Source organism: Lissotriton vulgaris, chromosome 4_1 (genome assembly GCF_964263255.1).
Source record: "Lissotriton vulgaris chromosome 4_1, aLisVul1.2, whole genome shotgun sequence".
Lineage (NCBI taxonomy): Eukaryota > Metazoa > Chordata > Amphibia > Caudata > Salamandridae > Lissotriton > Lissotriton vulgaris.
Window position 1 is genome coordinate 614,066,233 of NC_141691.1, and position 1,153,433 is coordinate 615,219,665.

A 1,153,433-nucleotide genomic window follows, 5' to 3' on the forward strand; every position below is an offset into this window, starting at 1 on the left:
CAGCTCTGGTAACCTCACGGGGCGATTCTTAAGTTTTAGGACGGATCCTTCCCGTGAGGCTTACTGGGATATCATTACCAGGCCACTGGATAAGAAACTTTATCACCAGTTCCGTGTGGGTGCCCTACCTTTGAATTCATTTACATCATCCTGGGGTAAAACCGCTTCCAGCTCTTGTAGCTGGTGCCCAGATCATAATGAAACTGAAGGTCATTTATTGTTTGCCTGTCCGCAGTATTCCGTGCCTCGTTCCATCTGGCTAAAACCCCTGTTCAAATGTCTTCAATGCAGAAGGTCATCTGAGGCGATTTGGATGTTAAAAACTAACACCTTGGAAATTTTAGTGATATCTTTGGCCAAATTTTTAGGGTGGGCATGGGCAATTAGGTCTAGAAGGAATCCACCCTAATTATTCCATGTTCTTTTGCATTCTTAGTTATGGGTTTATATATGTCCTGCATAAATAACTAAATGTAATAATCTGTTTTAGCTTGAAAAGTGTTTTACACGTTTTATTATTTTTTCCCTTCTTACTTATGTTTCTTTTTTTTGACAAAACTTTGTAATGTTTTTTACTCTTGTCTTTTATGATTTTACTATTATCGAAATAAAGACATTAAAACCCGAACTCTCAAGCGAACAGAAACAAAAACTCCCCTTCGTGCCCTGAAGGCATAATCCAGGAACTCCGTGCTCTGCCACGGAGCACAGAGTTCCCAAATTCCGAAACCTCCGAGAGCACAGCAGAGCTTACTGCTTGGGCCTAAAATTAACCTGTGCTCACCCTCTGGCAGCACGGAGCAGTCAAGCTTAACTTGGAAACAATTTGTAAAATATTTGTGCAACACGCCAAAGGTTAAATCAGTGAAAACAACACAGAAAAAGATTCCACACCAGGTTAGGAAAATAGAAATTGATTTAATAAATAAAATAAGGCAGAAACAACAAAAGTCCAATAAGTACAACTTGAGGTATTGAAATTTAAATGTAATGGGGAAAACTAGCACCTAGAAGCAAAAAGCTCTATTTGGGATATTTGTTCGCGCCGGACTGGGACTAAGTCAAAAATTGAGGCCGACCTTAATCAAGGGCAATCCCCCTATAGGGACCCAGTAAATGCCCACTATACCAAAGTACCATAATCCTAGTTGCGGATCATTCAAATTGATCTGCATCGAAGCTGTCTAGCACAGCCAAGTGATGCATCGGTTCTGAAGTGGGGTGAGGCTGCTGTGCGTGATCCTTATGCTTCGACATTGAGCATCCTGTCAACGGGGCTTCCGGTGCGATGAGGATGTGAGGCGCAGGAGGAGCGATTCATCGGTTCTGATGAGCAGTGAAGCTGTGATGTGGAGATCTGGCGTCGTCGTTGAGGCTGCAATCGATGAGGGATGCAAGCAGCTTGCAGCAGTTAGAGTGTTGTGCAGCAGCAGTTCGGAAGGCGACGCGTCAGTCGCGGAGACGGGAGGGTGCAGCAATGTGACTCTTTTGCAACAAGTTCAATCCATGCAACAGCTGCGATGCCTCAGTTTTGCTTGAAGATGTGCCACTCAGCCAAGGAGATGTATTGGTTCTACTCAAGGATGCATCACTCAGCAGAAGATACATCAGTTCCACTGGAGATACACCTTAGGCGCACTTCCAAGGACCCAGGACTGGGGTGGCACCCCTTGGCAGGGCAGAGTCACAAGATGGCAGAGTCTAGGTGCAGAAGAAGGTAGGTTGGAAGCCTTTTATGTCCCTGGTATTCAGATCTGAAGGCCAACCGATCACGGATTTAGCGAGATTCCGAGTAGTAGCTACCTGGAGGCGTTTATGGACTTGCCCGGATCTCAATCTATTTGCTAAAGAATTAGCTGAGGTGAGGTGCTTGGGGGGCTCGGAACGTATCCCTTGGCTTCGTTCGGTGAAAAAGAGCCTGCACGACATGGGTCTTCAGCATCTGTGGGTTTCCCCAGGGACCAACACTTTTCCTTCAAAAAAAGAATTCAAAGAACTCTTTTGGGCTTCAACACGCCATTCTTTGGTAACTGCTTCCAGCTCTGGTAACCTCACGGGGCGATTCCTAAGTTTTAAGACGGATCCTTCCCGTGAGGCTTACTGGGATATCATCACCAGGCCACCTGATAAGAAACTTTATCACCAGTTCCGTGTGGGTGCCCTACCTTTGAATTCATTTACATCATCCTGGGGTAAAACCGCTTCCAGCTCTTGTAGCTGGTGCCCAGATCATAATGAAACTGAAGGTCATTTATTGTTTGCCTGTCCGCAGTATTCCGTGCCTCGTTCCATCTGGCTAAAACCCCTGTTCAAATGTCTTCAATGCAGAAGGTCATCTGAGGCGATTTGGATGTTAAAAACTAACACCTTGGAAATTTTAGTGATATCTTTGGCCAAATTTTTAGGGTGGGCATGGGCAATTAGGTCTAGAAGGAATCCACCCTAATTGTTCCATGTTCTTTTGCATTCTTAGTTATGGGTTTATATATGTCCTGCATATATAACTAAATGTAATAATCTGTTTTAGCTTGAAAAGTGTTGTACACGTTTTATTATTTTTTCCCTTCTTACTTATGTTTCTTTTTTTTGACAAAACTTTGTAATGTTTTTTACTCTTGTCTTTTATGATTTTACTATTATCGAAATAAAGACATTAAAACCCGAACTCTCAAGCGAACAGAAACAAAAACTCCCCTTCGTGCCCTGAAGGCATAATCCAGGAACTCCGTGCTCTGCCACGGAGCACAGAGTTCCCGAATTCCGAAACCTCCGAGAGCACAGCAGAGCTTACTGCTTGGGCCTAAAATTAACCTGTGCTCACGCTCTGGCAGCACGGAGCAGTCAAGCTTAACTTGGAAACAATTTGTAAAATATTTGTGCAACACGCCAAAGGTTAAATCAGTGAAAACAACACAGAAAAAGATTCCACACCAGGTTAGGAAAATAGAAATTGATTTAATAAATAAAATAAGGCAGAAACAACAAAAGTCCAATAAGTACAACTTGAGGTATTGAAATTTAAATGTAATGGGGAAAACTAGCACCTAGAAGCAAAAAGCTCTATTTGGGATATTTGGTCGCGCCGGACTGGGACTAAGTCAAAAATTGAGGCCGACCTTAATCAAGGGCAATCCCCCTATAGGGACCCAGTAAATGCCCACTATACCAAAGTACCATAATCCTAGTTGCGGATCATTCAAATTGATCTGCATCGAAGATGTCTAGCACAGCCAAGTGATGCATCGGTTCTGAATTGGGGTGAGGCTGCTGTGCGTGATCCTTATGCTTCGACATTGAGCATCCTGTCAACGGGGCTTCCGGTGCGATGAGGATGTGAGGCGCAGGAGGAGCGATTCATCGGTTCTGATGAGCAGTGAAGCTGTGATGTGGAGATCTGGCGTCGTCGTTGAGGCTGCAATCGATGAGGGATGCAAGCAGCTTGCAGCAGTTAGAGTGTTGTGCAGCAGCAGTTCCGAAGGCGACGCGTCAGTCGCGGAGACGGGAGGGTGCAGCAATGTGACTCTTTTGCAACAAGTTCAATCCATGCAACAGCTGCGATGCCTCAGTTTTGCTTGAAGATGTGCCACTCAGCCAAGGAGATGTATTGGTTCTACTCAAGGATGCATCACTCAGCAGAAGATACATCAGTTCCACTGGAGATACACCTTAGGCGCACTTCCAAGGACCCTGGACTGGGGTGGCACCCCTTGGCAGGGCAGACTCACAAGATGGCAGAGTCTAGGTGCAGAAGAAGGTAGGTTGGAAGCCTTTTATGTCCCTGGTACTTCAGATCTGAAGGCCAGCTAGCTAGCCCTTGAAGTCACTTTGGGTTCAAGTCACGTAGGTCCAGTCCTCTCACCTTGACAGGAGACCAGCAGGTCAGCAGAGTGGCAGCCCTTTCAGCAGCACAGCCGTTCTTCTTTCTGGCAGTCTTCACAGGTCCAGAAGTGTACTGAAGTGGTGTGTCCGAGGTCCAGTATGTATACCCAGTTGGGCCTTTGAAGTGGGGAAGACTTCAAAGACAGGCCTTTGAAGTGCACAGAGTTCATGCCCTTCCTACCCTGGCTATTTCTCATGAATTAGGACACTACAAACTAGGATTAGCCAGAAACAAATACTCAGCCAAACAACAACACTGCTACAATGACCAACCATGGACTGAAGGAATCAGAGGCTTACTTGAACTCACTTATGGTCATGTGTCAGGTGCGATAATGTTAACCTCTGCCAGCCACAGGTCTGCTGATTCCTCCAAACATCCCTGGCCTGCAAGTGTAGAGATTAAGCAGTGAGGAGGAAATTATAGAAATTAAAGTCTTTGATAGGTGAAGCAAACAGGCTTCCTCCAAACCCGACATGGATCTGGAAGTTAGAACTATTGTTGAAGAGGCTAGAAGTTAGCATAGAGATGTAACCCAAGGTCCGAGAGCTTTGTTGAACATGGGAAAGTCTCCAAGGCATTTCCTCCATAAGTAACCATGAGGGCGCTGTGAGAGAATCATGACATTGACATTGTAAAAAACTGAACACAATCCCGACCTCATCTGGATTCCACACAACACAGAACATTGTAAAAAATTCTCCTAATTTTTTGGAATAAAAAATAAAAAAAGATCAAACATATCCGCTCTGTCTCTGAAGCTTACTTACATCTTGGGTACTATATCTCAGAACATAAGAATGTTGGTCATCCTTAATGAAAGATAACAACTTATGATTTGACCATCACTCTCAACAACATTAAACCATCTTCATACTTTGCAGACCTGACCCAGGCAAAAATTGTAAAAAAAAACGTGTGTTCAGTCGTCATCCTCTTCATGACCATGGCATTCAACACCTTGCCGGCTCAAAGAGTTGTCACTGACTGCCTGAAATGTGGCCAAATTACCCCATCCCAAAAAACAAATAGAGACAGAAACAACCTCAACAATCTTTGTCCCATTTCTAACCTTCACCTCTTTGCCAACATTTTTGAACGTTGTATAGCCAAGCAACTAACAAACTACGCTGATGCATACAACCTTCCTGACAACCATCAATCAGGCTTGTTATCACCGCCTCTGTATATTTCTCTTTACTGTTGTGTACTCCTTTCTCCCAATACAATTTTGTACTTCTTGCTTCTCACTTGTGAGATCATTGTTTGTATCCCTTTTGTTACATTTCTCGTAACTGATGTATGCTAATTTCTCCCCTTAGAGCTTCTTTATCTATATGTCTTGCAGACCCTGTGTCATAAAGCGCTCAGCTGCCATTTTGTCTTTTTTACTCGACATAAATATATAAATAAATAAATGAGTAGCAATACATACACCAGTACAGAAGCCATTCCAGCTATTGAAAGCCACGAACCCAGAAAGAGAAATACATTCATCACACAATAACTTCAGTGCAGCGAACCAAGAAAGAGGTCTTGCCAGTGCCAGCTTTTGCTGGTTGACTTCGACTCAGCCCTCTGGCCTTTTTGAGCCTGTTTGTGGACATCTGCGCTCTTTTTTAAAGACTCGTATGGTCTTTTGTTTCCAATCCTCTCCATTCAATCTTCTCAGAAAATGGTTAGAATATTTTTATCCTACGGTGACTCTTTACTAGTTGTTTTATGGCATATTTGTATGTAACATGCTTCTAGCCATGTGAGGTATTGTCTATTACCCTTAGAAAGGCTATATTTTTCCTATGTTCTTGATGTATATTCATTTTATTGGCCTTGTATTGATCCTAAATGCCCAAAGAGCGGAGATATCTGTGAATAAAACGTGTGTTTAATGATTTAAACGTAATTATATTTAAAATGGTAATTTTATGTTAATTCTATTATTTATCATTACGTTTTCTGTTACCGTGTCACAATTTATTATGAACTCTTACCACACTCTCAAACCTTTCACCCTTGCCTCCAGCCAGGGTGCCCCTGGTTGAACTAAATGTTACTTTAGTGACTAAATGGCATCATGAATTGTGAGTCCTGGTTTAGTTGGCCCTTTTGCCGTATCCAACCCACCTTTTAACATGGCCTTATTACAGCAACGTTCCATGTGAGATATGTTTACACATAGAAAGAAATGAAAGAAGACAAAGGTCAAGAGGGGGCACAGAAAGCAGAGTATGACTGTAATAGAGGTACTTAAGGAAGAGAAGTTAGAGAGCGACCTTTGACCCTGCACCCAGGCAGGTCGCTCCCCGCGCCTCGTAGCCCCACCGGTCTGCGCCCGTGCTTCCACCTAGCTGCGGCGGAGTTCGGGGCCCGCCTGATAGGCCCCGATCTGCTCTTTCCCTCATTGTCTTTTGGATCTTGTGCCCGCTAATATATTGTAATTTCTCTATCATTATTGGTTTTGTACTCTGTCACTCACTGTTTTGTATCCTGTGGCCGTCAATATTGTCTTATCCCCTCTTAAATTACTTGCCCTTGCGATCTGTCCCTCACTGTTTTCTTATCTTGTGGCTGTTAATACTGTTTAATTTCTCTCCTTAATCACTGCCTTTTGTGCCTTGTGCCCCGGCCTGCGCCTGCTTCTCCCACGCCCGCTCACCCCCTGCCCCCGCGCCAGTCCCGCTTCCCGCTGCTGCGTCCCCTGTGGCCCCGCCCCACACTCCCATTCCCCTGTCTCCCCCACCCAGCGGCTCCTCCCTCCCACCTCCCCTTCTTATGGTGGCCAGTATGCGGCCACGACACTGGCGCGCCAAAAGCAAGCCCGTCTGCACCCATCGGTGTCTGGACCGTGCCCTGCGCCAGAAACCCTGGACCCCAAAGACACCACTACATCCGACTACACTACGATGCCAGCACCCTCCACACACTCAACCCCGGATGAGAACATACCTGCTACCGGGCCACCCCGAAGCGCACGCAAGGGCCCTTCACTTGCCGGAACTGCAGCTTCACCAGTATCCAACCTACGAAACCACAAACCAACAAACCCAACCACCTGAGGTGCATCATCCTCAACACTCGCTCCGCCCGCAAACAAGCTGTTGAAATCTGGGACCTCCTCGACTCAACCGCCCCAGACGCCGCCTTCCTGACGGAGACCTGGCTGAACCCCGCCTCAGCACCCGACATCACCATAGCCATCCCGGAAGGCTACAAGATTGCCCGCAGAGACCGCACCAACGGAACAGGAGGTGGAATTGCCATCGTCCACAAGAACACCCTCAGCACCGCCGAGCACCTCCACTTCCAGATTCACACCGACCCCAAAACCACCCTCAGAGGAACCCTAATCTACAGACCTCCTGGACCCAGACCACAGTTTCAGCGACTCCATCGCCGACCTCATCAGCCTCCACGCCCTCACCTCCACAGACTACATCCTCCTCGGGGACCTGAACTTCCACCTCGAGAACAACAACGACGTCAACTCCACCACCCTGATCGACAACCTCGCCAACCTCGGACTCAGACAGCTTGTGACAACACCCACCCACGCCGCCGGTCACACGCTAGACCCCATCTTCTCCTCAGCCCCCGCATCTCCTTCAACCACACCACCGAACCCTACTGGACCGACCACCGCTGGGTCCATTTCGCCTTCAGGAAGCCCACCACAAACCGCCGCACCCAACAGATGCCTCGTCGCTGCTGGGGCAAAGTCACCGATGAACAGCTAGCTACCACCCTCGCCCGGAGCCCACCAGCTGACACAACCGAACCCGACACCGCCGCCCTCAACCTCTGACAGTGGATCGACGACTGCGCCAACTCTCTTGCCCCGCTCAAGACTCCCTCCAACAGCCACACCAGCAAGAAAGCCACCAGGTTCACCGAAGACCTCCAGGCCTCCAAGCATACTTGCTGGAAACTGGAGAAGAACTGGCTCCGCGAACAATCAGCAGACAACTACACGGCCCTCAAGAACGCCACCCGCAGACACCATCAACTCATCAGAACCGCCAAGAGGACCACATTCAAGCACCACCTGGAGACCAATGCACTCAACAGCAAAGAGCTTTTCAGCATCGTGAAGGAACTCTCCAACCCCAGCTCCAACACCAACGACATCCCCCTTCGCAGGACCTGTGCGACTCACTGGCCACCTACTTCCGCCGCAAGATCGCAGACATCCACGACAGCTTCATTGCCACGACTGCCCCCCAACCACCGAGACCCCCACTGCCGCAACCACCAGCCGCCTGATTGCATGGTCCAACGTCAATGATGATGGCACCATCAAAATCATGAACTCCGTCCACTCTGGATCCCCGTCCGACCCATGCCCACACCACGTCTTCAACAAAGCCAGTACAATCATCGCCCCCCATCTCCGGAAAGCTAACAACATCTCCTTCGAGACAGCAACCTTCCCGGAGAGCTGGAAGCACGCCGAGATCAACGCCTTACTCAAGAAGCCCAAGGCGGACCACAAGGACCTCAAGAACTTCCGTCCCATCTCCCTGCTCCCGTTCCCGGCGAAGGTCACCGAGAAAATCGTCAACAAGCAACTGACCCGCTACCTCAAGGACATCCTGGACCCATCCTAGTCCGGTTTCCGCAGAAACCACAGCACCAAAACCGCCCTCATCGCCACCACTGACGACATCAGAACCCTGCTCGACAATGGAGAAACAGCTGCCCTCATACTCCTGGACCTGTCAGCCGCCTTCGACACGGTCTGCCACTGCACCCTACGAACACGCCTATACGATGCCGAGATCCAAGAGAAGGTCCTGGACTGGACCTCATCCTTCCTCTCCGACAGAACTCCGGGTGTCCGCCTCCCACCATTCCGCTCCACTGCCACCGAGATCCTCTGCGGCGTACCCCAGGGCTATTCCCTCAGCCCAACGCTATTCAAAATCTACATGGCACCCCTCGCCCACGTCGGCCATCAGCTCGACCTCAACATCATCTCCTATGCCGACGACACTCAGCTGATCATCTCCCTCACCAAAGGCCCTCACACCGCTAAAACCAACCTCCACGAAGGAATGAATGCTGATGCCGAATGGATGAGGAACAGCCGACTGAAGCTGAACTCGGACAAGACGGAGGTCTTCATCCTCGGCTCCACCCCTTCAGCCTGGGTCGACTCCTGGTGGCCGACATCACTGGGCTCTGCCCCGACACCCACGGACCACGCACGCAACCTGGAGATCATCCTCGACTCCACCCTCTCCATGACTAAACAAGTCAATGCCGTCTTCTCATCCTGCTTCAACACCCTACGAATGCTCTGCATGATCTTCAAGTGGATCCCCACCGAAACGAGAAGAACAGTCACCGAGGCCCTCGTCTCCAGCAGGCTGGACTACGGAAACGCCCTCTACGAAGGAACATCAAACAAGCTCCTGAGACGGCTGCAACGCATCCAGAACGTCTAGGCACGACTGATCCTCGACATCCCTCGCCGCAGCCACATCACACCCCACCTGAGAGACCTGCACTGGCTCCCTGTCAACAAGAGGATAACCTTCAAGCTCCTCATCCACGCAGACAAGGCCCTCCACAACGCCAGCCCAGCGTACCTCAACAGATCACTCAGCTTCCACGTCCCTGCCCACAAGCTCCGCTCCGCCGCCCTCGCCCTTGCCCTCGCCACAGTCCTGTGCATCCGAAGAACGACCGCCGGTGGCAGATCCTTCTCCCACCTCGCCGCCAAGACCTAGAAGACCCTCCCCACCAACTTACGGGGCAGACCCAAGACCTACTGGCCTTCAGAAGACTTCTCAAGACCTGGCTCTTCGATCAGTAGCAGACCCCCCCCCCCCCCCCGTCCCCCACTTCCCCAGTGCCTTGTGAGTCCCTCACGGGTAAGTAGCACCCTTAACAAATGTCCTGATTGATTGATTGAATAAAAAGAGGAGCAAGAAAATTAAAAGTCCTGTCACATGACCTCAATTAAGCCATGGGAAAGGGGGTTGGTTGAGGAGTCAAGGATGTCAGATATTCTTGTTGTTCACTTTGCAAATGGCTGAATATGCTCAGTTTTCTTTAGAGCGTGCAAAGAAAATAAAGGTCAATGTGGGTTACTATTGCTAATGTCAACTAACATACACCACATCGCACTGTAATGTCAAAGTCAGTCAAAAATCTTTTATTCGGTTTCCATATTTTTTAGGAACCATAAAAAGTACATTGCAATGAACAATATATAAAAGTGGGACGGCAAAACAAATTATATCAAAGGACAAAATTTACACAAGAAGGATACATTTTTAAGTTAAAAGCAGACAAATTTTTTAGACGAAATGTTAATAAAGTGCAAGGGTATTAAAAGTCAAGTTGATCATAGTTATACCGATTTTATATACAATCTTTAAAAAGCCAGCTACACATTTAGCAATAGATCCAAAATCTATGAGTTGCAAAGCATGAAGAGCGGGACAGCGAGACATTAGATAGAATGTCATTAAAGTGCAAATGCGCTTAAAAGTCAAATTAATCGAAGTTACACCGATATTTTGTACAAGTTTTAAGAAAACCAGCTACACATTTAGCAGTAAATACAGAATCTAATAGTTGCAGAGCATGAAATGTGGGACGGCAAGTTCTCAAACCCATTGATGACAGTAGGGGGATAATCCAGCGCTTTCGAGGTGAATCATAAAATCTGCAAAAAAGGGTAACATGGATTGTGGATTGTTCCACTGTAATGTCTACCACAGGGAGGCAGGTTAAGGATTTGTTATGTCATGTGGTATTATGTGTATTTTTAAAGCACATCATCACCCTTTGAGGATATCCCAGATCTGAGCTGATGTGTGTGCCTAATCCTGCCTATAGTAGGTTGGCTAATTGAACAGCCAGGTCTTCAGCTTCTTGCGGGAATCAAGAATTGAGGAAGAGGCACTTATGTGTACTGCCAGTTTGTTCCATGTGGTATTGGTTCGTATGTGTCGTGTTGTGCGCGTGGATTGTCTCGTGTGTATGATAGCACGTGTTTGTGTGTGCACGTGTGGAGTGTGTGGAATGCATGGGTGTGAGAATGTTTATGTGGTAGGGAAGTCAGTTGCTGAAGGAGGAGGGTTGGAAGCTGGAGTCGTGTTCGGTGCCGCTGTATTTACACTTCATGAAATAAAGAAGTAAGGAACTGGATTTGCCTGCGTCTTCCTTTCAATATTCCACTTTAGGAGCAATGTAGGAGAAAGCTTTACCGCTGGGTCTGGTTTCTGAATGCATGGGATTTGTGCAAATAAGTGTCTGGATTAGCAGATGTGTCTGAAAGGTTTGTGAAAGCAGATGCGATTGTTGAAATATGCTGGGCCACTGTTATGTGATGCCATGAAATTGTGGGTAAGGAGTTTTATTTGTGCTTGTTTGTGAATGGGGAGGCAGTAGAGCTCCTTCAGGTGTGGTGTGATGTGGGTAAAGGATGGGAGGTTGAAAAAGATTCTGGCTGCCAAGAATGCCTGACCTCCTGATCTGGTTCTGTGTATTTTGCAAAAAACACAGTTGATGGACAGAATGTAGAACAATGTCATACATTCACCCCAGTACAAGGATCTGGGCCTAAATCCATCGTTTTTTTGCACTCCACACCACCCTGGGTTAGACACTGGCTATATGCAAATCAGCTCTGACCCTGTGCCTCATGGGAACAGTCCAGTCCGAACTACCAAGCCATGTCTTTCCCAGACCGGAATCAAGCATCCAAGGACCGGTTTCTGGCTATCAGCCTTCATTCAGCCTGGATAGCTTGACTCCAGTGGTGTGGAGAGCCTGGGACTCACGTCTGAGTATACCCAGCCCACTCGGGGTGAAATTTGCAAAAAACACAGTTGATGGACAGAATGTAGAACAATGTCATACATTCACCCCAGTACAAGGATCTGGGCCTAAATCCATCGTTTTTTTGCACTCCACACTGCACAGGGTCAGACTGATTTGCTTATGGCCATGTCTGAACTGGGGTGGCGGAGTGAGCTAAAGAACGGTGATGGATTAAACCCAGATCAGTTGACTGGGGGTGAGTGTTTGTATTGTCAACGCTCCGTCCATAACCACCTTTGGTTTTTCTTTGTTCGCCCTAAGTTGGCAGGGTATGCTCAGACGTGAGTCCCTTGCTCACTTTGCCACTGGAGCCAAGCAAGCCCGGCTGAAGACGGCTGTAATGCCAGAAACCGGTCCTTGGAAGCTTGATTCCGGTCCAGGGAAGACATGGCTTGGCAGTTCGGGCTGGACTGTTCCCATGAGGCACAGGGTCAGACTGATTTGCATATGGCCATGTCTGAACTGGGGTGGCGGAGTGAGCTAAAGAACGGTGATGGATTAAACCCAAATCAGTTGACTGGGGGTGAGTGTTTGTATTGTCAACGCTCTGTCCATCACCACCTTTGGTTTTTCTTTGTTCGCCCTAAGTTGGCAGGGTATGCTCAGACGTGAGTCCCTTGCTCACTTTGCCACTGGAGTCAAGCAAGCCCGGCTGAAGACGGCTGTAATGCCAGAAACCGGTCCTAGGAAGCTTGATTCCGGTCCAGTGAAGACATGGCTTGGCAGTTCGGGCTGGACTGTTCCCATGAGGCACAGGGTCAGACTGATTTGCATATGGCCATGTCTGAACTGGGGTGGCGGAGTGAGCTAAAGAACGGTGATGGATTAAACCCAGATCAGTTGACTGGGGGTGAGTGTTTGTATTGTCAACGCTCCGTCCATCACCACCTTTGGTTTTTCTGGTTCTGTGTATGCCTAGGATGTGTGCGAGTAGGAGTCCTGTGGAGCGGTGGTGTCTGGGTGGTTGGTAGAATGAGGTGCCACTGTTCATGTAGGTGAGACATAAGTTGTCTACTGCCCTGAATGTGGGTGTGAGGAGTTTGAAATGAGTATGTTTGTGTATCGGGCCAATATAGCTCCCTGAGGTAGGGTGTGATGTGGGTTCTGTATGGGGCCTTGAGGATTAGTTTGGCTGCCGAGTTCCGGATGATTTGGTGTCTTCTAGTGAGTCGCTTGGTAATCCTGGCATAGAGGGTGTTCCCATAGTTGAACTTGCTAGTGACTAAGGTGTGATTAACAGTTTTTATAGTGTTGCTTGGGAGACATTTGAAGATCTTCCTCAGAATCTTCAGGGTGTAGAAGCAGGGTGTAGTGACAGCATTGACTTGTGCAGTAATGTCCAATTTGCAATATATGATTATTCCAAGGTTCCTGGCGTGGGTGCTGGGTATGCGTGTGGGTCATCGTTTGGCTGACCACCAGTTAGAGTCCCATGGTGAGCTGTTCTTGCCGAAGATCACTACTTCTGTCTTGTCTGTGTTGAGCTTCAGAAAGTTGGACTTCATTCAGTTAGCTACTCTGGTCATGCAGGTGGTGAACTTCTTTTTAGTGTTAGTTGTCTTATCTGAGTGGGAGAGTATGAGTTGGTGTAGGAGAGGATATTGATGTTGATTGAGCAGAAAGAGTCCAGACATGCTCTCCAGTACAATTTCAACCTTTTACTTACAAGAGTGGACTCCAACTCCATGCTATATTATTTTCTTCTTCCAGAAGACAGATCTTTGCCACCATTTATGAATGGAAAACAGCTCTAATCAAAGTAATCATTGGCTTCAATTACATTTAAATTCAGTCAATGACAAGATTTTTAGGAAAGTTTTTTAAACTTTATTTCTCAATAAGAGATTAGTAAATTATTTTTATTATTTGATTCACTTAGAAAGTCAAGTCATTTAGTGAGAGAAATCATCTAGAAAGTATGGTTAGAGTCATCAATATAGAAAAATAACAGCGTATTCCATAAAGGATTTAATCCCTATTCTATCTAATAGGAATCTAATCTATTACAACCCATAAAGAGTTCCTGGAAAAGAGCAAGATCAAATGAGCATCACAACTCGAAGTCTAAAGTTAGTGGAACTCCCCATAAAGGTTTGTTCTTGAAACTCGGCTGAGTCTCATCTCTCCAGAAGCGTTAGTATACAGTCACAGCAGCGACTGCACAAAATTAAGTCTCAATCAGGGAAAATAGAAAAACAGATACAGCAGTAGCTGCATCTGTCAGAGCATAGGAAAGAATTTCTCACCTGCATTGTGTTAGGCAGCAGCAATCACCATCAGCAGTATCTCACAGCAAAAGGGCAAGTGAAAATGCAAAGGGGAATAGCACAAATGGGTGCTCAGGGAAAATAGCTGCAATGCAATGGTCACTAACTAGAAACACGCACTATTATTATAAAAGACATAAAAAGACGTTATCAATGTTGCTCCTCCAGATGGTCTCATCCAATGAAAAGACATCCTCCATCGGTAAGCAGTCTTGTTTCTTCTTTCCCACGGCAAACACGTGAAGCTCACGATCCATTATCAGAAAAGTATCATTTCATGTTAACATTTGTACAACTGGGACAAGTTAGCCTTGGTTCCCAGGGAAAAATATTGCAGTGTTCAGTCTATTACTTGTTAAATGTTTCACTGAGCAACAATAAAGTAACCTAAATATAGAAACATTTACTTCCAGATCCCATCAGGTAATGGCAGTCAATCGCTTATAAGCATACGCTTATTGTTAACTCCTTGGACGCTCATGACGAGCTCAGCTCGTCATGATGTACACCTCCATACACTCATGACGAGCTGAGCTCGTCATGAACAATGGGATATCTCAAGTGCCAGCACAGCAGGAAAATAACACTAGCATCGATGTGGCTAGAGCGCACACTCTATTCAATATTATATGAACATATGACAATGAAGGAAGTTCAGTTCTAGTTTAGCAAGAATAAGTAGCTGAAGAAACTAATACATTTTATAAGCTCTGCACATTCCACCGTTATGACAGTATCTAAGCAAGTCACTTTAAGGTCAAACTATTGAATACACTTGTGCAGAGTTCAGCGTTTTCCTAAAAGCATCTATTATATAGAAAAGAAAGGCTTACCTGAAGCTTGGCAATAGGAATGTCAGATTAGTGCATTCTGCGCAATTTTCTATGTGACATTTTTAAATACATTTTCGTGTTGAAACCTAAGGTGAATTAACCTAATTATTGATTCATTTTATAGGCAATTTTCTGCGTTATCAATGACATGTGCAGCAATGATGTTGCCCGAGAGAACATGCATGTGTTAAAGAGGGTGTGGCTGAGTGTTTAACCTTTGGGCACCCTGCAGATAAGTTTGTGGGCTTTCGCGTAGTAAGGTGACAGCCTACATCCTGTGTTCTATCAGTTAAGAAGGAGCAAATGTAGAGGAAAGACGGTCCTTGGATGCCTATTTCATGTGGGCGCCTCATGAGGATGGGGTGTGAAACCATGTCAAATACCGCAGAGAGGTCCAAGAGAATGAGGGCTGCTGTGTCTCCCCTGTCAAGTACCATGCTAATGTTGTCTGTGGCAGTGATGAGTGCTGTTTCGGTATTGTGCTTGGGCCTGAATCTGGACTGTGTAGTGTCAAGGAGCTGGTGGCTGGTGAGGCATCGGTTGATCATTTTTCTAAGGCATTTGCCGAGTGTGCTAGGAGGGAGATTGTTCTCTAGTTGAAAAGCATGACTGGGCCAGCAGATTTGTGTTTTTGAGCAGGGTCATAATAGTGGCAGGCTTCCAGGTGTCCGGTAATGTGGTTGAGTCGATGGAGGCATTGAGGATAGGTGTTAGTGCTTGGCTGATCGGTAGGAGTCTTTGGGTGGAGGCATGGTGGGGGTAAGGGTCAGATGGGGACGTAGAGTGGATGGTCTTCAGGGTAGCAGCAATTTTGACGGTGATGGCTGCGAGCCACAAGGTCAAAGTGTGTTCTCCGGCTGTGTTGGGAAGCTGAGTTGCGATGGTGACAGGGTCTGGTTGATGGTCAAAATTGCTATATGTAAAGGTGATTTTGTTACAGAAAAAATCAGAGATCTTCTTGCAAAGGTCTAGTAAGCTGTTGATTTTGCTGTAGAAGGAAGGAGGTGCAGTGAATTATTTGATGATATTGAACATTACACTGCCACTGTTAGAGCCAGTGTCAATGTGATCTGCAAGAACTGTGCTCTTGGTTTTCTGTATGTGCTGGTTGTAGAGTATTAGGACTTATTTAATGATGATTGTATTTGTAGTGTCTTGACTGGTTCTCTATTTGCGCTCCAGTTGCTTGCAATGGTATTTCATTAGCCTGAGTTTCTCTGTGTACCAGATGACCAGTGACTGGACTCTTGCCATTGGACTATGCTTCAGGGGAGCCAGGGAGTTGACACATGTGGTGTTCCAGCTGTTGAAGTTCTTGGATTATGGCAAGTTGCTGGTTTGCTCGGTCTGTTGTATAGAGAAGGGTAAGACCACTCCTCTTTGTGATGCGTTGTATACAGTTGTGTCTTCTCCGCTTTTGATTGGTCAGGGGAGCCTGGCTGTGCTTCCTGTTCCTGGAGTCCAACGGAGGAGAGCAGGAGCAGAGACTGTCATGTGACCTGGCGGTAAGGTAAGTTTTTTTGTTTTTTTAAACATTTTTCCATTGTGTCCCCCATCAACGCCCCCCACCACCCGCACCTGCTGGTTTTATGGCTGTGTTGGTGGTTTCAGTAGTGGTAGGTCTATGGTCATGTGGAATGGGTATGCTAAAACTGACATGGGAGTGTTCTGTCTGGGTCATAATTATTGGCTTGTTGACTGTGATGTTGCTGATTGAAGAGAAAATTGGGCCCAATATGTGTCCAATGGTGTGGGTGGATTTGGTAATGTCCTGGGTGAGGCCATGATTTCTGAGGTTTTCTAGAAGGGCCATAGAGGTTAGGTTGGTGTGGTCTTCTAGGTGAAAGTTAAGGTCTCCATGGAGTTTGAAGGTGCTGGTTTTCATGATGAGAGATTGTAGGAGAGTAGGGTCTGCAATCCTATGATCACCCAGATTTTTTGCTTTTGTTTCACTGGTTTACGACTTTCTCTGGCTGTGGGCCTGCTAATCCGACCCACAGCCTGGCTGTTCTCTTTCTAAATTACGATATGTACCCTAGGTGCATTTACCAATTGGTACTGGGCCACCTTGTCAGACCCCGTAACGCAGGGCATAGGTGTACCCAGGGCCGCCAGGGGCTGAAGCATGTATTATGCCACCCCTGGCTGGCCTCCTAAATTTGACACAACTGGCTGCACGACAGCTGGGGCGAACACGTGTAACCACCCTTCGCTTTAGATATAGTAGCTCTATATCTAACCATACAATGGACACCCGAGTTCCTATCAGTCACTCCTATGGCAGGCCTTAACAATCCTGAAGGCAGAGTGCGTGGGCTCGTGTGAGCTAGGCTCAGGCCCGAGCCGAGCCCGGTTGCAGTTTGCGGGATCAAGACCCAATAGCTGTTCCATGATAACGCGTACCACAACGGTAACTCCGGTGTCGCGTTATCAAGGCATGTCGAGTAAGGTGTCATACGAATCGGGGTGCTGCCCTCTCACCAATACTGGCGACGAGGTTAGCATCCCACCCTTCTAGAGGGACACGACATGCCCGTAACTGTGAACCCCGGTTAAAGTTAACAGAAGCCTCAGCTCCACAAAATGGATGCTGCCACCACAAACACGAGTCTGACCTCCTGCTGCTGGGAGTCCTTCCAGCGAGGAGCGCTTGGACAAAGGGTTTCCCGTCGAGGGCGGTGTTCGCACCGTCCCAGACAGGGTTTGTGTATTCTGGGTAGGTAGGGCTTTTGCGTGAAGGTGACTGCGGAGTGGCACCCCGGTGCTCACTACGCATCTGCCGGTTAGAACCAGTTCCAGGGGCGACAGCCCTGGCCTGGGGAAAGTCCGGCAGGGGAGAGGGGTGTAACTGCCCCCTTCCTGGTCCCACCCTTAGGGCAGGACCTAGTCATGTACCCACCCCTTTCTTTAGAATAAAGACCGGAGCGGGGACCCTTCCAAATTAGATCATCTTTGATTCAAGAACTACTTTCTACGAAAGGACATTCAAGACTCTTCTCAAGATTTCTCCCTTGTGACTAAGGAGTAGTCACCCTGCATCAGCAGGCACCAACTAAGAACTCTGCGGTTTGCTGTAAGTCCTTCCTCAAGGAATCCGACGGCCCAGCTCGACGAGAACCGGCTTCCCTGGCACCTCTGACCTCTACCCACATCATCAGCTCAGCTGTGATCCGTGGGTGCGACGAGACCTCGAGGGACCGGCCATCATCAGAACCTGCACGCTCTTAAAACCAGCACGACCATCGAGGTAACTCTCTGGTGAGTGCTCTGGGGTCCGAGAAGCCCCGACCCTGAGCCGCTCCAGCACCGAAGTGCAGTCTCCCAGCATCTCCACGATCTGCGTGGGGCCCTTCTGCTCGCTGCTCAGCACGTTGTCTGGTCACTAGCCGCTGGCTTGTGTCCTTCTGTGACGACATCCGAGAATCAGTACTGCTGGTCTGGTTGCTCCAGACTGGCCCTTGCTTCCATCTTTGCGAGAAGCACCCCGGACCCTCCTGGTCCACTCAAGACGCCCTCTTAGGCCCACCACGTGGCCCTGAGAACTGCCAAGGCTTGTTGCCCCATCCTGGGCCCAGCGACGCCGACAGCATCATCCTTCGTGGGACAGCTCGCACCTCCGCCGTGGTCGCCGATAGCGCCTCCTGGTCCGTGAGACTGCAGAGCCTAGCGTCGCCCACTCACCTGGTCGAGGTGACGGCCAACCGGTGCCTTCCTGGTACCCTCTGACTACTGGCTAGTAGTACGAACTTGGTCCCCTCTGCTTTCAGGTTTCTTCAATCTCCGATCCAGGTTTGGATCTCCACGAACTATTCAGCACTGGTCGCCGGCCAGCAACTCCTTTTCTTCCGGCTCCTGGCTCGTCAGCGAAGACCCCGACGCCTGTAAGACTTGTGCAGCCGCAGCCCTCGTGGCTAGGTAACTCGGCATTTCGGTGCCGCATAGCCTCCTTACTCTAGGGTCCCGAGTCCCTCGCTTCCGACTTGCCTTATCGGGTCCGCCCGAGACCTTAATCTTTCCGTGTCCTCGGACACTTGTTCCTAATTGTGCACTTGAAGTATTGCTAAAGAGATTTGGTTTGTGCTTAGTACCCTGTCCTCATAAAGAGTACAGGGCTGTTGTGATTCTTAATAAATATACTGTTTATTTTCATAACACTTGTGTGGTGTCCTTTCACTGGGTGTTCAAGGGGTACATGTGTGGTAAACAGCTGGCTTAACACGCCCTCTCGAGTCTTTAGCCTTAGACTGCTCGTATCCACGCTACTAGGATAGCTGGTCTATAGGTTGACTTACAACCAAACACCATAAGGGTCGTTGGAACGATACATAGCGGTCGCTAGAATAGCGAACGTTGCATATCGGGCCAACTTCTCACAGAGATTTCCATATTTCTTATGCAATCATCAAAGCAAGTAACATATAAAGCAACATCTCACTTATGTTAGCCCAGTACCAGTTATTGTGGTTAAGTACATCACCCTAGGCTAAGTACATAAACCTTCAATGAAATTCACTGAAAACTGTAAAAAAAACTTAACAAAATGCATGACACAAACTGGAATAAACATGAACCCATGTTTTAAAAATTGTCAATAGTAAATTGGGGATGGGGAGGTGGTTACCAACAAACCTACTGATTTCTGTTTGAAATGTTCAAGTACAGAAACTAATTTACCCAGACTTGCTATAGATCTGTTTATGTATCTACTTATGCATGTACGTATGTCCCAAGCTGCACAGAAAGGGAGTGCTGAGGGTAGCAGGGATGCCATGGGCCCTGGTGCAAGCAAGCAACATTGTCACTTTGACTGCTGCTGGTGTAGCAAAATACAGCAATTACCAGTGCTCAATTGGGCCTTAGGAGCCTTGGGCCAGTGCCACTGTGACTGCTGCATCCATGCCAGCCACGACGCCAAGAGAGTGCTGTACAAGGTGCATAGCGGGAAGCACTGCAGAGGAGAGGGTGAGGGTCTGTATGTATGTCATAAAATATTTTCTGCTCTCTAGGTTAAAATTTCAGTTTCCTGTTGTTACACTGTATTATCTTGGTCAGGTTAATGTATCTTCCTTGTGTTAGAGTAAACTGGCATCTACTGAACTTTACTTAAGTGTGTAGTTTTACCCAGTCGCGGCCGGCATGACTTGCGGGTGGGGGAGTCGCATGGGGGTTAAATAATATTAAAAAATAAACTTACCTTCTTGGGTCCTGCGAAGTGCGGCTCATGGCCGGGTCCAGTTTCCCTGCTCTCCTGCTGAACAGGAAGCAGGCAGCCTCCCTCCCCTGCCCCTCAGCCAAACATAACTCTGCAAAGGCAGCATTGGGAAGGGTGGGGAAAGGGGCGGCTCTAGGCTCATGGTGGCCCTGTGCAGGGAGCATAGGTAGGGGGCCCCGGAAGAGGGGGTCCGGGAGGGTCACGAAGGCCAGTGAAGAGGGGGGGGGGGGAGGGATCAGGGTGTTTGGAAGTGGAACAGAGCTGGAGCCCGCCAAATCCCTGCCAGGGGCCGCCACGCAAATATGTATCAATCCTCAGAGGATTATTATATTTAGGATATATATTAGCGTTGTGGCCCCTGGGGTGTGGTGGCCCTGTGCATGTGCACAGCTTGCACATGCCTAGGGCCGCCCCTGGTGGGGACAGCGCCCAGCCGGGCGCCTATGGGGAGACCATTTTCTCAAAGGGAGAGTGCGCATGACTGGTTTGGTCGGGCCCAAAGGGCCAACCAAAAGTCAGGGCCCGCAACATTGGGCAAGATACTCCTTCCCGACCCGCTCACCAGTCCGCCTGCCCCCAACCAGGCATACCCTTCTGCTTTCTCGCAGAGTGAGAAGCAAAAACATAAAATTGTAGTTTAACCATTTGAAGCAGAAACTTAAAATGGTAGTTTTACCATTTTATGTTTCTGCTTCTCACACTGAGAGAAAGCAGTGGGGCGACGCTCCTCCGCCCTAATGGAAGAGCCGCCCTGTTTTACCCCTCGAAGTACTTAAAAACGAAATGTATCCATGTTGCAGAGCTCAGTACCTGTCTTGTAAACGTGGACCTGTGTGCATCCAGCCCTCAGAGTCACGCTACAAAAACCACAGCTGAAATGAATGAATAAATTCACGTGACGGTTTTCATCACATCTGTCCATAGGCATCAGAGATGAATGACCTTAAATAACGTGGGGTCACGCTCTACGTGGCAAATAATAGCAGCCACGCTTTCAAGACGGCCATGCGTGGGAAGAGACGGTGTCACGCCTGGTGAAGAATTACCCATAATCCGCGAGCAATGGTCTTGTGACACCAAAGTATCAGTCAAAATACACGCCCCGTGCTAGGGAGTAAATAAATTACATGCTAATACACCACCGACGGTGTATGTTGACAATAATCTAAATTGATCACCCCGGCGATTGCATTGATTATGTTTCACGAACTCGTAATCTATTAAGACAAGGCCAATTTGTTTCCCCAGGAGTTCAGAGCGGGTGGTGGTGGCTAAAAAGAGAACACCAAACCGGGCCGCTTGGCCGATGTTTGCGGCGGCTATCTGCAATAATCTAATGCTGACAGGAAGCAGTGTTTTATTTGGTCATTAACGGCGTGGAGGGGGAACTGCCATGTCGCCTCTTAAAACTGGGGAATGTGATGAAAGATGCTATCTGCGGGCCCGTCCTCCCCACTTGTGTTTAGGATTGTCAGAATGAGAAATGTCAGCATTATGAAAGCTCAGCTCTGCTTTTGATATGAGAAAACCCTTCAAAGCTACCCTTTCTCCCCCACCCTCTCATTCCCCTCTCTGTATAAAGCTCCTTTTTTTCTCTCCCTCTCCAGCTCGCTTGCTTTCTTTTTATTCACCCTGTTTTGTCAGCTGGCAGAAATATAATTCTTTCCCCTCTTTCTTTCCCATTACAAGCCTCCGTTTTTTGTTTTATTGTATGTTTCACGGCACCTAATGCCCCTCTGGAAATTACCTTGTTTAAATGACAGTGTCTCCGAGGCATGAATCCTTTCCACTCTCGCCCTCCGAGGGTTGAAACAGCCAACAGACTGTAAAGAATAAATAATAAAAAAGTATCGATTATTTTGATGACTGTGAGATTCAATTAAGTATTAATTTTGCCCTCCAGTGGACCTATCAAGGCATTCAAACAGGGGCAGGCTCGGCTGAGCTAAATGCGTGCTGAGTGCCTCGGCCCTTAAATAGGGAGAAAATGTGTTTACGTACAGTATTTGAAGCCGAGTGCGCTGAGGCGCAGAGTCCAACACTTAAGTGCTGTGCAAATTAAGCCCCGGTGACAGGGACATTGTTTGCAGCGATATGAGTATTGACTGCAGAAGTGCCTTTCATGACAGTTTAAACTATTTGTATTGATTAACATTTTCATAGATTATCATGTGTCATATCAAATTCACTTTTCAGGCATGAATACATTAAAAAAAAAGCCCCCCGGGCGGCCATCGACCAATGTGCTGATGGTACACACAGCAGAGCGCGCCAGCAGCCAGCCTACTCGCAGGCTGGTCACCTGCTCTGTGCACAGGAACCACTTAGGCATGAACTTAGCAATAAATAGCTGACAGACGGTACGGCGGGGTCACTCGTTCCTTTTCGGGGGATTCCATTGTTTCCTCTTCTCTTCCTACCTGTCTCCCTGCTTGGAGAGCGAGTTGGGCAGGTGTGAGCCGCAGCGACACCGTGCTTGACTCTCTGCCCCCAAAACGACCCCTCGCTGACTGAGGGGAGGCCAAATCGCGTCAGACAGTCGGAGGCCGTTTTTGTCTTGTTATTATTTGGAGGTTGCTCAATGCCCCGGGGAACTTTTGAAATACGTGTGTAAGTATCCACTGTGCGCTGACATTTTTTTTTAATTTGGCACAAGGTTGCTTGTGGTAGGAAAAAAATAACAATTAAGTACTTTGCTAGGCATTCGAGTTTTGTTGACTGGCAGTATGGGGAACCATAGTGTTTCGTTTATTTTTGTAAATAGCCGTGTTTTTGACCGGGTCCTCTTTTTTGTTAATGTTCCCAGAATACATTTCTTTGTTGCATGCCGATAGTTTCACGTGTGCGCCTGACAAGTGCGTGTTGGGTGGAATACGGAGAAAGGGGCAGGTGTGAGAAAGGTGCACACCACGTTCAGAGGCATTGGTAGTTCCATTGGTATTTTTGAAGAAGTTGCCTCCCCGCCAACATCCCGAATCCCCGCATGGCAGCTGAGCTTTAACAGGGTGGGGGGGTAAATGAAAAAGCCACCGGAACAGTAATAGCTCTTCACTTGACTGCAGCCGGCAATAACAGCGGGAGCAGCCGCAGATAAGAGCGCCTCTGCGTGTGTGCCTGAGAGGAGCAGAGAGCGTCCCCCCGACAGCGCTCTGACACTTTTTTTTCACCCTCTCCCGGCTCCCTATTCTCTCCCCCACCAACCCCTAGGATCCAATGATAGCTGGACAAGTCAGCAAGCCCGCGCTGCTGTCGCTGCGGAGTGAGATGAAGGCAGAGGCGAGAAGCGAGGAGGCGGCGGCGGCCACTTCAGACGGAGAGCTGAGCGAGCCCCCGAGCGAGCCCCTGCCCGAGTCCGCCAACCCCGATGACAGCCTGGAGGCCCCCGGCAAGCTCTTCGGTGAGTCCGCTTGAGTGTTTACATGTTTTGCATCACAGGGCTGTGGTGTCCCGCGGTGCACCCCCTCCTTTTACTCCTGCCAGGGTCATTTATTGTGTCCCGACAGCGCGCTAGTGTACAGTACCATGTAACCATGCAATGCCTAGTTAGACCCATACTGCAACGGTATATATGGAAACATGAAAGGGTACGGAATTACACTTTTTCGCTCCTCCTTTCAACATGGGTTTAGCGCTTGGAGCCTGTCGGTCTGAAAAAACTGCCCATAATATATTTCAGGCGGAAACGGGCACATTAAATAAAAAAAAACTAAGTTTTATTGGCATTTCTAATGTTTTATGTTTGGCCTGCACTATGAGTGATGTCGAACAAAGCACATATCTGGTCTTTGTGATCAGAAATTGTCGATTAGGAAAAAATCTAAGGAAATAAACAAATGGACCATAAAGGGTCAGGATGTAACTATGTGTGGCAGGTGCAGGCGAAGCCCGCAATTTGAATGGTGGGTGGACAGAGTTGACAGTTGTTCACACGCACAAAGTTTGTCTCAAAAGAAGAGGGAAAACTTTTAATGTTGTGTTGAGCCACTACAATATACAACTCATGATCAAATTAAATTGAACAAACACAACAAAAATACATTCTTGGAACTTTTCAATCTCCCACCCAACTGAGGTAACTGTGTATCTACTTGTTATGCATTTTACAGTCCCCTCCATCCTTGTTCGCTGTTAAGCGCTCACCTGCTATATTCGGCTGAGTCAACGTGCTATAAATATCCTTAGTAATTAAAAAAATAAAATAGACAGTATTTAAAAGTGAAGTCATTAGAAGGTCATTCTTAAATTAAAATTAAGTTAGGAAACGAGTCAAAGCAGACAGTGCAGTTGGAAAGATAATTTTCTTTATTAAAGTATATGGTTATTAAAGTTGCTTTGGAGGTGTCTGAGACTCTCTAGCTCGAAGGCACCAGGCACACTTCAAGGGGGGGGGTTAATAGCAGTTTGAGCTTCATAAAAGAGCGAGCAATCAGGGTCTGTACCCTACCAGCACCACCTGATCACAGACACCTGTAGAGCGCCTCTAACTCCGCACCTGTGCATTCTGGATGAAGAGGTGCACAGGCATGCACAGGCACCTGCGTGAATGACAGGCACTTCAGACGCCTGGGCTGCAGCAACACTGTAGTGAGTGACATCCAGTCAGTGTGACTGATCTGATGTTCACTGAAGTGTTCCACCTCATTCACCCCCATAGCTCAGTGTCATATATAGAGGCTAGGCAGAGTGTGCACGTGTGGGCATCATGGCCTGTCATCTTGCAGTCCAAGAACTTTCTTTAAGCACATGATGGTAAATAGTATGGATGTAGGGGTGACATAGAAAATCTCTCTCACACACACACAAATATATATGTATATAGGTGTGTGTGTCTGTATATATATGAGAGAGAGAGAGAGATTGTATATAGATTATAAATATGTATGTATATACATATATTAGTATATATAAATATATATATGGAGAGAGATAAATATTAGTATACAATATACTGATTGAATAATTGAATTCCCCAGAAATACTTATTGAATAGTTTATTTGTCCACGAAATAAGTCAATTCATACAGACAACACCATCTAAAGTCTAGGTTGATAGTTATAAAACGTAATATGTTTCTTTCTTTCCAGCATGCCAGCTAGGACTGCCATGTATAATTGTTATATATTCTCATTTAGACATAATTAGTGTGTTCTGTATTTGCATTTTAACATATTTGTATATGTAAATTTAAAGCACTTGAAGGTGGATCCATCTGTTGTGATGTTGGGGTATTATGAATATATAGACCATGGTGTTCAGTTTGAGGTAGGATACATGTGTTGAATATTAACACACAGCTTGGCTGTAGGTTATTCAACTAGATAATGTGTCAATACGTGATATTTACGCCTAATACAATTATGCAGTTTGATAATAATTCCATGAAGTTGAGTTCTAGGGAAAGATAGGTGCTCAGAGCTAAAACTCCGATTAGCCCTAACATTAGTAATACAGAAGTTCATTCTGGCAATGATGTTAATATATTCATTATTAATCTATATAATATAATATGCTAAATTATATTCATTAGTGAATGGTCAAATAATATACAACAGGCAATATATAAATAGTCAATTCCGTACATGTCCACGATTCTTTTGAAAATGGGATGCTATATTTGGCCATTTGAGCAATCTTGTAAAATTATCTTTCATTCCTTTGAATTTGTGCATAGTGATCTTTTCTGACTGGGAAGACAACAGTGTCTGTATACCCCTGTTCCCTGAAAGTTCCTGTTTTGATTCAATTCCTTATAGTGAAAGCTAGTGATCTTGCTTAAACCTAGAGGTACTACTTGTGACAAACGTATAAACTGTCCAGCTCTTTAAGAATCTTTTTAATCACCATGCCTAAGACAGAACTTTGATGATCAAAATAGAAAGTACACATGTAAACTCAGCACAGTAAATATGTGTTTTATGCAAGAACTTAACTTAAAAAGCTTGCATTTATTTGGTCGGGAAGGGCAGCATTTAATATTTCAAAAAAATGTCATCATGCATAAAAAAAGGTAAAAATGATAAAGCATATGGGTATGTGGCGGACTAACCTAATTTACTTGTGTTGGTTCTGTACATAGTGACATGTGATTAATAGTGGAGCGACTGTGTGTGACCTTAGGTGCACGCGGTGTTACCAAAGTCATTGTCAATGAGTGTCTGCCCTGAAGCATGAATGTGTTTTCTTGGAGTCTGCATGTGCGTACTGTCGGCTCAGCATCTCGCCCTATCCGCACAGAACAGCACCATAAGGCTGTCGGAAGGCATGCTCAACCTCCGCTGAGGAGCAAATGCAGGTCCTTGGAGCACACAGTACACAATGCAGTTACGTTCATGGTCGCCTGGGTAGATTTTGCAAATCCTGTCACAACCGAATATGAATGACAATTTTATATCATTCTCATATCCAATAAAAGAGCGCAGTAATGTAAATTAAATGTGGGGAAATACACGTGGGTCACAGTGTTACTCTACTGGATTTTTTAACATAAGGTATGTTGATTTAGGACCACACTTTCTCCTAAAGGCTCTGAAGGGAAAAAGACCTGAAATTGTGCACCAAGAAAAAACTCAGATGTTAGTATTTTGGTGACTTGCTTTATACAGTTCTCTTAGAAGAGCTGTTATGTATTGTCTAAAGTGTTGCTCATGTGATCTACATTTAAAGCTACTGTTCAAAGTCATCCTTTCACGACTGCTCTCTTGCTTTCTAACACAATTCAATTTGTGTGCCAGCTCTGAAACGTTCACAAAATATCTCCTCAAGGTCCTTGAAAAAGGCATGCATTTATTGTGAGGAGTGAGAAAAGCAGACCTAGCAACATTTTGCATTTATCAGGAACAATGTAATAGTACTAACAGAACCCAAGCACATGCAGATGGAACATGAGGGTACCTTGTAAAAGGTCATGATTTATTGATGCAAATGGCGGGCTGAGGTTTAGAGTTTGTTCACAGCATCGCCTGTCCTTCTTATGGCAAAGAGAATGTACCCTTGGTTACTTGTACTTAAAGTGCTTTAGACAGGACTTATGTAATGGTTTCTTGTGTAAGAAGTCCGAAGCTAAAATGTAGTTCAGAGTGACCTTTACACAATTAAAAGATTTAAGGTCGCATATATTTACAAAATGAGGCAAAAGGTACTCAAAAGCAACAAAAATCACTGTCTTTTGCGAAATACTTTTGTATCAAATTTTCTATCATGTGGTACAAATGTCACAAGGTTAGTGGCAACAGTTGACAAGTCCTCCTTTGAAAAACAGACTACAAGTAAATTCCTTCTTTCTGCAAGGCCACCTGAAAAGAGGCCGCCAGAAACAGAGGATGAGACGAAGAGTGTGTGTGTCTACAATCGTGCGGTTATCAAACTCTGAGAAGGTTTTACTTCAACTCTGATCCACCAGACCCTCTAGTCAAAAATAACCCTCTATCCACCGAGGTTCCAAATCCCAGGTGGCCATTCTCTGGTGCTTAATTTGTGCAGCTGGTTGCAGGTTGTGTGCATCTCACTCATTTTTGAGCATGGAGACTTGTTTTTTATCATCAGACTTTGAACCAAAGCACGTAAGATAAAGGTAGAACCTGGAGAAAGAAAGAGTAAGGGAAGGGTGTCTAAACAGTGACAAAGGAGAAATTACAGCATGAATGATAAATAACCTGCAAGAGTGAGTAAAAAGAGACGGGGCGGCAGGGATGAGAGAAAGAGGCATGTGGCATCTAGACTAAGTAGCCTTGATGTTTGTCAATCCTGCCATTTGGCAGCACGAGTGGACTACTAAAAAAGTTGGGCCACTGTGTTTTAAATAAATAAATTAATTAACCATTTAATTATTAAATAAATACAAGTACTGCCTGCATCAGTGTCATGTTAACAGAGAGGTTTGCTTCCAGGGCTCTTTTCTATTATTTGTATTTGTTGTGCCAGAACTCAGAGAGTAGCAGAATATTTCCATTAGGGGTCATGGTAGATTTGTGTGTTGTATGCAAGGTCTTACCTTTTGCACACGTGCCCTCACCATTGAATGGAACTGATGATGGGTCTTGTTCTAGAGAATTTCAAGCTGCTCACACCTAATTTGCCCTAAAGAAGTTCTGAATTTCAATTCAGTCCCTTTGATAGTACACAAGACAGTACCAGTAACATACATGCACTTAGAGGGCAAGTCATTCTTCATAACAACTTCGCATCTGAAACAAGCTATAGGGAGATATTTCACAAGCCATAGCAGGTGTGAAATTGTGCACACATTCTTACTGTTCATTTTCACAGAGATAACGTCCCCCCAACACCATAGTAAATAGGAAGTGTACTTTTCAAGATTCTCTTTTATGCGTATGCTTCTGCCTGGTTATTTGTATGTAGCACAGAATCGGCACCAGCTAACCGCTGCATGAGTAACTTATGAACTACAACATGATGTTACGGTAGCGACCTGCCGGGAGATGTAAGTGCATCCATGCAGTAAAAAACGCCCAGATAAACGACTACCTTCATAGTTCTGTGTAAAAGCTGTCTTCCCATAGTACTTCTTGCAAAAATCTGTGGTCATGCAATTTTTCCCTGACTGGCACCCCCTTTTTTTTAGCTTTGACACTAGAGGGGCACAATATTATGACTGTGTTAACCAAAGCTAATGTTCTGTCGCACATTAAATGTTTTTCACCACTGGTTTAATTTTGCTATTTTAATTCTGAATTTGCGAAATGCATGCTTTCTATATAAAAGTGATCACACAGGGGCTCGAGAAGAGCTTCCTCAGTATTTTTTATAAATATAAGACCATATATGTTCACTTGATGTCCTTTTGCCGGCATGCATTGGACTTTTGTAGCCTCTCAAACTGATGCAGTTGTCCTACCAATTGAATGGTGTTATTGTACTGCATCTAACTGCTTTGCTCTCTGATAACACACGGGCATGCTCTTTTTGGTACCCGAGTCACAAATTGTTTGTATTTATTTTGAGTGAGTTCTTGAGCTTATCAATTCCTTCTGTGAATTTACTGTTGGGTATTTCAACGGACTGTCCAATGTTGGCGTTTTTAGACTCTATACTTGAATGAAGGTCAGGTCTACGCTTTTGTTGCTAAGGGCACCCTTGAGAATCATCAGCTCATGAAAAGGAAGGAGGGGTGCTATATATAATTCAACCCCACAAACAGAAGACTTTCTTGTTACATAAGGTCCGACAAAGAGACAGAGCATGGATTACACACCATGACTGTCTCAAATATGTAGGTGTTGTTGAAAAAAGGGGTTTGGATGATAAGCGGGAGAGAGAGCTGCTAGAACCTGATGGCACATGCCATTGTATTGTAGCAGCCTTTCACAGGGTGTCTGTTCTGATGCACTAAATCCAATTCCAAAACAGGTGAAAACTCCCAAACAATTCATGAAAATGACTCCAGATTCAGATTGACATTGACCACAAAAACCCGCAATATTTTACTGAACGCTACCCTACTGCAACGAGCGTTAAAAGTCTGCGACATTTGTGGCTGTCCTGTAGATTAAAACGTTGGGCTCGCTTTCCTGATATTGTATAAAGAAAGCCAAGTTTCTCTTTTGATGGTATTCTGTGGCAAAGGTGTTTGCAAACTATTCTAAAGGATCATTGTGCAGCCTTGCTCTCCGCCTGCCTTCAGGATGCCTGTTGAGAGTGCGTTTACCCCATATTGTCATTGTATCAATAGTATTGTAACGACAAACAAAAGGAGTAAAGCGAGAACGCTTGCATAGCTTGCTGTATGGCGCAAGCCGCCGCTAGTCGTAGGTGAGAGCCTTTCGCCTCTGCTGAATGTGGGCGCTTTATTGTGTGTCTACAAGACTCAAGTGCATTATTTCATCTTGATGATATCGAGCAAACCTTATTTCAAATCTTTATCAAGCTAAAATAAGCAGAACAAAAGCAGTACTAAAACAGAGCTGTTTTTTCAATGCTCAAGTCTGCCTCTGTGAAACAGACCTTGGTTTGCATTGTGTCATTTATTAATGTTTCCACATCAGAGACATGTCAGAAAGGTTTCGCCGTTGTTTCACCAAATCTTTTATTTAATTACTAACAGAAGGTTCATAGCTTGAATACACTCCAGTTTCATTCTGTTGGTACTTTGCTGTTCCATGAAATCTTCAAGATTCAGAGTTTTGTGACTGCATGCATTTAACATCTTGTCTTGTGACTGATGACATTGACATAGATTGGTCAGAGATAGGATGGTCTGAGCATCACTTTTCTGACCTCATTATTGCCATAGATAACTTACAAGGCGGCAATCAGTACCTTGCTGCATTATCATTGGTCTACTTGTGAACAAGCCATGGAATTTACCTCTCTAAAAGCTTACCATGTTGTTGTTCTAATACAAAACATCCTGACATTACTTTTTGGTAAAGTTTGCTTTACAGGTCTTTTTTTCAGTTCAGTTGAGTGCCAATTTATTAATAATATGCATTTTCAGGCTTTCAAGGTTTGCTTATATTTTAATAGTAGTCTTACATAGGATGCAGTTGTGGGTACTGTAGTAGGCTCTGCAAGTCATGGTCTGGCTTTGTGATTTGTCATGACAATGGCGTTCTGACCTTCATCATGTTGAGAGACGACAGGGCAGAGACACTCACTGCCCTATGGGACTCTTGGGGCTTGGCGGAGTCCAGCGGGGTCTCAACCATCCCACATGGTCTAGGTTTCTGCTTCTCTGAATGCCAAAAAGTGCTAAGATATGCATCTGTATGATTCTGTTTAAAATCCTCAACGTCCCTTTCACGTGTTGCCTGAATAAAACATGCCCTGCTGGTGCTGCTGCAATGATATTGACTCATTAAAAAATACAGACTTTAAAATGTATTTCTCCCTGCAGACTTCTAAGGTGGAGGCTAAAGCTGATGTCGAGTGAGAATTTATCATGGTAGGCAGCGTGGAGTGACTGACAGCACGTTATGTTTGTAGGACCGAATTTTCTTTAAATAAAAATTAAATAGCGCAAAAAAGTTTTACAATTTTAAGGTCAGTTTATTTGCCTATGAAGACAGTCAAATCAATCAACTTTTCTGTCTTTGAGACCTACAGAAAAAGAAATATATTTGTAAGACTTTTTCAATGGTCTCTTCAGATGGGATGTGCTCTCTGCAATCCTCTTGCAGGTGCGAACACGGAAAACCCTCAAAAAAATCCACCGGCCCTCATCTGAAAGTGAAAATGATAAAACCTTGCGATTAGTTTTCTAAGTGTGTAATGCTGTATTAGGAAAACCAATTTGTTAGTGCTAAAGTTGTGCAGGTGCTGGGCACCAGCACTTATTTTTGGTAATCGGGACACATTTTTCATCATCAAACTTTTGTACAGTGCAAAAAAGTGAAATGGAGAAAGAGAAATGAAAAATAATCTGCAAGAAAGCGGTAAAGTGACAGGATGGTGGAAGAGAGGGACATGAGGTGCAATCAAGACGAGGCAGCCTCAATATTCAGCAATCCCTGCATCCAGCAGAGCCAGCGACAGGCTTGGACAAGCTACGGCTTGTAATATTATTATTATTATTATTATTATTATTATTATTATTATTATTATCATCATTATTGATATCATTATTATCAATACTATTATACATTTTATTATTTACCAACTAAGCACAGGCTTCCTTGTACTTTTAGCTCCCATCCACTGATTGCAGATGGAAACACCCATGTCCTGCTTTCCTCCAAGTGAACAGTGCACTTGTTTGTACTCTTCTAAAAGGTCCCGGATGTGAGCACATGATGAGCCATGACATGCAAACCTCAGGCTTGAGCATCACAGCGCCGGCTTCTGTGGCGCAGCAGAACACGTTGAGTCGCCTCAGGCTTCTTGCAGGCTAACACTGGTCACCATGCCTGTTCTGCTTGTCTGTGCCTTACATGTTTGCTCTTAAGGAAACCGGCAAGGGCCGACAAACCTATTTGCTTGAACTCTCAGTTTTTGTCCAAGTAAAAACGCTGCCACGAGTGTCCAAACTCGAAAGTAAGAAACATAACTACTATTCCACGTTCCTCCCGAGCTCTCTGGCAAACTTCATTCTGAGAAATATGGGCCAGATGTATCAAAGGGTTTTGTCCATTCTGTATCTATGGAGATATGTGTTGAAATATATGGCCCTATATCCTCTAAAAAATCGCATGTGGGCCATTCAAGGCAATGACGGCTTCTTTCACTTACAGATGAGTTTTGGAATCCAATGCATTCAAGTTAATTCAAGAGTTGATAACAATTCCTGCTCTTCCCACAGCATCTCTTGGGCATCCCAGCAGGAAACATTTAAATGTGCTCACCAAGGCCCTTCATTCCTCACTCCTTGGGAAGTCTTATCATCTCCGTGTCTATAGATTGAACATTATTCGCAGCTTGGACCCTCTGGAGGTTGACCCTTATTTCATGCTGACCACTTTCTCTATGTCTGTGTTTCTAAACCACCCCCTTCTCCAGGGACGTTTTAAGAATTTTGTAGGCTCTGGGCTAAATGTATTTGGTGGCCTCTGTTCGGAACAACTTTGAGTTTATGATCCAGTTTCAGCTCTTTCATCCCCTCTCTGGGTAAATTCAAAATGTGTCTACATCTGATATTCAGGGGCAGTGATGTGTGTTTTCAGTATTGTAACGCAGCAGCAGTTCCTTAATATTACTGGAAATAATCTCTCTCACACCCTCCCATTTCTCATATGTGAGGTCCTGTATTAATCTAAAACAAACTTCTTACTTGGATGTTGCATGAAACAAAGACATTTTGCCTACAAAATGTCTGTAATAGATTTTCACACATTAAAAATAAATGATAGAAAAAAGCAATTTCCAACAATTTGTTTAAACATTATTCAAGGTCATCAAGGCATGACTCTGCAGTACAGATCTGGCTTTATCAGAGGCCCCCTAAAAGGCGGGGGCCTTAAGCCAGAGCCCACTTAGCCCATGCCTTAAAACGTCTTTGCCCGCCTCCCAAATCAGACATAGGAAATTCACCCTCTCCTGAGGTGAATTCTAAAATGCATAGAGCTGTGTTGTTTCTTGAATTGAGGCCCAACCACACAAATCCCTAAAACACAATAAAATAAAATACCAAGAAAATGTGATAGAATAAACATTATTGATTAACTAACACGTACCATACTATATCTGTCTGTCCATCCACCCATCCACCTGTCTGTCTGCCTGCCTGCCTGGCTGGCTATCCATCTTTTTAGCTGAAGCAGCTCGTCTGAAAGATCAGCTGTAGATAGCCATGGCTAGCATAAAAAGGATCTCTCATTCCTGGCCTTTGTCTCATATCTATTCTCAAACTAAAATTACAAATTAAAAAATTACATTCATTGGTTCTGTAATTAGCAACATGATTCTTTTCACTTTTGAAGCATCACTTTCCACACCCGCGCCTTCTCATCCTGGCACCTCAACATTATATACCGCACTGACCAAAGTGACTGGTGAAACAAAATGCTTTATAGATGCGGGCCATGTCAGAACGCTTTGCTGTGTGTAACCAGCACAGGGTATTGGTGAATACATTTGAATGAAAGTAAGTGATTGCTTAGAGTTACATCCACAAAATGTGGTTTCCTGCTGGAATAGGAGGCGATCCAGGAGTTATAGCTAGTTATGTGGCTAGCGTGTGCCACAGACCGCTAAAGTCTGGCCCCCCTATGGAGTCGGCCATAGACCTACATCACTCTACCACTGCATTTCATGAATCAATCAAAGTTCTTAGTGAGAAGAGCGGAAATAATACATCTCTGGGGATCACTTTATCGGGGTCCTATTCTCCAAAGAAGCTGGTCTTTAGACTTCCACAAGAAAGAAGCGGTGGCGTGGGACTCTGGTGCCTCAGGTAGCGTCTCTAGGACTTTTGCAGCCAAACATTTGGGTGGATCCAGAAGAAGGGAAGCTTTACTCCTTTTTTAGGAGTGACCCCCATGTGATTGGGAGTTTCAGTGCTTGAAACAAGTTGATTGTGGATTAAAGCTTTTACGTGATAGTGATGCAGCTTCACTTTAGTTGATAAACTTTATGTTTTTGGTTGCCTCTAATTTTTAAAAAATATGTTATTACAGAACTTGTGTACTGCATGCCATCTAAAAGAGAAAAAAAGGAAAATCTGAGATACCAGCTCAGACTTGTACTTTTGTACAAAAAGGTGCATCTTTTGTGTAATCATACTTTACCCGCTTGGTCAATTTTTTAAAATGACATGCTTTTAATTTAGTGGGTTATCAAGATGTGAATTCAGGACTTGAGCATTTTAAAAATAATGTTTGCACTACACCCCAGGTGGGATACTGCTTCATCTGATAACGACTGGTGTTCCCACAACTATTTTTTCCAGATGCTCGAACATCACACCTGATTTTACTGGAGGGAAAAATAGCTGGTAAAATCTGTTAAGGGCTGAACTGCAAGCATAATCCAACCCTAGACATTAGCCCCTGCCTGACCCACTTTAAGGCATAGGGGAGCATGTAATACTCCCCCCTGCCTGGCCACATACTCCTCTTCCCTCTACATCCCTCACCACTCCCCTCCTTCCACCCCAAGACCCCCACCTTCCCCCTACATTTATATTTGTCACCTGCTCACCGCAGGTGCTGAACATGAAAATGAATCCACACACAATAGGAACTTCCGTGCGAAATATTGCCCAGGAAAACGGAGTCTGCTTAGTTATTCCCCATTCCATGTGCTTACTTTTTAGTAAGCAGATGTAGGTGCAGAGATATCATCCGGTACAGTAAATTCTGGTATCTCTGCCCCTAAATCACAGTTATAGCAGAGAAACTCAACTTTAAACCTAAAATTATGCTTGAAAACTGAAAGACTTAATTTATTCTTTTAATTCATGATCCAGATGCATTCCTTCGGTGCTGCTAATGTAGGCAATGCCTTTGTTGACTCTCTGGCAGTGCAATTTGAGGGACAGTCTTTACTTTATGAATCTTATGTTTGCAAGGATTACTTGGACAATTGGTAAAGAGAGTGTTGGTATTGATTACTAGTTTGGTGCAAGGATTCTCCATTAGGGCTTGATGTGGTTAAGATTTTTATAATTATTGTAAGGCAATTGTAAGTGACATGGACCAATACTATCAAAGATTGATTAATTGACATATAGTGATTTAAGTTAATAGAAAAACCTATGTGCTGAAGACGCAGCGAGGAATGATAACATTATGTGATTAGGATTATGATTACTGGAGTTCATTTGTGTATATATCTATTGTTTGCACACTTTTCTATTGCCTTACATTGTTATATTGTATATAGATGATTATCAGCATGTGATGATTCCATGCCCATGCAAACCTTGATAATGGTAGCATTATTTTCAGAACTGTACAATGTTATGATTTTCTAATGTAAGTTTAATAGACCACACTTATGTAGTGAAGAGGATGTAGCTGGCTTGCAGTAATCACACCTGTGTCCAATTAATGAGCAAATACCACAGTATTTGAGTCGAATAGAGAGCAATCCCGTGCCTACTGTGAGAAAGCCGGCCCATGTGGGTGCAACGTCAGTATGGTGGAAGAGTCGCTTTTTGTAACCAGCTGTGACCTGTGCGGGTTAGAGCGGCGGGGCGGTTGGACCAGGTGGGTGATTTTGACAGACGATGAAGAGAGAAAATTAAATAAATAATGAATGTTCCCTCGTCGTCATCTGTTGAAATTACCCCAACCTGGCCCCACCCGGCCTCACCTCCCCACCCCTCTTACCTACACGGGCCACAGCTGTTTCTAACATGAATGAAACACTGGTCATTTGTTTTGCACATTGGAGCATTTGGACAATTTCTTTGATGAGGAATTAATTAATAACTTTTTTCAGACCATACATGGCAAATCCATGAGCAGCAGTTTAACCTTTGTTTGGACAATGCACCACGTGATCACTTCCTGCTATTGCAGTCATGATTTAAGTCAAATGTTGCATGATGTCATGTATCACAAATCTCATTGAGATAGGTGCTGGTGGGAGTGGATTGTTTTCCATGCAGCAGCAGGTTTTAGTCCTAATGTTATTACAGTGTGATGCTGAATTTCAGGTAAAACTATTGCTGTAAATTTGTCCTGAATATTGTGTAAAAACAGAGGCAGATACTAAATACTCTAGGATGAAAATGTGATTTGACAGTTTGAGTCAAGCGCATTTCAATGTGATGGTCAGAAAATTCAAGCAGCAGTGTTCGAGCATTTGTAATGTCCATAGATAGCATCTAGTGAAACATACCTCAAAAACAGAATATTATGGAAAAGGGCCAGGCCATGTTTATGAAAACACCCATGGAGTGACAAGTCAAACTGTTGAAGACTTCTGGCAAAATGCACGTGGGCTTACAGACCCAGCGGTTCCCGGCTGGCCTGGACACATCAAAGCCAGTCAAAATCCACGTCCTGGAAAAGATGAGTACGATAAACATGTTCGATAACTTGTGCTCAGCCTTGGGTAGCTTGGCACCAAGAAGTCAGTCTCATATTCAGGGCCCAAGGGTAAGGTATTGGCACAATACCACCTTCTCATCACACTGTGTACGCTACATAAAGACTCCTCCCATTTGTATAAAACTCTATTCTTTGTATTACATACACATGGAAATCAAAACAAGATACATATTGTATACACACTTTACAGTTATATGCAGTGTTTGAACTTTTCCAGTAGCAGAAGTCAAAATGACACACCCATTGTATATACACTTTACAGTTATATGCAATTGTTGAACTTTCCCAATAGACGCCGAATTACATGAACATATATGCCCTATTCAGAGGTATTCATCCAACACGACATTCCCCAATATCGCATACCCCCAATAGCTACAATGGTCAGGCAATCACAGATCTATGACTATGCCTTGTGACCCAGCCACTCAGTCACTCAGCTACACCAGCCAACGATACCACGTTGCTTAGATTGTCTGAACCACCGCAACTGGAAAGAAACAGTTACTTAGTTTTATCAATCCAGATTAGAAAATCAGAGGCCAATCGACACCTGCATGAGTGCCAGGTCGATATCTACCGTAGACAAAAGGTTGTGACCCAGAAAGCTGGTGCGCTTCCAAGTCTGTAGAAATGCTTCCCCTGAAGTGGAGGTGTGAGCTGTCGTAGCCCCTGACAGTCAGCCGTAGGTGGCCACAAGGCACACCAGACCCCTCGGGCCCGACACAATGTTCTCCATGACAAAGTACCTTGCAGCGTGGGTCCAGGGAGAGGGAGGCAGCGACCTCGGATGGAGGCTGCGATGTCAAACACCGTCGTCTCCCGAACTGGAGGTCAAAGACAATCTCAGCTCCCCGCTCAGGTCCCCCAAAACCCCTCAGGCACCACATGCTCCAGAGTGCAAGCTAGCACAGGTCCCCTGGTTGTAAGCATGGATCCATCAAACTCACTCTGCAAGCTTACCACACACTCTTTGAACTCCTCACATCCCGGTACCTCAGGTGAGCTGCTGATCTTTACAAGCACACTCTGCACAGTATGATGATTGTGTAAATCAGGACAGTCCTTGTCCCAAATGACGATCACTTCTACCAGTTTCTGCCGCCCCTGCACTGTTCTTATGATCTTGTTCAAAATGGGTGATCCTGTGTGTCCCTGGGATCTCATGGATAGGAGGCCAGCCACCTGGCCCATGGAGAGTACCTAAGGATCCGGGCTGTGACAATTGGCACTTGGCTGCAGGCCAACAACGTCCAGGCAAAATCCAGCAAGTGCTAGTCCCCTTACTGGAGCACAAACTGAAGGCAGCCACACGCCTGTTAATACTCCAGTTGCAGTCCCCCATGCCCTAAAGATTCCTCGTGTCGATATCCCAGTGCCAAACCAGAGTGATATAGTTCCAAATCCAAAAGCGTTTTTAACTTCTGAGGCCCGAGCCCCAGTAGTTATAGCCAAAATGGCATTTGAAGATACAAATAGATCAAAATGCCACCTTTTAAATGTGCAGGGCCTCTCTAAATTTTGCCCTATCTGCCATCCCACCCCTGGAGGTTTCATCACTATCTTTAGTAGAGCCAAGACCCTGCCCCTTGAAATGCAGGTGCCAATTCCCCCGCCACATAACTGTCCCAGAAAGGCCCCTCAGAGTTAGAGGTCTTCAGTTTCTTGTGAACCTACCCTAGTTTATCGCCTTCTATCAGGAATACACAGATGAAGCTGTCCCCACAACATCCAGATGTGAATTTGGAGACAGAACTACAGGCACACAGAGCCCCAAGTATTGAAATGCCCACTTTGCCAAAGTGACATTTCCACACACATAATGTTGGTTCCACTCATACTACCGGAGAGGATTCACCATTACGAACTCATCAATATCAAACACTATACTGCTACTACTCTGCCCATTGGAAATACTGCTCAATAGCCTTTCCCTCCATTCCCCCATGCTAATCCAATGCAAGAAGCAGGCTCCATCATACCGAATACACCAGCTAGTGTCATTCAGAACCCTTGCATGTCACGCATACATGCAAATCCTCTGCCTCTTCTGGCACCGCACCCTGTCCCCATGGAGAACTCCATTATAGCAAAAGACATGTAGAACCTTGGCACATAGCTTTTCAAATGCCATGATCAGTAACAGCAACCTGTGCACAATAAGTACAATGTTATCCCCTGGGAGGAAACACAATCAGCTATATGCAGGTTTGTAAACGATTTACGGTATTGAGCATAAGGATGAAGAAGGATGAAGAATCAGTACCTGGCAAGGTTGAGGTAAGTGACCTCACTGCACTGCCAGTGGCACTGGGCTGGCCTGGTAAAAGATCAAACTCGGGTGCTGGATCCAATGTTATCCAATACAGAAAGAGGACAATCAAAGTGGTACTACTAAGAGTATGATTAGGTAACCCAGTCTCCAGTCAGTAAGACCAGGGGAGGGGGGGGGGGGGCGTCACAAGGCAGCATCAAACTTACACCCTCAGCGGCACAGGGGCTGCTGGTTGCAGAGTGCCAACACAGCGTCGGATGCCCAATGCAAACCAATGGAGAATCTTGAAGTCAGAAAAAAGCTACAGGCTGAGGGCAGGAGGCTGGAGGCTGGACTAAAGAAACCTATAGCTGCACAGGTAAGTTGGGATGTGCTGGGACATCAGGACACCATGTGTTGATCTCCCCTAGGCCCAGGGGCTCCGGGTGCAGGGATGTCCTTTGGCATCGGAAATCAGCTTACCGGTGCAGGTCGCCGTTGGGGGGTTGTCATGCAGAGGCTGTCGGTGTTGATGTGGAGTCCGGCAGGGGTCAGCCTATGAGGAACTCTTGCTCAGCATCGCTGGGAATCTTTTCTGGACTGGTGGCCTCTTGGACTTGGGCCGTGGGCATCGGGTGCAGAGGTTGTCAAATTCACAGCTCCACAGGCAGAACTTTGGTCTTTAAACTTGTTTTTATTTCTGGACAGGTCTGCTTTCCATGGGTGATCAGGAGTCTTTTTAGAAGGCAGGCAGTCCTCCTAGGGTTCTAGAGGTCACTGGGCTGCAGGATGAGTTGCTCTTCTGTAGCAGGGTCTTTGAGGGCTGCAGACAGGCTGCTAGGGCTGGGGCCAAGTCAGTTGGTGTCTTCAGTCCTCGCTGTTGCACAGCTCTTCTTTGTCCTCTTCTTCGTAGGTCATCGGTAATCTTAGGATTAAGGTTCAGGGGTGCTCCCAAGTACTCAATTTATGGGCTTTACGGGATTAGAAGGTAGCAGCCAATGGACTACTTAACTTTAGGGTGAATACACTCTTTGCAAGTCCACTCCCTCTGGGGAGGGGTACCCGTAACCCTATTCGCTAGATTGCACCAAGACTATATGGAGGATTTTCAAAGGAGAGGGTCACTTCAGCACTCGGCCCCTTAGGGGTGGTCCTGGCTGAGAGGGGATACACCGCTCTTGTTTCTAATTTTCCTGCCGACCTTGCCGCCAAAAGTGGAGCTTCATCACAGGGAGGGCATTTCCACTAGCTGGAGAGGCCCTGGCCAGTGTAACAAAGGGCAGAAAACCTTTTATTTTATTTTTATTTTACAGGCTTATATAGCGCTGGCGTCGACTCCCGTAGGAGCATCTCCGCGCTTTGGCATCTGCTACATTGCGATCAGGATAACGTAAGCTGTCTAGGAATTGAAAAGGAGTGTTTTTAGCATTTTCCTAAAAGGAAGGTATTCAGTACATAGCCTCAGGGTGTTGGGAAGGCTGTTCCAGAGAGACGGGCCAGCTATTGAGAGTGCTTTATTGCCCTGTCTTGCCTTCTTAGCCCTGGGTACTTCTAGAAGGCCCTGTTCGCTCGAGCGAAGTGAACGGGAGGGTTTGTAGGGGACAAATTTAGTGGCCAGATATGCAGGACCCATACTATTAAGACTTTTATGTATGGTACAGCATACCTTAAATTTTGCCCTCTGTCTGACAGGTAGCCAATGGAGTTTTTCCAGTAGGGGTTTAGAGGGTGAACGGGGGGGTGCATTTAAGACTAGGCGGGCAGCCGTATTCTGGACTACCTGCAGTCTTGCCATAACTCCCTCATTGGCGGCTAGCAACAGGCCGTTGCAATAGTCTAGACGACTCATGACTAGGGCTTGTACCAGTGTCCTTCTACTTGCATCTGGCAGGAGGGGGAAGATTTTGCGTAGCATGCCGATTATGTGGAAGCAGGATCCCACCACCTGGTTGGCATGTTGCTTGAGGGAAAGTTCCTGGTCCAGCCGGACCCCTAGGTTCTTAACAGTTGGTTTTGGCTCTGGTACTGGGCCAAGGTCTTGTGGCCACCAGTCCGGAGTCCAGAGTCGTCTTGCCCCCCCAAACAACATGACTTCCGTCTTTCCAACATTGCATTGTAAAAAGTTGGAAGACATCCAGAGTGCCACTGCTTTCATTCCCAGGGAGAAGGAGTTCCTAACCTCCGGTGTCAAGGTTTTAAAGGGAAAGAGGAGTTGAGTATCATCCGCATAGGATATTGGAACAAATCCATATGCTCTCAAGATGTTAGCCAGGGGTGCCACGTATATGTTGAAAAGAGTTGGGCTCAGGCATGAGCCCTGTGGCACCCCCTTGGTGATCTCAACTTCCTCTGACCGAAAATTGCCCATGGTTACCTGTTGGGTCCGGTTGGTTAGGAAACTTCTCATCCATTCAAGGGCATCATCTTTCAGGCCGATGTTCTCCAGCCTGGCCATGAGAATAGAATGAGATACGGTGTCAAACGCCGCAGACAGATATAGTAGTACCAGGATAACGGAGAAACCCCTGTCCTGGTACATATGCAGATCGTCTGCGACTGACATTAAAGCGGTCTCCGTACTATGTTTGGGCCTGAATCCTGATTGTGATGGGTCCAGTACCCCTGCAGACTCAATGTATCTCGACAGATGTTTGTTCACATGTTTTTCTGTGATTTTGCCCAGGAAGGGGAGTAAGGATATTGGTCTGAGGTTGCTAAGCTCACTCCAGGGAATGGTGGTATTTTTCCTGAGTGGTTTGACCAATGCCTTTTTCCATCCAAGTGGGACCTGCCCCGTACTAAGTGAGAGATTTATAAGTCTCTGGATGGTAGGTCCTAGATCTTTGGCTAGAGTGGGCATAATACGTGCAGGAATAATGTCTGTGGGTGAGCCACTCTTTATCTGGGACGTGAGTGCCAGTAATTCCTCAATCTGAATAGGGGGAAATACAGAGAGGGAGATCTCAGGAGGGGGTGGACTACCAGGGTTTGTTGTGGGGTCATTAGTGGTTCTGTGTGTCGAGTTGGAGAGTAAGATTTTGTCATATATGGCATCGATTTTTTGGATAAAGAAGTGGGAGATGTTGTCACACAATTGTTGTGAGGCCACTTCCGGACTTTCACAAGCAGTGGGCTTAGTAAAGGTCAGTAGGATCTGATATAGGGTCTTGGAATTATTGCCGGCCGCCAAAAGCTGTGTAGCTATGTGGTTCTTCCGTGCTAATCGAATGTCTTTGTGGTATGCTTTCCAAAACTCTTTATAGGTGTGTTTATCGCTATCTAGGAGTGAGGCCCTCCATTTCTTTTCTAACTTTCGAGTGGCTTGTTTGGATAGTCTAAGACTTTCCGAAAACCATATCTCCTGTTTAGGAGCTGGTTTAGGTTTAAAAGTTCTTAAAGGGATGGTCTTATCAATTGTGTGAAACAGCATTTCTTCATATTCCTGTAGGGCTTTGTCTATGTTCTCATTTCCACTCAGTCTGGGCTTTCCGAGTGCTTTGCGAAAATTTTCTTGGGTTAGTCTGTGCCAGGGTCTTCTTTTACTGGGTAGGATACGAGGTTTTTGGGCATGTAGGGTGGGATGGGGGGTGGAGAATTCTAAAACATAGTGATCTGTCCAATCTACTTGGTAAGGGAGGGAACATTCAATTTGTAGAGAATTCGTAAAAATTAGGTCCAACGTGTGTCCTGCCGTATGGGTGGGCCCGTTGTTAACCTGTCTTAAGCCCAGTGAGCTTAGATCACTAATGAAGGTTTTAGTTTCAGAGTTGTTTGCTACCTCACTGTGAATATTGAAGTCCCCTAAGAGGAGGAAATCTGAGTTATCGCATATATGAGGTGCCAGAGCTTCCATTAATGTTATAGAGATGTTTTTACATGGACCAGGGGGGCGATATATTAACGCTCCTTTCCTGCTAGATTTTGTGGAAAAGTTAAGATTAAAAATCATAAGTTCTAGGTCAGGGGTACATATTTCGTCCAAAATTGTAACAATGATTTCCTCCTTGTGTACTATCGCTATCCCTCCTCCAATTTTCAAAGGGCGATCCACCCTGGCTATTTTGTAGCCTGTTGGGATTCCCAGTGTTATAACAGGGGTTAGGTGGGGTTTGAGCCAAGTTTCCGTTAAAAAGCATAGGTCCGGTTCCCTACTGGAAATCAGATCCCATACTTCGACGGCATGTTTTGACAGTGACCTGATATTACAAAGCAGGTTTTTATTGTTGAGGGCGTTTTTACTAGTGGCCTTAGTGTTGGTGGTGATAGCTTCATCAGATAGAGACCTTATTTCCGGTTGGTAGTTCTGAAGGCAAGATTTGGTGGTGTGTGCCATACTCGTGGAGGCTTCAAATTGAGTTCTACAGTGGCGGCAGGAGAATGGACCTTCAATATTGTCCTTCATCCTGCTAGGACAGTCACTGGCAGTGTTGTGAAGTATATTCAGTAGTACCTGTGAGGTGTATCTTAGCTGGTGTGCCTGATGATCCGCCATGGTTACCGGCCCCCGGCCGCGTCCTGTCGCGGACGGGCGCAGACGGGCAGGTCTTTGGCTGGTCTTCGGCGCAGGCTACGGCGCCCCCACTGCGCGCTACCGCTGCGCGCTTGGGCCGACGAGGGCTATATAGCCCTGTCAAGTGGAGAGCTGGAGCGCTAACCGCTCGCCTCCCTGGGCGTGTCCTGCTCTTGTCTGCCCCGCCCTCCGCTCAACGGTATAGGTTACCGAGTCGGACCGGGGCGGGCAGACTTGAATGATGAGCAGGACTCCGTGAGGCTCACCGCCATTCTATGGTGTTCCTGCTTGGGGGTAGGTATGAAGCACCTACTCCCAGAGCAGGCTTTGTTTCTGACCCGCAAGAGCAAAAGGTTCCCACCTCAGCCGGTCAGAAACATTTTCAGAGGTGGCAGGCTGCTGCAGACCAGTCAAGCACACACTAGTGGTCTGGTAGGTTTGCAGGGGTCACCTCTGAGGTGACCTATGAGTCCATTTATTAATTAATCAAACAATTAATGAATCCAACACTGGCACCAGTGTGGGCTCAATAACATGAGATGTTTGGTACCAAACATCTCGGAATTCAGTGAAGCCATCATGGAGCTGTGGAACTCGTAGTGACAAGCTCCCAGCCCATGTACTCAGTATGGCTTCACCGTGCACTTATAATGTCTAAGAATGGACTTAGGCACTATACAGGCATATCTGCTCATACAGTTATACCCTCACATGAGATATAGTGCATCCCACCTTAGGGCGGTAAGGCCTGCTGTGGGGGTGACTTACCTATGCCCCTTGAGTGCTGGTGGGCCTGGCACCCAGGGGTGTGTGCCAGTTCTACTCTTCACTTTTATTTGCACCAAAACACATAAGATGCAATGGCAGCGTATATGTGTTTGGTGAGGGGTATCTTAGGGTGGCACAATATAGGCTACAGCTATTAGAGACCCTCTTTGGTCACAAGGCCATTGTGTGCCAGAGGTGTGCCAATTGTGGGAAAAATGTAAATTTTTGTGAAAAAACACATGCACTGGGAACCTGTTTAGCAGGAACCCAATGCACATTCAGTCATGCATCAGAGTCAGGCAAAAAGTGGGAGAGGGTGCTGCAACAGAAACCCACGTTCCTACAATGATGTCCATCAAGCATAGATTTGGAGAGCATAAAACAAGTCAAGACATATATGAAGTGTTTTTATGCATACATTTAGAAGCCAGTTGTCATAAGCAGCTAGAACTAATTCAAATGTTGTTTTAAATAATTCGCCACTGCCACATGCACGCAATTAAGAGATTTTCATTAGGGCAATAGTGGGTCCCTCTTTTCAAGTTCAAATACTAGACTTCTTTAAAGAACTGGGGCCCAGGACACAATTTACTGAGATCCCCCACAACTCCTAAAAGTGTGATAAATGTTAAATTAACTGAAGAGTACAGAAAATACAAATACATTAGGACAACAAGAAACTGGTTTTATTAACACACAAAAGACATAAACACAGGAATAGCCTTTAAACAGATTTATGGGCTTGGTTTGAGGCAGGCACAACACAGAGTGGTAAACAAAGACCTAGATTTGGCAGGGTAGGCCATAGAAAAAAAAGTTCTATCCTATACTATACATTCCGATTACCAACAGGTCTGCCAGAGATCTATGCCTCAGTGTTCACAAATCTGGAACCTGCCCAGACCCCATCATTAACACAGCAGCACTTTTCAAGCTTGTCACTTGCTCTCTGTTTCTAGAAGTTCTGCGTACCAGGGATCTGTTACAAGCCGTTTGTAAGAGCTTTCTTCATCACTTTTTTTCTCAAAAGGATCACTTCCTTAGTCCAAATCCTGTTTTTTTTCACCCAACTCATTGCTAAAGTACATTTTATTAGCTTCCTTGCCCTGTCACTTTTTTTTTCTTGAGTGCTTTTTAATTCATGACTTGGTGGCATGCATTCTTTCTTTATGCCATGGCACGTTTGTGTTCCCAGCTTTGCACTGTTTTCCTCAGATCTTCTCTCATGACTTCACTATTTCCAACTTTACTTTTCCCCAAGGTTTACTTTCTACTTTGCTCTCCTTTCAGAGACAATATGTGACACTGAATCCATCCGTTTAAGGTATTGCTCTTCCAATGTTGGGTTGGTCTATGTTGATCTCTCTGTGGGATCCTGCCTTTAGTTCTTCAAAGAAGTTAGTAGACCTTGAGCACCATACAAAATGAAGCTTTCATTCTGAGTTAAATAATTTCCCACCATGATCTACTATCCTAGCATATTAAACCTACCTTTGTACTACAAGGATGTCAATCACATTCCGAGGCTGACCCCAGGGCATGGCAGCCTGCATTGTTTTATATTCTGAGATAGAGCATGGACAGCATAGCCCCCCAAGCTGAACCACAGATGCCAACAACCACACACGTCTGAGCAACAACACAGGGTCCCGACTCCTCCCTAGCAAGGCTAAGTCAATTAAACTGAACAACAACACAAATGCCAATGCTGGACTAAAATCAACGCTTTTAATATATCAGGTACTGGTACGAATAAAGCCTACCAAACCGCTTTTCATTTACGTCAGTGATTTATTTTAGTCAATTCAAGTATCTAGTCAAATTATTTTCATTCTTTTTTACAAGACAGTTTTTTTGTGCATATATACATTATATACAAAAACACAATATTTTTGCAATTGCATAGAATTTTTACAAATTTACAATGTAACAACACATATACATATCTCTTTCACTCTTCAGACATACAACTAACAAACCCAAACGAAACAAAGCTCAGAATCTTTTGGAATGAGGCCCTTTGTCATATATACAGTCATAAATGATATTTGTCCAGTCATATGTTTTAAATAATATGAAAAGTAGATCAGTCAAGGTTTCAATCCTATCTTATCTAGACAATGTTTTTTTTGGAACAACCGTTACTCAATGGCAAAGAGCCTGCGGTGGTTGACGCGTTTCGAATCCCTTATTATGTATATATGCACAAAAAAACTGTCTTGTAAAAAAGAATGAAAATAATTTGACTAGATACTTGAATTGACTAAAATAAATCACTGACGTAAATGAAAAGCGGTTTGGTAGGCATTATTCGTACCAGTACCTGATATATAACAACCACACAAGGGCACAGTCTGCAAGTGAGGTGGAGCTAGCTTTAGTTGTTCTATTAAATTATTTTTATGCAAATAGAATTGGTTTTCCTTCCGACAATGAATGATATTTGAAATACCCCTTCAAGTACTTGCTTGAGTGAGATTGCTGCTTGAATTGTTCGTGGTCTCACAACACCTAGATCAAGGTCTTTGTATGGCAAATGAGCCAAAAAAGGGCACCTCAGCTTGGCATCAAGGGACAGCTTCAGTCAGTCCTAGTTAGTGTCTGAGGATAGAACACGCAAGCCAAATTCAGCACCGAGAATCTTCAGTAAGTCAACAGCTGCTGAGAAGGCTTTACCTGGAAGTAGGCAGCAGGCCAATGATTTGTGAGAAAACAGGCCTCGTCTTTGATTGTGAGTCTAGCTGGTGTGTGTTTTGAGATGAATAATACATCAGACATCCTCATGTTAAAAGAAGGCAGATATCAAATGAAGCAGGCAAAGAGAAGGCCCAGATTCTGTCTTGGCCTGTGTGGTTTTCCCAACCCTCACGGGCATGCGTCTGAGTTTAAGGGGGACGGGACGGGCGTATTCCCATTCGTGCACATGGCACCACTTAACACATCTGAATTTTTTGTGCACCCAGGGGAAAGATGGCACAGAATTGATACTGAGTTGGCACCCTATCTGTATAAAGCTCCCTGCTGTCAGACTCATAAATGTTTTAAAATATCCAGAGGCAGGGCTAGTTATAGAGAGGGCTCTACGTAGCACTACTACACCCCGTCGCATCAATCTGTTCGCTCATCACGCGCACAGCAAAAGGCTGTGCTTTGATTGCTTCCTCCTATATTTTGGCCTGCTGGGTGTTTCTGTTACACAAAACAATTATTGGGGTAGTTTCTAAGGCTTGCATTTCTAAACATTGCATAGGTTTTGTTTTTCTGCCTGTCTTTGCATTTAGGGGTGTGACACAATTAGCTTATAAGTATGCTCCATTCTTCATTTCTTTCCGTTCAACTACCTGCTATGGTCTTCCCTGAAAACATTAAGCTATTATCACGAGTTTCAAATAAAAGGATGTTTTTTCACCTAAAAATAATTCCATAAACTGGATTGAGTATAGGTAATATAGGTAAAATGATAGGTAATATTAATAGTAAGTTATGCACAAACATTTGGGAGGAAATGTTGTGGTTCAGCAATTTTTTTAAATAATATTTTTAATTTTCAACAAAAACTGAGTTGCACATTGCTTCTTGAAAGAGGTATTCATTTCTAGATACAAACGATCTGGCTGTGGTTGCTTTCTTTGTAAATCTATTGATAGTCCATGTGTTTAATCCCTCCGAAGTCCTAGCAAGTTAAAATAGAATCAGTGTAAGAGTTGAACTGTTATATATCCAGCAGTGCCAGGGTGGAAGGTAAGAAAAAGTGAAGAAAGGGAGGGAATGACAGAGTGAGGGAGGACTGTAGGGAAGGATAGAGGGAGAGAGGAACGAGGGTGGGAGTAAGTGAGGTAGGAAAGAGGTTAGCAAAGACGGAAGGTGGGAGGATTGAAAGGAAGGGTCAGAGAATAAATGGATAAATGAGGAGGACGGAGAAAGGAAAATATACAGATGGGAAGAAAGGGGGAAGAAAGAATGAAAGAAAGTTAGAAAAGAGGCAGAAGGAATTAATAGATTAAGGAAGCATTGAAGGAATGAAAGAAGTTTAGAAGGAACTGAGACAGAAAGAAAAACAGAAAACGAGACAAAAGAAAGAAAAAGAACACAGCATGAGGAAATCAAGCAGTGGCAAAGTCATCAGGTCTTGCATGGGCTGCCAGCATTTTCGTCTTGCAAATACTTGTTTTTTTACCATAGGTTTTGTAAAATGTTATTGTTGGCTGAGCTTCCAAGTGCTTGCAAATATAAAAAAAACGAGTAAAAAGCAAAACCATGTTTTTGATCTAAAAAAAACATGCATTGCCAATAGTTGTCTCTGGCACTGAATGAGACAATGAATGTAATTACTTCAAGTGCAGATGTGCTCCTTCTGAAAGAGCAGAATGCTATTACTCAGAGTGAAGCTAGCCAGTAACTGAAGTGAACTAACCCATTGCTCCTAGCTGTATGTAGGCTGTAGTAGGCAGAAGAAAAATAGAAAACATTGAAAACAGTGTAGGACACAACAAAAGACCAGTTGATAAGGAGGGCTGGCTGAAATCCCTTATAAATATATCCTATATTTTCAATTTTATTAGACTCAAAAGGTCTGGCCTAACGCCAGACCTAACAATGGGAGGGTGGAACATAGAGCGAATAATATAAAGGATTTAAGAAGAAAGACAGTTACTTTGTTTGTAAAATTAGAAGCTACGCAGAAATTAATTTTAATTCTTAGCTGTAAGACAACACATATTAACCACATTTCAGAAACTCTGTTTGTTGTGTTTGTTAAACACTGTAAGGTTATTTAAAAAAAGAGGTGCAACTGTTTTAGAAACTCAAAAATACCATGAGCTCTATTGACGGATCTGGACTATAGCCGACTAAGGCAGCCACATAGCTAAACCATTGCGATGGGACTTCTAAACATTGCTGGTCTAAGGGAGCTGTTTTATAGAGCCTCCCTCTCCCAGGTAAATGCACCTTTCTGACACCTGGGACACATCTACAGTATAGAAATCCCTGTGGAAAGGTTGTTGTGTACAGAGGAGAAAGTCCGACCTCTCCTACGGTTTTTAGGGCCCTTGGAGCCTGTATACCTGTAATATCGCAGCGTTATATGTTCTGTATGCCGCATATTTATTTTAGGTCTACAATTTGTGTTACTTTTTTCCTATTTAAAATAGCCTTTACATACACTATGCTGTGAACTCACTACAGCCCAAAAAAAACAACTTGCAAATTTACTCTCTAAAATGTTAGGCACTAAACAGATACATCCATGCTTTTCTCTGAGTTTGGTGTGATCTGAAACATACACAGTGCTCAGTGGCATGAAGCTACGTGATTGGCAGTATTTGAGTTTGCAGGATTATGTAAACATATTTATTTTGAAGGTCGTTGACTCTTAGTGGTAAAATCTGACAGCGGTATTTGAATTTCTGGGTGATAAACTGCACAGTGATTGGTGTTAGCACCACATACTCATCCAGCACAAACACAGGTGGGGAGCATCAAAGTGGCCCCAGTGGGCCATTTGAAGAGAAACAAGATTGCATCCATGTAGTAGGGATTTATACATTAACATTACACAATTAAAATACATTTCTCATTTGTTCAGTTTAAGTTATTGTTATGTTGCCCTTTAATTCTTTTAGAATGTTTTGTATGTATTCCACTGTATCCTGGTTTCCCTCCCTAGCAACCAAGGTAGTTGCTGATGAAGAAGTCCTGTGTAGGCTGTTCCCTACCTTGCTCCTGTGTTCCTTCAATAAACTACATCTTAATTCTAATTTGTGTAGTTTCAACTTTACAATTTTGGCGACTTGGCTTCAAGGAACACCAGGAATCTGAAGAACCCATATTTCTACAATTTTTCTTCTTATTTTTTTTTTATTAAAAAAAAAAAGAGAAACTTCAAGAAAACTTCATGGAAATTCATCTTGAAAATACCTACTTCAAGATTACTTCTATCAACAAAAAACTTCGACCTGCTTTAGTCGAGTTTCACCATTTAAAGCATTGATGAACGTTTCCTGTATTTCACATCGAGGAGCTCTGTGAGTAATCTTTTCATTATTTACTCCACCCTCCTCTCAGCGGCCACAATATATTCCGTTATAACTTTCCACTGTTTATTGACTTTCCATTAATTTTGGAGACTTGTGAACTTCGCTGCAGTGAATGCATCTTTCAAAACTTTAAAACTGATCGTTACCTGCAAGCGCTTCAGCGCGCAGCTCGTTCCATGCTCGCTCTTCGTTCCTTCGCCCCTTTGTTGTGAAGTGACGTCAGCTCGTTTCCGTAGCTGAGCGTCTTCCACGCACAGGCGTGCGTCAGGAACCAGCGTCAGGGATCATCTCCTTGACAACCCAGAGCGTCCTTAACAGAGCACCGCGCATTGACGTTCAAGTTCATCTCCATGGCAACACTTCGTTTTTCTTACACGTTTGAAAGCGCGTTTTAGAGCATTGTGCACTCGCTCATTTTACCTTTCTCCACGCGTTTTAAAGCGCGTTTTCAGAGCGTTTTCATTCATATTTTGCTCTTTTGTGAAAAGACTTGATTTTAAATTCCTAATACTTTAAGACATTTTAAGTGCACAGTCAAAGGATTCATCCACACCAATTGAAGTCTTCAAGTAAGATTTTATTACTCTTTATTATTCTTTTTATTCAAAATGACTTCTCAGAATTTTACAATTCAGTCACCACAACCCTTTTGGCCTACTGGTTTAGAACCTTGTATGAAATGGCTCCAATGGAAAGCGTATTTTATGAACTTTATTGACACTATTGATGAGGATGGCAAAATGAAACCTGAAAGAAAGAAAAAACTATTCTTACATTCATTAGGTGCAGGTGGTCTTAAAGTTTATGAAGAAATGCCTAAAAGTGGTGGTAGTGGTGATTCTAATGTTTTTGATGACATTCTAAAAGACTTTGACAGTCATTTTTCACCTAAAGTTTGTATAGGTATTACTCGTTACAAGTTTTTTCGCAGGAAACAAAGACCTGGAGAAAACATTGATGTTTATATTGCTGAACTTAAAAAAATAGCTGAGGATTGTAAATTCGATCATCTTCAAGAACAGTTTATCAGAGACCAAGTAGTTATGCACGCTTCTGATCCTTCCATTCAGGACAGACTTTGGATAAACGGAGATTCAGACCTCAAAGATATTTTAGCCATTGTCAGAAAAGCAGAACTTTCTGGTCGAAGTGCCAAAGCTATTAAAAATGAGGAAAAAGCTGTCTCTGACTCTAAAACTACTAGCGATCAAACTGTTTCAAAAGTTCAAGGGAAATCCAACTACAAACAAAGGCTTCAATATAAAAACAAACCTACTGAATTTAAAAAGAATGATAATTTAAAATGCTTTCGTTGTGGGAGCAGTTCGCACTTAGCTAACTACAAACTTTGTCCTGCATTGAAGGAAAAGTGTTCTAATTGCAGTTTAATTGGACATTACTCCAGAGCTTGCAATAGACTGAAAACCAAAAAAGTTAAAATTGTTTATGATTCATCTTCTGATGATGAAGAAGATTTAAGTGACAAAGTTATGCATTGTTATGTTGATAATGATTGTGTGAAGAGTATTACACCTTGCTCTATGAATGAGATCTGCATACCTAAACCCCTTGAGAAAGTTTACATTTTTAATATTAATGACTCAGGGAAAAGGAATGTTCTTAAGAAGCCTATTTGTAATATGCTTATTGGTGGGGTCCCCATTGATATTTATGCTGACTCCGGTTCCCCATATACCATCATTAATGAAAATGTTTGGAATTCTAAATTTGTTCAATATTTAGGAAATGATCTCTATTCTCCTGACATCTCTGCTGAAGGGTTTTCTGGTGGTAAGATCGATGTAATCGGTTACAAACCTTTATTATTCAAGTTTAAAGGTAGAGAAGCTTTGTGCAAATTGTATGTTGCTAAAGTTGGACCTTCCGTCCTAGGATGGAGAGATCAGTGGGATTTAGATATCGTCTTGAATCCCAACAGTCCAGATCCTGTTTTGGTTATTAATGAGGGAACTGAAATTGGTGATGCCATGCTTAAAAAATTTCCAAAGGTCTTTAGTGGTAAAATTGGAAATTTTCAAGGTTTTTCCCACCACATCGTCTTGAAAGAAAACGCTAACCCCAAAATTTTTAAGGCTAGAAACATTCCTATTTTGGTTCGGGGCGATGTTGAAAAGGAATTAGAAAAACTTGTCAAGGAAGACATTATTGAACCAATAGAGTCCTCCAATTGGATTTCTCCAGTAGTTATCGCAAGGCGGGCCAATGGCAAAATCCGTCTTTGCGTGGACCTCCGCCACTTAAATGAGAATATTGTTGTTGATAAATTCCCCTTACCCAAATTAATGAAATGTTATCTCTAGTTAATGGTGCTATGTATTTTTCTACAATAGATTTATCCTCCGCATACCATCAGATTTCTTTAGACACTGAAAGTAGACAACTTACTGCGTTTATCACTCCCATGGGGTGCTTCCAATTTAAACGCATGCCATTTGGCTTAGCGTCTGCCGCTGCCATTTTCCAGCGCATCATGCACCAACTTTTCGGGAAACATCCTAAAGTTAAATTCTTTCAGGATGATATTCTTGTTTATGGTAAGGATAAAGATGAACATAATACCATTCTAGAAGAGGTTCTAGGTATTCTAGAGAGTAAGGGTTTAACCATTGAATATTCAAAATGCCATTTTGCAGTTAAATCAGTGACTTATCTTGGACACGTGTTGTGTTGTGATGGTGTTTCAACCAAAGCTAAATTAGTTGATGCTATAAAAGATGCTCCTCCTCCCGCCAGTAGAGATGATGTAAGATCATTCCTAGGGATGGTAGAATTTTATTCTAAATTCGTTAAAAATTTCTCATCCAAAGTATTTAACATTAGACAACTTCTAAAAAGCAAAGTTAAATTTGAATGGTCTCCTCTTTGTGAAGATGAGTTCAACAGTATCAAACTGGACATTGTTAATGCTCCTGTGCTATGCCCTTTTGATTTAGATCTAAGTTCTGTAGTCACTGTTGACGCTAGTAACAAAGGCCTGGGAAGTGTTTTATCCCAGATTGACAGTTCAGGTAAAGAACGCATTGTAGCATTTGCGTCAAGAGCACTTTCCGTTCCGGAGAGTAAATTCTCAGTTATTGAGAAGGAAACTTTGGCTGTAGTTTGGGCTCTTGAGCACTTTCGCAGTTTTGTATGGGGAAGAGAGTGTATAGTACGTTCAGACCATAAGCCTCTCACTAAACTCCTTTCTACTGAAGGTCTGTATAATGCTACTGCTAGAATTGCAAGAATGTCCATGCGGCTACAAGATTTTGTTGTTAAAATTGAATATCTACCTGGTAAAAGCAATGTTATCGCTGACTTTCTCTCCCGGATGCCTACTGATCTACAAGAATGTGAAGTGAATGAATGGGATTCCCTCCACGTTGCTTATGTCCTTGATGGTAATCCTTTTTGTATAGATAAAAAGTTGTGGAAGGATGATTATCTCAAAGATAATGCTTTAACTTCTATTATCACCTCCATTCGGGAAGGTTGGACAGATAAGAAGGATTTATCGTCCGATCTTAAACCCTATTGGGAAGTTAGAAATGAACTAACTGTTTGTGATGATACAATTTTTAGAGGTGAGAAAGCCATTCCCCCTTCTTCTTTAAGGAAAGGCATTATTGACCTATGTCACAAAGATCATTGTGGTATTGTAAAAACCAAACAAAATGTCAAACAATGGTATTGGTGGCCAGGTATTGATGTCCTTACTGAAAGAATTGTTCGTGAATGCGTCACTTGTGCTAATTCGGACAAAGTTCTCAACACGCTTAAACCCGACATGTGTGAACCTTTGGTTCCTGAAGGTCCTTGGCATACTGTTGCCTTAGACATTATGGGACCAATTGGAGTCGATCATAAATTTATAATCTCAATGATTGATGTATTTTCCAGATGGCCCAATATCACCATTGTTGACAAAGTTGATTCTTCTTCTGTTTTGAATTTTATTGATAGAGTTTTCATTGAGGAAGGCCTGCCCAATCAGGTCATCAGTGATAATGGCGTTCAGTTCACGTCTAAATTAACTAAATCCTATTTTGAACGTGTTGGTATTGTTCATAAGACTACCTCTCTTTACAACCCTAGCGGTAATGGACTTTGCGAAAGGTTCAACAGAGTCTTGAAAAATGCTATACAAATAGCTGTACAAAATGGTGAGGATTGGGAAACCTCAGCCTTCAAAGCTGTCTGGTCCTATAGGACCAATATTCATGATGCTTTAAAAATGTCTCCCTTTGAGATCATGAGAGGTCGTGTTGCCAGAACCAAATGCAATCCCAAATGGTTACACAAAAAATCTTGCTTAGACATTTGTATGAATAAAGTCAGATCTGATGTTATTGATAAGCACCTTGAGTATAAGAGAAATTTTGATAAGAAATGTTGCTCTAGCACGGCAGAAGTTAATGTTGGTATGTGGGTAAAGGTTAAAAAACCCTGGAAAGTCCGTTAAGGTGATTCCCAATTTTCTGAACCTCTTATGGTTAAGAAGATACTTCGAAATGCCGTCCTTCTTAGCGATGGTAAAGTGTGGAATCTTAAAAGAATTGCCATCTACAGAGGTAAAAATTGTTTAACAAATGACTACTCTATTTCTCCTGACCTGCCATGTACTTCCACTCCTAATTCTACTCCTTGTGAGGATCATGGTGGTTTTAGTGTTTCTGAAAATCTTTCCTCCAATTCCAACCCTTCCTCCTCCAATGTATGTAATGTTCCTCCCAATGCTAATGTAGTAAACCCTCCCTCCAATTCACATGGTTCAGTTCCGTCCTCTAGTGTTCCTGCTACCTCTGATTCTATTCCACCGAATCATGATGTCAATTCTACATCTGTTAATGAACTTCCTTGTAGCAGTGATGTATTTGTAAACCGGAAACGCATTTGCTCTAAACCCAAGTGGTTAGAAGATTTTGTTTGCTGATTGTCTGACTTCCTTAATTTGTTTTTTTTTCTCCTTATCTCCTTTTGCAAAAGGGGAAGATGTGTTATGTTGCCCTTTAATTCTTTTAGAATGTTTTGTATGTATTCCACTGTATCCTGGTTTCCCTCCCTAGCAACCAAGGTAGTTGCTGATGAAGAAGTCCTGTGTAGGCTGTTCCCTACCTTGCTCCTGTGTTCCTTCAATAAACTACATCTTAATTCTAATTTGTGTAGTTTCAACTTTACAATTATGTTTAAAAGGTGATTTGTTCAGAATCACATCACTTTCAGTCAAGTGCCAAAGGCGGGATTAGAACCCAAGTCTTCAGACAACAAGATCAGTAATTTAGCCTTTAAAACACATCTCCCGCACTCACTTTACCATACGGTATAGGTTTCAGTGTCAAAATACTGCAGGCCCAAAACAGTTTACGTGATCCAACCTCAACCTTTGCAAACTTTTAGGCCAGGGTCTTAACCAAGGGCCTTGGAAATCTCAAGAGTGAACTCTGCTAATTTCTAAAAGGTTTAAATGAGGCGAGTCTGTTTGTTCGAGGGCACACATAAAGGTATAAATGAAATCATAATTACAATGTACTCCATTCATTCACACGTTCATATCATCATACTCTCATAAAGGGGAAGCCTGGACTTGAGCCGCAGCTGCCAGGCGTGGAAGCGAAGAGAGCTCACATCATAAGAAACAATCTTAGGTTTCAGTTGTGGAACATGCTTTAGTGCTGCCGCGCTCCGCTTCCTTCGCAAAGACCCCCATGCGTCATACAGAGGCACTCGACTCCATTGTAGGAAGAGTGGACGGAAAGATGCACATGAAACAGGATATGTTTCATTGTTGGACATATCTTGGAAACACAAAGATGAACAACAGTTGCACATGCCCTACACCGCTTAGTGTACGTGCCAGTTTACATCCATGGCCCTTATCGCGAGTGGCCAGGTAATGTCGAGATATTTTCAAAGGCTCTGACACCACTGAGTCAATATTTATCAGGTCTAATAAATATTGTTGGTGCTTACTGTCTTGCTGCACGCAAATCGACATGTTCGAATAAATACTAGCCACTTTTCACTCAATAAATAGCGGCATGTTTGACCTGCCAATATCTGTCACAAAACTCACAATTGTGATGTGTGCTGTCACAAGAGTTACCCCATCTATTGCAATTGGCCAGGGCGCTTGTAATGAGCGTTCAGGTGTTAACATGCTCGTATATATTCGGTTTTTATAACACACACCCATACATGGACATCTTTTTGATCTGGTCCTTTGCAAATTACATTCATATAATTTTAGATTGTTTCAAATTTCTTTCTGTGACAACTTAATATTAATTATCAAATAGAAATAATCCACATGACAATAATTAAAACTAAGGTTAATGTACATGCCATTCTAAATATGAACTAAACGCTTAACAAAACCTACACCTAATATTTAAATAATATTAACAACATAGTCTATCAATCAATATTTAGAGCGCAAATAATGCAAAATTTGGAAGGGAGGAAAGAGGAAAATGGGAAAACAGCATCAGTATAATCCTTTACTATATGGCTACATTTTGTCATCAAATGAACATCTATTTAAACCTATTAAGCATTTCTGCCCTATTCGTTGCCTACCATGTTTCCTGAGATATTTAAAAACATGCATGACACATGTTGGGAATACAACTCCCATGAATTTAGCTTCTGATTTTTGTATCAAAAATAAAAATAGGAATCAGAGGCCTAACACATAATCTTTATGTTTGTTCAGTCCCTGGACACATTGTTTTCCAAGTAGGCTAACAATTGCATACAAAATCAGCTCACCTGCTCCTTTTAATAAAAGTGCACACTCTGCTAGCACTGGCAGCCGCTCCATCCGTGATGCCTTTCTGCTCGTAGGCAGCCTTACTGGGCTGTGGAGTGGCCTGTCACTTCTTTGTGTTTGACAGGCAGCAGATTACAGGTTGGTGCCTTTGGTGTAAACCTGCAACATTAGTTTCACTAAGGTCCTCAGGTTCAAATCCCTGCAACAGGTCGGGCCATGTGTATTCACAGCAATAAAACATGGACAGCATTTGAAAGAGTCTTTATGTCTTTCCATGAGGCAAAGCTACTGCAGCACGACTAGTCTTCAGTGCTTGATTTGAGCTGGTGGCTGCATGTGGGGCCCACCGACACTCATTTTTGATCTCCAGATTTTGATCCAGGACAAGAGAGAGAAAGGCAGAAAAGGGGGAAAGAGGAAGAAGAGATAGATGGGAAACAGTGATATTGGGAGACATCAGGGGTGAACAGAAACATGCAAGAGTGAGATAAAGGCTCATGGAGTGTATTGTGGTGGAAGAAAAGGGCATGGGGAGGAGTCAAGACTAGGGAGCCATGGTAATCGGTAACCCCAGCATTCGGCATTGCTGGCATTAAGCTCCGAAGAAAAACTTTGGGCCCCAGAACTTCTTCTTTTTCAAATGAACAGCTGCTATTCTTCCCACACATCATGTCTTATAAATTAACAACATGGGTTCCTCGTAGCTCTGGCAAGGGCCAACCTAAGAATAATAGTCGGGCAATCGATTGGCACTTATCTGATAGTCTTTTCTGCAAAAGGCTACCCAAGTCTCCTGAACCAGAGGAAGAATCTCTCGAGTTGCTTTAATCACACTGATCCTGATATTTACCAGAAGCATTAATGAAAGCAGTATAAATGACCTCAATATTGCACTATTACCTTTTATCCTACACAGTTATCCAACCCAAAATGCTATGGAGAAGGGAAACTGCAATGAAAAAGACATTATATTTGCAGATTTCGATATAAATTTACATTTGTTTGTGTTCTGTTTGGGCCAGATTCCCATAGCATTTTCTATGGGCCAGATTCCCATAGCATTTTCTATAAGTAGGTATATTTTATTCAGGACCACTGGAATTATGCAGCAGGAGAGGGCCAATTTATGTGGCAGGGTTGGGCAAATTGTGCAGCAAGAAAAGGCAAATTATGTGGCGCGATGCGGCATATTTTTTAATAGTATTACTTCATTATTTTGTACTTTTTACACTTGTTAAACACTGTCTTGGTACTGGGTGCACTTCATTAGCATTAGTTTAATACGCAAATAGAGCAATCAGGAGCAGAAAGGTGACCAGTCAACCTTTGCAAAAAGCCTGCCACTGCACGGTAACACATGCCACAGCAATTTTAGTAACTTTTGAACCATTTGAGCTAGCGACACATTTTATTTTTTGGTAAAATCTACAGATTATGCAGAAGATGAAGGACTATGTGGCAAATATGGCAGTCTAATTATGCAAAAATTTGCTGCGGCCTTACAATCGCATAATTCCAGTGGTCCTGATCCTACACTAGGCTTGGCTATAACTTACTTATGAACATCTGGGAGTAAGATTTGTTTACTTTACCGGCAGGTTCCATGAGTAAGCAAGTCTTACTCCTGAAAGCTACTCAAACAAAATGGTTCATGAATCAGCGTGAATATTCAGATGTATCTCAAAATTAAGACAAGAGAAAAAAATAATCCACAGAAAAAGATTTAAGTAGAGAGCTTTCTATTTTAAGGTCAACTATTGCACACCATTTCCTCTAGGTTAATACAACTAGGCTTTCCACAAAAAAGATCAAGATATTGAAGTTATATATTCCTTCGGGAATTTAGGATATGTAATGATTTGTTAATCACTCTTCGCTTTCTTGGCCTTCATATGAAACAAGCATTGGCCAAGCCAATACCTCTGGCTTTTATGAGCTACTGCAAACAAAAATAGACATGCAGAAATCCCATGTGCATGTGTTTTTTTTTTTATTTATTTGAAAAGTTTTATATAGCACGAACGTGATCCTTGCGGGTATCAAAGTGCTTTACAAGTAAATGAGACAATGACATACAAATCTTTTAGCATAATAAAAGTACATACCGGATCGGAGCACAATAAACTCAAGAGGCAGAATTCTGATGATTTATACCAAGAATTTGTTAATTAACAGGAGTTTGACTTTTTTCTTGAAGGAGGTGGTGGAGGAAGTCAGTCTTATTTCAGGGGGGGAGAGAGTTCCAGATTCTGGGGGGATGCCCGAGAAAGCTCTGTTGTAGGTTTTCTTCTTGTTAAAACATTGTGGCTTTTGCAGAAAGGTTCTAGCACTTCAAGAGGATCTACAGCCTCCAGACAGCTTAAGCTTGTTGGCGAGATAACTTGGGATGTTCAAATGCCGAGCTTTGTGAGTTAAGCATGCCTTTTTTAGTTGAATTCTTGCTTCATAAGGGAGCCAGTTGAGAGATTTCAGGTCAGTGGAGATGTGATTGAACCTTTTTCACCCCGTAATGAGTCTTGTTGCCAAGTTGAGTGAGGTCCTTAACGGTGCTGTTGTGGCTCTGGGCAGGCGTGAGAGATTAGCGCTTCAATATTCCAGTCCGGGAATCACGAGTGCATGCACAGCCGACTTGAGGTTATTTTGAGGGAGGAAAGGTTTTAGTTTTCGTAGTATGCTAATTTATAGGTTTACTCCTTTTGTGATGGCACTAATATGCTCCTGTATATTAAGGTTGTTCTCAAGGATTATTCCTAGCAATCTTGTTGACTCAATGATTTGTGGTGTACAATTGAATGCTGTTACTTGCTTCATCCAATCACTCGTAGAGGGTTTCTGGTTGGGTGGGGCGATTAGGAGGAATTCTATTTTATGGGTGTTAAGTTTGAGGTGGTTGCACGCGAGCCACTTTTGGGTGTTTTGAGAACAGGATTGAGGGATCAGATGTCTTCAGGGGATGAGATTTTCAAGTGCAATTGGATGTCATCTGTGTAAAGATGATAGTGAATGTTGAATGCCCATAGCATTTCTTTTAGTGGTTCCATGAAAAGTGTTGAAGATAGTGGGGGAAAGAGAGGAGCCTGTGGGACCCCAAGTGTGACTAGTGCAGAGTTAGAAAGGGATTAATTTACCTTGAATTTTTGCATTCTGTTTTGCAGAAATGGAGTGAACCAATTTAAGACAGACCCTGATATTCCCATAATATGCTCTAATAAATTCAGTAAGTAATCATGCTTTACCAAGTCAAAGGCCGAAGAGAGGCCCAAGAGGATTAGAAGGCATGATTCGTTCATCCAGCATTTTTAGTACATCATCCACTATATGTGTCAGGGCCGATTCAGTGCTGTGTCCCGAGCGGAACCATATTGGTACTAGTGAAAGAGGCTGAATTGGTCGATGTGGTTACAAAGTTGGACATGAACATATTTTTCAAGAACCTTAGCCATCGTTAGGATGTTGGAAATGGGGTAAAAATTGTTAAGGTTGGTTGGATCAGCCATAGTTTTTTTTTAAAAATAGGGGTGACCTGTACGGTCTTTAGGCAGTCCGGTATTTTACCCATGCTTAGTGAAGCATTTACAATCCTAGTCTAGAGTGGATGAATAGACATTTTGAAATCATTGAAGAGTGTGGAGGGAAGCTGATCAGTAAAGTGATTTGAGGGTTTCAAGTCTGTAAGCATTTTGAGAATTGTGTTCTGCTCAATTGGTTCGAACAAACTCCAGGAGGCATTGTTTTTGAGGATGAATTCTGGAAGGTGCGTGAGATCACTTATACTAGTAGCAGAGATTCTGGTGTTTAGTGATTGATGACATTGATGATGTGAAGTCTGAAGGCCAACTTTCAGATTATTCTTTTTTACCAGGAAGAAAGAGGCAAATTCTTCACTGTTGGGCAGTAGACTGGGTCCATTTGGGGTGAGATTGGGTAGGCTTTTAGATTGCTGCTTGACGAGATCAAACAGTTTTTTTGTGGCGATTTTTGGCTTGGTCCAGTTGGTTTCTTAAGAATAGTGCTTTTGCATTTATGATGCTTTTGTGATAGGTATACCTGAGGGATCTTAGCTGTATGAGGTGTTCCAGAGTTGAAGAGGCTTTCCACTTTCGCTCTGCTAACCTGAGGTTGCGTTTTGAGTATTGAGGCTTTCATTGTACCATGGTTGCAAGTCTTTTGTGGGTAGTCTTTTTATTTGAAAGGGTGCGGTTGAATCAGGAATGTTCTTCATAGAGCTAGTATTGTGGTCCGTGAGCTCTTGTACATCTAACATATTTTCAGGGAGTATTAGGATATTATCCCTGAGTGATGTCAGTTAAATGAAATTGATGTTTCTCATATTTCTTTTCCAAATTTTCGACTTGAGTACTTGTATGGTAGTTGTTCTTGAAGGAATAGTGATGTGGAAGCTGACCTCATTACGGTCAGACCAATCACAAGGGACGATTGATTCCAATTGCGTAGAGTTATTTTTTACGATGATAGGATCCAGGATCTCCCCCTTATTGTGTGTGCGGCTATCACAAATTTGCACCCAGTTAAGATCCGTGAGAAAAGATTTGAGGCTATTGACTATAGGGTCATTCAGGTTGCTCCAGTGGAGATTAAAATCCCCAAGGAAGATTTGAGTGCCATGTTGACCCTTATTTGTTGTGATGATATCCATGATGTGCTCTAAGAAGGCGAGATTATCACCTTGTGGATGATATAACAGTGTAATTTGCATAGGGGATTATTGTTGCAGGCAATTTCGATACATTGATATTCACATGGTGAAAGAGCAGGGGACTGTAACTGTTTAACTGCAAGGCTGTTACAGTGAATACAAGCAATGCCACCCCCTAATCTGATAGGTCCATCGAGACTGATGATATCGTAATTAGGAGAAAGTAGAATGTCAAGGGCAGGAGCCAAGGACTCATTTAGGGATGTTTCTATCGAAATCAGAAGGTCTCGATCCTGTGCTAGGATGAGATCAGTGAGGTTTGCAGCATGTCTAACCGCCGATCTACAATTGAGTAGAATGCATTTAAGAAAGGATTTAGGGATATCCTTAGGGGTCTGGGTAAGTGTAACTCTCATGAGGTTATGCTTGTTTATCATTCTAGGATTGGGTTTTACTTCTCTGTGGGGGTTTGCAGAGATCGATTGGATTTGACTCTGGTAGACAATTCTTTCATGGTAAAGACGGTTGTATGAAAGTAGGGGTGATTCAATATCTTCCTCCGATAATGAGTTAGAATCTCAGGATCTACAGGGTCTAGAGGATGTGTTTGGGAAGGATGTGTTCTCCAACTCCACTGTGGGCTATATGATCCTGCTGATGATCGGAAGGATGTGGGGAGAGTGAGAAGTGTAGAAGGGGAGAGTTGAGTTGTTCACGGTCAGGTAAAGTGGAACTGAAATTCTTATTTATCCCTTCCATGGTAGTCGCCTTCATGGTAAGATGTGTAAGACTATGTAAGTCATCCTTCATTTGATGTAATGTTTGTACAATCTCATCCATTCTGTTCATTAGTAAGATGTGTGAGGTTGGGGTGTTGGCTTGAAAAAAGGGGTTTGAGGAAGATGGGGGGGTTGGATTCTTTGTTGGACCGGTAAGTTAGACTAGTAGTCAAAGGCGTAGGGGAAGTATCCTCAGTGTTGTGATCTTGGGCTATGGGGGAGTGGGTGGTTGGCGATGTCTCCTGGGTCGGTGTATTTCAGTTGGCCAGGGGGAAGTGTGAGTTGCGATAAAGGATCAAAGGAGTCAGAGGGCTTTCGATTAGTTTGTAGGGAGTTACGGTGAGGTGAAGCAGGCAGTGTCCATGACTGATTGAGTTTGTGATGATGGGTTTAGTCCTTGGGACTTCAGTGGGTTGTAGCGGAGGAGGGGTGGGCGGGAAGGCCAGGGTAGGTAAATGGTTACCTTGGCTATGTGGTTCAACTGTGTTAGCCATTGGAGCGGGATGGGAATGTGGTGAATAGCAAGCAATTGCGGTTGACTCGGATCCCTTTGAAGGCGAATGCCTGTTGTGTGACTGTTTATAGATGACTTGAAAGGGGGAGGGTATATAAGTGTTTGCTGTTTTATTGCTAATGGGGAAAATTCTCTCAAATAGTGCTAGGTTGTGATCTGAGGCTTGGATGAGGATTATCCAACTATTGTAGTTGGAGATGGTTACGTCTACTTTGTAGGCTGAAGAAAAGGTTCCTGAGAATCTTGAGCCATGGGCAATTGTCCTGTATGCAGAGATCTGAAGAAGGGAGAGAAAGGCTTTCCTCCAGAGTGCCCTTCTTTTCGTGTAGAGGATGAGGTAACATGTGATAGCACATTTTGTTAAACAGAAGTATGGGTCAGAGTTCAGGGTTTCATGATGGGCTTTTAGAAGTCTGTGTTTAAACTTCTTAGCTGCATTTTTAGTAAGGTTCTGCGGATAGTTTATTTTGTAAACATGATTGCCATATTTTACCAAGCTTGGGTCTTTTATTGTCCCTGGATCCATCACTGAACGAGATGCATAGAGATAAGTAGGGTAGATGTTTGAAGTTCCAGCAATTATATTGTTTAATTGGCCATCCCGCCTAGTATACGGCATGTGATTGTAGTCGTAACTTGCACTCCATATGAGTCCAATTCCGGGGAAAGCACATCAATCTAGTGCAGGCCTATTGATGAAAATTAAAGATTACAGATTTTTTTTATATATAGACTTTGGGGTTGCAGTAGCACAGTTAATATACAGGCCAAATAATGCAGATTGATATTTACAAATATTTTAAACCGTGGTTTTGCTGCAGAAAAAAGAGATATTTAAACTATGTCAGGATGGTTCTTGTCCTTTTATTTTGTTTAGCTAAGTGTGGAGCAGGTTGCACCAGTCTTTCTTCTGTCTCTAAGGCTGACTTAGGACCAGTCTATTGTTAGTTTCTATTATTGTGAGGGCCGACCAACATTTTGTGGGAAGAAGAACGAAAGAATCTCCAGATGTCTTGGCAATCAATAGCCACCCATCAGAGTGAATGGAGGAGCACTCAGAAGAGGCAGGGCAGGTTTAGGTTTTTTACCCAGGTAGTGAGCAAGCCTCCACCATTACGGCCGACAATATAGAAGGGAGGGGTCACTTACCCTACATGCACAATGTAGATCGCGCCAAGCATGCTCAATTAGCAGGTATCATAAGCACCGGTTCACCTCCAAAAGACCCCAGGCAACACTATACTCTGCTCACTTTCCTCGGTAGGGGGCCTGAAGAGCGATTACTGTGGATTCAGAGAGCAGATGTTGCTCCCCTTCACAGCCAACAAGAGCACCGTCATGAACGGTCATGTGACACACAGCAAATGTCCTCCTGGGACCTGGAGGTGCACGGCGACATTGAAGAGTATTCACGCAAGGAGCAAACCTTACGCCATGCTTTGGACGCTGCACAGTGCAAATTCCTCTCAGGGCCCAAAGGTGCACATCGCAGCAAGCGGGCGATCCAAGGCGCGACAATCACTCCCCTTTTAGTCCAGGTAGCCTCCCCCTGCGGCGATCCAGGAGCGTGATCCCAGCTGTCAAGCACTCACAGGGATGGTCCCAGACCTCAACTCTAGAGTGCAGAGGCTTCCCTCTACACAGCTGACAGTGCTGGATGTGGCCCTGGATATAATCGGGCAATTACTTGCAAGGAGAAATGGCAGCACCTACCGCTATGTCTCCGTTGTGGATCTTGCAGTTAGGAACAGAACAGAGATAGAGAGCTAGGACACCTCTGGGCTTACTGGTGCAAACAGCATTAAGGAGAAGCCACCACGGAGCAACCGAAGCAGCTGCCTTACGGATTCGAAAAACTGCGATCTCAGGTCAGGTGATTGGAGGCTGCAGTGTCCGGCTGTAAGTATGTGGAAGAAGTAAAATTATAGAGAGATATCATTCCGTATTGAGTTCCTGTTGCCCAGATGCATTTTTCGAGGGTGCATGGTAGGGTACAAAGGGGATGTTTAGCAAAAATGATACCGTCACACATTTCTTCCTTACAGAGCTGCTGGTCAGTCGGCATCTTGTCCCCGTTCATGTCCCCTGTCTATGTGTTAGCACAATAAAGTCAGGCGTATTGGTTTAGCCAATGTTAGGTGGCCTGAAAGTGAGCAGCACAAGGTTTCAGTACTACAGACTGTTACTATGTGTTCCAAGAGTGAGCAGCACAAGCCTGCAGATCCACAGGCTGTTACTAGAAGTCCTAAGAATGAACAGCACACTCCTGTAGTACCATATGTTATTACTAGGTGTCTCGAATGTGGGCAGCACATGCCTGCAGTACCACAGGCTGTTACTAGGTGTCCTAAGACTGAGTGGCACAAACCTGCAGTACCACATGTTATTACCAGATGTCCTAAGAATGAGCGGCACACACCTGCAGTACCACATACTATTACTAGGTGGCCTGAGTGTGAACAGTTTGAGGATGCTCTACTTGAATTATGAGAGGCATAATCAAAAATGGGTAATGGTGAGAGGTGGTGACCTCAATGGGTTCAGTTCTCTGTAACATGCTAAATGAATAGGTATAAATGATAGCTTGGTTGTTCATATGGCACAATGTTCCCCAGTTGAGAAAATGCTGTATGTGGTAAGAGCTGATTTAGAGAGTATAGCAATCGCATTAGCTAAAAGGGAGGTTCCAACCAGCAGGCCAGCAACCTAGACCTTTACGGTGAGAAAGTGAAAAAGCCTGGTAGACAACATTTTTATTACACAGACAATTTCTTTTCTACTACATGTGCAGTAAAAGTAAAACTTGACCATATGCCTATGGTACTGTAAATGGGAATATTTGCTGTTAGAAAGAACATGACTACGAATACAGAAAGAGTTAATGTTTCTTACCGGTAAAGAATTAAATGCCATCCCATAGAAGGTCTAAAGAGATCTGAGACTGGGGTGAGCTTATTCGGAGAAAACGTGTTTGATTGCAGTAAATGTGAGAAAATTGTTAACATGCATATTAAAAAAGCAAATACTTGGTAGAACAAGGGAGAGCTGAAATAGAAAATGGGTAGTTTATGAGAAATGTGGGTCCTTAATCTGTGTATGTGCATATGCCTCTCACGACCACCCCTTTTTTATGTCCATGGTAACAGCACATCTGGGACCTTGTCATAGTTTGTGCTGATGCTTTGGGGCAAGGGATATGTGCCAAATTACACAACACCGAGAAGGGATACTACTAACCCTGCAAGGGTCTACTTGAGAGCCCACTGAAATACTAGCTGTCGAACTCGTCTCTTGCCACCAAACATGTTGCTGGCCATCTGTGGCTCATGGGGGCCATAAAGAGCAGGGGCTGTTGGACACTGAATACTAAATGTACAGGAAATATCCTGCTCCACCTCAATTAGTATCCGATATCCCAGAAGCCCTTTCTCTTCTCTCCGATCACAGTAATTTAGGACTGAAAGAGCATGGTCTATAGAGGACAAACGGAGACAAATCAGACACCACCAAGACGCTCACTTTACCAATGAGTCCACCCAGCAGGTTTCTTCTGAGCCTGCCAGCCATTTCAACAAACCGGCAGTGTCTGTGAGGTGTTCTCGTGCAAGGCAAGGATATGAGCATGGCAGCCTCAGTGATTAACACCTTCGATGCTGATGACGAGTTCGTCATCAGCCACGGTGGGCGTGTGCGGATGACGAGCTGAGCCGCGTAGGGGAAAAATAACCGCTGCAGCGATGCGGTTAACATCAATGAGATTGCAGGCCAGATCAACTCTATGTGGAGATGATGCATTCCAAATGTAAGCGTCCGTGAATGTGATGGATAACTCAGCAACCAAATGCCAGTAGGGGGCTTCTTCTAAACAAGCTAATGGCTGAAGGTGCGTGCAGGGGCGGCTCTAGGCTCATGGCTGCCCTGGGCAGGGAGCGTTGGTAGGGGGCCCCGGAAGAGAGGGTCGGGGCGGGGCAGAGCACGAGGCCAGTGAAGAGGAGGGGTCAGGGCGTTTGGAAGTGGAACAGAGCCGGAGGCCGCCAAATCCCTGCCAGGGGCCGCCACGCAAATATGTATTCATCCTCAGAGGATTATTATATAAGGATATATATTGGAGTGGTGGCCCCTGGGGTTTGGTGGCCCTGTGCAGGTGCACAGCTTGCACATGCCTAAGTCCGCCCCTGGTGCGTGAGCCAAAGCCCCGTTTAACATGATTGTGTTCTGGTTTTTATCCTGCGATAACTTCAGAACTCTTTTGTACAGAAAATTAGACATCAAGGTGTGATAAAACTAATATACCACAGTCAATGGGTCATGAGAATCTAATAGACAGAAGTGAAACTAGCAACCTGCATTCCTTATTCACAATACTCAGAAAAAAATGAATCCAGGGAAATGATTTTTTGAAAACTTCAACTTTAAGAAGTTTCCAAAATTACTGGTAGTTTTTGTGTTCTGAATTGGGGGCCCACAGCAATTCACAGTTTGGGGTCCAATACCCCCAAGCTTTGGCCACTAGCACTTCTATGCAGAATGTTGTAGTATGGCATAGTACCTTTTTGTATGCATGCGCTTGCACTTCCAGCTACTTTCGCTGTCAAGCATGCGGGCAGCTGGTCTTTTGTTCTCATGTTGTCTGCATGAGATAGATAAAAAAAAAATGTAGCGCCTGCCACTGAGAAATGGCGCAGGCGAGACCAGAAAATGGACGCCGCAGGAAGTGACTGTAATGAGTGACCGCGTAACAATCCGGCACACACGGCGCGAGCTCACTTGTCTTAACATTGGTAATAGTGCTAATTTCCAGGCGCTTTTTAAAATATGCTTCCACATGAGCTCGCAGAGCCCCTAAAAGCCTGGCATGTAAAGTAAATTGTTTGTCACTTGCTGACGACCTGCCATATTTATTGTCAGGAGGAACGGACATTAGTTGGAAAAGCAGTTGTTAAAGGCCAAACAATTTTTTTTCAAGGCGGCAAAGATGTGCAAGGGTTTTCCTTTTTCTAACAATGAGCCACCCCTTCAGACATCAAAAGACAAGATAATAAGACACTTGGAGCACAATTCAAGATTATATTCAACATCTAAAGGCTCATCTCTTGTCAGTTTGCATTTACACTCCCAGGGATGCGATGCTTCTATCATCATTCTGTCAAGAGGAGCCTGGCAGAAGCGACGAGGGCTCTCATTTCACACACTTAGCTATTTTTTTTATCAAATAGCCCACGCTCATTCCATTCCAGCCAAAATGGAGGGATAATTTTTAGAAGGTCAGACACAAGTGCAAAAAATCTCGTATTGATTTGTGCGATTATGAGGCATTAAAAAGTGAATTCTTAGGCTAGTTTCAAGAGGTTTCGTCGGTATTTTAGCGTGGAGGAAAAAGGAATCATGTGCTCTCTGTATTGTAACGTATAAGGAAACGCATAGTGCTCTCACAACGTGCCAATCGCGAGCCCCAACTGGGCCAGGCACAGTACATAGCTATCTCCTCCCATCCTCGAAAGAGAAGGCAAACACCCAGGAGTGTGTTTTAGCAAAACGTAGCTAATTGATCAATTTACATTCAATCAAGGAATGAAAATAAGTTACATACACCAGTGATATGAACAGCAAGGAAAGGCATTACACTGTACAGCAAGTGACTCTTGGTATATACATATTATAATATCAAAACACATTCTGCCATGATTCAGCCAGTCGCGACCGGCATGACTCACAGGTGGGGGCCGAGGGGGACAGGGGGTTGCGCTGGGAGGGGTCATGAGGAGGAGGTTAATAAAAAATAAATAAATTCCTTACCATCCCCGGCCTGGGCCGGTCGCGCGTCGTCTCTGCTCCTCACAGGAAGCAGCCCAGGCAGCCTCCCTCCCTCTCCTAAGCCAATAACAGCGATGCAATGGCAGCGTTGTGATTGGCCGGGTCACAGACCACACAAGTGTCTATGGGGAGGCCATTTTCTCCATGTAGGCTGCCTACATGGAGAAAATGCAGAGTGCGTATGACTGGATTGGTTGGCCCTGGGGCCAACCAAACAGTCAGTGCCCTGAGAGTGGACAAGTCACTCCTCCCCTGCCCTAGAGCAGGACTGCCCAACCGCCCGCCCCCAACCAAACACTTCTGCTTTCTCGCAGTGTAAGAAGCAGAAAATTAAAATGGTATTTTTAATGCGAGAAAGCAGTGGGGAGACGCTCTTCCACCCATATGGAGGAGCCACCCATGGATTCAGCGTTCATAAATAGCTCAATATTGAGCAGCAACTCCCACAGCTGTATGCCCTTAACAAGGGTCACATTGCAGCCATCAAATCTTCTTCTATTTACATCCCCTGCATGGGCAATCACCTGGTGCCAACAATTTCCTTTTCCCACCAAGGGTCAGTGGCAAATATTGGCATCTACATTCCTTTGTACAAGTTCCACCCTTGTCTAGGTGATGGAGAAACAATGACATACAAATGAATGCAATCACACACAAAACCAGGGAACCGCATAACGCAGCTTCCCTACCAGGGCATCTGTGGCCTGACCAGCTTCCAAGCAAAGTCCCCATCAATAATCAATCTGAAAAAACCCAGTGTAGGGCTGAAAAGTCCAGAACCACCAGCAGGTCAGTTCCATCTCTAGACAGCCCATTGCCCATATAGTCTTTACTCCATCAAGGGGACACATCAGCAAAGTAATCAAAGCCCCATTCTTTTCTGTGAATATTTCTACCTCTTGCTCCAGGTGAGAGCGGGTTGATGTGTCACAAAGTGGCGCCCAGCGCTGAATATGTGTGCCTGACAGTGTCATCAGTTGCTGAACATCTGCTAGAAAAACAAGTCCTTTGCTATGTCGAGGATGTCCCTTGACCATGCTGCCTCCCAAATTCCAGTCTCACTTTGAGATTTTTGGTTTCTCAAATCGCCCCCAGCCGCTGGATAGGTGTGTTTGGCTGTGTCATCAATTGAGTCACATGGCCAAAGAGCATATAGGTCGCTCTCTTGATTCTGCGGCATTTTAAACTCCAATGCGGCACTCCAGATGATGTCACATGTCTGTATGATACTGGGGGCTGAACCACACAACCTCTCTCCTGTCCTGCGAGAACTGGCCGACTGGTATGGTTATTTTTTCCACCTCTTATTGTCCTTGGTCACCACCATGTACCCTCCCTCCTCCGGTCAATGGAGAGAATAAAGGTGACCCCTTGCTAGACGCAGGAGTCACCGTCTCATTACTCAAAATCTCAGCAAAAACGCAAAAGCACCACAAACAACATCCACTAGCATTCAGTTGTTGCCTTGCACTTGTTGTACATTTTTTCCACAAAGGGCGCATTTGCTGTGAATATTTACGGCGAATGGCGCATATTTACACAAAAGTGGCATAATGGTGAAATTTGGGGAATTTTCTTATTACAAGCATAATGTGAAATTCTCAAAGGTATGTATTCCCCAAATTTCACAAATTACACTGACATTGAGGTCCTGTTGCCCGGATGCATTTTTCGAGGGTCCATGGTAGGGTACAAATGCCTAGGCCTCCTAATTAGGTGACTACGAACTTCCTTGTAGAAGAAAACAAAGATTCCTTTGGAGGTTAAGATTCAAATCAAGGAGTTTTGTCGGCTCTGTGTACCTTGGGATGTCTGAATGCGAGTGTTCAGTTTGGCGCCAGCCAAGATCTTCTGATTATACTAACATTGTATGTAGGATACACTTACTTATAGGAGCATTAAAACAACTGTTGAATAGTGAATACCTGACCTTCATATTTCCATTAGAAGCTCTCCCAATAAATCCAGGGCAATGAAATTCTAATTGTATTATACTGTATGTTAGTTGCATTTCTGTAGTACTTCATGCTCTTGATGAGAGCTGACATGTATTAGCAGAGGGCAGTAATCTACATTACTGGGGGTACTTGGTTGGAAGATTGTTGAATTGGAGCATGACTTCAGTAGGAAATGTTGTGTCATTCATAATTGTCCTCTGGTGCTGTTGTGCTGGCATTGATTGCTGCACTAAACAATGTGGTGAAGAGAAGAAGACGAGGAATATAAAATATATGCTTTACACTGGTTTATGGTCTAGCCTGGAAGGGGATGGATTGTGAGCATGAATTATGTGGTAAGTGTTTTGGTATCATGCATGACGAGCAAACAAGCACACTCCATGTAGCTGTACTTTTGCCTGGAGTTGAATGTACTATAATGAGACATAGATGTGCTTGGTCCACATCTTAAGTGAGTTTGAGAGGCAAGGAACAGCCGCAGGAATGCACTGGTTACAAGCAGTGCCAGTAAATACTCTATGGAGTCTATGAAGGAGTGGCAGAGGAATGAACCATGCCAAGGCACAGGTCTTAGACAGCCTTGGTACATGCTCAAAGGAGCATACACAGTAGGGATTGAGACACAACCCACAAGAATGCACTAAATACATCCAGCTTTTGTGACTGCTCTATTGAGCTCACCAAGAAGTAACAAAGGACTAGTCCACATCCATGCACTACATACAGACAGCGAATCTACATCCTTTTTGAAGGTCACCTAGGAGTGACAGAGGAACTATCACAGACTTGCACTGGATATAGGCAGGCATGGTCAATGCTTTACTGAGTCTACCCAGGAGTGACTGGGGAGCAGTTCACAAGCATCCACAGGAAATTTGCAGAAATGGCATATGCAAGAGAGAGTCCACTCAGTAATGACAGAGGGCCAGCATGCAAACATGCAGTGGTTACTGCTAGTCAGGGCCTAGATGTAACAAGTGAACATGCAGGTCTCCAATAAATGATGCCTGCAAAAGAAAGAGAAAAGCAAATGAAAAATTACACTTCAAGGAGGCTATGGCAAAGAGCCTTACTCCTGCAATTAAAATGTAGCCCTTCATCACCCACAAATAAACATGCAAGCACCATTTAAGTAATTGCTCACTAGTGTAAAAACGGGTCTTAGCTACCACTGACAATCACCCATCACTTTTAGGCAACTTAAGCACTTATAGGGATCTCTTCTGGATATTTCCTTGGAGAGGCCAATGTTGGATTTAGCGTGGCAAATGATCTAAACCATCTCTCTTAGATATGGTCCTCAAGATGACTATAAATGCACAATGGGTGTAGGAGGAAGGTGAGTGCAAGTATCTTGAGGTTTGGGCATATCAGATATTCTGCTATATGGCTGAGATACCCGCCACCCCCTCTCAACACAATCCCCAAAAGGAGGGAAACCGGAAACAGTTCTTAAAGTTTTTGGATGTGGGAGGGAGTGACCCTCCCGGCCGTATTTATTAAAACAAAAAATTAAAACATTAAACGTTTCATGTTATGTACAATTTCATTATCACATTGCGATGTTTGGCTAACCTTAACCTATTCTCTAATACAGAGGTTCTCCTAGCCGAACTAGCATCCTACAAAAACATTCTCTAGAAACACTGAAATTGTACATCCTAACGTTTAAGGGCCAACGGCAAGGTCATCACCGGTGTCAAGATCCCTAACCAGACTTACCCCTCCCACTTGGGAGGGGCGACAGCACAGAGGCTTACCTCAAGTGCAACTACTAACAATTTCCCTTGACTTGACGGGGGCACTTAAGACTCGACGCCATTTAAAGGTCGTTCGAAGACTTGTGTGTGGTATCTAGAAGGTATCGTGGACCTCCCCCCACCCCACACAACTTACCGCATCTGCCGTCGCAGATGACACTGGCCCCGGGAAATTCCCCCAGGAGGGGGCTGTAACCCCTCCTACAAAGGAAGGGGCCTTGACCGCCTTTCCTTTACTTCCGGCGACCCGCCCTTAGACGGGACCGCCTCCCCATTGAGGGGCCAATGGCCACCTCTCCCGAGCGCTCCCATCCGTGTTGGGTGACGCCCACTCATAGGGATCTACCAATTAGTGCTCACCGATCATGACCTTACCGCCTACCAAAAATAAATACGACAATTCCTACTCAAACCTAAGAAAACATTGGTCGCTACGACCAAAAGAACATGCTTAAAATGCAACACTACATCAAATCATTTTAATCGTAACAACTTACACGACATTCACCATACTTTATTATGATCAACAACAAACTGATACTTTCACAGCCTGTAAACGAAACGTAAAACATACTTATAAAAATTCACTTTATTGCACAACGACTTGCTGTCCTCAGGGGCTGGTGGGTGGGTCAAAATTGGCTCTTCGTTCTGTCCCGAGCTCACGGGTAGCGAGGAGGTGCAGCTTCGGAGCACAAGAACAAGAGGACGTCTTCTGGTCTTGCGTCTCTTTTTATCCGTCTTCAGGGCGGGCGAGAACCCGCCCCTGCCTGCCCCTAGGGCGGGGCTGGCTACGTCGGTGTCTAGGCCAGCCCACTCTAGGGCGGGAAAAGGCGCGCCCCGGCTACGCCGCTTCGGGCATACCAGCCGAGACGCGCCTCCCGCCCAAAAATGGCTTCCCGGGGGGATCGAGGCACTCCGCCATACGTTCGGGGGGACCGAGTGGTCGCCCCTTTCCATATGGCTGAGATACCCGCCACCCCCTCTCAACACAATCCCCAAAAGGAGGGAAACCGGAAACAGTTCTTAAAGTTTTTGGATGTGGGAGGGAGTGACCCTCCCGGCCGTATTTATTAAAACAAAAAATTAAAACATTAAACGTTTCATGTTATGTACAATTTCATTATCACATTGCGATGTTTGGCTAACCTTAACCTATTCTCTAATACAGAGGTTCTCCTAGCCGAACTAGCATCCTACAAAAACATTCTCTAGAAACACTGAAATTGTACATCCTAACGTTTAAGGGCCAACGGCAAGGTCATCACCGGTGTCAAGATCCCTAACCAGACTTACCCCTCCCACTTGGGAGGGGCGACAGCACAGAGGCTTACCTCAAGTGCAACTACTAACAATTTCCCTTGACTTGACGGGGGCACTTAAGACTCGACGCCATTTAAAGGTCGTTCGAAGACTTGTGTGTGGTATCTAGAAGGTATCGTGGACCTCCCCCCACCCCACACAACTTACCGCATCTGCCGTCGCAGATGACACTGGCCCCGGGAAATTCCCCCAGGAGGGGGCTGTAACCCCTCCTACAAAGGAAGGGGCCTTGACCGCCTTTCCTTTACTTCCGGCGACCCGCCCTTAGACGGGACCGCCTCCCCATTGAGGGGCCAATGGCCACCTCTCCCGAGCGCTCCCATCCGTGTTGGGTGACGCCCACTCATAGGGATCTACCAATTAGTGCTCACCGATCATGACCTTACCGCCACAGGTCCGGATAGTTGACCGGCTATCCGGACCCCCCACAAAACTCCTACCTAAAGGTCATGTTTTAACGATTTTAACCAAGCTAGGAAGTCACCTATGAGTAACTCATTCCCCACCCTCGACAAATGCACACCATCCCCCAGATACATACTGTCATCATTAATACAACTATGCGAGATCGAATGCAATGTCTTGGAACGGAACAACCTACTCACTTTGTTATTCAATTTTCTAACAGAATGATTCAAAGCAGGGATCGAGATAGCCCCCCGCCACACTTTTCGTGGGATCACATGAGACCACGCAATTATGCACCCCGGAACTCTCCTCGCTAACCAACTTACCGTGGAAAGCATAGCCTCCAGGAGAAGTCGTCTACCGGTGGTGACCAAATCATTGCCCCCCAAATGCACTATGACTATGGACGGCGGTGACCTCATCCGCTCTAACAAACCCTCAAAAAATTCCTGAAACTGGTCAATACAGAGACCGCCCCTTCCGTAGAAGGACACTCTGTACCCGTATTCCCCAGGTACGTGAATCATGTCACCTGCTTTGAATACGTCTGCGGCCCGTCTCACGTATGAGTGGCCCACGACCCACACCTCCTTCCTCACAGCCGGTGACGTGCGACCGCTGGCCTGGTGTTGGGTCGACTGCACAGTCCGCCCTGCCGCGTAGGCTTGCGCAACTGAAAACAAACAAAAGACAAGAAGCGTGAGTACATGATTACAGCTTCACAACATGTGCAATCGCACGTACCTCTTATAACAATTGGAGGACCAGCGCCCCACACGTTTCACTTGTTCTACATTAAGACCCCTGGCTGTAGCTTCAGTGGCAGCCCCTATTCGAAAGGAATGGGTCCCAAATTCGCCCGGGTCCAAGCCCGCTGCGGCAATGGCCATTGCAAGCACCCGCTGAAACTGAAACCTCGTCAGCGGGGTGGCGTCTGCATGCCTCAACAATGTCCCCCCCCATGATGCCACCCTTCGTGCTAGGTAATCTTCTAAGCACTGTACCGGACACATGGATGACTCGGGGTTCCTGCGAATGATCGTGCAGTCCCCTCTCCCATCTTGGTCAGTCTTGGACCTGAGAAAGGAGACAATCATCGCATCACCCCTGATCTGAACATGTTCCCTGCACAAGCCCCCCGTCACATCCTGTTTGTTCCTTGCAACTAGCTCACTAACTCTCATAGCCCCGTGAAATGCCAGCGTAAATGCAGTCCGGAACAAACAGGTCTCGAAAGGGGACGAGCATGTGTTAGGGAGTGTGGCCAGTAACTGGGACAACCTGTCTAAACCTATCGGTCGTCTTACGTCTACTCTGCGACCCTCTAGGCGTTGCCACCCACGCAGCGCTTTCTGTACTGTAAAAGACGCTGTTGGGTCCAGGATGCCATGGGCCCTGGCAACAAAAGAAATGGCGGCACGATGCCTTTGGGCCGTAGCCACCGATTTCCCAGCCCTACGTAAGGACATCAGAAAAAGTACAACCCACTCTTCCTGACCCCAAAGTCCCCCTCTCTCTGCCCCCAAAAAGGCTAAATAGGCCTGGAACGCCCCTTCATATGCCTTCCTTGTCCTGGGTGCTAGACTCTCTCCCACGAGGTGACGAAGTTCGGGGCACCGAGAGACCAGAGAGCTTCGGGGAAGGGTGCCGGCTCCGGGTCCGCTGAAGGAAGGAAACCCGAGAAAGCCTGCATGTGAAAACGAGACAGTGCATCAGCAGCCTGATTCATCACCCATGGGACATGTTTTGCTCTGAATACCACGTTCAGTTGCATACACAGTAGGACAATTTCTTTGAGCAGCCTCAAAATCAATTTACAATGAGCTGCCTGACTATTGATGCATTCTACCACGGTCATATTGTCGGACCAGAACACGACAGAATGATCTCTGAACCCTTCTGGCCAGGTTCTCAGGGCCACCAGAATGGGAAATAGTTCAAGGAAAGCAATATTACTCGTTAGCCCCTTCTCGTGCCACCATAGGGGCCACCTTTGAGCAGACCACTTTGTGCCGAAGATGGCGCCAAAGCCTATGCTTCCTGCTGAATCTGTCCATAGCCCAAGCTCTTCTGAGGACACGGCTGGCTTGTTCCAGACGACTCGGCCATTGAAGTCCGCCAAAAATGCTAACCAAATCCGCATGTCCTGGCGGACCTCAGCCGATAACCTCGTGCGATGATGACCCTCCTTTAGGCCAACCATCGCTTGGGCAATTGAGCGGGAAAAAGGGCGAGCCATTGGGATCACCCTCAAGGCAAAGTTCAACTTTCCCACTAATTGTTGCAACTGATGCAGTGTAACCTTAGATGCATTCAAACATACTTGGAGGGCTGCCCTGAATTTCAACACTTTGCTAGCTGGTAAACGGAAACACCCCTCCCTTGAGTCCAACTCGATCCCCAAAAACTCGAGGCAAGTCGTGGGACCCATAGTTTTACCCGGTGCCAATGGCACGCCAAAATGACCCATCAACACACAGAATTCAGCTAAGGCCTGAGCACATTCGGGATTTCCGGCGGGACCAAGGAACAAAAAGTCGTCAAGGTAGTGCATTACATTTCGGAAACCCGTTTTCTTCGTGAACACCCATTGCAGGAAAGTACTGAATTGCTCAAAATAAGCACATGATATAGAGCATCCCATTGGCATACACCTATCCATGTAAAATGACCCCTGGAACCCGAATCCCAAAAGACGCTGATCGTCTGGGTGTACCGGGAGCAACCGGAACGCTGACTCGATATCTGATTTCGCCATCAACGTCCCGGGCCCCAGGCGATTCAAGATGGCTACTGCCTCATCAAACGATGCGTATCGCACCGAACAAACTTCTGGATCAATTGCGTCGTTCACCGAAAGGCCGTGTGGAGCAGACAAATTATGGATCAAACGAAACTCACCTGGGTCCTTCTTGGGGACCACCCCTAACGGAGAACAAACAAAATCCGGTACCGGGAGTACACTAAACGGGCCAGCGACCCGTCCCCGGCTAACCTCTTTCTGAATTTTTTCTTGCACCACAGATGTATGTTGTAAAACAGAAAGTTGATTTTTGCAAATCCCTACACCCTGAAAGTCCCCTACCGGGATGCGGAAACCATGTGAAAAACCGTTCCGCAGCACCCCAGCAGAAGTACGATCCGGGTATTCACTGAGCCAGGGAATCATTGCCAAGGTATCAATCGGGGTTGGTAAAGGCGCCCCTCGGACTAGTTTAGACCTGTTTGGCGCCTCCCTTACCCCCATTCTCACCCGTTCTGGCTCTGCACGATGACTCAGGATGGGACGACCCACACGTACTACACTCATGTTTGAATTTACACGATCCCGGAGGTCTGGTACATTTCCCTTTGTTGAAATTAAAGCAGAAACCCTTCCTCCCTGTATTGCCTGCGGGCCTCGACTGATCGTCGGTGCTCGTACTTGGTCGAAAGGGCGTCCCCACATTTTGGCGGGAGTAATCTACAACATTGCTCCCAACCAATGGCATCTTTAACATTCCTGATTCTTTCATTTTATCCCATGTTACAGAATCGTAACAATCCCAAGTCAAACCCTTGTTATGTTCCTTTTCTTTCCTGAACAGATTGTCATAACAAAACCAATGGTTACCTTGATACGCTGTCGAGTAACCCATAATTCGTGATTGATAAATGGGAAATTCAGAAAGCAACTCGGGCCTACGTTCCCCCAAAATCGATGTAAAAATACCCCACGCATTGCCCCAGTTGCCAATATTCTCATTTACCTTAAAGGCGGCCATTTTTGCGCGCCAAACACTCGGATGCATTAGGTCCTTCTGACTTTTAACATGCTCCACCTCATAATGATCAACAAGCAAGGAGAAAATATTCACGTACTCCCCAGCCCAGATCTTTTCTTTTATAGCTAAAGGCACATGTTGTCCCAATCTCTCTCTACGAGAGGGTGCTGACTCGTCCCTTGCAATCGGCAATGGCCGCTTACCTGCACCGGACGCAGCTTCGGCCGCTTGCGGCTTGTCTATTCCCGCCAACGGCGCAGTCACTTTAGCTGCATCTCTCTTCTCACGAAGCCCTTTTATCAGCGCCTGTGCCTCGGCAGCCGTGGCACCATCACTACTATCCCCCAACCAAGCTGCTAGCTGTGCTGCCAGCTCGGGGGGCATGTCTTCTTTGGATGTCGGGGTGACGACAACGGGGATTGGATTCCCCTCCATTGGTACTGGGGTCGGCGCCTCGAGCGGTACAGAGGGGACCGGGACGTCTCCACCGGCTGGAACCCTTCTCGGCCTCTTAGGTCTCCCTCCAGCCGGCGCAGGGCCCGAACCCTCCTCCCCGTCCCGTTTCGCCAACCGTTTCTTTATGTCGGACACCTCTTTGCAAAGGGCCCGCACCATCTGGTCGGTCGTCATTCTCTTTGCGACTTTCTTTGGCATTTCTCCGACGAAGTATCTAGAAGACAAAGAAAAAGATCAAAACGCTCAAAATTGGCTCTTCGTTCTGTCCCGAGCTCACGGGTAGCGAGGAGGTGCAGCTTCGGAGCACAAGAACAAGAGGACGTCTTCTGGTCTTGCGTCTCTTTTTATCCGTCTTCAGGGCGGGCGAGAACCCGCCCCTGCCTGCCCCTAGGGCGGGGCTGGCTACGTCGGTGTCTAGGCCAGCCCACTCTAGGGCGGGAAAAGGCGCGCCCCGGCTACGCCGCTTCGGGCATACCAGCCGAGACGCGCCTCCCGCCCAAAAATGGCTTCCCGGGGGGATCGAGGCACTCCGCCATACGTTCGGGGGGACCGAGTGGTCGCCCCTTTCCATTAGTGTTGTAGGATGAGTGCTTTTGCTACTCTCAAATGTGTAGCGGTCTACTGCATTGAAAAAGTCAGGATTACCTGGGGCTGAAAGACACATCTAGCAATGATATATCACACTTGTTTGTCACAAAACTTCATGTGAATCCGATGTCCTAAATGGGGAACAGCAAAGGGTGAATTTCAGTGTGGTGGACTGGGGTCATCGTGGACTGCTACCTCTAGAGCCTCTATGTGGCTCTTCCATACCTTTAATAAATCAGGAATAAACTACCAATAGTTTTTGACCGTGGGATAAGTTCTGAATTTGTTTGACTTCCAAGATCCTGACATGCAATATAATTTGTGAATAAAGCTAGAGTCCATCTACCAATTTGTAATGTGACGACGTTCAAAGTATCTTTCCGCTTGGAGAAATTCCTTCCCCTACCCGAGCACCAATTTTTGTGGGTGTGCCCTCCACATGCTCACAGATGATAGTGAATTACTTCTGCTCATGATAGGAGTGAATCCACAAGAATGTACTGTGTGGGAATATAGCTGCTAAGAATTTGTGAACAATTACAAACTCACAAGTGTTGATTTGTTCCCACCCCCTGGAATACCCATAAAATGTTACTTGGAACAAATTTGCTTGCGGAATATTATGCCACGCTGGTGTAGTTTTCACATTTTGCGAACATGGCATATTTTCCATTGAGAAGTAGAAAGTGGCGAATTCTGCTCTGCTCTACCTCTGTAGGATAAAAACATCCAGTTTTGTAGACTTGGTTCCATGGGTGGAACTAGAAAATTGTGTATCTTCTCATGCGCAGACATTGTGGAACAAACATAACTTTCCTAGAAAGTACCCCCAAAATCCAATACCAAAATAAACTGCACAGTGGGGCACATTTTCATCAATTCCTCACATTATTGAGTTGAATGCTTCTGGACAGTTCCCAATCAGGTTTCCTAAAAAGACCTCTGAGAGTCCATTTGGTTCTCATTTCGGGCACATACCGTTCAACGTGTCCGCGTGCAGCAACCAAAGACTTGACCTCTCTTTAAAATACGGGGCCCAATTCACAAAAGTAAACTTAGACCTGAAGTCTTAGGGCCCAATTCACAAAGGTAAACTTAGATCTGAAGTCTACGTTTACTTTTGTGAATTGGGCCTAAACTTGGACTTCAGGTCTAAGTTTACCTTTATGAATTGAGTCCACAGTATTTATTTTTTGTCTGACTAACCTATCATAATACAATGCCATCAGTCTGTCAAACTGGCCGATTATATTTTGAGCTTTATAGGTCTTGAAAGTCAGTCCTAAAACCACTGTACATGATATAACACCCTTATGGAATTGAAAAAGATGACCAATCTACCTTGGCTGGAATAATGCGCAGTGCAGAGATTATTTCTGGTTAAATAAAATGTGAAAAGCGTTGGGGACAAAACACAAGACCAAATATCCAAAAACTCCTTTCTGAATTAAATAACGACATGTCAGTGACCAAATCAGATTTGCACCATCAGTTTGATGCCCTATTGCCAAAGATTCAGAATGAAAGGATGCCTGCATAATCTTTAGGATGCAATTGAGCAAACAATTCTAAATTCCAGATGTGAATCTCAAGCTTCTCCAGATAGGATTCAGTGCGATATTTTTTTAATATAGTGAATGGCAACTTTTTTAGATTTTCGGGGAAATCCCTAAATTGCTCTGCAGAAATGTTTTCTATTAAGGCCGCTAAAGCTTTGTACAGGTAGCTCGTTTTGGTTTTTTACAGCTCGTTTTGTTTTTTTACAACGCACTTCGTACCACAGTTTTGCCTTCTTAGGCGCTGTAAATAGCATGTGTTCCCATAATGCACTTTATTGATACTCAATTTACAGACCTCAGAAAGCATCAGCAGGTGTTAGCACGAGCATCTGACTCACCGAGCCACCTTGCCGGCTCACAATGCACATGGTACATTTTAGAGACAAGACATCATAACACGTACATTCATTTGCCTTACAGGTATGTAAAAATTAGACGTTTCGGGTAAGATAGCTCACTCTGTTTTATTCTGTTGTTTGACAAAAGGCTTTTTTACCTGCTGCGTGGCAAATAGAAGAGAGGAGCAGCAGTTAAGGGGCACAATGGCACCGCAGGAGCCAGGAGTGGGACATCCAAGGCAGCGTTTGCTGATTTTTTGCCATCCTAGCTTGAAAGCCGAAACTCTGGGATTAACGCGCCTTTACTGCACTACTTAGTCCACCACGTTCCATTTGTACAGTAATTCTCTCCTTGATCTGCCTCAGCTGTGCTCTGCCCAGGGTGAGCTGGTGTGGTAATGAGTGTGAGCGAATAGGGGTCCTGCTACAGGAATATTAACGCAGTGAATTTAGGAAGAATACCCAAAGAAGGGACCCGGAATGTACATCCCGCTTCTGCACCCGCTGGAGAGAGAGATGTTGAATCATAGTTCACGTGTGACTCTCTCGAATGTCTCAGCGCCTGCCACTCTCAATGGATTAGTAAAAAATAATTGTGTAGCCTGACACAGGCGTTTATATTGTGTTTGGGAGTCTGAGCAAACACTAGAGAGTGGAAATTGCATTACAGACCCGGTGAGCAGGCCGTGCTGGGGGAAATGTAACCGGAGGTAATGTTACAGCTTATGGACTTATTTCATTTTTGATCCACTTCAGATCTCTTGTAAAATGTATTTTAATCAGAGAGGAACATACTGAATTTATGGCCGAAATTGATTTCTGAATTGTCAGAAGCCTACCTTTGTCTTCCAAGATTAATTGCTTGTGTTTTTTTCACCAAATATTTACAAGAGCAGGTTTTTACCTGCACTGGCTCTGCCTGATGAAGGATACAGTGCATAATGAAAGGATTTAAGTTCTGTAGGTTCGCTTCAGCTGAGGGTTCATATTCACCACTTAGGCGGAAGTAACGACATGATGGGGGTTTGATACTTACATCTGTGTACTCACTTAGGTGGTGTATGTCAAGAGGCAAAAGACTAGTATTATAGCATTAACAGTTGCTGTTTCATCATGTGTCTAGCTCTTGGAAGCTACCCGTATTTCTCACTTTTGCATCAGGATATAGATTTTATTATATGATTCACTGAAAAAACGAAGGTTTCAGGGACGTTACAGTTAGGCTTGAATTTCACTCGTACAAAACCAGTGAAATTCAGCAATTATAGTTACATCAGCTAACTATAACGTACGCCCACAATGTACCTCTTCTGACCTCACATATTATATCAATCATGACATGGTCAGTGACATCCCCGATGACATCTCAAATAGCATCACTGATGACTTCACTCATAACATCATCCAGTGTGTGTAAGTGTTTTTAAGAGTTTATTGGTGTTAAACAAATATACTAACGTACCACAAAAGTTAGATTGATTAGTAAACTAGTTGTACTACAAATAAGTGATACTGTATGTAACATGTGTGATCTGAGTGGGAGTGGGACTGTCTGTATCAGTGTGTGAGTGGATGTGTGAGTGGCCGTATGGGTGTGTGAGTGGATACATGAATGACTGTATGGTGAAAAAGTGGATTTCTCACTAGGTCCGTGAGTCGTTGTGTCAGTGGTTGTATGAATGTGTGAATGAGTATCTGAATGGTTGTATGGGTGTGTGAGTCATGTTATGGGTGTGTGAGGGGCTGTATGGGTGTATAGGTGGGTATGTGAGTAGCTGTGGGAGTGAGTGAGTGTGTGTGTGTGTGAGCAACTTTGTTGCTGAGTGAGTGTCCGTATGGGTGAGTGAGTGGCTGTCTGAGTGATTTTTGTTTAATGAGTGACTTGGTGTGTAAGTGGCTGTATCGGTGAGTGAATGACTGTTTCAGCATGTGTTTGGTTAAGTGAGTTGGTGTGTGAATGGCTGTATTGGAGAGTGAGTGTCTTTGTAAATGACTACATGTGAGTGAGCAGATATAAGAGTGCTAGTAAGGATGTGTGAATGGATATGTGAGTTGTTGTGCGGGTGTGTGAGTGAGTTTGTGAGTGCTTGCATGGGTAGGTGAGTGGCTATGTTGATAGGCTGTATGGGTGTGTGAGTGGCTGTGTGACTGGCTCTATAGGAGAATATGTCTCTGTGTGAGAAGCTGTATGAGTGGGTGTATGGCTGTGTGACTGGCTGTGATGGTGAGTGACAGGTTGTAGGAGTGGCTGTATATGTGAGTGGATGGTTATGTGAGTGGCTATATGAGTGAGTGAGTGCGTGTATGTGTGAGTGGCTCTATGGTGGAGTGCGTGTGAATAATGGTATGGGTCTGTGAATGGCTATGTGAGTGGCTGTGTGGGTGTGTGAGTGAGCATACAAGAAGTTGTATAGGGGTGTGTGAGAAGTTCTGTGGATGATGACATCAGTGATGTCATTTTAGATGTTATCACTGATGTCATCAGTGATGTCACTGACCATGTCATGAGTGTTGTAATATGTGAGGTCATAAGTGGTGCATTGCAGGGGTGTAAGTTATAGCTAGCTCAGGTAACTATAACTGTGGAATTTCACTGGTTTTGTATGAGTGAAATCTAAGCCTAACTAAAACATCCCTGAAACCGTTGTTTTGTTCTATGAATTTGTATGTTTTTTAAATTCTATTTCATCACTATAGCGTACCAGTAACCTTTGGTTTTTAAATACATTTCTAAGGTTTTTTAGACAAGTACTCCTGTTTGTCGAGTGGTGGAGAAAGGGGGTGGGCCTCCGACCAGCTCACAGCAATCCCGCTGTGTGGGATTTACTGGAAGTAACAGGAGGGGTTCTTGGCCCCAAAGGACCCTCAGCATCCAAGAGGACTTCATCCTCCAACTAGTAGTGCACCAGGGGGTGCATTTGCACAGTGGCAAAGAAGGCGGGTGGGGCCTCGAACCAGCTCTAAGCAAACCCTTTGTGTGTGACTTACTAGAGGTAACAGGAAGGGTTCTTGGCCCCCAAGAACCCTCAGGATCCAAGGGGACTTAATCCCCCAACCAGTAGTGCACTAGGAGGAGTGTTTGCATATTGGTGGAGAAAGGGGGTGTGATCTCTAAAGATCTCCCAGCAATCCAGCTATGTGGGGCTTACAGGGCAAAAATAGGAAGGTTCCTGACCCCCAAGGGTCCTCAGCATCTATGGGGACTTTATTCCCGAACCAGTAGTGAGCCAGAAGGTGTGTTTGCACAGTGGTGGACAAAGGGGACAAGGGCTCCAATGACAATGTGGCTCCCGCTGAAAATTAAACAAAAAATGCTTCTTTAGTCCTTCCGGGTCCCTGTGGTACACCCCCCCCCCCCACAGAGGTCTAGGAGTTCGGAGTATTCTCACCATGTCCCCTTTTCTTTTTTTACATTTTTTTATAGAACTCAGCTCAAGCTGAGTTCCAAGATACCTGCCAACACTTCCTGGTTTGTAGTGTTGAATGAATGAATGAATAAAATATTTAATAGAGCGCACTGCGGCCAAGCGGCTTCGTGGTGTTGCCAGTCAATCAGATTTTTGCGTGAGGACTGGAGGATCTGCGTCCCTATTTATACAAATTTGAATTTTCCTTAAAATATCCAAAACTACTGAATAGATTTACGCCATTTCACAAAAAGGTCACTTTCTGGACCAACAACTACCTTTATGCCAAATTTGATATAATTCCGTTCTGCAATTCGGGCTATATTTGTGTCTAAAAACTCTATGGAATGAACATGGGGAAAACGTGTTTTGGGATTCCCCTTTTCTTGGCTTCCGCTTAATGGATCACCACGGAACTGTCAAGACTGTAGCTGGAGTGAGTGTCATACTAGTTTTGAACATTTTGCGAGGATTCGTCAAACGACACCAAAGTTATTGGCACATGAAAAAACGTTCTTCCTATGAAAACTACATCCTAACTATAACTACATAGTAGCGACCGCCTGTAGGAAATATATATCGATTGTCAAGCAGGGGTGGAGTAAAAAGGGGGCTCCCAAATCATAAAATATCCATGCATTTTCCATTGACTTCTTTCGGTAGAGCTACACAGAGGTTCAACTAGAGCCAAATTTTGGGGGGCTACAAAAAATGTTGGGGGGCTGAATCTTCCAGCAATATGCGGAGTGGAGATGCAGGGGCTCTAAGAGGGGGTGAAAACACAACAAAGCCTCATTAGCAAATGAATGGTCGTCAAAAACCTGTGAAGTACTCAGGTGCGGCTGTGTGCGTGCCCGGTAAGCTGTCTCAGCCGGGCTGACACAAACGACGAGGGGGGCTGAAGCCCTTTGAGCACAATGGACATTGCGTGCCTGGGGCTACAGCAAAAACTGCTGAATGGAATGACACCAAATTCAGCTGGAAGCTAGATCTTGGTACGCAGATTGTGCTTTTTGTGATTTGATGTAAATCAGCTCAGTAGTTTTTGAGAAATTACGGGTGAAAATAGATTGTATATTTTGGCAGTTGGACTCGCAAAAGTCCTGTGAGCCTCCTGTGAGAGCTCAAAATCAAAAATGGTCAAGAAGCCTGTTTTTCCCATGAGCCTTTAGGCTCTTGCGGGAGTCATGCAAGTGCTCTGATTGGCTAGCTGTTGGAATAATAGAAATGTGGCTGCTGTTACTGTTTACTGCGAAAAATTTGAAGTATTGTGGAACTGAAGTAAAAATGCTATATTAGGGAGCAGCAGAAAGGCATGCTGCCCCCTTAGATTTAGAGAGGAGGTGTCTAAGTGATTATCATCTGAGAGAGAGAAGTCTGCAGGGAGAGCCCAGACCCTCGCCACATCCTACTATGCATACCTATCATGTGAGAGACAGGTCTGACAGGAAAGACCAGTCCATGTACACACTCTAATATGCACACATTTCATCTCATGGAGAGGCCTGAGAGGAAAGGGCAGTCCCTCTCCATTTACTGTTACACACATCCGTCATCTGTAAGAGTGGTCTCAAAGAAGAGGCCAGTCCCACCACACACCCTACTATGTACACCTGTTCTGCAAGAGAAGGGTGTCAGCATAAAAGGCCAGTCCCTGCACATGCCCTATTATGCATAGTTATCATTTGAGAGAGAAGTTTCCAACAGAGGGTTATCAGTGGAAAATCTAGTGATACTCATATACTTTTTCCCTACATTTGTATTGCAATCCCGTGAGAGTCTCACAAGACTAGAGTGCAAGCTTCATGGAGTGAGACTTGCTGCACAAGGCTTGTGCCATCCCACAAGGCACTCGTGAGAACCACATGGAAAATTGCTGATCCTGCAGTGAGGTGGTTTACGATCCACCGAGCCTCTGGCGAGATCTGCATGGAAAATTACTGGGCCTGCCACAAGGCGTTTTACAATCCAGCGAAAATCTTGTGAGATCGTATGGGGAGAAGTAGAAAAAATGTCCAATTCTGAACCAATAGTTACCATTCTTATTACATGGTTGAAGAAATGCTGTGATGTGATTGGCTACAGAACCAGAGTTAGCCCAGTTTGTCCTTGGTGCTTTGGAGGAGAAGGAAGTCTCTTTGAGTTTTGCTTAGCAGCTGTGACTTAATTTAGAGCTGAAAGAGCTGGGTGTCTTTAACTGCATTTAAGAAAGAACTCAAAGTTCAGGCATTTAATAATATATTTTATAAACTTTGTTGTGAAGTGCCAGTAAGTGTACTAATGATGGTAAACTAATTCCACGCCATGTTTACAGAGTGAAAAGCTGTTTTGGGAGGTGTAGCTGTGTCAATATGGTTTTTGAAAGGTACACATTATAATGTAGAGAGATGTGAGAAAGGTTTGCAGATTGTGTTAAACAATTATGTGTTTCAACTGTATATACTTGTAAGTAAAGGAAGAAGCGTTTCTTGAATTACAAAACAAAGCATGTAATAACGCAGGCTCCACTGTTCTTATGAATCTGATTGTATGTACATTTTAGCCCATTGAGATGTTTGAGTGTTGGTATGGCTATTTCTAGAGTGTACTTTATACATATGGTGCTTAGCTGAAACTGTCTTGCCACCTAGCCTGCTAATTTGTACCAGGACACTGAATATTCTTTGGCAGGCTAAGGTTGCTAAAACACTGGAAATGAAGTACTACAAACATTCAAATCTAGAAGGCAAATAAATCAATAGTGCCTGCTGATGAGCATTAAAGAAACATGTTATGTACTACATACTTGTTTTTTTAATAGTTGCTCGCATAGTTTGTTAATATAGTTGTTGTCGTTTTTTGTTGTTAAATTGTTTTGTTGTAATAAAAAAGTTTAAAGTTACTTTTGATTTCTTCCTTTATCACATATTATACATTTCAATTAAATTATGGTTTTGCAATATTAACTAAATAGTGGCATTTGTCAACAGAGAGCACATTGCATTATAACCTCATAGATGCGGCGCAAATATCCCTCCCCAATGCTGCGCTGTCCATTGGAACTAGTGCTGAATGGACGTCCAATGGTCGTGCGCAGCACTGGGGAGGTAGTGCTTAAGAGGTTATACTCTACTATGGAAATTCATCACTATGAAGAGAGATATGTGCAGAGAGAGCAGTCTGTACCCGCAACCTACTTTACACATTTGTTACTCTTCGGGATGTCTCAGCTGACAGGGTAGTGTGTTGCCTTATCAAAGGGCCTTCTTTAGATCTCAGCAGATATCCTGTCCGCCATATTATGAACTCTATATCATATAATGAGATGTAATACGGTGGCCAGGATATCGGTCACATTTGTGGTGGAGTATTTCCCTCCGCCAAGATCTAAATCAGGCCCATAGTCTTTATAGTTGAGTGCCAGACAGACTTCTCAGCATAGATGTAATTACATCCCCACACCTTACTTGCACATCTACAGTCTTGAGGCCAGCTGTGACCAGAGAGGTAAGACTCTTTTTACACTATAATTTGCACACCTGTAATCCAAGACACAGGTCACATGATGGAGGAAAGTCTCTCCCCACACTACTAGGTAGACTTATCCTGCAAGAGAGATGTGTCATCAAACAGGGCAGTTCCTCCCTACAGCTTACTATGCATACCTGTCTGCATGGGAGGGGGTAGGAGCAGAGAGACACATTTTCCCAAACCCTACTACAGACACCTCTCACTCTGGTATGATGTGTTATTGGACAGCTCACTCCCTTCCCAGACACCACTGTGTATCACTGTTAGTCTAGAGAGAGGTGTCAGCAGAGAGGCCTCTCCTTGCAAACACTGTATTGCACATTTATGTTGTTCGGGAGATAGATGTTAGTGGAGAGGAGAATGTTTCCCTACACACTACTGTATATGTCTGCCGTACTGGGGAGAGCTGTGAGTGGACAGTAAAATCCATTACCACACCCTAATATACATGGTTATTTTCCTGGGGAGAGGCCTCAGTGGAGAGGCAGTACTTATGCTTACTATCGAATAGTAAGGTCTCATATGTGAGGTGTGTACCTTCCCACTCTTCTATGCATACTGCTGAGCATGGGGAAGGGTGTGAGTGGGGAAGCAGTGTTTCTTTACACCCTACTCTACAGACTAGTTACCCTCTTGGAAGATGTCAGCAGAGAGGCCAGACTCTCCGAATACTCTACTGTACACATTTGCTAGACTGTGGCGAGGTGTCAGGGAAATTGAAGTGTCTCTTTACACCTAACTGTGCACTGTTATCATACTGTGAAAAGGTATCATTGGAGAGTGTACGTTCTCCTCAAACCCTACTAATGGAGACTATAAGGCATAAGTACTGTAATAGAGGAAAGAGTACATTCTTCCTCTATAAAAAGGTTACGATTGCTCAAGATCGTAAAAAAGTAGTGGGGTATATAAAATCTTGATACAAGGTGTCACTGGAGAGACTGTCTTATCTCACACTCTATTATAAACACTTGTAGCCCTGGGTAGAGGTTTACTGAAGAACTTAGTCTCTCCTTGCACCCTAATAATCACTGCAGTCATACAGTGAAAAGGCCTAATTGGAGAGGTCACTTTCGACCTACAGTCTACTAGTGGGAAGAAAAAGGAATAAGGATTGTAATTAAGAAAAGTGTAAATTCTTCCCCCAAACGTTTTTTACCTTCTCACGAAATGCTCGATTAGTCATATTAAAAAAAAAAACGTAATGGGGTATAGAAAATCTTTCTCAAGAGGAAAGTTACAATACGGAGGCTTGTGTGTTTACAAAGTCCGGTTACTGACACCCTACGATACAGATCTATTATGCATCAAATATAGTTTGGATGTTTGAGCTCGCGTGACGCTTGTGAGAGCGGGAGAAATATACAAGTGAGAGCAGGATTTTGTGTCCTCTGACTCCTGCGAGACTCTCACAGGTGTCAATATTAAAAAAAAGGGATTTACGCCATGAAATAATCACATAATGCTGTAATAGGGTGGCTGTATAGTGTATAATGTTCAGTTACACATAGAACTGGATGCATGCATTGATGTTATTGAGGAAGATCCTGTTCCCTTCTGCAGTGAAGTGCACTCCATCTCAAGTAGAGACATCTAGCATATCAAACTGGATGTTGTTATGGTATATAGAGCCCATTCCATGAATAAATGCAGCAACTGTTTTATTGACATGCTTCCTGAATTTCTCAACCTTAGGACAAATTCTTTTGACCATTGTCATTACTGCCTTTGCCATATATTAGAATATACAAAGTCAATGTGAGGAAAGAGAGCCATCAATTGCGAAAAGGTCTCCTTCATTTGGAATTCAAGTGCAACACCTGTGACTGTGCCTAGGTCATTCCCACCACAGTGCACTATCAAGTCAGGATGCTCACAATCCAAAATGCTCTCAACCATTTGTAATAATTGATGCCACTTCATGACTCTATGACCAATCCAAGTTATGACCAAGTTTGGGAATCCAAGATTCTTGTCAATACCATAATTATTGACATATTCTGTAGCCCAATGCATGAAACTGTGTCCCAAAATCTAGTGGCAAACTATGGTACAGTATGGAGATCTCAGTCACAAGAGGAGTGCTCTGCAGAATGAGTAATCTTCAGGAGAAAATTGGAGCAAAATGGAATAATATGAGAGGGTAATAAAAAACAAATGTGATGTTAGATTTTTGGCAGTTACAAAAGTAGGCCAACTCCTGTTTGTTTGGTGCACCGTTACTTGATAGACAGTATGAGCTTTTTTATTGGCTGAATTTCACATTTTGGTTCGATCACATGATAGTCTAGCAAGAATCAGATAGAAATTTACTGAGTGGCCCTGCCATAGGGTCTTTGCCTGATTTTGTGGGTGTACAGTCAAAATATCGAGTTTTTAATATCGAGTAGCAATAATATCGAGTAAAAAATATAGAATAGGCATAATATCGAATAGACAGAATATAGACTACCAAAATATTGAATAGAATAGTATTAATATCAAATAGAATAGCATTAATATTGAATCAAAAATATAGAATGACAAAATATTGAATGGACAAAATAGAGAATACAAAAATATCGAATGGACAGAATATAGACAACAAAAATATCGAGTTTGAGGTAAGTAAGTTAATATTATTTTTAATATTTGCGTAATATAATTCTGTAGTGGGTTGTGGGTTTACTTTATAGGGGAATAGGGTGGGAAGTAATTTAATTATAATTAATAAAATATGATATTTGATTTATTAGTATTTATTTTGAATTGATTGTTAATCATTATTAATTGGTAATTAATTAAAATATAATTGGTAAATATTTTTAATTGAATAATTGATAAATATGTTAATTTTAGTAATTTATTTTCTGTAACGGGTTGTGGGTTTATAGGGAAAAAGGGTGGGAAGTAATTTAATTATAATTAATTAAATATGTTAATTTATTTATTGATATTTATTTTGAAATAATTGTTAATTAATTGGTAAATAATTAAAATATAATTGGTAAATAATTTTAATTGATTAATTGATAAATATGTTAATTTTTGTAATTTATTTTCTGTAGTGGGTTGTGGGTGTATAGGGGAATAGGGTGGGAAGTAATTTATTTTATAATTAATTAAATATGTTAATTTATTTATTGGTATTAATTGTGAATTAATTGCTAATTAATTATTTATTGGTAATTAATTAAAATATAGTTGTTCATTAATTCTAAATAATTGATTAATTGATAATTATGTTACTTTTATTAATTTATTTTCTGTAGTGGGTTGTAGGTTTATAGGGGAATAGGGTGGGAAGTAATTTAATTGTAAGTAATTACATTTTTAATTTTTTTTATTTTTGATCTAATTTTTTATTAATTTTAAATTGTTCATGAATTTATTGTTAATTGGTAAATAATTTGTATTAGTAGGTAATTAATAATAATAATGAATTTGTATTTGTTTTTTAATTGATTAATTAATATGTTATATAACATTTTTAATTATTTACATTAATTGTAATTGGTATTAATATTTATGTTAATTTTATTTATATATGAAGTATTTCTTTTCCCTACTGTTGCACTCACTGGAGTGGGAATAGTAATTTTTTTAATTATATTAATTATCCATTAGTTTTGTTGTTATTTAGGTATTTTAAGTATTTTTAAGTTAGTTATAGTTATTATTTTATTAATTTTAAATTACTTTTAAGTATTTAAAAAAGTCGATATTTTGACTGTCTATATTTTTAACATCGATATTTTTTATTCAATATTTTTGTACTTACCTGTTTGGAGATAGGAAGTCGATATTTTGGCATCTATATTTTTTACTCGATATCTTGGTATCTCAATATTTTTGACATCGATATTGTTTCAGTGATCCGATTTCGTGAGAGTCTCACAAACTTGATTTTACAAGGAGAGAAAAGAGTGTGTATTCCTATTGTACAAGTGCTAGTAACTGGTTAAAACAACCATAAAACAACAGAAATAAAATTGTGAATGTTAATAAGAATACTAAAATAAAAGCTTTGGAAAGACCATTAAAGGGGATAATAGTACATGTAATCATTATATATTCCCTACTCTATTATAGATTACTATTAGATAATAACTGAAAACATGATAAAGAACTACCTACAATACACAACAATGACATTTAGAACTTTTAGAACTTTACGATCTCGCTAGTGCCCTGCATGCGTCTCGCAAAGTATAGTTAGCAAATGTTGTCTCTGAGATATTCAGCTAACCATAATATATATATATATATATATATATATATATATATATATATATATATATATATATATATATATATATGTCTACTATATGGCTCCCTCCTTTCCCATGTAGGCGCTGCTAGATGCGGCCGCGTCACTCCCACATTTGAGCCCAACTGTTTTTATATTTCAACAAAATTCTCCCCCTCGAGGGAAAGAATGGCGGAGTCGCAATTCAAAGAAGGTCCAGCACCACGCTGCAGGTAGTTTTCTTCAAGTGATTTATTAATCCATGGGGTCAAAAACAAAAAAACCAACGCATTTCGACAGCGTACGCTGTCTTGATCACGGTCAGTTTGCGTGTGTGTGCTCACATATTTTAAAACATTTCCTGAAACCATGATTCACGCCCTCAGTGGGTGTGTCTCTTTCCTTTTCATAAATTGCATTATGGGATTTGTAGTATTTTGAATCATTTCAAAAGTTGAAGGCATTTTCACACATTTCAAATTTTGTGACCTCTTCAAAATTGATTTGGTGTACAGACAATTACCAAAATTTGATAATATGGTTAATCAGGATGGATGGGTGTATGTCTTTTTACATCATCATTCGAAAGTACTGCCCTCCAGTGGGCCAATTACTGTATTCGAGCATATGATGTATGTGAGCATCAAGTTTCCAAAATGTGAAGGCAAGTGAAGTGAGGGGATAGTAAACATTGACAAATTATAAAGTTGAATAAAATCTGGATAAGTGAGATGTCCAACAGAAACAACATTTTTACATTTCACTGTACATTAGAGTCCCCTAGAGATGTATATAGAGTTCTTCCGACTGGTTGAGGCCCAATGGGGTCATTGTTCTGAAAGCCAACATGTGCCTGGATTCCTTACGTCGTAGGAGTTTTTCATTGTGGCCCCCCCTGTCCGAAAGAGCCATAGTTTCCAGTCCCCAGAAACGCAATTGCTTCCAGTCTCCATTGTGATTGGCCTCCATGTGCTTGGCAACGGCATTGCTCCTGTCCTTGTGGATCGTTGCACGCACATGCTCCAAGATACGTTTTTTTAACTCACAAATAGTACTGCAGATGTATCTCAAGCTGCATGGGCATTCAAACATGTATATTGTATACTTACTGTTGCAGGTTATGCATTCCCTGATTTTCCAAGTTTTCTTATTTGGTATTGTTAGTTCAGTTGTTGGTTTTGCGATCTCGCATACCTTGCAATTATAGCACTTGATGAAGCCTCTAGTTTGCAACCATTCTTTCTTTTTGTTTGAATTTTGGAAGTGGCTGTGGACCAGTTGGTCCTGTAGATTTTTTGCCCTTCTGTATGTGATCACCGGGTGATTACCCATTTTGCGGCCAATTGTTTGATCAAGTTGTAAAATTTTCCAATTCTTTCTCAGTATTTGGTTTATTTGTTTGGCTTCCAAACTATAGTCCAAAATTAATCTGATTGGTTCTTCTTCCATGATGGTTTTGTTCTGTTTCTTTTTTAAACAATCCATTCTCGTTTACTGGTTTGCCTTCTCCCAGCAAATAGATTTTACCGATATTCTTGGCACAAAAGGGATTGTACATTCAAAGTCCAGCAAAAAAACATCGCTACAAAAATAACAAATCCGAAAGAAGGGGTATCAATCCAAAGAGGAACATGGATAAGCGAGATGCAAAGAGAAAAGAACACATAGCGACAATGTTTGAGAAAAGAGATACAAATAAACCCACTGAAAGTAACAAGGAAAAAACAACAACTAAAAATGACACGAAGGAGAAACTCAGACTATGGGAAAAATTAAACAAAAAGGAAATAAACAAATCATGGGAGCTAATTTCCTTACAGCAATATCTAGAAGTAGAAAGGGTCTCGCGAGGACTACGCATTCTTTTATTCTCTATATACATCTCTAGGGGACTCTAATGTACAGTGAAATGTAAAAATGTTGTTTCTGTTGGACATCTCACTTATCCAGATTTTATTCAACTTTATAATTTGTCAATGTTTACTATCCCCTCACTTCACTTGCCTTCACATTTTGGAAACTTGATGCTCACATACATCATATGCTCGAATACAGTAATTGGCCCACTGGAGGGCAGTACTTTCGAATGATGACGTAAAAAGACATACACCCATCCATCCTGATTAACCATATTATCAAATTTTGGTAATTGTCTGTACACCAAATCAATTTTGAAAAGGTCACAAAATTTGAAATGTTTGAAAATGCCTTTAACTTTTGAAATGATTCAAAATACTACAAATGCCATAATGCAATTTATGAAAAGGAAAGAGACACACCCACTGAGGGCGTGAATCATGGTTTCAGGAAATGTTTTAAAATATGTGAGCACACACACGCAAACTGACCGTGATCAAGACAGCGGACGCTGTCGAAACGCGTTGTTTTTTTTATTTTTGACCCCATGGATTAACAAATAATTAATCTTTCTGGAAGACCTATCACGGCTTCGGAGACATCACTCCTAAAGAAAGGAATAAACTACTGTCCGACTCAACGAATGGACATGGCACAAACACGAATTGACTTGTACCTATACATTCGAAAAATCAAATTAGCCTAATTTTTCGAGGAACGAAAAAAGAAACTAAAAATACCGAAGATACAAGCAAAACCAACATCTACATTGCAAGTAAAGCAATCGGAAGCATACATGACAGTATTAAACCTCAATGCAGAGGAGGGTCAGGAAATTAGCATTGATACCGCTATAACCCAACTAGGAGTTGGAACAAGTAATTTAAAGGCCAAATCCAAATTTTACCCTCAATTGCCACCTGGAAACAAGATAGATATATTTCAGGAAGCAGTCATCCATGATTTGTACAAATTGACCAAAGTGAATGGAAAAGACAATCTGTCAAAACAAGAAAGAGAAGCCCTAACCTCCTTAAAAAGTGATCAAACCTTTGAAATAAAAACAGCAGACAAAGGGGGAAACATAGTATTATGGAACAAGAACTTATACGTGGCAGAAGCTATGGGACAATTGAACAACCCCGCATACTATGAGAATCTCAAAACAAATCCGCAGGACAAAATAAAAAGAGAATTGGATAAAAATCTAATCCAATGGGAAAATGAGGGCCTAATAGATGCTGAGGAAAGAAAATATTTGACAGTGGATTTTCCCAAAACAGCAACATTGTATTTTCTGCCGAAAGTACATAAAGATGCCACCAAACCACCAGGGAGACCCATCGTGTCAGCTAATGGATCCTTACTCGAACCTTGGTCAAGCTTTATTGATTTTTACCTGAGTCCTCAAGTGAAACTGCTGAAATCTTACATAAAGGATACAACGGATTTCCTTGATGTTTTGGAACAACTAACCTGGCAACCTAACTTCATTATGATCACCATGGATGTGATTGCCCTATATACGAACATTGACAATGAATTGGGCCTAAATGCATGTGAATATTTTCTCAGGGAACGGAACATCCATTACCAAAAACACAATGAGATGCTGATAACCATGATAAGAAGCGTACTCACAAACAACATATTTATGTTTGGAACCAACTATATCGACAAAAAAATGGAGCCGCGATGGGCTTCTCTTTCAGTCCAAATTATGCCTGCACAGCCATGGGGTGGTGGGAAGAGACAACAGCATGGAAGGAAAAACATCAAACATTTACCAAACATATCATCACTTGGAAAAGGTTCATTGACGACTTGTTCATAGTATGGGATGGAGGAGAGGAAAAATTCTTGGAATACTTCACCATTCTAAATAACAGTACGTCATATATAAAATTTACCTACACCATAAATCATAGCAGAGCTGTTTTTCTTAACACTGAAGTGTATATAAACAACAACCACTTGCAAACCACACTCCACCGCAAATGTACAGCAACCAACGCAACCCTTGAAGCAACTAGCTTCCACCAGCAGTCTTTGATTTCAAGTATCCCTTACGGGGAATTTCTCCGATTAAGAAGAATCTGTAGCGAAGATACGGAGTGGTTAAATCAGAGTACCAATTGTATAAAACGCTTTCAGAGGAGAAAATACAACAAAAAGGTTGTACAAAAGTGTTGGGAGAAGGCAAACCAGTCAACGAGAATGGATTGTTTAAAAAAGAAACAGAACAAAACCATCATGGAAGAAGAACCAATCAGATTAATTTTGGACTATAGTTTGGAAGCCAAACAAATAAACCAAATACTGAGAAAGAATTGGAAAATTTTACAACTTGATCAAACAATTGGCCGCAAAATGGGTAATCACCCGGTGATAGGTGCGAGAAAAAATCCTAGGACATCTAAGCAAATGTGTGAACAATCGGGTCAGACCAGTGATCAAGAAGGAATAATCAGAAAATAAACAAATTTATATAAAAAGTATATATTTAATCAATATAGTTAAAAATCATATTGTGGATGACCAAAGGCCAAACCAAATGATGGGTATTAAAAATTCATTAATTACATACAATTCTAACAAACAAATAGCATAAAACTCATATTCAAATACAATGAAATTTATCGACAAAAACATATATATAGTAACATGGGTATTGAAAAAAAGCATACAAAACTCGATGCGCGTTTCGGCAGAGGACCGCCTTCTTCAGGAGACACAGATTAGATCCTGAAATACATTCATAAAGGAAGAATAGAAAAAAGTGTTATCTATACATCCATTATTTTGTGTCAACATCTCAGCAAATACATAACAAGGTGCAGATGACAAGAAAACCTATATACTGTTACCAACATCTTGAAACGACATTCCTTACTGAAAAACTGACCTTGACTAGTGATTTGTTCACCTCAAGCCAATGATTGGCAAAATAATATCTAGCAATTGTACAGTATCTGACTCAGTAGAGGATAATCATGAATAGGTCATTGGGAACAAGCCCCGTTATGTAAGAACACCTAATGGAACTTCTGTATTCAAACTGATGTTCATACAATTCACAGTATATAAGATTAGATGTTGTCATTTATGATGGTAAACATTGCAAGCACATTTGGCCACGTGACTCTCCTTATATATTGACAGCGGTCGCGATGTAACATAACATGGCACTCAGTAGATGATAGTATACTTACAAAATGGGGACTTTATCCATGCAGTAAGATAACAGAAGGTGAATTCTTCATATATTTTTGATGAACATGTGATTATAGATTAATAGGATTCCTAATAATAAAAATAATATAATAGTTGTGAGTGGTATGAACCTAAAAAATGTTTATCCAAGATCAAACACAATGGGTCAAACATTCTGCACAAGACATATACGAGGTCCTGCAAGTTCAGAAGAGATCAATAGACCGGTGGGCAAGGAATAGATGGAATTCTTAATATGGGAGACCCTGTACGCGACAACAATCTTAATTAAAAGATATAGGTCAGAGTCATAACCATTTAGGGTCCATGGTTATATATTTACCTGATGTCTATGTAAATATTCTTAACGTTGTTAACGGTCGTATACTCGAGCGATGTCTCGGACAGGGGCAGTCAGCTCATTCCTGTTCAAGATATATACTTATTAAGATCCCACACGTACTCTCACAGCTGCTTGATGAATGGAAGCAGTGGGAAAAGAGGGGGAAAAAAAAGGGGGGGAAAAGGGACCAAATTTACTAGAAAAATAGTTGGTCTGTGATGAACACACATCTATACATGCCCAGAAATAAACGATATTTAAATAAAGCATACTGCGGGCACATGATTCATAAGTGCCATCTCAGTACCTGAATATTTCCAATGGCGAATACGAAATATGATGTAAAAGAGGGGGGTAATCTTTAGATAACTGTTGATTTGCAGTTTTGCTGGTATTTCTTGTCAGATGAAAGGCAATGTGAGCTAGAAGATATAGAGAGAGATATGGGCTTACTAATCGTTAATAATGTGTTCAGTCTAGGTAGTTATCTCTCTCCATTTAGCTAATGCTAGAAAATTCATTATAACTATCTCAATTACCTTGTTTTAAAATAACATGGCCGTATGTGGTCTCACGCTTAAAGCAAGTCGACTGATGATGGCGCCTTATTGTAGCGATTAAAAAGAGGCTCTGAAAATAGAGTCACGATACGAAATTAGTATTGTTAAAGTCTCGCTATTGATAAAAAGTGAGACAGTCTATAATTACTTGAATTCTCGGTGTACCCGGCATGACCAACGCAGTGGGATTCTTACCGTGTATCCAATGGTAGAGGGCGAACAGCAAGATGGTGCTGCTCCGACGTTCGTGGTGTGGGGACCCGTCCTCCACGCAAATAGAAGATAGCCACCGGATGGGTACTTCCTTATTTAAAAACAAAATTTGGCGCGAAAAAGTGCCGGCAGCACTCGCAGTACCTGGAGATCTCGAAATAGGACTGATGGGGCGGGACGATCCTCAAGATGTCCCAATTCAAGATGGCGCAACTAGACGCTCGAGTTTTGCCGATCACAAAAGAATAAAGGCGCGAGCGTTTGTAGAAGACAGATAAGATTTTATTTGTCGAAGTGTTATTGATACTGCTGGTTATCTCAAAAAAATAATTAATGTGGCAAAAAAATTACCTTAGTGGAAAAATATATCCAATATGATCAGTCGATACTCAGCATTACTACCATAAATATATGTGTATAGATATACCACATATATAAAGACACAACAGATGAAAGAAATATATAATGTCTATGATCTACTCAATGAAACCTGTTGTCGATAGATCTAGAGATAGGACTAGTCGGGTTCCGGTGATCTCAAAACTTGTCCTACTTAAACAGGGTGCGTAATAACGCTCGAGTTCTCAAATTCTCAAATTATCCCAATTCAAGACGGTACCTAGAGATATTAGAGTTCTTAATATAGTGGGCATAAGAGCGTTTCTATTCATGGACATATATAAGAATTAATAATCAGGATGTTCTAAGTAATATTGCTCATCCCAGAGCATAAGTGATCCAATTATTGCGAACACCAAGTTGTACGTTTAAGATAGGGAAATAATCAAAATGATCAGAAGGTAATGGTTTTAGGTTAAACCTATCATAAATTATATATGTCTAGAATAAACATATCTAAGGGGGAGCACTTGTAATAAAGAGTCCATTACTATACAAGAAAATAAACAGCTAAAGGAACCTATAAAATGGCATTCTCCCAGGGAATTTCGGCCTTAAGGCCTTTTTAGGTTTCGCTGGGGGGCGGAGCCGTTAGGCTCCTCCTCCAGCGAAATCTGTAGTTTCTAGTATGGGTGACTTTAACCCGCCTCTCTGCTTCATTGGCTAGCTCCATAAATGGAGGCTAGCCATTGGAACAGAGAGGCGTCCGTCAATGCCGGACCAGACACGGGGGCGTTCCCGAGATTCTTTGGCTTTTGCCGACGTCACGCGACGCCGGGAACGCCCCCGTGTCTGGTCCGGCCCGGCCGTGTTCTCTCCCGCCCCCCTCCCCCCTCACGCCCCCTGTGTCCTCTCCCGCCCCCTCCCGCCATCCGTTCCTCTCCCGCCCCCCCCCCTGTCCTCGTAGGCCTCCCTCCCGCCGTTCGTGTTCTCTCCCGCCCCCCTCCCCCCTCACGCCCCCTGCCCGGGAGTGAGCCGAAGCTCTGCCTGGGCTCCTGAGCCGCTGGTGGAAACAGCCGCGGAAGAGGCCCCGGCCGGCCGTCGTCAGCTCTCCCCCTCAGCCCGGCGATTGGTCCTCGGCCGCCGGGACTCCCCCGCGTCATTCCTGGGCCGGGCAGAGATTGGCCCGACCTGAGAGGCGTCCCCGCGCGCGCCCGGAGGTATCTGGAGTCCGGCCGTCCCTCAAAGCAAGTCCGGAGAGAAGGAGCAATGTGACCCCCGCAAGGAGCCCCCGCCAGAGTGCCCGGTAAGTCAAATGGGCTAGGGAAGGCTCCGTGTGGCAGGGTGTCACTCCTCTGAGCCTGCAAGGCTCCCTCGATATCCGAAGCCCTGCGAGGCTCCCCCGTGTTGTCCTGAGCCCAGCGCTCGCCTATTTCACTTTCAGTTCCCCTCCCGGTGGCACCGCGGCTCCGTGTCCCTCATCCGCACCGGGTTCTTGGCTGCCGCTCCGCTGCCCACCTCCTGCCCCTCGAAGTCCTGGGATGTGTGGCCGCTGACTTTCTTGCACCTCTCCGGACACCTTCAAGCTTCCCTGGGACTTACTGCACCTTGCCAGCAGACCTTTACAACCTTAGGCATTTTATCTTTTTTTTTAATTCATGCAATCTGGGACCTGGAGTTTTTGGCTGGTATAGGACGGGTTCTCATTTAGGTAAGGAGTCATGGGGGGGGGGGGAGGTTGTTAATGCTTAATTCGTGCAGCACTTGTGTCTCACAATAAAATATTGTCCAAGCAGAGTTATTCATTTTATGAAAAGATACGACTTTATGTTCGTATATCCTTAGTAACTTCAAGAAGCGTTCTAGCATAAATCAATATTTCCAGTTACTATCGCAGTTTATGTATAATTAGTTCTGAGGGATGGTAGAGCTGTACTATGGGAAATAGTCACGGGTCCGTGAATGTGCGATGTCACAATCTAGTATGTGTCTCGGTCTTGAGGCGGAAGCACATTTAGAGCACACCCAGGATCAACACCAGGAGTCCCTGCTGCGGGGCCTCTCTTCCGGGTTCCTGTGCAGCTCTGGAGGCCGCAGCACTGAGGTGGCGCGCGCAGGTTTCGTGAAGGACAAACGGGTGCACGTGGCAGGTGGGGGTTCTGAGACCTATCGCCAGCTGATGCCCTTGGTGATTAAAAACACTGAGGTGGCTGCAGCCAGGTGGGGCTGTCGGGCCGTGCCAGAGGGGCCGTTGGCGCCAGTTATATCTGAGGCAAAACAGCGCTGCCACGTTGAATCTTGGACGTTCGCGTCAAACTTTCATTGCAAAGGCTGAAGGCAGAGGAGCATTGTCCTCTTTCATAGAGCAGCAGTTGGGGGCAGCGCCCAGGGGCACTGGACTCGGGCTATGTTTTAAGACCAGGCTAATTTTTTATGTTTTAAGACAAGGTTAATATCCCCGCCATGGTCTTTTATTTACTCTGTTCCCCAAAGAAGACAAAGAAATGCAAGTAAAAAAATGTATTTCCTCAGTGACTGTGAAAAGTGCCAAGGGAACTTTCAGTTTGTTTTTGTATGTTTTCAGTTTGAGTGAGCTGTTCGCTTTACAAGTCAGTGGGAAAGACGTATGATTTTCAATAGGTGGAAGTGTTATTGGACTTGCTTGTGTTTTTCCTGTGTGTGCACATGGCGGGAGGGGGATGTTTGATGGTGTGCATTTGACCATGTTCACATAGGGCTGCAAAAAACTGTAGGGCCAGCCTTCGAGTAATCGGAGAACCTTGGGGCAACACTTCCTTGGTGCAGCAGGTGCATTGGCACCGGTGCCCACAGGCCTGAGGGGCCCAATGACCTTGATTATTGCTGTATTACACAGTTCAAACAGCAGCCAAGAGACCCATTTTCTTCCACGCATAACTGCCCTTGACACACTGGCTACGTCACTGGGAGAACCAGTTGTGAGTCTGCTGCTGGCCTTTACTGACACTGCCCTTATGCACTGTTGAGCGCCTCGCTTTGTTTGACATACATAATGTCCCCAACCCAATCAGTTATACAGTCTTATACCTTACCCTTATGCCTGGGTGTTTCTGTGGCTCTGACATGATATTGGATTATCCATATTGAGTTGCACACTTAGAGTGGACAGTTACTATGAAGCGTTCAGCACAGAGTCGGACTGGCCGATAGAGCAATCAGCCAGTGCATGAAGGAATGGTCTGACAGGTCAGTGTGTGGCCCATTTTTTGGCAGTTTGTGGGCCTGTTTTATGGTTTGGTGGCCAGTGTTTACTATTGATTTCCCTGATATTAAAACAAACATTGCCTGTAGAAAACTCAAATCCACAGTTTTCCTTACTTTGCAAAACACTTATACAGCGTGTGTTTGCAAGTTCAAACTTGTCCCAATTTGCAAACATGGCCCACTTTTTAGGTTTCGCTGGGGGGCGGAGCCGTTAGGCTCCTCCTCCAGAGAAATCTGTAGTTTCTAATATGGGTGACTTGAACACGCCCCTCTGCTTCATTGGCTAGCTCCATAAATGGAGGCTAGCCATTGGAACAGAGAGGCGTCCGTCAATGCCGGACCAGACACGGGGGCGTTCCCGAGATTCTTTGGCTTTTGCCGACGTCACGCGACGCCGGGAACGCCCCCGAGTCTGGTCCGGCCCGGCCGTGATTGCTGCTGTCCTGGGCATGTTTTTCCCCGGCACGTTTCCCGCCTCCCTCCCGCCGTTCGTGTTCTCTCCCGCCCCCCTCCCCCCTCACGCCCCCTGTGTCCTCTCCCGCCCCCTCCCGCCGTCCGTTCCTCTCCCGCCCCCCCCCTGTCCTCGTAGGCCTCCCTCCCGCCGTTCGTGTTCTCTCCCGCCCCCCTCCCCCCTCACGCCCCCTGCCCGGGAGTGAGCCGAAGCTCTGCCTGGGCTCCTGAGCCGCTGGTGGAAACAGCCGCGGAAGAGGCCCCGGCCGGCCATCGTCAGCTCTCCCCCTCAGCCCGGCGATTGGTCCTCGGCCGCCGGGACTCCCCCGCGTCATTCCTGGGCCGGGCAGAGATTGGCCCGACCTGAGAGGCATCCCCGCGCGCGCCCGGAGGTATCTGGAGTCCGGCCGTCCCTCAAAGCAAGTCCGGAGAGAAGGAGCAATGTGACCCCCGCAAGGAGCCCCCGCCAGAGTGCCCGGTAAGTCAAATGGGCTAGGGAAGGCTCCGTGTGGCAGGGTGTCACTCCTCTGAGCCTGCAAGGCTCCCTCGATATCCGAAGCCCTGCGAGGTTCCCCCGTGTTGTCCTGAGCCCAGCGCTCGCCTATTTCACTTTCAGTTCCCCTCCCGGTGGCACCGCGGCTCCGTGTCCCTCATCCGCACCGGGTTCTTGGATGCCGCTCAGCTGCCCACCTCCTGCCCCTCGAAGTCCTGGGATGTGTGGCCGCTGACTTTCTTGCACCTCTCCGGACACCTTCAAGCTTCCCTGGGACTTACTGCACCTTGCCAGCAGACCTTTACAACCTTAGGCATTTTATCTTTTTTTTTAATTCATGCAATCTGGGACCTGGAGTTTTTGGCTGGTATAGGACGGGTTCTCATTTAGGTAAGGAGTCATTTATTACTGTATTTACGTTGTTGAGTGGGGAGTAATATTATTTACAGCGCTTAATGTTGCACTTTTTGCCACCAATAGGCGCTGTACATAACAGGTGTTACTATCACCCGTTTGCATGATGGTTGGGGTATCGACCTCGGAAGGATGAAACGGCGAGTTCGCCTTTCCTTGATTCTAACTGCTACAGGTTAATCAGAGAGCGAGTAAAGAGATCACATATTGTACACAAGATACACACCTGAAGTAAAGAGGTTTAACGCAGCCCGTTTGTAGTATGGGAAAATCAACTGGAAAACAAAGTAGAGAGATAAAACTTTGACAGGAGTTTCAGAAACACGTTTCTGAAGCAGACGGTTCTGTGTATGTATGCAGGAGAGAGATGCGTTAATGTAATTTAGCACATTGAACCCGCACAGACATTATGGTAATGCAGGTGTTTTTTGGCAGACATTGGTGTAGGGCCACGCTGTAACAAAGGCTGGGTGGAGGGTTCCAAATGCCAACCTTCCTTGGGGGGGATGTTTTGTGTGCCTTAGGTCACCCCTTGGTGATCCGGGTTCAGAGAGTGCGGCCTGGCTTTGTGCGTGCTGGCCGGGGTGTCGCGTAAATGGCGGCAGGTGCTGGTGGGCTGCCATGGTTGGCTGACCTCCTGAGTCACTGCCAGCCCATTGGCCACACGGAGAGCCATTTATTTCCTCACAAGTGACAGATGTGCTTGGTGCACGCCAGGCCTGCTAGTTGTGACACGCCCCCCGCAGGGGGCAGGGGGCATGGAGGGGCGAATGCCTCTCTTTGTTGAGGTCTTGAAACCGTCCCTCTGCGTGAAAGAGATCGCCACGCTGTGCCCCTGTGCCACCCTCCAAAGTAACCTGGATGGCATGTGCCATTTATGGAGCATGACAGGGGACCACCATGGCAAAGGACGCAGCTGCCATCAGCAAGTGGTCTTTAAAAACGCATTACATATTTTTTCTGGAATTTAATTAAATAGTGGCAGGATTAGCAAACTGTTTCGATGAGTGAGTCGTTAAAGCTTTGGCCCATATTTACTAAGGTACAAACAGGTCTCCTACATACAAGGTCCCTACAAAAATACAGTAAATGCTAAACCAGCTTCGGCTTAAGTGCACTTTGTAAAACGACTACTATACCCAAGCTCTGTCACACAGTGTGACCTTTAGCACACAACCTTCTTTTTGAACCCAAAGCTACTCTTTTTGTTTCTGAAGGAGGGATTTAATTAAGCTATTTGTATTCCAATAAAACACATTTTAATACATTTATAGTACAGATCCAGTAAAAAAAGGTAGCATTCTTCATATATTTGATTAGGCAGGAACACACCCAAAAAGTTCACACTAGTAGTTTAAACTCACTATTTCTAATCATGCATCTTTACTGCTGTTCATCTGTAAAGCTGTAATCATACATATTTTTTGTATTTTGCTGCTTTCACGCCGAGACTATATTATACATAGGGGCCCATACGTGCTCTTGAATATACATTGCGCCACCTGGCAGCTCTGCGACACGAGCTCAGAGGATACTGCCACTACAGTAGCTCGGAGTGTAGTCTGTAAACAGAAAGGTGGGAATAAAGCAAGTGTCAATTGCAGAATAATTGGTACCACTTGGTACCACTGCACCAGCCACACTACTTCCCTACTGACCGTTCTCCACTTCAGCCCCGTCTAAATTACAATTCCTGCTTGTGACCCTTTTGCCTGCTTGTGCTTGTTTTCCTGACCCTGTTGCCTGCTTGTGCCTCCGTGTGCCCCTGTTGCCTGCTTGTGCCTCCGTGTGCCCCTGTCGCCTGTTTGTGCCTCAGTTTTCGTGCCCCTGTTGCCTGCTTGTGCGCCCCTGTTGCCTGCTTGTGCCTCTGTGTGCCCCTGTTGCCTGCTTGTGCCTCCGTGTGCCCCTGTCGCCTGCTTGTGCCTCAGTTTTCGTGCCCCTGTTGCCTGCTTGTGCGCCCCTGTTGCCTGCTTGTGCCTCCGTGTGCCCCTGTTGCCTGCTTGTGCCTCCGTGTGCCCTTGTTGCCTGCTTGTGCCCCTGTTGCCTGCTTGTGCCTCCGTGTGCCCCTGTTGCCTGCTTGTGCCTCCGTGTGCCCCTGTTGCCTGCTTGTGCCTCAGTGTGCCCCTGTTGCCTGCTTGTGCGTCCGTGTGCCCCTGTTGCCTGCTTGTGCCTCAGTGTGCCCCTGTTGCCTGCTTGTGCCATGTGGGTGTGTGTGGAGGGCTCTGTGTGGCTGTGTGTGTGGGGAGCTTTATGTGGCTGTGTGTGTGGGGAGCTTTGTGTGGCTGTGTGTGTGGGGAGCTTTGTGCGGCTGTGTGTGTGGGGAGCTTTGTGCGGCTGTGTGTGTGGGGAGCTTTGTGTGGCTGTGTGTGTGGGGGGGGCTCTGTGTGTGTCATTTGCGAGAGATAAAGCTAGTGGCATTGTAAATGACAATGCCATTTATTTATGTTAAAAAATACATAAATAAAAATAATGTCAAGAGCAATGCCAATAGCTCTAACTTTAACAAAGGCGAAACCATTGCATTGTAAATGCTTGTTTGAAAGTTCCCAGGGAGAAAATCCAAAAGACTTCCCTTTTCTTTCTGACTAGGTCACCCCCTTTGTTGCTAGGGAGTCTGATTTTTTCCAGAATGCGCCACTTAAATTCGTCTGGAGCATGATGGTTTTCAGTGAAATGTTTCACCAGAGGGGCTAGAGGTTTGTTAGTCCGAATAGCTGACCTGTGTTCCGTGAGTCTGGTTTGAACTGATCTGGAGGTCTCGCCCACAAAACCAAGCTGGCATGGGCATAGAATGAAATATATACAGTTAGTGGTTTTGCAGTTCCACATGTCTAGGGCAGAGGTCCGACAGCCATTATGCTCAAAAGACTCACCTTCAATGATGTTACTGCAGGATTTACAGGATGAGCATTTTACAGTACCTTTAACAGGGAAATTATTGCTGATTGATCTTTGTACAAATTCTGACTGGACATTACCTGTTGTAAACCGTGAGTGCACAATAAGGTCTTTGAGATTTTTGTTTCTCCTATGTGCAAAGATGGGTTTATCTAGTTTACTGCTGGAAGGATTGGAATTCAGAATATGCCAATTTGAGTTGACAATATGTCTTACTGTATTGTCTAAAGTAGAATGTTTTGTGATACATACCAGTTGGTCATTAGTTACTGGTGGTTTTGTTCTAAGGAGATGGTCACGGTCGTAGAATCTAGCTCGTTTATACGAATCTCGGACCAACCTATGTGGATAACCTCTGTTAAGGAATTTCTGTCTCATAATTTTAGCTTGGATATCAAAATCTGCCAGATTAGAACAATTTCTTCTGACTCGGAGAAATTGGGAGAAGGGGATACTCTCCCTTTGGCACTGTGGATGAAAACTCTTAAAATGAAGAAGAGTATTTCTCGCTGTAGATTTAATGAACAAATCTACAATGAGTCTATTATTTTGGTTCTTAATGATTATATCCAAGAATTCAACTTGGGTGTCACTATGTTGTGCCGTAAACTTGAGATTTGTGTCCGTCAGATTAATCCATTCAAGAAATTCCTGGAGTGAATCTCTCCCATTGGTCCAGATAAAAAAGATGTCGTCTATATATCTGGACCAATGGGAGATAGACTCGTAGAATGGTGCTATTTCATTGTGTACAAATTTAGTTTCAAAGGCTGCCATATAAATATTGGCGATAGAGGGCGCAACAGACGCCCCCATACTGACGCCCTTGATTTGGCGGAAGAGAGAATTCCCAAATTCAACAATATTCTCAGACAAGACAATCTGAAGCAGTTCTAATAAGAAGTCTTTAGGACATGATATGTTAAAAGTATCAATAAACCAACTAGTGGCTAGTATAGCTTCTTGCTGTGGGATATTGCTATACAGCGCTTCAATATCCATTATGACTAGTAAATCTTTATTGGGGTCAAAGGGCAGATTTTCTATTTTTGATATCATTGAACCTGTGTCTCTAATGTAAGAAGTAATGTTAGGTACATGGGGGCGCAGGTAAGAATCAATGAACTTTGAGAGTGGTTCTGTATTAGTGCCTATCGTCGAAACGATAGGTCTAAAGGGGGGGTCTATGAGGTCTTTATGAATCTTAGGCATGCCATAAATGCATGCTGTTTTATGTTGATGGCTGTTCAGATAATCAAATTCTTTTTGACTAATGTCTCCTGATGAAAGAGCTGTTAGTGTAAGGTTAAGTATCTTTTTAGATGTCGAGGCAAGAGGATTGGTTCTAATCTTGGAGTAAGTGGCTGTATCCGATAACATAGTTAACATTTTTTGTTCATATTTAGCGCTGTCTAGCAATACGATACCGCCACCCTTATCGCAGCTCTTGATTATCAACTTCTTATCTTTTCTAAGATTCTGAAGAGCTTCTGATTCTTCTCTGTTCAAATTATAAATAGGTTTGGGTATAAATCGAAGGGATCTTTCTAGTTGTTGAAGGACAACTAATTCAAAGCTTGCTACCTCTGGTCCTAACTGATCCAAGGAGGGACTAAAAGTGGAAGGTAACGATAGCTGGCTGGTTCTCTGAGTTGTATTACTGATATCCAGCACAGAGGAAGAAAAAAACTTCTTTAATCTAATCTTTCGAAAGAAAGAGATGATATCTTTTTGTAGTTCAAATACATTGACTTGGGCATGAGGGACATATGATAGACCTTTAGAGAGTAGTGACTTAGTATGGATGTCTATGTGTTTAGAGGACAAATTAAAAATGGGGATTACATCCCCTGGCCCCAATACTGACGATTGCGTGCAAGGGCAAAAAATCTACAGGACCAACTGGTCCACAGCCACTTCCAAAATTCAAACAAAAAGAAACAATGGTTGCAAACTAGAGGCTTCATCAAGTGCTATAATTGCAAGGTTTGCGAGATCGCAAAACCAACAACTGAACTAACAATGCCAAATAAGAAAACTTGGAAAATCAGGGAATGCATAACCTGCAACAGTAAGTATACAATATACATGATTGAATGCCCATGCAACTTGAGATACATCGGCAGTACTATTTGTGAGTTAAAAAAACGTATCTTGGAGCATGTGCGTGCAACGATCCACAAGGACAGGAGCAATGCAGTTGCCAAGCACATGGAGGCCAATCACAATGGAGACTGGAAGCAATTGCGTTTCTGGGGACTGGAAACTATGGCTCTTTCGGACAGGGGGGGCCACAATGAAAAACTCCTACGACGTAAGGAATCCAGGCACATATTGGCTTTCAGAACAATGACCCCATTGGGCCTCAACCAGTCGGAAGAACTCTATATACATCTCTAGGGGACTCTAATGTACAGTGAAATGTAAAAATGTTGTTTCTGGTGGACATCTCACTTATCCAGATTTTATTCAACTTTATAATTTGTCAATGTTTACTATCCCCTCACTTCACTTGCCTTCACATTTTGGAAACTTGATGCTCACATACATCATATGCTCGAATACAGTAATTGGCCCACTGGAGGGCAGTACTTTCGAATGATGACGTAAAAAGACATACACCCATCCATCCTGATTAACCATATTATCAAATTTTGGTAATTGTCTGTACACCAAATCAATTTTGAAAAGGTCACAAAATTTGAAATGTTTGAAAATGCCTTTAACTTTTGAAATGATTCAAAATACTACAAATCCCATAATGCAATTTATGAAAAGGAAAGAGACACACCCACTGAGGGCGTGAATCATGGTTTCAGGAAATGTTTTAAAATATGTGAGCACACACACGCAAACTGACCGTGATCAAGACAGCGGACGCTGTCGAAACGCGTTGTTTTTTTTGTTTTTGACCCCATGGATTAATAAATCACTTGAAGAAAACTACCTGTAGCGTGGTGCTGGACCTTCTTTGAATTGCGACTCCGCCATTCTTTCCCTCGAGGGAGAGAATTTTGTTTAAATATATATATATATATATATATATATATATATATATATATATATATATATATATTGACGAATCTTCACAAAACTTTTTAAAAAGTCTCATCCACCTCTGCTCCTTTCTGGAACGTTTTGAGGGGATTCATCTAGTGAGGGCGAGAAAAATGGCTGGGGTCCCAAAATGTGTTTTCCCTATTCATTTGACACCATAAAAACTGCCGTCTCTGGCTGGCCAAACCGTCATGTGCACTTAGCATGTTTTCCACCTAGGCTACAATACAAGCTGGGTTGAAAACATGCCCAACCGTTACGACCGGCATGATTTGCTTTTTCCGCGCGAGGAAGGGGTCACACGTGGGGGGATTCATTTTAAATAGAAATGAAACAAAAACGTACCTTTGGCGGTCCGGTCCAGTGTTGCGTCGTCCATCCTCAGGAAGCAGACACAGGGTGCCTCCTTCCCCTAAGACAATCACAGCGGTGCAATGGCAGCATTGTGATTGGCTGGGACGCTGAGCCCACAGGCGTCTATGGGGAGACTGTTTTCTCCATGCAGGCTGCATGCAGCCTACATGGAGGGAACAAGAGAATGTGCATGACTGTTTTGGTCGGCCCAGGGGCCATTGGGCTAGCCACTCCTCCCCGACCCGCCGACCCGCCCCCCCCAACCAGACCCTTCTTCTGCTTTCTCGCAGTGCAAGAAACAGAAACATAATATGGTACAAGTGTAAAATCACAGCAGGGACAAAATCTGCTGTTCAGAAACTCCTCGTGATTTTCATAAGAACAACAGGGGTGTTGTCCAGCTCTCCTTTGCAACAAAAGACAGGGAAAAAGCTTCAATTAAAATGCCAAAGACAGTACTGGCTATCTAAATCTCCATCAGTTTTACTTTTCAAGGAAAAATATGTATAGTAGAAATTGCATTAGGCAGACCCCCATCACTTCTAGCAGAAAGTCTAGCAGAAAGTGCAGACTTTAGGTAACGTCTCCCCACCTCTGGTAGACTGGCTGTCATGTACACAACAGCCCTTGTGACACATTAGTCCTTCGAGTACTCTGCAGTGCCTTCTCTTCCTTCGTCATGAAGAACTTGAAACTGGAACATGGTGGGGTGGCTTGGCTCTCACTTTTATCCACATCTTCCAGGCAAGAGATGTGGATCCCTAACTTAACCTTTAGAATGGGTTTGGGTTGGTTCCCTTTCAAGGTGACATTTTCTCACAGCAGGTGGTGATGGGGCTAGCTCCACATCATAAGCACAGTGATGTGTGAGGTTTCTACATTAGCCTGTCACCACCCTTTCTGAGCACCAGTCAGGGTTAGACAAAAAGGCAGGCCTTGCCTAGGAACCTCCCTATTCTGCACAATGAAAACTGCAGTCCTGCCCCTCAACTCCACCATCAACTAAATGACCCGTTGTAACCAAGATTACAGTTTCTGACCTTTTTTACACTACCAAAACTGGTAAAAATACCTCTTCTTACAAACATAAAAAACATTCAGAAAGCAAATACAATACTGAAAAAGTATGAATTTTGGGCCCTGCAGAAACATGAATGGTAATGACAACATTTGAGTCGCTTTTTCATGAATTAATTGGAATAGTTGCAATGGTAATATGGGCTGTCTTGACTCAGCAATATAGCTAAGACAGTATGAAAATGAAAAATGTTTTTTTTTTCATCAGAATAAATGCTTCCTACCTCAAAGAGCTGATTTGTTTGTAAAATCTAGCTGTAATAATTCATAGACGTGTTTATGTACTTACCACTCTTTCAAGAAAGAAGTGCCCTGGCCTCGCTATGAAGCGGTTTGTTGATGCACAGATAGCTGAAACTGCATCTGTGCATCATCTGTGCACTGAAAAGCATTAAACTTTCATCACACTTCATCAGTCAGCCCCCTTCGGTCCACCCCACTCCCTGTAGTTCTGTGCCTGTCGGCACACCCAGAGTTGTCTTTTGCGCAGAGTATTTGCAACTTTGGGGCCCACACTAATCCTCTCCAATTGTCTATGTATTGAAAATGTAGGACGAATAGGAGGAAAGTGGGAGGGCAAGATTAAAGAGCGACATGAACAGAAAAACTAACCATAAAGCAGACAAGGACGCAAACAGCCTTCAGAATAAAAATTTGAACTTTCTTTTCTTTGGACCTAAATCGTAGGGCGAAGGCTGCATGAAGCTCCCCCGGGGCGTGGCCCAACTATTTTTTTAATCTCAATTCTTTATTAAAATGTTCATTTTTTTAAATAAGAGAAATAATGATCAGTAGTCAAATACGATTGCAGAAACATAAAGTACTGATCATTCATAAAAGTATAAGCAGAACAAAGACAGAAGAATAACAGAAGGAAAATCCTCCAAGTACCGCATGCACATACATAAAAGATCAGTCGTCTCAAGTCGTCCCAGGTCTAAAAGTTGGCCCGGCCAAGACCCCCCCTCCTCACACTGTTTGCTTCCTCCTCCTGTCTGCAGGTAGGGAGAGGTTGCATTGCCTACATCAGGCTGAGGCAGTGCTGTAAATCGGCCGGTATTGTCCGGTACAGAGTACTGGCACTTTTTTATTTTGAGAGGGCGAGTACGGCACTTCTCAGGGGAAATGCTATACTTTTAATTGGAGAGTACCAGCATTTCTCAGAAACAAGCAGGTGCTCTGGTACAGAGTACCTGCACTTGTATTTTTCCATTTCAAGCACTGGGCTCAGGATTTCTTGACGTAGAATGTTGTGCACAAGTCACACCCCACCAGCAAACTTAGTTTTCCAGTGAACCAGTTCAGTTTTAACTTTGCCTTCAGCAATGGTCGTCAAATTCAGGAAAGTTCACCCACCAAGGCTAGCTTGCCAACTTTGCAGATTTTCTGTGGAGTTGGAAAAATCCTTCATTCGGCCCTAATCTTTGTATGTTATTTGGTGTGGAGTCTATCAGAGTAATTATATATTCCTATAGTAAAAGGCTTTAGAACCTGTGCATATACCATTTTGAACTGAACTGGAAAGGAATATTTATTTACCCTACATATTCTGATACAGTGTGCAAGTGATAAACCTCCCTTTTGTTTTGAAGCAAGGCCTTTCGTGCATTGATGTGCCAGAACTGCTGGCAATAAGGATGCCTCTCTTTGATGCTCAGTGAGGCGACCCCCTCTGTTTATGGGCCGCTTTGCTGTGTGCTGTTAGCATCACATGGCTACGGCGGCTGTTTGGGCTGACATGACTTGCAAATGTGGCGCTGGAGAGAGATGCGGTGCTTGTTCAAAGACGAAAGAATAGATTATTGTTCCAGGAGCCCAAATCCTTTGTCGACTCTAACTGCAGGTGCAGTGAGATGATGATGATCCCTTCCAGATTACAGGTCCTGCTTATCCATCTCAGAGCAATTTAAAGGTCCCCCACAGCTCATCCATCCCCTTCCAAGAGCAGCCTGCATATGCGACTGTAGGAATTCAGCACTTACCCTTCACGGGTCAGCAGCTAGGTGAGTCGGAGAAACCTTTTTATGGAGAGATTATTCTAATAATACCTCTTGCTTTGCCAGGTCTCTGCTAGCGTTTCATTCTTCTTAGAAGAAACAATGCCAGCGGTGATATAAGCCCTTGTAAACAAAGCACGGGCAGCAGCAAAACCTTTCACACCCACTGAAATACAGAGGACAATGTACTGATATTAAACGCCATGGCTCCAATCTGTGATTTAAAGCTCTTTACAGAGTAGATATAGAGCACATTAGGACAATCAATGATTGTTACCACCAGGGTTGGATTGGGATTAAAAATAGGCCCGGGCACTCTAATAAAAGCGGCCCACATATGCGGATTGCGCCTTTTTGCATAACGCTGCTTCAGTGTTTTAAGTATTATGAAAAGAAGGAGGGGGGTTCTCTAAAAGAGGCATGTTTTCTTCAACTTCACCCAGATAAAAAAATGTGGATGCTGCCAGGACCCTTTGTGCAGGAATTAGTTTACACTTGTGAACCACACCTGAATATAAGTGAGGCCACTTCTGCTCAGTCTGCATACATTAACCCCTTTGCAGAGGCAGTGATTTCGCGGCAGTGCAGCACTTCTGCAAAATGGGTGGGGCCGCGTCGGCCGTTGGCCGACGGCAGCACGCAAGGGGTCAATGAGCCGTACCACCGAGGGACTGGGAATGACTCCTACACCCGCTGGTAAAAGGGAGATAATAGAGTCCGTCCCATCTGCTTTTGGAAAGGCAGCTCGGGCCCCTGCTGGGCTGCTGGTGGCACAGACAAAACCCAAATCAGCAACCACGCTGGCCAAAAAAGCAGCCTACAACTGCTACTCCGATATCATCATATTGCCTGAGTGCCCGCCTTACCAATCAGACCCTGGCTACAGCGTGTTTCATTATTCAAGACAATTGTCATTTAATTTCTTCTGTTTATATCTCTGTTTGGAATATGAGCGCTTTTAGGGAGAGTGAAGCAGTTTTTGGTATCGTTTTAGCTATCTTGGTAAGTTTAGGCATAACCCGGTTCTACCTTGTATTGAGTGAAGTGAAGGAAGGCAAACCACAGACCAGATACAATCGACCAATGTTTCAATGTTCACTACAACTCCCCAGTAATCAAACCCCCTCCGAAGAGAATTTGCCGTTCAGCCCCTGCTAACGCATTGCCTTTCTTTTCTGTCCCACTTCCCTTGTAGTGATTCATTTAACATTTTAGACCTCGCAAATCACATCTGCAACATTTTTCCCTACTCATCTCTCACCCCCATTGTGTCAAAGTTCCTTTCTGTTAGTTCCTTCTCTTCTCAGAGGAAGGCAGGGCTGAGTGGAAGATGGTTTGAGGTGGACTTCCCTATAATAAAAATATAGACTCAAAGAAGAAAGGAAATAAATGCCACAGTCCCTTAAAACAATAAAGGGGCTTACATGTTTCAGAGATGTCGATGGAAAAAGAACTGCTATAATAGCTCATCTAAGTAACAAGCGTCTCTGTGTGCAGGTGCCAATTTTTACAGGCACCTCTGTCCTAATCGCAAGTGCTCCAGCATTTGCACTGTGGTATATATCCACCTTCAAAAAGAAGTGGAATACATGTACATGTGGAAATTGGTATTTAAACACAGATTTAAGCATGTTATTCCCTTTTCTGTAAGAATTAAAGAGGATCAACTCGTGATCCCAGGGTAATCCTGTGACTCTTAATTACATTATTCTTGGGTGTTGGTAGCACTGGGTGCAGTACTAGCACTAATTTGTTCAGTGACACTCATTGAGAGAGCATAAGTGTGCAAAGGTGTGCGTACTCCCATATGGAAGTACTGGTAAACAAATAGATGTAAGAAGCTGATGGGATGAAAATGTTTGCACCCGCCAAAGAACACTATGATCCTACCATATTTAGGGTTGAACCTGCGAAAGCATGTGCTCGTGCATGCGTCTCGCTTGTGAAACACTGCTTGGATCTCACCCGTTGTTTACCATTTGTTAGCTTGAGTGGCACTCTTCTTTACAGCCTGGTTATTTGTCAAACCAAGCCTAATATCATTTCTATTCCTCCCTGTGGAGTGTAGATCAAGCACTAATTGATTCATCTTAATCAGTGTCCGTCCGCTGCTCCCAATGTGAAAGAGGTACTATTTTGTTCTTTTGAATTTTTTTAGCGCCCTGCAAACAGAAGGCGTGTGATTAGCAAAAAGTTGCCTAGCAAGACAAGCAGAATTGTAAAGATTTATTTTCTGTAGTTAACTTTCATTTATTTTACAAAGTCTTCTATTCTCACTTTTTGCTCATGTTTTCTTTTCTTTCTGCTTGTGGGTGCTGTTTTCAAAAGATGAGGATTATGTTATTGCAATTTAATTTCTGAAATAATGCTTTAACACATACTTGTGTGATACACCCCAATCCATCCCATTCCAATCCACCCCACTTCAGTCCATGCCAATCCACTCAACGTCACCCGACACCAATCCACCCCACTCAATCCAATTCAGCCCAGACCAATCCTATCTACCCCTCTCTAATCTAATCCGCCCCACTCCAGTTGAGACCATTCACCCCAATCCAATCCACTCCAATCTACTACACTCCAATCCTCCCAACCCACCCCACTTCAATCTGCCTCACTGCAATCTGCCCCACTCAAATTTGCCTCACTCCAATCCAAAACAATCTGCACCATTCCAATCCAAAACAATGTGTCCCGCTGCAATCTTCTGCACAACAATTTGCCAGACTCCAATCTAAAATATTCTGTCCTACTCCAATCCAAAATAATCAGCCCTACTCCAAAACAATCTGCCCCGCCCCAATCCAAAACAATTGATCCTACTCCAATTCAAAACAATCTACCCCACTCCCATCCAAAACAATCTGCCCCACTCCAACCTAAACCAACTTGCTCCACTCCAATCCAAAACAACAGTCTGCCCCACTCCAATCATTCCCACTCCAATTTAAAAGATCTGCCCCACTTCAATCCAAAACAATCTGCCTCACTTCAATCCAAAACAATCTGATCCACTCACTCAAAAACAATCTGCTCCACTCTAATCCAAACCAATCTGCCCGCTCCAGTCCAACACAATCTTTCACTCTTCAATCCGACCAACTCCAATTCATAACAATCTGCCCCACTCTAATCTCACTCCAATCCAATGCAACCTCCCCACTCCAATCCAAAAAATATTGTGCCCACTCCAATCAACCCACTCAATCTTCCGCACTCCAATCCAAAACAATTCTCCCACTCCAATCCATCCCACCACAATGCAAAACAATCTGCTCCACTCCAATCTGCCCCTCTCCAATCCAAAATTATTTGCCCCACTCCGATCTACCCCTCTCAAATGCACCTCAATCTAATCTGCACCACTCCAATTTGTCCCACTCCAGTTCTCCTCAACCCAATTTAATCCATCTCACCCCAATCCACCCAGTGCATCCCAATTCACCCCACTCTAATCCACCACAATCCACCCCACTCCAATCCAATTCAATCCACCTTGCACCAATGCAATTCACCCCAGTCCAACCCAATCCAATCTACCCCAATCCAATCCACCTCATCCCAATCCAATCCACCCCACTCCCTCCCCAATCCACCCAACTCCAATCCAATCCCCCTCACTCCAATTTAATACAATCTGTCCCACTCAATGCAAAACAATCTGACCTACTCCAATCCAAAACAATCTGCCCCTCTCCAATCTTCCCCACTTCAATACAATAGAGTGTGCCCCACTCCAATCTGCCCCACTGTAATCTAAATCAATCTGCCCCTCTCCAATCTGCTCAGCTCCAATTGAAAACAGTCTGCCCCACTCCAATCAGCCCCACTCCAATCCCAAAAAATGTGCCCCACTCCAATCAGAACAACCAGCCCGCTCCAATCCAAAATATTCCTCCCCAATCCAATCCACCCCACCCCACTCCAATCCACCCCACCCCAATCCAATCCAATCTTCCCCACCCAATCTAATCCACCCCAGTCCAGACAAATCCAATCTACTCCACCCCACTTCATTCTACCCCACCCAACCACAATCCAATCCACCTCAATCCAATCCACCCTACCCAATCCAGTTCATCCCACCCCAATCCAATCCAACCCACCACAACCCAGTCCAGTCCACTCCAAACAATCCAATCCATCAGCCCACCAAACTCCAGTCCACCCCACTTCAGTTCAATAGCCCCACTCCGATCCCCCCTCTTCAATCTAATCCACTCTGCCCAATCCAATCCACCCACCCCACTCCAAACCAATCTAATCCACCCTACTCTAATCCACCCCAATCCAATCCCCGTCACCCCATTTCAAACCACCCCACTCCAATCCAATCCACCCCATCCAGTCTGCCCACTTCAATCCACCAATTCCCAATCAAATTCACTCCAATATACTCCAGTCCAACCCACCCCACTACCTCAATCCACTCCAACCCATTCCACCCTATTCCACCCCACTCCACTCTACACCACTCCATGACACTGTACGACACTCTCTGCCACTGAACCACTGAACTCTACTCCATTCTAAGACACTAAACTCCCCCTTACTCCACTCTATGACTCTCTACTTCAACAAATCCAGTTTATCACACTATATTCCCCCCACTACCTCTGGGACACTCCGTGCCACTAACTTTTAGCCATGCTGAACAGCAGCCCCACTTGTGTACAACAAGGCAAAGACACAATGGCAAAGTCAATAGCTCTTGTAATAGGCGAGACCTGTTGGCTTTGCGAATGTTTGTTTGACTGGTTGTCATGTACCCTTCTACTGCTGATTTGAGACTTTGTATTGCAGTGCATTTGAGGGTCTATTTTCTATCCCTCTCCATGTTGTCCCACATCCCCCATCCCATCCTCACCCCTCTCTACATTTAAAACTACCCACCTCCCAATGCTTAATTGCAGTCAACCCCTAATGGCTTTGAGTGCCGCCTGCTGCGTCAGTCGGCGGCCATCTTCAAATGTTTTTTTTAAACATTCGAAACTGGATGCCCATGTATTTTCATACGTGCACATGTGTAGCAATCATTTTTTAAAATTTCTTTGTAGACCACCATTCAAAATATTTTCGGTTATACATGCATGCACAGTGGCCATCCCAGAATGGTTTTGTACAAACTAAATTGAAAGATGTCTGCTGCACTTCTGCATGCACAAACAGTGGCTATCTTCAAATGAATTCGCTTAAAGTGTAATAAACTAAATTCAAAGAAGGGCACCATGCATACAGGTGTGGCAGCCATATTTGAATGATTTTCTTCACACAAAAGACAATTCATTCAAAGAAGACTGCTGCAACTGTGTGCACACACACGCTGGACATATCTATCGGAAAAGGACAAGCATTGGGAAAATAGTGCTTGTATCAATATGGAAGTACACCACCAACCATCAACTTGCCTCATCCAACTCTCCTTCCTCTTCATTTCCTCACACTCTATACTACTGTTCTACTGTTTTTCTATGTCTCTCTTTTGAAATTTATAGTTTTCCTCACTATACCCTTCTACAACCTTTCTTCAGCACACTTATAAAACACTAAAGCTTGAAACTACAAGCTTCTGCATTGGGACCTCCCTTCAAAGCTCAGCTTTCCTACAGTGGTCATGTGGCTGGACAACACAGGTGAGCGCTACCCACCAGACACCTCTTGATCCTCAGCAGTTGGACAGTGGCCCCCATGACCGTTAGCAGGAGGTATCCAGGAATGCTTCCTTTTGTCCAGCACTCTCCATGACCAGGAACAGATGACCTCTGGGCCACCTGGCACCATGTTACTGAATTTACTGGTTTGATGGTGGAGAACACACCGTCTGCTTCTCAGCCATCTCCCGAGCAGGGCAGGTGATTGCTCTACTGCTTGCTCCCTAGCCTCTTAGTGGCCAGAAGCATTTACATTTTTGGCTTGCTTCCCGTACTAAACATATTTTGCCCGGGAGAGGCATATAAAACGTTTGAAGACCACTGATTTAGCTGGTGACTTGGTGGACTAAAACATCAACTTCAGGGGCCTGGTCTGTGTGTAACCATGCAGGCGCCAGTTTGAATTATTGGTGGGTTCACTACGTTTTTCAAAAGCCTTTGGGTAATTTTATTTATGTGGGCAAAGTTCCCGAATCTTGCTTTATGGTAAATTTGTGGAATTTTGTAAATGTTCTATTATACAGTTTTGCTTAATTTTCATTCTGCGAGCGGCTGTTTCTCACCCAAAGTTTCAAACGGCACTCAAGAGACATTTTCTGTTCAAACCAGTGCCTTGCTGGTACATAAAGAAAAGAATTCTGGGGAAACTAGCAAATCGCATTTCATGCAATTTCAGATATTTTTGTGCACTTTTGCGGGTAAAAATGTCAGTTTCGCCCACCCCTAGGGTTATTATTCTAAAGCCAATGCAAATGATCTCTATTGGCTTGGGGAACAATATACTCAAGCGGTCATTGTTAAAAGATCTGCTGTTATTGAAGAACAAGTGTTTCATGGAACGGACTGTTATGTGAAACCCAAACACTGAAGATGATTGCAACAGCAGGCTCACAACATGCTGATGTGTATACCAATCTGACACCTGCAAAGTGGTTCTATTCATGCTGTGAAGTAAGATCTCTTTTCTTTTTAGCAGCAGTTTTTAGATGCATCCATGATATTTTTTGTAAGGCACTTGATATTGGTAGCTTACACTGTACCTTTGATACAGTTTGTTGGTGCGCAATTTAATTCAACGAATACTACCACCACAAAGCAATGTATTCTAAGTTCCTTGTATGTAAGTAATCATCAAGCCGCACGGAGATATTTGGCCTCACACTATTTCCAGGTATTCTAACAAATGCTTCCAGTATGCTCCTAATCTTCTGTTTCTCATATTTAGTCATGTGTCTTCTTGGTGGTTCCCCCTTATCTGGAATTATTTTTGCTTTTTGTATCTATATTTGCACAGAAATTCTGTGTTTCTGCTCTACTCTAACAAAACATCTCTCACAACTTACTATAGTATCCTTGTTGGGTCTCTCTCTGGTTTCCAAAAATTTATTGGTATTTATTAGTTGTTTACACCTGCATCAGACAGCTCTCCCTGGTCATTGCTATTAAATTCATCACCAACAAGAACTGAAAATCTGGCAATCTTTATCATTCAGTGGATTGCTGCAAGCATCCTCGAACCTAGTGGGTTCAGAATAAAATTGATTCTCAGATTGACCAAACTTCAGTCCCTGGCACCACTCTTAGATCGCCTCTAATTCTTTCCCACCCCAACAAGTGAGGTCATGCATAACTATGCGACTACAATCTATAATCAGCCCACACAATGAATTGCACTATATTTTTGGATAAGAAGTGTAAGTGATAAACAGCTTGACAAACCATAACCTAATCACTAAAACTTGGTGCCAACAGAGCAGTGTGCTACGTGTCCGCAAAGCTTCTGCGCCTCATCAAGGGTAGTAAGTGGTATATGAATACCCATACCAAACCGCAAGCCGGGCTCTACCATTACAACCAATGCTTAGATCTAATCCGCTGTCATTACACCCAACCACTTCCACCATTTTAAATTCATTCATCCTCGTTTTCCAAAGACCCAAATCTCCCTTTCTCTCTTACAGGTGTGTGCATCTATTGGGGCTGTATTTCGTAGCCCCTTTTCCTCTTATTTCCAATCACATTAAAATTTTTAGAGTTTTGATTTTTTTAGTCATTCATTATATCAATGTTCGTATATACGTGTTATTCTGGTGGGGCTAGGCTTTAGTAGCCCATCTTTTCGTTTAATCTCCCATTGTATTATAGCTATTGTATTTATGTATTTAGTATTTGTGAAGCAGATACTATCACCATTTCCAGGGCATCTGGCGCAGTATAACTGTTATAGTGGTTGTACCCAGTGGGAATGGTGAAGACACTAGGTTCAGTCTAGGACACCTGTGCGAGCCAAGTAGGTATAAGTATGGTATAAAGCCACAAGACCTCAAGCTAGAATTAATATGAACAAAACAGATGATATTTCACGATAATATTTTCTTTTTAGAAATATAAAAACAGTTTGTGAGTGACTGTCACACCATGTGTTTATTGCCCAAATCATTTCCAGCTTGTCCTATCTTAATCAAAAGAAGTACTTTCAACAGAGATGCCTGTTCATATATTATGGGTGTTATTATATGGGAACATTTTAATTTCCTGTGCATTACACAAGTGAACATCTGCACAGGATGAACTAAAGAGACCTGTCTAGTTTTAACACACTGTTTTTTAAATGGAAACGAAGGTTCATCAGTTGGGGAAAACATTAAAACAAATGTAACTGATGTAATTTTGTAACTTGTGACTCGCTGATCCTCATGTAAAGCGCTCTGATACCTCCGGGTCTAGCCAGCGCTATATAAAACTCTGCAAATAATAAATAAAGGACCTCATAACAAGTGGACAGAAGATTTCCTAACACAAGATTATAAGAAGGACGGATTTATACAACCACAAAGGCTATTTATTCTATGGGAGAGAGTCACATTTTTAAAGCTTTCCTAAACTTTAGGAGATTACATTCTCTCCTAAGGTGAACTGACATCTTGTTCCATCTGTTATCTGTGGCGGCAGCGAAGGCGTGGCCTCCTAGCATGGAACTGTGGCGTTGGTATCATAAGTAGAACTTCAGAAACCGAGCCTGGCACATGGCTAGGCAAGGTGTCACATGAAGTGATCTATCAAAGGACTATGGAAGGATCCATTTATGTGCCAGGCATAATGTCTCAGAGATGATCTGTTTCTTTGCCAGCAGCAAATGTAGCAATACAAGGGCTAGAGGAATATGGTTGTAGCTCCTAGGCCTAAAATGAGGATGGCAGCGTGATTTTTAACTGTCTGTAGCCTACTGATCAAATAATCTGAGAGCCGTAGGTAACAGGTGTTGTGTAGACACTTAAGCATTCATAATAGCTACGTTTAGAACTGTGTTAAAAACATTTTTAGAATAAAAAAGATATGAATGAATTTGTGTGATCATGTAGCATTAAATCTGAGTCAATCTTGACTCCCAGATTTCTAACTAGAGAGACAAGTGCTGGTTTAGCTTTAATGAGTCAGGTGACAAAGGAGGGCTCCTTAACAGGAACAAAGAATGTCTGTTTATTTCCATTTAATTTTACAAGGCGATTGCACATCACCACTCAGCCTCTGATAGACACTTAAAGAGTTTGAACAATGTCTCTCTCAGATGTTTGGAGATTTTTTACACTAACTGGGCATCACCAGTAAAAATTATACAGGAAAAATCCCTGAGTTTAAATCCGATTAGCAGGTGGGGTGATAGCAAGATTTAAAAGCACAGTTAACAATACATAGCCCTGCATGACTCCACAGTCTAATGCCGGGGCTAAAGAAGAGTGCATACCCATAGAGACCTGGGAAGCTCTCCCTAAGAAAAAGCTTTTGAACCATTCCAATGCCGAGCTTTCTATACCAGTATGACTAAAATGATACAATAGGTTTAGGATAGTAACAGTGTTAAAGGCGCAGATGGGCCCAATAGGTTCAGTGGAGCTAGAGTGTCTTCGGTTTGCACACTCACGAAGATCATTTCATGCAGCCACTTCTACTGAGTCCATTCTGCCCCTGTACAGAAACTGACTTGTGATGAGTGAAGTAGAATTTTTTCCACCACAATCACCTCCATTTGGAGAAATACCACTTTAAATAACAACTATAATAGATATGGATGTTGTGTCATAGGGTGATAGCCAGTTTATCAGTGTCTAAGTAGGGTGTTTTAGACGGGGTTTCACTGCTATTACTTTAAACTCACTGGGAACCATCCCTAAGACAAGGCTTCCATAGGCCTACACATCATCCCAAACCAGACACGTAGCACACTAACCAAAAAAATGGCCCCACGGTTGTCCTAATCAAAATAAACAGTGAGGAAAGCAAATTTCTCATTGTTTTTGCTAGTCTGGCGAGTGTTTCTCATCACAGTCTAACATCAGTCCTGTGAGTAAATGAATCCTAAATGCAGAAGCAGAGTCCTAGCTCTCCCCACATCTGTCTCAGTCCAAGTACAGACTGCAGGAAAAACAAATAAACACATGGTACAACTCTTAAAAATATAAAAATATAGGCTGAAGAACAATTTACCAAATTACTTGAAAGGAAAACCCACGAGGCATGGACACCTTATTTATGAGTAAGTGTGTATGCTCAAACTTTACTCCTTTGCTCTATATATATTCATAGTATTTCAATATTCTCGCTGGAAATCTTTCTATGTTTCATTCATGTTGGAGTGCATTGAAGGAATATAGTCAGTGTAAAATGCACTTGTTTGAAAGCAGTTTCATGCTTGACTTGTTTAATGTGAAGGTATGTATTCTGTAGATGAATGTCTTCTTCTAACAGTGCTTCACTTTAAGACAGATAGAGGATCTCAGGGTATGGGATCATTGTAATTAGTTAAGACATTGCTAATAATAGTAATTTGTCTCCTTACTAAGATTGGGTCTCTTTAGCCATAATAAACAAATGTGAAAAGTACATGGTAAAAAATGGAAATACAGGGTGTCACATTCTGCTATAGTAGGGATTCTCTTGTATAACACAGGATTTGTGAGACTTTTTAATTCAACATGTATGACTGCTTCAAATAAGCAAAATAATACAAGTAATATGTATGCACGCCAGGTAAAACATGAACGGATTACAGCACTGCAAGTCTATAAATTTATGGTCCATGAAGACTAATTTATAATTTGCTTTATCAAATACCAAATAGAAATAACTTTCAACTCACCCATCATTCCCCTTTCCCCTTGCCTGACTTTAACGACCAATTTTTGTCATCATTCTGCAGACCGTGTACTGTACTACCATTTGCTTATGACATTCCATTTCATTATTGGCCATGGTAATTTCACATTTGCTACTTGAGTAACTATCAGTATCGCTTACATTTGATACATTTAACTGACCTTCAAGTTCAGCATGTGGCAAAAAGTGAAGCTGGTGGGATACATATACCTGGGCACGAGAAATACATATTTCTGTGGTAGACTATACAGCTAAACCACTAATATGTACAATAGATTCTAAACAAGATTTCTGTCCATTTTAAAACAAAGTTTGAGCTAATCTTATTTTGGAAGGGCTAGCTCATTTTTGTTTATGAATAGAAATCACTAGAGCACCCACCCTTTCATGGCTCTGATACAGTCATATGCATTTATCTTTGGGGAAAGAGAAACAGCACAACCAGGCTGCATTATTCTTAACTATATCTACAAAATCCCTCATCAAGATGGCATTCCTGAATACTGAATATAGACTATTGTGTGGCTACAATATTGTAACCAAAATATTGAAATACAAAATTTCAGGGAGGTAAGTGCATGTAGGTAAGTATAGACTTACTATACATAACTCCACATCTATGTACCTTGAAGATACATTCATAATACCAAGGTACATATATGTTGAGTTAGGTATAGAAAATCTTGGCAGATTCACAGAACTAACTTAAGACAAAATCCTAAACTTACTACCATTTTGGTATTCACGGAAGGCACTTACTCATTTCGATATTCACAGAAGTTAGGAGTCTTAACTTTAGGACTCCTAAATGCCTTTTGTGAATACCGAAAGTCTTAAAGTTAGGATTTGTCTCAGTTTAGGAGTAGTAAAGTTAGGACTCCTAACTTTACTACTCTTAAACTGAGAAAAATCCTAACTTTAAGACTTTGGTATTCAAAGAAGGTATTTAGGAGTCCTAAAGTTAGGAGTCCTAACTTTACTACTCCTAAACTGAGAAAAATCCTAACGTTAAGACTTTTGGTATTCACAGAAGGCATTTAGGAGTCCTAAAGTTAGGACTCCTAACTTCTGTGAATACTGAAAAGAGTAAGTGCCTTCTGCGAATACCGAAATGAGTAGGTGCCTTCTGTGAATACCAAAATGAGTAAGTGGCTTCTGTGAATACCAAAATGGTAGTACGTTTAGGATTTTGTCTAAAGTTAGTTCTGTGAATGTTACCACAGTGACAGATTTGTTTCATGAGGGACAGTTATTGGACTATGATAATTTCGTTAGGGAGACAGGAGTGCCCGACCATTTGTACATTTTACATGCAGCTGTTAAACACTATGTCAGGACACATTGGGCCCCACAGAGGCAGGAGCCACCTACAAATGACCTAGTTAAGATGCTATATTACATGGGGAGGTGCAGGCACCTGATAAAATGGTTATACGTTGGGATCCGAGTCCATGCAGGGATAGCCCTCACCACCCTGTGTACCGCAAAGACATAGGGCGGATCCTCACTGATAAGGAATGGGAGAAAATTATAGCACATCCTAGGAAAAATTTGTGAAATGCGAAAATTCAAACTTATCCAAGCCATGACATTGCACAGGGCCTATCTCACCCCGCGTGGGTTAGATAAGATGTTCCCGCAAACGCAACACCAATGTCCTAGATGTTATGTAGAGGGAGCCGATTTAGCGCACATGGTGTGGTCCTGCCCACACATAGGGAGGTTCTGAGACTCGGTCAGATGACACGTAACTGCCGCCACATAAAGAGACGTACCCAATGCCATGGAGGTATGCCTCTTAGGTCTACATAAGTCCCCCTCAAAACATAAAGTCCAATATAGGTTTATAAACCTGTCACTACTCCTCGCGATACTGGCAATCACCATGAGATGGAAGTCCAAGAAACCACCCCCCATACATGCCTGGCAGAGCGAAATAGTCAGGTGGGGTAGCGCCGAAAGTGCGGCACTGAGACAGGAGGAGGCCATGGGAATACAGAAAACCCTAATAGCATTGGTGTGGGATGTAATGTTGTAAGCTTTTAAATAACAGGAAGTGGATGTCGTGGAAACGCATTATAGCTCGCAATGAAGACTGTGGGCTTCCAGAGTTGGTCCCCTGAGCGCACCACTTACAATGACAGGAAGATGTAGTGTTGGTTAATAACAGGCAATATTGTGTCGTATTGCAGGGCTGTTTTTGCCATGACAGTGACAATGCATGCCAGAATCTGAGGATTAAGATTTCCTAAGAGTAGATAGTACTAAATTGAAGGACTGGAGGGAGGGGGGTGGGAAAACAAGTTGGGGGTAACTGGTAGGGAAGGTTACTGACAATTATTCTGTTGCACAATGAGCGCATGGTTCCCTTCCTTTTCTTTATTCATTTGTTTCATGATGCAGCGCTGACGCAATATGTAACATGTCGGGGCTCAATATAATGTACTAGTGATATTTTGTATGATGTCAAGCAAAAAAAGTTAATAAAAATCTGTTAAAAAAAAAGTTAGTTTTGTGAATCAGGCCCTTCATACATACTTACCTGTCGATAATTTGGTCCGCAATATTTTGGTCACAATATTGCTGCCCCTCTATATTCTATGTCAACGTCCCAAATCTGCAACCCCATCAGGATAAGGGCAGTGGGAGGGCACCGGCTCCATTCCCGCAAATGCGTTTGACGATCTTTGGTGGTAAGCACAGTACAGACGTGTTGTTCAGGAGATGTGTAAGAATTGTTATCGGGAGTGAACGCACAGCAATCACCTAGACAGAGAATCGTGGGTGGAAAATGAGATTAAGCATTTATGTAGGAAATAGCCCAGGCAAATGACTAGACCCCATAGAAATACAAAAACAATGTCCATATTTTCACACAGAGGTTGGGCAGGATCAGTACCCTGAACACTGCCATCAGTACCCTGAACATTGCCTGAGTGATGTTGCAAATGGTTTGTCCTTGAATCTATGCAAAGAAATATGCCAAACAGCAACAGCCATTGCAATGTTTTCCGAATGTTTTCCTATCTGCTGCTTTCCTGCTATTAATTAATACCTAAACGTCTTTCGTTATGTAACCATCATAAGTAATACATTGAGGTATGAAACTGTTATCAAAGACATATTTTGGAATGCCAGACTTGCGTGCAAACACTTTCTTTATTCTATTTGGACTTGACTGGCGATTCTCCCATTAGCTAAGATGCAGAATGTCCTGCAGCTGAAGTTGTGGGTCACTGGTAGAGCACTGGGTCATAATTGCTTTCAGCGCCACCCCCCTGCTGTCTGCCCAAACAGAAGAAGGCAGTAGGAAGAAAGCTGACAGACCACTGTGCCTCTGAAGTGTAGCTTCTCCGTTGACCACTGGCCTTGGAGTTTTCACAGTTTTGCCAAAACAAAACTTTAGTCAACTTTAAAATAAATGCTAATAAAAAACAAAAAGAATAGGTTTGTGGCAGAAGCAATCAGTGAATCTGGCAGTAACATATAATAAAAATAAGAGATAGTGAGGAATATTTTTAAAATATAGAGCACAACTAACATGCTAATAAGGTATTATAGTGTGCTTGAAGTGAATTCAGGAGGCACTGTAGGGGAATAAATACAAATAATATTGTAATTATTGTAGAAAAAATACAGGGAAAAAAACAGATCTTTTTCACTTGCACTAAATGTCGTTATTTATGGCTTAACAATTACCTTTGTACATAAATGGTTAAGGGTATAAATAGCTCTGTTTCATTGTTTGAATATGAGGAATTAAAGATTTCCTCAAATAGTGAGATGTTAGGGTAATATTCTTGTAAGAAGACTATTTTTTGGGAGAATTTCATTTGAAAACATTTTTTTATCGAACATTTCAGTTGCATTTTTTGCCCGTTTTGAGAAGGAGAGAAACACTGTTAAATTGCAGAGTTGCCCGGCTTCACAAAAGTTAAATGCAGGAATTATCAATTGTGCACATCACATCACTTGGAACGTTTGGTGGAAAAACAATGGCTTCAGAAAGATCCAGACCATGCTGTATCGAACTTACCTCACTGTCTTGCCCCTTTCAAAGTCTGAGAGCTTAGAAAATAGAACTGAATACCAAAGCAGAAACATTGACCAGATGACCAACTTGGTGTACCTCACCTCCACTCCTTCCGGGTCTGCCTAAAGTGGTGCATAGGACTTGGTCAAATGCGAACTGATAGTTTTCAATTCATATCGCCGGTTCATCTAATACAATTTTAATTGATTTGATGTATTTTTGATTATTTCGTTTTTTCTCTCTATTTAGGGTTATTGTTAGCCAAGAGCTTTTGATTTGGCTAAGTGTGATGTTTTTGGAAGGGCTTTGAGTCAACCGTCTTCATTCATTTGTCCGTTACTTTGTCATTAACTTTTTTCTCCTATCCAATACACATACACTATTGGGCAATGGGCCAGCCCACTTCAGCCATTGGCTAACTTCATTGTAAACGATGCCATTCAGTTCTTTCACAAAGAGCATATAAAGTAGTTCCGTCATTGTCAGCAAATAGTATAGCAACATGTGCTTTTTGAGCCCCAAAGTATTTTGCTTTTAGCCAATTTTTTTTTTAAATATATTGCTGAGAGCTCAGTACTTACCTCAACCAATGTTACTTAAAAGTGTTGGAACTACTGGAACTGAACACATATTTCATTTTGGAATTACGGACTGAACACATATTTCATTTTGGAATTACCTGCTGCTTGTGCCACAGCAACCATGTTTAACCCATTGCGTGCTTGTGACGGAGCCGTTCCGTCATGAGCCTCGGGTGGACTGTGCTGGTGACGGAACGGTTCCATCACGGCCCGCTCGCCGCGCCTGCGCGGCGCGTTCTATTAAGCGGGCGGGGCCGTGAAGGAACCGTTCTGTCACAAGCACAGCCCACCCGAGGCTCGTGACGGAGCGGTTCCGTCACGAGCACGGGAGCGCCGCGCGGCCCCCCATCCCCCTTAGCACTGCGGCGGAAATTGCTAAAGGTCTTCCCCTTTTCAAAATTAATAACCACTTTCTGGCATTAATGATATCAAACACGGACTGTCATCAACAGTGATTTTTTTTTTTCCCTATTTATTTTTCTTCCCAAAGCTCTTTCATTGTTTGCTATGTTTTGAAAAAGCCAACCATTGTCTTCTTGTCAATTATGTTATAGCAAGAAGCCCCTATATGCATTGACAACGCCCAGCTAACATATAAAAAACAACCATGCATGCTGTGAACGTGTTAACCCTTTAAATCAGGCATATTTATTTCGCCAGTGCTTGTTTTCGGTTGTAATGGCGCCGGGTTTGGAAGCACGAGTGTATGTTTAAGGTCAAAACATTCGTCACCAGCCTCACAAAGTTTAATATTAATTGGCAGATCGAAGTAATTCTTCGTAAAATTGAAGAAAATGCAGGCAGAAAACATTTCCTATATGGTAGGAGCTAAAAGTATAGATCTGTTCTAGTAACTTTGTTTCAGCCTTTCTGCTATGGTGTTTTTGCGTTTAAAAAAGCTTTGATTTCTGTGCCTGCTGTGCTATTGAGTTAAAAAAACGAAACCTTTCATTTCTCTGTTTATTTGGTGGCTGGACCTTGCTTTCACCTCAAAACTAGCCTCTTCATCAAGTTGGACAGTTATAAAAAATATTCTCTCTGCAATGTTTGACCGGCAACCAACTCAAGTTTCAAGATTGGCATTAGAACAGTCAGCATTTCGAGGCCGCTGACCTTGCAGTGGGATTGGTTGTCATAGATGTAACGTGTCAAAAGACGGCATAGTGAGCAAGTATAGAATGCTCCTTGTCCTTACCTTAAGGTGAGAGTTGGTCACATGTTATTAAGTAGCTACCTTGCCCAATAAATGAATGAATACATAGGAAGTGCGTAGAATCTGTGTAATACTTCACAAACTCTACGACATGTGATAACAATTTCCTAGAATACTTCTAAATTTTATCTACTATGACATTGCACCGAAGGTGCTTTTAACGCATTAAATTGTGCAGAATAAAGGGAACTTAATGTAACATGCATTATTTTTAGGCAGTAGCGGCTCGTGTAGAGAGTGCTTTGGGGTGGTGAGGCGGGGCGAGGGAGGAGCAGGGTGGGGGTAGTAGACTACGGAATAGGGCCGAACGGAGGTAAGTAAACAAATAAATATATAAAACGAATTTCGTTGTGTGCGCTGCATCACATTTGGCAATGCAGCGCACGTAATGAAATTCGTTTTATTGATTTATTTGTTTACTTACCTTTGTTTGGCCTTATTCCATAGTTTACTACTACCCCACCCAGCCCTGCCCCACCACCCCGCCCTGCAGCACTCCCTCCGCGAGCCGCTACTGCTTTTAGGCAAGGAACTGTATGTGGGTCCAACCACCAAAGGTGCAGAGATGGTTGATGCTCGAAGCAAACTATCATTTTGCTCCGATAGTGAGCTGACCCACTTGTAAAATAACATTTTCAACACCTTTCTTTATTTCAAAGTTCTCAAAGTTTTATTTATTTATGATTTGGAATTCCAAGGAATTCCACATAAAATACAGAATATAAATCAGCTTATACACATCATATTAGTTAAAAATCTTTCTCAGAATTACACTTATTAATACCAAGAAGTTAATATCAAAAACACCATTACAAAAAGAACGAAAACATTTTTTTACCCACAGTTTTCCTTACTTATATAGCAATTATTACTAATCTATAGTGTCACAATAAGGGGCATGATATAGCATTAACCTTGATTTTAACGGAACAAGTACACTTATCACCAGAAAAAACAATTTCAAGAGTCCCAGAATGTCAATATTTGATTTGCTTTGTAAGAGACCATTAAAAAGAGAGAACCATGAATAAGTGCAAGCGTATCAAAAGGAAAAGAAGAAGAGTTAAAAATACATCATAAAAAAACATCTAACAAAATAAAACATCATTATTACAGATACTGTAACAGTAGTGTGGGCATGATTAAAATATTACTCTTACGGGTCTTTTAAAGTGTCTATAGTGCTTCGAAATAAGTCAACTTAAAAATTGATTAGATAAACATGAACATTCCTTAAAGATCCCGAACTTCTCACAACCCATACCAATTTCAATAGACATTTAAAAATTCTTTAAAAAAACAAAATATTTTATAGCACATCAATTCAGATGGAGGGGACATGAGGAAATTACGAGCCTGTACTGCCGTAGAGATATTATACTGAAGAAAACCAAGCCTTAAGTATTTGCGACGGACAAAATGGAGTGCCGGACATATAATTAAAACATGATTAAGATCTTGTACACCACTATTACATAGACTGCAAAATCTTTCAGTTTTGGGAATACCTTCCCAGGCACCTGTCACAATCCTTAGTGGGAGAATGTTCAGTCTCAGTAAAAGGAGCACTCGACGTGCTCCATGATACACATTCCAAAAAACGTATGGCGTTTATTTCCTAATTTGGTGGCACTCACTGGTGGCACCAAAGTGCAACCTCTTACCTTCCTTTATTGAAGCGACAACTAGGGGTCTCGGTCATGCCAAATATGGGAATTTCCTAAGAAAAGGTTGACAAACTAGGCAGGTAGATGAAGGTCACTCAGAAGTAGTGGATAACTAGTTGTGCGGGCTCAGCATAAACCATATAGTCCATACCGTTCAAAGCATGGGAAGCAAGATAAGCATTTTTTTTTACAAACAACACTGAGGTCTGAAACCAGATCTGAAGCAAATTATATTAGCATCCTCTAAGACCTTGAATATAGTTTGTTTGTTTGAGGTAATCAAAAATATTGAGATGGAATTAGAAGAACACAGAGTAGCGAATTTACAACATTTGGACTCCTGCTTTAGATGTGAGTTGCAACTCAGTGTCCACAAAACACTTTCTTTGAGTAGGTACCTATCCCCCGTGAATTCTTAGGAGTAAAACATGATTACCCAAAGAGCAAACATTGGCAAAACCAATAGGTCTCTCCTTTGTGTGAGCTACTGATTTTGCCAGTGGCTTTTATCCATGTTGTACAGGATCATGGCTGCTGTTCAGCATTGCTAAAACTTAGTGGTGTGACGTGGACCTAATTGGCAAAAAGAAGAGTGGCATAGAGTAAAGTGGCATAGAGTGGCATGTCATAGGGTAGAGTGGCATAGAGTGGAGTGGCGTAGAGTGGCATAGAGTGGAGTGCTGTATAATAAAGTGGCATACAGTAAAACGGCATACATTAGAGTGGCATAGAGTGGGTAGCATGCAATAGAGTGGCATAGAGCGACAGAGAGTTGACTGGCATAAAGTGACATTGACCGGAGTGGTTTAGAGTGGCATAGAATAGAGTAGAGTGGCGCAGAGAACAGTGTGTAGAGTGGCATAGAGTAGACTGGAGTAGAGTGGCATAGAGTGGCATAGAGCAGAGTAGAGTGACAAGGAATAGAGTAGAGTGGCATAGAGTTGCATGGAGTGGCCTAGAGTAGCGTGGAGTGGCCTAGAGTAGAGTGGTTTAGAATAGAGTGGAGTGACGTAGATCAGGGTGGTGTAGAGAGGCATTGAGTGGAGTGGCATAGAGTGGAGTAGAGTAGAGTGGCATAGAGTGGAGTAGAGTGGTATGGAGTGGCATACAGTGGAATGGATTGGTGTGGAGTGGAATGAAGTGGTGTAGACTTGAACGAAGTGGCATAGAGTGGCATGGAGTAGACTGGCGTAGAGTGGAGCGGCATAGAGTGGAGGGGCATAGTGTGGTGCAGCATGAAGTGGGGAAGAGTGGTGTAGAGTGGAGTGACATTGAGTGGAGGGTGTGGCATAGAGTAGAGTGGCATAGAGTGAAGTGATGTAGCATGTGGTGGTTGAGCGTGGAGTGGAATAGAGTGGTTTGTTGCAGCATAGGGTGAAATGGAGTGGTATAGAGTACAGTGGCATTGAGTGGAATGGTGTAAGAGTGGAGTACAGTGGACTAAAGTGGTGTGGCATATGGTATAGTGGTGTGGAGTACAGTAGAGTAGCACTATGTGGAGTGCAGTGGAGTGGAGCAGACTAGAGTGGGGTGGATTGACGTATAGTAGAGTGCTGTGAAGTGGAGTGGTGTAGAGTGGAGTGGATTGGCGTAAAGAAGAATGGCATAGAATAGAGTGGATTGGTATAGAGTGGCGTAGAGTGGAGTGGCATACAGTGGAGTGGCGTACAGTGGAGTGGCATAGAGTAGAGTAGAATGGTATACAGTAGAGTGGTGTAAAGTTGAGTAGAGTGGCATACAGTAGAGTGGAGTAGCATAGAGTAGAATGGCATTGAGTAGTATAGTTGTGGGTCTAAGTAGCTAAAGCGTTACTAGAGGCACAGATAGGGTGATAGCAAAATCAATAAGAAGCTGTATGCCTTTATTAAAAGTAACAAAGCACATTGATTGTCCAGGAATAATACCGAAACACTTATAAAAACACTTATAAAACAATCATTGGCAAAGCTTGATCCAAGCTCCATAGAAGACCAGAAGTACTAAAGAGAAAGTGGAAGTAGAAGGCGCTGCCCAATGAGAAGCAAGGAAACAATAGTGACATCTGGACCAATCAATGGTTAGGCGCACTGAATTTGGCGGTGCAGTGCGCCTAACGGAATTCATGTTATTGATTTAATTGTCAACTTACCTGCATTCATCCGTATTCCGATGTTTACTACCCCCACCCTGCCCCTCCACCGACCCACGTCACTGCCCGGTAACGCTCCCACAAGGAGCCTCTACTGAGTGATAGAGTTTGTCTAGTCCACTCTACCTTTGAGTATTAACCCCTATTAGATGTTCTCTCCCTCCCCCCCTCCCCAAGTGTTGTAGGCTATCATTCTTTATTATGTTAAATATTGCCTTTGCTATCTTGCAAGGTTCACAGTTTGCATACCATTACAAGCAAACATACATATACACACATGTCCTATTAAGCTTTTGAAAATAAAATTATTACACTAATCACTTGCATCTACAACTCGAAATACGGAATAATTATCTCAATAAAATTGTGACGTCCATAGGGGAGGCTCTGAGTGCACTCCGTATGACATACTAAGACCAACCTCTGTTTGGTATTACATTTCCAAATATTGAGTTTTCCAGACACATAACATTAAAATCACATCTTCAAATGGGTGCTGCTGGTATTCGAACTGATGTTGTGAGGGGCTATCTATCAGCCTTGGTAGTTAGATTTAATTTCTCTGATGAAGAGTGGGGCTTGTTCCGGTCTACAGAAAAAGTGAGGCTTTCACGTCGACCTTTTACGTCCTTCACACTAGCGAAATGTGAAATTAACTTAATTCTGCAGATAAAAAGATGAAATCAGAGTCTCCATAAGTCCCACCACTGTATAATTTCCTATAGGCACATTGGCATCTACCGCTTGGGTCGGCGTGCCTGCTATTCACCGCAGTGAGGGGGCATTAGTGCAAGATAGTAGTGAGGACAGTTGGCACTATAGGCAGTATCCTTCTTAAGTCCACTAATGGCTGAGCATTGATGACCTTGTTTCTGCCGTTACATATAAAATGTAGATTAAAGGTGTACAATGACCAAGCACTAATATTATTCTATCTAAGATATGTATGCATTTTTTTTGCACTTGTGGGGACACAATCTATTAATGCTGGCTTTCCAATCATTATTGCCACTTTAATTGTTTTCTGTCTTAATTTCCAATTTTATGTACATATTCATATGAGGAGTGAAATTTGTCTGTGCCTGTTTCTCAAAATTTGACGATCTCCACGTTTTGTAGATGCCTCCCTAATATTTGTGTAGATTTTATCATCTTTAAGGATTCGAAAAATTAAGGAGTAGGGCTGGGCAATCTAAGTTTGTAAAAAGGACCATTGAAGTTTGGTGGAAGGGATAGAAAGGAATTCTACACGGGGCACCAGGAATTCGTTTGTACTAGGGCACCAGGATAATTAATCTTTCACACCAGTCCACTTAAATGTGTGTCTTACACAAAGGTAGTGATAAAATAGTTTTCACTAATGATGATAGTACTAATACAGACTTATAATAAAGCAAACTGCTGCTTATAGGGGTGTCCTGTCACTGAGAGTGCTAAAACAGCTGAAACAATTGTTTAAAGGTGAAGAAAAGATGAGAAAAGAAACGTTTTAAGTTACTCACAAAAAAGCTGATCTTAGATAAAGTGCAAAGGGAAGACAGTCCCCTCCTTTTGAAGCATGGAAAGAGAAAGATCTCAAGATAAATTCTTATGTTGGAAGATGGTGGTTGTCATCCTTTTCACTCTATGGAAATAAGAATTTATCTTAAGATCTTTGTAAAGAAATCACATTGCCTTTGGATGAAGGAGGTTTAAAACATATGTATCCAAGCTCCACACATACTATAGGAGGATATATTTGGTTATGATTACCCAAAGATTAAGTTACAAACAGCGCAAGGCATTTTCCAGATAAGATACACAAGGATCCTGGTGATAAATTACAACCTTGAAGAAGTCCGTATAGGAGGAAACTCGTTTGCTGTGCTGAATATTTGTGTGTATCTGCAAAGGAATAAAAATAAATCAAGAAGTGTTCAAAACAAACCACATGATTCCTGTGCATGATTAATGATGACTCCGGCTGATTCTGGCTGGACTGATTATAGATATTGTGGATACTAATTGTGATATCTTGATGTTATAAATGATGGAAATATTGAACATGGAAAAGATTTGATTATGATAATCCAATTCTTATCTTTAAGAATATCATATGATCAGACAACAAACGCTCCTGCTCTTTGTTAATAGGCTTCTCTGTGTGGTGATTCTTTGGCAGTAGGATCACAATCAGTTGAGCGTTTTTATTCACATTACTAAAAATACGGATAAGCACTAGTGTGATGGTCTTTTAGCATTTTAGCCTTATTGCCTGTTTTCTCTTTTGTAGGAAAGGAAAGAGAAAGATCTGACACCAATGTTTAAAATTGATTTTGGGATTATGAAGCTAGGGCATGGGAAAACAATGAAGAGTACGAGAACACTCAAAAGGAGTTCATTTCAAAAGAAGATCGGGAGGGCCCTGAGCACAGATGGCCCATGATAGAAACAGAGCATGTAATATAATGCAATGCTTCCCAATAGGAAGCTGGTGGAGTTTTATTTAGTCCACTGGAGATGTGAGAATGACAGAGAAGCTTAAGAAAATCCCTAGCAGCTGAGTTCAGGACCAGCTGCTGTTGAAAAAGTAAATAATTTTAGAGTCCTAAATACAACGAGTTTGCACAGTGAATACTTGGAAGAATAACTTGTACAACTATCTTCTGTCAGTGTCTGGAAAGAAGGTGGATTTTCTCCCTGATAATTCTTACAGAGAAAAAGACAGCAAGAGCAAAGATTGTTAATCTGGACCAAAAAGGATATTTGCGTGTCGAAGTACGCTCCCATGTTTTTGTCAGAAACAGCTGAGGGCTCAATGTGGTAGGCCACCAGTCTGATATCTATGTGTATCTCAATGATCAGGATTTCAGTTTTTTTCTGTGTTCAGCTTTAAATACTTGTGGTGCAGACATTCCCCCACCTGGAGGAAACAGAAATGAAAATTGGAGTGGGCAAGACATGAAGGTTGGTCCAGATGTAAAATGTTGTGGGTGTCATCTGCATAGGCAATTAATGATAGCCAATAGGAAGCAAAGAGGTGGTTCAGATGTGTCACATAAACCTTAAAAAGAGTAGTATTTCGCATCGAAGATGGCAAACACTGGATTAAGAGGGTGGAAAAGGTGTTGCCTTGGGTCCAACAGTCAGCCAGTCACTTGATTGAGCTCGAATGGTCCACAGTGTTGAGAATACTGCCGGCAAATCCAGAAAATGAAGGCACATATACTACCCTGATCAATTCTCATACTAAGACTGTTGGCAACAAAGTGCAATGCTGATTATCTTCTGTGAGAAGGACCTAATCCAGAATGAGTAGGATGGAGAAGGGTATTGGCTTCAATCTAGGAATAGAGCAGAAGGGTCGCATGTTTTTTAAGAGTTTAGTAGTGAGCGGTAAAAGTTAAATAGAGCAAACATTGGCAAATTCAGAGGGATCTGACGAAGGCTTATTCAATAGAGGTAGAGCCAAGGTATTTTTCTTTGGCACTGAAGACACTAAAGAAAAGATCTTCACCAAAGAGCCCCTTGAAGCGGTCTGTTGGAAATTGCATCTCCCACGCAGCATAGAGCACGGCCCTATTATGAAGCAAGCCCGCTTGTTGGCTAATGATTTGTGCATCCTGAAAAGGATACTCCCTGAATTCTAAAGAAACAATCAAAGTGATGGGTTTCTCATTATTGACTGTTCTATCTATATAGTACCAAACACGCACACTGAGCAGTTACACCAGAACAAAAAGGAACTATTTCATACTAAGGAATGCCGGCAAATTTTATGGCCGGGACCCACACTAAGGACCTTATTGACAAGGATTCTGGCATACCTAAGCTCAGCTAAAAATCAGTTTACATATGTTAATTTACAATCTGGATTTACAGACTTAAAATCGTTTAAATGTTACGCTCTCAAGTTGTATCTTTGAATGTGGAAATTGTGGATATCAGTGACTGAAAATTAGAGGGATTGTGGGGTCTTTTTGGTCATTCTACCTGTAGACCCAGCTGAACAGTCACAACCCCACAGGTTTGTTGACATTTAAATCCACATTGCAGGTATTTTATACATGTGGTCCTGTAAAGGATATGAACAACTGTGTTTCAAAGATTGGAAATGGAAGTGAATAAACCTTTAAGGGATGAAGGTGAAGCTACGTGTCTAGGGATACAAATATTTGTTCATGAAAAAACGCCAATCTATATATAACTGTGGTTATACACATTTGTGTCATATCGCCATATGTAGAATTCTCCACCTGTTATGCATGCATAAATGTTAAACACAGGATTACGCCTGAAAAACTACAACTATCTTATTTTTCCAGAAATACATCTGGGATTTGGCATAAAAAAGTTAGAAATGTGCCCACTGGATAAGGGTGACTTTGGAAGCAAATATTTGCTGTTTCCAATTGATCCATTATTAATCGGATCCCTAATGAGAGTATGCCATGTTTTTATTTCACTAATGGGGGTTATTTCCACTAGACGGCTGTGTAAGTACTTTACAAAAAGGCACGCGGTGAGTATTTTATACCAGGAGTTACTTTGCGTTGGGTTCGCCAGTGAGACGTTTACATCAAGGCAGCAGAGGAATGTTCACACGAGGGCATCCAGGGAGTTTTTACACTGAAACGCGCAAGAGCACTTTAAAGTAAAACAGGGTGTCTGTTGCACCAGTACACACTTTAAAGTGCTTTACAGCTCAATCTACGAGCTCAGAAAATTCTTAAGGCAGTTTCCCGACAAACATGGTGTGCACACAGACATAAACTAATTTGCAGAGACCTTGAATGTGGAAAACAATGACCATGAACTTCTCTATGCATCCTTGATGTTTGTCAACAAACTTTTGCCTTTCTGCCTATTAAACATATGGCGCTGAGCTGCTGCGATTTCCACGCCAGCGCCGAGGGAATTCAGAAATGCCTGATATTTTATGAGATGAAATTAGATTTCTTTTCGCTTTGATTATTCCATTGTGGGTCTGAAGTTATTTTGCAGTGCCCTTCACCCTCTCCTCTTTCATTATTTATAAACCCCCACTCTGAGCACTGACCAGTAGTAATGTGTAACCTTCTGTCCTTCCGCCTGATTCCTTCTCTTTTGAAACCCAAAGATTGAAGCATATATTCGCTGTCTTTCTGTACAGAAATAAAATAAAAAATAAGATTACTTTCTGGGATTGAAATGGGAAAATGGGAGCGAATCTTCTCTAATTCATTCCCCCACAGACTTGCTCAAAGGAAAGGAGTTCGAGAGGTCTGCATTTGATATTCATTGTATCAAAATATATTTCCATGAAGGAGATAAAACCACACCTACGGTATAGAACATGTTGGGGAGGGATAAATAGGCATGGAGCAAAGATGTACACAAAAATACATGTGTACATTATGGAATATAGAAAATTAACCATCAATGTACTTGACTGTCTGTCTGTCTTCCTGAAAGTCTGTCTGTCTTTTTGTTCGGCTGGCTGCCTGCCAGATGACACTTCTGTTCATCTGTCTGTCCGTCCATTCATCTATCTATTTATTTATCTGTCTCATTGTCTATCTTCTGTCCATATGTCCATCTGCGGGTCTGCCAGCAGTGAGTCCAACTGTCTCTCGATCTGTCTTTCTAGCTAGAAAGCTAGCCTGTTCTCTGTCTATCTACCTACAGAATCTAGCAACTGTCTATCTATCTATCTATCTATCTATCTATCTATCTATCTATCTATCTATCTATCTATCTATCTATCTATCCAATTAGCCAATTGCGGGCCCGTCGACAGACCATCCAGCTGTCTATCGATCAATCTTTCAAGCTAGCAAGATAGCCGGCTGTCCGTGTGTGTGCCTTTCCAGAGCTTAATTTGAGCCAGTGGTGGCAGGTGCATCCCATCACCAATTATTTCCAGGCACCTACACTCAATTTTCCTCATTAGACTTTGACCCACAGCAAGAGGGAGAAAAACACAAAATGGAGAAAGAAGGAGGAAGAGAAAGACGGAAAAAGGGTGACAAAGGTAGAAAACAAGGACAAAATAATCTGCAGGAGTGAGTTTGAGGGACAAGGGGTGTCTGGTGGTGGATTGAAGATGCATGAGGGTGCAAAAGTTTGGGCCCCTGCAGTAATTATTTTGCAATTAATTGCTGTCTATCTATTTATCTAGCTATCGATTTCTATTTGCATGCTTCTGTCTCGCTCGTTCCTGCTGTATACAGGACTGGTACAGTAATTTCAATCCATTTGGGTTGGGAAACAACCTCGACAAAACAGTCATTACATCACAACATCCTTTACATCGCATGCCATTACAACGCAGACATTACATTGCAAGTCACTACAATGCATGCCATTACAATGCATGTCACTACAACGCAGGGATTACATCGCAAGTCATTACAACACATACCATTACAACACATAATAACCTTACACTATCCAACACTTTCCCTACTGTTGCACTCGCAGGAGTTAGAATAGTAATTTTTACCCCTCCACTATCAAACACTTACCCTACTGTTGCACTCACTGGAGTTAGAATAGTAATTATTACCCCTACACTATCCAACACTTACCTTAAATGCAATGTAATGGTATGCATTGTAATGGTATGCGTTGTAAAGGTATAATGCGATGTAATGGCATGCTATGTAAAAGAATGTAAATTGATACTTGTATAGCACACTACTCACCCGCAAGGGTCTCAAGGCGCTTGTACGAATACTGCTGTGGAACCCGTCCTGGCTTTCCCTGTGAGGCGCCCACTCCTGGGCACCCCCAGGGTGAAGGCCAGGCATCCTTAGCGTTGTGGGGGCCGTTGTGGAGATTAAGCAAGCTATTGCCCAGAGTTGCAGAGTGGGACTCTATGATTGGAATAGGCACCGAGGCGAGAATTATCAGGTCCGTGGAATTTTTGAGCCCAATACCCGCCAAGGCAGGGAATAGAACCCTGGTCCCAGGCTAAACCTCTGCATCAGGGTCTGCCGCTCTAACCATTGAGCCACACTTCTCCACTGCATTGCAGTGAATGCATTGTGAAGGATGCTGCGATGTAAAAACTGCGTTGTAAAGGCATGCATTGTAAATGTATGCGTTGTAACGTCATACATTCGTTTGGCATATATATATATATATATATATATATATATATATATATATATATAAATAACAACTGCCTCATATTCCTCCTTATGTCTCTGGATGTAGGCAGTAGCATGCTGGCCAAAACATGGGTCTAGAAATTATTCCTAACCACCTCAGTCATTCTTCTGATAAGTCATCTGTCATGCTGGGAAAGTTAATTCTGTTATTGTACCCACCCGAGGCTTCTCAGCCCCAGTTAGAGAAGTCAAAAGAGAAGGCTGAGCAAGGGTCCCTCAGGCCTTCCAGTTATTCAACAAGTCGATGATTCACTTAAAGTTAGCACTGGGAATGCTAAGACCCTGTCTCTCCAACAGTCATGGGATGCTTGGGGTCCATTATCATTAACTACCTTAGATAGAGGTAAATAAATGCTTGTCTCAGTAACGTATGCATCTGCTGCTTTTGAATGTTACTATAACAGCATTTGGTGATATATGTAAGGTAAGAAACTTAGTAGAAATATCATACACAAAGCAACATAACAACACAATAAAGACATACCATGGAATGTTACAAGAAAATAGTCAAAACAGATGCCAAACAAGAACCAACACAACAAAGTCACATCACATTGGAATAATGCAGCACAGAAAAACACAGCAGCACTAAAAAGAACAGAGCACAATACAACATGAAGAAAATTCACACAGCAAATGTGCACAAACATTTTAGCACATATTACCACCTCCTGAATCCTGCTTTCATAATACAGTGATACACGGTATTTGGAATAAACACTGAAATAAATTAGCAACAAGGACATGAAATAGTGCCTCACAAAAATGTTATGTGGTCTGGTCCATGGATTTGTAGGCACTGCTGGGGTTCATCCCTGTCTTCCAAGCGGTCATGGCTTTGCAAGTGGCGCCATCTGCTCACAAAGATGGGAAAGGTGTACATCCACAGGTCATCTCCTCATTCTGAATTGTGAAGTCCAAGTTGGCTTGAAAAATATTATCAAAACGCAGAGTGTCTTTATTTCAGTTGCTACTAGCATGGTTTGATATCAGATTGTGCTTGTAGCAAGAACATTATTTACATCTAAAGGCGGAGATCACACTATCCAAGGTAACAGGATACATTTGAGGAATTGGATTCTTTGCGGTTTTATACAGAGTATATTTGGAAATGCAGTGTCATGTACTTTTGCACTCTATGTGTCAAGTGCTCTGATTTACGAGAATGTAAAGTGATTCTATTATTCAGTGATAGTTTAAACCCATGAAAGTGACTGTTTGATTTAATTCAGGGAGGGAATCAGTCACTCCAAAATAAAGAAGTGAGTCCAATGAAAACCCTCCCTTCTTGCTACGTGCTCAGCCTCGGACTCTTGAACGGGTGCCCATGTGTGTCTGAATCCTCATGATTGAGAGGCCTTATTGTGGGACCACCGGTCTGAACCAACAATCTCAATTTTCTTTTCTGTCCCTCACACTATGCTACTCATCTTGGTCACATGCTATGCCATAGTGAATTGGTAAAAGTCTTCTTTATTCTGCCCATCTCTACTATGGGCATCGTTTCATCTTTGTAGTAAATATAACATCTTGGAGACGAGTTTATTTTAAGATGAATCGAAGGCTGTGAAAAGATACAGGTGTGATGACTTCTTGGATGTTGAGTTAAGGTGGTAAATCCTGGTAGTTGTAGCGAGGGCCTGGTACTGACATACATACAACTATTTACATCTGCCAATTTCCATCATTTATGAAGTGTTGAGTTTGGCTGAGACGATCAGAATCCTTGGAATGGTGGCACTTCTGTTATTCACCTGCATTCTAGGTTCAATAAGAATGTGAAGAAGGGACATAAGCATACAGGGGTAACTGTCTTGTTTAAGTGCTTTTCTATGAGAGATTGGGTGCCAGTAGCTATATTGCCCACATACTATGAGGCGTTAACAGCAGTCAATTGCCTCCCCCCTGATTATGTGCTCCCCATTCAGTTTGAACTCCTAATTTCGTATGGGCAATTAACAGTAGTTGAGGGTATTGAGTGAGTTCACACACGAATTGGATGGCACTGAAGGAAATAATACTGATTCATTCCCATACTGAGAAATAAGCATGTGCCAGTTTTGACACAGCTATACACTAGGTCATGATTCACAAAGGACCTCCACACTCATAGTGGAGGCTCCGCTGTGGTGGGGGAGTCTCCGCGCTCGAGGTGGAATCCCCACAATGAGACTCCCCCGTGACTCTGGGCCCCACCATGAGTGTGGCGGCCCTTTTGAATCGGGCCCCTAAGTCTGTTATAGACCCAGATCATATCATTATAATCTACTAAAGTATACATCAAGGTGGAACGGTGCTGATTGAGAGGAGGTATACTGCATCATATTATTCAGCTACATGCATTGTGGGTGAGATGACAAAATGCGTGATGCCATTTTCCGATTGAAATGCCATAGCACTGGCTGGCGTGGGTGGTACAGATCATTTGAAAAATCCATGCTATCTGTAATGGAATCTTGCTTGTTACACACAGGAAAACGGTACATAGTAAACATATTCACAGAGCAAGGAAAAGCCCCTTCCCGATGCTGTCACAGTTCCAAAGCATGGTACAGAAATAGCTTTCTATAGTACAATGTTTGCCTCCTTCATTGTTTGGATCTTGCAAAGTTCTTTAAACACTTCACTCCATCAGTTAATGAAAGTCTGTGTTTGATAGATGTTGGTCTTTCAAGGCAGGTAACACTTTGAATACATAAACAAATATGTGTCTATCGAGAATGAGTAATGTACTGTTTACTGGTATTATTGCAGAGGAATAAGGCAAGAAAAGTCAGGTTTTGGACACCACTAATCCAAGACGGATATCAAAGAGAGTCTAGAAATTGATCAACCACCTCCCACTTCTAGAGAGAATATAGAAATTATTCTGAGCCGTTGTAATCAAAGACTACTATCTCACCACCAGGCCTGGCCTTCAGTTTGAGAGAAGTATTAAGTTCAGTAGGGTTTTATCATTATAGTCTTTCAGAAACAGTGGCACAAGTGACCATTGAATGGAAGTTCCTCATCATACTGTAAATTGATATTTGAAATATATACCAGATATTTTGATATTAACTACTCCCATAACAGTCAGTGTTTCTAAAAAAGTGGCAGTGAAAACAGTTGTATGAATCTGGAAAGGTATGTCCTGATCTCTGTTAAAAGTTGGATCTGCAAAACATGGATGGGAAGATGATAAAATGGCCACATATATATATATATATATATATATATAGAGAGAGAGAGAGAGAGAGAGAGAGAGAGAGAGAGAGAGAGAGAGAGAGAGAGAGAGAGAGAGAGAGAGAGAGAGAGAGAGAGATATGATAAAATGGACACCTACAGATAAACCATAGAAGAATAGTTTTTCTCTGCGAATAACACCACATGGTAAACTGTGTCTCCTATTTGCTTCAAAAGATCAAGACCACTTCAAATATATTTCCCACTCAAGTCTACAACAGGCAGAATACTGATGAAGGAGTAATTCCAGTACACAGTTCTATTTCAGTATTCCTCTGTTTATAGTACCCAGAAATGGATTTACTGAACAGTAAGTTGAAAAGGTTATCGAGTATTATAAGGTAATGGCAATTTACATATCCTCAAATGTCACTCTTTAACAAAGACTATGAAGATGGAGCAGCACATGCATAATGTTATATGTTATCAACCAGGTAATAATAACAGAAAACAGAAACATTACAAAGATGTCCATGTCAGCCCTAAACAAGCAACGTGTAATATATACTATGAACATATACTGAAGTAAAACACATCTTGGTTGTCCCATCAATCTATATGTGTCGATGTTTTAGTCCCAAAATGTATGCAAGCAAGGACAATCATCAGGACAAAAGTGCAAATTAAATCTATTAGCACTTCAATGCAAGCGGCACTTATCACAGGGACATGTGACATCATCAGTCCCATGATACTACTTCAAAAAGTTCACACAGTCTTATTCCTTAAATGTAAATGTGTTTCGATTTATATAGCGCACTTTAACCCAGGGGTCCCAAGGCGCTTGCTTAGGGAACCCGTCCTGGTATTCCCCTGTGAGATATCCCGGCTGGGTATCCACAAGGTGAAAGACAGGTATCCCGCCACGAGGGGCCGTAGTGGAGATTAAGCAAGCTATTGCCCAGAGTCGCAGAGTGTGACCCCGTGAGTCGAGTAGGCACCGGAGCGAGAATTGTCGACTCTGTGGACCCTGACCTAATCATGGGTTCACACTCTGCAACTCTGGGCATTAAGCTTGCTTAATCTCCACAACGGCCCCCTGCGGCGGGATGCCTGGCTTTCACCTTGGGGATGCCCTGTAGGGGCTATCTCACAGGGAAAAGCCAGGACAAGTTCCCAAGGCAAGCGCTTAGAGACCCCTGGGTGATAAGCGCTATATAAATCCAACATACAATACAATACAATACAATACAAGACGATGACCATTCAAAAAATAAACGCATCCAACTAATGGATATGACATTTTACCACCAGCACCTCTGGCATTGAGGCCATGTTTGCTGCTCAACACTACAATGGAAAATAAAGTCTCTTCCAATGTAGCCTAAAGCCTTGCTTAAATTAGCCTCATTCCACCATCCCGATACGAACCACTACAGAACAATGATTTGATGATGTGTGACGGATTCAGCAAGCATTAGGATGGCAGAAATCAATCAAAAATGAACATGGAAAAAAACTGTGATGCTGGTATACCAGGAAGCTTGTGCCTATTTATTCATCCAAATCACAGAAATTAGTGGTCAAAACAGCTAAGAACGGTATTACAGTATTTTTGAGTTATTGGAGATTTTTGCGTAGGACTTTAAATTGGTAGCATAAATACCATATACCAAATTTCCGCCCGCCTTCCAAAGCCTTTTGCCACCACGACTTTTCCTGTGGAATTCAGCCTTTGGAGGTCAATTTTTAAGGCGAGGAGGCGCTGCTGGCAACCTCTGCGACTTTCCTACGTTTCCCTAGGTAGTTACAGCAGGTGATGGGGATGCTTTCATGAGAGAGAGGAAAGAGAGAGAGGTGAAAAAATGCAATAAGAAGAAAGGACCAGGGCTGGATTGGACATTTTACCAGGGCTGCATTTGGTTCCCATACAGACCTGTCCTTCACCCCTTCCATTCAAGCTTAGTCAGGCTACATGATTCAAGGTCATTTGCTAACTGCGTGAAATTTGGTTACTGGTTGAGGGGGGTGAAACGCTACTCAAACAGCAACCATGATCTTTGTCAGGGTGAGGTACAAGCAAACCCCAGATTAGCCTGTGCTCACCCATCTGATAGCTTGGCACAGAGCAGTCAGGCTTAACTTAGAGGCAATGTGTAAAGTACTTATGCAGCACTTCAAACAGTAATGAAGTGATAGCACAACACAATTTAGAAAAAAAGAGCAAAATGTCATAAAAACATCAAGACCAAAACAACAAAAATACAATCAGTAGAACCAGAATGTAGCTATTTTAAAGTTTTAAGTTAAAATAGCACCAAAAAGCCGAAAGTGCCATTCCTTGCAATCTGGTAGTGTAGGAATGGGAGAAAGTCACAAGTTAAGGCCAACCACAATGGAGCACTCCTTGGATACAGGGACTAGGTTAGTTCCGCTGAAAAGTTACCTTCTCAGTCCAGCACAAAGAGTCCAATTTGCAGTGGAGGAGGATCGTGAGGAGCTGGGAAACATCACGGATGGTTGTTGATGTAGCCCGAAGAACAAACCTGATGTCATGGACAGTCACTGCTGTAGTGTGAAGATCCTGTTGTTGTTTTGAATGTTCGGGCAGAGCTTTGTGGTGGCACTCTCAAGAGCAGTCGATGCTGTAGTGCGAAGGGTCGGGTTGACGGAAATTCGCATTGGCGGGCTGTACGAGGGGCATGGTTTTGGCACCAACAGGCCCAGTAGTGGTCACAAAAAGCCCAAAAACTTCAAGTCAGCTCCATTGAGGTCACACAAAGGATCCAGGACCTGAGGGGAAATATATGGGGTCAAGGACTTCTTCTAGCTGGATTTGGGTGCTGGTTCAGGTGCTTGGGAGTCTGGTATGTTCCTGTGGCTCTAAACAAGAGGCCAGCAGACTAGCCATTGGAGTCACTCCGGGAGTCCTGGGTGCAGGTGCCGGTCCAATTCCTCTGACACAGGCATGATGACAGCAGGGTAGCAATTCAGCAAGGCAGCAGTCCAGCAAGGTAGTATTCCAGCAAGGCAGCAAACCAGCAGAGTGGCAATATTTTCAGAAGTATAACAGTCCTTCTTCCCTGCAGAGTCTCCATGGGTCCAGAAGTGTACAGACAAAATTGGTGTCTGAGATCCAATATTTATATCAGATTCCTCCTTGGAAGTGGGAGAAGCTTTGAGAGGTTTCCCTTTGAAGTGCACAGGTTTCCTGCCTTTCCTGCCCCCCTTCTCTAACTCCAGACTAACTACAGGGGGAATGCAGAGCTTTGTGTGGAGGCAGGAAATAGCCTATTCAAGTGTAGATAGGGCTGGCCCCAGCTTCACCCTCCCATCCTGCAAGTGATCACCCATCCAGGCACACCTAAGCTCTCTATTATGTGTAGCTGTATAGAAGGAATAGACAAATCCCAGCGATATGCTGCACCCAGTCATGTGACCCACTGACAGGCTGCAGGCACTAAATAGCTAAGGCAGGAAAATTACATCTTTCTAAAAGTGGCAGTTTCAAAACTGCAACTTAAAATCCGAATTTACCACAAGAGAGTACTTTTCATTGCAATTTCAAAGACACCAAGCATGAGCTTGTGACCTGTTTCCATTTGGAAGTTAAAGCTAATTAAATATAATAAGGTAACTCCAAAGTTATTACATGGGAGAGGTAGGCCTTGTAGTAGTGAAAAATCAATTTAAGAGTTTTTCACTTCCAGGATATGAAAAACTAAAATGTACATGCCCAGCTTTTTAAATACACCACACCCTGCCCTGTGGGCTGTCCAGAGCCTACCTTAGGTGTGAGGTATGTATTAAAAAGGAAGGTTTATTTTGCGAAGTAAAAATTGAGGTTTAAACCTGCACACGCAGGCTGCAATGGCAGGCCTGAGACAAATTTAAAGGGCTGCTTAAGTGGGTGGCAAAATCAGTGCTGCAGGCCTACTAGTAGCATTTGCTTTAAAGGCCCTGTGCCACTTTACTATGGACTTACAAGTAAATGAAATATGCCAATTATGAAAAGACCATTTCTACCATGTTTTAAGGAGTTAGTGCAGACACTTTAGGCTGGTTAGCGGTGGTAACATGTGCGGAGTCCGAAGGCTAGCAAGGCTAGCAAAAACTAAGCAAGCAAAACAATAGGTTGAAAGGCAACAAGTTAGGGGGAAAACTACAGCAAGGATGCCAGAACTAACACCAAATTGCTTGCTCGGCCATTGTTGACTCCAGTTGTATTCCTCACCACACTAGTTATTGTACCACCAACGTTCAACCATGAAGAAATGTGGGATAATTCCTTATAAAATGTGAATCACAATTGCTTTGTTTCATGGGTGATGAGGTTTCTGGTGCTTTTAAGATTATTGTTTTGGGTCTAGTGTATCTGAGGAAAGAGATAACTACTAAAAGCAGGTTTAGGTATCCTCTTAATCTTGGTAAGCAAGGCCTATTTTAACACGCCTAGAGGCAAACAAGTGCAGTGAGATTTTATCTGACTGCACTAATGTGACCCCGTCTGTCAATAATTTGGGGGCATATTATCAAGAAACTGCGTTAAAATTATCGCAGCTTTAGCGGCAGGAAACGGCTGCTAAAACGGCGATAATGGGCTTGATAATATGCCCTTGAGAATTCCAATAGAATCCCATGTTCTGGTGTTAACATGGGCTTCTATTGGAATTCTCTACGGCATATTATCAAGCCCATTATCACCGCTTTAGCGGCAGTTTTCTGCAGCTAAAGCGGCGATAATTTTAACGCCGTGCTTGATAATATGCCCCTTAGTATGTAATGACCATTCAATTCAATGTACCGTCAATGAGCTGTGAAGTCCTTTTGGTGTTAGGCTGCATAAAAAGAAGCCTTATGTTAAACTGCTGACTGGCTGCTAATGGAGTGATTGTGTGAAAGAGTGTTGATTGGTTCATAATTGGTGTCAATCATTTAAATGAGGCTCAGTGACTAGACCAGCAGGTAGACACCGGCAGATGCTAATATTGATTTATCCGCGCTTTGAACTGTTTACATCATTAAACTTAGTAATGGGGGGGCTACTAACGCTGTTCATTTGTGCAGGTGCGTGTCTGCGGGCGTGTATGTACGCACAAGAATAATCATACTGAGAAATAAATATATAAAACTAGGCACGAACGCTTTAACTTTAAATAGCATCTTTAATGTCGGTTCCCACAACGGATAAAACGATAAATTTGTATGTGCAGATCGCCTCCGTGGAACCTCCTCGGGAAGTGGGGCATAAAACAACATTAGAAGCGCGTCCCCTGGGGCCTGAGGGCCGCACAGAGGCCTGCTTTTCTGAATGGTCTCTGTCACTCCTTTGCAGCTAATGACTGAAACGGGATCCAATGACGCGGGGAGCTTTTAATTTCCTTTCTATTTTCCCGACCTACCGACGGAATGCAGAGTGACAGCTACCTTTCGGCCGAGCTCATTAACAGATTGAGCCCGGGCCGGGGGAGGCACCGCGCGCCCTGCACGCGCACGTGCTCCGCGGCCACGCCGGCCGTCCCTGCCTCGGACAGCAGTAGGAATTGCTCGAATTAGTCGACCAGAGGCGCAGCAGTAAACGCGCCTTGTATACCTGGAGGCGAGGCGAGAGCAGAGCTGTCTCGGGGCAGAAGGGAAACATGTCTCCTCAGCTCAGGAGAACCTGGACTTATATTTTTTTGATGAGGCTCCATCATAAGCGGATGTCACAATGAGAGCTGATTTGGAGACACTGGTCGTCAGTCAGGACGAGGGGCAACATCAAGGAAATAATTGGAAAATAATTTAGGGTACATATGTTCTGCGAGGCGTATTAACGTCGATAAGACATGATATTTGCAAATGATGACACCATTTGGCCCGAGGTACTTATTTTGCTGCACGTGTACCATAAAAACTGTAATACCAGCGCTCGCCGTCTCAGTGACAGTAGTTTGAGAGGAGGATGTGTGCTTAGACTGCCACCGCAAGGAGGCAGGTATTGTTTTCCGCATGTTATTTCCCTTTTTATGTAACTTGAAGCGAGCTGGAAGACTGCAGTCGCAGCCGGCAGGACTCAAGTGTGGGGGCATGGGGTCACCAGGGACGGGGCGGGGAGGGGGGTTCGGCCTACATTGAGAAAAGGCAGAGTGCGCATGACTGGTTTGGTCTCTCCAGAGGGCCAACCAAACAGTCAGTGCCCTCAACAGTGGGCAAGCCACTCCTCCCCCGCCCTAGAGCAGGACTGCCCACACGCCCGCCTCCAACCCTTCTGCTTTCTCGCACTGCGAGAAGCAGAAACATGAAATGGTATTTATTATGAATACAATTTTATGTTTCTACTTCTCGCACTGCGAGAAAGCAGTGGGGCGACGCTCCTCCGCCCACATGGAGTGTGTACATTATGACAAACTGTTTCACTTTCAAAAATTGAAAATTAGCCCAGTGTCATTTGAACAAAGATGCTATGAACTGAGAACTCAGTAAATTTGTAATTTAGATTTTAAGACTAGAGAAGCTGCGTTTAAATGTATTGGCTCATGCCTTGTCATTGCTACTAGAGCGGTGGGCTAGAATTCTACTTAAATGCTAAATGGATGGAATTTTAAGTGACTCCACACTGCAAATTTAGTTTTGCACTCCCCTTGCTGCTCTCATGAAACATGCCACACCCTTTCTATCCCAGATGAGCGAGGGATCTTAAGGCTGATCTCGTTGGGTCCATCAAGAACAAGAGCAAACATGCCCTGAACATGCGAGTCAATATACTTGGACAAGGATTAGCCATTTTTTTGGCTGAAACGTCCCATGTCCCTTTTGCACAGCAGAAGCATTTGCTTCTGATCACAAGGCTGTGAGTATTTCTCCCAGTGGTGTAACTTCTTAAGGGAGCAGAAATTCCACCTGTTTTGTCACACTGTTCCAAAGAGCAGTGCAGTCCTTTCCTAAACATTGCTCATTCATCAGATTGTATCCATGAGCAGCGTTACTCTATAATGCATGAGCATTATACATTTTATAGATTGATGCTTCATTTAGAGTGCCAAGAAGGTAGATGTAGTTTAAACTTTGACCAAGGGAATAGCTACAAGCTGGCTGTTCAAAAGCAAAGTTGTCTGCTGAGTAAATCCTGTGTCAGGGCTGTAAGGCAGGTTCTTGCAGCCTCTGTGGTGCAAAAGGGGCTGCGCATGCGCCTCCTTCCCTCTTAATTATTAATATACTGCCCTCCTCGACCGAGGTGGTCAGGGTATCCCTACCTGTCCCCTTTAAGTCTTTTTTGTATTTTTTCTAGGACTTGGGATTGAGAACTAAGTTCTAAGATGGCTGTCGCCACATCCTTGTTGATGTGGTGGCAGCCAATCAGATCTCAGCATGAGATCTGTCAGCTCCGTGGATCCTCTGTGGCATGATTTGTACAAAGTATTTGAGTGTTAATAGCTCAATAGCTACTAAATGGATTTACTCCAAATCACAAAAAGCACTCTTTCTGGACAAATATCTAGTTTTCTACCAAATTTGGTGTAAATCCATATAGCTATTTGGGCTGTAGCTGAGTCTGAAGTTCTTTTGGAAAAATTAAAGGGGAGGACATGTTTTAGGATCTCCCATTTTTGTCAGACCTGCTTGATGGATTCCCCCAAAACTTTCTAGTTAGTTGCTGAGGTGAAAATAAAATTGGGGGTAAAATCTTGTGAAAATTCGTCAAACAGCGCCAAATATTTAAGCAAACCAAAAAATGCATCTCCTATGGAAACATCTCTAATGTCCAAGCATAGGTGTTTGTCTCTGTTTGGCACACTGCGAACATCAATATTTATTCAACCTCTTTTTTAAATGAAGGAAAGACTTATATGGCACAACACTCACCTCTATGCTCGTAGGCATTGCAATTTATGTCTATTTGTATTGGCTTTCTCCCATTTGCTGCTCATTCCTTCCAGATCATGTTTGGTCATACTTATCGAAACTTGATTTATTAAGGTTATTTGTTTTCTCCCATTGCCAATACTCATAGTCTGTGGCCTCTTGTTATATGAACTGCTATCTTCACAGATCCATTTCCTGCTTGTATTTTGTAGGCTGATCCCATATGATCAAATGTTCTCATTAACCTCTTGGCTGCTAGGCGTTTTCCCGCTGTGTGCTGGAAAATGCCATTTTAGTGGCACTATGACGAGCTCAGCTCGTCATCAGCACACGACACCCGTGGGTGATGACGAGCTGAGCTCGTCATCAGCATCGAAAGGGTTAATCCCCTCCCCAAAAAGTATTCCATTTGGGATATCTCCACTCTAGTATGTGTTTTGGTTCTCACCAATCCAGCAAGTATGTGAAGTCATTAAAATGCGCCATATCAGCAATTTAGGGGCATACGCCACTGTCATCAATTTTCTTTTGAGGTACCTTCCACAACAGTGCCATGTGTTGCACACTTGTAGCAAATCTCACCCCTCTGCTTTAGTCATGATTGTAACATCTTTCACCTGTCCTTGGAAATGTAGTCACAAAATGTGACTCCACCTATCTTGGATCTTTCCTATGCTATTGAGTAGAAGTACTTTGAATGCTGCAATGTTGCTGCCAAGGAATCATGGTACATGTGTGTTGAACTGCCCTCAAACTTAATCTCTGGTACCTGCCATGCTTCCTGGAGGAGCTTTTATGTTGTGCGGTAGTCTGACATTTGGTTACTGTGTCCCTGGGTCTCACGTTTGTGCCTTTGAGTCACCTACTGACCCTGTATGCTCTTATGAACCCCTTGTGGAAATATTGTCCTGTTTTTAGGAAAGTGTGAAATATGTCAGTGAACCACTGGTATATATGTCTGTTCCTTCGATGTCTCTCTTTAGGTTTCTCAACCTGATGCTGTCCTTTGGAGATCTATTCTCCAAGCCTTCACATTTGTCCGTGAGAATATTTGCCTGCATCTCTAAATGTGGTACTGTTAAATATAATGATTGATCATTTGGCAGTAGTTACCTTCAGTTGGTTTTCAGTCATCCCCAAGCTTTGGTGTATTGTTTACAGGTGCTTCATCGCCTCGCTGACTTCTTTACTGATGACTGTCGAAAGTTGCTCAGGCTTTCCGCAAGGAGCTTTCACAGCTCATGCACTTAGATCCTCCTTTGTTAGTGCTTGATTTGGTTTTATTACACAAGCAGATTCCTTGCATTGTGGAGATTCTGCAAATCCAAGGTTTGGGAAAATAGAGTATCTCAGAAATGTATGCTTTTCCTATACATTCCTGCTCATAGATCCTGAAAATGATATTCAAAATTCCCATTTCGGAATTTAGTTAGTGACTTAGTCCATTGTAAATACCTGCAAATGGTACAAAGTGTCTGCGAATTGGGTCCACCATATTAAGAAACCCCAATATCTTTAAGAAAAAAAATATTTCTTCTCACCATTTGGCACTTATCCTAAAATGGTTGAAATGGATTGAGAATAGAATACTAATATAGTCTTTGAAAAACGTATTGTTAACTTATTATTTAAGTTATTTTTATTGTAGTTATTGTTAATATGCGCTTTTATAGCGAACAATATGGCTTTGTAGCCATTATATATACGTCTAGATAATTGCATTAGATATATCTCTGATGTTGACACGTAGTAAATATTTATGTTGTCTCAGTTGTGTCTTGGCACCATTGAAAGCTAGATCATTTCCAATAAGCTTCATTTAAATATTATTTAAAACGGAATCTGTGATACTCGAGTCTTCTGGGGCTCTAAGGGAATGACAACTTTTATACCGAGATGCTTCGAACAAAGGGACTTGTACATTCTAAACAGAAAATGTGAAAATGCAGCAGTGCTTATAGGTAAACATATGTCGTTAAACTGATAAATTAACATAGTGGTGTTTGCACATTTCTAAATTGTTCATTTGTTACTCAATTGCCTATATCTTCAGAGCGGGATTACTATAACTTGTCATACGGGAGCCATTACCACTGTGGCCTGCAGTAAATTAGATGTGTGCAGTACAGCCGCTTGATTTATACTTTCCTGTGAAATGTGATCATGTGATGTGGGCTGTAATTCAATTACACAGGCTGCTATTGTGAACCATCATTAGAATTTACTAGAAGCATGTTTTCTCCTAACCAGTGGCATGCATCATCTTTAGTGCTTAATTTGAGCCGGTGCTCAGCACCGGCACTTAATTGGTTTCCGGTGCTCGGCCTCTGGACGTAATTGTCAACACCATACTTAGAACAATCTACCACATGGTGGCGCTGCTTATGTAATTTAGAGATGAGCAGAACAACGGTTGTTTAGGAATACAATATACATTAAAATAGTGCTAATACCTGCCTCCCCAGCCAATCCTTTAGCTTTGGGAATCTGGAATAATCTGAACTGTCGCATTCACTTGTGAGAGAGATGGTTAGTAGTTGTTTAGGCAGTGATGACAAGGGTGATGGGTAATGCAAGCTGCAGTGGCCTCCTGGTCAGATCCCTGGCACTTAAGCACTGCGCCATCACAACCAGCCCTACCTTTATCTGGCTGTAAAGCTCACCATCACTAATTGCTCTTGGCACACTCATAGCCATTTCACCATAAGACTGTAAATGAAGAAGTGCAAAAAAGAAAAAACACTTTAAGGCATCCACTTTAAGGGGCGACATCCGATAATTCCGTAACCATCAGAACTTCCCCAAGCCTGTTCCAGTTCCAAAAGAGCTCAAGGCGCACCTTTTTTCATCGCAAAAGTAGCTGTCTGTCTCTGCTCTCAGAACTCAGCTTCCCATTCAATCAGTCACTGACCTTATCCTTGCCTTTAAACCTCTACAGTGCTCCGCTCCCTTTTGGCTATGTTTGTGGTGTACAAGTACCTTACATGTATATATACATAATGGCATCCCTATATACATACTGGAATAGAACTTTTTATAATGTTTGAAAAAATCTTTTTTGGGAGTTTGTCTTCAAACAAATTTTTTTTCACATGAAGCCTTCCTTTTTTTATACTCATCTTAGGAACATTGCGGTATTTATGCACTTTGTTTTACTTCCAGCACCGTTTAAGTATCATTCATTTATATGCACGTGTGGAAGTGCATATAAGTATGAGAAAGTCACCGCAAGTTCCCAAAACGGTATGACTTTTCAGTTGCATTTGCACAGCGTCATTTAGTCCACCTCCCTAATATTCCACTGAGAACACCTGCAACTATGCTGAGAGAAGTCAATTTCCATTGGTGATAAATTCGTAGATGTGAAATTTCCACAAGTATTACGTAAGGCACTGGAATTATGCGCCAGAAGATGACCAAATTATGGATCAAGATTGACTAAATTATGGGGTAAGAAACTGCAAATAATCCTGCACAATGCTGCATATTTTGTGACACCATTATGTCACTATTTTGTCATTTTTATTCTTGTTAAGATTGCCTGAGCAAAGGTTTCCTCATACGTATCAGTTTAGCACTTAAATCAGGGTCGGATTGGTAACGCGGGCACACGGGCAATGCCCGAGGGGCCGGTGTCCAGTTCCAGCTGTGGGCTGCTGTTTTAAGCAGTCTGGGGAGCCGATTTGGGTGGTTTCTGCGTTGTTCGGATACCGCCAGCAGCCTAGTGGGTGTCTGAGTGGCCTTTCTGGAGGCAGATGGGCGTCTATTACCTCCCTTTTATCGACAGGTGTCACCCCCTTTCTCTTGCTGGGCCGGCCCATTAATATATGCTGATTGAGCGGGGGCAGGGGGTCTCATTTGTTTTCAGGTGTGTTCCACCAGTGTAAACTAATCCGTGCATTTTTTTTACCCCATCCCCCTTTTTTTTAATAAGATTTCGCTGAAGCAGCGTTTTGCTGAAAGAACCTTATGCAAATGTGGGCCACTTTTTTTTTGCGTGCCCGGTACGATTTTTAATCCCAATCCAACCCTGATTCATGTACATTGATCACCAAGTAAAAGATACCCTACCCCTGAGCAGCAAAGACCCTGCCTCTGCGTGACAGCGTGTGGAACAGAGGTTTTAGTAACTTTTGGTCCGTTCAAACTGAAACACTTTTTTAAAAAGTCTGTAAATTGTGCAGAAGATGAAGGCTTATTGTGCAAGTGTGGTAAATGCACAATTGTGCAGAAAGACTGTGTTCTCGGAATCAAATCATTCCAGGGGCACTGTATATAACTAAGACATTTGCATGCAAAACTGGCTCTGTGAAAAGCCTGACAAATTTCCAGACTGATTTTCAGACTTAAACATAGACAATAAGCTTGGCAAAGTGAGCTCTACATTTATACGTGATGTACCCCAAAATATATGAAACAAATCTAAATAAGTGACGCAGAAGGAGTCCGTGTTTCTTGTGTTTTCTCTCAGCCTAAGTGTTCATATGTTCGCAGCCACACATCCTGCGAGTTGTCTTCTTCCAGGCCAAACTTGTTTAGTGGTTTAACCCAAAGCCTCCAGACACCTGTGGCAGACCCGATAATTTAAACAAAGTTATTCGCTTTTGTTCTACGTTAGACACCCAATGTGCATGGTGTGGGTGGGCCGTTTTTTTTGCCTTTGGAGGACCAGCCCCTTACAAATAATAATTAATTCAGTCAGCAATTCATCCAGCCCAGCATTTATTTATATATGTATTCTTTACTTCATTTCTTCAGCTGATAACATTAGCCCAAGAATTGCAAACGACATTGTTTCTGTACTCCGAGTGTATACTAATAAATAGAAACGTATTTCATCGCCGTGCAGCTTGCAAATATTGAATGTGCATTATTTATCATAATCAGATCGTCATTTTCTCTTTTATAGGTGATTAATATTTACTGCCTGGTCTTAGAATGGGCAGACATTGTTTCACGGAGGAGTATTTGTTTCTCTGATATTTTGCAGTGTATGTGGTCCTTTTTGGCACAGTTCTGATTAGCACCCATGATTTAAGCATAGGAGAGTCGTAAAAAAATTAATGGGTCTAATGGCGGCACTTGGGGTTTCGATTAGTTCGCGCTACAGAAGGGGATTGTCGACTCTGCGCCCTTCCCACCTGCTGCCAGGCCGCACAGCGCGCGCGCGGCGGCAGGCCTGCATGAGGCAGGTGAATCGAGCGCCGAACCACTTTCACAGCCCAGAAAGCGTGACATTCCTTGTTACCAGCGGGAGGAAAGGCTAATTGAGAAGTGTGTATAAAGGCTGTAATGAGAGCCATTTACATGTATTGATTAGAAGCCGGGCCACCAGCTCTCATTTATCACCACCAGCAGCTGTGAAATCTTTCCTCACGCCGATTGGCACGGCTCGTATTCCCGCTTCTCTAGTTCTTTATTGCTTTTTTTTCTCCTCCTGAACCCCAATGCAGATCCACCAGCTGGAATGGCCCTGTAATTACTCCGACTCCTCCACCAGCTGCTTCGATTGCCAAACTGCTGGAGTGAAGAATTCCATCCCGCATTTCCGATTTTTTCACATTACCGCTGCATAATCATATTTGACGAATAATTAACCCGGGTTAATACTTCAGGGAGCCATTTGCAAGTAAATTGATAAGCTGAGTGCTATGAAAGCCCACGAGGGCCAAAGGCTTTAGGCAGTGGCGCGCAGCAGCCGCGCAGGCAGCTGTTCTGTTCCGCGCATGATGCCCCTGGTTTACCTTAGCTGTCATTCGCCTGTAGCCACTGCGCTTCAGCACATCAGGTTTAGGGTGGGACACGTATTTAACTTTTAATTAACCAGACATAAATCAATCAAATCGGTAGTTTTTCAGGGATCTATATATTTCTGAGGAATTAATTACTGTCTGTTGGATATTTGCCTTTCCATCAGGGTCACCCCAGACTTTTTGCCTTCTGTTGCTGAACCTGTTTTTTGTTGGCCATAGAACTCTGTGCACTTTGCCCCTTTCAATCAGTGGGAAAGTGGTTGTGTTAATTGGTATGCACCCGACTGGCACATTTAATTTGATTGGAGGTCCCTAGTATATAGTACCACCTGTACACAGGGCCTGTAAATTAAATGCTAATAATGGCTGCAGCAGTCATTGCGCCACCCACAAACGTAGCAATGCAAAACATGTTTCCAGGCCTGCCACTGCAGGCTGGATGTGCAGTTTTAAACTGCCATTTCGACCTGGCAAAATACACCTTTTGCAAGGCATAAAATATCCTTTTAAATACTTATCAGCCCCCCCTAAGTGTGAAGTGAAAAGCCCATAGGGCAGCTTGCATGGTATTTAAAAAGTAGGACATGAATATTTAATGTTTTATATGTGCTGGCAGTGGAATACCTCTAAAGTCTTTTTTTATTGTGGCTAGACTGGCTTTCACATTGGTTATCACTAGGTCACAGTATTACACTTAAGACTAAATTCAGTTTGAAAGTAGCTAGAAATAACTGGTTCAAAGACTCATTTTAATAGCAATTAAAATCTAACTTAATGGTCAAACCAGATTTTATATTACTGCTTTAGAAATTACACTTCTAGAAAGTGGTCCTTTCCTCCCTAAAAACAGAAGACTTTCGTGTCAGTGTACAGCTGTCACTTGACCCCTTATACCTCCCATGTGGTAAGATGTGTATTGGTCCCAGACAGCAGACAATGGGCCCTGGGAGTGGGGAGAGAGACTCCCAGGATGGCCTGGGGCTGTGTTTCAAAGGAAGACTACCCTGTCACTGGCAGATAAAGCCCACACCTAGACCTCGTTCCCTTATGTTTCTCTAGTCAGGTTGGCTCCAAACCCAGAGGGGGGAGAGGAATTGACCAGAACTGGTTTAAGGGATGGACATTGACTTGCCCTCCACCCGCAGCCTGACACTTGGCATAAAAGTGGATTCCACAGGCTTCGCCTCAGATCACTCTTAAGCCTGTGAAGAATCTAAAGAAGGGCTGCCATGCTGTCTGAAGAACATGAAAGAAGACTGGAATTCATTGCTTTAGACATAGGACCTTGGGAATGACCCCGAGGGTCAGTTAGCTGCCCCCTATTTAAGCTACAGGGACACAACAAGCTCCAGAGATCTTGTCCTGCAGCTGACCAGTACTAAGTTTACCTGCCCTGGACCCTGCCGCTGGCATCTACTGAAGTGAGTCCCAACCCCCAAGTGGAGCCCCCTAGGTCCTGGATTCTTTATTGGTGTTAGAGTGTACTCTCCCATCCTCAAACTGTAAGAAGTGGGACTTAGAAACATTTTGCCAACTTTCTGCCTGGAGACCTAACAGATACTACAGTCACAGTCAAAGCTGCAGATTTGGCATCAAATCACCACTCAGCCTCAGCTTGCTGGTTTGCTCTGCTGAAGGAGATCTGATTTCGAAAAATCTTCCAAGCCCTGATGTAGAGAGCTTCCTTAGTTTAGTGTCTGAAGGCTATGAGTGCTGGGACTCTGTGGTTCTGGGCGGACTCAATGAACGAATTTCTTCGCCATTAGGGAGGTGTTATGGTGTGGTTAGTAACAGTTATGAGATAATGAAAAGCTTCAGTTCGGCTGTTGTACCCTGATGAGTAAAGACTTTGGTTACGAGCTCCGTGTGTGGTGTGGTCATTTTGCATGCTCCCGGGCTGGAGAGGATGCTAAAACTGGTGAAAAGTGCAGGATCTGTGCCCTGAAGAAACAAGCCCTTTCTTTGGAAGTGTGCAAAGCTACATCAAACTCTTCGTGAGTGCCACATGTGCCTTTTTGATGAAAAGCAGTTCAAAGTCGGAATGTGTGTGTAATCAAAGCCTGCTCCAGCCCACATACAACTCTCAAAGAAGTGGGCAGCCTAGCGGAGGAGCCCTTTGAAAGTCCTCCAGAAAAACCTTAGTATGGCCAGAAGAAGGCATACTGTGCTGTGACATAACACCAGGCCATCATTCAAACAAAGCGATGCTAAAGGCAGTGACAACCAGGTACGAGAAATCTACTTACCAGCGACATAAAATGCTTTGCGATTGCAGCAGGGGTAGTGATAGCCAGACCTGGAGAAGAGGCAAAGTAGCAAGTAGCATCCACTGCGGTCTGAGCCTCAATGACTCAAACACACAGCCTGCAGTTTTAGAAGTCGCAGGTTGGACAGAGATTGGTGAAAGCTGTCAAAAATGACTTGAACAAAACAAAAAGATAAAAGCAAAGACCGCGGCTTGCAAAAAACAGAAAACGTACTTACAGTTAAAGAGTAGGAAGGCGGTGCAAAATCTGTGAGTGTCCAGGAGACCCAAACTCATGCACAAAACCGGTACTTCCGGATGGCGCTTAGTCAGTTGTACAACAAATGCTGTTGGAACAGCATATGCTGTCAACAGTGATAGAAAGAAGCGCAAAGTACACAGTGCCTTTAAGAAAGCAGCTTTCTTAAAGGCACCATCGCCATTCAGTCTCACCAAAAAGCAGAATTAGTGCCAGATGGACCACGTGGATCGAGACCTTTGATGACTTCATTGATGCTCTGGAAGTAAATAAAAAGAACATCATTAAATATTTAAAGAATCTTGCTGGTGATGGAGTAAAAGAAGTGATAAAAAAAATCTCACAGACTGAGACTCTAGTACTATTAAATCAAAGAAGCATTAAGAGTAAAGTTCAATCCGATGCCAAACTGCGACTATGAAAGGTATATTTTCAATCAAGCAAGACAACAAGTTGGTGAAACGAAATATGAGTTTGTCGAGAGTATTGACATTCTTATCAAACATTATACATTTAGTGAATTTAATGATGAAGCAGCCATGCTCATCAGAGTCATTGATGGATACCTTTCGGACACGTTCAGAAGAAGCATGTTGAGAGAGATGCTAAGTTTAAACAAGCATTTGCAATGCAATCGGTCTCGCCTTTGGGACCTTATATCTATTTAGCTATGCAGCACATTAGCCTGGGTGCTGAAACATCTACTGTTCTTTAACATGGAGGGAAAGTAAGCACCAAACTGTATGACGTGCCAGGTATTGGAACACATGGAGAGAAATATTGCCTTTCAGCGGGAAATGTTATAGTTCAAAACTGTGTTTTTAATATAAAATCAGGGCCTTCAGTGGTCATAGCACTGAAAATACAAGATTTAAAAAATATATTATTGTCTACGGGGGCTTAGGGAAGACAATTTCTATGGACTGAAATCTACAGAATGCTAAAGGGATTCTGGTGTTTTACTGACCTCTGCTAGTCGTTTTCTCTCAAGAAAGTTAAATAGAGGCAGTTGCCAGAAAAAAAAGGAAAATGCCTCAGCAGATAGCAATTCTGGTATTTTACTGACCTCTACTGGTCGTTTTCTATCAAGACAGTTAAATAGAGGCAGTTGAACAAGTAGAAACCAATTTTCTGGTTTTGCAGAAAGCAAATGTGGTATTTCACTGACCTATACTGGTCGCTTTCTATCAAGACAGTTAAATAGAGGCAGTTGAACAGAAAAAAGTGCCTAAGCGGAAGTAGACAACTCCTAGGGCTGATTTCCAGGGGCCACAAAGTACATACACATATAAGTATATACTAAATGATATACAAGAGGTCTTGAATGCTCGACCTATAAACGTACTAATGGCTGCAAGAGCCAAACAAAGAGCAGATCGGCAAGATGATGCCATGGAAGATGGAACAGCCAAGAGAGAATTGACTTCTCATGAGTATAATTACATCAGCACAGCTCAATATAAAAGACAAATGATTAGTTCATCAACTTCATTGTAAGGGCCAGGACACCAGCGGCCTTATCCATTGAACGGATCGTTGCAGATAAAGACATGCTTGCCCTTAAAAACATAATTTCAGCATAGTCATGGAGAAAAAGTGCTCAACGTCTGAGTGACGATGTTGAATTTAAAAAGTTCACACATGTGCAGGATGAACTGTCTGTCACTAAGATGGCTTTGTGTTAAGAGGCTCAAGGATCATCATACCCGAGAGTCTGAGACAGTAGGTCATTAAACTCGCTCACAAAGGACAGTGTGGCATTGTTGCCACCAAAGAGCCCTGATGGATCAAGTGTGGTTTCCACGCCTGAACGAGAGAGTTGAGAGGGAATTATGGAGTGCCACTTATGTAATTGCCTTTTCCCTAAAGTGACACAGCACCTACTAACTATGTCTGATCTTCTTGCACAGGTGTAGCAAAGAGTGGCCGTTGATGTCTTTGGGCCACTAGCGAATGGATATCATCTCATGGTAGTCATTGACGGGTATTCCCATTATCCTCAGGTGGAGGAAATGCCATGAACAACCCATGACAAGGTCATTGAGCAGTTGAATGACATCGTGCAGCATGGGGCATCCCTGATATTCTTAAATCTGAGAAGGATCCACCGTTCAATAGTAAGGAGTTTAAAGATTTCTAACTAGACTCAATATCAAGCATAAAAAAAGTACACCCTTTTGGCCCAAAGCCCAATGGTGGCATGGAATAATTTATGGGCACCCTAAAGAGAGTGATCCAACGTGCATTGATGGAGGGAATAAAGTTGAATCAAGCCTTATGTCAAGTCCTTCGTGCCTATTGGTCGACTACTCTCTCCACCACCGGCGAGAGCCCTGTCACCTTGCTATTTGGGAGAGCTATAAGAAAGAAAAACTACACAGTGGACCACTGAACGAACTCTGAATGCTGACGAGGTTCGTGCCACTGACACTGCTCAAAAACGTCAAATGAAGACATATAATGATCAGTTTCTGCAAACTCAGATTGTCTTCAACGAAGGTGACTAGCCGCCTGATTCATGTAGGTAAATTGCACTCGCAAAGGGCCAGATTCTCAGAATCTGGCCCTTAGCGAGTGCGATTTTTGCATTTGGTATTCATGATACCAAATGCAAAAATCGCTATGTAAGAATTCGCATATTTGCGTGGAATGGCATTTAAGGAATCTCTAATAGAGATTCCTCAAATGCTATTCATGACACACAACAAAATTGCGATTTTGGACTTTTGGGGCCGCTATTTACCGACAGGTCAGACCTGTCGGTAAATAGCAAAAACTCAGAAAAATGCTTTTAAAAGCATCATTCAAAGTTGCATGTAGCACACACACATGTCCTTTGGACATGTGTGTGCGCAACACCTGTCCAAAAGTGCATTTTAGGGGTGCTACAGGGCGTCCTTTGGACACCCCTGGCACCCTTAAAATCGCTATCTCAGTTGCGAGTAGCAAATTGCTACTCGCAAATCCCCATTCATTCCAATGGGCCTCTTGGCCCATAGGAATGATTGGGGAGTATTTGCGAGTAGCAAATTGCTACTCGCAAATAAAGAACATGTAGGAATCGCTTATTAAGTAGCAATTCCTACATGAATGCCGTTTTGCGTGTCCTCAATAGCGATTCGCTATGAATCGCTATTAGGGACACGCAAAACGGCATGTACATGAATCAGTCTGTAGGTTCTTGTCAAACAAAAATGAAAGAGGAAAACAGATCCTCCGTTTCCTGCTGAGCCTCTGAGAGGTGTGCTGTTTGGAGCTATTTTTAATTCAAACTTTACAAACTCATATCTACGGTTCTACTTATTGTATTTTATTTATTAAAATATTCTCCATGTTCCTAAATTGGTTTGGTATTTATCTGGCATTGTATTTTCACGCTATTACTGTTTGAGTACTGCATACATGCTTTACTCATTGCCTCTGAGCTTACCCTGACTGCTTTGCTCCAAGCTATCAGAGGTTAAGCACAGGTTTATTTAGTGACTTTTATCTATCACCCTGACAAGGATTGTGAATATTTGAGGTTGGTCCTCACCTTCCTCAACTGCTACTCTCATTTCTAACACTGTCCTTAGTAATACTGTTTATAAGTGTCTTACAAAGTTCTTTTGTGAACAGTGATTTACATAATGCAATATATATAACTGTAGAAGATCTGCAAGTATGGCAGACTTATCATAGTCAAATGTTCAGCATTAGGGTGGGAATATCGGTGTTCCAAGGGGAGGGTGGCCAACGAGAAGATAGTGAATAACCATAAACATGTTAATTTATTGCTATTCCAAACATTCTCAATAGTTTTTAATAGCTTAATTAGCACATATTAATACCCATATCTTCCTGATAACTTTTATCTGTTGTGAACATGTTCCTTACTTTCCAAATTACTTTTGACAATAGGAAGTTTTGGAAAACATATTTGCTGAACAAGAGTCATAAAGTAAGAATCCCTGTGCAGTGAGAACAGATGAAGATAGTAGTAACCATGCGTTGAGCCCCATTTAGGGAAATTAATAAGGGGATAATTTACAGTTGGTGGGGTATTTGCCAACTGAAAATTAGTAGGGTTCTCTGCCTTCAAACTTCTTGTTCCTGCACCACACACAGACGTGGCCACTGATTTCACATTGATGGAGCCTCAACTGGCTTTGCTGATAAAACAACATTGATGGCAGACTGATCCAGTATTTTTTGGGCCTACACTCTTACCATTTGTCCTCGGAGGGACCTTTATTATTTGCACTGAGGAGTGAGGAGAGTTAGTGTTTCTCAAAATATATTTAATTAACTTTGTACCCCATTTGGCTACACAACAAGGACCAGGAATTGGTATCTATAGTTATGAAGGTTTATTGCAAATCAACATCAAGTTAAGGCACACTACACTTAGCACCATGCTGTACAGAATAACAACAGAAAAGCCCAACCTCCAAAATAAATTGAGTCAGACCAAAATTAGCCAAGCAAGCAGTTCAGTCACAGCAATACTCGAGAGTAGCACAAGAACTTGATGTACAGATAAAAGTCTCGAGTTCTCTCGCCTATAGATTAGTACCATAGATTTCCTGAATTGGAGTCTAAGCTAAGAGGATAGTTCTATGGATCTAGAGACTCTAAAAAATTAAGGAAATTCCATAAAGGAAATATAGAACAAGGCAGGGAAAATTAAGCAAGAAGGTGTCAGCATTTCAGAAGCTCGGTCAAGCTCTACTTGGGTTAGGGAATACAGTGTTAGCCTAAGCCACACTCAGGAAATAATCAAAGGGAAGCATAAAGGTCTGAACCTCTCAAAGTCAAAAAGGGAAGTAAGCTATAGGGTCACGACAATTTCTGAACATATTCTGAAGAGATCTGAAAGAATTCTGAACAAGATCTGAACACAGATGGTGTGAACACTAAAGGCGTGATTTCAAACTCGGCGAACGGGTTACTCCCTGACAACAGTGATGCATATCCCACCCGCTGAAATATAAATCCCTAGGATGTAATGATGTTTACATTTTGGCAGACAGGATATCCATCACCGTTGTGATGGAGTAACCAATCAGCTGAGTTCTAAATCAGGTCCTAGCTTATACCATAAAAGTCTCTGAGCAACACCCCTCTGTGCACATCAACAGTGGTCCATTGTCTTTCTTTGTTTTCGTGTTGTACACTAAAACATTCACCAATTATCCCACACCAGACCTCAGAATGGCATTATCTTCTCACACTCAGGTTAGATGGAAACATTGCTGAATAGGCCTTTTAGTTAAAGACCTGGCTCTCCAATTTATTTTGTCACAGTCTTCTTCTCAGGCTCTTTCTCTCTATTGCCAGTTCAGTAATGCATCTATTCTCAAACTAATAATGTGTGTGAATACCTGCAAGAAATATCATGTTAACAGAAAATGGAAAACTGAATTTTATGCAGTATGGTGAAATACAGGCCTACAATGTCAACTGAAAGTATTATCAAGAGTGCACATTTTATATGAGTGTGCACATTTAAACACAATTACATGCAAATTGCAAGACCTTAGAATTGCATTACATATGTCAAATGGTAAAATTGTAAAAGTATACATGTAAGTATGTCTAAGAACTACATTTTATTGCAATATATGAAACATTATGGCGTAGTCAAGTCAAGTCAAGTCAAAGGATTTATATAGCGCACTACATACCCAGAGGGTCTCAAGGCGCTTAAGGAGGGGTGGGGAATTACTTGTCAAATATCCACGTTTTAAGTTGCTTTCTGAATGCTAGGTGGTTCTGGGTAAGGCGAAGGTAAGTGGGAAGTGAGTTCCAGGTTTTAGCTGCCAGGTAGGAGAAGGATCTACCTCCCATGGTGGTCTTGTTTATGCGAGGTACAGTGGCAAGGGCTTGGTTGGAAGAACTAAGCTGGCGGGAGGGGGTGTAGAAGGACAGTCGTGTGTTGAGGCATTCTGGTCCGATTTCGTAGAGTGCTTTGTGTGCGTGGGTTAGGAGCCGGAAAGTGATCCTCTTATTGACGGGAAGCCAGTGGAGGTTTTTCAGGTGACCAGAGATATGTTCTTTACGCGGGATGTCTAATATGAGCCTGGCTGAGGCGTTTTTGATTCATTGGAGTTTTTTCTGAAGTTTAGCGGTAGTCCCGGCGTAGAGGGTGTTTCCATAGTCCAGTCGGCTCGTGACCAGAGCGTGGGTGACCGTTTTCCTAGTTTCGGTGGGGATCCAACGAAATTTTTTTTTGAGCATGCGAAGAATGTTGAAGCAGGATGAGGAGACGGCGTTGACTTGTCTGTTCATTGAAAGTGAGGAATCCAGGATGACGCCCAGGTTCCGTGCGTGGTCTGTCGGGATGGGTGCTTTTCCAAGGGCTTCTGGCCACCAAGAGTCGTCCCATGCGGAGGGGGAGGTACCTAAGATGAGGACTTCTGTTTTATCAGAGTTCAGTTTCAGACGGCTGTGTTTCATCCATTCGGCTACTTCTTTCATTCCTTCGTGTAGGTTAGTTTTGGCGGTGCTGGGGTCATTGGTGAGTGATAGGATCAGTTGAGTGTCATCCGCGTAGGAGATGATGTTGAGGTTGTGTTGGCGGGCGATGGCCGCGAGGGGGCTCATGTATACGTTGAAAAGGGTGGGGCTGAGTGAAGATCCTTGTGGTACGCCGCAGATGACTTCAGTGGCCTCTGATTTGAATGGTGGGAGGCGGACTTTCTGGGTTCTTCCGGTGAGGAACGAGGTGATCCATTCCAGTGCTTTTCCTTGGATTCCGATGTTTCTGAGGCGCTGTAGAAGGGTGCTATGGCAGACTGTGTCAAAGGCTGCGGAGAGGTCGAGGAGGATGAGGGCGACTGTGTCTCCATTGTCCAGTAGAGTTCGAATGTCGTCTGTTGCTGCGATGAGGGCGGTCTCAGTGCTGTGTTTTGCTCGGAAGCCGGACTGTGAGGAGTCGAGGGATTTGTTGGCTTCGAGGAAGGCGGCGAGCTGGTTGTTGACAGCTTTCTCGATGACTTTGGCCGGGAATGGAAGGAGCGAGATGGGGCGGTAATTTTTGAGTTCGGTGGGGTCCGCTGTGGTTTTCTTCAGAAGGGCGCTGAGTTTGGCGTGTTTCCAGCTTTCCGGGAAGGTGGCGGATTTGAAGGAGCAGTTGATGACGTCTCGGAGGTGCGGTGCTATGATGGAGTCTGCTTTGTTGAAGATGTGGTGAGGGCATGGGTCTGTGGGGGATCCTGAGTGGATGGAGTTCATCAGGCGGATGGTGTCCTCAGTGGAGATTGTGTTCCAGTCAGTAAGGATGTTTGGGGGGGGTGAAGGTCCAGCAGATGGTTGGGTGGGTTGGTCTCCGGGTTGTTTGTCGAAGCTGTTGTGGATGTCTGCAATTTTGTTGTGGAAGAATGAGGCTAGGGAGTCGCAGAGGGCTTGAGAGGGGGTGATGTCGTTAGAGTTGGCCGAGGGATTGGTAAATTCCTTGACGATGTTGAAAAGTTCCTTGCTGTTGTGGGCGTTGTTATCTAGTCGTTCCTTGAAGGCGGTTTTCTTGGCCTTTCGGATCAGTTGATGGTGTATGCGGGTGGCGTTTTTGAAGGCGTCCTTGGTGCTGGTGGTTGGGTCTTTTTTTCAGGCTTTCTCAAGGGAGCGGCAGAGTTTCTTGGATTTCTTAAGATCATCGTTGAACCATGAGGCCTTCTTGCTGCCAAGTTTGCTTTGTCATTTTTTCAGTGGTGCTAGGATGTCGGCGCTGTTGGATAGCCATAGGGTGAGGTTGGTGGCGGCTTGGTCGGGGTTTGAGGAGTGGGCTGGGGGGTTTAGAAGAAGCGATGAGGAGATCTGGTCGATGGTGATTTTGTTCCAGTTTCTTTGCAGAGTTGGTTGGGGGTGGTTGTTGAGTTTGGGCTTGTTGTAGGTAAAGTGAACGCAGCTGTGGTCAGTCCAAAGGAGATTCGTGGTGTGGCTGAAGGAGACATGATTGCTGGAGGTGAAGATAGGGTCGAGAGTGTGACCTGCAATGTGGGTGGGGGAAGTGACCAGTTGTTTAAGTCCGAGGTTGGCGAGGTTGTCCAGCAGGGTGGTGGAGTTGCGGTCGTTGTTCTTTTCAAGGTGAAAGTTGAGGTCTCCCAGAAGGATGTAATCTTTGGAGGGGAGCGCGTGTGGAGTGATGAAGTCCGTGATGTCCTCACTAAATTGAGCGCGGGGTCCTGGAGGCCTGTAAAGGAGGGTGCCTCTGAGTGTGGTCTTGGGGTCGATGTGGATCTGGAAGTGAAGGTGTTCAGAGTTGGCGAGGTTGACGTCAGAGCTGGTTGAGATTTGGATGGATTTCTTGTGGACGATAGCGATTCCTCCTCCTGTGTGGCCGGTACGATCCTTGCGTATGATCTTATAATCTTCTGGGATGGCAATGGTGATGTCTGGTGCGGAGGAGGCGTTCATCCATGTTTCCGTAAGGAAGGCGACGTCCGGAGAGATGGTGTCTAGTAGATTCCATAGGTCAATGGCGTGCCTGTGGACCGATCGGGTGTTGAGCAAGATGCATTGTAGGTGTACATCTTTTGTCATTTCTAGAGTAGTCACATTCTACCTATGTGAGGGCGGTTTCTATTCAATCATCTAAACAATAAGTGCAATTAAGTGTATTAAGGCACGCCTTATGTACATTGAAATCTGTTTTATATTGAGTGCATGTATACAAAATAAGGATAGTTTATCAATATTTGTTTCAATACAGTTAAAGCACACAATATAAATAGATTCACTAGTCCTACAATGGGTGCACTTTAGAAATAATGTCAAATGCAACATTCATTTTAATGTTAACAAAAGTGAAGAGAAGACGGTTGACTATAATGTTCTGCACCTCGGGCCAGTTCCAATATCAAATAGTCCCTCGCCAACAGCCCTGGCAACAACCGTCCTGTGTTGCCACTGTGCGCCAGATCCTTCAAAATTGAGTTGTTTTGGGCGTGCGTCAGGAAAAAGAAGTCGATTCGATCACCAGATTTGATTCTTAAATTCTTTTATTCTTTTATTTCGTATGCATGAGTAAAAAGTGCTTTACAGTCCAACCAACGCGTTTCGTTCTCTTGCTGAGAACTTCATCAGGGCTTTGATGTATGTAGAATCTCCAGAGTTTCTTACTCTTTCCCTTCTGTGCAAGGCAAATTGTAAAACAGGATTCAGACGTGTCCCAAGTAACTCTCCTAAGGCAACAGCTAGTATGGCAAATATTTTAGAGGTCGAACGTCCACGGTAGAATATCAACTTGTTTACTTTTGTAAGGAAAGATAACTTCAAATTGTGAATCAACGAAGGATAATAAGCCTTCTTGAGTTAAACAGTGATCCTCAGTGCCTCAACTAGACCTCGTCACAGTTAAATCAGATTCGACAGATAATAACACTGTTAATCAGTACTCCTTGTTTAGTCAGTGGAGGTTCGACCACGGAGCACGAAATTTGGATCATTACATAGGCATTACACTGCCTTCTGGGAACGGTCCCTATGATACATCCATTGACTTTTTACTCATGCATACGAAATAAAAGAATAAAAGAATTTAAGAATCAAATCTGGTGATCGAATCGACTTATTTTTCCCGACGCACGCCCAAAACAACTCAACTTCATTTTAATGTTGGTAGACCACAAAAAAACATGTGGTAAGTCCATGTTCATGTAAGGTTTCAGGTATGAAAAATGTAATGTAATTTGTGACGTGTAAAGGATGGGCAAAATTGCGCTGCACAGAGACAGTCTACAACAAAGCACTATATACGCTAGAAGACATGCCTGTTTAAGTTTGATTCCCAATGTAGATTTTTTTCATCCAACATCTGCCATGTGAGGCATTGTGTAGGAAAAAATAACAATTAACATGCCCGAGGAGAAAACTCCCTCTGTATCAGGGACACTGATGAAAGTTCTTCATGTGTGTGAACAGAAACACTTTTGTTGGGCATGTTCTATTGCTGTGGCAATATTCTTTACATATGGAGAGCAGTGCGGTGCCTGGTGGGTGAAGGCAAAGCTTTGGCCACCCTGAAAGCCTAAGTGGATTGGCCGTCTATATTTTAAATGGCCCCCAAAGGCACCTGCCCCAGTGGCACTACATAGAAAGCAAAAGGTGCAAACTAAAGAGGTGATCTGTGGCTTAACCACGCCTACAAATATCTGCATATAATTTGCATGTGGCAGGTTTGAATCTTGGCAGGGAAAGTTTAATCTTTTTTCCTTCCAAAGTTTTTTTAAGGACAGTAAATAAGATGGGTTGTAATGGTCACAACAGGAAGCCCTCATGGGGGGCATGCTGGGGGCCCCCAAAGTCGACTTCCAACAGCCTTTCTGTGTCAGAAAGGCTGTCATAGGAAGGCTGTCGGAATCCGACATTGTAATCCCTCAGGCGGAAAGAGCCTGCTGGAAGCTATTCGGAAATCCAGTTTGGATTCCTTTCCGTCCGACTCCATCCAAATGGGTTGATTGGAAATTAATCTGAATAGCCGATTACAATGCCGTAAGAAACAGCTCCAACCCTCGGTCGGAGCCGTTTCCTACAGCATTGGAATAGGCCCCTAAGCATTTAAGCCATTTGTCATAAGAGTGATGGTATGACCATGTATTGTAAGAAGTAAAATACCCTCTGTAATATGTTAAAAGGATATTACAGGTCATCTTTGAAACCCATGACCATATAGGACATCCTCAGTGACTTGTAATGTTCTTAGAATGTGTGGAGGTGGTACTTTATCTTATATATCATCTTCCCCTACACATGATTTTCAGTTGCCCTTCCAACATTGGAAATGCAGCGTCACTCTATTCATTCTCACTACATAAAAGTGCTGCTAACTTATGTGAGAATGTACACATAGTTAATAACAGGAAAATGGTTCACAAAGGCAGAGGGTTTGGAATGTCAAGATGAAATATATTAATAACTCCATTCATGCAGCACTTGCTATCACAGTTTAGCTGCTATGGAAGGATGAAATACAGAGTTGGCACTGGCAATATTAAAACATGTGACATAGAGGTTTTACACATTAACCAGATGCAAGGCCTTAGAACAATAAGCTACCTTACTGACAATGTGCCCACCTTTTACCCATCATCACTAAGGAAATAGTAGATCAGATACAAACTTCCAAAAGACGCCTTTTAGGAGGACATAATAAATAACGAGGTAGTTGGAAGAAGGAAAGTCTAGTGCCTGTTTTATTCCTAGAGAGCGAATAAACTGACAGATGTACATATTGTATGGAAAATTCGTCAGTGAGTTTAATAAAAAGCAACGTACAGATCTAGGGAGAGGTACATTTACATATATAACTGCATGCTATGATATCAAGTTCTGGTGTTGTGCTAACTGACATTAGTATGGCCTCGCTGTGCTCTGGGTTATTTGTCTGAGTCTTCCCACTGTTTGGCTCATTTCCCAAGTAAATAGCCTCTCACGGTTTCTGGAAATTGATTTTGCAATTTCGTTTCTGACTGGTGTAAAAACTGTGCTATATTCTGTTCTTTAACAGAACTTCTTTTCGGATTTGTATGTACCATTTTTAATAACACATCTTCTGAGTTGGAAAAATATTATTGTTCGGTTCTGTGCACCAGATACAGCAATGCCACAGTGTTTGGACACTGGACCTTTTACTGTTTCTTAGTGTATCCTGTCTAGACTGTATTCTTACTTTCTAAGTATTATTGTACACCATGTCTGTAATGTGTTTTCACTCTTTTCAAGGGCAGCCATGCACCTCTAAACTTTATTTCACATAAAACCATTTTAACCCAAGATTTTCTGAGACTCAACACAGTTTTTGTACTCCATACTGTCATGGTTTCCATTTCTTGCAGTTAACTTAGCGAAAACGTGGAAACAGTGAATACAGTGCTTTCAAACTCATATGACAAGCTAGAAGTCGTGGCATGTCATTCATGTTACATTCTTCCGGGTTATAAAACATACGTTATATCATGGTATCGAGCTTTAGCCAATGAGCTATTGTTCTACCTGGTAAAGACAGTGCGCGCGATGCTTCGCCATGGCGGAAATTGCACAGCTGACAAACATAGAAATCAGACTGTCAATACGGGGTGTGCGTCGCCACGTGGGGCAGCGCGTGAGAGAGACGTTCCGTTCACAGCTCAAATGCAGCACTAAGTGAAATCAATGGGCAGCCGATCGAACACAATTGGCCGCATATTGATAGAATTAAACACCGCTGTTAAACGTGGCTCTCTCCATTGATCTGACAGAGCATGGGGCTGCAGGCTAAAAGTTGCCCAAAGCCTTTTCATCCTTTTATGTTCCATTGCATTGCTCTCGCTCTGTTCGCAGTCAAACAAAGCTGGTGGAGATGAATATATTGCTTACAGTGTACCAGAATGCCCACGTGGTTTCAGATGCAGAAATCCCACAGCTCCGCTGTCTGAGGGAATGTTAGAGCGTTATGGCAGGCCGGATGCCCCCGTGCAGATTACGGCCTGATACACAAAGCAAAAGAAGGGTACGTTTTAGGGAATCGGTAGGCACATTTTAAGGATTCGGGGGCCGTAAGCCAAAGGTATTTTGGTGCCCCCTGTTCAGAACAGCTTTGAATTAATGATCTAGTTTTAGCTTTCTCATGTCTTCTTTGACCAGAGCATAGACACGCTGGTTCAAATTCTAAATCTATTTGCATCTAATATTCAGGGATAGCTACATGATTTTTTTTCTCTACAGTATCATAATGCAGCAGCAGCTCACTAATATTATTTCAAATAATCATTGTGATCCCCCCTATTTTCCATATGTAAGATTCTGTTTTGGTGTAAAACAAGCTTTTTTTAATGGATTTTGCATGGTCTTATCACTCACATTAAAAAATAAAGTAAAACAAGCTTTTTTATGGATTTTGCATGGTCTTATAAATCACATTAAAAAATAAAGGAAAACTGTATTTAAAAACAGCCTGTTTAAGAACTGTTCAGAGTCATTAGATGAAGACTCTCTACAGAACAGAGCTGGCTCTGTCATTAACCATTCCCACCCCAAAAGGTTCGAGCCCTGGGCCAAGGCCCACTTTGCCCATGACTTAAAACATCCCTGGTAAGAGGTATGTTAGGTAATGTGAGGAAGACGCTACAGTCTTCATGTGAGCTGGCTCTGAGACCCACAAGGCACAAACAATCAGATGCACAATGGGAGACAGTTTTTATGTGAGAATTCGCAGGATTACCCTTCCTAGCTTGGTTCAAGCAGCCTGTAAATCTTGGACCAATGATTTCTGGCAGGAAGGCAAACAATTCTTCAGTGCAGCAGGCAGGGAAGTCTACTCTCCATTTCAGAATCCAGGCAGATTCTTTTGTTAGAGTCAGTCAAACGGGGCGTTTTGAACTGTAACTCAAATAATCATTGGTGGGATCCAGTCACCACTAATGACATTTCAAGGCTTCGGACTCCCAGATTTATATTAAAGTAATGTACCTTACCTGGGTACATGTTTATGTCATCATACTATTACAGATTTTGATGCACAACAATCCACAATTGTTTGTGTTAGAAATGGGGGTGTCTAGTTAGCAATGGTTGGCCAAGTAGGGTGCCTTGCTTCTGATCAGGGCAAGGAAGTTCCGCCCATAGACAAAAACTGCTCATCCCCTTGGTAGCTTGGCATCAGCAGAGAGGCTTATCTCAGAGGCAGTGTGTAAAGCATTTGTGCACACATACAGTAACACAGTGAAAACACTACAGATAGACACCACACCACTTTAGAAAAATAAGTAATCTTTATTTAAACCAAACAAGACCAAAACAACAAAACAATGCACAATACATATACCACATATACCAAAATATCCTCCAAAATAGGGTATTCAAACAAATAAGACTTGTAGCAACAAATAACTTCACCTGGAGCCATTATGACATTGCGACAGATAAAAAATCAAAGTATGGCATCGACTGTGAGTTGCGCTGCATCGGGCGCGGAGTCACACAGACCCCCAAAGAACAGTACCTTGGCAAACGATGAAAGCAAAGATGGTGCACAGCGTTGGGGAGGTGATGCTTGGTTGGCGCTTTATGACCACAGGGGAGGTGATGCGTCGTGCCTTACGACCTAAGGGGAGGTGAAGCCTCAGTTCCTTACTGCTCTGCATGGGAGGTGAGGCGTCGGTTCCTTACTGTTGTTGGGGAGGTGAGGCGTTGGTTCCTTACTGTTGCCGGGGATGTGATGTCGTGATGGCGGCTAGGCCTCAGTTCCTTACGACTTATCCAGGAAAGGCAGGACACACCTCAACACCCCCCCCAGGGGATGTCTTCAGTGAATGCACATCCCTAGCCCCTTATACTCCAAAGGCAGACAGTCATTCCACACACCAGCAGAGGCACGGAGGATGGCTAAGCAAGAAAAGATCCACTTTCTAAAAGTGGAATTTTCAAACACACTATATGAAAATCATCTTTACTAAAATATGCTTTTTTTATCCTGAACTCCAGCTTTCTATCTTGTCCCAAAGGTTATACTTATAAGATGTTATAAATAAACTCCCATTCTATCCTATGTGACAGATAGCCTTTCAATAGTGAAAAACAAAATACATTGTATTTCACTATCAGGACATGTCACACATGCCAGTACATGTCCTACCTTTCACATACACTGCACCCTACCCACAGGGGTATCATGGGCCTACCTTAGGGGTGACTCACATGTAATAAAAAGGAAGGTTAGGGCCTGACAAATGGATGCACTTGCCAGGTTGCCATGGCAGTAGAGACTGTATGCAGACACTGCAGTAGCAGGTCTGAGAACCTTTTGCAAGGCTGCTTGTATGGGGCCATAATAAGTGCTGCAGGCCCACAAGCAGCATTTCGTTTACAGGCCCTGGGCACTCAAAGTGCACTGTACTAAGGACTTAGTAGCAAACCAAATAAGCCAATTATGGAAATACCAATCCGTACTTACAATTTACACAGAGAGCATATGCACATTAGTACTGAACAGCAGTGGTAAGGTGCCCAGAGTCCTAAATCCAACAAAAACATGGTCACCAACTCCAGCTTGGCCCTCTCAGCTCAAATCCCTGAGTGTTAGAGAATTCATCCCCTTGCACTGAGACCAAGCCGAGACCCTCTGCAGTACTGCCTGGATCCACTTTTTGGCTGACCTTCTGAATAGGGGAAATTGCTACAGATTGTATTTATCCACAGACACCCCAGAGATTACTCTCTTTTATGCTGGACATGGTGAGGCTAGTTCTTTATAGTGGCAGCTGGATGACAGGGCCATCAACAGGCGTGAAGTGACTGCAATACCTGACAGAAATGTGTGTGCAACAGAAAAGCTTTGCAACTGAGCTTAGGCAGAATATATTCCACATCTAACTACTGTTATAAGAATATATAATGGCAGGAATTTAACTTTAGCACTTGTCCTTAAAGGCTAGGTTATGGATGCCCTGTAACATTAGTTTTGATACGATTTTCTAAACAAAACTAACAAATTACATGTTAATTTGCATTACATATAGCAGAAAATATGCCATGAGGCAGAAGTTGCCAGGAAAGCAAGCATTCCAGATTCAGGTTATGTTTTAGGAGCACGTTACAGAAATAAACCCTTCGTTCCTCTTCCCCTAGCTGTAGTCTGTGCAGTTGTCCTAGTTACCTGCACATATAAATTTACCTTACAAGAGGGCTGGTATAGAAAATTGGAATTAAATAGACCACATGGGCTGAGCCTGTTCAGCGGGCTGGAGGCGGGTCTGCCACAACGTTGAACTTTTAATATTGACCTAATCCTATATTGACTCAACAACATCAGATGCCAACATATTGTCAAGGTAAGTAGCTGTGGACTTATTTCATACCATGCCCATAAGTTGGTAGTCAATGCTGTGCAGTCTGTGAATGTGCAGGTCAATACTATTGACATCGATATTGTGATATGCAACTACTGTAGCCACTGTAATGGTCAAAATAACAAATGTGCAGAGCAAAAAAGAATGGAAAGAAGAATTTGCTCGCATCGACTTCTCACAATTAGGAAATTCACAAATATATCAAAGAGTGCTCATGAAAATCTGTACAAATCATACATTACAATAGTGCTACATTTTGCATTGATAAGGGTATACAGTGCAAACAAATAGCTCTTGGCTTTTCTGTTTTTTTAATCCATATGAAAAATGATTTTTCTTGCAGAAAAAGTATTTCATCTACACCACCTAAATAAATGGTGGTGTTTGAAATGTTTTCATGTTTTACTTATAAACACGAATAGGAAAATTCTGTCAGGCTTTCAGATTGACCAACAACGAATCTCCACTGCAACTCATTTTATGTGTTAAACCTGCCACCCATGGCGTGGTATTCCCCCAAACGTTTTGCCTTCAGCTATCCTGTTTGCTGAATTAATTTTTTAGCCTTTTGGACCCTGTGCACTGTACCACTGCTAAACGGTGCTAAAGTGCTTGTCCTCTCTCCCTAAAGCATTGTGAATTTGGACTGTACCCAAATGGCACATTTCATTTCCTTGCAAATCTCTAGTAAATGATACTACATGTATCCAGAGTCAGTAAATTAAATCCTACTAGTGAACCTGCAGCACTCATTATGCCACTCGCTAAACTAGCTGTTTAACCCCCCCCTGCTGGTGACGGAACCACTCCGTCATCAGCCGCGGTCGCGCTGTGCTGATGACGGAGCGGTTCCGTCATGGCCCTCTCGGAACGCCTGCGCGGCGCGGATTCCCCGCCTGCGCTGAACGTTCTATTGAGCGGCGGGGCCGTGACGGAACCGCTCCATCATAAGCACAGCGCAACCATGGCTGGTGACAGAGCGGTTCCGTCACCAGCATGCGCCCGCCGCTCTTCCACCCCGCCCCCTTAGCACTGTTGTGGAATAGCCGCCGCAGTGAAGGGGTTAAAACATGTCTCAGGCCTGCCACTGCAGTCTGTAGTGCTGATTCAAACTGACTTGTTGACCTAGCAAAATAAATCTTTTGCCAAGTCTTAACCTTCCTTTTTAATACATATAAGTCACTCTTAGAGTGGGCCCTAAAGGCTCATAGGGCAGGGCGTATTGTATTTAAAAGGTAGGACATATGGGATTAAGAATTACATGTCCTAGCATTAAAAAACTCCTATAGTAATTTTTCACGGTTGTAAGGCCTATAAGATTTTAAGTCACAATTCTTAAAATGCCACTTTTAGAAAGTTTGCATTTTCTGCTTCTAACCAGGTATGTCTTCTGCCTTTGTTCTCGGTCATATGACTGTGAATGGTTGTAAAACAGAACCACACATACCTAAACCACGTGTTGCTTAACAAAGCTGTTTAACCGATTACTGCATCAGTATTATTTGTTCCTTTAGCAATCATGTCATTACAACGACTTGCTTTCAGGAAGCATTGGACTTTGGAATAGAAAAAATTGCTTCTCCAACTCCAGTCTGTGTATTAGTAGGGTAAGTGTTGGACTTAAAACCCGGCACAAGTCCAACACTGCATTCCCTAAACACTTTGGCTGCGGGGCTCATTCCCCCGCTGTGCTGGGGGAAGGGGCGCGTGCACAGCGCCCCCATGCTCATGACGAGCTCAGCTCGTCATGAGGCACAGTGCTTGTGTGATCATGACGAGCAGAGCTCGTCACGGCCACAACCCGTTTACGTGAAATGTTAAGCACAGCAGGGGAATTATCCCAGCGTGTGAGTGTTCCACGGCTCATGACGAGCTCAGCTCGTCATGAGCACCCGAGCACCGTGCCTCATGATGAGCTCAGCTCGTCATGAGCACGGAAGGCGCTAAAGCAAGTCATTGTAACCACATACGTGCTAAAGAAACGAGTGGTAAAGACACAGCTGTTGCAGTGCCTGTGTTATAAAGGCACTGCAAGGTTTGACTGCTTGGTAAAGGATGTTTCCCACTCTGAATGGGTTGGGGTCTGTGTATTACTTCCAGAAAGTGACACAAAGGGGACTAGATGTGGACAGGATGTGCTATCCTGCCACAATGACCTGAGGTTGGAGCTGTACATTGCTCCACTTACACTTCAAAGGGAACCGGACACTTGTCTTTTGCCAGCTCAGATTTCTTGGACTCTTGACAGGGAAAGGGAAGAATTTTCCATAACCGAATGTGAGGGAAGTATAGGTGATCACCCTACTTCAAAGGCTGGCACCAGGTATAATTATTGGAGCACCAGAGTAAAACGTTTGTACACTCCTGGAGATGTGAACATTACAGAAGGACTGCACGCCCATCAGAGGACTGCTCAGCTGCTACCAGAGGACTGCCTTGTTACTTTAGGCCTGCCTTGCTCTCCTAGAAGGAAGACTGGAGATGCTCTCTTCATCCCAGGTTAACCTGAATGACTCAAAGGGTCTGTTGGTTGACTCCATTCTCAGGTACAGGGATAACACAAGCTCCAGAGACCTCCCTGCAACTGACCTGCTGCACTGAACCTGCAACTGGACCTTCCTAAACCCTGCTGGCCTCTGCTAGATTGAGTTATTGAACCCCAAGAGGAGCCTCCTGACGTCCTGGACCCTTGGCTGGCTTCAGCTGAACTTCTCCTGTGAAGAAAGGTGAAATCCTCAAGATTTTGGCCCATTTGTCGCAAGACTCTGCCTCCCTCGAGCACCTCCAATGTGAAACTCTGGTGAACCTAAATCTTTGCACTGTGACCACCAGCGATGACTGGCAACACGAGATCTGCACTACAGCAACGACAGCCCACGGAGACCGCCAACATGAAGCTACAGCAACGAACATCTGTGACTCCTGACCGGATCTTCACACAACATTGACAACCGTTTGCGACACCAAGCTTGTCCCTCACAGCCTCCTTCAATGCAAACAGAACTCTGTGCACCTGGCCTCTGAATCTATCCTGCACACCCTCACGGTCAGCCTGAACTTGTGACTTTTGCCAGGTCTATCATAACAAGATGACGGTGAGTGGTGCTATATCTACCTAAAACTTTGAAACTGCATTATTTCCAGTTCTACATATTCAATATTTGTCATGCTGGTATCATTATAATGGAATACAAGTTACTATATTTTTCTTGAGTTGAGGTTTCACTTTCTTACTGTTTGTGTGCTGCATAAATACTTTACACCTTGCCTCTAAATTAAGCCAGGCTGGTTTGTGCCAAGCTACCAGAGGGTTAAGATCAAATTCATTTGGTGACATTTGTGGTTCACCCTGACAAGGATAGTGTTTTTGTCTGAGTAAGGCTTCCACCCCCTTCAACCAATAGCCCAATTTCTTACAATATGTAACTTTACTCCATAGATATACATTCTGGAAAGCCTAGCATTACTTTCACATGTTGAGTTATTTGTGAACATGGTGTTTACTGACTACAAAGCATTTAGTTGAATTATGTGAAATTTGTTGCAAAATCTGCGGTTAGTGTAAGTGAATTAGAAATAACAAGATTGATGCGCTACATATTAATGATAAATCAAAAATGTCTTGGCGATGAGTAAAGATCATAATTATAACCAAATTTAAAAAACAGTGGCTAAAGGTGTTGTTCCTTGTTAGTAGCAATGGGCACAATCAAGAAAAGTGTATGGCAAAGTGAAATCAGGAGTCAAAAGTATACATTTCTATCATTGGGGCGACAAGTCCAGTCAGATGCTTCATAGGCTGTGCCAGGTCCGGAAGACCCCGACGCAGGCTCTCCTTCTGAAGTCCCCGGACAGCACTATGTGTACCTCCCCCAAAGCTGTGATCCAAGCCTTTGCCTACTTCTATGCTGCCCTGTATGAGGAGCGGGAGGAGATAGCTGAGGCCCTTATTGATGAATTTCTCTCTAATATTCCCCCTCGCGGACTCCCCGATGAAATATGTGACAAACTGGATAAACCTATCACATTAGACGAACTGCAGACGGTGCTGTCCAATGTACACCTGGGCGGAATACCTGGTCCGAATGGGATCCCCTGCGATTTTTTATGTTTGCATATGGCGACCCTAGGGTCCCACCTACTTAGGGCGCTACACGAAGCCTTGGAGCAGCATATTTTGCAACAAGACTGGCGACACGCAGAAATCTTAATTTTTCTCAAACCTGATCTCATATCGCCCCATCTGTTCACTGAATTTTGAGCCTAAACTTTTAGGGAAGATCTTGGCCGACCGCCTCTGCACCTGCATTTAAGATCTGGTACATCCGGATCAGTCAGGCTTTATGCTACAGTGCTCCACCAGACACAATATCAGGCGAGTCCACAATGCTGTCGCGGAGGCCCCTCGCCTAGGTCATCTCACGGCGGTCTTCTTGGCGGACATCGACAAGGTATTTGACTCGCTGAGTTGGACTTACCTTTTTAAACTCCTAGAGGCCAGTAACCTGGGACCCGGTTCATGGCCTATGTGAAACTACTGTATACGGATTTCCCTGCCTCGGTTTGTGCGGCCGGATGCTGCTCGGCCCCCTTTACTATGCGCAGGGGGATTAGGCAGGGGTGCTCCCGATCCCCGCTCCTATTCGCCTTAGCGATTGAGCCTTTAGCTGCGTGGGTGAGCCAGGACCCTGTCATTAGAGGATTGGACTGGTCACCGGAACTCTCAGACAGGATTGCGCTTTACGCTGACGACGCCCTGTTCTTCATGTCAGATCCTTGGGCCTTCGGCCCTCATGTACTCCAAATTCTCAGAATTGTTGGGCTAGACCTCTGGACTCTGGGTCAACCCATCTAAATCTACATTGTTTTCTATTCACGGTGAACAGAGGAGTCAAGCCTAGGCTCCGCAGCTGGTCATTGCAGACCCGGGCCTTAAGTTCCTAGGGGTCTTTATAACGCGGTGTCCCAGTGATGCTTGGACGCACAACATAGCCCTGTTGCTCCCCGCCGTCCAGGATGAAATGATGATCTGGTCCCCAACAACCCCTATCAGTGTACGGCAGGTCCAGAATTTTAAAATGGTGTCTCTACTGCGCTTACTCTACAGGCTCCAGAACTATCCGTACCCTATCCCCCGTCATGGTTTCTCCAACTCAATGCACTCCTGAATAGATTCCTCTGGCAAGGGGGGGCATCCGTGTGGTGCTCGCAACATGTATACAGTCCATGTATAGTGGTGGAATCGCAGAGGCAGACGTCCACGCGTACTAACTAGAGTTGCTACCAGAGCTTTACCCGCTGGAGGGTCGTCGTCTACTGATGGGGAATCTGGGAGCTCACAAAATCTGGCAAATCACCAAACACTCACTACACTTTCCAAGACTACTATTCACCGAACCCGGGACGACGACTGGGCGGAGGCGCTGGCTAGCCCTCGGTACGTCACCGTCTCTTCCAGATATAGGCTAATCCAATTTAAATACCTCCATAGGGTATACTACGCGTATCTCCGTCTTTGGAAAATGGGGGCACTCCAGTCCCCTATCTGTCTCTGCTGTTGTGCAGATGAGGGGTCGTTCCTACATACGATGTGTAGTTGTGGGGTTCTGCATCTCTTCTGGTCTGGCGTGTTCTGGCATGGGATATCCCATCGGACCCTTGATTGGCGCTCTTACACAGCACAGAAGACATCGGGGGGAACAGGTATAACAGACACCTTTTTTTTTTAGGTCTCACATTGACTAAGCGGGACATAGCACAGCACTGGAAGGACGCGTCCCCGCCCCATATATCTAACTGGAAAAAGGCCCTGGGTAGGTTCATGTCAGCGGAGACTGTAGTGTTCCAGGAGACAGGGTGTCCACAGAAGCATGGGAAGATTTGGTCTTGGTGAGCCAAGTACCGGGGTATAGATCTGCCTTCAATGTTCCAGACCGCCACCGGGACCCTATTGAATGACTGGTGGTGAATGATTTACCTGTTTAATGTATCAATGCTAAAAAGACGTGGCTGGGAATTCCTTTGGCTTTTACATGTAATGTTTCCGAGGTATGTATGGTGCGCTCTGGGGGGGTGGGGGATAGGTGTTTTTCCTGGTCTGATGTTCTGCAAACTATGGGGGGGGTGTTATACAGTACCCAGAGACATTCTCTTATGCATTTCAGCTGTGCTTTGCTTGCTGGGCTCTGCTCCTCTGGTTTGATGAAAATTCAATAAAATCTGTTGTTAAAAAAGTATACATTTCCTTTGTTCTGAAAAAAAAAAAAAGTATACATTTCAATACTCTGTCAGTATACTGTGAATGCTCATTACAGAGTTTAAGCAGTAAGACATATCATTGTAATTTTAATACCGAAGTTGAGACCTCAAGTTGCATGCATGCATTAAATAGTTTTACATAGTTCCCTTACCAGAGAGAACATTCGGGGGCTTTATGGAGAACGTGTAACTGAACAATAAAAATAATTAAACACACAAAAGGGGGGCATGAGGAGGTGTAAGGACTTACAAGGGACAATTCCCCTCTATCACAATACAAAAGAGCTGGATAGACCCATGGGTCTGGTAAGAGAGAGAGAGTGTGTTGGAGTATCCCTTTCACAGGACGGTTTCCCTCACCCACCCAAAGGTGGCATGCTTCATCATAGGGCAACCTCCTTGCATTACATACCTGGTTGTAATGTGGGCTACAACCCCCTCTCTAAGAGGGAGGAGCTCAGGGATGTTTTCTGTGTCAGAAAATCGGTATTATAAAACCTGTAGAAGAGCAAGGTGTGGTAAAGAGAGCAAATTAAAAAAGTTTTTGAACTAAAACTAACGACGTGGAATGCCAAGATAAACTTTAATGGGGCATCCTGAGATTAAAATTAAAACAGAGACTTATGGCTGGGGGTTATTCAACCAGTCATAGAGCAGTGGGGGTTGACATGTTTCAGCCTTTTACCCTCCGGAGAGGTGTAGCCGCTTTCTTCACGGCAGAGTAAAGAGAACAGGGTGGAGTATTCTCCCGACATACAAAATAAGTAGTGATTATACAACACCAGTGGAAGGAGTGGTTCGTCACTTCAAAACATAGAATCCACTGGTCAATTATGTTACCTGAAAAGAGATAATGTGTTCAAATTAGCACGCACAATTATTTAAGAGTACTCTTTACAAATGGTAATCAAAAAGAGTGAGTGAATTAGTGTTCATAATAAAGTTATCAGTAAACCAGACAAAGCGTCATGTTGGCAATCCAACAATAAAAATGGCTTACCTGTTATTACAGGTAGCCGAATGACACCTTGACCTCAATGTAAAAACTCAAGTTGGTATCCAGATCCTATTTTGGAGAACAAATGGGACTTTTATATCTTTAGCCTGCACATCCAAGAAGCAGAGAGGAGAAAGACCCCAAGTGTGGAAAACTAATGGGCACTAAGAACATAGAGGCATTACTACCATGCATATACATCTCCGTATTGTCCGAACTGGGATGGCGGCTGAGCAATATTAGCATGCAATTGGCACAGTCATAAGATCAGATTGAAAAAGTGGAAAAAGAGGAGCAACATACTCTTAGGATCTGATACATCGACTGCTTATTCACACCTTGGAAGAGTGAGCTGCCACGACTCCATGGCAGCTTTGTACTTCCTGGTATGAAGCACTAGCTCCGCCCCCATCATAGAGCAAACTACAAATGGAGCCAGGACATGTAGTTCCTACATCGCAGTGACTAAGTACTTCCTTGTTTGAGAACACAGCTACGCCCCTCGTCAGGTGACAGTAGGGAATGCTGCAGGGAGGCACGGGATGTGTAATTAGCTGGAAGAGTTACACCAAGGCGAAATGTTTCCTCGTGTTAGAAAACTGACCTCCACCGCCATCTAATGACAATGCAAGGCACTAAAAACATAGAAGGGGACAGGACGCATAGTTCTCTCAAAATACAAAATGAATAGAGAGGCATGATTATAAAGTACATCTGAGCGGACTTTGAAGTTTAGCAGAATTTACCCCAGCTCTTGTAAAAAAGTATTAATGTGAAATATTTCAAGCAGTGAGCAAGTTTGTCTCATCCTTTTTTCCATTAAAGATGTCATATAAGAGTGTGCACCTAGCTTCTTCTGGAAAGGATGCTTCTGGGTAAGAGGTTTTGAGGTATATTCCAACCAGTGTGCTCTTCTTTGTCCCACCATGACCATGCAGAGATTTTAAATGTTTTTAAATGTTCAAGCCTATAGTAGTGTACTGATTTCTTATAAATAGATGATGCTCAGTGCTGTCAACAGTTCCCTATGGACTGCCTTATAGTTATTTAACCCAACCCTTAACCCATATCAGGATCGGGATAGACTAAACCACAGGATCTGCTCATTAAGACCGAGGCTGGCACTTTGAAGAGTCTAAAAACCCAGCGGTGTTCCTTCCTAAACTGACACTGTGTCATATTTTTAAGGGATGAAGGGGTTGTTGGTTTGTCTAATTTGGTCCATTTGAGATCATTGGCATCATGTCCCTTTTCTAGAAAGTGTGTAGTCAATGTAACTATCTGCTTCTTGCAAAAAACTGTGCTTTTGTGTTCCAAGGTGTTTGTTTTGACTTTCCTAGTGGTCATGTCTCAGACGACATGGGCATGTAATCAGATAAATGAGAAAATCTGAATTACAGTTTGTATGTTTTTTTGCTCCCACAGTCTTGCAGTACCTATGTTAACGGTTGTCCAGTGTGAAGTTTGAGCACACACACTGCAGGTACCACATGGAAAATGCCCTCTAGGTGGAAGGTCCCAGAAAATGTATTGTTGTTTTATAGTGTGTGTCCACGGTCTCGTGTGTACTAATTTGTATCTTAAGTTAGTACTTCTTTTAAATACAAACATAGGTTTACGAAAATATTGTGATTCTTTGTTTAGTACTTTCCAGTTCTTGTAAATTGATTTCTGTATCTTGCTTGATGAACTACTGAACGTATTCACTCAAATCAGTCAGTAAGGTGGCTGAAGGTGTCGTTCCTTGTTAGTAGCAACGGGCACAAACAAGAAAAGAGTATAGCAAAGTGAAATCAGGAGTCAAAAGTATACATTTCAATACTTGTGTGTCAGTATAGGGTGATGCTCAATACAGAGTTTAAGCAGTAAGACACTCCATATCATTGGAATTTTAATACCGGAGTTGAGACCTCAAGTTGCATGCATGCATTAAATAGTTTTAGATAGTTCCTTATACTAGAGAGAACATTCGGGGTTTTTATGGAGAACTTATTTGTGAACAATAAAAATAAAAGATGATAACACAATTGAAGTAAAGTTGGAGTGGGAAACATATTTGGTCAGTATTATTCACGGTCTTTAATTTAATAAAAGAAGGAGACTGGCTGTGTTTCCTAAAAGAAGAGTGGATTGAATGCTGATAATTTGTCCTGGATCACTGCTTGCTTTATTCCTAAATTTTGGTATGGATCAAGCAATGTCTCGATGGAAGCACCCTCGGTTCCTCCATAGTTGTCTGGCAATGTGTACTAATTGGCACATTTTTGGGGAACATGCTCATATGAAAATTTAGACTGCCAAAATACAGGTCACTAAAATGTGGACTACAAAAATAAAGTCCATGTCTTGATCTACAATTGCAAGGTTATGTGGAGTTTAATATGTTTGCAGGAAGGTATTTTTGTATCTTCCATTTTGCATTTACCCATGTCAGTATTCTTTGTTAGTGACTACATTTTTGTACTCTGGGGGTTGATAGTCAGGTAGTCATTTAAACTTGTAAAACAGATTTCACAATGAGAGTACACAATGGAAAATGACCTTTTACTACTCACTTGTACGGTTACCCCACAACAGTGTAATATTAAGTGAGGGCAAATCCAAGATGAGAATTGGATATTTCCATGTGTGTTAAGCCTTGAAAGTTTGTAAAAGCTTGTAAACTCGTCACTTGTGGCCATTCACAATCTCCTCATTGATCCTTTCACAGACTGGATATTCACTTCTGCTATTTCAGCTTGCATAAATGCACACTTTGTAGCAATGAACATTTGCTGCTATAAAAAGGATTGAACAAATGCTTTTCCGTAGTGTGCCTGGAAAATTTCAACGGGTGTAGCCTTCATGTCATAGTTCTGGAAAGTACTGTGAATTGGTTAAAGTACAAATATGTATAGATATAACTCTGTAGGTTCAAATTTGCCAGGGTCCTTTAAAATCAGTTGCTATAGTTTCATGTGGTCCCCAAGGGCTGCAGGCATTTGTTATTTTTATTTTCTCTCAGTTATTACCCTGCCACCTCATTTGCAGTTTCTAACTACATTGCAAAGCTTAAATTTTCTATATATTTCACCACTATATGATGCTTTGATTACCTTTCTTCAATTTACCCACCTGTGACTTGACCCCTAGAACAGTACATCATGAAATACTAAAGCAGCTCCACGTTTTCTTTACCATTCCACAAACAGGATATACCACAGACGTTTTCTTAACAACAAATGAAAAGGCATCTCCATCCTTTTAAAATATTCTCAGTTCAGTTGAATTATCGCAGTCTCAATTGTGGTGGCCTTGATGTGCCGGCACACTGCTTAGATGTTCATTACACTCATTGCACTGAAATCAACCCGAAACAAAAACCTCTTGGTGCAGTTATAAAATATGTGCAATGAACCAAATTTACATAGTTGTGTACCTGTTGCCTACCATTGGCTTTTGATGTAATTGTACAATGACCTACCTTTGGGTAAATCTTAGGAATCTTTCCATGAATCACTCCCTGTATAATATCAACATCAAATTACACGTTATAGATGAGAAACTATACATTACTAATAAAAGAGTAACTGTCATGGAATAAACGTTAAACGACCTAGCAGGCATTATGCCTTGCATGAATAATGTAGCTATATTTAAAAGTTAAATGAGGACATGGAAAGTAGAATAGAGGGAACAACCTGAGACTCTGTTGTCTCTCAGAAGGTGCGAACCTGGACTAGATTTACTTCTTAGAAAAAAAAATAGTAGCTTGTAAACTAACCAAAATTAGACATTGATTTCTCAAAGTGGTATGGTCACGTATTTCTTGAAACATGTCCAAATCATGAGATTTTAAAATAGTCAAGAGGAAAAAAGTTAGTGCTGGCCTCGTCATAACCTATTTATAGAGCATAATTTAACAAAGGCATACAAGGAAAATAATTTGTAGATATGATACCAATACTACAAGCATTAGCATGCCGTTTCCCACTTTTGTGTATTGCACAGTACAGAAAATATGTTGTATTGAACAATGTGTATTCCGTTTGATTGGGCCTACTGCACATTGACAATAAGAATGCTCTGCCACATCATCCCTGCTGCAGCCATTGAGTACGCACTCCGTTATGCCGCGGCCCTCCTGGTGCATGCAAAGGTTAGGGGTAGTCCACCTCCAACTCCACATATTCATAAAGCAAACATGTAAATTACCAGTGGGCTCGATGTCCATCTTTAACAGGATCAGTCTCTGTCAGAACCCACAGGGGACAGCTGGAGAGACCACGAGATACTCTTGCAGCCACTTCAATGAGAGAAGTTTATAGACCACTGCAGGAAGTCCTTCAACATTAGCTCACTGTTTCAGATGGGAAATGCACCGGTGATTGACTTCATTGGTTTGAACTTAGTGCACAACATCGCATTCAGGAAGCAACTAATGGTGTAGGAAGGTGTCACGTATTTCCCAATTAAAGGTGTACCTGTAGTTCGAGGAGCATCCCATTTTTCCTACATTCATTTTCCCAATTCTTTCTGCAGAAGTCGTAATATCTCATGGTGAGTGCTCAGTGGCACTGATAATGGATGTGGTGTTTATTGCATGTTTACTTTAACATCGTTTTCTTGTGACTTTTTGCTTGGATGGATGTTGGCTCTTGGCTATTTTTTAATTGGATGGATGTTGGCTATTTTTTCCACAACAAATTAAAGTATTAAAAAAGTTCTGAGCTTTACACAAAAACCCTCATTCAGAAACAACTAACTTCAAGTACAGCAGTTTTGTGTGTGTGTGTGTGGGGGGGGGGGGTGCTTATGTAACACATACTCAAAAAATCTTTTTGTTGTATGAATCATTCCTATAAATACTTTTAATAGATTGTTTCTAAAAATATAACATTTAATCCACCCAGTAGTAATTTGCATTAAAAGCAACTGCAGTAAAATCGTTCTACATTTACCCAGTATAAAATAATGATAAATGATGGAAACAGGGTCAGCCTAATAAGGATTTCATTGGCTGCTTTAAATGTATGTAGAAAAAAATATGCAATGATACAGTTTACTTGTCTCAGTTAATTTGGAAACAGGCAGTTTTATTACTACATTTAAATTGAAATATTGTCATTTAATTAATTGCACAGAATAGACTCACTCCTTCAATAAACCCGACCATATTTAAAAGAAAATCATTAAATTAAAAAGAAGTGTGTATCCAATCTAAAATAGACAACTGCATAGAAAGAAGAACAAAGGTCCCTGAATGACAGAAATGCTCATTTTCAGCGCATCTTAAAGTTTTTTTCAACATAAAATCGCCCCAGGTGTATCTGCTTTTCTTAGACCCCGGAGATGTAATGGTCAGACTTTACAGAGGTAAAATGTAATTTAAATTTCATTCTAAGTTGGTCTGGTGTCTGCCGGAGTGGAGATAGAATATTACTGTACGTCAAAACTGTGTTAAATTGCATGTGGCGTTTAGATGACCTTGCCAAGTTTCACTTTATTGGTTAAGTTGAGAGTTCAAAGTTCAATTCAGGACTTGTGGCCTCACTATTTGTTTTCAGCGAGTCAGAATATCTGGTTTAGTGGAGAAAACCACAGTCCCTTACAAGGGCTGGAGGCAGCGCTATCCATCATAGAATTGTCATGGGAATTGCTTTTTTCATGTCTTGTGATAATTTAGTATCTTTGCAATAGTGTCAGTGGCTGAGCCCCAGCTCCTGCAGGAAACAGAAGAAGTTAACAGAGAGATGCATTCCTCCATTTTGATTTATTGACGGCCAACACGGCTAATTAGGTAGAAGAGCCATTTTAACAGTTTTTTCTTCCACAGATTATGTTTTATTATGGGGGAAGGGGAGAAAGAATCTGCCCCTTTTGTGAACTAAGTATGAATGCTACTTACAGTGTATAAACAATTTTACCACGTAATGGTCCTTTTGTCTAACTATGATACGTGTACACATCTGACAGATCAATGTAAAGCATGTTTTCCCTCTTCATTGCGACTCGAATGTTGAGCTATTGCGAGGGTTTCTCATCACCCATGGAATCTTCCCGCTAGCACCGGCATATGATATATGTTCTCCCGTCTTCCTATCACATGGTTAAAGTGGATGGGAAGACAGAGGTGCACACATCAGCAGCATCAGCAGGAATGAATACTCATAATCAGAAAGGATGACAGAGAAAGCTGCCACAGACATTAAAAAAAAACTTTGTACATAAATATTCAGGAATTTTTGTTAAATCCTACGCAAGGATCAGGAACCAACAACTAGGTTTATGAAACACTATCGTGTGTTGATTTGACTCCAGAATTTCACAACCTGACACTACTTTATGCAGTGACACATTCTTCAACCCCTCATGACACTCACTCCACACTTCACTCTCCAATCTTTCGTTAGTATCACAAACTCTCTAATTGTCAAAACATATGATGACATACCCCCTTCTTCGCCATCAATAGCTTAGCCTCCAAAGCCTCGCTCACAACAACTGCTCTCTTCTAAAATGCACCTTCCAGGACTACCAAGGTCTTAACCCACCCCAGAAACAATAAAACAATCCTACCAAACCCTCCAACTACTGCCCCATTACCCACCTCCCTTACCTCAGAAAAATCCTGTAGTTGGCTAACATCATCATCCAGTCATGAGGGGCCCTCCAATTGCTTCAGACATGTAGAAGGTATATCCACCTATTGCAATACTAAAATAGTAACCTTCTAGGTGGTCAAAAACTGAACCGTTACAAGGACCCCTGTCCCTCCATTCTCTTTGACCTAACAGTGGTCTTTGACACAGTTGACAATTTCTACATGCATCAAATTCAAAGCCATTTGCTACTCTATGAGACTGGCCACTCCACACAGCTTTTCTTCTTTAAACTTGAGACTGTGGCTGCACATAAATTATTAACCTACACACAAGCCTTCTACATCAATATTTCATAAATCAAGACTTGGCTACTCTTGCCTCTGACATTTTCCAATTCTTAGCAATACGTCCGTAAATAGCTAAAATTGACCCATTTTTACTTTTGCCTACTCCCTACACCCATGCCTCCATAACTCTCTTTCTGAACTATCCACCAGGTAAGCATATTTGTTGACTTGTGTTCTCAATCATTGAAAGAAGATGCGATCTTGCATACCACAAGAAATCCATTCATACGCACATTGATCTTTTATTACAAGATTTCTTGTGTTGTTTAGGATCATATCATCTTGTACTGACTGACTACTGGTATATAAGGTCAAACACAGACGACACTACATCTATGCTTAATCCTAGCCAAGTAATACAGGGTACTATCAAGCTCTCCACTGTCTATCTTCTATCCAGGTTTATGCAGTCGTAGAGCACTGCTCGTGGCTTTAACCTTCTTTCCCTAAGGGTTCTATGGCACATCCTGAGATGCTGCATTATTAACAGTAATGTTTTATTGCTCGAAGTACTAAAGGAAAGGCTGGTGGAGGAAAACAGCTAGAGGAAATGAACAGCAAACTTGGGCACAGATTATGAGTAGGGAGGATACAGGTGTGGAAGTACTTGGCGGAAGGACTTTTCGGATTCTGGATAGTATCTCCATACCTAAATCTGTTTACCATTACCTAATTCCCCATGGAATTGTGATTATTCATGCAGATCTGGTTTTCCAGGTGAAGTTTTGTATGTAACTCCCTTTTCCATGTTGAAAATGCTCTCACATGGCTATTTATAAAGAGTATGCAACAGACATAGAGCTTTAACGTCATATTTTACCAGATTACCAGAGCTATCTATAGTGAAAATCATCATGATGGACAAATAATGAAGTGCAAAACCTATTAATGCAATTAATAAAACAATTATGTCTGCAGACATAATTATTAGAGAGAAATGGAGTGGAGAGGAGAGGTGTGGATAAAAAGATTTTAGTATGACAACTTAAGCTGAGGTGGAAGCTGCCATTAAAGCTTTATACATGTTCTGCAATAGGAGAAGGGCTAGGGCTGGTGGCCGATCAAAATAAGAGTAGAGGTTCTGGGAAAATGGATAGGGAAAGGTGCTAGTGAAGCAGAATAAAAGAGGATGTATATTGAGTTAGTTTAAAGTATATTGCGATCATGTTGCTTAATAGTTGGGGCCTGAATGCTTGATTAATGTTAATGTCAACTGCTAAATGTGATAAGATAGTAACTCACATATCACTGTCCTATGTTTCTGTTGCACTTATTCAGGAAAACCATTGTATATGTAATGAGATATATGTCAGATAGTAGTTGCAAGTTGCAATATCGGTCGTATGGGGTATATTCATTATCAATAATACAAACAGGGAAAGGGGGGTCCTAGGGAACTTTTTGAGACCAACCATGGACATATTCCCCAAATCAATTGTATGCAAACAACAAGAGTATCCACGGGTTTAAATACAAAACTTAGCCTGGCTTAATAGGTCACAACCATGTAACCATGTAAAGAATGACCAGAACATGTGTCTGGGCATTCCTAATAATAGGACGATTCCCATCACTCACCAAGGTGTCATGCTTCATCATCTGGGTCTCCTCCTAGCGCCACACTAGTGACGCCAAGGGCTATAACCCTTACACTAAGAAGGGGAGCTCAAGGATGTTTTGCAGTTAATTATAAATGCGCAAAAAGTGCACTTATCCTCTAGATGTGAAGAGGTGTTATTTTAGGGAGTGATGGACGCAGTGCATGTAAGTGAAAAAGTGATGTCTAAAATGAACAAGAGGAGAGAAAAGTTTTGTTAGGTGTCTCCTAATGCCCATGTTAAAAACAGTGCAACAACAGTTTTAACATAATAACTGTCAGTGCAATTAAATATTACAAGAGATGTGTGTAATATCAACCTGGAGTTGACAGAAGATAGTTACCAATAAGTCAAAGAAAAGGTGTTGTAAAAGCAGACGCAATGCAAACATTAAAAATAATGCTGATATTATGGGCTTTAAGCCAGCTGCTAAGGAAAGATGGCACAGGGGGTTAGTTTATGTGTTTAGTCATAAGGTGTACAAAATAAGGGTTTTGGGATTTATAGCTTTTACTAGCCCTGGTAATAAAACAAATGTTTACTCTTTTTATCTTTTGGTATATATGAACCAGCTATTCAGAATCTGGTTACAATCAATAAGGAAACTTCTTGACTTTTAGAGTAAGAAAGTTTTAGCATATCAACATTTTAATTGATCATATTTAGCACCCTATTTAATAGGGTTGTGGTTTTAAACCTCATAAAAAAGACGGGAAATAACATTCTATATTTTATGTAGAGAAATAAACAAAAGACAAAAGAATGAGAGGATATAACTGAGAGAGTTAAAAAGATCAAGATGAACACATTTGGTACATTTTATCCAAAATCGATTGTCAAAATGGACATAAGTGAAGATGTAGGGTTGAAAATTTTAGTCTGCAAAGAGTTTTAGAAAAAAGAGTTCAGACATATTAAAACAATATTTATTGAAGCAAATAGAATTTGTAAATACAGCGTGAGAGTTGTGCCTTAGCAGGCCAAAGACAAAAAGACTGACACAATCAAGAAAAATTCAGGATGATGCCCTGTATGCATCACTAAAGGCCCTTAGAGACATTTTTATTAGCTATAAGGAATTATACACAGAAGTAGACCAAGCGTGAGGAGAGGATCAATGAATGTCTGGATTAAACAAACCTCTGCTAATCAAATGAGTAGACATTGGAATTCTCTTATTCTGCATTGAGTAGATTAGCATTTACAGAGCAATTCATCCATACAATCCAGGAGTTATATAACAAACATGATGCCCAATGTTTGATTAATAGGAAGATCTCAAAAAGGTTTGCTAATATCTAAGGAACTTGACATGCCTGTCTTCTTTTATGTTTTCTCTATATAGAGTGTTTTTACAGAGATAGCATTGTTCTATATGTAGATGGCATTCTTCTGTGCTTATAGAAAGTATAAGGGATGGGGGTGGTATGGGAACTATAATTGCAGATTTTGATGTATTATATACAGGTTTTCTATAGAGAGAAAACATTTAATATGCACTACAGCTTTTTAATTATTGTTATTATCTACTAAGATATCAAAAATACCCTTGGAATGTGGGAATTTATTTTCATCCTGTTTTTGCAGCAACTGCAAAGAGACGGGAAACAATGGTAAAATGTTGTTTGTCTTTAATATTGTAAATTAATAATTTAATTTAGAAGAGTATCCACAATATTTGTTTTTAAGCCAAATGGTACACTGTTGAGAAATGCAGTTTGATTTGCAGATAGCCACTGAAAGATTTATTTGGACATATAAAAATGCTAGCAACAGGTGGAAGAAGCTGAGTCACCCACAAATAAGAGGCGGCTAGCACTAACAACATTTACACTTCAGTTATGGACTGCACATTTTAAAAGGATGATCATGATAAGCAAGACATTGGTAGAATAGGACCATCACTCAAACAGTAGATTTGTAGAGTGCTTCTTGTCACCTGTGAGGGTATCCAGGTGCTGGCAGGGTCCAGTTGATTAGCGGAATAGCCAGGTTTTCAAGGACTTTATAGGAGATGGGGAGGCCTGCAGATGAAAGAGTAGCTTATTTAATTTCTTTGCTACTAGGTAGAAGAAGAAGCAACCTATGCATCTGCTACATCAGATGCAGGGGATGAGGGTAGGAGAAAAAGAAATGGAGTGGAGTTGTCTGGTGGGCTGATGAAAGTTCAGTCGGTTATTCAACAGGCGGGTCCACAGTTGTGTAGGGCCTTGCAGGCATGGGTCAGGAGATTGAACGGGCATCTTTTCTGTACAGGGTGCCAGTGGAATTCACTGAGGTAAGGGGTGTTGTGAGTTCATCTAGGGAGATCCAGGACGAGTCTGGCTGTGGCATTCTGTATGGTCTGTAGTCATTGGAGGAGGTGAGCTGCGATCCTTGTACAGAGATCCTTGACTTAGTCCAGCCGGCTAAAGAAGAGGTCCTGGGTGAATGTGCATCTTTAGCTTTGAGATAACCATTTGAATACCTTATGAAGCGTGCAAAGGGTGAAGAAGCAGGAGGAGGAGACAGAGTTGACCACTGTTGTCATGGTTAGCTTATTGTCCAGAGTGATGCCTAGGTTCCTAGCCTGGTCAGTGGACATAAGAGAAGGTCCAAGTTTTGAGAGCCACCAGGATGAACCCCTTTGGAGTTTTTGTTTCCAAACATCAATACCTCTGTTTTGTTCATAATATCAAGTTCTTATTTTCTTTTATTTTAAATTAACTATGCTATAATATAATGTTTAACTCCGTCCAGCTACATTAAAAAACGTAAAGCAAAGAGATGAAACTTATACACTAATGTTTATGGACATGAGAATGGAAATTGATTTCCCAAACATAAGATCATACTTTTCCTTACATCCACATTTGACAGAAACATTTCTCTATGGGGCACAAAAGATGATGGAATTAAAAATACCAATTTATTATTTGATAAGACATACATGAAATAACAGCAGAATAATTTCTGATGTCAAAATACAATATAAGACTCTTCTTTAAAGGAATGAAGTGTGCGTTGGAAGAATTGTGCCTTTCAAAGAAAAATGTGTGATGAAGGGTGATGAAAATAATTAAAGGATTCAAGAGGTTTTTGTGAATAAAAAGGACATGAATTACATTTTACATAATTTTATGGAGTAAACGCTTATGCCTGCATTAGAAGTGTCCTAGAAAATGGTCTGATTGTTACCTACTCCTAAGCGTAATACTAGTGGCCAGGTAACTCTCGGAGTCAGCTAGGAAATGAGGAATTGCTGGTGAATCGATAACTCCAGGTCTGTTTCCCCTGTAATTGCTAATTTTTACCTAGATTTTCGCATAGAGAGTTAGCTGTTTTCAGCAACTCAAATCGCTGTGTCAAAGTAAAACATTTATAATTCTAATAGGACCGGATTGTCACGGCCACATTGGACTCGAGGCACTCTTAGTAAGAGCCTAACACAAAAGTAGGAAGTTTATGTATTTATTGGGAAATTAAATTATTCCTAAGGATGGTTTGAGGTTGTTACAAAATTATTGTGAAGTCTACAAAAACTCATAAACCCACCTAATATGTGGAGATGCCTATAGTTTATTTTCCTTCATTACTCAATCAAGGATTGGAAAAAATTTACCAAATAAGCATTCCAGTAGGCACAAACATACTCTGACAATCTCTTTGAAATTATTGATACTTCTGATGCTTCATTTATTTTAATATTTAATTGCTAAAACAGCTTGGTACTGAATTAATCTGAAATTGCAAAAAAGGCATTTCAAACTGTGTCCTATATTTGCAGTAAAGATTTTATAAAGTATTTGGTTGCCCTATTTAAACTCCCGTATTCAGTGTATGATAAACACTAATTAGAAAATATTACAAAAGTTGGAGATGTAGTTATTCTGTGAGATTTGGAGCCCAGAGCATACGATCTTGAGTTCTTTGTATTTATTCTATTCAATTTGGATGAAGAAATAGGAAGGTTCAAGCAGCTTTTAGCACATATAAATGTCACTCGTACTAACAAATAGACTTTTTACAAAGGAAAAAGCCACTTTTAAAATTCACAAAATTTTGGTTTGCACTCCTAAAGGTATTTAATAACATAGAGGTTATGTGATGTCAATCTCCTCCTGTCTGTGAGGAATGGCGGGTGGGAATGCTGTGTAAGTATGTGAATGCTCAAAAGCTAACATATTTGCTAGTGTTCCTGAACACTTTTCCTATGCTTTTTCTTCCTGTGAATGTCAAAGGCACGAGTAAATCTCTTTCAAGGGTGGGAAAGTGAAGCAACTACTTCCCTTCCCCAAATTCATGGAGTGTGTACATAGGCCATTTATTTCTCATTGAAAACTATGTTGTTTGTGTTTTCATCTGAGAGACAGAAGTTCAGGATAGCTTGGCAAGCCACAACTGGTGCAGGACTCCAGATGCGACATGGAAAAAAAGTTGCTGATTCCAAACAGTCATATATTTCTAATCATGTAAGTAAGTAAATTGAGGGTTGGAAATCAACAGCTGTTCTTGAGAAAGAGGGCCAATGATTCACAAGTTGCTAGGAAAGTCTAGTGATATCCTTTTTTTTTGTTGTCATTGGCCCAATGCAGAACGTTATCCAAAGTACAATTCAACATTTAGGGGGTCATTATGATTGCGGTTTTTCCGCATCCTCGGGGCCGGCGGAAGCCACCGCCGGCCCCGAGGATGCGGAAAAACCGCAGCGGACTGACCAAAGACCCACCGCCACATTAGGATGGCTGGTGGGTCCTGGTTTCCGTCCGCAGCCTTTCCGCCGCGGTCGGATTACAACCGCGGCGGAAAAGCTCTAATATGGTGACGGTGTCTTCCAGACACCGTCCACCATATTAGGATGGCCAGTAAATTATGCTTTTCCGCGGCAGGTTTCCCGCCATGGAAAAGCATACGGAACTTCACTGCGGGGGCCCGTTGTGGGCCCCCTAGGTGAAGGGGGGGGGGGTGGGGGGTGCACATGGGGGTACCTATGGTACCCCCCTGCATTTGCATGCAGAAAGCGGCAGGCACCGCGCCGTGCCTGCCGCTTTCTGCATGCAAATGCAATGCTTGCATTTTTAACATTGCCGCGGGTGCAGCTTGAAGCTGCACCCGCCGCAATGTTAAAAATAGAGGATGTGACCGCCAGGGTGGCGGTCACATCCTAATTGCACAGGAGGGAACTCCGCATGCCATGCGGAGGTTCCCTCCTGCTCTGGGGTCGCGGACGGACGCTAGTCCGTCCGCGATCCTAATCGACCCCTATAAACGGAAGCCAACACCTCTGTGCCATTACACATTTTTTCTTGTCTCCATGGGGAAGATATTATTCTCAGTGGCAAAAACTCTTCACACAAACACCCACACAAACTTTGGGGGTGATCTGTTCCCCTTCCCACCGTGGACTGAAAAACATCTCTGGCCATTTCCACCATAGCAAAGAGTCAGAGAGAAGTTTGAGACTAGTCACAAATGTACATGTTTGTGGGTGTTCAAAAACTGTCAAGGTTAACCAAGCTTTGAAACAGTCACTCTCCACCTCTTGGTTGGGATTTAGTCCTATGAAATATTACATAAATTAAGGGTAATATTCCTCGGTTGTAAAAGATTTAAGACTACAAGCATTCACAGAAATCTACAACCTTATCCTTTTGTCATTATCGGCCATGTTCCATATTTTAAAGGCAAGTTGCTGGTTTATACAATAAGGTCATATTGCTTCTTTCTCATGGAGTGCGGGTACAGTTCATCAATCTCAAATCCAAAGTATGTGAGGTAGTCAACATATAAGAACCCATTTGAAAGGTTTTAGATAGGAAATGCTTCCACTTCAGTCTAAAAAAGAACAATTTCCAAGTAATATATGAAATAAAGATTGAGCCAGGAACATAGATAAAAACATCGCAATTGTAGAAAGCACTCTCTTTGAGAAAGCATTTCATATTTTTTCCTTAAACATAGCATGAAATCATCTTATTTAGCTTGTTTAAGTGAGACTACAATAAGGTGAAATGGAAGCTGTGAAAATAAGTATTGCTTTATGGAAACAATTTCAAAATTGCTTTCTACTTACGTTGCTGTTGTGTCTTGTTTTGAATGTAAATGGAAAATCATGAACTGGGTTTATGAATGTCTTTGTAAAGCTTTATGCAACTCAGTGGAATTGTCATTACAGATACATTGTGAAATATCAAATGCCTCAAAGTAGTACAGTGGGAAAGGTGCCCCTTCATGTCAAGTGTTTTTTCACATGGAGAAAAAAAATAAGCATTGTGAAAACCACAATGAGCTGTTGGCTTTGTCAATGTTTGTCTGTAAAGTTTTTTCAGAAGTACACGAAAATACATTGAAAAGTGCTGGATGAACACCAAACCCCAACCTTATAATATCTCAAAACTGTACATTGAATTTGATGTTTTTATTCTTTAGAAATGGTATAGTTTATTTTTAAACTTCTTTTCACCAAGCAAAGTCTGAACAGAAGTTAAAAAGAATAAGGAAGAGCTAGAAGGTACAGGAAATGCTTGTCAAATCCTTATTCACTTTCCACATGCATTTTCCATTTGTTCATTTGTAGAAGTCCAGGGAGGAGATTTATGGACATTTAGGTGTAGTTTCATGCTAAGTGCGTCTTATGCTTCAGATGCCAGCTAAGTGTGTGCACGGATGACCCTTCAGACAGTGCCTTTGTGTGTCAAAGTTATGCTTCAATGCAATATGTGCAATGCAGGAGATGAAACAAAAACAACTCAAAATAATAACTCTCAATTTTCAGTAATACACCTGGGAATCTGCCACTGTTAAACCTTCCAAGGAGCAATCCTGTGATCTTTGAGAAGTCAAGAACTCCAAAATGTACACTGTGAAGTAGGTGTAACCTTAACAAGTGTAGATTCACAGTTTTTTTCAGTCGGTCACTCAAAACATTTTTTACTTCAGGTTGTATGCATTTATTCCCCCTGAAAAAAAACCCCAAAGGACACAAAGAGGCCGGAATTATTTCTGATAACTTTGAGTATCTTTGTAGAACATGTATTTGTTAAGCCACTTTTCTGTTGAAAATCGAAATCTACAAAAAACAAATAAACTGGTAAACCACATATTACTTTTGGTATTTTCACAGTTTAATTATTTTTAAATACAAACCCATTTGGAAAAAATCTGCATTTAAATTTGTGCTATGTTTTTAAAGAACTGCAATTGCAGATGTTTAATAAAAATGCTTTCAACCAAATCAAGGATAGATAATTACTCATAAAGTATTTCATATAAGACTTCATTATTAAATTCACTTGAAATGGTAGGAAATTATTTAGTTAAACTGAACTACCATTATTCTCAATGTATTTAAATCCCTAGATGAAATTTAGCTCTCGCAAGGTAAGAGTTTTCTCTCTTATTTATCATCACAAATGTGACATCTTCACTATTGTGGCAGATCAGGTCACTTTCTTAGCTAAATGGGCTCGGTATGGGTGTACAGAAGCTGGTTTATTTATTGAGATTCATGTGAATTCTTAAAATATAATCAGCTGTATGATTATCTTTTTACAACAGATCGTATTTATGAAATTACACTGCAACAAGCTGATCCTCTAACAAACTAGCTTCGCAAGTTAGTTCATGCACCTGATACTGCGTATTTAAAAAGCATGATGTGTCAACCACTCTTCTAAATGTGGAGCATTCTTTAACCCCTCCCCTGCTGATGACGGAACCGCTCCATCATCAGCCACGGTTGGGCTGTGCTGATGACGGAGCAGTTCCGTCATGGCCCAGCCGCCGCGCCTGCGCAGCGCTGATTTCGCGCCTGCGTGGCCGTTCTAATGAGCGGGGCGGGTCATGACGGAACCGCTCCGTCACCAGCACAGCTCAAACGCGGCTGGTGACGGAGCGGTTCTGTCACCAGCATGCGGCCGCCGCGCGGCCGCCCCACCCCGTTAGCGCTGCGGCGGAATAGCCGCCGCAGCGAAAGGGTTAAGTTAGAATGCACCATTGTCTCTTGTTACTCTACCTGTAGCTTCACCACAAAGTTGTAATAAATAATGTGAGTGCTAACATTCTATATTCATTGCCAAAGTGAGGCACTCTTGAAAGACACATTACTAGAATAGCAGATAAAGACTGCATGTATTTTCAAAGCTATAATATCTAATGTGAGAGATTCCTACTATAGTCCAGCACTTCTTGCAACATCTGTTGCCTCAGACTTTTCTTCCACTCTGTTGCTTAATACCTCCATATTTTAAAATAGTAACATTAAGGTACACATGCAAGGTTTTTTAATTTGATGTTTAGAGTTGCTGGAAGATTTTTTGCAAACTTATCTCAGGCTGCTTAGGACCACATTTCCATAGGAAGTTGATCTTTTTGTTTCAGAACAAACAGCAGCAAAGGTGCACCACAAAATATACAACAGTAAGTGTACACGACGTTTAAGCAAAAATAAGGAGATATTCCTCTGTGATGTTGGAGTTCTTCTTTGAATCTTTATTTTCACAAGGTAATAAAACACATACAGCCGACGCGTTTCGTCCCACGCTGGGACTTCTTCAGGGCTGTCGGTAAAAAAACATATATACATACAATCAATCTTTATGTACAAAATTCAACTTACAATTAAAAAACATTAACAGTAACGAAACTTATTAAAAACATTGCTTTCCTAGGCATGGAGCGTATACATGCATTTGATGTTTTGGGCTGATAGCCCATCATCTATCTTTTGCAAGGAAATACAGGATGGCCTGAGAATATGTGCAAATTTATCAGAATATATAAAGTTACAATACAAATATACAAAGTTGAGAATTCCATATACATTTTACGGATTTTCAAAAAAAGGGAAGCGGAAGTGTATACATGGCATAAGGCCCATGTATCTGACCATAACACTGAGTGAAAGGTGAATTTAGTAAAAGGGAACTAGTATGAATTTAATATGAATTTAAAGGGATATAAGGGAGCTCTGAACGGGCAGCCCATTTTGAGGTAGATGTGAATCCATGAAGGCAGAAGGTGTTGTGGATAAAACTAGCACAGAAAAACGTCTTAAATAATAAGGGACCAAGTAAGGCGTATAAACCTAATTCTGCCTGACAAGTCATTCCAATGATCCAATGCCCATTTACCTTTTTAGTCAGTTGGACGTCGCATGTGGGGAAGAACATGTGAGGAAGCACGGTCCAGGGGTCACCTTCCCGGCTAAAGTGATCCTGTTCTATAGATGTTCTCTCAAAGGCTGATTGTTTACATTTAAGGGTTAAGATACCTCACGGGGGAAAGGTAGTCAGGTGCTTACTCCAGGTAGGGTCCATCATTTATTCAGTTTTTCCCTGATCTTTTTGTTTGTTTATATCTTTGAAACCGTTAGACATATCTTCACAAAACTTTACCAAAAAAGTCTCATTTACTTTAGCTCCTTCCTAGAAGGTTTTGGGGTGATCCATCAAGAAAAGGCTGAGAAAAAGGGGTGAGGTGGCTGTCGCAAAACATGCTTTCCCCGGGCAATTTCTACTAGTAAAATTGGGCATAGCTGCAGGCTGAACAGAATTACACCAAATTTGGCAGAATGCTAGATCTTTACACAGAAAGCCTGCCTTTTGTGATTTGGTGTAACTCTGTTTGGGAATTTTGGGAAATTAAGGCTACCTCAACATCAACAAAAATGTTGCAGCAGCCATTTTAGGACTTGGGGACTCAGTTCCCTGTCCTGAAAAAATATTTCAAAAGCATATGGAGGGCAAGGTAGGAATACCCTGATCTCCCTAGACTTGATGTGGAGGATCCCAGAGTGATGGGCCCAGGACCAATTCATTTGTTAAATTCTGTACTGTAAAACTTTTAAATTATGGGGAAGGGGTGTGTGGCCCCCCTTCTCGGACCATTTCAAGTCCCCAGAGACCACATTCCCTGAGGTGATACCTATTTAATTGGTTGGGGAATGTTTTTTGGGAGGGCATGTGGGGCCTCTCTCTTCAAGCTGTAGTACAGCTCTGGGTCCCCATCCCTGGGGCCTGGCATATTTATGTTGAGGAGGAGTTCATGAGTTGATTTTGGCCTTGGGGACCCTATGCCTCAGGGCTCACAGCATGTTATTTGGGGGAGGGTGGCAGGGATACACCTCTCCGAGCCATGGGATGGCCCCAGGGATACCATCTCCATGGCTGGCTTACTATTTGTATCCTGGTGACCCCATGCCCTGGTACACTGTTCCTGTTTGTAAGAGCATGAACTGGGAAGACATCAGAGCTCCCACCCAGTCTCAGTAAGCAAAAAGGCTTCCCCGGGTGGAGACGAAAAGTTTCTCGCTACCCACGCTCTCACGATTGAGTTATAGTTACTTCAGTGCTCGAGCCAATGTTACTTCAGTAAATTATGACTGGTGTATATTGTGATGTTTTTAGTTTCAAATGTTATGTAGTAGATGAGATTGCCACCTAATCATAACATCACTTTAACCTTTGTTTTCCTTCAGAGAATATTTTAATGAATAGATTTGTGTTTCTATTGCAAGTGAGATCCTCCAAATTAGTTGTTTCAACCTTTCATTTTTTTAAACTTTGCCTGTGTCTTTTCATCAACATTTTCATCCCATTGCTTGAACGTGCACTTACTTCAAAATCATTTGAATAGTGAATTCAAAATACGGAAATGAGAAAATATGTATTTGTGCACATGTATTTAATGCCTATGAAAATGTCACACTGCATACCTTATAAAAGACTACATTGAACAGTATTATTTAAAACATATTTTAAAGTAAGTAGCATTGCAAATTAGAAAATTATAAAACACACTAATAATTGCCATGGAGTTTACAATTTTCGGACACTGAGAATGCTGCAATATATAATACCAATACATGAAGATACATTTTATTTCAGGCACCAGTAGCAGCAGATTTGAGAACCATCTGAAAGTACATTTTCAGCATTCTGCACAAAAAGTGAAAGGTTCTAACATTGTTCTTTCCAGAAGCATGTCACCTAGTACAAACACCTTCTGTCAGCTAGGTAAACATATTAGTTCTTTATTAGGCTCTATGCAGTGATATGTGGGTTGATATTGCAATAAGAATTGTCTCATGTACTGAAATTAATCTCCTGGGTAGATATCAACCAGCTAGGAGCCAATCAGGAGTCAATCAAAATGCAGCATTTTAGTAGTGTGTAGTGGTCAGATTTACCATGATAAATAATTCCCCAGAGAATTTGACACCCTCTACGTTGGAGTCCCAGAACTGTCTCCCCATCAGAACTGTAACTCATACTTTCATTCTGTGTAATTGATGGCAGTTTGTAGCATTTTTCTGGGTTATTAAAGTAACAAAAATAAAGTACTTTTTTGATTCCACCACTGTTGGAATACAGCCAGTGGTGTAAATATCTAAGGCCACAATTTGCATACATCTGGGACCTAGGAGTTAAATGCTCTAAATATATTGATGACTGAATGACAGTTTCCATGCCACTTAGCTTCTGAATGGGAAATGTGTTTGATAAGATTAAAACTCCATCCAGTTGCCATTTGTTTTATTTTTCACTTTGGTTCCTAGACAAGATCTTAGCCTTAGCCTTCCCAGAAGAAAAAATCTGCCCAGGAGGAGAACTAGATAGACTAATATACGTTGTTGATACCATATCTAATACATTCTAACCATCAGGATCCCTAACAAAGAAGATGCATTTGTACAACGTGCTCCTTTATTGAAACAAAATGTAACACACACACACAAACACACACACACACATTATGCATTAAAGTTTGAACTAGTGCAAGTGAATTGCCAGTGTCAGCGCAGGCAATTGCAGTTTGTTGCTCAATATATAACAACTATTTCATGAAACATGTGCTAGGAGAAACAAATACTTTACATAGAAATAAATACAAGACCAGATTACTAAGCCTTTGCATTGTCTTTGATTGCACAAGGTGATGCAAGGACAATGCAAAGGCTTCAGTAAGATTTACAAGCCTTGCAAGAGGTGATATGCAAAGAAATATAATGCAATACATTGGCTTGCGCTACGTTATGCTACAGTTGGAACTGGTAGGTGTTCTATGGGTAAAGCATGGGCGTTCCCCTGCATCTACCTATGAATTTGACACCACAATTTCAGATTTGCAACATTTACCAAAGTTTGGAATTGCCTCGAGTCAGTACATCTCTCAGTGGATAGTGTAGCAAGGAGAAAAATATTTTTTCTTCTCGTTATTTCTGCTGTCTTTGCACGATGCATTTGGCATCAATCATAGAAAGATGAAAATGACTCTTTTGATTGTTTTTGTGCAAAAAATGTATTGCTTCCTGCAAAAAAAGCAATACTACCTGTAATGCAGGCACCCTAGCAGCCTGGCGCATGGGTGCTTGCATTGGCGCTATGGAGCACACAGAGCACTAGCATTAGAATTGAACAGAAGTTCACCATATCTTAGTAGATATGGCAGGTTTCTGCTCTCTCCATTTCTTTTTTTTTTCTTTCTGTAATTTTTTATTGAAAATTATATTTACGTGGTGTGAGACATATACACAAACAACACAGCTCATTAACTTTGCTTGCTGCCCAGCGTTGCCTGAAATGTTAGTAAATATGCCCCACAATGGGCATCAGAAACCCTGCCCTGAATCTTCATCGTCAGGAAAGTAATTCCAATCATAACTAATCCCCATCAAACAACCAGTACCTAGGAGAAACAGTTCCACTGGGTAAGAGAGCCAATATGGAATATTGTGTCAAAAGAAAACATTGGCTACCACGAATAACGTGCAAGGTCATTGGCTATACTGTGTCCGGAGGAATGTTCCCACTCTGAAAACTTGTACTGCGAGAGATTTCTGAAATTGGAAAGACTGTCAGAGAAATGAAAGTATGTTAGCAATACTGTGACATTTCGCAATGCCAGTAAGAATGTTGTACCAATGATTGTTGCCCCAGAGAATATAAACAAAACTTTGTGGAGGCACCACACGTTGGCTTAAACATGTACTATTCTTCGCTTCAAGATGGATTGTCTTGTTTTCTCGACAATATCCGTCTTTAAAGATTCATCTTTGAGTGCACAGCTACAGCCAACGCGTTTTCGCAAAAATACATACCATCAAAGGTTACCTTTTTTGTTTTTTTGTTTCTGTGCTTTCTTCTTACTGGGATCAAGATAATTTCACTTGTGCGTAACAGGTTTTGCAAATCTCTAGCAATATTGTTTCTCATTCGGTTATCACAGACACTGCTCGTAACAGCCGACAAGTCGTATTGCTTTTTGCTCAGCTGTTGTGTTTTTTTAGATGCATGCACTGCAATGCTTCAATCTCCATCTTCATAATGACGCATATTCATTTTGGATTTTTAAAGGACCATGCTACAGCTTCAAACCTGCGTATTGCGGTGTTTGTATGTACACAAGGTTGAACCAGAGACTATTGGTTTATGGAGTACCGCCCCTTCACAATAGGTTGCCATGGGCTATGCCACCTGGAATATATATAAAAGAGTATTTATTTGCTTTGTGTAGAGTTGTAATGACCTAAGGGCCAGATTTCCTGAGACTTGCGATTTGTTGCTTTGCATTTTTGGTGCAGCCCTGAAACAAAATCTATTTTGGGATTTACAAAGCCATTCATATACTGATTTGCACGGCCTTACGTGGCTAATATGTATATTTTTTTAAATGAAAAAAAGCTACGCGACTCAGTTCATAGCGCTGCCTTGTGTTACGTTGCGTCCGGTGGGCGGTACATGGGTGGTGCATGGGCATTCCCGTGAACCCACCCATTTATTTTGATACAAACCCATATTTACAAAAACTAGTAAATATGGGTTTGCATCAAAATGGTACCTGTACCTGTTGCCTGCGTATCAAAGAGAAATATCTTTATTTCTCTTAATTTTTTCCTCTTCGAATATGTGCTAAATTCTTCTGCACACCTACAAAGAGAAAATAACCTCAAAGGATAGCTACTGTACTGCGTGCTGCATGAAATGTTGTGAATATGCCCCCAAATGTGCAAAATTTGAGGGTGCTGATTGGCACTGGCATATTTCGCAACGGTCCCTGTGTTGTAGTCGGGAAAGTTTTTGTGCATGAAGGTATTCTTCACAAAAACTATCCTGACAACAGCTCAGGCACCCTTGTGACATGATGAAATTGTGCCTGTGGAGGCAGTATGTAGCCACAAGGGTGCCAGTACTTGTAGAGTGCAGAACTGTGCCATATTTTTGAAAATGTGGTGCAGTTCTGCTCTCTCTCTTTTGCCCAACGCAGTGTAGAAACTTCACTAGCGGCATTGCATGAAAAGTTGTGAATTGTGCACACCATAAAAAGTAGTTATTTTGTAGGTGAAGTCCAGAAGTCTGCAATTTGTAAAACAGCCGCTCTTGAGCACACAGTTTTTTACTTTCATGCCCACTTGTGATGCAAGTTTTCTTACAACATATATCCCTTAAGGAATTATTTGTAGCACAACTAAATGTAACAATTTTTCATGGTCATAAATATGATCCAATTGGTTTACTTACAATACAAAGAAATTTATCTTCACAGACGCATTCAAATGTTTGTACTTCATTTATCTCATTATATTTTGTTCATTATAGAAAACATCCATCTTTTCGGAAGATACAGATAGCAACACTGACACCACCAAAACAATCCCCACAACTTTCTCTTAATTTTCTGAAGGGGTTGATGGCAGTTTAATCACCCTATTTTCATTTAGAACAATGCAGATAACATCTAACAGTCCATTAGATCAAACATTCAAATATTTATACAGATGAAATGTAAATTTATTACAGATCTTTCAAGGAAATAAGGGTGCGTTGTCGATGTTTCGGTTTTATATGGCCAAAAGACCATCTTCAGGACTCAGCGTTGCACAAGGAATGATGATTCCTGTGAGCACAAGCTTCCTTCTTATTAAACTTCAAAACCATTTGGGGCAATCTGTGTATCTAAGACCACCTCAATAACAAATTCGAGTCAACTCATTAATTATATTATTCACTCGTGCAGTAAAGCGTCCAACACTCCGGTTTGATCCGCCTTGTGAAACAAGTCATATGAACTTAACATAGAAAAAAACAGAGTTCCTAAAATATGGGCAACACAGCATAATAGTCAGTGCGGCAGTGTGCACACGTTCCAAATTGTGCACCTCTATATTTAGAAAGAGTCTCCTTCTGATGATGTCATTGGTTACACTGCGAAAAAATGCTTTTTTATGGGGTGTAAACATTGCGCTATAGTGCAAAGTCAGGTCAGCTGTGCCTCGAGTAGGATTTCTATGTGTAGTGCACCATCCAGTATAAATTTCATTGCTAGGATGACTGTTCAAGAGCAAGCCTTAGGACATATGTAATTGTGCATGAATTACACTTCTAAGAGGTAGGAATTTCACTTCCTGTTCCACTTGTCTCTACTTAGCACCTGATTACATATGCTGTTTGGCTTTTACACAAACCAGATAAAGCTATTTCAGTAGATTTGGCTCTGCATGAAAACCAACAGGTGTTTGCATTATTCCTATATTGTTATGTCCTAGATATGGAAGTCGGGGGTCAAAGGTTGGTCAGTGCTGTCACTTGATATTGTGAAGTGCCATTACCACACAAACCTATAATAAGTCAGAACCTTAAACCGCTCCTGCTTGTTGTCAAATGGGCAGGTTATGAAGATCTGTTAGAGACATCAATATCCTGTCAATAGAGACATCAATATTCTGTCAATAGAGAACCAAGCTTAGAATACCGAGGCAACAGTGGTGGGATATCGAAGATGGTAGTCGCATAAAAAAGCTTTCAAGTGTCCTGGTGGTACGCACGGTTATAGGAAGTAGGGGAAACTCATGGTAGATCCGTTTTCACATTCAGATACTCTTGAGCTTTCTAATCTTTGGTAGTACAACTAATCACTGATATCCTCTAGCCATCTGTATGTGCCCAGTCATCAGACACCGTATGGCAAAGCCGCCTAGTGGTTATCTTTGAGCTCAGTTAAGATTTCTCTTTCCAGAACCACTCATCAAGGATCACTCCTGTTAACTGAAATTTTCACTGGCTGTACTAAAAACGCAGAGAGGCTCACAAGTAATGGAAAAAGCCTGGCTATTATCAAACTATCAATGATAACTAGTTGATGCACTGAAACTTCAAAATCTCGGTTAAATGTTAGAGCACTCTTCTGTGATAATGTACTGTTAATCTTTTCTATTCGACATTTCTGTGTTGGCTTTCTTGGCATTTAGTAGACCTTACTATGTATAGAGGTACTGCAATATGTGGAATATTTTCACCACATTACCATGGAGATAATAGCATCGAGGAGCTGAGAACGAATAAACACTTCTGAAATGTTTCATTAAACCCTTTCTTAAAATGACTACATACACCTTAGCAGAAAGCCAATGGAAAAAGAAGCCTCCCATGACCGTGACAGAGTTAAAAATGGTGAAGGCTTGCATTGACAAGTTGTGAGATCCTGTTTACCAGTAGGTAATGCAAATGATGGGCCCCAATGCAGAATGTGATAGGAACCCCTAAGTCTCTCATATCTCACGGATCTTCATTAGCCATGGGCTGAAAGGGGGCCCCTTGAAGAGTCAGACCCCCTCTGGCTGCAGGGACTGCAGGGGCTTGTGCTATGCCCCTCCTGTTGACAGTATTGTCGAACGCGTGCTCAATATTTGTATACATTGGGCAACAAGCCTACGTTCATACATTTCTTTATAGCTCTGGATAGGATTTCACTTAAACATTTACCTTTCAGCCAATGAAGGACAGCTGGCAGAGAATCATACCTCAAAGCCCCCAGAAGTGTGTGTGAAGGGAAATCCTATGGTGTGAGGTACATGTGATGTGGGAGAACTTTAACTCTTACAGGGTTTGCTGTGCGTTCCTCTTAATAACCCCTCAGATTAGTGATAAATTTGTTCACAGCTTCTTCTCACAAAGGTATACAAGTGAAGGCATGAGTGTGACAGAAGTGGAGCAGCATCAAATGCCAGCTCCTAACACTAAGTTAATTTTAAAACAATGAGTTTATGAAATCCAATTCATTTCTACACATGAAGAACAGTATTTCTTTGTGATGTTCCCCAAAATCAGTGCTTTAATTGAACCGGGATTTCTAATTGGAGAGTACTGGTACTATTCATGTATATGTCTAGATGGGATAATGCACCACTTACAGTACAATATTACATGCAAGTATAATTGAAGACCCTGAAGATTTCTATGACAAGGACAAGGTATTAAGTGGCATGTAATGTCCTTTAAATTTAAAGACAATGAGTATTTTAGCCCTCATATTCTTTGGGACCTTTCAGCTTGTAAAACGGTCTTTTTAGACTTCTTAAAATAATAATATGGGGGCATATTACCAACAACTAGCGATAATTATCGCTATGTTGGTTTAGCGGGGATATTTTTATCGCCGAGCTGCAGCGATTTTTATCGCTTAGGAACCTTGCTATTATCAAGGTTTATCTCCTAAGCGATAAAAATCGGCCGAAATGCATGAATATCGCTGAAAAGTCAGCGACATTCATGCATTACCGAGCTAATGCTCTTAGCCATGTTATCCACCTACCATTGGATAACATGGCTAAGAACTGCTCAGGGGCAGGTGTTAGCTTTTGGAGAGATTTGCGCTTAGCGCAAATATCTCCAAAAGTTGGTAATAAGAGATAGCGATGTTAGCGACTGTTTCCAGTCGCTAACATCTTGTCACACCCACTTTGCATGTCATTAGTGATAAATATCACTGACATGCAAAGCGGGGCCCAAGATGGTCGCTATCTCCTACTAGCTGTCGCTAACTGGTGTTAGCGACAGCTAGGTAATAGGGAGACAGGGTCAGACTGATTTGCATATAGCCATGTCTGAACTGGGGTGGCAGAGTGGGCTAAAGAACGGTGATGGATTAAACCCAGATCTTTTGACTGGGTGTGAGTGTTTGATTGATTCAGATCCTCCGTCCATCACCACCCCCTTTTGTACCGCTTTTGGCCACCATAAGTGTGGCAGGGTATGCTCAGACGTGAGTCCCTGGCTCACTTTGCCACTGGATTCAAGCAAGCCGGGCTGCAGATGGCTGGAATGCCAGAAACCGGTCCTCGGAAGCTCGTTTCCCGTCCAGGGAAGACATGACTTGGCAGTTCGGGCTGGACTTTTCCCATGAGGCACAGGGTCAGACTGATTTGCATATAGCCATGTCTGAACTGGGGTGGCAGAGTGGGCTAAAGAACGGTGATGGATTAAACCCAGATCTTTTGACTGAGTGTGAGTGTATGATTGATTCAGATGCTCCGTCCATCACCACCCCCTTTTGTACCGCTTTTGGCCGCCATAAGTGTGGCAGGGTATGCTCAGACGTGAGTCCCTTGCTCACTTTGCCACTGGATTCAAGCAAGTCGGGCTGAAGACGGCTGTAATGCCAGAAACCGGTCGTGGGAAGCTTGATTCCGGTCCAGGGAAGACATGGCTTGGCAGTTCGGGCTGGACTGTTCCCATGAGGCACAGGGTCAGACTGATTTGCATATGGCCATGTCTGAACTAGGGTGGCGGAGTGAGCTAAAGAACGGTGATGGATTAAACCAAGATCAGTTGACTGGGGGTGAGTGTTTGTATTGTCAACGCTCCGTCCATCATCCCCTTTGGTTTTTCTGTGTTCGCCCTAAGTTGGCAGGGTATGCTCAGACGTGAGTCCCTTGCTCACTTTGCCACTGGATTCAAGCAAGCCCGGCTGAAGACGGCTGTAATGCCAAAAACCGGTCCTGGGAAGCTTGATTCCGGTCCAGGGAAGACATGGCTTGGCAGTTCGGGCTGGACTGTTCCCATGAGGCACAGGGTCAGACCGATTTGCATATAGCCATGTCTGAACTGGGGTGGCGGAGTGAGCTAAAGAACAGTGATGGATTAAACCCAGATCAGTTGACTTGGGGTGAGTGTTTGTATTGTCAACGCTCCGTCCATCATCCCCTTTGGTAATTTTTTTGCATTGTAAATGCGGCGCATCCATGGTGGCGGAGGCATGGCGCAAAATAACTGGCGAATTTCTGCAAATATGCAGAGATGCTTCAGTTATTGTAAATATGCCCCGTTGTGTTTTAAGATGCCACCAAGATCTATCTATCTATCTATCTATCTATCTATCTATCTATCTATCTATCTATCTATCTATCTATCTATCTATCTATCTATCTATCTATCTATCTATCTATCTATCTATCTATCTATCTATCTATCTATCTATCTATCTGTCTGTCTGTCTGTCTGTCTGTCCGTCCGTCCGTCCGTCTGTCTGTCTGTCTGTCTGTCTGTCTGTCTGTCTGTCTGTCTGTCTGTCTGTCTGTCTGTCTGTCTGTCTGTTTGACTGTCTGTCTGTCTATCCCAGTAGCGGCCACCACCGAGTAACTATGGTTAGGATCACATTTCCATAGGAAATGCATTTTTTGTTTCGCTTAGGACTTTGGAGCCCTTAGACACATTTTTATGAAACTTCCACAAAGAATTTTATCCACTTCAGCCTCTTCCTGGAAAGATTTTGGGTGATCTGTCAAGCAGGAACCGAGAAAAAAGGGGGTCCCAAAATGTGTTTTCCACATGTAATCTTCCATAGGAAAGTTGAACAGTGATGCCGCAAAAATGCTGAATGGAATTACACCAAATTTGGCAGAAAACTAGATCTTGGTCCAGAAGTATGCTTTTGTGATTAGATTTCAAATATTTTCTGAAATGTTTGAGAAATTAAGGTTCAGAATTTATGTATATACCAAGCTTTGGAGGATCCTCAATGCTGACAGATCACAGGATAAGATGTGATTGGCCGCCACCACATCAATAAATATGTGTATGTGGTGGCAGCCATTTTAGGAATTGGGGACTCCATCCCTTAGGTAAAAACACAATTCCTTTGCTTTATTGATACCACTGATCTGTGGAGGATAAGCAGATCCACAACGCTGATAAAGACCCCCCCCCCCCCTTAGGTGGTCTAGGGCCCAGGGGAGAGTGTAGTAGAGGTATTTATTTTTTAGGGAGGGGTACATGTAACGGACATCTTACTTAACGTTAAAAAATCCATAAAAATGCACAGAAGAAAACAAACGTTAAAGCACCATTATAGTTAGGTTAAAATGTTAGTTAAAACATACCATTTTAAACAAACAAAACCACTGAAATTCACCAGTTATAATTATCTCAAGTAACTATAACCTGTGCCGTAAAGTAACTATAACTCACTCCCTAGCCATGCACTGCTAATTGCCTCGCATATTACATCACTCATGACATGTTCAATGACATCATTGATACGCTGTGTGATGCAACAACAGTTAACACTTACTTGTTTAGAGATGGAGCCATACCTGACTTTTGTACCCAGTGGCTTTGACAGAATGCTTTTAACTAGATTTAGATTGGGCATTGTCCACAGAATATTGTCTATCCCTAAATTGAATGTTTGGTCAAAAATTTTGTTACCCTGCCCCTGTGACTCGCAATCTGCCCAGTCCATAATTCATGTAATTTTTTTGTACATTTTATGTGTGGCTAAGGAAAGTCTAGATACTGCCTCTCTTAAAAAATCAAGGTTTTAGACAGTGTCGCCCAGCGTTAACCTGACTCCAGTTTTTGGAGAATGAACATATTGCCTGGAGGATAGCTCTGTAACTGAAGAAAGTGCTCCGGCTTAGAAAAACTGATATTTGAGGATTGTTAACTGCTGGGTTTTTATTGACTGAAGATGGTGGTTTTAAATTTGGAATGTTTTCTAGTCTATCTGAAATTTGTAAAACATTTTTTTTTTTTGCTATGTGTATTGTTTATAGTTTATAACGAATTTTAATTGTGTGTTATATGTGCTTTTATAATTGTCCTGCGAACAGTCGAATAAAGCTTTCCTTGACTTGACTTGACATCATTGATAACATCACTACAACATCCAAAACAACATCACTGATAACACTGTGAAAATATATATTTATACATCTATCCATATATCTACGTATCTTTTTATATTCACTGAAAAAGACAAAGTTGAAAGTAACATTATAGTTAGGTAAACTCAAAATAGGTCAACTCGAAATACGGCAGTCCACCATGGGTTTGGCGGTCCATAGGACCACCAAAGTCATAATCAGGCCCTTAGTATTGCAAGCAGCCTTGAGTTATTAGACAGAACTGTCTTGGCATGACAATTTCTACATAACGTCAGAACGTCTCACCAATTCCAAAAATAATTAACAGAACATCGTTGAAGGGCTGGGTAGGTGTTTTACATCAAAGAGGTGATTGTAAATTAGTAAAAGAGGGTATTCACTTGTTTAGTAGTGTGTGGAATGGTTGGCCTCTCCACTGAAACTTCTCTCTTTGATGAAGTGTGCATATTAGGATGTGGGGAGAAACTACCTTCTGTGCTGACACCCTTCTCTTGTATTTCAAGTGTGTGTAGTAGAGTTGGTAGAGTGACTGGCCTCTCTGCTAAGAACTCTCTCGCAGATAACAGATGTGCATAGTAGGGAGTGGGGAGGGACTGACAGGTGTGCATAGCAGGGTGTGGGGAGAGACTGGCCTCTCCGCTGAAACCTCTCCATTGAATGACACGTGTATAGTAGAGTGTGTAGAGAGCCTTCCCTCCCCACTGAGAGCTTTCTTTTAGATGACAGATTGTGAGTAGTTGGGTTTGGGGAAGGACTGGTCTCTGCTGACACCTCTCTCTTGGATGATGGGTGTGCGTAGAAGGGTAAGGGAGGAACTGACCTCTCTGCTCAGACCGCTCTCTTGATTGACGGATGTGTGAATTAGGGTGTTGCAAACTGGCATCTCCACTGAGACCTCTCCCTTGGATGATGGGTGTGTGTAGTAGAGTGTGGGGAGGAACTACCTGCTCTGCTGTGACCTCTCTCTTGGACGGCAGGTGTGCATAGAAGGATGTGGAGAGGGGCTAGCCTCATATGTAAACCTCTCTCTTGGATGACAGCTGTGTGTAGTAGGGTATACGGAGAGACTGCCCTCTCCGCAGACACCTCTCCCTTCATTGGCAGATATGCTTGGCAGTAGAGTTTGGGGAGTAACTCACCTTTCTGCTGAGATATCTCTTTTGGATGACAGGTGTGTGAAGCAGGGTGCTGCAAGGCACTGGCCTCTCTCCTGAGACCTCCTCCTTGAATGATGGATGTGTGTAGTAGAGTGCGGGGATGGACTGGCCGCTCTTCTGAGAGCTCTGTATTGTATTGGATGACAGGTGTGTGCAGTAGGGTGTGGGGAGGGACTGACCACGCTGCTAAACCTCACTCTTGGATTACAGATGTAATTATTAGGGAGGTACTGGCCTCTCTGGTGGTGGGACCTCCCCTCTCTTGGATGACAGGTGTGTGTATTAGGGTGTGGGGAGGGTCTGGTCTCCCCACTGACACCTCTCCTTTGGATGACTGGTATGTGTAGTAGTGTGTGAGTAGGGACTGCCCTCTCCACTGAGAGAGTCTTGATGACAGGTATGCATAGTAGGGTGGGGGGATGGACTGGCATCTCTGCTAAACTCTCTCTGTTGGATAACGAGTGTGAATTGCAGAGTATTGAGAGTTACTGCATTTTCCACTTAGAACTCTCTTTTACTTGACATGTGGGTGTAGTAAGGTGTGAGGTGGGACTGGTATCGCCACTGACACTTCTCCCCCTGATGACAAGTGTGCATAGTAGGGAGGAAGGGGGTAGTGGCCTTCTTCTTACATGTCACCCCAGGATAACAGGTGGGCACAGAAGATTGTGAAGAAACACTATCCTCTACACTGACACCTCTATCCATGGTAATAAATGTGTTTTGTAGGGTGTGGTGAGTGACAAGCCTCTCTGCTGAAATCCCTCTATTGGATGGGTTTGTATACAAGAGTTTGGGGAGGGAGTGTCTTCTCCACGGACACTTCTGTGGTAGACTACAGGCGTGCATAGTAGAGTATGTGGAGGGATTGACTAGTGGCATAGCAAGGGGGGCCGGAGGGGAGAGGTTTCAGTTTCTTACCAGCGGCTGTCGCTGGAATCACCAGCACCCCCCGTTCTTACCGCCTTGGGTGGCACAAGCTCTAGCTATGCCACTGGGATCAACCTAGCCACTGACACCCCTGTCTTGGATTACATGTGTCCATAATAGAGTGTGTAGAAGAACTGTCCTCTGTGCTGATACCTCTCCCTAAGGGTGACAAGTATGCATAGTAGGATGTAAGGAGGAACTGGCCTCACCACCGGCACCTCTTGCCAAGGTGACTCGCGTATGTGGTAGGGTGAGAGAAGAGAGTCTACTTTCCATTCAGGTCTCTTCCCACGTTGATGGACGTGAATAGTAGGCACTGATAAACAAATACCATGTCCAATAAGACTACTTCCTACAGTGACAAGTGTGCATAGTGGAGTGTATTCAGAGACACTCCTTTTTACTTTTCAGGATTCCGCAAAAGTCAAGCGAGATGGCAAAATTATTTTAAAAATAATATACATTTGTTTCCATCACTGTATTTATGTCTTACAGACCTCCTCTCAATAACTTGTGGGACAGGATTCCTTTGTCCTGCCCCCTCATATAACTTTTTTACTTCATTCCCATAACACCAGCAATTTTTTACAGTTAACAGTAACAGTTGCCATTTCATTTCTAAACCTCCAACAGCCAGCTGAACAGAGCGCTTGCTCCTGTGGAACTCTCTGTAGTCTCTCGCTTCCATAGGAGTGAGAAGGCTCATGGGAAAAATTGGCTACTCAACCAATCACAGGGCTCCATTTTTGAATTTGTGCTCTTGTGGGTCGCTCGCAGGACTCTTGTGGACTCATGTGTCCAGATATACAAATATTTTTTAACCTTAATTTCTCAAAAACTACTGAATGGATTTACGCAAATCACAAAAAGCTCAATCTGCTTACCAAGATCTAGCTTCCTGGTGCAATTTCATTCAGCAGTTTTTGCTGTAGCCCTGTCTAAAGAAGTCAATGGACTATACATTGATATTTTGTGTTTTGAGGCCCCCCTTTTTTTCCGGTGCCCACTTGTCAGATCACCTTCGAAACTATCTATGTAAAAACTAGTTAAAAAAGAGCACCTTCTTGGAAAGTTTCATGGAGATCCATCAAACTGTGCTAAAGTTATAGCAACATAAAAGACGCACCTCCTATGGAACTGGCTTATATATAGAGACTAGACTATAAAAAACTCTAATACCATCCTACCCAGGCCTTTAAACCACAGCAACCTCCATATCCCACTTCTTGAAGGTTGTGCCCCGTTCCTTCAGTAAAAATCCTTCAGTGTATGTATATATACACACACACACATTTTTCTGAAATAATTTTCACGCCACTTGAGAGGGTGTCAGTGACACAGAAAATAATGACAAAAGACAGCCAATTTTCGATCGGTGGTGCAACAAGAAGTGGACAGGGTCTTGAAGAAATCCATCCAGGTATGGGGATGGTCAAGGTCTATGGCAGGATTTTGCATTCTTTTGGCTAGCAGAACGAGTCATCATTAACTAATAAGTTATTCTTTTGCCGACTTTTCATGCTCCTATTTCGGAAAAGGCCACATATTTCATGGACCTTTTGCTGTTGTACATCCATCCCTTGGCGCATAAATCCTGCTATATCACACCAAAATTGTTGAAGTCACATAGCTCCCTCTGCACATTTGCATGAGGTCACGATATGAGGCATGCTGTTTTATTCATTCTTGGCAATGCAACACGAGGTTCAGCATGATGAAAACTTGCCCCATCCTATGCGCAGCCCGGCTTGTCCCAGAATCCATTTCTTGGACGTGCCTTGACTTGCTTTAAAAAAAAAAGCGAGGGAGAGGCACACAGGAAATTTGGTTCATTTTAATCTACACATATTGTATTTTACATCACGAAAATTAGATACCAGATTGAATGCAGTGGCCGATCACAAGGTGTTTAAAGGTTTAATCGGATCACAAAACGCTACGGGGCGTTGAAAGCTCAGTGAAGCGAATGCTAATATTGCATTAGGCACTATGTAGCCGCGCTGGATGCTCATACTCGGTGTCTGTGGGGAGGATGAGTTGCAAAGATTTCAATTTCAATAAACAGATTACGCAGTTACAGAGTGTACAATTAGAGGGGTGGTAATGAAATGGTTATGCACTCCCTGGTCGATCTTCTGCTATTTTTTAATTTTGCAAATGACATCAGAGGTGTACTGAAGGGACGCGCATATGCGCTTATTCATTATTGATTTCCTTGTGAGCACATTTAACATTACCTTTTATTGCAAATCCAGGCGTTGCATCTGGAACACAGTCTGTCCCTAACATTATCAAACTAGAAACACGCAGTGGGAGTTCAAAAAGGAAGTTATCCTCCTCATAAAAGTGTTAAATATTAATGTAAGCAGATTACTACAAATGATTCAAGGTTGTGTTTAATTTACAAATGCCAGCGCTTTATATTTGCTTTTCAATCTTACAAAGAATAAACACTTCATGTGGCTTCCCTTGGAGAATAATGCAATTTTGTGTTTCTGTTGTCTGCGCTTTCTCTTGTTCAAAGCGAATTGAAAATACCAGTGGTGGTCAGTGGTGCTGGAACAAATTTTCACATTGAAGGCGCTAGCCAATTACGTCACCTGACTAAAGGCATAGGGATATGTGGCAATCTGCCTTTGCTAACAAAATAATGGCCGCCAGAACAAAACATTAGAAAAGGCCCCTTTATTATTTATTCTCCGCTTGTGCTGTTTCAAGGTTTATTTAGGCGCTGCAGCCCCTCCTGGCCCCCTCGATCCAGGGCCACTTGTGGTGGTAGAAAGTGAAAAAGATTTTGTGAAATTCACAGGAAGTCACCCCAGCGTCTTCCAAGGGCACAGGTTACAAGCAGAGCAGTGAGTGTATTTTGGTAGGGACATAAGGTGACCAGATTTTGAAAAACAAAAACTGGGACATTTCAGAAACATAGAAGTAGGACTACCGTTTTGCATTGATAGGGTGGCACAGAACTAGGGGTGGGCGGCCAGCTACGCGCCGTCTGCGGAGTGTGCGTAGTGCCGCCTACTCCGCATTTTGCGGAGCTGGCGGAGCCAGGCGGCACTCCGCAGACGGAGCGTAGCTGGCCGCCACCCGCCTCCCTCCCGCCCTCCCTAAATACTTTGAAATAAAGAAATGAAATAATTTAAAAAGCACTTACCTTGCCGCCGCTGCCCGCCGCGTCCCCGGGGCTCACTTACTTCCGTCTTCCGTCTTCCGTACTAATGCGCATGCGCGGGCGGCCGCGCATGCGCATTTTCACGAGAAAATGCGCATGCGCGGCCGCCCGCGCATGCGCATTAGTACGGAAGACGGAAGATCGCGAGCCCCGGGGACGCGGCGGGCAGCGGCGGCAAGGTAAGTGCTTTTAAATTATTTGATTCTTTTATTTCAAAGTATTTAGGGAGGGCGGGAGGGAGGCGGGTGGCGGGGCTGGCGGTCAGTGGTGTTTGCGGAGTGGGGCTACGCGGAGTGCGGAGGTGGGCGTAGTTTCTCGCCCACTTCGCGTAGCTCCGCGAAGCCCCACTCCGTGAACTCCGCCCAGGGTTACACAGAACGATGTTGAGCTCTCACCTACATAGAAAACAAAGACAACAGAAAACTAAGCAAATAAAATCTTTTGCCGACAGAAACATCTGACAAGGTGTGCTAACTAATCATGTCCTGGAATACATAAAAGTTACCTCCCTCTCTGTTCAGCTGACCCACACTGGAAACTGGGACATATACTAAATATGATGACATTTGCCATGACAAATGGTGAAAAACCAGGACTGACACAGCAAATACTGAACTTCTGGTCACCCTAAATGGATACCCAAATTCAGGCCTGGAAAGAAGAAATGGAATGTGGCTAGGGAGTGCTAGATAGTAGACCTGGGCGTAGTTCATGGAGTTTTGCTATGCAGAACTCCGCGAAGTTACAAAAGAACTCAGTGAAGTTCTGCGAGTGGTAGAGTGCAGTGTGAACTGCAGTTTGGGTTGATATTTCTGCTGCTCGGATAGAAATTCTACCTGACCATTTCGGGCACATCGTAACCGGCCGCTCGGTTTACTTTTCGACCGCCACATTACAATGATAGACCCAGCTGGTCTTTTCACTGGAGGGACAGGATGCAGTCCCATTGGAGACCTTCCACCGGTGCATGTAGGCTACAGCGGAATGGCTCCGATTGAACTCGCTGCAGTTCAATGGAACTAAGACTGAGGTCCTGTACTGCTCCAACGACCGAGTTCCCCGAGATCTCCCAGACGATTTCTGGCCCCCGTCATTTCCAGAGACGGTGTCAGCCGCACAATCGGCGCGTAATCTCGGTGTCATTTTTGGGCCCAACTTGCAGCTGGATCTGCACGTAAATAAGACTACCTCAACGTGCATGATGTTGATCCGCATGCTGCGCAAGGTCTTACCCCTCCTCCCTGAGCAAGCCAGACCCGAAGTAGTGCGGAGTACCATCCTAAGTCGACTCGACTATTGTAACGCACTACTTCTGGAGGCCCCGGTAACACTTCTGGGCAAGCTCCAAAGAGTGCAAAACATAGCTGCCAAACTTGCCCTCTCCCGCCCCTACCACAGCTCGTCCATGGCAGCGTTACAGGAACTCCATTGGCTGCCGGTCCATCTACGCGTTCGCTACAAAGCAGCGTGCATTGTGTTCAGGGCTATCCATGGCCTGGGCCCGATCCCTTTGCGGAGAATGTTTGCCTGGTACCTTCCATCCCGAGCTTTACGTTCCTCTTCATCCAGGCTACTAGTTGTTCCGCGTTTCCAGAGAGTGAGGATGGGCGGCCGATCGTTCAGAGTAGCGGCGGCCAAACTCTGGAACTCCCTGCCAATATCCCTAAGGAGTCTTGAGGATCTCTTAGCCTTCAGAAAGGCGTTGAAAACCTACCTTTTCCCTAGGACAGGCTAAGTTGCTGAATCTGCTGGATCACTGTTCAAAGCGCCAGGATGCCCTTGGTGGTAACAGGTTTGCGCTATATAAGTATACCACAATACAATATACCACAATACAATGATGGCGGTAGGAAGCTAAACTGGCTGGTCATTCCAGCTGGCTTATTATGAGCTCAAAGAGCACGTCGACCAGTCAGAACTGACTCGTAATCCCAAAAGCGGGTTTTTCTGCCCTGGGGATTATGATGCATGGTTTCCGCCATGGTTTCCATGCCGGCCTGTCTGTCATGGAAACAATGTTGGAAAGTATGTTTTGGGGCAACCAGCAGGCCCCCTTGGGTGTGCAGACTCCGGTTGGTGGTCCAGGGAGTACCAATGGTGCCCCCTGTTGATCCCTGCACCCCATGGCAGGCAACATAGGGAAATGTAGACATGTGACCGAACAGTGTTCGTCTCATCCTAATGAGGCGGTCGGGACTGCCGACCAGAGGTCCGTCGGTCCCAGGCCCGAGATGGTGTCGGGCAGGCTTAAGACCGCCCAATATCATAATTAGCCCCTTCATGTTTTTGCCAGCTGTCAGAAGAGTCAGGTGACTTCAGGGATAATGTTCGGCTCTGCTAATGGAGTGGGTGAAGGAGCATCTGGGTTCCCGCTCAATAGAGAGGGTTTTGAAATTGACAAATTGTGAGTGGCCTTCCTAACCTTTGGGCCAGGTTATGTTAAAGAACAGATGAAAACGTAATAGCTTGAGCATAGAAATATTGCCCCGTATGCAGCAGAGATTGATTGGTGCAGTTACACAATAGGGGCAATAACCACCTCTGCCTGACATTTATACTGCTAAAAGATAAAAGCCCCCAAACCATAACTATCACCGTTATGCCAAAGGTTTCGTAGTGGAGTGTGCAATTGGTATATATTTTCCTTCTCCACATAGTAGGTAGATCCCTAACCCACATATTACAAATTATTTGAAGATAGTGGAGTGCTCCATTGCTTACCTGTATGGCATTATAGAAGTGGTCATGAGTGTTTCTTTTTGTAATCCCACATTACAGGACTACCACACAAACAGCTAGTCGGTTCACAGTTTTGCAGCCCAGCACGCAAACAGGAGGCCTGCCTATTCTTTGGTTATATGCCTTTTGCATGTTTTCTTAAATGTCTAATAGATATGATCTTCACCTGGCACAGTAAAAGACTTCGGTATTTGCTACAATTGCACATTTTTCAGTACTTCGATACCATTTCGCTGTACTACTGGACTCAGGGCCAGATGTACAACCTGCAAAATAGCGCATCGCAAATTGCGAGTCATTTGCAACTCGCAATTTGCAAGGCACTATTTTGCATGTACAACAGTGTGGTTAACACTGTTTGTGATTCCCAATGGGGTCACAAAATGCAAGGCTCATGAATATTAATGAGCCTCTCGCAATTTGCGAGCCCATTGGGAGTGACAGGCCCTCCCAGGGATAGTGGCCGGCTGGGCTTAGCAGACCACCATGTCTGGGATTGCTTTTTTAATAAAGCTGTTTTTTTTTAATTCATCCCGTTATACTTAAAGGAAAACGGGACGTATTTTAAAACAGAAAAAATCCAACTTTTCAGTTTCATTTTTTAAGGGCAGGCAGTGGTCTCTGGAACCACTGCCTGCTCTTAAAAATATTTTCCAACATAGTCACAAAGGGGAAGGGGTCCTCTGGGGACCCCTTCCCCTTTGTGAGTGATTTACCACCTACTTGAAGTAGGTGGTAAATGACGAGTGTTTTGTGGCCGCAAATGCGGTCGTAAAACACTAGTACATAGCATGTTGATTCGCTATTAGGAAGGGACGCCCCTTTCTAATAGCGAGAGTCGCAAATGCTATTTTGCTAGTCACTGACTCGCAAAATAGCATTTGTACATGCTTTTACCCTGTTTTGTGGCTGCAAAAGGGAGGATCTCCAGTTTGCGGCTGGAAAAAGGGTTGTACATCTGCCCCTCAGTCCTGAAGATTGTGTGTAACATGTAAAGGCAAATACCTGCTCCGAAACATGTTGACCTGGACATGAAACGTGAGTGTTTTGCCAGTTGGGTTTAGTTTGTGTAGAGAAGGTTGTAATCATATTTGTATTGCTAAAATCTGACATAATTATAGTGAGTGTTCAGATGTACACATGGATCATGATACATTTATAGCTGTAAAGGTGATTGAAAGAGGGCTGTTTTAATATATATGCAGCAGGCACATAAGCATGGCGTGTGTTTACTGATAAGAGTAATCAATGATAAAGATGAAAATATTGTTTTGCTTTACAGTGCTTTAGTTTCCAATAGGTTTGAGTTACAGTGCTGGTGTTCCTCAGTACCCGTAGCATACCTGTGTGGAGATCTTTTTACCTGGTGGTTATAGCTGCATTGAGTAGGAATAAAAACAAAATCTATATGTCGCTCCTTCAATGTATAGTCATATTTACGATTTGGTGTGCAGTAAAAAAAATCTATAAAATATTGCTAACAAAATGTCTAATTAAATAAACAAAAGTTATTTTCTTAAAAATGTGAATGAAAAAAGTTGACTGAAAAGTAACATTGTAAAATGGCATAGCAAGAAATGAATTAAACCACCTTTAAATATTGCCACTGTGTTTATAGTAAGGGGCATCAGGGATGGTGGACTAGATCTGTCCTATCATAGAGAGCTGCAGAGATGAAAGATACAGCCTGAACGGTCACTGGAAGGGGGGAGAATAGAGGCTCGGCAAATGGAAGTAAAACACACAAAAAAGGGTGTTGGGGAAGAGTAAAAAAGAAAAAAATAGATGGCACATGGAGTTGTAGGAAGTTGGGGAGGGTACCATACAAAGGGTGTGCAATTGTGGGTGGGCAGGTGATGTGGGGTTGTCCACCCCGCTTAGTGAAGGAGCAGTGACCTAAGGCAGAGAGACTGTGAGGGATGTCCCTACACAAACGACTATAAATAAAATCACATATATGGAAAAATACAACTATTTTCATTTTTTGCCAGGCAATAATTACCTTGACATTAAAAGCAAGATATTTCTGAAAAATAGAACACATTTTATCTTTGAATCTAAGATTAAACCCATTCACTTTTTGGTATTTAGAAGAATGTTTTGGCAAATCGGACTGTCAAATCTGTGTGTCCTTTGAGTATTATTTTTTCTGGGAAGGACGTAACCAATTCCACATTTACTTCTCATTCTCCTTGTTAGAAATAGGGGTCTCTAGTTGGCAGTGGTATGCACCCTGTCCAAGTAGGGGCCCTTCCTTCTTGCCAGGATAAGTGATGATCATACCCAGAAACTCCCTGCTCACCTCATTGGTAGCTTGGCACGAGCAGTCAGGCTTATCGCAGAGGTAATGAGTTAAGTATTTGTTCATAACACACAGTAGCACAGTGAAAACATTACTGGTGGACACCACACCACCAAAATAAGGTATGTTTATCTAAACCAAACAAGACCAAAACAGCAAAAATCCAACATACACAACTCAAAATGTGACTTTTCAAAGGTATCAAGCAATTCTGTATATAGACCTCCAAGGATGCTGTGATTTTACACAAAGTACCTCAGATGTGTCAGAATCCACAAGGCAAAACAGTCGCAGAGGAGGGAAGCATTAGAAAACACAGCAATGCGTAGGTTCCTGAGTCCACGGGGAGGCGATGCGTCAGTTCTGCTTCACGTAGAAGAAGTGTTGCATCAAATCCGGACTGAAGATGGAAGCGATGTATCGAAATCCAAGGCAGTTCTGGTCTGCAGGTGATGCATCAGAAAAATTTGGAGCACAAGTGGGATGCTTGGAAATCCAGACGCGCTGGAGGTCAATGCGGCAAACAGGCCCTGGTTGATTTCTTTAGCTGTGGGCCTGCGATGCGTCTATTCTTTCAGCCACACACGGGGCCTGCGCAGAAGTCAACAGAGGGGTCTCAGACTTCAGAGACATGATGCGCTGAACTCAGGCTGCAACAGTTTCTTCGGCCGCTGACAGGCGCTGCGTCGACTTCTTCGGCCGCAAGTCTGTGGTTCATGGATATTTCCCCCACACGGCAGTGCTGCGCTGGACAAACAGACGCTGGAAGGTCAATGCAAATTCAAACACAACAGGTGATGCAGCAATTTTGATGGTTTCAAGCAGGTCTTTGCAGCAGGAACAACCTTCAAGTGTCCAGAACTGGATGTGGCATCACAAGGCAGGTTAGAACTCCCAGCAGTGGAGTTCAGGGATGCTGCAGATGAAGTCTTTGATGGCCCTGAGACTTCCAACAGGAAGTAAGCGCACACAAGCCCTTGGAGAAACTTCACAAGCAGGATACAAAGCAAAGTCCAGTCCTTTTCCTCTCCACAGCAGAAGTAGCAACTGCAGGCCAACCCAGCAAAGCAACATACAACATAGGGGCAGTACTTCTCCTCACATCTCTTAATCTCTTCTCCTTGGCAGAGGTTCCTTTTGATCCAGTAGTGTTTTACAAGTCTGAGGTTTTAGGTCCAATACGTAAATCCCTTTTGGCTTTTGAAGTAGGGATACTTCAAAGGAATTTCTTTGAATTGCACAAGTCCTTGTCGTGCCTGGTCTTGGCTCCAGACACACTCCAAGGGGAAGAAGACAGCATTGTGAAAGGGCAGACACGGAAGTATTCAGGTACAGGTGACAGCTCGTTCCACTACTCTTGTAGAGGAAGGCCCATCAGCCTGGTGATGGGCCTTAAGGATATGCAGGGCACACCTCACCTCTCTTTGTGTTTGTCTAGAGTGAATGCACAAACAGGCCCACTGATGGTTAAACAAGAAAAATGCCCACTTTCTAGTAGTGGCATTTTCAAACACACAATTTTAAAAACCACCTTCACTAAAAATGTGTTTCTAAATTCTGAGCTCAGAGACCCCAAACTCCAAATCTCTATCGGTTCCCAATTAAAAGTTACACTTGTAAAATGTTACAAGGCAGCTCCAATGAGAGCTTTTGGGAGATCTAGTCCTTGCAATAGTGAAACACAAAATTGGCAGTAGTTGACTATCAGGACATGTGAATGCATGCCAGATCACCACATGTCCTACCTTTCCCATGCACTGCACTCTGCCCCTGGGGGTACCTTGTGCCTAACGTAATGTTGCTTTACAAGTAGTCAAATGGAAATGTGGGGCCTGGCATGTGATTGCACTTGCCAGGTCGACATAACACTGTAAAACTGCACTTACAGACATTGCAATAGCAGATCTGAGACAATTTTACAGGTCTACTCATGTTGGTGGCACAACCAGTGATGCAGGCCCACTAGTAGCATTCAGTTAACAGGCCCCTTTACTAGGGACTTACCAGTAAATCAAATATGCCAATCATGGTGAACTTGCACTTCAGCAATGATCTGCAGTGGTAAAGTGCCCAAGGTACCTAAACCAGCAAAATCAAAGTCCAACATAACAAAGAAAAAATGCAGGATGTGGAGGCAAAAAGATAGGAGAAACCATGCCATGGACGTCAGATCCAAAACTCCTTTTCTTGGTGATAGAGCAGAAAACATTTACCTGGTTATCTTTTTTGCACAATACCATTCTTCCCCTCATCGAAAATCCAAAGTAATAGTGAATTTATATTTTTAGTATAAGTGCTGCTAACAAAAAATCATTTTGCCTTCCACAAAAAGGCACATGGAATTTTATTTGCCAGTCGCATTTTGCTCAGATATTCCAGTTGACCTTGCATTTTATAGACGAGTTCATAAAGCAGCTATTACTGCCAAATTGTCCAGCAAATATGTGTGTCTAACATACAGCAGCACATAAAGCACGCACTGCAGAGATAAACATTTAGAGAATGCATGAATACTTCCTGGAAGTAAGAGCCATCATCAGTGCAGTATTTCTTTTCTCCCCATCAAGGTGTCTCTACACACCATTTGTTATCCTGAGGGTACAGTCAGGGCTTCCTCTCTAGAATAAAGTAATCCCTTTCATGCGAGCCAATATGTGTATTCGAAAACATGAATCATTCTAATAATCACCCCATTACAGTTAATTAATATAACAGAAAAGGGAGCATATGCCAGCTTGTCTCATTAGCTTTAACCACCCATTAGCTTTTCGCCTGCTAATTTAAAGCTGTGCCTACATTAAAATTATAATTTCACCTCTGTTTCTTGATATCCCTGCTTTGGATAATAAACAATTGAGCAATGCTAGTTCTTCGGGAGTAAATTACAATTTGATGTGTGCCTGCACCTCTCTAGATTACCTGGTGAAAGTTATTTTTATGTAGTATATCTTTCGTACACAGAAGACATTGTTTTTCAGCCTATAAATAAACCCACTTGGTATGTTTTGAATGGGGAACTTTTGAATTAATACCTTTACGTTTCAATGGATTTTTATTTGGTTTTATAACAAGCAGATTCAAATTACCACCTGAGAAGGCAAAACAGTTTTTATCATCAAAGAATGAAAAACATTAACAGTTCTGCCAACCCAGTCCAGACTCACTCATAAGCAAAAGTGACTAGTCAAACAACGCTGCCAGACCGCCAACATTCCGACATCTGACGGAGACCCTATCAGCATCTCCCATTTGCACAGCAAATACATCTCTCTGTCAATATACTTAGGTTTTCTTTAATTCCAACAACACGGAGTCTCTGTGGGCAGTAAAGAACCTTGTTAGTTCATGCGTCCTGAATTATTTCTCTTTATTTTGTGCCAATTTTACCATTTCTTTTTATACCTAAACCCGCCACTCTTTGTAACCATGAAACTTCACGAAGCATGGTTTTTGTACTCCATACTATCAGAAGCAACCCTTTAGCTAACAACAGCATATACAATTTAAGTCTGTTGTACCAGGGATAGGACACCTTAGTGGTTACCCCCAGCAGAATCACCGCCTAGTACTTAGCCAATGAAAGGCCTGTGACAACCTCAGTTTCCTTTATAACTTCGTCCCAGAAGTTTGGAAGTCTTACTTTTAGATATTTTCATGGCTATCCCTCTGTTTCAGGCCCATATCCTGTATACATACAAAAGTATTTATGTTATAATACCAACAATAAAGTTTCAACCATAAACGTTTTCACAGCAATAAACATGGTAGATAGACTGGAGTGGGAATGGTGGTCAACATAAATCCAAAAACAAACAGCTGTAGATTTAGCACACCAGTTGTGCTGATCTCACAGGCAAAGGCAGCCACAGATATAAAATAAAATATAACTCTGACTAACGGGGAAGCAAAGCCGGAAATATACATATTTACATAAGTATGCAAAGTTAACCAATAATTACTCATGTCTCTTTAGTGGAGGTAGATGGCATTTAAGGCTGTTTTGGATCCTGTAGAGTTGAGATTTTGAATTTCTGTTGGTACGGAGTTATAACAAAGAGAGACTAGAATGTAAAAGAATTGTACCTTGCAGGCAGCACATCGTGAGTTGGCTGAGACTAAGAGGTTGTGGGTACTAGATTTTAAGATCCAAGTTGGTGTATAGCGGGAAAGGGAATCAGAGTGGTAGTTGGGTGCAATGCCAGTTTCTGCTTTGAATACCAGTGTTAGAAGTTTATATAGGCCCCTGTATTTTTGTGGAAAGCCAGCCAGCCGTATGACGATATGATGAGGCAGGAGCATGGCTAGAAGCAATATGCCAAATACTGGAGGTAGAATATAGTCCCTTGTGGAGTGGAACCAAAGAGCATTGGCGAGGCCGACTAGATGACTAGTCTGCCCAGTACCAGTGAGTTGATGAGGTTTTAGTTGATTTACAGGGATTGTATGAGCATATCATGAATCGAGTGAGTATTTGATATCGTGTTGTGGTAGCTCTAATGGTGATGAAAAGTTAAATTTTCAAAGAGGGGTTTAAGCAGGTCTAACGTTTCGCCAAAGAGGTAGCAAACTTCAAGGTGTCAAGGGGAAAACTGGTTATAGCTCATCATTGTGGTAATACTGCAATAAGCTTAAGATTGTATAAAGTAATATTTTATGAATTTTGAGATGCCACATGTGATGTCATTAGATCTTTACTCTGGAAAAGTTAAAGATGCAAGACCCAATTCTGCAATTGTTGCTTCACACAGCGTTTGTGACTTTATATTGAAACACAAGGATTATTTTTGGCTATCTGTGAAGAATGTAGACTGTGTTATGACATCTTTTGTAAATAAATTCTGTATTTTACAGAATATATAATTTGTGGTTGACAGAGTATTTTTAAACTCGTTTTTTTGAAACAGTACTCATCATATAGCATGTGTAGGAAATTAACGTAGAGTATCATATGTCATGCATAGGAATGAAGAATCTACATTGTCAATGCAGAGCATGGATATGCATCAATAAAGGACCTTTTATAGCCTATTGCATGTCATGTGGATTTCACCAACATCATCTCAACAGGAGTGGTCTACCATTTTCTCTCGATTTAGAAAAGGGGGGGGGGGTGGTGATGAACAGACATTTTCTCTCAGCAATGTTACACCCGGTCAGTAACATGTAAAGTCACACCAATCCCCCCCATACTTTCTCCCATTTATTGGGGCAGCACCTGCTCTTGTAAACTATCTGCTCAGCCCTCTGGCACCAGTCAAAGTCTGATTCCCAATCATTGCTTTTTTGTGGTACAGCCAGGCCCCATGCCCTTACTATGTTGCACTTGGCCACCCCTACAGTCGCCACCAACCAGATCCTCCGATATCTGTACCTGGGCTTCTCTCCTGATATTGTCAAGAGAAGCCATTTTGCATCCATAGGAACCTCCAGAGACAAAACTTGGGACATTCTCTCAGAGACCTTCCCCTAGTACTTGTATATCGCAAGACATTCCCATAGGATATGGAAGAATATGCCCTCTTGGTTGCACCCCCTGAGGCATATTGATGTGTGTGCTCTTCCTATTTTATCTAGCAGGGTTCTAGAAGTGTAGGACCAATAGAGAATCCTAAGTTGAACCAGTCTGAACCGGACACAAGTCGCAATTTCCATCGGGCTCTGAATGGCTTCCATCCAGTTGTCGTCTGTCGCCTAGGTCTTCGGTCCAAGCGTCTTTCAGCACCACCAACAGACCAGGGGAGTTGTTAACCAATTTTCTGTGTATTGTAGAGATTGCCTTGCTGGTGATAGGATCTGTGAGTAATTGGTCCTCCAAGGCAAAGCCCTCTAGTATATGTCTCCTAAGGGCATGTCCCAGTTGTAGGTATCTATAATTCTCCAACTCTACCATCTCGTATTCTTGGCGGACCTCAAACTGTACTAAGGCTTGTCCCCTCCAGACAACGCCCAGGTGCTCTATACCTATTAATTCCCATCTTGAGGAACCTGTCAAGCCACCCACCTTATGCAATAAGTCACTAATAAGTTTACTTCTCCAGCCCCAAAAATGTGTAGCCTCCCTCCATAGCCTAATCACAGTCTGGGTGTGTATTGGCAAGTCCCATTCTTGTTTCCTATGATAAAGGATGCCCTCTGTGACCTATGGTCTCTCTTTCAACTCGATAATCGGGTTCCTAATGGTCCAAAAAGATCCAGTCATTAATCACTAGCAACTATGTAGCCCAATGGCACTTCTGGATATCCAGGACTGCTAGGCCACCATCATATACCCCAATCGGTAGCTTACACAGCACAATGCGTGGGGTCCTTTCATTCCATAACAGTGGACAGGCTTTATGGTTGATTTTCCTAAAGAACTCCAGTTTTATAGAGAGCTGCTCTGCCCATTAAAGATAGTGGTAGGTCCCTCTAGTGGGCTACATCCCCACGGAGCTTGTGTAATTGTTCGAATAAGTTTCAGCGCAGGAATTCTTGTGGGTCTCAGGTGACATAGATTCGAAGGTATTGGAAGCTCGCTAGCAATAATGGTGCCGTGCAGTCGGCTATGAGCTTTGGATTTTAACTGGGATGTAGAGAAGGATGCCATTGGCATATAGGGAGACGTGCTCCTCCCAGCCTCCGACAGCCCTCACTCCCTGTATAAGTGGTTCTTGACAAATCCAGGCCTCCTGTGGCTCAAGCACCAGTGCAAAAATTATGGGGGAGGTGGGACATCCCTGCTGAGTGCCCTTCCGTAGGGCAAAGAGGCAAGATACCGCTCTGTTGACTCGCACCCTAGCCCTTGGGCTCTGATATAAGAGTTTGACCCTATCACAAAAATTTGGTCCAAAGCCCAATCTGGCTAGAGTGGCGGAGATATAGTTCCATTCACTACTGTCAAATTCCATTTTGGCATCTAGTGCGATCAACACCGCCTGCTCCCTTCAGGGCGGCTTACTCATGTGTAGTACTCCATATAGGTGTCTCAAATTGAGATTGGTGCTTCTATGCGGTGCAAAGCCTGACTGGTCAGGGTGTATAATTGAGGTAATAACTTTCCATAGCCTGGTTGTCAGGACATTCACCAGTACCTTAACCTCACATTTAGTAAGGATATGGGTCTATAAGTGCCACAGTCTGTCGGCGGCTTGCACTTCTTGTGTATATCAACAATGCTGGCAATGCACTGATATTTTGGCAGGCAGCCCTCCTTGCGTGCTGTATGGAACATAATCAGCATATGTATGATGACTTTATCTGATATCCCCTTATAAAGTTAAATTGGCAGACCATTTGGCCCGCTGCCTTCCCAGATTATAGGTCTCGTATCACCGGTACAAGATTCTCTTCTGTCAGATCAGCCTCCAGAGTCTCCCTCTTCTCACCTATCAGTGCTTGGAGGGTAATATCTTTCAGAACTTCAACACAGTCTGCGTCAGTCCTAGTTGTTATGGGAGTGTATAGACCCTCATAGTGGGTAGCAACGGTGTCTGCTTTTGGTGCACTGGTCATCTGTAACACACCAGCCCCATTCACAATTTCTATTATCCAAGAATGGTCCTTGTCGCTTCTATCTAGCAATGCCAACATTTTTCTGCCCTTATCCTCAATGTGGTACTGGCCAGCTTTGCGTCACCAGTGCAGGACTCTGCGTCCTATTCTCTGCTAATGTGTGCAGATCCTGCTGTTGCAGGTGCAACAGGTGGCAACGATTTGCACTTCTGTCTGTCAATTCTTTGGTATCTAGTGCTGCGATATCGCGCTCAATGGCTTCACATTCAAGTTTATTTTCCTTCTTCTTGCCCCCTATCAGAGCCTGGGCCTGGCCACGCAGATCCGTCTTGCATACCTCCCAAAGGATACAAGCTGGTTCTACTGTCCCCTGATTCTCGTCAAAGTAAGAGTCTGTTCCTTTCCTAAGCTTCTCCTTGATGTATTTGTCTTGGAGATACCATGGCTATATTCTGGGGGGCAGTGCAAAGTCTCGGGTCAGTCCATTCAGTAGTACCCCTACCAGGGAATGAACGGAGATGCACAGTGCATGATGTGGCACCTCTCGGAAGCTGAACGCACACATATGCTGAGGAAAAATGTGAATGAGGCGGGAAAAACTACCATGCATGTTTGAGAAGTAAGTGTGCCTTTTGTTGGTTTGGGGTTTGCAACTGCCTGAGGTCTATCAATCCCAATGCTCCTAGGAATGGTTGTAGTAGTCCCACTTCACCCTGTGAGATAGCTTTACTCATTCTATCCACCCTGGGCTCTAGTGCTGCATTCGTGTCACCTTCCACCATAAAGATCCTGGTTGACATTTCTAAGAGTAGGACATTAATGTCCAGAGGATTTGTGGCATGTAGTCTTGGTGGCATATAGGCAGGACCAGCGGAATAATGCGATTGTGCAGCCAGAGATTTTCACATACATATAGATTTGCTGCATTTTACACATAATACATCATCTGCCACGTAATCTGCAGATTTTTACAAAAGAAATTGTTTCTAGCTCACATGGTCTAAAAGTTGCTTAAAATGCAATTAAATTTGTTTCTGCACAGTGGAAGACCCTTTGCAAAGCAGGACTGGTCATCTTTCTGTTGCTTATTACCATATTTCCATGTTAAACTGGTACTAAGCATGTGCAACCAATACCCTGAGAGTATTACTAAGTTTAAAAATGATGAAATAATGAAGTAATACAATAACAAAATGTGCTGCATTAGGCCGTATAAGTTCCCTTTTCTTGCCACATTATTTACTCAGTCCTGCCACATAATTTCGCCAGCTCCTGACACATAATTCCAGTGGTCCTGTATACAGGGAAAAGATGTTGAGTGTAAGGCCCTCCCATGTTCCCGACGAGGTTGTGTTGTAGCCAAGGGGGTTGTGCCATGTACGGAGCAGGATAAATGGTATTGATTTCTTGATTAGGACGTCCATACCTCATGAGTCTGTGGTATAGCCTGCGTGCACCAGTAGTGTGTGGCCGAATCTATCAAGAGCCTCATAATTATAATGATTTCCCTGGAGGTGTTTTTCTTGGATTAACACTAGGTCAGCGGTATGTCCAAACAGATGTAGAAACCCTAGAGTGTGCTACATTTTTCTGCTCAGATCATTTACATTCAATGTCCAAATGTTCAGCTCCTGCTGCGCGTGTCCTGCCATTGTTGTAACAATGATGAGTGTATAGATGTCTGAACTCTAAGGGTGTTCCCTATCTGCATGCTCCCCCTCTTCACCCTGTAGTGTAGCCTCATGCTTCCTGACCTCTCTGTAAATGCATGACAATTGAGATGAGGAAACATAGTGATTAACAAAAATGGTTGATCCAACCCCTATAACTCCCCATCTTCCTTCTGTCCTGCATCATGAGTCTAAAACAACACACCGCCCCAACTTGCAGAGTGCCTGTCGGTCCAATAAAATAATCAAATAACATAGGTGGGTGATAGAGAATTTCTTTTTTTTAATTTTTTTTTTTATATCCTCATTTGCCGTCTTGCCGCCCATAACTTCGTACTAATCCACCACTGGGCTGTTATTGTCTCTTAGGCTGGATTAGAGTAATGGGGCGTAGACAACACATATTTATAAACTATCCTTCTTGTGTGGTAATATCGATTACCTATACTTAATTTGCTATCAATAAACAATAAGAATAACTCAGAAAAATAAGAGGCAAAATCCGGGATATTGAGGTTAACTCAAAAGGGTTTTATTCCTGTAAAAGGAATTGGGTTATTGGCTCGAGCCAAGGTGGCATAACCATTCCATCACCACACAGGTTCAGGAAGGGCAGACAGACAACATATTGTTTACAGAGGTACATATATATAGTCAATGCATTACAATGTATGAGCATATAGTAGGCGTAACAGCTGGAAAAGAAGAGATAAAACATGGAAACGTCATCAAAAAGGCGGTACAATGGGCGTGCATGAAGGCGTACGCTAGAAACGTCATTAATCATGAGGTCACAAAATGGGTGGATACATAAGAGAATCTTGCAATGTCAGCAGAAATTCATGGCAGAGATGCGCGCGCAGCAGATTGACGTGGGTCTGACGTATAACCAGAGGGTGAAAGGACTTGACATTTAGCACTACAAGTGTAGACATAAGTGTAGACATAAGTCTGGGATGTCAGATCAGCCTGATCCCAATATCGTATCTGGTATCGTATGTTTAAGGAACAGTAGTATCTGGAAGGGAAAAGGTCTCTCGGGTGGAGACTACTCTATACTGTCTGCATGTATGGGTCTACGTGTTGGTATGCGGGGTGAGGGGGCATGGTCCTACCATGGCAACGGAGTCTATGAATTACTTGTACGGAGACAGAAGAACCGGGCCCTCTGCTCCTGCAGCTGGGAGGATGTTTACTTGAGCTACGAGACAGGAATGTGTTTTCGAGGAGTGGAGCAGATAATTCGAAGGTTGAATACAGTCTTGGCAGGCAGAGGTTAGGCTATGCGCCGGAGCCGCGCAAGGAGTAAGGTGGGGGCCACTGGTACAGAGGTAGCCTGGGCTGAGGCCCTCGGAGTCAGGAAGCAGGAAAAAGGCTCGAAAAAGCTCGATGGCATGATCTGGGCCTACTTCGCCAGAGCTGAAAAACGTGTAAGGTGTACCACAAAAAGACGGTGGCACGACATATATAGGAACTGAATATTCAATCCGTTCATGGCGGATCTGAAAGAGGACATGTTAAAGATGGACGCAAATGTATTTGCGTCTTCGTAGCTAACACAGGAGGGAAATAACATGCACTGCAAGCTAGCACATGGAGACGGCGGGGTACTCGCTGGGGAACACTACTCGATCAAAAATTATATTTCCTCATTCCCTCCTTGTTCCCCACGGACCCTTCATGATACATCGATTCTCATTAATTGATCAACTTGTTCACTTAACATCAATTGCTCTTCTTGCTTCTCGCGCTTTGAATGGGAACTTGGACGTGGAACACATGAAGTGGCACACAGGCCGCAAATTGCCGGTCCACATTGGATACACAGGCAACAACTGAATACTACAAGAAAACCAATACCTAGGAGGGATAGGATCTTCCACCCCCAGGCTGACAACGTTGTCCAGAACCAACCGGACCAAGTCCAGGTGCCTGGAGTCTGATGAATTAAACTCGCAATTTTATGGAGACGTGTAATAGCTTTGTACACGGTTGGCGCGTTATTAGGGATGAAAATACAGCAGCTTGACCCGATGACCTTACAAGCTCCACCCCTATCTGCCAAGATGACGTCAATAACAAGACGATTTTGAAGAACAACAACCCGCATAGCGGACTGCTCCTCCGTTAAGTTACCTAGAGCTGAAGTGGTCTCAAGTACCACTGCTTCGAGGGTTCTGGTTAATCTACGGATTAGTTTACTATTTGAAACAGTACCTAGGTAGGGGAAGAAGCCTTTATTGAAATCTGTATATTGTTCCCATGTGGTTTCAGTATAATCGACAAGCGGGAGATCTCGTTGATAACGATGCTTAATCAGGTTAGTGTTTCTATGATAGTCGGGAGGGGCTAGAAAAACAGGTGGCAGAAGGAATGCAACATAACAGGTGCCATCCCAATCTAGAGGCAAACGGACATATGCAGTATGACCGCAAACAAAATAGGAATGACGTAAAGCCCTAAACGTGGATCTACCATGGTCACTGAATTCGACTACAGTGGTACATTTACTATGACCTACGTGTACAGAACCTTTCTTGCGAACACATAATTCACCAGTAATAGGCAATACTGCCATAGCAGGTAGAACAGGAGCAGCTTCGGATTCGACAGATAAGATCATGAATGTAACTGTGTAATTTCCTAACCCATATACTTCATTTTCTAGATCGGTTCCAGTACCAACGGGGAGTCCCTCCTTGTCAGGGTAGCATACCTTAAGCAGGACTAAGTTCAGGTTACCCCAAACCCAGTTACCTTCATAAATAGCAGCATCAGAAACTAGGGCATTGAGCATTTTAAACCATGCGCCACATGTGCCATTGTGAGTGAACGGGTACGGAAAAAGGGGAAGAACTCCCTTGTTTTCTTGGTAGGGAGGGAGTCGACCACATATCCAACAATTAGTAGCATTGGTAGCCTGATGGGAGTGATGTAACATACTAATGAAAGTGTTGTTGCGCAGCGCAAGTCTATATGATAATTCATGAGGCGGTAAGTCGCTAAAAGAATGTTCAGTAGAAGCATTATAAGTAGATTGTGCACGCTTGAATATAGGGTAATAGATATGTAGAAGAATACCAGCAATGATAACCAGCAAACATAGAAAAAACATAACAAGTAATGTCACTATACAGCGACTACGAAGTGATTTGCAATACGCCTTTTTTTTATGTTGTCTTTGTCTATCTGTCTCTCTATCTCGATCTAGGGGATACATGTCAGAAACTAATTTAACCGATTCACCTAGGGGAGGACTTAAACAATTAAACTGTCTGACTTGCTAGATCGTAACTTTTGTCTGTAAATTTCTGAAGCAGTTTTCTCAACCAAAGGGAGTTTCGTGTCAGTTTGTGGAGGAGGGCAGGGCTTAGTGTCCAAGTCCGAAGGAAGTCCAAAGTATTTTTTAATATGGCTGGAATGCAGCCATCCCTTCCTGCCCTCTATCTTAACAGCTGTCCTCGTCGTGAGCAGAACCAACTTCGGCGATTGCCAGCGGGGCTCCAGTGGACTCTTCCGATCAAAATTCCTAACGTAGACGTAATCGCCAGGAACCACCTCATGGGGCTTCGTCTCGGTGTTGTCGGGAAAGGCTGCAGCTACCTGTGAACGACAAGATTGTAGTGCAGACATCAAGGAGGCAAGGTAATCTGTCAGCATAAGACAATCAACATCAGTTATTTTACGCGGAATGGGCGTCCCCCACATATTCGGTGGCCTACCAAAGACCACTTCATACGGGGATAGTCCAGAACGAGAATGGGCCACCATCCTCATATAGAAGAGGGCGACCGGCAAGGCAACTATCCAGTCTATACCTTTATCTCTACAGATCTTGGAAAGTCGGATTTTCAGTGTTTGATTATGACGCTCCACGAGACCTGCTGCCTCGGGATGCCGGACACAATGGAACTTCCACTGGTAACCTAACAGAAGTGTAATATGTTTCACAAGTTCGGATGAGAATGGCTGACCATTATCTGAGTACACGATACGGGGCAAACCATACCGCGGGAAGTATTCACGAACCAACTGTTTGGCAGTGGTCGGAGCAGTGTAATCGGGAACTGGGTATGCCTCTATCCATCGGGAAAGAGCACACACGACTACGAGAACATACTTGAATCCTCGACACCGTTCCATCTGGATATAATCCATCTGGAGGACTTCAAAAGGGTGGTCGGGAGGCTGAAATCCACCTTGCTCTACGGGGATGCTTTTACCTGGATTGAACTGACCACAAATCATGCAAGTACGCACTTTCTGTTTGGCTGCTGCCCGTAAGTTTCTATTGGACCATATGTGTTGAATACTGTCTAGCATTGCCTTCTCTCCAAGGTGTGCGGGACTATGTATTGTATTAATGATGACTTGTACCATAGAATCGGGGAGGAACCATGTAGATTTTCCCTTCGTCATCCATCCCTGGTCTGTTTGGACCCCTCCTAGTTTAGTCCATTCCTTAATTTCATCTGGTGTTGCATGTGACTGTATGTCGATCACATCATGTGCGGGATCCCTAACTGACATGCAGTGTGGTGGTACCACTATTTGTGTCTGATCAGTTACATGAGTTCGGTTTTGAGCAGTTTGCTTTGCTGTTCGGTCTGCCAGGTCGTTACCCTGGGAAATGACATCAGTAACCTTAGTATGTGCCTTACATTTCATGATAGAGATTGCAGTAGGTAGATGTATTGCGTCTAACAGAGCTTGAATGAGGGGACCATGCTGGATGTTGGCACCGTGAGAAGTTAAGTAACCTCTCTCTCGCCAAAGGACTCCAAAGTCGTGAACGACTCCGAATGCATAACGTGAATCAGTATATATGTTAACTCTCTTATTCCTAGCTTGAATACATGCTTGTGTCAGAGCAATAAGCTCTGCGGCTTGGGCTGACAAAGTGTCAATACAATTTGTTTCAATGACTTCCGTGTCTGTCGTGACGGCGTAGGCTGCCACTAGTTCACCTGTCTTTGTTCTCATACATGAACCATCCACATAAAGTGTCAGGTCTGGATCTGGTAACGGAACATCTGTTAAGTCTTGTCTGGGCTTTGTTGTGATAGTGATAACTTCAATACAATCATGTGCCAATGGATCTGCTCCATTTACTGGCAATAACGTGGCAGGATTTAATGTGCTGCAGCGTCTGATTTCGATGTGTGGTTGAAACAATGTCAATTCATAACCTGTCAATCTTGCTATGGTCAGGTGTTGGGTTTGAGTTCGATTTAAAAGGACTTCTACAGAATGTGGAACCTGTACTGTCAATGGATGCCCTAACACAATAGAATCACTCTGTCTGACTGCTAAAGCTGTGGCTGCAACTGATTTCAAACATGCTGGAAGGGCTTGTGCGACTGGGTCTAATGTACTGGAAAAATAAGCACAAGGCTTGTGTGAACCTGCTTGTTCCTGGGTGAGGACTGACAATGCAGTACCTTCACGTTCTGTAACAAAAAGTGTAAAAGGCTTACTATAACATGGTGTTGCTAAAACAGGTGCTTGACATAAGGCTTTCTTTAAGTCCTCAAAAGCTTGTGTATGTTCCTGAGTCCAAGGGAGGACAGACGAAGTCGCTGCCTCCTGTGTTGTTAACTGAATGAGTGGCTTTGCTAGAAATGCATATTGGGGAATCCATTGTCTGCAGTATGAAGTTAGGCCTATGAAGGCCCGCACTTCCTTTTGTGTTCTGGGTGGTGACATGTTAACAATTAACTGAATGCGATCAGGTGTGAGCTGTCTCCCCACTTTGGACAGCAAGTGACCCAGGTACACAACTTGCTGAACACAGAATTGTAGCTTCGAAGGAGACACCTTGTGTCCCTTGTCAGCCAGGAAGTTTAAAACAATCAGAGATGCATTTTCACATTCGGGTTCGCTTCGAGCGGTGATCAGCAGATCATCGACATACTGAAGCAGAGCAGTGTGAACTGGCATGTGGATACTGTCTAGTTGTTTTTTCAATGCTTGACTATAGATGCTGGGGCTTTCTGTGAATCCTTGAGGTGCACGGGCAAATTTAAAAGATCGTCCATTTAAACTGAATCCGAACAAATATTGGCTCTCCGGATCAATAGGGACACTGAAGAAAGCATTCTTGAGATCGATTACAGTAAAGAACGCTGCTTCGGAATCAATGGCTGTCAGTAACGAAGAGATATCTGGGACCACAGGGTACTGTGGTACAATGCATTTGTTCAATTCGCGCAGATCGATAACCAATCGATAAACAGGTGGGGAATTTAGGTCAGTACGTTTAAGTACAGGAATGATAGGAGAATTACACACGTTAGAGTCGGTTTCCACAACCACTCCTTGTGCGATTAGCTCGTCAATGATTCTCAGTAAAGCCACTACAGCATCTGGAGGTAACTTGTATTGTCGAATTCGTGGTAATACCACTCCTGCCTTGAGTGTGACTCGATACGGGGTAATATGCATGCAACCTACATCAGTGGGGCCCTGCGCCCACAGGTGGGCAGGGACGTTCTGTAGTCGGGGATCCATATCTCTCAATACATAATGGCCTTTGAAATCTCGCAAAAATAATCGTACTCCCTCGGGAGAACAACAAATAATGGCTCCTAGAGCTTTCAGTGTTTTTATGCCTAATAGATTTTCTGGACATGATTTTGTGAGCAATAAGTCTGTAGTCCGTGTCAGAGGACCTACTGCAAGAGGGAGGGGTTGTGATACTTCGTTGATAATCGGTTTTCCTGAAAATCCGAGGGACACGTTCTGTGAGCCTGAGAGGGGTGCCCCTGGTACTTCATTGTGACTTATCGTGGTTCTGCTTGCCCCTGTGTCAATGAGAAACTTTCTGTCTTTCCCTAAAACCTGACTATGTACATAAGGACCATTCTGATCTACAGGAACTTCAATAAGAGGCAAGCGGAATTCACTCTCTAGGCTGTTTCATGTGTATCGTTGATAATCAGGGTAATCGTTCTGTGCATACTGATACATTTGCTGTGTCGTGGTTTGTGTTGCAGCAATGGGCTGTTGCTGAGGTATCGCTACTGTCTGTGAAGGAGCTGGCATGGGTGCGATCTGCTGTATATTCTGGGGTACTTGTTGTGAAGGCTGATCTTGTCTAGGAGGACGTGGTCTCTCTTTAGTTTTGCCCGTGGCGATATTGTGTTTCAGAACTGCACAGTCGTTTATATAATGACCTGGCTGTTTGCAATAATTACATACACCCTTTACAGGAGCTGACGAATTACTAGATTGGTTCGCACCCTTTTTCTGACCATCAGCAGGAACCGACTGAGCAACTAACATTTTCATTTTTGTATCCTTCATACGTCTTTGTTCATGTTCTTGTTCTTCTCTAAGTCTATTCTGGTGATACTGTAACATTTGTAACATTTGTGAAGGAGTATTAGCTTGCCAAGTACTTTCTACTTTCAGTACTCTATTCTTGACCTGGGGTAGGGAATTCTCGACTAATTTCGTAACAAAAAGATGTGGATATGACTCGCTACTTGCTTTCAGACCGCTATTAATACCAAAACATTTCTCAAATCGTGTATAAAAATCACTAGTGTCTTCATCAGGTTTCTGTTTGCATGCTGAAATTGCACCCCAATCTTCCTTTTTCGTACTCAATAAACGTGGCAACACTTGTACTAATAAACCCGGTAACGCTTTAACTTTATCTCCAAGCCCTAGGCCTGGCACTCGGGTATTCTCTTCATCTTGTAATGCAGCCCAATCAATCTTTGCATCACCCACCTCCCACTCTTTTTCTTTGAGTTTCTCATATATGCCTGGAGGTAGTAGTACTTTCAGTATTTTCATGAGGTCGGGATAAGTGTAATCGCCCATTAATAACATATCCTTTATTTCGCGGTGAAAACCTGCAGGGTCTTTATCGTGACTAGGTACTAATTTCTTCATTTCCAATAATTCCATTTTAGTTACAGGAGTATACACGAATACGCGTCTAAGCGTGTGGTCTGCATTCTGTACGGGGTGCACTTCTCGTAACGGATTCTGTCTATCCATATAATACATGGTTTTTCGCTCCATAACGGGTGCTGAATTGATCTGCGGACATAGGAATGTACTATACTTGTGACGGTGTTCTAGAATTGCTTTAATTAGGTCAGTACTTAGACCTTTCCATCTGTTCGTGACCAGTTCTATTAGTATATCGCGCAGGGGACCTGGATCAGAATGTTGGCTTTTATATAATAAAAGCAGATGCTGTATCATGTACATACCAGCTAAGCGCTGTTCACTCGGTGTCAAGTTCAGGAACGTATGCGCTAACACATCATCACCATATTTCTCAGAGTTGTCAGCCCATTGCACGGCTGACCTGGCTAATTCTTGTTCATCCATAGAGTCAAGTGCATGATACCCCATGCGCTCTTGAAGTACTCGGTCGGTAGCTTGGAATAGGTGTTCGGGTGTTTTAGGATTACACATGGCTTCCTGATATATTCTTTTACATTCTGGGCGCACTGGGCGCATCGAATTATTAAACGGTCTTCCTTTACCTACATACGCTACCATATCTCTGACTGGCAACTGTGCTTGTGCTGGTGTCTCTGGTTCTTCCTCTGCCTCCTCCTCTGAGGATTCATGTTTGTCGGAATCTACTTCCGGTACGGGCTGTCTTTTCTCGTGCATCTTAATTATTGAAGTTCTGATTCTTCGGTACATGTTATCTATACAGGCTTCTTTGTCATGCTGTCCATCGGCTATATGTCGGCCCCACTTGTGGAGAGCTTTCAAATCTTCCGGGTTCGTACCCGGCCTATCTGCTTCTCGAATTAAACAGTTTATAAGAAACCGTAATAACTTGGCTTTAGTATCCACTTTCTGATGGTCCATGGCCTCCTTAATGCTTTCAGGCCCTACTCCTGTCTGCACAAACTTATATATTCGATCTAAGTGATCTGTCATTTCAGGCAGTGACATCAGGAAGTTCGTGACTCGTCGTAGACGTACTGATGCAAGTAACATGTCCACGTCATTCTTTTTACCAGGTACAGGATCATATCTACAATCTGTAAGGCGATCTCCATAAAATGTAATATCTGTTCTAGGTGTACGCTGTTGCGCTATTTCTCTAAGACTCAGGCGATGATTTGGTGGCGGAGTCTGGTAACCTGCCCCTCCGGACGCGCCTCCAGAGGCACCGGCTCCGAAAGGGTTAGTCAGATCTGTATCAAGGGAAGTAGGAGGAGGTAGATCAGGAGGAAGATTCCGGGGAGGAGTAGCTTGTCGGGGAGGAAGAGCATAAGGGTTCTGACCGTTAGGCGCAGGCACTGGCGCAGGCAAGGGCGCAGGCAATGGGGTATTAACATAGGCGGGAGCAACTTCATCTAAGTAGGAAGAAAGGAAAACGTCCTTTGCTGTCCTCTGGTGCGTTTTAATCGGGATCAATGGGGGTGGTAGGCCCTTCGGTACTTCTGGAGAGGCCTTTGGCAGGCCTTTTGACAGGATGGGGAACATGCCATTCATAAGTGTATTACGCTGTCTGTCTACTTGTTCTGATTTTACTCTGATACCTTCCTCAACTAATGCGTCTTCTCGGGCCTTGTCAGACTCCTCCTTACTCTTTTCTTCTAGTCTGTGTGCTTTTTCTGTGCGCCTATGCGACTCTTTACGCCATAACTCGATGGCATCTTTCTGTGACTGTCTGGCTTTCTTTTTCCATAATGCTTCTTCTACTCTCATGATGCAATCTGCATCCCATGTCCCTGCAGCGGGCCATCTCTGATTCTCTGACAGTTCTTTAGTATAATCCACCCATAAGTCGAGAAATAAAACAGCATCTAGGCCGTGCTTATGGTACATAAAGTACCCTGGAGTGTCCCTAGGTGGAACGGGAACAGCTTCTTCTAGAACCCCTTTACGGGTTTTTATTTGTCTTAGTTTGGAAAACAACGGCATTCTGAAATCTGGCTACTTGATTCTTACTTGGATATGAACACACTATGCATAAGACACGTTTAAGCACAACAATGAAAATCGAACATTCACTCATACCACAACATTTGAATGACACATTAGAACATTTCAAGAACGAACCACATTAAGTGAGTACAATGACATGTAACAGGATGTACCGCTAAACGGCACGGATACACCTTATACAGGTGCAGACTAGATATACAGCTATACAGTACAGATACACTGCTAAACAGTGCAGAACAGGCTCGTGTACCCGAACCCGACTTGACCGGCACAAACTAATGCGCACGTCAGGATGCGTCCCTAGCAACGGTACTCACCAGGAAGCACGGAAACAGAAGGCCTCGGAAACTCTGGACTGGACTCGACGCGGACTGGATTCGGACTCGACTCGCGACGTAGATACTTCGGAACTTCGGAATCTGGTGGGCCTCGGTATACCTCGGATCTTGCTCTCTCAGCTAGGCTCAGGTCGGGATCCTCCGCACTCCTCACCGCCTCGTCTGGGTGTCGATCGCAGCCTCAGTCACCTCCGTGGGCCTGAGGGAGATACAGGAAATCCTGCGGGTACGCGTAGTTGTCCGTCCGGCTGTGGCAGGGGGCTAGGCCTGCAACGCACCTCCGGCGCGTGGGGTGGGGGAGGGGTCCCTATTCGGGCGCCAGAACTGTGGTAATATCGATTACCTATACTTAATTTGCTATCAATAAACAATAAGAATAACTCAGAAAAATAAGAGGCAAAATCCGGGATATTGAGGTTAACTCAAAAGGGTTTTATTCCTGTAAAAGGAATTGGGTTATTGGCTCGAGCCAAGGTGGCATAACCATTCCATCACCACACAGGTTCAGGAAGGGCAGACAGACAACATATTGTTTACAGAGGTACATATATATAGTCAATGCATTACAATGTATGAGCATATAGTAGGCGTAACAGCTGGAAAAGAAGAGATAAAACATGGAAACGTCATCAAAAAGGCGGTACAATGGGCGTGCATGAAGGCGTACGCTAGAAACGTCATTAATCATGAGGTCACAAAATGGGTGGATACATAAGAGAATCTTGCAATGTCAGCAGAAATTCATGGCAGAGATGCGCGCGCAGCAGATTGACGTGGGTCTGACGTATAACCAGAGGGTGAAAGGACTTGACATTTAGCACTACAAGTGTAGACATAAGTGTAGACATAAGTCTGGGATGTCAGATCAGCCTGATCCCAATATCGTATCTGGTATCGTATGTTTAAGGAACAGTAGTATCTGGAAGGGAAAAGGTCTCTCGGGTGGAGACTACTCTATACTGTCTGCATGTATGGGTCTACGTGTTGGTATGCGGGGTGAGGGGGCATGGTCCTACCATGGCAACGGAGTCTATGAATTACTTGTACGGAGACAGAAGAACCGGGCCCTCTGCTCCTGCAGCTGGGAGGATGTTTACTTGAGCTACGAGACAGGAATGTGTTTTCGAGGAGTGGAGCAGATAATTCGAAGGTTGAATACAGTCTTGGCAGGCAGAGGTTAGGCTATGCGCCGGAGCCGCGCAAGGAGTAAGGTGGGGGCCACTGGTACAGAGGTAGCCTGGGCTGAGGCCCTCGGAGTCAGGAAGCAGGAAAAAGGCTCGAAAAAGCTCGATGGCATGATCTGGGCCTACTTCGCCAGAGCTGAAAAACGTGTAAGGTGTACCACAAAAAGACGGTGGCACGACATATATAGGAACTGAATATTCAATCCGTTCATGGCGGATCTGAAAGAGGACATGTTAAAGATGGACGCAAATGTATTTGCGTCTTCGTAGCTAACACAGGAGGGAAATAACATGCACTGCAAGCTAGCACATGGAGACGGCGGGGTACTCGCTGGGGAACACTACTCGATCAAAAATTATATTTCCTCACTTGACCACCTGACCCAACATGTGTATCTTCCACCATCTCTATTCATCGTCCTCGGATAGTCCATATACCAGCGAGACAGGCACGGGCTTAATCATCGGACTTTAACGTAAATATAACTTAACCAAAATTTAACAAGAAGGGTATCCAAAAACCTCTATTTCTTTTAGAGCGATCTAACATATCAAGCTTAGCCATGTACCTCATGGCTAAGATCCAGTCCAGTAAAATAGGACTAAGTGGTGAGACACATAATTTACATATCTCTCGACGTGCTAACAACATAGCATAAAAAATAAGTCTAACATTGTTACTCAAAACTCTGTTTTGTAAATCATATCTCCCAGTAATAATTAATTCAGGGCTTACCTCAATGGATTGGTTCAACGATTTTGAAAGAGAATTACTCACGTCAATCCAAAATTGCTTGATATTTGGACAAGATACAAACATGTGTAAGTCATCGACATTTGGAGATTTACATTTTGGACATTCGACAATCCCTCCATCCTTAAATTTAGAGAGTCTGTACGGAGACCAGTATGCCCTGTGAATGGTAAATAAAAGATTTTGCCTTAGGTTTGCAGGTTTAACAATTCTGTATAGCATGCTCATAGTTACTTGCCATTGGTCTTCTGTCGCGATCCTTGGCAAGCTTTTCTTCCACAGGGTCTCTGGTAGGTCAAATGATCCATCCTCCATTTCTAGTATTCGCCAATACCAGAAAGCTACTTCCTTCTTAAAAGCCCTTGACTCCAACTTTAGCTCAAAATCATTTTCCATTCCGATCTCTGATTCTGAATGATTTGCCCAGCTTTGGATCTGTAAGTATTTGTATTTTGAAAAAACTAGGCCCCACTTTTGCTGACAACAACTCCAAGAAATTAAATTACCGTCTTGAAACAAATCTTTCCACCTTTGCAAGGCAGGCTCCTTTATCAAGTTTAAAGCTAGCGCGTCTCTTGTCCAGGAAGGAGCTCCCGGAGATTCCCATATCGGAGCCATATAACTAAGATAAGGGATCTTAGATATTTTTCTGATTTTATACCATGTCTCGGCCAAGTCCCTCAGAGTCTTGAGTTTCACCTTTTTAAAAAATTTGGGGTCTCCAAACTTATATAAGTAACCAAACTCATGATATCCTGATATCTTCAGCATTATCCCAAAAAGTCCGCCGATCTGAGAACGAAAAAGGGTACCCAACAACATCCTGCAATTTTTTAAACAAAAAGCCCATGCGTATATTTGTATATCTGGATCCGCCAACCCTCCTTTATTTACACTCCTCCTTATTTTCTTCCATGAGATTCGAGAGGCCTTTGACGCCCAAATAAATGAGGTTATCATGCTTTGTAATTTCGCCAACCATTCCTTTTTAAAACTCAACGGAATAGTCTCAAACAAAAAAGTAATTTTTGGTACAATCACCATCTTTACAAGGTTAGATCTCCCATATATTGACAGAGGTATATTCATCCAGCCTTTTAGTGTGTCACCAACCTCTTTTTTCACTCTGTCAAAATTAGATTTAGCCAAATCCTCAATCTTCTGAGTAATCCTAACTCCAAGATATCTCATTTCTGTTGTAGTTTTTACCCCTCTCGTATTAAGAGTCCAAGTCATTATCTCAGTTTTTTCTTGATTTAACTGGTATCCAGAAATCTTACCAAAGTCTTTTGTTGTATTTTACTAAATTTTCCAAAGACCCAACTAAATTAGTAGAATAAACAATAATATCATCCGCATATAAGCCAAGTTTCTTTGACCAGTCCATCACAACAAAAGGGGGTATCTCTTCTGAGGCTCTAATTTTACATGCAAGAGGCTCTATGTATATATTAAAAAGCAAAGGTGATAAGGGACATCCTTGCCGGGTGCCCCGCATTACTCTAATAGGAAGTGTAAGAGATCCGTTTACAAGTACTCGCAATGTCGGAGCACAGTACAAAGAAAAAATGGATTGCGTAAATTTATCTCCTAGGTTGAGATACTGCAGGAGAGTTTTTAAATAAACAAAGTTAACTCGGTCAAAGGCCTTGGCAGCGTCTAATGCTATCACTGCCAAGGGATATTCATACTTAGAGGCTAAATCTATCATACCTATCAAGGAGTAGGTAAGTTCTTTTAAATACCTCATCTTAATAAAACCTCTTTGATCTTCATGTATCAATTTATGGATGATTTTACCGAGCCTGTCAGCCAGAATTTTAGAGAAGAATTTATAATCACAATTTAAAAGTGAGATCGGCCTGTACGCATCCATATTTTTTGGAGATTTCCCTGGTTTAAGTATTAGGACAATATTTGCTTCATTCCAAGAGCTTGGAATTGTCGCTTCCCCTCTAAAAATGTTATTATATAGATGACACAGAGTGGGGACCATCGTGTTTCCTAGGGCTTTGTACACTTCTGCGGGTAGACCGTCTGGCCCAGGGGCTTTCCCTCTTTTACTATCCTTAATCACTTTCATCAGCTCTTCTTGGGTGATTTCCTTATTTAGCTCAAGCATATCCTCATCTGCCAATGGTTTTATTAAAGGTAACCAGGTCTCAATCTCATCCTTATCTGGACAAAGGTCCTCTGTATAAACATTCGCAAAATATTCCTGAAATGCTTCTACAATCTGTTTATTTTCTGTTATAATTTGACCTGTGCCCGGTTTCTTAATCTCCTTGATTTGATTCCGTATGACATCTTTCTTGGATTTCCATGCTGGTAACTTGCCACATCCCTCTCCATATGAGAAATGTGCCAACTGACTAGCTTCCCATCTCTCTTTGACTCTTTGTGTAAGTGTTGCAGTGAGTTGAACCTTTAAATCTAAAAGTTTTTTCTCTCATGGGCCATCTGAAGTAGTAGCACCCTGGGGGATTCGATTGGTTTCACACTCTCGAATCTCTTTTTCTAAATTTGAAACTTGACTGTAATACAGTCTTCGTTTCTTTGCACCTTGAGCTCCCATTCTGCCTCTCATGAACGCTTTGCACGCTTCCCATACTATATCTTCCTTAGCTGAGCCCACATTTACATCTAGAAAAACTTGTATCTCCTCTTTGAGAGTTTCTAGAACTTCTACATCATCTAAAATTGTACGGTCTAGTCTCCAAACTGAGCTCATCTCTTCTACTTCCAAACTCAAGTTTAAACTCACCGCAGAATGATCTGATAAGTGTGCCCCTATGTGATCTACACCTATAACTCGTTCTTTCAACCTATTGTCTATCAGAAAAAAATCTATCCGTGAGTTATGTTTGTACTTTTTATTATAGAAAGTAAACCCTAGCTGTTGTGCTGCTTTAAGTCTCCAAATATCACAAAGCCCTAGCTGCACCATCACTGACTTAACTTTGGCAGTCATTTTACTATTCATTATTGCCCTAGCATTGCCAGCTCTATCCAGCTTGCCATCTAATACTGTATTGAAATCTCCTGCCATGATGACTTTACCTGAAAATTCCAGTAGCTCCAATTCAATTTTTTCTAAAACTGTGGGATCATCTACATTCGGACCGTAATAACCGACAACTATCAGCATTTCACCCGACAGTCGTAATTTACAAATCACCCATCTTCCTCTACTGTCTACTAAACTATTTTCAACTTCTATGTCAGATCCTTTTCTAATAAAAATAGCCACTTCCTTTGTAACCAAGTCTTGGGATGAAAAAATAGCATTTGCAATCCATTTTTGAGTACTAAATATCTCTTTACTTTCCTTTTGTGTTAAATGTGTTTCTTGCAAAATAATAACCTGCGCTGGTGAATCTTCTAAATATTTCAAAATAAGTAATCTCCTTGATTTAACCCGTAGCCCGTTGACATTCCATGTAAGGAACCTTAACTCCTTATTATTAACCCTGCTCATCATACTTATCATACTTGTCACATACTGCCCATTTTCTCCTTCTAGTTAAAGCACAGCAAGACCGTTCATGAGGAATATTTTTTTTATTTTCTCCCTTACCCCTCTCCCTCCCCTCCCCTTACACTCAATTCCCTCCCTGGAAAACCCAACCATTACTCCCATGGCCTAGGCCAGTGGATGTCTCAGTGGTGATGTCTCTTTTTATTATTTTACATGAACTATGGTCGGTAATCTGTTTCTATACATTTTGAGTAACATCCAAAAAAGCATCTACCTCGTCAACTGTACGGAATGTATACATTTTGTTATGCCACATAACTTTTAGAAAGGCGGGAAATTTTAGCTGAGCCGTGGCTCCTATCTGTCTTAAGGGTATCAATCGCTTTCCCATCTCCCATTGCCTATTTGCTGTAGCTGGTGACAAATCCGACCTATTGTCTACTGATACTCCATCTATCACAATAGACTTTTTCTTTAGAGCAAGTGACAGAATTTTTTCCTTTAACGAATATGTCGCAAAGTTGATCAAAAATTTTCTTGGCTTAGCACGGTCTGGATTCAACCTAAAAGGATCTCGATGTATTCGTTGAATATCTCGGGCCAAAATTTCCTCAGTTTCATCTAGTGCTAATTCTTTCTTCAGCAACTGCACAACAAAAGTCTTTATATCCGTCCCCTCTTTTCCTTCTGGAAGTTTAAGAATTTTTAGGTTATTGCGCCTTTGCATATTTTCCAATCTTTCCAGTCTTTCATCCATTTCTCTATCTTTAGAATATAAAGTCTCTATCTCCTTACAGTTATCCAGAACTCTTCCCTGCACAACTTTCATCTCGGATTCCATCTCTCCCGCACGTGTCGTTAATTTGTCTATCTTATCCTCTAGCAGTGTACATGTAGCACTTATGCGCTCTTGATTCTTTTTAGAGGCTTCAAAGCCTAGATGAATATCCCGTTCCAATTTCCTTAACAGTTCCATGACAGACACATCTGTTGAGGCAGCTCTCTCTTGTTGACCTGAGCCTAACTCAACCGAGGAGAACAACGTCTTTCCATTAATAAAGGTTTCATCCCTCCTTGTAAATATGTCGTCTTCCGCCTTCTCTTCCAACTCAGCAGAGACAACAACAGGTGAGTTTTCAGCTAATGAGTCTGATGTAGTAGATTGGAATATCTGCTCAATAGACGCCTCTGCGTCAAGACTAGCGCCCTTATCTGCCTCCATCTCTGTATCCAAAACCTGAAATGGGTTTGGTGTTAAAAGGGTTGACCAGTCTTGTTCACGCTCCTCTTCCATAAATTTCAATGAATGCTCAGTTTTCTCCTCGAGTTCTACTGCCTCAGCAGCCCTAAGTTGAAGTTGAAGCTGAGGGGTAGAGTCAGGTTTCAACACCAACACTTTTGGGACTGGCTTGAAATACGAGTTAAGTGAAGGAGTTATTGGGGCCTTAAATCAGGCTTTTTCTTTTTTTTGCTTTTTTTTTTTCTTTCTTTGAAGGAGAGACCTTAGATTTATATGAAGTGGGCTTAGAAAATGCTTTTTCCTCTGTCTCAGCGTTTTTTGCACCCCCTTGTGTACTGTCACCTTTATTTACCCCCACCAAACTATCCTGTCCCAATCTGTTGCTCCTTAACTGATATCTTGTTGGGTTGCCTCCCTCTTTCAACCCCTTGCTTACTTGCTCCGTGTTGGTCCTTTGCGGTATACTTGGGGGAATGATCGTGACAGCTTCCAGCCCTCGTCCCCTTCCTCCGCTTGTTGGTGTGCCAATTTTTGCAAGCACTCGGCGTCCTCTGCTGACACCCTGCCCCGCTCGCTCCCAGCTCCCTGCCGGCAAATGACGCGACTCCGCCCCCTCACTCTCGGCGGTTTGCAGGACTGAGTTCTCCGCCATACGCCGCCGCCGCTGCTGCTGGTCTCCCAAATCCAGCCGGCAGACGGCTTCCAGAATCTGCCGATAGCTCGCCGTGACTTCCACCCAGTCCCAGCTCACATCCAGGTGCGTACGAGCCTCTGCTAACACCGACAACCGACACTTACTTTCAGAATGACACCACCACTATTCCGGACATCCGCAACCCGCTGGTTAGCCGGCCGCCATGTTTTCCCTACCCCAGGGGCCACACCACGTGATAGAGAATTTCTTATTTGTAATTTTAAATTTGCCAAAATATATTCAAATATTTACCTATGTAATCAATATTGACAATGACAGAAGCACCACTGTATAGTCTCAACCGCTCTCTACCTTATAGGCTGTGATATGCCATTTTTGAACATTAACACATGACTGGGTTGAGGCAAGAGAATATGGCATACCTTTTCTTTTAAGCTTAGTATGTAAAGAGGTAAAGGAGACTAGAGAAAAGAGATGTCAATGTATGACCTGTACTCAATGGCCTTGACGCTCAGTTGCTGACCATGTGTTATATCGGAAAGGCATGACTATTGTGTGGTCAATCTGTGCTGCCACATATGTCCCTAATGCAGATTGGGCCCTAATACCATTTAAGACTCTAGCTTCTGTTTGCACCCACAAAAGGATAACATGTCAGTTCCATCTCGTGCTGGATGTATTTACCATTCTGATTTGTGGTACGTAAAAACTAACTCAAACAGAGAAGAAGGAAGAACAAATTACACAGAAGGGCAATTCGCAGACCCCAAAATAGATGAATGAATTAAAAATGTGCCTACGCTTCCCCATTCCGAGGTGCCAAGCTTGGAAATGGGTGCAGATTGTGCAACCACAATTATTGTACTTGTTCAAATGGTAATTATGTGCGCATTTGAACCTTTGATTGGTGTCTAATTGTAATTAGAGCCATGGAAAATGCATCCTAAGAAGCCCAATATGAACATTCATTATACATTCACTGTAGAGGGCTGTGGAAGATTTGTTTTTCTTGGGACAGCCAGGTTAACATAATGTGGATATGTTGAATGTCATGCAATACATCAAATAACACTTTTAATTGAAGGACACATTCTTCAGTGCATTGCTTGCACTGTGTTGCATTTTGAGAATAATTATAAAGAGGTAGCAAAATACATAGAAGGTTCATAGAAGGTTGATGCAATTCTAACCCACAAGAATGGTAAAATGTGGACTACCTTTGGGGCCAACACATCTAGTCCTAGACCCCTCATCACCATTTCAAGTGCAGTGTATTTTCTGAAGATAAAACAGGAAATTCCATCAATATCCTAAAATGACCATGCATTTCTATATACATATTTAAAACTTGGAAATATTATGCTGCTGACAGATGTGACCACTCCTTCGTTAAGGCTGAATTCTAATGGTGCTACTGGTCCAGCGCAACTTTGCCCATTCTTTACACGTCACACACACGTCACAACCTCGTAAGAGATAGTTCATGAATGTGCATTTAGCACATGATTGTTATATGGTCTACCGATATTGAAATAAAGTGTTGCACTTGACATGATTATTAGGATCCATTTAATCTAGGACTGGTGAATGTATTCAAACTTTGTGTTTAACCATATTACATAAGAAATTAATAAACCATCCTTACTTAGTAGATATGTATTCAATATAAAGACGAAATTAATGTGTGCCTTAATAAATTGAATACATTTACTGTTTAGATAACTGAATACCTACCATCCTCAAATATGCAGAATGTGATTACACTAGAAATTATTAAAAATGTATGTAATGTGTGCAATAAGGTTTCATATATGACATTTAAATGAAGTTCTTAGCCATACTTGCACATGGTTATCTAAAAGATTTACTGTATGCCATATGTAATCTGAATCTAATGTACTAATATACATATTTATTTGTGTTTAAATGCACACAGCCTATTAATTGTGCACTTTAGCTAATACTTTAAGCTGACATTATAAGCCTATAATTCTTCATGCTGGATATTTACTTGTTTTCATTTTTTGCTAACATATCATTCCTTGCAGGTATTCTCCCGCATTGCAAGTTGAAGAATAGATACATTACTGTACTATCAATAGAGAGAAAGAGCCTTAGAAGAAGATCTTGGCAAAAGAACATGGCGATCCACAGCATTAACTGAAATGCCTATTCAGCAATGTTGCAACCTGGCCTGTGTAGAGAACACAAAGTCATTCCCATGTTCAGTGTGGGATACGTGGAAACGGTTGCAATCTACAACGTGAGACTAGGTGAAAGACAATAGACCGCTGATGATGTGTGCAAAGGGTTCTTGCCCAAGAACTCATGTGTGTTATAACTTAGTGTTCACACCATGCTTTTTAGATCCCTTCAGAGAATTTCCTCTCTTGCTTGAGCACTTGTCATTTGACTTTGAGAGGTTTAGACCTCTATGATTCCTTGATTCTTTGCTGAGTGTAAAGAATCAAGGGAATAGGCATAGAAGTCTAAACCTTTTATATGCCAAAGGAAAAGTGACTTAACCTCAGACAGTGTGAACTCCAGTTATTCCTACCAGAATCTCCAAAAAAGACCCTCTGTTTGCATCATCAGGGGCTCCATTGTCCTTTCCATTCTCATGTTGTAGGTTGCAACATTAACTAAATATCCCAGGCCAGACATGGGAACAACATCGTCCTTGGTTGCCTATGGCTCTTGTAACATTAATAAATGGAGACTTTCAGTTAACATTCTGGTTCTCCATGTTCATTGCTAAGGTCTTCTTCTCAGGCTCTCTCTTTATCACTGGTACAGTGTTGTATCGCTTCTCAAACTAACATATCATGTGAAGGTACCTGCAAGGAAAAAAAAACATGCAAGCAGAAAATGAAAAAACAGCATTTCATGCACAAAGAAATACAGGCCTAGTAATATCAAATTAGAGTATTAAATCTATGGTGAACATTTAATTTATATGTGTGCACATTCAACCACAAACCGAATGAAACCTGTCAGTACACCAGATTCATATTACATGTTACATGCAGATGGAATAACTTACTTTGAGTATTCGCCTCTAAATATAAATAGAGCCACATGATAAATGCAAATAGGAGACTTTAGTGCACACATTACATAAATCCACTGTTGTTTTTCGAGTAAATACATATTAATAGTGTGAGGATGGTTTTCATCAGATTTCCTAAAAAAATATATATAATTTCATTTGGATAAGGCACCCAGCATATGTGTGAATTGCTAATCCTACAGTGAATGCACTGCAATAGTGATGTCAAGTGCAATACTTTAATAATATTAGGAAACATGAATATTAAGTGCTAATTGCACATATACATCACATATTCGTGATGTGTAAGAATGTAGCCAAAATAAATGCTGCTCCAGTAGTTATGAGTGGGAGCGTGTCTGCTGACAGGTGGCTCACATGAGATATATAAATATCTGTTGTGTTGATAGATTGTACTTTTTCCCCATGCAAAACCACACTTGTAAAGCAAAAATGTGCATGTTTATCAGTCTCTTGGCAGAGGAAGTACAGGCAGGAAAGAACTTGGCATCCCTCACCTTCACCCTCCCTCTCAAGCCCTTAATGCCTTAATGTCTGCTAGCGGCACCCGCTTAAAGGGCCAGCATTATCAATTGTACGTATTGGTAAAATTGTTGGTAAATGGACAACGTAACAGAGCATCTCAATGTATGATTTGAGACATTCAGAAAGTTTATTTTAAATGAACGGTATTGCAGTTTCTGAGACCCAAGGTGTGTCATGTATGGCGAGGGGTGGGGTGGCTAATTACATTTCTAGCTCTAATTCAGCTGCTGGAGGAAGAATTAGAGCATTTTTAATTTGCAGATACTTTTGCCAGTTTCAACTTATTTCCGCCTCTGCAAATGCAGATATTAGGGATAGAAACTTGCTTTATAAACTGATAGGAAACACAAACATCAAAAGGGTGAAACGCATATTGTAGAAATAGTGAAAGCAGTACTCAGCATTTAAAAGACACAATGTTGGGGTGTGTTCGCCCATACTAGGGCAGGGTCCGTCCCAATAACTTGAAAAGGCAGCTATTGAGTTATCATTGTTTAGACATATTTACTGTAAATACAGAAATTATCCTACTCCTCTGTAGTAAATTGCTCATAACACAAGCCAGCTTCCCGTATGTCAGGTTTTATGTATGTATATGGTATTTCTATAGAGCAAACCTAGCAAGAAGGCAGTGAAATGCTATACAGTGCCAAAGACAAGCATAAAGTCAACAAGGGAATGGAGAGGTAACTGGGTTGTGAACAGCGAAAGCATTGGGATTGTGGGCCTGATTACCAGATTGGCGAGTGGGATACTCCGTCACAAACATGATGGATATCCCGTCCGCCATATTGCAAGTTCCATAGGCTATAATGAAAATTGGTAATTTGAGGGATGAGATATCCGTCACATTTGTGCCAGAATAACCCTGTTCGCCAAACCCGTAATCAGTTCTTTAGTGTTTTTTAAAGAGGTGTGTCTTCAACTCTTTCCAAAACAGGAGCAGCGTTGGAGCAGTCTTGAAGGAAACAGGAATGTTGTTACAGATAATTGATGCATAGAAGGAAAAAGTCTGCTTCTTAGTCAGCAGTTTGATGGTGTCCTTGCTGCCAGTGTACTGAGAACCATTCGAGATTGTGAGCTTGTTTAAAAGATAAGCAGGAGTCCTGGTCATGATGGCTTTGTAAATGGTGCAGCTGGTTTTGAAGATGGTGTGGGCTGGCTAGGTGAGCCAATGGACTTTCATCAGGATGGGGGAGTGGTGATCAAATTTCTTCAGGCCCTGGATGAGATGTGCTTAAGCATGTTGGATGCTCTTATGGGGTGCCAGTTCGCAGTCTGGAAGGTCATGGAGCAGGGTGTTACTGCCAACCAGATGTGCGAGTACAAGCGCTTGATCAGCAGTTATGAAGACACTTTATCGACTTTCACTTTCTGTAATTCAGCTTTCTGGTATTCCTCTTTCTTGACTTCAGCTATTATATTATGGTACCTGCTGCTGTAAGAACAAATATGATGCAGAAAATATATTAGAAGAATCACATGCTGACTCAGTAAATGTTGTATCCTAATCCAAACATCTTCTTTCCGCATATCTCCAGTGTCTCTTTACCACATCCTCCTTTGTACATCTGTCTATATCTTTTCTGTTTTCTTCCTTCCTTTTTGCCTCTCTTTGTAGGCCTCCACTTTCATTTTTCCATCCTTCCTTCCACCGCTTATTTTGTTCTTGTGCCTAAATTTCTCTTTTACAGTCTCACACACATTTTCTGTCTCCATTTCTCTACTTTTTCCCCTCATATTCTTCTTCCATCTTTTCCAACAATCTCACTTTTCTTCACTCTTTTCTTATAAGTTGCTCTATTTCACTCTTGTCCTCTATTTCTCTTACTTTACCTCAACCCTCCTCAACAAACTCATTCTTCCATTAGCCTCATCACTGTTTCTTTTTTCTTATTCCAAACTCCATTCCAACCCTTTTAGTAATTTATCAAAGCCATCTCCCTTTCCTCCCTTACGCCACCCTTTCTTTGCTCTCATCCTTTCTTTTGACTTTCTTCACATTTTGTTAACCATTTCATATCTGACTTCAAGTTCTGTCCCTCTTTTTCTGCTTTATTATAATCATTCTCCCCTTCCTCACATATTTGCTTCTATCTTTTGCCTTTCCCTTCCTACCTCTTCTTTATTGTTATCTTCTTTTCCTCTCCTCTCACTTTCTGCACTCATGTACTAACATGTGTAATCCTTTCCCTATCTTCCGCTGTCTCCCCCCCATCTTTGCTTGCTCTTCCTTCTTTCCTCTTTTTTATTGGTACTTTCCTTCACTCTTCTTCCTCTTATTTCCTCCCTCCCATTCTCCCTTTCTCATTCAACTCCCTCTTTGGCCCTCACTTCTCCTTTCTCAGATTCCTCTTCCTCTTTCTTTTATTTACTCTAAAAGGCACAATCAAGTAACAATAGAGCTACTCTGCTTCACAGAGGAAAGCTGAAGATAGAAAGCTGGGCTCAGGGTCTGATAGTAATGAGTCGTCTGGAAAAGGGCACATGGTATGGCTCTCAGATACAGAGGAGGAATAGTACTGTAAAAAGGAAAAGGGTCTCCTAGAGACCACGTGGTGATATTACTTCATGTGATTTCAATATTATGCAAATTGACATGTTTGAAACCTGAATAAAATGCTATCTCTTTTGGTCATAGAATGCTAGCAAGCACACAGTAAAATTGACCCAAGTGCAGCACATGCATTTAATCATATACATCGCTGGGTTAAGATGCTACCCATTAAGGACAGTTACAATACACATAGGAATATATCTGCCTAACCATCAGAAAAAAATCTTTCTGATTGCGTATGCATCACGTTATGACTTGAACTTGTGACATGAGCATTTATAATATTACTCAAGGCGTCATAAATTCTATGGTATTCAATAAAGCAGTGACAATCTGCTTTAATGGTGCATGATAATCTGACTGTTTATAGGCCTTTGCATAAGCACTGTCAAGTTAAACATGAGGATGAACATTAAGAAATGTTAAACTCAATACAAAATGACTGAGGTAACTATGGTTGCAAGTCACTGTTAAGGCTATAGGCCGGATCTGTTTATTATGAAAAGTTCTGATAAAGGAAGTAAGTAGTATTGTACAGTAAAAGTGGATTGCTATTACTCTATATTAAAGCCTACAGAGAGGTATGTTACGTGGCATCTCAGAAATTGCCATAGTAGCTAAGGGGTTGGAGTTGATTACCTCCTCTGAGAAACTGAGGAGATGTAAGATTGAACCTGTGATGATCCCTATTAGGCTCTCCTGGGAGAGATGGCTATTCTACATTTCTAACTCTACTTATTATATTCATTTGTAATGTTGTGACTGTATGCCCGATGGCTACCTTGTGGGAATGCTTACATTTAGTTCAGTGTGCTTGCGATTATGAAAACGACCCATTTTCCTGTCTCATGCCCTGATCCCTAAAACTCAGCCCCCTAAAAACAACTCCCATCCCAGACCCCTGCCTGTACCCTAAAACCAGACCCCACCGCCTAAAACCTCCCCCCTGCCCCAGCCCCACTGCTACCTCGGCCTGAAAACTGCCTCATTCCTATCCCCTGCCCTGAGCCCTATAACTCATGAACCTACCACCTTGAAACTACCCCGAACCCCCAGCCCAGAAAACTACCCCAACCCATACAAACTACCCCCGAAAACCCCACTTACCACACCATGTCGCGTCGCATCCTCTCCTGATCCTTCCTTTTCCTGCTTCCGCCAGACAGCCAACAACTAGGCCGTGCATATGGCTTAACCACAAAGTAAAAGATTTTCACTGTGATAATCTTTGTTAGACCCTTTGACAGAGATTGTACATTGTTCTGCCACCTGTTATTTTGTAAATGTTTGCAATTTTAGAGCCGTATCCATAATAGATCCCAGTTCATGCTTAAAAATTACAGTGTCAGATTACGTCCCCTGTGCATCACAATCAAGACTGGAGTGTACGAAGAAGTTTTATTTGATTTCCTCATTGTTAAAAATTATAATAGCTTATCTCTATTCAGAAAAGGTATCAATGGCCATTTTGGCCAGGCAAGAAGACCAATAAACACTAAAGTGAATATGAACCCACTCTCATGATGTTTAGAGTTGATCTTCTGCCGAAAAGGAGAAAGGGTGGACGCACTGGTATTAAAAGCTTGTCATTAGTTACTCGTGAGACTCTAAATGGCATTTATCATGTTAGCAGTTTTGAAAATGTTATGTCATTCACCTGCGGAGATATCATGAGTGTCCTCAAAGAAGAGCTACGCTTGCTTAATCTGAGGATTGCTGATGAAGATCATAAACCTGTGCTGAGGAAAGAAATCCCAATGCCATGTCCAAGGCTTTAAAGACTCCTTGATCTTTGTAAGTAATTATGCTCACTTTGTCATTTGTGTCTAAGTGCAATAAAGCCCTGTGTTAGAACTTGGCAGTTCAGTAATCAAGTCCCTCTGAGATCAGAAGACAGTGAATTGAGCATGGAAGTGATATCTAGACGATTACAGAGGTGTAGCACCACAACGAATTAAAGCCACATTTAGAGGTGTTGTACTTTCTGCTTACAGAAGAAGTATAAAATTACCTGTTGACAAATGATGCTACCTAGACAAGTCTGAAAGTTTGCAGAGCAAAGACTATGCTGAAGTGTCCACTGAGTTCTCAGCTCCATCCGGTGGACACGATATAGCAGCTTTGGTGATAACCTTACTGGACCCCTATATCAGCTCGCTCTCCCTGGAGCATTTTCAAGTCAGCCAAGACCCTCAACTGCAGATTCCTACTCATCTGAACTGAAATTTTGGAATCTATGTTAGACACAGCTGAAGAAAAGGAGTGAGTGAAGGTTAAACTCATTCACACCATACAGTAAAATCAGGAAACGTGGCCTAACAGAACTTTATCTCAGCCGACCCAAGCCACAAGATGGCCTACCCATAAAGAGGCATTCACTGGAATGAAATACATTTTTTCTGAAGCTAGACACCTGAAATTCACTCTTATAAATTGTCATGGTGGACTACTAGCAGGGGTGGCAGCAGTTTGCCAGCAGTTGACCCCTACCCCTCATGGCACCATGTAGCAGTGACAAAGGTTTCCCTCCTCACAAAGGGGGCTAAAGAGGCCACAAAAAAAGACTTTATAAACCTTGAATTTCACTAAGCTTGCACACTTACAAAATATGAAAAGTGTTTTAAAGCCAACTTCCCTGTTTCCACTAGGTGAGACATCCTCTCACCAAAGGGAGGAGCCAGCTTCATTGCATCCTGTATCTCCAGGCAGAGCTAAGCTCTACCACTTGGAGCCTTTGCGCACCCACAGATGTGGTTCCACAGGGGATGGGCTCCTAAAAGATAGTCTTACGTGAAATGCTAAATACTATTGAATTAGCTGAAAAGGTATGGAGGAACTGAGTTCTTAAGGAGAGATCCTCTACTCTTGGTTCTTATCCTTCTCTGGCTTCACTGGCAACCTGATAGTGAAGTGAGATTGTTTTTATGATGCATCAAGCTATGCAGGGTTTATATATATATCAGTTCTTCATATCATAGTGTTCGAGCAGGTCCTTAGATACCACATTAACTTTGCTGCCCAGTTAAATTTGATTTAGAGGTGCCTGGCCAGGCACCACGGTGGTAAAAGGCTGACTGTACCTGAACTTACATTGTAGACTTTTCTGCCTTCTGAGCTATACCGTAAAAACAATTTCTACTATCTTACACAATATATACTTGACTTTTCTTCCTGGGATTACTTAAGACTTCTTTTCCACTATATTTTGACTATTCAATGTCTCATCTCATTTTGTGTTTGAATATATATATTGTTATATTACCTTAGAGTGGAAGATCACGGGTTGTATTACTGATCTGAACTCATTTACTTATACCCTCTTTCCCAGAAGCACTGCATCTACCTGGATATTACGTGAAACTACATAAAAATGACATAAACGAGCAAAATGGTTCCTTCACTGAACTCTTAACCAAGATATCGCTTGTCAGGAAAGTGCCACCATTGTACAGTCTATTAACTTTGTTCATTATTTTTTCCATTAATCACAGGCTTATGGAGCAATGCCATGTCTTTGTATTTAATTATACTAAAAATTACGAGTGTTGGTCTTTCGGCCACTGAGAGCCTCTACTTAACATATGCTCTTTGACTTTAGATCAAATTATGATTGATTTTATGGAAATAATTCTGCTCCATTCTATATCACTAGATGAAAATAATGTATTTAAATAGATAGAGGCAGACGGAAGCCAACAGTTACTCCTAAAGCGCTGTTGTTGACTTCCTCATGAAATTCAGGAGTAAGCCTGGAGTTCTGCAAGACTGAGTTGTTACACTTACTCAGAGCAGAGCCTTTGTGACTCAGCCATTTGTGTGTGATGTGGAAATGTGAAATTCTTCATCCTCCCAGTTCTGTCAGGTAAGAAACTGAACGGCAGGAAAATGACAATCACACAGGTTTCAAGTGCAGAAGAGTTGAGTGGGGCTTAAGCCTCCCACCTCCAACACTGATTACTTGAGCTTTAGGGTACTTTTGTGTTTTATCAAGTGGAAAACAGTTGCTGCGAATGGCAATCAGTGTGTCTGGCCTGCTGCAGCTTTGGAGTCACAATATCGAAAATTTCAAGTTGTAAAACCTTAGGTAGTTGGTACACAATTATAGTGATCTATATATTGTCACTCTTCCTCAATCATGTAGAATTGGGCAACAAACGCACACCCTTGTTTTACTTCATTCGTTGTAGTCCTGATTAACCAAAGCATCAAACAGGTATAATTGAGTAAATTTGGATACCCATTTGTCATGATCTTAACAGTGATTGCCTAAAAAGGTATCCATAACATATTTACTAACTATTCTACTGTGTCTTTTTTCATTCCCATTCTCGTGCTAGGAAATAAAACAGGGCGATAGTCTGCAGTGGGGGACATTCCGGTCTGACAGTTGATAAGGTGACATAGGAGTCCCCAGTTGTGACATCATTTGAGAAAACTACCAGTTTGTCAGCATCATTCTAGTTCTCCTGCAGGCTTGGTAAATTCAGGTTAGGGGGAAAGGAAAAGGGCGCAGGCATAGTCTGTCAACTGAGCCCTATCATAATCTGTGCTCTGCTGGAGATCCTTGCTTTATTCACTGAGACCCCTTTCATCTGATTTTACTTGGTGCTTACAAGCCCAAACAGATTTCATGAGTTTAATCTCCATTCATCTCTGGAAAAGTGTAGTAGGGAGAAAGGCAAAGTGTCATGTTTTCCTTACAGTTCAGAGAATTGCAACTACACAATTTGGATCTAAGCATGGGCGAATTTTGCGAATTTGCGTTCCGCGACTTTGTGGATTTGCGAACTCGCAATTCACAAAATTCGCGAATATGTGCGAATTTGCGAATTCGCTGTTTTTGCCAGTTCGCGAGGGTTTTGTACAAGTTCGGGAACGCAAACTTACTTGTGTGGTCGCAACGGTCGCGATCATGTTGTTTCTACGTGTCCAGCCTGTTAGCGACCCTTTAGTTCATCGCAGCCACCCTCCGGTTTATCACTGCCACCCTCTGGTTCTCCAATGCCACCCTCTGGATCATTACTGTCCCCCTCAGGTTTATCACCACACCATCTGGTTCATCGCGGCCACCCTCCGGTTCATCACTGCCACCCTCTGGTTCTCCAATGCCACCCTCTGGATCATCACTGCCCCCCTCTGGTTTATCACAGCACACTCTGGTTCATCACTGCCACCCTCTGGTTTGCCACTGCCATCCTCTGGTTCATCCCTGCCACCCTCTGGTTCAAGGCTGCCATCCTCTGGTTGATCACTGCCACCCTCTGGTTGATCACTGCCACCCTCTGGTTGATCACTGCCACCCTCTGGTTCAGCCCTGCCACCCTCTGGTTTGCCACTGCCATCCTCTGGTTCATCTCTGCCACCCTCTGGTTGATCACTGCCACCCTCTGGTTCATCCCTGCCACCCTCTGGTTTGCCACTGCCATCCTCTGGTTTACCCCTGCCACCCTCTGGTTCAAGGCTGCCACCCTCTGGTTCATCACTGCCACGCTCACAATTGTTTTTGGGCTGATGAATGAGTCACTGAATTTGAGCTTCAACTAGTTCCAGCGACGATGTGTGTGTTACTATGCAATCGCCCCGAAGGGCGCAGGGGTCCCTTGAGTGAGCTGGCCATCATAGTGGGTAAATGGCGGGAAGACGGTGCACACCGCGAGTGTGTGAGCGGGGCCAAATGGGCTGGGCTTCCATGAGAGTTCACATGCCTCTTGTGTGTATAAAACAAGGTCAGAGACCGATCAGAGCAGCAGATCAAGACAAAGAAGCTCCTGGTCACAGGAACAGCACGAGGATTGCGCTCGTGAAAGTCAAGGATGCAAAGGCCTCTATCCAGCATCACAGCTGATTTTCGACGGTAGATTTGAGAAGAAGGCACACCTGCCCAGCCTCTACGACGCTCATGATTGTTTTTGGGCTGATGAATGAGTCACTGAATTTGAGCTTCAACTAGTTCCAGCGGCCATGTGTGTGTTACTATGCAATCGCACCGATGTCCGATGTGCGAAGGGGTCCCTTGAGTGAGCTGTCCGTCCATCATCCTGTAACTATTTTAGGATGGCGCCGGCAAGCTGCCAGCGCCATCCTAAAATAGTTACTAAATTAGCTTAATCAGGAAGCACTAATAGATACAATAAAGCAGGTGCTCGAGCACCTGCTTTATTTTATCTATTAGTGCTTCCTGTTGAAGCTAACTGAAGCTAACTTAGTAACTATTTTAGGATGGCGCTGGCAGCTTGCCGGCGCCATCCTAAAATAGTTACAACTTTAAGCTTGAAGGCTTGAACTTTTGCCCCCCGGATCCGCCGCTCGCGGATTTCCGGTAAATTCGCTGGAGTTCGCGGATTGCGAATATACCGAAAATCTGCGAAATCCGGAACGGATTTTACGCTCACGCTTATTTGGATCCCGTTCCTCTCCAGTGCCCCTCCACTAGGCCTCAGGGTTCTTCTTTTGACTATTTACATCCTGTTACCAGATGTGTTAAAGTTTTTCTGACTTTGTCGTCACCTCCAAAGTTGCTTTCGTACTCAGCTGGAACTAAGGATCGTGCCTGAGGTGACCAGAGTGCTTCATACTTTGGAGAGCATGCTCCATATATGTGCATCTGTTGTCCCTGGTGTAATGTCTCCCCAGCTTGGTAGCATGTAAATAAATCACACCACACATGGAGCTCAGTATTATACAACTTTATTTTCTAGAGTGTAACCGTTAACTGAAATGTGAGTTAGACACTAAGGCAGTCCTGGGGCTCTCCTCGCCCTATAATGGCAGTCTCACTTCGGATGTCTGGAACCTACAGATTCTGATGCAGATGCTTGTAATGTGAGGAGTGCCTTGTAAAGGACTTTCCAGGATGGTGAGCAGTCACCATGTGTACCTTACTAATCACAACTTGCAATGGATCAGCATGTTATGGAGCACCTGATTTGTGTTTCCGCCTCTGCTTGACCAGGACACATCTCCTCTCTGAAATGTAATTTTCAGAGAACATCAACGCTTTTCTGCTTAAATCTTCATTCTGGACTTGTGAGATTAATCAGTGAGTAGAACTTTCTGAGCATCAATTGTTTTTTCATTGGTCCACTGGAAAAGCTTGGTACCCCTGGCTCTCCCACACATCAGGGTGGCAGGGCTTTCGCCGGTTGGATAATTAGGGGTACACCTGTAGGCATGAAGAGTAGAATGAAGAATGGACTTGAGCTCAAGTCCTTTAAGCGCTGCGCGCTAGACAGCCTTCTTAAGAGTACTCATAAAACATTTAACAACACCATTAGCCTGTGGCCACAAAGGTGTGAGTTCCTGATGCTTGATATTCAAATGAGTAAGAAAGTCTTTGAATTTCCGATTATTGAATGGTGGGCCATTGTCGGATTTTAGACGGGACGGAGCACACCAGGTTTTAAATATACCTTCTAGTCTTTCAATTACTCGATCATGAGTGATGAACAAAAGTTATTCTACCAGAGGAAACCAGGAGTACTCATTTATAATTACCATCTTCAAGAGGTCTAAAGAAGTCTACTGCAATTTTCTCCCAGACATGTCTTGGAAGCGCCAACATGTTCAAAGGATGCTGTGTGGTTTTGGTACAAATGACAAGTCTGGAGCTACATCTGAACTCACTCATTTAGATGAGGGAAGCAAACACAGTCTCAGAGGGTTCACTTTGTGGCAACAATTCTACAGTGTTCCTCATGTGCTACTTTAATGACTTGCTGTCTAGACTTTCAGAAATGGTAATTCTCACCCTCACCAGATAATCCCTTCATGTGTAATCGACAGCTCATAACACACAATCTTGAATTTCTAATATTCACTGTTGTTATTAAGAGGTCGAGCTTGTGTTCTCCAGGACTGATGCATAGTAATGTCTTTGAGGATGAGTATATTTATGTTTGCATTGGCAGCAGCACTTATTTGCTCCACGGACACAGCTGCAGTAGCACTAGATCTCACCATAAAGTTAATGTGGGCCATGGCCATTTTGGAAGGGGAACCCTGCCACCACATGGACGTTCGAGAAAAGTAGTTGGCAGGGTTTTGATCTTTTGCCGGCTGGTGCACAATGGTGTAGACATACTCTTGCAGTGCCAGGCCCCACCTCTTCATGCAAGGGGACATCTTGGTCATTGGGTTTCCAAATATAATGAGCAATTCTTGGTGACCAGTAACAAGCATAAAATGTTTCCTATACAGAAACACATGAAAGTGTTTGAAAGCCCACAAAACAGCTAGGCTTTCTTTCTCGGGTAGCGAGTAAGTTATTTCAGCCTTTGACAAACTTCAACTAGCATGAGCTACAATATGCCTTTGTGCATTTGCATGTCCACTATGTTGGGCAAGAATCAAGCCCACTACGCTGGCATCCACAATAATCTCTATATGCAATTTCAGATCAAAGTAAGCCATTTCAGTAGCGTTTTCAATTGCGTGCTTAATTGTACCGAAACTTTGATCACACTCTTGTGACCACTGAAATGAAGCATTCCGCATCTTTAACTCTCTCAATGGGACACTCACAGAGGCCAAATCACTGATTTGTACCCAAAACAGTAGCTGGCCATACAAAGAAAAGAATGCAGCATGGTTACATATTGTGGAGGGGAGGTAGATGACAAAGCCTGATCCTTGGCTGGATCTGGAGTCATTTCCTCTTCCAAGGGAATGTACCACTAGAACTTTAGTTTTGTTTCAGGAAATACACACTTTTCAGCATTGTGAGATGTAGCTTTTCCAGTGAGTTTATCCCTAGACTTTTTGCTCTTTGACTTCCTGTATAATAATTTTTCTATTAAGATTTCAGAAAAAGAGAAACATTATTGATCAAATGAACACATTATGAATACAATATGAGAATTAATATATAAGAAAAAACATGAACCAATAATTCAAAAGGTAAAAAGAGGTGAAGAAAGAGAGAAAAAGAATAAGAGGATAGAAAGAGAGAGCGAGAGAAGAAAAGAAAAGAAAGAAAGAGAAAAAGAAGAAAAGAAAAGAAAGTTAGAAAGTAAGAGAAAGTAAGAAATTAAGATGCAGGTGCATGTGTAGAGAGATAAGAAGTAAAAGGTAGCCAAAATAGGTCAGATTTAATTTTCTGAGACAGAGTAAGAGAAGAAACAGAAGCAATTCTGTGTTCATCACAAATATAGTCCTACCAAGTTAATAATGATACTTTAGAATTATCTTTCCAACAGGACAGAATCACTTTAAATGCTAGAGCAATAAATACATCAAACAGCAAAGAAATATGATTAGAAACATCAAAATCAGGTGAGGAGGAACCTAGAAAAACATTTTGTATGGATAATAGAATATTACATTGAAATATTATCATACATTTAGACCAAATTGATTGCCAAAACTTCAATACATTAGAACAATCGTAAAGTTGATGAATTAAACTCCCAGTGGATTTAGAACAAGACCAACATAGGGACGAGGAAGTAGGGGAAAACCTGGATAGGGGTAATAATAGCTCTACTATAAATAAAATATAGGGATTGAATAATACGAGGGGCAATAGAAGTTTTAAATAACTTGAGCCATAATTTATCCAAAGAAGAGATAGAAAGCGACAAAGATAAGTCTGCTTCCCAGAGTAATTCTAAATGGGATTTAGGTCTTTCAGTAACAGGTGATAACAACATCTTATAAAGAAAAGCAGCCTTAGGTCTATGCTCCTGAGAGATACTATACAGCAGTGAGGATGGAGTGAGTAGAGGAGAAGCTAAAGGGACATTTTTGGCAGATAAATAAGACTGTAAAGCTGTTGATATTAAAAGATATTCATTAAAAAATGAATCAGGTAAATTATAATGTAATTGTAAAACATGAAAGGGAATAATAGAATTATGCTGAATTAACTGATGGATAAAAAGAATTCCCTTCTCCTTCCAGTGTTTGTAATAAAATGATTTACGTTTATAGTTGCTAATTGTATTGTACCAAATAGTGGAAGATAAAAAACACTGATATGAATCTAGACCATCGGAAAAAATATAATATAATAATTGTCGGGAGTATTTTAAAATAGGATTATCTGTTATGAATGTACAATTAGACATATATATTATATTTTGAAAAGAAAAATCTTCTAATAGGGAACGCTCAAAAACCAATCTAATGGGGGATGGGATATCAGCAAAATCATAGTGTAAGGCAGTAAAATGACAAACTAAAAATGCAGAATGATAGGTTTTAAAATCAGGAAGACATACACCACCTTCTGTTTTGGGACGTTTGAGTTTCATAAGAGCAATATGGGGGTGTTTGTTATTCCATAAAAACGTTGTACAAATCGAATCAATCTGGGAAAAATATGAAGCAGGGATCCAAAAAGGTAACATAGATAATGTATAAAGGACATGTGGCACAATCATCATTTTAATAGTATCTAATCTGCCCCCCCATGACAAATGAAGAGGGAATCAGGAGAGAAGGAGTGAATGTATTTTGGTCGTTAGTACATTGAGCATATGATTAATGGAGGCAGATGAAGTAGAGGAAAACCAAATACCAAGGTATTTGATTTTTATAGGACACCAGGTAAAATTGATAATATTGAACATATGTTGATAGCAGATAGAGTTCAAGGGTAAGACTTCTGTCTTAGAAAAGTTAAACTTATGTCCAGAGATACTGGAATACAACTGAACCTCATCTAAAAAGTGAGGAAGGAAAGTATTTGGATCAGACATATATACCAGTATATCATCAGCATATGCTGACAATTTAGTTTCTATAGAGTTAAGTGTAAACCCATAAATACGTGAATTAACTTGAATATGCTCAAGGAAAGGTTCAAGACATAAAACAATTAACAGGGGTGAAAGGGGACAAGCTTGGCGTGTACCTCTATATAACGGAAAAGATTTAGAAAAATAATTATTCATAAAAATACTAGCACGAGGAAAAGAATAGAGCAGTTTAACATAAGAAATACAATTTGGACCAAATCCAAACCATTTGAGTGCATTGAACATGAATTGCCAATTATACGATCAAAAGACTTTTTGGCATCTACGGACAAGGCTGCAAGTGAAGATTTGTATTTCCTCCCGAAGGAGATAACATTAGCAAACATGCAAGCATTGTCCGAAGCCAATCTGCCCTTAACAAAACCAGCTTGATCTTTCTTCACCAATAGTGGGATAATATTTTCAAGATGAGAGGCAAGAAGGTTTGCAAATATCTTACAGTTATAATTGATTAATGAAATGGGGCGATCATTTTTACAGAGGGAATGATCTTTATCAGGCTTGGGAATAAGAATAATCAAGGCCTCCATAAAGGAACCAGAAGCTTTGGAATCAGAAATAAAAGAGTTAAAAAGGGCCAGAAGTTTGGGAACAAAAATAGAGGAAAAAGTGGAAAAAAATTCAGCAGAAAGACCATCAGGACTTTATGATTTCGATTTTTTACGGATATGATGGCTTCAATTATCTCCGGGAGAGTCACCGCTCTTTCTAGTAATTTAAATTCATCAGGAAGCAGAGGGGGTTTAGGGAGGCCTGAAAAAAAGGTGTGTATATTTTGATTAGAGGGATTGGTATCATCAGTGTATAATGATTTATAATAATCATGAAATGCATTAGCAATATCTTCATCAGAGGACGCTAAAATATTAGTAGATTCATTAAGAATAGGACTAATATTTTTATGTTCAGCCTTAATTTTAAATAGTTAGCCAGCATCTTACCAGCTTTATTTTGAGCCCCGTGATATTTAGATTTAATTTGAGAAGGACATTACATGCATCAATCGTGGCAAGCTTGTTAAGAGCAGATTTGGCCTAAATTAGTTCATGGAGAACGGAGGAAGATCTAGAAGTGAAATAATTATGTTCCAGCAGTTTGATTTGTTGTAGTAGAATTGTATACTTGGTCTTAGCGGTTTTCTTCTTTTTTGCTGAGTATGAAATAGTAAAGGCACATAAGAAGGCCATTAAGGCATCCCAATTATTAGTAATGGAGCTGTCCGAAGGATTGTTAATGGCAAAAAATTAATTAATGAAAGTAGTAGCTTCAGTTACAAAAGCATTGTCTGACTTCAAAAAATTATTACGTTTCCAACTAGCAAATTTAGGAGAACTCAGGGAAAGATTGAGAACAGAAAAGATTGGGCCATGGTCAGAAATAAAAATAGATCCAATCTGAGAGGATTGAATAGATGGGAGTAAGGATTTACAAACCAAATATAATCAATTCTAGAACAAGTATGGTGAACATTAGTAAAAAAAGTAAACTCAAGGTTCTAAGGGTTAAAGGTCTTCCAAATATCATATAATGAACGAGAAGCAATGGCAGATTTAAATGATTTATGAGTTTTATCAGGATTTAATTTACATTTGGAATGTCTATCCAAGAATAGGTCCAGCCATTGGTTAAAATCCCCAGCAACAATAATATTTGGGCCATAAAATAAATAAATATAAAAATACTAGCTTACCCGTCGCACGTTGCTGCAATCTCAAAAGAAAGGAAATTTAAGGAAACTTGTTATGATAACATTTAATTTACATTGTGTCATTTTTATTGAAACTTATTCATTTTATATGGAAAACATTTTAAAGGGTTGTTTTAAATCTGTTTATTTATTCGAGTGCTTGTGGATACACTGTATTTTTCGTTTTTCCGTCTGGTGCATACACGAATAAATCAGAAGGTTTTCGAAGCGTGAGCTGGCCACATACAGTTGTCCATGTGAGAAGCACGGATTGTCCAAATCTAGTCCACACACTTGCAGCGATTGTCCTTGTGCTTTGTTGGTGGTCATTGCAAAAGTGAGTCTCACCGGAAACTATAAACGTTCAGTATTGGAAAAATTATGAGGGCCCTGGGGGGCCAGGGGGCGATATTTAATACATTTTTTTTTTTTTTTTGCCAGGAGCCTTTGCGGGAGTGTACTCAACAACTTTTAACAATTGTTTTTTTGCCAGAAACTAAACTAAACAACTTCCAAAAGTTTCATGCCAATCGGATGAATGGTGTAATAATGCATAAAGGACAAACAGACATACTTTCATTTTTATATATATTGATATACTATTCCAAAAGTCAGGGTCTGGTTTAACAGGGCCATAAATATTCAATAAGACAAGTTCTTTGTTTTGTATAACAACCTTAGCCATTACCCATCGTCCATCACTGTCACATTGCGTAGATAAAATGTGTACATGTAACGATTTATGAAATAGTATAACAACACCACCATTCCAATTAGAGGCCTGAGAATAAACGACTTGACCCACCCTTTGTGTCTTCAATTTAAGTGACTCTATGTCATGACAATGTGTATCTTGAATAAACGAAACATGAGAATTCAGTTTAGACAAATGAGATAGTACCTTTTGTCTTTTGACTGGATTTCCAAGACCACGAACATTCCACGTGTCGGCATTACACATGATGGAGGGAGGGTACACTTAAGGAGAACAGCTGGAAGCAGAAAAACACCACTTATTAGATAAGTACACAAAACAGAATGTATGACAAGAAAAACAATAATAGGAACATGTATCAATCCACATAATGTGAAAAAGAAAGAATAAACAGAAAATAATTGAGAAAGAAAAGAAGATACAAAGAAAAAAAGATAGATCATGGAAAGATATCCAGATCTAAGAGGAAGAGTAAACAAAGTGAGCATGGAGTGCAACTGCACCGAGAACAGATGGAACAGCAGAGGAGCAAAATTAAGAAATAGACGAAGAAACAGCCATAGGAAACCTATTAGATAAAGAAAAGGGCGAGAAACTAAAGGTGTTGAGTAGAACTATCCATAGAATTTGGTGTGAGGCTAAGCAAGAAAGACTTCAATTGAACAGGATCATCAAATGAGCGAGAGGAGCCAATATGAGTAAATTTACACAAACGGGGTGTAAAATGCCATATCGAATGTTTAACTGTCTCAACTGGGGACGAAGTGCAGGAAATTCCTTCCTTCTGGCATTAGTAGCTTTGGAGATATATTGAGAGAGAAAAATGGTGGAACCAGCCTAAACAAGTCAGCGTTTTACCTTTGCTGCTTGTAAGATTCGCATACGGTCTGTGAATTCCCAAAATGGCATTATAATTCCTCTAGGACGAACAGAATTCTGTTGAAGACGACTCAAACGATGAGCATGCTGGATATTCAATGAAGGCTCTAGAGGAAGATCAAGGAGCTCTGACAGAAATTTGTTCTAAGAAAAAGAAGAATGTAAGGACCTTCCAAATTTTCTGGTAAGACATAAAGGCGAAGATTGTTGTGTCTATTGCGATTTTCAAGGTCCTTAGTGTGAAGCTTAAGACACTGAATCTCCAGCTCCAGAATAGGAATTTTGGTAGAGACATCGTGTAGATCACTAATATGTTGTTCCATGTCACATACCTTCCCTTCCATTGTAATCCACTTATCTTCAATTTGTTGGAGTTTATCCTTGGTAGTGGACATAAAAGAATTCAACCCCCTCATCAAGAATTGAATCAAGAACAGAATTATGCGATGACAGAATGGGCGAAGGGGGATCATTCTTAGCCTCCTTAGGTTTGGTACCAGATGAAGAGGCTTTGACATGAGCGGAATTATCACCAGCCATTATGAAACGTCGAGAAGGGCAAGAAATCCCTTTCAATGGAGCGTCAATCTGCCCATATGCAGAAAAAGAATAAGTTGTCCTTCTCCGTTGGAGAGTTAAAGCAGACAGGAGGTGGTATAAAAGAAAAAGTAAGCGCTCATAAGAAGATACTTTTGCCCCCTCAGAAAAGACTCACAGTATGGCCAAGCATTAATAAAAATTAAATGTAATAAAAAATAAATATAGACATTACTGAGTAAAAATCATTTAAGCACACTCATGACGAGCAGCAGGAAATGAATGGATCCCAAATTGCAAGAAAAAATGGTCAAAGTTGACAGCAAACCTTTACTTATGTTTCTTGCTTTGTAGGGAGATTCAATGTTGAGATAGAATGGAGACTAATGGTGCATTCACATAGATTAGGCATTAAATGAGGCTCTTCAAAACTCCAAAATGCCTACAAAATATGCAAAATTAACGGAAGTAATGTTTATGTAGACATGCATCCATGTCAGCATTATTATCCATGGAGCAAAGGAGAAAAAAGAAAACGTTACCCCGTGTTTTATGAGAAAAACGCCAGTTTTACCTCAGCAGGAGGTCAGGCATAGCGAGCGGCACTTTACCACTGCTGATCAGGTCAAAGTGCAAGTGCTCCCTTTGTAAATTGTGAATATCAATTGGTGTTAAAGTATGCATGAAGTTGGACTCAAGAGGAAACTTTGCCAAGGAGAAGAGCGGAAGAGCTATGAGGAGGAGTACTGCCCCTTTGCTGCATGATGTGTGGGATTGGCCTGCAGTTGCTGTTTCTGCCAAGGAAAGGTCAAAGACTGGAATTTTGTTTTGAACCTGCTTGAAGAAGCTCTCCATGGGCCTTTGTGTGCTGGCCTCCTGTTCAGAAGTCTCAGGGACACAAATACTTCTCCCCCAGCTTCCCTGAACTTTGCTGCTGAGAGTTCTGACCTGTCAGGAGGTGCCTGTTTCAGTTCTGGGCCTCTGGAGGCTGTGCTTGATTCTGGGAGCTGGAAGAAACCTAAAGAACTGATCAAATCGACGCATCGCTCATCTTGCGGCTGTTTTGCTGACACAGCACCGGAGAAGAATCTCCACGCTTTGCTGTGCCACTGCCAAAACCGACGCATCACCTGTTGCCGCTGCAAGAACTGATGCATCGAGGGATCGTTGCTGAAAAAACTGACGCAGAGCCTCTCTTTGCTGCCACATCGATCCCCAACGCATCCTCAATTTCCATGCATCGTACCTGTGCAGCAAGTTTTCACAATGCATTACCCGCAGACCAGAACTGTCTTGGAGTCAACGCATCACTTCACCTACAGACCGGATTTGATGCATTACTTCTCCTGCGTGCAGCAGAACTATCACAACCCCCCCCCCCCCCAAGGTCTCAGGAACTGATGCATCTCTCTGTTTCGATGCTTTCCATCTTTGCAGCTGTTTGCCCTTGTGTACTTTGATGCATCTACAGGTACTTAGTCAGAAATCACGCATCCATAGTTTTCAATGGACCAAGTTGTTTCAAACCTTTGAAAATTCATATTCTTATTACATGTATGTTGGATTTTTTTCGTTTTGGTCTTGTTGAGGTTAGCTAAAGATACTTTATTTTTCTAAACTGGTGTGGTGTCTATTTATGGTGGTATTATTGTATTACTGTGTGTTTTGAGCACAGAAACTTTACACATTGCCTTTGGGATAAGTCTGTCTGCTCATGCCAAGCTACAAAGGGAATGAGCAGGGGTTATCTAAAGTGTGTATCCCCCTTACCCTGACTAGAAGCACGGGTCCCTATTTGGACAAAGGTACCTACCTCTGCCAACTAGAGACCCTCATTTCTAACATTCAAGACCACAAATTTCTTCTAGTATGAAAAATGTTATGGAGTCCCTTTTTTTCAGATTAATATTACAGTTTGTTTATGTAACATTCTCTTTTACTCATGCAGAATATATGTGGTTGCGAGTGTGTGTTTGTTTGTATATTCCGGAAAACATCTGTGCAACTCTTTTTGACCATTTAACTTTCCATGATATATGCACCTCATTAATTACCCCTATGCTGCCACTCAAAATGTGTGTATCCTTATCTGCCCCTTTTAGCGTTTCTCAGTCTGGGTAATGGCCAATGACTATGTCACATGGAGCTTGGTATAACACATCTTTGTTTGTCTGCGTGTAACCACAAACCCAACATTCTAAAGCAGCCTTCACTGCAATACACTCTATTCATTACAGCATAGTCTACGGCGTTCATCAGGTACAAAAGTTTCCGTCATTGCTAACTCTCAAGGCACTACACCCCTCAACAATATTAACAATAATAATACCGTTTTATAGAGTCTGGCTGCTAACAAACTCGAGTGTACTGCTGTGATAGAGGCTGGGAGAAAACCACATGTAGCAAAAACCCAAGTTTAACCAAACAAGTTTTCAAACCTTTATGGAAACAATTGATTTGTGACTCATGGTGTAAGTACAGAAGTAAGGTGTTCCAATATTTAGGGGTGAGGTAATAAAAGGCATGCCCCACATAAAGTATGCCTGTGAATGCCAGGAACATTTTCAAGACAGGCATCATCTCAGTGCACATTTCAACCGGGGCATATCTGGTATGAAGGCCAGTACCTGAATTGCATGATGGAAAATACTTAAGGGTTTAGAAATTGAAGTGCTGAATTGTGATGAGTGGGTGAGCCATACAAGAATCTGTGTCTCACACTGTTTGTATGTCTATTCATACACGTGAAGTGGATCAACTCTGTTTCCCATAAGTGCGATACAATTTGTGGTAATATCATTTTTCTCCATTAATTAATTATGTTGGTTGTTTCTGTGCAACTGTGACACTTAAATACCAGAAAGAGCACAGTGTTCAATAGGTGTAAGATATGCCACTCATTTCTCAATGAATAATCTCTTTTGCTCTTTAAATATATACAAGACAATATAATTCATATTTACAAGAGGAGGTGAGTCGCTCTTGCACCATGCACGTGGTGCAAGCGCGACGCAAGTCCAGAATGCAATTTATGAAGCCACGAAAGGTCATCTTGCGTGGCCCCGAGTGGTTTACTAAACCTGGAGTAACGCTGTGAAGAGCAAATCACTGTGTTGCATCTCTCTGCCTAGGAAGGGCTTCCATGGGCATTGCATGGATGTTCCCATGCAACACCCATGGATTTTGATGCATTCCTTGATTTGGCATCACTGACAGACCTGGGAATGCGCCACAAAGATAATTCTACTCGGAGGAAGCGTAAGAAGAAAAAATATCTTTATTTCTCCTCGTTATTTCCCATTTATATGTGAAAGGAATATGCCTCCCAGGATTGTCTTTGTGCAAGAAGTTGCCCCTTTCTGCTCAAAAACAATCCTGCATGCAATGCAGGCACATGTGCACTATTGTAAAAACATCACCGTCCTGTCCTTTACCTGTCACGCAGCGTGCTGCGCTGCATGGCTCTCTTATAAATATGCCCCAATATATTTATTTTACATCTAATGCTAGCTTTTCAGTTTATCTCTCTGAAAAGCAACATATGCTCAGCGACGGCTCGTGGAGGGAGTTACGGTGGGGCAGGAGGGTGGGGAGGGGGAGGGGCAGGGTGGAGGTTGCTAAAAACCGGCATATGGATAATTGCAGGTAAGTCAACAATTTAATTAATAAAACGAATTTCGTAGTGCGCCTTGCATCGCAAAATGCAATGCAGTGCGAGCTACGAAATTCGTTTTATTAATTAAATTGTTTACTTACCTGCAATTATCCATATGCCGGTTTTTAGCATCCTCCGCTCTGCCCCTCCCCCTCCCCGCCCTCCTGCCCCACCGTAACTCCCTCCACGAGCCGTCGCTGCATATGCTTATGAATACATTGTACAATAAACTAAGAACAGGGGTCAAATAAAATGATCTGAGAATGCACATAAAAAGCAGAAATTCAGCAGAGTGTTTTTTTCACATCAGATCGTCCATGGTCTCCACAGCGTGCAGAGCAGCAGTAAAAATGGTTACAAAGAACTCTCATTTGACCCATGTGTATTGTGAGGAAATACCTCGCAGAGATGATATTCCCAGTTTGCAGCATGTTTTTAGGACAAACCGACATATTGGCAATGTATGTTGAATTGTTAAAAAATATGTCTTGTTTGGGTGGGGTTGAAACATTTAATCTGTCAACATTGCTTTTACAGTTTCATTTGACTATGCCTTTCCATTTGAAAAAATACATATTTTATCGTATGTCAAAAACGTTTTTTGTACTTCAACAGAAAAGTTATTTTTTAATGCATAAATTGTTATGAGCTATCTCAGTAGCGCCTGGGAGCTAAGAAAATATGTATACTTAAGAGAGTTAAGAAAAATCCTCGTTTGATTAGTTATGGTCATTTTTCCAACCAATTACCTGTGCAGATCCAGAAAGTGTTTTACAACCTTACTTTGTGATTCTGAATTAATTTTTGTCAAGGAGAATGAAAACGTTTACAATCATGATAGTATCCCTGAAATGCAAACAGTTTTTGTAATAAAAATCGGATTTGAAATAAATATACATTTTGCAAACATTTGCATAAAGTTTCACTATACTTCTTTAGCATGCTACTTTCTTTGTTCATAAAACAATAAAATAAAAAGCCTAATACTTTAGAAAATATAATATAATTCCTTATAATTTTAGATCTATATCAGCAGATTTGTATACTTGCAGGATAAACAAGCAGATAAAACTTAATTTTCACATATTTTCATATCTTAAACATCACAAATTGAAAAGCTATGCGTGAGAGATTAATAATGCTCTTGAATAGAAACTCAAGTCAATAATACATATGAGCGAGGATCCCATTGTATGTTCAGATTTTTAGAGCTTTTACGGTGCAGCTATCTCTATTGATGTTTGCAGTATCAATGTGCTTCTAGACCAGTACTTCCAAAACTTTTTAGAACCACAATCCAATCTTTAGAATGACAATGTTTTGTGACCCACCTAGTATTAGTGGACATGAGGCAGGCGATTATTTAAACTAAAGTAACTAAAGCATTGTGTGCCAGGTAATGCTAATCTGTGGAAATCAGGTTGCATGAATATCAACCATTTGTGCATCACCAAGGAAAGTGTATTGATTTGTTTTGATCCTATTAAAATCTTTGTTTCCATCACAGTTCAGAGTTACAAAAAACATGTGCTTAATTTGTGCTTACCAACTGCTGAATGAGCACAGTTAATTTACAGGTATATATAATTTGTTGCGTGCTACAAAATAAATTTCATCCTACCGCTTTCTTTTCAGACTCCCTATACCCTGGCAAGATTTTCACATAAATCACTTATGACTGCAAGATGAGAGAAGTTTGTAAATATCAGTCCACATGTTCAAAACATAAACAGCAGTTTGTCAGAAGACATAGGCTGACATCTGACCTCTATCTTTGAAGTTTTGAAATGTGACAAGGTACATACAGAATTTAAAGGCAACTTTTTTTATTTCTTGGGCTTTCGAGACCCACCAAAAATCTGCTCATGCCCCACCAGTGGGTCACGACTCACAATTTGGCATACACTGGTCTAGACTTCATCATTACATTATCTTTTAGAACAAACTCAAAGAACGGATTATTTTGTTTTTAACTCCATCATTTAGCATTTATTAATATACAAATCCTAAAATCATGTAAGATTCCCTCTTTGATCTTGGCATACAGGGTCGTGTTTCTGATTTTGAAATGCATTACTGACTGATACACAGCATATAACTTCCTAGAAGAAAGACAACATGCCTTTCCACCCTGTTTTCAGTATCACTTATCAGCATTGCTCAGGGGGGGATAAGATGAAATGGCAGCGGGATGACTCCCACAGCAGTAGTGCATGCAGTTATCGCTATTTCCAATGCTTATATTGCTGCTCCAGTGGAGCCGGATTGAGCCATTTCTAGCCAATGGTCTTTACATATTGCTTTACACAGGAAGGGCAATGTTTTGTTTCAAGGTCTCCTTCCACAAAATAACTATCACATTTGATAGAACCGGGCTGTTTTGTAGAGTGTGACACGCTTGTCTTTTTAGCACTTTCGACTAATTTATAAGCACAGTGCACATTGGTTCAGGAAGAACCAGCAAGATGTATTCTAAAGAACACACCTTCATATGGAGCTGAATTGAAAGTAAAAGAAGAATAGAAGGCATTCATCGTACACTTTTCAGCTTTGCACACAAAGGCTAGTGTTTCTGTATTTTATTTTCGATGGGTCACAGTACACTCAATGTTTTTAATAGCAAAACAAAATGTCTAGCAAACGTTTACTATATTGATCTTGACTCATTGTACCAGTGGTCCAATAAAATATATTTTCACTAAAAGTTGTGGGTGCGCTGTCTTTTAAATAATCTGTATGATAGTAGCACCCAGTGCATGCGAGGGGACTGTGTTGTCCTCATAAATTAATGAGGTAATGTGTCCCTTATTATAAGATTAAAAAAAAACATTTAAAAAATACATTCAATAGAAAAGATTAACTCAAAAAGGAATTCTAGATCAGTAATTTAGGAAAAACATTAAGGTTTATTAAAATATCAAAATGCAATACAGAAGACAATTTAAAGCTCAGTTTGTTCAATAAATCAACACTAGAGCATTGAAATGTTTTGCCATGAAGGCATTCAGCAATTTGAAATAGATGCTGCAATATAAGAGCAAAATCTAAAAAAAAATAGACTATGGCCCTGATTTATATATTGGTGAAGAGGGTACACACCTCCAAGACAGTGGTCCGCCTTCCGCATTTACATGGGGGTGGACCTCAGGGTTAATCTTGCTGGAGACTACTCTGTCTCTGCTGTGATTAATCCCCTCTGACAGCCCTGGGGAGTCAGGGCCAGCAGAGAAATGGCTACATGTGTGCACACCCAATTTAGATTGGTAGACATGTAGTCATATTTTACTGTTTGTGGTGATAAGGAACAGTAAAACATTACAATGCCCCTACCTCCTTGGGAGAAGCCTTCCATGGCGAAGGGAGCAGCACTTTTTTCTTTTTAAAAAAGAACCTGTATCGGGATTTTATTTTTGAAAAGAAGAAAAGAATACGGTTTGCTACAGAGCTTCGTCCTTTCAACACAATCCTATAGCAAACAGTAAATGCATTGACACGGATTGCCATAACGGCGGTTCCTGCCAGTGCCTTTGTAAATGATCACTAGGTAGCCAGTCATTTATAACTCTAGCGGGCAGAGTAGTCTCAATCGGGCACAAAGTCCAAATTATGCAGTAAATCAATAGAAAACGTGACAGCATCCATAGTAGACCCCAAAAATGATCTGACCCATCCTCAAATTCGAGGGACTAACATACAATTTTCTATCATAGAAAGCAATAACAAATGTAATGTCAGCATTGGATGAGCAGATGTAACAATATTGACAACATATCACCTTTCAGCACTATAAAACGTCATATAATTGCAGTATCATAGCACTAACTCACTACCCTATTGATTCGCCCCTTCTGACCGAATGTCATCGGAATGTGTTACAATTAATAGTTGAAAGACTCATAGTTGAACTGTCTTTAACGAGCAAGTTAAAAATGCCTCGAAAGTAACAAAAGTAAAACATGAGAAAACAAACACACAATGGATATTATAAATCAGCAGGCATGTTCTACAAGATAGTTGAGACCTAATTGAGGCCTAGTTAAGCAAAGGCCAGGAAACGAAAGATGTTGGCGAGCTGTGTCATATAGGCATTAAATTGGGGAGAGGATGTAGCCTTATGGCTAGATCTGATGACTTTGGAGCTGGGGAATCAGGTTTGAGCCTAGGCATTGACTAAACATCCTATGATTCTGGGCAAATCATTTAATCTCCCCTTGTCTACCAAAGATGAATGTGTCCTTGTGTAACGTAACTGGTGCTCATGTAAAGCGCTCCAAAACCTTTGAGTGGAGTTGACGCTATATAAATCTGCAAAACAAACAAACTCACTGATACATATGCTCCATTTTTCTTTCAACTTTATTAGATTCATGTTAAGAAGTACAAATCAATTAAATAATGAAAGAGCTCCACACGCAAGGCTTTCTCCCTTTCACTTAGCCCCATTACAACTTAGTTGTAAAGTTAATATGTTATGTTATCTCATGCCATGTCATGTTAGCTTATGTCAATTTGTAGAACACACTAACCACCCGTGATGGTATCCAGGCACTTGAACTGGTGCGTGGGCATGTGGACTCTGCAGAGCTATTCAATGGGTCAGGTCTTCAGCTTCTTGCGGAACTTGAAAAGTGAGGCGGAGGCTCTGATGTGTTGTGGTTGGTCATTAATTATTTTGGGTGAGATGTAATAGAATGAGTGAACTCCTGTTCTGCTTTTCTAATGTTGGGGTGTATGGGTGAATGAGAGTGAGGCTGAGTGTAAGGATCAGGCAGGATGGTGAAAGTGTATGTAGCAGTAGAGATATGCTGGTTCAGTGTTCTGAAATGCTTTGTAGATGTGCATGAGGAGTTTGAATTTGCTTTGTTTGGGTTGGGAAGCCAGTGGAGCTCTCTGAGATAAGGTGAGATGTGGGTGTGGAAGGGACAGATGCTCATGAGTCTCACAGTGGTGTTCTGAATGGTTAAGCGTCAGTGTAGGACCTGCTTGGAGATTCCGGTGCAGAATCCGTTACTGTGGTCGACTCTGCTTACATGACTCTGCTTACATGATTGTGGAAGAGGTGTGGCGCAGCGGCAAGTGTGACTGACTCCGGGACCCGTGGCCCACAGTTCGATCCCCGGGGCCCGGGGCCCGGGGCCGGGAGCCGATCAGTCCAGCACCATGTGACTCTGGGCAATAGCTCGCTTAATCTTTCCGAGGGCCCCCAGCGCCTTGACACCTTCAGGTAATTGTTCACGCTTTACAAATACTGGACATTTACATTTACAATACTGTGTATCTGGTGCTCTGTGGCACTCACTTGAAGATATGTCATAGCAGTCATAGGATATGGAAGCAGGTGGAACTCACTGCATTGACCTGTGCCGTCATATTGAGAATGATCCCTAGATTTTTAGCATGGTCGTGGGTGTTGGTGCTAATTCTGTGGTTGGGTCCCATGGGGAGGTCTAGTTTACACAGACAAAAACTACAGTCTTGTTCGGGTTGAGCTTCAAGCAGTTGTTTTTCATCCATTCTGCTAACATGGTCATGCAGTTGGTGAAGGTGGTTCTGATGTTGGTTGTCTTGTCCGTCATGGAGAGGATGAGCTGAATACGGTGATATCTTGGAATCGAAAGATGTTGCAGAGCGTTGTCATGTAGACGTTAAACAGGGTTTGGATGAGGGACAATAACTGTGGGACTCCACAGATCAGTTTCTCGAGTATAGAACAGGTGAAAGAGCAGGCAGAAAGGTAAAAAGCCAGTGAGAGAGAAAAGAGCTGCCAAAAAATAGTTGAAAGAGAAAAGAGCTCTTGAAGGAGCGAAACGGGGTGAATGAAAGAAAAAGATAAACAGTGAGACAACGAGAGAGAGAGAGTAGAGGTGCGAGAGAGAGAGAGAGGGTGAGAGCAGAAGGGGAAAGGAAAGAGTCCGGTCCAAAACAGCCTTGATTGGTCAGAGGTAACAGTTTAGTGGGAGCGGATCCTATGGGAATGAGCTCTTGGAAAAATAAGCTCTAAACCAAACTCTGTTTTGTTGCACAAAAAAACGATCTTCATTATATTTAAAATGTCATTTTGAACATTTTACAAAGATCTCTGTTGATCCTCTTCTAAATGTTTGCTCCTACAGCCAGTTGTGACTTCTTACCCCCTTGCCCTGGCACAAACTCCTTCTCTGTAGTACTCATGAAAACTCTTTTTAGGTTGACTATATAAGGTTGGCCACAACTGCGCTGTTGAGCCTGCCCTGATGAATGGGGAGCTGGAATTAAATGCTGGTATGAAGTAATTTCACCTTGCAGTACCCAATGCCCATCTGTCAAGTATTTCCACTGGCTAGTTTTAGGACCAAGAAGAAGGTTGTTAGGGATGATGCATGGTCAAACAAAGACTCAGCAAGTAGAGCTGAGAGCATCGGAAAATGGGCTAGGAAGCCTGGCCACCTCCCTTATTTTGGTCTTGTGGACAACCTCCATTACAACCCAAAGCCTGATATGCCTGGCAGCAGCCCTTGTAGGACTAGACCCAATATACTGGTGATGGTCCTCATGGGGATTGTCTAGGGTGACCAGATGTGCCTTTTTTCCCGGACAGTCACGGTGTTTCAAATACAGTCCTGGCGTATCAACATACTTCATCAAATTAAAAACGTCTGTTTTTCACAAAAAGCAGGGTGCTTCACATCTCTTTAATACCTTTTGTGTCATGCTTCGAAACAACTCATCCGTAGAGTTACCTTCTATTGTGTATTTGAGGGTTGATGGGTGAATGAGTGTGCACAACATTTTAATTAATGTGGAGGCTCACATTTCCACCTACCCTTTCTTGCTCAATCACACAAAAGACAGATGTTAACTGCTAACTCAGAAAGTCACCTCATAATGCAGCACAGCAGGTATTTAGGTGGAGAGGACGAGTAGTGGTGGAGACCCTCTACCGAAACCCTGGCTCAGGAGGCTTTCTCTGATCTTCACAGTAGAATAGCTGATGGGGTGTGAGAAGTGTTATTCAAACTAAAACAATATTTGTTGTGTTTTAGGATAAGACCCTTTAAGCAAGGTTTCCCCAATTCTAATAGCTGTATTGATATTTGAACAGCGAACCTCGATGTTTTCTTCTGTAGGGGATGAAAATAATTCCCACTTTAGATTCATGTGCATCTCTCTACCACCGATGCTTCACAGAAACTCGTGTTTGCTTAACCAGTCTGGGTTGCATCATCTCCTGGTTTGTCGCACTTGTGACTTCATCAAATGTAAGGATTGCAGGATTCAAAGGAAACCAGACTGAATGCCTAGCCCTTTGACAAGGAGAAAATCTGCTGTCTCCTTTTCTCTTTAATGAACTAAACATCACTTTCTGAAATTTAATAAAGCTCACAGCCCCTGATTGCCCATTTTTTAGTTCAAGAAAAGTTTACTAATCATAATAAAGGGTAACAATACAAAATACAGTAAGATAATCATGAGGAAGAGATATGGGAGGGGAGGGATGAGGGGGGGAAAAGGCATAAAGGAAGGTCAGTATGCAATAGGAGGATGAAAAATAAACAATGAACTCATTCTATGTATTAAGAAAAGTAATAAGAAGGGTATAATCATTAAAAATAAAACAGCAAATGCAAATAAGGTTATGCAGGTAAGTATGTTAACGTAAAGAGTGGAATGAAAAGGGGGAATCAAGGGGGTTTGGAAACCTCCTGTTGGGCAGGTCGTGGACGAAAAGAACGGGTTGTACAATTATCTAAATACATCGTAACAGGAAGCCACAAATATGCACGCTTAGCTGCCATCTGGGCAGGGAATACAAAAGCAGTGTCAAGCCTGTGATTGTGACAAACATTATACCACCATGCTTGGAAAGTAATAGTTGAGGAAGACTTCCAATTAATAGTAATTTGTTGAAAAAGCAACTGCTAATAATAAATCAACAATACGATTGCCCATTTAACCTAACATCTGTTTGGTAGAACTATGGGATATTTTTTTGTAGGCCTTCGTCTGTCAATGAATGTTGTCACTATTGTCCCTCTGTGTCCAGGTGAGATAACATATAGTCCAACATCTTTGTCTAGGACCTGTCCACGCTTTTGGCTTTGAAAATCTGGTCATCCTAGGATTGTCCTGTCACATCTATGTTGAATTCTTTCCCAAACAACGCCCATCTGAGTCACCTACCCCCTCTCTGATCCCCATGACCTGCTTTAGCGATTCCGATGGAATCCCAAAAGTCACATCAGTCACTAGTATATGGAAGCACCTAAACAGTGCTCCTTGTGGACTTGGTTTAGTTTGTTCACCTTCAGGTAGTCTTCAATTCTTCTTCTTGTTTCTTCTTCACTCAATGGCCTATAAACATGAAAAAGTGTCAACTGTGTCATGGAAAAATATTAATTTGTGGGGAAACATCTACTAAGATAGATACAGTCACTGAAATACAAAAATCACTGCACTGATTCAACCAACACTAGTCAATAAAAACATGACCAGAGCAGCCCAGGGGTACTCTTCTCCGTGCCAGTTTTCTCTACAGGTGTTACCATTTTTGGTGGAGTCAACTAGTTTTCAGCAGCTTTGGTATTCCACTACATGTTAGGAATTAAGACACATATGAAGTACCTACCTGCGTAGAGTGCGTTTCCATAGTCCAGTCTGCTGGTGATGAGTACGTGGGTGACTGTCTTCCTTGACTCAGGGGTGATCCACTTGAAGGTCTTGCGGCGGATGCAGAGAGTGTTGACGCAGTTGGAGGTGACGGTGTTGACTTGTTGGTTCATGGTGAGTGATGAGTCGAGTACGACGCCGAGATTCTTGGCGAGGTCTGAGGGGGTAGGTGGGCTTCAGAGGGCGGTTGGCCACCAGGTGCTGTCCCATGCAGAAGTGGTGGTACAGAGGATGAGGACTTCTGTCTTCTCGGCGTTGAGCTTCAGGCAGCTGTTGGTCATTCAGACTGCAACATCTTGCATTCCTTTCTGGAAGTTGAGTTTGACAGTGGTGGGGTCTTTGGTGAGGGAGAGAATGAGCTGGGTGTCGTTAGCGTAGGATACGATGTTGAGGCTGTGTTGTCGGACGATGGCTGTGAGGGGGGCCATGTAGATGTTGAAGAGGGTGGGGCTCAGGGATGAACCCTGTGGGACTCCGCAGGTGATATTCGTGGGGTCAGAGAGGAAGGGTGGGATTCTGATCCTTTGGCTTCTTCCGATGAGGAATGATCAGATCCAGTCCAGGGCTGTTCCTTGTATACCTGCGTCGTGTAGTCTGGTGACTAGTGTGCGGTGGGAGACAGAGTCGAAGGCTGCTTATAGGTTGAGTAGAATGAGGGCTGTGGAGTGGCCTTGGTCCAGGAGGGTACGATGTCGTCTGTGGCGGCGAGTAGGGCGGTCTCTGTGCTGTGGTTGCTTCGGAATCCGGATTGGGGTGGGTCGAGGACGGTGTTCTCTTCAATGAATCGTGTCAGTTTGCTGCTGACTGTTTTCTCTGCAACTTTTGCTGCAAAGGGGAGGAGCGAGATGGGCCGATAGTTCTTGAGGTCGGTGGGGTCAGCTGTGGACTTCTTGAGCAGAGGTCTGACTTCTGCACGCTTCCAGTCATCTGGGAAGGTGCCTGCTTTGAAGGTGGTGTTGATGGTGCATTGTAGTTTGGGTGCGATAGTGGCTGCGGCTCTGTGGTAGATGTTAGGGGGGCAGGGGTCGGTGGGGCCTCCGAGTGGATGCTTTTCATGGTCGGGCGGTGTCTTGGACCGAGATTGGTGTCCAGTTGGAGATGGTGGGCTGGCTGGTGTTTCTTGGGGACGGGCGGCCATCTGTGGTGCCTGGTGGATGGTCGATGAAGTTGTCGTAGAGGTTTTTGATCTTGAAGTGGAAATAGGTTTCAAGCTTGTTGCAGAGGTCTTGGGATGGGTTGATGTCTGTGGCTTACCTGCATGGGTTAGTGAATTCTTGAATGACACTGAAAAGGTCCTTGGAGTTGGTGGTGTTGGCCAGGATTTTGTTGTGGATGAAGTTCCTCTTGGTGGCTCTGATCTGGTTGTGATAGTCCGTTATGGCGTCCTTGTAGGTAGAGTGCTTTTTGCTTGTCTTGGTGTTTCTCCAGTTCTTCTCCAGATGTCTGCAGGTGCGTCTGGCTTCTTGGAGAGCGGTGGTGAACCAGGCGGATTCCTGGGGTGTTGTCTGTTGGGGTTGCGCAGCCGGGCGAGCTTGTCTGTGCAGTCTGAGATCCAGGTGTGGAGTTTTCTGTCTGCGTCGTTTGCATCGGGGGCCCAGGTGTGGTTGTCTTGGGTGAGGGTGGAGTTAAGTTGCTCATCGGTAACCTTGTTCCAGTTCCTTTGTGGGGGCCGTGGGACTGGTTTGGGTGCCTTGGGTTTGTTGATGGAGAAGTGTACGCAGTGGTGGTTGGTCCATGGCGGCTGCATTGTGTGGCTTAAATGGAGGCTGTTTCCTACCGCGAAGGTGGGGTCAAGGGTGTGTCCTGCTCTGTGGGTCGGTGTGTTGACGAGTTGTTTAAGTCTGATGCTGGCGAGGTTGTCACGAAGGATAGTGGAGTTGGGCTCACTGGGGTTGTTGAGCTGGAAGTTCAGGTTTCCAATGTGTATGTAGTTTGTTGAGGCGATGGCGTGGGGTGCGTTGAAGTTGGTGATGGTGGTGGCAAAGAGTGTTCGGGGGTCTGTAGACGAGAGTTCCTCGGAGTGTGGCTTTGGGGGTGGTCTGGATCTGGAAGTGCAGGTGTTCGGCGGAGCGGAAGGTTTCGCTGGAGGTTGTGAGGCAGAGGTGCTCTTGTGGGTGATGACGAGGCCCCCTCCCGGGTGGTTGGGGCAGTCTTTCCTCTGGATCTTGTATCCATCTATTATGGCGGTGCTGATGTTGGGGGTGGAGGATGCATTGGTCCAGGTCTCTGTGAAGAAGGTGATGGTGAGCCAGATTTCTATGGCGTGTTTGTGAACGGAGCGTACGTTGAGGAGGATGCATTTTAGGGTGTCGCCAGTGCTGGCATCAGCGGTGTTGGAGGCCGAGTTGGAGGTGAGTGTCTGGTGGCAGTGGAGGCAGGAGAACTGGCCGTGGGTCGTGTTCAGCGAGGCCTGTTGGCATTCTCTTAGTCTTACAGGGTTGAGCGCGAGGAGGGTGGTGGTGTTGTAGCGATGGGTAGTGGGAGGTCCAGGGTTCTTGGCACTGGCCGCAGTCAGGGCACGGATGCGTGCAGATTGGCAGTTTAAAACTTTAGGAGGTGGCACAGTGAGTGCTGCAGCTCACTAGTAGCATATTGTTTACAGGCCTTGGGTACATGTGGTACCATGTACCTGGGACATACAAGTAAATTAAGTGCGTCAATTGCCAATTCTAACATCTTTAGCGATGAGATCAGAAACACTTTACCACTGGTTAGCACAGATTAACAAGTGTACAGTGCACAGAGTACTATGGGCCAGCAAAAACGGAATCCAGAAGAGAAAGAACAAATCTAGGGAAATACCAAGCAAAAGATAATCATTCCACAAAGAAGAACTTAGTGGAGATAGTGGTGCAGTCGGTTGAGTTCCAGTCATCAAAATTACGTCACACAGCTCTCCCCCATGCAAGAAAATGAACATTAGGAACCCTAGATCAAAACAGCAGTAGTCACAGGAGCATGAAACCCTCAGTGCCTACCTAATCTAGAGTGTATACAGTGGCCCTGCTAACAAAAGATTGAACCCCCCACCTATGTCTCAGGAGATATTGAGACACACCTGCGGAAATATTGATTCTTTTTAAGACTGTGTAACAACCGGATTCTCTGACCAAGCTAACTGCCAACCTATCAGGAATCCAGGTGCTCCAACGCTTCGCAGAGGCAGTACTGACGAATGTCCCGATCACCCTTCCACCGGTACCCTCGCTACAAGAGCAAGACCACCAGCAGCAGGGAAAGGGGAAGTGGACAGAGAAGAGAATACCTGTACTTGACTGGCACCCTACTTCCAGCGACTGCTATTCATCGTGCCGCCATTTCGAAAGGTGCCTAATACACAGAAGGGGGAGAGAGAGAGAATATACCACAAACCTTCTCACACTGTGCTGACTATTCATAAATGATAAACGAAACTTGTCCTACCAGTTTCTGCCCAGGTATTTGCCTCTCTTCTATATTTTGAAATGTTATCTGACTGAACTTCCTGCAGTGAAGACATATACGAACATTAGTATCTCTCCCCAGAATAGTACTACACAGACACACACTCTCCCTCTATGAACCCAAATTGTACCTGTGAAGTTCTTCGTCAGACTTTGTCTTGGGGTTCTGTGCAGAGATATCTTCGGGTTAGAGGTGCAGGCTAAAGTTCACAAATTTCATGAAGCACGCAAAAAGGAAAAGGGGAGGTACATAGGGGAGGAAAGGCAAGGAGAAACGCACGGGGGAACGACTGCGGGGGAATGCGAGTGAAGCAATACAGTTTGGATATTGGTTGACTTGACGAGAAGATGAAACACCTTACTTGTAGAGTTCAAGTTTCTCTTCAGACTGAGTACTCAACTACGTCTTGTCAGGTTGAATCCTCGTTGCCACTCGTCTTCTTCTGACGAACCGCAGGATAGCTGTGACAGCTGTCACAGCTCTGGAACTGCGACGGAGAACTTCGCTTGACCAAAATGCCTCTCTGAGTAAGGAGAGCGCACGACAAAGATTTCTCTCACGAAAGTCTCTGAAAACTCTGATACTATGGTACTTAGAAGGTCTTTGATAATTGCTGATAATCTCCCGTCATGAATAGTTGACGCGGAGCAGCGACAAGAACAAGCTTCTAGAACGGAATCTTCGTTGAAGTGCGCAGTTAGGAGCGCGCGTCTTTCCGAAGTCCACTAGAGGGCGCATCGATTGGATGCAGTAAATGGAACATTGAGCGGCCATCTTAGGGAGGGGAACTATATACAGTCTTAGCAGTTCATTAGTTCATTGACTCGGATTACCTCTGGAATTTCTCAGTCTACCAGAGGGACAAGGAAACCACACATTAGCTCGTGCAGAGCGGGGCCAAGGCAGGGAGCTAACCCACAGTCTTGGGGAAACTACAGTGGCTACTCGGTGAATCCTGACAGTACCCCCTCCCGAGGACCGATTTATCGGTCTTGGTTTGTGTGGAAATCTGGAATGAAAGCGTTTCAACAGTTGTGGGGCGTGAATGTTGCTGACCGGTTCCCAAGACCTTTCTTCTGGGCCAAACCCTTTCCAATCCACTAAATACTTCAAATTCCCTTTTACATACTTGGAATCTAAAATGTCCTTAACCTCATATTCCGGATGCCCTTGGACTGTAAGTGGATCTGGAGGTTTGGTAAGCCGTATAGGCACTTGGACCTTTTTCAGCAAGGATACATGAAAAACTGGGTGTACACCTATCTTGGCTGGGAGTTTCAGTTTTACTGTAACTGGTCCTAACACCTTCTCAATAGTATACGGACCCACAAATCTAGGCTGAAATTTTCTGTTACCTCTCAAATGCAAATTTTTAGTGGACAACCACACCTGATCTCCTGCTTGGTACTGTGGGGGTTTTTTCCTATGTGAATCTGCAAACCTTTTATAGGACGCCTTAGCTTTCTCTAAATTCTTTTCAGCTGATTTGTGCAAAGAACTTAAGTCTAAAAGGGCCCTCTTGGCTGCAGGGACGTCTAACTCCTCTTGTAGCACCATAAAGTTTGGATGTCTACCAAAGTTCAAATAAAACGGAGAGTAACCAGTAGATGCACTCTTCGCATTATTGCAGGCAAACTCGGCCATCCACAACTTTTCGGACCATTCCCCACCTTGATCCAACAAGAATAGCCTCAAGTACTGTTCTAATTCTTGATTGGTCCTTTCTGTCTGCCCATCGGATTCTGGGTGGTAGCTAGTGGACAATCTACCCTCTATCCCCATCCCCTTTAGGAAGGCCTTCCAGAAATGGGAAATAAATTGGGGACCTCGGTCTGAGACCACTATTTTAGGGACACCATGAATTTTGACAATATTTTCACTGAATACTCTAGCTAATTGGACTGCCGTGGGAATTCCTGACAAAGGGATGAAGTGACTCATTTTCGTAAATGTATCTACCACCACCAGGATGGTATCAAATCCCTTGCTCAAAGGTAAGTCTACGATGAGGTCTAAGGAAATCGTATGCCACGGGGAAGGGGGAGTGGGCAAAGGCTGAAGCAACCCTTGGGGAGCCTGTCTAGTGGGTTTACTCCGAGCACAAGATTCGCAAGACTGAACATATTTCTTGATCTGATCGGACATCCCAGGCCACCAAAAATAACGTTGCACTAATTCTTGAGTCTTGGCAATTCCTTTGTGACCCGCAAGAGGATGGTCATGACAATTTCGCAAAGCTTTTTCCTGAAGCTCGAGGGTTGGGAGATATAAGGCTTCCTTGACATATGGTAACTGTTGTCGACACTGACGCTCTTCTCCAAGTAACACCCACTGTTGAATTTCTTCTGAGGTTAAACTCTTACGGACCCCTTCTTTGAAATTGTCCAATGTAAGCGCCCCCACGATCTTTGTTTCTGGGATGATTGGTTTCGCTTCTACGATATGCTCAGATTCTTCGGTTTGAAGTCGAGACAGCGCATCCGCTTTCCCATTCTTGGGGCCAGGTCGATAGGTAATCACGAAGTCGAAGTCCGCGAAGTAAAGGGACCAACGCAGCTGACGGGGAGTCAAGGTCTTAGCCGTCTTCAAAAATTGCAGGTTCTTGTGATCAGAATAGACGGTGACTGTATGACGTGCTCCCAACAGATAGTGTCTCCAGTCCTCAAAAGCATCCTTTACTGCCAATAGCTCTTTCTCTGTGATGGTATAATTTATTTCAGCAGAGTTCAATTTTCTGGAGCGGTACGCCACAGGATGCAACTGCCCAGTCTTTGGATGACGTTGAGAGAGAACTCCCCCGATGGCCTGATCTGAAGCATCAGCTTCCACGTAAAATGGTTCAGCAGGATCCGCATGCAGTAAGATAGGGGCAGAGGTGAATTGTTTCTTCAATTTCAGGAAGGCGGAGTTTGACTCATCAGTCCATTCAAATTTTACTCCTTTCTTCAAGAGAACTGTGATGGGAGTAATCAATTGTGAAAATCCTTGAATAAATCGCCGATAGAAATTGGCAAACCCCAGAAACCTTTGAATTTCTTTCACATTCTTGGGAGCTGGCCAATCTTCCACTGCTTGTACTTTTCTTGGGTCCATGGTCACTCCTTGAGGCGAAATAACGAATCCCAAAAACTCCACTTGAGACTCATGAAAAACACACTTTTCCAATTTAACAAATAGCTGGTTTGCTTGCAATCGTTCCAGGACCAAACGTACATGCTGGGTGTGTTCCTGGGGATTCTGCGAGTAAATCAAGATATCATCCAGATAGACGATGGCAATCTTATCCATAAGATCGCTCATAATGTCGTTGATAAAGTGTTGAAATACTGCAGGAGCATTACAAAGGCCGAATGGCATAACGCAATACTCGAAAAGACCAAACTTGGTTCGAAAGGCGGTCTTCCACTCATGCCCTTCCTTCATTCGAACCAAGTGATAAGCTCCTCGTAAATCCAGTTTGGTGAAAATTTGTGCTTCCTTAATCTGATCCAGAAGAACTGAAATCAACGGCAACGGGTATCTATTTTTAATGGTGACCTGGTTCAAGGCACGATAGTCTATGCAAGTTCTGAGACTACCTTCTTGCTTCTTCGGTATGAAGAACAGAGGTGAGGAAACTGGGGACTGAGAGGGCCGGATAAATCCATTCGCAAGATATCGATCCAGGTATTCTTTTAAATGCACATTTTCGGCTTCAGTCAATGCATAGATTCGGCTACAAGGAAGAGCTGCTCCCGGTTCCAAGTCGATGGTGCAATCATAAGCACGATGGGGGGGCAATACTTCAGCTTCCTGTTCACTGAACACCGTCTTGAGATCTCGATATTCAGGAGGAATCTCTTCCGTCACAATTGCTCCAATGGACTGTCCGCCAAATGACAATAGCATGGACGGCGTAGGCTCTTTTTCCGTATTCTTGGCTCCGTAACAGTGGGACAGGCAAAACTCCGAATGCAGACTGACTGTCCGGTTTTCCCAATCTATAGTCGGGTTGTGGAGGGTTAACCAGGGCAGTCCCAGGATTAATTGAAATTGGGGAGCATCGATCAAATTGAATTGCAACACCTCCCGATGCCCTTCTCCTTGAGTAATTTCCAATTCTTCAGTGTGACTAGTAATGGGTCCGGAGGTCAAATTAGTCCCGTCTACAGCACGTACTGGCTCGGGATGTTCCTTTGCGATGGCCTTAATTCCCATCTGTTTAGCATAGCGGATATCACAAAAGTTTCCAGTGGCCCCAGAATCGAGCATAATGGCCACTCCACAAATCTGGTGTTCACGGAATCGCATGGTTACATGAAGGATGACATGAGGAGTCATGGTCTGCAGCGTATTCAAAACCAAATGAGACTTTGGAGTCGTCTTATCTTCTGTCACCACCAGAGCGACCCCGTCTACTGGCGGCTCGTCTCGTTTCCCTTAAACGGAGTCTTCGGACGCTTCAAACAATCCTTCACAAAATGGCCGGCAGTACCACAATACAAACATAACTTCTTTTGTCTCCGTAGTTCTTTTTCTTCGTTGCTCAAAGGGCCTCGAACAGTCCCTATTTGCATGGGTTCTGCCTCTGAATTTCCTCCGGGTCCTTTTTCGCTCTTCGCTCGGTCAAAGCGCGGGAAATTTATCTTCCAATCTTTCTTCTTCTCGCCTTTGCGTTCCGAGTTCCGAAAATCCAATTCCAAAACCAAATCTACCAACGCTGACAACTCGGTGGGTCGATTGGGAATTTGAGCCAGGGTGTCTTTGATTTCATCTCTTAAACCACGATAAAACAAGGCAGCTCTCTTTTCTTCTGGCCAGTTAGTCTCTAAGATCAATTTATTAAACTGTGTGAGGTAAGTAATTAAATCTTTGGATCCTTGACGCAGTTCCAATAATTCGTTATCAGTGGCCTGAGATATCCTTCTCCGATCAAAAATTCTAAGAAATTCAGCCTTAAATTTAGTGAAGTCACTAAGCAAAGGATCATCCTCACTAACTAAAGGCATAGCCCAGTTGGCAGCATCACCACTTAAGTATGACAGGATAAATGCTACTCGAGATTGGGCGTCTGGAAACAAGGTGGGTCGGCACATGAAATGAAGGGAACACTGGGTCAAAAAATATTGAGCCTTTTGAGGATCTCCCGAAAACCTTTCAGGAGTTGCCAAAGGGATCAACGGGGATACCGAATGAATTACCTGAGCTACAGATTTTGGATCCACTGCAGCACCACTAGTGGTGGGTACCGCAGGACTCTGTACGGGATTCCCCATAGCTAACCCATCTACCTTTTGTGCTAACAACCTAGCCTCTTGACGGGAAGCCACTAACTCTGCCCTTAAACTTTGGTTTTCATCTCTGACGGCTCCCAAATCTCTCTGAATCCCTACTAGAATAGCGCCTAATTCCTTCAAGTCCATTCCCTCAGCCATACTGCCCGGGCGAAGGTAAAATACGTGGGCACTTCAAACTATCAGGAATCCAGGTGCTCCAACGCTTCGCAGAGGCAGTACTGACGAATGTCCCGATCACCCTTCCACCGGTACCCTCGCTACAAGAGCAAGACCACCAGCAGCAGGGAAAGGGGAAGTGGACAGAGAAGAGAATACCTGTACTTGACTGGCACCCTACTTCCAGCGACTGCTATTCATCGTGCCGCCATTTCGAAAGGTGCCTAATACACAGAAGGGGGAGAGAGAGAGAATATACCACAAACCTTCTCACACTGTGCTGACTATTCATAAATGATAAACGAAACTTGTCCTACCAGTTTCTGCCCAGGTATTTGCCTCTCTTCTATATTTTGAAATGTTATCTGACTGAACTTCCTGCAGTGAAGACATATACGAACATTAGTATCTCTCCCCAGAATAGTACTACACAGACACACACTCTCCCTCTATGAACCCAAATTGTACCTGTGAAGTTCTTCGTCAGACTTTGTCTTGGGGTTCTGTGCAGAGATATCTTCGGGTTAGAGGTGCAGGCTAAAGTTCACAAATTTCATGAAGCACGCAAAAAGGAAAAGGGGAGGTACATAGGGGAGGAAAGGCAAGGAGAAACGCACGGGGGAACGACTGCGGGGGAATGCGAGTGAAGCAATACAGTTTGGATATTGGTTGACTTGACGAGAAGATGAAACACCTTACTTGTAGAGTTCAAGTTTCTCTTCAGACTGAGTACTCAACTACGTCTTGTCAGGTTGAATCCTCGTTGCCACTCGTCTTCTTCTGACGAACCGCAGGATAGCTGTGACAGCTGTCACAGCTCTGGAACTGCGACGGAGAACTTCGCTTGACCAAAATGCCTCTCTGAGTAAGGAGAGCGCACGACAAAGATTTCTCTCACGAAAGTCTCTGAAAACTCTGATACTATGGTACTTAGAAGGTCTTTGATAATTGCTGATAATCTCCCGTCATGAATAGTTGACGCGGAGCAGCGACAAGAACAAGCTTCTAGAACGGAATCTTCGTTGAAGTGCGCAGTTAGGAGCGCGCGTCTTTCCGAAGTCCACTAGAGGGCGCATCGATTGGATGCAGTAAATGGAACATTGAGCGGCCATCTTAGGGAGGGGAACTATATACAGTCTTAGCAGTTCATTAGTTCATTGACTCGGATTACCTCTGGAATTTCTCAGTCTACCAGAGGGACAAGGAAACCACACATTAGCTCGTGCAGAGCGGGGCCAAGGCAGGGAGCTAACCCACAGTCTTGGGGAAACTACAGTGGCTACTCGGTGAATCCTGACACAACCATAGCTGACCCAGTCGTCACGTAACGCCACTCTTCTCAGGCCACTATTTACAAGATATCTAGAATACTCACCTGAGAAGGTGGAAAGAAGCTATTTAGAAGCCTATACAGTCAAAGATACCACTAACACCTAATGGATTCCATATCTTATCCTATAATTACCTCATCTTATATTCTTTAACGTCTCCCGACGATATCTTTAACGTCACCCGACGATATCTTTAACGTCACCCGACAATATCTTTAACGTCACCCGACGATATCTTTAACGTCACCCGACGATATCTTTAACGTCACCCGACTATATCTTTAACGTCTCCCGACGATATACACCAGGGGTACTCATAGTACGGCCCGCGGGCCGGTGGCGGCCTGGCAAGCCTTCCCTGGCGGCCCGCGGACCGTCCAAACATCGTATCTGTGTTTTAATATATATATTTTTTAATAGTGTCAGCAAACACCCCTGCGGCAGCGCGAGTCAAGAGACTGCTGCTCTGTGGGGGCCGGGCGATTCCGTGGAGCTGCAGGGTCCTACGAGGTGAACAAAGCCTCATTAACATGGGAATGGTCTTTTAAAGACCTGTTAATTGCTCGGGTGCGGCTGTGTGTGTGTGCCCGGAAACTGTCTCAGCCCAGGCACACACAGGCAGGATTTGAAGACAAGGGTGTGTATAAATCTGGTAGGCTTTGTGCTTTAAACAAGGGGAAATCTAGTTGAGATTGATGCTAGCTATACCAATTATAGTTTGGCTTCTGAATCTAAAAGCATCTATATTTGGTATTTTTGAGCAAACCGGCACCAGGGGGAGGATGGATGGCTACCTGGTCTTCAAGAGGTACAATTCATCCCCGTCTGCCAACCTACCAAATGGCGCCATTTGAAAGTCAGGGGGAGCTAGGGTAGAACCAGTCACAGGTCGGCCTTGCATCTTTAAGGGAATGAGGGCTTTGGACGAGTGAGACCCTGTAAGGTCGACAGGGCTGGGCCAGCGTCAGCCACACTTGTGCAGCTAAACGATGAAGAAAGACTACTAGGCTGGTCACTGCATTTTAAAAGTGCAGAAAGGCAGAGGTATGCAGCAACATTATATCTATTGTCTCACCTTTAACACCTTCTCGGTTTTTACTGATAAATGACAACTCAGCCGCACTGTTTTTGTTATAGACATGCACGGACTATTTTCTCAGTTTAGGTCCTATCTGGAAATCAAATGAGGCGGGGCGGAATCAGTCACGTCATGTTATTAGGTTGGCATAGAAGGGTTTGTCATTCTGTTTGTATCTGGAAGAAAATGGAAAATGAAACACTATTTAAAAAGGCAAAAAGTGTTCCAAGAAATGGCACACGTTTTTAAGGGAATACAAAAGCAAATATATGTTATATTAAAATGTCTATATATGGAGAGGAATTTGAGTTTGATCCTTAGTCTAGATGGGGCTAATGAGTTTTAATTAAGGGTCTCAGTTAAGGTTAGACGGGTTGGTCACCAAACCATTGGGCTGGGGCTTAGGACAGATACACATCTCCTTTCCCCTGACATACACTGGGGTGAGTGTTGGGGGGCTTAGGACAGACACACATCTCCCTCCCTGAGGGAGAGCGAGGCGGAGCCAGACAGAGGGAGAGCGAGGGAGAAGCAGACAGAGGGAGAGCAAGGGAGAGCGAGGGAGGGAGGCCGAGGGAGGGAGACAGAGGCAGACAGAGTTAGAGCGAAGGAGAGGCAGACAGAGGGAGAGCGAGGGCGAGGCAGACCGAGGGAGAGGCAGAAAGAGGGAGAGTGAGGGAGAGGCAGACAGAGGGAGAGCGAGGGAGAGTGATGGAGAGCGAGGGAGGGAGACAGAGGCAGACAGAGGGAGAGCGAGGGAGGGAGACAGAGGGAGAGCCAGACAGAGGGAGAGCGAGGGAGAAGCAGACAGAGGGAGAGCAAGGGAGAGCGAGGGAGGGATACAGAGGCCAAGGGAGGGAGACAGAGGTAGACAGAGTTAGAACGAGGGAGAGGCAGACAGAGGGAGAGCGAGGGAGAGGCAGAAAGAGGGAGAGTGAGGGAGAGGCAGACAAAGGGAGAGCGAGGGAGAGTGATGGAGAGCGAGGGAGGGAGACAGAGGCAGACAGAGGGAGAGCGAGGGAGGGAGACAAAGGGAGAGCGAGGGAGAGCCAGACATAGGGAGAGCGAAGGAGAGCGAGGGAGCACGAGGGAGAGGCAGACAGAGGGAGAGCGAGGGAGGGAGACATAGGCTGAGGGAGGGAGACAGAGGGAGAGCGAGGGAGGGAGACAGAGGGAGAGTAAGGGAGAGACACAGAGGGAGAGCGAGGGAGGGAGGCAGAGCAAGGGAGGGAGACAGAGCAAGGGAGGGAGGGAGGGAGACAGAGCAAGAGAGAGAGAGAGACAGAGAGAGAGAGAGAGAGAGCGAGAGAGACTGAGAAAGAACGAGAGAGAGAGATGTGTGTATGTCTGGTCTGGTGGCTCAGTGAACGAAGGCGTCCGCTGCAGGGACCAGTGATCAACCTCATGGTACCAGTTTTTTTTGTTGCTCGAGCCCCGCCCCCTCCCCCACTGACCCTGACCCCACTAGTGCGGCCCTCGGCCACAAACCACACTGTAAATTTGGCCCCCGAGAGAAAGTTTGTGAGTACCCATGATATACACTAATGGGGACACTAATGGGGATTCACCTTTAAAAGTTATTTCCCAAATGAAGTTCACACTCTCCCCCCACCATCAGTTACCTTTTCAGAAGGGCATATCCAATCCTTATTTATGTCAGCACCTGGTTAAAAGGAAAGGTCAATCTCATTCATAAAAACATAATTCAAAGATATTTATCATTAAATCTTTATTCTACAATTAAGCATGACAGAATGAGCAAAAGAAACATGAGTTAAGTTAGTCGCTACCTATAACCTAAAAAGGGGAGTAAAAATGAATGATTAGATATATTCTACACTAAGCTCAGAACGCCTCACCTTAGACGTGTGTCTTTCCATTTCAGCAGCGGAGCTGATCCCTCTCTCTCTCTCTCGCTTTGTCTTCAATATGCTCGGGACTCTGCTCTCCCTCTATGGCTCACGAATACACATCTACACCGCTACGCCTCATCTACGCTGCCATGGTTCCGAAATACTCGAACCCTCTTCTGGACTTAGTCTCTGCCTCTCCTGTATGATGTCACTACAGGATCCTCAGTCACTTTCCTTCTTCGTGTCAGGATTTCAATTAGCTGATGATATCAGTCTCTATGCACCAGCCTTTGGACCAACTTCTTCTGTCTACTCCACACGTTACTTTCTCGCTTCTCTCTCCTCGCTCCTTGATAATATAGAGCTCTCTTTCTCTATGGAAAATTCTGGTATTAGGCCGACTCCCACCAAATTCCTGTACCAGTCCCCGGCTCCCTTCGCCTTCCACAGTGGCCACCTGCGTATTGCGTCTAGAGCCGGGGAGACAAACACATTCCTTTGATAAGGGCCAGTCTTGACCGGTTCCTCACTAGCGAATAACAGAACAAATTCTAAACACTACCTTTACCCTGCAAGCGCCTCGGACAGTCGAGGCAGAAGTACAAAATGGCTTCTCTCTAGCTTTCGGGCCTGTAGGCCCAAGAAAACGGGAAAAGGCACTAAACCCTGTCAAAGCGCATAGTTAAGCCCTACAAATGAACGCAAATGCAACTAGGACTGAGATGGTAGTGGATTATAGTCACCACCAGTCTGAAAATAGACAAAAATAACCCTGTCGCTACAGACTGATGGGGAGAACACCTTCTCCCAGTGGGCCTAGAAAAATGGCGCAAAGCATCATTCAGCCTCACAAAAAAGGGTATAAAAGCTACTTCACAGAGTTTAAGACCAAATCTGATAAATCGCTACTAGAAGGCCTTATGAAGCTTAGAGAAGACATTGCAAATGACATTGTCGAAGTCAAAGGTGAGATGCATAGTACAAACTGAAATTGGACTTGGCTGAGAGCCAACTCCAGGATTTTTGGGAGATGGATCGATAGACCAACACCACAACACGTCCATCTAAAAGCACTAAAGAAAGCGCCAAGTGTAGTGTACCATGACAAAATGTCTTGAAATAAAAAAATTCCAATCCAAGGTCTAGAAGAAAACACTGAAGGGAAGGACATGATCCTATGTGTAACAACTATATCATAGAGTCCTTACAAGCAATTTGATTTTCACATTGAAATTTAAGATGCACCTGGAAATCCAGCCTGCCGCTTGCCTGTGGGCTCCAGTTCTGGCTTGTTCCAGACTTTTCCAGTGACACTGCCGTTACCTTGATTTTCCCGCCGGGGTTTTCCCTCCACAAAGAGACCATACAGTGCACCACCACCACCAATACCACCCCATGGAACATCTCAACTTTAAGCTCTACACAGATGACAAGACAACCATCAGAGGCACCCTCATATACCAACCACTAGGCCATCACACCAGCTTATGCAACACCATCACAGACTTCATTGCACCCCTTGCATTAGACTTCAAGCACTGCATCTTTCTCGGAGACCTAAATGTCCACATTGACGACCCCCACGACAATAACACTGCAAACTTCCTTGACAGTATGAGCAACCTCGGATTGACCCAAATTGTCTAAACCCTACACACACTGCAGTACACATTCTGGACTGCATTTTCACCTCCACCAACTGTGTCAAATACAGCCATGTCACAGAACTCACATGGACCCATCACTCCAACGTCCAATTCAGCATCTCCAGCCCCCGCATTGTCAAACCCAAGATGACTAGCGCCCGCCACCAGAGGTGGAACATAATTTCAGAGACCAGCAGGACAGAGTGCCCTCAACACCCTAACCCCGCTACCGTCACCAAATGCGAACAGGGAGTGAAGAACGTCAACGCCTTGATCACCAATTGTGCCGACGGCATTGTTCTAATTAAGAGCAACATGCAGAGAAAATCCTCAAAAAAAGTCCAGCTGGTGCACCCAGGAACTCAGAGCAGTGAAATGAGGCAGCAAACAACTAGAGAGGAGATATCGCACCAGACTTCAAGACCTCCCTGAACCTCTACCACTGCCTTCTTTCTGAGGGCAACAAAGAAGACAGTCCTAGCTGCGCGCATCAAAACCAGTGCCAACAACACCAAGGCACTTTTCAACATTGTTAAGGAATTCTTCAACCCAGCTGCCAGAGAAAACAACATCACACTCTCACAGGAGCTGTGTGATAACCTCGCTGGCTTCTTCCATGACAAGATTGTAACCATATACAAAAACTTCAAATCCCAACCAACAACTACAGACTTCCTCAACAGATACGCCACCACTGAAACCAACATAAACCACTGACTGACCACGTGAAACCTGCTCTCCATCAAGGACAACACCTCCACCCTGAAATCCATCTACTCGGGAGCTCCCTCAGACCCATGCCTGCACCACATCTTTCAATCTTTTAAACCAAAGGATTGGCAAGGAGCTCACTACCCTGCTCATCACCTCTATCACCACAGCAACATTTCCCCATACCTGTAAACATGTCAAAGTCAGCCCACTACTCAAAAAAACCTCAACCGACCCCAGAGAACTCAAGAACTACCAGCCAATCTCCCTGCTTCCATTCCCAGTGAAGATACTGGAAAAGTTAATCAAAAAGCAACTCATGACACACCTGGAGTAGAACCAGGTACTCAATGCCTCTCAATCCTGCTTCTGCAGCAGTCCCAGCATGAAACCACCCTGATTGCAGCCACTGATGGCATCCAAACCCTCCTCGACCAAGGAAAAATAGCAGCTCTGATCCTCCTTGACCTCTCAGCAGCCTTTGGCACTGTATCTCACCACACACTGATTGAAAGACTCCACCATATCAGCATCCAAGGGGATGTGCTCAGATGGATCACCTCCTTCCTCACTGATTGACTCCAAAGGATCCCCCTCCCACCTTTCACGTCCATACCCAATAATATCACCTGTGGTGTCAACCATGGCTCATCTCTCAGCTCCATGCTCTTCAACGCATATATGACCCTGCTGGCTAACACCATCAGATCCCACGGTCTCACCATTATTTCCTACGCAGACAACACCCAATTCACCCTCTCACTCACCGACGACACCACCACCAACAGAAGCAACTTCCATAAATGCATGACAAGCGTCACCGACTGGATGAAGAACAACTACATGCAGCTGAACACAGACTAAACTGAAGTACTGATCTTCGGCAACAGCAGCAACACATGGACTGACTCCTGGCTGCCATCAGACATAGGACCCACTCCCTCCAGAAACCTCAGAATCATCATTGACAACAAGCTCACTATGAAATCACAGATCAACGCTGTCTTCTGTGTCTTCTTCCTCACTCTGCCCATGCTACATAAGGATTTCAAAGGGCTACCCCTACACACAAGACACACTGTGACACAGGCCCTCATCACCGGCCGACTGGACTTAGGTAACGCCCTCTACATGGGAATCACTGCAATCTCCTACCGAGACTTCAGACATACAGAACGATGCAGCCAGACTCCTCCTCAGTGTTCTGCTACGAACCAACATCACACCCCACCTCAGGCAATTTTAGTGACTCTCCGTACAAAAGAGATACCATTTCAAGCTACTGACCCATGTACACAAGGCTCATCACACCCAAGGATCCCGCCTACATTAACCACCGCCTGAACTTCCACCAACCATCGAGAAGACTACGCTCCGCCTTCCTTTCACTGGCCCGTACTCCCTACATCTATGAAGCAGAAGTGTAGGACGCTCTTTCTCCCACATCATAGAACAGACCTGGAGCAGCCTTCCCATGCAACTCCGGACCATCGTCTCACATTCAGAATTCTGAATGTCCCTCAAGACCTGGCTGTTTGAATAAGCCTCCAGGACCTGCAAATGCCTGAATACCCTACCGGGTGATTAACCATGCTTTATATATTCTGACTGATTGATCGATTGATTGATTAATTGATTGATTGATTAAAGAGGGTGGACACAATCTACCTGAGACCAGGACAAATGAAAAGGAGAGACATTGTATTGAAGCTCTTCATTTCCACTTTTAAAGGGAATTATCCAACAAGACGTTGCGCTACAGTGCTGAATTACTCATGCATAATTGAAAGTGTGCGCTGGTTATTTACCCTTGCCAGAATGCTTTTTCATGTTGTAAATGGAATTTACAAAACAATCTCAGGAGTACACCAGGAGAACTACAACTGTTGCAGCTTAAACACATAGTGCTAGACTCCTTTGTGATTTACCAACGGATTGGGAATTTACTCCAGAGCCGGAGGAAACGTACAGGAGTAAATTTCCCTTTTTTTCTGAATCGAATCATCTGTATATAAATGTGCTCACTAAGAACCTAGACCTGGGGTTGGTGTTTGTGGGTTTAAAAAGTGCAATAAACTAAAAAGCTAAATAACGCAGTATCGGCATCAAAAACAAAGCCTGCATGACTGCAAATGGTCAGCTATGGAAGAAGACTTATTTAGACTTTGGTGGGCAACATATTCAGTAACATGGCAGACTTCCCGTCCTCTGTATTACAAGTTTATTATAGTCTATGGGATTTGTAACTATGGCTCTTGTAATATGACAGACAGGATATCTGATTATAAAATGTGCCGCATTCGAAATAGTTAGATATACACAAAGCTGAAGGTTATTCTAACCTGGCACAATCATGAAGTTATGTTTCTGCTTGTCATTTCGTACATCCATTATATAATCCAATCTGCAGATAGTAACCCCGATTTAAATTCCATGATTTGCGCGAAAGATACATCTCAATTCCAGCGGCAAACTGCGAACCGTGGAGTTCACATTGTCTATTTCTGTTTTTTGTTGTTGAATGACTGCCTTCCAGTGGCACTGCATAAGCACCAGAAAACACTCCATTCTGGCTCCAGCTCAAAGCTCTATGGGGTACTTCTCTTTCATTTTCTCAAAATTGGAGCCACTTAATATGTCTGACAAATGTGAAATCTCAAAAAACAATTACATGAAATTGGTTCACCGCACCAGGTCATATTATGGGCTCGGAAATGCCGTAGCTCAAGCTGGGATGGTTTAATACAGTTCTTTGTGTAACACAAACTTGACCACAGGTTTCGTGAAATACCTATTGGATTGCACGCAGTGCAGAGTCTATGATCTGAAATTTGCTAGTTAGCACCTAGTATCAATTGCAATGTAGAAATGCAGCCCGCACCTCTCAAGGATGCGAATATAAAATACAGCATTTATGTTTTTATGTTAACTCTCTTCATGCAGCAATGGTCTGTAGTCTAGCATTCGTTTGATGTTTATTAGCCCTCTGTGTAGCGCTGAAAGGCTTACCCGCACCCATGGCAGGCTTTAAAGCTGGCTACGCCGGGTGCGACAATCATTTTTGGTGCCCCCCCACACACCTCATGACCAGCTCCTCAGATTCTCTCACTACCACAGGACAAAAGTGCTCCTCGTGTCTCCAATCATAAGTTATTGCTAAACGCCACGCCCCATGAGGTCAGCGCCCCCCTACCCACAGGTCAGCACCCAGTGCAGGCGCACCAGTTGCACTGCCCTAAAGCCGGCCCTACCCGAACATTGTAATGTGCGTCTAGCAGGGCTTTAAATAGGCCGGGTTCTGCCGGTGCTCAGCCCCGGCAGTTGTAAAACTCAGGTGCCGAGACGAGTCCCTACCGGGCTCTCCATTTCTACCCTCAATCTCAGGGTGAAAAAAAAAATCTTAACTCTGCAGCAGTATCACCCTTCACTGCCTTTGATGTCACTTCAAAGAGACTCGTTATAGTTCTTTCACTGTCTCATCATTTCAGTATGGAAGCATTCTCAATCATATATATACAACGAAGACATAGTTGTTGCTAATTTATCTTATGCAACTAACAACCGCTGGCAAAGCCAATAGACCTCTCTTGTTGCATGTGTAATGTTACTTCTTGTATTATATATCTGGATGCAATGATAGAAACAGCAAAATACCAGTCAGGCGGCACACTATGCTAAGCACAGATTTTTAGCTTAGGTGTTTTAAGCCATGCCCTTAGTTACATTGCCCACGCCGCTTTGAGAGACCCCCCTAGTTTTTTCATTCCACTTAAAGCCCTGCCGTCCGGTGACTAATACACTGAACACTGGATACCTGGGCTCTCTTTCAGGCTAAAGCACCTGACTAAAACTCTTATGATCCTCAGTTCCTAACAATTGTCAATGTTTATAAAATGTAATGCTATTGCTATTATAATTATATAGACCTCTGACCTCCTGATCAGGGACTCTGCTCTCCACCCCAGCAGCTCCGCTGTTGTGCCGCTGCCCCCTACACATCTCTGAGTTGGTAGATGTTCTAGGCCTTTTCTCCACACGTAGGCTCCCGCCTGCACCTCATTCCTCGCGGTCCAGTGGCAGAGACTTGCTCTTCTGCTAATCCGCTGTTTGCTGTCTTGTATTTGTGCCTGTTTTCTATCTTATTTTGTTATTTGTGCTTTTGTAACTGTCATTTCTGTATTCTGTTTATTTTGCCTGTTTTTAATTTTTTTCATTGTACCTGTTGAACTGGTAAACCTAGGAATGCATCAACAAGCTACGCCTTCCCAGCGGAGGCGTAACGAGGAGAAATTTCTTTATTTCTCCTCGTTACTTCTCTTTTCTATATGTGCTCCGTCCTGCAGCACGCATAGAAGGCCTCTCAGGATTGTTTTTGATCAGGAAGGTGCCCCTTCCTGCACAAAACCAATCCTGCATACAATGAAGGCCCGCCCCCCCTACACCATAGTGCAAGGGTGTCTGCGTTGGTGCTAGGCAGCTAAAACAGTGCCAGAACAGGGTCAAATGTTCTGTATTCTTTTAAATATGGCGCATTCCTGCCCTTTCACTGTCACGCAGGCCAGCACAGCAAGGTGACTTGCTGCACTGCGCTGTGCAACATTCCCATAAATACGCCCCAGTATATGTCAATCCTGCGTTTCACAAGCGTTCCCTCTGTCGCATCATTTGGAGTGACATCTAGCCTTCTGTTCGCCTGGGGAGTACTCCAAATACCATTGCAAAATTCAAAAGTGTAAATCACTAGTTAATGTTCAGGTGTGTCGCTATCCACCTAAGATTGTTATATAAATACCAATGCCCAGGATAACAAGATCACTGGTAAGTCACAGAAGCTAAGGTGGCATGATCAGCTCCTGGATGCGAAGTAGGGGTCTACACGAGAAACCCATCAGCCTAAGGCCCACCAAAAGGATGTGTACTTCAAAAAAACTTTACACTATCAAACTAACTTTTCTGTGCATCATAGACACCAAGCCTGCAACAAAAAGGCAGATGCCCCCCTTGCTCTACCTTACAATACTCTCACATAAGAACACCACTTAACACACCACTCTACATGGGCCACACTACAAACATACAAACTAACAGCCATCCATACATGCATGGCTTACTGCAAATCAGACAAGGAATGTACACTGCTAAGTGCCTCACTCATGCAAGCAACACAGTATGTAAGTATGAATACAACAAAATGATTTATGCCATAAACCTAGAAATTACCCGAGTGAAGTCAGTGGACATAAATCTAACATTTTTCATCGTAAGTTAACATTTTTGAGTGCTTTGCATTAATTGAGAATAGAGTTAAAAATTTCACACATAAAAGATTTCACACCTTAAAAATAAATGTTGTTAGGATCTGAGGAATAAGTCATTTTATCAGGATTACATGGATTCCTTCAGCACCAGTGTGATATATGTAACCGGGAAATGTTAGTGCAAAACTGCACATGGGCTGGTGCCGTCTCTTTAATCTGCCCAGGGCGTCTCTAGGTGTACTCAATGCATGGTTTACTGATAAGCATGGTAAATCCTACTGCAGCACTGCATACTGATGCAGGTGGTATCTCTCGAGAGTTCTCTGAAACGGAGCTTCTGTCGACATTTGTTTAGGAGCTATATATCCTTGAAAGTGTTATTATGTAACCCGAGCAAATAGAGGACATTGTGAGCGTGGAGGGAACCTAGATAAATAAGCGAGGAAAAGTGAGCTATTGATTTTATTGACTGGTCTGTTAACTCCTGGCATCGCAATAAAGCCTTATTTATTTGTGTATCGAAGACTCAATTACACAGATACATATCATTTTAACAACCAGGTTATTTACTGAACAGGATGATTTTAGCTTCATAAATAATATAGATCTAGAGTTTCTTGGACTTATGTTTATCCTCTGGATATATAAAATTAGATGTGCAGAAAGGAGGGGTTCTGATTGCAGCTTCCAGTGCTCTGGGAGAGCCAGACAACAGATAAAGACGTGGATGGCATTAGTTCTGTTTGAAGTCACAGTATGAGAAGCAGAGACTTTTTTTCTCTAAGCATTGCCGATGAGGTATCAAGGGAGCCACACATTAAAATGTCTAGGCCCAGTGTGACTAAGTAGTTTGTATCAGGATAAAGAAGCTTATACCCTGTGTATGGTGGGCGAGCTAGGTTGGCATGAACCTTTTTGCAAGCTAAGTAACAGGGCCCACTCAGCAAGGAGGATGTGGCCTCACAGCTAGAGCTGCTGACTTTGGAGCTGGGTAACCAGGTTCGATCCATGGGGTAGGCTCAAAATCCTGCGATTCTGGGCAAATCACTTCATCTCCCTGTGCCTACCAAAAAATGAATGTGTTTATGTGTTACATAACTGGTGCTCATGTAAAGCACTCCAATACCTTCAGGCCGAATTCGCACTATATAAATCTGCAAAATAAAAAAAGTTATAAGTCAGTCAACTATGCCCGACACTCCTCAAACTCCTTTGGCATAGTCTGCTTTGGTCACAACAAAAGTCACTACCATTCTCAGACATACACTATTTCTATTTTCACTCCCTCCACTGCATTTATGCAAGTCAAAGCCATAACCCTGAAAGCATTGCCAAAGTCCGTAGGATTAGCACTTGGTAAATGCATGCATTCAAGGACGTAACATGCAGGGACTCCACACTCCAACTGCTGCCCTCAAATAGGCACACCCCTCATGCTGCACTTACACATTTGTGTGCCTCACTCTGCACTCACATATGCACAACTTTCAACCTATAGACACAAAAGCAGTGTTAATCCCGCATTCACAACGGCACGCCCGTCACACTGCACTCATAAAACATGGTCTTTAACCTGCACTCACACAAACACACTGGTCACACGAAGGTACACCGTTCAGCAGAGTTGTAACAGTTGGTGGAATAGGAGGCACAGGTTGAGTATTTGGTGCATTGGTCCACCAGTGCAATTTAAAGATGCTGAGGTACACAGAAGCCTGAATGTGCACTGAGGTTATCTAATCTCCCATCAGCCACACTTGGACCTGCACTGCAGACTATGTGAGTCTGAACTTTGGAGACTTTTGCAAGGAAGTTTCTCAGGATAAATAAAGCCCCACTTACCCTCTAAAAAACAAGGTAGTGAGTTTCTTTCAGAAACAAATAAAAGAAAAGAAAAACAAAACAAAATCATATGCCAACTGGCATGTTCCTCTATTTAAAAAAAGCTAAAAGTAAGGCTTCGCGCTGGTCTTCTATCCCGGAACAGTAAAAATGATTGAGTATGCAAAATATCATTTAAGATGGTGGCATGGTTTTGAAGCTTGCAGCAGTGATGCCTGGCACTCTGCATATGAAAGTTGTGGTCCTGCAAATCTGGAGAGGAGCTGCTGGTACTCTCATTACTCAATAAGCACTTGTCTGCAGTTGCATATGAGCTGTTAGGTGATGAACTAAATGAAATATCTCCTGAGGTTGGACTCCTCCGGATGCAGGGTAACACATAGCAAGCAGGCAAAATACTATTACTCAGACTACCTGACAACCTAAATATTGGCATAGAAGCCAGTGACTAAAGACTACTGCCCAATTGTATGTATGATATTCTATAGGTGTGAATCAATATGGGAAGGATGTTCTCTGATGAATAACTAAGTGGATGTATCCAGAACCAATTTTCTGTACTCAAGATTATGTATTGCCTTTTAGAAAACAGGAGGTTGCTGAGACAGCTAAACAATATTTTGGTCAGAGCTAAAACACACAGAAATAGAGCACAGGGAGCAAGAGCGCAGTGAGTCCTTGGCTCACCTGCATAAGACATACAGCATCACAATTGTCCCTGAATGACATAGGACAAGTGTGGGATTGCAGGACCAGCGTAAGCTTGCTTCAAAGACATTGAACAAGTGTGGTACTGAAGGGCCCACCAATATGAGTTTCTTTAAAGCTTTTAAAGACATAGACCAAGTGGGATATTGTAAGGCCTCTGCAAGCGTCCTTCAAAGACACGGAACAAGTGTGGCACTGGCAGCACAATTTAACGCCTCCCTTAATAAGCAGCATTTCTGATTTGGCACAAGTGTAAGGACTAGCACTGGGGTATTTTGAGAACAAGCTTGACTCACTCACAAACTTAGCAAGATTTCCACACACAAAAGAGATAAAGCACCGGGCAGAAATATACTCTTCCCTCACATCCACAGAGCACATACAGATCTGACCAGAAACAATCAATGCTTCCCTCCCATGCACAGAACATGGGCAGCATTTGCAGCAGCAGTCCGTGCCTGGATGTAAACACACACAGACAATGTGCAGCATTTGACAACAATGTAAGTTCCCCTCGCACACAGCACAGGTAGAAGATGGGCAGTGGCAGGGCAAGCTAAAATATTTTCACTCACAAACCAGGTATCACACTGGCAGCTGCCTCTAAGCTGATTACAGGCTCAGAATACCCAGAGTGAAGTACAGAGGTGGGTGAGCCACTGAAGGCTCGAACCAGATGCTAGGCGCTGGTCCAGATCGAGGTTCTCTTGAGCCTACAAGCCCAAAATGAGCTCAACGTTAATGTGGCTGCCTGCTACCCACGCTCTAACCTCATGCACCAATAGTGAAAGACAAAACACAATGTCTAACAGGAGCAAGAAAGGGAATACCGATTATGTGTGTGAATTACATAGTGGGAAATAAGAAAACCTAGGATTAATCCCTGCTTGGCCACTTGAAGATATTGAGTGATCCTTGTGAGGTCCTAGGCACTTGTTTTGTCTTCTTGTGCCTCTTTTTTCCAGTAGTGCATCTTGAAATACATGAGGATGTGTGCTGTAAAATGAATTCTCGTGTTCAACTTATTGAACCATAATGTTGTTCCATGTAAAACAGAAATATAGCCAACTTATAGGGAGCAGAATGACAACTGACTTTTGTTCACTACATGTATTGTCTTTGGGATAGGGGCATGAATGTTTCTGAGTTCACTTTTAACCCCTTCCGTGCTCCCGTCGGCCGTTGGCCAACGGGAGCACTCCCTCCCCAGTGTTGTCGTCGGCCAATGGCCGATGAAACCCCGCCCACCTTCTAGAACGCCTGCACCGCGGCGGAAAAACCGCTGCGGTTAAGGCGTTAAGAATGCAGTGATATAAATTGATGTACTTAGGTGAAACGCTTGTTAAAGAAATATGCTTTCAACATTTTTAAAGACTATCATATTTTTATATAATATTTGTCACACGATTTCCCCATTGGCTTACAGCCAAGACGGGCTATTAGAACCAAAACACCCCCTTTGCTCGGTTCTCCCTGTTAATTTGTTGGCTCACTCACCTCTTGTACGGTACTGTGTATAATAGTTACTTAAGTGCACCCTCTCTCTGTATCTTGCTCAGAAGAGCAACATCTTGTTTTCAGAGATTCTGAACAGTTTCTACGGGTCTCAGAAGGATAACTATTCCTAGTTCTGGTTTTAATAAGGAAGATTGTACATTAACAACCCGAAGAAGTGGTTTTAAAGTTGCCTGTGCAATTTTTTTTAACATGAAATAAAACAAACAATGCTCAAATAATTAACTTTTCAGGTCCAACACTCTCTCTTAAGTAAGTCTATGTTATTTTACTAACGTCATCAACTTCCTTCAACACATCAAGCTGAAGGCAGTGATTACTTTACCTGTGCTGTCTTGAGAAGCCATGGAGTAGCATGGGCATAACTTCTCCTTTGACGTAGGCTGGCAGCAAAGGCCAATTGGCGCAGTCTGCATATACAAAAGTGAGTACGTGCACTGCTCGTCTATTCAGTATGTGCACAATGAGGTCTTTGCAGTGCCCCCACAGGTGCTCCAGTGGATTCTGCTGCTTGGAGACTAACTTCCGCAGCTGAGGGAATTAGATAGAGCTAACAACAAGCTCCCTACACATGCCCATTGTGCAGGAGAGTGGTATGGGTGTATTATGTAGCTGATGTTGCATTTAGGAGCACTCACTAAAGCATGGTGTGGTAGCACACTGTCTTTTACAGCCAGCACATTATCCATTAAAATGACCACTAAATGTGTACAAACGTACATTTTTACTGATAAAACGTATAGCGCAAGAACAATAATGTGTGTAAATTGAGTTTCATTGAATAATTGTCAAGTGCACATCACCAACTAAAGTGTATTGATTTGTTCTGATTCTACTAAAATCTTTGTTTCCGTTACACTTCAGAATTAGAAGAAAAGCCCTTCATTTGTGCTTTCCCAACTTTTTATTTATTTTTAAATGTTTGTACAGTTCATTTATTGGTATTTAAATTTTATTATGTGGTAGAAGAAATCCCTAACTACATACAGCCTTATCTTTCACACCAGCAACATTGTTACATAGTTCACTTTACAAAATCCTCACACTTTGCATTAGGAGAAATAAAAGTATACACCAGTCTACATGTTAAAAGAATAAGCAGCAATTTGTCAGAAGACGAGACTGACATTTGACCTCTGTCTTTGAACGCCCAGCAAATAAGACAAAGTAAAAGCAACATTTAAAGTCATATTTAATGCTTATACACCTTCTGAATTCCAGCAGTGCCTAGCATAGTAGGTGCTCTCTCTAGGCTCAAGAGCCCATCTCTGGACCCCTGTTCATTGCAATAGCTGCACCACTGTTAGCTGCGGCCCCTTCTGGGTAACTAGTTCAAATCTATTAAAGGCTGCAGTTGATTTAAGTCAGGAATGTCTGAACTAGATCCAGAAGAGTAAGAGCCATTCTCAATTACAATCTGAGTCTGTGGAACCTTCTTCAGACACCAACCTCACACCCTAAATTGCTGCAATTACCTAAATGCAACGCTTAGCCTGATCATTTTTGTTCACCTAAATTACACTACGGGGCAGATTACGATGTCGGGTGGACTTGCTTCCGCCGAAACCGTCTCGTAAACGGGACCGATCGACCTCTGGTCTGTGGTCCCGCCCACCTCATAGGGATGCGAACGAACACCGTTCGGTCGCATTCCGACATTTCCCGATGAGAGCATGTGTATGGCTGTAAATTAGCCGTAATTCATGCTCCCATAGGAAAATGGGAGCCTTTATTTATCGTTGCACCCCTTGGCAGGCACCTCAAAGTGCCTGCCAGGGGGTGCAGGAATTAACAGGGGGGCACAATAGGTGCCCCCTGGACCCCAACTGGAGGCCGCACACACAAGGGGGCCCTGCTGGGGGTCCCCAAACACGTTTTCCGACATGGTTTCCACGTCCGACAGGCCAGCATGGAAACCATGCCGGAAACCATGCATCGTAATCCCAATGGCGGAAAGGCCCGCCCCTTGGGATTACGAGCTGGTTCCGATTGGCCGACGGGCTTTCCGACCTCCATTGTAATAGGCCCCTTAGTATCTCAAAGAAAGGAACAAGCGGGTGTAAATCCAAGATACTGGTTCATGAAATTAGGCTTTGTTGTCATTTATGCCTGTTGGAAATTAGTAGCGCAGAAAATATGCCTGGACAGTAGACATTTCACAGTACTAAGTTGTGTAGTAGAAATGGGAATGTGGATAATCAACACGAGGGGGAAACCGTTGGCAAATAGGAAAAAAAGGAGATGCCTTTGTAAGTATTCAACTATGCTGGTCTTTTTTTCATGCCATTTGCACTTAAAGATGTATTTTAAAAAACCTTCCTAAAGATGTGCAAATGGGATGAAAACGTGTCTCAAGCCTCCTCTTTTTTGCTAGATGTTTAATGATAGGACTTCCGATAACATGTAAATGTAACGTGTGAAATCACATTCAATATGACATATTTGTGTAGAGTTTTTGAAAGTTGTGTGAATACACACATTGTCTGAAATAAAAGTTTTTCTTTTAAAAGCATGAAAATTGTCCTTCAGTTCACACTATTGTGTCACGCCATTTAGTGTAGCTGGAGCTTAGCATAGTTTTTTACACTAAAATCATGTATGAAAACCTAAAGATATGAGGTAAATCCTCTTAAAGGTGGACACTGTCACAAGCATATGTCAAAAGGCTTTCAACGCTTCATGTATTTTTATTAATAGCTACCTTTAAGGTTGTTAATTTAGACTAATGAAAAACACCTTACCACAACTAACCTCAGCCTCATTCAAAAATGCATTTGCAGTATAATCTTCTCTCATATTGTTGGTATTACAAGTTGGAATGAGAGCTATTGTATCAGTCTATATTTTTCTGTTGTCATGCCTGTGAGCCTCCCTGGGCCAGATTTACTGGGGAACTGCATTGCCATTGCATCACGCAAAGCGACGTAAACCCTTAACAGGAATTTATGAAACCACGCAAAGCCACCTTGTGTGGCCTGTGTGGGTAGTGAATCCAAAGTAATACAAGGCAGTGCATTTCGCTTCAATGTGTTACCTTGCATGAGGAAGGTGTTCCATTGGTGGAGTGTAGGCGTTCACATGCATTCACCCATGGATTACGCCAAATTCCTAGATTTACAAAGAGTTGTAAACCTGGAAATTTGTCAAAATGGTATGTCTCCCAGACCTAGCGCAACAAGGAGAAATACCTTTATTTCTCCTTGCTACTTCCTTTTTCAATGTGTGATGCATTCCTCATCACACATAGAAAAAGGAAAATGCCTTTAAGAATTGTTTTTGTACAGGAAGGTGTCCCTTCCTGTAAAAATCCTTCTCGTCGCACAGGCAACTTTTCACCCTGATGCAAGGGTGCCCGCTTGGCACTAGGCAGCAAACAGTGGGCAGTGCAGAAATGTGCCACATTTTTGTAAATATGCAGAATTTCTGATGTCTCCCTTTCACGCAGCAGAGCACAGCAAGTCGCTTAGCTGCGCTTCATGAAATGTTATTAAATCTCTCCATAGTGCCTGGGAAACAATAATATGGAATCCAGGCACTGCTTTGTTTCATCTGGTTAAAGCGTTTTTAAGTGATAAAGAGAGTCACATGCATAGGGCGTTACTTCATGAGATCCTGGTGTCAGGGTGCTTAAGGTGGGTAGATCATTAGAGCACTGGTTTTGCTTTGGTGTAGTTGGCAATCGTTTCGGCTCAGAGATATTGCTTCTTGATGTCCTCTAGTCCTGTAGGAACCATTTCGACAGTAAAAGAGCCAGTGTTTAAATATGATCCTTCAACAACCGATGACAGATACATTTGGATAATGGATTGGCCAGCATACCTGATGGCTTTGAAAAGTTAATATCTTGATTGTCATCAAAGCGCTGCGAAGGCCGGGGAACTATAAAGTGTACAAATGGAAAGCGCCACCTTAAATGGACAATGGTGAACTGTGATAACTTGTATACCTCGATTAATAACCTATGTAGCTCCGATCTTTCAATTTGTGTGTCATCTACATCATCTCCTGGACAAACTTTGTCTGCATTTGAGGGGGTCGTAGCAACAGTAGGGTCTTTGTTGATGGTGCCAGCAAATGGGCCCATCAAATGGGCATGTCGTCAAAAACCCAAAATGATTTGATCATTCTTGTTCCAAAGCCAGTAGAGACCTTAAGACGGCCCTAAAAGCTAGACCCAGAGACCTGGCATGTATTAAGGCTATGCGCGCAAATTATAAAAAAAAACCTTGCGTCACGGAAAAAAGAGGTAAAGGCAAGCACTTGGGAGTCCCTCTTAGATCCCAAAATTTTGGGTAACAGCGCCACGTTTTAGGAAATCATCAATAAACCTTTGCTTGATGACTCAAGTAATACTGTTCTTGGCACAAATATTACAGAGGAAGAATGGGTCACCCATTTCAGTACTATTTTTCAAAGCAACAAGCCACAGGCAGAGTATAACTCTATCACTCCTACGGAGAATCTTTTGCATTTTTCAATTAATGAGGTTGAAAAAGGAATTCAAGGCCTAACCTGTAATAAGGCCCCAGGGCCTGACGGCCTTCCCCCAGATCTTTTTAAATCTTGTCCACCATTATGGGCTCCAGTCCTTACCGCTGTAGTTAATGCGGCGGCAGTTTCTGGCTGCCCAAAGTCGTGGGGGATTTCCACTATAGTACCTGTATTTAAAAAAGGAGATCGCAGCAGCCCACTCTGCTACAGACCAATATCTTTAATTAATTCTGTAGTAAAAGTAGTGGGGGGTGTAGTTTTAAATAGGCTAACAGCCTGGGCAGACGAAAATAAAAAAATCTCCCCAATTCTATACGGTTTCAGGACTGGTCACTCAACGATTACCCAGTGTTTGAACCTGTACATGATGATAGGGAAATATACCATGGCCAGGGAAGGTACAATTCATATGGCATTCATGGATCTATCGTCGGCTTTCGACTGTGTAGACCGAGGTAGGCTATGGGAAGTCTTGGCAAAAATGGGTATAGAGCAGAACCTGATTAACTTATTAGCCGTTATGCACTCTGACACAAGAGCAAATGTCAGATATACACAAGACTTAAAAGTAACGAGGGATTTTGGAATACATCGGGGCGTCCGCCAAGGGTGTATTCTAGCCCCATTCCTCTTCAATCTGTACATTAACGATCTAGAAGAGCATCTTTTAGGTACAGGAGTGGATTACCCTTATGTCGGCCGGAAAGGACTGCCGGTGCTGCTTTATGCGGATGAGGCAGTCCTGATATCCAGGACTGCAACAGGCCTACAAACCCTGCTAAACGCTTTTCATGACTTCATGAAGTCCCGGGACTTGAGTATTAACAACTCAAAATCTTATGTCATGAAGGTAGGCCTGGGGGAAAAAAAAGTTAAACTCATTTAATGTCAATGGGGAAAAAATTAATGTGGCTAAAACAATCTCTTATTTGGGTGTCCTCTTTGACCATCAGCTAAATTGGGGACCGGCAGTACAGAGGAAAATGGGAGAGGTAACCAGGGCCAACGCAGCTATACTTGATTTCGCAAGAAAAATGGGTACTAGTCCGGTGGCTACATTGCTCCAACTCTATCAAGCAAAAAGCATAGCTATTGCATGCTATGGAAGTGAGCTATGGGGGTTTACCTCCTCTAGAGGCCTGGAAGTTGCAGAAAATAGCTTTTTAAAACGGGTCTTGAGGGTACCAAGGGGAACAGCAAACTTTTCTGTTCATGAAGAATTGGGTATGCCCTATTTATGCGACAGAATAGCCGTTAATCCCATACTTTGTTGGCTAAACTGTTGGATAAATACTGACATACCCCTTACCCAACAAATCCTGAAAGAAGCATTAACATGGGAAAATGGGTCCAAAGTTCCCTGGATCAAATATATCAGCAAATGTCTATCTGAACTAGGGCGTCCCGACCTTTTTGCAATCCCAGAGCTTATCACTAAATCTGACGTTATTTCTGTGAAGAAGACCTTCATTGCATCTAGGTATTTAGCTGGGAGGAGGCCGAACTAAAGAAAGACAGTGTCTGGAAACATGTGCAATTAAAAACCTCTTTGCAAATGGAACCGTACCTGTCATGGCCCCTGTCAGGCTATGATCGCTTCTTGCTCACGAGGTTTCGCCTAGATCTATTCCATCTTTTATTGGCCGTACCAAGGGGGGCCCATCGAGGCCAAGTGTTGCCACCTTGCGGCTGCGACGAAAAGTCTCCGCAAGATCTGGCACACTTTTTATTCATTTGTCCCTTTTATCTTGTACCACGGAAGCTATATCTAAAAACAATCCTCAAACAATTGAATTTCGCACAAATTCGACCAGCACTTCATTACCTCCAACTTCTAAGCTGTGACTGCACTTTATTTGTAAGTAGCTTTTTAAAACTTGAAATCAAATTTAGGAAAAGCATGGAGGGGTAATTGCGTTGTTGCTGAGAGAAATATTTTTAACCAACATAATTATTTATACTTATACATTTTTTACTGTATATTCTGCTTGTGATCCTCTATTCTATGTGATTTTTAACAATATATGGATTTTATGTGTTAATTGTAAATTTACTGAAATGTGCTTTTATGGATGTTACTATGAACATTCGAATAAAGTTCTTTGACTTGACTTGACTTGATTGTCATCCTTTAGTCACAGCTGCAATGAGCTCCATGTGTAAAGTCATCAACATTCATGAGCCAGGAAAGCATAGAATCCTCTGCATTTATTCTTACCTTTCGATCACGTCCAACGTTTTGCAGGGATTCCATTTCCTGCTACTCACTGCGACTATGCCAAAGGCGTGAACAATAAAAAAGAAGTCACTGCTATAATGTTAATACATGAAGCATCTATACCCCAGTATTTCCTGCTATACCACTGCGTCTACAGACCTGAAGGAAGGTATGTAATGATTCCTGGCGCGTTGCTATCATCACCCACCTCTCCCCTGCCTCCTGAAAGTCTGTACAGATCAACAGGAGACAGTAGATCTCACCATCCTTGCAGGCAGCTTTGACAGAGCTGCTTCCAGCAGGATGCCTGCTTTCTGCTCTCTTATTGAGAATGAAAAGCAGAGCCCTTGAGGATGACAAAGGCAAGAAGGCCAGAGGGAGGCATGATTCCAAGAAATATTTGAAAACATGTGAAAGTGGGGGTGTCTCAGGACTGGGGGGTGTGAGAAGTTGTCAGGTATTTGAAACAAGTTTAAGAAAAGAACTGGGAAAAGGCCACGGGTAGGTGTGTAAGGGTGGAAGAGGGTTGGATATTATGTTTTACTTGTGAGAAAGGGGAAGAAGTTTGAGCAAGGTGGAGAAGACGGAGGAAAGTCATATGTCTACACTGCGTGACTGCTTTCCACTGATTAGTTGTTCCAGAAAATCAGTTTACAAGGGTATAAAATTGAAGATTCATTGAGATTAATAAGAGATTTTTCCATTTTATTTTTTGGAGTTACACGACATGCAAACCAATCTTTGCTCTTCTTTCCAGGGATACATTATAGTGGCAAGCAACCTAGTTTATATGTGAAAAGGCTAAGGTAAAAGAGCCAGAAAGATGCAACATGATAACAACAGATGGTCATTGACATCTTTGTAAATGTGATGTTTAGCTTCACCTTGAAAGCATATGAATTTCAAAAATGTTACTAATGTAGTTTCACAATCATATGCAAAAATGTGTCCTTGGAACGAGAAGATATTGAGATCTTTTTATGTCCAGCTGGTGCTGAGAACGAGCTGAGCTGTATCCAGTTAAGGCTTCCAACAGTTATCCTGAGGGCAACGCTCATGCTTAACGTGTTTTTTTGATGTTGTTACTTCCTTGAGTGAGAAAAAGCTATTCTCCTGTCTTGCAAAGTCTAGTTTTCTGAATAGGTTCCACTGAGGCTCCTCAGCCCTTTATATTTATATTTCTTTTAACTTTTAGTAGATAAAGGCGATATTCTCCACCTTATTCTTGATTAAATAAGATGAGCTAGTCCAGGATGAGGTTTTAAAGATGACAACGTAGTATGTGTTTGCCAGGTATTTGTGAACCAGTGCACCACTACAAGGCCAAATGTGCTCAGCTTTCCCATTTTAAAGCAAAGTGATGAAGCAAAGGACTGTGAGACTGGATTTATAGTCAGAGACTCTCAGAGGACACAGCTTGTCCAAACCAAGAAGGTGGTTCAACTTCTAGATGGAGGAAGACCTCTTCCTGGAGTATGAACCCAGCTCGCTAAACTATATAGAAATACCACACCCCCTTAGGGAAAAACAAGCAACATCCCGCTCTGGATGGTGACAATCCTAGACAAAAGTTGGTTGAGAAATTTTCTTCCTATTTGTAAGATTCCCTGACAGATCTGAGAAAACTCCATTGATCCCTTTTTAGGTCTTAGCCACAGATAGTTGTTCTCTCTGTTGAAGACCTATTTTTCACAATACATAGGATACACTTAGAATGGGCTTTGTGTCAGCTTCTTGCTCATGACTACATGGTTTTGTTGTGTATCTCAAGGCTCCGCTCTTGATTTGATTGTTCCATTCTCAATCTTGTGTCTGTTCCACCTTGGAACATTTCAGTCTCACAGAGTTATGACTAGCTGACTTGTGTTCTTTCATGGCAGACCAGAGGGGACTCTTTTTTTTTTGCATTGCAGCGCTCCATGTCAGTGCATGTCTTATGTTGGTCTCTTCTATGCTTGTTACAGTAGACCTCCCAATGACGCCTCCTTAACTCTCTATTCACTACCCACACCCTCACACGCTCATCTTGCTCTACGATGCTCCCCCACTACTTGTCATTCCTCAATGTTCTTGGTCTTCCTCCATTCACCAATTAATTTTTTTGATGTTACACTTTTTTACTTGGCCCCTTTGGCTGCCAGCACCTCGCTTTGTTTTTTGGACACTGTCACGTGACTTCTTTCTCACTTTTAAATTATCACCCTAAAAGGGCCATCAGCCATGTTTGAACAGTAAAGATAAAAGGGCAAAACAGTCACTGGGGCATTAAGACATATGTGTACGCATTGCTGGTCACTTTGGTATGGCATCATGCAGATTCATGCATCATGACATCTTGGAATGTCTTTCTTTAGAAGAAAATCCATCCAAAAAAGGCCATTCATTGTTTCTCATAAGTGCATTTGTATCAAGACACATGCATGTGCTGCGTCCTTATGCAGTGGCTGCCCTTTTGGCATTAGCTGATGCCAATGCAAGCAAGCATTGGCAAAGTCAATAGTTCAGCCTATTGCATCCGAGACCTTTTGACTTGACCAATGCTTGTTTTGACTAGGAAGTCATTTCAAGCTAGGAAGGACAGCTGGGTTCCATAGAATCTTTTCTGCAAATGTATCTCCCCTGCCACGATGTGTAATAGTAAAACAATTCTGGCCTTGGGAAAACCAATCAAGCATACATAGATATCGCTGTCAGCAGACATTACTCTTGTCCCTTACCTCAAAGATTTTTTCGTTCCCCGATAGGTACCACATCCAAATTAATTATGCACAGAGCTTTTATTTATTTATATCAACGGTAGCATGTAACAATCCGTTTGCAAACTGCTTGTCACTATTTTTGTCGATAAACTTTTCATATATTAAAAAAATGAAATATTAAAAAATTGAAGTTCTTCAATTACAAATATCAAATAAAAATAGAGCAACCCTCTTCCCCACAATGCGGTACAACAATTAATTCAAAAATACAAAATCCTTTACAACAATATAATTAAAAAATTGGGAGAAAAACACAAGACAGTACACATAAATCAATTCCAGTGTTGCTGGCCTACTTTAGTGTATGGGCCGATCCAGCATAATGTAAAAATACGTCGAGTTTTGGTGGTTCTTGTAATATATTGCCACCTTCTTCAATGCAAAACAAAAATAAACATTCTCCCAAAAACATTTAGACTAGACGAGTAAAAACCTGCATGAAAGAGTAATGACATTTACTCCACTATACATTCCCAGCCTTTTAAAAGTCGCAGTGCAGAAAAAGTCTCAGTGGTACCCAAAACATACTATAATTTTATTGCTCATTCATGACACATTACTTAAAAGTGACTTCCCGAGAAACATCACTCATCATTCCTATGCTTTCCTGATGCAAAATCTTACAACATCGTATCACCATCATACTGTTATATCTATGGGTTCAACATTGACAAACCCTTGGATTTTTCGCATCAGTGTTGGATTCATCGTCATCCATGGATAGTTCCCTAGTTAAGGTGGGCTCTACTTGGCTTTCATCAAGTGCATTCTACTTTTGTGGGCAAGCATTTCTTGCATAAACACACAAAAAGCCAATTTCACACTCACCAAGGTGAAAAAGAAGTCTGTTCTATTGTGCCTTTTTTATCATAGACAAAGTGCCCAGATGGATTCTTCTCCATTTATTCTTAACAAGTTTCACGCGTTATATGGTCACTCAGGAGGCGTAAGAAGAAACTGTAATGTTTTTTTATTTCTCCTTTTATTCTTTCGAGTGATTCCACTACTTTTTCTACCATTGGGGAATGCTTGTGCTGTCCCAATTCTTACCTTTTAGGTTAGGTAGTAGCCGGCCAGTACCAACCCATCCACGCCTGTGGGCTTTGTTTTATTCTTTTTTTTAAAAACCTATATCTATTCGATTTGCAGTGACACGGGGCCTTAATTCACACTCAAATTCAGCAGGGGCTTCTGATCTGTAGATCAAAGCATTAGGTCAATTTGGCTGTCGTTAAATTTACATTTACTGATAACATTTTCTTTGAAATAAATTCAATTTTTTCCTATTTGGGTTTTTAATTCTCACTCATTTCACTATCTCCTTGTATATGATCTCGCTCGTGCCTTCATACTTTAACCTGCATAGAACCAATTCGGCATGTGGCAGTCCTTATTCACTCACTCACTGGATCAATGATTAAACCTCAGACAGTTTCATAACTGTGGATAAAAAAAAACATAAGCGAAACCTAGTTTAAGATTTGAGAGGTTTGGCTTACGTTTACGATGTATACAATTGGTGATATGTATCTTGGAAAAAAGAGTTGCATAAAAAGTATTACATTTGTGAACTGGAGCTATCATGCCTAAAAACATGGTTGAATCTCAGATGTGATAGCCACACTCCTGCTAGCTCTATGCAGCAAAGAGGATCCTTGTAAACTTTGACCTCTTGCGAGTTATTTATTTACTACATATCCGTTCTTGGGCCTCATATGCAGGGCACAAGTCATAAAAAATTGGGGGGATGCTGTCACCGGAAGTGACGTCAAGCCCGGAAGTGACGTCACGAAAGGTGCCGAGCTCCTCCTCCCAGAGAGGCCAAAGAGTGAAGTTCAGCTGTTTGGCAGGGGGGATGGCGTCCCCCCGGTAAAATAAGTGGGGGGACGCCGTCCACCTGCGTGGTACTCCGACTCGAGCCCTGCTCATATGCAACCCCCTTGAGCCGCCGTTGTGTCACTTTTTTAGATGCAGCGGCGGCGCAGGGAGGGTGCCATATCTTCAAACTGACACTGTGGGTCCAATGCGCCAGAGTGTAGAGTCCGGCTTCAAAATGTACCTGCGCCCTGGCAAAATCATGTAGAACTGGCACAGTGAGTTCACTGCGTCACTCTATGACTACACTGCGCCAAAATCCTCACGCCTGCTCAGATCAGTCATAAGGAATGACACAGGGCTTTTACAATGGGACTCGCCTAATGTGTTCTGATGCATTGCTGGAGTTCCATTAGCTTTATTGACCAACTCCTTTAATGTGTCTCTTTTGAGCCAAAAGATGTGTTAGAATTTCTGACGCTTCTGGTAATCCTTGCACCATAGAGTTCTGTATTTTAAATACAATGTATCTATGATGTCGCAAGGACATTTATGCAAGGAAGCTGATGCATCGAAGCCCATGATTCAGTTTTTGTAAATGAGGCACTTTGTTCCCATTTGCAAATATTGGTTAAATAAGAACGTTGCTACCTTAGCTCTGGTAAAATGAAAGATGCCAAGGAAAGATTTTGACTCAGTAGCTTTTTTCCGATCTGTGCGTGCATGACACGTCGCGTCATACACCATAACAACTACAGCACAATAGCTTTTGCTGGGCAAATGTTGATATTCAGCTCAGGTTTCTCATATTAATTGGCAGGCGGTTCTCCTTTAATTCTTTTTTTTTTTTTTACAAATAGCGGTTGGCACGAGGACTTTAGTTGCTCCCAAGTCACTGCATTCGTAATAGTCACATAATCACTTACTGAATTTCTGGCACAAAACTTCACATAAATAATATGACAAATGGAAGCCGCTGTGGTTTTGTGTTGTTGTGTAATGGAGTTAAAATAATGATAGGGCAATAATTTAATAGGATTCCGCGAAGCCCTCACTCCACTTCACTTTAAGTGGAGCTAAAATCTCAGAAATTAGATGACAATAAAATCATGCTTTGTAAAAAGGATAAAAGAATATGTTACCTAAGTCTATTAGTGACATAACACGCTATGAATGCACTTAAATTAATAGCGTCTTTTACGAACGGATTCTTTTCAATCACTGTAATGCGGGGAAAAATAATAAATGTTACATCGGTGTAAAAAAAGTTCAAAAGAATGTAAAAATATACGCTGAGCTGCTTCTTTCCCGTTAAATACCATTATCTTCTCTCCACTGCTCTCTGTCACGTTACTCCACACAACTTTCTGGTCCTTTTAACACTTTTCTGACTTGTATTTTTGCTGCTCCTAATTGCCCAGGAAGAATTAGCGGTTTTTGGGGAATTGTCGAACATCATAGATGCTATGTGTTTTCAAAAATATATTTTTAGTCACACCTCTTAATCAAAGAGAATGTGATTCCAGAACCCTGTTGAAGAACCAACATTTGGACGATTTCTGCACATGAAAAGATATTGGGGATGAGCTTCCCCTAAATAGTCAGGATTTTAACCTGCAGTAATTGGGGTTTTGATTGTGGGCACCTCAATTCTGGACTGCCTCTGTCACAGCAGAACTCATTCCTCACATCAGAATGTGGGGGAATAGCGGCAGCAGCAGGATGGTGGCCCCTACAGCATGGAGTGGGCCGAGGAGTTCAAAAAGCTGCAGAGCCAGCCTGGTACAATGCTTGGGAAGCCATGAAAAACATACTCCCTCTGAAATCATCACCTGCAGCTGGAGCAGAATTGGATGAAGCTGGCTAGAGAGCCACTAGTGCACTGATGGGTGTTTGCTTTTGGCAGCTGCTGGTGTAGTGCTTCGAACACTACTTTGGAGGAGCAACCTCCTTGTTTCCTGTGTTCCTGGATTCCCTCCCTCTGAGGTCCATGGACACCTTGCTACTCTACTCAAATTCCGAATCCCATTACGATCAATTTTGATGGCATTTTTCAACAATTTGATCACTTTCTTTGGAAGGGAAACCTTGGAGCATAGGGCACACTTTATAGGTAACCTTATTTTCACCCATTCCCCCACCCCTAACTGGTGTAGTTCCAGCAGAAAGCTTGAATCATACACACGCTTCCTTTCAACCTGCATCCTTACTTCTCCATAAATTCTCACAAGACACTCCCAAACTTTCCGTTTAACCATGGCATCCAACTGGAAGAAATCAACATGATCGGTCTCCTTCCTCGAAATAACTCGAGCAGAGAGTGCCCAGTGGTTGAGCGGGAACTGGTCCTGTATGCTAACAATCTCCTTAAGTTCATTCTTCCAAGAAATACCACTGCATTATCTGCTGCTTTATAAGACAGCATTATCGGGCAGTAATAATCTAGTCAAACTCAAGTTTATTTGCATAGTTAATTAAAACTATTGCATTCCAATAAAAACCATTCAGTTACATTTGTTTAAAATACAGGATTGCAACACAAAAAGCCGTTAACTCTAACAACTGGAGAAATCTTTGCTGTACACTATGGGCACGATGTAGGTAAATCTAATTTACCACTTCTAAAATACCGAATCATACCGATTCGGTATTTAAGAAGCAGTAAATTAGAGGGGGGGGAAATGTAGGTAATTCTGATTCGGTAAATACCGAATCTGTAAGATTCGGTATTTACCGATTCTGTAAATACCGATTCAGTATCCCCCATTGATTCCTATGGACCTTGAAGCCCATAGGAATCATTATGGAATACCGAATCGGTATTTACCGATTCGGTAATTACCTATTCTTGCAAGGGTGCAGGGGGTGTCACTTTGACACCCTCTAGCACCCCAATTACAGGCTTGTGTACCATGTGGCACACATACATGCCCTATGGGCATGTCTGTGTGTCACATGGCACAGGTGTGCATGCACAGATGTGCATGCACACCTGGATTCGGTATTTTACCACCCAATTGGATGGGGTGGTAAAATACCGATTCTTAAAGCCCTGTGGCACTCTGACATGTGCCAGCTACATCTGCATTTACAGAATCGGTATTTTACCGAGTCTGTATTTACCGAATCGGTAATTTTACCGAATCGGTAAATACCGAATCGGTAAAATACCGATTCTGTAAATGCATGCCCTACATCTGAAAACCCTAATACCGGTCGGAAACGGCCAAAATCGACCGTTTCCGACCGGTATTAGGGCTCCTACATCTGGCCCTAAGCACTTTATCCTGGTTTAAAGTACTATTTTAATAAAGTGCAATATGAGAGTGAATATCTTATAGTGAACCTGTAGAAACCCATCATCTCAACTTAATCTTTTACAGCTTTGCAGGGGATAGTTTGTCCCAGTCCTTACTGACTTTCGAAGTGCTAGTGCCTTGTGCAAACCTAGAATCCATATGAAATAGAAATAAATTTTACTGTAGATAAAAAGATGACACCTTTAAACCCCTCAGCTTTTTTGGCTATTCTTCTACCCATTAGGAGCGAATAAATTACCCCTATCTTTGCTCTCTTCTAAGATGCTAATTTCTCAATCAATCAATCAGGATACTTATAAAGCACAAATACTCACCTGGTAATTGCGTCAGCGATGGTGATTGCCTGAGGTGCAAAGGCATGGAGTTCAAGGTCTTTGATGCGAGGTAGGAGAAGGATCTTCCTCCAAGCGTCAACTTGCGGATCTGTGGGATGGTGGCCAGGGCTAGTTGGGCAGAGTGCAAATGTTTGGTGGGAGTGTAGAAGGAGAGGCATTGGTTGGGATATGCAGGTCTGGCGTTGTTGAGGGCTTTGTAGGCATGAGTGAGGAGCTTGAAGGTAATTATTTTGTTGATAGGAAGCCAGTGAAGGTCTCTCAGGTGGTAATTACAACATTTAGAAGAATGACCAGCTCAAACATAAATAAAGTACAAATGCTTTATCGATTTCTACAGTCTTGAACAAAAAACATCCTTGCTTGTTTCCTTCCCCCTTATAGCAGATTTTCCTTTCACCTGATCTATTTCTTTTAAAATCATCTTTAAAAATGTTACCCCCTTGCATGCTAGGAGGTTTGAGCTGCTGGTTAATCAGGTGATTGACGCTGGCCTGCACGTCAAATTTAAGATGAATGGTTTCATAAGTTTTTTCCTTTCTGCCAGGGTCCATGGGCACACACAAAAAATATGTATTGGCGATTTTTGCTTGTATCCGCAAAGTTGGAAGTCTTGATTTTGCTTCTGAACTTTCCAAGTAGGTATGAGATCTGTAGTTTCCATAAAGCCGAGACAAAATACCATAAACTGATGCCTTAGGGCATGTGAAAAGTAGACCAAAAGATACTCTTGAAGCTGCAGGTTTTTCCTTTATTTATATCAATTAATCACAGCCCAGGCATGGTGTCTTCTTTGGAAAAGGTTCTCCAGAAATGTTATGATTGAGTTACTTACACACTAAACTTCCTTCCATCCACCAGTATGAACAGGTAAAGCGGTGACAAGTTCTCCGGGTAATGGGGCTACCAAGTCGGTTGGAACCTCTTTCCAAGGCAAATCAGGCAGATGCAATACTGAATAGAAGATTAGCTTCATGTCACTATTGCAACACTCTGCACAACATGTATCACCCTTTCAACTGTTAAGTCAAGTCTTGGCCTGTTGTATCTATTCCTTAGTTTAAACTATGGCCAGTTGATCCATATTCCCAATTTCACAATGTTGCCTCTCAGAGAACCAGGCAGTACCTATCTGGTCAAGCAGAAAAGAAAGACCTGATTAGCACAGAGCTGATCTCTCACATTCCAAAATGGTCTCAATGGTCATCAATATCCCAACCTCTAATTCAAAATGAGACCGATTCATTTAGAAGAAAACATTTCACACAAAGGCCTATGATCTGTTCCCACAGTAAATCTCTTCTCAGACAAAAAATTATTGAACTTCTTGAGAACCCAGTGCACTGTCAGAGCTTCTGATTCAATGACAGAATAATTGGACTCTATCTTCCTCAAAGACCTTCATGTGAACTCAGTAGTCATCTCATATCCCACTGACTCCTGCATCAGAACTGAACTGTCTGAGACCTTTAGCACTAGCATCGGTAACGATAGAGTTGTGCATGCCTCGCACAAAGGAAAATTTGGAGTAGCTTGACAGGCCTTTTTTCTATTTTCAAACTCAATCTCATACTCGGCAGTCCAATTGTAAACAGATGCTTTTTTGTGTTTCTTCTTGTGATAGGTCTCAGCTGCCAAATCTTTACAAAACTGATATAAAATTCCAGCATGTTTAGATATGACAGAAGCTCGTACTTTGAACTAGAGGAAGGGAGATTTCTCATTGAGTCCATCATTTCCGTATTTAGACAAACACCTACAGCAGAAACCATGTGCCCCCAAGAGCCCATAGAAAGGATTTATTTCCAGAAGGGCACAGCGCAACAGCTACTCAGATCACAGGATAAAAATAACTGTCACGTACAGAACCTGGAACCTGGAACACGAGGAGTACACGCAGGTACTTAGTTCCAGTTCCAGAGAAATATTTCATTAACAACAATACAGCATGTTACACATCATATCCCTATAAACTAAAAAAAATAAGGTGAAAAAACAAAGAAGACACAAAATAAATTATGACTTAAATCTAGCAGGTAAAACAATCGGTCTATAATTACTTTTTACTCTGTAAGCAATAGACTGAGAAGAAAGAGAACTCTGGTTGAAACTCTTACCAAGATTATTGAATGGTTGTGCAAACTTACACTTGGCAACTCTTCTCACATTCCAAACTCTGCCATCTTGAATAATGATAGAATTTTTACAAACTTTGACAACTTTTATAGGATTACCAAATTTAGAAGTAATTCCTGGAAGAGAAACCAGTTTTTAGGTCTCGCCTGTCGATGCGCATGCGCATCGAGCTTGCGAGACTATGGGGGCTTAAACACTCTTTAAATAACTTGCAAGGAATCGTGGCGATTCCTTGCAGTGCCCGTGAAATTCAAGCTCAATGCGCATGCGCATTGAGCTTGAAAGCGCGTGCACATGCCCCCAGCCGCCTGCCTTGCATGGATTTTCCCTCAGGCGCACTCCTCCCACACCCCCGCTCCGCCCCCTCCCCTGCCTGCCGTGTCGCATTTCGTCACTTCCCTCAGCCGCACTCCAGGCCCCTGCTCTCCTCCCCCCTCCTCCTCCTACTCTCCTCCCCACTCTCTCTCTCACAGCCTCCACCACGCTGTAAATAATTCTTTAGAAAGCTTCCTTTTAATTTGCGGGTCTTGCTTTATCTCCCCCAGCTCCGCCCCCTCACTTCTTGGTTGCACGGCCGCTAGGCCGTGCCTCCCCTACTCTCCTCCCCCCTCCTCCTTCTACTCTCCTCCCCCCTCCTCCTCCTACTCTCCTCCCCACTCTCTCTCTCCCAGCACAACCTTGCCGCAACTTTAAGTATGTGAGACAGCATAAACAACCAGAAAGGGTGCAGACGCTTTGCCCAGCAGATGAGATGTTAACTACAGAAAGTGAGAAGTCATCAGTTTTAAAATATCAACACACCAAGAGCCTATTTACTGTTTTTTTAAAGTCTATATTTACAGACCCTCAAATCTTACTACATAGCAGCCTGCATTTTTTGAGGCAACTGTCAGTGCTCACAAAGTTCCCCGCCAAGATTATGTGGGTGCAAACAGCCCACCTGGGCCCATATTGCCCCCCTCATGCTGCACAATGAAATCCATTAACTTCAAAAGAACTGGCACTTTATCCAACGCGTGTTACAGTGTCTACAGCGTGCCGCTTCACCGAGCAAACAGGCAGTACAATTAGTGAAAGGTCACAGCTAGCATCTGTCGAGGGTTCACGCTGGGCGCCTTCCACGCTGTAAATAATTCTTTATAAAGCTTCCTTTTAATTTGCGGGTCTTGCTTTATCTCCCCCAGCTCCGCCCCCTCACTTCTTGGTTGCACGGCCGCTAGGCCGTGCCTCCCCTACTCTCCTCCCCCCTCCTCCTCCTACTCTCCTCCCCCCTCCTCCTCCTACTCTCCTCCCCACTCTCTCTCTCCCAGCACAACCTTGCCGCAACTTTAAGTATGTGAGACAGCATAAACAACCAGAAAGGGTGCAGACGCTTTGCCCAGCAGATGAGATGTTAACTACAGAAAGTGAGAAGTCATCAGTTTTAAAATGTCAACACACCAAGAGCCTATTTACTGTTTTTTTAAAGTCTATATTTACAGACCCTCAAATCTTACTACATAGCAGCCTGCATTTTTTGAGGCAACTGTCAGTGCTCACAAAGTTCCCCGCCAAGATTATGTGGGTGCAAACAGCCCACCTGGGCCCATATTGCCCCCCTCATGCTGCACAATGAAATCCATTAACTTCAAAAGAACTGGCACTTTATCCAACGCGTGTTACAGTGTCTACAGCGTGCCGCTTCACCGAGCAAACAGGCAGTACAATTAGTGAAAGGTCACACCTAACATCTGTCGAGGGTTCACGCCGGGCGCCTTCCACGCTGTAAATAATTCTTTAGAAAGCTTCCTTTTAATTTGCGGGTCTTGCTTTATCGGAAACGGAGGAGCTGTCGCAAACTGAATACTTTGCTTTCTGTGCGCAAGTTAATCATGTAAAATGGGTTGTTCTTTGTTAAATCCACCTTTATGTTTAAGCTGATCGAATTTCTTAGAGGTTAAAGTAATCTGGATACGCTAAGTCTAGAAGTCATGATTACAAGGCTATCTGTGTGCCACTTATGGGGGCGCCTTGTCACTGCCAGGTTGGAGCCTGTACCACGGCCTTGCAGCTGGCAGCCTTATCACAACTCCCGGAGGCAGTAGCATCTCTACCACAGCGTTCACCCCCCACCCCCGCTACTGTCACATAACATCCACCACCCCATCCACCACCACCACCACCGCATCCACCACCACCACATCCACCACCACATCCACCATCACCACCACATCCACCACCACATCCACCACCACATCCACCACCACACCCACCACCACCACCACATCCACCACCACATCCAACACATCCACCACCACACCCACCACCACTACATCCACCACCCCATCCACCACCACCCCATCCACCACCACCACCGCATCCACCACCACCACCGCATCCACCATCACCACATCCACCACCACATCCACCACCACCACATCCACCATCAACTCCAAATCCACCTCCACATGCACCACCATATCCACCACCACATCCACCATCACATCCACTGCCACATCCACCGCCACATCCACAGCCACATCCACCGCCACCAGATCCACCACACCCACCACCACTACATCCACCACCCCATCCACTACCACCACCACCGCATCCACCACCACCACTACATCCACCACCCCATCCACCACCACCACCGTATCCACCACCACAACCGCATCCACCATCACCACATCCACCACCACATCCACCACCACCACATCCACCATCAACTCCAAATCCACCTCCACATCCACCACCACATCCACCACCACATCCACCATCATATCCACTGCCACATCCACCGCCACATCCACAGCCACATCCACCGCCACATCCACCGCCACCAGATCCACCACACCCACCACCACTACATCCATCACCACACCCACCACCACTACATCCATCACCCCATCCACCACCACCACCACCGCATCCACCACCACCACATCCACCACCACATCCACCACCACCACATCCACCATCACCACCACATCCACCGCCACCAGATCCACCACACCCACCACCACTACATCCATCACCACACCCACCACCACTACATCCATCACCCCATCCACCACCACCACCACCGCATCCACCACCACCACATCCACCACCACATCCACCACCACCACATCCACCATCACCACCACATCCACCACCACATCCACCACCACATCCACCACCACATCCACCACCACATCCACCACCACATCCACCACCACATCCACCACCACATCCACCGCCACATCCACCACCACATCCACAAAAATAAAAGCCATTGTTATTTGTAATATCAATACATCTAAGTCACGTAAATACAACACACATTGCATTACAAATGCTATAGGTGTCACATTCGCGAAAGTTAAAACTACTGACATTGTAACTGACAAAGCTATTAATTTTGCTATTTTCAAAACCAACACATAAATAAAAAAGTGTCATTTACAATAACAATCGCTCAAACTTTCCTAATGCGAGACCTATTGCATTTCCAATGCTTGTTTTTTATTCTTACCCAATCCCCCACTTCAAAATTTGGAATTTTCACATTCATTTTGTGATCAAATACTGCTTTCATATTGTTTTATTTAGTTTTGACTCGTATAGCAATCTGATTGATGTCAACCTGATCAATATCCTTAATAATTTTTTTTATCCACCAAGGACAGATATCCGTAATAGGTTCCCTACCTTTAAGAAACCGGAAAGGACTAACTTCAGTAACTGAATGTGGTGTAACTTGATACATCCATAGTCTTTTCCTGACATCAAACCTCCAAGAATCACCGGATTTGCATGCAAATTCAACACAATCTTTGAGAACACGATTGAATCGTTCAACTTGACCATTCTCTCTAGGTTCGTAAAGACAAGTGATCAGATGCTTAATTCCACACATACAAAGGAAATTCTTCACCTCTTGTGAAGTGAGCTGAACTCCGTTATCAGTAACTAATGTTTCAGGGGATCCTACCAGTGCAAACACCTCCTTGAAAAAAGAAATAATGACTTGAGTAGTAGCATTTGCAACAAACTTTACTTCCGGCCATTTGGAGTGATAATCTATCATTACTGAAGCAAAACGAGCATTGTAAGGAAGATGATAAAATGGACCAGAAATATCAAATGCTAGTTTCTGCCAAGGATGTTCAGGCCAAGAAACTGGTATAAGAGGGGCAGAAGAGACCTTAAGCATCTTATCACTGCTTATACAATCAGAGCATTCCCTTACAATTCTATCTACCACTTTGTCTAGGCCAGGCCACCAAAAATTCTCTCTAATAAGAAGTTTCATGGATGACATGCCAAGATGTCCTTGGTGAGCTAGATTTAAAATCTTTCCTCGTAACACAACAGGTGGTATTAATGTTTCTCCCTTGAACAGTAAACTACCAATAGCCTCACTTTCTGTAGAAACTTGACAGAAAGGAGCAAAATCAGCAGCAACAACTTTATCCTTGGGAAAAAACCCTTTCCAAACAACCAAAGATAAATTGGGATACATCATCCTTTTCCATCTCAGACATCCATTCAGATTCAGACAAACCAGTAAACTCCTCAGAAACAAAATCTTTGACAGTAGACACAATGTCTAAATCTTGTTCTTCTGAGCTCAAACCCTCTCCCGAACAAGGCAATCTAGAAAGGAAATCTGCAGTGACAATACTTTTCCCTGGAACATACATTATTTCAAAATCATACTCTTGTAATTTAGAAGCAAGACGGTCAATACAAGCCGTTGAATTCCATCCTCCACCAGGAGACAAAATCCCAACCAGCTGCTTATGGTCTGTCTTAAGGATGAATCTGTTTCCCCAAACATAATTGCGAAAATGCTCAATAGCCCAAATACACGCTAACAGTTCTTTCTCAATGACGGCATATTTCCTTTCTGTAATCGATAAAGTCCTAGATGCAAAGGCAACACACCATTCATCCTTTCCTGAGTATTGACTCAAAACACCACCCAAGCCATAACAGCTAGCATTAACGTAATGATATACTTCTTAGTAAGGGAAAAAGATTGTAACGTAGGAGCATCCACAATTTCATTTTTATCAGTTGAAAAGCTGTTTCTTGCCTATCAGACGACAAAAATTCAGACGACTTTCTAGTTAATTCCCTGAGAGGTTCCATTTTGGTGGCAACATTTGGAATGAATTTTCTATAATATTCGCATAGCCCAGCGAATGAGAGAAGCTTTTCCCTGTTGTCTGGTGAAGGTGCTTTTACAATAGCTTCAACTAATGAATTCATAGGCACTACACCTTCCCCAGACAGAGTGTGACCTAGGTACTACACTGATTTGCAAAAAAAATTGCATTTTTTGGATTTAAGAGTTATTCCATACTCATTCAACCGACCACAAACCTCCTTAAGATGGAAAAAATGTTCATTATCATTTTTGGAAAAAATAAGAATGTCGTCCTGGAAGCATTTAACAAACATACTAAGATCTTTAAATATGTGGTACATACCCTCTGAAAAACCGCCGCCGCCGATGCTAAACCAAAAGGCATCCTCTTGAACTGAAAAAGACCGTGAGGAGTAATGAATGCAGTGAAATGCTTGGAATGTTCTGTTAAATCAATATGGTGGTACGCAGAACGGAGGTCGACAGTTGAAAATATACACGCTCCATCTAGCATACATACTATTTCGTTAATATTTGGTAGGGGATGACAATCAGTAATTAAATTTGCATTCAAAGCTCTCAAATCCACGCATAACCTGATACTTTTATCCGGTTTTTGCGCCAAAACAATGGGAGAAACCCATTCCGAAGAGACTATCTCTTCAATACTATCTCCTTGAACCATCTCATCAAGCATTAAATTAAACTCTGCTCTAATGCTAATAGGTACCCCTCTAAGCTTTTGCTTAACTGGAATAGAATTTTCCCTGACCTTTATCCTGTGAGAAAAACCCATGAGTTTACCTAGTTTCTCAGTGAATACATGAGGAAATAATTAAGTAAATGTTTCCACAACATCATTAGTGGCAATAACATCACCATGTCCTTCCTTGTGTACATCTTTCACAATATCATTGCAAGAAGAAGTATCATCTCTGACCGTTAGTTCTTTACAATGTGTAACAGCAACAACAGAAACAGGATCCTTGTTCCTGGGATTTAACTGAATTCCCAGTTTAGCTTGATCCCGCCATCCTAGGACATTTACACCTTTGAAAGCTATATAGAGTTTAATTAAAGCATTGTTACCTTTAAATTCAATTAGCACTTATTTAAAACCTATAAAATTGATGTATGAACCATCAAAATTTTGTGCAACAATGTCAGGTTTGCAAAGTTTCTTAGTATCAATTAAACTTCCAAATATTTCAGAACAATATTGTCTTGTAATTATGGTCCATGGTGACCCTGAGTCAGCCATCAGCTCTAGATTTTTTCCTAAAATGCAAACTATACAGTTTGGTGGACCTAACTTATCAGCTTTTGCCATGTCAAAAGAGTCGTGAATAGATACAACAATGCCTGACTCAAGTTTGGATTGTATATCCTCATAGGAGGACAAATCATGAGATATAGTTGAAATTTTACCTTTAGAAAAATTAGATGAATTAGCAGAGGAAAAGTTCTTATTTGAATTAGTGTCCTTACACATTTTGGAAAAATGTCCTACATGTCCACATTTGGTACACTCTTTCCCAATGGCAGTACCACACCTAAAACAATAGAAAAAATTGGGACTGACTTGGTTTTTAATATTAAAACTACTCTTAGGATTGCTAGTGGAAGGTGAATTGCTGGAAGTAATATTGCCAATAGTGCTTGAATCTGAAAAATTGGGTGTCACATCATTTACAGTATTAAAGTTGGAATTTTTGTTGTCAAGAGACTTCATCAATTTCTCTGATTGTTCCAGGGCTTTGGCAGTGCTAATTGCTGTTTCAAGATTAGGGTTGTCTAAAATCCAAAGTTCTTCTTGGACTTTCTTGTTCCTAACATGAACAATGATCTGGTCTCTTATCATTTCGTCAGTAATTAACCCAAAATTACAATGTAAGGATAGAGCACAGAGGGCTGTAAGAAAATCATCAAAACACTCTCCCTCTTCTTGAGCCCTAGTATAGAATTTATATCTGTTTAAGGCAACACTGGTATTGGGTTTGAATCTGTTTTCAATACGTAATAAAGCTTCATCATAAACATTATGATCTCCACCAGATCTCATAGGAGGAAGAGTTCTGTACACATTTTGCCCCTCAGAACCCAAACAATGGAGGAAAATATTCATCTTCCTTTCCGCAGACATTCTTTCACCATCAATCGATTTTAAATAAGTGATGAATTCGCAATTCCATCTTGCCCATGGAATGGGAGATTCACCTTTGTTTTGAAGAAATTTGTTGGGAGGATCAAACTGCATGTTGTACTATAGCAAATAGCAAAACAACATTGTAACTACTAACACAACAATTTAACATACATGTTATGCGCAAACTATAACTGAAGTTGTAAATTGACACTGTAAACTGGAGTAAAAGAAATTAAATAAAAAAGAAATGTGAGAAAAATAGGTAATTATACCAATGACAGTATATATAAAATGTTTTGTAACATTAAAATTAGTGCACAATATATAAGTATATCAGTACAAGAAACATATGGAAATATTCCTGTGAACAAATACCAAAATCATGTATTCCAGAATGTAAATTCACACCAGTCCAGACTGCGTGTTTAAATATAATGTACACAATCAAACTATATATAAGTAATGTTGACAAATAGCTGCTCCAATATCCAAAGTGATGATAACAGATAAGATATTTAAATCTGAATCGATGTGTGTAGAAGTAGTAAAAGTCAAGCGCAATCCGGTATACAGCTGAATAATAGTAATGGTAGAGATGAATAAATCGTAATGGCCAAAGTCAAGCACTATCCAGTGTGTGGCAGTAAATAAATAACTGATGAATAAATAACCTTCCTGTGGTATGCAGCAAAATATAATAATAATGGGAAACAAATACCTTAAAAAAAAATAGTCAACATCTGAAACAGGAGCGCTTATGTGGAACAGATGAAAATGAAATTGATGAGCGCTTATATTATGACATCGGAAATAAGCTTGAAAATCCCAAGATGGCACTCGTCATAATTACGTATGATGCACGTTTCCACAACGTGAAAACAAGACCTACTCCCTAATGAGACAACAGCGTAGGAGTCTGATGAGGTAATCACGTCTGACTCACTAAGAAGCTGCGTCTCACAAAAACGTCACCTGAAGAACAGGATACCGTAACCAGGGAGATCGGAAAGGATTGTTTAGAGACGTCACCTGAAGAACAGGATACCGTTGCCAAGGAGATCGGACTAGATCGTTGAATCACAAAGCAGGTAAAATCTTCATAAATGTGTAACTTTGCCGCAGATTGAGCTACAGAGATGCTAGCAGGGCTTAATTTGAGCCGGAGCTTGCCGGTGCTCAGCACCGGCACTTAATTATGGGGGACGGGTCTATCACTCGGCATTAAAGTGCACCTGTTCTCTGCCTCATTTTCATTTTTTAGACTCGTGCGTGTCTCTGTCTGCGTGCGCACTGACTGGTGCGTGGTGATGACTCTCTGGCAGGCACAGAGTGTGGCGCTGCTGTGTATTACTGTCAGGCAGTGGCACTGAGTTACTTAAAGAAGTAAGAAGAAGAACAAATTAATTCCACTTCCCCAGGCGCGGCGCGGATCAGGGCCCCAGTGGGCGCCCCCTGGGCGGGAGAGTCCGGGACTTGCCGTTGTAAATTGTAACTTTTGTTACTTGTTGCAGCCTTGCAGGGGCCAGGGGCAGGCACTGGGCAGGGCTTTGCTGCGGGGGTTGGGGCTGTGCGCGCCAGAGGAAGTGACGCGTGCGCAGATTGCATGCAAATGCATTGCACGCGCATTTTCTCTGCTGCCCGCCCCTGCATAACCGCACGTCCGCACTCCGCACCTCTTCCCTCGCCCGCCCAAACTCCAAAGTTGCTGGTGGGGGAGTCGGGGGACTGAGACTCGACTCGGAGTTGGGAGCGGCCGGCGACTGCGAGTGCTCACAGTCACTGCTCAGCAGGTGAGGGCGACCTGGGTGCGAGGCGAGCGAGGCAGGGCAGGGCCAGAGGCCTGGCAGTGGGGTGAGAATGATTGAACCGTGGTCTGTGGCGTGAAGTGAGCGTGATTAATTTACTGGTGGTGGCCAGACCAGTGAGTCGGGTTTTTTAACACTGTGATTGGCCGACCCGACCGACCGACTCTACCTACCACTGCTACAGCAGCGCTGCCCTGGAGGCAGAGACAAGATGGCCTGGGGCGGTGGGGCCTGGCCCTGGGGGTAGGCCGGCGCCGGCCGAATTTGAAATAAGGCAGGCAGCTGAGGCGGCAGGTGAGTGAGGTGAGGCGAGGCCACTGCTACAGCAGCGCTGCCCTGGAGGCAGGGACAAGATGGCCTGGGGCGGTGGGGCCTGGCCCTGGGGGTAGGCCGGCGCCGGCCGAATTTGAAATAAGGCAGGCAGCTGAGGCGGCAGGTGAGTGAGGTGAGGCGAGGCGAGGCAGGGCTGGCAGGGCTTGAGGGCGGCGGGGGCCGCAGGCGCAGGATTACGATTTTTTTTTAATTATCATTAATTTACTGGTGGTGGCCAGACCAGTGAGTCAGCCAGGGTTTTTTAATACTTATTGGTCGACCCAACGCCCAACCGTCTACCTAGTACCACTGCTACAGCAGCGCCTGGAGGCAGGGACAAGATGGCCTGGCTGGGGGTAGGCCGGCGGCGCCGGCCGAATTTCCGAAATAAGGCAGCAGGCAGCTCAGGCAGGTGAGGTGAGGCGAGGCAGGGCTGGCAGGGTCTGGGCTGGGGCGGCGGGGGCCGCAGGCGCGCAGGATTACGTTTTTTTTTAAATTATCATTGTGGTTGGGAGGGTTATGTAACATGTTATCATTATCCTGCATTACACAACATTATCACATGAAGTAGATGATTGGCCTGCCTGGAGTCTGACCGGGCACTGGTTACCACGATCATGTTTAGTGTGCAACTGTGCACTCAGTCAAGTCTGCCTGGCTATTTGTTACGCAGTTGTGCCGTGGGCTGCCTGTAAGCAGTAGAGGATGGGATGCAGGCCCAGGGCAGGATTCGGTTTCGTTTTCAGGCCGGGCACGCTCATAAAATTGTGGGGGTTTGGGTTGGGGCTGTCACTGTGCCAGGCAAGCTGCAGCGTGTGGTGCGCAAATCTTCTACCTCTTACTTGTTAGTTGTTACAGTCAGTTACACTACATTAAAGGGCTGGTTTTAATAGCAGCCTTTTATCAACTACGTTTCCTAAATACTTTGCCCACGTAAAGTCTCCTGGGAGAGGCAGAGCAAAAAAAGCCACGCTAATTGTGAGTCAAAGCTCACACAATAGCTCCAATACAACAAAATACCCCACTTCACTTACACAAATTGTGCTCTTAATAATGCTCTTATTAACCACCTGACTCTTTAAACTCATGCTGTTACAAACCGCCTCACCCCCCCAACTGCAGCTTAAACCATCTATCAGCTCTACTTCCTCTTCATCCATGTCGCCACCTATACCAGACACACACAGTTTTCATAACTTTCAACCTCTTGCCCCTGCACCTTCTGAGGTGTCTTATTTGTTTGCTCCCCTAACGCCTGCTGGGCTGGTTAGACCTTCACAATGGTGACAATGGTTTGTGCTTCTAAATTTGTTATGTAATTGTTAGCATGTATTAAAGATTATGTGCAAAAACAACCGACAGGAGTAGGTCAGAATCAGCCTTGCATTGTCCTCCATTAATTTAATTTGAACTTTGAAGCAATCTATATCGTGCATTATCACAAGCGTTTGATTAAAACAGGCGTCCAGGGCCCGTCCAGTAGACTCTTCGTGCAACTGGCTTTCTTGAGTAGCTTGTGCGGATTTATTTTTCCTTAGAATTGTTTGCTTTTATTTATGGTGGAGGCTGGCAGAGCTGCAGTATGTGTCTACTAAGGAAATACGAATACCTGGTGGGGGGGGCTTAATGAAGTTTATTTATGCCTCTACTTTCTTCACTTCATTATTACTGCCAGCCGCAGAAGCATAGTAGCAAGAGGGAGGTGAGGTGAAGAATAACTTCGTAGAGGGTAGGGAGGAAAGGGTAAGCAGCAGAGAGAAAGAGACTGAGGCAAAGAGGGGTGAGCCATGAGGTCAGATAGCAAGAGAGAGAGATGAGATGGCGGAGCAAGAGATGGGTGAGAAGAGAAAGAAAGATATATAGAAAGCCAGGGAGTTGAGGGGAGGGATAGGTAGAGAGAAAGTAGAGACAGTCAGAGTTAGAGGTAGACAGGTGGGTGTGGGGGTTAGAGAGAAAAATAGAAGCGAGTAAGAGAGAGAAAGAATACTGAGGACTCTGCTGCATTATGTTCCCAAACAGGGCATTACACGTCTGTGATTGTTCAACAACTTTGAGCCATGTTTGTAATTTTTTTTAGTACAACAAGTTTGTGGTGAAAATTGACTATTTTGCTGCATAGAAAAATATTTCTCTAGTGTGGCCTGCAACAAACAAAACAGCAGGGGTAGGGTCCCTAATCAACCTATCAAAACCTTACTATGAGGAAGGCTCCCTTTCTGAAATTCAGATCAGGTAATATATTTGACTTTTAGCAGTGCCAGTTTAAGATATGGGTGGAGCTAGTAGAGTAAGTGGGTGGAGCCAGTGGAGGGAGTGGGTGGAGCCAGAAAAAGTGGGTGTGGCCTCCGAGAAACATTTGAGCACCTGCACTTCATATTTTACAAATTAAGCACTGGATGCTAGTAGCGAGAAAATACATCCAGAGATAAGTAGGATGAATCCAATAAGGTAGAAAGCGGGTCCGGAATGAAACAGGAACTCCTTCGCACCTGTGCCCCAGAAAACGCTGCAGAAGAAGGTTTAGTGGATAATCCCTTGTCGCCAAATTTGTAAAGTAGAAAGGTCCTGCTCCTGCAACTGCACCAAAATTTGCCTCATCCTTCCATTATGTTCACTTCACATCTTGCCTTAGATCAATATATAGTCTTCATAGCGACTAACAACTCCAATTCCCCTCGAGCATTTTGAAGAGGCTGAAGCTAGCCCAAAAGGCATACATAAGAAATGTAACACTCCCATAGTAGTGATAAAAGATGTGAGCTTTTGAGATTCTTCCTGTAGCCTCACCTGGTTGTAGGTGGAATCCAGACTGAGTGAACTAAAAATCTTGTCACTGTCTAATGATGATAACATCTCTGACATGTTTGGCATACGATGCTGATCTATGACAACTTCCTTGATGAGAGACCTAAGGTTGATGCATACGTTCCCACTCAGTTTCCTGCCCACAACTACACACAGGGCATAAGTCCGAAAAAAGGCAGTGGGTCGACTAACCAGGTTAGGCACTATGCAAGTGAAATCATGATGCGTGCCATCACAGGGCATGATATCATGATGCGTGACATTGCATGTGACATCAAAGGAAGTGACCTCACTGGAAGTGACATCACAAGAAGTGACATCAGATATTAAGACCTCACACATGTGGTTATCAGGTATATCATGTGTACATTTAAGCACATTATGAGATTTAACAACTAAGATTTGGCGTTGGGTTCTGCCCAAAGAAGTGGCTCAATCCTGATGCAAAATCTGGACCTCAGCTCATACATTTATGTTTTTATGTCCTGCCACAAAGAAATTGGCAACATGGAGATTCATGACAGTAGATCTGTTATGCTTAGTTGTATGCAAAGTCTACATTTTAAAATATGTGATTGGGTTAAGGCAACTGCTGTAAAGGTACCCAGTAAATCTCAGGGAATAGAAACAATGGTGAGATAACTCTGGAGTTTTGCACATTTGTTGGAGAGATCTGTGTTTTGTGAAGTTCCAGATTTGAATCAAAGTAGTGTAAGGTTAATGTGTCTCCTTCAAAGCACATCAGGTAACATGCAGATGGTAGGTTTTTATTTTATGTAGATAGTAAAGTGGGTTACTGCTTTTAAAACAGAGATCCTTTTGTTTCCTGCAGTTCATAAATTGTAATCCTTGTACTTTAGCACAGTAAGCTAACAAGGCCATGTGACTCCTACACCTTGTAACCCTGTCTCATGTAACATATCTTGTACATTGATTTATACATGTACATGATTTATTGTCAATGTATAATGTGTAAGTTACCTAAAGATCTCCGACACCCTGAATTGGGTTGTGTAGCGCTTTAAAAGAAATAGTATAGTGCTACAGAAATTGTTAATTACTGGGACAGACCAACACATCTGACATTCTTACAGTGCATGCACCTCTTATGTACCGGGAGTTAACAAAGGCAAAAGCATGCCTCTCTTAAGTACCTGTGAAGAGATAACAAGCTGTGTGCCTTTGTTTATCCTCTGTGGCATTTACATTTAAGTGTGAAGTTCCCGGGCCGCCTCCAGTCAGGAATTTCAAACAAAAGGAGGCCTGATGGCCCCTTAACTTTGGCAAAGCTGGAGGTGAAAAAAAGCTCCCTCTGTGCCTGCACATTGGGGCTGGGAATTGAAAGCAGACAACCTACAACTTCTTGGCAGGGGGGACGGCATCCATCCTGTGAATATAGTTGGTGGACCCTGTGTACCTGCGTGTAGTCCTAACTTGTGCCCTAACTACAAAGGTCAACAATTTGCTCGCTTCAATAGATGTGATCACATCCTGATCATTCAATCCTTCCAACTCATATTTGATTTGTTCTTGTACCCCTGTCTGTAGCCTCCACACCATGGAAACTAAGGGTATAAAACCCTTCTTCAGCTCTATTTTATGTACAAATGATTTGAGGTAGCCTAACTTACTATTTACTCTTCTGGAAAAATTTCAAGTGCATTCAAACACCCCTCACATATCTCATGCAACTGCACCTATGGATGTATGTAGGATTCAGGAACACCCTCTCTTTCTGTTGGGCCCGCCAAGTATGTTATCCCCCACTCAGATACATCGACCACAGCTTGTGTGACTCTTTCTCTGAAACCAATTGAATCAACAAAATATTTTAGCATCTGTAGCAAGGTGATAATATTATGTGGTATGGCTGGGAGGCCTTACCGTGTAATATTGGCACAATACCCAAAAGTGGGCCTCAGATTCACACCAGTAATCCTTCTATCAGTCCTGGTAGAATGGCATAGAGAAGAAAGGCTTATTTAGAGGACTATGTGTAAATCCTTTTAAAGTACCACCAGTAAAAATAAGTAATTGACATGACTTGAAGGAAATTTGACGCCAATTTATAAAAATTGGGCTTATTTTTATATGAATTTCGACACCAAAATGAAGTCAATGCAAGGCAGATACCGGAGTTATCAATTTTAAAGTGTTCAGGAAATCAGTACTTTGCAAAGCTGTCAAACTTTACCATTGCAGTCAACGGGGAAAATCTCAGGTGACACTTGGTCACTTGTGGGGTGAGTTCACTGGAACCCACTTGGAGTTAAAGTTTTGCGAGTCCACAGAAAATCTGCGACAGTCAGAACAATGTTACCTTGCTCTGGGAGTCTGTGTGCAGAGGTGAATTGGCTGTCCATAGTGCTGAACAGGAGCCGCAAAAAAAACACTTGACAAAACGATGTTTGCAGGTTGAGTTCAGAGGAGCCTCCGGGAGGTGAAGCCTGGAGGGGCCTCTTTGAACAGGAATCACCAGGCAGAACAGCTCTGCCTAGCTCTGGTGTTTCGGGTGCAGAGGTGTACATTGCTATCCATGGTGCTGAACGGGACTGCGGGTGCTGATTTTACCAGAAGTGCCAACAAACCCTTCTTTGCGATGAAAGAATCAATAAATTTGCCACAAAAGTGGAGGTGGATGATGCAGAAGGTTTCCTCTGTGTGGGGCGTCGAGTGGAGCCGTCAGTATTCAGTTTTACCGCCACCAAGCCTTGATCCCAGCAAAGGTCATGATGGGTTGGATCAATCTTCTTCCAGAGGTCCTGGGAACTCTGTAGTGGGCTGAGACTTGGTGAGGTTTAGGACTGTGCTTCCAGCTGCAGTCCATGCAGGTAACAGCTGTGGGGCGGTGGTGCCCTGTAAGGGGGGATTCCAACAGACGAGGATGAGGGAAAATTAAATAAATAATTAATTTTCCCTCAGCATCGTCCCTCAGAATACCCCTTACACGGCCCCACCGCTATTACCCGCACAAACCATGGCTGTGTGCTTCCCAGAAGGCACCTGGCTGGTGTGCTTTCGGGCTGATTCACGATGAAGCCCAGTGCTCAGTCCTTCCTCGGAACCTGGAAGTGAGATTTGTGCCTGCCGACTGCAGGGGACTAGTACCTCTAGCCCTAGCGAGCCCTGGCAAAGTCTTTGGCTTGCAGAGGGGTTCACCTTTCTTTTGTAACTGGTCTCTGATCTTGGACACGTCTTAGTCCAGTGGGTGCAGAGGGCTGGCACAGGTGCAGTACTTTATGTCTCTTCTTCAGCATGGCCTGTCTTGTACTGACATGGCTTCCCTTTCTCTTCCTCTTCTTCATAGCAGATCTGGAGTTCTGGTGTTCTGCTGTTCTGCTGTCAGGGGTTCCCCTTAAAGCCTGGATTTAAGGAGTATTTAGGGGTGTGAGGGCTAGTAGCTAATAGGCTACTAGTCCTGCGGGTAATCTGCCCCTGAGGTGACCACATACGGGGACTGTACGTCACCAAACTACCCAGAACACACTATTTTAGGAGTTTTCAAGATGGCACAGCCATCCTTGGCTGTACAGACCCACTCACCTACCCTACATCCTATGATTCCGGGCCAATCACTTAATCTCCCTGTGCCTAACAAAAATTATTGTGTCTATGTGTAATGAAACTGGTGTAGAGTGCTCCAATACCTTCGGGCGAGTTTGCGCTATAGAAAACTGCAAAAATTATGGGTTTGAGAAAGGTTTGGCTGCCTCTGTTATTAAAGTCCAGTTGTCATGTGACTCTGGGGCCATGTAAGCAAAGTTGTGTACAGCTGATGCTTGTGACCATTTATGTGCAAGTATGTCATGAATTGTCTACTACAGGCTTTCGGAATAATACATAGACCTGTAATCTCATAAATGCAGTTGCCAAGGCTAGTGTACATCGTAGTGGTGACAGCACAATGTGGGTAGGATATTGCCTCCTGAAGATAATCAGTCTCTTGTTCATATTGTGAATTGTTTCAATCTTCTTCTGCCTTTCAGTTATTTATAGATGTTGTCCAATAAACAAAAATAAGAAAGAATGAGCAATGCAATAACACACTATGGATAGCCTAGGAAAAGGGTATGAGGTTTCCCACATCACATAATTATAGTACCTTAACATGCACAGAAAATATTCCCAATGTAGGAACTGAAGCCGAAAATATTTGTTCAATATCATCATCAGGATGAGGTGACTTAAGCAGATACTGGTTATTTCATCAATAGATACAGTTTGAAACTCTAATTTCCTAGTTACTTCATGGGGCAGTAGTGTCAATAAAATTCTAACTCAGCAGAAAGGTCATCTCAGAAACATTCCAAGCATGACCTGATCAACGAAAACAAACTATATCCACCTAGGTGTGGCACTGCGGCCTGGGGGGGGGGGGGGGGGGGGGGGGGCAGACGATGGGGCACACGGTTCAATCCCCGGCATCGGTGGCAGGTCAGCCCAGCACCATGTGACTCTGGGCGATAGCTCGCCTAATCTTCCCGACGGCTCCCAGCGCCGGGATGCCTCAGGGAGCTGTGCGCTTTACAAACACTGGATTTACATTTAACTGCGCAAAGCACTTCCAAAGGCAGCCAACATCCAAGCAACAGAGGATGATCGGTGAACGAAAATGAAGACAGAATAGAAGCACCACCATGAAAGAAACAGGACTGATGTAACCGAGTCCTCCAAACAGTTTGGCCATCAACTTATGACAGGAAGTAACAGTTTTTATGGAACTTCTCATCACAGAATTTCCAGTGCACTCACAAAATTTCCAGTGCACGGTGTGAACCAGAAATTACACTCACTTCAAGGAACACTGGTAAATATAGTGCAGCCACTTTGAAGCCTGTAGCTAAAATTCACGTGTGCCCCACTATAGGGCCTGCTTACTTCTGGCACAAGATATAGCTCCAAAACAGAGCGCACTAACACACAACAACTACAAGCAAATATTGTCTTTGTCCCTATCTTTTATGCCACTTTCATCATCCACATAGGAGAATGATTTGGACAGCGCAACAGTACATATGCACCTGAGTTAAAGACCCTGGGGACATATGGACTCAATACCACAACTTACAATGTTTCATACAGGTGAAATTCTCTCTTCTTATACTTGAATGAGGATGAATATTTATTAGATTGTGTGATACCTATAATTAAAAATGTCATCAGCCAAAACAGAAATAGGACTTACTCTCGTGTCACTGGTAACAACACAGAATGGACCACTAGAATGAAGTCATCAAGCACAATTGGTCCCATTGGTCCATGAAAGGAAGGATGGATTTAGCTGCCTGCCATGGTGCCACAGTGGAAATAATGCCACCAGTTCTTGGCTTATAAACATAATTAGTACCAATAGGTCCCTATGAAAAAAGGAAGAGATTGAATTTTAAGAGCATCTTTATACAACTCGGGATCAAACAGGATATAGTAGCCTTATCAGAAACATTTTTTGAATGCCGATGTTACATTCCCTGTTAAGAAGAATAGTCAAATGTGGGATATTGTGCATTGATATTGTCTAACCAGCGTCGTACAGACTAGAATTGCCAGAAGATTTATACCAATTACAAAATCACCCAAAACTATTTGATATTGAACTAAAGTTGATTTCCTAACAACCATTCAACATAATGAAGTGTATTCCTTAATAAATATTTCATCACTGCCCCATCCTAAGGAATTCCAAATGAAACCCCACTGCAAAGAGATACAAATCCTCTGCAAAGAGATGATATAGAAGGCTTGAAATACATTTTCACATCAAGCTAATTGTAAATATGCATGAGAGGAAAAAGGTTATATTACAAAGACTGTAACCTCCCTTTTCACCAGGCTCGAGACCAACATTTCAGCTTGAGGGCCCCATTGACCTTCTTTCCTTTTTCCTCGACTTTCGGAGTCTGGAACTCTAGTTCTAGCATCCCACATGAAGATTGCTTTACATGCTAAACTTCCACTCCCTGGCATAGGACACACACACCTTGGATGACCTGCCAGTCCCAAACACCTGCTAGACTCCTTGGGGTACGAGCTGCTTTGTTCATCCTACCAGTTAGTATAAGCTGACCTGCCCCAGATACAGCACTCCTAGTTTATAGAGGCCTATCACCTTGCACAGCAAGTTTGATAGCTCTCTCAATGTTTGAAGCACTTCTCACGCAGAAAGTAGATTCAGATGTCCATGGCTATTACTTTCTATAACCACCTCATTAATTTCACTCAACCTTCCCACTATTCCTCTTTCCAAATTTGGGGCATGTTTTTCAATAGCAGATCAGCAACCAAGAATTCGTCCAACGTTTATGATAATATAAAAGCCATGCCACTTACCTTATTGTAGTCACTGACACCAAAGGCCATTGAAGAAGGCAATGATCATCTCTACTCGAGCATGATGAAAGCGATACCAGGCCTGCACCATGAAACCTCCAAGCATGAGTCACCCGCCTGACCTCTTTTTTTCACGTGTGTGATAGCCTACCACTACTCAAAGAAGATACCTGTAGTTTTTCCTACAGACCTCCTGGACTATTCACGGCACCTAATGACTATCTCTAAATGTTCTTTTCTCCTGAGTGACCTGAACACACACACTAATAAAGGAAGGAATGAATTAAACCTGTAAACCTAATGACTATTCAATGATTTGCCTTTATCAATGTCTTAATCCCTGTCACACTCAACACGTAGCTTGTCTGCACAATCTGAAAAACAGTCATACACTTGAAAAGAAACTGGACAAACATTTGTCTAACTGTCTTCTGGTGTTCCCAGACTCCACATAATTTCTTACTAAAAGTCATACTTGCTTCAATAGACTTGATTGTATTCATGCTTCTAAGCAGGTAGCCTCTTCTGACCAAACAGAAGAGCAAAACAAGAAAAACTTAAAAAAACGAATGTTTGTCATGTTGCCCCAACCTCCTTAAATTCTGGGAATGAAACAGGGTTATTGGATAATTCTACACTCTGCTATTAATCTCATCATCTCCAATATCACTATTATGCTCTAATCAGCAAAAAAAGATACCTTTCATGCTTCATTCTCATAAGCAAATAACTTGACAAAGCAAGTCCTCAGGATCTATTTGACCCATCACTATACACTCATTCAATGACCTGTTTCACAAAACAACCAATATAATTTGGGCTGACATTACTACCACTGAATCAAACCAGCTTGAGATAAATAAAGGAGAGGCCCCTTTCCTTGACTCCATCTGCAGGTCCATCCTAGTCCAATAAGCTACAATATTTAGGACCGTCATCTAATGCAAACATACATGCCCTCATGAATAAATCTGCAATGATAACATCAACAATTTGTGACAAGTTATCTACCCACACTGAATCACCGGTCTCATCAACATCTCCCTAGAAAAAAAAGAGAAACTCTCCTACCAACTCAAGTACTCCTTAATTGTTCACTACTGAAGGACACATAGTCAATGTCTACATGCTCCCACAGCAAGCGTCCCCAGTAGCTACAACATGTTATCATTTTGCCATCAATTATTTGTTGATATGAATCAGTTTCTCGAGTTAGCCATTGCTTCACAGCTTATCATGAGTAATATGAGATTCAAAGGAAGATGCACTAGAAGAGGATCTGTTTTAACATTTTAAAGTTTGTGGTTATGTTGTTGGAGCCAGGAGACCTCACCAACTCTGTCTAGCTTCCTCTCTACCTTCTTGCATAGATATACCACTGACGTCCTCCTAAAGTGCTGACAACCTGTCTCTGATTGATAAGATCAATAGTGGCCCTAAAGTGCATTCTACCACCCACTCATCCTCACTGGAATCCTGCCAGCCCAACTCCTACTATAACAGATCACTGTCATTCTCGCAATAAAGCATTCCCCCTCTAGCAGACATTACTGTAACAGAACATATATGGGCATCCCTGCCAATCGGATGACCATGCTCAAAGTAATAAAAAAAATTGTGGCCTATTGCCTCCACAATATGAAATCCTCAAAAGCTGTCCTGTCTACTTGATTCTTCACTGGTTCCCAGTCAACAAAAATCAAATTCAAAGATCCTCTTTCCACCCAGTAAGATATAAGCTCCTGGTGTTGCAGGATGAAATATTGACTACCAAATCACATTTTGCATAAATATTCTTGTAAAAATATTGGCAAATAAAATATCAAATTTACATACAGTAAATGTAAGGTACAAGAATATCAATTACAAACTTGTTTGTAAAAATAAAATCCATTTACAAAGTACACAAAATAAAAATAATATATAAATAATAAATTATTGACAATACAATTCTTAAAAACACATGTAACTCTGACATAAATGTAACAATACAAAAATCTTAAACTAAACTATGAATATCTCAAATAAATATAATTAGTGGGTAAGAATAAAATATTAATCATTTGTATGAAGAATAGCAGACAATATAACCCTTTTTCTTTATAAATAATTAAGTTATTCATAATTTTTTAAAACATGTTATTTTTATATGTTTTAAAATATTAAAGATACATTTCATTTTATAAATGTATAACAAAAACATATATTTTTAAATATTAAATCACATAACAGAATTATGAAAAAATGAAAAAACTAAAAATACTATAAAATAACTTAAAAGAAATGTCATTTAAAAAACATATTCTTCTAAATTACATTCAAAATATCTTTAAAAGTATCCAGAACAAAATTTTAAAATAACCTAATGTCAATTTAAAAACATTATAAAATAAACAAATAAAAAAACAATTCAAATTTACTATTCTAACTACAATTATATAAACATTGGGCAAAACAGATATATTGTCAGGATTTCAGATTTATTATTCTAACTTCAAACTAAAAACCAATGGTGAAAATGTGTAGTGATGAGGTCAAATGTGCCATTCTGACCGAAGTTTAAGAAACAATGAGGAAAGTACATATATTTGAGATGTCATAAATGATGTTATCAATGATGTCATTTGACATGTTATTTAAAATGTCCTGTGTGATGTAATATATGGGGCCAAAATCAGTGCATGGCAGGAGTGCAAGTTATGGTTACCCAGTAAAGTATAACTGGGGACTCCAGTGTTTTTTTTACCTTTTTAAACTTTAGTTTTTATTTATCTAGTTTCAACACCGAAGTATAATGTCACTTTAACATTTGCTGTTTTCAATTTGTAGTTTTTTTAACATGAGCTAAAATCGTATTACTATAACTAACAATAACATCTCTTTAACCTAAGATTGTTTTTGGTGAATTTCAGTTTTTTTCAATGCAAAGGAAGATCTTATTACTGTGCCTATCTATAACCTTTGGTTTTTCCGGTGAAATTCAGCTTTATTAGCAGATTCAGTAACTCCCCTGCTGCCCACTGCCTTTGGCCATGCGCAGCAGGTGGTTGGCCACATGGACTGGCCTCTATCCAGACCCTGCAGCCAACCCCATGTAGGAGGCTAACTTCCCACAATACACAGTCTTCAGCTGTGCACAGCAAGGGGTGGTTGCATGGCCTGGATTCCAACGAGGTCCTGCACCCAACTCTGCGATGGGTTACCAACCGTCCACTGCACAAGAATGAAGGATTTGAGGGATGCACCCAACCCAGTGAGGGTGGACAACACCCCCACTGTGCATGGGTAAAGGCCTCAAGCCAAATCCTCTATTGACAGTCAACCAACTGCTGCACAGCAGGGGGTGACCACAGCCAACTCCAACGCAGATGCCCATCTCCTCACGGACATCCAGCCCATATTAGGATTGATTATGTTGTTGTTTAAGTTTTTCATGACTACAGCAAAACATCTACAGTACCAGTGCACACTCTTATGGTAGCACAATACAGTGCAAGCTTCACTTGATGAAACTTGTTTGTTACTGCAATACTGTGGTGGTGAAGCATCTGCAGTACCTCATAAAAAGGGCTGGCAGTGTCCTTTAACCCCTTCGCTGCGGCGGGAATTCCGCCGCAGCGCTAAGGGGGTGGGGCTGCCGAGCGGCGCTCGCATGCTCGTGACGGAGCCGCTCCGTCACGAGCCGCGGTTGAGCTGTGCTCATGACGGAGCGGTTCCGTCACGAACGCGCCCGCTCAATGGAATTCGCGCCGCGCAGGCGCGCCGAGCGGGTCATGACGGAACCGCTCCGTCATGAGCACAGCTCAACCGAGGCTCATGACGGAGCGGTTACGTCATGAGCATAGAACGGGTTAAGAGTACTGCAGTACCGGCAACCCAAAAACAATTTTCTTCTACTTTTGCACCCTAGAAGATTCCCTCTGGGTCTCTGTCACGAATGCCTAGGGTCAAGATATCTCTACCCTAAACCCTTATACTATTTTCTTTTAATTTCCTGGACACAGTGACTGAGTCCATGATTTCTGTGATGGCCACTGCACCATTTTCTTCCAAGTTGCAATTGGCCAATTATGTCATGCAGTACCAAAAAGCCCAACAGGAGAAAAGGCTCCCTTTGCCAATCAGATGGGCCTTTTTATTTACATTTCTTGTACTGTGGGACTCCCGCGAGACTCCTGTCAAAACAATTGTCCAGATATTCCTATTTTTTAACTTCTTCATGACCATCTGAAACACCTCTTTAAACACAAATTTCCCAGAAATGGCTGAATGGATGTACAGCAAGTAGCGAAAAGTGTGCTGTCTGAGTAAAGTTCTAACTTTTTGCCAAATTTGGAGTAACTACATTCAGCTAGTTTTACTGTAGCCCCAACAGACATTTCCTATGGAAATTAACAAGCAAAATCAATATTTTGGGCTCCCCTTTTTCTTGGTCACTTCTTGATGGAACACCTTAAAATGTTTCAGAAAGGATCTGAGGTGGTAAAAACTTTTTTTTTGGAAAGTTTCATGAAGATTCGTCAAACAAATGTAAAGTTACTAGTGAAACAAAAAATGTTATACCAATGGAAACTCTAACCTAAGTATATATAATACACATTGGATGCCACCACACTTTAGTTCAAGATATGACAGAGGTTCCATAGGAAAGACATTGTTTTGCTAATGCCTTGGTGCCATTGGATGAAGCTACACAAAACTTTACAGATAAAGTTCACAAAGCAGTTCCCACAGTAGGATTTCCCATGTTAATTCCCATAGAAAAGTTTCCTCCCTCATGCAGAAACAATCAGCCAAACGGAATTTCACCAAATTTTGCAAAAAGTTAAAACTTTGCACAGATGAAAGGATTTTTGTGATCTGATGTTTTCATGGAATTGTTTTTAAAGAGGAGCTCGGGTTGGGCATATAGGAGTTAATCCTCAGAAAAAGTTTGGTATATCTGGACTTTTGGTTCCACAGCACTTCTATGGTGCCCACATTTTTTTAAAGAAGTATTTCATCCTTATTGCCAGAGGGAGCTTTTTTTATGGTTGGTGATTTTGGTACTGCGATATTGTGCTGGTCCCGCAATATTGAATAATCTGATTGGCTGGCTACATCACTGAAGAGAATACTACAGCTACCATAACAAGAACATCTTTTGAATAGGCTGCACAAGGTCTTCAGCCCCCACCCAGAACCATGCCCTGGGAACCAAAGATACCCTCCTTTATGTTAATTTTTTTTAAACATAATTCTTTCAGGTAATCTGTACCACTGTACCAGCATCCATTACCATGGTATCCAAGGAAGCCACCCCTGTTGTACCATGGTCCCAGTACTGTACAGCAAAATTTGACAACAAATTACAATGATTTTGGTCATAGACCAGACTCTGTGACCAACTACCATTACGCAGGCCATAGGTAATGTGCATTGGAGGTTGGCTTCCTGCAGTTGGTTGGGCATAGGAACAACCCACTGCTGCACAATTCTGAAGGGTTTGCGCTGTGAAAGTTGGGTGCTGATAAGGGTTGGACAATCCCTGCTGCTGACAGCTGAAGTCTATGGACAGTAGGAGGTTGGGCGCCCACGGTATGTGACTGAAGGCAGTACACTGCAGGTGATGGGTAAGCCACGGAGGGGCTTCGCCTCTGGACAGGCCCTTCACCCAGCCCACACTGCTATCATCTAAAGTGGGAGTATTTGGCTGAGGGAATGATGGGTACAGAACCTGGCCAGATGAAGGAAAGCCCTGAGCATTAGAGGGTTGGGTGACCGTGAGGGATAGGGCACCCCCTGCAGTCAACCCCTGCTGTGTCTGATCAAAGGCCATTTGCAGGGAGAACAGCCACAGGGATCGGCCATTGTTTGCTTAGGGGGGCTTGGCATTTGCTTAACATTAAATATTGTAAAAAAACTGAAATTCACAAAAAAAACAAAAGCTATTGTAAGGTATGGTGATAGGATCTTAGCCTATATTTAAAAAAAACTAAAATTCACTGAAGAAACAAAGGTTAAAGTGATGTTTTTTTCACCAATGACATCACCTTTCACCACATGCTGGACTCAAATCACACCTGTCAAGTCACCAACATTTGGTGGATGTTACCCTCCGTTGACTGGTATTCACCCTCCTAACGAACAACATGTCTCTATTGACTTTAATGGGGGCCCCTCTTTTTAAACCTTGAACACCCTCCAAAAAAAAGCTCATACTCAATTCACCTTAACGGGTTCACTTGCTTAAAGAGCTTACAATTCATAAAATGATAAGTCAAGAGGCTCATATGCATGCATTTGCCTTTTATAAGACATCTTTTGTCATGCCCCATGGAGAACACTCCGGATATAGCTAAAATACACTACATGCATTCCTGAGATGAACACAATGAATGCAACTTTAGAGCCATGCTTAAAACCCCAGTGTGAGTTAAGTTACCTGCATGTGTATACCACTACATTCTACATTATTCAACAATCTGCAGTGCCTCAAAATCTTTAGAAAATGTGTGGGAAGGAACCTGCACACCTTATAAATGTTACACAGAATTTGTCTACAGCGCTGATATACAGCTATTTAACATGGGTATGTGACTAGGCATCCAGTAGTTGATAATCTATTGTTAACTGAAGTTTTGTCTTTTTGAACAGAGTTTTTGCAACTGACTTTGGCTTAAAGCCACAACCTGCTTCGATATATGCCACTCACATCAGGTGCACCCACCCTTTACTTTGTTTAACATAGAGGCCTACTTGCACCCCAAACTTTACTGGTTTGTAAACATAGCAGCATATAGCTTTCAACATGCACAACCACACTTGTGTCCAGGATTTTCAGCTTTTCCATTCTATGCACCCATACATGTACACACTAACTCTATACTGTATATGACTAAGATATTATCAGTGACGATATCAATGATGTGATTTGACAAATCATCAGTGATTTAAAATTCGAGGTCATAAGCAATTCATGGAGGGGGTCGAAATTATAGTAGTTTCACTAAACTATACCTTTCAAATTTCAGGGGATTTTCAGTTTTTAAGCTTTAGTTCTTATCTCATTTCGATATAAAATAAATAGTTATAACATATTAACAATATTAACTATACTTTTATTTAAACCTTTGGTTTTTCAGTAAAAAATATAATATAAATATATATATAGGGGTGTTAATCTTCTTCCACACAGCCATTTGCTACAGGAAATGATTGAGATGCATCTCACAGACAATAGCTTTGTCTTTAGTAATCAGCATTATTGGTACATTTACTGAACAGCCATGGACACCTGTTTAGCCAGCTATGCAAATGTATTCATTGGCTGGTGGGAGGAGCAGGTGGTCTGGCCTGAAGCCAAGGGAGAATAAACTAAGACTGTAGTAGTGTGGCTGAAATACATTGACAATCTTTCCCTGATATGAAAGGTTTCTGCTACAGCATTGGAATTGTTTGTGAAGACCTTGAATCAGAATGATTTAAATTTACAACTAAAAATGAATTTCAGATGTACCTCGTTGGCATTTTTAGATCTCAATTTATACATTAAGGGAAATAGGATTGAAATCTCAGGGGTTTGGAAAGAAACAGCAGGTAACTCTATCCTACATTGATCCAGCTTTCCTCCAACATCACTTAGGTCATCTATCCCCAAGGGGAATTTGTAAGAGCAAAAATAAACTGTAATACTGAATGCTTCTTTGTTAACACATGAAGAGAAATAATCAGGAGGTCTTAAGTTAAGTCATGGACAAAACTGATGAAATAAAAAGTAATGAGATCCTATTTGGGGATAGAATATTTAACAAAAGAATGACCTATAACACTCATCCAGGGTTCTTTCCAAGTATTGGGAAATCCTAAGAGCAGATTCGACATTGCAGGAAGTGATAGGAACAGAAACCTCAGATCAGATATCGCAATGTTCATCATTTAAAGATAAATTAGTTCACAGCCACCTATAGAATATTACAGTTCAGAACTGGATGTCACCAAAGTGATGCAAAGTTTGAATGCTTGGATCCCACCACTGGTTGCAAATGCTGTATTAAAAAGTGCAATACTTATCAAATTAAATGTAAAAAGCACAGTACAATTGCCTCTGTCCCAAATTGTATGTTGGCAGTACTATCTTTGCTTTAAAAAGAGAATCGCAGAGCATGTTGGAGCAATAAATAATCAGGCCTCTATTTATAGCACTGCTAAACACTTTAAGGATCATCATAACCGTGACAGGACCAGGCTGAGTTATTTTGGAATAAAACCTATATGTAATCATATCAAAGGTGGTCATAGAACATTAATATTATGAAGAATCGAATTTCATTTGATTATTGATATTAACACCATTACCCCATTTGGCAAGAATTGCAATGAGGAATTGTCCATGCATTTATAATGTTTTGAATGAATTATAATTTTCCCTTTGATGACATGATCATGCTTTGGACATAGTGTAATGATTTATCTGTTGATTTTACTTGATACTGGTATTTTATGATATATTGTAATGATGTTTTATAGAGAAGACATTAGAATCATCCTCACAGTGTTGATTCATCATATTGGAAAATGATTTTTTGGGCTTGGGGCTTTGGATTTGTTCTGAATTGTACTTTAACCTCTTCGCTGCTGATGACGAGCTCAGCTCGTCATCAGCTACGGCGCTCGTATGCTGATGACGAGCTGAGCTCGTCATGTAACGCGGTATTTAAAAAAATGCCGCACACAGCGGGGAAAAGCCGCCGCAGCGATGCGGTTAAAAGTGTATAGCACAGATGTAAATGTAAATACAAAAATGTTTGCGCCCAAAAAGAGAAATTGTAAAATTTCATATTAGAAAATCGCGCAAATGTTCTGTACACTTTATAAGTTCAATTCAGAACAAATATTTAAAAGCAATGCAACTTTATGTGACACCAACATAATGTAATTGTACACAAAAATTGTGTTTTCTGTCTTTGGGTTACAAGTGCTTGAAAACCTACAACTCCCAGAATGCAGTGGGAGTATTTTAACAGGAAATGCTATGAAACAGATTGCGAAGATAGTGTCTCCCAACCGTGACAAAGGTCGTGCTGGCCAAAACGCGTCGGTTTTGACAGACTGGCTCTGTTTTTAAATAAAACTTATTGCAAAGAAGGATTTCTGTGTGCGGATAAAGTTTGTTAAAATATATACATAAATATAGTGCGTGTGTGTGTGTACGATCGTGTGCACGAGCAGGCCCTAGCACGTGTGCCTGTACCAGTGCATGTGCGTTTGTGAATCTGCCTTTCTGTTTTTATTCATATACACATAAACTCAGACCTCTTCTTCCTTTTCTAAAATATAGTTTTTCTTTTGTGACTCATGTGACCATAAGGCTGAATTGAAGATGTCTGATAGACAAAAACATGCTGACGGTGAACAGTGGCAACATCTTGTGCTTGGAAGAGGGTTTTATAGTTTGATCTTTCTGGCATTTAGCAAGCTTAAAGAAATTGAAAGAAAAAGAAGTTTAATTTAGAAATAACTTCTGCCCTGCTTAGCTAGCGATCAGCTGCACAGCATGAAATAATAATGCACTCCACTGTTCAATTTCTAATAAGTAACCTTTATCATCATTGAGCTGTGGCGTGCTAACTGCAAACTGTGGGTATGAACACTTGCGAAAGGTGACCGGTTCACTGGGCCCTTAATGCTATGATATTTGTGCTAATGTGCACAGCACAGACACCAGAAGTTGCAATACTAAAGGCAGAACTCATCAAATATTTACGCCCTATTAAAAGAGAGTTTTTACGTCGAGAAAGCCGCTGTGGATCTCTCTGAATAAAGTACACGAAGCAGCCTTGTGGTTTGCCCTATGCTGTGTATTGTCAGGACCATGCTGTTCCAATGTCGGGATTGTAAATTCAGAAAAACATAATGTTCAAACAGATGAGTTAGGCAAATATATTTCTGGGTATTTTTAATACACAATGAATAATGTAACCAAATGACAGAATTGTATATTCACCTAAATATGTACTGAAGATGAGACTTATGTAAAACGGGTACATTTCAATGAAATAACAGTGAAGGTGATAACTTTTTCACTGTGCAAAAAATTCCCCCAGATGCAGTGCTACAACGAAAGAAGGCTTTTCCCAACAGTAACTCTAAAGATTTGCATATATTTTTGACCTTCGTAAAAGTAGTTCTCCAGAAGCAGAGAGGAGTCACTCTTGTACCTGGATCTACAAAAGTAGTGCTCCCAGCCCATACCATTGTACTAGGAGAAGCCACTATATATAATTGGTATATTGCGAGAAGTAACTTACCAGAGAGTACCACTGTTATTCACTGCTTTATTTTACCACCTCGTGGCCTGAAGTGCAGCACTTGCGCCATTGTTCTCGACCACATGCCACTACTTCCCCTTCTAAGTGCCACATAAAGGTTCTGTAATGTTTTGCTGCAGTCACAGTCATCCATCAACTCACCCGGCTGCACTTTCTGAGTGGCTGTGACAAGGACCAGTGGCAGCTGGTAAGCAACTGTGGTAGGGGGGTTTAAGAAAAAAGGGGGAAAAAAGAAGACTTACCTCCGGCCGCCGGTCACCATTCGTTCCCTCTCTGTCCTCCCAGTTTTCTTGGCTCGCGGTAGAACCCAGGCACCCAAACTCCCCTAGCTACTCACAGCGTTTCTGTAACCAGGCAGTGTCATGATTGGTCTGAGAGGCCTGGTTCGGTGCTGAGACAGGGAGTGGGAGCCTGTGTATGTTCTGTAACTAGGATGTGCAATATGGCTGGGTGGAGAACATGCTAAGTGCACATGACAGTTTAGCCGGCCCAAGAATGTCGGCCAAACCGTCATGCGCACTTATGGTGCACCAACCACCCCATCACCCTCTCGCTCGAACCCAGCCTGCCCTTCCCTAACCTGACTCCATAATAAAAATAAAATGGTAATTACGTTCTGTTATTATCATTTTATTTTTCCTTTGCACTGCTCAGAGAGCAAAGGAGTGACACTACTCTGCCTTAGCGGAGGAGCCGCCTCTGACAGGGATAGTGTGTGAAAGGGTGTTTGGCTTATCTCGCAATGCTTAACAATTGCCACTTATTCGTTTCTAGCCCCTCTGTGGCCAGCCGGATCGATCAGTGAAGATAAACCCATGATACTACAGATTAAACCTTTCCAGAAAAGAGTCCTTGAAAGAGTCCTGTGGAATCCTCTAGAATCCAAGGCTGATAGAGGTCCCAATACCCTTTAATTATTCACAACTAATGTAGTCTATCAAGATTTTCCAAGATTTTGTTTTCGAAAGAGGAAAGAAGCCTGAGTAGCGCATAGATTGTCACATTATGGACTGGTTTTGATAGATCTCAAACACTGCTTTTTCTGGGTGAAGCATGTGGTTAGAGGTTTAAGTAGTCTTCCTGTTTTTCTGACATGGTTTCCCTATTAATTTACCCTTATCCTTTGGCTTCATTTAAGCTCTCCTATCATTAGGCCTCCTTCACAGAGAGGCGAGGGTCAGCCATGTGTTGTCCAAAACAAACTTTGCATTAACAGTATGTCACATCTTAAAACGGTCAGAACCCCCTTTCCACATACCACAACAAAGCAATTTGATGTTGTAAACCACTCATTGGTTTCGACTCACTGGATTATTCTTACATCTTGAGTCATGATTGCACCAGGGCTAGTTTTGTTGTAACGCCAAGCCTTAGCTCTGCTTTTCAGGCAGCCTAGTGGCTTTACTGCAGGTATTTTTTTTCCCTACTGCTTTGATTTTGCACATGTGCATGACGACTCTGTTCCAGTTTCATCTATTTAATGTTTGGGCAATTTCTCTTTATACTTCATAGTATTCCTTATGGCAAATATTGCACCCTCTGCCGTTTGGCAGCCTGAAGCAGGGTGGCCATTTTAAAATTAATATTAGTGAAATTAAACTTGCAGTTTGGGAATATTAAAAAATAGTAAACTTTGACAAAAGTGTAAGTTTAGCTTTGTGAATCAAGCCCTCAGTGTTTTAAGTGGGATGATAATTTGATCCTTCTTTGGGGGCTCCTGTTGCACAGTGCTGAGCTGTTACAAAAGGAGTCCTGCTTTGCACCTCATCCAATAAAAGGATAATGGGATCCCATAGCATAGGCCAATCATTCTTAGTTCCAGGTTCATTCAATGGTAGATTGTCAGTTTGTTGTAATTTACAGTATTACTGATATTAAAGACTAGTAGATCAAGCAGGGATCGATTCAAGACCAACTACCCCTAGTGAAAGCAGCAGCCCACAGCTTGACTTGGGTATTTACTAGATATTTGCCTGGCACCATTTTCCTCATTATCAGTTTCTTCCTGTATCAACCAACTGAGGCCAAATTATATGGGCATATTATTTTTACTCCTCTAGAGGTGTTTATGGGAGATTCGTGTGCGGCTAACCATGCTGATACGGTCGATATACCTCCAGGGACATTTTACTCAGTATCCAATATTACCAAGATTTATATCTATGTATGCTGCATAATTTATTCAAAAGTGTTACCTGAAAGTGAACAAGCATTTGAAGAGTAGAGGTGTGTTTGTGTTTTAATGTTGTATGTGATTCGTTATTGTGGACGGTTAACTGTTGGTTGTTGTTCTTTTCTATTTTCTTGCTTTCAAACAATTAAACATAGCTGATGTATCACTTGTATGGAAGTCAAGGGCATGTAGATCTTAGTGGCTCAGTGGCTCATCCCTGGTGAGAGTTCATTACTTCGAGCCTCAGAGAGCTCCTCCAGTCTCCTCTGACTTTCCAAAACAGAAAGAAAGTGGCTTACTGTGCGGGGAGTTCCTTTAGACTGCTCACACTTTGATATCTCAGTCGAAAGGGAAACATTTTCTTCTGCTTTTTACCTTAAACTATGATTTTTTGTGGACTTCCCATCTAACTTGTTTTGCCACTGTGGTGCCCCTTTGGGCCAGATGTTTGTACAACTGGTCGCAAAATACTGGTCACATTTTGTGACTTGTATTTTTGTGACCAGTATGGTAATTTGCAAACTGACCTGTGTACTAATAGGTTGGTTCGCAAAGAAATTGATTCATAGTGAGTCTCAATTTGACCTACATTATGAATATTAATGAGGTAGGTCGCAAATTGTGACCCACTAGTGATTTGCAGCCATTACAGGGATGGTGGCCTGCTGAGGTCAGCAGGCCACCATGTCTGTTATTGCTTTTAAATAAAGCAATATTGTTCTTTAAGTGTAACCTAGTTTCCTAAAAGGATAACAGGATGTGTTTATACAAAAAATAATGAAAGTATAATTTTCATTGTAAGAGTAGGCAGTGGTCCGGACCACTGCTTACTCTTGAAAAATATTATTTTCAACATTCATTTGTAAATGGATTAACCCCTCCTTTGAAGAGGTGGTAAAAGAATTAATGTTTTGTGACTGGAATTTAGATGCAGAACATCAAATACATACAATTCCAATTCAGTATTTGGAAGGGACGCCCTAAACATGCCCATTCACCCAAATTGTGATTCGGTAATGTGTAACCAAAGTGCAATTTGGGTTTGATACATAAGAAAAGGCCTTTTTGCAGCCGCAAACTTCCCGATTCTGTGAATCGGGCCATTTGTGACTGCAAAAAGGCTTTGTACATCCGGCCCTTGTTTTTTTAAAGGTGACTTAACTATAGACCTTGGAGTGTTCTAATAACTGTGGACCAGTGAGGGAGAATGCAGTTTCTTCTCTATTCTTTTTATACGTGTTACACTGATGTTTCACTCAAAACACTTATTACACCGATCTTCACCCTCCCCCTACTTCCCTAATGCAATGTGTATCCCAAGGCTCCGTCCTTGCCACTAAACTCTTCAGTCTTTACGTTGACCCTCTTTGTTGCGAGGTTAACCCCAAGGCTCTGCCCTTGCACTACACTCTTCAGTCTTTCCCTTGAACCACTTGATGTATTACTGCAAATCTCAGACAGATCCACCCCGAACATGCAGATGCTGGCCTACTTCTGAAATTACGTGTATCGCTCTGACAGCGATTCAGAAAATCCACCTCTTGTGAATCTCCCTATCCAATCATAAATCCCTTACCACTTTGGAATACAAGGCCACCATCAACTGCACCAAATTCCTACAAAGTATCCTCTACAAGAACTTTTGTCTCCCCACCCAAAGTGCCTTGATCAAGAACTACTATTTCCAGCCAATGCTCATGAGAGTGAAGAAATGCTATATCCCTGAATAAGACTTTAAATTAGCATTGATCAACTTTAGACAACATCTTACCCCTTGTATGGGTGTTCTATATGCTGCGGCTGGTCTCTCTTTTGGCAGCTACTATTTTGACCATATTCCTTCGCCTTGGTACATAGAATACAGCCAGCTAGTGTCAAAATAAATTAACATCTCAGGGGTGCTGTGTTCACTGCGGAGCTCAAAGATGTCTTTCAGAGACATTGGGCTTTGAGAAACTGCACCATGGCACAATCATCCTGAGGGCTTGCCTCAAAAGCCTGAAACACCTTCCTGCTGAACTCATCATTCCCCATCCCAAGTTTGCATGTATTATAGAAATTATTAAAGACCCAAAATGCCTCCTATTAGAGACATATCTCGTATCTCGGGTTAATACCTAACCCATATGGGGATATACGTGATTGCATTCCACTTTCACTTTTCATAAAAGCTGATCCTTTGCACTTTGTCTATTTATTCATATCTGTCTGTCAGCCAAATGTGGTAATTTAAACTTGCTCATTGTAAATTATAGAAATGTGGTATATTCCTTATTTTGCATTAATCTCCTGCTAAATTTGTATTACTCACTGCTCACTATAAAATGCTTTGATGGCAATAAAAACTACAAATAGATAATTAATATAGGCTGAATTTATTTATAATGCTATTCAACTTTTGTGTTTGGTACTATTATTAGGGTTTTGTAGAGCGCATAGTAACCCGTAAGCATCCCAGCGCTGAAACCAAGACAGTCGAGAGAGTACTTGGTCCATGATATTTGCAGAGTACTGTTGGATTTGGGAGGAAATTGCATGTGTCTGCCACCACAATGTAGGTCCTTTACTCTACCCTTAATAAACTATGTGATTTGTTGATTGAAATGATCCATGGAAAATTGCTTTTTAAATACTCCACTTTCCCTTTTTCCTTTTTATTGATGGCCTTGCAAGCATTTTCCTTACTGTTGCCCCTGTCAGCATACTCATCTGCCACCATTGCTTGCTCCAAAACTTTGAATAGGAACCACATGAACAAGTTGTGTTTTCTAAAACCATCACTGTCACTCACAGAAATTAAATCTTCAGATTACATTCATTTCGTATCAGTGAAACAGGCTCAGTGCTTCTGTGTCTGACAGGCACATGAATAGTTTCCATCATGCCAGTCATGTTTTAAAAAGAACTGCAAGGAGGAAGTCCAGCAGCTAAACATGGATACTGTGGACAAAAGGAGACATAGGGAAGAAACTTTAGAGGCACTCACATTCCTAAAGGGAAAAGTAAGAACACGAGGAAAGCATCATTCAGTGATGGACTACTTCTATCGGTTGATATCACAGTATGAACCTGGAACAGTAAATTTGAGGAACAACTTTAGCACCTCTAATTGTCCCTCAATGGTGTGTGAATGCCTGAATCAGCCGTCAAGAAGATATATTCGGCCCAAATGACACATATGAACTCAGAAAGGTTCACGGATAATATAGGGTGCATTACTACTAATTTGTGGTGACAAACCTTGAGGTCATTCGAAGGTTGGATGGTATGACGACCCTCAACCCTCATCAGATCCTTGCAGTGATTTCAGAAAGTGTACTGGGTGCACAAACTGCTGCTTGCACTGTTTATTCCTTGAATTCATCACACAATCTGTTTCCAACGGGCTTCATGACCCCATGTAGTGATTATTGCAAAAGCCCTCTGAGAGGGTGGCTACATTATGAGGGCATACTCCTTAATTTTAATGCGGTGTAAGTCATTCGAATCAGGGAAGATCGTTTTCCCTTCTAAGTATCTGAATACTTTTGGAATATTATGCGTCTATCATTTTTTCGTTCTAAAATCTTAAATGCCAACTTTGGTACAGTGGGCAGTGCAAACCAGAGTCAATAATTTTTAGACTGTAATGGATTAAAATGTGTTGTTGGTTTTGCTTTATATTGTCTCACTAGTCTCTCTCTAGTCCTTGGCCACTCCCATCCACTTCACCACTACCGTATTCCGCATATCCCATTGCTGGACGTATTCGGAGGGTTAGTGGTTCTTCTGCTGGAAGGGTATTTTTAAACAATTTCAGAAGAAATATCTGTGTATTTGGGATGGGGTCATTAGGGTGTCACCAACCCTTTGGCCGTGCCGCCGCTGGGTGGCAAAGTTCGAGGTTCCCTTATACAGATGTCACAACACAAACACTTGAAGCAAATGCGGTGTAGCCTCCATACTTTGTGGAGGGCTGAGAACCCCATCAATGAAGTTCTATCCTGATTTAAGGACACCTGCAGGACATATAACATTTACCTTCTCAAGATTTGTAATCTTGCAGACAGGCTTACTTGTTGTGGACATTAACCATGCCATTGGCCTTTCAGAATTGTGCAATGGAGTTTAGCCCCGTACAAGTAGAAAGACATCAGGTCCAAGAAAGCAAAAGATGTGACAGACTCCGTTAATTTAAGTTTCACCCTTAGTACACTGATTTACATTGCAAGTCATCACATTCAACATAGTTCAGCAGATCTTTCTTCATGGCCTAATCTAAGAATTTGTTGTGTGGGACCCTTCAAATCTTCAATAAAATGCAAGAAGGGTTCTGAAGATTCAGAAGCATCGAAAATAAAAAGAAAGCTAAAATATTTGTAATGTATGCATCAGATTTGATACAAAATGTCACCAGGAAACTCTCTTCAAAGGAGGAAAACGTAATTAAGCAAAACAGAGAACATTGTCAGAAACAAATGTATGTTTAGTTTAAAAAAATATAGTTGGCACAGTGCCCGCAGGGGTGCAAGATTGCTTCATATGGGCTAGATGCCATGCTTCTAGATATGGATTTGCAGTTGACAAATGGGTAGGTCACATTTGACCCAATCTGGCCAGTAGACTTGATATATATATATATGATCTGTAGAAATGCTCATAATTGGATATTTAATGTTCAGCATGCATTATGCGATTTGGCATCCTTGAGTGTAGCATACATTTGCCATAGAGCGATGCATTTTCTCAACTGGTGTACTACTATATATTATATTATAGAGGCAAGCGATGGGATGACATGCAGATAGCAATTTACTGTCTTCTGGTGGTAAATCCAACGAGTGCAAGGATTGGATGGGAGTTTGGATTGGACTGCATTGGATTTCATTGGATTGCATTCCATTGAACTGGATGGGAGTTCCAGTCTTCCAACATCCTAGAGAAGTGTTTTCTCCAAGGAGGAGCCAGGGACAGAATATGTGTTAGTATATGTGTGTTTGTATGTGTGTCATCTGTGTCTGAGCCTCTGTGTTTTTTCCTTCTTCTCTATTCATGCATTATCCCACTAGTCCGGATCACAACAGTATGAGCTGAAAGAGGGGATGCCTGGGAGTGTTGCAAATCAAAGCAGAAGGTCACCGATCTCTCTATACCAAAATTAGCTCTGCTCTAAATCATCTCACCGACATTGTTCTAGATAAATGAATGGCTGAGTCTGTGTGCTTAGGTGATTACACTTCTGATGATCTGTGTGCAGGTATGCTTGTATTTCTGGTGATATGTGTGCCTGTAGACCTGTGTGCAAAGGTCCCTGTATGCCTGTTGGTAAGTAGATGCATAGATGTCCAAAAGCTTCAGTCTTGATATGAGCATGTGGCCGTAGTCAATGTGTGCACGGAGGCGTATGTTACTGGGCACATCCAGTATACAAAAGTCCCACAGGTAGGTTTAGTCAATGCTTTTTTAATGAAAAGCACCAACACTCTGCCATCCACACTTACATATTGTTCATCTCTGGTGAGAAAAAAGACGCATCCCAGTTATAAATGTTGTGTCAGGTACTCACCTCACATTTTACAGAACCTGATCTCCTGATAATTACACCGTGAGTAAGTTAGCTGTGCTCACATCTTGTTACTTATAATACTATACACTATCCAGTAGCAATAAGGTTTGTCAATTATTCTGGCATGTTGTGTCTCAGAGTGAAACCTACAGATCTGTTCTCTAAACCTCAAATAAATTATATGTTGCCAGGTAGTTTTGTACACAGACCTTCAGTGGACTCAAGGACACTCACACAGGCATCAGGCAAGGTGCTTCAGGCCTGCAGATCTGTTTTTCTTCTTCCGACTTGTTCATTGGCTTGCTTTGTTCCCCCCTCTACGAAAAGGACAGCATGCATAATTTCAAAGAAAATGTGTGCCAAGCCATAATCATAAACATGGAACTGCGTGTCGCTTCATCTTTCCTCAGGAGCCGCGCTGAGGGCGGACGGTGAAGACAGGTGCAGCATCACGGCAACTACTATGGAAAGAGGACTGTCACCTTGAATAAGGCACCGCATTAAGTGGAATTAATGCAATGTGATGGGAGTTTGCTAATGCGAAGTTAATTAGATGCCTCCTTCACACACTGACGGAGAGTCTCGCCAACTGTCGTTGATGGACTTCTGAGGACTGCTTGCTATTTTGTCGAGCAAATTAAAATGGCTGCTTCTTCGAAACTGTCCTTTTTAAACTCTATAAACCTGAACTATTCTGAATTAAAATACATTTTTATGGAGTATGATTCATTTCTTCAAGCTAGCCAGGCTGATGAGGTGTGGTAACCCGAAACTGGTCCCAGGATGCTTGTTTCCGGTCCATGAAAGATCTTGCCTTGCAGTTCGGGCTGGACTGTTCCCACAGGGAGTAGGGCCAAGACTGATTTGCATATAGCTGGGTCCGAACTAGTGTGGTGTGGTGACCAAAAATGATAGAGTAAACCCAGATCTGTGTCTGGGGGTGAATGTTTGATTTATTCAGCATTCTGTCCATCATCTGATCAATAATTTGTTTCTGTGTGAGGTTATGAGGTTGTATGTGCTCATTAAAGATAATATCTTTTTTTCATTCCTAGGGCTGTATCATGCATAGGGCACACTATTCCTCTCCACACCTTATTACAGCAAATGCACTGTCCCCAGCATGTCAACAAACTCTCCCCTGTTTTCTGGCGCACATCGCATAAGGGAAAGTTATGCTTGTATTCCTGCCCCTTCTGTAATTCTAAAGAGGGCCAGGAGCGCAGAAAGCAGGCATCCATGCATGTTGGCCCCCGAGACATTTAGTGTAAAATGGTGCCTGACTTCCAGCACATTTGCCCTTCTTATTTAGCTTTTAAGAAAAAGGAATTAATCACGTCCTCACCAGCCAGAATCTACTTAGTCTCCCTATTAAAGAACATGGCAGTTACATTTTCTAGATTTTGCAAAATGGTGAGGTAAGATTTTTGATGGTGCGCTAGTAGCCACACACACTCAGAAAATCCACCACTGTCCTGAGACCAGAAATGTCAATGCATAAGTTTATTGAAAAACTGGTAATTGTGACAGCTGGGATTAAACCTGGGACATAGCGGGTAAACATCATAACACGTTGATAATTCATGTTGAGCATCGGTAGAGCAGATCATGTTTGCTTTAGCTCACCTTGATAAGTTGCGACAAAATGCATATTCTATGTTTCGAAAGAGCTTCTCTTGTGATGCATAGACACATTGTGATTTAGGAGCTGCGTGGATCACACTTGAAAACACTTTAGATTTGGGAATTCACCTTGTATTCTTATTAGGCAGATAGGCTGAAGTTGTGGGTGATAACATATAAGGAGAATCAGATATGGTGGGGCACAGAGGCAGATGATGAAGTGGCAGAGAAGTAGATGATTTCTGCTTTAGAGGAGTTTAGTTTAATAGGATCTGATTGCCACCCTGTGACAGGTGGCAGGAGGCTTTTGGAGATGTTTGTATAAAGGAGGGAAGTGAGTTTGGGAAGAGAGAGAAAGATGTGCGTGCTGTAGGAGAGGAGGTGAAAAGAAAAACCAGATGAGCTGGTGCATGGTCATGGGAGAAGAATAGAGGGAGATTTGGAGGGTCTCTAGGGCTGAACCATGTGGGTCTCCCACTTGTAGAATTGAGGAGGCGAAAAGTGAGAAACAATAAAATACTGAAAAAGAGCAATTGGAGAGAAAAGATGAAAACCATATTAGTGCCAGGGTCTTGATGCCAAGATTGACTAGTGTGGACATTAGAGTGCGATGAGTGACAGTGTCAAAGGCAGCAGGGAGATCAAGGCGTATGAAAATGGAGTAGAGGCAATTGTGGTGGACAGGTGTTATAAAACTGGAAATATATGAAAGGACTATTCATGTCAAGAACAGATTAAAATAGATTGTGCTGATTATGGGTGGTGATGAAAGCAGTGAGTTGGTTAAAATATATTCATTCACTTAGTTTGGAGGAAAAAGGTAGTATGGAGATCACACAGTAATTGGCACGAATGCATGGGTCAGTCGTGCATTTTTTTTTAATGCGGTATGACTAGAGCTAACTTGAAGTAGGTTAGATATGTGTCTGTGATGCGAGAAAGATCAAAAAGTGTTGCCATGCATGAGAATATAAGTCGAGAGAACCTGAGGTTTGATGATTTGTAGACTGAAAGGCTCAGAAAGTGCACACACTGGGTTGGCTGATTTGGGAAGTTACATCTTGTAGTGTAGAACACATCCACTCCATCAGTTGGCTTTTTACGAATCATTTACTAATTGTCTATTCATTTTTTCACTAGTCGACTGATATGTGTTTTTTCTGGGGTGAAAAGTTGGGTGCCTAAAATAAATAAATATTATTAAAACTCTTCTAGTGCATGCATATAGTGTTTTATAGTAGTGTCATGAGTACCATCACAATTCTATTACAAGAAGATATACACATTAATTGATAGTTTGGAAAATGTAAGTGTAAATGTGAAGCACAGCAGAGACATCTGGATACCTCCTGAGTGTAGGGATACAACTTCAACAAGTGATGATAACATGTGCATATCACTATGACTCCTTTCCAAAAGTCTAAGTGCAGCTAGACTATGTTTTTCATAGAGAGAGTTCTGGCAGTGTACAAAAGCTGTTGTTATGAGAGAGCACCTGAATTTTGTTGTTAGGGTGGTACTCAACAGAACCTTTTGATTACAGTTTCCTTAAATGGCCCATTGCTGCATAAGACAGACCAGGGTCAAGAGTATGTGATGGTCTAATATGATTAATTTCCCAAAACAACACATTTTTGCATATTATGTGACCGTACTTGACCAATTTCTCAGATGAAAATTGAACTGTAAGGCATAACTCACATACAAAAATCACACAACATACCAACAGCTGAAAACCTCTTGCACTCACAGCACATTTAGGGCCCGATTTTGATCTCGCTAGGAAAGCCCTCAGTCAACTCAGATCTGGAGGTCTTTCCTAGTGAATTGCGCTCCGTGAGTCAGAGCAACCGATTCAAATGCATCTGTATGGTGAGGGAGTCGGTTCGCTCAGACTACCATTGAACTCAATGGGAGCCCATGTACCCCACACGTGCACAGGCTCCCATTGAAAAAAGGGGTGGGTGGGGAAAAGTGTGAACCCTAAGGCAGGCACCCCATGGTGCCCACCACACTGTATATGCATGGAAAGGGGGGACCCATGGGTACCCCCTGAGACCGATTCGGAGGGCCCGGGTGGAGAGAGGCCTGCCATTGCCCCCTGAAGTCAGATTCCCACAGCTGTTTCATCCTGGCAAAACCGAGTCGATACGGCTCTCCGAATCGTGCATCGTACTTGCTCGTATGGAAGCCGGCTCCATTGCGCGGCACGAATCGGCTGCAAACGGGTCGGACTGACAGGATCGGGTTCAGCAACGATTCGGTTGGCGTGGACGAGATCTTCACATCGTACTTGGTAATCCAGAACGGGGACGATTCGGTCGGAATCATAGACTCCGAATCAAATTTTTTTGTTCCGTGACCCGTCTGGAGGCCTCCCGACCGAGATCAGAATCGGGCCCTTAGTTTTCACATATCTGCTGAGATGTTTTCTACTCAAACCAATCCACTGTAAGAGAAAAATTACATGAAAAAGCATAACCACCAAAAAAACGTTGTTCAGAAATTGCACAAGATTATGCTTGCATATTAAAAAAATCCACCAAGTCTATTAAGAATTAGAGAGTTGAAAAGGTTTTGAGTAAAACACAATACAATGTCCAAAAAAGGTTGCACGGTCACATGCCATTTGAGTAAAGATAATGAGAAGGAAGTCTTTGGAATGAGAACATTTCCATCCCTAACCTTTTATAGTGAACCAAGAGTCCTTACTTTACAAGAAAAGTCAAGGGTCTGAAGCAGGTTAAGCAGAGATCAGTGTCTTATCTCTATGCACATAATTTAGATAATCTCAAATCCCCATTCCCAGAAAGTGATATTTGCTAATTTCCGCATGTTTAGCAATGTCGGGGATTTCTTACTATGGAATGGGGCACAGACAGTCTGTTAGGAAGTCCTTGTTAGGGTGGCCATTAACAAACATGTCTACAACTTATTGTGTCTTTCAGAAGTCTAAACAGGTTAAAGGTGAAATTTTCTGAAGAAAGGAATCTGATGAATGCTTTTGCAAACCAGCGGGACTGATGACTAACCAGGGGACGGCTCCTCCTCGGGAAATGGAGCGCCACCCCACCTGCTGCAGCAGGCAAACACAAATAAATAAGATGGCATGTCAATGCCATTTTATTTATTTGCCTCTGTACCGTCTAGCGCTGTGCACAGTGCAAGGGTGGGGGTTGGGCTGAGTCCTGCAAATGCAGGGTGGCAGCACTGGTCTACGGTGCACATGTAGGATAGGTTGGCAGTCTTGTGATGGCCAGCCCAACATGCGCACTGTAGACCAAGCAATCCAAAGGCTGTGAAACAACCTGGGGATTGCTTGCACAGGCACCCAGCCTCAAAATGAGCATTGGTTAAGCCTGCTCCCACCAATCCTGGAGGTGCTTATACAGCATAAGAGCATCTCCAGGATTGGTTGGAGATGCGTTCCACAAGCAGAAAGGAAGTCCTTTCTTTTTCTTCCTGCTCATGGAAAGCCAAGAGGAGTTCCGCAGCGGTAGTGCTCACGAATTTATGGTGAGTCACACGGCTTAGCAACCCACCATTATTTATTTACTGCAGATGCCACTATGACAAACAAAGCTGGAGGAAGCTGCGGGGTTTTGAAGTCAGGGGTGTATCTTACTCCCTTGAGACTGGGGTTGTGAGTATGCGATCTGCCAACAATCATTGTCATGTACCAAACTAAAAATTATAACGTGACGAGTGGAGAAGGAATGGATGAGCAGCTAGAATGGTCTGGAAAGCGAAATTTGGAAGCCTGGTTAAGGGTTTGGAGTGCCAGTAGTGGAGGGCAGTAAATTGAAAAGTCTACATCTTTGAAGACCTTGAAATCTATCTCATTATTGTGATCTGTATGGAGTGCAATGAAAAAAAGATAGAAAAAAGTGGCATAATCTGTGTGTAGTCCGCTGGTCCCAGCTTTCAATGCCAGTAAAATAACGTGTCACAGTAAATGTAGCATGGAAAGAGTAAGAAAAAATGAGAGTAGTAACCTAAAATCAAGGGGCAGTGGGGAGCATTTTAGAGAACATTTGTAAGTTGTAGGGTCCCTATAAACTTGAGGTTCTGGGCGTGGAATAACATTATATGTGTGGAATCTGGTTAAAACCCGATCACAAAACAATTGCATCTTTCACGACTTAGTGCAATGGGATGTGTTAATTGTACACATGTTTACAATGCATATGTTTAAAATGTAAGACGTAAGGAGATGCAACACTTTCCCTACAATCACACAATTAGAACCCACGTTAGCAGGTTCCAATGTTGATTTGTAAAGTTGAACATAGAGGACAAAATAAAGGCTACTTCTCAAATTCTGGTGTAAGGCGCAAGAGCCTGTCGGCAATTATGGTGCTACCTATTTCACTGCTGCACATTAAACAACAAAAAGTTGTGTTTTCCAACAATATAACGAAATATTTCATATTAAAAAAGACACATAAATAAACATATAGAGACCTGAATTGCCCTGCAGAAGATGGGCAAGGGGAAATGAAAAAAAACCAATGAGAACTTTAATCACAGTCTTTGCTCCCTCTGTATGAAAAAATAAAAATATACAGAGGGATGTCAAGTATACTTTTGCTTTGGTCTCCCGTTCTACCTTATCCTCAGGAAAAAATAGAAGAGTATCGGCCAGGGCGCCATTGATATACCCAACATACCAAAGCTGCTTCTGAATGTGTGTCTATTGTGATATACAGGGAAGAGGTCCCAACAGGACAGGCAGGGGCGAAGCCTAGTCAGTAGGACGGGGAGTGGGGTGAAGCTTCAGATTTTCTGGCAATCATGCTATAATATTATGTTATTTATTATATGATAAGCAGTGCATGAGGGGGTGGCTTAACTGCCGGGGAAAAGAGGAAGGAATGTATATTTTGAGGGATACTTAGAACACAGTATTTTTGCAAATAACCATGTTTTAAGACTTTCCAAACTGAGAAGATTATGAGTTTTTGTCTGTGAGAGTATTTAGAAATCCCAGGTAAAATCCTAAAGACACCTTACCATACCCGACTGAAAGGTCCTGTACCCAAATGTTTAATAAATAATACATTTATTAGTGGGTGTAACACCCCAAACAACACCCTTCCCTGAAACTACGCACCTGAGGACAGAAGAGAAGCATGTCTTGAACTGTCAGATCATCATACTTCTTGATTAAACACTCAGTTCCCCCTCCCCAGTGGTGTACGGGAGAAGGAGTAGGGCTATGCCTAAACCAACAATGCGCATGTTCAGGGCGTACCCATCTTTACTGCAAATGGCTAATAATCCTCACACAAACACTGCCACATCTGACTGGGAGTCGCAACTGATCAACCAGGAATTTTGACTTTTGAGGACAGTGTAACACCCCAAATATCCCCCGTTATCCACCTGTTTAATGTGTGTATGTTTTGAGCAACTAAAGGGTGTTTAATGAGATAGTTCAATGTGAGATTCATGTGAACAGATGTGAATAGATCATGTATTGGCTGGAATTTATTTAATAGATTTTGTTTTGAAGCTTAGCATCCAAAAAATCTAATCTTTGATTTGGCTTGACTTGATACCTGCAGGCAATGAGGATGGCTTGACTCCAATTAAAATATTCCTTTTAAGTTGTACATGGTTGTAAAGGGGCATGGTTGACAAACAGCATATCAGTCTCTGCAGGCAGCAAGAGCTAGCCGAGGCTGGTGCGAGATCCCTCCTCTAACAAATTTAAGCACTAATCAGGGTCCTCGTCACCAGCCGACTGGACTACGGCAACTCCCTCTACGCCGGAACCACAGCAAAGCTCCAGAAAAGACTCCAGCGCATTCAGAACGCCTCCGCACACTCATCCTGGACATTCCCCGACACAGCCACATCTCCGTACACCTGAGAAACCTGCACTGGCTCCCCGTCAGCAAGAGAATCACGTTCCGACTCCTCACCCACGCACACAAGGCTCTCCACAACCAAGGCCAAAGATACCTCAACGGCCGTCTGACCTTCTACACTCCTACCCGCCAGCTTTGATCGACCAACCACGCCCTCGCCGCCATCCCCCGCATCCGAAGAGCCACAACGGGAGGAAGATCCTTCTCCTACCTGGCGGCCAAGACGTGGAACTCCCTCCCCATCCACCTCCGCCTGACCCAAGACCACCTCGCCTTCAGGAAGCAACTCAAGACCTGGCTGTTCGAGCAGTAGTGGACCCCCCTCCCCCAAGCGCCTTGAGACCCTCCGGGTGAGTAGTGCGCTATACAAATGATTTGATTGATTGATTGATTTATCATGGTGAGGCATATCCTGCTTCTTTTCCCTGAGCCTTTATATGGCGACCGTGCGACACAGGTAAGTGTGACCCACTTGTGGGACACCCCCGCGCCGCACGGCCACCAGCTGCTGCGTGTGCCCCTTAGCCTTGTCCCTGCCGCGCTGCCTGCCTCGCCGCCGGCTGACTCTGTTGTCGTTTGTTTTTATTTTGTTTTGTTCGCCATTTGTGCTTGTTATACTGTTTTGTATTATACTGCTTTTCTTGCCCGTGTTAGCGTTTTTTTCCATTAGTGCCTGTTTATTTTTCTGCTTGTGTCCTTCCTGTTTGCCCGCCTACCTCGCCGCCCTCCGTCTTCCCTCCCCGCTCCCCGCTTCCCTCCACCACCGCAGACCCCGCCCCTTTTTTCCTTCTGTTCCCTCCCCGCTCCCGCCTCCCAGCTGCTCCGCCCACCCGCGCACTTGGCCTTTATATGGCGACCGTGCGAACGCGCAGAGGTCACGCGCAGCGGTCACGCGCAGCGGGCGCGCCGTTTGTGCGCCGAAGGCGCGCCAAAGGTAAGCCCGTCTGCGCCCGTCCGCGACCGGAACGCGACCAGAGCCAGGACCCCTGGCCCCCGAAGACCCCGACCGACCCGCCTGACGTACTCCGCCGCCACCCTCATCGCTCTCAACTCCGGCCGACTCCCAGAATGCCATCAAGCCACACCACGATGCACCCACGGACCTTTCAGCTGCCACGCCTGCAAATTCACCTGCATCCGGACCTGCCTCACACCAGCACCCGCCAAGCCGAACACCAGCAGCACCCACCTCAAGTGCATCCTGCTCAACACCCGCTCCGTCCACAGACATGCCATCGAACTCTGGAACCTCCTAGACGCCACAGCCCCTGACGTTGCCTTCCTCACGGAGACCTGGATGAACGCCTCATCAGCTCCCGACATCGCCATCGCTATCCCAGAGGGCTACAAGATCGTCCGGAGGGACCGCAACGCCAACCAGATGGGAGGAGGCATCGCCATCATCCACAAGAACACCATCCGTCTCACGACCAGCACCGACAACACCCTGACCACCGCCGAACACCTGCATTTCCAGATCCACACCAACCCGAACACCACCCTCAGAGGCACCCTGATCTACCGACCCCCTGGACCACGCACACAATTCAGCGAGGACATCGCCGACTTCGTCAGCCCGCATGCCCTCCCCTCCGCTGACTACATCCTCCTGGGGGACCTCAACTTCCACCTGGAGAACAACAATGACCGCAACACCACCACCCTGCTGGACAACCTCGCCAACCTGGGACTCAAGCAACTGGTGTCCACCCCCACCCACCTCGCCGAACACACACTCGACGCAGTCTTCTCTTCCAGCACAGACATCGACTTCAGCCACGCCACAGAGCTTCAATGGACGGACCACAGCTGCGTCCACTTCACCTTCAAGAGAACGACGACCCACCACCACCAGCAACAGGCCGCCCGCAGAAGCTGGAACAAGATCACAGCAGACCAGCTCGCCACCTCCCTGAGCCAGCACCCTCCTGCCAGCTCAGCGAACCCCAGCCAGGCCGCCGACAACCTCACGAAGTGGATCAGCATCTGCGCGGACGAGCTCGCCCCGCTGAGGACCCCGCCCAGCAGACCCGGAAGCAAGAAAGCCCCGTGGTTCACCGACGAACTCAAGAGCTCCAAGAAGAACTACCGAGCCCTCGAGAAAGTCTGGAGAAGGGAACCTACACCGGACAACAGGACCTCCTTCAAGCTTGCCACCCGGAAGCACCACCAGCTGATCCGCGCCGCCAAGAAAACAGCATTCAAGGAACGGTTGGACAACAACGCACACAACTGCAAGGAACTCTTCAACATCGTGAAAGAGCTTTCCAACCCCAGCGCAGGAAACAACGACATCACCCCATCGCAAGACCTCTGCAACTCCCTCGCTTCATACTTCCACAACAAGATCGCGGACATACACAACAGCTTCAACAACCAACCAACGCACACCATGACCGAACAGCCACCCCCCACCACCACCCTCCATGCCTGGACCCCGATCAGCACCGAAGACACCATCCGCACGATGAACTCCATCCACTCCGGATCACCGACCGACCCCTGCCCTCACCACGTCTTCAACAAGTCCGACGCTGTCATCGCACCCCACCTGCGAGACATCATCAACACATCCTTCGACACCACCATCTTCCCTGAGAGCTGGAAACACGCCGAACTCAGCGCCCTACTCAAGAAACCAACAGCGGACCCCACCGAACTCAAGAACTACCGCCCCATCTCGCTCCTCCCGTTTCCTGCCAAAGTCATCGAGAAGACCGTCAACAAGCAGATGGCCGCCTTCCTCGAGACGAACGGATCCCTCGACCCCTCACAGTCCGGCTTCCGAGCCAATCACAGCACCGAGACCGCCCTCATCGCCGCCACCGATGACATCCGAGCCCTGATGGACAATGGAGAAACAGCGGCCCTCATCCTCCTAGACCTCTCCGCGGCATTCGACACGGTCTGCCACCGCACCCTAGTACAGCGCCTCAGCAACATCGGAATCCAGGACAAGGCGCTGGAATGGATCATCTCCTTCCTCGACGGAAGAACACAGAGAGTCCGCCTACCACCGTACAAGTCAGAGGCCTCCGAAGTCATCTGCGGCGTCCCTCAAGGATCATCTCTGAGCCCCACCCTCTTCAACGTCTACATGAGCCCCCTCGCGGCCATCGTACGCAAACACAACCTCAGCATAATCTCCTAGGCCGACGACACCCAGCTGATCCTCTCCCTGACCAACGACCCCGCCTCCGCCAGAGCCAACCTGCACGAAGGGATGAAAGAGGTAGCCGAGTGGATGACGACCAGCCGCCTGAAACTGAACTCTGACAAGACGGAGGTCCTCATCCTGGGCTCTTCCCCCTCCGCCTGGGACGACTCCTGGTGGCCTCCCGCCCTGGGCACCGCACCCAAACCGACAGACCATGCACGCAACCTGGGCTTCATCCTGGACTCCTCCCTCTCCATGACCAGGCAAGTCAACAACGTCTCCTCGGCGTGCTTCAACATCCTACGCATGCTACGGAAGATCTTCCGGTGGATCCCCACCGAGACCAGGAAGACCGTCACCCAGGCCCTCGTCACCAGCCGACTGGACTACGGCAACGCCCTCTACGCCGGTACCACCGCCAAGCTCCAGAAGAGACTCCAGCGAATCCAGAACGCCTCAGCCAGACTCATCCTCGACATCCCACGAACCAGCCACATCACCGTACATCTGAGAGACCTTCACTGGCTCCCCGTCAACAAAAGAATCACCTTCCGCCTCCTCACCCACGCACACAAAGCCCTACACGACCAAGGCCCGAGCTACCTCAACAGCCGGATCAACTTCTACGCTCCCAAACGCCACCTCCGATCAGCCAACCACGCCCTCGCCGCCGTCCCCCGCATCCGAAGAGCGACTACAGGAGGAAGGTCCTTCTCCTACCTGGCCGCCAAGACCTGGAACTCCCTCCCGACCGACCTGCGCCTGACCCAAGACCACCTCTCCTTCAGGAAGAAGCTGAAGACCTGGCTGTTCGAGCAGTAGCGGCACCCCCCCCCCCCCCCCCCCCCCCCCAGCGCCTTGAGACCCTACGGGTATGTAGCGCGCTCTATAAGTGTCACTGATTGATTGATTGATTGAGAACCACACATTGCACTGATGACAGATATCATATAACTATTCATGACAGAAAAGGTCTACTACAGAAACAACCCCAGGACTAATAAAACACTGGGCACATGAAAACAGCTGCTCCAGTAGCCCTAATGATCAAAAGAGATATGGTGGTGATCCATCGAGCATAACATGAAAGTACATTAGAAAGTCTGATTACCCCCATATTGCTTCGCCATATGTTATGGGTGATTGTGAGTGGTCCTGGTGAAGGTGTTTTTAATATCTGATACCACCGAAACGTACGTTGACTGTATGTTTGGAAAACCCCAGCCCACAACAAAAGAAATTGGAGATCGTTCCTGAACATATTCTAAAGTGTATGTGAGATCAGGCTGGGGCATGATTGAGAGGTTGTTTTGTGAATGTGTTTGTGTGTTGTTTGAAGTGGAGAGTGATTTACGATATAGGAGAATACACAGGAAACACTGTGATGTACAGTCTGTATATATTAGTGTGCAATATATTGTGTTACTGTTTTTGTATATGTGTATTTTTGATGTAAAAATTTGAAACTTTTTTACTAAATACCTACATTTGTATTGATAAATACAACTATACATGATGTTGAAAAATTAGATAAGATAAAAATGACTAACAAATAAAATAAAGACACATAAATTCAATTTCATGTTGTTGTATTTGAAGTAGCCATTGGTCGAGACATTGGGCACTGAGAGACAATATTGAAGGTATATAGGTCAAGTGGGAACTTTCACATTATTTTGTCTCAATTTTCCCCCTGATCCCAGACCTAGAATAAATCTCCGGGGGGTACCTTTGTCTATTTTGTGACAAACTGCATATGTTACGTAATTATTGTGCATGCCATTAAATCTACAATGCTTAAAATAAAAATCCTACCCACAATCAACTGTCACATTTACTCAAGACTTTCCCTGGTTAAGGTTGCGGGCGTATAGTGCTAAATCGGCTACAGGATTGGCAGAAGATAATAACATTCTATCTGAGCTACAATTTGGCTTTAGACAGGGCCTAGGTACAGTGGAACAAGCACTTAACCATAACATCTTACTGGGGAAGTACACACTGGCTAAACAGGGCAGATTATACCTGGTGTTCTTCGACTTAACAGCAGCCTTTGACTGTGTAGTGCATGTCAAACTGTGGTAGATATTGGCAGACATGGGGTGGGAGCTCTATTTAGTACAGTTTCTGAGGCAGCTCTACAGCGATGCAAAAGCAAGGGTTCAATATGGAGCTACGGGCGAATGCTCTGTTCAAAGTGAAGAGGTGGATTAGACATGGATGTGTCCTGGCACCGTTTTTATTTACACTTTACAACAATGGGTTAGGCCAATCCTTGGTGGATCAGTGGCAGGACCTGCCCTGGTTAAATAAACGTTCTATACCTGCCCTTCTGTACTCGGACAATGCAGTGCTAATGGCTCAAATACAATTAGGGCTTCAACAGGAACTGACAAACTATACCGTGTATATAGAAAACTTGGGTCTTAGAGTGAATTTGTCAAAATCTTTTATCATGAAGTGTGGGAGAGGCAGCACAAAATGCAGGGACTTATTAAATGATAATAAAAAGGTGGATTTTAACAAGACATGTTCCTTCTTAGGTAGCCTTTTCGACCAGAAGGGGGCATGGACTCAGGCAATAAAAGCCAGGAAGTTAATATTCATAAAAGCTACGGAAGCCCTAGCTAACTTCACAAGGAAGTTGGGTAGAAGACTCCCATGGAGATGTTGCATGTATATCAGGCAAAGTGTGTCACAACAGCCATATATGGTGCAGGGGTGTGGGAGTTCTGCGATCCTAAACCCATACAGCTGATTGAGAATGCCTTTTTAAAAATTGTATTGGCCGTCCCGAGCACCACATCTAATTATGTATGTCAATCAGAATTAGGGTTACAGCACATTTAGGACCTAATAAAAGTCCAAACTGTCCTCTTGTGGCACGGGAGCTGGGATTCCTCAAAAAACACTTTTAATTGTGAGAACATAAAAGATGGACTTAAGCTACAGCGGGCACTTGATATCCCCTGGCTAAAATACATTAAGGACTTTATGAATGATCTTGGACACCTGGAATATTGTGTTGACCCACGGCCCATAATCTCTGTCTCCAGAAGGGATTTTAATAGAACCTGCATGACACATCTGGACACAAATGGATTTTTGACAGAGGCTTCAAGACCTAGGGTACAGTCTAACCAAATGATATTGACCACTATGGTATTCAGCCGTACCGAAAAAACATATTAAGTGATTATGACAGATTCGTACTGACTCATTTTAGACTTGGGATTTTCCATCATTTAACAAGTTTCCCTAAAAAAACAATTGGTCCAAAATATTGAATAACTGTTCATGCTACGACATGTCCCAGCAATCGACAATACATGTATTTTTATTTTGTAGATTTTACGAAACACAAATAAGGAGATGGATATTACCCAGCTTAAGGTTGCTGGGTCCGAGACAATGTCGTCCAGCTTTTTCATTATTGCAATTTTCAGATAATGAATATTTTACAAGGTTAATCGTATCCTTCTTAAAAAGGGAAATTAAATGTAGAAAAACCATTACTATATGAAGTTTTTGAAGGAACCTGAATGGAAACTTAGCACGGACTGCTTTTTAACTTTATGTTGGTAATGTTTAGGATCATGTAATTAATATCTATTTTTTATTATGTATGCTTTTATGATTTTCTTGCACAAAATCGAATAAAGTTTTTATTGGTTGGTTGATACTCAAGACTTCCTATTGGATAGGGCCGCTTATGAATGTGGTTCTTAAAAAATTGCAATGCTAAAATACGTAAAAAACGGGAATACTTAAAAAATGTCTTAACGTTCGCAATGCATAATTCATCCAAAACTCAAATTCCCACTTGTTCAAGCATAATATATAACTAAATCAAATATTAAAAATAAGGCCCCAAGGTCACTTGGCTGCATTATTGGGATACCGGGGGTGCCTTTACCAATTACAGGAGGTCAGCTAGCGCCGATTATTAAATGACAGCGGTCATTAAAAATGCCAAACATATTCTGACAGAATTCACTTCATAAAATGTCAGCAAGTCTGTGCGTTTTTATTAGTTTGCTCCTAAATCAATGTGCAAATTTCCAAGGCGTGCTTGTAAGTATTCCCAGAGCAATGTCCATTCCTGACTCTCTGCACAAAAAGTATTACAAATTAATCAGATTTACAGATTTCTGCATAATAGCTTCTCACACTTATTGCTTAACCCCATTTTGAAATGATGTTATGATTGACACTTTTCAGTGGCGATGGAGGTATATTGAATAATATGTAGCAGTCAATTTTATTGGCGGCTTAATTCGTAGAAATTATTTCTTTGTATGTGTACTCGTCTACATTATTTATGAACCCATGCTCTTGAGCCAAAACGGAATAATGTCTTTTAAATGAACGGGTAATGCCTTCTCTAAAATGTGTAAGCGTGTCAGAAGGAGTCTTTGGTGCTTCTCTTTGGCGGGCGAGTTAATTGGCCTAGAACTGCCTCTTTAACTGGGCGATTTCTGCTTCACGTCAAAATAGAGGCTACTTCACAAGTGTTTTTCGTGAGCTCAGCCTCAGCTCTACAAAATACACCAGGCTTCGTCCTCTTGTGTGTCTCTGAAGCAGCTCTGCGTGGAACACACCAAACCCTGCCCGAGCTTTCCTCCACCACCCAGAATTGGGGAAACGAGCCTCTAGGCAGGAGTGTGTTCAACACCCTTATCTTGTTTATTATTAATTTATTATATTTTTATATCAATCCACATCACCTGATCAAGAATATCGACTATCACGAAACAATACAGCAGGACTTTATATTCAAGATGATTCGATCTTTTTGTAGATTTGGATTTTTAAAAACTCAATATTTTGACAAAACTACCAGGAGGCCTCTTTGTGAAGGACTTGTCTAAATTGACATCTCAACATTTCACACACCTCACCCATGTCATGAAAACCTGAACTCACTCACAGCTACTCGTGCTCTCAGTCATTCACAGACTCTCACACACACTGGATCACTCACTTGCTCAATCACTGTGAGTAACTCTATCATTTAACCAAAAGAGAGTGAACTGATGCATTGGCCATGCTGTGAAATCACCTGTGTGAATTTCATTATTAATTGTACTCGATGGACAGAGTGCTGCTGGACCGCTTGCCACTTACACTTCATTTTGAGCTCCCCACCACCCTCCTCCTCATGCTTCCCCACTCAACATCTAGCTCAAGTGTTATCCACCCATCCATCTATGCATCCATCCACATTCGTTATATATTCTAATTGTTCTTGTTGTTGTTGTTCTTCTTACTATTATTAGTATAAGGGCCCTTTGCTTTCTTTTTCGTGCATTGCATGTGCTTCTTTTTGTCTTTTTTACTTTACTGAAATGATCATGTGTCAAGTTAGAATGGTAAATTAATACTTGTCCCATAGATAACAATGCATGTTCAAACACAGGTGACAATGACTGTGCCTCTACATGTCATGAAGCATGTGTCATGATTCACATGTGCCCATGAGTCACAATGCATGTGTGTGCCTTGGTGGCAATCTTGGAATAGGTTCACTGCGCATGTGTAATTGTAATTGTTTTTCCAAGCCATAAACTGCAGACAGTTGACCTTGATATCCTAATCCAGGGCAATTCGTTGTGGTTCATGTCTATCTCCCTTCGTACTCTTTCCAAGGACTCAATTCAAGACTGTCTTTATAACATCCAACTTTGTAAGGCAAGTTAGGGGCTTTATGCCTGCGAACATGTGAGAGCGGCGCACTACCAAATACCAGGATGCATTAAGGTAATCTATGGAACCAATAGACAGCATTCAGTGCTCGACTCTATTGCTGGAGATCTGTATCAACCAAGCAATGGAAAATAAGCTAGGCTCTTAAAATTCTGTGTTGAACTAAGCCATTCGCCCATTGCTGTGACCTCGCTGTGTGACCATGATGCTTCAATCAATAAGTTCTGATCAGGTAGTATGGACAGCGGCCAGTGAACAACTTTAGGGTTATGTGTGTTATGGTTGTGAAATTGAGCCCCCCTCTCCCTGTGCACATCTTTAGGAAAAAGTAAAAAACTAATTCTAAGATTAGTATTATAATACTAGAAATAGGCCTAATATAATACAGCATCAGCTAGTATACAATGAATTTAATATCATGCCATGTTTGGCAAGCTGCACATACTGCCTAAGGAAAATTGACTGAATCTTTTATACCATTAAAATGAAAAGCCTGGTCTTGAGGGAGGGGTGTTGCTGCATTTAGGTGAGGGAATATGTTGAGCAGGCACCATTACATGGCCACAGACTTTTTCACTCATCCTGGCATCCTTATTCATCTGAAATCTGCTATCATTGAATATTCAACATATGCCCAGAAACTGAAAGCAGATAACGGGGTGGGGGCATCATATTTCTATTCCAGGCCTTTTCTGGCTTCCAGCTATAGAAAGCTGTAACCCCTTGTTGTCAAATTTCTCAAAACAAATAGTAAATGACATTATTAAAATTACATCTCCATACCCATCCATGAAGCATCTACATCAGCATGGGGGTGGGGGGGGCGGTGGGGGTTGAATAGTTACTTGTACCAATTCCGAGGTCATTACAGTTACTGTCTCATCCACTCTACCTTAAGCTTTCCAGTTAATGGCTGTTGTGATGGGTTTCCTTTTTAGCGAAAGTGACTTCCGCCCCCTGGCAAGTGACTACCAACAGGCTCCACATAGTCAACCATACAGGTCATCAACGGGTAATGAACTTTAGCTCCTCCCACACCGAGGCAGGCTTGAATGCACAAAGCCAAAATCGAGAGCTTGTCAAAACCCATTGCTGTCATTGGTTCTCCACTTCCATCCTGCATTCTCTCCTCTGCTGCGCCCTGCAGGTGACGAAGTTCGAGGGTACATTAGTGCATTGGGGTGTTTGATTTTTAGCTCTGCTGAAGGGTATAAGGAAAGGCGCCAAAGATATTGAATTTTGAGAGGTACAACTGTAATATGCACTCATAACACGTGGATCTCTCTGGCGCTGCTTCAAAAACACCGACTAATTTGTTTCACAGCAGATATATGAGATTCAGACAGTCAGGCTTTATTGAGCTATCGCGCGCTGGATGCTGTTCGCTTCTGTATCAGATTTGCTTGCGCTTTGTGAAATTAGAATTGCTGTTGCTTGCTTAAGCATAAAAGATACGACGGTTCCCACACTCACGGGGCAGCCATGTATGTAAATCGTTGTATAATGCAGCCCGCATTAAGCCGGCGATGACGGGCTCGGTTGCACTGCTGTCAGATCGCTGGAGCTCCCCGCGCGAGACGCCTGCTCGGGACAAGTGTTCGCATAATTTATGCAGCTGATAAGTGAGTTGAGCGCGCGCGTTATTGATAAGCCACTTAGGCAGAGCTTCCCCGCTTGATGCCGCGTGACATCACACCGAGCGCCGCGCGCGGATCCCGTGGGCCGCGCGGTCATTAAAGATAGACTTTGTCTTTCCGTTGCAGGGGCCAGAGGAAGCGCAGCACAGCCCGACACAGTCACTGGCGACCAGCACCACCCCGGCCAGCCGCACCCAGGATTCCCAGTTGGGCCTCAGGTGAGTGCACGGCCGCTCATTAAAAGTAAAGCAGCTTTTTTAGTGGGGTTCTGTAACTACGCACCGTCAATGGATGCTGCTTGGTGGACATTAAGCCAATTTAGTTGTGGCGGAGTCTATGTCGTCGTGCTGTTCCTTTCGATCAAATGACAAAACATTTCTCAGCCAAAAATGGGTTTCAAGGCAAAGTTGTGTGAGGACCGCATGCTCGGGTCACTGGTGTGATACGATTACATCCTTGACCTCCGTGGCAAACGTTTTTATAAATCTTGGAAGTAATTTAATGGAAGAAAAAGTGAATGCAATTTTTAATGCTGCTTCGGGTTATTGAGGTTGACAAAACTGTATGCTGAGCAAAAAACACGGTGGCGTTTATAGAGCAATATGCTTGTAATTGTTAATGCGCTGCAGCAGCAGACTTGAGAGTTGCGGAGCCACGTCCCAGGATGAAAGTAATATGTCTCGTTCCTTCCAGTGCTTAAATGACTGATAGTAAGGTAACTCAAAATGAAGGTAGACCAGAAAACATGTCTGTCGGTCTCTCCATCTGTCCGTCTATGTGGCTGACCCTCACCTCTACCTGTTCTGCCTTTTTGTCTTTCATGGTGTTTTATCTGAATTATCTCTCAGACCTATGCTGTTTGCTTGGCCTGCTTGTCTGTGTAGCCGTCTTTTTGTTTGTAGGTATGCGTGTAAGTTTGTTTGTCTGTTGGTCTTTGTTTTCATGCAAGTCTTGCCTGTCCCATCAACCCTATATGTCTGCCTAGCATATGATATGTATTTAACTATTAACCCATTAGTGCCCAAGGGACAGGATGGCATACTGTTCTCATAGTATTTCCAACAAAAGCGCCTTCGAAAAAGTGTAGGTTTAGGTTTTTCTTGGCAGTCACAACTTTATTTGTGGCTAATATGAGCAGAGATTGTCCATGGGCTTTTAAAGAGGGGCTTAAGTCCAAGGAACATCTGTTGATTTTAGGGATTAGTCAGAGTTGTCTTTGTGATGTAACTAAGGCCCCATTTAACTCGCATTTTGTGACTTTAGCACTGTTAATATTTTCGGACCTTATCAAGCATTGTGTGTTAAAAAGTTAATATATTACATCATTACGACCCCATAAGGAGGCCCCCGGAATTATACACGGTAACCCTGCTCCACTGAAGTTGCTGAAACCAGGAGTAACTGCAACTCCGGAGAGGCAGGTGGGGATACTGGGTATTACATGTGGGACATAGAGGGCTCCCTTAGAAATGAGGACTTACTGGGGGAATCAGACATTCTGGTCCAATTTCCTCAGGTTACTGTTCATTTTACCCTGCAGTCATCTGCAGCAAGCAGTCGGGTCTCTGGGTGAAAGACACCAGATCTGTGGAATTACCCTGGATCTCGCAATTCCAAGGGGCTTTACCGTTCCAATCGAATTAAATGACCACTCAAAATGATTTAAATTCTCATTCTAGCTGCAGAATTCTCATTTGCTGTAGTTTTTGACATATTTTTGAATACTACAAAATTGAATCTTTGACTCTAGTGTATCTGTAGCCCTGCCTGTAGGTAGAGTCACAAGGTAGTTCTTTGTGAGGAATGGTCGAATTTCCATTAAAAAGTAGGTAGTAATGGCCATTGCAGCTGATTTCATTAACTTGACTTTCCACAGGCCCTATTAAGTTGAAAAAGCAGCCTGAAGTTTTTGTTTCCCCTTAAACTCATGTAGCTGATGTCTGTAGATGATGGTTCATGTGAGTTGAAGACACTGGTTGCTTACATTAGCATATGCTTAAAACTTATTCCAGAATTCCAGACTGGAGTGACGTGAGTTTAAGTAGATTATTATATAAATAGGGAAAGGAATCACAGACAGCACTGAAACCTTCATAATTCTGAATGAGACCAAGTGGGATGGAGTGGTAAAATAGCTATGAATAACTGTGAATTTCCTTTCAACTAGGATTTATAAACACTATTTTATTTTAATAGATAAAAACCTTCAATATTTTGTAATTCTGACAATAGAAAGTAAAAAAAAACAGTCCTTCAGCATCTTGCTCTACACTATTGCTGCACCTTTCTAGCACTATTACAGAGACTTTGAAAGGCTCTAGCAGCCAAAGGGATTGTAGGCGTTTAATGCTTTCTTAATATGAAAAATTTCTATTTCAAAGACTTGGATGGGCCTGAAGAACAGTTGAAAGTCACGCAATTGCAAATTAGCTTTGATTGGACTTATTCACAATGGTATTTTGGAGTACATAAAGTAGTACTTCTGTAGTGCTCTTTTGTTTATTCTTATATGCCTTCATTAATTGACCCCAAAACATGTAATATGGGAATAAAGTGGAAGTATTTAGGGACTAGTCATGTACAATTGGAAGTCTTAAAAGTTTATTAAAAAAAAATGAATTTTGATTTTGATTCGATTTAAAATGCTTTGCCCCATTTCTACTCTTCCAGCCTATCAAAAGAAACCAAAGTCATTAGCTATAATAAATAAATGTTTTTTATATGATTAAACCAAGATAACCATAAATACAGGGTTCCTAATTCTGACTCTGTGGTAAGCACATAGATATTACAGAGTAGGATATAGCGCTCAATAGATAGGAACACGTTGGCTAATACAGAGGGGAAAATGAGATGACTTTGTTGAACCATAATGCCCAATGCCATCTTGCATTTTTATATGTCATGTTTATTTTTATGCAGTTAACATAAATGCACGTTACAGTGACAGCAAGAGTGCCCCTTTAGTTATGAGTAGATTGCTTAGCCCATAGAAATTTAGTTTTTTTTTGCTTTGCCAATCTCTGTGGTGCTTTTTGACAGATGCAGACAAAACATTTTAAAAAACAAACATTTGACTTTTGGCTGATTCTTGAAAGTATTATAAAGCTTTGTGAAAGGCTGAGCACCATATTGTGACTTCTTATGTTAACTCACCTAAGTTATTTTCTTGGTCTGGCTTGACAGCACAGCTGTCTGCAAGAGCTATTACTACCAATTCCTTTATTATATTGTGATTCGGCTTTGGCTTTGCAAAAATAAACATTTCTCTCTCACCTCTTGCAGTTTGCTGTGTGGGGTATCACTCTACCACCAATGGAGTGCTAACATTCCATGCACGAGGGACTGTTTTGCATTTCAAAGCACACTACATCTTCACATATTACATTATTCATTTCATAAATACTTTGTATACAGAATGCAGTACCTTTTTGTTTTCCCTAAAACGCCGTCTACTGCACTTGTAGAACACCAAAAAGTATCACATGTGCACTCCAGGAGACATGGCTGCATTCAGTTACACTACAGAATACTGAATATAGCCCCTTTCATTGACACCATATAAGGTCAAATGATGCCATCCATGGTCCTAGTCTTTCAAGGAACCATTCATTGCCAAAAGACAATATCAACCACAAAATTATTTTAGAGACACTGAATGTATTCTGCTGCTGATCTACTGCCTCCTTCCAGTACATCATACTCTGCTCATAGGACACTCTTTACTGCCCCATCTCGGGACTTCATTCACTTTACCATGGAAATGATTCCTCTTAGATGAATAACACTGTCTTCTCCCCAAGGAGCAACCCGAATTCGTCTGGCTTTACTTTGGAAACTCAAGAAGGCAGCCATTCATAAATGTAGTTTGCATAAATTAGCTTACGACCAGACCTATTAGCTACGCCAATGCTTATGAAATTAGCTACAGAACCAATGGCTGGGAAAAAAATAATAAATTCGTCGGGCATTTAAAAATCAGCTTCTTCTGTGTGCCTTTAGATTCAGGATGTACATCTGTTCAGTAACATTTGAGATATTTGTAAAAAATAACACTAGATCAAGCAGGGGTATCGAGTTAAACTTAATGTTTATCTAAGTTCTGGATTTACACACAGGAATGCATCATATGAACGTGGAATATCATTGCCTGGTCAGAGCTGATGCAATTTTGTGATATTGCAATATGTCTTTGCACTGATGTCAAATACTCGGGCCTGGTTGTGATAAAAATGTTCGTGGATCAAATGGAGGGCAGACAAAAATGCTATATTTAGCTGAGAATTTTGCCAAAAGTCTATCTACAATATGAAAAATGTTTCTTTGAATGTAACTTCGAATTAAGGTGTAATAATGCAGCTCTTTATCCTATAACTTTAAACATAACCTTGGACTTAACACATAATTTACAAATGGTTGCAGAGGTATTAGCACAAAAACACACACCACTATTGTCAATCCCAGTAGGAATGCATACAAAATCTCCTTGATGGTGCCCGAGTTCATCAGGGATCATCCACCACAGTCCCTAACACAGTGACAACCAAACATTATTCTGTAACTCAATTTAAACAATAAACTAAGCACTCAATAATTATTTATCAAAACAATCAGAATTATTGATGAAGAAAAACAAGAATGCAATGTGAGAAAGTCCGTTTTTTCGCAATGAACAAATACAAGAAGATGCGATGTAGGAATAAAACCACATTTTTATTCATAAATCATCATACTTGAAATTGTTTGAGGCCTCACAATTATTCCTTTGTTTGTAACCGAAATGTTTCGTTCTAATGAAACTTTTTGCCCTGGCATCAAGAGTCTATAGAAATGTAAGCCTCATGTTCTTGACATTTGTAACAAGCACCTATCATTAAAAACACACAGCATTATCCTCCTCTGACATGAGGTAAAGCGAGTTTAAGCATCTTGCTGTGCTTTCAGCGTTCAAGCTTGAACTTGCCTGTATCACTGATTGTATTCCAAACCGGATTTTAGAAGTTACAGCAGTATAAACAAGCATTTGCAATGCAACTGGTCTTGCCTTTGGGACCTTATATGTATTTACCAATGCAGCACATTATCCTGGGTGCTGAAGCATCTACTGTTCTTTAACATGGAGGGAAAGTAAGCACTAAACTGTGGCTCATGCGCCCAGTGGGTACTTTGTGTAGAGGTCTATGTATAGCAGTTAAAACTAAATGATCCCCATAAAGATCTTTGTTAAAACAGTGTGTGTTACACCAGATAGATCCAACACCTAAAAAACATGACGGGAATTTATCGTTAATGGTTAGCTGTGTACAGCCGCAGCCGATAGTGGGAGTACCTGCCGGGCGGTGACGTGGGGAGGGGGAGGGGCAGGGTGGGGGGTAGCAGTGGTGATGCAGTGCACGCAACAAAATTTGTTTTATTTATTTATATGTTTACTTACCTGTTAAGGTCCGTAATCCATACATTACTACCCCCCCACCCTGCCCCTCCCCCTCCCCACGTCACCGCCCGGCAAGTACTCCCGCTACCGGCCGCGGCAGGCTGTATATGCATAACATTGCGGTGAAACACTCCCGGTCTCACACGTCACAAATAACATCAATGAAAGCACAGCAGAAGCACATGTTACATCACATAGACCTCATTAATAGAATCACCAGTGCTGCACGTCATTGGGTTTGTTTCATCTGTTCGTTGAAAGAGAAAAGATAAGCCATGTGCCTTTATATGAAAGATGCAAGGACATCTTTATTTTGAAAAAGGGACAGCAGTGTTCTAATTGTAATGAATGGTTTTGAGGATATGTATTGATACTGGATAATTACAACATCCTCTTTTGTCTTGCAATTCCATGGAAGGACATCTAGCTCTTGACGTAGTGCCCAATGCTTCCACTTGCTCTTATTTATTGACGATGTTTGTACAGTGCCATATGTCACCTTTCAGTTACTTCAGAGATCTGCTGGGGCTAACTGAGTCTGAAGGTGGGGTATCTATTATCCACTGGTAATCGGGTACAGTCCAGAATTCTTGCAGATACCACAGACTGGAGGCTCATAGAAAAGCAAGCTGGATTAGTTCAGTTTATATGCCATTCCTGAAATGTATGTATTTTGGATCTGCTCTGGGTCTGGCCTGATTCATGGGTAACAAGATGTGCAGCAAGCAAAAAACAGCAAAAGATAGATAGATGGACAGACAAATAGATAATCTGTATTCTTATCCACCCTACTTTTGTTGCTGTACTCTGTCAGAAGCGCCTTGAGACCTGTCGGTGATTTGGCGCGATATAAAACCCAGATACAAATAGATGGATAGATAGATAGATGGGTAGATAGATAGATAGATAGATAGATAGATAGATAGATAGATAGATAGATAGATAGATAGATAGATAGATAGATAGATAGATAGATAGATAGATAGATAGATAGATAGATAGATAGAAGTCTGGTGGCTTAGTGGACTAATGCATCCACTGTAGGGGCCTGTGTTCGACCTCATGGTCACAGATTTAGATCTCGGCGAGTCCACTCAGCCTTTCATCCTTCTGAGGTTGATAAAGTTAGTACCATTGAATGGGTAACAATAAACATCAGTTATTCACTGCCAAGATAACCTTCTAGGTGAACGTGTGTTTTACAAATACACTTAATATTTTTTATATTTCTTGCAAACGTGAATAATTTCTAAAGAAATATATATTTTTAAATATAAAGAACTTTAAATGTTTTTTTTTATTTCAAGAGAATGATTATCATTTCTTCCTTTTCAGCCATTACTGACAGCACAACAGTTGGCCTCTGCAGTTGCTGGGGTGATGCCAGGTGGCACTCCAGCCCTAAACCAACCAATCCTCATACCTTTCAACATGGCTGGACAGCTGGGTGGTCAACAAGGACTTGTGTTAACTCTGCCTACTGCCAACCTCAGCAACATCCAAGGGCTGGTTGCGGCAGCTGCAGCAGGAGGCATAATGACCTTGCCATTGCAGAATCTACAAGGTAAGCCCTAACACACAGATTTACAGGGCGATGTGGCTCTGTATCCTGTACTTTTACTGAAGTTATTCAACTGATGTGTTCAGAGGATTCCCGTACTAGGACAGGTTTCACGCACTCACTTGTAATGATGGACACTAGTAAAGACATACAGCTGAACAGCTTCCTTTAAATTATCCATACTTCAAAAACATGTTTCGTCTGTTGCTGTTATGGTGCAATGAAGAGTGATGCTCTACTTTTCCACCTAGAAGCATGTGGATCACTCTGACCTATCTGGTCTCCTTGACTTTTCCCAGATGTCCCAGGAGGACCCGCGTGCCTTGCCAGTGTCAGTGCATCCCCTTGTAATTGTGTCTGGAGGGGTCCAATAGAGAGCCTCAGCGTCCCACGGGTTGTCCACTAACAGTCCTTCCCAGCAGCTCATCCCACACTCTCTCCCTGTCTTCTGAAGTGGGCAGGATTGAACTTTCAAGGGACTACATCACGAAATTAGAAGGAAACATTTTACTACATCAGGTTTAGATAAGGCATCTGGCAGTGTTTTATTTACATTTCTTCTATGATGTTCAGTGAAACAGCTCTCTCCTGGATACTCTCGTTGCAGTGAAATATGAGGAACAGCGTGAGGACGCCTTAATATCAAAATAGGCGAACATTTATCTGATGTAATTTGCCTTGTAATTAATGCGTTTATATATGCTTAAACAACAAAAATGTAGCACTCGAATTTCCAAAATTAACACTACCAGCATTCACAGCCATCATACGGGATGCTCAGTGACGTTTCTAATGCAGACACTCGGTAAACAACGCATGGTGCTGTCTAGATTCTAGTTAGCTCCAACCTGAAGCATTTAAATATAGTACAGTTCTGAAGTTAACAGTCTGATTTCCTTAACAATAGTTTATTCTTTCCTGTAAATGTACATTAAGGGCCTGATTACAAATTGCACGGTCCTGGTGGGGTGGTACATCCGCCGCAAAATGCATGCTAGCGTGTGGTAACTCCATCCCAGTACTGTGCAATTATGAGATAAATCCCATGAAAAGAGAATAACTACGTGGGACTGAATTTATTGACTACAAAACCTCATTGGATTTACAGTTACATGGGGTTTAATGCATATTTACCACCTGCTGTGAGCAGGTGGCACATGTATATGGGGCCTCTATGTGGTGTGAGGTGGAGATAGGGTTGGTGGGGCGTATGGGAGGGAAGTGGTAGATATGGTCTGCGGGATGAAGCATTGAATGCTCCCCAACCACCTCCGCTCCTGCCAGAAAAAAATCAGGGGGTGAGGTTTTCTCATGATAATATGATAATTTCACTCCTCCTGACTCATAATCAGAGCATAAGTCGCATTAGGTGTACTTTACCTAGACACCTCATTTTTCTATATCGCTGCCACTAGAAAGGGACTGTAACTTATTCTATGAAGAGGAAACACAGCTGGAGAACAGACCAACTTTCACATCAAAATTCCAAGAAATGCTGTTGAGAAAGAATGTACACAATCAGGCTTGAAGGCCTCATTTATGAATTACTGTGGATCCATATTTACCTCATCGATGCTGATGACAGCTCCCAGCCATCATGAGTCACGGTGGGCGTGCGCTGATGACGGCGGGGGCCGTCATGACCACGCCCGCGATTGGAATCTTCAGCACTGCAGCGGCATTCGCGCCGCAGTGATGAGGTTAATGAAAGTAAAGCTTAGAAAATGCAGCCGAAGAAATTACTTTATGAGTGTCCTGCAGTGCTCACGAATATCACAACTTGGCCCTATAAGCAAACTCTCAACACCCTGGGATTTTTAAACCTCCCACACATGAATGGTAGTCTTCATCCAGAGTAAAAGTTCTCGCTCCAACTTTTGGGCAAACTGTATCAATTAGGGATGGCTTACATTCATTAGTTTGGAATCAAACCTCCTACTTAATGACAGAACACAAAAGTAAGATAGTTAAAGTAATAAAAGCAAAGCAAGTACCGGTAAAGCCAATAATCTTTACTTTTAGACCTAAAAGCCCTGTGAATGAGATTTACTCTTACTGTACAGCATCAGCAAAAATGCTGCTGATAACTGTATGATTTCGTAGGCACTTGCACACATGCAAAATGATGTATGCATGTGACGGAGGAACAACTTTTTTTTTAGCAATCCGAGATGTATTGGTAAATAAACAAATATCAATATGAAGTAGTGCAAAAGAGCTTGTACTTAGAAAGCAAAACGGCCACCAGCAATTTGCTGCCTGGACCTTAAAAGGTAAACTTTAAACAAAAATAAAGAACAAGACCACAGTGGGTGATAACAGAGGAGCAGGTTGGGTAGTGGGTGGATAGGGAGGGATAACACATTTGAGGAGAGTGCAACAAGAAGAGCGGGGGAGACACACATGACCGAGAGAACAAGGAGGCATACGAAGAAGCACATGAACGGGAAAAACCCAGGGCGTGGAGGGAGAGAAGCTCACTGGCAAGAGAGAGCAACATGGAGCATGGGGGAGGGAAGTATATAGGGGAGACAGCTGGAAAAAACATGCACTCTCATGGCGTGCTTAAGCAAAAAAAAAGTAGTTCCGTAAAAGTGGACAGTAGAAGGACACAAGGATAGAAGCTATGCTTCATGGGAGAGAGAATCGCAAGCTAGACAAGTCGAGTCATTGAAAAATAAGCAATTAAATGAAACTGACAATACAACCAACCAATGATAAGCAGTGGGCAGCTTTAAGTCTATTTAAGTTCTTGGTAACCTGATAGTTGTGGGCATATTTATTAGCAATTGGTTTAGGGCAGATTCGAAAATCATTTTGCTGCCCTGCCCTATGCCAGTTTGAAAGGACAGGAATTCACCATATTTAAAAGATACAGTGCATTCCAGTCCTTCCAGCTACCGCTGGTACACATTTAATAGTTGTGTGCCAAGTTAGGCACCCTTGCATCATGTGTCTGTGTTGTTGGCATGATTGGTTATGTACAGGATGGGGCACCTTCCGGCACAACAACAATCACAAGAGACATTTTCCTCTTTCTATGTGTGCTGCAGAATGCAGCACACATGGAAAGAGGAAAAACTAGGAGAAATGTAAATATTTCTCCTCATTACACTTGCTCTAGGGAGGTGCAAGGTTTTGGTGCTGCCCCAGGTGTACCTGGTGTACCTGATGTTGTAAATCTGGTGCAGCATCAAATTCCAGGGGTGTTCAGTGGGATCACCCACAGCAACACACATTAAGCTTGTCTTTCACGCAGAGTAAGGCGAGGCAGCAACTTTCACTGCCTCGCCTTACTCCATCTCTACAAGGCCATAAAAAGCCAAACAGGGTGACTTTATGTAGCCGTGTAAATATGGCTAAGCCCTGTGCACCACTGGAACGTCACAAAAGTGATGTTCCGATGGTGCCCAGGGCTTTACAAGCCTCTTGGTGTTTTGCAATTAGACAGCTTCTGCTGTTTGGTAGGCTCGACCTAAAAAGAAAAGGATATCTCCTTTATATTTTTGGATATATTAACTCCTTAAAAAGAGATCCTTGTGGGATATCTGTCATCATTCCACATTTCACTTGCCACCATTTCACCAACCTTTATGAATCTGACTAATAATACTTCGGCCTCCGGTTTATTTCTATCAACCTCTGCCTCACCATGGCTAGTTTATAATAGGGCTCCAGTCTAAGCTAACTCAAGTGCAAACACAATGTCAAAGATAAGGCCGAATTAGATTAAGGAAGTTAAAAGACCCCAAGTAATTTGCTAAATGGTTGAAAAGTAGTATTCTGCTTTTCAGGAAGTGCAGGCCTGAGGTTGCTGCTCCGGGCAAAAAATCTAGGAACACTTAAAATGCCACTCTTCCTTGTACCATAATATGTCATGAAAGGTATTCTTGAGAGGTCGTTGAGGCTCAAGTCTTGACCATGGCTCAAAATTTGTTATAAGGTTTTGAAGATAAATATGAATATTATACCACATTGTGATCATGCTGGCGCTCTCTAACTCTTGCTAATGACTGCATCCATAAACAGCACCGATGTAGGGCAAAGTGCAGATTGTGAATATTATACTCACCTTACGGACACAGTGATTGGCTGGCCGCCAACAAACTTTACAGCAAATGCACTTATAGGTCTTTGATATAGTGTTTAATACCTGCATTCTCAAAACTTGTGTAACATACGTTAATGAAATCAATGACAATCACTGAATCATAAGAAAGAGGATTAAAAAAAAACAGATTTCTGATTTCGCCAACCCCAGTCATGTGCATACTTCATAATACTTGCAGAAATAGGCATTGGCCTGCCAGCTCAATCATACATGCAATACAGGGGCAGACAGATGCGGGGCTAGCACAGGATCAAAAGATGAACAGGCTGGCACTTGAATGAAGTGGGAAGAGTGACCATGAAGGAGAGGAAAGAAATTTTTTTTAGGGGGTTGAACAGTGGCTACAACAGTGAAGGGGTGAGCAGGTAAGGGAACAGGTATGGCCAGAGGGTGGTGGGCAAATGCCGTAGAACCGACCAGGTGATGCAAGGTGAGAGGGAATAAGTAGAGCATGGAGACGGCCAAGAAGAAGAAGAAGCTGAAAGGCACAGCAGCGGCAGTGGAAAAGTTAAAGAAGGAGTGAGCGAGAGGGAATTTAAAATGTGGACACATCTCATGTTGTGCAGAGGTCACAAAGAAGTTGCGTAGCCGAAAGGGCCGTCGACCTACATGAGGCACCATAAAGCATTTGATGCACATGTGGAGCTAAAAGAAACTCACAGCTCAAAGTATGCACACAGGTCTTTGTGCATCCACATTAACTTGCTGATGTTTCTTATGCTGGCTATCGCTTTATAGACAACCTACTGTCAAAACTTTAATCCTGATGCATTTAATCTTTTGCATAATATTGGGCGAACACCACACAAACCAGTTAGATTATGCACCTATGTAGGGCGTCGATCCCACCTAATTTATTCCACCAATATTGCCGTTGTATTTTGTGTAGTCTTTCCGTTATAACCTGTAACTCAGCCTTATGTGAAGCGCTCTGTCTAGTCCACGCTGTAAAAAATTGACAATAAAAATAATTAAAACTGCCTCTGTGCACATGGAGCATGATGTAATTTCATAGTGCAAAAACTACAAAAAGGATTACAATGGCGTGACACATCTACTTCCACACCCAGACATGTACTGAATCGAGCATCTTAATATCCCCATTGCCAAATTCGACCAATTTGTGCTGCATACATCATGCACATTATATTACTCCACATTGTAGCTTCCTTTAGTAAAAATTCGACTGTTACTTGATTAAATGAGCTTTGTTACATACTAACACCTGTTAGAGGAGCCGCCTTGCCGACCCTCCTGTGTGTTTTAATACTTAATGCCCACATGACCCTCTTGTCGGTCTGTACTGTAGTTGTAAATGGTTTTCACTTTAATGTTTAAAATAATGTCTCTCTCCTACCATTAGGTTACACTGAGGAACCTGTCACTCATAAATCATGGATGGAAAGGGCACGCAAATGCACAAATTTAGCTTGTTTAAAATGTGAGAGTGCATGTAAAGTAGGGAGACTGAAGATTAAAATAATGCAGAAACAGCACCGAGGAAAAGCATGCACAACAAAGTGGAGAAAGAGGCTTTTTACCGAGAGCGGGTTGATGAAATCTTAATGAGGAGCGAGCATTATAAAAATGCGGCCTCTCATTCAAAGTGTTTGCACTTATAAGTGCCTTTGGGATTATAAATAAACATAACCATGCAGGGCCGAGAATGCCATGAATTCGGTCTTCTTCCTCCAACTGGAAGCTCTGGTCACAGCCCACAAGCTGTGCAGGCCAGAGCATCCTTGCATGAACGAATCTTGATTGAGTGATTGGCACGCGCTCTTAAAAAAGCAATGACTTCTTCAAAGCAAAAGTTTTCTCCAACCCTATCTATGTTTGAAAGACATTGGAAAGATAACAGGACGGTGACGTAAAACTGTTTCTAACTACAAGTGTTATATGGGGTTATAAACAAATTAATTTATGATGGTAATCCCAAATCTTCATTCACGGATTTATATAATTTTTCATCCATGAAGTAGACGTACAACAGTCGGAAATCCTACTCTTTGTTGTTGGCAAATTGTCTGATGTCGTAAATATGGTAAAGGTGATGGAAAAATGGGTATTTCAAGGTCCACAGTGTGATCACTGGGATTACTGGAAGCACCACATAAATGTGACTTTTGTAGAGCCTCAAAAACATTACAAATGCATTTCTTGCCCTGAATGGACATACCGATTTCGATGCAAAACATTTTTTTAAACGTTGCCTTTGGAGAGTTCCCTAAACGTGTAATTTTTTTCAGTGGGTGGAGTATAAGGTAAGTTAGAAATGTATGTTTATTCCCAGTCTTTCATTATCCTATTGTTTCTAAAAAGATTGTAGAAAATACATTCTTATTAGTAAAGCCAACCCTTACCACTGTGTTACATTCTGAATCCTGAGTTTGTGCTTCTCAACGACCAACCACTCTTAAAAAATGCCTACCAGTATTGATGACATGTGAATCGTACCCCTTGTAGTCCCCTTTGTGTTATGTAACATTTTCTATACACTGATTTACAGTCATATGATTCATTGTTTTCGTATGTGTGTATGTGATGTAAAGTTCTCCAACACCCTAGAGTGGTATGAAAGGAGTTATAAAACAAATGAAATACTTGTGAGAGGGGACTAGTGGCGGCTCGCAGAGGTAACGCTGTGGGGTGGTAAGGCGGGGCAGGGCTATGTGGGGGGGTAGTGGAGTCCGAGAGATGACGGCAGATATTTATTTATTTATTTATGTTCACCTTTGCTGTCGTATGTCAGACTACACTACCGCCCACCCAGCCCCGCCCGCCTCACTGCCTCACAGCATTACCTCTGCGAGCCGCCACTGGAGAGGACCTATGGAGAGATGAGATGCACTGTTAGAGGATGATAGTGAGGGAATCATTAAAGAGCCCTCAAATAGATTGTTGGATCCTGGTGTACTGTAAGGTATCATTTACTATGTTTTAAAAGCTAATACAATTGAATAAATACTGAAAAAGTTTCCGTAGAATGTATCACTTTTGCCATTAGCTCCTACGTTTTTTTGAGGAGAAACCCCCAAAACCCCCTTGCAGTGGTCAGGATCACTCGCTATGGACCGTACGGGGGCTGGTCTGACAATATTTGCCAGGGCTGCTTTGGGTTCCCAGTCCGGCCCTGCTTGGCAGATATGTATTGCTGTGGGAGGAACTTAATCACACATTGGTTTACAAATAAGGAACAATTTAACCAAAAGTAAAATTAAATCACTTACTGGGACTGCCCTGCTGTGATTCCTGGGAGGTTGCAAAATAGTTAATTCTGCAAAAGTGCAGGTCACATACCAGAAAGAAAGCTGGGGTACAGCAACACTGGGAATCAGGACAGGCCAGTCTTGAAGCACACCAAAATCCACAGCCTGCAGCCCAAGTAGACTTGTGCTTGGTGGAGGCTGGAAGCCTCAAAATGTGTTTCTAGGCAGCAACTTAGTTGTTCTGACAAGTTGAAACATTTAAATGTTTCAATTATGCTCTGTGCCCAGCTGCCTTCAGAAGCTGCTCGTATAAAGAGGGAGGAATGCAAATGCCTGTTCCTCGATTCCTGTTGGTTCCTTTGCAGCCACTGAGGCCAGGGGTCACAAAGGAAGTGCTAGGAGTTGCAGGGGCAAGCTAGGGGTTGCAAGGTGCCCCCAGGTGACCACTAAATATCATGTTTTCACCACCCCCAGAGGTGTCAGGCATCCCTTTGCCTTTGCTCCCTGCCCTGGCCCCAACTTGTCTGGGATCACAATAGAATACTGAAAATTCTTTGTGAAAGATCTCAGGCAGTGCCTTTGTGTTGTGCTTGTGTTTTAGGTTACATCCACTCCCCATTGCTTACTCAGAGCGACTTATCCTGCTAACACCTAATGTCCCTTTCTCTCACTGTCTGGGAGTAATACACAAAGGTCAACTGCCAGCTACACCTAGTCATGTGACACAGGAACAGGCTGCTGGGACAAAAACAAAACTTTCTAAAAGTGGCATTTTCAGAATTGTGATAAAAAATCTGGCTTTACCACTAAACAAAGCTTTTCTGTAGACACCAAACTTGACTTGTCTACCTGTTACCAAGTGGAAGTTATAGCTTATTAAATGTAATACGGTAACTCCAATGTTATCCTATGGGGGAGGTAAGCCTTGCAAAAGTAAACAAGCATTGACATAGCCAATAGGTCTCGCCTTTGGTACCTTTGTGTTTATACATCCTCTGACATTAAAATTAGATGCAAGGTTGCCCTACCACAACATCTAGATGTCCCAGCAATGGTTACTCAATTAAACAGCTATATTTCCAGAAAACATGAAGAAAAGAGAAATTATTTGTGATTGTAGTGATATCATCAAATAGGTGAATAGAGATTTAATTTAATCACTAAGATCATCTGTGGACATGTGCAAGGACTTGCAGTGCTCTGGGCTTAGGATGCCATTAGAGCTGGCACATTTCTGCCTGTTTCAGGTTTTGAGTGAAAACAATAATATCCTAGCAACCAACATTTATTTTATCACTACCACACATACACAACTACCCACCCATACAAAACATCTGGAAAAGGTTGTCAACAAGCATTTTCTTTCTCCAATAAAGATTATTATACATCAATGCCACATAGAGAGCGGGCGCACCGTAGACACTAAACATGTCAAATAGACAGGGGCTGGACAAAACTGACAGGCCTGTCAGACAGAAAAATCTTTGCAGAGCGTTATAACCAATATTCCCTTTAATTTTTTTCCTCTGTGTGCAGCAGTGGAGGGTCTCTGTGCCCTGTAACCATGGCTATGTGCGCCAGGAACCAAACCGCGCGTGTCTGCTGCACCGAATGGCACTCAAAACGTTGACTTTAAAAAGTGAAAAGATGGTGCTTTTTCACACATACAGAGCCACAAGAAGGGTCTTAAGGGCAGTTTGCAAATGTATTGTATTGCCTGTATTTTCATTGTTGTGTCTCTGAATGCTGTTGTCTGTCTTCCCAGCTGGCTGTACGTGGTCCATGCCCTGTTTTCTTCCCTCTGTTCCTCTTGCTGTCCCCGTGCTCTCTCTACCCGGTCTTTCCTTCTGTACCCCTCGCTGCCTGTGTCTCTGCCCAGTTTTCCCTTCTGTTCCCCTCGCTGCCCCGTGCCTCTCTGCCCGTTCTGCCTTCTGTTCTTAGCTGCCCCTATATTTCTGTATTCTGTATTTTGCCTCTGTGCCATTAGTTTTTTGTGCCCGTTTGCCTTCTGTGCCACTCGATTTTGTGTCCCTTTTGCCTTCTGTTCCACTCGTTTTTCCCTCGTTTTTTGTGCCTTTCTGCCCTCTGTTCCACTTTGTTTTCCCCTTGTTTTTTGTGCCTTTCTGCCCTCTGTCCTTCTCGTTTTTTGTGCCTTTTAGCCCTCTGTTCCACTTCATTTTCCCCTCATTTTTTTGTGCCCTTCTGCCCTCTGTTCCACTTGTTTTGTTGTGCCTTTCTGCCCTCTGTCCCACTCATTATTTTGCCCTTCTGCCCTCTGTTCCACTCGTTTTTGTGCCCTTTTAGCCCTCTGTTCCACTTCGTTTTCCCCTTGTTTTTTTGTGCCCTTCTGCCCTCTGTTCCACTTGTTTTTTTGTGCCTTTCTGCCCTCTGTCCAACTCGTTTTTTGTGCCCTTCTGCCCTCTGTGCCACTCGTTTTTGTGCCTTTTAGTCCTATGTTCCACTTCTTTTTCCCCTCGTTTTTTTGTGCCCTTCTGACCTCTGTTCCACTTGTTTTTTTGTGCCTTTCTGCCCTCTGTCCCACTCATTCTTTTGCCCTTCTGCCCTCTGTTCCACTTGTTTTTGTGCCCTTTTAGCCCTCTGTTCCACTTCGTTTTCCCCTTGTTTTTTGTGCCCTTCTGCCCTCTGTTCCACTTGTTTTTTGTGCCTTTCTGCCCTCTGTCCAACTCGTTTTTTGTGCCCTTCTGCCCTCTGTGCCACTCGTTTTTTGTGCCTTTTAGTCCTATGTTCCACTTCTTTTTCCCCTCGTTTTTTGTGCCCTTCTGCCCTCTGTTCCACTCGTTTTTTTGTGCCTTTCTGCCCTCTGTCCCACTCATTTTTTTGCCCTTCTGCCCTCTGTTCCACTCGTTTTTGTGCCCTTCTGCCCTCTGTTTCACTCGTTTTTGTGCCCTTCTGCCCTCTGTGCCACTCGTTTTTGCGCCTTTTATCCCTCAGTTCCACTTCGTTTTCCTCTCGTTTTTTGTGCACTTCTGCCCTCTGTTCCACTCATTTTTGTGCCTTTTAGCCCTCTGTTCCACTTTGTTTTCCCCTCAGTTTTGGTGCCCTTCTGCCCTCTGTTCCACTTGTTTTTTTGTGCATTTCTGCCCTTTGTCTTACTTGTTTTTTGTCCCTTTTAGCCCTCTGTTCCACTTTGTTTTTGTGCCCTTTTAGCCCTCTGTTCCACTTCGTTTTCCCCTTGTTTTTTGTGCCCTTCTGCCCTCTGTTCCACTTGTTTTTTGTGTGCCTTTCTGCCCTCTGTCCAACTTGTTTTTTGTGCCCTTTGGCCCTCTGTGTCACTCGTTTTTTTGTGCCTTTGTAGCCCTCTGTTCCACTTCGTTTTCCCCTTGTTTTTTTGTGCCCTTCTGCCCTCTGTTCCACTTGTTTTTTGTGCCCTTCTGCCCTCTGTTCCACTCGTTTTTTTGTGCCTTTCTGCCCTCTGTCCCACTCATTTTTTGCCCTTCTGCTCTCTGTTCCACTCCTTTTTGTGCCCTTCTGCCCTCTGTTTCACTCGTTTTTGTGCCCTTCTGCCCTCTGTGCCACTCGGTTTTTGTGCCTTTTATCCCTCTGTTCCACTTCGTTTTCCCCTCGTTTTTTGTGCCCTTCTGCCTTCTGTTCCACTCGTTTTTTGTGCATTTCTGCCCTCTGTCTCACTCGTTTTTTGTGCCCTTCTGCCCTCTGTTCCCCTCGCTTTTTGTGCCCTTCTGCCCTCTGTTCCACTCGTTTTTTGTGTCTTTTAGCCCTCTGTTCCACTCGTTTTTTTGTGCCTTTCTGCTTTCTGTCCCACTCATTTTTTGTGCCCTTCTGCCCTCTGTTCCACTCGTTTTAGTGCCCTTCTGCCCTCTGTTCCACTCAATTTTGTGCCCTTCTGCCCTCTGTGCCACTCTTTCTTTGTGCCTTTTAGCCCTCTGTTCCACTTCATTTTCCCCTAGTTTTTTATGGACTTCTGCCCTCTGTTCTACTCGTTTTTTTGTGCCTTTCTGCCTTCTGTCCTACTCGTTTTTTGTGCCCTTCTGCCCTCTGTTCCACTCAGTTTTGTACCCTTCTGCCCTCTGCGCCACTCGTTTTTTGTGCCCTTTAGCCCTATGTTCAACTCATTTTTTTGTGCCTTTCTGCCCTCTGTCCCACTTGTTTTTTGCCCTTCTGCCCTCTGTTCCACTCGTTTTTGTGCCCTTCTGCCCTCTGTTCCACTCGTTTTTGTGCCCTTCTGCCCTCTGTGCCACTTGTTTTTTGTGCCTTTTATCCCTATGTTCCACTTCGTTTTCCCCTTGTTTTTTGTGCACTTCTGTCCTCTGTTCCACTCGTTTTTTGGGCCTTTTAGCTCTCTGTTCCACTTTGTTTTTCCCTCGTTTTTTGTGCCCTTCTGCCCTCTCACTCGTTTTTGTGCCTTTTAGCCCTCTGTTCTACTTCGTTTTACCCTCGTTTTTTGTGCCCTTCTGCCCTCTGTCTCACTCGTTTTTTGTGCCCTTCTGCCCTCTGTTCCACTCATTTTTTGTGCCTTTCTGACCCCTGTGCCACTCGTTTTTGTGCCTTTTAGCCTTCTGTTCCACTTGTTTTTTTGTGCATTTCTGCCCTCTGACACTCATTTTTTGTGCCCTTCTGCCCTCTGTTCCCCTCGTTTTTTGTGCCCTTCTGCCCTCTGTTCCACTCATTTTTTGTCCTTTTAGCCCTCTGTTCCACTTCATTTTCCCCTCGTTTTATGTGCCCTTCTGCCCTCTGTTCCACTCGTTTTTGTGCCTTTCTGCTTTCTGTCCAAATCATTTTTTGTGCCCTTCTGCCCTCTGTTCCACTCGTTTTAGTGCCCTTCTGCCCTCTGTGACACTCTTTTTTGTGCCCTTTAGCCCTCTGTTCCACTTCGTTTTCCCCTCGTTTTTGTGCCCTTGTGCCCTCTGTTCTACTTGTTTTTTTGTGCCTTTCTGCCCTCTATCCTACTCGTTTTTTGTGCCCTTCTGCCCTCTGTTCCACTCGTTTTTGTGCCCTTCTGCCCTCTGTTCCACTCGTTTTTGTGCCCTTCTGCCCTCTGTGCCACTCGTTTTTTGTGCCCTTTAGCCCTTTGTTCCACTTCGTTTTCCCCTCGTTTATTGTGCCCTTCTGCCCTCTGGGCCACTTGTTTTTTTCCTTGTTTTTGTGCCCCTTTTGCCGTCTGCTCCGCTTGTTTCCCCAGCCGCTGTGCCCCCTGTGGCCCTGCCCCCCTGACTGCCCACTGTGGCCTTTTGTTTAAGCATTGCTGGTAATCAGAGCCCCTTCACTGGCTCCGATTAACAGCAATACTTAAATAAAAGGCCACAGTCTGCCGCGCGCTTTACTAACAAAAGCGTAGAGACAGTTTTCAAACACAGCGTATGCTAAAGTATGTGCTGTGTTTGGAAACTGATTACGCTTTTGTTAGTAAAGCGTGGGGCAGACTGTGGACTTTTTTGTTTAAGTATTGCTGTTAATCGGAGCCTGTGAAGGGGCTCTGATTAACAGCAATACTTAAACAAAAGGCCACAGTCTGCCCCGCACTCCCACATTATAGCCACCAGCCTTCTTACCTGCTCTCGTCACGAATGAGTGCCTCATGTTCGCGCCGCTCGCTTCTTTAAAGCGGCCGGCGGCCCGACTCTCTCACCCGACATCCTGTGTGCGCGCTCCTCTAGAGGCGGTGCGCACTATCGTAAGGGGAGGTGTGCGCGCACGCGCGCGCACCCTAGAGGGAACGGTGGTTATAACTCAAAGTACAAATCACAGCAGCCCCTGCTTTTAAAGACTGGTCGATACAAAAGACCAAGCGGAAATGTATCAATGATGTGTACTAAAAATTAAGTTTCAGATAAAGAAAATTGTCCAGTGGTGTCAAGTAATACATGTTGTCCTCCTTTTGAGACTTACATTGAAAAAGAATGGCATCTTTCTGGGCGAAATTATTACAAATTTGCAACATTTGCACCATTTCTCATTTAGACAGACTGTACATGCGCATGCAGACTAAATGGAGAAGTGCTATATGCAACTGTAGAGGTCTCCAAGAATGGACGAATTCCATACTTTTAAAGAATTCCCATTCCTAACAATTACATCTGTCCCTGGAAAGATTTTCACATTCAGTGACTTATGTCAGATCAAAAAGATAAGAAAACAGTCGCTAACATCGCTATCTCCTATTATCAACTTTTGGAGATAGGTTCCTCAACTGAAAATAATTTCCAGATGGCAATTTTCCAGAGAGGTCAGAGTGACCGGGTGGTAGACATTTCAGGAAAGGCTTGATGCACCCAGTACGATCCAAGATGTGCAAGGGAAAGGATGCGTTATTGAGCGGCACCTATTTCAGCGATGGCGAGCACTTCCCTTAATAAACTGAAACATGCGGTTTAGTAGAAAGGTGTTATTGATGCTAGGAGGGTTTATCCACTTCAATCTGCTCTACATGGATCGATGCAGAAATGAAGTTAACAGCAAACCTTTATATATATAATATATATATATATATATGTATATATCAACAAGTATTTCTAAATAGTAGAATTTTACCTCAACCCCATCACCAGGATACTCCCCGGGGTGATGGGCCACACTGATAAATAAAAAATATAAAATACGAGACTAAAGTGTTCTATCCAATACTAAAACATCCCAGGAATGTGATACTGCAAAAACCCGTAACAAACCTGCAACAAGCGCGCGCGGTTGCCGTCTGTTTCTAATTAACGTGACAGCGAGACGCGGGCGCGATAATTGGAAACAGATGTCGCTGCTGCTCGCCCCCGAGCTCTCTAGGCCAGGAGACAGAGAAGGAGGGACATGCACCCCCCTTGGGCCTATTGTGTGCTGTCATTCTTAGAAAGATGCATGCAAAGGCCAATAGCGGGAGATTAAAAAAAGCACACGCACGAGCGTGTGTTTTGAGGTTAAAGCCCTTACTAAAAGTCTCGCAGAGTAGCGCATGCGTGCGGCCTCAGGTGAGACCTAAGTACGAATATAAGAGTTTTTCACTACTAGGACATGTAAAGCTTAACAGTACATGGCCAACGTTTTAAATACACTGCACCCTGCCCTTTGGGCTGGTTAGGCTCTACTCTAGGGGGGACTCATATGTGTAAAAGGAAGGTTTGGGCCTGACAGAAGGATTTTGTTGCCAGATGGACATGGCAGTTTAAATACTGCACAAACAGGCTGCAATGGCAAACCTGAAACATGATCAAAGGGCTACTTAAGTGGGTGGCATAATAAGCGCTGCACGCCCACTAGTAGCATTTAATTTATAGGTCCTGGGCTCGTGTAGTAACACTTCACTTTAATAGGGACTTCTAAGTGCATTAAATATGCCAACTGGGTGTAAGTCAATTAAACAATGTTATAAGGAGAGAGCACAAGCACTTTAGCACTGGTTAGCAGTGGTAAAGTGTGCAGAGTTCTAAAGCCAGCAAAAACAAGTTCAGAAAATAGGCGAGTGAAGGCAAAAAGTTTGGGGATGATCCGCCAGAAAGAGCCATGTCCAACAATTAGCCAAGGGCTGTTGTGAACTGACCTATTACCCCATGATGTTTGCTGTAGTTGGCTTAAGAAAAATATGAATGACACAACAGCAGCTTAGTGAATGAAGAGGGCTAGCTGAAGGCCTGCCAAATAATTATATTGCTTAACTATTTTAGTGAAATCAAAATATATTGGCAGACTCCACAGCTAAAGATGTGTTCCAAGTGGACAAAATAGAAATGAAAAAAATATACATGCAATTGCACCTGAAGCCCTGTTCTGCAAATTGACTGGATGGTGGACAATCTACAGGAGAACGACTGGAGCACCAAATAGAGTGCATGCTTGAATCTATCTTTTTTGTAAATCCACTTACTCTAAACATACAAAATAACTGCATTGTGGAGAAACGACAGGAGTACAACTAGAGCACCCATTAGAGCGTGCACATAAATCTATGAACTTTGCAGATTTCCAAATACCCTTCTTTGGGTTTTTACGAATTCGAAAAAAAAACAGAAATCTATGCAAGAGGTGGAATCCTCTCTGAGCCTCCGTCATCTGCAAAGTAAAGCCCTGCTCTCAAAGGTGCAAGTGACGTTTTGAGTAGAGCAGCAAGAATAATATTTTCCCCATAAATGAGGGTTGAACATAATTATGCACTACTCTAATTAATTTTTTAAAGGCAATGAATGGCTTCATTTTTTTGTGAGATTCTAAATATTAATCTTGAAGTGTCTTATGAATATCAAGTTAAGTTCTTTGGAGAATACTTTTTCTGTTGATTAAACATTTTTAGGCTTGTCTAATAAGAATCCCATGTCCACAAAGAAAACCTAGTTGAGTCTAATCCTGACCCATACACCAAGCAAAATTCAAATGGTTTACATAAGGCTGAAGATCTACAAGGGCCATTCAATCCAAACCAAGGTAGGCATAAGGCCTCTGTTGGACTTGGCCCTTTTTGCAGGGTCATCCCTAAACGATTTGCCTTTCTCCTAGCCTTTTTTCTGACATGCTGACATGGTGTTGGTGGTTCTAGGACTCGGTGCACTTTAGCACTGCTGTCCAGTGTAAAGTGTATGTGCTCTCTATGAGAAACATGGTAAGATTGGTCTACACCTGTTTGTCCTATTTATCTAATTTACCTGTCGGTCCCTTGTAAAGAGGTACCTCATATACCCAGGGCTGGTAAATTAAATACTACTGGTGAGCTTGCAGCGCTGATTGAGCCACCCACCAAAGTAGCCTTGCAAACCTATCCCAGGCTTCTGCCATTGCAGGGCCCGAGCGCGCAGTGTTACTGCCGCTGTGACGTGGCACCTAAAGTGTATGCCATGTCTGTGACCCCCCTTTTACTGCCTGTCAGCAAGGTAGGCCCTAGCTAGCCCTATGGGCAGGGTGCATTGTAGGTAAAAGATATGATATGTACCTTAAGTGTGTGACATGTCCTGGTCGTGACAAACAGTCATTTTGGTTTCTCACTACTGTGGAGCTGCCCTCCCATAGGATTGCATTGGGGATTCCCTGATAAGTGTTTCAGTGGTAATTCCTGATATGAGAGGAGCAGCATGGTCAAGTTTGGTATATTTGCAATAGTGATAATAAATGCTACGCAATGGTGTGCGCACATTTAGTATAACTATTTTAGGAATGTCACTTTTAGAAGTTGCCATTTCTGTGTGCTATGTGTCTGTCCGCCTGATGTATATTGCATGTCTGGCTTTAGAGTGACAGGGGCTGGGGAAGTTCCAGGGCTCCAGGGAGGGCAGGGTGAGTCAGTGCTAGGCTGAATAGGACATCTGCATTTGGAGTAGTGGGAGGAGTAGTCCCCTAGCCCTGAATATGATTGTGCCTGCCTAGGTCAATGCTGGGTCCACCCCCTGTGGTGTGTCTGATGGCCAAGCCCCTATCTCCCAAAGAAGGGTGTGAGCACAGTAAACAGAGTGCTCCAGAACCAGTTCAGGCTGGTTTCCCCCAAGCCCAGCGCAGACAAAGGAGAAAAGTAATATAAATATAGGGGCTGTGACCCCATGAAACGGTTGTGCTTTTTGTGCTTCTTTGGGACCTGTTGCTGCTGGGCTCCAGGCGGAACCGCCACGAGGGACTGCCTCCCTGCTGGAGGGCCCTGTGTACTGGCCTGCCTGGGCCCAGCTTTGTTCCTGGACACTAGAGGAAATCTTTGTGGGGGCTTAAGCGCCTTGTGAGCGCTGCAACGATCTCCTTCATTCTCCCAGGACAGAAGAACCTGTGGTTGCAAGCAGCGCTGGGCATCATCTTTGCCAGAAGGAATCCTGGTGTAGAGATTTCCCCATGCTGCGGGAAGGAAGCAGGAGCCCACCCTGCCTTTATGCTGTTTGCGGGAACCTACCTCGCTGATTTATGCTCAAAAACTGAGCAGGGGGCCCACACCGCATCGGTGCCTTGAGAGCGGGTGCCCACCCTGCATTTGGTGTTTTTAGCGGGAGCCCACCCCACAATTACCTTTATCCTTTATTTTAACAACGGGTGCCCACCCTGCATTGTGGTGCCTATAGCGCGTTGCCACCCCACGATTGCTGTTATTTGAAGCGAGTGCCCGCCCGCACTTTGCCGCGACAGGAGAGGAGCCGCCGAGATCTGCAAAAAGATCACCACCGCGGCTCGACCCGGAAGCCAGGCAGCCTTGCCTGGTTGTGGTCGGGGCCTCGTTGTTGGCCACAAGCAGGAAGGAGCCTAGCCTCGATGGGCTCACATCGGCCATCCCGTGGATGCTGTGGAGAGAAGCAGCGCTGCTGAGGCCTCGCTCCGTACCCCGTCCAGAGGCTGTGGAGGGCCTGACGTCACCCTGAGAGAGAGCCCAGTGAGTAGTTACTGGTTGTGTTCTACATTCACTTTTTGTGCTGTGTGATCGTTCTGACAGTGGCCGAATTGGCCATTTCATGTGTATATAATCCCCTGTGAATATTGCCTTGTGCAGGTTGGCACAGTGTAACTGTGTGATTATGTGTCTAGTGTGTTTATGATAATACAAAGGCTATTTTTTATATACCCTTGTGTGGAGCTTCTTTTTGTGGTGTGCCTAGTGTGTTGCTGCCGTATGTGTGTGTTGTGCAATGCTTCACACATTGCCTCTGGGATAAGCCTGACTGCTCGTGCCAAGCTACCAAGGGCGTGAGCAGGGGTTATCTTCAGCATGTATCTCCCCTGCCTTGACTAGAGTGATGGTTTCTGCCTGGCTTTGGCGCAATCCTTAGCCAACCAGAAATCACATTTCTAACAGCCTCAAATTAAAGTGGGGACATGCGCTACCTCTTGTGTGGGGTGACTTTTTTCTTCAGTCTGACATTCTGCAACAATTCATGGCAAAGGGGTATTTGCCATGAGTACATAGCTATAATTTACGTAATATTTATTTGTACAGGGACCTTCAAGCATGTCCGTTCTATTACTGATGACTCTGGTACTACTACGAGATATAAACAATTAGATTAATGTGCAGCCACCACAGAAATCTTCTGATACGTGCTTCTGTGGAAGCCCTCGGCAAAGGGTTTTTCACTATCTGACACTGCTCCATAGAAACGCATATGTAAAGCAATTCTCTATCAGGGGAACTCTCTTCCTTTGTAAAAGAAAACACTGTCCCTCAAAACACATGAATGAAATAGCATATGAAACTGTACAATGTGATGTCACACCCTTAAGCCTTTATAGTAAAGATCCTTTGCAGTGCTGGATCACCCGGACTGGGCCTGTTCTGCTATCATAGGTGGGGATTATATTTTATAAAGGAAACTTCATTTTTCATCATGTGCAGTGAGGTATTATAGCATGACTCTAAAGGTGGCTTTAATGACAACTTCAATTTGTAATTGATTCAGAGGTGTTTCAAATATTCCCAAAGTGATCATTTGTATATTTCAATTTTGATTGAGGAGACACAAAGTGAAGATGCAGGAAAGTACCCTGCGATGAATTGTGTTGTCACAGGTAGGCACTTGATTGGCATTGATCGGCATAATGCTGAACTTGGCTAAAGCCCGTCTCAGAAAACACACATTCATCTCCCAATAACACCCATGACTCTAGTAATCAATATCGATATAATATGAATTTCTTTTTTTTCTATAGTGCTAATGCTAATGTTGCCTGGGGGCTATTTCAAAAACATTTTTAATACGGTCTGCAGGTTTTAGGACAGTGGTTAGAGGGTGACTGTAGATCTGATGATATTTATTTATTTAGAAAGTTTATAAAATGGAACAAAGTAAGTTACTTCAGAGCACTGCTCTGATGGCCAATAGCGGCCCAGACCACAAAAGAGGGATTCTAAAGTCGTTGCTCTGCTTCACGAAGTCCATTTCACAGCATATGTGCTGTGGAAATAAAATCCTTAACTTTAAGTCTTGTACATGTCGGAATTCCCCATCTAATTATTTTAATTTTGGGTGAATTCAAACTGGATTGTCTCTATTGGGCCTTGATCAACACTGATTTGCATATGATTGGCCCCTGTCTGTAGTGTTACAATGGGGGAAAACATGGGCTGGATGCAGGTAAGCATGAGCGAATTTTGCGGATCTCGCGTTCGCGAATTTTGCGGATTTGCGGATTCGCAATCCGCAAAATCCGCGAATTCCCGCGAATTTGCGGATTTTTTTTTTTTGTGTTCGCCCGTGTTTCTGCCAGTTCGCGAGGGTTTTGTACACTTTCGCAAATTGCGAACTTACCTGTCGGGTCGCAAGTTTCGCGAACTTGTTGTTTCTACGTGTCCAGCCTGTTTGGGACACTCTTCTTCATCACTGCCACTCTCTGTCACCACTGCCACTCTCTGACTACTCATGCCACCCTCTGGCCCACCCATGCCACCCTCTGTTTCATCACCACACCCTCTGGTTGTCCAGTGTACATTATTTTCGGCAAAGCAAAGCACACCTTCCCTGCCTCAAGTGACCTGAATTAATTTGGGGCTGATTCATGTGTCACAGAATATTTTTTTAGCTGGCACCTGCTTCCTTAGTGCGCCCTGATTAGTGATCTTTTGCACTTGCTAAGTGCTTTCATTGTTGCAAAATTAGTTACAACACCTGCCCTGCCCCAACTGACAATAATGAATTAGGGGCTGATTAATGGATTTTAACTTCCAGCCTGGCTCCTGCTTGTCTCCCTTAGCTGTAATTCAGGACCTTTGTGGCATATGTGTAACTATTCTGAGGTTCAGAGCAGGGTCACATACTAGTTTCAACTGGCAACTGAACTCTGGAGGGGCCCCTCAGGAAGCACTCCAGGAAATGGCTACTAATGATGAGCCTGAACTTTTGAACCTGGTAAGTAGTTACTTTCAGTTTTGCTAAAATCGTATTTCTGCAATTTTGCACTTATTCGCGGGGCGCGAACTCACGCGAACAGTGCGAGCAGTGCGAGCAAAATCCGCTGCTCGCGGATTTGCGGATTTTGCGGGAAATTCGCAAATCTCGCGGATTGCGGATTTCCCGAAAATCCGCAAAATCCGCGAGCGGAACGGATTTTCCGCCCACGCCTAGATGCAGGTCAGTAGCAAACAATAATTCACATATTTCATTTGTCACTTTTTGTTTTTCCCCATTCGCCACACGAAAGCCACAATGACATGATGGTGGATGATTGTTAAGTAAAGTGCATAAATAAGGATTTTTACAGTTTTTAGTGACACAAAACACGTAATATGTACATTATATTGTCTGTGCAGTACTTCAAAGAAAGAGCATAAAGTGAAAAAATGACTTCTTTCAATCTCTATTTAATTATTAAATAGCCATACGGTGGTCCATTTAATTAACACAGTGAAAATAAAGAGTAAAGAGATTGATTCTTATTTGTGTGATAAGTGATCATGAATATTAATTTTCCACTAGAGTAATAGAGTATTCAATATATAAATTAACTGGCGGGGTGGGCTATATCATCAGTTTCATTAATTCATCCACTTTCCTTTGATCAGCTCATGTGGTCAAAAGCCCGTGTTTAATCCAGGAATTAGCACGTTTTTGAAGAGGTTAGGGTGTCATTAAAAACCCAGACGTAATGTGGTGGGGTGGAAAACACTGCTCTGACGTATTTATTCGTTTGCAGCAATTACTAGGAGGTAATGTATTAACACAGTAAATGTCACACATGCCTCTGTAATTTAATCCTTTGATGCTGTAGTGAGGATGTGGAAATGACCAGTGAAAACCAGTTATTTCTCCATTTTTGCAGGCATACTCTGACTGCCACTAAGGATAATACCTTTGTGGCATTGCTGTTTTATTTACCTCCAATTTCAAGATAATGCCTTACTTCCTTTTTGACGTATTTGACCATAGTATCGAGTTCCAATAACACCTATTCACAATAGCTCATGTAAATAAAAGGGTGAGACCCGCATGTACATTTAACCACACAGACATTCAGTATGACAAGGGAGCAACTTGGATGTACTCGGCCAAGTAACCTGTCCATCTTCCAGGTGCCCTAAATAGGTTGTTGTGGCTATACAGACACCCTGTATTGAATCGACATAAACTCTTCTCCTCACTTTGCAGTTCCTGCAATTATAAATATTGCCATACTCTACTAGCACAGAAATCCAGGGGAATTAAGTTAGCATTATTAACAGCAGCAAAGGCTAAAGCATGCATGCCCAATGAGTAGAACATCTAACTCTATCACATCTTCAGGAAGGAATTGCTAATATGATCTTTTCACGTTAAACAATGACTCAGTTCAAGCCTATGTATTTAAGGTTCTTATCTCCAGAACTACAAATTAACAGACTTGCTAACCAGTAATTTGATTTCCGATGTATTAGTTATTGCTATTTATAAAATTGGCCCAGTCTGGCAGCATTCTACATTACATTTAAAAACTTCTGAAGCATTTTTTATGTGTAAGTTAATATATCTGCATCATCGTAGCGTAATGGGGTGATATGTCTGTTAGTATACCCCCTGTCCCACAAGCCAAGAGGCGCCAACGCATGGTGACATCAAAGGGGGAAGGGCTGCCTCTCAGCGCACGCTTAAAGCATGAGAAGCGCTATTTTGTTTCTATTAGCAAGCCTAGAGGTACCATTAAGTTTCAATAAGGAGATATAGCAAGACATTGTATATCTGAATAAAGACTAGGGATTGCGAGGGGTGGGGAGGAAGAAGGCACCGCTGCTGCATATCTTTTGATAATCGAAACCGAGGGGATTGTTTATCAATCGACCCTTACCCAACTTGATCACGTAAATCCAGGTATATGCTTCTAAGTATGTTTGACAGTGCTCGAAGCAGCTTTTTATAACTAGATTTGGGCATTTAAGTCAGATTCAAATAACATTATAGGTGCAGTTTTCAAAATGAATCCCTCAGTGAAAAAAATTATACATATTCAGCAAAAATCCATTCAAGGGTTACTAGTTCCTGGTTTCATTTTAGCCTTTTTCTTTGGCATAGTTAGTGACATAGAAGCTTTCACAAGCCTAGAAGTTCTAATACCTACATTTCCTGAATGGAAAGCGTGGCAATTGGAAAAGCCATACTAATTAAGTGTTTCATACCCACAGCTAAACACTAGCCGGTGTGACAGGTTGATGTCTTCTGATGGTGGTGGAGTGTCACTGAGCGCAAGGGAAGGAGGAAGCGTCAAATCACCAAGTAATCTTAGGGTACCATGAAATGATAGAGTGTGAAACCTACAGTCTCAAACTCTCTGATGATATGGAACTCATCAGGATACCTTTACAGACTCTGCTAGTGTTTGGGCTCGAAACCTCTGCATTATTGTTTTTGCTACTTTTACTTTCCTTGTTCATAGTAATGCACATGTGCCTGGGTGTTCTAACTGCACCCTGCATACTAGTTTTCCTGTAGATACCTTTTGTGTGCAATAAATAGAGGGGTACATAAGAAAGATTTCTACTTTATGATGAAGGGATGAGGGAGCTTTTCAAATATCAGGTAAATACTCCTCAGTGACCTGGGTATCTGGTGAAAGTGTGCATTTTCCCAGGATCTTATGTCAGTGTTTTTGCTATAGTCATAACCTTAACACTGGTGAAGATGCCTTACATTTATAAAAAGGGATTGGGGTGAGAAGGAGTATGCAGTAATACATCGAAAGGCATTCCAGAAATATTTGACTTCCAGCATTTGACAAGTTAATTGTCTGATGTCGCCAACCTCGGACTCAAGCAACTGGTGAACACCCCCACCCGCTACGCCGGCCACACGCTTGCTCCCGTCTTCTCCTCCAACAAGCACATCTCCTTCAGCCACTCCACCGGACTTCATTGGACGGATCACAGCTGCATCCACTTCAGCTTCAGAAGAACCACGACTCACCACCACCCGCAACAGGCTCCCCGCAGGAGCTGGAGCAAGCTCACCACCGACCAGCTCACCACCTCCCTCAGCCTGAACCCTCCCGCCAGCGCAACGGACCCCAACGAAGCAGCCCGCACCTTCACACAGTGCTCACCATCTGCACCGATGACTTCGTTCCACTGAAGAACCCTCCTAGCAGACCCGGCAGCAAGAAAGCCTCCTGGTACACCGACAAACTCAAAACATCCAAGAAAAACTGCTGCACCCTCGAAAAAGCCTGGCGCCACGACCAGACCTCAAAAAACATGACTGCCCTCAAGAGCACCACCTGCAAACACCACCAGCTGATCCGCACCATCAAAAGGACAACATTGAAAGAACGACTGGACAACAACACCCACAACAGCAAGGAACTCTTCAGCATCGTCAAAGAGTTCTCCAACCCCAACGCCGGAAACAACGACATCACACCCTCGCAAGACCTCTGCGACTCACTCGCCACCTTCTTCCACCGCAAGATCGCCGACATACACAACAGCTTCAGAGCACAGACCACGCAACCAACCACCGAACCAACGCCCCCCACCACCACCCTCTGAAACTGGACCCCGGTCAGCACCGAAGACACCACCCGCACGATGAACACCATCCACTCCGGATCACCAACCGACCCCTGCCCCCACCACGTCTTCAACAAGGCCGCCTCCATCATCGCACCCCAACTCCGGGACATCATCAACATCTCCTTCAACACCGCCACCTTCCCGGAGAGATGGAAGCAGGCCGAGCTCAGTGCCCTCATGAAGAAACCAACAGCAGACCCCACTGACCTCAAGAACTTTCGCCCCATCTCGCTCCTCCCTTTTCCTGCCAAAGTCATCGAGAAGACCGTCAACAGACAGCTCGCCTCCTTCCTCGAAACAAACGGATCCCTCGACCCTTCGCAGTTCGGCTTTCAAGCCAACCACAGCACCGAGACCGCCTCATCGCAGCCACCGACGACATCAGATCCCTACTCGACAACAGTGAAACAGCGGCCCTCATCCTCCTGGACCTATCTCCGGCGTTCAACACTGTCTGCCACCACACCCTAGCACAACGCCTCAGCAACATCGGTATCCAAGGGAAGGCCCTGGAGTGGATCATCTTGTTCCTCGCTGGAAGAACCCAGAGAGTCCGCCTCCCCCCGTTCAGATCCGAGGCCACCGAAGTCATCTGCGGCGTACTACAAGGATCCTCACTCAGCCCCACCCTCTTCAACGTCTACATGAGCCCACTCGCAACCATCGCACGCCAACGCAACCTCAACATCATCTCCTACACCAACGACACCCAGCTGATCCTCTCCCTCACCAACGACCCCGCCACCGCCAGAGCCAGCCTACACAAAGGGATGAAAGACGTCGCCGAGTGGATGAATAAGAGCCACCTGAAACTGAACTCAGACAAGACAGAATTCCTCATCCTGGGATCATCGCCCTCCGCCTGGGACGACTCCTGGTGGCCCCCTGCCCTGGGCTCCACCCTCAAGCTAACGGACCATGTACGAAACCTGGGCTTCATCCTGGACTCCTCCCTCACTATGACCAGACAAGTCAACGCCGTGTCGTCATCGTGCTTCAACATCACTTCGCATGCTCCGTAAGATCTTCCGATGGATCCCCACCAAACCAGGAAGACGGTCACCCAGGCTCTCGTCACCAGCCGACTGGACTACGGGAACACACTCTACGCTGGAACCACTGCCAAAAAGACTCCAGCGCATACAGAACGCCTCCGCACGACTCATCCTGGACATCCCTCGCCACAGCCACATCTCCACCCGCCTGAGAGACCTGCACTGGCTCCCTGTCAGCAAGAGGATCACGTTCAGACTCCTCACCCACGCACACAAGGCTCTCCACGACATGGGCCCACAGTACCTCAACAACCGCCTCACTTTCTACACGCCCATCCGCCAGCTACGATCAGCCAGCCTCGCCCTCGCCGCCGTACCACACATCCGCAGAGCCACCGCTGGAGGAAGATCCTTCTCCTACCTGGCGGCCAAGACATGGAACTCCCTCCCCATCCACCTACGGCTGACCCAGGACCACCTCTCCTTCAGGAAACAACTCAAGACCTGGCTTTTTGAGCAGTAACGGTCTCCCCCCCCCCAAGCGCCTTGAGACCCTACCGGGTGAGTAGCGCGCTATGCAAATTGCTGATTGATTGATTGATTGAGGTTGTCTTTGCTTAGTGTATTTTTACCCCACTATACTATATTGAGATTATTCATTCATTTATTTTAGGAGTTTGATGTAGAAGACATCTATTTTCAAGGAGGAGAATAATTTTCTATTGCAACCGAATCGTTTCACTCAAAATGTTTTGTGTATTGTACAGTATGGTGTGTAGGGTCCGACTGGCACCTGAAAAGAGATAGCAGTGAACATTAGAATCCTTTTTGTCTAACAAAGCCCTTTGGTCTTATCTTCTACATGTCTCTGTCTGGCGCAGCCTTTCAGAACTATGTGTGGGCACGACTGTGAATTCCAAAACAGTGGAAAATATATTTGTTTTAGAGCAGATGTCTCAGAACATACTATTGCTCCTACTTTTGTGTGATCGACTCTTATTTTTGTGTGATCAGGGCCACCAGGGTTTGGAAAGCCACACTTTGAGATCTCTTTTCTGGAGTACATGATTCCCTGGTAGGCCCAATATGCCCTCTGCTGCACAGTGAGTTTCATTCAGGGCAAACAGTGCAACAGTGCGTATTTGATCTGCAATGGTGATGCAGAGGACAAAGAGCCCTGTCGACCTTAAATAGTAGCAGTAGGAATCTACACAGACGCTACTTATCAATATTCTCGTGGAATTTCATTTGCAACAGCAGACTGTACAGAGCAATTTTTAGTTATTGCTGTCTTCTTACGAATACAGATTGTTATAAAACCCTAACCAAGGACATGTTTGCACAATGCTGTCTGCCACCAGCCAGACTAATAAGTGTTTTGCAACCACACAATTTAGTTGCTCGCCATGTGAAATGTGGTAATCTCTGCTATCACTAGACCATCGGGCACACACAGCCAGGTAATTATTGGGTAATTACACACTAATGTTTGACATGCTAAGTACCGTGCAATCACTAGGTGGCTATCTAGCAATTTCTTTCCTTTTCAAAGCAGTCGTAGCTCCGGCTCCATTCAGCGTGCAATGTAATTGTTACTGAAACTACATGGCCACTTCAAGCATTATGCAAGAACATGTCATTACTCCGTGGTTACTTGGCATTCGTCGTCCAATTACGCAGCAGTCACACGCCTGTGTCTTGTAAGGTAAAGTGTTATCGACTTCCCTTCCAAAGGGCTTTTGATACATTGATTTGCTGGCACTTTTTAAGAATGGGCTGCAACATTTTCTTTTTAGTATGAAGAACTTTGAGGCCCGTTGTTCTTTTATGGGAAATAGGCTAAAGAACAATAAATAAACACCAACAGGAGACCGTGTACAACTCCATATTAGACAGATGCTGCAATGTTTTGACTTGTTCACGTGAATAAAAGATGTTCTTCTATTGCTGTTAATAATTACTTATAGTCTCATAGAGTGTGATTTGTATAATGCCGGGGTGGTTGGATGGTGCAAATCGCACCCCGAGGGGCAGAGAAGTTTTTATATTGAACGAAGGTGACATGCAGGTGCCTGGTGGATGCCCAAGGGCTGTGGGATGTTTACACATGGTGGTGGGGAAGACAAGAACGCAGGTAGAAGGCAAACACGTTTTTGCATTAAACAGTCGGCTTCAATATAGTCCACAAAATAGGTCAATTTTAGAATGTAATATATTTTATATTATTTAAAATGCTGTAAAGCATGTCACTTAGGCTGAAAAAAGAAGAAAGTTAGACCATGAAAATTCGGAAAACATGAAAGTTAAAGTGCAGACAAACTGTTTGAAATGTTCTTTTTCACGAATTTTCTGAGCGGAATGTAACCGGCATCCAATCAAAGCTGAATGCTGAGGCTGTTAAACTTTTGGGCCTATGATACCCAATGATCTTCCACTATATTTTAGTCTTCAAAAGGTGCATTGTTGTGGCAGGGCTCTCCTGACGGTGGAGGACTGCATTTATACTTTACCTGATCAATAAAATAAAAAAAATTGTTGGGGGGGTAGGGGGGGGGGAAGCGGATCAGAATATCCTGCTGTACAGATGCATCGCTATGTTCTCCATCAGTTCTGGCACCTTACCACCTACCGCCGCCCGGCCTTCGGGATGTGGGCTGATGGGCTGTGTGAAGTTCACCTGTAGACCTGCAGAGTATAGGTATTACTGATGGAACTGTCGGCACAACTGTTTATATGCTATATAAATCTACGACAAAAATAAAGTTTAAAAAAAAAGTGCATTGTTGGGTCAAGTGAGCAAAAGGGGATTGTACATTCCTGGTTGCAGAATAGGGGTGGGCCAGTTTCTGAACCTAGCATGGATCTTAAACAAGATACGTTCTGTGCATCAATACAATGGGAGCCAATGGAGAGTGTAATCGGCTGGCTTAATGTCATCCTGTTTCTGTTTATGCAGTCATATTCAGGCTGCCTGATTTGATAATGTTTGCATTCTTATTAGTGAGCATGGAAATGCAAACATTATCCCAAAGTTGGAACATATATTGGAAGGGCTTCAAGGGACTCCATTGGCAATGCTTACATTTGACCTCAGGGTGACCTTCAAAGTAGGGAGAAGTTTGTGAATGGTCTACCTTCTGATTTTTAATGAATTCTTAGTTCAAACCGGTTTAAGCAGGGAACTCAGATGAGGGTCCAGTGGGCCAATTTATGATTGTATGCCCGTAGAAGCAAGGTTGAACACAGATGCAGTGCCTTTAGCTCAAAGATAGTTTGGCTCAAGTGTATAACTCCCGGTAGTTAAAGGGGCTTCCTTTTTTTTTTTTTTTTTTAAATTTTATTTAAAAATTTTTTTATGGCACATCATACAACAATTTATCAATTTACATACACAGAGAACACAATACACAGTATAACACAAATAATTACTATGTTGGAAAAACAAAAATTAGAAGTCATCAACACTTTCAGATGGAAAACAAGCCTTATAAATTATTAACCAAGGGGTATCCTTACTCTCTCTTTCCACCGATATATAGGATTCCAAATTTTTAATCCCAATTTTCTGGATCTTTTACCCTTCCTGGCATATATACCTTTTTCAAGGTTAAATATCCCTAACAACAAAGCAATCCATTGTTGTATTGTAGGGGGGGTAGGGTCCCTCCATGCTCTTGCTATTAATAATCTGTACACTGCCATCGCTAGGAATATAAACTCAGTATTATCGTCCCTGTAACCCTTAACCCCTAGCATGATAACCATTGGTGTTAGAGTCTCATTTACACCCAGAGTAAACCTCATAAAATCTTCAATCTTCCTTCTTAGATTCTCTAATTGGGGACACAGTGCGAAAATGTGAATACTATCTGCTACTGGAGCATTACATCGAAAACAAGTTGTCCCAGTGGTCGCCCCCCACTGTGCAATGCGGTCCGGTGTATGATAGAGTTGAAATATAGTTTTAAAATGCTGCGATTGAAGAGGAGCAGAACACAGCACAGAACATCCTAACTCTAGTGAGTCCAGAAAGAGTTGACTCTGTACACCTAGTTTCCCTACCCATTTATCTCCAAATTTCACAGTGTCGTCTTTTTTTAAGCCTGCTAGACTGGCATAGAAGAATCGTATAGAACACACTCCCCCCTGAGGTATAGATTCCATAAGGTTACATTTCCGAAATCCGGATTCTCCCCCCTTTTTCTTACCCAAAAAGCTCCTGATTTGCAAATACTTAAAAAAACTATTTCTTGTAATGCCAAATTTACCCAACAGATCTGAAAATTGTAATATATTCCCATCTGTTCCCATCAGATCCCCTATACTTCTTACGCCTTGCGTATCCCATTCCGCCATTATAGAATCTGAAAATATCACGGGGGGTAGTGTTCTATTCCTGTACAATCTAGTATACCTGTTGTATCTTCCTAGTCCACATTTCTTTGCTACTGCTATCCAGATATTATATGCAGCTTTAACTGTTTTAAATCGTGTATGCTTGTAGTAAAGAAAATCTGCATGATTTAGGAAAGCATTTGCGGCATCTGTCCCCAGAACAATAGAATATACCGTTGTCGAGTAAGATCTAACATTCACCTCTCGGTTATCAGCCCCCAGTAAACCCTGAATGTATTGTAATACAGATGCCCAGTAATATAGCCTGAAGTCTGGGACTCCCCACCCTCCTCTAACCCTTGGTAGCGTCATAAACTTATAGGCCCTTCTCGTTTTCCCATAAGACCATATAAATTTATTAAGAATTGATTCTAGTTTACTAAACCAGGTTGATTCAAAGAAAAGAGGAATAGTGCGAAAAAAATAAAGGAATTTGGGAAGGATAATCATTTTAATTACATTTGTGCGACCTACTAGCGAAAGTTTAAGCTTATCAATTCTGGCCAAATCTGTACTTACATCTTTAATTAACGGAGAGATATTCCGTCCTACCACTGTATCTAGATTAGGTGATATCTCAACCCCCAAATATGTTGCTGCGGGAACCACTCGAACATCATTATATAAGACCTCAGTGTTTTGGATAATTTGTGTCTTTGCGCTGTTTAGTTTATACCCGGATATTCTTCCAAATTTACTAGCCTCCCGCTCCACCTCTTCCATTGCTACAGCTGGGTCTGGAGTGATTATAGCAACATCATCTGCATATGCTAGAACGTTAACCTCCACTCCATTCGCAACGAGCGGTGGAATATTCGGGTTAGCTTTTAAATAACGCAAATATGGATCCATATATAATGCAAAGAGTAGGGGAGAACTAGGACAGCCTTGCCTAGTACCTCTTTTAATTTGTACAGGTGCTGTTAAGTCTCGATTTATTTTAATTCTAGCTGTAGGTGCCTTGTATAAGACCTGAATTGCCCTTATGAATTTATCACCAAAACCATATGCTTTCATTATTTCCCATAAGTATAACCAAGCCACCCTGTCAAAAGCCTTCTCGGCGTCGAGGAACATGGCTGCCAGCGGGCCGCCAATAACCTCCATAGCATCAAAGCAAGTTATTACTGTTCGAACATGTGTAGTGGTACCTTTTCCTGGAATGAATCCATGCTGCTCTGGTGCAACTAATTTTTCAATAATGGTAGACAACCTTGTCGCCAAAATTTTAGAATATAATTTCACGTCCGCGTTCATAAGGGCAATTGGTCTATACGACCCCGGTGTTGTAGGAGGCTTGCCCTTTTTAAGAATAACAATGATCTCCGTGCCACCCCATGAGTCTGGAACTGAGACTTCTCTCTGTGCTTGTAGGAGAGTATCTAAAAGCTCCGTACTTATAGAGGAAAAAAATGTTTTGTAAAATTCAATTGGAATGAGGTCTGGGCCAGCAGCTTTTGAAGATGGGAGTTCCGAGAGTGCTAATGCAACTTCTTCTAATGTTATATCGGAATCTAGCTTAGTCTGATCTAGTAATTCCAGTGTATCTAACTGTATATTTCCCAAATAATCTCTTATTTCCCTATTTATTTCCTCGGGTCCCATCCTGTTGTCACTGTCATATAAGTTCGTGTACTATTTCCAGAATTCATTCCTTATACCATTTGAATCTAATATCACATTTCCTAAGTTATCTATCATACTTTTGATATCACCAGCATTAGCTTTCTGCCTCGTCCTAACAGCAAGGATATGCCCCACCTTCTCGCTATATTCAAACACCTGTTCCTTCTTTGCGAGATAGTTTGTGGCTATTCTATTTGTAACCATTTCAGCAATGTCATTCTTTAACATCATTATTTCTAATATTTTTTGATCCAGTGGACTCCCGGCTATAATCAATCTATTAAGTTCTGCTTCTGCAACCAAAAGTGAATTCATCTGTTGCTCAGATTTCTCTCTCTCAACTTTCCGTCGAAAAGATGTAAAGCTAATCGTTTCGCCTCTAATCCCTGCTTTAAAGGCATCCCAGACATTACCACTACTTGTGCTCCCCTTATTAATAAGCCAAAATTCGGTTATCCATCTCATCATATGCTTACAATAGTTTTCGTCTTTCAACAGCGCTCTTTCAAATGTCCATTTGTACACCTTTCTGCTTATTCCGCTGAGATTCAATGTCAATAGTAACGGGTTATGATCTGACATCATACGTGGTAATTTTATAATAGATGCATTAGATAACAGCACATTAGAGATTAAAAAATAATCCAATCTAACAGTAATTCTATGTGGCGCTGAAAAAAAAGTATCCCCATCACTCATTGGATTCAGATTTGCCCATACATCTGATAAAGCATTATGTGTAGCCAAATCTACTATCGCTTTATGTACCCTCTTCTTACGCCCTGTATATCCAGAATTCCTTTGAATCTCTATACTAGCTGGACGATTAATATTAAAATCCCCACAACATACGATAGGATCCACCCATGTTGTCAATTCCTGATCCAAAAATTCAAATATGTCTGATTCATCAGCTGTTGAACCATAGACTGAGACTAAGGTAAATCTAGCACCTCTGAATACTACTTCCACCATAACCCATCTTCCCCACTTATCTACCTTCTTCCTAACCACCAAACACTCTCTCCCCCTTCCCAAGATTGCCACCCCTCGTGTTTTTGAAGCTTGAGTAGTATAAGCTAATACTTCGAACCCCAGCTGCCCTAACAAGAAGCCTTTACCTCCCTCAATGTGGGTCTCTTGAAGACAGATCAAATCTGGATTTACTGCCTTACAAAAAGCAGAGACCCTTAATCTCTTCTGAAGGTCATTAAGGCCACACACATTCATTGACATAATTCTACATGCCATTCAATCTTACAAGAATTATATCCAACCTGTCCATCCTACTCTTCCAGTTTCCTCTTCCTCTCTTTGTTTCCTTGTTCCACCATATACTTAAAATCAATACCATCTTTTTACCAGAACTCTGCGTATACACTACTACAAATGATGTGTGCCATTTTTTCCCCCCCTCTCGTAATCCCCCCCTTCTCCACCCCAGCCTATCCCACCCCCGCCCTCCCCTACAGGCAAATAGGTCAAGCATGACCTATGTGTGATCGCCAGGGAATCAGCAGTCGCCACTTCTCCCCGCCTTCCTACCTCCCTCTTTTACAAATAAACAGTTACTATCTTCTGGTTAACTGCCCTTATACCCCAAAACTTCAATCATAAAGGCTTTTGCTTTAATTTCAGAGAAAAAAAACTTAACCTGACTTTTAGTTACTATTTTCAGCTTTGCTGGGTAGAGAAGGTAGGCTTCTGAACCCAGAGATTGTATACTCGGAATCAGCTGCCTCAATCTCCATCTACGCTCTACCGTAGCATGGCAAAAGTCAGGCCTTGCAAAAAATGACACATTATTAAAAGACTTTCTTGACTCAGGTTTGGCCTTATCTAAGATCAACTGCCTCAGTAGGAAATTTCCAACGAAAATCAAAATTGCCCTTGGTTTACCCCCTTGGGCCCCTTCCTGCCCCCTTTTAAAGAACGGAAAGCGGTGGGCTCTCTGGATTTCATGTTCCCATTGCCATGATGTTAATTCTGGGAAAGCTCCTTTTAACAAATTCACCACGAACAGTCTGATGTCTCCTCCTTCCAGTCCTTCTTCAATTCCTAGCAGTCTGATGTTATTTCGCCGCTGCCTATTCTCAAAATCCTCAAGTTTCCAGTTAACATCTTCAGCAACCTTCTGACTGATGCTCTTCCTTGTATGACTTGATCTCTCTCAAGTCATCCTCCACTTTCCCAGCTCTTTCTTCTACATGTGTCACCCTCTCCGCCATCTCGTCTTGCCTTTGACTTATCTTCCTCAATTTATTCTGTACCTTTCTAGCCTCATGCCTAGCTCTCCTACTTTCCCCTCTCGCCTCTGATTGCATCAACTTCAGCGTGTTGAATAATAGATCCAGAGTAACAGGTGGTTGTGTGGGCTGCAAAGAACCCTGCTCTCCGACCATTGTAGCCGGGCTATCCTGCTCTAAAAAGGAGAATGTGGTAGTAGAGTAATCCCAGGCTAGTTTTTTAGTGGGGTCTGTAGTGCTGCTTGCTGAGGATGGTTTTCTTCTGGATAAACGTTTTTTTTGAGTATATTTCTGAACCGGAGAGCTACTACCTGTATCTCCCCCAGTTGATTCGTCAGAACTCTCTCCGGTAGGAAGCGACTGTGACTGGGAGTCTTCTTCTACCGAGTAGAACCTCTCCGCAGAGGCTGCCTCAGATATAAAATGCAATTCAGTGGAGTGGGCAGTAGAAGCTGATGATTCACCGCCTGATTTCCCTCCTTCTCTTTCCAAACACGCTTCTGCTTCATTCTCCCATAGCGGAGGCATTGCTTGTGCAGTGTCAGTTGTTAACAAACCATTCGCTAATCCATCATCGTTGTCCATAGCTATTGTCAAGCCGCTATCTTTATCTAATAATTGCGAAGTCAAAGTGTTAACCTCCAGCACTTCGTTACCAACCTTATGCAGTATATGCTGTGTTTCTGGGGCCATGTTACTTGAAAGCTGTGCGGGAGTGACCACTGCAGTACTCTCACCCTCTGCATCTCTCTCAATCCCATGTGTGGCAGCAGCACTAGCAGTGGATGCAGGCAGCGCCTCAGCCGGCTTTCCTACAGCGGGTCTTTCTCCCTGTTGCTTGGTTACCGCTATCCCAGCGTCCGCGCTGGCGCCCTGCACTGCCTTCTCTCCCTCTCCCTCTGCCGGCATCGGCCCACGGACCTTGCTGACAGGATTCACAACTCCTTTAGCTACTGCGGCAACTGTAGCAGCTGGTACTGAATCAGGATCGGCCACGGATACAATCTTACCGCCGCCGCTCCCGCCTGGATTCAAAGGTATGTTTGAGAAGCTTTCCGTCACTGAAGGCTGGCGCATAGCACTCTCTTTCGTCTTCTTGTAGTTTCCGCTATCCTTCACCAAGGCAGGGATGTCACCGCCCGGTTTCCTCAAAGTTGGCTTTTTGGGAATGGCACCGGCTTTCTGAGCCGCATTCTGTGCTACTTTTGTATCCATTTTTGCATCGCGTTTAGAGTCTTGCTTCATATCCGTCTTAACTTTCTCCTTAGCATTAGGGGCTTTGCTAGAGTCAATTTCACCGGGCTTCCCGCTTTTATTTTCTCTGCCTTCTTTTACATCCTGCGCTCTTTGCAGTCTTGTTGGCATTTTGAACCAAGCTCTCAAAAACAGTTTGGAGCTTGCCGCGATATTCCTCCAAATCTTCAGAGCGATCCTTTTTGTTAAGCTTAGTTCCTTAAATAGGAATCCAGCGTTTTTCCTGCAACTCCTGTTGCAATGAAGCTCTGTGCTGTGCTGCCAAATACTGCTTTCCAACTCAGGTTCCAGCATCGGTTCAGTCAACCATTAGGCCATGTGGCAGGGAGAAGTGAGGAAGTGCGACTTACTCGCTGAAACCCTCAGCGGCCATCTTGCCAGTTAAAGGGGCTTCCTGAGGCTTCAACTCAGTAGATGTTAGTCTTTTAGCATTTTAAATTAGTCTCCATTTCACTATGGAATGTCTTGCATTTTCCAAGATTCAAAAAGTGAAATGGCATTTTACAAAACCTAATTCAGATGCTCTTCTTCTGGTCTGATTCTACAAGCCCAATTTTTTCAGTCTAATCATCTGGTTTTAACATCGCCTCAGCTTCCAGAAGCATGCAACCCGAGCAGGCAGGCTTATGTTTGTGGACCAGTTAGGAAATTGACTTGTACAAGTCTGAGTCTCTTTTCCCCACCTAATCCACCAAACATTTCAAGGGTGTGATGATATGATGTACCTTCCTCCTCATGGTGTCTTTAAAGGTCTTTGTTTTGATTCAAAGTCTTTTCCCTAGATGTTGACTAGGATGCCAGAAAAGCCCAGTAAACTGGAAATCAAAGTATGTCACATGCAATAGCAATTCGGCAAGATATCAGTAAAATATTTGATGCACCAGTCCTAAAGTGTTTATTAGCATGTAAGTATCCAATCCAACCAAGGAAGAAGACAGTCAGAAAACTGGGAAACGAATGAAGAGTGGCAACACCAATACAGGACTAAGCACTGTGGAGAAATGTTTAAGCTTATTTACGGTATTCTTTTATAGCGCAGCTGCTAAAATGACATGGAAATGAAAGATAGTCAGGCTGAACTGAGATTTTGCATTTGAATCAGATTATGACTCCATGTTAAAATGGGAAATATGTGAGGATGTAATGTCATGCCTCTATCATTTGCAAATGTACAGTGAGAGTTACAATGCATGATGTTGGACAGTTTCAAGTGTTGTGATTTCGACTGGTCTGGACATTGGTTAAGGTGTGCAGATACAAGATGATTATAGGTCTCAGAAGGATTTCAAAGTTCCTTTGATGCTGCACACATACAACGTATAGAGGTCTAGACTTCTTTATGTTTGCAGTATTGACATTTGACCGACGCATAATTTCCGATGAGACACTTTGCACCAGTGTCCCTCCTGCCAGTATGGGCATTGCTAGTGTGATCCTTGGAGGCCAAATCCTCTTTGACTTTTTAACTTTGCTATTAATCCCAAAAATATACAGTCTATAGCAGTAAATCTGCAAGTTAAAAAACTTTAGCACCCCTGTAGTCAAGTAAGGAGTGTCATTAATAATAAAAAAAATCAAATCATGACAAACCCATAATAAGAGGGAGAATGTATCTGAATTGAATATTTAAAAAGTGTGAGTACGAAGTGGTTGTACCACCGCTAACTGTAGGCAGTCCCCCATCATAGTAGCTTTGCCCAGCACGTCCTCTGCCCCAACACGTGCGCCTCACCTCATACCACGTCTCATTGCCTCAGCCCTTCCGCCAAGGCTACCATGGGGAAATTTCCACAACACTCCCCTGCACATTCTCCCCAAGCCTTTACCAAACCCTACTCCCGCTGGCTGCTCTGTCTGCGGCATACTGACCATGCAGTTGTAATTGTTTCCCAACTACAGAATGCAAAATGACTTCTTCTCGGGAGGGACATCCGTGTGCTGGTAAACAGCATAGATGTGCGGTCTGCACCTGTGAAATTGTCACCTGGCTTCGCCTTCACAATGTATCCAAATGTAACAGACTTTGTTGGTGAATGTTTTACCATTGATTACCTCTATTTTTGCCATGTTTTACCATTGATTACGTCTATTTTTGGCTAGTCACAGGCAATGAGCACCTGTGCCAAGACACTGAAGAATGTCAGGGAACTGTCAAGCGAGTCTCACTTAGTTTTACCAGAAGAAAGAGGTTCATCTGTGAAAGAGAATCAGTCTCATGTAAGCTCTGAAATTCGTCTTGTTTTCTTCAAAACGTATACATGGCATTGTGGATTTATCTGCCAGGTCACGCCCTTGCCTCCTTTTAGATAACGTCAGCGAAGGCCCCTTTTTCCATCTTCACAAGCAAACGTCTTTGCAAGTGGGGTTGGGCTTCATTGCAGAGGCACCACTTATCTTGGTGGTACAGATAATTATGTGTATCATTACAAATGCCCAACATTTCTGACCTGAAACCTTAAAATCGATCGAGCTTTAAGAAATAGAAAGTGGGCTGTTTTTGGGCTGGACCCACTGAGACTGGTTTTAAGGTAGGGGGCGCTGTTGGCTCTTTTTTCACTTTCTCTAGCTTCCCTGGGCAATCACACCCGGGTGGGGAGAGGCTGAGGAAAGAGAGAGGAGAGAGAGAGCGTGCGAGAGAGATATGACAGAGGAGGAAAGGATTCATTTTTCCGGAGCTGCTTTTAGTTCACAGTGAGGCCCTAGTGAAAATATCTGACACTCACTAACAGAAACAATGTTACATTTTAGGGAGACACAGATCATGTGACCTCTCCTTGGGTTAGGGCAAAGGGCACCTTTCCTGGCAGACACAGATTGTGAAGAATGAAATACCCTAATATACATATTTCTCTTTAGTTTTGCACAGCCAAAGATCAGTCAAAACCATATTAATGGCTGTGTTTTTCACCTCATCTTGCAGATTCAGCAATTACGTTTTTTTGAAAACTAGGCTGGCCTGGAAACAAGAAACCTGCATATTTGGAGTTTGTGTTCCAGAAACTTAGGGTAATGAGCTTGAGATCTCAATTGATACTGCCTAACCACCTGTCATCATTGCCCAGGGGTATTTAATTCTCTCCTCTCCCTAAAAAGCCCATAAATGAGCGCATGCTATTACAGACCCAAAGGTTGACATTTCGGTTGTAGGAACACTCAATTTTTCAAATGAAGTTATGCAGTCCTCATTCATTTGTATTCCCCTTCCAGGAACATGAAATAGCTTTCAGAGCCTCCAGGAAGGCAATGTCTCACTTATGTATTTTAATGAGCACCAATGTCAGCAATAATCAGAATGATGTTTCACTTAGAGGAATGGTTTCTGCCCAGGTGCTTCTCGCAGTAACAGAACCAGGACAAACATGACAGGGACCCATATTAGCCATGCTTAGGAGACATCTCTGTAAGCCTCTTCCTCGCAGCCTCACCGTAGCTCCAGTCTCAGATGAGCTGCAGGCCTTCAGTACTGTATTAGAGCTGCCACCTACCTACACGGAGGTTTTACAGTCTCTGGGCCTGCTTATCTGGAAGGCAAGATAGCATCTTTAGGTAGGCAACAGGCTATGTTTGTTGAACCTTTACTGGAGAGCAATAGAAGCGGTGCTGACTCAAAACAGTTAGATTTGAAGATCACTACTGCAGTCAAAGATAGAAAGGCTCTTTGCACAAACAACTATATTGATTTTACATCCTACAAGTAAGCCGATTAAACAACATGTTGTACACCAAAGTGAAATTTAGATGTCCTCTCCCATGTCCTACACCTTAATAGTCAATCCTTGGTGCCTAGATTACAAAATAGGGTAGATTTATTAAATGGGTTTAAAAAAATGGGGAGGAGGTTTCCATTGAGATCGTTTGTAATATTCAAAAAGCATTGGCAGAGCAATTGCGTCTGGAGTCTTGCTTTGCTAAAAGTTGTTTTGTTGCTGCATTACTTTTGTAAACCATTATTGTTGGGGGGCACTGCCAGACCATGCCAATATATAAAAAGGCTACAACAGCAAAAATATTTTTGGCTCTCCAAAAGCACACATTGTCATGATAATAGTGTAGTGGGTGGAAGTAAATTGTGAATGACACAACAAACGAGCCTATGGATGGAAGGGGCTGGCCAAAAGCCCCAACATTTTGCATATAATTTAAGTAAAATCAAAAGTATTGGCTGGCACTAGACCCAAACAAAAGTGTAGAAGCAAAGGAGAAGCAGTTATTTTCTCAGGAGAATTTGTGGCAAAAAAGTGTTGGTAAAATAAAGATCCCTATGTCAAATTCACAACGTTTTGAAAATAATACTTCCCAACTCAAAGTCAGTCAAGTTTAGGATGTCCAATAAAGTAGTCCAAGAAGAAATATGAGAGCGGTATTCTAAATGGTCTGAAGCTGAGCTGAGTATATTGGAAGACCACAATCAACAGAATACCTATAATGAAGCCAGGAAGTTATCAGAGGTGGGCAAACCACCACATTTCTTTACTCTAAGAGCCTGTGCACAAGCTCAGGCATGAACATTTATGGCATGCAATTTGTGCAATGAACATCTGTTAAAAATATAATAAAGTCTCTTTAAATTAAAATATATATATATTTATTTAACTGCGAAAGTGTTTTACGTTAGTGGTGCATGAAGAGACATTTATTAAAAGTGATACTTTTCAAACATGAATGTGGAAAAAGTCATGCCTCCCATCACCCCGAACAACCCTACTGTTAGTTAACTAAGGTGCACATCTAAGGCACAAGTCAGTTATCCTGTGTACCTCATATGTGGTCTAGATTCTTATTATATAGGAAGCAATATAATAGTCTATAAAACCTTGAGCTGACTCAGAGTGAGGCATCAGGCTTGTGACTTTTGTGGCTCACCCCACCTCTAGAAGATATAACTGCATGGATAACAGTTTTGTGTTGTCTCATAAAAGCAAAGGAAGAACTCTCCTCAGTGTTTTTAATGGACATAAAACAAGTGGAGATAACCCTTACTGAAATGAGACTTTCCAGTGAGAACAGAATCAAAGAGGATTTCCAAGGTGTGGTTAAAAACCATTTCAACAATCTTCAAGGAATAGTTTGCACAACTATAACATATTTATGACGTGATTTCTTCTAGCATTTGCTGATAACATTTCTATTACTAGGTGAAAACTACCAGCTGTGGCTGTTTTCCCCCTTTTTACAGCTTTGACATAAAAACACCATCCTTTCTGATAATTACTAGTCTGATCCCAACCCTATGCACTGAGGCCCAGTAACTCACCAATCTTTAAAGCTCTCTGATTCAGATCATTTTAAAGAGTACTAATTAACATGTTTGCGATGTCATAGGAAGTTAAGTTAGAGATCGTTGCTGCTAATTAAGGAACTGCAAGAGCAAATGTTGAAAGTATAAAATTCAAGATGAAGAAAATAAGATCAAACATTCATTAAAACGGCTTTCCCATTAAAAAAAACTGGCTACTAAAATAGAAATGAATGGATATTATATATGCTTGCTTCTGAATTAAATGTAGAAAATGTATCATCACCAAGTTGTGATGCATAGGTACAGTCTACAGTATGCCTAGTGGCTCTTTCCCTCGGCTATCCAAAAGAGCATAGACTTTACCGAGGCAGTAGTACTTCCTGATAACTTTTCACGTGTCAAGAGCTGCTCTACAGACAATTTAGATAAGTGAGCGAAGTGTGAAATTTTGTCTGGTGTAAGTCAGAGGTCACAACTTGACTTATAAGCATTAAAGTCTCACTAGGTCACTGTGAATTCAATCAAGGCACTGTGCTTCCGTGATGCAGCTGACTCTGTGCGACTTTGTTAATTGCTTACATCCCAGGATACCTAAGGTAGAGTGGAGTGCCCAGCAATGAAAACAAAATAAGACCAAAATGAAAGCACAAGAAGGACTGAAGAGGCAACTGCCTTACAACCGTGCCTGAGACGGCCATTTTCTAAAGGCATTCCATTACACGAAAATTAAAGGGATGTAAGTGATGTGGATTTGTACCACTAATCAAATATGATTTACCTTTATTTATTTATTTATTTTTTTATTTTTTAAAATATATTTTTATTGCAGGAATCAGTAAATCGTTACATAATCGACCAGCATTATAGCACAAGCAAAATCAATGAGATACAACCCTCCGTCCCCCCGCCGTAAGTTTCTTACACAGCCAGCCGGCCCACAGCCCTGGGGGCGGGCGGCGAAATTCAATGGGGGTTCAGAAGGATGTCGAAGCTGGTCCGGATGATCCACTGTCCGTCATCTGCTTTTCCAAACAAGCCTATAAACCCAGAAAGAAAAACCCCACCCACAAAACGCTACAAACCAAAGAAAACCCCACCCGACCCCGCCATCAGCGCCCGGTAACAACCGCAACAGGATCTGCTAAGGGACCCATGGGGAAAGCAACAGGTCTGAAAATGTAATCGTTTATCGGGACATGGGGCGAGCCGCTTCCTCACCTTCAGAGTCGCTGGGGGCGCAATAATCCCTAAGGGCCTGTACTAACGTCTCCCACTCCAACGCTGCCTCCTGCGCCTTCTCATTACGCTTCCTCCAAGCTAACTGGTATCTTAGCGTGCTCTCCCCCGCCGCCCACTTCAAGAGTTCGCTGTGCCATCGGCTCCCTGTCGGACCAACTCGTGCCTTCCAGTTCCTGGTCACCTCTCGTTTAGCAAGGAGTAGCCCTAAGTCGATGAATTTGCTGGATATTTTATTCTTGAGGGTATGAGGGAATCAGTGCAGGAGTCCCACCGCCGCGTCAAACGATAAGGACCTCCCCGTCACCTCCTCCAGGGTCTTCCCCACTTCTACCCAGTAGGATGACAATCCCGGGCAGGCCCACAGCATGTGGAGAAGGTCCGCCTCCTGGGCCGGGCACCTGGGGCAGTCCGCCGCATTCGTAGCAAAATATCGCCTGATTTTCACCGGGGTCAGATATTCTCTATGGAGTACGTAATAGTGGACCAGTTGAAAGCGGGCGTGGCGTGTGCCCTTCCAGGCTCGCCGCACCAGCTGGGACCAGGTCGTCTCCGGGATCTCCTTGCCAATGTCCTCCTCCCAGCGGTTTCTCAAAGTAGTGAGGGGAGCCAGCCCCTCGTTGATCAGTCTGCCGTAAAGGCAAGTGACCGCCTTCACCGTGCCCGCAGACATCATCACGTATTGGCACACCGGAGATAAAGTGGGTTCCTCCTGCCCGCTTTTCCAGTGCGCCTGGATCGCTCGGACAAGGGCGGAGTGCAGCAGAAAGTCGCCGCGGGGGATCTCGAAGCGATCAATGAGCTCCTGAAAGGGCAAGAGCGCCCCATCCTCATACAGGTCTCCCATTAGCTGTAAGCCGGTGTCTTCCCAGTTCGCCAATCGTGACCAATCGCCGCCATGGGGCAAGGCCGTCAGCATCCCCAAAGGTATTTCGGGCGCATACGGTGTTCTCAGATGGCCCCGGGCGTGAGCTCGTTTCCAACACAGGCGAACGGTCCGCTCCTCCAGCGACAAGTCCCGTAGGGTCAAACGTTGTCGCAGCGCTATGAAGGAGAGAACATGCCTGGCCATACCCGTCCCCCTCCTGTCTTCTGGGCCCCTGAATTCCCGGGCTATCTCCTGGGTGAAGGTCTGGAGCTGCGCCGCTAAATAATACTTTTCAAAGTCCGGCACCGCAAGCCCACCCTCATCCTTCGGCCTCATCAGGGTCTTGAGGGCCACCCGTTGGCGGCCCGAGTCCCAGAGGAATCCGACTATCATTGATCGTAGTAGTCGAAACGTGGCCGGTGGGACCCAAATCGGTAGTGTCCGGAAATAATATAACAACCGGGGAAGCGCCACCATTTTAAGCAAAGCAATCCGCCCTGCCACCGAGAGCGGTAGCGTGGCCCAGAAGTCCATACAGCCTCGAAGTGCTCGAGTGCTGCGGGCAATGTTCCCATCTAGAAGGTCGGATGGTTCGTGATAGACGTACACCCCCAGGTATTAAAGCAGTCGGGTTCCCATCTAATCTCCCTACTTAGAGTAGGGGCTGGGGTGCCCTTGCGAACCGGGAAAAGACAGGTCTTAGTTCAATTCACCCGGAGGCCCGAGACCTCCCCAAACTCCGTGAGCGCCGTCGCAGCTCCATGTAGGGCGGCGAGCGGGTCCTCTAAAAAGAGCAGCAGGTCGTCTGCATACAGCGAAATGTAGTGCGGGCCCGAAGGAGTCCATAGGCCCGTATAATGGGTTCCCGACCGGAGATGCAGCGCGAGTGGCTCCACCGCCAGCGCAAAGAGGAGTGGGGATAACGAACATCCCTGCCTCGTGCCCCGTTCCACCGGATATTGTGAGGAAATCAGTGGTCCCGCCCGAACCCTGGCCGATGCAGAGGCATAGAGAACCGTGGTCCATCTGATGAAGCCCTCACCGAGGCCGAACCTCCGTAGCACAGTGCAAAGGTAGTCCCATTCCAGGCTATCAAAAGCCTTCTCTAGGTCTACCGATAAGACAACCGGGCACGGGGCATCCACAAGCGGCTCCCCTAGCAAGCGGAACAACCTGCGAATGTTCATGGTCGTGTTACGCCTAGGGATAAAGCCAGCTTGGTCCTCATGCACCAGGGAGCTCATGTGTCCCAGCAGCCTCGAGGCCAAGATACTGCTCAGTATTTTATAGTCAACCGTCAGCATTGATAAGGGACGGTAAGACCCCGGGGCGGACGAGTCCCTTCCGGGCTTGAGGAGTGGAACCACCAACGCCTCGCACATCGAGCTCGGGAGTCGCCCGAGCCTCTTCGCCTCTCTGTAGACTACCAATAACCTAGGGGCTAGGAGGTCAGCATAAGCTGCATAAAACTCCACAGGAAGGCCGTCCAGGCCTGGGGTCTTATTCCTCGCCATCCTTTTAATGGCGCTACGGATCTCTCCCAGTTCTATGTCGGACCCCAGGGCTTTCGCCACATCCTGCTCCACTGTTCGGAGCTCCAGTGGCCGTAAATAATTATCGAGCAGGTCAGGGTTTCGGGCTGAGCGACTGCGGTACAAACGTCCATAATATTGCCGGTAGCAGCTCAGAATCTCAGGCTGAGTGTACACCTCGGTTCCGTCTGCCGTGCGCATAGATGTCGTCAATGAGGACTGACGCGTAGGGTTGGCCAGCCATGCCAGCAACGCGCTCGATCTATCCCCCTCTGCGATGGACCGAACCGTATAGGCCTTGTAGTCAAAACAGCGAAGCCGTTCGACCTCCGCCGCCACCGCCTCCTTCGCCTCCGCCGTGCGTACCTGTAATTCAGGGCGCCCGGGGCGGCGAATTTCCAGCTCGCGGAGTTTCCGGTCCGCTGCATCTAGGTCGGCGAGGATAACTCGCCTCATGCCTACCTTTTTAGAAATACAGTACCCCCTCACCACCACCTTAAAAGCATCCCACTCTAACGCTCTCGTGCTCGCGGTGCCGCCGTTGGACGCAAAGTACTCTGAGATCTTATCACCTAGGTCCGCCCTGAAAACACTGTCCTCAAGGATCTCAGGCCGTAATTTCCAGGTGGGCACCGCAGGCGCCCCGGGGAACCAACGAAGGTCCAGCAGGAGGGGATTATGGTCTGATATGGTTCTGGTCAAATATTCAGACCGGACTGCTGCCGAAACCAGTTCGGGCGAGCCAAGAAATCCGTCCAGTCTAACGTGCAACTCATGGAGGCTCGAAAAGTAGGAATAGTCCCTAGATGTGGGGTGTTGCGCTCTCCAGATATCCGTTAGACCCCAGTGGGTCTGCCAGTCCCTACGACCCTTAGCCATGCGACGAACCGGAGAATCGGGAAGGGGTGGATGCGAGCGGTCAGTGTCTACATCCACTACTGAGTTGAAATCTCCGCCGAGCAGAAGGGCCCCGGAGAAGAAGTGGGCCAACGAGCCCGATAACCTGGAAAGGAAGGCAGTCTGGTCTATATTAGGAGCGTACACACAGCAAACGTTTAAGTCCCTCCCTCCCAAAGTGCCCGAGATAGCCACATAACGCCCCTCTGGATCTATCACTGTTTTCGTGACCTGGAAGGGAACCCCAGCTCTAACCCAAATCAGCGCCCCTCTGGCATACGCGGAGTACGAAGTGCAAAAGACCTGCCCCCTCCATCTACGCTGTAGCGCCACCCCTTCCGCCTTGTTCAGATGAGTCTCCTGCAGCAGCGCCATTTGTACCCCCCTACGCACTAAATAAGCGTGGACTTTGTGGCGCCTGGACATAGTATGGAGCCCCCGCACGTTCCAAGTAACACATTTCAGATTAGCAACATCAGCCATTGTCCCATAATGTTCTCGCAAAGTCTCCCCATCTGGGTCCCAACAAAGAAAGGATATCAATCATCTCAGCACTGATGGCGGCCATTTTCCCCAACCAAAACTGAACAACCCAAGAATGAACCAAACCCCCATCCACCCTCCCCAGAACAGGACCCAAATAGCACCATCTAGTTCCCATCCAAACCATACCCATCAACAACCCACTAACCCCTACTAATCCTGCGGTCGCCACCGTAGGAAGGCCTTAAGGGCCAGGTGCGGGCCGGGCGGAGGCAGTGGGCCCTCGACGCTCAGACTACCAGGACTAAAGCAAGCCCAAAACAGTGCCAAAAACCCTCGGGGCAAAAACAGGGCACCCCACCCTCCCTGCCCCGGGAGTCAACAGCAATCGTCGGCACCCGCCACCCCCCTGCCGGGCCCCCTCCCAAAATGGAGTAGCTCACCCCTTTACCCCTGTCCATCCAGAAGGTCTTCCACCGATTTCGGTGTGATCACCGGTGTATGGACGCTATCAGTCACCGATTCCTCGGAGTCCGTTGGTGCCCCCTCGTCACCAGGGTCTGCTTCCTCCTCAATGGCATCGTCCCGTGAGCCAGATAGCGCAGATAACACCTCCAGCACTCCCCTCCGCTCCGTCGATGTCTCTGCAGTTGAGGGCCCCCCCGAGCGGCCACGGCGACTCCGAATCCTCCTGGATCGCCGTCTCTGCTCCAGCTCCGCCGCCTGCTGGGATGAGGAGCCAAAGCCATCTTTCCCTGCTCTATAGAGTTCGAGCCAGGCACAGACATCCTCCGGGGTATCAAAGAATTGAGTTTTGTCATCGACAATTATGCGGAGCCTTGCAGGATAGAGGAGCGAGTACTGGATGCCCTCGCTCCTGAGCTCGCGCTTGACCGCCAGGAAGGAAAACCGTCTGCGTTGAGTTTCGTAGGTGTAATCCGGGAAGATGTTCACCTGGCTGTTCGCCACTTTGAATGGACCATTATGTCTGGCTGCATTGAGGATGAAGTCTCTGTCCCTAAAGTGCAATAACCGCGCCACCACTGGTCTCGGGGCACGTCCCTGCTGCGGTGGCCTCGCCGGGACTCTATGGGCACGCTCCAGGGTGTAGAAGGAGGATAGACCCTCCGGGGCCACCGTGTCACGGAGCCAGGCCTCCAAGTATGCCACCATGTCGCCATCCTCAATCTTTTCCGGCAGGCCCACCACACGGATGTTGTTCCTCCTGTTGCGGCCTTCCGCATCCTCCGCTCTCTGCTCCAGGGCCGTAATCCGGGATAAAGCATCCTTCATAGTCGCAGCCAAGGTTCGCTGCGCCAGCTCCAAGGTTTTCACCGAGCTCTCCACTTCCTTGACCCGGTCCGAAAGTTTGCCGTGGTCCGCTCTAAGGAGACCTAGGCTCGTCGCTACCTGGGCAATGTCCTGCTGAAGGGCCGAGCGCGTGGTCGCTATCGCCTCCAAGACGCGGTCAAATTGCTGTTGCATCGATGCACCACCAGAACTCTCTGGGTCCCCACGTTCCTCTTTGTCCTGGGTCTCCGAGTATGAGGCGGCTGGGGTAGTCCCCTTGGCTCCTCTAGGTTTCCCCATGTCGCCGGGAGCACACCGTGCGGGTCCAGGAGCAGGCGTCTCCGAGTGCAGGCTCCGGCTAAGACTCTCCTGGTTGCCGGGCCTCAAGTCGAGTGCCGGAGATCTCCGTCTCCAGGGCCTGTTGGAACTTCTCCGCTTCGGCTCGCGCCACCACCACGTCGTCCGAGGGCACCGAGGAGGAGGCGGAGACAGTCGCCGCCAGGTCGGGCAGGCCCGCACGGCCGATAAAGTCCCGGGGCGATGGTCACCAACTCCACCGGCCGATTTGCGGCGCCAGAGGGTTGCGCCTCCCATGGAAGGGGGTCGGCCAGGAAAAGGTAGCTAAGTGCGGTGTCGTGAGTGGGGCCACCACCGGGAACTCCAGACGTCCGCGTGCGGGATCCACTATAGCGTGGGCATCCGCCCAGTCACCCATCCGAGTGCAATCCTCGTTGAAAAAGTCCGATCTGACCGATATCCAGAACACAGATCACTGGGAGATGGCAGAGCCGGGGGTGTGCCGCCGCCGGCGATGCCCCTCCAGCCTAATGGATCCGGCCAGGGGGACAATGAAGTCCGGGCGCCATGTTGGGTCGCACTCCGCAACTCCGCAAACTTCGATTTTTCGCCAGGTCACCACTCGTTCAGACCTCGCCAAGGGCCCCGGCAGGTCTCCGTCGGGCCGGTCAGCAGAATGCGGGGGCTGGGGTGCCCCGTGGCCTCCGATTTACAGGATAATCACGGGCTCAGTCCCGGAGCCGAGCTCTCAGGCGACCATCGCCATCGGCGCCCAAGCCACGCCCCCTTACCTTTATTTATGACAATAAAAACTATAATTTTTACAAAATATATTTACTTAAATCTGCCTTTAATTTTTTGTTGTTGTTAGAAATCCGTTTATTACCTTTTCCAAAACAGAAAAATGCATGAAAAACAGAGCCCTCGCCAGCGTACGATCAACATCAATAGTCGAACGTTATGCAGTAAGAGAGAGTCATCAGGGCATTAAAAGTAAAACCAATATGTTTGTGGAGGGAGCCCATCTTCAAGGTTACATTGATGCAGGAGAGCACAGAAGTCAGATAAGCCGCCCAACAATAGAGTAAGAAATGACCAATCCTAAGAACAAAAGTAAGATAGGAACATAGTAAACCAGGAAAGGTCATTGTGTAGCAATGCCTATTCGGGGAGCCTTGTTTGCTGGAGATTCCTGGCTCACGGTATTGGTGGAGTCATGTGTAGGGTTGGGACAAGGCCAACCTCCCCACATTCAAGTGACCATCACATTGATGGGAGAAATTAGTCAAATAGGTTGAGAGCGTTAGGCCTGATCAGTGTAAAACATGAGTGCTCCTATCAGGTGAAATAGGTGATTAGTGGCATCCAAATGTATGTGAATTTTTTGTCAGAGTGGGACACCCTATGGTATAGAAGTTCCATGGCCATGACGTGCCAAAGGCTTTGGAACCACTAGACAATCGACGGTGCAGGAGCATTATTGCAGTGGAGGGCAATTAGTTAGCTACTCTGAGCATATGGGCTAGGAGTTGTCAGTCAGCGTGTGTCATGGATTTAGGGTCAGAGGGCGGATGCCTAGTATCACCGTGTTGCATGAGTCAGGGAGTGGATAGCCCACGAACCCCTTGATCTGACACAGAACCTCTTTCAAATAGGTTGAAATGAGGGGGCAAGACCGCCAGATGTGAAACAAATCACCTGTTCTCGGGTTGCATCTCCAACATAACAGAGAGGCAGAGGGGTTTATAGTGCGCAAGTGGGTTTGAGAATAATTCTACCTCAACATCAATTTATAGGCTGTCTTGTGTTTGGATATGTTCTTGTTCAACCTGGGATGTCTTGCTACAACTGATCCTGTTCTGGGAAATTCGCTCAGTGGTGTCAACGGGCCATTGGGATTGGTAGGAATGAGTTCTTGGGGGGGGGGGGGGGGGGTCGAGTGTTGAAGTACTTTGTAGGCATGGGAGATCCTATGGCCCTGGAGGGGTGGAGTGCCAAGATTTTAGATATGAGGTCAGGCCCTAATCTAATCTAAGGGTCGCCCACAGAAAGGCCCAACCTGATGGCTGTTTGTATTTCACCTAAGGTGATAGAGGTTCCCAGGCACAGTCTTTAAGGTAGTCGCCTATGTTCTCTTGGGACACATTGCTCCCTGCATACAGGGTATGGTAAAATTCATGAAACACCTGTTGTTTTCTCTTTTCTTTAGTGGCCCATATTCCATCGCTCAGCTTAATTTTAGAGATGTGTGCACATGCAGTTTGTTAGTGCAGCTTGTGCACGTGTAAGGAGCGCACTTTGTCCCCCCTTGATAGTATTTCTGCTTTAAGACCAGTATTGATCATTTGGACTTATTTGTATGAAGTGCCCTTAGTTGACCTCTAAGCGTAGCTAGTTGCCATTTGGTGCATAGAGATGGGGCAGGGTGGTCAAGGTGTTCCAGGGCTTTAATGTCTGCTGTGAGACCGGTCTCGACCAGTCTGGCTTCCAATGCACGGGCGATGGCAATAGAGGAGATGGTCCACCGTATTGTGGCTTTGAAGACATCCCAAAGAGTGTGTCCCGAGATCTTGGGAAGGGTGTTGGTGTTGAAGTATGGAACAATTTCTTTTTTGATTTTAGTGACATAAACAGGGTCCCTGAGCAAGTGGGGGAGGAAATCGCCACCGGGGGCAAGTGGGCACGGTAGATCCCGCCTTAGCTAGTGTGATCTCTAAGTGGGCATGCTCGTAGATGGAAATATCTGAGAGGGAAGCACAGTCCAGGTCCTGCAGCAGTATGGGGGTGAGAAAGAAATAATCGATATGTCAGTATGAAGAGTAGACGTGTGAATAGAAAGGAGTAATCTTGAACACCGGGGTGATTATATCTCCAGGTATCCACCAATCCCAGATCTGTGAGGTCACTCCTAAGGGCAATAGACATCATTCCCACCCTCTGAAAGGAAGTGGCACTACGATCCATAACAGGATCCCACTCTATATTGAAGTAGCGCCCCCACCACCATGTTACAGCTAAAATGTGATGCATGATCTCGTAGGGTGCCTCTAAGGTGTGTGGCTTGGTTAGGAGCGTAAATGTTCAGTAGAGTGAAGGGTTGGGCTGCCCACTGGACGGTGAGTTTCAGGAAGCGGCCAGGTTTTGGTAGCAAAAGGAGGCCTTGCACAGGATAGCGACTTCAGCTGTTCTAGTCATAGTGTACGCCCAATAGCTAATAGGATATTTTGGGTGGGTTATGCGGGGATCGTCTCAGTGGAGTAGGTGCCTTTCCTGCAGGAATAGAACATTGGGGTCCTACATAAGAAGGTAGCGCTACACCTGGCAGGATTTGGTAGGTGTGTTTATTCCCCGTGCATTGAGAGACAGGAGTTTAACTTGTGGACTGTCAGCCATGGGAAGGAGAAGTGGTGTGGGTCTTCAGAGCTCATGTAAGAGTGCAAGAGGTGTCTCATAGAGAAATGCAGACTACCCCAGAGAACATGGGAGCAGAATATTGTAAGGCCCAATACTGTGTGCGAGATAGGGGTGGGTTTCTAATCTGGCCCAAAGGATGAGGAACACCTAGGTTAGGCGAAGATGGGGGGCCCCAGCCAGGCCCAGGGCAACATGTGAGTTTGTGTCTGGCCCACAGATTGCAGGCCTATGGGGAGTGCCAGGCAGGAGTAGATGGCAACCCCAGCGGCCCCTTTCAATTAAAGGCAGTCTCTGATGTTCAGCCAGGGTCATTGGGAGCTTAGGTATTGCCCCAGAGCCTCCCCCAGACTCTCCCAACTCAGGACCGCTTGCTCCCAAGATGACGGTTCGGCCATGATGTAGACCGGTTGAGGAGTTCAGGGTCACCCCCGAGACTTGCCAGCAGCATCCAGGCCCATAGCTCGGCATCGGAGGGCATCTCAGGATCGCAGCACCTGCAGCACCGCTTCGATACAATCCCGCAGCCCAGCATTCAGAGTACGCCACAGCCCAGGGGAGGATGGCTTTCCCCTCCAATTTTGGGAGTGAAGGCAAACAGCAAGGGGGCCACAGATGCAGGTTATTCTGCGCGGGAACAGGCGGGGCCATGCGAGTAATGCCTGGGTATGTGGCCAAGCTCTTCAGCCCCCTCAGTGATATCCTTGAGGTCAACTCAAACCGCCCACCTCCAGATCGCCAGGCCCAAGATGGTGGGCAGGTTATGTGGTGTTCCCTCATAGGCAGTGGTTGCTGGTAGGGAACAGTGGCGAGGCGGTGGGGGCAGGGAGGGGGGGTTGGAAAAATAGAAAAAAGAAGACTTACCTGTTCATTGTGGGTCACCAGCTGTGGACTCTCCTCCATCCAATCCCCTGTTCCTGGCTCCCGGCAGCACCCATGCTCCCAGACTCTCCTAGCCATTCACAACACTCTTGTCACCATCATGACAGCAGCGTCATGATTGTCCTGAGTACCGTGGTTCAGCGCTCAGACAGGGAGTGGACGCCTGTGCATGTTCTGCACCCAGGTTGTGCAATTCAGCCAGGTGGAAAACATGCTAAGTGTGCATGACAATTTGGTTGTCCCAAGACAGTTGGCAAAACCATCATGCGCCCCTAGATGCACAATACCACTCTTTCTCCATTTGACACAGCGAGCCCAGCTCCGCCCCCCCAAACCTGGCTCCAAGCTCCACTAAAAATACAATTATGATAACGTTCTGTTATTATCATTTTATTATTCCTTTGCACTGTTCCGAGAACAGTGAGGCAATGCTCCTCCGCCTTAGCGGAGTAGCTGCCACTACTTCTAGGTTCAGCTGGACCATCACAGGATGTGCTGGCTGATCTCGGGCTCCATTCTCCAGTGCCAGAAGATGTCACAGGGTTGTGGCACTCAACAGTGCCATTTTTTGTCAGGCCCAGTGCCGGAATTAAGCTCAGATGGCAAGCGGAAAGCCGTAGCTGAAGAGAGATACATCTCACTCCATTGTGTGCTAAGCCACGCTCTGCTTTTAATGTTGTATGTTAAAACAAATACACAATGTAAAAGATCAATATCAAATATTTCACAAATATATAATTAATTTAAAAGGTTTTGCTAGCTAATGGTAATTAACAGTATTGCATATTACACCATTCAGAGAGACAGGTGTTCTATAGGTGGCGTTGAAGGAGAAAAAAATGTTTTTGCTAATAGGAACTGCACTGAAAGGAACTACTTTATTTATTGATGGGATTCTTTGTGGCAAAGCTGGATGCCCTCACTCACATTGAAGTTTGCCAGTCTCTGAAATAGGCTGACCCGTTCATGTATGCTGTACACTTAAGGGGGCGGAAGAAAAATGTAAATGACGTAACAACAGCCCAATGTATAAAGAGGCTGGCTGCAAGTCCAAATAAGTAAGTATATCATACATATAATTTTTGTAAAATCAAGAGGCCTTGGTGAACAACAGATCTAAAAAGCCATACCTTTGTTACTGTTCATAAACATTTCAAGTACCTTTTGCCACCCCAATTGCACACCTAACTGCATTTTTTAAATGTGTTGGTCATAAGGTGCAATTTGATTGTGAAGGTACCCTAATCCACCACACTAAGTCAATAACATATTCCCTATGAGAAGAAAAAACAAGAAGACAAATATGCACATTTTCCTCACTATATTTAAGTGGATCATCTGCTATGTGGCAATCCTGTTGAATAGGGTTACCAGCAAATTGAATGTGTCTGGGAAATTATGATTCTCACAGGATTTTGTGAATTACATAAATGTGGAAATCAGTACAAGTCTTAGGCCTATTTATATAGACTTGATTATAAGTGCCCTGGTATGGGATACAATATTTGTCATACATGACTTTCCAGAAGATCTACTTTCAAGCTGCTTTGTATCATCTACAAAGCAATAAATGGAACAGGGCCACTTTTCATCAGGAATTAAATCACCAAATGCATTCAAAAAAGGAACCTCCGCTCCAGATTGGCACCTCGCCTCAAAATCCCACCATACAAGAAAAAAAACATATATGGCACATCATTCTCTGCGCAAGCAGCAAAACTCTGGAATTCATTACCCCCAAACATAAGATCCACAGATAACCATCTTATCTTCAGAAGGCTACTCAAGAGGTGGCTCTCCCATACATAACCAACATACTTAAACACACATGTACAGCATTTCCCTGTGTATATAAGCATTTATTTTGACTATTTTTGTGTATCTAGATATTTGTATTAGTTTGTATAAATATATAAAATAATGATGTTTATAAATATATAGATATTCTTTAGGTCTGCTTAACAAATCTACATATTACTAATGGTTATATTGTTCCATGATTAACATGTATATAGGTCACTGCATACATTTGATATGTTATTCGATTAAATACTTATGGTTCTTTGTTTATCTATCACAGTATGTACATTCTATCATAACTATTTATCTACAATTGCTTCACTATTGAAATATTGAAAATAAAAAATAAAACACACAAATACATTAGCTTAAAGTGAGTACAGCACCATTTGAAAGTCTAAATTTATTAACCATAACTTAAATCTTGATATAGTACCTTCCTTATAAATGTTTACCTTGTAAATGTAAATGTAGTTGAGCTTATATAGCGCACAGCTACCCGCAGTGGGTGTCCCGGCGCTTGCTTAGGGAACCCGTCCTGATATTCCCCTGTGTGATAGCCCCAGCGGGTATCCACAAGGTGAAAGTCAGGCATCCCGCCGCGAGGGGCCGTTATTTATTACTTTAATTCTACTGTTAAAAAAACAAAAAAAACATTTGCGTCTCTTCAATGCACTACCCTATGTTTCACCCTATACCTCTCTCAATATATACTCTACCTCCAGCCTCTGATTCATCCCAAACCTCATTCTACTACTATGATTTACAAAATAACCCATTCTAGTACTATGATATCTAAAATAACTCTTTCCAAACTCTTCCCTCCTCTATCCTCCTTGCATCACCCCAAATCTCATTTTACTACTAAGATCTCCCAAACAGCCCTTTCTAAATTCTCACCACATGTATCCTTCCTTAGACTCATCTGAGACCTCATTTTACTACTGGGACATCCTTAATCCTTTTCTAGAGATTCTCCCTACTCCATCTTTCCTTTTCTCATGCCAAACCTCCTACTACTACTAGGATCTTCCAATAAACACTTTCTAGAATCTTCCCTCTTCTATCCCTCCATTAGCCTTCTCAATCCAACTAACAGACTCACATGTACACCACTCAAATTAATTCATTTTTCCCTATACTATTACACCACTAATCCTTTTTGGCAAAAAGCACTTCGAAGCCTTGTCAGGGATAGTAAGAGCTATATCAGTACAATTACAGTAACTGATAAAAATCCATCACTCAGAATTTATTGGGTGCAATAAATAAAAACTACTCCGAGTTTTAGCGAAAAAATGTGACAAGGCTTACCAAATGTTGGTGCTTACTGTCCGAAATCCACATATCCCAGAATTTGTATGGCCCTTTTCCTCTAGTAAATTTTAGAAGCTTTGACTGCTGAAATGAATCCAGGGAGTTAGGATTATATTGCATCTGGTAATTACCAGGTGTAGTAAACATTGAACTACTGATTTCAAATTCAATTTTAAAGACTTTATTTGGATGAAACAAACATCCATAAAAGTTACATAGCAAATATAAGAATTAAAATTAGCAGAGCTAAGGAAAAAAAATGATGCACATAACAGCATTCAAAAAACATCTCAACAATAAAAGTATAATAATTTTTTTTGTTAATATTACTTATGGTACTACAAGTAATTGAGCCTCTGCAATGTATAAAACCATGAGTATCTACAACTAAGCCCTGAGACTTTAAGAAGTGGGGCTCCATCTCACTGTACTATTTTATGCCACTGAGATAGAATATAGTCTTTTGGTGATATCATTCCTAAACAAATAATAGAGCTGGTAACCTGAAGTTGGCACACATTATTGAGCCTCATATGTTCATAGGGAATGCAGTATTTACAAGTTTAGCTATAGACAGAGTGAAGCGAAGAGCAGCCATGCTCATAACCTTGCCTGCACAGAAAATATAAGCAATGTTTCTTTATTCAATAAATGGAAAGACCTTAGAAAAAGTGTTTCATTTTCAAACAACTTTAACATGCAGAGAAGAGTGAGGCAGTCCTGGGTTGAATCGATGAAAGATAGAGAAAAATGCCACTGAACCAGATGCAGTGCCAATGCAATTCAGGTGGTTCATTGTGTCTTCGAGCTCTCAGTTCGCACTATGTTATCTTATTGTTCAAAGCTGTGGTGCTGGGTGAGCGGAACCTATGGCTACCTGTTTGTATTGTTATGAAGTCACTAAGTTGGAGGAGCGTTGCCCCACTGCTTTTGAGCAGTGAAAAATGAAACATAAGATGATGATAACAAAGGCTATTATCATTTTATTTTTCCTCCCGTCTATTACTTCCTGCAGCTGAGCCGAGGGCAGGGACCATCCATTCCGGCACGTCGACACACCCACAGGAAAGTGGAGGAGTGGTGGTACTGCTTCAAGTGCGCATGACAGTTTGGCAAGCCGTGAAAGGCCTTCCAAACACTCATGTGCACTTCGATCTCTCCACCCGAGCTGTGCTTAACAGCTGGGTGGAGAACAAGCAGAGGGTCATAGACCACTAGTGAGTGCATAACAGTAGATCTCACACCACTCACGTCACTGCTCTACAGCAGAATCTGGATTGGCACAGGGGACTCTGTGGCAAGCCGGGAGTCGAGGTGCAAAGGTCAGAAGAGCACTGTCTCTGCAGAAAACGGGTAAGCATTATTTTTGTAATTAACTTCGCCCCCCCTGCCCCCCCCCCCACTCTGCGCTGCCCCGTCACTTAAATGCCATAGCAGCTGCCACTGGTTGTATCGCAGATTACCAGGGCTTAATTTGTGCCGGTGCTTTCCGGTGCTTAGCACCGGCACTTATTTCTTAGGGCCGGGTCTATGCTCTATATTGGCTCTCTTACGTTTACACAGGTCTTCCCGGTGAACGCCGAAAAATATTTAAATTCGATGCTGCGTGGGTTCGTGCCTTATTATGAGGCACATTCCGCTACTCTAGGAGAAAACAGCTGAGCTGTGCCTGCCAATACTCCTGCCTATGATCAAAATACATTGTTTTCCCCGGCTGTTATTTATCATTCACGTCCCTGTCCCTCCTGCTTGAAAAGCTGCGCAGCCGAGGTCAGCCTTCTCTAAAAGGCACCTCCCCCACTCTAACTGTCGCCCGCGCCCGCCCCTGCTTCCTGCTCCTAGCGTGATCCTGACGTCGTCATTCTGATCGCAGAAAAAGGCGGGCATTTTTATTTCTAGAGGGAGCATTTGAAAAGAAATAGTTCAGTGGCTCCCGGCATGCTCCTCCAGTCCTGAACCCTGTCTGCCACGGTGCCACTGGACGGTGCTTACAAGGCCCGGGGGGCCGGGAGCAATCACTGTAAGAAGAGCGGCAAGAGAAAGGTGCAGCAGCTTCTATATAATATTCATATTTCAAGGCTGGGCTGCAGCGCTCCTTCCATCGCACAGGAATGTGGGCTCCTGTGACCCAAGGATAGTGGATTTTAGGCTGAGCAGTTGGCTGCTTCTCTGGGTGGCTGAGAGGCTCCTGGGCTCTGTGTGTTACTGTCTCCGTCACTGACAGCAGCATGGCCCCGCCACGCAGCACTCCACATTGCTGACCGCTGCTCATCCTGGCACGGGTGGGCCCCCAAGCTGCACATTCCGCAGGTACAGCTTCCCTACTCTGCAGCCTGTGGTACGAAAATCAGCTTCTCACTGGAGGCCATTGAGGGGTAACAGTAAGTAAGGATTAAAAGTTTGATATCCAGCACATTGTTGTAAAGGGGCATGCTTAAGGAAGAAAGGGAGATTGGAAGTGAAAGTCAACTAGAGTAGTTTCAGCTTGGCTATTGGGCCTATGACATTCAGGAGGAGTTGCGGAAAGTAGTAGTGAGGTTTAAATAGTGCAGTTTGTGCTCTGATGGGAAGGTGTCAAGTGAACTGAACATCAGCTATGTAAGCTCTGTTTGAATGCCTGCTGGGAGGCAGCCAGTGAGAGCTCAGGGACAAAGGTGATGTATATTTTCCTGGCTAAGGTTGTGTCAGGGAGTGTTGACTTTTAACACCTGTTGATTTTAGGCGCATTATTTTTGTACTACAGAGGTGTCTTAAAACTACGGTCCTACTGATAGTGAGTGCTGAAATTTCAGGGCAGGGAGGGCACACGGCGAGGTGACAGAAAGCAGAGCATGCCTGCACTATGAAGCAGGAGCGATGGGTTTGTCAAACCGATTCTACATTTTCTTAAAATAACTGTAAGATCAAGATGTTTAGCCAATTTTGAAGTAGACAACAGCAAAATGCATTTCTCATTCCACTGAGACATTCCAGTGCATTTCTGTGACTGATCATCTTTGGAAGGATGACTACATAATCCGGTCAGAGTATATCTTGCTCTTAAAAGTAGCAAGGCCCTCCCTCCCTCCGACTGATTTTATGGAAATACATTTGCTGCACAACGTTGACCTACATAGTTTCAGATATTAACTAGTTTTGCTACACTGATTAACATTTTTCTTCATTTTGCATTGTCCTCCAATGAACACACCGAACTAGATGTAGCAGCTGATGTGGCACTTTTTTGGAACGCAACCATCTAGGAGAATGCTAGTGTTAGCAGTAGAGATCTGGGTTACCTGTTGTTCATACAAGGAATGCATCTTTTGTTAACATTGATTTCGTTTTAGTTTAGAAGGGGGTGGGTATATATATACCACAGACTTGATTCCGGAGGTTAACAAAGCTCTCTTCATCATAACCTTGATGTGGGTGTTAGGTGTGCATGTAAGGCTGTTTACAGAGTTAAGGTGGTCCACAAATATATTTTTAAAGAGCCAGTTTGAGGTTCATACATCATGGGTGGTCTTTATAATGTTAGGTTGCTGTTTACAAGCAGACACAAAGTTAAACAGTGGTTGACAAAAGCATAGTGAAATAGTAGACTTTGAGTTCTTCACTAAATAGTTAAAAATATATTTTATTCGTTTTTTAACAGACAGAAGTACTTAACATACTATGGACCAGTCTCCTATTGCAACAATGGTTTATAGGTGCGTTAGCAGAACAGACATTCAATCAGCAGGACAGGAGGCTTAGCTCAATAAGCACATATCAAATTATGGAACTCTAACTAGGTGCAGCAGTCGTCCAGTCAGTATGTAGAGGGCAGCATGGTGTGTGCTGTTTCCCCCAAACAGTGTCTGCAGATCACTGCAGTGTCTGGTCCGTTAAGTCCAATAGAGCACCTGAGTCAGAGGGTCTAATTCCCCATCCTCAGTATCCGTTGCAGTCTTTGCTAAGTAGGTGCGGGTGGGGCCCCATAGGTCCCTGGGGCGGGAAGTAGGGGCTGTAGTTTGACATATACTGCACACCTCGTATTGCAAAGGGCAAAGTCTGTTTGCTAGTCTTGCATACAGTGTGAGTGAATACTTTCCCAATGCATGGCCATCCTCCTGCTGTCTAGCTATAGTGCCAGGCCTGCTAGTCGGTAGATCTTGGATGATATATCTTTAAAATAACTCAAGAGAGCTGTTTTAGGTCTAGATGATAGTCCAGTATGTCCAACAGCACAGTTGTTACTGTTGCCCCCCAAAAGAATATTGCGACTGCCATGAGAAACCACTTCAACTTTTCAGACACAGTCAGGTGCTACAGAATTTTTCTGTAGAAGCTCATGCAGCAAAAATATTTTTAATGACCCTGAAAAGTTGGCTCTGCTTTATGTGACTCGCCTAAAATTTGCCCACAAAAACAGCAATAAATGTAATGATAGGATTAGGAAACACAAAAAATGACAAAATGAAACTATGCAAGCTGTAAGGAACATTTTGTTTGTGACATGGTATTTGCACTAGTGCTTCTCTAATTAACTGTCTGGACGCCAGCAAGGACCAGTGTCCCGTCTATGTCCAATAGCGTCTGAGAGGCATTTTTCACCTGCTTCTGTTTTAGTTGTGCAGTTCTCATACATTGTATGGTATTTGTGGATTCAGGTGTGCCATTGTTATGGCATTACAACGCTGTCTGGTGTGGTAATTACAGAATATTCTGGCCCCAGGATGTCAGTAGCTTCTTATATGATGGAGAAAGACGAGTGCACCTGAGAAGGGCTAGGGGACATCCAGTCAGAAGCTGGGAAGAGCTTGAGACCAAAAAGGAGAATGCTTTGTAATGTACACTGTGGTAGTGCTGGGGATAGAAAGGAGCATTGCTGATTCATGTCAAGGGTAGAGGATGTGGCATAGTGGTTAGAGCTGCCCACTTTGGACCCGAGGAACCAGGTCCAGCTTCGACCATCGTGTCCAAGCTTGCCTAACAAACAAATGAATGCGGCCCAGTGTAACATAACTGGTGCTCATGTAAAGTGTTGTAATAATCTGAAGAAAAAAAGATGAAGACGAGATGGAGAGTAAAAGTGCAGTGAATAGCCTGGGCCTTCTGGACCCTAATCCAGAGAATAAAATTACCTCCCAAGTAATCAGCAGTGCCAGTTGGGGACGTGGTTGGAGCAACTAGAGTAAGTGGGTAGAGTCACAGGTGGAAGTGGGTGGAGCTGAGGGAAGTGGGTGTGGCCTACCCAGAAAATTTGAGCACCTGCAATTCATATTTTACAAATTAAGCTCTGCAGATTACATTCCGATGTGGAGACCAGGCAGTGTGCAAAAAGCATACGCCTGTTTCGGGAATAGTACATTGGACCCGCAGTTGACTTGCACAGACTGGTCCAATCAGTCGACACAGGTGCACAGGCAGCTTTTTCTTTCATGCTTCCATCAAACTCAGGCAGTTTCAGCAGTTCACCCGAAGTCATCTCTTGCAGTCATTATTTCAACTTGAAATTACCAGAGGTGGAAGGCGCTGCTTGACTTGAAGGGCCGCTTTGCATGCTGCAGTGTGCATCAGCTCCGTGCACACCCTTGACTGCCCCTCCAGCACCTCATTACCCAGCCCTCTTACAACGGAGAGAGCCTTCCGGGACAAGCAATTTTAGAAAATTTGGGGTCTGTTTTAACACCACCTTACTGTTCTTGCATTAAGTGTCAAGCAGCTGAAATTGGCTGTTTTACAAAAATGGCTTTGATGCTAATAACATACAATTATCATTTCTGTCATAACGCGGCGGCAGAAGAGCACGATGAGAGGGAAAGCGTTCTGTGTGAAGTCACAATCTTTAAGGGCCACATATTCGGAGGAAGGGAGTAAATAAATAAATACATGTCATCGTTTGATCCCTTTGAACACAAATGTGTTTTAAAAGTTTGACCAAGCAAAAACAAGCCCGGCAAACTGTGCGGGCGTGGAATGGGAAGAAGCGCGCGCTCTCCCCGCGTTCTCATCTTGGTAAAAATAACTGCCCTAATGTGCAGAGTAAACAGTTTAAAATGATGGGAACTTGAAGGCTCGTATACATTATTTATGTAAAGAACAGAAAATGCCAAATAAGGTTATTATAGATGCAGCACATGCTTAACAGGCTGTGTAGGGAGGGCAGTGCTGCAACGCATTAAAAGTGTCGCGTTTGTGAAAAAGAGGGGATACAGCCTCCGAGTCGGAGCCTCTGCTTTGAAAACCCGTTGCCTATGTAATGCATATGTGGGAGCTGTCTTGGAAGAAGCTTCTGCATCAATACGCTCTATTTAACTGCCCTCCACAGGGAGAATCTTTGGGTAACTATAGTGATTGGCAGGGGTAATGGAATCCATTTTCATTCAGTGTCAACATCAGTGTGATATTCTGATTTGGACTTTTATTGTCGCTATTTAAAAGCATATTTTCTAAAGCTTCCAAATAATAATTTTCATGGAGAAAGAAGCCATGCAACCCCACCTACTGTTGTCATCTGGAGTCACAGAATCGTGCACTTTCACCAACAAAGTGTAATTTGTACTTTTTGTCCAACTGCTACCAGCTACGCTTCTGAAAAAGCCTTTCCTACTCAAAAATAGCTCCTGGCTTCCGCTCTAGGACGACATCACATTCAAGTCAGGTTGCATCAGCGACAGTGTCAACAGAAAGAAGGCCAGCTGTCTCCAACTATGCACCTAGGATCTTAAAAAACACCCACTTCAACAATGCAAGTGTAATAACTCTCCTGCTATTGAGAAAACACCTGAAGGCACGTGCTTTCCAGGAGTTCGGCACCCCCAACTCCCTTCCAATGAAAAGGAACAAGTGTCAGCTGCTTTATTACTAACAATCTTGATTTATACCTTAGGGACTCATCCATTGTACAGCAGCTCACAGCTAAATGCGTGCAATATAAGTCCATACTTATGTGCTGTTGCACCTAACATCCTTGGCGTGATTTTTCTTCAGCCTTTTGCCTTTCAGCCTCCTATTTTTGCTGACTTCATTTTTGCTGACTTTAGGACTCTGCACACTTTACCACTAATAACCAGTGCTAAAGTGCTTTTGCTCTCTGCTTTAAACGTAGTAACACTTGCGTACAAACAATTAGCATATTTAATCTTGCAAGTCCGTAGTAAAGTGGTACTACATGTGTAGAGTGCCTGTAAATTACATGATACTAGTGGGCCTGCAGCACTCATTGTGCCATCCACTCAAGTAGCCCTTTAAACTTGTCTAAGGCCTGCCATTACATCCTGTGGGTGCAGTTTTAAACTGCAATTTTGACCCGGCAAAATAAACCATTTGCAAGGACTAAGCATTCCCTTTCAATACATATGTCACCCTAGTCCAGGCCCTAAACAGTCATAGGGCAGGCTGCAGTGTATTTAAAAAGCTGGACGTGTACTGTTAAGTTTTAAAACTCTTACATTTGGTTTTCACTACTGCAAGGTCTGCATCTCCTATGGGATAACATTGGGTTAACTTATCACATTTACAGCCTGATTCATGAAGTAAAATTGCGCCCGCAATCGCAGCGAAAATGCAATTGCGGGCGTAATTTACGTAATTGGCATTCAACAACAAAATTGCGAATTCGCTAACACATAATAGCGAATTCGCAATAAAATTCGCAGAATCCCGGTAGGCGACCATTAGCGATTCGGAAAATGCGACAAACCACGGATTCTGCGAAATAAATTGTGAAATCGCTAAATAATCGCAATCGGCATTCATGAAAAATCGCAAATAGCGAAAAACACAAAAATCGCTGTTTGCGTGGCGCAAATTAAGGACAACTCAAAGCAGGTGGTAACCATAAAAGCCATGCAAAAATTACATTTAAAAAAACGTTGTCCTATCACCAACAGGTTCAGGCCTGACCAATCACACATAAGGACACTCAGCAGCAGCAGCATTAGGAGTACCACAATGCCAGGAATGTACATGGTGGTGAGGCGTCGAAGGCTACAGCGAGCAGCACAGAAGAGACGCAGGATCCAGGACAGAATTTTCCTCCAGCGGGTCACCTTGCTGGGCCAAACCAGAGAGCAGATATATGCTAAATATAGGCTGAATGGGGAAATGATAATGCAGCTAATACAGGACCTTGACCCCCTGATGCAGCACCCAACAAGCCGTACCAATGCGGTGCCTACACATGTCCAGGTATTGTGTAGCCTGCACCTCTTGGCCTCCGGGAGTTTCCAGGGGATAGTAGCGGCTGCTGGGGGGATATCACAGCCCACCATGTCACGCTGCCTCCACACTTTTGTTGACGCCATGCTCACCCAGCTACAGCGTCACATCAAATTTCCCACGAGCCAACAGGAATTGGACTTGACCAAGCTACAATTCTACAATGTAGCCCATTTTCCCCATGTACTTGAATGCATAGACTGTACCCACGTCGCCATCTGCCCACCAGCTGCCACAGAGTATATGTTCCGCAATAGAAAGTCTTACCACTCCCTGAACATACAGATGGTCTGCAATGCTAAGTCATACATCACTGACATTGTGGCCCAGTACCCAGGGAGTACCCATGACTCCTTCATATTCCGGCACAGCGGCCTCCACTCACGACTGGTCAGGGGAGAGTTTGGTGAAGGACACCTACTTGGTAAGTGCACCTTGTCAACAATGTCACATTGCTATGAAGTAACTGCGCAGCACAGCCAATCACCATCTGCTCCTCTCATTCAGGTGACAGTGGGTACGCCCTCCGTGAATACCTCCTGACCCCTTACTTCAACCCTGCCACACCCCAGCAACGGCGTTACAATGCTGCGCACATACGGACAAGGAATTGCATAGAAAGGACATTTGGCCTGCTCAAGAGCAGGTTCTGCATACTGCACAAGACAGGTGGGGCCATGTATTACAGTCCAGCAGTGTGCTGCCGCATTGTGGCTGTCTGCGCAATACTACATAACATGGCAACCAAGCGCCGGATACCTGTCGACATCTCTGGCAGTGAATCTGAAGGGGACGACCGGCCACCTCCACATGTACGTCATGCCCGCGGAGAAGATCCTGCGGAAGGACACAGGCGCCGCAACCACATCACTACAAACTGTTTCTAGTGCACACATACCACAATCCCAACACTGCACCCATGCATGACGAATGAAATAATGACATGAGTGTGTATGAAGTTTGACCTTTCTTCTTTAATGTTACATCACAATAAATAGGCCTTCAAGAAAAAATTGTGTGATGGGGAGTGTATTCCTCCATACCTCCCCATGCTGGGGTAGGGGGTTTGCAGGGGTCGACTGCATGGCCTCCCTCATAGTTCTACAGTCCTCAGCGATGTTGACGACGAGACGCCCCAAGTTGTCTCTCCGCATTGTCAGGGACGGAGTTGGCCCTACTCCCTGATGTTGGCCTGCTGCTGCGGCGAGGTGGAGGCAACGGTGGTAAGGAGGCACTGCTATTGGTCGACGCAGCCTCACTAGCGTCGTCACCACCCTCTGCATCTTCCTGGCCAGTGGCCTGTCTGCCAAGCACAGCTGCAGTGAGTAGGTCCAGTGACCTGGCCACATCCTGGCAACACTGCACCATTTGGGCCTGCATTGCGAGTGACCGTCGTGCCAGCTGAGATGTGGCGTGGCCAACAACATGATTAGACCTAGTGTAGGCCGATAGGCGGGCCAGTAGTTGGCGTGGCGTCGACGGGTCATGTCCTGCTGGGAGACAAGCAGCTGGTTGTTCTGTCTCACAGCTGCTGTCATCTGGGCAATATGTTGTCCGTTTGCCTGCATCTGTGCAAGCATTGCTGCCATGTGGCGTGCCTGCGTGCGGTGCACCGCCAGCATGCGGCGTTCAATGACCAGGCCTGGGTCTGGTGTTTCTAGTGCCCTGCCGGTGCCTGCTGGGCCCTGGCGCTGCTGGCGCCTCTGTGCGCTGGTCTGTGACCTGCCGGCTGGTGTGTGCCTCGTCTGCCTCCGAGCCGATGGTGGTGGAGCCTGTACCACTGCTGTGGCGGCACGGGGTGGTGGTGCTGTAGCTGGTGCTGGCTGCACTGCAGTGGCTGCAGGGGTGGCCCTGTCGGCACGGGGTGGTGGTGCTGTGAGTGGTGCCGGCTGCAATGCTGCTTGCTGTGATGTGCCAGGTTGTTGGGAGGACTGTCCCTCACCCTCAGTGTCCTCCGGGCTCTCAGCGATGTGTAGCGCATCGCTATCCTCGCTGGCTTGATCACCTGCACCTGTAATGTGAAAGGGTGCATGATTAATGTGATGTGTCTGGCACAGGAAAAGTTGACACATGCACGCAGCCTTGCTTTCCCTGACTGGGTTTTGTTTAGAGTTAGCAATGAGTGCTCTGGCACTGTTGGGCTGACTGCGGGCTTATGATTACACTACAAGTACCACAATGCAGTGGGGCTATTTTGGTGAGTTAGGTCTGCATATTTGGGGATGTCATGGTGCTAGTTCAGGACGTATGGGCATTGTTAGGGGACTGGGTCGCAGTCGCCTGGCACTTACCTTGACTTTGTTGTTGGCTGGGTCGAGAGGAGTCCAGCTGAGTGACCCCCACGCAGGCTGCTGGCGCTATGGTCTCCTCGATCATGTTCTCCAATGGGGTGTTAGGTGTGGCTAATGCATCCCCTCCACCGGTGCCCAGTTGGTCCCCAAGCCTCACAGCAATCCGCTCCTTGGAACGTCCTCTCAGGTCATACCAGCGCTTTTTGATGTCGTCCATGGAGCGCTGGGTGACACCGACAGAATTTACCTTGGCGCGGATGCGCTGCCAGATCCTGCGCTTCTCGGGCTCTGGCACCCTCCGAGAGTCTTTGCCAAACAGCTTGCCATAATGTTTGTTATAAACAAGGGGACCCCATACAGTAGAACCTGGGGTAAAGAGATACTTTTAAAAGAACAATGGTTCGAGGTAGGCCTTATGAGGTCCTTAGAGGAGAGTAGAACAAAAGCGAGTATTTAATAAGTCGCTAGGGAGCAAAGGTAGTAGGTACAGGTAGGAGTTTTTATTTTACTCTTTTTTCTTAAGGATATACGTAAATAATTATACTGTATTGCAGGTGCTCAAGTGAATAGTACGGTGCAGGACGTGACATAAGTGATCAAAGTGAAGGGACTGTCACACAACAACAACAAGGATAAAAACACAACAATTATGTACAATAGAGCGAGTGAAATTCCTTGGGTAGGTCGACGGCGTTTCGATCTATATAGCTTTAGATCATCATCAGGACAGATGAGCCTCCTGAAACTGTAAGAATTTCAATTACACTTTGTTTCCTACATGTATGCTTAACTGGCATTCCTACATGTGTGCTTTAACTCGCAATTGATTTAGTGCTCCCGGGAAAATAAAAGTTAAAAATTAAAGCATGCACATGTTCATATCTTTACACATGCGCATTTGGTGAAGAATTAAATTAAATTAAAATAAGGAGGTGTATAGTTTAACCTCATCTTAGTGCGTGGCGCTTATTTAATCAAAAGTTATATATAAGCGTATGCATTATTCGAAGCAATTATTTTGTAACAAATTTAAACTATACCTTGCCGATGCATTTGGGCAAGGATGGTTATTTGGACAGTACAGCTGATTGGATGTCGCTGTTCTCAAGAGAATCTGCAGGTAATGTAAAGTACTTTTAGACATGGGTTGGACTTGGTAACTATAAATATATAATAAAGAATTATAGTTATTGGGTTGGTCTAGGGTTTTAAAACAGTATCTAGTAATTCTGAGCAAGTTAACAAAAGGGCGGGCTGGAAAATAACCATATTTACTGGCAGGTATAAACACTTACACTGTTGTTAATGAGTTTGGGTCTTTCAATGGGGGGATTCAAGTAGTGCTCAGTCACTTCTACTTGGACGAGGGTCCTACTTGAACTTGTAGAGTGAGAAAAAGTAATTAGTAACTTTAAAATGCTGTTAGTCACAGCTAGGCTAAAGAGGACAGGGCTACTTACTTGGAAAGGTTTAAACGAGTTTAACCAGAGTTAGTATATGGGGGTTCCGTTAGCGCGTTCGTCGCTATTGCATTAGGAAGATATTGGCGCCTGAAACTGCAAAAAACACGTTTGTCAGTGCGTGGCTAAGATTAAAATTAAAAGAGAATCAAATACGCTAAGCGTAGCCCCGTGGTCGGCGGTACACTTACTTAATCGTGGCAGTTCGATGTGGCAGGAAAAGGGGGGGTCCGAGTACCTCTTTCGCAGTTGCTCACAACTGTGTGGACGCCAGTGCCTCCATTATTAGCGTGTGGAAGTTAATGCGCGCGCAGACACGGTAATGTGTCAGACGGAGCATGCGCGGTAAGGACTATTGGGAGCATGCGCTGGGGGTTAGTGTTGGATTTGGGCACATGCGTGAAAGGATAAGTGTTGGTCAAGGAATTTAACCTGGGGGTTCGATATTGGCGTGGCGGTGTTAATCATTACGGGCCAAAATTAGAGCGTTCTAAGTAGAAACTTAATATATTATTGGAAGCAATAAACATAACCATAAGTAAACAATGTTAAGAACATTTTGGGAAAAAACATTCAATTGTCGCTTTCATGAAGATACTGACAGCTTGGTCAGTGGGTAAACAGAGTACATGGCTTAATGGATTCACAGAAAACTTCACTGGGTGTGATTCAGGTGCACAAGAGGTACTCGGACCCCCCCTTTTCCTGCCACGTCGAACTGCCACGATTAAGTAAGTGTACCGCCGACCACGGGGCTACACTTAGCGTATTTGATTCTCTTTTAATTTCAATCTTAGCCACGCACTGACAAATGTGTTTTTTGCAGTTTCAGGCGCCAATATCTTCCTAACGCAATAGCGACGAACGCGCTAACGGAACCCCCCTATACTAACTCTGGTTAAACTCGTTTAAACCTTTCCAAGTAAGTAGCCCTGTCCTCTTTAGCCTAGCTGTGACTAACAGCATTTTAAAGTTACTAATTACTTTTTCTCACTCTACAAGTTCAAGTAGGACCCTCGTCCAAGTAGAAGTGACTGAGCGCTACTTGAATCCCCCCATTGAAAGACCCAAACTCATTAACAACAGTGTAAGTGTTTATACCTGCCAGTAAATATGGTTATTTTCCAGCCCGCCCTTTTGTTAACTTGCTCAGAATTACTAGATACTGTTTTAAAACCCTAGACCAACCCAATAACTATAATTCTTTATTATATATTTATAGTTACCAAGTCCAACCCATGTCTAAAAGTACTTTACATTACCTGCAGATTCTCTTGAGAACAGCGACATCCAATCAGCTGTACTGTCCAAATAACCATCCTTGCCCAAATGCATCGGCAAGGTATAGTTTAAATTTGTTACAAAATAATTGCTTCGAATAATGCATACGCTTATATATAACTTTTGATTAAATAAGCGCCACGCACTAAGATGAGGTTAAACTATACACCTCCTTATTTTAATTTAATTTAATTCTTCACCAAATGCGCATGTGTAAAGATATGAACATGTGCATGCTTTAATTTTTAACTTTTATTTTCCCGGGAGCACTAAATCAATTGCGAGTTAAAGCACACATGTAGGAATGCCAGTTAAGCATACATGTAGGAAACAAAGTGTAATTGAAATTCTTACAGTTTCAGGAGGCTCATCTGTCCTGATGATGATCTAAAGCTATATAGATCGAAACGCCGTCGACCTACCCAAGGAATTTCACTCGTTCTATTGTACATAATTGTTGTGTTTTTATCCTTGTTGTTGTTGTGTGACAGTCCGTTCACTTTGATCACTTATGTCACGTCCTGCACCGTACTATTCACTTGAGCACCTGCAATACAGTATAATTATTTATGTATATCCTTAAGAAAAAAGAGTAAAATAAAAACTCCTACCTGTACCTACTACCTTTGCTCCCTAGCGACTTATTAAATACTTGCTTTTGTTCTATTCTCCTCTAAGGACCTCATAAGGCCTACCTCGAACCATTGTTCTTTTGAAAGTAAACAGCTTGCCATAGTCATTGCACACCCCCTCAATGACATGCTCCAATTCAGCCTCTGAGAATTTCATTTTCCTCTTCCTCTCCTGCCCACTGCTCCCTGCTGCATCCTGGGACATCTTTCTGTACTTTCCTTCAGGCTGGGGTGCTGCAGGGTCTTGCTTTTGGAGCTCCAAACTTTGATGCTGCCACTCCCTGGCTCTGTGTTCGGTTTGTGGGTGTGGTGAGCCTACTTCCTGGTTGTGATGTCATCAGTGGGCTCGAAATGCGACTTCCCGTTTTTGCGATCTCGCTGTTAGCGAGATCGCAAATTGCGATATCGCTATTTGCGATATCGCAATTTCGGCACGGGAAATAGCCGAAACTGCGATTATTTTGCGATTGCGGCTACATCGCAATCGCCAATTGCGATCGATTGCGATTTGCAATTTTTCCGCGCTTTTTATCATGAATGCCATTTTGCGATTCTCAAATAGCGACACGCAATTTTTCGCTATTTGCTAATCGTAAAATGGTAGCTTCATGAATCTGGCTGTATATATGTGATAACTTTCAATTGAGAACAGGTAGTGTTAGACCTGGCATCTTTGGCGTCGTTTTCCCTGTCTTTTTGCCTCTACCCCCTGTATTTTTGATGCTGTGCTGGATTTCGTTTTTGCTGGTTTAGATGCTTTGGACACTCTGCCACTGCTGATCAGTGCCAGAGTGTAAGTGCTCCCTGTGTAAATTGTTATTATGATTGGATATACATGATTGGCATATTTGTATCACCAAGAAGTCCCTAGTAAAGTGCACTGGGTGTGCCAGGGCTGGTGATGGCAAATGCTACTAGTGGGCCTGAAGCACTGATTGTGCCACCCACAGGAGTAGCCCCAAAATGGTGTCTCAGGCCTACCACCGCAGTGCCTCTGAGCAGTCTGTGAACTGCCATGTCCTCCTGGTCGGTGTCCCCACTGACCAGGCCTAACCATTTCCTTCCTGTGCACATTGGTCACCCCTATGGAAGGCCCAAGGTACCCCCTTGGGCAGGGTGCAGTGTATGTGAAAGGTAGAGCATGTACTAATGCAGGTGACATGCTCTGGTAGTGAATTACAGTCATTTTCGTTTTCTACTGCTGCAAGGCTATCTTGCTCTATAGGCTATCATGGGGGATGCTGGCTACAGTGGCTACCAGCATATCTTCCCATAGGAACTGTAGGAAGGTACATCCTGACTATGGTTGCCCCCAACTTTTTGCCCTGTGTTTTAGCTGGTTTTGGACATAGTCGACCTGGGACCCTGCCAATCAGGACCCCAGGCCTACTGCTCTCTCTTTAAAATGGATTCCATGTACCCTAGGTGCATTTCCAATTGGTACTGGGCCACCTTATCAGACCCTGTAACTCAGGGCATAGGTGTACCCAGGGCCGCCAGGGGCTGCGGCATGTATTATGCCACCCTTGGCTGGCCTCCTAAATTTGACACAACTGGCTGCATGACAGCTGGGGCGAAGTCGTGTAATCACCCTTTGCTTTAGGTATAGTAGTTCTATATCTAACCCTACCATGGACACCCGAGTTCCTATCAGTCACTCCTATGGCAGGCCTTGACAATCCTGAAGGCAGAGTGTATGGGCTCGTGTGAACTGTGTTCTGGCACGAGCCGAGCCGGTTGCAGCTTGCGGAGAAAAGACCCAATGGCTGTTCCATGATAACGCGTACCACATCGGTAACTTCGGTGTCGCGTTATCAAGACATGTCGAGTAAGGTGTCATACGAATCGGGGTGCTGCCCTCTCACCAACCCTGGCGACGAGGTTAGCATTCCGCCCTTCTAGAGGGACACGACATGTACGTGACTGTGAACCCCGGTTAAAGTTAACGAAAGCCTCAGCTCCACAAAATGGATGCTGCCACCACAGACACGAGTCTGACCTCCTGCTGCTGGGAGTCCTTCCAGCGAGGAGCGCTTGGACAAAGGGTTTCCTGTCGAGGGCGGTGTTCGCACCGTCCCAGACAGGGTTTGTGTATTCTGGGTAGGTAGGGCTTTTGCGAGAAGGTGACTGCGGAGTGGCACCCCGGTGCTCACTACGCATCTGCCGGTTAGAACCAGTTCCAGGGGCGACAGCCCTGGCCTGGGGAAAGTCCGGCAGGGGAGAGGGGTGTAACTACCCCCCTTCCTGGTCCCACCCTTAGGGCAGGACCTAGTCATGTACCCACCCCTTTCTTTAGGATAAAGGCCGGAGCGGGGACCCTTCCAAATTAGATCATCTTTGAATCAAGAATACTTTCTACGAAAGGACTTCAAGACTCTTCTCAAGATTTCTCCCTTGTGGCTAAGGAGTAGTCACCCTGCATCAGCGGGCACCATCTAAGAACTCTGCGGTTTGCTGTAAGTCCTTCCTCAAGGAATCCGACGGCCCAGCTCGACGAGAACCGGCTTCCCTGGCACCTCTGACCTCTACCCACGTCATCAGCTCAGCTGTGATCTGTGGGTGCGACGAGACCTCGAGGGACCGGCCATCATCAGAACCTGCACGCTCTTAAAAACCCAGCACGACCATCGAGGTAACTCTCTGGTGAGTGCTCTGGGGTCCGAGAAGCCCCCGACCCTGAGCCGCTCCAGCACCGAAGTGCAGTCTCCCAGCATCTCCACGATCTGCGTGGGGCCCTTCTGCTCGCTGCTCAGCACGTTGTCTGGTCACTAGCCGCTGGCTTGTGTCCTTCTGTGACGACATCCGAGAATCATCACTGCCGGTCTGGTTGCTCCAGACTGGCCCTTGCTTCCATCTTTTCGAGAAACACCCCGGACCCTCCTGGTCCACCCAAGACGCCGACAGCGCCATCCTTCGTGGGACAGCTCGCACCTCCACCGTGGTCGCCGACAACGCCTCCTGGTCCGTGAGACTGCAGAGCCTAGCGTCGCCCACTCACCTAGTCGAGGTGACGGCCAACCGGTGCCTTCCTGGTACCCCCTGACTACTGGCTAGTAGTACGAACTTGGTCCCCTCTGCTTTCAGGTTTCATCAATCTCCGATCCAGGCTTGGATCTCTACGAACTATTCATCACTGGTCGCCGGCCAGCAACTCCTTTTCTTCCGGCTCCTGGCTCGTCAGCGAAGACCCCGACGCCTGTAAGACTTGTGCAGCCGCAGCCCTCGTGGCTAGGTAACTCGGCATTTCGGTGCCTGCATAGCCTCCTTACTCTAGGGTCCCGAGTCCCTCGCTTCCGACTTGCCTTAACCATTCCGTGTCCTCGGACACTTGTTTTAAACGTGCACTTGAAGTATTTGCTAAAGAGATTTGGTTTGTGCTTAGTACCCTGTCCTCATAAAGAGTACAGGGCTGTTGTGATTCTTAATAAATATACTGTTTATTTTCATAACACTTGTGTGGTGTCCTTTCACTGGGTGTTCAAGGGGTACATGTGTGGTAAACAGCTAGCTTAACGCGCCCTCTCGAGTCTTTAGCCTTAGACTGCTCGTATCCACGCTACTAGGATAGCTGGTCTATAGGTTGACTTACAACCAAACACCATAAGGGTCGTTGGAACGATACATAGCGGTCGCTAGAATAGCGAACGTTGCATATCGGGCCAACTTCTCACATTGGTGAGCAGCGGTTGGGATTTGAGCTTGCTGTTGTTTTACCACACGTATCCTAAGAATATCTTGTTGAAAGATCGCACAAGTACTGTTAGTACATATAACTAAAAGCTTAGAATACTCTGAGTTCTACTGAACCAGCTGTTGTAGCTCCTCAAGGCTTAGCACACCTTGGCTACAACTCTTAGCAAGGGTACAGTAGGAAAACACATAGTGTAGGTAGGTGCATCACTTACACCACACTAGAAACAGTATGTCGGGCCAAGGAGGAAACTCTGAGTCTCCCCTTGTGTCAGTTGACCCTCCACAGGTCATCCCTTCAGGATATACTGTGCTGAGCTTCAAGGAGTTAAGACGACTGTGTCACTCCCGGAAGATTCAGCAGGGGTCTAACCCCACAACGTCCTTTCTGATTGGTCTCTTGGAGACTTATGATGCCAGGAGAGCTGAGAAACTTCGTAGCTCTTCTAATCCAGAAGGAGACATGCCTCCCCTCGAGGGAACCCGGGACGATCCTGACCTCATACACCTCGCAACTGAGAACGAAGATGGCGAGGAGGATGAGGATGAGGATCTCTCTGGGGACGAGGCAGATAAGGGACAGGTAGAAGTCGTCAGACTAACACGGTCCAACTTAAGCAAACACGATAGTGGTACTGGGGAAACCCCGGCGCTACTGTCGGGTCCGCTTAACATGGGGAATGGACGAGCCAGATCTCTGTCAAGAGGCTCTGGCAGATCCCTTCATACCAACGGCTCTCACAACTCTTCTCAAAGAGGGATGACGTCCCCTCAGAGGAAAGTGTACGAAGCTAAGGAAAGGGCAGCTAATCTGAGGATCGAAAGGGAAGAACTTGCCCTGGCCAAGGAAAAGCTTGCTTTTGCTAGAGAGCAACAGTTAAGTGGGGCAGTCCCCACTGGTGGCAGCAATGTACCCAGTAATAGGGAAAAGAGTTTCGATACGAAACACCTTGGTAAGATAGTGCCCCCCTTTAAACAAGGGGACGACATCCACAAATGGATTACTGCTTTGGAGAGGGCCTGCACGGTGCAAGGTGTTCCCCAGAGTCAGTGGGCAGCTATCTTGTGGCTCTCCTTTGAAGGTAAAGGAAGAGACAAGCTCCTCACCACAAGGGTGGAGGATGCGAACGATTACCAAGTCTTGAAAAATACACTCGTTGAAGGGTTCGGCCTAACCACTGAGCAGTACAGGGTGCTGTTCAGGGATACCCAGAAAACGCAGTCTCAAGATTGGTCTGACTTTGTTGATTGTGCCACTAAGGCTTTTGAAGGCTGGCTACTGGGTAGTAAGGTTACTGATTTTAAAGGATTGTATAATCTAATTATAAGGGAGCAAATCTTAAATAATTGTCAGAACCAGTTATTACACCAGCACCTGGTAGACTCTGATCTGACCTCTCCACAGGAATTGGGTAAGAGGGCAGACAAATGGGTCAGAACCAGGGTTAGGCCTAATAACCAGGGTGGTGACCAGAAAAAGGAATCAACCAAGCCTCAAGAGAAGGGTGGGGATAAATCCACAGAGAAGACTTCCCAAGAGCCCCAAAACTCCAACAAGGGTGGTGGGTCCCAGAACACTCCTTCAGAGCCGAAGAAACCTTATTGCCATACCTGTAAACAGGTGGGCCATTACAAAAGTGATGCCAAGTGCCCTAAAAATAGCAATAAGGAAAACATACCCCCAAGTAACACTCCCAGACCTCCTGTTACCACTAGTGGTAATCCCCCAGGTGGTGGGAGTGCCCCCAAGAATGTGGTGGGCATTACTTTGGGCAATCAGGTGGACTATGGCCTAGCCAGGTCCCCTGACCACACTCTTATCTGTGAGACTGGCATGGGGTTTGCCAACTTCACTACTGGACCCCACATTTTGGGAAAGTATAGACAAGAAGTCTTATTGAATGGTCAGAAAGTTGAGGCATTCAGAGACACAGGGGCCAGCCTCACCATGGTGAGTGACCATCTGGTCCCCTCTGCTCAACTGACCCCTGGTTTTACTTATCAGGTGACAGACATTCATGGAATGAAGAGAAGGCATCCCATGGCAGTAGTCAAGCTCAGCTGGGGTAATGTCACAGGGCCCATGAGAGTGGCAGTGACAGATAACCTACCTGTAGATTGCTTACTGGGGAATGACCTGGAACTCTCAGCATGGGCTGAGGTGGAGCAAGAAACTCATTCCAGAATGATAGGCCTATCCAGACAGGTTAGTGGGGCAGTAATAGCTACAGCCCCAGTCCAAGCACCCTTCCTCCCTGAAAAGGTTGGAAGGGCAGTGGTAGCCACTGCCCAGGCTCAGACAGACTTTCCAGAGCAGGATAGGAGGGCTGTGACAGTCACAGCCCAAACACAAACTGAGTGCCCTCCTGAAAAGGTTGGCAAGGTTGAAATGGTCTCAGCCTCTACTCAGACAGATAGTGAGGTTGTGAAGCCTGAAACAATGGATCACTCCACTTAAACAGAGAGCATTGAGGAGGAAGAAGAGTCTTCCCCCTCCCAGACACTAGGTGAGAGCCAGCCTCCTCAGGGAACTGACTCTACCCCTGTTGAAGGAACTGCCCCAGAGATAGTCAGGCCTAGCCTGGCAGAACCCCTGATGGCAGTGGACCCTTCCCAGGTGGGACCCAGTCTGGAGCAGGTAACCTGCACCTCTCTACCCTGCCTCAGTCAGCCCAGGGCTGAAGAGGACAGGGAGGCCAGTGGTGGACCCAAAAGGGCCCCCTGTCCAAAAGAACCCCTTAATCAACAGATTAGGATCACTGAAGCTGGTAAACCTAGCCAAGTGAAAATAGAACAGACTCCTGAGGGATCCCCCTTAAAAGTAGTTAGGGAACTCCCACAGCTGGACACTGTTGGGCACAGCCAAACATGGGGCCTAAAAACCCCAGACCTGACCTGTCCCTCCAGTAAGCCAAACAGAGGGACTCAGCCTCCAGCTTTAGGCAGCCAGAGGCTGACCCTGAGAGCTCAGTGCATCTCAGCTAAAGAAAGGAAGGCACGCATGATGGATGGCGATTGGAGGAAGTTGAGCCCAAAGGTAGAGGAGCCTCACTTCAGTACTCCATCCCAGCATCAGCCTTCTTCTTTCCCAAGACACACCAGAGACAGAGATTCCCTATGGTGGAGACCCTCAGATACCCTTAGGGTGAGGGGTTGCCTAGTGGACCATGACGCAGGGGGAAACCAAGCCAGAGCTGGTCCTTCCTTATATGGCCACTTAGGTAATAGAGGCTTACCTGGACAAGGATAGCCTTATCTCCTTTCGTTTGGGGGGGGGTTGTGTAGGAAGGTACATCCTGACTATGGTTGCCCCCAACTTTTTGCCCTGTGTTTTAGCTGGTTTTGGACATAGTCGACCTGGGACCCTGCCAATCAGGACCCCAGGCCTACTGCTCTCTCTTTAAAATGGATTCCATGTACCCTAGGTGCATTTCCAATTGGTACTGGGCCACCTTATCAGACCCTGTAACTCAGGGCATAGGTGTACCCAGGGCCGCCAGGGGCTGCGGCATGTATTATGCCACCCTTGGCTGGCCTCCTAAATTTGACACAACTGGCTGCATGACAGCTGGGGCGAAGTCGTGTAATCACCCTTTGCTTTAGGTATAGTAGTTCTATATCTAACCCTACCATGGACACCCGAGTTCCTATCAGTCACTCCTATGGCAGGCCTTGACAATCCTGAAGGCAGAGTGCATGGGCTCGTGTGAACTGTGTTCTGGCACGAGCCGAGCCGGTTGCAGCTTGCGGAGAAAAGACCCAATGGCTGTTCCATGATAACGCGTACCACATCGGTAACTTCGGTGTCGCGTTATCAAGACATGTCGAGTAAGGTGTCATACGAATCGGGGTGCTGCCCTCTCACCAACCCTGGCGACGAGGTTAGCATTCCGCCCTTCTAGAGGGACACAACATGTACGTAACTGTGAACCCCGGTTAAAGTTAACGAAAGCCTCAGCTCCACAAAATGGATGCTGCCACCACAGACACGAGTCTGACCTCCTGCTGCTGGGAGTCCTTCCAGCGAGGAGCGCTTGGACAAAGGGTTTCCTGTCGAGGGCGGTGTTCGCACCGTCCCAGACAGGGTTTGTGTATTCTGGGTAGGTAGGGCTTTTGCGAGAAGGTGACTGCGGAGTGGCACCCCGGTGCTCACTACGCATCTGCCGGTTAGAACCAGTTCCAGGGGCGACAGCCCTGGCCTGGGGAAAGTCCGGCAGGGGAGAGGGGTGTAACTACCCCCCTTCCTGGTCCCACCCTTAGGGCAGGACCTAGTCATGTACCCACCCCTTTCTTTAGGATAAAGGCCGGAGCGGGGACCCTTCCAAATTAGATCATCTTTGAATCAAGAATACTTTCTACGAAAGGACTTCAAGACTCTTCTCAAGATTTCTCCCTTGTGGCTAAGGAGTAGTCACCCTGCATCAGCGGGCACCATCTAAGAACTCTGCGGTTTGCTGTAAGTCCTTCCTCAAGGAATCCGACGGCCCAGCTCGACGAGAACCGGCTTCCCTGGCACCTCTGACCTCTACCCACGTCATCAGCTCAGCTGTGATCTGTGGGTGCGACGAGACCTCGAGGGACCGGCCATCATCAGAACCTGCACGCTCTTAAAAACCCAGCACGACCATCGAGGTAACTCTCTGGTGAGTGCTCTGGGGTCCGAGAAGCCCCCGACCCTGAGCCGCTCCAGCACCGAAGTGCAGTCTCCCAGCATCTCCACGATCTGCGTGGGGCCCTTCTGCTCGCTGCTCAGCACGTTGTCTGGTCACTAGCCGCTGGCTTGTGTCCTTCTGTGACGACATCCGAGAATCATCACTGCCGGTCTGGTTGCTCCAGACTGGCCCTTGCTTCCATTTTTTCGAGAAGCACCCCGGACCCTCCTGGTCCACCCAAGACGCCGACAGCGCCATCCTTCGTGGGACAGCTCGCACCTCCACCGTGGTCGCCGACAACGCCTCCTGGTCCGTGAGACTGCAGAGCCTAGCGTCGCCCACTCACCTAGTCGAGGTGACGGCCAACCGGTGCCTTCCTGGTACCCCCTGACTACTGGCTAGTAGTACGAACTTGGTCCCCTCTGCTTTCAGGTTTCATCAATCTCCGATCCAGGCTTGGATCTCTACGAACTATTCATCACTGGTCGCCGGCCAGCAACTCCTTTTCTTCCGGCTCCTGGCTCGTCAGCGAAGACCCCGACGCCTGTAAGACTTGTGCAGCCGCAGCCCTCGTGGCTAGGTAACTCGGCATTTCGGTGCCTGCATAGCCTCCTTACTCTAGGGTCCCGAGTCCCTCGCTTCCGACTTGCCTTAACCATTCCGTGTCCTCGGACACTTGTTTTAAACGTGCACTTGAAGTATTTGCTAAAGAGATTTGGTTTGTGCTTAGTACCCTGTCCTCATAAAGAGTACAGGGCTGTTGTGATTCTTAATAAATATACTGTTTATTTTCATAACACTTGTGTGGTGTCCTTTCACTGGGTGTTCAAGGGGTACATGTGTGGTAAACAGCTAGCTTAACGCGCCCTCTCGAGTCTTTAGCCTTAGACTGCTCGTATCCACGCTACTAGGATAGCTGGTCTATAGGTTGACTTACAACCAAACACCATAAGGGTCGTTGGAGCGATACATAGCGGTCACTAGAATAGCGAACGTTGCATATCGGGCCAACTTCTCACAGGAACAAGATAGGACATAAAAGTCTAGTATCCCTGAACTCAGAATTTAATAACACACTTTTTAGGAAAAGTTGTTTTTAAATCCTGTGTTTGAGAACAGCACGTTTAGAAAGTTGTTGTTCTCTTGTCTGCCCTTTCTGAGTGCCTTGGTCTTTTTCTGTATTGACTGTCATGTTTGAGAGTGACAGGGGTTGGGGATTCCCCAGGAGGCTGGCTGAGTCAGCCCTAGGCTGAATGACTGCATTTGCAACTTGAGTGGTGGGAGTAGATAGCACCTGGGCCTGAATAGGGCTGTGCCTGCCTTCCACAATGCTGGCTCCACCTCCTGCTGGGCGGCTGATGACCCTGCCCCTCACTCTGAAAGGAAAGGAGAAGCCAGGAAAACAAAGTGCTCAAGGAACACCCAGAACTGGTTCAGACCGGGCTCAGAGCCCTCATGCACAAAGGGAACAAAGACTGTTAGGGGTATAAGTATAGGATCCCTGACTACAGAAAATTAGATCATCCTGGAATCAAGAAGGAACCTCTGCCAAGGAGAAAGCTGAAACTGAAGAAGGAAGATTGCCCTGCTGTTGTTTTGCTGCCAAGGAGGGAGAGGGGAAGGACTTTCCTTTGTGCTGTGTCCCCTTGCTTGAAGGAATCTCCAAGGGCCTGAGAAGAGCTGGCTCCTTGTTTTGAAGTTCCCGGAACAAAAGGACTTCACCCCCAGCTTCCCTGAGCTCTACTAAGAGAGCTCTGTCCTTCCTGGAGTGCTTGGCCCATGTGTGGTGCCTCTGGAAGTTGTACCTGTGTTGGGAAGCTGGAAATCACGCTTTTAAAGACTTTGCTACAGAAAAGTTATCGCATTGCTAGCTGCGGAGCGCATCCCCGACAGTGCAAGGAAATTCCCGCCGCTACGGAGGTCGAGATCATCGCAGCACCTGTCGCTGCTGCCTAAGATGTCGCGCCCTTCGCTTGCGGGAAGATCACCATAACTGTGAGTATCGTCACAGAGCCTGTCATCACTGGGTGAAATCACCGCACCGCTTGCTTGTGGACTGCATCACGGCGCTGCGAACATCATCGCAGAGCCATCGCATCGAGGAGCTGCGAGAGAGAGATTGCCGCTCGATCGCGCATTGTCGCCCCGGAGATCGTCGCAGCCCCTACGAGGTCGTCGCATCATGCCTTTGCGATTAAATTATTCTAACATGTAAATGCACCGACTTGCATATAATGCACTTACTTACAGGTAGAAAAGCAATTCTATATTTCATCCTCAAATTGTTAATGATTAATGGAGTACAGGGTCTTCAATGCAGGCAAAGGATACGTCTGGCCTCCATCCTACTCTAGTTCAGCAGGGCCGGACTTGCCGTAACGGGCACTGGGCATTTTCCTGGTGGGCTGGAAGGATGGGAGCCGGTTTTCAAGTGCTGGTGGCCGGTTTTGTCACTGGGGGTAGTGCTGCAATATCGGACCCCTGTAACAAAAGTGGCAGCTGTGCTTCTCACTAGCACCCCTTGGCGACCGGTCCAGCTGTATTGCCAGGGGCTGGTTAGTTCAGGACTTACTCTGTGGTACAGAAGACGTGCAAGGGGCATATTTCAACGAAGTTTACAAATGCACAAAATCTTTTGAAGATTCAGCTTATGCACAAAATGTGTTTTATGAAACCATATTTCTGGGCTGAATCTGTTAAGTTATCATGCGTTCCCTTTGCAAATATCAAGTAGATTCGCAGATAATATGTAGCTGTGCAAATGTAACTGTACGCCCACAAATGTTTTGTCCAGTTTCCACTGTCCATTCTTTCTATGATGGCCAAACAACAGCATGAGGCAAGCTTCACACTATGACAATATTATGCTGAAAGAACTGCATGCATTTGCAACCCTGGTTGGAATCTAAGATCACCTTTCCTTCTGCCTCCTTCACATATCAACGCTGCTTATAACTTCTTCCAACCTCAAATTCACATCTCCTGAATTAGTCCTCTTGGTGCAGTGCTTCTAAGCTTTCACCAAACATTGCAATTCCCTTCTCTTCCACCACCTTTCATCAACTTCAAGAAGATCTAACCCTCCAAACACAACCAAAACCGCATGAATGTGCTAAATAATAAACTATTGCATTGCTCCCAACATCACTTGCCATTAAAATATCCCTCGCACAATTATTAAACAGAACATTGAACTGCATATGTCACCTACACCCGATATCAGATAGACATACCATATTGACTGCTTCTGGATTATTCTCACAACACTAGCCACTAAATGTGCTACACAGAAATATCATTGGAGAACATATTAGGCAAAAGTTATATTCAGGACAGCACAAATATGCCATTTAGTGGTGTAATACCACCAGGAGCTTTATTTATGTGGTATTACCACCAGCTTCAGTTGGTCCCCAAAGCAGCATTACTGAATCACTCTGATAAAGTGGTTGTCATGTGGCATAACTTGGTAGTACCACATTTCCCTCAAATGTACAACTTTTGCCCCCCAAAAAGGCAAAGCATCGATCAAAAGATGGTATTAAAGGGAAAAGGTTAATTTAATCAGTTTTAATGCACGTTCTTTCTGAATTGACTCTCGAAGCCTCAGTCTTCTTGATATCAGTTGTAAGAATCCCCACAAATCTGTTGTAGTTGTGTTCAGTCTTCCCAGCAACACACAACATAAGTAGGAAGTCTGGAAATGATCCACCATCTTCCTCTCTTTCCTGGTCTTTTCAGTCTTCAGCACTTCTGGAGTTCTAGAAGCAAGCTCCCTAGCAGGCAGACGACTGTCACCAGCAGGCAAACATGTCCATAGCCCTGTTTCTACTAAGTGACCAGTTTCTCCCAGTTTTGGGAAACATGATCTGTGAAACAAGGATTCGTCAAGAACTAGGAAAAACTGTTGCAATTTTCCACCAGCAAAACAACTTCTGACTACGAAAGGCTGAGAAATCTTCTAATCATTTTGTTTCGTTTTAGGCATTTACTAGTATCAGTCAGTCAAATAACTTTATTCGATTCGAGTGAATTATAAAAGTTCACAGAAAAAAAAGTATACATACAAGAGTAAACATTTCTACACCAAGAATTTTAAATATACAGGACAAAGACAACTTACGGCCTGATCACATAACCTCTGTAAACTACTTTTACATTGCATAACGTTTCCTTATTATAAAAACAGTTTTGATAAAACTAAGCACAGAGCTACAGATAGAAACAGCTGATAATGACCATAAATAATTGAAACCCTCCGTATAGGAGCAGGTACGAATTGTATTTAAAATCGGTTTAAGGAAACGCAACCTGGGGTCTTTATATAATGTGCAAAATAGCATAATGTGCATTGTACTTTGTTGTGCTAAGTTATTACACGGACAGGGGGGTAGTCTCCCACACCACCCCACCTGTTTCGGAAAGGCTACAAGAAAGTGCATGGTGCCTAGGTGAAATCTGGTCAATAAAAAACGTGAATGAGCTAGCTGACTAAAAGACAAATACAATTGTTGCCGATTTGGGGGAAAACAGACCAATCTTTTTGTGTCCTGGAGTGATAGTCTCAATTTTGATCGATATGCATCTTTTATAACCATTTTCATGTTAGGTCGTATGGTCTCTGGCTGGTCGTAATAGTTTTCTAGTCCTATCTTGTAAAAAGTTTGTTTGACATAGCGTAACCACGGGTCTGCCATTGCATTATCTAGATTCATACAATCTCTTAAAATGCATCATGAGAAGGACAGTTCTTCTGTAATCCAAATTTTCCCCCATAAAATTAGGGGGGCCATGTGTATGCTGTCTAAAATATAGTCCATGCCTACCTCAGAATGGCAAAATTATATAAGGGAGCTATTAGAGATAAGTAAAAGTCTCTTTAAAAATGTATTCTTTGATGTTCGAATTTGTAGACTCTTATGGTATCCCCATACTCCCGCCCCATAAGTGGCCCCTGACAGACATTTCGGTTTGTACAAAGTTATCAACTCTACTACAGGCTTATGGCCAAGTTTAGCAGCAAAACGAAACAGCGAAACATCCCCTCAATGACTCTACTCATTTGTTGTACCCTGGACATAATAAGTTTGTCCCAATTTGAATTATAGTTGAAAACATTCCCCATATAGGAACATTTTTTCACTTTGTCAATAACTTTTCCTTTGACTGTATATTTTTGAGTGTTCGTTGATCTTGGCCCACAGACCATAATAAAAGATTTCTTAAAATTCACCTTTAAGTCCAATGACAACATATACTCAGTAAAAGCATCCAGGCGCCCCTGAAGGCCTACCTTAAAATTTTAGGCTTATACATAGGAGTGGCACACTTGAGGTGGGCCTGAAGAAACGGTGTTGGGGACACCTTCAAACATGTCGACAGGATATTAGGGACTGTGACTACATATCAGTTCTTTTTCCTTCTATCTACCCCTTTTTATTGTACCAGCTAGGAGCAGGAATAAAGCTTTAGCTCACTAGTTAGGTAATTTTACTATCACTACTCACCACTCCACCATACACTGCACCACACATATTCTCACAAAAAAAGTGCTCCTACGTCTGTTTCGCAAGTCGCAGCACTCCTCAAGCAGTAGATGCTTGGGATGGCCCCAATGATGAAGCATGTCACCTAGGGGCAACCCTGGGTGAGTGAGGGGACTCAAAAAAAGAAATTTTCTTTTCTGATGAGATACACCCAAAATCTGGGATTACCTCAAAAAACCTTCCCTGGCTGGGTTTTCACGATCCATGACACATGGATCTTTACTTTGTACTTTAAAAATTCAGGAGGTTGAACCCAGCCTTATCCTCCTTCTCCCTCTTTTTTTGTTAAGTGATTGGAAAGGATTCCCAGTTTGCACTGCCCAGCATTCAATACTATTCTATCACTGCAGTTGCAGATAAACTGTTCTTAGGGCTGTAGAATGTGTGGACACAATGCTACCCAGATTTGCGATCCTTTCTATGCGCGCTTGCCTATGAGTCTCATTGTGTTCTGCTTTTTGCAGCCACTCTACCATTGATAATTAGTGTCCAGTGGTTGCACAGAATTGCCTATACCTGGTCCGGATGTCTTCAAACGGTGCCGCTGGCCCACCCGTGGAGCTTTAAGTTATCTCCGGGGTGTGTCAATATGTGATGAAGGGAAACATTTATTAAACACTTAGGAAACAGATAAGCATATTTAAAACGGTGCTGTGTTTTTAGTTGGCCACTCCATAATGGGCCATCAGTAAACATCTTTTGTCACTCAGATACTAGCTGGGATTAGGTCCTAAAGTTGGGGAATGGGCTGGCGAGGTTAGGGGCCTGTCAATAACCATTAAGCTCTCTCCACTATTTTTTGATAAAGGATCACACTGTGGCTTTTTACAGTTTTGGGAACTCTGTACTGCCCCTGGCATGTTAGCCATCATGTAATTGATTACATTTCTAACTGGGATAACTGAACCAAACTCCAGTGTTTGGACTGTTAATATTGTTTTATTGAATAATTATGAGCAACATTCTCATTCCCTCCTCCCCCACTTCCATGATTTTTAGGTTGAAATCTACCAGACAGCACAGCTGTCTAGTTTGCTAAGGACATCTAAGGGGAAATTGGCTTGGTGTTGTGTAACTCACATATGCTTGTTTTCTGATTGCTGCTTTACTTGTTTTAGGCTGTCCAGCTTGAGTTTGTCCCTCCTGTGGAGCATAGGATATTTACTGCATTCTCCTTCCATTAGTGCTGGCTTTCTGTAAACAGGCTTTTAAATCTTGTTCCTATCTGGTCACATTTGCTATGCATTCAAAGACAGAGGTCAAATGTCAAGCGCTCTGTCTTCAGAGGGAGCTTGGTGTTTACTTTTCTTTCTCTGTCTTCAAAGGGAGAGGATTTATGTGACAATCTTGTTGTGAAGTGATGTATATACGAAGGGTTCACCCAAATAAAGTCACTGGGACCTGGGTATTGAGGGTAATGAGAAAAGGGGTCCCAGCAATAAAGCAACAAATATATATCATAAGTGACTCAAAAAATGTTTACACTGAATTCACAACCATTGGTATTTAATCACAATATTGTCATGTATAAATTATCAAAAAACATTTGTTATGTTATTCAGAATGTATTTACAGTGCCCCTGGAAAAAGGGAAGGAAGTGGTAAGGTGAAGGGTAGTGAAGGTAAAGGATGGTGACATATAAAAACGGCCAAGCGGCCTCACTGTACTATGTGTTGTAAGTCAAACATAGACATATACATCATTAAATGCAGAAAAACCTTAGAGAAATATCATGCTCCACATAATATACACATTTTCAAATCATGGGGTAGAGCTGAAAAGTACACAGAGCTGTAGACGTTTCGACCCCTATATAGTAGCAGGTATTAATTATCTCCTTGTAGTGGGGTCTTCATCAGGACGGGGAGGGCAGGGAAAAAAACCAATTGGTCGCTTGTCGTAGGAGAGGATGGTAAAAGTGGTATTATGCCCAAGCGGCAAGCGTAGAACTTCAATACATGGATTGGTGGAGATGTTTGAAACCTTGGATTTGGATAGTAATAATAAAGTTCAGAAGTCCGCCCGTAGGTCGGTCTGATCAGCGAAGAGAAAACCACTGCTGTCAAAGTCGTCGGCGATCCGTACAACCTCGGGAAAGTGACAGGAATGAATCCGTCCGTATTGCAGCGCGCGGTCAGCAATCTTTGATTTGTACAGTGAGGCCGCTTGGCCGTTTTTATATGTCACCATCCTTTACCTTCACCTTACCACTTCCTTCCCTTTTTCCAGGGGCACTGTAAATACCTTCTGAATTACATAACAAATGTTTTTTGGTAATTTATACATGACAACATTGTGATTAAATAACAATGGTTGTGAATTCAGTGTAAAAAAAAATTGAGTCACTTATGATAGATATTTGTTGCTGGGACCCCTTTTCTCAGTACTATAAATCTTGTTGTGAAAGCAAAAGCTTTTTTCTAGCACACAAAACATTTTAAAGTTTGTAAATGATCTGTGCAGATTTTCTTGTAATTCTGAAGTGTTGTGAATTGTTTAATACAATCAAAACAATGCACTAGGTGATGACATTTCCACATATCATTTGTGCGCTGTATTCTTTTATCTGTAATGCTGCATGCTTCCGCAAATGTAATGATCGATTTAATTGAAAGTGTGTTCTCTGTAATGGTAGTGTGCTATCACCCATGCATGCTCCACTCTACGAATAAACAAAGTGGAATCCACTCAGAGTGCTGTAATTCTTTTTAAAACACTTTTACATCTACATGTGAGTAAGGTGAGGATATGTGCTTATCCTTGTCCTGAAGAAGGAGCCCTCGCGCTCCGAAACATGTTGACACTTTGAGGTGGTTGTAATACCCTAACACGTATTTTTACAACCCCATTCTGCACTCCTTTTTAATAATACCAGCCGAGGATTTAATAAAATTATTTTTCACCTACGTGCCAGGTATTTTTTAATCACTCACTTTCACCTCACCTCACTCACTTCTTCTTTAGCAACACACCCCTTCACATAGTTCACTACTTAGTGCTCCTGCGTAGTCGTGAGTCGTAGCACGCCGCATCCCGTAGAGGGGTGCGAAGGCCCCGATGATGAAGCATGACACCAAGGGGCCTGTTGGTGTGTGAGGGGCATTTAAACAACACTGTATGTTCCCCATCACCTTAGGGACCACTACCACTCTGAGTGGGATCCACTTTGTTTATTCGCATTACCAGGGAGACTGAATCCACTGACTCTCTCTCTCCCCCTTTTTGTTTGCATCTATGCTCCACTCTACACCACTACACTGTACAACATTCTATGCCCCTCCACTCCATTCTACGCCTGACACTGATCCACTCAACTCTGCACTACTCTGACACACTACATCACTCCACTTTGACACAATTGAATACACTGTACAATATTTCTAAAACACATTGACATAGCTAATAGCTCTTGCATAGGTGAGACCTAGTTGCATAGCCAATGCTTTTTGACAATTATCTGTGCATCAACTATTAAATATAACCTCTGTGTAGGCCATTCTAGAAGTTGTCCCCCTTTTGTTTATCTCGAGCTGGTGCATGTCATATACGTTGCTGCTCTTCATCGCCCCACAGAGGGCTGAATCAGTATTTCTTTTTATCTTTTTTTTTTCTTAAATCTGTTTATTCGTTTTTCATATAAAACAGCAAGAGATGACAATAATGTGTGTAGTAGAGAAGCAGAAATAACCCTCGGTGAGTAGATTAATCCATTTTCTATAACACATAGGGTAGGAAAAATAGTCTTAATAAAAAAACAAGTGCAGATACCAATTGTAGTAGAAGTACCGTCATGTAACACATGTCAATGCATATCATGCTAGAGCATGTTAAAACAGGGATCAGAAATGGAACAGGGGAAGAAGGGCATAATCAAAACAGGGACAAAGCGAATAGAAAGAAGGAGGAGAGAAACTGTTAGTGGTATGATGTTGTGTTGCCCCTGCCCAATGTCCCTCTGTGCGTGTGCTGCTTCTGCTTTGTCACTAATGCTGGTAAGTGTCACATGTATAAATGTGTGCGCTGACTGGTTAGGGAAGTGATCTACCATGGTGTTCCCTGACTATGTAGGGGTGAAAGGATGTTCTTGCTCATGGTTTCACATTGGGAAGGTTCCCAACAGCGGCTGAGTCCACTGAATCTTTGTCTCCATTTCTCTGCAGGTCCGCCAGAATAGCGTCCCAGCTGGCAGATACCAATTGTGGCAGAAGTACCGTCATGTAACACATGTTAATGCACATCATGCTAAAGCATCTTACAACTGAGTTCAGAAATGGAACAGGGGAAGTAGGGAATAATCAAAACAGGGACAAATCAAATATAAAGAAGGAGGAGAGTAACTGTTAGTGGTATGTGTCTTGTTTCCACCACCCAATGTCCCTCTGCATGTGCGCTGCTTCTGTCTTGTCACTAAGGCTGGTAAGTGTCGCGTGTATAAACGCATGCGCTGACTGGTTATGGAAGTGATCTACAGTGGTGTTCCCTGACTATGTAGCGGTTAAAGGATGTTCTTGCTCATGGTTCCACTTTGGGCATGTCCCCAACAGCGGGAGAGTCCACTGAATCCCTGTTTTCACTTCTCTGCAGGTCCGCCAGAATAGCATCCCAGCTGGCGGCAAGTGGGAGTCTGCGGAGGCCCAGTATGTCTTCCCTGTGTAGGGCAATACTCTCCACCTTCGCCCATGTCAGTAAAGAGCGACGCCATACTACAGTGTGGGTGCATCAGGGAATTTCCACTGTTTAGTGTTAAATCTTTTAGCAGTTGCCATGCCCAGATCTAGAAAGCGGAAGGTGACTGTATACCTTTTGCCTCTACGGAACAGATACAGGATATAGACTTCCCACCGGAAGAGGATAATGTGTTCAATCAATCAATCAATCAATCATTACATTTGTAGAGCACACAACTCACCCATGAGGGTCTCATGGTGCTGGGGAGGTGCGGGGGTGCTGCTACTGCTCGAACAGCCAGGTCTTGAGGGGTCCCCTGAAGGCCTGCAGGTCCTGATGCTGTCGTAGGCGGATGGGATCTGCCACCAGCGGTCGCTCTACGGATGTGGGGGACGGTGGCGAGGGTGAGGTCAGCGGAGCGAAGCTGGTAGTTCGGGGTGTAGAAGGTGAGTTGTTTCTTGCGGTACGCTGGTCCGGTGTTGAGGAGGGCTTTGTGAGCGTGGGTGAAGAGCAGAGCAGGGAGTGAAGATGTCAGCCAATGCGGTCCAATACCTAGAGAGAGCAGGGCAGTGCCAGAGCATGTGTAAGATGTCCTCATCAATTAAGAGACATCTGAGACAAGTGGAGTCTGTGCAGTGGAAATACTTGTTAATCTTTGCTGGAGTAAAGTACGCTCGGTGCAAGATAAGAAATTGGATCTGGCAGAAAATGCTCATTGCAAGGTATGCAGGTGTGACATTTCAGGGTGGCGGCCTCTGCTGGGTCGGTGAGGGGGCCCTCTAAATCCTCTTCCCAGTGAAGCTCTTAGGGGGCCACCGTCACTCATCATGTGTAAGTATTGCATCGTGTGGTGCATGGAAGGCTCTGTGGATAAATCGCCCCAGTGGGTCGAAAGGGCTGCAAAAAGGCAACGATGCAGCAATAAGCAACCTGTATGTAGTCCCTCCTCCGAGACAAGTTCAGTGTATAGGATGAAGGTACCATCTCGATAGAGGTCTTCAGTCTCGTAGTATTTATTTTTATCTTTTGCCTGTAGTACAGCAGACACACTGCTAGGCGTAGTTCATCCTAAATCACCCTGTTTGGGTTTTGACAAAGTGATATTCTAGCAAATTACTTTTCCCTGACGAGACTACCCAGGTATGCAGCGAACCGTGCTGTCTAAACCCGAGAAGAGTAGCATGTTACCACTAACCCAGATTCCCATCATGCACCGCCTTCTTGAAGCCTCGCGCTCCCCCGTGCCCTGTGATTTAAGGAAGGCAATTCCTTGCAGAACATATTCACCGTTTGACATGCGATCATTTGAATTTGCTCAGCTTTGGAGTTAGCACACAGGGGAAGACGCAGCAATGCGACATTAAATAAAAAATAGAGATAATCTATCTATCTCTCTCTCTCTCTCTCTATATATATATATATATATATGTGTACTCTTCCGCGTGTCTCCAAGCTATTGCAGCGAGCATATCACGCACCGGGACTGTGAAGACACAGAGTGGTAATTTGATTGATTTGTTTTGACAGCAACCTCATAATTGAGAGTGAAAGGTGTCAGCACAGATGAAATATTGTATAAGCCACATGGAGAAGGCAGCCCCAGCAGCAGAAGCGACTGGAGTGTTATTTCCTTTGATATCCCACCGTTACTCTCTTCGAGTTTATTATAAAATCATGAAAGGTATACAGCTTTAACAACCAGCGAGCATTTCTTTCATCCCTTCTTCCTCTTTCTCTTGAGGAGCGAGGACAGGAAGCTTTCCGGGATCTTAGACAATAGACGCTGACAGCTGGATTTATGATGGATGCAGTATGCAGGGCAACAAAACCCTAATTCGCAGCTCCCCCGGGGCTTGGCAAGTGCTGTGTCTCTCGTACCAAGGGCTCAGTCAGCGAGAATTTTACCTATAGCCCGAGAAGGAAGTAGGTCCCTGCAGAACGACAATCAATATAATTTCTGGCATTTCCATGAAAAGAACATTTGCCAACGTCACCCACTTTTCCCAACAGAGTAAGAAATCCAAAATATCCACCTTTGTTTTATAACATCCTAGCAGGGTGATTTTGCAACATGGCTGGTATTGTGATTAAACCCTGTTGTAAGGTTGAGATTTCTCCAGCTCCGAAAGAAATGTGGACAAATTTAGAGGAAAACTCTGAAAGTTCAGGAGTGTTTGGTATGTGTGTCCCCCTAATCATGATGCAATTTTCAAGAATAGTTGAATAGCCTGGCAAGTGTACCTTGCACTGCAGAAGAACCTTAGCGTTTCAGACCCATTTTATGATACAGATGCATAAAAAAGGCACTAAATTAAATGTGTAGGTTTGTCAGCAAGAGATCCTTACAAGTACTCCTCCATTTTGGCGCTACATTTCAGGTGGAATGGTTTAGGGTTGACCAGTTAGCATTAGAGGTATATATTAGTAAGTCGAGTGTAAATGTACGATCACATATTTCCCTTTAAATAAAAAATAATAATCTGCATAGTGAAAATGTTTGTCCCTGTTGGGAAAATCCTTTCTCTGAAGTCTCTTGCACTCTGAAAAAGTGGGCATGAGAGGCAACCTTTCGGCCCATTTGCATTCTTAATCCAACAATTTTTTAGGGTAATTTAGATGCTTAAATGGAGTTGAATTCTACACATTGGAATGTTTGTGAAAACCCATGAAATTACAACTTTGTGAATGCTTACTGTTTTTTCAGCGACCACTACTTCCCACCACTACACATACGCTTACAACAATGGAAACTATGCCAGCTATAGATTACTGGTATAGTAACAATAATGACGAGCCATCTGTAGCCTAAGCCCATCCTAAAGTATCCACTAGCGTAATCTCTAGGCAGAGGGATCACAGGCAGAAAATCCAAGTCAAATTGGTTGTAACACACAAGCAGGATAGCTGGACGTTCCAAGGAAAATGACTGCTGCGAGTAACAAAGACCCAGCAAATCCTAGCTGATAGTACCATGAAGAGGCTGACAGCTGTGCCAAGAAAATCTCAGAGTGAATGTGGGACAGGAAAGAAAAAGGCTGTTGCAGGGAATGGTGAGTAACACTTAGGCCACAGTCGCACCCAACCCAATGTGGCAAATTTGTCAGGAGTGCCAAAAGTACAAGTTCTGCACAGGAGATGGATGAAGGGATAGATAAAAAAAATGGAGTCAAAAGTAGCTATGAGCAGGTGTCATAGACCGCCTGTTCGATAACTAGCATGTGCTTTCCACACAGGCAGGTGAGCAACATGATTCCCTGTTATGTTTCCCAGGACACAAATACCAAGGGCCCTATCTTTGTAAATTTTCAAGATCTGTGCTATACAGTAGTGGTAGCCAGTCTGTCAAGAAACTCAAAAGGAGAAACAGGATATCGGGATTTGAGCACAGTAGAGTGTGAGGGCTAATGGAAAGAAGACATAAGGTGACAACAGAAAACATGTCTGCCAGGGACAGAGATGAGCAGGAGGCTCACAGAAAAGGGGGTTAATCAGCCTTTGTGGGGAAATGGCCTGTATGGTATGATAGGTAGACATGACTCTGAAGGACAGAGGATCTCAGCATGGGGGATGGTGTGAGTTGGACTTGGCCCTTTTTGCAGGGTCATCCCAGAACTTTTTGCCTTCCTCCTGTATTTTTTATGACCTCTTTTTGGTGGTTTTAGGACTCTGGGCACTTTATCACTGCTGTTCAGTGCTAAAGTGCATATGCTCTTTATGATAAACTTGTTAAGATTGGTCTACACCTGTTTAGCATATTTAATTTACATGTCAGTCCCTTGTACCGTGGTATCTCATATACCCAGGGCCAGTAAATTAAATGCTACTGGTGGGCTTTCAGCGGTGCTTGCGCCACCCACCAAAGTAGCCTTTCAAACCTATCTCAGGCCTCTGCCACTGCAGGGCCCGTGCACGCAGTTTGCTGCTGCTGTGACTTGGCACATAAAGTGGTTGCCACGTCGTTGACTCCCCTTTTACTACATATCAGTCACCCCTAAGGTAGGCCCTTGCTAGCCCTATGGGCAGGGTGTGGTGTAGGTAAACGGTAGGACAAGTGCCTTAACTGTTTGTCATGTCCTGGTAGTGACAAACAGCCTAGTTAGTTTCTCACTGCTCTGAGGCTGCCCTCTAATAGGGATGCAGTGGGGATTCCCTGATATATGCTTCAGTGATAATTCCTGACATGAGAGGGGTAGCGTGATCTAGTTTGGTATGTTTGGAATAGTGGTGATAAATGCTGCATATTGGTGTTTGTGGATTTTTTTATCACTTGTTAGAAATGCCACTTTTAAAAGTAGGCATTTCTCTGTGCTGTGTGTCTTTGGTCCTCTGCTAGGATGTGTATTGACTATCCAGCTGTGAAGTCACAGGGTCTGGGGAGGTGCAGTAGCTCCAGAGAGTCTGGCTGAGTCAGCGCTATGCTGAATAGGCCTGGTCTGCATTTGGAGTGGTGGAAGGAGTATCACCTGCATCTGAATAGGATTGTGTCTACCTTTCACAATGATGGCTCTACCCCCCTGTGGTGTGTCTGGGGCCAGGGTTTATGCTTAAAATGGGGAGTGTTGTGCACTTGCAAAGTGCCCCCCAGAATTGGTGTGAACTGGGCTCAGAGCCTGAGCCAGGGGAGGACAAAGACACCTACTGGTATAAGTACTGGTGCTGTGACCCATGTCTATTGAACTGAGTTTTTCTTGGGACTTGTGACCGGCAGGCTGCTGTAAGCCGGAGGGACCGTCTAGGGCCTTTGCCCTTCTGGACTGCAGACCTGCTGCCCATTGGGATTGAGGAGAGGACTGCAACCCTGCCCTGAGGGACCCTTAGGCTGGCCTACAAGCGAGCACCTTGCTGGTGTGTCCATGGCCTTGAGGAGGTTCAGCGCAGGTGAAGCACTTTCTGCGAGGGGAGCTGGGAGCACTGGAGAAGTGCAGTCCCCTTTCTCCTGAAAATAAAGTGAAAGCATGTGGAGTTCTGCTTAACTTTCTTCCCTGCGGTCCCTGAGGTGTCGTACCTGCACCGTGTGTCCAGAAGAAGAGAAAGATGGAAGCAGCCAGTGACCGTGTCGGCGCGCCCTCTCACGAGCATAGAGGGCACTCCACCTTCATGAGAACATGCACCGATGGAGACTTCGCTCCGTGGTGCCGGAAGCCAGGCAGAGGCCAAGCCTGGTTGTGGGCGGGGCCACATTCAGAAAGGAAGCCGGAGACACCGGGGACAACGGATACTTTGCTCCGCATCCTACCCCTTTGTGTCCCCGCAGCAGAACAGCTACACCGCCTGGTCGTGTACCACCTCCGTTCTGTGAGTCACGGCGGACGGCGCAGACCTGCCAGAGACTTGCTGCCCAAAAGGGTAGTGTGGCCGTGCTCTTCCCGGAAGAAGTGATGCCTCCTGCAAGAGGCTGACGGGGAGGTGAGTGCCTCTGGTGACATCCTGCCGGAGGCAAATCACCGTCCCTTATTTGCTACATGAGGGCAGCCGCACAGCAGGGTAGCAGGCGACCGCTTTGGGCCATTTTGTTGTCTTCAGAGGAGGTGGGGGAGACCAAGTGAGGTCTTCCTGCCCTTGGGGGCATTGCTCTGCCTGGTGGTGGCATTGCGGGATTACCCCGACATTGGACACAAGACCGGGAGAGGTCTCCAACATATGTGGCACCAGCAGCTGCGCTTTGGAGAGTCGCGACAGCTGCCAGTTGGGTGCCCTGTTAGGGCCACTTTTTGTTCCTGCGGGCATTGCGGGGTGAGTCCAAAATGGGCCCCCGCCTCAGTTGCCATGGCAGCTGCTCCATGAGTGGTGGGCATCTGCCTCCCACTAGTGGGGGCAATTTGGTGCAAAGTAATGTACTAATGTGCACTCTGATGATGTATTTATGATATGTGTGCCCAGTTGAAAGTGCACTAAGGTGCACTGCTGATTATACACATATTGGGCTATACTAAGTACAGTTGTTATGTTTATGCCTAAGAGATCTAAGAGATGCTTATGATATGCGTACTGCAAGTGTTTACTTTGGTGCACTTTTGCTGATGCTTAGGCATAAGGTGTTGTGCTAAGTGTAATCCTGCCAGTATTTACTGGTGACACTAAATTTTTATGATTGGCCTAATGATTTAGATAACCCCTGCAAAGTCATGACAGGTGCCTGGTGCCACAGTCTTAATATGTGATGATGTTCTAAAGTGTTTAATACAAAGGCTATTTTTATATAACCTTGTGTGGAGTTTCTTTTGTGGTGTGCCTAGTGTGTAGTGTGTTGCTGCTGTGAGAGTGTGTTGCGCAAACGCTTTACACATTGCGCCTAGGATAAGCCTAACTGCTCTGCCAAGCTACCAAGGAGGTGAGCAGGGGTTATCTTCAGTGTGTAACTCCCTTGCCCTGACTAGAGTGGTGGTTTCTGCCTGGCTTACGCGCATCTCCTAGCCAACCAGAAACCCCATTCTAACAGTGTGGAACTGCAGCGCCAGCAGGATCATAGTAGAGGCAAGGGTGTGGAAAGAAAGAACTCGGGAGGAAGGTGCAGGGAGTTGATGAGTGGGGAAGTTATGAGGGGCAAACAGCAGGGGACTAATTCCAAAGGTTTAGTAACTGGAGCCTGGTTCTCTAGGAAAGCGGACTGCAAGATGGGTTTAGTCGAAGAGTTGGTTGCTATGGATTGGGAATCTGGGACTGTATTGGTAGAATGGCAGGATTTGCAGATAAGGCATTCAGCCACTGCATCTGAGCACTTAAAGTATGAGCATGTAGGAAAACGCTTGCTGAGCTATGGAAAAGAGAGGGCTCACTCGGTTGTGACACGAGCTGTGGTTCAGCTCCAACAAAGTCAAAAATCTAGTGCCTAAACATAAAAGTATGTTCCTGTGAGGAATCCCATGATTACCAATAGTAGCTTGACACAAGCAGCAAACCATTCCCCAGAGAAAAGTCTATTTGGTGCAGATGAAGAAACACCAAAATAACCTCCTTAGAGTTAGGAAATAAATATTGTAACATTGGCAGATTGATTTAATTAAAAAGATTAAGGATCTAATTGTTACCAAAATGACAAGTATAGGAATCAGGACTATTACAAATATTGTACAGGATCTGTAGAAAACCAATGAAAACTATAAATTCACTGATATTCCAAATGGTGTGGGTGATACCCAAGTCCATTCAAGACAACAGTCAAAAGGCTAGTTCCAACTGGGCTTTCTGCGTCCTCCTCCAAAGATGTTCTGGGGCCTTTTCTCATTATGGGTCAACAAATGGCAACATACCCTGACCCTGAAAGTAGCTTTTTGGAGCTAGTGGTTTAAAGGGAATCAGGAATACAACTATTTATCCCTTTTCCAGGCAAGCAGGAATTTTCCAAAAGGCATTCTTGTTGACATCTTCTCTGTACTAAGCATTACTGTGATTTGAAAGTGGTGGTAGTAGAAGTATTTTGTTCTGGTAACTGTCTGAAGTTCTTACAAATAATCACAGAAGGAGTTCCACACTTTACACTCCCTCACATCACTGCTGGACCACCGAGATCCAGTGAGGTACTGTAAAACTATTTCTACAGTGTTCTATCCATCATCTTAAAAACATTGCAGAAAGGATCCTTGTCCAACTTGTTCTAGGCATTTCGTCTAATGCTGCCCAAAGCCACCCTTTACTGGTACTGCATTTATCAAAGTAACACACAACCGTCTCCCTTCTAGGGAGTAAGCCTGTTGGTAGCGTGTAAGACCCTCCAGAACTTCAAAGGAACTCTCTTGGGCAGATCCCTTTTGATACCTGTTTGCCACAACATAATATAGAATTCCCTGTTGTGGGAGATGCACTCTCATCATTTACCAGCATTTTTGACAGGGAAAGAAAAGTGGCAGTGGCCAGGGGTTTGTCTGTGCAGAACCTTTATACGTGAATGTCTGCCTTTGAGAAATGACTGTCAAACTGATGGAGCAGAAGCCCAGGAAGGTTTTTGTTTCTCAAGAAGTCTTCATTCTGCAGCATATTCTTACCTTTTGCCTCCTCATAGAAGATGAGGTGGAAACGAATTACTGCTGCTGTCCTGGTGGGAGCCCAGACAGAGCAGATAATTATACCCATTAGGTTAACAATGGTTTTCTTAAAACAGGAAAGTGGAAACCTTATATAAAGCAATTGTTGAGGCATATAAAGTAAATATAAATCAATTGTGGCTATTGACTTTTTTTTCATCAATTAGTTATATGTTGTGAGGCTGCCTTTCCCGTCGTTTGTAAGTTAAGGTAAGAAACAAATAGGATTTGAATACTATGCAGAAATACCAACATGTAAACTCCTGCAGCCTTATTGGCAGCATATCACTTTAGCCCATGTTACCCCTTCAAACTTACAGGTGTGTACAATTTACAGGTTTTAGATGTAAACACTGTGCAGCCAAACTTTACTTTGAAAGGCACAGCGACCGCTGATCTACTTAGGGCCAATGTAACAAGTGCAATCTAAAAACATGTTGGTAGTGTGACATGGCTGGTTTTCAGGTGATGATCTATGCTTGACTGCATGTGACAGGAGAGAGAATTTGTTGCAGCGTACGCAGCTTACACAGTGTGATTGCTCTTGAGTATGATTTTTGGAAAAATCTAATATGCCAATATAGTGACATAGGTAGTTTTTAGGAGAAGGCAAGGCTGTCTAGCAGTCCCTCGCTGTACAGAGCTCACAAACACCACCGCCCCATGCCAAAAATCAAAGGGAACTAAGCAAAGAGATGAATTTCTTACACAGCCCTGAATACTGCGATTTGGGTTGTGATTTAACTCCCTAGGTTCATCCAAAGTAGTGCAGCACAGACTCATGGAGAAAAGTATGCCTTTTCAATCACAGTTATTTTACTTTCAGGGGTTGAGCTGTATTAGCACGGGCTATTCCCCCTTTACATGTGTTTCACGATGGATGGAGCCTTCATAGTTTGTTCCAAGAGTACATTTTCTGCCCAACGTTTCATTTGGTGAATGCCATCTTTTAGACCTATCTTTCTCAGTGTTCTCAAAAACATATTCGATGCTGCACTAACATTCATTTTCTAACACGTTTGTATATAGGTGATTCAGGTGTAGGTTTTCATCAGCAAGTAAATGCGTTGATTGAGTACATGATAAAAAAATATTAACATTAATAAAAATGAATACATTTTTTGAAAAATACATTCAATACATATTAAAATTGATTACAAAATCTGTGAAGTAGGATACATTGAAGGTGTTTCTTTAGTGGTATGCTTTACAGAACATCTACAAAAGGTAATATTGTAGAACCGGAGGATAAATTACTGTGTTTAATAAATTGCCTCAAAGGTTTCACTTCTATGCACGATGGGTTCTTATTTATGCCATTAATTTACACTTAAAGCATTGCCTTTTTGGCTAGAAGTGTGGCTGTCCCTTCTAAGATACCATCCACTAAGGATAAATAGTGTGTATGGTAAACTCTGGAAAGCATTTCATGGAGAACCAAGTAGTGTCCCTGCACTGGATTTAAAATTTGAGTTGGGTTTAATGCAAGTGCATGTACGTTATTTCACTAAGGTACCACTAATTCATGATGACTCCAGCATAAATACATTTTGCCATCCCTTCCTTCCAAGGTCTGTGGACTGAATACCATTACATTCAGTAATAGTAAAATCAGTAACATTGGTAGTGCCTAGAAAGGACAGCCATGTAATATGAAACACGTTTCTTATTATCAGTGTTACTCTGTGTTCAAGACTAAGAGAACTATTACAATTCTGCAGTGAACAGATTAACCAGATGAATATTCTGCTACTGAATGGAGTGATATTTCATATTCTATCTTTGGTGATTCACTCATGAAGGGCCCATAGCAATTGTTAGATCAGATTTGTGATTTATAATAATCTGTGGTAAGAAATGGAGAAAAATAGTGGTGCAGTGTCAGATCTCAGTTTGAATTTGTCATTTCATATTAGTAACTCTCTCTACAATATATCCCCATCCCCATCTCCTAAATGTTCTTACATATGTAATGTAACTTAATGTAATCATATTTATGTATGAAGACATTTTTGGGACAATCTAAAAAAAATTAAGAATTTAATTTCAGACCAGCCTATAAAAAGGATGGGTCGTAAATGAGTTCTCTGAAAACATCTTGAGGTTTGTCAGTCTAAAAGAATAATTTTCATAAATTGATCTGGTTGATTTATAATCTGTGTGAGAAATTGGGTTGTTTGTTGACTGGGGTGTGACCCTGGTGAAGCAACAACCACAATCTCTTGCAGGGTTAACCACAAAAAGTCATTAAACTAACCTATGCTTAACTCTGGGAAGCTTGGCACAAAACAGCCAGGCTTAACTTAGAGGCAATGTGCAAAGTATTTATGCAGTACACAAATAGGAATAAAGTGAAAACACATTACAAGAAAAACCCCATACCAATTTAGAAAAATAAAGTAAGTTTAAGTTAATTATTTGACACCAAAACTGGAAAAATCCAATCAGTAGACCTGGAGTTATGAATTTTAATTTTTTTGTGTGAAATCAAGCACCTAAAAGATCAGAAAGTTACAGCTGAGTGCAAAGGAGTGCAGATCAGATGCAGGAGGTGGATCGGACCCAGTCAGCACTTACCTTCAGTCTTGGAAAAATACTTGAAGAAAAATGTCTGAAAAGGAAGAAGTTCAGCGGGGCAGGGCTGCAGGAGTGTGCGAGGATGGAGCGTCATCGTCAGTTGGCCGTGGATCAAAGCGGCTGTGAAGATGTTTATCTTCGACTTACTATTTCTTTATCTATGGGACTCTTTTTTACTAAACAGTCTCTGGGCTTACCAAATACCAGCCCTACTTTTTCATGTCCTCTTTCAATGAAAAAAACACTTTTCATTCCATCCAGAACAAAGGTGTTGGGTGGGTAACCAAGAACTCAGAATGATCCCCTCCATCCTATATGTGTACCTCTTGTTTCAAAATACTCCAATTTGATGTGTGGTTCTGCTTGCTATCTCCTTGTTGTGATGCTGCTTTGAAAAGGATGCTCCAGTCGCCTCTATCTGGAAAATTAGTTGTCACTCCATCTCACTACACCGTAAATAATTTGATGGACTTCATTGTACATATTTGATTTAAAATGTCTAATATTGTCCATCATCATGCAGCTATGCATCACCAACATACCTATATCTCAATGCTGCTTTTTAGGACCATCCCATCTCCATCCTTTTGTCACCTGCAAATGGGGCTCTTATCCAAGATCCCTGTTCAGTCTGAGCTCTACTTGTCCTTCAACTCAGCTCCTCTGCAAAACTCTACTCCATTTGCCCTGCATGGTCACGAGAAGTTAAAGGCCTCCATCAAACAACTCAGCCCTGGGCACCATCTTGGCCTCTGCAACTTAACAGAGGAGAAGCAAACGTACAACAATATTCCTGCTTATACATTCATGGGAAAGCTTTGCATAGATAATACCAGACACTTTCTTTACACCATCCTTATATTGAGATTAGAGTGAATACTCCACTTAGATCTCCCAATAGAACTTCTGAAAGAAAAGCATGTGCCAGAACTTGAGATGAGAACATCTACTCCACACTCTGCTTTCTCCACTCACAAACGCTATTTATTTATGCAATTTGTATAGTGCGCAAATACCCGGAGGTGTCTCAGCGCTGAAAAACAATATTATAGAGCAGAAAAAGATAATGATTACTGGTTGAAAAGCCACGTTTTTACTGACTTCCTAAAGATAAGAAGGGAGGGGTTAGCACTGATGTGGGGGGGGGGGGGGTCGGGTGTTCCATAGTTTTGCTGTGGCAATTTAGCAACATCTGTCCCCCCATGACGATTTCTTTGTCCGAGTGACGGTTAAAAGGCCAGCTGAGGAGGAGCGCAGTAGTCTATTGGGGGTGTAACGTCCTAGTGACCTTCTTAGGAACTTAGGTCCTGAATTGTTAATCGCTCTGTATGCGATACAGAGAGCTTTAAATTTAATTTGATTCCTAACTGGCCGCCAGTGAAGCTGGCGTATTGCCGGGGAAATCGATTTGAACTTGGGTGTGCCTGATAGGATTCTAGTTGCTGAATTTTGAATTAGCTGCAATTTGTTCAGAACTTTTTCCTGAGCATTTAAAAAAAGCCCATTGCAGTAGTTGATCTTAGATAAGATCAGTGTGCACATCAGAGTTTTTCCAGCACTAGGTGGAAGAAAACGAAGGAGTTTTCTGATCATTTTGAGAGTGAAAAAAGAGGCGGACTAAAGAGCATTAGCATGATGTATAAAGGAAAGTCTATCATCGAACATCACTCCCAAATTCCTCACCTTTGATACAGGAAGTGGGGGAGGTCCCATTTCGGTTGGCCACCAAGTTGGGGACCAGCTTGGGACTAAATTACCGAAAGTCATTACCTCTGTTTTATCGGAGTTTAATTTCAGGTAGTTGCGAGACATCCAGAGACTGATGTCACGCATTCCTTCCTGAAACTTGGCTGCCACTTCTACTCCGTCATTATGGATAGCAAGTACAAATTGGGTGTCATCGGCATAAGAGGTGAAACCCATCCCATTGGTTTTGATGATTATAGCCAGGTCCGACACATATATATTAAATAGTGTCGGACTTAGGGAAGATCCCGGAGGCACACCACATGGGAGGGAAAAGACCAGAGATTGGAAGTCACCCAGAAATAGGATCCTCGCAGCCTAACAGCAAAGGTAAGAAGACATTTGTAGCTAAAGCTGCACTCCTTAGGTGCTCTTCTTCTCTCCATACCCTAAATCTCCAGTTATAGAAATAAGGGCTGTCGCTGTTCCTCACTTTAACCTCTGGAGTAAGCCGGAGTTAAGAAGTAATCTAAGAATGTCTCTTTTTGTTCCTTTCCTAAAACTTTGCTCTGCATAGAGTTATCCTGCCTGGATAGTCTGTCTGGTTCCTAAAGTCCATATCCCATCTACTCTTGAATATGAATCCATGAACATTGGTAAATGTGACTTTTTGTGAGTGCCCCATTTACCATGCCTAACTACAGATTGATTCTAATTTTGAGCAGTTATTGTTGGGACTCAGAGGACACTCTTAAGTCAGGCAGTTCGACCATGGAGCAAATTCATCCTGCAGATTGCCATTCAATACACTTCATCATGTTTCCGTCTCCTCACCCACGCACACAAAGCCCTACACAACTAAGGCCCAAGATACCTCAACAGCCGCCTCAACTTCTACACCCCCACACGCCAGCTTCGATCGACCAACCACGCCCTCGCCGCCGTCCCCCGCATCCGAAGAGCCACCACAGGAGGAAGGTCCTTTTCCTACCTGGCCGCCAAGACCTGGAACTCCCTCCCGACCCACCTCCGCCTGACCCAAGACCACCTCCCCTTCAGGAAACAGCTCAAGACCTGGCTGTTCCAGCAGTAGCGGAACCCCCCCACCCCCGCCCCAAGCGCCTTGAGACCCTCCGGGTGAGTAGTGCGCTATATAAATGCTTTGATTGATTGATTGATTGTTTACAAATCAGAGAAGGAAACAGGGCCCTTGGTCTGTGGATGTCCTCCATCTCCTTACAACTATTTACCGGCCCCGTACATCATGGATGAAGGATGACTTTGCCTATTCACAAAACAGATAAATCCTCTTGTGGGCGGTAGCAGCTTTTCAAGTAAAATTATTTAATTCAGGGTTTTCTTTTTAGGAAACGTTTTTCTAATACACATTAAGAGCATTTAAGGGCTCACAGGAGTGTGTGCCGGGAGCTTTCAAAAGCAATCTAACGTCAGGCATTTTAAATGAGTATTGATTTGTGATTTACATGGTCAGTAGAAGGAAGAAACTCATGGAGGGGAGTAATAAAATATTAGACCAGAAAAATCGCAGGTGGCGGTCTAGTGGAACTAAGAGTCCATCCTGTAAGAATACTGTGACATTTCGACATTTATCTACGTTCTGCATGAGCTGTAATGTTAGTGGTAATTTTATGGGACTGAACTGAAATGAAAATGGTGTTATCCGAGATTGCCTACAACACAGGACTGTGTTCGGTGAAGAGACTGGTATGATTTCTTCTATGTCCCTATAATATGACTCATTGCACTTTTATCAGAGGCTGTTGCTGAATTTATTCAGCCTTTTATTCGAAGTTATTAAAGAAGAACATAAGGGCTCAGACATACAATTTAACAGTGCGTTTAGGAGCAGCGCGACTATTACCGCTTACAGCACTATGTCCAAGAAAGAGACTCTCAATGTGAACTTAAGTAGCAAGCGTTTCCGGTTCGAGGCATTTCCATGTGACAGGGACATTGTGCAATACAATACAATAATCTCTCCTCTTTATCAGCTATTGGGCGAGAGGGTGCAGCCCAGACACCTGACAGCAGCATAGTGAAAATGGCTGGTTTAATAATGCTGAAGCACATTCAAATTTAAACCACAACATAGACAACCTTGCCTTACAAACTATGAACGCCTCAATATACATTCTTATCACGTATTTCTCCCCTACCCTCCACCCCTATGTTCCACCCTCAAACTCCACCCACCCAACTCGCCTGGGGGCACCACACTCCCTGGTGGTCGGCTGCCCCCAAACCTTTATTTTTTGTCAGTTACTTATTAAAAAAGTATCTGCCTTGAGGTTTTGTAGGGTACGTGCGTGGCTTCCACGTGCTTATTTAAGGGTGTGTGGATTTTATTTTTTGTTTACTGCATGAATGTTTTGCAATGTCCACGATTTTTGTCGTTCTCGAAGTGTGCCACGTTTCCCGGTGCAGGTTTACCTTTACTCTTTCAAACTGTTTCTATCCATTGCAAGGGTATATTTTTGCCGCATTGAGAGATTATTTTCAGTCCAATCAAGTAGTCAAGCTTTGACTATTTATGTTAAATAATGGCATGTTATAGTATATATTCATAGTACCCGTTCTCCCTTTGGCATGGCCTTGCAGACTTTGTCTCTGCAAGTTTACCCTTTCTAGAGTTTTTCCGTGCACTATAGCAAATGCACGCAGCCTATTTCTCTGCTTGTTTAACGTTCATGTTGTAATTTATCGCAAAACATGAAGTTCCACCATTTTACCATACTATTGTGCAAAGGTTGCAAACAAAACTCTGTAACTTTGCACACTCCTATTTTAGATACCTTCTAGGTAAAAACACGTGGCTTGTTATCAAAGTATTTATTTACATGTTTGATTCGGATTGGGGTAAGACAGATTTGCTTCTCATCTGTAAAGGCACTGCTGGCCACTTCATAGTGCTTTTTTTTTACTTTAAGACATGTTGCACAACAGTTTAACTGCTGTGCAACATGTAGAAAACCCTTGACAAGCCAACAGATTTTGCATTGGCGAAACATTTATGCAGTGAAGCATAAATTCAAAAAGACACCTAGGGATGCGGTGTTGTTGGGACGGAGCAGCAAGAACGGACTGCAGAAGAGGGTTGGGAAACAAACTCGAGGGACTTGTGGGAAGCAACATTGGGAGGAAAAAGTGGTAGGGAGCACCAACAATGGTCAGTGAGAGGGGGTGGGGTGGCAAAAGAAAGACGAGAATTTGAGAGGGTGTATGAAGACCTGAAAGTGTATCAGTAAGTGAGAGAATGTGTGTAAGAGTGTGTGAGGGGAAAGAGAGCATATGTGAGACCGAGTGAGTATTGAGTGGGGAAAATGTTGAAATAAATTGGGTGATCTCCGGGCAGAGATTATGTCCCACTACTTTCAAAGACCACCAGCCACCACTGGCTTTCAACCAACTTCCTTGTTGTATTGCTTTCTATAGCTATTAATGAAGCATCTGTGAGAATGCAAAGCAGTGACAGTGCTTCCCCTGCTTCGGCATCCCAGGCCAGTTTAAAGACTACTCTGATAGCTTGAGCAGCAATGCATAAACAACAATACAGAAAGAAATACACTATGATCTATCAGACCAACCTGTTCCCTTAGCGGCACTTAGGAGTGCCTAAATGAGTGCAGTGAGTATAATTTGTATTACTACACATAGTGGTTTCAAGCAAACATCACAACTTCGAGTATTGCCATCTGGCTTGGATGTTCCCTCTCATTATTATTTTCTTTTGGATCTCTTGACTTTTCACTTCTGTTGTGGTCTAAGGCAGGGGTCTCCAAACTTTGCAGTACGAGGGACATATTGTACATTTTACAAATATTCACCAGCCGAAAAAAATCAGTTTGATATATAAATGAATGAATACAATTCAAATGATTTAATAAGGTTTGCTTTGATCTTTACAAAGAAACAATGCTGTGCTTAAACTGAGAAATTATATATAATGAGTGAAAATGTCAAACATTAGCAAATGCTCTAACATAATCAATCAGTTATCTGTAGTGAAGAGAAGCAAGCTGTTCATATTATAACTAATTTTAAATACCGAAAATGTACAAATTTACATGAAACTCGAATTTTTCCACTTTTATGGAACGCAATTAGAAATATAAACTTGCCCCAAGAAGAACTTCAAAAAACAAAGCAAAGAAATTAAAAATAAACTTGAACCATTAATAAGGGTCAAACAAAAACATATTTAGTCTGCACCTTTCTACACAATTCTGGCAATTGGACTTTTCAATCGTAATCAACAAAACATGAAGCACAAAATAAATGAGAATGATGGAACTGATTTTTTAATATCAACATATCACTAAACTGAGTTTTAAGCTTCTGGAGCCAATTATTAGAATGGACTTCAAATGCTTATCAGATTAATTGGCTCGATATTTGGACTTGACATACTTCTTTAAAAAAAAAAAGTTTATTAGAGTCTAATGAGACATGCTTTCATTCTTTGTTTACCAACCTATGTGTGTTAGCCAGATTGAAGGCAAAGTCAAAACATCTGTGTAAAATGAATCCCTGCAAAGTCACATCATACAGTTCATTCTAAAGGACACATACTCAGTCTGATTCGTTCTGTAGGACTATGTGCACTAGGAACTTGCATTTTTCAAAGATCTGGCATACACGACATTGCTGGTCCAAAATTTACTATAGAGAGAATTTAAGAGGCTCAGCTGCTGCCAATGGAATTTGGGATATATTTACCTTTGATCGTTGGAATCAGAGGCTTTGGAAACAAACTGAGAAATTACAATATAGCCTATAAATGCAAATGTTGCTGCAGGCCAGATAAAATCTTGTAGCGGGCCGGATGTGGCCTGCAGACCATAGTTTGGAGATCCCTGGTCTAATGCTTGTTGACCAGGCCCATGTACTCTGTTAAACTTTTGTCTCCTTTCCTTCTCATTGCAGACCTTGCTACTATAGAACAGGCATGAAGTTGTGCTAGATCATCAGCTTGATAATGAATGCGGTCATACACTACAATGCCATGTTAAATTGCATACCCAGATAATTTTACATGTCTGTAGAACCTAAGATTTTTAGCCATTGTATTTTAAATATCTTGTTATAAATTCTACAGGTTTGCGCAAATTTTATGGTACCAGAATACTCCGTTGTAATATCATCAAGCAAAAATATTGTGTATTGACTATCTCTCTCTCTCTCTCTCTCTCTATACATATATATATAAATGGGTATATAAGTGTCTAAATGGATTTTTTTTGTAAAATTGATTGTATAACTGACTGATTAAGTGTATCTTAGTGAATACATGGGTTAGTGAGTAATGTTTAAATATGTAAATATCTGTTTCAGGCTCTCACTTTGTGTATAAGCGGCTGCATGGGTTGGTGAGTAGGTATATGAGTGTCTATATGGGTTATTAGTTGGTATTTTGAGCATCAGTATGAGTGTCTGAGTGTCTGTATGGTTTGGTTGGGGTATTACTTAGTGCATAGATGCATGAATGAGTGCCTCACTGTGTGTATGTGTTGAAGACGAAGGAATAGCGTGACCCTTGATTGGGTGACGTCTCCTAGTCACAGCTAGATCCCAAAAAGGGTTGTAAAGTTCTTCACTGTTTAGAAGTGCGAATCTTCTAAAATAAATCCCAAACTCTCATGTTCAACGATTCTTTATTCTTGATCATTTGTGTTATTTTCCTGTCTACAAATCAATGGCATCCAGCCTTGTACCCAATATTTCATTATCCAATGCATTTCGGCTAATGGATAGCCTTCATCAGGGACTGGGTTCTAAAAATCAAAAATATGTGATCACGTATAAGGATATATCAGAGTACATATATATTCAAATTACTACTTGCTTTATAGGTACACACATATTCGTGAGAAATGCCCGAAGTAAATCTATTTCGAGTAACACTGCAGTGAACATGGCAATGATCAGGTGAATTAGTAAAGAAGGAAAAACCACGTGAATTCGAGTGATAAAGTTAGAGAAGATGTGTCATCACGTAAAGAGACCTGGTAACACCCTAATTCAAGGAAGAGAATAATAAGAATGCCAGAAGATAGTAACGTCAAATACCATGAAAATCAATCACCGGTTGTGGCATAAGTTATACTAAAGCTCTACACTGGTACCGTAATTCATCAGAAGTCAGTGAAAGTCTGACCGTCATTTACATAACGCGTGTGCCCGCTCACCAAAAACAATAAAAAGTTAGTCACATGCACTTACTCGTGGAGCCAAGAGTTCCGAACGTTCATAACCGCCGGTTGGGGAGAACGCTGTTCACAGGGTTAGCGTGTCGGGGGATACTAAATCGCCATTAAGTTAATGGACAGTGAAAGCGGACTCAACTCAGAAAGGTCCCTGGCTGCCATCTTGGAACGTGTTAAGCAAACACGAAAACTAAACGTGAAAAAGGCATGCTATGTATGGAATCATGAAATCCAAACAACAATAGATATGTTGCAAAGGAACAAAATTAACTAAATATAGACATTCGACAAGGGAGCAATGAGAAATTAACATGCAAACACTCTTTGATTAAATATGTCATTGTGGTCATTATAGGTAACAACTGAATTCTGTGCGATCATTCATTCCAGTCGGTTTCAGAGTTTCCAATTTGAAAATCCAAAAATTCTCAGGTTGTAACATGTTCTTATTGTTATCCACACCCTCTTGTTTTACCACAATTTCTAAAACAGTAAACCTCAACTGACTGATGTTATGAGAAGCCTCACAAAAATGAGCTGCGACTGTGGATTTCATCTGTTTGTTGCGAATATTAGATTTGTGCTCATTTAGTCTAGTTTTTATTTTTCTCTCAGTCTTTCCCACGTAACCTTGTCCGCAGGGACATTTCAACAGGTAAATGACATTCATTGAGTCACAAGTAGCTGACACACGTAGTTTGATCTTGTATCCTTTGGTAGGGTGGGTGATAATGTCCCCTCTGATGATACTGTTGCAGTGACTGCAGTTATGGCATGGTAGTGTCCCGTGAAAGGTTTCATTAATTTTCACCTCCTTCGGTTTGATCATGCTTCCCAAATTCCTCGCCCTTTGATAGGCGAATAGAGGCATCTCACAGAAAATGTTATTGAACTAAGTTTCTTGAGATAGTATTGTTCAGTGTCTTCTGATGATGCTCAAACCGAAGGAGGTGAAAATTAATGAAACCTTTCATGGGACACTACCATGCCATAACTGCAGTCACTGCAACAGTATCATTGCTCCCTTGTCGAATGTCTATATTTAGTTAACTTTGTTCCTTTGCAACATATCTATTGTTGTTTGGATTTCATGATCCCATACATGGCATGCCTTTTTCACGTTTAGTTTTCGCGTTTGCTTAACACTTTCCAAGATGGCGGCCAGGGACCTTTCTGAGTTGAGTCCGCTTTCACTGTCCATTAACTTAATGGCGATTTAGTATCCCCCGACACGCTAACCCTGTGAACAGCGTTCTCCCCAACCGGCGGTTATGAACGTTTGGAACTCTTGGCTCCACGAGTAAGTGCATGTGACTAACTTTTTATTGTTTTTGGTGAGCGGGCACACGCGTTATGTAAATGACGGTCAGACTTTCACTGACTTCTGATGAATTACGGTACCCGTGCAGAGCTTTAGTATAACTTATGCCACAACCGGTGATTGATTTTCATGGTATTTGACGTTACTATCTTCTGGCATTCTTATTATTTTTCATTCTCTTACTTGAATTAGGGTGTTACCAGGTCTCTTTACGTGATCACACATCTTCTCTAACTTTATCACTCGAATTCACGTGGTTTTTCCTTCTTTACTAATTCACCTGATCATTGCCATGTTCACTACAGTGTTACTCGAAATAGATTTACTTCGGGCATTTCTCACGAATATGTGTGTACCTATGAAGCAAGTAGTAATTTGAATATATATGTACTCTGATATATCCTTATACGTGATCACATATTTTTAATTTTTAGAACCCAGTCCCTGATGAAGGCTATCCATTAGCCGAAATGCATTGGATAATGAAATATTGGGTACAAGGCTGGATGCCATTGATTTGTTTTTGAACCGATTTGAAGACATGAAAATAACACAAATGATAAAGAATAAAGAATCGTTGAACATGAGAGTTTTGGATTTATTTTAGAAGATTCGCACTTCTAAACAGTGAAAGAACTTTACAACCCTTTTTGGGATCTAGCTGTGACTAGGGGACGTCACCCAATCAAGGGTCACGCTATTCCTTTGCATACCAGTACTCCATGACGGAGAGTACACCCTAGAGCACACAACAACAGACTGAACACGAGTTAATTTAGTGTGCGAGCGTGACATAATACTTTTGTATGTGTTGAAGACAGCATGTGTGCAGGACTGTATGGGTGGATGAGTTAGTGAGTGAATGACTGTCTCAATAGTGTCTTTATGAGTAACTACATATGTTTTAAACTATTGTATGTGAGTATTGGTGTATATAAGTGAGTATATGTAATTGTAATTTATATTTATGTAGCGCATTATCACCAACGGTCTCTAAGCGCTTGCTTTTGGAACCCGTCCTGGTTTTTCCCTGTGAGATAACCCGTACTGGGCATCCCCAAGGTGAAAGCCAGGCATCCCGCCCCGGAGGGCCATAGTGGAGATTAAGCAAGCTATTGCCCGGAGTTGCAGAGTGTGAACCCATGATTCGAGCAGGCACCGAAGCGAGAATTATCGAGTCTGTGGACATTTTTTGGGCTAAAGACCCTGCCGCGTCAGGAATTGAACCCTGGTCCCGGGTCTGACCTCTGCTTCATGGTCTGCCTCCTCTAACCATTGAGCCACACTTCTCCACTGAGAGTGAAAGATTGGAAGAGTTCCTTTATAAATAAGTATGTGTTTCTATAAGTGATTGCTTAAGAGAGGAAGCAATTTAATGGATGCTTGATACTTTTTTGCATGTGTGACTATGTGTGTGAGTAACTCTATGGATGAGTGTCAGTGTGTAACAGGATGTATAGGTGAATGAGCACATATGATGAGTGAGTACATGTATGAGTGACTGTATAGGACTGTTGGTGAATGAGTGGATGTGTGTGTAGATTTTGGAATTACTAAATAGGTGTGTTGTAAGTGGTATTGGTATGTCCATTGTTTTGAAAATGTTAGTTTCTATTTTTGAGTGTGTGTATCAAAGGTTATATTAGGGTGAGAGGAGGTCTGCCACTCTATCACAAGGATGATGTAATCAGTGATGCCATTTGAAATGTCATGAGTGATGTCATGAATAATGTCACTGGCCATGTCATGAGTGATGTAATATGTGACGTCATCGGCAGTGCATTGCTGGGGCGCGAGATATAGTTAGCTGAACTAACTATAACGGGGAAATATTAATGGTTTTGTACGAGTGAAATGTCCAGCTAACTATAACACCCCTAAAACCAATTTTTTTTCAGTGAATTTCTAAGGTTTTCTAAATGCTAATTCCTAACTATAACATGTCTGAAACCCATGGTTTTTTCAGTGAATTTTAAAGGTTTTGTAAATGACAATTTTTAAATGTAGAGGTTCATCAACAGGGAGGGATGAGGAATTGCTGTGTCCGTTTCTTTCCCCGGGATAGGAGTACAAATTAATCAAAAATGAAAAAGGACACTAGTTACACCTCGCAACCTTGGGTTCAAGGAAGAAGATGAAGAGTACCCTCAAAAGACTCAATGCAAATCTGAGTGCGGTATATGTGTTTCATCCGCCCCGCATTGAAGTTCTGGCAGTTATCATTGGGATCTCTTCAGTGTGTTGACTGCCAGCCTCATCCAGAGGCACCTCTGGGTTGGTTGGTGCAGTGTCCAGAGATAGAGGGTTTCCCCACTTACAGTGTGAAAAAAGGAACTAATGTGCAAAAAAGTGAATTTAAAAAATGTGAAAATAACCCCAAGGATTTATTGGGGGGGGAGATTCCCAGTTAGTTTAAAAAGGGGTGGTACTTATTACAGGCCGAGTTACTGGGTCTGTAAGTATTAATGTTGTTATAAAAATGTCGACATGTTTCAGCTCCTTAGGCCCGAGGGGTCTGTGAAGCTTTCGTCAGGACTTACAAAAAACAAAGATAGATATACTCACACTATTTGTGCAGTATCAGATTAGTTTTCTCAAGTTAGGGACATTTGTCCAGTTTTCTGAGTTTGAGCAGCTTGTTTCTTCAACGGGGGAGGTCGCTTGTTTGGAAAAGCACTAAAAATCAGATAACTATGGGCACATAAGCATCATTCAGCTCTGATACTTATCCTTGCCTTACGCGTTTCAGATTGAAAGTCTCCTTGATCACAGGCAGTCCACAGTACTGGCACAGTTTAAAGAAAGGGCACTCTTCCCAGCATGAAGAATGCTTGTGTGCCTATAATTATGCCTATAATTATCAGGGACGTTATAGCTTGAAATTAGCATTTAAAAACCTTAGAAATTCACGGGAAAAAACACAGGTTTGCAATGTCATCAGTGATGTCACTGACCATGTCATGAGTGATGTAATATGTGGGGATGTGAAGTCATAAGCAGTGCATTGTGGGGATGTGAGTTATAGTTAGCTCAGCTAACTATGACTTCTGAATTTCTCTGGTTTTGTATGAGTGAAATGTCAGCCTAACTAGAACATCCCCGTAACCTTTGCTTTTTTCTGTGAACTGCTAAAGTTTTTTAAATGCTAATATCTAACTATAACGTCCCTGAAACCTGTGTTGTTTTCCAGTGAATTGCTATGTATTTTTAAATGCTAATTTCTAACTATAAGGTTCCTGAAACCTGTGTTTTTTTTCAGTGAATATCTAAGGTTTTTTAAATGCTAATTTCTAACGATAACGTCCCGACGAAGCCGGAAAACCGTTTTAACAATAGATTTACTCGGGAACGGATGCAGGACATAACTTCGGAAAGGTAAGTTAGATGTTATTTATTTATATTGATTATATTTGAAAGAAGGATTAGCTTAAAAAATAGAAATAATAATACAATTGAAAACGTATTAACTAAATATTTATTGATTTTAAAAGAGGCAGAATAATAAGAGTATTGAACACTCTAAAACCCTACTCTATGTGAATGTATGTGCGGAATGAAAGTATTCGGAAAGAATGCCTTTGCGGAGTAAAAGTATGCGTGATATTTGTATTCGGAATAAAAAAATCGTACTAAAGGTTGTTTACCCGGGACATTGTTGTAGCCAGCCCTGGGGGTGGCAGTCCCCAGGGCCATTTACCGCTCCGCGAGCGGGGCCACGCGGCCCTCCTCTAACAGTATTGAAGCCCCCACTCTTTATTTTTTAATATAGCCCCAGGAAGATGACATTCTCTGGGGCTCAGTGGGGGGCTGGAACCCCACACACATCTATTCAATGTAGCACCAGGAAGGTGACGGTCCCTGGGACTGCAGGGGGGCCATGGGCCCCCCCAGCATTTAACAACATAAGACATGAAGAGGTGGCAGCCTCTGCGGCTGCAGGGGCATGTACGGCCCCTGCAGTCTAACCTCTGACCCTGGTCTCAGGCCTATGCTCTCCCCACAGCTCCGCTCCACCTTCATCATCACTGAGCCCTTCAGGGAGGTGTTCGAGGCCGCTGTGTGCTCTGCCTGATCCGGCCTCCTGGCTGCGCCCGTTACTGTTCATACAGTCTGTGCTGTTCTTAACTTGCTGTACCCGTAATTGCTGTACTATTTGTGTTTTCTCATTTAATTTTGTCTTCAGTATCTTACCTCATTGGTAGTGTTCAATTCTTACAGCTCCCTTCCTGCCGCTGCTGCCCCTGTGGCCCTGGCCCCTGTCCATGTCCGCTCCCCACCTCCCAGCTGCCGTCCCGCTCACCTCCCCTACTTAATGGCAGCCGCTGCTTGGTTACTCGCAGCGGGCGCGCTGTCGGTGCGCCAAAGGCACGCCTAAGGAAAGCCCAACTGCGCCTGTCAGCGGCCCGACCTCGGCCAGTGCCAGGGACCCTGTATCTCACCCCCTCCACCACTACAGCTCAGCTGCCCTCCAAGCACTCAATACAGAAGGAAGCGGGGACTGCCTCCAAGCCACGCCTAACACGACCCAAGGCCTGTTCTCCTGCCTCCACTGCCGCCGCACCTTCAACACCACCCCGGCCTCCAAAACCACTGATGACAAAACCACTGACACCCTCAGCTGCAGCCTCCACAACGTGCGCTCCGTGCACAAACACACCGTGGAGATATGGAAACTACTAGAAGCCCTCTCGCCCGACATCGCCTTCTTCACAGAGACCTGGACCAATGCCACCTCCACCCCCGACATCAACACTGACATCCCCGACGGATATAAAATCCAGAGGAAGGACTGCCCCAACCACCCAGGAGGGGGCCTCGCCATCGCCCACAAGAACACCCTTCGTCTCACCATCTCCAGCAAGACCTTTCCCACTGCTGAACATCTGCATTTCAAGATCAAGACCAGCCCTGGCTCCACACTCCTCAGAACCGTCATCTACAGAACCCCAGGCCCCCGGGCTCCCTTCACCACTGCCATTACCGACCTCATCGCACCCCACACCACCGCCTCAATGAACTACATACTCATCGGAGCCCTGAACTTCCACCTCAACAACCTCAGTGACCCCAACTCCACCACCCTCCAGGACAACCTCATCAATATCGGACTGAAGCAACTCATCATCACACCAACCCACAGGGTGGACACACCCTTGATCCCATCTACGCTGCAGGAAACAGCGTAAACTTCAGCCACACCACGCAACCTCCTTAGACCGACCACCACTGTGTACAGTTCACCATTGACAAGCCCAAGACACCCAAACCTGCCCCACGCCCGCCACGATGGAACTGGAGCAAGGTCACCGACGATCAACTGAACTCCACCCTCACATGCACCCGAGTAAAGCTCAACACAGCAGCAGACGCCAACGTCGCAGCCAGGGAACTCTACACCTGGATCTCCACCTGCACAGACGAGCTCGCCCCACTACTCAACCCCGACAAACTACGACCCAAGAAAGCCAACTGGTTCACCTCCAATCTCCAAGAGGCCAGACGCACCTGCAGACACCTGGAGAAGAACTGGAAAAACAGTAAGACACCCGAAAACCACACCACCTACAAGAACGCCAGGACGGACTACCACAACCAGATCAGAACCACCAAGAGGACTTTCATCCACAACAAGATCCTTGCCAACTCCACCAACTCCAAGGAGCTCTTCCACCACAAAATCAAAAACCTACACGAAAACGTCATCCACCATCAACCAGACGCCACAGCCGACCCGCCCCCTAGACACACAGGCCAGCCCACAATCTCCACCTGGACACCAATCACGGTCAAAGACACCACCTCAACCATGAAAGGCATCCACTTAGGGACCCCCACCGACCCCTGCCTGCCACACATCTACCACAGAGTCGCCGCCACCATCGCACCCAACCTACAAAACACCATCAACAACACTTTTGAAACAGGCACCTTCACAGACGAGTAGAAACTAGCGAAAGTCAGACCCCTACTCAAGATACCCACAGCGGCCCCTACTCACCTCAAGAACTACCGGCCCAACTTGCTCCTCCACTTCACGGCAAAAGTTACAGAGAAAACTGTCAACAGGGAACTGACACATTTCATAGAGGACAACGCCATACTCGACCCATCACAATCAGAATTCTGAAGCATCCACAGCACCGAAACTGCCCTACTCGCCGCCACAGATGACAAATGCAACATCCTTGACCAGGGCCATTCCACTGCCCTCATCCTCCTCGACTTCTCAGCAGCCATCAATGCCATCTCTCACGGCACCCTCCTCTCCAGACTACACGACGCCAGCATAAAAGGAACAGCCCTAGTATGGATCTGGTCCTTACTCACCGGAAGAAGCCAGAGAATCAGACTATCACCCTACCTCTCTGATGCCATGGAAATCACTTGCAGAGTCCCACAGTGGTTATCACTAAGCCCAACACTCTTCAACATCTACATGGCTCCCCTCACCACCATCATCTGACAACACAGCCCTAACATTGTATCCTACGCTGACAACACCCAGCTCATCCTCTCCCTCACCAAAGACCCCACCAGCGCCAGACTACACTTACAGAAAGGAATGCAGGACATAGCAGCCTAGATGACCAACAGCTGCCTAAAACTCAATGCTGAGAAGATCGAAGTTCTTGTACTTGGTACCACCCCCTCAGCATGGGACAACACCTGATGGTCGTTCTCCCTTGGAAGCCCACCCCATCTGACTACACCAGAAACCTCAGAATCATACTCGACTGGTCTCTCACCATGATCCGAAAGGTCAACAGCATCACCTCCAACAGCTTCAAAACCCTCTGCATCCTCCACAAGATTTTCAAATGGATCCTCCCCAACTCAAGGAAGACCATCACCCACGCACTCATCACAAGCAGACTGGACTATGGAAATGCACTCTAAGCTGGCATTAACAAGTCCCTAATCCGGAAACTCCAGACATTACAGAACACCGCGGTCAGACTAAACCTCTGCATCTCCCACCACAAACACATCAGCACCATCTTTGAAGCCTCCACTGGCTGCCCATGGAGAAAAGAGTCACATTCACGATCCTCACCCACGCCTACAAATGCCTACACAACACTGAACCAAAATACCTCAACGACAGAGTCAACTTCCACGTACCCAAGAAGAAACCTCTGAACCTCTAACCTCATACTAGCCGAAACCCTGTGCATCCACAGAGCCAGAGCAGGCAAAAGATTCTTCTCTCACATCACAGCCAAGTTCTCGAACGAGCTCCCAACAAACATTAGACGCGCCTCCTCCCTGAACACCTTCAGGAAGACCCTCAAGACCAGGCTGTTCAGCTAACAGATCTGTGGACCCCCCCAGCATCTTGAAACCCTAACGGGTGAATAGCGCACTTACAATTCACTGATTGGTTGATTGATTGCATATATTTAGATCATTGCCCCAGGACCTGGCCAACCCGTAGGTCTAATAAAACCAAGCACGGGATCCCACCCTGCGTTTATTTTTTATTTTTAGCGGGAGTTGCGGACCCTACGCGACTCATGCCAAATTCATTTTAGTAAATGCTTTTTTGGGTGGGACACCCTCAGCAGGTCTAGGGGGACAGGGTGTTAATACCCCACCCCCTTTTATTAATTTGCAATGTTTTTAACCTTTTTCCTTGTGATCGGTTCAACCAAGCTACAAGATGGCTGCCAGCACTTCCTGTTGGGAACTGTTGGCAGCAACTCAGATTGCAGGCTCGAGGTCGGGAGGGTTCGCACATCCTCTGCAGCCATATTTGTATATCTGAGAAATGTTTAAATTTCTGAAGGAACTACTGAATGGATTTACAACATTTAACAAAAAGAGTGCACTCTGGACTAAGAGCTACTTTTCTTCCAAATTTGGTATAATTCCGTTCAGCAGTTCGGGCTATTGCTGCGGCACCAGTTTCCTATGGAAATTAACATACAGAAAAAGCATTTTGAGACCCCCCTACCATTTTCTCAGACCCCGCTTGATGAATCACCGTGAAACTTTGAAACACAGCAGCTGAAGTGTATATATATATATATATACACACACACGTATAAATATATATGTGTGTGTGTGTGTATATGTGTATAAATATATATAGTCGCTGAAAAAAAAGAAAGGTTACAAGGATGTTATAGTTAGGAATTCGCTTTTAAAAAAACCTTCAAAATTCTGTGAAAAAAAACAAAGGTTACAAGGACGTTACAGTTACGGGCAGATTTTACTTGTACACAATCAGTGAAATTCTGCAGTTAAAGTTACCTGACCTAACTATAACTTACACCCCCGTAATGCACTGTTTATGACCTCACGTGTTACATCACTCATGACATGGTAAGAAGCAGTGCATTTGGGGGGCGTAAGTTATAGTTAGCTGAGGTAACTATAACTGCTGAATTTCTTTGGTTATGTACAAGTGAAATGTGAGCCTAACTATAGTCCCTGTTACCTTTGTTTTTCTTCAGTGAATATATGTGTGTACGTAAATAAATGTATACACGTACATATACATGTGGCATATATATATATATATATATATATATATATATATATATATATATATATATATATATATATATGTGTGTGTGTATATATATATATATATATATATATATATATATATATATATATATATATATATATATATATGCGTGTGTGTGTGTAAATGTTGAGTTGGGAAAATTATATTTATAATTAGTGATATATACATACCGTTATGATAGTTATTTTGTTGTTGATATTTTGGTATTTTGTCCCCAATATTTTACGTGTCAATAATTTTGTACTCATTATTTTGATATACAGCCCAATTTCCTTTTAGATTTTTCAGGGGGGAGAGTCCCAGCAAGGCGGACTTGCCAGACCACTAAGTAATAGAATAATACATTAGTGCTGGGTCTTAATGGCCTGGTTATATTGATGGCAAATAAACAGTGTTTTAAAACATTGCACAGCAAAAACGATGCCTATGTCCATATTGCTAGTAAATGTAACTGGCAGATCTATCTCCCAGCCTTCCCCAGCCACCATAAGCCTTGGTAAAGTCAATACTGCTTGCTTGCAGTACTGCTTGGTGCTATTGCTGCATGGTATTAGTGACCCACTAGTTTCATAAGTCCACAACCGATATGTTCGGATTGCGAATGCTTTTGTAAATCAACCCCAATGAAAGCGATAGGCATTTTTAAAGGCATATTGATGCACCTGTCAAATTTACCAAGCAGTTATATCACTCATTCATTAATGGGTACACTTTGTGTAAGGCAGGCAGCTGAGTTAGAACTTTCCGGCCATTTGTTAGGATTTATTTTAAAGGAATGTTAAAATAATCCAAGTGCACGTGTGTCTAGCTCTTCTGGTAGTGTGCAATGATATCGCTAATAATTGAAGAATAATGATAGGAGTAAATATCAGGTGTTGGTTTTCCATCCTGTCCATCTGAAACAATATCCCAAGGTACATGTAACCAGTGAATGGTTCTAAATGGACTCTTAAGAAGCATTAGGCTTGTAGAGACACGATTTGAGAAAGAGATGCTAAGTGGGTCTTGCGGTTGCTAATTGCAGCCCAGGGCATAATTATCCTCTTAATTAATAGCTGCTAACTCAGGGCCCTTGACTCTTGTGCTATTGCGGAAGTTAATGACTCCTGTTCCAGGAGTGCACTTGGTCAGACTTGCACAGAGTGTCAGCAGGGTAAACAGACCTCAGAGAGTAGCCGGTGGCTCTGATGCTCCCCAAGGAGCCTTGCCTTCGAACCACAAGTACATCAGACAGCGATCAGATAACCTTTCCACAACCACAAAGTAGCTGGCAGGGGTTTGGGAGCCGAGCTAGAGATCTGTTTCATCACAGAGCCGGGCTCTTTTTCAGCCCTCTACAATCTGAGTAATTGAGCCCGCAGAAAGGCGAGGGCTTCAGTTGGCTTGAACTGATAGCTGCAGAAGTTGACTTTGTGCAAAATGCCACGCTCTTCCATTTTGCTAGAATGCTCCCTTTCACCCGAGTCTGTATTGTACAGTCTGTTGCATTACATTACCCACCGTATGTGTCCTGAGCCAAAGGTGTGGATAAACAACCACAGGAAATACAATTACCACATGATAATGCCCTCTAGAACATTCATGAATACTGTTAGAACATGCCTCCATGGAGGAGCAGGCTGTAGAGATCACCATTTGAGTGAGGGTAGATGGAATTATAATCTTCACCCGCATAGTCAGGAAACTTCTCTGTTGTAAAGGTGGTTGAATAGCCCTGCTTCATATTACACGGTATTTCACTGGTATTAATTTCTTACAGTCAGGTGTCCAGCCAGGAAATGGTCGTGGTGTCTGGATGTGAAGAATCTGTCCATTGGCTACTTACAGGGAGATTTTGCGCACTACAGCTTGGGACTGCCCTTGCCCTAAGTGGCAGAGGTTAACTGGCCGTTGCTTGGCCATCACATCAGGTATTGCCACACTGCCATAAGTCGTGTCCCAGAGGCTTTTCTTTAAAAAACAGGAACACAAAGTGCACAGTTGGCAAAGTTTCTCGATTTGAAAGACTACTTCATTGGGGTTGGGGTGTAACATCATGCTGATTAATTGTAGGTGAACTCCTTAGCCGCTACGATAGCGACATTCAGATTCGCTGATACAGCACTGTTGCATCACATAAGATGTGGGGCTGCCTTACAACCAATTATGTTCAATTCCGAAGTGAGTTCATTAGCCAGAGAACCTCAAATTTTTTTTCAAGCTCTAATAGGAATTAGAATAATGAAAACAGATGTAAGATAAGAGCTATCGGATGGTGGAAGATGTTGATTTTGAAGAATCTCCAGCGACTTTTGGGTTCCCGATTTTATATGTCTTATAAAAGAGAGGACTGGTTTACAATGGTGATTTCCATCTTTATGTTAAAGAGTGGGACAAGTTTGTGGTACATGCAAGGTGGTCAGAAGCAAACTTTGTGAAGGGAGCTGTCTCTGACATGTCTCCTTCTTTCTCAAAATAGAGCACAACTTTAAGGTTAGTTTGATGGAACGCAGAGCTGTCTTTATTTAAGGACCCAGGAGTCTAGAAACATATTAAATTTTCAAGAAATGAATGTTTGTGATATGATGGCTGCCTTCTACTAGTTTTTAGGGTTCGCCCACACAACGCTTGCTCTGTGCTCGAGAAATCTATTGTTTTTAATGTAAACTTAGATGGGACTTGCATCCTGCCTCCTCTCTTTCCTGGCTTGTCATTGGTTCCTGGGTGCCCACCTTACCCTTCCTCCATTTCTATTGGCTGTATCATATTTTTTTACATTTACCAATGCTTAATCCTTGTCTGCTTCCCGTATCACTTTCCCGCTCATGAAATACTTTTAACATCAGCTTTGGTGGAACTATAATTTCATAAAGTGTTGCCTTTTACTATTGCAGCCTATTTTTATAACAATTTATCACCCGGAGAGATTAAGAGATTTGCATAGAATCACAGGATGTTGTGTGGCACCATGGAGACTTGAACTGGGACCTCCAGCTCTCGAGTGAGCAGCTCTGCCTGCTGCTCCACATCCTCCCCACTCTTGTGTTATCTGTCAGGGAGCTCTTTTTTTCTTCTCCCAGGTGATGATTGATGAAAACAGCTCCTTATTCATTACATAAGCAAAACCGATGCATTACTAATGCTTAATCTCACTTTTCTCCCGGCCCAAAAAAAGAAAGCGCAAGCCATCCTTTCTTCCCACCTTGCTTATGGCAAGTTGCTGTACTAGGCGGAATTTTTGCCTGCTCATCTTCAGGTCATTCAGAACTTCTTATCTTGGCTTTCCGTTAATCTAAATTTCCAAGCACACATCTCTTACCACATTAAATTTCTCTGGATACCAGCGGCTAAGCAAGTTTTTTTAATTGTCTCTGTCTGATTTTTCGAGGTATTTATGGCACAGTATCGGGTTTACTTCAGTTCTTGTTAAACCTTAAAGATTTTGTTCCCTCTTGCAATCTTTATTTCTCTTCAGAGTCACTCATAACGTTTAATAACTACACCTAGCACCTCAATATTAGCTTCAGAGGAGCTGGAGAAGAAGGCAAAATGTAGAAACATTTGAACATAAACAGTGCTTTTAGTAGCGTGGATGCCTTCATGGCCCCTGTTACTGGGGGTATAAGTGGCAGTGCCAGGGGAACCTGGGGCAAGCCATGGTAGCCTCTTTACCGCGTTGGACATACATAGCCTTACCGTCGGAAAAATCAGTATGTTTTAAGTTTCAGGCCATCTTGCCACCTGACGGCCAATAGTGGAATGCCATGCCCATTTCTCTCAAGACCTAAGAAAACAACCTGTTTTTAAGTAAAGACCATAACACTTGGTTGTGTACATCACTTATATAACACTGTTCTCCCGTCTCTTAGATACTTTCTTGAGAGTGGCGTCAGGTCAGCCTGTTTGGGGAGCTATTGCATTCTCCAACCTTTAAATGTAAATCCAATGTTCTCTCTTCCTGTGAACACTGCAACCCGCTGCACACTATAGTGGCCAGAACAGTGTGGGACTGTCCCGTCTTTACAAACACTCTAGTTGCAGCTACCATTTTGCACATTCTCCATATGCCACATGCTTGCCGACAAAATAGCATTTATTTGTTCTGCGACATGTATGATGGAGGCACTGTTTTAATCATTTGCCTCTCTTTGAAATCATTATCGTGCCCCTAATAAGAACTCTTCTATTTTTCCTACAGAATCTCTTTTGATTATCTGTAAACCTTCAGGCTTCATAAGTCTCACTGCCTTATCTGAAAAGGATATTGCAGATCACTGTGAAGTTTCAAGACAAGGTAGAACTATGAGATCCATTACAAGGTCCAGAACTTAGAGGTAATGACAGCACTATTTTGATAGCCCGGAATTTTTGGCTACCACGTTTCATGGATTGTGCAATCAAAAGAGAAACACCTACCGCTTGTCACCAGTAGTGTTTCAATTAGGACAGACTTGTAGAGGGGATGTATGACGGTACGACGCAAACCATCACAACGCATGCTTTTACAACGCGTCTTTAACAACGCAAGTCGTTACAACGACTTGCGTTGGGGGGCGCTGATAATGAATTGTATAATTTACTATGCTAACACCAGTCCCCGTGGATACTAGGGAGGGTGTTGGAATAGTAAATATACTATTCTTTATCCTCTATCGCCCTCCAGCGCAAGTCGTGGTTACGGCTTGCGTTGAAACGGACGCATTGTAAAAGTACTGCGGGGTAAAATCTGCGTCAAAAAGGATGTTCCACTTGTAGAGGTTCTGTAGAAATAATATGTTACAGTGCCAATATTGCCAGGGCATACGTAGTCTCCCTCTTCCGAAGGACTTTATCTGCTGCCAACTAGATGTTCAGAAGAATCTCAGACTTAAACCAGTCACTTTATACTTCATTCACATTCACAGAAATTTGCAGTACATCAGATCTGGAGAATTCTTCAGTGTCTACAAGATGCACTGGAGTTAAAGAAACTGTGTGTAATCCATTTGCACAAGAGCATCCCAGAGCTGTTCCAATTATCTTCATCACCATTGTTAATTCAGGACAGTGAGATTGGTGTAAACCTGGGAAGCTTGCATGTGCCTCCTTTTCCTCAGGTGGGTAGCTATCTGTGTATGGCAGGCGCAGTGGCACAAGGGGCCCACTGTACCCCAGTTATGGTTTATTTTACTAACAAATCAAAGACTATGGGGCCCATTAATTTTCTTACTTAGGAGACTATTGTATCCTTGCTACTCAACAGCATCTCGCGGTGCTTACCAGAGGAAATGTTTGCAAATGAGGCCTATTCTATTTCTTTCCATGTGTTGTATAGCTCCTCGTTCACTTATGTAGAATAGCTATCTTAGTCATGCCTGCCCTAAACCTAAAATGATGTACATGATTTGGGCAAGTGATATCAATATTTCCCGCCTTCAAATCCTGACCCTACTCTTATCCCTTAACACATTTCCCTTACCCTCTCCTTGTGTCAGGCGTGCCATCGCTGATGGCACAGACCACTTATCCAGGATCTCCGGCCGCCCTCAGCCAATGCTCTTTTATTTTCGCCCCGGCGGTTCCAAACAGCGAAAGCCGCAGCCTCAGCCATTATGGAAATGCAGCTGCATGTGAAATTTACTGAATGCTGCTTCTGCTTTTCATTTTTTACCATTTCACACCTTGTCCGCCTCGTGAGCAAGCTTGTAAGTTTCCAGTGCATACATTTCTCGCGATGATATATTGTCCTGGTGGAAAATTTCATTTAGTGGCGGTGCCCTTTGGTGAACCTGTTGCTAGTCAGGGAACATGATAAGCGTATAAGTAGCATGCTACTTCATTTATCATACATCGTTCTAGACACTCAGATGGCTCATATTCCATTCTGCATTGCGCGCCAAGGGAAGCTACTAAACTAGCAGGCAAAATCTGCAAATAAATTGTCAATTCATAGCACAAGAATGCATTACCCCCTTAAGAATTACTCATAGTTTATTCCAACGCCGGGTATGTCCGTGTTTGTAAGGTCGGTAAGTACATTCTGTTTAGTATTAATGCAATAGAAGATATCAATAGGATAAATCAATGTCTGGTTTTTGAAGCAGACCAGCATTAAAAACCTATGTTTCTTATAATCACACGGATGGATAAATAATGGAGCGTATTTCAGGGCATTATAAAGTATATCTCTATTTTTATTTTTGTAATGATTTACATATTTTCTGTGTGTCATCTCAGTGATCCTATAGTGCACCTGATTGAGAGCACACACGTGCTACCTTCTCTCTCTGGATCACATATATGACAGTTTCAGGTCCCTCACTCTCTTATAATGTGCTTGACCCCTGACCTGGAAGGACCACCATTCCTTTGGCAGGTCTACCAAGCTCATCGTTTCCTAGATTAACTATTCGCACCACCAAGCAAGTGTTTAATGTACAAAACATGTTCTCTTTAATGAAGGAGACACCTAGCTAAACTCATTTGAGATATGGTATGTTTATACAAGCCACGAAGAGCTGCCAGATAGTCAAAATCTTTGATAGAATTTAAAAATCCTCAGTTCCTACATGCAAATAACAAGAGTGAAAGAACAAAGACAGAACTGTACATACATCGTCAGAACTCCCTTTCTGCCAAACTCACAGCCCATCCTCCTCATTTAGAGCTGGGGCATCCACCAAATTTCCCTTTTGGGAACCCCATTTTGCTTGGCTCCACTTGATGGATTGGTGCAAAACTTTTCATGAAGGGGACATGGTGCAGATTCACCAAACAGCACCTAAGTTATTAAAGAAACAAAAAAATGCCTTTACCGTGAAAACTGACCGAACTATACACAGTGGTGTCTTCCACTGTGCTTGCTTGCTATCTATCTATCTAGCTATCTATCCATCCATCTATCTGTCTGTCTGTCTATCTATCTTTCCACACACAGCCACTGAGTTTTTTCAGCACTTAACGGAGTTCCACGGAGCCGACGACAGCAAACTCCACCCAACCCTAGATATATCTGCATAGCTTCAAAGAAGCCAATACCAAGCAGTGAACTCCCTTATTAATGTAGGTTACTCTTCGCTTGAAAAAAAAGTACTGAGGAAAGAATAGGTAACCTTTTCACTAACATTGTAGTCGTTCTTTGTACATATCTACACTTACATTTTTTTCCTGGTGGTTTCGGATGATCCTTCAAAATGAAGTCATTTCCTCCGCAAACAGCGTTTAATGCTTACCTCGGGATACATTGTCTATTTTTGACACAACAGAAAGCTTTTACGTGCTGCAAGCATTGCAACAGGAAAAAGATAACATGGGAGATGAGGTTCGAGAAGGGAAGAAATTGCAAAATTTAATGAGCAAGGGCGCTAGGTGATTTTCATCTGACAACTGTAAATCACGAAGTCCTTGGCGGCAAATCAGATCTTGCTATTCGCTGTCTTTCGTTATAAACAATAACAAGTCATCTCAAGCAGTTAACTTTATAACAGAAACACGGGGACCGTTGCATTAGGCCAGGTAGGAAAAGAAAGTGTAAACTTTCTCAAGTGTAGGGAGTGTACGAAAACTGTCTCATGTGTAAGCAGTGTACGAAAACTGTCTCTTAAAGCGGTGTAAAGTTTCTACTAGTAGCTTTGCACATGTAAATGGAGCCGCTCTCTGCCATCCTGGTGGAGATCTCCCAATGAAAATCATAGGGAAAATAATGAAAGTTGAATAATCTTAAAAAAAAATATTTGATAAATGTAATGTATAATATGAATGTAAATTAATAAAAAATATGTATTGTTAACCTAGGACTTTAGAAAAAAATGATGCACATTAACTCATCAAATAATATGTGTATTAAATGCATAATCCTTATAAATATGTTAATGTAACTAATAAATAATATTTCAGCAGTATTTTGTAAAAAAAAACTCTCACCCCATACATGTTTTAATATGTATACATTTTGCTAAGAGTTAAATGTTAACTTACTGTAAACTATTTTTAATTTTTATAAAAGCTCCAAATTGTAATGTACTTTTTAATTAACTTATAATTATATTTTAAATAAAAATGGTACATTATTTTGAACACACACACACACACACATATATATATATATATATATATAGTGTGTGTTCAGTACCTCTGAATGGCCAAGTGTGGTGATTGACTTACTCCAAGGCTGGGCTGGCGTACATTTGCATCTGTTTCGGCACCTTTTAGGGTTGCAGTAACATTAGAGGGGCAGTTTGTGAATCGCAATAGTCTTACTTTTTTGTTGGTGTGTTCTTGCTTTACCATGTCCCTCCCTAAAAGCCTCCTTAAAATTCCCTAAAGCCCTCGTATTAAATAACAGGTATTCCCCTTATTCCAAAAACTCCCCCGAGTGCTTAACATATTTACTACACATACATGTACCTACGCGTGCAGGGATTTATGCCACCTTGGTGGAGAGGCTTGCACAGAAAAGAGTGGAGTGGCAGAGGCAACGGTAGAGGTCTCCAGTTGTAGGCTTGTGAATAGCATTTTGTAGTAGGTGAGTAGTACTAGTGTAGTACTACTTTACGTCCTGCAAAATGGAGTTTGTGAAGAGGTCATGTTGCCTTCACAGAAGCAACACAATTATCACGTTTTGGACTGTTTTAGTTTGATTGGTGAAAGTTGCGCCTGAACCAACGCCAAAAGCTGGAATTCCGCAGGGCTGATGGTGCACAATTCAGCAGATTAAAACATTTCCCCCACTGCAAACGCACTGCAACTATGCAACTGATGTAATGGTCACTAATGGTGCAAATTCTGACATTGAATTTGACACCGAAATGCAAAAAAAACGTATACCTCAGAGGTATACTAAATACGTTCACATTCTCCATTCCATAGATCTGTTATATAGAGGTTTTCATGCACATTAGCCACATTCCTCCAAGTGAGGTAACATTAACCACATTTGCCCATTCTGGTTCGTTCGCTGCTGTTAACGTTGTTGCAAAAGTGCTCTAGTCCATTGCTTTGTTTTTTTAATAAAAATATCAGTCTGTACTAGATTATCCCTTCACGTCAACAAGGCACCTTCTAGTCCGCTGTTGTCAACTGTTTGTGACATTTGAACCTCGAGTTCCAATCCCACCTGCCCCACTTGACCAGAAAATCACATGATTTCGGTTTCATTCATCGCACACTAAAACGTAAAATATGTAACATTATCATATTGCAACCCGTTTTGGTGTGCTGTCTTGTATTGTCCTAAAACTTCTTTCCACACACCGCATCTCACAAAATCTTGGTTCTTGCAATCCTATGTGGTTTTCAGGGCACCACATGCCCAATGCAACCCACGCCCTGTGTACAATTAAATGTTCTTTGCACAGCTTTCTGCATCTTCTGAAAGATGGGTCTGTCTGACACTAAGGATGTAAAATAGAAGATTTTACCTGGGCCTGATTCTTGGCACCCAAACACTACTTGGGTGGACTGGAAACAGTTTCAGATGTTGTACCACGTGACTGTCATTGTTTTCTGTACATCAAATTGCATGTCAAAGTGAAGGCCCAAAGTAATAAAAGGAATATTAGCCCAATAAGCAAACTATGCTCAGCCATGCAATGGTTCACAGGCGTTGCAGTTTGGTTTAGAATCGATTGACAATAAGCACAAAACCCAGCAAGTTGTACATTACTGATAATTGTATACCAGCTGGTCTGCCTTCTTTTCTACCCTCTTGAACCTGCCATTATTTAATGCATAATTGATGACAGGGTGACAGTGCATTAATAGGTGTCTATAAAATTCTTGGGGTATTTGTCAAACACAATGGAGCATGCATTGACGACTGACAACCAGTAATACAAAACGGGAAGACGTAGTTACACAAACATCACGGTCGTTCAACGAATTACATGACTTTACAATACATGCTGAAATATGTTTTTAATTTATGTTCTCTGCCTATTGTCTTTTCCGCTTTCCTTCACGTGCACTTTTACAACCAAACCAGTATGTCCTTGCATGCAAACAATCACTTCACATACATTTGACATTAATACTGCTCTTTAGAGGAGAGGAGATCAGCAATGCTTCTCCTGGATTGTTTCAAATTGCTTAAAAAGCTGACTTAATAGCAGCATAATGGGGTCAGACAGGCTGGGAGATTCACTCCCATAGTATAAACAATGGGCCGCAGTATAAAACAACTGAGTGAGTTTATCTTACTTAACCAACCTAGGGAGGCAAGCCTTCCAAAAATATCTCATTTATAAAACTCACATTCTGAAAATAGAAAGCCAGAATTGTATCTATTATTTCTTATTCAGAATACACATTTTAGGCATTAATTGAAGAATTATTTTAGAAAGCTGCATCCCACCAATAAAGTTAAGAATTATATTAATTACTCACTGGCTTATTTTTATGTGTCGTCACATTTGTTACTGTTCAAAATGAACATTATGACTTATTAATTAAGATTCTCAGACCCGATGAAAAGATGTGTGGAGAGGAATTCCCATGAGTTACTCAACATCTCACAGTTATAAGTTGCATGTTGTTTCTTCACCTGCATTTTGTAGGAGCAGGTACAACGGGCGCTATTTTCCTGGCAAGGATATTCAATTGTAAGATCTCACTGGGAGTTGACTGTAGTGCAGCCCGGCCCCATCACCCACCTGGCCTGCTGCCAAAGCATGGGGAAGCTAGTAATGTTCCCTCCTACCAGGCAACAGCTTCTCCTTCCCTCTTCCAACCTCCAAACCCCCCTTGGTCCACGCCTAACCCGCACTGACCTCCTTACACACATGTGACACCTTCACAGATCAGGGGGCATATTTGTGCAATAAATCCCACAAAACTGGAAATTGCATGTGGAATTCGACCTAGTACATCCAGGATGACACAGTTATTATTTATTCCGTGGATTTTAACTCATATTAAGGAGGAACTATATTTAGAAAATACCAATTGATAGCATAAATGCCAGATACCCACAATTTCCACTTATGTGTCCTCCTTATTCTTAATTGTCGCCTCAGTAGTGTATATCCAAAACATAAAAGTAGTTCAAGTTTGAATCAAACAAAAATGAAAAATTCGTTGATGTGACTCATAATTTTATGCATTATCACTCTGGAAGTTCTATGACATTGATCATAAACCCTTATGGATTTGTCCTAAGTATGCAGTAATGCATTGCAAATTTGCAATATTCAAGATTTGCATCAACATTTATTCACTTATAGCAAGTGGTAGATATTAATAGATTTATACAATAGTATATTTTCTTTTCTTTTAACAGGTGTGTGATGACGTCAAAATAGGTTGTAATAAGAAAATTACTTCACTATCACATCACTAGTTGCTTGTAATAAGTTAGTGCGAGAAATTAGCAACATCATTGTGTCTACTAATTCATCATTATCATCTCTCAGTTTCAGGGCTCCCCTCATCCACCATCTGACCCGTGGAAGGAGTAATTTTGCTGGCCACACCCCCTTTCGTTACACAATTCAGGAATGCATCAAGGAAGCCACCCGAAGGGCAGGCCTTTCTTTATTGAGTAGAGGGCTTAGTGGGATTTTGTTATATCATAGGTAAGCTGAGCTCATGGCCCAACGTTCAGTAACAGTCCCTTCAAAATGAATAGTTTAATATTTACTCCAATCATCAACTTGTACCACAGTAGCAGCTCGAGGAGGGAGTGCCACGGGGCGGTGAGTGGGGCGGGGAGGGACAGGGGGGGGGGGGTAATAGTAAACTCCGGCTCACAGCGACCGGAGTAATGTAAATAAATAAATAACTAAAAAGTAATTTCATTGCACAAGCTGAAACGCATTTGGCGTTTCAGCGCGTGCAATGAAATTTCTTTTAATTATTTATTAACATTACTCCGGTTGGCCGTGAGCCGGAGTTTACTGCCTCCCACCCTGCCCCTCCTCCGCCCCACCCACCACCCTTCGGCACTCCCTCCACGAGCCGCTACTGTGGTACCAACATAGGATTCCAGTGTTTTAATGCTTATGGGCTTCTCAGACAGAATGTATGTATGTACGATGTTGACAATTGTCCCAGGACGCCTAGATCCAGGGCCCCAAATGTATTCATTCGAGCTTCTACAACTTGTCACCTAACTCTCACAGCACACTCTCTCGCACAGATATTTGTCATTTGTCCAGCACAGATACATGTATTACCATTCATTTTTTTTAAACTTTGACATATATACCCTTTGGAAGAACATATGCACGTACGTTATTTAATGGATTTATTTAATGATCTCATTCTACAAAACCATGTTTAGCAGTTCTTTTGTAAAAAAAAAACTCGATTAAAACTATGTTAGATTTTTTGATATAGTACACATCGAAATATCTTGCAGCCCTCTCTCAATCAGAACACTAGTGCGGAGGAAGACAGCATTCAAATCCCTTTTGGGAGCGTTGTGTTCAGTCTTATCCCTTTCATGTGTGTGTTGTTTTTGTGACACAACGTGACCATTAATGTATAAATACTAGGGCCCAGGTTTACAAATAAATCACAAAACCGAGCATGGCAAGAAAAGTTACTGCCTTGCAAGACTTGGAGAGAGCAGAACAGCACCATGTCTACAAAGATGTGGCACTGCTCAGCTCTCTCCTTGTGCTGGTGCACCTTATGCTACCATGCGCCAACGCAGAGCAAGGATGTCTGTATTGTGGACAGCATCATTGGTTTGCAGGTCGGGGACCCTTCTTGCACAAAAACTATGCTGAAAGGCAATTTCCTCTTTGTAAGTGTGCTGAGGAATGCAGCACATATGCAGATATGAAAAAATGAAGATAAATTCAGTTATTTCTCCTTGTTATGCCAGCCTCTTGGATGTGCATGATTTTGGTGCAGATTCATGTCTACAAGTCTTTGTGGATGGTGATGTACGTTTAAATGCATGGATGGATGGATGCACAGGAACACTCATGCACCACCCATGGAATGCCTCTTGAGGTAAAGTAATGCAAGGCCCAGCATTCTGATGAGTTGCGTTACTTTGGGTTACAATCCAAAGCAAATCATGATTTTCTTTGGATTGTAAATACCAAGCCAAGACTTTGCATTGGGTCTGCATTAAAAAAGTAAGGCAAACCTGATGCAAATGGTTGGCAAGCCTGGGTCCAATTGTGAATGTAAGTGCATTTCTAATGGAGTTATACAGATGCATAATGTAAAGTGTGCACATCACTGGCCAGTCAGTATTGAGTGTATTAGTAGCAGTGTGTACTACAGTTGAGGAACCCCAATCATGAACCCTACCATGCCGATTTACAGCCTCTTGACCTTTGAACCGAGGAGGTCCTGCATCGGGACAACTCCTTTGGCAGAACTTCTCTTGCAGTTAGCATGTATGACCTGATTGACTTATAGTCAAACAAGCAAGTCTACGTGTTTGTACTTGTGAAATGAATGAAACTCCATTACAGAGAGGCACACAAATAACTTCACATTATATATTGTGCTGTTATTGGCAGATGTTTAGGAATACAAATGAATGAGTCCCTTCCTGACTTCCTGATAGGTAATAAAAAGATGGCTGAGGAGGATAAAATGGTAGAAGGGAAAGTGTGTCAGTGCCGTACCATCACTAAATAAACAAGCATTTGCAATGCAATAGGTCTCGCATTATTTAAGTTTGAGCTATTAGCATTGTAAATGGCAATTGTTTTTTGCTTTGTGCTATAGTTATTTTTTTACATAAAAAGCTATATATAAAATATGTTTTATTAAAGTTATTTATGCAGTATCTAAATTTTGTTTGCATAAAAGAGTACAATAATATCTTAGTAAAAAAGTCAAATATTTTAATGGTAATTCACCAAATGTTCATTTATGTGTTGGTTTTGAAAATAGCTAAATTAATAGCTTTGTCATTTACAATGCCAATAGTTATAACTTTCGCAAATGTGACACCTATAGCATTTGTAATGCAACATTTGTATTTACGTGACTTAGATGTATTGATATTACAAATAACAATGGCTTTTAATTTTTTTTAATACTTAATAAAAGTGATTGTAATTTTTAATGGCAATAGCTTAAACTTTTGTAAATAACTTTTGTGAAGATTATGTTCAGTGTATTTTATTGTAACGAAATCCAAGAACAGAAGTGAAATATTAACATCTTTTTGTGACATTTGTAATAAAGCTTGAAACATTGAGAGAACATATTTGTGCTGTGGTGGTGCTGAGTGATGCTGTGGTGCTGCTGAATGGGGCTGTGGTGGTGCTGAATGGGGCTGTGGTGATGCTGAGTGATGCTGTGGTGGTGCTGAGTGGTGCTATGGTGGTGCTGTGGTGGTGCTGTGGTGGTGCTGAGTGATGCTGTGGTGGTGCTGAGTGGTGCTGTGGTGGTTCTGAGTGGTGCTGTGGTGGTTCTGAGTGATAATGTGGTGGTGCTGAGTGACTGTACTCACTGTCACTCTGCACTCACTGTCACTCTGCACTCACTGTCACTCTGCACTCACTGTCACTCTGCACGCACTCTGCACTCACTGTCACTCTGCACGCACTCTGCACTCACTGTCACTGCACGCACTCTGCACTCACTGTCACTCTGCACTCACTGTCACTCTGCACGCACTCTGCACTCTGCACGCACTCTGCACTCACTGTTTATGCACGCACTCTGCACTCACTGTCACTCTGCACTCACTGTCACTCTGCACTCACTGTCACTCTGCACTCACTGTCACTCTGCACTCACTGTCACTCTGCACTCACTGTCACTCCGCACTCACTGTCACTCCGCACTCACTGTCACTCTGCACTCACTCTGCACTCACTCTGCACTCACTGTCACTCTGCACTCACTGTCACTCTGCACTCACTGTCACTCCGCACTCACTGTCACTCCGCACTCACTGTCACTCTGCACTCACTCTGCACTCACTGTCACTCTGCACGCACTCTGCACTCACTGTCACTCTGCACGCACTCTGCACTCACTGTCACTCTGCACACACTCTGCACTCACTGTCACTCTGCACGCACTCTGCACTCACTGTCACTCTGCACTCACTGTCACTCTGCACGCACTGTCACTCTGCACGCACTGTCACTCCGCACTCACTGTCACTCTGCACGCACTCTGCACTAACTGTCACTCTGCACACACTGTCACTCCGCACTCACTGTCACTCTGCACGCACTCTGCACTCACTGTCACTCTGCACGCACTCTGCACTCACTGTCACTCTGCACTCACTGTCACTCTGCACTCACTGTCACTCTGCACTCACTGTCACTCTGCACGCACTGTCACTCTGCACTCACTGTCACTCTGCACTCACTGTCACTCTGCACGCACTCTGCACTCACTGTCACTCTGCACGCACTCTGCACTCACTGTCACCCTGCACGCACTCTGCACTCACTGTCACTCTGCACACACTGTCACTCCGCACTCACCCTGCACTCACTGTCACTCTGCACGCACTCTGCACTCACTGTCACTCTGCACGCACTCTGCACTCACTGTCACTCTGCACGCACTCTGCACTCACTGTCACTCTGCACGCACTCTGCACTCACTGTTTCTGCACGCACTCTGCACTCACTGTCACTCTGCACTCACTGTCACTCTGCACTCACTGTCACTCTGCACTCACTGTCACTCTGCACTCACCCTGCACTCACTGTCACTCTGCACGCACCCTGCACTCACTGTCACTCTGCACGCACTCTGCACTCACTGTTTCTGCACGCACTCTGCACTCACTGTCACTCTGCACTCACTGTCACTCTGCACTCACTGTCACTCTGCACTCACTGTCACTCTGCACTCACTGTCACTGCACTCACTCTGCACTCACTGTCACTCTGCACTCACTCTGCATTCACTGTCACTCTGCACGCACTCTGCACTCACCCTGCACTCACTGTCACTCTGCACGCACTCTGCACTCACTGTCACTCTGCACGCACTCTGCACTCACTGTTTCTGAACGCACTCTGCACTCACTGTCACTCTGCACTCACTGTCACTCTGCACTCACTGTCACTCTGCACTCACTGTCACTCTGCACTCACTGTCACTCTGCACGCACTCTGCACTCTGCACACACTCTGCACTCACTGTTTCTGCACGCACTCTGCACTCACTGTCACTCTGCACTCACTGTCACTCTGCACTCACTGTCACTCTGCACTCACTGTCACTCCGCACTCACTGTCACTCCGCACTCACTGTCACTCCGCACTCACTGTCACTCTGCACTCACTCTGCACTCACTCTGCACTCACTGTTACTCTGCACGCACTCTGCACTCACTGTCACTCTGCACGCACTCTGCACTCACACATGCAACAGTAATGTAAAGCTCTCAATGGACCTTAATCGGAGCGCGTTTCTGATTTAAAAGGCTGGCATGAAATAAATTAAGCGCATGTAAATTAGAAAGGAAAAAAAACGAAAAAGCTATTAATATTGGGATAGAGTTTACGACATGCAGAAACCACACAGATTAAAGATGCAATCTGGCTGGGGACAAATGCCCACAGGCAAGACAGCAAACTAGAGAGCGCTAGAGTAAGAGTCTTCAAGGAACAAGAGCGGACGCACCGTAATCTCTTGGTGCTCACAGCTGCTTGGAAACTGTAATCAACGAACACGGGGAAATTCTCCGCATCACTGCCTGTAATTCTCTCCCAGCCTTCCACCAGCCCATCCTCTATGCACGTATGCTCATGTTACGCTTAATAAAATATTGACCTTCTATTCAATAAAAAGTGGTGCTATGTCCTTTATACAGCCACTCCATGTAGGCTCTGCGTCCCCACGCTCCAAGAGAAGCAAGGCACAAAATGTGCACTGCATTCAGAAATAATTTTTTTTTAAACATGCCCTAGCTGCGTAGTTGAGGTTCATTTCCGTCATAATGAAAACAAAAAACCCAACATGAAGATAAATCCTTCAGAAAGAATAACCTTAGCAATTGTGTGCAAATGGTGTGTGATAATTAATAGGAAATGTAATATAATATTAGGAGTGTGCGATATTTGCGTAAATTCTTTTGCAAAAAATACATGGAATTCTTCAATAAGTACACGAAATAACAAAAAAACATCGGTCCAGCATTTGGCAGCTGTTTTGCCATGTACATCCTCGCATTCATTCTTGGATACAAGGACATATTTTGCACTAAGAAAAAGTCGCAAAATCACGCGTGCACGAACAGCATCTGCACACGTTCTCTTTGCAAACCTTGTTTCCTGTGTTTATGCCATGGGATATTGACCCGAACAGAAGCTTCTTTACTTGATCTGGTCACGGTGTAATCACGTAATTGCCATGATTTCATCACAAATGTAAAGCAAATGCCAGAAATTAACTGAGATTACACTGTGTAACAGAAATTTCACCAGGACATACATAAAACCACAGAATTAGCGATAGCATCATAAGCGTGTCCTTTCACTGCAATTGCTTAATCCTCTGCATGTACACGGAAATCATTTGTCAAATATCAGGAAATGTAATCAAATAATGGAACAAAACAATTAAATGGAAAGGATAGCAAGGGTTATGAAAACATGTTCTTTGCTCACATAGATTGATTATGCACTCAGCTGTCTGTTGTACGTGCACCACAATATGCTTACAACGTGTGCAGTCTCCGAAGCTGTACGTCGTTACCGAAAGCACAGTGACAGTCCAGTATGCAAATAAACACAGTGCTAGGTGCTTGTGTGCTGACAAAATGGCCGTCTCTTCATCGCGGGCGCACTCTGGAAGTCAGGCAGCCTTTGTTTGGACGTGGGCGGGGCTCGTCAAAGAAACAGGAAGTAACTGCCGAGGAGGACGTCCGAAACATGCAGGCTTCACGCTGAAGTCCCGGGGCGCTTCAGAGAGACCGGGCGAAAGAGCGAGGGCAGACTGCATGGTAACAGAGGCAACACGGGGCTCCCGAGTGGTGAGGAGACCCCTGCGGCGTGCCAAAAGACGGCCCAGGAACCTGCACACCGAGCCGGTAAGTGAGAGCTTGCAGGCGGGGCGGGGCGGGGGGATTGTCTGTGCGTGTACTCTCGTGTGTGGGCGGCGGCGGCTGGGGGGGCGGGGGCGGCGGCGGCTGGGGGGCGGCGGCGGCGGCGGGCGGGGGGGGGGGCCGCCTGGGGAGGTGTAGTGTGTGTCTGTATGTGTGCGCTAGTGTCTGCCTGCGTGTGCATGTGTTGTGAACAGCCTGCTCTGTGTGTGTGTGTGTAGGTGCGGCGGCGGCGGCGAAGGGGGGGGGAGGGAGGAGGTGTGGCTGTGACTGTGATGTGCGCGGCTGTGATGTGCGCATGCGTGAATGTTGACGCGCGTGCACGCAGCTCAATCCACGCTCGTCACAGTTTTGTGTCCCTCATTCCCCGGTGTCAGGCAGCTATAAGTCTCCGACCCTGGACGCATCCTTCGGATGCGAATTCCAGGGCGAGACCTAAAAAGGGTGTCAAAGTAGGTAAGGTTTAGTGACAAACATGCGGTTCCACATGCTGGGTCTAGGTGCAAACTAATAGTCCTCAGGAGCTTGGAATATCACAGCAATACTTATTCTGAAGCAAAAGCTAAAATAATTGTTTTATATGCACACATAGACAACTGGGATGTTGATTCTGTCACCAGGACTGATGAACACCCCACCTTTTTAGTTTATGAGCTCCTTGGGAATCATTTGAGTAAACATGTAGTTCCCAGTAGAGAGGGGAAAATTCCTAGACAAATGCAGCGAAAGAACTCGATTTATCCTCTGTACCAGAGGAACATCTACAATTTAACTTCTTGCTGTTTGGAGCAAAGAATGTTGCTAAAATATATGCCATATCTGGATGAAGCTACCCTTCAGGAGGTTCATTCAGCAATATGGCACCACTGTCAAATCATACTTCCACTTGAGGTTGAAGAAGCAATGAAGAGCTGGCATCCCCCACTGGCAGTTGCAGCTACACACTGCAGCTACCTGAGGGGAATCCCCTGCCTCCTTCTCAGAATATTCCAGGTCCTCTTCAATGATATATGGAGCTGCCGGTTCATACCATAATTTTGGGTTTCACTTATTTGTTCTCCCAGGTCAAGTTAAAACTGTCATGGTTTGCACTTGTGGTAGGAAGGACATTGTTTACATAAAAAAGTACACTGTCAGGTGTACCAACTTTAGAGTGCCCAGTGGTATACATATCTACTATAGCGCATTGTGCCTTAAGGCAGTCTATTATTGTTCCCCACTTCTAACCAGGCTTATCTGAAGTTACTATGAGACCTGGGACCAATTTGTAAGGCGGGCCAACTGGAAGCTGTGTGTTTTTTTACAGGTGCGATAAGTAGCATCTTCTTCTAAGCATTGGCCACACAACATAACATAACATAACAGGTGTATTTGTAAAGCGCACGTTCCCACTACGGGTATCTTGGCGCTGAAATAACAGATGTATATTGTTACCCAACTCAATGGTACTCATTTTATCGACCTCAGATGGATGAAAGGTTGAGTGGACCCGCCAGGATTTGAACCTGTGACCATGAGGTCAAACACAGGCCCCTGCAGTGGATTCATTAGTCCACTGAGCCACCAGACCTAGCTTTCATGATCAATGAAGAGGACAGACTTACTTACAATTCAATATCTATTAACCCTTTCGCTGCGGCGGCTATTCCGCCGCAGCGCTAACGGGGCGGGGCGGCCGCGCGGCGGCCACATGCTGGTGACAGAACCGCTCCGTCACCAGCCGCGGTTGAGCTGTGCTCGTGACGGAGTGGTTCCGTCATGGCCCCGCCCGCCTAATAGAACGCGAAATCAGCGTCACGCAAGCGCGGCGGCCGGGCCATGACAGAACCGCTCCGTCATCAGCACAGCCCAACCGTAGCTGATGACGGAACGGTTCCGTCATCAGCAGGAGAGCGGTTAATAGATGTTGAAATAAGGCGGCCAACTGAAAAGCATGGGGCTTGGGGCATTTTATCCACTCTGGCCACCCCTTGTGATGACGCTTTTACTAAAATTAAGTACAATGAAAAAAACAACAACATACAAACCTATCAAACCATACAACCGGCACTGCAGGCACCTTTGTTTTCGCAGAACTCACTCTACTACACCGGCACTCTCGTCTTTTGCAGGTAGAAAAACTAACATTTACACTTCAAGACAGTGATCAGATTACAAACCCCGAGTCAAGAGCAGTCGATTCCCGCTGGCACATTCTGATAAAACCCTTCTTGAAGTCTCCCCAAAAGTGGCCCCTCCATGGAACGAAAGGAAAGAGAATGAAAAAGTAATGAAGCCGAGAATGGTCGCAGCTCGAAAAGAAGATGCCGTCCTCCCTCGATCCTGAAACATGTTTACTATGCAGGGTTTTTGAGAGGGGGGAATTGTGGCGCGCTCTCTTCTCAGCAGCGGACTGAAGCTTGCCTTTAATGTGGAATAGTGCCTTTTACTAACAATGCGCGGCTCCACCTATTCACAGTGCGCGCCGAACTCCTCTCAGAAGAAGACCCCTGGGAGTGTGTACAAAATACAATGTTCACACACAGAATCGTCTCCTGCGAGGCTGCTGCTCCCGAGCACGCGATGCTGCCTGCGCGCGCGCCGAGCATCTTATCAAAGGGTGCTTTCTAGGGAAAAATCCAAATTAAAAAGTTTCACTTGCTGCGAACAATAAAGGCTGCTGCGCGAGATCTGTTTCTTAAAAAAAGACCCCATAGGCAGGGAAGGAGAGACACCCTTTTGGAAATGCGGGGAAAAAACGAAGTTACAAAGACTAGAAAGGCCAGTACACCGGCAGCACAGGGTGGGGTTTGGAGCCCCCAGGGACAAAGCCATTGCCCTTTTAAGGAGACAGTGAGGTTCAAGTAAGCTTTTCTCTCCCGGAGCATTTCGCTTTGATTTAATACGCCCCATCACTGTAACTATAACGTCACTTAATTTTGAGATATACAGCCATTCTTTTTTTTGTTTTTAAACCAGCGTCTACTTCGTCTTTTTATTTTATTTAAGGCCGTGGGCGTGCTACTGACCGAGAATAAAACCCAATCTTGCCGTGACAATCAGGAAACATCAACAGTTTCTTCACGAGCCCTTCCTAGCTGCCTTTAAATGTAAATACGATATATGTCTGTTCTGAGCCTCAGCATTCGGCTTTTTCCCATTCCTTTTACGTTGAATCACACTCGGGAAATGAAACAAGCTTCAATCAGGGGAATATATAATATCTTCGATTATTATTTATATATTTATAAAAAAAAATAAAGAGCTAATGTACATTAGCCGGTGTGTTTGTCCTCCCTCTTTGCATGGTAGCAAAATAATTGGAAGGCGGCTGTGGGGAAAAATATATGACAGCTTTGTCGGACATAAAAAGCAGCTTTTTTTTCTTTGCACCCTTTTGTAATTGCCCTAAACCCCACAATCATAATTGTTATCAAAAAATAATCCCCAGGAAAGGCTAATAAAAGGTGCGCGGGCTTTTATGGGGGCTGAAATACACTTGATTCCTCCAACAGCCACGGCAGCCACTCAATCTCGCGCGGCTTTTAGTGTCAGCCAGAAAGCACTCAGTCATTGCTGTGCATCAGGCCCGCAGTATTGATTTTTCCACCGACTGAAACGGCCATATAAGCATACATTTTGCATGAGGCTCTCACTTTGTAGGCTCTGCTTTGGTCAGATGACACATGATGTGAACATGAAGAGTGTATAATCACAATGCACGGTCAACCTGCAGGGCACCGGAGCGCTGTCTCTGGCGGCCGTGAAGGACAAAAGCCAGGCTGGTGAGAGGGCCGCATCTTCAGGGTGATTAGAGGCGCGCGCCGACCCCGTTGTGGCAGCGCGGGTCCTTTGTTTTGGCCCCATCCTTGGCGCCTTTGCATCCGCCTGTAGTAAACAAGGGAACGCAGTTCCAGATACAGATCGTGTCTGAGGTAGGGAGTGAACACTGGTCAAATTACTGAATGGAAATGACGCATAACACCCTCTTAAAGCATCAGGCACCTGGGCGCGCGGTCACCCTCACGCGCGCGCACACATGCGCCCCATCCCGAGCCACTTCTTCATACCATTTATTCCAAGTCAGTCCTTGACACTGGGTGTCATAGGGCTGCTTTTGATAACACCTTGTATCAGACTGTAAATATCCTCCACTATCCACTTATTCCGGAGGGGATCTGGGAGGCGTTTGTGAAACGAAGCATATATATCAGTCTAGTTTCCACCCGCGGTCTGGAAAAAAATGTCCTTAAAAAAACACATCCCCTTGCTTTCAATTTTCCACTCCAGGCCATTCTCCCGACTGCAGATTACATCAACTCAAATTCAAATGCATAGAAGCCAGGAATTTGGGTGAGGGAATGGGGTTGCTGGGGAAATTGAATATTTGCAAATTAAAAACACGTTGTGCATTTACAGCAGGGGTTCCGTTTTTAATAAAACGTACAGCCTTGATAAATGGGACACGCTACTGTGTATATTAGATCCAAATGGAGGAAGGACCTTCGCACTCCAGGTAATTTTTTGTATTCAAAGGTATGAAAGTAGTTGGTGCTAATTGGTTATCCCCCCGAATTTGGGGAACGGAGTAAATAAGAATGATTTGCGCAACTCCCAGCAGGGGACAGAGTCCCCAATTGCACTCTTCGAATTTTTCAATACACTTTAAACCATTTGTAAATGTTTTCCAAGAATCAATTTTTATTCATCTTCTTTCATTTCTTTTAATACTTTCATCAGTGAACTTGACAAAGTGGCTTTCACTATGTTTTTGGGTTTTGTGCCCAACGCATTTCGGGCCTAGCCCTTCATCAGGGACTTTATCTGGAAACATAAAGGCGGACATTCAGCACAGCATGTAGATAACATGTAATAGCATGTAAAAAAATGCAGGTCAAATATGTAACTTATGGTCTGATTAAATTCTTTAATGGAAACTGGGTGAGAAACTGTGATATTCCCGGTCTAAATCGAGTGAGTGTTTATCATAGTGCATGCTTCATAGTTATAAGAAAAAATATACAACCCGAACCTGTGAAGAAAAACAAAACAAAGGTTTCGTAATTTTAACGTGGTGCTCATGCAAGGAGAAGATCCCTAAATAATTAAAAATTTGCAAACATTCGTGACAAGAATTTTCAATTCTATTAAGGACACGGAGGCGAGGATTATGCTTTCTCGATTTCTTTACTACAAACAGCAGCCAATAGGAATACAGTAAAGAAATGAAAAACTACAACTCCCATGAGCACTTAGGTACCCATAGAGAGCATATCCCTATATAAAGAACCATAGAGGGCAAGACTTCCTCTTTCTTTGTCCAGTAAAATAAACAAGTCAATGAAAAGTCAATTCATGTGAAACCGAAGAACAGCCTGAAGGAAAACATCCGAAGGCAACAGGAGAACAACCAGCAGGCGACATTCCAAGACAACCAAGGAGCAGGAGACTGGAGCAGGCAGAACTCCACAGGTCCAGCATCCGAAAGACCGGAACCAGGTCAGGAGAAGACTGGAGGAGCTCACTTCTGGTCAGAACCTAAAAGAAAAGCAGAGCCGTAATATGCCATCCCAGTACCATAAGGTAACATACAAAGGGTAGGGAAATTAGTGCAAGAAAACATGTCACAATGCCATAGCAATGAGAAAATACATGATACATGCAGTAAACTACATTTGGGTGGGATAATCCTCGCCTCCGTGTCCTTAATAGAATTGAAAATTCTTGTCACGAATGTTTGCAAATTTTTAATTCTATGGCAGGACAGGAGGCTCAGATTATGCTTGTTCAAAGCTGATTCACCACCACCGAAGCAATATCCACAATGGGTTTGAAATAATACGTTTTAAACACAGTATCGGAAGACCAATCAGCGGCCTTCGTAATGTCCGTCAAACTTACACCAACAGTAAAAGCCTTAGAGGCCATGGCACCCCGAGCGGAATGAGCTCCGAAAATGGAGATATCAATTCCTGCTTCAGACATAAGCCAACGTACCCAACGAGCCAGGCTTCTGCAAAGCAATCAGCAACTGTCCAGACAAATCTTGTCGAAAAGGAGCAGTACTTACCTCATAATCTTTTATGCATTGTACCACACATAACTGTGGATTCTGAGGAAAAGCTGGATATGACACAGAAGACATATTACTTTTGGTGCGCCGGGAAATTGTAAAAGTGACCCCGTCCGGAGAAAACGAACGCCCCGTGAGGTCCAATGCTCGCACATCTGAAATGCGTTTACAAGACACCAAACAAAGGAGCATCGTCAATTTCGCTGAAAGCTGCTTACGAGACAAGGAAGGGTTGGGAGGCCAAGCCTCCAGAAAACGTAAGACAATGGAGACATCCCAAAGCGCTACATATTTCGGGCAAGGCGGTTTAACCAGCCGAATGCCCCGAAGCAATTTAGAAATCAAGGGGTGCTCCCCAATAGGCTTCCTGTCAACAAAATCGTGGCCCGCAGAAACAGCGGAACGAAAGGAATTGACTGTCCTATAAGCAGAACCAGAGGAAGCAATGGAGGCAAGAAAATTAACCACTAAAGTAACATCCGCTGAAGCGGGATCCAAGTTCCGTTCAGAACACCAACCACACCATCGATGCCAAGCTGATGCATACCGCTTGTGCGTGTTGGGGGCCCAAGCCTCACCGATAAATCTTTTAGCGTCTCCAGATAAGCCAGGGACTTTCCAGCGTTCCCCGAAAGGCGCCACGCAACCAGCCGGAGCTGACCTGGCAGAACCAGAGGATGCGGGTGGTGCAGAGGATCTAACAATAAGTTCCACTTCTGTGGAAGGAGAAACGGCGTCGAGCAACTCATCTCCAGAAGATCCGGAAACCATGCCTGAGCCCTCCAAAGAGGAGCTATGAGAATGACCTCCGACTGGAAGTGCTTTGTTCGAGCCAGAACTCGCGGAATCATTGTGAATGGGGGAAACGCATAGCAAAGATGAGGGGGCCAAGTCTGGAGAAAGGCATCCGTGGCCAGAGCCTCCGGATCCGGACGCCAGCTGTAAAACTTGGGCAACTGGGCATTGAGGCGAGAGGCGAAAAGATCGATCCAAGGCCGACCCCAGAGGCGAGACAGGTGCCGAAACACCCGGGGATAAATCCGCCAATCGCTGAAATCCAGCAGATGGCGAGAGTTCCAATCGGCCACTTGATTCTGGTGACCCGGGAGATACTCTGCAATAAGAGTGATCTTCCTCTGCAGGCAGAAGTGCCAGAAGTCCTTCGCAATCTCGGCCAAGAGCTTCGACCTCGTACCCCCTAGTTTGTTCACATACCGCACCGCAGAGATGTTGTCCATGCGGAGCAGAATGCAACAGCTGGTGTCCTGAGGAGCAAGGCTGCGGATCGCAAACGATCCCGCCAGGAGCTCCAGACAGTTGATGTGAAGACTCAGTTCGTCTTGTGACCACTGGCCGCCCGTCGTCGCAGACCCGCACCGGGCTCCCCAACCCCAAAGATTCGCATCCGATTCCAGCACCACATCCGGAGTCGAGCCGAACAAGGCTTTCCCGTTCCAAGATTCCATGTGGTTGAGCCACCACATCATCTCCGACTTCGCGTCTGGTGATAGAGGAACAAGATCGGAATACCGAAGACCTTTCTGCAAATGCCTGATCTTTAGTCGTTGCAGGGCACGATAGTGCAAGGGACCCGGAAAGATCGCCTGAATGGACGAAGCCAACAGCCCGACAATCCGAGCGACCGACCGTAATGACACACTCTGTTTGGACAACAGTAAGGTCAATTCCCTCTTGATAGACCTGATTTTCTGGGAAGGCAAGAGCAGTTGACAAGAGACCGAGTCGACCAGGAAACCCAGGAACTTGATCGATTGAGAGTGATGTAACAGAGATTTCTGAGGATTCAGTACAAATCCTAGAGACTGCAAAAGCTCGATCGTCCACGTCAAGTGGGTTCGCAATTTGACAGGACACTGAGCCATCAACAAGATGTCGTCGAGTTACACGATGAGACACACCCCGCGTGCCCTCAGAGACTCCATGACTGGTCTCAGAAGCATCGTGAATCACCACAGAGCGGAAGAAAGACCGAACGGGAGAACCGTGTACTCGAACCACGTTTCCAACCACTGGAATTGGAGGAAATGGCGATGAGGGGGAAAGATGGGGACGGACAAGTAAGCATCCTTCAAATCCAGGTGAACCATCCAATAGCCTCGTTGAAGGAGATCCCTGAGAAGATGGATGCCTTCCATCTTGAAGTGGCGATAGACCACTCCGTTGTTGAATTCTTTGAGGTTGAACACTAGGCGAGAAACTCCCCCTTTCTTTTGCACTAGGAAGACATTGCTGACGAACCCCTGAGGATGCAGGGAAGTCCGCACAATTGCCCCTTTGAGTAGAAGGGATTCGACTTCTGTGGATATCACGTCCTGATCTAGTTGGGAAAAAACAAGGGGAGAAGGGACGCGAGTTTGAAGGGGAGGATGATAAACCTCGATGTGATAGCCCTGTACCGTCTGCAAAATCCATGCATCGCTGGAGATTGCGCGCCAATTGTGAAGAAAAAATTGCACCCTGCCCCCCAGAACCACACTTTCGTAAGGAATCAGGCTCACCTGTAGAGGAGAAATCCTGGCATCCTCCACCATAGCCTCCTTTGTTGGCTTGACCTCGACCTTTTCTGGAGGGGTAGAAAGTAGATTTGTTTCCGGAATAGGAAGACTGCTGATGTCCACCACCTTGTTGGGACTGCTGGCCACGCTGTTGTCCAGAACCACGGCCGAACGAACGTCCCTTGGAACGTCCGGCCCTGCCAAAAACCGGGCAGAAAGCCCTGCGTAGGGAGGATTGAGCCTTTTCCAGGCCGCTGAAGGTGGCCACAAACTTCGTCAACTCTTTTAGAAAAGGTTGACCAAAAAGGAGACCCTGAGCAAGGGGCCCCAACTTAGACGTTGCGAGCTCAGCCAATCTGGGGTCCATCTTCAACAAGATGGAACGCCGACGCTCGGTGGACAGAGCACAGTTTGCGTTCCCCAATTGACAAATATCCCGTTGGGCCCAGCCAATAAGTTCATCAGGATCGATGCCAGACGCTGACTCCTGAGCCTGGTAACCTAAATCTAATATTTTGGTAAGGGGGCCAAGCAGATCCAGCAATTTATCCTGGCATAGGCGCCAAGAACGGTCAATGCCTTTCTTGGGATCTTTGGCGAATTTCTTTAGGTAGGTTAAGATAGTGGGATCCACCTGCGGAGTGTCCGCTAGCTTATCCGCCAATTCCGGGCGGGGACACTCAGAACGGAGACGAGATCACACCTCCTGATCAAATGGCTCACGGATGTGTGCCTGTATATATTCCGCAACCTCAGGTGCAGGGAGCCAAGACTTCGAATTTGGGTGAATGATATCCGTAGGTTCGAAGGTGAGGACAGGCGGATGAGAAGAAGCGTCCACAAAATGTTCTTTTCTGGACTTTTTAGCAGGGGGGGGGCCAGAGGGATCGGAAGAAGAGGAGGAGGTATCATCAGTGTCCGGAGGAGGCAGATGAGACCGTTTGGAAACAGTGGGGGCAGACAAAAACTTGGCCAACTTAGCAAAGTCAGACTTATGCGGGTTTTTAGGTGACTTAGAGGATTTTTTACCTGAGGTAGAAGGCACCCAACCCTGCTGCTGAGCGTAATCGGTCAAATGACGCTTCAAGGGCGCAATAGCGTGGACCAGCGCAGTATTAACCGAATGTTGCACCCCCTGTTCAAGGGCGTCAACCGAATCGTATTCAAAAGAGTCTTCAGGCTCCTCATCTTAACAGTATTCCTCAGAATCCTCATAGCCAGACATGATTAATTGAAGCAAAGCACAAATGAGGAAATAATAATGAGGGAATAATAACAATGCCCACAGTAGAACAAAACAAAGGTCAAATGTCAAATGCAGAACCAAAATGACCCAGTCCGGGGGAGTGACCACCCCAAGCAAGCCAGACAGGCAGAGGAATACTCAGCCCAAACAACAGTTGTTATAAAATGTGGAGGGACAGGCTTGCCACAGACAGTCACTCTAGGCAACGCCTCTAGAGATTATACAGCCCAAATCAGTAAATTTGTAGAAAAGGGCGTCACTGGGGACTCTCCGGCAGGCAGTGGGCCGAGGCTGTGGTAAACGCCGCCTCTCAGAGTGTCAGGGCTCCACGAGTAACACGGAGCGTAAACAAATCAAACGCGCATGCGCGTCAGTTGAGCCTGTACCCCGGATGTGGAGCGACGCGCGACAGCCGTGCGCGAGCTCCCGAGTCCCCGTTCCACTCCACCGGTAAAGCAACGCGGGCACAAAGCGCCCGAGTAGAGAGGAGAGGCGACCACGCGCTCACCAAAGGGAAAAACACCGCAAACAAAAAGGTCCGCAAACCGGAGCACAAGCCGAAGCTAAGTAAATAAACAGCAGCACCAACATAAACAAGGAAAGCGTCGGAAGACGGCAAGTAGCGGCGCAACAATACAATGCAGTATATACACAGCAAACATGCGAAAAACACATTAAATGTAGAAAGGGACTTAACTGGCTGCGAAGCAGCAAAGAAAGAGGAAGTCTTGCCCTCTATGGTTCTTTATATAGGGATATGCTCTCTATGGTTACCTAAGTGCTCATGGGAGTTGTAGTTTTTCGTTTCTTTACTGTATTCCTATTGGCTGCTGTTTGTAGTAAAGAAATCGAGAAAGCATAATCTGAGCCTCCTGTCCTGCCATAGAATTGTAAGGGTCCATGTGTTGAAGAGTGAGCGAGCCCGTAAGATTGCAAAATGACGGTGAGCGTGGTGCTTGTAACCGGTTGTTTGAGAGATTTAAACCGAACGAGTGAATTTAAAAATGAGTGAATTTAAAAACGAGAATGTGTGTTCGCAGGTGAAAACTGTGTGACAGAAATTACAATACGTTAAATTTTCAACATGAAACTCTCGATCTGGGTTTAACGTTCCATATTCTGCGAATTAGAAGCAACGAAGATACGTGAACAACTGAATACTTGAACCCTGAGTTCAAGTCTGAAACAAACAATCATGGTATAAACGGTCGGCACTGCTTCGAGTGCGTACTCACCCAACGAGTGTAAAGTATGTTGTGCTGGTTTTTCTACCGGTCAGGAACTTGCTCGATTATCCGGGCAAAGTTTAAGTGGATGCTCATACGGATGAGCTTATATGTTGACCTGGAAATTTAAGTCACCTGATGCTTGCTTATGACTAAAAATAAACAACGGACTTCCCCTACGGGCGATCCCGATGTGTGGGTAAAAATAAACAACGGGCTAAAAAGTGAAAGTGAAGTGACTGCAGAAGTATCCGCTTCAAATCAACGTGTATGCATGTCAACTGCAGTGTTCATTATAGTACCCTTTATAACTGTGTAACTAATCACAAATGTTTTGAACCATCATTGCAAAAAAATGGCCAAACAGAGAAAAAATTGTCAAACAGAGAGAAAATGAAAGAAAAAAAATCAACCAATACAATGCTATATGATCTATGCTCACATGGAAAAATTGAAAGAGAAAGAAATGTATACATTTAAATGAAACAGCAGAAGTCCAGTCTTTCATTTAACCCTTTAGGGTTGACGGTATTCAGGTGATTTATCCAGTACACTTCTCTTTGGAGAAGATACAGGGTATTGTCTCTCCCTGGAAGGGTTGGTACTTTTTCCAGTATTGTGAATCTCAGCTGACTTTTATTGTGTTTCATGGTATTTAAGTGAACGACTACTGTAGATTTTGGGTTGTCAATCCGTATGTTGCTAATGTCTGCTAGTGCCAAACTACCAAGGGGGTGAGAAGGGGTTATTACGGTGTAATTCCCTCTTACCTTGACTAGAAAGAAGGGTCCCTACTCGGACAAGGTGCATACCTCTGCCAACTAGAGACCACTAATTCTAACAATGATTAATTATGCTAGAGAGAATTATGCCAGTTATGCTTACCCCTAATTATAATATCAGTATCAATCAGAGGTTGTCATAGTTATTCCAAATGCCATAGTTGAGTTTGTCCACAGTCTGGTGTACTGAACTTGTAAACTACCAAAAACAATTACATAACATTTTCCAAAGTTCCGTCAACTATCAGATCTAGTCATTTAGTCATCAGTTTACCTTCAAAAATCACTTTACAATTGAATTGAATGCTTTCTCTTTTAAAACTCCAAATTATGACACTACTTTCTCAGATTTAAAAGGAATATGTAAACCACAATACATCCAGTAATCATCTTAAGTATGTCTGTAAGGTACATTGGACCTGGGTTTCACCATTTTCCATACTCTAATGTAAGAGGTTGACTTTTGAAACAGTGAACATTTCAGAGAAGTCTCAAATGTGTCAATGACTTGGGAGCAGAAGCACTGAAGTAGCATTTTTGATAATTTTGATATCTTTGGATCATTTGTTGAATATGGGTTCAAAGTTCTGAGCTTCCACATCGGCTACTGGCCAATGTGATCTGATTAAAGATATAGGGCCCGATTCACGAAGGCAATCTGAGACAAAAGTCAATCTTTGTGTCTATTGGTATTTACAGAGGTAATTTACGAGCTGTATATGTACATCCGTAGTCGGGCCTGAATCTCTGGCTCAAGCCGTACTCTCTGGCTCAGGCCGGAATCTCTACACCGGGGTGGAATCTCCGACTCAGGCCGAATAAAGTGTAATCAATTGGCCGGAACACAATTTGTACAAAAAGGAACATTAGGAACTTGGGATAAGTGGCAGAGGACGTCATGTAAATCAGTTTTGTCAGGGAAAAGGGTGTGGCCAGACACTACCTCACAACCCAGAAAAGTTTGCTCTTTTGCATCATGGTACATGCAGTCCACAATTGGCACTCCCCTTAGTGCACAATACAGTACACATAGAAACAGCAAATTACCATGATTGGTTGTTTATGTGTAGTAAGGTATACCTTCCTGCACATAAACAGTCACTAATGATGATTTGTAACTCCTATGTGTGCTGCATTGTGCACCACACATAGAAGTTGCTAATCGTCATTTTTTATTTGTTGTTTATGTTAAGGAATGGACGCCTTCCTGCACATAAACAATAATTCATGGCTATTTTCTGTTTCTATGTGTGATGCACAATTCAGCACACATAGAGCAGCAAAAAGTGAGGAGAAACTAAACATCCCTGCTCGTTCAGGCATCTTAAGACATCATTTTTTACCTGGTCTTAATTTTTGCGCTGCCCCATATTTACACCACCCTTGTAAATAGGGGGGCAGTGTCAAAATGAATGTGTGTTTGTGGCACAACTCCCACCACAAACACTCATTGCCCGACCCTTTCATGCTAAGTGTAGCGTAAAAGGGGGCCTTATTTACAATGCGGCATTAAGCCTTTAACCCCTTCCATGCTAATGACAAGGTCAACTCATCATGGGTTTTACCTGGGCTGTGCTTATGATGAGTTGACCTTGTCATGATCCCTGCCATTCTTCATTTTCCAGCGCACAGCGGGAAAACCCCTTAGCAGCCAAGGTGTTAAATGGCTTAACGCCGCCTTGTAAATAAGGCAAAGGGATTATCGCCACAGGAACATCACGTTCCTGTGGCGATTATCCCTTGAAAATATGCCCACAGGTGTCCCAAAGCAGATGCTATGGGGTACTCGATTATAAAGCCTCAAAAATCTACTCAGCGGAAGGTGAGCATCTGAGAGATGACATGGTGCACAAGTTGTAGGCTGGGAACAGAAAATTCCCTGTTGTTGCTACTACACACTGGAACACCACATCTGGGGTCATCAGGGAGAATGGTGGCTACTTTTAAGCCCTGATTGCGAGTTGGCTGTAATTTGGTGTAGATATTCCAGGGTGCCAAAATATCTAATTCGGCTGCTATCCCAGCACAAATTTCTGACTATTGTAAACTTTCTCTCTGGAATGGGTAATGACTACACAGATCCTAAAACACCCACTCCTTGTTGTGAATTTTTTTCCATTCTGAAATAAAAGCACCAACATTTTCCACCTACCCTAAGCAAGTGGAATGCCTCTGTGGGAGGGTGTGAGCATGGGTTTGGGACACGTTGTTGTGGAAGTTAAGAAATGGGGTTGGGCTCTGTTGATGCCCACAGTCTTGGAATGATCAGGTTTGACGTTTGCGCACACAAAGGGTCCGATTACGATGTCGGGCGGAAAACCTCCTCCCGCTAGTTGGATTCTCCTTGACCATGTCGGAGCCATTCCGACCGACTTGGTCGGTTTACAATTCGCCCAACTGATTACGATGTTCGTGGTCGGAAGGTAAACCTCACGGGCATTCCAAATCTGTTCCGACCGGCTCTCTGTGGATTCGTGTTGGTAAGAACGGCATCGTACACCCTATTGGTCAGTGATTCCAACCACTGGATTATGATATAGATATCCAACAGCCTTTCCACTTCAGCCTGTCCAACACGAAAAGGCTGTCGGAAAGTGACTTTGGGGTCTCCTGGCAGAGATCGTTCATCCTGCAGCCTCCGGTTGGGGGCTGAGGGGGTACCTAAGGGACCCACCTGTAAAACTCTGCACTGTTTGACTGGCATGATGGGGTGCCCGCGACAGAGTGAAGGGTTTTACACACACACACAGCTCATTTCCCCATAGGAGCTTGTGTTACGGCTGGTTGGTGGGCAGAATACAGGCTCCTATTGGAAACAATGGGAATCCGACCGAACAGTGTTCGGTCTCATCGTAATTCGGCGGGCGGAACCGCCGACCGCGAGTTAGTCGATCCCGATCCGAGTCAGAGTAGGGTGGAAAGTTTCCACTCGTCATCTTAATCGGCCCCATAATATACAATTCTACCAATAGTTACCCATTGCAATTCCTCTACCCATCAACAGGGTCTTAGAGTCTGACAATGCAGCCAGCATCTGATGACACGCCTGAAAATGGTGTGAGTTGTGTAGTTCAGTTTAGTGTGCTAATACTAAGAGTCAGGAAACTATTATCATGGCATAGCTTGTTATTTAGAAATAACATAGCAGAATGTCAAGAGAAACAGATTAGACAATTGATTACCATGAAGTCGTAATTGGTCTTTTACTTATCACTAAAGAATAGCATTTGTCTCAGCCTCTCTCATATCAAAACGTGACCAAACCAATTTGTGAATTATGATATTTACTCTGTAATAAAATACACATTTATTTTAATGTGAACTGTGGTTAAAACAAAGCATAAACAAGTCGTGCTTATCTTTTCCAAGATAAATGCCTGAAATAAACTGACTCTCCTGGTAATCTGGCAATAGTTCATGCTGTGGTGGGCATACAGTGTGAGTGCGAAATAATTGCTTGGTTGAAACCCCACCAGAGATAGTTGCTACTTATGCGTAATAGAAAAGCTGTAATGGAAAAGCATGTTCCCTGAAATGAGAAAGAGCCAAGAAAATCCTGACACCAGACTCGAAACATGAGGTTCTGACTGGGGAAACATGTTTTTAAAGTAAGCATCCGGCGAAACGTACATAGTGTCTGCAAGCCTGCAAATATTTCCAAACAAGCAGAATAATACAGTTGGAAAATAGGCAGTCCTTTATATGCTTACATTTTTATGTGTGATGTGGCGTTCCAATGTTATCCTATGTGGAAGATCAAGCAACAAATATGTAATTATACATATTAATATTGATTAGCGACCCAAACCTTTCTCAGAATTACTTGGCAGGCATACATTTTATAATAGCAAGAGCACACCAGTGAACCCATTAAATATCGTAGTTGCACTGGTGACTCCAAAAGATCAACGTTAAATTGGCAAAACAAGGCAGAAACAACACACAGGCCTCAATTACGAATCGTCGCATACTTTCGATGGGCCTGGCAACGGGAGTTGCCTCTCTATTCCCACCAGTCTTCCCACAAATACTGTCAGCCTGCACGCAGCAGACAGACATTATCTGAAGTTTTCTCTCCTGAATGGGCAAATACATGCCAAAGGACTCATAATTTCCAAGTCCATTCACTTATTCCTCATTCCAGGGTGAAGAACTGGGAACAACCAGAATCTGGTGCGGGAATAGCAGCCTGAAGTGGAGATTCTAGTCATGTGGTATCCCAACACCAAATTCCAGTCAACTCGTAATCGGGGTATAAAAGTGGCATATGTTTACACATAAAAGTGGAAACTCGTGTTCCTGATAACAAAAGGCACAATGCTCCAGGGTGTGCCTGTCAAAACAGCCCGTTCTCTATTGTCGGTCCATACCTTGTGCACCGTAAATTCACAAAAACTTCAATTTCGATTAAATTAAGCCCTCGTTGTAATCATGAACTCTGACTTAATCTATGTTTATTACAGTTTGTTTTCCCACTCCCCTTCTCAATATAATCCTAACGAGTTTTAATCTTGGTTGTAATGTAGAGTGTCCTCATACCGACCATTCCACGTGCACTATATAAATGGTCAAGTAAAAAATTAATAAATACAATAACACCATTTTGATAAACACATTTAATTTAATGCAGGGGAGCAGGGTTTTAGAGGTCCTTCAAGCTATTTGCAGACAAATATCATATTTAAAAATAATATATGTGTGATCCTTTGACAGGAAGATCCTCCGAACAGGTGGCTATTTGGAGATTTCAGTTTTCTTTTTACTTTCCCAATTCCTTTTGTCAGTAAATGCATCTCCATGCATGGACATGCACTGGATGCAAAATAATTTGTAATGTGTGTTAAATATAAATCAGTGATTAGCCATGTTTAAACATATTTAATCTATATAAAAATAACTCTCTGAATATCATTAAAAAAGACAGCTTCCTTAAGTAATTTAAAACAAGCAATTAAAAAACATTTACAAATAAGTAACATTGTAAATCAGACAGAAAAGCAAGGCAACTTGTTAAATCACATTGAAACCTGCCAAGTACAACTCAACTATGGTAACACTTTCAATATATCAATAATATTAACAGATGGAAAGGTGTGGTTTGGAAGTTCATTTATTTCAAGACCTTCTCTCAAGATGGGAACCATTTTCATGTATTCACCACAGAAAAGTGAATGATTCTAAAACTTCTCCATCAGTATGTCTCCCAGAGCACATATATTCTGTGAGCCATGTGAACATTCTAATCTATTACAAGCGCACTGTGAGGTTAACAAGTAGATGTTATGGGATGAAGGTGTAGTGATAAGTGGGTTGATTTTGTATTGAAGCTTGATTCGGGATATTGCTATGAATCTCCTGGGTATATATTGACCAGCTAGTATCCAATCCAAATGCAATGTTTGGTAGTGTGCAGCTGTCTGATTTACAACTGTTATTAGAACATTGGAATGTTGGGAGCTCCATTGAAAACAATGGAGTGCTCTGGGCTTATAATGGCTGGTATAAGCCTGGAGCACCAACATTCCAATGTTTCTTTGTTCACAGCTCTGGCTGTGAACAAAGGCTTCAGGGAGCCTGAGGGGATTCCAATCCCCTCGCGCTTCCAAAAGGGTTTGTTTTTTTGTTAGAACATTCTGTCCTCTAGTGACAGAATGTTCTAATAGCCTTATAGCCCTTCGTAGATGGGCTATACCGCTATTAAAGTCCCTCTCCCTTGTTAAAGGCCCTCGCCTTCGGCTCGGGGCCTTTAACGCTGGAGAGGGCCTTTAATAAACGGTATAGCCCTCTACGGCGGGCTATAAGGCTATATTAATTAATGATAGCTCACTCAGGGTGTACTCATGTAACTGAGATGCAACAGGGACATTTGTGATATGCATTTGTGCTGATCTTTGCCAACAATGGTACCTAATATCATAGCGAGGTTGCATGAAAGAAACAACTGCATATTCTTCAATCCTGTCTTTGAACAAATAAACAGCCAAGGGGGTCTTCTATCTTACATTATCAACTTTATTTTGTTTGTATCTTTAGCTTCCAAAACATTTTTTCACACAAATTGATATTTTTCCCGTTTATTTAAATATAAGCATTAAAAACCTATTTGTTAAACTATCTAGGTATTCATGTGACAATTGAAACCATAACCTCTGCTTTGAGTTCAAACATCTGAAAAAATTGCATCAAAAACCGGTATCTACCACAGAGAAAAAAAAAATAAGAATGTATTGGTCTATTGGGTTAAAAGCTATTTTGTATTAAAATAAATGGTGGTATAAGTAACACTTTTATGAAGGTAAACCACCTTTCAACGTCTTGGATAGTTATTAGGAAACTCTGTACACTTATGAAGCAACAGAAACTGACAGTTCAGCACTTCATTTAACATTAGTCATCTAAGGCATATTCCAGTTCAGCTGCAAAAGGATATTTACTAGGGGTGGGTGGACCTCGTGGAGCTTCACTCCATGGATATCCCCGTGTTACATAAAACCTCCACGGGATTCCACGAAGCTCTGGCTACCAGAGGAAAGTATGCAACTCATGCTGCAGTTTAACACCAGTAGTGTGAGCAGTGCTGAAAAATCAGTGTGAACGGCACCACGCATTGCACCAGAGTGCATGACCATTTGATTTGATTTTGCTGCTGCTCGAGTAGAAAATCTACTCAATAGTCAGCCCCCTGACGGCGACTGCCCACGACCGCCAACGTTAGAAAATCACACTAGGGGATGCTAAATCTCGCTCATTAACGTCAGTTCGCATTTTCTGGAGCCTCATGCAAGAAAAAGTCTGCCACGTGGCGGAAATTGGACTGAACTCCACATTAGAGAGTAACATGAAGTGACCAAAATTCCACTAATTCTGTGGGTGGAAAGAAACATTTCACCCAACCCTAATATTTACATGAAGGCTGTCATCGGACATTGTATGTACTAGTGTCATACATAGAGCCATGAGTAAGAGTCCCAATAAAATAAGGCAAAGAGGTCACCCCTTAGTATGATACTATTAACTGATGACTGAGTAATTTTAAGATAAGTGACAGTTCTAAGTGACTTCAAGACCCTTGAACATCTACATTTTGTTTCTGTCAAATCTTTGGGGTGAACTTTGTTTTAATTACATTGCATGTGTGTCAGGGCTATCAAATGTATGACTGAATGTGGGACACAACGTTTGGACACAGCCAGAACAGCAAAATATGGTCTAATCACTATATTGCATCAAAACGTTGCAATTTTGAGATTATGTTTTGAAATTTTTACATGGACTGTATGGTTAAAAGTATTTTGCTGGTTTAGATTGTGACTGTCGGCTCCTCAACAGCCCTTTTTATTTGGAACCTGGAAATCATCATGTAATAATATTAAATCATGGAGTATTGACGTTAATTTAATGCACCATATTCAACATTCCCCACAGAGAGCTGGGCTATTCCTCAATGGAAAATATAATTGTAGGTCCCAAGAAATACACTTTTTGTGCTCAGTTACAGAGCAATGTATGTCACTTCCCTGATCTTAAGATTCCTGTAAGGAACTATCAGATATGGATTGGAGACTGTACTAATGCAAGTTTATGGTTTTATTAGTAGTGGTTATCAAACTTACCAGGTGGGCTCTGTTCCCTCTTAGGAATTGCTATTTAATGATGACTAATTTATGAAAATGGGATTTCACGTCTGCCTCTGCTTAAGCTTCACTGACCCCTGTTCCGTCTAGGTCACTTTTGTCATGCTTTAGTTTTACTACTTTGACGTACTTCTATTAACAATATTCAACATTGTTAGTGACCTATGAGTAATATGACATAAATTGCACAGCCCCTGAGTGACAAAAACAACATCCTCTAATTTGAAACTTATCTCTGGAGATTCCAGCTGATGCTTTTACAAAGGGGGCATTCCATTATTTATATGAGGTCATCTTCATGCAAATTAATAAATTACTAGTTGCTGCTGTGCATGGCCCACTGTAGAACATACACCAAGACAGCCACTCATCCAAGAGGTAGCAATGTTGTATATCAACCCGGGGTTTGGTCCCTAGCCCCTACCAAACAATGCAATTCAGAGCCATGTGTATTTGTGAACCATCAATCACCTCCTTTCCTTTTCCATGCTAATTGAGATTATTTTAAATAATTATGATAAAAAGTCAAGAAAAAGCCACTGTATTCTTAGAATTATATGTCACAATTTCTCCATCAATGGTTATGCCATGGTGCGATGACCTTTCCCTTCAGTCTTCTTTGCAGAGCACTACATATTCCATTCAGTACTTAGACACTGCCTGGTGTTCTCAAAGAATTCAAACATTTTTCTAATGTTCAATTTTGGCTGACAAATTTTTGAATACTAATGATTTTTATGATGACTATAGTCATAACTAAACCTGGGCGTAGTGGGCGTAGTGGAGCTATGCGAAGCACCACGAAGTGGGGGGGATTTCCGCACACCCCCACACTTCGCGTAGCCCCACTACACGCCGCCTGCCTCCCTCCCGCCCTCCTCTAAATTCCCTTCATATATTATAAAACATTCTAAAACTAAAAAAAGACTTACCTGCGATGCGGCGTCCCGGGGCTCCTTCTTCCTGGTATCTCTGCCAACTTCTTCCTCACAAATGCGCATGTGCGGGCGCCCGTGCATGGGCATTTGTGTAGAAAGTGTAAGAATCATGAGGGGTAAAATTCACTACCCCCACTTCAGTGTGTACAACAGTAGGGAATGCACTGGACTCAGGAGGGATAACATTTACTATTCCCACTCCAGTGTATTCAACAGTAGGGAAAGCGTTGGACTTAGGCGGGGTTACATTTATTATTCCCACTCCAGTAGGCGCAGCAGTAGATAAAGCGTTGGACTCAGAAGGAGTTAACTTTACGATTTCCACTCCAGTATAAGCAACATTAGGAAGAGCGTTGGACTCAGGAGGGGTAAAATGTACTATTCTCACTTCAGTTGGTGGCAACAGTAGGGACATTTCTGGGCTCAAAATGGGTTAAATTTATTATTCCCACCCCCGTATATGCAACATTAGTAAAAGTGTTGGACTCAGGAGGGGTAAAGTGTACTATTCCCACTCCAGTCCGTAAAAAAGTAGGGAAAGCTTTGGAGTCAGGAGGGGTTACATTTACTATTCCCACTTAAGTCTGTGCAACAGTAGGGAACACGTTTGAGTCAGAAAGTGTAGCATTTACTATTCCCACTCCATTCACTGCTACAGTGCAGAAAGAGTACTTCACTTCAAACAAATAACACATGTTATCAACTCTATTAAATATAAAATATATATACATATCTAAGAATAATTTTGAATGCCTAAATGTAAAATAAAAAGAAAAATATCATAAATGTTAAAAAATATATATATATTATCAATTGAAACAATTAATATTAATATAATTAAAATGCCACACTATATTCCCACAAACATAACAGCCAACACAATATTAAATAACACAATTAAGATATTTTAATAACATAAAATGTAATAAATGAATTTATATATTTTTTTATATAGGATTACTCGAATCACTTCCCATCCTATTCTTCTACAAAGTAACCAACACACAGCTAAATATAACTTAACAAATATGATAATTTCACAATTAAAATAGTTGCCAACTAAATATTTAATAATAAAGTAATAATGAATTATTAATAAATTAATTCTTAATTAACTTCCCCCCCTGTAACGTTAAAAACACAACCCACACCTAAAATATATATTACAAAATATAATATTTAGTCAGTTTACATAAATATTTACCAATTAAACAATTATTAATAAATAACTAAAAATTAATTAATTATAAATATTTCACTTTCCACCCTTTCCCCTACAAACCCAACAACGTACACCTGAAATCCAATGAACAAAAATCTTAATCACACAATTTACATAATTAATTATGGATTAACTATTTAATAATTATTAATTAATTATTATTAATTTACGTCCCACCCCGTACTCCTACAAACTCTACAAACCGCACCTAAACATAACTTAAAAAACTAGATTAATTATGCAATTCACATAATTAGTTATCAATTAAATAATGAATAATTAAAAATGAAATAATTATTTATAATTAATTTACTTCCCAACCTGTACCCTACAAAACACACAGACCGCATCTAAAACATATCTTAACAAATAAATTAGTTACACAAGTTACATAATTAATAATAGTAAAAAATTAATCATTAATTAATTATAATTAATTTACTTCCCGCCCAGTACTCCTACAAACCCCACAACCCACTATGACACTAAAAATTACAATAAACAATTAATCCGAACTACACAGCAACCTGCTGGAGCTCCGTGTGATCCAACTGGCATTAAAAACCTTTCTGCCCTCCATCAAGGGAAGTCTAGTGCCGGTGTTCACAGACAACAACACTGCCATGTGGTACTGCAACAAACAGGGCGGGTGGGGTTGTGGACCCTTTGTCAAGAGGGCCTTCACCTCTGGACATGGCTGGAACAGCAGGTCATATCCCTGGTGGTTCCACACCTGGCAGGTTCTCTGATCGCCAAAGAGGACAAACTCAGCTGTCGATTCCTCGCAGATCACGAATGGCATCTCCACTCAGAGGTGGCACAAGTCTCTTTCAGCAGTAGGGACAGTCTTGGTTAGATATGTTTCACTCTGTCGCAAGAGCACATTGGAGATTCCAAGGCGGCTCGCACTCAGAGACGCTTTTTATCTTGCGTGAATCTCAGGCCTCCTGTACGCCTTTCTGCCCATACAACTCCTGCCCGGAGTTCTCCAGAAGGTCATTGAGAACACTTTGCAGCATTTGAAGGCTTTCAATACAAACCTGTTATACGAACTCTAGATACGGAGGTGGAGATAAAGGTAGTTGACTGGAAAACTTATTACATCTGATGTGAATTTTAGTGGGGCCAGTCATGGGTTGATGGAGGTACATTGTCTGCAGGTACATTGAGGGCGTGTAGTGAGGGTGAGAGGTGAATGTGTAGGAGTCAGTGGGCCCCCAACGTCGTTTTGGTGCATGGTACATGTCTTTAATTGAATACCAACTAAATTCAGTTAGTATTTGGAAAATTCAGTGTTGGAGCAAAGTTTGAACCTGTATTGTAAAGAATATTGATTGGATAAGCAAATTTAGCTGTATGTGCCATAGGTAAATTAATTTACTAGATCTTCCCTTTGTACTGTAGTAGTATCACCATTTATTATGACAGTGCATAAAAATAGCACGATTTATTGAGGAGATACCTTCAAATAGGACCTGTACAGAAGAACCTATATATACATATTCCCTTGTGGTACTGCTAGAGAATTCTCCAAAGCGTTTTGGGGAAAAAAACATTATTTTAAATTGCGCTACACGCTTTAGTGTTGAAAAACAGAAAAAGATTCTACATTAAGAAGAACCTCAAAGATGAAGGCCAGGCTTGAAGCACACTTTCATTAATACTGGATGGCAGGAGAGCAGCCAAGTCCCAGATAATGAGGAAGGAGCTGCAATTTTTTTTAAAGCTATCTGGTGACAGGGAAAACAAAAATGACATTCTGCTGACGAATGAGGAGAGTTTGACCTAGCCTTTCGACCCCTGACAATCAATCTTACCTGCTGCTTCATGAAGAATTATAGCTGTGCCACTCACATTTGACTCCAGATTTTTACTATTTCCTTTTTTTATGCCTTTTTCTTTATTGCATGGTCCAAGAAGATGAATGTGTGTATGTACCACCGAGAACAAAATACGGGACACTATGGAAGAAAAGGAACAGCCGTAAAATGCGTTGGGGCCGTTCCAACTTGTCAGGAATGTGTTTTATTCGCCTGACAAAACAAAATGAATAAGTTACCTGACCCACCCTTTTGGCCATGCTGTTTTCAATGGGAAAATCTAGCAGAATAAATAAATCAGGCTCTCATTTTCTTCACAGAGTGCAAATAAAAAAATACGGAGAAAGAAAATAAGTGAGATCAGAGGAAGGGGCAAATATATTAAAGGAAAAAGGTTTTTCTCCCAGGACATAAAATGCAGTTCTCGGGAGACCTTGAGTACTATTCGTTAGCTTAGTAAATAGTATAGGACCGATCTCAGTGTTATTCTCCAAGATTGCTGATGCAGACCTTTTTGCCAATGATGGGAGAGAGCGCAATGATAATTGGTACGTTTTATGAGGTCTGGACTATAGACAGATTTAGTTGCTTTACAGCCTCTTGTAATCATAAATAAAAACAAACAAAATTTAAAAAAACACACAAGGGAGGTCGACAGGCAGAGGGGAGTTTTTGTTCAACCTTCTTCATCCATTGATTATTTTACCTGTCAATTACATTTCTCTTTTACCCACCGCAGCATGTTGCATGGTGCCTCTTCAGCAATTGACTTGTTTGCACTTTGAGTGATGACATTTTCTCTGTTGGCATATGCACAACTGCCTAAAAAGAAGTGCACTTTAGTGCTAGGGCAAGTGGGCAATACTTCAATTTGCTAATGCTTTTTGTCTTTCCATTCTTTATTGCTGTTTATTTTTTAGTCATGGTTGCATGTTTAAGCTATGTATACAGGTTACCGCCATTCAATGCCACGAGTTCTCTTTCTTTTCACCAATAAGAATCACTTTTTCTTTTAATGTGCATTAGAATTTAAAAAGGTTTCTGTACACGTTCTAAGTACACATTGTCTGATAGGAGGGACCTGCAACTTCTCTATTAAAATTATATGTGGTGGTCGAATTATATTTACATTTAATGTTTCTATTGAAAGGTCGTGGCTACTAAGTTTTGGCAGCATTTGAAAAAAATATTTTGTGGCCTATGTGAGCAATTAAAAATTAAAAATAATTAATCATCACATCAGTCTATTAAGGTCACAGCTATTGGGTTAGTCTTGGGTGCATTTTCTTCCATTTTCAGTAAGCGAGGGCCCCAATGTAGTTTTTAGCAATGTGCTTCTATTTATTTCTCAAAGCTGAATGCTGAGATAGTTTTATTCTATTAAAGATATATATCTACACATATAAACTATAAATATTTTATGTGTGACATATGTTGGGATGGGAAAATACCCCTGCATTATAAGAGACATGTATCCCTGCCCTGAATGTCCAATTGTTTTGTTGTCTGGATCCTTAATGCTGATTTGTTGCCATAGGCAAACACGGATCATGCGTGTGATCCATGTCATAGGACTGTCTTATGGATTAAGGTCTGGGAGTGGCTCCCAAAGTCATGCCCTAACAGGGGGTGGGGGAGGCTACCGCCTTCACCAGCAGTTAAGCAGCACAAGTGCTGTGGTTACAGCATACCGTGTAGTGATCAGTAAAAGTGAACAGAACATTTTTGCCCTGTGACACTGGAGTGAGGCCTACAGGCTCACTCCCCTTTTTAAAGGTTCTTCTGCTGTGTGCTTAACTCACTCCTGGCCTACAGCAGGTAGATGTGGAAGTGTGTGTGTGATGGAACCATGCTTAGGGCATGTGTGCTCGCAAGAAGTACCCTACACACGGGATAAAGTGTGGTACAGTGCACGCATGGCAAATTTGTGTATGCTGACAATGTGTGTTATTAAAATAACACTCTGGTACAATACAGAAAGCTGCAGTACTGACCATTGTGCACAGCCTGCATTTAATTGCTGCATTCTAGTTATGCTTGTGGTAGCATTATACACAAGGCTACCAGTGCTGTGCAGTAAGTGTGCTGCACTGGTACATTTCATGGAGGACCTTGGGTTTCATTTGGGAATACCAGGCCTGCCTGGTGGAAAACATGAGTAGAGGAATCCCTCCATGCATATTTGTGTGCTGCTTTATTCTTGTAAGCTGGTAGGGACATGCACCGAAGGGTGGAGAGTGAGGCTCTCTGTGCATTTTAAACGGCTCTTTGATTAAATGATAAGGAGGGAGCCTGGACACATCTCAGAAAGAGAGAGATGTGACTGATAAAGAAAGCATAAAGGGTAGAGCTGGGTGCCAAGGATTAACCTTTTATTCCACATACCGCTGTTGCTGTCATCCTGGATGTGAACTCTGGTCACTCCGATGAATCTTGCTGTTGGCTAATCAACTTTGGAGTCCTGCCTGTAGTGACAGACATCCTTCAGGAGGAAGAAGAAATGGGAAAGATGTCCATTTGAAAGAATCAGAACCACCAGCATAAAGCTTCCAAGACTCAGACACTAAATTACTTTTAATGTCTGGAAAAAGACTATAAGTAGGGGAGTTTGAGACCCCAAAATTTGTCATCTGCCGAGCAGGCAGAAGGGCTGTGTGAGAAGGGAAGGTCTGCAAGACTTCTGCCTGTGACTAGGCCTGGAGCTCCAAGCCTGCCAGTCTCCCTGCTGGGTGAGGAGACATCACCCAGGGAAACCAAGACCATCTGTCCTGGAGCACCAGAATCTACCTGCTCGCCAAGACCAGTGTGCACTGTGAGGAAAAGGAGAAAGTTGGAAAGAGCTATGTCTAGGGAGGAGTCCAATTGTGATGACTCCTTGTGTGAGGATCCCCTCTTGTACTGATCGGGCCATGTGTTGGATTTATTTGACTACCCCCATGTGCCAGGAGGAGCCGCCGTGGACTGAGCAGAGGACCGAGGATTGTGTGGAAGGTGCCAGGCCTGCACAACCTTTTGATGGGTGTACAAAGTTGGGGTATTATGTGGTGATGCTGTTTAGGCTTCACCAAGCAATACTGTCACAAACCACAAAGATGGTCCTTGTTTTCACACTAATAAAAACTTAGCTCGGTACTTGAAGTGCGGCAAACAGCAGTGAGGCTTTACTAGAGGAACATGTGTTAAGCATTTCATGGTACCAACATGGACACTAAGTAATTGATACGACTTGAAGGAAATAACTAGCATCTGGTAGTCCAAATAGGGGCAAAAAGTGAGGGGACATCTGCCAAAATCCCTGTATCTTACAGTGGCAAGCCCAATGTGCCAGAGAGGGGAGCCACTATGAACAACAATGCCAGATTATCATGACAGACCGTGTGAGTGCTGTAGCGGTGACCCCATATGCCAAGATGGCCCATCGGAAACACTGAGGCCAAGGGTTCAGGTTGTCATCCAGGTCTGAGAAACTGCTGATGTGACCAAACCCATCACACTGCAAAATGCACCAAAGGAAACCTGAGGTTCAAAGGAAATTGCTGTAACCTCATCGAGCAAGATCAACCTCCCCCGCAAAAGGAAGTGTGACTTACCGTGAGATCACCAGAGAGGGATCAACCCTGATTGTTAGGACCAGTTGGTAGCATGGCTCAGAGGAGAGAGCCATTGCCTGCCAGCTGCCTCTGTTTGTGACCACGCGCTGCCCAACTTTGCCGAACGCAGTGCAGGACTTCCTCGCACCACTGAGGGGTTCCATACCACCTGAGCGATAAGCCATGAACTGGGGCTTTGTGTTCTCCGGGGACATACTGTGATCAGTTCTGTGACCCTTTAGATTCTTGTGACTGAACTTCTGAAAAGACTGAGAGGGGTGAACTCTTGAGTATAGCCTAATGGTTTTAATTCCCTGGATGTGAATGGGGAATAACATCGAACCAGTTGCACTAAAGTTAGTGTGACAGGGAGTGGCCTGACAATTACTAGAGGCCCGGCCTCCATGATTGAATTGCTGCTTTTGAATGTCATTTCCCTTTGCATGTGTAAAATTAGAATTAAAACAAAATGTGCTTCTAATGACTCATTAGTTGCATCCCCTTTGGGCACACTGTTTGAGGTTCCTTCCAATGAGGACTCCACAAGTTGTATTGAGTTTTATGATTCTTGTTTTTTTTATTCTCAATAGTTCATAATTATTCATGAATAAAATTCATTCAGTCATTCCATCCTTGTAAAATAATTCTTTCTTTTATGACATCACATAGTTTTTTTTTATCTCAGTTCCAATGCATTTCGGGCATTCATTAGCCCTTCCTCAGGGAGCATCACTGTGAATACAGAGTATAAACACAATCAAAAAGCTACAATGCAGTGAAATAACATGAACATAAACCAACCTTATAAGTCGTCAAATCTGTGTATCAAAATACGCGAGAGTGCAATGCCCGTGATCGTGCCGTGTTAGTGACTAAAAAAACGTGACCTGAGTAAACGCTGTGTCTCAAAGAAAGCAGACTTAAGTGTGTTAAATGGCTGTCTCGAGTTCCTAAAAAAAAAACAAGATTAAAATGCGATGTGTTGTGGCTGCTCAAAATATTCAAAGCTGTCGGCCGGTCGGTAGCCCAGTGCCGTTTCACTCACCATGTGAGTCTGTTGCATCTGGAGTATATTTCATGCAGGTTCACCGGGATGCCAAAAAGAGTCTCCGTATATGTAAACGAAGACTGAATTGCGACGGAACGTCTTCCGCATCACGTGGGCAGCCGCAACACATCGCATTTTAATCTTGTTTTTTGCCTTGTAAATATGGGGCAGCGTCAAAAAGCAACAGGTGTTGCGGAGGAACGCCCAGAGCAACACCCATTCCCCACCCCTTTCTCGCAGTGGACTGCTGCAGTAAGGGGCATGTTTACAAGGTGGTGTTAAGCCACGTTAAGTGGCTTAACGTCACCTTGTAAATATGGAGTAGAGAGCAACGCCACTTGAATGGCAGAAAAAGTGATGCTCCAGTGGAGTTAAGGGCTTGTAAATATGCTCCTAGTTTTGTCTCTATTCCAAACAAGTCTTTGTACTACACAGAGATAACTCCAGAAAACTAAACAAACAAATCTATTGTTTTGACTCTTTAGGGATAGCACTCTAATGTCTCAATGGAATGAATCAAGTTACTTGGCTGTTCTCCAGAGACAAACTCCTTCCAATAGCAGTAGTTCTAATAATAGTATTAGTAGCACAACTAGTAGAAGGAGGGCCAGTGCTTTGTGTTGTTGAAATATTACTTGTGTTACTAGTAGTGGATAAACAGTAGTAGTTATATCACTACCAGAATAGTAGAACTTGATGAAAGATTAGTGGTTGTATTTCTCCAATCAGATGTAGTTTTAAACGTAGTGGTAGTAGCAGTGCAAGCAGTAGTAATAGTAGAGACTGTAGTAGCAATACCAGTTGTAACGATCCATTATGAATTAATTTTTAAGGATGCTAGGGAGTAGGTAATGACAATGTGACAATGATGTCTCTCTAGGGTTTAGGGCATGATAGCACAGTATATAATGCTGTGAAGATGCAAGGGGAAACGATTACAGATCATAAAAGTCTATAGTGTCAGGGGCCAATAGTTCAAGCGTGTAAACATCTTGCGGGGAAGTAAATACAAAATTAAACTTTACGTTGTTGATGTGCTGCTGTTGTAGACTCGGAAACTGTACTTCATCTCCTTTTCTGATGCCACTTCCCATTTTATGCGTTTAAGGCAATTCCTAAAAAAGGACAGTCAGATGCAAGTCATATTGATAAATTCTTTGCCAATAAAAATAGACAGATGATACTTTAACAGTAAGGGAAGAGATAATTTGTTTTTGAAAAAAGTTATGCCTACTCTTATTTGGGTTTATGATGATCAATTTTAGAGCACTGATTCAGCCACAGCACAGAAGGCCATCTTAACAAATAACTAGAAAAGAATCCAGAAACAATTTACATACCGTGGTTTCAAGTAGAGATAAGAGATCGAGATAAGAGGACAGAAGGCATATCAAGCACAGGTAAGTCCTAAAGTTCTTGTGGAAGGTGAGTAGGCTGAATGGCAGGCATTTTTCTTTTGGAGACAATGGCCGGTTCTTGGACTGAGGTAGGTGAAAAAGTAGGTGAGACTCTCCAGCCGTGTCAATAAGACGCACACAAACCAATTGAGTCTAAATGGGACAGCTATGGAGTAGTCTGTCCACTTTGACTCCTTCCACCTCACACAAAGAGGCAGCAGCACGCAGCCCTTCTTGTTCAAGCAAGTAGCCAGGGAATTAAAATGCAAGCCACTTTGAGCCAATGCTCTGATGGCACTAAGTGAAGCAAGAGAGCCTCACCCTTCCTAGACCAAGAAGAGCTCCCTTGTCTCTTTCATCCATGCATCGCTCCATTTACCCTTTCACTCTTCCATCCACATAGTCATATCCACCATTTCACCTTACCATTCTACCATTCATTTATTCTTTCACCCCTCATTCAATTTTTCACCATTCCATCCTTCCATTGGCCATTACATCAATGCATCCATTCACACATCCATCATCTATGCACACATCTATGCACATATTCATCCATACACCCATAAATCCATCCATCCTTTCACTTGATCATCCATCAGTCAAGTCTTTCAACCAACAATTGAGCCTTTTGTCCATCCATCCATCCACCCATGCATCCAGCCACGCACTCAGATTTCCATTTACTCTCACCTTTTCATATGTAAACTTGTGGGTCTACATATGCAAATTTGCAGGTGCAAGTGTGTGGAAGTAGATTCTTGTTGGTTTGTTCAAAAGGGTGAGAAATGTGCAATTGGTAGTCCTACAGGAGTACTATTTTACATCCTTTTACATGACTTAGTGAATCATCCTGCAATCTCCAACTCCCTGTTAATAACAATGCAGAGAGCACAGTCCTTTGGATGTGTAATCATTGTACGTGACTAATGTCTGAATATTGCCATTTTAGATGTTTGTGGGAAAATTCATAAAACCACTTAAGACAAGACAAAACTTGACTACTGTAAACGACTACTGGGAAACGCACAGAAACAAAGCTTGACAAAACTGCAAAGTGTACAGAATTCTGTGGCACGGCTACTAGCTAACATCTCTAGGAAAAACTCAGTCACCGCTGAAATTCGAAAGCTGCATTGGTTCCCAGTGGAGCAACGGATTAAATTCAAGGCACTCTCTCTAGCCTACAAAGCCTTGAGCCAAAAGGGTCCGGTCTTTCTGCAGAATCTGTTCACCTGGTACGAACCTACCAGACTCCTTCGCTCCTCTGGCACTAAACTTCTGCGGCTGCCCAAAATCTGCACCTTAAAATGGGGCGGCTGCAGCTTCTATTTGTACACCACCAAGCTCTGGAACTCTCTTCCACTAGAGCTCAGAAGCGCCCCCACCCTCATCTCCTTTAGAAAAGGCCTGAAAACCTGGCAGTTCCAGAAATAGTTGTCATTACAGACTCCCACTGTTCATAGCGCCAAGACACCTCCGGGTATACATGCGCTTTATAAATCAAAATAACATAACGTAACATAACAAGAGTACTACAGGAGAACTCACTTTCATACCCAAAATGGCTTTGTGAAAAGGGCCCAAGCCTCAGGCGATATTTGAGCATCTTTGTTTTATCAGTGGATATGCAACCTTTCACCCACCCCTTAGGGACTAGTGCAGACACCACTGTAATGAAAATATGCTCATGCTCAACATGAAGGGATATATTTTGGGGCCAAATGAACAAAGGTGTTTATGAGGACCGGAAGAAATACTACAGAGGCACTACTTCATATACTTATGGTCTCTTTTGGGAATCAGCCCCAAAATGTCCAACACCCTATTAGTAAAAGTGCAAAGAGGACACAGTCCTTTCTATTCGTATGATCTCCCAATAAATATTTGAAGAATATCTTCATTTTAGATGTTTCCTGACCTGACTGTATTTATTTTTCACACTTTGTAAAAGTAGAAAATAACTCCCCCTCCAAGAAATGAAACCCTGCATAGGGGTGCAGGAGAGGTGTTGTCTCTGCAGTTTTGCACATTTATCATCCCTGTTGACCCATCAGCCTTTCATTGGGAAGCCAGGAAAAGCAGCGCTGAAGCACCTGCCTTGCCTCTCACCCAACAAACAGCGCTTTGAGACCCCCAGGGATAAGAAGCCGCGCTGTACAAACCCCTGATTTGTGGATTGATTGATTGATTGATTGAATGAGCAGGCCCCCTTCGTGAATCGGGATCCTCCACACGGTGTATGATTTGTACAAGTCTTTGCAGATCTGTGTAATTCTGCTCTAGTATGGTGGATGAAGTTCCCGGTACAAAATGAGTTGACTTTCAAAAGTTATCTTTTTCCTCAATTATGACTCTCTGATTGAGGCTCGAGCTCTTGCTGCAGCGCCACGAGCCACACAATGCATGTTTAACAACGGTAGAGAGTTCACTATCGGCAAAGGAAAGTATTTCCAGGGAAAGTGCAACTGATCCCAGGACAGCAGGGTGAGTGTAGCCTGTGGGGCAAAGTGCAACTGATCCCAGGACAGCAGGGTGAGTGTAGCCTGTGGGGTAAAGTGCAACTGCTCCCGGGACTGCAGGGTGAGTGTAGCCTGTGGGGTTTTCTGCAGTCCGCATGCCGCGCACCGTCGGCAGTTGCAAGCCTCACTGAAGCCGCATACAGATGACCTTGGGGAGTTTTTCTAACCTTTATAGACAGCAGTATTTTAGTGGCCACGCGAGAGGCTGAGATGCGGCTGCAGTCTTGCTGACATGAGAGGAACCCGCCGCCCATTTACTGCCACAGCATGCCATAAAGTTAAAAGCAAGAATGTGTGCTTCGTCGTGAGATTTCCTAGCCACTCTGAGTTCAGCCGCACGACAGACATGTTCACGAGGTGCTTGCAAAGCTCAGACCCTATAGAACTGTTTCACATTTTCGAAACTTGCATGAGATCGAGTACTCGTGCATAGTACGAATCCTCAATCACACGCATTTTGGTATTAATATATTGAAAGTGTTTTTTAGCTCTATTGTTCATCTGCAGAGACATTGCACTGCAGCCTCACACCTATTCTAGGGGACAGAGTCACCAAGATTCTGCTGAAAATTACACTTGTATTTCGGAATTCTAGGAGTAAGCCAGTAGTATTCCTCACTTACTCCTAACATTCATGAATACGCCAGGACTCCTACAAGAGTAAGGCACACTTGCTTGTGCATCAATCTCTGTGAATCACGTCTTCTACCTCCCATATTCATGTGTTGATCTTCCAGTGTTCAGTGAGGATTCGGCGATGGAAACATTGTGAGCCCAATTCTCAAAGATGTTCCCATGAGCAGGTGTCACTCATTCTTATACACCACGGTCTGCTGTACATTCCTGGAGTGCGCTATGAGTAATTCAACGTACTCCTGGACTCCATAAAGTCAAGTATACTGCAGGAGTAAGTCACAGCAAAGTCTTTGTGACTTGGCCCGTCTGTGCTCTGGGTCTTCTGTCTTTAAAATCCAGGCACTTAAGAAGCAGTTGTTCACTCTTTACTATTTCCCTCTAAATTGTGGAGAGAAGCAGGAAGTTGGGGACAGGTCTAAAATCACTGTGTTGCTGAGATCAATAATGGACGCTTTCAACAAATTAGAGCAGACTCCTCTTTCAACAAGTGTGGAAACAGAGGGAGTTGCACGGATGCAGTCCTGAATCAAATTTGTTCAAGTGCACTGAGCGTCTGTCGGAAATGGGATTTTATTTTGGCTCTTTAGACACAAATAAATATTTCTTTAAGTTGTTGATAATGCCGTCCTCTGGGGGCTACTGAGTTCATTTTAAATAGCCAGTAGCAGGAATTCACACCAGAGACCTCATTTCCTATCTGCAATATTCTTCTGCATGGTTCATGTACTGTGCGATGGGAAGTGCATGAGCTGTTTTTGGTATGTTTTAATTTCTGTGGCATTTTTGTGCTCATTTAAAATCTTCGTTCTCTAGAACCAGCTGAAAAATAATCCAATTCCCGCTTATTGCATTCGTTTTTCATCAGTTGTGAATGAATATGCCCCCTTTTGTCCATTGGACTAACATGAAAATGTGTGTCTTGCTCCAATTTTGTATCATGGGGTTGCGCTTTGTGTTTCATTCTTGGTGCATGAGGTCGGGGTGTGGGGGGCAGGCAAGGGCTACACTGGAGCTCGGTTTATTTGGGCTCGAGGGTCCAAGTGGACCTATGGCTGAGCCAGGCATCTAGCTCAGGCCTGCGGTGTCTCACCCTCTAGTTGGGTTTTTAGGTCAACGTGTGAGCTTATTTTGCTGTTTTGTTTTCTTTAAAGCTTTTTTGGACTGAGAGCTCAGTTAGGGTCATGGACTTTGTTTGACCCCACCATTTTCTAGATTCACCAGTCACCACTGCTCTTTGCCAAAGTCATATGCAGAGTTAAATCAAAGTACACAACGTTCCAAAATGCAATGTGAATAATACCAATATTAACAGAAGTGAAAAGAAAGACAAAACTGCAGAAAACCCTTTATGTCACCTGAACCTTGAACATAGTGAGAATAGCTAAAAGATTAAGACATTCTATGTCCAGGAGCTAGCAAAGAGAACGATAACATCTAGAAGAATAACATGTGATAAATTAAACAAAACACTTAGTGATGATGAAAGATGGGCTAAAGAATGATAACGAAGATCGATAATGGTAAATTAGCAAGAAAAATAAGGGGTTGGTGAAAATAAAGATTAAGTAGGAAAAATGGAACTGGAGAGCCAACATAATGAAAACGAAAACGTTGAACTATGAGAAGAAAAATAATCCAAAACACGGTGCAAATAATAGGGTATAACAGAGTAAGAGAAGCATTTGCCATTGTAAATCGAATTACAGTGGTTAAGAAATGTGACAATAGCTAAGACTGTATCGATAGCTACAGAATGTAGGCCACGTCATTTCATTATTGGAAGAGAATGTGTAACTAATTAAGTGTTCTTGAAAAGAGAAAGAACCTATTAAAAGAGTGGATGTCTAAAATAACACCACTTTGAAGAGTGAGTGAGTGTGTGTGTTGGCAGGCACATGGGCAAAAGATAGAAGGTAAAAGACCACAAGCGCAATGCGGCTCGCCATCTCTGCTCACGTTCATGAGCTTCTGCTGAGAAATTATTGGTGTGTGACCCCTGCAAAGCATAGAGTCGGTCCACTATTTTTAGGGTGGGTCAGAGGCATATTTTGGTGCATTCAATACTGTAGTCACCACCAAACAGGTTGCCAAGTAACTACACTTTTATCAATTCATAGCATCATCATCATCATCATCATCATCAACTTGTCTACCCACAGATGACCCGCCAGTTACTTGCTAGGTAGTCCCACCACATATGCTCACTACTGGGGACAGGCCTGCAGACTGGACTGCAGGACAAGAGTGAAGGCGTACACAACACTACATTTGCCCTGTAGGCTCTTGCAGGCTGACTCTCTTCCTACCACACCTTCCTTTCTTGATGTGATTTACAGGTGGCCTGTCAGCTCAAAGACACTCTGGCCTAATTTGGATGATATGAAGAATTAGAGCCAAATATCTCTTAAATCCTCAAAATTCTTTGAGTAGATTTCTCCATCTGATTCCACATTGGTCATATAATCCTCATAAGAAGTTTGTAGTCCTACAACTTCATCTTGCAAGTCGTCCTTCAAATGTCCATCCCCTAAAAAGAATAGAACGCAAGATAAAGTATCTACAGTGGCACCAATGGAACTAACAAAGCCAGTGCTCATGTGGTGGACAGTCACAACGGCTCAAACTAAAATTAGACCCTCATGATCCCTGATCCAAACTCTGAGCAGATTTGCGGACCTACTTGATGTGGGTTATATATACTAGACTCAAATACACATATGCAGAGTTGCACCACGCTTCTAAGCAGGCAAATCTTTATTTGAATTAGAGGCCAAAAGATGAATGGGTTGGATGAGGGAGAGTGATGGTAGTAAGAAAGTAGAGGTCGCAACAATGCAGTGTTGTCACATTTGTGCACTTTCACAACTTCTCTCCAGGGTCTTGGCAAAAGGGATGGAGGGAATGCTCATTAAGACTGAGATCCAGCAATATTAAGGTAGTAGATACCCAAAACATGGTCTGAAGCACAAAAAAGGCAAGTATAATCTCACCAAACAAACTCACCATACAAATTTGTATTGATTCTCAAAAAAAGTATTTTTGCAGACAAGACGAGACAATTAGTTTAAATTGGCACACATTTATACAGAGTCAACACGTTTCTTTCAAGGGTGCACATATAACATGCACATCTGCTCACAAAAAAATATATATAAAGAGTCCTTGATGTAGCAGCACAAACTCAGAAACAGTTGACTGATTATTTAATGAAATGCACCAGAGGTGGATATAGACAAAAGATATTCATAAAAATGTACAGAGTCCCTAAATCCATCTCAACATACCATTTTACAGCCCCAGCAGATCATGTTACAACAAACTTATGCCTTTAAATTACTGGTGAGGTGTAAGATCCAAATAAGGCCTCTGTCATATAAAAAGTTAAGGACTAGGACTAGGGCTGGATCTAGTGGGCCAGCACATTAAAGGATAGAAACACTTTAAGAAGACACCTCTACAATGATACAGAAGGTCATGATACAAAGTGGGAGAAGATCCGGAAAAGAGAACTTTCCCATCAATCAAAGATTAGACAGACAGACACAAAACATCTCCTAGAAGAAGAAATAGATTACAGTCATCTATTGACGTATTGAGGTCCAAAGATATAACTCAGTTCCCAAAAGAGGCTAGATGAACCTTTAGTAGTCAATTGTCTGTGAAAAACAGGATAGAAAAAATATAAATAGAAAGCAGAATTCACATTGTTGGTTGATTGCATGTGATTTCGAGAAGCCTTTCTGATAATGGTATGGCAATAACAAATTAATAGATGGAAGGTAATAAAATTAACCAAAGAAATATAGAAAGTGAGCAAAAAGTTGAAAAGAGTATGTGCATTTGATAAAAGAATGTAAACCCAATAAGTGCTCACTTTGCCACTGGATTCAAGCTAACCTGGCTGATGAGGGGTGTTACCCCGTAACCTGTTCCAGGAGGCTTGTTTCTGGTCCAGGGAAGGCCTGGCTTGGCAATTCATGCTGGACTGTTCCCATGAGGCACAGGGTCAAGACTGATTTGAATATGGCTGGGTCCGAACTCTGGTGTTGAAGTGAGCTAAAGAACGATGATGGATTCAACCCAGATCTGTGACTTGGGGTGAATGTCTGAAAAGTTTCAGCGCACCCTTCATCATCTCCTTGTGTTTGCGTCATTTGATAAAAGAGGCAGGACAGTGTCATGAGGACAGCAAGGAGGATGGCAATGATTCTCTCTCTCTCGCTCTCTCTTTCTCTTCCTTGCTAACTCTCTGTTTTTCCCTATCTTTCTATCTTTTGCTATCTCTGTTTCTTTTACTGTTATGCTGTTCTGTCACATGGAGGAGCAGGAAATTGTTGAATATGTTATCTGTAAGGGTACGCTACAGCTAGTAAATGAGGCAATGACCAGGCCCTGTATGTTTTTTTACCAAGTAGACATGCTCTGTGTCCCCTCCACATTGTTGCTTCGCAGGAGCCCAGTATTAGCAGGCATGCATCTGGGCTTCTACCGGTAGTATGAAAGGTGTAGAAACCTGTCCCATCAGTACCTTTACATATGTTCCATTTGCCAACTCAGTAAAATTATTTATTTGCTGAAAAAGTGCTGCCTCACAACCAGATTGCTATGCGGCTTGATATTTATTTACAAAAGGCGGTGGCTAGTGCTTTAACGGTGATTATTTAAGATACCTTACATTACATTTATATGACCAAATACCTGTCAAGACCAATATATATTTTCTGGCTGAGTCAAATGTAAAATCTCCTCCACCCGTATCACTGTTCTATGCTCTGTGGTTAAGTAACACAAGCAGAAGAGTGCGACTCAGGTGATGGGAAAGTGTGTAAGGACAAAGCAAGAAAACATAGCAGCAGGCAAGATGTCACCTAACCATGGCTCTCAAGCATCTTAGAGACAGTGTTTTGGTTAATTAATTCTCTAATGTGTAATCAAAGTAATCTTACCAACTTTAGCAAGAGTAAGAACAGTGATTGAAGGGTAGATTCCTTGTGGGCAAGACAGAAGCCAATGAGGGGAAAGAGAGAACACCTTCTGGAATCAGTGTAATGGGCCAAGTAGTACATTTAGCAGGAAGCACCAAGTTGGAAGCTGGCCATTTGACAAAAGGAATCTGCAGCAGAAACAAGAGACAGCCAAAGCGAACACATCTCATGACATGCAAGAGAATGGAGAGAGAACAAAAGAAAGGTGCATGGAACAGGTGCCAGAGAGCAAGACTAGACAGCAGTGGTATAGCTTCACAACAATTAATGTTGCACTGCAAGAGGTAGTATTTCACCACAGCAGAAGAGTATGCTTTTCACTGGTGCCTTGGATGTTCGACATCTCAAACCCAGAATTGATTTCTTGAAACAAGAGTGCCCCATCCACCACAGACCGGTCCCCCATAGAAGGAGGGTCAGAAGTGCATGTATCCACCAACTTCTCCTAGTGTGACAATACCATGACAAATAATAGCCTGTCAATATTCAATACTACCTTCAGGTAATTTCTTATAAAAACAATTTACCTAAGGCCAAGGAGACTACATTAGTATTATATAGTATGGTGGGTTAGAGGATAAGTATGCCTCTTGCAGAACAGCATTTTCGCTAGGAAATGTACATATTGGCAACCTTATTAAATTTCGACTTTTATCTGAAAAGTAGTTTAAATCAAATTTATCAAGGAATAAGCACAATTACAATATGGCCTGATAAAACATTGTGCCATAGTGGGCAAAATAACAAGTGTGAGAGGAGGATCAATAAATGTGACTGAGGGATTGCATACTCAAATCAAAGATTAGAACGTTTACACATGCTCTAGTCCATACAAAATGAGAAATAAAAGGAATTAATTATTGAATGTTTGGAGTGGATCCAAGATTGGGGCTTGCGTATAAATGAAGAGGATCATACTGGTATAAAAAGGAAGCAAAATGATGTCTTGTATTACCAGTTGTAAGCGAAATGGACTTGTCCTATAAAATAACAGTGGAACAAATTGAGAAAAGTATAAGATATAATCAACGTGTTATTATGTATCAAAAGTGAAAAAAAAGGATTTGCCACATTACAAAAGGCTTCTAGAACAATAAAGCCAGCAGTTAAAGGTGGAAATATAGCTGTATTATGGGTGGAAAAGTAAAATACGTGGCTGTTACAGCAACTGATGGGTCAATATTACAGGGTCATGAATAATCAAATAGAGAAAATCAAAAAGGAATTTAATAGCAAAGTGCAGAACTACTGCAACAAAAGATTGATTGACGCAGCAAATGATTATTCTAAAGAGGACTTCCTGATTATCCCAATGCCTACTATCTTTCCTAAGGGCATACAAACCAGTAGAATCATCAGAAAGATCCATAATTGTATCAACTGGATTGTTGTTGGAGAAACCAGTACATCTAGCAGAAATAGTCTTAGCATATATAAAAGACAAATATGAATTTCTTATGATAAGTTCAAGGTAAAATGATTGCTATACATTCATATTCTAAAGTACTAAATGAGCATGCTCTCAACCTGGGGTTCACATATCAAATACGTGATAAGAGAATAACGTTCCTGGATGTAAAAGTGCACTTAATTCACACTAACTTGCACCGTAAGAACACACCAACAAATAGTGTTCTCCTTGAAGCTATATTACTGCAACCTTCACTCAAATAAAACATTCTATGTGGTGAGCTACTGGAGATTACACATGATTGTTCATCTGAAGAACTATATACAGCAAAGACAGAGGAAATCTGGAAAGTATCAAGATGAGAAAGTATCAGAAGAAATTATTTAAAAATACTCAAACAAAAGCAAAGGATCTACTGATTAATAACGAGAAAATAAATTAGAATTTCAGTGAGAATCACCAGTGAGGTTTATAACTAAATGTACACTGGAGTCAGATAAAGTATAGAACATACTGATGCAAAATTAGTTAATCTTGACAAGTGATGAATAATTCAAAAAGGAGAGACCATCAATGATATGTGCTTCAGCAACATCAATTAAACATGCTAGTAAGAAATCACCTCAGCATGGAGACTAAAGTGAATAACTGCTCAACCAAAAATATGAAATTTGCAAAAGGATAACATGTGGAACTGAATATGTGGTGTATGTCCAAATTTAGTCCAGCTTTAAAGGTTATATTAGAAATACTAAATGTAAGGATTATGCACACCCAATAGCTAGGCATGCACACACATTTTTTGGCTGAAGAAAACAAAGGTTAGAATGGGGTTATACATGAAGAGGGTAGCAAGATATTAACTTAGGTTTTTGTCCCGAGACCATCGCGGGATTCCAGTGGGAGTCCTACGGGTCCACATGGGGACTGGCTTGCTCCTACTGTATTCTTGCAAGATCACAAAATATAAATACCCTAAAGTAACTGACATTTCAGATGTTGCAATTATGTCATCAGGGGTGTCATAGAACATGTCAAGAGTGATGTAATATGTAATATGTGAGGTAATTAGCAGTGTATTGTCAAAGAGTCACAGCACCAAAAGATTAAAAGTGGGCATAATGGTTTTCTCAAGGGTGAGCATATCAATGTATGTAAAGCAGCTCTTATTCTTTCTCTATAAATCACCAATAATATTACTCTAATGTATATTTCAGTAATTTACAAAATGCAGTGTTTAAAAATAGCGAATGTTATAAAAATGTTTAATTACATTTTAATTAAAAAAACATTTCTGTGAGTTTTTTAATTCAACATATTTATTATATTGCATTTTGTGGGCTGAAAAATGTTAAAAGATAGAGAGATATATTGTTTTATGATTTTTTTTAAATAAAACCAACATCTCTCTGTTCAAAAATGTTCAGCTCACAAAATGCAATCATAAAAACAACTACAAAAGGGCCTTGCATTCAGCTGAAGAGCATAGAACTCCAACTGGAAGTGCTTTAAAAAGTATGATAAGTTCTCCTCAGGTGAATGAATGAATGAATGAATATACAACTTTTGAAGCGCTAACTTAGCCCAAGGGCATCAAGGCGCTAGATACAGAACAGTATGCAGGTAGACGAGGAAAAAAATCAAACCAGCCCCTCTGGGAACAACCAGGTCTTTAAAGTCTTTTGGAAGCATATATATGATCTTTGACCCAAGAGTTCATCAGGGAGGGAGTTCCACAAATTAGCAGCAGCAGTTGAAAAAACTCTCCTACCCCATCTCGTCTTTTTGAACCTCGGGACAATGAGGAGTATTTTTCTTGCTGACCTGAGATTCCTCGTGGGAACTTAATGCTGAAATAAGACCCTAATGCCCACCAGACCAAGGCTATAGCAGGCATTATGAGTGAGGCAGAGAACTTTAAACATGATTCTGCTCTCCATCTGGAGCCAATGCAGCAAAAGAAGGGAAGACGAGGCAGCGTGGTGTTTAGGGAGGTCCATCACCAGCCTTGCAGCAGCGTATTAGTGCAAGTACGACTTGTTTGCGTGCCGCAAAAAAGAGGAACTGTGAGATTTTTCTAATGAGCCTAGTTTGCCCAAAGCAGTTAGCCACTGTCCATGAGACCTGCAGGTTCAAAGAAAGGGAATTGTGAACCACCACTCCCAAGTTTTTGCCATGGGAGACAGAAGTAGGACACGCGCCCAGGGAATCGTCCCACCACTCCCCTAACCAAGTATCCATCTTGTCCCCAATGATCAGAACCTCTGTCTTGTTGCCATTCAATTTTAGATAGTTTTGTACCATCCATGACAATTCTGCTTGCATGCAGTTTTTAAAATTTCGAGCGGAGTTACTGACATTATGAGTGATGAACACCATTATTTGAGTGTCGTCCGCATAAGACAACACCTCCAGCCCAAACGATTTCACCACCTTTGCAAGCGGGGCCACATAGATATTAAACAGAGTAGGGCTCAAGAAAGAGCCCTGGGGCACTCCGCAAACAAGGGAGGCAGAATCCGAGGAAAAGATTCCCAGTTTTTCTGTTTGAGATCATTCACTGATAAAGGAGGCTAAAAGATCCAAGGCCGAGCCCCCAACGCCTATCTCCCTGAGACGTTCCACAAGTCTCAAGGGAGACAGGGTATCGAACGCTGCGGTAAGATCAAGTAAAACTAGTAAGGTGGTATGCCCTGCATCCACCTGTGACCTGATGTTATGAAATACCGCCGTGAGGGCAGTTTCCGTGCTGTGGCAGCTTCTAAACCCATGTTGAGAGCCAGCCAGAATTTGGTGGTCCCTCAAATAGGCACTTAAATGGGCATTCAGGTGGGATTCCAAGATCTTAGCTGGAACCGGCAGGAGAGAAATAGGACGAAAGTTTTTAAGTTCCGTCGGATCCAATGAGGGCTTTTTTAACAGTGGCCTAACCACTGCCGAAAAGCCACAGCCGTTCATAGATTCCGAAAGGGTTTGTGTGTCAAGACTAGCATTGTTCTCTAAATGAAAGTTAAAATCCCCAAGAAGAGTAAAATTGGCTCTTTCTAGGAAGGGCTCCAACCGATTGCACCAGACCTGACGAAAGGATGTCCTAGGGCCCGGTTGTCTATAACACAGAACACTGGAATAACTTTCTGTGGGGGCCATATTTATAGAAAAATATAATGCTTGGAATTGGTCGGACGGTGAGGTAAGTGGTTCAGAGCGACAAGTGAAAGTATCACTGAACAGAATGCCTAGACCCCCCCCCCTCGTCGTCCTATTCTGTCCAGTCTGGTGAGGCAATATCCCAGAGGGATAGCCTCTACAAGATCAGTACCAGAATAATCGTTGGCCCAGGTTTCAGTTATAAACACCCAATCAGGTTTATATTGTAAGACAAAATCCTTAAAAGCAACATTATTTTTAATCAGGGACCTGACATTGATAAGAAAACCCTGAAGCTACTTCCCAGTTCCCGCGGGGGTAACTATGTTTTTGGTAGAGGAAGGACCCTTTACCCCATCCCCTATGATGCCAAGATTGCACAGCATGCACGAAGAACACCCCTTTCTAGAGAGGGTTTCAGGATAAAACACATGCTTGCAAGGTGGTGACCTAGCCTAACGCAATTTCAAAAGTACCTCATTTGAGTACATTATCCTGAGATTAGAGCCCTGCAGAGAACTACCAGAATCCCTTTCACCTGGCGCAGACTTGGCGCAGATGGGCTTGCCTGTGGCATGCCGGCGGCACGTGGTTGCGCGTGTTCGCTGCGCAGTGGACAGGACATGCTGTTATTCAATGACCCAGGAGACTTACTGTTTTTTTAATGTTGCTGGAGGGCTGCTACATACTTTGCAGCCCCCCACAACGTTAAAACAAAATGCTTAGTGGTGTCCCTGCTCCTTGTAAGGACACCACCATGTAAAATAAATGAAAATCACACTTGCCGGGCATTATGGGGCTCTCCTTCATGGAGCAATGAATAATAAATAAGCGGCTTCTCCTGTTAATTTATTATTCATTTTTTAAAAACATTTTTGTAGGTGTCCCATTGTCCCCAAATAGGTATAAGTAATGACTCCAGGGTCTTGGCCTACCACGAGGGTAATATTAATTTAAATAAAAACAACGTGTGACCAGCATTATTTTTTTCTGTGAGCCACCAGGATCACAGCAAAAAAAACGCAATTGTTTTTACACCCCAGGGGTGTCCCCCTGGTCCCTCCCCATTTGGGCTAGCAGGGTAGAGTATCCCTACCCAACCCCCTTATAATATTTTTTAAAACTATCTCAAGGCAGGTGACTAAGGGCCTGATTATGAGTTTGGCAGTCTTTGAGCAGGCCACCATACCAGCACCCCAACCAAGTCTGCCAAACCCGTAGTCTGGCCGCCTCCCTTATTCTGATTGGAATACAGGTCGGCAGTCCTGCAGTGGGGATCCCACGGCAGTGCCTGTCAAAGGCTAATATGTGAGCCTTGGAAAGGCACCCCAATGAGAGCACCACAGCTTGTTCCTGCACAGCATGGAATGTGAAGTCCATGCTGTGCAGGAACAGGGGGTGCCTGCAGACAGGGGGTCACAACATGTGCCCCCCTGCATGCATCCCCTGGCCCTGAAGCAACAAGGGGCCCTCTAGGGCCCCCTTGGTTTCCTCACTGCCACAGGCTTCATGGCAGGCTCACTGCCTTGAAACCTGTGTTGGTGAGGAAACTCATAATATGCTTGGAGTGCGCAGCAGCACCACCACCATTTTGCGGGTCTCAGACCACTGCAAGGCCACCAGGGATCTCAGATCCCCGGCGGTAGCAACGATCCCATGGTGGTCTGGCCGCCCAACTCGGATTGCAGCCGTGGGTTTGGCCGAATGTCTGACATAATATCGACAGACAGAATATCGAACTACAAAAATATCGGAACAAAAATATCGACATCAAAAATATCGGAATCCTATCTTCATAAAGGTAATTACAAAAATATCGGAAAAAAAATATCGTAGTACAAAAATATCGAAATTAAAAATATCGTTTTTTTAAATGTATTAATAATAATGTAAAAATAATTTTAAAATACATATAATTTTACAAATATTAAATAAAAATATTAAAACAAAATTAAAACTAATACATATACATTTAAAATAAATAAAACACTTAATAATGTAATGTAATTTTTTTTAATGTTATTTAATTGATTTAATGTAATATTTTTTTGTTTTTACCCTGTACGCCTGTACCCCAAAAACCCAAAACTGACCCTGAACCCTAAAAATATCCCTGTACCCCAAAAACCCAAAACTGACCCTGAACCCTAAAAATACCCCTTTACCCAAAAACTGAAAACTGACCCTGAACCCTAAAAATACCCCTTTACCCAAAAACTGAAAACTGACCCTGAACCCTAAAAATACCCCTTTACCCATGAACTGAAAACTGACCCTGAACCCTAAAAATACCCCTTTACCCATGAACTGAAAACTGACCCTGAACCCTAAAAATACCCCTTTACCCAAAAACTGAAAACTGACACTGAACCCTAAAAATACCCCTTTACCCAAAAACTGAAAACTGACCCTGAACCCTAAACATACCCCTTTACCCAAAAACTGAAAACTGACCCTGAACCCTAAAAATAACCCTTTACCCAAAAACTGAAAACTGACCCAGAACCCTAAAATACCCCTTTACCCAAGAACTGAAAACTGACCCTGAACCCTAAAAATACCCCTTTACCCAAAAACTGAAAACTGACCCTGAACCCTAAAAATACTCCTTTACCCAAAAATAATAATTATTATTTAATTACCAATTAATTATTAATTAACAATAACAATAAAGTAAATATATTAGCACATTAGCTGTAATTAATTTAATTTAATAATTAATATTATTTTCCCAATTAGTTAATGAAGAATAACAAAAGATTATATATTTAAAAAATTACTAAAATTAATGTAATTAACTAATTAATATTAATTAATTACTAACTAATTAATAATTTTAAATATGTACAAAATTATATTAATTAATTAACTAATTAATATAAATTAATTACCAATTAATTATTAATTAAAATATGTACAAACATATATTAATTAATTATTTATTATTAAATTACTTCCCACCCTATTCCCCTATAAACCCATAACCCGCTACAGAACATATTTATCAATTAATCAATTAATTAAAATTAATTAAAAATTATTTCTCAATTAATTAATTAATAATTCCTACTAATGAATAATTAATTTAACATAATTAAATTACTTCCCACCCTATTCCCCTATAAACCCGCAACCCGCTACAGTAGTAAAAGACAATATTTAATTAAATTACATTAAAAATAAATAATAAAACATAATAAATACAATATAATATACACTAAATTTATTTAAAAATTGATATTAGTAACATCGAAGTTATTTATCTCGATATTATTGACATCGATATTTAAAACTTCGATATTACTGATATCATACTAATATCGATATTAAGACTGTCGATATTACTTACCTTCGATATTTTGTACCATCGATATTTAAACTTCGATATTTTTGTTTGTCGATATTAAAAAATCGATATTTTGTCTGTGTACCGGTTTGGCCGTCCATCGGATGGCCAAAGTCATAATTAGGCCCTAAGTCTGTGAATCCTTTGATAGCTGCTGCAACATTTTTTTTCAAATTGTGGCAAGTCCTCTCAGGGAGCCTCACTCCCATGGAAGCGAGTTGGCCCAGGGGAAAAAAGCCCCTTGGGCCAATTAGAAAGCTCTATTTTTTTAAGCTGAGCTCACAGGACTGACAGAAGAGTGTTTCGAACCCAACCATCCAGATATACAAATATCTTTGGTTCTTAATTTCTCAAAAACTACAGAAGGAATTTACATAAAAATCACAAAAAGAATGTGGTCTAAGCAAGACAAAAGGAGGTCGAGTGTTTTCAGTCCTTCTGCCACAACTTTGGAATCAGTTGCCCGTTAATCTCCGTAAAGAACCCAGTCTTCTCCCCTTCCGGAAACAACTAAAAACTATCCTTTTTAGGGAAGCATTAGATACGGCTTAAAGTCCTTTCAGTACCCGGAGACATTCCCGCCTTTGACTGTGTTTCTCCTCTTCCAAAGCGCTAAGAGACCTGTCGGTGTACACGCTCTATACAAGAGCAAATTAACATAACATAGCATAACAAGATAAAGCTTCCTGCCAAGTTTTGTACATTCAGCCGTTTTGGCTGTAGCTCTTTTAAAAAAATCCCTATGGAAAATGCATGGGGACTTTGCTTTTTGGGACCTCCCCTTTTTCTCAGCCTCTTCGCTTGATTGTTCGCCTTGAAACATTCCATGAAAAAACTAGGCAAAAAAAGGCACTTATACTTATATATTTCAATGGAATTGCAGTGGTGGGTTATAACATTTTTTCCTTTTACTAATGTGGTGACACCCTAAAAAAGTCAGTAGGTCTATCTTATTTATAAGGACTCCCCTTTATACTGTGATACTACATTTAGTATAGGTGGAGGATATTGTGGTTATAGGGTTCAGGACCCAATAGGGGTGTTACATGTAATGAGAGTGTCACCAAAGGTATTTCCGTATACCTGATTGGATATATTTGCAAGATAAATACATAGTATTTAGTAGTGTGTGTCTAATGAAAGTACTTTCCTTTTTTAAAGAAAAAGTACTGACTGGATAATCATTTGAGTGCTGTTTTGTAGCAGCAAGCATGGGTTACTAGCCCACACCATCTCCCCTGAGTAGGCCTCGGACTGATCTGCTTCCTTATCCTGAGACAAGCAAGGGCTAAAATTGGGTACGTGGTTCCCAGTAAAGAGAAACATAGGACTCATTATTTCTGAAAGACTCATCATTTGAAACTAAAAACCCAATTTCCTGCAATCTTCATTAAGGAGCTGATTGCGGTGAACCCGCCACCGACAGGCTCTCGTGGCGGGCTCACCACCATTTTGAGGGTTTTTCCCTCCCGCCATATTTTGATGGCAGGTGTGTTTGTAGTGGTCGGGATTGGGAACTCCGACCGCCACAAATCCGACAGGGCGATGCAGGCCCTCAGCATCCAATGCATGCCAGCGGTGCCTAGCCAGCACCGCCGGTCTGATTACGATGCTGGATTCCCACCATTCTTTCCATGGCGATTCACCAGCCATGGAAAGGCTGGCAGGGATGGACATTTGGGTGCCTGTTGTGGGCCCTACATGAGCATGGGCAGTTCGGTTTTGCACTTGGGGGGCAGGAATGTTGCCGCCCTACATTTCCTTGCACCAGTTCACAATGTGAGTTGAGCAGCTAAATTAAGGAGTGGTAATTAATGAATGTGTGAGGGCAAAGTCCCATTTCCGATTCCAAACTCACAAATGGCATTTGCTCACACAAATCTTCCACTAGTACAGTGAAATTTATATGTGAGCACACATAGTCAATGTGCCAGGGTTTTGGGCCTTCTGGGAGAATCCTACAGAGATTGTTAGCAAGCACCCAGAAACATTCATGTTTCTGGTTATTTGCATGAGAGTATCTATTTGTCTGAGACTGGTAGCTACTTTCCCAACCTGAAAACATCCTGCAATAGCAGGACTAATTAACTTACAGGGTATTAATGGGGAAGGAACATGAGTAAAACATATTCCCAGTGATGAAACAAAAATAAAATAAATATATACCTGTTACATATACATGTGTGGAAATGATCAAGTTTGTGATTGACTCTGGGAATCTGGGATTCTTATAAGTTCCACACAATACTCCCGGAATTATTTGCGATTTCAATATTATTTGCACCAAACCGAGAGGTAATCCTAATTTTTCCAGATAGGTTTTCTGAATCAGATTCATAACACTGCACTATGTGCTTATGTGTCCAATCCATTTAATTTTCAAATATTTAGCTTAAAATGGAGGGGCCTGATTCACAAATGTAAACTTATACCAAAAGTCTAAGCTTAGACCTGAACTCTAAGTTTAGAACTAAAGTCTAACTTTACTACTACTAAAGTTAGACTTTTGGTCGAAGTTTAGACCAAAAGTCTAACTTAGACCAAACGTCTAACTTTACTACTAGTAAAGTTAGAGGTTTGGTCTAAATTTAGACCAGAAGTCTAACTTAGACATAAGTCTAACTTTAGTAGTAGTAAAGTTATACTTTTGGTCTAAGTTAGACTTTTGGTCTAAACTTAGACCAAAAGTCTAACTTTAGTAGTGGTAAAGTTAGACTTTTGTGAATCAGGCCAGAGGTGTTAAAATACCTGACATACAAGAGGTAATGAGTATGTATTAGTTTTGTTATATGGGTATTCTATATGTCTCACTAAGCTGCCTTGTTTGTGTCAAATGTGGATATTTTACAAAAGGTACATAGTATATATTTTGGAGTTTAAAGGTAATTGTGAGGGTCTGGCAAAAACTTTTTTTCAAAACCTTTAAATTGGAAGCAGAACCTAAAAGTTTAAATGGGTTGAAAACTGCCAGAAAAATAAGCACCCAACTATAATAATTTATTGTGAGGTGGTTGAGATGTGTAAAAAAGTATTGAAGTTCTGCCACTTGGCCCCTAAAATAATTTCAGTTCTTTCAACCCACAAAGCTAGATCTATCACCAAGGGATAATATTAACAATGAGAAGACAGCCATTAAGGAACGTCCTCTTTTAAAAAAAAGTTACATTTTAGGCTAGGCCCAAATTAAATTAAAGGCAGGGCGGCCAATTTGAGAACTGACTTGTGGGATTATTCCATAATAGATAGAATACATGCATCTTTTCAGGTAAACATGCACAGCACAGCACACTGGGCTAGATTCGTAGAGGAACTCATCACCCTGCACCTATAGGTCAAATACAAAGCATGAGTGTCGATTTACAACTTGCAATAGTTCACAATTTTTTCTAGAAGCATATTTGGAGACCTCTGATAGTAAAAAGGCACTTTTTAACATTTGTTTTTTTCTCCATGTGGAGAAACCCATTTCCCGACACACACCCAATCTTGGGATGTTCTGACCCTCTGCCTACTGCTTACTTTGGAAAGGGATTTACTCCTACCCTTCTGAGGAGTAAATTGCCAACATTTTGCACAATTGTAAGGGGTCTAAAATGAATATCTACAAGTATGTGTACCTTTGTGAATGTGAATAAATTGACAGTGTAATCCCGACCTTGTTAGAAGATTTACTGAAATGAAAATGTCTATATGAGCCATCCTTTTACTGGTGCAAAAGCAACTTTTATGAATTCAGAAATTGGAGTTGCACTTGAAAAGAGGCTATTTGGGTGTGTTGGGCAAACTTACACGCGCAAATAACTATGTTTTGGCCCATTGTGTCCATTCTTATTTGAACCTAGTGATAAAAAGGATGGTAGAAGAGGGTACTGAATAAAATCATGAGCTCTATTCACAACAGTGAATTTGCATGTATATATTTTCTCATGTGTAAACCTCTACTGCACCTAGCAGTAACTTTACACGTTTTTGTTATTGGCCATTTCTGAGTGTAAATGTACTACTAGTTGCAGACTTTCCTGGCTCCGCCCCATTAAATTGGGATTTATGAGTGTAACGTTACTACTAGTAACTATCCTCACATAGGAGAAGGTCTCTATCACCAGAGCAGAGATCGCCCTATGGTAGTGTATAGAGAAAAATAATAAGGTTTAATACCTATTTAAAAAATAAAAATGTAAACTAACCTAGGCCAAAAAAGAATAAATGTTATAGCGCAATAACTCAAGTCAAAAGTGAAATAAATATTTAAATACATAAATATGATAATTAAATGTATAGTTATTATTATTAAAAAAATTTAAATCCCAACCATCGCTATCATGTTTATATTTAATTATTATATCATTCATTCCATTAAACCATATTTGTTCAATTCTTTTTAATTTATGTTAATGTTCCAATGAAAATTCTAATATTTTCTTTACTTTTTAAACAAAATATGAAGTATTATTTCTAATAAAAATTAATTTAAATTTGATATAACTTGTAATGGCTATATGTGTGTGTTTGTAAATTAAAATTTGAAATCATTATTGTACTTAATATTATTTCTCATGGATGATCTTTGATATCATTGCCACTATTGTTTTTTTGGGAGTTTGTTGCATGAATGCCCATGTTTGGTGTTGGACTTACCATTTTGAGTCATGTTTAGCTGTAGTAATTTTAGAAGTATATTTTGTGAACAGCAATGGGCTTACTCTTTTGTGGGTGAATGTTTGTAGTTGCATGTCCCTCCCGCCATTTCCATAGTAGGTAAAGGCCTATAGCTGAGTCAGTCAGACTGTTGACATGAGCAGTAACAGGTCTGTAAGAATTCATATATGCCACCACATTTGGTTAACTTAATTTGCAACCCATAAATCAAAATTAGGCAAAAAGAATCAAAATTCATGTCATTTTATTTAGTGATAGTTTTTTTTTCAGTATTATTTGTGTTATAAATCTCTTATTTGAATTCCATAGAATATATCATAGTTAAAAATTCATATCATCACTTAAAGGATGAAAAACAGTACAAACAAAACAATAGACAAAGATTGATGGGGTCAAGGCAGTAGGTGGAACAAGGTGGTAGGTAGGACTACGCGCGTTTCGGCATTATCGCCTTCATCAGGTCACCGTCTTATTGCACTGAAAACTGAATAGAACAAAACATAATTATTAGTGTATTATGTGGAGGGGCATCTATTTTACATTTGTGAGGATCTGAAACAGCTTGTTATATAAAAAACAAGGACATATAGTTTGACCACAATTATAAAACTTGTACTGTGTATAATACATAATGGCTCTAGTAAAGCAAGAATAATGATGGTATATATACAGTGCATAGCAGAAATAACATGGCACAGGAACACAAATGCGCATAATATATTGGTTATATATACAATTCATATTGAGCTTATCATAACAGGGAACACAGATGACAACAAATGGAAAACTTTTTTTTATATACAACATGCAGGAATGTATATGTTCAGTTCTATCTACCTTCAAAGAGACAAGGCTGAATATATTTTAACAAACATTGGAATAGTAGATCTCCATATAATTATGCACCTACACAGTTAATTTATAACAGAGAACAGTTAGTTTGAATTGAGCAGAGGGAATGATCCCAGCACATGGTGTAATAATCCTCCCCCCATTTCCTTCACTAAGCCTCTCCTTGCCACTCCTCAATCCCCACCCATTTAGTAATAATTGTTCTTCATTTTACAGCCACTCCTCCAAATTCCTCCCACGTTTACTACTAAAATGTGCACCTAAGTGTGGTGAAACCTGTGCAACTGGGACAGAGAACTCCGCATAGAAAAGATAGGAGAAGTGGAGGTCTCTGCACGCAGGTTTATGAATAGCATTTTGTAGTACGTGAATAGTACTACTGTTGATCAACTAAATGTACTACAAAGTGTAGTTTGCGACCATGCCTGCAAGATTCTACAGTAAGAACAAATGTCCTACATATAGCTTTAACTCAAAACTCATTTGTAAAGCTTTTCCATTCGAGAACAAGAAGACTTTATATGTTTTTTTAGGTTGTATGCCTTTGATGGAAATGTGTGTATTTTTAACATGTCATTGTACTTGCATTTTAATGTTTCAGATGAATTGATTGATAGATTGCTATGCACATGCTTTTATTGAATTTTTTTATATTGCATGTTCTTAAAATATTGTAAAACTATAAATACATTAATGCAAACAGAAACTATGCAGGGCATTTGGTATGATCATGGCTGGACTGGAATTCAAAATCATCCTAGACAAAAGGTTCCAAGTCAGCCTCACACTACAGAAACATCAATGAGATTATGGCAATTGGGGCTTTAATGGCAGAGTCATGACAGTTTTTCCTGCTCTGAAAGCAGCCCTCAAGCCTGCATCCAAGCAGAAAAAGGCCAGAGTGGCAGAATGGGTATCAAGAGTACTGTGCCATGAAATATGACCCCATCCATAATCCAGAAGAGAGTGTTATAATGCATTCTTGTTCGGATAGAATAGATTTATTTATAGTAGAAAAGTAATTGCTTTTTGAACGTGTTGATTGCTCCTCTATTGGGTGAGTATATGCTTAATTTATTTTGGCACAATAGAATAAAACACCAACTACGATCAACTTCTCACCAAGTCCTATTTTTGCCATGTACAAAAGTGTTTCAACCAAGCAGAAAGTGTGTAAATTGAAATGTTTAGAAAAAAAATCCAACTTCCTACAATTGTTGCAAGTAAAGGCTTGATGTCCAAATCAGAAGAGAGCACCATCTTTTACATAATTTTATCAGCTAAATCAAATTGATGGATGCAAAAAAGTATGCTTTCTTTGGTGGTCGTTTGCAATATTTATACCTCTGAGGGCATGATTTTTGGTTAAACACCTTGAGTCAATATAGACAAGACAATGATTATTTTTGAGGAACGTGACATGTTAACCTTTTCAATAGCAATACACAGTTCAAGGCTTTCCCTATTATATTTACTCATCGTAATAATGGATCTGAAAGAAACAGGTTAGTATTAGATTCCTTACCTTAGAACAGGGGTCTCCAAAGCTGTCCTGGGGAGCCGGATCCATACCAGATTTTTTGGATATCCCCATTGAGATACATGTAGTAATTTAAAAAATCTGACATGGATCCGGCCCTCCAGGACCGGTTTGGAGACCCCTGCCTTAGAATATCCCCAGGCGTCAGACTGGATCCGGAAACTTTTGCATAGCAGTACCCTTGCGCGTCGGTAGGCATCATCTGCAGGTCCGCGTCCGTCGTCGGCGTCCTTGGCGCCGGGATGATGTCGCCGGAGTACTTAAATGCCGCCCTCATGCGCTGACGTCCATTTTTTTTTTTTCGCACCAGCAAGGGCCGATCCGGAAACAGTTGTACCCATAGTCAATTTTTGACCAACTTTTTCGATCCTTTTTGATCGTCTTTCGAAGTTTATCGACTCCGACGGTGCCGGTAGGGATGCCCTGGTTCAAACTGTGCACCGATTGTTGCTGAATTAAGTCGGTAACCGACCCCCATTGCTGGTGCCTTCACTGTCTGGGGCCCTACCATGACGACAAGTCCTACTCCGACTGCTGGGCCCTAACGTCCAAAGCTAGACGGGAGCGGTCCCGCAAGTGACTCGAGCTCCGGCAGTCAGCCCCGCGCCGCTCGAGATCCACGCCCGGAAGGAGGTCGAGGGACCGGTTGCGGGCTGGAGTCACCACAGTTCCGGGAGTCGTCATCGCTCTTCGGGCTGGAAGTCCTCGGGTAAGAGGAACAAGAAGTCGAAGAGGCGACATTGCTCTTCTGACTACCCCGACGCTCGCGCGACGCGGCTGGGGGTTCGGGCGACGCCGGAGCCGCAGGCGTCGCGGCCTGCTCCATACCCGCCAGTCCCTGGGCAGAACACGATGCTGGAGGAGTTTGAGACCTCCGCTCACTCCTCCGTCGGGTTCCGTGGTGCCTTTGGGCCAAGCGGCCCCAACTGGGTCCCCAAGCGGGCCGGGTGCGTCGGCCCGGCGCCGTCGGGTGCTTCGCCCCTTGGCGCCGTCGGTGACTTCGGTCCCGACGCCGCAGGGCACCGCCGGATCCGGCTCCGGGTCATCGCCGGTCGACCTCACGTCTTGCCGGCGCCGGCCCCCAGGGTGTCGCCCCAGGGTGTCGCCCCCGGCACCTTCCCAGGACGACGTCGTCCCCGGTCCTACCCTCGATTCGAGTCCGGCGTCGGAGCGGCGCCGCTCGGCGCCGTATTCGACGTCGCTTGGAGATTTCTATTTCTATGACCCGGCCCCATCCTTTGAACCTAAGTACCTGGTGATGGGTGGTGAGGAGGATTGGGAGGGGTCCGAGGACCCTCTAGCACGTGAGTGCCAGTCTTCTCAGGACTGGACAGGTGAGCTTGCGGAGGCCAGTGTTCTGGACACTTCGTCCAACACTGGTTTTGTCTCCCCTCCTACCATGGCTACGGAGGAGGGGGCTGCCTATAGTGTGGTGCTGACGCGGGCTGCTAAGGCCTTGGACCTTGAGCTCCCCGTCGCGCCCGTGAAGACTAACCTCCTCACTGAGGTCCTTAACCCGCAGGCAAGCTCGGCTGAGCCTCTGCTGCCTTTTAATAAGGCCTTGTCAGACGTTCTTCCTGGGCATTTGGTCCAAGCCCGCTACAGGTCCGCCTGTAGATAGGAACGTGGCCAGGCGCCACCGCCCAGCTCCGGGCAACCATTGCTTCCTGTCCACCCACCCCACCGGAGAGCCTGGTCATCCAGGCCTCTAACTCCCAGATCGCATTCCTGACGGCTCCCCCGATCGGGAATCCAAGAGGTATGAGCAATACAGGAAAAAGGTATTGGCCTCCCTGAGTTTGGGGTTACGGTCAGTCAACACCGCGTGCCTCTAGGGCCATTACACCCACTCTCTGTGTGACACGGTTGCGGACGTGCTGCCACAATGTCTGGAGGGGGCCCGGACTAAACCCGCCCAAGCCCTTGCGGAGGGCTTCAAGATGCGGCACAGTATACCACCCGGTGTGGGCTGGATACCACAGACTCACTGGGCAGAGCGATGGCAACGACGGTGGTGATTCGTCGCCATGGCTGGTTGAGGTAAATTTTTCGGCTGATGTCCAAAACACCCTTATGGACATGCCGTTTGATGGCCGTCGCCTCTTTGGCGACAAGGCAGACCATGCGCTTGAGCGCTTTAAGGACTCCAGGGCTACGGCCAAGTCCTTGGGCCTCTCGGCCCCGTGCAAGCAAACGGCTGCCTTTCGCTCCTTTCGTGGCCAAGGAAGGGCCGCCCCCACACGTCTGCCAACCACGGGCTGCAGACTACCATCCAGCGAGGTGGCGGACGTGGAAACTGCCGTAGCGGCGGTCGGGGACAACGGCGAGGCCAGTCCACACCTACCCCTGCAGCATCTGCCTCAAAACCCTCCTAGTTCGAGATTTCAGGCCCATTAGGTGTGGGCATAATATGTTAATGCAAGCAGCATTAGCACATTAGAGGGAAACATATTGGATGGAGCCAGCAGAGAACTAAACTTGTAAAGTAATCTCTTTTACAGTCCAAAGCAAGCACTTGAGTGCAGGTGGCACATACACATAAATAGACGCGACAGGGGCGTTGCTACCATTGGTTCAGCAGGTACAGTGCAGTGGGCCCAGAGCCCTGAGGGGCCCATTGAACCCTGATGATTGTTGTATTTTACTACTTCAACATCAGTCAATGGGCCATTTTCACTTGCTTGCACCAGGGCCCGTGCCATTCAAGCTACTGTTAAGTTAAAAACCAACTGGGCTGAGCAACGATGTGATCGATAAAGTCTCAAGTCATTGGCTAAAAGAGCATTATAGAAGAAAGCCAATGGTTGACACGGTCGACCCAGAGCCAGCACTATTTATATATTGTTAGCAATAGGTCTCTTTGGCAGCTGCACTTCTCAAACCTACACCTAAAAAGATGTTGGTGGGCAAAAAAAACGAATCATGAAATTCTGCCGGTATAAACTAAATTATAATCCTAAAGCTCAGCTCATATAGTGCACACAAGGATTTTCCATTGGATCGTGTGTCGATTTCAAGCAATGTTTCAAGGAATTGAAATTTTGAGTCTAGACTAAAAATAATCAGTGTTATCATATCGATTATAATACTATTATTTCCATATGACTTTTCTTTAAATAATGCGAGATCTTTAAAAAGCAAATTTGCTAGCCTGCATGGCTATTTCATCAAAGAGATCTTATGCAGACTTTACAGCACTGGTGTGTAAAAAAATGTGTTCAAAATACTGTCGGGTAAAATGGCAGGTTCCAAGGTCTGAAAAGTTTTATGCTGGCGTTGTGTACTTTTTGATGGCTGTAAATTGATGGTGTACTCGTGATTGAGACGACACCTAAATACAAGTAAAGTTTAAAGAAACTATTGGTCGAAAAGACTTTAATTGAGTGGATGACCTGCTGACCTTGCGCTCAGATAACTCCTGCGATCTCCTGCCCAACCTCTGGCCTTGCATCTAAGAGCAGATATCATATAGGGGAAATATACACCCACAACGATTCATTGCTCTTCTGCGTGCCAGTTTAACATTTTCTGAGATGTCTTGAAGGAAGCAGGTTTAATCACAAAGCAAGCCTCTCAGATATATCTTTCCTTGCTTACAGTTCATTTATTCATCTTGAAAGTTACCGAGTCTTTTCATCCTCGCACACCTGGGGGTTTGGGAGCCCTGTTCAGTACAAGTAACAATATAAACTGTAACAAAGGCCCGCGAGTAAAGCAGGACAGGCTCGTTACTGGAAAAAAAGTGAGGTCGGTCATCCTGACAATCTTAACAGGATGACAGAATTTATGAAGTAACACACCAAAAGAGTGCAGTTACCTGCGGCCTCGCCAAATAATAAGCCCACGCGGGGCCCATACTTATTCCCTTTGAATGCATTTCCCCTTCCTCGTGTTCTTTTTGTTATCCCTTTCCCGCCTTGGTCTGGTGAGATGTGCTCCCGGACACGCTCTTCTCACCTCTCATCTCCTCTCAAAGGCCAGGCATTTCCGTACCATTATCAGTTTTTTTTTGTTTCATCGAACGAGCTATCCGGCCCGACACCCCAGAATGAGGGCATACTTTGCCGTGCCAGTTAGGTGCGCGGCACTGAGTGGGTAGCATAGCTTGTTGTTTTATTTTAAAAATGCAGATAATTTAGAGCGCACACTGTCTGCCCCAAAAAAGATATGTTTATTGCACATTTTTAGACCTGGCATCATTGGCATGAGTCTCCCTTCCATTTTTGACGGATTGCCTCCTCTGTTTTGATATGTTTTTGCTGGTTTTATGCTTTGGGCACTGTGTCACTGCTAATCAGTGCCACAGTGCAAGAACTCCCTATGTAAAATTGCTGTACTAATTAGAGATTTCATGATTGGGTTATTTGATTCACCTGTCATCCCTAGTACAGTGCACCATGTTCGCCCAGGGCCTGTAAATCAAATGCTGCTCAAGGGTGTGCAGCACTGGTTGTGCCTCCCACAGAAGCAGCTTGTAAAGTGTGTCTCAGGCCTGCCATTGCAAGGCCTATGTGCAGTCTAGCACTGCCATGTCCACTCGGCCAAGTGCACCCACTTGACAGTCCCTAAACCTTCCCTTTACTTCATATCAGAAACCCCTATGGTAGGCCCAAGGGCAGGGTGCATTGTAAGTATAAGGTAGGACATGCTCTGGTGTGTGTAGCATGTCCTAATAGTGAAATACAGCCATTTTCGTTTTTCACTATTGAAGGTTACCTGTTCTCCTTAGGCTAGAATGGGCAGTTAGATTATTACATTCTTATAATCCTAAATGACTCAGAAAACATGGTGGAATTTCAAATTTAATATGCCTGAACTCAGAATAATAAGATACATCTTTTAGTAAAGTTGGTTTTAATATTCTGTGTTTGAAAATACCACTTTTAGAAAGAAGTTATTTTCTTGCCTAACTGTCCAGGTCTGCCTCTGCTAGGTTGTGTATTCCTTGTCTGGGTTTGTGAGTGATAGGGCTGGGGGATTCCAGGAGACAGGCTTGGGCAGCCCAGTGGTGAATAGAGACATCTGCATCTAGATGGGAGGGAGGAGTTGCACCTGGGACCTGAATAGGGCTGGGCCTTCCCTCTACAATGCTGGCTCCACCTCCTGTGGCTTGTCTGATGTCTCTGCCCTGCACTGTGAAAGGAGAGAAGGAATCTGGTCAACTAGGTGCTCCAGAGCTGTGCCTTCCCTCCTCTGTGCTGGCTCCACCTCCTGTGGGGCGGATGATGTCTCTGCCCTACACAGTGGAAGGAAGGAGAGGGTCATCTAAACAAAGTGCTCAGGAACTGGTTTGGACTAGGCAGAGGCCTCTCTGCCTTCAGAGAACAAATGATTTTGGGGTATAAATATTGGGACCCTGATCCCAAGAAATTAGATCACTTCTGGAACAAGAAACATTTTGCCAAGGAGAAGAACCAAGGAAGCTGCAGGAGTTTTACTGCCCCTCTGCCAGTGTGCTGTATGCTGGGTTTGCCTGTAGTGGTTGCTTCTCAGAATATTCTCCAAGGGCTTGAACTGTGCTTGCCTCCTGCTGAAGTCTCAGGGACAAAAGACTTCATCTCCAGTTCGCCTCTGAATTTCCTTGCTGGGAATTCTCAACTCCAGACATTTGCGTGTCGCTGGGAGCTGGAAGCGTGACTCATTGAGAGGAAGCGTGTCGCAGCCACAGCTGAAATAGTCACATAGCCTGGAAGCGTGTGTTCATCAAAGCTGCCTGCTGTCACATCACTGGAGAAGCGTGACGCCATCGAGAGAGTCGCCATCGCATCACCGGAGAAGCGTGCCTCAGGGCCTGTCGCGGCTCCAAAGTACAGAGTTGTCGCAAGGCTGCCAGTGCGTCTACGCATCGCCACATAACGGGCGCCATCTTCGCGTGGAAGGGTATGCTCAGATGTGAGTCCCTTGCTCATTGCACCATCAGGATTCAAGCAAGCCGGGCCGAAGAGGCTGAAATGCCAGAAACCGGTCCCCGGTAGCTTGTTTCCTTCCCAGTGTAAGAATTGGCTTTTGTAGTTTGGTTTGCCCTGTTCCCATCATGCACTGGGACAGGAACAGACTAATTTGCATACAGCCAGGTTCTGAAACTGGGATGGTGCAGTGAGCTAAAAAACGGTGTTGGATCTAGCCCTGATCTCTTGACTGGGTGAGAGTATTCTGTTTAATTCAGAGACTCTGTCCCTCACCACCCCTTGTTGTAAATATTTTTGTCCACCCTAAGCGTGGAAGGGTATGCTCAGATGTGAGTCCCTTGCTCATTGCACCATCAGGATTCAAGCAAGCCGGGCCGAAGAGGCTGAAATGCCAGAAACCGGTCCCCGGTAGCTTGTTTCCTTCCCAGTGTAAGAATTGGCTTTTGTAGTTTGGTTTGCCCTGTTCCCATCATGCACTGGGACAGGAACAGACTAATTTGCATACAGCCAGGTTCTGAAACTGGGATGGTGCAGTGAGCTAAAAAACGGTGTTGGATCTAGCCCTGATCTCTTGACTGGGTGAGAGTATTCTGTTTAATTCAGAGACTCTGTCCCTCACCACCCCTTGTTGTAAATATTTTTGTCCACCCTAAGCGTGGAAGGGTATGCTCAGATGTGAGTCCCTTGCTCATTGCACCATCAGGATTCAAGCAAGCCGGGCCGAAGAGGCTGAAATGCCAGAAACCGGTCCCCGGTAGCTTGTTTCCTTCCCAGTGTAAGAATTGGCTTTTGTAGTTTGGTTTGCCCTGTTCCCATCATGCACTGGGACAGGAACAGACTAATTTGCATACAGCCAGGTTCTGAAACTGGGATGGTGCAGTGAGCTAAAAAACGGTGTTGGATCTAGCCCTGATCTCTTGACTGGGTGAGAGTATTCTGTTTAATTCAGAGACTCTGTCCCTCACCACCCCTTGTTGTAAATATTTTTGTCCACCCTAAGCGTGGAAGGGTATGCTCAGATGTGAGTCCCTTGCTCATTGCACCATCAGGATTCAAGCAAGCCGGGCCGAAGAGGCTGAAATGCCAGAAACCGGTCCCCGGTAGCTTGTTTCCTTCCCAGTGTAAGAATTGGCTTTTGTAGTTTGGTTTGCCCTGTTCCCATCATGCACTGGGACAGGAACAGACTAATTTGCATACAGCCAGGTTCTGAAACTGGGATGGTGCAGTGAGCTAAAAAACGGTGTTGGATCTAGCCCTGATCTCTTGACTGGGTGAGAGTATTCTGTTTAATTCAGAGACTCTGTCCCTCACCACCCCTTGTTGTAAATATTTTTGTCCACCCTAAGCGTGGAAGGGTATGCTCAGATGTGAGTCCCTTGCTCATTGCACCATCAGGATTCAAGCAAGCCGGGCCGAAGAGGCTGAAATGCCAGAAACCGGTCCCCGGTAGCTTGTTTCCTTCCCAGTGTAAGAATTGGCTTTTGTAGTTTGGTTTGCCCTGTTCCCATCATGCACTGGGACAGGAACAGACTAATTTGCATACAGCCAGGTTCTGAAACTGGGATGGTGCAGTGAGCTAAAAAACGGTGTTGGATCTAGCCCTGATCTCTTGACTGGGTGAGAGTATTCTGTTTAATTCAGAGACTCTGTCCCTCACCACCCCTTGTTGTAAATATTTTTGTCCACCCTAAGCGTGGAAGGGTATGCTCAGATGTGAGTCCCTTGCTCATTGCACCATCAGGATTCAAGCAAGCCGGGCCGAAGAGGCTGAAATGCCAGAAACCGGTCCCCGGTAGCTTGTTTCCTTCCCAGTGTAAGAATTGGCTTTTGTAGTTTGGTTTGCCCTGTTCCCATCATGCACTGGGACAGGAACAGACTAATTTGCATACAGCCAGGTTCTGAAACTGGGATGGTGCAGTGAGCTAAAAAACGGTGTTGGATCTAGCCCTGATCTCTTGACTGGGTGAGAGTATTCTGTTTAATTCAGAGACTCTGTCCCTCACCACCCCTTGTTGTAAATATTTTTGTCCACCCTAAGCGTGGAAGGGTATGCTCAGATGTGAGTCCCTTGCTCATTGCACCATCAGGATTCAAGCAAGCCGGGCCGAAGAGGCTGAAATGCCAGAAACCGGTCCCCGGTAGCTTGTTTCCTTCCCAGTGTAAGAATTGGCTTTTGTAGTTTGGTTTGCCCTGTTCCCATCATGCACTGGGACAGGAACAGACTAATTTGCATACAGCCAGGTTCTGAAACTGGGATGGTGCAGTGAGCTAAAAAACGGTGTTGGATCTAGCCCTGATCTCTTGACTGGGTGAGAGTATTCTGTTTAATTCAGAGACTCTGTCCCTCACCACCCCTTGTTGTAAATATTTTTGTCCACCCTAAGCGTGGAAGGGTATGCTCAGATGTGAGTCCCTTGCTCATTGCACCATCAGGATTCAAGCAAGCCGGGCCGAAGAGGCTGAAATGCCAGAAACCGGTCCCCGGTAGCTTGTTTCCTTCCCAGTGTAAGAATTGGCTTTTGTAGTTTGGTTTGCCCTGTTCCCATCATGCACTGGGACAGGAACAGACTAATTTGCATACAGCCAGGTTCTGAAACTGGGATGGTGCAGTGAGCTAAAAAACGGTGTTGGATCTAGCCCTGATCTCTTGACTGGGTGAGAGTATTCTGTTTAATTCAGAGACTCTGTCCCTCACCACCCCTTGTTGTAAATATTTTTGTCCACCCTAAGCGTGGAAGGGTATGCTCAGATGTGAGTCCCTTGCTCATTGCACCATCAGGATTCAAGCAAGCCGGGCCGAAGAGGCTGAAATGCCAGAAACCGGTCCCCGGTAGCTTGTTTCCTTCCCAGTGTAAGAATTGGCTTTTGTAGTTTGGTTTGCCCTGTTCCCATCATGCACTGGGACAGGAACAGACTAATTTGCATACAGCCAGGTTCTGAAACTGGGATGGTGCAGTGAGCTAAAAAACGGTGTTGGATCTAGCCCTGATCTCTTGACTGGGTGAGAGTATTCTGTTTAATTCAGAGACTCTGTCCCTCACCACCCCTTGTTGTAAATATTTTTGTCCACCCTAAGCGTGGAAGGGTATGCTCAGATGTGAGTCCCTTGCTCATTGCACCATCAGGATTCAAGCAAGCCGGGCCGAAGAGGCTGAAATGCCAGAAACCGGTCCCCGGTAGCTTGTTTCCTTCCCAGTGTAAGAATTGGCTTTTGTAGTTTGGTTTGCCCTGTTCCCATCATGCACTGGGACAGGAACAGACTAATTTGCATACAGCCAGGTTCTGAACTGGGATGGTGCAGTGAGCTAAAAAACGGTGTTGGATCTAGCCCTGATCTCTTGACTGGGTGAGAGTATTCTGTTTAATTCAGAGACTCTGTCCCTCACCACCCCTTGTTGTAAATATTTTTGTCCACCCTAAGCGTGGAAGGGTATGCTCAGATGTGAGTCCCTTGCTCATTGCACCATCAGGATTCAAGCAAGCCGGGCCGAAGAGGCTGAAATGCCAGAAACCGGTCCCCGGTAGCTTGTTTCCTTCCCAGTGTAAGAATTGGCTTTTGTAGTTTGGTTTGCCCTGTTCCCATCATGCACTGGGACAGGAACAGACTAATTTGCATACAGCCAGGTTCTGAAACTGGGATGGTGCAGTGAGCTAAAAAACGGTGTTGGATCTAGCCCTGATCTCTTGACTGGGTGAGAGTATTCTGTTTAATTCAGAGACTCTGTCCCTCACCACCCCTTGTTGTAAATATTTTTGTCCACCCTAAGCGTGGAAGGGTATGCTCAGATGTGAGTCCCTTGCTCATTGCACCATCAGGATTCAAGCAAGCCGGGCCGAAGAGGCTGAAATGCCAGAAACCGGTCCCCGGTAGCTTGTTTCCTTCCCAGTGTAAGAATTGGCTTTTGGAGTTTGGTTTGCCCTGTTCCCATCATGCACTGGGACAGGAACAGACTAATTTGCATACAGCCAGGTTCTGAAACTGGGATGGTGCAGTGAGCTAAAAAACGGTGTTGGATCTAGCCCTGATCTCTTGACTGGGTGAGAGTATTCTGTTTAATTCAGAGACTCTGTCCCTCACCACCCCTTGTTGTAAATATTTTTGTCCACCCTAAGCGTGGAAGGGTATGCTCAGATGTGAGTCCCTTGCTCATTGCACCATCAGGATTCAAGCAAGCCGGGCCGAAGAGGCTGAAATGCCAGAAACCGGTCCCCGGTAGCTTGTTTCCTTCCCAGTGTAAGAATTGGCTTTTGTAGTTTGGTTTGCCCTGTTCCCATCATGCACTGGGACAGGAACAGACTAATTTGCATACAGCCAGGTTCTGAAACTGGGATGGTGCAGTGAGCTAAAAAACGGTGTTGGATCTAGCCCTGATCTCTTGACTGGGTGAGAGTATTCTGTTTAATTCAGAGACTCTGTCCCTCACCACCCCTTGTTGTAAATATTTTTGTCCACCCTAAGCGTGGAAGGGTATGCTCAGATGTGAGTCCCTTGCTCATTGCACCATCAGGATTCAAGCAAGCCGGGCCGAAGAGGCTGAAATGCCAGAAACCGGTCCCCGGTAGCTTGTTTCCTTCCCAGTGTAAGAATTGGCTTTTGTAGTTTGGTTTGCCCTGTTCCCATCATGCACTGGGACAGGAACAGACTAATTTGCATACAGCCAGGTTCTGAAACTGGGATGGTGCAGTGAGCTAAAAAACGGTGTTGGATCTAGCCCTGATCTCTTGACTGGGTGAGAGTATTCTGTTTAATTCAGAGACTCTGTCCCTCACCACCCCTTGTTGTAAATATTTTTGTCCACCCTAAGCGTGGAAGGGTATGCTCAGATGTGAGTCCCTTGCTCATTGCACCATCAGGATTCAAGCAAGCCGGGCCGAAGAGGCTGAAATGCCAGAAACCGGTCCCCGGTAGCTTGTTTCCTTCCCAGTGTAAGAATTGGCTTTTGTAGTTTGGTTTGCCCTGTTCCCATCATGCACTGGGACAGGAACAGACTAATTTGCATACAGCCAGGTTCTGAAACTGGGATGGTGCAGTGAGCTAAAAAACGGTGTTGGATCTAGCCCTGATCTCTTGACTGGGTGAGAGTATTCTGTTTAATTCAGAGACTCTGTCCCTCACCACCCCTTGTTGTAAATATTTTTGTCCACCCTAAGCGTGGAAGGGTATGCTCAGATGTGAGTCCCTTGCTCATTGCACCATCAGGATTCAAGCAAGCCGGGCCGAAGAGGCTGAAATGCCAGAAACCGGTCCCCGGTAGCTTGTTTCCTTCCCAGTGTAAGAATTGGCTTTTGTAGTTTGGTTTGCCCTGTTCCCATCATGCACTGGGACAGGAACAGACTAATTTGCATACAGCCAGGTTCTGAAACTGGGATGGTGCAGTGAGCTAAAAAACGGTGTTGGATCTAGCCCTGATCTCTTGACTGGGTGTCGCAGCCACAGCTGAAATAGTCACATAGCCTGGAAGCGTGTGTTCATCAAAGCTGCCTGCTGTCACATCACTGGAGAAGCGTGACGCCATCGAGAGAGTCGCCATCGCATCACCGGAGAAGCGTGCCTCAGGGCCTGTCGCGGCTCCAAAGTACAGAGTTGTCGCAAGGCTGCCAGTGCGTCTACGCATCGCCACATAACGGGCGCCATCTTCTCGCATCGCAACCGGATTATCGCATCAAGGCGCCATCTTGCGCACCGCAACAGGCCCGCAGGCCGATAATCTACGCATCACCTCCGCACGGGTAAGCATTACGATGCATCCCCTAATCGGCGCAAGAATTGAGGCACGACACATCATCTCCCCCGGATCACAGAGCCGGCGCATCTCCCCTTTTGCGAGCCTTTTGTTTACTTTGCGGTACGCTTTCAGGTTCTTCGTTGAGAACTTTGTCGCATTTATCATCAACTTAAACTAAGTAACTTTTATCATCTTTAAAGCAATCTTAAGTGTAGTATTGTGGATTGTTGTTGTTTGTTGTCTTGTGTTTAAGTCCATATAAAGAATACTATTTTTATAAAACCTGTGTTGTGTCCATGTGTAGTGTTTCTACTGTATTAATGTGTATATTCACAAATGCTTAACACACTGCCTCTAAGATAAGCCTGTCTGCTCGTGCCAAGCTACCAAAGGGGTGAGCAGTGGTTATTAAGGAGTGTAATCCCCTTATCCTGACTTAGAATTAAGGGTCCCTATTTGGATAAAGGTGAATACCATTGCCAACTAGAGACCCCCAGATCTACCATTGGTGGTCAGCGGTGAGGATTTGGACTTTGCATTTGTGTTTCATATACAGTGATTGGTGTACACTACTTGTTGAGTGCAGACCAAACGCGACCACACACTTTTTTTAAAAATCTTTTTCCTGAAAACTCCCAATTCTTACTATCATGAGTAAACCAGCATCTGTTGCATCTATGGATCTTGAATTTGAGGAAGAGAGGTTGGATACCTACACTGTGAAACAGCAAACATCTGTGAAGGAAATTGAAATTTGCTACACCAGGCATTTCTAAAAAGGATGACTACCAGATGGTGCTGAGGGTCTGGGTAGAAGTAATACATGCCCCTGATCTTGTGGTGGAGCCAGTTGTGGATGCAGATGGGCCCATTGAAAGGCCAGTGTTTTCAGCTAGGGGAGGAGGACTCTTTCCCCCTAGCAGCAGTATCTCTTCCAAAGACCTGTCCCCCAGAGAGTTGAAAGACAGGGAGATAAATTGGGCACTCAAGCTGGAGTTGGCTAAGCTTCAGATGGAGAGTCAGAGGGAAACAGAGAATAACAGGCTGTCTTTGGAAAGAGAGAGAATGAGAATGGAACATGAGAGGATATTGAGGGAGTTAGAAATCAAGGCCAAGGGCTTAGAAATCAGTCCATCTGGTGGCAGTGCACCATCTGTGCCTTCAGAAGGCACGCTACATATTCCCAAGGATGTCATCAAGGATTTCCACAAAAGTGAAGATATTGGGCAGTGGTTTGCAGCCTATGAGATAGCAATGTTGTCCCACCTGGTCCCTGAGAAGGATTGGGGAGCCGGGTTGTGGATCCGCTTTTTAAGTGAAGGTAGGGATACTTTGTTAGGCCTTCCCTGAAATAATAGGATGTCTTATGCCCACATGAAAGAAGCACTGATGACAAGGTATGGGTTACCTCCAGAACTCTATAGACAGAGGTTCAGGAATTGTAAGAAGTTAGAAGGAACCATTTGGGTAGAATATGTGTCTTTCTTTTGCAGAGCTATGGATGGTTGGGTGAGGGGTAGCAATGTGGACAATTTGTAAGCGCTCTATGATTTGATTGCTAGGGAGCACTTGTCTGCTAATTGTTTTCCAGAGCTATGCCGGCACCTTATTGATAGCAAGTTGACTAACCCTAGAAAGCTTGCTGAAGAGGCGGACCTCTGGGTCAGTACCAGGGTCCACAAGGGTCTTGTGGGAGACTCCGCCAAGGGTGGGCAGGGTCCACCAGCAGAAGAGTGGGGGGGGACAAGGGTAAACAGATGGAGTTCCAGAAAGTGCCCCAAAGTAATTCCCAAGGGAACCAAGGTAAGGTTTCCCAGCCTAACCCTGAGAAGAAGTCAGGACCCCCAACAGGTAAACACTATTGGTATGATCTCCAGTGTCCCCAAAAGGGTCAGTATGCACTACCCTGTGCACCACCCGGTCAGATGGCCAGTGTAGCCTTGGGTGGGGAGGAGATGGGTGACCAAGGTGGGTGGGGTCCCGCAGAAATGTCCCTTGTCTCATTAGGAGACTTTGAGATGGGCCCTAGAACTCCGCTGCCTGATAACACTAAAAAATACAGGCAGTGGGTGACCATCAATGGCCATAAAGTGGAGGCTCTGAGAGACACCGGAGCCAGTGTGACAGCTGTCAAGTGCCACTAGGTGTCTGAAGAGCAGGTGGTCCCCAATGCAGTCTTCCTAGTTGTTGAAACTGACAACACAGAGAGCCATTGCCAAGTGGCTCAAGTTTCCTTTGGGGGGTCTCTGGTACTCTTCAAGTAGCTGTGAGGTCAGCCATGCCTGTTGATTGTATGTTAGGCAATGATTTGTAAAGCTCCCATTGGGTTAAGGTAGAGAAGAAGGCGCATTTAGAGATGTTGGGGCTGCCTGAGTGGGCGTGTGTGACCACTCGGTCTATGGCAGCTAAGGGTGTTCAAGAGACCCTGGAGCCTTAAAGTATGGCCCAGGGACCTGCCTGAAAGAGAAGAGGTAGGGGGCACGGGAAACCAGCCCCAATTGTTCCCACGGTACAGGAGGAGGAATACCTTGAGGGGGGTGCCCTGGAACCTACAGGGGAGCAAGTTTCTGAACTGGGGAACCTACCTGAGCTGCCCCATTGGAAGCAAGAAGGGGGTCCCTCCAGGGAAGAATTTTGTGAAGAGCAGCAGAAGTACCCTTCTCTTGTGGGTTTAAGGCAACAGGCCACAAACCAGGCAGCAGGTGGTTAGTCTGGATTACATTGGATCTACTGGGAGAACGGTCCCCTGTATTGCGAGCCTAAGGTTGCTGAGACTGGGTCAGCCCGTGTGCTGGTGATACACCAGCGCTTCAGAGCCTTCCTACTGGGTTTGGCTCATGATGCTCCTTTTCCTTTAGCTTGTCATCTGGGGCAGAACAAGACCTTGGAAAGGCTTGTCTCCCACTTTTATTGGCCCCAGATGCGAAAGAGTTCAGATACTCATTGTAAGACCTGTCAAACTTGCCAGGCAAGTGGAAACAGTGGGAGGAGGCACAAGGCCCCTCTCCAACCTTTCCCTGTAGTCAGTACCCCCATTTAACGGGTGGGCATTGACATTGTGGGGCCACTGGATCCCAAGGCAGCCATGGGCAACAGGTTTATCCTGGTCTTGGTGGACCATGCTACCTGGTACCTTGAAGCCATTCCGCTCAGGACAGTGACGGCCCCCGTGGTGGGACGTGCACTGATGGGGATCTTCTCCTGTGTGGGGTTACCCAGAGAGGTGGTGTCTGACCGAGGTACAAACTTCTTTTCTATATATATGAAGTCTTTGTGGAAGGAGTGTGTTGTTAACTACAAGTTCACCACTCCTTACCACCCACAAGATAATGGGCTGGTTGAAAGATTCAACCAGACCCTCAAAGGCATGATCATGGGTCTTGAGGAACCAATGAGGCGTAAGTGGGACGTCTTCTTGCCATGCCTTCTTTTTGCCTATCTCACTTACCCAATAAGTGAGTTCAGGGGAGATGCTGGTGAAGACTTTTTGTCCCTGCGACTTCAGAACAGGAGGCAAGCTCTACTTCAAGCCCTTTGAGATCTTCTTCAAGCAGGAGACACAGCACACAGCAAGAATGTATCCTCTCCTAGGCAGAAACACCCACTACAGGCCAACCCCAGACAGCACACAGCAAAGGGCAGCACTTCTCCTTCAGCTTTCTATGCTTTTCTCCTTAGCAGAGGTTCCTTTGAGTCCAGAAATAATCTAAAGTTCTGGGGTCTGGGCCCCAATATTTAAACAGCATTTTCTTTTGTTCTCTGGTGGCAGAGAGTCCCTGTGCTTAGTCCAAACCAGTTCTGTCCTCTCTGGATCAGCTTCCCGGAAAGAGGTGGAGACAGCATTGTTTAAGGCGGACCAGGTCCATTCAGGTGAAAGGAAATCTCCTCCCCCTACTCTAAGTGCTGCCCAGATCTATTCTGCCCAGCCTTGACTCACCCTGGAAAGGCAGGACACACCTCACCCCCCAGTGGCTGTCTACAGTGAATGCACATTCCCAGCAACTGTTACTCCAAGCCAGACAGACAATCCACAAACCAGAAGAGCCACACAGGATGGCTACGCAAGAAAATACCTACTTTTTAAAAGTGGTATTTTCAAACCAAGTATGTAAAAATCATTCTTACTAAAAGATGCATATTCAGATTCTGAGTTCAGGCATACTAAATTTCACCATCCCATCTTGTCCCAGTGGGAAGGTATATTTATAAGAAGTTATAAATAAACTCCCATTCTATCCTATGGGAAAGATAGCCTTTCAATAGTGATAAACGAAATTTACTGTAGTTTAGTATCAGGACATGTTACACACATCAGGACATGTCCTACCTTTCACATACACTGCATTCCGCCCCCAGGGGTACCTTGGGCCTATAAAAGGGAAGGTAAGGGCCTGGCAAGTGTGTGCACTTGCCAGGTCGACATGGCAGTACCAAATTGTGCACAGACACTGCAGTGGCAGGTCCGAGAACCTTTTTCAAGGCTGCTTGTGTGGGTAGCACAATCAGTGCTGCAGACCCACTAGCAGCATTTGATTTACATGCCCTGGGCACACACAGTACACTGGACTAGGGACTTAGTAGTAAATCATATAAGCCAATCATGGAAACACCAATCCATAATAACAATTTACACAGAGAGCATATGCACTTTAGCACTGATCAGCAGTGGTAAAGTGCCCAAAGTAATAAATCCAACCAAAACAGGGTCAAAAACAGGAGGCCAAAAAGCAAAAAGTCTGGGGATAAACCTGCTGAAAAAGCCAGGTCTAACACCCTTTATGGGCATAGTCGCAAGCAGTGCCTGCAGAATGATGATGGATTAAACCCAGATCAGTTGACTGGGGGTGAGTGCTTGCAATGTTTAACACTCTGTCCATCATTCCCTTTGTTTTTCCAGTGTGATTATGGCATTGGTGTCAATAGGACCAATGTCAAGAGGATAGCTTTCACCCAAGCATGTTTTTTAGCGATAACTCCCGCTTAGAGGTTGAACACTATGTGATAGGGACTGAGACGATGTGATAATCAAGAGAAATTATTGGCTTCAACTGCACTGTAAAAGACATGAGGTACCCCACACCTGTCCATTCGGTAACATTAAAATCACTTTGTTTGCTAAAGTAAATGCTGTTGGAAGGAGTATAAGTTCACTCAATACAGTCCTGATGATTTCAGTCACAAGTTGATTGTAAATAGGTCCATGGCGGTACTATCTTGCTGTTAGACCTGTCAGCCTTAGGGCAAGCCTTTCCCAAACCTTTTGCCTTCACCCTTCAATTTTTCCTGAATCATTTTTGCTCGCTTTAGGACTCTGTGCACTTTGCCACTGCTGACCTGAGCTAAAGAGCTTTTTCTCACATCCTAAAACATGGTAAAATTAATATACATCTGATTGCCATATTAAATCTAATTATAAGTCCCTAATAAAGTAATATACCATATACACAGGGCCTACAGCAACTTTTGGGCCACCCACTTAGGTAGCCTCTTAAATTATGTCCAAAGCCTCCCATGCAGCCTGAATGCAGCTTTAAACTGTCCATTTGACACAGCAATACTATTGCCAAGACTTAAACCCCCTTTTATTTCAAATAAGTCACACCCCCCCTAAGGGAGGACCCAGATAGCCTGTAGTGCAGGGTGCATTGTAATTAAAAAGTTGGGCAGCTACTTTAAGTTTTACATATTCTGGTATTAAAAAACTCCTAAATTAGTTTTTCAGTATTGTGAAGCCTACCTCTTCCAAAGGACAACACTGGGTTGCCTTGTTAAGTTTAATAAGTGCTTCGTTTTGATTGGGAACAAGTGGAGATGTCTTGTTTGGTGTCTGAGAAATTGTAATTTAAAATCCTCTTTAATGGTTAAGTTATATTTTAAGTTACATTTTTGAAAATGCCACTTTTAGAAAGTTGCAATACAAATGTACAACTAGCGAGAGCACACCTGCTCTTAAAGAATAGTTTAATTTGTGCTTAGACTGCAGAGAAATGTGTGCATAACAGCGCTGTGAGCGTCCCAACACATTTAAGGCATGGCATTGTAATGCTTTATGCACTTTGATGGATTTTTCATGTTTGTAATATGTCGCGCACAATTTTGTGTTCACATTGATTTTCTTGACTTGTTTTCATTTATTATTCATTCTTTAGAACAATTTCTTTTGTTTCTTTTAGTTGCGTTCACTGTTTCCCAAATTTAAGACATTGCATTATGGTAACTTTGGGCATTAGTTGTTTCATGAGGTAACACAGGATATCTCAGGTCACAGGGTTTTATTTTAATTAAGGTCTTATTGGGAAAACGTGCCGGAGCAGGTCTTAAGTAAGGGTTTGGCGGGAGGTAAGTTGATGGTTTTAGTTTGAAAATTGAGGAATGCACAAACACTTCTGCTGGGTGTAATTTGATGAGGTACAAGAGTATTATTTGTTAAGAATAAGGGGGTTGGGGAGAGAATATCTTTGCCACTTTGTTTTTGGTTTATTTCATGAGCATGAGCACTGATGTGGGGAGCAAAGGAGGGGTGATCATGGGTAGTATTTGGGATTAGCTCTTTTTGACTTTACTGTGTTTAAACAGAAAATGCTTTGCGTTTGAATAATTGTTGATGCAGTTTGTTTTGTTTTGTTGCAGTACCCCTGATGAAGAACTAAATATGTTCGAAACGCATTTTTTTTTACTGTGTCGATTTGAAAGATGGTTGACAGCACGTGTCTAGGTTTAAGATTATGGCAACATAAGGCATCTAAAAATGCAAAATAAAAAATTCCAGTTCAACCTGGCTGTCTCTGGAGTGATTTGATAAACATGGAATACATGGTTTACTTGACTTGTTGAAATAATTGGATCACTGGATTGCTCTGGATAAACGTGATGAATTTGGTTCACTTCAAGAGAACAGTTTCCTCATTTCAGCAGTACAGCAGCTGGGGGCGCAGTTGTCGCCCTCTTGGCAAGTATCACTTTTAGAAAGTTGGCATTTTCTGCCCCCAACTATTTGGTGCCTCCAGCTTGCAGCCTGTTCCTGGAAACCATGACTGAGTGTAGGTGTCAGTTGGACTTTATTTATTCCTCCCAGAAAGCAACATAATAGAGGGATTAGATGGGACTGGATGGGCCATCACTTGCAGAATGTGGGGCGGAGCTGGGCTTAGCCCCATTTGCTACTGAATAGGATGTGCCCTGCCTTCACACAAAGGACTTGTCACTACTGTATTGTTCATGCCGCTAGCTTGGAGCCAGGGCAGGGGAGGCAGGAAACATCAAGCACTTCAAAGGGAATTCTCTAGAAAGGTCTCATACTTTAAAAATTGCACCAGGTATAAAAATAGGCCCTTGGGCCTACTTTTCAGTCCACTTTCTGAACCTGTGAAAGGACTCTCAGAGGATTTCCTGCTAAAGTGGCCAGTGATGTACTTCAGAAGGCTGCCTCAGGGACAGAAAATACTCCAACTATCTTGAACCCACATCTGGACCCAGCTTGAGTAAGTCCTAACCCCCCCCTAAGTGGTGACCTTCCAATCCTGGACCCTTGGTGGTGGTGCTAAAGGTGCCCAGATAACCAAAATCCAAAACTTGGGACTTAAACCTTTTTGGGCAGATTACTGCTCTGAGAACCCAGATGAGACCGAGTCCAACCTGCTCATCTATCCAACCAAGTTGCATCACTGATCGGCTGGACTTTGCATCAGCTGCCACTATGTTCTTCCCTACAGCAGCAATTCTGTTCGCCATCCTTCACCAAAGGGATATCTGGCCTCGTGGAACTCTCATAAGCTACAGTCTCCATCTTCGTTTAGCTGGAGACCTTTGACTACCAAAAAAGAAACTAAGTCAGAACGTAGATATCTTCACCACAACTTCATCCAGTGGCTTCCTGGCTATGACGCCTCCTCCTTAGACAATGCCTGTAGCCTTGCCTCGCTGAACTTTACCTTCTCAGATGCCTTTTTTTCAGAAATTACTTTTAAACCTGAAGGTAAACGCCAACAGGGCCCAAACAACTTCTTGTATCAGACTCGCATTCCATCGTGATCAGCCATATTTTTCTACTTTTACCTGATCTCACTAGCTAGATGTCCGGGTTCGGAGCTTTGATCTTTTCGGCCCTCATTTTTACTTTTAACTTTTAAAAATCCTAACTCCAGTTGAACTGATTGAATTTTTCTTATATTGGTGTCAACTGATTTATTAAAATTAACTCTATATTTCAAAATTTGTGGGTGTTGTGTTTTCACTTTATCACTGTTTGTGTACTGAATAAATACTTAACACATTACCTCTAAGATAAGCTTGACTGATTTGGTGCAAATGTACCAGAGGGTTAATTAAGCACAGGTTATTTTAGTGAATTTAGTGGTCCATCCTTACAGGGATTGTGGCTTTTGTTTGAGGGGGATTCACACCCTGCTCAACCCACACCCCAGTCTCTCACTTCTGGCATAAGCAAATATCAGTGAGGACCACAGTAAAGCCTTATAACAAACAAAAAAAACCAAGAAACCTCTGTAAGGCCATATGCACAGAGATAAATGGAGAAGTTGCAACCTATGTTAAAGTAAAAAAAAGAGGCATTCAGAAATCTGTTGGTGCTTTATGTAAATTGACTTGAGAGGTTAACATTGCATTTTCCCTGCAGAAATGCAGAACAACAATAGTTTTCACACTTCCAGTGCTAGTATATATAATAAAGCAAGCATTTGTAAAATCAACATATCTAGCTTTGGCAAGTCTGTGATTCTTTTTTATTAATATATTTTGCAATCAAAAGCAATGGGCATTAAAAGTGTAAAAGTAATTCAATAAAAAAAAGCTGGGGAGCACATGTTTGCAAAGAATCAGCCATCAAAAAAACCATTGAAATAAACATGAATTGACAGCAGAACTAATAAGAGCAATTTCCTTACTTGCCATGGCACTAAAGTGAACTATTTTTATGTGAAAGTGCACGTCATCAGTAGCAGTGAAGATAGCCAAAGGCTGAAATGGGATGACATATTGCCGGTGTTTCTTGCAGTGATGGATGGGGGCCATCAAACCCCTTCTCTAATTCTGAATGCCCATGTGCGGGGTAAGCTCTTGTGCATTTGTCAGCAAATATTCCCTATTTTGGATGGGGATTGGTGGTGAAGCAAGCATGCCAAGGGCCATGATTCAAGCCAGATTTTTGATCAAAACGATCTTCATCTACTCTGAAGCAATATCGCCTGTAAAGATGTGACATTTAGCTAGCTAAAGCCTGTGGAAGATAGAGGTGAAAGAGCCAACAAATTAACAGGGACAGCCAAGCCACAGCCAAGCCAAGGGTCCATCTTGGATCTTAGAGAACGTGCCAAGAAGAGTCCTGAAAATATATGTTATTTAAATAATACAACAAACATCACGTAAAATATGGTAAAGGCTCTTCTAAATTAAAAAAGTGCATACAACTTGGGGACAGATCGTATATCTCAAAGAAAATACAAACATCTTCCGGAGTAAAACAAAGTTGTGTGCTGGCGCCCCTTCTTTTCAATCTCTTCATTTCCGATTTGTCGGAGTCCCTCCTTGAAGTTAAATCTCAACCTCCAAAACTCGCCGGGGTAAGAGTTAGTAATCTACTGTACCTAGTCCTGCTTAGTCACACCAGGGTCGGCTTGCAGAGACTACTAGATCGGCTATCCCTTTACACCACCGAACGCGAACTGGAACTGAATTTAACAAAGACAAGGGCAATCACCTTTGGGCTAAGAAAATATCGAGGTGGCGGTTGGCAATGCCATGGTAAAGTGTTGCTAGAGCCGTTTCATATAAGTACCTGGGGGTCAACATGAATAGAAGGGGCTCATTCTCTAAACACAGAGACAAGGCAGAAGCCAAAGCCTTGACAATCCAGGTGGCTTTTAAAACCCTTGCTAGGCAACTGTCCGGCCCAAGCTTGACCCCACTCATAACTGTTATGAAGGCAAAAATCATCAACTTCCTCACCTATAGCCAGGAGATCATGCAATTGAAAGACAACAGCCATGTGAATAATATAACAACAAGAATATTCAAACAAGTGTTGAGCCTTCACAAAACTTCATCCCCGCTCAAATACGTCTTGAGTTTGGTCTCCAAGATCACTAAGCAGTAGGGGCTGAAGCATTCATCAGGCTGTGCAATAAGTTGCGTACCTCCAGAGAAGGAATCCTGGAGGGCCTTCTGTGGCAGGAAATCTCAGCCGGTCAATTTGGCAGATCATACCGGTGTTATCTACAAGACTCCTGGACACAGAAGAAATCTGGAGCTCAAATCCATTGCAGCAGGCACTTAAAATCCACATCAAAATGAACGTCCACCTCTGGTCTTTCCACTCCGATAGAGCCCAACTGGCCCAACGTAAGCACGCCTGGACAATCGTATCAGGGTTCAAGCCAGGGATTATGGCACCCTATTTGTCAAGTACCTATTCAGTGTTGTGGAAAAAAAGATTTTTGGCCCTCAGAATGGGTGAATGGCCATTCCTGTATAATTTTCCAAATTGGCGATGCGCAAATACCAACGTATTGTGCAGGGGGTGCGCGAGTAGCAAGGAAACAATTGAGCATGTGGTATGTCTTTGTCCTGCACTCCTTGACGACCAAAAGAACTTGCTAAAGAGCGAATGGAACAAACTTGGCATTCGCATGTGTCGACAAGCTATCCTTCCATCAATTAACCTGGATAATCCACTGCTTAACATCCGGTTCATCAAGTTCTCTACAAGAACAGCAAGAAGATTTATAATCAGTGAGAGCCAGCAAGTCAACATCGGTTAACCATAAAAGGAAGGATCAAGTCCAACGTTGTTTTTTTTTATTTACTTATTCCCCGACACCACTCAATAGCAGTTAATTACGGCCTTTTGCACACTAATTATTTTGCTTTCTTGTGCATCCCTGGAACTTTTAAGTTATTGTATGCAGGTATTTTACCATACAAATGTAATTGCACTATCAGTAGTATTAGTCATTAACTTTTAAATGACTAATGTCTTGCCCTGTGGCCTCAGCAGATGCTAAACTAGAATGGACAACTATGGTTCTTAACTGTTTCTTAATCGCTCCTTAAAAAGTTGTATTGTCTAGATGAAGTTAATATTTTACTATTATGAACAAATATAGATCTTCAGGTCTTTTAATTATTTATTGATTAATTTTAAAGAAGAAAAACTAAGAGGAAATAATGTAACCAAAAACACAGGACCTAGATAATGCCTGTCTTTTGTACTATGTGTAAATATTTTAGCAATCATTTGATATATAATTTTTATTAGTGATGCATGTTCACCATTGTAATGATTTTTATTAATCAAACATTAAAGTACTCTCTCTCTAATAAAAGTGCCCTGCACTGAGAAGTACTTATTAAAAGTTATTGTTTTGTGCAACTGGTAGTACCATAGTGCCTTTCCATGCGATAATGAAGAAAAAAGAGTTTTGGTGAAATAAAGTATTTGCTTAAGATCACACAATTTAAGTAAGGAAGCACCTATTTATCCAGGTTTTCTGGTATCACTTTGCACAAAGCAGCCCGGAAATGGACCTCTATTTGTTGTTTCTTATATTAGGGCTTAGTTTTTACCTCTTAGTTAGATTTCTGCAGTTTCTAAATACAGTGGAAACTCAATTCTAATGCTGAGCACCTTACATGAGCATGAATTACATTACACAAACTCACATGCGTTGTTTACAGGCACAGTGAAATATCTTGGTGTGCCCCCAATCACAGAATGTTGAGCCAACGCAGAGACTCAAACCTAGTTCCCAGTTATAAAACCGGCAACTCTGACAGTAATGTCACATTCTGGGTAGAGGGAGGAAGGCAGGCAGGTGGACGCCACATTTAAGCTTGGCTCATTATGGGCTTGAGGTTCCAACAGGACCTCGAGCTGAGCCAGAGCCCGGCTTCAGGCCCGAACCTGGTTCGAGCTTTCAGTGGCTTGCCCACCGCTAGTGCAAGACACTGATTGAACAAAGCACTACATCCAGAATGAGGTGCATTCTTTCTAGGCATCAGAGTTGCCCTGAATGGTGAGGGATCCATGATGAAATCTTAAGTATTTTCTTTTAGTATACAAAGTTTGCTATTGCTTTATCTGGTGAAGGCAAACGTACACTTCTCACTTATGATCACAGTACTCTTTTTCTGTCTGTATTGCTGTTTTACCAAACAGAGCAGGACCCCCAGCTGAGTTGCAGCCTGGTAAAATTTATAAAGGCAGTGGAAAAAATAAGATGCCCAGAACCGATTTTTTAACCGTTTTTAAAACAAAAACCAATTCCACTGCCAAAGTACTTTTTGCGTGAACCTTACTACCAGCACGAATAGAACAGCAATGACTATGTTATGTCGATTTTAAAATACATGTCATTTTACTCTTGTTTTTATATATTCTACTTTTGTATTGCATTGGTTTTAATTAACTGTGCTAATAAATACTTACTTACTATTACTGTTTTACCAAATATGTTCATTTGTTTATTTATTCATGTGTATTTATGTATGTATGTTTTTATTTATAGGATGTTTTTTTTAGCACTGCATGTCTTCTTTTGGTTACTTCAGAGGATTATTGTTGCAAATGGCCCTTTTTGCAGGATCTTCCCCAAACGTTTTGCCCTTTTTTCTCTTTTTGATTAATTTGTTTTCTTGGCCTTAGCACTTTACCACTGCTAACCAGTGCTAAAGTGTTTGTGCTCTCTCCTTAAACCATGGTGATATTGGCTTATCCCCATTTGACACATTTAATTTATTTGTATGTCTCCAGTAAAGTGCACTACATATGCCCAGGGCCTGTAAATTACATGCTACTAGTGGGTCTGCAACACTGACTGCGCCACATATTAAGGTAACCCTTTAAACTTGTCTCAGGTCTGCTACTACAGAGCCTGTGTGTGCAGGTTACATTGCCATTTCGACCTGGCAAAATAAATATTTTCCCACGCCCAAACCTTCCTTCTTAAAACATAAACGTCACCCCTAAGGTAGGCCCTAGACAGCTCCAAGGGCAGGGTGCAGTCTATTTAAAATGTTGGGCGTGTACTTTTAGGTTTTATATGTACTGTAGTGAAAACTCTTCAATTTTTGTTCACTCTTGCATGGCCTATCTCTCCCATAGGATAATATTAGAGTTACCTTATTACATTTTTATAAGTGTAATTTACAAATGTGAAGAGATAGCCTCTTCAAATTTTGCGTCTCTAGAATCACAAACTAAAATCGTAACTTATGGTGAAGTCGGAATTTAAATTGCAATTCTGAAAATGCCACTTTTAAAAAAGTTGGCATTTTCTTGCTTTAGAAATTGGGGGTCTGCAGTCTGCCTTGGTCACATGACTAGGTGCAGTTGACAGCTGGGCTTTGTATATTCTTCCTAGACAGCCACGCACAATGGGAGCTTAGGTGTGACTACATGAGCCATCACAGGCAGAATGGGAGGGCGTAGCTGGGTACAGCACCACTTACACTTGAATAGGCGGTGTCCTGTCTTCACACAAAGGGCCCAAAAACCCTGCATTGTCACTTTTGCCAGCTTGAAGCCAGGGCAAGGGCAGGGGAGTAGGAAATTCCATGCAGTTCAACACTATTGTCTAGGAGCTTCTCCCACCTTACAGAGGACCAGTGTATAAAAGAAGGTCCTCAGACACCAACCACCAACTCTTTAGTACACTTCTGCACATGTAGATACTCTGCCTGGAAGAAGGATTGCTGTGCTGCTGGATTGCCACTCTAAAGAAGCCGCTGCCCTGTTATTCTGACCTGCTGCCTGCTGCCCTCTTGCCTTGGGAGGAAGAACTGGACCTGCCACTCATCTTGAACCCAGGATCCCCAGAGTGACTTGAAGGGCTAGTCTGCTAGCTTCCTGATCTGAGCCTCAGGGACACGAAAAGACTTCTGGATCAGTCTTCACCAAGTTACTGACCCCCAGCTGGTGCCCCTCAGGTCCTTGACCCTTGGCGTGATTCATGGGCTCTTATAATCAGGCTTTTGGAACCATGCCGCTTGCACTAAAAACCAGTGTGAGCAGCCGGGAGCCTGTCTCTTTGCACAGCAAGCCTCGATTGCCGCTGAGGACTGCCAAAGCGAGCTCTAGCCCGCCCATCTGCAATACCCGACCTGCTCCTCACGCTACCCCAACAACCGCAAGCAATGTCCTTCTTGCTCCCTGTGGCCCTTGCCAACATGACTGGGACTCTTGGCACAAAACTTGAAAAGGTAAACCTTCAGCGGTACTAAGCTGGGACTGTATCCAACCTGCGCTCCATTGCAGTTGGCCTGAATTTTTTACTTTGACCCGGTTCAGCGCAACCAGATCGTTGCTCTATGCTTTTAGGCACTATATTACAGTTTATTCTTTAAAAATTCATAAGTCCTGTTCTACTGATTGGATTTCTGTCCTTTTGCTGCTATTTTTAATAAATAAAACTCAGGGGCATATTACCAAGGGGGGCGATAGGCAATTATCGCCGGTTTATCGGCCATTTTCGGCCACTAAGCAGCGATAATTCTTTCGCTCTATTAGCAAGCTGTCGCTAACTGATGCTAGCGACAGCTTTTAGGCGATAGCGAGCGGTTTGGGGCCCGCTTTGCATGTCAGCGATATTTATCGCTAATGACATGCAAAGTGGGCGTACCCAACTTGTTAGCGACTCAAAGCAGTCGCTAACGTCGCTATCGCCTATTAGCAAGGCAGGCGTAGAATGGAAATATTCCCGCTATCGCCAAAAACTAACGCCTGCTCAGACCAGTTCTTAGACCTAGTTTGTATGATGGTCACCGATCAAATTTTATCCGTGCAGACCAAAAAGAAAGAAAAATTTCTTTCTAGTGTCCCCTCACTCACCGGGGTTTCCCCACGGTGACCAGCTTAATCATTGGGGCCATCCCAGTTCTCTATGAAAAGGGGCATGCTGCGACTAGCGAACTACACAGGAGCACTTTTATTGTGAAAGACTATGTGTGGTGTGAAGTGAGATAGTGGTAGAGTGGATGTGAGTGATTTTAAAAAATACCGTGCTAGTGGGCCTCAGCAATTTATTTAGCTCCTAGATTGGTATATTAAAATAGGGGTTACACTGCTATTTAACCTTTAGTTAGGGCTAAATCAGTGTGCGGTCAACATGTTTCAAGCTCCCCAGGCTTTTCGTCTGGACCATACAGGGACCAGCCCTGTATTTGCCACTCCTATGAGTCCCTAATTAGGGTGTGAAAAATTTTGGAAAAACATTCAACGCTGTTAACTTTAAAAAATGTGTGTTATACATAATTCATGCTCTCTGGTGGGGGGCAGGATCAAGATGCGGTCCGGAGGGGAACGAGTAGATAACACGGTGCGGTTTCACTGAGAAGGACCAATGTTTCCATGAGGTGATCCTGCCCCCCACCAGAGACCATGAAGTGCTAATAGGCACCACTACATAAGTAACGAAACAGTACAAACGTATGTATAACAGCGTTGAATGTTTTTCAATAACTTTACACACCCTAATTAGGGACTCATAGGAGTGGCAAATACAGGGGGCTGGTCCCTGTATGGTCCTGACGAAAAGCCTGGGGAGCTTGAAACATGTTGACCGCACACTGATTTAGCCCTAAGTAAAGTTTAAATAGCAGTGTCACCCCCATTTTAATATACCAATCTAGGAGCTAAATACATTGTTGAGGCCCACTAGCACGGTATTTTTTAAAATCACTCCCATCCACTCTACCACTATCTCACTTCACACCACACATAGTCTTTCACAATAAAAGTGCTCCTGCGTAGTTCGCTAGTCGCAGCACGCCCCTTTTCGTAGAGAACTGGGATGGCCCCAATGATGAAGCATGTCACCGTGGGGAAACCCCTGTGAGTGAGGAGACACTAGAAAGAATTTTTTCTTTCTTTTTGGTCTGCACTGATAAAATTTGATCAGTGACCATCATACAAACTAGGTCTCTGAATCCAGTACATTAGGTTCCTACTGTTTTTGCTAAGTTGACTTGGAGGCCGACCTAGTTTAGTTTATCCTCCTTCTCCCTCTACCCTTCTACTTTCGCAGACCAGTTCTTAGCCATGTTATCCAATGGGAGGTGGATAACACGGCTAAGAGCATTTCATCGCTAATGCGTGAATATCGCTGTTTTCTCAGTGATATTCACGCATTTTACCGCTATCGCTGGATATTTTAGCACAATGGAGAATAACGTTGCTAATAGCATGTTTTCTCCGCTAACATATCCAGCGATAGGCAGCGATAAAAAAATCGCTGCTAAGCCTGTTTAGCGATAAATATCGCTACTTGTTGGTAATATGCCCCTCAGTTTTTCTGGCGTGGGAACTCTTTGTGTGGTGTTTTCACTGTTTTACTGTTAAAAGTTTTGCACAAATACTTTCAACATTGCCTCTAAGTTAAGCCTGACTGCTCTGTGCCAAGCTACCAGGGGGTGAGCGCAGGTTAATTTTGAGTGCAGGGTGAAGTTGCGTGTGCTTTACCCTGACTACGATTGTGATTGCTGCTTGACAAGGGCTCACACCCTAGTCAACTATTAACCCAATTTCCAACAATTATGTACTAACATTTGTAATTGATGAACCTTGTATTACCATTTCCAAGTCAATTTTGGGATTTATGGCATTATTTTACACTGATATGGTACTGCCTTCTTGACATAATTATGACCCATTCATACTGTTGGACCAGATTATTTCAACTCTATCGCTCTTCAGTGTATCAAGAATTTGCCATGATATTCCAGCAGCGTCTATATTTGTATTTTTTGAAATCTTGATGTTCCATAGTAATCTTCTTACTGCAAAACGTATCACTGGAATGTCTGCAAAATATGAAATATATGCATTGCTTTCATTTGATTACATTTCACCCACTGTCGTGGCAGCTCAGTAGACTGTTCACAGAGGCTGAAACATCACTCAGAATCAATGTACATCTCTCATAAATGATGCCAAATCATCCGCTTTTGATTGTATTCCTGCTGCCAATTCTCTGTGCCAGAAAGGCAATTGTAGAGTTTAATCCTGCCTCCTTCTTGCGTAGTAATTGAAGTGGGTCTTGCACACTAAAGTACAAATTAAACTACACGCTACGCAGACCACATGTCCTTTGCATTTCCTCAGTACATGCAGCCACTGTACTGTACCTGCCTGTTTCATCCAACAATCACAGCTTACTGGTTTGTGATGCCAGCCCAGGGCTTAAGCTGAACAACCAATCCCTTTGTGACGGAAGCGTGAAACCTGAACATTTTACACATTATCCCGTGCTGGTTTATTTAGCATAAATCTCCCCACTTCTCAAATTTATTTTCCCTCAGTAGCCATTGAGGATGTAATTGTCATTTCAAATAGTCTGCATAGCCATAAGGTCACTTTGCAAGTATATAGTGTTGCAGTTCATCAATTACTAGTAGCTTTCTATGCATATTTGTGATCAAAGTTTGGTTTCATTGAGCTTTAGGTATGATTGTGAATTATGATTGATAGATTAAAGCTTACTGTTTGTGATCAATTGATTTGTGAGAATGTTATACAGTGGTGGCTCCTCGAGGGAGTGCTGCGGGTGGTGAGGCTGGGGAGGGGCAGGGGGGTAGTAAACTTCAGCATAAGGCCGAACCGAGTTAAGTACATAAATAAATAAATAAATAAATAAATAAATCAAACGAATTACATTGTGCATGTTGCATCGTCGGTTGGGTTGCAGCGTGCGCAATGTAATTTATTTAATTTATTTCTTTATGTACTTAACTCGGTTTGGCCTTATGCCAGCGTTTACTACCCCCACCCTGCCCCTCCTGACCCGCCCACCGCCCGCAGCACTCCCTTGAGGAGCCGCCACTGATGTTATATATGGTGTATTAGGGCCTGCTGCAATTTGTTTTTATCCAAAGTATGCAAAAAACTTACAAATGTTATCTGGAATACACAAATAATTCATCTGTCAACAAAAACTGAGTCCTCAGCAGAAACATCGTTTTATTCAGAAAGTTATGTCTTAATCTCTTTTTTTTTTTAAATAAGGAGATTTCTTCCCACTAAAAGAGATAACTGACTTGAAAGCAAATTCAAAATTCGGTTTGCTTAAGTTGAAATTGGTTATGAAGTCACAACTTTTAAAAAGGTAATGTCAAAAAGAATACGATACAGTGAAAGAAGGACACAACATTGGAATTTAAAATGCAACAATAAGAGATGAATCACAAGCATTCAAATAAAAAAAATAATAATAATGTGACAGTATAGTCAACAGGTAAAGGAGGTTCAACTGTTTTGATTGATACTGACCACAATGATTAAGAAGTGAGAAACATGCTAGTGAAAAAAGATCAATATCAACCTCTTAGCTCCTATCTCACAATAAAATTGGTGAAGGAAATTACTAAATTTGTAGTGAAGGCATCATAGACTGGGTGGATAACCAAAGGACTGAGATTTTGTAAAAAGATTAAACTTCAAAATCCCCCTTTTGTATGCATTTTCAAATGGGAAAAAGTTATAAATATCCATTCTCACCCAATAATCTCTGGCATAAATTATTTTCTAGGCTGATTTCTTCTTCAGGGTTTTTGTAAAGAAGATACCTTTTTTTTTACAGGATGTGGCCTTGGTATTAAAGAGAATTGAAAAGAAAGAATCTGAAAACAACAGGCAACTGCTTGTGATGTGATGTGGAAGCATTGACTAGTAATATACCACAGCATTGACTAGTAATATATCACAGGAACAGTCTCAACTAACAATAGTCGGAGTTTGTGATTGTAGAAGTGATATTGAAATGGTGCCATCAGACGTTATTTAAATATGCTGAATTAGTATTGACAGATTTGTGTTTTTTTAAACAAAGCAGGGGTTCACGTATGGGGAACTATGTGCCCCCAGTGTGGCTTATCAGAATGTCATATTTAGAAGAAAAATGTATGTTTGGTGGCTACATGCCAATATAGACATAATTTCAGATAAGTGACCTTATATGGATGATATCCTTTTACGTTGTAGTGGATTGGTGGAGGAATTAAACATATTTATAAACTAGATGAATGAACAAGACAATAACCTATTGTTGATGTGTACAGTTTACGATTGTTCGATTGAATTTGTGAACTAATTGATATTTGCGAAACATGGAAAATGTCAAACTACTCCCTTGCTAAAATTATCTCAGCACAATGCTTTATTACGTTTTACAGGCAACCATAAAATAAGCGTAAAGGAAAATCAGTCAAATGTACAGATTTTCTTTTAATGAGGAAAATTGTACCTGAACAAAGGAGCATTAAACATATTCAAGTGTTCTAAAACAAGAATTGCTCCACAGACATTCTCCCAAAAATGCTAATAAGGAAGTCATTCAAAAGGAATAATATCAAAATAGAGGTACTTAGCTACAAACTAATGACAAAAATGATAACACATATAAAATGATCAGCCACAACTGAGGGATGCATTGACATCAGATGCACAGCTAAAGAATATATTGTACAGCAGGGCTGCTGAAAATTGAATGCTGGCTTGAAACAAATGGAGTTACAGAAAGAATATTGAGGATCAATGCATATACAGCAGACAGGGCCCAAAATGAGGAGCTGTAACCTAAAACAATTAAAAGTATCAATCTACCCTTGATTTGCAGGAATTACTTAATTATACAAGTAATGAACATGATACAAACAAAGTTACACTATTTGAGAAGAAACTGTACTATTTACAGTACTATTTACATGAAATGCTAACATTGGGTTACATTTTCTGACAAACTGTAAGGCCTGACAATTATTTACTAAAATCCATGTGAGATAGAAAGTATTTAAAAAAGAAGATGTTATGATGCATCTACAGGATACTATGTAGATAGATAGTGTGTGAAAAAGATGTCTCAACGTGTTCAGATAATTTTTTTAGTTGTAATTAAAAAGGTGTTCATTATTATAAAAATGGGTGAGGTGTTCCATTATTTCCGAATGTAGCTCTGTTTTGAGAAGGTGAGAATGTACAAGTGCAAAAATAAATGAATTACAAAATATAATAGAATTTATGTTAGCAATATAAGAAAGATATGAAGTGGTATTATATATACACAAAGCGTACTGAAAATTAAAAACAATAGATTTAAATACAAATTTACATTAGAGGGAGGTCAAAGCATAAAAATAAATCATAGCATAACGAGAGACAGCTATATGAGACAATGTCAAACTGCTGGATCAGAAAACGAAGATTATGCCATCCTAATGAAAAAAACTGAATATTCCCCCGGTTAGAAGGACTTAACACTTCTAAAGATTCTATGTTTTGTCTTCACTCTTAATTCTCACTCATTTTCTTTTACACCTTTTTCTTGTTAACACCCTTTTGGGTCAACTGGTATACAAAAGGCATTGTGGCAGCCTTTTAGAGGGGAAAGAGTGCTGTCAAAATAAATGCTCTTTAAAAACATTGCTCTCGTCCACTACAGAATTATAAAATGTATCGACAGATTTCCCTCGCTCAGACTGATGAGGTTAAGACGGCATTGCAGATTTGTGAGATTGTGCAGGCCACTATGCTGCTCCAGTGCGAGCTTAATACATCATGGCCCTGCCAAGCAGTCTAGTTCCTGTTCCTGTCATGGCACACGCTGTTCTAATGTACGCTGGGTTGAGGAACATTTTATACAGGCACCCCACATCTTTCAACAAGACTGCCTTCTTAGTATGCCTTATGCTGAGCTGCAATAGTCCCTAACACCTAAAATTTGTAGACAAGTCTGTACAGATTGCTAGACTTCCAAAAGTTGCAGAACTAGTGACACCACAGTCTTGGTATGCCACAGTGGAGAAGAGTCACAAAATAAATCAGAGGGCAGGACATAACCCAACGCACTCACCGGGTAATAGAGCCAATCAGTGGAAGCAAGTGGAAGCTGGAGGTATTTAAACTTGGCTTTCGGCCTGCTCTGATATCATAAATATTCATGTTAAAAGGCATAGAACATCTGTCTAAATTAGCCATTGGAATAGAGGAACCACAGACATGAATGGTGGGTCTGGTGGCTCAGTGGACTAATGCATCCACTGCAGAGGCCTGTGTTTGACCTCATGGTCACAGATTCAAATCCTGGCGGGTCCACTCAGCCTTTCATCCATTTGAGGTTGAATCAATGAGTGCCATTGAGTTGGGTAACAATATACATCTGTTATTTCAGCGCCAAGATGCCCCGTTGATGGTGTGAACGTGCGCTTTACAAATACACATGTTATGTTATGAACACTTTTCATTTGCTAAGCAAGTCGGATGATATGACTCAGATCCTTGTTGCTTATTGCTTAGGAATATGCAGCAATTTTCAAAAACATACTAGTGACAGGCTTCACGGAAAGATTTAGCAGCAGAACCTACTTTGGCAACTAGCCATGTCAATGATAATCATATGCAATCCATCACACCACACTTGAGCTCTATTTGCTCAGAAAGTCCACCAGTAGTGTTACTTTATTTTACTATATAGGTAACATTTACTTAACTAGATACAGTGCTTCATTATTATTGGTATTGTGTTCCGATTCTTCAAATTCATGTAGGCAATGTAAAACTATTAATGCACACATTTAAAATGAAGCTGTTTTTCATAACTGTAGAAGTATTGTAGTAGATATCAAACAGAATCGCAATGAGATAATAAAATATTCCTGCCTTGACTAATATGAAGTGTGTATAGTGTGATGCTTTGTAGCTCCATAGATGAACCTTACTCAAGTAAATATTTTCTTTTCCTTGGACAGCTACCTCATCCTTAAACTCACAGCTTCAACAACTTCAACATCTACAGCAACTACAGCACCAACAACAGCAGCATCAACAACAGCATCATCAACATCATCAGCAACACCAAAATCAAAACCAACAACAAGCGGGACAACACCAGCATCAATCCCAGCAGTTACAACAGCAGTCACCGCAGCAGCAACAACAACATCAGCAGCAGCCAAACCAAACGCAGCCTCAAAGCCAAAACCAACAAACACCTGCACAACAGCCATCAAGCTCACCTCAGAAAACCAGCCAGTCACCAGGACGTAGCCTTCCATCACCACTCACACCACCAAATCCTCTTCAGGTATGTCACTGTGCTGCTAATCATAACTCACACACCAAATGCAGTGCCCACGGGACAGCTTCCCCCTTTGAAAATGGTGCTGATGTTTGTGGACTCAGGGGAGAATACTGACTGCTTCCCCCAATGTGATCCCAAACAGGGTTATTTTCAATCGTGGCTGGTGGAGGTAAGAGCGGTGGGGTGGGCAAATAAATAAATAAATACCACTTGCCTTGTGCTTGTCCCATCGCTGACTCGGTGATGCAGAGAGAGCAAGGTAAGTGGTTGCCTTTTTTTCAATTTTCTTTTCCCTATTTCGTCATCTGTTGACTTTATTCACACAGCCCAACCGCTCTTACCTGCACTGGCCTCTACTGGGTCCTTTAAAATAGGACAACTCTAGCCTATTAATGCCCACGAGGTGCATTTTAAATAAAACATGTTTCCCAATTGTGAATTCAAATGCAGGAACAGCATTCTGCAGTTCCTCACAGTTCCCCAATCCTGCATTCACAGCCATTTACTAAATGTTGCAGATTCTCACATAATATTCATTAGGAAAGAAGTTTTGCAACTCCCTGTGAATGGACAATTTGTGAAGCAACATATTAGTACATTGGTTGTATATCAAATTGCATATAATTCACAGACCAGTCAGTGTGTATTTTGCACATCCTTGAGGTTCAAAGAGAGATTCCACATCAGGCCCTTTGTTATGATTGTAAATTCCAGATTTCTTACTTGGCAAGATATTTTTTTCACTGTCAAATGTTAGAGGACTATGGAAGTAAACTGCAAATATCCTCACATCAAAACACAGGATGAAGTTAATTTAGATACCCCAAGCAATGTACCAACCAAGGCTGCTTGCATAGTGATAGCCAGGGAGAATATTGCAACTCCTTAACTGAAGATCAACAAAAAGATAAATCAATGAAATGGAGCTAAAAAGTGAAATGTCTAAAAACATATCTGGGGCATGACCATTTCCTTCAACATGGCACTGAAGGTTCTCTGAACCAAGACCATCCATCTGCCCTGAAACCTTGAATGCCTGAAAAGACATGTGACTGCATGAAGGCCCAGTGAACAGAGCCCAGGACTCATAGACCCATAACTTTGACCATGCATTCGAACATACTTATAGGACGATCCCTCAACCTACACATACAGTGCTCAGTTCCCTAAGGAAGCTGCTAAAGTAAGATTGTAGGGAACATGGTTGATAGATCAAGGTGGAATAGAAGGCAACCCAAAGGGAGCACATGAATGAATCATTTGTTAGAACAATGCACAAACTGCCCTGTGGGCTGTGCTTGTCGCCCATCCTGAAAGCACAAGATTGAGCAGAAGCAGGAGATTCAAGGGACTGGCCCGACTAAGTATAGGGCAGACCACACCCTGAGCAGGGGTGGAGCAGAGGGGGGCGAATCCATCTTTTAGAGTAATGTAAAGGAAAACATGCACTGGTACCCTCTGCCTACTTCCTTCTTCATCAAGTTGAGGCTAAAGAATATGTCACCTGAAGAATGACCCCTCTTCGATGGCAGTCGTGAGGAGAGGGAATCACCTGGGGAGCACAAGGAAGGTAAGATGTGACCAACATGAAGGAAGCACAGATAATACAAAGGATTGGTGGGAATTGTAGTGGTGCACTCTGAGGGATGTGAAGGGTGAGGGATTGGGTATGTGAGACTGCTGGAAGCGCACATCACTCTACCTCCACATGCTCTTCTGCACCATTGCCTGAAATGAAAGGCATGCACAGGAAAGCCAAAACCTTTCCTCTTGCAACCTGGTGCACAGACCATGCAGCTGGTTCAGGAATCAAACAGCTACATATGTGAAGAAATACATTTGCACAATTGGTCGGAATGGTCAGATCATTGAATACAAATAGAGACGTGGTTTAAGCAGAACAGAAGAAACACAACAGTTCACCACGAATAGGAATGAATAAAAAAAAACACAGAAATTTAATTTCCAAATATTACCAGCATAAAATGCGATTGTAATTCAAAGCATTAGCGGATCACTTAACATTTCTTATTGGTAGTGCTTATAGGTGTAGGAGAAGGAAGATTCAGGGTGGTGATAGTGAGTTGACAGGTGAGGGACAAGGTAAAGGTGTTTGTGACATGAAAAAAATACACAATATTTACAAATAAACCTTTCCAGCCTATGTAGGTCAAATTAGTTCCTCTCTGTACAATACTCATAGGGGTAAGAGCATGTGGGAGTCATTAGTGAGACAGTCTACGTTTCGACCCCTGCGGAGAGGAGGGTGAGTGGTTGCCTCACAAAAGGGGTCTTCATCAGGATGGTGGAGCACGTGTGTCCTAGGAAAGACAGTTAAGGTTCAATCCTGGGGAGTTTGGCTCCAGAGGTAAGAGGTTCAAAAAGCAAAGGGGAAGGCCTCTCCGGATGTTGGTGGAAATTAATCCAAAGACGAGTCTTCTTCATGCGGCTCGGTAGCTCGAAGAATAAACCTTAACTGGCTGGAAAGGTCTATTTGTAAATATTGTGTATTGTTTTTGTTTAATTCATTCCTATTCGTGGTGAGCTGTTGTGTTTCTTCTGTTCTGCTTAAACCACGTCTCTATTTGTATTCAATGATCTGACCATTCCTACCATTTGTGCAAAGGTACTGCTTTAGTGACCCAGGCCGGGTGGTTTTTACTTGGGCTTAACCCTGTAAAAAATCAACACATATGTGAAGCAATGCTAAAGTTCTGGGTCTGCAATGATAGATTTTACCAGTCATGTGCCTGACCCTTTGGTGAAATCCTGGACTCCTAACTGGCTGTAAGTGACACATTCTACTCCTGGCTAACTTCCCTACATAAGTGGATGTGAGTTGAGTCACTGGCACCATAACCTGTACAGACAGCCTTCTTTGAGAGCGATCAGACTCTTCTCTTCATTAAGAGAGTCCTGATGGACTGTGGAATCTGCCTTCACAATGGGGATAGACACATCCAGAGGGAATGTTGTGAAGGGCTCGACCAGCATTGCAAAGTAGTTTGTTGTGACCGTCTTAGAGACACTCTCAGACCAAGGAAAGAAAAAGTCATGGTAGCAAGGAAGAAAGAAACCCTTCAACAGAAGCAGATCTAAATGTCTGTCTGCAGGTTTCCCACAAGTAGCGGAGCAAGTATCGTAAACAGAAATGGATGGGTTTAGAAGACGATTTTCTGATGTCGCTAAACTCAAAAATAACATCGAGCAAGATAGTGCAAGGACTTTGCAGAATAAAGAAAATGTTCAAGGACTATCCTCTGTAGGTGTATTAATAGAGAAAAGGGGTGAAATCATAGATTGTGAAGATGGAAGAAGATGAAACTAATGTGGTTGTTAGAAATGGGATTTCTGGTTGGCTAGGGCTTGCGCCTAAGCCAGGCAGAAACCACCACTCTAGTCAGGGCAAAGGAGTTACGCGCTGAAGATAGCCCCTGCTCACCCCCTTGGTAGCTTGGCACGAGCAGTCAGGCTTATCCCAGAGGCAATGTGTAAAGCATTTGCGCAACACACTCACAGCAGCAACACAATAGGCACACTACAAAAGAGACTCCAATGCCCCAGACAAGCTTATATAAAAATAGCCTTTGTATTATCCAAAACACTTTAGAATCATACTCACACTATACACTGTGCCAACTGGCACCAGGTCATAAGTTACAGGGGATTATATACATGACAGGGCCAATCGGGCCACTGTCAGAACCATCACAAAGCACAAGTAGCACATATAAAACACAACCATTGACCACTGGTACAATACTGTACTTAGGGTCATATGTATCAACACATTTCCCCATAGACACAGAATGGGCAAAACCCTTTGATACATCTGGCCCCTAGTCTTATCACCCTCAACATAAACGCATTATGGCTGCATCACTTTGGCATGAAACACATTATGCATAAATCATGAACATAAACACATTATGCATAACCAATATAATGTAACATTAGGCATCAACACATGGTGCATAAATCATCCACCTAAACACATTATGCATAAACACTATAGCATAACATTAGGCATCACATTAGGGCCTTGAGCCCTACCAACATAAAACTAACCCCAGGCCAATTGGCCTTTTATTGGGGCTCATATGCTCTCCGTTCAAAATGTCAGGGCATAAAAGTACGGCCTCTCAAGAAGCCCTCTAGCTGCCAATGCAGCAAAGATAGTGCGCAATGCGCTGGGGGCGTGGTGTGCAACTCACCCCTTCCTCACCCTGAAGTAAACAAAAATGCCCCCGTGTTGTAGCTGCTCGCGCTCTCGCGATGCAGCTGTGAAAATGTGCCTCCTGAGTCTCACTGGGACTCTAAAAATATATTTCCCCAAAGATAAATCAGCTCTGGCACCACAGTACCTAGGGGAGCCCCATCAGTGGGGCCCTTCCCTGGTGCTTTCAATCAGCACCATCATGCAGCACAAAAAAGAATCTGCACTGGCACTCTCTGTGCCTCAAAAGTCCCGCTCCTGGGACCAACTTGCCCTCAAGACAAATCAGTTAGTGCACTATTAGTGCCTTGGAATCAGCCCCACCCACCGGGGAGGTTGGCGGTGGCTCCAAGCACCGACAATGCGCAGATTCGAGCCCCACTCAACGGGCTTTCCGGGTACTCCTCCGGTCTCCGTCTCTGCGGCAGGGCAGGCACCAGCCATGTGCCTCGGCCGGTCGCATTACAGAGGCTTGTCCAGATCGTGCCCGCTCTTCCTCCTGCGGCCTCTGAGCCCCTCGAGGCTCCCTCTTCGTAACTCCAGTGAGGGTGTGGGCCAGGCACCGACAATGTGCTGCGACCGGCCCTGTATCTGTCCTCTGCGGCCACAGGCAGGGCTTCTCCTCTTTTCCAGCAGACAACTTGGCTCCACCTACGACCAAGCAAATCCCGCCTGACTTCCGGTTTTGATGTACTTGGCTGCGGCTTCACTCCATGGTAGGCTCCCGTTTTGCTTTTGAGGCTCACAAAATGCCGGGTGGGTACCCGCTCCACAAATAACCGTACCAGCATGCGGGGTGGGCTCCCGCTAGACAAATAAAGGAACCAGCATGCAGGGTGGTCTCCCGCTTCTCCTGCAGGCACAGGGAAATCCTCCACAATTTGCAGCCTCGCGCTGCAGGCCAACAGCAGTCCTCCTGGAGTAAAAATATAGCTCTCTCGAGGCACTAAGCCCAAAGTCTCAGGGGCACAAGGCTGGGCCCAGACTGGCCAGCTCACAGCGCACTCCAGCAGGGAGGCAGTCCCTCGTGGTGGTTCCTCCTGGGGCCCAGGAGCAGCACCCCCCCTCAAAGTCACAAGGAAGCACAATCACATTGGGTCACAGCTCAAATATTTATACTACATTCTTTCTATGTTCTGTTCTTGGCACAGGGCTGGGGGAACCAATCCCAAGTGGGTCTGGGGGGTATTGGAGCACTTTGTTTACAGGGATCCTCTTCCCCTTTGTCAGGTGGGGACTCGGTCATCAGAAGCTCCACAGGGGGGCAGAACCAGCATTCACCCAGGCAGGCACAGACCTATTCAGGGTCAGGGGAATACTCCTCCCACTACTCCAAATGCAGATCCCCTATACAGCCTAGCGCTGACTCACCCTTCTCTCCCTGGAGCCACACACACCTCACCAGCCCCTGTCACTCCAAAGCCAGACATGCAATACACATCAGGCAGGCAGACACATAGCACACAGAAATGCCAACTTCTAAAAGTGGCATTTCTAAAATAGTGATAATAAATCTACGCACACCATTGCGTAGCATTTATTATTACTATTCTAACCATACCAAACTTGACCACGCTGCTCCTCTCATATCAGGGATTACCATTGAAACACTTAACAGGGAATCCCCAATGCATTCCTATGAGGCGGCAGCCTCACAGCAGTGAGAAACTCAAAATAGCTGTTTGTCACTACCAGGACATCTCACACACTTAAGGTACATGCCCTACCTTTCACCTACAATGTACTCTGCCCAAAGGACTAGCTAGGGCCTACCTTAGGGGTGACTGACATGCAGTAAAAGGGGGTCACCATCATGGCACACACTTTAGGTGCAACGTCACAGCGGCAGTAACACTGCGCGTACAGGCCCTGCAATGGCAGAGGCCTGAGGCCTGAGAAAGGTTTGAAAGGCTACTTTGGTGGGTGGCGCAATCAGCTCTGCAAGCCCACTAGTGGCATTTAATTTACCGGCCCCGGGTATCTGAGATACCACTTTACAAGGGACTGAAAGGTAAATTAAATATGCCAAACAGGTGTAGATCAATCTTTACCTTGTTTACCACAGAGAGCACATGCACTTTACACTGGACAGCAGTGCTAAAGTGCCCAGAGCCCTAAAACCACTAACACCATGTCAGACAAAAGGCTAGGAGAAAGGCAAAAAGTTTAGGGATGACGCTGCAAAAAGGGCCAGGTCCAACAGTGATGGAATACCTACTACTCCCTTTACCTAGATCCTACATTTGAGATAGTAAATGGAGGTCAACATAAAAAGAGTACACAGAGTGCTCCGGTGAAAATGAGGGAATGACCCAGAAGTGCATTTGGGTCCTTCTCTAATACTAAAGTGCCCCTGAGTTGCCTGAAAAGTGACACAAACAGCTTTTGCACCCCTGGGGAACTTTCTAAAATATGGTCACATCTGGTCGTTTTTCACGACGTGCAAATCGATGTGCCTGCTGTCACTGCAGTCCGGAAAAAAAACACGGACCGCCTGTGCCAGGGCACAAAACAGAGCCAGATGGAGACCCGTTTCGAGGCCCCCTTAAAAAAACTGCCGGGGCTCAGACCCAGTGAGACCCGGACCACTTAAAGCCCTGCTGATAGATGTAAAGCAAGTCCATTAGGTCATAAACTTACCATTACTCAATTTACCTTTATGGAAAAAGTCCCAAATAGTATATATTTAGGCACAATAAACCCTGTTTTTGAATTTTTGAAAAAAGATGAAGATGCTTCCACAATGAGAAATGGAAAGTTCATTTACCTTTGTAAGCACTTATTTTCTGCAGCATTCTTGTACTACTTGTGTCCCCAATTTTGTGCAACAGCTAGAAAGGGTTTGATCAGTTTTATACGCAATGCCAAGCTTTTCTCCTGGAAAATGAAAAATAAGCTAAATTCAAATATTGTATCCTCTGCCGTGATGATCTTTATGAACTAGAATGAAATGGTTTCCAGCTTGTCGAATATTAAAGCAATACGGATCAACTAAGCGAAAATCTGACAGGCTAAATTCAATTTCAGATTTCTTGATATTTCTGTGGGCCGTATCCTCCTACATTATTCAGAATCTGTCGGAGCCATATTAGTTTAGAACAATCCAACCTAGAAAGATTGTCATTGAAGGCCTGTAATTTAGAAGGATGTTTGTGTTTGTTTTAGAAAAAAACTGTACGATAACAACCATTATTCCGAAAAAGTGCACAGAAGCTGTCATGTCTTCAGAGACTGAAATGAAATGAAAGTGACTTGCTTAGATATGCTTTGCTTGGGCTATTATGAGGAATGAAAAATAATAATAACACTGAAACTGTGTATAATAGATTTATATTTTTGTTCACATTGTATTTTTTCGTGTACATCTTTATATTTATCCTTTACTTAATTTTGGTAAAATTCGCTCACGCTAAAAAACAGACCTTTTCAGACAACAGAATAATATTGTTTGAATGTTCCTATGTCAAGCAATTTTACAGGTGTCTCTCTGTCCGTTTAGGTCAGGGGTCTCCAACAATTGCTGTAATGAAAGTTACTTCTGATTAGTGATGATCACTGTGAGCTACGGAAGGCCAACTAACTCGTGCATTGTTGTTACCAGACACCTCCTCGCCCAACTTCACTGTCTTTAAACTTAGGGGCATATGGAGAAGAAAAGTGACGGAGCGCGACTTTACCCTTCTTCGCTTAACGCCACACTCCGCCACTTTTGAAACGCAGGGTTGCACCGTATTTACATTGGCACAGTGCAGCCCTGCGTTTCCCCTGTTTTGGTGCAAATTACAGCTGCCTAATGCAGTGACGTTCCTGTGGTGACAGGGGCTTGTATATATGTCCCTTAATGTCCATGCGGCCCCATCCTATGGTTTGAACAAAATACTGTGACTAGGGACTATGATAGGGCTATCATCTGCTTCAGTGAGTGCATGGTCTTTGGGGATGTATCAACACATGTGTGAATGAATGGGATATGTGTGTATGGGTGACTGAGAGCCTATGTTGTATGTACTAGTGGCTCAGGACATACCTTTCACCATATGTGGTACCGTTACATGTACAGCATAAAGATACAACCTTTTTTTTTTAATGGGAGAAAGATGTTCAGCAGAAATGTTCATAGTAGGGAACATTTTTCTGCACTTGATGGAACATTCTTCTGCACTATAAATTCCTCCCATTAAAAAAAATGGCTGTATTTTTTCAGTTATTAATATGGTAATGTGTCTACCAGTCACTGGGAGCAAGATGCCTGCTATGTGTAAATGCAACACTTTGAAATGGGAAGTAAATTCAACTTAAAAGTTAACTTTATGTTTATGTGCATTACATACAACTCATCATTACATTTTCTCCCATGTCAAAGTGTCGTTACAAACAGTAGCCAGTAGGAAAAAAAACTGTCATTTGTTTAAATGTGAGTATTTGAAAGTAAAGAAACATGCTTCATAAAACATTATGACTTAATTAGCTTACTTTAAAGTAGAGAAAATTATTAAGACAATGGTTCAAAGAAACATGTTTCTTCACTTTAAATTTCTCTCTTTTAAAAGAAAATGACTGTACTTTTAGTTATAAATATACCTCTAGTAGCAAGATAACTGCTGTTTGTAAAGGTGACACTTTGAAAAGTGAGAACATTGAAGTGAAGAGTTAAATTAATCCTTAAGTTAACTCTTCATATTACTTTTCTCTCATTTGAAAGCATTCAGAAACATAATTTTGTGCACATGCTCCAATATTGAATTGAGAGGACTTTTATTTCAGAGTTAAATACCTCACTGCTTCAGTTCTGAAATTCTAACCCACATATGACATAAATCTGAGTAAAGCACTGCTTATAATCAGGCTATGCTATCTGCAGCCTGATAATAATGTAAAACAATGCAAACACAAAAAAAATGAGGGACAGAGTGCTGAAACTTCTCAGACACTCACCTCCAGTCTTATTAGGTCTGGGTTAAATCCATCATTGTTATTTAGCTTGCTTAGCCACCCCAGTTCCTCATGGAAACAGTCCAGCCTGAACTGCCAAGCCAGGTCTTCCAAGGACCGGAAATAAGCATTCTGGGACTGGTTTCGGGGTAACACCCCATATCAGCCAGGCTAGCTTGAATCTAGTGGCAAAGTGCACCAAGGACCAATGTCCGGACATAGCCTGCCATCTTTGGGTGAACAATGCAAACACAATAAGATGATGGCTGGAGCACTGAAACTTTTTCCGGTCCAGGAAAGGCCTGACTTGGCTTTTCTGGCTGGACTGTTTCCATGATGAAAATGGTCAAGCGTGATTTGCATATGGCTGGGTCCGAACTGGGATGGTGAAATGAACAGAAGAACGATGATGGATTCAACCTAGATCTAATAGTGACTGGGGGTGAGTGTCTGAAAAGTTTCAACAGTCCATCCATCATCTTATTGTGTTTGCTTAGTAATGTCAAATAAACATAGCCTATCCTTAACTTTAAAAGGAAAATGCAACACTTAATTATTGCAGTGCTTAGTTAAAAATGAACTGTAGGCTGGGAGCTATTCTGAAGGTTTCTGTGATGATTTTGATGTGTTAAGTTCACACAATAAAGAGATTGTGTGAATGTGTGTGTTGAGCTCTACACAGTCACTTAAAAGACTCTAGTCAAAGGACCTTCTGGTTCCCACAAAGTTTAGATAGTAGCCTAAATTAAAAGAATCACACAAACAACTTGATTCCAATAAACATTTTGACAAATCCCTTAAAACAGGTGCAAGTCAACAACTATGGTTTTCTATACAGCAATAATTCCCCAAAGTGCATTACAAATCAAACCATCGGGAACATCACCAACAGCAACACCAATGACATGTCCAAGGAGATCACTGAAGCCTAAGACTGCACATTTTAATAGCTGATCCTATTCTGGGAATACATTGAAATAGTGTTGAAAAATGATGGTTCTTGTGAGGGATATTATGACTTTTCATGAGATTTAAACATTTAGGCCATATGGTGCAACTCATAGAGTGTGTGATGGCTTTTTGTGTCCCTGAAATATTTGTGAGTACAGCTGTGGTCTGTAACTTAAACCGTATATTCTCTGCAAGGACATCTTTAGGCTGTCACTGAAACGGCAGACTTCTTTTAGCTGCCCTCTTTTTGAGGACATCTGTTTGTTGTTGTGGAATTTCATTGGGGACGTCTACTGGCTGTTAGTGGAAGTACGTATTGTTTCAACATGCCGTCTCATGAGAGGCATCTGTTGGCTGCAAAGGGAACTGAGGACATTCATCTACAGGTTATCTAAGTGAAAATATGTATTTGCTATCAGTGTAACCAGAGACTTCTAGCACCAACTCAGTTGATCTTCATCCTTTTATCTCGTGTAATCTCTTTGAAAATATCTCATTGTTGTCAGGAGAACAACAACCTTTCTTTTCTAAGTGATCAGTAAGAGGACAGCTGCTAAAAGTCAATCAATCTGGAACATTTCCATCAAATGTCATATGCACATCCTCATTAGCTATATGAATTATGATGTAACTGGTTGTGCTACAATTAATGTCACCACTGATGTTATTTATGGTATCATTTCTCAATCCATAATTAAATGCTTATGTGATGCCTTAAGGAGTGCATTGGAAGGAGTTGTGGATGCACATGTATACCAACTGAGAAATGTCAGTATTTTTTCTAGATTTTTGGTACAAACTACATTGCCCCTGTAAGTGGAATTTGTCAGAGAATTCGAAGGTTTTTGTTATTCAAAGGTTAGAATGTAACTTTAATAGAGAATGTTAACAGTCTTTAAGTTGCTTCACTGAATGTATTGTGATTTGTAAGAATGCTGGCAGTAGCCTCAGAGCATGGCATATGACAATGTCCTACATGGAGTGCACATAGGTCATAATGGTCAGTTTTACACTGCGTACTGTGTCAGCAGTACTCACAAGGCATGCCTTGTAACTCTGTTCTTTGGGTAGAGTGCTCCTTCTACCCCCCTCTAGCACCACCAGAGCATGACATCTGGTTGAGCCAAGCAATCCCTGGACAATGGGTTTGTCCTGTACTCTGTCATCCTTCTCACTGTACTCAAAGGTCACTGGGCACAGATCCAATGCCAGTAGGCATATCTATAGTTCACAAATGGCAGAAACATGGGTTAGGAGACATGGGACATGTCCTCTAGCTATGTCAGCAAGTGCATGGTCTTAGCAAAATCAAGGTACATTATAAGCACAGATCAAATCGTTTTTAAAAGATAGATCATATCAGGTTTTTGAAGGCAATCACACCTCAAGAAGGGTGCCACTCACTTGTGGAGTCCCACGGGGCTCCTCATTGAGCCCCACCCTGTTTAATGTCTATTTAAGCCCCCCTGCTGAGATAGTCTTGCCATATGGAATCCAGATTGTAACCTATGCAGACAACACACAGCTAGTGGTAGCTTTATGTCACCTAAAAAAGACACTAGCCAAATTGGAATCCTGCTTGGGAACGGTGGCCACTTGGATGGACCAGTCATGTCTCAAGCTCAATGGAGAAAAGACGAAGTTAATGATCCTTGGTAATTATTCCATCAATACTCCCACACTGAGTTTGCCTAAATGTCTTGGTCTCCAAAACCCACAGAAAGGATTAAAAGTCTGGGAGTATGACTGGATAGAGCACTGAAATTTGACCATCAAGCAGTACAATTAGCAGCCTCTTGTTACTGCATTATCAGGTAAATGTGGAAAATTCCCCAGCTGCTTCTGGTAACTGCACGTAGGATCATGGTACAGGCACTGGTGCTGTCCCAGTTAGATATGGAAACTCTCTCAACCTGGGCACCCCAAATACCACCACAAGAACTGCAGGTTGTGCACAACATTCCCAGATCACAATCAGCTATGCCGGAGCTGAAATCATTACACTGGCTACCAATAAAGGAAAGCATAATGTTTAAATCATTATGCATAGCGCCAAAACCCTATGGGGAACTGGCCCCAAAATTAATCTTGTCCTTATGGCCTTTCACCTTCCCACAAGATGCCTGCGTTCAGCTAATCTGTTCCTGGCAACAGTACCTAAAATCAAAAGAGCACGATCCGGAGTCCGTATGTTCGCCTACAATGCGACAAGACTATGGAACAAACTCCCGACCTATCTCCGTTCATTGACCCATCAGCTTTCATTTCGGAAGCAACTAAAAACATGGCTTTTTCAGAACTTGCCTTGAGACTGTTCTCCTTCACTTGCTGTTGCTGGCGCTGGGATGCCTAAGCGTAGCCATGCGCTTTACCAAATATGAATTAATATGAATTAATAATAATAATAATAATCTGAAGCCTCTTTACAGGTACAAGTGTCTTAAGCCAGTCATAGGGAAACTATCAGGTGACAATGCTAGCTGTCAAGTTCAGGATAGCAACACAGCAGATGAAGCCAAGATTTGTTGTGATAGTTCCACAGCCTACAGAATCTTTCCTAATTTCCCCTTGCCCAAGAGAGGCTGAAATCCATGATTGACAGTGCCATGAGGCACATGCATATGCTTCTACTACAGGTGAGGGCAACAAGTGCTTGGTGGAGATAAGGCTGTCCTTTCCCAACCATATAGGAAGCATTGAGTACCTCTGTGTTTGTTGAGCGACGTAAGCTGTTCATGTCCTGTTCAATCGAGATGTTTGTTACCTAAGCGTTCACTAACCTTTTCCAGACCGAAAATAAGATGTCAAAGTGACAGTTACTGCAAGCTTCAATTTTTACATTTTTAGTTGCTTGTACCAGGTAATCATGACACAGGTTGTTAGCTGTTTCAAATACTGCATTGAGTCGGGCCTGCTGGGTCCATATATAATGTTTCAATAGTGCCCCTTGGCATTCCAGATCTTGTCTCACAAGGCCTCCAGTCTGAGCCTCTTCCTTTGTGCATGCCGAGGTATGTGGAACATTTTTTTGTATGCTGTGCTTAGAATGTTGTCCGGTAGTGTGGGTAGCTCACTGGCAAAAGCTTAGTGACCATAGTTTAGAGATAGAATCAGTTTGTCGTTTAGAATTCTTATCATGGGTTCTGCCGACAGACTCAACAGGCAGCTATTTAGGTGGTTTAGGGCAAGCCAGTGGTGTAAAGATTAACACGCATTGGCATAGTTGGCATTGGCATGGTTCTTGGAGATTTTAATCTGTGGGCAGGCAGCTCGCTGGACAATGCATTTTTCTCTCTCAGCCAAGCTTGTATAGATATCAACTTAGTACAGCTGGTGAACGCTTCCACGCATCGGAAAGGCCATACTTTGGACCTGGTGTTTGCGGACCCTCAATGGGTATCATTAGTGGACATCAAGTGCCAATACTGGACGGACCACTCTCTGATTAGGTTTTCCCTTTGTTCGGAGGACCCTACTTCGCGAAAGGCTGGACTACCTCTAGCTAAGCTAGAGAGACCTTGGTCCCGTATCCTTAACATCGCTCCATTGCCGAACATTTTAGGTGAGGACTTTAAGCTTGGCAATACAGTCGAAGAAAGTTATACTCTCTTCTGCCAGTCCATATCTAGCTCGTTGGATAAGATGGCGCCCCTTCGGAAGTCACGAGGGAGGGTGAACCGAGCCAGTCCTTGGTACACGAGCGAACTATGCCAGCTCAAACTTGACTGTAAACGCGCAGAAAGGGTCTGGAGGAAACAGTACCTAGACTCTGAGAAAATCGCATTTAGGTCTGCTATGCATAAATATAAAGCTCAAATCAAGATAGCGAAAGCGACCTTTCTTGAACTCACTTTAAATCAGGCCCCAAACAAGGCACAGGCCCTTTTTAAAATCGTTAAGGACCTTGCTCACCCCACGTGTGTGGCTAGTGCAGTCCCCTCATCGCAAGCTCTTTGTGATTCTCTTGCGGACGCCTTTGAGGAAAAAATCCGTAAAATCCTAGCAGGTCTGCAGGACCCACTGAATTCCACCACTGAGGAGGGAGCTCCGGAGGAGACGGCCAGTCGACCCCTGCAGAGGGTTACTCACCTCTGTCAGGAAGCTCCGGCCACGCCCTCTAGTCGACCCCGACCAGATGAGCAGCCCCCCAGTTCGGGAGCTCCGGCGGCGGAAGCCAGTCGACCCCAGCTGAGTAGCTCTCCTTCCCTTCTTTTAGATCAGGCCCTCAGCTTGGGAGCTCCGGCGACTGTGGCCAGTCGACCCCAGCTGAGTAGCTCTTCCCTTTCAGCCATGGACTCGGCTCTCTGCTTGGGAGCTCCGGCGATTGTAGCCAGTCGACCTCAGCAGAGTAGTCCTCTTCCTTCTTCTGTGGAGCCAGCTCTCAGCTTGGGAGCTCCGGCGAGTGAGGCCAGTCGAACCCAGCTGAGTAGCTTCCCCTCTCCCATTTTGGATCAGGCTCTCTGCTTGGGAGCTCCGGCGAGTGCAGCCAGTCGACCCCAGCAGAGTAGTCCTTTTTCTTCTTCTCTGGAGCCGGCTCTCAGCTTGGGAGCTCCGGCGAGCGAGGCCAGTCGACCCCAGCTGAGTAGTTTCCCCCTTCCCTCCCTGAAGGAGTTCGGCGACTTAGCCCTGACGATTTCATCTGGCTCGCCTTTGGATCCTCTTCCTCCAAAACTATGGAAGGTGTTTCAAGAGGACCTCTTCCAGCCCCTGCATGCCATCTGCTGCCAGTCATTTGAGACAGCTATTGTACCAAGTTGCTGGAAGAAGGCAGTGGTATCTCCGCTTTTAAAAAAACCTACGCTCGACCCTGCTTGCCTTTCTAATTACCGGCCAATCTCCCTGCTTCCTTTTCCGGTTAAAATCATGGAAAAATTGGTTACCCGCGCTCTGTCCGGCTTCTTAGAAGGGAACACCTGGTTGGATGAGACGCAATTCGGCTTTCGCCCAGTGCATGGGACGGAATCCGCGCTGGTGACCGTGCTAGACAATCTGCGGGCGCGAGTCGACAGTGGTCGGGCAGCATTCTTGGTGCTGCTCGACATGTCGGCCGCGTTCGACACGGTCAGCCATCCCACCTTGATCTCTAGGCTGGAAGAATGCGGGGTCAAAGACAAGGCCAGGGATTGGTTAATCTCCTACTTGGACTGCCGTCAACAACGGGTTTCGTTACCCCCCTTCAGTTCAGAGGAGCGGAGAGTGGGACAAGGAGTACCCCAGGGCTCAGCCATCAGCCCTATACTCTTTAATATCTACCTCCGCCCTCTAGTCCAGCTCATTAAAGCCTTTGGTATCTCCGCATTTAATTATGCGGATGATACCCAGCTGGTCTTCTCCTTGGAGGGACAGGATGCAGTCACACTGGAGACTTTTCACCGGTGCATGCAGGCGACAGCGGAATGGCTCCGTCTGAACTCGTTACAGTTCAACGGAACAAAGACAGAGGTCTTGCACTGTTCCACCGATCGAGTTCCTCGAGATCTCCCAGTTGACTTCTGGCCTCCGTCCTTCTCAGAGACGGTGTCTGCTGCACAATCAGCGCGCAATCTAGGCGTTACTTTTGGGCCTAACCTGCAGCTGGATCTACATGTAAACAAGACCACCTCTACATGTATGATGCTGATTTGCATGCTGCGCAAGGTCCTACCTCTCCTCCCTGAGCAAGCCAGACCAGAAGTAGTGCGTTGTACCATCCTAAGTCGACTTGACTATTGTAACGGACTACTTCTGGAGGCCCCGGTAACACTTCTGGGCAAGTTGCAAAGGGTGCAAAATATTGCTGCCAAACTCGCCCTCTCTCGCCCCTACCATAGCTCTTCTACGGCAGCGCTGCGAGAACTTCATTGGCTGCCAGTCCATCTGCGGGTGCGCTACAAAGCAGCGTGTATTGTGTTCAGGGCTATTCACGGCCTGGGCCCCATCCCTTTGCGGCGAATGTTTGCCTGGTATCGTCCATCTAGAGCTCTATGCTCCTCGTCGTCCAGGCTACTGGTAGTCCCGCGATTCCAGAGAGTGAGGATGGGTGGCCGCTCGTTCAGAGTAGCGGCAGCCAAACTCTGGAACTCTCTGCCTATATCCTTGAGAAGCCTTGAAGATCTCTTAGCTTTTAGAAAGGCTCTGAAAACTCACCTTTTTCCCAGGATAGGCTGAGCTACTGTTTTCGCTGGATTATGGGTCAAAGCGCCAGGATGCCCTTGGTGGTGACAGGTCGCGCTATACAAGTATGCCACAATACAATAGCCAATAGGTCTAGCCTCTGGCATCTTATAAGTGTTTTGCCAGAGCTATTGACTTTACCAATGTCTTTAAGCTATGTTGTAGAGCATGTCGAAAAGTTATAATTAAGTGTTATAAGCATTTTGTTACCTTTAATATAACCAAGTAGACATTATGTACAACCGAACAGCCCTAAAAAAAATTACATATAGAATGTTTTCTAGTTTGTCTGTCCTAGGGCTGAGGAAATGCTGTGCTGATGCTCAGGTGATGCTGAGTTATACTGACATGGTGCTTATGTGGTAGTGTGTTTGGGTAGAGGTGGTGCTCAGTGATGCTGAGGTGGTGCTGAATGATGCTTTGGTGGTGCTGTGCTGGTGCAATGTGATGCTGCACGGGTACCGTGCTAATGCTGAAGTGGTGCTGTACTAGTGTTGCGCTGATGCTGTGGTGGGGCTGCACTGGTGCTGAGTTGGTGCTTTGCTGGTGGTCGTGCCCTGATGCGAAGGTGGTGCTGTGATGGTGTTGAGTGATGCTTAGGAGATTCTGTGCTGGTGCTGAGGTGGTGTTGAGTGATGCTAGGGTTGTGCTGAATGATGCTGATGTGGTGGTGCTGCGCTAAAGTGATGGTGCTATACTGATGCTGAGGTAGTGCTGCACTGGTAGTGAGATTGTGCTGTGCTGGTACTGAGGTGGTGCTGAAGTGGTGCTGAGATGGTGCTGCACTGGTGCCCAGGTCATGCAGAGTTAAACTGATGTCATTCTAAGGTGCTAGTGTGCTTGGGCGGTGCTGGTGCTCAGGTGGTGCTGCGCGATTCTGACGTGTTGTTCAGTGATGCTGAGGTGGTGCTGAGTGATGCTTTGGTGGTGCTCAGGTGTTGGTGTGATGGTGCTCAGGTTGTGCTGAGTGATGCTGAGGTGGTGCAGTGGTGGCGCTAAGTAACGCTGCGTTGACGCCGAGTTATGGTGTACTAGTGCTGAGGTGCTGGCGCTGCACTGTTGCAGAGCTAGTGCTGTGTTTGTAGTAAGGTGGTGCTGCACTGGTGCTGTGTTAGTGCTGAGGTGGTGCTGCGCTGGTGCAGAGGTGGTGCTGTGGGTGAATAATTTTGAGGTGGTTGTGTGCTAGTGCTGAGCAGCCACGGCCACAGGGTGGGAGGTGGTAAACACCGGAATATGGATGATTGCAGGTAAGTAAACAATTAAATTAATAAAACAAATTTCGTAGCGTGCCCTGCATCGCCCCTGTTTGAGGCTGCTATTGGTTGGAGTTTTAGTGGTGGCTGTGGTGGGGCCAGTCAAAGAGTCATTTATTAAAATAATCTGAGTGGCAGCAATTTAGAAAATCAAAGCATCATAATGAATATTTACAGCCAAACAGATATTTATAAACTACAAAAAATACATAAAAATGTATTGTAGAGTTTGCTATTTTAAACTATCATTGTAGTCTAAAATATTTTTGGTTTTTCTGGGCCACATAGTTCTCTTTCTTGGAGCCAGTGTAGATGTTTTCAGGGGTCAGAAGCCCATTCCATTCCATTCCTGTAGTACCCGTGGATATAGTGTTTCATTGACCATACATTTCACTTTGCCTATGCTTCGAACCTGTAAGCTCAAGCCCGGCTTATCAATTGTCTGTTATGGAAAACCGATAACACTTTTTCCAAGTCAGTGACAAATGCGGCTATGACATAAGTCATACAGGATGTCACAAGCCACATTAAATTGCATTTGGATAACTTGTGGCATTATATTTAACTCATTTCAAGTTGGTATAAATGTTTTATTCTTATTTTACTTTGTAGTGCACTTTTATATATTTTTTTAAATTAAACACTTTGGACAAAATACTGTAAAAGTTCTGCATTTTGAAGTGAGTTGTTGTCTGGGTCAATATCAGCGTGAGTAGACAAACAACTCTCCACTTAACTGTAAAGGCCTGGACTGTGTTCTTTCACCAGGTAAGAAAGTTTGGCAACATTGTAACCTCAATTATACCCTGGTGAGCAAGGTGAATAGATGTACATGTGAGCATTAGGCACTATAACCTTAAAAAACACAATTATATTAAAAGAAGGTGCAATTTCTGTTCTAATCTCTCTGGAGGAGAGGCAGCCAGCATGGATTCTTCTGTGCCTCATCGCATAAAACCACATTTCCATCAACCAGTAATGCTTAAGGAGAACCAACACTTTGCAGGAGGAATTGTTTTTAGATACATTAAACCAACGTCATCTTCCTACCAATAATAGCAGTCAGAACTATGCTAAAAACTAACAGTTGTCCTGGGGAGACTTGGCCTATTAAAAAAGATATTGAAAAAAGTTTGTATTCTGACTGAAAACTATCTAGAGAAATTTGGTTTTCCCAAGATAGTTGACAGGAATATAATTTGACCTACCTGTAAGGAGCTTTTGCTCAAATATGTCCATTAATAGTGGTTTGCACCTTTAAGAAAAAAGGATTGCCTGATATCTCTATAGAAAACTCTGGTCAAGAGGTTAGGAAGATTTGTTAGTTCATGTCACGGGTCAACAATAATTAAAATGCTTTTACAAGCCTTCTGGAAATTCCTTTTGAATTGTGGCCAAAGATACTGCCCTGGAAACAGAGGGTTGCCAAGTCCATACCTCTAATACTTGGAGAAAGGACAAGTTTCTTTATTTCCTGCATAGTTACTTAAAACCATTGCAATATTAGTACATAAAGTGCAAAATTAGAACATAAAAAGCATCTGTATATATAAAATTTCCACAAGGTATAAGCGAATACCTCCATTTTCGCTTTCTTTCTTTCTTTTTTTTTTAAATTATGATAGCAATCTTCAAAATAAAACCTGAAAAAAACCAATTGTTAAATGACTCTATGCAAATATAAACATACCTATATTTTGGTCATGGTGTATGTCCTTGCGTAGCTCGCTATATGTTGCAGTTCCATTTTTCTTCCGGCCAGCCATCAACTTCTTTCTTCAGGTCGTCTTATTTCTCAGAATTTCTCCACTTGTGGCAAGGGTTTTCTCTTTGCAGCTGGCAATATCTTCTTACGGTGGACTAATTTGGGGCTTGATCCTATCAAGATGTACAGCAGTGCCGCGGCCTGGTTCTGTTTTTGCAGAGTTGGGCAATTTTTTTTCAGCCTGCAAAAGGAATTTTTGCCAGTCTACAGTTTAGTTGTATATTGTCTGGGTTTAAGCAGGCTAACACCGTTTGCCTCCTAGTGCAGATGCCTTTCTGTTTGAATGGATATTTGAGAAGCTGTTGCCGTGCTTGGTGCATTTCCTTGCATAAGCAGATAAAATGGAGCATGGACGCTACACTTTGGTAGTTAGTAACTTAGTGTCAGTATTTTTCACTCAGGAAGTGGGTTAAGCACTGCCAATGAACCACAAATAGTACCCTGTGTGTCCTCAGTTATGAGTGAGAGGAAATAATTCTTGTGATGAGCCAGGCTTAATTGTCAAAAAGCTGTTTAGTAAGGGATTAGAATTATTGTTGAGGAATTAACAACAACCATTGATGATGCAGGTAGAATAATAGTGATGTAGCAGAGTTTAGGACATTGATCACCCAAAGCAAACAACCCTTGAAGTTGAAACTAACCTCCTTTCTAATGACCTCAACATTCTAAGACAGCATTCTAGAAAATTGAGTGGCAGAAGGTGATAAGAGGAAGAATTGATGTTAAAAACAGTATATTCAGTTGTAAGGTGGACAGTATCATACGTTGTAGACTTAATGGATGTGATTTCTGAAATATGCATACATGTCCAGAAGTTATCACACTAGGGGCCAGATGTAGGTAATCTCGATTTACCTACTCTTAAATACTGAATCATACCGATTCGGTATTTAAGAGTAGGTAAATGGGATGCAGGTAATTTCACTTTTAAAATTACCGAATCGGAATGATTCGGTAATTACCGAATTGGTATTTACTGATTCGGTAATTGCCATTGATTCCTATGGGCCTAGGAATCAAAGCCAATTACCGAATCGGTAAATACCGATTCGGTAAAATTACCAAATTTGCAAGGGGGACAGGGTGTCACTTTGACACCCTGTTGCACCCCTCAATTGTGCATGGGTGCACATGTTGCTGACATACATGCCCTTAGGGCATGTATGTCTGCAACATGGCACGTTTTTTAAAGCAAAAAAATACTTTTTGAAGGGTTTTCATTATTTACCATTAACTTCTAGTTGGTGGTAAATAACGAATTCTTAAACCCTTGTAGCACTGATTACAGTGCTACCTACATGTTGAATTAAAGAATCGGTAATTTTACCAATTCGGTATTTTACAGAATCGGAAAAATGACAAATTCGGTAAAATTACCGATTCTGTAATTTAACATGCCCCTACATCTCAATATCCAAATACCCGTCGGAAACGGCAGAAATCTGTATTTTCGGCCGTTTCCGACCGGTATTTGGATACCTACATCTGGCCCTAGACCTCTTAGTATTGTGTGGTGGCAAGACTAGGCCCAATGGATTTAATTGTGTAAGCATTACCCATAAACTGATTTCAAATTACACGCAAATGCAGGGGTTCAAGAACCCATCCACTGAATGATGTCACAATACACCTCAAAACCTCAGCTGACTTTATCAAACAAAGCATTATTCTAGAATGCCTATTGGTGGTGACTGTGAGAGATGGGAGGCTGAATGGCCCCTTTAAGACAGAAGGTACAGGAGGAAGAATGTGCCCTGGTTGGTTGTGGGAGCCAAAAATTTAAAATAGCTAACCCAAAAGTAAATGTCATGTAAGTGTCCGCTCGTGGGAGTTCTTTGGAACAATTCACTCATTTGGGGACACGAGGACAGGGCTCCTCTTTAAGTCAGGATGTTTTCAAAAGAGTGACTGAACAGTTCTGATGCTTATGAGATTTGCTTAGGTTAATGGGCTGATTGCCGAACTAGAGCCGAGCGTGTTTTCCAGTGGCCGATTGATTAGTGCCGCAGGTCTTCACACTTGAAGCTGGCACTTGACTCGAGAATTCAGCCAAGTCTTTTACTCTGAAATTTATCTTAATTAGATCTGAAAGACCTGCCACAGCAGAACAGTCACACCGATTAAAATGAAAAACAGGAGAAATTACTGATCAAATTAATCATAATGTCGGGTTACAGCTGTAGGTCCGATGTAATTTGCCACTCCAGTGAGTTACATCAGCCCAGGCACAGGAAAGGCAGCAGGTTTTATGCTGATCCGTAACACCAGCCAACTCCGGGCAGCCCATGAGGCAGCTTAGTCCACCCGCGCTCGGCGCGCGCTCTGACCTCAGCGCGGCAGCGAACAGCACAGGCTGCAAATACAGGAAGCGTCCTTCGTCCCGATGACTGCACTGCAAGATGGCGCTGCATTTAGAAGTTAATGCGATTTCTGTTCCATCTCCATTTGGAGGAGCAAACTATCTGTTGCAAGAACAGCTGCTGTAAAAGTATGCAAGAGAAAGAGTGATGCGCCTCACAGAACTACAGCAAAAAGGCAGTGTGGGCAACACGGTACTACAAAGAGGGGCTGGTGTACCAAAGGGCCAGTTTCTTTTCAGTAATTTATATTTCTTTACTTCTTACTGAAAATTCAAGACTGTCCTTAACATGTTTAGACTTCTCTGAACGGCTTGTAATATGGTATATTATGTTCCTGCTCGTTTTCATCTCCTTCCTACCTCACCAGTCACCACTCAAGGACCCTGTCCCGGCTGAAAACAATGTGAACTTGATTGAAAGGTAAAGGATTACAAAAAAATGCGGAAAATGATTTATGTGCATGCAGGGTGTGGATTCAAACTTTAATGCGGCGTCTTGATACTGTTTCAATGTAAATTGAACCAGGACGAGCAATGGGCTATTCTCTATAGATGCATGTGTCATAAAACCACCCCTGATTCACTCAATAATATAATTTGCTGGCCACAATAATAGACTGCAGGTTAACTTTTCACCATAGTACCCACAGTTCATACACATCAACTCTCACAGTTAATCTGGGAGACTTCTAATTTTTAGAACCAAAATTTTATATTTTTAGCTTTTTCCCGCGTATATGTGCCCTAAATGTAAATAGATTTTTCTCCAAATCTCCCTTTAACTGTTCTCAGATGCTGATATGTATGTCACTTGTTTGCAACTATTTATTTTCTGTCGAGGAGTCCTGAATGTAATGAGCTGCAATAGCCCCTCTTTTCCCATATCTACCCTAGTGTGTGCCCTGAATGAAAAAAGCCTCATCTCAATTGGAATTGAGCTTTGGCAAAGGTAAAAGGTTTGGCATAAGCCTCCAGCCTTTTGGGCTTATCATGCATATTTTGCTCTGTCATTGTTAATGCAAAACGTTATTGCTGATAGAGAAGCCAGGTTCCTCACCACTACGATAAATACACACATACACACACACACACACACTCACACACACATACATACATACATTTCTGAAATTTAAATATGTTTTATATATGTATATGTGAAGGTTGATGGAAGAATAAATGGGTATATAAGTGTCTAAAGATTTTTTTGTTGTAAAATGTATTGTATAACGGACTGATTAAGTGTATCTTAGTGAATAAATGGGTTAGTAAGAAATGTTTAAATATGTAAATATCTGTATCAGTCTCTCACTTTGTGTATAAGTGACTGCATGGGTTGATAAGTAGCTGCATGAGTGTCTATATGTGTAATTAGTTGGTTTTTTGAGTGCCAGTATGAGTGTCTGTATAGTTCGATGGGAGGTATTACTTAGTGCATAAATGCATGAATGAGTCAGTCGCTGTTTGTATGTGTTGAACATATCTTGTGTGCAGGACTATATAGGTGGATGAGTGTATGTATGGGTGTGTTAGTAAATGAAAGACTGTCTCAATAGTGTCTTTATAAGTAACTACATATGTTTTAAACTAGTGTATGTGAGTATTGGTGTTTATATGTGAGTATATATGAGAGTGAAAGATTGGAAGAGTTCCTGTACAAATAAGTAGGGGTTTCTATAAGTGATTGTTTGAGAGAGTAAGTGTGTGTAAGTTTCAGTAGATGTAAGTGTGGTGGTGTGTGTATAACTGTGTATGCAAGTAAATGCATGTTTGATACTTTGTTTGCATGTGTGACTATGTGTGTGACAACTCTATGAATGAGTGGCAGTGTGTAACCGGATGCATATGTGTATAAGTACATATGATGAGTGAGTACATGTATGAGTGACTGTATAGGACTGTTGGTGAATGAGTGAATGTGTGTGTAGATTTTGGAATTACTGAATAGGTGTGTTGTTAGTGGTAGTGGTATGTCCATTGTTTTGAAAATGGTAGTTTCTATTTTTTAGCATGTGTATCAGAGGTTATATTAGGTTATATTATGGCGAGAGGAGGTCTGGCTCTCTATCACAAGGATGAGGTCATCAGTGATGTCATCAGTGATGTCATGAGTGATGTCACTGACCATGTCAAGAGTGATGTAATATGTGATGTCATCAGCAGTGCATTGCGGGCGCGCGAGTTATAGTTAGCTGAACTAACTATGACAGGTGAACTTTGTTTTTTTCTGTAAATTTCCAAGGTTTTTTAAATGCTAATTTCTTACTATAACGTGTCTGAAACCTATGGTTTTTTCAGTGAATTCCAAAGGTTTTTTAAATGGTATTTTATAAGAGTAATAGTAGTTTTATATATATTTTTTGTGCTGAATTTCTGGATTTTTTAAACAGTTTTTTTAGAAAAATAATATATTTTTTTAAATGTAAAAGTGAAACATAGTGTAATTATTATTATTTGTTTATTTAAATATATGAAAAGAAATGTAATTACAATTTTGCTATGGAGAACAATCAGTAGATGCTGTTTGCTAGTCCGTATAGACGAGACGTGCTTTGAGGCTGCTCCGCTTGAATTCAAGGATAGGTGATGCAGGATTAACTACTGCTTTATTGATCATCGACTCCGATCGATATTTACCTGAATTTGACATCTTGAAACTACAATCTGATACACACAGGTTTTTTCTGCTACCATTGCATTCGATTGAATATTGATGAGGAACAACCCGTCGACAGTGTGAACTATCAAATATAGTTTCCCAATCAATAATATATAGAATCACTAAATCATTTTGACGACAAGCTATCAACGGGATGCAGTCAATCCTATGATACAGATTACAATCTCTTTACAGACCATAATTCAATAACAGTCCTGAGGATGGTTTCAGCAAACTAACGTCAGAGAAACCGAAACGTCGACTTCACACTTTCTCCCTTTCTTTTGTTTGGTTCAATATGTTTTGGGATAGGTGTCTTATTTAGGTTCTGTTGTGTCACTTGATAATTTACTTATATGTGTACCTACAGCCCTAATTTTATTCACTTACTGATCTGTACATGTAGCTGATTTCTTTGATTAAGCTATTTGATAAAATCATATTTTTCGTATACACCTTGTGTCTTTGTCTTCATGTTTACATGTTATATGTTGATATATTGCTCGTGTTGAATTACAAAATTGTTGATGGATTCATTATAAGGATAAGTGATTGATCCTTTTCAGAAATAACTTTAATCAAACAAAATATATTTTGAATAAATCCCTTGAAGGCAAATTTACCCTTTCAATTGTATTACCCAAGCCCTCAAGGGTATTCCGGGTCGCTCACTCCTTCTAAAACTGACTATGTGTGTGACAACTCTATGAATGAGTGGCAGTGTGTAACCGGATGCATATGTGTATAAGTACATATGATGAGTGAGTACATGTATGAGTGACTGTATAGGACTGTTGGTGAATGAGTGAATGTGTGTGTAGATTTTGGAATTACTGAATAGGTGTGTTGTAAGTGGTAGTGGTATGTCCATTGTTTTGAAAATGGTAGTTTCTATTTTTTAGCATGTGTATCAGAGGTTATATTAGGTTATATTATGGCGAGAGGAGGTCTGGCTCTCTATCACAAGGATGAGGTCATCAGTGATGTCATCAGTGATGTCATGAGTGATGTCACTGACCATGTCAAGAGTGATGTAATATGTGATGTCATCAGCAGTGCATTGCGGGCGCGCGAGTTATAGTTAGCTGAACTAACTATGACAGGTGAACTTTGTTTTTTTCTGTAAATTTCCAAGGTTTTTTAAATGCTAATTTCTTACTATAACGTGTCTGAAACCTATGGTTTTTTCAGTGAATTCCAAAGGTTTTTTAAATGGTATTTTATAAGAGTAATAGTAGTTTTATATATATTTTTTGTGCTGAATTTCTGGATTTTTTAAACAGTTTTTTTAGAAAAATAATATATTTTTTTAAATGTAAAAGTGAAACATAGTGTAATTATTATTATTTGTTTATTTAAATATATGAAAAGAAATGTAATTACAATTTTGCTATGGAGAACAATCAGTAGATGCTGTATGTGCAGCACAGCGTAACCACAAATGTTAATTTATTTATTTATTTTATTGTATTTGGAATGACCCGTGACCAAGGCGAGTGCTTCGCCGAAACGCGTTGGGGTTTTTTCCTTTGCCCGTATTCACAATGCAGCAATTGAAATAATAAACGAATTTGGAAAGCGCAAAAGGTGACTGGAGTGATCTACTTTCTATCGAAAAAGAGTGCATCTGCATAGCGGTGGCTACGCGCTGTGAACAGTAATTCAGACACAGGGTTACCTCTGCCCCTGAGATGCACCGCTGTCCTGGTGTCCCGGCGACTGTGCGGAGGATGTGAACCTTATATATATATATATATATATATATATATATATTATATATATATATGGGAAATAAAGTGGGAAATAGGTGGGAAATAAAGACTGCACACACGGGAATCTTCAATTCAAGGCAACTTTTACTCGCACAGAGCTTTTGTATTGGAAGCGCGAGGCTCCGATGCGCTTGGACTGCACCCGCCGTGAAGAGTGCCACGTACCTTGGAGCAGCGAGCGAGGATATATATATATATATATATATATATATATATATATCATATATATATATATATATATATATATAACGGCTTCACTTGCACCAGCCTGCCGCACTCCAAGGCGGGTGCCTGCCAGTCGGGGGTGCACCCGACAACAATGTCAGCTCCGACAATCCCTCCCCACAATCCTTGGGAATCAGGAGGCAGCACTCCAAAGATAGATGCATAAAGATTTATTCTCACAAGCGCTTTCGGCACTCGGCCTTCGTCAGGTATGAGACGCTGAGAATCAACATAAAATTGTATTTAAACTCCCGCGTTGCACGGGTAATGAACATAAAGGTAGGACTAACCTTAAAAGATAATTCTAACATAGAATGGCGGTCGCCATCTTGTAATGGTAATGGTTGCAATGTGTACTACACATATATATTCAGTGAGCAATATCTCAATATATTTACACAAAAATACAACCAATTAACTAGATAATAACGCCCTGAATGGGCATACACCATATAAGAGGTCTCTCTCTTATCTTTATGCTATATTGCCCTGGATGGGCATGAATCCATTCCGATATCTACAACGTACACAACCCAAATGGAATAGAGTTATTCATATATCCTTTCTTATATACACAGTAAATCAACATGAAGCAAAGTTACAGTCAATAGAAATCAAATCATCCCAGGTGCACGGCTAAGTCCTCATGCATGTTCAATCCGGCCGGCGTTTTACTTAGCAAATCAATGATATATCGGGATTCCAGACGCCTTAATTTCAAGAGTCTGTCGCCACCCCTTACATTCACCGGAACAGAGTCTAGGCAGAAAAATGTCAGTAATTCTCTGTTGCGAGCGTGCTCCTTATCAAAATGTCTCGCAACCGGATAAGTTGCATCTGCATTCTGTATCGCTCTTTGGTGCTCCAGTATCCTCAGTTTTACTGGATTGGTGGTACTGCCCACATACCTTCTGCCACAAGGACATGTTAGGCAGTACACCACGTAAGGCGTGGAACATGTGAGGAATTTCAAAATTCTTTTAGGCTCTTTGACATCTGGGATGCTGTATTGAGTCACTCTTTTACTTCCCTTGCATGCCTTGCATCGTCCGCAGGGGAAGAAACCCTTCATAGGTTCAATTTTCGGTTTTGGTTTTAGTTCCTCATGGTGACTATGAACCAAATAGTCCTTCAATGCTCTTGCTTTTCTGAATGTTATCATAGGATAGGAGGGCAAATCATGTTTTATGACATTGTCCGTCATCAAAATGTTCCAATGTTTCCTCAAGATGCGTTTGATGTCACAAGAGTTCCTCGAATATGTGGTTATTAATCTAAATTGCCCAGTCTGCGATTGTTTGTTCTTATCTTTGTCTTCCAACAATGTGCTTCTTTCAAGGGTTTCAACTTTATTCAATGCTTGCTGCAAAGTTCTAGCATTATAACCCCTTGCTTGAAATCTTTTTATACAATCGCTAGCGGCCTTTTTGAACTCATTGTCCTTAGTATTGTTCCTCCTTATCCTTAAAAGCTCACCATAGGGTATGCTATGTATCAAGCTCTTAGGATGCCCGCTGGTGGCATATAGCGTTGAGTTGCCAGCGGTGGCTTTACGATAGAGCTTGGTGTGCAGATTGCCTCCTTCGATGAAAACAGTCAAATCTAGATAGTTCACTTCCTTTTGGCTGATTTCTCCTGTAAATTTCAAATTATTCTCATTATCATTTAGTACCTCCAGATATTCTTCAGCTAGCTCCACTGATCCTTCAATGATAATGAACAGGTCGTCAATGTAACGATACCAACATTTCACCAGTTCGTTCCATTTTTTGTTGGTATTGGACCAAGCTACCTGCTCTTCCCAGTGCCCCACGAATAAATTCGCGAAGCTTGGGGCAGAGCAAGTGCCCATTGCCACGCCTGTAAGCTGTCTGTAGAGGTTGGTTCCAAACAGGAAGATGTTGTTCATGAGGCTAAATCTTAAGAATTCCATTAACATTTTATTATGCTCGTAGTACTTCACTGGTCGACTCACACCAAGCTCTATCGTAAAGCCACCGCTGGCAACTCAACGCTATATGCCACCAGCGGGCATCCTAAGAGCTTGATACATAGCATACCCTATGGTGAGCTTTTAAGGATAAGGAGGAACAATACTAAGGACAATGAGTTCAAAAAGGCCGCTAGCGATTGTATAAAAAGATTTCAAGCAAGGGGTTATAATGCTAGAACTTTGCAGCAAGCATTGAATAAAGTTGAAACCCTTGAAAGAAGCACATTGTTGGAAGACAAAGATAAGAACAAACAATCGCAGACTGGGCAATTTAGATTAATAACCACATATTCGAGGAACTCTTGTGACATCAAACGCATCTTGAGGAAACATTGGAACATTTTGATGACGGACAATGTCATAAAACATGATTTGCCCTCCTATCCTATGATAACATTCAGAAAAGCAAGAGCATTGAAGGACTATTTGGTTCATAGTCACCATGAGGAACTAAAACCAAAACCGAAAATTGAACCTATGAAGGGTTTCTTCCCCTGCGGACGATGCAAGGCATGCAAGGGAAGTAAAAGAGTGACTCAATACAGCATCCCAGATGTCAAAGAGCCTAAAAGAATTTTGAAATTCCTCACATGTTCCACGCCTTACGTGGTGTACTGCCTAACATGTCCTTGTGGCAGAAGGTATGTGGGCAGTACCACCAATCCAGTAAAACTGAGGATACTGGAGCACCAAAGAGCGATACAGAATGCAGATGCAACTTATCCGGTTGCGAGACATTTTGATAAGGAGCACGCTCGCAACAGAGAATTACTGACATTTTTCTGCCTAGACTCTGTTCCGGTGAATGTAAGGGGTGGCGACAGACTCTTGAAATTAAGGCGTCTGGAATCCCGATATATCATTGATTTGCTAAGTAAAACGCCGGCCGGATTGAACATGCATGAGGACTTAGCCGTGCACCTGGGATGATTTGATTTCTATTGACTGTAACTTTGCTTCATGTTGATTTACTGTGTATATAAGAAAGGATATATGAATAACTCTATTCCATTTGGGTTGTGTACGTTGTAGATATCGGAATGGATTCATGCCCATCCAGGGCAATATAGCATAAAGATAAGAGAGAGACCTCTTATATGGTGTATGCCCATTCAGGGCGTTATTATCTAGTTAATTGGTTGTATTTTTGTGTAAATATATTGAGATATTGCTCACTGAATATATATGTGTAGTACACATTGCAACCATTACCATTACAAGATGGCGACCGCCATTCTATGTTAGAATTATCTTTTAAGGTTAGTCCTACCTTTATGTTCATTACCCGTGCAACGCGGGAGTTTAAATACAATTTTATGTTGATTCTCAGCGTCTCATACCTGACGAAGGCCGAGTGCCGAAAGCGCTTGTGAGAATAAATCTTTATGCATCTATCTTTGGAGTGCTGCCTCCTGATTCCCAAGGATTGTGGGGAGGGATTGTCGGAGCTGACATATATATATATATGTATATATATATATATATATATATATATATATATATATATATCCTCGCTCGCTGTTCCAAGGTACGTGGCACTCTTCACGGCGGGTGCAGTCCAAGCGCATCGGAGCCTCCCGCTTCCAATACAAAAGCTCTGTGCGAGTAAAAGTTGCCTTGAATTGAAGATTCCCGTGTGTGCAGTCTTTATTTCCCACCCGGGACCGGGAGGGGTGGAGCTTTTATATATATAAAAGCTCCAAGTTACCCACAGGTAAGGAATGCACTCATCCAGCAGCCCTTATTTCAGCGGGTGAAGGACATCACTGCATCCCAGTCTGCAGCTTCTCATGTCTCGATTGAAAGCCTGACGCGTTTCTGAGCCTACGCTCGTCTTCAGAGGCTCGACTTGAGTTGACGCTTTGACACTCCCACTCGCACTGCTTTGTGGGACTTATAGTCTGTGTCTCTTCCCTGTATGGGTGCGTGTTCTGCCATTTCACAGCCCTGGATGGGCCCCGGGATGCAGATGTCCATTGATCCCTGGGCTGCTGCTTCACAGTAGGCTCGGCGACGTCCGGCCCATGACCCCCTGTGGTTTTTTGAGAGGGGGGTGCATACCTTCGCGGCTGGGCTGCCGCGTGTAAATGAAAGCTCCAAGTTACCCACAGGTAAGGAATGCACTCATCCAGCAGCCCTTATTTCAGCGGGTAAAGGACATCACTGCATCCCAGTCTGCAGCTTCTCATGTCTCGATTGAAAGCCTGACGCGTTTCTGAGCCTACGCTCGTCTTCAGAGGCTCAACTTGAGTTGACGCTTTGACACTCCCACTCGCACTGCTTGTGTGGTCTGCCGAGCATTGCTGCTGCCCGAGTGCTTCCTCAAACTTGTGGGTAAATTTGGAGCTATATATTTTCGCGGCTGCCCAGCCGTGGAGGGAGCACCACTGTTAGAATTGGAAAAGCGGGCTAGGGGCTGGAAATACGTCCAGTTCTACACGGGGCAAGCAGAGCCAGGAACTCAGACTGCATGCACAGTGGGGCCCATTGAAGGGCTTTGCATCAAGGATCCAGAGGACACAGCACCCATCAGGGTGAGATTGCCGCACTACATTTCCCAGAATTCCAGAGTGGCTTGTCCACCAATCACGTTGGGGCTTATGAAGTAGCCTATTAGAAGGCAGTTTAAACAATAAATGTAGTGTGGGCCAAATTGCTGTTTTATCTGTGGGACTGAGCCTATGAGGAAGGAGGTTTCCGACACGCGTCAGGCTGCTCCTGCTGCGTGTGTGGTCTGCCGAGCATTGCTGCTGCCCGAGTGCTTCCTCAAACTTGTGGGTAACTTTGGAACTATATATTTTCACGGCTGCCCAGCCATGGAGGGAGCACCACTGTTAGAATTGGAAAAGCGGGCTAGGGGCTGGAAATACGTCCAGTTCTACATGGGGCAAGCAGCGCCAGGAACTCAGACTGCATGCACAGTGGGGCCCATTGAAGGGCTTTGCATCAAGGACCCAGAGGACACAGCACCCATCAGGGTGAGATTGCCGCACTACATTTCCCAGAATTCCAGAGTGGCTTGTCCACCAATCTCGTTGGGGCTTATGAAGTAGCCTATTAGAAGGCAGTTTAAACAATAAATGTAGTGTGGGCCAAATTGCTGTTTTATCTGTGGGACTGAGCCTATGAGGAAGGAGGTTTCCGAAACGCGTCAGGCTGCTCCTGCTGCGTGTGTGGTCTGCCGAGCATTGCTGCTGCCCGAGTGCTTCCTCAAACTTGTGGGTAACTTTGGAGCTATATATTTTCGCGGCTGCCCAGCCGTGGAGGGAGCACCACTGTTAGAATTGGAAAAGCGGGCTAGGGGCTGGAAATACGTCCAGTTCTACACGGGGCAAGCAGCGCCAGGAACTCAGACTGCATGCACAGTGGGGCCCATTGAAGGGCTTTGCATTAAGGACCCAGAGGACACAGCACCCATCAGGGGGAGATTGCCGCACTACATTTCCCAGAATTCCAGAGTGGCTTGTCCACGAATCACGTTGGGGCTTATGAAGTAGCCTATTAGAAGGCAGTTTAAACAATAAATGTAGTGTGGGCTTGTTAGAACCGGCTTTCTCTAGTTGGCAGAGGTATGCACTTCTGACAAATAGGGACACACCTTTTCTAGTCAGGGCAAGGGGATCACTCCCTTTGATAACCCCTGCTCACCCCCTTGGTAGCTTGGCAGAGCAGAACAGGCCTATCTCAGAGGCTGTGTGTTAAGCAATTATGACCACATACAGTAATAAAGTGAATACACTACAAATGGACACGACACAGTAGTATTATAAAAAGAAGTATTTTTATATAAGGCTTAGCACAAGACCAAATAACAAAAAAACTGTACACAATCGGAATAAATACGCTGGGAAGGGAAAAAGGATAGTTCACAGGTAGTTTCTTCTTTAGCACAAAGTCTTTAGTATCAAGCAAATCTTCTTCTTGGCAATACAGCTCTTAGCAACAGGGTAACTCACACGGGAGCTACACGACGTCGAGGCAAAGATAATCCAAAGGTTCGGCGTCGACCGCGAGGAGCGCTACGTCGAGCCTGGAGTCACACGGACCCCCAACAGCACAGTACCTTTAGAAAAGTGAAGCACACGATGATCAGCGGCGTCGAGCAATCCGGCGTCGCGTCTTCGGTGTCGATCAGGCCTCAGCAGGCGTCGTCGTTGATGATGCGGTTGCACAGAGTGAGCAGCGCTCACGGCGTCGAAGGGCACACAGGTGATGCGATCAGCAGCGGTGCAGACACGAGGTCCTCTGGAGCTAGAGCCGTACTCCCACTCACTGGCGGTGCTGCTGGCGTCGGTCGGGCCCAGCGTCTGGTCGTCGTGATTGCTGGTTCTTTCAGAGGTGCTGGATTCACGCTTCCAGCAAATAGCACTTTAGCAGATGAAGTCCTTTAGCCCTGTGACTTCAGCAGGAGACTGGCACTCTTCCAGTCCTTGGAGATTTTCTTAGCAAGCGTTAGAGTACACACACAGTTCCTCTCTCCTGGTTCCTTGGCAAAAATAAAGAAGCACTGCAGGATTCCCCCAACAACAGCACACTGGCAGAAGGGGTAGGCAAGTCCTCAGATCAGCAGGCCTCTTGTCCTTGGTTACAGGGTTCCTTGTCAGAAGTGATCTGATTTCTTAGTTCAGGGGTCCTTCTCTTATACCCCTTTTCGTCTTTGATCCCTTTGTCTATGCCGGGGATTTCCCAACATCCTGGGTCTGTTGTGGGTGGAGCCAGGCAGAAGCACCTGGCCTATTCACTGAGCAGGGCTGGGTCCTCAGACGCCCAGCAGGAGGTGGAGCCAGCATTGACACTGGCAGGAGCAGAGCTATCGGCCTCCTGGCAGGAGGTGGGGCTAGGATCGTCCATGGCAGGCACAGAGCCATCAGCCGCTTGGCAGGAGGTGGAGCCGGCATTGTATCAGGCAAGGCAGGCTATCAACAACTACTCTCCCCCTACTCTCAACGTAAATGTCCCACTCATCCCACACTGACTCATCCAGACCTGTGGAGCCACCCAGCTCCTGTCACACACACGCAAGACCAGCAGAAACCAGATATGGTTAGACAAGAAAATAGACACTTTCTAAAAGTGCTATTTTCAAACCCAGAGTCCAAAAACCATCCACACCAGCGGATGCGTAGTTAAACCCCGAGTTCAGGGATACCAAACTCGACATTGCACCATGCTCCCCGAGCCAGCTAGGATCATAGCATTAATAATCCCGGCGGCCCATGCTAATCAATGGAGAGCAGGCTACCTCGCAATAGTGAAGAACAAAGATGGCGGTAATTCACTATTAGGACATGCCAACTTGGTCAGGCGTGTCCTACCTTAGACTTACAATGCACCCTGCCCGCGAGCCTACCATAGGGGTGACTAACATGAAGCCAAGGGAAGGTTTGGGGGGCTGGCAAGTAGGTATACTTGCGCAGCCGGCGTGACAGCACGAGTCTGCACGTGGGTCTCGCAATGACCGACCCGTAGACATTCTTTTACGAGGCCGCTCCTGTGGGTGGCACAACACGTGCTGCAAGCCCACGAGCGGCATTTGTATTTACAAGCCCCGGCACTCCTGGTGCACTAGACGAGGGACTGACAGTAAACCAAATAAGCCAAACATGGATACAATAGATACATCAATTTAACATAGGGAGCACTTGCGCTATGGCACTGATCAGCAGTGACACGGCGCCCAAAGCATATACCAGCAAAACATCGTAAAACAGTAGAGGCAAAACAGAACGAATGGAGGAGAGACTCAAGCCAATGATGTCAGGTCTAACAGGGCCAAATTGCTGTTTTATCTGTGGGGACTTAGCCTATGAGGAAGGAGGTTTCCGAAACGCGTCAGGCTGCTCCTGCTGCGTGTGTGGTCTGCCGAGCATTGCTGCTGCCCGAGTGCTTCCTCAAACTTGTGGGTAACTTTGGAGCTATATATTTTCTCGGCTGCCCAGCCGTGGAGGGAGCACCACTGTTAGAATTGAAAAGCGGGCTAGGGGCTGGAAATATGTCCAGTTCTACACGGGGCAAGCAGCGCCAGGAACTCAGACTGCATGCACAGTGGGGCCCATTGAAGGGCTTTGCATCAAGGACCCAGAGGACACAGCACCCATCAGGGGGAGATTGCCGCACTACATTTCCCAGAATTCCAGAGTGGCTTGTCCACCAATCACGTTGGGGCTTATGAAGTAGCCTATTAGAAGGCAGTTTAAACAATAAATTTAGTGTGGGCCAAATTGCTGTTTTACCTGTGGGGACTGAGCCTATGAGGAAGGAGGTTTCCGAAACGCGTCAGGCTGCTCCTGCTGCGTGTGTGGTCTGCCGAGCATTGCTGCTGCCCGAGTGCTTCCTCAAACCTGTGGGTAACTTTGGAGATATATATATATATATATATATATATATATATATATATATATATATATATATATATATATATATATATATATATATATATATATATATATATATATATATATATATATATATATATATGTATATATATGTATATATATATATATAAATATTTGTCCAGGTGACCTCTATGTGGCTGACACCCTGGACTGCTCCTCACCAAAATCAGGTTGGTAGGTGAACTCCCTGTACTTCCTGCCGACGCGTTTGGGATTATGAAACCCTTCTTCCTAGGCAATTCGGAATGACGGCAAGCAAAGCATACTCACCCCCTAAGCATTCTGGGACCAGTAGTGCGTAATCTGTATCACAAATGTGCGGCGTCAGAAATGTCCTTATTTATACAATCACTGGGGGATAAACCCATATATAACTATTATCAGTGGTTGGACGGACATGGTAGGAAGAGCTATTGTGTGAAGTAGATGCAGTAAGTCCCAAGTAGGCTTAGTAAGTTGACCAACTGCAGAGCATATGTCAGTATTAATTTCACAGTCAGATTCTGCTTGGAAATGGCAGATGTGTTGTTTGACACTCTAAATATAAACATGCTGTCCTTTTATTGGTTGAGTGCTACCCAATACCATTTCCAGAAACCCACACTTTAATTGGTTAACGTTTTGCTGGGTGAACTAAGAATGCATTGGACTAGCAGGCAGTCCAAACTCTTTTGAAGAATTAAGATGTAAAGAAAGCTAATGCATAGCCACACGTCCTTTGACGAAATCACCAGAGAACCCACTTACATGTGTGTGCGCTCATTTGGGACGAGTGTTTTGGGTGTGAAAGATTAGAAGATAGTCATGAATCAATTCAAGAAAAGCAGTAGAGTAGTCATTTATTTGTACCTGGGAGCAGCTTAGGGCTACATGTATCAAAATTATAAAATGCGAATACCTAATAGCGAATTTCTGAGAATCGCAATTAGGTAATCACAATTTACAATGTATGAAACTCAAAGAGTTTCAGATTGGGATTCCAAGGGAGTCGCAAATCGCTCTACCTCATTAATATTAAAGGGATAGATCGCAATTTGCGACGCCCTAGGAATCGCAAAAATCACGGGGATGGTGGAATGCTGGGGTCAGCAGACCACTATATCCGTGAATGTGTCTAAATAAAGCAAGTTTTTTTTGTAAAGCAGCCAGTTTTCCTCAAAGAAAAACGAGATGCTTTACAGAAAGTAAAATGAAAAGTTTTCTTTTCATTTTTTAAGACCAGACAGTGGTCCGTGGGACCACTGCCTGCTATCAAAAATGCTTTTGCAAACATTGAAGTAGGTGGTAATATGCGCATTCACGGTCACAAAACATTCATACATACCATTAGGATTCAGTGTATGGACGGGACGCCCTAAACACGCCCTTTTCAAATACCGAATTGCGAACCCATTTTGCGATTCAGTAACATGTTACTGAATCGGAAATTAGGGTTTGATACATGGCAAGAGCATTTTTTGCGTTTGCAAATGGGTTGATTCTGAGAATCAGCCCGTTTGCGAGTGCAAAAACTCTTGATACCTGTGGCCCATAGATTTTATGTTACAGAATGCGAAAGATTAAGGGCCATATGTATGAAGGGAAAAATGAGTCGCAAACGCTGCGAATCGCTAAAAAGTAGCGTTTGCGACTCAAAAATCGCTAGTCGCAATGTATGAAGACAAAAACGCACGCAAAATAAGGAATCGCAAATTAGCGATTCCCAAGCGTAGCGACAACGCTAAATAGCGATTACAATAGCGATTTCCAAATTAGCGATGAAACCTGATTGCGAAATTCGCTAAAGTGGAAATCGCAAATCAGAAATCGCAATGGAATGTATCAAACAATCGCAAATAGCGAAATTCTCAAAATCGCGAATTAAGGAATCGCAATTACCATCAAGTGGGAGCAGGTGGTAACGTAAATGTAAATGTAAATGTATTGGCATTTATATAGCGCACTACTTACCCGTAGGGTCCCAAGGCGCTTCGATCGCTGCGAAACCCTTCCTGGCTTCCCTGAGAGATGGTCCCTTAATGGGTATCTCCAGGGTGAGACCAGGCATCCCCGGCGGTCTGGTGGGGCCGTTAGTGAAGATGAGGCAAGCTAATGCCCAGAGTTGCCGAGTGTGATCGCTGATCAGAGTGGGCACCGAGGCGAGAGAATTTATCGAGTCCGCTGACCCTGGTCCAGAAACCTGCCGCGCCGGGATTCGAACCCTGGTCCCGGGCCGTCCTCTGCTCTCGGGTCTGCCACCTCTAACTATAAATTGCAGCCCAGAATGCAACACACTCCCTACCACAATGTCCGGCCTGTACATGATAGTGAGGAGGCGAAGAATGAGAGCCCTGGCGCAGAGGAGGAGACGACAGGAGAGGATATTCCGGTTACGCACCACCATCTTTCAACGCACTGAGGAGGATATCTACACTCATTACAGACTGGAGGAAAACAGCATACTTGATTTGATAGAGGAACTCAGGCCCCACCTAGAACACCCCACCCGCAGGACACAAGCCATACCCACTCACTTCCAGGTCCTCTGTTCACTACAGCTGCTGGCTTCAGGTAGTTTCCAGGGGGTCATAGCCTCTGCAGGAGGGGTGTCACAGAGTGCTGTGTTGCGCTTTTTCCATGCGTTCCTGGATGCCATGACACATAGGATGCAACATCACATACACTTCCCCAGCACCCCACAGGAACTGGCACAGACCAAGCAGGAATTTTACAACATAGCCCAATTTCCCCACGTCATAGGATGTATAGACGGAACTCATGTAGCCATTTCACCCCCCTCCAACATTGAGTATGTATTCCAGAACAGGAAATGCTACCACTCACTGAACATTCAGATGGTGTGTGATGCCAAAAACATTATCACCGATATAGTGGCAAAGTACCCTGGAAGCACACATGACGCCTTCATATTCTGACACAGTGGGCTATACCGTAGACTCTCAAGAGGGGAATTTGGAGAGGGATACCTACTAGGTAACAGCACACACAATGTCAGCCCACATTTCACATGGCCAGCATGTGCATCACAGTGACTGACCATTACACATTTCCATCCAGAGGGGACAGCGCCTATGCAGTCCGGGATTTCATCGTGACACCCTACCTGAATCCTGCCACTGCTGGGCAGAGGCGCTACAACCGGGCACACATTTCCACAAGAGGCACCATCGAGAGAACATTTGGGATTCTCAAGAGCAGATTCAGATGCATACACAAGAGTGGAGGAGCCCTCCAATACAGCCCTGAGACGTGCTGCAAAATTGTTGTAGCTTGTGCCATGCTACACAACATTGCAACCAGGAAACGGACACATATGGAGTTGACTGACTCCGACGCCTCTGACGTGGAGGGACCTGGACCCATACACATGGAAGCTGGCGTAGCTGCTGCTGCAGCTGGCCGACAGAGGCGTGATGAGAACATGCAAAACTACTTCTAGGTGAGTGAAAATGATACACTGACAACTTCTTGCTTTGCAAACGTGTTTACTACCCAATTGCAACAATGTGACACATCCAAAACAAACATGGATGAAGTCTCCATAACAAAAGCACATGTTTCCATCACAGTGCTACTCAATCAGTCATTAGTGCAGCAAGTGCTACACTGTTGCTGGCACCATAACTCCCCTGTGTGTTATTTGCGTTTGACAACAGTCCCTATTGTAGTGTGGCAGGCCTGGTGCTCCGGCCACTACGGCGCCTCTCAACAGTGGGTGGTGGTGTGTTAGAGCTCCGCACCGACTGTGAGTCCTCCTCACTGGGGGTAAGCACCCCGGGTCCAGCAGTGCGCAGCGCACGCAGCTCGTCAAGGGTGGCAGTTGACTGCACCACTACAGTGGCTATGTCCTGGATACCATGGGAGAATTCACGCTGTGTCTCTATGGCACGCCTTGCCAGCATATTGGTGGAGGAAGCCAGGCGATTAATAGCACGCGTGTAGTGGTCCATGCGGGCCATTTCTTTGCGCCTGGCTGCGCGCTCCTCTCTCAACTCTGCAGTTAGCTCCTGCACAGCCCCCTGATTTCCTCCCGTATGCCTCTGTTCCCTGCCCTGATCTCCCTCTGAATGGCCTTCATGTGCTTCGCTTGCAGCCGGTGAACCTGCAGCATGTGCATCTCCAGGCCTGCGAACACCGATTCCGCCTGTTGGACATTGGAGCTGATGGCCGTGCGGGGTCTACGCCTGCCTCTGGACATTGCTCTGGACTCCTGCTGCTGGGGTACTGGTGCATCAGACTGCACATTATCATTTTCATCTTCATCGTCATCCATAATCCTCAATGGCCTGACGTTCCTCCTACTTTGTCCCTGTGGACGGGTGAAAGGACTGTCCTCCCCATCTGAATCATTGTCATGGCTGCCTTCTCCAGAGGCTTGGGGTCCTGTCACAGGTGCAGTGGCTGTAGCCTTTCCACTTGCAGGTGCTGTGGATAGAACAGCACACGTTAATTTGATTTTACATAATATGTGATGTTCAAATACATTTTTCACAGTCTTCCCTGACTTTACTTGTGTCATTCACCTATCCTGACCTGAAAAATTGTACTAGTTAAAAATCTGTAGCTGATTTCTACATTACAGTCTATGGTGACTACAACTCCCATAATGCATTGCTGTGTGTGCCTGTGTAATCGCTCTAGCCTGCCATGTGGTTCCCCTAATACCTAGGTTGCTGCCGGGGGTTGCTGGGGGTGGTTCAGGGTGGGGAGGCATGCTTCTTACCTGGTGTTGCAGCAGATTGTGCTGAGCTGTCGAGCACTGACACGCCCACAACTGTCTGTGTAGGCAGTGTTGCCTCTACCAGCTCCTCCAGTGGTGTAGAGTCAGGGATGTGGGAGCTTCCCCCACCGGTGAGCTGGGACTGCTCCAGTCTGGCAGCCAACTTCTCCTTGGAGCGCTGTCTCAGGTCATACCAGCGCTTCCTCAACACATCCACTGTCCTGTGGGTGACTCCTAGGGCATTCACTTTGACTTGGATGCCCTCCAAAATCCTCCTTTTGCTGGCTTCTGGTACCTTGTGGGAACTCTTTCCAAATAGTGCCTCATGGTGTGGCACCATTTCTTTGATGAGGGTCTCCAGTTCAGCCTCTGAAAACTTTAGTTTCCTCTTCCTGCCTGCTTCCCCTTCTTGCTGGTCCTGCTGGCTTGCTGGGACATCCTGGTTTCCACTTTCTGCCATTGCTCCTGACTTCCAAACAACACTCTCACACTCTCTGTCTCTGTCCTGAAGCACTTTGGGTAATCTTTCACTTCCTGGATGGTGATGTCATCATTATGCATCAGGATTGCGATTGGATGTTTCCATAAAATCGCAAAATTGTGATTTTTCGCGTGGAAACATCGCAATTTAGCGATTTTCGGGCTGCGATCGCGCTATTTAGCGAAATACTGGTTGCGAACTCGCTAAATTGCGATTTTTCACCTTTAAGGAATCGCTGTTTTGCATCGCGCAAATTTTTAGCGATTTTCTCCGAATCGTTAAACATTTGCGATTGCGTTGATACATCCCGATTTGCGATTCTGAATTAGCGATTCAGTAATAATCGCTAATTCCGATTCGCAAATCGTTTTCTTCATACATATGGCCCTAAAAGAGAGCCATTCAACCTCTCAAGAAATACAAGCTCACTAGTGAACTTGAACAGTGCAATTTCACGCTGACTATGGGAAAAATTCTGTTAGAATATGGTTGTGAACATTACAGGCCTTTGATGAACTCTCTCTCCTATTTCAGATTTTACAAAACGCTAACCATTCAAATATATGAAGAAAACTGTGAGAAAGCCACGATACTTTCCACACAAAGTTCTACTGCACGAATCTAAACACTTTGAAAGGGTCAAGAACTCTGGCATTTACTAAATACAGCCTTGTGGAGAAAAAGGTTCCTCTAGGTTAAATGGCAATTGGACGCTCACTCAGTGTCGAGACAAGTAGTAGCTTTTTCTTTCACCCAGTTCAGTCCTTTGCTGTCTTTTGGCTGTGCAACTGCCACATACATGCATGCATGCAGGAGCCTTAATCAGTGTGACCAGGCAAAAATGTTACAACAAGATGTTTTTTCAGGCATGCAGAGGATTAGATGAGGACTTGTGTTGGAGGCTTGGCGAAATTTGCGTAACACAGTTGTAATTAGCAAAAATTCAGCAATTTTGCATTAATTTTGTTACACAAAATTCCTGGGATTACACTATTACATCATATCACATAATTACACGACCTTTAGCAGTAAAAATTTGACACAAATGTACCTTTCACTTAAAAAATGTATCCCACACACACGGGAACAATGCAAAACTCAAGCAGCTGTTGTTCATAGCGCTTTTGATTTTTTGCAATTTTGTTTTTTTTACCACAGTATGCATCCTCACATCCAGAATGGATACGAGGAGGCATTTCATGCTAAAATACAGCGCCAAATGCCAGTTTGGCATTTCGCTTAATTACGTATAATGTTGCTGAATTATACCAAATTTCATGGAATTGTGCCAAAGCAAATTACATGAATTTCGCACATCCAAAGTTGTCTTCTGGTTTTTATCCCGTTTCAAGTTGCTCCTACTAGCCATCATCTGACTAGGACCTAAGGCTTGAGCAGCAGAGACTTTCCTTCCAGAATTGTTCGATGTAATGTTACCTAAGTAGGCGGTAGACAGAAAAGGTCAGGAAAGATCCAGTGAGTGGTTTCTCCTTCAGTCAGCTGTGCCCCTCCCCCTTGGTACTGACTCAGCACCAAGGGGGGTGGGCAAGGGGGTATTTGAAGGCCCCACGCCCAAGCACCAAACATTTATTTATAGATGCTGAAGGAAAATGGCCCTCTTTATTAATGAAGCGGCTGCTAGCAACGCTAATTACAATAAATGGTGCCAGATGATGGATATAACGTGTTCCTTCTTTACCTACAGGATATTTATTTTAGCTTTAAAAACAGGTTCTCTGTTTTTTAATGGCTCCATTTTAGTTTTTTGCCCATGGACATGCAAAAGCGCCTTAAATGCCAAGCACCAACAGCAACGGGTAACCCACAAGTTAGGAAGAAGGCACTACTTAGATATTTGGTGGTCACAATCGAATTGCCACCTAGTTCCTAGGTATGCTGAGCTATTTTGCAAATATTTGTTTAGTGTTTTTTTTTTTATAGTGCAGAATACAGACATTATGCATGAATACCTATAAAATATGTTTGTGATTTCACATGTATATTCAATATGTAAACATATAGCGTATAAAAATCCGGAAATTGTGCTAAATTGACTACCATGTCAAATTACCAGATGGCCAGAGTCGTTGCTCGTGGCATATCTTTAAATCTACACCAAAATACATATCAAACACTTGTTCAAAATTCTGCAGTCAGTGTGTTAACCGAAAAGAAACGTTGGAAATTAGCCATTCATACTTTGAGAACATACCGGTCACTCCTAGTCAATGGCCACATCATCTTAGAAAACCCTGTAACACAGAGAAAAGGTAATGGAAACCTGGAAAACAACTCAAAACAACAAAATAAAATTCCTGCTCCTCCAGCCAAACTCTCTCTTCTACCAGTGAGGTAGTAAGGTAAATGCTCAAGGGTCAAAGCCTAAAAGGCAACCCTGTCCCAAATCATGATACCAGTAAAGATGAGAAAAGAGGAGGAACAATGCATTGTTCAGCAGAGCTAGTGAAAAATGAGTGATACCAACTTTATATATTATGCTCAGCACAAAGGATGTTCTTATTCAAATGTATTTATATGGAAAAGTTAAAGGAGTAGCTGCAGCCTCAGGTTCATAGTTTTGTACTCTATCATTTTTATATGGAAATTTTCCTTTCAGGACACATTTATTCTTTCACATCTTAATAGCAAGATGTTAAGTAATAAAATGCATTCACTCAAGAAACGGCTATTATCAGCTGTGCAGAAAGCTAATCTATTTGTGCCTTAGAGGAATGAGGTATAGAGATGTAAATCCAGAGATTTCGGTTATGGGAGGTTTAATTTTAGGCTATGGGAGCCTAACTTCTGATGATTATGGTTACATAATTGTTGCTCTTCCTTGAAGTGCACCAAGGTTTGATTCCAAGGTGAACCAAACATAGGGAACTAGAGACTGCAGTAAAGATTACAATGACAGGGAATGATCCTGAGTCCTAGTTGACTTATTGAATTGCATAGGCTTACTTGAAAATTACGGCAAATATGCCTGTAGGAAAGTACCCTTTTTCACATGGTCACCCCCACTTTTTGCCTAGTATTTGTTCTGATTTCAACTGGAAGTGCACGGGGTTCCAGCTAACTAGAGGGCATATTACCAACAACTAGCGATAATTATCGCTATGTTGGCTTAGCGGCAATATTTTTATCGCCGAGCTGCGGCGATTTTTATCGCTTAGGAACCTTGCTATTATCAAGGTTTATCTCCTAAGCAATAAAAATCGGCCGAAATGCATGAATATCGCTGAAAAGTCAGCGATATTCATGCATTACCGAGCTAATGCTCTTAGCCATGTTATCCACCTACCATTGGATAACATGGCTAAGAACTGCTACGGGGAAGGTATATCTCCAAAAGTTGGTAATAGGAGGTAGCGATGTTAGCGACTGTTTCCAGTCGCTAACATCTTGGCACGCCCACTTTGCATGTCATTAGTGATAAATATCACTGACATGCAAAGCGGGGCCCAAGATGGTCGCTATCTCCCACTAGCTGTCACTAACTGGTGTTAGCGACAGCTAGGTAATAGGGAGATAATTTTATCCCCGCTTTCTTGGCTTTTAAAGCCAAAAAAGCGGAGATAAACCGCCTTGATAATATGCCCTTAGGTCCCCAGTACCAGATCTCTTTCCTAAAACTGTGCAATTGTTTACACCAATTTTGATATCCTTACTGCCCTCTATAAGACCCTAGTAAATGGTACCCCCGATACCTAGGTCCAGAGGTACTAAAGAGAGTCCCGAAGGGCTGCAGCACGAATCGTGCCACCCAAAGGAACCCCTGACCGAGCTCATGCATACTGCCACTGCAGGCTCCATGTCTTGGTGCAGACAAAAATCAAAACATGACAGGGCACAGCCTGTGTGCCCTGCCTGCTGATATTTTATGCAGTATAGCTAAGTCCTACAGCAGGCCTTACCCCCTTAAGGCAGGTTGCACTATACTACATGTGAGGGGAAAATTGTATGAGTTAATATTCCCCCTTACTGGTCAGTTCTATTACTGCCAGTACAAGTGATCAGGGGAGCTCTGGCACCAGGAAATCAGATTCTGCCGACCAAAAGAAGAAGAAGGGGCAAAGAGCCATGAAAGCAAGTACTGCAGAAGAAGCAACTGACTTGGCACCAGTCCTGCTGGCCTGTTTGCCTATTTTCGACAATTGCGCCAAAGTCGTTTTGCCCTGCAAGCTGCTGATCCTCCAAAGCCTGGTAGTACTGCCAGCACTTCTCCAAAGATTCATGAATTCCCATGGAACAGCAGAGCTGTTCCCCAGCATCCTCCAGGTAGCAAAGACTGAGCTGTGAGGCTCAAAGACCACGAAAACCCAACCTGTAAAAGCACCACTGCACCCAAGCCACCTCACCTGACCTGAAGAGGGCCAACAGTGCCAATGTGGTCCCCAGATCCTGAGAACCTACGAAGAAGAAGAAGACTAAAGAGCTGCGGAAGCAGGAGACTGAAGAAGGGCAACTGGCTTGGCACCAGCCCTCCTGGCCTGTCTGCTGTTCCCGACGGAGTGCGCCAAAAGTCATCTCATCCTGCAGTTGCTGTGCCTCCAAATTCTGGGAGGCCTGCCAGCCTTCAGTAAAGACTCAAGAATTCCAGTGGAGCAGCGGGCCTTCTTCCCTGTATCCTGCAGGCACCCCAAAAGAAGACTGTGAGTGCTGACTGCAAAACCCCAGCACTATAAAACACCACAGCGTTTTAGCCTGAGCTGAAGTGGGCAAACAGTGCCAGCATGGTCCCCTGGCCCTCCAGAGACAAAGCCCACTTTGCATTTGCCCACTGTGGACTTTCTGACGCCTCCTGCAGCCTCTGTTTGCATGCCCCCTATACACCAAAAGCTTCCGGTGATAACAATCTGGAGCCTAAAGACACCTCTGCAATCATTGCCCTAGCCCCTGGAGAAGAGGACCAAATGTGTCCACACGTCCCAGAGCATCGCAAGAGCTGAGCAACCTTGTTGAGGTAGCCCGACTTGCCCCCTAGTCCAAGCGTGCAGCCTCTTTTCCGATGGGCCGATCTCCATAAACATGAATTGGGCACCCAATGCTGTAATGCCCCATTGCACCCTGCCACCCCAGTGCTGCCCCATGTGAACTGTTAGTGATGCTTGGACCTTGCCCCATACTCACCTTAAGTCCAGAAGATTGGTTCCGTAAGTCCTGGCTGCAATAAATGTTTTTCCTCCAGATGTTAATATTATCACAAAGTGCTTCAATTACAATTTAAAGTATCAAAATCACTTGATGCTGAAAAACACATCTCTGGACCCAGACGCCCCAGTGCCTCCCGAGGTCACCGGTTGAGATTGTCTTGGACCATACTCACCTTAAGAGCCGGTGAAGGGTCCTGTAAGTTATTGCTAAGGGACCTGTGCAGCGTATATTTTCTTCCTAAGTCTGTAAGGAGGCACACTGACTGCTACAAGGATTTGACACATAGTCAGTTTGCCTTCTGAAGGCTCCCCCTGTAAGTGGTAAAAGGCAGATACTCTGGACCCCTCAGGCATCTCTCTGCAGGTGGTTGCAGTCACTCATTGCATCCACCTGCCGGGGGATTTCTGCCACTCTTTGAAAAGAAGAATGGGTTGCCATCTGCACTGTGAAAGAGAGACCAGCTGCTTCAAACAGCCGAGCATCTTTCACTAATGCACTATCACTGGAGCAGGGGCTAATTGACGGAAGTGTATGATGGATTAACGCTTTTCTAAACAATGTATTTTTTTTTAACACCGTCATTATAGCGCATGCGTCTTTAGCACGCTTGCCTATAGAAAGAAAAATGTCACCACGCATATGCCTTTACCACGCGTGCCTTTACAACAAATTTAACATTGTAAAGGCATGTTTGGTAAAGACTTATGCTTGGTAAAAGTTTAATAGTTAGTGTAATTCAATTTATTTTACCAGGGATTTAGGTCAGTGTCAGAAGTGTGGTCTTAGAAAGCAGGTAGATGGACTGCCGAGGGCCATTAGATGGTTTGTATACAGACTGCAACGTTGATATCAGCGATAACTGTTCACAGACGTACTTTCACAATACACACAAATGAACACACACAACCCGAGGTAGCCCCCACTCATCAAGCTAAGTATTAGGAAGGCTGTGATACTCACCTCTATTATTTAGACATTCTCCAAATTATTTCCCAGCTTCTGCTGATTGACTGCACATGTGATTTTGGTCAGTGATGTTAATGGGTTCATTTGAAAGAGGAGAAGAGGAACAGTATCCCCTCCCCTTAGGCTTGAGCATGCCGAAGAATCCTGGCTTGAATTCTTGAGAAGAAGGAAGACTACACCTCTGTGAGGGAGCAATTTTCCGAGACTCCAAGTCGGTAAAGCAAGGGCTTTAAGAGGGATGAAAAAACTGGAGGGTCTCTCAAAGGGGCGTGACCAATGTAATTAAGGGCGTGGATTAAAACACGTATGCTAAAAATCTGTGCTTAGCAAAGTGTGTCACCCGACTTGTAGTTTGCTATTTGTCATTGCATCCAGATAAATGATCCAAGTAATATCATACATCCAACAAGTCAGGACTATTGGCTGTGTCAATGGTTGTTGGTTGCATAAGATAAATAAGCAACAATTATGGCTTATATATAATATTGAAAAAGCTTCCACTTAAAGCCCTGGTGACACCACAGCAATGTTGCTGCTCCAGAGTTTCAAAAAGAGAAGGGAAATCCAGATAGAAAATGACTCTCTTTAAAAGACTTCCCTTCCCCTATAATGCTTACCTGGCATGGCGTCATGTAGTAACTTTTCTACTAGTGAGCAGTGTTAGCATGCTCACATCGATGTGCGTGCTGTCACTGGAGTCCGTAAAAAACCGGACCGCCTGTGCCAGGGCACAAAACAGAGCCCGATAGGGACTGGTTTCGAGGCCCGCTTTAAAAAACTGCTGGTGCTCCGCGCTGGTGAGACTCCGCCCTCTTAAAGCTCTGAGTAAAGCAGACACCGATGATTGGAGCTGGAGGAAAAGACTGTCTGAACTTTGCAGCATTAAACAGAAAGGCCAGCAAATGGGTACAAATCACAATATAATGCAAGTGCTCTTGAAAGGAAACAGCAAACACGACGCGAGTGGTAGTCAGTGTGCGCTACATGGAGTGTGAAGGATTCAACAATAGTAATAATAACTACTTATAATAATAATAGCAGTAATAATAACTTAATGTTAATTACAGTAATAATAACTTAAAGGCCATTCATGTTTTGACAACGGAATTTATGTTGTAAATGCATGCGTGGTAAATGCATATTAATTGTAAAATATTGCCCGATAAAGGGTTGTGTCGTTAAGACACATCCGTGGTAGAGCCTTCGTTGTAAAGGCATGCTTGATTCAGCCTTCATAGTAAAGGCTGTTTCCCGTTGGCGGATGCCCTTGCGCAGCACCTAATCTGTGATAGGGCTCACTGTCCCTGTTTGTGCCTGGCACACTTAGGTAAGGTGTGCTGCAGTGCAAACAGGAACTGTGCACTCTTTATAATGCGGCTCATGGTGGTGCTTTACCTGTGAATAAAGCAATGCACAAGAGTTTCTTCACATTTTGTGAATACCAAACACAAGTTTCCACTCATACATGAAGGGATTTTAACATTACGGCCCAGATTTATTAAGATTTCATAGAATGCAGCGCTGCGTGACAGGGAGAGCAGGAAAGCGCCATATCTTCAGAAGTATAAGGCACTATCCTGCTCTATTATTCCCATCCTTTTTCATTTATTTTTTAACCCTGGTAGGGGTGTCAAGGAAAGTTTAATTAAGGTTGTATTTTGGTTGACACCTTTAATCAGTTTTAATCACTACTCATACTGCACTTTTTTGTCGCACTCCTCGGTTGAGATCACTTGGTGTTTGCACGATTTTCACCAATTTATATGTTCAGTGTTGTCTATGTCTATTTGTCTCGACTACATGTCGTATTAAGTGAATTTTTTTTCCCCCTCCCTTATGCTCCGCCCTGTGTGGGGTACACCAGGGCGTATTGTAAGCAGGCCCGATGATGAAGCATGTCACATACCTTGGTATGTGAGTGAGGGCAGTTTTTTCAAGTAGAGTGATTTGCCCTATTGGGGCCTTCTCTATTTGTCATATATACATGTATTTGTATTTTTATGTTACTTACTCTATTCACCCCTCATGTGTGTATAATTGAGGTTTTTGGGGGTCTGGGTGGTGGAGTTTAAACTAATTTGACCCTCGAGCCTCTTTTGTGATTGAATACTATCCTGCTCTATCCCTAGCGCTGACACAGAATCATGCAGCCTAGTGCTTAGCACACACTTTTGCACCATAGTGCAAGTGTGTGTGCATGAGTCTGTCATAGGTTTTGTACTTGAAGGGTAACCTTTCAGTAGAAAGTACTATGCCTAAATAAACATTAAAACATTTCCATGTTGGATGTGTGCTGCACAGTGCAGCACACATAAAAAGTGGGAAAAGTTGGGAGAACTAAAAACACTTCTCCTTTAACACCTGCTCAAAAGTGGTGGTATTATTTTAGTACAAAACCATGTCAACTGTTGTATTAGATAGGGATTATCATCAAAAAAGATGCGTGGTTGCATGGGAATGACCATGTATCACCCATGGAACGCCCCCTTGATGAAGAATAACACAAAGCAGCACATTGCTCTGTTTTGAGTCACTTTCAGACACCTTTCCAGCTCTAAACAAGATTTGCACTGGAACCTACATAAGTGACGCCAACCCAGCGCAAAATGTTTGTAAGTCTGGGCCCTCATTTCAATGTAAATACGCAAATAGATTTATGATGTAAAACCCACCAACTGCCAGGGCTGGAATCCTCAACACACCAGATAGAACACACATAGGTACTATGGGAGATAGAGAAGGTAGGAACACTAAGAAAGGACTACAGACACCAAGTAGGCATATTGAACCAAGTAAGAATATACAACAGTGAGCCTTTTGGGTGTTTAACCCCTTCGACGCTGATGACGGAACGGTTCCGTCATGAGCGTCGGTTGAGCTGTGCTGATGACGGAACCGTTCCGTCATGACTCCGCCCGCGCAAGGCGGAGTCAGCACAGGCGGGGAATATGCCCCGCACGCAAGTGGTTAAACGTGGCTCCCTATTTTTAGAAAGATAATCTTGGTGAGTACATGGGGTTAATACAGCTCTTTATATTTCTGTGTCGTGTCACAATTGGGGGTACCGCAAATGTTGAACACTGGGGCCGGCGCTCACAATAGTACGACCAATATTGAAAGCTTTTGCTTATGCTACAGGTGCGTTTTTTCAATTGTAATGTCGTGGAGCCTTCCTCGGTGCTGTCGATCAGTCTGCTGTCACAGCCACTAATGAAAGGTTGTCGAAAATTAATTTCTCATATCGTAGGAGGATCGCCAAATATGTTTAAGCGCATGGAGAGCTCCATCCGTACAGAAAGGAATCGGTGGCTTAATCCTAAAATTAAAGGTTGTTGGAGGCAAGAAAAATAATTACATGCTCAAAGCACGGATAAAGAAAACTTTTTTTTAAATAAATATGTAGGTATTTGTATAATTAAAGTCTAATCAAGCATAAATGCTGCTGACTAAACCAGAAAATGAGATTGTTGGCAAGCAGGACTGCAATGTAAATGCCACTTTTGTTTAATTACTTTTAAGATAGGGAAAGATATCCCTTGCAGATGAAAAGCAAGTAGCATTGACAATAAATATGTATCAGATGTGAGCGGATTGTGATGTGTTATGAATTAGATGGATGAGTTGATTCACACGGCCACAGTTCGAGGCTCTGCTTGCTGCCTCGAGTGGGGTGTGAGCGAGTGTAATGTTCTATGTAAATTGTTGAGTTTAGAGAAGGGTGTGTGAGAGGTGCATGCCTCTTCAAGCACAATATTGTGGCGAATATTGTGTCTACTAGACGCTACTACTGAATATCCTGCACATTTGAAGCAGACATTTCTCTTTGGTTTAGACCGGGTTTCATATATGAAGCCAGCAAAAAGTGTAAACGGATTTTGTTTTTTATGGTGAAATCTGGGATTTTGCCCATTTATGTAAGCTGATTTCCTTAAATAAAATATTTTTAAATTAACTGGTGCAGGAACCGGTTATACAGCAAAAGTATGATTAGGCTATAGCATTGCAGAGTCAGTTTGTGAATAGTTGGTAAGGGAGAGAGTCTTTGGTGCACCAGTGGAAGTTAAGGGGAAGACTGTAGTGAGGCTTCCCTTTTGCGAGGAGTGTGACAAGAGAAGAATTCCAGCAAATGGAAGGTAAGGAGAATGGGTAGTGAATATACGTGGGTCCTGGGTAGGGTGGCCACCACCATCCTGGCCATTTCTTACACTTTCATGTGAGCACTGAATGCTTTCTCGATTGTAGTCTTTCTTTGTGTTCATTGAACTAATAAGACTAACACAACTGCATACAAAGATTTGTAGGTGAAAAGTTTAGAATTGGAAATAATGTTTAGATTGACCTTTAATGAGGTGTTCACCCTGGTTTTGGGAGAGCAGTAAAAGACTGGGGATTACATTCAAATGGTTGGTTCGAATTAGTTGCTGCCAAGGAGTGCTTGAAAGTCCGGATTCCGGATCCGAAGTCCGGATAAAACATAATAGCACTCTTGATTCATGCCCAGATGTTACTGTGGTGATACTGCCTAGTCTCGCCAAGGTGGCAGCAGAGCCTGAAACTCAGGACTCCACTGAGACAGCTGTATTACCATTGGCAAAACTTCCTATATGCGCACCACTGTTATCATTGAGTGATATTTCCTGTGGCAGCAACATTTTCTCCTTTCAATCACAACAGAAAGTTAGCCTGGATTCTGTACCCTATTTTCATATATAGAGGGATCCTGAGTACAATCCAGAAACTTATGAAGTATCTATTAACAGAAATAACAATGATGCCTACACCTGTCCTGCCATCCACCTTGATATGTGCCAAAGCCACTCATTGGTGTTATGCTTTCTACCTCTAGGAAATGCGTGCCTAAAGGTCCTGCACCTTAGGATGCCTGGTTGATTGCTAAGGGCCTTATTAAGAGTATGGTGGTCCATGGACCGCCAGATTTGTGGGGGAGCAGCTGTGGCCCTTTAGCCACTGCTGCGCAGGCAGTATGACCGCCATTTGACTACTGCAATCGTAAGGGAACCAGGTTCCCTGGTGGTGGCGCAGCAGTCAAGGGCTCAGAATATGCTGGCAGTGCTGCTGTGGCACCAGCATGTATATTTTGAGTTTCCCCACTGCCAGACTTATTGCACCGCCATGTAAACGCTGGCAGTGGGGAAACAAAATGGGGCGCTACAGGTAGGTGCATGCAGCCTTTTTACTGCACTGCAGCAGGACTACCACACTGCCATCTCGCAGGATAGCGATTTGTATCTGTTGGACTTGGCCCTTATTGCAGGGTCATCCCTGAACTTTTTGCCTTCCTCCTTGCCTTTTTTTTGACATGGTGTTGGTGGTTTTAGGGGTCTGGGCACCTTAGCACTGCTGTCCAGTGTAAAGTGCGTGTGCTCTCTGTGGTAAATATGGTAAGATTGGTCTACACCTGTTTGGCATATTTAATTTAGCTGTCAGTCCGTTGTAAAATGGAATCTCAGATACTCTGGGCCGGTAAATATAATGCTAGTGGTGAGCTTTCAGCGCTGATTCTGCCACCCAAAAAAGTAGCCTTTCAAACCTATCTGAAGCCTCTGCCATTGTAGGGCCTGTGTGGGCATGGTTACTGCTGCAGCGACATGGCACCTAAAGTGTGTGCCACGTCTGTGACCCCCCTTTTGTTACATGTCAGTCACCCCTAAGGTAGGCCCTAGCTAGCCTTATTGGCAGGGGCCATTGTAGGTAGATGTAGGACATGTACCTTTAGTGTGTGACATGTCCTGTTAGTGACAAACCGCCATTTTGGGTTCTCACTGCTGTGAGGCTGTCCTCTCATAGGAATGCATTGGGGATTCCGTGATAAGTGTTTCAGTGGTAATTCCTGATATTAGAGGAGCCGCGTGGCCAAGTTTGGTATATTTGGAATAGTGATATTATATGCTACACAATGGTGTGCGCAGATTTATTATACCTATTTTAGAAATGCCACTTCTAGAAGTTGGCAGTTCTGTGTGCTGTGTGTCTGCCTGCCTGATATAGATTGCATTTCTGGCTTTGGAGTGACAGGGGCTGGTGAAGTGTGTGTGGCTCCAGGGAGGGCAGGGTGAGTCAGCGCTAGGCTGAATGGGAGATCTGCATTTGGAGTAGTGGGAGGAGTAGTCCCCTGACCCTGGATAGGTCTGTGCCTGCCTAGGTGAATGCTGGCTCTGCCCCCCTGTGGTGTGTCAGATGACAGAGACCCAACCTGGCAAAGGAGGGTGGGAGTCCTGTAAACAAAGTGCTCCACACCCCCCAGAACCAGTTTAGGCTCGATTTCCCCAAGCCCTGTGCCAGGGCTGACAAAGAAAATGTTGTATAAATACTGGGGCTGTCAACCAATGAAAAGGTGTGCTTAATGGTACTGGTTCTGGGGTGAAGCACTGTTATGCGATAGGAGGAACTACTGTGGGACCCAGCTGCTGGCTCCTGAGGGTGCCTATGTGCTGGCCTGCCTGTGCCCAGCCTTATGCCCCTGAAACGTTGCTATTTGGAGCGGTGGCCCCTAGCGCCTTGTCGAGAGCTATATCTTTGTCTCTCAGGATGAGGAGAGTGTTGGGGCCTTGCAGTGCTGTGCTGTGATCGGTTTCGAGGGAATCTCGACATGGTTCAATTCCCGACGCGGCAGGGTCTTGAGCTCAAATGTCCATGGACTCGATAATTCTCGCTTCGGTGCCTGACCTAATCATGGGTTCACACTCTGCAACTCTGGGCATTAAGCTTGCTTAATCTCCACAACGGCCCCCGCGGCGGGATGCCTGGCTTTCACCTTGGGGATGCCCTGTAGGGGCTATCTCACATGGAAAAACCAGGACGGGTTCCCAAGGCAAGCGCGGAGATACCCCTTCGGGGGTCGATTCTGGCGCTATATAAGAAACATAATAATAATAATAATAATGGGGATTCCCCTGCATTGCGTGGGAAGCGGGAACCCACCCGCTGTTCTATGCCTCTTTAAGAGGGAGCCCACCCCGCATTTAGACTTATCTAATAGCGGGAGACCAACCCGCGTTTATGCTCCCTTTTAGCGGGCACCCACCCTGCATTAGCATTTAATTTCTGTCGGGAGCCTACCCCGCACTTTTGCCACAAGATAGGAGCACCGATGAAAAGGAACCGCCGCGATTGCCGGCTGTGGAAGTCAGGCGCCCGTGCCTGACCTGGGGTGTGTTCAGTTAGGCCTGAGAGAGGCGAGGTTGACCGAGAACGCTGGTGGCACAGAAGCCAGGCAAAGTTGAGCCTGAAGGAGGGCGGGAGCCTACCCTGCCTCCAAAAGTAGCCACGTGTGCCGGAGACCGAATAGGTCAGGAGAGGTCCTGGTGAAGGAGAACCCATTGAGGCACCTTGTTGGTGCCTGTCCACTGCTATGAGGAGACCAAAGGAGTCCCAAAAGAGCCCGGTGCATGGGGCTGATTTGGGAGCATTGGTGCAGAGTGAGAGCACCCAACGGAACCCAGTGAACGGGGCTCTAAGAGCACAGTGAGTGCTGATTTTGCTGAGAGTGGGCCTTGTTGGTGCTCCCAAGGCACAGTGAGTGCCCGTGCTTGTTTACTTTTCACAGCTGCACCACATTTGTGGGCAGCTGCAGCGAGTGGGGCACATTGTCTAGGAATACCAATTGGGCTCCAGTGACACAGGAGTGAGGTGCCCTAATGGCGATGAGGATGATGTGTCAGTGAACATGCCCTCTAGGTGAATTAGGGCTACCCGCAGTTACAAGCCTGGTGTGCTGAGGCTACGTGTACATTAATAATGCTGGAAGGGGCACTTCTGCTAAATGCGTGTATGCAATAGTGTACAGGGTTACTGTCTCTATAATATGTTTCTAATGTGTGCACCTTGCCGGTTTATTTTCCTAGGGCGCACTGTGGCTAATTATGTGCAAGAACAAATGTGCTGTGTCGTAATTTGTGTTATGCCTAATGTAATGTGCACAAAGTCCTTGGGGCATAGTATGATTAGGTGTGCTCAAGAAAGTTGGTAGGCACGATATCTCCCTACAGCCTTGCACAGGTGAAGGGTGCTCCGGATGAGTGATTATGGTGCACTGTTGCTGATCATGTTTTGCATAATGTGTTTATGCTAAGGGTCACTGTGGTGCACAGCTAGTGTAGGATAGATGCCTAAGGTGGTTTATTCCTAATCTAATGTGATTTATGCATAATATGTTTATGTTGCTAATGTGATATAATGCTGAGTACAGTACTTTACCAGTAGTTACTGGTTGTGTTTTATATTTGCTACGTGTGCTTTGTGGTGGTTCTGACAGTGGCCCGATTGGCCCTGTCCTGTATATAATCCCCTGTGAATATTGCCTTGGGCCAGTTGGCACAGTGTATATTGTGTGATTATGATTCTAATGTGTTTTGGATAATACAAAGGCTACTTTTCTATAACCTTATGTGGAGTTTCTTTTGTGGTGTGCCTAGTGTGTTGCTGCTGTGTGTGTGTGTTGCGCAAACACTTTACACATTGCCTCTGGGATAAGCCTGACTACTCATGCCAAGCTACCAAGGGGGTGAGCAGGGGTTATCTTCAGCATGTAACTCCCTTTTACTGACTAGAGTGGTGGTTTCTGCCAGGCTTAGGAGCAAGCCCTAGCCAACCATAAATCTAATTTCTAACAGTTTTGTGATCTGGCAAGTGGGCAGCGTTCAGGTTCGGCGGTCGGGGAAGGTAGTGAACAGCCCCCTCCCACACCGCCACACTCTTAATAAGGCCCTAAGACTAGATCTACCACACATAGGTTGCTGCACTGTTTATATATATATATGCATATTGATAAACGGAGTAAAGCATCTACAACAAGTGATGCTGCAGGTTCAGACAAATCTGACCCAATGAGCAAATGACATATGGATTGAGTCTTGCATTATGAGGTTTAGACCAGAATATCAACTTGGACATGATTACTATGGTAAAGTGTAAATCAGTCTGATGGGTTACAGCAAACATGTAGAATGTGAGATGATTTTGGATATAAGACCATTCTGAATGATAGAACGATTTTGTTGGCATTTGGAAACTAGCAGAGAATTTAACAAGAATCTTCTAACTAATACAAAATGGTGGGGACTGTAAACTGAATCCTGAAAGACCCACAATAGTAGGTAGGAAATTAATAAGGCATCAATCTAAGCCTGAAATGAGAGACCTCAGGTAAATCAAAACAGGGAACAATCCAAAGAGGGGCAATAAATCCTACTACAGTAGGATAAGCATCAAGAATCAATAAATAAGCCAGTAGGAGAACCGTAGATGGATTACTGAATGAATCATGAGAATTGCATAGTTGCACAGAGCTAACTTTAAAATTTTATGAACAAACATACTGAATTGGAGTCATTGTTCATATTGAAATGTGTGTTGTTTCACAAAAAACACTTTTTCTAATAGGCTACCAGAGTATTCAGACAAAATATATAGAGGCAAAACTATCGAGTGTGAAATATTGTGGAGCAGAAATATAGTGTGCAAGAATATTGTTGACAAGAATATCGATTTTAAGGTAAGTAATATCAATGTTAAAAATATCTAAGTTGCTAGTATCGATCTTAAAAATATCTATGTTGTTAATATCATTTACTAAAATATAATTTTTAATAATATTGTTTTTTAATTATTTTTAAGTATTTTAGTATATATTTCAATGGTATATGTTATAAGTTGTTTGTATAATTATTGTTAAAGTGTTTTCTTAATATAGTTTGTAAATGTTGAATTGTTTGTGCATTTAATTTGTTTATTGTTATTTTTAGTGTCATAGGGTGTTGTGAGGTTTATAGGCTGCCAGGGAGGGAAGTAAATAAATCCTAATTAAATGAGTACCTAAAATGTAATTAATATTAATTGCTAATTAATTACGTTAAGTGTGTAATTAATTTTTTGAATCATGGTACGTTTTGATAGCAGGTTGTGGGGTAAGTAGGGGTATAGGGTAGGAAGTAAATTTATTGTGATTTATTAATATTATTTAATTGATAATTAATTATGTAATTTGAGTAATTAATTTCATTATTTATTTATATTTTTGTATGAGTTGTTTTTGTATGGTTTGATATATATATATATCAGGCGCTGGCTGTTGAGCTTATGGGGTAAAGGGTAGAAAGTTAATTCAATATAACTAATTTATTAATTTATCGTTATTAATTGTTTAATTGTTAATTAAATAAATCAATCATGTAAATAACATAATTTGTAAGTATATATTAGGTCTGTGTTTTTCTGTTTGTAGCTATAAAGACTGGCAAGTTAATTAAATATAATGATTGCATTTTTAGTTAATTATTGATAATGATCTAACTGAAAATTATGTAAAATCAGTAATTAATATAATTTGTAAGATATATTTTAGGTGTGTTTTGTTGAGTTTTTAGGTGTATAGGGTAGGAAGTTATTTAAGTTATAGTAAAGGTAAAAATAGTTATTTATTTTTATGTTATGTATTAATTGTAATTGTTTTTAATTGCAAATAACATATATTTGTTTGTTACTATTGTGCGAAGATAGTGCTTATATTTTAATGACATGAATAATATTTGTTGTAATGTTATTTATTTATTAAACATTGTAATAAACATTGTAACAAATATGTAATGTTTTTATTTTAATTTTAATTTTTATAAATATATTCTTCATTAATGTGGTTGTTCAAATACTTTATTTTGTTTGAAGTTAACTACTCTCTACTGTTGCACAGACTGGACTGGGAATAGTACCCCTTCACAATCCAGCGCTTTCTCTACTATTGCACAGACTGGAATGGAAATAGTAAATTGTATCCCTCTGCAATTCAAAACTTCTCTAATGTTGCACTGAGTGGAGTGGGAATAGTAATTTGTACACCTCTGTGTCCAGCCCTTTCCCTACTGCTGTACAGGCTGGAGTGGGAATAGTAAATGTTATCCCTCCAACACTTTTCCTACTGTTGCACAGACTGGAGCAGGAACAGTATTTTTTACTCCTACTGAGTCCACTGCTTTCCCTACTGCAGCACAGACAGGAGAGGGAATAATACATTTTAGCCTTCCTGAGTCCAACGTTTCCTCTACTGTGGCAGATTTTGGAGTGGGGATAGTATATGTATTATTCCTGCAATTTTATAGTTCTGTGTACATAGTTGACATTTGTATTAATATTATGTTTTGGGTATTTATATTTATAATACTTTTATTTAGAAATGTTTATAATATTTAAAATATTTTTAGTAAATTGTAATGTTTTACTTTGTTTACTTTTTTAGTTGTAATTACGTTTTTTTAGATTATTTCCAGTTCATTTGTTTCTGTTTTTAATTTATTGTGTGTTAGTGTGTGTGTTCACAAAAAAATAAATACATTTTAATATAAATAGAAAATAATATTGTAATGATAGTTTTAAGTTAAATATGTCTAAATAAAGATACACATATAGATATATATGAGTTAAAATAATAAGTATAACATTTATATATAGTTTGTAATTATTTAAATATATGTAATTTTAATTATAGTATTGTTAAATATTAATATTTAGTGTTTGTTAATTTTAAGTATATATATTCAAAATGTATATTTTTGTCTCCATGTTAGAGTATAACAATATTTTAATTTTAATATTTTTGTCATTTACATTGTAAGTATAGCATAACCATATTTTTGTGTTTGATATTTTTAACACAATATTTATGTCCCTCGATATTTGTGGATGTCATATTTGTCAGTGAACTGGCTACCAGGGTTATCTCGACACAGTGAGTATTTTATTGTAGGTATTTTCGGCACTGCTTCAAATGTCTTCATTGTTTATTCAATTATAAAGTTGCCCAGGTGATTCCAGCAGTTGCAACAATACAGAGGGTAAAAGAGAGTACTTGGCAAGGTGACTCATCCAGCTGAAAGTGCTGTAATGGCCTGTTAGAGCACAAACTGGAGGCTTTTGATGCTCTTATAATAAATGCTATTTGTATTGATGTTCCTGATTCCTTTAAATTTTCGAGCTAACGTGGGTACTCCTGTGGGTCATTACAGGAAGTCAATGATGATCCGAAAATTAGGCTAATCTGCTGGCGCCTTTACCCATCAATGATGCATCCAGTATTAAAATTTGATGAGCATCATTGTATCATGTTTTATTAGAGCTCTGAAATAAGTATGTCACAATGTCAGTTGACAAAATATCACCCAGCAACAATATCGATTGAAGTATATTTACTACCACTATTAGTGCATATAAGTACGTGGAAATTACTTTTCTGAGTTCCACAGCTAGGTAACTTGAAAATATACATGTATGGAGCGGACTGGCCTTCTTCCAATCTCATATTTTCCCAGTGAATGACCAGCCATGAACATGGCCCATTATAGTTTGGGGCTGGTTTAAACATTTGTGCGAAGACTGATTTTGGTTTCCAGTCCGGGCATGTATTTTCATGTATTGCCAAGGTATATATATGTGGAGTTAGGAATAGTAAATATATACTTACCTACATACACTTACCTTGAAAGTATAGTGTTAGTATGTCAATATTGTTGCAGTATAACATTAAAGTCTCAATGTTTTGGTAGAATATGGCTTGGAAGAATGTGGAAAGACTTGTGAGGGGCCATAGTCCACCATTCCTTTAGGCTATTATACCAGAATTACTTTAAAGGTGTCGGTATGGTTTTCACATTCAATCCCATAGATCATACTGTTCTCTGTGCTTCTTACAAAATAAGCTTCCTTAAAGAAGGAAATCAGCAGTTTCATAACCCCTTTTGAATACTTTTTTGGAGGGGTTACTCTGTAAGTACAGTGTTTGCCAGTAGAACAAAACAGTGATTAGTAGGTCACCAATGTGTATCCCATAAAGACCGAATCAACCTTCCAACTTCCAAAAGTCATAAGCTGAGTTCCATAATTTGGGCAATAGTAATATCTGTTATTTACAGCTCTTAGTAATAGCAGAAATGCAGCATGAAGTGCTATATAAATAAAAAGCTTATCATTATTATATTCCACAGTATCCCTTTTTTATGGAAGCTGGCATAGCAGCAGGTCCATAGGGTAATGGTGGTCTGAGAAATGACAATTATGGAGAAGAGAACAATGGAACCACACACTATAAAATGAAAAGAATTGTCCATGGACTTTACACTCTAATGTGACATCAGTTTGATAAAGTTTCTAGTTCGAAAAATGTCAACTTTTGGAGCTAAGCAGAATATATTATATCTGACAAAAATGTAGGGTTCTAAAGTAACACATAACACAAAGTGCTATTCCCACGCAACAAAATGCTTAAAAGCTTTCTCATATATCCTTGAACAAAAGGATCCATTATTCAAAATCTTAAATCCCTATCAATTCATAATGTGTAGGTGTCCTTGCAGATCTTTCAATGCCAGAGAACATATGATAAGTGTAAAAAGATATTATTTTGATTTAATGAATTTTTATTTGAAGAATTATTGATAATATTCTTTTCCTAAGGGATAACATGCCAGTGGCTAATAAACTGCTTCCATTTTCTAAAGGTATCATGATTGTTTTCTGTGGCTCTGGACATCTCCCTTACGCCAGCCACTAGAGCTCATCTACAAGGCCAATTCCCCATGCTCTGGTCGTCGGAGCTGGTGCCCTACCTGGGGATCCAGCTGGCCCCCACCTTGCCGGCCATGGTGACGGCTAACTACACCGCACTGGGCAAGAAGATCCGGGACAAACTAGGGCGATGGGATCGCAGCACTCTTTCCTGGTTAGGCAGAATAGCTGCTGTCAAAATGATGATCCTACCCCAGGTTCTTTACCTGTTCCGGCGCTTGCCGCTCCAGCCACCGGTCGGGTGGATCCCACAGATACAGGCAGACCTCTCGCGCTTTATCTGGCAAGGCAGGAAGCCCAGAATGCGCAGGGCCCTCTCCATGTTATCCCCAGAAGCAGGAGGGTTGGGAATACCGGATCTTCGCAAGTACTTCCAAGCAGCACAGTTGTGTTATCTGGTAGAATGGAGCAGGTGGGAATCAGATAAGCACTGGCTCTTCCAGGATCAGGCAGTGGCGGGCTGACCCCTGCAGGAAGTCCCGGTTCTACGCCGGTCTCACCGGCCCGTGAATCTGTATGCCTCCTTTGTCACCAGAGTACCCCTGCGGGACTGGGACACCACCAACCTCGCACATATTCTTACTACATTCCCGTCACCACTCACACCGTTGGTAGACAACCCGGACTTTACTCCGGGGATGGAAAGGGGGGCCTTTACCCACTGGCGAGCGGCCGGGTGTCAAGCCCTGTGTCATATGTACGGCCCAGAAGGAGTCATCCCCTTCCCGCACTTTCGACAGGAATTTTCATTCCCTGAATCTGAAAGACTCCGCTATATGCAGGCTCGCCACTGGGCACTACACCCACAGGTACGGAAGTAGGCCGATAGACAACTCCTCCCATATGAGAAATGGCTTCTGACAGGTACGTCAGACTCAAAATTGATCACAGATCTCTATAGGCTACTGCAACCACTTTCTTTGCACATTTACAACCCGGGAAGGGAGCGCTGGAAGCGGGAGTTGGGCAAGACACTGAGCCACAAGGAATGGGAGCAGATATCCTACAGGGCAAGACACTCGGCATACCACATGGGCCTCACTGAAACACTGACTAAGGTCTCTCCCTACTGGTACTATACGCCGGAGCGAATCCATGAAATAGACCGTAGCAAGGATGACACCTGTTAGAGGAGGTGCGGACACCGGGGCACACTGACACACATTCTATGGGACTGTCCGCTACTAGAGCCCTACTGGAAGGAAGTGTTAGATGAAATTGATTCCCATTTTAACACAGAACTGCCACGCTTCCCCGCATATATCCTGTTAGGGCTCCCAAACGGGTTGGTGTATCCCCTCAGATCACGCAGGAGCAGACAGATAGCTATCGCACTGGGTTCAGCAGTTCAGAATTTTATTACATTGGCGCACTACCACATTACCCTCTCTCACGGGCTGGCTACATAGATTATGGCATGTACTTGGCATGGAGAAATTATCACTCACAGTAGCGGGGGATATAAAGCAATATAACGATCTTTGGCAACAATTCCACTCTCTGCTGCTCACTGAATTCAAGGAACTCACCTGTCCCAAATACCTCCGCCTCTTGAGGCTCTCAAGCCCTGCAGCACCGACCTCCTGAGTGGATAAGGGATCCACCTCTCTCGCTAAGGGCGACCAAGGTAGACGGCTGGGAAAAGACCTGCGCACTGGACGATGGGTGGGTGGCAGGGGAATTGGGGATCTGGGAGTTGGGGTTTGGGGGGGAGTTTGAGAAGGGAAGGTTATTTTATCACTGCAACAATGCATATCCTTCAATGCCGCTGCGGACTGGCCCATAATCGAACTGTTCTTTGAAGATATAATGCTGTGGGCGCGGCCTTGTCCGCACTGACCTGATGCCTCATACATTATGTATGTTTGTCCATTTATGTTGCACCAAATAAAATACTTTCAACATAAAACAGTCATTCAGTAGCATAGGGAACCATTTATGGAGCCTGGAGGGAGTGTAATAGGCCACCCACAGAGAAAGGAAGGACATTCTTTGACAGTTGGCCGCTCTTAATACCCTGTGGCGCAAACTCACACACTCGTAGCCTTTCCTGTCTACTAAACCTGCAGTTAGTTTCCTGAGTGATTTTTGGGAGCATTACTTTAAATAGGTTCTTGTTTTTCTCCTGGCGAAGTACCTTGTACTAGTTACCAATACCCGATAGGTTTGATTCAAAGGCAGCTTTTAAAATTACTTTTGTACTCTCACTGATTCCTCTAAAGTTGGTCCAGAGACAGCATGAAATCTGGATAAAACTTAGCCAGAGGTCACGGCTCTGTGTTTCAAATTGCGACAAAAAAGCTTCCCACTTCAACTGATTAGTACCATTATAAAAATCGCCCAGTTTACAAAACCCTAACAAAACAAAAGGCTGTACCCCTTTTTGTGGCAGTTTGAGGCCCCTAACCCACAATCGCAGAGAAAGGAGCACGCATGGCATGATGGAATATTATAATTTTTATGGAATCGCTGAATGCGGCTTAATAGTATGTTCACCACCTTGTATCTTGTTTTGTTTTGTAATTTTGCAGTTCGCAAAAATGCTGGTAGCTTAATAGCACTCTCCCTTAGTATGTGATTAAATTAAAAAATCATCACATTTTGAAAAAGGGGACAAAAGCTGAGTTGCTAAGCTGAGTAATGCAGCTGGATAATAAGTAGCTACATGAGGTACCGCAAGCCCTCCCTGATCTACGTCCAATTGTAAAATAGATAAATTAAAGCAAGATATTTTCTTAGCACAAATAACTTCTGAAGCATCTTGTAGACTTCATTAAAGTATGAGATTGGAATGTTTAAAGTAAGGTTTGAAAATAAAAATAACAACAAAGGAAGAATCAACATTTTTATCAAAGAGACTCGGCCAATTATTGACATGGGCAATAATGCCCATCTGTCTAACAGACTTTTTATTTTGTTGAGTGTTTTACCGTAATTTAGGTGAAAAAGTTGAAGGAAGTCCGCTGTTACATACAAACCCAGATATCTAATTGGTTTAGAAGGTAGACATTTTAGCATATATGTCAGCTCTATTCCTGGTGTATTAAATAAAAGAAGCTTCGTTTTAGATTGGTTAACCCTGTAGCCTCCCAATTCTGTAAATGCCTGGGTTTCTCCCAATGCTCTCTGGATGTTTGTTTTTTCTGGCTTCAGGTATGGGATCATACCATACCACGAATCATGGTAAAAAAGCTGGCAAGTATAATTTATAACAGGAGCCGACGCTGACAGAATGTCACAAAAGCAATTACTCAATAGAGTTAACAACACAGAAAACCTACATTCCAGTACACAAGGCAACACAAAAATCAAAGCAGCAGTTCTGTTAAAGCAGCTATACTCCCCAGATACAATGCACATCCTTCTTTATAACAGAACAATTAAGCATGAAAGCTTTAAATGTGGTGCATTTGTGTGAGTCCACATTTGTTTCTTTTAGGTATTCTCCATAATGCCAAAGTCAACTGTATCCCTTCTTTGATGAGTCTGTTTGTCCTTTCAAGTTAACAATTGGACAGTGGTGAATGTAGCACAATGTTAAAACTCCTAAAATGCTCCTCATTTTTTGCCAAATAGGTTGTGTACCACTGTTTGGAAAAATCCTTTTAAAAAATGTGATTGGCTCATTTGTAGAAGTTTCTCTTTTAAACAAATAATGAATCCGTTTAGTAAATCTCTTTATTCCGCTACTGATTTAGCCATAACATTTAACACAGTTGTTACAGATGACATACAAGTGAATATAAACTCAGTTTAGAGTAATAATTATTCACTAAAGCAACGTAATGTACATTTTCAGGGAAACACCGAATTGGTCCGGCAATGTCAACTGCAATTTCTTCCCATAGACCATGCATCACAGTAACAATGTTCAAAGGTGTTTTCATCACTGACCAATGTTTATCTGGCAAAAAGCATTCCGTAGAAGTATTCACAAAAAAATGCAATAGAACTATCCAAGCATGGCTACCAATAGTGTAACCTAATAATTTTCTTTGGCACTGTGACTCTCAAATGACCCTCAAGAGGACACTGTTTAGAATGCTTCCTAAGCAATTCTGGTAATTAGATGTATATCATCTTAGCACTATCCCACATTCCTCACTTAACGCTTAAAAGGCCTGATAAAGACCACCGTTTCCTTTGGTACAGATTTATTGCCCGGGCTATTCCTCTCTAACACACTTAGCCACATTCTGATAAACCACATCACTCAGACAACATATTCCTATTCCTCAGGTTGATTGTTCTTTTACTTTCCCTCATAGCATCCACTCTAGCAACCTGACTCCTCACCAGAAAAATCTCAGCCATAATCCTCTTCTGTAATTGATCGAGGCAATGAAGATAAGCAATTCACTAATACGTTGGACCTACCAGGAATATATTTAATCTCAAAATTAAACTATTGTAATTTTGCAATCAAATGTACCAATCCTGAGGATGCTTTCACACACAATTCTATTTCCTCAAGTAGGAGAGGGGTTTGGCGTCAGTGCACAATTCAAATTTACTTCTCCATGAATACATTTTGAGGTTTTAGCACGTTTACTGCCAAAACACATACTGAAACCTTGCACTCAATTTTGATGTAATGAACATCTGTTCCTTTCAGGGTATGCATCAGAAATGCTTCCCGCTCCCTGGCACATGCACAGCTCCACATCAAATTGCACTGCATCAACCATAACATAGCATTTTTCACCGGCAACAAAAGGCTTCAAAGCAAGTGCTTTGCCACTTTTACTTCTTCATCAACATTCATGTTAATGTTTCCATAATGATAGCATAACCATAGACAAAGAAAGCACATATTCACTTAACCATATAAAAGAGCATGAAGTGTCCTTGGCTGTAGGTGCTCCAACAATTGACTTCAGTAAATCCTCCTTAGATTTGATCCAAAGAAACAATGTGTCCCTTGTTTCTGCTGAGTTTACAGTTAACCATACTTATGGTTATAATCCAGTCTCTCAACATGTCTCATCGTGTTCCATTTGTATCTCAGAAAAAAATAAAATATCATCTTGAAAGGCCTACACTCCCAAAATATTCTTGTAAAGCACATCCATAAGTTTCTAAAACGAATTGGCTACAGATGTGAGCCCAAAAGGTAACTTAAGATGCTTAAATGCTCCCAACGGTAAACCAAAGTTGGAATATGCTTGACAACCTGATGGTAGCATTGTCCAACTCATTGAGCATCTCTTGTACATTAGGTAATGGATGAGAGTCCACAATAAAAATTTTGTTCAATGATCTTCAATTTGCACACAGTCATATCTCACCCATCTATTTTCTTGCTATCACCACTCTTGAGACCATTTCAGGTGAATATGTTGGTGTTATTGTCATTAGCACATCATTTTGCCAGTAACTCTTTACATTCATTATGCTTAAGTGTACATTCTGAATTTAGGCGCATCAGACGTGTCAGCCTTCTGTAAGCCTATTTTATGGACAAAACCTTTACACAGTTTATTCTTTTATAAAATAATTTCATATAACTTTTCAAAATGTCTTTTACTCCCTTCCGACTGGTTATTTTCCATCAACATGATTGGGCCCTGCTCTTGCATCACTAATCTAAATGGGAAATTTGTACCTGGCCCCAAAATGATCCCAAGTTTCTGTTGATTTTGGCAACCCATTTCGTTCCTTTTCGTCTACATAAACCTTGGTTTAAAAATGGCCATAAACTCCAACTTGTCCTCAAATACAGCATCATCTCAATTTGAAATCCCCAAACATTTTGCATTTGACATCCGTATTAATCAATTTTTATTGCTCCATTTTTCTGAAAATACCAATTGGTGATCTGGATTATTTTGTCAGTCACATCCACATTGACCTGCCCAGTATGCAGTTTACAAAACATTCCTTAACGTGGTTGAACTGCATTATTAGTAGCATTAGTTAAAACCACATTGAATGTTGTAGTTTCTATTTCTATATTACTAAACCTGTTTTCTAAAACTACACTGGAAGGTCTTGCTTCCTACTCTTCAATATTAATGTGATTTACACAGTAACGCTTAACCACCCAGCACATCTTCGCAACATGATCAATTTTCCTACATTTATTTAAATTCTTTCCTTGTGCTGGGCAGCCATAATAATTACTCCGGTGGTTTTGAGCCACACTTGTACCAAACCTCTTTGTCTGGCTAACAGTCTCACACCTGCCTTTCCTTTTCATTATTTTTCTCTTTAACAGCATCAACCTGTGTGTACCTACACTCCTCTCCATTGGTGTGTACTCTAGCTAAATTTGAACATGGATTTTTGGCAATTATTACTGTTTCTTCTAATGTAGGACTTCTCAAGCGTAATAATGATTCCTGTATTTTCTTTGAAAAATACCCCAGTATAAGTTGATTTCTTAAATAAGTTTCTACTGCATTCTCAAAGATGCATTATAAATCTAATATACACAAGATTGCCAAATAATAACACAATCATTTAGCTCCACTGTTTCTTTGAAAAAGAATTACAACACTCAATCACCACATCTGGATCTTCACCAGCTTGCTTTTTAAGACTGACAATGACTGGCATTTCTGTACTTGCTCCATTGCCCAAAGGTGTAGAGAGCATTCCTATGTAGCAGCACCCAAACACCCAAACAAACTGAATGTTACTTGCACATGAATTGGTTTATGACATGAACAAAACAAAAAAAGTATTTTATATACTAGATAATGATTACCATGCGATCATAGTTTACAAAATATAAGCACGCGTTACAACCTAATAATGTGTTCCTTAGTCTCCGTAATCCTTTGTTTGTTTTTAAATCCAAACTAAAAGCATACACCTTCTTGCATTCATTGACATGCCCATACTCCAGTGTCCAACAATCTATAGCACAACAATCACAGAAGCTGGTCAAGAATAAACTCACCATTGCTTCAATCAACAGTCTCACACTTCCAAAAATGGAGGATGTAAATGGTTGTGGTGTCAGTGATGACACAGAACGACCTCAACAAGACTTATTCAACATTAGTAATTTACTGCTTTATTTTGCCTTTAACAAGGCGGTAAACTGATGTTGAGGTTAGTTACATCATGACACAGGTAGCATTGAATAGGCCTGTTCAGCTTTAAAGTTATCTTGCTACAATAAATTAAATTAAATACACCCAAGAAGGACCTGGTCCTTCTGAAGTGCAGCTCCTTAACAGTTTTCCAGTCCCAGTATCACTGATTATGAAGGTCTTCTGAATTTCTTTGAGAACCCTGTATAGTTTTTAAGTTTCTGATTGACCACACTATTTTGAGAATATACATCTCTAAAGATTCAAGCCTTTAATAGATGGCAGACAAAGTGCATTCTCCCCCCGCCACACTGCATGCTTTACAAGGACCCAACCCCACATCAAACTCGGGAGTCGTACTTGATTTTCTGCAGTGTGCTGCTTGTTTATTAAAATTTAAGTTCTCTGGTCAATTACCTCATTGACCCACCAATCTCTTTATTTATTCGTACATATTCAAATACAGTATTTAGGAATAAACTTGCACTTATAATACAATATATACATTCACCGCCCATTCCACTGGGCCTTTTATTTGACTTCAGGGTTGCGCCAGCAGGCCACAATCCAGATCACCTGCCCCATACGTTAACCCCCTTCTGGTCAACAGAGCCGCAGGTGAGGAAAGCGCCCACTTGGGCAACCAGCGGCCTCTGGGGTAGGGCTGAAAAGCCAAGGCCACCAGCAGGTCGGCCCCAACTCTCCCGCCAGCCCAGAGTCCATACTGATTTAGCAAACCTGTTCAGAGTTAACTGTCTCTAGACAAGAAGTTCCCGTGGTATTCTTGTCCGGAACCCCGCTACTGCCCTAATCGAATCCTTATTAATAGGGATGGGTGGGTGGGTGTCTTCTCTTGGAGACGTCCGACTCCTGGATGATCAGCGGACAAAGAGGGGGCCTCTAGGCTGGTCGCGGGCTTTTAAGCCTCGCGCCCTACTAACACTTCCGGGGCGTACCTCGTCCTTTGTTCCCATTGGTCCTGACGCGACACTCGTGACCCGGCTCCGGGTCGGCCCTTTGGCTGCCACTAACGACGCCATTCCCCGATGGGGGTTGGCGCCTTCCATAGATGGCAGACAAAGTGCATTCTCCCCCCGCCACACTGCATGCTTTACAAGGACCCAACCCCACATCAAACTCGGGAGTCGTACTTGATTTTCTGCAGTGTGCTGCTTGTTTATTAAAATTTAAGTTCTCTGGTCAATTACCTCATTGACTCACCAATCTCTTTATTTATTCGTACATATTCAAATACAGTATTTAGGAATAAACTTGCACTTATAATACAATATATACATTCACCGCCCATTCCACTGGGCCTTTTATTTGACTTCAGGGTTGCGCCAGCAGGCCACAATCCAGATCACCTGCCCCATACGTTAACCCCCTTCTGGTCAACAGAGCCGCAGGTGAGAAAAGCGCCCACTTGGGCAACCAGCGGCCTCTGGGGTAGGGCTGAAAAGCCAAGGCCACCAGCAGGTCGGCCCCAACTCTCCCGCCAGCCCAGAGTCCATACTGATTTAGCAAACCTGTTCAGAGTTAACTGTCTCTAGACAAGAAGTTCCCGTGGTATTCTTGTCCGGAACCCCGCCACAGGACGAGGAGCTTACTGGCAGACTCGACCTCCCCCCCCTGCGCTCAAGAGCTTCGGAGACGGCTCCTAGGACTGTTTCTATAAATATCTCCATACCCGCCTCCGACAAGTGGACTCCGTCCTTTGCATATAACTCCGGCCTTTCTGCCTGAATTAATTTATGGCGAATCGTTTTAATACTCGATTGTTTCAGGATTTCCGCCACCGATTGGTTCAGTCTTTTGACAGATCTGTTTATTGCCTTCATGGGTGCGCCCCGAGCCCACACGAGTCTCGGGATGACTTCCGACCACAGTACTATAGCTTCTGGGAAAATGTTTTTGATTGCTGCTAGGGTAGAAAACAGGGATTCCTTCACTTCTCTCCTCCCGCCTGGAATCATGTCGTTGCCTCCGCAGTGCAACACGAATACGTCTGGCGAAGGCATGCCTTTTGCCAGAGCCGCTTTTACATCCCTCGGGACGTCCGCTAGGCGCTGCCCGCCTATTCCCACCCAATGATGGTCACAACCTCGCATCATGGTCACCCTGTCCCTGAGTGTCTTTTCGAAGTGCGCCCCGGCCCTGCGAATGCAGGAGTGGCCGCACCAACAGATTTGGGTTCTCTTAGGGGAGGTACCTAAAGTAAATATGAAGAGTAAATGTGAAGAGATACAGGCAGTCGATTCTCACAAAAAGGAACGCAAGCGAAAGATACGTCAGACTAATTGCGGGCGGATATAACGTTCATAACAAGATGATTTCCAGCGACCCAACCTTTTGATTACCTGTTCGGGTAGGCCTAGGCCAGCAGCCGTTGTCGCTGCTCCAATTCTAAACGAATGTGATGTAAATTCGGCCGGATCCACTCCGATCCGTGCCAAGGCCATTTTTACTACCCGAGTGAACTGGAACCTGGTAAGGGGTAACCCGTTCTCATGAATCAAGAGTCTATCATCAGCTCCCTGGGGCCTGACTTGGAGAAATACCCTCAGCAAATTGACCGGACAGAAGGGCTCACCCTCTACTCTACCCAGTTGTAACCAGGTACCTCTACCCAGCGGATCCGTTTTCGATCTCCGCACCCTTAGCCGTAGGACACCTTTGGACTCGATTATATCAGAGCACCTCAGACCCCCTTCCCTATCTGATTTAGACGCCGGGAGTAATTCTGAAATTCTCAGAGCCCCACAAAAGGCTAAGGTATAGGCCACCCGGAACAACTGTGTCTCATACTGGGAGAAACATACGAAAGGGAGAGCTCCTAAGATTTTTATCAGTTTTTCTACGTTTATCGGCCTCCTACAATCTTTCTCCCCGGGCGCTAGGCGCTCCCAACCTCTCATTGCTCTTCTAACTCTCTGGTCTTTAGTCGGATCAGACACCCCCCGTAGACCCGCATAAAATGCTAAAGCCGACAGCTGCCTTTTCATGAATGCTACCGACTTCGCTTGCTCTTTCTGCTGCACGATGAAGCCTAATACACTCTGGGGGGCAAAGATGTCCGCTACACCCACACCCCTCAGGTATGCCATATATGACTCCCATGACCTCTGATACATACTCATAGTCCTTGGAGCCAAGGATGCAGATATCAACTCGGGGGCTGTGGGGCACCAAACTTCCATAGCTCCGCTGGGAAGGCTGACATTGACGTCTCCGCCTGGGGCCAATGCTCCCGGAACTCTGTTAACTTAAAACGAGACAATGCATCAGCCGCTTTGTTTTCGACACCTGGAACATGTTTAGCAGTGAATTGGACATTATGGCTCAGGCATTGCAAAACCAATTCCTTCAACAACCTGAGTACCCAAGTACAGGTGGCCCTCTGGCTATTAATCACCATGACTACGGACATATTGTCTGACCAGAATACTATACTCTTGTTTGCCAGCAGATCTCCCCACAAGTGCAAAGCCACCACTATGGGGAAAAGTTCAAGGAAGGAAATGTTAGTAGTCAGGCCTCGCTCGATCCAGTCATCTGGCCAGCACTGCATACACCATTTTTGACCGAATATAGCTCCGAAACCAATACTACCTGCAGCGTCGGTGAACAGCTCAAGATCCGTATTAGAAGAACAGGCTGCTCGCCACAATACCGTGCCATTGAAGTCCCTCAAAAAACTTCTCCAAATCATAAGATCCTCTCTAACTGTGGCTGAGAGCCTCACTCTGTGGTGTTTGGCCCGCAGTCCAGACATCGCCCTCGCTATACTCCTGGAGAAGGCCCTGCCCATAGGAATGACCCGCAGAGCAAAGTTTAGTTGACCCAAAAGAACTTGTAGCTGATGTAAGGTTACCTTCCTTGCCCCCAGGCAGCCATCAATAGCGGCCCTAAAGGCATCGACCTTGACTTTTGGCAGCCTGCACACTCCTGCTGTTGTATCAATCTCTATGCCCAGGAAGGTCAAACACGTGGTCGGGCCTTCGGTTTTTTCCGCCGCCAAAGGTACTCCGAGCGCCTCAGCCAAGCGCTGGAAGCCCATGAACAGAAAATCGTCCAGGTAGTGGACCACAGCATGCGAGTTGTCCGAGGCCAGAAACTGCTCAACCGCCCATTCTAGGAACCTTGCGAAAGTCTCGAAAACTGCACAGGCAATAGAACACCCCATAGGCATGCACAAATCCAGAAAATAGTTACCGTCGAATGTGAAGCCCAAGAACCTGGTGTCGTCCGGGTGCACGGGCAGTAATCGAAAGGCTGACTCAATATCGGCTTTAGCCATTAGAGCTCCCTCCCCTAATGCCTGCAATTTCTCAATAGCCGTGTCAAATTTGGTATACTTCACTGAGCACAGATCCGGGTCTAACTTATCGTTGACTGAAAGCCCTGGGGGACTCAACAGATTATGGATCAGACGGAATTTACCCTCCTCCTTTTTCGGAACTAGACCCAAAGGGGAGCAAACCAGATTATGGGTAGGTGGTTCTGTGAAAGGACCCCCAACCCGCCCCAACGCTACCTCCTTCATGATCTTTTCTCGAGCTGCCTCCATATTTCGCAACACTGAGCTCTGATTGCGAGGTGGGACATTGGAAGGTGGGGCTGAAGACGGGATGCGAAAGCCAATTGTAAAACCCTGCAGTAGGAATTGAGCCTCCCCAAGATTATCGTATTTACTGAGGAGGTGTGTCAGGACATGCCGTTTAATTGGAGTTGGTAGTTTTTTCAGGGGTCTTGGCTGGCTTTCCTTTTGGGGCACTGTGGCTGGCTTGTTCTTTGGGGTTACTGGTTTTCTTAAAACACCTAACCTCGGGATGAGAGGTGCCCCCGCAGTAGGAACAGCAGTGTTTGAATTTACACGAGACCCCCCTGGTACACTCATTTCTATTAAACTGCCAGCAGGCCTGTTTTTTCTCACCGACCCCTTTGTCAGTCCGAAAGGACTGGCTCTGAGTTGAGGGCACTGGGGTAGGCGTTGAAGGGGTGGAATAAAAGACTGTATGCCACAAATTAATCTCCCGTTGGTCCCATGCTATACCCGGGTGAACTGCCTTCATCTGCCTGAACATTTTATCGTATTTCAGCCACCCCTGGCCTGGAAACTCCGTTGCCGCTCCATGTATCAATGATATATAACTCATCATTTGTGGGCCTAAAACAGGATATTTTTCAAGCATAACAGCGGCATATATTGCAAATCCCGTGATCCAATTCTTCATGGACCATTCTACCCATGATTTCTTCTGATTGTAATCTCCCTCCTTTCCGGCTTTGGGCTTTCCGGCCGCCACCCCCGCGTTGATAAGGTCGAACACTTCTATGTATTCGCCTCTGAGTATCCTGTCCTTCATATCTGCTGGCACATGCCAAGTTATCCCCGCGGATGGCGATAAGGTCATCGAGGAAGAACCAAACATTAGAGGGCTGAAAGCTAATAATGGGGAACCAGCTGGTTGCCCCCCAAATCCTCCATGCATCTGGCCATTAGAGGGACCCGGAACCTCACCCACTGCGTTCGCCCTTGAGCCCTGACTTGGACACCCTAGATTAGAGAAAGCGGTCATCGCTAAGGGGGACCCGTGAGCTGAGTAGGCAGGAAACATTGAGCTTACCGGGCTGCTACCTATCGCCTGACCATGTGACCCATATAATTGCATCCCTGGTAACTGAGCGACCCCCCCGGGCTGAACCCAAACTTGCGACACTCCGCTACCCGGCTGTGCCACTACTGGCGGTAACATACCGTGCGGACCGGACCCCCCCACAGAAGTGACGGGGAACCCTCCTATCAGCGTAGGCCTAGTTGCCTCATACTGCCCATCGGCGTCATCTGTGTCGTTTTCTGCGCCTGAGTTCGAATCAATTGTCTCTGGCGCCTCCTCCTCACCTGGTGATACTGGTCGTGAATCCGTTGGCCTAGATCGCTTGCCTCTTGCCGAGCTTCTGAGCTTTTCTGGGGTCTGCTTCGTTCTTTTGCCTCTCCCCCTCTCCTCCTGAGAGTTCGCATCTGCTTTAGCCCCGTCTCTCATATTCTTAAGTACCCAATCCATGCCCTTCTCTCTTGTGAACTCCAGCAGCTCCGTAAAGGCAAGGAATTCCTCCTTCTTGGCTGCGGGTTGTTTACCCTTCGGTACCTTCTTCGACGGCATCCTGCACTTAAAGAAAACAACGTTAAAAAACTTATCGAGAGACGCAAGCGGCTTTTAGGCCCACCGCGCCACGGATGTGCCCGGGCCCCAGGAAATCGGATGATCGAGCGCCAGCGCTCGCCCTCCCCCCCCGGACACGATTTACCGCTGCAAACCCCCCCCTGCCAACAACATTTAAATCCAGAAACTAAGCACGAAAGGCTGTAAAAGGCTGTAAGGAAATCCAGCACACACTGCAAGGCCCGCTAACCTAAACCACGAGTCGGGGTAACTCTCGCTGTAAACTCCAACGCGATGCTCCCACGATGTCTTCTCTTGGAGACGTCCGACTCCTGGATGATCAGCGGACAAAGAGGGGGCCTCTAGGCTGGTCGCGGGCTTTTAAGCCTCGCGCCCTACTAACACTTCCGGGGCGTACCTCGTCCTTTGTTCCCATTGGTCCTGACGCGACACTCACTTCCGGGTCACGCAACCCGGAAGTGACCCGGCTCCGGGTCGGCCCTTTGGCTGCCACTAACGACGCCATTCCCCGATGGGGGTTGGCGCCTTCCAGAAGTTAGGTTTGTAACAAAACACGTGTCTGCTGCAATCATCCTTTGCCACTAAGGAGGTTACAAGAACTGGACCTTCGTGTAATAATTGTGTGAATTCTGTTCAAATGTGATAAATAGATGTATGTCTGTACTGAAAATCAGATAGACAACGATGTACAGAGTGAAACATTGTTACAAAACATTAAACAGAATGAAAACTTCAGAATACCTCTCTACACTGGTGTTTCCTGTGAGTTGTTACATTAGATACATATGGGACTTCTGATTTGCATATTGCTTATGAATAAATACATGAATATTGGGAGTGCCGCGGTACAGGTTTTGTACTAAGTTTGGCACAGGGTTCTGGCTGAACTCTCGTGCAGTGACATCCGAGGTAGTGAAGTGTTTTTGTTACCTTGAGAGACACCTAGACACCTGGTTTCTAACTGATAACACCTAACACAAGTTTTTCCAAAGATTGATGTGAGACTGTCTGTACCACCACTACCCTCTGTATATATTGAAAAATACATCAGACCATCCACTCAAAAAAGAGTGGACATTCTAATGTACCTACATTAACTGTGGTGCAGGGTATCTGATGACAGAGTCAGCAGTGGTGCTGTTGTCAGAAACATGATTGTCTACCCACCTCAAAACAGGGCAGCTAGACTGTAAGTTTGGCGGACATGGTGATCTCCCACTGTTGTGGGAGATAACCCTATCTGCCAAACTCTAAATCAGTTCTTTAGTCTACATTTGGCTGTTGAAACACTGTAGTTGTATGTAACCTGACTGAAACTCAGACCCTTGTCCCCAAAATGTAGTTTCAATGCATACCAGAATTAGGGAGAAGCAAACCGATAAGTTGCAAACCAAGTTTCATAATTACAGGAGTCTGTGTTGACAACAGTTCACTCCTGGTACACTGTCACCACCAACAGAATAGCCCATGCGCACTGACTCAATAGATTCCAAACCATGAAACAATGCGCGAGACATCACATTAAATGTAGCAGCAATACCATAAAAGCAGCAATACACTCCAGATACGCCCCAGATATTACAAACATATATCAAAATCCTTTGTCAAGTACCTTTCTGCTGTAAATAGCTAAATCTACACTATCACAAAACAGTGGACTATATCAAAGGCGCACCAGAGTGAGAGATCTTATTGGGAGAGAGCAAACTGGGAATTTCTCTCCAATAGAAAAGCCACCGGACGTACTCCATCAGCCATGAAATCACAAAAGCTGCAAACATTACCATCGCTATTCATCCGTTAGACCATTTCACCTCGTGCTACATAAAATGAGGAGAATCATACCATTATCAAAATAAACAGCCACACAAAACTGATGTTTCCCCCCACACCACAGTTGTCAATTACATTAGGAATTGTATGTGCTGTCATTCCTATAAAGAGCCCATGTCTATTTCCCACTCTCCCCGGGTCCCCTCCTTTCTCCACATATTAATCTTTTAACTTATCCCTTTAATGACTGTATGTGATCAGGGTTAGTTACTTGTTTTGAAAAAACATAGGGCACTTGGTGTCTTCTTTTGAATCCGTCATCGACTTTGACTCAAGCTGATCACGGTATAATGAGGTATATTGTGAACTACCAGTTGTTTCTAGTTGTGCATGTTTCATATTATTGCACCAATAATTACAGCTGTTTGCAAGATCCTTTCCAGCATTGAAAGGGATGGTCTCCAATATAAAGAAGAAACAAATTAGCAATGAGAACATGTTTTAAAAAGTAAAAATAGAGAGGGTAGCACACTGAATGCTCCATTAATCAGTGTAGTAATGGCACGCCCAGTAACTACTGATGCTGCCAGATGAGGTATTTACTGAATACAGTACCACATATTTCTGAGTTACACATCTCAGAATGGGGAGTAACCCGGAATTCTAAATGTTGGTTCCTGTTAGGAGGTGAAAAACTCAAAAGGTGCTTTATTTACTAGCACACATCTTGTCAGATTTTACCTTCTGAAAATAATGCAAAGAAAAAGTTATTCCAAATTAGGTACAAACCACTGTTTATGTCGGAGTTAGAATTCCTTGGAACTCTGAATGAGGCTCTGAGAATTTAACTGAATCTGAATGTTAGTTCCAATTCTCAAGTAAATGTTTTGCTCTACAAGGGGAAGGCCTTCCATGGGTCGAGCGTGGGTGTTCCCATACATCCACCCATAGTTTTTGGTGCATTCCCAGATTTATTAAGATTAGTAAACTTGGGAATGTGTCAAAATGCTACACCTTCCCAGGTGAGGTGTAACAAAGAGAAATATGTTTATTTCTCCTCATTATTTCCTCATTCGATGTATACTACATTCTGCAGCACACATAGCAAGAAGAAAATGCCTCTGAAGATTGTTTTTGTGCAGGAAGTTGTTCATTCCTGCACAAAAACAGTCCTGACTGTAACACAGTAAGCCTTGCAACATGGTGCGATGTGCCTGCATAGAAGCTTGGCAGTCACTAGTGTGCCAGTGCAGAGAGAGTGAGCAGGAATGTGACACATCTGAATAGATATGATTCATTCCTTATCTCCCCATTTGATGAAGCACAGCAAGTTGTCTTGCTGCATTGCACTGCGTCAAATCTTAGTACATCTGGTCCCAAATGTTGAATGTAGTCCGGCTCATCTGGCATTTGCCCTATCACGCTTATGCTCAGTGGTACCTGCCTGAAGATCGCTGTCATTAGATGATGTTTGTTACATTAGCCCTATTGCATACTTGTCTTTAAGAACCAGCACCAGAACCTCTAACAAAACCTTTACTTAGATAGATGCACTCTGAGGAGAATTAGGATCTAGTAATATATCTAGAACAGCATTACAATTTAGGTAGCCCACATTAATGTAGACAGCTTCTGAGGAGGTGAAACAATTGAGCAGAGCCCACTAGCCCTAGATTGGGCTCCATCTGTTCCTTTCTTTAACCCCTTCGAGGCTAATGACGAGCTGGCCTCGTCATGGCGCTTACCTGCCGTGCGCGGATGACAAGGCCAGCTCGTCATGAAACAATATAAAAGAATAAAACTCAGCGCAGGACGGGAAAACGCCTAGCAGCCAAGTGGTTAATGGAAGCTTTGTGACAAAAAGTGTCTTTTTTTTTAAACCATTTGTAGCAAGTAATTTTACCCATAACAGTGATTTTAAAGCTGTAGTCTGGAGCACGCACCCCTTCATTAGAAACTCAATTGACATCAAACGTAAAAACAAATAAAATGTAAAAGGGTAAAAAAGTAAACACCACTAAACATTCTGAAGAATTCACCTGCTGACCACTATCTTTTTCATTTTATATTACTAGGACCATGCTAATAAAAAGTGCTAGTTCCATAAACCATGCTCTTAATGCACAAGATTGCACATATTATTGGTATCAACATAATACGCCACAAACAAGCAACTTTTAAATATGTTTGTGCAAGAAAGCACATTTAGGGCTTGAGTGTTTCTGGAGAAAACATATACTTTTACCCTGAATTACAGTACTTCCCAGAGAATGCAAGTACATACAGCATCTGTGTGCTCTCAGGAGATGGATAAAAAGCCGAAAAGTATATAGCAGGGAAAAAGAAAAGCAATGGAGAGCTGGAGATCTTTTTTATCACAAAAGAAAATGTGGGTCGTATGATTATATCAATTACAAGTTTCTTTCGTAAGTCTACCATTTATGTCTCTATTTTTCAGAAAGACAACATACATTAGGATAAGAAGATGCTGTTACTGCCTTTTACATTCTACTGCTAAAACACTTTGGGCATCTGTGTGCTACCATTGGATATATCATGTGAAAAACTAAACTAAATCCCACAACGCAATTGAAAATGGCACCTTACAGCTGCATAGACTGGCCCAAGAGCTGCCATTTTCTCCCTTTTAGAGCTTCAAACATCATTTGTTCGAGGACAGGTATGTAATCCGTGGCTGTTCCTGCAGAGAAGAAAGGCCTAGCAACTGGATCAATTGATTTGGAAGGTAGCCATATTAGACCTTTTGAGGCTCACGAGGTATATTTGTATCTGATTGCACTATGTGTCAGACAGAAGAGTCATCTATGGTGTTGCCTATGGTGGGTGCTTTTAGTTGTAGATGAATATGATGTTTCCAAGCATAGGAGCGTAAAATACAGGATATTTAAAATACGACTGCCACAGCATTGCTATTCCAATGGCAAATACACCATTTTTGTGTCCATCTTGTATGTGTGTGACTCATAGAAAACTTACCTACGCACAGCTGTGTGCATATGTAGACAGATTTGAGCTTTTAAGTTTAATTGAATGGTTCCAGAAATTATCATAGAAAATTAGATTTTTTATTGATTGTTGTATCAATTCATAGAATAGGTTTCAAAAGTGGTAAATCATACTCTTTTTTTTGTTTTGTTTTTTTATTTCAGATTCCTAAACGTTTATTAGAAACCAGCAGCATCATCACATCTGAGTAAATTGCTTTCATTTAGTTGGGAGAGATCGTTATATTGAACAACTTCTTTTTCTAATTTTTACGAGTCATAATAATACCAGAAGTAATGTTATTTATTGAGTTAGCATCTCCTTTCCATTTACAGTACACTATGCCGTTTTACTTCCAAACATAAAAATAGAAATTTTGATCTTTGCAAAAAAACTACAGAAAGTGCAAGTAAAAAAGTACAGTACAATACCAAAAGACATGAATAAAGTGCAAGATGAGGTATCTCACAAATAAATACTTTTCCTACAAATTAGGATTGATTCCTTTTAGATATATTTCTGACTAAAGTGCAATGTGCTGGTTGTCATCAAAGCGCAATTTTATAAAATTCTTCTCCCGGACACTGCTCCGTCCAAGGTGCAATATGATGATTTGCCATCCAAACATACTTTAATAGAGAGGGAAACTAGAATTTGCAAAAAGTGCAATACATACAGTGCAAAGGTGCTAAAATGCAAAAAAGACTACAATCCCCCCTTTTTTTCCTCCTCCTTTTTTTCCTTGTCCCCTACGTCTCCAAGAAGGTCTCCAGCCTCGCCATAAATCGCCATACAGTGTTAAATCTTTTATTTGCATCTAATCTCTTGGTGTATGCTTCTTCAAATTTCCTAGTATGAATAAGTTTATTCAGCCATTCTGAATAAGTGGATATTTTTTGGGACCTCCAATTCTGCAATATCTGTGAGCGTGCCATGAGGCAGGCAATTGCAATAAAAGTTGCCTCCCCTCTCAACATTTCGAGGTTTCTCCCCTGGCTTGCCCAACCCAAAAGTGCAATCTCAGCGTCAGGGTCCAGACTTTTCTGAACTCCCCAGCTTAAAGCCAAGAAGAACTTCTCCTAAAATTGTCCTAGCTTTGGGCAGGTAAAAAAAAGTGTGAAGCCAACCTCCCTTACCTGGAATCTGGCAGCGAAAGCATTTGTTTTCTGATTCTGGATAAATCTTATGGAGAGCATGGGGAGTATAGTACGCCATCCAGTGTGACAAAAATGCAATTTTATTAATAATTAGCAGCTATCAGGGCCTTGCTGCATAGCTGCGCGATTGCTTACCAATCCCAACCAGAGAACCTACATTGGGTCTTCAGTGACACTTTTTCTAAATGATTATTAACCATAATGGGTTCCCCTGGAGACCGTATACAACAATACCAGTTGCCCACCCCTCTCAGTTTTGCTCTAAATAACAAGTGGAGTTGGACCGGTGCCAGGTACAAGGCTGTACTTTTTTAGTAATTGTGAAATCTGAATATATATAAAAAAGAGAGGCTTACTTGAGGCACCACACCTTGCTTGGATTTCTTGCCAGGTAATGCCTCTGCCTTCCACTAGAAATTGTCCTAGCTCTTTGAATGCCCAAGTGTCCCGGACCTCAGATGACTGCCCTGTATTTGAAGGCCCAAGCTCTAAAAAATAGGATCCTGTGGAGCAAGCCTGTTTCGAATAAAACATCTGGAGCCTCTAGGTGTACTCATGCAAGGTCTTATATCTCGTTTTTTTAGGGAGTTTAGCTGTTTTCAAAAATACTGAAACCTGTGAGCCAGCATCTTGTCCAAGAAGAAGTCGTCAATAGAGCCCTTGCGGTCAAGTAAATGGGCTGTTACATCTAAAAAGACTGCTTCATGATATATGTACGGATTTGAGGAAGTGCAAGCCCCCCCTGACTGATGTCAAGTTGGAGCACTGAAAGTTTTATCCGCGGAGCCTTCTTATTCCAAACAAATCTTCTAAACAACGTTTCTAGCTCCTTAAAATAAGTAGTATTCATTTTTTATATGAAGATTTATATACAAGAAGACCAGTAAGGGTAAGTTTGACATTTTTATAAGGGCCACCCGACCTATTAATGTAAGCGGTAATAGCGACCATTCTTCTAACAGTTTTATCTTTCTTTCCTTGTGATTTCCTAATTCAATTGATAGATTTCCGTATATTGACTAGTGACTAGATCCCTAGATATCAGATTGGATTGGGACTAAGGGCTCGCTGTTAAAAATTTTCTGGGAGAAAATCATACAAAGAATGTATTGTTAAAACCTCAGTCTTATTGCAATAATTTTTTTAGCCTCCAATTAATTCAAATTGTATGAATTAGGCCAATATTAAATCAATATTCTGGCTTCCCGGGCTAAGATAAAGAATGATATCATCAGCAAACACCTTCAATTTAGCCATACCCGATATTGGAGGTTTAATCTCCTTGTTGTTACAGATTTTAGTGCCTAAGGGGTCAATAAAAAAAAGGTAAAAAGTGCAAGGGAAAGTGGGCATTTTGCCTGGTCCCCCGGTTGACATTAACCGTCCAAGCTGGATTTGAATTAATAATCACCTGTGCCTGAGCCCCTTGATAGATATTACAGAGCATTTTTATAACCTGGGAAGGGATCCCGTACCTACCCAGACAGTAAATCAGGGCATCCCAATTCACTAGGTCAAACGCTTTTTTGCGGTCGACCATCATGATGAAAGCCGGAGTTTTGATTGCAGTTAAAAAAAAATTAAGTGCTTGTACTAGAAACCCTGTATTTGTCGACATCAATCTTCCTGAAGTTAACCATGTCTGATCTTTATGGATCAGTTTTTGTGTAAGAGGAGAGAAGCGCTGCGCCAAGATTTTTATTAAAATGTTATAATCTGAATTAGGTAAGCTTATTGTTCTATATGAGTTGAATTCCCCGGGGTTTTTCCCTTTCTTTAAAAAGCTGACGATAATAGATTCCTTAAAAACTGTCAGAACTGACCCCCTCATTCTTACATAATTAAAGAGCTCTACCAAGAAAGGTGTTAATTCTTTTGCAACAGATTTATAAAATTATACTGGTAACCCATTGTTACCACATGCTTTTCCTCCTGACCTAGAGGCAAGTGCGCGCTCAATTTCAGCTGCAGAAATATCAGCTTGAACCTCCTCTACCTGGTTATTTGATAGCTGCGAGAGATTGAAGTCCTCAAAAAATTGTTGAATAGCCTCTTGCCCCACCATATATTTAGTTGCATACAGCTGGTCATAGCGCTGCAGAAATTTTTTAGAAATCACTTCTTTGTCAGTCACCGGGGTTCTTGTTTTAGATTCTAAAACTTGAGTAATTAGGGCCTCTTCCTGTTTAGTCTTACTAGGCTAGGCCAGCAGCTTGCACACCATTTGGGTCTCTTCGTGGACTCGCTGCTGGAATGTGCGTGGATCTGTTAATTTCTTCAAGAATTCATGTGTAATATTTGTCATCTTCATTTACAATGAATAATTTATGACTGCAAACTTGTCTTCATTTACTTATTTCCGTATAACTATTAGTGTCTTAATTGTACTATAGTTGTCCATTCTACATCGTACAAACACCGTGGTCGTTATTAACAGGGCACTCTTTTTCATATTCAATATGGCAATAGGTTGTAGTCCTTCCTTTTTATCTAGGACATACCATGGGTTCGCGTTTTATTTGCGTTTCAATTGCATTGTGAACTTTCGGAAATTATCACTAGTAATTTCCTACATATATATTTTTTCTATTTTCAATCTTATTTATCAATGCCAAGAATATATGTAATACGTAATTTGAAAGAAATTTCAGCGAGTGAATTATCGTGGGCGTACTTATCAGTCCCATCTCTATGTCGACATCTACATTCAATATGGCAATAGGTTGTAGTCCTTCCTTTTTATCTAGGACATACCATGGGTTCGCGTTTTAATTGCATTGTGAACTTTCTAAAAATATCACTAGTAATTTTCTATATATATTTTTTCTATTTTCAATCCTATATATCAATGCAATGAATATAGGTAATAAGTAATTTTAAAGAATTTTCAGCGAGTAAATTATCATGGGCTTACTTATCAGTCCCATCTTTATGTTGACATCTACCGTTATGCTGAATAAAGTTGGTTACGTCAAAACCAAGGCGACTCCATCGACCCTGAGTCTTTTCACACCGGGTTTCAATCGTATTCCATATTCAGCATATAAATAGACCGGTTTTGTGGCTTCGCTCGTCACTTTTCTTTAACGCAGACGGCGGCACCCGTATCCCAGAATCCCAGCTACATAGAATTACGCGTATAACTCCCAGGTAAGATCGACGATATAAGCTTCTTGGTAGATTCCGCCTTAGAGACTTCCATCTTCTAATATACCTTATTATTGTATGCCAGCTGTTTAGAACCCCGTGCTACATACGATGGCCTTCTCATACAACGGCAGTCGCTAAACAACTATTAGAAGACATCCTTTATCACGCCGGCTACTACTTTATTCAAAGTATATGTCTTTGGAGATCTTTACTCAAGACACACAGTGGTTGAACCATACGATTACCATCTTATATTGCTAATACTGATATTCCCATTTATGTCACCCATATAGGCAATTATAACTATTATTTAAATACTGTCCAACGAAGTAGCTGCCCTGACGCCGCGTTTTAACACGTCGCAGCAGATGAAATGATATCACGCTGGACGCTGTAAAATATATACTTTTTATTCATTGGAGGTACATATCTATGTAATTTTGTCATCTAGCATAACGTGGCTTGAACCGTTTTTCCAACCAATAATTATCGTGCAGATTGACATGTTTGTTTATGTCATTTATATATAGGAAATTATCCATAGCAATCTAAACATTGACTGGCGACGTAGCAGTCCAGACGGCGCGCACCAACATGCCAGAGCTGGTGCATTGATAATGTGCAGCATGCCGTAATACACCATAGTGGTAAATCACATTATTATTTTTTATACCCTATAATGTAATTATTGAGGTATCAATGTCTAGCCATTAAATCAGTTGTTAACTAAGGTACCATTTACTTCTAGACACTCATCGGAGTCAGTTCACTATATACAATAAGGAAGCCCTATCCTTCGACCATTAAAAGACCACATAGAATTGTGGCAATAACTGAGTAAGTTACTGACTAGTTTTGTCATCTCGTTTCCTGTTTTTTTAGGACTTGAAATTCCATCATTCTCTCTCTGTCCTTATACATACAATATTCGTGAAACAATCAAGAATGATTACTGTCATAATATTTTTTTTTAATTGTTTTTAAAAAAAACACTCTTGTGACGGTTTATGCGGGTGTATACCAACCTTCCACTTGTCATGATTAAAATCCACCCTAATTGAAATAAAAATCTTCCCCTTAAAGCATATATAAGTAAGTAATAACCTTGCAAAAATGCTTAAATAGCAATAGCTAGACAGCCATATAGTAGGAATATGTAGCAATTTCTAGCGGGATTAACCTACTATTGCTTTTGTCTTTTCTCTCTGTTTTGCTCTTTTCTATCTTTTCCCTGTGTGTTCATAGTCATCTTTGTCGATGGAGCTCTAATTTGTTAGGCTCATGTATATGAATTTTTTCGTATTATTTTTTAATAAGTCCATGTATATAAATAGAACTTATTTTTCAGCAAATATATAGCACAAAATGTTAATCAATATTGAATTTCACATTGCATTATTATTGTTAAATCAAGAATGTTTAGTCCTAAAAAACAGTATCAATTTATAATGGACTCTGAAACTCTGCTTTTTGAAAACATAGACTTATAAATATTGCCTTGTGGTTTTTTTTTATAAAAAAAAATGACCATGCCTAAAGGTGGAATATAAATGTATATATAAATATTGTATAATAATAGTGTACACAAGGGGAAAAAAATATTTTTGATATAATCTTTATACTTTTTGCAGTGTTGTCCGTATTGTTCTGTTGCAAATGACGGTCTCCTGATGAAGGCAGTGGCCGAAACGCGCGTAGTGTTCCAACCCACCGCATTGCCAACTTCAATAGTCCCTTAACCAACTAGTCATTTGGTGTTGTTTTGTATGTTTTTTCTATAATTGTTGCTGACCAGATTCACTTGAAATGACATGAATTTTTGAAATCAAGTATATCTGAACGAAGATAAAATAAGAAAATATAAATAAACAGAATATATTTTTATAAAATTTAGCTAGTTATTGTTTGTTTCTTCATGTTGTTGTGTGCACTGTATTGATACAGAAATCCACCTTATAGGAAATGGCATATAAGATATAAATTGTTTGCTACAGTTCCTTTTTTCAAATGATTATTATTCCCTACGTGTAGCGAACGCATTATTAGTAGGGGTCCCCCGTTTTGCCAAAAATAAAGTTAAGAACATTTCCATTTAGACTTATTGTAACCCAAAGTTATCGACCATGTGGATCCCTCTGTACCTCAAAAATTCCCAATTCACTCCCCGGCTAAAATATATGGCAAGCCCCCTTACAGGCATCCCTGCTGTTGAAAAAAAAAACTTGGAAAGCATTTTGGGCACAAAAACCTTTGGAGTATATGTTTTTAAATGTATTTCCTGCAGGAAAAGGACTTGTGGTGTATATGAAGCTAGCCACCTTATTATCCCTACACACACCTTTTACGTTGACCTAGATTATCTGACATTTAATTTTCATTCCCAAAATTCATGTTTAGGGATAGCATTAAATCTTGCATTAATCCATTCAATACAATGCACTGTTTTTCCGCCATCCCTCTCTTATATATCTGCTCATTTTTTAACCCCTGCTCCCAAACCCCATCTGCACCCACCCAGTCCCATTCCCCCCCCCCCCCAGAGATGTACAAGGGCCCGCGAGCCACATCTTGTCACTCCCCAACTACTCCTGCGGGTATCCTGGGTAAATCATAATCAAAGTGCCTAAACCAACAAGTGTTTTGCAAAAAACACAATTACTGTGTGCCCTTCATCAGGGCTTAACAAAAAGTGAGGATAATCAAATCAACTGGGACTTAATAAGATTACAAGTTCAGAAATCGATACACTATTTAAAATCAAATGGAGGAATGATTTCTTGGTACTTGCATCTTTAAATCAAATGATAATTAACAGTAAGCAAATTAGGTTTCCTCAATGTATCAGTACTAAGGTCTGCATTATAGCCACCTTATGTAGAATATGGAGGGTGGCCAATAGAGTCCCAACTGTGTGTGATTTGGGTATTTTACAGAACGTAGCACAAACAAGAGGTGAGGGGGGAAGTGGAAAGTGGGGGTACTGTATGAAGGCTGGTGTTTTACCACAGAAAGTCGCAGACCTGCAGGTGGGTGGGAAAGAGCAGATATTTAGGGGTGGCTCAGAATCTGGTTGTGTGCCATGTGAAAAGATGTTGCTTGAAGAAATCGTTTTTCATTACTTTGGAAGATATTGAAGGGATGGGTCCTGGCAGATCTGCACTGTGATGGCATTCCAGTAATACAGAAGACTGCTTGGCATCTTCTCCTTCCTGCATTTCCTAAATTCAAGTATGGTGAGGGAACCGTGGTTGTTACCTGTCAGATGTGCGCCATAGAAGATCTTAATCTTGTCCTTCATGCATGGTCGGGTGCCAGAGTTACCTGTCTTAGTATAAATGCTTTTGGTCCTGATAGTGATGAAAACCACTGGAGTTCTCTTAGGCACAGTGATCCCTTTGTATATATGAAAACCTTTATTGAAGCATGTTCTTATATGGAGGATACTCTTCAATTGAGTCAGATGGATTTCAAGGACACTGTAATCCTTTGTGACATGATCTCGGAAGATGCGGTTGAAATGAATATAGAAGTCATTGTACCCTTAGCTATTAATATCTAAGAAAGGATCCACATGGCTGAGATACCATTTATACCCTTTCGAACTTCACTTCTCCCACTTGGATGAGTGATCAGAGGACTTAGATATGCCCCCCACTCCAAGCACCGATCAATGTCAACGAAGTTGGCACCTTATTAAAGACTTGACATTGGTTATGTTAGCGTTAGGCTTGTGGGTGGGTAAGGGTCTCCTAATTATTTTATTTAATGTAATTCAATTTCTGTGCTTTTAATTACTCAACAAAAGTGAATATTTGTATCAGAAAAAATTGTGTTAGGGGTGAGTAGATTAATTTGATATACATTTAAATAACAAATTACATTTAAGCATACAATTAAATATTTAACATAGGCTATTTTTGAGGTAGTGTTAGAAATGGGGGTCTCTAGTTGGCAATGGTTGACACCTTTGTCCAAATAGGGAAAGGGGAATACACTCCTAAAATAACCCCTGCTTACCCCCTTGGTAGCTTGGCATGAGCAGACAGGCTTATCTCAGAGGCAGTGTGTAAAGCATTTGTGAACATAAACAGTAATACAGTGAAAACACTACAAATGGAAACCACACCAGTTTAGGGAAATAAGTAATCTTTACTAGACTTAACACAAGACCAAACGACAAAAATCTGCAATACACTATCAAGAATATGACTTTAGAATGGTAAAAATAGCTTAGTTCAATGTAGATGGTAAATGCAACACTTTACTCTCAAAGTACCCTGGATGCGTCACGCAATACAAACAAAAGGGTTTCAGGGAAGGTAATGCAGGTGATGTGTTGGTTCCTTACTGGAAAGGAGGTGATATGTTGGTTTCTTACTGCGTTCTGGTTACGATGTGGCAAGATGGCGCCTTGATGAGATGCGACGATCCGGCATGATGCGACAAAATGGCAACTTTGAAAACTTGGATGCGATGCGTGCACACCCAAAGGCCATGTGGCAAACTCAGTAATCTCTTGAGCATCGACAGGCCCTGCAACACGCTCTCCGGTGATGCAACGGCAACCTCTGCGGCAGCCGCACGCTTCTCCGGTGATGTGACACGCTCCGTCGGCGATGCAAAGGCGAACAGCTGCGGCGGTGGCACGCTTCCGCGGAGATGCGACGGCAACTGCTGGCCCTTGGAGATCTTCCTCAAGATGACATAGTACACACAAAGTTCCTTTTCTCCTTTACTTGGAAATAAATAGCCACCTGCAGGCCAACCCCAAACAGCCCACAGCACAGGGCAGTCTCCTCCTTCAGCTTCCTTGGTTTCTATCCTTGGCAAAGGTTTGTCTTGATTTCCAGAAGTGATCTAAAGTTCTGGGGTCTGGGCCCCAATATTTATACTACTAAATCTTTTGTTCTCTGAAGGCAGAGAGTGTCTGTGCCTAGTCAAAACCAGTTCTGTCCTCCTTGGTGCAGCTTCCTGGCAGGAGGTGGGGACAGCATTGTTGAAAGCAGACCTGGCCCAGGTAGCTGAGAGGAAATCTTCTCCCCCTACTCTCTATTCTATGAAGGCTCAGGCCAGTGAAAGGAAGTCTCCTCCCCTTACTCTCAATTCAATGAAGGTTCTATTCAACCCAGCCCTGGCCCATCACACTGCTAGAGCCAAGGCCCTCTCCAGCCCCACCGTCACTCACAAACCATACATGGAATACACAAACCTAACAGAGACATGCTGGATGGTTAGGCAAGAAAATACCTACTTATTAAAAAAAAAGTGGTATTTTCAAACGCAGAATGCAAAAATCACCTTCACTAAAAGATGTATTTTAACATTCTGAGTTCAGGCACCCTAAACTTGTTTTTCTACCTAGTTCCCTGGGTCAGCTAGGAGTATAAGATGTTATAATCAAACTGCCCATTCTGGCCTATGGGAACAGGTAGCCTTGCAATAGTGAAAAACTGAATAGGCTTTAATTCACTATCAGGACATGCCACCCACACCAGGGCATGTCCTACCTTTCACCTACAATGGACCCTGCCCATGGGGAGACTAACATGTAGAAAAGGGAAGGTTTCGGGACTGGCAAGTGGGTGCACTTGCCAAGTCAAAATGGCAGTCCCAGACTGCACACAGACTCTGCAATGGAAGGCCTGAGCCTCAGTTGTTCTGTGGGTGGCACAACCAGTGCAGCAAGCCCACCAGCAGCATTCGATTTACAGGCCCTGTGCACACATGGTGCACTGTTCTAAGGTCTGACAAGTCAATCAAATTAGCCAATCATGGAGTCACTAATCCATTACAACAATTTACAATAGGGAGCACTTCCACGTTGGCACTGAATAACAGTAGCAAGGTACCCAAAGCATCAAGACCAGCAAAAAACATAGGAGGCAACAGCAAAAAAAATGGAAGGGAGACCGACACCAATGGTGCCAGGTCTAACAGGTAGGGTTAGAAATATGGTAGGGCAATAGTACATTATTTCATTTCATATTGAAAATATGTATTCAATGCTAAATTTATACTAAAAAATGATGTTTCTCAAAAATGATAAGTTATTTTTGGTAGGTAGATCAAGTTAAGTGTGGTCAGAGTAGCAACAATGCCCCTAACGTTTTTGTCAGTCCCATGTGCCCTCAATGTGCTCCAGCTGGTGGGAAGGGCAGTCACACCAAGTCCCTTCCGATACAGGAATTATACCAAAACGCACTATTCAATCACTGTGAGCACTATTAAAGAAAATGTGGTAAGTCTTGCATGGAGTCCATGAGCTTTTCCTTTATTTTCTCTGATTCATCCAAAACGTCTAGCCAACATGTGCTTTATAAGGCTATTTCACTTAAAGTACTTCAGGACTTAGTATCACGTATATTTGTTTCACAGTAGTAATTTTGCTATCAATGCATTCATAATGTTTTATTATTTCACAGTGTGAGCCAAGATAAGAAGCATCATCGGAATCTCTAAATGCTCGGTCCAGAATTCCCATTTCCTCAAAATTGAATTGCTGCTATATGTATTGTACTATACTGTAAAATTTATATAGAGCCTACTACCCCCATGTGGGGCCATGAGCGCTTACCCACAAAGGTAGCATGCTACACCATTTAGGGTGTGTAGTTGGAAGGGTGTTGTCTTTGTGTTGATTCTTTGAAGGCTCTTTGTTTCGATTCTTTGTGGGAAATGTTTCCATATTTCCATGTAATGTGTGATGACCACTTAACATGTTATAGGATGCAATCCTTAGCAGTGTGATGGATACAGAAATGTGAGAAATAGGCCCACACGTAGTTCTTTTCAGTAGGCTAGCAGCTTTGAACATCTTTGCAGGTTCCTTTTTTACGAACATACTCCACTAAGCTGGTTGCCACACTGCACTTATAATTTGATTGAGTAATATTCTTTATTCTACTGCCCTTTTTCACTTTAAACCTCATAAAAATGGCCAATTGTCACTTCTTCATGGCCAATGTTATATTGCAGTATTTTCTTTAGAAAAATAACCAAAAATACAATTTATTAAAACACTTTATCAAAATCAAAAGCCAATTAAAAAAATCATCTATTAGCTGAAAATAATACATGATAATAATCAACTTTTTCAGACCCCAATACTTCAAAAATATAACAATACATTTCTATTGTAGGAATCAATCTTGTTCTAATTCACTATTCAATCAGACATGAGAAATACCTTTTTATGTCATGATCGATCATGCAAGTCATATCACACAATTCTATTTGGTATGAAACAATTGTGTGTTATCTTCACTATACCCTTTGATCATTAGCACATTTTAATTCAGTATTACGTGCATATAAAGCAAATTATTTTTCATTTAAAAAGGTCTCCTTCCTAATAGTTTATCACATTTAAAGCCAAATCCTTCTGAGAATTCTCTTTTAAAAATGCTAATAAGCTAGTATTTGAAGACACTTTTAATAGACAAGACAAGCACACTGCAACTCCCGCCCTTATCCATGATCATATAACTCCTATTTTGATTAGCACTTTCCTTTAAAAGAACTACTTGAAACTCAAGTAAGCAGTCAATGGATATCTCAACAACACTAGAAATAGTGTAAATTCTGGTTGTAAAATCGGTTTAGAAACATGCCCCAACACAGCTATGATACTCGCATCCTAACATGCCCACTCATAACAAGCACTGGCGTTGCCAATAGATCTCGCAGTAGGAAAGTTGGAGCTATTGGTTTTGTAAATGACAAAGCCCATTATGTTTTTAAAATGAAAACAAAAATAAAAGGCATTGTTATTTGCAATTGTAATAGCTTCAACTTTCCTACTGCGAGACCTATCCAGTCTGTGCCACCTGCATGAAAGCGAGAGCGGCGCCTGCAGGCTGATCCCAACAAGCAACTGACCCATGACAGCAGTCCATCCTTCCAAGAAAGAGGGAAGCTGGAGATGGGATGAGAGCTGGATGGCAACTCCGGCTCAAAAAGTGCGGGATACACGGGAACTCTTTGGATAATCAGAAACCGAGCCACCCTTCCCAGTCTTCTGCCTGTCAAATCATACGTAGATCCTGGAGACACGAGTAACATATGTGAAAAGGGTGGTGCCTGTGTCTACAAGATCTGTTATATATATATATATATATATATATATATATATGGCATGGATTAACAGTTATGGTAGGAGTTCAAACTTGAAATGTTTTTTTTTTTTTTAAACAAAGTCTGGCAGTTCCATGATTACTATGTTTTCACTTATAAAAGTGCCTGGTCTTTCAATTTGTGTTATGGCAACAGGTTGTTACTCATTGTTTTGGACATAAAACATCCACGTGTCAAGTGCTGTGCTCACTTCACGCTCTCAATGCAGGATTACCACAGTAATGTATATATATGTATATATATATATATATATACATTGTGCGTCCTGGTCCTAAAGAAACGCTGCGCCCTTTGATGGAGCTGTGACGGAAACGGGCATCTATAGCCCTGAAGTGACGGCCGATGAGTCTACTTAGCGCTTCCACGGATGCTGTCCTGAGGAGTTCATCGATTCTGTAGATTTCACAGTGAATGGTTCGACCCGCCCTTTGAGCCGCAGCACAGACACATGTTGCGAGCGTTCGGCGGCAGCAGCTTTGCTTATCAATGCACTCCACGAGGAGCAGAGAAACCAATCAATGCACACGAACATAACGGTTAATGAGCAGAAGGGCCAGTTATGCAAAGGATGCAGGGGGCCTGCACGGCCTCCGCTGGAGGGGCTGGGGCAGATGCACGAGGAGCAAAGAGCGGGACCAGAGCCTGCAAGCCTGGGGGTCAGTTCACCTCAAGGGGCATTGCCAGGGTGGCCCAGTCACACGGGCAGTCACTGCCAGAGATGAATGCAGACCCCCCGAGCCAGACACACAAGTAAAACACACACAACACGAGCAAGATCAGACACCACCAAGGGGGCAGCGCGGATCACAGAAGCAAACTAAGCACAAGTTAGAAACCGAAGCAGAGGGTGAACGTACTCACATCATCAGAGCCCAGAGCTGCTCGACGCTGAGAGAGCCACAGGCGCCTTGTGCCTCAGTGCCTTGGAGAATGAGGACATCGGATCTTTTCACTTCCTGGAGCTCAGTTGCTACTCAGCTACCGTGGAATGTCAAGTGCTGCAGCTGCGCTTCGCCTACTAATGTGTCCAGAGAGCACAGCCCAGTGTGCAGTGCGCTGGGACTAGTGCAAACTCATGCGAGGAGCCACAAACATGTGCTTCAATCAGGGGACGAATGGCCAGAGGACACTCGCTCAGCTTCTGCTCTGTTGCTCAGTGTGTGAGCAACAGAGCAGAAGGAAGCCTGCTGCCAACTATAGAAGGAATGCATGCATTAACAGAGGCAGACTGACCAGCTCCTGCTCAGGATGTAGAGAAAAAAGGTCAAAGAAAGACTGAAATCCCTAGAAGTAAGTCACTAATCAGAGAGCGTTGAAAGACTAGAAGCCGCTTCCCTCCATTGACGCCTTCCACTCTAACAAAAGCTGTAAACAAATAACATACAATGGTACAATCCCACTCTACGGCAGCCCAGCTGTAAGCGTAGTATCAAAGCCCGCTCTTTCAGCAAAGGAAGACAAGACGGCGGGAAGGCAGAGAAGGGGAGGGGGAGGAGAAATGCGACACGGCTGGGAGGGGGCTGAGCGGGGAGAGCGGGATGAGGGTGTGAAGGAACAAAGGTCAAAGAAAGACTGAAATCCCTAGAAGTAAGTCACTAATCAGAGAGCGTTGAAAGACTAGAAGCCGCTTCCCTCCATTGACGCCTTCCGCTCTAACAAAAGCTGTAAACAAATAACATACAATGGTACAATCCCACTCTACGGCAGCCCAGCTGTAAGCGTAGTATCAAAGCCCGCTCTTTCAGCAAAGGAAGACAAGACGGAGGGAAGGCAGAGAAGGGGAGGGGGAGGAGAAATGCGACACAGCGGGGAGGGGGCCGAGCGGGGAGAGCGGGATGAGGGTGTGAAGCAGCAGGGACCTATGAAGTGAAGCTAAGCTTCACTTCAAAGGTGTGGGAGGAGTGCTGCTACGGCCTGGGGGATGCTGGCTGGGGAAAAATGCAATTAGGAGGGAGGGAGGCTGAAGCGCGTGCTTGTTTGGTCACGTGATTCACGTGAACTTAATGAAAACCGCAGCGCAAGACGCCCTTAGTTTGACGAGGATTTCGATCACTTGAATTCTCGCTCCGCTCAATGCGCTTGCGCGCATTGATAGGTCGCGAGACCTAAAAACCATTCCTCATTCTTGAGTGTCTGTGGAAGTTTAAGAAATAACCTCATTCTCTGTTACTTCTTCAGATGTTATCATATATCTCAAAAACTCTAAAAACTTTCTGTTAAGGTTTATTAGTTGTCAAATTTCGTGACTCATTTGGGGTTTCCTGTAAAAGTATGAACGGTAACCTAAGCCTCAACAACTAGCTAAAATATGGGCATAATTCCAGAGGATATGAAACACTCAGCTATTTCTCTAAAGAACTTCCAACTTTGATTTGATAGAGGAACAGTTGGTGAGGCGATATTCTGGGATGAACTTTGGGTCTGATTTAAGCTTTGGTGGATTAACATCTGCTAAAGTTAGAGATGAACCCCGACCCAGTGATGATTTCTGCCCCTTGAAAGGAACAGCCTTCAAGGCTGCTCCCTTCAAGTTAGAAAAGGTTTTGGTGGACAGCCACCATTGGTTTTTGGTTTGTTTTAAAAAAACTAAAAAACATTATGGGCTAGATGTAGGTGATTTTGATTTACTGATTCGAAAATACAGAATTTTACCGATTCGGTACTTTTGAATCGGTAAATCCAATGTAGGTAATTATTCGGTAAAAAATACCGAATCGGTAGGAGGCCCATAGGAATGAATGTCAATTACTGAATCGGTAATTACCGATTCAGTAAAATTGGCAAATAGTCAAGGGTGGCAGGGTGTCACTTTGACACCCTGTTGCACCCCTGATTAGTGTTGGTGTGCACATGTGGCATACATACATGCCCTAAGGGCATGTATGCCTGTCACGTGGCACAGGTGTAAATGCACATTTATGCATTTACATAGGAATTCCTTATTTACCACCAACTAATAGTTGGTGGTAAATAACAAATTCTTAAAGCCCAGAAGCTTCCTACATCTTATTTACCGATTTCGGTAAATTCTGAATCGGTAAATGTTGATTCGGTAAATACCGAATCGATAAATACCGATTCGGTAAATACCGAATCAACATTTACCGATTCAGAATTTACAGAATCGGTAAAAATGCCTCCTACATGGGAAAAGGCTTTTACTGGTCGGTAACGGCCGATTTCGGCCATTACCGACCGGTAAAACCCTACCTACATCTGGCCCTAATTCTTTTTCTCTTTTTCTCTGACCTCCAAGTTCTATCTGGCAGTGAGGGATAGAAAAAAGGACATTACAGCATCTAAATGAGAGGGTGGATCGAGAGTTTGGAGCACTGGTTACTTTTTTGAGTTTATGACTGATTCCTTTGTCTGCCAACTCTAAATAAAGCTCTTTTTAAATGTCTTCTCATATATCACGGTCATTGTGCGATGTCAAGAAGCAGTTGTAGTGCTAATATTTATGGTGATGGACTACTTTTGAGTCCTCTAGTGACTATCAATGTGCAGCAGGTCTCTTCCGTTATTCCATTCCTATTCAGTTGATGATGGGTCGTTAATTGCTGGGGACTATACAGTACGGCATAGTAGTGTGTATATACAAAAATATATTGCTCCACCCAACTTTTGAAATAAAGTAATGCAACTGAGCTAAGCTGTGTATCAGGAGGCAAAACGAAGCACGGATTTCTCAACATCGTTCAACAGTTTTTTATTATACCAGTTAACACTATTCTATATTGAATAGCCGAAAAAGTAATACAAATCGTACAGTTCCATTGCACGTTTACAGAATACAAACCAATTCTAATTTGCATCCATATTTACTTTGAAAAAACATCCCTTCTAAATGGAAGTGGAAAGGAGCAAATCACCACTTTCGAAGATGAAATATTTTGCCTTATTTTCGTTGATGATGTTTGCCACTTCTGAACCTTTAAATATTGAGTTCAAACTATAAAAATATCACATCCTATTGATTGCAAGGATATTAAAGTCAGCCAGAAGCTGTACGTGTATGTCAAACACTGGCAATATTAGCTGTAAATGGCAGAAAGAAGGAAGAAAATGATATAAGCGTTCATCGCAGACGCTTCAGCTTTATATTGCTCTTCAGCATTGACAAGCAGTAAAGTTGTCACTGACGTTTGTTTTGCCAGTTTTAACCAATTCTTATCTCTGTTTTTATTAGGATCACATAACGTGTTGTGCACAGCACAGGAAAACACTGACCTTCAATGCACTTACCCTAACACATAAAACTGAACAATCATCTACCAAGATCGAAGACAATGTACTTATTGTATTGCATTGTAATTGCATTTATCTAGTGCTTACCACCCCTGTCTAGGAGTTGAAGCACTTTTCGGCGAGTAGCATGCTACTACGGAACCAAAAAAGGATGAAGTGGTAAATTAAAATAGAACAGAGAAATATGAAATTAATTTGTGTGGTGGACATGTGAGTCTGCTAGTTGAATTGAAAAAGATAATGGAGGGATAGAAGAGGTAAGGGTGTTCTAAAGGAGATCATTGAAGAAGGAGGAGGTTTGGGATAAGTAAAGGAGAGATGGAGCGGTGGAAGTGGATAAGGGAGAATATGAGGTATCGACTGAGGGAAGGGTTCTAAAAAGGCTTGTTTGGGAGATCTGAATAGTAAAAGAGATCATGCAAGGAGTGGTATAGGAGGGTTATTTTGGGGATTATAGTAGTAGAATGGGGTTTAGAGTGATTCAGAGAGTGAAGGTACAGGATATATTGAGAGAGGTATAGTGTGAAGAATAGTGTAGTGCATTGGGGATGCTGAACTAGGGGTAAAGTATTGAGATATAGGGTAGTGCACTTTTGAACACATTCTTTACAGTGCACGCAAAAACAAACACCAACAACCATCCCAAATCATCAATGTATGGGGGTCAAAATTCTGCAATAAATGGCACCTAGTGATAGAATGCGTTACAATGACTTGGAAATTGTTTTGATATACAATTGACAAAAACATTATATAAATAGTGCATGGTAAAACATTATTTTAGAATACTAAGTGATGAGAGACTTACGTCTGTGAATCCTATTACTACTCTAAAAGAAGAGGATCAATTCAACATTTTCACGACAGTAATAAGATATTTTTACTTGAAAGGAATCTTAATGAAACACAAAGGCATAGCTTAGCCTGTGAGATTTGGCAGGGGGGAGGGGCTTTAAATTCCCCAACGAAAAAAGCAGAGGGCTGGTTTTGGGATGGCTGTTTCTATGATGCACAGGGTCTGTACTGATTCGCATTATGTGGGCCTCTGTCTAGAGTGGCATAGTGGGTGAAAAACAATGGCTTGGAATGATACCCCAAGCTATTGCCATGCTTAGACTATTTAAAAGCATTCATCCCACCATCTTTGGCTGTTTGATTGACAGTAGTATGCCTGGAAATCTGAGACTGATCCAGCTTTCCAAAGTTTGTGAATTTCAAACAGTAGTATGTATGCACCCATTCAAGGAGTACGTCCATGGGTGCAGATGTACAATTTTTTGGGTATGCCAGTTACTTATATTTTTCAGTTTCTGCTCTAAAGAATGAATACGTCAAGAGCTCTTAATGAAATGAGAACGATGAGAAAAACCGAGCCAGAGATAGCAGATCTGACTCGGGCCCAAAGACCCAACTCCCAAGCCAAGATGGCATTTGGGTGGTGTCACACCCAAAACACCTCCCTGAATCTAAGCCCCTACGTCCCACCGGGACTGGGTAGTTCTCCGTCTCATCTACGGTCATGTAGCACAGTAGTCTGGCCTTCATGCTCTGGAACCACTTGTTTTAAATGTATTTTCATTGCACACACTCTTCTTCATCACTGCTACAAAAAGCCTCATTGGTATGGTTGTCAAATTAGAACATGTTGGCAGAGAAGCATGCTTTCATACTCGTCTTTTACAAAAAGTTTTATCAAGTGACTGACGGTCCGATTCTAAGTCTTAGTTGCTAATTGAAGTGGGCGCACCAACAAAATAATAGGGCGAGCAGAACCAGAGCCGAGCCAAAGGTGTGGCATGGTTCTAAGAGTTCGTTCACCATCCAAGCCATGAAAATATTTAGCATGTATATCGTGCATCAAACATAATGTAAACATTTGTTATTGTCTCCTTAAAATTCAAAACAGTGTTTTTCTTTAACAATCTGAAGCATTTCACCTTAGTGCATCAGATCGTATCACAACATAGGCAAACATGTATTAAAAGTGAAAGTTTTTAAACATATACTTAGAAACAATAATGGCTCACCTCCAAATGACACTGCCATTAGTGAACTAAGAGGCAAGTCAGTAGTCATGTAAGGCCTAAACATGGACTAAATGCTTATTATAGATGGAGTAACATTTTAGTCCATTAAATCAAACATAAGAGGTGCTTGTACAGTGCACATCCTGAACTCAAGTATTTAAAAGTGCTCTCATATGTGATAACAAAGAAAAAGGAGGCTCTGCAAAATAAAATGTTTGCCTAGGGTCGCACAATTTGGACAAGGAGGAAGGCCTGTTTTGATTTCAGGTTATCTGGTTTCACAGTTTTAAATTCAGCCACCAGATGTACATCTCTTTTCCTCTCTTTCTCCTGCTTTACATCAAAAAGTCCATATGTTATATTTTATTATTGGCAGAAAAAACAACACAGACAGGGCCTCAGACCCAACTATAACTGATGTGGGGTGTGTCGCACACCAAATACCACTCTGAACCTACCCTGTGAAACCCATCCAAATAGTCAACAATTCTTCTGGTAATCTTGTCTGGCTATGGTCATCCTGGACATACATTGCAATCCTGTGTAGCAGTAAATATTGGTCTATAGTTTTAGTTCTGAATCATTTATTAATTTAGCGACAATAATGAGTTTTTCCCTCATGTTCTTAACTAGAGCAAGCAGGAACAGGTTACACCAGAATGCATCATTTAACTGGCTTTTATTTGTACAATGAAACAAATTGATAGGGGCTTGCGTCACACACCATGAGTCTAATTCACAAAGCCATTTTGGACCACAAAAAACTATATTTACATCCATAAATGACTCAATTTAGGCCTGTCAGGTATAGGCAATCATTATTCGTGTACCTCAGTGTGATGCCCTATGTGCAATGAGTATGCTTAGATGTGGGTCCCGAGCTCACAGTGCCCTTGGACTCAAGCTGCACCAGACTAAAGTGGCCAAAATAGGCTGAATCTGGTCTCTGGATGCTTCTGTACCTGTTCAGAGTGAAGCTAGCATTTTCAGGCTGGGCTATTCCTATTGGATCTGAGTCATATGGCTGGTTGATGTCTAAAGTGGCATGGTGGCCAAAAGAATGATGGATTAGAATGCGGCCCAGAGTGATTACCAGAAGCTGAAATTAATTCAAGCATTCCACCCATCACTTTTTGTGTAACTCAGATTTTCACAAAAGGGATGCATTAATGATTTTACTACTGCTTTACTCTACTCCTTTATAGTAAACCCCACTTAAGGGTTGGGGATTGGCCAGATCAAGTCATGGTTTTTCTTGATAATTTGTAAACAACCTCAGATTTGTGAGTAAATTGGCATTCACAAACTCCTATTTGACTCTTTACCACCCTGGAAATGATCTGAGATTTACTCCAGCAAATGGCTGGGCTAGCTCTTTTTCCAGGGTACAAAGGGGAGTGGAACACCTCCAGATATCATCATGGGGCTTATATGGGAAAAGGTTTTTCCACAGAGAAAAATGTTTTCCATATTGAAAAAGGAAAAGTTTGAAAAATTACGTTAAAAATGAAAATAGAATTATAATGCATTTTTTAAAAATCTACACAAATCATCTTTTTGTGAAGCATACATGGAAACAGCAACACACCATTGATTGTTTATGTGCAGGAAGGTGTCCCTTCCACCTTCCTGCACATATACAATCGTTTTTTTAAAAATGACGTTTTGCAACTTCTATGTGTGCTGCATCCAGCAGCACACATAAAAGTTTCAAAATGGCATTTCAGATTGATTATGTGCAGGAAGGAAAACCTTCCTGCACATAAACAACCATTCCCATCACCACAGGCCTACGTTGGCGCTAAGCAGCTAATTTAGCGCCAGCACAGGGGGAAAGGCAAGGCTGCAATGTATGCTTGTAAATACGATTCAATTGTCAGTTTCAGAAGTGGCGAAACGTGACGTTAAGCCAAGGAGGCTAACACTGGGCTCCGCCACTTCCTTTCAAATATGCCCCTGAGTGTGCTGCAGCTGCACTTAAAGTCTCAGGACAGACAGAGGCTACTGGCCCTTGAAGAACTGCCCAAACTGTTGCTGGGTTGAGGGTCATAGCGATTTGTATGGGGGTGGGGTAGGCAGGTCCCAGCCACCGGTAAAAGTGTCTGACTCCTATTCAAAACAACAGGTTATCAATCTGCTTCCTGCAGCTTGCCCCTATCTGATAATACTAATAGGTGTTCCTTTCTTGCGTGAGATTCACAGAGAGGATCAAGAAGAGCTCACTAACAAGTGCCACAATTGGCTGGATTCGCATAGAATCTTTCTTCTCTCACTGATCATCAAAATTGTACTCACTCGTAGGGTGGCTGGTTAGGATCAGGGCCTGTGGAACATGAGGAGACTGTGTGATGGGTAATTTTAGAACACCCCAGGTAGGACAATGATTACTATTCAGTCACAATAGGGGCTCGAACGTGAAAACTTCCATAGGGTTGTTGCCACTGGGATATTTTTACGAGCCAACCTTACTGCGTGTGGCTGGAGCTGGAGCAACTCTGATCGTCAGGACGCTGGTGAGCGCAGCTCAGGAGAGTGAGCCAGCACCTGCCAAGACTTTGCCGATCCAGGCCAGGACCAAACTGTACCGCTGGCAGTGTTTGTACCACCTGAGTGGTTAAGCTGAGAACTGGGCCTGCCATGCCCCAGGGGATATACCACCTTTGATTTTTGCAACCCTATTTGACTCTAACTGACTATGTTGCATTGGCTTGGTCCAAGAGGGAGAAGCCCCACAAACAGGGCCCAATAGTTTACATTCCCTGGATGTTGCTGCATGTGAGTGGGACATAACAGCACACACATTATTTGGGAAGTTTGTAACTCAGGGTGTTTGACAGCTACTAGGGTGCCTACCTCAAGGCAGTCTGTGTTATTGCATGCTGAATGTCATTCAACTTTGCATGTGTAGAATTAGAAATAAAATACTTATTTCATACTTCGACATTTATTTATTGTAGGTGCTGCGTGCGCATTCAGTTATGTGTCGTGTTCACTCATCTGTACCTACACTTCCCTCTGAGGGAGTCTTGACTGGTTACGCTACATTTCCAATTGAGAGTCAGGCACAGAAGGAGGCACTTGACCCAATTAAGTGGGATCCATTGTAGGCTGGGCCCTGGGACATCGGGAGTAAATGGCCCATCTGCCTCAGATGGCCCAGTAACGCCTGCTGGCCCCGTGGCCCTCTGAACGGTGTTCTGACAGGTGATAAGCAAGATTATGTTTGACTGCAGTGCAGTGGGTGAAAGAGATGAAAGGCATATTACAGTGTTAATGGGGATATGTCAGACACACACGTTGACTTGCCAAGTTCTTCTTCCAGGTTAAGGTCAGTTTTGTCTTTAACAGCTCCTCTTTTTCAGCCTAAAGGGGCTGTGCATTGCTGTAAACAGGTTAACATAGTGCCTTAATAGTTCTAGACCCGGTTTCTGAGGACTTGTGTTGTAGAAACCATTCATCACAGGTCAACCCTAACTAAACCATAGCTGAAGGTGTTGTCCATGAATTTCATGGTCATGTGTGGTTCCAACATCAACCTTGTAAGGTCAATAGATTCTGATCTTCATGAGGATCACTTTCACTCTGGTGACAATGAGCATCAATGGCCCTGTAAGGAACATCAAGGATCTAAGAGGTCACAAGACAACATTAATGAGTTTTAATGGCACCAGCATAAGGGACTATTTTTCTATCTTCCCACACCCACCCTGCACGCGGGTATAGTGAATTATCCTCTTTTTAAGAACCAAACGAATGGTTCTTTGTGCCCCCCCCCCACTTCCTTGCCTAAGTGCACGGAAACAATATTTATACTTCAATATATTTAAATAATGCACAGCTCACAATGCCATGGGCACCTGAGTGGATGTCTTCTGCCCCAATCCTCTATCATCCTTGAAAGAATGAAGATGAAAGAGGAGTAACAAATGCCCCTGGAACATTTCGGTTTTGTACAGGCACAATCTCCCCACTTGAACGAAGAGGGTAAATAACAACTGTCCTAGCCCTTGGATGGGACCAGGAGTTGGAATTCTGAATTCTGTATTGTTTTTCCAAAGTACTGTCCACTTGGTCAAGGGGCAGGGATTTATTAATAATGCAAAACCTCCTTTTCACACTGAGGGGGATATGCACTAGGAGGTTGCAGAGCACGTGGTTAGCCTCCTTGGGTTAAGGAAACGCTCCACCACTTCTGAAACACAACAGCTGTACTATATTTATAAGAATGTGGTGCAGCCATGCATTTCCCCTGCGATCGTTCTAAGTTTAGCAACTTAACTCCAACGCAGGCACCCTTGCACCAGAGTGCCTGGGTGTCTGCGTTCAGGGGAGCATTGTTTATGTGTCAGAAGGTGTTCCTTCCTGCACATAAACAATCTTAAAATGCAATTTTTTTAACTTTCATTTGTTCTGCTTGATGCATCACACATGAAAGTTACACAATGGCATTTTTTAAAAAGGTTTGTTTATGTACAGGAACACCTTCCTGTACATAAACAAACCATGGCATTTTGCTTTTTCTATGTGTGCTGCACAAGGCAGCACACATGGAAAAAGTAAAAACGAGGAGAAATAATGCATTTCTCCTCGTTTCGCCAACTTAAGACCAGGATTTTCCTGGTCTTAATTTTGGCATGCCACCTGTGTACGCCACTCTTTTACATAGTGGGCAGCGTCAAATGCAATGGGTGCTGCGGTGGAACGCCCACCACAACACCCACTGCATGCCCCTTTCACGCTAACCATAGTGTGAAAGGGTGCCTTATGTACAAGGCAGTGTTAAGCCACTTAATGCTGCCTTGTACATAAGTCAAGGCCACTATCGCCAACGGAACGTTACAAAAAGTGGTGTTCCCGTGGCAATAGGGGCTTGCACATATGCCCCTGAGTTGCTTCAGATGGAGAGTGTGCAGATTGAGAATAACACGAATGCCGATTCGGAGTGGCCCTATGCTCCCACACCAAAAATCACTAGGGGCCAGATGTATCAAGATACCGTTTTGCGAATCCTAAATAGCGATTTTTTGCGAATCGCTATTTAGAATTCGCAAAACGGTATGTATGTACAAAATCGCAATTTTTTTGCGATTCCTTATTATTCTTTATTTGCGAATTCGCATTTTGCGAATTCGCAAATAAAGAATAATTTTCAATGCATTCCTATGGGCCAGGAGTCCCATAGGAATGATAGTGCAATAATTCTCAAATTGCGAATTCGCAAATTGCTAATCGCAATTTGAGAATTATTTCAAGGGTGCAGGGGTGTCTCAAAGACACCCTGCTGCACCCCTCAAATCTACATGTGTGTGCATGTGGCACACATACATGCCCTATGGGCATGTATGAGTGTCACATGCCACCCTTACAAATGCCAATTAGGGCATTTTTAAAAGAAATCACAATTTACCACCAACTACAAGTTGGTGGTAAATTGCGATTTCTTAACACAAATTCGCAAACCAAAAATGTGTCATACATATCGTTTAAGGAATCACAAAATTTGCGATTCCTTAAATGCTATGGCAAAATAAGGAATCGCAAATAATTGTGATTCCTTAAATTGCTATTTTTTGATACATATCAAAAATCGCAAATCGGCCATTTGCGAGTCGCAAAAGCCTTGATACATCTGGCCCTAGGTGTGGTACTGCCAGAGCCAGTTTCACTGAGAGAAAAAATGCTCCCACTTTCACTACACCTGTTAGTTTGACTCTTGCATGTAATTCCTCATTTGGGGACCCCGTTTTAGGGGTGAAGATACCGACTGAAAACGTGTATTCCAGTTCCTGTAACCTACACCCTTGCCCCACTGACCGCCTCACTCTCATCACACGTGAATTTCACATAAAGAGCCCCGTAATCGTTTTAAATGCAGAAAACTTGCAGGACCCGCGTCCGATGGAGTTTGCATGCAGTCCTTTTATGAGCAGGAGGCATTTGCACTTACATGTCCACAATTGGTGTCTGTCGGATTCTTGTGAAGCCCCAAACAGTACTATAAAGAGCACATGTGCAGGGGACAGCAGGATGCTGGCTGGGTGAGCACTCTATATTTTCTCATGTCACACTTGATTAGGTTCATGGGGAAGTGGAAAGAATAAAAAAAATGCTCTTATTACCTCAGTGTGCCATATCAGCCTCTTTTCCCTATGAACGCAACATTAGTTTTTGTCCAGGACTCTAACTGCTCTCTACAGTTTGTGAAATTGTAAAGCAGAAACAATTTTCCAAGCTAGGCTGACCTTCAGAGTATTGAGGAATGAGAGGAATTTCTCTATATTCCGCAAATATTTCGGAGCTGGGGAGGCAGATGTGGAATATGCCTTTTTTTCTTGATATGATGTGAGAGCCTATCTGGCACTTGGAGTCTAATTCCTTTCCATTCGGAGAATCATATGGATGGTTGAACGATCTTACCCAAAAATGAAGAAGGCAAGTGTACTGTGAAACATCAGAGCTGTACTTGATAACTTTTGTTTTCACATCAACAATACCGTTTAGCTTTCAAGTGAAATAAGCATTGTTCTTCCCCAAAAAGTGGAGTTTACCTTTCTGCAGTGGTTCAGGCGATGGATCTCTGCCGGAACTGGTATTCATTCTTCTTAGTTCTGGCATGAAAACCTGACACTCCTTTGAGATGCAGCATGTGGCCCCGTGCTTTCCTGCCGGGAAGGCATAATTGCCTAACTTGTCTTCCGCTTCTTGTATTTTTCACCGGCCACAGACCCTTTCTGCTCTCAACTAGTGATTGTTTTTTATGATTGACGTAAAGTAATTATTTTTTGGGTATCAGAGCGCTTTACATGAGCACCAGTTTCGTTACAGGACACATTCAATTTTGTTAGGCACGGGGAGATTTAAGTGATTTGCCCAGAATCACAGGATGCTTTAGCGTTGTTGCCGAGACTCGAACCCCGTTCCCCAGCTTCAAGGTCGACCACTCTAGCCGTAAGGCTACATCCTCTTCCCATATACAAATATTTAATATACTCATAAATTCCTTGTAGAGTGGTGTGCCATATACCCAGGCTGTGTAAATTAAATGCTACCAATTGGCAGAAGCACTTATTGTTGCCACCCACTTAAGTAGCACCCTAAAACATGTCCCAGGCCTGCCATTGTAATTGAGTTCAGTTTCAAACTGCCATGTCACATTGGCATTTAAACACCCTTGTCAAGCTTAAACTGCCTTTTTGTTACATATGTCACCCCAAAAGAAGGTCCTAGGTAGCCCATAGGGTACGTTGCTGTGCAAATAAAAGGTTGGACATGAGCTTTTAAGTTTTCAATGTCATGTTAGTAAAAATGTCCTACAATAGTTTCTCACTTCTGTTAGGCCTACCCCTGCCATTGGGTAACATTGGGGATTCCTTATTACATTTAATAAGCTGTGATTCCTAATTAGGAGCAAGTAGATATGTCATGTTTGGTATCTATGGCATTGTATTGCTGAACCCTCTTTAATGGTAAAGCCAGATTTTTTATTACAATTTAAAAAATGAAAAGTTGGATATTTTCTGCTCTTAGCCCTTTGTGTCTGCAGTCTGTCTTGGGTCACATGGCTGGGTGTAGCTGACAGACTTTGTGAATTCCTCTCAGACAGTCACATAACAGAGGGATTTGTTGTGCTTCAATGGGGCATCTGCTAGCAGGATGGGGCAGAGCTGAGCACAGCCCACTTACATCTGAATAGCCTGTGCTCTGCCTTCACACAAAGAGCCTAACAGCACTGTATTGTCACTGCAGGCCGCATTGAGACAGGAAACTCCAAGCACTTTAAAGAATCTCTCCAGAAGTTTCTCCTACCTTCCAGCTGAAAGGCACCAGGGTAATAAAATAGGACCTTCAGACTCACTCTTCAGTTCACTACTAGACCTGCAGAAGGACTCTCAGAGGACTTCCTGCTGCTGTGACCTGCTGTGCACTCTGCCAGACTGCTGCTCTACCTGGAAGGACAGTTTTGCGCTTAGGAGCCTGTCTTGAACCCTCAGAGGTCAGCCCTGCTATTGATCTCTACATCTATACCTACACCCAATACTACCAGACCAGAAGTGACTCCTAAGGCTAGTTATCTTGACTCCTGTTCAGAGCCACAGGAGCGTAAGAGGCTCTGTCTTAGGCTACAGCCCTCTGCTTCATCCCACTCAAGTTTTTTGATTTCCATTTCGGCAACTAAATCCAATTGTAGAAACGTTCACCACAGCTTCGACCCCAGACCATCGGACAATGACGTTCCCTCCTCAGACACCTTAGGCAACCTTGCCACACTGGACTTTACCACCTCAGACATTTTTCTTCAGCATTTTTTAAGTCTGAAAATAAGCTCTGACCAGGCCCAATCCACTTCTTCTATCCAAATTGCCCTCTATCACAGCCGGCCTTAACTTTGAACTTTGAACCAGCCTTGCGTGACTAGATGTCCGTTGTTTCCAGTAGCATTCGGTGGTGGGAGTGCTGCCGGGCGGTGACGTGGGGAGGGGCAGGGTGGGGGGTAGTAAATTATGGAATACGGCCAAATGCAGGTAAGTAAACATATAAATAAATAAAAGAATTTCGTTGCGCGCACTACATCGAATTTGGCGACGCAGCACACGCAACAAAATTCATTTTATTTATTTATATGTTTACTTACCTGCATTTGGCCATATTCTGTAGTTTACTACCCCCCCCCCCCACTCTGCTCTCCCCCTCCCCACGTCGCCGCCCGGCAGCACTCCCACCACCGACAGCTACTGGTGGTTTCCAATTTGATCTTTTAGACACCAGATGTCACTTAAAACTCTAAAAATTCATAATTCCAGTTCTACTGGTTGGATTTTTGTAGTGTTGTTGTCAAATACTTTATGAAAATGTACTCAATGTTTTATGTTAGTTTGGGATTTTTCTTGTATTGTGTTTTCACAATATTACTGTTTGTGTGCTGCATAAATTCTTTACACATTGCCTCTAAATTAAGCCTGACTGTTTTTTGTGCCAAGCTAACCAGGGTTATGCACGGGTTAATTTAGTGACTTCTTGTGGTTCACCTTGAATGGGATTGTGGCTGCTGCTTGGCCTGGGCTCACACCCCAGTCAATCAACAACCAAATTCCTCACACCCTCCTTTTCTCTCCATGGTAGTTGTTCCCCTCAAAAAACACCATAGCCATACCATCTAATGCAAACACGTTCCTTCATTTTAAATGTGATGATCGTGACCTACCAATCCTAAACTTACTTTCCTTGACAAACACTGCAAGGGTCGATTCACAAAACATTTTTGACTGGCGCTAATTAATGTCCTTGCTGATAATTTAAGGCTGTGCTTGGTGCAAATACATTTTACTATTGTATTTTGAAAGCAGATAGTACAGGCGGCAATGTGGGGATGTGTCCACGCTGGCTGTATATCGGAAGATGACTGCTACAAACCTACGCTATCAACACAGCACTCCTGACATATAATAGCAGCACTCATGGCATATCATAGCACTAAGTAAATTAAAGTATATGTGTGATACAAAAATTGATTTGCATTTGTTTTAGAAACCTGTGTATTATTTTATCAATCGTACACTTAATGTTTACTTTTTCTTTTATTGTTGATATTTTGAATTCAATTGTGCCACTACTTTAATGCCAATATGTAAATAGGTTAAGTGACAAAACTTTCTCTAATATCATCAGCATCAAAAGGTCATGTGATGTCACTTCCTAAGATGTCATCACCTTTAGGATGATGTCACTTCTGCTACCCTTGTGCAATTTGGAGAACTGACATCCACGTTGATCCGGGAAGTGTAAGGTGGTGAAGGAAAGAGTGATAAGGTGAATAAAGACTAGGTAGCCTTGTAATATAGGCAGCGGCAGCCACGACATTCAGTAGCACCGGAAAACTTTAGTCCGCTGTTCTTATGTTTTTGCGACAAGTTAGGCACTGACAACTTCCACTCCAGGGTAAAAGGTAAAAGGTAAAAAAGCTGATGGCAAGAGGACTAGATGTTACTTGCCGCAAGAACGACAAGGCAGTAGCACATCTTTAGAAATACATTTCATGTGTTCAGGGCTGAGTCTCTTGAATGTGAATAATTTTCCGCAATTTTTTCGCAAATAACAGTTGTAAACAGCAACAGAGCGCTGAGAGAGTATCTGATGGATGATACTTAAAAAAAAAATGTGGCATTTGAAATAACTTAGAAGCGTATCAGTAACCAGGACGTTTCAGCGCATTTATATTGATATGGACGAACCAGTCAACATAGCTGAAAGCTCAGTGGGAAAGTGGAAAAGTACTTTGGCTAATTGAAAGACTTATATTTGTAACATAAGAAATACATTCTCTGTGAAAATTGGCACGAATGCAGAATAAATGGAAGCTACACCGGTAAAGTGCCCAGTTAAATATGTGCTTTAAGTAAACAGATACAAAAGATGTACTTTGCTAAGCACTCTACTGCTTTACCTAACTAGTGGTTCTACTCACGAAATGCCTTTGCCTTTGAGCGATCTCATCTTTATTTAAAATTGAGTTCCACTTCATTGAAAATCATATAGGGTTCTTTTAGTGTCATTTATGAAAGTAGAGATTGAACAGCCACAGGCGTACTTAATGCGACAAGTATGTGCCCAAATGGCATAACTGTCTCCCAAGAGTTGTGGAATGGCAGCCATCTGCCTACAGATTTCCACAAAGGGCTGCATCACAAGACATGCATAGGGGAAAGATTCAAGCGAGTATCCAAGGACCAGATGCACAAAAAAGTCAGTTTGCAATTTCCTAATGGCAAATTGTTTGCAATTTGCAATTAGGAAATCGCAAACAGCTATTCACAACAGTGTCTCAGACACTGTTTGCGATTCCCAATGGGTAGCAAATGGACCTGCCTCCACAATATTCATGAGCGAGGTCGCAATTTGCAACTGTTTGGAAATGGCTACAGTCACAGGGAAGGTGGCTTGCTGGGGTCAGTATACCACCATGTCTGTGAAAGCAATATTTGTTTTTGTAATGCAGCCCATTTTCCTAAAAGGAAAATGGGCTGCTTTACAATAATAAAAAATAAAAGTTTTCCTTTCATTTTTTAAGAGTAGTCAGTGGTCTGTGGGACCACTGCTTGCTCTTAAAAAATATTTTCGCCCACATTTACAAAGAGAAAGGGGATGCAACTTAATTCTGGTCGCAAAACATTCATAAATACCAGTGCTATACGGTAGTTGGCAGGTACACCCTAAACATGCCCCTTCCTAATAACGAAACACAAAATGCGGTTACAAGCACTGAATCGCATTTCGCCTTTTGTACAGGGCAAAATGCATTTTATCGGTTGCAAACGCCCAGATGGGCCATTTCTGACCAGTAAAATGCTTCGTATATCTGTCCCTTTGTTTTTATGTTGCCTCATTGGTGTCTAAAAACTTGTGAATATCAATAGCGGGCACCAAGTTAAGTTTTGGAGGGCTAAATGAAGCAATGTTATCATTGCACTTTCACCAGATTTAATGCTAACTAACATCACACAAATGTCCTAATTGACCTAAACTGGGTACAGAGTAAAAAACGCAAAATAAGCTCTACACGTTCTTTGACGTCTGCACAATCGTTATTACTAATGACTTAAATCTGGTTTGAACAGAAAATGTATGCAGATTGTATTTTAAAAGAGCACGTTTTTAAACAGTGCCTGTCATTACATGGAATGAGTTGGTCACCATAATTTGAACATTTAGTATAATGGGGTAACTCAGTGCCCCTCAGACCTGGGTGTACAAGAATGTCGAAAATGTTGGCTCTGTTGGGTACAGAATTGATTCTAGGTATACTGAATAATTTAAATTTCCATTTCACATGGGGCAAGAGGGTAGGGTCAGGATTATGACAGGCACGTTGATGTTTTGACCTAGAGAAGCGCAAAATTGACTAGTAGGCACAGCTGATCTTCCTTAGGACAAAGCAAAGGGACCGCCTGATTTGAAGAAAGAGAGAAAGAAGATCTTCAGGGTATGGTCCACCGTAGGTTGGATCCAAAGGAATGGATGTGGAATGTAGTGAGATCCTTGCTGGTAATGAATCACATCAATGAAATAGCACAGTTCTGTAGCTCTACGGCGCTGCTTGGGAACTGAGTTTCATTACCATCAAGGACCTCACTACAGTCATTTCTTTGAATCCAACCTACGGTGGATCATACCCTGAAGAACTTCTTTCTCCCTTTCTTCAAATTGGGCTGTTCCTTTGCTGTGTCCTGAGGAAGACCCACTGTGCCTACTAGATGTGAAGCTTGGAATAGTAAATCTATGCTTATCTGTATGAAATTACCTTTCTATAGTTTGTCTCTTGATACATTGGGCCTGATTCACAAAGGGTCTCCGCCCTCATGGCAGAGGCCCCGCAGTCATGGGGAAATTTCCGTGCTCGGGGTGGAATCAATTCCTATGGTGGAGATTCTGCCCTCAGTGCAGAGATTCCCACGATTGAGGAGCCTCCGTCACGAGGGCAGAGGTCCTTTGTGACTCAGGCCCTCTGTCCTCGATATTCTTGCCTCTTGATTTTGTTGGTGTTGATACTCAGTGGTACAACCAGTTTATGATGGGCTGCTTATTCCAAATTACAGCTAATGTTTAATAGGAGCCAAGAGTGAAGTAAGATGCACATATATAGTAACTATCTATCAAATTCCAATCACATATTACATATATAAAACAAAAAAGTAATTAGGTGTTAATGAGGTTTTTAAACATCTTTAATAAAAGATTTTGTTTTTACACCATACAATTCATTTAAAGTGAAACAATGCTTGAGATAATCAGATTTGCATATCACATAAAAGGGTTTTAGCTTTTTAAATAAAATTTTAATATGAAGGATTTTATTTATTAGGAAAAATAAATCAGCAAAAACTATACAAGATTCACTCATAATTCACTCATCCATAGAATGTATACACTTTGGCACTCATTATTAATGACCCGATATTAAAGGACCTCTCAGGTTACTCAATTCAGACCTCGCTTGTGCCCGCCTCAGAAACACCATCATACCACATTACACAGCAGGCAGGGAGCAGGAACCATTGCAGACTCACACCGCAGGAAGCCGCAGAGGCCACAGAAAAGTTCCAGGCCTGGAGCATGGACCTTTGAGCCTGGACCAGGGAATCAGGGGACACTATCGGCAGTATCCGTGGGGGAAATACTGAGTTTTGTGAGGGCAGCTGCTGCCGGTTGGCATGCTTAACTTTGAAGATGGTTGAGCCTATGGGGATAGGTGCGTTATCTCAGCCACCCTGCCTTGGGGAGCAGAGGCAGTGCGCAGCGTGCAGTGGTGTGGCCAGGGCCCTTAGGGTATTGCTGGCTGTATATACTGCATATACTGTCCTTACTGCCATCACCTGCCAGTGCTGCCTGCTTCTAGTTTATCCTTGTCCCTTTGGTGATGAGTCGGGGGCATTAAACTTACTACCACCCTGTTGTGGCAAAAACTGAGGAAATAGCAAGAGGAAATAGTAGAGTAGAGCCTATAATTAACTTGTTGGGCTGGTAACTCGCCCGGTCATTGAGTAGGATTGGGCAAAATGTGGAATTGTGGCGTTTCCGAGGAAGTGTTAGTAGTCAGGTAAGAAATAGGGGCTTCCTTACACCATATACTATAAGTAAAGTAGTTAACATCACCCTTCCATATGGCCCCCAGCAAGTCTTCAAGGGTCTGTTTGGCAAAAAAGGGAAGGAAGAGTCCAGCTAAACTCCCTCAGTACAGTGACGAAAAATAGTTCTGAGCAAGCAAGTACAATGAATGGCGGCTCAGGGCTGGGGAAAGCAACTGATGTGGATGAAGGTGGGTCAACAGGAGTTGGAGCCTAACGGGGGAAGGAAGGTATGTGCTCCTGGGGGTAGATTTGTCCCAGAAGGGCATCAATATCCTAGTAAGATCATGGAGGTGGGTGCTCCTCTCTGCCTTGGACCGAAGGAGGACCGGGGGAAGAAAGCAAATTCCCTATGGGTTTACTTAGAACCAGACCTAAGAAACAGGCAAGGAAAAAGATTAAATAAGCTATATCCCTGAAATAGGTCTCAGCTCCTCAAATTATTCTCCTTTTGCACAAGTCTACATGCAGTCTCCACAACTGATCTGAAGCAAGTGGGCTTCTTGGAAATAGAGATAGTAAGGAAGTTACGAAGATCCTGCTGTATTCAGGGTTAGTTAGAGACAAGCTTCTTAAAGCAGATACAGAGTTAAAAGTCCAGCGGTGAAAATATCTGGAGAAACATCCTTACAACAGACTGCTCCCCAAAGCCAGGGTTTTTTTTAATTTCACGGAGGCGTCGAGACAAACCAAGTTAAATGGGTTCTGCCAGAGGGTCACGTTAGATATATGCACATAAAGGAAATCAGTCAAGGTATACTCCAAGTTGTTTTGCTCAACGAGGAAGGATACAGCTGTAGGGAAATTCCTTTTGATCAAAATAGGTATGACTGTCCTGATCGCATGAGGCTGGGGATGAATAAGGAAATTTAAGTAATGTGGATTAGGGATGGGGTTCCCTGCACGGCATCAGTTTGTTCGCCTAGAATTCTCATGAGGTAAACAATATTATGAAGTTGTAGGTTTTTAGAGAAATAATTGAGCAGTGTACAATTTTGTGCTTCAGAAGACATAGCTGTGCAGAGTGCCACTGCAGAAAGAAGGCTTTCTGGGGGTCAGTCTGAAGGCAGAAGGTAATGCTTTGGGATGTCCTTTGGGTCGTCTGCTAAAGTTGATATCCACCAAAATCTCCTAAAATATATGGGAAGTTAAGACACAGAGTAATTGGATTCTCGCTTGTGGGATCAAATTGGCAAATGTATACTTTGGGAAGAAATGCATCATTATCCTGAACATGTGTATGAATGCAGGAAGTATCTGTAATTGCATGGGAACTATTGAAGTGTTCAAAGAGGATTTAGTTAATATAGGTGCACAGTACTCCCAAGATCTGATCATTCTGATGGGAGATTTTAACCATAAACTGCTCTCTGAGATTGTCGAGGAAAAGTATGGAGATTGTCTAGCTGCTTTTAATATACAACATGTCTGTTCTTCACCAAACAAGGCGTCAGGGAGAGATGCAGCTTTGTCAGACTTCCTTATGTCAAAAGGCTTTGTGAGCCTAAATGGTTGAGTGTCTCGGGACATCCCTGCAAGGAAGACGTTCCAGTATGGTAATCAGAAATGCCCAATTGTTTATGTGTTTGTAATGTTATGGGCATTTTAATTAATTAGAAAATTTGAGGTTCTCCAGTAGGAGGGGAGTGATCATTACCTATTAAGTACAACGCTCATGTCCAGGCGTTGAAAGGCCTTTTTATATTACTTCCTGACTGCCATTCATGCATAAAGCACAATTGATCGGATGTGCCAGCCCCCATCAATGGCTATAATTGCAATGCTGTGACTTTAGTGAAAATGTTTATGTTGACATAGAGGAGGGACATTTGTCAACAAGGACCACTGAGGAGTGCGATTTGGATATAGGAGTGATGACCTACTCTTTTGTTATGGTTTTTTTAAAAGTTTTCTCTGTCCTCCTTAGGCAGGGCAGATTCTGCCAGGTAAGTGGCTTGAGATTGTGGGTCCATAGGCTCTTGGTGCAGGGTTGGGAATTAAACTCATTTAGCAATTTCTATGTCCTGGGTGTGCACTTGTCCGTCTCACGATTGAACCTCTGAGATGACACTGTTAGACTGACATGCCCTTAGCAAGTTTGCAAGTAGTTTGCCTGATCGTTTACCTAATTTGTAATACTTATTAAATAATTTAACCGTTAAGTAGGATGCCCAATCTGTTTCTAAAGTTTAAACTAACCTTGAGTTTTAAGGACTTTCCACTTTTTGTGAATGGGTCTGCTTTTTGGTTTGTTCAAGTCTTCTGAGCTCTTCAGTTAGTGGCACATGTAAAACCTCCTACATTTTTCACAGGCAGACCACTTCCGCTATGAAGTTCCCTCTGAGGACTGCTTTTAGTGCATCCCATAGAGTGACTGGGTTTGTGTACCCAGTGTCATTGTGTTTGATACATTCACCTGTACTGGCCCTGATGACATTGAGTTGACATTGAGGAGGTAGATTGGATGTTATGAACTAATGAGGGGTGTAATTTGAATATAGTAGTGAGGATATACTCTTCTGTTATATTATTTTTTTTTTATTTTCTCTGTCCTCCTGTCGTAGCTTAGGCAGCGAAGATTCCACCAGGTAAATGTCTCAGGATTGTGGGTCCATAGACTCCTTGGTGTAGAGTTGGGAATAAAACTAATTTTACTTTTTCTATGTCCTGGGTGTGCTTTTGCCCATCTATCATTTGAGCCTCTGAGATACCAATATAAGTGACTGTTACTCGGTCTTTTAATAAGGAATCCTGCAATCACTACATCCCCCTGTACCCGTTAAGCCTAGGACTCATGTGGGTTAAGGTGCAGGAGACAGGCCCATGGTCAGAGAGTGTGAAGGAGTTCTGGGTGGCATCAGTGAGGCCATGAAGCAATTGCTTGTCTAGAAAGATATAATCCAACCTGTTTTATATTCTGTTTGCCCAGGAGTAGTGACAGCAATACCACCCCCACAGTTGTCTGGTACTCCAAGCAGTTCCATTAGCAACTGTTTGCCTGTTACAAACAGTTGTGGAACCCTCCATCTTGACTGATTTGCGTCTTCCTCTTAAACAAGTACCTGGTTGAGATATTCTCTGTTTATGATTGCCAATGGCGCCCAGGTCATAAGCGTGCAGACAGTATTAGTCAGGAAGAGTTTCTGACCTTGTTTGGAGCCTCATACAGGGGACAGCATTAGAGCTTCATGTCTTAATGACTCATTTAAGGCCACTCATCAACCCTCTTTATTTTTAGTGTCATCTTCACCAGCAGGAGGTTTCTGTTGTAGAACAAAATCCCTACTGTTGCAGTCCTTTTCCCTCCCAGAGGATAAATATTGTCATGGGAAGCCCTTAGACTTCAAATGGGCTAGGTCTTGTTTTAAAAGGTTGGTCTCCTGCATAAGCCCAATATCTGTATACAGTGTAGTTAGTACATAAAGAATAGAGCACCTTTTGAGCGGGATATTGAGTCCCTTGACATTGTATTTGGTGATATTTAGTGGGCCGTTAGTCATAGGTGTGAGTAATGGATCAACACTGCTTTGGCCTGTCCCTTTGTATGGTTCCTGTGTACCAGGTAGCAGTTTGGCAGCAGGTTACCCCTCCACATTTCTCCCCAGCCACTTGAACAACAAAAGCCTGACAAGGTAACTGTTCAACAATTAACTGGAAAAGGTGTTGAGCCCCAATTAAGAGATAGAGAAACATATTATAACAGTTTCAGCCACACACAAAAGGTCAAGAGGAAAAAAGAGGACTGTTGACGTCAGTCCATGTGAGGATCCTCCTCAGCCAATGGCCACTTCTTGTCTTGTAGGTCTTGTCTGGTTTCCACTGCTGACTCTGTGAATCAGTTAGTGCTGCTATCACACCCTCATGTGATGTCAAGTGTCTTATTCACCCGTATTCCTTGGGATAAGACCAGATGACAGCCATCCAGTAGATTGAAGATCCAGCACGCCATTCACTTTCTATACTTGTTCACATCCTACTCTGTATTCTGCTAGTATTTCCTTTAGTTTGGTAGTCTTTCATCTGCCGCACCCCTGTGCCAGCCGCTGTTCGTGCAGGTAAGAGAGATGGGGCCACATGGGGGGGATTTTGAGGGATGATGCAAAGGGAAAATTAATTATTTATTTAATTTTCCCTCTGCATCGTCTCTCAAAATCCCCCCCACGCTACCCAACCACCCCACTGTTCTTACCTGCACAGACCGCGGCTGCCCTGTCCTCTCTTCGATTTGGAGATCTTTGGGTGAGGTAGGTCAGACTAGGGCATGGTATCTGTTTGGGGGGGAAGCAAACCCAGTACCTGATAACCCTCCCTTCGAGTTTTAAACACCCACCTTTTGAGCTGTCATTTGAAAAGCAGTCAAAATGGTTTGTTCCCATCTGGTGTTATTGTCTTTGGGAAAAGAGGTGACAGAATGGAAGCTGCGCAGTTTGATGAGCGTTATTTCTGATTGATCTTGGAAGATCTGTATTTCATGTCCATTGATACAGATTGGGCCCCCTGGCATTGCCACATCGAGGATTGCCTCTTTGTCCTTGAAGTGATGAAAGCAAGCCACGATGCCAGAGGGGAGCTTTGAGATGCATGGTCTTGCTCTATGGGTCCTGTTGATGCACAGTGGATCAGGATCATGTTCCTTGAAAATCATCTCTGCTAAGCTCCGGATGTATCTTTCAATATCTTGTGCCAATTGCACGTCCCTGAAGTGTAAGTTACATCACCTGGTTAATATCTCTAGGTAATCTTGTTTTTCCTGGAGAGCTATCAAGTGGTAGTTTATTCTCATTAGGCAAGAGCAGTCCTCCTTCAGGTATAGGCATCACTCATCTTGTGTTGTCTCCAGTGAATCTATTCTGTGACCCAAGTCATCAAGGTCTTTCTTCATTTTTGACAAGCTTTCTTTATGAACAGCTTGGACTACTCTGGTCTAATTTGTTAGGTCCCCGAAGAACTGGATCATAAAATGTATGTGGTGAGCTTCTGATCTGGGGGACAAGGTTGGCCTCTGCTTCTTGTGCTCTGAGGTTGCTTGACTGATTTGTTGCCCATCTCTCTCTTCTTGTTGGCAAAGACCTGGTGGAGATCTTTGATTGTGATGTTGTATTTAGGTCTTGTAGCAGCCATAGTTGTTGGATTTCTCTTGTCTATTGGGGGTGCTGCATAATAGGACAATCGTAGTTAGGTGTACAATAGTTCAGCATTAGTCACTTCATTTTCTCTGGGTTAGCCTGTATTACCCCAAGCACTGCAATCAATCTATTCAACTCAAGATGATAGCTAGGGGTAGCATTGCTTGCAGATCACCGGGTAGGTCAACTCAGTAACTGCGCACCAGGGGAGATCCTGGCTGCCTGCCTACATTAATTAATCCTTGAGGCTACACCAGGATTGGGATGGGGTCCTCCACCCCTTCTTTACACCGGTGGACCCTGTAGTCTGTTATTAGGCACCTGTTTTTCAGTGGCAGGGGCAGCAGGCACATCCGGGAGATCACTTTGTCAAGAGATCTGAACTTATTTTAGTGGACTGGGGAAAGCTCACAGGGCCACAATCAATTCACTCTTCACCCTTGCTGGCCCCTTCTGGGCCTCCATGTGTTTGGGGACACCCTGCCGGGGTCCCACCTAGCAGCTGTCATTACAGGTCACTCCCAGCATTTGTTCGCCGCCTCCCTCAGGACCTGTCAGTTTCATCTATGACCATCATTCTTGAGAGTCAAGTATTTGGCCCATTGCCCCACCACTGAAATTTGATTTATGCAGTTGTGAGCAGGCCTAACCTGGGATCTCCACTGTCAACCGGTGGCAGCCCAGAAATCCTGCTTAGCTAGTCAGGCCATCGCCATCATGTACTTTGGGGACTGCTGTGTCTAGCACTGCTACCCGCTCCAATCGTCCCCTCTGATTGCTGCTTCATGTAACTTACTTGGCGATATAACAGGGAGTCCAACAAAACATGAGCAGAGTCTGCCCACCTCTGTATGCTTGCAGGTGAAGTCCTTGCACCCACTGGGCTCATTGCCACTTGGATGAAGAAATACAATGTGAACTGTATGCAAAGTGTAAACTACATCATGCAGCAGTGGGCGGTAATTTGAGCAGGCAGGGGGCGAGCAGCCTCCACATGCACACACATACATTCTCACCTATCTCGATGTACATTCACTCACACCCATACATTCAGAAACACACACATACATCCATCATTCACAAGCACATACACACTCACACACCAATTCACAGCACTCATGCACAAATACCCATACATTCATACAAAACACATGCACCCAACATTAAAATAACAGCTTACTGGGCCACAGGCATTGACATTGTGTGGCGGGAGGAAAGCTCTAGTGGTTCCTGGACAGTTGGGACTGCAACCTTCTCTCATTAGCTGATCTTGTTATGGGTCAGCCATTGAGAGGAAGCGGCAATCCCTTACTTGGCATAGGGTCAGGGCCGGACTGAGAACCAAAACCGGCCCTGGTAAAGTGCTTGTCCAGCCCCCTGGGGGTGCGACCGAGCTCTTTGGCGGGGCCGGGTTTCGGCCGATTTTGTTACAGGGCCACGTTTGCAGCTATGCTGCAAAAACGGCCCTGTAACAAAAAGGCCCCCAGGGCCCAAAACCGGCCCCCACCCTTGTGGCGCACCAGGGGATTGCCCGGTGCCCGCAACAGCCAGTCCGGGCCTGCATAGAGTTCAATGGGCTCAATGAGAGTGCTGCCCCTCTATGTTTCACTGATAGACACTCGGACCTGGGCACTTCAGGGCTTAGAAACTGAGTCTATCTGTGAAGAGCCCCCTTGTCATGAGGTGGAGGACTTTGAAGTGCTTTGCCAGGCTGAGGAGGTCACACCCACAAGATTGTGAAATCTTCAGCCCAGAGAATTTCAGCTCAGGCAGCCAGGACCCGCGCATTTAGCTCATGTACAGCACCTGGCTTCCTGACCTGAACATGACAAGTGTCTGTCGGACTGACCATTGCTCAGCCTGACAGACACTCTTTGTATCTGCAAAAAAAGTCGGGGACAGGGCCTACTGCCTTTAAGAACAGACAGGCTGCGTTTGACACCAGGTACCTGCATAAATTAGGACTTTTTGCTGATTTCCATAGATTTTATTAAGACTTCTATAATCTTCACATTACATTTTCAATGTAATACTACGGTCAGATTCATAGTTTTTCATTTTCGCACTCTATGTCCCCCAAATAATTATGTTTCCCACTTCCTACACACATTTTGAAAAACCACACATATTATTGAACTTTTCTGGAGCTTTGACTAGCTCATTTGGATGTAACCAAGTACCTCTAATAAATATTGAAAGTGTGTTCCTCAAGCTATTTAAAAACAGCCTCAAAAAGTTACTATTGTCTTGGCTGTGTATCATACTTGGATTGCATGTCACTTGTCACTATTGTGGCATTCCCCTGACAACACCTATTTTGCATGGCAGTTCTTAAATTCTTATATTACGTGTGTTTAATGTTAGCATGCACTGTGTACATGAAACATGTTTGGGTTTCTGATCCCTACTCAGTGTGCTAATGCATTCCACTTTTCAATTCCACGTTTCCACCTTTCCAGGTGCATGCATGACTTGAACCTGTGCTTTTGTCACTTTTTATGGTTTTGAAGCCAGGAGGAGTCACTTGTATTACTTTGCATTTAGTAAATACTGGTGAATATTTACGTACTCATATGTGTTAGCATTCAAGTGTATTTTTCTTTTCAATTATATATGTGAATATCCCACTTGCGTTTTCACCCGCTTTTTCGGTCAATTGCCCTCACTTTGGTGAATTTCCTTTGAATGCTTCCTAGCATTCCTTTTGCACTATCTTCCTTAGTAAATTGGGCAAATGCATACACAATGGTAATATAAAGTAGTAGTGTGCCTTTAAAGTGTAATGAAATGAAGCCCTATATTGAAGAACACAGTGCAACACACATATACTCCATGAGGATCAAATAATCAAATACCAAACCTCTGGAAGTGGTGTATATATATCTTTGTACTGTAAAATATACACCTCTTTGCAGCTCTAGAGGATTTATTGACCTAAATGGGGAAGTAAGTGGCAAGGGAATGGTTATATCTATGTAGGTTAATATATTGCCGCAGGGCCATCAAACAATGCTATATGGTAATTGCACTATAGAAAGCCAATTGACATACCAAAGCATGAGTGCTTCAGACAGGAAGAGCCCCCTGGGATTGAATTCAGTTTTGTTTTGCAGATTTGATGGCTCTTTTTTCAATACAGTTTAAGTGTGTTTTTATTGACATGCCAGGTTGATAGAATGGATCCTTACAGGGCCAGCATGGGATTCTGCAATTAGTATCCATCATTCAAATGCTACTAACACTGCACATAGGCCCATCTTAAGGACGAGTTTATTGTGTCTGCTGAGCGGTAAGTTATGTTCATTCATAAGAAATGCTGCCAACATTGTTGAAGTTTCATGTAAGGAAAAAGATTTATGGCCTTAGTTAGGGTTTGGAGGGACTGGGGAGATGCTGGGGAGATGCTGGAGACCAGCACGCCTCCTGCCCTGCCAAACTCGCTCTGTTTCGAGCCACAGACACCACAGGGTTACTGGTGACCTGTATTGCGTAGTCATTTAACATTTTGCCACCGGCGAGGAAAGTGTCGCCTACCACATGCAAACGTTCCCTGCACATCGGTGTCATAGTGGGCCCCTTGCATAACTTGAAAGCTATGCTCAGTCAGATAAGATTCCAGCCATTTCAGAGCGCCATCAATAACACCACCTCTCTTTAAAGCTTGCAACAAGGTATGGTGGGCGACAGTGTCAAACGCGGCACTTAGGTCTAACAAAATTAGTGCTGCTGTTTGTCCGTCATCCACGTGCTTCCGAATGATCTCGGTGGAATACAATAATGCCTACTCAGTGGAATGGAGGGCGCAAAAGCCAGACTGAGAGGGGTGGAGGAGGTTGTTCTTGCAGATGTGCTCTGTCAGCCGTATATTCACAATCTTCTCTGCTACCTAAGCAAAATAGGGAAGTAGAGAGATGGGTCGCAGGTTGTCTAATTGCTCCATGTTAATATGGGGCTTCTTTTGCAAAGGAAGCACCACTGCCTCCTTCCATCTGTTAGGAACCACTCCTGCGCTAAAAGACATGCTGATAAGCGGTCTAAAGGGCTCTAATATGTCCAAACTCCCTCTGTGTCCCTGGATCCCTGGGTGATCCTGATTTGATAGTACTCACTATCTTTTTAAGAGTATCCGGTGCAGGCACCAAAAATCCATGGAGATCTTGTATTATAGGAACATCCACTTGTTCCCCCTCCCCTTCCACACTAACGTGAGCAGAACCGGGGAAAGAGGAGTAAATCTGTTCTACCTTTGCCGCAAAATACTCAGCAATCCGATTGCAGGATTTCTCAGATCCCACAACCGGAGGAGCAATCAATGCCAAGGAGGAAATTTCTTTAAAAACCTTAAAAAGCTCCTTAGTGGAGTTTTCGGCTGTTTGGATTCTCTCCTTAAAATAGGCTGACTTTGCCTTCTTAATAAGCGAGTGGTAGGACTTAATACAGCTTTTATATTCCTCTTCCACAAGGGCGGAGAAATCTTTCCTCCATCGTCTTTCAAGACGCTTGCACCCTGTTTTGGCAGTCCTGAATTCTTCCCCAAACCAGGGGGCAGATTTAAGTTTTTTGTGGACACCTTATTAGACCAGGGTGCCATGCAATCAAGGGCATCAGTAATGTGCTTCGCTAAGGCTTCGCACACCTGGTTTACATCTAAAAAAGAAGGTGACCGGGGGCGACAGGTGTGGCCGTCTCCTCGCCAATAAACTACGGGAGCAACGACAACATCAGGGAGTACAGAGCATTCGCACGTCTGGCGGAGAAACCGTCTTGGAAGACGCAGCCATAGCTGAAGTGTTCCAAGACTTCTACGCGGACCTTTACACTGGGGACCGCCTAGATGCCCATCATAGCGCCGAGTATTTTGCCGCGGCTAATATGTCCTCCCTGTCCCAGTCACGGGCCGACTTTTTAGATAGACCCATACAAACGGAAGAGATTATTTCGGCAATCTCCCGTCTCAAGTTGGGTAAATCACCCAGCCCAATGGATACCCAGCCGCTTTTTACAAATCGTTCTGTTCCCAGTTAGCTCCCATCCTCACGGGCCTCTTCAATACTTTCGAAACCACAGGCACTATCCAAGGGGAGATGTTGGAGGCGGCCAAAGTCATTATCCGGAAGCCCGGGAAGGATAAGACAACCTGCGGCGCTTACAGACCCATATCACTTTTGAACTTAGATATCAAATTATACACTAGCATTCTGACGGCCCGCCTGGCCCCATACATGGCCCAACTTGTTGAACCTGATCAAGCCGGATTTATTCCCCAGAGGCAGACTAGTGACAACACTAAACGCATTCTGCACTTGATAGAGAAAGCGTCCAGAACCCAAGGCGAGTATATGCTCCTGGCCGTTGACGCCGAAAAGGCCTTTGACAAGGTGCACTGGCCCTATTTGGAAATGGTTCTGATGGCCGCTGGGCTCGGGGAGAAATTCAGGACTCAGATCCTGAACTGCTATCATCTACCTAGGCGACAGTCCGCATCAATGGCTATACGTCCTCCCGTTTCCCTATTAGTAGAGGCACGCGATAGGGGTGCCCCCTGTCGCCTCTTCTCTTTGCGCTCTACATGGAGCCCCTCGCAATTCGTATTCTTAAGCATCCTCTCATCACTGGGATTAAATTTGGGGGTGACGTCCACACTGTTAGCCTATATGCAGATGATATTCTACTCTACCTGTCAGAATCGGCCGACGCTCTAGGCGGAAACACTGCACTATGTCTTGGCTGGGCAGAATTGCGGCCACCAAGATGACGATCCTCCTGCATATCCTGTATCTTTTCCAGACCCTCCCCCTCAAACCACCGATAGGCTGGATTCAGCAGACTCAAGCAACGCTGTCATGCTTTATCTGAAATGGTCGCAAACCACGTTTTCGGCATCAGATTGCGGTTCTTCCATCCGAGAGCGGGGGAGTGGGGGTGCCGGACCTTCAAACCTATTTTCATGCTGCCCAGCTCCGGTACCTGGTGGAGTGGCAACGGCTGGAGGCAGAGAAACACTGGCTATTTCGGCACTGACCCCCTAACGTATATGCTTCTTTTATCACTGGCACGGTCATGGAGGCCTGGGATGGCACCAATGTCTCAGCACAATTGACCACTTATCCATCACCCCTGACGCCACTGTTTGGCAACCCGGATTTCCAACCGGGCACAGACATCCACGCATTTCAAGCCTGGCGCTCCTCCCCTTGTAGGTCCCTGGGGCATCTTTTTGACCTAGATGGCATCATCTCTTTCCCACAGCTCAGGGATCACTATAGCATTTCAGAAACAGGACGGCTGGAGTATCTCCAACTTCGCCATTGGGCATTGCACCCGCAGGTCAAACCACACGCACAGCCCCCTTACGAGAAGTGGTTGGTAACCCGCACCTCTGACAAGAAGATCATTTCCGATTTATATAGGATGCTGCTAGCCCATACTACATATACACACAATGCAGGCCGCGCTCGCTGGGAGAGGGACTTCGGGAGGACCCTAACACACAAGGAGTGGGAGGGTATATATTACAGAGCGCGGCACTCAGCTTACCATGCCGGCCTCACTGAAACACTGACCAAAATAGTTACTAATTGGTATTATACGCCGGAGCGCTAGCGCCGGTTTGACCCGCGTCGAAGTTACCTCTGCTGGAGGGACTGTGGAGAGGTGGGCACATTGGAGCATGTTCTCTGGAGTTGTACTCACCTGCAGCCATACTGGTCTCAAGTGCTTGATGGAGTTGATCTACACTTTGAAACGCAGCTCCTACGGTCCCGCTCTTTTATCCTATTGGGCTTACCTAACCCTCTGACGTACCCACCCAAATACCGGAAGGGTAGGCTGATTGCAATTGCCCTGGGGTGGCCATACAGAACATTCTTGTCCATTGGAGGTCCACCCAGCTCCCTACACATTCTGGCTGGCTTCAGAGGCTCTGGCTGGTGCTGGGTATGGAGAACCTCACACTTACGCTGTCTGGCAGAGGGTCAGAGGGTCAGAGTTCCCCGAATTATGGCGACCCTTCCTGACGTTATTAGTGTCGGAATTTAGGGAGTTGACATGCCCTCGATACTTGCGGCTGCTACGCCTCCCCGACACTCAGATTCCCAGTAGCACCACTAAGAAAGCCCGCAAGGCTTACCGCTAAACACTGCACTATCCTTTCCCACGTTTCCCCTTCTTTCTAATTCTCAGGTGGATGAGGGGTAGGAGCAGGGTGGGAGTGGGTTGGGGAGGCGGGGGATGGGTATAGCATCATCACTACAGTCAGAAGTCAGAAAAACTAATGATATTATATACGACAGCAGCACTGACACTGCAAAACAAAACTATTAAGTGGACGAAGGGATGGTGGCAGAGTTCCCAAGTCCGCTTGAGGTGCGGCTGGGCTGACAGGCTCACTTTCTTTTTAAATACAATCGTGACACTTCTTTTAACTTGGGGGCAATACTGGTTTTTAATTAACAGGTGTGAGGGGCTTGGTTGCACTTACCTGTTCTCGATTCCCTGGTCTTGCCGCTGATCTCTTGACTGGGTAAGAGTGGTCTGCTTAATTCAGACACTCTGTTCATCACCACCCCCTTTTTGAATCGTTTTTGGCCACCACAAGTGTGTCAGGGTATACTCAGATATGAGTCCCTTGCTCACTGCACCACCAGGATTCAAGCAAGCCGGGCCGATGACGGCTGAAATGCCAGAAACCGGTCCCCGGAAGCTTGTCTCCTTTCCGGTGAAGAATTGGCTTGGTAGTTTGGTCTGCCCTGTTCCCATGAGGCACTGGGTCAGACTAATTTGCATATAGCCAGGTTCTGAACTGGGGTGATGCAGTGAGCTAAATAACGGTGATGGATCAAGCCCTGATCTCTTGACTGGGTAAGAGTGGTCTGCTTAATTCAGACACTCTGTTCATCACCACCCCCTTTTTGAATCGTTTTTGGCCACCACAAGTGTGGCAGGGTTTACTCAGACATGAGTCCCTTGCTCACTGCACCACCAGGATTCAAGCAAGCCGGGCCGACGACGGCTGAAATGCCAGAAACCGGTCCCCGGAAGCTTGTCTCCTTTCCGGTGAAGAATTGGCTTGGTAGTTTGGTCTGCCCTGTTCCCATGAGGCACTGGGTCAGACTAATTTGCATATAGCCAGGTTCTGAACTGGGGTGATGCAGTGAGCTAAATAACGGTGATGGATCAAGCCCTGATCTCTTGACTGGGTAAGAGTGGTCTGCTTAATTCAGACACTGTTCATCACCACCCCCTTTTTGAATCGTTTTTGGCAACCACAAGTGTGGCAGGGTATACTCAGACATGAGTCCCTTGCTCACTGCACCACCAGGATTCAAGCAAGCCGGGCCGACGATGGCTGAAATGCCAGAAACCGGTCCCCGGAAGCTTGTCTCCTTTCTGGTGAAGAATTGGCTTGGTAGTTTGGTCTGCCCTGTTCCCATGAGGCACTGGGTCAGACTCATTTGCATATAGCCAGGTTCTGAACGGGGGTGATGCAGTGAGCTAAATAACGGTGATGGATCAAGCCCTGATCTCTTGACTGGGTAAGAGTGGTCTGCTTAATTCAGACACTCTGTTCATCACCACCCCCTTTTTGAATCGTTTTTGGCCACCACAAGTGTGGCAGGGTATACTCAGACATGAGTCCCTTGCTCACTGCACCACCAGGATTCAAGCAAGCCGGGCCGACGACGGCTGAAATGCCAGAAACCGGTCCCCGGAAGCTTGTCTCCTTTCCGGTGAAGAATTGGCTTGGTAGTTTGGTCTGCCCTGTTCCCATGAGGCACTGGGTCAGACTAATTTGCATATAGCCAGGTTCTGAACTGGGGTGATGCAGTGAGCTAAATAACGGTGATGGATCAAGCCCTGATCTCTTGACTGGGTAAGAGTGGTCTGCTTAATTCAGACACTGTTCATCACCACCCCCTTTTTGAATCGTTTTTGGCAACCACAAGTGTGGCAGGGTATACTCAGACATGAGTCCCTTGCTCACTGCACCACCAGGATTCAAGCAAGCCGGGCCGACGATGGCTGAAATGTCAGAAACCGGTCCCCGGAAGCTTGTCTCCTTTCCGGTGAAGAATTGGCTTGGTAGTTTGGTCTGCCCTGTTCCCATGAGGCACTGGGTCAGACTAATTTGCATATAGCCAGGTTCTGAACTGGGGTGATGCAGTGAGCTAAATAACGGTGATGGATCAAGCCCTGATCTCTTGACTGGGTAAGAGTGGTCTGCTTAATTCAGACACTCTGTTCATCACCACCTCCTTTTTGAATCGTTTTTGGCCACCACAAGTGTGGCAGGGTATACTCAGACATGAGTCCCTTGCTCACTGCACCACCAGGATTCAAGCAAGCCGGGCCGACGACGGCTGAAATGCCAGAAACCGGTCCCCGGAAGCTTGTCTCCTTTCCGGTGAAGAATTGGCTTGGTAGTTTGGTCTGCCCTGTTCCCATGAGGCACTGGGTCAGACTAATTTGCATATAGGCAGGTTCTGAACTGGGGTGATGCAGTGAGCTAAATAACGGTGATGGATCAAGCCCTGATCTCTTGACTGGGTAAGAGTGGTCTGCTTAATTCAGACACTCTGTTCATCACCACCCCCTTTTTGAATCGCTATATTTAATATCAGTCCCGTTTTGGGAGAGCGACGGTTGTGTGACTGTATTTCACAACTTTACTTAAGCACAATACCTTTAAACACTTTTAACCCCTTTGCCGCGGCACGAATTCCGCCGCGGCGCGAATTCCGCCACGGCGGCTGAGCGCAGCACTCCGGTACTAATGACAGATCCACGCCATCATGAGTCACAGGCGGCGTGTGCTCATGATGGAGTGGAGCCGTCATGATCCCGCCCACTCACTGATTCGCCCACATAGGCGGGGAATTAGTGCAGCGTGGGCAGAGCAGCAGTTGCATAACGGCTCCACGCCATCATGAGCACACGCCACCCGTGGCTCATATTGACGTGGAGCCGTCATGAGCACGCATGAGGTTAAGTTAAGCTTGCCTTGAAATTGATACCTTTCACTTATGGATCTAATCTGATCTTAATGCTGTCATATCTAAATAATATTGTAATTTCTTTAAACAAAAAGGCATGTTATGGTATGGTATGGTATGGTATGGTATGGTATGGTATGGTATGTTATTAGTATTTGTGGTTGTACAATGCAAACCTGCCACTGATTTGGCCATCAAGCCCTATGAAATGTCCAGAATGAGCACTGCTCAGGTCTCTGAGTTGAATAATAGTGTGGGTAAGTGAGATTGAAAATGAGAGAGAGAGAGAGAGAGAGAGAGAGAGAGAGAGAGAGAAAGAAAGAGAGAGAGAGTCACAGGCAGAGAAAGGGAGTGAGAGAGAGATGAAGAGAGGCAGGCAGAAAGAGCAAGGACTTGGGCCATACATATGTGAGATATGTCTGGGTGACTTGCTCATTTGATGCGATTGATCTCGGATGTAGTGGACAGCCGCCTTGTGCAGGCTTGTAGGTTGCTTTTGAAGGTTTCTTGTGCACTGCAATGTTTAATGAGTATTTTTGATCAGTTCTGTGGTGGGTGTGAAAAGTGTTCTCATGTGGAATAATGTACATGCACGGTTGAAACCAGGGCTTGCTGCATGCAGATGTGAGCTGAGGGTGGGCTTTTGTTAGAGGAAGACTTAGAATGGTGATATGGTATGTGTGATGTTTTGAGTGCCACGTTGACAGTCGGCTGGCATTTAGTGTTGTGGTTGGTGGTGCTTTTTTGAGAGATGAAAAAGACAATACAAGCGTGTTTCCCACTGGGGGATAGCAAACATGATTCCAGTGTCTAATGTAGAATGTGAAAATTATTTTATAGGCCAAAAGTTTCCACTTTTGGAATACAGTAGGCAATGTGTACCACTTTCCTCCATTTCCCTCACACAACTGTTTTGCCTAACTCTTTAAATCAAGAGGCAAGTTTTGGGACTAGAAGGGGACCGTTTTCTCCATCCTGATGAATGCCCCAAATTAGAACGGGGCTTTCACATGGGGCAGAAACATGTTAACAATATAGTCTGGGAAGTGATTGCAAGGTGATGTATCCTTCAAAGTACTTGAAAGGCAGCTGTATAGTGAACATGACTTCAGTTTCTCAAGGGTTAATTGTTCCTCTTTTTTACCTTGATACATAGTAGATCGCAGACTTAATATTTAACGGTTTTCACTTCAACTTCGCAATGCATTAATTGCTTGGAAAGTAGACTGACATTTGTAATGCTTCATGTTGAAAGTGAAATACTGTTTTGTAGACAGCAGAACGGCTTGAACTAATATATTCCGTTTCCATTTTCTTTAATAAAAGTCCATTAGAATGTGAAAAAGATTCCAAGGCAAGATAACTTCTAGTAAAAACGTATAATTCTCAAATTTGAACCCCAATTATATCAAAATTTCTGCAAAGTTAAAACATGACACTTTTCTTGCGTAGTTTTTCTACTCGCTTCTTCAAGCCATACTTTGATATTGAGCTTGACATTGTGGTGTTGAATTTAACGCTATTAAGCAGTAAGGAACTATACACCAGCGAACGTTATGGAAATATGAATTTGATTCATTCTGGGGCCTGTAGTTGGTTGCTATTGGCCACATGACCCCATGGACATTAATAACACTCACCTTTGAACTAGGTGCTTCGCGCCGAAACCCGTAAGGATTTAAAGAGTGTTCATACTGCTGCAACGCCATTAGAAGAATAAAGTCAGCTTGCCAGTGAGATGGAGTTGGGCTCTAGGCTCTTTTTGAGAAACTTACCTCAACAGGATTCTCCATTCTTATTTGCCAAGAGTCCGCCCTGCAGGGTCGGAGGCCCCTGGTAAAATGGAGCCATTTTGAAAATACAGAACGGAGGGGGCATGACCCGCTCCACAGACACACCAGCTGTAAGTGGATTTCTGTGGCTGTGTGGTGTGCGAGGGAGAAAGGGAGAAGCGGGAGCTGAGTCTCTCTCTGGAAACTCCGCGTGTCGAGCAAATTAAGAAGCGAGGCAGCTTGTTGTGTGGCGTTTTAAGCTCCGAGCGAATTTTCTTGATTCACGCCCTTATATAGGTACAATTCACAATGCCCCTATATATGCATAGAAATCAAACCCTTATTTAGGCATAGCCCGTGCTACCCAAATACAGGCATGGCTACTTCCATCCGTACCAAACGTCACAACGACTTCTTGGAAAACCAGCTTAAGCAGTCAGGGACTTCCCCTTGCATGAATATTGATTTGTCAAAGAACTCAGTTACTTTACAAAGAACAACTATCCCCTTAGGGTTCTTTCCTGACGTTCATATGCCCGACTTTACATCAAGCTTTGGCATTTCCAAACACCTTCAAGGTATAAATATGCCTTCACTTGCTATGGCAAACTACGGTGGTTCGGAGCAGTTCGACTATCTACTTGCCCGACGCAGCTCGCTACAGCAAGTGCCGAAGGAAGCCGACTCTCCAGCTGACGCACTGATTGAGAGGCTGCCCTTCTCCTGCCGATAATCCAGCTCCAGTGTTTCCAAGCTCCCCTTGCGGGGTGTTGGGAAATCGAGTTCCGAGACAGAGACACCAGACCTCCTTCATTCTAAACAAAGGTATGGAGCTGATTAGAACCTAGAGAAACCTTTGGTAGATTCTTGGCAAAAAAACAACTAAACCTATGCTACACAATACTTAATTCTTCCTGCGTACTAGACTTAGGTTAGGTACATAGGGGTAGGCGTATTTTAGAAGCACCAGTTGAGTATTTTAGTCAATGTTATTTATGTATGTATTTTTATATGGCTTAGAAACCCTACAATGCTATTACAGTATTATTTCATATTACTGTTTACTCTGTACGAATTATACTTTTCAGTCTGCGTAAAGATTGTAGCAGTTCACCTCTCTTGCTTGAGAAAGAATAAACCCTTTATTATTGAAAACGCCTGTCTCACTATTTCTCTGCAACTCTGTAGAAACAAAGCATGCATGATTGACTGAGTGAACTAGTTATCTGTTTCCATGACTCTTAGAGTTATATTCTTATTCTTGGGAAAAAAAGTTGTCATGTTTATGCGGTTGTCAGAAACAAACCCCTTCTTGTGTATTCGAGAAAGTTTCTAGTGCCCTATGAGTTAGCTGGCACACACACAATTAAGTTTAGTATATTCGACAGAGACTTAGTTGACCTAGGTCCTACCTCAAATCTATAGGATATATTATTCCAATACGCACAGCCTATTGGGAATATAGGAACTACACTACAAGCTATCCCCACAACCATCCAAATAAGTGTAACTATTAACCAGACTAAAAGTCAAAGTAGTGGGAAGCCAACAACTAGGACCATGTGTGGAATGTCTAACGTATTAAATTGTATTCTGGTAAATACCAGGTCCATTTCTAAACATAAATATGAACTACAATCCTTAATATCTGACACCATCCCAGATCTGGTATTCCCCACAGAAACCCGGGCTTCTTCCTCCGCTGGACCTGATTGAAACACTGTTGCTCCAGCTGGTTATTTAGTGGCACAGGTAGAAATAAAAGGAGCAATGGGAGGAGGTATTGCACTGTTACACCGCTCCCATTTTAAAGTCAATCATAGATCTCAATCTACGCTGGAGGCAGAAGCTATGTCCTTCAGTATAAAATGCAACAATCAAGAACTTCTTCCTGGCTTACTGATTTACAGGCCGCCTGTGCCGAGAGCCCCTTTTACCAAAGCATTACAAGCTTTCCTAGAATCATGTCTTGACACTACTACTTTTACAGTTTTAGGTGATTTTAATTTTCACTTACAGGAAAACAATAACTCTGATGTGCCATATTCATTGACAACATGCTAGGCTATGGGATGAAATAGATCGTATCTAAACCTACCCATCAAGCCGGGCGTACACTGGATGACATTTTTACCAGCAATGATCACGTTGAAATAGAAGATGTACAGACCATTCCCTGGTCAGATTATGAGGCACTTTATTTTAAAGTAAAAACTAACCTATTTACCAATGGCCGAAGGAATCGCCCCTCGCTAGTGAAAACTCGTCCCTGGAAACATATTCAGATAGATGAGCTAGTCAACATTCTGTCAAATAACGTCCCCTCCATAGAGGATAGTAATGGTGGGACGAACATGTTTGGCCTCTGGATTAGCTAGGCAATAAATGAGTTGGCCCCCAAGGAAAGCAAGAAACCTAGGAGGTGACTAGCTACCTCACAATGGTATACAGCAGAGATCAAACTTTTTAAAATTAAGCGCTGATATCAGGAGCAGATCTGGAGATCTGACTATAGTGTAGAGCATCGGAAGGAATACAATAAAACTCTGGAAGACTATAAAATCAAAATAAAACAAGCTAAGAGGACGTATTTCACCAATAAAATTCAAGAGGCCACAAGCTCCACTAAGGAGCTATTTAAAACCGTATCGATCTTAACTAAATTTCCTCGAGACACAGTGTTTGTCCCAGACCAAAATGTCATTGATAATCTGTCTCTGTTTATTCAGCAAAAAATTCAAGCAGTTTATAATAAACTGCAAAATTTGCCGCTAAACATGGGAAACAGCAACAGGGATTCAATTGAGACTTCTCTACCCTTGAATAGTTTATCCCAATTCTCCTTCCTCAATGAAACACAGATTACCAGCCTGCTGACCCAAATAAAATCAGGTTTACCCTTAGACCCATGCCCCCCTATATACTCTATCAGGCCACTGAAGTTATAAGCACTTTTTGACTCCTCTTCTTAATGAAATTATAAGATCCGGAGTCTTTCCTCAAAGAAGGAAGAAGGCCTGTATAAGACCGATCTTAAAGAAAGAATCATTGGACCCCCAAGAAACAAAACATTATCACCCTATATCTTGTCTTTCTCTGCCATCTAAGATACCGGAGAGAGCAATGAACCAGGAGCTGATGGAGTTTGTGGATCATAATAATATCCTGGACTCCACGCAGCATGGCTTCAGATCACGTCATTCAACGTAATCTGATCTAATAATGGTAACAGAGGAAATCCGCAGGATCATGCATGGATGCAGGTGGCAGAGCTGTCCTAATACTACTTGATTTAATGGCAGCTTTTGACACCGTCAACCATGGGGTCCTATTGGAATGGCTCAAAGCTGTAGGAATTAGAGACACTGCCCTAACTTTACTTGGGTCCTTCTTGGACTCAAGAGTACAACATATTTACTGGAATGGAATTCAGTCGGGAGAATTATTTCTCCTGTGAGGAGTCCCCCAGGGATCAGCATTATCTCCCACTCTATTTAATATGTATGTGACGTCATTGGCAAAACTGATAAAAGATCAAGGCCTGCAACTGGTGTCATATGCAGATGACACTCAGTTAGTGGTGTCACTTACCCAGAGTGTAGAAATCACAGCTGAGCTATTCAGAAACTGCCTCATAAGTGTTAAGAGCTGGATGAATACGAATTTTCTAAAGCTCAACACTGAGAAAACAGAGGTGATAGAATTTGGCCAAAATCCTTCTATCTGGAACCAGTTATGGTGGCCACCAGAAGCTGGCTTCTGTCCCATTCCTGCACAAAAAGTCAAGAGTTTGGGTTTCCTGATGGACAAAGACTTAACACTCACCTCTCAAGTCAATCAGGTCCCCTCGGCTTGTTTCTTTATGATTAAGGTCTTTCGAAAAAAACTACTTCATATACCTTCCTCATTAAGGAAGACAGTAGTTGGAGCCTTGGTTCTTTCACGTAGTGATTATTGCAATGCAATGTACTTGGGAATTGGAGAAAGACAGATCTCCATGCTCCAGTCATTACAGAACGCTGCAGTGAGAGTGCTGTTGGATCTTCCGAAATATCACCCGACGTCCAATGGTAGGAGGCAACTACATTGGCTACCTATCCGACGAAGGTTCAGTTCAAGGCCTTATGCCTCGTATATAAAGCAGTAAATGGAGGAGGTGCAGTGGATATGAAATCTCTTTTTCCCCGCTATGTACCTTCTCGCTCTTTAAGATCTGGCAGCCTGTGCCTGATCTACATGCCAAGATAAAGAGAGCCCAATGGGGTGGCAAGGCAAGGCGTTTTCTTTTCAGGCGGCAAAGCTCTGGAATTTCCTGCCTACCAACATTCGACTAGATACAAATAAGATCTTGTTTAGAAAGGCCTTAAAAACCTGGTTATTTACTAAACCCTAGACTGGAAATGCTCATTTAATTCCTCACACAGCGCCAAGACGCCTCTGCAATAGTGTGCTTAATAAATAATTCAGTCAGTCAGTCGGTCAGGATCACGCACTGTGCGGATATAAAATGCAGCATGCATCATGAACTATGGCAAGTGAATTTTGTGACATTGTGGTGTTGAAAGTAACGTTATTAAGCAGTAAGGAACTATACACCAGTGCATGTTATGGAAATCTGAATTTGATGCATTCTGGTAGCTGTAGTTGGTTGCTATTGGCCACATGACCTCATGGACATTAATAACACATGTGAAAAAAGGCGCTTCGCTGAAACGCATAAGGATTTAAAGGGTGTTCATACTGCTGCAACGCCATTAGATGAATAAAGTCAGCTTGCCAGTGAGACGGAGTTGGGCTCTATTCTATTTGCGAAACTTACCTCAACAGGATTCTCTATTCTTGTTTGCCAAGAGCACGCCCTGCAGGGTTGGAGGCCCCCGGTAAAATGGAGCCTCTTTGAAAATATATAAATATATATATATTTATATATATATATATATTCACTGAAAAAAACATAGGTTTCAGGGACGTTACAGTTAGTTAGACATTTCACTCATACAAAACGATTGAAATTACCCCGTTATAGTTAGTTCAGCTAACTATAACTCGCGTGCCCGCAATGCACTGCTGATGACGTCACATATTACATGACTCATGACATGATCAGTGACATCACTCATGACATCACTGATGACACCTCAAATGACATCACTGATAACATCATCCAGTGAATGTGTGTTTTTCTGAAAATTAAATGTTTTATATATGTATATCTCAAGGTCGATGGAAGAATAAATGGGTATATAAGTGTCTAAAAAATTGATTGTATAACTGACTGATTAAGTGTATCTTAGTGAATACATGGGTTAGTGAGTAATGTTTAAATATATAAATATCTGTATCAGTCTCTCACTTTATGTATAGGTGGCTACATGGGTTGGTGAGTAGCTGCATGAGTGTCTATATAGGTTATTACTTGGTTTTTTGAGTATCAGTATGAGTGGCTGTATAGTTCGGTGGGGGGTATTACATAGTGCATAGATGCATGACTGAGTGGCTCACTGTTTGTATGTGTTGAAGACAACATGTGTGCAGGACTGTATGGGTGGATGAGTGTGTGTATGGGTGTGTTAGTGAATGAATGACTATTTTAATAGTGTCTTTATGAGTAACTACATATGTTTTAAACTAGTATATGTGAGTATTGGTGTATATAAGTGAGTATATGTGAGAGTGAGAGATTGGAAGAGTTCCTGTATAAATTAGTATGTGTTTCTATAAGTGATTGCTTAAGAGAGTAAGTATGTGTAAGTTTCTGTAGCAGTAAGTGTGGTGGTGTGTGTATAACTGTATATGCAATTTAATGGATGCTTGATACTTTGTTTGCATGTGTGAGTATGTGTGTGAGTAACTTTACGGATGAGTGTCAGTGTGCAACAGGATGTATAGGTGTATGAGTACATATGATGAGTGAGTACATGTATGAGTGGCTGTATAGGACTGTTGGTGAATGAGTGGATGTGTGTGTAGATCTTGGAATTACTGAATAGGTGTGTTGTAAGTGGTATTGGTATGTCCATTGTTTTGAAAATGTTAGTTTCTATTTTTGAGTGTGTGTATCAAAGGTTATATTAGGGTGACAGGAGGTCTGCTACTCTATCACAAGGATGATGTCATCAGTGATGTCATTTGAGATGTCATCAGTGATGTCATGAGTGATGTCACTAACCATGTCATTAATGATGTAATGTGTGACGTCATCAGCAGTGCATTGCGGGTGCGTATGTTATAGTTAGCTAAACTAACTATAACTTGTGAATTTCAATGGTTTTGCACGAGTGAAATGTCCAACTAACTATAACGTCCCTGAAACCTATGTTTTTTTCAGTGAATTTCTCCGGTTTTTTAAATGCTAATTTCTAACTGTAATGTGCCTGAAACCTATGGTTTTTTCAGTGAATTTCAAAGGTTGTTTTAAAAGCTAATTTGTAACTATAACGTGCCTGAAATCTATGTTTTTTTCTGTTAATTTCAAACATTTTTTAAATGCTAGTTTCTAACTATGCCTACAGAGGTAGGACATGTGAAGAAAGAAGAAAAACACACAGAAAGAAGAAAAAGAAATGCAGAAAGAAGCAGCAGAAGTCCTCAAATACGACGAAAAGTGCAGGAAGAAGGAAGACGTGCAGAAAGAACAAAGAGAGGAGCAGAAAGAGGCCTTGTTGCAAAATCATCCTGTACCCTCAACTTTTTCATATGGGTACTGGTGGTAACCAGTCTTAGTGCCAGTGCTATGCTAAAAGACACTTAGAGTACAGGTAAAACACCTACATACACTAGGGAACACTATGCGTTGGGGTACCCCTGTGATTACCATGGCCTGCTCTGTGAGACTCTAGTACATAATAGGGCAGGGGGATTAAAACTACCTCTTAAAACGCGTGCACACTGGTGAAGAGAGGGGGGGCTGAGCTGACGTGTGCAAACACGCCCTGTGGCCATTTTAATTTGTGGGAAAAAGTCCCCTTGAATCATGAGTGTCTCTTGGGTCCAACTAGCCCACTAGGTACCTCCAGTGAGCACCAGAGAGCTGCGTTGCAGAGAGATGTAAAAAGGTGCACCTCTCTGCAACGCAGCGGAGTGGCGCTTACTGGAAGCACCTGGTTGGCTAATTATCCCCCAGGGGGCCTCAGGATTGAAGGGGAATTATTTCCCCAACTTAAAACGCGCTACAGGGCGTGTTTACACATGTGGCCTCAGGCCCCATCCCCTCTCTTCCCCACTGTGTAAACACGCCCTGTGGCCATTTTAAGTTGGGAGATTAAGTCCCCTTGAATCCTGAGGGTCCCTAGGGTAAAACTAGCCCACTAGGTACCTCCAGTAAGCGCCGTTGCAGAGAGCTGTAAAAAGGGGCATGTCCTGAACCACCTCTCTGCAACGCAGAGCAGTGGTGCTTACTAGCCCTCTGGTGGGCTAGTTGGCCCCCAGGGGCCCTCAGGATAAAGGAGAATTATTCCCCCAACTTCAAACGCTCCACAGGGCGTGTTTGCACACGTCACCCCAGGCCCTGCCCCTCCGTTCACCACTGTGTAAACGCACCCTGTGGCCGTTTTAAGTTGAGAGATTAAGCCCCTTGAATCCTGAGGATCCCTAGGGTCCAACTAGCCCACTAGGTACCTCCAGTAAGCGCCACAGAGCTGCGTTGCTGAGAAGTGTACGAAGGGGCATGGCTTTGAACACATCTCTGCAACGCAGCTCTCTGGCACATACTGGAGGTACCTGGTGGGCTAGTTGGCCCCCAGGGACTCTCAGTATTGAAGGGGAATTCATTCCTCAACTTACAACTCGCCAGGGGGTGCGTTTGCACAGTGGTGAACGAAGGGGGTAGGGCCTGAGGTGACATGTGTTGAAACACACCCTGTGGCGCATTTTAAGAAATGGAAAAAAAACACAAGCCTCGGGTGGCAGTCCCTGGGGCTGTGAGGAGGCCGTGAGCCCCCCACAAATATTTTCAAAAAGCCCCGGGTGGTGGCGGTCCACGGGGCTGGGGGGGCTGTGAGCCCTCGTGAATATTTTTGAAAAGCCCCAGGGGTGGCGGTCCCATGAGCTGGGGGGGCCTTTGAGCCCCCCCACCCATTTATTTTAAAAGCCCCGGGGGTGGCGGTCCCCGGGGCTGGGGGGCCTTTGAGCCCCCCACCCATTTATTTTAGAAGCCCTGGGGTTGGCGGTCCCCGGGGCTGGGGGCTGTGAGCCACCCCGCACATATTTTTAAAAAGTCCCGGGGGTGGCAGTCCCCGGGGCTGGGGGGCCCCTTTGGGCCCCCCATTACAATTCAAATATTGCCCCTGGGAATTGGCCCACCCGAGGGCTAAATTTAACGAAGCGTGGGAGGCCGCGCTTCGTTTTTTTTACTTTGTCGGCCGGATCCGCGGATCCTTTGCGGATTTTGTCAATTTAAAAAACATTGGGCCCTGGGGGTCCTTGTGGGACCCCTAAGCAGGCCTAGGGGATCAGGGAGTTTCTACCCTGCCGCCTTTTCCCTTTTTTTGCGTTTGTTTGACTGATTTCTTGTGCCTCGTTTCTACTGAGGCACAACATGGCTGCCAACACTTCTTGGTTTGGAATGTTGACAGCCAATTAGCATGCAGCTCGTGATCGGAGGGTGCGCGGATCCTGCGCGCCTCTAGATATCGAAACTTTTAAAAATGTTATTTTCTCAACAACTACTGAACGGATTTACACCATTTAACAAAAAGGTATCTTTCTGAACCAAGGGCTACCTTTTTGCCAAATTTGGTGTACTCCCGTTCAGCAGTTCGGGCTGTAGCCGTGTCTAAAGTTTCCTATGGGAAATTGCAGGGGGAAAACACGTTTTGGGACCACCCTTTTTTCTCAGCCCCCCTTGACGAATCACCCCGAAACATTCAAGATAGGAGCGGACAGGAGCGGGCCATAAGTTTTAAAAATTTTGCGAAGATTCGTCAATCGGCGCCAAAGTTATTGGGAATAGAATGTTGAGATTTTCCTATGGTAACTAGGTCTTAATATAACTTATATTTATATATATATATGTATATATGTGTTTAATCCACAATCAAAAATATAGAAAAAGTTTAAAAATGTTACTTTTTTCTTCTTTATTCCCAAACACTTTATTAGTTTTAATAAACTGATTTTAATGTTATTTAATTTTGTAAAACAGTCCCGGACCCTATGTGCAGGTCTTGCAAGAACCAATGCTCTAGAGCATGTGTTTTACGTCACACAGTGCTCGCCTACAGTTCCAACATGTCATCCTTTCTGAAGGCGGCCTACCCAGGTTTTTCTATCAGAGGTTTAGCTGGTGTGCTATTGTGGTGTAAATAGTCTGTAATCCTGTCTTCCATTTCTAACCATGTATGGAGTTGCCATTTCTGTGTCATGATGAACGAGTCTCAATGGCCGAGATCGGGTTGTCTGGTTCTGGACCTTGAGAAGGCATTCGACTCGGTCGAATGGCCTTACCTGCTGTCAGTGTTTTGCTCAAATTCGAGTTAGGGGACGACTATATTGAACTAGTCGGACTGCTGTATAGACACCCTGAGGTGCGAGTCCGCACGGGCAAGCTGATGTCCGACCCCATCAGAGTCCGACGCGGTACCAGACAAGGCTGCCCGCTGTCCCCGCTGCTCTTTTCACTGGCAATTGAACCCCTGGCCGAGGTATTGCGCACCAAGGGCACGGACTGGGGCATCCCAATGGTGGACGGCATGCACATAGTATCGCTATATGCGGACGACCTGCTCTTGTATGTCAGAGACCTCACCCGCTTGTCGCCAGAACTGACGGACATCTTCCGAACCTTCGAGTCCATGTCAGGCCTTAAAGTTAACTGGGCCAAGTCGGGAGCGTATGCGTTCGCTCCAGACACTCCTGACCCTGAAATCACGATAAACGGCGAGCAGCTACCGTGGCACCACACCACGTTCAAATATCTGGGCATTCACGTGTATAGAACACCCCAGGATATCCTAGATGGCAACCTGACACGCGCCATAACGTTCATAAGATCCCAGATTTCCTTCTGGAAGTCACTCCCACTCAATGTGCCAAGTAGGGTGGCATTGGCGAAAATGATCGTCGTGCCAAGACTCCTATATTATTTCGCCAACATCCCAATATACGTCCAGGTCCGCACTTTCAAGGAGCTAGAAACCGTGGTCAGAGACTTGATATGGAACGCCGGGAGACCCAGAGTGGCCCTGAAAAAACTATACGCACCGGTCAGTGATGGTGGCCTCGCAGTACCAAATCTAGAACTCTACTATTTGGCTGCACAACTGCAATGGGTGACTGCCTGGCTCGCAGGGAAGAACCTGGAAGATACGGCCTCGGTAACAGGTATGCTGTCCCACACACAGATACACTCCCTCTTCCACCCCCTAGCGCCCACGAGGAAAACCTCACAACTGCATGCGGCTGTAGCTGTCAAATGTTACACCAGGTGCTTAAAACTAACCAAACACGTTAAACCCTACGCCCCGGCGCTCCCACTCTTGGGCACCCCCAAGGCCACATCTGTTGTCACGGAAGTGGCGCTGGAACACTGGACACGCACAGGAGTGGACACCATGGCAGACCTGTACGATGATGGCACCCTGATACCTTTCATGACTCTTGCCAGTGACACAGGCCTCCCAGCGGGGCAGTTCTTACAACACGCCTCCATTATCATGGCATACACGTGGCGATGGGGGAGCATCACTGGGGAACCACCCACTCATCAACTGATACAACACCTACATGTCATGGGCACTGGCACACACGTGGTACACTGGTTAACCCAAGCACTGCTGTCCCACACGCAACATACATTACAGCCGCTACGTGACAAATGGGCAACGGAGAGGGGGAGGGACTGGACAGATGGAGAATGGACGATGATACAAACAGGCCCCAAGAACGTCCCCCAAAATGCGCGCTTTAAGCTGATCCAATTTTACATACTACACCAAGCGTACCTCTCGCCGGACAAAATAAATCAATACTTCCCGGACGCCACAGCCAGCTGCCCGAGATGCGCTCTGAAAATTGCAGACTTGCTACATATGCTATGGCATTGCCCGCAACTTCAAACATACTGGCGGACAGTGCTACCAATTTTGAAGCGCTGCACGGCCATGCCGGTGCCACACACATGGGAAGCATGCATACTAGGCCTATTCGAGCGGACTAAACATAATAAGGTCCACTCCCGTTTCTGGGACCTCGGCCTCCTCACGGCCAAAAGGCTGATTACAAAACATTGGAAGCGTACCACCCCACCCCTGACGGACCACTGGCGCACCTCCCTAGACATTTGGGCAAGGGCAGAAAGCATAACACTCCACAATGAGGAAACGGCGGGACTGCGAAAGTTCCTGATCGCAACATTATGGGACGAGATGCTGGGCTCCTTATATAGGGACACTGAGGCGCCAGCCGATGATACCCCACCTTGACCGCCATGAAGACACCCCACCTAGCACTCCACACACACGGCACGCCCCCCCGCCACCGACCCATGGCACTCCCCGACACCAGAAGGACACCCGTAGTCAACACTCGAAGGCGACCATGAGCTCCTGATGCACCGATACACCCTAGATCCGGAACATACACTACATCCGCAAGTTGGGCGACCATAGCCCCCGTTTCACATCTCCTTTTTCATTTTCTTTTTATTCTCTTGTTGTGCAGTTCTGATGTCATCTTCTTCACAGAGCCGACACGGCTGGAACATTTGTACTGCATTTCTGTTGATCTGTTTGCAACGCTGTACCACTGTAAAATGTGATACGTCCCGCGACCATGACTGGCATCCTTGAGATGTGGAAAAATGCATAATGTAACATTTAAGTGTTCTTTACTCCTGTGAATTCAATAAATGATATATTTTTTTTAAAAAATGATGAACGAGTCTCAAATAAAATGCATATGAAAGCGAAAGAATACATTTTTGTGTGTCAGAAATTCACTTGCATGGAAAAAATGTGCCACGTAGTGTGCAATTTTTATAATTTGATTTCATAACGGGCAGAATCAGGATTTATTTTTATAGTGGCCATCTCACCACGGGAGTCACTAAAAGTTGTCCTTAATTTTGTGGAATAAAACTGACCAAGGCAGATACCGATAAGGCATATTGTAAAAGTAAATAATCCTGTAATCTAAAATGTACAATTTACTTAGCTGCAAATCTTGGAATCTGGCAGAATTTTCCTGAAATAAATTGCAGCAAGGTTTACAAAGAGAAATTTTTGAGCGGAAAATCTAGCAGGGTGCACAATTTGCACTTATATTGTAATCCTTATAGTGGCAGAAACGTTTGTTTCCACCGGGTTCTGGATTATAAGAGGAGCTAGGATGAGAACACTTAAGGAGATTAGAAAACATTATTTCCTGCCGCTCCAACATTAGACAAACACTTGCTCACCATCTCCTCTTAGCTGGAACTAATCGAGATGACAACTAAACTCAGAGTTGGCTATGAGTATTCCATAAGCACCAATTTGTGAATACATTTTAAATTATTGATAGCCTACTAGAACCATGACTGGTGTACTTAATGTAAAACAAAGTTGATGATTAAATTAGGCTAGATTTGCTAACTAATGTTCCATACAGGCTCATGCGATGATTAAGCCTTAGAAATCATACATCTTCACCAAATAGTTTGTTTGTGCACGATGAATGGCTAGATGGAGTCCTGCAGCAGAATTTAGGCATCCCGTATAAAGTGATTGATTAAAAGGAGTTGCCTGGGGCTGGGTACCTATTGGCGAACAGTCAGCGAGATGTTGCGGAACTACACGGGTTGAACCATACCCTTTGAATGGCCCGAGTACATCCTCCATCACTTCAAGAGATCCCCCAAAGACAAGGTGGCATCCCGCTTTATAGAGCTGGGGCTGGTAGTGGCAAAGCGCCTCCTCACAAGGAGGTGGAAGGCACATGACCCGCCATGCGCACGTGCATGGACTTCCTCATTCCAGGCATGGATCAGGGCAGAGTGGACCACCATACGCAGGGCGGAAAAGATGGGGCTCAGGAAGGAACCCATAGTGGCACATTGGGAGTGCATGTTTGGTGCATTACAACAAATAGACAGGGAGGGGAACACAGGAGATGGGGAAAGGATGGAAAAGACACGAGAGGGCGGGTGCATGCCACCAGTAGTTCTCCTAACGGGATAGTCTGGCATGTTCAATTACTGCTCCTCTGAGACATAAAGATTGGCACACCAGGGTAGCCATAGTTGAGGAGCGCTCACAAAAATGGGCGGGGGCAGAGGGTCGGGACGGGGAAGTGGGAAGGGGGGGAAAAGATAGGGAGTTGGAGTCTTTGTGAGGTTTCCGCTGCCAAAGTTAATGTTTACTGTTTCATATATATAACATCTGTTTCCAAGCTCAAGATGAAAGGCCAGCCCTGAACTGTACGGACCACTGAACGGCCTGCACTCCGATCCTCGAAAGGCCTCTGAGCCTACGCACAGGCAGGCGAGCTGTAGTTCAGACTACTCTAGACGAACTTCTGATGTATCATCTAGTACAAAGCTGGTATACTTGTTCCATAATGTGCCAAATGCTAATGTACCAATGAAAGTTGTATATCTGCCATCAAATCTCTATGAGTGAAGTTTATAATGTAATCAGTGACTCTTAAAGAACAATAAAAACAGATTTGACAAAGAAATAAAGTGATTGATTAAAAATCTTCAAATTCGCATTGCTTTTTTATGAAATTTTTATAAATAGACAAATCAATTGCATGTCTAAATATTTGTATAGTATATGCTGCAGGTCAATGCTTAAGTTTGAGAAAACCAGAGTACCCTTCCCTATGCCTGTGTTAGCGGGGACTCTCTACTTCTTGTTTGGGGTGGCAGGGAGATAAATGAAGGGATTTGTAAGGTGCTCGGTTACTACACAAGTGTCCCAGTGCTAAGGTGATATAACAGATGGGTTTAAATTGTTTGCGGAACAACTTTTTATCCGATATGCATTAAAGGAGGAGGCGTTCGACACGGTCAGCCATCCCACCCTGATTTCTAGGCTGGAGGAGTGCGGGGTCAGTGACAAAGCCAGGGACTGGTTAATCTCCTACTTGGACTGCCGTCAGCAACGGGTCTCGTTACCCCCCTTCAGTTCAGAGGAGCGGAGAGTGGGACAAGGAGTACCTCAGGGCTCGGCCATCAGCCCCATACTCTTTAATGTCTACCTCCGCCCCCTAGTCCAGCTCATCAAAACCTTTGGTATCTCCGCATTTAATTATGCGGATGATACCCAGCTGGTCTTTTCTCTGGAGGGACAGGACGCAGTCTCATTGGAGACCTTTCACCGGTGCATGCAGGCGACAGCGGAATGGCTCCGGTTGAACTCGCTACAGTTCAACGGAACGAAGACGGAGGTCTTACACTGTTCCGCGGATCGGGTTCCTCGCGATCTACCAGTGGACTTTTGGCCTCCGTCCTTCTCTGAGACAGTGTCTGCGGCACAATCAGCGCGCAATTTGGGCGTCACTTTTGGGCCCAACCTGCAGCTGGATCTACATGTGAATAAGATCTCTTCAACATGTATGATGCTGATCCGCATGCTGCGTAAGGTCCTTCCTCTCCTCCCTGCGCAAGCCAGACCAGAAGTAGTGCGTTGTACCATCCTAAGTCGACTTGACTATTGTAACGCACTACTTCTGGAGGCCCCGGTAACACTTCTGGGCAAGTTGCAAAGGGTGCAAAATATTGCTGCCAAACTCGCCCTTTCTCGCCCCTACCACAGCTCTTCTACGGCAGCACTGCGAGAACTCCATTGGCTGCCAGTTCATCTACGAGTGCGCTACAAAGCAGCGTGTATTGTGTTTAGGGCTGTTCATGATCTGGGCCCCATTCCCTTGCGGCGAATGTTTGCCTGGTATTGTCCAGCTAGAGCTTTACGCTCCTCGTCATCCAGGCTACTGGTAGTCCCGCGATTCCAGAGAGTGAGGATGGGGGGCCGCTCCTTTAGAGTAGCGGCATCCAAACTCTGGAACTCTCTGCCTTTATCCTTGAGAAGCCTTGGAGATTTTCTTCCTTTCAGAAAGGCTCTAAAAACTTATCTTTTTCCCAGGATAGGCTGAGCTATTGCTTCTAACTGAGTACGGGTTAAGCGCCAGGATGCCCTTTGTGGTGACAGGTTGCGCTATACAAGTATGCCACAATACAATACAATACAAAGGAGTTCGTTCTAATGTTTAGCAGGCAGAGCTGAGCAAGCGAAGCCACCCCACCACTTCTTTCATTTGGTGAAGGGGTTGGTCAGCAGTAAGGCTGACAGTGAGCGCAAGGATCTTTTATATGGTCACCCTTTCAAGTAAATATTTGGGACCTGTCTTGTAGGAAGGTGAATGTGCCACCCTCAGGGCTTTAAAAATTACCCCTTTCTTTACTGGTAGCTAGTTCAACTGGTTATGGTACTAGGCCCTTCCCACTGCCCTGTGCCCTAAAACCTATCCCCCTACCCTAAAAGCTACCCCGGGCCCAGCTCCTTGCCCTGAGCCCTAAAACCAGCATCCAGCTCTAAAAACTATCCCGAACCCCACCCGCCCTGAGCCCTAAAACCCAGCCCCAGCCCTATTTACCAAGCCGCGTCCCGGTCCATCCTGTCCCGATCTTTCCTGTTCCTCTCCCCGCCCATCCACTCTGCAAATAGAGCGCTGACTGCCTAAACCACGCATTGCGTAGTTAAGGCATATGTATTGTTAAGGCAAGTGTTGTTTCCTTTGCACTGTAAAGACAGGCGTAGTTTAGCCCGTGTTGTTAATGTCGTTTCTCCATTGGCATAATCCAGCCTAGATAGGATTACTGTCTGTACCACTGTTTTCTGGGCTTCGCAATGCAGAAATTTGAGGAATTTCCTTAGCATTCTTAGTATCCACAATGCGGCTTTAACCACTGCTGAGATCTGGGGTTTAAGGGATAAATGTGTATAGACAACAACCCCTAAGTTCCTGGCCACCTCAGCAGGGGAGAAATGAGCAGTACAGCTGGCTAGCCAGGCCCCTGACCATACGGGTAGAGGGTCGACAGGCTCGACACTAGGACCTCCGTTTTTTCAGGGTTACATTGTATGGAGTTGGTTTGGAGCCATCCCTTCACTGCTACAATACAGGCCACAAATTTAGTTTAGGCCTCCGACTCATTGCTATTATAGGTCACTACAAGTTCAGTATCATCTACATAGGAGACCATCTGGATGCCAAAAGATTTGCTAAGGTATGCCAAAGGTGTCATATAAAGCGAGGTTGTCCTCGATTTTAAAAATGTTATCTTCTTAGAATGAGCTGAGTACATAGGGAGGCACTTGTTTCAAGGGAGGGATGCAGTACCTCTAGGGTCTGTAGAACCTGATACAGTTTAAACAAAATATTTTGTGTTATTGTTTGCTTTTCCAGGTATGTTAAAGTAAAAAGTGAGATGTGCAAGTTTCAGATTAGTTGAATATGTGCACCAGCTTTTGTTGGTTTCCTCATATTGTTTTTTCCATATGCACTCCAACTTTTTACAGTGATTTCTTTCTTCCGCTATTTACGTAAATTAGAGGGTGGATGCTTTGTGTCTAAGGGTCCTTTCATTGACTGCAGGGGCAGCTGTAGAGGTAGCCTCTGCGAGACAGTTTTTCACTGTGATATCCTCTAACACTATTTCGCCAATTAGTGTAGATTTGGGGGCAGCTAGTGTATCTTTTAATAAGGATATGTCCACCGTATTCCAGGGGCGATTCTTCTAGAGAGGTCCCATTCTCCCTAGCCTCTTCGGAGGGGACCATGGCCAGAAAAAAGGTAGTATGAAATGATCTGACCAAAGACCTGCTTTTAGCCTGACGAGATCTAGTGAGGTATTAGAGAATACGTCATCTATAATGTGGCCTGCTTTATAAGCAGGGCTCATTAGGGTCATCAAAAGATCAACGTCCGCAAGCGAGTTGGACAGTTTTGATACTAGGCTGTCCGGTGGGTTGTCCAACTGAATGGTGAAGTCTCCCAGGAACATGAAACTCACATATTTAATAATTTTGTGACCTGGTGCGAGGGAAATGCAGCTAATGAAGTCTCCTGCATGATGTGGGTGTGGTATAAAAGGACTCCGGTGAAGGAACACTGGGCAGAGGGTGAGATAACAAAACCCAAAGCCTCAACCTTGAATGTAGTGCATTTTAATGACTTCCGAAAAGCTATGGCAACCTCTCCACCTCTCCTACACTTTCGGTCATATTGTTGGGGGAGAGTCAGCTGCATATCAGGGCAATCACGCCGCCCCCAGAACGATGCTGATTATCTCCTAATGGCCGAATGCCTAGCGTGTCCGCGCTGCAGCTACGCTCTTATGCAAATACTTACTGTGGTCATCTGAAACACGAAAGAGCTGTCTCAAGCCAGAGTGCCTTGTCTTTCTTTAAAAAAAACTGTGATTAATAAAGCTCTTTGCGATTCTTTTAAAGAAGCAGTGACTTTTAAAAAAAATTGACGTGTAACATGGTGATATGCAGAGGAGGGTGGGTCCTCACACAACTTATTGCATTTTAGCACATTTCGTTCTTGGGAATGCGGCAAAACAAAAAGGTTTTTTCAACAACGCTCAAGAGCTTAGGTCTTGTTTGCTTACCTTATTTATGTTTAACCTGCGGGACGATGGGATATCTTAGCATTTGTATGACATCATTACCCCTGCACGTGTATCCTTTTGGTTTTTCCAGAACCCATCTGCATTCTTGCTGATTGAAGCCCTGCAGGTGTAAGTTACCATCCACTAGCATCCCCTCTGAGGTGACACTAGTGCGAGTGCCACTCCTGTGCCACTCTACCTCCAAAAATGTGTTTGCAAGGCGACATGCAAAAACAACAGGAGGAGTTGGTGTTCAGGTGATATCGCCTCCCTTGTTGTCTCATAGGCAAACAAGCATTTGTAATGCAATAGGTCTTGCATTTACGGGAGTTTAAGCTATTTGCAGTGAAAATGACAATGCCTTTTATTTATCTGTTTTGATAATTAACAAGTAAATAAAAGGTATTGTCATTTACAATGCCATTAGTTGAAACTCTTGTAAATGCGTGATCTATTTAATTTCAAAGAAGAGTCTGCCATGGTCCCGGGCTGGAAAGTGAAAGCGCGCATGGCGCACTGAATGTTGCAGAAAAGCAAATTTTTACTGCAGTTGGAGAAACTCATTAAAGAAAGTAGTGCTTACAGACTAAATAACAATTGTAAATAAAATTGTAAATAAGATATACCGTGTAACAATAGAAGCAAAAGGGCCAGTTCTCATGGGACGTTACAAATGTAGACAAGGCGGTACTAAGGAGGGACTAACAAGCCTATTAACGAATCAGAAGCCTGCAATTACAAAGGACAATGACATAAGCCAATAAAAAATATAGGCAGTGAGTGGGCGGAGCTTCAAGTCCATACTCGAATACAGCATGTCTTGCAGCGCATGTGCTGCTTAGGCGCTACCTAAAAAGGGACGCGTAAAGAGGGAGGAAGTTATAGAAACAAAAGTGGTTTGTAGAGCGATACTATGATTCGTCAAAAGGATGGATATGTCAAAAGTAAAGAAGAGGGTGAGTAGGGCTAACTATTAGGAGGAGACTCTAATAACTGTAAATTAATAGAAATTATATGAAACACAAAACAACTGATGGAGTGGCGATAAAGCACCTGCCAACACACCTGTGGCTACACATGTAAGAGACAAGAGAGTATCATGGAGAATATTTCTTAGCATAACTTAGTAGGTTGGTGTGTTCAAGGCAAAAATCATTTTGTAACCCAAAAATCACAGGTTGAAGTCATCAATCTTGGGGTCATCTACTAAAAAGGAAAAGTTGTGTAAAACTCACAATATAGTTGTATTACTCTGGCCCTAATAAAAAGGGGACTGGGAAAGGATGAGGCATTGATCACACTCAGTACATAGTGATTCCCTGCATGGCATAGGTGCCTTTTACCCATCCCCATGTCACATAGTTCCTTGTCCAATGTACCACTGACCCGCCGTTGGAGCTGCACTTTGGGGGTTGTGATCAATAGTCTGCCTCAAGCTGCCTGCTTGCACTATTATTTTATAGGGATCTGCAGGAGTCTTACAGTACATTGGGTGTGGTGTTCATTTTTTGTTATCTATTGCTACTAACCTTAATAAACATTCCTGTGGAGAGGTCTCTTCAATTAAATTTCATGTTTGCTTCCATCTGGCCGTTCTAGTCCAGACATGGCCACAGACCTTGTTGCTGCCTGGGATCTGTGATGTGGATGCTCTCCACACCACTGGAGTCAAGCTATCCTGGCTGAAGACGGCTGATAGCCAGAAACCGGTCTTAGGATGCTAGATTACTGTCCAGGAAAGACATGGCTTGGCAGTTCGGGCTGGACTGTTCCCATGAGGCACAGGGTCAAGGCTGATTTGCATATGGCCATGTTTGAACTGGGGTGGTGTGGAGTGCAGAAAAACGATGGATTTAGGCCCAGATCTCTGTACTGGGGTGAATGTATGACATTGTTCTGCATTCTGCCCATCAATTGTTGTTTTTGCATTTGTCACCCCGATTGGGATGGGTATGCTCAGACGTGAGTCCCATGCTCTCCACACCACTGGAGTCAAGCTATCCTGGCTGAAGATGGCTGATAGCCAGAAACCGGTCCTAGGATGCTTGCTTCCGGTCTAGGAAAGACATGGCTTGGCGGTTCGGGCTGGACTGTTCCCATGAGTCACATTCTCAAGGCTGATTTGCATATGGCCAATGTATGACATTGTTCTGCATTCTGTCCATCAATTGTTGTTTTTGGGATCTGTGATGGCCCTTCTCCATGTGAGTGAACTGCTCATTTAGTGGTATCCATGGGATGCAAGGTACCTGATCCAGGGATTGTGATGTGGCTAGCAGTGATGTACATACAACTGGTGCCTATCCATATTGGCAAACAAAGAAAAACCAAAGGAAGTGATGGACGGAGCGTTGACAATACAAGCACTCACCCCCCAGTCAACTGATCTCGGTTTAATCCATCACCTTTCTTTAGCCCACTCTGCCACCCCAGTTCAGACATGGCCATATGCAAATCAGTCTGACCCTGTGCCTCATGGGCACAGTCCAGCCCGAACTGCCAAGCCATGCCTTTCCTGGACCGGAAACAAGCTACTGAGGACAGGTTTCTGGCATTTCAGCCTTCTTCAGCTCGGCTTGCTTGAATCCAGTGGCAAAGTGAACAAGGGACTCACGTCTGAGCATACCCTGCCAACTTATGGCGAATAAAGAAAAACCAAAGGAAATGATGGACGGAGCGTTGACAATACAAGTACTCACCCCCAGTCAACTGATCTGGGTTTAATCCATCACCGTTCTTTAGCCCACTCTGCCACCCCAGTTCAGACATGGCCATATGCAAATCAGTCTGACCCTGTGCCTCATGGGAACAGTCCAGCCCGAACTGCCAAGCCATGTCTTCCCTGGACCAGAAACAAGCTACCGAGGACCGGTTTCTGGCATTTCAGCCTTCTTCAGCCCGGCTTGCTTGAATCCAGTGGCAAAGTGAGCAAGGGACTCACGTCTGAGCATACCCTGCCAACTTATGGCGAACAAAGAAAAACCAAAGGAAATGATGGACGGAGCATTGACAATACAAGCACTCACCCCCAGTCAACTGATCTGGGTTTAATCCATCATCGTTCTTTAGCCCACTCTGCCACCCCAGTTCAGACATGGCCATATGCAAATCAGTCTGACCCTGTGCCTCATGGGCACAGTCCAGCCCGAACTGCCAAGCCATGCCTTTCCTGGACCGGAAACAAGCTACTGAGGACAGGTTTCTGGCATTTCAGCCTTCTTCAGCCCGGCTTGCTTGAATCCAGAGGCAAAGTGAACAAGGGACACACGTCTGAGCATACCCTGCCAACTTATGGCGAACAAAGAAAAACCAAAGGAAATGATGGACGGAGCGTTGACAATACAAGCACTCACCCCCAGTCAACTGATGTGGGTTTAATCCATCACCGTTCTTTAGCCCACTCTGCCACCCCAGTTCAGACATGGCCATATGCAAATTAGTCTGACCCTGTGCCTCATGGGAACAGTCCAGCCCGAACTGCCAAGCCATGCCTTCCCTGGACCGGAAACAAGCTACAGAGGACCGGTTTCTGGCATTTCAGCTTTCTTCAGCCCGGCTTGCTTGAATCCACTGGCAAAGTGAGCAAGGGATTCACGTCTGAGCATACCCTGCCAACTTATGGCGAACAAGGAAAAACCAAAGGAAATGATGGACGGAGCGTTGACAATACAAGCACTCACCCCCAGTCAACTGATCTGGGTTTAATCCATCACCGTTCTTTAGCCCACTCTGCCACCCCAGTTCAGACATGGCCATATGCAAATCAGACTGAACCTGTGCTCAAAAAAAGGGGGGGGAGGGAAGAGGATAAAGAGTCCATTCGTTTCCCCTTTACAAGTTTCTAATAATCAAAAAGAGAATGGACACTGGTGTCTGCAAAAACCATTAGTTTTTTATCGAAAACCCTCATAGACTTCCTGGAATTACCATAGCGGTATATCTTTTTTCCGCCCCATCAGGAGTCTTGGCATAGTCATTGGGTCAACGATTAACGTGCAAAATGCCTGCCTCACCCGAGGCTACTTCTGGTGTATGCAGAAGTGTCCAGAAATCAAAGAAGTTAAAAAATAATGACTAAGTCAAAAATGAAAATCTTTAATGTGTGAAAAGGACTAGTCACTATCATTAAAAACCAGTGTGATATGAAGGTAGTTGAGTTATTGGGCTACCATATCATTCTAAAAAAGTGTCGACATGTTTCAGCTCACAGGGCCCACAGGGGTCAGGGGAGCTTTCGTCAGGACAATAACAAAAACAAACACAAAAAAAGGTATGTATATATCTAACACACACACCTTCTGTGTGTGTTACAGCAGTAGCAAACTGGAATTTCCAAGCTGTGAAAGAAACCAACAAAATTCTTGTGTCAGTTGGTGAGGTAGTTGGGGTTTGGCAAGCAAAGGCACACAATAAATCATTATTTTATGCTAACACAGATTAACCACATTTGTAGAGTTAATCAGGAGGATAGAGGAACTGGGAGAAACAGTATGGTCTGGTGAGGGAGTGCTATACAGCCAAAAGGCTGCTCATTAAAAAAATACTCGATGTATTAAGGACGCAAACGAGGCATCAGCCTAATTACAATCTGCGTTATTTCAGAAAACATAGTGTTACTGATTCAAAACTGTAAGTGGTACAAGCTGTCTGTACATGAGTTGCCATGGAACGACCTTCAACAAGTTCTGGTGAACAAGGGGAGGATAGTTATCATAATCTGGGTGTTTATTCAGAGTGCCAGGAGGTATTGTTATCCCGCCTAATATTATGCCATACGAGCTCAAGAGTATTCAAATCTATGTTCATATGTTAACATCTCAATAAAACAGCTCGCATGCAGAGACTACGTACTTGTGTGGACGGTCTATTTCACGATGTGAGCAGTTATGTCAGTATCGGACATCTAGACCGTAAAGATGTCATAGGTGGACTCTATTGCTAGCAATTCTATTACGTTTACACTTTTAAACATTCACAATAGTACTTGAAAAATTCTTGACTGTGCTTAAAAGTTATTATTATGTATAACCGGCATATTGGTTCTCCGCGACCCCCATGCATAACCCAGTGTGTTACCTTAAGCCTTCGACATTCGGACTTCAACGAGGAATCAGAGTCGCTTCTGGATTATTGCTAAGTAGAAGACAGAGGTGCCTGTGATTAGTTACCGGAGCTATCTTACCTGATGTCTTTGGGGAGACGAAGAAACGCCATTCTTACCCATGCGGCGCGTCTTTCGTGCCTTGTGCTGACTCTGCCCCCGGCTATGGGCGGATCTTTGGTCTCTGGTCTTTTGTCATGACCATAGACACTAAGGAAGGACTAATGTTTACATAGAGTGTAACCACGTAAGATGGTGGAACGGCTCGTGAACTTTTCAATTAAAGGGGAAATAGGAAAAACAGAAAAACATTCCTAACCCCTACCCAAGGACTATTGGTAGTTATTGTACGTTACAATGAGTACATAGATCGTAATCATATAAGACGGATAGAATAGCTAGCAGACTTTACAACATATTCTCAACCACTATCCAGGGGCTATAGGTAGTTGCTATACCAAGATAGCAGGTAAGATAGCTCCGGTAACTAATCACAGGCGCCTCTGTCTTCTACTTAGCAATAATCCAGAAGCGACTCTGATTCCTCGTTGAAGTCCGAATGTCGAAGGCTTAAGGTAACACACTGGGTTATGCATGGGGGTCGCGGAGAACCAATATGCCGGTTATACATAATAATAACTTTTAAGCACAGTCAAGAATTTTTCAAGTACTATTGTGAATGTTTAAAAGTGTAAACGTAATAGAATTGCTAGCAATAGATTCCACCTACGACATCTTTACGGTCTAGATGTCGGATACTGACATAACTGCTCACATCGTGAAATAGACCATCCACACAAGTACGTAGTCTCTGCATGCGAGCTGTTTTATTGAGATGTTAACATATGAACATAGATTTGAATACTCTTGAGCTCGTATGGCATAAAATTAGGCGGGATAACAATACCTCCTGGCACTCTGAATAAACACCCAGATTATGATAACTATCCTCCCCTTGTTCACCAGAACTTGTTGAAGGTCGTTCCATGGCAACTCATGTACAGACAGCTTGTACCACTTACAGTTTTGAATCAGTAACACTATGTTTTCTGAAATAACGCAGATTGTAATTAGGCTGATGCCTCGTTTGCGTCCTTAATACATCGAGGATTTTTTTTAATGAGCAGCCTTTTGGCTGTATAGCACTCCCTCACCAGACCATACTGTTTCTCCCAGTTCCTCTATCCTCCTGATTAACTCTACAAATGCGGTTAATCTGTGTTAGCATAAAATAATGCTTTATTGTGTGCCTTTGCTTGCCAAACCCCAACTACCTTACCAACTGACACAAGAATTTTGTTGGTTTCTTTCACAGCTTGGAAATTCCAGTTTGCTACTGCTGTAACACACACAGAAGGTGTGTGTGTTAGATATATACATACCTTTTTTTGTGTTTGTTTTTGTTATTGTCCTGACGAAAGCTCCCCTGACCCCTGTGGGCCCTGTGAGCTGAAACATGTCGACACTTTTTTAGAATGATATGGTAGCCCAATAACTCAACTACCTTCATATCACACTGGTTTTTAATGATAGTGACTAGTCCTTTTCACACATTAAAGATTTTCATTTTTGACTTAGTCATTATTTTTTAACTTCTTTGATTTCTGGACACTTCTGCATACACCAGAAGTAGCCTCGGGTGAGGCAGGCATTTTGCACGTTAATCGTTGACCCAATGACTATGCCAAGACTCCTGATGGGGCGGAAAAAAGATATACCGCTATGGTAATTCCAGGAAGTCTATGAGGGTTTTCGATAAAAAACTAATGGTTTTTGCAGACACCAGTGTCCATTCTCTTTTTGAACCTGTGCTCAGATGTGAGTCCCTTGCTCACTTTGCCACTGGATTCAAGCAAGCCGGCTGAAGATGGCTGAAATGCCAGAAACCGGTCCTCGGTAGCTTGTTTCCGGTCCAGGGAAGGCATGGCTTGGCAGTTCGGGCTGGACTGTTCCCATGAGACACAGGGTCAGACTGATTTGCATATAGCCATGTCTGAACTGGGGTGGCAGAGTGGGCTAAAGAACGGTGATGGATTAAACCCAGATCGGTTGACTGGGATGAGTGCTTGTATTGTCAATGCTCCGTCCATCATTTCCTTTGGTTTTTCTTTGTTCGCCATAAGTTGGCAGGGTATGCTCGACGTGAGTCCCTTGCTCACTTTGCCACTGGATTCAAGCAAGCCGGGCTGAAGAAGGCTGAAATGCCAGAAACCGGTCCTCGGTATCTTGTTTCCGGTCCAGGGAAGGCATGGCTTGGCAGTTCGGGCTGGACTGTTCCCATGAGGCACAGGGTCAGACTGATTTGCATATGGCCATGTCTGCACTGGGGTGGCAGAGTGGGCTAAAGAACGGTGATGGATTAAACCCAGATCAGTTGACTGGGGGTGAGTGCTTGTATTGTCAACGCTCCGTCCATCATTTCCTTTGGTTTTTCTTTATCCATATTGGCACCCATAAGCAAGAAAATGGTAGACAGGAATGTGATTATCAGTGGATAAGAATAATTCAAGGATTACATTCACACTTTTTTGGTAAGTGTTGCTTCATGGCTCAGGCATGACAATGGCCTGTCTCTTGCAACATATGGGCTATCCAGTTACACCTGGTTTGTTAAAACTGTGGCTCCCATTCCGGCTTTCTTCCCAGTAACATTATATGGCTTTGAATTCACCTGCCTCTAAAGGTTCTCCTTGGCTTGGTTTCAATTTTCCAGATGCTGAATACTTACACTCTTGCTACTAAGTTGGTTTTGGTTGGCCAGGTTTCCTGCACCCACCACCTTCGGTGATCTTCAAGTTTTATGATCTGGTGCCCTATTTGGAAGCGACCGCTCTGCGTACCATCGTTGGTCTTTAGTGCACACATGCACTTGAGTTCTGGAGTATTTTTCTATGCCAGAAGAAATCTCTCTTGGCCTGCTTGCTCGGGTTAGTTTCAATTTGTGTTGGCTACCTGCCTGCCATTCTATTTTGCGTTGTTCTTTGGTGGCCTGTCTGGGCTTCTCATTTGTACTTGCACCCTTGTGTGGGTTCATTTCTTCTGGCTGGTGTCCTTGGTGGATCTGTTTGTGTCATTGGTGCTCTGCCTCAGTGCTCCACTTTAATGAAGCCCAATCTGCAGTTGTTGTTTTGACTTTATACATCTCTGGTTTGTTCAGTTGCTCTTATGGGCATGCTATTTTGGGCCCAGCTCCTCTAACTACTCTCTGGCTTTTGCATGGTGGAAATGTACCTTTTTGGTACATCCTAAACGAGTAAAGACTGTGACAAGGAACATGGATAAGGTGAGATTGCAAAGATTGCTTACTGGTAATCTTCCTTATTCCAAGGAAAGGTCTTTGTTCTCACTTTTATATGACACATCAACTTGTTCATCTCAGTGTCGCCCCTCTGCCATATTATTGGTAATGGGGGTCTGTAGTTGGCAGTGCACCCTGTCCAAACAGGGACCCTTCCTTTTAGTCAGGGTAAGGGAGTTACACATCCAAGATAATTCCTGCTCACCTCCTTGGTAGCTTGGCACGAGCAGTCAGGCTTATCTCAGAGGCAATGTGTAAAGCATCTGCACAAAACACATACAATAACACAGTGAAAATACTACTCCTGGAGACCACACCAGGTTAGAAAACCTGACACGTATTTTTCTAAACCACACAAGACGAAAACAACAAAAATCCAACAACAATACGAAATCAAGATATCACTTTTTAATGGTTTAAGCAATTCTGTCCATAGAACTTTATGGATGCAGTGATTGTAGCACAAAGCACCTTTGATGCGTCAAAATCCAAGACAAAAAGCAGCTGCAAAAGCGAGAAGCATCGTAAAACACAGTTGATTCTGGAGTCCCAGGGGAATGGAGGAATCAGTTCTGTTGCACGCAGGAGAAGTGTTGTGTCGATTCCTTACTGAGATGAGCAGCGATTTGTCAAAATCGGAAAGCTGGTCGTTTCTGCGGAGCAATGCGCTGGAAACTTGGCACCCAGGTGTGATGCATGGAAAATCTGGATGCACTGGGGTTGATGCTCCGAGCCGCTGCCAGGCACTGCATTGATCCTTCAGCCGCAGCACAGTGATGCAATGGTTTTTCAGACACATATCTTGTGTGGTATCTTGACCGTCGGAGACTAGATGCTCAGGACTCGGACTGCGGTGAAAATAAAGCCACTCGAACTGACGTGGCGTCAATTCGCGGAGATTTACACTGAGGGCATATGCACTTCAGCATGGATTAGAAGTGTCTAGAGTCCTAAAACCAACAAAAACAGGTCAGAAGAAATAGGAGGAAGAAGGCAAAAGTTTTGGGGATGACTTTGCATAAAGGGCCAAGTCCAGCACATATATTGTCTCGCTTGTACAAAAGGGGGAGTGGCTGGTGCCCTTCAAGAGCCCTAGGTTGTGGAGCTTAGTTTAAAAACATGTGTTTGATACACTAAGGGAATAATGTATTTTTCATGGAATGTTGCCTCTCTTGAGGGTGAAACTAATCTTCAAACAGTTCAGTAACAAGGATGATCTGTACTTGTGAATGGAGCTGTGCTTCACCGAATGGATAGCTCAGGAATGCGCCATATTACTAAAATATAGCTCATTCTTGCTCTAACTGCGCTGACACCCTTGTGGCTGCTCCATGCCAATGCAGGTACCCTTGCACCATGGTGCAAGAGTGCCTGTCTTACAGCCAGGATTGTTTTTATGCCAGAAGGGACACCTTCCTGCACAAAAACAATCCCCAGAGGCATTTTACGCTGTCTACACGTGCTGCAGAATTTCCAAGGACATTAAAAATAAAGGGATACTGGAGTAACCCCGGTTTATTTTAATTTTATTTATTTATTGAGTTTTCTATAGCGCTGGCTAGACCTGTAGGTATCAGAGCGCTTTACATGAGGATCAGTGAATTACAGGTTACAAGTTACACTTGTTACAAAGCATAATCAAACATAGAATTAAAAAGCAGTGTTAAGGTAAATTCGTCAGAGGAGGGGGAGGAAGGAGACAAAACAGGGAGACGGGGAGAAACTGTGTACAATGTCCGGCTGGGTAGGTGACGGCCAAGGGAAAGAACCAGGGCCAATCTCCTCTAAAGCTGTCTGGCAGCTCCACCAGGGTTATTTTTATTCTCTCAGCTACCCTAAGGAAAGAAATATCAAAGTGGTGAGGTTGAGCTCATCCTGATTTTTAGGCTACCAGGATGAAGCCTGATGTTGAAGCATGCCCTGAGGCACCACCAAGCATATTACAACTTTCCTCACCACTAGCGGTTACATGGAGGTTCTTCCTCCATGTAACTGCTAGTGGTGAGGAAAGAAAGGATAGGGCTCCCCCCCTTGCCCCTGTGCACGGGGCATGCAGGGAGACACATGTTGTGCCCCATGTAGACTTGCACCCCCAATTCCTGCAAGGGAAGGAATGCACAACATAGCATATTCCTTCCCGATGAGCCTTTAAACAGCCCTGCCATGGGGCCACCATGCTGCCTGCCTACTAGACCACAAAATTACTTATAATCTAGCGGGGTGGAGTAGGGTGGTGGCATGCCACCCGCTCCAGGACTGCCGAAACTCGTAATCAGGCACTCAGTCATCACTGTGATGTATTCAGTCATGTAAAATTGAAATTGGTTCATGAACACCTAGAACTCGGTCAGCGTTAAGGTTGAACCTCATATGAATCTCCACTCAAATACAACAGACATTTAGTACTATTGCTGACTGTTCAAGGTATTTAGTTGCTGGTAATTGACCATTTTATAGTAATCCAAACAAAATTAAATGCAATTATCAGCAGTTAGGCAATAGTAAGCTACTAGGCTATTACAAATCACAGCTCTTCACATGGCAATAATTTAGGTTTAGGAAAACATCCACTTACATAGCAGTGCAATATGAAGTAAGAACCTAATGGAGGTTGGACTGTTAGTCAGAGATGTGTGATTTTACTATGAATAGATCTTCTGTAGGATAAAGAGGTTTTTTTTGATCACCTGAATTGGCATTTAACCTTTGTGTAATGTGTGATGGCAGATAGCATCTACCTATCCTTTTACATTTCTGTGGGTAGGTGCAGTATAAGTTGTTCAGGAGAGTTTTACAAAATGATATTTGAGCATTCTTGGAATAATACTCATTGGGTGCCCATGTACGTGAGACACCGATGTGTATGATGTTACCCCCATGTCTACGTCCCAGTCTGCTGGCTGCTAAACTTGCTCATTTCTATGCCTGAAAAATGTGCCAGAACTGGTAGACCACTTTTCCTTTGTGGCCAACGACCCATATCCTGTTTAGCCTAACACCCTAATATTACCAGAGATTATAAATTGCCTGTTATTTATAGTTCTTTTCAAGAGTTTGTAATGCGTTTTATGGTGGGACTTGCTGAATGAAAAGCTGTAAAAGTGTTGGATAGAATGAAATGTGGCTTTGCCATTTTTAAAGTTTGATGTCTTAGTGGAACAATTTGAAAAATGCACTAATTTGTTTTAGAAAATTGATTTAATTAAACGTTTTGCTATGCTTTGTTGCTTTTGAATGTTGGTATCACATTTGTAATAAATTTTTAACGATTTTTAAAAAGATATTTTCTGGAAAATAAATATCTTTTGTACAGTTTCATTGTTAGTCTAAGATTTTAAAATATTTTACGATATTTCGAAAATACGATATCAGCTTATATGGTTGGAGTTATTTAGGAATTGTACTATTGGTGTTTATAACATGTAACATCTTATATTTTTTATGATTTGAATTGTTAGCTAAATAGGTTTCTAGGTAAAACTTAAAAGTTAAAACAGTTGTTTCAGAGTTGCATCGTTAAAATGGTAATTGCTAATGTTCTTAAAACAAATTACCATTTCAAACAATCTTTTTATTAATGAACCTTAAAAAAGGATAAATGTCAAACTTGTAGGGGGCAGCACTTATTTTAGAAAAACATTAAATGGGCTTGGTTTGTAGAATATTTTGTTGCAAGTGTTCGGACTGAATCTCACCACCCATTTTCATTTTACAACACACTGTTCAGGCCTGTATAAATCTTTTCATCTTCGAGGCAATAAACATGGCATCTTCTTGTCTCACAATGCTTTTCTCCATATGTCCGTGTGTCAAACTTTGTGATATTGGCAGGAAGGAGGAAATCATCTAGGGAAAGCTATAATCTAACTATTTTAAATGGGGGTCTATGACTGAAAAAATGGTCACTAAATGTACAAAGGCGCATACATTCTCTGTGCCTTAGTTAGGATGCAATTACTTTTAATTATGCATCAATAATTTGTCTACATCCTCATGTGTCTTTAATTTCAGATGGTCAACAATCCCCTAGCAAGTCAGGCGGCAGCAGCGGCAGCAGCAGCAGCCGCTATGGGCTCCATAGCAAGCTCCCAAGCCTTTGGCAATGCACTCTCCAGTCTGCAAGGGGTTACAGGTCAACTAGTGACTAATGCACAAGGACAGGTGAGTGTGCATGAATTAAAACAACAATATATTAATTTCTCTGAATGAATATTGTAACAGAAAATAATTATCACAAGTGCAATATTATTATAAGGAATGAGAAATGCCTTTATGCAACCATCAAACTATTATTCCCACCACAAAATGTTCTAACTGTATGTTTACATCTCTAATTGGAAACGACTAGAGAGGTAAATTTTTATGAAGCAACCACATTTCTGCCCATCTCATCTTTTCAGCTCTAACTAAGTGAATGGATCCGATGATCGAAAAGGTATGAAATCTATCCTAATTGGATTAATCTCCAGTGTGAAGCAAAAGTTTCACGCCAGTCCTTATTTTGTGCCGGTGGTTGCAGGTGGTGGGCAGAAAGGGGAGGAAGAGAAAGATAATACTATGGGAGCAAAGGGTGAAAGAAGGGATGGAAAAGAATCTGCAAGTGTGAGATAAAGAGACAAGAAGTGTAGCCGAGGAAAGAGGCATGAGGTGGAACCAAGACTTGGCAGCTTTCGTATTCAGCAACCCTGGCATTCAGCAATACCCCAGCACTTTTTATTTTTTGGTTTTGTTACAAGATCGCACATGCAATGTCTGTTATGAGACTAGGGGGCCCATTATTATGTCGGTCGGATCGCCACCGCCAGCATGGCGGTGGCGATCCGCCCAACATATTCCCTCGCCTGCATGCAAATTCCCCCCCCCGCCACATTACTATGGCGGGGGTTATCCCGGCGGACAGAAAGACCATCTGCCGGTTTCCTCCCGGTCTGAGAGTGTATACAGTTCATTTCACTGACTAAAATCTCCCATTTGTACACCGTGCTGGTTGTGGATTGCATAGCAAACTCAAATTTCATGCCCACTAAAGAGAATTAAGATTTGAGAACAGAAGAATGTAACATAAGTGGGATACAGTCATCTTAATACAAATCCTTGTCATTATTTTCTTATTGCATCATAATGTGCATGCACCTAGTTGCTTACAGTTATTTATTACAGGCAATTAGTGGAATCATAGTGTAGCTGTCCTTCCCAATGATTACTTTCATAGAATAGAATAACATAGCATTGGAACCAGCCATGCCTATGAGACGAGAGCTGTCAGCGTTGTCAATGTTTAGCCATGTTGTACAGAAGTGTGGCTGCTGTACAACATGGCTGAAAGTTAACAACAAAAACAAAAAGAACTATGATGCTGGGCAGAGCTGGCCTTGTCATAGCCTTTTGTTTGATTGGTACTTAGTGTATTGACTTCGAAAGAAAGAAATGCTGTGCTGGCTAGAATTTAAACCTTTTACACGTTATTGTCGGTTTACCCACAGAGCGTAGCTGCAGTCACTGCCCAGCGCAACATTAAGGGAGCGCGCTCCTAGGACCTGGCCCCCCGGTTCCCGCCCCCTCCCGCATCAGTCATTGGGAGGGCGGATCGCCGCGAGGCCTCTGACCGCCCGAGTCCTTCCGGGTCACGGCGTGACGCACTTCTGGTGGGGAGAGAGGGGGGCGGAGACTGGGGCCTATTTATGGGCCCGGGTCAGTGACCTCGGTCTCTTTGTCCCCCTTCTCCCCACATTGGACTGCTGTGCTCGCCTGCGATCGGCGCCTCCCCCTATATCCCTAGCTTAAGTTTTAAACTCCCACCCACCCGTCCCTGTGTTTAGTGGTTTGAGGGTGAAGTTGCGGTAAAGAGACCTGCGAACACTGACATTTACTCACACGATGGGTGGGAGTCTGCCCTGCGTACTCCCTAGGCCAGCACTGAGGAGGGAGACGGTAAGCTCTCCGCTTGGAGAAAGGTGACCACCGGCTGGGGAGGCTAGGGTGACAGGTTTCGAGCCTCCTGGGTTCCTGGGCAGCCTGGTGGTCGGGGGGTGGGCCCCGGATTGGCGGACAAGGATCAGAGGTGGGACCCACCACTCTAGGGAGCAGGTGGGTTGCACCTGGCGGGGGATGCCCCCCCCCCCCTTAGTGCTGGGGGTTTGTTACAAATTGAAATGTCAATTATTAAAAGTGTTTTTTATGTTTTGATAGTTATGCAATTTAACTTCCTTGTCATGTCATGTTTATGTGGTATGATAATTAAACATGCCCGTTTTAAACCCACACAAATCTCTGTCTTCGATATGCATGTGGGTTTCAGAGTTGATGGGCGGGGGCGGTGGCATGCTGGGGGGTCCGGGTCCTATGAGCTTTCATATATAAAGGTGACTCTCTGGGACAGCTGAGGGAAAGAAGAAATTTGAATGATTTCTTGAAAGCTGGCTTTCCATTGAATTCTCCTTCTATTTTTTATACTCCTAATAAAAGATATGTATTTGAAATAGTCTCACAATATCTTTCCTCCATACTTACCCTAATGCAAAACTCGTTTTGTATTATGATTTGGATCTTAATGCACGACACATATTACACAAGCAGTAACAGTGGTGCAGAAAGGCTTGTATTTTGTGCCAATGCAATGCTTCTGTAATAGGATTAATACATTTGTAAAATGGCTGATCAGTTCTATAATGTTCTTGTATCCTGCAAACAGTTTTATACTGTAAAACAAATAATAATTACAATAAATATATTTATTGAACATGATACTAAAATCCGTCTTTGGCAATGTGGTACAGCCGACAATGTCACACAACTTACAGAGTTTCATATTGAAAAAAAACATTTGGGGCAAATTGTTTTCTCTTTGATCACATTTTAGCTATTTTCATCAAGGACAGCGTGTAGTATTCTGGAAACCTGTCCTTCGTCTGCTAAGCATGGGGGGCGCGCGAGCAGGCGTCCTCAATTCTTCTGCCCCCATCCTTTCTGGGACCCAGAAAAATGCTGACCTTGTCATATTTGCAGGGTGGGGGCAGAATTGTTCCATCTCAACACTGAGGGCTGAACGATGAAGCTTGTCAGAGTGGAGCCCTATCTAATGAATCATCTTATCGCAGGTGCACACCACACATATTAAAGGAGGATTGTCTGAGCAGCCTGCCCTCTACAGTAACCTTTCAATGTCTACTTTAACCCTTGTTTCAATCCCTTTTCATCAGAGGATCACTGCATTCAGAGAGCCTTAAGTGGAGGCCTCTCTAAAGCCTGATATGATTGCTGCAACAGTGGGGCATTGTGGTGGAAGAAAAATAGGCTATAATGCGTGTAATTGGCAGTCATATTATTTGGGTGCTTGTTTGGGAAAGGCACGCTTAAGGAGCTTTACCTCTGGAAGGGAATGCTTCTCCTCATAGTAGGTCTTGGCATGTGGCATGGGATTCCTGTCAGGGCTTCAGTAAAGGCACCAGACAGAGCACTTTCACGCTGCTTGAAAGGCTGATTTGTCTTGCCATCATCTGGGCGGTCATTAATAAAATATTAACTTTTCTTGTAATATGTTTTCACCTTAAATGTGTGCACAGAATACAGACATACATTCTGCGCCATATCACATCAAATGCACGCTTCTCCGTTAAGGCGCAAAGCCACACCTGCACTGTAAACAGAGCTTCAGTGAAAAGCGGAACAGCTGTTTAAAGCTGCTGGTCCACCTTCCACTGAAGGCAGCAACATGGCCCCTGTTTCAATGGGGCAGGGATCCCTCTGCAGTCAGGTGCACTGAGTGTCTGCAGCCACCTCCAAAAGTGTGCCTGGGACCCTCATGCCCTACTCACAATGAGTACTTTGATTGGGGGTTGGAAGGGCAGGGGCTGAAACCCTAGCTGTCTGCCACTTCAATATGGTGCATGGTCAGTGCACTTTCTGACGGTCTTTCTTACCTCAGCGACTGCATCTGTAATATGGCACGGGTGCAAAGGATCCCCTCTTTACATAGGGTGATACACCCATGCAAACGAGGACACAAACATCTTGGGATCATGCACATTTTGCACCATCATGATCTATACTACAGAAGGGGACACACGAGCGTCTGCCATAGGGACCTAGGGACGCAAAACACAAGCTCAAATGCCCCTTGCTCACCTAGTGTACTGTGTATAATGTGGCACGTAGTGCCCACCCTTTGAATTAAATGTACTCACACTTACTATTGATATTACAACATTGCAGATTAGTATTACATCAGTTAAAAAATGTATGGGTTTACTGTAAACTTTTGTGACTATCCTTCCCTCCTAGTTCCAGTCATTTGCACATGAGGCCTAAATAGGAGTACCTTTCATTATCAACACCATCTTCTGGTTAAGAAAGAGGGAACTACTCTCTCTCTTTTTTTTAATTTGTAATTATTATTTCCATCTGTTTCAATTATTTTAAGTTGTATTTCTTTTGCATGGATAGAGTGGGTCAGCACAGTTTGTTTTGTTGTCATATGATCAGCATAAAATGACCAGATACATTTCCAATCCCCTAGGATTGGGTGATTCCCATTAACTCTCCTTAAGGTTCTGCTAAGTATCATTTATATACAAATTAAATACATTCATGGTTTATGGACTGCGGTGCTCCACTCCACTGTGTTGTGTTATTGTGCTGTAGGTCTCCTTATTTAAAGCGTCGGGACACTCTTTTTGAGTAGCCGTGCGCTATGCAAAAATAAATATAACATAACATAACACTAATAGAACTGAGGGATAGACTTCGTTAGTCCGCTATGTTTGCTCTTATCTGTGTGGTTCAATTCATCAGTCCAGAGATTCTTGATGTCCTGAGTTTGTGGGTCTATACCGGGCCAGAGGAGGTACCAGTCCATTGCCAGGAAGGACCCAACGCATCTCCTCCCCTGTGCAGCAGTAAGGACAGTGCTTAATTTGAGCCAGAGCTTTCCAGTGCTCCGCACCGGCACCTTATTTTCAGCACCAAGGCTATGACAGTCTGCCACATGGTGGCGCTGTCCTGCTAATTTTGGTATGAACACAACAGCAGTTTATTTTTTAAATTTACATGAACATCTTCTGGCTTAGGGGGCAGGGAATAGTCTGACTTGTCACACTTGTAGGAGTGTGAAGGCTAGTAGCTGAGTATGTGCTGTCATTGGCAACGCTGGCATGGGTTATGTGAGGTGCAAGCTGAAGTGGTCTCCCGAGGAGAGCTCTGGCACTTATCCTTTTACAAATTAAGCACTGTGATGATCCAACACATCACCTCCCCTGGCAGTAAGGATCCAACACATCACCTCCCCTGGCAGTAAGGAACCAGCACATCACCTCTCGTGGGAATAAGGAACCAACGCATCCCTTTGCTTTTTCCTGCGCCTTGCATCATTTTTTAATTTTAACGCATTCAAGGTGCTTTGTGCTGAAAGTGATGCATCCATAGATTCCTATGGACTACATTTGCTTAACCTTTGAAAACTGATATCTTTACTTGTGTATGTTGGATTTTCATCATTTCAGTCTTATTTTATTCAGATAAATATTGGCTACTTTTTAAACTGGTGTGTACTCATTTTGTAGTATTTCACTGTGTTGCTTAGTGTGTATGTATGATCGCTTTACACATTGCCTCAGAGATAAGCCTGACTGCTCATGCCAAGCTACCAAAGGGGTAAACAGGGGTTATCTTAGCTGTGTGACTCCCCTACCCTGATTAGAGTGAAGGTCCCTACTTGGACAGGGTGCACACCACTGCTGGTAGACTTGGCATCTTTGGCGTGATATACCCTGCCTTTTTGCCTCTATCACCTGTATTTTTGATGCTGCGCTGGATTTCGTTTTTGCTGGCTTAGATGCTTTGGGAAGTTTGCCACTGCTGATCAGTGTTAAAGTGCACGTGATCCCTGTGTAAATTGTTATTACAATTGGTTCTCCCTGGTTGGGATATACGATTTACTGGTAAGTCCCTAGTAAAATTAAATGAGTGTGCCAGGACCAGTAAATCAAATGGTAATAGGGGGCCTGCAGCACTGATTGTGTCACTTACATGAGTAGCCATGTAAAGGTATCTCAGACCTGCCACTGCAGTGTCAGCGCACAGTTTTAAACTGCCATATCAACCTGGCAAGTGCACACACTTGAGAGCCCCTAACCTTCCATTTTCTTACATGGAAGACACCCATATGGTTGGCCCAAAGTACCCTCATGGGCAGGGTGCAGTGTTTATGAAAGCCAGGACAATACTGGTGTGCATGACATGTCCTGATAGTGAAATACAGTGTTTTTAGTTTTTCACTATTGAAAGGCTAACTGTCCCGGAGGATAGAATGGGAGATACTGTGTAATATCTAACAAGTATAACTTCGCTTTGGGACAAGATGGAAAAATAAAGTTTTAGCTCTATGAACTCAGAATTGAATAAAATATCTTTTAGTAAAGATGATTTTTAAATTATGTGTTGGAAAATGCCACTTGTAGAAAGTGTCTACCAAAAGGGTTTGGCCCAAAATCAGTAAGACTCTGCTATAAATACTAAACAGCAAGAAAAGTGCCAATACTGATTGCCATTCACTCACCCAATCACACTGTGATCACATAACCCAATTACTTTGATCAATTACATTTATTAAAAAAGTCAATTTTTATTTTTTATGTGAGAAAAGGTTTGTTTTTTTAGAGAAAACTTGATTCATTTTGAAAAATTCATAAATTGTTGACATACCCAGGAATTACAAAGCTTACAAAATGCAAAAATGTACCAAACATATAAATAGCATAATATATATACGATACAATTACAATATATAACAACATTTTATTTTTCATTTTTTGCTCAGCTTCTGTACAGTTTTAGCTGCAATAATTCCATGATACCCCTGACAGCTACCTAACCAAGGAAAATCAAACATATTCGCTGGGGCAATCGTCAAATAGTGACCCTACTGGGCTCATATCCAATGTTTTTTAAAGACACTTCAAAATCATTACATATAAGCTACAGTGGTAACACACATATATACCAATTATTTGGCTAATAGAAAAGCTTTTGACGCGTTTCGAACCCTGACATGTTTCTTTGAGCATTCTCCTCAGGACACAGAAAGCAAGAAGAGCTGAAAATTAACAAAAAAACTAACATTAACAAAAAGTGCTAATCAACACTTTCACACTTTAATCCATTCAATCAACAACCCAATTTACCTCCATCTCCTACGTTCACTCAATGGTCCTCACTTCAGAAAGACACCTGAGGACTGCCGCAATCTAAATCAATCAGTAACAAATACTGATGTTAGTTGCATTCCTCAAAATACTAACCGCTGTACTAGTGCCTAGCAACAATGATTCACTTACTTTTAACTTTGCCAAATCAAGAAGGGACAACTCCGTCTGACCCAAGATTTTCTTTTCTTTTTTTCTGTTGAGTTAAAGGACCGGTAGTCAGAGTTATTATTTGTGTGCCCCGCCGCCACCCCCATAAAATTGTTATCAAAACCTGGAAGTGCCCAGCTTTGCCTCATCTATGTCATTCAGTGACGCAAACGGGGAATTCCTATCTTGATCCTTCTGGTAGCATAAAGCGTTGGCTTCTGGTAGCATAAAACTTTGGAGTCAGCTCGTATCACATTTATTCTGAAAATTAAGTATTTGTGGTCTGCTGGCTACTTCTAATTGAACAAGACTTAACCTGTTGCTTTAAGTGTGAGAGTTCGTGTTAATGACATGACCAGTATCGATTTATTCTATACCCGCTGCTGCTAGTAGATGCGTTATATGTCAGCCTCTTCCTGGCCCTTCGTGTTTGACCTACCAGGGCGGATTTCCTCATAGTTAAAATTCCAGGTATTTTTTGGATTATGGCTTGGCCAGTGTGGATTTACATATTTATCTTTATTCGCTGGTGTGAGCAGACGTGTTAATTATCCCTTGTAGTCCACTTCTGAGCTACGGAAAGGAATCCACTTGTGGCATGTCGAAAAAGCTTTTTAAAAGTCAAGAAATCGCAACATAAGATCTTCAACGGAGCTCCTGTTATTTCTCTGATAAAAATTATCCACATCCGGGTTAGAGGGACACATGATCGAGACCTGCTTTCCTACATGTTTGGCCTCAAGAATGGCTTTATTTTCATAATGATAGAGCCATTTTCACCATATAAAGGGGTGGAAGAACTTTATTGTGGATTGTGTTTCTTTCACTAGGCAACGTTTGTCCTGAAGCCAAATTGGAGGCTTCTGGGAGTTGTAGTCCGGTGACTTATTTTTGCCATAAATGAATCAGTATGGACAGTGTACCTCTAATGGTCCAGTTTGAGAGTTCTAACAACTGAAGGCAAATTGGTGTGAAAGTGTTGATTAGCACTTTTTGTTAACGTTATTTTTTTGTTAATTTTCGGCTCTTCTTGCATTCTGTGTCCTGAGGAGAACCTTCAAAGAAACACGTTGACTGCTTTTCTGTTAGCCAAATAAGTGGTCTATATATGTGTTGCCATTGTTGCTCATATATAATTGATTTTAAAGAGTTTCTTTAAAAAAACATTAGGTATGAGCTCAGTAGGGTCACTATTTTGCGATTACCTCCGGGAATACGTGTGAATTTTACTTAGGTGGCTGTCAGGGGTATCATGGTACAATTGCAGTTAAAATTTAGCAAAAACTTTAAAAATTATTTTTGTTATGTATTGTACATGTATCGTTTATATGTTATGTTATTCGTATGTTTGGTACACTTTTGCATTTTGTAAACTTTGTAATTCTTGTGTATGCCAACAATTTATGAATTTTTCAAAATGAATCAAGTTTTCTCTAAAAAAACAAACCTTTTCTCACATAAAAAATAAAAATTGACTTTTTGAATAAATTCAATTGATCATAGTAATTGGGTTATGTGATCACGGTGTGAATGGGTGAATGAATGGCAATCAGTATCAGCACTTTCCTTGTTGTTTACTTTTAGGAAGTAGTCATTTTCTGTTCAACCATTCTGTGTGCTTCTGCCTGTTTGCGGATTGACTATCTCGTTTTCGAGTGACAGGGGCTGAGGGTGTGCATTCACTGTAGACAGCCACTGGTGATGGGGGTGTGAGGTGTGCCTGGCCGGTCCTGGATGACTCAGAGCTGAGCTGAATAGACCTTGGCTGCATTTAGAGTAGTGAGAGGAGTTTTCCTTGCACCTGAATAGGGCCTGTCTCCCTTGTACAATGCTGTCACCTCTGTGGTCATACTGCACCAGTGAGGACAGAACTGTTTTGGACCGGGCCCAGAGACCCTTGCACAAAGAAGAACAAAGACAAAGTGGGGTATAAGTAAAGGACCTTAAACCCCAGAACTTTGGATTACTTCTGGACTCAAGAGGAACCTTTGCCAAGGAGAAGTGCTGAAGAGCTGTGAGGAGGAGTACTTCCCCTCTGCTGTGTGCTGTGCGGGGCTGGTCTGCAGTTGTTGCTTCTGATAAGGAAAGGACAAAGACAGGAACTGTGCTGTGAACCTGCTGGAAGAAGAATCTGTACGGGACTGTGTGTGCTGGCCTCCTGTTCTGAAGTCTCAGGGACACAAAGACTTTAACCCCAGCTCTCCCTAACTCTACTGCCTAGAGTTCTTACCTGCAAGGAGGTGCCTATTCCAGTTTTGGGCCTCTGAAGGTTGTTCCTGCTATTGTGAGTTAAAAGCAGCTTAAAACAAGAAACAAGTAAAGAAATCTGTGAAACCATCAGTAATGCCGCCACAACCAGCACCGAGGCCAAGGGCACCACTCGTGAAGTGCATGACGCACTGCTCTGCCTGCACCGCAGCTCTGACACACTTCGACGCCTGCCAGCACCTGCAGTTATCACCATTTCCAATGCCAGTGCTCGCACCGACTCCGTCACAGCCAGCGCCTGCATCCTGTTATCGCAGCGCCGATAACCGCAGAGGGTGACTCCACGAACTTGCTGACTTCACATCCCCTAACGGGAAACTGATGCCTCACCGCCGATGCAACTGACTCCCCCTGTTCTGTGGCAGCCAGGGAGCCGGCCACGACCTCTGCACCGATGCCTCATCTCCATGACACTATGCATCGTCATAGACTTCATTATCCAAAGCCTCTGTTTGTTTGGGGGTCCATGTGGCTCCATGCCCAATGCTGTACACCTCGCAGTTAGCACCGTACTTTGGATTTTTTGCTTTCACAACTAGGGGTGGGCAAACAATTCCACTCCACCCGCGGAGTTCACTGACTTTTGTCCAGTCTGTGCTCCTTGCGGAGTGCTGAGTTCCGAAAAACTCTGAGAAGTGACGCAGAGCAGAGTTTTTTCTATTAAGCTGCTTGCCATTAGTCTGTTGGTGTGCTCTCGCAAGAAAAAAATTCCACTGTAGACCTCCTCCCAGCAAGAATTCTGTTCATGGGCATTCGCAACAGGTCGCGACCGCTTGCGGTGAGAAATCTGCCATTCGCGTTGAGGAAGCTGACGCTTGAGTAGAATGCCTACTCAAGCTGGCAGAAAGGAGTAGCGTACTCTGGCGCAATGCATAGTGCTGTTCACGCTGACTTTAAAGCGCGAGACAAATTCCCACGCTAAAAATCAGTGTGAGCAGCACGACTTAATCGACTCTGCCACTTGTGGAACTCCGCAGAGCAGGGCTGGGTTTTTCTGGCTTTTCGCGGAGTTCTGTAAAATAAAACTCAGAGAAGCTAAGTATCATTTATATACAAATTAAATACATTCATGGTTTATGGACTGCGGTGCTCCACTCCACTGTGTTGTGTTATTGTGCTGTAGGTCTCCTTATTTAAAGCGCCGGGACACTCTTTTTGAGTAGCCGTGCGCTATGCAAAAATAAATATAACATAACATAACACTAATAGAATTGAGGGATAGACTTCGTTAGTCCGCTATGTTTGCTCTTATCTGTGTGGTTCAATTCATCAGTCCAGAGATTCTTGATGTCCTGAGTTTGTGGGTCTATACCGGGCCAGAGGAGGAACCAGTCCATTGCCAGGAAGGACCCAACGCATCTCCTCCCCTGTGCAGCAGTAAGGACAGTGCTTAATTTGAGCCAGAGCTTTCCAGTGCTCCGCACCGGCACCTTATTTTCAGCACCAAGGCTATGACAGTCTGCCACATGGTGGCGCTGTCCTGCTAATTTTGGTATGAACACAACAGCAGTTTATTTTTTAAATTTACATGAACATCTTCTGGCTTAGGGGGCAGGGAATAGTCTGACTTGTCACACTTGTAGGAGTGTGAAGGCTAGTAGCTGAGTATGTGCTGTCATTGGCAACGCTGGCATGGGTTATGTGAGGTGCAAGCTGAAGTGGCCTCCCGAGGAGAGCTCTGGCACTTATCCTTTTACAAATTAAGCACTGTGATGATCCAACACATCACCTCCCCTGGCAGTAAGGATCCAACACATCACCTCCCCTGGCAGTAAGGAACCAGCGCATCACCTCTCGTGGGAATAAGGAACCAACGCATCCCTTTGCTTTTTCCTGCGCCTTGCATCATTTTTTAATTTTAACGCATTCAAGGTGCTTTGTGCTGAAAGTGATGCATCCATAGATTCCTATGGACTACATTTGCTTAACCTTTGAAAACTGATATCTTTACTTGTGTATGTTGGATTTTCATCATTTCAGTCTTATTTTATTCAGATAAATATTGGCTACTTTTTAAACTGGTGTGTACTCATTTTGTAGTATTTCACTGTGTTGCTTAGTGTGTATGTATGATTGCTTTACACATTGCCTCAGAGATAAGCCTGACTGCTCATGCCAAGCTACCAAAGGGGTAAACAGGGGTTATCTTAGCTGTGTGACTCCCTTACCCTGATTAGAGTGAAGGTCCCTACTTGGACAGGGTGCACACCACTGCTGGTAGACTTGGCATCTTTGGCGTGATATACCCTGCCTTTTTGCCTCTATCACCTGTATTTTTGATGCTGCGCTGGATTTCGTTTTTGCTGGCTTAGATGCTTTGGGAAGTTTGTCACTGCTGATCAGTGTTAAAGTGCACGTGATCCCTGTGTAAATTGTTATTACAATTGGTTCTCCCTGGTTGGGATATACGATTTACTGGTAAGTCCCTAGTAAAATTAAATGAGTGTGCCAGGACCAGTAAATCAAATGGTAATAGGGGGCCTGCAGCACTGATTGTGTCACTTACATGAGTAGCCATGTAAAGGTATCTCAGACCTGCCACTGCAGTGTCAGCGCACAGTTTTAAACTGCCATATCAACCTGGCAAGTGCACACACTTGAGAGCCCCTAACCTTCCATTTTCTTACATGGAAGACACCCATATGGTTGGCCCAAAGTACCCTCATGGGCAGGGTGCAGTGTTTATGAAAGCCAGGACAATACTGGTGTGCATGACATGTCCTGATAGTGAAATACAGTGTTTTTAGTTTTTCACTATTGAAAGGCTAACTGTCCCGGAGGATAGAATGGGAGATACTGTGTAATATCTAACAAGTATAACTTCGCTTTGGGACAAGATGGAAAAATAAAGTTTTAGCTCTATGAACTCAGAATTGAATAAAATATCTTTTAGTAAAGATGATTTTTAAATTATGTGTTGGAAAATGCCACTTGTAGAAAGTGACTACCAAAAGGGTTTGGCCCAAAATCAGTAAGACTCTGCTATAAATACTAAACAGCAAGAAAAGTGCCAATACTGATTGCCATTCACTCACCCAATCACACTGGGATCACATAACCCAATTACTTTGATCAATTACATTTATTAAAAAAGTCAATTTTTATTTTTTATGTGAGAAAAGGTTTGTTTTTTTAGAGAAAACTTGATTCATTTTGAAAAATTCATAAATTGTTGACATACCCAGGAATTACAAAGCTTACAAAATGCAAAAATGTACCAAACATATAAATATCATAATATATATACGATACAATTACAATATATAACAACATTTTATTTTTCATTTTTTGCTCAGCTTCTGTACAGTTTTAGCTGCAATAATTCCATGATACCCCTGACAGCTACCTAACCAAGGAAAATCAAACATATTCGCTGGGGCAATCGTCAAATAGTGACCCTACTGGGCTCATATCCAATGTTTTTTAAAGACACTTCAAAATCATTACATATAAGCTACAGTGGTAACACACATATATACCAATTATTTGGCTAATAGAAAAGCTTTTGACGCGTTTCGAACCCTGACATGTTTCTTTGAGCATTCTCCTCAGGACACAGAAAGCAAGAAGAGCTGAAAATTAACAAAAAAACTAACATTAACAAAAAGTGCTAATCAACACTTTCACACTTTAATCCATTCAATCAACAACCCAATTTACCTCCATCTCCTACGTTCACTCAATGGTCCTCACTTCAGAAAGACACCTGAGGACTGCCGCAATCTAAATCAATCAGTAACAAATACTGATGTTAGTTGCATTCCTCAAAATACTAACCGCTGTACTAGTGCCTAGCAACAATGATTCACTTACTTTTAACTTTGCCAAATCAAGAAGGGACAACTCCGTCTGACCCAAGATTTTCTTTTCTTTTTTTCTGTTGAGTTAAAGGACCGGTAGTCAGAGTTATTATTTGTGTGCCCCGCCGCCACCCCCATAAAATTGTTATCAAAACCTGGAAGTGCCCAGCTTTGCCTCATCTATGTCATTCAGTGACGCAAACGGGGAATTCCTATCTTGATCCTTCTGGTAGCATAAAGCGTTGGCTTCTGGTAGCATAAAACTTTGGAGTCAGCTCGTATCACATTTATTCTGAAAATTAAGTATTTGTGGTCTGCTGGCTACTTCTAATTGAACAAGACTTAACCTGTTGCTTTAAGTGTGAGAGTTCGTGTTAATGACATGACCAGTATCGATTTATTCTATACCCGCTGCTGCTAGTAGATGCGTTATATGTCAGCCTCTTCCTGGCCCTTCGTGTTTGACCTACCAGGGCGGACTTCCTCATAGTTAAAATTCCAGGTATTTTTTGGATTATGGCTTGGCCAGTGTGGATTTACATATTTATCTTTATTCGCTGGTGTGAGCAGACGTGTTAATTATCCCTTGTAGTCCACTTCTGAGCTACGGAAAGGAATCCACTTGTGGCATGTCGAAAAAGCTTTTTAAAAGTCAAGAAATCGCAACATAAGATCTTCAACGGAGCTTCTGTTATTTCTCTGATAAAAATTATCCACATCCGGGTTAGAGGGACACATGATCGAGACCTGCTTTCCTACATGTTTGGCCTCAAGAATGGCTTTATTTTCATAATGATAGAGCCATTTTCACCATATAAAGGGGTGGAAGAACTTTATTGTGGATTGTGTTTCTTTCACTAGGCAACGTTTGTCCTGAAGCCAAATTGGAGGCTTCTGGGAGTTGTAGTCCGGTGACTTATTTTTGCCATAAATGAATCAGTATGGACAGTGTACCTCTAATGGTCCAGTTTGAGAGTTCTAACAACTGAAGGCAAATTGGTGTGAAAGTGTTGATTAGCACTTTTTGTTAACGTTAGTTTTTTGTTAATTTTCGGCTCTTCTTGCATTCTGTGTCCTGAGGAGAACCTTCAAAGAAACACGTTGACTGCTTTTCTGTTAGCCAAATAAGTGGTCTATATATGTGTTGCCATTGTTGCTCATATATAATTGATTTTAAAGAGTTTCTTTAAAAAAACATTAGGTATGAGCTCAGTAGGGTCACTATTTTGCGATTACCTCCGGGAATACGTGTGAATTTTACTTAGGTGGCTGTCAGGGGTATCATGGTACAATTGCAGTTAAAATTTAGCAAAAACTTTAAAAATTATTTTTGTTATGTATTGTACATGTATCGATTATATGTTATGTTATTCGTATGTTTGGTACACTTTTGCATTTTGTAAACTTTGTAATTCTTGTGTATGTCAACAATTTATTAATTTTTCAAAATGAATCAAGTTTTCTCTAAAAAAACAAACCTTTTCTCACATAAAAAATAAAAATTGACTTTTTTAATAAATTCAATTGATCATAGTAATTGGGTTATGTGATCACGGTGTGAATGGGTGAATGAATGGCAATCAGTATCAGCACTTTCCTTGTTGTTTACTTTTAGGAAGTAGTCATTTTCTGTTCAACCATTCTGTGTGCTTCTGCCTGTTTGCGGATTGACTATCTCGTTTTCGAGTGACAGGGGCTGAGGGTGTGCATTCACTGTAGACAGCCACTGGTGATGGGGGTGTGAGGTGTGCCTGGCCGGTCCTGGATGACTCAGAGCTGAGCTGAATAGACCTTGGCTGCATTTAGAGTAGTGAGAGGAGTTTTCCTTGCACCTGAATAGGGCCTGTCTCCCTTGTACAATGCTGTCACCTCTGTGGTCATACTGCACCAGTGAGGACAGAACTGTTTTGGACCGGGCCCAGAGACCCTTGCACAAAGAAGAACAAAGACAAAGTGGGGTATAAGTAAAGGACCTTAAACCCCAGAACTTTGGATTACTTCTGGACTCAAGAGGAACCTTTGCCAAGGAGAAGTGCTGAAGAGCTGTGAGGAGGAGTACTTCCCCTCTGCTGTGTGCTGTGCGGGGCTGGTCTGCAGTTGTTGCTTCTGATAAGGAAAGGACAAAGACAGGAACTGTGCTGTGAACCTGCTGGAAGAAGAATCTGTACGGGACTGTGTGTGCTGGCCTCCTGTTCTGAAGTCTCAGGGACACAAAGACTTTAACCCCAGCTCTCCCTAACTCTACTGCCTAGAGTTCTTACCTGCAAGGAGGTGCCTATTCCAGTTTTGGGCCTCTGAAGGTTGTTCCTGCTATTGTGAGTTAAAAGCAGCTTAAAACAAGAAACAAGTAAAGAAATCTGTGAAACTATCAGTAATGCCGCCACAACCAGCACCGAGGCCAAGGGCACCACTCGTGAAGTGCATGACGCACTGCTCTGCCTGCACCGCAGCTCTGACACACTTCGACGCCTGCCAGCACCTGCAGTTATCACCATTTCCAATGCCAGTGCTCGCACCGACTCCGTCACAGCCAGCGCCTGCATCCTGTTATCGCAGCGCCGATAACCGCAGAGGGTGACTCCACGAACTTGCTGACTTCACATCCCCTAACGGGAAACTGATGCCTCACCGCCGATGCAACTGACTCCCCCTGTTCTGTGGCAGCCAGGGAGCCGGCCACGACCTCTGCACCGATGCCTCATCTCCATGACACTATGCATCGTCATAGACTTCATTATCCAAAGCCTCTGTTTGTTTGGGGGTCCATGTGGCTCCATGCCCAATGCTGTACACCTCGCAGTTAGCACCGTACTTTGGATTTTTTGCTTTCACAACTAGGGGTGGGCAAACAATTCCACTCCACCCGCGGAGTTCACTGACTTTTGTCCAGTCTGTGCTCCTTGCGGAGTGCTGAGTTCCGAAAAACTCTGAGAAGTGACGCAGAGCAGAGTTTTTTCTATTAAGCTGCTTGCCATTAGTCTGTTGGTGTGCTCTCGCAAGAAAAAAATTCCACTGTAGACCTCCTCCCAGCAAGAATTCTGTTCATGGGCATTCGCAACAGGTCGCGACCGCTTGCGGTGAGAAATCTGCCATTCGCGTTGAGGAAGCTGACGCTTGAGTAGAATGCCTACTCAAGCTGGCAGAAAGGAGTAGCGTACTCTGGCGCAATGCATAGTGCTGTTCACGCTGACTATAAAGCGCGAGACAAATTCCCACGCTAAAAATCAGTGTGAGCAGCACGACTTAATCGACTCTGCCACTTGTGGAACTCCGCAGAGCAGGGCTGGGTTTTTCTGGCTTTTCGCGGAGTTCTGTAAAATAAAACTCAGAGAACTCCGACCAGGCTTAGTCACAATGCTGCAATAGCTCCAAATGAAGCTATTTTTTTCTACAAGCTTTATTTTGGAAGTAACAGTTTTTGAGCAGTATTTTACTACCTGTTTGTTGGATTTTTGTTGTTTTGGTCTTGTTTAGTTTAGATAAAGATATTATTTTTTCTAAACTGGTGTGGTGTTCATATGTGGTGTTATCACTGCGTTACTGTGTGTTTTGAGTACAAATACTTTACACATTGCCTTTGGGATAAACCTGTCTGCTTGTGCCAAGCTATCAAGTGGGTGATCTATTCCCCCTTATCCTGACTAGAAGCAAGGGTCCGTATTTGGACAAAGGTACCTACCTATCTCTGCCAGCTAGAGACCCCCATTTCTCACAACTGACAACTAGAGAACCCATTTCTAATCAAAACTTTAATGCAAAGAGGGGCTGTACAGGCAGTCTCCACTGTATATTAATGTTTTAAAAAGTAATTCTGAAGCTTACCTCAGAATTCCCCCACCCCAAAACATTTGGGGTGAAATTAATAATCAAAATACAAATACATTAATCAATCCCTCTAGGATTAATCATTTATGACTAAACACATTGCTATTATTATCATGAGAAACACCGATACTGCCAACACACATCACACATCTAGTCCAAGAAACATTCCAGAATATTCATACTGGTGGTATTAATATTGCATCTGGTTCATCTGGTTGGTGTGACCTCTGAATATTGAATCAACAATATCGATGGGACAGAATATCGAGGACAGAATATCGAAATAAAACATTGACAGGTAAATAAGTCTAGTTTTTCTATACATATCTCTACATATACCTAACAATGCGGTACATATCTCTTCAAGGTATATGGATGTGGAGTTAAGAATAGTAAATCTGTACTACCCTATATGTACTTACCTTTTGATGTTTTGTCGCTTGATATTATGTCCTCGATAGTTGTATGCCACACTATTGTTGGTGTTGATATTGTACTACATTGATCTAGTTAGTCTAGTTAGATCTTGGATTGCTTTGTCCTCTAACCACAATAAAAAGTAGACTTTGGCTTTTAAGGAAGACTTGTACCTCTAAGTTTCCTGATCTGTAATACAATTTCTTCCCTCCTTTTGACCAATGTATGCTACGGCGGCAGGCGCAGTAAAGCGCGGTGGTGTGGTGGGGCGGTGTGGAGGTCGAGCAGAATGGAAGGGGGGAAGTTGACAGACGACAGAATAGGTCAAATTAAATAAATGAATACAACCTATTCCGTTGTCTGTCAACTTCCCCCTCCAAGCCCCGCCCTGCCCCGCCCTACCGCCCCACCGTGCTTACCTACACCGACCACGACTTGTATGCCAGAATATGTTCCTACAAAACATTACAGTCTAGGTTTTCGTCTGATACAATATCGTGAATGTAAGTATATAAAAGTGGGTACAGATAAAAGCTGCCTTTTGTTGCATTCGTATTGATCGCCAATGATGTTTTAATCGTTGTATCTATTTCGTGTATTTCGTTTTTATCAGTCTCTTTCAGCCCGGCCCAGAGTGTGTCATTTATGGCGGGCCTTATTAGCTTTTACAAGAAATAAATGAGGTGGTTACGCTGATTATGCTGTAGATTATATTAACTCCCCAAGGAACTTGATCTATATCGCACGTGAGTGAAAATGATTTTTTTCTGCACAGAAGATGAAGGAAACGCGCTGCCTGCTGCAGCACCCCTGTCATTAACAAAGCAGAACCCACCCTCTAAAGCCTTTTAATCCACAATTAGCCAATAGAGCTAAATAGACGCAGTAGGGCCATGGATGCAATTAGGTAAGACGAGTGGTGGCCCGCTGCTCATTATTCTGATGAGAGGGGCACGCGCTTGCTCCCCGGGCTCCTTGATGGTAAACGGTGCTAATGAGGCCTGATGGATTCCGCGCTCCTAACAAGTCTCTCGCCGGCGAGAGTGATTACACTGGAGGTAGACTTGATGGGACGCGTTAGCTTTTGTAGTGTCTCAGCTGCTGACACTCACGCGACATAATCAGGTCAGGCAGCCGGTCACAGTCGTCTGACGAAGCCGCCGCTCTGGCCTCGTTCTCATAGCGCTTTCTTCAGGACCCAGGCAGGGCTTCTCGCGACTCGCCCCATTGTTCCCTCTCTCTGCTGAGGATCAACTCTCAGGCTCGAGGGTTGATGAGGTACAAAAAATGTTCATCAGCTTAATAGCTCGCGAATTTAAAAAGAGATGAAAACAGAGCCTTGTGTTTTTGAGAGTGCAGGAAGGATGGGAGGTGAATACGAGCGAAACCTCGTAATATGACAAACTGGGCACACTAAGTCTAGCAGATACTCTCAAGTGCAGTTAAGCGGGTACATTTGGCCCCTCAAAAAAGCAAGGTGGTTTAATGTTGGCCACCAGCTTCAATGTGTCACGGAGTTTTCTTTGGATACCTTGTTAATACACGCAGAGTATGCATGGCCAAAGTAAAATGATTTGCAAACAGAGTTACATCATTTGAAGGACACTTTGTATGCCTGGTGGATTGGTCCAGTAATCTCTAGCAGCCAAAGGGAACAGAGCACTAGTCAGTACTATAGCACTAGCGGAGAAGCAGGGTTGGATTGGGGTGTAAAATAGCTAGCTAGGCGTGGGCACCTTAAAAAAGTGGCCAACATTTGCGGACTGTGCCTTTTCGCAAAGCACTACTAAGTATTTAAAGTAATATGAAAAGGAGGAAGGAGGGAGAGTCTCTAAAAGAGGCATATTTTCTTAACTTAACTGAGATAAAAATAAATGCATATATTGCCAGGACTCTGTGCTCATATTAGCTCACAATGGTGAGCCACTCTTGAATATAAGTGAGGCCACTTCTGCTGAAGCCCCTGCCTCTGCTGAAACTGCATACTCTAATGGGCCGGCCCAGACAGAGACTTTGAATGACACCGCCTCCTTGTTGGTTAAAGGCAGGTAATATAGGCCCATCTGCCTCATGAAAGGCCGCTCAAGCCCCCACTGGGCCACTGGCGGCATCTGTAACAGCACAGACACAACCCAAATTGGCCTCCACGCTGCCCCAAAAAGCGTCCCACAGCTGCAACTCAGATACCTGCCCATCGCCCATTGCCTTACCATCCCATCATGGTGAGAAGTAGACACTGGCTCTCCAAGGAAATGAAATGCAACTTCTATGCCAGGGGTCTCCATCCTTTTGTGTAATAAGATCTGCTATGTACCGTACTTACGTACAGTGAAAGCTACTTATGTACAGTTATGTATGTAGATGTACCTATGTACTGTGCCTGGATACCCCTACGGGTGACAAAAAGCACTCTACAGATCAACTGATTGATTGATGGATCGCTTGATGTTTAATGAAAATCTCCAGAGATACTAATGTTACCAGAGATGTAAAATTAACTATATAAGACAAGGTTATTTTACTGGCCACCATATGTAAGATTACTAGCAGGGAATCTCCTCAGTAGTACATCAGACGTGGTTGTCAGCAGTAATGTAAAAAGAATCATGCCAACGTGTAATGCTTCTACATGGGTAACACAACAGCTATCACTGCGATGCCACTAGCAGTTAATATTAATAAAAAGAGCTCCCCAATACTGTTCCATTTTTATCTCTCAAATAACCATTTTTCCGCAAACATCAACTTATGATTTCTGAAAATATACATATTTTCATTTTGAATATATGCTTCTCAATATATATTTCACATTTGCGATTTTTAAGTCAGGACACGTAATTTTAAAAAGCTAGTACAATAGGCAGATAGCATCCTATGGGCTTTAGTAAAAAATTTGCCCTTGCACTTTAATATGAAGAACCCTGGAATGGACTACGGAAAGGGAAATCAACATCGTCCCCTGGAACTATGTAAAGGTACTTCGATATCTGAATGAATCTAATGTGAGTAATAATGCATTTGCACTTTTTTGTTAAAACAATGGTATTGGGTTTAAGTAGTAGGTTGAATTAAGCTTGCACAATATTGCACTTGCGCTTTATAGCAAATAATTCGAGCCTGGGAGTAATGCACTTGCACTTTACTGCTACGACTTGCATTAGAGTGATGCATACGTAGTGGAGGATGCCACACTTCCAAACATATTGCACTTGCAATTTGTTTGCAAGAAAGGTGCTGTATTAGCAACCAACAATAATGACGCAATAATGTGCATTCACGTTACTGTCATAAATGTGATTGGTGAAATAATGCATTTTCACTTTAATGCTATGAAATGTATACCTTCTTTAAGGGGGGCAATGGAACCATTTCAATAATAAAGCATTTGCGCTTTAAGGGGGGCAATGGAACCATTTCAATAATAAAGCATTTGCACTTACACTTTACTAATTGTGAATTGTTTACATCGAAGCATGCTATGTAGATAAATTTAATGTTCTACATCAGTAGTTACTTATCATCAGCACTTGCACCATAAAAAAATAAAGTGAGCTAGTATGTGCACAGGGCCGTGTACATTAAATTGAAGTTATTGTCAATTGAGTTTCCCAAACTGTTCAAATGTATAAATAAAAAAATGATAAAAATGAGCAAAAAGTAAAAATTCCTGGAAAAAGTTTATAAAGAATTTAAAACAATATATAAAGCAATTTTGAATGTTATTTCAGAAAGACGATTTTAACTAAGAGCCAAATTGTGACTAACATATGCATGTGAACATTTTTGTCGGAAAGTATATTTTCCATTTCTTTAGGAGTGGGAAACCGTGTGACCTGTTGCTTAAAAACAAACCATGGTTAGTAATGGCATCTTAGTGTGTGAACAAAGCAGAGGATTCTGCTGAAACACGTAACAGCAATTGTTTGTTTGAGTACCTGTATGGCTGTATGAGTGTCTGTGAGGATGGGTGAGAGGGTCTGTGACTGCCTGAATGTATAAGTGAGTGGTTGAGTCAGTGGCTGTATGGGTTAGCGAGTGCATACATGAGGGGCTGTATAGGTGACTGTGTGTGTGTATTGCTGTGTTGTTGAGTGAATGGATGTGTCAGTGGTATATGGGTAAGTAACTGGATATGTGAAAGGCAGTATAGGAGAGTGTTAGAGTAAATGGGTGACTGTATGTTTGACCTAGGGATGTGATAGTGGCTATTTGGGTGAGTGTGTGCTTGAGCGAGTGACTGTATAGGTGAGTGAGTATGTGTTAGTATCTGTATGAATACATGAGTGGGTGTGTGTATAACTGTATAAGTGAGTACATGGCGGTGTGATTGACTCTATAGGTGAGTGAGTAGGTGTGTGAGTAGCTCTATGAGTGACTGATAGTGTGTGAGTGGCTGTATGGGTGTATGAGTGGATATATCAGTGGCTGTATTAGTGAGTGAGTTTGAGTATGAGTGGCTGTTAGGGTAACTGAGTGGATGTATGTGTAGACCTTTGAATCAGTGAGTAGGTGTGTATGTACTGGTATGAATGTGTCATTGGTTTTGAGAATGTTAGTGTGGAAGTTGGAGTGGGTGTATGAAAGCTTATATGGGGGTGTGAGTGGGTGCATCAGAGATTCTGCGGATGATGTCATCAGTGATGTCAATTGAGATGTCATAAGTGATGTCACTGACCATGTCATGAGTGATGCAATATGTGAGGTCATATGCAGTGCATTGTGGGGGCACAAGTTATAGTCATCTCAGCTAACTATAGCTAACTGTAACTGCTGAATTTCACTGGTTTTGTAGGAGTAAAACCTGAGCCTAACTATAACGACTCCGTAACTTTTGTTTTTTTCAGTGAATTTCTAATGGGTTTTTTAATTCCATTTCCTAACTCTAACGTTGCTGTAACCTTTGTTTTTTTCTGTGAATTTCTAAGGTTTTTAAATGCTAATTTCTAACAATAACATCCCTGTAACCTTTGTTTTTTCAGTGAATTTCTACGATGTTTTATTTATATTTCCTAACTATAATGTCCCTGTAAACTCTGTTTTTTTTCAGTAAATTTAAAGTTTTTTCAAATTCTATTTCTCAACTATAATGTCCATTTAACCTGTGATTTTTTAATCAAATTTTTAAGGTTTTGTACATTGTATTTTCTTTCTAAAATGGCTCTATAATGTGTATTTTTATAACTTTGTATTTTCTTCAGTGGATTAATAAGCATAGTTTTTTTCTTTACATTTTTTATATTGGTGACATCACAATACTCGTAGTGACAACGTGAAAGGCGCATGTTTTTGATGAAGTCTTTAGCATATATATATAGACAGATTTTACTTAATAGTAGATACTAGTTGTTTAGTAATGTAGAGTTTATATTTGAGTTTGTGTGACAATTTTATGAAAAAACCCCTTCAATGTGGTGTTTTGTAATGCAACCTACTTTTATTCATCTGCATATTCACTTCATCCAATACAATTTCAAGTTTTTTCAAACCACCAGCACACATGCATTGTCACTGTCTTTCATAGTACCAACTGTGATAATCAGCTGCAAACCTGTCCTGTGTGCCACTCCTCCTTCCTACAAGATGCTTAGAGTGTGGATTGTGGGCTAGAGCTATGCCTATTGGGCTAAAGTGGCTGCAAAAGACAAAGGTGTTGACAGAGATTTGGGTTTGCCAAATGTGGAGATTAGTTTGTTTGGCCAGAATGGGTTAAAATGTCATCAGCTGCTGGCTTTGGTTAAAACCATTGTGGATTTCTAAACTCCTCACCTCATGATTGTGCACTGTGGTGGTAATGACCTAGGCATTTTGACTGGGGTAGGGTTGGAAATCCTAATGAAGGATACCTTTGCAGAACTGATGTGGCGTTTCCCTCAAACTATCCTGGTGTACTGTAATCTATGCCAAAGACAGAGATGGAAATGATCAAACCAATTCTATCCACAGATTGAGAAAGCCATGAAACATATTACTAAAACAGTTTCTGCTTTCCTCAGAGACCATAATATGGGCTCTATCTACAATAAAAATCTGGTTTTTGACACGCATGGAATATATAGAGGTGATGGAGTTTACTTTACAGACAAAGGGAATAGGGTGTTTCTAGGCAACCTGAAATTTTGCATGCAGTCTTATATGTAGCTGTCTTGTATACACTCGCAACACAAAGGCTCTTGTCAGAGCCACCTAAGAGACCAACATTTGTTTATCTTCTTGTTAAATGATTTTTGGGGGGAATTTTTGTAATTTGCGGTGATAGCGCGATGATCCCGATCACGTTGCAAGATCGCAAAACAAATGTAAACTTTCAATGACCAACACCACCACATAAAAAAATTATAACTTACAAGATTCATTCTAACTATTACAATACACACATTACTAAGTTAAAGAACATGTTTGTACACATATATTTTGAGTAACTTTTTAAATAACTGTGTTTGAACCCTACTTCCTGTTTTCGTGATGATGCAGAGAGTTACGATGACTTCGGTAACGGTGACAATTGTGCCTTGTATATCTGTATGAGTTTGTGTGTGAGTTTCTGAGTTTCTGAATAAGTGACTGATTCCATAAGTCTCTGAGAAGGTCTGTGACTGACCGTGGCAGTGACTATATTGGTGTGATTGGGTGTATGAGTGTCTGAGTGGATCTGTAAGTGGGTGTATGAGTGTCTCAGTGGGTCTGTGAGTATATATAAGTGAGTGAGTGGGTCTGTAGGTTGGTGCATGAATCTCTAAGTGGGTCTGTACATGGGCGTATGACTCTCTGTGTGAGTCAGTAAGTGGGTTCATGGGTATCTGAGTTTGTCTGTGAGTGGGTTAATGAGTGCCCAAGTGAGTCTATGAGTGAGTCTTTAGGTAGGTGCATGAGTCTCTGAGTGGGTCTGTACATGGGTGCATCACTCTCCAAGAGTGTCTGTAAGTGGGTGCATGAGTACCTGAATGGGTATGTGAGCGGGTGCATGAGTATCTGAGTGGGTATGTGACTGAATGTATAAGTGTGGGAGTGCATATGTGAATGGGTGTATAAATGTCTGAGTGAGTTTGTTAATGCGTAGATGAGTGTTTGGCAGTGACCGATGAGTGTGTACAAATACATATATACTTTTATATTTTCACCAATATTCACAATGGAGTTGTGATATTTGCGATATCCCTGTGACGGTACACATGGGGCCGGGTGGTGATCCCGGTGTCGTCACGCTTATTGCGCTAGATGAATAAAATCAATTTTAGATACATAATGGGTGTCACTAATACTCTCATTTCTCAAACATGGGATCAGAGTACCTCCACCCTAACACCTTATGTTAGCTTCCACTGACATTTTTTGCCTTGGGAACCATTCTAGATTCATAAAATGGCAGTCACAACCTTCTGTTCAGGTTGCATCCAGCCAATCACAGCATTCTTGTTGGCGCGTGCATTCGTGATTAATCGCGAAATCGTCGCCATCAGGTTGCAAGCCATCAAAGACATGCCATAATGGCCGACAGGGAGATAGGTATTAAGACCTCAACCTAGTGAGTCCTTCATTGCTCTCTATGTCTTTGTGTTCCTCCAATGAGATCTTGGTAATGTGCATTTAAAATCTGTGTAATGCCAAATGCCTAGTCGATAAGCACTAAGGAAGGTTTGACGCCAAAATGCATTTGCTGAATAAATCCACCTGAAATGTGTCCCGTGAGTGTTTTGCATCTTTTGGAGCCTGAATATTTTAACACTTTTGCCCACATGTCAGCGATGAATGGCACCCGCTGAGAGTTCGGCAACCCATGGGTGTAACTTGGAGCGATTATTTTTTAATGCTACCTGAACCGCCGAGAATCAAAGGGAGCTATCCTGTCAGCCTCTGCTGCCAATTATTGAATTGGAGGTTGTAAGTAATCCATACTGAAGCCCGTAGGATGTACAACATTTCAATTCTGGGCAGGCGAGGGACCAGAATAAACGACTGTGGCACCAGCAACCTGGAGGTACAATGGCTGGCTCAGCTTCGGGGGACTGGATAAGTCATGCGGCATGTGAGCAATATCAACATTTCATTTGTAATTGTCTATGAGAGACTGGGAACCTTCACAAAGAGAAGTATTGAAATGCTTACCATCATGTTGCAAGCCATCAAAGACATGCTGTCATGGCCGCCAGGGAGAGCGGTATTATGACCTCAGCCTAGTGAGTCCTTTGTTGCTGCCTATGACTTTGTGTTCCTCCAATGAGATCTTGGTACTGTGCATTTAAAATCTGTGTAATGCCAATTGCCTAGTCGATAAGCACTGAGGAGGGCTTGACTGCGAAATGCATTTGCTGAACAAATCCACCTCAAACGTGTCCTGTGAGTGCTTTGCATCTTTTGGAGCCTGAATATTTTAAAGTGCTTGCCCACACGTCAGTGATGAATAGCACCCAACGCGAGTTCGGTAGCCAAACCATAAGCTTCTAATTTAGTTCACTGGGCTGCACTTAAGAGAGCTACTAACAGGTAGCTGGAGAGCTACCAGTAGCTCACAAGCTACTCATTGGAGAAGCCTGATCTAAGCTGTCCACTTCTAATGCAGGTAGTAAAGCGCTTCTGTTTCCAGAGGCTTTGTGTAAGTTATTTACTGCCTTTTAGAGGGGCTGTTCATAGAGCCCGGACCCCCCCCAGCATGTCCCCCGCCGCATCCTCATGCAATCTCACAATTAAACTAGCCAGTCTAAGAGTGTGGGTAAAACGGCCATGTTTAATAACCATCAAAACATTCATAAACATGACAAAAACATTTTTAAAATTCACATTTAAAAATTCATATATTCACACTTGTAATATTTACAGGTATTATAACTGATCATAACCACAGGTTATGCAATAACTACTTATTCCAGCACATAGGGGCCCTCTGGCTCACACCCCCTATCTGAGAACCACACAAGGCGCAACCCACCTGCGTCCTTGAGCGGTGAGCCCCCAGCCCTCAGTCCTTGTCTGTCATTTCCAGGGGCCCACCCCTCTACCACCAGGCTGCCAAGGAGGCTCCTGTGACTTGGGGCCCTTGCCTTCCCAGACGGTGTCCCCATTCCATCTGCAGTGAGCTTATCGTCTCTCCCCTCAGTGTTGGCCTCAGGAGTATGTAAGCAGGCCTCCCGTTAACCCTGATAATCAATGTTCTGTGGCCTCTTTTCCGCCAGTAGGGTGACCAGGGCCCACAGGTCCTTCACCCTCCCCAACTGCAAATAAGTTCTGAACAAAAGACCAAATTCCTTTGATCCACACATCTGTGCCAATGTCCGACAGATGCACGCCGTCATGGTGAAACATCAGGTCCCCTGTGATTAGTCTATGTGGAATATGATACAAGCCGCCACAACTGGCGAATTCTCAGGCCGCCCATGCCTCGCCATAGGAACAACGTCCTTTTTAAACCTGGTGATTTAGACACTCACTTCTGCCGTAGCCGAACTGTGGCACGCCGCACGAACGAGTGCTCCAACACCCATATCACCTTTGAAGACATACTAGTTGTAGGAAGAGAAATGGACACATCAGCATGGTCATACCAATAAATCGATCCGTTGTCTTCAAGTAATTCGGGCCGCACATAGCGCTTAAAACAGGCCAAAGACCAGCGTCCAACCTTCTTGACCGCCTCAGCCCTTAAGCCAGCACCCGCTGCCAGCGTTGCCTCCCCACTACTGAATGAGTGTGATGAATGCCGGCTAGAATCCTGGCCCAGACACACCAGCGCACGCTTAAAGATTGCCCTGAATTGGTACTGAGACAAGCATTCACCATGTTCATGTATAAACAGTGCCTGTCCACGCCCTGATGTACGAATTGCCAAGTATGTTTTCATCTTGGCCACTGGGCAAATCCCCTCCCCCTGGTGCTGGGGACAAGCGGATCGTGGCCCCCTTAGTCAACGGGTCTGTCTTGAATTTCCTCAAAACCACCACCAGGCCCCCTTGGACTAAGTTTGCGTCCTGCCACTGGAGCCCCCCTGCGTGATCTGATTTGGAGGTCCCTACCAGCTCCCCCAGTCGAAACGAAAAGGTAATTGCAGCCCAAAATAGGATGCTCTCATAATAAGAGGAGCATACCGATTGTAGTACCCTCAGAATGTGCCCCGAGGTTTTCACATCCAATGGCCTTCTACTATCTTTTTTGACCCCTTCTAGCCTAGTCCATCATGACAGTGCTGTCCTCACTACAAAAGCTTCGCCGCGTCGCGCTGTCCTGCTAATTTCGCAAAGAAGCCTATCGCGGTCACGTGTGCCCTAGCGTAAGAGGTCGGCCTCCCCTGATCTCTTAGAGCTAGCAAAAATTCACAGAGCGACCCTGTGGAAAAAAGAGCCACCCGGCCTGTGTGCCTTAAAAAATCCTGTATGCTTGGAACTGTTGTTGGTAATTTCTTCTTGTGCGTTTGCTCAATGAGGCTTCCACCAGCCCAGCTAGGCCGCGGCTCCAATCCTCCACAGAGGTGTCGGGAACACAGTCATCTGCTCCTCTGCCTGAGGGTGATACCTTTGAAAATCCTGCAACTTGGAGCGAGACAAAGCATCAGCAGCCAGATTCTCTACACCGCTTAAAGCAATCCAAAACTAAATGTTTTAACAGCCTCAAAACATGTTTACAAGTAGCGCCCTACCTATTGATAGCTTCTACCACCGCCATGTTGTATGACTAAAAGATTACTGACTTGTTCTTAAAGAATTCAGCCCAAATGTCAACTGCCACTATAATCAGAAATAGTTCCAAAAAGTCTATGTTCCTGGTCAAGCCACTCTCATGCCAGGATGCAGGCCAATCGCCCCTGCACCAGTGGGACCCCAACATCGCTCTAAACCCAATGCTACCTGCTGAGTCAGTGAGCAAGCTCAAGTCTGCGTTGGATATTGCTGGCTCAGGCCAAATTACCTTACCATTGAAGTCACTCAGGAAACTACGCCATACACTCAGGTCCTCCCTCACTACAGCCTGCAGTCGGACATGATGATGCTTTTGCGTCAACCCAATCATTGTGCGTGCAATTGACCTTGAGAAGGGGCGCCTCATTGGGATGATCCTCAGGGCAAAATTCAACTGAACTAAAACCTGAAGCTGATGCAGCGTGACTTTAAGACCCGCCAGAGCAGAATCTATTGCTTTTAAGAAAGCCTGTACCTTGTCCAATGCAACCTGCATTCCCCCACTACTGTGTCTATCTCAATGCCCAAGAAAGACATGCTAGTAGCCGGACCCACCATCTTACCGGGGGCCAATGGCACCCCCAGCTGCTCAAACGTAGGTACTAGCTCGCTCAAGACCTGGCCACACTTTCTCGATGCTGGGGGGCCCATGATCATAAAGTCATCTAAGTAGTGTACTATGTCCCTGTGCCCTGTTCACCAACACCCACTGACCATGCACGCAACCTAGGATTCATCCTCGACTCCTCAGTCTCCATGTCTAAGCAGTTCAATGCTGTCTCCTCCTCCTGCTACAACACCCTCCACATGCTCCACAGGATCTACAAGTGGATCACGACAGAAACAAGAAGAACGGTGACACAGGCCCTTGTCAGCACAAGACTGGACTACGGCAACGCACTCTATGCAGGAATCCTAGCCAAACACCTACGACGACTACAACGCATCCAAAACGCCTCCGCCTGACTGATCGTCAACGTCCCCCGCTGCAGACACATCACCCCTCACCTGAGAGACCTACAGTGGCTCCCCGTCGACAAGAGGATCACCTTCAAGCTCCTTACCCATGCACATAAAGCACTCCACAACGCCAGACCAGCCTACCTGAACAGTAGACTCAGTTTCTACACCGCCACCCGTCAGCTCCCCTCCGCCAGCCTCGCCCTCGCCGCTGTCCCCCGCATCCAACAAATGACCTCCGGCGGCAGATCCTTCTCCTACCTCGCCGCCAAGACCTGGAACACCCTCCCTACCCACATACGGCAGACCCAAGACCTACTCGCCTTCACGTCTTCAACAAGGCCAACGCTGTCATCGCACCCCACCTGCGGGACATCATCAACACCTCCTTCAACACCGCTACCTTCCCGGAGAGCTGGAAGCACGCCGAACTCAGTGCCCTACTCAAGAAGCCATCAGCCGACCCCACCGACCTCAAGAACTACCGCCCCATCTCGCTGCTCCCGTTTCCTGCAAAAGTCATCGAGAAGACAGTCAACAAGCAGCTAGCCGCCTTCCTCGAGATGAACGGATCCCTCGACCCCTCGCAGTCTGGCTTCCGGGCCAACCACAGCACCGAGACCGCCCTGATCGCAGCCACCGATGATATCCGAGCACTACTTGACAACGGAGAAACAGCAGCCCTCATCCTCCTAGACCTCTCTGCAGCCTTCGACACTGTCTGCCACCGTACCCTAGTACAGCGCCTCAGCAACGTCGGAATCCAGGAGAAGGCACTGGAGTGGATCATCTCCTTCCTCGCCGGAAGGACACAGAGAGTCCGCCTCCCTCCGTTCAGATCTGAAGCCACCGAAGTCATCTGCGGCGTTCCTCAAGGCTCCTCGCTCAGCCCAACCCTCTTCAACGTCTACATGAGCCCCCTCGCAGACATCGCACGCCAGCACAACCTCAACATCATCTCCTACGCGGACAACACCCAGCTGATCCTCTCCCTCACCAACGACCCCGCCACCGCCAGAGCCAACCTTCACGAAGGGATGAAAGAGGTAGCCGAATGGTTGAACAACAGCCGCCTGAAACTGAACTCGGACAAGACGGAAGTCCTCATCCTGGGATGCTCACCCTCCGCCTGGGATGACTCCTGGTGGCCGCCCGCTCTAGGCAGCGCACCCAAACCAACAGACCACGCACGCAACCTGGGCTTCATCCTGGACTCCTCCCTCAACATGACAAGACAAGTCAACGCCGTCTCCTCGTCGTGCTTCAACATCCTACGCATGCTACGTAAGATCTTCCGGTGGATCCCCACCGAGACCAGGAAGACGGTCACCCAGGCCCTCGTCACCAGCCGTCTGGACTACGGCAACTCCCTCTACGCCGGAACCACCGCCAAACTCCAGAAGAGACTCCAGCGGATCCAGAACGCCTCAGCACGACTCATCCTGGACATCCCCCGTCGCAGCCACATCTCAGGACACCTGAGAGACCTGCACTGGCTCCCGGTCAACAAGAGAATCACCTTCCGACTCCTCACCCACGCACACAAAGCCCTACACAACCAAGGCCCAGGATACCTCAACAGCCGCCTCAACCTCTACGCTCCCAAACGCCAGCTTCGATCGACCGGCCACGCCCTCGCCGCCGTCCCCCGCATCCGAAGAGCCACCACAGGGGGACAGTCCTTCTCCTACCTCGCCGCCAAGACATGGAACTCCCTCCCGACCCACCTCCGCCTGACCCAGGACCACCTCGCCTTCAGGAAGCAACTCAAGACCTGGCAGTTCGAGCAGTAGCGGACCCTCCTCCCCTAGCGACTTGAGACCCTCTGGGTGAGTAGCGTGCTATATAAATGCTTTTGATTGATTGATTGATTGATTGAAGACTCCTCAAGACCTGGCTCTTCGAGCAGTAGCAGCACCCCTCCCCATAGCGCCTTGAGACCCTCACGAGTAAGTAGCATGCTTTACAAGTACTCTGATTGATTGATTGATTGATTGATTGATTGAAGACAAACACCCACTGCAGCATAGAGCTGAACATCTCAAAGTATTTGCATGACATCGCACAACCCATTGGCATACACCTGTCATAATAAAATTGGGAGTTCAGCTGAAAACCTAGCAAATGATAATCTTTGGGGTGCACTGGCAAGAGCCGGAAAGCTAACAAAATATTGTAGGAAGGTTGTTCCAGCAATGGCCCTAATTATCCAAGAGTAATATACATCTTTTTAATTTTAAAACAAGTGACAGAAATATAAACAACATGTTTTCATTTTGTTTCTTATTTTATTCGCATTTTATATATTTTTTCTTTTCTATCTAAAATGCGAATAAAATAAGAAACAAAATGAAAACATGTTGTTTATATTTCTGTCACTTGTTTTAAAATTAAAAGGATGTACATTACTCTTGAATAATTAGGGCCATTGCTGGAACAACCTTCCTACAATATTTTGTTAGTCTTCCCCTCTGTTCCGTGGCCACGACTTAACCTTTTGAGGGGGTCCCATCTTACATGCTGCAAGAGCCGGAAAGCTGACTCAATGTCAGTCTTTGCCATGAAGGTGTTGGGCCCTCAGTCGCACAGCCTTTGAAGTGCTGTGTCAAAGGAAGAATATGTCACTGAGCACAGGGGCGAATCTATGGCATCATTCACTGATGCCCCCTTGGCACTGATAAGTTATGAATCATCCTGAACTGGCCAGGCTCCTTTTGAGGAACCACGCCCAGAGGTGAACAAACAAATCCTGGCAATGGAGGAGCAGTGAATGGGCCATCCACCCGCCCCAGCACCCTCTCCTTATCGACCTTCTGTGACACCACCATGGAGTGCATACGCGCTGACATAGATTATTGCAATAATCCACTGGGGGCACCCCTTTTGCTGGAGTGCGGAAGCCTGTGGAGAACCCTTCATACAATGCCCTGGCTGCCTTCCTGTCAGGGTACTGATTCAGCCAGAAAATCAGCCTCCCTATATCCACTGGCGTGGGTAACTTACTGTTGAGGTGGTGGCTTAGACTTCCTCCCTTTCTCTTTGGATTTCTTAATACATTTAAACTTGGGATGGGAAGAGTGGCCGCAGTAGGCACATGTGTGTTTGAACTTACATGCACCTGTGGGCCAGGTACACGTATTTTCGGATGAAAGCCCAATACGTTCCTTTTTTCCCCTTGGGAAGTCCGAAAGGGCTATTTCATGGGCGCTTTATTATTGACCCTCTCTAACCATACATTTACCTGTCTGGTCCCAGCCCATGTCAGGATCGTCTACCTTGGCCCATCTAAAGTCCCTATCATAATCCTACCAAGCTACTCCACCATACATTGTATGTGCCTTTAAAATCTTATCTGCTTAACATATCAGGGGTATCGCCAATTCAGGCTTCTTTACCAACATTACAATGGAAAAAGCATTGAAACCAAACAACCAGTTAGTGATTGATTCTTCTACCCTTGGTTTCCTATCTCTGAAGGAACCTTCTTTCCTGTCCTTTTCTCTAGACTCTACTTCTCTCCTCTTAGGTCTAATTAAGGAGAATGTATCAACAAATTCCCCCTTCCAAATCTTCTCTCTTGTTTCCAGAATAACATGTGGTGCCAACTTACCACGCTTGGATAACACAGAATCATGACCACCAATTGCTGCACACCCTTTATCTACTTCTTTGCCTGAGCACTCCACTGCCTTACCTGCAGTGGACCCTGTCGTCACTGGTTGCGCGGGGGACGCTTGACCCGCCGCCTGGAGAGGCGTGTTCAAATCCTTGTCCTGCGCTTTGCCCAAGAGGGCCACCTGTTTACTTAACTCGCCAAGCACACCACCCATGCCCGCTCGTGAAGCCCATGGCGCTACTGTTGCGCCGCCAATCGGGTTCCCTACTGCGACCCTATTGTGCCAAAAGAGTCACCACTGTAGCCAATATACTCGCTGTGGCAGCTTGCCCTCCCTCTAATGTTGCCCCCGGTTGTCGTGAGGTGGCAGGAACTACCCCACTCAATGTCGCCCCCTGCAGGATTGGCCATACCACTGGCATCACGTCTGGCACTATGGGGATAGGAGGATTGGGAGCAGGCGTCAAGGCCTTCAAAACCCCTCTAATCTCGGCCAATATTGTGCTCACATCGTCTCGTCCCTCTGCCGGTAGCACACTCGCTGGCTGCGGGGGCACCTCGGGAGGAGGTTGAGGGGGCAGGTTGGGCACTGGTACTGAAGGAACCACAGGTACTGGCGCTGGGAACCCTGGAGGCAATGGAAGCACTGGTTCTGGCGAGTTTGGGATTGGCGCTGGGGGCCACTAGGCAACGGAAGTACCGGCTGCAGGGGCGTTACCGGGGCAACAGGTGCAGGGAGTTGGTCATCTGGGTCCCTGCTCCCCCTTCCTTTCTCACTCACCCTGGGCTTTTTTACTAAAGAAAGGAATGACGCCTTTGGCGGGACTATGGTTCTACGAGGGCGAACCACAGCTACTGGCTCAGAGACCTCCTCACTATCTGACACCGACGCCTCACCCCCATGTTCCTCTTCACTATCCTCATCTCTGCCCAATTTTGCTAGCACTAGCTTTAATAGCTCTGCTATTTCTGATTCGCCTTCCTTTCTCTTCTGGTTGCACTTGAGTGGCATTCTGTGCTTTCTGTCCAGCTCGCGCAACAATTTATGATGTCTGACCCCCCACTCTTGGCGTCAATCACAAACAAATGAGCAAAGCAATGCTCCCTCTACACATCGATGTAGCACACGCATTCAAGTGCGATCACCCCGCGTTGATGGGCGCGCAGGACACAATGGGCAAAGTAATGCAGCCTCTATGATGCAGCCAAACCAGAACTCTGAAATTAAAACGTCCACCCCCAATGGGCAAAGTAATGCTGCCTCTATGATGTAGCCAAACCAGAACTCTGAAATTCAATTGTCTGCCCATGTGCACGTATGAAGCGCTGCCCTAGCTCCCACCAGCGTGCTATTAACTGCACACAAGACGCGCAAACAGTAACAGCACTACTGCCATGGCCCGCAGATACCGGCGTAGCTATACTGCAACCCCAGGCCTTGAGCGCTTAATTATGGTAGTATTCACGCGCTCCTACAATGGAGCTGCCTGAATTGCCTCACCGTAAAGGAAACCGGGTGTTTGGGGGGGGTGGCGGCAAATCCTACTGTGCTAATCCGGACCTGTTAATCCCTTACCCGATGCAATGACCCTGTCAACATTGGAGCCGACCGGAATAGCAAACGCGCAACGTACTAATCCAATACCTATTTCAATGACCAGCCACAATAGAGCTAACGAAAGAGGATTTCCCGACGAGCGGCAGATCACACAGCGCTAACGTTGGGACATGCACATTCAAGCGGATACAAACTGGATACAATAACTTAACAGGACTGACCTTTACAAATCTGTCAATGCTAATGGGCTATGCTATTACAAGCGATACAACAAAGCGCGTGAACAAAACCCCAGGCTCCCGCCTAAACAACTCGCCTCCAGACTTAACACCCCCCTAGACGGCCCACCGCAGACGAGCGCTGGGACCTAGGGGGGGTGCCTCAACAAAAGATCACCCCAATCCTAGCGCGCTGACTAACAAACGGGGATACACCGTGCAGCCACCGGAGTTCAGCAGTCACCCTTCGTGCCTCAACGGTCTCTCCGCGCACCCAACAACCCCCGACACCTCACTTTGAATCCGCGATGCCTGAGACGCTTGAAAGATAACCCGCTCCCACACCGCTACCATGACACAGCCTCCACCGCCGGCCACAATTCTAATTATGACGAAGATTGATTAGCCCCAAGACGAAAGACACCGCCCCGACCGCGATTCAAAGGTCCCCGACGAGGTCCAGATCGATTCCGCTCCACTGGTCCATGGGTCAAGAGCGGGAAAAGAGGAAGTACAGAGGTGGACCTAGGGGCTAAATAGCCCCCCCTGGGTCCGCCCCTAATTTACTCTGCTCCGGCCGGATGCGCGTCATATGTGACCCGGAAGCACTTCTTCCGGCCAGTAGCCAATCGGGCTACTGAACCGGACTATTGGGGTGTGGAGTGGGTCCGGGGGGCCGGTCCCTAAGGGGGCACTCGCCGAGATCTCGCACTCTTCATATCCTTAATAGACGGGTGCTAGAGCTTTCTGATTTACTGTGGCATATGGTGCTTATCATTCAACATCAGACATATGACACTGAAAAATCTGAACCAATTTAGTCATGTCAGATGTTTTTCCGAGGCTCGGGTCAAAAATGTCATGTTGGGCCCCACATAGTGCATGCACCCATTTCTAAGGTAAGTTAAATATTCTGCAGCATAAAAGAAAGCATGGAAGTTGCAGCATCTGACGCCATCTAGTGGTACAGCTGTGTTAGCTGCTCATCATTAACTAAGGGCGCAGGCTTGCTTCAAAATCTTAAAATAATGTTTGCATCATGAGCGCAAGTCCTAACAAAAGCACGATTATGCGGCTGATTGCAACTAGTCTCTGCAGTGGAATAGTGGGGGGAAATTAATAACTGGAACACAGCCTGTGCAATTATCAGTGTCTAAAACTTTTAAAAGCACCCTCCTTTTGTTTTACTCAGTGCACTGCCATTTGTGCAACTGGCATGCTCAAATATGAGGACTGTGCTCGTTGTGCCACATAAATCAGTCTTTACTGATGAATTTTAACAAGGTCAAAACAGGTCTAGTTTGCTTGTTGACTCGCTCAGAGAAGTCTGTCCTTCTACTTTGGGCTGGGTGTTCAAGGGTGCCACTCATCACCTTTTGTATTTTTCCCATGTACACCCCTAGCTTGTATATGAAATTAGGAAGGTCAGACACACCCACCACCAAAGAAAGTAGCACTCTAGGAAAGCACTTCTCTATTGGTATATCCATGGTTATCCATTCCTTTACTGTGGTATCTCTTTAGCGGATTGAGTAAACAAAATCTATGTATACCAGGTCTGTACCCTGCTTCTTCTTCGTGGTACACTGTAAATGTCACTCCAGGAAGTCCCATCTCTTCTCTTTTGAATTGCTGTTAGCCTTGTTTGCAACATTGTCTTTCCATGTTTTACGCTGACAGATTTCAATTTAGAGTGTCCAATTTTGGGGCAGGGATATTATTTAAATGTCCTAATTTTAGGTGGAGTATTTTGAATTCTGCAAAATTGGATTTCATAGCTCTCCCCGCATGGCATTTTATCTGTCTGTCTCTGTCATCCTAGAATGCAAGACCCTTCTTCCTGGAAGATTGCTATGAAGAATTAATGATACAGTTTGAAATAGTTCATCCTACACGGGCTGCCTATTCATTTGAGTTTAGCTTAGTCACTCACCCAAAAACAGAAGATTATTCGGGAAACATACATATCTGCAAGGCCCTATTTTTTCTGTAATAAAAGATAATGGGCTTAGCAATGGAGCTATAAGTCAGGAAGAGGGATGATTTCATTTTCAGTGGTCAATTTTAGAAAAGAACAAATGTATATCTGGTCTATGCATGGCAAAGACCCTGACAGAAACAAAACTGGACAACCCGTAATCAGTGTACTTTGTATGGTATGGGTATGAAGAAAGAGACAATGTGCCTGCAACTACACATACAGCAGTTCTGACACTTCCATCCATCTTGCCACACCTTGATCAAAAGTGTCAGCTCAAAATTGAGTGAGAAGGGACAAATCTCTCTTCTATTAAATTTTGCTTTCGGATCTGATGATTAGATGGATTTATGCAAATGCTCGAACTTTGGTCAAAGTCCGATTAACAGATGCCAAAACTAATCTTGGGCTGCTTGTGGTCCCATTCCATAAGAATCTAAGCCCATAGTTGCAAAGATTTTGTGTCGGAATTGCATGACGCTTTTGATACACACCAAATTCAAAATCCTTTTTGGTATTTACAAAACCATACAAATGCCCATAAAAAATAACAGTACACTACATTATGCTACCCTGCCTTATTCTGCATCAGGTAGGCATCAATGGGTGGTGCATGAGCGTTCCTTTGCATCAACTCATGAATATTGATGAAAACCCATATTTACAAGGAGATCTAGGCATAATGTATGCAAAAATGGTGTGGCTGCTTGAGGCTGGAGTAACAAGGAGAAATGTTTGTATTTCTCCTTATTATTTCCTCTAAGGGAAGAGCCTCAAAGGATAGTTTTTGTACAGGAAGGTAAACTTTGATAGTTACGTGCAGGAAGGTACTGCTTCCTGAACAAAAACTATCTCGACCACAATACACAAACCCTTGCACTATGGTGCAGGGTTACCTTTGCTGGCACAAGGCAGCCCGAAGTATGCTAGCATACGGAGAGAGCAGAACTGCGCCATTTCTTTGCAGATATGGTGGAGTTCTGCACTCTCGAGGTAGCCCAACACAGTGTCGCAAGTCTGCTTGCTACGCTGCTTTGCACCACGTCTTTATGAGAATGCCCTAATCTGGCAGTTCAGGGGGAACTTTTCCTAATGGAGCAGAACCAATGTTAATTTGCATATGGCTGGTCTCTGTCTGAAATGAAACATTAGAGTGAACAAACATGGACTGGAATGCAGCCCTGAGCTATTTCCATTGGCGAGACTTTTGCATGTATCCACCCTTCATCTTTTTTTCTCCTCATTGAGCTGCCTTAGGTGCAACAGGCATGCTCAAATATGGTTTTTGTGCACACTGTGTTGATAGATGAGGCCTAATTAGGCCAAAGTTATTTACGGGTAGCTGGGGTTCCCATGCAGTGGAACCTGATCTGGCAATTTTGGCTGGACTGGTTCTTTTAGACTGACGGTGGCTGAGATTTTAGTAAGCATTTTACTCATTGCCTTTCTGTTTTCCTCATGGGTGTGTATGCACAGATACTCACAGTGAAAGGGAAGCCATGCCATCAGGGCCTCTCAGGCACACCCTTCACATCCGCGTATGAATGGGCCTGAAAGGCCACCGAGAGGATGTGGCGCTTCTCTGCTCTCTTTTTTGCACTGGTGCACCTTAGGCAGCTATGTGTCAGTGCAGGCACCCTTGCTCCATAGTGCAAGGTTGTCTGCATTGTTTGAAGCATAGGTTTTGTACTGGAAGGGAATCCTTCCAGCACAAAACCTATGCCATATGGCTTTTCCCACTTTGGAAGTGTGCTGTATAATGCAGCACACATGCAAAGTGGGAAAAACGAGGAGAAATTAAAACATCTCCTTGTTGCACCTGCCTGGAGGAGGTGTAAGATTTTGGAGCATATCAGCTTCTACAATGTTTGTAGATATGGATATGGATTTATGTCAAACCCCACAGGTGGTTGCATGGGAGCAACCATGCACTACCCATGGAAAACTCCCTTGATGCAAAGTAAGCAAGGCAGTGTATTGCATAACTTTGCATTACTTTGGGTTACAATCCAATGCAATAGTAAACCCCACATGAACCTTTTGCGTTGAGCTGGCATTAGAAAAGTAATGCAAACCCAATGCAAAGCATCTGTAAATATGTGCTGTAGTGGCTTGTGACCACCTCTTCTGATTTTTCCTGCTTTTTCCCTGCACATACGTCTACATCAATAATTCAATGCATGCACTGAAGACAATGCTTAAAAGCATTAAGGGCTATATGTATCAAGCCTTTTTCCCATTTGCAAACATGCAACAGGGTGTCCTTTTGGCACACTTGCAACCTTGAAATTGCATCCTCAATTTGCGATTCTCTAATTGGTAATCACAAATTGAGAATGTCTTCCCATTCATTCCTATGGGCCTCCTAGCCCATAGGAATGAATGGGAAGGTATTCCTTATTTGCGAATCTCAATTTGCGATTAGCAAATAAGGAATATTTAGGATTCGCAAATTTTTTAGCAAATCCTACATACATTGCATTTTGCGATTCTCTAATTACGGTTTGCTAAAATTCGCGATTTGAGTGAGAATATGTACTTATGAGGCAGATTACAATTCAGGTGCAGAGCCGCAGGTTGGGACGATTTATCCCGCAGTGAGAGTGCTCGGTGCACACATGTGCTGCGAGTCCAGTTACAACAAGCATTGGCAAAGCAACTACGTTTTTCCTAGTGAAAAACATTGGCTTTGTCAATGTTTTTTAAATGTTGCACAGCCATGATAGCAGCTGCGCAACACGGCTTAAAGAAAAAAGCACTATGACATAGCCAGCATTGACTGCGTCATATCACTTTTTTTTTTTAAGTTTAAGCAATGTTGCACAGCAGCCTGTGCTGTTGTGCAACATGTAAATAACAACACGGGGGTTTCAGAGTCAAGCAACACAAGGAAGTGAAAAAAGAGACCTGCTGTCCAGTGGAAGGTCACTTGGGACAAGAAACAGTAGTTGGTCCATGCTCCATGGTATGGATGAAGACTCCGAAGTCCAGGAGGAAGCCGGAGGCCAGGAGGAGCTGCTGATCAATAAACAGCAAGAAAACTAGAGTGAGGTGGGAGACAACCAATGGTAAGTAAAGGGATGTAATGGGTGGGCTCTTAGCCCCTTTAAATATTGTTTCTTTTATTTAGAGATTTCGCAAGCACAGCGCAAGGCCTGTGCAGGCAAAACCTAAAAAACAAATGGCAAAATACCCGCTGCACTCCAGTGGCGTTTCTATAACACATGAATATGAGTATAATTTATTGCGTCTTCGTAATCACCCCAATATGTGAAGATGGACTCCGTCCCCTTTGATGCACTGAACGCGTTCCATTTGCTTTGCACTGACCTGGCTCACGGGCAGCAGGTTATTTCTCAGCAGGCTGTTTTGTATGGACTTTTCCGGTTTAATGTCTCAGCTTCAAAACACACCACTTCAAAGATTTAGGAAATTATCTGCCTTGAACGCCGAGTTCATGAGAACGGATCTAAGGATGCTCGCTGTGAGCATTATACAAAGGCCCGCTGAGGACATTGAGCAATGAAAGATAAATGCCCCGGCTCTGTTTGGAGTGTGGAGTTACACTCGTCCAATACGGAGCACGATTCCTCGATACTAAATACATATTTCTTTCCCTGCGTCTACCAGGCGCGGGGAAGGAAGTGCTGTCACGGCGCATCAGGTTCCAATTCGCAGTTAATGCTGTTTGATACTGCGGCTGTCAGGGGGTCTGCGCGGACACAGGCGGTAAACGCTGCGCTCATTGGCCACCATGCAATATCCATTCTCAAGCGCAATAAACAACAGATCAGAAACTCGGACTTCATTTCATGGTTCGGCTTCACTGAGACTGATTTAGGGTCGAGGAGACAAAGCAGTGAATATATCCACCGAGGCCAAACTCACTTTCCAGTCAGAAAGTCTCCTTTAATTTCCCAAAACAATGGCGAGGTATCTTTTGTGAAATTGTATTTTTCATGGAATCGGTCAACACGGCTCACAGAGGAAGCTGTATATTTTGTGTGCTGGCCGGAGGGCACATTTACGTAAATTGCGTAAGTGTCATCATGTCTGCTTGGGTATCTTTGCACTGGCCTAGCTACTATTAAAGCGGCTGGAACAGTGGTAATGAACGCCCCTGCCCGCCAATTTTTACTACCCAAGCGCGGCATAGGGGCTCTTTAATTGCCTGTTTGAGGTGTTTGACATCCTTTTTAAGTCACTATATGTTGAAGGGACTATTCCGGATGTTTACCCACAAATGTATAAACATTTCATCGAAACAAAACTGTGGTGTCAGGGAAGGGGGTGTGGTAATAGTGTGCCCCAATGAGAGAATGTGTTTTTTATTATTATACGGCATTGCTGCAGAGGAGGGTCATTATACTACTCCTAAATTTGTTCCAGTCACCTGTGAATCTGCGAGATGTTTTTAGTTTTCTCTCATTTTTCCACCTTGCAGAATCGCTTGCAATCTTGTGTTTATTTCCTCGTCCGTCTGCTTCGTCGCTAAACTTACTCTGTGAGGGTGAGTTTTAGCTTGGAGACGGGTGCTACTTCGCTACCCCAGAAAAAGGGCCCAATTCACCAAGGTAAACTTAGACCAGAAGTCTAAGTTTAAACTTAAGTCTAAGGGCCCAAGTTTGGACTTGACGTCTAAGGGCCCAATTCCCCAAGGTAAACTTTTACTTAAATCAAAGTTTACCTTTGTGAATTGGGAAGAGGTGTGGCGCAGCGGCCAGGGCTACTGCCGCTGGACACTGGGGATCACGGTTCGATCCCTGGCGGCAGGAGTCTGACCAGCACCATGTGACTCTGGGCAATAGCTTGCTTTATCTTCCCGAATGCCCCCAGCGCCGGGAAACCTACGGGTAGCTGTGCGCTTAACAAATACAGGATTATTACCTTTGTGAATTGGCCCCAAAATGTTTAATAATATCTCCATTTGCTACATTAGGACTCTCGGCCCTGCGACTCCCTCTTTTTGTCTGTCTCTGGCTGGAGACAAGGGACCTGATTCACAAATGTAAACTTACAAGTTTGTGTACGTTTCCAATTGTTTGCTATTCACGAAGGATTTACGAGTAGTCTCTTTACGAGTGTGGAGTGTCCGCACATAGAGAGATAGGACAGTCCTATCTTTTTATGTGCAGCGATTCCATCCTCATTAAGATGCTACTTGTAAATCTCCTTGTGATTAGCAAACGATCATAAATGAACACCAAAGTGTAAGTTTTCCTATGTAACTCAGGCCCAGGGTGTTCGGCAGCGGTGTGCTTCTCAGGTATGCAGGGCCGGCTCTAGGACGGTGCAACCGTTCTCACAGCACCAGGTGCTGGCTTCCTGGGGGTGCCCTGTTTGCAAGTTTGTTATGCTTTTAAAGCACCTGCTGCCACGTTCCTTTCCACTGGCAATTACCAAGCCTCACAAAAATATCAAGAAATCTCCTGTGATTTATTTTCTTCCTGGACACAGATTGGAGTTTTGTATAGTCGATGTTTTGATTTATGCAATGGTAGCGCAGAGGGTTAATATACCTGCTGCAAACAACGTGTACCATGTAGATTACAGAGTGCATATAATGTAAATAGATCTGCAAGTTACTGCTTTTAAAAGAGACGTCCTTTTGTTACTTGCAATTTATTTATAACTTGAAGTCCTAATAAAGAACAGCGAGCTATTAACTTTCAGCACAGAGCTGCATACACACTGCAAAGTCTCTATTAGAGCATAGATTAATGTTGCAAAAAGGGTTAATTAGGGTAGAAATCTTTTTTTATTGTTAAAGAAAACTCCCAACTATGCTGATTCTTTTTCTACTCCGATTTGTGCTTCTCCACACCAAGCACTCCTAAACTATACAGCCCACTAGTATGGATGACATGTGACTCTTACACTGTTAATCCTTTGGCTTATGTAACATTTCCTATAAACTAACTTACACACGTATTTTTGATTGTCTCTATGTAATGTGTGTGTGTGAGGCAAACTGCTCTGACATCCTTTTCTGGTGTGAGTGTGCGCTATATAACTAATTCAATGCACCTAAGAGAGAGTGGTTATGGAGACTTGTTCACAATTTGAAGGGTGCTAGTGAGAGAATCCGTGGTAGAGGTGATCATGGGGGGCGCCAACTAACATTGCCCCACGGGGCGCCACCAGCGCTAAAGCCGGACCTGCAGGTAAGTATGTTCTTGTTTGCCATTGTCACTTTGCTTCAGCAGGCAGTTCTCTGCACCTCAGGATCCCTGGGAGATTTTTCCTGGCCTAAAGTCGCCTGTTCATGCGCTCTGAGTGCACTTCATATATGTCTGTATGCACTTCTGGTGTCTTTGGGCTCGTCTGGCAGTTTTAGGGTCTGTTTTTGGCTTGTCTTCAGACTGGTTTTGGGATTTGTTTTTATGGCTTCCCGGCTCCATGGCCACTTGGCTGTAATGATGGTATTTGGGATCGGTGTGGCCATGTAAGCCTTTGTGCCTGTTTTAGCGATTATGCATTCTTGCCAGGAGAATTACATTTTTTTTAAACAAGAGAGGCATGTTTGTGTAGTGAAGTCTTACATTTTAACAAACAGGCAATGCGCGCACCTAAGCGTGATGACGTTATGGTCAAGTTGACCTCCCTGATGCAGAACATGTCCCTTTAAGAGGCATACACACTTGTGCTTGCACTGTACGCATTGGGAACAATAGCCAGTATCCCAGGCAGGACGTGTCCCAGGTATTAGTAACACAAATGTAACTCGATGCAATATCACTGTCTACAGATCAGTTTATTCATCATGACACCTACTTACCTGACCAGAACTTCGGACACTCTTTCATCGCCCTTATGCGATCGAAGAAATACTGATTCTCTTTTTGGGTGAACGACGTTAGAGACTTCATTTATTTGTGTGTGTCCTCGTACTACCCTGCAGACGTTTGCTCGTGTGCACGCAGGTGGTCAACAAAGGGCACATAGAGAGTAAAATACAACTTTGTTTGTTACCAAAACGTATGTTGGTTACCGAAATGTGAATTACAATACTACAACTCTTTATTTTATGTAGCAATTTAACCACATGTGAATTAACCGGCATGCCTCGTTAACAGTAGGAACAGGTAGACCACGCAATCCCATTCCTTTTCTCTCCAGTGCACTCACAATACAATACAATCATCCAGCCAGACAGAGGCGAAGGGAGGGTGCATGTTTAATACGTCCTGACTAATGCCATAGGCCCCTTGGGGATCCAGTGTGGGCAGAAACGTGTCGATGTTCCTGACAGACACTGCATGACTGCAGGGCCCTAATAGCCCATAATTATATTTTAATCTTGTGTTAGGTAGACAATTACTACATATTTGCGTAGCCTACATCCTTACAAGTGTAACGTTCTTGTGACTCCCATGAAGTAAGGATACAACATTAGTATAAAAAGTGTGTCTTGTTTAAATTTTTTTTATTATTAACAGAGAGAACAGGTTACGGTGTTTGTTACAGTATTTTTTAGAGCTTTGAAGGATGTACTGTTGAAGCCCACAGTACCTCGCGCGTCCCAGTTTGTGGTTTATTGCCCTAGCCTGGGCCCTAGATGTCTTTCTCCGTCTCTCGTTGCTTGTTTGGGGCTGTGCTTGGTGGGTTAAAAGTTAGCATCCCGGCTTCAACTCTTATGATTTGTGTTTCTCCTCATGGACCTTTGTGCCTTTGTATGGGGCTCTGTACACACAACAGCTGTTCTTTATGTGGGCCAACACAGTGGTTCTGAAACTCCACTGCTCGCTTATGTGTTATGTTTCATCTCGAGGTCCAGAGCTTGAAGTCTGGCTGCTCTGCTTGAACTTCCCTGTTTCTGGGCTTATTGACATGCCACCCCTTAATTATGGGGTAAGTGAGCATGGGGGGGGGCAAAAGATGTGTCTAAAAAAGCAAAATATTCTGTAACTCTTTTTACTCTTACACCTTCAGGTAACTACGTATAAAATAACGCACAACTAAAATTAAAAACAAATGCGAGTTAAGTTAAGCACTGGGAAATCTCCAAATGGGTATCCTTACAGCCTCTGATTTTATTGAAGCAATGTTTAACCCTCCAAATGAAATGTTTTGCTTTAAATTGTTTCATTACTTTAAAAGTTTCCTGCCGTTATATTGACAAATTGATATCATGTATTTTTCTATGGTATTTTATTGCTTTTAATCTGTATGTTGGAATTATTATGTGGACCTCAATTGAGTTCCATTATCATAAATAAATAAAACTTGAAAAACTTGAAACACTGGGAAATGCACTGTTGTACGTTATGAACCCCCTCTTAGTTAATGCACTGCAGAGTTCTATGTCTATTACCATTGAACTACAGAATTTAATCCAGGTTGATGCAGTGGAGAATAGTGACTTGTGTATGTTTGGTGCTACGAGGTCCCATTGTGTGACAGAAAGCACTATGAATATGTAAATCATTATTTTAAGCTTGCATTGCACACAGTATAAGATAGACTGCTACAAAAAGCGCGACAAGGTTTATGATAAAGTGTTTCCAAAATATAGATTTTAGTAATACCCAAACTGCACACAGTGCATTTTGTATAACTGTCTATTAAAAGCACACACTTCACAGGTCAGCTGGTATCTTCCTTGCAATACCACTCAAAAATAATACATCTCTGTCCTCGGGAACTTTCAGTGATTCCACAAATTAAAGCCAATACCAGCTTCTAAGCACCCGTTAAATTGGCAGATTATCAAATTGTGCACATTAAATTTTGTTGAGGCAAGCAGGTACCCTAGCAAGAAGGCTTGCTTAGCGGCCTGCTCCTTCTTTGGTTCCGCAGCACGTGAGACTCTTTGCCATACACTTCATCTGAATTATTTCAGTTATCGGAATTACCCGTCCCATCACAGTAGTCTTTTTTCAAAAAATTGGAAAACTGTTTTTCTTAAATTAAAAACGAATGGGCACGTTGTGCCCTTCAAATCCACCCACTTTGAGCAGTTGTTTAAAGGGTCTACTGATCTGCTTACTTTTTCAAATTTGTGGGAAGTATTTATTTATTCCTCACCATTTTCAAAGTCCCCATCCCATAGCACTCCAGAAAATAAACTGTGGACATGTAGCTGCTTAAAGAACACAGTTGTAGTGTTGCTGCTGTACTTGTTCTGTTGCTCTTAGTGCTATTTCCTTACTGCAAAATGCATCTTCGGTCAATTTTGGGCTACGAAAGTGGCGCTAAACATAGGGTTACACTTCTCTCGCAATCCCACATAATTTTACTGTCATTTCATATAATTACGCTACAGCAAATTACATGAGTTACGCTTACCATAATGTTAAACAGTGTGAGTGCCCTTAATAGTTGTACGAAAGCATTAGTGGGGGTTTTAAAGTAGATTTCAGCTGAAATATTCCTACAGCTTTGCTTTATTTTAGTAATAAATACGCGCATAAGGAAGCTGTCTTGATTGGAGTACGTATTATATGTCATGACTTAGTGACTTGACAGTTTGCTTTCTGTCATACCCACAGTTACGTGGGACTGAAATAATTTTAACCAAAGGATCGGTCGACACAAAAACCTGGGGTTTGGTTCAATTTCTGTTTTCCTGGAGAAGGACGAAGGGGGGTGTTTGGCTCCTTCATCTTCTTGAATATCTGACAGGAATGCTACTCTCATGGGAACTGACCTCTTAGAGTGACATAAGACAACAAGGGCTCAATCTGTTTCTAGAAGAAATCTGCCTGCTATAGATCTACTTTTTCTGGGAAGTGGATTGTGAAAATCATGGAAAAGATCCAGCTCCACATTTAGTATAGAAAGCCAACAAGACCAGTTGGAATTGAATATTTGACTGTGTTCCTCACTGACAGTGGACTATTGCTTTGTGACCAAGGAACTTTCCCTGAAAGACTGGGACATTTTGGAGTACGACCGTAGAAGTTACAGAACCCTTTCTACAAGATCTGAAAATTTGGATTATAACTCTTTTCTCTTTGGAGGGCTGAGATGGTGCATAGGCTACTCAATGAAGTGACGACTGTGGTGAGCCATATTGCCTGGTGTGTGCCACACTAATCTTTTAGCTGCAAGATTCAAGGCTTCAGGGAAATCTCATGAACAAGGAACCCTACATTATTCAGCCTTGCTAGGCCCTAAGCTTTCACTCATGCCCACTGTTTTGGCCTCCCGCAACATTGCTAAGCCCGAGGGTAAACCATAAGCATGGAAAAGTGTGATAGTTGATGATGTGGCCTCTGTAGCTATGATCACTAGGTTGCCCCACTCTGAGAGTTTTGCAGCAGGCCTCACAACTTCAACTGGGCCACAAAATAACCTTAACAGGCACCAGGGAGCCCATCTTGGCTATGGGTTTTCACCTCGTCCACTGGAAGATTTTGACTTCCAGAAATATTACTAACAAGGTCATTAAGACCGCATGAGGTCTGATCCCCTTGTGGAGGGCCACCTGCATATTATGGGACTGCAGCCTGAGTGGCAAATGCTGCGGTTGCACAGACGATCACAAGCTTGCAAAATTGCCATAATGTTTTGGCTCTGCTCGGAAGACCTTTTTTGTTTTTCATTAATGAACCCTGGGATTTGTTTCTGAAAAATAAATACAACGGTCAATGGTATGCTGTGATGTGGTGGGTGCTTGCTTTGTTTGCCTTTCAAGTCAGACAAGATTTTCCTGGTGATCCTGAAGAGGAAAAAAATGTGCACAAGAAGTACCACCCTGAAGAGGGTGGGCCTTTTCATGCAACCATTGACCCTGTGTTGGTTGTGCCATTAGTCAAAAGTTTGGTCAGCGGAGCCAGCTGAAGCGCCACCAATGGAAACCTGACACTTTACCCAGCTCTAAATGAGAAAGGTGAATTATGAATTGGGAGGGGTGACACCCCATCAATTTTCAGCAGGGCTCATGCTCTACCAAACTGTAAATGAAGCCCTAACTCTTAACGTAAAACACTTGTCCAGGGTAAATAAACAGGCTTTGCCCAGCCGCACTTTATCGCCAGTTCCTAGGGCTTGTACAGTCACTTCCAATAGGATACCATTAGATTTCAAAAATTTTGTTTTTTTGTTATTGACACATATTGATATTTTTATAATTTCCAACTACTATTTTATCCATTTTGGACTCTTTTTAACCTCTTCCATGCGTCGGGCGGCCCCCGGCCGTCTGACGTCATGGTGGGCGTGTGTGTCGGATGACCGGGGGCCAACTGAATTGCACACGCCTACAATTCGCCCGCACGGCGGGGAAATGTGCGCCACATGGAAGCGGTTAATCATTCAATTTTATGCATTTTACTTAAATTAATGTGAGAATTTTACCTCATTTATTTCTTACCTCTAACAGTGTTTCGGTGCTGCCCTCATGCACTATTCCCTGTCAAAGGCTTTGCTATTCATGCCAAGCTACCAATGGTAAAATAGGGATCCCACAGTAGATACTATATTCGCATGGGAGCTCATCCCAGTATTCTAACAATGTATTCCTCTACAGTCGCATTGTGCTGTCGGAAACTGGGCCCCCATTTTGGCTACATGACCACCACTGCACTTGCCATCACAACACTCTCCTGGATTCGTTTCCAAGCACCTTTATTCCACCTACTCATAATAACCACGTTTGGGGAGCCCTAGATTGCCCCTTTTAGGTAGAAATTTGAAATCACTTTCTTCCTAGAAAGTAGTTGCTCTGATACAACCATCCGTGCTCTCCTCGGAAAACGCATTTCACGTGCATTTGTTTCCTTTTTGCTTCAATATAAAACGTTTCCTTGATACCCCAAATTAGTATTTTGAATGCGGAAAGAAGAATCTTTGAAGCCTATTTTTAGTCTGAAGGTTTTTGTAAAGGCATTATATAAAGGATTATGCCTTAACTAAATCATGACCACGGGCAAATAAGGTACTCTGCAGCGCACGTCTCTACCAAAGGCAGAGCTCTTTCTCTCGGAATCACTTCATAATTCACTGGTGGCTTGATCCCCGCCTGTCTCTGAGATGACACCCCTTTCTGTGCGAATGAATTAGTTATTGCTTTCCAACCCATTAACCTTTCCTCCTAAATGTTCGTCTTTGACATGGTGCCGTTATATTAGACTTGTAGGGTATGCTACATTAAGTTATGTCAGACTGAATAATGGCGTGAATGAAACTGACTTGTGCGTACAACTCAAAAATGCGAGTTGCTCCCTTCCGGGGTATTTTGGAAGTTTGCTTAATCGTCAGTAGTGAGAGGAAGTGGGTGAAAAGTGACCTCTCATGACCTACATTTGTGATTGATTAATGGGTCCTGTTAAAACTGTTGTGCATTAGCTCGTCAAAAGTTCTCCATTTGCGACTGGTAAACTAAAAACTACGCTTCTAAATGTCTGTGTTCCACTCAAATGGACTCCTGTGTATGACACATGTTTCGAGATGAAGGAAGGAGGCGGGCATTTTTTCATCCTGCTCTGCCCCGTGGAATGCTTTTTTCTCTGTCTTTGGAGTTACTGAAAGTTGTATGGCATTTCATGCCTGTTTAAAACGTAGATTTTACTTAAAGAACATTTCCTCTCTACAGTTTTCTCATAGTTATTTGTTACAGTCAGTCTGAAGAATGTATTCTGTTCATGCTTTGTGCTCCTTCTTCAACAACAGACGGCATTCAGCTGTTGGTTGGCCCTTAGCTGGATCAAGAGGCTCATTTAGAGGTCACCCACACAGCATTGGTGGTGGGAGTAGTTGGAGGCAACATTTGTAACTCTAATATTATGTTTGCTGAAGCTCACATAGTTGTAAAAAAAAAAAAGTACTCCCTTTCAGGGGTGATAATGAAGATGTGACAAAACCCATGTGTATTATGAATCCATGTGGCAAATCTCCATGCATATCAAACCTCCTCCCCGAACAGCCTGCACTATTGTAAATGGTCATGAATCATATCCTAAAGGGACCATCCATCAAATGATGTCACAGTGTGTAAGTCTGCAATATGTATTGGTGATTGTTAGCCATTAAGGACCGGGTAATGAGAATTGTTTTGTGTGTGCACCGGGTTGTCCCTTGAAGACACCCGACGTATGCAGCAATCTATTGCCCACTCTGAAGGTTCCAGATCTACCACCACCCTTACAAACATACAAGAGTTAAAATCTGGAGGAGGCGGAGCTTGGCTGTGCTAAAGATGGCCACCTTGTGAGATCTGTCTGCCAACCCTCATATAACGAGGTCTGTAACACTGTCCAAAAGCATCAAAGGCTTTGTCATCAGCACGTTGAGGTAGAGAAAGTGATTCCGAACATGGTGACGAGTGTGTTATACTCTTTCCTTACTGAGAGGCCCCTAAGACACATCACTGTCCTCCAGGAAAAGTGGTGTGGCAATGCTATTCAAGCACTAGCTGCCTCACAGAGGGCTTAAATAGAGCAGTGACACAGAGGGCAAATATGCTTTAGCTAAAATTAAAACATTACGCTGCACTTTTATTGGAGACCGGCTTATGCACTCAAAATAAGTAGACACTCTTTCCTAGTTGAATTATCCAGGCTCCTCACGTTGCTTGTTAATACACCTATGGTAATGGCAGGGGCGGCTGGTGACATTTGAAAGTGGTGAGGCGTAAACTAATTTGCATATTGCACCGCAGCGGTCGAGCGCAGCGAGCGAGCCCGAACCACCTTGCATCCATCCATACATCATTCATACATCCACCCATACATCCACCCACCCACCCATCCTGCATCCATACATCATTCATTCATGCCTTTAGGGGGATAGTGAGTGTGTTGGCAACAGTTCTTTATATCTTTAGGCTGAATCCTTGTTCATATAAATTGAGTCAGAAGTTCATTGTTGTGTAGAAAAAGGCTCTTTATTGGTTTTAGTAAAAACATGAACAGCCGACACGTGTTTCGCTCCTGTGGCGATTCGCGCCAGGGCTTTTTCAAGGCTATTTACATTTCAATTTGCTCATTGCAGTTCTTCATCATTATTGATATTGGTTTCCAACAAAAATCCGGTTTTTCGAAAATATCGATTTGTAAGGGGAGTCCCTAGGTTTTGTAGTCAGGAGCCTGCCGTGCACTCCTTCCTCTTTCGCGTGTGTATTTTCGAAAAACCGGATTTTTGTTGGAAACCAATACCAATAATGATGAAGAACTGCAATGAGCAAATTGAAATGTAAATAGCCTTGAAAAAGCCCTGGCGCGAATCGCCACAGGGGGCGAAACACGTGTCGGCTGTTCATGTTTTTACTAAAACCAATAAAGAGCCTTTCTCTACACAACAATGAACTTCTGACTCAATTTATATGAACAAGGATTCAGCCTAAAGATATAAAGAACTGTTGCTAACACACTCACTATCCCCCTAAAGACTATATTGTTCAAAACTCAAGAGGTCCAGAGTTTTTTTGAGTGTGTTTCTCCTACAAAAACAACGTGAAAACTGATATAGCCTTGGATTCTCCTTTGAACCACCCCCTTTTTTCTAGAATCATTCATTCATGCACCCACCCATCCATCCATCATGCATCCACCCATCATGCATGCATCCATGCATCAACCCATCCATCCACCCACCCTGCATACATCATTCATTCATGCATCCACCCATCCATCCATCATGCATCCGCCCATCATGCATGCATGCATCCATACATCATTCATGCATCCACCCATCCATCCACCCAACCATCCTGCATCCATACATCATTCATTCATGCATCCACCCATCCATCCATCATGCATCATGCATGCATCCATCCATACATCATTCATGCATCCACCCATCCATCCACCCACCCATCCTGCATCCATACATCATTCATTCATGCACCCACCCATCCATCCATCCACCCATCCATCCATCCATCATGCATCCACCCATCATGCAAGCATCCATGCATCCATCCATACATCCATACATCATTCATGCATCCACCCATCCATCCACCCACCCTGCATCCATACATCATTCATTCATGCATCCACCCATCCATCCATCATGCATCCACCCATCATGCATGCATCCATCCATACATCATTCATGCATCCACCCACCCATCCTGCATCCATACATCATTCATTCATGCACCCACCCATCCATCCATCCATCCACCCATCCATCCATCCATCATGCATCCATACATCATTCATGCATCCATCCATACATCATTCATGCATCCATCCATCCACCCATCCATCCATCATGCATCCACCCATCATGCATGCATCCACCCATCCATCCACCCATCTTGCATCCATACATCATTCATTCATGCATCCACCCATCCACCCACCCATCCATCCTGTATCCATCATTCATGCATCCATCCACCCATCATGCATGCATCCATCCATGGCCCCATCCATCCACCGAACAATCATTAATGCACCCACCCTGCATTTATCCATCATTCATGTATTTTTATGACCATATAAAAATAAATTATGGACTCTAACAAGCCTTTAGGATCGATGTTGAAGGATGTGCCAGTTTACATATTACATCACCCCTACCTTTTTATGCTGGAAACCTTCTACCGCCCATGCATTTGCCATCCTGTAAGCCCTAGGTATGTACTATACAAATTCACATACAAACATACACCAACATGCATGCAATAATAAATGCATATATCATGCTATTCCGCCTCTACCATTTGTTAACATTTTGAAATTTTATAACCTTAGTTGAGTTCAAAGAGTACATTATATTTGTGGTGACAGTTGTTAACTCATTTTCTGGAAAATGTTTATAAAATGAAATCTGTTGAAGGCTGTTGTTGCAACTATCAAAAAAGAAATTCTGAGAATTTTTACATTTCCAAAACCCCATGCCGTGAAATAAACGGGTGACCTGGAATAGACGCACACATTTCTGCAGCAGATGCTTTAACACACTGAACTATCTCAAGTCATTTGTGCAAGCTAGTTTACTGGAACACCGAAAAACACACACTCTTACCTTGCTGCCGGTCCCGCACACGTCACAGGCTCACAGCGCCCCTGGCCAATCCTGACGCCAGGGGCACAGGTACCCTCTCGCCCGCAGCACGCCCATTAGGGCTCCTGATGGGCATGCGCACGCCGCCAAAACACAAGTGCGCATGCGTGGGCACGGGTAAAAATCCACCCTCCGTCCCCACGCATGCGTACTTGTATTGCCGTCTGTACAATCATGTCAATGAATCAACATGACGCCTGCCCGGCGGTCTGACGTCATGTTGATTCATTGACATGATTGTCATGAGGGAGCTGTGGGCGGCGTCGGGCAGGGGGGGCTACGCCCCCACGCCCCAATGGACGAACCGCGCCTGGGTAATGGGTGTGGGGGGTGGGGCATACCTATCACTCCTATCGTAGCTAGAACAGCGCCTACTGTCAAGATGCAATAAAGCACACAGAGTGCTGCTTCAAGATTTGTTGGCAGACTATAAATTGGCAGACATCTGGGGCATACTTCATCCCACTGAAGGCGATTTCACTTTCTTCTCCCCAGTGCACAACAGAGCCACACATATTGATTTTCTTACATCAGGTTCCTTTCAAAGAAAAATAGTTCACACCACTGTTCTAGAGATAGAACTATCCTGCTAGAATTAGACTCAGGTCTCACAAAACCACCTACGACATAATGGATGCTTCCCACCATCTCCAATTATAAACCATTGGACAAGAAAAAAAACCTGAAAAACCGCATTAGGACTTCCAACGAGGATAATAAGGGATCAGTTTCCTCTGTCCAAATGTTTTGGGAGGCAAAGAAAGTGACCTCCAGAAGATATCTGATGCATGGCACAGCGGTAGCCAAGAGGGTGGCCCTCTTGGAGACCAGCCACCTTCTTGGCCACCGTTGTGTGGACACTCATCACAGAATGCAATACAATAGGAACAGGGCCGGACTGGAAACCAAAACCGGCCCTGGCAAAGTGCTCGGCCGGCCCCCGGGGGAGGGAGGGGGGGGGGGGGGGGGTTGGGGGTGCCGCCGAGCTCTTTGCCGGGGCCGATTTTCGGCCGCTCTTGTTACAGGGCCGATTTTGCAGCTAAGCTGCAAAAACGGCCCTGTAACAAAAACGGCTCCCACCCTTGCGGCGCACCGGGGGATTGCCCGGTGCCCGCAATGGCCAGTCCGGGCCTGAATAGGAAACCATCCCACTTACTGGATCAAAACGGGAGGTATGCACATTTAAATGTACATCTCAAGCTGAGAAATCATTGATAAAACAGGTAAAGACACAACAAGGAAGCTTCTTGCCTTCCAGTTGAGGCAAAGAGAGTCGCAAATGGTGAACCCTGGCATCCGCAGATCCATCTCGATAGTGATAACGGACCCAACCCATGTCTCAGAAACTGTTGTGAAGTTCTATGAAACTTTGTGCACTTGAAAAATATCCCTGCAGCTGAGAAAACATGTCTCGGTATGGTAACAAACCCAACGTTGTCTCAGGAAGGGAAGAAGTTCCCTGAAGGAAAGACATCCATAGAAGATAAAGTTGAGTTTATAAAGTGCTTATCCAAATGGAAGGCCAGAGTGGAAGAGGGCTTCCTGAGGGAGTTACAAGTAGGCCTAAGCGAAATGTATATTACGTGGACATAATTAGCATAATTTCAGAAATATCTTATTACGCTTGTTACTTGAAACTGACAACATTAGGCTAATACGCCTCTTTGTGTAGGTATGCACCGTAATTCACTGTTTATTGACGTACAGATACTGATGAAAGTTTTGGTAGCGAGATGACATTAAGTTATAATATCACTCATTCATGACTCACATGAGACTGCAGTCTCATTTGTTATGGAATATAAATATCTACCAGATGGAGTGTTAGCTTCGAACAGTAGCGAAGCTCCCCACAACCCCCCCTCCCCCTCAGTGCCTTGAGACCCTCACGGGTAAATAGCATGCTCTACAAATAGTTTGATTGATTGATTGATTGATTAGTATTCTAATTAGATGGAGAAAAAGCCTTTGGCAGGGTCGAGTGGAGTGCCTATTCCGTATTTGGAGAGGGCGGTTCTGGGAGAGAACTTCATAGCAAAAGTCAAATGTTTGTACAACACCCCGGGCACACAATTAAACTGCAGTGGCTATTTGTCAAAGTCCATAGCTATTAACAAGAGGTACATGCTAATGGCATTCCCTTCCACCCCTGATCTTTTTATTGGCCCTTGAACCTTTGGCAGCAGTACTGCATACCTCGCCAGTAGTCCAGAAAATAGAAAAGTGAAAGGACAGGCACATTTTTCCGTATCCAGATGATATCTTATTAAGCCTATCCACCCTGAGAAATATCTCCCGACAATATTCTCATTGACAGATTCCTTTGCCACAGTCACAGAGTAAAAGTGAACTAGGTAAGAGTGTGTATCAGTGGGTATGACATAAAATTAAATGGTTGCACAAAGAACTGAAGTATTTGTGAATCCTTATAAAGAGTGGACTGGAAGGGATGGTTGACAGGAATTTGACTCCTCACCTCAAAATCATGAAATAAGACTTTGTGAAGTTGATGGTTATAGCACCTTGCTTTAATTACATCTTTGGTATGATACTGCTTTTGATACACTGACCAGTTGTGAGAAATATAATGTCTGATATCAATAAGTTTGAATGCGGGAAGCTCAGGCCCGAATGTATGTACATAGGTTGCGTAGTACCACCTCTTCTAGAGGATTGCGATAACCCCAAATTGAAGCATATTATCAAGTGCATCAGTTATCCCAATGCGCAGATTTTATGAGACCATTAAAATGTAGATTTTTATGGGTGGATTTAGAACTGCACTCTCTAAACATCACACAGGGGCCCTACTTTCTTTTCAAAACACAATCTCTTTCAGCTAGCCTAACCAATTCTACAAGCAAAGCAATGGGAGAAATATGGAAATAGTTGACAAACTGAGGCGATGGCTTCATCAATCAGCCCCCTTCAGTATGGCATAACATTGTTATTCTTATTGATGGTACCACAATAAACTGGAAAGGTTTGAAAGACAGAGGGGTAACTACCCTTGATTGCATAACTGAGAAAGGATCTATCAAATCCTTCCTTTCGATGAAAATAGAATCCTACTTATCACTGATTCGCATGTGGCAAAATCGTTAATTAGAGCATTGTATCTGAAGTCGACTGGGCCAAGATCACAAAAGAGGTAACCAAATCTACAGTATTACAATATCTCGAGTCAATACATGGGTATATACAGGGTTTTAATAGACGATGAGTTTGACAAAGCCAAAGAGAAATATACCAGATTACACTGGCAGTACTACTGCATAAATATACATAGAAATAAAATGGTGTACTTATTCCGGGCAATTTGTCTCAACTTTGACTTATCACTCTTTAACGAAATAGATAATATGCTATCTCGCTTTGTTTGGGGCTATGGAAAAACACGAAGAGCCTACAAACATATCACACCTCCAGGGACAGAGGTGGCCTAGCCCTTCCTAATTTCAAACTATATTGGTGGGCTACAACCATCAAATACAGTCGCTTACTGCTAATCCCCAAACAAGACTCAACGCCAACTTGCTTGACTCCAACCCCACAGGAATTAATTTTGGGTAATAATGCCAATAACCATCTCTGGAAGCTACCCTATGAATGCCATCTTAAAAAAGAACGATTTAAAACACTTAAGGGTATCTATACTGTTTGGAATATGGTTCGGAAACATTTGGCGATAGGCAGGTTTTCATTCTATACTCCGATAGATAATAACACCAACCTGCCCGAAATTTTTTCGGATTCCTGCATGCGGCGATGGGTTAGCTTGGGAATTTCGCAACTCAGCTCTTTTTTTGATTCAACAGGTTTTTGTTCATTTGAATCGTTAAAAACTAAATATGGGCTGAATCTGCACGATTTTTTAAAGTTTTTACAATCAAGAGATTTTATTCTCAAAAAGGGGGGACCCAATGGTTGCTTTAAGAAAATCCCAACAATTAACACTGTGGTTAGTTCTGATAGGGTAAAAATTGGGGACATATATAAAGAATTAATCGCTGCACTACCAGACGATATCGATAAACATGCAAATATTTGGCAAAACAGTATCAATATCACAGAGGATCTAGCCCACAAAGCACTCGAATTATCCAGTTCTATTCTAATGTCTACCAAGCTACAAGCTCAGTTTTACAAAACCTTTTTCGATCTCTATTATACACCTGAAAACATTTCAAAATGGGGAGTGGGAAAGGGGACTCTCTGCCCCAGATGTAATAGACCTAAAGCCGATTTGATACATATGTTGGCGACATGTTGTACTCTAGATAATTTTAAACGAGAAGTCTCCAACTGCCTATCGGAAATATTCAAAGTTGATATAGAGATCAGCATAGCAGAAATCGTGTTAGGGGTAGATAAATCTACTAGACCTATAGCCATGCAGGGACTCATATATATTGCTATGGCAGTCTTTAGAATCTGTTTAACCTCCGCATGGCTGGACCAATGCCCACCCACATTTCAACAGTGGCTGATGCGCTTCTTAGCAACATATAATCTCGAAATTTCCATTTATAGCCGGAAAGGTATCAGAAAAAAAGTAAAGGGATTGAAAATTTGGGAACCAGTTAGACTATGGCTAGGGAACCCAGCATAGACAAACTAGGTTGAGATATATCGAATGCTCTAGAAATGTTATTATGTATTTGTTTTTGCTTTGTTTTTTACTCTTCGAAGCCTGTATTTTTCTAATTTTCTTTATAACTCTTTATCTTTATTGTTAAATTTCAAATATTTCAAAATGCACCCTGTACCGGGAAGAGGGGTTGTCGGGGGGGGGGGGGGGGTAACCACGCTGTAAAAAAAAAAGAAGAAGGGCTAAAATCTCAATAAAGATTTGTTAAAAAAAAAAAAGAAATAAAATGGTGTAAAGGTACACTGCTTTCTCATGGAAATATCAGAAAATCTAGGTTGAGATTCTCTTATTTTTAAAACACTGCAGGAAAGGCATTGGACTTTGTTCTAGATATCCCAGGCTGGAACTCTCCTCCACTCCTCATGTTGGAGTTCCTATCAAACCAGATTTGACCTGATACCAATTCTGTTGCAATGTCTGATCATCTTACCATATTGGACAATGGTCTGGACTATGCTAGCATGGTTGCTATCCCCTGAAGGGCCCAGGTAGCCATTACACACGTATCGCAGAGGTAGAGAGGGAGAGAAGCAGGACATGCCTATAAATGATTAGTTACCTCATTAGCTTCAGCTAAAACGTATTGTGAGACACTGTAGACTGACATCAGTACCCTATAGACAAAAATAGTTAACAGAAATGATGACAGTGGCACACATGTTAGAGTGGTGTATGGTATGAATGATAATAATCATCTTTAACAGAGCATGAGAACCCTTATGGGAAACCACTGGAACAAACTGGGAAATCTAATCTCCTGGAACTTTGCATATACAAACTTTGATAAAATGTGAAGTGGTACAAGCATGTGTCACACAACCGGGTACAATTTTATGCAGGCATCTTACACAAGAGACTCTTGCCTGGTGTTTTAATTTCTTTGCCTGATTGTAATTGAACTATACTCTAAGGATAAGGCATGACTTGCTTGTAACGTTGCACCTACTTAGGATCATTGGCATTCATTTGAATCACATTTTTTGTGCGAAATGATCCAGTCAGAAACCAGAAGTTGCACTGGGTCACTTATGCATATGTGAGGTATATAACTACATAATTATGTTCTAATCTATATATTTTATTTGAATGTGTAATTTAACCTCTAGGGGAGCTGTTTACGTATCAATTATTCTCATGCTTGCTGAAAAAGCTGGACATGATCTAGGAGGACTGTCGGGTGCTATATTCCGACTAGTTAGGAGAGAACAAAGGCCCTAACATTATGTTGGTTGTGCATTGACTTTCTGATTTTGCTGTGTTTATTTGTGGCCCACCATGTTCTTTTATTCCTTTGTTCCCTTTATTTGGAACTCACTAAGTAGATTTACTCAATCTGTATGTTTGCGCCCCAATACGTTTGTTACATAATAGTGGAATTATATTGATTATACTTAAACTGCACTGACAGGAGCAGTAAGATGTTAAGTGAATTGCTATTGCTTGTTTGTTCTTAATGTCGATACTTTAGCTGGCATTACTATCGTCTGTAGAAGATGTACATGTATGGGATTTTCACTGTATATTGTTTACATTATTTCCGAACACAAAATCAAATAAGATTCAAAAGTTTACTCAGCTAACCATACGTTGATCTCTACTGAATCAACCCCCTCTTATAAGTAACTACTTCCTCTTGTATGGCGTTAATCTATTTATTTTGATCTTGTGTTCCTAGTATGGGTGGGTGGAACTAATGATGTTTCTCTGTGTGTAATTCCGTGAAGTTACATAACAACTCTCTGAGATTCGACTGAGTTCCGCCAACGGGCAGAAATAAGTATGTTGTGCAACTCGTGCTGCAATTTAGCGCCAGTAGCAGAGCGGTGCTGAAAAATCTGCACAAACTGCACCATGGGGTGAGCAAGAGCACGCAGACATTCGAGTTGGTTTCACAGCCACTCAGGTAGAAAACCTACTATAGCGCCAGCAAATCTACTCAAGAAGCAACCCTCTGACCACGCCCGCTCTTAACCGCGTGCGACCGACCGCATTAGAAAATGGCACTAGGGGACGCCAAATCTCGCTCTCCTTTCAGGAGCCTCACGGGAAAAAGTTCTACCACTCGGCGATTCACAGAATTGGGTCGAAACTCTGCGTTACAAGAGTAACACAGAGTCACCAAATTCCACCAATTCCACCCCTAGTTCTTAACTCCTAAACAGCTCTTTAAAAAGTGATCTGCTGCCTAAGCAGTGAGTTCAACACCATCTTAATATTATAATGAAGAACTAAATGAATAACCTACATACAAGCATCAAAATGAACGTAGGTCCTTATTTACAGCTGTAGACCATTCTTTCAGGGCAGGGCAGGGATATACTCCCCTGTCGTGACCTAAGTGTGGGGCACTAGGACCCCGTGGGTCGAGTAGCAGGGGACAGGTCACCAGACCGGACATCCGGTCATCTGGGGGGCGGGGACAAGCAGAGGATGGGGATGACCAAGGGGAGTGAGGACGCCATCCCAGGGGTCTGCTGCAACTACGATATATGGCTGTACCTATGACAATAAAGGAATCTAAGCAACTGACCTGCGTGATGCGTCGTGCATGTACCGCTCCAGCACAAAGACACGACAACTGGCGACGAAGGACGGTGACGACCCCACACGCATGAGGATCGCGTCGTGTGAAAGAAGAGATCGCCGACAACAAGGAGCTACACGGGAGCCCACCCCGATCAGCGTCCACCTATGAAAACGACACAGCGCGGTAAGGAGCACCGGGAAGAAGCGCCAATGCAGGACAAGAAGCGTGAAGCTCTCGCGTTTGAAACTTGAAGAGCGAAGTCTCGCGAGAGGCGAAAATCTCGGCGGCCATTTTAGGGACAGGCAAATGCAGCCAATAGGAATGACAGGGCAACGCAGCGGCCATCTTAGAGTCAGGAGAAGCGAGATTTCGATCGCGAAATCTCGCGGGAACAAGGGCGGCCATCTTAAGTGGGACATTAAAAGAAAACAGCAATAGGAGCCACAGGACAACCATTTTAAGGGCAGGCAAAACGTAAAACACAGCAAACAAAGAGAAATAAAGAAATAAAAAGGGACAAGGACAGAGAAAGATCCCCACAACAAGAAATACAACAAAATAAAGAATGAAATAAGAAGAGAGAAGAACAAGAACATCACAAAACAAACTGAGACAAAAGAAATATAGAGGCAACAAACACAATTGCCGGAAACAAAGAGAAAGGACACAAAGAAAATAAAAGGAAAACAAGGAGGTACAATGGACACAAAAGAATCGGAAGGGGACCCTAAAGGATGTCTAAGAAGGATAAAAGGAAGTCAAGGGAACAAGCACGGATGACAAAGAGAAAATAAAGAGCAAAGAAGAGAAGACAAAGAAATAATACAAGTGCACACAAAAAAAAAAAGGAAAATAAAAGGAAAAAGGACTAAGAAAGCCCAGAAGAGGCGAAATAAAATACAAGGAAAAAGGACTAAGAAAGCCCAGAAGAGGCGAAATAAAGTAAAACAAAGGAAGGAAAAGGGACAAAAGATCACAAAGAGAAAAAGGAGAATATAAGGAAAAAGGACTAAGAAAGCCCAGAAGAGGCGAAATAAAATATAAGGAAAAAGGACTAAGAAAGCCCAGAAGAGGCGAAATAAAATAAAACAAAGGAAGAAAATAAGGGCCAAAAAAGAGCAAAAGGACAAAGATAAATGACAGAAAGTACGAAAAGTCAGTGAACAAGCACTAGAAATAGAAAAGAAGAACATAAAAGGAAAGGAGCAGAGGAAAGCAACATGGGTGAAACGAGACCAAGTACACAATACCACAGACAAAAAGAGAATCAAAAAACAGAGTCCGTGACCATAGAGGCGGGGCCCCACAAAGCGAGGCTCGTGCTCGACAGCGGCGCCACAAACATCTCAAGAGAATATCAGAAACAAATAAGAGGACTAGGAAAGCTGAAGGGGAGGAAATCACTACTGAGTCAAGAAATCATCGAGCCGCTAGACGCACCGACAGCCCGGGTAACACCAATGGTAGATCACCTAGAGTACTTGGATCCAACACTAGGCACGAAGACCACAGCAGATGCCGGCCCAGTAGGATTAGCGATAATGACCCAATACAAAGCAGAAAAGGAATCACCAAGATCGCCAATAGTGACGGACCACCAAGCACTAAAAATGATTTATGACAACCAAAAAACAAATGTACCACCAAGGACAGAAAGGTGGGGAAGAACGTTGATGGACTACGAATTGAAAATAATTAACAAGCATGAAAGAGAACAAAATCTAGCTGACTACATGTCCAGACATCCACGGCCATACAAAAAAGACGCAAGAATAAGGGCGGAAGATCACCTAAACCACATCCTAGAGAACAACGCACCAATACCAGCAACAATGTCAGAACTAGAACAAGAGACAAAAAGAGACACCACCATGATAGCGATCGAGAAAGTGTCGAGGCAACAAAGATGGAAACACACAAACAATAACAGCCTCACGGATCAAGGAGTCAGCAGAGAAGAACTATCAACGCTCGAGACAATAAGTGAAGAACTGTTAGAAGCAGAGAAAGGCATCTTGATGGAGGAGGCACGGAGAGTAACACCTTACAGACTGAGCAAGACGAGAAACAGCTCACACTTAGAGGAGCTGAAGACTGAAAAAAGAAGAAACATCAACGGAGCCCGCAACAAGCATAACGGAGGAGATAGAGGACAACGAAAGGAAGATGAAGAAGGCTGAGAAGAACATGCAAGAAACTACAGAGACAATTTGTTTGAAGAGAGACAAAGTGAGCAGGTTTTCTCTCTCTCTCTCTCTCTCTCTCTCTCTCTCTCTCTCTCTCTCTCTCTCTCTCTCTCTCTCTCTCTCTCTCTCTCTCTCTCTTCATCTATATCTTCACTTCTGGCAAATGATCACTATCAACGCTGGCTAGCAGTGACTGCAGAAATGTGTCATGAACATTTGTTTGTAACAAAGGGGGAGATGTCGTGACCTAAGTGTGGGGCACTAGGACCCCTTGGGTCGAGTAGCAGGGGACAGGTCACCAGACCGGACATCTGGTCATCTGGGGGGCGGGGACAAGCAGAGGATGGGGATGACCAAGGGGAGTGAGGACGCCATCCCAGGGGTCTGCTGCAACTAAGATATATAGCTGTACCGATGACAATAAAGGAATCTAAGCAACTGACCTGCGTGATGCGTCGTGCATGTACCGCTCCAGCACAAAGACACGACATCCCCTATCCCGGTGGACTACAGCACACGATATTTAGGGGTCTCCACCTATATGGCGGAGATCTCTGTGCTTTCTGGGAAGCCATTACCACACCGGCTCTGCTGAAGGTACTGTAGATTTGCTTTGATTTGGGAGTGTCTTTGTCAGAGTACCCACACTTCAAAGCTTTTTGTTTTACAAATACAAACTCCTATTTCTGTGTTTTCCTATTTGGGACGACAAGGGTTTCCTTTGTAATCCTCATGAACAGAAAAAAAGTATGTCAGAACGTCTTCCCTGAATAGGTGAATGGGCAGAGGTGCATACACAGATGGCCCAATATCTGTCTGGCCTTTAGTCTAAGGTTCATGCTGGCAGAGCCTGGTGAAGTTTTATAGGCAGAAACATGACAGCTCACCGGACTTTAAAAAGCAAAAGAGAACAACCCAGGAATTTATCACACAGGTAACTCTTCCACGTTTGTGGCAGAGTAACCTGTCCTACAAACTCTAAATAGGGCCCTTAGTATTTGCTTAATCAAAACTAGGGGTGGGCGGACATTTCCGTTCTGCCCACGGAATGTGCGGAAATTTGCACCTTCTGAAAGAAGGCGAACAACGGGGCGAATTTCCGCAAATTCGCGGGCGGAACGGAAGTTGGCCGCCCGCCGCCTCCCGCCCGCCTTATTAAAATATATTTAAAGGCTAAAATAAAACTTAAATAAAACTTACCTTATTGCGCAGCAAACGCCCCCATCGCAGCTTCATCTTGGAAACTGTGAAGCGCGGGAGCCTGCGCATGCGCAGGCCTGGCAAGGAATGCGCATGCGCAGGCTCCCGTACATTCCCAGTTTCCAAGATGAAGCCGGGATGGGGACGTTTGCGGCGCAATAAGGTAAGTTTTATTTAAGATGTATTTTAGCCTTTAAATATACTTTAATAAGGAGGACGGGAAGCGGGCGGTGGGCGGGAAGCGGGCGGCGGGTGAGCAGGCTCACGTAATAGAAATATTGTGGAGAGGCACAGCAATTGGTTCAATCTCCGTGCCTCTCCGCGATAGTACCTTCCGCGACTTCCGCCCACCATTAATCAAAACACAATCATCTGACAAGAGAGTTTACCCAGGTAGTTGCAACACACTAGTATGAATATTTCATCACTTTTCAGCTTAATCCACTTGATATGTCAATCGTGTAGTCAATACTCCCTGCAATAGAGCAGGCAGATTAGTCTATATTTCTCAGAAGTACTAGACCCTTTTGATGAGAATTGTGCTGTTTCCAGTGGCGAATGCCATGGACTTTGACAGTGACTGGAGGCACCAGGTTTGTCTGTAATTAAAAACAGTAATATAATATGAAATGAAGGCTTATCGATGCACTGGTTTGTTTAGAACTCAAATTCTATATGTGCTGAAAATATCAGATAATAAGCATAATGTATGTGTTTCTTTGGGCTAGCAGGCCTCCATGAAAAAAATATTTTTTTTGCTTCTTGCAGATAATTGGGACAATTCCATTAATGCCTAACCCTGTGTCATCCAGCCAAGCAGGAGGGGGCGCTCAGGGTCTTCAGGTGCAGCCAATCACTCCACAACTACTGACCAATGCCCAGGGTCAAATTATTGCCACAGTAATAGGGAACCAAATCCTGCCAGTGATCAACACCCAGGGAATAACGCTTTCACCACTCAAGCCAGGCCAGCAGGTAATTTGTATTTCTTTTTGTTCCATTTCAAACTTTCCCAACCTACTAAGTAACCATGCAATGAAATATTGGGTAGTAGAAGTTAATATATATATATATATTTATATATGTTCAGTTTTCTCATCATTACCAGGCTGGTTTACACTATGCAACTTTGATACATGATTGATACAGGAATGGAAATTTGTCAAGATGATAGTATTCTCCACAAGGTTTCACAAACATTGACACCCCAATGTGTATTATCTGAGGGGAACTAATCAGGTATCATCTATAGTTTCAGTTTCTTGAAAGCTCCTTATGACACCTTGATCTCTATGGAGCAGATGAAGCCAGTTAGAAGTCACAACGCTTGCAATTCACTAAATCACATGGTTTGTGAATGTTAAATTGCTAAGTAGCTGATTATCAAAACACAAAATACAATTAAAAATGCATTATCAATAACAATTTGGAAGATGTGTGGTTAGGGCATCTCTTGCAAATCTTATTTGCAATGCTATGTATCAATGGTTTCTGACCACAATTTGAGTCACAAACCATTGATAGGTTACAGACTCCTTAACAGAGGTGGTAATCCATTTGCAAAGGGGAGAGGTCCCAATGGGACTTCTTCCTCTTTGTGGATGTGAAAAGGTTTTTGGGGAGTGGGCTGTGGTCCTGGAGACCAGTGCCATCTTGTGCCAAATCTTAAACAGACAATTCTTTTTTTAATATATTTTTTTCCTAAAATGCAGATCTTTTTCCTTTAAGGAAAACGGGCTCCATTAAAAAAAGTTAGCAGCAGGCCACCATCCCTGTGATGACATCTAATCGGAGGGAAATCACACTCTGCAGCCTACCTCATGAATATTCGTGATTAAGGTTAAATTGTGACCCACCCCAAAGGGTGATTTTGTGAACACACCTATTAGTACATAGGTCAAAATTAGAACTACTTCGCAAAAAGTCAGTGTACAATTTGCAACCTCTGTTTGCGAATCAATTCTTAGAACATCTCTTGAGACAAAACATTTGTATCATAATCTGGGTTTTAAATCACACCATTGTGGAGTACTACTTCTTGGGACACTACATTGTAGACCACTACATTGTGTGTCACCGCCACATCCTGGTGTCAACTAACGGGAAACAATACATAAACTGCAATTAGGGCAAGTAATTAGTAATTATATTTTTCGTTATTTTATTTTTAAGGTATCTGCCCTTTAATTGTATGTGTAACTCCATTCTTTTATATTGTTACTTTATGTATTTATTGTGCTTTTCCTTACCCCAAACTTTTTTAGCCTGTATTCATTTGTTTGAAAATGTGTCCCTAATTTAACCCTAACATTATTTACTTTAAAATATTATTTGACTATATCATTACGCAAAAGTAACCTTAAACCATTTTTTTTTTAATGTATGTATTGTGAGTCAACTAATGCTAACATTACCCATTAACCTATTGTATTTTCAACAATGATTTGGCAATTTTAAACCAATATGGAATAATTAACTTAACCTTTATTAATTTATTGTTTTGTATTCAATTTAGTAAATATTCTTCTTTTCTACTTTTTATAAACAGTCGTTCTTTTTTAAAAATAATTTGTGTTTGAGTGGATTACAGTATAGAAAAAGAGAAGTAGCTAAATTTCATTATACAACTTAGATCAATATAACGATCAATTACTGCATACATAAGTAGAAACAAAAGTGCAAAGACATTAAAGTGCAAATAGTGCATCCGGTGATGAAACAAGACTCAGCAGCTTATGTCCAAACTAGTAATAAATTCATAATTACAATGATAAAGTTCTAGTTCAATTGGCCTTGAGGTGCTATCCTTGCCGGATCGAAAGATCCGTCAGAGAAATGCTGATACAATATCAATACAATGCCAAAATTAAAACACCCAAAGTATCGATGACATAAGGAGCGTATATAATCAATAAAACCATCTATTTCTAAATACATCAATAAAGTGCTAATACTAAAGAAATACAGTGCTAACAGTATAAGGTCAGGCAATATATCGATAGCAGCATAATATTTATACTCTGAAATTAAAGTACAAGTAATCAAATACCACATAGATAATAATCTACTTTTCTAACACATTGAGGGTATAAATGACTATGTACATTTTAAAATCCATTATTGAAAAACCCTAACCATATTGCTACTAATCTTCGAAGAGACCCTATCCGCTTGGCATATGCTTCCTCCCATATATATATCTTAACCATCTTTTCTTGCCATTGCTGAATCAACAGTATCTTATTGGACTTCCAGTTTTGTAAAATTAGAGACCTGGCTACTGCAATAGCTGTTGAGCAGAAATTCTGTTGATATTTTGAGAAATGTTGGACCTCTATTGAACACCCACAAATAGTTAATTTAATAGTAGGAATAATGTGGACTGATAAAGGTAGACATTGATTAATCCTCGAAAAAACATCACACCAGAATTGATATAGATCGGGACAGTAGAAGAAAATATGATTCCAGGACCCTATCTTTGGGTTCTCCATCGAAAACAAAACTCCGAAGAGGCCGGAAAAATTTTGTTCAGTCTTTTAGGTGTATAATAAGTTAGCCATCTTGGCAAATAGGCCATTCTTTGATAGTTAGCAGCTCTAAGCGCTTTATGGCCTACTTCACATAGAGACTGCCATTCTTTTTGCTGACACTGCAACCAGTTTCTTTCAGTAGTTTAGGAAAAAAGTTAGCAAGCACTTTCTGCTGGTCCAGCTTTATTAGGCAAGAATACCACCTGCCTACTTTACATAGGCCCTGTCCATATAGTTAAATAAATATAAAGCTTCATTATTAGTCTAAACAGTCATTTTTATTATAAAAAACAATAGCCCAAAACATTGTTGTAAACTGTAACCTTTTGCTTTTATTTTTTATGTAAATTACATTCATTTTAATAAGTTGCCCTTTATTTCTTTTTTAAAAAGGTATTTAATTATTTTCTAAATAACATTTATCTGTAATGTAATTTTATTCCTACTGTTAAAGGTATAGTGACTCATGATGTAATGATCACCGCAATGTAGATCCCACAGTGCAAAGTCCCAAAATGTAGTGGACTTGATGCATTGGGGTTTTACTATTTGGCACATGTTTTAAGAGTGAAAGTCATACGTGTTCATCAGTACACCAGATCAAGGGGATGTTTTTTGTGGAGTCAACTAGTTGCAGCCAAGGATTATATCAGACTACAGAGGCCTTATTTCTAAGCTATAATATGCCCACTACTGGCCATCTGGAGATCTAAGAACACCTGGCAGATGAACTTGACCAAATCTTTGTGAAATACATTTTCATATAAGCTTCTCGTGAATGGTCAAAACATTCCTAGTACAACACTTTAAGGGCCTGATTACAACTTTTGGTGGTATGGGAGCATGTGGCATGCCACCGCCGTACTCCTGCACCGTCAAGAATTGCTGACGATTGCCTGCCAGATTACAAGTAATTTTGTGGTCCGGCAGGCAGGTGACATGTCAGTCCTGTGGCCTTGCTGTTTAAAGACTCATTGTGAGCCTTAAACAGGACAGCCGAAGGACCACCAGTGCACATTCCTCCATGGGAAGGAATGCACCATGTCGTTGATTCCTTCCAGTGCAGGAACTGGGGTGCAAAATTACAGGGGGCACAATATGTGCCCCCCTGGATGCACCCCCATGCACAGGGGCAAGAGGATGCCCCATAAGGCGCCCTTTCTTTCCTCCCCACCAGTAGTTACATGGAGGAAGAACCTCCATGAAACTGCTGGCAGTGAGGAAAGTCGTAATATGCTTGGCGGTGCCTCAGTGCACCACGAAGCACATTGCAAACTTCAGATTACTGTGGGACTGCGGATCCCTGACGGTTATGGCGGTGCAATGTTGGTCTGACTGGCAAAGTCCTAATAGGGTGGTCCTACCACCGGTATTGTGGTGGCTGGACCGCTACGCCCTCGCGAATCTGGCGTTTACTCATAATCAGCTCCTAAAGACGCAAAATAGCTAGAAACATCAGCCCTGTCAGACGAACATTACCTACAGAGAAAAACATTTTTTTAAACTGACCATTAAAGCTATTGGGTAGTGGAAAAATATCTTGCAATTACCTGACCAAGTAATTCCGGTAGATTTAAGAGGTGTGCAAATGGTGTTTGCACCTGTTTTAGAAGAAGTGCCTGGCAGGAGTGCATGTTTTGCATTTTCCAGTTTTAGCAAAACAGTTACCACTGCCTTTTAACAGATGATACCACAAACACTAAAGTAAAATACAAAATGAATGCAAACCTTATTTTTACGTTTCTCCCCATTTTTTATGACTAGCAAGGTAATCTAATGTAAAAGCAAACCTGATGCTCAGCACAAATGTTATTTGCACTTTGGTGTTTTGCATCTGCATTGAACACATTAGTCTAAATGTAAACCTCCTTCTTTGGTAGGTAAATCTGTGAAGCAGAGCTAGGTAACTGTCTGACAAAATATCATCAAAAATTTCACCAAAACATACGGAGGACACAAATATCAAACATGTATGTAAAAATGTTGACAACAAAAATATAGGAGACTACAATATCATCAGAAAATAGGTGGAACTTTAACTATTATGTACTAGATTGACCTTCAATCATAAATTAACTTTAAAAATATTTTAATTAAAGGATGCATACTTATAATGTAAAGCATATATTAAAAAAAAGTATAGCTTACAACAATAAAATCATGTTCTACATTTAAATAATTACTAAAAAATATTAACATAACATTACAAAAATATCTAAGCAAGTAATAAATATGACTGATAATCATTTATTATGATTACAAAGACTAGATATTAAAATATCTAAAAAATATTTCGAATATCACCATCAATGTAAAAAAGCTATCACTACAAAAAAACTTATATGAAGCTAACTTTTAAAATTAAAACATAAAATGCATATTAAAACAATTAAAAGAAATCAATTAAAATGTTTCACTTGGAGTATTCAAATTCACTGACCAACAGGACTGTGGAGGGGTCAGATTCGCTGTTCCCATTCCAATCTTTGCAACAGTAGGGAAAGCGTTGGATTTTGGCTGGGCTAACTATTCCACCTTCAATCTGGCCAATAGTAGAGAAAGTGTTGGACTTTGGAGGAGTCAAATTTGCTTTTCCACTCAGACGTAAGCAAACATAATGAGCATGTTCATTAAATATAAAACAAATAAAATGCAATTTAATTAATTTCAATTTTATATTACAAATAAAACGAGAATTATATAAATCATATTTTTTCAATCTTTTCAAGTAAAACAATTCCTACCTTACTTCACTAAAAATGAATTTTGACAACCAATTGGAATTAATATTATATTAAAAAATATAAAGAAAATATTAATGTACATTAACAATTAAATAAAACAAACATTAATACAGGTAAATAACAGATGAACTAACACCGTTAACATTGATACAACAATTAGCAATTAATTAAAAATCAATAAATAATTTAAATATAATTTCGGTATTTAAATAATTAATTATTAAATAAATACAATCTTAATTAAAAATTACAAATTAAAAACACTCCAGCCTTAATCTCTTACAAACCTAACAGTGCACTACTAAATTAACAGTTTCCAATTAAAGTCAAAAAAGTAAATCTCATACACAATTTTACAAAAGATACTAAAACAAACAAACACAAATTTTATTACAATACTAATAACTGTAAATAAAACCTCAAGGGGAAAAAATGTTAAATGAAAGTATTTAAAATAGTTAAAAATATAAATAAATATACATTAATATTTAAAAATCTGAAAATAATACACATTTAATGTTTAAATACAAACTTTTTTTATCTATTTGGAATTAATAAAATAATGTAATATAAATTGCATTGAAAATAATTATTTTCGGTGGAAATGTATTTTAAGTTTAAACCTCAGCAAAATAATAGTAATTTAAATCATTATATTTCCATTAAGAAAGATTTCACCAAAAATGAAGTCATATATGAACACAGTTAAATTTAACTCTTGCCGCCTGAATCAGCCTGTGACTGCCTAAGGTGTGCCTTTTGGCTCTGCCCGCTCCTTTAACTATTTTACTGTTGTCATATGTAAGGTCGCGTTTTGTACGTTTGGGTCACCATTTCTTTTGTATATCACACTAACCACCTATTTTTCTCATAAATGTTATACCAGTCTGCTTATAATTTCCTGTCGTAACCTAGTTCTTTATTTTACTGTTTATGTGCTGTCTTACATTGCGCTTTCAATTGCCTGTGTTAATTTAACCCTTTGTTAAATTTTTTATGTGCTGTTGAATGTTTGTGTCAGTCAGCACTTCTATTCCTGTACTTGTTAGCCCCTCACACTTTTCCACCATTTTGCTGCCCTCAACGATCCTGCCCCCTGCCGGCTAGCACTCCTCTGTCCTCCAGGACCTACTTAATGGAGGCCACAGCACAGCCACGCTGCCAGCGCATCAAAGGCATGCCAAAGGCAATCCAGTCTGTGTCCGTCCACTCCTGGACTGTGCCCAGTGCCAGGAACCCTGGGTCTCCTGACATCCATCACTACAACTTCCCGAGCTCCTAGCCATGGCCTCCTGAGACCACAACAACAACTGCTGCATCTCCTCCCTAAGATACATGGAAGGACCCTTGGCCTGCCACTGCTGCCGGTTCACCTGCAACACTGAAACCCTTTCGCACCCATGCAGCCATCCTCCAACCTCTCGGAACAGATCCAGTGCATGCTGCTCAACATCCGACCCTCTGTAAACATTACACAGAATTCTGGGACACCATCAGCACTTCCACCCCTGACACGATGTTCATCACCGAGACCTATCTCAAACCATCCTCAAACCCCGACATCACGACAACAGCGCCCCATGGCTACAAGATGATACACAGAGACTGTACCAGCAAACACGGATGAGGCATCATCATCATCCACAAGGATACCCTTCAATGCACCACCACAGAAGATGACATCACATCAATCAAGGAACACCTTAACTTCCAAATCTAAATCAACGCAAGCACAACCATCAGAGGAGTCCTCGTCTACAGATCCCTGGGCCCCTGCCTCGGCCACTGCAACACCATTTCAAAACTCATCGCCCCTGGCGATCAACTCCAAGCACTACATCTTCCTCAGCAACCTAAACTTCCTCCTCGAGGACCCCAATGACATCAATTCCGCCAGCCTCCTGGAAAGCATGAGCAACATCGCAGCTGGTCACCAGCCCCATGTACTTTGCAAGACACACACTGGACCCCATCTTCACAGCCAGTTACAGAATCAAATTCAGACATGCCCTGAGCTCACTTGTACCGACCACAGCATCATCCATTTCACTATTGCAGGTTCATCAGAACCCACCTCTGAGCCCTCCACCCCTGTCCACCACAGATGGAACAAAATCACAGACCCAATGGACCACCACCCTCAGCACCACAAGACCCAACACGACCAGCAACCTTGGCCTAGCCATCCAGAACCTCTCTGACTAGATCTTCAACTGCACAGACACAGTTGCCTCCATTAAAATGGCCAGGAAGAGCAGTAGATCCAACAAACAGGCTAGTTAGTTTACCCTCAAACTTTGTGCTCTCAAAAGTGAATGCAAGCAGCTGGAGAGACGATGGCACTCCAGCAGGAGCCTCTTATACCTCACCAACTTCAAATTTGCCCTCACCACCATCTCAAAGAAACCAAAATGAATGGTGTAACCATCCGCATCGAGTCAAGCGCCAGTCACATAAAAGAACTCTTCAGCATTGTTAGAGAGTTCTACTGCCCGTCTGCCACAGAGAACACGATCCCTCTTTCCCAAGCCGTCTGCATATCCCTGGCGGACTACCTCCACAACAAGATAAAAGACATCTACAGCAACTTCGACCCATGGCCAAAAGACTTTGGCTACCTCCCGTCATACACCGATTCCTACCCCCACCCTCACCTGCTCACCGATTGGACATCGCTCTCCATGCTGGACTCTACAGCCATCATGACCTCTATTCACATTGAAGCACCAATCGACCTCTGCCCCCAACATGCCTTCAACCTGGGACAGAAGTAAATCAGCAGGGCACTCACCAACATCTTCAACTCATCCATCACCACTGCCACCGTCACTAACACATGGAAACACTCAGAGGTTAAATTTCTGCTGAAGACGCCTTCCACTGACCCTAGCGAGCTCAAGAATTACCACTCCATCTCACTGCTCCCCTTCCCTGCAAAGGTCCTGGAAAAAGTCATCAGTCACTAGCTCACAGATCACCTGGAAGGAAACAACTTACTCAATGTCTCCAAATCTGGCTTCCGCATTGATAGTCGCAACCAATGACATCCGATCCATCCTCGACTGTGGTGATCCGCAGTCCTGATCCTCCTTGACCTTTCAGTGGCCTTCAATACCATATCCCACCACACCCTCATTACCAGATGCCACTATATCCGCATCAGAGGAAATGCCCTCAAGTGGCTCACCTCCTTCCTCACAGGACGCACGTAGAGAATCTGCCGACCGCACTTCCCCTCTGAACTCAAGAACATCATCTGTGGTGCCCCCCAAGGCTCTTCCCTCAGCTCCACCCTCTTTAATGCCTACATGACTCCATTGGCCAACATCATCCACACTCTCGGACTCAACATCATCTCACACGCTGAGGACACCCAGCTCATCCTCTCTCGCTCAGGGAAAACACTGCCACCACCAGATCAAACTTCGGGAACGCCATGACTAACATTTCCGACTGGATGATGTCCAACTGCCCGAAGCTTAACACTGACAAGACTGAAGTGCTCATCCTCAGAAGAAACACCTCCCCTTGGTGGCCCACTATACTCGGACCCTAACCTACTCCCACCGGCCACGCCCACAGCTTTGTCATCATCCTGGACAGGGATCGCTCTATGAAGTACCAGGCCAATGCAGTAGTCTCCTCCGGCATCCACACCCTCTACATGCTTTGTAAAATCTTCAGATGGATCCCCGTCAAGACCAAGAAAATAGTGACTCAAGCCATTCTTAACAGGCACCTGGACTACAGAAATGCACTCTACGCCAGAACCACCACAGATCTCTTCAAACAACTCCAGACCATACAGAATGCCGCAGCCAGACTCGTCCTCAACCTCTCCAAATGGACCAGCATCACCACCCATTTCAGAAGCCTCCACTGGCTCTCCATCTAGAAAAGATGCCAGTTCTATATGCTGACCCATGCCTACAAGGCCCTCCACAACATCGGACCCTCCTACTTCAACTACCACCTGACCTGACACCAACCGACCAGAGACAACTCCGATCTGCCTCCATCGCCCCCTTTTGCACATCCCCGCACCCGTCGGAGTCACAGTAGAGGTCGTTCTTTCTCCTACCTCGCTGCCAAGTCCTGAAACGACCTCCCGCTCCACCTCCGGACCTGTCCTTCTCTGGCCCACTTCAAGAAGGGACTCAGGACCTGGCTCTTTGACTAAGGCTTACTAGACCTCAGTGCCTGGATACATCCAGGGTGATAAGCAGCGCTATACAGATAATGGTTGATTGATTGATTGATTTAAGATCTAAAATTAACAAAAGGCAAGTTTGCACTATCAACAACCTTAATATGAACATCCATCGATACTGAAATTGCTTATTTACCACAGAAAGCCAAAACATGTTTCAAACATACATAGCAAATATTGCTGAACCCCAGTCAAAGGAGCTCAGGCCTATAATGGAAGACACTTGCCTGATTACCCTCAATGCATAACACATAAGAAGATGGTATGCACCTGCAGACACTCACCTGAAACATATACAAAAGAAAAGCAATATTATCAACACTAACCACCAATCACAGATTAATCCATAGACCATGGACTGTAGAGGTCTGCCTAAAACACATACCCATGCAAGACCTCAGGAGGAAGATTAGATCATACAGGAAAGGGATGCCCTGGCAAAGGACTACTCAGTGACTACATTGACTGTGAATGCATTCAGAATTCAGTTTCAAGAGGAGGTTGATCAATGCCCTTCAACGCCTAATCATGCCTCAAATCACATTCAAGGAAAATAGCTCTTAACCCCTTGGTGATGCTTTCTCTCAATTATTATTAAACAAATATGTTGGGCCCTGCACTTATAATAAGGCATCATGTAAATTAAGTGACTCTTACCCACTTATTATATGATGCCAACTTCCACAGCATTCTCTAAACATTGCCAAGGCTCCTGGCATGCTTGAACGCTCCTGGCATGCTGCAGCCATGCATACTTCTAAGTGAACCATTCATGCACACAAACACTTATTACCACTTGCACTTCAAACCACTTATGATTCTAACTATGAATGCTGTCTGAAGACATGTCTGATGACACTATAACATAAGCACAACAAACAAAGTAACAGGACATATGTATTGAAAGGGGGCACCAGGCATCAAGAAATGCTTTGGTGGTGCTCAAATAATTATCCACCTCTGTGAATATGCAAGAGCCAGGTACAGCTACAGAGGATAGGTGACCTACTGCAGGTATGTCTCATGAGTCACAATAGGGTTTTTAACCATTGAAAACCTATCCTGGATGACCGGCAACAATGTCAACCAGAGTCAGTGTGACAACACACTAAAAACACAGGCAGTCAGGAAATCACCACAACACATACATCTTGGAACAGCTGCTGAACATAAGGGAGTGTAAGTAGCTAAGGGGGTTCTTGGCTGACACAAATACAGGTAGGACTGATTAGTCACCTATAAGCTTCTATAGGAGTGCATAAAATACTGAGAATCCTCAGGAGTCTTCTGGTTATAGCCAGTGGAAATACACTCACAATTCAGTTTCATACCAGAGATCCTGCATAGGATTAGGCTAGGATTAAAGGGCCAGTGTAGTCAACAAATGGTTTCTCTGATCTCTAAAAACAGCCACAGCAATAGTTATTGGGATGGACAGGTGGGTGGCCCACAGTGCCACCTATTCCAAGCGGCTGAGAACAAATATCCAGCAGTCCAATAGCATCATGCTATTAAACCGATAAAATACGTCTTTCCTGTTGTTCTGTCTACATTCTATTGTACACAAAAATATTGTCCATACCCCATAAATTTACAGTCATACATTTTCCCTTACTATGTGTCTCATGTAACACTGCCAACTTCTACCTTGACCTTTCCCTGACCAACTGCACTTATCACCCTTCCAATCTATGACACTTCACTCAAAATGACTATGCCCCGGTCCCTTGTTGGTAACTCAAGACCCCCTTGACTGCCTAAGCCCTGATCTTTGCCTTCTTTCTCTCCAGGCCTGTTCTTGAATCCCTTGAGCCTGGGGACTCTTCAGCCTATCAATGTGTTGGTAGAGAATATCTCTACATCATCCATGGGCTGGGCCATACTCTATGAGCTTAGGGAAGCTGCTACATTCAGCTTACCCCAATTCTACTGAACTTCTGGTGGAAGACTTTCCGACCGCCCAATCATAGGCTCTATGCTTTCTGAGCAACCTCTTGGAATGCCACAGTAGCAGTTCTAACCTCAGGTGTGTCAGTCTATGCTCTTCCTTCATCTTAGTTTTCATTTGGGGGTGCAACAGTCTTACCGAGTGTTGAAAGCTTGCTTAAATCTTTTTTCATGTTAGATGGTGTCCATTCTTGATAGATTAATATGTGTGAGGCATTGCTGTTCACATGTCTATTAAATATGGGTATGAGTGTTTAGGTAAATGCTAAGAAATACATGCTGTTGGTGTGCCATGTTTCTTTGTGGGGGGGATACTGATACACTACACGGACAAGAACTGAGTAGAGTGCCCCAAAATTTCAAAAAAAGAATTCACACAGAACAAAGATAGATCATTTAGGGTGGGATACAACCAATCGAACTGAACATTACCTCATGAGACAGAAACCCTGATGAAGTAACTGGGTTACACTCAATTGACAAACACATTTTGGAATGAAAAGAAGACCAATCAAAGAACTTTGTGGAAATGCCTTTATTGACTCTAAATGCTTTTAGTAGTGTGGGAACCTTGCACTGTATTATGTTTTGGAAAGACTGTTCTTATTTGGAGAGCAAGGGTGTAGCTGTTCTCCCTCCTTGTTGAACACCAATAAAGGTGTATACCCGGAAGATTGATTTAACCATTGTGAAACATATTTGTACTTGTCATTGGTGAGCTCTATCGGCCATCTGGCAATCCAGACTTGTATAGTTCCTTATTGTGATTATAGCTGTTAAAGATTGTTAGCTTATTTCATCACAGCCCTTGTTAAATTTAGGTGTTGGAAAAGGTTTTGCACTCTCCGTAATAAGCAGCAACCCTCTAGTCACTTCAGATATACCAAAACCTCTTCTGATATTGCTGCCACCAGGGTGCTCCTTTCTTTGCTGATCACTAATTAATAATTTCAGGGACCCCCCATAAGCCCTGATGTTGCTGCCACCAGGCTGGTCCTTCCATTCAGAGTGCAAAGCAACCACCACTTTAGAGGCCTCCCACACCATACCCCATGGATGGCAGAAGAGCATAACAGTTTGAAAGGGACGAAGAGGTGTTCGAGATTCCAAAGGGTCATTCCTCTAATGCTAATGTTTCATTTCAATTAGAAACCTTTGGCATCACTAGCAAGCATGCCAATTGGTGACAGCCTCAGCATGGCATGCAATGAACGCCCTGCACTGCCCACCCCCACACCATGGCATATAAGCATGTTTGACTCCATTGGTGCCTGGTGTCCATTGGCTGCACCCAGGTTTAGAGAGTCAAGGAGGGAGGCTGTGGGAGTCCCTTGACTTCAGGTATGCTGCATGATGAGCTGGTGCTCCCTCATGAAGGACCTGCTCACTTGGTTGGTGGACATGCACAGTCTGGTGTGTTGGTAAAGCTCTGCTTCAACAGAGGGGAGATATGAGGGCTTTGAAAAATTCATGCAAGCTACCAGATCACTTCCATAATTGAGAGTGGCTGGCCTTTATATCCCAGTTGATGTGTGCTCAATGTTGGCTGCAGGGGGTGTGAACTTGAGTCACCTACAGAATAGATATTACATTTGTGCTTGTTTTGGGAAAGCTGCAAGGTACGGACAGCCAGTAAAGGTGCATTAGCAAAACAGCTCAGCAGTCATGCAGGCTGGAAATTCTGCAGAACCAAGTTGTGCAAGGTGGGGAGTCATCAGGAGGGAAGGTGACAGCTGTACGATGGTTCTTGGCACTGTAGCACAGGGTGTAAAAAGGATCCTAACAGAATAGTGCCCTCAACTTCTGTCACTACTTTGTCATCTGTATGGTCCTGCCAATTACATTGGTAAATCATCCAAATTAATATTTATTTCTGCTTCACCTGCTCTACCATATACAATGACACAATAATGTTCTTCACACACCTCTATTTCAGACACTCTTCTTTGATTAGGGACCATTTGAAACCTTCTAAATATGGTGACTGAACAATCTTGGTGGCACTTGGCGATTTGTTGGTCAAATATGAAAGGCTTCCTTTTGACCTAGCATTGAACTGGACCTTCTGAATGACTCCTTTCTGTTCTAGTGCTAAATCTTCAAAAACTGGTTTGTCCAGCATTAGCCCCTTTGGGAGAGGTCACTTCGGCAGGTCACTTGATGATCTAGCAGTTAATTATCAAAGGCCCGGTATGCCAAAAGTCAGCTTCAATGGGACCTTACCCTCTGGATGTCTATGTGTTAGTGAGCCAGTGTTGTCATTGCTTGGTGATTGACAACGGTATTGCCCTAATATTGCCGGGTCTCAAAGCAAACACACTGTCCTAAAAGTAATGCCTCCTCCTTTTAAGTAGGTGAAAACAAAGTCAGGGACCTTTGATTAGTTTAGAGTTTACTGGCTTAATTGCAGCTGTAAAGTTGGATTTCACAACGAATACTGTGTAATGGGGTAAATCTAAACATGCAGTTAGGATTAATGAGTGATTGTGCAAATCTGAACATGCAGTAAGAATTACTGAGTGATTGGGGATATCTAAACATTCTTGATGGTGGCAATTTTTGACTTACGGTGGACACATGATGCCCATGATTAGTATATTGGTTCCAATGGCATACTGATGGCAATCAATGACCAATCGCTTTCACCTATATGATAGCAAGACATATTGGCTTAGTCAGTGCTTGTTTAACTGATTTTGTTAGCACAATGAGTGTTTCGTACTCCATCATCATCAACCAACTTTATTCGGTTTTATGAGTAAAACCATAAAGGTCAAACAAACATGATTAAAACGTGTTCCACAATACAAGTTAACAACTGTTAATACATCAAATTACACTGGGTTTATAACTAAAATACATAGATTACAGTTCAGAAATTAATCACAACTTAACCCGAGTCTTAGGGCTGCCCTTAAAAAGTTAAATGTGTACAAAACAGTATCTATAGAAAGAAGTTATAAAAAGATAAAAGCTGGTTTAACTCTCCTGAAACCAGCCTTTTTAGGGATAATAAATAATTTTCTGGGAAGATCATAAAAACTGCAGAACATTAAAAAGTGCATCATGTCCTGAGGAGACTCTCCATCGCAGCCACAGGGCATTAGACACTGATCTCTGTGGGAGCCACAAGGTTAAGCCAGGAGATAGTGGAATAGATCGAGCCGAAACCTCGTTCATAAAAAACTATCATAAATGCTTTTGAGCCCTAAAAGATATGGTTCTGTGGTTGGCACCGTTTTTAACATAATGTGCCTACGCACACTGGGCTTTCACAGCTCTACTTCCTCTCTTTCGCAATGGCTCCTTCTTGAAAAACACTCTTTGGCCCATGCATAGTCCCTCTTGCATATACTCTCCGGATTAGTGAATAGTTCTGCTCTGCCTAGCTTTAAAAGGCCTACTCTTATGTACTGAAGCCATCAAATGCGCGAAAGATGGTCAAACGAAAGACAGTCCTTTAAGATGTATTTGCTAAGTGTATTTTCCTGCTGGGCCCAAATCCTGAGCCATAATGCCAGGGGATGAACCCAATTCTTCTGAGAGGAAAGGCATCCCAAGTTCTTCATGCACAACGTACGAGGAAATACTTTGCGGCACAGAAAGGGCCAGTCGCAGGAAAGAGTTTTTGGCTATTTGCAGGGCCCCGACCCCAATATGGCCCCAGATCTTGCTCCCGTAACTGGCCTTTGAAATACATTTTGCTTGGTAAATTTTCAGGAGTGCCCCTATTTGTTTCCATCCCACTCTAGTAGCAAAGTAGAAAACAGCTGCAGAAGATTTAACTAGTTTCCTTTTCTTTCGGGTAAGCAAGGGGGACCAGCTCAAGAAGTCCTCGAACATAACTCACAAATAGATCCTAGCTTGAAGGTAAACTGCTTTGATGTACTAGGTCCCACCAGCATAATAAACGATTTTGAGAGATTAACCGTCAGGTCCAGGTCCTCCATAAAGTGAGTAAAAGAACTCAATAAAAGTTGTATGCCCCTTGCTGTCCTCGGCATGAGCACCACGTCGGCCGCGTATAGTAGGACTGGCAGACTGCTCTTGCCTACCTGGGATCAATCGGCCTTTGTGGCCAAAAGTGCCTTTTCTAGAAGGTTAATATATTATTTAAAAAAGAAGGGTGCTAGTATGCACCCCCGATGCACCCCTCTGTTAATGTTTATTTACCGGGTGACTTGCATGTCTTTTGTATAGCGAACAGCCGCCCTTGAGTCTCAATGAAGGTCCTTGAGAAATAAAATAATGTTACTATCAATGCCAATAGTATACATCAACTGCCATAGCTTAGATGTATTGACACAATTGAATGCTTGGGATAGGTCCATAAAGGCTAGGTATATGGTGCTGGAATGCGCCACTGTATATTTAGTCAGAACCATGTAAAGATTTAAACATTGTTCCACGGTGGAACGTCCCGGGCGGAAGCCATATTGAATGTCACTTAAAAAGTAATTTTTATCGGCCCAAGATACAAGTTCACCCAGAACAATGTGACCCACCACCTTTACCACAGAGTCCAGAAGAGAAATAGGCCTGTAGCTAAGGGTACTGTCCCGGTCTCTCTTGTTAAAAAACGGGATAATGATAGACAAGGCCCAAGAGTCTGGGCGACCGACCTGGATTACGGCATTAATTACAGATGTGAGAACTGGTGTCCAGGTGTCTACATGGGTGATGCAGAGATCATCTGAGATCCCGTCAGGCCCCGGGGACCTTATTTTTAGACAATCCTAGAACACCAGCCCTCACCTCCTGCGTTGTAAAAACAAGGTCAGCCTTGCCTACCACCCTTTCTTCCCTCTGTGTTAGCGGGATATCCGACTGAAAAATGCCCTCAAAGTGGTCTACCCAGTCGTCCTCTGTAATGTGGGCATCCAAATAGGTACCATTATCCCCAGATAGAAACGGACTATTAACAATGCCCCAGAACTTTGAGCTATTGTACATTGTGCCAGCATCGACTAAATCAGACCATGCCTCCCCCTTCAGGGCAGACTTACAAGTAGCCAAAGCATCCCTATATGCTCTTCGAAGGCCTTTAACTGCCCTCTGGTCCCGCAGTTTAGCACCCAGAGCCTTTCTCAGGGTCCTGGAAGCGTGGGAACAAGCCAAATCGAACCATCTTGGTCCTAACTGCTTGCGGCCCTCACCAGGGGCCTGCAGTAACTTCTCTATAGCAATAGACATTTCCCCAAATGCGTCCATAATGTCTGAAGTGCTTGCCTCACCATCATTACAGATGGCAAACTCTCTATGACACTGAGTTTGGAGGGACTCATGAAATAGCTCTGGTACTATATGACCCCACTTTAAGCTTTTTCCTGCTTCTCCCACTTTTATTGGGGTTACTGCGTGCTTGTGACCAACCTGTTACAACACAAACAGGATTATGGTCACTGTGTACACTCACCTGGACAGAAAAATCAATGATCAGAGAAAAAAAAACGGGGTGGATACAAAGGTAAAATCAATAAAGGACACGCACCTTCTCCCAATAAAAGTAGGAGTAATATCAGTTTTCCCGGGGGGCAGTTTGTTCATAACAGATGTGAGATCAAATTAATTCAAGATAGAATTGAGTTCAATACCCTGGGGTCTGTGTTCCATATGCAAGCCAGCTTGTCGTGCACAGCCTATAGCTTCCACTCCTCCTCGCCTGATATCTCCACACTTATGAATATTAAAATCCCCTGTTAGAAAAATATGATGGTGATTCAGGCCTTTCACATTAATAGCCTGAAGAACAGACCCCAGCTGCGCAATATTGCCTTCTTCCATATATGCAGCTCCTGCCTTATCAATCAATCAAAGTACTTGTAAAGCGCACTACTTACCTGTGAGGGTCTCAAGGCGCTGAGGGGGGGTGAGGGAGGGTGCCACTACTGCTCGAAGAGCCAGGTCTTGAGGAGTCTTCTGAATGTGAGTAGGCCTTGGGTCTGCCGTAGGTGGGTCGGGAGGGTGTTCCAGGTCTTGGCGGTAAGGTAGGAGAAAGATCTGCTGCCGAAGGTCGTTCATTGGATGCGGGGGATAGCGGCGAGTGCGAGGCTGGCGGAGCGGAGCTGGCGAGTGGGGGTGTAGAAGCTGAGTCTGCTGTTCAGGTAGGCTGGTCCGGCGTTGTGGAGTGCTTTGTGTGCGTGGGTGAGGAGCTTGAAGGTGATCCTCTTGTCGACGGGGAGCCAGTGTAGGTCTCTCAGGTGGGGGGTGATGTGGCTGTGGCGGGGGATGTTGAGGGTCAGTCGTGCGGAGGCATTTTGGATGCGTTGTAGTCGACGCAAGTGTTTGGCTGGGATTCCTGCGTAGATTGTGTTGCTGTAGTCCAGCCTGCTGCTGACGAGGACCTGTGTCACTGTTCTTCTTGTTTTGGTCACGATCCACTTGTAGATCCTGCGGAGGGTGTTGTAGCAGGAGGAGGAGACGGAGCTGACCTGCTTTGACATGGAGAGGGAGGAGTCGAGGACGAATCCTAGGTTGCATGCGTGGTCGGTGGGTGTCGGTGCTGTTCCCAGCGTGGTCGGCCACCAGGAGTCATTCCAGGCTGAGGGGGTGGGTCCGAGGATGAGGACCTCCATTTTGTCCGAGTTCAGCTTCAGACTGCTGCTCCTCATCCAGTCAGCGACGGCCTTCATTCCCTCGTGGAGGTTGATTTTGGCAGTGTGCGGGTCCTTGGTGAGGGAGAGGATGAGCTGGATGTCGTCGGCGTAGGAGATGATGTTGAGGTCTTGTTGGCGGACCATTTGTATGAGGGGGCCATGTAGACATTGTACAGCGTTGGGCTGAGGGATGAGCCCTGGGGGACGCTGCAGATGATGTCGGTGGCTTCGGATCGGAAGGGTGGGAGGCGGACGCTCTGGGTTCTGCAAGAGTGGAAAGACGTGGTCCAGTCGAGGGTCTTCTCTTGGATTCCGGCTTCTTGGAGGCGTGTCTTTAGAGTGCGGTGGCAGACCGTGTCGAAGGCGGCTGACAGGTCCAGGAGGATGAGGGCTGATGTTTCGCCATTGTCTAGTTGGCGCCTGATGCCGTCTGTGGCGGCGATGAAGGCTGTCTCTGTGCTGTGGTTTCCTCTGAATCTGGACTGGGAGGGGTCTAAGATGTTGTTGTCTTCGAGGTGGCGGGCCAGTTGTATGTTGACTATTTTTTCGATGGCCTTCACCGGGAACGGGAGTAGGGAGATGGGCCGGAAGTTCTTGAGGTCCTTGGGGTCCGCCTTGGGCTTCTTGAGGTAACAAGATTCAGTATGCAGGGATAGGGGGAGATCCAGAGGATGGGAGCCAGAACGGAGAAAGATCGACCACCCATTCTGGCTCTTTTAACTCTGGGAACTTGAAACCTATGCTGATTGGATGAGCGGAGAGTGTGGGCTGGGCAGTACCGATGAACCAAAGTACTAAGGTAGGGTGGGTCACGACCTGCATTGATTCTGTGCATAAAGCAGAGAGGCTTAAATTTCGTGCTGCTTTCAATGCGGAGCCAGTGTAGATTATGAAGGGAATTAAAAGTGGAGGATTAGTTGGGAAGTTCACAGAGCAGCCGAACCGCCATGTTCTGGACTGTCTGTAGTTTACGGGTCACCTCTTTGCACGCCCCCAGGAGAAGAATGTTGCCGTAGTCCAGTCTAGAGGTGATTAAGGCCTGGACTATGGTTTTCTGAGTCTCCTGAGGGAGCATCCAAATGATCTTATGGAGCCACTTGATGATGGTAATGCAGGTAGAGGAAGTTTTAACCACATGGTGCTTCATGGAAAGTTGGTCGTCAAGAATGATGCCAAGATTGCGTGCTGTTTTAGAGGGAACGGGGAGGGTACCCATGTGTGTGGGCCAATGTTGGGGCCCCCACAGAGTAGTGTTCTTACCAAAGAGGAGGAGCTCTGTTTTCCCCCCGTTCAACTTTAGTTTGTTTTCATGCATCCACGTGGCGATGTTACTAAGCCCTACACAGAGGGAAGAGGGGGTAGAATGAGATCCTGTTGAAAGAGAGTAGATGATCTGTGTATCATCGGCATATGAGTAAATGGTTAGCCCAGCTTGTTCCGCAATCGTAGCCAAAGATCTGACATACAGGTTAAAAAGTAAGGGGCTCAAGATAGAGCCCTGGGGGACACCATACGCCGATTTATAGGTTTGAGAGACAAAGGAAGGGAGAATACTTGGAAGGTACGGTCTGAGAGAAAACTAACAAGCCAATTGAGGGCTGAGCCAGTGATGCCAGATGATTTAAGGGTGTTGATAAGGATGGGGTGGGAAACTGTGTCAAATGCGGCACTCGGATCAAGCTAAATGAGTGCCACGGTTCCCCCCATCCACTCGGCATCGGATGGTTTCCGAAACCCCCAGCAGAGTAGATTCTGTCGAGAAACCAGACCTAAAATCTGATTGAGATGGATGAAGAATATTTCTAGATTCAACATGCAGGGTAAGTTGTGTATTAATGTGTTTTTCCACTATTTTTGAGAAAACGGGGAGGAGAGAAATGGGGCGGAAATTGGATGGGTTATTGGGGTCAGCATTAGCTTTTTTTAGTATGGGCACAATCATAGCGTGTTTCCATGTAGAGGATACCTTGGCTTCTCTGAGGGAAGAATTAAGTAGATCCAAAATAAGATTAAGGGAGGAAGTGTCCAGAATTTTTAAAATTTGTGGGGGAAGTGGATCCAGTGGGGAACCAGATTTGATATTGCTGATGATGTTGAGAAGTGAAGAGCTATTAAGGAGATCCCAAGTACAGATCTGGTGTGCGGGTTGGAGGTAGGTCTCCTCTGAGACTTCAGGTTCGTGGAAGATCACAGAATCAAGTGCATTGGGGAGGCTATACTGTTGTGAAGGTGAAGAGTGCATATCCACTGAAGCCTCAGGATCATATAGAGTGACTGGATAAGATAATTTAGTGGGGGAAAGGGGGGAATAGATTTGTCAAAGTCAATATAGATGGCGTCGATTTTAGAAATAAAAAATTCTGCCAAGGAGTTGCATTGTGAGGCATCTAAACAAGGCGCTTTGGGCTGACAGGCTGCGCCCGAAATGTCTTGTACAACCTTAAAAAGAGCCTTGGGGCGATTTTGTGCCTCAAGTATGGTAATGTTGACATATTCCCTTTTGGTGGTTTTACAAAGTAAGTGATAGTTAGTTAAGGCGGTCTTATAAGTTTGCTTGGAGCCTAAATCATAATGTATGCGCCACTTGCGCTCAAGGTTTTTACATATAGTTTTTTCTTTTTTCAATGCGTCTGTAAACCAGGGCGCGGGAGGATGGTGTAGATTGTGCTTTTGCTTTTGCTGGGGTAAACATACGTTAGCAGCTTGGGGATATTCCTGTGTTTGTGGCTTGGTGATTATTGTGTATTTACACCCTAGCAACTCATCAGGAAGTTTATAGGAGGGGGCTTGGTGATTTTCCCCTGGGGCCAGAGCAACAGCCCCACAAATTAAACAGAGACCAAATGTTGTCAAGACAGAAAAATATTTCAGGTCATATTTATTACATGAGCATTGAAAAACGTGCAATCCTTTCTGTATCCATATGAAAATCACATTTGAAAGAACAGGTGTGCAAAAGCATTATTTACAGCTAATCATGTGCGTAATTACATCATAAAACTTCAACTAAGAATGATGAAAAATCATAAAGGCTCCTGAAACACCCTCCAGTGAACTTACCCCTCCACATACCTCACATTACTCAGGCAAAAGAAAGCCCATGCCTAATGTAAAACTACTCCCCCACAGGGAAGCGAGGTCAGGCACCTATATGAGCCCGAGCATCATGCCAGAGGTGCCTCCAGCCCTGGGGACCAGTGAGATATCTTGGAAGGTAATCCTGAGCAAATGTGCCATAGCCAGGTCTTCTGGCAGATGCCCCATTTTTCCACACCCTGGGGACCCCAAATGAAATATCTCATGCAAGGCCTGACCAGCTGTGTAGGCACCCCCAGCACCCAGGTACTGAGGACACTCAGAACTCCACACCAGAGGTGAGAAAACCAACCGTGAAATATTGAATTGCTTCAGGTATGTAAATGGTGTTGTTAGACCTGGCATCCTTGGTGTGGTTCTCTTCTAACTTTATGCCTTCAACCCTCAAGTTTTTTTTGCTTCATTTTTGCTAGCTTTAGGACTCTGCACATTTTACCACTGCTCTAAGTGCTAAAGTGCTTGTGCTCTCTCCTTAAAACATGGTTAAACTGGCTTACACCCAATTGACACCTTTAATTTACTTGCAAGACCCCTGTAAAGTGGTACTATATGTACCCAGAGTCTGTAAATTAAATGCTACTATTGGGCCTGCAGCACTCAATGTGCCACCCACTTAAGTGGCTCTTTAAACTTGTCTCAGGCCTGCCATTGCAGCCTGTGTGTGCAGTTTTAAAATTCCATTTCGACTTGATAGAGCGAACCATTTGCCAGGCCCAAACCTTCCTTTTTAATACATATAAGTCACCCCTAGGGTAGGTTCTACAAAGTCCAAAGGGCAGGGTATTTTGAAAGATTGACATGTACTTTTAAGCTTTCCATGTTCTGGAAGTGAAAAACTTCTAAATTGGTTTCTCACTACTGCAAGGCCTACCTCTCACTTAGGATAACATTGTGCTTCCTTATTACATTTAATAAGTGATAATTTGTAAACGGGAGCAGGTGGACAGATCATGTTTGGTGTCTAAAGAAGTGTGGTTAAAAACCCTCTTTAATGGTAAAGACAGATTATTATTTTTTTTTAATTTTTAAAACCTTTATTATAAAAGAGCACACAGCTATTCAGCCTAACATCCCGGAGGCAAGGCAGCATAGACTCAGGAGGAGAATAGTGCAAGGCGATTTACATCAGGACATTGCAGGTTGTTTTTAAAAAATTTTAAATAACAAGATAACCAAACCAAGTAAAGAAACGCCAAAGGGCGCGTAAGATTGGCAATGGAGCAACAGAGACGTAAAGGAGTCGGCCAGAGGCAGAGGAGGACAGGTAGAGATTCGATAACAGAATGAATGGTAGGATAGGGAGGGGGGGAAGGAGAGAGAAGGAGAATTACAAACTTCATAAAACAGTTGGTGTCACAGGTTACGGTGATAGATGTCCGTCCAGGGGGACAGGTTCCGGCGGCAAACACACATCGCCCCTGTATGCATTCCATGCCCCCCACACTTTATTCCATGTCTGAGGCCTCCCTCTGGCAACATAGACCGTCTTTTCTCTAAACATGCACCAATCCATGTTGGCCTTCCACTGTACCACCAGGGGGGCTGTAGCCGCACCCCACTTTTGAGCAATATCACGCTTAGCAACCATATTGCCCAATGTCACCCAACGAGTCTGCGCCGTGTTGTGGTCAGACGGTTCCCAAACGTTAAGGAGACACCTCCGCGCCTCCGCAGCCAACACAACACCAGTCACCTCTCCCATAATTCGGTGCACTCTCGCCCAGTAGGGGGCAATGACGGGGCATTCCCACAGAATATGTAAAAAGGTTGCGAGAGCACCACAACCCCGACGACAAAGGCCGTCGGGCGAGAATCCCATATGCAAGAGCCGATGGCCGGTGACATACACCCGGTGAAGGATTTTGAATTGTACCAGTCGGAGACGTGAGGAGATAGCGACCTACTTAGGGGAGGACACTGCACTCTGCCAGTCCTCATCGTCAAGTTCCAGGCCGTCCGCCATCCATTGATCTCGCAAGCACAGGAGGAGATCAGTTCGAACATTGATCAATTTCTTATAGGACAGGGAAATAGCACTGTCAGGCATATGGCCATCCAGAATCCTGTCCTCCAAGGGGGAGCTCTCGGGGATCTCACCCTCCGCCGGCTTGGCAGAGATCAACGCGTGTCTCAGCTGGGCGTAGCGGAAAAACTCCAAACCGCCCAAGTGATATTCGGCCTGCAATTGAGAAAAGGTTTTAACTTCGCCCTTAGCAACCATATCGTCCACCCTGGAGATACCGATGAGATCCCACTTGTCAAAGCCCTTGGTATGCCAAAGCCTGCCCAAGATATCAGAGTCGTACAGTGGGGTAAACCTAGTCAGTCTGCTCTGCCAACCCTGCGCTTTGGTAATTGTCCGCCAAATGTGAACCGCAGCCTTGGTCGGGCCTGACAGGCGCCGATCAAAGGATCTGGAATACAGGGCACGATAGTAGTTGCCACCGCGTAAAAGCCACCTGTCCATTGCGTAGCCTGGGCTATCCACAGGGCCATAGAAACCGTGGTTGATAGCAGTGAGCTGAGAGGACCAGTAGTACCGGCGTACATCCGGTAGGGCGATGCCTCCGTCGTACCACGGCAGTGTGAGCTTCTGAATGGCGACACGAGGTCGACCCTCCCAGAGCAAGGCGCGTTGCAAGCTCTCGATCTCCCGAAAATAGCGGGCCGGAACCGGGTCCTGAGTGTTCTGTAAAGCATACAGAAATCTGGGCAAGGACATCATTTTAAACAATGCTGCCCGGCCCAGGAGAGAGAGCGGGAGCCTGCGCCAGCTATCCACGTCTCTCCGCAGCCGTTGGTGAGGGGGGAGGAGATTGTGATCGTATCGCGCCTTAGAACTACCGGATATGTATATCCCCAGGTACTTAAAGCCCTGTCTGGCCATCTGGATATTGCAGCCTCTGGGGAGGCGCGGCGTGTCCCCCTTTAGGATGTAAAGGGAAGACTTGGCCCAGTTGATGACCAGGCCAGAGTGGCGTCCAAACAGCCTGAGAACATCGCATGCCACAATGAGCGACTTGCAGGGGGAAGTAAGGTAGAGCAGAATGTCATCCGCGTACAGGGAAACTCTATCTTCAAAGCCCGGGGCCCAGGTTATACCATGTAAGTCCGGGTGTACACGTAGCATGGCCGCAAGCGGCTCCAAAGCTAGAGCAAACAGGAGAGGTGACAGGGGGCAACCCTGCCTGGTACTTCGATGAAGGGCAAAGGACGCTGACACGCGGCCATTGACTGTGACATTAGCCAGCGGGCAAGCGTAAAGGAGTTGCACCCAACTCAGAAAGACCGGTCCAAATCCCAGCTTTGCCAGCACCGCCCAAAGATAACTCCACTCAAGGGAGTCAAAAGCCATCGTGGCGTCGAGAGAAGCAAGTACCGCCGGCTCCTCTAGGGTGTGAGCTCTGGCCATAACACCATGTAGCCGACGCAGATTAAGGGCAGTGTTACGGCGGGGAATAAAACCCGACTGGTCCGGGTGCACCAAATCACTAATGACTCCGACCAACCGGTTGGCAAGCAGCTTGGCTAGGATCTTAGGTTCCACATTGAGGAGAGAGATGGGGCGATAGGACCGACACACGTCTCTCGGTTTTCCCTCCTTGTGAATAACCACGATGGTGGCCAACCTCTGATCTAGGGGGAGGAGACCCTCGTCCCGTGCCTTCAAAAACATAGTCCGCAGGTGCGGGGATACCACATCCGGTCGAATTTTGTATAACTCGACCGGGATACCATTGGGGCCAGTCGCTTTACCCGACCTTAATGCACGGATCGCCAAGGCGACCTCGTCAGCGGATATGTCTCGATCTAAGTCGGCACGGTCCTCTTCAGAAAGACAGGGAAGGTCAATCGTCGAGAGGAACGCAGCTGAGTCAGCCTCGGAGCGGTCTGAGTTGGAAGTGTAGACACCCCGGAAATAATCAGCAAAGGACTCGGCAATAGCGCTCGGGTCCGTGACGGCTACACCGTCGTCGCCCAGAATCTCAGGCACCACACGGCTAGCCATCTCGCGCCTGTCTAACCAAGCCAGCAGCTTCCCGGCTTTGTCCCCAACTTCGTAGATACGACCTTGCTGTTCCTTGGCCAGGGTAAGGGCAGCATTCATGGCGAGATCATGGTATTCCGCTTGTTTAAGGGAAAGGTCATGCAAAAGAGAGGGGTCGGGCTCGGGTCCCAATCGGGACTCGAGGCGCAAAACCTCGTCCTCAACACACGTGAGGTCGGCATCTCTGACTCGCCTGGCCTCCGCAATGAGAGCAAGAGCCTCACCCCTCAACACAGTCTTGAATGCCTCCCACAAGGTGAGAGCCGAGCCAACCGAGCCCACATTCTCCGATAAATAGAGGTCGATGGCCTTAGCAAGGAGTGCACGAGTCTTGAAATTACGGAAATACCATGGGTTAACCGCCACCGGACGGTCAGACAGGACGATGTTAAAATCAAACGAGACCCACAACGGGGAGTGGTCGGAAATACCCCGTGCCAGAAAACGGGCCTCAGACACGGCAGACGCATGTGCAGCTAGGGTAAGAACGTAGTCTATACGGGAGAGACTACCATGGGCACCCGAAAGGAAAGAGAATTGGCGGAGCACGGGATGTAGTAGTCGCCAAGTATCCACCAGACCCATGGAGTCAAGAAAGGAAGGCAACCACAGTTGGGAACTGCGGAGATCTCTCTGCGGTTGGCGGTCCAGGGAACCAGAGCAGACTGAATTGAAGTCACTCCCCATTATCAATAGGCCCGCAGGCATGGACAAAATGGCGCCACCAAGGTCTTGGAAGGTACTAGATTGCAGGCCCGGGGGAACATAAACCGAAAGTAGCGCTAGGGAACGCCCTTCCCATCTCCCCGCCACTGCAGCGTAGCGCCCCCTCTCATCAATCACAGTGACGTCTATCTCAAGGGGAAGGGACGCACGCACCAGGATACCGGCCCCCCGGGAGCCCCAAGAGAACCCAGAGTGGGCCACCATCTTGTAGCCTTTACGGTTAAGAGCCCTGCAAGAGTTTCCTACCAAATGCGTCTCCTGTAAAAGCACAATATCGGGTATATGTCTCTTAAGCAGTTGAATCACCACCCCTCTCTTAACACGGTCACCCAACCCATTAACATTCCAACTGATCACTTTTAACCTCCTACCCCCATCATCCCGCAACCCGTCCCACCCAACCCCAGCCAACCCAACCATCAAGTAAACAGCAGTAAATACGATCCATTGCCTGAAGGAAAGATAAGAGAAAGAACGAACAAACAAATAAACTTGCATAGTTGCACCCCCCACCCTGCACCCCTGCATCAGACTAAAAAGCCCCCCCAACCAGCAGTGTGCCTGTCGCCCCAGAAACTACTCTACAAAAAGAGACCCAGAGGAGTAAGGAATCTCCGCAAACACCTCCCGCCACCCTCCATTGAACGACAGGAAAGTCAACAGGGTCAATTAAGAACAATACCCAACAGTCTCATGAAGCGGGATCATCAAGTGCCGGTGTCCCCACAATAGAGCCAAGTCTCATAGATCCGGGCCACCAGCCGCACCTCCATCTTGTTCATCTTGAGCGTCCCGACGTGGCGACAAAGTGTCCAACCATTCACTCACATTCTCTGCAAAGTCAAAGAACAGGGCACGGCCCTCATGTTCAATCCGGAGCTTGGCAGGAAACATCATGGAATACTTATATCCCATATCTCGCAGTCTCCGCTTTACCCCCGCATAGCTCTGGCGCTACCGCTGTACCGTCCTGGTAAAGTACGGGTAGAAGTGTATTTCAGCGTTCTGGTACTTAAGCGGTCCCTGTCGTCTGGAAGCCTGCAGGACCCCATCCCGGTCCCGAAAGTTGAGAAGTCGCGCCACGATGGGCCTAGGCGCCACGCCCGACTTTGGCGGGCCGCCCGGCACCCGGTGGGCACGTTCCACTGAGAAAAAGTTACTAAGGCCAGACGGTGCCAAATAGGTCTTTATCAGGTCTTCCACAAAGAGGTCCGTCGCCGCTTCCTCTGATCCCTCCGGGACACCGACAATGCGGATGTTCTGCCGCCTGGCACGTCCCTCAAAGTCCTCCAGCCTCCTCGAGAATTGGTCCGCAGTCATCCGCAGGTTCCGGACCTCGGTTTGCAGGTCCGAGACGTCGGCCGTTAGGCTGGAGGTCTTAATGTCCAGTGTCTTCACTCTATCATTAGTCTTGCCCAGGTCGGCTCTAATGAGAGTCAGATCAACAGCCATGGTGTCCACCTTGTGGGTCAAGACCTCATGTTGCTTTTGCATGTCCGCCCGAAAACTGGTGATGGCACCCATAATGTCGCTCAGGGTAGGCTCGGAGCCGTCGGGCGAGCCCGTAGGTAGAAGGCTCTTGGCAGAGGATCCCGTGGCAGGCGGCGTCTTCGGCTGGACATATCGCTCAATTCTACTCTGCTGCGACTGTGTTGTCCCGCGGACACCCTTGTTCGACGTCTTGTCGGGGTCCCCTCTGCCCGCCATGTTGGTTCCAATAAGGACAAAGGGCTGCAGCTGCCAAGCCCGAGCCCAGCGAGCCAGGTAGAGAGCCCGGGCTAAACAGTTAGACCAGGCCGATGAAGGAACGCACTGTAGGCATTAGTACTCCGCCAGCAGAGACAACAGGCAATCACTCCGCAGCCCAATCGTGTGGAGTGACGGAGACCGGAGAGACAATGGCACAGCCCTGGCACGGAGTTCCACTCGACGTAGCTCAGCGTAGGAACCACCGATTCGAAAACGGAAGGCAGTTCCCGCCTCAGTAGACCATCAGCAATAAGAATCCACCCTCGTGGAACAGGATTTCAGACAGGATATATGAGGAGGATCGGAAGGTCCGCGGAGCTCCGAGCTTACGCGGCCATCTTGGTTGCCCGCGAAGCTCCTCCTCAAAGGCAGATTTTTAGTTGCAATTCAGAAAATGCCACTTTTAGAAAGTTGCCATTTTATTGCCCTAACCGTTTGGTGCCTGTAGCCTGTGCTGGGTCACATGAATCGGTGTAGCTGGCAATTGGTCTTTGGTTATTGTCCTCAGGTAGGGACACCTAGGGTAGCTAGGTCCTGTCAGGATGCATCACTCGGAGTTAACAAGGGAGTGGAGCTATCACCGACCACACTTGCCCATCACAAAACCTCTGCTTGAGCACTCTCACAAAGGGATTGTCACTAGTCTTTTATGATCCCAGACAAGCTGTGGTCAAGACAAGGAAGAAGAGAATGCCTGACACCTCAAGGGGTAGAAACTTCTCGAAGCTTCCTCTTCAAAGTAGGTACCAGGTATAAATATTGGACCCTCAGACCCAACTCTTCAATACACCTCTGAACTTGTGGAATCTGCCAGGAAGAGGGACTTCTGTGCTGATCAAAGGACTGCCACTCTGCTAGACTTCTGCTCGAATGAGCTTCTGCACTGCTGTGCTGACCTGCTGCCCTCCTGCCTGGGTGAAGAGAACTGGACTGCAACTGCACCTTTGAACCCAGGACACCAGAGTGACTCCAATGGCTAGTCTGCTGGACTCCCTATTAGAGCTTGTTGAATTAATAGGTTATTTTTGGCTGGTCTTGCAGAGGTACTCATACTGGTGGTAGTCCCACATGTAAATAATCGTGGACGTCATGGCAGAACTTGAGCCCAATTCCCGAACACAGTTGCTTGATCTTCCTCAAACCTGGGAGGTTTCCGAGTAGGTGATGGTGCAGCTAGTGCAGTTAATTGAAGAATCACCCAGGATGAAGAGAGCCCGAGACTCTTTGCCGTGACCACAGTGTCAATCTCAGGGAGTTGGGCAGGCAGAACACTATCACTCGGGTGTGTGCTTTCTGGCTGTCTGTGGTCAGTCTTTTTCACTGAAATATTGTTCTTGTCCTGCTTGGGAGGTTGAATAACCTTGCCTATGGGTTTTATGCCCCTTAGGGACTGCCTCCAGGCACCCAAGCTCTCGTGTAAGCTCCCTATTATCATCTCCACCAGAAACAAGAACCCCAGGACCCTCTGCACATGTGGCCCAAAAGTGTCCTCACCACCCAAAGAGTGCAACGTTTATTTGTTCCTACCATCATCGACCTCCACATGAAGGGAAGTTCTTCATATGCTTGCAATTTCTTTGTGGGTCCTGACTCTGTTACCTGACCTTGCTCGATTTTGTCCTTCATTTTGGGGATACTTCTGCCACACCGAAAATGTTCATATTATGATGGAAGGCATATTTATTTACTTGGGAGATTTATCTAATGCAGGACACTGTATCAGCTGAGACGTCCTGGAATGTTAGGTCTGAGATGTTGCGGGATTTGCTGTGAGGGACCATCAAGAGTAGAGGATATACAGTGCTATTGCTTTCGCTCTCCTCCCGAAGTGTTTTCAGAGCTACTGAATCAATAAAGAAGACCTTCATTTACTTCAATTCGTGTGCAGCAGTCTTGACAGTTCATTATATCAAAAACCTAAAATGATATTCTGATTACAGGTTATTTGGGCGCAGCTCCTTTCCAATAGTTCAAATGCTCAATTCCAACTGTACTTCATCCTAATAATGCCCTTTTGCAAAATGTTCTTCTTTTCTGTTGCACATCTGGTACGTACGGCACAGTATTTACATTTCTCTCGTTGCTCTGTATTCATCTGGCCCAGAACCACAGACTTCATCTCTGTTCTTGGCTGGCCAAATTAAAATAACAAGAATTGGCATAGCCAATAGGTTTCGCCTTTGGGGCCTCATAAGTATTTAGCTATGCAGCACAAAATCTTCGGTGCAACAACATTAACTGTTGCATGGTTAAACACTTATAAGGTCCCAAAGGCGAGAACTATTAGCTATGCCAATGCTTGTTGTTTGTTGGGAGCAGCCGTTTTGCTATGCAATCCATTTATTACAAGGACTGCCTTTTTCTGCTGGTCTGGTGCCGCTGGCATGTCATTTCTTCTAGCCTCAGGTGACGCGGCCTGTGTGCTACTCCTTCCTAATGCAAGTGTGAATACTGGAGGTTGTGTGCCCCATATTACTCGATTAAAACCAGTAAATGTGCTTAGTGGCATGGGACTTAAATTGTCGGTGTTGGGAAACAGGCACAATTGCTGTTATTAACAGCAATACTCGAGTAACCTGTCTATCTAATTTGTTCAGCATTTTTAAAGGTTTGTTGGTTTCAGTAGCCTGGATGCCTTATGCAATAAATTGTAGGATATTAAAACAGCAAGGGCAGTGTGTCTGTGAAGTTTAAATCAAAGTGTCCCACAGTTACACCTGCTAATTGTATCTACACTATTGTAATTAGTCGTAATTATATACTTGAGTTGTTAATACTCACATAAATATTGATTTGCACAGTCTGTGCAATAAACTGAACTGTGCTTTGAAGTTCCATAACAGATTTTTTTATTACCGAGCTCAGATGTACTTATCTCATGTTAGAATAACAGAAAGAGAGCCCTTTGGACTCGCCTGGTCTGTAGTGCATCCCGTAAGGGTAATGAAAAGAGCGCTAGATTTGGGCCGTCACCCTACTGAACGTTCTTACTGGTTATTACTGTAATTGAAAGAAGCATTGTTGTGTACATGTCTTTTATAACCTTGATAAGTGAGGAGCACCCATGAGGTTGATAATCCTGGTAATTGTGGAAGGTCAGTTGTGTAGCAGGTGTGATGCTAGTGTGCTGGGTGGAGTTTTAGTGGCACTTGGACTGAAGAGGACTCAAAGCAACAAGGGTTATATTCCCCAATGTACATTTTACTAGGGGTTATCTGTTAGTGTGGAAACACAGTATGTGTATTCATAGGTCTCTGAAGAGAAGACAGTTCCAGTTGGAGCTCAAGTACCCGGTGATGTCATCATTGGAATGTTGAAGTGAAGGTGAAATGTTGGCGATTAGAGTTGAGCGCTGGTAGAGAGAAGCAAAGATGTGAGCTCCATGGCTGCCAGCGCCTAGAAGTTAAAGCCCAGAGCTATATGCTCAACAGCCTCACTGAAGAAGCATTCGTGCATGTGGTCCCTGGAGATGTTCTTGCATTTGAAGCACTACATGCTGTCTCTCCCGGCTTAACCTGTGAGAGGTCCCAACCTCCCACTGATACAGGATGTCTTTGGACAGCTAGCTGCCTTGATCCGCTTGAGAGCTGCTGCTTGAAGCATAGGAGGTAAAGGTAGGACCGGGGAAAAGTGAGGCACGACTGGATTGCATGAGATGTCTGATGAAGGTTAGGAAGGTGCTTTTTATTTTGATATTTTATTAATGTTATTATAGTTAATATTTTGTGCCAGGAATACATAATCAGCCTGGTCTAAAACGGCAAAGTGTACATGATTGAGCAATCATTCACAAAAAAATAGTAACTTATGTTGTACCTTTAACCCCTTAAGTGCTGCCTCGGTGCATTGGCCGACGGCAGCACTACCTCCCCAGTGCTGCGCATGACCATTGGGCGTCCATTCAGCACTAGTTCCAATGGACAGCGCAGCACTGGGGAGGAATGTTTAATAGCAGCTATGAGGTTAAAAGCATCCAAAATAGTTTACTTCCTCAGAAAATAAACAGTGCCCTTGGGCTATTGTCTAAAACAATAACACTTCTCATGGTCCTGTTCTGCTAGCCATGTTGCAAAACATATAGTGCAATGGAGCACTGAGAAAACATTGCTAGCCAGTGAAATATCGCACAAAATAAGATACTGACTACTTAAAGACTTCATTTTTAAAATGTCAGTGTCCTTTTACTGATCTTTTAAAGGTCAAGACACAAAAAGACAAGGTATATGGTAGAAAGATGCTGCAAAATCTAGTCCAAAGATGAGGTACCGCAGTAGTAGCGGGTAAAAGTGTGACTACTTACAGACTTTGAACAAGACGTGCGGCCGAGTGGTGCGCGTGCGCAAGGGTCAAAAGCAGACATGGCAGGAGCTACAAGAAGTGTGGCCGAGTGGTGCACTTAATGACCCGTGAAAGACAGATGGCGGCTGCGCGCGTGCACGCTCGCGTGAATGCAAGTGCTAGGCCAGACAAAGTGTGGGGTAGCACTTTGAAATCTCAGCTACTAAATGTATCAGAGCAGCGCATGCGCTGGCTCAGCAAGATCTAAAAAACTAAAACAAATATAGGGTGACCATAATTTTAAAGCCAAAACCGGGACATTTCCCTAAAATAGAAGAAGGACTACAATTTTACTTCAACCCAACGCACTGAACGACAGTGCTCCCTAGCAGAGAATTACAGAAGAGGCAGAAAGAACTAGATAACATGCCGTTTTTAAACCCAGTAGCATGCCTGTTAATTAAATTGCTTTCTTGTAACAGCTGCTAACTATCCCTATTTTGCAAAACATAAAAAGATACCTCCCACCGTTTTCAGTCGACCCGCACTAAAAACCGGAAGATGAGCTTAATTTCCTGAAATCTAATCAAACAGCTGACGAAAACCCGGGACCGTCGCGGTAAGTCCAGGACGCCAGATGACCACCCTAAACAAATAAGTTCCAAAGAGTGTCTTGATGGGTGGTGAGTACGTCTGATGATAGTAGTACTGGGACCGGCTATTTGACTAGCATCGCGTCCTCTCAATGTAAGGAAATCACCAAAAGCACGCAGTGGATACCGTTGGCACACTGGCATTTCGTTCAGCTAACAACCAGGGCGACCCATTAATTAACCGGTTAATGCTCGTGCCATGCCCTGGAACAATATATGTAAATGTGGGCAGTCAATTTTACATTAGTTATATTTCTGCCTTGGAAAGCGCACTGCTACCCAAGTTTGGTACACAGACACAACACAAAAGCGTTCCCATGGAGCGCGTGCTCCGAAGGCTGCCAGCACAAAACAGCGTGCCTGTGATACCGCCCGCTGCAGTCATCACGCTAATTATTCGGTGTTAAAACTCAGGTACTGACAGCACTGCACGGCATTCATTCAGTCTGCACGGCACACGGTGAAAAGCTGCGAACGTCGTGGGGCAAAACATTTGCAGAGTTTAGTTTGAGAAGCCTTCTCTGACGCATCTCCCAGCCACTTACTCCTCTGTGCGGATCACTGTGTGCTGTGCTGGTACTTTGATATCATGGGCTTCCCACTACGCCCACCCCCCACCCTCTACTCCTGCCAACAGGCTTGAAGTGACACTCATTAGTTATGACAGACGTTCCCAAACACAGTCCTTACCTGCGCGCTTCCGTCTTTCGATTCAGATATCCCCCTAGATAAAAACAGCACAATTCAAGGCATATTGTTCTAATTTGATAATATCTAACAGACCTCCATTTGCACATTAAAAGGGCAATGTTTCTTAATATGTGAGAGGTTTATTGCAAGTATAAAGTGAAGAACTCGCTCTCTGGCGTTTAATGCCAGGGTGATATTCCCTACATGCGCTCAGTCAGTCGGGTACTTTTGACAAGCATGGTGCTGGCTTTGAGGTTTCCCATGCATCATGCATGAGCCGCAACTGGCCAGAGAGAGGGGAAGGCTGAGTTTTCTTTTTGATCAATTCACACTTCTGAAGAAGTAGAGGCTTTCATCCATTAGCAGAAAGATTCTCACACACGTTTGCAGATATTCCCTAAATGCGGTGTGCACAGTTCTCCATAATATAGGGCTTCATTACGGCCATTTCAAAACAAAATCGTGTTCTGAGTTTATGTAGTAACACTTACAAACTGATTTAGGGTGTTACTGGCAACATTTCCTCCTACCAGGGTTTCATGCATATGTTCTCCACCACACTGGTGTTGGAAAGTCCATGTTTATCCAACAAAACTATCCCGACCAAGTGATCAGTGTTCCAAAGGACATTATCCGTCATATGTGAGACATCTCATCTGTCTAGTGTATGCATTCTAATTGGGGTGAACATATTTAATAAAAGTTACGCAAGCCCTCTCACACCAGACTAGGTGTTGTGCTGCTTCCTCCTAGGGCTGATTTAATAGTCAGAAATCATTATATTGATGAATAGCCCCCCCCCTATGATTACAGAGTCCGCTTTTATTGAGGGTGGTGATAGTGTGGGGATCCTTCAGATGGGCACGCACTGTGAATTTGTTGTTTGCAGAGACTACCCTTTGACAAATGTGTGGCAGCAAGGAAGCCTCTTCGGTGTTCCACCATGGGGCATTAGAACCCGATCCATTGGGGTCTCACTTTCTAGAAATAAGCAAAATGCAAGTATATCTTTGCATGGAATCTAATAGAGATAAATGTGGGGGGCCGCCAAATGGACATGCACTGTGAATAGGTTGTTTGCAGAGACTACCCTTTGACAAATGTGTGGCTACAAGGAGGCCTCTTCGATGGTCATCATGGGCCATTAGGATACGATCCATAGGGGCCTCACTTTCTTGAAATAAGAAAAATGCAAGTATACCGTGACATGGAATCTAATAGAGATAAATGTATGCCTGATCTATGAGTGGAAGGTAATGTCAAATTTCAGAGGTAGTTCAATGTTTGGGATACCCACACTATCACTACCCATTAGAAAAGTATTCTCTATACGCATTGAGAGCCTATTCGTCCCTATAATCATTTATAACAAATGGAAGAACGGTGATGGATTAAACCCAGATCTTTTGACTGCGTGTGAGTGTTTGATTGATTCAGATGCTCCGTCCATCACCACCCCCTTTTATACCACTTTTGGCCGCGATAAGTGTGGCAGGGTATGCTCAGACGTGAGTCCCTTGCTCACTTTGCCACTGGATTCAAGCAAGCCGGGCTGAAGACGGCTGGAATGCCAGAAACCAGTCCTCGGAAGCTTGTTTCCGGTCCAGGGAAGACATGGCTTGGCAGTTCGGGCTGGACTGTTCCCATGAGGCACAGGGTCAGACTGATTTGCATATAGCCATGTCTGAACTGGGGTGGCAGAGCGGGCTAAAGAACGGTGATGGATTAAACCCAGATCTTTTGACTGGGTGTGAGTGTTTGATTGATTTAGATGTTCCCTCCATCACCACCCCCTTTTGTACTGCTTTTGGCCGCCATAAGTGTGGCAGGGTATGCTCAGACGTGAGTCCCTTGCTCACTTTACCACTGGATTCATGCAAGCTGGGCTGAAGACGGCTGGAATGCCAGAAACCGGTCCTCGGAAGCTTGTTTCCGGTCCAGGAAAGACATGGCTTGGCAGTTCGGGCTGGACTGTTCCCATGAGGCACAGGGTCAGACTGATTTGCATATAGCCATGTCTGAACTGGGGTGGCAGAGTGGGCAAAAGAACGGTGATGGATTAAACCCAGATCTTTTGACTGGGTGTGAGTGTTTGATTGATTCAGATGCTCCGTCCATCACCACCCCCTTTTGTACCGCTTTTGGCCGCCATAAGTGTGGCACGGTATGCTCAGACGCGAGTCCCTTGCTCACTTTGCCACTGGATTCAAGCAAGCTGGGCTAAAGACGGCTGGAATGCCAGAAACTGGTCCTCAGAAGCTTGTTTCCGGTCCAGGGAAGACATGGCTTGGCAGTTCGGGCTGGACTGTTCCCATGGGGCACAAGGTCAGACTGATTTGCATATAGCCATGTCTGAACTGGGGTGGCAGAGTGGGCTAAAAAACGGTGATGGATTAAACCCAGATCTTTTGACTGGGTGTGAGTGTTTGATTGATTCAGATGCTCCGTCCATCACCACCCCCTTTTGTACCGCTTTTGGCCGCCATAAGTGTGGCAGGGTATGCTCAGATGTGAGTCCCTTGCTCACTTTGCCACTGGATTCAAGCAAGCCGGGCTGAAGACGGCTGGAATGCCAGACACCGGTCCTCGGAAGCTTGTTTCCGGTCCAGGGAAGACATGGCTTGGCAGTTCGGGCTGGACTGTTCCCATGAGGCACAGGGTCAGACTGATTTGCATATAGCCATGTCTGAACTGGGGTGGCAGAGTGGGCTAAAGAACGGTGATGGATTAAACCCAGATCTTTTGACAGGGTGTGAGTGTTTTATTGATTCAGATGCTCCGTCCATCACCACCCCCTTTTGCAACCAGTGATGAAGCATGACTCCTAGGTTAGGGTGTGAGGGCTTGCCTAACATTTTTTTAAATACATTCATACCATTTACAATCAATATAATATACAGACGAGATGTCCCCTATACTTTAGATATTTTCCATATGGAACACAATCATTGGGTCAGCATTTTGTTGTTGAATAAGCATATTGACCCGGTGGATGCAATCTACAATGGCTCTTTTCCTCCCATTCCTACCCACTCCCATAAATGAGAGACTTTTGTTTGATACTGTTGCAAATCCATCCCATTCTGAGATTTTCCCTTAAGGCAGAGGATGTTTGTACATCAAAGTGGCTTTCTCTTGGAAGGGAGGGGCCTATTTGGTGGCTAAAAGTCTAGCAGAAATAAAACCAGTGCTGGTGGATTTTCTCATGAACTATGGACACAGGGACAGTACAAACATAGTGGGAGTGCGTTGCCAATATCCATCTATCCAGGCTCACTAATAAGTAGTGCAGTGCTTCCAAGTTTAATGATAGTCGACCACTGTATACATCGCAGTCTTTCACCGACTTACCTCCCGCAGATATAGTGGTGAAGTTGTCATCTATGGCTGGGCAGCTACTTTGCCACCCTTTATGGTGGAGTAGTCGCTCACCTTGTCTGGCAGAAGTGGTCAGATTGATGAATGTCCTCCGGCGTGATGTTCACTACATACAGGGCTCAGAATAGGGCAGCTAAGCCCCTAGATGTGTGGACATCGGATCCGCTGTACTTTGAGGCAACAGCCATAACAGCCCTTCTGTAAATCAAACAATTATTAAGGAAGAAGAGTGTGCTGTAGTTGGCTTTGCCATGGGCCATGAAAGCCAAACCAGAGGTGCCCTAGACAAAGGTGGAGGCAGGAGTTACATTTTCGGCTGGGGCACAGGCCATCTAATTTGGGTTTGTGTAAGTGTGGGCCCTGCTTACAGGGCTCTTGTGGGAACGTCAATCGTGGTATATCTGGAAGGTCTGAGCTATTTCAATAACAAACGTTGTGTACCAACAACTAAAAATGGTACGACAAGCAGTGTTGCGGAACTGAGTTGCAATGAGGTGTAGAAGAAGTAGGGGAGGGAAGTCTTTGGAGAAGTAGACAACATTATTGGTAGCATGAATGTATAGAACCATACTATACAAATGAGTCAGTTAGCCCTTCTAATATGTATTTGCAAAGTGAAGTGTAAGTCACTGGGTGGTTATTTTCATTGAGCAGTAGGATTTTGAAAGTGAGAGGATGCTACAAAAGCCATGGTCCGATTTTACAAGCATCACCATAAATGTAATCAGTTCAGTTCAATTAGTCTTTATTTCGAATAAAAAATTCAAAAAAGACAGCAGAGATCTTTTAAAAAAACATTTTCAGTATTACAACATTGTACATTGGATCCCCCAATACATAAAAGATTGAGTACAGCAATATGTAAACATTAAAAATGGTAAAAAAAAAAGCGGTTTACAGTTTCTTTGCACGAATAAGCCACAGCCAACCCAAAAATTTGGCAACACAAATCACTGATTTAGCAGTGCGTAAATCTCTCAATTTGAGCAGGGCTGCGTGGCTACCCCCACAGTTAAGTGTTTTACAGATTGGTTTCAACCATTTTAGTCTAGGCGATCGATAAGCAGGACATGCGAAGAATATGTGGCCTAGACTTTCTACCTGATCAGGACAAAAGGGGCATTTGTTGGTTGAGTTTATTGCCCACTTTGCAGTAAAAGACTTGATCGGCAAGGTTCCCACCCGAAACTGATGGTACAGCTTGCGATCAAGTGATTTGCATATCAAGTCCCAATAAGGTTCAAGAAATGGGGTTATCTTGTGCATTAGAAACTGTCCCGTTAGGTTATTAACAGAGGAGAGGGTGACCAGTGCAGATTTTTTAACAGCCCAATAAAGCTCTTTAAATTCCACTTTCGATGGGAAGCTAGAACATTCGGGATGTAGCCATAGCTCTGGGAGGCCCATGGAATACAATATTTGTTTAACCTCCCGTAGCCATGGAATTTTCTGGGCACCCCACAATGCTCTGACCTCACCCAATTCTTGGGCAAATAAGCTAAGTTCTTGGGTCGTCCAAAGGCGACGCCAAAGAGCTACAAGACGGTACTGTGCCATCTCATCCAGCGGTCTACAACCTAAGTCTAAAAGCAATGGAGTAATGGGGGAAGATTGCGGAAGTCCCACTAGGTTCCGGAGGAACCTATTCTGAGCACTAGTAAGAGCCGACAAACCATTGTATCCCCAAATATCCGCACCATACAGGGTAGCCGCATTCACCTTGGCCTCGTATATTTTTAACGCAGGTGTAATGCGTTTTGTCAAGGTTTTTTTCTGTTCCTTTATCAGGCATCCTGTAAGGCGAACAAATTTAAGGGTTAACACCTCCAGCTGGGGTTTCCATGTGAGTTGATGGTCCAAAGTCACGCCCAAGTATGACATGACTTTAACCTGTTCTATTGGAACACCCTCTAATGAAAATGAACTGGTGATGGGTTTGTTTTTATTAAAAATCATAAATTTGGTTTTGTCAGCATTGATTTGGAGGTCATTTATTGAACAAAATTCAGCAAATCTATTTAAGGCCGCTTCAAGTCCTTGATAGGAGCAGGGTGTCGTCGGCGAATATTAACATGGGATACTTTGAACCCCCCAGGGTAGGAGCATCAGTGTGAGTGTCGTTAAAAAATGCGACCACCCAGTTGATAAACAGGAGGAACAAGGTAGGGGCCAGCACACAGCCCTGCCGGACACCACGTTCGACAGGGAAGCTAGCGGTCACCTGACCCTGTTTACCCCATCTTACACGTGCAAAATTATCCTCATGAAGGCGCCTAACCAGATCTAATAGTTCTGGAGGAAATCCCATGATTCTCAGGGCATCCCAGAGTTTTGCCCTGGGAACCAGGTCAAATGCCGACCTGAGATCGACAAAGGCAGCGTAGATGACACCACCGCCCAAAAGAACCACCTTCCAGTACATCATGGTAAGACGAAACACCTGGTCAAGGGTACTGGTGCCTGATCTGAACCCTGCCTGCATGGGGGAGAGTATGTTGTTTTGCTCAATCCGCCCCTGTATTCTAGCTAGGGCCATTCGTTATACCACTTTCTGAATGGTATCGATCAGGCTAATGGGGCGATAGTTTTTTGGTAGAGATCGATCCCCTTTCTTAAAGACCGGGATTATCTCAGCCCCTTTCCAGGACTGCAGTATCCTTTCCCCGGCTGCAATGGAATTTGCTAAGATTGTTATATAAGGGACCCACAGATCTAGGTTCAATTTAAAAAGGTCAGCTGGTACAGCATCAATGCCTGGTGCTTTCCCAGACTGAATGGAACCTAGTGCATGTTCATTGTCTGAAATACTAAAAGTAAGTCTATCCCCATGCGAAGCTAATTTGGTCCTTGTTAGAGGCCCTTCAGCCGACTGGGGGACACTTTGATTATTACATTGGGCAGAAAAGAATTTCACCCAATCTGCTGCAGAAACATGGTTTTCAGGGTATAATGAATCCGAACCCCTGCCCCGCCTGACTATCTCACAAAACTTAGTTTGGTTGGAAGACTCACATGCTTGAAGAAGATCAAGCCAATAGGAGTCGTCCCAATCCCTTTTAGCTTCCCAGATAATGCGTTTATAAACCTGTCTCGCTACCCTAATGTCCGGGGTATTTCTAGATTTGACCACTGCAATAAGGATGCCATGGGCTTCTCTACAATTTTTGTTATACCAGCCTTTGGGTTGCTTTGCCTTCTGTTTCCGGCATGGTCTGGTGAGAAGTTCCTTAATAGCCGCAAAACATGCCTCATGAAGGTCAACGTTAATAAGCTTAGGCATGTCATTGGGGGATGGTGCCATCATCTTATCTTTGGTATGTAGAACCAATTCTTCTATCTGACTGACAAGCTCTGGGTCAGCTATCACTCTTGACCATTTGACCCGTCTTCTGTTGTCACACAAGACGAGGTCAGATGTGATACAGTCTGATTCCGCTTGGAGTGGCCCTAGCCCAGGAACCTTGAGAACAAGTGAGAGAGGATTGTGGTCACTCTCTGGCCTGGTATCTATTGTCATGTCAGTTACAGAGGCCCAAGATTCGATATTGATTAGTATGTAGTCAATGCGACTTGCACAGGACCCATTGTCAAAGGTTGGCTTCCCCTCCTTATCAGATAAACTACAGCCATTCACTGCTCGGAGCCCCCATTCCAGGCAGAGCCCAAGCCAATTAAAAGCAGCCTCGGTTCCTCTGACGCCCTTGGTAATTGATAGCGGGGGAATATTCCAAGCGGAATCTTCTTCTAAGCCAACATCCTCAGCAAGGTTCAGGATAGGTTCGAATGAGCAGTTCAAGTCACCAGCCACTATAGTGAGCTGGTCGCTTTTGTGCTCATTTAGGAAGGCTTCCAGATCATTAAGGATCGGTTGTTTCTTACCACCCTGACATCCTCTAGCATAGATATTAATAAGGATTATATCTTTACAGTTCTCCTTACTTAAGGATATACAAAGAAGATCAGGATTCATCCCCAATATTTCTCTTGCGTTGAATCCCAAGCTATTTTTTATCCATATGGTGAGACCACCCGAAGCCCTGCCCTTCATGCCCTGTATTGCCGGTTTATAGAAGTTTAAATAGCCTAGTCTAAACAATGGAGCAACTGACCAGGTTTCCTGGAAAAAGATGATGTCATGTGCAGAGATGTAATCTACCCAATCATCATTATCCAGGCGACCCCGTAAACCCGCTATATTCCAGGATGCTATTTTGATTTCATTAGCAGGGGAACTAAGGCAAGGAATTGCAGACTGAGCTAAAATTTCTACCTCGGCCGGGAGGGGATCATGAGCATTGGCAAGTGTTGTTTGTTGATCTAATGGCGACGTGGGACAAGCCATACTAGGACCTTTCGTGGTGTACGGGATAGGGTCTGCCAAGTTCCTTATTGTGTTCACCCCCCGAGTCAGTCGACCTCCTCTAGGCAACCAAACATATTAGACGTAGGAACACACTGCCACCAGGCACTCTGGCTTGGTCCCCCATTCCTAAAACCCCTATTCCTGGACTTTTGTATTGTTGTCCAAGTCCCACCCATCCTATGCTGATTTCTAGGAGGGTAGAAAAAAGTGAGGGGTCTAAAAACGACTGTATGGTCTTCTTCGCAAGGGGCCCATGAACAGAGTTGCTGTGCAGTGTGGGGGTCAGCGAAGGTCACCACTATGCAGTCGCCCATGATAGATTTGTGGCTCGGTCCGACCCATGGTACTCTTCGCACCATTAGTACCCGGCTTCTTTGGTGGCTTGGGAGCTGTCTGTTTGTATTGAGCCAGTGTATTACCTTGTTTTTAAGGGACCAATGGTCCTCTTTTACTTGTGGATCAAGAGTAGGTACATCAGCTAATACAATAACATATGAGCTAGCTTCCGGAGGAAGATCAATATAGCCACCACGGAAGTTGGGTCTGCTAGATTCAAGAGGTGGCTGGGTATTAAGGGATGACTGGTTGGGTTGCTGTACAGCTAAAGGCACATGTTTTGGGCGTGCTATATTCTGCTGGGAATGTGAGTCAGTCCCAGCACGAGAGGCAGTGTGCTTAGGTTTAGGTGACGCTTGGGACTCTTTCGGAGGGCAAGCGCTAAGATTTGGGATGGAAATGATGTTATTCCCTATTTTTGTGCGAGGTTTAGGTACAGGTTTGGGTCCCAGAGAAAGAGCAACGGGTGCATCTGCCTCTAAAGGTTGTGAAGGTAAGACCTCCCCCTGTGAAAATCTAGCTTCCATCTGCTTGAGACTAAGACTGGCCAATGTAACGATTGTCCTGTCCATTTCAAGCAGATGGTTTTCCATTCTGGAAAGTCTAAGTTCCAAGGGGGTAAGTAGCTTCTTAAGTGTATCCCAAACAGTTTGTACAAATTCCTCATCGCCCCTCTTATCCCCCTCAACCCCACTCAATCTTCCCTCCCTTGACCCATCTTTACTCGAGCCAGGAAGAGATTCCACCTGTGGAACTTTCACAGCACCCTCCAAGACATGGGAGGTAGCGCTAACAGGCAAATCTATGTAGGTTTTGTCATTTGTTTCCCCAGGGGCAGAGGCGCCTAATTGTCGTTGGCAATTAAAAAACTGGGCTCTCGCAATTTTAGCCTTTTTGCGGGCGAATGCAGACCTAGCCAAGCTTTTCTTTTGCGGAAGCGCAATTTTTTAAGCATTTTTATTAACCTTTACAGCAGCCCTAGGCGATTTGCTCTTTACCTGTGAGCTTGCACCAACCACAGGACTGGGTGACGCAACCTCCTCCGGAGGATTTGGTGAAAGATCCTTTACTTGGTCGCATGGAGGCAAAGATGGGCAGTGGTGTATATCTGCCAGTGTAAGCAGGGAGCGAGGGCCAACTGTACGCTCAGGGGTAAGTGCTAAAGCAAAATTGCCTAGTGAGGATTTCTTCGAAGAAGCAATGTTTAAGGACAATTTACGAGCAGCATCAAGTTCCAGAGAGACCCTGTGTTGCATTTTTTTAATTTCAGCGTCAATGGCCAGATTAGTCTTTGTTAGAAAGTCATCCAGGGTCCCACTAGGTCTACTTAGTCCCCTAGCAGTTTTGCTACGTGTGGCTCGTGTACACATAATAAACGATGGGGGGCTAAAACACAGATAAAGAGAAAGCTAACTCACATGAACATGGACAGCCGTTCAGCCAAGGGACGTGGCCCAGCCCAGACCTCTTAGACCTCGAACGGCCTCAAACGGCCCGCTTTTTGCCCGGTCTTCGCCCCAGCCTAAGCCCCGCGCGCGTCCCGCGTGCGCATTACTGTCTCAGTTTATCAAGGAGAGGGGCAGGTTGAGGGGGCGGGAAGAGGACCAGCTGCGGCCGATCAGCGCCGCTCAGCACGCTGGTCCTCGCAGTCCCGCCTCTGGCCTTGGTTGGAGGATTGGCAAGTACTGTGGGCGCGTTGGTGCTCCAATGCACGTTGGACCCAGTGGCAAAGTCCCAAACAGTGTCTTTCGCCTACGAGCGGCCCCCGCGGAGCGGGGGCCGCGAGGCGTGGTGTGGCGCAGCGGCCGGAGAACAGGCGGGCAAACCGGAACAGCAACAGTACTCCCAGCAGAGTTAGGAGAGAAACCCAGGCAGCTCGCTATCCGTGAAGGTTTTATCGGATGGAGGGGGCGGGAAGAGGACCAGCTGCGGCCGATCAGCACCGCTCAGCACGCTGGTCCTCGCAGTCCCGCCTCTGGCCTTGGTTGGAGGATTGGCAAGTACTGTGGGCGCGTTGGTGCTCCAATGCACGTTGGACCCAGTGACAAAGTCCCAAACAGTGTCTTTCTCCTACGAGCGGCGCCCGCGGAGCGGGGGCCGCGAGGCGTGGTGTGGCGCAGCGGCCGGAGAACAGGCGGGCAAACCGGAACAGCAACAGTACTCCCAGCAGAGTTAGGAGATCAATTACTATGGTTCTGCATTGAAATTCACTGTGCATGCTATCCCAGTTCTTGGACTACAAGAGATTTCACAAAATGCCTTGCTACTCAGTCCTGCCCCGTGCTTCGATATCCTAACACAGAGACATCTTCAATATTACCTGCACTGTTGTCTAAACAATTTGACATTCTATGAGGCCTGAAAATGCTCCTTTGTCCTGATCTGCTACCCAAGTGCTCACCCAGTCGCCGCACAAAGCTTTTTCAAGTGGCTTTCACCACACAAAGGCATTCAAGGTGACCATACCACCATGCACCACTGCTAACACTAGCGTGTCAATAAGGAGAAATCACTGAGCTACCCCATCAGACATCTCATTTATTTGCACAGGTACTGATAAAATTGAATTTGAGATATTGACAGTGCTCTGACCATAAACCTCTATACAAATGTGCATTATGCAGTGATTCCCCAAAGCTCACACATAAACAGAGCACTCACAATCTACCTCTATCCTGACTTCTACATTGCACTGATATCTCACTAATTGGATATTCGGGGAAATTTTTACATTGCATCGCTATTTCACTACTGACACATCCACAGAGCGCCCACAGTGCATTTTTTTACTTCCACCATGTAACGATATAGAATTATTGACACAGCTGCAGAGCATTCATTTATAGAAAGGTAATTATTATTTAAAAAACATTCGTCAGAGTTGTGCAGAAACCCTTTACTCCTGTGATATTGTGGATGTCTTAAATGTCACAAAAAGAGAGGCCAGGCTCTGCTTTACGAGAGGGAGCTGGATGGAAGGTGTGGGGAATGGGGGGTCACTTGGGACACACTTTTGCTGGTTTGAATTCCACACAGTCTGTACCTGTGCAATGAAGAATGTGTTGTTTCATGGCACCGAACAAGGTTTTGTTTTGTCAGGCTGCCGCTGTCCTAAAGGTCACAAGATGGAAAAGTAAATTAAAAACCCGTCTTAAAGTTTGGTCAGCGGAAATACCGCCGCAGTGGATTGTGCATCTCTGAGGTGCCAGGGGAGGAAAATGTACCTGAGGGAGAATGTTTCACCACTACAGTGTAATAGAAGTAAATACGCCGTATGGTCATGAGTGTGTCTCCACTTAGGTGACCAGGCACTGGAAGTGTAGTCTAACGGAGAGGTGCCCTTTTACTGCTCCCATCGATCTTCCCAAGGATATGCTGTGAGGTCCCCATGCTTGAAATCCTTTTTATACTTTTTCTGTCAGAGGTTTATCTACTAATGTTGTGGTAATTTTATTTTCATTACTGCATTGCCACATGCTTTCAGAGTTACTGGGAACACTTAATAAAGAGTAGCACCACTCTGTCTATTCAGTGTTTATCCCACTCTGATTTACAGTGTAAATGCAATCTAGAAAGGTGGACCTATGCCCTAATTAAAAGTTTTACCAAACTCGAGGAAGTAGTTAATGTGTTCGGTAATTGACATCTCTTTTGGGTGGGCTAATATCACGTGCTATAAATACCCCTGATTATTAATGTGCCGAGGAATGATGAGGATTTACTTGCAGAAAGAAGTATTTTTCACTCCTATTCCGAGTGTACGAAAGTTCTTCCACACACCTTCAAGAGGATTGCCATGCCACAATTTGTCATGGGGAAATTGCATGGGTGTGTTGTGTAATGTTACATTTGGAATTATTGTGCCCAAAGTCCTGTTCACAATGAGAGTGGAATTCACCATCTTTAATTTCTGGACAGAGGGACTTATTTACTGTAGTCACTTTTTCCCATATTAAAAGTGACACACCAGTGGCATGAGGGTCGTGTAAATAAGCCCCATAGTGTTTATGTCCATGAACTGATCACTTTCATACAATTTTACACTATAAGCACAACTGCAAAATGGGAAGAGTTCTGTACTGTGCCGGAAAACCATAAAAAATATTTTCAAGTGTCATTCCACTCAATTTCTATTAACGTATAAGATCAGTGCACATATCGGTCAACAAATGTATTCAGAAAAGTGTTGGCCTTCCTTTGCAATACAGCTGTATCTTCTTACAACTTGCATCAAGGGTAGGTAGTGTGGCCCTTAAAAAATGAGGCTAAGTCAAAAACCTAAAGAAGCAATAACATTTGTATTAAATCTTCAAATTAAAAAAATTCTATCTGAAAGTGAGGGCCAGGAGAAAAAGACAAACTTAAGGATTTTGAAGTAAGACAAATGGATACAAAGAGATGGACAAACCTAAACTATGCAGGAAGACCGACAGATAGGTAGGTAGGTAGGTAGGTAGATAGATAGATAGATAGATAGATAGATAGATAGATAGATAGATAGATAGATAGATAGATAGATAGATAGATAGATAGATAGATAGATAGATAGATAGATAGATAGATAGATAGATAGATAGATAGATAGATAGATAGATAGATAGATAGATAGATAGATAGATAGATAGAGGTGTACTGCTCAGCTGTAGACAAACACAGTTAGAGACAGATACTTAGAAAATTGGCTTTTATCAGTATTTGATATTTGGTTTCATGTACTGAACATTTTCTCCCAGTGAAGTAGCACTTAACTCCTGGGTTGCCTCAGGCTACATCAACATGGATTCTGCTCTTTGAGTACTTTAGTCCATTTACAATTCATTTTGGCTTAGAAAAATAGATGAAAATGTACTATATAAAGCAGAATACATATTTATATTGCCACATATTGTAAAATAGTAACCATCATTATAGGCCATGTACAGCTGGTCAACTCAACAAACTCAAAAGAGAAACAGCAGCCAATAAAAGTACGAAGTTCTTATAATATGTCAATTCTCATGAGCTCCCCCTAATAGTTACATTTCAAAGTGTGCCCACTGTCGAAGATAGAGTTTTGCAAGGAGATGAGGCATCAGTTTTAGGGATTTTAGATTTTTAACAGTTGATTAAGAGATGAAGTGGGAGGTGTAGAGTCAGTTTAGGGTAAGGTATATTATTTACTTCAGCTTATCCTAAACATTTCTCTCAATTGTTCTGATTTCTGCACCTATCACGGCTTTTAGAAGCCAGATTACCATTCTTTCTAGAAGTGCATTGGTATGCCTCTACTGGACAACACACAGGAGTAAAACATATAAAACTCCATAAACATGCATTTTAGCATTTATTCTCCCTGTTCTGCTATCAAATACTGTTAGAAAGCATTACTATTAAATGCTCTTCTGTTACTAATGTTCACTCACATGATGCATGTTTGAGTACTGGTTCTGTTCAGTCATGGAGCTTCAAATGACTAAAATACAAACAAGTGACTTCAAACATCTTTTGGCTATGTACGGCAACACGTGGTTGGCACCATTGACACATCTTAAGCCCCTCAATCGCCTCCCTATGTCTTCTCAGAGGCTAGCTGAAGGCACAGGAGTGTGAACTACAGAAACTTATAGAACTGGGTTTCATTTCTGATCCTGCTGCTACCTTGAGGAACCCCAAAACCAGCAGCAGCAAAGACAGTGTCAGGGTTATCAAATGACATCGTACCAGCTGATACCCTTTGTTAACCTAATTTTTGTGCTGTGGTGCACGATGAATACTCACTTTATGCTCAGTTTCTGTGCTTAATGTGTTGTTAGCGCCAACATTTTTTGAAATGAAAGTTGCATTTCAGGCTACGACACTGGCCAGGCATATCAAAAAACGAGTACATGATGGGAGCTAGGGTCAGGGATACCAGATAGCCCCACTGAATATCACTTCGACAGTTTGTGTGTTTTAATGCCCTGGCATGATAGATAGATTCCACCTGCAGCAAGATAGTTGTCTCTTGTAGTCTACTTGGGTTCTGCAAATAATATGCACCTATTGGGCCTCATTTACAAGGCCTCTAGCAGCATTTTTGCTCCGCTGGAATGTCACTTTTTTATGCTCCGGGGGCACAATGTGCCGCAGCATATTTACAAGGCCCGCAAAGCCACTTTGTGTAACTTTTCATGAAATAGCAAATATGTGCCCCTTTCATGCAGAACAATGCGTGAAAGGGGCAGTCCCTGAGCGTTGCTGTGGGTGCATTCTGCAGCACACTTAGAAAGAGGAAAACACATCTCATGATTGTTTTTGTGTTGGATGGTGCCCCTTCCTGCACAAAAACAATTGTCCCTACAATGCAGGCACCCTTGCACCATGGTTGAAAGGTGCCTGCGTTGGCGCATGGCGGCCCAGTGGGCACCAGCGGAGGGGAAAAGGACAGGAATGCACCATATCGCATAGATACTGTGCATTCCTGCCCTTTTCTTTTGACACAGGGCAGCGCAGCAAGATTCCTTGCGGCACTGCCCTGTGCCATAACCTCGTAAATGAGGGACAACTACTACAACAAATAAGCTTAATCTGTAGCATTTGCTGCCAAGTTTGCAAAACTTCCCATTAGGGAAGAATACCTAAATATTTTGTAAAATTTGAAGTCCTGATATAGTGATATTAATACAACCGCACCAGTGCATTTTGGAATTCACTATTTGTTGGTGAGTGTTCCCTAAATCAAACCTGAAATTTTACATCCTACTCAGTCTCCTGTCCTGGTTTGTAGTAAAATGTAGCATTCACCATTCATTCTGCTATAAATCCTTGAGGGGAACCCTTAAGCCTCATTAAAGGATATTAAATTGAGATCCGTGTTAGTGGTCCAGTGTGTTTTAAAATGTACACTTGGCCATATATTGCCCATACAAAATGCCCCTATTTATTTTATGACAGACTGCCCGGGATTGACAGACCGGACCATGATTCATCCAGGAAGCGGAACGAGCGAAAGGCACTTTGCGGGAGTGTCATTGATATACCCTTTCCAAAACACCAAATTTTTTGGCGCACAAGAATTTTTAATAGAGTGAGATGAACAACCACATTAAATAAGTGGTCCCGCTCCGCGGTTGTTGGTGACTAAAGGATTTAATAACCAGACTGAGTATTAGAGAGTTTACGGTCCTGATGAGAACTCCGTACTAAAAAGAGTTCGAAACACGTAGACCTTGTTATGTACAGACCTTGTTATGTTTAAAACATAAGAATAACAAATGATACCTGTATTATATTGATTTGTTCTTCAAATTTTATTCTATGGTCTTTCAAGAATTGTATATAAATTTGTATATATAAAAATATTTTTGCTACCAGAGTGTTAGAGTGTGAGTGTGAGTGTGTGTGGAGTATGGCAGATAAAGATCTTTAGAGATAGTGTGTATGAATGACATGAAGGGGTATAATACTGATTAAGACTATGTATATTTATGTCATGTTTTTGTGAAATGTTTTTTTGAAATATGTGAAATCCGCTAAAAACAAATGAAAAAATGATAATTTGAAAGAAAATAAAAATCAAAAAGATTGATTCATGAAAACCAGACTTGGCCCACATAGTGTTTATAGGTTGATTAATATTAGCAGCATTGGCACTTTTTTGTAGTATACCTATTTTATGAACAGCACCACAACAGTGAATGGGAGCCCCTACAAATTAAATTGACCCTTGTTCTGAAGAGGGCTCTGCCTCCGTTAATCGAAGTGTTGGCCTCCTCCAAGGTTTAAGTTGCCCCTTTGGGGCATATTTACGAGGTATTTGCACCACTGGAGCGTCACTTTTTAAAGGGACGTGCAATGAGTGTTGTTGTGGGTGTTCCATCACAACACCCATCGCTTTTGGACACCGCCCAAGGATCTGTAAATCTGAGGCCGCGCAAAAAACTAACGCCATTATAAAGCAGGTGTTAGAGTGGCGCAACAAGGAGAAAAACTTTTATATCTCCTTGTTTTCTGCTCTTTCTGTGGAGCAAATCACCTTTAATGATTGTTTATGTGCAGGAAGGTGTCCCTTCCTGCACATAAACAATTATCCCTGCAACGCAGGCACCCAAGGGTGTCTGCATTGTCGACAGGCAGCTTTTTTTGCACCGGTGCAAGGGAAAACACAGGGATGCGCCTTATTCTTGTGAATAGCATACATATCTATGTTTATTAAATGACACAGTGTGGCGCTGCTAAATTGCTTGCAGGGCTGCACTGTGGCATTTCATTGTAAATATGCCCCAAATGTTTTGTCAATTGCAATGGCTGCTGGGAGGAATCTTGTATGTAACACTTTGCAATATTTGGGTGCATTTGCTGTGCTTAATATGGTAAAAAGCCGACACAACTGGCTCATGTACAACTGGCACTCTCTGATGCCTATCCAGGGCTGAGCCTTTCCTATTTTTCTCAGCGTCTAGAAGTAAATATACTTCCTGAACAGGGGCGTTGCTTGGTCAGTAAGCTTGGGAGTGAGTTTCAGAATTTCCAACATTAATGTTGGCATATAGTGTTGAAAAGAAAATTGTACAACAAGCAGAGTGTATGAGAGTGGCCTAAAGGGAAGCGGAAAGGAGAAGATTGCCGACTAGTAGGTGTACTAAGCGAAAACTTAATATTTGGGAAAATAACCAACATTTTTAATAACTCTCAAACCAGAGAATGTGTGTGTATTTTTGTTCGTGTGTATGTAAGAAATTCTGGTGAAATCTGACCAACACCTCACCATACCCAACTGAAAGCACCTGAACCCATCTATTTATCGGAAAATACATATTTTAGGTGGGCGTAACACTCTCTCCTCTCACCTCTCGCCCCCCCAAGCTACGCCCCTGTTCCTGAATTATAAAATTCCCTATGAATAAGGCGACTCACAGATCAGCAAAATCAGATGAAGAATTGTAAAGTTCACAAAGTGGAATGGAGAGTTCCCAGTGACCAAATCTTGTTAAATGGGACTTGCCCATCAATAACCCCATACCACCAAGTTCCAAAACCCTTGTCATTTGCCTAAAAAGCAGAATGTAAATCGTCCATATTTGTCTTATAAAGTTAATTTTAATTTGCGAATAATTTCTTTGAGTTTGTCTTTGCTTCTGCCATTATGTATGTGTTTATTTCTAAAAAAAAAAAAAAACATTTAAAAAAGTGGTTTTAATATTCAGGTCATGCAGAAAATGTTTAATTAACTGCAATAAAGAAATAAGCAAAGTTCCCGAGCCGGCTTACAATACAATATAATTAAACTTTCTAAGAAACCCCCTGTTAGCATCAACATCAGTCTAACATAAAATATTAGCTTAGTGTTATCATATGGGTTGCAATAGTTCAGGACCATTTTGTGGTTTAACATAATAGTTTTGTTCCTGTCTCTTCCACAATAAAGTGTCATCCTGTAGTTTATTTTTGGCCCACAGAAATACGATTGTGTTTAGTGTTACACTGTAGTAGAGTGCTATGGTGCAGTTTATTATCGTAAAGTGTTATCCTGTGGTTTACTACAGCAGATTGTCATCCTGTGGTTTATTATAGTAGAATGCTATTCTGTGTTTTACGTTGGTAAAATGCTAGCCTGCTGTTTACTGAAATGTTGAGTCCTCCTGTGGTTTATAGTTGTAGACTGCCGCCCAGTGGTCTACTGCAGTAGAGTGTTGTTCTATGGATAATTGCAGTGAAGTACGAAGCTGTGGTCGGTCTATTCTGCCACTTTACGTGTACGTAATTAATTACTAATCCTTCGCAAATTGCTTTGTCGTTGTAAGACACAACAGTGAAATAACCGGTGTTTTTATTTTCCAACATTTACCGAGAATCAGACAACTATAACAAAGTGTTTTTGTCATTTAAGATTTAGCAACTTTTCTTCTACTTCTTTGTTCACAGATGAAAATTCATGTTGATAAAAGAAATGACATAAAGCATGCTTTCGAAACTAGTCCGGGGATGTGAACTTTTACGTTGGGAGCAATCTCGTGAACAATATACAAGCTTTATATAACCTGTTTATTTTGGTCAGACATAAAGGTCCGTTATGATGGTGGTCCCAGAACTGGGCCCTATGGTCGCATACTTACAGTCTCCTCGCTTTGAGAAACACGACCGTTCCTATTTAAAGAATCCAGGCCTCAAACAAAGTGAACTGGACTGCGGTCTTCTTAACCTTTGAGTTTCCTTGAGCAATGCGTGGTGGGCACTTACAGCTGTTAATGACCACTGTTATTGCTGTGGGAAAGAGTTGGAAGCTTCTATTATATAAACTCTATTAAACAAAATTGCCACTTTGTACCAAATAGGGCAAGGCCCGGAGCAACTCCAAACTTCATCTGTGCAAACATATTTTCTCTGGGACATTTTAAGAGGTGTTTGACCTCAGCAAAGATGTGTCTGAGGATGCCCTGGTGCTAGTCCCCTGCTCTGGGAAATAGTTACCTGATTTTAGAGGGTGTAAAATATTCTCGATCACAACTCCATTGAAATCATTACAAGAGGCTGAAATTATTTTGGATGTCAACCAGGATAAATTACCGAATAAACTTTTCACATCACAACTCGCTTTTTTCGTGTCTTACGCTCCTGAGAAGATGTAGAAGAGTGATGAAAAATACTGGCATGTTATTCCTGATGTCGATTAGGCCTTTCATCTTGGCACTTTGAACTGCTGCAATTACTGTGTGTTTTGTAATTTGACATTTTAGGATTAATGGACACATTTAGTAGGATTTTTAACTGCAGATTAGTTTTCAGAAAAATTTGAAAAATTGACGCCCTTAACAGGACGCGTGTTCTCCTAAAGGGCTGGGACGTTCGCCTGTTCACAAAAATGAAAATAAACCTTATATTGATTGCTGATGCAAAATCACAATATGTCTTTGAGGTGTTCCCCTTGCTGTATTTACACTCTGTAGTCATAGATTAGAATATCTCGGTTTATGTGCTTGGCTATACTCTATCCTTTGTCCTATTGGTTGTGCATGGAGTTTGCTGGGTAATAACGATTGTTTCACATTTTAATGTCTAGCTCCACCAGCCTTCGCAGACGCAAGCGAGTCAAGCAGCATCACAAGCCAACCTTCTGCATTTGGCTCACAGTCACGCAGCCATGTCTCAAAGCCCAGTCCGCCAGGTTTCCTCTTCCTCCTCCTCAACTTCCTCTTCTTCTGCTTTGAGTGTTGGCCAGTTAGTCAGTAGTAAGTATCTTTCGTTTTCTTATTAGTCTTTTCTGGCTTTTTTCTATTCTTTTGCTTTATCTTGCGTTCTTTATCTATGTCTTGTGTCTGTCTGCTGCAGCCATGCTATCTTTATGTCCATTTGAACATGTTAAGCATACACAAACAAGTCTATTTTAGGAATATTAGTCCTCTCTGTTTCAAAAAAAGGCCAGTCCATCCCTATAAACAGTGGACCTCGTTTAAAACTAAAGTACGCAGAGCTTTGCCCCAAGCCATTTTGTTGCACCATTTTAAAAGCACAGGGATGCGTCATATTTACAACAATATGACGCGTCCCTGTGTTGGCAAACAATTGGCTTCCAAGCGCCAACACAGGCACCCTTACACCAAGGCGCATGAGTGCCTGCATTGCGGGGATGATTGTTTTTGTGCAGGAAGGGACACCTTCCTGCACAAATAACAATCATTGATGGTGTTTTCCTCAATGTGTGCTGCGGAATGCAGCATGCGGAGAAAAAGGAAATAATGAGGAGAAATAAAGGTATTTCTCCTCGTTGTGGCTCCTTACAAAGATTCTGACGCACTTGCAGGTTTATGAAATGTTGTAAGTCTGGGAATGCAGCAGAATCCCTGGGTGTTGCGTGGGAACACCCACAGCAACACCCATGGCACGCCCCTTTCATTCAAAGGAATGCATGAGAAGGGGTCGTATTTACAAGGCCATGAAAAGTCACGCAGGGTAGCTTTGTGTGGCCTTGTAGATATGGGCCAGCGCACTGTGGTGCCGGTTCGTGAGAAAAAGTGATGCAACAGGCTTATAAATAAGCTCCAGAGTTATTTGCATAATTTCAAGCTTATATTATCTTATAATTTTCAAAACATTTCTGCAACATGAGATTTATAGATCAATAGGAGATTATCCAGAAATAAATGTCATTTTCATTTAAGACTGCCTTACCTCTCAGCATTGAACAAGTTACTCATCTTTTTTATTTGAAATATAACATGTATGAAGAGAAGTAATTGACGACAAGCAGCAGCAAAATGAATTGGTCTGGCTTTACTGTGCCAACACATGTAAACACATGTATTGAAACATGCTAGTCAGATGTTTTTCAAGCACAAATACTGTTTAGCACATTAAAGCCTGTTCTGTAGTCTTTATTAATGCTGGGGAAAGGCAGCAATAAAGGTTTGCTTTCTATATAGAATGCATAAAGGAAATAAAGAATTGAATCTGACAAACAGCATGATGAATGAGTTTACTTTTCAGATGTAAAATACTCCATCATATATTCCAACAGGAGCACTTCTTACAAAGGCATGATCAGGACCACTGTAATTATACAATTCTGTGGTTGGCAGCATTTTCTGCATAATTATGGATTTGTCTCATTCGGCACATAATCTATCATCTACTGCATTATTTGCAGACTTTTACAAAAAACAAAATGTTTATAGCTCACACAGATCAAAAGTTACTAAAGATGTGGTGACTTGTTCCCGCAAAGGTCCTTCACAAAGGTTGACTTGTCATCTTTCAGACTCTTATTGCTGTATTTGGGTGTTAAAGTGGTACTAATAAAGCAAGAATTTTGTCCAGACAGTGCTACCATGTGTAAGAATGAAAAAATGATTAAGAAATATTATGACAAAATGTGCTGCACTACACATCAGAATTTGCGTTTTCTTTCTGCATAATTTAGTCAACCCTGCCACATAATTTGCTTCTCCTCTGCTGCATAATTCTAGGGGTCCAGGGTAGGATACACCAAATAGCCAATAGCATGAGGTGAGGGGGCCAAGGCATTACTCCTCTGAATAGTTTAAATAATCGGTAATTACAAATTATAATTCCAGTACTATTTTCATGCCTTTGTTCCAAAGAGTAAATTGATTGGTGGAAGTATCACTCCATAAATGATCCCCTTACAGGCTACGGGACTTTCTATTCCAGACTCTTTTTTGCACTTTTTAGGTCTCGGTAATATCTGGTCTGCCAAAGGCAGACCAGAAGTCCGAGAATTAATGTTTCTTAGAGTGGCTGCTGTAGCCCGCCTCTCTTTTTGTCTCTCCTTCATTGGCTGGCTTCCTAAATGGAGGCCAGCCATTGGAGGAGAGAGCCATCCCTCCAAAGAAGCTCCGTCTTTTTCGGATTCGGGGCGTGATTTTTTGCGTTCTTTAGCCCTGTGACGCCATCTGTCACTCAGAGCGCAGAAAACATGCCCCCGAATCGGAAAATGGCGGCGCTTTTCTTTAAGCCATTTTGCAACGACCGCCGCCCCAAGAAATCGCCGAGTCCTCGCCCTCATGAAAACCATTATTGCATATGGCCGGGGAGTTAGGCGGAGGCAGCCCGGCCCAGACAGGAGACACGCAGAGGATCACAGGTTCGCAGTCTCCCTCCTCAGTCTGTGTTGGTGTCCACCAAACCCCATTGGCAATGTTCTTTCGACGCTCAGAGAAACTTGTTGTTATCAGACGGCCTGGTCGAGCGGCGCTCTGAACCTAGAAACACGGAGCCTTGCACATTTTTAACCCCGAAAGACGACGTGATTCGCAAGGCTCGAGTTTGCAAACAGTAAGTGAGAGCTAGCAGGAATGGTGTTCGTACACCTTTTGTTATTCTTTAAGACCTGAATTTGCAGCGTTCTTGAAAGGGCCATTTCCCACCCTAGGCGTCTGTTAATTTTGTGACTGCCTGAATTCCAAATTCTAAGCTTCTGCTTATGGTATAATCCGATGTTGGCTACTACTCAACTTAAACGGGGCACCTTTTATTGAATTTATAAATAAGAAAAGGTGAACAAACTCACTAGGATTGTAATATGTTATCTGGAGGTTGCACATCACTCTATGTGCCTGCTATGCTTGACCTGGATGCAGCACATAAGTGTATTGACTCAAGTGCTGAAACAGTCGGGTTCTTCTAGCACTTAGACTCACTCCACTCACAACTTCTCCATCTGCAAAATCTGCATTGTTTGCTTGTAATCGTCTATCACCACGTACGTTTTGGCTTGGGAATTCTAAATTTCCAGGCTCAATTCATGCATCAGCTTTGCAAACTACAGACCTAGGTTCTTATTGCAAGCACAGCTCCTTTGACTCATGTTAGCCCAGCCAGCAGTCATGTGGCTTGAACATGAATGTTCCTCCAGAGGTTTGGAAGTGTTACACTGATTATCCTTACCCTCTGCAAGACCCGCTGTCTCTTCATGTCTTGCATTGCTTTATGCCATGTTTATTGTGATAATTTGATAACACTTTTGCAATTTACGGTTGCCCCAGGGCTTCGAGTGGAGCATAGGACCAAAAGAAAACCGTTACAAGGAAAAAAGAGGACCGAAAAAGCTTTGTTTGTGGATGAACCCTTTCCAGAATGCTAAAATGCTAAAATGCGGTCTCCTTTTCTCAGTGCCTAAAGGCAAAGCTCTAGTACAATCTCTCCCTAAAGACCTATGGGTATGCGAGACTGAAGAGGGACATGGAGGTAAGAGGAGCAGGTTTTCTACTAATTAATCTGAGAGCTTGTGCTTCTGGGAGGACAAAAGCATCCGGGTGCAATGAAACTCTGGTGAAGTTGTATGTATTATATTCATTGCATGCCATGTCATAGGTGAGGCTTTCACTGCTCAAGTCATTCACCTAAGTTTGCTTTTCGGGCTGTCCGGTGAGGCCTCTCAGCCCTGTCGGATATGAGCTTGTAATGTGGATGCATTGTGCATTACCATGACCATTTTCTACTTAGTTGTCATGGGGAGAACATCTGTGGGATTGGACTGAGCTGGGACTAAAGGTTCTAATACTGCTAAGTGATAATGTTTTCTACAGCAAGTAAAGCAAAGTGACTAAGTCACTGCCATTTGTCTGTGATGACATTTGGGAGAGGAAGAGTAGTGTGTAGGAGTGTGTGCCAGGAGTATTTCAAAGTTAATCCCCCACAGTTCTCCAGAACTCAGATTGCATGACTAATCGGCTTTTCTGTGAGTACTTCTGTGCAGGCTAAAACACCATCCGTGTTGAATTTCTAAAACAAGTAATAAAAGTCCATGGGTTACATAAAGTCCTATTTAAAACATCAATCCCATAAAGTCCACCACCTCCTTACCCGTTACCCCCTGCCCTTTTGCTCTCCCTCACTCTTTCTATCTCACTAACTCACTTTCACTCTCTTTCACTATCTCTCTCTCTATCTCACTACATCACAACATCACTCTATGCTTATATCTCACTACCTCACAACATCCCTCTCCCTCACTACCTCACTCTTCCACTACCTCACTCTCTCTCTATCTCACTACATCACAACATCACTCTATGCTTATATCTCACTACCTCACAACATCCCTCTCCCTCACTACCTCACTCTTTCACTACCTCACTCTCTATCTCACTACCTCACTCTCTATCTACCTCACTCTCTCTCACTACCTCACTCTCTCTCTATGTCAATACCTCACTCTCTCTCTCTATCTCACTACCTCACTCTCTCTCTGCTAATGCAATAGGTATCACATATGCAAAAAAAAGCTAATGCCAATAGAAATGACAATGCCATTTATTTAGCGATACAAAAAATATAAAAAAATAATGAGCAATACCAATAGCTCTACCTATAATATTGCCGAGACCATTGCATTGTAAATGCTTGTTTCAAGATGACATCCTGTGCATATTGAAGACTTTGAAAAAAGCTCTGATGAGAAATGTAATCATGACTGGAAAGGGGATTTTTCGTATATTCAATAGTGAAACTGTACACGTAATTCAGGTCTGCAAATAAATAGCATAATGCCTCTACCCCAATTATGTTGTCCCCCACATCAACGATACACCGTTGTTCCTATTCCGGGAATGTCTTTCCTCTGCTCACCCACCAACCCAGCGATTTCAAGAACTTGTTGTGAATGCTTGCCTTATGGGTTGAAATATCTAAGGGAAACAATTGACCCCTTTGCAGTTGATCACCTGTTATACTCTTTGTGCCACTTAGGTTTGCAAATTCGACAGATGAATCTGAGCTCTACAAAATATGTCTGAGGAACAGTTACACATCTCACAAGGATATGTGCCAGTGAGGTCTCTATTAGGTGATAGTCTTAAAGCAGCTAAAACCAACCCTTTAAAATGTGTTCATATAAGCCCCCCAGTACTCCAAGTGGTGACTCTGATCCTCTTCAGGAGGATTTTGGAGAAACATTATATGTAAGTCTGTGAGATATGCCCTCACTCCAAAAAGCAGACCCTGGTCCTCAGGTTAACTGGATTTTTGCCTATGTCCAACATGGTACGTCCAGATCAGTCTCATTTGAGCGTCATGTCGTTGTACTGGTCAAAACGATCCAGTTGAATCTCATGCTCTCTCTCTCGCTAATATATGGCTTTTGCACAGCTGCAAGCAATGCAGATTGTGTAAGCCGTGGTTTGGCACGGCATGTCCGTACATTTGGGCGTTTGACAGAAAGTGTTCGGAAAGCTACAGCTAATACAGACTTGTGCCATCAAGATAATGCTTGGATTATTCAAATTCAGCCATGTTAAAGAGGTAAGAAAAAAGTTAGGCTCGATTAGGAGTTTTTTCTTTGACTTAGAAATCCCTGCATCTAGTTAGACTAGACTATCTATATGAACTGTTTCAATTCCTTCATCCAATCAGGCAGCTGCATTCATTGGCTGATCCTATAATGGCTGTTGTACAAAATTGGAACAGTGGGGAAACCTTTAAAAAGGTTGCTGACGTCCAACTTTAAAAGCAGCACCAAAAAATATTCATATGCCCACCATCATGATTTTCTTTTTAAAGTTGAAAGATAACAGGTATGCCATTGGTTCTTAGCACTTCTTGTAGATTGCACTTTAAAGGGGTATTTCTAAATACTGTTCTCTAGACGGCCTCTACATCTTTCAGTCTGACATTAAAGTGTAACAAAGAATTGAATAAGTCAAACTCTAGAGAGGACCATCTCCATGATAGGAACTTGACATGATACTGATTAATGTGTCTTATACTGCACAGCCTAAGATCAGCCAGCTGTTGCAGATATAACGAATGACCAGATGGAAATATATTGGTGACCAGAAGAGTGGAGAAAGAGATGAACTACAGCGGAGCACCACTTGCTTTCAATACACTCAGAATTCAGCCTGATGCGAATGGACAGATGTGCTGACACAGGTGCTTGCCTGAAGAGCAGGGGTTAAGTGTTTAAACACCATATCCATGCAGACCCTAGTTCATTCCTCTGGAATTCTTTTCAGCTCATATCTGATTCAGTATTGAATCTACACGTTGCACTCCCCCCTTCTGTTTCCTTTCCTGACTCCTATAAAAGCACACAGAAGACTAAGCCTGACAGTGTTTAGCAGCATACATAAAACGAAAATAAAAGAATAAACAAAGGTGGATATAAGAAACCCTTCACCAGTGCACTAGCACATTCCTACCCGTCCATGTGTGGCTGTTCTTTCAGGGCGTCTATTGTTGGAATGATGACTGTAATACTGTGATCACAGAGGTGTTTACTGAGCTTTGCATCCCAGGCGGTGCACGGTGCTCCTCTCGTCTCAATACCCACTAGAATTGATGAAGTAAGTGCACGGATTGCTATGAATTCACGAAAAACACAAATTGCCTGGGGCAATCGACGAATGTAAGTCGAACCAAGGACGCACTACTGGGTGCTGTGATTGGTGTGCATGACAAAGCTACCTATATATTTTAAAAATCCGTTTTTTAGTCTAATAAAATGAAAGCATTTATTAAAGTTGTTATGTATCAACATATTTTTTTTACAAAGTTTGGACATTCTGGGACTGTATATAGGTCGGATTGGTTTATATTTTGTTTTCATTGCAGACCCTTTAATTATTTTTTTTGGGGAGGTGCAAAACATTTTGTAATAATGTGGCTGTGCGTATACTAGGAAGCTCGTGTTCCCCACTTTTTTAGTTATCAGAGCATCAATTAATAAAACACAGAATAATGTAGAAATATGCGTACTGCATCTAATATTCAATATAAGTAGCTTAACAATATTTTTCTGTCATAAATATGATTAGCAGGTCCCAATAGCAATGAAACCGCTTAATGGCACTCATATTCAGAAAAGGGGGTGGTGATGGACAGAGTTTCTGAATTAAGCAGAATACTCCTACCCAGTCAACAGATCAGGGATTGATCCATCACCGTTTTTTAGCTCACTGCACCATCCCAGCTCAGAACCTGGCTATATGCAAATTAGTCTGTCCCTGTCCCAGTGCATCATGGGAACAGGGCAAACCAAACTACCAAGCCAATTCTTATACTGGGAAGTAAACAAGCTTCCAGGGACCGGTTTCTGGCATTACAGCCGTCTTCGGCTCAGCTTGCTTGAATCCTGATGGTGCAATGAGCAAGGGACTCACATCTGAGTATACCCTTCCACGCTTATGGTGGACAAAATTATTCAGAAAAGGGGGTGGTGATGGACAGAGTTTCTGAATTAAGCAGAATACTCCTACCCAGTCAACAGATCAGGGCTTGATTCATCACCGTTTTTTAGCTCACTGCACCATCCTAGCTCAGAACCTGGCTATATGCAAATTAGTCTGTCCCTGTCCCAGTGCATCATGAGAACAGAGCAAACCAAACTACCAAGCCAATTCTTATACTGGGAAGGAAACAAGCTTCCAGGGACCGGTTTCTGGCATTACAGCCGTCTTCGGCTCGGCTTGCTTGAATCCTGATGGTGCAATGAGCAAGGGACTCACATCTGAGTATACCCTTCCACGCTTATGGTGGACAAAATTATTCAGAAAAGGGGGTGGTGATGGACAGAGTTTCTGAATTAAGCAGAATACTCCTACCCAGTCAACAGATCAGGGCTTGATCTATCACCGTTTTTTAGCTCACTGCACCATCCCAGCTCAGAACCTGGCTATATGCAAATTAGTCTATCCCTGTCCCAGTGCATCATGGGAACAGGGCAAACCAAACTACCAAGCCAATTCTTATACTGGGAAGGAAACAAGCTTCCGGGGACCGGTTTCTGGCATTACAGCCGTCTTCGGCTCGGCTTGCTTGAATCCTGATGGTGCAATGAGCAAGGGACTCACATCTGAGTATACCCTTCCACGCTTATGGGGGACAAAATTATTCAGAAAAGGGGGTGGTGACGGACAGAGTTTCTGAATTAAGCAGAATACTCCTACCCAGTCAACAGATCAGGGCTTGATCCATCACCGTTTTTAAGCTCACTGCACCATCCCAGCTCAGAACCTGGCTATATGCAAATTAGTCTGTCCCTGTCCCAGTGCATCATGGGAACAGGGCAAACCAAACTACCAAGCCAATTCTTATACTAGGAAGGAAACAAGCTTCCGGGGACCGGTTTCTGGCATTACAGCCGTCTTCGGCTCGGCTTGCTTGAATCCTGATGGTGCAATGAGCAAGGGACTCACATCTGAGTATACCCTTCCACGCTTATGGTGGACAAAATTATTCAGAAAACGGGGTGGTGATGGACAGAGTTTCTGAATTAAGCAGAATACTCCTACCCAGTCAACAGATCAGGGCTTGATCCATCACCGTTTTGTAGCTCACTGCACCATCCCAGCTCAGAACCTGGCTATATGCAAATTAGTCTGTCCCTGTCCCAGTACATCATGGGAACAGGGCAAACGAAACTACCAAGCCAATTCTTATACTGGGAAGGAAACAAGCTTCCGGGGACCGGTTTCTGGCATTACAGCCGTCTTCGGCTCGGCTTGCTTGAATCCTGATGGTGCAATGAGCAAGGGACTCACATCTGAGTATACCCTTCCACGCTTATGGTGGACAAAATTATTCAGAAAAGGTGGAGTGAGATAAATAACGGTGATGGATCAAGCCCTGATCTTTAGACTGGGTAAGAGTGGTCTGCTTAATTCAGACCCTTTGTTCATCACCACCCCCTTTTCTGAATCGTTTTTGGCCACTATAGGTGTGGCAGGGTATACTCAGACATGAGTCCCTTTCTCACTGCACCATCAGGATTCAAACAAGCCGGGCCGACGACGGCTGAAATGCCAGAAACCGGTCCCCGGTAGCTTGTCTCCTTTCTGGTGAAGAATTGGCTTGGTAGTTTAGTCTGCCCTGTTCCCATGATGCACTGGGCCAGGGACAGACTGATTTGCATATAGCCAGGTTCTGAACTGGGATGGTGCAGTGAGATAAATAACGGTGATGGATCAAGCCCTGATCTTTGGACTGGGTAAGAGTGGTCTGCTTAATTCAGACACTCTGTTCATCACCACCCCCTTTTCTGAATCGTTTTTGGCCACTATAGGTGTGGCAGGGTATACTCAGACATTAGTCCCTTTCTCACTGCACCATCAGGATTCAAGCAAGCCGGGCCGACGACGGCTGAAATGCCAGAAACCGGTCCCCGGTAGCTTGTCTCCTTTCTCGTGAAGAATTGGCTTGGTAGTTTAGTCTGCCCTGTTCCCCTGATGCACTGGGCCAGGGACAGACTGATTTGCATATAGCCAGGTTCTGAACTGGGATGGTGCAGTGAGATAAATAACGGTGATGGATCAAGCCCTGATCTTTGGACTGGGTAAGAGTGGTCTGCTTAATTCAGACACTCTGTTCATCACCACCCCCTTTTCTGAATCGTTTTTGGCCACTATATTTATTTATTTTATTTATGGTTTTTCTAGAGCGCGTAGTCACCCAGAGGGTATCCCAGCGCTGAACCTCTTACACACAGGGGGAGAAAGTCAGGAGTGAAAGTGGCTCAGGGGAAAAGCAGGGTTTTAAGTGATTTCCTGAACCGCAGGAGGTTTGGTTCTGCTCTGAGGCTCAGGGGGAGTGCGTTCCATTTTTTTCCCGTGTTGACCGAAAAGCGGCGGCCACCTATACGGGCCTTCTTCACCTTGGGGATCGTGATGAAGTTACCATGTTCGGAACAAAGCGCTCTCGTGGGTCTGTAGGGTGTGATCCAGTTGTTTAGGATTGGGGGGCCAGAGTTATGAAGTACCTTGTGGGCCAGACAGAGGGCCTTGAAAGTTACCCTTTCCCTGATAGGGAGCCAATGCAGCATCCTCAATGCAGGCTTGGCAGATGTTCTGGCCGGGGTGTTAGTTAGAAGTCGCGCTGCGGCATTTTGAGCTTTCTGCAGAGTTTGGAGAGTGGATTCAGGAGATCCCAGGTAAATGGCGTTGCTGTAGTCCAGCCTGGATAAAATTAGGCCTTGGATCAGCAGGAGACGCGACTGGAAAGGCAGAAGAGGAATCACCTTCCTGCAAGATCTAAGTAGTCCGTAGCATATGCCGGCCGTCTTTCTTGCCTGTGTCCTGAAGGTGAGATCCATCTCCAGCCACACTCCGAGACTCTTGACCTCCGTCTTGGGGGTGGGGGGTTCACCCATGCAGGCGGGCCAGATGTTAGGGGGGAGGCTCGTGGTGTTATGCCCTAGGAGCAGGATTTCTGTTTTAGAGCCGTTTAATTTCAGGGCAGAGTCACTTATCCACTGGTGTACGTTGGAGAGGCAGTCGTGGAGATTGGAGGGCTCTAGCTTGGGGTGTGAAAGCGTCACCACCAGCTGTGTATCGTCGGCATAGCTGACAATAGTGACTCCAAAGGGTGAGACCAGTTCCTCCAGTGGGGCCATGTACACGTTGAACAACGTGGGGCTCAGGGATGAGCCCTGTGGCACACTGCACTGGAGGGGGATGGAGGGGGAGCGGCTTTCACCTTCCCACACTTGGAAGGAGCGTCGGGAGAGGAAAGACGAGAGCCATTTCAGCGCCCTGTCTTTTACCCCGATGTTATCGAGACGTTGGGTTAAGACCTGGTGACTGACCGTGTCAAAGGCCGCACTCAGGTCTAGGAGGACCACTGCCACTGATCCTCCTGTATCGATAATTTCCCTGGTCTTTTCTACTGCAGCGAGGAGGGCGGTGTCCGTACCCTGACCTGGTCTAAAGCCTGTCTGTGAGTCATTGAGGAGTTGGTTTGACTCGAGGAAGTGTGACAGTTTTTTGTTTGCAAGTTTTTCGGCGACCTTACCTATCCAGGGGAGGAGTGAGATGGGTCTATAGTTGGATAGATCTGCTGGGTCTAGAGATGTTTTTTTGAGAAGCCCTTTCACGACAGCCTCCTTCCAGTTTGAAGGGACCTCTCCCTGTGCCAACGAGATGTTAATAAGGGCTGTCAGTTGGGGGACTATAGTCTGAGGGATGTTTTTGACTAACCGTATGGGGACTGGGTCGCTGGGTGCTCCGCTCTTGGTTGATGTGAGTGTAGCCATCACTTCCTCTTCTGTAACTGGGCCGAACGATGCTAGATAGGGCTTATCTGGTGGGGGCGACGATTCCTTAGCTCTCTCTATGGAGTCAGGGTTAGTGGCAGGAAGGGAGGTGAGGATTTTTTTGATTTTTTCGTCAAAGAAGGTGGCCAGCTTGGCGCATTTTTCCTCCGCTGCCTTGGGGTCCATGGGTGTCTGCGGGGGGTCGGGGACATGGAGGAGCTCTTTGAGGATGGAGAAGGTCTCCTTGGCTGAACAAGAGGAGCTTTTTATTTTTTCCTCGTAGAAGGCACTTTTTGCGTCGTGTAGGGCTCGTTTATACGCTTTCATGGAGGATTGATAGGCACTTTTCTCTATTGTTGACTTGTTTTTCCTCCAAGTGCGTTCTGACTTTTTGCAATGTTTCTTAAGAGCATTGAGGGCGGGTGTGTACCAGGGAGTGGGAGTGATTCTTTTAACGTGTTTTAAGGTAGTGGTAAGTGGGATGAGACTGTCTAGGGGATGGGCTAGCCAGTCGTTGAATTCTCTGTCCGCGGTGTTCGGGTCCGCGGATAGAGGGCCAATCGTTTCACGTAATTTAGCTTCCCAATCCTCTGGTGCTAGCTTGTGCCACCGTCTAGTTCGTATCCTCGTTTTCTGTTTGAGTGGTGGTGTCGTTTTAAGTGACCAGTGCATAGGGATCAGCATATGGTCTGTCCAGGGTAGAGGTGTGGCAGGGTATACTCAGACATGAGTCCCTTTCTCACTGCACCATCAGGATTCAAGCAAGCCGGGCCGACGACGGCTGAAATGCCAGAAACCGGTCCCCGGTAGCTTGTCTCCTTTCTGGTGAAGAATTGGCTTGGTAGTTTAGTCTGCCCTGTTCCCATGATGCACTGGGCCAGGGACAGACTGATTTGCATATAGCCAGGTTCTGAACTGGGATGGTGCAGTGAGATAAATAACGGTGATGGATCAAGCCCTGATCTTTGGACTGGGTAAGAGTGGTCTGCTTAATTCAGACACTCTGTTCATCACCACCCCCTTTTCTGAATCGTTAATGGCCACTATAGGTGTGGCAGGGTATACTCAGACATGAGTCCCTTTCTCACTGCACCATCAGGATTCAAGCAAGCCGGGCCGACGACGGCTGAAATGCCAGAAACCGGTCCCCGGTAGCTTGTCTCCTTTCTGGTGAAGAATTGGCTTGGTAGTTTAGTCTGCCCTGTTCCCATGATGCACTGGGCCAGGGACAGACTGATTTGCATATAGCCAGGTTCTGAACTGGGATGGTGCAGTGAGATAAATAACGGTGATGGATCAAGCCCTGATCTTTGGACTGGGTAAGAGTGGTCTGCTTAATTCAGACACTCTGTTCATCACCACCCCCTTTTCTGAATCGTTTTTGGCCACTATAGGTGTGGCAGGGTATACTCAGACATGAGTCCCTTTCTCACTGCACCATCAGGATTCAAGCAAGCCGGGCCGACGACGGCTGAAATGCCAGAAACCGGTCCCCGGTAGCTTGTCTCCTTTCTGGTGAAGAATTGGCTTGGTAGTTTAGTCTGCCCTGTTCCCATGATGCACTGGGCCAGGGACAGACTGATTTGCATATAGCCAGGTTCTGAACTGGGATGGTGCAGTGAGATAAATAACGGTGATGGATCAAGCCCTGATCTTTGGACTGGGTAAGAGTGGTCTGCTTAATTCAGACACTCTGTTCATCACCACCCCCTTTTCTGAATCGTTAATGGCACTCATAGTCAGATTAATACTTTATTGCAAACATTAACAGTCTCTAAAGGAATTCTACCATTGGACCCATACCCGTCTCATTCCCTGCTGCCGCTAGCCATGTTTAACTGCTCAGGGACATTGGCTACAGAGATCACATAATCACACGTATCCAGACGCTGCTATGTATATACCAGTGATTTGGTGAGTTCTACATGTTGTTTTCATTTTAGGTATAAAAAGGGCCTGGTTATCTGGACATTTGCACTTTTAATGACTCTTTTCTGGGGGTTGCTGGTTTCTTGACATTATATTTCCTTTTTCCTACAAAATACCTAGGTAATTTCCCTCGTGGTTTTTCAGTGTCTCACCTGTATCTTTGTTGTACTCATGGTATTTGATCGAGCAAATTCAGGCCTCTATTTTTTAGGTTGGCGATATATTGTACTAATTAATTGTGGCTTTCATTTCGGTTTTCTAATTCATTCTTCATAAAGACGTAGGCAGGTATAAGCTAGGATTCCAGCAACACTTCTGGGTTTATCGCGTCTCTTAATTTTACACAATGAAATCAAAGGAAGATTGACATTGTGTATACACTCTACAGTTATACGCAATTGTGAAACCTCTCTATTGAAATCAAAACAAAACACAAATTGTATATACATTTTACAGTTATTAGCAATTGTCGGACTTTCTGATTGCCGAAAGGTTAAACAGTAACTAGTCGCTGAATACGCTTCATGACCCAGCACCTCAGACTTTTAACTCTACCAACCAATGATACACATTGCCCCTGCTGGTACCCTGTTGACTAGACAGTCGGAACCACCTAACACCTAAAGGAACAGTTTCCTATTTTCGTCTATCCGGACTGAACCTTCAGGCGCCCGACGGCACCTGCACGAGGATGGTATCGCTATTTCCCCTCACAGACAAAAGATTATGACCCAGGAAGCTTGTACGCTCCACATCTGGAGGATTGTTTTTCCCTCTAGCAAAGGTGTGACTGCTACACAAAACCCCTTTGGTCTCGTCATGATGTTTTCCGAAACAAAGCATCCTGTGTTGTGGGTACAGGGAGAGGGAGCCAATGATCTTGGACAGAGGCCACACTGTCGGGCACTGTCATCTTCCCAATCTAGAGGTCGAAGATAGTCTCAGCACAGGTTCCCCAGCAGCCCTCGGACACCACACGCTCTGGAGCACAACCTAGCACAGGTCCCCTTGGTTGCAAGCATGGGTCCCTCAGTCTCTGCAAGCTTCCCCCGCACTCCTCAAACTCTTCATGTCCCGGCACCTCAAATGGATACTGATCTTTGTGCACACACTCCTCTTGCACAGCGAGATGATGGTGTATGTCAGGACGATCCTTGTTCCAACCATGATCACTTCCACCTTTCTCCGCCACACCCAGGGTGGTAATTTACAATCTTGTGTAGACAGTGAGATCCTTTGTGTCCCTGGGATGTCGTGGACAGCTCACCAACCCTTGGAGAATACTTCAAGACCCAGGCCATGACTGTTGGCAGTAGCTGCAGACCAGCAATGTGATAGTCCCCTTCTTGTAACACATCAAGCTCCAAGCCACCAGAAGTCTGCGAATAGTCTAGTAGCAGTCCCTACTGCCCTAATGATTCCTCATTTTAATTTCCCAGTATTGAACCAGTGCAGTATGGTTCCAAATCCAAAAATGTCTCTACTTTTGTAGGCTAAAGCCCCAGTAGGTATATCCACCATGGCCTTAGAAAATACAATCAGTTCAAAGGCCACCTTTGAAATGCACAGATCCTCTCTAAATTTTGTACAGTCTGCCATCCTACCCCAGGAGGTTTGATCACAATATTTAGTGGGTCAAGACCCGGCCCCTTGCAATGCAGGTGCCAATTCTACACCCACATAACTGTCCCAGAATGGCCCTTCAGAGGCAGATGTCCTCAGTTTCCGGTGAACCCCTAGTTGATGGCCCTCTTTCAGGAATGTACAAATGTGGTAATCCCTCCAGTACCCAGTAGTGATTTAGGGGACAGGCCTCCAGGCACACAGAGCAACACACTTCAAAATTCCCACTTTCTCAAAGTGACATTTCCATCACCGTACTGTCGAACCCACTCCCACTACTGGAGAGAATTAGCCATTATGAACTCATCAATACTAAATACCATACTGTTACTATTCTGCCCATAGTAAATAATGCTAGACAGCCTTTCCTTACATCCACCCATGCTAATCCAATGCGAAAAGCAGGACCCATCATACCAAACACATATCCAATGTCAATCCCAACTCTTGCAGGTAACACATACACACGCCTTCCCAACCTCTTCCCAAGACCGCATCCTGTCACCAGGGAGGACTCAGATATAGCAGGAGACATGCAGAACCTTGACACACAGTTTGTAAACGCCAAGTCGAGTAGCAATAACCCACACACACAGGCCCCACCAGGGTGAATCTGTGGCACAATCGATGAGCTTCCTTCGTGGTTGGCACCACCAGTACGGCAGGCCCATGGAGGCACTTTTGAGAAACATGCCCTTGGTATAGGTCTTACCTAATAACAAGGGACTTATAGGTAACTCGAATCACCCAATCATATATACACTACTCCGCAGTATAAACATGCTGAGCCCAGCACTTTGAGACTGCTCCGCACTGCACTCACTGGTTTCTTTGTAGATAAAGGTTATTGTTCTAGACGTTGGAGTTATATCTGTGAGTATAAGTAGTTGGAGATCCTAATTCTTTTAAGGGTCATCTGTTATCTATATCGAAAGAAGGCATATTTGCACACTGTCAGGTTCGCTTCAAGTACTAGTGCTGCAGTGGAAAGTTGGCACCACTGGTAGATGTGGATAAGCAGTCAAATACTAGTTCAAGGAAGGTGGTGTAAGGCGAGTCCAGGTACAGTTCAACACAATAATCATGTATGCAGTAAATATATGAATGCCCAGTCTGAGTTGTGTAATAGAACAGCTGTTTTCTGTATATATATATATATATATATATATATATATATATTACCTACTGGCTATCGCCAGTAGGTATATATAGTTAGGATTTTTTCCCTATGGGATTTTTGAAAATTCTATGTCTAATAACTTTGGCGATTGTGGACGGAATCGGCTGAAATTTTCAGGAAAATGGCACATTTTGTTTCTGAGCAGCCCTTGAAAATTTGGGGGGGTTTTGTCGAGGGGGGGCCGAGAAAAAAGGGGGGTCCCAAAACGCGTTTTTCCCATGTTAATTTCCATAGGGCGGTTGGACTCACTTTTAGCTCGAACGGCTGAATGGATTTGCACGAAACTTGGCAAAATTGTAGGGACTGTTAGCCCGATGTGCCTTTGCTAGGTCTCAATATATGTGCTCCAGTAGTTTTTGAGAAATTAACGTTTAAAACAAGATATATATCTGTAACAGCGCTCCAGGCTGCGCTCCGGTTCGCTTACTTTTCGCGAAACGGAACTTTGAGCGCAGAAAGCTGATTGGCTCTCCGGTGTCTGTCAACATTCTAAACAGTCCGGAGCGGCCGCCATCTTATCTCTCGGTAGGATCGAGAGAGAAGAAGAGGTGAAAAACGAAGGGGGAATTTAATGAAAGGGGGCAAGGTAGACCCCTCTTGACCCCCTAGGAATGATGTTGGGGTTATTAAAGGGTCCCGTGGGGAAAATACAAAAAAAATGATTTTTCACGGTAGAAGCGCTTCACGGGCCGCGAACTGGGCCGCAAACTGGTAGCGAAACGAGAATTCGCCATTTTGTGCTTCGCTTTAATTAAATTACTAGGTATAAGGGGGTGCGGGAGACGTATCCTAATCCCCTATGTTTCATGAGGCTGGCTGAGGAGGCTCATATATGTTGATTCATCTCTTCCAGCGGCTGTGCGTGAGCTTTTTATTTTTTTTGCTGCGTGACGTCTGTTAACGTTCGATTCGATGGAAATCAGGAAGTGTTGACCGCCAATTTGTCACTGCGATAAAATATTTTGTTATAAATGAATCCTTATTGATAAACATTGTCTGCGCCATCTTGCCTTTTTTCCAATGCCACAATTTTGTCGTGCATGGCAGCCATTTTAGATGCCAGGCTGGTCCCAGGCTATCACCTACCCCTGCGGATGTAGTTTATGGCCCCAGCTGTAGAGAATCCAGACATGCCAACCCTCCCGATTCAGGCGTGAGACTACTGATTTCAGTGCTAGTCTCCCGCCTCCCGATTTCTGCAAGCAAAAACCCGGGGGCATATTACCAACAACTAGCGATAATTTTTGTCTCTAACTTGTTTAGAGACAAAAATTATCGCCGCACATCGGCGATTTTTATCGCAGATAAACCTTGCTATTAGCAAGGTTTATCGCAAATGCGATAAAAAACGGCCGCAATGCATGAATATCGCAGAAAAGTCAGCGATATTCATGTATTATCGAGCAAATGCTCTTAGCCATGTTATCCACCTCCCATTGGATAACATGGCTAAGAACTGCTCAGGGCACTATCACTGACATGCAAAGCGGGGCCCACGATGGTCGCTATCTCCTTTTAGCTGTCACTAACTGGTGTTAGCGACAGCTTGGTAATAGGGAGATAATTTTATCTCCGCTTTCTTGGCTTTTAAAGCCAAAAAAGCGGAGATAAACCCCCTTGATAATATGCCCCATGATTCCTCGGGGGTTTCAGCTGACAGGGCTTGGTATTGTGTTACGTGGTAATTCTTCCAGGAAACGTCAGAGGGTCGATGCAGGGGTTCTAGAAGGGGTGATAAACCATTTAAGCCTCATAAACAAGCGCATGGTCTTTTAAAGATCTGTGAAGTACTCGGGGCGGCGGTGTGTGTGTGTCCTCTTTCAGGAGCGGGCGGGGGGGGGGGGAGGGGGGGAATGCCAGCAACTTCCAGGCTAGGCAGTGTTCAACACTTGCATCACCCTTTCTCTGCCTGCTATTGCGCTCCATGCTTCGGAAAGGTAAGAAAAAGAACGTGCATTTGAGTTTGAAATGTCCGATCCTGTAGCAGTACACTTGCAAAGCCCACACATGACAATAACCCGATTCAAGGCCCCATTCACCTGTTTTAAAAAAAATATATAACACTCCAACAAAGTAAGATTATAAAACTTTATTAACTTTTAAATATAATGAACGGAACAAAAACTGTAAAAACATTTAAACATTTTTCACCAAAAAAAGCAACAATTGTCAGAAGCTGTCTTTTGTGCGAATAGTCCCAAGGCAGCACAACGTGCTGAGTTCTGGACGGCACCCAGGTGATGTCGCCTGGGTGCCGCACTGGTTTTGGTATCCTACAATGCTGCTCCGAAAATTGGCGTGGGGCGTCCCGGGTGGTGCGGGGGGAGGCCTCGTCAGTAGCGGTCTGTTGTGCGAATAGTCCCAAGGCAGCAGAACGCGCTGAGATGTTGATGGCACCCAGGTGATGTCCAGTAAACTGCCGCACTGGTTTTGGTATCCTACAATACTGCTCCGAAAATTGGCGTGGGGCGGCCCGGGGGGGGGGGGGCGTGGGGGAGGCGGCGTGAACGGGCCTCCCCAGGTGGCGGCCATCCAGCTGAGTTGCGCCCGCTCTTGCGGCTACAGCGTCTCGCTCACCATGTTGTTGAGTTGCTCCCACTCTTGCAGTGCAGCGATAGGCGGCTGCCACATGACTCTTAAAATGGCGGACGGCTCTTCGGTTTTGGGCCTGGTCCACTGAAATGGCCCTGGGACACCTTGGAACTCGGACGCTTGCCTGCTAGGGCTTGGGCTCCATTCTCGAAAAGCGTCCCCTCAGCCGTGAAGATTCTACAAAAGTCTTGGGGGCCCCCGACTCCTGCAGGCTTCCGGTGGGGAGCGGCTGCCATGATTGCTCGCGGAATGACCACGACGGAGCTACGAGATGGTGGTGCTCTCATGCTGACGCCAGCTTTAGTCTGAAACATCCAGAAACAAGGTGGGGCTTTCATCGTTTGGGAAAAAAAAATGTTCTAAACCAATGAAAAGTGTTATTTTTAGGTCATATGACCAAGCCTTCCATCTTTAGGAAACCAAAAGTAAAATGAACCAATGAAAAGTTTTATAAACAAGTCACATGACCTGTTATGCGGCATAGGGCTACAAAAAGCGTAGAAAATCCGTTGGCACGTGAGGCGGCGTCAGTAGCGGACCGATGTGCGAATAGGCCGAAGGCAGCACAACGCGCTGAGATCCGGATGGCACCGAGGTGGTGTCCAGCAAATTGCCGCACTGGTGTGGCCATCCTACAATGCTGCGCCGAAAGTCGGCGTGGGGCGCCCCGTTGGCCTGTGAGGTCGCGTCAGTCAGTGGGGGCTGTGCGTCTCCCCCAAGATGGAGGCTCCTCGGCTGCAGTGCGGCGCCCCTTAGCGTTTCACTCGCCGTCCAACTGAGTTGCGTCCGCACTTGCGGCTACAGTAGGCCGAAGGCAGCACAACGCACCGAGATGCGGATGGCACCGAGGTGGTGTCCAGCAAATTGCCGCACTGGTGTGGCCATCCTACAATGCTGCGCCGAAAGACGGCGTGTTCAGCTGAGTTCTGGTCACTCTTCCGGCACAGTGACTCGAACGCGCCGAGATCCGGATGGCACCGAGGTGGTGTCCAGCAAGTTGCCGCACTGGTGTGGCCATCCTACAATGCTGCGCCGAAAGTCGGCGTGGGGTGTCCCGTTGGCTTATGAGGTGATGTCAGTAGTGGACCGATGTGTGAATTGGTCGGAACCAGCACAAGGCGCCAAGATCCGAATGGCAAGTCCTGGATGTTGAGTGCCATAGTTGAGAGTTCTCAGCAGTGCTTGGAAGACTTTCTGAAGCTTATTTGCACCTGCTGCAGCTTCACTATTGCCCTGGTGTGGCCAAAGGTCGCACATGACATAGACGGCCGGCTCCCGAGGTCCGGCGGAACTTTTTTCCTTTTCTTTTCTGCTTCTTGTCCTACAATCCGTTTCATCTGAAAACACGACCAGGTCCCTGAATGTGTGCAGGGGGACGCTATTGAGTGAATGAAAATGGCGGCTTGACACAAAGCTGACTCAAGCGTTGCTGTTGATGCTATACAGACAAAAATTGGTTTTCAGTTTGTACATTCTTCAGGATTTTTTTTCCATCCAAGGCTGATTGAGAGTTTGTAGAAAAATGGCTTCAGATTTTCCACATACTACTCTTCAACATTCTTCCTAAATGTAACAATGTGAAACTCACTAGGAGAACGGCTGTTTATTTTTCCTTTCAAAATGCTGCCAATAATATTTTCTGAATGGAAGACACCATCTTGTAGCATAAAGGGCCGAAAGGGGTTCTGGTCTGGCCGATGGTTGGTGGAGACATTTTGACTATATCTTGGACCTGCCCGGCCTCGCCCAAAATGGCGCCGGTATAAATGGGACTCGTAACTCATTGTTGTGTACTAGTTGAACAACCTTGATATCACGAGATATGAATGCAGTTTTGATGCTCATGGCGGGCGGGGACGAGAATTGATTGAATATTTCGACATCCCTATTGATATTAAGTTCTGATGTGTTATTGATTACTGTACTATTGAAAGTTCGAATTAACGTCACCCATGGTACTTGCACGCAAATGTATATCTAGATAACTTTTTTGTAAGTGGCCCTGTCGTATTTTAATTACAAAATGTACGTCCACCGATTCCGCAATTGTTAGACACCTTAGTTCTTGCAACCTAATGGCTCGTTCGTTACGTTCCTCCATAATGTAAATGTCTCCTCATCATATACGATTCCAGTTTGCTCCGTGGCCGGCCCACGTGGTTATAGGCCCGTATTTGTATACTGACATTTTCACAATAAAGCTTTTTAAAACAAAACATGGTAGTAGTATTTACATTGGTAAAGTTTTTACTTTTAGTCACTGTTTTCGAATCAGTAAAAGGCAAGTGAAATAAAGTAGTCCAATTACATGACGGATAAAAGGTATAATATGTAGGAACGCAGTAAAGATAAATGGTCAAGGGCAGTTGTGTTTTTCATTTCTGCAACATAAAGTGATCGATAAGAATCTGATAATCAGGCGTATCGGCGACTAAGACAGCAGGCCGAGTCTTTTTTACTCAACGGCTCCGTCATGGAACGAAGAAACGCCCTTTTTCTCGAAAAAGGAATATATTTTACTTGCAGGACAGTTGTAAATTTTCCGGGAAAGTACATTAGCCTGGAATATTATAACATATGTTTAAAAAAAAATAATGTTCGAAAACAATAAAAAGCGTAATTTTTAGGTCATATGACCAAGCTTTACATCATTAAAATAACAAAAGTAAAATGAACCAATGAAAAGTTTTATTAACAAGTCACATGACCTGTTATGCTTACGTTACGCGCTGCGCGCCGCGCCTCGGATCACTTCCGGGTGCGCTAACGCGGCGTGTCATATAACGCATTACGCGACAACGTAGGTCAAGAATATAGTCAAAATGTCTCCACCAACCAGCGTTCGGAACACAACCCCTTTCAGCAGTCCAAAAAGTTCTGTTAAATGACAACAGAGGGGACAGGCAACAAGAACCATCAGTCAAAGAGGGGAGGGCAAGTTCTTCTCTTCCGGGTCATGTTGGGGTGCTACCGGAACTGATCGAATTGGTAGTCTACAGTGTTTCTGGATGTTTCAGACTAAAGCTGGCGTCAGCATGAGAGCACTACCATCTCGTAGCTCCGTCGTGGCCATTCCACGAGCAGACATGGCAGCCGCTCCCCACCAGAAGCCTGCGGGAGTCGGGGGCCCCCAAGACTTTTGTAGAATCTTCACGGCTGAGGGGACGCTTTCGAGAATGGGACCCAAGCCCTATCAGGGAAGCGTCCGAGTTCAAAGGTGTCCCAGGGCCATTTTAGTGGACCAGGCCCAAAACCGAAGAGCCCGCCGCCATTTTGAGAGTCCTGTGGCAGCCGCCTATCGCTGCACCGCAAGAGCGGGAGCAACTCAACTACATGGTGAGCGAGACGCTGTAGTCGCAAGAGCGGGCGGTAAACAGCTGAATGGCGGAAGAGGCACAGTGTAGCAAAAGCGGGCGGAATGGCAACTGAAACGGTAAAGGGGCGCCCCACTACAGCGTGTCTTCAGGTCAAACGGATTGTGGGACAAGGTCCAGAATAGAAGAGTCATCAAAAGGCAAAAAGTTCCGCCGGACCCCGGGAGCCGGCCGCCTATGTCGGGGGCGATCTCAGGCTACACCAGTGCTATAAGACTTGGGGAGGGGGTCGGAGCCAAGCGTCTTCTCCGAGTCCATGGCCATCACACCGCCCCTCGGGGGCCTCTGTCAAGCTGTTTAGGAAGGTAACATATCACATTGTTTTCAAATGCAGTCAGGTCCACAAACGACACTCACTTACTTTGAGAATAGTGAAGCTGCAGTAGGTGGAAATAAGCTTCAGACAGTGTTACAAGCGCTGCTCAGAACTCTGAACTATGGCACCCAACATCCAGAACTTATGCCATTTGAGAATGGCAGTGACATTGAAGCAACTCAGGGACCAAAACCATTAACGTACTTTCACGTATGAAAATCTTACTTGGGGAGGGGGCATAAGCGAAGCGCCCCCTCCCAGTCCGCGCCACCACACCGTATGTTGAAAATCTGAAGCCATCGTTCTACAAAGTCAACCAACCTTGGATTGAAAAATCTAGAAAAATGTACAAACTGAAAACCAGTTTTGGTCTGCATAGCATCAGTAGCAACGCTTGCTATCAGAGTGCATGAGTTTCATGCTCGATCGATTGAGCTAGCCGGATCGGGCAATAAAAAGTATAAAATAGTTATGTAAATAGTTATTTAATAAAATGTTTTACCCTGTTTCTTTGCTGGTGTGTTGTCTATATTTTTAATATTTGCATAGGGTTTGTCGTTATTTTGGGCGGGGTGGGTGACGGAGTCGAGCTGTCTTGCAGCCCTCATGGTGTGGAGCTCAGTTCATCTCACTATTTTCGTATTTCTCATGAAGGGTTGTTCCTAATATTTCTATTTTAGCGAGGTCAAAAAGAGATCCAATTAGTGGCCTACTGATTTTGCTCGATTACTTTTATTTTTTTACACGATTTTTCACTATCTGCAAAGACTAAACAGAGTATTGCGACTTTGTGCTTGTTTGTAAATAGAGAATGATCCAAAGAGAACCAATTCTAAAACAGTAAATGCTTGGATAACAATCAATCAAATGGAGAGACAAGCAGGCAGGACGGATTACAACGGGGGCAAAGGCCTGCGTTAACTACCGTTCACTATCTGCAAAGAGAGAGTACTACTAAGAGAAAAGAGGGGAGGGGGGGTGCAGCGTTCAAAGCACATCAGCGTGCATAAATACGAAAATGTTTTTATCTATCACGTACTTGACATTTTAAAGCTTTTCATATTTGCTATTAAAAAACCATTGAAATTCACTGAAAAAACCATAGGTTATAGTCGATATATAGTTAGGAATTTGCATTTACAAAACCTTGAAAATTCAATGAAAAAACCATTGGTTTTAGGCCATATATAGTTAGGGATTTGCATTTACAAAACCTTATTTTACTCGCATAAAACCATTGAAATTCCATATATAGTTAGATGCGCTAACTATATATCGCGCACCCGCAATCCACTGCTGATGATGTCACATATTACATCATTCATGACATGGTCAGTGACATCACTGATGACATCACTGATGACAACTCAAATGACATCACTGATGACATCTCAAATGACATCACTGATGACAACTCAAATGACAACTCAAATGACATCACTGACAACATCACAGATGACATCATTCATGTGTTAATACGATGAACCTCTACAGACTCTGATATATTCTTAGATACACTCCGTGAAAACAGACACTCACAGACTGTCACTCATCCATGGAGTTACTCATACACCTAGACAGTCATGCAAAGAATCAAACACACCTCCAATTCCTCAACTATACAGTTATACACACCTTACTTATTGAAACATATTCTAACACATATTTACTCTCTTATACAATCCTTGATACATGTTCACAATGATCTATACAGCCACTCACACATTCACTGGCTCTTATGCACAGTTATTTATATATGTTAACTCTCACATGTACTGTGTTTTACATATGTACTTACTTTGACATGTAGCACTGAGATATCCATTCACTCACCAATACACTCATGCACACAGTCAACCGCCCATATAGCTGTTTCCACATGCACTCTTGAACTCATACACCTAGTGAATCAACTGCTTACACATCTATGCACAGAGTCACACACCTCCCAGCCACCCACACACATACTCAGTCTCCCATACAAATACTTGAGCAACCAATCAATAGTCCATATAGTTATTTATATAGCTACTGATCAACACATGCAGCAGTTTACAGAATAATGATGCACAAATTAATACAGTTTAATCACTAACCCATGCACTCAGTGAGACACATTTAATCACTCCCTCATACAATCAGTCATGCACCTACTAAATCCTTCATCCAGACACTTATACATCCACTCATTCTTCAATATGTAAGACATATTTTAACTTTACAGAAACATACAGTCACTGGATGATGTCATCAGTGATGTCATCAGTGATGTCACTGACCATGTCATGAATGATGTAATATGTGACATCATCAGCAGTGGATTGCGGGTGCGCGATATATAGTTAGCGCATCTAACTATATATGGAATTTCAATGGTTTTATGCGAGTAAAATAAGGTTTTGTAAATGCAAATCCCTAACTATATATGGCCTAAAACCAATGGTTTTTTCATTGAATATATATATATATATATATATATATATATATATATATATATATATACACACACACACACACATGGTTGCCAGTAGGTAGTTATATTTAGGAACTAGTTTCATTAGGAAAATAATTTTTGTTTCACTAATAATTTTGGGGTTGTTTAATGAATCTTCACAAATGTATTAAAACTAGTGTGCAGCCAATTCAGCTGCTGTCGGGAAGGTTTTGGGGTGATATTTCCCACAGACACCCCGCTAGGGGCCAAACATTTTTTGTTTTTTAAAAATGTTGCTGCAAATTTGAAGAGGATCTGCTGCAAATTCTTTTAAAAAGAAATGTGTGGTCTCCCACTATTGTTTTTTTGTCCCCATATAAGCCATGTGCCTGGGCAATATTTTTCATAATAATATGGGGAGGGGGCACGTGGCCCCATCTCTCACGGTCCGGCCTTAAGTGAAAAGGGGAGAGAGGCACCCCGGTCCCCTCCCTGGGCAGATTTAAAATGGCCCTGGGGACCCCATCCCCTCGGGCTTGCTCCTGCTATGTACCAGGGTGCCTTTCCCCGGGTATATAGCGGTTTCCCTACTCGTAGTGGTGCAGGCAGGAGAACCTGTGTTTGCTCTCGCTTTGTGTGAACAATTTCAAAGCTCCCACCAAACTATAAGAAACTTGATGTCCACTCCCAGCAGGCTGTGAGCTTTAGAAATGCTCCTGCCAGCTGGGAGCGGACTTCAGATATGGTTCCCTGCTCACAGTGATGCAGGCAGGGAAATAGATGTGAATATTGCTCCTGCCTGCCAGAAGCATCATTTTTAGCTGCTCGCTGCATGTGGGAGCAATGCCAGCTCACACTAGATGAGGGGAATTGGCTGGGGCCTTGGGGCTCTGCCGGAGGCCCCCAACGAGGAGATGGTGAGTACATTGATTGGGCACCAGGGCACCCACCATTTAATGTCCAAGGAATGGGGTCCCCAGGCCACAATTGGCATATGTAGGGGAGGTGAGCCCATGCCCCCCTTTAGTAATTGGCCAGGCCCCAGGGGATGAGGTCCCCCTGCACCAAAATTGGCCCAGTGAGGGGGGCCACATGGCCCCCCTCCCTCTTAGTAATTGGCCCAGGCCCCAGGGGATATGATCCCAGGGAGGAGGGCTACGACTAACCCCCGCTGAGCACAGCCAAAGGCCATGTGAAGCAAGGGGTTTACTGCATGCAAGAGCTTGGTTGCAGTGGCCAGACCCTGCGACCAATCCCCAATCATGCACGACCAAAGGCCATGCGGATGTAGGGTTGGCTGCATGTAGGGGGTTGGCACAGAGCCTTGTCTGTGGCCAGTCCCTGCAGCCAACCCCCCCCCCCCCCAGCCTTGTGCACGACATGGGGTTGGCTGTATGTGGGGGTTGGCCTCAGGGCCTGGATGTGAGCAATAGTTTTTGGTTTAACAAATGGTAATTTAATATTACTTTACTTAAAAGTAAACTAGATATTCACTGAAAAAAACAAAAGTTTCAGAGATGTTATAGTGTAGGGAATAGCAATTTACAAAACATCGACATTAACTGGAAAAAAACAAAGGTTACAGGGACATTATAGTTAGGAATAGAATTTAAAAACAACATAGAAATTCACTTATAAAACACAGATTACAGGGACGTTATAGTTAGGTACAGATTTTACCTGCATAAAATAGTAGAAATTCAGCATTTGTAGTTAGAGTTATCTCAAGTAACTGTAACTTGTGCCGTAAGGTAAATAAAGCTCGCGCCCTTGCCATGCAATAATTATCCCACATATTACATCACTCATGACATCTTCTATGACATCATTGAAAATATCATTGTAAAATTTACTGTCAGAATATTGAAGAGAAAACTGTGCATGGAATGATTCTTGTCATAAAGTAAAATAAAAGACATTCCAAGGTAGCCTTCCATGCATGAACATGCATCTTCCATGCATGAACATGCATAAGCATTAACACGCCTACAGTCACTTTTTTATTTTGTTTTTAAACTCTGTGTAATTGCATTAACAAAGCAAATAAATAGGAGAGACCTATTAAGCCACATGGGGTATTGTTGTTTCAATCAATCTATCAATCAGGGTTTTGTAGAGCGCGACTACTCACCCGTATGGGTCTCAAGGAGCTGTGGGGGTAGAGGGGGGAGTCGGCTGTTCAGTCGAAGAGCCAGGTCTTGAGGTCCTTCCTGAATTGAGGCAGAGATGGTGATTTCCTGAGATGCAGAGCTGTTTGGTACTGAAGCTTAGTTTGTTCGCCATTTGTAAAAAGTATATATTCCAAGCCTAAAAATACACAATGTTTAAGAAACGTAAATGCTAAAGACAAGAACAGCCAACAACAAAAACTAGCAAGAGCTAAAAGCAAAATGTTTTTGTAATGAAAAAGATTTGTTGTGTTGTGTTCTACTATAGAATATCCATAGACTTTAACACCCCCGACAAGTCCACAAAGCACTGTGCTTTGCATTGGATTCCTCGTTGCCCTCTCAAAAGGTGAGGTTAGAAGTATGATGGAGAGAGTATGACCTCTAAGGGAGGTACCAGTTGATGAGAGTGACATTGTCAGCATTTAAGCATACCTACTTTACATTTTATATATTCGGTCAGCGGTACTCTGTAATAACGTGTAAGGGCAGAGCCAGGGTTTTAGTGTTCTCTGGACCTCAAGGTGATGGTTGATTCTTCCTATCAGTCCTAGTACCAAGGTCCAGGGCTTCAGCAGCCAAACTGGTTAAATCCCAAGGTTAGCACAGGATTTATCAGGGGTTGCAAATACAAGCTCAGGGGTATCAGCAGGTGCTTTCGGTCCTCTTAAATAACATTGATGAGGGTCACAGAATGGAAACCGACCAGCCTGCTGCCTTATGATTATACAGAAGCTTGGAGGGTGACAGTGGGGAATGCCTGCTAAGGTATCCGGCAGGACTCCCTTCCATCTCTCACCCGCCACATTTCAAGTGATTGGACCTTGAAAGAATAACCCTCATTAAACAGAACCCAGTCCCTCCCTTAGTATGGATAACAAGAAAGTGCATATTTGTCTATCATATGAGAATCAGTACTGACGCACTATGGGGCTTATTTACAAGCCCCTTGCGCCGCAGGTGCGTCACTTTTAATACAGGGAAAAGTGACGTACATGTAAATGTAGAGGTACTTGTATAGCGCACGACTACCCGGAGGCATCTCGGCACTTGTACGAATACCGCTGAAGAACCCTTCCTGGCTTTTCCCAGTGAAGTGTCCACACCAGGGCACCCCCAAGGTGGAGGTCAGGCATCCCAGCGTTGTTGGGGCCATTGTGGAGATTAAGCAAGCTATTGCCCAGAGTTGCAGAGTGGGACTCCATGATTAGAATAGGAACCGAGGCGAGAATTATCAGGTACACGGAAATTGAGCCCAAGACCCGCCGAGGCGGGAATTGAACCCTGGTCCCGGGCCAGACTTCTGCATCAGGGTCTGCCGCATTAACCATTGAGCCACGCTTCTCCACCGGGGGCGCAAGGGGCTTGTAAATAAGCTCCTGTGTGTTTTGCACTTCCATTCAGGCCCAGGTCCCGCAGAGATTTTTTTTTAACTATGTAACAGACAGCAAATATTTCTGAAATGCAGTTACAATAAAAACAGTGCATCAGAAAACAAATATTTAGTGATTGTACCAATTGGGTGAACATCACGTTTGGGAATAGACATGCCGTACAGTCCGGGTCTGGTTTTCAACTAACGCTGGCCAGAGCATTATAATAGCTGAAAAGTCGAATAAGGCGATCGCGTGCTTCTACGAAATAATGCAGCTACACTGCTTCAAGTGATTACCGAAGGATTAGTGAGAGAAATGGCTAGTAATAGGAATGGGATAAGTGCTTAATATATTGGAAGCTTGCACGGAGAAAATCAGGACATTGCATGCCACCTTAGAGTCCTAATAGCAACGATTACTGGTTTGTTTAAAAGGCTGAATATTCAATATTGGAGACAGACATTTTGAAATCGTCAGTGCTTATTCAACAGAACTGTCAACCTTTCGATTTTCACCCCCTACACTCATGATTGACATTTTCCCACTTCCACTTCTTACTCCTTTGGTTAAGGGTTTTGTTGCAATTATTTTTCTTGTTTACTTTTCGATCTGCTTGTCACAAATCAGCCTAAGCAAAGACAGATAATCAGGCATGGGCCTTGGTGGGACAACGAGACAGTGGAACTTAAAAATAATCTAAACATTAGACCACTAACAGATTGATACACTTTGACACACACTTTCTGGTTATTAGTACTTCTTTGGGGTTAGGGGTAAAAAACACATTTAAAGCCATTTTTGCTTGGAGTCTCTGCTCAGCAACATTCATTCTTTGTTTTGGCTCTCTGCTTCATGTCAGTTCGAAATCATTTATTCAACCCTCATGTTTGTTGTTTTATCCCCCTCTTTTCCTTTCTATTAGTTTCTCCTCCAGTTCATCCAGTCTGTATTTGGTTGTGCTCGAAACCTTTGGGTATCTGTCTCTCTCTCTTACCTCCTTAGCTACTGGCTGGTGTGTGGTAGTGTCCTAGGCTTCCTGACTCTAATCTTGGTCTGCTGCTGAAACCAGTAAACCGCCTATATCTGTAAACATACCTGTGGCCTTCTATTTACTCCTACGCTCAGACCAGTGACAAACCATACCGTCAAGCACCGAGTCTCCCTGTGCTGTTTTCACCTGAGATGGACCATTCCAAGAGTGAGAACCAGTGCAGTGTTTCTCTCTCACTCCATATTTTCACCAGACTCCTGCTGCAGGTGTGTTATTCCCTTTTCCACCCGCATAGTTGTTCAGGAATGTCAGGGGCCTTCTGCATGTCTGATCAATAGGAACCGGACACGGATGTACGTAGTTACAACGCATGTTGTAACAACGCATGCCTTTACCATGCAAGTCTTACAACGCAAGTCGTTACAACGACTTGCGTTGTAGGGCGTGGATTTAGGAATCTTGTAATGTAATATTCCAACACCAGTCCCCGTAACAGTAGGGAAGGTGTTGGAATATAAAATTGCAAGATTCCTTATCCCACAGCGCCATCCAGCGCAAGTCGTAGTAACGACTTGCGCTGTAATAGCTGCGGGGTAAAGGCACTGCGGTGTAAAAACTGCGTCGTAAACGATGTTCCCCACCGGACACCCCTGCAGCAATCTAATTAAGGACTCTGTTGTGAATATTTTCACTTTGAGCTGTCATTCTCATCTGCACTTTCATTGGGCAGATCTCCAGTGCCCTTTCTGTGTTTTTCTTTGGTCACATCTCACTCTGGTGTGTGGTTCAGACTTTGAGCCGTGACTGATGTCACTACGAATGCCCATCTATAGCCCATGTGCACAGCTAAACTCGCCAGACACTGAATGCATATCAAGATAACCATCCTCTAACTTTTCACCAGTGACATGTTTTCCACCGCACCCCATGAAAGTTGTGGGAATAAGATTAATTTCATTGTCTTTAATGCCATTTTAATAGGAGACCTAAAAAATAAGAAAACGTTGAAGGAGTCTACACAAATTTCACAACCCTAACAAAGAAAAGAAGAAAAGTGGTGAAATGTCCTGAACTGCGAGATTGTTAAAATTGTATTACATATTAGAGATGCAGGGTTTGTTTTCTTATATCATCCTTGTTTTGATGTCATATGTGGATTGAGTTAACCTATTACAGGTCAGTCCAGATGTCACACTATCTGCTGCAAACACCACAAAATGTTAAAGCATATCCTTGAGAACAAAACCAAGACGCATTTACAGTTTAGATTACATGGAGGGCTAGCTTTGCCGTTACAGTCCTTTCAAGTGAACTGTCGCCTGTGCTTAGGTCTTATCCTAATAGATAGATTGCTACTTCAACAAATTACTTTCTTGTTGGGTATAATTCGTTATAATGTTTCACTTTTTCGTTTGTTTGTCTTAAATAATAATATTTGAATGCACTGAAACTACAAATAACATGTAAAATGCACAAACTTCATACTATGCTTTAAGACGCTCATATATTTCCACAGACCCGCAGATGACCAGCAGCGAGGTAGACGGTGTGAATCTCGAGGAAATCAGAGAATTTGCCAAAGCTTTCAAAATCCGGCGCTTGTCCCTTGGACTGACACAGACACAAGTTGGTCAAGCTCTAAGTGCCACAGAAGGCCCAGCCTACAGCCAGTCTGCCATTTGCAGGTAAACAGTTAAATTACTCTAATACATTGTTCTGTATGAGTGGGAGGAAGGGTGCTTGTGTGCGAGTGTGTCTTCGTGTGTGTGTGTTTGTGCTTGCCTGTACTTACCTTTTTTAGTAAAATAATAGATGACCATGTATGTGGGTTAAATAATGCGGGCCTTATTTAGAATTTGGTGGATGGGATACTCCATCACAAACGTGACTGATTTCCTGTTCTTTGTATTAGAAATGCTTCATAGCCCATGGCACGTGTAATACAGAGAATAGGATAGAGTTTTATAGAGCATTCTGTCCACTATATTCCAAATTAGGACATAGGCAGCAGCAACACGTTAGTGGAGTGAGCTGAAGGGACCATCAGTTGACCTTTACAGCAATGGTGACACTTGCTATAGAGGAAAGTGGAATAAAAATTCAAAAGAGATCCTAGTAGTACTTGTACTTGTGTGCACGCGACTGATTGAGTGAAATTCCTACAAACATCACAATTGACTCTATGGCTTTGATACTACTTTAGTGGTGCTAGAAGTACTGCCACCGCTGCAGCAAATCCTAATTCAGGGTAGAATTAGAGCAATGGAATCAATACCACTGCCACATCTTCAGCACCAACAGGACCCACTGTTATTCTTGTTTTAGTCTACAGGCTGATGGTGTTTCTGGCACTGCTGGTGATATCCTCCAAATATTTTAACAGTGTTAATGTCTAGGAGATACTTTTAATGCCTCCTACACCTACACAGGAAACATCCTGGGTGTAAAACAGATCTATGGCTTATACATTCCGAATCAATCAACTTAAGAGACTTACCCTATCAAGCATGAGCAAAAAGAATGTTAAACCACATGAAGCCCTCCAATATACAGTTTTCAATATCTGAGAACAGATTGCCAAAGTCCCAAAGTGAAATCAAGCTCCACAAATGAAAACATGCTGCACCAGCCACAACTTGCTAACCGCATTCACTCATGCAAACACCCACCCACCTACAGAGGAAATCTCCCAATAATTCAGCAATAAATGATCATCGCGAAATTGAACATGTTAGGAAATTCTTGCACTTCTCTAAATTGTAAAAATATTCCGAAGGCACTTAAATAGTGCAGTTTGATAGTTAATAAAGATCCGAAGATAAACAAAAAAGACACTACTCCTAAGGTGAAGAAAATACCTGCCCACAGCATTCAGATGTATTTTTTTGAGACGGTTATCATAACATGATTGACCTTTCATTGAATATTTGCATTATCTAGATTTAATTTCCTACTACCCTTATAACGGATGCCCTTTTATGGAGCGGGGCAAAGAGAAGAATTTCCTGTCCTAAGACAGAGTACGAATGTGGTGGAGTTATGAGTAAGGAAGGCAAATCAACAAGCCTGACATACAGTGCTTAATTTGTAGTATAATAAGTGCCGGTGCCCAAAGATTTGTTTAGAAGCCTGCAGCTGGTGTTATCGAAGGTCTGGGTGCCGAATACTAAGGCTGTATAGTCTTGATTCCACCATATGCCACTTTTATCCACCACCAGGCATTTATTAAATCTTTACCTCGCTCTTTCAGGTTCCAATTTTTTCCATTTATCACTGTTTTTTCGTGTTTCTCTTCTTCTTTTTCACGCCTGCATTTTTTACTCTCTTGCTCTGGGTTAAAGTCTTATATGGAAGCATCATATCTGGACTAGGGCCTAACTTAATAAGTTAGTATCACTTTGTAATTCCTATCTACCTGGGAGGAGATGTGGTCTAGAGGCTAAGCTGCTGAGGATTGAACCTGAGGGCCCGAGTTATCTACATACCTGACATCTGCCTTTCACCAGTTTGCTTGCACATTCTGTTCTATTTGTCCAATATTAGTTGCATGTAGGGCAGCACGCAAGCTGCCCCTAATGCGCCTCCTGACTCCATTGCTGCCTACCCCTCTACTGTACCTATATTATTACTACAAATGATGGTCCACATGCGTGTTGCTTTCCACTCATTTATCTGCCCCTCCAACTTTTTATAATTCTCCTTTCTGCATCCTCCCCTTCTTTGCCCATTACCTGTCTGTCAGTTGACTTTTTTCCAGTATGTTTCCACTGCACATTCTTCGGGCCTGGGGACTGTGTCTGTCTCTTATTCCATCTGCCTGCTCCTGTCTCTGTGTCCCACTCCATCTACCAACTGGTTCTTGGGCTCGCCGCCTTCTCCAACATCACTAATTCCCATTCCTCCTCCTTCCCAGTCAGTGATTCTGGAACAATTTTCAAAGTGGGGTGCTACCATCAATATTACAACATTGAAGTCATAGGCATTGTGAAAAATGTAAGTGTCACACAATGAAATAGTGTGGTAAATGAGCCACGTCTGTTCACCAGGAGAGTGGTAAGTAGTGTGTAGCCAGTCATACATTGTAAAGCACACTGTGACAAATATGCTACTAAAGCATGGTGTAGTAGCACACTGTCTTTTACGGACAACACATTTTCCATTGAGACACCCACTACATTTGCACAGGCATGCAGTTTTACTGATAAAACTATATAGGACCCAAACAATAGATACCGTGTGAAGTTTCAGCAAATATTCATCATTTGCGCATTACTAAGTAAAGTGTCCTGATATGTTTTGATCGTATCAAAATATTCGTTTCCATCAAAAAATGTGCTCCATTTGTTATTCCCTAATAGCTGATACATTTGGAATTATTGGTAGAGTTCATTTACAGTTTTAAATTGTGTTTGTGTATTAGAAAAAATAGACATCCTATATCCTTTCCTTTCCCAATCCCTGTACCCCAGCAAGATTGTCCAATAGTTCACGTTACAAAGTCCTCAAACTTTGCAGTCAAAGAAGGAAAAATGAACACCAATCTCCATGTTACAAGAATAAGCTGCAATTTGTTAGAAGACATAGTTTGACATTTGACCTCGATGTTTGAACGCACAATAAATGAGACAAGATAAAATCAAAATTGAAAGGCTTCCTCATTGGTAGTTCACCTCCTGAACTTCAGTATGGTTATTTTGGGGGTGCTGCAGCACCCCGGCATCCCTACTTCCAGCACCTATGTTCTCAGTAATTTTCTTTGCCTGTCTCTCCGCACAGCTACATCCATCCCTGTGGCCTGTTCCTCCTCTCACTAAGCTCCTACTGCTACCTGCTCCTTCTCCTGCTTCCTTCTACCTCTGTGTCCTATTCCCTTCCCCGCCTCCATGAATTGGACTTGACACCTTCACGTGCAACATAAAATACTAGTTATATAAGATATAGATGTAGATATATAGCCAATAAACAGTTGCCACCATATACTGTTATTATGTGTTAATGGTTCTTACATTAAGAGATTTAGAAACAACCTTCAACCATCTTAGGTTCATATGCCCAAAAAGCCCAGTGGAATAGACTTACGGATTGCACCCCCAAGGTGGTCTGAACCCCCTAATGAAGTAGAAACATAAGTCCATGGACCACCATTGCTGCAGGCCTTTACATACTCTATCCAAAATCGCACCGGCTCTCCTCCCAAACCTGACCAACATTTTTAACCTCTCACTATCTCAATCCACTGTACCTTCCCACTGGAAGGAGTCCATAATCAGACAAATCCTAAAAAAAGCCTACAGCCGACCTCAAACAGCTTCTCAATTATCGCCCAATCTCCCTTCTGCCTCTTTTTGGAAAGATCATGAAATTGTTGATCAACAACCAACTATATAAACATCTAGAAAATAACAAGCTGTTGGATCCATCCCAATCAGGAATCCGGGCTTTTCATAACACCGAAACAGCCTTACTCGAGATAGTGGACAGCATTTGGCTCGCCCTTGATAAGAGACAATCCACTATCCTGATTTTACTTGATCTGTCGGCAGTCTTCAACACCATCTCACATGGCATCCTTTTGGAACGCCTAGCAGAGGTTGGTGTCGAGGGCTGAGCTCTACTCTGGATCAAGAGCTATTTGACAGATCGGTTCTCCAAGGTCCAAATAGGAAATTTCTCTTCTAAAAACCCAGAAAATAGACAAGGGAGTTCCCCAGGGTTCCATATTGTGTCCCACACTCTTCAATCTATATGTGCCCCCACTGGCAAAGATAATCAAAGCACTTGGGTTTGAAACAGTGTCTTACGCAGATGACACACAGCTGCTAATCACCCTAGGATCTGAGCCCACTGATACCAAATTTAGATTCCCACAATGCATGATAGCAATTAATGACTGGATGACTAACAACCACCTATTACTTAATGCCAACAAAACAGAAATACTGCTCTTTGGTGCTTCCCACAAACAGTGGACAGATGATTGGTGGCCGCTGGCCTTGGGACCCTGCCCTCCACCTAAGTCAGCAGCCTGAAATCTGGGGATACCATTAGACAATAAACTCTCCATGGCAGACCACATCAACGTAGAGCGCACCAGCTATGGGCTAATGCGCAATCTCAGGAAAATCTTCAAATGGATTCCCCTTCCCTCGTGCATGCCTTTAGCACAGGGACTAATCATGAGCTGTTTAAATTACGGCAATGCACTTCTTGCCTCCATAAATGAGGACCTTCTGACAAAACTGCAGGTCCCGCAGAACACCGCGGCCAGGCTGGCCTAAACCTCCCTCCCTGCACCCCCTCTGCGCCCAGCTTGAAGACCTTACACTGGCTTTCTATAAAAAAACGGATCAAATTCAAACTATGCTGTCTAGTCCACAAGACCCTTAACAGCTATGGAACAAAATAGCTAGCTTCTAAGCTGATAGACTACCGACCAGCTAGAACCCTTCGCTCTACCAGTAAGCATCTCCTAACTGTTCCAAAGTCCGAACAGTAAGGAATGGGGACAGATCTTTTTCTAAAATAGCCCCAGAAACTTGGAACTCTTTGCCTCTATACCTCAGACTGGAACCAAACCATCGGAGGTTCCGAAAAACCCTAAAAACCTGGCTTTTCTAATTCTGCCTAGACCCAGCGTCTGTCTTCTCTGAGTATCTTCTGGCGCTATGAGACCTACGGGTGATATAGACGCCTAACAAATACCAAACACAAATACAAATAGTGGCTGAGGTTCTCAAAATGAGGGACCTAAATTGCCTTCGATAATGGATGAAGGGACTTCCAGGTAACTCCATGATACTAGTGGGTGCTGAAGAGCAGGGATGCACAATGAAGGAAGCATTTATTTTGTAATGATATGCCCAGCTGATACAGTCATCAGGTGCAAGGAACTTTTCCCCATCACCACTGCAAAATCCGGTCTGGCACACATTATGTGAGCCCAGATCCTTTTAACTTTCATGTGTCAATTCACAACCTGATGAGAGTTGAACTTTAATCTGTTGCTCATTTCATGAGGCCATGAACAGGGATTACTGTCCGACGTCAGGGCACGCCTGTGCGGAGGACGTCCGGGGGCCGTCGAAACAACGCCCACCCATTATTTCAACCGCACCGTGGCAGAATTTGTGCCGCTGTCAACAGGTTAACTACCAGTGGTTTGACAATGGACCAGAGTGATTATAAATCCACGTAGGGTCAGTATTGTCACAACCACCTTGTGTCAACTCTTGAGGCAGGGAGCATGTTGGAATACCAAATAGGTTGCTTTAGGATTCTGTTTGCTAGTAGTTAGTAAAGATCTTTTACAATAGGTCCCCCAACCACATACTCTCAACTCTAACTAAGAGTGGCGGCATAACCTCTCCTGAGTATTGTGACCATCCTTTATCATAATTGACACAAGTAGCTCATACAGCGATCTTCACCGCTCGCAAGCGCGTCCCTGCTACGCAAAGCAAGAAGCAAATGTTCTAACTTCCATTTGCTAAATTGATGCCCCAGCATGAATCTTTTATCACTAAACTGAAGTGAAAATTACACCGCCTCTGACCTTAAATGGATGAAAGATAATGCCGTCTCGACTGATTTAGAGCGGATCTTGGCTAAAGTAGTAAGACGTAAATGCGGCGTATGCAAGTATGCATGTTACACTAATGCCAAGCTTATGCATGAGCTAGCAGGCCCACTTAGGGAAGAGCTGTTTCCTCCTGGGCACTGGCTCGGGGTCTCCTCTGTCAAGGAGAGGCAAGCTACCAGCCCGGAACTCATTCAAGTGGATTTTGTTCTTTGAGATCCTGGAAACGCTCAGTCTTTTTATCCACTCTTTATATTTTTAATGTATTCCCCACGGAAGCGGAGTGTACTTTTCCTGCAGTTTAAGACTAAACTTATAAATAACATCAGTATGGGGCAGCGAGCTTGCAGCGAGCATTTTGCTGGACGGTTTTCCATAAAACCCATTGATTGTTGTATAATACAAAGAGCTCCCGTCCTTCGGACTCCCCTACTGTTTTTTCTTATAAGTGCCGCGCAGTAGAAAATAACCTTTATCCGGTCTATACAAGGAGGCCACTGCTGTGAAATTTGTTTCAAGACGTGTATATCGTTACACCAAACTCCAGGTAGCCTGCATCAACAAGCGGACGGAGCAGCATTGATATGGAGGTTTTTGTGCCCTGTTGCAAAGCTTTCTGTTTACCTTCTGCAGCTCAACACCACTTAAAGAAGTAACGCTTTAAGAACTCAGCTGCTGCTGTTCCGTTCTTTTCCCCCAGGCTATATTTGCGATAGATGATATAGACTGATATTTAATTCGTTTTCTTCATTTTCGGTATCATCATTTTGCATATCGAACTAGGAGTATATTTGTATCCTCACATTTGCTTTCACTTCCTTGTTATCCGTGCAGAATTCAGTTTCCGTGAGAGCACCACAGACAGGGCGGGGGTGTACTTTTTCCCTCAGCGTTTTTCCTGAAAGGAGGCAAAATGTCTGGATACATTTTTGGTGTCCAAACACTAGTTGTTGTGCACTGACTTGCAACTTAAAGATAATCACTCGTCCTGACCCAGAATAATTGATGCTGTTGGGATTGGTGGTGTCCATGGGGCGAATACTGGGCCTTTTATTGGATCGATCCTCTCATAATTGGCCCCTGAGTGGTTCAGTCAATCCTTTTATGTGACTCAGGGAATGTACTACTTACCAAGAGTGAGATTTTATTCATGCGTCAGCTTTTATATAGTACTTGAAACGGTATCAATCAGGCAATGCGAAACCACACACAAGGAGATACAACAGAACACGTCAGCAGAGCCCTTGCATCAGTGCCCATCGCATTTGTAACCAATCCCAACAGCATGCTTTCATGCGGGATACATGGCTGTCCTCAGGTACTTCTAACCGTTTAGGGTTTCAATGCCCTCCAGGCTCTTTCTGAGCAGAGTAGCCTCCACTTTCTACCATGGGCGTCCACAAGTGGACAAAAATAAAAATATTCATTTTCTTTTCTTTTAATGTTAAAAGATTAAAGACCTGTAGAAAAAGTAAAACTGTTTGTTTATCCGGCTTATCACAGGGTGGAAGCTAATGGGTGAGACATATACACTCAAGCGCACACACACACACGGTCATTAGTCACAGAAAGGCAGCAACGTAAGGGCACCACGTTAGATCGCAAACAAAAGCAAGAAAATACTAGAAGAATTGCCTTTTTATTAAGGACATGGAATGCACCAAAGGCAAAATCCTACTCTTCAAACCTTTGCACCATTTATGCATACATCATCATATTCTAGCCGACTACCTCGCTCTAGCCAGGTGAAACATTCAAGCACCTGCCCTGGTACTATTTAATCTTTTGGCTATCTTCAGCCATGGGGGAATCCCTTGATGTGATTGGGATTTAAGTGTCTGGCCAAAAGCCATTGTGTATACCTCACTTCACACTCTTACTTCGGGCCTTATTATGAATATGCGGTCCATGGAATCGCTGTAGTCCCGGAGGCGGTCCATAGACCGCCAGACTGGCAGTCTTCATGCCCTGTTACGACTTGGTTGGTTGGACCACCACAGAATCGTTGCAACCGCCAGGGATCCATCATGCCGCAGAGGTTGCGCAGCAGTCAGAGACACCAATATGCTGGTGGTGAACTGTGGCACCGCCAAGCATATTACGAGTTGCCTCAACGCCATAATTTCCATGGTGGCGAGCACACCCTGGAAAAGATGGCGGTGAGGCAACTCAGAGGGCCCTTACAGCGCTCCATGTTGCCTCTGGGCCTGGGATTGCATGCAGGGGGCAGAAGTGGTACCCCCCTGCATTTTTGCATCCTCTGTTTTTGCACAGAAAGAAATGCACAACTTTGAGCACTTCTTTCCGTGCAGACCTGGGCTGCGGTGGTCTCATGGCACTGCATTTCTAATGCACACCTATGTGCATTAGATATGCACCGCCATGGGCCAGTCACAGCAGTACCGCCCACACAGATTAACTTGTAATCTGACAGGCGGTCTGACTACAGGTTTGGCAGTCTTGCAGCAGGGCGCTGGTGTGGCGGCCCGCTGCAAGACTGCTAAACGTGTAATAAACACTAGGGGCCAGATGTAGGTAGCCCTTTACCGGTCGGAAACGGCCGAAAATACCGATTTTCGTCCGTTTCCGACCGGTAAAGGGCTATGGAGATGTAGGGGCAAAAAAAACATACATTTTTGGTAATTTTACCGAATCGGTAAAATGACAGAATAGGTAAATTTACCGATTCTGTACATTTTACCGATTCGGTAAATTTACCATTCGGTAAAAATACCGAAAATGTATTTTGTGATGTAGGTAGCACTTCTAACAGTGCTACAGGGCCTTTAGAATTCGTTATTTACCATGCAATACAATTGCATGGTTAATTACGAATTCTCGTGTACATGCACATCTGTGCATGTACACCTGTGCCATGTGGCACACAGACATGCCCTAAGGGCATGCATGTGTGCCACATGGCGCAAAAGCCAGTTACAGGGGTGCAACAGGGTGTCAAAGTGACACCCTGTCCCCCTTAGCAATTCGGTATTTTTACCGATTCGGTAAATACCGAATCGGAATTTGCTATTGAATCCTATGGGCTTTAAGGCCCATAGGATACAATAGCAAATACCGATTTGGTATTTACCGAATCGGTAAATACCAAATCTTACCGATTCGGTAAAAAATACTGAATTTTTACCGACATCTCATTTACCGATTCATAAATACCGAATCTGTAAAATTCGGTATTTATGAATCGGTAAATGAGATTTACCTACATCTGGGCCTAGGTATCCATTTACTTCCACATGCTATTTCAATATATACCTTCATCCTATATACACTGTTCTGTCATCCCTGGTGCTTTGTTCACCTGTTTAAAGTATGTGTACAGCGCACGGTACACTCACTATGTTTACACCTATTTCCACACACTGTCTCTACCTTCCTGTAAACTCTGCATGTTTCACCGTCTTCTACTCTTCCTTCTTGCTCAACCCCTATCAAACGTTCCCACTTTATTCACTTCTTCCACACACCCTTTCAATGTCCACCTCGCAACTCACTTTGCCATACTATGTCCAACTCTGTGCACACTTTCAATGTGTCCATCTCCCTCAACACTTTCTTTGTGGCCACCTTCCCCCCTTTCCCTCGGAGTTGTTCTTCTTCTACATTACCCTTCTTTTTGTAACTTCCTCTAAATTTGTATTATTCTGTTGCTCTACACTATTTATGTCCATCTCCCTACATTGTCTCACTTTGTGTCAACCTTCCTCTTCACTCTATATTCCTTCCCTGCACAGCCCTGTAATGTACCCCCCACACTCCCTTTTAACATATCCACTGAAAATCCCTTTGCATAAGCCTCACCGTGCAGAGAGGCTCTTTGGCACCATGCTCCCTAGAATTGTTTGGTTTGAGGGACCGTGGTAGTTAGTGCTTGTCATTACATTCCAGAGACAGGGTAAATGAGGGTGTGGAGAAAGTATCCATGACAGGAGCAACAAAGGTCACTGGTAGGAGTGAAGAAGAAGCCAATGAAAGTGTATTGGAGGCAGTGTACCGAAAAACTCAGGTCAGTGATTGATGGAGGGGGTGGGATAACACCTGAACTGTTAGTGTATGATGAAAGATGTGACTAGACAGATGCACTGTGAATCAGTGTCAGACATATTTAGGCCTCGGATTAGAGATTCATCTGTGGTATGGGTACACTGGAAATGTTTAAAGATCAGTGGAGAAGTGTGGCTCAGGGGTTAGAGGCGGCAGACCCGGAAGCTGAGATCGGCCCTGGACCAGGGTTCAATTCCCCGCCTCGGCGGGTCTTGAGCTCAAAAAATTCCACGGACTCGATAATTCTCGCTCCGGTGCCTTCTCAACTCACGGGTTCACACTCTGCGACTCTGGGCAATAGCTTGCTTAATCTCCACAACGGCCCCTCGTGGCGGGATGCCTGGCTTTCACCTTGTGGATACCCTGCCGGGGTTATCTCACAGGGGAATACCAGGACGGGTTCCCTAAGCAAGCGCCGGGAAACCCTTTGTGGGTAGCTGTGCGCTATATAAGCTCAAATACATTTACATTTACATACATTTACAGTTGAATGCTTGACATAGTTTGCTCATTGTTGTGCCATATAGTCATGAAGTAAAGATCAATTTTCACACCTAACCATGTTGTGCAACGGGTGGGACTAGTCCCCAAAGGTATGCCTTGAAACGGTGCCCCCCCTCTAAATAATGAACGACTTCCCTCAACCTGCTTCCCAACTTGGCAAATTTCTATACAAATATTATTCAAAGTACGTGACCTGATAAAACTGTTCATTTGCTATGCATTGAACTGCTTCCCACACGCTGCATCCTAACTCCCCTTGTAATCTCCTGTGAAAGAAACGCTTGGGGGCGATGGGCAGGTGGTGAAATACACACATGCGCATAGCCCTGTCGGGGAAAGTCTGACCCACAATAATACTGCATAGACCCACGGAGTCATTAGGCATTCATCATTTGTTCCCTCAAACTGGTTCTAGGGGAGAATCTATATTTCCACCATGCTGTTTGTCCAGGCTTCCCCTCTGAGTGCTTACAGAATGGTCTCTGCTTGATACTGACAATTGAGCGGAAGGCATCAGATCATTAGAAAAGCCAACACTTACTATCTGTGCACTTTGCAAAGCCTTTCTTCAAACATGGAGTTTGACTTCGCGAAGCAATCAGCTGTCCCTGGGATGAGCAGAGGAATGCGCCGCTCTCCAGCTCTGCAGTGCGGTTTCCTTCAGCATAACTAAAATATCTGAATGAGGGAAAGCAACGCAGTGTGTCTGGGAAAGTGCCACAGATTATACAACTATGGGACTTATTTACGAGCCCCTTGCGCCGCCGATACGTCACTTTTCCCTATATTAAAAAGTGGCGCACCGGCAGCGCAAGGAACTTGTAAATAAGCCCCTATATCCCATAAACTGAGATGGGATGCAGAGAACATTGAAACGAGACCCACAAACACGTTTTTTTCAGAAAAACATTTTTATTGATTTCACAAAGTGAGTGGTGGCACTCTGCGCAACACCGGTACAAGGCACATCACTTTATGTAGCATGACAACAGAGCAGTAAAACAACAATGCAGAAAAAAGATGGCATAATAACACTGAGCTATAAAACAAGACCTGAGCCTCTCATACCGCTTGTGAATTGAGTGTGTCAAGGTGTGTATCTCCGGCCGGAAGTGGACCATGGCTTGTCTGTTCATGGTTCCAATTTATGCCCCTAATCGTGGCCCATTCCATCCAGATTATATAGTGTTTTCTGGGTGCATCACCTTGCCAAGTGAATCAGGCTCTCCAGTCCCATACGATAATCTATACCCTTAGCCCATGCCTCTATGGGGGGGGGGGGGGGGGGGGGGTGCTGTGTCCTTCCAGGTTCGTTCTTGCAATATCCCTTTTGACAATAATCAAACCCAGTCACAGTAACGCCATTTGGTATCGAGTTCCCCATAATTCGTATGTCACATGTAAAAGGAGGAGTTTGGGGTCCCAGAGGATTTTCCAGCCCAGCACACCCTCCAACCGTCCCAGAACCCCATTCCAGAAGTGAGAGAGTGTGGGGCAATGTCAGAATGTGTGGAGTATATCTCCTTGTGGGTCATCACACCTCAGGCATTTCCCCATGGCTATCAGCCCCATGGGATGTTTCTGTGCTGTGGTGAGGTAAACCCAGTGGAGCAACTTCAGCGGTATCAGTCTAAATTGGGATGCTATTACAGCCCCTCTAGTCAAGCAAACACACGTTTAACATGCTACAAAGACAACATTCTATTGTAGTGAATTCTGTTCTATTACAGTATTTCCATAGCTCCTGCCACCCCTATGTGGGACGCAGAAGTGCTTATTCACATGGAATAGCAAGCTACTCCATCTAGGTGTGTGGTTGGATGGGTGTTGTTTTATCCTTTTGAATAGTTTACCAAGGAACAGGCCATTAGATATTGTCATGCAGTTTGCTTGAGAGAAAAGGGTGAGATTCTTGAAGACTAGTCTGAGGTTTTCAGTTTAGTAGATAATATCTTAGTGCCAGGAATTGTTTAGAATGCTTCTAACTACTTCCAAAGCATACGTTGTGAGAAGGATATCTGCTTTTATTGATATATTGTAGAAACCTTTTCCCCTTAGGCGGTTGAAGGTGGTGAGGGATGTGAGTTTGTTGGTGTCCCCATTTGTGGTAGTTCTGTCATGAGTAGGAGTAGTACTTGTTTTCTCTTTTAGATAGTTTTCTATCTTTTCCATTTTTGAGATCAGATCCATGGAGCTTTTGTTGCAGAAGGCTTGTGATCATGGGATCTGTGTGTTTTGGCACACTGGATTGCAGACTTCTACTAGAATCTTGTAGAATTCCTTTGATGGCAGTTACGATTATTTATACGTGTACAGTAGCATTGCCTTTTGTGGTTCTGAACCAGAACTACAAAAAGGAAACACTACTATACAAGCATAAATAGTGATACCCAGTTGGTAGACTCTGTAACCGTGACACAGTATGCATTTGTCGTTTTCATCCCCTGATTTCCTCCACTTGAGCTGTAGGATGCTAAGTTGTGTTTTCATTTTCTTGTTATCATCATTAAGCCAAGAGTCTTCCTCTTCAGTTTAACCTGATAGTGGGCTTCAGTCATATCGTGTTGTCCAGTGCACTGGTGGGTACATTTTAAGGTGGCATATCGATTGGTGTCGGTTTGAGGTTGGAGTTAAGAGATTCATATTTTCCATTGTCTGTATGTGAAGTTATGGGTGATGCTGTCTTGGAGGTGCTGTTGTAAAACAGTATGTTGATCTTGAATGTAGTGATGTGGTAGTCACTACAGATGACTGGGAAACTGTCAGTCACCGTTGTGCATCTCAGGGGGGAGAATATGATGTCAACGTTATGGCAGGGGAAGCGAGTTGACCCACATATGGTTGATAGATGTTGAAAGCGTCAAGATTGGCCGGGAGTGCAACGATTTTTATTAAATCCATTTTGTCAAGTGAAGAGTTGAGGTATTCTAGGATGTATATGTTGAGTGGTTTATTTGCAGCCTTTAATGTTATTTTCTCTGTTCACCTGTCTCTGCACCTTACAGTTTGTTCCTGGTCCATTTCTTCCTGGTCATTTATTCATTTGCTGTAATGATATAACACAGCCTTATCCCATAGCCCCAAGATTTTTGGGACCTGAAAAATAATTTGCATTTCAAGCACGTTCTTTCGTGCAACATTAATACATAAAATCTCTACATTAGCCCTGAGAGAAATATATTTTACCCAAGTGAAAGATTGCGTAATTCCTAATGTTTGTTTTTGCAATTTTTGTGTCCTTCCTGGTTATGCTTTTTTGCGTACATTTTCTCTACAGGAAACTTGCTCGAGCAGCAAATTTCCCACAGTAACTGTTACAGTGAGGCATCGAGGCAATTTCTGCTTGAGACAGCCTTCCTCTGGTATATTGTATGATTTTTGGGTGTAATGTATGCCCTTGTGCACAGTTTTCACGCATACTCCCAACAAATGCATTTCATATAATATGCATAATTTTCATGAAAATTTCATGTATTATGCAAGGGAAATAAACTATCAGCTTTGTAAGGGAAATAAATTCTCAGTTTTGTCCAAATCTGTCTCATACTTCCATTACATGAAATACTAGATGAACTGTCCCAAATCCCTACAGTATTGCCACTTGCCTGACTCAGTAAAATCTGTTTGAAATAATTAATTCATACATGACTATTTGACGAGAACTGTGTTTGAATAGCATAAAATAATTCATAATCTTAAATTGGTTTTTCACCAATCTTTAACCTCACCTCACCATCTAAACAGGAGCGGCCCCTACCGAACGGGGTGGTGTGGTGCGGTGGTGAGGGGAAAATGAAAAAGAAAAAAAAACACTTACCTGGCTATGTCCGGCCACTGCCTCTCCATCGTCCTCTTCTTATTTTCTTCCTGTCCGGAGTCCGGCAGCAGGAAGCACCCGAGCTCCCACGCTCCCCTAAACCAACCAATACGCTACAATGCAGCGCTGTGCTTGGTCTGAGCGCCGGGGTTCGGTGCTCAGATGGGGAATGGGAGCCTGGGTATGTTCTCCACCCTGGCTGTAATGCAGCCTGGGTGAAGAACATGCAAAGTGCACCTGACTGCTTGGCCGGCCCGAGAGAGACGGACAATCAGTCATTTCTCACTCACAGAGTGTGCCCCCCACTGCTCTCCTTGCTCTGAGAGCAGAGCTGCTCTGACCCGCACCAGGAAACGGAAAACTAAAATGATAATAACGTTGGTTATTATTTTAGTCTTCCTTTAACTACTGCTCGCAGAGCAGTGGGGCGAGACTCCTACGCCTCAGCAGAGGAGCCACCACTACATCTAAAAGTCAGTGAGTGACAAGTGATAAAACACTATCATGGCCCTCATAATGAATGGTCCCTTAAAATGCCCTTATTTCTTCATCCTAGAACTACTCTCACCAGAGAGATCGGTGTAATTACGGAGCGCGTACATGGTAGGGAATGCAGGATTTTAGGGAATAAAAATTCAACTGCCTCCACAGCAGTTTATTCTCCCTGCCCCAGGAGTTTCACACACATTATCGCCTGCTAAAAGCAGCTGAAATCTCTGTGCAAAACATATAATTTATCATTACATTGGGCTTGGAAACTTACAACTGTTATCAATTGGCCACTGTTAATGAGGGTCTAGGTGGCAGATATTTTAGAACAGGCGATCCACGCCAGAATCTTAGGATAACCATTGAGAATGTAAAAGATTTCCATTTGTATTCACTGCATTTCAATGTACGTATTTTGCACTCCCTGATAATCTTACAGGAGTCGGACCAACTTGGACCGTTTTTAAGACACCACTGCTTTATAAATACCAAAAGTAAACACATTTGACTTTATTATTTTGCTGGGAACTTAGGTAAAGCACTTCAAACCATTTTATTGCAGTCTCAGGACACTTTGGTTCAGCTACATAGACGAGTCTATGAAGTCAGGATGAGCTTATCAGCAAGCAGTAGTATATAATTAGCTGATGTAATGCATTTTCCATACATGGTGATAAATTAAAGTGGTAAGGCCTTAGAGGAGTCCTGGGGGCAGGTGGTAGCTGATTTTAGGCCTAAGTGGATAAGTGAATATAGGTCCTAATGTTTATAGGTATTACATTGTATATGTGCATGAATGTGTTGTTTTAACATTGTGTGAGTACAGACCCATCAGTACAATTGTTTGTCTAATAATGAACATAGATTATGAACTTCCCATTTCTTAACTTTTAATGTCGCTGTTGGTAGTTCTCTGTGATTGTGTGTCTGTGTGTACATGTTTGTGTATGCATATGTGCAATCATGACTTCACTGCATAAGGGTGTGGGGTGAGGGTGTCTGTGAAAGCCAGTTTTGACTAAAATATTCCTATTGTAGCTTACAGTTTTCATATTCCATGTAACTTACCTCTGCCAGTCAAGTAGTCAGGTAGGCAGGAAGGTCCCACCTGGCAGAGCAATGGTGTAAGACTCTTCTTTCTCAATTTTCCCTTAGACACACCATCCTGAGAAGCCACTTTTTCCTACCACAGGAAGCCCAAGAGAACACTATAGCTAACAGTCTGACAGCCAAACTGAACCCTGGCCTTTTGTATCCTGCCAGGTTTGAAAAGCTGGACATCACCCCTAAAAGTGCCCAGAAGATAAAGCCGGTGCTTGAGCGGTGGATGGCCGAGGCTGAGGCCCGCCATCGGGCAGGCATGCAGAACCTGACCGAGTTTATTGGGAGTGAGCCATCCAAAAAGCGCAAGAGGCGCACCTCATTCACGCCACAGGCCCTAGAGATCCTCAACGCCCACTTTGAGAAGAACACGCATCCCTCAGGGCAAGAAATGACAGAGATCGCAGAGAAACTGAACTACGACCGCGAAGTGGTCAGAGTTTGGTTCTGTAACAAGAGGCAGGCCCTGAAGAACACCATTAAACGTTTGAAACAACATGAGCCCAACTCAGCTATACCAATGGATCAGCTAACAGACTCTATGGAAGATAACCCCTAAAACTGTTTCACGCTTCGGACTGTATGAAAAAACCATGTTTCCACCCTTGTAAGTAAAAGACTAAGTGAATCACAAGATTGGCGGAACAATTTTTTTTGCCAGTGTCTATGAACTTTTCTAAATGCACAGCACTCGGTGTTTGTGTGCGTGTTGTAGAAGTAGTTACAAGAGGATAACAAAGAGAAAATACAAAACACAGGAAAAGAAAAATGAACTTTTATAAACGGACTCAAAGTAAACCAAATAACTGTACATTTTTTGTGAAGTATTACAATGTGAACACGTTTAAACAAAGCAAAACTTGTATCTGTCATATGAGAATACCAGCCTGCCACCTGGAGTAACCATTGTAGACTTTGAGGTGGCAAGTGTTGATTCACTATGATAACTTTGAACCAAAGGCAGAGTCATGGCATTGCAAACTTGATTGTCCGTCTTCTCTTTTCTGAGTGTAAATGGTATGGTAGCATTTCTATATTTGTACTTTTCAAAAAGATATGAAACATTCTCGTTATGGCTTTTCTTTCCTCAAACTTTCTCCGATTGGAACTGGTTCTTGTAGGCTCTAATACACAGCTCTCACCATCTGTCTTGTCACATGCTAGGTACCACTGTTTTTATTATCAGATAGAATATACTGATCCCTGTGGTTCTGTGCCAAAAATAAGCTTTCTATTGCTGTTGTGGATTATTTAATTCAAAATTTAGATGCGCCATTTGTTATTTTTGTTTTGCCTTCGCCTTCTCGGGCTGTTTCTTCTGTCTCCTCTACGACAAATTTGGACTTTTTGAAAGCAAGGTAAATTTCACAAGGATCTGCAGACATCTTTGCAAAACATTCAACAGAAGACCAGGAAAAAGGTGAGTCTGCTCTTTTGCGTTTCCCTGAGTCATGGCACATTCAAAATGTCAAAGATGCCAACCGCTATAGCCAAGTGGTCTTGAGCATTGAAGGCGTGAATCACAAAAACACGGCTTTATGCCATGAATTAGCGTTATTGCTTCAGATCACTTGCTTCTTAAAGTTCTACTATGAAGCAATGTAACTCCAAAGTATTATAGCCAAAGATGCCTCTTTATAGTCCAATGCAGAATAAAATGAAGAATTCAATTAATATCAGCCAGAAAAATTTCTGACCAAATTAAGATTTTGTTTCTCCAGATGTTGGTCTGGTGCTTTTAATAGCACAGTACAACAGATTCTGTAGGTTGAGCATGCATTGAATCACTTAATGTGTTATGTCAACTGGCTAACAATAAAGAATAAGAAATGGAAGTGTATTGAATCTGGTACACACATAGTAGATCAGAGCCAGCAGTATTGTGATGGTTTTACGTCAGAGAATCAGACTAAGAAATTGATGCAATGATGCTGGCTTCAGTCCGTAATGCTGGGCGCCTCTCCTGCCTCTCTATTAGGACCAAAAATATCTGTTTAGGTGAAATGGTAAAGAGAAATAGGTGCTCTTGGTGATGATGAACTGGCTTGTCTTCTTACAGCATCAATTGTATAACCTAAGCCCATGAGGTCGAATGAGAATGGTCTACATCTAGACTGAAGAGATCATTATCCACCATTTCACTATATTCCTTTAGGTTATACTCTCATTCTCTTTAGGATATGACCTCAAGCAGAAGGAAATTCTTCATGTGAAATAATTAACTCAGCTTTTTCTCCATGATTGAAGCTACCATCACAGGTCAAAATGTTTTCTTACAGTTTTATACATTTTGTGGTGTTTTTTAAAATTATTTACAGGGTACCTATTTTAGAAACACGTCAGTCCACTGTACATTGTGTCACAGAGCCTACCAAAGGTCCCTCCGCTTTTAGAAAATCCAGCTTCACAGACAGAAAAACAACTTACTCAATTTCTGAAAGCTATGGATTGACTCACCCCTACAATGGTCACTGTGTCTTTCAGCATTCCATATAATTGAATGCTCTTTAGGACCAATATCAAATAGATAGATTGTCGTAAATCACTGAAGTACAATGTTGTACCTTTGAAAATGGAAGCATGATGTAACAAAAAGGGAAAGGGTTTAGAACTGAAATCACAATGGGGAAATAGCAACTTTATGACCACTTTACGTACACCAATCGGGACAGAGGCTTAAACGCTGACAGAACGGTTTTTTGAGTATACTGTGAGTGTTTTCTTTGTCAATTGTCTGAAAGTATATTGGGATGGCCAGAGAGATCAAAATAGAGGGGTGATAGTAGACAAAAGAGACAATAAGTGCGATAATTATAGTTGTAACTGATGATGCATGAGTAATCATTTTACCATTAGGGCGATATTGCAGTGGGCTGAAGTGCCACAAAATGTGACAAGATGCTGAGCTGTAGTGTTAAGCCCCACAGAGCCATTTTAACATTGCGGCTGTGAATGACTCACTAAGCTTCATAATACATATAGTTAAATGTTACGATGACTTATGAAAATAGCCTTTCCCACCGTTTCTTCAACAAAAGAAAATATACATGATATTTGGTAATCAGAATTCACTCCCACACATCTTTCCAACCTTTCAGGAATTGTTAAATCTTTAAAGACTACCAATAATGTGAAATCTATCTGCCACCCTTCTAAACAGCTATTTTAGGCAAAAATTCACTAAAGACTTGCTGTTCTCTAAAAAGAGGCAGCCGTTCCACATCGCTAAACAGTAGACATCAACTACCACTGAGAATTATGAATCACTGGGTCACCTGACACTGAAATTCACGCACTGTAAGTAGTTACCCAACACTTGACAAATTATTGTTGATCTCTAAAGAAGCAACACCTAAGACCCATAGCAAGCTGATAGATAGCTGTCAATACTAAAAATGGAAACTTAAGGCACGATTTTGAGTTTGGCCAACGGGTACCCAAATGTGATGGTCATCTCATACGCCATATTACAAGTTTTATAGAACACAATGGACTTGTATTAAGGTGCACAGGATATCTGTCACATTTGCGACAGAGTGACCCGGTTGCCAAACTCTAAACCAGACCCCTAAATTTCTCTCTCCAGCCCCTACTAAATGGCTTACTGCTAAGAGTTACTCTTACACAGGCATTTGTTTGCTATTTATGAGTGAGGCCCCTGAAAATTGGGAATAACCCACTATTTAACATCACTCACTATTGCATTATCCATTTTGAGTATTACCTGATACTGAGAATCCATCAAGGTCACCTGCCAAGAACAGATCCCGTCAGGCAAAAACAATACACCCCACTTGGAAAATCCTGCATGCATTGATCCTTTTCAATTGCGGCTACTTACGTTATTTCATCAAATGTCTTCACAAGAAAATTATTCTTTATCTTCATTTTATCCATTATTGTTGTGATTTTCATCCATGTGGTTATGGTTTATATACAAAGTGTGAACACTCCCTCCACCACTCACTAGGAGGCTTATATACAAAGTGTGAACACCTTCTCCACTATTCACTAGAAGGTCCATTTTCCAATTTTTGGGTGAGATAGGGACTTCCCTTTATTTCTTCTGCCTCATTCCTTCTTGTCCCTGATTGGACCCAAAAGGAGACCTCCCTGTCTTTTGAAAAGTATTCACAAGAAAAGACCTGTGAACTTAACAGTACATTGACAAGGTATGGCGAGATCTGGCAAGGTGTGGGATGAGGTGTGCAGATACAATCGACAGCCATCTAATCCACGCGTCCCTGAGTTATATCAGTACCTACAGATTTACAGGGCTATGGACTGATGACACAGAAAGGATTGAGGTTTGGGGAAAGAACTATGTCAGTCGTTATACAGGACATGCTAGTACTCCCTAAGCACGGTTTCACATCCCACAATATCCAACAGTAGGATTTGTTTTCAGTAAGCTTGCTTTGGACATCATAAGAACAATGCATGCATAATCTGTGTTCACCTCACGTTGCCATTGAAGTGGAGATCAGGAACGGCAAAAAGAGCCAAAAACTTAAAAGTAGAGGCGTTGTTAAAAACTCAAGCTATAACCAAAAAGTAATATATCAAATGCCTTTGCTCATTTTCTCAATGCTGGACCAAAGCTCAATGTTTGTAGGAATATGCACATTGTATAGATATGGCTAAATGTTGCTGACAATCTCGCAATACTAAACTGTTACTATAAAAGCTAAAATGCAAAAAAAATGTAAAGAAATGTCAATCATTGTGTTACCTCAGCACTCGACTTTTCACCTATTAATTGCCGACATCTCAAACAGGAAACATGAAGAGGAAGAAACGGCTATCCATCTCAATGCTTGGCTGTAAAAAAACAAAAAACAAAGATCTGTATCGTCAACATTTTGTAATGATCTGCTTTTATTATTTGTCACGTGGTTTGCTTGATTCCAATTTGAGATTTCGTGTGGCACTTGTGCTAAATTATTGTTATAAAAATGATTTTTACTTTTTGTCCCCTGTGGGACAGCAACAGGACGGTCACCAGGGTCAGCGATAAAGCACTGCAAAGAGTGGTGCAGCTTTTTCCATACATGAAGCATGCAGCCGGGAGGATGGCTGGACAAAAACAAAGTTTGCTCCATGCTACAACACCATATACAAAACAAAGAAAAGAGTCAGCGGGGAGAACTTATGACCAGATGCCCAGATGGATGTTTCATTCAAACCCTGCACTGCTCTGACATTGAAACCAAAGCTGATTTACCTGCACAGGTTGCTTTACATTTTATAGACTGGAAAAAACTGTACTCGATCTAGAGCAATATCTGTACGGTCAGTAAAAGCTGCACTTTGTGTATTTCTTAACAGCTTCAGATCTGTCACTTTTAATTTGTACCATAAAAACAATAAAAGAATTGTTTGACATGAGAGAACGTCTGGAATGTCTTGCACTTGCGTCAGGTGTCCTGCGGTTCCTGCAGTTTTTCCTTTATTTGTCTCTAAAGTGGATATTAGGTTTGATTGATCCTACCCAAACCCTTTTGTCTTCTATGGGATGTCCTACTTAGGTGGATTAGACATGAGTCGATGGTGCTCAATTAAGCATGGAACCAGGAGAGCAGAAATTACATTGCGGCTATCTCAAAGAACCAAAATTTCACCAGCATCGGGTCCTACATTCTCACCTGCTTTAATGGTGTTTCTGCTCTTGCTCCTAATCTTCTACCATTTCCATATTTTTTCATCAACTATCCATATAAGTACACAAGTCCTACTAAAGGGCCTGAGCCAGTTCATGCACCGCATTGAATAACTCATTGTGTCTCATCCTCCCTGTGCCCTATGGTGGTGTAGAGTCACAAAATGAGAGACAGAGCGAGAACTAGGCCTTATTTACTTTGAAGCCTGGCCTTTTTTGCTGATTACTAAAGAGGGAATTGACTGGGATAAGGATTCTAAAAACATTTGCTTCCTGGTAATTTAAAACATCAATGTATGTGATCCTTTGTCAGGTTACACCAAACTGGTGTGAACGATCCAACAGAAGCGATCCTGTTTTTCATCTCTCGCCACCCCACTAAAGCCGACATATATAGAAGTTTATGGACCAGTCGAAGAAGCAGGGAAAGGGGAATATGATAAGAGAAAAAACAGAGACACAGCGCCATAACAATTGTCTCATCTCATTGGCTTGTAGGTGAAAAATGCAGAAGGTAGTGAATTCCTACAAGGTAACGAGATTTCAGAATAAACTTGTCATTTAGAAAGCCAAGCATAATTGTAATTGTAACTGGATATATCGGAGCACATTCTCCGAATAACCAACACTATAAACTTCAAATAAAACTGGTAATTCCTGAAATATAAACATACAAAAAATAAATATCTCAAATAGGCAAGTGCAGTAGTATTTCTCTTTAAAACTTGTGTAAATACCTCAAGTTCTCACTACACACTCTCTTGCGGAAGATGAGTTATAGTTTCTAATTGACTTCTATTGAACTGTAACATTACCAATACTATTAACATCCTATTGACCCTAATCTTAGCCATTTTATATGTTTATTAGAACTCTAACACCTTGTGCATGACATCCATAAATACATATTCAATAATCCACCTAGAGTTCGCCCTCTTACTTTACAGAGTAATCTTAATATAAATAAACCAGAGTTTTAACAATATAGAAAATGGTCAAGAGAATATTTCAAAGCTCGTTCTTATCAACAACACAACTTCAGGATACGTTTCTATAATCCAACTGTCCGTTCAAAACAATCAGTTAGGAAGCAATGGGTCTTTGTGAGGCAATTCAGAATCAATGTAGTGAGGTTCACTCTGCAGCAACATTGTAGCACGATTGCCTGGCACACAACGCCGCGAACCACAAGGAGAGTTAAATCTAACAATAAAAGATGGCTGCCATCTTTCTATGACCCATAATAGTTTGTGGCCTGATGGGAATCGTAGTTCACTTCCAGCATGCTGCTGTGTGGCATGCCTTCTATGCATTTGCAGCTTCAGTCCAAACTACGCCTGTACTTTGCAATGTTAACCACCCAGGAATTGCCTTTATTCACACCATTACGGAATCTGGGTACATTAGAAACAAATACAATGGCTCAATAGGATTCCTTTATGACTGGTACACTATATACATATCCAACATATACCTACTGGTTAACCAATTCAACGATACGTAATTAATTCAAACATAGGCCACTCATGTTGTATTAATGTATCATCATAATACTAAAGCAATTAGACATTAGTGCGGACAGTAAGGTGCTCAGAAGTGATAAGTGCACAATTTTTATATGTAGGTGCATATATGACATCAGGCCTGTCGAATCAATTAGTCCAGTAACAAAGTAAGAAAAAAATCCTTATCTTTGTTCAAAAAAGTTAATGAATAACAACACAGGTTTAACGTTAATGTTTCAACCGTATAAACGTATTGTCCGAATCAAATCATGAAAGGTGCCCTTTGTCTAATAACCTTTAAGCATTCGAAAAGAGGGCCCTTGTAGGAAAGTGGATTATTAGTAGGTGGGTTATTCGCCTTCAGCAAGTAACAATATCACAATCACTAACAGGTCCAGTCAATTCTCAATAAATTAATCATTGTTCAACCCTTGGTAACTTGGCAATGAACAGTCGGGCTTAACTAAAGATACAGGTAACTTTTAAAGTACTTCATATCACCAAAACAGTAAATAAGTAAAAGATACAGCACAATCAAAATCCAACACCAATTTATAACACTAGAGAATATGTTCATCTTTAGAATGAAACCAAAACAACAAAAATCCAATGAAAGGAACCAGAGATATTAATTTTTAAAGCCACTCTCGTCTTTCTGGCCCTGTTGGACCAGGACAAAAATCAAAATTGTGGGTCAGATAGGCTGAATGCTTGGTTCCAGTCAAAAGTTTACATTCGTACAGAGTCTTTTTCTTAGAGCTTTTCTCTCGTCAACAGGCTTTTCGGCAGGTCCCCGAGCTTCTTGGATCTCAAGTTCGATCAACGGCGGTGGCCTGCTGCAACTCAGTGCCTCGCTGAGTATCTGGAAATCTTTGACCTCGATGCTGATGGTGAGGTGCCCCTGAGCCTTCAGTGGGACAAACTAGCAAGGTCAGGCTGATTCTCGAGTTGATGACAGTGGCCTGGCTCTCAACGTCAACCTGGTCTTCTTCTGGAGCTTTTTATCAAAACTTGTAAGAAAGTTCCCAAACTTTCAGAACTTATTTTGGTAGTATCCTTTGTGTGTAAAAGTATCCAATGGCACCAGCTAAGAATTCAGAAGCTCTGGATGGCTTCCTGGAGGTCGGTGACACAATCTACCACAATGGACCTGGACAGTCCAGGAAAATCCTGTTGTAGCTGGTCAGCTGGAGTAGTCCTATCTTTGTCTTCTACAGATGGTTTCTTTCTGCAATTTTCTACCTGTTTTTGCTCAGGGAGTCCAATCCTTTCCCTTGAATCAGTCACAGTCCTTTCTTTGTGAATCCTTGAGAGTGCAGCAGGTGCAGTATTTCTAAGTGCAATGTTACTGTGGTGCAGTCCAACGTCCTGCAGGGCAGTCCATTCTTCAAATGTTCCAGGCAGTGATCTGAGGTGGTCCTGCAGCTCTTCCATCAATTTTAATTGAGTTTGGGCTGTCAATAGGGGTAAAGTGACCTCCCTCTGCTATGACCACTTCCTGCGAAGTGTGGCACATTTTAGACCCAGAATGCACTGTTCTCCAAAAATCAAAATGGAGAAAATCTTTCCTCAGATGGTGTGTCTGTGTAACACAAACCACAGGTGTGGCTAACGATTCTATGACTAAACAACTACTGCCTGAACTACGATTCCCTAATCCACGAACGCTAAACAACGAATAATGCTTAACAACTACTTTTTTTACAACAAATTCCTTAACCACGATAATACTTTAAATTGCCCATTACTAATTGACGCCAGTATGTTCTTTTAAATAAACATGTTCAAGCTGTGCTCATCAGCGAGCACCATCAAGCAGAGTGAGATGAAAGGCTGTGCTTATCTGCTTATCTAATTAAAGTATGCCCCTCTCCTCAAGCAAGGACAGTAGACTTTTTAAGGCTGATAGAAATTTAGCATATGCTTGGTTTTTTTTTTTTAAATGTATTAATAGATGATTATTATATATATATTTTTTGTGAATATTCCTTATATTAACATATTTTCCAAAGGAAAGGCATACTTTTATACTCTGCACTAATTGAAAAGTCAAACATTCACACATAAATTCAAAATATTAAAATTCCATTATCTATTTTTACACATCTGTCTGCAATGATCACTAAAGTGCCCTTTGCATAGCGAACTGAAATAAGAAAAGAAAAGCACTTTTTAAATCGATGACATTAATCACATTCACACATAAGTAAACATTATTTTAAAAAAGGATTTCAGAAATATTTTCATTCTCAAAATAATTCATCAACAATAAAGCTTATAAAAATGGACAAACTTCTCTCTGCTGCCATTTTCAACTGTGACAGCCATAGAGTTTTACTTGCGTTGAAAAGAGAAAGGCTTCAGCCGAGTGAAATACAATCCAACAGTGCCATCTACTGGCAATAAATAGGTAAATACATTCTGAACCTTTTTTAACAACACAAATTATGATAACGTGCCACTTCGTTGTTAAGGACTTCGTTGTTCTGAAAAGTCGTGGTTCTGGAATTCGTGGTATGAGATTCTTCGTTGTTCAGACTTCGTTGTTCAGGTAAGTCGTTGTTTGATGTTCGTTGTTTAGGATGTTTCCCGTGGTTAACAACTCAATACACTCCCCTTCCAGCCCTTCTCCTAATCTAATTATGGGGGCTTCCATCTGGCTGGGGATTGTGGAAGTGTGGGCTGGCCTTGTGACAACTGTATTCCTGCCTCTGAGGTCCAGCTTATCTCCCAGTCCATTTCATCTCCCTGGCTCCTCCTCACAGCAAATCTCCTCCCATCAAATGGCTGTATTATATCAGCCCCAGGCCTCTTCACACCTGCTCATGTATGCAAAAAGCGGACCCATCAGAGGAGGCTGCTACAGGGCTGCTTTGGGTAACTGCAGGAAAGTTCTAAAACTAATTCCTGTAATAGTTAGACTAAATCCGAACGTGGCAAGATTTTGGATTTATTGTAACTATTATTTTGATACTTTGAATGACATTGCCATCAAGCTCCAAAGCAAAAATAGACTGTATTAAGTTTAGTAAAGCATTCCCATGTTAGCCTATGGGGTAGCTGCAAAAATAGGGAAAAACTACTTTGGTTGTTTTTCCCTACCAGGGCATATAAAACATCTTTTATATTCTCCCTGCTTTTTATAACAATGCACCCTACTCTTGGTGCACCAAGAGCAGACCAAAGGGGTGAGAAATGTAATAAAAAGGTAGTTTTGGACTTTGGATGTACTTTTGATTCCAAAGTCGAATTTGGGTAGTTATATTTTAAAACCAGCCTGCAAGACAGTCCTACCTTTAAAATGCACACATAGCCCTCTACAACCTAGGACCCGAATGCCTCAACACGCGGCTGTCCTTCCACACCCCCTCCCACCAACTACGATCGTCCAAACAAGCCCTCGCTGCAATTCCGCGCATCCATAGATCCACCATGGGGGGAAGATCCTTCTCCTACTTAGCGGCTAAAACCTGGAACTCTATCCCCACCCACCTCCGCCTTACACAGAACCACCTCTCCTTCAGAAAGCAACTAAAAACTTGGATTTTCGATCAGGAAAGCACCCCCCTCCCTCAAGCGCCTTGAGACCCTCTGGGTGAGTAGTGCGCTATACAAATTTCTGAACTTGAACAGCAGTGCACACTTAGTGCATTAGGTCCACTGGATTCTCTAAACCTACATGCCCTACGATATACTAGAGACTTACAGTTAGGTTGTCTTGGTCAATTAGAATTATACCAATTACCATATACCTTTAGAAGACAGAGCCCGGCCCGGTGCCTGGTTAACACCCAGGGCACTTTCAGAGTCATTAACCACCAGTATCAGTTACAAAATGGGAGTGATCAGGGCAAAAAGGATGACTTTACTACATCCTCACTGCCACAGATGGAATGTGATGGGTAACTAACCTACATCCTGGTAGTCCTCTTCACCTAAGTGGAAAAACCTGGAGCGTCCATCTGCATTGACATGGGCAGTCCTAGATCTCTGCTCCACTATAAAGCCATTCCCTGTAGGGAAATGGACCACCTCAACAACTTTGGCTTCTCCCCCCTCATCGCATGACCCATCTGAGAGGTCTGTGGTCAGTTTGAATATGGAAGTGAGTAACAAACAGGTATGGCCTCGGACCACAGCAAAGTCTTCCCTCTCAATGGCACTTTATCTTTGCTCTCTGGGGAGTAGTCACCTGCTAATGAAGGCAATTAGTTTCTCCTGGCCCTCTTCATTTACTTGTGCCAGTACTGCCCAATTCCCTTGCTCTAAAGCATCTGTCTGTACCACAAATCCTGATTGCAGTCAGGGGCCAGTAGGACTGGTGCTGAACACATAGCCTCCTTCAGAGTATTAAAGGCCTTCTGACACTCTTGTTTTCAAATGACCTTTTTAGGCTACGATGCTTCACGGATGTGAGTTCTGTCGGAGGAGCCAAAATGGTCCCATAGTTCATCACAAACCTCCTGTAGTACCTGGTCAGGCCAAGAATGGTCCTGACTTGTGCCTGGGTCTTAGGAGCTTCCCAATGCAAGATGGTCAGGATCTCGGGCTAGAAATGTTGTACATGGCCTCCACCGACAAGCTGGCCCAGGGAAAACCACAGAACCTTGTCCTATCTAGCATTTGCTTCTCTTGGTAGTCAGACCCTCCTTCAGGGTCTGAAGCATTTCCTTCTTGTGGACCAGGTGTTCCTCCGAGATGGAACTGAATATAGCTTTTTCACCCAGATATTATGCACTGAAAGTTTCCATCCCAGACCATTCCATCACCAAACTTTGGGAGGTGGCAGGAGCATTCTTCAAGTCAAAGGGCATCATCTTGAACTGAAAGTGGCCCTCTGGGATGGAAAATGCTGGCCTCTCCTGTGCTCCTGGACTTAGTATCCTGAGGTCAAATCAAATGCACGGAGGTACCTTCCAGCCCCCAACCTGTCCATGAGCTCATCAGCACTAGGTATGGGATGAGCGTCAAACTTGGCGAATGCATTCAAACCTCTATGTCCACACAAAACCTCAATTATTTCTTTCCCCTTCATGTTTAGGCTTGGGTACCAGTACCACTGGACTGGCCCATGGTCTGTTAGAGGGCTCAATTGCCCCGAGCTCCAGCATCTTGGCTACCCCAGCCTAAATGCTGGATTCGACCTGGTCAGACAACCTATACAACCTGTTTTTGACAGGCAGGCTGTCACCAGTGTCATCATCATGGACACACCAAGGGATAAAACTTCAGCAAACGGCTTCAATACTTATCTGCAGTCGTTTTACTGCTGGTCTGTCAACTTGGTAGAGAGTACTGCTCCCTCCACTGACCTATCTTGTGCATTGGTGGGGAGGAGGTCTGGCAGAGGATCCCTCTCCTCCTCCCCTCCTTCATCTGTGACCATCAGTATGGTTGTTTCTGCCCAGTCTTGGTGGGGTTTCTGTCTGTTGACATGGAGTACCTTGCGGGGACTCTTGGGGGTGCCAAGATCCACCAAGTAGGTGACCTCACCCTTTTTCTCCAGAATGGGGTCGGGCTCAGTTCATCTGTCCTGGACGGCCCTGGCAACCATAGGCTCTTACAGCCATGCCAGCTGTCCTAGATGATACTCAGGCATAGTAGCCTTCTTGTCTTACCAAAGCTTTATAAGCTCTTAGCTAGCCTCCAGTTTGCTGTTTGCTCTCCTCATGTACTTTGCTTTATGAACCACAGGCCTAGCACATAAACCAAAATCAACAGTTGATGGACAGAATGCAGAACAATGTCATACATTCACCCCAGTACAGGGATCTGGGCCTAAATCCATCGTTTTTTCGCACTCCACACCACCCCAGTTCAGACATGGCCATATGCAAATCAGGCTTGACCCTGTGACTCATGGGAACAGTCCAGCCCGAACTGCCAAGCCATGTCTTTCCTGGACTGGAATCAAGCATCCTATGACTGGTTTCTTGCTATCAGCCGTCATCAGCTAGGAAAGCTTGACTCCAGTGGTGTGGAGAGCATAGGACCCACGTCTGAGCATACCCGTCCCACTCAGGTGACAAATGCAAAAACAACAGTTGATGGACAGAATGCAGAACAATTTCATACATTCACCCCAGTACAGAGATCTAGGCCTAAATCCATCATTTTTTTGCACTCCACACCACCCCAGTTCAGACATGGCCATATGCAAATCAGCCTTGATCCTGTACCTCATGGGAACAGTCCAGCCCGAACTGCCAAGCCATATCTTCCATGGACTGGAATCAAGCATCCTAGGACCGGTTTCTGGCTATCGGCCGTCATCAGCCAGGATAGCTTGACTCCAGTGGTGTGGAGAGCACGGGACTCACGTCTGAGCATACCCGTCCCACTCGGGGTGACAAATTCAAAAACAACAGTTGATGGACAGAATGCAGAGCAATGTCAGACATTCACCCCAGTACAGAGATCTGGGCCTAAATCCATCGTTTTTTTGCACTCCACAGCACCCCACAGCACCCCAGTTCAGACATGGCCATATGCAAATCAGCCATGACCCTGTGCCTAATGGGAACAGTCCAGCCCGAACTGCTAAGCCATGTCTTCCCTGGACTGAAATCAAGCATCCTAGGACCGGTTTCTGGCTATCAGCCGTCAAAAGCCAGGATAGCTTGAATCCAGTGGTGTGGAGAGCACGGAACTCACGTCTGAGCATACCCGTCCCACTCGGGGTGACAAATGCAAAAACAACAGTTGATGGATAAAATACAGAACAATGTCATACATTAACCCCAGTACAGAGATCTGGGCCTTAATGCATCGTTTTTTGCACTCCACACCATCCCAGTTCAGACATTGCCATATGCAAATTAGCCTTGACCCTGTGCATAATTGGAACAGTCCAGCCCGAATTGCCAAGCCATGTCTTCCCTGAACTGGAATCAAGCATCCTAGGACCGGTTTCTGGCTATCAGCAGTCATCAGCCAGGATAGCTTGACTCCAGTGGTATGGGGAGCACGGGACTCACGTCTGAGCATACCCGTCCCACTCGGGGTGACAAATGCAAAAACAACAGGTGATGGAGAGAATGCAGAACAATGTCATACATTCACCCCAGTACAGAGATCTGGGCCTAAATCCATCATTTTTTTGCACTCCACACCACCCCAGTTCAGACATGGCCATATGCAAATCAGCCTTGATCCTGTACCTCATGGGAACAGTCCAGCCCAAACTGCCAAGCCATATCTTCCCTGGACTGGAATCAAGCATCCTAGGACCGGTTTCTGGCTATCGGCCGTCATCAGCCAGGATAGCTTGACTCCAGTGGTGTGGAGAGCACGGGACTCACGTCTGAGCATACCCGTCCCACTCGGGGTGACAAATTCAAAAACAACAGTTGATGGACAGAATGCAGAGCAATGTCAGACATTCACCCCAGTACAGAGATCTGGGCCTAAATCCATCGTTTTTTTGCACTCCACAGCACCCCAGTTCAGACATGGCCATATGCAAATCAGCCTTGACCTGTGACTTATGGGAACAGTCCAGCCCGAACTGCCAAGCCATGTCTTCCCTGGACTGGAATCAAGCATCCTAGGACCGGTTTCTGGCTATCAGTCGTCATCAGCCAGGATAGCTTGACTCCAGTGGTGTGGAGAGCACGGGACTCACATCTGAGCATAACCCGTCCCACTCGGGGTCACTAATGCAAAAACAACAATTGATGGACAGAATGCAGAACAATGTCATACATTCACCCCAGTACAGAGATCTGGGCCTAAATCCATCTTTTTTTGCACTGCATACCACCCCAGTTTAGACATGGCCATATGCAAATCAGCCTTCACCCTGTGCCTCATGGGTACAGTCCAGCCCGAACTGCCAAGCCATGTCTTCCCAGGACGGAAATCAAGCATCCTAGGACCGGTTTCTGGCTATCAGCCGTCACAGCCAGGATAGTTTGACTCCAGTGGTGTCGAGAGCACAGGACTCACATCTGAGCATACCCGTCCCACTCGGGGTGACAAATGCAAAAACAACAGTTGATGGACAGAATGCAGAACAATGTCATACATTCACCCCAGTACAGAGATCTGGGCCTAAATCCATCGTTGTTTTGCACTCTACACCACCCCAGTTCAGACATGACCATATGCAAATCAGCCTTGACCCTGTGACTCATGGGAACTGTCCAGGCCGAACTGCCAAGCCATGTCTTCCCTGAACTGGAATCAAGCATCCTAGGACCGGTTTCTGGCTATCAGTCGTCATCAGCCAGGATAGCTTGACTCCAGTGGTGTGGAGAGCACAGGACTCACATCTGAGCATACCCGTCCCACTCGGGGTGACAAATGCAAAAAAACAGTTGATGGACAGAATGCAGAACAATGTCATACATTCACCCCAGTGCAGAGATATGGGCCTAAATCTGTAGGTTTTTTTCACTCCACACCACCCCAGTTCTGACATGGCCATATGCAAATCAGCCTTGACCCTGTGCCTCATGGGAACAGTCCAGCCCGAACTGCCAAGCCATGTCTTCCCTGGACAAGGCTTGGCACTGGACACAAGCTATCCTGGCTGAAGACGGCTGATAGCCAGAAACCGGTCCAAGGATGCTGGATTCCGGTCCAGGGAAGACATGGCTTGGCAGTTCGGTCTGGACTGTTCCCATGAGGCACAGGGTCAAGACTGATTTGCATATGGCCATATCTGAACTGGGGTGGCTTGGTGAGCAAAATAACGATGGATTAAGCCCAGATATGTGACTGGGGGTGAATGTTTTGCCATTGTGCAACATTCCGTCCATCATCTTGTGTGTTTAGCACATAATCCAGCACATCTTATTTGGGCTCTTTGAGAGACTTCTCCTGAGCTCCTCTAACCTAACACATTGGCCCTCTTTTAGGATGGCCAAACAGTTACTCAAAGAAGTAAAAACCAACCCCTGCCTATGGCACCACTCTGTAAGAAAAAAGCAGGCATTGGCGGAGAACATCCCGTCTCCTCCTGAGCTTATCAGATAAGCTCATGAACATGGCCTTCAGAGTGTTGTTGGATCTTTCCACCAGACCATTAGTCTGGGGAAGATGTGGGGTGGGGAACTTGTAAGTAACATTAAATAAATCCCACATCATCTTCAGATAGACTGAGATAAAGCTAGCCCCCCCCCCCTGGTCTGAGACCACCTCCTTTGGAAAGCCCACTCAGGGGAAGATGGCAAGTGAGGAATATTGCTTCTGGGTGTCTAGTGGCATAATTCACTACCATCATGCTATATGTGTTCCCAGAGGCAGTTGGTGAGTCTCGGGGACCAACAATGACAATCCCTACCCTCTCAAAGTTAGTCCTAATCACTGGGAGTGGTATCAAAGGAGCCTTTGGCTTGCCCACTGTCTTGCCACTGGCTGGACAGGTGGCACAAAAGCCACAAAACCCCTTTGCTTTGGAAGACATAAGGGGCCAGACGAAATGGTTGACCAGTCTGGTTCAGGTCGTAGTTTGTCCCAAATGTCCAGCTAAGGGGATGTCATGATCCAATGTGAGGAAAAACTGTCTATACTTCAGGGACAACCAGGAGAGTGGTGGTGTCCCAGGTTTGGGGTCCCTGGCCTTAGTATAGAGAACTCCATCCTCTCAATAGACCATGTGGAAACCACTAACATCACCCTTCCTTTGCCTGAAGGCAGTCTGCCTCAGGTCCTTAAGAGTGGGACAATCCCTTTGTCCCTGGCACAGCTCCTCTCTGCAGGGTCCACCGGCTCATTGCTATTCTGCCAAGTCAGACAAATCTTTCAGGTGTAGAGTCCCTTTTCTGAGGCCAGATTCTTCCTCTCAGGATTGGATTCCACCTAGACCTCTTGAGCTGTTGTGATGGCTCCCTTGAGCTGTTTTGGGCTGGCTCACCGGACCTTTTACCCTTTGTCTTGCTCTTGGAGGCTTGGCCCATTGTTCCAAGGTTTAAATGTCCAGTACTTCCTTGATGTGCAGCCTGCACCCTTGTCAAAACACAAACCCACTCAGGGAGGTTCAGGATCTGAACATGGACCTATCTTTCCACCACTGATCACTCCAACTTTAAGATAATTTCCAAGATGATGCTCTACTAGGAGGGCAGGAGACACCTACTTATTCCAAGTTCAATATTGTCATGGGATGTAGTTTGGCTCTCTATAAGTAACTGGCTGAAATACACCAGGTATGATCTGCTCTGGGAAAACCAGCTTGTCTACCACCATGGTAACACTGGCTCATGTATCCCTAATAGCCTCAACCTCAGTCCAGATGTTTTTCTCCTTGATTGGAGGTAAGGGTGGCACGGTTGAAACTTCCACCCCACCCATGGAAACTAAGGTCACCTCTGCATACCCTACAGATATCGCTGGGAAAACTTCCACCCTCACACCTACACTAGCAGTCCCTTTTTACTGCCCACCACTGAGGGGATGTTTTGTGCAAACTGCATCTCCCCGTTTGTGTACTGGCTGCAAGTGATCAAAACACCTACCTGCCTTCGTAGAATCAAAGAACTTTCCCTGATACCTCTTCCCCTTGTAAGTGGAATGGCTCTTGGAACCCCCTCCCTTGGCTGGGGTTTGGGACCTTTCTGCTTTTTTATCTTTATCGTGGTTACTCAGGGCTTTCCCCTGGGAGGGGCCTGTCCTCCTTTCTTCTGATCACCTCACTGGTTCTTCTTGGTCACCCTGGTGTGAACCAACTCATTTGCTGTCTCACCCAGTTCCCTGGGACTAGACAGCATAGAGTCAACTAGATACTGGTGTAAGTTCTCGAAGGGACAATTGGCCAATATGTGCTCCTTCATGAACAAATTGTTCTTAGCTCCTCATAGACACTTACCTGGTCACCCTGTATCCAGCCCTCTAATGCCTTGACAGACAGATCTACAAAGTCAACCTAGGATTGGGTAATGATTATTTTGATACTTTGAATGATATTGCAGGCTAGCTCCAAAGCAAAGATAGACTTGTTATGTTTAATAAAGCTTCCCAAGTTAGCCTATGGGGCTAGTAGCACTACAACAGGGAAACCAATGTTGGCTTTTCCCCCCCTACTAGGGCATACAGAACATCTTTTATATTTCCCTGCTTTTTCTAACAATGCACCCTACCCTTGGTACACCTAGGGAAGACCTTAGGGGTGACATATGTAATAAAAAGGTAGTTTTGGACTTTGGAAGTATATTTAATTCCAAAGTTTCGATACAGTTATATTTTAAAAACAGACTGCAACACAGGCCTGGCTTTAAAATGACACCAAACCAGTGCACACTTAAGTGCATTAAGCCCAATAGGGACTTACAGGTAGGTTGACTTGACCAATTAGAATTATACCATTTACCATATACCTTATGAGAACAGAGAACTGGCCCTGAGCCTGGTTAGCAGATCCACTCAATAAATGTTTACAGACCATTCAACTGGAAGAGAGTGTATCGGGACAAGTCACAACACAACTCAGTAGTGAATCAATGATTTGATCCAGGAACCAGGTTAATTGTTACTGCCATCACAATGTGTCATCTCATCATATATAGCTGAAAAAATCATATAAAGACTTAATATCAGTTGAAGTAAAAGTTTTCCCTGATAAACAATGTTTATCTCTGTGTTTATGTCTTTCTAGTTGGGCTCTTCCTCCCTCAATAATTGTAAAGAAGATAAAGAGTCTAGAGCTGGTGAAACTGTTCAGAGGAATCATCCATTGTCCAGAAGAACTGTTCATTTTGTAGAGGACACTGAATAAGTACATTAGACAAGAACGAAAGACACTATAGCCGAGGAATGGCATATATCTATGCAGGTGGGATTAAGGAAGGGATTCAATAACATTGCATCCAAATGGGAACTGAATTGTAGGCTCAATTTTATTAACTAAAAGTCACAAAAACCCTTATAACTAAATGTACTTCATAGTAACCCATAGCTGCTGCATTCAAGGGTCTCATAGTACGAGCCTTCCATTTTTCAAACTATGCCAGATCAACATCTTTTTCTGTGGAATCCTATCTCACATGCATACACTCTCTGAAAGAATGGATACTATTGTATCTCTAACACCTAGTAATCTAGTAGAGGAAGTCTCAATTGCACAGAAAATTGTGCCAGATCAACTTTGTTAGGTAGTCACAATGACACCTGGCCAAACTACACTGCTGTAGCTGGTGGGATCTTCAGCCTCCTCCAGGCCATAATTCTACCCCCACACAATTCCATGTTGGGGTAGTCAGACTCTACCCTCAAAACACCATTTTGAAGGAGTCCACACACTTCAACACATATGCTATGCTATTTCTGGATGGGGGATCAAGACAACACTCTGGCTACACCATTTTGCAGGAAGGTCAATAAATCAATCAATCAGTCATTTGTTGAGCGTGCAGAATCACTTGAGAGGGTTTCAAGGCGCTGGGGCTATTTGCTGCTGCATGGAAATGGTTACTCAAACAGCCAGGTCCTTTGGTCTTGTCTGAATTGTTGATGTGATTGTGCGGTCCTGAGGTGCAGAGTGAGGTTATTCCAAGATTTGGCTGTCAGGTGCGAGAAGGATCATCCCCTGCTGTAGGCTCAGCAGATGTATGGGGTGTCTGTGATGGAGAGGGAGGCTGATCGGAGGAGTCTGGATGGTTGGTAGAAGGTTAGTTAGCATTAACAACTTTATTTTATCTGCGCCCCACAGCAGGGAGATGACAGACTGGTGAACGAGTTAGCTCAAAATCAAAGTAAACAAAATGGCATGAGAGCTGTTCTTTTCGTATCAGCACCTCATAGTAACTTCCAAGCCCAATGACAGTCATTTCAGATGGCCGCCTATGCCTACCTTCAAAATGCTAGCATTGTATCTGTTACGAATAGAGTAAACCAAGATGTCAGACCTCCGTTCTAGGTCAGTGCGCTGGTGCACAACACTCATGGATGTATCTATGCAGGAATGGCCAGACACACATAGCACAAAAGCAAATATCACTAAACTAAGCATCATCGTGGGTCACTGCTCCCAGAAGACTAACCGTAAGTAAAGTACAAAACAGTGCCTTCCCTTGACTTCTCTGAAGCCCCTTACCCCTTCCAGTCTAAGACATACTGCAAAGATCTTGTGTATCCCTGATTTCATGAAATGCCTCAGCATCATATTACTGGGAATCTTCCACCAGTAGTGGTGGAGGCGATTTGTGGATATGGACCCTTCGGGTTTAACTTGGACACATGTTTAAAAGGATGGAATCTTCCTGTATTGGTGGGACCAAACGTAAAGCAGGCAACCCCACCTCTTAAATGATCTTAAAAGGACCCACAATTCGAGGCATAATGTTGAGGTGGGAGGCCAAATTACGAACATAAGAAATAGAGAACTAAGCCTAACACCCACTTAATACGCATAAGCCTATCCTCTCTGCATGTCAAAGGCCTTCTTATAATATGCCCTATCATTGTTTATTTGAGATAAGGCTGTTTTTTTTCATATAATGGCATTTCTTCAGTAAAAATGTGACTTAGAGTACGATTGTAGGCGACAAGCTAGAGATGCCCTAAACCTATGTAAAAATATAATCTTACAATGTGATTCAAAAAAGATGTTCCAGTTCAAGAGCAATGGATGGTTTGGTCAAAAATTCTAAATGTGCCAATTTTGTAAAGTAGTCAATGACCACTAGATTAGTCGAATAAACTTGGGAGAGAGGAAGGTCTACTTTTAAACTTCTTATTTGGAATATAAATGCAATTTGCTTGGGCTTTCAACCCTTGCTTGATAGTTCTTTGATTTGGAAGAATTCATTTTTCACCGTTTATTTTTCTGTGAGTTTCTTGTACCTAATAGATGAACTTTTCATCGCTAGACTTTTGAATTTTTGTTATCAGAATATTAGGTGGAATGTCTAACACTGAGTTACAGTATGAGATTAAAAAACACTTTGCCTTTTATTTTTCCAAGGCATCAATACATATCATCCTCAAATCTTAAAAAATGATGGAACAGCTAGCATATCTTACATTGCTGCAACTCACTGCCATTGCAAAACCCATTTTTCTTGTAGTCAGTACACACCATAACTTTATGTTTTGCTTCCTTTAAATAGTGCCTCCATTGACTAAAGGCTTATTTTCACAGCCAGCAACTGTGCCATAAATTATATAATTTCTCCTTGTAGATTTATTTTATTTATTTTATTTATTTTATGTAGCTTATAAAGCGCACAGCTACCCCCGAAGGGGTGTCCCGGCGCTAGAACCTAAGTCTCAGAGGGGAGAGAAGGAACAGAGAGGGGAAGTAGCATAATAAATCAGAGTCTAGAGAAGAGCCAAGTTTTGAGTCTGGCCCGGAAAATAGATTCGGAGGGGCAGAATCTGAGATCGACTGGCAGATGAGGGATGGGTAGAGGATGTGGCCTAATGGCTAGAACTGACGACTTTGGAACTGGAGAACCAGATTTTAGTTTTGGTGTGGGCTCAGCATCCTGTGATTCTGGGCAAATCATGTAATCTCTCTGTGCCTACCAAAAATGAATGTGTCCTTGTGCAATGGAAATTGTGCTCATGTAAAGTGAGCCAATACCTTCGGTCAAGTTCGTGCTATATAAAACTGCAAAAAAAGAAATAAATGAGAGGGCTCAAGAAAAGATGGCTAAAAGATATTCTTCATGTTCACAGTGCCATTAAGATCATAATGCCCTCTGGCATGTGCTAAAATGTGTTTCCACATTAAAGATAATTTCACAATCTGGATATCTTAAGATGGGAGCTGACATGAACAGGGTAAGCTTCTTCTTTTCTTGACACCACTTGGGTTTAGTGTCAGCTTTGGTGAGTTGTGCGAAAGCTAACACAATCATGGAAATGTTTTAACTTCTTTACATCCTTATGCATGGGCATTCGAGGGCTGCCTACACTTTAGCTGGATCCATTTGTATTCCCTTCTCTAAATTTACTAGTCCCTAGAAACTGACTTCAGATTTTTCAGCTTCACACTTTTCTCCAATCTTGCATTCAGGGCATTATTTCTGAGTCTAGACAGGACTTTTCTCATATTTAGTCTAAAACAATCATCATTCTAGATGTTCAAAGGCTGCTGGTGGATTGCAGAGAAACGAACACCATGACTATATAGTCAAAATATCTGCAATACATGTTGGAAGCTGTTTTCCACACACCACCCTTTTTTGATTCGAACTAAACTAAAGGCACCTCTTAAATCTAGTTTAGAGAACATGTCAACAGTCTTTATCTCGTCAAACAAAACACAAATCAGATGCAACAGATATCTATTGTTGATTGTTATATTTCTTGCGTTCACAATTGTCTACACAAGGCCTGAAGGTACCATCAGATTTTAGAATGAAAAATATCAGAGCCACAGCTGAAGACACAGAATGCCCAATTACTTATTTTTACTATCCTTATTTAAATACTCCTTTAAATCTTGATGTACTTTTACCATTAAATGGTAAATCTTCCCACAAGGGATCACTGCATTTGGAACCAAATCAGTTGGTCAATCATATTCCCTTTGTGGATTCGACGTTTCAACAGCCCACCCAATTTAAAGTGGATGGTCGAATGGTCAGTTTTCACTGCCAGGACAACTCCCATGGTATGGTGATCATTAGTTTTTGTATTTTCAAAAACAAAATACCTATTTGGGATTTTGTTTTTGAAAATACAAACATTTTATATTGACGGTACCGATTCCTGCCTTTTTTTGAAGAGATGTCCGCTGGGCCAGTGGAAATTTCTAAATTCGGAGGACGTTTACTCAGTCAGAGCGACAGAGTATTTCACTCTGTCAACCTGACAGTGCAAAGACTGGACTCTGAAGTATAAATCAGGCCCAGGCTTCTTTGCAATTAAAAAAAGGTGTGGAGAAACTGGTAACCTGGTTCTTACAGTCACTGGTGGGGTTGTGTAACCTCAAACAAGAAGTCCCTAGAGCAATCAGACCTGATGGAGAAATGATACATTCAAATATAATTGATTCAACATGTCCATATGTAGTCACTACCAACAAAGTGGCTTATGGTATATCTCAGGACGTCAAAGATTTCCCATCTCTGCATTGAATTAGTCCATCTGTTTGTTGTCCCGAGACAGAATCTCATCCATTTCCGGAACTATATAGTCCATACAACACAGTGATACCTTAAAATCAACTTAAGTTAGTCTCATGATTAAGAAGGAAATCGACCCAAAATCACAGAAAAACAGCTTGGAATACAGCTGGGGAATATTAAGTCAGATAAGAAGGAAACACTATTAAGACAACAGGACAAACACCTGCATATGGAAAGCAATGGAGAATGCGTTGGTGGAAGCTGGGTGTAAGAGCTAGACTGCTAACTTACAGTATACTCACTTCCAGGTTCGAGCCACAATTTTTAGTGCATTTTAGGCAAAACAAACATAAGCCCAAAGTTGTTGTGCAGTAGTTGCCTGGCAAAGTTTCAGATAATTGTATGACTTCCCATATTTAGAGTTTGTCATTGTTTCTGATCCCTGCACAATTGTTTTGTCCCAGTTTGATTCCAGCATGTAGTGAAGGTAGGCAGCATTGCTACAATGATTGTCTTGTACTCTACCTCCTTTGTATTCTGTATTGCGTTGTGTCCATGGGATACACACATGTATCCCAGCTAGTGTTGGGCTCGTCACAGTACTTTCAGCCATGCAGACTGGTAAAATACAATCTTTCTTCTTTACCACACGGTTTATATGCTAGTGTCTTAATTCCTTGTAACTCACGTATTTCTGATGTCTGTCAAAAAAACCACGTCTCCTTCAACCCTGTTGTCCCTACTGCCACCTTCATCTTAATGCTTTGAAGTGCACAAATACCATCTGTCTCTGTCTCTCTCTCTCTCTCTCTTTCTTGCTTGCCTGTCCCTTTACTCTCTGGTGCTCTGCTTGATCTGTGTATCCTTGTTTCATTCGAAGTGAGCCCTAGAAGACAGCTAGAAGAGAGCAAGGGTCTGTAGGTGTAGATAGCCTGCCATGTAGATAGTAAGGGCCAGAATACAAAACTTTCACAGGGCACAGTGAGGCACCTAAAGTTGCTGCACTGCATTGCTTGACAGAGATGGAGCAGGAACGCACCACATCTACAGAGATGTGGCACTATCCTGCTCTTTCAGTAGCAACAGGGCACAATCAGGCAACAAGCTTCACACAAAACCCTGTATACTATTGTTAGTAAATAGGGGTTTGCATAAAAAGCATGGGTGGTTACACAAGAACACGCATGCACCACCCATGGAACATCCACTTGACACAGAGTAACGTCAAGCAACGCTTCACACAGTTTTTTGTCACTTTTTCTTAAAAACCAACCCAAATACCAATTTGCATTGGTTTGTAAATCCTGAAAACGATTTTGCATCGGGTCTGTATTATAAAAGTAACACAAACCTGATGCAAGACCTTTGTTAATCTGGCCCCAAGTCTTTTGTAACCATTACCCACTTCTCAATAGCAATGGGCAATGATTTCAATGTACTTCACAGTAGAGATTCCGGATTCATATGGTTTCACTATTTAGTTGGTAGTTGTACACATTAGGACATTTCATCCCTGCCACATTAGGACATTGCATCCCTCTTTCAAAACTTCCCATAGCCGTAGAACTAGCTAAAATACCTTTAGAGAAAATTGTCAGGCTCCATGATCTTCCAGTGATCAACCTTACCGAATGACGTTCCTTATTTATGGCAAATTCTAGAACCAGTCAGGAATTGTTCACTATAAATCTATCCCTAACTAATGGACATGCAAAGTTAAATGAGGAATATTTTAGATGTTTCCTTATGGTCATCCAGCAGAACAGATTAAATGGATTGCATTAACTGAATGTTCTTATAATAACTCACTGCATTAGGGTTAGACCTGGCATCCTTGACGTAGTCTCCAACAAATCTCGTGCCTTCTTCACTCCTGTTGTCTAAATTTCATTTTTGTTGGCATTTTTCCTCTGCTAACCAGTGCTAAATTGCATGTGCTCCCTCCTTTAAACATGGTAAAGTTGGCCACCACCAAATTGCCACTTTTAATTTACTTATAAGTCCCTAGCAAAGTGATACTACATGTATCCAGGGCCTGTAAACTAAATGCTACTAGTGGGTTCTACAGTATCTATTGTGCTACTCAAAGTAGTAGTCCTTTAAAACATGTCTTAGGCCTGCCACTGCAGCCTGTAGTGCAGTTTTATACTGCCAAACCGACCTGGCAAAATAAACCTTTTGCCAGACCTAAACCTCCCTTTTTAGGTCGAGCCTGAAGCGCATTGAGCTTGCGAGAGATATTGGGGCTTAACCAGAGCTTAACCATCGGGCGATTTGATGCTGTGCCCGTGAAAAGCAAGCTTAATGCGCAAGCGCATTGACCTAAAAAGCGCGTGCACATCAAAGCCACCAGCCTCCCTCCCACAGGCATCCCCCAGCGTGTGCTCTGCCTCAGGCATTTCTCCTCCCCTAATTTGTTCACTGCCCACGGCCGGCCGGCCGAGCTTTCACTTTGACGGCCGCCAGGCCGTCTCTGTCCAGATCTGCTCCACGGAATCCGATTGATGCTTATAAGGGTCCACCTTCAAAAGTCACAAACCCTCTTGTTTAAACACACAGAGGCCTTGAGCCATTAGGCGAGGGATAAAAAAAACAGGGAAGGGCCAGCTGGGGAAGGGATACACCTGAAACGACGAGAACATATACTTAGTATCACTCAAGTGGCAACAGTCTACTCTCATATGTTCTCACTAAATGAACCCTAAGTACCTTATGGTATGAAAGAAACCAGCCTTGGCGAAAACACCTCAATCCACCTAGGAACACAAACACAGGTCAAGGAAAAAAGCACACCTTCTAGAACACATAGACCACCTGATTCATCCCCTGAATTCAACATACCATGACGGAATGCAAGAGGGTTGAAAAACTGGATTCTGGCTGAGTTAGAACATGAAAAATAAAGATCCTCAGATGTTCTGGTATAAAAACAAGTTCCTTATTTGCAGAAACAGTAGTGCGTGGGATGCAAGAACCACATCACTCCGCTCTACTAGTCATAAGGGCAATATACGATACACAGCGATGTCCCCAGCAGTAGTCAGAACAAATCAAAGTATTCGCTGTTATTTTTGAGTAGCGAGTAATCCTCCTCGCTTCTGGAAGTCAATAAACGGTGTATGGCAGGACACATACAGTGCACGGTAGCGTGTGGCTTCGACCACCACCGCGCTCCGCGGACTGTTAACCCCCTAGACCAGATTTAGGCAGTACTTAACAGGGCGGAACCCTTTGATGCTCTCCTCGAAGTTACAGCACTCCAAACGAAGAGAGAAACAGCAACGTGTGGCAGTTAACCACCGCGCTCCGCTCTCTAAAGAATAAACAAACACGGCGAAGCGGAAAGCCCGCCCGTGATTAGTATGGCGCACACAGCAATTCTGATCCTACCTGGATCACACGGGCAACTCGGGATTCAAACAGGCACAGACCCAGATAGCCGCCGAGCGGCCGCACGGCGTCTCCAACCGGCTCCATAACCCGGAACCAAACAAGAATTACACACAACAGGAAGCGTGTTGGGATTGTACAAATACTCCCCTTCACCGGGGAGTCTGGGAGTTGTAGTCTAAACTCCTGTTTCCGACTTCAATGACCATTATCCAAGCGCTGGCACCCACGAGTGTCCAGCAATGCAGGCGCAACCTGGATATTCCTGACAGTCTCTCGCGTTTCTCCTCCCCCCTCCCAGTGTACTTTTATTTTTTTTAACTTGTTTAATTTCCCGCCCTCCCACCCTTGCTTGCCGTTCATTTCCCGCCCTCCCACCCTTTCTTGCCTTTCATTTCCCATTTCTTGTTTCACTCACAGTCGCAGCGAAAGAGCTGTAACGTGGCCGCACAACAATAAATCCAGGCATGGATTATATCCCCTTCTGGCCTGGCACTCAGTAAAGATGTATTTACATTAACCATTGTTGTACGAAACGGCGTTCTGTTTCTCCTGAGATTATCGTGTACAGTTATTTTCAGTGCACTACATAGAGGAAGAGGCTCTTGCAGCGCTCGAATCTGGTGGTCTGTGGATACGGATACACACAGCCTGCTCCTCGTTTTGCAGCCCTTGCACCAGCAGGCAGCTTTGATGTGACCTCAGAGAATGGGTGGGCGGGCCCAAGGGCGGGACTAGTGAGCGGGCCCAAGGGCGGGACTAGTGGGCGGGGCAATGTGCTCCCTCTGGCTCCGGCTTCCTGAATGAGCAGAAATCGCAGCCTGTGCATCTCATTCGCAAGGCAGCGCCTGGTTTCCAGTAGTACACGCTGAAGAAGACAGCTCGTCAGGATGGTGATCAAAGTTTACATTGCCGCCTCATCCTGCTCCACATCAGTAAGCAACCCTCTCTTTATTTGTGTGGAGGCGCAAGCAACTTCTGTTCTCTCCTCTGACACTGAAAATGGCTATTTTACTGTGTTGTGGAATCAAGTTTGTGCTCTCAGCGAACTTTCTGGTGCATTCAATTGCAATATTTACCTCCCTTAAGACATTAATGTCTGATGCTGTATATAAAATGCAGTGCGTGGTGTATTGTGTGATTTTCTTGCACTGTCTAAGAAAGTTAGCTGTACAGGTACGTGTACTTTTGAGAAGGTTTAGGTTTTGTTGTTTGTTTACCATAGCTAATATAACTTGTGGTACTTAGTTAAATTGTGCAGAAGGGTTGATGAAGACATTTAAGGTATCCTTTTACATTATTCTATAAGACAAATTCGCAAGTGATGTGCATTGCCCGTGGTGTTTAAAGATCGCTGCTCGCGTTGTCATATACCTAACTTGTGCTTGGGAGCCACATTCACGTCTCGTGCACTCGAGACGCCCCTGAAATACGGAGAACGTATCATTCTGTTTCCTGAGATCACCTATGGCATTGTTCATCGATCAGTCCTTGGGATACAGACGCCACAGTAGAACTGTTGTGACGTCAACGGAAAAGCATTCAGCATCATTTAAGATGCTGAGGTCGGCTCCTCACGGCTGTCACTGTATCTTGTGCCTTAGGAATCTTTTTTCCATTCTGTCTGCCTTACTCTCTACCATGAACTCTGCCTTCCCTTCTTCCTTGCTCTCTCCTTTCCTTTTTCCCATGTCGGCTTTTCTTTCTCTCATGCTCTCTGTCTTGCTTTTACCCTTGCTCGCTGCCTTCCTTTCTCCCATAACCCCTCCTTTCTATTTCCTGTTCCCCGATACACACTGCCTTTTGTTCTGTCTTAAGGTCTACTGTTGCTTCTTTCATGGTCTCTCATCCTTTCTTCCATGCAGTAGGGTGTAACTTTCCCCTTAGTCTCTGCATTCTGTTCTCCCATAAACAGTTTTTAGGTCATGCCTTCTGTCATAACTTCTCCCAGAATCTGCTCTCCTTTCTTCATTAGTCTATTTGTCTTCCATACAAATATTTTATTTCGCATACACTGTATCCCCCTTTAACACATGCACTCTATCATACATTATCCCATATAACCTACCTTCCTTACTCCCATACAGTCTGTAGTCTTCTCCCATTCAACCAGACTTTCTTTCTCCTATATGCACAGCCTTCCATTTTTTTACAGTCTCCCAGAATTTGCTTAATTTCTTAGGCTCTCCTAGCTCCCATACACTTTACCTCCCTATTTCCCATACAGTATGTGTTCCTTTCTCCCATGCAATATTCTTTAACTTTCTCTTACCACATCACTCGGGGACACCACCACATCACTCGGGGACACCACCACATCACTCGGGGGCACCACCACATCACTCGGGGGCACCACCACATCACTCGGGGGCACCACCACATCACTCGGGGGCACCACCACATCACTCTGGGACACCCCCACATCACTCTGGGACAACCCCACCCACATCACTCTGGGACACCACCACATCACTCGGACATCACCACATCACTCTGGGACACCACCACATCACTCTGGGACACCACCAGATCACTCTGGGACACCACCACATCACTCTGGGATACCACCACATCACTCTGGGACACCACCACATCACTCTGGGACACCACCACATCACTCTGGGACACCACCACATCAATCTAATACACCACCACATCACTCTGGGACACCACCGCATCACTCAGCCCAACCACACCATCACTCAGCACCACAAGAGCACTGTCCTTGCTTGCTACCAACAAGCATTGCCATAGCCAATAGGACTCGCATTAGGAAAGTGTAAGCTATTAGCTTTGTGAATAACAATGCTATTAATTTATATATTTTCAAAGCCAACACATATTTAAAAAATGTATCATTTACAATACCAATAGCTCACACTTTCTAATGCGAGACCTATTGCATTGCAAATGCATGTTAGTACATGTACGTCCTCCCTAAGGTAGGCCCTAAACAGCCCATAGGGCAAGGTGCATTGTATTTAAAAGATAGGAGCCTCCAAATGAAGTGTGGACCAACCAAGAATTCTGAGGAAGGTACTGTTTGTTTGTCTTAGCTACTTTGCCCCCTGTTGAAAATATCCCTGGCACTCCCCACTTACATTTTGAGGACTAACTGTGTTAATTGTTGGGACACCACCACATCACTCAGGGACACCACCACATCAATCTAATACACCACATCACTCTGGGACACCACCACATCACTCAGCCCAACCACACCATCACTCAGCACCACAACAGCACTGTCCTTGCTTGCTACCAACAAGCATTGCCATAGCCAATAGGACTCGCATTAGGAAAGTGTAAGCTATTGGCTTTGTGAATAACAATGCTATTAATTTATATATTTTCAAAGCCAACACATATTTAAAAAATGTGTCATTTACAATACCAATAGCTCACACTTTCTAATGCGAGACCTATTGCATTGCAAATGCATGTTAGTACATGTACGTCCTCCCTAAGGTAGGCCCTAAACAGCCTATAGGGCAAGGTGCATTGTATTTAAAAGATAGGAGCCTCCAAATGAAGTGTGGACCAACCAAGAATTCTGAGGAAGGTACTGTTTGTTTGTCTAAGCTACTTTGCCCCCTGTTGAAAATATCCCTGGCACTCCCCACCTACATTTTGAGGATTAACTGTGTTAATTGTTGTTGCAAGACGCCCTTTAGTGCCAGTAAGTGAGGAATGTGCTGGTATGGGAAAACGTAAGTCAATGGAAGGGGGAGGGGGGCTGAGACTGTTATCCCCGCCAAACAGAGAAAGGGGAAGAAAGCAAAAAAGATGCCTAGATATACTGCTTCTAATTGTATCCTCAATCATATTGATTCCCTTGTTGAAGAATGTGAAGAGGTTTTGACTGCTGGTAAAAGCGCACATATGGGTGGGTCCATTGTCCAGCAGAACAATGGAGGTTCGGGAGTAGATTCTGAGGTTTCTCCATCTCTTGCTATCCCAGCTATGTTTCGCACAAAACTAAAAGTGCTAGATGGAAGCAATTCGGAAGGAAGGGGGTAAGTTTTCCCCATTGAGTAAGATCATTGAACACAAGGGCATTGATAAGCCCACTGATCAGTCCAATGAAGTAAATAGTAGCCATTCATCTGTGTCTGATCTACTAATACCGTGTTCTAATAGATTTTCTGCCCTAGCGAATATACATAAGGAGATTCCTGTTCCACAAATACCACAGACCATTAGATCAGGAGTTGCCCCTGTGTTAAATTCTTTATCAAGCCATGCTTTAGATCCCCATAGCAATAAGGTTAGAACTGACTCACCAAATATTAGTGATCTAACGAACTTAGTTTCTCTTCTGAGAGATGACATTGAGTCTATGAAACTTTTGATTACAAATTTAATTGCTATGGTTGGACCTGCATTGGATGGGGGGCCACTCACTTTGTCTAATATTAGTGCAGTTAATGTTAATCCTTTCCCTTTGAAATCTCGTTCAGAAAATCATATGGGCGCGGAAAAGGTAGGGGCCGGTGGGTGCAAAACCATCTCTTTGCCCACTGAAGTTGACAGGGAAAGTAGGTCTCTGACACCGATGAAAATTCAAAACAAGCCATCATCATTAACATTAATTAATAGGGCAACGAAGACAACATTAAATCACGATCATCGGCCTGTTGACACTAGGGGAAGTGGTCCAGACAGGATGGCAGATAGGATCGCAACAAAAATTAACCCATACAACAGAAGGGAGAGCTTGTATAAGAGTGGAGCGCATAGTCCAAATAAAATGTATATGACCAATGTCCCTAAGGTAGCACAGGGGCGAAACAGCAATAGCGAGAGTACTGCTGATTCCTTGACTAATAAAGCGATCCACTGGCTGCGACATGTCAGAGGATGTCGCTCTGTAATCAGGGATGATATTATCAAGGCGACAAGACTAAGCTTCCCCTCTGAGCAATACGTCTCCATCGAGCTAACGTTATGTTCAGAGCTTCTGGCTGAAAACTTGTTCGCTCTTTAATTCAGAACTAGTCCGCCAGCACATTCGAGTATTCAGTTAAGGAAGCTCTGTCCTTCACTCCAGGTCCCCTAGGGCAACCATAATAGGGGAGAAATTGTCACTACTACACCTGGCAAAAGATGTAGAAGTAGCTATAGTGATAAGGATCAACATGACAGTGTGAGCATCCCTAGTAATATCATGGGAGAGGTCTCTCTTATAACTCACTCAAACACATGTTTTAATCCGGGACTGACGAGGCAGCCCAGTATAAATCCGTCAAGTGATGGAAATACTCCATTATTCAAGGGTCTTAGCTCTGGGGGGCATGTTAATCTTGTGGAATATAGCCGGTCTGGGCTCTAGATTACAATCGCCGCAATGGCTCACATTCATCAATGATTTTGATGTCTGAGTTTTTCAAGAGACCTGGTCATGTGAGCAACACTTCTCCCACGGCTATTTGAATTTTTTTGTTCCCGCGTTGAAAGGGGCCAAAGTGCGCCCGATGGGTGGCTCAACCATCTGGGTTCGCCAAAAATTATCTATCACTGTTAAGGAGATACCCACTAAGAGTAACGATATCCAGCTCATTAGACTAGCTTTGGGCCCCTTGGGCTGTTTGGATATTTATAATGTATATGTTAGGGAGTTCAGGTGGGGGGAAATCCCAGGTTATAGCGGCCTTGGACTCCCTCTTGGATCACCATTCAATTGAGAACACTGTAGTCATTGCGGGAGATTTAAATTTAACTTTTGAAACCCTGGCTGCTCATGACTGGTACCTCGGGGATGAAGAGGACCGACAATGGGGGGTACCGAAATTGGATATTAAACCTGTAACAAGGTGGACAGAAGCTGTTATACAGATCAATGCTATTTGTTACAAAAAGGGACTGAGGGCACTCAACGGCAGAACTTTGAATGACAGGGCAGGGGCTAACACATTTGATAATGGGCGTCATAAAAGCAGGATTGATTACGTTCTTTGCAGTATGAAGCTCTGGCACACGATAGTGGACATGATGGTTAAGGTGCTAGTATAAAGCGATCATAACCCCTTATGTGTAATGCACCAATGGTGGAAGCCAGAACAACCAGGGGTAGATATGGCTCAGTATTGTCTCTCTGAAAAGGTTCCTGCAAATAACATGCGCCTGCTTAAATGGCCGCAGGTCATGATCAACCAAAAGGCCGTGGATAATATTAACAAGGAGGTTGACAAAGCCATATTGGACCTAGATCATGCAAATACATCCGGTAAAGATCTGGGTTGCGTAACCAAAATGCATGATAGTCTTTTTGCGGGTATTAGAGCCCACTTTTTCAAGCCGCCAAAAAGCAATAAGGTTATTCCCCCTAAACCGCTTAGGTGGTATAATGATGACTGTAGGTCCACTAGAGCTTCACTAGGTATTGGAAGGGGGAACTGGATGCTGTCCGCTCAGCTAGACAGGAGTACAAAAGGTGTATATATGAGGCCAAGAAATTGTGGGATGAACTCCGATGGCAGGACCTCAAGGAGGCAAGTGATAGCAAGGATACAAGGCTTTTTTGGAATATTATGAAATAAGGGAGGGGGAGCCAGTCTGATCCGCCCGAAAACCATGTTTCCCAGGAAGGTTGGGTAAACTATTTCAGACCGCAATATGCGCATAACCCTCTAGACAATGTTATGGAAGATTTTAGAACTGTCCTATATATAGATACACCTTTTAATGATAATGATGTTTTAGTGGCTCTCCATACAGTGGCTGGTGGTAGAGCGCCGGGACCGGATGGGGTCCCAGCGGACGTCTTTATCCATGATAAAGTACGCTGGGGCAAGTATATTATGTTATTGGCTAACGCTTGGCCCAGGGTGCATCGGTCCCGGTATCATGGAAGGGGGCGGTGATAATCCCAGTGTTAAAAAAAGGTGATAAAATGCAGCCGGGCAATTATAGGCCTATCAGCCTGATAGATACTATTCAAAAGGTGATTGGGAGGATGACCTTGAATAAGATACTAGATTGGGTCGAAAAAAATAAAATATTGTCCCCTTTCCAAGCGGGATTTTGGAAATTCACAAGTACGATCAATCAGGTATTCCGTTTCACCCTACTTCATTGGAAGACTGTGGGATTGGGCAAAGGCAGCCTTTATGCTGCCTTTGCCGACCTACTTGCAGCCTTTAACCTTGTCCCTCGGTTACAGCTATGGCAGTTTTAAGAAAGTTAGGCCTACCTGAAGAAATATTAACTTTGGTGATGAGGCTACACAAGGCTAATTATGGCAAGATACAGTGGGGTGGACAGGGAAAGGTCACTCCCGAATTCCCGGTAGAGCGTGGTGTGCGCCAAGGCTTTGCAATGGCATCTACGCTCTTCACATTGTACATTAATGGAGTAGTCGACCGCATGGCACTAATAAACACAGATGCCCCCACCCTAGCCAGCGTAAAGATCCCGATTTTAATGTTTGCGGATGATACGCTTATTTTATCCAAAACTCTGAGTGGCCTATATCGTGCCCTAGTAATTTTTGAGGAGTTTTGTTCTAACCATGGTTTGGAAGTTAACATGGCAAAAACTAAACTCATGGTTTTTAATCTGCATCTTAGTTTTAGAGAGAAGTTTTTTTGGAACGGTCAACCATTGGAAATGGTCAAGGCTTCTACTTATTTAGGGGTTCATATAGTAAAAGATAACAAATGGGACCAACACATAGATATGGCCGCCCTGAACCATCGGCAATATGCAGGGGCTCTAAACTTGGAGCATAAAAAATCTCTAACCAAACCGATAAAGTCAGTACTCCAAGTTTATGAAGCCGAAGCTCTTAGCTCTGCGCTTTACCGCGCAGAGCTATGGGGGTTTGAAAAATGTATGCCATTAACACTCTCAGAAAATAAGTTTTTCCACAGCATCACCGGTCTTCCCCAGAGTACCCCATTGAAGCCACTAAGATATGATCTGGGTCGGAAGGCCATCGTGGATGTAGCAAAGCTTCGCCCTATTTTATATTGACGTATGCTTTGGACTACACCGGAGCTCTCTCATTATGCTGAAGGGTTCACGGATGTTATAAAATCCGATGACTTCGACAAGATTAGCTGGCTAAGGGAACTTAGAAACACTCTGGTGGGTTTGGGCATGCAAATGTTGTGGGAAAATCCAGTGGTAGCTTCGATTCCATCTTAAAATGCCTTAAAGAAGACGTATTGGGAGCAGGTGGCATACCGCACTTGGAGTGGCACAGACTCTTCCACTATGGCAGGGGGGTTCCTTGAGGCAAAGCTTACCCCCAGGTTAGAATTATATTGGGATGACATCACGAAACCCGGAGACAAGAAGCTCTATTTCCAGCTTAGAGCTGGATCTTCGCCTCTGAAGTGGTTGACTGGTAGGTGGGCTAGTGCAAGTAGTAACATCTGCCCTGCCTGTGGGTGTCATGAGGAAACTACCGCTCATTTTCTGTTTGTTTGTCCCGCATATGTAATCCCAACGCGCGTTTGGCTAACCCCAATGTGTAAATTATTGGGTACAAAAAGTAGTGCTGCAGCGCTAAGAATTATATGCACTAGCACTTTACCATTTATCTCAATAGCAGTTGCTAAATATTTGGGATGGGTGGGGGTCTTAAGGCAGAAACCTGAGTTGTGATTATTCTCTATGTGCCTGTTGTGTTTTTATGAAAAATGATATTTGCCTAGCATGACCATGTAATAAGCTTGACCACAACTTGTTTTAATAGTTTTCTTGTATATAGCTTTCAAGATGATTTTTACCACTTTTAGTGTTTTTAGATCCTGTTTTTATTGTAAATCTGTATGTATATATAAATAGCAAATTGTCATTACACACATATTTGTATAGAATGCAGAACTTTTATTTTTACGCTTTTATGAGTACATCTCGAATAAAGCTAATTTTGACTTGACTTGGCTAAAAGATAGGACAAGGGATTTAAAATTTTACATATCCTGGTAGCGAAAAGCTCTTAAATACCACTCCCATAGAATAACATTGGATTACTTTATCATATATTTAATAAGTGATAACTTTTATATATTTATAAGTGATAACTTTTAATTGGGCAACTGTGTTATCCCAGTGCACTCGGTGGTTCACATATTTTTTTTGGTCAAAGTTACGCTTGAATCAGGTTGGCGCTGCATTCGTCGCACGTAGTCTGACCGTGCCTTTTACAAAGAGGATCTATGTTGTGGATAGAGACATCTATCCAACAGAATGTGCGCACTGTAAACTTGAAACGTATGTTTCTTCACAAACTTCCGCTTATTCGTTTCAAAGTTCAGTTGTCATTCCAAAAAGACACTTTTTCGAAACCATATGTGGTTCAATACATCTTTGCAAACATAATGATAGTCTTATGGTGAAATTTTCAATAATTGTTGTCGATATGTTGCATATATACTCAATGCATTTCGGGTCGACAAAACGGGGACTCTTCGTCAGGGGTCTGTAAAAGAAGTTAAACAGGACCAAATCAAAACCTCCACAAAGTAATATCGCAATGATGTGTCATACAATAAGAAAATTCAAAGACCTGCATGCATACCATAAAACCGAACGGAAGGAATAAAAGGTTGAGTGTAGCTTCGGATTACATAGTTGCTAATCGTGGATCGGTGTGCCTTGATAAGAAGAAGAGAATGGAAAAACCGCCGTGAAATTCCTACAAAACAGTGGGGCATAACCATAGTTTACAAATTGCGTGCCGAAAAACGTTAAAGTACTGCAAGCAATATTTACTAATACCATAATACGAGTGCGGTGTGCACAAACATGAAAAACGCCATTGTGAAAAACTTACATCGGACCGGACTGTGCCGCGTCTCTCGAGTTTCAAGATTCCGAAGGATTACCTAACACAGCTACCGATTGGGGGTTGTCTAAGCTACAAAATCACGTGATGGGTGTGAAATCACCAATAAGAAACGCGGATAGAACCCGAATCTGTACCATGTGATATGAGTATCGGGACTTCATGATTGGAAGTGCGGGAAATACGTACAAACAAAATAAAAAAAAGTTGTGAAAAAATATACACCTTTAACGTTTTTCGGCACGCAATTTGTAAACTATGGTTATGCCCCACTGATATGTAGGAATTTCACTGCGGTTTTTCCATTCTCTTCTTCTTATCAAGGCACACCGATCCACGATTAGCAACTATGTAATCCGAAGCTACACTCAACCTTTTACTCCTTCCGTTCGGTTTTATGGTATGCATGCAGGTCTTTGAATTTTCTTATTGTATCACACATCATTGCGATATTACTTTGTGGAGGTTTTGATTTGGTCCTGTTTATCTTTTTTTACAGACCCCTGACGAAGGGTCCCCGTTTTGTCGACCCGAAATGCATTGGGTATATATGCAACATATCGACAACAATTATTGAAAATTGCACCATAAGACTATCATTATGTTTGCAAAGATGTATTGAACCACATATGGTTTCGAAAAAGTGTCTTTTTGGAATGACAACTGAACTTTTAAACGAATAAACTGAACTTTGTAAAGAAACATACGTTTCAAGTTTACAGTGCTCACATTCTGTTGGATAGATGACTCTACCCACAACATAGATCCAACTTTTAATTGGGAGCAGGTAGGAATGTTGAGGGTGGTTGCTAAAATTTTTTAATTTTAAGCCCTCTTTAATGGTAAAGTCTGATTTTGAGTCACAGTTCTGAAAATTCAACTTTTAGAATATTGGCATTTGCTTGTCCCAATTGCCTTAGTCCTATCTTTCCCATTACCGATTAACATCAGTCATTCTCACTGGGAATAAGGTTTCAATATCCAAGACCCATTAGGCCTATCTAAGATACATGGTCAGTGAAGAATGGGTCATTAATCCTAAATACCCGTTTCTTCCATAGAATCAACCTACAAGGGAGCCAGACCCCTCGCCACACACACTATACGTGACTATCCACAAGTCAAGCCTGGGTGCACCCACGGTGGGTCCCCAGAGGTGAGCCTCCACTAACCAAATTACCCCCCTTACATGTTTTGTTCATTATCATCGCAAATCCTTACCTGAAAGAATTTTAATTTAACCAACAGGCGGTTCATTCCCCCTTCCCTGCCCCCCGTCCTGATGAAAACCTGCATTGACCAACAAACAGGCCTTTACTAGGGTCAAAACATCAACGGTGTAACCTATTGGACCAGCTAAAAGTATTCTGTAACATAAACCAATGGACGTGGCCCACAGAATTAACTACAAATTAGTGTCTTACTGGCCAAATATTCCCCTTTTCCCTTCGCTCACTGTAGCTAAAGTCATTAATATATATTTCAATTTTGCACAATATGTCACTGCGCACTGAATGTCACCTTCTATACCCATGATGCGTTGTTTTATACTGTACTTGATGTGTCATCAGTTGAAATAGGGTGTTCATGAATGCAATTAATTCATAAAAATACTTTGATATACCCTAGAATCTTTGGATTTGCAATCTTGTTCTGTTTATTGTTTCGATTGATTCAATTGAGGACTAATGAATTACTGAAGGAACTGTGTGAATTTTGAAGTACCTCATAGTGCAGCTCCTATTTGATGACTCATCTACACCGGCCTACGCAGCACGAAGTAAGGACTTTGCATCTCGACATTCAGGCCACAAGGTACTTTGTAAGTGGAATTAACTAATTTCTGTGTCCGGCCTACACTCCATCGTGGTAGGTCTGAACTCGCGACCAGATAACTGCGGTTGGCGCTTTTTTTGCTTCTTAGCCCTTGATTTCTACAAAACCTTTAAAATTCGATATCTCTGAATCTACCAATCGGATTATTTTCATTTTGATGTCTAATACATTATTAATATTTACCTGATTTTCTAAATTGGTTTGGGATTCTTCTTGTGCTATTCATTTAACTTTATTGTTGTTTGTGTGTCCATACATACTTTAAAATTTTAAGGCTGATTCCATTTGTGCTAAGCCACCAGATGGTTAAGCACAGGTTAATTTAATGACTTTAGTTGTTCACCCTGAGGGGGATTATGTCTGTTGCTTGAAGAGGGTTAACAAGCCACCTCAACCAACAACCACATTTCTCACAGTAAAGTCGAATTTTAATTCTTGAAAGGCCACTTTTACAAACTTGGCATATTCTTGTCCTAACCATTTGGTGCCTGTAGCCTGTGTCCAGGGTCACATAACTGTGAATCGATTGCAGTTGGCCGCTGTATATCCCTCCCAGACAGGGAGACAAAGAGGGGCCAGGTGTTGACAGGAGGGGCCTCCTGCCAGGATGGGAGGGGCAGAGCTCTTCCCTGGCCCTCTTACATCTCAAAGGGCTGCCTCAAGCACACTCACAAAGAAATGTAATACCTGTTTTAAATCACCCTAGACTACTTGGAACCTGGGCATGGGAAGGAAGGAACTTTCCAGAACCAGATGTGGGAAAACCTAGTTGTTTCCCCACTTCAAAGACTAGCACCAGGTACAAATATTGGACCCGCTGACCCTGTCTTCAATACACTACTGGACCCTCATGGACCCCCAGCAGGAGTGCCTTGCACTTTAGAGGACTGCCCTGCTGCTTGAAGTCTTCTTTATATGCCAGAGGACAGCTCTTTTACTACCAAAGGACTGCCCTTCTGCTTAAAGCTTGCATTTTACCCCCAGAGGACTATCCTGCTGCTTGAGACCTGTCTTTCTGCTTGATGCTAGGACTTCCAGGGCTAGTTGGCTGGCCTCCTGTGTGAGCTACAGGGACATAAAAGCACCAGAGTCCTTAAATCCTGCACCTGTCTTCCAGCCACGGTGCGTCCATTGGGGTGTAGGGGCATAGCCCCACCAGCCACAATGGACCCGCATCGTGGCCGCCGGCCGCAATCCTATCTATAAAATACCAGCAACAATCAGCCTCAGCCCACGGCCAGGAATTGTGCAGGGGGGGTGGCCTGCAGCTTGAGTGACACTCAGGCTGCAGCAGACCGTAGTGCGCAGTCCTGCTGGGGAACTTACAGTGCACTGTGGGCATGCTTGGGATAGTTGGCAACTATCTCAAGCATGCGTAAGTTCCCCAGCGGGACCCTGGGGTACTTGTTCGCCTGCCACAGCCCGGGTTTTCAAAGGGCGACAGGGCGAGCAGTAAATGTGCCCCCTAGCCAATCCTGGTGCTGCATGCAGCGGCAGGATTGGCTGGTCCACCACGCAGCATCCATCATTGGATGCCGCGCGTGGGGGTGGCACCTACACTGTCGCACGCGCTGCGAGGAGGATGTCGGCGCCGGCGGTAAGAAAACTTTGGGAACGGGGTTCTGTCTCCGCTTCTAGCTGCTTTATGCATTTTAATGGTGGAGATTCAGATATAAAGGTTACCCTTGTGATGGGAGGGGGGTTTCTGCTAAAATGTGTATCTCAGACTTCTCCTGAACAGCTTTGCCGGGCGTTTCCTATGTCGTTTTTTTTTTATTCCGCGTGCTCTACTATCTGGTTGCATCATTGCAGGGTATGATGGGGCGGGAGATGGAATTTAGGGAACAGGTGTTTGTGGTGAAAGGTCAAATTTCATATAGGATAACTTTTGTACTTGAGTGTTTATTTCCTTCGTAGAGTGTGTGCGCATGTCATGGGAAGCTGCCAGGTGCCCTTCAGGGTTGAGCCTGGTTTTCCTTTGAGTTGAGTTTGCTGCTGAGCAAGATGGAGGCACTTTGGGGCACAGGCCGTGCGAGCATGGGTATCCGTGGAGTTGGGTTAAGGCCAAAAGCAGAGCTGTGTGCAGCAGCTAGTGCTCTCCCAGGCTCACTCAAAAGGCATGTCTTAGACCTGGTTTTTGCGGATGTTAATCAGGCTGCGATTCGGGACATCATTCCCCAATGCTGGACGGATCATGCTCTCGTCCATTTCTCACTCTTTCTCCCTGCTGACACCTTGAGGAGTGGCAGCACAGGAGCTATTACCAAACTCGGCAGGCAATGGTCCAGGCTCTTGAAACACTCGAGCCTGCCAACTCTGCTTTCAGAGGGATTCACCCTAGGGGGAAGCGCAGAGGAGAGCTACAAGAGCCTTAGTTGGAAAATCTTAGATTCTTTGGATCAAATGGCACCTTTGCGAAAATCTAGGGATAGGTCCAAAACTGCCATGCCCTGGTATTCAAACGATCTTCTCCAGCTGAAACTCCGGTGTAAGCAGGCGGAACGAGTCTGGAGGAAACAATACCTTGAGTCAGATAAAGTCCTCTTTAAACAGACCTTGTTGGACTATAAAGCACAGATTAAGTGTGCCAAAGCCAGGTTTCTCGAGGAGACGCTGCTGCAAGCAGCGAACAAATCGCAGACCCTGTTTAAAATCATTAAGGATCTCTCCCGTCCTGCCTGTGCTACCAATGACATCCCGGCCTCTCAATATTTATGTGACTCTCTGGCAAAGGCCTTTGAGGACAAGATTGCCACTATTCTGAGCAATCTTTGTGCTCCGGCCACCTCCTGTCCCCAGAGTCTATCCGACCCAGCACTTGTATCCATCTCCAAGACCTCTGGGGAAGCTGGAAGGCAGGCACGGCTGGATTGCTTTCCCCTTCCGTCCTTTGATGAGTTCTGCTCTTTGGCCAACGGTGTGTCGTCAGGCTCTCCCCTGGACCCGCTACCTCATACATTTTGGAAAATGTTTCAGGAAGAGCTCTTTCCCCCTATCTATACTATCTGATGCCAGTCCCTCAGCACCGCCAGAGTCCCTGAATGCTGGAAATTGGCCGTGGTTTCTCCTCTTTTAAAGAAGGCAACGTTGGATCCCACCTGTGCGGCGAACTATAGGCCTATTTCGTTGCTTCCTTTTCCTATTAAGATCTTGGAGAAACTGGTCAGCTTCATGGAGACTAATACTTGCCTAGATGTGGCCCAGTTTGGCTTCAGGCCAGCTCATGGCACTGAGTCCGCATTGGTGGTTGCTCTGGACGACCTACGTTCGCGAGTGGACTCTGGCCTGGCAGCCTTTTTAGTGCTGCTCGATATGTCGGCTGCGTTCGATATGGTCAGTCATGCCATCTTGGTCAGCAGACTGGAGGAAATTGGGGTAGCAGGTCTGGCTCGGGACTTGCTGGTCTCCTATCTTGATGACAGACACCAGGTGGTAGCCTAGCTGCCCTACAGATCTGCCATCAAGAAAGTAGGGCAACCCGTTGGCCAATGTAATGGTCAACGGCCGGATGTCGGCTTCCTTTACCTTACGCAGGGGTACTAGACAGGGTTGTCCGCTGTCGCCGCTCCTTTTTGCCCTGGCGCTCGAGCCGCTCGCTGCCTGGATCCGCACCCACCCTGATATCTGTGGGATCAAGTGGTCACCTGGCTTTGAGGATCGAGTCTCGCTGTATGTGGACGATATCCTGTTCTACCTTACCTCCCCCTGTCGGTCCCTGATTGTGATGTTTGACGTATTGCGCACTTTTGGTGGGTACTCGGGCCTAGTCATCAACTGGTCTAAGTCCTACCTCTATGTGCTTAGCGGCGACACTCCACGCCTTCCTAGGGGCTGTGCGATACAGGTCTCACAGCAGGGATTCAAGTACCTGGGTATCTATATATCAACGGATGCCCGGGCACGATACGCCAACAACTTGCTTCCCCCTCTTGCGCGCCTTAGGCGCGATGTGGAGGGTTGGAAAGGAGTAGTTTCTTTTCTGTAACTCCAGTTCTGTAGTAGGGGTATCTCTGTTATAGTCATAATCTAGTGAATAGTCCCGCCCATGTGCGTGGACCCCGGAGCAATCAAAAATAATCTCTAAAGTGTTGAAAAAATGCAGAACTGCATAGACACTTAAGAGAGAATTTAAAGACATATAATGCAGCCCAAAAAAGGCTACACTGTCCAGTACTTCAGCTAGAAATTCCACCAAAAATCCACAAAAACAGCAAATCCTGTCCAGATTTCCATTGTCTTCAGTACAAACCCCTCTGGAATATAGAGAGGAAGACCTGGACAGACAAGCCCCATAGGCTGCCATTATGTGTCTCAGAATAGGGTACTGTGCCTTTAAGAGAACTTTCCAGAACTTCACAGTATCCCAGAATGCCCTGCAGGTCTCTCATACTTTCAGTTCTTTTTGAAGGCGTAACACGCCAGACCTGTAGCATTTCTCACATGAATATCTCTCTCACTCTACACCGGGGAAGAGGGCGGGCGCTTATGACTATAACAGAGATACCCCTACTACAGAACTGGAGTTACAGAAAAGAAACTACTCCTTCTGTAGTAGGGGATCTCTGTGTATAGTCATAATCTAGTGAATAGAATGGCAAGCCCATCCCCACACCAAAGCGGCGGTGGAGAAAAGAAACCAACACCACTATTGTGCGAACAAATTCCACAGCGAAGCCTGTCAAACCTGAGCATCTGCTTTAGCATCAGCGTCCAGACAGTAATGCTTAGCAAAGGTATGAACCGACCTCCAAGTGGCGGCCTTGCAAATTTCTGCAATCGGCACATTACGGAGCAATGCTGTCGTGGCAGCTTTGCCCCTGGTGTAATGAGCCTTAGGCTTACCCCCTAAGGTCTTATTAGCTTTCTGGTAACATAGTTGTATGCAGGACACAATCCACCTAGAAATGGACTGCTTAGAGGTCGCAAGACCCGTCCTGACTGATCCGTAATTGATAAACAATTGGTCTGACCTACGAATATCTTTAGTCTTATCCAGATAATATTTCAACACCCTCCCCACATCCAGGGAATGTAAGGACCTTTCCGCTGGAGATGAAGGGTTCTGAAAAAACGTAGGCAAAGTTATGGTTTGGTTGACATGAAAGTCAGAAATAACCTTGGGAAGAAATTTAGGGTGAGTACGCATAACAACCTTAGCAGCATGAAATACAGTACAAGGTTCATTACAACACAACGCCTGAATTTCACTCACCCTGCGGGCCGATGTAATGGCCACGAGGAACGCCGCCTTCCAGGACAGGTGCTGCAACAAAGCCTTATGAATGGGTTCAAAAGGCTCCTTCATCAAACTGGACAGCACCACATTCAATTCCCATGAAGGCGAAGGGAGCCTGACAGGAGGGAACACTTTCTTCAAGCCTTCCAAAAAGTCTTTGATCACAGGGATCTGAAAGAAGGAAGTCTGTGAAGGGCTTTTCCTGTAGGCAGTCAATGCAGCGAGATGAACCCTAATAGAGTGAACATTAAGGCCAGATCGCGCCAAATGTAGAAGGTAGGGAAGGATGACGTCTTCCTTGCACGTCGTAGGATCATAGTTCCTGGACACACACCAGAAACAAAACCTCTTCCACTTGTAAGCGTAGGACGTCCGAGTGGAGGGCCTCTTAGACTCCTTCAGTATGTCCATGCAATCTTCAGGTAGATTCAAATGGCCATATTGCACTACCTCAGGAGCCATGCCGCCAAACTCAAGGATGAGAGGTTGGGGTGCACCATCTGCCCCCCGAACTTCGTGAGAAGGTCCGGCCTGCACGGCAACCGTATGTGTGGAAGGAGGGACCGGTGTAGGAGATCCGTGAACCACCACTGTCTGGGCCATTCCGGGGCAATCAGGATCATTCGTGCCCTGGACCTGGACAGTTTGATGAGCACCGCCGGAATCAGGGGAATGGGCGGAAAAGCGTAAACAAAGCTGTTCGACCAGTTGATCCAGAGTGCATTCCCCAGCGTCCCTTGCTGGTAGTACCTGGAGGCGAAGTCTCGGCATTTGCTGTTTTCGGCGGTGGCGAACAGATCTACGTCTGGATTCCCCCATCTTGCGAAGACTTCTCCTAGTACGTCGTCGTTTATGACCCACTCGTGGTTTTCCTGAATCAGTCTGCTCAGTGCGTCCGCCTGGACATTCTGCACACCCAGCAGATGGGTAGCCGTTATCGTCAATCCTCTTGCCAGAAGCCAGTGCCAGATCGTCTGCGCCTCCCGAGACAGGTTGCGCGATCTCGACCCCCCCTGCTTGTTGAGGTAATACATCGTGGTCGTATTGTCCGTCTGTACAAGCAGAGAGTTGGACCGGAAGGACAGATGAAAGGCCTTCAGCGCCAAGTGAACAGCTCTGAGTTCCAGGAAATTGATGTGATATGTGGACTCCGTCGGAGACCACGTGCCTTGGATCTGTAAGTCTCCCGAATGCGCTCCCCAGCCCTGGAGGGAAGCATCCGTCACGATCGTCTGAGTAGGAATGTCCTTGTGGAAGGGAACCCCTCTGAGGAGATTTTCCGCTGAACACCACCATTTCAGAGACTGAAGAGCATGCAGAGACAGTCGTATCTTGTCGTCCCAAGATCCTTTCCTCTGGTCCCATTGATCCTCCAAGCACTCCTGCAGAAGCCTCATGTGTAGTCGTGCATGAGGAGTGAGGAAGATACAAGAGGCCATCGACCCCAGTAGAGAAGACACCGTCCTCACTGTTGTAGATGGAGCGGTCATAAGAGCCTGAGACTTCCGAAGGATCGATCTCCGTCGCTCCTCCGAAGGAGACACGCTTGCTGGCAGCGTATTGATGGTGGCCCCCAAGTATTGAATACATTGGACCGGGATCGGGACAGACTTGGACATGTTGATGTGCAACCCCAGCTTGTTCAAGAGAACGCACGTCTTCTGGAAGTCTGCTTGAGCTTCTGAGAAGGAGGAGGCCTTGATCAACCAATCGTCCAGGTACGGGTAGACAAACACCCTGTCTTTCCTCAGGTGTGCCGCTACCACTGCCATGCACTTCGAGAATGTCCTGGGTGCAGATTTCAGTCCGAAAGGCAGCACCGTGTATTGGTAATGATTGGTGCCGACTTGAAAACGCAGAAACTTCCTGTGTTTGTGTGTGATGGGCACGTGGAAGTACGCATCTTGTAGGTCTATGGCACAAAGCCAGTCCCCCTGTTGCAACTGAGGATAAATCTGATGCAACGACAGCATGCATAACTTTTCTCTGCGAATCCACTTGTTTGCCTGTCGCAAGTCCAGAATGGGCCTGAACTCGTTCTTGTCCTTCTTGTGAACCAGAAAGAACCGGGAGTACAGACCTCTTCCCCTTTGAGACAGAGGTACGTCTTCTATCGCCCTTTTCCTCAACAGGATATCGGCCTCCGCCTGGAGCTCGCGCAGTTGATACTGCGAGCTGACCGGAGGGATCGCTGGAGGAGGGCTGATGAATCGAAGACTGTATCCATTGCAAACAATATTCAGTACCCACTTGTCCTGAGTAATTTTTCTCCACTCTGCCAGAAAAAATTGAACGCTTCCCCCCACCGGAGCGGGTAACGGATGACGGGGAAGTAACCGCTCAGGGTCGAGACCCGGCCGGGCCCTTGGTCACGGTAGAGGACTGCTGTCCACCTCTACCCCTCTGACGTTTTTGGAAAGGTCTTCGGAACTGCTGCTGTTGTTGCTGCTGCTGTTGTCCCGAAGACTGTCCTCTTCCTTTCCCCTGTGAGCCGAACTGCCGTTGGAACTGGCGGTAGGGTTTCTTGTCTTTGGGCTTCTCCAAGCCCACCGCCGTCAGGGTCTCAGCCTCGGCCTTCATCCGGGCCATCTCGTCATCTGCGTGCTTACCGAAGAGCGTGTCCCCGGAAAACGGCAGGTTGGCCACTCGCTGCTGCGCCTCAGGCTTGAGAGACGTAAGCCTGAGCCAAGCATGGCGGCGCTGGTTGACACCGTGGCAGTAGCCATGTGCAGCTAACAATGATATATCCGCCGCGGCACTGATGGCCTGGTTCGAGACCAGCATCCCCTCCTTGACGATTTCCATGAAGTCCTCCCTCCTGTCACGCGGCACAAGGTCCGCGAACTGCTCCATGGAATCCCAAAGCGCACGGTCATATCGTCCCAGTAATGCCGAGTCGCTGGAAGCCTTCATTGTCGTGGAAGAAGTCCCACACGCCTTCCTTCCCGCCGAATCAATCCAGCGGCTCTCCTTGTCCGGAGGCACGGTGGAGGACGGGGAGGTAGAATGTTGCTTTCTGGCCGCCGTCACTATCACTGAGTCGGGGACTGTGTCCATCCTCAGGAAGGCAGGGTCCGAGTCCGGTGCCCTGTATTTTTTCAAAAGTCTGGACGGGGCAGCCTTCACCACCGCCGGTGTAAGAAACAGTTCTTGTTCCGGTTCAACCAGTCCCGGAACCAAGGGCAACAGAGGGCGAGACAGGTGCTTCTTGTGCAAAGTCTCGAATATCACGGACGTCGTAGGTGTAGGAGCCGTCACCGTGATACCCAACTTCGCAGCCCCCCTCAGGAGAGCCTCCTGGAATGTACCGATGTCATCGAAAGGAGACACCCTAGTCTCCGGGGAATCGGACAAAGTAGGGGAATAAGAGCGGGTCCTAGAAGACGTAAAGGTCCTGGATCTATGTCTCCTATTGTGCCGTCTGGAACGGGTGGAGGACCTGTGCCTGCTCCTCGATCGTTCTCTCCGTCTGGAGCGAGACTTCGATCTCTTGGGCCTCGGCCGGTCCACCGGCTTCTCCGGGGTGGCCGACTTGGGCTTACGTGGTTCCTTAGATTTAGGAGTCTTCTTGGGAGGAGTCGGGAGCCTGGGCAACGAGACCGACCTCGGCGGAACCGGTGGAGGCTTTTCAGGCAGAGGAGGCAACGGAGGAGGGGTAGGAGTCCTCGGACGCGGGCCTCTAGGTAACGGAGGAGGAGGTGGAACAGACTTCTTTGGAGTATACACCTCCGAGTACACCGATCCCGGTGACCCACCATCCTTCCTGGGCTGAGGGGGGCCCCCCACAGCCCTAGGCCGCCTAGTACGATCCCTCGACGCCGCTGACCGGTGTTCAGGCGTCGATCGCCGGCCCCTCGACGTCGAGCATCCCTTCGGCGTCAACCGTCTCCTCCTCTTCGGTGTCGAACGGCTGCCATGTCTCGACGTCGACCCGGACCATGTTGACGACGATCCTCTGCGTCTTGACGGCGATCTCTTGCACCTCGACGGCGACCGCCTCGACGTCGCCTTGGAGTGTCTCGACGTCGACCTCGACGGCGACCTCCTTCGCCTCGACGGCGAACGCTTCCGTCTCGCCGGCGAATGCTTCTGCGTCGACGGCGGGCTCGACGACGAGGATCCCCTCGATGACGATGAAGCCTTGCGTCTCGACGGCGATCAACGGTATCGCCTCGGCGGCGAGCGGCGACGCCGGGCCTGTCAACGCCGAGAGCTCGACGTCGACGCCAAAGACAGCGACGATGACAATGTCTCTGTGTTCGACGGCGGCCTATGCAGGTCCCTCGACGTCGACGGGCGACGTTTCCTTGACCCAGAGCCCTGGGGAGACGGGGAGCCGGCCTTGGACTTCCCCCTCGACGTCTTGGTGGGTGCCACCGACCCAGACAGAGAATGGGGACGTGTGCTGGGCTTCCTGCCCCCGGGGAGCCCCCCAGGGGCCTCAGCATGGGCAGATGAAGCCCCTCCAGACCCACCTTGCGTCTTCTGTCTTCTTTCTTCTAGTCCCTGAAGCCAGATCTTCAGTCTGTCCTTCAGGGTCCTGCCAGTGAAACCTTGGCAGATCTCACACTCCTCAGGGATGTGGGAAGAGGGAAGGCAAAGGAAACAGACCTCATGGGGGTCTGACTTGGCCTTCTTCCTGGAGCACTCCGGGCATTTGTCAAATAATGCAGGCATTATGGACAACAAAAGGGTGCAAGAAACCAAGAAGAAAGACACCAAAGTACTTTAAAAGTACACAAAATCGAATTTAGTGAAAAAACACCAACAAAACCCTTGAAAAGGGAGAGCTCAATGCTCCAGGGTCCTGCTTGCAGGAGCCGGAAAAAGGAACTGAAAGTATGAGAGACCTGCAGGGCATTCTGGGATACTGTGAAGTTCTGGAAAGTTCTCTTAAAGGCACAGTACCATATTCTGAGACACATAATGGCAGCCTATGGGGCTTGTCTGTCCAGGTCTTCCTCTCTATATTCCAGAGGGGTTTGTACTGAAGACAATGGAAATCTGGACAGGATTTGCTGTTTTTGAGGATTTTTGGTGGAATTTCTAGCTGAAGTACTGGACAGTGTAGCCTTTTTGGGCTGCATTATATGTCTTTAAATTCTCTCTTAAGTGTCTATGCAGTTCTGCATTTTTTCGACACTTTAGAGATTATTTTTGATTGCTCCGGGGTCCACGCACATGGGCGGGACTATTCACTAGATTATGACTATACACAGAGATCCCCTACTACAGAAAGATTGCCGCTGTCCCTGTTGGGCCGCGCGGCACTGTTCAAGATGATGTCCCTGCCGAGATTCTTATATGCGCTCCAGAATACGCAGGACCCCGTCCCTTCCAAGTACTTCAAGGAAATTGAAGGTCTACAGCGGACCCTCTTGTGGGAGGGTAGGCCGCGTATAGCTGTAGTTAAATTGACTATTCCATGGTACGATGGCGGTATTGCTTTGCCTGACATCCGCCGGTACTACTGGGCCTCCCAATTGGCTGCTCTTAATCATGGATTTTATGGACCGGCGGAGAGTCCGGGGTACGCCATGGATCGCTGGCTCATGAATGACGGGATGTACTACAGAGCATTGTACTCTAGATCTCTAGACGGAAAATTGACTGGTCCCACTAAGACCGCGGTGCATATATGGAGGGCCATTACGAAAGCACTGGGGTGGAAGGGTAGGCTCACCATGGCCACTCCCCTCTATGACTCCGACTTGCTGGGTAGATTGTGGCACTCGAAGGGGTTTGACCGGTGGGACCTCATTGGCATTTCCAAGGTGGCTGATGTGATGGCCAGGGGAGAAATTAAGTCTTTTGAGACTCTGCAGACTGAATTCCAACTGGGTGACACGGAATACTTTAGGTACGCACAGTTGAGGCATGCCCTTATGTCTACCCTGCCTGTTGGCGAGAAGGTCCCTGAGTCGTCCCCGCTGGAAGATAGGGTGCTGGACGGCCATATGCCGGACAGCGCCATTTCCCTGACTTATAAAAAGCTAATAAATCATCAGACAGACCTGTTGTTGAAAGTGCGTGATCAGTGGGTGCGTGATGGGATTGAGTTGGATGATGAGGATTGGCAGTGTGCGGTGTCCTCCCCCAAGGAAGTAGCAATTTCGGCTAGGCTGCGCTTAGTTCAGCTGAAGATACTCCACAGGGTTTATGTCACTGGCCCCAGGTTGGTTCATATGGGGCTTTCCCTGGATGGCCTTTGCAGGCGAGGATGCGGTGCACTGGCCACCTTTATGCATACCATATGGGAATGCCAGGCCATTGCCTCCTATTGGGAACGGGTGCATGCGGTTATGCGTGAAGTGACTGGTGTTGATTTGTCTGCGGAAGCTCGACGCTGCTTGTTGAACGTGTGGGGTCCGACTGACTACACTAATGCACAGACCCGCTGGGTCACGCTGGGGTACATGGTGGCCAAGCTAGATATTGCTCAAAAATGGGGCGCCCCGACTCCCCCCTCCGTGGGACTGTGGAAAACTAACATGGACTGGTGCATGCTCCGTGAGAAAACTGTGTACCTAGCTAGGGGTAAGCCCAGGATGTGGGGGATGGTCTGGGGGGAGTGGAATGCATACAGAGGTGATATTTGTGTGGCCCCTGACGCAGGTCCGCTGGAGGTTCGTCTTTCTCCCTAGCTATTCCCTCCGCCCAATGTTTCACTTAAACGTAATCCTGGTTCTTCTCCCCCCCCCACAATTGTACGCTTCTTTCGATATGGTTAGTTCAGAGTGCTAAAAGGTCCCACTCGCCCCCTGGAATTGTGCTTTGCCGCTCCTATGTTATGCCTTGCCACCTTTTCCTCTCCCCCCCTTTTTTCTTTGTTCCCTTAAGGTTCTCTTCTTGTTCTCTTAGGTTCTTATTTATATTATAAAATTAAACCTGATTGCTCCTTGAATTGTTTTGTGCACACCTTTTCTCCGCTCTTTATATTGCTGCCTAGCCTCAGGGATGTAAGGCTGAATAGCTGTGTACTTTGAATTATCAATAAAGGTTTTCCCCCCCCAAAAAATAAGAAAGTAGGGCAGGGTGTACCCCAAGGATCGGCCATCAGCCCCATTTTATTTAATCTGTATCTCCGTCCCTTGGTTAGGCTGATTAAGTCCTTTGGTATTGCGGTCATCAATTACGCTGATGACACGCAGCTTATCTTCTCTCTGGAGGGTAGTGATGCTGTGTCTCAGGAGACCTTCCACTGCTGCATGACGGCTACTGCGGAATGGCTGCGTCAGAACTCCTTGCAGTTCAATAGCTCAAAAACTGATATATTGCATTGTTCCACAGACCACAACCCACGGCTTCTGCCGACGGACTTCTGGCCTACCTCTTCCCAGGGTACTGCCGTGAAGGCAGATTCTGTTCGGAATCTGGGTGTCATGTTCGGATCTAACTTATAGCTGGATGCGTTCGTGACCAAAACAGTGGCTTCGTGTATGATGCTGCTTCGCACGCTACGCAAGATCCTTCCTATGCTTCCGGCCCGTGCCCGACCAGAGGTAGTGCGTAGTATTATCTTAAGCAGGCTTGATTACTGCAACACACTACTTCTGGGTGCGCCTGATACCCTGATCGGTAAGCTGCAGCGAATACAGAACATGGCTGCTAAGCTAGCTCTCTCTCGGCTGCGATCTGACTCCTCTTCTTTGGCTCTCATGGACCTTCACTGGTTGCCAATCCACCAGCACATCCATTTCAAAGCATTATGCTTAGTTTTTAAGGCCCTCCATGGTCAGGGCCTGTTCCGCTGCAGGAGCTGTTCTCCTGGTATACGCCAACCAGACCTCTGCGATCATCGTCGGCATACCTGGTGGTGGTTCCTAAGATTCTGAGGATCCGGATGGGCGGACGGTCTTTTGGATTCACTGCAGCCAAACTGTGGAATTCCTTACCTTTATCTCTTAGAAGCGCTGGGGAATTCCCCTCTTTTAAAAAAGGATTAAAAACTTATCTTTTTCCTAGGAAAATGTAAACACTGTGGCAGCGTAACATCGCGTATGGTCTTAAAGAGTCTAAGCGCCAGGATACCCTTTGGGTGACAGTTTAGCGCTATACAAATACGCGATACAATACAATACAATAATCTTTTTCTTTAATCACTTTAACCCTTTCACTTCTCTCCCATTACTTGCCATAACATTACAAGTTCCTCCTTGCATCAGTTCTTTCATAACCTCTCAAGACATTATCACACCTTTAGCCATCTTAAGGTCGTCCGAGATCTCGTGCGAGGTATCCGTAAGAAGGACAGCGTGGACTCCCCCCCTTCCCCACACTCTCTTCCGCCGGAGCGGATATCCGGCCCCCGGAAAATTTGTAGGAGGGGCATATAGCCGTCTCCCCCTGGGAGGGGCCTATGGCCATCTCCCCCTGGGCGGCCCATCCGTAGTGGGTGCCGCCCCCCCGTGGGAGGGGCCAATGGCCGCCTCCCCCGGGCGCTCCCATCCATACTGGGTGGCGCCCCCCCTAGGGACCTTGAAATCACTGCTCACCGATCATGACTTTACCGCCCGACCAAAATAAATACGACAGTTGTTTTACCCACTAAGGAGAGAGAATACACTTATTTGGAACAGCTTGACAATTCGCCGACTTTGACACTGCTACAAAGGGAAAAAAGTCCTAAAGCACAAGACAAATTTTATTATTTAAATCATTCCACTATGTTTCTACAAAGGAGAAAAAGGCCTACAAGCATCTATTCATTCAAAAGGCATACATTTATGATGCAAAAAATTGACTGTATCTTTTTATTACATTCGAATAATCACCAACAATTACTTTATTCCACAAACATTGCAACAAGGGGCTGGTGGGTGGGTCAAAATTACAGCTTGTTCCCTAGAGGGCTCACGAGCGACGAGTGGTGCAGCCTTCAGAGCACTGGAACAAGAGGAAGCTTCGTTCGATTCCCGCTCTATTTATCCATCTGCAGGAGGGCGGGGGCCCGCCTCAAGCACGCCCATCCGTACACGGACTTCCGGGCAGGTGTTTAGGACAACCTCTTCTGGGCGGGAGGGGCGGGCTCCGGCTACGCCGCTTCGGGCATACCAGCCGGGACACGCCCCCCGCCCACAATGGTTCCCGGGGGATCGGGGCACCCATCCATACGTTTGGGGGGACCGAGTGGTCTTCCCTTTCCATATGGCCCGGGATGCCCGCCACCCCTCCCAACACCAATTCCCCATGGGAGGAGACAGACACATGTTTGAGCTTTTGGAAGGCGGGGGGGAGAGTTACCCCCCCCGGCCGTATTTATTAAAATATGAAACAAAATTTAAAACTTTAAATTAAAACGTTTCATGAATCATGTACAATTTTATCTTCCATTACATTTTGATGAAGACATGTTCTTGGCTAACCATAACAAATCTCTAATACAAAGGTTTCCTAGCCGAGTCTAGCATCCTGAAAATGCATAACATTCTAAAATAAAATTGTACAACCTAGCTTTAAGGGCCAACGGCAAGGTCTTAACCGGTGTCAGATCCCTACTACCAAATTCCCGCCCTCACGGTGTGAGTGGCGCATGCGCAGAGGACTTTACCCTCGCAGCCAACTGTAACTTCCCTTGTCGTGGGAGCCCCCTTTCACTCGACGCCATCTTAAGGTCGTCCGAGATCTCGTGCGAGGTATCCGTAAGAAGGACAGCGTGGACTCCCCCCCCTTCCCCACACTCTCTTCCGCCGGAGCGGATATCCGGCCCCCGGGAAATTCGTAGGAGGGGCATATAGCCGTCTCCCCCTGGGAGGGGCCTATGGCCATCTCCCCCTGGGTGACCCATCCATAGTGGGTGCCGCCCCCCCGTGGGAGGGGCCAATGGCCGCCTCCCCCGGGCGCTCCCATCCATACTGGGTGGCGCCCCCCCCTAGGGACCTTGAAATCACTGCTCACCGATCATGACCTTACCGCCACAGGCCGGATAGTTGACCGACTATCCGGCCCCCCCACACCTCCTAAAGGTCATGTCTCCTCAATGCCACTAGCCATGCTATGAAGTCTCCTATGAGTAAGTCATTCCCAGCCCTGGACAGGTGCACCCCATCATCCAAATAATATTGATCACCCCGAATACACCCATGGGAAATGCTTTGCAAATGATTGGAGCGAAACAGTTTCTCAATCTTGTTGTTGACCCTCTTTACTGAGTGGTTCAACGCCGACACAGAGATACCCCCCTGCCAGATTCTTCTGGGGATCATGTGGGACCAGGCAATCGTACACCCCGGGAGCCTTTTGGCCAACCAGCTGACTGCTGACAATATGTGCTCTACTAACACCCGTCTCCCCAGTCTTACCAAGTCATTGCCTCCCAGATGCACTATGATTACAGATGGCGGTGACCAATGCCGCCCTAACAGTTCCTCCACAAAGCTCTGAAATTGGTCAAAACAGAGGCCTCCTTGCCCATGGAAGGTCACTCTGAACCCATATTCCTCAGATGCGTGAGTCGCTTCACCTGCCTTGAATATGTCCCCAGCACGCCTCACATATGAGTGGCCCACGACCCATACCACTTGACCTCCAGTCGGTGATCCTTTCCCGCTGGTCCTCTGGTGTTGGGCCGATCCCAATTTTCGTCCCGCGTCACAGGCTTGCAAAACTGTAATCCAAACAAAAGACAACAAGCGTGAGTGCATTCCATCAGTCTTTTATAACATGTGCAGTCGCATATACCTCTTGAAACAGTTCGAGGACCAACAGCCTAATTGTTTCACTTCCTCTGGACACAGACCCCGAGCCGTAGCCTCCGTAGCGGCCCCTATTCTGAATGAGTGGGTCCCAAAATCACACGGCTTCAAGCCCGCCGCTGAAATCGTAATTGCCAGCATCCTCCGAAATTGAAATCTTGTCAGCGGGGTGCCGTCCTTGTGTCTAAACAGGCTCCCCCCCCAAGTTGTCAACCTCTGCGCCATGTAGGCGTCCAAATATCTTACCGGACAACCGGGGTTCCCCAGTGCGCGCTGGAGCACCACACTACTCCCCAAAGCCTCCTGGTCTGTCTTAGACCTGGCTATCGAGATCAGAAGAGAATCGCCCCTTATTTGGACGTGATCCCTGCGTAGACCTCCCCCCATGTCCTTCTTATTCCTTGCCACGAGTTCACTTACCCGCATAGCCCCATGAAATGCCAGTGCGAAAGCCGCTCGGAACAGAATTACCTCACTGGGCGAGGAGCATGTCTCATCTAGTTTCGCTAGTAGCAAGGACAATCTGTCTAACCCTATTGGGTGCCTTTTATCCTGCCTGCGACCCTCCAGGCGCTGCCAGCCCCGGAGTGCCTTCCTGACCAAGAATGACCCCGTTGGGTCCCGTACCCCGTGGAGCTGTGCCGTGAATGATATGGCCGCCCTATACCTGTTGGCGGTTGCCGCCGATCGGCCTTCCTTGTGAAGTGCCACCAGAAACCGGAGGAAGGACTCTTCCCGCCCCAGCTATGCCCCCCTACCGGCCCTAAAAAGGCGCAGTATGAACGGAACGCTCCTTCATAAGCTTTTCTCGTCCTGGGCGCTAAACTGGCTGCCACGAGGTCTTGTAGTCCGGGGCACCGATCTGCCATAGTGCTTCAGGGAAAGGTGCCGCCACTAGTTCCGCTGTGGGTAGATAACCCCTGAAAGCCTGCATGTGTGAACGAGAGAGGGCATCAGCTGCATTATTCAGTACACCCGGCACATGCCTTGCTCTGAATTGTACATTCAATCTCATGCATCGCAATACAATTTCTTTCAACAGTCTTAAAATCCACTTGCAGCGTGCAGCCTGGTGATTAATGCACTCGACCACTGTCATGTTGTCTGACCAAAACACCACTGAGGGGTCCCTAAAGTCTTCTGGCCATGCCATCAGAGCCACCCAAATGGGGAATAGTTCCAAGAATCCAATGTTACCTGTTAGGCCACATGAGTGCCACCACGCCGGCCATGTTTGTGCCGACCATCGGTTTCCGAAGATTGCGCCAAAACTCACGCTCCCTGCCAAGTCGGTCCACAATCCCAGTTCTTCCGATGAGGCTGGGGGTTTGTTCCACGCCACTCGACCGTTGAAATCCGCCAGGAATGCCAACCAAATGCGCATGTCCTGGCGAACCTCTGCCGACAGTCTAGTGCGGTGGTGTCCTTCCTTAAGGCCCACCATAGCCTGTGCTATGGAACGTGAGAAAGGGCGAGCCATCGGCATCACTCTTAAAGCAAAATTAAGCTGACCCACTGTCTGTTGCAACTGGTGTAGGGTCACCTTATCTTTCCGGAGACATTGTACCAAGGAAGCCCTGAACTTGGCCACCTTCTCAACTGGCAGACGGAAACACCCCTCTACTGAGTCTAGCTCAATCCCCAGAAACTCCAGTGAGGTAGATGGCCCCACCGTCTTACCTGGCGCCAACGGGACCCCAAACTCCTGCATGAGTATGCAGAAGTTCTGCAGCGCTTGTGCACAGTCCCGAGTGCCCGCCGGACCTAGGAAAAGGAAATCATCCAAATAGTGCATCACCTGTCTATGCCCTGTGGCCTCGGTGAACGCCCATTCCAAAAAGGAGCTAAACATTTCAAAATAGGCACATGAAATTGAACAACCCATGGGCATACATTTATCCATGTAATATTTCCCTTGAAACGTGAATCCCAGCAGGCGCTGGTCCTGAGGGTGGACCGGGAGTAACCTGAATGCAGATTCAATGTCTGATTTTGCTAACAATGCCCCGGGGCCCAGGCGATTCAACAGAACGACTGCGTCATCGAATGATGCATAACTCACTGAGCATACCTCGGGGTCAATAGCCTCATTTACCGAGGCCCCTTTAGGGGCCGATAGATTGTGGATGAGTCTATACTTCCCCGGGTCCTTCTTCGGAACCACTCCTAAAGGAGAACACACAAATTCCGCCACTGGCGGGCAGACAAATGGCCCTGCTACTCGCCCCAGGCTGACTTCTTTCGCTATCTTTCTGGCGGCCACCGCCGGGTTGCGCTGAATCGACAGTTGGTTTTTACAAGAGGGGCTCCCCCGAAAATTTCCCGCCGGGATCTTGAAGCCATACAGAAAGCCATTCCTCAAAGTCCCGGCGGACACATGATCTGGGTAACGGTTCAGCCAGGGGTCAAAGCCAAGATATCAATGGGCGAAGATGTTTGCTTCCAAGGCACAACCTCAATCCTGCTTGGATCCCCCCTTTCCTCCCGCGCCATTGGACTTGGATCGACAGCTAGCTTCTGGGTGTGAGGAATTCCCACAGCCCGAACAAGCATGCCGGAACCTACACGTTCCTTGTGGCCTGTTACAGGTTCCTTTGCTGAATCCCCAACAAACCCCCCGCTTGCCTCCATTCCCGCCGGACCTGGGATGCGGATCCCCTCCGGCGTTCGCCCGGAAGGGCTGTTCCGACTTCTGTTGGAATGTCCCAGAAACGCTTGTGCTTGGTACCGACGTACCCGCCGGTCCCGGCAAAAGCTGGGCATGCCACGACACCGTGTCCAGACAATCCCATGTTAAAGCCTCGTTAAACTCCTTTGCTTTTCTAAAGGTAACGTCATAACCCTTCCACTCATTTCCCCCATACATTGCATAGAAATGAATGATCCTGTTCTGATAACATGATAAGTCAGGCAACACTTCTGGTTTACGCTCCCCCATAACTGCCGTAAAAATAGAAAAGGCCCTGACCCAGTTCACCATGGTCTCATCGACCCTGAATTCCGCCATCTTGGCTCGCGATACGCTGGGGTGCCACAAATCTTTCTGGGTCTTTGCATATTCTACCTCACGATGGTCAGTCAAAAGTGAAAACATGTTGATGTATTTATCTCCCCATATCATTTCTTTCGTAGCCATGGGAATGTGCTGCGATAAACTTTCCCGCCTTGAAGGTACTGAACTCTCCCCCACTAATGGCAATGGTCTCTTACCGAGTTCAGCCGTCTTCCCAGCCGTGTCCGTTGTCTTCGCTCGACCGTCCGTCGGGATCACCGTCGCTACCTGCGGGGGAATAGAAGATACACTCGCCGTCCCGGCATCTCTTGACTGCCGCAACTGCTCAATAATTAATCTGGCTTCTTCAGCCGGATCGACAACAGCCACTGATCCCCCTGCTCCTTTCTTTAGCCAAGGTAATACTGCTGCTAACTGAAGCGCCAGTTCAGGAGGCATTTGGTCATCCCCAATTGGCGTTATCACTACGGGGATTGGCAAACCCCCATCCGGACCTGGTACCGGGCTATCTACCGGCGCGACTGGTTTGTCTGCGCCCGGGCTCGATGGAGGCACTTCTGGGACCGGAACCTCACTGGAACCTGCCCTCCCCTTATTCCTCTTACCCTTACCCCCTGGGGCGACATTCGGCAAGGCCGGTCCTATGACTTTTTTAGGCCGCCCGAGGGGGCGTTCTGGGCCGCCATCTGCTTCTTGATGGCCGCTAAGCCCCGACCGAGCTCATCCACTTTACCCATCTTCCGGTCCATCACCGCTACTCGGTTCACCAAGGTGCGTAGCATCCTCTCCATCTCGGAGCTCTTTCCCGCCTTCTTGCCAGACATGACTTCGGTTACTCCGTATAACTTGATCCACAAGGGTGACTCGATCTTCCACACGCCTGACACTGAAAGAGAAATAACAAAGATTACAAGTTCTCAAAATTGCAGCTTGTTCCCTAGAGGGCTCAAGAGCGACGAGTGGTGCAGCCTTCAGAGCACTGGAACAAGAGGAAGCTTCGTTGGATTCCCGCTCTATTTATCCATCTGCAGGAGGGCGGGGGCCCGCCTCAAGCACGCCCATCCGTACTCGGACTTCCGGGCAGGTGTTTAGGACAACCTCTTCTGGGCGGGAGGGGCGGGCTCCGGCTAGGCCGCTTCGGGCATACCAGCCGGGACACGCCCCCCGCCCACAATGGTTCCCGGGGGATCAGGGCACCCATCCATACATTCGGGGGGACCGAGTGGTCTTCCCTTTCCACTCTTACTGTTACCAAAAGAGACACAGCACTCGCGGGGGGAAAGTCATAGATTTTATTTGACTTTCAAACGCACCAGACGCGTTTCGGCATACGCCTTCCTCTGTGGTACGAGGGCGTGCCGGACGCGGCCATTATTTTATATGTTAACCTTGTGATCACATTTCGAAATAATAATAAACATCAACAAAGGACTAGTGCAACCATAATACAACACACTTTGTTTGAGCGCCATATTGTAACGGTGCCTGATGCATGTATTAATCCTGTCATTCGATATTAGTCCAAGTATCACCCATCGAATTTGCATCCCTATGAAATTCTGTACAAATTCCTTACTACATCACGCCCTGTATGGGCTAACTTCTAATTCATGAAGCCCTGTATGGGCTAGTGTGTTTTTGCCTTTGTCCTTTGAAATATTATAAAAACGTGCATTCCCCTAATTATAATCGCAATTAATTTTGAACTTTTACAAAATCTATACACACTCCAAATAATGAGCCCGAAATCAAGGACCGATCTGTTAGTGTCAGCGTCTCTATTAACATGATCAGCGCAGGCGCCGCGGCGGAGAGTGGCTTAACCAATGGCGCTCCGCTTCTGACCGGCTTTGTCACCTTAACGCCGCAAACAACAAAACGGTGATAACAATTATTGAATTAACTCTGGCATAAAAAGGCGCGCTTGCCGTCCGGTCGGTACCTCCAGTCCCACTCGGAAGCCGGCGAGAGGTACCGACGGACAAGTAGGCTCACACAGATTTCTCTAATACCTACTGCCTAGTTGGAACATTTGTAAACTATGCTCCTTCCTCTGTTTTCAAAGCTTGGTAGAAACCTAGGTGGGTCTTTACATCCTATATGTTGTACTCCACCTTTAACTGGGTTCTTGCCTGATTCACCTTTTCTGGACAAGCACTTATCTGGACATGTAGTCTGACAAGGAGGTGTCGATTTTGAGAGCAACTGGGGATAGTTAAAATTTTTCTTTGGAAGTTTGCAAAAGCTTAGCAATACACAATAATTAATCAATTTTTGCGGTGTTTTCAGACTTTATTATTATTTCTTCCATTTTTAACAGAGCGGGGCCTCATTTTTCCTGAGCAGGTGCCGGGTGAGGTGAGGTGACTTCCCACATAATGCTGGGTGAGTACAATAATTCTACAATACCATTTTTGACCATTGTCATACAAACCAGCAGGACAGTTGCCTTCTGCTAAACAATGAGACTTTCTGCTCTTGTTTAAATATATGTTGTTTGTACTGTTTTCTTTGTGACTTAAGGATCAATGTAAACACATTTCTTGATACCACATATTGTGTGCACTATTTCTCCTATTTGTAGGAAAGGACAATTAACTCAGTTTTCCACCAGTCTACATTGGGGACCCAAGTTCCTGGTAGGAATATTTTGATTTGATATTGCTTTGCTTCACTTTCACATTATCACTCACTCTGCAGTTGCTATTAAACCACGGTCCTGAAGAAAGCTGAATAAGATTAATCCATATAGCTGAAACATGTCGACCACTCTGCACTGCGCCTGTATGTAGTCATATTTTCAGACTATTTTGGCGTTATTTTAATCTTGACACTAGAACAGTGCCGATTAAACAAATTTTCTGTTCTAGTAGTTATTTTTTCTTTATCACTCACTTTTCACACAGCACTGCACACCATCAGCACCTACTTGAAATACACTGTGGCTAGAGGTCTACCTCGTAAATCCTGCTCTGCACCATCACTTGATGGGCTGGGCGAGATTTGGATCTACCATCCGTATCCCACGTGATGATATTCCGCCACAATGGTGGTCTGATGGGAGTTTTCAGCCACATGTAATTTCTCGGTGTTTCATGATCCTTTTGAGTTCTTAGTTGCAGAACAGCACACATTCTCTCGGACCTTATATCTCTTGTATGCCGAAACGCGTCTGGTGCGTTTGAAAGTCGAATAAAATCTATGACTTTCCCCCCGCCGAGTGCTGTGTCTCTTTTGATAACAGTAAGAGGACAAGGAGCATGATATATATATATATATATATATATACTTTTCACAGTGCACTATGGGACCTGTAGGAATGCAACAACAGTCATGTGATGTACAAATTTTTTTAAAAAGCGCCCCAGGGCACACCTGCTTTCAATAGATTCCTTACCGTGATCAAGGCAGAGCGCCGAAACGTTGGTGAAAGGAATCGGTGCTGCTTTTAAACCTGAATAAAGACCTGTCAGCAGTATTGGGCCTCACGTTGTGTTGCTTTCATGGTGAAATAATGGGCTGCTCCGTGCCCATCCTGTGAGGCCACAATCCCGTGAAAGTTACCTGTGAACAAGGCTGCCGAGTCAGCTGAAACGCGTCAGGTTTAAGACTTTTTACAAAGAGACTTTCTACTTGCTGGCACTCTGCGTTGATGAGAAATAAACCAGTGCTTTTTCCGACAGTCCAGTGTGTGGTGCATTCCTTTCCAGAGTGTGGAGGAAACTACGTTGGATGTTTTGGGGATGCTCCGTGCCCCTGCGCCACCTGCCCTGTGAGGTTGAGGCTCTTTAACGGGGAAACTACGTTGGATGTTATTAACTAAGGAGCCAGACCCGCCCGCACCATGCCATAGGAAATGAAGGTATGATTAATTTCGACCGAATAAGAAAGGCATCTGCGTGACAAGGGAGTGAAAAAAAACCTGTTTCATTCACGAAGGACTGAATGACTAACATTGGTATTTAATTGAGTGCAACTGGTGGCAGCAAAAGTGAAAAATATCGAAGCAGACTGATGCATGTAACCGCACTTTGTGAACTTTAAAAGAAGACTGCAATGTCCCCATAATACAAAGAGAAAGGGAAAACGAATTGCAAGTTTTAAAGAGACCAAGTATGCGATATGGGTTACAGTGCATCTTGGGAACTGAAGTATTTGAAGACTACATTGGAAACCGGTAGTCCTCAAATAGGCAGGCAATCATGCAGGAAATGCCAAAATCCCGTGAAAGTTACCTGTGAACAAGGCTGCCGAGTCAGCTGAAACACGTCAGGTTTAAGACTTTTTACAAAGAGACTTTCTACTTGCTGGCACTCTGCGTTGATGAGAAATAAACCAGTGCTTTTTCCGACAGTCCAGTGTGTGGTGCATTCCTTTCCAGAGTGTGGAGGAAACTACGTTGGATATATATATACATATATATATATATTTACTAGCAGCCGGTCCCGACGTTGTCCGGGAGCAATAATGCTCAGGGCCCCCGCCCGCCCTGACGTTGTGCAGTATTATGCCTCTATGTTTACTTTGTACGCTTTTGTAAGCTGCCCACGTCACTGCCCACGTCACTTTTTCCTCCTGTAATGCCCCATTTGGTACCTTCTCCCGATTGTCATTTTAGCTTTAAGCTGACGGCTCCACTTTGTACGCTTTTGTAACCTGTACACGTTTCTTTTTCCTCCTGTAATGCCCCGTTTGGTACCTGCCCACGTCACTTTTTCCTCCTGTAATGCCCCATGTGCTACCTTCTCCCGATTGTCATTTTAGCTTTCAGCTGACCGCTCCACTTTGTACGCTTTTGTAACCTGCACACGTTTCTTTTTCCATTTTGTACCTGTCGCTCGCTCACCGGTCCTCTCCGCCGCCGCTCCTCCCTCACGTTTGCTTTGCTCACTGCTTACTTGGCGCCCTACCTCGTCCGCCGCTCACCGCTCCTCCCCGCCGCCGCTCCTCACTGCCTGCCCGCCGATCCTCACCGCCTGTCCCCCGCTCATGTCCGCTGCTCCTCCGCTCGTCACTGCTCCTCCCCGCGCTGATTTCCGCCGCTCCTCGTCACTGCTCCTCCCCATGCTGATCTCCACCGCTCCTCTCCGCCCTGATCTCCACCGCTCCTCGCGCTCGTGTATGCCGCTCCTGATGTAAGCACGCAAGTCGCGGCCGGCGCTACTTTGAAGGGACTACTTTTTTTTTAACTTATATTTTTTTAATAACACATTTATTTTTTATTTATATAGCCTATGTCCGTCTGCAAACCCTGAGGATTACAACGATGTATCGGGTGTGTGGATTGGCGCTGTGGTTCCCGAGTTTACCCGCCTCAAACCCTCAAAGTTCTTCCTTTATAATAGTAGTATAGATATATATATATATACATATATATATGTATGATATATATATATATAGTACACTGGAAAGGCTGCTGCTTAAAACAACTCTTGGTAAATAAAAGCGCTACCAAATTGATTTAAGATTTGTAGCACATCATTTTCTGTTATTTGCACCTTGCTCGATTTTACCCTCTGCACTTTGGAACTTTAGAGCAGCTAAGGCTCTGTTTTAGACAATCTGTTTTTAAAAAAAAAGAAAAAGAAAACGATTTAGGCTTGCTTTTTAAACTTACCTGTCTTCCTGCATTTCCTACTTGGCTGCCGACTTCCCAGCCCTGGTCTACCGCGGCATTGTGCCGTTTGAGTGGAGGGCGACCAGGAGGCAGGCAGACAATCTCTGGATACTTCCGGTGGGCGGGAGGGTGGAGCCAGGCTCCCGCGCTTCCCACTACATTAGACCAATGTGCCAGCGACCACGCGTAGCGGGCGGGCGCGCGCAGCGGGCATGCCGCTGCTGCGCCAAAAGCACGCCAAAGGCAAGCCCTTCCGCAGCCGGCCGGGGCCAGGAGCCAGAACCTCTGCCCGTGCTGTACTTGCCCAGCATAGCACCATCAGATAGTCACTAGAAACGCTACTAACTCTTGCACATAACCCAGGTAACAACCACTCACAATGCGCCTTAGCCCAACCCGGATTCACGTGTGGTCCGATCTCTTGCCACTTCTGTAAATAAACCAGCATGGAGCACAGTGAAACAAGCAGCCAGGCTGCTCCCAACCTTCACAAGCTATCTTGTATCTACCATAACGCTAGATAATTTCCTAAACACTCGCCTGACATATGGGACCTCCTCAATGAAAGGAATCCTGATCTTGTCTTCATCACTGAAACTTGAATGGACGACAACAACACCCCAGATATTGCCAATGCATTACCGGCTAACTACAAAATTATCAAACAAGACAGGCATGGCCACAGGGGTAGAGGGGTAGCAATCATGTTCAAAGATCATCTGACCTGCCAACCAGTTCAAGTGGCACCACAGAATGAACATGAATACTCCCCTTCCAAATACTTAATGAAGGCCTTATTATTCTGGCAGGAGCAGTGATCTATAATCCCCCAGGTCACCAAGCTGGCCTAAGTACCAGGTTACTCACTCAACTCCTCCCAGTCTGCCTGAAATACAAGAACTACCTGGTAATAGGGGACTTTAATGTACACTACGAAAATAAAGACAGCCCGGTCATCTCCCAAATGGAGAGCGACATGCAGATACTTCAACTCAAACAATGGACCGAGGGGCCCACCCACACAGCTGGCCACACACTTGACCTTCTCTTTTCTAATATCAAAGCCACTTGCATGTTATGTTATGTTATAACATTTTATAGAGCGCGCAGCTGCCCCAGCAAAGGGGCGTCCCGGCGCTAAACTCCAGAACAGAACAAGAACAATGAGCGAAGTAGTGAATGAGCATCTCCAGCAAAAATTTACAGAAATAGATGAGTTTTTAAAGCTTTCCTAAAAACAGACAAACTTTGAATTTCTCTGATGAAGGAGGGGAGAGCGTTCCGAGCTTTAGCTGCCAAAAAGCGGAAAGAACGTCCTCCCGCTCTGCTACGCTTGGCCCGAGGCACTTCGACCATATTTTGGCCAGCAGAACGTAGTGTGCGCAGAGGAGCATACATGTTCAGCAGCGGGCAGAGCATCCTGGGAGTTGTCAGTCTTAGGATTTTAAACGAAATACAGAGAGTCTTAAACTGTATTTGTTGGGCTACATGTAGCCAGTGGAGCCTTCGGATGGTCGCAGAGATCGGGCTGAATTTAGGCAAGCCTACTAGAACTCTAGCCGCTGCGTTTTGAATGCGTTGCATTCGGACGATTTGTGCCTGATTTACACCCAGCAGTAATGAGCAGGCGTAGTCAAGCCTAGACATCACAGTGGCATGGGTTATCATCTGTCTGGTCTCAGAGTAAAAAAATTGTTAGACAGGTTACAGACTACGCAGGATGCCAAAACAAGTAGCGGCAACTTTCTTTGTATGGGTGGAAAAGCTAACAGTCGAATCAAGCCAGACTCCGAGATTTTTTACTTCTGTCTTCGGTTCCGGAGCCTTCCCCAAAGTAGCTGGCCACCAATGGTCTCCCCATAAATAGGTGTTCCTGCCAACCAGTAGAACCTCAGTCTTGGCCGCGTTAAGCTGTAAGCAATTGGCCGCCAACCAGTCAGCCACTGTAGACAGCCCGGCTCTAAATCTGACATGATCTCCGGTTGCATCCTCCGATAGGGCAACCACCAGCTGCGTGTCATCCGCGTATGAGACGATGTTAAGGTCCCATAACTTGGCGACCGCAGCGAGCAGCTGCACATAAAGGTTGAACAAGGTGGGACTCAAGGCAGAGCCCTGAGGAACATCCTGCTCAATGGAATGTGCCCTAGAAAGAAAAGGAGGGGTAGAAACATGAAAAGATCTTCCTGACAGGAAAGATCTAAACCATGCAAGTGCCAAATCCGTAACCCCGGCTTCCTCGAGCCGATGGAGCAGGATATGATGTGAAACAGTGTCAAAAGCGGCACTCAAGTCCAACAGGACCAGTGCCGCCGTTTGACCCTGATCAAGAGTTAAGCGAAGATGCTCAGTCATAGCAAGTAACGCTGTCTCAGTGCTATGACCGGCGCGGAACCCATGTTGAGTATTATCCAAGATGTTATTGGTATACAGTAAGGTGGAAAGAATTGAATTTACGTGGGATTCCGCAATCTTCGCTGCCCATGGAAGCAGGGAAATCTGTCTGAAATTTTCCGGCTTCAAAGGGTCCAAAGTAGGTTTTTTAATATAGGAGAGACCCATGCCTGCTTCCATTTAGCTGGAATGATAGCCCATGAAAATAAGGCATTGATAAGGCTGTGCAGAGGAGCCAGGCAGCATGATGCAGAGTCTCTAAACTGCGCTGGCTTAGGAGGATCCGCAGGTGATCCGGATTTAATTTTGCTAGTTAGAGTAAAAAACTCCTCCCAGGAGATTTCTGGAATCACCGTCAGAAAAGAGGCAGGGCTAGATTTCACAGAGGAGGGGGGCTTCAGCTCCTTCACAGGGATAAACCCTTGATAAATGCACCGGATTTTCTCAACAAAGAAAAGAGCCAGTTCCTCACAATAGGCAGCAGAAGTAGGTAGGTTTTCAGGACTTTTTTTAATTATTGAGCTCCTTAAGAATCCTAAAGATTACCTAAGCCGGATTGGAGCTTGCTTTAATTTCAGAGGCATAATAGTCTGCCAGAGCCCTGCAAATATGATAGCCTTTACTTTGGACAGACCACTCGCTTATAGCCTTCACACTGGGTTAATTCAAGTAAGTTCTGCAAAACCCATCAGACATCGAATCGAGCCTGGAGGCTCGTCACTGAATCGTCATTTCTAGCACACTTCACATGCTCCAACATGCAGGCCTTAAAAGATCTCCCAGCATGTATAGGAGCCGCTAACCTTGAGTCAGAAATCTGTACAACACTGGACAAACTGGTCCCAATACAGAAACACGATCAACTGCAAAGACCACACACGGAAAAATGGTACACCCCACAACTTAAAAAACTGAAGAGGAAATGCCAAAACCTCGAACACCTATGGAGATTCTCAAAAAGTGAATCGGACAAACTGAGGTACAAATCCGAACTTATCACGCCATAAAAAATGCAAAAAAATCCTACTATGCCCTCCGAATCAATGAAAATTGCAACTCTGCTAAAGAACTGTACAGAATAGTCAGAGAACTTAGTAAACCAGCCAGCATGTCTCAAACCTTACCTCCTTCAGTTGACGCATGCAAAAGAATAAGTGACTTCTTTTCGGATAAGATAAAGAACATTTACTCCACCTTCAATACTCCCACAAAAGCTGATATAACGAACATGGACCTCTCAATTCCTCATCCAGATCAAATATGAGTACTTTCAACCCCCTTCAAGAAAATGAGGTCCTAAAGGCCATGGGTGAAATAAAATCTATACCCCCGTTAGGTTTTATAAATGACAATTTTTAAATGTATTAATTGTTTCATTTTTATTTTTTGAATTTTCTACATTTTTTAAAACTATTTATTTTTAGATATTTTATTTTTTAAATTACAATATAATTTACTTAATTTTTTAAATTACAATATAATTACATTATACATTACATTACAAAATATACTTTCTCAAATTTAATTACTTTAGTTTAAATACTTTGCAAATAGTCAATAGACTATTAAGTACAGTAGTTACAGTTGTTGCAATGGGCAACTCAATTTCATACACAATGCAGCATTGAGGTCAATGTGAATTTCTAGTTAAATGTAATTAATTACTTTTTGGATTACTTTTCTAACCACAGGACTGGATCCTAAATTCAGTCCTGAGACATCACCTGAAAACAGTTGAGTAAAAGTGTTTTGGTTACAGTAGTGATTTCTAAGGAGTTTTTTTGTATTTTAAAAAGATGACAGAAACTTTCTCATAGAATCACCAATGTTATCCTACAGGAGGAAATTCACTTATCAGGTAAGTAGTGTTAACGTTACTTTTTCGTACTCAGTGAGGGATCCTAGTTCCAGCACGGGTGCATCTCCTGTAAACAGTCGAAATAATGCATTTAAGTCATACAGGCAATTTTTAAGGAATATTTTCAGTTTGTGAAAATAGACACTTAGAAACTTTTCTGGTGAAAACCACACAATGGATTCCCATTGAAGGAAATACAAGTTACTGGTAAGTATGGTTAGAATTACTTTTCAGGATCAGTACTGGGCTCAAAGAAGCAGCACTGAGGTCACTCCTGATAACAGGTGAGTAAATCGGAATTCGTAGTTCTGCTAATTTTATAGGAATTTTTCAAAGTTAAAAACTCCACACTTAGAAGAATTTCCAAGTGAAACCAGTCAATGTTCGCCTATGGAAGGAAATACAAGTTACTGGTAAGTATGTTAGAATTACTTTTCAGGGTCAATGCTCGGCTAAAAGATGCAGCACTGGGTTCTCTCCTGATAACAGGTGAGTAAATCAAAATTCGTAGTTTGGCTGATTTTACAGGAATATTTTTACATTTAAAAAATCAACATTTAGAAACTTTTCTGCTGAAAACCACACAATAGATTCCTATGGAAGGAAATACAAGTTACTGGTAAGTACGATTAGAATTACTTTTCAGGGTCAGTGCTGGGCTAAAAGATGCAGCACTCGGTTCTCTCCTGATAACAGGTGAGTAAATCGGAATTCGTAGTTCGGCTGATTTTACAGGAATATTTGTACAATGGCGAAGGAAGGGGGTAGGGCCTGAGGTAACATGTGTGCAAACACTCCCTGTGGCGTGTTTTAAGTTCCAGGATTAAGTACCCTTGAATACTGAAGGCCCCCTGGGGGCCAACAAGCACACCAGGGAAATTCTTAACTTTCCAAAAGATTTTTTGTGTGTTTAATGAGGCTTTATCTTATGTGGGGAAGATCCGTCTTATGTGTCTTAGAGAATATGCGTCTTATTCAATCCAAAGGTGATAAGTGTCTTTACAGTAGTTACCTCGTATGTTGATCCCGATGCATCAACCCTTCGGCGTCCTACTGTTTAAAAATGCCGCCATATCTGCAGCCTCATTAAACGCACAAAAAATCTTTTGGAAAGTTAAGAATTTCCGGTCTTCCGAACTACTTATAAAAGGAAGCATACTAGGGAGAGATACCCATAATCCCTGCATTGTGGAAATCGCTTTTTTGGGGAAGCTACAATATAAAGAAGAGAAAAGAAGCCTAAGGACAAATAAGTCCTCTTTCACCCCATTCCGCTAACCATTGAGATTGGAAGTTAACACGCCTCGACATAACTATCGCGCCCTGAAGAAGTTCTGGTTTCAGAACGAAACGCGTTGGCTGGTGTTTTTCCTAAAATGGACTATTAAATGAGTATTACAACCATACATCACGATTCAGCGTTTATATAAGAGGACACTAGAAAAGTTGAATAGTCTCTTACAACTGGATGAGACCAACTTGTATAGCGGTGCTTTTCCATATTGGACAAAAAAATGACTTTTTACCCCAGTTTTGGGTGATGCTCTTGGGACAGGGAGCATTTGGAAAGAGCACGCTGAAACTTGAAAACTCATTTGTTTGGTGACCCTAGGATTGGTGCCTCGTCTTTTCTTTGAGTGGTCCACTGTCCGAAGTGTTGTGGCATAAATAAATTAGAATACTCAAAGTTTAATAGAGAGTATCTCTTGGACAGGATGTAGGAAAAATAGGGGTTTAAGGTAATGACGAATATTGAAAATAGTTTTACAAAAAAAGGGAAGTTACTAGAAAAATAAGTCAAATAAAAAGGGGAATGAATGTTAATACTCGAATTAAAAAAAAGTAACCTATAGAAATGCTTTAATAATAAAAACGAGTTTAAATGAAGCATTTTAGAAATTAAACTAAAGTTAAGTCGAATGAAAAGGGGAATGAATTTTAATACTCGAATTAAAAAACACCTGCCAACTGAAAAACGTTAATTTGAAAGTGGGAGGAGCAATACATTGATCCCATAGACTGTTAAGTAACCAAAAAGTATATAAACCACACCCGTGGGATAATTAGTTTTGTTTCAGAGAATCAATACAGGCAAAGAAACTATGAGCAAAGTAATGATTCGGGACTGCAGAAGCATCTAGACAATATCTTTCATTTCCTCAGAGGGAACATATTGTTAATGTATATTTAAAAATACATACAACATTATGTGCCCTCACAAGGAGTTGGATGAATTTCGACAGAAGAAGGAAAGAATATCGAAGAGAGCTAAATTATCTTAATGGGTATATGTTTTATATAGTTAAGAAATAAAGTAAAAATATTTAAATGATTATAAAATGTGGTATGATTACGTTTAAATAGAATATAATAACGAGTTCAGTAAAAAAACATTACAAGAAATATAGGTTATTTAAGGAATTACTTTGTGCAAAGTAATGATTAGGAGCGATGTCATAATCTTCAATTTATCTTTCATTTCCACAGAGGGATCATATTGTTAATGTATATTTTAATTTATATTTAACTTTATGATCCTTCAACTGGAGTTGGATGACTTACAACCGAGAATTTCATACATTAATAAATAATATTTTTTTAGTATGCAAGTATTTCCTAATGATTGAAAAATTTACTATAAATAAACTTTCGACAAAACAACGAAATACTTTAAAATAAAAAAGAATACTCTTTATCTTCTAGAGTGAAAATGGGCTAAAAGTATTCATATTAAGTAGTGCTTTTACCAATTTTCACTCGTGAAGAACAGGAGGATTATCTTCGCAGGCACTTTTTTGAAAAAAGTAATATAATTGTGGCTTCAAATGTTAATAATTCTTTCCATTTTAAAAAATAATTGTTAAATGTAATAATGACATGAAATGTACATTAAAAAAAAGATGAAGTAGCGATGGAGTGTTTGTCGTAGCACTTCTATTCTACTTTATCTAAAAGTTTAAAAAAAGCCCAAACATTTATAAAAAGATGATGGGGCAACACTTATATAATGTAAACATAAGGAATGAGTGCTTATGATAGAATAAAATAAATGAGGTCCAACGCGCGATACCAATGAATGTAAAATAATTTTTGCATTTCACCCATATGATGAATATAAAAGAGTCAATAAAATTATTTTGAAAACATGAGCATTTTTCTTTCAAGGATGGTTTGAAGAATTATACATTTTATACATAGTACTCCAGGCTAAAGGAGAAAAGACAGCACAATTATGATAGAATAGAAAATAGAATAATATTTTTAAATACCTTTACAGTCAACAAACTCATAAGGACAGCACACAGTTTAAGTTAAAAACACCCTACCACAATTAGTTTTTGAAACGCATAGTAAAATAAAGTGCGTCACAAAATGGTCTACGTACATGGTGAGTGTATCGTAACGTCACATAGAAAAAACAAGCCAATCAACATTAGCATCAGGATGGTAGACTTAACCACACAACAGCCAATCAAATGTTTTTCAAAATCTGCGCAAGGAAAGGGATTGGTCGCTAATACATCTTCTTACAATGCTTCACAACCAATCAAAAAGAGGTGTTGCAAGTTTCTGTTTTTAACATATGAGCAAATCAGATAACCTTGCAAGTACACACAGCGAGAGGGAATTATTAAAGACGACTTGCTTTCGCAAGACCCCGAAAGACTTCTTCCAGAATAAGTATGCACTTCACTGCCAGACACCATTTAATGATTATCTAAGCTCTCAAGCCTAAACACGTCACAAATCATCTCTCGTCACTTTCTCTTCTTTTTAAGTGTATTGTGCGAGGCAGTCTGCGTGACCCTATGCCTAGAGCCCTCGAAGGCCCTGGTGACTGCCACGCCCCAGGGCCAGCTCCTGCAATGTTCCGGGGTGCCTACCCCCGGGGCACTGTTGTTTGCTATGAGAGAGCGTGAGTCTTGCGCCTTCTGCCCTCCCATACCAAACTTAAGTTTGCATTTTGAAAGACACAACAGTGAAATCTGTTCTCACTTTCAAAATCCAAACCAGATTGCTTTTTCACCAGCAAGATAACATCTCCCCATGCTGAAAAGCAATCCCGGCTTCCGAAGAACGCGGGAAGCCAGCGGGACCGTGGGGGCATTGTGGCTCCCCCCACGGTCCCCAACATTTTTTGTAAGACCCGGGGGATAGGGTCCCCGGAAATATTCGAAATTACTGATAGGGACTATTTTTTTACGGTACAATTAAAAGTCACGTACCCAGCTCAGTGCGGCCCCCTGGTGTGCACGCGCTGGATGCACGACTCATAATCTGTAGGGTGCGTGACACCAGCGCCTTTGGTGCCTAACTTCCACGCGTTTGGGAGCCGGCATTGCTTTTCCACATGGAGACCTATTAACATGCAGCTCGCCATGTGGAAAAGCAATCTCATTTAAAGTTTGAAAGAGAGAAAAGATTTCCTTGCTATGGGAGGGCGGCAGAGACACCCCAGGATACTACAGGAACCGGCCCTCCCTCAATACATAAAGCCCGGGCAGTGGTGGTCCCCAGGGCTTTCAACACCTTGCAGCCCCCCACAATCATTTTTTTTTTAGCCCTGTCATTCGACCCCCTGGTGTGCGCGTGCTGCATGCACAACTCATAATCTGTTGTGCAGGACCGGCGCTAGGCATGGGCAGCTGCTGAGGGCTTTGCGCTCAGCCCACCAGCATGGGGCCCGACCGATCGTGTGCCCTGTTGTTTCCTTGTCTCCTTGCCATTAGGGTCTAGGGGAGGCCCCCCTCCCTGGGCCTTTCAGGGATGGTGTTGGGAGACGCTTCCCCTAGTCCCAATTGCAAGGAGACCCATTCATAGATACTGCAGGAGGCCCATTTGACAGGATTTTAGCACCCACCCAGCGTTAACTCTCAGCCCACAAGCAATTCTTACACCTATCAGGCTGGAGGTGTAAGAATTACGTGTGGGCTGATAGTTAAAATATAGGGGCGCTAAAATCCTGTACAATGGGCCTCCTGCAGTGTCTCTGAATGCTTTGCAAGGGGTCACTTCAATAAATTAGAGGGGCCTCGCGCATTCCCTTTTGGCCCAAGGCCTCGCAAATCATAAAACCGATTCCTCCTGTATGGTGTGCGACTCCAGCGCCTTTGGTGCACAACTTCTATGCGTTTGGGAGCCGGTATTGCTTTTCCACATGGAGACCTACTAACATGCAGCTTGCCATGTGGAAAAGCAATCTCATTTACATTTTGGAAGAGAGAAAAGATTTCCTTGCTATGGGAGGGCGGGATAGACACCCCAGGACACTGCAGGAACCGGCCCTCCTACAATACATAATGGCCCGGGGAGTGGTGCTCCCCGGGGCTTTGGAGACCTTACAGCCCCACAACCATTTTTTATATAGCCCCGGGGGTAACGGGGCCCTCGAGTGCTCCAGGAAGGGGGCACGGAGTCCCCCTCCCACATTACATAAAACCCTGGGGAGTGGTGGTCCCTGGGGCTTTGGAGACCTTACAGCCCCCCAACTATTTTCTTGTAGCCCCGGGGGTAACGGGGCCCTCGAGTGCACTAAGAAGGGGGCACACAGTCCCCCTCCTACAATACATAAAGCCTCGGGGGTGATGGTCCCTGCAGCTTTGGGGACCTTGGACCCCTCCCCCCACATATTTTTTTCTTTTTAGCCCCGGGGGTGACGATCCCCGGGGCTGGAGAGCCCCTCTGGGCCCCCCATAAAACGTAATAATTTTGCTGCTGGTATTTAGCCCCCCAGGGTCTAATTATAAGGGCCCCCCATAAAATTTTATAATTTTGCCCTCGGTATTTAACCCCCCAGGGGCTAATTATAAAAAAAGCTCTGTTTTATTTTATTAATTTTACAGCAGAGTCAGTGCACCCTACAGGCACCTGCTGATTTAAAAAAAAAAAAATCTGGGCCCTGGGACCCCCAAAGAAGGTCTGGAGGGTAAAAGTATTTCTACCCTGCCCCCTTTCTCCGTTTTGCACACATATTCCACTGACTTCCTCAGCCTCAATTCTACCGAGGCACAAAATGGCTGCCAACAGTTCCTGGTTTTGAATGTTTACAACCACTTGACAGCAAATTAACATTGAGCGCATGATCGGGACGGTGCGCTTATGCTATGATGCCAATACTCGCACAATCCGCGTATCCACCGCGCCCATGGATATATAAATTACTTTAACCGTAATTTTATCAGGAGCTACTGAACAGATTGACACCATATAAGCAAAAGGCACAAGTCGGAACCGAGGACTACCTCTCTGCCAAATTTGGTGTAATTCTGTTCAGCCGTTCGGGCTGTAGCCTGGGCTAAAAGGTCCTATGGGAAATTGCATGGGGAAAACATGTTTTGGGACACCCTTTTTTCTCGGCCGCCGCTTGACGAATCACCAACAAACTTTCAGGGAAGGAGCAGAACTGAGCTGGCCAAAAGTTTGGAAAATGTTGAGAAGATTCATCAATCGGCGCCAAAGTTATTGGCAATAGAATGTTGCGGATTTCCTATGGGTAATAGATCCTAACTATAACTACCTACTGGCGACCGCCAGTAGGTAATATATATATTTAAATATATATATATATATATATACATGTATTATTTTCAATGGTCGAAGGAAGTTGTACTGCTAAAGGTTTTCTTATAGTGTTTGGACACACAATGACACCACCCTTGTGGCTCACCAGGAGTCTAGTTGCACTGCTTGGAAATTGATCACTGGCACTTATCTGAGATGACATTAGGTAGGGTTCACACAAGGTCTCTGACGATTTCAGAAAGTTTGCGTCTGTTCTGCACCTGAAGATGGACTACGACATACTTTGATTCTAATGTATCGGTGTATATCTCAGCTTTCCCACACCAAATCTTATCATCCAACTTGTGAAGTATGAGGCTGCACTGTCACAAAAGTAAGTGAATGAATAAATGTGGTATTTGTATAGCGCAAATGTCCATCACTAAAGAGCATTATGGCTCTGAGCAGATAAAGTTCATAATAACAGGAATAGAGCCAATATTACCGGATAAGTGTATGACACAATAAATCTGAGGCTATGAAAATCTAAGTTTTCAGGGATTTCCTAAAAAGAGATTCGGAATCAATAACTCTCAAATGTCTAGGGAGTTGATTCCAGGTCCTTGTCCCCAGAACTTCAAGAGAGTTTCCACCTATGGTCTTACACTGTAAGGTAGGAAGTTTGAGGAAATTGGCAGATGAAGATCTCAAAGTACAAGAAGTGGTATAATGGATGAATCTGGAAACTAGATATCTTATCCCTAATGCTCTATAAGATATGCTCTATAAGAGAATAGTAGAGAATAGTAAGTTCAGAGTTTTATTGAAGAGGACAGAACAACAGCTCTTCCCTCAGGTATGACCTTCAGGAACAAGTGCAGAAGCAAACGTGAGGATACAGCAGATGTTGGGGTGGAAATTACACCACCTGCTGACACAACGTCAGTCAATGCCATTCCGTCCTATATTGTCCGCCAGGAACGGTCTTCATGGAGCAGCTGCAGAAACTGCAGGGGCAAGAGCAGCCTTTCTGTCTCTTCTCATCAGCTCAAACCCATCTCTTCAACCGCCTCAGCACCACAACAATCTAACACAACCACAGTCGAGTTTGGAATAGAGAGAGACAACAGCAAAATGAATAAAAGACCATTTTGAAAGGTAATTTGATAAACAAAGAGCATTAAAAGCACATCAATGAAAAACCCCAGACGACGAACCGACAAATGCCAGGGTTACCTTTGCCAGGAAGCAAGCAACCTAGATCACTGACAAACTGCATCTAGAAAAGATGCACCCAGAGGTGAGAGTGAAGTAACAGAGACAGCAGAAGTGGTCAAGAAGAGCGCCAGATGGATGTGCTGCAAAGGATGGAGCGCATATAGCCCTGTGCAAAATACAGAACTCAGTCAGATAGCTGGATGACACAAGGGAGTGGACAGAGCAGGCCTGCACCTGCTACAGTGATGGTCTCCGTGCTCTGACTTCACACAACCCTCAGGGTGCGCGCTGCCTAGCAGCCTGCTCCATTCCCCAACATTTTCAGTTATTGTTAGTAAAGTCAAACTAAATGTTTGCGATGCAGCCTGTTCATGCCTCAGAGGATGTGGTGATGACATGTCTGGACTATAAAACAGAAAGAGGACATGGTGTGGTATTGTAATAGCAAGCTGTATAAATATTTGGTAAATTAATTCCATTACTTGGTTCAAATTCTCTTTTTAATCCAAAAGGTGTAGAATCTCTTGGCTACTTACAACTTTTACTACTGCTGTTGGCGAGAAACAGCGTTTGTAGACTCCAACTCTTTCTATGTATGCTGTAAAAACAAGAAAGATGATTTTGGGAGTACAGTGGCACCGAGAGACCGATAGCGTAGCCCAGTACATTGACACCTAAAAATACCTGATAACTCCAGGTTGTTAGGCAGGTTCGGTCGATTCAGCTTTTCAACCGACTGACAGTAATAAAAGCTAAAACATTTGATTTAGATTACAAAAATACTTGCTATAGAGCACGAAAATACAGTTCGGACTGTTATGAGTCCGAACAAATAATTATTTATTAATACGTGGAATTACAATAGCTACAAAAATAAGATGAAAAAGAACAAGGTCGAGAAAAATAGCAAACCATTTATGAATTACAAAACTAATTTATAGATAGTAATTAGGGTGCCTCAAAGAATATTAGCATTCATAAAATCACTCCCATTGTATTTCAAAGTTATGTTTTATTTTCTAGGATTTATAGTTTAGCAACTGATAACTTCTAACATTGTTTAATTCGTCTGTAGACGAATGTCAATTTAGGTTTACAGCCAAAGTTGTTTTGCTGCTCATGCAGCGATGTAAAAGTGTTATTTTCAGGGGAGGGAAAACCTTCCAGTAGGTCAGCAGACCCGACAGACCAGCCGAAGAGAAGAGCACTGCTGAGACCATCTTCTGGGGATTTAATTTTAATAATGTATAACCTACTTCTTTAACAGCAGTTAAAGGTGTGACTTCAAGAGCAGGTCCTGTAGCCCAGTGCATCCACTGGGAAAGGCAGGCTAAAGTTATGTCAGAAAAAATCACATTTTACAACACCACAAAAAGCTGCCCTTTCTAAATCAGAAAAACAAATGATTTCTGCATCACTTTCCCTGTTGTTCTTGAATTCAGGTTCAATTGTCAAAATGTGCCTATAAACAAACAAATATAAATATGGTAACGGTCCATTCCATCAGGAGTTTTAATGGCGTCTGAACTCAATGCCATAAAAGATAAACATAGCAAACCCAATAAATTATTGCTAATACAATTTATTCATTAGGTATTTTATATATCGCTGTTCTTTCTTTTTTGATGACTCGTAGCACTGAAGCAGTATTGCTTTTCTAGATGCCTACCTGAGCACGTGTAAATCACATTGCATAGCTTACTTTGGCTAGATTCAATTTGACTTTAATGTCCTTAAAATGACTGTGCTGGTGGTAAATAGGAAATCATCAACAGTTTTGAGAAATACATGGGCAATAGTAAGGTTTACATGTTGGTGGAAAATAAATGTTATTTTATTCCACCGAAACTATATAGGTGGTTAGAGCATAACAACGGGGAACACAAACTATGTTAATTCTGCATTTCAGAACATCTTCTAGGGAGCTTTGAGCATTTTCGGTCTCTGCTTTGATGATTCAATTAGAGAAAAACTGAAGCAAAATATTTTCAGTCACAACAAAAACGTTGCCTTATTTCTACACAGTCTATTGACTTATGGGTAGGTGCCTTCAAGTCTTAAAATGTATTACAATGTCTCTTCTAGTCAAAGGGAACATTCACTGGGGTGCTTTGGCCATTTGTGGTTTTAGAAATGAGGTCCTTTGGAATAATGCAGGCAATCTCAAATGGCTGGATGTAACAATCTCACCACAACTGTTCCACTCCTGAACTCGAGGTAAGAACAACTGCGCTCTGTCAATTGTTTAATAAGTATTTTAATGTGATCCTTTTAGATGTAGTATTTATTTGTATAGTGAATAGGGTGGAAATGCATTTATGGCAAATGTCGCATAAAGCTTTGAAATTGATTGACAACTGCGCTCAGTAGCCACTCACTAGCCAGGTGATATAGAGTGTCTCCCAAAAAAGAGTCACAGTGTGCAGAAGGAAAAAAGCTGACAGGAAGATTACACCTACAGGAAACCTGCAGAGTTGGATATGTTGCAGATGCACAGGTAAGACATGGTCAAAACTGGATAGCCCTCAAAGGAATCAGAATGCTGATGTTTTAGGAAGAAATACAGAAAGTTATAAATTACAATAAGTCAAACAGCATGGGCGTTTATCCACCAAAATGTCAGGGGTAGTGAAAATGGCATCACTTTAATCTAAAGACAGCTCGGTAAATGACATCACATGACCTTGGACTCTGATGTTGTGATGGAAGAAGTGACATGATGCCTTAGTGAAACACGAGACATTGCAGGAGGTGACATCGTAGATCAAATCTATGCTAAATTAATTAATACGCTATGAAAATTGATTGGAGCACCTGCAAAGACCCCAACATAAACACAGTTTACTATAATTAACCCAAATCATATCAAAATGTTACCCAATAATACTAGGATAAGAGGATAAAAGTGCATACAGAACTCTAAATAAATATCTAAAGATGTTGATAAATTCCGCTCTAATTTGTAAGATATTCATGCCAGCACCATGTGCATTGTTAGCCGGAAGGGAATCACCACAGTAGTAGAATCAGAGACTCTTTGGCACTGCTGCTGGTGATCAAATAAAGTGGTTGAAGTGATTCTGTGCAGTACACATGCAGCAATCTAGTTCTATATAACGTACAGGCTTTTTACATCGATGAAACAGGCAGATGCAGAATGGGCAATATCTTCTTGCGTCTCAGAGCTAGTAATACAGAATGCAAACATCTTTATTTAATGCCCATTCAGACTTTGCTGACAGATATACTTGAAATAATACAATGAAAAGGAGCTGGGTACAGATGTTAATCAATATGAATTTCTTGAAATCAAATAAATCTGTAGTTCTCTTACTTTTTGCATATTTTCACAGAGACACTCCTGTAGTACTGGAACCCACATGCAGCTTCGCCATGCACCTCCTGACCTCTAGCCCCCACCTACTGCTATTCCAGTTTTGGGATCCATGTGCAGCTCTTCGATGTGCCTCCTGACCCAAAGCAAAAGGCACTTATCTTTTAGTGCTGGTACTCACAGGCAGCTCTACATTCATCTCATTCCATAACAATACAGCCACCAACCTGCAGCTCTGCTGTTAGAGCCTAGGCCTCATCTGAAGCACCCAGCACCAGGCCCAATTCTTCCAGTACGGGCACCTGAAATCTCACATGCAGTACTCAGCGCTAGTTCGTCTGTACTCGGTCATGTTGTCATACCCCTCACTCATGACTTACAAACACACACCACTGTTCTTGGAGTACAGGGACACTCTTGCATCCATACATCTCAGTCTTGCCATTTGTGTCCAACTCTGCCCTTCTAGAGATGGGATGCACATATAGGTCTGTCATATACTTCATACCTTGTACGTGACAATCATCACTTTTTCTACCCATACAAGGATGCCCTACCACCTCTACAATGCTCGTAACTCCCCACCCACTGCTCTGCTAGTGGAGGGACCCAAAAGCAGCTTTATTATTCTTCTGAGTCTCCACATGCAGCAATCAGTACTGTTCTGCTAGTTTAGCACCAAAGGAAGATGTGGTATCCCCATTCACATACCTGCCAATATTTCAATTTGTCTATGTGTGACATTTTCATGTCTATCACGCACTTGTGTTTGACATTTCAATACCCTATGTGTGACATTTTGACACTTTCTTGTGAGTAGAACACAGCACTTATGTCCAGGTAATCAAATAAATATGATGTTGCCGCAGTTTCTCCAATATAATGGTCCAGAAATGGCCTTAAAAAACCTCTGATTTTCTTGAAGTGCCTATTTAATATTGTTAACCAATTTTATTTTTCTAGCATGATTTTACTGGAAACATTTGTGGTCAGGGTCTGACTGCCCTATAGGGCAATCAGGAAGTGTCCGAGGGGCAGGCCTGACAGGTCAGGGTGTGGGACGGTTTTTGGCTGTTTATGAGACTATTATATGGTCTGCCGGGTCAGTTTATACTACTGATTTTCCTGATATCAAAAAACAAACATTGCCTGCAGTGAGCTCAAACCCATGCAGTCTTCCATACCTAGCGAACACCTATGCAGCGTGTCTTTACAAGTTCAAAACAGCCCCAATTTACAAACATGAGCCAAGTTTTTTAGCTATCTAATTCACAGATCAATCCACTTTTATTTTGGAGCCCAGGCCAATTTTCTGTCTTAGCCCGACCCTGATTGTGATGCTGAGATAAACAATATACAAAGTCTGTTACTGGCTGTCCCTTAGTTTATCAAAGTTGCTTGTTATGTTCAATACCAATGTGAAAACACCAATCCCAGAATTCAATGTGTTATTGGCTTAAAAGGCAGGCAGGCTGAAACTGTTGTACACGTAAGCTGCAGGTTATTGGAAGTAATGACAAAGGTTCCAAAATCTGCATGGCCAAAAAACAGAACACATTGCATACCTGAATGCCCATGTTTCGGCCAGAAGTTGTTCAACCTAGTTACTCATGGCAACATGTAAAAAAGGGCCCAATGTGTAACTCTAACTAAAATTCTATTAAATTAAAACGTACAAGGTTTTGGAATTCTAGTGCAAAAATACAACATATATAGAGCACTCACAACAACCCAGCACACTTTGTGGCCGGAATTGATGACTTGACCTGTAAGACTTCATAACAAATATAATTTTTCACATCTCCCACTCACCGACAGATGCATGTTTAGTGGCATGTATTTTAGAAATTAGTAAAATTATCTTATTGTGATATTCAGAAGAGGACATTTTCAACCCAGAAACTATCAGACAAGTAAAATATCGGTCCAAAATTATGACATTTATATTTAGTTTTATAACAATCTCAGTATAAAATCAATTTTCTAGCAAATTGTATCAATTGAGCAAAAATCTTTGACCAAAACCTAGTACTACCTGCAACGTAAAATGATTCTGGTGATTAGTGCAGCATCTTTAAGCCATGACATGGTGAACACACACCTGTCAAGGGACCTCATTATGTGACATTATCAGCCAGTATTGTCTTTCGAGCAAATATATTGTTGCATTCAGGTTGATAAAGCTTTTTTTAGCATCATTGAAAGTATGGTGGGTTGTCTAAAACTCCTCAACTGGTAGATACCTGTACTTTACATAATTAGGTTACTTAGTATAAGGGTAAGCTTAGGGGTAGGGTGCTGTTTGAGGTGGCTCGGTTAAGGAACAAACTGCTCCTAACACTCAACATTTCAAGTAAAAGTGTACTGGTGACTGTCGTGTCTTCCTGGTAATAACGACAGACTACTTCTTTATGTATCTAAGAGCTTTATTCAACAGGTGCTCTCAGGTCCCCGTCCCTACTTTAACTGACTAGCCCATCCCCTGGATCCTCCTCTTCTCCCCAGCCCACTAACTCCGCCCGCCCAACTACTAGACCGCTCACAATCCCACATCTCCCCCTTTCTTAACAAAATGGAATAACCAGTTAATTCATAGTTCCTCAATTAGTCGTTTAGGCCGTCGAACATCTCGTCGAGGCCGTTGGGAGCCTCCATCATAGGCAGTCTCACTCTCAGGCGGAGCGTCCACATTTGGAGGGTCTCTTATTTGGTCACAACTCTCACTGCATTCACCACTGGTGGGTTCAACTGTTCTAGTGAGAGCATCTCTCAGAGCTGGAGTACATCTTTGGAAATGGGATATATTCCTGGTAATTCTCCGGCTGTCTGATTCTGCCGTCACCATGGTTCCTTTCTGGCGCTTAATGGTCAAAGGATCATCTCGGAATCGACAGTCCGTTTTCTTTTGTTGATCTTGTTTTACCACAACAGTATCTCCTTCCTGCAGGGAGGAGGGTCTGGCTCGCCGGCGTCGATCTGCATATGATTTCATGATCTCTTTGTTCGCACCATCAGCAGCTCGGACTTCGGAATCAATGCGGGCAGGGAACACGGGTGTCAGCGCACCTTCCCATGTGTTTATTCTGGTCCGGATAGGCCGACCCAGCATTAATGTCGCTGGGCACTTGCCCGTGGTGGCATGTGGGGTGGTTCTATAGGCTCTCAGCACTTCATTGAGAGCCACTTGGAGATCTCGCTTATTCAAAGTTGCTTGTTGAAAAGTCTTCTTGAGAGTGGCCATGAATCGTTCCACAGTGCCGTTAGCCTGTGGCCACAACGGGGTGACTTTCCGGTGGTGGAAATTTAAATGCTTTGCAAAGTCCTCGAACTCCTGACTAGTGAATGGGGGACCATTGTCTGTTTTCAGTTCTTTAGGAACACCCCAGGCAGCAAACACCTCATCTAGCATTGCAATTGTGCTGGACGCACTGGTGGACGATACAAATTGAGCAATTGGGAATCGTGAATATTCGTCAATCACTACAAGGACATATTTGCCAGATTGCAGCGGGCCATAAAAGTCCATGGCCAATTCCTGCCACACTCCTTGAGGCAGTTTGGTCATTTGCAGTGGCGGCGGCAGATCTCCAGACTTGACTAATTGACATTGAGGGCAATCCCTTAATGTGAGTTCGACTATGTGATCTAAAAGAGGGAACCAGACTCTTTCTCTCAATGCCCTTTCAGTTGCTACAATGCCACGGTGACCCTCATGCGCCAGATTGATGACTCCCTGGCGTAGTTTCTTGGGAATGACAATTCTCTGATTCCTTAACAGGAGTCCCTTGGAGGTGGATGACAATTCCTCTTTGATGTGCTGAAATGCCTGCAGTTCTTGCCGAAGCTGTGGCTCACTCTCTCCTTCCTTATCAATGTCTCTCCACCGGTTGTTTCGCAAACAGCTCATAACTCTTTTCAGCACTGCATCATCTCTAGTGGCTTTCTGAATGACCTCGAGGGGAACTGCCGGTGGCCTGGCATGATCCACCACAAAATAAAGATACTCCTCAGCCATAGATGGCCCAGTGATCTGAGACTGCTGCGGATGGCGTGACATATAGTCAGCAGGATTGGCCGACTTCCCAGGCTAATGCACAATGGTATGGATGTAGCCTTGTAGTCTCAGACCCCACCATTCAATGCGAAGTGGCATCTTCGCTCGAGGGTTTCCAAATATCGTCACAAGGGCCTGGTGATCAGTCACCATCGTGAAATGTTGCCATATATGAAAAAGTGAAAATGTTCACACGCCCACACAACCGGCAGGCTTTCTTTCTCTGGTTGTGAGTATGCCTTTTCTGGGTCTGTCAAACTGTGACTCGCATAAGCCACAATGTGTCTTTGATCAGTGTCGTTATCATATTGTGCAAGTATGGCGCCTAGTCCCACCGGACTAGCATCCACAGTGATTTCTGTCTTGCGCTTGTGGTCAAAATATGCTCGGTTGGAGGCAGACTCTACTGCCTTTTTGATCTCACAGAAGGCTCGCTCACATTGGGGGGGTCCATTCAAACGGCTGACCCTGCTTGGTGAGGGTTCTAAGAGGATGACTGAGGGTAGCATAGTCTTTGATATACCTGCCGCAATAACTGGCCATGCCCAGGAATGACCTGATGTCTCCAACGTCCTGTGGACCCTTGGCGTCATTCATGGCAGCTACTTTGTCGGGGTCAGGCTTCATCCCGGCTGCTGAAAAAATGTGCCCAAAGAACTTGAGTGTGGACTGGTGAAACTCACATTTCTCTCGATTCAAGGTCAGGTTGGCTTCCAACAATGCATGGCAAACTTGATCTACTGCCTTGTCATGTTCTTGAGTGGTAGACCCATACACCAGTATATCATCACTGTAGTTCAGGGTGTTGGGTATATGGTGAATGGTTTGATGAATGGCTTCCTGAAATATTTCCGCTGCTGAGGATATGCCAAAACTCAATCGCTTGTAGCGAAATAACCCCAGGTGTGTGACAAAGGTCATGATAAATCGTGACTTGTCATGCAATTCTAACTGGTGATAGCCTTTATTTAGATCAAGTTTGGAGAACACTTTTGCGCCGTTTAAACCAGATATCATATCACTCAGATAGGGCCCTGGATGGCGCTCCCGTTCTATGGCCATGTTAGGCACTCGCATGTCCACGCACAAGTGCACTCTCTCGGGCGTCCCTTTCTTGGGAACTATCACTACCAGTGACACCCAGGGCGTGGGACCATGCGTACGTTCAATGATGTCAGCTTTCAGTAACTCTTGCAGTTCATCTTCGACGGCCTGCTGGAGATGAAATGGCACCCTGCGAGGGTGTTGAGCAACAGGACGGACTTGTTAATTTATGTGAAGTTTAATCTGACACTTATTCATCTTCCCCAGGCCGGAGAACAACTTTGGAAATTTATGAATTATATCAGGATCATTGTTGACTTGATACAGAATTTCTACTAGGCGAAGGCGTTCAGCGGTCGGCAAGCTGAGAAGGCAGTCCGCCTCTGGACCCTCAATAACATGTATGACAGCTGATATGGACTAAGTCTTATATTTAATGGTCGTGGAGAATTGCCCAAGACAGTTCAGTCGCTCTTTAGCCATCCATGTGTACACCCGGACATGTGCTGGGTTCAAGGTGGGCATTGGTTTAATCTTTTTATACTCAGTCACTGGGAGATAATTTAGCAATGCTCCGCTGTCTAGCACAAACTTAGTGCTATGGTTTCCTACGAGGATATCGAGTCGGGGGTACTTTTTCAACTGGTCCGGGTTAGCCACCATGCTTGCATATTCATTGGTGTATTTAGGTTCCCAAGATGCTGACCGAAATTCTCGGGACGACGATCTGCAGACCCACTGAGATCGTCTCGACTCTCTAGTAGGGTTTGGGGACTCAGGCAATGATTGAGTGTGATCTTGTGAGGTTCGCACGTGGTGACCCCGAGCGCCCGGCCTGGACGTTCAAGCTGCACCATTCCTCATTTCACCTCGATGATCTCCGCGCATAGCTTCCAAATGGTCCTTGTGCTTGCACTTTCGACACTGCTGGTCCATCACAGGACAGGCGTCTGTATGTGGGAGCTCATAACCACAACAATAGCATTTCTTGGTACGATCCGCCCTTTTGTCTAGCCGACAGGTTTCAGGGCGTCGGTGTCCGGCTTGCTGGTGCCAGGCAGATGACCTGTTTCTTCTGGGCCTTTCTCTGGAACGCTTGCGGGGTCTGACATTCTGGACTCTGTTGGCCTGCTCTCTTTTCTCCGCACACCCTGACTCCATCTTCATGGCGTGCTCCTCGGCCCGATCGTGCACCCTTGTCATCTCCTCAATTTCATCAAGTTTGTGACTTTTCTTTAACAGCTTCCTTCTAAGTGCTTCGGATCGACACCCGTCAATGATTCGAAGCCGTATGGCATCTTCAGTGGAAGATGTGTCAAAATTGCAATATTGTGATAGTCGGCGCAGTCGTGTTAAGTAAGTGCTCATCAGCTCTTCTTTGTCCTGTTGAGCCTGGTGAAACATGTATCTCTCGTAATCAACTTTACGCTTGTGCAGGAACTTTTTGTTTAAGGCTTCACGAACTTTGGCATACATCCCGGTTTCAGCGGGGGGCAGTTCTTTTATTACTTTGCTAATGTCTTTTCCAACTAAATTACGCAATGTAATCAACTGGTCTTCATCCACCGTCACCTTGGACCTTTTGATGTAGTCCTCGAAGTCTTCAACCCACTCCTTCCACCGTGGACCCATACTTTCGCCAGCTATTAGAGTCAATGGCTCTGGGGGCCTCAGGTGGGTCATGTCCACCAGGATTGGCTTGGCTTCTCTTTGTGGAGAGTTGTGCGTTGACATGATGAATGATTTATCTAATGTTCCTGTTTCCTGTAACACTCTATCTCTCTTGACCACGTGTGGTCATTTGGATTGTCTTGTGCTTGTTCAAGAACTCTGTCACTGCCTCTGGGCAGTCATGTGATCCACTGTTCACAGTTTCAAGTGATGCCCTTATTCACGCTGAGCAATCATCTCATGTTATTCATGTTTTCATCAGTTCATTACCGTGTGGCTTGGAGTGTCTCGGGCTTGTCTTCATGCAACAGGGTCACCTCATTCATGTGACTCGTCGGTACACTGTACTCGTGACACTTTATGTCTGCAATTCTGTGCAACACTACAAATGCTCGTGTCCTTCTTTGTCTTGCCTCTTGGGGTGATGCGCTCTTGGTACAGTACGTTATTCGATCATTACTGTGCTCGAATTTCTTTAACTGAATGGCGCGCACTGATGCCTGACTCCAAGATGGCCGCTTCACTATTGACCAGGGAGGTCCTTCCCATCTTGCCTGACTTCAAAATGGCCGCTTGACTGACGGCTCTCACTCTGCGATGTCTGACGACATGCACTCTTCACTCGCACGATGCGCTGCAACAGGGACTCACCGGCCGCCACCACACTGCTGGCACAACGAACTCTCCACTCGTCTGCTTGTCTCTCGCTGGCCACTCCTCTTCACCAGGTACGCTTGGGCCGCAATTCAAACTTCGGCTTTTCGCGCGCATGCCACTTCGCACGCTTTTGGGGTGAGGTTCTCTCGTGGCGGGCTATCTCATCTGTTCAGTACTTTTCCACGCATTCATCCTGATCTCACACTTCTTACGATTTCGTAGCACAGTGGTACTGGGTGACTTCAGAGCTTGTCAGTAGGCCTCATACCACGCTGGGCCTCATAGCTTCTCACCGCTTCAGGCGCGGACGGCGCCAAATTCAAAACTTCACCAATGCTCGACTGCGCTTCTTCGCTTGGGCTCTACGCGATCTCCCGATCACGGAACAGATACGAACTGCTGGCCTCTCTTCTCTGGGCGGCAATTCTTCTTGGGGCACCTGCGTCGCAACAGCGACTTCCTTCCCAATTTATAGGAACGGGACCAAATGTCATTTGTGGGTTCAGGGACACAGCTGTGCATCCCACCCTCGTCGCCAGTTGTCGTGTCTTCCTCGTAATAACGACAGACTACTTCTTTATGTATCTAAGAGCTTTATTCAACAGGTGCTCTCAGGTCCCCGTCCCTACTCTAACCGACTAGCCCATCCCCTGGATCCTCCTCTTCCCCCCAGCCCACTAACTCCGCCCACCCAACTACTAGACCGCTCACAATCCCACAGTGACTTTTGTAATCATTTGTAGTCAATTGTGCACAAATAACCTATGTTTTTAACACAGAGTTGTGAAGAGTATTGCAGTCCTGAGATGGCAGGCAAGAAGGAGTGGTGGATTCTTATTTGTGACTCACACTAAACTCAGCTATTGTGAGCCTGTGCAGAATTTGTTGCCAGAGCCCCACCTTCCTCTCCATGATTCATGTTGTCCCTCTACAGACTATTCACTGACACTCATCACTAATGCATGAGACAATAGTCTTTGCCAAAATAAAACAAAATCATGTAATACTTATCACTGGCCCTGAATGAATGAATTTTCTCTGGTATGTAAACTTGTGTAAACCTGATTCTCTGCATTTAGAGGCTGATAGCTGTCAGACACTCACTTCCGAACCAGCCTTTTGCAGGATGACAGAAGTCAGTTCACTTCATAGAACCAGACTTGCCTGACGCCCTGTAAAAGTATGACTAGCAGACGTCTTGTAAGTGGATTGGACAGATTCTGCATTTTAAAGAAGCATCACAAGTCTGTGATGGTGTGAGTCAAAGGCACCCCTCTCCCAGTATGAGAGAGGGAAGAAGGGAACAAAAATATATAAAAAGCAGGGGTATAGCTATCTGTGGTGCAGAAGGTGCAGTGGCACAAGGTTCCATAGACCTGAGGGGCCTCCTGAGTCTGATTACGGCTGTACCATACCACTCATCCAGCAGTTAGAGGGCCCATTTTACGTATCTACCCTAAGGGTTCTTTGCACAATTGCTACACCACTGCTGAACTAGATCGTTTTAAAATATGTAATGCTACATCGGTGGTAAACAAAACATGAACTTATCTAAACAAAACAAGTAAATGAAAGCACCACTGACTGTGGTCAGTGCTTAAGTTGTAGATCCACCACCAGACACTCCCTGCCACTTTATCAAACTCTCACAAATAGTTTTTCCCCCTGATTTCTCCTAGCTTCACTGTTTTTACATCTTTCTTTGCCCCTTTTTTCCTGTTCTCTCTATTGTTCAAGGCCAAAGTTTAATGATGAAAAATATGTTTCGATCTCCACAAATGAGTGCTGGTGTGCTCCACCTGGAACCACATATTCAAATTAAAGACTTACTGTGGCTGTTGACAGGAATTGTGGCATTTCAGTATGTTTGAACAAGGACATCAATGGTTCATTCCATACACATGAAAAATTAACTCCTTGTCTTGTGCAGACTAATCTGTCAGTGGAGTTGCACATCAATATTAAAAGCTTGCAGAACAAGCCTTTTCATGCTTGAGACAGGCTGTGGCCTGGGAGGCCCAAGGAATGTGTTGCTAGTTGACACCTCCACTTTTCAAACTGAATTGTATTAGTTGCAAGTTGCGACTGTCACAATCTAAAGTGAGCTGCTACCATGAGAAATAACTGTTTTCTGAACACAGGAGCATTTTACTCAGTGAAATGTCCCTGTTCCTCTGTTGCTGATGCTGTCTTTTCCCCTTCGAGGCCAGGGATCGCAAGGAAATTGCTAGGGGTCGCAGTTGCGACCCCCAAATGACGTCCAGGTCAAAAGGGTGCTGTTCCTACCATTAAAAATAGTCCAGAAAAGCTCTGAAGCACAGCCCTTCAGAACAACTAAGTATCTTTCAGACGATCCTGTTATAAATTTCATTCCACCAAGTGGAGCTCCACTTCGAGCAACATCTAGCCGAATTTCATTCGGGCAAAAGTAATACTGGTATCCTCTTATCTAACTTGGTGAGTGGGCATCCCCTTCTGTCTCTACGTACATTCCAAACAATCCGTTTGTTGCATATGAAAATGAGTAACAATAATTTGAGTTAAGTTCTGTTTATTCAGGCCGCACCATGAAGATTACAGGATTAATTTCAACTGCCTGCCACACACTGAACAACATCATCATACAACACTTTAAGAACCAAGTGGCTACTATCACAAAACATGGATATAGTGCTTTGCAGCAGATATGACAGTAGAAACCAAGAGAGGACACAACACATCTCCTCTCTTGTCAAAACCTTCACAAACAAAAACAATCTTAACATAAGGTCAAAATCTTAAGCATCAACCACGAAAAAGTAGCATGACAAAGAAACACAAATAAAACACAAAACTAAGAAGAATGTAACATATGAAGCGCAACATTAAGAAGAAGGTAACATATGAATGAAACACAAGTCTATGAACTAAATAACAAATAGGTAGAAAATATATAATTTTTATCAACACAAAGGGTTGATTATGATGTCGGTCAGAGTTGCCACCTCAAGGTGCCTGCCATGTGGTGCAAGGATTAACAGGGGGCACCATAGGTGCCCCCTCGGTTCCCAACTGGAGGCCGCAATGAGAAGGGGGCCCAGCTAGGGGCTATCAACCTCACTTTCTGACAGGCTTCCCATGTTGGAAACCCCGTCATGGAAAGCCTGTCAGAAACTGAGCATCATAATCACTGTAGCGGAGACACCAGCCATAGGATTAGGGGGCAGTCTCCGACTGGTCGATGGGCTCCTTAAGCCCATTGGAATCCAGCCAGAATGACCGTCCGGTTTCAATTCCGACCACCTAGATTGTAATTAGGCAGTCGGAATTGAAACCACAATGAGGCTCGGAAATAATCATAATAAGGCCCAGAGTCTTTGCAGACACAACCCTGATCCATTTCTTTCTACTCATTTTCTGGATGCTTCACAAGAACCAACAAGGTCACTACGATTCCTAACTTTCACAATGGATTCACAATTTTATCACTGCCCATTTCACAACCTCACAGAACTACCATTCTCACTAACTTACCTTACTTCAACTAAGAGACCACACTTCAACAATCTTATTATCACCTTGGTCTGATGACACACAGCACACCCCTCTCCCTGAACTTACACACAGTAACTCCCATGATGGAATTATATCACTCCTCGCTCCTGTTTTGACTCCTCATTTCTGCTGTTTACTTGAGCCACTAAACTCCTGTCCTTCTCATCCCTCTTCTCAAAATCACTGAATGTATTTAAATATACCAGAGACTATAAATCTACAAATCCTGCAAACTCCTCTCAGTCCCATGAAAGGTGTTATAGCCCCAACACTATGCAGAGTATTGCGGTCAATACTTTCCTTTTAAATATTAATAAATATTAATAAGTCACTCCTAAATAGCCCTTATTGCTCATAAGGTAGGGTGCATGGCATCAAAAGGTAGGACATGTAGAAATTTAGTGTTACACATGTCTGTACAGTGACTAATCCACAACAGCTATTCTCACTGTAGCTTGAATGACTGCTCCATAGGACATAGGAAAACACTGGGATACATTATTACAAGTAATAAAGCTATCGTTGGCTAGGAAACAGCTAGGAAAATAATTCAAGTTCTCTTTTAAATAAATATAAAAAATCCAATTTAAGGATATAGCTTTTGGTTTTAGTAAATATTGGTGAAAAGGTAATTTTAGAACATTACCTTTTCCTTGTCCAAACCCTATAGAGTCTAATTTGTATTAGCCTCCAGCTGGCACCCTCGGAGTACTCAAACCCTGAATGAGGTGTGAAAACCAGTACTAAAGCACAGACAAAGGCCTGGGTGTGGGAAGGTGTTTTCTGTTCTTCTGGCAGGATGGCCATTGGGGTAGTGCCCAGGATCTAAACTAGCTACAAAGGGACCTCCCCTGTCACAAACAGATGTCAGATGGGAAGACACTAATCTCATTGGGAGAGGAGCTGCTATCAGAACTGGTTACAGTGACCACAGCGGAGGTGATCATTTCTCTGGCCACACACCTGGGGTGGGCACATATGCTTTGTACAAGGGAAGAAGGCCTTTAACATCTTGGATTCAGAAAGAGAGGGTGCTGTGGGATTGTTTGCAGTAGGGAGCACAAGAAATGCTGCAAATCTGCATAGGGTAACCCCTGGGAACCTTTACTGTATTGGTTAGGGAGGAACCAGGAGACACCCAAACCAACAAACTGGCACCAGGCATAAAGGTATCATCTCCAGTACACTCCTCAGAACACTACTGGACTGCATGAAGATCAGAAGAGGACTAAACCTGCTTTCTGGGACCTTAAAAGACTCCTATACCCAGGACAAAAAAGTGAATGCCTAGGGTCACACAGCTGACTTTCTGTTAAAACAACAGAGACACAATAAGCTTGAGAGGCATTTCCCTGTAACTGCCCAGCTAACCAGTTCGAACTGGACCTGCCATGGACTGTTGGCCTCTGCTGGATTGAGATCTGATCCCCAAGTGCTGTTCTTGAGGTCCTGTAACCCTGGGCTGTGCAAAAGTGTACTCCTTCTAACAGTGTGAGAAACTTGGGACTTAAACATGTTTTAGCTACAAAAGAGCTCCAGGGTACCGAGACAAACATGCAGAGCTGATCCGACCAAGGTGTGTTGCCATTGTGATAAATATTCAAGTTCCTTTAGCTTGAAGCTTTTCTGCAGTAGTAAATCCGATTCAGCTGGACCTTGTGGAAGAGAAACCGGTGTTATGGAACCCTCTCTTGCTATAGCCTGCAGTCTTGATCTGCTGGAGGAATCCAAGCCTCAAAAAAGTGACTAAGTATGATAAACAAAGAACTCTTGACGGTGTAAAGGTGCCAAAAATCAATGGGCTCACAGAGACTTTGTCCGATGGCTCCCTGACCTTATGGATGCTTCCTTGGCTACAGCATGCTGACCTGCCGAAGATTTTGAACTTCCATTTTTGAGACTTAGGGGGTCATTATGATGTAGGGCGGAACTCCACCGCCCACATGGCGGTGGCGATCAGCCCTACATCCTACCCCGCCCGCCACCCATTTACCCCCGCCATATTAGAATGGCAGGGATTTTGCAGCGGACGGAAAGACCCTCCACCGCTTTTCCGCCCGGTCGGCAAGTCGACCGGGCAGAAAAGGGTTTAATATGGTGGCGGTGTCTGCTAGACACTGCCATCCATATTAGTATTGAGCGGAAACATGCCTTGGAAAGGCGTGCAGATTCTGCTTTCGGGGACCTGTTGCGGGCCCCCAGGGTATTAGAGGGGGTGCACATGGGGGGTACCTATGGTACCTCCTGATTGTCGTGGACATTATAGCAAACACCTCCCGGTGCCTGTCACCTTGTGCATGACAATGCTGCAGTGCATTCCCAGCATTGTGGCGGGCCGTGCTGTGAGCACCGCCGCCAACAATGCTGAGAATGGAGGATGCCATGGTGGCGGTAGCATCCATATCGCCGGGGCGGGACCGCCGCACAACTGACGGCCGGTACCAGCACCGCTGGGGTGTGCCATCCTAATGGGCCCCTAAGTCTCGAGGTAAAAAATGCAAGTGGGCTGAACCTGGTTTGTGTAGGCAACCCCTTTCCATCAGGGCTGTACTCAAACCACGCCCAGGTCCCAGTCTAACACAACCTGCTGACTGTGTTTGGTGCTTAATGCTTTTTGGGACTGTTGTTATTTAAAACACTAAAAGTTCTTATTTCTGGTTCCCTTTATTGGATTTCTTTTATCATTTTGGTGTAATTTTATTTATTAAACTTTACGCAATTTTTCTAAATTATTTTGGTATTTTTCTTTTGTTGTGCTTTGACTTTAACATTGCCTCTCAGTTAAGCCTCCTTGCTTTGTGCCATGGATCTCAGGGGGTTGAGCTTAGGTTAATGTAGTGACTTTAGTGGTTCACCCTGACACATGTTGTGATTATTACTTGAGGTGGTTAGTTCCACCCCTCAACTAATACTCCACAGCACGGAGGCACAGTCTTTGGTGACTACGTATCCCAACATTCTAAGGGGCCTGAAGGTGGGCAACACTATTGCAGCACCTGTTGGAGATTGCAGCAGTAGCACTATATAGTTCACCAAGAGGTCCTGCAGTGGGGGACACGTGTGGGCCCTTCCCAGGCCATGGGCAGGGTCGTCCACACCCGTCGAAGCTCAGAGGAGACTGGGTTGGGCCACACATATTTGTTTTGCGATATTTGAGGTACCAGTTTACTTTGCTGTCTTGCCTTGTGTTAATTCACATGTAGTAATGGTAAAGTGAAAAGTTCCAGAAGGGGATTCTACCTTTGGTCCACCAGCAAAGTGTACCTCAATTCATTCGATGCTACAAAGGGCTGTGGGGGTAATATCAACTGAAATTGAACTAACAGAGAGGAGACTTTCACACTGCACTGGTTTCGCAGTCTGCTAGTGCAGCTCTTCTCCTATCACCATGCCAGGGCCCTCCCCAAGTGCTTACTTACCTTGTGACCAGCGAACATGTTCAAACTGACAAAAGGCTCTTCACCTCAGAAAGCCCACAGTCACCTGTAATTTTCAAAAGTTCCAGGCAAATGACCCAAAATAAGCTTGTTGAAGTTGCTAGTCAAACTTCTATTGATCGTATGCCCGCCGGGTATGTCGCCGTTAACACTCATGGAGGGCTCTGAGGGAGTAGCTAAGACTAAACCTCCTTGGATAGCACAATTGCTGGAGGACAGAATTGTTGAAGTCAAAGATCTACTGGTTGCAGAAACGTTTCCTGTTATAAATCGCTTAGCTGCCACAAAGCCACTACATCTGCAGACACATACTTTGAACACGGCTTCTGGAACTAATCTGGAGGAGGTGCACATTGAAAGTAGTTCTTCCAGTTTAGTAGAATCTGCATATCTTTTTAGACCTAAAACCAAAGGCTATTGCCCGAGCCTATTATTTCAACCCCTAATTGTACCATGCATGCCCAGTTGTACGTCCTCCACAAGGTGAAAATGTGAATCACCAAGAGGAGCCCAATCATCAAAATGTCAATCCTCAAGGATTAACTAGGGAGTGTGGAACTCCCCGTAACATTAGTCATTCAGTGGTTAATCTTCCTCCTGAATATTGCCCTTATGTGGCTCGAGTCCCTCCCTTGTGACATAACCAGATGAAAATGCATGAAGAGCTTTTAAATAAAATCTTGAACTGACTTGTAGTGTAATGATTATCCCCTTTCCATGGAAAATAACATTTTACTGACTCGTAGGGGGGGCTGGCGACAGTGCTATCATTAATTGCTAATCACCATTGCTAGTGCAGAGTTTGCTTTATGGATAATTGAGTAGACCGTTACCAGGGAGAAACAATGTATTATTGGCATTGGGCTATTTTTACAAACCAGGCCATCTTCTTCGATCAACTCTCATTCTGCAGAAGCAAGGAGCAGTATACCACAAGTACTTGTTCGCAATTTCCTCCGCACAGGTGCAATTCTGATGCTTTCAAAGTTCATATTTCCCATCTCTTTGATATTCTAGCTGGTGTGGATTGACCGGCCAACATCATTTAGCCCGTCCTTCCCACTGATAGTTTAACAGTGGTTGGAAACTAGAGGAGCAATGTAAAAGCGTTATGTGAGCGGGCAGCTGGCTCTCCTTGGTACTGGTGATTGCCCAATAAAGCTTGACTTCAGTCACGAGGGGAAGCCACAGAAAACCTCAATTATTAGTGCAAGCATACACCCTCAATTTCTTACTAATTCGCACCAGACCAGGTGTGGAGTCTCCTTTAAGAAAGGATTGGTCAAAATCGGGACTCCTGTTGCTGCTCCCTTGTCATCACTGCTATAAATGGTCATAATTTACTCCCTTTAGGTGTGGACCAGCTGATTCAATGAAAACCACATAGTCAAATTGGAACAGAAGAGGCTAGTCCTTATATAGAAATGAATACATCTCCCACTGTGTCCAAGACTGTTAAAATCTATACCAAGATCTCTGAACTAGCAGGGAGTCCTGGGCTAATTCACATCACACAAGACAATGAAGTTCTTGCTGCTTTAATATTAGCTCCAACGACTAAGCTGGAGTGTGGCTGGCTTAGTATCCAAATGATCTAGTCCAGAGTGGGGTCAATTCATAGACCAGTTCGATCTTTGTCTCTTCCAGGAGTCTTGGTCACTAAAACCCCTTTTTGGATCAGGCTTTGTGAACTTCAGCCAAGACGGCCTACCCTTCACTGGGAAGGGTAGGCCGTCCGGAGGACTTCTAGTTTGGGTTAGGAGGACCACACTACCCTTTGCAGTTAAGGAGATTAACATGGGTTTCCCTGATATTCTTTGTATAACATTGACCATTTTTCAGGCCCAAGTCTATAATATTAATATCTGTAATATCCATTGTAGTCCTGCGGGAAGCAAAACTGAGTCTTAGTTATTAGATTTACTTAATGCCCATCTAGTTGCTCAACCTGCCACAGTGAGGAAAATTGGGGAGAGGAGGCAATTTTAATTGTACATTTGAACCATTTGATGCAGATAATGATGCTCTAACAGGAGAATAGGATTGGTTTTGGCTAATTTCAATACTTGAACTTCTTAAGTCAAAAATACAACTGGGTGAAACCTGACTTCTGAATCCAACTGCACTGCATCACAGCCGGCCTCAAACCACACCCTAGGTCCCAGTCTACCACAACCCGTTCATCGCATTTGGTGCTTAATGTGAACGTCATACAAAAATGTCATTCATGAGTAATTTCTAAAATCTATTTATTCTTGATAAGAAACGGGGAACCTAAAATTAATTATAAAATAAAATTACAGCCTCAATTGAAAGTTTTGCCTGCACTCTAATCAAACAACCTTTCCTCACATAAACCACTGCTTTTCTCAATAACCAATCATTGTTCAAAGCACATTTCCATTTTTCCCACCGAAACAATTACTAGTAGACCAACTAATACATGCCACTAAACCCTACAGATCTTCTTTCTTTTCTATGTATGAACCAGGTCCTTCCTTTGACAAAGGAAAGTGATCGAACAATTAGCCTTCTAGTTCTCTAAAAATGATATTCAAGCAGCTCAGAATGTAGTTGGGCCAGTCTAGCTGTTTTCATACTCAAGTTTGCATTACCATCTCTCAACATTGTAACCAATGGTTTGTGTTTGGTGCATATGAGGTTTTTGGTACCCCACGCAGAGGGTTTAGATTTCCACCCTGCTCAGGTGCAGTGCAGCACCTATTTCTATTCTAAAGCCACAGTGACATTTTCCCGGGAAGGGCAGCCCCTTGGCCTTGCCATCCAAATCACTGCTACTCCATATGTGATCTAGTGGAATAGTTGTAAATGCAGAACCAGAGGACATGGTTTTTAATCCTGACCTCCCATTTTGGGGACCACTTTTCCAATCGTATTCCTCTGCTCCTTTAAGGCAAGATTGGGAGTATTTAGATTCAATACACAAGCTGTTAGTAAGTGCATGGCTAAAAAAATGAATATTACCTTGAGAGGGGAGTGTGTTGCATTTTCATCAAAATGCAACACAGCTGTAAATGTATAGCTGTGACAGCAATAATAGCAGTGTGCAACTAATAATCTGATTCTGGGTAAATAAAAACTCATTGGGCCTCATTTATGAGGCCCTACCAGCTCTTTTGCTCTGCCAGAACGTCACTTTTTGTGGTTCGGGTAGCGCAATGTGCCACGGCATATTTGTAAGGCCACGTAAAGTCACTTTAAATGGCTTTTCATGGCCTTACAAATATTTGTAGCTTTCACTCATAAAACTGCTTGATGGGCATTCCATGGGTGTTGCTGTAGGTGTTCCCAAGCAACACCCATGGAACAGGACACATTCCCAGATTTACAAGAAATCATAAACCTGGAAATGCATCAGAACCTAACGCCACACCAGGCGGAGTGTTAGGGAGGCGCAACGAGGATAAATGTTTTAATTTCTACTCATGCTTGCCTTTTTCTATGTGTGCTGTATTCTACAACACACATAGAAAAGGGAAATTGCCTGAATTGATTTATGTTGTGCAGGAAGGTATGTCTTCCTGCACAATATCAATCAGCCCCACAATGCAGGCACCCTTGCACCATGGTGCAAGAGTGCCTGCATTGGCTCAGGGTGGCCCATTGTGTGCAGGTGATGGGGAAAAGGACAGGAATGCGCAGTATCAAATAGATACGGTGCATTCCTGTCCTTTTGTTTTGAAGTAGAGACACCTCTCTCTCAATTGGATGGGCAGGAGGAACATGAGGATAGGTGTGCCGTGGCGGCTGAGCCACACTGGTTGGTGCCCCATGTTGGTGGACTGATTGTGGGTCATTGGGCAGCTGGCCACTCTACCCATACCTAGTCCTTCATTCGAGGGCTTTATGAATATGCAGGTACCTGTGAGTCTATCGGTCTCTGCCTTTTGCAGGTGTCCTCACCCTGAAGTGTTCACAAACCCACCAAGTCTGCTATAAGGATTACTCGCAAATAAAATTGACACCAGACTACTTGCAGTGACAACAGGCACCTGTTGTACATTTTTTCACTCACTAAAACTAAAACATGTGCTTTAAGTTATTCTCCTTTACAATCTATATCTGCACAACACAGTTGCCCATTTTTATCTTGTTAGAAATGGGGTCTCTAGTTGGCAGTCGTTTTCACCCTGTCCAAGCAGAGACCCTCACTCTAGTCATGGTAAGGGAGTCACACAGCTAAAAGAACTCCTGCTCACCCCCTTAGCAGCTTGGCATGAGCAGTTAAGCTTATCTCAGAGGCAATTTGTAAAGCATGTGTACAAACATACACAGTAACAATGTGAAAACACTACAAAAGAACTCCACATAAGTGTAGACAAATACCCAATATTTATCTGAACAAAACAAGACCAAAACAACAAAAATCCATCATACACAAGAAAAGATATCACATTTAAAAAGGTTAAGTAAGTTCCGTCCTTAGTAAAGTAAGGATGTGGTTGTTTTAGCACAAAGTACCTTAGATGCATCAAAATCAAAGACGAAAACAGGCGCTGGGGAGGTGAGGCACCAGAAAACAAAAGCAAGGCGTTGATTCCTTAATCCCAGGGGAGGTGTTGTGTCGATTCTTTACTGCGAGGGGATATGACGCGTCAATTTCTGGTCACGCATGCTCAGTTCCTTACTGTGATTGAGCATCGCTGAAGAGACGGCGTTGAAAGACAATACTACTAAGATCCAGACATGCTGTGTTGATGCGGTAGCAATGGTGCAGGTGCTGTGTGGATTTTACAGCTGCAAAACAGGGGCTGCAACAATTCTTCAGCCGCAATGTCGGGACTGCATCATAGTCAGAGCAGGGTACCACTGTGCTCAGGACTCACTATACGATGATCTTTAAGCCACAAACCAGGTGAAGCGTCTATTCTTCGGTCACACTACAGGTGCTGTATCGATCCTTCTGCCACACTACAGGTGCTGCATCGATTCTTCAGCCGCACTGCAGTGATGCATTGAGAAAATGTGTGCTGCGAGTCAATCCATGGATTTTCTGACCATATTTACTTCCAAGGGCCAGGATACCAGTCAAGTCTCTCAAGAGAAGAGCACAGGCACAGCTAGGTGAAGTTTGTGATGTCCCTGAGACTTCTTAACAAGAGGCAAGCACGCACAAGCCCTTGTATAACCTTGGAAACAGGATGTAGAAAGCAAAGTCAGTCCTTTCACTCCCAGGACAGAGGCAGCCAGCAGCAGGCCAGCACAACAAAGCAACAGGCATAGTTCCAGCCCCTCCTACAGCATCCGGCTCTTCTTCCTGGCGTAATGTCCTTTATTCCAGTAGTGTTCTGAATTTGGGGAGTCAGAGGTCTAATACTGACACCCCTTTCTGCCTTTGAAGTAGGCAAACTACAAAGGAAAGTCTTTGTAGTTCATTAGACTCTGCCTTTTCTTTACATGGCTCCAGACACACTACAGGGGGATGGAGACCGCTTGGTGTTAGTACAGGCACAGCCCTATTCAGGCGTCAGTGACAACTCCTCCCACCACTCTAGTTCAAGAAGGCCCATCAGTCTGGTGATGTCCCATCAGGATGAGCTAGGCATAACTCTTCTCCTTTTCTGTGACTGTCTAGAGTGAATGCAAAAGAGCCCAACTGCCATCCAACCCAGACGTGAATGCTACAGATGCAGTAGCACAGAAAATGCCCACATTCTAAAAGTGGCATTTTCAAACATGCAATTTGAAAAACAATTTCACCAAAAGATGTACTTTTAAATTGTGAGTTCAGAAACCCCAAACTCTACATCTCTATCAATTCCCAAAGGGAAATACAGTTAAAATATATTTCAAGGCACTCCCCTTGTTACCCTTTAGGAGAGAAATTGCTTGCAATAGTGAAAACTACTAGGACATGGAAAACATAACAGAACATGCCCCAACTTTAAAATATATTGCACTCTGCCCATGGGGCTGCCTTGGTCCTACCTTAGGGGTAACGTACATGTAGTGAAAGGGAAGGATTAGGCCTGGCAAGTGAGTGCACTTGCCAGGTCGAAATGGCAGTTTAAAACTGCACTCACAGACACTGCAGTGGCAGGTCTAAGACATATTTGCAGGGCTACTCATGTTTGTGGCACAATCAGTGCTGCAAGCCCTCTAGTAAAAATTGATTTACAGGCCATGGGGACACCTGGTGTAATTTACTAGGGACTTACTAGTAAATAAAATATGCCAATCATGGATACACCAATCACCAATACAATTTAGACAGAGAGCATATGCACTTTAGTACAAGCTAGCAATGGTGAAGTGCTCAGAGTCCTAAAACCAACAATAGCAGGTCCGTAACATTAGGAGGAAGAAGAAAAAGGTTGAGGATAGCCCTGCAAAAAGGGCCAGGTCCAACACATCTCCTCTTCAGTTGGAATCAAAACACAACTTTCAAGCACCACTACATAAACATTACATTTGTAGGTTTCCCCAGTATTTTCATAGACTAAAGGCCTAGTTACTATCTTAGCGGATTGGATATTCCATTACAAACGTGACGGATATCCTGTCCGTTGTTTTAAGTTCCATCGTATATAATGGAATTGTAATAACGCTTAGGAGCTATCCATCACATTTGTGGTAAAGTAACCCTGTCTGCCAAGATCGTAATCAGGCCCTTAAAATACAGCACATACCTTACAGGCAATGTTAACAGACTTTCAGGTGTTATTTGATTGTTTACAGGAGAGTAAAGTCCCCAGGAGAGTTTCAGGAGAGTGAAGTTCTGGGCAAGATGGGAATTCTAAACCAATTATTTTCATACACTATTTTTGACCCTTTTTCGGTAGCAGCAACATCAACTGGGGAATCAGCACATAGTAGTAGGTTAGTGTAGATAAATCTTTGGCATATGGAGCAGTCGCAAAGCTCTTTAATTATCATCTTCCATTCATGGGTGTTAAACATTCAAACGGACAGACTGAGCTGCAGTCTTCCAACATCAATCTCTTTTCACCAAAGCCTACAATCATTTCAAGTGATAGTGGACATGTTCCGAAGTCCATGGCTGGATTTATTTGTGTCTCGGAACATTGCTTTTCTGTCACATTCTTGTTCAGAAACCTGGCATCAAAATGTATGGGCAGTGAATGCAATGTCAATTTCAAGGCCGTTGGGAACCTGTTTGAATATCCCTTCAATACCTCTCCGTCAGAAAGTCTTTGAAAAATTTCAGATCAAGCAGATGAAAGTAATATTAGTTGCCCCATATTGACCACAGTATTGTGGTGCCCACTGATCAAATCAGTTAGTGAATGGTCAGTGTCTTCATCTTCCATTAGAGTCTCAACCACTTCAGTTTCCAAAACGACAACTTAGAATTTTGCATATCATGGCATGGGAATTGAGCGGCTGCCCTTCAGGGGGTAGGTGTCCCTAAAGAGGTGGGAATGGGCATTCAGGCCTATAGAAAGTCTTGAAATTTACTCAAGGGATTGGAGGCATTTTGAAAATTGGTGTAAATATAAAGATTTTGAGTCAAGGTCATGTTTTTAGTCCAACATATTAGACTTTTAAAGGGATGGCCTCTTATTAGGTTTTGGATTATCTCCCTCTACAGTGTCAGCTCAATGGGTGGTAGTTAAAGGTTTCAGAGTAGCATCTGGGGATATTTGTAAGGTAATTCCATTAGCTTTAAAACTCTTGAAAAGAATCAGAATAAAAGGCTGAAAGTCCAAACCTAAGGAGTTAGTTGGGACATGTCTTATGCACTTAAGTGTTTCCAGGAGAAACATGTTGGGCCTTTTAGATATGGCCACCATGTTGTGGGTAAGTGTTTTTCCATAGCAATAAAGTCAGCTAAAAATGTGGTGAACTGGGTTATGTAGTGCTATATTATTCCTATCTAAAAATCCTACCGGACAAGACGGAATTACGTTTTGAACTTAAGTTTAGGCTTGAAGTCCAAAAGCAATTTCATTGCTCACAGGAGATTGCCTTACCAATGACAGAAAATTATTCATAAATGAATATTCCTGAATCCTTAGACATTAAAGAGGCATTATTGATTCTTTTGAAGAAAATTTAACAGTTTTGTTATTCTAATGATTTATTTGTGCCATACGGAAAAGTGAATCAAGGAAACAAGGTGACAACAGAAACCCTGAGTTGATGGGTAAAACAAGCCATCACAACTGCATATCTCTCAGCAGGGTGTGTGGTCCCAATAAAGTTACGGGGTCACTCTACCAGAGCAGTATCCACCTCCTGAACCGAAACTGCTACAGATGTGATGCCTCAACATTCGCATGCCGTTGTACATCATCATGTCTCAGACATGGTTGGACTGGCAATATGTGGCATGATAGTGTATTCTGTTGTCCACCTTGCACGTGTGCTTGAATTAATTTCATGCAGACACGTCACACTGCAGCCACCACAGCATGCCACGCACCTCCATAGCTAGCAACAGCGTTGTCACTCTATCAATGTTGAAGTTGTGTCCAAAGTCATGGGCAATTAACATATTTATGCCAGTTTTTCCTGCTATTATTGCAGCCTAGCTGAATACTGGCCAGTACAGAGACATGTGGCTGCTTGCTGAGTGATACAAATCCATATTTCAAGCCTGTAGTCACTTGCTGCACACTATCATAGTGATAAGTAAACGTCACCAAAAACATCCCTCAATTACCTTTGCTGCCACATTGTAATTTAAGTGGAGAACCGGGGCTTATGGGCCGGGCGGCGCAGGGCACGCCTTAATCCCCGGGCTCACCTGCCTTGTTACTAACAGAGACATGAGACACTCCGTTGAGCGTAGAAGCCAGGTTTATTAGCTGAAGTTAAGCACAGTTGTCCCAGAAGTTACACACAGGGTGGATTCTAAGGAGACTGCCACTTCAATCCGTGGCGTACAATCTCTTATACAAAACACATTTACGATATCCCACTCCCTGCACACACAAAACGAACCAATAGGAAAAGTTGGAAAACAAGCTATCAGGTATCCTAGTAAACGCCTCTTTCTCGGACCCCGTGTATTCCCCCTCCAACAAATTAATCAATGATGGTGTTCACAATCCCCTCTCGCAGGTGGCAGGACATGCTGGTGTGTTTCAATGGATAGTTGTGTAATAGGAGCATATAAGGAGAGAATAATGAAGGCCAGTTGGATGAGATAGTATGAGGGAAGAATAGGAGAGGGCAAATAGTCGGCTGAGACAGGGATCAATCGAGCCAGACATGGATTAACGAACTCGGCCAGACCCGGACATCGGGTTTCATGAACAAGGACAATGAAGTTACTTTTTAACTGAAAGGACACGTAGCAGCTGGAAAAGCAAAAGCATCGCGTTCGCCGGGTCGCCTGAGTGAGGGCAACACAAAATAGCGACAAGACACAAAATGGCGGCTAAATACGGGATGAAATCTGAAATCGCAGAACCTCAGACCCTCCTTTTGCCATTACTTAGGCAATTAACCAAGGATTCAAGTCAATCTGAATCAATATCAATGGCCATGAGGTCCTCGAGCTGTTGCTGTATCATCATTCTTATATTCTCAGTTTTTCGTGATGCAGGCTTCGGGACACACATAGTAGCACACAGGCTCCCTATTACAGGTCCGCACTGCGCGCAAAGGCAACAAGAGAAGATAACAGCCAAAATCATTCCCAGGAAAGTTAATATCTTCCATCCCCATGTGGACAGTAGTCTCCAAAACCATCCCATCACAGACCAATCTCCCGTGTCCCGATGTATAGACTCAGAGAAGGTATGTAACTTAGAGATGGCTTGGTATACCGTAGGGGCATTATCAGGAATATAAACACAGCAACTAGACCCGATCAATTTACAGACTCCACCCCTATCTGCAAGGATAATATCTAAAACTATCCGATTTTGTAACGTCATAAGACAATCCGCCTGAAGCTCGGCTGTTACATTACTCAAGGCTCCAGAAGTTTCATTTATGGTAGCCTCAAGAACACGAGCTAAGTGTCTGATGTCTCTGCTATTGGCCATTGGGCCCCAAAAAGGAAGCAATCCTTTGATGAAATCCGCTGCCTCCTGTCCTGCTGTGTCCTTTTGATCAAAAACTCCTCTACCAAGCCTCTTTTTGTGATGATTTGAAGGAGTGGTATAGGTTGGAGGAAGTAGAAAAGCCACATAACATGTTCCCGAGAAATAAGTGGGAAGCCATGTATAGGCTCTATCATGACAGATGAAATAGGTGCCTTGTGATGGCACTAACGGTGAGGGAATCTGAGGTGTATAGACATAGGTGTAGGAACAGATACTTCTTTCTGGCTGATTCTTAACGTTCTGACCATTGATTTGTAAACAAAAATTACCTCGATGAGGCACAGTCCAAATTGGTGGAGAGCTCCTCAATTTGGCTTTTTCAGTAAGGGTGGTAACATACCGGGTTATGTTCCATCCATCGTATGCCCTCTTTTCATCTGCAGGAATCTTACTAATCTGAGGAATCTTAGCCATAGTCACAATTCCCTTAATCAAAGTGCTATGACTAAAGTCTGATCCACCACCATATGGACTGCCAGGAGGATATCGTGACTGATTCTGGTAAAGATTAGAAAACATAGCCAGATATGCCCAAGCGGAACCTTCATAGGAGAATGGAAAAACCAAGTATGGCATGCCTCTTTCTGTATTATGAGGCATGAGCCCACATACCCAACAATCAGTGGTATTCATCACTAACTAGTGTTGATGTAATAACTGAATGAGCGAATTGTTGAAATATTCGGTCCTCCTGATCTGCTCGTGTGGTGAAAATGTATAGAACCTGTGTGGGGAGGCAGTAGCAGAAAAAGATACGGGGACAGAAGTAGGAACAGGTAAAGGCTGCAAAACATAAACAATCCAGCTTCCACATGCTAATAGAGTACATAAGCATAATAAAATACATAAGGTTATCCCGCATAGACTAACCATAAGTTTCCTAAATCGGTGTTTCATATTTGCAGTCCGATCATTAACTTCCATTTCGACATCCATTACTCTAAAGGCGTTGCTCCCGGTAATCTTCCTGGATCACTTAGCAGTAGTTGTTAGCTGTCCTATGACACTGCAAGTCCTGTGGAACCTAGGTCACTACTCAGGTCACAGCTTAAGACTCATACCGTGACCCTGCAACTTGATGGATGGTGGAAGAAAAATACATACACAAAATGTCTTTGTTTTAAAAAAACAAAAAGGAATGACCAGAAAAAATCATTGAAAAAATTCAATTGTTCTCAACACTTCTTGGTCGCAAATTATATCGGGTCTTGTTGGGATTTGTCTGGTCCTTAAACAAGGTTTCTGGATTCACAGTGTTCAAACGTAGATGTGTTGGGACGGCCTCCTGTAAAACATCGTCGTCCTCTTTCTCGCAGGTCGTATATTCCAGGCGTGCACTACAAAATGGTACAAATCTAGGTACTGTCTCACTTTCGGTGTCCGCTATACCCTCTCAAACCCATTGGTCAAAAGGCAAAGGCAGGGGTATCTTCTTGCAGTGCACGCTGTGAATCCAATTCTTCTTCCCAGAAACCTTCACATCCGTCCTCGTAGTTAACAGTACTTGGCGCGGCGGGCCCCAACGAGGTTCCAGATTCCGCTTTCGCTGAAAGTTTTTAATGCAGACCCAGTCGCCAGGTTGGATGGAATGGCCTGTGTCTGCGGAGGCCTCGGGCAAAGCGTTTTGAACCTGTTGGTGAAGAACACGCTATTTAGTGGTGAGGTCATGCAAGTAGTCAATCAACAGTGGGCATGGGATATCAGAGTATTTTTTAGGGCGAGGCACTTCCCAAACATTTGCTGGTTGTCCAAAGACGACCTCGTACGGGCCTAGACCTAAGCGGGAATGAACAGTAGTTCTTGTAGACAGAAGTGCTAATGGTAAGGCATCAGGCCAGGCGAGACCTGTGCTCGCCTGAATCTTTGCCAATTTGAGCTTGAGAGTACCATTATAACACTCTACCAATCCCGCTGACTGAGGGTAGTTTGCCGCATGAAATTTTTTTTTTTTTTTTTTTTTTTATTTTTTATATCCTCATTTGCCGTCTTGCCGCCCTTTCTTCTCTCTAATCCAACTCTGGGCTTTTATTATCTCTTGTGCTGGAATCAGAGTAATGGGGCATAAACACCACATATTCTGGGCCTGACATTCCTCTAAACTGTCCTTCTTCCCAGCCTGACCCAAGATGTGTGTCGTCCACCATCTCTCTTTATCGTACTGGGGTAGTAACAAGTTCCAGCGAGACAGGCACGGGCTTAATCATTGGACTTTAACATAAAATTAATTTTAACCAAACTTTTGCAGGAAGGGTACCCAGAAACCTCTGTTTCTTTTAGAGGGCTCTAGCATATCAAGCTTTGCCGTGTACCTCATAGCTAAAACCCAATCTAATAAAGTGGGACTAAGTGGTGAGACCCACAGTTTACATAACTCTCTACGTGCCAACAACATAGCATAAAAAATAAGTCTGACATTATTATTCAAAAAATTATTTTGTAGATCCATTCTCCCGGTAATAATTAATTCAGGGCTTACCTCAATGGGTTGATTCAAAGTTTTGGAGAGGGAATTACTCACGTCTAACCAGAAATTCTTGATAATTGGGCAAGATACGAACATGTGTAGATCATCAACATTTGGAGCTTTACACTTTGGACATCCAACAATCCCTCCATCCTTAAATTTAGAAAGCCTGTATGGAGACCAGTATGCCCTGTGGATGGTAAACAAAAGATTTCGCCTCAGATTTGCCGGTTTAACAATTTTATATAGCATGCACATAGTTACTTGCCATTGGTCTTCTGTGGCGATCCTTGGCAAGCTTTCCTTCCACAGGGTCTCTGGCAAATCAAATGATCCGTCCTCCAAATCTAGTATTCGCCAATACCAGAAGGCTACTTCCTTCTCAAATGACTCCGTCTCCAGCTTTGACTCAAACTCATTTTCCCCTCCAATCTTTACTTCCAGGTGGCTCGCCCAACTTTGAATCTGCAGATACTAATATTTAGAAAAAACTGAGCCCCACTTTTGTCGGCAGCTGTCCCAAGGAATTAAACTGCCATCCTGAAACAAGTCCTTCCACCTTTGCAGATCAGGTTCCTTTTTCAAACTTAAAGCAAGCAGATCTCTTGTCCAAGAGGGGGCTCCAGGAGAATCCCATATCGGAGCACTATAGCTAAAGTACACAAGATTAGATACTTTCCTAATCTTATACCATGTCTCCGCAAGATCTCTCAGTGTCTTGAGTTTCACCTTTTTAAAAAACTTAGGGTCTCCAAACTTATACAAAAAACCAAATTCATGATAACCTGATCTCTTCAACATTACCGCAAAAAGGCCTCCAATCTGAGAGTTAACAGGGGTACCCAACAACATCCTGCAGTTTTTTAAACAAAAAGCCCATGCATACATTCGTATGTCTGAAGCCGCCAGACCTCCTTTTTCAACTTTCCTCCTGATTTTCCTCCATGAAATTCGAGAGGATTTTGATGCCCATATGAAAGATGTTATCATGCTTTGTAACTTCGCCAGCCATTCCTTTTTAAAGCTCAGTGGAATAGTCTCAAATAAAAAGGTAATCTTAGGTACAATGACCATCTTAACAAGATTAGATCTGCCATATATTGAGAGGGGTAAATTCATCCAACCTTTTAACGTCTCACCAACCTCTTTCCTCACCCTGTCGTAATTAGTTTTAGCCATATCTTCGATTTTCTGAGTAATCCTAACTCCCAAGTACCTCATCTCCTTTGTTGTCTTAACATCTTCAGTATCAAGGTTCCAAGTCATTATTTCAGTTTTATCCTGATTTAACTGATATCCAGAAATCCTACCAAACTCCTTTGTCGTATTGACTAAATTTTCCAAGGTTCCAACTAAATCAGTAGAATAAACAACAATGTCGTCCGCATAAAGCCCAAGTTTCTTGGACCAATCCATCACGACAAAGGGGGGTATCTCTGCTGAGGCTCTAATTTTGCATGCAAGAGGCTCTATATATATGTTAAAAAGCAGCGGTGACAAGGGGCAACCTTGTCGGGTGCCCCGCATTACTCTGATGGGAAGTGTGAGGGTTCCATTTACCAGTACTCTTGATATAGGTGCATGATACAGAGAAAAAATAGATTGTGTGAACTTATCGCCTAAATTTAGATGGTGTAAAAGAGATTTTAAGTATACAAAATTGACTCGGTCAAAAGCCTTGGCAGCATCTAACGCAATGACTGCCAAGGGATATTCATATTTCGAGGCCACATCAATCATACCTATCAGTGAAAAAGTAAGATCTTTTAAGTACCTCTTCTTAATAAAACCTCTTTGATCCTCATGAATCAATTTATGAATGACTTTTCCTAGCCTATCAGCTAAAATTTTGGAAAAAAATTTGTAGTCGCAGTTCAAGAGTGAAATCGGCCTATATGCATCCATACTTTTTGGAGGTTTCCCTGGTTTTAATATTAAAACAATTGTAGCTTCGTTCCATGAACTTGGGATTGCCACTTCTCCTCTAAAGATTTTATTATACAATAGACACAACGTGGGTACCACTGTATCTCCCAAAGCTTTATAAACCTCCACAGGTAGACCGTCTGGCCCGGGTGCTTTCCCTCTTTTGTCTTCCTTGATAACTTTCATCAACTCTTCCTGAGTTATTTCCCTATTTAATTCCAGCATATCCTCATTTGTGAGGGGTGAGATTAGAGGCAGCCAGGAATCAATCTCAAGCTGATCTGGACAGAGATCCTCTGTATAAACCTCTGCAAAATATTGCTGAAACACTTCTACAATCTGTTTATTTTCTACAATAACTTGATCTGTCCCTGGTTTCTTGATCTCCTTAATTTGATTCCGTATAGCGTCTTTCTTGGCTTTCCACGCTAGTAGCTTACCACATCCCTCTCCATATGAAAAGTGTGCCAACTGACTGGCCTCCCATCTCTCCTTAACTCTTTGAGTGAGTGTTGCAGTAAGTTGAATTCTCAAATCTAAAAGTTTTTTCTCGCATGACCCATCTAGGATGTTAACTCCTTGTGAATTCCTAATAAGTTCAACCTCTCGGATCTCTTTTTCTAGATTAGAGACTTGGCTATAATATGCTCTGCGTTTTTTTGCACCTAAAGCTCCCATTTTACCTCTCATAAAAGCTTTGTATGTTTCCCACACTATATCTTCCCTAGCCGATCCCAAGTTAATCTCCAAAAAGGTTTGTGTCTCTTCTTTAAGAGTCTCTAAGATTTCAGAATCCGCTAAAATTGTGCGATCTAATCTCCAAACCGGGGTCGTATCTTCTGGTTTCAGGCTTAAATTTAGACCAACAGCCGAATGGTCTGATAAATGTGCCCCTGTGTGTTCTACACTGATAACTTGGTCTTTGATCCTAATATCTGTTAGGAAAAAGTCAATCCTTGAACTATGTTTATATTTCTTGTTAAAGAACGTGTATCCTGGTTGATTTGCTGCTTTAAGTCGCCAAATATCACACAGCCCTAACTGGGCCATAAGTGACTTCACTTTAGCAGTCATTTTACTGTTCACTATTGCCCTAGAATTACCAGTTCTATCAAGCTTGGCATCTAGTACTGTGTTGAAATCTCCTGCCATAACAATTTTACCTGAGAAGTCCAATAGTTCAACTTCTATTTTCTCTAAAATTGTGGGGTCATCAATATTTGGGCCATAATAACCGACTACTACTAATATTTCCCCCGGCAATCGTAACTTACATATCACCCATCTCCCTCTGTTGTCTACCAAACTTTTTTCGACTACAATATCAGAACCTTTTTTAATTAGAATAGCCACTCCCTTTGTAACCAAATCTTGCGATGTGTAGATAGCCTTCCCAATCCATTTTTGAGTAGTGAATATATCCTTACATTCCTTTTGTGTTAAGTGTGTTTCCTGCAAAATAATAATCTGTGCTGGCGAATCCTCTAAGTATTTCAGAATTAATAATCTCCTTGATTTAACTCGGAGCCCGTTAACATTCCAAGTGAGGAACTTTAGCTCCTTTTTATTAGCCCTGCTCATAATATTTATCATGTAGTGACAAGATTTCCCTACTAATTAGGATGCAGCAAGATAGCTCATGAGGAATTTTTTCTTTTTTTCTCCCTAACCCTGTTCCCTCCCCTCCCCTCCCCACACTCTCAGTTCCCACCCCGGAAAACCCAACCATTACTCCCATGGCCCAGGCCAGTGGACGTCTCAGTGGTGATGTCATATTTTAAGTATATATAATATATTTTCTCTTTTTTTTTTTTTTTTTTTTTTGGTCAGGTTTCTATGTCTAGGCTATTACTATGCTACTTGGGTAACATCCAAAAAAGCATCAACTGCCTCGACTGTACGAAATGTGTACATTTTGTTGTGCCACATAACTTTTAGGAAGGCGGGGAATTTTAGCTGAGCTGTAGCCCCTATCTCCCTTAAGGGTGTCAAGCGTTTTCCCATCTCCCATTGCCTATTAGCTGTCGCTGGAGATAGATCCGACCTAATATCTACTGGTACTCCGTCTATCAAGATAGACTTTTTCTTCAATGCAAGTTGCAAAATTTTTCCTTCAATGAATATGTTGCAAAGTTAATTAGGATCTTTCTTGGCTTAACCCGATCTGGGTTTAGTCTGAAGGGGTCGCGATGTACTCGTTGAATGTCACGAGCCAACGACTCCTCAGTTTCATCTAAAGACAACTCTTTCTTTAACATTTGCACAACAAAGGACTTTATGTCTGTTCCCTCTTTCCCTTCTGGGAGTTTAAGAATTTTTAGGTTGTTTCGCCTTTGCATATTTTCCAATCTTTCTATCCTCTCCTCTAACTCTCTATCCTGAGAGTATAATGTCTCTATCTCCTTGCGGTTATCCAACACCCTTCCGTGCACCATTTTTATCTCAGATTCCATCTGGCTTGTACGTATAGTCAGCTTGTCGATCTTGTCCTCTAACAAAGTGCATGTAGCGCTAATACGCTCTTGATTTTTTTTAGAGGCTTCAAACCCTAACTGAATGTCTTGCTCCAGTTTTCTTAAAAGTTCTATTACAGACAGATCTACTGAGGCATACTCCTCATGCTGCATGGGACTGGTTTCCTCTGGAGGACTTTTTTCCCCATTCATTGACGATTCATCTCTTTTTATAGATATATCAGTTGCTTCATTTTCTTGGAAATCAGTAGGAACCACAGTTGGACACCCCGCTGCAGATTCCGGTGTGTAAGTTTGAGTTTGAGGTATCTGTTTAGTGAGAGACTGCGCTGAGTCTGTATCAAGGCTAACGGCCATTTCTGCCTCCATCTCTGTATTTAGAACTTGGAAAGGATTAGGGGATAAGAGGGTTGACCAATCCTGATCAGCAATCTCTGCTACCTCTTCGGCCCCGAGCTGGGGGGAGGAACCTGGTTTCAAGACCAAAACCTTAGGGACAGGTTTAAAGTAAGAACTAAGTGAGGGGGTTATAGAGGTCTTTAAACCAGCCCTTTCTTTTTTTTGTCTCTTTTTTCTCTCTTTCTTAGAAGGTGAAATCGTAGGGTTAGACAATATCTCTGCTTCTATTGCCTCGTTTTTATAACCCTTACCAAAATTGCCCCCTTCCAGCAAGCCAACCTGCCTCCCTGGTCTGTTACTCCTCAACTGATATCTAATTGTTTCCTTTCCCACTTTCAGCCCCCTGCTTACTTGCTCCACTCTTAATTGCTCCACGCCAAGGTCTGCTCCTTCGGGCCGATTATTGCCACACAACTGCAAAGGGCTAGATGTGAGTGTCTCAACTCCTTGACCCCTACCGCCACTGGTCGGTGTTCCGATTTTGGCCAGGACTCTTCTCCCTCTGCAGACTCCAGAGGCTGCTCTCTGCCAGCTCCCCACCGGTAGATGTCGTGACTCCGCCCCCTCACTCTCCGTGGATTGTAGAGCTGAGTCCTCCGCCATCCGTTTTAGATCAGCTGGACTGAACCGACAAACGGCCTCCAAAATAAACCGGTAACTCGCCGTGATGACTGCTAAACACTTCTTGCCACCTCAAGCATGGATCTCTTGTCTCCCGATATGCCGCCAATGACTGCAGCTTACGGCTGCAAACCGGGACCGCCGCTCCGCTCCACTCAGCTGCTCGGCAGCGACAGCGCAAACCGGGATTGCCTCGCTGTACTTGACAACACAGCTGCAGCTTTTCAATGCCGGTATCACTCCACTCCACAAACCCTCGCTCTCTGTTCCTCCGCTCGACAGCGGTAGCGCAATCGGCAGCGTCAGTCCACAAACCCTCGCCTTCCTTCCGCTCTGCCGCTCGACCGCAGCAGCCGCAGCCACAGCCGCCGCTCCGCCGTGCCCGACAACAACACTGCAGCTCCTCAACCTCCAATGCCGGTGTCACTCCACAAACCCTCGCTCCCCGCTCCTCGTCCTGCACAAGGCAACTGCAGAAACCGCCAAAAACCACTCGGCAGCAACGCTACACAGAGCCTGACATCATCACTCCTCGGACGTCCGCGACCCGCTTCCTAGCCGGCCGCCATGTTTTCCATCTAGTTCTTCCTAAAACGCCGCATGAAATTTTTGCTTAATACCGAGACCTGCACATACTTTCTGCATGATCTCGCCCATAAATTCACTTCCATTGTCAGACCAGACAATGAGCGGCAAACCAAACCTCGGGAAAAACTCCTTCAAAAGAACTTTAGCAGTAGATAAAGCAGTATTGTCCTTTAGGGGGTAGGCCTCTATCCATCTGGAAAAGGCACAAACCACCACCAGAACATATTTAAGGTTATTGCAACGATCCATGTGAATGAAATCAATTTGCAATACCTCAAAAGGATACGTAGGGGGAGCAAAATGACCTGCTGGAGTCGGAGTTCCCTTTCCTGGATTATGCATTAGACAGACAATTAAATGCTTTACTACGTTTTCTGCACATTTCGGAATTCCTTCATTCTGCCATACTGGGGCCAAAACTTTACAAATGCCCTTCGCATTAATATGGGCTGGACCATGGCCATAGTAACTACAGGTAGTATATAGGCTTCTGGTAACAGCCATCGTTGGTGCTCTGACAACTCCGTCCAACACCCAGTCGCATCCAACATTCCCGTACTTTCTTTCCACTTACTCAACTCTTTCTCAGTGGCCTCTTCTTGAATCATTCTCACACTTTCTATTGTGTCTTCACACATTCCTCCTTCTCTGATCCATCTCCCAACATACATTCTCCTCGTAACATCTCTCTCTCTCTCTTTTGCTACCTCGTCTGCAAAAGCATTCCCACGACCCACATCGTAGACAATCTTTTTGTGAGCACTACATTTGAATATTGCTATTTGTTTAGGCAAAGCAAGTGAATCAAGAAGGTCAGTCACCAACTGACCATGCTGTATTCTGGTCCCATGTGAAGTAAAGAATCCTCTTTCCTTCCACAAGCGACCAAAACTATGAGCTACACCAAAAGCATATTGGCGTAGATGTTTACCCTCCTTCCTTCCGCCAAAACACATGCCCTCGTTAAAGCAATTAACTCAGCTGCTTGGGCTGAATTCTGTGCAATACGTGCTGTCTCCACTACAGTATGCAAAGTAGTAACAGCATAAGCTGCAGCTGTCTCTCCATTTGGAAGCTTAAAACAAGATCCATCCACCCATAGGATCCCATCCGGTGGTGTATCTTTTAGATCTATTCTGCCTTTCGTCTCCTCCTCTGTTTGGAGAAAACAATCATGCTGTTCCTGAATGTCTTTCTCATCTGGTATGGGCAACACTGTCGCTGGGTTCAGAGTATTGCACCGTTTGATGTGTATTTGACTAGCCAAAAGTTTTAGCTCATATCCAGACAAGCGAGCACTCGTCAAATGTTGTGTCTTAGTTCTGTTTAAAAGAGTATCTACTGTATGTGGTACCATGACAAACGAGAGTGTTGTCCAATACCAATCCAGCAGACTGTCGAATAGAAATTGCTGCTGCTGCTATAGCTCTGAGACAACTAGGTAATGCCTTGGCTACTGGATCCAACGTAGCCGTAAAATAGGCACATGGGCGTTGTTTGTCTTCAAATTGTTGTGTTAAGACTGACAATGCACAACCTTCTCTTTCGTGAACATAGAGTGTAAAAGGCTTATTGTAATCCGGAGTACCTAACCCAGGTGCAGAACACAAAGCATCACGTAAATCAGAAAAACTCTTTTGACATTCATCGGTCCAAGGGAGGGGTTGTGGCGTATCTTTCAACGTAAGCGCCAACAAAGGTTTAGCTAGCAAAGAAATATTCGGAATGCATTGCCTACAATATGAGGTAATACCCAAAAAGGCACGTACCTCCCTTTGTGTGGTTGGTTCAGACATTTGTGCAATCGCTTGAATTCGCTCTGGGGTCAATCGCCTTCCCTCCTTCGACAAGAGATGACCTAAGTAGGTAACCTCTTGGTGACAATATTGCAATTTAGAAGGAGACACTTTATGATGTAAGTCAGACAAATGAAGCAACAAAGAAACCGTCACATCCTTACAAATATCCTCGGAATCGGCAGCAATCAGCAAGTCATCAACATATTGTATCAAAGTAGCACCTGAAGGCAAAGCAAACGCATCAAGCTGAGATTTGAAAGCTTGACTGTAGATAGAGGGATTCTCACAATAACCTTGAGGAGCACGCTTGAACCGGAAGCTTCGGCCTCCAAGAGAGAAGCCAAAAATATCTCTGCTTTCCTCAGCAATAGGAATACTAAAGAAAGCATTCTTCAGATCGATAACAGAAAACCATACAGCTGAAGCGGGTATCATGGTAAGTAAAGCAGTAATATCTGGAACAACAGGAAACTGGGGGACAACAATCTTGTTGACCTCCCGAAGATCAATCACAAAACGATACACAGGTGGTTGAAAAGGATCGCTACGTTTAGGAACAGGGAGAACAGGACTATTGCAAACATTACCTCTTGTTTCCTCAACCACACCCTTCTGAACTAGATCATAAATAATAGCCATCAAGGCTCCTCGCTCACCATCATTAGAGATCTTATATTGTGGAATACGTGGCAATTTGGCATTAGACTTGATAGTAACCACATAAGGAGGAATTTGTAGTAAACCAACATCGTTCGGACCTGTAGCCCCGAGTGTGGAAGGAAGAGACTGCAATTCGAGTGGAAAACTATCCATCGATAGATGTATGGGAGAAACCAATTTCTCACCCAAAGTAAGACGCACACCAGAGGGGGAACAGTACAACGTTGCATGAAGACGCTTCAAAAAATCCAGACCCGACAAATTCTCTCCACAACCAGTTGTCAAAATGAGTAGAGCTTCCAGATCGTAAGGACCAATTGAAAGAGGCAAAGGACAAGAAACTGGGTTAGCAACTGGGGCGCCAGAGAATCCTACAGAAACATTCGTTGAGCCAGATAAAGGTGCCCCAGGGAGTTTTGAATAAATCATAGAACTTCTCATTGCACCAGTATCCAAAAGAAATGGCTCTGCAACACCGAAAGCAACTACCTCAACATAAGGCCCATTCTGATCCACTGGAACTGATACGACTCCCTTTCTTTGTCCATGGCTGTCCTAACTAGAAGGAAAATCCTGAACCTCTCCATCCACACAATAATCATCATTATAATACTGCGCAGACTGAGCCTTCTGCTGATCAAAATAATTTGAAGAGTTCTGTGGGGAAAAGGAACGCTGCCCCTGAGGCAACGTACCTCGCCCTCTACCTCTAGGTGCTGACTGAAAACCACCACGGCCCTCGACCCTTGAAATCCACCATTACGCTGCAATAAAACCAGACAACTATTCTTAAAATGGCCTTCCTCTTTACAATAGGCGCACTGATTAGGACCCAAAAAAGGTCGCGGAACAAAAGGCTCAGGTTTCTGCAGCAACCTTTGAGACTGAATAGGTTGCTGGAACTGACGCTGACCGGAACGAGGAGGATAAGCCTGCTGAAGAAGAACTTTCGTTTTTAAATCCTTAGTCTTCTTCTCAGCTTTATCTTTTTCCTCCTTGTCCCTATTCTCATAATATTGAGCAGTAGCCAATATTTGAGCAGATGAAGAAACAGCCCAAGAGCTTTCCGAATCTTATAATTTATGAGATAATTCAGGAAGTAAATTAAAAACAAATTTATCCCCAAATAATCGCTGTCCCCCTTCAGTACTCAAGTCCTGACCACTATGGTCGATAAACGTCTCCTTGAACCGAGTAAAGAAATCGGAAACACTCTCATCCTTTTTCTGCTTGCATGCAGCCAGCTTATCCCGGTTGATGCGTAAAGCAGGCATCATCGTCTTCATTAAAGTTATTATTCTACCAGGCAACTGTGTAATCAAATCATCCGGTTTAGCACCACCCACTTGTGCTGCATCCGCGGCAACTATATCATTCCAGCTACCACCTAAAGCTTGGTTGCGATCCTCTCTACGAATCCGAGCCCACAACGCTTGTGGAACCACATTCCCCATCAGCAAATCAATATCGGCCAAATTCATAAGACATGCATCAACAGTCTGGGACAACTCTTTATATTAGCCAGCAGGATTTTTACGAGGGTCCGGCAAAGACTGCTTAAGTGCTAAAACTTCAGCAGGGATAGCTGGATTAGCACCTGCTTGGGGGACTGCTTCCCTCCATACAGGAAGAACTTCTCTCATAGGATAATTCTTCGTTTTCTGTCTAACTGCAGGATCAGGTTCGGGAATAGTCCGAGAAGAATACAAAGTAAAAAAATGTAAATGTATATTGATACTTGTGTAGCGCACTACTCACCCGCAAGGGTCTCAAGGCGCTTGTATGAATACCGCTGTGGAACCTATCCTGGCTTTCCCTGTGAAGCGTCCACTCCTGGGCAACCCCAAGGTGGAGGCCAGGCATCCTTAGCGTTGTGGGGGCCGCTGTGGAGATTAAGCAAGCTATTGCCTAGAGTTGCAGAGTGGGACTCCATGATTGGAATAGGCACCGAAGCGAGAATTATCAGGTCCGTGGAATTTTGAGCCCAAGACCCGCCGAGGCGGGGAATTGAACCCTGGTCCCGGGCTAGACCTCTGCATCAGGGTCTGCCGCTCTGATCATCGAGCCACACTTCTCCAAAGTCCTAAAAGCAACAAGTGTCTGTATGGCATCCTGAACATCAGGACCCACTATAAGTCCCTTATCAAAGTTATTCTGTATCTCCAGCAAACCCTGAGGAGTTAGGTCCAATTCCATATCCTCCCACCCTTTAATGAGCGTATCACACATAACATAAAAAACGTATCTTTGAGTAGGTAGACACGCCCACGAAATAAACCTCCTCGCACAAAATCTTCTGCTGGACATATTGTTTCTTACAGAAACATGGCTAACGCCGCACAGCGACTTCGATATAGTCAACGCCGTTCCCCCCGGATACCAAATACGTCTCGCAAATAGACCGGTCGGCAGAGGCGGAGGCCTAGCCATCCTATACAAGGACCACCTCACCTGTAGGATTCACTCTGGCAATATCAAAGACTGTGAGAGCTGCGACTTCACCCTACAAATTTCGCCTACAGTCTCCCTTCCCGGACTGCTAGTTTACCGACCGCCAGGTCCACTTGGGGAATTCCCCAGTTCTCTGATGGACCACGTGACACTAAAGGCATCCATTGCCTCCAACTTCCTTCTCCTTGGAGATCTCAATATCCACTTCCTTGACCCCACGGATCACCCTGCAGCCAACATATTGACAGACCTCTCCTCAGTTGACCTGCATCTTATGAATACACAAGCTACACACGAAAAAGGCCAGCTCCTGGATCCGATTTTCACGAATCTCAATAACTTTAAAACTGAGACACCCATCTCTTACCCATGGACTGATCACTTTTTGATCCCCATGCACTGGCGTTCTAAATCCACTCCGACGCAAACACCTAAAGCCAGGACACTTGCGCGCCGCTGGCACAAGCTGGTACCCGAGATATGGGAAGCTAAGCTGAGAGAATCCACCCCCCTCCCCTCTTTGGACCCCAAAACTGCGGATAGAGAATTTAACGACTGGCTTACCCATTCCTTAGACGATCTTATCCCCCAAACGAGCACGCTCAAACATGCCAAGAGGATCAACCCCGCCCCTTGGTATACCCCTCCACTAAATGCCCTACGAAAGGAATGCAAAAAGTCAGAACGGTTATGGAGGAAGGACAAGTCTGCGAATAAAAAAGAATTATTCCAGACAGCCATGAGAACATACAAAATGGCACTCCGCAGAGCCAAAAGCGTCTTCTATGATGAAAAAATAAAAAATTCTTGCTGCTCCGCCAGGGAAACTTTCCTTATTCTTAAAGAGCTCCTTCAGGTCCCTGACCCCCCTGAGAAACATCTGAGCCCCAAAGAAGCGGAGGACAAATGCATCAACTTAGCCTCATTCTTTGATGAAAAAATCAAAAAGATTCTAGCCTCCCTCCCTGCTACCGCTGCCGTTTTTAATGAAGGGGAAAACGGCTTTTTCCCCCCGAACCCCCGGAAACCATCCTTCCCCCACTTGCCTTCATTCGGTCCGGTTACCAGGGAGGAAGTAGCCACCACACTTGCATCCATCAAGAGTGGCGCCCCTAGCGACCCGGTGCCTATACGGTTCCTAAAAAAAATCATCCATACCATAGTGCCCCCGCTGACCGCATTGATTAATACCTCCTTACTTCAAGGAGAAGTACCGCCGAGCTGGAAAGCGGCGGTCGTTAAGGGTCTCCTCAAGAAACCTTCCCTAGATCCAGCAGATCTATCTAATTATAGACCCATCTCCCTCCTCCCATGGGCGGGCAAGGTCGCGGAGAAACTGGTCAACAAAAAACTGTCTGAGTTCTTGGAAACCAACCATCTGCTCAGGAGCTCTCAAACTGGTTTCAGACCAGGCCAAGGCACTCACACCGCACTCCTGGCAGCAGTGGAGAAGGCCAGAGACATTCTGGACACGGGAGGATCAGTGGCAGTGATCCTCCTAGACCTCAGTGCGGCTTTCGACACTGTCAGCCACCAGGTCCTTATCCAACGCCTGGGGAATGTCGGAGTGAAGGACAAAGCTCTGGAATGGCTTGCGTCATTTCTCGACCAACGTTCCTTCCAAGTCTGGGAAAGTGACAGCCGCTCTCCTACCATCCCTCTCCGGTGTGGCGTGCCCCAGGGCTCGTCACTTAGCCCCACGTTATTCAACGTGTATATGGCCACACTGGAGGAAGTGGTTACTCCATTTGGAGTAACCATCATCAGTTATGCTGATGACACACAGCTGGTGGTAACGCTCTCCCACCCCAAGCAAGACCCCTCGGACCTCCATGGCTGCCTCTCCAAAATTCATCAGTGGATGAATGACTCTGCCCTAAAACTCAATGGGTCAAAAACGGAGATCCTACTCCTGGGGCACAGAGAGATCTCCCTTCCCCCAAACACCTGGCCTGCCTGCCTCGGTGAACCACCTTCCCCCAAAGCTGAGGTGAAGAGCCTAGGGGTATGGCTGGAGAAAGATCTCACCTTTAGGACACAGGCAAAGAAGACGGCCGGCGTTTGCTTCGGCCTCCTCAGGTCATGCAGGAAAGTCCTCCCCCTGCTACCTTTTAACTCCCGGAAACTGTTGATCCAGGGCCTGATTGTGTCCAGGCTGGACTACTGTAATGCCATTTACTTGGGAGCCCCGGAAGCAACCTTTTACACTCTGCAGAAAATTCAGAACGCTGCTGCCCGGATGCTCACGGGCACCCCAGCCAGAACATCCGCGAAACCCGCCTTGATGAAGCTGCACTGGCTGCCGGTCAGGGAGAGGGTGGTGTTCAAGGCTCTCTGCCTGGCCCACAAAACGCTTCACGAAGAAGGTCCTCCAATCCTCAAAAACTGCATCACCCCCTATAGACCGGCCAGAGCGCTCAGATCGGACCACGAAAACCTCTTAGTGGTACCGAGAGTGAAGAAAGCCCGGGCTGGAGGACGCCGATTCTCGGTGCACACAGCCAAGCAGTGGAACGCGCTGCCTCTGAAACTTAGAACGGAACCTAACCATCTTCGTTTCAGAAAATCACTTAAAACCCTTCTTTTTCCCAAATCCTCCTAATCTCCTATTCTGTGCCCCCGTCTGACTACTAGGTATAGCGCTGAGATACTCCCGGGTGATTACGCGCTCTATAAAAACCTTAAATAAATAAATAAATAAATAAATAGGTGCATTCCATTGAAGAAAGGTACTCAAAATATTGGGTACACTATATAATGGACCATTCATCATCAAGGGAGTCAAGTACAGCCCGTTCCTCAGAATCTGGGAGTTGGCTACGGGATTGTCTTCGAGAGAAAGCAGGAGTCCTATTAAACGAACCAAAGATAGGCGAGAAAAAAACAGAAACAGTATTAACTAGTCTATTACGCATCGGAAAAGAAGTGGGGAGTAAAACTGGAGATGAAGTATTAAACAAAGGCAAAGAAGGGCTATCTGTTCCAACAGATACAAAAGGCAAAGTAAACTGAGGTACAGAAGATTGTGGCAAAGGAGGTGCTGGTGGTATTACTGGAAGAGCCGGAGGTGCAGGAGCCACAGCTCCCGGCTGAACAACAGGTTGTTGCGCAGGTGGCAATAATACAGGTACATCAGCACCTGGCGCATAAGGCGGAGGCAATTTCAGTAAATGAGACATCAAAGGATCTTCTTCAAAGTCTTTATGTTGCGGGGGTAACACAGGATAGCACCTATCTATTGCCATCCGATGCTGTCTGTCTGAGACTTCAATCACTCGATCTGTCTCATCGTCTTTGAATTGCTGGGCAGCCTGTAGAACTGTCATATCTTTCATTTTCCTATCTCATTTTGCTTGCTTAATTTCTTTCTGTTTGGCTTCTACGCCAAAGGTGGAAAGAGTCAAACATTGCCGGCCGGGCTTTTCTTTTAAACAGAATCCATTCTAAGTTATCTAATATGTCAAGCTCAAAACTACCATTTTGTGGCCAAGGTAAGATACCATCTTTCTTCGTGTATCGAATCCATGCATCGTTAAAAGCAATAGGACCAACACCATGTTTAGAATAGAGCTCATAAGTGGGAGTTCCAACCGCCGGAAATCCCTAGAACAACAAAAACAACAAAGTTTCCTAAGTCCGCTCAGACCAGACATTTCAAGCACTTTGATCCGTTCACTAGCTTCAAGGAGTGAAAGCAAAGAACACAGTACTCATTCCTCGGCTTCGACTATTGCAACAGGCGAATAACAAAAAGACCAAAAACGAAACAAAGAAGTGGGCGCTACCCACGAATACTTAACTAGATGGTCTTCTCACGCCAACGGAGGTCCGTCTAATGTCTCGCGATACCAATCATCACCAGAGGGTCCAAGGCAGGGCAGTAGTCAGGGCAGAAGTCATCAGCAACCGTCAAGAAGGAGCAGCTGCGCTGCAAAAGACCTGGCTCGTGAACCGCTAGTACTGAAACTGCCCCACGTTGGGTGCCAGTTGGAGAACCGGGCCTTATGTACCGGGCGGCACAGGGCACGCCTTAATTCCCGGGCTCACCTACCTTGTTACTAACAGAGACACGAGACACTCCGTTGAGCGTAGAAGCCAGGTTTATTAGCTGCAGATAAGCACAGTTGTCCCAGAAGTTACACACAGGGTGCATTCTAAGGAGACTGCTGCTTCAATATGTGGCGTACAATCTCTTATACAAAACACATTTACGATATCCCACTCCCTGCACATACAAAATGAACCAATAGGAAAAGTTGGAAAACAAGCTATCAGGTACCCTAGTAAACGCCTCTTTCTCGGACCCCGTGTGTTACCCCTCCCAACAAATTAATCAGTGATGGTGTTCACAATCCCCTCTCGCAGGTGGCAGGACATGCTGGTGCGTTTCAATGGATAGTTGTGTAATAGGAACATACAAGGAGAGACTAGTGAAGGCCAGTTGGATAAGATAGTATGAGAGAAGAATAGGAGAGGGCAAATAGTCGGCTGAGACAGGGATCAATCGAGCCAGAAATAGATTAACGAACTCGGCCAGACCCTGACATCGGGTTTCATGAACAAGGACAATGAAGTTACTTTTTAACTGAAAGGACACGTAGCAGCTGGAATAGCAAAAGCATCGCGTTCGCCGTGTCGCCTGAGTGAGGGCAACACAAAATGGCGACAAGACACAAAATGGCGGCTAAATAAGGGATGATATCTGAAATCGCAGAACCTCATAAGGATGCACTATATATTTACGAATATTAACAGTGCTGTATCCTTACCTAAACCGGTCCTCCTCTTTACAGGTAATTCTGCATATGAACTCTCTCTTCTCATCACTTGACTCATGTTGGCCTTCCCAGCGCTGTTTGATAATTTAGGTATAGGAGAGAAAATGCGAAGATGAAAGGGATTATAGAACACACTTCTGGTTCCTTCTAGTTGTGCTTCCGATGTCTTGATCACACTGGAGATGATGCTCCACTCCCCATAAGCAATGCCCTAGATCATCCTTGCCTGTTGTGTGTTGCACAATATCATTTTGCATCAGACCATATCTTTGGATTTTCTAGCACTACGCCAGGAAGGACAGCAGGACAGAGACTTTAAACTATGAGGCTCACTTATCAGGAGATACAATTTCTTTGTGGTCTTCCTTACATGTAAGCCTTTGTTGGCAATCAAGATTCTTGACTCAAAGTTCTGTTGTTAGCCACACTAAAAGCCAGGATCAGGAATACTTCATTCTAAAGTTCAAGCGTATACCATCATTTATTGAGGGTTGCCTTGTCAATGCTTAGGGGGCTTCAATGCTTAGCTGTTTAAAGAGAAAGGAAATCCATCAGACCCCGCAGAAGCGAACACACCTCCTTTTATACTGTCCCTTCTCTCCCTGCTGGTTAGAGTCTCTAAAAATCCTCTTAGAGTAGCATTGATTGGCCTCTTGAACTCTTAACCGATACCATAAATTTGGCAGTTAAGAATCAGTTCTAATCTGTAAATTCTGCAAAACGGAGCACGTGATATCAAGCCTTTTTATTGACTTGGACAAGGGGTCTTTGACAAGCAAAAAGTAGGTTTCTTGGAATTGGAGAAGGAGGTGCAGAAGTGAGTGTTTTCCCCTGCTGGTACTGTTTAAGAGGTTCTGTGAGACAGACGGATCCACCACCATCAGCAGAGAAGGAGTGTGTGATCTTGCCTCCCTACACCCATGCCTCCCAACACCCATGCAGATTTATACATCCGGCAAAGTCAGGGCTTTGGAAATCATACTGGGACTGCGCGGGGCAGAGGACTGACTTGTGGGAGACTCATGAGGCTGTCTAATCTGCCGGCAAGGCCACAGGCTGCTTGATGGATCGTTCAGGTTAAATAGTGATAGAACATGAACTAAGTTGGGGCTGCAAGTTGGGGTTAGGCCAGTGAGAGTTATGGAAGGGAGCTTATCACTGTGGTCTGTCAAACCCATCCTCCATCACAATCCAGTTCTAAAGCCTCTGGCACAGCACATGAATCATAACATGAATGTCTTGTGGCCCAACACTTCACCACACCCACTTTTATGTGAGGTCTACCACAATGAATGTGCAGTACTGAATCACTAGATACATGTGTGACACACATCAGTCCAAACATATCACCCTGGGACACAACTATCCTCTTTCAGTGGTAGTTTGCATTGTGAAACAATTTATATTTACAAATACTAATTCATGCGTCTAATAATAACCCTATATTGTCATAGTAATAACAGATGCCTACTTTGTGACATGCCAATGTATATATAGAGCAACAACTACCGTCAGCATTCTTATCCATGGCACACATCAAAGTAATTGTAGAAGCCAAAAGCCATCCATGGCTTGTTGCTCTGTGGAGAAGGGGCAATATTCACCAAACATTGCTTGATGGTCAATTGTGAAATATCTTGATTTGTACAGTGTCTTGTGGAGAAGTGTGGCTCACTGGTTAGAGGAGGCAGACCTGGAAGCAGAGGTCAGCCCGGGACCAGGGTTCAATTCCTGGCTCAGCAGGGTCTTGAGTCCTAAAATGTCCACGGACTCGACAATTCTCGCTCCGGTGCCTACTCGATTCGACAATTCTCGCTCCGGTGCCTCCTCGATTCACAGGTTAACACTCTGCGACTCTGGGCAATAGCTTGCTTAATCTCCACAACGCCCCCTCGCGGCGGGATGCCTGGCTTTCACCTTGCGGATACCCTGTCGGGTTATCTTACAGGGGAATACCAGGACTGGTTCCCTAAGCAAGCGCTTAGAGACCAGTTGGTGATTTGCTCTATATAAATTCCTGTACATTTACATTCACATTTACATTTCTTGTAAATCACATGTCCGCAGTGTCAAGTGTATAGCTGCAACACAAGACTGCATAAGTGAAGTCAGCATGATTTTCACAGTAGAGTAAGGGGTTCATAATGTAATTTGTTATACTTACTGATGAAGAAAACATGACAACACAATAGCAAAATATATTCCAGGAAAAAGAACAGAAGCCAGATGGTAATCATTGCAAAACAATGAAATTAATACGTACACAAAACACAATATTTCCTCAGACAAAACTTACAAATGGACTACTTTGGAAAATGTGACATACAGAATGAGAAGGATTTGATAAAATAAAGCTTTAGAAAGACTATATTTGGTAAAGATCAGGACAAGTCAACTATATCAACATGTCATATTATTATAAAGTTGGTAAAACAAGTTTGGAACACAAACATAACATTGCACAAATGAGAATTTAGATCCTTGAGACCGCGGTGAAGCACAATTTGGGGATTTGGGGACGTGTTAGGCAGATGTGAAAAGAAAAATCATGTGGTCCAACAAAAATGTTGGCGAATAAAATGTATATATTCCAACAAGGACAACCCCTTTTCTGCCCACGGGACTGCGGTCAGGATTCTTTATATATGAAACAGTGTCTGCCATGGGGAATCTTTCAAAATATATGTTGCAACCCTCTTGTATCAGTATGGGGAAGCCCAACATTCAATGTTATTATTTCAAAATGACAGGTGGTACCTACACACTCAGGTGTTGTTTTATACACATTAGTACAAATAAAAATAGAGAAATCTATGTATAGACTGACAAAGTGTTTCTGTGGTAATATTTCTAGTTTTTCATATATTTTCATTCTTCCATAAACTTTTTGATATGCAGATAATATCGGGGATGTTGCCTCGTTCCATACTCCAAAAGCATAGGACTAGCGACTCTCTTCACCATGCCGCTCGTTTACCCGAGGTAGTCACGTTCCTTTGTTTGTGCTTTGGGCTGCAGGGAAGAATATATCAGTTCAGTGTGGGGCATGGAAACAGAATGAATCTTCTATACCTAGCGTTGTGTGAGAAGTTTAGGTTCCATTCACCTGGTGTTATTTTCTGATTGTCCACAGGATTCCCACATTAATCCTAATGCATCTGCTAAAACACTGCATGCTGCCTGCTCTGTAATAAGCCATTTTTCATACTGTTACATGACGAGAAGAGGGGAGTGTTGTTATTCCCTAGGTATGACTTTCTGTATATTCGCTACTAATGGCACTATCCCAATCCCAATCCTTTACAGTGGAACCATTTCCTGTATGTTACACTCTTTTCCTTCTACCTTCCAACTTCCTATTTCGCCCTAAGTAAAGAACTTGACGAGATACCTTTCTATGTGTTCTAAACAGTCCAGTTTCTATTCTTCCTCCAGATTATTTTCAGCAGGAATTCTGTTTCATCCCTGGAATTTCATTACAAGAAAAAGACTAACATTATGCATGCTTTTTTGTCTTCAGTCAGCAGCACCTTTAAAGAACTTTTCCAAACAAGAACAATCGAGAATTAGAACTCCACAATCCATAAATGTCACTGTAATAGAACACTCATCCTCTTTTAAATTCTGCTTCTGATCAGATAAGTACCTTTCAATTTTCTATAACATGATATATTTGAGGGCTGCAGTGATTAGTGTGAGTTTATGAGGAAAGAATGTGTAAAAAGTGCTTCTAATTTATGGAAGTTGGCATGTGAATAATTGGATGGAAATTCTTTTAGTTAAAGAACAACGTTTTAAAAAGGGATTTTTAGCGTAGTTGTCTTGAACGGTTTTTAACTTTAGCGTATGACTTTGGTTTTCTTCTGAATTTTATGTGCATCAGAAGAAGGCTAATTAGGACTATTTTCTGCAACACGAGGCAAGGGGTGCTTAATAGCTTACCGACAGGAGCGTGATGATTTAGGATTTTTAACCGCGTGCACTTGAGAATATGGAGAAAGGTCCAGGGATTGGCTCTCGTAATATCACGGGAGCCATTTTGGATTGGGTTAGAAAGTATTAAAAAACAACGAATATGCTGATGCTGCACAGAGAGCTCTGTGACTATTGGAGACAGTAACGCAGTGGTCGAAGTGGGGAAAAAAGTAGGGAACTGTGGGCGGAGAATCAGAGGGTTGGAATAACCTGAGGATTGGATCAGTGGGCGGAGTTAGAGGTGTGGCTAGGGTGTGCAAAACATCCCAATCTTTAGTATTTGTGTGGCATTTCACTGACCAGTCATGGGCGTCCGCAGAAATTTTTCCAGGGGGGGCAAAATGTTAACTCATCACCGTCCTCCAACATGATGTGTGCAAGGTGGGGCACACAAAACACTGGGTCGCAGAACTAGGATAGACTCAATTAAATGCCAGGAATCCAGGACATGTGACTGACTCTGCCATGGGCCAACAAACACCACCTGTATTGAAAACGCTAAACTTTCTGACAAGGTGCTTTATCTTTGTCTGCTAGGTGTGCAGGCTTCTGGGTTCTCGATCCAACACCAATCAAGGCTTTTAAATAGTTTAAAACAGCCTATGATTAAAGCACCAGATTAAATATACTGTATGCACAGTGTATGTTAGGGATTATTTGTAGCACACATATTTACCAATATTGCCTTCTTGGTGCTAGAATTCATGATAACTTCTATCCAAAGTTAAAGCACAACGTCAAAGTTAGTAATAAATAATGCAGCAATCACACACGCTAGTGATTTGACAGTGGCTGCTCCCTTTATTAGAATTCCCCGGGCACTGCTACATTTTACACACATTCAATTAATTTATACAAAATAAAATGTATAGGTCCAAATGTTAGCTATATTTTTGAAAAGAAACTTAGAATCTCTCTATGTGTAGTCAATGTCAAACTGACATCGTGCGCACGTTTAGGGATACAATAATGGCCAACTCCCTTATGCGGAAGCACAGCACCGTAAATGTGTGGCACATGCAGCGCCTGCAGCTGCGCCACATCACAGGTCCTGGGATGCTGAGTCTGACACAGTGGTCGAAGTGGGGGAAAAAAGTAGGGGAACAGTGGGCGGAGAATCAGAGGGCAGGAATAACCCAAGGATTGGATCTGTGGGTGGAGCCAGAGGTGTGGCTAGAATGCCCAGACATCCCAATTTTTTGTATATGTTTGGCATTTCACTGCCCAGTTTAATCAACCAATGGATACACATGATTATTTAAGGTTATAATGAGTTATTGACATTAAAATATATTCACAAAGTGGGATATGCTTCTAATCACAGAATGTACAAAATATGATAAAATGTGGAAACACAAGCACTTTGTCTCCGAGCCATGGAGTTTCTGACATCAGCACTTCACCCTTTTTCAACAACAGCAGTTCAAACATGAATGGAAAAATATCCTAGTTTGCAAACGTTTTCTCTAAAATTATGGCTCTGCCATATTTGCCTCATAATGCAAGATCTGCTGCATGATCTGACCATTTAAACTAATAAATTGTTTGTAGCTCAAACATATCAAAAGTTAATATAAAATGTGACTTGTGTTGCTGCGGAGTGGATGGCCTATTGAAAGGTTGACTGGTCACCTTTCTCACTGCTGCATTTGTATGTTACACTGGTACTAATAAGGCAAAATCTTTCCAGAGACTGTTAGTATGTGTACACACATCAAAATAATAAAATATCCGAAAATATACTGCATTACGCTGCAGCCTTTTTTTTAATGCATAATTCATTCAACACTACGGCATAATGTTGTCATCCTTTGCTGCATAATTAATTCCAGTGGCCCCACAGCAGGCAGCACATGTTAAAAGTGCCTGTGAATGAAGCAGGGAGACTGAAGTTTGCGAACTTAGTTTGGTGTGTGAAAATCCTGCATTACCAATCCCTGGTGAATTGCAGCCACTGCTGCTGAAACAAGGCCAATGGAGGTACCTTTGGGTGAGGCAGACTGGCCTCAAGGGCAGGACCAGCCATAGCACTGGTGGTGTACTCTGGATTAATGTTTGTTAGTGCCCCCCAATGACCACCTCTGCCATGGATTCCCTCACTACCACCCTTTAACTGTGCCCCCAAGTCTCCATAACCACTCTCTCTCAGCTGCATTTAATTTGATTTACAGCGCCACTCATACCATTGTAGGTTGTCAAAACACTTTACATCACACACATTACACAAAGACAATCAATATGTGTGTAAATCACTGTATAGAAAATGTTACATAAGACTAAAGAATACAAGGTGTAGGAGTCACATGACAACCATACTAGTAGCCCATATAGTTTTATAGTGATTGGTCTGGAGAAACACAATACCCGGAATTTAAAACGTAATACCATGGTTGGGGGTTCTCCTTAATAATCAGAATTGATTTCTGTTCAAAAGAACACTTTTTGGGACATTAGGATAATCAAAGACTGGGGCACAGGGGGGGAGGAGCGGGGGGGGAACATAACGCTCAAATTTATACCTTGCAGTTTGTATGCAGCTCTTAGATGAATGAATGAATGAATGAGTAAAATTTATAATGCGCAGACAATAACCCGAAGGTATCAAGGCGCCTAACAGAACAGGTCAAAAAGAAATTTGCTACATCGCTACAGGTACGCTTGCGTAAAAAGGTGAGTTTTCAGGGCCCTTTTGAAAGCCTGAAGGGAAGGCAATGATCTTACTTCCAGAGGAAGAGCATTCCACCACGTAGGGGCCAGGGTGGAAAAGGCCCTGCCACCCCATTTTGCTCTCCTGAAACAGGGGGTCGCTAGCAGAAGTCTACCGGAGGACCGTAGATTCCTAGTGGGAGAATAGCGGGACAGAATAGAACCTAGACCAGAGGGGCTATTTCTGGCCAGAGCCTTGTATGTCAGGCATACGATCTTAAAATGGATCCGTGCCTCGACAGGGAGCCAGTGTAGCAGCTTTCTAGCCGCTGTGGCTGAGGAGCACTTGGGAAGGTCCAAGACGAACCTGGCAGCGGCATTTTGGACTACCTGCAAGCGTTGCAATAGGCTCTTTTTCAGGCCCGCATACAACGCATTGCAGTAGTATATTCTTGAGCCTATAAGAGCAACTGCTAGTTGTTTCCTGGCCTGAGGGGAGAGGTAGTTCCTAATCCTTCTCAGGATATGGATAATGCCCCAGCAGGTAGAGATGGTACGACTGACCTGCTTGCTCATGTCAAGGGCAGGGTCTATCATGACCCCCAGATTCTTGGCGGAGGTGATAGGGGTGGGACAGGCTCCTAGTGAGTCTGGCCACCAGCTAGAAGACCATACTTCCTCTTTCCCTCCGAACACCATCACCTCTGTCTTCTCTCCATTTAGTTTAAGCGAGTTTATGATCATCCATTTGCCGACCGCCTCCATACAGGATCAAAATTGGAGGCAGTCGGGGCGCTAGCATGGGAGAGAGAGACAAGGATCTGGGTGTCGTCTGCATAGGAAATTATCTCCATCCCATAAGATCTAATCAGCCTGGCAAGTGGGGTCACATAGATGTTAAATAGGGTCGGACTTAAAGCCGACCCCTGAGGGACCCCACATTGCACAGGGAGGGATGGAGATAGATACTCCCCCAGCTTCACTCTTTGTACTCGGTGGGTGAGAAAAGACGTGAGAAGATCCAGGGCTGCTCCACGCACCCCAATCTCCCTCAGCCGAGTTGTTAGTACTGATGGAGAAAGGGTATCGAAAGCCGCTGTCAGATCTAAGAGAATCAGGAGGGTGGTCTGGCCCTCATCAACCCGTGTGCGTATGTTATCCAACACAATGGTGAGGGCTGACTCAGTGCTGTGATCCCTCCTGAAACCGTGTTGAGAGAAATCGAGGCATTCCGAGCTTTCGATGAAAGCGGCAAGGTGTGAGTTGAGGTGCGCCTCTAGCATCTTTGCTGGGGCAGGGAGTAGGGAGATTGGCCAGAAATTTTTTAAAACTGATGGATCCAGGGAGGCCTTTTTTAGGAGAGGTTTTACAACCGCTCTTTTCCACTGAGTAGGAAAAACCCCATCTCTCATGGCTCTGTTCATGATGTCAACCAGAGGAGGCAGGAGGGTTTCCCTGCACTGTTTAAGGATCCTTAGGGGACATACATCCAGAGGAGAGCCAGACTTGGTTTTATTGAGTAGACAATCAAGCGTGTCCACGGAGAGAGGGGGAAAAGAGTCTAAGGTACTCGAGAGAGTTGATACTGTCGGGGCGGGGTCTATAGGCCCTAGAGAGGGGGGCCCAACCATAAGCGATTTTTGTAGTTCCAGAGCTGAGTGTATATCAGATATTTTGGTCTGAAAGAAAGAGGTGATGTTATTGCAGAGCTCTTGGGACGCTATTACAGGATCAGGGGATTGAAGGGTTATGAGACAGTCTACCACCCTAAAGAGCTCTTTAGGGGAGGACAATGAGGTGGTCAGAGTTGTGAAGTGTTCTTGTTTGGCTTTGATAATTTCGGCCTTGTATTTTCTGAGCAAGATCTTATGAGCTTCCTTATCTTTTAGGTTCCATCCTGTATGCCAGAGCCGCTCCTGTCTCCTGACCTCCTGTCTGAGGAGTCTCAGATGTTCCGAGAACCAAGGAGCTGAGGGCCTTTTTCTGGTACGTCGGCAGAGTTGTAGGGGGGCTAGTTCGTCTAGAGCTTCTGTCATGGTACTATCAAACTGCGTTGCAGCTGAGGGGGCACTTTCCTCCTGAGAGGGGCACCATTTAGATGCCCACTTGGAGAGGGAGCTATTCGAAATGGCTTTGTAGTTCCTACGAAGTTCCTGTTTGCTCGGAATGTTAGGGGGCAATGGTGTGCTAGGATACCTAAGTAGGAATGGGACGGCCATATGATCAGACCAGGACAGATGGATGGATTCCTCAATTGATATCCTCGCATCGTTGGTAAAGATGCCGTCGAGCGTATGACCCGCTTGGTGAGTGGTGCCTTTGACCAACTGGTTAAAGCCACACGCTGACATAGTGTCCAGCAGTGAGATGGTATCTTTATTGTCGGACCTTTCTAAATGAAAGTTAAAGTCTCCTAGTATGGTGAAATCTTTTCGGCCGAAGAAGGGTTCAAGGACATGGAACAGCTGTTGTCCGAAGTTGGAGCGGGGGCCTGGAGGGCGGTATACCAAAATACCATTTAGGAGAGTTCTGTGGCCACTTTTTATGGAAAAAGAGAGGGCCTGAAAGCTGTCTTTAGGGTCCGTGATGGCGACCGTGTGACAGTGGAGATGGTCCCTGCATAGAATGGCGAGTCCTCCACCCACTCGACCCGGTCTATCGTAGCGGGACAGGCAATAACCTTCAGGTATTGCTTCGATAAGATCCGGACCAGAGGATTCCTTGGCCCAAGTTTCGGTGATGAAGACCATAAAGGGCTTTCTAAGGGAGACGAATTCTCTAAATATAAAGTTATTTTTGATAAGTGAGCGGGCATTCAGAAGGACACCCCTTTCTGTCTCGAACGGGTTTACCGGATTAGTATTAAATGCTTTGGGTCGGAATCTAGGTGGAAAAGGAATAGGGCTAGCCACATTAAGAGTTCTGCAGCTACAGGTGAATGGGCGTAGCAGGTCCTCAGGGGAGTAAGTGTGCGAGCATATGCGACTCGGGGGTTTAAATGCGAGTAGAGTCTGAGGGGCATACTTCAGATATGGGGGATTGGAGGTAGCTTGGCCAGACGTCCAGCTGTCCAGCCCGTCCTCAGCGCGGACGGGCGCAGACGGGCTGGACTCTGGCGTGACTCCGGCAGGCATCCGGCACGTCCGCAAACGCGTCCGCTACGCGGAGAAGCCCGTCCCTTTATGTAGGCAGCTGGAGCGCGTCAGGGCGGACCCACATCCAATATGGCCGCTGTCACACCCTCGCCTCCCCGGGACCAACTCTCAGCGTCAACACTCAGCTGAGAGTGGCCCAGGTGGAAGAGGGAGGTAGGAGGAGTCGAATCGTAATTCAGACGCTTTTTAAAATCAAGCGACAAGTAATTACACAAGTAACTGTTAAAACAATCCTAAAATGCTTTTTTCGTCAAGCGTAGGTCTGCTGGCAATATAGGTAAAAGACAGGGCGAGAAAACCTCCGGCTTCTGCCTCAGAGGGTGAAAAGTAGTGTTCAGCGCGCGAGCAACAAGCCCCCTTTTGTAGGCAGCTAGAGCGCGTCAGGGCGGACCCACATCCAATATGGCCGCTGTCACACCCTCGCCTCCCGGGACCAACTCTCAGCGTCAACACTCAGCTGAGAGTGGCCCAGGCGGTAGAGGGAGGTAGGAGGAGTCGAATCGTAATTCAGACGCTTTTTAAAATCAAGCGACAAGTAATTACACAAGTAACTTTTAAAACAATCCTAAAATGCTTTTTTCGTCAAGCGTAGGTCTGCTGGCAATATAGGTAAAAGACAGGGCGAGAGAACCTCCGGCTTCTCTCAGTTAATAGCTCACTGGTCTAAGTTAGGATTTTAACTTATAAACTGCAAGTAACAAAAGGATCTCTGACAAAAGCAGTAGCCCACTGACCTATGTATATTATGTGCACTTTGTGATCTGCATGGAGCATGTTCTTTGCAGCCGGTACATTAACCATCTGAGATACCTTTCCATGAGTCAAAACTTCCACTAGACAAAATTCTTATCGCTCTCTAGGAAGAACATTAATCTCCAGTCATCATGACATTATTATTGTTGCTGAAAATTGCTGGAAGCCAGGAAGGAGGCAGCAAGCGTTTTTAAAACCATAATATACTTGCAAACATGCTGCCTTCACCTAAAGTCAGCACCCGGTGCGGTCAAACTGGTTGCACCGCCCTAGAGCTGGCCCTTCTCAAGGGTCCTGTGACCTCAGTGACTGGTGTTCTAGGGTGTGCTGCTTCATAGTCCTGCCCGCAAGACTGGAGGTGAACTTCAGTATGGATAGTGGTGGACAAGCCTTGAAGGTTAACCTACACTTGTCATGCTAGGGTCCACCTGCTGGTGCGAAGACACCAGGACTTCGAAGGTGTTGCGAAGCCTTCTAAGGTCTTGCATGTGATTGTGCTCTCTCAGGAGAGTGGTCTAGTGGGCTGGTTATTAAGACTGAGCCTGGTTCCCAGTTCCAAATTCAGCAGCTCTGACCATAGTGCCACATCCTCTCCCCCACTGAACACCGTACTGCCCCACTGAGAAAAACTCCCACTGTTTTTAACTACAACCCAATTGTTGCCCGCTATAAACATCTGGATGCGCAATTTAAATTACGCACTAGACAAGATCAATATGTGGCCTAAAAAAAAAGGACCAACATCCTGAAAGAAGCAAACACTTATAGGGAATGCAAAATTTAGCAAACCATGGGAAATGTAAACAGAAACAACATGGTTACCTTAATGCTTTTACACTCACTATTCAGAAATCAGTGAGTGCTTTTGCCTGAAAAGTTGAGGACACGACTACCGGGCCCTGAATGGACCTATCTCAATGGCCATTGCTTATAACCTTACAAAACGTAAGCAGTATGGTAAAAAGACCACATCCCTGGACGCAGAGCAGCAGCACACATTTTGTGTTCCAATCCACACATTTTGGTACCTCCAGGATTGGTGCACTACTTCCAAGTCCAGGGAAAACAAAGACAAGAAAACAAAAATAGCGCTTAACTGGCAAACTCTGTAAAAGTGGCGCTAATGTGTTTCAGTGTGAATAAAATCAGGTTGGCCAGTTTACAACCACTCTGTCTTACTTTATTTAGTTATTTATCCATTTTTCATATTTTTTGCCTTTTATTCCCAATGCTGCACTTTTGAATTAAAATGTCAGAAGAAAACTAAATTTCCAGCAAAAGCGTCTTTCTTTTTTAGATCCATTTCACAGGGAAGCAAATAAAAGAAAGGAGAGGAAAGGGAGTGAGAACCCCGTCTTGAAGTCCGTTTTCATGGGCGTCCACATGGGGGGCAAGGAGGGTCGCTCCAGGGGGGGCAAGCGCCCCTCCTTGCCCCCCCCCCCTTGTGGACGCCCATGTGACCAGTTACAGCTTATTATGTTATGTAATTCAACCAATGGATACACATGGTTATTTAACGATTAATATGATCTATTGACATTAGAAACATATTCCACTTTGTGAATTTATTTTAATCACAGAATGTCACAAAAATGCTCAAAAGTGGAAGCACGAGCCATTTGTTTCTGAGCCATGGAGTTTCTGTCGTCAGCAATATACACAGAGACAATCAATTTTACGTGTGTAAATGACTGTATAGGAAATGTTACATAAGACAAAGGACAACAAGGTGTAGAAGTCACATGACAACCATACTAGTAGACAGTATAGCTTAATAGTGATTGATGTAAAGAAACACAAACTCATAATTTAAAACTTACTACCATGATTGGGAGTTCTCTTGAAAAATCATTATTGATTTGTATCAAAAATAACACTTTTTGCAACATTAGGATAATCAAAGGCTTAGGGAAAAAACCATAACGCTCTAGTTTATACCTTGAGTTTGCATGCAGCTCTTAGATGACAATTAATAGCTCACTGTTCTAAGTTAGGATTTTAACTTATAAACTGTAAGTAGCGAAAGGATCTCACTGACAAAAGCAGTAACCCACTGACCTATTTACAATATGTGCACTTTGTGATGGGCCTGGTACATTTTCTTTGCAGCAGGCACATTAACCCTCTGCGCTATCTTTCCATGAGTCAAAACTTCCACTAGACAAATCTCCGATCTCGCTCTAGGAAGAAGTTTATTCATCCGAGTTATCGTGACATTTTTATTATTGCCGAAAATAGCTGGCGGCCAGGAAGGAGGCAGCAAGTGCTTTTAAAACCATAATATACGACGCCCCCACTCAAAGTCAGCGCCCGATGCAGTCACACCAGTCGCAACGCCCTAGAGCCAGCTCTTCTCAGGGGTACTGTGACCTCAGTGACAGAGTCACTGTTGCTCTAGGGTCTGCTACTTCGTAGGCCTGCCCGCAAGACTGAAGGTGAACTTCAGCATGGATTATGGTGGGCAAGCTTTCAAGGTGAACCCACACTTGCCACTTCTAGGGTCCACCTGCTGGTGCTTACACACCAGGGCTTTTCTGGTGCCTTCTAATGTCTGGCATGGGAATGTGCTCCCTCAGGAGAGTGGTCTGGGGGACTCTTCATGAAGACTGAACCTGGTTCCGCAGTTCTAAATTTAGCAGCTCTGCCCCCAGTGCTACAAGTGCTCCCTCACTGAACACCATACTGCCCCACTGAGAGAAACTCATACTGCCTTCAGCTACAATCCAATTTGACCTGCTATAAATAACTGGATGCGACAATTCAAATTACACACTAGGCAAGAGCAATATGCTGCCTAAATGAAAAGGTAACAACATCCTGGAAAAAGCAAACACTCATAAGGAATGAAAGATTTAATAAAGCATGTAAAATGTAAGCAGGAGCATGGTGAACTTAACGCTTTTACAGTCATTATTCAGAAATCAACAAGTATTTTTGCCTGAAAAAATTAAGTATATAACTACGGGGCCCAGAAAGGACCCATTTCAATGTCCATTGCTTATATGCTTACAAAACGTAAGCAGTATGGTTTCAAAACACCACATTTGTGAACACAAAGACGCTGTACACATTTCGTTTTCCAATCCACCCATCAACCAGGTATTGCAGTACCTCCAGGCAGGGCTGCGGATTTTCGGGGCCTTGGGCAAAAGGGAATGTGGGAGGCCCCTGAAATCTACATAAGTGACACCTTCTGAGTTCGGGGAAGCTGCTTTGTGCAGACTCCACTTGGGTCGCAGGTCCTCTTCTCAGCCCCCCAAGCAACTCTTGTACAGCCCATTTCGAACTGAAGGTGTGAGAATTGCTTGGGGGCTGAGTTAAACCTGTGTGGCTAAAGTGCTGACAATGGGCGCCCTGCTGAGTCTCTGAACTGGCTGCTTGAGAGGTGTACCCTCCCCTAGGCCTTCCCACACCATCTCTTAAAAGCCCAGGAGGGGGGGCCCCCTTCCATGAATCTCTTTGTGAAGCATTTCTTTCACTCTGATCGGCAGACATACACGAGGACTAGTGGGGTGTTAATTCCCATTGTGGGGGGCCCCATCCTGGCAGGCAGAGTGCAAGGCCTGGGCAGCTGCCCACACTGCCCAGGCCTAGCGGCGGCCCTGCCTCCAGGTAGCAGGTATTGGAGGAAAACGATGCTGTTCAAAGAAAGACAAGAAAACAAAAGTAGCGCTTTACTCGCAAACTCTGTAAAGTGGCGGTGTTGGGGTTTGAAAAAAATTATCTGGCCACTTTAAGAACACTCCATCTTGCTTTATTTAATTATTTTTCAGAGTTTGAACATTTTATTTCCGAGGCTGCACTTTGGAATAGAAAAATGTCAAAACGGCATTTCCAGCAAAAGTGGTTTTCTTTTTTGCATCCATTTCACAGGGGTACAAATGGACGACAGGAAGAGACGGTGAGAACCATTTCTTGATACATGATTTTCGGAAAAGTGAGGAGTTAGGCAGAACAAGAGGGAATAGGAGTAAGAAAGAGGGGGCAGCTGCCAGCGGCAGAGCAGAAGCGGACACCTTTCCTTGTCTTGTCTGGGCTGGAAGTAAGAGACAGAGACCTTTTCCTTCTCTGCTCCCCACCCGTCCACGAACAGAATATTTCTGACGTCCAGGGACGCATGTTCATAATAAAAAAGTAGGGGAACGGAATCTACAGAATTAAAAAAGTAGGGGCACGCCGTGCCCTGCTGTTCCCGCCCACTTCGACCACTGCAGTAACACATTAGTCACAAACAGCTGATCAGAGGCGCGATGAAAGAGAGGAAGTGATAAGAGGATAATTAAATTAGAAATATAAGAATTATATAAAGATACAATTTGGAGAATACGATTTACTTTGATAAAATAGTTTAAAGGAGATATTTTGCAAAGATTTAGGGGAAATGTCAACAGAAGGAAATAGCGGTGAACAGAATATTGTGGAAGGAAGGGTGAGCGAAGAAAGTACAGAGACTAAAACAAAGTGAAGTAAAGGCCTCTATGAGAGAGATTGTGGAATTGTTTATTGTTGTATTTTGATTGTGTTTACTATTAAGATTCTGTTGCAATGCAGGCATGCAGTCCATGTATTCTATTTCTGGAATCTAGATTGTGGAGTCCAGTACTGGAGGGGCTGTTACTGCAGAAGGCAGCTACTGAGGGTTGCTCCATTCATCTTGAATAAACTTCCTCTTAAATCAACCTCTTCAAAAATGGCGACAGAGGATGGGATCTTGCGAATTTTTTGAGGAGTTTTGGAAATTTTTTAGGAAATCTCGCGAATTTTGGAGCAGATATAAGATTTATCCTTTTTTTTCTCTGATTACAATTTCAAAGACCCCCAGCACTGCGATGTACGATCATTTACAATGGATATGTAAGTAAATTTGTCATTACTTACATGTATACTGGATCGTAATTGTGGCGATTCCTGGATGGTGTTTAACCTGCATGCCCCGTGTGAAGGAAGGAGGATTGAACCGTGCGTCCCTGTGAAGAAGGAAGATTGAATTGTCCTTCAGTGAGGGCTGGGATTGAAGCCGATTTTTGTTTTTAACTGTTCTGGATTTGCGAAAAAACTTTTAATCAAGTGCATTTTTTAAATGCGAAGCGCTGACGCAAATGGAACTCTTGAGCGTTTCTGTGCGCTTTCTTCTGTTAGAACTCTGGATTCACCGTATCTGTGAGGCGACGCTCAAGTTGAACTCTTTGACGCTCCATGCGTCGGGGTCATGTTGCGTGCGGCCATTTTGGTTGGCAATTTACAGTGGTTCAGGATTCTTCATGCAATTGTGCCAACCACGTTTTGCATTAACATCATCATCGGATATCTGCATTTCCTAAAGCGTTCTATTAGCTGTTATTAAGTACATTTTACAGTCTTTATTTTTATAATCTACAAGTGCAATTGATGTCTATGCATAGTTTCAAAATATATTGTGTGTTTATTTGAGTACCTTGCACTTACATTGGCAATTCTATTAAACAGCAATATATTATAGGTTATTTGAGTATTATTTCAGGGACAAACGTATTATTATATTTTTGTATATTCCTCCATTATGTCAGCTCAAGTTATTTCTCCACCTCCTACGTTTCTTCAGGATCCTGGTTCTCCTTGCATGCCCTGGGAGGACTGGAAAGAATCGTTCACAACTTATCTTGAAGCAATTGGGAAGATTATGTTGCTGCTAGAAAATTTGCAATTTTGAAGCATCATTTAGGTGTTGAAGGGAGGAATGTGTTTAAAACTTTGCCAAAACCTGTCACTGTTCAGATAACTGATTCAGAAGGAACGGGTGACAATACTGATGAAGATTCTTTTATTATGGCATTATCTATGCTAGAGGAGAATTTTGGAAAAAAATTCAGTATCGAAGTGGAAAGGCACAATTTTTTTTCGTGCAAACAAGCTCATGGAGAGAAGGTTGAGCCGTATGTTTCTTCTTTGAGAAGATTGGCAAACACCTGCAAATTCAAGGATTTAGGGGATGAAATTATAAGAGACCAGATGATCAATGCCACCAACAATAAAAAGATTCTGGAAAAGTTGCTTGATTTGATTGACCCAACCTTGGAAAAGGCCATCAGTATTGCCAAACGTATTGAAAATACATCTGTGTATGTTAAAGAATTGGCTGTTTCGGATTACAAGAGTGAAACTGATTCATCGAAGGTGTGCAAAATTAGTGACAAACCTATAAAAACCAATGTGTCAGAAGCAGTCAAAGTGGACCAGAAAAAAGTTCATACTTCTAATACTAATCAATTGTGTTACAGGTGTGGCAGCAATAGACATTCATCGGATGCCATGCATTGTCCTGCTGCAAAAAGCAGATGTTACGAATGTAAAAGAATTGGGCACTATTCTAGAGTGTGTAAATCTTCTAATGTATTTCAACCAAAACCTAGTGTCAATGCTATTGAAGACAGAGTGCATATTGATGAGGGGGTAGTGATATAGAAGTGTTTATGATTGAGGAAATAGATAACATTGATAATGGCGAATGCTATAACCCTCCCAAATGTGACATTCTAGTTGATAACAAGTAAGCGGTGATGTGGGCTGATTCGTGTTCACCGTTCACTACTTTTTGTAGACAGATTTGGATGGATTTGGGTTCGTGTGATCTAATTAAACCTGATGTTAGTCCTGTGGGGTACTGTGAACAGAAGTTGCCTGTCATAGGATATTTTATATAACGAAAATCATGTTCCATGATAGACAAACAGAGGCCAAGATATACGTTGTAGAGAAAGGCAAATCGTTATTGTGTTGGAGGGAGCAAAAAACTTTGGACATCACTTTAAAACCAAATCATCCCATGCAAGTGTTGTTAACTGGACAAGAGTGTGACAATCCTTGGGTATCTAAATTTCCTAATTTATATAGACAACAGTTGGGGTGTTTACGGAAGTTTAGACATCGCATCATTCTTAAGTCTAATGCCGTTCCCAAGGTACATAAGGTATGCAATGTTCCATTATCTTTAAGAATTCCTTTAAAACAAGAGTTAGAAAGGTTATGCAAAGATGGCATTATTGAGCCTATTGAGGCTTCTGAGTGGCTTAGTCCCATCGTGATCGCACACAAACCTAATGGCAGTATGAGGATGTGTGTGGATTTAAGGAATTTAAACGATAACATATGGGTGGACCGGTTTCCTTTACCGCACATAAATGACATGTTAGCTAGTGTGGATAATGCCAAGTTTTTTTCCACTTTAGATTTATCTAGCGCTTACCATCAAGTGCAGTTACAGTCTGAGTCGAAACATTTAACATCTTTTATTACTCCTGAGGGGGCATATCATTTTGTGCGCATGCCATTTGGTTTGGCGTCTGCTTCGGCTGTTTTCCAGCCAATCATGCAGACCGTCCTGAAAGACATCTCCAATGTTCTTGTCTTTCAGGATGAAATTCTGGTGTGGGGAAAAGACAAGGAGGAACATGATAAGATTTTGACGGTTGTATTAAACAGGCTTCTATCGGCAGGTTTAACTATAAGTTTAGAAAATGTAAATTTAGTCAAACCAAGGTAGATTATCTAGGCCACACTTTAGATCAAGATGGTATTAAGCCTAAATTTAAGTTAGTTGAGGATCTAGAGAATGCACCTACTCCTACCAACAAGGACCAATTACGGTCATTTTTGGGATTGGCCGAATATTACTCCAGATTTACATGCAATTTTGCTGATTGTGTTTTCCCACTAAGAGAATTAATGAAAAAGAAGACAACTTTGTGTTGGTCTGATAAGTGTCAGTTTGCTTTTGATGTGGTAAAAAAGCTGTAGCTAAGGCGACTGCTCTGAAACCCTTTAATGTCAATGATAAATGCATAATAGTAACGGATGCTAGTGGATATGGTCTGGGTGCTATCCTGATGCAAGTACATGAGGGTAAAGAAAGAGTAATTGTGTTTGCTTCAAGGACATTGAAAGGAGCTGAAAGCACGTATTCCACCATTGAAAAGGAAGCGTTGGCATGTTGGTGGGGGTGCATCATTTTCGGAATTTTGTTTGGGGTAGGTGTTTTGATTTACATACAGATCACAAGCCATTGATCTCCACGTATTGCTAAATGGAGTTATCGTCTTCAGGATTACAATTTTCGCATTAAATATGTGCCTGAGGTAAGGAATGTTAATGCGGATTGTTTGTCTCGCCTTCCAGTGGAGAAGAAGGAGATAATGGAGGGAGACTTAGATGAAGAGGATTGGGTTGTGGCTAGTCTGTGTGATGTGTGTCAGGCAATTGATGAGTCAGAGTGGAAGAGTGCCATTCTCAGTGATTGTGCAACCAAAGGTGTTATTGAGTGTCTTCCTTTGGAGGGTGGTTTGAAGTTTCATGACTATTTATTGCCATTTAAAGAGGTTTGGAGTGATTTATCTGTGGTGGATGGTATTTTGAGACGAGGCAATACATTAGTTATTCCAGTTGGTAAGAGGTCAAGGTTACTTGATTTGTTGCATGAGGGTCACGGTGGGATGTCAGCAATGAAAAGGAAGGCTAGGGAAGATTTCTGGTGGCCTGGAATGGATAAGGGAATTAAAAGATTTGTCAGGGATTGCTTGGAGTGTTCATTGAGTGATAAAACCCATAGTATTCAGGAGAGGCCCATCCATCACATGGATTGGCCAAAGCAACCATGGGAAAGGTTGGCTATTGACATTTGTGGGCCATTTGATATATTAGGATGTAGTAATAGATTTGCTATTGTATTAATGGATTACTATTCTAAATGGCCGGAACTAACTTTTGTTCGGGAGGTCAAGTCTGATTCATTCATTGATTTTTGCGAGGAGATTTTTCGCAGGGAAGGTTGCCCTGCGGAGATCATGTCTGATAATGGTCCTCAATTCATCTCGCATGAATTCAGCACATTTCTCAGAGTTTGGGGTATTAAACATTTGAGGACCCCTGTATATCATCCTCGTGGGAATGGTTTAATTGAACGTTTTAATAGGATTTTAAATGGTGGTATTCAGATGTTTTGCAAAATCAATCTGACTGGAAGGTAATGGTAAGAAAATGTTTATGGAATTACACAACTACCCCGCATTCTGTCACAGGTGAAACTCCTTTTAGTTTATTGAAGGGAAGGGTTCCATGTTCAATGTTCAATTGCCGTTCCTACCTGGATGGGTAGATGTGGTAGAAAAGTGGTGGATGACTTATGTGTTAGATCTAAAGTGGAGAAATATCAGAATTCATATGAACAGAAACACAATGACAGAAAAATCAAGAGCGTTAAGAAATTTCTTCCGGGCGAGTATGTAAGAATAAAACTGTGTTGTACGCAAACGAAGGGTAATTCCAAATTATCTAGTCCCAAGGAGGTTATTCAGGTTAAAGGCGTGTTTTTAAAACTTTCTGATGGAAAATGGTGGAATGCTAATCAGGTGGCAAGGTGCAATGAAACTAAGATCCGAGAGTGGAGGAAGAAGGTTGTGTGGGATTCTGCGAGTGGGGGTATTCCGCCTGATCAGGATGCTGGGTTGGCTAGGTCATCAGGTACCCGTACAGATCAGGTTGATCATAGCTTAGTGGGGACCCGAGTACCAAGTTTGTGCATTAAAATGTTACCTGTAAAACTCAGGGATTATTCATGTAATTAATTGTTGTGGTATGTAATATGTACTTTCTTCTTTTGTTCCAAGGGGTTAATTTTGTTTTTGGTTTTATTAATGGGGAAGGATATGTTGTATTTTGATTGTGTTTACTATTAAGATTCTGTTGCCATGCAGGCATGCAGTCCATGTATTCTATTACTGGAATCTAGATTGTGGAGTCCAGTACTGGAGGGGCTGTTACTGCAGAAGGTAGCTACTGGGGGTTGCTACGTTCATCTTGAATAAACTTCCTCTTAAATCAACCTCTTCTCAGTGTCTTCAAAAGTTATGGGCAGGAAAAGGAAGGATTATGCCTCAGGTGAGGAGTTTTGGTCATTGTCAGAGGAAGAGGAGAGTAGGTGAGGTAGTAAGAAGGGTACGAAGCTTAGGAAAACTAAGCATATGACAAGTGACATGAAGAGCAATGGTGTCCTTTGCAACACAAAAGAAATGTCAGACGATGAAATGATAAAGGAACCAGATGATAATGTCATGCAAGGAATGGGTCATATGTATGATGAATACATATGACCCATGTTCATGAATACATTTTAGTAAGAAGATAATTTAAACTATGACATTTAGGGTGAGACATCTGTAAATGCAGTAATAAAAAATCCTATGGGAGAAGAGATACACAGTCCTTGCAATATACGTCATCCAAGAAATGCATACTGGTGGCCTTTGGACCATGTGAGTACATTTTTAAAGGAATGAATAAGAAGTCCTTTAGAGAGAGAGGTGAGAAATGCCTTAAAAGCCAAATGCTCAAAGCCCCAGATTCAGGATTAGGTATGGTATACACCCAATCTGTATCTAGATATGATGTCCCATCTTTTTAAGATGGGTAGAGATCCACATAAGGGTCTGAAATGATCTCTAAAGCAGTGCTAGGATCGTTTACTGGGTCCAATGGCTAACATTATTGTTATGGCAGAGGAGGCACATTTTAATGGCACCATCATGTAGAAAAACACCACAGTGACACTGACATATGGTGGACAGTCATTGAGAAAGTAAAGGGATCCTGTAATCTACAAAAAAGACTTCTAGACAAAGATCAACGTTGGGTATACCGTCTGAAAACTCACGAAACAGGATTAAATGACGGTATCCCATGGAGCCAACTTAGCAAATGAACATGAGCCAATTCAATAAATGCACAAGGATGACATCTGAGCCACTGATAACATTAGTCACTCACTATGACCATATATATATATATATATATATATATATATATATATATATATATATATTTATATATTACCTACTGGCGGTCGCCATTAGGTAGTTATAGTTAGGATTTTTTTCAATGTTAAATCTTAAAATTCTATTTGGAATAACTTTGGCGCCGGTTGATGAATCTGACTGAAAATTTCCTCAAAATGGCCCCGCCGAGCTCCGGTCCTTCCCTGAAATTTTGGGGGGGATTCGTCAAGCGGGGTCCGAGATAAAAGGGGGGTCCCAAAATGCGTTTTCTACATGTTAATTTCCATAGGGCGGTCGATTTCACTTTTAGCCCGAACGGCTGAATGGATTTCCAACACACTTGGCAAAATTGTAGGGACTGGTAGCCCGATGTGCCTTTGCTATGTCTCAAGATATGTGCTCCAGTGGATTTTGAGTAATTTAGGTTAAAGAAAATATATATATCTATAGGCGCGCCCCGGTACGTGCACCGGGGAGCGCACCGGGAACGCCACGCGACGTGCGCGCAGAAAGCTGATTGGCTCTCGGGTGTCTGTAAACATTCTAAACAGTCTGAAGCGGCCGCCATCTTGTGTCTCGGTAAAATCGAGACACAAGAGGTGGCAAAAACAAAGGGGGGAATTGACTATAAGGGGGCAGGGTAGACCCCCCCTGACCCCCTAGGTTTGATGTGGGGGCCATTAAAGGGAGCGTACTATGGGGCAAAAAAAATCACTTTTAAAAATTGTATGTTTATTAATTGTTCCTTATGTTGTTTTTAATTTTTTTTATTTAAGTACCAACATGTAGGTATCAATGCAGAGTCTATAATTTAATATACACTGTTTCCTTTGTAGATATCTTGCATGTTGTTACAGAAGTTATTGTGGTATATGGAATCCATAATGTAGTCTGTCAGGAAAGCAGAAACAACATTGAGGCAGGAGATGAAAAAGAGATGTTAAATACACATTGGAGATAATATAGTGGGAGAAAGGAAGTAACTATGAGGAAACTTTCTATGTAACACAAAAAAGTTGCACAGTATACTATAAGTCTCACTTTATATTTTAAACATTTTTGATCTACTTGATGAATTTCATAAAAAAATGAATAATGGCTCGAACAATTTTTGATTATTAAATATAATTTATTCTTCTGATTCTTTTTCATAATTTAATAAAACTTCTAATAATATATTGTCTGGAATCTCCTCATTTACATTCTGTGTTTCCATTGATTCCAAACACTCAAGTAATTCAAGGTCCAGAGACTCATCCATAAAGTCAATGTTATCATTTTCAGCATTTTTTCCATCTTGGTTGTTGTCCAAAACAATTTCAAAAGAAATATTATTTTCTCCTTCCATTTTGTTGCTGTAAATTGCATAAAAAATAATTATATCAGTAGAGATAGGGCACTGTTGTGTTTAAGTTCAGACAGGTAGTTTGGATTTTTTAACAGTGAAGTTATCTTTGGGCAGTGTATGGTATCAGGTTGGAATTTGAAATATAACAAACAGTATGTGATGAAGCCTAGGTAAATTTATAATAATACAAGGGAAGCCTAACTCAATCCATAACTATAACAGAGAAGCCTATCTCAATCTATTTCTATTACAGAGGGATAGTATATAACTAACAGAATATTTTTCTCAAATTAACTTAAAGTGCACAGCATACTTCACTTTCCAAAATACCAACTTACCTTTGAGAAAGCAGTTGAAGTTGTCAGTGTTATTTCCTTTCAAATGTACCTCAGGAAGCAGTAGTCAAAATGGCTGTGTTTCCTTCTCTTTTTTTTATTTATTCATGTACATAACCAATCAAATGTCAGGAAATAATCGTAGAAAATGAAAGAAACTTTTTAATTGGTTGTAAATTCTAACACTTCATATGTGTTTTGGTCATGTAATTTACCTCAGGATATTTAGACAGGCCTGTAGCCTAAATGTCTCAATGGAATTCCACCAAATTTGGGCAAATGGTAGGGACTGCTATGTAGTAGGGCCTATTCTATATTTGATGAAAGTGTCTCCAGTGTTTTTTCTGTAAATTACTTTCCCACCTTTTTTTATGGAGCGCTTACCGGTGCGCGCACCGGTACGCTCACCGGCAGCGTTACGGGAGTCCTCCATTTTGTGTTTCGGTACAATTGAGACACAAGATGGAGGGCAAACAATGTTCGGAATGGGTAGAAGGGGGCACGGTAGACACTTCCTGACCCTCTAGGTTTTCTGAGGGGGGCTTGGGAGGCTCATAAAGGCTAAAAATAAAAAATAATTCTTGAACTTTCCGCGGGGGAAGCGCCCGGTAGGCGCACCGGTGCGCGTACCGGAAAGCGTACTTTGGTGAAAAATAGTGAAAAAAGTTAGAAAAAGATAAACGTTTTGAATGATCAGAGGTAGGGTAGCTCTGAAAAGAGCTTTTGGGTTCTGTGATTGATTTAGGTACCTACAAGTAGGTTTCAATGCACAGTCTTAAATTCAGGAGGAAAATTCTATTTCCCTCATCTGAGAAGTGCACACCATCTCCTCTGTAGATGTCTTGCATGTTGTAATGCAAGTTATTATTGTATATTGAACCCATTCCACAGTCTCTCATGTAAGCAGAAACAGATTTATTCACATGTTTCCGTGCTTTTTCAAATTGTGGACAAAATTGGTTGGACCAGTTCCATTTCTGTCTTTGGCATATATTGGAATATACCAAGGCAGTTTGTGGAAAAAGTGTCATCAATTGATCCAAGGTGTCCTGTAAAAGCATTTCCAGACCAACCCCAGTTATAGTGCCCAAATCATTTCCACCACAGTGCACTATTAAGAGGTCAGGGTTTGGCAGATGCAAAAAGGTTTTCACCAATGGTATCAATTGATGACATCTCAATCCTCTCTGGCCAATCCACTTGATTTCCAGATTTGATAAATCAAGGTTGTGATAATTTCTGCTAGCTGCATACCTTTGAGCCCAGTGGATGTAGCTATGTCCAATAATCCATACAGAATACACGATGTTAGAAGGTTCTGCTGCAGTCAGATGAAGTGTGGGAATGAAATGGAAGTTGGAACAGTAGGAGTTTACAAAAAAATAATTGTGGAATTTCTCTGCTCTTGAATCACAAGCAATGATTGGTGGATTCAGACAGTTGAAAACTGAAAGTTAGGGTGCATGGTTGTGTTGTGTGAAAGAAGCAATTTGAATGGTTAAGAAAAAGTCACTAAAAGCAATAATGCCCTGGATAAGCTGGTGTATTGAGAGGTCAAACATCCTTGCTGACTTAATTTGCAACATTGTAGAATAAACGTTTGAACCTGAGAGTTGCTATGGTAACAGATAGAAAGATCTGAGAGGAGGAAGGGTGTTGGTTTGAAAATAGTCAGGGAAGACTTTTGATTGGTTGAAATAAGGCATATGTGTGCAAAGTTAGAGATTTATTTTCTATGCCAGTCTTGGTTTCAGTGTATTGAGTGCACACCTTTTGCTCTGCTAAAGAAAAATTGGTGTGTGTGTCTGCCACTGTTTTCAATCTCCCAAAGCATTTGTAAAGGTAAGTAAGGATTTATTTAATTTAGATAGAGACTTGTTTGCTGTATGGAGAATATTTGGAAGCAGATAGTTAAGTTTAAGTAGTGAAATTGAATGCCTGTACATAGGTTCTGCGCAGTGTTTCTTAAATGTTATTCAAAAAACGATTTTGGGTGCAAATGAATGGTATTTTCATTTGGCCCTTATTTATGATTGCCTTGTGCAACCGGTGCATCACTTTATACATGGGAAATAAGTGACGCTCTTCTTGCACAAGGTCTTCATAAATAAGGCTTTGAGTTTCTTTGCTCTTGGTTTGTGTTCTGCTTTTTGATAATGCTGGATATCAACATTTGCAAGGTAGAGGATTTGTATTTTGGGAAACAGTGAGGTTTCAAAAGTGAAATTCAGTGCTTGTACATAGGTTCTGCCCTGTGTTTTTCAAATGTTATTCAAAAAACGATTTTTGGTGCCAATCAATGGTATTTATATTTGGGTGTTATTTATGATTGTCTTGTGGCGTAGGTATGTCACTTTTAACATGGGAAGAAAGTGACGCACTGGTGGCGCAAGGCTTTCATAAATAAGGCCCTGAGTTTCTTTGCTCTTGGTTTGTGTTCTGCTTTTTGATAATGCTTGCTATCAACATTTGCAAGGTAGAGGATTTGTATTTTGGGAAACAGTGAGGTTTCAAAAGTGAAATTCAGTGCTTGTACATAGGTTCTGCCCTGTGTTTTTTAAATGTTTTTCAAAAAACGATTTTTGGTGCCAATCAATGGTATTTATATTTGAGTCTTATTTATGATTGTCTTGTGGCGTAGGTATGTCACTTTTAACATGGGAAGAAAGTGACGCACTGGTGGCGCAAGGCTTTCATAAATAAGGCCCTGAGTTTCTTTGCTCTTGGTTTGTGTTCTGCTTTTTGATAATGCTTGCTATCAACATTTGCAAGGTAGAGGATTTGTATTTTGGGAAACAGTGACGTTTCAAAAGTGATATTGAGTGCTTATACATAGGTTCTGCGCAGTGTTTATTAAATGTTATTCAAAAAACGATTTTGGGGGCAAATCAATGGTATTTTCATTTGGCCCTTATTTATGATTGCTTTGTGCAACCGGTGCATCACTTTATACATGGGAAATAAGTGACGCTCTTCTGGCGCAAGGTCTTCATAAATAAGGCCTTGAGTTTCTTTGCTCTTGGTTTGTGTTCTGCTTTTTGTGATGCTTGATATCAACATTTGCAAGGTAGAAGATTTGTATTTTGGGAAACAGTGGCGTTTCAAAAGTGAAATTCTGTGCTTGTACATAGGTTCTGCCCTGTGTTTTTTAAATGTTAATCAAAAAACGATTTTGGGGGCCAATCAATGGAATTTATATTTGGCTGTTATTTATGATTGACTTGTGCAACCGGTGCATCACTTTATACATGGGAAATAAGTGACGCTCTTCTGGCGCAAGGTCTTCAAAAATAAGGTCTTGAGTTTCTTTGCTTTTAGTTTGTGTTCTGCTTTTTGATAATGCTTGATATCAACATTTGCAAGGTAGAGGATTTGTATTTTGGGAAACAGTGACGTTTCAAAAGTGAAATTCAGTGCTTGTACATAGGTTCTGGGCAGTGTTTTTTAAATGTTATTCAAAAAACGATTTTGGGGGCAAATCAATGGAATCTATATTTGGCTGTTATTTATGATTGTCTTGTGGCGTAGGTATGTCACTTTTAACATGGGAAGAAAGTGACGCACTGGTGGCGCAAGGCTTTCATAAATAAGGCCCTGAGTTTCTTTGCTCTTGGTTTGTGTTCTGCTTTTTAGGACTCGTAGACCTATTGCTGCCAAGTTGCCTCTGGAGCGACCTACACAGGTGGACGAGCGCCGATATCCCAGCGTGAACACGCACGCCCAGCCCCCGGAGCCGTGCACATCTCCGATCTCAGTCAGCCATGCCTCTCTCAGTTCTCAGTTGCGCGCACACACACACACTCTCTGCATACACACACACACTGCATACACACACGCAGGCACACACACTGCATACACACAACCTAACCCCCCAACCTACTCACGGGCTCACGCGCACACACACACAGTCACACACGCGCATCCACACACTCGAAGTGCCCATCTCCTGTCTCGCTAGCCTGATGCACCAAAAACACAGTATTTATACGTCCCCCCCTACTCACCGGGCTGACTCAGGAGTCCCCCGCTGCTCTCGAGGCCGGTCTTTCCTCCTCAGGTGTGCAGGGTTAGCGGCTCAGGCTCGGCAACAGCAGGCGACGCAGAAGGTGATGACGAGCTCCCTAGGCATCCGATGTGCATGCTCACGGCACATGGAAACGCGCACAGCGTGACTTGCTCCCGTACAGCTGAGGTGCATGCTCACGTACAGCTGAGGTGCATGCTCATGTTGTTATCCTTCGCTTGATTCTGCTTGTATTTATTTCATTTTGCGGCCGCCAATGCTTGTGCGGCCGCCAATGCTTGTTACCTGAAATGAGGAGAGAGCCCGCCGCAGCAGAGCCGTCCCGCTGAAAGCTCCAGCCAGCGTAGGACGCTCCCTCCGCAGCTGCGTGTCTCAGGCATTTCGAGCAGCAGGTGAATCCAGCTCTGATTTAATCACCCTTGTTTGAATTGTATTTAATTTTTACTTTCATTAACATACTATGCGTTATGTGTTAATTTCATTTAATCTCAGAGACCTCTCAAATGGTGTAGTTCTTTGAAGGATTCTCTCATGTCCTGCAAAACTGTCCAGCGATCTAAAACACTGTTAGTCCTTGAAAGAGACTGATCGCAAGATCGCTAATGTTTACAGCTCTGTCCCCTAGTTTTTTGCAGCCGCAGACCACGGTAACAGCTGGCTAACTTCTTCACAGCAATAAAATAAGAGAACAGCATGTGTACTGTAGTCAACAGACGCAGTTTATTTCATTTTAAAACCCGACTTACTGCATGTTTACTTAGCCGATGGGGTTCAGAAGAGGCCTCTCACAGTTCGCTGTCGGTTTCGTTTTGAGTCACCCTGTTGACGAGCACAGCGTCGGAGCACAGGTAAAGTCTGCGCTATATAATACTTTTTTAGGTCGAGCTACAGGTCGCTAGTAGCACCCACCTTGTTTAGATTGTAGACAAAAATTAGTTCACTGGCAGGACTTCCCTTCTGATATGGCCTCTGTTTATTAAGAGCCGACTCGCTGAGCCCCTGATAACAAAAGGAATTGGAGAGCGATGTTGATGGACTGCTGCTGGTAAGAGTTATGCCTTATTGGCCAACATTTTAATGTTGTTTTACTAGAGCAACAATGCAATTAATCCGAAGAACCTAAAATAACTATATTGTAATGCGTGGTTGTGTAGGCAGTTGTCGAAAAAGTACATTTATCAGTTCTCAGATGAAAAAATTGCAAAATAGTTGAGCTTAGCAAGAGGAAAAAAAAAGCCTGAACCTGTAATCTTTCCAGAGGATTATTAAACACGGAAACCGAGTGGCTGGCTGTTCTCTGAAATGCAAGGGGACTTTACACTTTTATAACCTGCAACTTCAACTGAAATTAAATAGAATGAGGCAGTGCATAAAATGATCGGTCGTTTTTAGAGTAACCCTGACTCTATGTGCTGGTCGGTTGCAGTGTCTGTTGCTTTTCTGATGCCACCTGTAATGCACGTGTAAATTTAGGGGATTTTTCTGCAGCAAAACCTATTGTAAGTAATGTGTTCACAGTTACCAGGGCTCGGCAGTTTTTCTCTGCTGCCTGGCAAATGTGCACTGCTGTCCCATAATCTTGTACCAAACGTGGTTCGACATTTACCCTGACAGGTGCCAAACTGACATTCCGCACCCATTGGTCAGTTGGTGCAAAAGTAATTTTGGCAGTAGTTCCCAGCTCCATTGTTAATGCAGAATTGGTTAGCACTGTGTGATCCTGCTCCTGTTCTTTCACTTGTCTGTAGTCATCTATAATGCTCAGGAATCCTTCTAACACGCTTATTGTGCCCACTGCCAGTGCTTTTATGGAAATATAGAAGTGCAGGTACTCAGTAGTTAGAATACCTGTGAAGTGCAAGTACTCTACCACTACATTTATCGCAGCAGGTTGACACGTGCAGGCACTCACTAGTTGGAATACCTGTGAAGTGCAAGTACTCTACCACTACATTTATCACAGCAGGTTGAGAAGTGCAGGCACTCTCCCTTTCAAATTAAACCAGTGCAGGTACTCCATACCAGACAGTACCTGCTCATCTAAAGCACATCCTACAGCTGTTAAACTCCAGCGAGAAGCAAACGCCTCTCTTTCATTCTTGGGTAGAGTAGGTGATTGATGTCGGATATGCACCTTTTGCCGTTTTTTGTATGTGTTTTATTTTAGCTACATGACCCTGCACGCAGGTTGAACCAGGCATTTTGGAACCAGATTCACTCCTCCAAATCTAACCAGCTCTGCTGTAGGCTGTTTTCTGGGAGCACCAGGTTATACCAGTTGAAATGGATGTATGACATGGGTTTGGGTTTAATGTGTGGATTTGTCAGTTGGTCTGATCATTTTCCAGAAGGAGATGATCCGTTAAACAAAAGTAGTCTATTCTAACTTGGTGCACAGAAGAGCTTTGCTCATGCAGCTCAAAATGCAACCTATTGACATTGTTTTGAGGTGTAGGAATTCCTTGTATCCGTAACATCTTTAATCATACTGTCCATAACCTTGTTCGCAATATAATAAGGGCTCGCAACACATTTTGCATCGTTTTTCCAGAACAACCCTTGCCACCTGGAGACGCAGGTGGTAGTTCTGGTCGGTTTTCTGTGTCTCGCTTTCTTCTCAGTTGTACTCCGTGCACTTCTCAGTTGTACTCCGCGCAGAAACCCAGAGGCTTGGCAGTTGGCACAATGGCATGTGTGCCTTCTTTATTTAATGTCTTTTATGTTCGTTTTACACATCTTGATGTTGCCTTTCACATAAAGGGACTTTCCTTTTCTCTGAGCTTGGTGCACTTTCCATTCCAGTGTCGGAGACAATCACTAAATGTCGACACAAAATGGCAGCATTTTTCGTTTAGTGCAAACAAGTGTCTAATGTAAAGTGTATATTTTGTTTTAAGCAATCGCAGGTATTTGTATCTGGTATTGTTGCCCCTTTATGTTTTTGCTATGAAATAATTAAAAATAAGCAACTGATTATGTTTGCTATTGGCTAAATAGGCGTATTCGCCTTCTGTCGGGGGAACTAGTGCCACAAACTATTTATCTACTTACACTAGAATATTCCTTTGTCTGCCCCAGGAAAGCAGTACTCATTCTTCCTTTACTTGAATATAGTTTTATTTACTTGATCTAATTGAATCATGATGTACTGCCCTTTTTGTGACAGTCTCATTCTACATGTGTACTGCACGTTTATTCCAATATATGGAATCACTGTACGTGTGAGTGTGTGTGTTTCCTTTTTGTGAGTTTGTGTCTTCCTGACATAGCATCCTTTCCTTCACACTAGTAGTTCCACCTTCATCACACACTTCAATGGTCTTGCCACCACACATCTGCCTAATGCCACCGCACATATTCTCCCTTACAATACTTTCCTCTCTTTCATGTATCACCCCACCCTGCCCCACTCCCTCTTTTCCGTGTGACCACAGTTTTCCTTTGTCATCCCCAAAGCTGCTCCACTTCATCATCGCCTTTCGCACACTTATATTTGCAAATCACACCACCATTGTTTACACATCTGTTTTCGCCCACCCAACATTTTATCCTACCTGAACACACCCGTGCTTTACTACACTATACACCCTAATCTCTCACTAGATCCTAACTAAGCACACTCTGCACTAACACATGTATAATGACATTTCCTGTCATTCCAGATAGTCTTTTCAAATATGTGTTTATACCAGCCTGGTAGTAAAATCCTCCTGGGCACCATTGTTACCAATAGCAAAGGTGTTTTATTTTTCTACTGTGGATATATAGCATTACAATATTCAATTTTGTCTAATGAAAATGGGTACTATTTCTTTTATTAATCAATCCATGCTCCTCAGCCTTGATGTTGACTCTCTAGGAGCTTCGTTACGAGGCAAAAAGATTTTCATTCTTCAATATGTAGATAATATAGATCATTATCTCAATCTCTTTAGAATTAATGAGTCTGAAAATTATTTTAGAAAAAGCTTATGAATTTATCTCGTCCTTCCCCCATGAAATAAACCCTCCAAAAAACCTCATCAATCTCCTACCCCTCCTCTCACAAATGGTTAAAATTGCTCTCACTTTTATTGGTTTAATTCTCCATATGACTTATCTGGATTATTGACCAAAAATGAAGAGTCCGCATAATTCCAAAATCGACAAAACGACTTATAAACAAATGCACTTCTGAACATGTGTACAGTAATTGAAGCTGTCCTATCTCCACAGCGCCTACAGTCGCTGGCAGCTTTCAGCGATGATAACCTGTCATCAATAGCCGCCCCGGAGCAGGGAAAATACGGCCCAGCGCCGGAGCAATGGACCCACATGTCCGACTCCATGCGCTGCTTGTCTCGCCCCGATACCCACTATTTTGGCAATAATGTGATCTCCTGTATTTTTTGACGCCCCTCTATCCATTCCCGGCAGTCCCAATATTGTGCCTCCTCCAGTTTATCCTATGGTGTTCGTTTGCCACCATGAAAGGCTCACCGAGCACAGAAGGATGAAAGTCTGACTCAACCCACGAAAATGCCTGCGCACTCTCGCAGAAGATCTGAACAGCGTCTTTCAGCACACAAGTGACATTTTTGCCGGAAGGACAGATGTCAAGGAGGCAGGCCGTAGCCACAAAAGTGGTTCCCATTGTCCAATGTCGGAAATATGTTAAGGAAGCAGAACGGGTCGTTGTTTTTTTATTTTTTTATTTACATGCTAATAATGGCTGGCCCGCTTAATGAGACACGCAGCTCACCCAACTCGAAACAAGCATTTGCAATGCAATAGATCTCGCATTTATGCAAGTTTGAGCTGTTGCCATTGTAAATGACAATGCCTTTTATTTATGTATTGATTTTTAAATTTTAAATAAAAAGCATGGACAATTACAATGCCAATAGCTAAAACTTGTCATTCCTTTCCTCCACATATTGTTGTCACTTAGCGCCCCAAGGCGGATTTAGGACTTATGCACGCTATATTAGCACACCACGTAACATCATATTGTCCCTTCTCGCCATGCTATGCACCACCAAGCCCAGGTGTTCATTTATACACCAATTCAAAGTTTGAAAGAAAATTGATGCAACGCATTGTCATACACAATGCCAATAACTCAAACTTTAATGCTGCGAGACCTATTGCATTGTAAATGCTTGTTGATAATGCTTGCTATCAACATTTGCAAGGTAGAGGATTTGTATTTTGGGAAACAGTGATTTTTCAAAAGTGAAATTCAGTGCTTGTACATAGGTTCTGCCCTGTGTTTTTTAAATGTTATTCAAAAAACGATTTTTGGTGCCAATCAATGGTATTTATATTTGGGTCTTATTTATGATTGTCTTGTGGCGTAGGTATGTCACTTTTAACATGGGAAGAAAGTGACGCACTGGTGGCGCAAGGCTTTCATAAATAAGGCCCTGAGTTTCTTTGCTCTTGGTTTGTGTTCTGCTTTTTGATAATGCTTGCTATCAACATTTGCAAGGTAGAGGATTTGTATTTTGGGAAACAGTGATGTTTCAAACGTGAAATTCAGTGCTTGTACATAGGTTCTGCCCTGTGTTTTTTAAATGTTAATCAAAAAACGATTTTGGGGGCAAATCAATGGTATTTTCATTTGGCCCTTATTTATGATTGCCTTGTGCAACCGGTGCATCAGTTTATACATGGGAAATAAGTGACGCTCTTTTGGCGCAAGGTCTTCATAAATAAGGCCCTGAGTTTCTTTGCTCTTGGTTTGTTTTCTGCTTTTTGATAATGCTTGCTATCAACATTTGCAAGGTAGAGGATTTGTATTTTGGGAAACAGTGATGTTTCAAAAGTGAAATTCAGTGCTTGTACAAAGGTTCTGCCCTGTGTTTTTTAAATGTTATTCAAAAAGCGATTTTGGGGGCAAATCAATGGTATTTTCATTTGGCCCTTATTTATGATTGCCTTGTGCAACCGGTGCATCACTTTATACATGGGAAATAAGTGACGCTCTTCTGGCGCAAGGTCTTCATAAATAAGGCCTTGAGTTTCTTTGCTCTTGGTTTGTGTTCTGCTTTTTGATAATGCTTGATATCAACATTTGCAAGGTAGAGGATTTGTATTTTTGGAATGCAACATGTATTGCACTGGTGGTGCAAGGCCTTCATAAAAAAGGCCTGAGTTGCTGTTGTATAAACTTAAATATGTTGCAATTTATTGTTTATATTCTTTGCTTTTTGACATTACTTTGTTGTTTGCTAATAGTGGTCTTTCATGTGTTTTTTTCACAACAACAGATTCAAATCAACTTCTGAAAAGCAAGCAAAAATGCCTTCAAGGCAAAGAAGTATCAAAAATACCATACGTAAAAGGAGAACATCAGCAACAGAATTTATAGAATCCTCTACAACAACTACTTCAGAAAACACCAGAAAAGCTCCTGGTAAGCCAATTAAGTCTTTTCTTCGCAACATATGTCGTACAAAAAAAATGATATTGGTAATGTGAATATTCAGAAGGAGACAGCAAATCTAAAAAGAAGAGGCCCACAAAAAATGTCTCGATTGGAGCAGTAGAGAAGAGAATGGATAGAAATAGAAGGGTAAATCAATTTAGGGACATTCGTAGGCAAATGTTTCGCAATAGGGTAGTTTTAAATTTGCTAAAAAATGATAAGAAAGGTAAACGGAGAACTGCTTTTTACAAGAAAAAGAAAAGTGTAGAGAAGATTGTTGATCAGGCTTTTGAAGTTAAGAAAAAATTATTTATTTTAGTAATCAATAGAATTAGGATACTTAATAAGGCAATTGATGTTTTCAAATCGAACAGTAGATGGAAAAGATTTATTAATCGTACTAATTTTTGTGACGTATTTTCTGGTGAATGGATGCATAGTTCAAGTTCTGAACCATTTTTCAATGAGGAGAGTTACTTTCAGGAAAATGATTTGGTGCATGCAGTTGACACCAGTGGTCAAGCATATGAGGTGAAAGATGGTTGTTTGATGGAAAAAGAGAAACTTGTGTCTAGAGATGCAGAAGAGGTGTTAGCTCAAGTTTTAGGGAGACGTACTAAGGGTCCAGTGTACACATGGAAGTGCAGTCGTATTTGTAGTGTGCGACAGGATTCAATCGATTTGCTTCGAAATTTCTTAGTAAGAAAAGTCTCAAACAAAAAATGAAGATCTTGCAAGAGTTAGATCCTTGCAGAGTGAGAGAAAGCACAGGTTTGCATGGGCATTCACTGGCTTGTCTTTCTAGAAAAGTATGTCAGAGTGTTTTTCATCATTTTAGGATGTTAGCAATGCATCATAATAAGGTGAGGAAATTAGTGAGAAAGTTGTATTATGCAAAAAGTCCAGCACTTAAGCTTAAACAGTTAAACAGTGCTCCTTTGCATGAATCTGAAGTGGATGTGAAGACTATTTGTGAAGAAATTGAGTTTTGTTATTTTGGGAACAAAGAGGACAGTGTAGAAATGGATATAGTAATGGATGATAATGTGGAAGATAATGGACAGATTTCAAGTACAGAAAAGTTTGACGAGGAAATTACCAAGTTTAAGGTGAGATCAAGTGAAAGGCCTAATTTAACTTGTGTGTGTTGTCGACTGAATCATTATAAGATTCAGACTAGGTTAGTTGATTTATATGCAAAATGTGAATTGGAAAATAATAGTGAATGGAAGGATTTTGTAAGTTATTTGTTGGTGGAGAATTCTTTTGATTTGAGTTTTGATCAGCGTATTTGTAATTATTGTTTGAAAAAATTAAATGAAAATAGAATGCCTGCTAGAGCAGTTCATAATAATCTTCAGTTGATAGATATTCCTTCTGAATTGATGGATTTAAATACTTATGAATCAATTTTGATTCAATGTGTCCATCCTTTTCAAGCTATTGTTCGCATGGAGCCTAAGATAGGGAAATTACCTCCTACAGATTTACAAAGAGGATTAAAGGGAAGAGTTGTTTATTTGCCTCTAGATGTCAAGAAAAATATTGATACAATTGGTGTAGAAAGAGTAGAAGAGGATACTCTAGTTATTCTAGTTAATGGGGTTCCGACAAAGAGTAAGAAAATCTGGCAAGATTTAGTGGATGTTAAGAAAGTCAAAAAGGCAACGTTGTATTTGGTCAAAAACAATGAGTACTATAAAGATGTAAGTGTTGGAGCAGAGGAAACAGCTACAGAAGAAGAGAGTGATTGTTCAGTTGGCCAAATTGAAAAAGTTGATGTGTCTAGAAATGAAGAAATATATGAACATTATACTGTTCATCCTTTGCATTCCAAAGAAGTAATGGGGAATGCAATTGACTTGTTTCAAATGAAAGCAGCAAAAGGAAGTCCCATTAGTGTATGGGAAGAAAGTTTGGAAGCTCGTTGTTTTCCACAGTTATTTCCAACAGGTCGTGGTGGACGATATGACGATCGACCAGTTCAAATTCCTGCTGCTGAATACCGGACTTTAAGATTATATGCTGAAGATCCAAGGCTTCGGCAATGCATTCCGTATTTATTTCATCTACTGTATGAAAGTGATTTGTCTGGTCTTTCTTATGCAGTTAATCATATATTGAAAAGTGGAGCTCATCTGCAAAATGTTTCTGCAAGGGACTTTATGGAGAAAGTTAATCTGCAAGATAGTATTTTGGAATCTCAGCTAATCAATCTCATGGCATGTCAACGTGGAACCAATGAGTATCGGTTCCGTCGTCATGGAGAATTGAAATGTATGCTAAGAAACTTAGGAACTCCTACATGGTTCCTCACTCTTAGCTGTGCTGAGTATGCATGGGACGACTTAGTTGAATTTCTACGAGAGGCAAATGGAAACATACAAAATATAGAATTGAAAACACCTGGAGAACTGTGTTCTTTGGATCCAGTAAATGTTTGCAGATATTTTAATCATAGATTTGAAGCTATGATGTCTTTTATTACCAACAAAAAAATCCTCCCCTTGGAGAGGTTTTGGATTTCTTTTGGAGGAAGGAATATCAAGCGAGAGGTGCTCCTCATATACATATGTTGTTATGGATTAAAGATGCACCCAAATTTGGATCAGATTCGGATGAAACAGTGATGGGTTTCATTGAAGAGTATTCAACATGTGCTGTTCCAAAATCTACTGAAGAAAACAGTTTAAGGCAACAAGTTTTACGTTTTCAATCTCATCGTTGTGGAAAGTACTGTCGTAGAAAATTTAAAAACAAGGAAAAGTACTACACGAAATGTCGTTTTGCGTTTCCACGACCAGTGATTTCTAAGGGAAGAGTAAATAATTTGATGTCATCTCTACGACATACTGTGACGAGGAAATCTCCCAAAAATACATACAATTTGAAAAAAAATGAAGAATCTAAGTACATCAACGATTACAACCCAGTGATTTTGTCCATGTGGAATGCTAACATGGATATTCAGTTCATTGCTGACAACTCTATTGCTGTGGCTCGATATGTGACATCTTACATCACCAAAAAAGAAAATACAGAACTGAAGGAAATGTGGGAGGACATTTCACATGAAAAGAGTCTAAGCAAGAAATTATATAGTTTCAGTCTGAAGATGTTGTCGCATCAAGAAATTGGAGCATATGAATGTTCTGATCGGTTATCATCAGCAAGTCCCTATGCCAAATCAAGAACAATCATTTGGGTGAGTCTAGGTCTTTCTGCAACACGAAACCGAGTTTTGAAATCTGTGCAAGAAATTGAATATTTGGCGGAGAAAGAACCAAACAGTCCAGATATTTTGAAGACAAATATGTTGGATACATACTATCCAAATAGAAGTACTCACCTTGAGAACACTTGTTTGTATGAAGTTCTGCAAAACTACAGTTATAAGAGGAACATCACAGAAGATATCAATAATGAAAAATAGGCAGTCATTGGCTATGAAGGATGTCTAGTGAAGCAGAAAAAAGGCCATTTGATTAATCATCGAAAATTGAGTTGTGAAGCTCCAGACAAAAGAGAATTTTATTATTTAGCTCTTTTGCAACTCTTTAAGCCATGGCGTACAGAAGACGAACTACTTGGAGATTTTCTCTGTTATGAAGACTCTTTTAATACAACTAAGGATACCATAGAATGTCCTATTTTTCTAAATTATCTGCAAATGTTGAACGAAGAAATAGAGCAAGAAACCACAATTGCTGAAGAGATAACTAGAGACAGTTCTCAAGACAGTCAGAGTTCTACTTCATTGAGTCAGGATCCACTAGGAGGACCTATTATCCAAAATGAAGCTGCCACTGCCATGGATGAGGTGGAAAGAGCTATGGAACAAGCTCAAGAGGATGGAGTTAACTTAAAAGATTTGGTAAAGCAACTAAACGTTGAGCAGAAAAAGATATATGATGAAGTCACAGAGCAGATTGAACATGGATTCAGACATGAGAAAAAAGAGTGCTCATGTACATCATTTGAGCCTGTCCGACTGTACGTAAGTGGAGAAGCGGGGACAGGAAAAAGTTTTCTAATTAAAGCCATTGCAAGTTATCTGCAGAAAAGGACTGATTCACCGCTGTCTTGTGTTGTAACTGCTACAACTGGTCTGGCAGCACATAACATTAAAGGGATTACTCTACATCGTTTACTGATGCTGCCAGTTGAGCATGATAATAAATTGCATTACAACAAGTTATCTGGAGATGCGTGTTCTGAAGTTTCAAGAGTCTTGAAGAAAAATGAAACTTCTTATTATTGATGAAGTAAGCATGGTCTCAAATCTAATGCTTGCTTTTGTGCATTTGAGAATGCAAGAAATTCTTAGAACAGAGTATGATGTGTTACTTGGAGGAAAACACATTATTGTTTTTGGAGATCTATTGCAGTTGACTCCAGTAAAAGGACAACCAGTGTTTAAAATGCTCACGCATGAAGATACTAGGAAGTCCCTTGGAAGCATTGGAAACGTTAATATATGGTTCAATTTTAAATATGCTGAACTGCTTCAAAATATGCGACAGGCAAAGGATGAAGATTATAAAAATATTCTACAAGATGTAAGAATTGGAAAAGTAAGCGAGCTTGGGAAAGAAGCTTTACATGGTCGATTAATTTCAAATTTGTATCCAAATGAAAACATTCTTCCAGAGAATATTTTTTTAAAAATGACTGAGAAGAAATCTGGGATATGTTTGATGCCAACTCTGCAAGAATGTTCCATCTTCAACAACAAAATGTTAGAGTTAGAAAATGAAGAGATTGTGAAACTGGAAGCAATAGATAAAATAGAGCATATGGGTGCAACAATTGTTTTGTCAGAAAATTTGAAAACCAAATTGGATTCATTAGAGAAAAGTATTTCTAAAACAGCTGGTTTTGAAAAGACTCTGAATGTGTGTTTAAATTGTCGTATCATTTTGAGAAGGAATTTAAATGTTGAAAGAGGTCTGGTAAATGGAGCAATGGGTTATGTTGTTGATTTTGAGAATTATAGAAATAGAGATGGAACTGAATTTTTAAAAATAAAATTTGATGGCATTGAGCAAGTACAACAAATCAGTCGTTGTTCTGCTAGATTTTTACTTGGAAAAGACTTATATGTTCGCCGAAAACAGTTTCCTGTTTGTTTGGCATATGCAGTAAGAATTCATAAATCTCAAGGTTTAAGTGTAGATAATGCTTTAGTGAACATTGGAAGATCTGTGTTTAAAGAGTGTAAGGCATATGTGGCTTTATCCCGAGTCAGAAGTTTATCAGGATTATACTTGATTGAGTGTGATGAGACAAAAATGTGTGCAGATCTACATTGTGTTAAAGAATACAATAGGTTAAGAAGAGAGTATGCTCCACATTTGCCTCAATATCCTCTGTTTGAAAAATGTGTGGTAGGCCGAAAAAGAAGAAATGAGAGTAATTGCAGTGAGGTATTAGCAAAAAGACAAAAAGTAGACGAAACTGTAATTGAAAACAGAAAGAAAAAGGATTGTGAAGAAAATGTTGGATGTCAGTTTGAAAATAGTTCTGGTGTCAACTGCTATGCTAATGTAGTGGTTAATGTTGTTTTTTTCTTAAAACTTTACAAGAACAGATTGTTGAAAATCGGGATCAAAGATTGTGTGGTTTATTGAATTCTGTGTTTGAGAAATGTAGCAGTGATAGAGCAAAAATAGAAAGTGTAACAGAAATTCGAAATATTTTAGATATGTGTTCTGGTCAAGATAAATTTTCACAGAACATTCAGCAGGATTTTCAGGAATTTTTAATGTATATGTTTGGTGTTTTGGAAGATGAAGGTGTAGATGTAGATAATCTTTTCAGCCTTTCTTATCAATGGCAGCATGACTGCCACAATTGTAGTTCATCAAGTACTACTAGAATAGACACTGAAAGATGTATATATTTGACTTTACCTGACTGTAAATCAGTGTCATTTAAAAATCTAGTTAAAGCAGCAGATCATGATATGGTGTGTACTAAATGTAACTATCCAATGCTATCCACATTATTTATACAAAGTTATGGTCAGTATATCATTTTAGTTTTACAACGATGTAGACCTGATGGAACTAAATGGACAACTTCTATCAAAAGTTTTGTTGCTTCTCAGTTATCAATTTCAGGAAGAACTGAAGCTATTATTTATCATGACGGTTCTTCGACAACCTCAGGACATTATACATGCTACTTAAAATGTGAAAAAGGATGGAGTTATTGCAATGATTCTCATTTAACTTATAAACAACGTTTGCCTTATGACTCTACAAATTCTTATCTAGTGTTTTTAAAACCAAAGTTTTAGTAAAGGGAATTGGCATTTGAAGACGGGAATAGATAATAAAAGTTAGTTAGTTAGTTAGTTAATCTAATGTTTCAAATTATTTATCTCATATAGGTACTTTAAGTGGATCTCAAAGTAAAAAATACTGATATATCTGACACAAATTGGCCGTGAGGAAAGTGTAAGTTATGATGTTATTAGATCTTTTTTCATAGGAAGTGGATGAAATGGAAGTTATAGAGCACAGCAGACTTTTTTTCCACCATAAGGATCTTCACTATCTTCTATTTGGCCTCACGGAAAAGTAAGTGGATCAAAGATTAGTGTACATATATGAGATGTATGTTTGAATGTTTTTTTTTAAACACGATCTTTTAGATTGTGTTTTTTTTTCCCGCTGTTATATGATGAAGACTTTGAACTCACTAATTTAAGTGAAATTCAATATATTCTGAGAACAGCAAAAATAAATAATGTAACATATTGTAGAAGTCATTCTATAGTTTGCATTGTGTAATTTATATTGTATTCACATTGTCTCACACTCATTTTCCTTTTTCACCCTTATTTAACTCTCTTTACTCATTTACACTGCCTTTTTTTAACTTTGTTTCATCGCTGTTCCTTTACTGCACTTCATTCACAACTTCTCAATCCAATTTGAGCTGTCTGCATTTCCTCTCATCCTTCCACCGCTTTTTATCTTTTACACATTCTCTCAGTACCACTGCTTTAGTTTTCTTCCCCTCTCTTTCTTTCTTTTTCTCCTTTTTTTTTCTTTCGCACTCATTGTACTGTAGTTCACTCAGTCTTTCTCTTTGTTTTTCTGTGTACTTACTCTCTCACTCCGTTTTCATCCATCGTTCTATATTAACCTCATTCCCTTCATCCCTTCACTCTGTGACTCCCCTTCACTCACTCTCAGTCATCTTCTATTCCTCTTTTTTATTAATAGTTCCTCATTTAGACTTCTCTCCTTTTCACTTATTTTCTTTTTACTTTCTTATCTTTCCTGATTTCGTTTTGGTATCTCACATTCTTTTAGTATCTCTTTCTACATTACTTTATTTCTGTTTTTGTATCCTTCACTATTGCTTTATTTCTTAGTAAACGTTTTTAGATTTTTAACCTTTTGAACTGTTTCTTCTACTTTAATATATATTTTTTACTAATTATAACATGTTTTTTCTTTTGTCTTTCACAGAAACAAGTATGTTTTCATTAATTATATGGTAAGTGTGTTTACAAAATGTAGTTTATCACCCTTTGCTTTAACCTTACCACTTTTCTCTCACCCTACCTCACTCTTGTTTCCTTACTTTGCTTCCCTCACTTATTCTTATCCTCCATGTTTACTTCCTACCACATTCAACTTCTTTCAGTACCTCTGCTTATCCACACTCCTTCACTTACCTTTATTACTGGTTCACTTAGTCCCTTTCTGACACTCCTTCCTTTACTCTCTCTCTTCTTTCTCTCTGTCACTCCCCATGTCTTACCCTTATTCACTTATATATACCCTCTTTCACCCCTCTTTACTTACACTCACTGGTCTTTTCTTACCCTCCGTCACTACTGTTTTTTTGCTCTGGTTCCGTCACTATCTGTCATTCCCCATACTTAAGTCTCCTTCCTTTCATCACTCATTCACATTTTCCCAGAACCTCTGCTTTAGTCTTCCTCTTTCTTCTCTTCTTTTGCTCCCTTATTCATTTTCTTTTTTTCAGTTACTTCCTCTTACACCTTTTCTCTGTCTTACTATCTATTACACAGTCCCTCTGTGTTCCTCCCTCTAGCTCTCTTTCTCTTAACACCACTCTCTCTGTCCCCATTCCTCATGCTCACTCCTTCATTATTTTTTTTTGTTTGTGCGCTGACGGGAGCGTACCAGAGTCAAATATGAAAAAAAATATATATATATTTTTTTTTTAAACAAAAATATTATCTTAGTATACAATATAAGGTTCATTTTTAGAAAAACATACCTTTCTCAGCTAAAGACATTTGCGAAAAAATAACCTTAGAAATTCACTAAAAACTACATAGGTATGAAGCCCTATAAAATGTTAAAAATTAGCAGTTAAAAAACCTATGAAATTCACAGAAAAAAACAAAGGTTTCACACCAGTTTTAGTTAGGAATTAGCATTAAAAAAACCTTTGAAATTCACTGAAAAAACCATAGGTTTCACACCAGTTATAGTTAGGAATTAGCATTTAAAAAACCTAAGAAATTCACTGAAAAAGCCATAGGTTTCACACCAGTTATAGTTAGCTGGAAATTTTACTGACATAAAACCAATGAAATTCCACGTTACAGTTAGTTGGACTCACTATAACTTGCGCGTGTAATGCACTGTAATGCACTGCTGATGACGTTTCTATTTTTGAATATGTGTTTCAAGGGTTACTTTACAGTCAAAGGAGGTCTGTCACTCTGTCACAAGGATGGTCTCATCAGTGATGTCATGAGTGATGTCACTGACCATGTCATGAGTGATGTAATATGTGATGTCATCAGTAGTGCATTACACGCGCAAGTTATAGTGAGTCCAACTAACTATAACGTGGAATTTCATTGGTTTTATGTCAGTAAAATTTCCAGCTAACTATAACTGGTGTGAAACCTATGGTTTTTTCAGTGAATATATATATATATATATATATATATATATATATATATATATATATATATATATATATATATATATATATATATATATATATATATACACATATATATATATATATATATATATATCAGCACAGTATCCTTAGAGTTTCGAAGGAAAAACGCCGAGCCCCAATTTGAAGTGAAGCAATTTATTTTTTGAAAAGCAGTGGCAAAACAACACCCGACACGTTTTGGAACCAGCCGGTCCCTTGGTCACAGGTCAGCTGTCATTAAGGCATGTTTCGTGATATAGTGCTTTATACTAGAAAGAGGACTACGGAGTACATTTCGCCCATTCTGTCATTTCATAATCGCCATGTCGAAACAGTTTATATTAAGCAGTTGTTGCCACCACACTCATAGATTAAATTATAAACACAAGTTTCATGCTTAATAAACACATGAAAATTGCAGATTAGTAATCTTACTCCAATTTTAGAGTCTCCCGATTCAAGATTTAAACTAATTCAAAATCTCAAAACTTTACTCCATATATTAAATGGACAATCTTATTTCAGATTTCAGTCCTCCATTTGTCTCGCCCAAGTGGGCATTCAAGCAATACTGTCCAAGTTTGGTTTTGTGGCAATAATAACTGTTTTTTACATATTATATTCTATACAATTCTGCCCATGTGGGCTGAAACCAATAATTTCCTTCAGCGTTCCTTTACACAGCTCAGGAATTCTTCATGAAGGGCAAAGTGCTCCGTCTCCTACAAGTGAATAAATGTGTGTATCAATAAAAAGGTGCATTACCTATTAAAAACATGTAATAACATACTATCAGAAGCAACAAGACGGCAAAGTTTTTTTTCCTCATCATTAGGTTCTATATATCATTCACAGTGCAACTATAAGCCTAGGTGGACTGCTAATTCTTCATCTTTATTAATCCCTCCTGGCTGCATGGTTTCGTATTTTATGATTAATTTTGACTCCAGTCTACACAGTTCTTGTTCTCTATTTCCCCCTCTTTCAGACTCTGGGATCATATCTAGAGTACAGTATTGTAGAAGATTCGCATTTCCCTTGTGAGCGATCGGATATTGTTTATCATTATTTGTGATGGCTCGCATGTGCTCTAGTATGCGTAGCGTCACTGGTTTGATGGTGCTTCCAATGTACACTAATTTAAAAGGGCATATCAAGGCATAAATACAAAATTCTGATTTACAATTTAAGTGTTTTGAGATGACAAATGGTTTTTGATTACACAATAGTTTTATCTGTTTGCAATTACTGCTTGTTTTGCACGCCTTGCAAGAAAAGCATTTCAAGAAACCTTGGATAGATGTTTTCTTTTTATCACTTGGTAGACTGCTTTTGCATAATATGTCCTTCAAAGCAGGACATCTTCTGTAGGTAATGCTAGGATACTCATCAATACATTTCTTTAAGGTTGTATCCGTACCTAGCACATGCCAAAACTTACTTAAACATTTTCTGACCTCTTTAGCTTGATTGTTGAAGGTAGTGATGAATCTTATGGGCTCACTTTCCTCAACTATCACCTTCTCAACAAGCACTCTCACTTTTGTGTATGCTGCTTTCACTGTTTTATGCGAGTATCCCCGCTCTCTGAATCTTTCCTGCATTACTTCAACCCCCTTTAGGAAAGTTGAATTTGAGCTACAATTTCTTTTGGCTCTCAATAGTTCCCCGTACGGATACTATTGATCAGGTTTCTTGGGTGACAGCTGACAGCACTTAAAATGATGTTACCTGCTGTGTTTTTTCTGAATAATTCACTCTCTAGATGTTCATATTTAACTCTTACCACTATGTCAAGAAACTCAATGCATTCTTTATTCATGGTACTGGTAAACAAGAGATTTAGACTGTTAGTATTTAGTTCTTTCACAAAGTTTTCTGCTGTCCAACAGTCACCCATCCAAATGCAGAAAATATAATTTATGTACCGGGCCCAGAGGACCACATGTTGGGAAAAGGCACTAATGTTTTTGGCCACCTGCTCCTCCCACCAGCCCAGGTAAAGACCAGCGTAACTGGGGGCGAAGCAGGTTCCCATCGCGGTCCCCCGGGCCTGACAGTACATCCTGTGATCAAAAATGAAAAAGTTGTTTTTTAAGCAATGAGATATCATGATAAGTAGCATCTCTGTGTGTTTCAAAAAACCTACTGGCCGGTCTTTTAAGTAATAGGCACATGCTTCTAGACCAAGGTTATGCGGTATGCATGTATACAGACTACTGAGTCTAATGTCATAAGTAGCATGTCGTTGTCCCAGACTGTGTTTTTTATCAGTCTCAAAAAGTGTCTTGTGTCCTGCACATAGGATGGTAATGACTGGACGTACCCTCTCAAAAAATAGTCAATGTATTTCGACGTACTTTGCGAACATACTGCCTACTGCAGACACAATTGGGCGTCCTGGGCGTGTTTCTTTGTTCTTATGCACTTTAGGCAATAAGTACAATGATGCCAATTTTGGGTGTTTACAATCTAGAAATTTGTGTTCTTCTTTAGAAAGCAATTTTTCAAATTTCCATTGGTCCAATTGTTTCCTATATTCTGTATTGCATTTCTCATAGGTTACCCGGTCAATTATACTGTAACTTTCAGTATCACTGAGCTGATTCTTTCCTCCTTGTAAGTACATCTTAAGGGGCCACACCACTACATTTCCCCCCTTGTCTGCTTTTTTATTTACAATTGTTCTATTTTCCTGTAGCTCTTTTAAAGCAGTCTCTTGTTTCCTAGTTAGATTACTTACAAAATTACATTTCTTTCTAGAAAGTTTTTTTAATTCATTCATAACCCCTCTTTCAAAGACCTCAATTGCATCATTCTGCAACTGTGGTAAAAATGTTGATTTTGGTTTAAAACCAGTATTACTAGGGTTATTACACACAATTCCTTCTTGAGCCAAAGTTACTAACGGGTCATCGACCCACTCTTCAGTACCCAAATGTCTAATGGCGTGCAAAGTTTCAATATCCCCTATGGAAATACCAGGTTCCTCGTCAATTACATCCTTGGACTGTTTCACTGTGTTCGCATACCATTTTTTCAATTTCAATTTTCTTGTAAACAAAAACAAATCAATACGGCTGTCTGTATAATTAAAACTTTTAGTGGGGCAAAAAGTTAAACCTAACGAAAGTACATCCTCTTGTTCTTTTGTTAGAATAATATCAGAGAGATTCAGTACCATAAGTTTGTTCTTCATTTTAGTGCAGATTTGCCTCTTGTTGTCATTCCCATCAGGCTTTGAATGTTTACGCGCAGCTTTCCGACCTGCTTGCCTCCTCTGCCGCCGCGACCTCGACCTCTTATTGCCTGGGGACTCGCTGCTACCTGGCGTCCCTTTGCAATAATGTCGTATTCCCTTAAAATGCTTGCTTTTGCTCCTTCTGGTGTTTTGCCTGACCCCTCTTTAGATGTACTCGCTTCTGTAGAGCTTGCAGTTGAGGCAGTTTCTTTCACTGTTACCTCCATATTTACTTCGGCAGTGACCTTTTGCATTGTGTTACTTGCCATTTTGTCTCTCAAATGGTCGAACTTTTTTCTAAAGGTCAAAATCTGCCCCAAATTGTAATCCGCTTCATCTCGCTGGAATTTGCGTTGTTTTTTGAGTTTTATTTCCTCTTCTGCTTTATCCAAACGAGTTTTTAGCTTTCCCATTTTGGTGTCAAACTCTATTGGGGTACATTTGTCTTTTAATAACCCAGACAATTTTTCTATTTCCACTGCAAGTCTTTCTGTATCTCTCACAGCGTATTTCACCAGTAATTTCAACATTATTGTGGAACATTCATGATTATTTTGTGTCCATTCTTCAATCAGTTCCGGATCTGGATCCCGAAAGGTGGGGGTTATAAAGATCCTCAGCCCCCTGGAAACTCTGCCACAGTCTACATACTTCTGCAGGGCCGTCGCTTCCCACCATTTCGCCTGTTCTGTTTTTGTTGCTTTCCAAAGCTTCTCCCATAGTTGCCTTTTATTTTGTGACTCCTCTGTGCCTGAGCCCGTTGTTACATTGGCTGCACCTTGATTGCCTGTGGTAGTTGTGAAAAGCAGTTCCGCTGCTTCTCGCCGTGTTGCTCCTCTATTTGCCCATATATTTGCTTTTTCTGGTTATGGGAGCCCCACTCCCGGGTTCCCAAAATCTTCCTTACTTGTGGTTGCTTCGCAGTTCGTGATGAGCCCGTCACACTGCTTTTGTCAGCTTCCGATCACTTTTTCACGCTGCTCCGACAGAGAGCTCGGGTTCCCTCTATATATATATATTTATAAATATATAGACAGCGAGTACATACAGACATTGTCCTTTTCCAGTGATCTGTACACTTCCACCTGCAGTTTATAAATGGGTCATTTTGCCACCTTGGTGAAAGACATATAAAGGTATTCTTTCTTGAGACACCGCCCCTATTTTCCTTTCACCCTATAATCACACGGGTGAAGCTGTACTCTACAGTCCTACTATGTACTACTAGTAGATGTCCACCTTTGGTTCCATTTATAATGATCATTATAATAATACCTTGATCAACAAGAATGACATGTGTACCCATGTATATGGATGGGACACTTTCCCCCCCCCTCTCCTTTTTCAGTGGCCACTATCCACCCAAAATTCATATATTCTATTTAGAAACTCAGGGTCACTCTCTTAACCCATTCGATGCTGATGACGAGCTCAGCTCGTCATCAGCCACGGGGGGTGTGTGCGGATGACGAGCTGAGTTTTTTTGTTTTTTTTTTAGAAAAAAGCTGCGTAGTGCGAAAATAACCGCCGCAGCGATGCGGTTAAATTATTGGGTAGTGAGTCCGTTTTTGATTGTGTGATTTTTTGTTTGATTATATGTAGGCTTTCCTGTTTTCAGGTAAATTCTGGTGGGGTTTTTTCAGTGTTTTCCAGTGATTTCAATACCTTACAAAACAGTGGTCATCAGTGGTTACATATTTTTTCGGCATTAAAAATATCAGAAACAGTGCTTTTCCAGTGCCTATGGAATGTTTTGCTTTTATTATTTCTTGCTTTCTGCACTGATAGTGCATGGTATAATGACATTGTACATACTGTGTATATGTGGCCCAAATACATTTTTACAAATAAAACTTATTGTAGCACACCATACTATACGCCATTACCGAGTGTTTGAGAAAAAACAAGGGGGACCCTATCTGTGGCTGTGGACCAAGGGTTGAAGTCAATTTGAGAAATTGATAATTTGCTATGATAAATTCCTTGTCCGGCTGGACTTGGATAAATATAGAGCAGCCTATCATGGTTTGTTTCGCTATTGTATATCCTTGAAACTGCTTTGGACCTTTGTTTTTCTCAAATTTACTGAGTGTTTTGTCATGAGTGCTTGCTCTTTCCTTCCCATGTAAAATGTTATATGTGAAAGGGCCCTTCAACATTGCCACTTGAGATAGGCAACGCTAAAACAGCCAGAACACACATTAAAGTAATAATCAGTTCTTGTTTGTATTTGTTGCCCTTCTCCTTTCATAAAGTTCAGATCTTGAACCCTTTTATCTCTTTGTGGCTTAGCCACTGCAGTGCTCCGTAACTCAGTCTTACAGATGGTTCCCTTCATTCTCTTTAGCGGTCAGAAACTCTGGGCCCAGAATGGTGTTGGATCCGGTGGGAATAGACCATGCAACTTCTGCCTTAACTTCACTACACTGGCTCACTGTTAAATAACGAGTATTTTTCAAACCCTCATGCTTCCTACATGAAACCTTAATTGTTATGTTGCACGCTCCCCTCAGATTGTGTGCAACCATGTACTACCACCCTCGGGCTCTCAAGTCATAAACGCAAAAAAATAAATGTAATAAATAAATGTAAATGTAATTGCTAGGTGGCTGGACCTTCTCAGTGATGGCAACTTCCCACTAGTGTTGGACTAAGTTGCAGAACTTTTCTAAAGCACAAAAGACCTTGTTTTATCTTGTTATAGGAGTCTTAGGAAACAGTATATTGAATTACTTCAAAACTAATTTGCTTTAATACATTTGATGGCAATAGCATTACGAAAGCAAAGTTAAATCTCAGGGCCTCTGTGAAGTAGAGGCTGAAAATTGGCTCCAAGGTGGACCAGGTGCCTTTTATCTACTGCCACATTTCATGTTTCTAGGAGAAATACATCTTCATAGAGGGCTGGGCTGGCAGGGATTGATGCGTAACTTATTCTAGAAATGTCTGTGCTTCAAGTTCTTTTATTATTTAATGGTTGATGAGGACAAACATTTGAAGTGAAAGGAATGGTGTGGAAGCAAGACTGATGCATTCCTTGGTTTCTCCACAGAGAAATCATTTCCACTGCACTATATAATAATATTTTTTTCTTGCACACCGAACCCTTGCTCTCTTTTAAATGATCACCCCAGGTAACAATGAAAATCACCCTGCATGCCCATCCCATTATTGGCCTCGTTCATAGCGTGCATTCTGAATGCCCATGCCATCTTTCACTTATATGATGAAATAATAGACATGTAGCACTACCATTCAGATCCTGCATCACTCTGGTACGAACATATTTCACATTGAAGGTATTCACGTAGTTCCTCATTCACTAAACATGTATCCATTCCTGGGATTTCCTTTTTTGTAAACAACGTTTATCAAGTGTATTGTTCTGGTGCAGTCACATAAAGTTAACCGAGTCTGCATCTTTGATCCTGTTTGGAGCTATTATTGGTTGTAAGATCGTTTGCGCACCAGTGCAGATTGGTTTTGGCACCCCAGTGGTTCTTCAGTGACAAAGGTGAATAACATATGAAAACAGTCTTTTCGCCTTTCCCAGAGTTTTGTTCTGTTCGCACAATTTGCATCAATCAGTGAAAGCTATTTCCATTCATCATGTAATGTGCACAAAGTAAAATGATAGGCGCAGTAATCATGTCTGAACAAAATTTCACTCTTGGACCCAGGACTGGCTTTTGGCATGGCATGGCCGAGCTGTGCCGAGGCACCAATCTTCAGAGCGGTGAAAAGAACTATTTGCATAAATGTCTTACATTCAGCAACGCCCCCTACCTTGGCTGGAGTGATTCCGTTTAAAGTACTCTCAACCGTTCTTACCGTGCTGCAATCAATGTCTTTTTTTTTTAAGTTCAAGTTTATTGAGACCAAACAGAAAATACAAAAAGTGAAAATGCATGAAAAGATAATAGAATACAAGGAATACTGGAATAAAACAATGCAAAGGAATAGAAAAGCGGAATCAATAAACGATACACTCTCGTTCATGAAAAAAGAAGGAGAGAGATAAAAAAAAAATGAAAATAAGACAATAAGATTAAAGTCAAATATAGTAGCAAGTGCACAAATTACATTGAATGCGAAAAAGCATGCAAGCATATAATCATATAAATACAATTGGCAGAATAAAAAACGGTATAGGAATAGGCAAAAAGACAACGAGGTAATGTTCAAGGCGGTTTACGAACTGATAAATCTTGTTCCCAGGCCAGTTCAGTGCGAGATTTAGAGCGTTCCGAAGGTGTTATTAAGCAGGAGTAGATGCGAGAAGCAGAAGGAGAGGAATTTAAGAGAGGAGACAAAAGAGGGTAGAGAGGGGGAAATTCAGAAGAAAGTGGAAGGGATTGGAGGAAAGAAAGGAGTGCAGGAAGGAGTAGATATTATTGTTTATGAAAGGAGTTGGGAAGAAGATAACGAGACTGCAATTCAGAAAAGGAGAAGGGAACTCCATCACAAAGCAACTGCGAGATCCATTTTATGCCTTTAGAGCACCAGGATTTCCAGTAGAAGGAACGATTTTTAATACGGAGCTGTTTATTGTGCCAAATGGATTGGTGAGATAGAGAAGCAGAGGAAGGATAAGTAGAGGGGATAAGGGGAGTAAGAATGTGACACGATTGCGCAATAATAGGAGAACGCAAAAAAAAAGTGTGAGCCGAAAAGGCGAGGATTTCTGAAAAGTCAAAGGGAGAAATGAAAGACTTTTCCAAGGATAGCCAAATTGACGGATAAGAAGGAGGATCTGTAGATATCCAACGAAGAGTTTGCCTCAGGGAAAAGGAGTAATGATAAGATTTGAAATCTGGGAATTTCAATCCTCCTTGAGACTTGTCCTTTTTAAGAAAGGATAGCGCAATTCGAGGAGGTTTGTTCTGCCAAAGAAATTTAGACAAAAGAGAGTCTAATCTTTTGAAATAATAATGAGGAATGCGGACAGGAATCATAGAAAGGGAGTATAAAATAATAGGGGCTAGCATCATCCTAATTGAGTCTAATCTCCCCCACCAAGAAAGAAATAGTGGGTTCCATTTAGTGATAGAATCCAAGAGTTTCTTGGAGATACAATCAAAATTGAATTTTTAGAGTATCCGAAATGGAAGAGGAAAACCAAAGGCCTAAATACTTAATTTTTGAAGGTTGCCAGGAAAACCCAGTTTGGTCAAAGTAATGCCGTAGGCAGGATACATTAAGGGGAAGGATCTCGCATTTATCACGATTAAGGCGGTATCCAGAAACTAAGGAGAAAGCTTCAACTTGACGAAGAAAGGAGGGAATAGTGGATTCAGGGTTGGAACAATAAAAAAGAATATCGTCTGCATAGACTGATAGTTTGACTTGGGCGGGACCAGGGTTGAAACCAGTAATGAGATTATCTTGTCTGATCTTTGTTAAAAAGGGCTCTAGTGCAACAATAAACAATAAGGGGGATAAAGGGCAGCCTTGACGAACCCCTCTGGAGAGGGAAAAATAATCGGAAACTTTACCATTAGCGAAAATAGAAGCTCTGGGGCCAGAGTATAGGAGAGCGATGAGGGAAATTAATTTTGGGGGGAAGCCAATCCAGGAAAGAGCACGGAACATAAACTCCTAGCTAATACGGTCAAAAGCCTTTTCGGCGTCAAGAGCAATAGCTGCTAAAGGGTATTGAATAGTGGAAGCTTTACTGAGGACATTAAAGAAAACTCTCGAATTATCAGATGACAGGCGACCTTTGACAAAACCATATTGTTCTGGACCAATGATTTCAGGTAAAATGGGGTCTATACGGAGGGCAAGTAATTTGGCAAAGATTTTGTAATCTGTCTTTACAAGGGAGATGGGTCGATAATTTTTGCATAGTGTAGGGTCTTTGTTGTCTTTGGGAATGAGGCAGATCATTGCTTCTTGAAAAGTACCATGAGAAGAGCCATCAGAGATAAAGGAATTGGGGTAGGAGTTGCTTGGAGAAGTGGCTATAAAATTCAATAGAAAACCAATCAGGGCCAGGGGCTTTGCCACGACGAAGTACCGAAACTGCGTGAGAGATTTCTGCTAAAGTGACGTTAGATTCGAGCGGGGAAAAGTCAACATGAGAAGAAGAAGGGGGGGTGAGAGAGTGAAAGTAAGATTTCAAATCATCAGGAAGAGGAGGGGATTCAGGGGTATAAAGTTGTTTATAAAAAGAAACAAAATTATTTAGAATGTCTTCATCTTTGAAGTGTGAGACTCCATTCGAATCAGTTATGGAGGTAATCCGGGTCCTATCTTTACGCGTTTTTAGGTAGTTGGCTAAATGTTTACCCATTTTGTTTTGACTGCCGTAGTAGCGGGCACTGCATTTTAGTAGATAAGAGGATGCGGCATCAGTGGAGGACTTATTAAAAGCAACTTTTGCAGAGATAATATCTTTAAGAGAAGAATCAGAGGGGGATTGATAATATGAATATTCTAACTTTTTAATTTTTGCTAAAAGGAGGGAAGATTGACGTTCGAAACCCTTCCGTTTTTTAGAGACATAATTAATTATAAATCCTCTGGCCGTTGCTTTGAAGGAGTCCCATATCATAACAGGGGAGGAGTCAGGTGTGGAATTAGTGTGGAAAAAGTCAGTAATAAAAGCACCGAACTGGTCTGTAAACTTAGAATCAGCCAAGAGGGAGTTGTTAAAGCGCCATCTGCCAGGAGAAGGATAAAAGGGAAGTAGGTCAAAGTCTACTAGGACAGGGGCATGATCGGATATGAGAATGGAGCCAATTTCAGAAGCAAGGACACATTGAGTAAGGGATTTACTAAGGAAAAGGTAATCAATACGGGATTGGGTTTTGTGAGGAGGGGAAAAATAACTGTATTCTTAGAGATCAGGGTGGCAGAGATTCCAAATGTCAGTTAGGGATTTACGACGAATAGCTGAGGTAAATTGATTATGCATTTTGGATCGAATGAAGGTAACTGGGGAATGCCTGTCAAGGAAGGGATCATGTATCTGATTGCAGTCACCACCAAAAACAATATAATTATCGTTTAGGGAAACCAATTTGTCTGAAATGCGGGGCCAAAAGGTATGATCAACAGTAACTGGAGCGTAAACATTAAAAATAACAATAGGCACATTATCAATTTTCAGTCTTAGTAGTACAAAACGACCATCAGAATCAATTTCAAATTGAGAATCAGTAACAGCAAACTTTTTATTAACAAGTATAACTACGCCATTCTTTTTCCCCAAAGAGGGAAAAGAAAAAACATGGCCGACCCAAAGTCTCTTTAGTTTAGACGATTCAATGTCATTAAGGTGGGTCTCTTGTAACATGGCCACATCAGTTTTTAACTTAGCTAAATGAGCTAGTACTCGTTGTCTTTTAATTGGACTATTTAAACCTTTAACATTCCAGGATGTAACTCTGAATGATATATAGTAAGAGCATTAAAAGTGAACAGAACACAAACAATGCAATAAAAAGTGCAAAAAGAAGACCTTGAATCGAAAGAAAATACGAGCTATAGAAACAAGAGTTAATGGAGAAAAAGAGAGAAAGAGATATCAAAAAAATTGAGGAAGGAGATAAGGAAAGAAATGGAAGGAGAAAGAAGTCGAAGGGGAAGTATTGGGAAAATGGAAAAAGTAACAGCTGATGAGGTAATAAGAAAAAAGAAGGGAACAAGAGAGAACAGAAAGAAAAAGAGAGAAACAGAGAATTGAACAACCAGATAATAACATGAAATCGTGACATACCTACAAGGGGAGGATTCAAAAGGTACAAGGGGGAAGGAGGAACCAGACGGAATGACGGTACAACCGGGATCAAGCAGGACGGAGGGCCGGGAGGCATCGTAGCAAGGGAAGGGATGAACTGTGGAGAAAAATAAGGAAACAATTGTCACAAACACAACAACAGAGGAAAAACATGTGGCAGCAGTAAGACTAGGAAACGCAACAAGACGAAAAGGTCAAACAGTTAGGGGAAAGGAACACAAATTCAGCCAGCAGTCGATGAGGAGGACTCCATGGGGTCAGCATGATGAGCGTTGATGAAGCTGAGAAGGCGAAGGGGGTCTTCAAATGTGGCAGTCTTATTATTGTAGGTGACCTTGAATAGGCATGGGTGAAAAAGACCATAACGAGCACCCATATCTCGGAGAGCAGGTCTTAAGTCCAAGAAGGCCTTCCTCCTGTTAGCAGTGGCCTTGGCGTAATCCTGAGCAAATAATAAAGTAGATCCGGACCAGATAATTCGCTGGGAGGATTTCGCTGCTGAGAGAAGCTTCAATAGGTCCGTGTATTCCAGGAAATACAGGATCACCCCTCTAGGTTTCTGAGAGGGGGAGGTCGAAGTTGGAGGACGACCTAATCTGTGTGCTCTTTGAATGTTAAGCAGGGTGCCTTCTGGCATACGGAGGACTTTGGGGATGAAGGATTTGAAGAAACCAATGGGATCCGACCCCTCTTGTCCTTCCTCAAGGCTGTAGATATGGAGGTTGTTGCGCCTATTACGGTTTTCAAGCTCCTCCACTTGGCGCTGAACGGTAGAGATCTGAGAATGAAGAGGAGAGATCTTCGCACAGTCATTCGCCAAGGAAGAAAGCGATTGTTCCACAGTTGTGACTCTGCCGTCGAGCTGCAACCAAGAGTCGGTGAGAACTTGGAGTTTCGCATTAGTGTCTTCCATAAAAGGGCGCAGAGCCCAAATTTCCTCCGGTAATAACTCCATCGAGACAGGAGAAGATGATTTTGGAGGTGAAGGGGGGTTTTGCCTGAGGCGCTTAGTAAGAGATTTCCCAGTAGTCGCTGTAGGAGTCTCAGACGCCGCCATCTTGTCTTCCGGAAGAGAAGATATAATAGTTTGAGTCCGAGAAAACTCGGTAAATGTCTTCGAGTTTTTGATGAAAATATGCTTGGTAGTAGGTGTCGCAGCTAAGGTGCCTTTAGATCTACCCATAAATAGCGGCGAAGAAATAGAAGCCAATAAATGTCGAAGGTTGCGGGAAAGACAAAATGGCCGCCGAGTGAAAGTCAGTCAGAGATGGCACATGAAATTGCTCAAAAATGAGCGCAAAGTGGGCACATACCTCCAAAAGCAGAAAGGAAGATGAAGCTGAGGGGAAAATCGCCACAGAGTTCCAGGGAGATCATTTATATGATGACACAGCTCAGCCGGGGAAAAAACAAAATGGCGGTCGCAAGGCGGCGACGCAGCTGCGGAGCTTACATAGTTCGTTAATCCAAAATGCCGCACTCCAGCGAAGCCGCAAAGATCAGGGTAGGAGGAGTAGATGTTCCGACGTCCTCACATCCCACAAGTAGCGCTGAGCGAGTCAGGAAGGATGCGGTACACCGGGCAAACTGAGGAGCTTCACCCAGACGCCGCCATTCACGCCGGGTGCCAAGCCACGCCCCCGCAATCAATGTCTTTTAGCTCCCATACACCCCCTACCTTGCCCTCCCATCTACCCCTCACCCTCTGCCGCCAGTGATCTGTGAAAAAGGCATACCAGCAAGGGCGGCATATTTCCTTCTGTCCAAGGGAGTGATAGGGCCGTCTCTGTGTGCGCCTCTCAAATAGGGCCCTGTGCGTTTTTGCTGTTTTAAACAAAAGCTCCGTATTGTTAGCAAAATGAAATAATTTAGCATCTGCTGCATTATAATTTGAGGTTTTCAACACATTGTCATTCTTTCCAGTTTCATCAGATGGAAAGAACGCGGCACTGTTGACTCTTTGTTTATGATAAGTCACATGGTTGTGCAGTTTTCAGTTATTGCTTGCTGCTTTACGCAGTTAAGCACGTACTAAAACAGCAAAATCTTTTTTCAGTCACATCATATCATGCGTGTTTAAGAAAAAAATTATTGCTACAGAAAGAGCCTCTATCAGCCACATTCTTTGAACATTTGGGGACAATTGGCAAATTAAAAATTCTGTTTGTTCGTAGCAGTGTTAGCCTTAATGACAGTGACCTCCGGGCAAAAACGTCTACTAAAGATGTACTAATCTGATTTAAATGAATTATTGGATGAAAGCAGCTGCTCAAATACGGCGATGAGGAAGGAACATGTCGGTGAATCTGCCAGCATTGATGAAACATCAGTGAACTCGTGAAATGGGCAAAGTAGGAGAGTGTGTTAGCTCCCGATTTGAGATGCCTGCTTCAGATTCTCGTGGGAGGGAGGGCTCTGAGGACTCTGCCCCCCACAATCCTACCTGCTGGGAGGTGTGCCACTGATACAGTGCTGACTGGGCACCATTAAACGCATTGCATCAGCCAGTCTCAATATATTTTGCACTGCTTTGGTGCCCTCAAGTGGCCAAGCAGTGCAACAAATGCGAAAAATCAGTGACCCTCGGTTTAAACCGGGTCTGCTGATTTCCATCCTGTAGGGTACTGTCGGGGACAATCGGGTTAAACCGAATTCCGGACAGCCTAATTATATATTTTTTTGCTCTGGGAATAGCACTAACAGTTTTTTTTCCTATTCGAATGACAGTCCGGGCATCCCTGACCACAGTTCCTGTGATCCCCAAACCACCAGTGGTGCCCACGTCATCACGCTACGTCCGCATCGTGACGTCACTTCCGGGTTATGCGGGTGAGACGCTCCTTCTCCTCCTGACTTTTACTGCATTTAAACTCCAACTCTGAGCTACAACTTTGCACAAACCGGGGACTGGAACCATATTAGGTTGATACGCCGGGTGAGGACTTTAATTCAAGTAAGTTCACTGGCCATTCTTAAACGTGCTCCGTAACTTCATCTGAGGGCTATCTACCCTGATGCTTTCATTCCTCCAAGTAACAGGAGGCTGTCAACTTCTTTCTACCCCTATTCCCGACCATTTTTTGTACACTACTTGTGGGACCACCCACACTATCGATCCGGTCCTGTGTAAAGCGTGCAGCCCTCCCAATTTGGGTAAGTCACTGTTGGACCTGGCATCATTGGCGTGAGTCTCCCTTCCATTTTTGACGGATTGTCTCCTTTGTTTTGATATGTTTTTGCTGGATTTATGCTTTGGGCACTGTGCCACTCCTAATCAGTGCCACAGTGCACGTGCTCCCTATGTTAAATTAATGTACTGATTGGTTATTCCATGATTGGGTTATTTGATTTATCTGTCAGCTCCTAGTACAGTGCACCATGTGTGCCAGGAGCTTGTAAATCAGATGCTGCTGGTGGGCTTGCAGCACTGGTTGTGCCACCCACAGTAGCAGCTTGTAAAGTCTGTCTCAGGCCTGCCATTGCAAGGCCTGTGTGAAGTCTAGCACTGCCATGTCGACTTGGCCAAGTGCACCCACTTGCCAGTCCTTAAACCTTCCCTTTGCTTCATATTAGACACCCCTATGGTAAGCCCAAGGGCAGGGTGTATTGTAAGTATAAGGTAGGACATGCTCTGGTGTGTGTAACATGTTCTAATAGTGAATTACAGCCATTTTCGTTTTTTACTATTGAAGGCTACCTGTTCTCCATAGGCCAGAATGAGCAGCTAGATTATTACATTCTTATAATTCTAACTGACTCAGGGAACATCGTAGAAATTCAAATTTAGTATGCCTGAATTCAGAATAATAAAATACATCTTTTAGTAAAGTTATTTTAATATTCTGTGTTTGCAAATACCACTTTCAGAAAGTAGGTATTTGCTTGCCTAACCATTTGAGCCTGCCTCTGCTGGGTTGTGTATTCCTTGTCTGGGTTTGTGAGTGACAGGGCTGGGGGATTCCAGGAGACAGGCTGGGGCAGCCCAGTGGTGAAGAGAGAGATCTGCATCTAGATGGGAGAGAGGAGTTGCACCTGGGACCTGAATAGGGCTGGGCCTTCCCTCTACAATGCTGGCTCTACCCCCTGTGGCTTGTCTGATGTCTCTGCCCTGCACTGTGAAAGGAGAGGAGGAATCATGTCAACAGAGTGCTCCAGAGCTGCATCTTCCCTCCCCTGTGCTGGCTCCACCTCCTGTGGGGCGGCTGATGTCTCTGCCCTGCACAGTAAAAGGAAGAAGAGAGTCATGTAAACAAAGTGCTCAGGAACTGGTTTGAACTAGGAAGAGGCCTCTCTGCCTTCAGAGAACAAAGGATTTGGGGGTATAAGTATTGGGACCCTGATCCCAAGAAATTAGATCAATTCTGGACAGTGGTTGCTTCATTGCCAAGGGAAAGGAGAAGGAACTTTGTAAGGACCTTCATCTACAGAATGTTCTCCAAGGGCTTGAACTGTGCTTGCCTCCAGCTGAAGTCTTGGGGACAAAAGACTTCACCTCCAGCTCCCTCCTGAGTTTCCTTGCTGGGAATTCTGACTCCAGTCACTTGCATGCTGCTGGGAGCTGGAAGCGTGACGCATCGAGAAGAAGCTTGTCGCTGCCGCAGCTGAAATCATTGCAACGCCGGAGAAGTGAGCCTTCGTCGCATCTCCTTGGAAGAATGTGTTCATCGAAGCTGCCTGCTGTCGCTTCACCGGAGAAGCGTGACGCCATCGAGAGAGTCGTCGTTGCATCACCGGAGAAGCGTGCCGCAGGGCCTGTCGCGGCTCCAAAGTATAGAGTCGTTGCAAGGCTGCCAGGGCGTCATTGCATCGTCATCGCATCACCGCATCAAGGGCGCCATCTTCTCACATTGCAACCGGATCGTCGCATCCCATCAAGGTGCCATCTTGCGCACCAAAACGGTACCGCAGGCCGAGAATCTACGCATCACCTTCGCACCGGTAAGGCTCCCGACGAGTCCGCTACTCTGTGCAAGCATTGAGGAAGGACGCAACCGTTCCCCCGGGTCACGGGGCCAAGGTATCTCCCCTTTTGCGAGCCTTTTGTTCACTTTGCGTCACACATCCAGGTACTTTGTTGAGAACTTTGTCGCATTTACCAGCAACTTGTAGAAGTAGTGTGGCTCACTGGTTAGAGGCGGCAGACCCGAGAGCAGAGGACGGCTCGGGACCAGGGTTCGATTCCCGGCGCGGCAGGTTTCTGGACCAGGGTCAGCAGACTCGATAATTCTCTCGCCTCGGTGCCCACTCTGATCAGCGATCACACTCGGCAACTCTGGGCATTAGCTTGCCTCATCTTCACTAACGGCCCCACCAGACCGCCGGGGATGCCTGGTCTCACCCTGGAGATACCCATTAAGGGACCATCTCTCAGGGAAGCCAGGAAGGGTTTCGCAGCGGTCGAAGCGCCTTGGGACCCTACGGGTAAGTAGTGCGCTATATAAATGCCTATACATTTACATTTACAACTTGAACTAAGAGACTTTAATCATCTTTTAAGTAATCTTAAGTGTAGTATTGTGGATTTTTGTAGTTTGTGGTCTGGTGTTTAAGTCTATATAAAGAATACTTATTTTTATAAAACCTGTGTTGTGTCCATCTGTAGTTCTTTCACTGTATTACTGTGTATATTCACAAATGCTTAATACACTGCAAGTACAGAGTCAGGTGAGGGAAACAAAGGATTTAAGTCTAAATACGGAGCAAGTGAAAATAGCAGACTTAGAATTAAATGCGATGTTAGAAAAAGGAGCATTTTGTTCAGTAGGAGATCACTTAAAAGGATTTGTAAGCAAAGTCATTTTAGTGGGGAAAAAGGGCAAAGGATGGGGACTGGTAATAAATCTGAGAATTTTAAACCGATCTATAGTTTACAGGTATTTCAAGATGGGGGGGATCCATCTGCTAAGGGATATGCTTCAGGGACAAGACTGGTTGGTAACACTTGACCTGAAGGATGCATATTTCACAGTTCCTATTGAGGAAAACTGTCAGAGATTCCTTCAGTTCAGTTGAAGAATATAGTTATATCAGTTTCAATGCCTTCCATTTGGTCTTTCATCGCCACCTTGGTGCTTTACAAAGGTAATGCGTGCTGTAGTGGCTTATTTAAGGGAGAGAGGTCATCAAATTAATGTTTATCTCGACAACATGCTTTTGATGTCGAAGGATGGGGAAGTGTTAGTATCTCAACTGAAGGATACGATTCAACTGTTGAACAGTTTTGGGTTTTATCATATACTAGCAGCCCGCCCCGGCCTTGCCCGGGGCAGAAAGGGGCTGGGGGCAGCATCGCAGCAGGAGAGGCGCAGCAGAGTGGCCGCTTCTGCCCACGCTTTGTTTCCCCCGACGTCCCGACTTTCCCTCTCTGTTCATGGCCCCCGCCCGTCCCTTGCTGCCCCCGCCCGTCCCTCGCTGCGCACCCGCGGCTGCTTGACTTACCACATCCGCCGCTCCCCCCCGCGCTGCTGTGTTTACCGCTCCACTGCTCCCCTGCTTCTCGCCGCTCCTGATCGCTTTGTCCGCAACCTTATCTGCCGCTCCTCCCCGTGCTGCCACTGCTCCTCCGCTTCTCGCCGCTCCTTTCCGCTTGTCCTCCGCAGCTCTTCTCCGCGCTCATGTCCTTCGCTCTTCCTGTTGCTCCTGAACGCCGCTCCTCCCCGCGCGCCCAATGTCATCAAGCAGACGTCACGGCCGGCGCTACTTTCTAGGGACTACTTTATTTTTATTCGTAAATGTTTAAAATAACGTATATTTTTTATTTTTATCTCGCCTATGTCCTTCTGCTTGCCCTGAGGTTTTCATAGATGTCTTGGGTGTTTAGATTGGTGGTGTACTTTTCGAGTTTACCTGGCTCAAAGGACAGACTTCTCTCTTTATAATAGTAGTATAGATAAGGAGATATCCATTATGATTTCATCTCTGAGTTTGGAATTCTTAGATTTCAGGATAGACAAAATTTGGGAGTAGTTGTTTTTATCAGAAAAGGAAAGAAAGTTGCTAAAGGAGGAGGTTTTATGTGTTGTAAAGAAAGACAATTTGACTTTGAAAGATTTGACAAGAATATTAGGATTGTTTTCATCATTGATCCTAGATATATTGCCAGGCCCTTTGCATTATCCAGCTTTGTAGAGGGTTAAGGCAGAGGCTTTGAGAAAAGGCTTATGGTATGGAAACAATTTTGGAATTTGGTGGCAGATTGGATGCAAACAAATACAAGGACATGGTGCTGGGAAAATGAATTTCATAAATGTTGAGAGTGTGGATTTGCTTTGAATAAATGTACTAACATAATAACTACTAATGACGTACTGTTCAGTATTAAAAAATGTATCAGTTGCAGAAACACATAATTCATATTGGTTGTATTTGGAAGGGTTCAAAACACACAGATTCTGCTAATTTCAAAACTGTCCTAATGGTGATTAAATTGCCCTTAGATTTACAGGGACTTGTGTCAATATCACAACCCACAGGGTGGCAGTCGTGAACTGGTTAAATAGAGGTCTACTGGTGTTAAAGGAATATGTATACCCCAGAAATGATCATCCCAGAATACAGACCTTAAATCTTCTACGAAAGGTATGCAAGGATATGTCCAACACCCCGCATAGACCCATAATGTTAGCACAAAAAGCAGCTTGAACATACCAAGTGGTTCCACCCAGTCCAGGATGCTTGAAAGTGACATGAAGGTACTATTCCAGGCCAGCTGTAGTCCAAGCAGAATGGACTTAACCCTCTATTCGATGGAAGATCAATGAACATCTGTAAAATATAGGAACCTCAGGGGCCGCTCATCCCATTCTGCATGGAGGCCTGTCATTTTCATTACACCACTGACATAGACCCATTAATATCCTCCATCATACCGATATGATCCTTACCATGATGAAGTGGTGCTTTAAAGAGAATATTTTTCTATTTGATCAACAACTGTATAGACAACATCAAGGGACTGTGATGGGACTCTATGCAAATTTATTAATGGGACAGTGAGAGGAGTTGGTGGCCTGGAGTGAAGCCATACTAGAGAACTCTAATCAAGTCACTCCATGGTTGTGTTACATTGATGTCCTCTTCCACATATGGAGGGTGTCAGAAGAAAGCTCTAGAGAATTTATCAGGATTTTCAACCATAATGATTTTAACCTGAATGATTGAACATAAGTTTGATCGGCATCATTAGAAATCAGATGGAGCATTGCCAGATGTTGAATTGACTGTAGTGAGCAAAAAGAGAGTAACCTCCTGTTTCAAGAAAGAAACAGCAGATAACAGCACATTATTCTACAGCACTGTACATTCCACACCTTCAAAAGAAGTATATCTTATGGTGAGCTAAATGTAATTGTAATCCAGTTGAAATATTTGTAAAGGAACAAGAATGATTCTCACGGTATTTAAGACTAGGGAGTACAATGAAAGAACTTTAAACCATACCAATCAAACGTTAATAACCAATTTGGTGGCCTGAGTATTGCCAGCTCATGCCTATACCAAACCAATACTAATTCAAAATGTACACTGTCTGTTAGGTCTTTACTGGAAGCTCTGCAAAGGAGAAGAGCAGCCATTTCAATGCTCTCCAAAATTGGGAAACAGGCCCCAGGACATAAAATGTTGTTGCTAGCACACCAAATTGAGTCACCAAGTAGTCTTCTTCGTCCATCAAAATGGATCTTCTTTTACTTAATTTATGTAACTCATGTTCAAGTCAGCCAACGCATGTTTCATCAAATTGTGTAACCCAATGAATTCTTCATGGCTTGTTAAAATACGTACAAGTTCAAATTAAGTCCATCTAAGTCATACATTAAGATATGGCATGTTCGAGTGGTTTCCAACACCAAAGCACAGGAAATAGCAATGTCCACTTCAGGTGTCATCTATGGTGCTCCAAAGTCCGTAAAAACGCATTCAGGTGCAAAAATACCCAACATAGCATCGATAGGCAGGTCCAATTTTGTTAACAGTAGGCCGGGTGCATGTCTACATCACAGTAAATGTTATGTTTAAAACACATATTACCACATACAACTTTATACATGTCTAATAGTTGAGAGGGTAATAGTTCAAGCATTTGGAGAAGGTCCTGTGCCTGAAAATCCATTCCATCAACTCTTGTTTACCATAGGAAGGATTACTCATGAGTACTGTAAAAGGTTTTATATCTGGTCTCATCTTATCTATGTGTAAAGTGAATGCTCAATTATCTCACTTCCAGAACTTTGTATGCAAATCGGGGCAAGGATTCTAATATGAGGGTACTGAAGTTAATAAAAATGCATATCCAATTCTATGTGTGTCTCTCTTGCGCAATATAATTCTCTCTGGCCATGTATTCAGATTCTCTCATGTATTGTAGGCATACAAACCAGGGGATAGTGATAATTGCCTGAATTTGACCCACCTGGTGATTCCACGCCTTGCTGCAACCGTCAGGAGGGAAACGCGCCCCACACCGAGATACCGCCGCGCCTGAAGACACCAGCGGCAGCAGAGCGGTCTCGGTGCCCCAGGGGGACCGGCTTCAGCGCACGCTGTGCGCGTCACCATCCAGCGCCAGGAGGCGCCTTAAAAGTCGGGTCCACACGTCCAGGCTGTGTTCTTGCCTGAATTTGACCCACCTGGTGATTCCACGCCTTGCTGCAACCGTCAGGAGGGAAACGCGCCCCACACCGAGATACCGCCGCGCCTGAAGACACCAGCGGCAGTAGAGCGGTCTCGGTGCCCCAGGGGGACCGGCTTCAGCGCACGCTGTGCGCGTCACCATCCAGCGCCAGGAGGCGCCTTAAAAGTCGGGTCCACACGTCCAGGCTGTGTTCTTGCCTGAATTTGACCCACCTGGTGATTCCACGCCTTGCTGCAACCGTCAGGAGGGAAACGCGCCCCACACCGAGATACCGCCGCGCCTGAAGACACCAGCGGCAGCAGAGCGGTCTCGGTGCCCCAGGGGGACCGGCTTCAGCGCACGCTGTGCGCGTCACCATCCAGCGCCAGGAGGCGCCTTAAAAGTCGGGTCCATACGCAACGCGGGACGCGAGCGGGACGCCGGGCGAAGCCCGGGCAAAGGGCGGGCCGTCTGAGGCCGTCCGAGGTTGGCCAAGGTTGGGTTGGGCCAGGACCTCTGCCTAATCAGACTTAGGCCCAGTGACTTACACCGTGCATCCAGCCTACCGTCTGTCAGGTAACCCGCTTTATATATTCCACGCTATTTTGTGCCTCTAAGCCATCTGCACTTATGCCTGGTTTGTCTGGGAAAAAGCTAACGTCTGCTACCAACACCATGGAGAACTATTTAGTGCAGGTAGTTACGCAAATAAACAACAACAGAAGGTCCTCTCTAGGTATGGAGTCTTCCACACAATCTCTACTAGTTGATATAGAATCTGAGGACCCTTTTATCTTAACAAACACTAGCCTCTCTGGAGTGGCACAAGCTCCTTCACAGGATACAGTCACCATCCAACCTAGCGGCATAGTGGCCAGCGTCGAAGACAACAATGATAGCAATGTTTTGCCACTGAGCCCCATGATCTGTGAGCAAACCACCCCTTCTATTGTCCCAATACCGGCGCCAAGAATTGTGGGGGTAAAAAGAAAAGCTATACAAAAACGCCCGGGGCTGAGGTCAGCCAAAAACAGAATTGCAACCCCCCCAAGGAAAACTTCTTGTGTTGAGGAGGTTGACCTCATGGGGGAATCATATGAAACCTTCTCTACTTCTTTACTTGAGAAATTTTGCAGTCTGATGGACACAAAAATCAAAGGCATAGTTAAACCACTGATAAGCAAAATTGACAAGTTATCTGCAGAAGTTACTAAATTGGAAGGTCTTCTTGGTAAAACGTTGGGTGAAGTTGGGAAACTCCCAGAGGTCATTACATCAAATGTCCATCCTATGGTTAATGACATCCTGGCAAATAAATTGCCTCCACCTTCTACTGCTAACCCCTCACTGGTTTCTTTGATGTCTCTTCCGGAAACCAGTTCTGGTGCTGCACCCCCTGCCCTCTCATCTGTTGACCCAGACACGGCGAAAAGGTCATTTGAACTGGTGGTGGAAGCCTCGCCATTGGTACTTGTCTTGGCTAATGTACCCCCTCTGGGTGCTGGTGAAGCGGAATCAACAGCATCACTTATGAATAAATCATTATCTTGGCTTACCAACAACATGGCCATATCCTCGTGGGGGAAACAACAACTGGCTGAGGAATTGGTAAATGCAAGAAGAGTGGAGTGGATTGGGAACAGAGATAAAAAGTTTAAGGGCGACTGTGTTGTGCTCAATCTATCACATCCAGATGCACTACCAAATATTTTGCCTAACATTTTCCCGCCGCAGAGACGCTCCACTTCTATTGTTCCACTGACTCTTGACTTTTTCTACCCTCGAAAAGACAGAGGCCCTAATCCAAGCACCTTAAGAACAAAATGGAACATTGTAACCAAAAGGGCTAGTAAGAATCATGGACCTGTTGAGTGGGGTCTAGGATTAGAAAACAGATTCTCTGCTCTTTCCAATCTTGATGCTTGTGATTGACAAATAACCAATTGTATGCCTCAGTTGCAAACATCCTCAATGCTGTGTGCAACAGGGGGGCAGAATGAAGCTATTGGCTCTTCAAATGAGCTTTGTTTTCCTGAAACCTTAGTAGGATTATCAAATCCAAGATCTGTTGCTAATGTCACCTTTGATGCAAGCATGAATAGACCTGCTCCTAGCCCTGATTTATGTGGGGTGGGTGCTCATGGTAATCTATTATCCTGGAACATAGCCGGACTAGGTTCTAAGATGGCTTGTGGAGAGTGGTTAGAGTTCACTCGAAAGTATGATGTTTGTATTTTCCAAGAAACTTGGGCTTGTGATCCTGTTTATGCATTGGGCTATTTGAACTTCTATGTACCAGCCACCAAAGGTCCGAAGGGGAGACCAATGGGTGGCCTCACCATATGGGTCAAGCAGTCCTTAAAAATCCAGGTAAAAAACTTAGAGCTAAATCATAAAGACATCCAGCTCATTCGACTACTGAGGGATTGTTCTACCCCCATTGACATTTATAACCTTTATGTTAGAGGGGGAAATGTTGGTAAATCTACGGTTTTATCCACACTGTACAGCTACTTAGAAATCTATTCCTCTGGGAACAACATCATACTTGCTGGGGATTTAAACCGCACTTTCGAACCCCTTGATACTGGTGAGGCTTTTTTAGGCGCTGAGGAAGATACTCTGTGGGACATTCCTGCACTTGAACTAACCCCATTAACTCGTTGGTCGGAGGATATTTTAAGCTTGAATGCTATGTGCCTTGAACATAGTCTAAGGGCTCTGAACGGTCGCACTAAGGCAGACAGAGTAGGTGCCATGACCTTTGACAATGGCAGATCTAAGAGTCGTATTGACTATGTGATATGCTGTTTGGACCTTTGGTCATCTATTGTCGATATGGAGGTCAAGGAACGGCTTGAGAGTGACCACAATCCTCTTTGTGTCCTCCATAAGTGGTGGGAGTCTGACGAGTTTGTCCCTAGTAATGCTATTGATCTTTTTCCCCCGCTGTTGGTACCTACTAATGATCTTCGCAGGCTGAAGTGGAATAGTGTCAAAACAGATGCGCTGGTTATGGAAAAAATCAATATAGCAACTGACAAGGCTATTTTGGCCCTTGAGGGTGAAACCAGGAATCTTTCCAGTACAAACCATGCCACTAAGGTACATGAAGCTCTATTCACAGAAATTAGAGGCCACTTCTTGAAACCTGCAAACAAAAAGAAGCACGCCCACAGACCAGCTCGTTGGTATAACCAGGAGTGTAGGCTGGCAAGAACCTCACTGGGTGATGCAATTAAGAACAAGAACCTAGAGGTAATTAGATTAGCCAGGAAACATTATAAACAATGTATAACAAAAGCTAAAAAAGAATGGGATGAGGCTCACTGGAATGATCTGAAAATCGCTAGTGAACGTAAAGATTCCAGGCTATTCTGGCATATAGTTAAATGGGGACATGATAGGATAGATGATGCATGCACTAATAACGTCCCCCGGGAGGCTTGGGTTAAGTTTTTTAGTGAGCAGTACGCCTCTAGAGATCAGGCAACGGATAGAAGGTGTATATTGGGCCTATACAGCGGGGACGTCGTATTTACAAAGAATGAAATACTCACTGCCTTAAAATCTGTCCAAGGTGGTCGGGCCCCTGGTATTGATGGGGTGCCAGCCGATGTGTTTTTGAGTGACATTGATAAATGGTGCAGATACATACTCTTGTTGATGAATTTGATTGTAAGAGGGATGGACATCCCAGCGAGTTGGAAGGGTGCTGAAATTATTCCTATATACAAAAAGGGTGACCGGGCCCAGCCGGGAAACTATCGCCCCATTAGCTTAATAGACACCATCCAGAAAATAGTGGGCCGAGTAGTTGTCAACAGGTTATTGGATTGGGTTGATGACCATAATATCTTATCCCCTTTTCAGGCTGGATTCCGTAGGGCAACCAGCACTGTTGATCAAGTCTTTCGCTTTCGCCTAATACAGTGGAAGATCGTGGTGCTGGGGAGAGGCAGCCTGTATGCAGCTTTTGTTGACTTGCGGGCTGCCTTCGACCTAGTGCCGAGGGCGAAGCTGTGGGAAGTGCTGGAGACTTTAGGGGTCCCGGGAGAACTCTTGTTTTTAATTAGGCGATTGCATGAGGGTAACTATGCCAAAATCAGATGGGGAGGTTACGGGAACAATACTGCCGAATTTCCTGTTGAGCGCGGGGTTCGGCAGGGATGCTCAATGGCCCCAACCCTGTTTACCCTATTTATTAATGGTGTTGTTTCCCGCATGCAATCCCAGTCTGTTGACGCACCTTCTCTCGCTGGGGAGAAGGTCCCCATTTTAATGTTTGCCGACGATACTTTAATTTTATCGAAAACGCCCAGAGGCTTACAAAAAGCACTGGCAATATTTGATGGGTTTTGTGCCGACCACGGTCTTGAGGTAAACGCAAACAAGACAAAACTCATGGCTTTTAACCCGCACAGGAATTTTAAACCGAACATCACCATGAGTGGCCGAACCTTAGAAGTTGTAAATTCCTTCACTTACTTGGGGATAATGATCTCCAATGACAACAAGTGGCAGCGACATCTTAACACCGCCACATTAAGGCATAAGCAGCTATCTGGGGTAATAATTAAGGAGCAAAAGAAGTCATTGTTTAAACCAATCAAATCACCATTGATAATTTATGAGGCTAAAGCTATTGCCTCCGCCCTGTATGGTGCAGAGCTATGGGGGTACGAAAACCTCCATGATCTCCAATTATCTGAAAATAAATTTCTGAGGTCATTGACGGGTACCCCTCAGAGCAGCCCACTATTACCCCTACGTTATGAGCTAGGCAGAAGAGAGCTCATGGAAAAGGCCAAACTGCGCCCGTTACTATACTGGCGTAGGCTTTGGACCACACCTGAACTCGCGCATTATGCGCAGGGGTTTTCTGATGTCATTAAGGCTGATCTCTATAATAAAATCAGGTGGTTTAAAACACTAAAGACTGAATTATATAATCTAGGTCTTCAGGACCTATGGTTAGATCCTGTTGGGGCTCCATTTCCCCCCAAAAAAGTGCTTAAGGATATATATTGGGAACATGTAGCTAATAGTAGCTTAAATAATAACAACAGTGGGACTATGACCTCTGGATACTTGGAGATTAAAATGTTCCCTTCGTATGAAATGTACTGGGACTATGTAACGAACCCCCTGGACAGAAAACTGTTATTCCAAATGAGGGTTGGCTCGCTCCCACTCTGTACCCTATCATCCAAATGGAAATCAGGGGGAGCTGCAGTATGCCCTGCCTGCGGGGTTGGTAATGAAACATTAGGTCATTTTCTGTTCTGCTGCCCAGTATATGCTGCCCCAAGACAAGCCTGGCTGGCTCCCATGTGCAGGAATTTAGGCACAAAAAGCAGCATGGTGGCACTGCGTATAGCAAAATCTACCACTGAGGAATGGATCAACATTGCAATTGCAAAGTACCTGGGTTGGGCGTGGGTTTTAAGGATGAGACTGCTGGCACGTTAAATAGCGTCAGTAGTCATTCAGAGATCGCTAGACTTTAGTCTATTCTCTGCTTTTACCTATGTGCCAGAGACTGCTAAACTAATGTTTATTCTCTGTAAATCTTAATTGACCAAAGACTGCTAGACATTTTGTCTATTCTTTGCATATGAATTCGGTCGTTGGCTTAAACTGATTTATTTTAATGTAATGAATTGCTTTTAATTGAATATTTCCTTGGGATGATGCACATTGTTATTCAACCACTTTCCTCTGGTCTATATTTATCGACGGTTATGTATCTTTGCACCTGTATATACGACGTTCCACTGATTTAACATGTAAAAATAAGTATGTGCTTGTTCGATTGTTTATGTAAATTTAATGGTTTTTTAAATTGTATGTATGTTTGTCTGCTTTTATGAGTATAAAACTCGAATAAAGCATATTTGAAATGATAAGCAAACATCCATCATGCCTGTGTGTTTCACATCGGTATAGTCATGCCCTTTCTTTTTTTCGTGCAAGTGCTCTGCTTTGCGGAAGAATACGAGTCTAAAGTGACAGGGGGTGCTGCCTAATTATGGCCAAGAATAAGTAATGAGAGCAGTGTCACAGGGCCTGCAATGCCATTGGTGGTGGTCGGATTTCATAGTAAGCAGTAGACTGAAGACTGGGTCACACATCAGACTACTGTAAGGCATCAAGTGCTGGATACAGAGACAGGCTAAACTGCTGCTAAGACCTATTCATGCACTCACCAGTACTGGTCAGTGAGATTCACAAGGGTAAGGAAGGATAAACTATGGCTCGTATTCTGTGTATCCGAGTGACGTCATCTAGTTTGCATAAAGTATAATAGTCATGCACATTTGAAATAAAAAGATTATGCCTTGGCTTAAAAAAGTGAAGCTCCTATGCGGTGAAAAGCAAACGGCAGACTATCAAAAAAGAATATAATCAATCTAAACTCGCTATCCATAGTACTCACGTAGTTAGCAGTGAATTAGTGATATAAGGCAGCAGTGGTACTGCAAAAAATGGAGAAGTATGAGGACAGATACTAAAATGAGATATGTGTGCCGAACCAGGGGAAAACAATACAGGTACTTACAACTTAAATGGTATCCAACAGAGTGTGCAGGTTTCCATGTGTCTCGAGTTTGATCGCTTTCACCTTGGTTTGTTAAAGAATGGACAATGTAAGCGGTAATGCAGAAAATAATTTATTTGTGACTTGCTTGTATGAAAAGGGGAAAAAATACCCAAACAAAATATTATAAAGTTGGTTTGATAGCAGCGCTTATGTCCTGGCAGAAATTAGGAAAAGGTTGTAAAAGTAGCATGTGTCGCATTAACTGGAGTATATAACTAATGTAAAAGTATTGTATGTCATAATAGCTGAGAGTAAATAGCTTCTAGCACTGGTCACTCATAAACTGTGATACAAAGTGTACCATGCTGCTAATTAGTCAGTAGTGAAGTGGCCCAATATAAGACGTACAGGGCGCAACTGATGTTTGCTTACCAGTATCTGAAATCTAATATGTGCACACAACATGAGCTGATCAGAGTGGGTGTTAGCGCTCAAGATAAATACACATAGAATTTTGCTTATATTTTGTTAACTTCCAAAACCATCATAATCTCCCTAGATATCCTGTCCAGATTTGCAAAATTCTGGGAGCGAGATTATTACGCATACACTGTAAACATGATAAGGTGAGACCCTGATACAGGACGTTTCACACTACTTATATAGTGAGTAATTCTTCCTAAGCTACACAATAGTAAATGTAATGGTTTTTCTGTTAAAAGACCCTCTCCAAATATAATTGAATTATCACACCCTTTCTATTACACACAGATCAAATTGCTTTTTCCAACCTGTATATGGTATATGTATTTTAAATGTAAGGTTTTCCTGGAAGTAGACAGGCACCTGGCCTACTTTGAAAAATAATGTATGTGCTTATGGACATTTTCTCACTAAAAAGATTGTTTTGGTCTTTGGAGCAGTATATGGGACGCATGATTGGACATAATAACTTTATGTGTTTAGAGCTGGGAACCACTGGAATATACTATATCGTAATGTAAGACTTAGATGGACATAATGTGAACTTGAATGTATTTTTTTCTAGCTCTGAAGAAGTCATTGGGTTAAAGCCATTTGACGAAACGTGTTGACATTTCCAGAACATGATTTACAGTAGAACTCTCGAACAACAGAAGATCTGTTCTGATGGACTGAGAAGACTACTTTGTGTCTCAATTTGGTATGCTCACAGTTACATTTTAGCTAAACAAAAGTCTGTTGCCAAGAAAATAGAGGATTTATTATTTGATACAAGACGAGAATAAGAACCACTCATTTTTAGCACCACTGATAGTAATATATGTTTTCCAAACATTGGGAACTCTTACAATGTTATACCTTTAAAAGGCCACAGCTCCCCAAGAGCCCAGTGTTTACGACCGCAGATACCAATCTCTCAGGGACAAATTAACCTCTAGTCACTTCTCCAAGAAACAAAAAACCAAATATGCGGTTCAGTTAACAGAAAGGGTTTGTAAAATGTCACAAATAGAAACCTTGTAAAATTGGTCTCTCATGCACTACATAATTCAGGTGTTTGATACATGTGAATTTAAAAGCGGACTATTTTTCAGAACACATTTATTTTGGACTAAATCGCATGTAACTTCGCACAAGATGAAAATTAACATTCATTGTGTTTAATTTGCAGTACTTGTAACATTAAAAAAATATATATATTTGTCTCTTTGTGTTTCTTTTTTCTTTTTTCTTTCTTTGCTTTATTCCTTTTTCCTTGCTTTCTTTCTCTCTTGCCTTCCCTTTCCTTTCTCTATCTTTCTTTCAAATTTTCTTTTATTCTTTCTTTTTTCCAGTTTTTCCTTCTTTATTTTCTTACTTTCTCTTTCATTCTTACTTTCTCTTTCCTGCTTTCTGTTCTTCTTTCCTTTAATTCCATCCTTCTCTCTTTCGAATTTACAATCTTTCTTTTTTGTTTTTCTTTCCTTTTTCTTTCCTTCTGTCATTCTTTCTTTCTATCTTTCTTTCTTCTTTCCTTCTTTATCACTTTACTTCCATTCTTTTTCTCTTTCTTTCTTTCTTCTGGTTTTCTTTATTTCCTTTTTCTTGTTTTCATTTTTCCTTCTTTTTGTCTTTGTATCCTTTCTGTCTTTCTCACTTTCTTTCCTTTCCTACATTCTTTATCATCTTTATTCCTTTTCTTTCCTTCTCTCATTTGTATCCTTCTTTCTTTCATTTATCCCTTCTTTCTTTTTTTAATTCAGTCTCTCTTTCCTTTCTTTCTTTTTCCTTTTCTGACATTTTTTTTCAGTCTATTCTTTATTTGGCTTCTTTCCTTCTGTCTTCTCTTGCTTTCTCTTTTATTCTTACTCTCTCTTTCCTTCTTTCTGTTCTTCTTATCTTTTATTTCGTTCTTTCTTTCTACCTTACAATCTTTATTTTTTCCTTCTGAGTTTCTTTATTTCTTCTTGCCTTTGCTTTTTACTTCCATTCTTTTTCTTTTCTTTCAGTTGGGTTTTACTTCCTTCCTTCTAGCTTTCTTTTCTTCTTTCTTCCCTTTTTCTTGCTTTCGTTCTTTTTTGCCTTCTGTCTGTCCTTTCTTTCACTCTTTCTTACTTTTTCTCCTTGTTTTTATTCTTTCCTTTCTTTATTCCATTTTCTTTCTCTCATTTTTATCCTTCTCACTTTCCATTTCTCCATCCCTCTTCCTTTAATTTTCCCTTCTTTCTTTGTTTCATTCCTTCTCTATTTCCTTTCTAGCTTTTTTTGCTTTCTTTCTTTCCTTCCTTTTAGTTTCTTTCCTTTCTTTTTGCTTTTCTTTTTTCATTCTTACCTTCTTTCTTTCAATCTTAGTTTCCTACATTCATGCTTTCTTTCCTTCTTTCCAGCTCTTTCTTTCTTTTCCTCCGTCTTTCCTTCTTTGATTACTTGATTCTTTCTTCTTTTCTCCTTTCTTTCCATCATTCTATCCTTTCTTTGTTCTATATTTCTTTCCCTTTTTAATGTATTTATTTCTTTCCTTCTTTCTTTTGTTTATTTTATTCTTTTCTTTCTTTTATTCTCTCTCTTTCTTTCTCAAATGCAAGAAGCTGATAGAACAATTGCCTTTTTAGGTCCGTTTTATCCAAGACATTTTATTTAGCAAAAAGTATATGTAAGACATAGTTACCTTCAGGGGTTTTCAGCCATACCTCTTCCATTTGTCGGTGGTTGCATCATTCACATTTTCTACAAACCATTCAAGCATGTATCAAGTGGTAAAAAAAACTGTCAGCTCCCACCAGCACCCATTATGCATGCTGTTTGGAGAGCAGGCAGGAGCTGCTGGGCCCTTGTGGCCTCCAACATTTGGCATGCTGTGTGTGCCCAGAGTGGGCACTGGGACATCCATAAAAATAAAATATAAAACATCAACAGAATAATAAATGAGCAACATAATCTGCTTAATTTACTATTCATAGGTAAAAGCAAAGAGTGCACCATTATACTCTGCAGACACAATTTATTCATATGTATTTATTTATTTATATTTTTGTCTCCTGCTCCTGGCCCTAGAAGAGGCCGAGATACCACCACACATTTTTTTTAATGTTTTGGAAGTCTTGAGGGTGTGCATCAGCTTGCCCAGCAACATAAAACAAACAAGACAATAAGTCTCCACGGTCAATGAATCCATGAATTAAGGCGAGATTGTGACATTTTTTAAAGCACTCCTCCACTTTGTGGCTTGAAAAATGTTTACAAAAAGACTCAAAGTCTTGTTTAATATTTTTTAATGTTTTGTTAAGAATATTTTTTTGACAATCACTATTATTAAACATTGAAATATGTTATTTTATAAAATATACATTTGATTAAAGTTATTGGTGACTTTTTGACAAAGTCAATTTGTCTATTTTCTATGGTGCGCTGACCTCTTGATAAAGCCAATTGGCCCACCTCTTTCCATATTTTGGTGTTCTAACTCTTTGACAAAGCAAGTAGGTCTACCTTACCTAAAGTGTTACACTTTAGATTGTTAAATGACACAGTCAGATGCGCGTTATAACCGGGGATTGGGCGCTGGGCCTGACTGCAGTGAACTACTAAAGGGTCGGGGAGTTAGGGTGCCTGCAAGGAATTGGGTGTCCAACCCCATGCCACACACAGCGATGGACATCTTACTTTATGTTTAAAAAAAACATGTAAATTCACTAAAATAACCAAAGGTTAAAGTGACGTTCTATTAGGGGTGCGCTAGAGGGCGCGCGAGTGGAATGGCCGCCAAGTGGTGAGGCTCCTACTCCCCGGTTTTAAAAATCCTGCATTAATCCTTGATAACTGGGACGAAATTGTGCTGCCGAGCGGCGAGCGGCTTGCTGACCCTGGGAACTACACTTTTTTTTTTTTTTTTTTTTAATCCTCATCTGCCCGACACACGTCTCTTAGATGCAAAGAAGACAACCCAACCAGCTCACTGCCATTGGGAGCAAGGCCCTGGAAATTGAACCGCTACACACCTAGGCAGAACTTATTACGAGTTGATGGGAACTACCATGCACCTTGTTGACGATCCTCAAAGCAATTTCATGCCTGTAAAGCCAGTATGTGAATATCGATATAGGGGCAGACCACAATACTGAACCATAGAGTAGGTGGGCTTAATCATCGGATCTTTGGGGGGGGAAAAAAAAAAACCCAAGAAGGCAAAGAAAGCTTCACTTCCACTCTGTCAAAAATTTCCAAAATGTGAGGTTCTGGACTCTACATGATCTTTTCAAGTCTACCTTGGAAGTTTCATAAAGTGAGGTTAGCCATGCGGAGTGAGGGGGGGGGGGGTGGTATCCACCCAATGCATGCATATCTGCCGTCTTGCCAACAGGATGGCATCGAATAAAAAGGACCGCGATACCCCAGTGATATTCTGGTCAAAGCCGAAAATGACAAGTGGTAAAGTCAAGGAAATTTTGGTCTTAATAATTGAATCCAAAGTGGCTTTGATCTCCATCCAATAAGTAGATATGTGGGGGCAGTCCCAAAACATATGTGTATCGGAGGCTGCAAACAGTTGGCATTTATTACAGCATTTCCCCTCTTGATATTTGGATAAACGTAAAGGGGAGAGATATGCCCGATGTAAAGTAAACAAATGGTTTCGTCTAAGCCAGGCAGGTTTAACCAATGTATACAAAAGGGAAAAGGATTCTATCCACCAGTCCTCATCTAGTGCCACAATTTCTCTACCCCATAGCTCAGTTGGGAGGTTAAAATCCCCATCTATCTCTTCCAATATGGACCAATACCAAATAGCCACCTCCTTACCTCCTATCTGTTTTTTGACAAGCTGTTGTTCTAGAGGACTAAGTCTTCCGGTATTAGGGTCTTTCCTGATTAATTCTATGGCGGAGCTACTGATTTGTGTGTATTTAAATCTTGATAGTGTCGGCCCTACTTTCTCCCTAAGTTCCTCCCACCCTATCAAGATGCCTCCATATAACAATTCACCCCATCTAGAGAGCCCAGCTGTAATTAGGGGGGTTGCCAGAGAATCTTGCAGGCACAATGGAAGCCCAGGAGAGTCCCAAATCCGAGCGTAATTAGAGTAGTACGCCAACCCCACTCTACGTTTAATTTGTACCCATGACTTCAGTTGTGTTAATAGAGTCTTCAGCCTCACCTTCTTGAAAAACGTTTGATCTCCAAACTTAAATAGAAACCCGTCTAACGGGAGATTTGCCCCTACCAGCATTGCTTTAAATAAATTCCCATTTGAAGTGAGATCTGGTGACTTCAAGAGCATTCTTGAGTGGGAAAGCTGGAATGCCCAAGAGTAGTACTGCAAGTCTGGGAGGGCCAATCCACCGTTTTCCCTCCTCCTCCTCAATTTTTTCCAGGCCAACCTCGTGGCTTTATTGCCCCAAATGAAGGAATTTATTTCTTGTTGGCACTTAAGAAGTTGCTTAGAGTCAAAAACTACACTTGCTGAAAGATTCAGCTCGATCGGAAGGCGTATGCCGACGGGAAGAAGCCCTGAAGTTCTGATCGGCTGCGAGACTGGAGCTCACGAGACGGCGCCGAGCGGACACAACACGTAGGAAAGTCTGCGGCTCGCCACGAGGTTGGTAGGCCCTGGAAGGATGGGGAAGCTGCCACAGAGAGACACAACACCGTAAGGGGCCGGGGGCGCGCAGGACCCTCTGCGAGCCCCCGGGCACGGCACAACAGGACCATAAGGTACACCCCGACATACCACCGTGCCAGGGAGACAAAGAATTGTGCAATATGTATGTGTGTTCTTATATAGCGCTCGACTTACCCTACGGCATCTCGGCGTTTGCCTTGGGAACCCGTCCTGGCTTTTCCCTGTAAGATAACCCGTACTGGGCATCCCCAAGGTGAAAGCCAGGCATCCCGCCACGGGGGGGCGTTGTGAAGATTAAGCAAGCTAATGCCCAGAGTTGCAGAGTGTGAACCCGTGATTAGAGTGGGTACCGAAGCGAGAATTATCGAGTCCATGGACAATTGGGCTCAAGACCCTGCCGCATCGGAATTGAACCCTGGTCCCAGGTCTGACCTCTGCTTCGGGGTATGCCTCCTCTAACCAGTGAGCCACACTTCTCCACTACGCAATAAGCTGCAGCGGTGGACTCATACTGCCCAGTGACATCGGAAATCTAGAGCTTCCTTGGAGCAGCGCACTGTCGACAGCAGGGTATCCACCTCGCAGGGAGAGGTGCTGTTGGGGCGAACACCTGTGTGCTGGGACCCTCGGGCGGTACAACTGCCTACGTCTGCCCTGAGGAGGCTGCGGACCCCACAGTGATCCCTGTTCCGTGAGACCAACTTCAGTGAGGCCTGATTGCGTGCACATCCCTGCCCTTCACACGCCGGATAGGCTAGCGTGAGGCCTAGGAGCGGCTACAGCGGCAGTGAACACGAGTAATCCGTACATGTAATACCACAACGGTAGGATCTTCATAAAAACCGGGCTGGAGGGAGTTATGTTGTGGTGGTAAAGCACCGGCTACAGATATTTGGCAGTTGCAGGGGGACAGATATCGACGCTCAGAGGTGACAGGCGTGGATAAGCTGAGGACGGCGAGAAGCACAGTGCCGGACGGGCCACATAGGCTGTAGGTACTGCCACCTGCCAGCGAGAACTGTGTTATAACGACCGGGGGGGGGCACGCAGGAGAATCTCCAAGACTCGCTGTAAGGGAGGTCACTATTGCCGTGAACTACATACTGCAGGAGACAGCCTGACAGGTCGGTGTCGTCCTTCCGGTCAATACCCTCCCACGGTGCAAAGATGGGGAAGCCAGATACGCGGCAGCTTAAGCTTACCTTCGAGGCGGCAAAGAAGGGGCCTAAACCATCGGCTGGCAAGGGGGCCCGGGAGAGCCTAGATGCATAAGGAGGAAGCGAAGATACATCTGAGATGGACATGCGCCAAATCCTACTGGAGATGAGGCAAGGTTTTGCCACCATAGCGGACAAGGTGGATCGAATGTCCTCTAGACTAGATGCCCTAGTCCATAAGGTAGACCAGCACGTTGACAGACTCAAAGAGGCGGAGAGGAGAATCTCAGAAACGGATGACGTAACGGCCGGCCACTCCACACAGCTGGCGAGGGTGGACAAACTCCTGCGAGATATCGCCGCTAAGAATGAGGATTTGGAAGCCCGGGGACGACGCAACAACATCCGCGTCACGGGTGTTCCCGAATCCACGGACACTGGGCGTATGGAAGACTTTATTGAGAGAATGTTACTCGCCTCTATCGGTGCCAACAAGTTCTTCAAGCAATTTATAGTTGAGAGAGCGCACAGGTCCCTGGGCCCCAGACCACAACCCGGAGCCCCCCCCAGGCCTATAATAGCGCGATTGCTGAATTATCGTGATCGGAATACGGCGTTGAGGGCTGCGCAGACCCAGCAAGAGCTGACATATAATGGGGTCTCATTCTCCATCTTTCCGGACTTCACCCCCATGGTGCAAGAACAGCGGCGCAAATTCATAGGGGTAAAGAAAAGCTACGTGAGGCACAAATTGACTACGCACTGCTATATCCTGCCAGACTCCGAGTAACGCACCAGGCCAAGCAACTTTTTTTTTACGAACCGGCCGAGGACTTTCTATGGTCAAGACGTAGAGGAAACAGGGGAAACAGGAAACAGTCCTCGACCTATTGAGGGTTCGTAAAAAAATGTTGCTTGGCCGGCTCGGCTCAAGAGGCAGCGCAGCGAGACCAGAACCAAGGCATGGACAATGAAGACTGACATCCACTGATGGACTGTTCGGGATGATGAAGACCAATCTAATATGGTGGAATGACATACGCAATACGGATTGTTATTCATGCCAAAGACATTCACTGGTGGTGGCTCATGTTTCGAGAGGACACAAGGCGTAGCTGACGGCATTCGTGCAGTAGTCCCAGTGGTAATGTATACCGGGGACCGCTCTCCCTCCTTGAATGGTGCCGAGAGGTGGTACAGGTTCGAAGGCGCGGGGGAGAGTGGTCCCGATGCACTTTGGTTTTTCCCCCAAATGGTGTTCCCCCCTGGGGCAATCTTGTTCTGTTACAGTTGTTGGGGCTGGGGAGGACATCGGGGTGCGGGTGAGGGAAACACAAACTGGCAAGTTGGGGATGCTTCAGTGGGAGGGGGGTATTTCTCAGAATGAGAGGAAGGAGGGGATTAGATGACCCTTATGGTCAGGGCATGATGCAGGTGTTATTTGAGATGGTGGGGAAGGCTTGGAATGGGGGGAGGATCCCCAAAAGAGATGCTCTTGAAGACATCGGGGACAAATTGTGATGATGGACACCGTAGGAGAGAATACAAATAAACGGTTGACGATACTGTCATGGAATGTTCGGGGTCTCAACAACCCTAGAAAATGTAGACAGGTCTTGGCTTACCTTGATAGACATGGTGCACAATTGGCAATGTTGCAGGAGACACACACTCCACCACACACCACTCTGTCATTTGCGAGCCGCTGGGCAGGGTGCAGATACTTCTCATCATACTCCTCTTACTCCCGGGGTGTTGCTATACTGATTAAACGGAATATTCCCTTCCTCTTGCAGGGTAAGATAACTGATGCAGAGGGCAGATACGTAATAGTTTGGGGCAGGTTGGGAGACTCCTCAGTCAAAATAGTAAATTGTTATGCTCCCAATGTAGATACACCTGAGTTATTTGTACTACTCTGGGGTAAAATACTACACATAGGGTCCGCGCATGTTATATGGGGGGTGATTTTAATGTGGCACTGGTTGCTTCAGTGGATAGGGCGGATGGACTAGTACTATATCACCCTAAATCGAGAGAGGTGCTGCAGGGCATAATGATAGACGGCATGCTGGTAGACAGTTGGAGACATTTCCATCCACGGACGCTGGAGGGCACACACTTCACTTCACACAGGGGGTCATGGGCGCGGCTGGACTATTGTCTACTGACACATCATCTGGCGGGCACAGTATCCAGCGCGAAACACCTGGCACGCACATATTCTGACCACTGCCCCGTGTTGATTACACTTAAGGTTCCTGGCCTAGACCGCCCCAGACCGCCTTGGAGGTTATAACCCATGGAGCTGCTGGACCTAGTATTTAGGGAGGAATTGCGTGATGATATTACTGACTTTTTCCCGCGAAACCAGGGGTCTGTTGAAAGCGTAGAAACCATCTGGGAGGCCTTCAATGTCATGGTACATGGATGGTGTATTTCAAAGGGGTCAGGGATTTTACGTGACATCCAACGGACGATCAATAGATTGGAGGCCGAACTGAGAGAGTTGGAATACAGCATGCAGAGAGGCGACAGTCGGGCAGCGCAGATAGCATTTAGGAGTAAGATGACGAAATATGAAGCTGAGGCGGAGCGTGAAACGCGCTTTCGTACTAAACATTGGAATGCCAGACGGTATGGAGAGGGAGAAAGGCCAGGAAAGACACTGGCCACCATGGTGCGCAATGCTCGAGGTACTAACACAGTGCTAGAGATCGTTTATAATCATGGTGATATGCTGAGAGGCAATGCTCAGATAGTGGAGGCCTTTGCCAGGCACTATACGGAGCTATACGTAGCTGTACACCACTCAGGCTCAGGGTGATATAGATTTTGATCCATTTCTGGGAGATGTGGCCCTCTGCTGGCTAAGCGATGCGGACAGACAATTCCTGGGTGCCCCTCTGGAAGTAGATGAAATAAGAGAGGCTATCATGTCCCTAAGAAATGCAAAAGCGCCGGGATGGCCTCCCGGCGGAATTTTATAAGTGTTACATCAATATTATGGCACCAGTGTTACGCAAAGTTTTTGAAGATTCCCTGGAGATAGGACACCTGCCTCATTCTATGTGTGAAGTGGTTATAACCTCCCTCCTGAAGCCTGGTAAGGAGCCTTCGGTTTGTGATTCCTACCGACCACTGTCACTTATCAATTGCGATGCAAAAATATTGGCTACGGTGCTGGCCAATCGGCTATCACTGCTCATGACCCAGATAGTGCTTCCGGACCAATTGGGCTTCGTCCCTACGAGGGCTACGAGCCATAACCTTCGAACTCTGTTCTCCCTTATCAATACAGTAGCACCGGAGATCCCGCTAGCCGCGGTATTCCTGGACGCTTCCAAAGCTTTCGATTCTGTGGAGTGAGGCTATCTGTTTACGGTGTTGCAGAGAATGGGATTCCCCCCGGTATTTCGATCATGGGTGAAATTGCTGTACACTGATCCCACAGCAAGGGTACTTATCAATGGCAACCTGTCACCCGGGATATTGCTCACGAGAGGCACCAGACAAGGATGCCCCCTGTCCCCTCTCTTATTTGCCATTGCAATAGAGCCTTTGGATTACTATTGCAACAACACATCATCAGTACAGATACATAAAGAAAGTGCCTTTCAATGCTTACAAAGGCAGATATCGGTGTCACTATACGCAGATGACGTCACACTTTATGTCAAGGACCCACAGACTCATTCGAATACATTGTTGCGCGAGTCCCTGGTGTTTGGCAGGATATCGGGTGTCCATATAAACTGGTGCAAATCCCAATTCTTGCCACTACCGCCTGCTGTGAGCAGGTTCTCGCTGGATTACCCGATTGAGTGGTGTGATGAGGACTTGAAATATCTGGGGGTGCGGGTATCAAATGATCTGCAAGAGACGCTTCGAATGAACTATTGCAAAAAACACAGTTGATGGACAGAATGTAGAACAATGTCATACATTCACCCCAGTACAAGGATCTGGGCCTAAATCCATCGTTTTTTTACACTCCACACCACCCTGGGTTAGACACTGGCTATATGCAAATCAGCTCTGACCCTGTGCCTCATGGGAACAGTCCAGTCCGAACTACCAAGCCATGTCTTTCCCAGACCGGAATCAAGCATCCAAGGACGGGTTTCTGGCTATCAGCCTTCATCAGCCTGGATAGCTTGACTCCAGTGGTGTGGAGAGCCAGGGACTCACGTCTGAGTATACCCAGCACACTCGGGGTGAAAATTGGAAAAAACACAGTTGATGGACAGAATGTAGAACAATGTCATACATTCACCGCAGTACAAGGATCTGGGCCTAAATCCATCGTTTTTTTGCACTCCACACCACCCTGGGTTAGACACTGGCTATATGCAAATCAGCTCTGACACTGTGCCTCATGGGAACAGTCCAGTCTGAACTACCAAGCCATGTCTTTCCCAGACCGGAATCAAGCATCCAAGGACCGGTTTCTGGCTATCAGCCTTCATCAGCCAGGATAGCTTGACTCCAGTGGTGTGGAGAGCCTGGGACTCACGTCTGAGTATACCCAGCACACTCGGGGTGAAAATTGCAAAAAACACAGTTGATGGACAGAATGTAGAACAATGTCATACATTCACCCCAGTACAAGGATCTGGGCCTAAATCCATCGTTTTTTTGCACTCCACACCACCCTGGGTTAGACACTGGCTATATGCAAATCAGCTCTGACCCTGTGCCTCATGGGAACAGTCCAGTCCGAACTACCAAGCCATGTCTTTCCCAGACCGGAATCAAGCATCCAAGGACCGGTTTCTGGCTATCAGCCTTCATCAGCCTGGATAGCTTGACTCCAGTGGTGTGGAGAGCCTGGGACTCACGTCTGAGTATACCCAGCACACTCGGGGTGAAAATTGCAAAAAACACAGTTGATGGACAGAATGTAGAACAATGTCATACATTCACCCCAGTACAAGGATCTGGGCCTAAATCCATCGTTTTTTTGCACTCCACACCACCCTGGGTTAGACACTGGCTATATGCAAATCAGCTCTGACCCTGTGCCTCATGGGAACAGTCCAGTCCGAACTACCAAGCCATGTCTTTCCCAGACCGGAATCAAGCATCCAAGGACCGGTTTCTGGCTATCAGCCTTCATCAGCCTGGATAGCTTGACTCCAGTGGTGTGGAGAGCCTGGGACTCACGTCTGAGTATACCCAGCACACTCGGGGTGAAAATTGCAAAAAACACAGTTGATGGACAGAATGTAGAACAATGTCATACATTCACCCCAGTACAAGGATCTGGGCCTAAATCCATCGTTTTTTTGCACTCCACACCACCCTGGGTTAGACACTGGCTATATGCAAATCAGCTCTGACCCTGTGCCTCATGGGAACAGTCCAGTCCGAACTACCAAGCCATGTCTTTCCCAGACCGGAATCAAGCATCCAAGGACCGGTTTCTGGCTATCAGCCTTCATCAGCCTGGATAGCTTGACTCCAGTGGTGTGGAGAGCCTGGGACTCACGTCTGAGTATACCCAGCACCCTCGGGGTGAAAATTGCAAAAAACACAGTTGATGGGCAGAATGTAGAACAATGTCATACATTCACCCCAGTACAAGGATCTGGGCCTAAATCCATTGTTTTTTTGCACTCCACACCACCCTGGGTTAGACACTGGCTATATGCAAATCAGCTCTGACCCTGTGCCTCATGGGAACAGTCCAGTCCGAACTACCAAGCCATGTCTTTCCCAGACCGGAATCAAGCATCCAAGGACCGGTTTCTGGCTATCAGCCTTCATCAGCCTGGATAGCTTGACTCCAGTGGTGTGGAGAGCCTGGGACTCACGTCTGAGTATACCCAGCACACTCGGGGTGAAAATTGCAGTAGTTCGGACTGGACTGTTCCCATGGGGCACAGGGTCAGAGCTGATTTGCATATAGCCATTGTCTAACCCAGGGTGGTGTGGAGTGCAAAAGAACGATGGATTTAGGCCCAGATCCTTGTACTGGGGTGAATGTATGACATTGTTCTACATTCTGTCCATCAACTGTGTTTTTTGCAATTTTCACCCCGAGTGTGCTGGGTATACTCAGACGTGAGTCCCAGGCTCTCCACACCACTGGAGTCAAGCTATCCAGGCTGAATGAAGGCTGATAGCCAGAAACCGGTCCTTGGATGCTTGATTCCGGTCTGGGAAAGACATGGCTTGGTAGTTCGGACTGGACTGTTCCCATGGGGCACAGGGTCAGAGCTGATTTGCATATAGCCAGTGTCTAACCCAGGGTGGTGTGGAGTGCAAAATAACGATGGATTTAGGCCCAGATCCTTGTACTGGGGTGAATGTATGACATTGTTCTACATTCTGTCCATCAACTGTGTTTTTTGCAATTTTCACCCCGAGTGTGCTGGGTATACTCAGACGTGAGTCCCAGGCTCTCCACACCACTGGAGTCAAGCTATCCAGGCTGAATGAAGGCTGATAGCCAGAAACCGGTCCTTGGATGCTTGATTCCGGTCTGGGAAAGACATGGCTTGGTAGTTCGGACTGGACTGTTCCCATGGGGCACAGGGTCAGAGCTGATTTGCATATAGCCAGTGTCTAATCCAGGGTGGTGTGGAGTGCAAAAAAACAATGGATTTAGGCCCAGATCCTTGTACTGGGGCGAATGTATGACATTGTTCTACATTCTGTCCATCAACTGTGTTTTTTGCAATTTTCACCTCGAATGAACTATGGCACGGCCGTTACAAAATTGCAGGACACCGTGATGCGCTGGATAGCATTACCATTGTCTATGGCAGGGCGCATCTCCCTGATCAAAATGGTGGTCCTTCCACGGTTTCTTTATTTATTTTTAAACATCCCCTACTATCCGGGAAGGTTTTTTTTAAAAACGCTGAGAACTGAGCTTATCAGACTAGTTTGGGGAGGGCGGCAACCTAGACTAAGATGGAGTGTGATGGTGCAGCCATATGCGAAGGGCGGGTTTGATATTCCTGACTTTGAGGTGTACTACCTCAGTGCCCAGGCGCAGTTCCTGTATCACTGGCTGCGTCCAACTCCCTTTATGCCACAACTGGCAGTAGAGGGCTGGATCACGCATCCGCTTCCACTGACTGGGGTAGTTCATGGGCCGGCTGCGGTGCTAGACATGCACCTGAATACAGTCTCTCGCACAGTGGATGCGTGGGATAGGATACTCAGCAGGCTTCGACTCTCATTATTGTATGCACCGCCCATGCCCCTGGCTTATCACCCACAGTTAGCAGTGTTACAGGAGACAGGCTTCCAGAACATGTGCAAAAAGGTACAAAAGACCACATGGGGGGACATATTCCACAATGGTGAACTCTGTACTAACAGTTTTTCGGTGACAATGACCCTACTCCCCTGGAGGTATTCTATTATATACGGCTTCGGGAAGGGATGAGAAAGCTGTTACCAGACTACCCAAAAGAACCTGAGGTTTTCCCTCCGTTGCTCACACTGCTTAATAGCTCAGAGGGCGCACACATGGTCTCTGGCCTGTATAGCAGTATACGGACACACTCCTTGACGGATGGTGGAGGGGCACGCAGTTATTGGGCACAAGACCTGGGGGAGGAAATATCCGATGATACATGGGAATACTGTTGTACACTGACAGGTCGCATCACGTCTAGTTGCAGATTTAAAATCATCCGTTATAAATGTCTCCAAAGCGTTTACTATACTCTTGCCAGGAAGTTTCGGTTTCGCCTGACAGAATCTGATAGATGTGAAAGATGCGGGCAAACAGGGGCCGATTTCTTCCACCTCGCGTGGTATGCCCATAGGTTGCAGGTTATTGGGAGCAGATACACAAGGCCGTGGAACAGATGGTGCCTGTTAAGATGACCAGAGACCCACTACTATTTCTACTGGGACACACTCCCCACATACCTAGACCACACAGAAAATTTATTGATACGGCCCTGCTATTGGCTAAACGGAGATTGGCATGTAGATGGGGAAGGGTTGAGAGCCCCGAAATTTAAGGAGTGGCTCCAGGACATGTTGCATTGTCACGATCAACACGCAATTTATTCGGAACTGCAACCCATTACAACTAGACCAAAAGATATCTGGGGGCCGCTCATGGCATACACGTTACAACTAGAGGCGGATAGGGAGAAAGGAAGGGTTCAAGATGATGAGGGAACGCTAGAGGGACACGGGGACGGAGATAGTGCACCATAGGCTTGACTGGGATGTTGGATACAAGTGTCATTTTAAAATGTGGAGGAAAATACCATCTCATCATGTTGTACTAAATGCTTCATACTATTGATAGCCGAATGCTATGATCAATTTAAGTTGGTAATAACTACAGTAAATTTGTAAATTAATGGGTAGATAATCTCCTACATCCTGACTGTAACTGTATATGATACTCCTTCCAAAAGTCAACCCACTGTATAGAATTTGCTAATACATGTAGTGATGATGAAATGCCTTGCTGAATGCCCATGTTTTTTGTACCGAAAAAAGTTAAAAATAAACGTTTAAAAACAAATTAGGAATATCTTACCATACATTCATAAAAACCCTCAAATACACAAAAACAAACAGGTTAAAGGTACTTATATTTAGGTGAAAATGCCACAAAACTACTGAAATCCAACAGTTATAGTTTTCTCATTTAAGTATATCACGTGCCCAAGTTCTGGGACATCGTTGATAATTGTAGCATCTGAAGCATCTGAAATGGCATCATTGATGACAATAGTATGTAATAGAACCTTCTGATTGGCCCAGGAAACATTTATACCTTGGGACATTATGCTCCTGCAGGAGCCTTGCTCCGATTGGCTGCCTGCAACATCAGGAAAAATGTTGAGGTAGCCATTACAAGACGAAAGGACCTAGGGCCAGATGTAGGAGACCAAATACCGGTCGGTATTTGGTGTTTGACATGTAGGGGGCTTGAGATTTACAGAATCGGTAAATTTTTCCGATTCAGTAAACAGTGCCACAGTAAACAGTGCCACAGGCCCTTAAGAATTAGTTATTTACCACCCAATACTATTGGGTGGTAAATAACGAATTCCTGTGTACATGCACATCTGTGCATGTACACCTATGCCATGTGACACACATACATGCCCTAAGGGCATGTATGTGTGTCACATGGCACACAAGCCAGAAACAAGGGTGCTACAGGGTGTCAAAGTGACACCCTGTCCGCCTTGGCAATTCGGTATTTTTACCGTTTCGGTATTTACCGAATCGGTATTTGCCATTGATTCCTATGGGCTTCAAGGCCCATAGGAATCAATGGCAAATACCGATTCGGTAATTACCGAATAGGTAAATACCGAATCCTACCGATTCAGTATTTGATACCGAATGATTACCTACATTAGATTTACCGATTCATGAATACTGAATCGGTAAAATTCGGTATTTATGAATCGGTAAATCTAATTTACCTACATCTAGCCCTTAGTCTTCTGTCCTGCATTTATTTATTTTGTTAAGTATAAGGGAGCAGGGTAGGGACACCCTGCCCCCCCAGGCCCTGAGGGGGGCCCATAGAAACCCCCACATATAAAATGATATATATATATATTTTTAAACAGTCACAATACCAAGGTATTGCAATTTCTAAAGGAAAAACAGACTTGTGTCACGGTCGAAAAGTGTCACGCGGGATTTATGAATTAATAAATCCAATTGTTGGTTGGAATACCACCATGCTTTGCCTTGAGTCAGTGCTACAGAACTGTTGATTTGAGGATTGAGATTACCACTTTGCTCCGCCTGTCAGCCCCCCAGAAGGAGCACTTCTGCCTTGACATATATATATATATATATATATATATATATATATATATATATATATATATATATATATATATATATATGTATATATATATGTATATATATATATATATATATATATATATATATATATATATATATATATATATATATATATATATATTCTCTGCACAGCACCGTGAAGAAATGACAAGCCGCACCAGCCGGGTAAGTTCCAAGGTATTCTTTATTTGGCCACAAAGAAGACGCGTTTCGAGCACACAGGCTCTTGGTCACATATATATATTCACTGAAAAAACCATAGGTTTCACACCAGTTATAGTTAGGAATTAGCATTTAAAAAACCAAACACATTCACTGAAAAAACCATAGGTTTCACAACAGTTATAGTTAGGAATTAGCATTTAAAAAACCTATTAAATTCACTGAAAAAACCATAGGATTGACACCAGTTATAGTTAGCTGGAAATTCTGCTGACATAAAACCATTGAAATTCCCACGTTATAGTTCGTTGGACTCACTATAACTTGCGCGCCTGCAATGTACTGCTGAGGACGTCACATATTACATCACTCATGACATGTAACTATATATAAGGCCCCAAACCTATGTTTTTTTCAGTAAATTTCAAAATTTTGGTAATAGCAAATGTCTATAACTATGAAATGTAATATTTTGAAAATAAATGAATCCTATACTATATTTGTATTTAAAACAATTTTTTTTAATGTATATATATATATATTTTTTTTGCCCTGGAGCGCTCCCGGGGCGCGCCCCGGTGAGCGCCCCGGAAAGCGTAGTCTTTTGATGCGCCCCAGGGCGCGCTCCGGAGAGAGCGTCCCGTTAGCGCTATTGCCGTGAACGAAAACATCATCGTGACGTATCGCGTAGCTGCGTCCACGTGATACGCACGGCGTAAGCACACCCGGAAGCACTCGAGCGAATACGATCGCGGAACATAAACATCCGACGCGCTTACGCGACCCGGCCGGACCCACGGAGAGCGTCCCGTTAGCGCTATTGCCGCGAACGAAAACATCATCGTGACGTATCGAGTAGCTGAGTCCACGTGATACGCACAGCATAAGCACACCCGGAAGCACTCGAGCGAATACGATCGCGGAACATAAACATCCGGCGCGCTTACGCGACCCGGGGCGCACCCACGGGCGCGCCCGGGGTTCATCGCGTAAGCGCGTCGGGCCATGTGACCGGAAAATAACACTTTTAATTGGTGCAGAACAGTTTTGGTTTCATAATGATGAAATCCCTGGTCTTGTGACCTGAAAATAACACTTCTCATTGGTTCAGGACATTTTTTTTTCCAAATGATGAAAGACCCCACCTTTTTTCCTTATTCTGACTTTGTCCTTTGACTGAGGAAGACCTGTTTTGAAATCTTTGAGGTATATTTTGTACTTTGAAATGGCTACAGTAGCAGCATCAGCTGGAGCATCTGCACCACCACCACCACCACCAAGAGGACCACCACAACATCACATTGGTGGTCAAGAAGAAGAGGAGGAGGTGGCTGGAAGAACACAATACCCCATACCAACCCAAGCCACACATTGTATGGGAGTTTTTTTTCCATCCCTGAGGGAAAAAAGAAAGTGAATGCGGTAAAGGTGACTTGCCTTATCTGTGACATGGAACTTTCAAGGGGTAACGCAAATAAAAAATATTCATTTGGGAACAATACCATGATTAGGCACATGCCGCGCAAGCATCCTAACAACTATGCTGCCGCAGAGATGAGAGAACTGGCCAGCAACCCTCCCCAATCTACACCCAGCACCTCCAAATGAAAACAACCCACTCCATCGGGACCAGAGACAAGGGAGACAATCCCTTGCATTCAACCACGGTTTGGAGAATTTAGGGTCACCTGTATTTTTTGTGGTAAGACCATCTCTTATGGTGAGCAGAGCCTAAAGCTCATCCTCCTTGCTGGTGACAACCACAATTGCCCCAAAAAACCCTAACTTTATCCTTATTTTTTTTCACTCCAGTTGAGCCATTTTCAATTCCCTGTTTTTTGTTTCTCCTCATAAAAATAACAACATAAAATTCAAAATAGTTCATAAAAGCCAAAAAAAGTACAAAATGTTCAAAAAACATTAACAAAATATAAAACAACAAAAAGAAGAAAAAAAACAGTTCTTTTTAGAACTACCTCCAAATTATAAAAAAAGGCTACATTTTTTTAAAACTATCATTCTTTTTTCCCCATGGAACGCTCCCCGGTACGCTCCGCGGTGCGTGTACCGGGCGCTCCCCCGCGCAAATCAAAAAAAAATATTTTTTTTTGCCCCGCGGGGCCCTTTTATAGGCCCCACATCAAACCTAGGGGGTCAGGGGGGGTCTACTTTGCCCCCTTATGGTAATTTCCCCCTTTGTTTTTGCCACCTCATGTGTCTCCATCCTACAAGACACAAGATGGCGCCGCTCCGGACTGTTTCGAATGTTTAGAGACACCCAAAAGCCAATCAGCTTTCCGAGCGCACCACGCGTGGCACGCCCGGAACCCCCCTGTGTGCGTACCGGGGGGCGGCCATAGATATATATTTTTTTTAACCTAAATTACTCAAAAACCACTGGAGCACATATCTTGAGACATAGCAAAGGCACATCGGGCTACCAGTCCCTACAATTTTGCCAAGTTTTGTGAAAATCCATTCAGCCGTTCGGGCTAAAAGTGAGTCAAACCGCCCTATGGAAATTAACATGTAAATGTAAATGTAAATTGATACTTGTATAGCGCACTACTCACCCGCAAGGGTCTCAAGGCGCTTGTACGAATACCGATGTGGAACCCATCCTGGCTTTCCCTGTGAGGCGTCCACTCCTGGGCACCCCCAAGGTGGAGGCCAGGCATCCTTAGCGTTGTGGGCGCCGTTGTGGAGATTAAGCAAGCTATTGCCCAGAGTGCAAGAGTGGGACTCCATGATTGGAATAGGCACCGAGGCGAGAATTATCAGGTCCGGGGGATTTTGAGCCCAAGACCCGCCGAAGCTGGGAATTGAACCCTGGTCCCGGGCTAGACCTCTGCATCAGGGTCTTTTATCTTGGCCCCCGCTTGACGAATCCCCCCCAAACTGTCAGGGAAGGAGCGGAGCGCAGCGAGGCAAATTTAAGGAACATTACAGGCAGATTCCTCAACCGGCGCCAAAGTTATTCCCAATAAAATGTTCCTATGGAAAACAATCCTAACTATAACTACCTACTGGCGACCGCCAGTAGGTATATATATATCTTTTCCTCGGAGGAGAATTTACGCTCATCTAGCAATGTGACTGCCAGTGCGCACTCAGTGTTACCCCCGCAGCACAAGAGGCCTGGGCGCTCTGGCTTGCTCGTCCGAGCATTTCTCTACATTGATTGCGCTAGCAATTTCGCCCAAGAACCCACCAGGACGCCGGGACCATGCAGCGGTTAGGAAGCATTCCACTTCCTTTGTGGGTGACCGGGATTCCTGTGCACACCCCCGCGACAAACTCCCGGCTGAGAGGTTGCTGCGGTCAGAACGCAGGGGACTTGAGGGGGCGCTGAATTATTGAGATGCCCTACCTACCATCAAACTTGGAGTCTGTGCCTGCCATCGATGCCCTCACCGCGAGTGAAACCCCGCCGAGCATCTCCTTCCCGAGTTGGCACCATACCATGGCATTCTGGGATTTGCAGTCTTTGCCTACAGGTCTGCACGTGGGAGCTCAAAACTACCAGAGGGCGGAGCAAGGTTGGACTTGTACATACATCGAGGCAGGTTTGCCTACACCACAGCAGAGCAAACAGATGGGAAGGAGCGCTGACGAAGGCACACATGCCGAAATGCATTCGCTCAGGACATTTCTTTTAATAAAGTGCCCCTTTGAATCCTCTGCTTGGGTAACTGTTTCTTTTCCTCAGAGGAGAATTTACGCTCATACATATATATAAATATATATATATACCAAGTCAAGCATCTCCTCCGTTCATGAAAGGTAACAGGACACAGCGGGGCTTCATTTCACACATTTTTATTCAGACCAGCGTCGCATGACCAATTTCGGCACAACTGCCTTTCTCAAATGCTCATAGTCCCAGCATTGCGTTTCCCGATCTTATATTCAATTTTGCTCCTCCTTGCCCAGTGGTGGTTGGCTCCCCTGCACCTCGTGCTGACACTTACGAATAGGAGGGGACTACTAGTCCCATAATGCCGTAAGATGCCGCCTTAGTGAAGTGTAGTTCAGGAAACGTAACTTTAAAGTGTCTTTTAACCCCTTCTCTCGTCCACCAACCTCCACTATTGCAGTTCTCAAAAGTCACAGCCAGTGACTCACCGGAGGGCACGATGGAGGGCCAGGAAAGTACTCAGTTACCATGGCAAACATCAAGAATTGTCCCATGATTCTCTGGCCACAAATTTGAGAGGGTCCTGCATGCGTCGTGGGTAACGCGGTAACATCAAGTCAAGCATCTCCTCCGTTCAGGAAAGGTAACAGGACAGAGGGGCTTCATTTCACAAATTTTTATTCAGACTAGCGTCGCATGACCAGTTTTGGCACAACTGCCTTTCTCAAATGCTCATAGTCCCAGCATTGCGTTTCCCGATCTTATATTCTATTTTGCTCCTCCTTGCCCAGTGGTGGTTGGCTCCCCTGCACCTCATGCTGACACTTACGAATAGGAGGGGACTACTAGTCCCATAATGCCGTAAGATGCCGCCTTAGTGCAGTGTAGTTCAGGAAACGTAACTTTAAAGTGTCTTTTAACCCCTTCTCTCGTCCACCAACCTCCACGCTTGCAGTTCTCAAAAGTCACAGCCAGTGACTCGTCGGTGGGTACGATGGAGGGCCAGGAAAGTACTCTGTTACCACGGCAAACATCAAGAATTGTCCCATGATTCTCTGGCCACAAATCTGAGAGGGTCCTGCATGCGCTTCGTGGGTAACGCAGTAACATCAAGTCAAGCATCTCCTCCATTCAGGAAAGGTAACAGGACACAGCGGGTCTTCATTTCACAAATTTTTATTCAGACCAGCGTCGCTTGACCGGTTTCGGCACAACTGCCTTTCTCAAATGCTCATAGTCCCAGCATTGCGTTTCCCGATCTTATATTCTATTTGGCTCCTCCTTGCCCAGTGGTGGTTGGCTCCCGTGCACCTCATGCTGACACTTATGAATAGGAGGGGACTACTAGTCCCATAATGCCTTAAGATGCCGCCTTAGTGCAGTGTACTTCATGAAATTTAACTTTAAGGTGTCTTTTAACCCCTTCTCTGGTCCACCAACCTCCGCGCTTGCAGTTCTCAAAAGTCACAGCCAGTGACTTGTCGGAGGGTACAATGGAGGGCCAGGAAAGTAGTCCGTTACCACAGCAAACATCAAGAATTGTCCCATGATTCTCTGGCCACAAATCTGAGAGGGTCCTGCATGCGCGTCGTGGGTAACGCGGTAACATCAAGTCAAGCATCTCCTCCGTTCAGGAAAGGTAACAGGACACAGCGGGGCTTCATTTCACAAATTTTTATTCAGACCAGCGTCGCATGACCGGTTTCGGCACAACTGCCTTTCTAAAATGTTCATAGTCCCAGCATTGCGGTTCCCGATCTTATATTCTATTTGGCTCCTCCTTGCCCAGTGGTGGTTGGATCCCTGCACCTCGTGCTGGCACTTACGAATAGGAGGGGACTACTAGTCCCATAATGCCTTAAGATGCCGCCTTAGTGCAGTGTAGTTCAGGAAATGTAACTTTAAAGTGTCTTTTAACTCATTCTCTCGTCCACCAAACCATATATATATATATATATATATATATATATATATATATATATATATATATATATATATATATCATGTGATCAAGTCCCCTGTGAGGGACGAAACGCGTCATGGCTGCTGCTGCACTTCTTATGGAATACCAATAAATAGCAGCTGACTAGCCACCGTGGTCCCCACTCTTTCTTTCTTAAAAAGGAATTTTGTGAAGAGTTTCCTGATATATATATATATATATATATATATATATCTATATATATATATATATATCTATATATATATATATATATATATATATATGTATATATATATATATATATATATGTATATATATACATATATATATATATACATATTACCTACTGGCTATCGCCAGTAGGTATATATAGTTAGAATTTTTTCTCTATGGGACTTTTGAAAATTCTATGTCTAATAACTTTGGCGTTTGTGGACGGAATCGGCTGAAATTTTCAGGAAAATGGCACATTTTGATTCTGAGCAGCCCCTGAAAATTTGGGGGGGTTTCGTCAAGGGGGGGCCGAGAAAAAAGGGGGGTCCCAAAACGCGTTTTTTGCATTGAGTTTTCCATAGGGCGGTTGGACTCACTTTTAGCTCGAACGGCTGAATGGATTTGCACGAAACTTGGCAAAATTGTAGGGACTGTTAGCCCGATGTGCCTTTGCTAGGTCTCAATATATGTGCTCCAGTAGTTTTTGAGAAATTAACGTTCAAACCAAGATATATATCTGTAACAGCGCTCTGGGCAGCGATCCGGTCCGCTTACTTTTCGCTTATCGGAACTTTGCGCGCAGAAAGCTGATTGGCTCTCCGGTGTCTGTCAACATTCTAAACAGTCCGGAGCGGACGCCATCTTGTCTCTCGGTAGGATCGAGAGAGAAGAAGAGGTGGAAAACGAAAGGGGAATTTAATGAAAGGGGGCAAGGTATCCCCCTCTTGACCCCCTAGGAATGTTGTTGGGGTTATTAAAGGGTCCCGTGGGGAAAATAAAAAAAAAATGATTTTTCACGGTAGAAGCGCGGCCGCGAACTGGTAGCGAAACGGGAATTCGCCATTTTGAGCTTCGTTAATTAAATTACTAGTTATAAGTGGGTGCGGGAGACGTATCCTAATCCCCTATGTTTCCTGAGGGTGGCTGAGGAGGCTGATATATGTTGATACATCTCTTCCAGCGGCTGTGCGTGAGCTTTTTTTTTTTTTTTGCTGCGTGACAGTCCGGAGCGGCCGCCATCTTGTCTCTCGGTAGGATCGAGAGAGAAGAAAAGGTGAAAAACTAAGGGGGAATTTAATGAAAGGGGGCAAGGTATCCCCCTCTTCACCCCCTAGGAATGTTGTTGGGGTTATTAAAGGGTCCCGTGGGGAAAATAAAAAAAAAAATGATTTTTCACGGTAGAAGCGCTTCACGGGCCGCGAACTGGGCCGCAAACTGGTAGCGAAACGGGAATTCGCCATTTTGTGCTTCGTTAATTAAATTACTAGGTATAAGGGGGTGCGGGAGACGTATCCTAATCCCCTTACTAGTTATAAGTGGGTGCGGGAGACGTATCCTAATCCCCTATGTTTCCTGAGGGTGGCTGAGGAGGCTGATATATGTTGATACATCTCTTCCAGCGGCTGTGCGTGAGCTTTTTTTTTTTTTTTGCTGCGTGACAGTCCGGAGCGGCCGCCATCTTGTCTCTCGGTAGGATCGAGAGAGAAGAAAAGGTGAAAAACTAAGGGGGAATTTAATGAAAGGGGGCAAGGTATCCCCCTCTTCACCCCCTAGGAATGTTGTTGGGGTTATTAAAGGGTCCCGTGGGGAAAATAAAAAAAAAAAAGATTTTTCACGGTAGAAGCGCTTCACGGGCCGCGAACTGGGCCGCAAACTGGTAGCGAAACGGGAATTCGCCATTTTGTGCTTCGTTAATTAAATTACTAGGTATAAGGGGGTGCGGGAGACGTATCCTAATCCCCTATGTTTCCTGAGGGTGGCTGAGGAGGCTGATATATGTTGATACATCTCTTCCAGCGGCTGCGCCATCTTGCCTTTTTTTCGAATGGCACAATTTTGTCGTGCACGGCAGCCATTTTAGATGCCAGGCTGGTCCCAGGATATCACCTAACCCTGCGGATGTAGTTTATGGCCCCAGCTGTAGAGAATTCAGACATGCCAATCCTCCTGATTTAGGCGTGTGACTACTGATTTCAGTGCTAGTCTCCCGCCTCCCGATTTCTGCAAGCAAAAACCCGGGGGCATATTACGAACAACTAGCGATAATTTTTGTCTCTAACTTGTTTAGAGACAAAAATTATCGCCGCACATCGGCGATTTTTATCGCAGATAAACCTTGCTATTATCGCAGAAAAGTCAGCGATATTCATGTATTATTGACCTAATGCTCTTAGCCATGTTATCCACCTCCCATTGGATAACATGGCTAAGAACTGCTCAGGGCAGGTGTTAGATTTTGGAGATATTCGCGCTTAGCGCGAATATCTCCAAAAGTTGGTAATAGAAGGTAGCGATGTTAGGGACTGTTTCCAGTCGCTAACATCTTGGCACGCCACTTTGCATGTCATTAGTGATAAATATCACTGACATGCAAAGCGGGGCCCAAGATGGTCGCTATCTCCTTTTAGCTGTCACTAACTGGTGTTAGCGACAGCTTGGTAATAGGGAGATAATTTTATCTCCGCTTTCATGGCTTTTAAAGCCAAAAAAGCGGAGATAAACCCCCTTGATAATATGCCCCACGATTCCTTGGGGGTTTCAGCCGACAGGGCTTGCTATTGTGTTACATGGTAATTTTTCCATGAAACGTCAGAGGGTCGATGCAGGGGTTCTAGAAGAGGTGATAAACCATTTAAGCCTCATGAACAAGCGCATGGTCTTTTAAAGATTTGTGAAGTACTCGGGGCGGCGGTGTGTGTGTGCCCTCTTTCAGGAGCGGGCGGGGGGGCACTGCCAGCAACTTGCCAGGTCAGGTAGTGTTCAACACGTGCATCACCCTTTCTCTGCCTGCTATTGCGCTCCATGCTTCGGAAAGGTAAGAAAAAGAACGTGCATTTGAGTTTGAAATGTCCGATCCTGCAGCAGCACACTTCCAAAGCCCACACATGACAATAACCCGATTCAAGGCCCCATTCACCCGTTTTTCAAAAAATAGATAACACTCCAACAAATTAAGGTTATAAAACTTTATTAACTTTTAACGATAATGAACAGAACAAAAACTAAAAACATTTAAACATTTCTTAACACAAAAAGCAACAATGGTTAGAAGCTGTCTTTTGTGCGAATAGTCCCAAGGCAGCACAACGTGCAGAGTTCTGGACGGCACCCAGGTGATGTCGCCTGGGTGCCGCACTGGTTTAGGGATCCTACAATGCTGCTCCGAAAATTGGCGTGGGGCGTCCCGGGTGGGGCGGGGGGAGGCCTCGTCAGTAGCGGTCTGTTGTGCGAATAGTCCCAAGGCAGCACAACGTGCAGAGTTCTGGACGGCACCCAGGTGATGTCGCCTGGGTGCCGCACTGGTTTAGGGATCCTACAATGCAGCACAGAAAAACAGCGTGGGGCGTCCCGGGTGGTGCGGGGGGAGGCCTCGTCAGTAGCGGTCTGTGTCCAGTGTCACATGGCTGACACAACATGTACGACAGGCACCCAGGTGATGTCCAGTAAACTGCCGCACTGGTTTTGGTATCCTACAATGCTGCTCCGAAAATTGGCGTGCGGCGGCCCGGGGGGGGGGGGGGGAGGCGGCGTGAACGGGCCTCCCCAGGTGGCGGCCATCTAGCTGAGTTGCGCTCGCTCTTGCGGCCACAGCGTCTCGCTCACCATGTTGTGGAGTTGCTCCCACTCTTGCAGTGCAGCGATAGGCGGCTGCCACATGGCTGTCAAAATGGCGGACGGCTCCTCGGTTTTGGGCCTGGTCCACTGAAATGGCCCTGGGACACCTTGGAACTCGGACGCTTGCCTGCTAGGGCTTGGGCTCCATTCTCGAAAAGCGTCCCCTCAGCCGTGAAGATTGTATAAAAGTCTTGGGGGCCCCCGACTCCCGCAGTCTTCCGGTGGGGAGCGGCTGCCATGATTGCTCGCGGAATGACCACGACGGAGCCACGAGATGGTGGTGCTCTCATGCTGACGCCAGCTTCAGTCTGAATGATCCAGAAACAAGGTGGGGCTTTCATCGTTTGGGAAAAAAAATGTTCTAAACCAATGAAAAGTGTTATTTTTAGGTCATATGACCAAGCCTTCCATCTTTAGGAAACCAAAAGTAAAATGAACCAATGAAAAGTTTTATAAACAAGTCACATGACCTGTTCTGCGGCATAGGGCTACAAAAAGCGTAGAAAATCCGTTGGCACGTGAGGCGGCGTCAGTAGCGGACCGATGTGCGAATAGGCCGAAGGCAGCACAACGCGTCGAGATCCGGATGGCACCGAGGTGGTGTCCAGCAAATTGCCGCACTGGTGTGGCCATCCTACAATGCTGCGCCGAAAGACGGCGTGTCCAGCTGAGTTGCGGTCACTGTCAGTAGCGGACCGATGTGCGAATAGGCCGAAGGCAGCACAACGCGTCGAGATCCGGATGGCACCGAGGTGGTGTCCAGCAAATTGCCGCACTGGTGTGGCCATCCTACAATGCTGCGCCGAAAGACGGCATGTCCAGCTGAGTTGCGGTCACTGTTGCGGTACAGTGACTCGAACGCGCCGAGATCCGGATGGCACCGAGGTGGTGTCCAGCAAATTGCCGCACTGGTGTGGCCATCCTACAATGCTGTGCCGAAAGACGGCGTGTCCAGCTGAGTTGCGGTCACTGTTGCGGTACAGTGACTCGAACGCGCCGAGATCCGGATGGCACCGAGGTGGTGTCCAGCAAATTGCCGCACTGGTGTGGCCATCCTACAATGCTGCGCCGAAAGACGGCGTGTCCAGCTGAATTGCGGTCACTGTTGCGGTACAGTGACTCGAACGCGCCGAGATCCGGATGGCACCGAGGTGGTGTCTAGCAAATTGCCGCACTGGTGTGGCCATCCTACAATGCTGCGCCGAAAGACGGCGTGTCCAGCTGAGTTGCGGTCACTGTTGCGGTACAGTGAGTCGAACGCGCCGAGATCTGGATGGCCAAGTTTCAAGTTTCATCTGGCAGTTTTTCTCCATCCCTCCTGGATCAAAGAAGGTGAATGCTATGCTGTCCTATGGCAACATGAGCATCAACCTGATGAATACGGCATTCGAAAATCATAAATGCCCTAATGCACCCAAGAAGTAATTTTTTTTTTGCTCCAGTTGAGCCGTTTTCAATGCCTGTTTTTTGTTGTTTCCCCTCCATCAAGAACAAAACAAAAATACAAGGCGCTAAGATCCGAATGGCAAGTCCTGGATGTTGAGTGCCTCAGTTGAGAGTTCTGAGCAGTGCTTGTAAGACTGTCTGAAGCTTATTTGCACCTGCTGCAGCTTCACTAGGTCCGGCGGAACTTTTTGCCTTTTCTTTTCTGCTTCTTTTCCTACAATGCGTTTCATCTGAAGACACGACCAGGTCCCTGAATGTGTGCAGGGGGACGCTATTGATTGAATGAAAATGGCGGCTTGACACAAAGCTGACTCAAGCGTTACTGTTGGTGCTATACAGACAAAAATTGGTTTTCAGTTTGTACATTCTTCAGGTTTTTTTTTCCATTCAAGTCTGATTGAGAGTTTGTAGAAAAATGGCTTCAGATTTACCACATACTACTCTTCAACATTCTTCCTAAATGTAACAATGTGAAACTCGAGAACGGCTGTTTCTGTTTCCTTTCAAAATGCTGCCACCAATATTTTCTGAATGGAAGACACCATCTTGTAGCATAAAGGGCCGAAAGGGGTTCTGGTCTGGCCGATGGTTGGTGGAGACATTTTGACTATATCTTGGACCTGCCCGGCCTCGCCCAAAATGGCGCCGGTATAAATGGGACTCGTAACTCCTTGCCCGCAAATGTATATCTAGAAAATGTTATTGTAAGTGGCCCTGTCGTATTTTAATTACAAAATGTACGTCCACCGATTCCGCAACTGTTAGACACCTTTGTTCTTGTCAAATAATGGCCCGCTCGTTACGTTCTTCTACAGTGTAAATGTCTCCTCATCATATACGATTTCAGTTTGCTCTGTGGCCGGCCCACGTGGTTATAGGCCCGTATTTGTATACTGACATTTTCACAATAAAGGTTTTTAAAACAAAACTCGGTAGTAGTATATACATTTGTAAAGTTTTTACTTTTAGTGACTGTTTTCGAATCAGTAAAAGGCAAGTGAAATAAAGCAGTCCAATTACATGACGGAAAAAAGGTATAATATGTAGGAACGCAGTAAAGATAAATGGTCAAGGGCAGTTGTGTTTTCCACTCCTGCAACATAAAGTGATCGATTAGAATCTGATAATCAGGCGTATCGGCGACTAAGACAGCAGGCCGAATCTCTTTTACTCAACGGCTCCGTCATGGAAGGAAGAAACGCCCTTTTTCTCGAAAAAGGAATATATTTTACTTGCAAGACAGTTGTAAATTTTCCGGGAAAGTACATTAGCCTGGAATATTATAACATATGTTTGAAAAAAAAATATTGTTCGAAAATAATAAAAAGCGTAATTTTTAGGTCATATGACCAAGCTTTTCATCATTAAATTAACAAAAGTAAAATGAACCAATGAAAAGTTTTATTAACAAGTCACATGACCTGTTATGCTTACGTTACGCGCTGCGCGCCGCGCCTCGGATCACTTCCGGGTGCGCTAACGCGGCGTGTCATAAAACGCATTACGCGACAACGTAGGTCAAGAATATAGTCAAAATGTCTCCACCAACCAGCGTTCACAACACAACCCCTTTCAGCAGTCCAAAAAGTTCTGTTAAATGACAACAGAGGGGACAGGCAACAAGAACCATCAGTCAAAGAGGGGAGGGCAAGTTCTTCTCTTCCGGGTCATGTTGGGGCGCTACCGGAACTGATCGAATTGGTAGTCTATAGTGTTTCTGGATGTTTCAGACTAAAGCTGGCGTCAGCATGAGACCACTACCATCTCGTAGCTCCGTCGTGGCCATTCCACGAGCAATCATGGCAGCCGCTCCCCACCAGAAGCCTGCGGGAGTCGGAGGCCCCCAAGACTTTTGTAGAATCTTCACGGCTGAGGGGACGCTTTTCGAGAATGGGACCCAAGCCCTAGCAGACAAGCGTCCGAGTTCCAAGGTGTCCCAGGGCCATTTTAGTGGACCAGGCCCAAAACCGAAGAGCCGGCCGCCATTTTGAGAGTCCTGTGGCAGCCGCCTATCGCTGCACCGCAAGAGCGGGCGCATCTAAACTACATGGTGAGCGAGACGCTGTAGTCGGAAGAGCGGGCGGTAAACAGCTGAATGGCGGAAGAGGCACAGTGTAGCAAAAGCGGGCGGAATGGCAACTAAAATGATAAAGGGGCGCCCCACTACAGCTTGTCTTCAGGTCAAACGGATTGTGGGACAAGGTCCAGAATTGAAGAGTCATCAAAAGGCAAAAAGTTCAGCCGGACCCCGGGAGCCGGCCGCCTATGTCGGGGGCGATCTCAGGCTACACCAGTGCTATAAGACTTGGGGAGGGTGTCGGAGCCAAGCGTCTTCTCCGAGTCCATGGCCATCACACCGCCCCTCAGGGGCCTCCGTCAAGCTGTTTAGGAAGGTAACATATCACATTGTTTTCTAATGCAGTCAGGTCCACAAACGACACTCACTTACTTTGAGAATAGTGAAGCTGCAGTAGGTGGAAATAAGCTTCAGACAGTGTTACAAGCAGTGCTCAGAACTCTTAACTATGGCACCCAACATCCAGAACTTATGCTATTTGAGAATGGTAGTGACATCGAAGCATCTCAGGGACCAAAACCATTAACGTACTTTCACGTATGAAAATCTTACTTGGGGAGGGGGCAGGAGCGAAGCGCCCCCTCCCAGTCAGCGCCACCACACCGTATGTTGAAAATCTGAAGCCATCGTTCTACAAAGTCAACCAAACTTGGATTGAAAAATCTAGAAAAATGTACAAACTGAAAACCAGTTTTGGTCTGCATAGCATCAGTAGCAACGCTTGAGTCAGCTTTGTGTCAAGCCGCCATTTTGATTCAACAAAGCACAGGCATTGAAAAAGGCTGAAATTCAGAACTCTAAACTATGGCACCCAACATCCAGGAGCTTGCCATCTGGATCTTGGAGCCTTGTGCTGTTTTCGATCTATTCACACATCGGTCCACTACTGACATCATCTTATAAAACAACGTTATGTAAATAGTTTTTTAATAAAATGTTTTACCCTGTTTCTTTGCTGGTGTGTTGTCTATATTTTTAATATTTGCATAGGGTTTGTCGTTATTTTGTGCGGTATGGGTGATGGAGCCGAGCTGTCTTGCAGTCCTCATGGTGTGGAGCTCAGTTCATCTCACTATTTTCGTATTTCTCATGAAGGGTTGTTCCTAATATTTCTATTTTAGCGAGGTCAAAAAGAGATCTAATTAGTGGCCTACTGATTTTGCTCGATTACTTTTATTATTTTACACGATTTTTCACTATCTGCAAAGACTAAACAGAGTATTGCGACTTTGTGCTTGTTTGTAAATAGAGAATGATCCAAAGAGAACCAATTCTAAAACAGTAAATGCTTGGACAACAATCAATCAAATGGAGAGACAAGGAGGCACGACGGATTACAACGGGGGTAAAGGCCTGCGTTAACTACCCTTCAGTATCTGCAAAGAGAGAGTACTACTAAGACAAAAGAGGGGAGGGGGGGGGGTGCAGCGTTCAAAGCACATCAGCGTGCATAAATACGAAAATGTTTTTATCTATCACGTACTTGACATTTTAAAGCTTTTCATATTTGCTATTAAAAAACCAATGAAATTCACAGAAAAAACCATAGGTTATAGTGGATATATAGTTAGAAATTTGCATTTAGAAAACCTTGAAAATTCAATGAAAAAACCATTGGTTTTAGGCCATATATAGTTAGGAATTAGCATTTACAAAACCTTATTTTACTCGCATAAAACCATTGAAATTCCATATATAGTTAGAAGCGCTAACTATATATCGCGCACCCGCAATCCACTGCTGATGATGTCACATATTACATCATTCATGACATGGTCAGTGACATCACTGATGACATCACTGATGACATCTCAAATGACATCACTGATGACAACTCAAATGACATCACTGATGACATCTCAAATGACATCACTGATGACATCACTGATGACAACTCAAATGACATCACTGATGACATCTCATTTGTCATCACTGATCACATCACTTATGTGATAATACAATGAACCTCTTCAGACTCTAATATAACCTTACATACACTCAGTATAAACAGACACTCACAGACTGTCACTCATCCATGGAGTTACTCACACACCTACTCAGTCATGCAAAGAATCAATCACACCTCCATTTCCTCAACTATAAAGTTATACACATCTTACTTATTCAAACATATAATAACACATATTTATTCTCTTATATAATCCCTGATACAAGCTCACAGTGATCGATACAGCCACTCACACATTCACTGGCTCTTATGTTCAGTTATTTATATATCTCAACTCTCACATGTATTGTGTTTTACATACGTACTTACTTGCTCATGTAGCAATGAGAAATCCATTCACTCACCAACACACCCATGCATAGTCAACCGCCCATATAGCTGTTTCCACATGCACTCTTGAACTCATACTCCTAGTGAATCAACTGCTTACACATCTATGCACAGAGTCACGCACCTCCCAGCCACCCACACACACACTCAGCCTCCCATTCAAATACTTGGGCAACCAATCAATAACCCATATGGCCACTCTTATAGCTACTGATCAACACATGCAGCAGCTTACACAACAACAAACATACTGATGCACAAATTAAGACAGTTTAGTCACTAACCCATGCACTCAGTGAGACACATTTAATCACTCACTCATACAGTCAGTCATGCACCTACTAAATTCTTCATCCAGACACTTATACATCCACTCATTCTTCAATATGTGAAACATATTTTAACTTTACAGAAACATACAGTCACTGGGTGTTGTCATCAGTGATGTCATCAGTGATGTCATTTGAGATGTCATCAGTGATGTCATCAGTGATGTCACTGACCATGTCATGAATGATGTAATATGTGACATCATCAGCAGTGGATTGCGGGTGCGCGATATATAGTTAGCGCTTCTAACTATATATGGAATTTCAATGGTTTTATGCGAGTAAAATAAGGTTTTGTAAATGCTAATTCCTAACTATATATGGCCTAAAACCAATGGTTTTTTCATTGAATTTTCAAGGTTTTCTAAATGCAAATTTCTAACTATATATCCACTATAACCTATGGTTTTTTCTGTGAATATATATATATACATATATATATATATATATATATATATATATATATATATATATATATATATATATATATATATATATAAAACGAGTTGCCCAGAATGAGGAGGTCACACAAAGAAGGGGTCACGCACACAACCGCTGGCAGCAGACCCTTTAGCCAGTCATTGATCTCAATGCTGTATGATTTCCAAACGCATTTCAAGCATGTAATGCTCTTGTTCACTGGCTCTCCCCCACAGATATGCTGGAAAAGTAGTTTTCAGGTGGAGTAACATTTTATTCAATTATAAAGTCCCGCACTTGTGGGCGTCGCAAAGCAGGGCATGCTGGTCTCTGTTGTTTTGCCCATCGCTGCTGACTCACAGTTCCTTCCAAAACCCGATTGGGTACTTATTTGCCACAAGGAGAGTTCACCAAATATATACCCAAGTGGGCACATGGGATTAGAGTGCCGCTTCTGAGCCTGCCAATGATCCTCCAGCAGCTAGGCTCCATTCGATTCCAACAGCGCTCGGCATGTAAAGCGCTGCAGATACGCCAACTTTAGCGGCGGGACCTCCTTGCGGCAAGGCTGCCGCTATACACAAAAAACGAGTTGCCCAGAATGAGGAGGTCACACAAAGAAGGGGTCACACACACAACCGCTGGCAGCAGATCCTTTAGCCAGCCATCCATCTCAATGCTGTATGATTGCCAAACGCGTTTCGAGCATGTAATGCTCTTGTTCACTGGCTCTCCCCCACAGATATGCTGGAAAAGCAGTTTTCAGGTGGAACAACATTTTATTCAATTATTAAGTCCCGCCCTTGTGGGCGTCGCAAAGCAGGGCATGCTGGTCTCTGTAGTTTTTCCCATCGCTGCTGACTCACAGTTCCTTCCAAAACCCGATTGGGTACTGATTTGCTACAAGGAGAGTTCACCAAATATATACCCAAGTGGGCACATGGGATTAGAGTGCCACTTCTGAGCCTGCCAATGATCCTCCAGCAGCCAGGCTCCCTTCGATTCCAACAGCGCTCGGCATGTAAAGCGCCGCAGATCCGCCAACTTTAGCGGCGGGACCTCCTCGCGGCAAGGCTGACAGTGGTTGTGTGCGTGACCCCTTCTTAGGGTGACCTCCTCATTCTGGGCAACTCGTTTTTTGTGTATAGCAGCAGCCTTGCTGTGAGGAGGTCCCGCCGCAAAAGTTGGCGGGATATATATATATATATATATATATATATATATATATATATATATATATATATATATATATATATATATATATATATATATATATATATATATATATATATATATATATATATATATATATATCAAGGTCCACAGTTACCCAAAGGTTCGGGGGCACTCTCCCAACAGCGTGTTCAAGTTTCAGGCAAGAAACAGGAGCATTCAGCGTCAGCAGCGCCTGACGCGTTTCGGGCTACGCCCTTCCTCTGAGGCTTGCTGCTTCACTCAAAAACTGCCAGCACAAGGACTCCAGGTATACTCCCACATTTATTCAAATGTTATACACTCACGTGAGTATGATTACCTCAAAGCTTTCTGGGACAGGTAGTCCTTAACATCAACACCCCAGTGGGCTGCCAGCAGTCATTGAGTCAAATATGATTAAAATCACGAGTGCTTCTGTTCAGTTCTCACCCATGTAGATATGCGCCAGTTGTATCTGCAGCGTCGATCATAGACCGGCCGCGGAGCTGTCAGATTCCACAGCGGTGCACCCCACGGCCGGGTTGGCCGTTATTATATCAAGGTCCACAGTTACCCAAAGGTTCGGGGGCACTCTCCCAACAGCGTGTTCAAGTTTTAGGCAAGAAACAGGAGCATTCAGCGTCAGCAGCGCCTGACGCGTTTCGGGCTACGCCCTTCCTCTGAGGCTTGCTGCTTCACTCAAAAACTGCCAGCACAAGGACTCCAGGTATACTCCCACATTTATTCAAATGTTATACACTCAGGTGAGTATGATTACCTCAAAGCTTTCTGGGACAGGTAGTCCTTAACATCAACACCCCAGTGGGCTGCCAGCAGTCATTGAGTCAAATATGATTAAAATCACGAGTGCTTCTGTTCAGTTCTCACCCATGTAGATATGCGCCAGTTGTATCTGCAGCGTCGATCATAGACCGGCCGCGGAGCTGTCAGATTCCACAGCGGTGCACCCCACGGCCGGGTTGGCCGTTATTATATCAAGGTCCACAGTTACCCAAAGGTTCGGGGGCACTCTCCCAACAGCGTGTTCAAGTTTTAGGCAAGAAACAGGAGCATTCAGCATCAGCAGCGCCTGACGCGTTTCGGGCTACGCCCTTCCTCTGAGGCTTGCTGCTTCACTCAAAAACTGCCAGCACAAGGACTCCAGGTATACTCCCACATTTATTCAAATGTTATACACTCAGGTGAGTATGATTACCTCAAAGCTTTCTGGGACAGGTAGTCCTTAACATCAACACCCCAGTGGGCTGCCAGCAGTCATTGAGTCAAATATGATTAAAATCACGAGTGCTTCTGTTCAGTTCTCACCCATGTAGATATGCGCCAGTTGTATCTGCAGCGTCGATCATAGACCGGCCGCGGAGCTGTCAGATTCCACAGCGGTGCACCCCACGGCCGGGTTGGCCGTTATTATATCAAGGTCCACAGTTACCCAAAGGTTCGGGGGCACTCTCCCAACAGCGTGTTCAAGTTTTAGGCAAGAAACAGGAGCATTCAGCGTCAGCAGCGCCTGACGCGTTTCGGGCTACGCCCTTCCTCTGAGGCTTGCTGCTTCACTCAAAAACTGCCAGCACAAGGACTCCAGGTATACTCCCACATTTATTCAAATGTTATACACTCAGGTGAGTATGATTACCTCAAAGCTTTCTGGGACAGGTAGTCCTTAACATCAACACCCCAGTGGGCTGCCAGCAGTCATTGAGTCAAATATGATTAAAATCACGAGTGCTTCTGTTCAGTTCTCACCCATGTAGATATGCGCCAGTTGTATCTGCAGCGTCGATCATAGACCGGCCGCGGAGCTGTCAGATTCCACAGCGGTGCACCCCACTGGGGTGTTGATGTTAAGGACTACCTGTCCCAGAAAGCTTTGAGGTAATCATACTCACCTGAGTGTATAACATTTGAATAAATGTGGGAGTATACCTGGAGTCCTTGTGCTGGCAGTTTTTGAGTGAAGCAGCAAGCCTCAGAGGAAGGGCGTAGCCCGAAACGCGTCAGGCGCTGCTGACGCTGAATGCTCCTGTTTCTTGCCTAAAACTTGAACACGCTGTTGGGAGAGTGCCCCCGAACCTTTGGGTAACTGTGGACCTTGATATAATAACGGCCAACCCGGCCGTGGGGTGCACCGCTGTGGAATCTGACAGCTCCGCGGCCGGTCTATGATCGACGCTGCAGATACAACTGGCGCATATCTACATGGGTGAGAACTGAACAGAAGCACCCGTGATTTTAATCATATTTGACTCAATGACTGCTGGCAGCCCACTGGGGTGTTGATGTTACGGACTACCTGTCCCAGAAAGCTTTGAGGTAATCATACTCACCTGAGTGTATAACATTTGAATAAATGTGGGAGTATACCTGGAGTCCTTGTGCTGGCAGTTTTTGAGCGAAGCAGCAAGCCTCAGAGGAAGGGCGTAGCCCGAAACGCGTCAGGCGCTGCTGACGCTGAATGCTCCTGTTTCTTGCCTAAAACTTGAACACGCTGTTGGGAGAGTGCCCCCGAACCTTTGGGTAACTGTGGACCTTGATATAATAACGGCCAACCCGGCCGTGGGGTGCACCGCTGTGGAATCTGACAGCTCCGCGGCCGGTCTATGATCGACGCTGCAGATACAACTGGCGCATATCTACATGGGTGAGAACTGAACAGAAGCACTCGTGATTTTAATCATATTTGACTCAATGACTGCTGGCAGCCCACTGGGGTGTTGATGTTAAGGACTACCTGTCCCAGAAAGCTTTGAGGTAATCATACTCACCTGAGTGTATAACATTTGAATAAATGTGGGAGTATACCTGGAGTTCTTGTGCTGGCAGTTTTTGAGTGAAGCAGCAAGCCTCAGAGGAATGGCGTAGCCCGAAACGCCTCAGGCGCTGCTGACGCTGAATGCTCCTGTTTCTTGCCTAAAACTTGAACACGCTGTTGGGAGAGTGCCCCCGAACCTTTGGGTAACTGTGGACCTTGATATAATAACGGCCAACCCGGCCGTGGGGTGCACCGCTGTGGAATCTGACAGCTCCGCGGCCGGTCTATGATCGACGCTGCAGATACAACTGGCGCATATCTACATGGGTGAGAACTGAACAGAAGCACTCGTGATTTTAATCATATTTGACTCAATGACTGCTGGCAGCCCACTGGGGTGTTGATGTTAAGGACTACCTGTCCCAGAAAGCTTTGAGGTAATCATACTCACCTGAGTGTATAACATTTGAATAAATGTGGGAGTATACCTGGAGTCCTTGTGCTGGCAGTTTTTGAGTGAAGCAGCAAGCCTCAGAGGAAGGGCGTAGCCCGAAACGCGTCAGGCGCTGCTGACGCTGAATGCTCCTGTTTCTTGCCTAAAACTTGAACACGCTGTTGGGAGAGTGCCCCCGAACCTTTGGGTAACTGTGGACCTTGATATATATATATATATAATCACTTGTGCTCCTTCAAATCCAGAAAGAACATCGCACTCTCGCGGGAATTTGAAAACAAATTTTATTCCATAGCCAGCAACAAACGCGTTTCGGCGAGAAGCCTTCTTTCCGTGTCAGTGAACACAACGGAAGAGCCCATTTTTAAAGGCATATTGGTAGTGCATTGCAAACGAAAAGGGACTCTAATCCATACATCAAATTTTACGCCATCTTAGTAGTTTTTTTATTTTACAAGTTTTTAGGGCATTACGAGGTTCTAGTGCATATTATCTACATGTCAAACGAAACAAATCAACTTCTTTCACGATGTATGAGATTCCCATATTTACATATTTATACATACTTCGTCTTTATCTTATTGAGCCGTATAACGGCACATGTAGATATGCAAGCTATATATGCTGCTTTCACTTTGCGCCCTGTTATCATTTCAGTTATGCAATGTAGCACCATATTATATTTTTATACAGTTCAAAGTCCTTACCGTATATCGGTCTACAGAGATATGACAGATATCCTTATCCTACTTTAGGGTGCCATCTTTTAATATATTCTCACGATTGCACCAACATATTAGTTCTCATACATCTGAGTGTCATATATCAACCCCATATGCACAATGAATATCGAAACATCTTGATAACAATGTTATAGATATTATATCTCATAGCTACCAGATTTTCTATCTTGCCATGGATCGGCAAATGTCCCTATCGAATGTTATTTCACTACAATAAATCTAATTTTACCAATATTCAGGGGGTATGGCTTCTCTACGTTAAGCATGGAAGGTCGCAAACATTAATTCATCTATGCATCTCAACATTATGAGCCCATAATGTAAGTATTTTTACTACAGACTGAAAATTTTAAATTTAGACATTCTAGAGTTATACCTGACCTGATGGGTGGATCAGCTAACACTTTACAGTTTTGAATCAGTTCTATAGCATCTCAAACCATTAATTCATTGAACTCTTATATGCTCTAAATTTTTATACATCATGATCCCATAATATACATCTTATTGCCATAACCTAGGACCCAATGGGCCCGATTCACAGAATGAACTTAAGACTAAATCCTAAACTTACTACTATTTGGTATTCACAGAATGCACTTACTACTTTCTGGATTCACAAAGTGAACTTACTACTTTCGGGATTCACAGAATGAACTTACTACTTTCGGTATTCACAAAATAGATTTACGACTACTAACTTTACGTCCGAACTCGGGCCAGAAATTCCGGCCCGGAGGCGGAGTTTCCGGCTTGGGGGTGGAGCTTATGGCCCAGAGGCGGAGCTTCCGGGCCGGAGGTGCAGCTTGCGGCTTAGAGGCGGAGCTTGCGGCTTAGAGGCGGAGCTTCCGGACCGGAGGTGGAGATTTCAGCCATGGCTAAATAATCACCT

At 43.7% G+C, this 1,153,433-nt stretch overlaps 1 protein-coding gene across 1 annotated transcript; it reads left to right on the forward strand.

Moving 5' to 3' along the window:
• The first annotated feature begins 23,238 nt into the window (after nt 1-23,238).
• POU6F2 (POU class 6 homeobox 2) lies at nt 23,239-925,489 on the forward strand. Its single transcript, XM_086964856.1, has 9 exons — nt 23,239-23,422; nt 378,349-378,440; nt 384,992-385,220; nt 603,364-603,698; nt 760,502-760,651; nt 824,438-824,644; nt 877,034-877,202; nt 907,957-908,125; nt 924,044-925,489. The coding sequence occupies exons 1-9, from the start codon at nt 23,239-23,241 to the stop codon at nt 924,546-924,548; spliced, it is 2,040 nt and encodes a 679-aa protein (XP_086820982.1). The 3' UTR covers nt 924,549-925,489.
• The last annotated feature ends 227,944 nt before the right edge of the window (nt 925,490-1,153,433 follow it).

What these genes read in the sequence shown, in the direction of transcription:
- POU6F2 (XM_086964856.1), top strand. Translation starts at nt 23,239, where the DNA reads ATGATAGCTGGACAAGTCAGCAAGCCCGCGCTGCTGTCGCTGCGGAGT. An exon ending in GCCATTGCAGAATCTACAAG is followed by an intron (nt 385,221 to 603,363) that starts GTAAGCCCTAAC and finishes TTCCTTGGACAG; the next exon opens with CTACCTCATCCTTAAACTCA. An exon ending in CACCACCAAATCCTCTTCAG is followed by an intron (nt 603,699 to 760,501) that starts GTATGTCACTGT and finishes CTTTAATTTCAG; the next exon opens with ATGGTCAACAATCCCCTAGC.